At 38.4% G+C, this 1,102,444-nt stretch overlaps 4 protein-coding genes, 2 long non-coding RNA genes and 1 other non-coding gene across 36 annotated transcripts; 2 read left to right on the forward strand and 5 right to left on the reverse strand.

The window, feature by feature from the left end:
* Positions 1–270,166: 270,166 nt before the first annotated feature.
* LMO7 (LIM domain 7) lies at positions 270,167–505,385 on the reverse strand. Of its 17 annotated transcripts, none has more exons than XM_074387586.1 (34): positions 504,985–505,385; positions 418,756–418,826; positions 405,842–405,911; positions 372,475–372,581; positions 337,434–337,464; positions 336,139–336,252; positions 332,015–332,213; positions 328,367–328,619; positions 327,756–327,959; positions 327,146–327,427; positions 326,629–326,832; positions 324,729–325,448; positions 323,733–323,762; positions 315,262–315,379; positions 313,007–313,149; positions 310,976–311,408; positions 308,569–308,877; positions 299,088–299,202; positions 297,561–297,722; positions 296,609–296,715; positions 295,500–295,560; positions 293,763–293,819; positions 293,571–293,612; positions 291,854–291,879; positions 291,474–291,578; positions 290,773–290,865; positions 289,570–290,045; positions 288,604–288,669; positions 286,169–286,221; positions 280,137–280,350; positions 275,775–276,071; positions 273,790–273,898; positions 272,538–272,640; positions 270,167–270,917 (listed from the first exon to the last, which is right to left on the reverse strand). In XM_074387586.1, the coding sequence occupies exons 1-34, from the start codon at positions 505,051–505,053 to the stop codon at positions 270,895–270,897; spliced, it is 5,466 nt and encodes a 1,821-aa protein (XP_074243687.1). In that variant the 5' UTR covers positions 505,054–505,385; the 3' UTR covers positions 270,167–270,894. The 17 variants fall into 17 exon arrangements, with proteins under 17 accessions (XP_074243687.1, XP_074243684.1, XP_074243691.1 ...); XM_074387583.1 differs by having other exon boundaries at positions 296,609–296,796; XM_074387590.1 differs by lacking the exon at positions 327,756–327,959 and having other exon boundaries at positions 296,609–296,796.
* A 3,393-nt stretch (positions 505,386–508,778) lies between these two features.
* UCHL3 (ubiquitin C-terminal hydrolase L3) lies at positions 508,779–598,684 on the reverse strand. Of its 7 annotated transcripts, XM_039473160.2 has the most exons (9): positions 598,588–598,684; positions 598,462–598,473; positions 586,914–587,042; positions 580,862–581,018; positions 580,397–580,482; positions 578,242–578,289; positions 552,815–552,890; positions 534,756–534,814; positions 533,636–533,852 (listed from the first exon to the last, which is right to left on the reverse strand). In XM_039473160.2, the coding sequence occupies exons 1-9, from the start codon at positions 598,627–598,629 to the stop codon at positions 533,769–533,771; spliced, it is 693 nt and encodes a 230-aa protein (XP_039329094.1). In that variant the 5' UTR covers positions 598,630–598,684; the 3' UTR covers positions 533,636–533,768. The 7 variants fall into 7 exon arrangements, with proteins under 7 accessions (XP_074243703.1, XP_074243700.1, XP_039329094.1 ...); XM_074387602.1 differs by lacking the exons at positions 533,636–533,852; positions 534,756–534,814; positions 598,462–598,473; positions 598,588–598,684 and adding exons at positions 508,779–509,327; positions 511,092–511,183; XM_074387600.1 differs by lacking the exons at positions 534,756–534,814; positions 598,462–598,473; positions 598,588–598,684 and adding an exon at positions 537,811–537,969 and having other exon boundaries at positions 533,767–533,852.
* Positions 598,685–600,394: 1,710 nt separating this feature from the next.
* On the reverse strand, positions 600,395–609,607 carry LOC141581613 (uncharacterized). Its single transcript, XR_012514344.1, has 3 exons — positions 609,500–609,607; positions 609,174–609,269; positions 600,395–606,613 (listed from the first exon to the last, which is right to left on the reverse strand). It is a non-coding gene; the product is annotated as an uncharacterized LOC141581613 (long non-coding RNA).
* A 263-nt stretch (positions 609,608–609,870) lies between these two features.
* COMMD6 (COMM domain containing 6) lies at positions 609,871–625,106 on the forward strand. Of its 4 annotated transcripts, none has more exons than XM_010341671.3 (4): positions 609,871–609,981; positions 610,070–610,081; positions 617,475–617,627; positions 620,990–625,106. In XM_010341671.3, exons 1-4 carry the CDS (start codon positions 609,940–609,942, stop codon positions 621,038–621,040), a joined length of 258 nt encoding a protein of 85 aa, XP_010339973.1. In that variant the 5' UTR covers positions 609,871–609,939; the 3' UTR covers positions 621,041–625,106. The 4 variants fall into 4 exon arrangements, with proteins under 4 accessions (XP_010339973.1, XP_074243705.1, XP_074243704.1 ...); XM_074387604.1 differs by lacking the exons at positions 609,871–609,981; positions 610,070–610,081 and adding an exon at positions 610,154–610,246 and having other exon boundaries at positions 620,990–621,054; positions 621,742–625,106; XM_074387603.1 differs by lacking the exons at positions 609,871–609,981; positions 610,070–610,081 and adding an exon at positions 610,287–612,100.
* Positions 624,845–628,737, reverse strand: LOC141581614 (uncharacterized). Its single transcript, XR_012514345.1, has 2 exons — positions 628,594–628,737; positions 624,845–626,811 (listed from the first exon to the last, which is right to left on the reverse strand). It is a non-coding gene; the product is annotated as an uncharacterized LOC141581614 (long non-coding RNA).
* Positions 628,738–655,526: 26,789 nt separating this feature from the next.
* Positions 655,527–834,463, forward strand: TBC1D4 (TBC1 domain family member 4). Of its 5 annotated transcripts, none has more exons than XM_074387606.1 (21): positions 655,527–656,282; positions 764,464–765,045; positions 767,120–767,209; positions 770,759–770,863; positions 773,877–774,009; positions 776,615–776,706; positions 776,951–777,061; positions 780,571–780,690; positions 788,883–788,957; positions 790,283–790,509; positions 792,306–792,470; positions 796,938–796,961; positions 803,992–804,149; positions 806,984–807,193; positions 810,853–811,011; positions 815,673–815,831; positions 819,127–819,371; positions 823,688–823,847; positions 826,429–826,598; positions 829,817–829,993; positions 832,113–833,606. In XM_074387606.1, the coding sequence occupies exons 1-21, from the start codon at positions 655,785–655,787 to the stop codon at positions 832,344–832,346; spliced, it is 3,894 nt and encodes a 1,297-aa protein (XP_074243707.1). In that variant the 5' UTR covers positions 655,527–655,784; the 3' UTR covers positions 832,347–833,606. The 5 variants fall into 5 exon arrangements, with proteins under 5 accessions (XP_074243707.1, XP_010339975.1, XP_074243708.1 ...); XM_074387608.1 differs by lacking the exon at positions 655,527–656,282 and adding an exon at positions 758,310–759,547; XM_010341673.3 differs by lacking the exon at positions 796,938–796,961 and having other exon boundaries at positions 832,113–834,463.
* Positions 834,464–936,280: 101,817 nt separating this feature from the next.
* LOC120365847 (small nucleolar RNA U13) lies at positions 936,281–936,384 on the reverse strand. The gene has a single exon (XR_005580690.1). It is a non-coding gene; the product is annotated as a small nucleolar RNA U13 (small nucleolar RNA).
* Positions 936,385–1,102,444: the final 166,060 nt, after the last annotated feature.

Consider the following 1,102,444-nt stretch of genomic DNA (forward strand, 5'->3'; position numbering starts at 1 on the left):
TTTAAGAGCTGAGAATGTTTTTTTATTTTCTAACTTATAGTTTGACATGCCAAATCCACATGGATGTAATATACTATGGTCCACATCCAAAATCAAAGAAGCAAATGCTCAAAATTTTGAAAGTTTATCACAACCTGGCAGATAACATGACATCTCATCTCTTCCTTCTGCAGCAAGACAACCATAAAAATAAATTCTCAGTGTGTGAGTTGTATTTAATAGATTACATTTTCAAAGCATACTTTTAGATTATTTTTAGAACATTAATGACATCTTCCATGAACCAGGGGCTACTCCACTCTGCTTCAGCAGTAATTTTAATTTGTCATCATCACCCCTGTGCCCTAACATGCTAACATGCTTCTCTCCCAGGTGTGCCTGGAATCTCATTCTAGCCCGTCACTGGCCTAAGCTCTTGGCCAGCAGCAGCAGCAGAGTTGGCATCCACTTACATCCTGATGGGAGGTTTCTCTTTAACTGTGGTTGTTAAGTCTCTCTGTATAAAACAAAACGGAAGATGAAGCAGAGGGCAGAAAGAAACTGGAGTTACTGGCTCTTATTGAAAGGAAGAATGTCAGTGATTTGCAATAGGAAGGCCTGTTGAGTGGAAATATGAAAAACAGTCATTATCTGATACTGGTGAGAAGGTGGAACTTAGGATAGACCTGATGTGTCCTCTGAGTGAATGCTCATAGCAGTCTGGCAGAAGGCAAAAGAATACAAACCAAGAATTCTGGCCTCGTCTCAATAACCACTGTTCCTATTACAAGCTCAAAATTATTTTTGCTGTTCAGTTCATTAACAAGTAATGATAACATTACAATATTTCAGTCAAGGTGTTGTTTTGACAATAGCATTCACAACAACAAAAGGATCCAATAAGATCACATTCTCTCTTGTAAGGAAAACAGAAATAGTCTTAGTCATTCAACGTAGAATCAGATGAAAATAAAGCTTTGAGAGAGATTATACTGTGCCAACTTTTTTGGCATAACTGAATGAATTTGGGTTTCAGGATCAGGCTGACCTGGGTTTAAATGGTTGCCTGACCTTAGGCAAGTAATTTAACCTCTCTCAGACTTACTTTTTTCATCCATAAAATTGGACCATAGTCACCATATCATGGGATAATTAAGAAGATTCTATTATATGAGGTTGGTGATTCATCTAGCAATATGCCTGGTACCTTGTAGTAACTCAATAAATCCCTACTTAGTGCTCTATCAAAGTCCAGAAAAGTCTATTGATTCAATGAACAGAGTGTCTTCCTTGATTCCCCTGCAAAGAGCTTAAGGTATGATCAAAAACTAAAATTAGAAACCTGCAACAGAAAGGGGGGAAAGAGTAGAGGAGGCTGCAGCATCCTGGGAAGAGTCAGGGACTGAAATCAGAAGGAGGCTTTGCTGCAGTAGAACTGTGGGCACACTGCTTAACATCTTAAAGCCTCAGTGTTCCCACCTACATCAAGGAGATAACAATACCCTTTTTGCAGATTTTTTTTTCTTTTTTCTTTTTTTTTTTTTTTTGAGACGGAGTTTCGCTCGTTACCCAGGCTGGAGTGCAATGGCGCGATCTCGGCTCACCGCAACCTCCGCCTCCTGGGTTCAGGCAATTCTCCTGCCTCAGCCTCCTGAGTAGCTGGGATTACAGGCATGCGCCACCATGCCCAGCTATTTTTTTTTTTATTTTTAGTAGAGACGGGGTTTCACCATGTTGACCAGAATGGTCTTGATCTCTTGACCTTGTGATCCACTGGCCTTGGCCTCCCAAAGTGCTGGGATTACAGGCTTGAGCCACCGCGCCCGGCCCTGCAGATGTTTATTTAAGACATCCTTCCTATGTACAGACATTGGGCTTGAGACTGAGTTTCCCACAAAGATGAATAAGACACATTCAATGCCCTTGAAATAATTTGTAGCCTAGTGGAGGAATTAGTAACATATACATATATGTTATTCAAAAGCTGATCCTATATTCAGTGAGCATTTATATGTATATGTATAGTAACATATACATATATGTTATATATGTATATATAACATATGTACATATGTGTTATATGTACATATACATATAGCATATGCATATGTTGTAACATATACATATATGTTATATATGTATATATAACATATGTACATATGTGTTATATGCACATATACATATAACATATACATATGTTGTAATATGTATATGTTACATATAACATATACATATACATATAATATACATATAACATATACATATGTTGTATATATGTTATATATGTATATATAACATATGTACATATGTGTTATATGTATATGTTACTATACATATACATATAAATGCTCACTGAATATAGGATCAGCTTTTGAATTCCTTCTCAGAAACAGTGTAACAATGATAGGCACAGATTTATGCCAGATAACTTTCAATCCAGGATCTTCTACTTCATGGTTGTATAAAATCAGGCAATTTATTTAACCTATTATTGGAAGTGAAGGAAATAATGGAATTGTTGTGAATATTAAACAAGATAATACATGTAAATGTGGGGAACATAGCAAGCATTCAATAAAACATTAGCTCTAAAGTTTGCTAAAGGTACCCCTGTACTTAGGACTGAAGGTGACAGTTTTGAGGTGCCTCCTTATAAATTCTCATTTTGGTCACACCAATAATTCATGTAAAAATATCTCCTAGGCTCTATTCTCAGAAATAGAATTGTTTTGGTGTTAATAGGTACATCTACAATTTCAAAAGTCCCAGACATTAACATGTGATTGTTATTCCTTGAAAGAACAGATTGATGGAAGCTACTTTCTTCCCATTGTTTTTCTTTTTCTTTTTTTTTTTTTTTATTATACTTTAAGTTCTGGGCTACATGTGCAGATTGTGCAGGATTGTTACATAGGTATACACATGCCATGGTGGTTTGCTGCATTCATCCCCCCATCCTCTACATTAGGTATTTCTCCTACATTATGCCTCCTCAATCCCCCCACCTCCTGCTATCCCTCCCCTAGTTCTCCCATCCATTAACAGGCCTCAGTGTGTGACGTTCCCCTCCCTGTGTCCATGTGTTCTCATTGTTCCACGCACACTTACGAATGAGAACATGGTGTTTGGTTTTCTGTTGTGTCAGTTTGCTGGAATGATGGTTTCCAGCTTCATCCATGTCCCTGCAAAGGATGTGAACTCATCCTTGTTATGGCTGCATAGTATTCCTTGGTGTATATGTGCCACATTTTCTTTATCCAGTCTGTCACTGATGGGCATTTGGGTTGGTTTCAAGTCTGCTATCATCAACAGTACTACGATGAACATACGTGTGCACGTTTCTTTATAATAGAATGATTTATAATCCTTTGGGTATATACCCAGTAATGGGATTGCTGGGTTAAATGATATTTCTACTACTAGATACTTGAGGGACCACCACACCTTTGTTTTTCATAAAACCTATCTTGCATACCTTATCTTGCCACTTTTTACTTATAAGAGTTTTCCATTTTCTTTAAGAAAGTTTCTATAAGTTATTAGGGAAAGCACAAACTTAACATGCTACGAGGAATCTATAAGATGTCAATGGGCTTCAGGGAAAATCACCACATACAGACAATCATTTAGGGAAGAAAAATGTTCAGGATCTCATTGTCATGGTCCTTGAACAGAAAATCTGTACCAAAGTAAGTGTTTCACAAATGATAGTTTCAACCCGACTCCTACTCCAACCCAAGCCCCAGCTGTGTTCACTTCACCTCGTTTCCCCTCAAACTGGAAATGAATAAAGATAAAATGTGGTACATATGTGGTACCTTGTTTCCAAGGAGTCTAATAGACTTTAAACATATTATCCCATGGGTCTTTGCATCATGCTGAAAGAGGACATGGCATGCATTGTGTTTCCACACTTGTAAATGAGAAAATGAAGGAATGACAAAGGGAATTGACTGATAAAGGATACAGTAGAGTGGGTGACAAGGCAGGGCAAAGAGCCTGGGTCTTGGAAATCTTGATGATTTCCACGCCTGCTATAGGGTTTCTTCTCCTCCTGGTGCCTACCACTGTAGGTCACCTGTCATACAGTGACAAGTTTTCTGACATCTACTAATTTGCTACAAGTTTCCAACACTAACTTTGGGGGTTGTTTTATTTATTTATTGTCTTCTCTTATACTAGAAATCAAATCATATGCCCATTTTCTTTTCTTTCCAAAGTCTACTTATATAATGTTAATTCAATCCCTTTCAGTTTCCTAAAAAAAAAAAATGTGTTAGCTAATCTAGAAGACCACATTTTCTCAATACAGGCATTGGTGAAGCTGAATTAAATATAATATATAATTTTATAGAGCTATTTTTTAAGAGGAGGGTAATCAGGTTTTTACATTTCCTTGGAGTAACATTTATGGGTGAGAATATTGTTATAACTCAACCTGGGAGTTAGTAATTTTATGAATTCACCAATTAAGAATGTCAAGCTATCTCTTAAACAGTTTAAGAGAGCAAATGAGGAAATTACTTGGTATCAAAATCAAGTCCCGGAGAAAAGAGTGGGGGTGACTTAGGCATAGACACACAGTGGATCCAAAGGCACCTGGAAGGAAGCCCATGCCCTCAAACTGCCCTTTGCCTGTTCATTCACCAATGACAAAGAGGGATAGGCCAGGAAGAAGAAATCTTTATGTTCCACAGTTAGGAAAAAGGCATAAACTATCAACTATCCTATATGACAGTATTAAGTTCACCTTGAGAGTATTAAGAGAAGTGAGAGGGAGAAAAGAAAACAAAACACATAACCAAAAGGTAAGTGACATGAATGTCTAAACATAACTTTTACAGGCATTACAGCCTAGTTAAAGCAATGTACAGTACAGAATGGGCTGGAACTGAGTTAAATCTGCGATAAGCCACTTCTCATCTGAGTGACCTTTCGGTGTATAGGAAGGTTGACGATAATGAATGTAAAGTTCCTCGTGCATAGTTGGACTGGCAATAAATAGTATTTATTAAAATTATCTTAATCTGCTGTATCTTATTTTCTCCTTTCAAATACACATTTATAATCTCTTGTCACCCCAAATTTTACTAATCAAATTTTAGTGTTACAAAGAGCATGCTAATTAATTGCAATTTTCTTTTCAGTTAATATGAATTTGATATATACAGCATAAAGAGCCCAATATCTTCTGTTTAAAAGGACTAAGGTTAAAGCAAGATATGAACTGTTGTTTTCATTATAGTATGAAATATCTTAAGTATTTATTACTTATGTCTACCATATCTAAGTATTTATACATAACAATATCAAATGTTTTTATAATAATTATAATCTCCTTTATACCTTTGTCTTGTCACTCTTATGTTTTTATTAGCCATATTTTGTATAGATTATTCTTTAAATAGTTTCACCAGGCAACAAAATGTGGAAAATATGGACCATCATGCTGACAACCTGAACTGCCTACAATGGCTTTTGGTGTGTCCTCTTAGCTAAGTTAAACAACAATTCCCAAATTCCCTTTCATGATTGTTCTCATGTGAGATGAGCTGCAAGAGATATTCAATAGGTATGTATTGAATACTTATTTTTGAGCTCTGCCAGGTGCTGTAAATATGAAAATGAAACAGTCCCTGGTCCATTTAAAAATGCTTGGCCACCTTTCCGTGAATCCCTCCACACTAGATTTTCTTATATTTGGCTTCATCCTCCTAATGACCTTAAAAACTCTTCACTTGTTTTTTCTTCCCATCTTAAACACGTATGTATCCTTCAAAGTTGGATCCTTGAAATTCTTTTTCTGCTTGTATTATTTTAATCATGTGCCTTTTCATTTCCAGAGCTTCACCTCTACATGATTGATTCCCAAATATATGTCTACCATTTGGACTCTGACCTACAGGTCCCTAAAACTTCAAAACTCCAAAGCAGAACTTATTGTCTCTTTTGTGCCCGAAGGCAGACCCTTTTCTTGATGTGTGTCTGTGTGTGTATTATTTCTGTAGCCTATAATTTGAAGCTCAGATTGATTCCTCCTCATGCCTTTCTTTACATATCCAGTTAACTTCCAGGTCTTATGTTTTGAATTGTTTTTTTTACCTCGAAGGGCTTTACAATCTATTCTGTTCCTTACATTTTTCATGACATCACTCTTGCCTTAGTGTGCCTTATTCATCTTTTGCATCTTTCAATATCTTCCTGATTTGTCTACTCCTTTTAGCTTTTGTATCCTTACCATCCTTCCACTGTCTTGCTTCCAGTTTAACATTTGTAAATTTCAATTGGTAACCTGATTGAAAACCTTTTTTGGTTTCACAGCACTAACAGAGTTAAACAGCAAGAATCAGTACACAAGAAATTCCTAAGGATATCTCCAAACTACCATTCCAGTATCATGTAGAACAAGAAATTAACACTTGTTGAATACTGAGCACATACATGAATGAGCAGTTGTATCTCTATAGGTATATATATGCGGCCCACTATGTGTGTAAGTAGGGCAGGGTGAATAGAAACAACAGTGAATTGTGCACAGGTCAGATAGTTCCAACAAATCTAAGTATAGTACCAAGAAAAGGAAGGGAGGGGAAAGAAATACTATGAGGTAGCAGTAGTTATAATTGAGGTACATGAGCACTGGCCATGGAGGGTAGCAAAGTAAAGAAAGGATAGTTTAGGTATGAACTTCAAACAACTAAGTCTTTTGTTAGTTAGTTGAGAGCAGGGCTAAAGTAATGCCATCCAGGGAGCAGCACTGGGGAGCAAGGGGTCTCTTTCCAGCTGTCTTTGAATTTAGACAAGTAAGAGAAGGAACAACGTATTTTGTCTTCTGTAGTGGTAAATTTCTACAGCTTCTCTCTATGAAAAAGCACTTTTCGGGAAATGGTATATTTTCACTGTTAACAAAGTGCACAGCATCTCAAATAACTATACTTAGCAGGTCTCAGGTGTCATGGGCTTATGGTTTCAGAAAGCTCCTACTAGGTAAAGAACTTTCATCGTTTCACTGCACTGGATTTGCAAACCAATGTTCCCAACTATGTAAAATATCAGAAATCACATTTCCTTAAAACATGAATTTCTTGGTAATACTCTACTGTAAGTTGAGTTGTGTCCCCTTTAAGAAAAAGATAACACTGAAGTTCTAACCTGTAGTACTTCAGAATGTGACTATTCAGAGAGGCTCATTACAGAAATGATCAAGTTAAAATGAGATCATTAAGGTGAGTCCTGATCCCATACGACTGTTGTCATTATGAAGAGAGGAGGTTTGGACATAGAGACAGACATGCATAGAGGGAAGATGATGTCAAGACAGAGATACAGGGAGAATGCTGTATGAAGATGAAGGCATAGATGGTTGTGATGCATCTACAAGTCCAGGATTATCAGCAAGCACCAGAAACTGAGAGAGAGACATGGAACAGATTCTCCCTCACCACCTTCTGAAGGAACCAACTCTCGTGATAACTCAATTTTGGATATCTAGCCTCCAGAATTCTGATACAATACATTTCTATTATTATAAGCCAGCTAGTTTTTGGTGCTTTGTTATGCAGCCCTAAGAAACCAATGTGTAATTAACACAAAAATATTATTTAAATTACTATTTTCTTACATAAGAGAAAAAAAAGAAATAAATTTCTAAACTATCACTATTTTATTAAGAAGCAATTGCTTTTAGTCTCTCAGAGAAAATATGTAGCAAATATCTTTACATTTGAGCAAAATTCTTATGTTTCCACAATTAATATAGTATGACTTAATCAACAAAATATTTCTATTTTCTGTCTCCAACTTTTCTCTGAACTGAAGATCATTTTAAATTAACTCCTTAATTTAATTCTTAGCCAATCTGAATTAGTAATCCTTCTTGCACTAGATCCCAATGCTGCATGGCTATCCGTACCCAATCCAAACTGCAATGACTTTGATTTTCATCTTATTTATGAATTTTCTATAAAGATGAAGTATTTGAAGTTTAAACTGAAGTAAATCCAAGCTCATTTAAATCTGTGACTCCTGCTTTTTCAACATTAGTCACTCTCAGACCCAGATGAAAAGTCAACAATTATGACTTCTTTTAAAACTAGAAGCAGTTTTGCTGTTTGAGCCAAATGGAATTTCTATTGGAAAAAAATGCTTTCGCTTGTTATTTAAACATCTATTCTATATCTGAGCAATTTCCACTATAAGTGTTAGCCATTTTTTTTCCTTGAGGGTAGTAAGTATATTACTCTCAATACTAAGTACTAAAAATGTTGCCTAAATGCTTTAGATGAGAAGATGGAAAAACTATTTCTAAATGGCTTAATTTTGACTGTCTACTTCTCACTCTTGTTTCCCTTCCCTGAACAAGGAAGAAGAAATTTATTTCATTCTTAATTCAATCACAAGAGCATCTTTCTTGTGCCAACCAGAGCCAATTACTGTTGTGTGGGTTGTGTGTGTGACAGTTGAGTGAAACTGAAGACATTTGATGCTGTTATGAAGAATTTTATTCAATCTCACACCAACCACTAAGAGTAACTGCTTACTATGGAGTTTTTTCTCCCAATTTGAGATTGCAGATTTCTTCCCTTTGCAAGAAACTCTGACTTTAGTGAAAGTGCACCTGAGCCCGTGAACATTTGATCACTCTTTCCATGTGTTAAAAAAAGTCCTGTTTCTTTCTGGGACTTTGATTGAATCTGTAAACACTGGCAACATTTATTTGCTTCACATCATTTTCTAAATATGTTAACTGCAGGGGAAAGGAAACTTCTCCACAGAAAAGGAAAGTGAATGAAAAATATACTAAAAATGGGGGTAGCTTAAAATTAATGTGTTTTTAGATCCAATCTATAATGCTAACAAGTGTTTGATTTTATTTAATTTAGATGAATTATGACATTTGTATCATTTTTAAAGCCCCAGGGTTTCTGTTCTTGATACAATAAAGATATAAGAAACAACTGAAAACATAATACACACACATTACTTTTCTACTTTTTTTAGAGAAAAATATTTTTCCAAGTATTTCTAAAGTATATTAATCTATAGTTCACAGCCACAAGCAAATACAAATCAATCCATCTTAGAGCTGGAAGAAGCTTTACAAATTTGTAAGTAGCAAGAAGAGAACACAACCAAGGTCTGCTCTCAAGTAACAACATGGGATTGAGACAATTGTATATTTCAACCCATTCATTGAAGTTAATTGACCAATCCTTTATATATTTGGGGTATAATACATATTAAAGAAATGGTTATTATCTAGAAGGCTGTCATATATACCTGAAGATGAAGAGCTAACCTCTTTCTTAGACTCCAATTACACTTTTCTGACTATGAGCTGTTTGGAAGAGGAAAGGTTCTGTGGATTTTCTCTAGAGGAATAAAAGCATTGCAAACTTTGTTCAAATCCTGCCTGAGAAAGTGGTGCATAAAAATGAATACTTTGAGGTGGTCTTTACTAAGAACATTTCTAAGTTTTCACGAGAGGGAATATTTCATAGATGCTGGCATCCAGTTTTATGAAGTAATAAGGAAATAGGCAAAAGACATCTGAAAAATATTGCTACAAAGCTTCAATTCATGGTCAGCTTGGGAATTTGAGGAAAAGGATATAGATTACACATATATTTTAGGAATCAAATGGTCTTGATGTCAATCCTGACTCCATTGCTTAAAAACTGTATGACCTTAGGAACATTTTCCCTATCTTCTTTTTTGTGCCTCAGTCTGTCAGAGATAAAAGGTGTAAAACAGCACAAATTATTACGTAAATAGTGGAAAATATCATTTGTGATGATTAAATAATATCTCTCCAGTACAGTTACTTTTCAAAAGACATATCATCTGGACCAGTTATTCAGTTACCATAATCCAGACAAGGAAATCCTATTGATAAGAGTCAATCCAAAAAAAAAAAAGAAAGAAAAAAAGAGGGTGTCCATCCTGCCCATTTTCATGTTAAAGGAATACATAGAAGCCTGAACTCTTGTTTGAATTAGACAGGTCCAAGTTAGAATCCTGACTCAATCACTTAATATATTTGGGTGTAATGCTGATTTTCTCTCTGTATTCCTCATTGGTAAAATGAAGACAATAAAAATATCGATTCATAGGTTGTATTTTTTTTCTTTTTTTGAGGTGGAGTTTTACTCTTTCATCCAGGCTGGACTGCAGTGGCATGATCTCAGCTCACTGCAACCTCCATCTCCCAGGTTCACGTGATTCTCCTGCCTCAGCTTCCTGAGTAGCTGGGATTAAAGGCATGTGCCACCACATCCAACTAATTTTTGTATTTTTAGTAGAGACAGGGTTTCACCGTGTTGGCCAGGTTGGTCTCAAACTCCAAATCTCAGATGATCCACCCACCTCAACCTCCCAAAATTCTGGGATGACAGGCATGAGCCACTGTGCCAAGCCAGATGTACATTTTTACGAGATAACATAGGCATAGTGCTTAGCCCAGAGCTTGGTATATATAATAAGCACTCAATAGTTACTAATTTTTAATTTTTACTGAGAAAGCATCATTGGGTATCAACTTTCTAGATCAGAGATATGGGTACTTTTTTTAGCTGCAGCCCCTCTTAGCTGAAAAGTCTGGGACATAAATGGAATTGGTGGGCTCAAGCCAACTAAAACATGTTAGCAATGTCTAGAGACCAATGGGAAGAGAGTAATGTATGAAATGTTATTTTCAAAATTTTCTAATGAGATTGCATATGTTTTATAAGGTGAGAAAAATATTGCAGGGTTTTTTTATAACTCACATTCAGCACTTTCCATTTCCCTTTGTAGCAGAGGTAACCAATCATATATATTTGTGTTTATATATATATATACACATACTATATATGTTAGATATACATACATATATATGTGTGTGTGTGTGTATCTAGCTATATGTAGTTAGAAATAAGATAGCAAATATAGATTTGATTTTTAACTTTTAAGACTTATTTTTGTTTTCTTGTTGAAATGCCTTATAATTTGCAAGAAGCAGCACAAAACTTAGAGAATACTCTGGGCTATAATTAAGGAATGAAATAAAATGTGTTTTTTTCTTAAGCTCAAGCCCAGCAGCTTAAAGGACAGTAGATGTTTCTGAATAAGAGATATAAAGAAGAAACATAATGAATAATTAGTGATTTCACAGCTCAGTGACCCACAAAGGCAAAAAAGACAACAGGTGTGAGACAGAGACAGGATGAGAGATGATGACTGTTACATATGTCTTCATCTCTGCACAACTCTTAGCACATAGTGTGCACTTCATAAACTTTAAGAGCAGATGAAGGTATATATATGGTATTATGATTATAGATTTTCAGGTAAATTGAAAATAGAAAATAAGATTCCTTATGGATACTAAACATAAGCAAAATTTTAAAACAAGCAAAATATAAGTAACTTAAATGACAGCCACAGAAAACAAAAGTTCTGATTCACACAATATTCACTGGTCCTCAAATCAAACCATGTAAAGATGTACCTTCTGACTTATCTGCTCAATAGGAAAGCTTTCCTGGACTCCCTACCTCTGTCTTCAAAGCACTTATCTCCTATAAACTCATCATTTAAAGAAAGAAATTAATTATATCATGCTATTTTGCTATTTACATTTTTCCAATAGTAGCTCGTTATACTTGAATAACAAACAGACCGTATCATGGACTACCAACCCCTGCATCATTTGGCCTCTGCCTACCAACTCCGCTCCTCCAACTCATCTTCCCCTCTTCTCAGCCACTGTACTGGAACCCTGTTAGTGCCAGGACTATACCATGCTGTGTTTCCTACCTCAAGGCCCCCTGGGACACAGCTTACTTCACCTGGATTATCACACTTTTCCTTCTTCACCTAACTGACTTTTCATTTAGGTCTCAGCTGATGTTATGAAGATATTTTATCCCATTATCCTATGGATAAGTGCCATGGTATTATTTCCTACTATTATCCACTGCTGTTTCCATTTATAAAATTTATGGCAAGTGGTAATTATTTAATTACGTGTTTATTTGACCATTGCTAGTGTCCTCCTTCTCAGCAGGAACGTGATGGGGAAGGAAAACAAATCTGTTGAGATCAGCATTTTATACCCAATGCCTAGCCTAAAGCCTACCTTAACAGCAGGTGCTCAGTATTTGAGATGAATTTTTAAATTATGGTAAAAAGTGTCAGAATTCTATTTAAATTAGGCAAATCTTAGTCTTTAAGAGAAATGACAGTTTAATGACAAAGAAAAATTCAATTCTATCTAATTGCCCCTCAAAAAGCAAAGGTTACTTCAAAGAACCAACAAACATGAAACTGGAATAGTGAAAATGAATCAATGTTGGTTTCTGTGTATGAACCCTCAAAGCTAGAGTGAGAGTGAAATATTTCATTCACTTTGTGTTTTAAATTTTACTGTGATAACACTTAACATGAGATCACTCATATAACAAAATTATTTTTTACTATTAAGAGCTTATTAATCTTAACTGGAATTTCATGCCTGCTGATTAACTCCCAATTTTTCTCTCCACCCAGCCCCTAGTAACCACCATTCCACTTTTTTTTTTCCTACAAATTCGACTACTTTAGATATCTCATATCAGTGGAAGCATGCAGTATTTGTCTTTTTCTGTGACTAATTTATTTCCCAACGCATAAAAATCCTCAGTATTCATCCATGTTGTCTTGTATTGTAGAATTTTTCTTTTTAAAGGCAGAAGAGTATTTAATTGTATGTATTCCCACATTTTCTTTATCCATTTAGCTGTCGATGGACACTTAGCTTGTTTGCACATCTCGGCTATTGTGACTAGTGTTGCAAAGAATGTAGAACTGTAAATATCTTTTCAGTATACTGGTTTCATATTCTTTTGCTATATACCAATAAATGGGAGGACTGGATCAATGATAGTTCTGTTTTCAGATTTTGGAGGAAACTCAATACTATTTTCCCTAACAGCTGCACCATTTTGTATTTCCTCCAACAGTGTGCAAGAGTTCTAGTTTCTTCATATCCTCACCAATATGATTGTCTTTTTTTCTTAATCTCATTTTTAAAATTTAAGTTTTTAAAACCTTCACAGATATTATTAAATTCTATTTTGGACAATGCCAAAATCAAGCTCTTCATCTTTTAAAAATGTTTTTGGAGGAAATAAATTTTATATTTAGCTTCTTACCCCAAGACAAGAGGTATGAGGATGATTTCATGAAGAGTCAAGTTGTAGTTGACACTTTCAGAAAGTGAAGGAAATCACATGATGAAAGAAAAATAATGTAACTGGTTGCTCAGAGCAGGGCCACCATTTTCATTTTAAATGTGCAATGCAAAAGGGAAAAATGCTAGATTTTCTTTTCATTTACAAAGTCTACTATTTAAGTAGAAAAAGAAAATAGCAATTAAAAACTATTCAACAAATATGGGCAAATGGCAGTACAGAATTTTAATAACCAGGAGCACTGAAATAAGGATTTTAATAATCCACTGTGAGCTAAGTAAGCTCATTAAAGGCCAATCCATATCTTTCAATAACTTGTCCCTGGATGTGGTTATGAAAGACAAAAGACTGGGCAGAAGTGAACAGAAGGTTGAATCCAGGATGGAATTTATTTAGTCATTTTATTCATTGATTCCATAATATGTATTTAACAACTTTTAAATACCAGGCATTGTGAATAAGCATTTAATATTAAAAATATAATACCCGATTTCCTCCCACATGGACCTCACAATCAAGACTAAGTGACAAAACATAGATAGCCATACAGTACAGTGTGTCACATTCTCTCCTAAAAGCTCTGATTCCAGTGCTTATTCCTACCCTTATCCATGTCACAACCTCAACTCTGCTTCCTTGTGTGCCTGATGAGGCAGCGCAGACCTGACATCAGCCGGTAGGTGGCTTTGCAATGAAGAGAAAAGGCAGAATTCCCAGATCCTAGTCTGGTTGTTTTGCTCTTAGTTTCAAGTAAGTAAATGTTATCCATCCAGGTCACTATACTTCTGGGTGTTCTTTGAGTCCTCAAGGGCAGGTTTTGTAAAACACTATTTTGACTTCTGATGTTTTTTGTTTGTTAATTTAAAAGTCTCGTCTACTTCTTATACTTCAACCCACATAGATGAATAGTAATTAACCTCCAACTAGACTTACTCTGACCCTGAATAATTTGAATATTAAGGTTAGAAGTAGGTATTGAAGGTGATATTGAAATTCAGAACAGTTGAAGAATGTTCTTTCTCAAAACTTACATTCTATCACCTAAACATTTCCATTTTTAGGTCAGGGTCAGAAACTACCAGAAATTAATAAATTTGCAATGAATATTAGTCACCTTTACAATACAATTATAAATCTGCCTGAAAGAGCACAGTTTTATTGATCTTTCTTGCTGTGAAATAATAGGAGAGAATCTTCTCCCGTCCTTGCTTACTGATTTAGTTTGCTTGTTGCCATGGTGACAAATCATAATCTCAGGAGGTCACTGTTTTGAACCCTAAATCTTTTGACCCTCTGAAACCAGCAATATAGAAAAGGTAGAAAAGCAAGCTTTAAAATCCCCTCAAGTGGACCAGTTTATGGAAATGCAGGTTCTATTGCTATACTCTCAACTATATCCAGTATAAAATTGCGTGTATTTTAAAGAGAAAAAATATAATAGGCTTTGAGCTTTGCATTTTTAAACGACTGTGAGATTACTTTTATCAATAATTATGTTAGAACCTGTCCCCAAGCCTCCATGCATAACAATTTTGACTTTACAAAAGGCATCATGATTAACTTTTTCGATGTTTGGTATTTGAGTTTAAAAGCATGAAGAAATATGAATAAAGTAGGTTTTATCCTACAACGATCTTACAATTCATTCACATGTTAAAATAAAGTTCCAAATAGAAAATATTGTAGAAAAAAAATAAAATCGTCTTATAAATTTTGACTTTAGGGTTGTTTTGCTGTTGTTGTTGTTGTTTTGCTTAATAATAAAAGGGAGAAAATATTTTAAGGTTAGGACCAAATTACGATATAAATGAATTGACCACATCTCTGCACATTTATACCTTTACCTATTATTCATCTCTACCATGTGACAGTCAATGTTCTCAACACTAAAGTCAGGAAAATGTATTAATTATGTCAATTGCTTTCAGTTTTATAAAGTTCCCATTCCCCAAGTCAGGAGAAAACAATAAACAAGCAAATACACACATAAACACACACACATGCAAGACAGTGTTGAACAGTCATAAGTGCCAGGAACAAAAAATCAAACAGTGACCTGGTCAAGGTGACTCTGTACACATTCTGGAACAAAGAAACAAGCAAAAAAGGAATATGTCTGGTAAACAGAGTGAGTGAAAGAAGAGGAGGAAAGCGAAGAAGTGAAGCCAAGAGAGGCTGGAGCCAAATCTCATAGTACATTGAAGAGCACTTTAAAGAGTCTAGATTTTATTCAAGTGCAGTGAGAAGTCATGGGAGGGCAGTAACCTGATTAGTGTAAATATTATTAGATTTGCATTTCTTAAAGTAGTTACCAGATATTTTGTTCTTTACAGCTATAATTTTGTCTTTTTGAAGTTAGCAAACAATTTAATTTTGCACAGGTTTGCATTATTTGAACGTTAACATGACAGATCATACATGCATAACTCCAGTGATTGGAGCAACATGTGTGTCTAGACGTGAAATAAGTATGCATCAACTTAACCTTTGTCAGTCTAAAGCTTTGATTATGTCATTTGTTGATGATAATTATGATACTTATAATGATATCGCTACTGATAGTAGATACCATTTATTAAAGACTTACCATGATTAAGAAACCATATTAAATATCTTCTACAATATTCTATATGTAACCCTTATAATAAAATAATTTCATATATACAATGTCCATTGTATAGAAGAACAAACAGAGCCTTGGAATGATTCAGTGGCCTTACTGACATCAAGCAAAGTGCTCATCATCACTGGTCATTAAAGAAATACAAATCAAAACCACACTGAGATACCATCTCACGCCAGTTAGAATGGTGATCATTAAAAAATCTGGAGACAACAGATGCTGGAGAGGAGAAATAGGAACACTTTTATACTGTTGACAGGAGTGTAAATTAGTTCAACCATTGTGAAAGACAGTGTGGTGATTCCTCAAGGATCTAATTATAGAAATACCATTTGACCCAGCTATCCCATTACTGGGTATATATCCAAAGGATTATAAATCATACTATTATAAAGACATATGCACATGTATGTTCACTGTGGCACTGTTTACAATAGCAAAGACCTAGAACCAACCCAAATGTTCATCAATGATAGACTGGACTAAGAAAGTGTGGCACATATACACCATGGAATACTATGCAGCCATAAAAAGGATGAGTTCATGTCCTTTCCAGGGACATGGATGAAGCTGGAAACCATCATTCTCAGCAAACTGACACAGGAACAGAAAACCAAACATCACATGTTCTCACTCATAAGTGGATGCTGAACAATGAGAGCACATGGACACATGGAAGGGAACATCACACCAGGGCCTGCTGGGAGGTAGTGAGTAGGGGAGGGATAGCAGGGGGTGGTGAGGTTGGGAAGGGATATCACTGAGAGAAATGCCTGATGTAGGTGATGGGGGCATGGAAGCAGCAAACTACTGTGACACGTGTGTACCTACACAACAATCCTACAAGATCTGTACATGTACCCCAGAAGTTAAAGTATAATAAAAAAGAAAGAAAGAAAGAAAGAAAATGAATCGGCATTCAATCCCAGATCTATCCAACCTCATAAAGCAAGCTCTTAGCCATTGTATTTTTCTTACCTTAAATGTAATCTGGTGATTCTTTAAAATTTCTTTTTAAAAATATGAACCCCAAATATCTTTTGAATTCAAAGGTTAAATTTTACCCACAGAGTATACAATAGCAATGTTTAGTATTTATTATATTTTATTCTCAAATATTAAGACTAAAACAAGTTGCAACAGTGGTACTTTCACTTAATCTACTAAATTTTGGTTAAGACAATACTTGGAGGGTATACTGATTTACTGAGCTATAGTAAAAACAAAAAGTGGTCAGCAACAGCAAGGATGCATTATTAAATATTAGTATTTCAACAAATAAGAAAAAAAAACCCACAAAACTAAAATACTAAATCTACCATAGTGTTTCCTGTCTTGATTTACAGTGTTCTGCCCCTGATTGTCAGTAATTCACATTTTATCTATTTTCTGAATTATAACAGGATAACCTTCTTAAAAACTAAGGGTATGTTTCCTTAATGTCTAACTCATCTAGTGCCTATCTCCCAGAAAGACTGGGACCTGTAATACAGCAAAATATTGGTTTTCCCTGAAGCTACTGCTGCTTCATTACCAGGTTAGGCATTCCTTTGGCCCCTAGCCAGCACATCATAGCAGCCCCCTTTTATTTCTGCAGTTCAGTTTTTGCTTAGAATGACATAAATGTCTTTTAACTACAGTGCTTTTACTTTCCATTTAGCAACAATCTTCTAACATTTTCTACCTAATCTCTGTTTTTTTTTAATGAACCTAATAATGATTATACTATTTCCACCTTCATTTCTCCCTCTTGGCTCCCTGTCACTACCATCAACACATGTAGACACTGCCCATTCATGCTGGGTTTAGGGGGAAAAGAAAGAAAAAAAGAAAGTAAAAAATATTAAGCGACTCTTAGGACTTCTGCTTGATTCTTATTTGATTCTGTCTAATATCTATATTTTGTGGTAATATTTTCTAACAGCTGTATGATCAGTTTAACATCTGGGGGAAAAATGGCAATGATCTGTTACCACCCCCAATTTATCATGAAGCAAGATTAGTTATCAAATCACAGAAACTATGGCAAAATTTCAAGATGTTTACTTTGGGCTAAAGAGAAAAGAAGACAGACTATGGCAGGGCCTGTCTCTTTCACCCCGGCACACATGTACTATGGAAGCATAGGCTGCCAATCACTCTTAAATGATTTATTTAATTACTTCCAGGCCTTCACTCAAATGTTATTCAAGTGTATTTAACCCACTAAGAACCAAAAGGAATGACATTGTTCCTCTTTGCAAAACACATACATTTTAGGAGGAGGGAGATTATATGACATAAATGCCACAGTCCAGGGCTGAATACAAGTTCAGAAAGAGAGGTGCAGAGTTTTACGTTAAACTAGAGAATAAAGAGTTCACTTTAACTAAAAAGATTAGGGAAAGCTTTCATGCAGAAGTAGTACTCAATCCCTTTAAGAAGGGCAGGATTTTGTCTGGCAGATTAAAGAGGGAGAGGTTGTTGAAGAAAGCATTAGAAGTATCAGAAAGGGGATGGACTAATAGTAGAAAGTAAATTTAGGAGAATTTATTAGGGCCATGGAATATGTTGAATGCTGAGTTACATATTGAAGCAATAAATGGTAGTCCATGAAGATAAAGTGAAGATGTTCCACACAGTCCAAAATTTGTTTCAGATCAATCTGGTAACAGTTTTTATGTTGGAATGGCAAACAAGCATGGGATGTTGGCTCCTTCCCCTAATTTTCTCATGAACTTCAGAACCAGAGTATGTTTATCAGCATTTCTACCCCAGCAACAGGGAAGTAGGAAAAAAAACGGAACAGAATATTAAGTCCAGTGTAAGTCCCATGAGACTTGAAATATAGTTTACATGGCACTTCATAACTGTGGGGATGGGTAATTTGGTAGATTTAATTTTTAAAAAATTTATTATATGGAAAAAGAGAAGACATAAATACAAACTAAACTGAAAAAACCTAAGGGAATATCTTTGTTAATTAAAATTAGAAATATTTCTTGAAGAAAAATACCCCAAAAGCATAAGATATGGAGCCAAAGAGATACCTACTTCATAAATCAAAATTCAGCATTTCTGCTTAATGAAGAATCCCACAGTGAGAGTTAACAGAAAGATGGCAGTTGGAAAGGAGATGTGTCAAAGGTGCAAACAATAAGTAATATCTGTTATAGAAAGAACTCTAATAAAATAAGTAAAAGAAAGTAACCCCAATTTTAAAAATGAACAAAGGTCACAAAAAGCAATTCATAGAAAAAAAGTTTAAATAGGTAATAATGCTTAAAATCACTAATCCAAGATGAGAAGATTTTTTTTTTATTATTGCCTTTTAGGTTTTGGGGTACATGTGAAGAACATGCAAGATTGTTGCGTAGGTACACACATGGCAGTGTGATTGCTGCCTTCCTCCCCATCACCGATATCTGGCATTTCTCCCCATGCTATCCCTCCCCAACTCCCCACCCCCCACTGTCCCTCCCCTATTTCCCCCCAACAGACCCGTGTGTGATGCTCCCCTCCCTGTGTCCATGTGTTCTCATTGTTCATCACCCATCTATGAGTGAGAACATGTGGTGTTTGATTTTCTGCTCGTGTCAGTTTGCTGAGAATGATGGTTTCCAGGTTCATCCATGTCCCTACAAAGGACATGAACTCATCGTTTTTGATGGCTGCATAGTATTCCATGACCCAAATGTCCATCAGTGATAGACTGGACAAGATGAGAAGATCAAACCAGAAAGAAATATGTTGTTACCACTGTAAAAAAAAACGGGTGAAATTAGAGAACTAGAAATTGCCAATATTTTGGTGAGTATGTGGGGATAAGGGAACATTTATGCAATTTTGGTGGAAATAAAATCTTGATACAGTCATTCTGGAAATTGTTAAGATATCAATTCTTCTCAACTTGGTCTATATATTGGATAGCAGGACGAAACTTTAAGAATTACTATAAACTTGCAGTAAACATGAGAGTGTGGCATTGGTGAAAGAACAAACAAACAGATCAATGGAATAAAACAGAAAGACCGGAAATAGGCCCAAATAAATATAGTTCACTAACTTTTCCTTTATTTTTAAACTGATATGTAAAAGATGTACATATTTTCAGGGCATATGTGAATTTAGTACATTCATATAATTTGTAAAGATCAGATCAGTGTAAATAGGCTATCTGTCACCTTAATTATTTTTTCTTTATGCAAGAAAAGTTTAAATTATTCTCTTCAAGTATTTTTTAAAACATACAATAGATTATTGTAAACTGTAATCACCCAACTGATGTATCAAACAGTAGGTCTAATTTCTTTTTTTTTTTTTGAGGTGTGTGTGTGTGTGTGTGTGTGTGTGTGTGTGTGTGTATGTGGTACCCTTAACAGGTCTAATTTCTTCTGTCAAGCTGTATGTTTGTACCCACTAATCAACTTCTCTTCATCTTCCCTTCCCTCTCATCTTCCTGATCTCTGGTAACCACTGATCTAATTTCTCTGTCTTCATGTGATCCACTTATTTATCTCCCACATATGAATTAGAATATGCAATATTTGTCTTTCTGTGCTTGGCTTCTTTTGATTAAAATAATGACTCAGTTCCATCAACTTTTGTGGCAACTGATAGGCTTTTATTTTTTATAGCTGAATAGTATTCCATTCTGTATATACATTTTCTTTATTCATTTAGCTACTGACAGGCACATAGGTTGATTACCTATTTGGCTATTATGAATAGTGCTGCCATGAACATGAGAGTACAGTTACATCTTCAATATATTAATTGTGGAGGGATATTAATGAAATGGCTGAATGACATGGTACTTCTATTTCTAGTTTCTAAAGAACCTCCATACAGTTTTCTACAGTGGCTCCACTAATTTACATTCCCACCAATAATGTACAAGGATTCTCCCCTTCTCCATGTCCTTGCCAGCATCTGTTAGTCCCTGTCCTTTTGATAAAACCCATTTAAAAACTTGGGTGAGATTATCTCATTGTTGTTTTGATTTACTGATGATTAGAGATGTCAAACTTTTTTTTTTTTTAATCAGTTGGCCATTTGTATGTCTTCTTCTGAAAAACATCTATTCAGATTTTTCTTTTTTGTCAGGATCATGATTCATTCAACCAGAAAACAATGGAGGGGAAGCAGTAACATTGCAGAACCTTCAATTCTGGTCATTAATGACTGAATTCTCTATGGAAAATAATGATCTCCCACTCTGGCAATAAGAAAAGTTAATTCATTCTGTTCTTGATACACAACAAACTTTAAAGCTTCTATGAAAATATGCAAAGCAAAGAAAACTCATGAACACTAAGTACCCTACAGCATTCTTTGCTTTTCAGAACTCTTATAAATGTCTTTCAAATGGCAAGTAAATGAGAACACAAGCTCTCCCTCATGTATGATTCACATGATATCAACATTTTGGAATCAGGCTGGCATAAATCAGTTTTATAGTCATTATGAGAGTTCCTACAATCCAATTATATGTGAATTGGTGGAATAAATAAGAAGGTAGTAATATTTCTCAATCATGGTAACTTCTCTAAGGAGACAGTTTTCTTCTTTGAACTAATCCAATCCAAATTTATATTTTTTCTTTATTTCATAATGTTCAACTTTTGTTTTAGATTCAGTGAGTATATGTGCAAGTTTGTTACATGGTAGGTTTCAAGATGCTGAGGTTTGGTGATATGATTAATCCCATCACCCAAGTACTAAGCACACTACTCAAGTTAATATTCAAACTCTTGCCCCCTTCTTCCCTGAAATAGTCCTCAGTGTTGATTGTTGCCATATGTATGTCCATGGGTCCACACTGTTTAGCTCGCAATAATAAGTGAAAACACCCAGTGCAATAGTTTGTTCTCATGCTGCTATGAAGAAAATACATGAGACTGGGTAATTTATCAAGAAAAAGAGATTTAATGGACTCACAGTTCCACATGGCTAAGGAACCCTCACAGTCATGATGGAAGGCAAGAGAGGAGCAAAGACACCTCTGACAGGGTGTCAGGCAAGAGATAATGAGAGCCAAGTGAAGGGGAAAAGCCCCTATAAAAACAATCAGATTTCATGAGAATTCACTAGCTATCATGAGAAAAGTATAGAGAAAACTGCCCCATGATTCAGTTATCTCAACCTGATCCTGCCCTTGACATGTGGAAATTATTACAATTCAACATCAGATTTTTGATGGAGACACAGTCAAATAGTATCATTCCACCACTGGCCCTCTCCCAAATCTCGTGGCCTCTGATTTCAAAACACATTCATGCCTTTTCAACAGTCCACCAAACCTTAACTCATCTCAGAATTAGTCCCTAACTTCAAGTGCAAAGTTTAATCTGAGGCAAGGCAAGTCCCTTCCACCTATGAGCCTGTAAAATCAAAAGCAACTTAGTTACTTCCTAGATACAATGGAGGTACAGACATTGGGTAAATACGCCCATTCCAAATGGGAGAAATTGGCCATAACAAAGGGAATACAGACCCCAAGTTTGTCAAAAATAAGATGGATGTAGATGTGAAGCTTTATTTCTGAGTTTCTATTCTCTTCCACTGGTTTATGTGTCTCTTTTTATACCAGTACCATACTATTTTGGTTACTGTAGCCCTATAGTATAGTTTCAAGTCAGGTAATATGATGCCTCTGGCTTTGTTTTTCTTAGGGTTGCTTTGGCTTTTTTGGTTCCATATGAAATTTAAAGGTTTTTACTGGATCTGTGAACGTGACATTGGTAACTTGATAGAAGTAGTACTGAATCTGTAGATTGATTTGGAATGTATGGCCATTTTAATGATACTGATTCTTCCTATCCATAAGCATTAAGTATTTTTCATTTGTTTGTGTCATCTATGATTTCTTTGAGCAGTGTTTTGTAGTTCTCTTTATGAGATCTTTCTTTGCTTTGTTAGATGTATTTCTAGGTATTGCATGTTTGTCTCTGTGTGTTTGTGTCTGTGGCTATCGTAAAAGAGCATAGGTTCCTGATTTGACTCTCAGTTTGAACATTATTGGTGTATAAAAATGCTACTGATTTTTGTTCATTTATTTTATATTCTGAAACTTTCCTGAAATCCTTTATCAGTTCCAAGAGTCTTTTGACGAGGTCTCTAGGGTTTTCTGGGAATAGGATCATATCATCAGCAAAAAGAGATGTTTCCCCTCCTTTTGCTATTTGGATGACTTCTACGTTCTTCTTTTTCCTGATTGCTCTGGGAAAGTCTTCCAAAACCATATTGAATAGGTGTTATGAGACTGGACATCCTTATCAGTTCTCCATGGGACTGGTCCTAGTTTTTGCCCATTCAGGATGATGTTGGTTATAGGTTTGTCATAGGTGGCTTTCATTTTTTTTTTTGAGACACATTTTTTTGATGTCTAATTTCTTAAGAGTTTTCTTCATGAAGGGATATTGGATTTTATCAAAAGCTTTTTTTCATATAATTGAGATTATCATATGTTTTTTATTTTAATTCTGTTTTTATGGTGGATCACATTTATTGATTTGCACTTAACCATACATAGCCAGGCCAAGTGCTCCTAAAACCATAGAGAGATGTCTCAACTCAACTCAAGTGGTTTCACTTTAACTTATAGACTTTATTTAGTCCATTGCTTAATCATCTATTATTAAGCTAACTAAATCTATCCTTGATTCATCTTAAACTAATCCTTCTAATTGATAAAATGAATACATACACTACATCACTTTATTTAGGATCACTTTTGTTTCAGAATTTTAATCAAAAGTTCCAGTGAAATGCTATATATCCAAGAATTAAAATTTTTTTTTACTTAAAAGGTCAGCATATTGTCCTTCATGTATGAACTCTATATTGCAATGAGAACAATCTTTGAAAGCCTACCTCTTATGAATTATAGTAAGAATATAATGTATTTTACATACCATAACCCACCTCTTATGAATTATAGTAAGAATATAATGTATTTTACATATCATAACCCATATTTTAGAGGGCCCACATAAATGTTTTATTGGAAACAATGATTTGTGATAGACCACACATTTAGCCTAAAAGTGTTGAATATCATTCAATCTAAGTCAAGTAAAAATAAAGATATTATTTCTTAACTTTTTAAGCAAATATTCATAAAGTTCCATTTTCATCTGGTTAATTTGGTATAACAAAACTTTAACAGATCAACTTTTTATAATTAAGTATATTCAGCATAAATTGTGATGATTGATTGTAATCTACTTCACTATAGCTGACCTTATTCAGTTATACAGCAAGAAGCTTCCTAGACCATGGTGGCCAGCTACTCTTTCATAGTTAATTACTTGGAAAGTAATTACAAAAGTAATGTTTGCAAAGACTTCATTAGAATGGAATTGGGGCACCAATTGGCAAATGAGTAATATTTGATGCCAAGACCAACTGACCTCTTAGCAAAGTGAGTGGTGAATATATCTCTCAAAATGAAAAACTAAAATTACAACACACTTCCTTATGAAATTCTTGTAAGATTAAGTGTGCTTAAGAAAACAAAGTAAAAAATATGTGTAACTAGAGTTTCTTCAGAAAACCTAGGCTTAAAATATACATTATATGTCATCTCCTTAGTTCTTGAATGTTGTGCTTTCTGGGACAATATTGCACTATAAAGTGTTTTCTGGATATTTTATCTTTCTACAAATTAGATTAGACCACTGCCTCCATGGGATTATTTTAGAGCATACAAAAGACTCTTCCAAATCATCATTTACCTACTGATTTTAATTTTATTTGTTTAGCTTGAGGTTTTCAATTAAAATCAGAGAATGCCTAAATTTATGAGCTATGTCAAAGCAAGTTTGACATAGCAAAGAGAATTTCAAGTGGCTAGAAAAGGTATATGGATTCCATTAAGAACAAAACATGAAAAGAGACAGGGAAAAACAGAGTGGTTAACACACAAGTGGCCCATTTCACAATTCTACTAGATGTCCATTCAAGTATCAAGGACAGGGTACACATTTGGTGCTAGGATTTTTTGATGGAATAGTCTCCCACAATATTTTATAGACTATTTGGAGAATTAATCTCTCCAAATAATTTTCTATGGCGTATATAGTTACAAACAACTTTTGAAGTAATATTTTAGCAGGAATTTATAACAAGTGCCAAGGGTACTGAACATCATACTCACACTTCAACATTTAATAAATGAAAGAAAATTCAAGTACCCTTCCTGGTATATTATAAAAATCATTTAATGAGCTAGTATTGAAATCATCAAGGAACTGTTTAGTGTTTATTAATATTGACTCACCAGTCACTCTCACTGTCTATGAATCAGTGGCTTGGCAGGTCGAATTTAGGAAGAAATGTTTCATCAAATTCTCTGTATTCTCTTTGAGTTCTTTTATAAATTATCTTGAAATGTTACAAAAATTCAAGAGTACTTGTACAGCATGGTGACCATAGTTAATAACAATATATTGTATTCTTGAAACATGCCAAGAAAGATTAAATGTTCTCACCATCAAAATGATATCTATGTGAAGGAATGTATATGTTAATTAGCTAGATTTAGCCATTCCACAATGTATATGTTCTTCAAAACATCATGTTTATAATAATTACATACAATTTTATGTGTCACTTTAAAAATCAACCAGTAAAATAAATAAATGAAATGAACCAGTTTAGAGGAGAACACAAATGACCTGATGGAACTGAAAAACACAGCACCAGAACATTGCAAAGCATAAAGAAGTATCAACAGCTCAATAGATCAAGTGGAAGAAAGGATATCAGATACTGAAGATCAACACAATGAAATAAAGTGAAAAGACAAGATTAGAGAAAAAAGAGTGAAAAGAAAGAAACAAAGCCTCCAAGAAATATGGGACTATGTGAAAAGACCAAATTTGCATTTGATTTGTGTACCTGAAAATGATGGGTAGAATGTAACCACGTTGAAAAACACTCTTCAGGATATTACCAAGGAGAACTTCCCCAACCTAGCAAGGCAGGCCAACATTCAAATTCAGGAAATTCAGAGAACACCAAAAGATACTCCTTAAGAAGAGCAACCCCAAGACATACAATCATCAGATTCACCAAGGTTGAAATGAAGGAAAAAACATTAAGGGCAGCCAGAGAGAAAGGTCAGGTTACTCATGCAGGGAAGCCCATGAAACTCACAGTGGACATCTTGGCAGGAACCCTACAACCAGAAGAAAGTGTAGGCCAATATTCAACATTCTTAAAGAATTTTCAACCCAGATTTTCATATGCAGCCAAACTAACCTTCATAAGCAAAGGAGAAATAAAATCCTTTACAGATAAGCAACTGCTGAGAGATTGTCACCACCAGGCCTGCCTTACAAGAACTCCTGAAGGAAGCACTAAACATGGAAAGGAGCAATCCATACCAGCCACTGTGAAAACATACCAAATTGTAAAGACCATTGATGCTATGAAGAAACTGCATCAACTAACAGGCAAAATAACCAGCTAATATCATAATCACAGGATCAAATTCACACATACATAAAAATGTTAACCTTTAATGTAAATGGGCTAAATACCCCAATTAAAAGACACAGGCTGGCATTGGATAAAGAAGAAAGACCCATTGGTGTGCTGTATACAGGAGGCCTATCTCACATGCAAAGACACATATAGTCTCAAAATAAAAGAATGGAGGAAGATTTACCAAGCAAATGGAAAGAAAAAAAAGAAAGAAAAGAAAAGAAAAAGCAGGGTTGCAATCCTAGTCTCTGACAAAACAGATTTTAAACCAACAAAGATCAAAAGAGACAAAGAAAGGCATTACATAATGGTCAACGGATAAATGCAACAAGAAGAGGTAACTATCCCAAATATATGTGCACCCAATACAGGGGCACTCAGATTTATAAAGCAAGTTCATAGAAACCTGCAAAGAGACTTAGAATCCCACACAATAATTGCGGGAGACTTTAACACCCACTGTCAATGTTAGACAGATCAACGAGACCGAAAATCAACAAGGATATACAGGACTTGAACTCAGCTCCAGACCAAGCAGACCCAAGAGACATCTACAGAACTCTCCACCCCAAATCAACACAATACACATTCTTCTCGACACAACATTGCACTTATTCTAAAACTGACCACATAATTGGAAGTAAAACACATCTCAGCAAATACAAAAGAACAGAAATCGTAACAGTCTCAGATCACTGTGCAATAAATTAGAACTCAGGATTTAAAAGCTCAATCAAAACCTTGAAACTAATGGAAACTGAACAGCCTGCTCATGCATGACTACTGGGTAAATAATGAAATGAAGGCAGAAATAAAGAAGTTCTTTTAAACCAATGAGAACAAAGACACAGTGTATCAGAATATCTGAGACACATTTAAAGCAGTATGTAAAGGAAAATTTATAGCACTAAATGCTCACAAGAAAAAGCAGAAAAGATCTAAAATCAACACCCTAACATCACAGTTAAAAGAACAAGAGAAGCAAGAGCAAACAAATTCAAAAGCTAGCAGAAGACAAGTAGTAACTAAGATCAGAGTTGAAGTGAAGGAGATAAGAGACATGAAAAACCCTTAAAAAATCAATGAATCCAGGAGCTGGTCTTTTGAAAAGATCAACAAAATAGATAGACCACTACCCAGACATAAGAAAAGAGAGAAAAATCAAATAGATGCAATAAAAATCATAAAGGGGATATCACCACCTATCCCACAGAAACACAAATTACCATCAGAGAATACTATGAACACCTCTATGCAAATAAACTAGAAAATCTAGAAGAAATGGATAAATTTCTGAATATGTATGCCCTCCCAAGACTGGACCAGGAAGAAGTTGAATCCCTGAATAGACCAATAGTAAGTTCTGAAATTGAGGCAGCAATTAATAGCCTACCAACCAAGAAAATTCCAGGACCAGACAGATACACAGCCAAATTCTGCCCGAGGTACAAAGAGGAGCTGATACCATTCATTCTAAAAATATTCCAAACAAAAGAAAAAGAGGGACTCCTCTCTAACTCCTCTTATGAGGCCAGCATCATCCTGATAGCAAAACCTGGCAGAGACACAACAAAAAAGAAAATTTTAGGCCAATATCCCTGATGAACATCGATATGAAAATCCTCAATAAAACACTGGCAAACTGAATCCAGCAGTACATCAATAAGGTCATCCACCATGATCAAATCAGCTTCATCCCTGGGATCCAATGCTGGTTCAACATATGCAAATCAAGAAATGTAATCCATAACATAAACAAAACCAATGACAAAAACCACATGATTATATCAATAGATGCAGAAAAGGCCATCAACAAAATTCAACAGCACTTCATGCTAAAAACTCTCAATAAACGTGGCATTGATGGAACATATCTTAAAATAATAAGGGCTATTTATGACACACCCACAGCCAGTATCATAGTGATTGGGCAAAAACTAGAAGCATTTTCTTTGAAAACAGGCACAAGACAAAGATGCCCTCTTTCATCCCTCCTTTCAACATAATATGGCCAGGGCAATCAGGCAAGAGAAGGAAATAAAGGATAATCAGACAGGAATAAAGGAAGTCAAATTCTCTGTTTGCAGATGACATGATTGTGTATTTAGAAAACCCCATTGTCTCAGCCCAAAATGTCCTTAAGCTGACAAGCAACTTCAGCAAAGTCTCAGGATACAAAATTAATGTGTGAGTATCACAAGCATTCCTATACACTAATAAGAGATGGAGAGCCAAATCATAAGTGTTCTCACATTCACAATTGCTACAAAGAGAATAAAATACCTAGCAATTCAACTTACATGGGATGTGAAGGACCTCTTCAAGGAGAACTACAAACCACTGCTCAAGGAAATAGGAAACTAACAAATGAAAAACAATTCCATGCTCATGGATAGGAAGACTCAATATTGTGAAAATGGCCATACTGCCCAAAGTAATGTTTAGATTCAATGCTATCCCCATCAAGCTACCACTGAGTTTCTTCACAGAATTGGAAAAAACTACTTCAAAATTCATATGGAACCAAAAAAGAGACTGAATAGCCAAGATAATCCTATGCAAAAAGAACAAAGCAGGAGGCATCATGCTACCTGACTTCAAACTATACTACAAAGCTACAGTATCAAAAAAAAGCAAGGTACTGGTACCAAAACAGAGATATGGACCAGTGGAACAGAACAGAGTCCTCAGAAATAACACCACACACCTACAACCATCTGATCTTTGACAACTCTGACACAAAAAAGCAATTGGGAAAGGATTCCCAATTTAATAAATGGTGTTGGGAAAACTGGCTAGCAATATGCAGAAAGCTGAAACTCAATCTCTTCCTTATACCTTATACAAAAATTAACTCCAGATGGATTAAAATTTAAACGTAAGACCTGGAAACATGATAACCCTAGAAGAAAACCTAAGTAATACCAATAAGGACATAGGCATGAGCAAAAACTTCATGACTAAACCACCAAAAGCAGTGACAACAGCAGCGAAAGTTGACAAATGGGATCTAATTAAATTAAAGAGTTTCTGCACAGCAGAAGAAACTATCATCAGAGTGAACAGGGAATCTATAGAATGGGAGAAAATGTTTGCAATCTATTCATCTGACAAAGGGCTAACATCCAGAATCTACAAAGAACTTAAACAGATTTACAAGAAAAAAATAAGTAACTATCAAAAAGTAGGCAAAAGATATGAACAGATATTTTTCAAAAGATGACATTTATGTTGCCAACAAACATGAAAATTACTCATCATCACTGGTCATTAGAGAAATGCAAATCAAAATCACATTGAGATACCATCTCACACATGTTAGAATGGTGATCATTAAAAAGTCAGGAAACAGATGCTGGAATGGATGTGGAGAAACATAAACTCTTTTACACTGCTGGGAGTGTAAATTAGTTTTTTTTTTTTTTTTTTGAGACGGAGTTTCGCCCTTGTTACCCAGGCTGGAGTGCAATGGCGCCATCTCGGCTCACCGCAACCTCCGCCTCCTGGGCTCAGGCAATTCTCCTGCCTCAGCCTCCTGAGTAGCTGGGATTACAGGCACGTGCCACCATGCCCAGCTAATTTTTTGCACTTTTAGTAGAGACGGGGTTTCACCATGTTGACCAGGATGGTCTCGATCTCTCGACCTCGTGATCCACCCGCCTCGGCCTCCCAAAGTGCTGGGATTACAGGCTTGAGCCACCGCGCCCGGCGGGAGTGTAAATTAGTTACCACTGTGGAAGACAATGTGGTGATTCCTCAAGGATCTAGAACTAGAAATACCATTAGACCCAGTAATCCCATTACTGGGTATATACCCAAAAGATTATAAATTATTCTACTATAAAGACACATGCATGTGCATGTTTATTGCCTGCACTGTTCACAATAGTAAAGACTTGGAATCAACCCAAATGTCCATCAAAGATAAACTGGATAAAGAAAATGTGCCACATATGTATCATGGAATACTATGCAACCATAAAAAGGATGAGTTCATGTCCTTTGCAAGAACATAGGTGAAGCTGGAAACCATCATTCTCAGCAAAGTAACACAAGAACAGAAAACCAAACACTACATCTTCTCACACGTTAAGTGGGAGTTGAATGATGAGAACACATGGACACAGGGATGAAAACATCACACACTGGAGCCTGTCAGGTGTTGGGGCCTAGGGGAGGGACAGTATTAGGTGAAATATTTAATGTAGATGACAGAGTAATGGTATGCAGCAAACATACCATGGCATGTGTATACCTATGTAACAAACCTGTACATTCAGCACATGTACCCTAGAACTTAATGTATAAAAAGTAAATAAAGGAAATGAATACAATAAAAATAAAGCAAATCTTAAAAATAACATCTCTTAATTACAACTTCCATACCAGCATCCTACATTATAAATTTCATGTTTTCTTTAATAGCTAAAAATGGATTCTGCAAGTTAAGTATTAAGTTATTGAATGTATATCAACCTTGCTCTGTCGCCAGGTGCCAGGCTGGAATGCAGTGGCACAATCTCGGCTCACTGCAATCTCCACCTCCTGGGTTCAAGCAATTCTCCTGCCTCAGCCTCCCGAGTAGCTGGGATTACAGGTGCACGCTACCATGTCCAGCTAATTTTTATATTTTTTAGTAGAGACGGGGTTTCACCATGTTGGCCAGGGTGGTCTCAATCTCTTGACCTCGTGATCCACCCGCCTGGGCCTCCCAAAGTGCTGGGACTACAGGCATGAGCCACCAAGCCTGGCCCAACCATTTTTATAATAGAGACCAAGGCTATACTACCTAATGGAGAGAATAATGTAATTTATTCTACTTCCCCAATATTAAAGGTTAGGAGCTAAAGAGAGCTATACTCACTTGCAACTGCTTTGATTATTCCCTGTGTAAGGCAAGTCTCATTCTGACTATATTCACATAAATGGTTTAGAGAATTCAAGTGATTTGATTTAGCAAATTAGAAAGATGTTATGTATTAAGTTATCATGATGATCTATGGTTCCTAAGGGAGTTCACCCAGGAAAAAAACATTGGTCAAAGTCAAACTTTCTACAGACTCTAGGTTTTAATTTCTGCTATCTAAAAACCTGGAGACTCGGAGGGAAAAAAATGTATCTTTAATCAGACATTGTTAATAAGTAACTGCCCTGTTAAGTAAACATTATAAAGATAATCTCCTTACTAGATCTTTGGTTCTGACTCTCCTTATCCCTTAAGAAGTTCTATCTTCATCTAAGCAAATAGTTACAATAGTACTATTACAATACTATTATCACAATATTCATAATTACTAATAATTATTACAATAGTAATATTTCATTAAACTACTAGAAAATTAATCCCATAAACACATCGAAAGTTAAAGCTTTGTGTTTGTTAAAGAAAAAAAACTAAGAATGGAGTTAGAATATGACATAGTATAGTAAACTGGTTATCTTATATACACCCTTAATATCCCCTAGGAACCTTTCCGCATTGCTTGTTTTTGTCAGGTTTGTCAAAGATCAGATGGTTGTAGATATGTTGTGTTTCCTCTGAGGCCTCGGTTCTGTTCCATTGGTCTATATCTCTGTTTTGGTACTAGTACCATGCTGTTTTGATTACTGTAGCCTTGTAGTATAGTTTGAAATCCAGTAGTGTGATGCCTCCTGCTTTGTTCTTTTTGCTTAGAATTGACTTGGCTATGCAGGCTCTCTTTTGGTTCCATATGAAGTTAAGGTGTTTTTTTCCAGTTCTGTGAAGAAGTTCATCGGTAGCTTGATGGTAATAGCGTTGAATTTGTGAATTACTTTGGGCATTTAATAAATGGTGTTGGGAAAACTGGCTAGCCATGTGCAGAAAGCAGAAACTGGACCCCTTCCTGACACCTTACACTAAAATTAACTCCAGATGGATTAAAGACTTAAACATCAGACCTAACACCATAAAAATCCTAGAAGAAAATCTAGGCAAAACCATCCAGGACATAGGCATAGGCAAGGACTTCATGACCAAAATGCCAAAAGCATTGGCAACAAAAGCCCAAATAGACAAATGGGACCTAATCAAACTCCACAGCTTCTGCACGGCAAACAAAACAATCATTAGAGTGAATCAGCAACCAACAGAATGGGAAAAAATTTTTGCAGTCTACCCATCTGACAAAGGGCTGTTATCTAGAATTTACAAAGAACTAAAACAGATCTACAAGAAAAAAACAAACAAGCTCATTCAAAAGTGGGCAAAGGATATGAACAGACACTTTACAAAAGAAGATATATAGGAGACCAACAAACATAGGAAAAAATGCTCATCATCACTGGTCATTAGAGAAATGCAAATCAAAACCACATTGAGATACCATCTCGCACCAGTTAGAATAGCCATCATTAAAAAATCTGGAGACAACAGATGCTGGAGGGGATGTGGAGAAACAGAAACACTTTTACACTGTTGGTGGGAGTGTAAATTAGTTCAACCATTGTGGAAGACACTGTAGTGATACCTCAATGACCTAAAAATAGAAATCTCATTTGATCCAGCAATCCCATTACTGGGTATATATCCAAAGGATTATAAATCATTCTACTATAAGGACACACGCACACCAATGTTCATTGCAGCACTGTGTATAATAGCAAAGACCTGGAACCAACCCAAATGCCCATCGATGATAGACTGGACAGGGAAAATGTGGTATATATACACCATGGAATATTATGCAGCCATAAAAAACGATGAGTTCATGTCCTTTGTAGGGAGATAGATAAACCTGGAAACCATCATTCTCAGCAAACTCACACAAGAGCAGAAAATCAAACACCACATGTTCTCACTCATAGGCGGGTGTTGAACAATGAGAACACATGGACACGGGGAGGGGAGCACTACACACTGGGGTCTGTTGGGGGGAAACGGGGGAGTGACGCTGGGAGTGGGGAGGGGGGAAGAGATAGCATGGGGAGAAAGGACAGATATAGGTGAGGGGAAGGAAAGCAGCAAACCACACTGCCATGTGTGTACCTATGCAACAATCTTGCATGTTCTTCACATGTACCCTAAAACCTAAAATGCAATAAAAAAAAAATCCAATAGGAAACAATTTCTAAATATAGCAAGATCAAGAAAATGTATGTGTGATGTGTTATTTCCTTTTATGTAGGATTCTGGGTTTTTTTTTTTTTTTTTTTTTTTTTTACTTTTAGGTAAGTCATTCATTACTTAATGGCATATAACTCTTCTTGGTCAATAGTAAGTTTAATGTTTTAGGCTTTTGGATAATGAAAATTGGTGTAATTTTCCATTTTCCATCCTAGACTACTCTCGAGCAAATAATACATTAGGACTTCTAATCTTGCTCTTTATTTAAATAAGAAGTGTGGCAATGCGTAGACTGAAGTGAAAAATGGACCAGCATCAGCATGAAGAAAGGAGGAAGCTTAAGTGTCTGATATTTTTCTTTACACCCTTTCACCCTTCCTGAAACTGGCTTCAAATTATTTGTTAAATACAAATTCATGTGAAAAATAAAATTGCATAAAGGCTGAAAATAGTCTGCAATGTATAATCATATTAATCTACTTATGGCATTTTTCATTTACTATGGTGAATTATGTTGTTCTGCTTATATATAAGAATTTTGAACAATCTGATATTTCTCTTAAAAAGAAATATTGGAATGGAAAATTGAAAAATAGAAGGGCTATGCAAAATGGACTGCACTGTGAAGAAGTGCACAATACCTGGTACATACTGGGGACTTGATAAACAGTTGTTGCATGAATTAATTGCAAAGGAATTGTCTGAAACACTCTAGAGCACTGAGCCACGTAAGAAGAAATTTGACTTCCCTGGACACCAAGCAACAAAGTCACTGTGTTGGCACTCTGGTAAACAGTTCCAACTAAGTCCAGACATATTTACCAAGGTCCCAGATATGAGAGTAAAGCTCTCTTTGACCCTCTAGACAAGCTAAATTTCATAAAATGACCTCTATCGATGTCACATGAAGCAGAATGATCACCAGCAAACTTCTGCTCAAATTTCAGCGTCCAAAGTTGGTAGACATAATGAAATAATTATTATTTTAAGCCTCTAAAAATTTGGGGTAATTTGTTATGCTGCAATAGGTAATAGGAAATATATAACAGGTAACAATGGGAAATTTAAAAAGGCTTAAAAATTAGACCCTCAATTTAAACTTATAGGTTATTTTCAATCCTGTCAGTTTAAAAAAGATTAAACAGATGTAATATCATATGTTAGAGGAGACTTTGATGAACATTTCATTATTATTATTATTTTTTTTTTTATTGCATTTTAGGTTTTGGGGTACATGTGATGAACATGCAAGATTGTTGCATAGGTACACACATGGCAGTGTGCTTTGCTGCCTTCCGTCCCCTCACCTGTATTTGTCATTTCTCCCCATGCTATCTCTTCCCACCTCCCCACCCCCCGCCCCTCCCCCATTTCCCCCCAACAGACCCCAGTGTGTAGTGCTCCCCTCCCTGTGTCCATGTGTTCTCATTGTTCAACACCCGCCTATGAGCGAGAATATACGGTGTTTGATTTTCTGCTCTTGTGTCAGTTTGCTGAGAATGATGGTTTCCAGGTTCATCCATGTCCCTATAAAGGACGTGAACTCATCGTTTTTGATGGCTGCATAATATTCCATGGTGTATATGTACCACATTTTCCCTATCCAGTCTATCATCGTTGGGCATTTGGGTTGGTTCCAGGTCTTTGCTATTGTAAACAGTGCTGCAATGAACATTCGTGTGCACGTGTCCTTGTAGTAGAATGATTTATAATCCTTTGGATATATACCCAGTAATGGGATTGCTGGGTCAAATGGGATTTCTATTTTTAGGTCCTTGAGGAATCGCCACACTGTCTTCCACAATGGTTGAATTAATTTACATTCCCACCAACAGTGTAAAAGTGTTCCTATTTCTCCACATCCTCTCCAGCATCTGTTGTTTCCCGATTTTTTAATGATCGCCATTCTAACTGGTGTGAGATGGTATCTCAATGTGGTTTTGATTTGCATTTCTCTGATGACCAGTGATGATGAGCATTTTTTCATATGTTTGTTGGCCTCCTGTATGTCTTCTTTTGTAAAGTATCTGTTCGTATCCTTTGCCCATTTTTGAATGGGCTTGTTTGTTTTTTTCTTGTAGATCTGCTTTAGTTCTTTGTAAATTCTGGATATCAGCCCCTTGTCAGATGGGTAGACTGCAAAAATTTTTTCCCATTCTGTTGGTTGCCGATTCACTCTACTGACTGTTTCTTTTGCCGTGCAGAAGCTGTGGAGTTTGATTAGGTCCCATTTGTCTATTTTGGCTTTTGTTGCCATTGCTTTTGGCGTTTTGGTCATGAAGTCCTTGCCTACACCTATGTCCTGAATGGTTTTGCCTAGATTTTCTTCTAAGGTTTTTATGGTATTAGGTCTGATGTTTAAGTCTTTAATCCATCTGGAGTTAATTTTGGTGTAAGGTGTCAGGAAGGGGTCCTGTTTCTGCTTTCTGCACATGGCTAGCCAGTTTTCCCAACACCATTTATTAAACAGGGAGTCCTTTCCCCATTGCTTGTTTTTGTCAGGTTTGTCGAAGATCAGATGGTTGTGGGTATGTTGTATATCCTGTGAGGCCTCTGTTCTGTTCCATTGGTCTATATCTCTGTTTTGGTACCAGTACCATGCTGTTTTGATTACTGTAGCCTTGTAGTATAGTTTGAAGTCCGGTAGTGTGATGCCTCCCGCTTTGTTCTTTTTGCTTAGAATTGACTTGGCTATGCGGGCTCTCTTTTGGTTCCATATGAAGTTTAAGGTGTTTTTTTCCAGTTCTGTGAAGAAGGTCATTGGTAGCTTGATGGGAATAGCGTTGAATCTGTAAATTACTTTGGGCAGTATGGCCATTTTCACGATGTTGATTCTTCCTAACCATGAACATGGAATGTTTCTCCATCTGTTTGTATCCTCTCTTATTTCGTTGAGCAATGGCTTGTAGTTCTCCTTGAAGAGGTCCTTTACGTTCCTTGTTAGTTGTATTCCTAGGTACTTTATTCTCTTTGTAGCAATTGTGAATGGCAGTTCGTTCTTGATTTGGCTCTCTTGAAGTCTATTACTGGTGTATAGGAATGCTTGTGATTTTTGCACGTTGATTTTGTATCCTGAGACTTTGCTGAAGTTGTTTATCAGTTTCAGGAGATTTTGGGCTGAGATGATGGGGTCTTCCAGATATACAATCATGTCATCTGCAAATAGAGACAATTTGATTTCCTCCTTTCCAATTTGGATACCCTTTATTTCTTTTTCTTGCCTGATTGCTCTGGCTAGAACCTCCAGTACTATATTGAATAGGAGTGGTGAAAGAGGGCATCCTTGTCTAGTGCCAGATTTCAAAGGGAATGCTTCCAGTTTTTCCCCATTCAGTATGATATTGGCTGTTGGTTTGTCGTAAATAGCTTTTATTGTTTTGAGATACGTTCCATCAATACCTAGTTTATTGAGGGTTTTTAGCATAAAGGGTTGTTGAATTTTGTCAAAAGCCTTCTCTGCATCAATCGAGATAATCATGTGGTTTTTGTCTTTGGTTCTGTTTATGTGGTGAATTACGTTTATGGACTTGCGTATGTTGAACCAGCCTTGCATCCCCGGGATGAATCCTACTTGATCATGGTGGATGAGCTTTTTGATATGCTGTTGCAATCGGTTTGCCAGTATTTTATTGAAGATTTTTGCATCTATGTTCATCATGGATATTGGCCTGAAAGTTTCTTTTCTTGTTGAGTCTCTGCCGGGTTTTGGTATCAGGATGATGTTTGTCTCGTAAAATGATTTGGGAAGGATTCCCTCTTTTTGGATTGTCTGGAATAGTTTCAGAAGGAATGGTATCAGCTCCTCCTTGTATGTCTGGTAGAATTCAGCTGTGAACCCATCTGGACCTGGGCTTTTTTTGGGTGGTAGGCTCTTTATTGCTGCCTCGACTTCCGACCATGTTATTGGTCTATTCAGGGTTTCGGCTTCTTCCAGGTTTAGGCTTGGGAGGTTGCAGGTGTCCAGGAATTTATCCATTTCTTCCAGGTTTACTAGTTTATGTGCATAGAGTTGTTTGTAATAATCTCTGATGATGGTTTGGATTTCTGTGGAATCTGTGGTGATATCCCCTTTATCGTTTTTTATTGCATCAATTTGGTTATTCTCTCTTTTCTTTTTTATTAATCTGGCTAGTGGTCTGTCTATTTTGTTGATCTTTTCAAAAAACCAGCTCCTGGATTTATTGATTTTTTGAAGAGTTTTTTGTGTCTCTATTTCCTTTAGTTCTGCTCTGATCTTAGTTATTTCCTGTCTTCTGCTAGGTTTTGAGTTTTTTTGATCTTGCTCCTCTAGCTCTTTCAATTTTGATGATAGGGTGTCAATTTTCGATCTCTCCTTTCTTCTCATGTGGGCACTCATTGCTATATATTTTCCTCTAGAGACTGCTTTAAATGTGTCCCAGAGATTCTGGTATGTTGTGTCTTCGTTCTCATTGGTTTCGAAGAACATCTTTATTTCTGCCTTCATTTCATTGTTTATCCAGTCAACATTCAAGAGCAAGTTGTTCAGTTTCCATGAAGCTGTGCGGTTCTGAGTTAGTTTCTGCATTCTGAGTTCTAACTCGATTGCACTGTGGTCTGAGAGACTGTTTGTTATGATTTCTGTTCTTTTGTATTTGCTGAGGAGTGATTTATTGCCAATTATGTGGTCAATTTTAGAGTAGGTGTGATGTGGTGCTGAGAAGAATGTATATTCTGTGGATTTGGGGTGGAGAGTTCTGTAAATGTCTATTAGGTTTGCTCGTTCCAGGTCTGTGTTCAGGTCCTGGATATCCTTGTTGATTTTCTGTCTGGTTGATCTGTCTAATATTGACAATGGGGTGTTAAAGTCTCCCACTATTATTGTGTGGGAGTCTAAGTCTCTTTGTAAGTCATTAAGAACTTGCCTTATGTATCTGGGTGCTCCTGTATTGGGTGCATATATATTTAGGATCGTTAGCTCTTCTTGTTGCAGTGATCCTTTTACCATTATGTAATGTCCTTCTTTGTCTCTTTTGATCTTTGTTGCTTTAAAGTCTATTTTATCAGAGATGAGAATTGCAACTCCTGCCTTTTTTTGCTCTCCATTTGCTTGGTAGATCTTCCTCCATCCCTTTATTTTGAGCCTTTGTGTATCCTTGCATGTAAGATGGGTTTCCTGGATACAGCACACTGATGGGTTTTGGCTTTTTATCCAATTTGCCAGTCTGTGTCTTTTGATTGGGGCATTTAGTCCATTGACATTTAGGGATAGTATTGTTATGTGTGAATTTGATGCTGTCATTTTGATGCTACCTGGCTGTTTTGTTGGTTAGTTGATGCAGATTCTTGATTGTGTTGCTGCTTTTTTACCATTTGGTGTGTTTTTGGAGTGGCTGGTACTGGTTGTTCCTTTATATGTGTAGAGCCTCTTTCAGGAGTTCTTGTAGAGCAGGTTTGGTGGTGATGAAATCTCTGAGTGCTTGCTTGTTCACAAAGGATTTTATTTTTCCTTCACTTATGAAGCTGAGTTTGGCTGGATAGGAGATTCTGGGTTGAAAGTTCTTTTCTTTAAGGATGTTGAATATTGGCCCCCAGTCTCTTCTGGCTTGTAGGGTTTCTGCTGAGAGATCTGCTGTGAGTCTAATGGGCTTCCCTTTGTGGGTAACCCGACCTTTCTCTCTGGCTGCCCTTAGCATTTTCTCTTTCATTTCAACCCTGGTGAATCTGACGATTATGTGCCTTGGGGTTGCTCTTCTTGAGGAATATCTCTGTGGTGTTCTCTGTATTTCCTGGATTTGAATATTGGTCTGCCTTGCTAGGTTGGGGAAGTTTTCCTGGATAATATCCTGAAGAGTATTTTCCAGCTTGGATTCATTCTCTTCATCACATTCAGGTACACCTATCAGACGTAGATTAGGTCTTTTCACATAGTCCCACATTTCTTGAAGATTTTGGTCATTCCTTTTTGCGCTTTTTTCTCTGTTCTTGCCTTCTCTTTTTATTTCATTGAGTTGGTCTTCGACCTCTGATATCCTTTCTTCTGCTTGGTCAATTCGGCTGTTGAAGCTTGTGCATGCTTCACGAAGTTCTCGTGTTGCGTTTTTCAGCTCCATCAATTCACTTATTCTCCTCTCTATGCTGTCCATTCTCGTCAGCAGTTCGTCCAATCTTTTTTCAAGGTTCCTATTTTCTTTGCGATGGGTTAGAACATGTTCTTTTAGCTCATTGTAGTTTCTTACTACCCATCTTCTGAAGTCTGATTCTGTCATTTCATCACCCTCCTTCTCCATCCGGTCTGGTTCCCTTGCTGGTGAGGAGTTGTGATCACTTTTAGGAGGAGAGGTGTTCTGGTTTCGGGAGTTTTCATCCTTTTTACGCTGGTTTCTACCCATTTTTGTGGGTTTATCCACCTGTTGTCTGTCTCTGTCCCAGGGAGTTGGAGCTTTATGAGTTTCAGTTGCACTACTGCCTTTTTTTTTTTTTTTTTTTTTTTCAGGTCGGACCCGCCCAGCTAGCAGCACGCCTAGCCTCTGCCTGCCCGCAGGGGCTTTGCTGAGCTGCTGTGGGCTCCGCCCAGCTGCCCTGAGCTCTTCCCTGTAGTCCTTTTTATATGGGCATAGTTAGAACTGTCTGGGCAATGGTGGCCCCGCCTCTGTTATGGCGGACTCTCTCTGTTGTGGCAGGTTGCCTCCGTAAAGGTGGAGAGTCTCAGTAATGGCGGAAGCCCCTCCCCCACGGAGCCGGACCGTCCCGGTTCAGCTGTGCTTGGTTTGAAGGGCTCAACCCAGAGGGTTTCCAATTACTGTTTTTGTTTTCGTTGTTATTGGGGGTGGAGGGGTGGGACCAACCGAGCCTGATCACCTGGCTCCCTGACTCAGAGTCTTTTCTTTTAAGTTGAACGACCCCGCGTTCTGGTCGCTTGTTGAAAAGGCGCCGGGATGTCCCGTGCTGCGACTCACGGAGTCGGCTCGAACCGCGGCGCCGGCTCCTGGCGGATTTTTTGCCTAGGAATCTCCTGGCCTGACTCGCTATTTCAGATGAATGGGCAACTCTGCCGTCTCAGGGCTCTGCTCGCCAGCTAAGAGGGCTCCCAGACCAGTGGCTTTTTTACGGAGAACGGCAGCAACAGGGAGTGGTCACAGCAGCCGCGCGGGCGGAATCAGCCCCGCGGGGGCCAAAACAGCCGCACCGGCTGGGACTGCGACGCTGGCGACCCCTCTGCCTGGGTATCTCCTGGTCTGTGGGCAATAAGAGTTCGTCTGGAAATGCGGCGTCCACTCACCCTCTGCACTTTCACTGGGAGCTGAAGTCCTGAGCTGTTCTTAGGCGGCCATCTTGAAAGTCAATCCCCCTATGTCAAAATTATTAAACATAAAAATATAACAGCTAAAAATGAGAACTCAGTTGATTAGTTTCCCAGCAGATGAGACAATGTTAAAGAGAGGATTGGTAATCTGGAAGATAGGTCTCTGGAAAAAGTCCATTCTGAAACTCAAAGAGCAAATACAAAAACAAAACAAAAGAGAGCTTAAAAGTCGTAAAGGATAATGCAAATAGGTCTAACATATATGAAACTCACATGTAGACAAAAAAAAAAAAACCCGAGAGGAAATAGAGAGAGTACACACCAGAAGCCATATTTGAAGAGGTAATTTCTGAGAATTTTTTAAAAATAAAAAGGGCCACAGATGTGAGATATACTGTGTAATCCAAATAGCTTAATAACAAAGAAAAATAGAGTATATAACAATGGAACTATTGCAGAAAATGTACAATGAGAAAAATGTTTTTTTCTGAGACAGAGTCTTACTCTATTACCCAGGCTAGAGTACAGTGTTGCAATCTCAGCTCGCTCCAACCTCTGCCTCTCAGGTTCGAGTGATTCTCCTGCTCAGCCTCTCAAGTAGCTAGTATTACAGGCAAGTGCCACCACACCCAGCCAATTATATATGGGTTTTTTGTTTTGTTTTGTTTTGTCTTGTTTTTTCAGTAGAAATGGTGTTTCTCCATGTTGGCCAAGCTGCTTTCAAACTCCTAACCTCAAATGACTCACCTGCACTGGCCTCCCAAAGTACAGGGATTACAGGCATGAGCCACCACACCAAACCAATGAGAAAATCTCAAAAACACCAGGTAAAAAAGACACTTTTTTTCTTTTAAAGAACAATAAAAAGTCTTAAAACTGACATTGCAACAAAAATGTTACAAGTTTAAAAACACTGGAATAACTACCAACAAAGTTTCAAAAATAGAAAATATGTGTTCCCTTCTATGTATTAAGGACATTATTTTAAAAATTTAAATATTCCCACAGACTTCTGGTTTCTGTCAAAATGAAGTAAGCCCAATGAATCTTACCTCTTCCCATGATTACAACTAAGATTTCTAGGCAATATATGGAAAGCAACTACATGAAATCTCCGAAAAGTCAACAATAGCAAAAGAAATGAAAGGTCAAAACTTAAAGAACAATCAGTATGGAGGTGAGGTTACAGTATTTGGTTTTTGTTTTTGTTTATTTCTCTCTACGCTTTATCTTTTGAAGGGCTGGATGGGATACAAAACTGCATAGCAGGTACAAATTATAAAAATTCTGAAATAAATTCTTCTTTGGGAAATAGGCCCTCTGTGGACCAAAAGGTAGAGATAATCCACCATGTGTTTTTGTTGTCTTATATTCGTCTTTCTCCCAGCTCTGTTGGAAGCCTTACCTACTCACAAAACTGCACTACTGTTGAAGCAACATGAACACCTAAAATTCTAAACAGCAACAATAGGAAAATTCAAGATCATTTTTGGCCAGAGGAACCAAGAGGCCCTATTTTCCCAAGGGGTAGGGGGCAGAGGGCAGTTCCTCCTACATTTTTCCTTTTCCTTACTATTTTTTCCTGAAGTTGGAAGTCATACAAAACTACAGGCAAGTGCAGGAAATTAAAATGCTGAGTGAGAAACTCCTGGGGAGGAGGAAGAACTGGAGAATAGGATTCCCTACTTATGTCTGTGAACTGGCTCAAGTTCTGAGCTCAACCTCATACTGTATATGCAGAACAGATGCACGTTAGCACAAACATCTTTTTTAAATAATCCATTATATAAACCAATACACAAGTCTCACACTAAACCCTGAGTTCCAGGATAGACCCAAACAAAAATAACAAAGCCTTTGAAAACCAAATTTATATTGGAACCACTGGCCAAAGCAGATTAAACAGAATTTATAAACTAAATCTAACCAGGTGGATTATCTAACAAAACACAACATGCCCCACTTACCCACACACTCTCTCACACACATACATCCTCCAGAGAATTTTAACACTACTCAAAGTTTCACAGCAAAATATTTAAAATGTAATTCATATTTATTGCACATAAAAAGATCCAAGATAATATGACTAATTCTTGAGAAAAATGACAAGAGATGTCTATGCCAGAATTAATACTGTTACAATATCCAAAATACCCAGGTGATATGGTTTGGCTCTGTTTCCCCACCCAAATCTCATCTCAAATTGCAATTCCCGCATGTCAAGGGAGGGATCTGGTGGGAGGTGAATGGATCATGGGGGCAGTTCCCCGCATGCTTTTCTCGCAATAGTGAATGAGTTCTACACGATCTAATGATTTAAAAGCATATGGCAAATTTCCCTAACTTTTTCTCTCCTGCCACCATGTAAAACATGCCTTGCTTTTTCTTCACCTTCCACCATTATCGTAAGTTTCCTGAGGACTTGCCAGCCATGCATAACTGAGAGTCAATTAAACCTATTTTCTTTATAAATTGTCCAGTCTCAAGTAGTTCTTTTTAACAGTGTGAAAATGGACCAATCCAGAAAATTGGTACCAAGAGAAGTGGGGCACTACTGTAGATACCTGGAAATGTGGATGTCACTTTGGAACTGGGAAACTAGCAGAGGTTGGAATAGGTTGAAGTGCTCAGAGAAAAAGAAGAAGACATGAGAAAGTTTGGAACTTCCTAGAGATTTGGTGAATGGTTTTTACCAAAATGATAGCAAGATGGACCATGAAGGCCAGGCTGAGGTGGTCTCAGATGGCGATGAGGAACTTCCTGGGAAATGAAGCAAAGGTCACTCTTGTTCTGCTGTAGCAAAGAGACAGGCAGCATTTTGCCCCTGGCCCAAGAGATCTGTGGAACTTTGAACTTGAGAGAGATGATTTTGGATATTCTGGCAGAAGAAATTTCTAAGCAGCAAGGCATTTGAGATTTGACATGGCTTTTTCTGAAAGCCTACAGCTATATGCATTCACAAAGAGATGGCCTCAAATTGGAACTTATGTTTAAAAAGGAAGCAGATCATAAACTTTTGGAACATTTGCAGCCTTACCATGTGGTAGAAATGAAAAACCCATTACCTGGGGAGAAATTTAAGCTGGCTACAGAAATTTGCATAAGTAATAAGGAGCCAAATGTTCATCATCAAGACAATGGGGAAAACGTCTTCATACATGTCAGAGATCTTAGAGACAGCCCCTCTCATCACAGGCTGAGAGGCCTAGGCGGGAATAATGGTTTCACGGGCTGGGCCCAAGGCCCCACTACTCTGTACATCTTTGTATTCCAGCCACTCCCACTCCAGCCATGGCTAAATGGGGCCAAGGTACAGCTCATGCAGTTGAAGCAAAGGGAGCAAGCCCCAAACCTTGGCAGCTTCCATGTGATGTTGGACCTCCAGGTACCTAAAATATGAAAGTCAAGCTTTGGGAGCTCCACCTACATTTCATAGATATATGAAAACACCTGGATGTCCATACAGAAATTTGCTGCAGGGACAGAGCCGTCATGGAGAACCTCTGCTAGGACAGTGTGGAAGGGAAACGTGGAGTTGGAGTCTCCACACAGAGTATTCACTGGGGCACTGCCAACTGGAGCTGTAGAAAGAGGACCACCATCCTTTAGACCCCAGAATAGTAGCTCCACCCACAGCTTGCACCATGTGCCTGGAAAAGCTGCAGATACTCAATGTCAGACCATGAAAGCTGCCATGGGGCTATACCCTACAGAGACACAGGGGTGCTGTCCAAGGCCTTCAGAACCCATTTCTTGCATCAGCATTACCTGGATGTGAGAAATGGAGCCAAAGGGGATTATGTTGGATCTTTAAGACTTAATGAGTGTCCTGTTGGGTTTTGAACTTGCATGGGGCCTGCAGCCACTTTGTTTCGACCAATTTTTCCCCCATGGTGTGAGAACATTTACCCAATCCCTGTACCCTCATTGTGTCTTGGAATTAACTAACTTGTTTTTTATTTTACAGGCTCATGGATGGAAGGGATTGACTTGTTTCAGATGAGACGTTGGACTTAGACTTTTGGGTTAGTGCTGAAATGAGTTAAGATTATGGGGGACTGTTAGGAAGGCATGACTGTGTTTTAAAATGTGAGATTTAGGAGGGGCCAGGGTCAGAATGATATTGTTTGACAGTGTCCCCACCTGAATCTCTTCTAAAATTGTAATTCTGGAAGAATTGTCTTCTTGAATTGTAATTCTCCCATGTGTTAAGGAAGGGACCTTGTAGGAGGTGATTGTACTATGGGGTGGTCCCCCAAGCAGTTCTCATAATGAGTTCTCATCAGATCTGAGGGTTGAAAAGTGTGCAGCAGTTCACCCCCTTCACACACACTGTCTCCTGCTACCACATGAAGAAGGTCCTTGATTCCCCTTCACCTTTCACCATGATTTTAAGTTTCCTGAAACCTCCCAGTTTGACTTCCTCTTAAGCCTGGAGTCAATTAAACCTCTTTTATTTATAAATTACCTCGTTTCTGGTATTTCTTCATAGCAGTGGGAAAACTGACTAATACACCAGGCAATCTACAGATTCAATGCAACCATTATCAAAATGCCAATGGCATGTTTCACAAAAATAGGAAAAAAGAAGTGCTAAAATTTATGTAAAACTGCAAAAGACTCAAATAGCCAAAGTAATCTTTAGCAAGAAGTACAAAGCTGTAGGCATCGCACTTCCTGATTTCCAATTACATCACAAAGATATAATACACAAAACACCATGATATTGATGAGAAAATTGACACAAAGACCAATGGAACAGGAAAGAAATCCCAAAATAAACCCATGCACGTACAGCCAAATAATTTTCAAGAAGATGCCAAGAACACAATGGGGAAAGGATCGTTTCTTCAATAAATGGTATGGAAAAACTAAACATTCACCATAAAATAATGAAATTGGAACCTTATCTTACACCATACACAAAAATCAACTCAAAAGTTATTAAAAAGTAAGACCTGAAATGTAAAACGCCTAAAAGAAAACAGTGAACAAACCCCTTGGCATTGATCTCGGCAATATTCTTTGGGGTATGACACCAAACACACAGGTAACAAAAGCAAAAATAAATACATGGAGTTATACCCTACAGAGTGAAAAAATATTTGCAAACTATGTATCTGATAAGGAGTTAACCTTCAAAATATGTAATAAACCCATACAACTCAATAGCAAATAATAATAATAAACAATAACTCAATTTAAATACAGGCTACAGACTTAACTAGATGTTTATCCAAAGAAGACACACACATAGCCAATATGTATATGAAAAGGTGCTCCTGTTTACAATAGCAAAGACCTGGAACCAACCCAAATGCCCATTGATGATAGACTGGACAATGAAAATGTGGCACATGTACACAATGGAATACTATGCAGCCATAAAAAAGGATGAGTTCATGTCCCTTGTAGGGACATGGATGAATCTGGAAAACATCGTTCTCAGCAAACTGACACAAGAACAGAAAACCAAACACCACGTTTTGTGGTGGGTGTTGAACAATGAGAACACATGGACACAGGGATGGGAGCATCACACACTGGGGTCTGTTTCAGGGGAATAAGGGAGGGACAGCAGTGGATAGGGAGGTCGGAGAGGGATAACACGGGGAGAAATGGCAGATATAGGTGACAGGGGGATGGAGGCAGCAAACCACATTGTCATGTATGTACCTATACAACAATCCTGCATGATCTGCACATGTGCCCCAGAATGTAAAGTGCAATAAAATATATAAAAAAAATTCTAGCAATATGTAGCATAACAGTGTCAATGTAATTAGCAGGACTGAAATGAATATTTAATAATATTGTATTGTAAATTTTGTTGTGTGTTTTTGACAAATAAAAATGAGCAATAACCAGAAAAAAAAAAAAAAAAAAAAAAAAAAAAACAGGGACTCAACACCACCAATAATCAGGATAATGCAAATCAAACAATCATAAGATATCACACATAAGTTGTTATTATTAAAAATATAAGAGATAAGTGTTGGTGAGAATGTGGAGAAAACAGAATCATTGTGCACTGTTGATGGAAAGGTTTATTAATATAGCCATTATGGAAAACAGTATGGAATAGCTTCCTTCAAAAATTAATAACAGAACTACCATATGATCCACCAATTCCATTTCTGGGTATCTAGCCAAAGGAAATGAAACCAGTATGTCAAAGTGATAACCTGCACTCCAAAATTTGTTGCAGCATTATTCGCAATAACCAAATTACGGAAATAACCTATGTGTTTATCAATGAAGAAAGAAATGAATGCATAAAGAAAATGTGATACATATAATATTCATATACATATGAAATTATATAAACCTTAAAAATAATAAAATCCCATTTGCAGTAATATGAACCCAGAAGACATTATGCTAAGCGAAGTAAGGCAGACACAAAAGAAAAATATGGCACAATCTCATTTGTAAGTGGAATCTAAAAATAGTTAAATTCATAGAAGCAGAGATTAGAATGGTGATTATCAGAGGTAAAAGGTTGGTGTAAATAGGGAGATGTTGAGCAAAGAGTAAAATGTTTCAATTATGTAGGATAAGTTCCAATGATCTAATGTATAGTTTGGGTACTACAGATAATATTTTACTGTACACATCAAATTTGCTAAGAAAGTAGATATTAAGTGCTCTTATCACAAAAAACCATGTTGAGATAAGTACGTTAATTCACTTGACTGTAGTAATCAGTTCAGTCTATATGTGTGTATTAAAACATCACACTGTTTACTTTAATTAAAAAATAAAATAGGGATGTCAGTATCAAGATGACCTAAATGTTCAAATTATAGACAGACTCTAAATCATCTACCTATAAATGTATTCATTTTATTTTCCAGGACTTTTAAAAAATTATTGTTTCAATGCAACAAGTCTAAATAAATAATATAAAAAAGAAGTATGTATATGTAATACATAAGAGGCTGGCCCTTATAGATTTATTTTCTCTTTAATGGATGGTATCTTATATAATACTATCAAATAAATCAATGCTTCTCAAACATTGGTGTGCATGCTTATTACCTGGAAATATTATTCACATGTATAGAATAATCCAGTAGATCTGAGATCTGACCTGACGTTCTATACTTCTCACAAACTCCCAGGTACTGCTGATGAATAATACTTAGTGGTGATATAATAAAACCTTGGATTTTTAAGTCTATTTGAAAAGTATTGGGAGTCATGCTATTATATACTTCTTAAATGACCTAAACAAATTTTTTCTTAATTTTTAAAGCCTCAATATTTCATTATCCAAAATAAAGCTAGTTACTGATACTGTCTTTAATAGAGCTAATTAAAGGGTTATTTATGTGTTTCTTCTTTTCCTCACTAAATGACCAAGAAGCAAATATTAAAAATCATTTAGGATGAGAAGTTATACACAGTTTTTGTCCAAGATGAACCCTACTTTAAAAAAATGTAATATTAAATGGTTTGCCTGATAATTCATCATAAAACACACACATGGACACACACACACACATACATCTGTCAAACAACTTTTAAAATATCTTATATTAGAATATGAGCTCTTTTGTGGGAAAATGCAAACATTTTAAGTATGATGTACTACAAGCCACTTTCCTTCACATATAAAATTGAGTTTCATTAATGTTTATGGCAGCTAGTGAAACTTCAGATAAGAGAGTAGCCAAGTGCCTCATAATTAAGTAGTTCAGCTTTTTTAAATTTCCAGAAAACCATTAACAGAATTCCATCTAGAAACTTAAAACTATACTAAAACATTTCTAAATTTCTCATAGAGAAAAATAAACATCAGAAAATGAAAGCAGGTCATAAATTATTCAACAAAATGAAAAGTATTTATGGTCTAACCACAAAGAGAAAGGACTGTGATTTAACCCCTCTGATTATAGATTCCAGGCAACTATCACAATTTGTAAAGGCCAGGAAATCCTAGGGTTCTTTTGCAAGTAATTTATAACTCATTGTGTTCTATTTCAAACTGCAGTACAAATGAAGAGGAAAAAAAAAAAAAAAACTTCAGTAAAATGAAATACTAAAATGGCACACTTTTCAATTAATGCTATGGTATCCAAGGTAACGTGATAATAACTAAATGGTAAAATTTGAAATGAATTACCACAGGAAAATGCACAATGTTAAATTATGTGAAAGGGTTTGCAACAGTAAACAGTTATTTAGCTAACTCCAGAATTTCTAACAGCATATCCAAAAATGTATTATAAAAAGAATTTTCTGTTTTCAAATATTTTATATAACATTCCATTACACATTTATATAACAAGTTTAGTCAGTAATAATTTTATGAGTCTTATTGTAAGCATAATACATGTGGACAGTGCATCACTGGAAGATGCCTTTAAATTGTTCACCTGATTGCCCTTACTAGTAAAAAGTATACACAAATAATCATGTTTATGATGCAATAAAATTATAATTCAAAGGTAAGTAACTATAACTATTCTAGCATATAGATACGTGTCTGCTGCTTTTGGGTTGTATATTTTTAAACTTATTTCATATTTTCATGAGGATTCATTTACATGTATATTCCTGCCACTCCTCTGTGAGAACTTTGAAGGCTTGGATCATATCATTTTTATTTCCACATCTCTCCACAAGCATCTTGACCATGTAAGTTATCAGTAAACTTTAAGTGAATATATGATTGCTTTAGAGTCTGGATTTCTTTCCTGGATAATCACGTCAGAGTCTTTCTTTTATGGTTAAAATAATATTCTGATACCCATTAAAATAATTTGCAAACTCTTAAAATAAATGTCAGTTTCAATGTAAGCACCAATAAATAGGCTAGTGGTTTTCCACTTTCAAAATTCAGAGCTCTTTCCCTTTCATTCAAAAATACAGATAAATTCTTACAATGACAGATCCACTCAAGCTATATATTCTAAAGAATAAAACAGTTCCCTACATGGGTATGTGCCCTTCCACAGGCTTCCCAGTCTATAATAAAAATGTATTGATGACTCAACAGAAATTTATTTTGGTATCTACTCTGTATCTGGCAATGGGCAAATATATGAAGAAAACAGAAACCTCAACTTCATTCAGTATTCGGTTGGGAAGAATAGAGACACAAGGAAATAGTAAACAAAGAGATATACAGGTAAGTGCTGGGAGTATACTCAGGAATTCTTTGCTTGACTTAACTGGCTACTGTCCCCCAGAACTAATAATCTGAAGTTTGAAACTCCTCACCTTGGAAAATTACTCCAACAATGCTGCCAATATCCAAACACAGCTGAAATACATCCCTTAGTATTATATTACCTTTATGGAAGTTTTCTAACTACACAATAAATGAGTCACTCTTGCTACTTTGTAATATTGATACCCCAGATTCCATTTGCCTTGGTATTCACAACTCATATAGGCTCTTCCCTTTAATATGCAATGCTAAAAACAAATACATTCTTTTTAAGTGAATATTAATGTTTATATTTAATGTTTATTTTTATTACAATAGCTTATCCCCACCCTATATATAGGTAAACCAAATCTCTCGTTATTTTTCTTTATTTCTTCTACACGTTTCCTTTTGTGTTGCTTTGCTTTCATTCTTTTTCATTTTTATTAGAGGTGAAAAAACAGTATCCCATTTTTCATTTGTATAAATACAAGGTGTGCAAGTGCAGTTATGCACAGTGCTTAGATGGCATAGTAGTGAAGTGTAGGCTTTCAGAGCAGCCATCACCCAAATAATATACATTGTGCCCATTATGTAATTTCTCATCCCTCAGCTTTCTTCTTCCCTCCCACCCTTCTGAGTCTCCAATGTCTATCAGTCTGCCCTCTATGTCCATGTGTACACATTTCTTAGCTCCCACTTACAGGTAGAACATTTGATATTGAACTTTATGTTTCTGAGTTGTTTCACTTAAGTTAATGGCTTCCAATTCCATCTGTGTTGCTGCAAATGGCATGATTTATTTTTTACTGCTGAACAGTATTCAATTGTTTATATGTAATTTTATATACAATATATTTTTGTCAATTTTTTCTTCAACTTTCATGTTCATGGGTACATGTGCAGGATGTGTGGGTTTGATACAGGGTAAATGTGTGGCATGTGGGTTTGCTGCACAGATCATCCCCTCACCTAGGTATTAAGCCCAGCATCGATTAGCTATTCTTCCTGATGCTCTCCCTGCCCCCACAAGCCCTGTCTAACAGGATCCACTGTGTGTTGTCCCCCCACCCATCTTTCCATGTGTTCTCATCATTCAAACACCACTTATAAGTGAGAACATGCAGCGTTTCTTTTTCTGTCCTGTGTTAGTTTGCTGAGGACAATGGCTCCCAAATCCATCCATGTCCCTGCAAAGGACATGTTCTCATTCCTTTTTATAGCTGACAGTATTCCATGGTGTGTATATACCAGATCTTCCTTATCCAGTGTATCACTGATGAATGTTTAGATTGATTCCATGTCTTTGCTATTGTAAATAGTGCTGCAATGAACCTACAAATCCATGTAGCTTTATAACTGAATGATTTATATTCCTTTGGATATATACCCAGTAATGAGATTGCTGGGCCAAATGGTATTTTTGGTTCTAGATCTTTGAGGAATTGTTATACTTGCCTCCACAATGGCTGAACTAATTTATACTTCCACTAACAATGTAAAAGTGTTCCTTTTCTCTGCAACATTACCATCATCCGTTGTATTTATTGCAGCACTGTTTTCAATAGCAAAGACATGGAACCAACCCAAATGTCCATCAATAATAGACTGGATAATAGAAAATGTGGTATATATGCAGCCATAAAACAGAATGAGATGCTGTCCTTTGCAGTGACATGGATGAAGGTGGAAGCTATCATCCTCAGCAAACTAGCACGGGATCACAAAACCGAACACCACAAGTTTTCACTCATAAGTGGGAGTTGAACAATGAGGACACATGGAGGACCCTGTCAGGGTTTGGGGGGATGAGGGGAGAGGCAACACCAGGACAAAGAGCTAATGTATGTGGGGCTTATACCCTAAAGGACAAGTTGATAGGTGCAGCAAGCCATCCTTTCTGCACGTGTATCCCAGAACTTTAAAGTAAAATAAAAATTTAAAAGACACAAATCTGGCCAAAAAATGTGAAAAAAATGCTTAACATCACTTATCATTTGAAAACTGCAAATCAAAACCACTTGAAATTTCTCATTTATATCCCAAACTGATTTTCTTTGTATTATTTGTTCAGATTTATTTTATATTCCATTCAGCTTCTTTAAAATTAATATTTTGAATTCTTACATTTCAAACATATCTTTTTAGTTAGGCTCCATTGCTAGAGATTACTATGCTCCTTTGAAGATTTCTTAACACCTTGCTTTTTCATATATTCAGAATTATTATGCTGATTTCTCCACATCTGAAGAAACAGTCAATTCTTATTTTTTACTTTATCAGGGTGTTATATAGTTTGGATATGTGTCTCCTTCAAATCTCGTGTTGAAATGTGACTGCCAATATTGGAGGGGATGGGGAGTATGAGACGCTTCGGTAACAGGGTGTACCTCTTTGAATGGCTTGGTGCCATTCCCGTGATGAGTGAGTTCTCACTGTGGTAATCCACATAAGAGCTGTTGTTTAAAAGACTGTGGCACCCCGTCCAGCTTGCTCCCTCTCCGATCATGTGATGTTCCCACTCCCCCTTTACCTACCACTGTGAGTGAAAGCTTCCTGAGGCCCTCACCAAAAGCAGATGCCAAGACTTCCTTCCTCTACAGCCTTTTGAACTGTAAGGCAAAATGAACTTGTTTTCTTAATAAATCACCCAATCTTGGGGATTCATTTATAACCACACAAATGGGCCAACCCAGGGTTGGACTTTTTTCTTAAGGATGTGATAATGATTTATGTTGGATAGAGCCATTTGGTTTTGCTTCTGGGTGCATTCAGTAGTGACAACTTTGTATAATTTTCTTGGTTAATGTGGTGGCTTTCTCAAATGCCAGCTGCAGTAGTAGTGTACTGCAAAGTGAGTGGGCTCACTAACTTCTGAGAATCCAGGGTTGTGTGGACAATGGTGATAGCAGAAGTCACAAGAAGCCTATCTCACTACCAAGTGCTCTGCACTTGTGTCAACAGATTTTCTCTTGGGTTATGTAAGTGGTGCCTGCAGAAAAGCGTCACCTTCAGTGCGAGCAATAGGGTTTATACTGGACCTTTTTTTATACCTGAAAAGTGCTCCAGGGTCCCTGGTAGTGGGTTGTGCCCTAGAGCAATCAAGAGCTTGGGTCCCACCTTTTGCATAGGATGAAGTGGGGAAGCTGTGTGAAGCCAGACCAAGGAGGCCTGCATGTCGATGGTATGTGTAAGCACAAGCCCTGCCAGGGGTCACAGGTAGTCCTCAGACCCCTGGAGAAAGGTACTATCTCTGTGTAAGAGAGGCAGTCCCAGCACTATGGCCTTGGCAGGCAATAAATGGGTCTTTTTTCCTTTCAGATACCTGACCCAGTTTTCAGGATCTTTAGTTAGGTTACATAATATAATTTCCCTTTTAGTTATTCTTTGACCCATTGTTTCGGAGCATGTTGTTTAACTTCCATGTATTTGTGAAGTTTTTGAAATTACTCTTCTTATTAATCTGAATCCACATAATAGTATTTTGAAAAAGTACTTGATACGATTTTAAACTTATTAAATTTGTTAAGATTTGTTTTCTGGCCTAGCATATTATACATAATGTAAAACTATTCATCTGCTCTTGAGAAGAATATGGATTCTGATGCTGTTAGATGGAAAGTTCTATAAATCTGTTAGGTCCATTTCAAAAGTATAGTATAAGTCCTTATTGATTTTCTGTATTGATGATCTGTCTATAGCAGAAATTGAGATTTTTAAAGTTCCTTGCTATTATTGTACTGTAGTCTATATTTTACTTCAGAACTAGTAACACTGGTTTATATACTTAGGTGCTCCAGTATTAGGTAGTGGGAGAATTATTACTGATTCAATTTATAATGTTGTATAAAACATGTTGTTATATCTTCGTGAGGAATTGACAACTTTATCATTTTATACTGACCTTTTTTGTCCCTTTTTACGGTTTTTGATGTAAATTCTACTTTATTTGATGTAAGTATAGCTACAGCTGCTCTCTTGGTTTCTATTTGCATGGAATGTATTTTTGCATTTCTTCACTTTCATTCTATGAGTGTCCTTATAGTTGAAATGAATCTCTTATAAGAAGAGTGGGTCTTTTAAAAATATCTGTATTAGTCCATTTTCATGCTGCTGATAAAGATGTACCTGAGACTGGGCAATTTACAAAAGAAAGAGGCTTGCTGGACTTAGAGTTCCACATGGCTAGGGAGGCCTAACAATCATGGTGGAAGGAAAGAAGGAACAAGTCACATCTTACATGGATGGCAGCAGGCAAAGAAAGAATTTGTGCAGGGAAACTCCCATTCTTAAAATCATCAGATCTATGAGACCCATTCACTATCACAAGAACAGCATAGGAAAGACCCACCCCATTATTCAGTCATCTCCCACCAGGTCCCTTTCACAATACTTGAAAATTATGGGAGCTACAAGATGAGATTTGTGTGGGGACACAGAATCAAATCATATCATTACCTCCTGGCCCCTCCCAAATCTCATATCTTCACATTTCAAAATGAATCATGCCTCCCAACAGTCCCCCAAAGTCTTAACTAATTTTAGCATTAATTCAAAAGTCTATAGTCCAAAGTCTCATCAGAGACAAGGCAAGTCCCTTCTGCCTATGAGCCTGTAAAATCAAAAGCAAGTTAGTTACTTCCTAGATACACTGGGGGTACAGTCATTGGGCATATACAGCCATTCTAAATGGGAGAAATTGGGCAAAACAGGGGGATACAGGCCCCATGCAAGTCCAAAATTCAGCAGAGCAGTCAAATCTTAAAGCTCCAAAATGATCTTCTGGGACTCCATGTCTCACCACCAGGTCATGCTGATGCAAGAGGTAGGTTTCCATAGTTTTGGGCAGCTCTGCCCCTGTGGCTTTGCAGGGTAAAGCCTCCCTCTCAATTGCCTTCATAGACTGGCATTAAGTGTCTGAGGCTTTTCCTGGTGCAAGGTGTCAGTGGATCTACCATTCTGGGGTCTGGAGGATGGTGGCCTTTTCCCACAGCTGAGACTCCACCTCTGCAGTAAATTTCTGCCTGTACTTCCAAACATTCCCATACATTCTCTGAAATCTGGGTGGAGGTTCCCAAACCTGAGTTCTTGACTTCTGTGCACCCACAGGCTCAACACCATCTGAAAGCTGCCAAGGCTTTGGACTTTCACCCTCTGAAGCCATAGTCTAAGCTACACCTTGGCCCCTTTTAGTCACAGCTGGAACAGCTGGGATGCAGGGCACCAAGTCTCTAGACTGCATGCAGCACACGGTCCCTAGACCCAACCCACAAAACCATTTTTTCCTCCTAAGCCTCTGGGCCTGTGACGGGAGGGGTTGCTGTGAAGACTTCTGACATGCCCAAGAGACATTTTTCTCATTGTCTTGGGGATTAATATTCAGATCCTCATTACTTATGCAAAGTTTTGCAACCAACTTGAATTTCTCCTCAGAAAAATGGGATTGTATTTTCTATTGCATTGGCAGGCTGCAAACTTTCCAAACTTTTATTCTCTGCTTTCCTTATAAAAGTGAATCCCTTTAAAAGCACCCAAGTCACATCTGGAATCTTTTGCCAATTAAAAACTTTTTCTTCCAGATACCCTAAATCATCTCTCTCGAGTTTAAAATTTCACAAATATCTAGGGTAGGGGCAAAATGCCACTAGTTTCTTTGCTAAAACATAATGAGAGTCACCTTGCACCTGTTCCCAACAAGTTTCTCATTTCCATTGGAGACTACCTCTGCCTGGACTTTATTGTCCATATCACTATCAGCATTTTAGGCAAAGCCATTCAACAAGTCTCCAGGAAGTTCCAAACTTTCTCACAGTTTCCTGTCTTCTTTTGAGCCCTCCAAACTGTTCCACCCTCTGTCTGTTATCCAGTTCCAAGGTTGTTTCCACATTTTCAGGTATCTTTTCAGCAATGCCCCATTCTCCTGGTACCAATTTACTGTAGTAGTCCATTTTCGCACTGCTAATAAAGACACACCTGAGACTGGGCAATTTACAAAAGAAAGAGGTTTTATGGACTTAGAGTTCCACATGGTTGGGGAGGCCTCACAATCATGCTGTAAGGCAATGAGGAGCAAGTCAGTTCTTACATGGATGGCAGCGGGCAAAGAAAGAGCTTTTGCAGAGAAACTCCCATTCTTAAAACCATCAGATCTCATGAGACCCTTTCACTATCAAGAGAACAGCACAGGAATGAACCATCCCCATGATTCAGTCATCTCCCACCGAGTCCATCCCATAGCATGTGGGAATTATGGGAGCTACAACATGAGATTTGGGTGGGGACACAAAGCTAAACCATATCAACACCCATTCAACCTTTCTATGTCTTTTGATTAGAGAATTTAATCCAATTTCATTCAATGTAACTCTTGATAGGTTAGGCCTTATGAGTGGAATTTGTTTCTTGTTTTCTGGTTGTGTGTAGACCCTTCATTTCTTATTGTCTTCCTTTGTTATTAGGTGATCTTTTCAAGTATTATGCTTTGATTTCTGACTTTTCATCTTTTGTGTATCTACTATAATCAATCCTAAAACAGGAGAAATAATTACTAAACTACAACAGACATATACCTATTACATAGCAGAATTAAGTCTAAGAGCTAGCCCTTTGAGCACTTAATGAAATTTTGAAACTATAAGCAAATTTTTCAAGTAGTAAACAAAATCTATGGACCAATCCTGCAATAGTGCATGACAAAAATAAAATGCTTTAAAATTACTGTTGTGATAATTTTAAATGATTTACTAAAGAATTGCTCATTCTGACTAAAAACTACATAGAAATAAAAATAAAACAGATGAACAAACTGAGGTATTATCCAAACAACTATTCCTAAAATTGCTTTAATAGAAGCATGATAATTAAATTGAGAAATCAGAAAAATATCTGGAGGAGATAAACCAAGGTGGCTGAGTAGAACCCACCAGTTATTGTCCTCTGGCAGGAACACCAATCCGAGCAACTCTCCACACATGAAACTGCCTTTGTAAGATCCCCAAATTAAGTAATGACAGTATATTACTTAAATATCATATCAAGGAAAGAGGTACTGAAGAGGGGAAAAAAAAAGACACTTTTGAATTGCCAACACCACCCCTTTCCCATCCCCCAGCAATGACAGTGGTGGGGATGGAGAGCGCAGTCTGTGGAAGTTTGCATTAGAACTCAGTACTGCCCATCACAGCAGAAAGCAACATGGGAAGAAACTGACTGGCACTCACAGGGGAAGCAGTTAGACCTGCCCTAGCCAGGACTAATAATCAAACCCAGTGGTCAGAACCTGTGTTCTGGCAAGCCCAGCCACCATGGGCTAAAGTGCTCTGGAATCCCAAATAGCACTGAAGGCTGTCTAGGCCACAAGGACTGTAACCTAGTGAGAAAACAGTTGGCTCAGCCAACAAAGTGCTTACATCATCTCTCCTCCAACCCCAGGCTATGAAGATTACAGATCTAGGAGAGATTCCTTTTCTCCACTCAATGAGATTACATAGGAGAGTAAAAACCATGGGGGAAGGGTAAGAATAAAAAAACTGCATATCAGGTACTATGCTTATTACTTGGATGAGGAAATAATCTGTACATCAAATACCTGTGATATGCAATTTACCCATACAAGAAACATACATATGCATTCCTTGGACCCAAAATAAAAGTTGGAAAGAAAAATAACTGAAAATAAATACACAAAAAATGAACAGCAAGAAATTTAAAAACATCACCATAGGAAATAATATTCACCAAAAAGAATACTAGAAAATAGAGAAGACAACAAAACGAGCAGAATATAATTAAATGTAAATGTACTAAACTATTCAATAAAAATACACAGAGTAGATGAATAGATTTTTTGAAAAAAATGACTCAACAATCTGCTACCTACAAGAAATATACTTCACCTATAAAGACATGCACAGATTTAAAATAAAAGTATGGAAAAAGACACTTCATGCAAACGAAAAAAAAAAAAAGCAGTAGCAGAAGAAAAAGTACATTTCAAGACAAAAACTAAAAAAAAAAAAAAAAAAAAAAAAAAAAGCAACAAAGATTATTATATAATAATAAAGGGGCCAATTCAGCAACAGAATATAACAACTGTAAGTATATATGCATCCAATACTGGAGCACTCAGGTATACAAAGCAAATATTATTAGATCTAAAGATACAAATAGATCCCAATACAGTAAGAGCTGGGGACTTCAACACCCTACTGGCAGCATTGGACAAAACCTTCAGACAGAAAATCAACAAAGAAACATTAGACTTAATCTGTAATATAAACCAGACAGACTGAATAGATACTTACAGAACATTTCTTCTAACAGCACCAGAATCTATATGTTTTGTTTAACATATAGATCATTCTCAAGGATAGACCACATTAGGCTACAAAACAAGTCACAAAAAAATCCAAAAAAAAATTGAAGTTATATCAAGTGTCTTCTTTTACCAAAATGGAATAAAACTATGAAGAAAAATAAGAGGATTGTTGAAAACTATACAAACACATGGAAATTAAACAACATACTCCTGAATAACCAGTTGGTCAATGAAGAAATTATAAAAATTTTATAATTTCCTGTAACTAACGAGAATTAAAGCATGCATACCCAAACCAATGGAATACAGCAAAAGCAACACCAAGAGTAATGCATATAGCAATAAGCATTTAGGTAAAAAAAAGAAAAAATATTTAAAATAAACAGCTTAATGATACATTTTAAAGAAATGGAGGAGCAAGAGCATACCAAACCCAAAATTAGTAGAAAAAAAAGAAGCAATAAAGATTGGAGCAGAAATAAAAAATGAAATTGGAAGAAGAAAAATATAAAGATAATGAAAAGTTATTTTTTGAAAAAATAAATCCAATTGTGAATACTTTACCCAGACTAACTTCAGAAAAAAGAGAGAGATAACCCAAATAAATAAAATCAGAGATGATGAATGAGGCATTACAAACACTACCACAGAAATTGAAAGGATCATTAGAGACTAATATGAACAACGACATACCAATGAGTTGGAAAATCTAGAAGAAATGAATACATTTCTTACATACATACAACCTACCAAGATTGAACCATGAAGAAATGCAAAACCTGAACAGACCAATATCAAGTAATGAGATAAAGCCCTTAAAAAATGTATCCCAACAACAACAAAAGTGTGGTACATGACAGCCTCGCTGCTGAAATCTACCAAACATTTAAGTAATTGAAACCAATCCTACTCAAACTGTTCCATCAAATAGAGGAGTAGACACCTCCAAACACATTCCATATAGCCAATATTACCCTGATACCAAAACCAATGACACAGCAAAACAAGAAAACTAAGGCCAGTTTCTCTGATAAATATTGACACAAAAATCCTAAATAAAATGCTAGCAAACTATTTTCAACACAACATTCCAAAAGTCATACACGATAACCAAGTTGGATTTATCCCAGGGATGCAAGGATGGTTCAACACACGCAAATCAATTTGATACATCTTATCAACAGAAAGGATAACAAAAAATGTGTCTATTCCTTAATTGTTAGATACAGACATCAATATATGTAATTTGATTATGCTCTAAAAATTGTGTCACTATTCCTAAAAGGCTATATTATTTTTGAAATCTGGAGGTCTTCTGTTGGTATTTTGTTTCTGTTTCATATTTTATTTTTATTAAATCTATAATCATTTGTATTAAACATAGTTTTTAATTGATATCTAATAATACTCATTACTTGAAGGCCTTGATGTTCTAAATATGCTTTCTGCAGTCAGTGACGACTATGGCTAATGGATTCCTGTTTCTCTTTGAATTTTTAATTTTAGACCATAAATTCATGCTTGATGAAATTTTGTACATAAAACTTGGGGACCTGCATTGAAGTGAGTTCTTCAGATTTCTTTTGCATTTGCTTCTGCTAGGTGTCTCAGGAGTATAGCAATTCAAGAACCCTTTTTAAATATTAATTTTTATCTTCTGATAAGATCACAGGGACACAAAAGTTCTAAGTTCAAATCCACATGAAGATAGGACTAGGATGATAAATTACTACAGTAGACTTTTAAAAAATTTTTCTAAAATACAAGTCATAACAGGAAAACTTGACTGTCATCTTCCTTAGCCAGTGTGAGATGATGTTTTGCATAAAAAGTGTTGTTTCTTAAAGATCCCAGCGTTTTTGAAGATAATTTGAACTCTCATTTTTATAAGAATTCAAAACCTTATCTTCATCCGACTCTGATATGGTTTGGCTGTGTTCCCGCGCAAGTCTCATCTTGAATTCCCACGTGTTGTCAGAGGGACCCAGTGGGAGGTAATGGAATCATGCGGGCAGGTCTTTCCCATGCTGTTCTCCTGGTAGTAAATAAGTCTCTCAAAATCTGATAGTTTTAAAAAGAGGAGTTCCCCTGCACAATCTCTCTTTGCCACTGACATCCATGTAAGACATGACTTGCTGCTCCCCTGCCTTCTACCATGATTGTGAGGCTTCCCCAGCCATGTGGAACTGTAAGTCCAATTAAACCTCTTTCTTTTGTAAATTGCCCAGTCTCCGATATGTCTTTATCAGTGGCATGAAAATGGACTAATACACAATTCCATGTAGCTCTTACTACTCAAGCACCTTGGTTGCTGAAATCTACCATACTTCCCCAAATCCCACAGCAGAGCCTAGTTTCAGTTTCTGTGTAGAGGAGCAAGTTGGATTTTATCATATGTACCATTAATCTCCCATATTTGTTCCTAGACCAGTTATCTATTTAAAGAATGCAGATTGTATTTCATTCAACATTTCCATTTATTTTGTGTCAAGGCTATTTTAGGATAGTTAATGTATCTGATATTACTGGAAACACAACTATTATTTTCCTATACTTGTTATTAATATTTTTCACATTTTTCTTTTTGCTACCTGAAAGAACCTATAAGAATATCAAAGCCTTTGAACCTGCCTTTATCAGGACAGGCTGTTCTTGCAGGGAAAAAGCCCCTTCTCCTTCTGACCACAAGTATGTACCTTCATTTGAGAAGCTAACCAAACACAATCAGAAACATAAAAGAGAGCAGATGGCAAATAATTTCTTTTGTCTATTTTTGTAATCCTGTTACCTTGCTATAACAGAATACCACAAACTGGGTAATTTACAATGAACAGAAATTTACTTGACTCATGGTTACAGAGGCTGGGAAGTTCCAGAATATGGCACTGGCATCTAGCAAGAGCCTTTGTGCTGTGTCATCCCATGGTAGAAAATACAAGAGTGAAAGAAAGAGTGATTGAAGAAGAGAAGGCTAAACTCACTTTTACAAGAAAGCCACTCTCAGGATAACTAACCCGGCCTGACAATAACAACATTAATCCATTCACAAGGGCAGAGCCCTCATGACTTAATCACGTCTTAATGGTTTCCACTTCCCAGCACTGTTGCATTAGTGATTAAGTTTCCAACACATCAACTTTGAAGGACACATTCAAACCATCTGCTATCACCATATCCCTAATGTTACAAAGAATAAGACATTTCACCAGTTTAACTCCCTGTATGGCAAATCCAAAAATCCTCTAGGTTCACACTGACCATCTGCAGTTCAACCTCTTGATCTACAGAAACCTTTTTTTTAACAGACACATTTTAGAAAAAATATTTGTCTTTGGCTATATTACCTTACAACCTTCCTGTTTCCTACTACTATCTCTAGTACCCCATTTAGAAATTGAGAAAAAAAGAATTACATGACAGTCATTTTAACATGAGGTACTTCATTTTGGCAGGAAACAGTTGAAATCTAATAGCAGAATATTGCATGAGCACAGCAACAGCATGATATGACTTGATTAACAGTTCCCTCACACCACCTGGGACATACTGTGCACACAGTGAATGTCCAACAACTTGTTCATTGATTTATTAAATAATTATTCAAATGAAATAAATTCTCAAACACCTTCCATATGTCAATGTTTTCAGCTAACTAGAACACTATTTGTATTTTAGAAAAATAAAGTCAAGTATTCACTAAAACTGTCCATTTGCAAGGTGGTGATGAACCAAATTTGTCATTTTAGTTTTCCCTTGGTGAATTTCTGGATCATGTTATCCTTTGGCTTTACAAGTTTTTAAATTCTACAACCTCTCTCCTTTGTTGTTTAATTATTCAGCATTTCTTTTGGGGGAAACGTTCATGTGCTCTTAGCATTTTAAGAAATGCAGTTAACAGGCCCTTACTTTTAGGTCCTTTCAAACCAAAAGGAAAAAGAAACAAACTTTCCAAAAGCCTTCCTTTATTTAATAAGTACTGAGAATGTCTTCTATTTATACATTGTGCTGAAATACTCTTTTTAAACTGATCTGAATAGATTTTTCAACTGCCAATTACACATATCTGAAAACAGGTAACAGTATTTTTCATTATTGAAAAGAAAGCGGTCCATTCATTCATTCAGGGATCATTATCTATCAGTCTCAATTTACAGAATCAGCAAGTTAGCCAAAAAGACTCATGAGTGGCAAAAACAGATATTAGCAAGTTTATGTGATGACTACAGAATTATGGGAGAGAGAGAGAGAGCACAAAGAAGAAAGAGAAGATAGAAGAGAGATAAGAGGGAACTGAGAGATGGCTAAAAGCATATTGACAGCAGTAAGAAGTGAAGTTGAAATTTTGAAAATGAAGAAGAAGATAAAAAATCATATAAGTAAATGCCTCAAAACTAGTATGAAATTTAAAATGGAGATATACATCTGAAGAACAACAGAGATCATGGACCTATTACACAATAACTGATACAGATTGTCCCTAACTTACCATCATCTGACTTATAATTTCTTGACTTTACAACCATGCGAAAGTGATATCCGATTTAGTAAACTCTTCAACTTACAATGGGTATGTCCATGTAAGCACACTGTAATTAAAAAAATTTTAAGTCAAAACTATTTTCAGCTTCTGATGGATTATTGTGACATAGCCCCATCATAAGTTGAGAACATTAGTGTTTACCATTATGTTCATAGTCAATCAAAACTCATTTATTCAAGTTCAAACTATTCCATATAATAGAGTTATTATAAATTATTAATTTTGGAACCATATCCATCAAACTTGGTAAATAACACCCAAAATATGTTTAGTATCTAAAGGGATTTTTTACCTCAGTTCTTAATAAATTAACATGTCATTTCTTTTTTATAATTTTTGCTTGTACATAGTAGTTGTGTATATTTATGGGTTACATAAGATATTTTGATACAGGTATGCAATGTGTAATAATCAAATCAGTGTAAATGGGGTATCCATCACATCATGCAGTTATCTTTTGTGTCACAATCTAATTACACTCTTTTCATTTTTAAAATGTACAATTAAATCATTTTTAACTACAGTCACTCTGTTGTGCTAGCAAATACTAGGTCTCATTCATTCTATTTTTTGTACACATTAACCAGTATACTTCCTACACCACTCTGATTCTTCCAATTACCTTTCCCAGCCTCCAGTAATCATCCTTTTACTCTCTATCTCCATGAGTTCAATTGTTTTAATTTTTAGCTCCCCCAGGTAAGTGAGAACATGTGAAGTTTGTTTTTCTATGCCTGGCTTACTTCACTTCATATAATGACCTACATCCCCATCCGTGTTGTTGCAAATGGCAGAATCTCATTCTTTCTTATGGCTAAATAGTATTCCATTGTGTACCACATTTTCTTTATCCATGCATCTGTTGATGGACATTGAGATTGCTTCCAAATCTTTACTATGCTAACAGTGTTGCAATAAACACAGCAGTACAGATATCTCTGTGATATACTGATTTCCTTTATTTTGGGGATGTACTTCACAGTTTCATTGCTGGATAATACAGTAGCTCTATTTTTAGTTTTCTGAGGAACCTCCAAACTGTTCTTCATAGTGGTTGTACTAATTTATTTTCCTGCCAACAGTGGATTAGGGTTCCCTTTTCTACACATCCTTGCCAGCATTTGTCATTGCCTTTTAGATATAAGCCATTTTAACTGCAGTAAAATGATACCTCACTGTAGTTTTGAGGTGCATTTCTCTTGTGATCAATGATGCTGACCACCTTTTCATACACGTGTTTGACATCTGTATATCTTTTTTTGGGAAACGTCTATTCAGATCTTTTGTCCATTTTTTAAATTGTATTACATTTTTGTACAGGGAGAGATCAATATATATATAGTTTCATATATTTTCTCCCATTGTGTGGGTTGTCTCTTCATTTTTTTGTTTCTTTGGCTGTGCAGAGGTTTTTAATTTGATATTCTGTTTGTCCATTTTTGTTTTGATTGCCTGTTTGTGGCATATTATTAAAGAAATCTTTGCCCAGATCAATGAAAGTTTTCCCAATCTTTTCTTTTGCTAATTTTGTAGCTTGAGGTCTAAGATTTAAGTCTTTAATCCATTTTTATTTGATTTTTGTATATGCTGACAGATGGGGGTCTAGTGTCATTTTTCTGCATGTGGATATCCAGTTTATCTAACACCATTTGTTGTAGAGACTATCCTTTCCCTAGTGTATGTTCTTGGCACCTTTGTTGAAAATGAGTTCACTTGTAGATGTATGGATTTAATTCCGGGTTCTCCAATGTGTTGAGAATAGAGAATATTAATCTCTATTGGTCAATTTATCTCTTTTTATGCCAGTACTATACTATTTGGGGTACTGTAGCTCTGTAGTATAATTTGAAATCAGGAAATGTAATTTCTCAAGTTTTTTTTTCTTTTGCTAAGGATGGATTTGGCTATTCTGGGTGTTTTGTAGCTCCATATGAATTTTAGGATTGTATTTTCTATTTCCATGAAGAATGCCATTGGTATTTTGATAGGGATTGCATTGAAACTGTATGCCCATTTTAACAATACTGATTGTCCTAATTCATAAACATAGCATATATTTCCCTATTTTTGATCCTCTTCAATTTTTTGTATCATTGTTTTACAGTTTTTATCGCAGAGATCTTCTCTTCTTTGGTTAACTCCTAGCTATTGCATTTTATGTATAGCTACTGACAATGGGATTACTTTCTTGATTTCTTTTTCAGATTGCTATTTGCTGGCACATAAAAATGCTACCGATTTTTGTAAGTTAATTTTGCATCACTGCATTTGTCTGTTCTAATCAGTTATTGCCCTTTAAACTATGCCCCCTTGTGCACCCTGGAGAACACATTGCCTCACTCTCATTTCCTTGAGCAGTGATTTGTAGTTCTCTTGAAGAGGGCCTTCACATCCCTTTTAAGTTGTATTCCTAGGTATTTAATTCTCATTGTAGCAATTGTGAATGGGAGTTTACTCATGATTTGGCTTTTCATTTATATGTTATTAGTGTATAGGAACACTTGTGATTTTTCCACAATGATTTTGTATCCTGAGACTTGGCTGAAGTTGTTTAACAGGTTAAGGAGATTTTGGGCTGAGAGGAATCAAATTAGAAATCGGGGTTAAGAAACTCACTCAAAACCACTCAACTACATGGAAACTGAACAATCTGCTCCTGAATGGCTCGGTAAATAACGAAATTAAGACAGAAATAAAGAGGTTGTTTGAAACCAATGAGAACAAAGACACAACATACCAGCATCTCTTTGACACATTTAAAAGAGTGTCTACAGGGAAATTTATAGCACTAAATGCCCACAGGAGAAAGCAGGAAAGATCTAAAATTGACACCCTAACATTACTATTAAAAGAACAAAAGAAGCAAGAGCAAACAAATTCAAAAGCTAGCAGAAGGCAAAAAATAACTAAGATCAGAGCAGAACTGAAGGAGATAGAGGCAGGAAAAACCCTTCAAAAAAAATCGACGAATCCAGAAGCTGGTTTTTTGAAAAGATCAACAAAATAGATAGACCACTATCCAGACTAATAAAGAAAAGAGAAAAGAATCAAATGGATGCAATAAAAAATGATAAAAGGGATATCACCACCGATCCCACAGAAACACATACTACCATCAGAGAACTCTCTAAACACCTCTATGCACATAAACTAGAAAATTGAGAAGAAATGGTAAAATTCCTGGACACATTCACCCTCCCAAGTCTAAACCAGAAAGAAGTCAAATCCCTGAATAGACCATGACCAGACAGATTCACAGTCAAATTCTACCAGAGCTACAATAAGGAGCTGATACCAGTCCTTCTGAAAATATTCCAAACAAAAGAAAAAGAGGGAATCCTTTCTAACTCATTTTGTGATGCCAGCATCATCCTGATACCAAAACCTGGCAGACACACAACTAAAAAGTTAATTTCAGGCCAGTATCTTTGATGAGCATCAATGCGAAGATTCTCAATAAAATACTGGCCAACCAAATCCAGCAGCACATCAAAAAGCTTATCCACCACGATCAAGTCAGCTTTATCCCTGGAATGCAAGGCTGGTTCAAAATACGGAAATCAATAAATGTAATTCATCACATAAACAGAACCAATGACAAAAACCATGATTATTTCAATATATGCAGAAAATGCCTTCGACAATATCCAACAGCGCTTCAGGCTAAAAACTCTTAATAAACTAGGTATTGATGGAACATATCTGAAAATACTAAGAGCTATTTATGACAAACTCACAGCCAGTATCATACTGAATGGGCAAAACCCAGAAGCATTCTCTTTGAAAACTGGCACAAGACAAGGAGGCCCTCTCTCACCATTCCTATTCAACATAGTATTGGAAGTTCTGGCCAGGGCAATCAGGCAAGAGAAAGAAATAAAGGGTATTCAAATATGAGGAGAGGAATTCAAATTGTCTGTTTGCAGATGACATGACTGTATATTTACAAACAGCTATTTTCTATTCTCTATCTAAAAGATTATGTATCTGTTTCTCCAGGATTTTTCTCTGCTGCATTTTTTTTTAAATTGCATTTTAGGTTTTGGGGTACATCCCTAGCATGTCATTTCTTGAAGTTACCAAATAAACAAATACTGTGTTTCATAGTTTCAGATGGAGTCATTTCAGTCAAGAATGCATTTTCAAATGCCATGTACATAAGATCTTCTATGGGATATTAAAGTATTGCTCCTCAGAAGCAAAGAAAAGATAAGTATTGAAATATATTAGAGTAAAATTCCACTATTTCCAAATAGTGAGAAAAAATCCACTGTGATGGTAAACTTTTCAAATGTACAATATTTCTAAAGCAATTCAGCTTCATTTGTCTTAAATATTATATTAAGAACTAATACACACTAGGGTACAAATAAATATTAATCCTTCAAAAATATTTAAAATAATCCCTATGGTATAGTTATTTTCAAATCATAAAACCCTCCTAACAGGGTAATTCATTGTTTGATACATAATTCTAAGGCATGCTGAGAGAATGTATCTCTTGAGGTCCATTTTTATTCTGAATTCGCCTTCACTAAAAGGGACAAGAAAAATAATTTTAAGATTATACTTGTAAAGAATATGAATCATATTTTATAAGCATCATATATTCTAAGTTAGCAGGATCAAGATAAAGATCTTAAAATCAAACTCTACATGAAGTTGTGTTAGAGTTGCTTCACATTTAATTGGCTTTATATTGTTGCACATATTCAAGGGGGTTTGCCAATTTGGGTACTTGGCATCCACTCCTATATTTGCACTACTAAGTATTCTCTCAGTGCAAGTGACAAAAAGCCAACTAAAACCTGACATGATGTCAAACCTAGATTCAGAGGTAAAATGACCAAAATTGTCTCTCTCTCTCTCTGCCTGCCTCCTTTGCTTTATATGTATTTATATGTGTTTTAGGTTTTCTTTGTATCTTTATAAACTTGTAATAAAATGTCTATAAATTTGATGTAACACGATGTTTTGATATGGTCAATGATTACCACAGTCAAGCAAATTAGCATACCTATCCCCTCGTATGATGTTTATATATGAGTTTCGTCATTTGTTCCCCGTCTGTGAATTGCGATCACTTCCCTAAGATGAACAGGAGGCAATGTATTACCATAGACAATTTTACTCAGTCCCAGAACAAAGAAAAAGAAACCCACTGTTCTCTCCCTGTTTGGGTGGGGGGTGTGTGTGTGAGCGGGAGGGCATGTACAGGAGAAGAGATGATGGATAAATGTATCAGTAAAAGGAGTCTCTAACTGGCTCAATTTTGGCCAGCCCTGACTTAGATGTCCATCCCTTTGAACAGAAAGACAAAGTATCCTCATTGACCCCTTTCCTAGAGTGGTGAGGGAAATGAGTTTCTACTGCTAATACTAGACTAAAAGAAAAAAGCACGTTAGACAGACAGTAAAAATGTGTCAACTGCATGTTTTCTCTTACAAAGGTGACTTTAGATATCCCCTTCTAGCCAGTAGACCTCTAAATAATAAGTTATCTGAAGGTCATGGACATTTTAAAATTAGCCTCAGTTGCCTATAATTTTTATGTAAGTGGGAGCAACATATTGCTCTCCTTGAAAAGATGATTTTGACCATTCACCAGCAGGCACCATAGCTCCTCAACTAAACCTCCATAGTTCTCACTTTGTGGAGATGAGTTCAGAAGAACAGAGAAGGTGTCCTAAGCCATGACCTGCGGGAGAAGATAACTTGCCTTAATTCCCAGCTGTGTCAAGAGACTGGAGTTCAGTGTCCAAATAAGACAACGTTACTGCCAAGAAATGTTAAATTGATGAAGTGTCCGAGATCCCCAATTTCCACTTTTGTGTAGTTTTATGTATGACACCTGAATTCAGCAGAAAATATCCAAGACATTTTCCAACTTAAATGGTTGAGTTATACATCTTCCTTTAGGTTCCCACCCACTCTTACTTTTAATGGAGGGAAGGAGGGTTATAGGTTCAGAAGGAAGAGTTTTCTGAGAGTCCTGGGCAATGAAGAATTGAGCAAGGGAGATAAACTGGCAGTTTGTAGAAAGTTGTCTTCATGTGTGGTTTACTAAGTTATCAACATGCACACCTAATGTAGTAAGAAGAGCAGTTCGGCTGGGCACAGTGGCTCATGCCTGTAATCCCAGCACTTTAGGAGGCTGAGGCAGGTAGATAATGAGATCAAGAGATCAAGACCATACTGGCCAACATGGTGAAACCCCATCTCTACTAAAAATACAAAGATTAGCCTGGCATGGTGGTGCATGCCTGTAGTCCCAGCTATTTGGGAGTCTGTGGCAGGAGAATCGCTTGTACCCTGGAGGCGGAGTTTGCAGTGAGCCAAGATTGTGCCACTGTACTCCAATCTGGTGACAATGCGAGATTGTATCTTAAAAGTTAAAAAAAAAAAAAAAGGCAGTTCAAAACAGAAAGCAACACCTAAATTAAGCAAGAGAAGTAAACTGAAATGGCTTGAAAACTCCAGGCAGGTAATAGGAACTTGTGAAAGTAGCCAAGAAAGCATAGATCAATACCACATTAAATGGTGCTAACTACAATAACTGGAGCTCACAATTATCTTAAAGTCCTTGTTCATTTTTATGAATGTCTGGATGTCCTGTAGATCTGCGTCTATTTTCCATCTATTTTTCCATAGTTTTTAGCTATGTAGTGTCATTTTCTTCCATTCTTAGTAATTTGACTGAAAATGAAGATTTTTACATGAAATCTCACAGAGCCAATTTGAGTCTCTGGATGAGATATCTGGCAAGCTGTTATGGTCAAAACATAATCAAGCTATTATTGAGCTGCTTCAAAGCAAAGCTTTGTGCTTTGTGAAGGTTGCTCTTTGTGAAAGGTGGCTACTATGGTCAAAATTTTGTGTCCTCCAAATTTCATATGTTGAAATCCTAATTGCCAAGGTGATAGCACTACGAGGTGGGACCTTTGGGAGGAGATTAGAGGATGAGGGCAGAGCCCTCATAAAGTGTGTTAGAGTCTTTATGAAAGAACCCCTAAGGATCTCTACCCACTTCCACCATGTGGACACAGCACAACAGCTATGAACCAGGAAGCGTGCCCTCAGGAGACACTGTGGCTGTCAGCACACTTCATCTTGCACTTCTCAGCATTTGTTGTTTATAAGCTACCCAGTCTGTGGTATCTTGTTATAGCAGCCTTCACAGACCAAGACAGTCACTCTTACTCCTAGAGTCCTCCAGGAATACAAGTGGAAGCCTTGAGAGTATATGAGGCCCTGCATTTTGGTAGTCCCTGGACTCTAGTTTCTGATCCTATAGCCTTCTGAGACTGATAGTTTTGCTCATATTCTATCCATTTCAGTAAACCCCTTTAAAATGGGCAGGTTCTATGATGAGAAAAAGTGGTACCAAATGTCAGCTTAATTTTACTCCTTTCTTCTTTTGCACTCTTGGCTCCTCAAGCCTTCTTGGTAGCTCTCTAATACTTTTTGACACACAATTTTAATTTTGTCTAGATTTTCTAGATAGTCTCTTGGAGAGAGTTGGTTTATAACAAGCTATCCCCACCTATGTAAATTTAAAATTTCTGAAGAAAAGCTTTCTTCCATCCTAGAGCCTTTAACTTTTCATACTCTTACATTTCTATTATAATTTCATATTCAATGCTACCTTAAAAAAATACTTACTTTTTATCTAAAGTTTTTTTAATGTAAAGTGTTTACCTTCCCTATTTAAGTGATAATATCTTTGAAGGTAAGAGTTAAATTGTACATTTCTATATATCCCCTGAAATGTTGGATGATTTCATCAGAATATTGGTGGTATGTTTCATAGATGTGATGAAATGAGCATTGAAAAGATTAGTTTCTATTTGAAGTTCCAATTTGCCGAGTCCCTCAACATCTCTTCCCCAGCATTTCCACTCTTATCAGTCTATGCTACACACATATTTACATGCACAAAGATATGTATGAATAAATAATCCACTGGCCATGCCCACACAATACTATTATTTTATCTCTGAAGTATTTTACTAATACATAATAATCACAAGCATATGATATGTGTGTATCAAATCCTTTACAACAAACAATATGTCTGTGTCAACAAACATGCATTTGTATTTTCTCTATGCCTTGAGTTTCCAGTCAATGAGAACTTGGCAAAGCACATTCTACTGAAAATCTCAGCCAAAGCTCTAAATGCCTTAGCCAGATTGCTCTTCCATTTTATCCAGTGTTGAGTATATTCTGCAACAAGTGTTGTTTACTCAGCTTTGGCCTCTCTTTCTGCCATTTGCTTTGTGTCTGGCAAACAATATTGACACTAACAGATATGAAAAGCATGGAAGTAAACACGTTGGACCTCTTTCAAAGGGAAACAAAAAAGAAATGCATCAGGTTGAATGTTAAAATGCAATGTTTATCATGGCTTGAGTTGCCTTCTGGGAAGTGTTAAAGAATGTTGGAGGGTAAAGACTAACAGGTGATTTGGGATTTGTGGAAGCCTTCTGACAAATGAAGAGCATTATAAAAATTACTGCAGCCTGCAACAATTGACCAAATATTTTATGGAAGATGTCTGAAAGAAACTAGAGGAGACAGGTTATGATTTAATAGCATGTGAAGAGAAAGGAATAACAGTTGCTAAAGTCTGAAACGAGAGTGCACCTCTACAGAACCGTTGCTTCACAGTCTTTTTAGTGCTCTGTAGCACTGATTCTGCTAGAGCTTCCATTTTCATTAATGCTTCTCCACGGGATCTGTGAGAACAGGGAATTCTCTCAAATTCTCATAGGGTCTGCGTGTATGGAGACGTCCACCACAGAAAGGAAAACTTAAACCATGTCATCCATAAAAAGAAAAATGAGGGCTTAAAATATATGTATATTCTCAAATACCAAGACAACTTTTTAATACAAATTGAAGAAAAACACAGTATGATCTCATTTTTAAAGCAAGATCTACATAGCTATTAAATATATTTAATACATATAAATAGATTTATATTTACATCTCTATCTGTATCTTTATGCCATGAAAAAGTTCTTTGTCTATATTCCTTGAAAAGTTCTCGAAAGGTGCTATTATGGACTGAATGCTTGTGTCATCCTCAAATTCATATGTTGCAATCCTAACCCCTAAGAGAATGGTATTATGGAGAAGAGGCTTGGAAGATGATGAGGTCATGAGGATAGGGCTCACATTACTGGGATTAGCGTCCTTATAAAAGAAATCCCAGAGAGCTCTCTCATCCCCTTTCCTCCATGAGTGGATGAAGCCAGAAACCAGTAGCCTGCAACGTGTAATAGTGCCTTCGCCAGAACCCATCCATGCTGACACCCTGATCTCAGGCTTCTGGCCTGCAGAACTATGAGAAATAAATGTTTATTGTTTAAGACATCTGGTCTAGTACTATTTTTCTACAGCAACCCTAACTACTAGGAAGCAAGTGGATGGGGTAAGGTGGACAAGTAAAATAAGACTATATTTTTAGTTTATATGTATTGTTTGAATTTATTTAAAAAAACAGTTTATATTTAAATATAGAAGTATATAGAATAAAAAGTTCAGTATCTATTTTGGTTGATGTATCTATTTTGATGTTAAGGAACTATTCAATATTAATTCACATCTTAATCATCTACCATAGTATTAACTTAATTGTAAAATTCAAAAGTGAGATATTAATAATATCATTTTATTTGCTGCCATAGAATTGACAACATATGTCAAGCAGCAGGTTTATGTTCAGAATATCAAGGATGTATCATTGCTAAGACTGGTGGTAGGAGATTAAGATCCTATTATCCAACAACTGCTCTTCTAACTAGATTTCTGAAGAACAAAGCAAATCCTTGTTACCAAAAAAAAAAAAAAAAAAAAAAAAAAAAGTGAAAAGAATGAGGCTCCATTAAAGAGAACTCTTGTTTGTTTTTAAATATTTATAGTTTTACACTAGAAAAGCACAAGTCCCATTGCCAATATATTTCCGAGTCTTTTATAGAATAATATTACACTATGTAATATTAGTTAAGAAAATCTTTGTTTACCTCTAATAATTAAAATTACTCCCCCCAAACTTGACCTTGATACATATTTTATATTTGTCTCTCCTTTTCTTTTTGGTCAAAATGTGGAGATGTGAGTAAATGTAATTTTTCTAAAAGATTAAAAGGAGACAGAGAAAAGGATGATGTCTAACACGCAGATATGAATTGTGGCAATGACCAAATGTCAATAGCTGGAGACGTGTACTGCCTCCTGAGCATCATTACAAAAACAGGGCAGCATTATAAAAGACAGTGCGGTTATCTCAAGCCTAACGAGATAAGAACAATGTAGGATATATCCTCAATCCCAAACTAAACCAAAATAGGTATTTAAAACACTGAATATTGAATGTTATTGCTTCATTTAATATGTTAAAATTTACTTTTTCAGGCTTATTGATTCACTTTCCACTGAAAGAATATTCACCTAGAAATATTGAGAGCTTTAAGGTCTCTCACTGGTCATTTCATTTCCGCATATCCCACCTCCCCAAATCAGTATTCACTGATTAAGAATTATAACCAGAGACATAAAGTTGACTAACGGGAGTTCTTACAACTATTTTATTCAAAACCTATTTTCTCATTACAATTTGTTTCTTCTTTTACTGTTCATCTATTTTAATGGAAGGCTTCAGCTTTTGTTTACTCAAATGACACTATCAGATGCATTACCCTGGACAAGTTCCTTAACTCTGTAAGCCTTAGCTTCTTTTTTGTTAGATGGAGATATTAATAGTATCTACTTCATAGGACAGTGATAAGTATTAATTTTTATATATAAATTATATATAGTTTAATTATAGACTGTCTGTAATATACACACGTGTATATACTCACACATGTGGGTCTGTAACTATATATAGATGTATACACCCACACATGCAGGTAGATAGAATGGTGCCTGGTCCATAATAAACATTCGATGAACGTTGTTATTGTTACTCACATAAGGAATCCAAGAGAGATAATATCTTTGCTCTTAAGTCTCCTCTCTTTACTTGCTGTTATGCCCACTAGAAGGCATTACTGGGGATCTGACTGAAATCTCAACATTGACAAGAGAAAATGTGATAATCCACAGATTCCATAACTGCCTTTTAAAATAGGTCAAATGGACTGAATTGCTTTTGTCAAATGTGCATTGCTTAAATGGTACCTATCTCTAAATTAAGTACTATTTCGGGAAAAAAAAAAATCATAGGCAAAAAATTTCCATGTTGTTTCTACCTACCAGTTTTTAACCTTTCCTTTATAGACCTTTCAAACTCTATATTTTAAAGAAGATCAAAAAATCAGACACATTCCATAGCACTATTTTTGTCTAATTTTGAATCACTGAGAATCATTTTATTACGAACACAGAAGAAAACTATGTCCCTGTGACAAGAATACTGACCTAGTCACCCTCAGACTTTCTTCTCATCTGTAGTTTTTCAATCTTTTGACTTCAATTGCTTTCTAAAATGCTTACTCTCTTCACCTCAAGCTATTTCTAATCGGTGATTTAATTTGACTTTTTCAGAGTTCTATGCAAATAAAAACTACAGCTTGATAGACAATTGCTCCCTCACCTCTATTAAACACTGAGTTCTAAGAAGAAAATGAGCTTGCATGAAAACGATCCCAAATATCTTATTAATAAACAAAATATATGTATTTTAAAACATATATTGTGGCAATTTTTAAAAATCACTGATTAATTGTTATGATATTTAAGGATGATGCTTTCCTGGAAGCACCATTTCTGATATTCATCTAATCACATAATAAGTTAAAATAAGGAATTCTTTCAAATTCATAAAGTCATCTCTAGAGCAGTTCCTCAAATGGCTGTCTGGAACAATTGAATGCACACACAGTCAAAGCCTTTGCAAATGGCATTGATCAAATATGTCACAAAGACAAAAAGAATAAGGCTAAGATTACACAATTGTGTGTTTTTCTATCTGGGAGAAAAGAGACAACAACTAGAAATAATTTACATTAGGAAAACTTTGCTTTCTCTCAGTAAAAGTAAATATACTGAAGCTTCGTAATCTTAAAATTATTTAAAAATTAGATCTAATTTTTAAATAATTTTAAGATTACGAAGCTTCAGTATATTTACTTTTACTGAGAGAAAGCAAAGTGTTTGAGTTGCACCAATAGACAGAGAATGAGTAGCTTTATGTTACAGTCTTTTATCTCACAGCAAACAGAAACCTACTGAATAACTACAGACCCACCAAAGGAAGCAAACTGACAGACACTGGTAAAACAAGTAATCCTCAGATTGAATCCAGGGCTCACTAACTTAAATAACTGCTGCTCACTCACAAAGAGGAACTTGAGATCTAGTTGAGGTAATTTGGTGTGTCAGAAAAAGGATTCAATCAGGAGGCAAAATTTCATGCCACTCCCTGTATGAATTTTACAAGAGACTCAGCATGTAATCTTGTTTTAGTCCCTAGCAAACAGGGAAGAGAAAACTTCACCTGCTTAAAGAGAGTCCAAAAGTCTTGACATTTCCTCTAGCTATCTTATGGATTTATTGCAGCACCTGGGTTCCTTCATAAGTTTCCTTTTAGGCTAGAATATTCACATCCAATATGCATCAACTGTTCAAAACACATTGTTGTTAAAATGACAATAAGGTGAAATGATGTCTTCATAAGGCAATACATATTTCATGGATGGTGCTGTGTATAGTTTTTAAACTAATATTAATTTAATGGGCCTTCTGTTTGTTACAGCTTCGCTAATCTATTTTTTATTTCCTATAGTTTGGGTCAGACCCCCTCCTAATTGGCTTCTAGTCAATTTCACTGAATTGCAGGGTTTTTGTGGAGGTCTAGAAAATGTGTGTTATTAAACAGTCTGCTTATGAAAGTTCTAATCTGTTATCTGTGGCAGACAATGTACCCTGGAGGGCTGCCATATGGTTAATGTATTTTTAATAATTTCAAGATTGGGTTACCGTAGTTTAGATCTACAGTGCTCTTTGTTTTATTTGGTCTGGAGTTAAAATGAGTCACCGTAAAACCAGAATAAGCAATTCCATACAATTAAAAGTGGTATGGGGTGAAGACATCCAATTCACTTGTAATGGGAGCATGTTGTTAAAGACATCTACATTTCAAATGCAAGCTCAATTAGAAATCAACACAAAGTAACAAATACTTGCTTTTAATAATTTAACTAGTTGTGAAATTTTCCAATGTTAGGGTCCTTTTGACTGAAAAGTATTAATATTAAACATTATTTTAGAAAATGAGGGAAAGTCAATAAGCTTAAAGTGATATTTATGCTCCTCCGAATGAACTATGTGAGAAAATACTATTCATTCTAAATGATTATGCCAGGCACCCAGTATGCTACTTTAATAATTAAAGGACATCCCAATTGACTTAGACAATCAATATTGTCAGCAAAATGATTCACTCCCAGAGAGAAAACCAGAGTGGAAAATAGAGTATCTTTTTGTGATTTTTTTTTTCTGGCCGAAATACCAATTTTTATTTATGTTTTAAATTTCCTCCCTTCTCTTTAATATCGTTTTTAATTCATCACTGGTGGTAACAAACGACACTTTGTGCTAGTATGTTTTGAAACTAGAAAAACACCTGACAAAATGTTACTGAAATTGTTCAGCATGTCATAATTTGATGTATTACCAATTTAAAAATCATTGTACTTAGAAATTATATTACTTTTAGTCTATTTCACAATGCCTTCTCAAGAAAGTTTAAACTATTCTATTGTCTTATTAGCAAACACAGAATAAAGGTAAAGGATAAAAACTTTTTTAAAATTTCTTAACAGTGACTGAAGTTTACGTATTGTCTTCCAGTACACACATATGCACATACATATGCGAGCACACATACACACATACATACACTTATGTAACTGAAAAGACAATATGCTTCTGGTAGATTCTACTACATCATGAGTTTATAAGTTAATATTCATTATTCTTTAATAGCTCATTATAAGTAACCATATAATATGGCATTTCATTGATGTTCCATAATCCATTTAACTGTAATTTTATATATTGCTTCCAGTTTTCCACTCTTACTAATAACATATTTACAGAAATACTTATTCAACTTTCTAAATAGATTATTTGAATAAATCCTAAAAGCAAAAGCCATGGGTTCAAGGGGTTCCTGGTACATGTTGCTAAATTATTTTTATAAAGATTCTAACAATTTATACCGTGAAAGCATTATTACTATCATATTTTAAAATATGTTACTTTGGTGCTTTAACAATCATATTGAATTTAAGTTGATATTACCTTGATGACCAGTGAGCTTTAACACAACCCCATGTGTATGCTCACATATATTTATTCTTCTATAAATGTTTTGTTCATGCTCATTTCTTGGTTTTTGGAAATTTGCTCTTTCATATTTGTCTTTCCTCTGTTTGCTGACATTTATCTTTCCCACTGCTTTAAGGTGGAATAAGCAACATAACATGTCAGTTATGCTGTATTGAATATGAAGAAAGGGCTGGGAAAGGCTTCGTATCATCCCTCAGTTTCAGACCTGGTGTAGTTCTCTGCACTTCAGAGCTTAGGGACTATCCAAGAGAACATGGTAGAAAAAAGGCAAGAGGAACTAAGAAATAGAATAATCTATTCTGGATAATAATTTAACTTTTATTTTATAGATAATGAAAATGAGGCATGTAAAACCCTAATAATGATAAGATCAAGAATACAGCTGAAGCCCAGGTCTCCTGACCACAGGTTTATAGTGATTCACATTTGGAAAGGCAGAATCTCCTAGATCCCTTTGGCACTGTGCCTCAGGTCTGTCGCAGTCAAAGCCAGAGTCCATCCTTGGTTTGAAGTGAGGAAGAAAGGGTGTTGAGTCTATACAGTGGGGAACACCATCAAGTTACTAATTTTCTTCCCTACTTTTCTTTCAGTTTACTATTTCATTGATGTGCAAACTGTAATTAATATACTGAGAAATTCTGGCTGATTTTGTCCTTGGTTTAAGATATGCTCTTATTTAAGATCAACTCATTGCACCATGACAAAAACTGATGTGAACAGGACTCTGCCAAAAATGGCAATGATACAAGTTCATTAAGAAGATTTTTTTCAAAAACCCATTAAACTATCAATTCTGATGTACTGATATTTAAAGAGGAGTACTCAAAAGCACAAAGATAAATTACAGTAATGGAATCAAAGTGCGATCAGCAAATGTTTGCACTGAGAACCCACCTGTTTCTTAAACCCTGTCTTTGATGGGTCTAACTGGAAGTTTCCAAATCTACATAGTAAAAGTGGTCAGTATTCCTACAAACTTCTGTTTCTTCTTGCACAAGAGAGTTACAGGTTATACCGAACATTTCAATTACAGTCATTTAGATTATTGTGTAGAGAAGAATTCTGAATCCACAACAGGGACCAGTGAGCATTTGACTATGTCCACTATATGTCCAGCAGAAGGAAGCAGCAGTCAAATATTTGTCACATCTTTGTGCCATCACCAACATTCAGAAAATGACATGACTGAAATAGTGACTACGGCACATGAAGAATAGAGATCAATTAGTTTCCCTATATTATGGATTCAATAGACTTAATTAAACCACATTCTTGGTCCTGTTCAAGAATGCCTTACAGAGAAATAAAAGCCATCTTGAAACCTCCTTCTCATGAATGTAGGACCTAACTGTTAATGTCCTTCAAAGAAGTAAAATTCCTAACTTTTCAGTTATCTCCCTTTGTGTACTTATATCAAATTGCCCCCCAACATTTCCAACATATGATACAGAAAAGACTTTACTAGATTTCCCACAGTTCATAGTGAATGTAGCTCACATGAGCAATGAGCATAGATGTAACCACAGCTCTCAATTCATTCCTCTTACCAGAAACAGTGGTGGGCTTCAGTTATAAAGCATTAACTACTGCTATCTGTTAAATAAAATGAAAATAGAAGCCAAAGTAAGAATTACGTCTCTCAGGAAAAATAATTTATAAATGAAATACAAATATAACCTTAAAATAATTTTCACATTCCTAAAGGAAAATAAATATACTTTGTAAAACATGCAATTTACTAAGAGCTCCTACAATCACAGCGAATCTCATATTAGCATTGAGCACATGCTCGTAACTTTGTAGTCTGGCAGTTTATTGAACTAGTCTTTTTTTGTTGTTGCTATTTAGATCCAGATTTTAACATTCATATATCCTGAAAGAACATGAGTGAATAGACTGAGTTTGATTCTTTAGAGATAACTTCATATTCAACCCATTATCCCTTTTCGAAGAAAACTGCAACCACGTATTAGTATTCACAGCACACATACAGTTTTCAAGGCATGTGTCAGACCCATGGAAGAAAATAATTCATTATGATGTCTGTGAAAATAGCTCCTGAATCCATTCACCCAGATTTTCTTTTCTGAGTTTGAGATGCACACTTCCAACCTTCTGGTAGGCACCTGCATCAATATCCCATGTCCCTATACGGTATCACTAACTACTTTTAACCAGAAAACTTGTTTTTTATTATTCCCTTTCCCATTTATCCTATATGTAATAAGTCACCAATTCTCTTTCATAATATTGTACTCATTATTCCTTTCATTCCTGTGGCCCCACCCTAATCACCACAGTAACTAGCAAATTAGGAGGCTGGATCCAATCATAAGTTCTACTCTATCCTGTGTATATTACAAAAAGCTCAAAATAGGTATTAGGTATATAAAATGCAGGCTCACCCAGCACCTTGGTTTAAAGATTCCAAGTCTTAATTTTCTCGTGAAGCAGCTCTTACCACCTACTATTGTATCTGTGACCATGCTAAATGCTGAGGCCAGTGGTAGAAGCACGTCAAAGAGAGTCCAAGATGATAGTCCTTCCTTTGTTTTTATTCATAAGCAGCTATGAGAAATGTTCCATTGGCAAAGGCCCTTTCTCAACAATGATGGTGCCTCTTGCAAAACTCCTTAGCATTTATGAATATATAACTTCCTCCCACCACCCCCTGGATTCTGAAAAAAAGGTGTTGAAAGACATTGCCCAACAGAAGATCTTAAGAGAGTCCACCTTCTTGTAATCATACATGAAAAATGCTATTTGTCACACTTTGCATCCAGATCTTGTGAAATATAGCCAGATTAACCAGTAAAAGAAACCAGTATTCTTTGTAGAAATGGTCACTTCTAGGATTAGGACAATAAATTTAAAAGATGAGCCTGGAGCGCTGTGTAGTGGCAGAATGAGGAAGTGCCCTCAAAAATCACAGTGGAGATATGTCAGTGGGACACAGCGAACATCAGACGTGCATATTCAAGAGATGATGTCTGATGTACAGATATAACAGACAATATCAAGAGTGCCGATCAAAGGCTGCACTGTTAGGGCACACCACCGATGAAGAGCATCATGATCTCATGAGGTAACCCAATGACTGCCTGTCTGGAATAAGATCAGCATACATGTAAAAACTACAGGAACTATGCAAAAAGTTATCTGAGCATCCCAGTTATACTCTCAACTTCAAAAAGCACCGGGAGGAATAAGAAGGCTCTTATCCCAAACTGACCCAGACTCTTCAGTTGGAATGATAGCAGAGGAAATATGGGCTTTGTGATTTATTCTGCTAAAGGAGAGATCTTTTAAGAAGTAACTTTTTTTGCACAAAATTCCTAATAACAGCTGATGTGGTAGAATGTAGGTAGAATATATGTGGAAGTGATATAGATAACTCCATTCTCCCATCCTTCATCTTGCTCCTTTCAGGACTTTGTACAATACATGCCTCTGACCTGAGCAGGAAACTGTTTTTGCATTATGTAGGATCCACTGAGAAATACAAAGCAAACATAGGCCCCTATGTGCCCTCTCTGCTGTAAATAAACAGATCCAATAGTAACAAGAATAATTGTATTATGTTTCTAAAAACTTCATGAGTAAATGAGTCTCTGGTTAGTAATTAGATAATTAGATGAGTTTGTATCTTATGATGATGAGAAGATATGTTCCTGTCAAGAAAGCTGCAAATATATTTTAGACTCAACAAAAAGTGGGCCCACTTTAAATAGCAGAGGATGAGAAGCCCCTGAAGATACAGGTAACATATTACGTCACTGAATCAGCAAAGAGGTAGGACCTCAGACCAAAAAAAAAAGTTCAAGATATCATCACCCTTAACCTCTCTCATTCATCTGGAGATTCAGAGATGCAGGTGTCCAAAGGGGCGTGCTCACATGATGGTGTTAGTAAGGGACAGAATTTGTCATGAATGTATTTTTGCCCAAGAGAATAGATTAGGTCTGCCAATATACAGCAGGGGTGGGCAAACTACTGGCCTGCAGGCCAAATTCGGTTCCTTTTTTGTTTGTTTGTTTTTTAAGATGGGGTTTCACCATGATGGCCAAGCTGGTCTTGAACTCCTGACCTCAGGTGATCCATCTACCTCGGCCTCCCAAAGTGCTAGGATTACCGGCGTGAGACACCACGCCCAGCCTCTGCCTGTCTTTCTAAAGCTTTACTGTAATTCAGCCGTTTATCTGTTGTCTGTGGCTGCTTTCACACTGCCACTACGGAGTTGAGCAGTGGCCAAAGAGACAGTTTGGTCCACAAGTCTGAAATACCTACTACCTGCCCTGCTATAGAAAATGTTTGCCGATATGTGATGCAAAGACCAAGATGCAAATCTTCTGGATTATCCAGATTTCTTGTATTTCCTATGATTGTTTTCCTTTTTATTCCTGATTTTTTTGAATCCATATAGAAAAGCACTCAACCTCAGTTAAACTAAAGTAAAACAAGAATAAAATTTGGACCAGCAGGTTAAAGAACAAGCTGCACCCCTGGAACCTGTAATGGAGATAGCAGACTATGCCAAGGGGATGGCGAGAGCTTCTTGTGAAGCTCACATCCCTACTGCAAGATTCTCCTCTGGGGCCAACCTCAGAAGGCAGTGATTCCTTACATATACTGCCTTTACATCATGGAATTAATTATATATCTCTCATCTGTTTGTCAAAAAAATAAAAGATGTTTACAATAACAAACATAAAATAGAATCATTTTTAAAGAAAATATTAAAGGAGATCCAAAGTCACAGACAAGCTTTTTACTCAGAATCATATTCCCAGTTGACCACATGTTTAGAATAAGTTATTTCTCCAAACCACTGTGGCTGAGACCATATTAACCTCATCAGGATACAGTCTTCCAGATGTTAATGATATTTACAGTCCTGGATTCTGTTATAAAATATGAATGGCCATCGTGTGTATTCAGCAGTGCTAGCTCTCATTCCCTCATTATTTACTCGTTTATTCAGCAAACATTCACTGAACACTTTCTCCACACAAGCCCCCTGTTCTGGACTTATATTCTCTTTGTGAAGTTTTCCCTTTGCATCAAGTCACCTTCTCTTGCAGCACTGAAGCAGTTATTTTACTTCATAGTTCATTTACCTGAAAACGGAGGCTTTCAAATGTGTGTAAGACAAAACTGTCAACAAGGTGCTGGCACCTCTATGTTGTCATCATTGAAGAGCTCAGAGAACATTTCAACTGTACTCCCTGCCTCTTCAAAATTAGCTTCCAAGTAGAGAAAATGGGCAATCAACCGAAAGAAAACAGGAGATACCTGATACAGGAAATTTATTTCATTCTTGAGGGGAAGGCTAGAAGAAAGAAGCCTCAGTGGCAAAAATAGAGGAAGTACATATTAGATAAAAGGACACCCAATGTTAGACAATAGGAAAATAGTCAAGTGTCTGTTCACTGTACCTGGAGAAGCATTATACTGTACAGAAAGTGCTTTTGTAGTCTCTCCTTGAAAACATGGATAAAGTCAGTAAGTGAAGACTTGTGCCAGCCAGTGTATCACCATTCCTTCAACAACTACTGATAAGAGCCTCATTATTGGTGTATCAAACTAAACTGACTTCCAAATGATCCTTTTCTATAAAGCCTTGCTTGTTCAGTCTGGGAGTAGACTGGACTCGGACACCCTAGCAATTACCTTGGAGGGTAAGTCGAGCTGCACACTTCCAATATCCTGGTGAAATTAACATGAAAGCTCTTTGCTGTGGAAACAGAGCCCATATGGATGTGCCACATGAAGTTGGCTAAATGCTTTCTGCTTTGCCAGGAGTAAGAACCAGAAAGAGTTTGTGAAAGTAGAATTTAGTGTGTTAGCTTGAGTCTCCAAGGTGACCAAAGGAGAAATTAGGGAAAAGTCTGATTTAAATAAATGCTTTCGAAAGGAAAGAAGAAAATTAGAACGAGGAGTCAATGTCACTAAAATCATACTGGCTGATTATTCATTTAAAGAAAAGAAAAGAACTCCAACTAGATTTCATTTTTTATTGTTATAACTCATACTTAGCTTTCCATTCAAAGCTTCGTAGTCTATACTTGATCTAAAAAACCGAATACATTTCAAGTGTTTAGCTTTACTATAAAATTAGTGTGTAATTACTGAAAAGACATGTTCATAACTATAGAGCAAACTACAAAACCCTTTAAAACTCCTTCCATGCGAGGAAAATGTTTATTTCTCTTAGGGTGTCACTTTTTCAAACTGATTTTAGAATCTAACTGCTTGCTAGGTTTTGTGGAGATTTTCATAAACAAAGAAAGATTACAAATGGTTTTGTAAAATTCTACAATTTACCAGAAGATATATTTTGGACTCATCTGTTTTTATTTTTCTGCCTCCAAATACATATTCGACCACATCGTGTTACGTTGAAGTTTTCCTCCAAAGCAAGTGATGACTAAACCATTTGTTGAGTAAATATTTATTGAACAAGTGGTCAATGCTTAATAAAAGGCCATTGAATGCATCTTGAGTATGTGTCAAATTGCAAAGATACCTCATACCTCCTGGGGAATACGAACTATATGAAATATAAATTCTGCTTCTACATGGGATCCAGGAAATGGAACATTAAAGTCGTATGGAAAAATTATCATGAAAATTCAGAATACTACTCTGTTGGGGATTTCAGAGAAGTTATTTCTGATAAAACAAGCCTCTGTACTTGAGCTAGAAGGATGTTTTTAGGTCTTTGGAGATGTAGGACAAGGTCATCATGGGCTGATATATAAAGGCACAGGCACAGGGTTGCAAAATACATATGGAACCTCAGTTCCCAGGAACAGACACAGCATTATAATATGTGCTACTGAGACTGAAAGGAAGAATAACATACAAGACAAGAAAGAAAATTATCAATGCAATAATTAGTTAAATGTTTTATTATTTTAACTAAACTGTATTAAGAACCTATAAGATCCAAGAACAAGTTATCCATAAATATGTAAACCAAAATGTCTGCCCTTGAGTTTCTCGCAATTTAATGGTGGAGATCAATATATAATTCAATGTTTTCCATATAAGCACTATAATACAAGCACAAATAAGGGACCTCTAACTCTGATTGAGGTGGGAAGTCAAGGAAAGCTTTCCAAGAAGATATACAAAACTCAGCCTTGAAAGATATAAAGCAGTTATGAGATAGGTAAGGAGCAGTAGATGAGGGGGGTCCTTCAGACACAGGCAAGGAGCTGCATGAGCAGGTGGTGATTTGAGATTCTTTCGACTGTATTTATTACAACACACTCCACCTGATATTATTAACTACAAGAAGAAGAAACAGCGTTTGTGAAAGTAAGAGCTAGTGTGTTAGCTTGAGTCTCCAAGGTGATCAAGGGAGAGATGAGGGAAAAGTCTGGTTTAAGTAAATAATTTTGGTTATTTTGGAGTTTTTGTTTTGTTTTGTTTTAAAGAGAAGTGAATGTCATTAAAATCATACAGGCTGATTATTTGTTTGAATAAAAGGAAAGAATTTCAAGTAGATTTCATTATTTGCTTATTGTTGTAACTCATACTTAGCTTTCTAGTGAAAGCTTCTTAGTCTATACTCGATCTGCAGAATCAAATACATTTCAAGAAGTATTTAACTTTAACATAAAATTTGTCACTATGTAATTACTGAAAAGACATGTTCCTAACTATAAAACAAACTACAAAATTCCTTTAAACTCCTTGCATGCTGAGGAGCATGCTTATTTCTTTTAGGGTATCATTTTTTTCAAACTTCTTTCAGGCTTAACAGTTTAACTACAAATCCATTTAAAATATTTGCCTTATTAACACTTGCTTTATAAATAGGACATTAAAATTCCATTCATTCAACAAATATTTATTGAAGCAAGCTTCTCTACACAGTGTGATGTCGTTTTTTCCTTCCTCCCTAGCTTTACTCACATTGCTTTCTCTGGCTGGCAAGTCAGTTTCCTCCATGTTCACCCATCGAACTTTTACTGAGAGAAAGCAAACATAACTAAATAGCTAAAATTATGTCAACTGACAATATCAAATGTTGGCAAGGTGAAACAACAGAAATTCTTACAAATTGCTGGTGGGAATGTAAAATTTTATAGCCACTTCGGAAATCGGTTTGGCATTTTCTTCAAAGTTAAATGTAAATTTAGTATATGAACCAGCAATTCCACTCATAGACATTTGCCCAAGAAAAATTAAAGCATTTATCCACACAAAGATCTTAAAACAGGTATTTATGGCAGTATTATATCCAGTAGGTAATGAATGAAACAACCCAAATGTTCATCAACCATTGAATGGGTAAACACAACGTGAAAAAGCCACACAAGGAAATACAAATACTCAATAAAGAGAAAAGTATTGCTATACACGTGATTAAATCTCAAAAGTATTATGCTAACTGAAAGAAGCCAACAGGACACATACTGTATGAACCCCATTATATATTTTCAAAAAAATAAAACTGTACCAATAAGAGTTGATCAGAGGTTCAGAATATGATGTTTGACTGTGAAGGGATGAGTCTGCTCTCTGAGAGTGACAAAGATGCTCTAAACCTTGACTATTGTGGTAGTTCAACGGCTTGACATATTTGCCAAAATTCATTGACTTTATTCTTAACATATGTGTCTTACAGTATGTAACTTATACCTTAAGTTATAAAAAATACACAGAATACTAAATAGCTTTGGGTTTAAGCAATTGTCTCTGAAAAATAGAAAAGGAATTGTTGTATGTTATGTTGCTTTTGACAAACTGATGCTGACATTTTAACTTTGATAAGGATGACCATCAGGTAACTTTTATATTATATAAAAAGAATCCACAGACTCAGACATAAAATAGTAAATATTTCATTGAAGTGGAAAATCTTTTACAGTATTTGTCAGTTTTGGTAAAAGTTCAGATTCTTAAGACGTGACAAAAATTTGAGCATGACTTAAGGAAAGATCATGGAAAGAGAAGAAATCACCACAACAGCCACATACGGAGAATTAGATAGAAGATAAAATGAGCGAAGCTGGGAATATTTATCTATGAAGAAAGTATTAGCTACTCCAGGAAACAAAGAGAAGACATGGAGGAAACCAAGGGGGAAAAGTCTGAAGCTCAGGAAACCAGAAAACTGATCACTGGAATTTAAGTTTCCCTGCAATTGACTTTGACTCTGGTTTGCTAAGTGGTAATGAAAGAACACACATTTGAGGGAGTGTAGGGACAAAACAGCTAAACAATGGAAGAACTATGAAATACAAACACAGGACACAGCTTCAGGATATTAGAAATGGAAATATGCAGGATAAAGCAGCTCTGGTGCTTCAAGCCATAAAGGTCAAATATTATGCAAGAATATTTTAATATTAATCCCCAGTTAAAATTTTATTTTTGAATCTCATTACCAAAATCTTCACCGTACATTCACTTTCTGTTATTCAGAACCATTATAGTGAATATTTTATTTCCACTCAACAGATCCTAGAAATTAAAACTCATCCTAGTTTAATTAGGAGTTGATGTGAATTAAGAAGTAGGAAGAATCATCAGAATCAGCTATCTACTTTTAAGGAGCTGTAAGTATGCACCTCACCTTTTATTAATCAGGAAATCTTTGTGTCTATTTAGTACATGTGTTGAAAGATTGGATAGGTTTTCCTAAGCAAGTGCTTGGGATTGCAGAAGCCTGGAGTCGGAAATCAATTGTTAGTATTACTGCTAGAAGGTCCTGCTGGGAACACTGTGGACCCCTCAGGGGTGACTGAGCAACCCCAAGTTTCTGGAAGAATTGGCAAAACCCAAGCTATCTGAAACAACAAGAAGAAATTGTTGGTGAACTTTAACTTGTAAATTCTCTTAGAACTTGGTATCCCCTAAATGAGTTATTTGCTTTGTTATGCTCGTTACTTACTGTATCGATTGTATTTGAGAAAATGAAGAATAATGGGAAGTTAAAATGTAGCTTGCAACTTTGACTGTGCTTAGTTGTAACTTGTAACTTTGGCTCGGTTGAGCTGTCACGTGTAACTTTGGCTCTGCTGAGCTTTAACTTATAACTTTGGCTATGCTGAGCTGTTTCTGTAAAAAAGGAACTCTATGAAAGGGACAAACCACGTAGCCCGACTGCTGGAGAGAGATGACAGCACGTAATAAGCTTCTCGTTGCAAAGAGCCTATAAACAGACGAGTAATGGAGAGGCTTATTACCCAGATTCCTTTCCCAGGAAAGGCATATTGATTATGGCCCTGGAAAGGGAATGCAACCCTTATGGAGAGCCAATAAACAGATGCATGAGGGGTGTTTGTCGCAAAGAAAAACCTCTGTGGTTGAGATAAGGATGTACAAGTCTTTCTTCTCCCACTGCTCCTCCAGGCCTGCATGGAGCCCCCTCCTCTTGCAGCTTTGTGGTCAGGGTGGTTGTCCTGTGTCAGAGCCCGTTCCCCATGCAGCTGTGAGCCCAATATATTCTGGCTGATAATTATAAGTTTTTGTTTAACCTCTATTCTTGCTAAGGTGTATTATTTCTATGCTGACATACAGAGTTATCTTTATGTTGTTCTGCTTTCACAATACCGTGTTGCGATTTTTGTGCACCAGTTTTGCAAATGTATTCTTTTTGCGTGATCGTTTCCACACTGCTGTGTGGCCTCACTCCCCCTCCCCTATTGAAAGAGTCTAATAAAAAACTGAGGTTTTCAGGGGAATTGTAGACAATCCAAGGAGCGGCTTTATGTGGTATCTCCCATGGGCCTAGCTTTGAAGAAAACTGTTTGTCTTTTTTTTTCTTTTCACTGACCATTCCCATCACTCTGAGAGATCATGAACCCACGTTGATAAATTGGTAGTTGGTCTTGCAATAAGGTCCCACTCTCTAATCACTCCTAACCAACTCTTGTATTCCATTCTGTAAGCCTCTCTAGAAATCTCTAATACCAAAAGTTGAGCATTGTGAAGACCCAGCTCTTCACTTCATTTGAAGTTGAATTTCTCACGTATTAATTTGTTAACCAGCTTCCAATATGTGTAAGATAAAATCAGAGATAAAAGAAAAAAAGGCTTGTTTTAGCAGAAAAAGCTTTGGACTTGAAACCACAGACTTGGTTCAAGTTTCACGGACTTCTGTCTGCTTATAGAAATATACATCCTGTGGAGAAATGGGAATTCTTTCACACTGTTCGTGGGAGTGAAAATTAGTTCAACCACTGTGGAAGATAGTGTGGCGATTCCTCAAGAATCTAGAAATAGAAATATCATTTGACCCAGCAATCCCATTACTAGGTATATACCCAAAGGATTATAAAACATTCTATTATAAAGACACATACACACGAATGTTTATTGTGGCACTGTTTACAATAGCAAAGACTTGGAACCAATCCAATGCCCATCATAGACTGAACAAGGAAAATGTGACACATATACACCATGGAATACTATGCAGCCACAAAAAAGGATGAGGTCATGTCTTTTGCAGGGACATGGATGAAGCCAGAAACCGTCATTCTCAGTAAACTGATACAAGAACAGAAAACCAAACACCAACGTTCTCACTCATAAGTGGGAACTGAACAATGAGAACACATGGACACAGGGAGGGAAACGTCACACAATGGGGCCTGTCGAGGGGTGGGGAGTCTAAGGGAGGGATAGCAGAGGGTGTGGGAATCGGGGAGGAATAGCATTTGGAGAAATACCAAATGTAAATGATAGGGGTTAAATGTAACAAACCACCAAGGCACATGTATACCTATGTAACAAGCCTGCACGTTCTGCACGTATACCCCAGAACTTGAAGTATAATAAATAAATAAAATGAAAAAAGAAATATACATCCTATGTGTTTTCAAGGTACTCTGTTTATCCATTAAACACAGTTACAATTATTGTAGTATAATCACTTTTTTACTTGTCCTCCCCATCCCCCCAAATTATAAAGTCCTTGAAAGCAATGATTTTCTCTGTTACTACTGAATCCTTCCTATCCAAGAGTGTGTCTGGCACAACTGGTGAAATAAATAACAGTAAACACATCACTTCACCTCTATGCATTTCATTTTTGTATCTGAAACTTAAAGAGAGACCAGCTTATTTTCAGGTTTAAGTAACATGTATAAACATAATGAAAAAAATAATCATAGGTGAAAAGTTACACAACTCCTTATCATTTATATTCATCCAACAATTTCAGAAACTCATTCTATAGCACATAGTTCATATTACATCAAGTACCACTGTAGTGGTATGTCCAAGAAAATAGCTTCAAGCTCTAGTTGACAACCTATCTATCTAAGCAATGAGTTAAGCAGATAAATCCAGAAAAGTATTTTTAAAATACGAAGATCCTTTCAAATTGTAATAGAAATTGCCTGGCAGCCAGATACAAAAGAGGAAGTTGGCATTTATCTGTGACTCCATGCTTCCACAACCTGAGGATAAAAGCAGCCAGATATAAAGTACATGCCCCAAAGAAACCGTCAGGGTTGTTTTTTTTCCCCCTAAAGACCCACGGTGAAGTGTTAGCTCTTTTATAGAGGGTTGTATATGAATACAGACAACAATTCATTCACCCATCTTCCTTCCAGTTAATCCATTCAAGCAACAACACGAAATATTCATTCAAAAAATTGTATACATATGTTTTGAGTATCAACCAGGTGCCAAGGTACCAGTAAAAATAATGACAAGTCAGGCATTCTCTGCACCTCAAAGGCACTCACAAGTAGAAAGGGGAAACATTATGAATTTGTATGCACGGGAACCATGCTATTTATTTTAGTCTTTAGGATGCATCATGTATACATATGTATATGTACATATGCATCCAAAATGCTCTACAGATATATGTGTGTGTGAGTATGTGTGTGTGTATGTATGTACATGGATGCTTGTCGGAGCATCTTATTTGCAAGTGCACAATTTTGTTTTGACAAGATCACAAAAATATTCTTAATATAGACCTTCCATGTCACCTAAAATGTTGTTTTCTTAAAAATGACTTCCAGTGGAAATTATATGCCTTAAAGGGTTTTTATCTGTTCACTAAGCCATTAGCCAATTATATATAAAATAGCAGGTAAATATATCTTGTAAATGGTTCAAGGATGAAAACATATGTACATTTTAGTGCCAGATTTAAAACATTTCACTCTTATTAGCCATGTTCAAAGGGAAGAATAATCGTCTCATTTACTCTAAATGACCGTGTCTTCATTGACCTTGTAGCTGCATGTCTAACATAATGCAGACACTCAGCACTACTCATTCATATGAATGAATAAATGAATGATTGAATGAATGAATAATATTGGAATGGTAACAACAAAGATTTATAAGTGAACACTAAATCAAATGGGAAAGAAATTAATATCAGCCTAATTAGGCATTCTTTGTTGTAAAGCCACTGCTTCTTGTTCTCATCTATGGAAGTACAGTAAGGTGAAATAAAGGGAAATCTGTAGGTCAAATCCAGACTACTCCAACTGAGAAAGTAACATAATGCTTTGAAATTCTCTTATAAAACAATGATAAAAATACGTAACATTTGAAAACACCTACCACGCAGAGCTCCTGTTCCATGCATTTTAAATGGTATTTTAGAAATAAAACTTTTAGGAATCAAAACCCTGCCATTGCTACTGTACCACAGCAATAATGCACTAAGACTCAATCCAAAGTTGTTTATCCTGAGGTCATTTTATATCATTAATAACATTTTCAAAAACATATATGAAAACAGTAGTTGTCAAAGAAAATGTTACCTTCTTTCTTTCCCTCAAATCAGACACATACTCTCACGTGTTTTTGATGAGATTGGACAGATGCTGTCTACATGCTATAAGAAGGCATGTCAATTTATTTCTGGTTCACAATACATTATCAGTCTACTTTAGGAACTGGAAATGTCATCTTTGGAACTAATTGTTTAAAGCATTGTCATCAAAGGCCACTGCCAAAGGATCATCTTTGTCTTTCAATCTAGATAGCTCTGAGTTCCTGACTTCACCCAACTCTTCTGCTTGAAACAAATAACAAAATACAGAAAACATGAACACGCAAATAGAAGGAGACAATATTCGACATTTCAGTGGATCAGATACAAAACAGACATAGTGGACCTCATGTCCAGGTTTCATGGAATTCTGTGCAGGCTGCATGGCTTCCTGTCAATCGTAGTCATGGGGATAGCATTTCTAGGGATCATTGAGGACTAAAAGAGTTTTGCATAAAATAGTGGACAAGACTCACGCTCACTCATGCCTCAGGCAACAGGGTAACAAAGACACAGCTTCACAACCAGAAACAGACAAGCCAGCTGCTGGCTTTGCTAGCTCTGTGACTGGATTCCCAGTGTTTGCAGTATCATCACATAGCAAGAGCACTAAAATACCATCGAAAAACTGGTTATAGATGAGTGCCTTGGCGGCAGATTGAAGGCAACAGAAAACTTGCTAAATATAAAAGATAGACAAAGGAAAAAAATTAAAATTCAACCTCATACCATGTGCAAAAATAAACTTCAGAAGTATCAAAGACCTAAACTAAATGGAAAAGACAAAAAAGAACAAAATATATGGGAGAGTTCTATAGTTCCTGATCATTTTTTCTTTTAATCTAAAACTGCTTTAAAAGTAGGTGAGTGTTGAACAATGAGAAAACATGGACACAGAGAGATGAACATCACATACCGGGGCCTGTTGGTGGGGTGGTGAGCTAGGCGATGGATAGCATGGGGTTGGGAGATAGGGAAGGGATAGCATTTGGAGAAATATCTAATGTGGATGATGGACTGATGGAAGTAGCAAACCAGCATGGCACGTGTATACCTATGTAACAAACCTGCATGTTCTGCACATGTACCCCAGAACTTAAAGTATAAAAAAATATTTTGGGGAAAAGAACAAATTAGACAAATATCTGAATGACTCTGAATTAGTGTCACACAATAAATGACTGAAACAGGTTGTGGCCAGGATATATTTTGAAAATGGAGTCAACAGGTCTTGAAAATATTGGGAAATGAGAAGCAGTCGAGATGTCCCCAATGTCTTTTGCCTGAGCAACAGAAAAATAAAATGCTGAATTCTGAGTTGGGAAAGACTAGAGGAGAAGCAGTCTGGAGAGGAAATATGAGGTCTTAGTTTCAGGCAAATTAAGATTGATGTTCCTGCTTGACCTTCAAAATAGAGGTGTAAAATAGAAAGTCAAATACATAAATCCAAGCTCTGTGGAGAAATCAAATATGTAAATAAAAATGTGGAAGTCAGAAGCATATGGTTATTATTTAAAGCCATGGAGTAGATGAAATTTCCTAGAAAGTGACAATAGTTTTAAAAAATTGGCAAAGGACTAAACCCTCAGGCATTCTGTCAATGAGACATTAGGAACAGCAGAAAGAACCAGCATAGGAGACTGACAGTGGGTAAATGAAAAGGAATTCAAGAGATCTTATTTTAGAAGAATTCAGGAGATCTCATCCTAGAAGCCAACCGAATAATTTTTTAAGAAGCAAAAATAATGTCAGAAGCCTCTGAGAGAGAGCAGAATGGAACTTGCCAGGACCTGGAGGAGAGGGGGAAATGGAGAGATACTGGTTGGAGGATACCGAGTTTTAGTTATGCTGGATGAGTAAGTTCTGGAGATTTGAGATCTAATATACAGCAAGGTTACTATAGGTGGCAATATGGTGTTGCACACCTGAAATTTACCAAAAGGGATGATTTTGTGTGTTCCCGAAAAAGAAAGAAAAAAGAGAGAGAAAAAGAAAGGGAGAGAAAGAAAATGGTAATTATTTAAAGTGATGCATATGTTATTTGCTTGATTGAGAAGTCATTTCACTATGTATATGAATATCAAAACATCAAGTAGTATACTTTAAATACACATAATTTATCAATTATGTCTCAATAAAGCTGGAAAAAAGAATTTACATACTAATTAGGAGAAGGCAAAAAGTTTCTGAGAAACCAAGTAAGAACTTGGAATTAACCATGGACAGCAATAATAAATGTGGTTAGAGTGATGAAGGCACAAGCTTAAGTGAAATAGGATAGAGACAAGAAAATAAGGGAGTCAAAGTGGTAGGCTTACATAGCTCCTTCAAGGAATTTTTCCATAAAGAACAGAGAAATTAATCAATAGCTGAAAAGGAAGAGCAGGAAGAACTTCCTTCAAAGATAGGAAATATGCCATTTTTAAGCTAATAGATGTGTTTTATTAGACAGGAGGAAGTTGATGAAATAAGAAAGAGAAATTAAAATTACAAGAGTCAAGTCAACAAACAAGGAATAAGATCCAGAGCACAAGATGAGGGTCATTTAGCTTCACACAGGAGCAGAAGAGTTCTTCTCTTGTAGCGTATATACTTTCAATTGATATTTCAACTTTGTGTAAAGTTATTATCAATTTTATTTAATTGTATTTTAGGTTCTAGGGTACATGTGCAGATCATGCAGGATTGTTGCATAGGTACACACAGGGCAATGTGGTTTGCTGCCTCCATCCCCCTGTCACTTTCATCTGGCATTTCTCCCCATGTTATCCCTCCCAACCTCCCCACACACACCCCGGCCCTCCCTTGGCCCTTGGCCCCCACCAACAGACCCCAGTATGTGACACTCCCTTCCCTGTGTCCATGTGTTCTCATTGTTCAACATCTGCCTATGAGTGAGCACATGCGGTGTTTGATTTTCTGTTCTTGTGTCAGTTTGCTGAGAATGATGGTTTCCAGATTCATCCCTGTCCCTACAAATGACACAAACTCATCATTTTTTATGGCTGCATAGTATTCCATGGTGTATATGTGCCACATTTTCCTTGTCTAGTCTATTGCTGAATGATTTTTAAGATGGCTAGTTGAGTCTTACATGTATCTATATAAGGTGCCCACGTATTTGGAAATTACACAATTACACACACACACACCCCAGAAGTCAGTGTCTGGCTCATATTTCTCAATAATTAAATCAGGTGATCCTTGGGGAAATCACTGAACTTTTAGAAAAAGAGTCCTTCAAATTTGTTGTTCCTGAGCCTACTACAAAAATACTCACATAGAACTCATAGTTCTCTATGCACTGTTATCTGAGCTGAATCAAAATTTGGTGCAATGTTTGGAAGCTTAAGATTTCCCACTTTTAAAAAATGAAGGGAAATGTCTTTCAGCATATGAAACTGAGGTTGGGGTCAACATTGACTTGAGAAACGTTTTAATTTTTTTCTTGAAAATCTTGAATTTTTCAATGATGAATGCAATGTAAAGCTGCTGAAGAAAGTTGATGTCAAGGATATTTCTCCTTCCATACATCCTTCCATCCATTCTTGATACATATGTAAAATACATTGCTGTTGTTCATATAAATAAAACATTTCTAGAATGGCATTTTCCCCTTTCACTTTCAGTTGAAATAACAGTTTTTTTTTAACAGTCTATATATACTGAAGTAATTGGAAATTACCAAATGCCATAAAAAATCTTATACAAAACTCCAAAAAAAAATTAAACTTGAAAATTAATGTATGCTACATTGCTTTGAGGTTTTTAGACTGATATATTATTTGAAAGTTGAAGGCTTAACAGTTGTCTACAATCATGTACAATTCAACATGTATCAATTATTTTTCTCTGAATTTTTAAGGTTTCATTTAAGCAGCTTTTAAAAGCTTACAATTTTCTTTCTTTATATATAACACTCCAATCAAGCCAGGAACTAACAAGCGTGTCATAATTTCAAACAGTTTTATTATATTCTCACTTGTGTACTCACTACAGTAGTCAGATCAGGCTGCCATAATAAATGGCATAGACTAAGTGACTTAAGCAATAGGAATTTATGTCTTGCCATTCTGGAGGTTAGGAAATTCAAGATCAAGGTGCAAAAAGATTCCATTCCTGTTGAGAGTTCTCCTCCCGGCTTGTAGATGGCCACCTTCTTGCTGCGTCCTCACATAGCAGGAAGAGAGAAAGCTCTGATATTCTCAGTGTCTTATAAGGACACTAATCCCATTATAAGGCCTCACCCTTATGAACTCATCTGGCTCTAATGACCTCCCAAAGGCCTCACCTCCAAATACCATCACACCAAGGGACAGGGCTTCAATGCAAGAGCATGCGTAAAACAGCATCCAACACTTAACACTCACTCTCTCATGCAGTTAAGAAGAACTGGACATTGTATTGTTTCCAAGACATGTGGACTGTCAGATACATGTGTCTTGTCATGAGCTTTCACATTGTGTATATTTCTCTGCTCTTCCATCCAAGTGCCAAACTAAGCATCTGAACATTCCTAAGGAATCTACACATTCTTAAGGAACTTCTCATTCCTAAGCAAGGTATGAGGCTTGCTCATAAAACCACAGTTATCACTGTGTCTGTAACTACTTAGCCCGAGGCAACATACTTCAGGGCAAATTTAAGAAATATTTTTGACCTGAGTGCTGTAGTTATACAGTGTTTCAAAAAGGCTGCTACCAGCAATGAGTTATCAAGAGTTTTCTCTTCCACCCCCAATTTAGCTTTCATATAGGTAGTAAATCAACAAGTAACTAAATATTACTTAGCAGTTCAAGCAGCTATTCCCCCCTCTTTTTCTCACTGTGCAGAAAGGAGACAACTTTTTCAAATGCAAATATGAAAATTCACGTAAGATCTTAACAAATAAATTTTTACTCATCAACGGTTGACTTTCCTGACCATCCTTTAAAAAAGAAATGCTTCCTTATCCTTAGAAATCTAAAACAAAATTTTGTTTTAACCTCATTTTTCCATAGGTCCACTCTCTTCAGGTTAAACAGAATTGAGAAAAAGTAGGTTTTAAATATTAATCACTCCATTCAGTGTCCAAGCAAAACAAATAACTTGAGAGGCAATTTCCAGCTTTTGCACATTGTTCTGGAAAAGGCTCACAAGCGGCAGTTCAGCAGGGACTGCCTGTCTGTGATATGCACTATTTTTTTATGCTTACTTTACACTGCACAACAAAAGAATATCATGCATGCTTTTGCCTTGATCATTAAAACAATCGGATTACTGTATAAGCACAAGCATCTTCCCACATATACATAGATAGTAGATAATACTCCCCTCAAAGAAAAAGATGAAAGATGTGAAAATGAGTAAGGACAAAGAAGACAGCAAATCTGGGAGATTAGATTGTAACCAGGGCATCACTTGAAGCTAAAGTTATTCCACATGTGGTCACAACAAATCACATTTCCATTTGTTTCCCCATCACTTTCTTCAAGTTGACACATCAGCTTCGACTGACATGATTAACCCTGGAATTGCTAAGCATTATCAAAATAGGAAAAAGAAAGCACCTGAAATTAGACAGAGGTATAAGTGTAGCTGAAAATCAGATGAGTTCAATCTACCAATGGATTTTTCTCAATAGTTGAAATATAGTATCCAAAGGACACATCTGTAATGAAACAGGAAAACACAAAATGCATTATGCATTCAGAAAAATGAGTGTAAGGATACTTCCAATGAACAAAGTTTCTAAAATGGAGTCTATACCTGAAAGGACATTGAAGAAGCCTCCATATGTCCATACGTTACTTCTTTTAAAAGGTTCTTATTTCTCAGCTTTCTTTAAATTAAGAGCCACATTTATCAAGGCTCTGGCCTTGAAACAATTAATCTAAAGTTTAGAAGCACATTCTGGACCTTTGTCCTGCTAGGTACTGAAAACAGCATGAGAAAACTTCAAGAGAGTAGGGCACTGGAGCATCGGTACAAGTATCTTCAAAGAAAAGCCCAATCAACTTGGCCATCTTGACACTGAGAAAGAGCTGGAGCCATCTATGAGGCAATGCAGGCGGCAGAGGGAGGCTGACCACCAGAACGTTCTCCCTTAGTCAAAATGTTGGTTTCTCAGCTACACAGGTACTCAAAATTTAGGGACGTGTATTAAAAGAAATACACGTCACCAAATGAGAATTTACTTTACCAATAAATAAAACAGAATTTATCTTAATTTATCTAATTTTCTGACTATCAGGGTGGGTCACCATTGGAAGGAAACAGGAAAGGAGGATATGAAAAATCCCTTCCCTGGAGAATTTCTAAGAAAAGAGAAGCCTCTGGCCTGGAAAGCTTGTGACTCTGCTACCTAAAGGCAGCAAGTTAGAACAGATTGCTTCCCAATTTCTTCCTCCTTCTATTGTTTATAAATATATTTAAATTCATGTAAGGAGATCTGTTTCTGAGTAAGATGGAGTAAGCACACTCCATCATAATTAGAACAAGCATTTGAAGATGCTAAAAAAATAATAATAATAATAACAGGTGGATCAGGAAGGAAGATCGTAGTTCAAAGTACCACCAAACCTACAGTGAGTAAATCATTTTTTCCATCTGGTCTGCAGAGACTGAGAGGCTTCAGGGCAACCAGAAGCCCTAATGTGGGCAAGTAGGGAGTCTCCTGCCACACGCAAGCCTATTTTCAGAGGTTGTCCAATAGATGCTAGGAATGCATTCACTATAGTCAGTGTGCTAGGCCCTGGCTTTGGAACTCAGGCAGATGTATTTTCAAATGGTGGCTCTGCCAGTTAGAAGTTCTATAAGCTTGGCAATTATTTAACCTCCCTGAGATGTGTTTTCCTTATCAGCACAATAACATCACATTGTAAGACTGGTATGCACAGCACAACCCCAGATTTGCTAAAAAGTTCTCACTCCAGGAAAGCGCAATGATTCTTAATTAGTGTATAACATAAAATGCAACTTCTCTTATAATTTCCTAATTTTAACGTACCAATTATGCCAGTCGTTAAGTCAAATTTCATGGACAACAATTTTCAGGAAAATGGACAGATATAATTCACACTGATGTTACTCTAAGATTAATTCTCTAGTTTCCTCTCCTGTATGCTCAACAAAACAAGGGCAAGGACTCAAATTCCTCTGATTAAAATATGTCTGTACTTGGCATTCAGATTGACCTACATATTTTGGTTGCTTCAAAATGGCTCACATAAAATAAATTAACATCCTAGATAACTTGCTAATCTCCTTTTCCAAAAAATTGTAAAATTTTCCTTCATAATCTTTCAAATAAATTATTGTCCTAATTGGCACTTCAAGGGATAGATTAGAATGATTCATGAGGTCCCTTCCTCCTCTGACATTCTGTAAGTTCATGTGAAATTTTCAGAATATGGAAACAGTTCTTTCTTCCCTAGTGAACACTAACTAACTAATTCCTGTTTCAAGGATCACTCAAGGGCACACGTGCACAAAGATGAGAAAAATTATCTCATGATCGAATCTTAAGATTCTTAAGAACAAAAAGCATACCTCATTGCTTTCCTATCTTCCACAGCAAGTTCAGCACAACTCACATATCACCACAACCAGCTCCAGTTCTCAGCTAGCCAAAGCCTGGACAAGCTGCAATTTCAGTGGGAGTCTGGTTAAAACTCAAAAGATAAAACTGCGGATTTTAGAGTTGTTTATGTAACAACTCTAAAGCCAAATAGTATACTATAAAAAATACTGCATAAAAGTTCGCTTTTTTCCTGAACCTGTTCAGGAGGAATTTAGGTGGACCCATGAGTAAAGTGTTATTCAATATAACAAAAGCCTTTTTGATAACTAGACAGAATGATACTATTCAGAACCATATGTATTATCCTATTCATCTGTTTTCCTCTATTTTCCTTTTCACATAATTATTTTGAACTTTTAATTTCAGTCTGTCATTTATATAATTTCCAAAGAAGACTGCAGATTTCCAAGAACATCACTTAAAACCTGCAAATTGGGAGGAAGATCCAAGATGGCCAAATAGGAACAGCTCTGGAGTGCAGTTCCCAGCAAGAACAACACAGAGGGTAAGTGATCACTGCACTTCCAAACGAGTTTTCACTGCCTGCAGAAGAGGAGATTCCTGGGCCGAAAACCACCAAAAACTCCAGCACGGCTGTTTCAGCCAGTGCCACGGGTAGGCAGAGAGAAACTCACACAAATCTGGACGGTCATTTCAACTGGCACCTGGAACGCATGGGAGACAGAGCCACCCATTCAAGTGAAAGGGAGGGGGCTGAGTCAGGGAACAAGATGATCTGACTCAGCAGGTAGCTCCCCCACAAAACAAGCAATCTGAAACACTCTGGACTGAGAGTTTCCCAGCAAGCACAGCTGGGCCTGGGACAGTCCAACTCAGTGGGGGGGGGGGGGGCGGGGGAAGGGCGTCTGCCACTACCAAGTGGCAGTTCTAACTCTAACGCAGTTCTAACTCTACCTCTATAAACAACACCTCAAGGAAGTTCACACAGCAGCTGGGCAGAGCCTGCGGCAGCTCAGCAACATCTCTGCTGGCAGACTGTGACCAGACTAACTCTGTGCTGGTCAGGGCATCTATGAAAAAAGGTAGCAGCATGTCAGGAACTTATAAAGAAAACCTTGCCTTCCCAGGACAGAGCACCTAGGAAAAAGGTGGTTATGAGATCTGCTGCAGCAGACTTAAATGTACATGCCTAGCAGCTTTTCACAGAATGGACCCACAGCACAGCACTGGAGCTCCTATAAGAGGCAGCTTAAGCAGCTCCCTGACCCTCATATGCCCAAAGAGACACCTCATTAAGGAAAGCTCAGGATGATATCTGGCAGGTACCCTTCTGGGACGAAGATAACAGAAAAAGAAACCAGTAGCAACCCTTACTGTTCTGCAGCCCCTGCAGGCAATCCCCAAGCAAGCAGGGTCAGGAGTGGAACTCTAGCAGTCCTGCAGCAGAGGGGCATGACTGTTAGAAGGAAAACTAAGAAATAGCTTCAAAATCAACAAAAAGGACATCTGCTCAGAGACCCCATCTGAAAGTCATGAACTACAAAGACCACAGGTAGATAAAGCCATAAAGAAGGGAAGAAACCAGCACAAAAAGGATGAAAACACCAAAAACCAGAACACCTCTCCTCCTCCAAGGGATTACAACTCCTCACCAGCTAGAGAACAAAGCTGAATGGAGAATGAATCTGATGAACTGACAGAAACAGGCTTTAGAAGGTGGGTAATAACAAACTTCTCTCAGCTAAAAGAACATGTGCTAACTGAATGCAAAGAAACAAAGAACCTTGCAAAAAGGTTTGATGAAATGCTAACTAGAATAAACAGCTTAGAGAAGACTTGATGGAGCTAAAAAACACAGCATGAGAACACCATGAAGCATACACAGGTTTCAATAGCTGAACAGACCAAGCAGAACAAAGGATATCAGAGATTGAAGATCAACTCAATGAAATAAAATGAAAAGGCAAGATTAGAGAAGAAGGAGTGAAAAGAAATGAAGAAAGCCTCCAAGAAATATTGGATTACATGAAAATACCTAAACTACATTTAATAGATGTACCTGAATGTGACGGACAAAATGAATCCAAGCTGGAAAACACTCTTCAGGATATAATCCAGGAGAACTTCCCAACCTCGTAAGGCAAGCCAATATTCAAGTCCAGGAAATGCAAAGAGCACCACAAAGATATTCCTCAAGAACAGCAACCCCAAGGCATATAATCCTCAGATTTGTCAGGGTTCAAATGAAGGAAAAAATGCTAGAGAGATAGATTGGGTTACCGACAAAGGGAAGCCCATCACACTCACAGCAGATCTCTCAACAGAAACCCTACAAGCCAGAAGGGAGCAGGGGCCAATAGTCAACATCCTTAAGAACTTTCAACCTGGAATTTCATGTCCAGCCAACTAAGCTTCATAAGCAAAGGAGAAATAAAATCCTTTACAGACAAGTAATTACTGAGAGATTTGATCACCACCAGGCCTGCCTTACAAGAGCTTCTGAAAGAAGCACTAAACAAGGAAAGGAACAACCAGTACCAGCCACTCCAAAAATGTACCAAATGGTAAAGACCATTGACACAATGAAGAATAAACAAATGTGTTAACTAATGGGCAAAACATCCAGCCAGCATCAAAATGGCAGGATCACATTCACACATAATATTAACCTTAAATGTAAATGGGTTAAATGCCCCAATCAAAAGACACAGACTGGCAAATTGGATCAAAAGTCAAAACCCATTGGTGTGTTGTATCCAGGAAACCTACCTCACATACAAGGACACATATAGGCTCAAAATAAAGGGATGGAGGAAGATTTACCAAGCAAATGGAGAGCAAAAAAAAAGCAGTAGTTGCAATTCTAGTCTCTGATAAAATAGACATTAAACCAACAAAGAACAAAAGAGACATAATGGTAAAAGAATCAATGCAACAAGAAAAGCTAACAATCCTAAATATATACGTACCCAACACAGGAGCACCCAGATACATAAAGCAAGTTCTTAATGACCTACAAAGAGACTTAGACTCCCATACAATAATAATGGGAGACTTTAACACTCCACTGTCAATATTAGATCAACGAGACAGAATATTGACAAAGATATTCAGGACTTGAACTCAGATCTGGACCAAGTGGACCTAACAGACATCTATAGATATCTCCACTGCAAAACCACAGAATATAAATTCTTCTCAGCACCACATTGCACCTACTCTAAAACTGACAACATAATTGGAAGTAAATCACTCCTCAGCAAATGCAAAAGAATGGAAATTACAGTCTCTCAGACCAGAGCGCAATCAAATTAGAACTAAGGATTAACAAACTAACTCAGAACTGTACAACTTCATGGAAACTGAACAACTGGCTCCTGAATGTCAACTGGATAAACAATGAAATGAATGCAGAAATAAAGATGTTCTTTGAAACCAACAAGAATGAAGACACAACATACCAAAATCTCTGGGACACATTTAAAGCAGTGTCTAGAGGGAAATTTATAGCAATAAATGCTCACCAGAGAAGGGAGGAAAGTTCTAAAATCAACACCCTATCATCAAAATTGAAAGAGCTAGAGGAGCAAGATCAAAAACACTCAAAAGCTAGCAGAATACAAGAAATAACTAAGATCAGAGCAGAACTGAAGGAGATAGGGACACAAAAAAACCCTTCAGAAAATCAATAAATCCAGGAGCTGGTTTTTTGAAAAGATCAATAAAATAGACAGACTGTTAGCCAGATTAATAAAAAAGAAAAGAGAGAAGAATCAAATAGATGCAATAAAAAAAACAATAAAGGAGATATCATCATCAATTTCACAAAAATACAAACTACCATCAGAGATCACTACAAACAACTCTATGTACATAAACCAGCAAACCTGGAAGAAATGGATAAATTCCTGGACACTTACACCCTCCCAAGCCTAAACCAGGAAGGAGGTGAAACTTTGAACAGACCAATAATAAGGGCTGAAGTTGAGGCAACAATGAATAGCATACCGACCAAAAAAAGCCCGGGTCCAGATGGGTTCAGAGCCGAATTTTACCAGACATAACAAGAGGAGCTAGCACGATTCCTTCTGAAACTATGCCAAAAAATCCAAAAGGAGGGAATCCTTCCAAAATTATTTTATGAGACCAATATCATCCTGATACCAAAACATGGCACAGACTCAAAAGAAAATAAAACTTCAGGCCAATATCCATGATGAATACAAAAAATCTTCAACAAAATACTGGCAAACCAATTGAAGCAGCAGATCAAAAAGCTTATCCGTCATGATCAAGTAGGCTTCATCCTGGGGATGCAACGCCGGTTCAACATATGTAGGTCTATAAACGTAATTCACCACGTAAACAGAACGAAAGACAAAAACCTCATGATCTTAATAGATGCAGAGAAGGCCTACGACAAAATTCAACAGCCCTTTATGCTAAAAACTCTCAGTAAACTAGGTATCAATGGAACCTAGCTCAAAATAATAAAAGCTATTTTTGACAAACCTACAGCTGATATCGTACTGAATGGCAAAAACTGGAAAGATTTCCTTTGAAATCTGGCACTAGACAAGGATGGCCTCTCTCACCACTCCTATTAAATATAGTATTGGAAGTTCTAGCCAGAGCAATCAGGCAAGAAAAAGAAATAAAGGATATTCAATTAGGAAAGGAGGAAGTCAAATTGGCTCTATTTGCAGATGACATGATTGCATATTTAGAAGACTCTATCATCTCAGCCCAAAATCTCCTGAAACTGATAAGCAACTTCAGCAAAGTCTCAGGATACAAAAATCAATGTGCAAAAATCACAAGCATTCCCATACACCAATAATAGACTAACAGAGAGCCAAATCATGAGCAAACTTCCATTCACAATTGCTACAAAGAGAATAAAATACCTAGGAATACATCTTTTAAAGGATGTGAAGAACCTTTTCAAGGAGAATTACAAACCACTGCTCAAGGAAATAAGAGAGGATACAAATAGATGAAGAAACAGTCCATGTTCATGGATAGGAAGAATCAATATCGTGAAAATGGCCATACTACCCAAAGTAATTTATAGATTCAATGCTCTCCCCATCAAGCTACCAATGACCTTCACAGAACTGGAAAAAAACACTTTAAACTTCATATGGAACCAAAAGAGAGCCCGCATAGCTGTAAGCAAAAGGAACAAAACTGGAGATATCATGCTACCTGACTTCAAACTGTACTACAAGTCTACAGTAATCAAAACAGCATGGTACTGGTACCAAAACAGAGAAATAGGCCAATGAAACAGAACAGAGGCCTCAGAGGAAATGCCACACATCTTCAACAATCTGATCTTTGACAAACCAGACAAAAAAAAACCAATGGGGAAAGGACTCCATGTTTAATAAATGGTGTGGGGAAAACTGGCTAGCCATGTGCAGAAAGCAGAATCTGGACCCCTTCCTGACACTTTACACTAAATTTAACTCCAGATGGATTAAAGACTTAAACATAAGACCTAACACCATAAAAACCCTATAAGAAAACCTGGGCAAAACCATTCAGGACGTAGGCATAGGCAAGAACTTCATGACCAAAACACCAAAAGCATTGGCATCAAAAGCCAAAATAGACAAATGGGATCTAATTAAACTCCAGATCTTCTGCACAGCAGAAGTAGCAAGCATTAGAGTGAACTGGCAACCAACAGAATTGGACAAAAATTTTGCAATCTACCCATCTGACAAAGGGCTAATATCCAGAATCTACCAAGAACTACAACAGATTTACAAGAAAAAACAAACAAACCCATCCAAAACTGGGTGAAGGATATGAACAGACACTTTTCAAAAGAAGATGTATATGAGGGCAACAAACATATGAAAAAATGCTCATCATCACTGCTCATTAGAGAAATGCAAATCAAAGCCACACTGAGATGCCATCTCACACTAGTTAGATTGGCGATCATTAAAAAATCTGGAGACAACAGATGCTGGAGCGGATGTGGAGAAATAGGAACATGTTTACACTGTTGGTGGGAGTGTAAATTAGTTCAATTGTGGAAGAGAGTGTGGCACTTCCTCAAGGATCTAGAAATAGCAATTCCATTTGACCCAACAATCTCATTACTGGGTATATACCCAAAGGATTATAAATAATTATATTGTAAAGACACATGCGCACATATGTTCATTGCAGCACTGTAAACAATAGCAAAGACCTGGAGCCAACACAAATGCCTATCGATGATAGACTTGACAAGGAAAATGTGGCACATATACACTATGGAATACTATGCAGCCATAAAAAATGATGACTTCCTGTCCTTTGTAGGAACATAGATGAATCTAGAAACCATCATTCTCAGCAAACTGACCCAAGAACAGAAAATTAAACCCACTCATAGGCAGGTGTTGAACAATGAGAACAAATGGACATAAGCAGGGGAGCATCATACACTGGGTCTGTTAGTGTGACTAGAAACTTCTGTTTTACCCATAAATATCATTGAAAGAAATTTACTCATTTTATTATGAACTTAACTTTCTTAGGCTTAACAGAACTTAAATCTTAGTAGCTGTATTTATCTTTTATGGTCACATAATGGTTTTTGAACCTGTTCATTTAACTGCTGCTGAAGCTAGTTTCTTTTTAACAGTAAACAATGGTATCTTCTACTGTTCTTGACATTGTGTGCTGTTTACTTAACGAAGTCTACCCATTTACATTAAAAGACTTTCAAGCAAATCAAGAAACTTACTAGGAGCCTTATAGGAGCCATGGAGTTCATAATTGTGGAGAGACTAAGCCTCAAATTTCCACTCTATCTATCATATGCACACAACCAAGATCAGTCAGCAATAATCTGGGGCATGCTGACAGGATAAATTATAATGTGCCACAAGAACAGAGAGGAAATGTAAAGGTTCAAAGACACCTAACGCCTCTCAGCTCTGTGTACCAGGAAAATGAAAAACTATTTTATGACACATATTTTAGCAAGTGCTTTCTCTTTCTAAGACTAGGGTACCATTACTCTGGCAAGGGTACAACCTAGTACTTCTAACTACCTTTTAAACTTTTACTGTATCTCAGATAATGGTGTTTAGAATTTTAAAAAATACTTTAACGTTCACATGGGTTAGAGAATAGCTCAAAGAGACAGCCCTGCTCTTCTCCATAGCCCCTAATACACCTGCAGGTTGACTTAAGTTCTCACAGTAATTAGCCAGGAAGACATACACTTCTCAGAAGTGAGGTGAGCACACAAAGACAGCCCAGATCAGCAAGCCCTTCTCTGGCTGTAGATTCTCTAGTGGAGAACAAACCTGCCAGAAATGGTACTCATACAGCCCGAAATATAAAACGAGGATAATATTGCCCATGTTAAGGAATTATGAAGAGTAACTGAGAAAACCCAGAAACAAGAGTCAGCCTTGATTTAGCACTCTCAGCCTTTACATCTCACCCCACAGAAACTCAGCAGTATTTCCTCAAATGTACCTACTTTCCTCCATTTGCAAGGACACATGCACAGTCCAAGAAATTACCCAATTCTGCTATGCCATGGTCTTTTCTAGTCATAGCTCATATTATTCTGGGGGCACTCTTGAATGTTGAACCACACTCAGGATTAGCAAGATTGTATCTCCTCCTGGAGAAAAACATCAGAGTCTGACCAATGGTCCCTTAACCACATCTCTGCTTTCTGCTTAGACAATTCAACTGAACAAACATTTATGATGGACACAGAACATGCTTAGTGCTGGGCACTGATAGTTAGCAATAGAGATATGTCTCTGTTCAGAAAGTTGACAACAGAATAGTGACACAATTAATTACACAGCTACAAAGAGTGAAATACATAAAGAAAACCAAATAACTAAATGAGGGATGACGAAAAATCCCTGTAAGGAAATGTGAAAATGATCAATTTGAGTTAAGCCAAAGAAAGGGGCCAGTAAGAATATTCCAAGCAATATTTGGGAAGTCTCTGAAACAGAAAGGGCGGCTGTGGAGGAAGTGATGGACCAGCTGGGCTGAGGCTATGGGTTCAGGGAGCACAGAGGTGTGCCAGGATGGATGCCAGCAGTGGTCGGACAACTCCAAGCTACTCACAGTTATGTCCCGAGGGCACTAAGGAAAGACTGAAGGCTTTTTAGCAGAGGAAGGAGAAGATCTTATTTATGATGTCAGTAAAGGGCACTATGGCTGCAAGGTGGAAAATAGACTGTAGAGGGCACAAAAGTGGAGGCAGGGAGACCAGTTAAGATGCTACTGGTTTAGTCAAGTAGGAGGAGTGGCAATAGCTTGGACTCAGGTGCCCACTGTGCTCACGGAGGAAATGGTGAGATTTGAGGTATATCATGAAAGTGAACCTGATTACTGATTAGTGATAAGAAGAAAGAAACCAGGGCAATTCTCAAATTTCTGGTGTTCCAACTTCATCTTTATAGCCATGTGAAATAGATAGTATGAGACCTCATTTTACAGATTTATTTATACATTTAACAAATACCTTTGGAACTCCCAGCATAGTGATTTAGAGCATCAATGCCCGAGGTCGAATACTGGTTTGGCCTCTTGTCAACTGTGCCACTTTGAGCCAGGTTCTTAACCGTAAGTGTGAGGATCCTCAAATGCCTTCCTGTACTGCTACAGAGGTTTCTGAGATTTAGAGGTTGTGGGAAACAGATGGAATACACATCTCTGAGGGAAACCTTGCTCTGTAGTGATGTGATCTTTCATCATTAACATACAGAGTGGCATCAAATACTATTCCTGGCTGGGTGAAGTGACTCATACCTGTAATCCCAACACTTTGGGAGCCCAAGGCAGGTAGATCACTTTAGGTCAGCAGTTCGAGACTAGCCTGGCCAACATGGTTAAACCTCATGTCTACTGAAAACACAAAAACTAGCTGGGCATGATGGCACACACCTGTAATCCCAGCTACTCGAGAGGCTAAAGCAGGAAAATCACTTGAACTCAGAGGCAGAGGTTGCAGTGAGCTGAGATGGTGCCACTGCACTCCAGCCTGGGTGACAGAGCAAGACTTCATCTCAAAAAACAAAAAAATGCTATTCCTGAAAAATAACTTTTCTGTTAGTGAAGGTCACCAGGAAATGAAGTTTGTATTTTTACCCCTCTGAATCTCAGGCTGAAATGTGATCTCCAATGCTGGAGGTGAACCCAGTGGGAGGTGTTTGGACTTAGGTGTGGATCCCATGGTCTTGGTGTCATCCTTGCAATAGTTAAGTATGCTCTCACTCTATTAGTTCATGTGAGAATTGGTTGTTTAATAAAAAAAAAAAAGCCTGGTACCTCCTCCCCCATTTCTTGCTCCCTCTCTCACCATGTGGCACATAGGGTCCCCAGCCTCTGCTATGAATAAAAGCTTCCTGAGGCCTAATCAGAGGCCAGACAGTTGCCAGCACCATACTTCTTGTACAATCTGCAGAATCATGAGACAAATAAAACTCTTTTCTTTATAAATTTCCCAGCCTCAAGTATTTCTTTATAGCAATGCAAAAGAGACGAATACACCAAATTACCGTATTACCTGAGAATGAAACATTTCAGAGGTCCATCATAAGCAAATATATGGCTTCTTTCCAGGGGTAGAGATTGTTACTGCAGTTTGCAGAGATCTCCACAGGGTAACAGGTAGAGTGGAGTGGACCTCGTAGAAGAATCCTTATATTCCAGTGTCATCTTATTCACTTTCCATACTGTAAAGGAATGCTTCATCTCAGAGTCAGAAACAAAATATGGTAGAGACTCTGGCCAGTTGGAAAGAAAGTGTCTGGAACAAAGAGGTCAGCAGATCCTCATTTCCAGCTCACTGTTGCACATGCGCACAGTTTAAAAAAAAAAAAATTAAGAAATCAGGACTTCTTTGGAAACTCTCTTAGCATTTAAGTACTGGCTCATTATTTTTAAATACTATGGTATGTGGGCTAAATAAAACACACTCAAAGGTCAGATGAACCCTGTGGCCTCCAGTGTGAAGTCTTTGGTTTCCACTCACTCAGCAGGGCCTCTGTGGGATCATGTAACTGCGTGAAGGATGAGTGAGCAGGAGGGAATTAAAAGGTGATACTAGGGCAATGTGACGCTGACATAGAATGTGACTGCCTCACCAAATGGACGAGCTGGCACAAAACATCAATGAAGGAAGAGGAAATGAAATGGGAACTGAAAGACCACTCAGTCACTTTTCCTTATCATCAATTACAAGTTTCTGAAGAGAAAACACTTCTTTTATAAACATTCTGAACTTATCTAGCACAATTTAGGGAAATCAGATTAAAAATCAATTTTATTCCTTTGCTCTGCAGAAGAAAATTCTTTGTAAGAAACGAAACCAATTTTCTTAGACCTTTTTTTTTTTTAATGTTCTCAACAATGCCTCTTCAATTTAGTCTAGGGGAGGAGCAAAGTCTGCTGGCTAAAAATAACTGGATAGTTATATAACATCTAAAAGACTGGGGCTTTAACCAGCAACCCTTCTTTGTCCAGATTTCCTCAATAATAAAAATGCTGATCTTGCAAGTTTGATATAAGGATGAAATTCATAATATTTCTCTGAAAGTCAGTGTTCAAGGAATTGAAGTCACCATAATTTCCACATGCGATAGTTAGTGCTGAAAGTTTTGCAGTCTATGTTGAGAAACAGAGATACAGAACATACGATATATATGTGGCAATGAGATCACACTCTTGTTTCTCAGACCTGGGGACTTGGAGCAGAAGGAAAGGAAAGAGAGACATTCAGTGGGAAGGCCTGAGCCTCACAAAAGCAGGGAAGTGAGAGACTGTGGATGAAAGGGAGAAAATGCTGAGGCATGCGAGGGAGAGACCAAGAATAAGCAGCAGAGGAGAGTTCTCACCTAGGACATCCTCAGTTTCGGGAGTGAGGTGCGATGTCGGTGACCCACAAAACAGATTAGATGTGGGATATCTCCGTATTGTGCACTGTATCTGCCCATAGCATAGCCCTCTGGCACAGGACCAAGAGGCACTGACACTGAGGAGTATTCTTTTTTATTTTTTTATTTTTGGTTGAGACAGGGTCTCACTTTCACCCATGCTGGAGTGCAGTGGCCCAGTCTTGGCTCACTGCAGCCTCCACCTTCTGGGTTCAAGTGATTCTTATGCCTCAGCTACCTGGGTAGCTGGGACTACAGGTACAAAGCACTGCACCTGGCTAATTTTTGTGTTTGTAATAGAAAAAAGTTTCACCATGTTGGCCACATTGGTCCTGAACTCCTAACCTCAAGTGATCTGCCTGCCTCGGCCAAAATGCTGGGATTACAGGCATGGAGGGACATTCACCAGCGGTCAGTGCCCAATTTTCTTCCCTATCTCAATAATACACAGTGTGGCATAACAAACTGAAATTTAACTTCTTTAACTGGTAGAACGATTTCACCTTATGTACTTGCAAAGTCATTTAAAATTGTTCACCTCAACTTTTCTGTTCTTCCTAAGGTGGCTAAACCAGATTACTGACAGAGGCAGGGATTCTATCTCTGAATAATTTAACTGTAATTCAAGTCCACTGGTCAAGTGCTTCTGAGCACCAGCTACATGCAGAGCTCTGAGGAGGACAGAGAAGAAAACCTCAGAAATATCCCCTGCCTTAATGGTGCTCACATCCTAATGTTAGAACAAAGGTTTTGAGAAAGTTGCACATACAAATGCCCTACAGAAAAAGAAATATATTAACTCTTACTCCTTCACATTCAATTGAAAATAACAAATTAGGAGCACATGGATAAGCACACCTCTGGGTATTCTTGCAGAAGATGAGCGAGCTTCCTCAAGGCAGAAAATGTTAGTTTTAAGCAAAATCCTCCCAATATATGAAAAGAAGTTTAAGATGCTTTTTAAAAATCTTACTTTCTGTGCTGTACAATTTTTGCCCAAGGACTGCCCTGTTTACCTTCCACTGTGGTGACAAGCAGATGGTACTTCCCAGAGTACTTCCTAGGCTGCCTAGGACTTTAGTCCAGGGACAGCTGAGAGAAGGCATTACTGCTGAAACCCTGTTTTCATCCCATTTTTCAGGCATAATTTCAGAAAACCCTTAAGAAACCTCTTCCAACCATTGCAAGAAACATTCATTTCTAAAAATAAAGAGAAATCTGTTTTTCCTACTGGTATTTCAAGTTATCTAAAAGTAAAACCGATTACAGAGTGATTATCTTTTGCTCTTTAAATCTGCGTTATACAAAACTTGATAGGGTACGAGGTTTTTAGAATTTGACTTTCCTTTTTAGATACTTTACTCTCTAATGTTGACCCATCACTATAAATCTATGAAATTTTATTTTCTCAACTCTCACAGGCTGAATGGCCGCTTCTCCACTGAGTTACATTGATCAGTAGACATTTGAGGCCTAGAATGATTTAATTAGCAAAGGGTAAGGCTCCTAGAAGCTGATGTTTTGGTTCACACAAATTTCTATCAAGGGTAGATGCTTATCTTGACTTATCCTAAATTACTTTTCGTCTCTAAAGTTGGGGAAGCAGTTTTTAGCAACCAAATTTCTCAAGAAATATTCCAGCAAGCCAGGGCGATGCTCGAGTACTTTATTATTTCTGATTGCTACACTTCAGAAAGAATGAAAGCATAAGAAACATTCCAAACTTAAATACCATTAGGATTTGTGAACTCCAGCAATAATCACAGGGTGGAGAAAAATGTCTCATTTTATGAAGTGCACCTTGCCTCACTTCCTGAAAATCTTACAGCATCCTCAGGTGAAGCTCAAACCATCCATTCAGTGCGTCAGTCAAGTGTGTAACCCTGGGTAAACAATTCTGCTTGGCAAACCCAAGTGAAACTTAATGGTGCTTGAAGATACTTTGCAATTTTTCCCAAGGCTGAGAAATTGAAGGCTGAATCATTTGGTTTAGAGACATACGTGGAAATTCACAAAACAAAGAACAGAAAGCTGATGACTTAGGTCTAACCTGATGGGAGAACCTGGTATCTTGGTCTCTTGAGATTCTCCAGGCAGCACTCATGTTAGGAATTTGGCCCTGTTTGCTTCAGATCCTTTCTTCAAAGTCACTGGAATGCCCTATGGTATGGGCACACATTGTCTCTCCTTCCCTTTTCAGGCATTTGAGTTTTTTAGGCTTTACCACAAAGAAATCTGCCTAGCTTTTCTTAAAGTTGGATAGAAAAAATAGCATTTTCCTGGTTCTACTCTGTTCTGTAGTTTCCTCCTTCAGTAATTAAATTAATAAAGACAAGTAACCAAGTGGATGTGATTAGCATTCAGTCACACAGAAAGCTCCACATGGCACTTAACACCAACAGTCAATGTTCCCCAAGCCACAGACAAACTTCTTGAGTGTCTTCCCAGAAAAAAAAAAGCCAAAGTTTCTAACACACCTTAAGGAAGACAACATACTCCCAGCTAAGAACCACTGATCTTACCCAAACCCCTTACTTTACAGATGAAAAACAAAATGACCAAAGAATTCTCTATCACATAAAGAATTAGTTAAGATCAAAAACCAAACCTCCTGACTTCAAATTCATTCTCTTTCTATTAAGATGAGCAGGTTCTTCCTATTGCTATGATATAATATATACACATTTTTGTTATAAAGGATAATCTATCAGACTCTCTGACATTTGTTTAAAAATCATCTTTAGTTATTTTCTAGCTCTTTCCCACATGCAGCCTGTCAACAGTCACAAGACTGTCTTTCCTGTTGGCTGTGGGAATATGACTGTGAACACACATTTCTACATTAAGAATCACAAATGCTCAGCTTGGGCAACATAGCAAGACCTACATCTCTACTAAAATTCAAAACAAAAATTAGTTGGGCATGGTGGCAAGCACTTGTAGTCTCAGCTACTTGAGGAGCCCAGGAGGCTGAGGTTGCAGCGAGCCTTGATCACACCACTGCACTCCAGCCTGGGAGGCAGAGTGAGACCCTGTCCCAGAAAAAAAGAAAGGAAGAAAGAAAAAAGGAAGAAAAGAAGCAAGGGAGGAAGGGAGGGAGGGAGAATGGATCACACATGAAATATTTGATGAGTTTTGCTTCATCCATCTTAAATTCTCATATATCTATAAAATGGTTAATTTTGAAAAATGAATATATTAAAAATAAATTTATAAATTACAGAAACAAAACACAAATATTTATATTAGTATTTGCTAGAACTGTACAGTTTTATGATTTATTAAGTATTACTATCGTTATCCTGTCTGTGACCTGAGGCCTTCATGAAGTTCAACATGGTCTTCCATGTTCCTTTCAGGTATCTTGTGGATACAATTATCAAATTGGTATTTAAATGAAGAATCGCTCACAGCTTTATAATCTTTATAGCTTTATAATCTTGACTTGCCTTTTTACCCTGGATTGATTAAGATATGAGACTTAGTCATATTTCCTTTTATGTTTTCGTGTTTTCATAGGCTTTCTAGATACATTACTATTCCTTTTCTTATTTTTCAAGATTTTTTTTTATAGTCTACTTATTAGGTATGTGAACTGGGGCAAATTTAGAAGTTTCTCTGAAAATCAATTTCCTCATCTGTGAAATGAAAATACAAATGCCTACCTAACAAAGTTTTTTTGTTGTTGTTGTTTTTTGGTTTTTTTTTTTTTGGAGACAGTCTTGCTCTATCCACCAGGCTGGAGTACAGTGACACAATCTCGGCTCACTGCAACCTCTGCTTTCCAAGTTCAAATTATTCTCATGCCTCAGCTTCCCAAGTAGCTGGGATTACAAGCGTCCACCACCATGCCCAGATAATTTTTGTATTTTTAGTAGAGACAGGGTTTTGTCATGTTGGCCAGGCTGGTCTCGAACTCCTGACCTCAGGTGATCCACCTGACTCGACCTCCCAAAGTTCTGGGATGACATGCGTGAGCCACTGCACCTGGCTGAAAGTTTTTTTGAGAATTAAAGTGCCGTATTTTCCCCAATCTTCCTCTTTCCAATTTAATAATTCAAATAAATAAAAAATTGGAAAAAATGGGGCAAAAAATGGACTATATGTTATTGTCATGCTTATGTTTGGATAAATATGACTTAGATTCAAGAGACAAAATCTATCAGTAAACCAAAACCCTATTGACTAATTTAGTTTCTTCACATACTACCGACAAGAATTGGAGTCTTGTCGGTAGTATGTAATTAGAGTCCTTTGATCTAAAGGACAAATAACAAAAGTAATAAGTACTTATCTGTTACTAGAAACTAGGAGGATAAAGAGGATGGAAACTCAAAGCTCATATAAAGGATAAACCTAGGTTTAAAAAGGTGATAGCTTATTCTATACTGATAAGTTAAACAATAATTTATATTCAAGGATCACTTTACAGTTTACAGATCATCTTGGCTTACATTATTTTATGAAAATTCGAAGTTGGTAGAAGCAACAATATGTGAATATATGGGCATGAGTGATAAAATTTGATGATTATGTAAAGCTAAGAATTTGACTAACAGACTCAGAACACAAAGCACAACCAGAATAAAGAGGTGGCAGTGGAGGAAGGGCAGGTTAAAGTTCAGGTTTAGTTATATTTTAAAATTATTAATGCCAACTTACCATTGAATGGATTGAGTATTTCTGTTACTCTGCAAAGCAGTAGTTGGCAGAGTTGTGATAGAGCCAAGCTTGCATTTTCTGGGAATCTGGATTATGTGATCTATATTCCCTCCAACTCTTAGAGTCTATGAATTGATGAAAGTGACCAAATAGTTTAAAGAAATATGAAAGAGAAATAATATTTGACCAAGAGAACTTATTAAGCAGAGAATTTGAATCTCAGAAAATAAAATTAACCTGACCACATTCTTGGAAGATGGAATCTTCAAGAATTTGAGAGGATAGTATCCAAGTTTAGATAGAGTGAATTTTGTACAAGAATTGCACACAATTCTAACCACCTTACATCACATCAACAACACATCAAGAACTCAATTTTAAAGAACTGTTTAAGAAAATAAGAATTAATAATCATCCCTATTGGTCCAGTGACTTAATGCCAGGAGCAGCGAGGTATCTATCTAGTAACAGGGTTAAAAAAAAAAAAAACCCACATCTAATCATTTTCCCCACCCAGGACATCATTATTCTTCCCTTCTAAGAAGTAGTCTAAGAAATTATAATCTTTGTGCAGAACACATACTCTGAAAACACACAAAATAGGGACTTGGGAGGGGCACTTTGTTAACAGACTGTGCTTTCATGTGTGTATGTGAAAATGAAAGGAAAAATATAGAAGATTGACAGCAATGGAGTCAATTTTCTTCACAATAGAAAATTTCAAAGACCTTTCCACTACACAAAACAAGAAAATAACAAGACTATGAACACCCCAGGAATTTCAAAAATGCTTCACAGGTCCCTAGTAATTATAGAAACAAAATTCTTGATTCCTGAGATATGATTAAAGCTCTACAACTAATATTTGGTTTAGCTCTCAGGTCTCTCTCCATTGACCAAAACTTTTTAATGAGATAACTTAAATTTATGTTAAGAAAGTGTCTCAACATTCTTTTTCTCTGTTTTTTATTTACTGAATTATTTATGTATGTAATGCTGGTTGAATTTTAAAACTTTTTCAACTTCTCCCTGAGGAGATTTCTATTCACTCATAATTCAATTTGAGATTTATTTTCTATTCATATTAAAGCTACAGTGACTAAAGATATGAAAGAAGTAATGTGAAGATAGACAATTTTGTTGCTTAGAAAAATGTCTCACTGCTAACAAATTTCCTCCTTTTTAATCATAAGCTTTATTTTTACAGAAAGTTCTTCTAACCAGATATTTTCTTTGGCTTTTTATTTAACAAATAATTATTGCATAACTGTTGTATGCCAGGCACTGGATTGAGGAATACAAAGTATATGGGGATATAAAGATGAATAAAATATAGTTCATGCCCTCAGAGGCTAATTATTGCACACAATTTCTTTAAGAATATAGGAGATGTTCAGACAATCACAACAGAGGAGAAAACCAATTCTGCCCTTCCTCTACTAGATGCTCATAAATACGTTATGGGAGAACATTTTTAAATATCAAATGTGAAGTATTATTTTTATACAGATTATAGAAAATCAGAGTCAAAATAATTATTCCTATTTAAATACTTTTCTAGAAACATAATGTGACATGAATGAAAGGCCTTTGCTGTTATCAATGATACGAAGTGTTTTTGTTCTGCATTACTAGCCTATGTCTTATAAAAATAAAATATACATTCAGCTTTCTTCTTCTTCTAGAAGCTTTACTAACATCAATGCCTTGATCGATGTTCCTTTGGTAATCACGTATTTTCTTCTACCATTACCAAAAAAATCAATGAGCATGAAGTGGGAAATAAGTAAAATATTTTGAGTTACTACAGCCAGAAAAAAATCTTTAATAGCATCACAAATGAAATGTAATCATTGATTTGTGTCTGCATGATCCAAGGCCCTATTCTGATATAGCATTATGTCCATTGAGATGCTAATTGGCCCCTTCCATTGCACAATCATCATAGCTTTCACTAGGAATATCCTCCATCACCACCAAAAAGAACAGAAAGTGAGCAAGGGTCTGAACTAGGGCAAAGTAGTGATTCTAAATCCCTGTCGGAATTCAGAATCTTGGACTAGCAGAGGGATGAGGAACACAGCCTGTTTCTCACCTACTGAGCCAATCAATATCTTCAAAGCAGACAAATGCAGTTACAAAGTTGGTAGCCATCTGTAATACCACAAGCCATACCATTTAAAGGAAAGCTAGCTTGAGTTAGAGCCCCAGAGCCAATACAGTCACAAATAAATCTAAGGTCACAGTGTACATCACTACAAGTAACAGTTGGTAGGAACAATAGATTTGAAGAAGGGCTGTGTATAAAATATAAATAAATAGAAGTGTTTCCTTTGTTATCACAAAGATGCACACACACAAAAAGACTGTGAAATGAGAAGCAAACTGAGAATAAAAAGGACTTCTAGAAATATATAAAACAATATATATTTGCAGAAAGCATTTTTCTATTCCTGTTTCAGTTGTCAAGTTCATTTCACTTTATGGAATGTGTTTGCAGGTGTAGCCAATGTTCTTTAGTTTAAAAGGAAAAAGCATCACCGTTGAGTTATCGAGTGTAACAAAGAAGGAAAATGGTTTTTAGATGTGAAGTGGAAGCTATCACTTTGCAAAGCACGCTGGATGCAGCAAAGGAACCCATGAGACTTGGTGATTAAAGACCATGTTTTGAGCAAATGCAGAAGTAGAGGTCATGACTGGGGAATGAGGGCCAGGAACTAAGAATCTGACTTTCCAGCACTAACAACTGAAAGAAAGAGCAGGGGAGCAATGGGGAACTCAATTCAGGCTCAGATCCAAGACTGCCTCTCAGTTACCGGGACTAGAGGTAAACACCAAGTACTCAGTGACGCAGAGTTAGAACTCATATAGATACATACTGCATACCATTTGTAGAAAGTTGTATGTGATTGCCCATTATGGAGCCTGAGCTCAGTCATACACAATTATTTTTATTGTCTTCTTAAAACCCCCTTCAGATATCAGGATATGCTAATACAGGAACCTCAAAGGACATTTAGTAACCAGTCTGTTACTTAAGACTCCAGTGGGTAGGATGAGGAGCCCACGCAAGCTTCTGATCTATAGAACTGTGAGCTATTAAATGTGAATTGTTTTACACTGCTAAGTACATGCTAACATACTGCATAGTACTAAAAACCCAATGCACTTTCTTTCCAAAATTCAGATTTGATTATTGTTTTCTTGCTTAAAGACTTCACAGGCTCCCCTTGCCCCTTTGTGATAAACCAGACACCTTATTAATAAATGGGGTCCTACCTACCTCTCCAGCTTTATCCATAGTGAAACATCCCTTGTGATCCTAGGTCCCAGCCACACAGGTGCACTAGCCTGTCCTGAAACATAAGGCTGGAGGCACAACAGATAGGCTCTGTTAACAACTCTTCCAATTTGTATATCACAGAGCCTAAACAACCAAAAACTGCATTTCCCTCTGGGGTGGACACACCGCAATGAGCCACACTCTTGTATAATCTCCTCTTGTGATTATGTTATTTTCTGTAAGACTGTCTTAGCAAACTACAGGAAGATCCTGTAGCACTTATCAAAAACATAGTGAAGCTGGGGTTTTCTCTTTTTTCCTCCTCTATTAATTCAGCTTAGAGAAATAAAAATGTGTTTTATTTTTTATCTCCATACCCCTGGTATCTAGCATATCTAATAATTCTTGTTGGATAGAACTGCACCCAACTATTTCATGTTCCTCCTACTCTGGGCTAGCAGCTGCTGATTATCTTCCCAAGGGCCAGACTAGCTGTGGAAATCATTTAATTTGGAAGTACACACACGTAGGCGTGCATGCGTGCACACACACACATACACACACACACACACACACACAAACAGAGTAGCAAAAGGAAATATCTATGTTCATGCTTGGCAGAACTATTCTATGAAGCTATTCTTTTCCGCTCTCTAAAAATATCCCTGGGCCTGTTTACATAAAATTATCTCCCCAGGTTAGGCACTTCTCTGACTCTCTTTTGGCTACTCGTATGCTTGAGCATCTTGTTTGACATTAGAATGCTGTCAAAAGTAAATTTTGAAACTAGAAAAAAAGTGAGAATAAAATTAGCAAATTTTGCTTTTGTTTTAACCAAATCATAAAATTCAAAGAAAGTTTGATACTGTGAACTTCTTAGCAATGCAAATATAATCTGCCATTTCTTTTACAATCAAAAATCTGAAGTAGATTTTTTTTAATTACGGAAAATACCTCTGAAAAACATTCAGGCAGGTCCAGAACTAAGTGTAAATAAACTATTAATTAGGATTGGTGGTGGCAAGGATTTTAATAAGTAACTTTAAAAACTCTGAAGCCAATACTAAAAGGTTAAATAAGTGTAAATCTTATTTAATGTTTTAGCTGCAAATATATTTCTACCTAGCTAGGCTGTAAAATACTAAGACACGGGGAGCATGATATATTTATTTGCAGTTATTCCTATATTAATTGTTGTGTCTTTAACAAAAGAAATTTATGTAAAACACTAAATTACCACATCCAAAAACAAAAACTATTACAGTTGTAGGTACCACCTCTGTGTTTCAAAAGAAAATTTAGATAAACTGAACTCAATCAAAATAAAAATTTTATGCATTAAAGGTCACCATCAAGAAGGTGAAAAGAAAACCTAGAGTAGAAAAAAATGTTTGCAGACATTTATGTGACAAGGAGCTCGTATTCAGAATATATAAAGAACAATTATGACTCAAAAATAAAAAGAAGAATATCCCAATTTTAAAATGAGTGAAGGAGTTGAATAGACATTGTTCCAAAGACAATATACAAATGGCCAGTAAGAATATAAAAGGATGCCCAACATTGTTAGTCATCAGAAAAATGCTAACCTAAAAAAGTTTGGCAGTTCTCAACAAGTTAAAGAATTACTGTATGATTTGCAATTCTTCTCTTAGATATATACATATAAGAAATGAAGACATAAGTCCACACAAATACTAGTACATGACAGCACTATTCATAATAGCTAAAACATAAACAAGCCAAAAGTCCAGCACAACTGATGAATGGAAAAACAGACATAGCATAACAATACAATGGAACATTCTTCAATTGTAAGACGTAACAAAGTACTGATAAATACCACAACATGGATAAACCCTGTATTACACAAAGTGAAAGAAGCCAGTTTTGAAAGAAACCATATTGTATTTCATTTAAAATTTCCAGAATAATCAAATCTTTATTAGTTGTGGCTTACTGCTGATAGGGGCGGAGTGACTATTAAAATGAATGTAGGATTTCTTTGGGGGGTGATAAAAATAGTGTAACCATGATTGTTTTGATGGTTGCATAATTCTGTGAGTATACTAAAAGCCATTGTACATTTTATAGGATGAATTGGATGATATATATCTCGATAGAGCTGTTTAAAATGCATACAGTTTGTAGAGTAGCTATTGAAAGATTGGAAATAAAGTAATATCCACACTAGTTAGTGTTGGTGGAGCAAGGAGAGAATAACAAAATAAATAAAACCACAAACATTTCAGGAAAAAAAAAACTCAAATGGAGTGTAATAAATAATCTGATAATTACAACAATTATAAATAACTAATCCAAATCAATATAAATGGGTTAAAATTTCAAGTTAAAATGTAGAGATTTTCCCTTTGTCAGATGGGTAAGTTGCAAAAACTTTTCCCCATTCTATTGGTTGCCGATTCACTCTAATGATTGTTTCTTTTGCTGTGCAGAAGATCTTAAGTTTTAATTAGATCCCATTTGCCTATTTTGGCTTTTGTTGCCGTTGCTTTTGGTGTTTTAGTCATGAAGTCCTTGCCAACGCCTATGTCCTGAATGGTACTGCCAAAGTTTTCTTCTAGGGTTTTTACGGTTTTAGGCCTTATGTTTAAATCTTTAATCCATCTGGAATTAATTTTTGTTTAAGGTTTAAGGAAGGGATTCAATTTCATCTTTCTGCATATGGCTACCCAGTTTTTCCAACACCATTTATTAAATAAGGAATCCTTTCCCATTGCTGGTTTTTGTCAGGTTTGTCAAAGATCAGATGGTTATAGATGTGTGGTGGTGTCATTTCTGAGGCAAACAAACAATCCCATCAGAAAGTGGGCAAAGGATATGAACAGACACTTCTCAGAAGAAGACATTTATGCAGGCAACAGACATAAGAAAAAAAGCTCATCATCATTGGTCATTAGAGAAATGCAATTAAAAACCACATTGAGATACCATCTCACACCAGTTAGAATGGTGATCATTTAAAAAATCAAGAGGCAACAGGTGCTGGAGAGGATGTGGAAAAATAGGAACACTTTTATGCTGTTGGTGGGAGTGTAAATTAGTTCAACCATTGTGGAAGACAGTGTAGTGATTTCTCAAGGATCTAGAAACAGAAATACCATTTGACCCAGCAATTCCATTACTGGGTATATATCTAAAGGATTATAAAACATTCTATTATAAAGACACATGCACACATATGTTCTTTGTGGCACTATTTTAAATAGCAAAAACTTAACCAACCCAAATGCCCATCAATGATAGACTGCATAAAGAAAATGTGACCCATATACACAATGGAATACTATGCTGCCATAAAAAAAGGATGAGTTCATGTCCTTTGCAGGGAGATGGAAGAAGCTGGAAACCATCATTCTCAGCAAACGGACACAAGAACAGAAAACCAAACTGCATGTTCTCATTCATAAGTGGGTGTTGACCAATGAGAACACATGGACACAGGGAGGGGAACATCACACACCAAAGCCTGTCGGGGGTCTAGTGGGCTAGGGGAGGGATAGCAGAAGGTGGGGGTATTGGGGAGGGATAGCATTAGGAGAAATATCTAATGTAGATGACAGGGGGATGGATGCAGCAAATCACCATGGCACATGTATATCTATGTAACAAACCTGCATGTTCGGCACATGTACCCCAGAACTTAAAGTACTATAAAGAAAAAAAAATTAGACATTGTCAAATGAAGTATGTTATTTGTATGCCACCAACCTAAAACATAAATACACATAAAGATTGAAAGCACACTTTTCAAAAAAGCCTAACCAACACTAGTCATACAAAAGCTGCTAACGCTGTATTAAGTTAGACAAAATACATTTAAAAGGCGGATATTGCTAGTGATTAAAAGGATTATTACGTATTAGTACGAGTTCATCTTTCAAATAGATGTAAGGATTCTAAACTTCCAAGTGTGAAAACCTAGTTTCAAAATGTATTAAACACAAAGTGAGCAAACTACAAAGAAAAAGCAAGTCCACTATAAAAATGGAGTAATTTTACTTACTTCATTCAGTCAGTAATAGATTAAGCAGCGAAAAACAGCAAAATGAACTTTCACACATTTTTTACAAAATTAAGCTTCGTTCAAAGGACAAAGGCAGAATACTACATTGTAAAACGTGAAAAATCATATACTTTTCATCACCCATGGGACATTAGGAAAACCCCATATGCTCTAAACCAGTTCTCAAAAATATTCTAAGAATTACTTATATGAAGAGCATGTTTTCTGATCTCAATGTAGTTAAGTTAAAAACCAACAAGGAAAATGCAATCTCAAAAATTCTGACATTAAGGATGGAAAAAGCACACTTCTTAATAGCTTTTCGGTTAAAAAAAGAACAATACAGATATTAGAAAACACTTATAAGCAAAAAAATATTGTGTATGTAAGTTTGAAGAATGACATGTAAAGGAAAATTTATTCACTTGGTTCTTAAAATGGAAAACAAGAGATACTAGAAATTAATGAACTAAATATCAAATTTAAAAAATTAGAAAAAGAATACAGATTGAACCCAAATAGAGAAAGGAATAGAATAATAAAAATGATAAAGGCTAACATTAATAAAAAGCAGAAAACAAAAAAAAATACGGCCTCCAGAAAGTCATAAACTGGTTTAACTATGGTAAAAGATAAACACAATTTTAAATAAGTAGTATTAGAAATAAGTAACTAGAGCTATAGATTAAGCAGTTTAAACCTAAGAAAATGTTAACAACTTTATGACAGTAAATTTGAAAGCTTATATAAAAGACAAATTCCTAGAAAATATTATAAAAATATCTTTTAAAAAATTAGTTCCACCTTAAAAGTTCTGTATTTCTAACAGTAATTGAAGCAGTGATTAAATATCTTCCACAAATAAAACAAGGTTCTGCAATGGAACACAATCAAACCTCAATTTAAAAAAAAAATCCAATTTATACAAACAATTCCAGAGAAGAGAAAAGTGGAAGTACTCTTTCTCCTTTGAAGAGGCGAATATATATACTTGATTTTGAAAACAGACAAGAAGTCTGTAAGAAAGAAAATTTGAGTCAAAAGAAGCCATTAATATTGAAGTAATAATTCTAAACAAAATATGAGCAAATCAAACCCAATAATTCACATATAAGATGTGAATTATCATGCATGAATTGCGTTTATGTAAGTATCTGCAAGTTTGGATTGACATTAAAAAATCATTTAATGTAATTCACCAAATTATGATATTAAAAGATTATCTCAACGATTTCAATGATTTTATTTATTTTTAAATTTTTTAGCGAGAGAGTCTATGTCATCTAAGCTGGTCTTCAACTCCTGGCCTCCAGTAATCCTCCAGCCTCAGCCTCCCAAATCAAGAGGATTGCAGGTGCAAGCCACCATGCCCAGCTAATGATTTTTAAAAATAAAAAAAAAAAAAATTGCTACAAGTCATTGCGTATTTATGATTACTCTTTAAAAACTTGTATAAACTTAGAAAAGTAAGCAGCATGTTGTTTATGGTATGTCAGTGTATAGTAAAATTAACTTTAAAAGACACAATAATCATTCACCCAAAAATTAGAACCAAGGTGAGCTTGAAGAATGAGAGACTGAAGAATGATAACACAGGAAACTTCAGATACATTGTTACTGTTTTATATTTTTTAAGCTCCATGGTAGCTACACAAGTGTATGTTTCATGATCATTCTTTATACACTTTTGTTAAGAGCCATTTCATAAAGAATAAACATATAAATTATTAAATGAAAAAGTAGAACTTCATAATGACTAATATATAAAGAGATCATTTACAAAGATAGCAGCTAAAAATATTCAAATCTTTTTTGATGGTATAAACCAAACACTAAAGAATTTTACGCTTGCTACAATAATGCCTATGAACTTGGTTTATGATGCTTTGGTCCAGATGACTATCTGCAAGTGTAGATATCCTTTATCTAAGTAGAGAAATGGCCCTGACCAAGAAGAATAAAAGTAGTTACAGAATTGGCATCCCTGACAAAAATGCAATAGGAAGGTCATTCTGCCTCTCACTCAGCTCTGCAGGGCCCCAAAGCACATAGGGTCTGGCTACCTTCAAATGATAAATCTAAGAATGGCTACTGAAAATTGGGTACCACTTTGTGCAAGCTATTTTACATAGATTATCTTGAGAGCAATCCTGTAAGCTGTGTATTTTAATACCACTTCTATGGGTGTAGAAACTTACTCATATAAATTAAATCATATATCCCAGTTCACACTGAAGGTAAATTACATGTTCAAAACTTTAACCCAGATTTGACCCAGGAAACTCTGTTTCCTACTACCCCGTTTTATCATTCACCTTCAAAAATTGTTGTTATAGCAAACAAAAATATTCTTGACAACATTTAATAATTCGCATCTGTACAACAGACAACTAGGAGTCACACTACTTGCTGGTACTTTTAATCAAATCTAGATTAGATTTAAATTGACTTTCAACAAGACTGATCTAGGTGGGTTTTCGCCACTTTAAAGATTTCCTTTTCTATTAGCTATAAAGAACTCAACTTGGGCCTGGTATTGTTTCAATGAGATTCTGATCATTTATAGAATAAAATACAATTTCAGAGATTTGTTAGCCATTCTTATAAACTTCTATTAGGAAAAAAATCCACCACATCTCAGAGCCACCAGAGCAAAAGAAAGTGGCAATTGGCTATCACCCTCTCATTGACATTAAAGGTGCTCCTACTATTTCATCTTTAAGTAAACTACTCAGTGGCATAGCAAACATCAATGTGCACATGGTATCTTCAGAAATTTTCAAGGCAAATCTAAACTTTAGCAGAACATAGCACAGCTTCCTTCTTTTCATTCTAAATACTACTGTATAAGCATGATTGGGTAAAACAAGAGTCTGGAAATGGAAATAAATTGCCTTCAACCAACAGACAGCAACACTGCATGATACAAAGGAAATGTCAGAGGTTAACTGGTGTCAATGATTGCTACATCCCCCAGCAGTCAGCTACAAAATGGGCTGTCAGTATTGCCAGGAGCTAAAAATCTCTCCAATTGATAGGCAGCTTAAAAGGTCAAGTGTATGCAAGAGCAAAATGTAATTCTTTTTGCACGTATTGCAGTATTTTCACCATATGATAACTATCACTTGTTAGCAGTCTTAATGTAATGGGGCAATACAAGATCAGAAAATTATGTTTCTTTTTAAAATCCATATGAAGGTAAAACAACAATGTATATAGAGTACTATCAATTAGGAAAAATTAACTTTTCTATTGCAAACATGTTAAATTGTACAATGCTTTTAATCTATAGACCAAGTTGAGTTATTCAAAAATGTTAACAGTTTTTCTTTCATTCAGTAAATAAAAGCAAATGTGACTGTTCCAACCACTAATGTTAATGATGGGTCTTATTAGCAACCAGCATTTTGCAGCTATTCTTAGGATAAATTTAGCTAAGCTCAGCATGACAAATTAGAGCAAAGAATTTGATATGTTTTCTTCCTCTCCTCACATTATAATGACTTCTCCAATGGTTTTTGCCTTGGAAAATGGGTAATTGCAAAAATTGGAAATGTTCTTGGGGGTTACCCTTTCCTTTAAAAAAGAGTGTCCATGGGTTTAATGCCTAGAAAATGCAAGAATTGTATTTCACATACAGCAATTCTATAGCTAAAAGGATGTTGAAAGAAAAGTAGGATATATATATATATGTATATATATATATATATATATGCCCATGCATATACATTATTTTATTATTGCTCAATGACTCAGATGGTAATTACAACAATCATAAATATCTCTTGCAGAGCTCCATATTAGCATCCATGTAATCAAAGCCTTACTTTACATATTAAATACTGTATGGAGGTCTTAAGCTCAAATTGTGCTTGAAAGCTAGAGCCTCAAACAAGGATGGCATGCAGGTGAGTACTCCACAGATGATGCCAAGAAGTGAAGGGCCCAGGTAGCTAATTTTATTGCCAACTTGACTGGGCCATGAAGTCCCCAGATATTTGGTCAAATATTATAACTCTATGAGGATGATTTTGATGACATTAACACATAATTCAGTAGACTGAGTAAAGCAGTCTCTAATTGGATGAGTCTCTAATTTGGATGAGTCTTGTCCAATCAGTTGAAGGACTGAGCAGAAGAAAAGGGCTGACACTTCCATAAGTAAGGGAGAATTCCTCCCACTTGACTGTGTTGAACTGGGACATTGACTTTTTCCCCTGCCTTTGGACTCAGAAACATCAACTTTTCCTGGGTCTCAAACCTGCCAGCCTTGAGCTCTTCCAGGTCTTCAGCTTGCTGACTTATTCTGGGATTTGTCAGACTCCATAACTGCATGAGACAATTTCTTATTTTATATATATATACATAATACATAATATTCATATATTTATTTAGGAATTTTAAGAAGAATTTATTTTAAAAAATCTCTGCTGTGATCTGAATATTTGCATCCCTCCAAAATGCATGTGTTAAAATCCTAACCCTGAAGGTGCTAGGCAGAACATTTGGGAGGTGATTAGGTCATGAGGACACAGACCTCATAATAGGATTGGTGCCCTTATAAAAGAAGTCCCAGAGATCCCTAGCTCCTGCTGTCAGGTGAAGTTACAGCAAAAAGACACCATCTTTAAACTGGAGAGCAGGCACTCCACAAATGCTCAATCTGCAAGCATCTTGATCTTGGACTTCCACGTTTCCAAAACTGTGAGAAATAATTTTTTATAATTTATAAGCTACCCAGTTTTTGGTGTTTTGTTATAGCAGCCTAAATGGACTATGACAATATGGAGAAAATGTTAAAATGCTAACAAATGATATGGAAGATTTGCTGAATTAATGAAAAGACATCTCACACACTTGAACAGAATGACTGAAGTTAGCTTACACATTTAAAACAAACCTAAGCAAAATTCTAATTAAATGTTTTGAGGAACTTGATAAACTTACTATGAAATTTATTTGCGACAATAAAGGTACATGAATAGTCATTTTATTAAAATAAAGCAATATAGTTTTGGTACAGGAACAGATGAACAGACCAATGGAACAAAATGTCAGTTATAGATAAGACAATGGATATGGAAGTAATATAGGTGGGATTACAAATAATAGTAAAATAAATGATTGTTCAATAGATTATGTTGGGAAAACCAGCTGCTTATAGAAAATAAAATTGGATGCCCGAGTAAAACCATATACAACATTATAGACTGTAGATGAAATAAAGATCTAAATAATGTAAAACTACGAGGTATCTTTTTAAAATTGTCATAGATACAGCTTTTATTGTTTCAGAACAAATGCAAAAGAATCTTTGTGACCTAAGAGAAAGGGCCTCTTAAATTTCAAATATACAATCACTAAGGCCAAATGCACTGATTTGATTACATCAAAATTAAAGGTTTCTGTGACCAGCAAAAAAAAAAAAAAAAAAAAAAAAAAAATGCATATACTATGTGATTTTGCTTATATGAGGTACCAAGTTCAAAGACGTAGAAAGTAAAACGGTGGTTGCCAGGAGCTAGAGGGAGAAGAGAAGAGAGAATTGTTGTTTCTTGGGTATAAAGTTTCAGTTTTGAAAGATGAAAAACGTTCTGGAAATTGGTGCACAACAATGTGAATGTGCTTGACATTACTGAACTGTACATACAAAAATGGTTAAGATGGCCACATTTTTCTGTATATTTTACCACAATTTATTTAAACTACATATTCTGTCTGTTGGTCACCACGATAATGATGTTACTGGAATGGGAGAAAATATTGGTGATATCTGATGAGAGATTAATATCAAAATTACATGAGGAATTTCTGCAAATTTACTAAGAACTTAAGAAAAACATGCAAAGAAAATAAACACACAATATATAGAGGACAGAAAATTAATAAGCATGTAAAGATATGCTCAAAATTATTAATCAGAGAAATGCAAATACCTCAGAGAAATGCAATAGTGAAAGAACGTTTTACACCTATTGTGCTGGCATAATTATATTGGCTTGATAAAGTCAAATTTAGCCAAGGATGTGGGATACAGGACCCTTTATGAGTACATCATAGCAGTGTGGAGTATGGTCCTTCTAGAGAACAAATTGGTACCACTTAATCGTATTAAGCATACTTCAACCAACCATTTCAGTTCTGAGTGCATATATGCTAAAGAAATTATCACACAGCTCCTTAAGACCTCAGGTACCAGGACGTTCACTGTGGTACTATTTGCAGTAGCAAAGAATTGGAAGCAACCTGGGTCAAAAAATCTCTTAGGGGACCTGTTATAAGTAGTGAAGTAGGTTTCCATACGGCATCATGAAATAATCTTTTTTATAAGTAAAAAATACAATATCAATGAAGCCCACTGAAAGTACAATTACTCAAAACAACAGCACATATCGTGCAAACCTTGATACACTTTCAACATCAAGTGTTTATTACGGTGTGGGGGTGGGGGTGTGGATTGGGAGTACAGTTTGAAAACAAAGGAGATAAAGATACTGACAAGGAGGCCGGGCGCGGTGGCTCAAGCCTGTAATCCCAGCACTTTGGGAGGCCAAGGCGGGTGGATCACGCGGTCAAGAGATCGAGACCGTCCTGGTCAACATGGTGAAACCCCGTCTCTAATAAAAATACAAAAAATTAGCTGGGCATGGTGGCGCGTGCCTGTAATCCCAGCTACTCAGGAAGCTGAGGCAGGAGAATTGCCTGAACCCAGGAGGCGGAGGTTGCAGTGAGCCGAGATCTCGCCATTGCACTCCAGCCTGGGTAACAAGAGCGAAACTCCTTCTCAGAAAAATAAATAAATAAATAAAAGATACTGACAAGGAGGTCAGGTATTCTGTGAGGCTGCAGGTGTCTGTCAAAGACCCAGTCAGCCTAACAGGCTGCTCAAGTTTCCTAATTCGTGGTTACTGGTGTTACAAATTGTGAGAACTTTTGATCACAACTTACAGCCATTTCTTCAGGGTAGCAGAGTTTCAGATTGTTTACCTCCCTAAGAAAATGAAATAAATCAATAAGAAGTTTATTGTTGTATGTTTACTGTATTTGGATCAATGAAATCCTCTCTGGGAAGGAAAAAAGAACCTTGCTTAGGTGAAAATACAGCTCATTACTTGAATTTCCTGTGCCCTTGTGGATACAAAAAATAGCATTATTCACTGCTCTTTAGAAAAGTCATTTAAAAAGGGAAAAGATTTTTAAAATTTTTTGCTTAAGTCATTACAGTTTTCTATGTTATTTTCATTCTGTTATTGAAGGCTAGAATTAGTAAAATAAGGAGGGCAATTTTAAATTCTAAAAAATGTAATGACTCTTTAATAAAAGAGTTTAGAATCTTTAAAATTATACATAAAAGGCAAGATTTGGCAACCCCTCACACAGAGGCTCCTGGTTTTCAGCTTTGCTTCTTAACTCTTCTTTGTAGCAGATGAAAAGGGGTGACTGTATATGGCGTTAACTCAAGCCTGTTTGGCTACATGCTCATCCACAAAGTGGACATAATATACAACGCGTCTCAAGAGTTGCACCTGCCAACTTGATTGGCAGCACATCACTACAGCTCTGTGTAGGAATGGGGAGTGGCATGTTTACCGTATTTACCATACTCAATTCTTGTAGGTTAAAGTTCTAAACTACTCTGAAACCTTTTGAAATAAATTTCAACTTTTGGCAAAACAAGACTTTCCAAGAATAAGTTATCGAAAATGCTAATGAATGTCTCAGAAATTTAGGTAAGTGTGTTATATAAACAATGTTACCCTTTATGTATATGCAAATTAAATTTAAATATGTAAAAATTGAAACTTCCTCTTAACATAGCTATTTAAGGATGAAAGAAGAAAACAACTTAATTACGTGGTTTGGATGTGAACTCAATTTGTAAGAGTTGTTATAACACCCCTAAACATCACAGACAGAAAAGAGATTTTTTTAAAAGGAGAAGTATTTTCTTTTTTGTCCAGTCTCATATTCCCATTTGGCCAGAAGGCACAAAAGGATCAGTGATGGACTAAGTACAACTAAGCCAAGGAATGGACTTTTCCTTGCCTGGATGACAGGCAGTTAATACTCCCCTGAGCGGCCCCTTCTATTTATAAAGTATACCTCAACTGCTTTCCCTATCTTTCCCTTTATTCTTTTTCTTTTCTAGCATTACTCCTTGAAAGGAAAAAAGATCAATATCCTTCATGAAGATACAATCTCTTAATAAAGGTTTAGAATTCTAAATACAATTTTATATATATATATATATATATATATATATATATAATGTTACAAACAAGTATGGTTTGATTTAATCATTTAAAAAATTAGCACAATTCACCACCTTAATAAAATTGAGAGAAAAAATACTGTTACAGATGCTGAAAATAACACTGATGAAATTAATTTCTTATTTATGATACATTTCAGCAAACTTAGTTGTAGAATATTAAGCAAAATTTATATTCAGTTGAACACTACCCCTTGTGACTGAGAAAAAATCTGTTACTACTTCTATTTAACACTGTCCTGGGCATCCTAGTTCAGGGGTCCCCAACCCCTGGGCGACGAACCAGTAGTGGCTGCTACGAGAACAAGGCCACACAAGAGGTGAGCAGCCAGTGAGCAAGACAAGTTTCATCTGCATTTACAGCTATGTCCCGTTGTTCACATTACTACCTGAGCTCTGACTCCTATCAGATCATTGGTAGCATTAGATTCTCATAGGAGCACACACCCTGCTGTGGACCGCTCATGCAAGGGATCCAGGTTGTGTATTCCTTATAAGAAGCTAATGCCTGATGATCTGAGGTGGAGCTGAAGTGGTGATGCTAGCAGTGGCGAGTGGCTACAAATACAGACTGACATGAGAAGGGAGGTTTGATTGCATAGTGACCATAATAAATCAAGTGCTTGCAGACTCATAAACATCCTATCACTGAGTAGCAAGTGACAAACCATATATGGTGGCAGGTTTTATAGTGGCAAGTGAGTTGATGTACTTCAATTGTACAGCTGCAAGTTTTGTCAGGCCTTAAGTCAGAATCCAACATTTATCTTAGTGCATTATTTTATTTACCACTTCTCTTGGCACCTCTTTCCCACACTGCACACTTGTCTCAGTCACAGTTTTGGTAAGCCCACAAGCTAACCTTAGCCAAAATGAGTAAAAAACATCCTGGGGGCTTCTTTGAAAAGGGGGAAAGACCCAATGATGAGCCAGCAGAAGACTCTAAGACTGCCAATCCAAAGGCAGCTGCATTTATTAGAAAATACCAGGAGTCCTACTTAAATTACACGTTCATTGCAACAGATGGTCATATTCTCCAAGCTCACTTTGTCTAATATGTGATTTGCTAGCCAACAAAGCCATGAAACCTTCAAAATTGCTTTGCCACATGGAGACCAAGCACCCTGCATTAAAAGACAAGCCTTTCTAGTTCTAAAAAAAAAAAAAAAAGTGAACAGAAGCAATTATTGAAGGCCACCACTTCATCAGGTGTGTCTTCATTAACACCATCATTCTTAGTAGTTAACCACATTGCTAAAGCTAAGAAGCCCTCTAGTATTAATGAAGAACTGATCCTGCCTGCTGCTAAGAACATTTGTCGTGAACCTCTAGGAGAAGATGCCCTTCAAAAGGTGACATGTCTTCCCCTTTTGGCTACTGTCATAACTAGATGAACTGATGAAGTAGCAGAGGATACTGAGGCACCATTGGCAGAGAGGATTCATGAGTCACCGTGGTATGCAATCCAGGTTGATGAGCCTACTGATGTTGACAAGGCAACAATGCTTGCTTTTATGCAATATATTTTTCAGGAGGATATGCATGAGGACATATTATGTGCATTTTTGTGGCCAGCCAATGCCACAGCTGCAGAACTATTCAAGTCTTTGAATAATTACATATCAGGAAACCGAAACTGGTCATTTTGTGAGTATATGCATACGCGGAAAGGCTGCTGTAACTGGAGGACTTTTTGATTTCACTACTCGGGTCAAAGAGATGGCTTATGAATGTGACTCTACACACTGCATCATCCTTAGAGAAATGCTGGCTAGCCAAAAAATGTCACCTGAACATTTTGCAGGATGTGATCAAATTATCAACCATATTAAAGTACATGCCCTTAATTCACGTTGTTTGCTCAGCTCTGTGAGGGGACGGATGTAGAGCCCATGTTTTCTCTTATACACGGAAGTGAGATGGCTTTCTAAAGGTAAATCACTGGCCGTAGTTTTTTAGTTAAAAGAGCCACTCATGAGATTTCTTTAGAAAAAGAGTCACCACCAGCAACAGATTTTAGTGACACAGAATGAGTTGCAAAATTCATGTACATGCGTGACATATTCAACCTGTTCAAGAAACTCAGCGTATGCAGGGGAGAACAACAATGGTGACAGGGGAGGATGAAAACTGTGCTCAAGTCAGTGGATAAAGCGGCTGCATCCAAAGCCAAGCTGGGATTATGGGAGCCACAAGTGATTGCTGGGATTTCTGACATGTTTCAAACATTAGCAAAGATTTTCAAAGAGATGGAACCAAGGCCTTCTTTCCCCTAGGTGGTGCATGATCACCTGTCTCAGTTTTCAAAAGAGCTTGAACATTACATGCCAACACAAAAGATACCTGAACTGGGCAGGAATGGATCCACAATCCATTTGTGTAATAAGCTAGGTGAATCGACTTTGTCTGTGCTAGAAGAGGATCAGCTGCTTGAGATCATAAGTGATGATAACCTTAAAAGTATGTTTGAGGCAACTTCCAATCTCCATACATTGTGGATGAAAGTCAAAGCAGAATATCGTGAGATTGCCAAAAAAGCATTGAAAAGTCTGCTTCCACTTCCAACCTCCTGTCTTTGTGAAGCAGGGAATTCTGCAGTGACAGCAACCAAAATGAGATTATGGAGTAGACTGGACATAAGCAACACACTTCCCATGTCACTGTCTCCCATCACCCCAGATGGGACTGGCTAGTTCGAAGAAAACAAGCTCAGAGCTCCCAGTGATTCTACATTAGGATGAGTTGTATAGATATTTCATCATATATTACAATGTAATAACAAGAGAAATATAGTGTGCAAAAAATGTAATGCGCGTGAATCATCCGAAAACCATCCCCCCGTCACCAGTCAGTGGAAAAACTGTCTTCCATAAAGCCCATCCCTGTTGCCAAAAAGGTTGGGAACCACTGTCCTAGTCAATACAGAAAAGCAAGAGAAAGGAATGAGAAGTACAAAGAATAAGAAAGGAAAAATAAAACTGTCACTGTTTGCAGATAGTTTAAATAGAAAATTCAGAACATCTATAGGTAACCTTCAGAAATAATCATTGAATTGTGCAAAATTAATAGATCCAATGACTATACAGAATCCATTGCACCTCAGTGTACTATCAACAAAAATAGAAATGTAAATAGCATTTGTGAATTACTGTGTATAGTTACAAGTGAAGTTTAAATCAAAGTATCCCTGATATTATAGCAATAGGCACACCTCAGATCATCACTATATTATGGTACCTACAACTATGAGCAGTTTTCTTCATAAGATTAAACAGGTATTCACAATGACTACCTTATTTATCATTCCAAGATCATTTCAATATATACAGATAGTTGATAAAATTAAACTTTGTTGATTTAATTAAAACTCTAGAAGAAGAGGACAGGCATGAAACCTTATGAAGAATGGATACTTCAAGTCAACATAGCAATTAACAATGAACATTTGAGGTTTTTGCATGACTGACCCAAACTTCCTCCATGAATAAGGGAGGCTTGCTTACCACTATCATTAGAGTGAAAATTTCTGGTCAATGTAACAAGATTTAAAGCAAACATAAGAGAAATAAGAAAATAAAAATTTTAAAGTATTATAAAGCACAAAGAAAAGTAGGAGTATTAAATTTATTGCCAAATGAAACTGAATTTGTTTCCCAGCTCTGCCATTTACTGTGTGCCTCTTTATCAGTTCACCACTGTAAGTTTCAATCTACCCATTATAAAATGTCAACAAAGATAGTATTTATCTCAAAAGACTGTTGCCAGGTGCTTGAGATGTGTCAGATACTATTATAAACATATACAAATGTATATAAATAAATGTATAACAACATATATAAATATATATACAAATTTATATAAAATATACATTTGTGTGTGTATGTGTTTGCATACTCAGTTAATTAAGGATAACAGCAAGATTTGACTCCAGTTAGTTTGACTCCACAATATGTGCTCCTAATTAGTAAATACACTATTCGTTGATTTATTGTCTGTTCAACAATTCATTACTTCTTCAACAAATATGCCTTGAGTGCTTACTAAATACAGGGCACTATTTTATGTAATGGAATACATGAATGAACCAAAACAAATATTCTCCTACTTTGTTGTAGTTATATATTTACAATGTTAAGAAGTGTACATTCTAGCCAGTGGAAAGAGCCAGCAAATACATGATATCTATAAGCAACAAATAAATTATAGTGATAATTAGATATTTTTAAATTAAAAATATATTTAATTTTAATTTTTTAAATTAAATGTTAAAAACTGTTTACAATGGCATCAAAACATGAAACTATGAATAAATGGAAGAAAATTATACAAAACATACATTCGGAAAACTATAAAACATTAAAGACATACACAAGAAAAATTAAGACCTACATGAACAGAGGAATAGCTCATATCCATAGACATAGAGAGTTGGTTTTATAAAGAAGTCAGTTATTTCCAAATTGTTTTACAGATTCTCTAATTTCAGTAAACTTTCCAGAAATGTTGGTGAAAATCGATGAAATTACAAAATTTATGTAGAAATGCAATGAGTCAGGAGTAGCCAAGATAATCTTGAAAGGGTAATATGAAAGGAAAAAGACTAAGAAGAAAAGGAGAAGAAAAAGGAAGAGAGAGGGGAAGTAAATGGGGAGGAAAATGAGAAAACAATTGAATTTAAATCACAAAATAGCAAGGCTTATATAAAACACTAATAACTAAGACCATATGATATTAACACAAGGATAAACAAATAGGTCATTGGCATAGAGTTCAGGAACAAATACACATTGTTGCCATCACCAGAATTTTTAAAAACACAAAGAAAAGGTGACAGTCTTTAATTATTTATCTTTTATTTTAGGTTGAGGAGTACATGCTCAGGTTCTTATATAGTTAAAATGTGTGTCACAGGGATTTGGTGTAGAGATTTCATCACCCATGTAATAAGCATAGTACCCAACAGGTAGCATTTCAATGCTCACCCTCCTACCCTCTGCCCTCAAAGACCCAGTGTCTCTTGTTCCCTTGTGTTCATGTATACTCAATGATTAGCTCCCACTTATAAGTAAGAACATATAGTATTTGGTTTTCTCTTTCTGTGTTAGTTTGCTTAGGAAAAAAGGTCATTAGAAAAAACTATTGCAAAGGATGTAATCTTGTTCCTTTTATGGCTATGTAGTATTTCGTAATATATATGTACCATATTTTCTTTATCCAGTCTACCTCCAAGTCATTAGAAAAAACGATTGCAAAGGACATAATCTTGTTCCTTTCATGGCTATGTAGTATTTCATGACATATATGTACCACATTTTCTTTATTCAGTCTAGTATTAATGGGCATGTAGGTTGGTTCTATGTCTTTGCTATTGTGCTGTGATGAACATATGCATGCATGTGTCTTTACGGTAGAATGATTTATATTCCTTTGGGTATTCAATGTGAATACCTAATGGGAGTGCTGAGTTGAATGGTAGTTCTAAGTTCTTTGAAAAATCACCAACCTTCTTTCTACAATAACTGAACTAATTTACATTCCTACTAGTAGTGTATAAACATTCTCTTTTCTCCAAAATCTCACCAGTATCTGTCATTTCTTTTACTTTTAATAACAGCCATTCTGACTGGGGTGAGATGACATCTCATTGTAGTTTCAATTTGCATTTCTCTAATGATTAGTGATGTTGAACATTTTTTCATATGCTTGTTGGCTGCATGTATGTCTCCATTGAATAGTATCTCTTCCTTCATGTCCTTTGCCCACTTTTTAAAGGGGCTTTTTTGCTTATTTAAGTTCCTTCTAGATTCCAGATATTAGACCTTTGTTAATTGTGTGATTTTTCAAATACTTTCTCCCACTCTGTTGTCTGTTTACTGTTGATGGTTTCTTCTGCTGTGCAGGTCTTTAATTAAATCCCATTTGTCAATTTTTGTTTTTGTTCCAACTGTTTTTGGCTTCTTTGTCATGATGTATTTGCTACGGCCTATGCCCAGAATGGTATTTCCTGGGTCATCTTCCAGAGTTTTTATAGCTTTAGGTTTTACACTTAAGTCTTTAACCACATTGAGTTGATTTCTGTATATGGTGTAAGGAAGGGGTGCAGTTTCCATCTTCTGCATACGGCCAGCTAGTTATCCCAGCACCATTTATTGAACAGGGAGTCCTTTTTCCCACTGCTTGTTTTTGCCAGCTTTCTCAAAGATCAGATGGTCATAGGTGTGTGGGATTAGTTCTGGGCTCTTTAGTCTCTTCCATTGGTCTATGTATATATGTTTTGGCCAATACCATGCTGTTTTGGTTACTACAGTTGCATAGTATAGTCTGAAGATGGATAAACTGATGCCTCCAGCTTAGCTCTTTTTGCTTAGGATTGCCTTGGCTACTCAGTCTTTTTGGTTCTGTATAAATTTACAAATAGTTTTTTCTAACTCTGTGAAGAATGTCATCAGTAGTTTGATAGGAATAGTACTGAATGTGCAAATTGTTTCAGGCAATATGATCATTTTAACAATATTCAGTCTTCCTGTCCATGAGCATGGAATGTTTTTCCATTTGTTTGTGTAATCTGATTTCTTTAAGCAGCATTTTGTAAACACTGTTGTAGAGATCTTTCACCTCCCTGGTTAGCTGTATTCCTATGTATTTTATTGTTTTGTGGCTATTGTGAATGGGGATTAAGTTCTTGATTTGGTTTTCAGCTTGGACATTTTTGGTGTGTAGAAACACTACCAGTTTTGTGCATTTATTTTGTATCCTGAAACTGTGCTGAAGTTGTTTATCAGATTTATGACATTTTGGACAGACACTATGAAGTTTTCTAGCTATAGAATCATATCATCTACACACTGAAATATTTTCACTTTCTCTCTTCCTGTGTGGATGCTTTATTTCTTTCTCTTGCCCGATTGCTCTGGTTAGGACTTCCAGTACTATGTTAAATAGAAGTAGTGAGAGAGGACATCCTTTTTTTGTGGCTGTTCTCAAGGAAGATGCTTTCAGCTTTTGCCCATTCAGTATGATGTGGGCTGTGGACCTGCCACAAATGGCTCCCATTGTTTTGAAGTGTGTTTCATCAATGCCCAGAATTTTATTGAAAGCCTTTTCTGCATCTATTGGAATGATCATGTAGTTTTTATCTTTAGTTCTGTTTATGTGATTAATCACATTTAATGATTTTATATGTTGAACCAAACTTACATCCCAGTGATAAAGCCTACTTGATCATGATGGATTAGCTTTTTATTGTGCTACTGGATTCAGTTTGCTAGCATTCTTTGAGAATTTTTGCATGTATTTTTATCAAGGAAATTGGAGTGAAGTTTTCCTTTTTTGTTGTGTCTCTGCCAAGTTTTGGTATCAGGATGGTGCTGTCCTCGTGGAATTGTTAGGGAGGAGACTCTCAATTTTGTTGGAATAGTTTCAGTAGGAATAGTAGTACCTTTTTTTAATACATCTGGTAGAATTCAGCAATGAATCCATCTGATCCTGGGCTTTTTTGTTGGTAGGGTGTTGAGTTGTTTTTTTTTGTTTGTTTGTTTGGTTTTGTTTTGTTTTTAACTGATTCAATTTTGGAACTAATTATTGGTTTGTTCAGGGATTCAATGTCTTCCTAGTTCAATCTTGGGAAATTGTGTTTCCAGGAATTTATCCATTTCTTCTAGGTTTTCTAGTTTATGTGCATAGAGGTGTTCATAGTAATTTCTGCTTAAATTTCCCACAGTATGTTAGAGATTTATTTGTATTTTCATAAGGTTAGTAGAAGTGCTTCCCTTGTCATTTTCAATTATGCTTATTTTGAACTTTTGTCTTTTCTTTTTCAGTCTAGTTAGCAATATATCAACATTATTCTTTAAAATAAAAAAAACCCTGGATTGATCTTTTGTGTGGTTTTTTGCATCTCAATACCTCAGAAGAGCGAAAGTTTTGAAATCTGCCAGAGGTAGAAACCAGAAATGGCTCCCCTACATCTTATCTCTAATGTAGAGATGACAGTGAGTTATTGTTTTAGAAGAGATAATATACAAAAAGCACACTACTGCAATTCCCAGAATATATTAGAGTAATAATAGTAACTTGCATCAAATTTCCCACTGTTGTTACCACCATGTACATGGGTACATTTGTGTTCATCAGCATAAGCATCTCATCTGAGCATTGGCCTCTCTTCCTGCATTAGGATCAGAAATCTCATTCCCAGTAGAAGAGTACTTTCTGAAGTGGCTTGGGCATTTACACATACCATCATTTCTTATATGCTTACACAACATTATTATTGTCATTTTCTTCAGGCTATGCTCTTACTACCTGAATATCACCCCATAGAAATAAAAAAGTTATCTCTTCCAATTGCTGTTTACTCATTACATCTCTAAAACATTTTTCTTGAAATATTGTTTTTTTCTGTAGTATATTGTTTATCAAGAATCACAAATATTGAGAGGCTATTTTGAGGCACCCATTGTGTGCACTGGTCAAAGAATGAACAAGGCTCAGCATCTCTTTCTAGGAGTTTATTTCTTTGGTGAACAACAGATAAGAGACAATTATGATGATGTATTAAGTACTGTTAAAGGTAACACAGAGAATACGGGAACTGAGGAAACAACTACTTGACTCACCCTTAGTAAGTCAAGGCAGATTCCACAGAGGAATAGAAACTTGAAAGCTGATTAGATGATTTGAGATTAAGGGGAAATCAGTCAGGCACATCAGAGAATATGCTGTGTTGCAGACCCCAGGCAGAACATATGGCTTACTGAAGAAAACAGCAAGGTCAGTGCAGCTGGAGCCCATGAGGCCCAGTTCTTAGAGAAGAGATCAGAGTAAGACAAGAAACATGTATACAGAAGAAATATTCATTTTTCTAAACACCTTACCCTAAATAGTAGAGTCTTATTGGACAATCATTTCAGTTAAATTTTTCAGTTGATTACAGCCATTTATGCATCAACAAATATTTATTTGGAGGCTATTTTGTTCCCCACACTGAACTAGTCTCCAAGAACACAATAAAGAATAAATCAAAGAAGTCCCTGCCCTCATCAAGATTACATTCTAACAGAGGAGATAGGCAATAAGAAAGTAACTAAATCAATGTATTTATGAAAATATTTATTACTCCCAGAAAGGAAATAAGATGCTGTGAAAAGGATTAAAAGAAGAGAATTTTTAGAGAGGGTATTCAGAGAAGGCCTTTGTTAGAAGGTAACATTTAAGCTCAATCTTATATAATAGGAGCCAGTCATGTAAAGATCCAGGAAAAGAGCCACTCAGGCAATGAAAAACACCCTGTTGTATTCAAGAGCCAGGTATCTTCCTGGAACCAAAACTTATCCACAGTGACTACAGCATGGGATGCAAGAGAGAAGAGTCACCAGGGAAGCGGAGACAAGTCATAAAGGAAGTATCTGAATGGTTTTAAGCAAAGCAGTGGCATGATCTGCTTTGTGTCTTAATAAGACCAGTTTTTCTGAGAAATGATTGAATACCAGGCACAGTGCTAGTGCTCAAAAAATATTTGCTGAATTAATGAATGAAGAGCTTATTGCATATTCTTCAAACCAAAACTTTCTATTAACTGTATCCCTTTTTGGAAGTTATAGGAGGATGTGCTCCAGCAAAACAAGGATTAAAAATCTAAGAGAATAAAAGACAAAAGATCCAGGAAACAATAAGCAGAAATACTAAGGTACTATCTGAGCAGTAGACGAAGAGACAAAGAGATTGGCTACCAAGATTGATGCAGGAAGTTATCAGGCTCTAGAGGGATCATCAAGAAAAAAAACACCACTGAAAAGTGTATATTTGGTTCTATCAAATTTTTTGAGTATTTAAGACATAGATTAATACCAGAGAACTCTGAAACATATACAAATGAAAAATTCAAATATTAACTCTCAGGAAAAGAAAACAGATCACAGTAAACCAATTGGCTCAATAATAAACTGAGCCATCCATAATATAAGCACCAGCTACTAATTTAACCAAATTTATATATGGGATGGGAGAAGTTGGGTAAGAAACCAAGTTTCTCACCTGCCAAAATAAAAAATATTAGCTATTGTCTAAAATTGATAAATCAGTAAGTGGAAGTGAGTTTACCATTGATAAATATTGGCAGTAATGTCAGCAAAAACAGCTAAGTATTGAGAGTAATTGCTTCTGGGAAGGAGTGGGAAGAAGCGAGGCAAGGGCCTGGTGCTTCCCATTTCCACAGGACGCTTTGGAATGTGTGTTCTATTACTTTCTTTTTTCTTGCTCCTTTCCTTCTCTCTTGCTACCACACTAGCTCCAGGCCAGGCCTCTGAGCCAACTCCTGTGTCTTTCTGTCAGATACTACAGAGAACTTGAGGGAGATATTTACCCATTTATACAAGTGCTGATCCAGGCTATCCAAACTGTTTCAGAATTCAGTTTACCTATACGCCGTGGCATCTCACGTCTATAACCTTTCTTGATTATTTATATAGAGAGCCATGAGTATAACTTTTTATTCATATTTCTCCTCTCAAGACTGAACAAACCATTTAAGTATGTTGAAGTAACTCTACGGAATTTCCCCTTTTAACTGATTTGAAGGACATTTCTTTAAACCTGAAGTTTCTATAAACAGATGAAGAAATATATCCATTATTCCTGCCCCATGTTCAAGATTTTGTCCTATTACGCCTCCAGTAATAACCCATTTTCAACCTATTAAAGAAAACTTTTCTTTAAAATATTTATTACTTCCTTTTTAATTCAAAGATTTTATAAATAAAGTTAATTTGGAATTAATAGTTTGTCAAAGTCAAAAAATTCCAACAGTCACATGTAGTTACAGTCCACCTCACAAAAGCTATTCATAAATTACAATGGACTTTGGAGACTCGGGAGAAACGGTGTGAGAGGAGTGAGGGATAAAAGACTACAAATTGGGTTCAGTGTATACTGCTTCAGTCATGATTGCACCAAAATCTCACAAATCACCACTGAAGAACTTATGTAACCAAATACCACCTGTTCCTCAAAAACCTATGGAAGTAAAACGCTCCCTGCACACGTAAAAATAAAGTTGTAACAAAATGTCTAACTATACAATTATTCATTGAATGTCTGTCTCCCATATTAAATGAAAAGTCTTGTGAGGACCACATCTGTTTTGTTGATGGCAATTTTTCTAGGATTCCATGTACCTAAGTCCTGGCATATGGTAGATAGTCAATAAGTATGTGGCAAATGAATGAAAAATAAATAAAAATGCAACCAATAATTTTATTTATAAAATTGAAGTTATAGTATATTCAAGGATATTTCTGGAATTCTAATCAACAGAGGCTAATGAATTGAGCACAGGAAACAAGAACACCATTAGAGAAAGCTAATGAAAGGCCAGCAGAACATAATTATCCTTCTAAACAGGATCACTTGAAGGGACCAATGCTATTTTAAAGCATGTGGCTGTGTGGTGAAGCATATAGAAATGATGACTCCATCAATTTAAAAAAGCGTTATCAAATGAAAAGTCCTCTGAGTGGAGAGATTTTTGCCGTGTTTGGCAGTGCCCTCTCCTGTGCTTGGCATTCAGAATGCACTCAGTAAATATATATTTGAATTAGTCAATAAAAAATTAATGGTATCACCTTCTATTCGCATTTCATACTGAGAGCAGGAGTACTTCTGTTCTGTAACACAGCCAAAATTGGTTATCATTTTAACTCTGGAGCCTGACAAGACCCTAAAATGCCTTCTGAATCCTCAAAGGTAGAATGCCATTCACATCATATTACAATTTTGTTATTAATCATATCATTGCGTTCTAATACTTTGATTGGTAGCCAGACCTAGATACCCCATATAGAGAATATTAGAGAAGTTTTTTTCATAGGTATTTATTCTTCTAATTGATTAAAAGGGGTCACAAACCTGTATTCCTCAAGTTATATGCAGTTTACGGATACATTTTGTTATGTCCTCTCAGTATTGGTATGCACACTCTTTTAAAGAAATGCAATGGTTGTCCAAATTTACAAGCCAGCTGTTTTTATATAAAATTTTAAGTTTGTAGATTCTTTTGGAAAGAAATTATAATATCTGACAACACTGTGTCCATGTTCTCACATGGAAACAATAGGCAGAAGCTGAAAACCCTCCTGCCTATAAACAGAGCACGTGCTTCCTGAGTTATCACACTTTCCATGACTCTTTTGTCCTCCCAGTCAGATGCTGTTCATTATGGTATTTATTGTTCTCAGAGTATAATTAAGAAGAAAATGAAGTGCTTTGTACACTTCACTCTTTAATACCACCTATAAGCATTAAGGTTCCTAAGTTCTGGCCTTAAAGATAAAGTGCTATTGCTTTAGCATGGGAGACCCAGCCCTTCATACTCTGACCCAGATGAATGTTTTATTCCTGTCTTTCACCACCTCTCCAGATTATTTATTCTAAACTCATTTTCTCATTAGACCGTAAGTGTTTATTCCTGTGTATCTTTGCAAGATCCCTTTCTTCTATAGTAGAATCCCACTTTGCTTCTAGTAAACTCCTGTTAACTTTTTCAAATGCCATCCTTTCTTCTCTGTGAAGCAACAAACATTTATTAAGTGCCTATGTGCCAAGCATTTTACTAGTCTCTACAGGATACTGAAATAAACAAGGAACACACGAAAGGTGAGTCATCAAAATAATTATATAAAATGGGTGAGTTTCATCATGGAAGATCTATAGGATACCATGAAGTACCAGTTAGGAAGAGGTAACAGTCTGGGGTGTAGGGAAGGCTTTCCAGAAGAAATAAGCTGATATATGAAAGATGAGAGAGTTTAGCTGAGCAAAGGATAATGAGAAGGAAACTAAGTGTGTCCCTTTCCCCTGAGGCAAAACAATGTAGCAGTGCTGTATTTGTTTCTGAGGGCTCTCACAAAGAATTGCCACAAATGTAGTGACCTAAAATGATAGAAATGTATCCGCTCATAATCATGGAGGCCAGAAGTCAGAAATCAAGGTGAGCAGGGTGAGTTCCTTCTGGAGGCTCTGAGAGAGAATTCATTCATCTTGTAGCTTCCAGTGGCTGCTGGCAATTCCTGACATTCCTTTCCTTGCAGATTCATTGCTCCAATTTCTACTTCCATCTTCACATCACCTTATCCCCTCCCTTTCTCTTATGAGAACACTTCTCATAGGATTTATGCTCCATCCTCACCCAGGATGATTTCCTCTTAAGATACTTAATCACAACTGCTAAGACTTTTTTCCAAATAAGATCACAGGTTCCAGATGAACTTTTTTTTTTTTTTTTTTAAAGCAGCTACTGGGGTGGAGAGGGTGTCACTCACTATTCAACCCACTATGGGCACATGCAGGGAACCAAAAAAAAAAAAAAAGAGGCAACATGCTACAGTACAGTCTGAGTGAGAAACAACAGCATGAAGAGGTTTACAGGGGGCAGAGATAACAGAGGGCCTTATTCAGCAGGAGGTCATTTCAAGCTTTAATCAGAAATAGCTAAAAGTTAAACAGAGGAGTTTCATATTTTGCCATTTTGAAAGATCTTTCTCCCTGATTTATAGAGGAAAATTGATGAGCTGCAAAACAAGAGCATGCTGCACAGGTCATCTAGGTGAAAGATGATGGTGATACAGACCAGAAGAGTCATCAAGAGGATAGAGAACCACGGGAAGCGTCTAGGTTTGATCATATGACAAATGCTGTAATGAAGAGTGACCAGAGGGCATAGCAGCCCTCTCTCTGGTAACCCACTGCACCTCATACCTTCTTCTATTAAGTATTTTCTACATTTGCTGGTCATTACTATTTATACGTGTGTTCCTCCCCAAATGAACACACTGAAGAGAAAGGATCCATTTTACAGGCCTAGCACCTACCACAGGACCAGAAATATGTAATACATACATATTCAAGATTAAAATCACTGGGGAGTCACCCATCCCATCCTTTGAATTTATAATCTAGGGTTACATCTTGAATATGCAAATAGGACTACTTGCATCGATTGAATAGTCAAATACTTTTTACAATTTAACCCATATTCATCGTAGACATTTGAAAATGAAAATACATGTAATGAAGAAATTTTGAAATCACCATGCTAAGCTTCACTTCCCATTCCAGCAGACTTAACCACTAATATTTGCAATATTTCACTCCAGACTTTATAAAAATATTTTATGAACCTGGGCTCATCCTATATGCATGCTTTAGTCTCCCACCATTTACCTATGTTTCAAAATGACTTTCATGTTTCAATATTAACTGCCAACCACATTTAAACTATTTATCTCTGTTTTAAATTACCCTATGAGATTATCAATAGCTCCAATTACTTCAAGATAAAGGGGTGAAATTTGAATTATTGACTCATTCATTTTTAACGTTAGCTTTAAGTTTCACTGAAATTGAAAAACATTTGCATATATACAACTTTCTTAGACCTAACTTTCTTTCCTTTGGAATGCTGTGGACATTCCCACATTATCTTTCACCACTGAGCATTGCTATGTAGAAACTGAATCCAGTTCAATTTTTGCTCCCAGAAGGCAATTCACATTTAACACTAAATTAAGAATCCTAAAAAAGTATTGCTTATTCTTGAAGTTCAACAGTTTAAACAAAAGTCTTTAAAGTTTTTCTAAATGAAGGTGTAACTGACATATAGATCCAATTCTTTCTTCATTTCAGGAACTTACATGTCTATGAATGTGTTCCTTGTTCCAATTGTAAAGTTTTCTACTTTAGAAATAAGTCATTTATTTTCACAATGGATATTTGTGTTTTGGATTACCACCATCTTCTCTAATTAAATAATGGTTTTGGCGTTTTTCTCTGCATTCACTGTGATTATCTTCAGACTTTCCCTACATTAGCCAGCACCCAATTGTCTATTTATTCAACATAGACTATCAGTTCCTTGTTTTTTCTATGTTGTTTATGGTACTAGGTTTTGATTTCTTACTTTATTTTCTTGGCTCTTTAACATACATTTTCATTCCTTCAATGAACATTTTCATCTCATTTAATAATTTATTGCTTTGCCTTGACAGTCTGATTTTATTAAACTAATTCCTGTTATTTTAGTTTGGGTTGTTTGTTGTTTGTTTAGAGGACTAAACACCTGTTGATAATTTGTTTATATTTGTGGCCTACTTTTTATTCCAAATTCAGTTATGTCCTTGAAAATTCTTAAGAGTTTGCCGATTTCCTTTTTATTTTCCCAGTCTGAAACTGTGGGCATATTTGAGGACAACATGTTAGTAAGAGTTTCCCCAAGCTGTGCTACAATCATTTAATCTCTTTCAGCGCTTAGTGCACAAAGCATTGTTTTATTTTTAACTGACAAATAATGAGTGTGTGTTTGTGTGTGTGTGTGTGTGTGTGTGTGTATGAGATGCAATGTGATGTTTTAATACACCTATACATTGTGGAATAATCAAATTAGGCTAATTAACATATCACCTTAAATATTTATCATTTGTGTTGAGAACATTTAAAATCACTTCTTTAGCTTTTTTGAAGTATATGATACATTATTAGCTACAATCACCATGCTACGCAATCGATTACCAGAACTGATTCCTTCTGCCTAACTGTATCCCCTTTCCTCATCCACCCTCCCCCTTACAGCCTCTGTTAACTAGAGACAAATACCGTATGATCTCACTTGTATGTGAAATCTAAAAAAGTCATGGCTACATAGCTACATAGAGTAGAATGCTGGTTAACACCGTTAATCCTTTTACATATATTGCTGCTACAGGCAAACTTTTTCCTGAGTTTTGTCTCAAAGTATAGAAAAGAGATATTGTTATTCAACCTTATTCCACTATCATTAACCAGGATCTTTGAAATAAATTATTTTAAGGCTCTTAAATGCCAGTAAAGCTCCCCCAGCAAAAAAATTCGTTTGCACTCAGCAATCACATATGAAAGTTCTTATCTCACTACATTTGTGCTAGCGTTAAGCAGTCTTGTCAATATTTTTCAACTTGAATGGTCAAAACAGTATTTTAATATTCATTTTTCACAAGTGAGTTAGAAATTTTTCATACATGCCTTGTTAATGTGTCTTTTCCTTGAAGTTACCTATTTGAGGATCCCTGATCATTTTTCTGAAGGGATGTTTATCCTTCATGACTTTTTAAATTATATAATATATTTACATAAACTTGTAAATACAACCTCAATTTTTGTCTTTTAAATTACTGTTTTTGCATAATTTTATATAGTCATAATTATCTGTCTTTTCATTTCTTATTTTGCTGAAAGTTTTATGCCTGAATGTTTCTTGTCATTGCAGGATTCATTTAATACGCACTTATTTTCTCTTACATTGGTAGTTACATATTTTACATTTAACTCAGATCTCACTGGAGTTTACTTAGTGCATTGTATGATATTAGTAATCAACATTTGTTTATCATAATCCCAACTCTAAATAACTCTACCCCTTTCTCGTTTTTTTAGTTTTACAAAAGTGATACATGCACATAACCAAAATTCAAATGATTTTTAACATAAAAACTTTATAGCCATCCCCTGCCTCATGCTTTCTACTCACTTTACCTTATCCCCATAGGCAATCATTTTCAACTCTTTTAAGGTTTCTCCTGATGTTTGCCTCCATATTTCAAAAATAATGTGCTTACAACTGCTACTACTTGATGTATTCATTTTGAATGTAATTTATTGGACTCTTGTTATGGTAAATAATAATTTAGCATTTCTGCTTTCCCTCAGCATTGCCCCATCCACACTTCTGCTATCATATTATAAGTGCTGGTGAAGCCAATAGTTAGTATTTACATTATTACGGCAATGCAGGTGGAGTAGAAATTACTCATTCTCACTAAAATCTTGCTCTGTTCTTGTTTTTCACTCTTGCGCAGCGTGGTGAGAGCTGGTTGAAGTGGAAGTGATACATGTTACCTTCAGACACAAGTGTTCAGCGGGTATAGTGGGACTCTCCCATTCTTCTCTCCACTCTATCAGTGACTGTGGATATTTCAGGTCATACAGTCACAGATTCGTCGAACCTACATCAGGCTGGGATCCTGAGTGACTATGTAGAGCAGAGCTCCCTGTTGTCTCTCAAGAAACATAGCTGAGAAAGTAATAAACCTTTTTATCTTAAGCCATCAGGTCTTAGGGTTAATGTTACTACTGCATAAACCAGCCACTATGAACACAACCTCCTTTATTTATAAGCTCTCATTTGCTTAAAACTATTAAATTTATTCTACCAACTTTCTAGTTCTCATACCAAACCACTGTTAGAACTGTTACATATGTATAAAATATGTTAACAGACATCAGAAACAAGTTTTTCCTCCAGTTTTTTTAACTATCCTTTCATCATATTCTATCCCACATGTATATAATTATTTTAAAACACTGAAAACCCTTTTGTGATTCTTACTAGAATCATTTGCAACTATAAAGTATTTCTTTAAAAGAATTAATAACATTTAGCTTTTCCTATTCAGAAAATCACGTTTCTCCATTTACTTAAATCTTCTTTATCTTCCTTAATAAAATTTTATAGTTTACTTCAATGGCTCCTGCACATTTCTCATCAAGGTTAGTTTTAGCTATTTAAGATTTTTCATTGTTATTGGCATAGAAATGTTTTCCATTTTACCTTTTAACTATTACTTGTAAATGGTTTATGTGTTGATAACTTTTATTTTTTATCTATTATCTTGTACTTCTTACTTATTGCTGAGAATTTAGTTTATTCTCGTGAAATTTCTAATTACGTATAGTCATTTTGACTCAAATCCTAATTTGCTTTTTTATTTACAGTAGTTACAGCTCTTACATAAACAGCTTTGTTTTTAGTGGAGATAGTGATATCATGAATTATATTAATAGATTTCTTGATATAAAACTATCACTGCATTTAGGGAAACTTTTGTAGTGAATGATTTTTAAATGTGCCCTTAAATTCAGCAAATATTATTTATACTAATTGGTTTAATCAGTTCTTTTAAGGATGTGCTATCTTCATCAAATATTTGTTTCATTTAATGAATTAGTCAAGTCTCTATCTTTTTTAATACTCTGCATTAGCTTATATTTTTGAGGCTTGGTGTTAAGAAACTTGAGTACTCAATTGTAAGCAATTAGTATGAAAAGAGTTTCATTTTTCAGAACCTCTTGCTTTAGAGACAGGTAAGAAAATATAATTACATATATCACAGTGAATATTATACTCATGGTATTAACAGAGCACTGTGGGAGCCATCGCACCTAGAAAATGGAGGATATTCATCATAGCATCCACAGGTTAAAGTACTGAAGTTCAGAGAACTTCAGTGAAAGAGGCAACATCATCCTGCCTGCTAAGAGTCAGCAAAAGGACCCAAACTCCTCTGGACTCATAGATGGGAAGAGGGCCCTCATTGCTGCTCTCCAAATGATATGTCCAGCCATTTATTTCTTGATTTCTGATGTTTCCCACTGCTCCTTTCAGTTCACACAATCTGCATATGTAACCCATAGTTCACGCTGTCAGCTATGCACTACCCTCTGTTTTACTTCCTGTATTAGCTCTACCCACCTCAACTCCCTTTACCATTCATGGAAAACTCAACACTCATAGAAATAACCTATTAGACCCCTGTTCTGTCTGCTGCTTTTCCTCTTAATGCCAATGAGCTTTCTGTCTAATCCATCAGAGTCACCTAGTTCCATGACATTAACAATGATGCTAATAGTCACTATTTCAGAATTTTGTCCATGGCAGGCATTGTTTTCCATGTCATCTAACTTAATTTTACAGCAATATTATCAGGTAGGAACTACCCAACTATCATTAGCCCTATTTTCCATATAAGATATTTAACACAGAGAAATGAAGCAGCCTACCCAAGGTTAAAGCTAGTACATGGTAAATCCAGGGTATGTATGATGAAGCACACCTGCTCAACTCTCTGGGAAAAACCCCAATGCTAGGAGATGTTGAAAACTGCTTCTAAAATGTCAATGTCTATTCATATATTATTAATTTGCAGATTCTGATTGAGAGTATATACTTCTAATGACCTTCTAGGTGATATCAATACTGCTGGTCCACACATACACTTTAAAATGTTGGTTAAAACTATTTGACTTCATTACATATCTGAAAAGCAGAACATAATTGGAGAAAAATTGCATTACTTAGCACACAGATTTCCTTTTGAAATGGTGATCACAAACAACAAATTTCTCTAGTTAGTTTACTATCCCATCAGTTCAAGAAGAATGTTTTGTATATTCTTGACTAGCTTCAAATTGCCAGAGTCTTCCCTGGGTATAATCTCGGTTTTAAATTCTAGGAAGTGCTCCTTACCCTATAAAATATCAGTGCCAGTGATCACAATACTTCTAATCACCTCAAAATCTTTAGCCCTTCTTTGTCTTTTCTACCTCAACATTTTCAGCACCCCCAGTGGATTGTTCATATCACTATGCAAACCTGATATAACACTCCCTTATCAATAATACACTCTCTCTCACACACAAACACACTTCTAATTCTATTCCTTTTCTGCCATTACTGCCAAACACCTAAATATATTAGTCTACACATTCTGTCTCCACTTTTTCACTTCCCATAGTATGCTTGACTCACTCCTAAATGAATTCTGTACATATTACTCCTTAATCCTTGCCAAGATCACCATGGCTTCCATTTGGCCAATCACATTTTAAGTCTTCTCTTATTCAAATTATCCATAAATTTCAAAACAATTGAACATCATCTTCTTTTTGGCACTCTCTCCTCTTTTCATTCACCAGCTATGTGAATAGCATCCCATTTCTTTCTCCAATTTTTTTGGTCTCTTTGCAGTCTCCTCCTCTTCTACTAGACTTCCCACCAAACACAGGGCTCTTCAAAGCCTTGGTTCTCTTTATCTCACCATTCTTATATTTCAGTGTCTTTAGATACCATCTCCATTGCCATTGACTCCCTTGCCAACACTGTATTCTGAACTCCAAACTCACATAGCTCAGTGCTCTTTCTCCATTTGACTCTAATAGCATGTTATACTTAACGTGCACAAAATCAAACCTCAGCTTTTCCACTCACAGTCTGTCCCATTTCATTAAATGTCTCAGAATATTCTCTGTCATTCTTAAACCAGAAATGGGGGAGTTATTTTCTTTCCCCTTCACCAGTTCCCTAAACTGAGATATGCATTAATAAATTTCTCATAATTCTACCCCCAAAATATGTCTTGAATCTGCTCAGTTCTCTTCATCTTCAATTCCTTATCTCTTTCCAAAACAATGTCTTTAACCTCCAAAAGAGCTTTCTGCCAGTCTCCCTAGTAATGCTCTCATGTCTTCTCAAATCTATTCTGCATAAAACATTTTTTTTTTTTTTGAGACGGAGTTTCGCTCGTTTCCCAGGCTGGAGTGTGCAATGGCACGATCTCGGCTCACTGCAACCTCCGCCTCCTGGGTTCAGGAAATTCTCCTGCCTCAGCCTCCTGATTAGCTGGGATTACAGGCATGTGCCACCATGCCCAGCTAATTTTTTGTATTTTTAGTAGAGATGGGGTTTCACCATGTTAACCAGGATGGTCTCGATCTCTTGACCTCGTGATCCACCCACCTCGGCCTCCCAAAGTGCTGGGATTACAGGCGTGAGCAACTATGCCCGACAAAACATTTCATAAAATGGAAATTAGATCAGGACATTCCCCTGCTTCATCACCTTTCTGTTGCACTTAGAATAAAATCCAAATTCCTTACTGAAGCCTACACAGTCCTTCATGACCTACCCTTTCTTCCCTCACTCAGTAAGGTTCATGTTTTTTGCTTTCTTGAGCCCACTAAGATGACTTCCTTGTAAGAGCTCTGCACATGCTCCTGAACTCTACTGTATTTGGCTAAATTGCTCAATCTCATGCTGAACCTGGCTTACTATTACCTCCATAGAGAGATTTTTCCTGATCATTCTATGTACATAGATTTTTCTCATGATCCTCCATAACTATAACCTATTTGCCCCTTTTAGTCTTCTAATACAATGAGTAATCATATATTTGTACATTTCATTCTAAATTGTTTATTTCCTATAATAATCAAGGACATTCTCTCAAATAAATCAGTAAAACTTATCAACATCAGAAAATGAGCATTGCAATAACATTATCTAATGAATAGTCTTTATCATATGTTTATCAACTTGGGCACTAAAATTAGTAGGTTAAAGTTTAATGACAAACAGGATATTTACATAAACATGTATGCTCTATAAAATACTGTAAAATTATGAAGAGAAAGTAAGCAACTTTACAGAGGAGAATCTTGGCAGAAATGATCTTCCAAGATTAACACTATCATCCTTAGTGAAATGAAGCAACATGCCTGCTAATGCCTTGAGAAAGACAACTTCACTTCTGTGTTATCCCTTCCCCGCCGACACACAAATTAAAATGCACAACCTAAGTCTAATCATGAAGAAATATCAGACAAACTCAGTTTTATGTATATGCTACAAAATAGTTGTATCTCTTAAAAATGTCACAGTCATAACAAAACACAAAGTAACTATTTCAAATTGAAGGAGACTTAAGAGACATGATAATGAAATGCAGTGAGTCATCTTCAATTGGATCCTGGGTCATGGTTGTTTTTATTTCTTAGGCTTATTCTTTTGCTGTCATCTGCCTTCTTGGTCATGATGGTTCTCTAGGGGAGGGAGTAAGGAGTGCATAAACAACTTAACAGTTTTTAATCCAAAAGAAGTTTCATATGCTGAGTATTTGAGATGATCTCGCATAAATGCTTATCAAAAAAATGGGGTATGAAAAACATGGAAACAAACTGAAATTTAGATAAAAGAGTGAGTTTCAGGTGAATAAAATAATCTTGAAATAACAGCTTAACAAGCGACAAAAGAAGATCAGATGGTGTCACTGAAGCCACCTGCCAATGTCTCATCATCTCTAGGTTAGAATGTGAAATAAGAAAAAAATGGAGGTAAATATTGCAGAATGCAGTAAGAAAGAAAATCTCAGCCAGCAGGTCTGTGTGAATTTTTTTCACAGAAAACAGCAATGCTTTTCATAATAACTCAGGACAGTCAGGAAAATGAAGGAAGCAGGTGTCAAAAATCTAACTTGGCCTTGGCTAGTTATAAAACTTGAGTTTTATACCCTGTACTCTCAGTCTCACTCAAGAATCTCTTCAATTCTGCCATTTATTGACAATTGTGCCATCGAATACATTCTCTAACCAAGTTGTTGGAAACCAGGAGAGAAGCATGGATTTACTATCTAAATCTTCTGCTAAGACCTTCACATCGGCACCTTATTCCTCTTGAGAGTCTTCTCAATGCTAAAGTTTTTAACCTGTCATTTATAAGTCAAAAATGTACAGACACAGAATTTAAAATTCTGTAATGAAGAAAAGGAATGTCAGCACATTTCCTGGAGCTTTCTAGGGTGTCTTTCTTTACACATATCCACAGATAAAGACACAGAGGCTCAGTCACCTAAATTACATTTTAAAAACCCCAAATCGATGGTACTTTGCTTACTAAAGGAAGGACAATAGAACAACATTTGCCAAGGTAAACTGAACTGCATATATTTAACATGGTTTGAAACTAAAGTGATTACAATAGCACTTGTTAAACAAGAAATTATCCGTAGTCAAATTAAGGCACTGGAAGATTCCACTGTTTAGAACTAGAATTTGAAAACAGAGTAGAGGTAGAAAGGAAACAGGGCAAAGAAGATCAGTATTTGGAAATGAGTAAAATTGTTGGATTATTAAGAAACCAATGTATAATGTGCTCTCTTCAGAGTCTCTTATATATATGTATGTGTGTATAATCTACTATAAATATATTAGTACATGTATAGAAATAAACACATATTTGCATATTTATCCTTCAAAAATATGTTAACTTATTAATATAAACATATAATGAATACATTTATATTTTCATATATTTAAAGGTATACAGAGATAAGGGTATATAATTTTAAGAAAGTAGGGTTATAAAAAGAATTTCTAGAACACTGTCTTAAGAAAATTCCGCAAAAACTGAACATTTGTGAAGAAGAACTAGGTCAATGGTTGCCTAAATTAAACATAAACATATGAGGACAATTCCTAAAAGAAGAAAGTGACAAAGAACCGAAGGCAGATGCTGCTCGCTGTAGACCATGGGGAAGTTGAACTAGGTTGATCAGAACTACACTATAGTCTGCTAAATTGAACCAAAGCAATTTGATCTGAACTAACACCACAGCAATTAAGCCATGCATGAAACTCTGAAGATACGTGAAAAAAATATGAAGAAAAAAAAGTGAGCAGTGCTTACAACAACCCATGAGCGAGAATACACATTGTGTTAGACTTCTACTGCAATTTCAGGTCACTGCTGTGGTTGGCAATTTTCACAACAGAATATGATAGATGGACATACCTAAGTGTCCAGAAAAGGGCAAAAGCTTTTGTGATATTAGAACATATCTTTGAAACCAATTTTAAATAAAGATCTTATTTCAGTGTGTTTAAGATATGCCTTTTTCTCCTAAGTAGATTTTAGAAAATAAAACTATATAATTATCAGTTTATCTACTCTATTTGCCAACTAAATGACAGCTTGGCAAAGGGAGAGTCAATGCTTACTCATTTTGCATCTACAGTTTCCAGCACAGTGCTTAACACATAGCAGGTAGGTAGGTATAAAATACTTATTTAATGACTCACCTTTTATAAAATTATGTACAACATGCCCATAAATGGGAAAAACTAAATATTTGAAGTCTTCCAGCTAGCTGACTTCTGACTAATGAAAAATTTACTGTAGTCACAAATGTCCCCAGAGCTATATGCATGAACCAATAAATTAATCTGGCTTCTATACTATGAAGCACAGAATTGGTAATAAAATATTCAATCCTAGTCTATCCTATAAATTTGCATTTATGAAATTTGAAAGGTATATTATGCAAATATGTGTTTAAGAAATATAAGAATCATGAATCTGTTAGGTCTTAACAACTTCCGCAAAAACTATTAGCATCCATAATGTAAATTCATATTTACAGACCTAATAAAATGCATGTTAGTCACCCGACAGGAGAATAACTTATCTGTGGTGGTCTCACATGTAGATGTCCAGATTTATTTTGCTTTTAAGAAAAGAAGCTGAAACATATTAATTTGGAAGCTGAAGCTTCAATATAAGAAGGCATTTTTTGTCTTATTTTTAATATTTTAAGACTTTTCAATTTGGCTGAGACAATTCAGAGAAATTGATGAGATTTTGTAGAATGTAAATAACCAAAGTCAGAATACCTAATATAACTGCATTGCTACTGAAAAATGTATGACTTTCCATTTTGTATATACATGGAACTGATGTCTTCAAGATGAACTGGAAGTTATACAACAGAGTTTGAAGAAACAAATGGAAATTAAGTAAAAATGACCTTACTATTACAAATAAACTATAAATTCAGTCAAAGTTGATGAATATGATTAATTTTACCTCTAATGGTCTATATATGAATAATTTTACCTCTAGTCATCTATTATTACAGATAAAATTCAGTGATGGTATCATGTTAAGAGACTACTGTCATTCTGTTATTGAGCTTTTTGATAATTATTAATAATCAAGTCATTATATTGTATCTTTTTAATTAGATTATATAAAAAGTTTATAATTCATATTAGAACTGCCAAAGGTAGGAGAGGGTTTTGTTTTTTACAGGTTCTTGAATTTTCAGATTATTGGACTCCTAAATATAGCATATGAAGTCACCATATTAAACAAAATTAGATACTTTGCAACATTTCCTTTGGGATATTAGATTCAGCTTTGTAATCTAAAAAATCCCTCTCTGGCTGTTATCTGCCTAACAACCATGTCAGAACCCCTACCTCTCTCTTGCTCTCAGATATAAGTCATTACATCCTCTCATTAGGCATATAAGGACTCTCTTTAAGGACTCTTTAGGACTCTCGAAACTCACTAATTTTCTTGGACACTTAAGTAATTCAAGAGTACCCTAATAACTAACACAGTGGCTAGTAAGTCATTGGTGTCCAGTATGTATTTGTGAAATTAAACTAATAATGAAAAGTAATCTGGTTTTTATTGTGGACTATCATTCTTAGTAAGACACTTACAGATTTATACAAAGAGATATCTGAAGAATTTCTCAATTTTCAAACATAGGCAATGGGTATTCTTAGGCTACACCCACCTAAAAGGACTCATTTACAAAACTACATAAATGTTTTAGAGCATTGCTTATTATTAGAGTCTCATTGATACTTGACAAATTTCATATGAATTTCAAGCAAGTTTTGGTGATTAAATATTTCCCTAAGGTTCTGTTGATACCATTTCTAATTTTATCTGCAGTGTCTAGCATTGTTATGCACTTAGTAAAAGTTCAAAAATACTTGTTTGATACACAAATATCAAGTTGTTAGAGCACTTTCACTGAAGTGGGTAGTCAAAATCTTTTTCTCATCAGTCAAAATGATTGAGCCAAGCAGTTGACACATCATTTTAGCTTTTCCTTTTTTTTTTTTTTTTTTGTTTTGAGAAGATATATTTCACTTTCCAAAGGAAATTCCAAATTACTAAACAAGTCAATCCAAATTATTACATCAAAAAGATATGCTTAGTTTTATTATGTATTACATTCTAACTATAACCTGGGCAGTAGATCCAATAGATAGAGATATGCTACTTAGGCCTTCCGGAAGCAATTAATAAAATGAAAAGTTGATTTTATACCAGTCTGGCAGCAGTCCTAATTTGAAAGTACACACTGAGAGTTGGCTTTGTGCTTCATCTAGCCAAGGCACATTGCACATGGTATGCCCCAACAAAAGTTTGTTGAGTTAAATTTAATTAACTAAAGACATTGGTGGCAAAGGAAGGAGGATTCTATAAAACTTTTTCTCAAGGTCTGATTAATTGTACCAATTTTTTCTCGGTTCATTTAGATTTTTATCTAGTTAGCATTTAAATTGAAAATAAAGAGAAATCCACTAACTCTACATTTATGAAAAACTTCTCTGCCTCTCTCTCACACGCACGCGCGCACACACACACACACACACACTCACATACAAATATGCTACCCTTGGTGTTTTAATACTGAACAAAATGAGATGTGTCCATTTTTTAAATAGATTAAATTGATTTAGAAATATCACTTAGTTTATATAAGAGAGTTGGATTTATTTTATATGGTCTTCTAAAAATGTACACCAATCAAAACATTATCTGCATGTTTATGCTAAAATTCTTGCACACTGGGGGCTGTGTAACAAAGGAACAATTACTCTTCCTCTGTTCCTTCTTTGGTAACCATCACAGATTTCAGAATTTATTGTAATACCAAAAGAGCATCTAAGAGAAAATACATATAAGAAATTTTTTTTCACATCTTTAGCAGAGAGAGAGGCAGGGAGATAGAGAAAGAAATACAATTTTCTTCAAAACATCACATCTTTCCTTCTTCAGTCTCTTTGTCCTTCTCACATGATCAAGCTCACTTCTCAGTTTTTTTAGATCTCTTTCTAAGTCCTCTTGCCCGGCACACTCTGCATTCCTTCACTACTACAACTGAGGGTCCAGATGAGCTACAGACAGCAGAAGGAAAAGTCATGGGAGCTAAAACAGGCCAATCCTCTGCTGCACTTTCTGTTTTTATCTGTCCCGGTCTACTCTTTCTATAAACTAGAGTGCAAAAAGGTGGCAATTCCTCTAAGAGAAATAGGTTTTCCTTTATTGTTGATGCAATAAACAGCAATGCAACCCATGTTGAAGCAAACACCATAGTTAATGAAATTTCATGAAAAGACAAAGCTATCCAGAGTTTGTAAGACCATACTCAAAGGAGTGCATCGGAGGAGAACCACAACACGAAGTTTTATGCCACCAGTGGAAGAATTAAAATGGAAACAGGCTCAAGCATTATTTTGATGGTAATTGACATATAAACTGTTCAATTTCAGCACTAAATTAGTTCAGCATTTTGTTTTTCTGTCAAACTTGGATATTCTCCAAAACATGTTAAAACAAAACTGGTTCTAAAATAAATTTTGCTTATATCTGCATATACCCTAGATAACCCTCCAAACAGATTCAGTGATGTCTGACTTACTCCTATCCTAAATTTGCCTGAATTCAAACATATTAAATCCAACAGTGTTTTTGAACGATTTCTGTTAGAAATAAGATGAGATTTATGCTACCACAACCAATGCCCAATAATACCTTGATTTCACCCCCACAAAACCTCTACTCCCCCTCCTCATGCTTCCTAATGGATGTAGAAACACACACACACATACACACACACACACACACACAGTGATGTGAAAAAAATACCATTTTGTCATAATTTAAATCAGAACCTAATTCCCTAATACAGGCATGTGTCATCTAACAAAAGGAATACATTTGGAGAAATGTGTTGTTGGGTGGTATGACCACTGTGCAAACATCAGAGTGTACTTACACAAACCTGGATGGTATAGTCTACTTCAACCCTAGGCTATATGATATAACCTATTGCTATGAGGCTACGAACCTATACAGCATGTTACTGTACTGAATACTGTAGGCAATGATAACTTAATGGTAAGTATTAGTGTATCTAAACATATCTAAGCCTAGAAAATGTACAGTAAAAATGCAGTCTTATAACCTTATGGGACCATCATCATATAAGCTGTCTGTCATTAGCCATAAGATCATTTTGTGGTGCATGACTGTACAGAGCTTTCTGGTAAAAGATGATTTAGTGCCCACAGTGCAGGCCTGAATCTAAAGCAGGACCTTTACTTTTTCCTAAGTCTGAATTCAAATCTTTTGGCCAAACCCATAATAAATGAATTCATGGCGATAATCAGTTAACTCAGGCAAGCATCAAGAGAGGAAATTTAAAGAAACAGCCAATCCCCTACAGTTTTACCTGGCTCAACATATCCACCTGGCTCCTAGAAGCAGTGAAGTTGAAGAGAAGGGGCATGAGTTCATGCTCCTGATCACAGTAAACATAGATTGAACAAAGTTTTAAGCTAGGATCATTCATTCATTCAACAAATTTTGAGCATCTATTCCAGACCAGACACCGATAATAGAGATATAAATTGTTAATTACCTCTATGGAGAAGTGGAGTCAACCTGGAAAAAGTTGAAGGAATGGCCCTTATATCTAATACACACAAGCTACTCTTTCAATGATGAAGATAACGTATCCATAAATAAGATTTGGATGTATTGTCAAGGAATATGCAATCCAATTGGAAAGAAAATTAAAAATATTAAATGAACATAAGGATGAAACTGTCATTCCCTTTAACTCAGTGATCCCACTTTTAGATTCTCTCTTAAAGTATTAATCTAAAACACCAAAACATTTTTAGTGGAACTATTATAGACTTATTGTAATAGTCTTTTATACTTTGATGTACCTATTTCCAGTCTTTTGTCTAAACTATGTTTGTATGGATGCATGTGTGTGTACACATAATATAAAACTGATATTGTATCACATAATTATTTCACAACCTCATTCCTTTTTCATTTAACAACATATTTAAAATGTGTTCTCATGTTATCAGATATTATGTTAAGTGTATTTTGAATGGCTGCATAGTATTAGATCATGTAATAAAACATGTACCCTATCTCCCAATGTTCTATGTTTAGGTTCTTTTTAAAAAAATTTTTATGATGAATAGCACTAAAATATCCATTACTGAGAGCAGTGAAATTACTCTGTATGATAGCATCAGGATGAATACATATCATTATACATTTATCAAAGCCCATAAAATGTGCATTGCCAAAAGTGAACCCTAATATAAACATTGTTATAAACATTGTGTGACTCTGTGTGATAATGCTGTGTCAATGTTAGTTCATTCCTTGTAACAAGTGTACCGCTCTGGTGTGAGATCTTAGGTTGGGGAGCTGGGGAGGGAGGGTGTGTGTGTGTGTGTGTGTGTGTGTGTGTGTGTGAACTCTCTGTGCTTTCTGCTCAGATTTGCAGTAAACCTAAAATTTCTCTAAAATATAAAGTATTTAAAAATATATAAATTATTAGTGCTACGTGTGGAAAAATATTTAAAGTAGAAATAATATGTGTATATATACATATATATCTATTACATATACATGATACATTATGTATGCATTATATTATGATTATATATAAATTTCATACAAACCTCTGAAAGTTTTGGATAAATAATCATGTTTATATAAAGGCCAATTGCCTTTTAGGAAACTTTTACTACATGATGTTGTGATCCACATTGCAGGAAAATATTATTTTCCTCGTAATCTCACTCAGAATATGTGATGTGGAGGTTTTACTTACAATGTCTAATTCATGGAATAGCTTCCAAGCTGCACTAGGAAAAACACACTGTATTCCGAGTCCAAATCCTTATATTATGTCCCAGCTCTTGCCCAAGCTGCATGACCTTACACATAAAGCATTTCACTGCCCTGAATTTTAGTGTGTCCGATTACATCATAACAAAACAAAAAACAATTCCTGCTCTTCCTGGAGTTATTGTTATAAACTTAAAATAAAACTAGGAAATGAATATGAGGCACAAATAACATTTTGATGCCATCTGTAATAATTGCTTAAAGAATTGACACTTTCCAGAGAGGTAAGACTTCCTTCACCAACTCCTACCCTACCCTGAGTAAATTACTGTGAATAACCTTACAACATTAATGCCAGGATGATAAACATCCCTAACATTATTGATCCCTGCCTGAGATGTAAGCCCCTCCAGGCATTGATCTCTTTTACCTATCTCTTCCCCATACTAATGTCTGCATGCTCTTCCATAATCAACTTTCCAGAGTTCTCACTACCAAAACTTCTCCTATGCCACCTAGAATCTCTATTCCCACATAAACAAACTCTCCTTCTCTCTACCATTTTGCCTCCAGTCTTCTCAACTACAGTTTATTTTGAACATCTTACATTTTTCAAGGGGCACTTTCTCATTAATGACACTGTTTCACTCTCCTGTAAAAATCTTGAAAGCTTTGAGAATCATGTCACTGAATTGCAGTACGTAGTATAATGACCTTCATACTGCCAAATCCTGAAGACTTTTCTCAGTCCTATCCTACTATTCTACACCGGTTACCAGGTTCTCACTGAAACTGTGGATGCTCTTGCCTTTGGTAGGATTTCTTCCTCCTCATGCCCTTCACGCAGCTCTGTCCATCTCTGAGTGTGAGCTATATTGTGCTGTCCACCCCTCCAAGGCTATACTTCCCAGAGTTCCATCCTTATTCCACCATGTCTTCTGCACACACTTATCTTGGGTTATCCTGCCTACCATCATTGTCTCATCAATATCTAGATGAGGATTTCTCTATTTCTGAATCTACTACTGAACTTCAGGTTGGTCAAGTCATTGTTTGTAGACTATGTCCAAATGGATGACTCACAAGATTATCAAAATCATCTTTAAATACCCAGAACCTTTATGTTCCTTGACAAATCTTACTTTTCTTACTACATTTTTTATTTTAGGATATGGCAGCAACATCCATCAAAAAAAAAAAAAAAAAAAAACCCAGAAACGTTGATGTCATTCAAGACTTTTCTCTCATTCCACATAATTTCTACTAATTTTATTGAAATAAAAGTAAGTATTATGTAGCACTCACTAATTTCTAGGCACTGGACTAAGTAGCCTAAAAACATTAACTAATGTAATCTGTATAACAGTAATATTATTATGTCCATTTTATAGATTAGTAAACTGAGGCACATGGATGTCAAGGAATTTACTCAAGATCACACAGAGCCAGGATCCAAACTTAAGCAATTTGATTCTAGGACCTATGTTCCTGGTTACTACAGTATGTTCCCCTTAAATCCAAACAGCTAGACTAGCTATACTCAATTCTCCATGAAATGATCAATACCAGCATATCAAATATAACTTTCCCTTGCTTCCTAGTCTGTATTCAGTATTTTGTGACCAGCAAATAATATGCCTCTGTATCTTTGCTTATGATGTTCCTTCTAGAGGGCCTTTCTCATTTTTCCATATCTGTGCACTGCCAACATTTAATTATTCATTAAGTCTTTGCTCAAAGCTTCTCTCAAGTGAAATCATTCCTTAAACTCCATGTTGAGATGCAAGATTCTTTCCCATTCTTATAGTACCCATGCACACCTCTCCTGTGTTTAACATATTATAATGATATCATCTATTGATAGATTATAAGATTTTTAAGAACAAAGAGCAGAGTTTTCAAAAAGTTTTTATCTTAAATCGCCCAGCATCTATTTAAGTGTCCTCACACATAAAAATTTGTATATAGGCCTGGCACAGTGATGCATGCCTATAATCCCAAGCACTTGGGAAGGTCAATGTGGAAAGACTGCTTGAGACTAAGAGTTCAAGTCTAGTATGGTCAACATAGTGGAACTCCATTTCTGCAAAAAAAAAAGAAAAAATCAGATTTACCAAAAAAAGGAAAAAAAAGTTACCTATAGAGAGATCTTAAAATTTAGCTCTAAAATCTTGCAGATGAGCATTTAAATTTCATTTATATCACTTATCAACAACATGACCTTGAGCAAGATACTTAGTCTCAATAATGCCAGTATTCTGGAAAACTGTTTTTACATATATTTTCCTGTTACGATGTTATTGACAGAAAGGCAGAAGGAGTGAGCTTCACTCTACTCAGAAGAAAACAGCCAAAAGTAGTAAGAACATCACCCCACCAGAAGTTCCAAGGCAGATAGGCCGTCCTGCCCACATTCTACATCTCACCGGGCAATGCCTGTTCTTCTTCACAGGACAAGTCAAATCAGAGTCCCATGAAGTGCAGACAAGCACATCTACAAATCAAGTAGACAGTGCTGGAAACTGCTGATTTGTCTGGGTTAAAAGGCACCATCATAATTATCAGATGGAAAAAGGCTCTTATGAAAGAGAGGCACATTTCCCTGAAATGGCCATTTCATCTTCCTAGAGTGCCAGTGACTCTTTGCAGCAGCTTGTGTTTCTGGAGAACCTGGCTTATAGCCAATGAATGGTTATAGAGGTTGATGACATTTTTCTAGGTCTAGGAAATCACTTCTCAAACTTTGAAAAGACATATACACCAGAGGAGAAGGCCTTCAATCTAAGCCATTACCATAAAAATTACTGAGGAAAAAAATCTTCAAAACGCCAGAGGATATTGAAGAGATATTGAAAATACCACAATAAATCTGGCTTCCCTGGGGTACTAATTAAGTCTTTTGGTTGCAGTTAGACAACAGACACTGACTCTGCCTAGATGAGATATAGTAAGAATCTATTGAAAGAATGCTGCCATTTCTCAAGATGTTGCAGAAGAAATTGAACAAAAATGATGCATAAAAAAAGGAATTAAGATAGCTCTGGGAATCTCAGTGCAGAATTTCAAGGACAGTTTTATTACTAGAAAACTACCACTAAAGTGACTCAGCTCTAATGAATCACAGTCACAAATCCTCACTGTTTTATATTTTCATCTTTTAAAACAGAGTATGTGGTCCAGTTTGTATAAAATCTCCAGTCCTATCAATTAACTGTGGTCAAAAATCAGGTCGTAGATTATAAAAACCATTCCCAAAGAAAGAAGGAAATACCAGGAGCTGAAGATGTGAAGAGCATCACCTACAACTAAGTTTTTCAGCATTAAAACAAACCACTTCATTTACAACTAATACAATAGGAATAAAAAAAATTCTTATTCAGTTATACAACACAATTTTTTTTAAATAGAAAGAACCTCTTTCTTGGTACCAGTAAAGTGCAAAGCCTTTTGAAGACAGAAAGAATTCTGAAATTGAAATTCTTTGATACTAGAACTGAAATCAAATGATACAAAAATATGTCAGTGTCTTCCCCATGAATGCAGTAGAGACAGACAGCCACTTACCAAAAATCTTCCCTGTCTTCCACACTATGGAGCTCCTGCAGATGCACAGCTGCAAAGCCATTTATCAGGAGCACTCGTATCTATCTACATGGGGCCTCATCTCTGGTTCTTACCAAGAGAGACGAAGGGGAAATGTGTGTGTTGCTCTCTCACGGACATTTACGAATCAGATGAGCCTTTTCCACATGCTTTTTTTTTCTTTTTTTTTTTTTTTGTATTTTATTTTTTTTAGTAGAGACGGGGTTTCACCATGTTGACCAGGATGGTCTCGATCTCTTGACCTCGTGATCCACCTGCCTCAGCCTCCCAAAGTGCTGTGATTACAGGCTTGAGCCACTGTGCCCGGCCCCCACATGCTTTTCCATGTCTGCTGGCTGACACCAGAGAATGGGCAGAACCAATGGAAGGTGCCAGGGAATCTTAAACACCTCATGGAGAAAAGTCATCACCAGTCAGGAATAATTTCATAAATAGTAAATGAATATCTACTAAAAGTTGGTGGTCCATTTATCACAGCAGATAGCTTAAGCAGCACAGAATTTTATTTCAAAAGATGTTTAAAAAGCAGCAACACAGCAGATACTGTGTTGGAGAACAATCCTTGGATTTAGCAAGATGTTAGAAGAAAGATGAGTTCAGACAAGAACTGGCTGTTTTGAAAGGCAGGCAGCAAGGAAGTTTACGAAATCTGAGTACTGAGTACTTCCAAACCTCAAATAGGCAAGAGATAACATTTAAAAGGACTTTGAAAAAACAAAAACATGTTAAGACTTTTCAATTGAGCCGAGTTTAGTCTTATGAAAAGTTAATTAAAAAAAAAAAGAAAAGAACAAAAAAAAAAAAAAAAAGAAAGAAAAGAATTAATTAGGGGTGTTGCCTTATAAGCCAAAGCTGTCATTGCAGACAGGTTCCAGATAGCCACCATTACAATGGGAAAAAGGCTTAAGGACTAAGAATGAAAGAAATGATGAGTACTAGAGAACCATATCCAGGAAAGTACTTTGAGAAGTGGGAGAATTCCTGGCAATTGAATTGTTTAGAAACAAACAAAAGCAGATGTTTGGTCAAAGAAACCACAAGCATGTCATCAAACAGTCTAAGACTGTTAGGGCTTTCAAACAGCTTTTGAGAGTTCCCCACCACCACCAATATCCCCATTGCCCACCCAAACTTGAATGATCAGAAATTAGCTGGTACCTTGAGCAAATACAAAGTATAGTATGCTCACCAATATCTACTTTCAAGAGTGCCCCTGGGAGATAATAGACAAGAAGATGGCGCTGGCAGCCATGGAGAGGAATAAACAAAGAGTTCTTCCCAAACTTAAGGGTGAGTACCTAAATAAGGAACTTCCTGTCTTGGCTGAATCCTCCCCAGCAGAAGCCTGCCATTGCTATAGAAATCACTGTATCAGTTCTCCCTTTTCTAAAGTGGATGCCTGCACTCAGCCACTGTACATGGTATATGTGAGTGCGTAGTGTGGTGTCAACAGATAACACCAGGCCTTGAGGAGCCACCTCTGAATTTGATGAAGGTGATTGATACTGTCCAAAGATACTGAATTTTTAGATAGATAAAGGAAGAAAACGGGGAATTGGGGTAATCCTCCTGGAGGAGGGAGTAACTCTGCTTTATGTAGAGGAAAGGGTACCAATAAACATTTGGTAGCCAGAGGGGAGGGCTCTGAAGAAGATGGTTGACTGGCAGGCAAAACCCTGTGCTCCCCGGCAGCCAGCAGATCCCTTTATGTGGCCACGTGGCCAGCTTTTACTAATGGGTGGGAAAAGAAACAATACCTGTGATCGCAGGCTGAGGTATTGAAAAGCCAGTATAGTTTCCCACTGTTTACTTTTAGTTCAGCCATCTTGATACAAAAGACACTATTACGGATAGATGAGCTGTAAGGTGGAAGGGGCTTATGTCCCTGGATTCTCACAGAGGAAAAATGTACAAAAAGCAGGAATACCCATTCATGCAATTACTAAGAGAAAAATCTGCTTCGACTGAGCTAATTGCTGAGATGTAGGAGGTAGATTGTTTATTTGCTTTTTTTCATCATCTAGAATTTGTGCGATTTATGCTTCAACATAAAAGGAAAAACACAGATTACTCTGTTGCCCCAAAGAGCACTCTACCAAAATGACAGAAAATGGAAAAACAAACATAAACACAAAAAAAGAGATGACAGAAGTGAAGAGTTGCCAACAAGATTTGGAAAACATCTAACTTAAGAAAGTTGAAGAATTATGAAAATCCATGCCATTAATCATTAAAAGAATTCAGGAATTAGAGACAAAAGACACTTTTGAAGATAGATATGGAAGAAAGATTGAAGACAGAGAGTTTATTGAAAATCTGTGGAAAGAGAATCAGACACTGTCCAGCTGCCTCTCTTACTTAGGCAGGGACTCTGGGTCAATCCCAGGGCCTCAGGACATAACCAGATGTAGCTGAGAGGGGGATGTCATTCTTCAAACAGATTTGAATGAGAGCCCCTCCTGCCACCCAGCCTCCTTCCTCTCATGCGGCACTGAGGGCCAGCTGGCCACCTTGTCTGCCCCAGTGTACTCTGTCCCCATGCCCATGAGAAGTTAGAGAGACCCCTCCTGAGGAAACCAGCAGCTGGTCAAGCGAGGATCCTCACACCAGCTGGCCATTGTGAATCTCTCAACCGAATAAATTCCACCAAATAACTAAGAGCTTCCAGATAGTTTTGAAGGCCTCTATATTAAATAGGAACAGATATCTAAGGTTCCCTGGACCTTTTAGGATAACTTCCAATAGGAATGTGAAGAAACATGATAAACAAATAGCTAAAAGCTCAAAGGAAAAGAAAAATCCAAAGAAAACATCCAGCAAATAAAAACTAAGGTCTTCAGAGAAATGAAAAGCTACAGTACATCTGTGAAAAAAATACAGGAGATTCTGAAAGAGAACTTTTAGAGAACAAAATAGAGCTACTGGATATGAACAAAGAAATGGCAGAAATAAAGAATTCGATGGCAGACTTAAAAAAAATAAAGTTGAGGGGAACATCCGGAAAGTCAAACAAGGAAACAGAGGTGGGAAATGGAAGAAGACAGACTCAAAAGTTACAGAATCTGTCCAGGGGGCCTATCACCTAATTCGTAGGTGTTCCAGAGAGACCAGAAAGAACCATGGGGAGGAAATTGTAAGGTACATCATAAAAATTTGTAAGAACTGAAGAGAATGAGTATCCAGACTGAACAGGCACAATACAAAAACTAAATAAACTTTTAAAAAGCACCCTGTAGCACTCTAGTGATAAAGAGATCTTGAAGGCTTTGCGAAAGAGAGAGAGAGAAAAAAAAAAAAATACTTGCAAAGAAGATGGCAATAGGGTAGTGAAAAGATCTCAAAGAAAAGCTTTCAAATTTCTGAGACAAATGCATTTAAATAAAGTCATTGTCAGATATACAAGAACTCAATTTTTTCCTCCACACATGTTTTTTTCTCACCAGGGCCCTACTGATGAATATTTCCCAGCAAAATGAGGAAAAACAAGATGTAGGCTAATAGGCATAAATGATCCAACACAAGAGATAATAAAGAAAGCTAAAATACTAAAAGGCAATAAATAATCCCACAGAACTATCAACTTAACAGCCTCTAATAAAAGTACTGGGAGTCAGTCCTTCTAAAGTTGGTATGTACAGCTAGATGACAAGTGTGCTGGAAATAAAAGATTGTTTTAAGAGTTGGAAAGGATTTCTGGTATCATCTACTTTTTCATTTTATATGTGAGAGTCAAAGAGATCAAGTCACCTGCTTTCTTAGCAGATACATTCCATTTGCTTCTACTCAGAGACCGTTACAGAGTAAGTTAGATGCACATAATTAGAAAGGAATAAGAGCTACAGTCTGAAGTGGAGAATCTCAAAGCATGCCTTCCTCCCCCTTTTTTTTATAGTTCAGTTTGGCTCTGGGCCAAATCCAATTCCCATTTGCAGTTTATTTCTACCCATTTACTCTGACATCAGATGATTTGTTTTTAGCTAAACTACTGTATAATCACATTGCTTTTATTGTATAGCTTTTGCAGCAGTAGCTATAAATTTTGGGCAAATTTGTGTTATCCTTTCAAAAATAATAATTGGCTTCTTTCAATTTACAATGCATTCTATTTTTATCCTGATGAATTTTATCACCCATGACATATATGCAGCTTTGGAGAGAACGCAAAGATTTCTTGCAGACCAATAGACCCTTTCATCTGGCTATTGTTTGTGATGGTGGAACATGTGCTGCATAAATCTGCTTCTCTTAGGAGAACCATAAACCCAACTATTTTCATTTTAAAACCGATATTGTACTCATTTTTCCATCCTACCTGGATTACTGTTTTCATAAATCATTCTCCTCACAAAAGTACTAGGGCTTAATGAGAAGATTCTGTCCTGGACTCTGATATTATTTGTACAGGACACTTTCCTATATACTGCTGGCCAGATGGATTATTTCATCTTTCATTAATGAATTTCATATTTCATCTGCTCAGAAAGACCTATTCAAAAATAAGCAAGGTGACTCTGTCCTGCTAAATCCTTTTCTGAAGCTCTTAAACTTTCATTTAACTTTTGCTAAATTTATTTTTTCCAGTTAAAAATGTGCTTCAAATGCATATAAGAAGATTATTATGCCCCTTATGATGATCTTTTAGTAATCTTTAGGAGGCAAACATATGATTTATTAACATATTTTGATTTCACACTTACTTTAAAAATATAGGTTTCTCTATTGCTTAGTTCTTTAAAGATAGAACTGATTGGTATTTAAAGGGAAGCATCACTTTTGGGATCAGATGACAAAGGCCTAAGGATATAATCTTCAAGTGGAAGCAGAAATAATATCAAACTAAATTAACATAATCTGTATATAGTTTTCAAAGCATTCTCAGATATATTATTGTATTTGATCTCCACACCCACCTTGTCAAGTAGATAGATCGATATCTGCATTCTGCAAATGGAAAAAACAGAGACTTAAGTTACCTGCCTCAACCGAAACTACACGAGAAATAAGTGACAAGCACAGGGCTTTGAAGTCTAATCCTTTGATTTTACATTCATGTATGAATGTGTTGAGGTGAAACAGAACTCTTAAGTAGAAGTCTGCAGGAGCTTATTTATAAAATGACATTAAAAATCTTGGTAAATCTACATAAGAAACTGTTTAACTTTCACCACTTGACAAAGGTAAATGCCTTATAAAAATGTCATCAAGAAATACATCTATTGCTTAGAATAAAGGTGACACAATTATACTTCAATTTCCTCATAAATATAAAAATCTTTCAAAACAGTAAGTTACATTTTGATTCAAAAATAAATAGCTTTTTCATTGGTTTTGCATAATTAATTGGTTTTATTTTTGTCAATTCTAATTCTTATTCCCTTGCAAAATTGTAAATATTTTATATTTTTCTAATCATAATGAAGATATTACTTTGTTTCACTTGTTATATTGCACATATTTTTCAAGCTATTGTTATACTATTGTAAATGACATTATCATGACCATATTTGTAAGGAAAGTCTTTTCTGGTTTTCGAAAACCATCAAAATAGGACCAGTGGTTCAAAAAGTATGAATATTTAAGGGCTCTTGATACAGATTCTCATGCTGCTTTTCAAAAATTATCAAATGTAATATTAATTAGCAGTGTGCTTTCAATTGCTCAGGCCAAAAATCTTGAAGGCATTCTTGACTTCTCTCATCCACAAATCCTATTGAACCTGCCTTCAAAATGTCAAAATGTTTCCAGAATCTGACCCTCACTCAACACCTTTATCTGACCTCTCTTCAGGTTTCTTTGCTTCCACTTGTCCACCTCTTAGAGTCTGTTCACATTTCACCTGTTTTCCACTGAGCTGGCATAACATGTAGGGGGATTGAATCTAAAAGGCCAACTATGAGGCTGCGCTAATAATTCAGGTGAGACATAATGATGGCTACAGATCAAGGTGATGGTACTAGGGGTGGTGATTAGTGGTTAGTGATGAATATGCTGAACATTTTCTGAAAGTGGAAATAATGTTCTAATGGATGAAAATGAGATGTGAAAGAAAGGTATGTGTTTGAAATATACACTTGGAAGTCAATGACATAGAGTATTTAAAGCCATGAAATGGGTGAGATCAAGACAGTGATTATTAATAAAAGAGAGAATCATGAACTAAGTCTATTATTTTTATTTTAAATAATAATAATCTTTGTTATTAGGATAGAGGGAAAGCAAAGGAATCAGCCAAGGAGCCTGAGAAGGAGCCACCAAAAAGGTAAGAAAACCACCAGGTGAGTATGGCATCCTGGAAGTCAAGGGAAGGGAGGAGTAAATGATCCACTGTTAACAAATCCTGCTGAAAGAACAAGTAAGAAGAAGCTGGGAATTCCGCAGTAAATTAAGTAATATGACCTTCAGGCCTTGACAAGAGCAACTTTAATAGTGTGACTGAGATAAATGCAAGGCTTGATTGAGATAAATGCAAGACTGAATGGAAGAGAAAATATGGAGCCAACGAGCAGAAACAAAGTTTTTATAGAATTGTGCTGCAAAGTGGGGCGTAGTCATGGATGGGTGAGGGAAGAGAAGTTGAAGAAAGGTGACTTCATAAAATTTTTTAATGAAGGAAACAATAGCATATTAATGAGTATGATCCAGTTGTGTGGTTAAAAAGATTGATTTTGTGGGATGGAGGTAGTGGTGACAAATGGGAGCCAGTGAACAATGTGACAGATTGGCTTTAGATTGGGGCACTGAAGCTCACCTCTGGTTACAGGCAAGAATACAAGATGTGGCAGATGCTGGTGGTGGGTAGATGGATGCAGAAGTCTATGGAGGGTCTCTTCTGATTTTCTAATCATTTTAGCAAGATACAAAGCAAGGAGGGAAAGATGGGGGAAATGTGTTTCAAGTTTAAGGCGAAACAGAATATGGTAAATCATCTAGGAGAGAAGGAGGGTGAATGATAATTCCTGGGAGTATAAAGCCTCTTATAAATGCCTGGTGACACTGAGTGCATTTCAGGTTCATTATCACTGATTTAAAGTCAGACCAGCCCAGTAAAACCTCTTACAAATGCCTGGTGACATTGAGTGTATTTGAGGTTTATTCTTACTAATTTAAAGTCAGAGCAGTCCAGGAAGATGTGTTTTTCCCTCCAGCTACATTTAGATGCACGAGTGCAGGTGTGGAATGTGAAGAGTTGAATTCAACTAGGGTTATGATTTTGCTAAGCAACCACACAGGAAAATAAGAGGTCAAGGGACTTTCAGATGTAGTCAATTGCATGATCATAATGACTACCATAGGATTTCAACAAACAAGTAGGGAGAGGACATCAAGGGATAAGGAACAAAGAAAAAAGCTGAGATCATTGGACTGGAGGTCCTGGTTGGATCAAAGATCATTGAAGCTGGGGTTCTGGATAAAATAAATTGGAAAAATAAAAGATCATGGTCAGAAAGTGAGATGTGTGCAGTTCAGTTTGTGGGAGAGTTGTAGTTATTTGGCAATAACAAGACCTTGATCACATTTAGCATCTTATCAAAACCCTCCAGTGGCTTGCCTTTGCAAATAAAGAAAAAGCTATGGATGTACAATAGCTTCAACACATTCCCCTCATCCTGCTTCTCATTGTTTGCCCCCTGAATCTCACCTCACTGCCTTTCCAACTTCATCTCTTAATACCCCCTGTAATTCATTCTACTCCAGCCACTCTGACCTCTGTGATGCCCCTTGAGATACATCCCTACCTTGAGATCTTTCTGATGTTATTTCATCCAGATTCCCCATGGCTTCTTCCCTCCCATCTTTCAAATGCCCAAGTGTCATTGTTTTAATAACTTCCCTGAGCACCCTAATTAAGTTTATAACTCAACCCAGGTCCTAAGGCTCCCTGTCCACCTTCCCTGCTTTCTTTGCTCTGTATCACTTACTGCCTTGCAATACTACACAATATACTTGTTGTCCATCTTTCTCCCACTAGAATACAAATTTCATGACGAAAGAGATTTCTGTCTATTTTAGTTGTAACTCTCCTCTCAGCACCTAGCATAGAGTAGGGACTCATTACATATGGAATAAACTGATTGCCTTTACTCATTCTTATTACCTAATCTCTGCCTTCCTAATAGGTATAAATGTCATTGTGTTCTTACGATTTTTGGCAGATCTTCAAGAAATACCTGTATGTGATTTGGATTTGGAGGGAAAAAATGGCACTTAGGTAAAAAGCAGTCTTAGAGGTTATAAACTGTACAAATAACTTGCAGGAAGATACCACATAATATAGACATAGAGATGTAGTATGAATATCCAATATTGAAACACTCTCAAAAAATTAAGTTCCATTCAAAAGGATAATTGCAGTGAATTTTGGGGTCATTTTGTTATATTAATTTTATAACTGGAATCTAAAATGTGTGTTGATATTATAGGCTTCCTGTAAAAATTTAGTATGTTGCCCTGAGACTTCAAAGAGATACTGATTTTTGAGCTGATACTAAACAACAACAAAAAAACCCCCACAAAGTTATAACAAAGTATATACTTCCAATTAAGAACAAGCAAACATAGGTGAAACTCGTTTCATTCACATTACAAGTATCTTTGTTATCTGCAGCCAGTGTGCACATTGCTGTGTTCCAGTGATAACCTGTACCACCAAAAATCTATTTAAGTGATGATTATCTCACTATAGCTGAAACTGGAGGTCACCTTGAAAACTAAATTTGAGAGGAAATAAACGTATTATCAAAATAAGTCTAGATCCGAAAGACAAAACCTGTGCACAAATACTGTCATCTAGTTAGTAAATGTGTTTCTCACAGAGGCATAAATTAGCAATTCTGAAACTACTTCATGTGTATTCTAGGATTGAACAAATCAGTAAACATATTATCATCACTGATAGTCAAATTTCTTACTGACAGGCAAGGAAGTTACAAGAAAGAAAAGGAAAAGGGACCCAATTTTGTTGGATTGGAATGAGAGGTAATGGTATAAACATGAATTTAAAAACATGTACAGACAGATATGGAACTAAATATAGATGTGTACGTATGCATGACTTAATATACATATATTTCCTCATTTTGTCCACTGAAAGGACAAAGAAGCAATGATATCCTAACAGGGACAAATATCCTAGTCCTCAGATCTCGGTTTCCAAACACCATTCTCTAATAAAGGAGATCGGAACCTTTTAGAGAAGTGGTTGACCCAGGACTGAGGCAGAGAAAATATAAATAATCAGTCCTAGACACAGAGAGCAATCCAAACGGGCTCCCGATAGCCAAAATAACAAAATAATGAGAACATTGTACTAAGACCCATAGAATGAAATACATATCCCTAAATGCATATTTATTAAAAACTGAATATGTAACTAAGTAGGAGAAAGCATACATCTCTTCACTACTTCACATCCAGCCACTGACACTTTCTCTCTCTCGAGGCAGCACACACTACCTTCAGGTACTCTCATCCCCCCAGCACTTCCTAAAATTCTTCCAGAGTGTCTGGAGAATGAGCGGAAAAATCCAATAGAGCCCTGCCCCCAGTATGCTGTCTTCTTTCCTCAAGACGGCTGCTAGCTCTGCATCCCCAGTCATATCAAGCCGTCCAGGGAACTATAGGCTGGTTTATTCTATTTCTTTTTATCGTATCCAAGTAGCATGTGCAGCATTGAGGGAGCTGGCCCATGACGTGGACTGGATGCATGAAGTTAGAGAAAAGGAGGAGAGGAAACTTACACTCTTACTGCTAACTGTTCACATGTTACCACTCTCCTTTGTGCAATTATTTTTCTTCCAAGGCCATAAAATGTCTTTAGCCTCCATTTGATTTTCTGTATTCTCTGAATGCTTCCCTGTATTCTCATTTGATCCACTGGTCAATAGAGAATGATAGTCTTCCATCGTTACACTCTTCCTAAAGCAAAATCAAGGATTGCCCTTCTTCAAACCCTCCCTTCACGCCCCTCCCAGCTAAGGACCATACTGCCACAGCTTCAGATTCACACAGAGTTATTCTCCATCCAGATCTTCTGAAAGAGCTGTCATTAGGACAGCATGTACCTCAGAGTGCATAACAGCAGTGGCACATAATTTACCAGAACAGACACAGAAAACAACTGTATAGTGTCCAATCGAGTGGGTTAATGGTACAAAGACTGATGACTGTGAACTGACTAATGAGGCTGAAGTAGCACAGGGAGTCTGAGCTGCAGGCCCAAGATTCTAGCAAGGCGGAAGGGTGGAAAACGAGTCTTTTTTGCTTGTGCTACGAAGAATTACAAACTAATCACTGGAAGCAGAAAATCACCATTCCACAAGAATATAGATTTTAGTGAGCATCTGAATGGCTGGCGTTAACCCACCCCCCAGAGCAATAGTCAGCAGTAACAGATTGTCCCAATAGCAAGCCAAGATTTCCAGCCAAGCATGAGAATCAGAGAGCCTCATTTCTCACATATTCTCTAATTGGACAGGATATTAAAACACCTCAGCACTGTCTTTAAAGAACAATCATTGTTATTATTAATTTTCATTTCACCCAATGCCATGTCAAGCTTGAAAAATTCTGTCTTGGAGGGAATTGCTTCAGAACACTTTTCCTTTTCCCTATGTGAGTTAAATGTATTGCCCAAAGTCACAGAGCACACCCTATCTGGAAGCAGGATTAACGTGGTTCACTCTTGAACTCTTGGTCCACTGCATTATATTTAACACGCAGTTCACGCTTTTCCTAGAAAAGAAGCATTCAACTTATTCCAAAATTCAAGAATACAGCATTTTTAAAGAGTTGGCCATAGTTAGTGTAAAATACCAAGCACTTACATTTTGTCCAACAGTCACATTTCCCTAAGGTTCCTCATAAAATCATTAATCTAAAAATTTCAACTTCCTGCTGATTTGAATAAAATTCTATGCAGAAATTCTAAAATGCTATGGTGTTTTGGAGTCTTGGCAGCTGGCTCATTTGCCCATTGCCCTAATGGCTACCCGCTGGATGGGAACTGGGCTGAATTTACCCCACTCATCAGTCATGTCATAAAGGCATCTGGTCTTCAAGAGTATAAAGGGATTTGAGTCTTCATTTTATGCTTCTTCAACCATGTTGTACAGAGGTAGGCAGATGGTCTTTTACAGCAAAATGACCACATATCTATACAGTATCTTCTGTTATCCGACATTCTATTCCATGTTGCAGGATGAAAATCATAAAAACTGTCCCAGATGGATGTTCTCATATCTTTTAAATATGGTCAGATCAAAATTGTATTGCTTTTGGACAAAACTCCAAATCAGAAAACAGATAACATGCAAACTTTGAATTAGCATGAAGTTAGATTGTGTTTCTGTGCAAGAAAATAGCATTCCTCATCTGGTTATGCTTATGGCTTCATCACAGAAATATAGCTCCACAGCAATGCCCCATTGGGTATAAAATGACCTATGTTTCCTAAAAACAGATGCTGTAACCTGCCCTGCATCGAAAGCCTTGGCTCACCTCATGCAAGTATCTGTTGGTAAATACATTTTTTGCTCAGTTTGTACAAAATAAGAAACTATTTTATTTACAAATATGGTCACATCGAGAAAAAATCTTCAAGAACATTAATTCTTAGCAGATTTTTGGAAACATTCTTTCATAATGCATTTTCAGATCATCATCTTTCATCAGGGGTCATCTATTACATTTGCCACTTTTTAGACAGAATAACTTTGCACATCCCTAGAGGTTTCTTCATCACCAACTTCACATTATTTATCTTTATCACCATAATTTTTCTCCCAGGAGACTAACTGTAAGAAGTTAAAGTTAACAGATTCTATCTCTGACTCAAGATTCCACCAAAATATTCTGATATTCTATTTCTTACAGATCATCTAATATACATCCATGTATTGTTCTTATCACCCAGAATGATTTCTCACACAATTTCTTCTTTCTCCCTACTCCTTATCCTGAGCGCTTAAATAAGGATGACTGACATTTCTCTTTCCTTCTTAGAAGATTAATCTTCTTAGAAGATTTTCAGGGAAGTCTTTATGTTAATCAAAGTAATTATTTGCTATTTTTATATGAATCATTTATAAACACTTTGGATGTATTATCTAATAATAACACCAAAGTCCTAATACTATCCCAATTTTGCAAATGAGGCAGCAGCAGGGTCATGATCCAGGTAACTCCAGAGCCTTGTGGTACACAATACTACCCTCCTTCAGCATTTCTCCAGTCGGCTCCCTATTCTACTATACTTGGCACCATGGTGCTGGTCATCTTGATGGTTTCACTGCTCAGTTTTTCCCCTTCAATCTGTCATGGTTGTATCATTATCTGACTCTCTTGTCTCTAGGACTGAAACACTATATGTTTAGGCATATTCTTTATGATTAAAGAATAAAGTTAGTGATTTATCAGCACTTTACTTTCTGAGGCATAAAAAGGGGAATTCCAATTTTACCTGCAAAATGACTATAATTGTGTGGTGTTCTATATAAATATTTGTTTGTGTCACTGATAATAAAAACAGGATTTGAGATCAAGATAGGCTACAGACAGCCAATAGGTTCGTTTCCACATCCCATGAAGACTATGTCCTGCATAGACATCCGTCTTCATAGGATCAACTATGAATGAGCCATTCTAGTGGCCTTTGGTCACTTGCTGTGACCTCATACCCACTGCAGAAAAGAGGACAAATATATTCACATGTGCAATTTCTTACCAAAAGGACCATGTAAATGTCTCAACTCACAAAGGTTTACCAGTGTACATTTTCCTCAGAAGAAACAGCATCTAAGTGGTCAAACAAAAATCTGTTCCCTGATAAAACTCTAAATGTCAACAATCTCCTCTAATCAACAACAGCTCATGGGAATTAAAGAAGCTACTTATAGAAGATAAATTGAAAATCATAGTGAATTGTCTATATTCGACACATTTGCAGGAGCTAAAGGTGGCTGAAATATCTTTGAAATGTACAATTTTGTTTTTAATATTCTCCTGTACTACAAAGGGTTCAAGCTTCTTTGGCCAATATTCACAGATGTTTTGAATTACCACCTACTTGGTTTGCAAAAAGCCCGACTTTGCCAAGGATTACTCTCCCCTATATCTGAACGTCCTCAGGGATGTTTACTTGTAACACTAATATTCCCAAGCTCTGCCCAATCACAGGTCCTAATTAAAGGCCTCAAATAATTAAAGCTGAACTAAGGATGCTCACCCTTTATTTTTTAATTTAAGTTCTGGGATACATGTGCAGGACGTGCAGGTTTGTTACATAGGTAAAGGTGTGCCATGGTGGTTTGCTGCACCTATAACCCATCACCTAGGTACTAAGCCCAGCATGTATTAGTTATTTATCCTAATGCTTTCCCTCCCCTTGCCTTCCCCCAACAGGCCCCAGTGTATGTTGTTCCCTCCCTGTGATCATGTTCTCATTGCTTAGCTCCCACTTCTCAGTGAGAACATGCAGTGTTTGGTTTTCTGTTCCTGCATTAGTTTACTGAGGATAATGGCTTTGAACTCCATTCATGTCCCTGGCAAAGGACATGCTCTTGTTCCTTTTATGGCTGCATAGTATTCCGTGGCATTTATGTATCACATTTTCTTTATCTAATCTATCACTGATGGGCATTTGGGTTCATTCCACGTCTTTGTTATTGTGAACAGTGTTGCAGTGAACATACACGTGCATGTATCTTTATAACAGAATAATTCATATTCAAAAAACAAGTAGAAAAAAATCAATTCCATTAAAAAGTGGGCAAAAGGACATAAACAGACACTTCTCAAAAGATAACATTTATGAGGCCAAGAAACATGAAAAAAAGCTCCACATCGCTGATTAAAGAAATGCACATCAAAACCACAATGAGATACCATCTCACACCGGTAAGAATGGAAATTATTAAAACATCAAGAAACAACAGATACTAGTGAGGCTGTGGAGAAATAGGAATGCTTTCACCCTTTCTTTTTTATGTCACTCCAAGAACCTCCAGTGGGTAAAAAGGGCTGTATTTCACACAGAATGCAAGTTCATGACTGTGACTCTGCCATCCTTCTCTTCTGGCCAAAACTCGTTTTTCTACACCACTGTTCAGTCACTGATCTACTCATATCAAGTCACTGTGCAATGTCTCCCTATGCCAAAGGGTATGGCCTACCTTGAACCACTAAAGTCACTTGAGAGTGCATTATTTTCTCTTTCTAATGCCAATGCCTTGGGCTTTCCATCACCTACTCTCAGACCTTCAGTTTTCACATGGTTCTCAGTCATAAACATTTCCTTCTCCAAATATTCAGCCTTGAAGAGGATTCCACAGTAGAAAGACTTGGATGCCCATCCATCAGGATCTTCTTTATCATGTCTATAAGGAGGTAAGCAATCTGGGGTGCTGCATCAGAGGGTTGTCAAGCACAGCTCTGCACTACAGTTGGAAATACCTTTTGTTCTGACCCACTCTATTATAGTTCTCTGTAAACACATGTCATTTCTCTCTAAAGAATTGTATTGCACCTCCTTAAAATATGGCTTTTTGAATGGGCCTATCATCCCAGTCCTTCAGCCATGGCCAGTATCTCTTATTCTGCCATGTTGGCAATGTCTTGTCTACATATTTCTTAACTCTATATATAGGGCTCTAACCAATCAGGGACAGTCTAGAGCTTTTCTTCCTAGAACGCTTTGTCATTTAAATGGCTTGTTTCCCAGAGTAGAAAGAGGAGTCTAAGAAAGTGTAATAACTAACTTAATGGGACTATTTAAATTTCAGCCAAATGCCCTCCCTGTACTTTTAGTAATTGACAATACCTAATAAAGTCATTTTAATTCACAAATATTTGAGGCAGAAATGTCATCAATAAGTAATCAAAAACTTTTTTGTAATTGGGATTAGAGATACACTTTTATCAAGAAAAACACATATAGCAAGAAAGAGCACCTAAGGGGAAGGATAAATACAATGATTCATACTCATGTATACACCTTGTCAGACAGAATAATCAACATTACTAGTAACCTCTCTGAACCCAACTGAAACTGTTGGTACATGGTTTGACTAGAAGTAGAGCTGGAAATATTCCGAAAAATGTGTTTCATGTTTCCTCTTCACCAATAACAAGAGAAGTTTACATTCTCCACATTTTAGGATTTAATGTAATTTGTAATAAATTTATAATTAATTTTATTAATTGTTTGGTTAATTATTTATATATCTACTTCTGGCAATGATAGACTGAGTAGTACAAGCCAACCCTCTCGCTCAACCGGAAATATCATACCAAAAATTTGCTTGACGTCTTCAGAGTATTAAGCTACTGAGGACTATCTGGATAAAGAAATAAACCCAGGTTGTTAAGCCTGCCATTCGAGGCCAGGTATCTACAAGCATATTGGCCAGTTCAAGAAGAGGTGCTGAAAATAAAGCTGCTAACGCATTCTTTGAGAAACAAATGTAAGTTATTTCTGGAGGACGATACCATTATTCAAGATTTCAAAATTATAAATTATAGAAAAAATATCCAGCATTCAGTCAAAAATGGCCAGGTCCATGAGTAAACAAAGCAATGTGACTGCAAACTAAGAGAAACTCAGGCAATAGGAACAGACTCAAAGAAGACGCAAATAATGGAGCTATCAGACATAGACTTTAAACATTGTTACCCGAGTCAAAGAATAAAAGATAAGACTGATGTTGGCTGGTCATGGTGGGAGGCACTTGTAATCCCAGCATTTTGGGATGCCAAGGCTGGAGGATAGCTTTGAGTCCACCAGTTCAAGACCAGTATGGGCAACATTGGGAGACTGCCCACAGGGAAAAAACAAAAAAACAAAAAACAAAAAACATTATTCAGGTGTGGTGGCACACACACGTAGTCCCAGCTACTTGGGAGGCTGAGGTGAAAGGATAGCTTGTGCCCAGTAATTCAAGGCTACAGTGAGCCATGATTGTACTGCTGCACTCCAGCCTGGGTGACAAAGTGAGGCCCTGTCCTACAAAAAAAATAAAAAACGAGAAGACTGAGGTTCTTCATAGTAAACTAAAAATAGTAACAGCCAAATAAAAATGCTAGCATTTTTAAAGTAGTAACAATAGTGAATTGTTTTATAGCATATTAAACAGAGTTGAAAGGAAAGTGAAGTGGAAAATAAGACATAAAAAAACATAGTTTGAAGCATTGAGATAAGAATAGAAAAGTAATAAACATAAAGCTTACAGGACAACAGTTTAACATATATGATTGAAGTCCAAGAAAAGAAGTAGGGGAGGGGAGAGGAAGAACTGGATAGAAATGATTTTTTAAAAATCAAGCCAGTTTCAGGAAACCCTGCAAACTACAGACTATATCAGCACAAGGAGAAGAACACCTAAGTGTATAACTGTACAATTGCTGTAAACCAAAACAAAGATGAATTCTTAAAAGCAGACACAGGGAAAAAAAATTGGCATATTATCTTAAAAGGAGAAGCAATTCATTCCCTAGGACTGATTTCTAAACAAAACAGTAGAAACCAGAAAGTTATAAAACTTTCAACTTGGAATTCTAAACATAAAAAAGGTGAATTAAAAAAAATTGGACTAAAACTAAGATAATTTATCACCAGTGGACTGTTCCTCAGAATATAACCTAGCAAGTTTTTCAGGCAGAAGTGAGGCTGGAACTAGAAATATATTCATTAGGAGAATATTATGAGATTCTCAGTGGGAGATGAGGGATACCTATGGGGAAAGGATTCTTTCAACACAGGAAACCCTGTGTTGAAAGTTACACACACACACACACACACACACACACACACACACACACACACACACACACAGAGGCACACGAATACACTAGGACACCACAACACTAATAGAGGAAAGCACGAGCTCCCAGCAAAAACACTCAACATAGCAGAGGTCTAGGAAGGGGCCCAGCCCACTCCTATTTGGTTTCAGCAATTATAAATAAGAACATTGAAAATTTGGGGACAAAATATAATAATTTCTAAAAGATTGGTATCCAGTCTCAAAAACCAACACAGGGATTTTAGCTATGCCTTCAGTAGAAACTCAGTTGGCCCATGAAAATTTCCTAAAGTAATACACAGTGTAACTCTGCAGGGACATCCAGAACTTGCAGTTTGCAGAACTCTTAATTAGCTTGGCTCGAATCCCATTTCCAGGATGTTAATTATGTACATATTCCCCACTCCATAGAAACAAGGGCTTCCACTTCTGGCTGAAGCCACACTTCCACCTTGTTACCTGAAGAGGCTGCTGGCCAGCCAAGACACACAAAACACGATCCAAAATCCAAGCAGCAGAGCCAAGAGGCACCATTTGGGAAGCAATCCAAATTAGTGACACCATCTGCCTCTCCTTCTAATAATGCCATACCACCCACCTGGCTTAAAAAAAAAATGGAAAAAATTTTTAAAGGCCACTTAAAGATACAGACTGAATCCATCCTACTGTGTTTCTACTTCTCCCATCCAGGCAATTCCACCATTCACTTTCTACTGATCCCGCCCAGCCTATAACAGAAAACCATGAACTGAGGCTAGAAATCAGTGATTTCCTAAGACCCACCACCAATGTCCTTAACTTTGCCAGTTTAACTTAGTTAGTCATTAATCCAATGAGATTTACACTTTGGGTCAACTCCAACTTCAGTTTCTTTCTCTGACTTCTCCGATTTTATTTTGTTCATGATTTTTGCCTCTGCTCAAATCCTTGGGTCTTAGCTTTCTGACCTCCTGCCTCACCACTCTCCTTACTACCTTTAGAAAAAAACACTCAACATAGCAGAGGTCTAGGAAGGGGCCCAGCCCACTCCTATTTGGTTTCAGCAATTATAAATAAGAACATTGAAAATTTGGGGACAAAATATAATAATTTCTAAAAGATTGGCTTTTGGCGTTTTTTGCCCAAGGAAATTATTATTGAATAGTGAAATATCACTTTTGACGGCAGGTATCAGGTTTAACGGTGTTTGTTGATGCAATTTATTTGGAAGAATAGAGACTATAATAGAGAGACAGCTAAGGAGAAGAGAATTGTGTGAGCCAAAGTTTCAAGTAACATAATGACTTTAGTTCTGCACAGCAATGTGCAGGACTTAGCAAGTAAAATGGGAAAAACAAAAAAGTAGAGCACTTGAACTATAGTAATGGTGAAATCTACTCCAGTTGCTGGACCTCCCCCAGTCGTGGTAATTGTGAATTATAGCTAAATTCAAATTAAAAATATGAAAATCAACCTAAATGTCCATCAACAGGCAATAAAAAGAAAATTTGGTATATATACATGGACTACAACTCCACCATAAAAAAGAATTAAATCATGTCTTTTGCAGCAACATAGATGGAACTAGAGGCCATTTTCCTAAGTGAAATGACTCAGACACAGAAAGTCAAATACTACATGTTCTCACTTATAAGTGGGAACTGAATAATGTGTATACATGTGACAAAACTGCACTTGTACCCCCTAAATCTATAAAAAGATAAATTTTTTTAATAAATTGCTGTTGAGAATTTAAACCTAGCACTTTGGGAGGCCAAAGCAAGCAGATCACTTGAGCTCAGGAGTTCAAGACCAGAATGGGAAACAAGATGAAACCTGTCCCTATAAAAAATACAAAAATATATATATATTAGCCAGGAGAGGTGGCACACACCTGTGTCCCCAGCTACTCTGGAGGCTGAGGTAGGAGGATTGCTTGAGCCCAGGAGATCAAGCTGCAGTGAGGTGACAAAGCACCACTGTACTCCACCCTGGGCAATAGAGCAAGACCCTCTCTCAAAAACAAACATGCTGGGTGCAGTGGCTCACACCTGTAATCCCAGCACTTTGGGAGGCCGAGGCAGGTGGATCCAGAGGTCAAGAGATCAAGACCATCCTGGCCAACATGATGAAACCCCGTCTCTACTAAAATTACAAAAATTAGCCGGTCATGGTGGCATGCACCTGTAGTCCCAGCTATTTGGGAGGCTGAGGCGGAAGAATCACTTGAACCTGGGAGGTGGAGGTTGCAGTGAGCCAAGACTGTGCTACTACACTCCAGCCTGGCAATGGAGCAAGACTCCATCTCAAAAAACAAACAAACAACAAAAAAGAAGGATAAGACTACTCAACAATGTTGCATATTTCAGCTATGTCATGAACACTATTGGGATAAAGGTTTTAATTTTGAAAAGATCTTTGAAAAGAAAAGATAAAGGGTGAGATCTAAGTGTTTGGCTAAGTATTTTAATCTGGGAATAAAGCTGTTGCTGAAGAACATTCTGTCTCACAGGCTCATATGTGCATAAAGAAAAAGTAGAGAATAAACCTCCAGATTTGGTAAATATTATAGAAGCATACTAAACATCTAGGTATGGTAAATAATGTAGAAGATAATGTTAGACTTGGGTACAAGATGTTCCACTGCTGAAGAAGATGGTATAAAAGATCATCCCAGAAAAATATTTTGAGAAATATGCCATATCAATAATATGTACAGCACCTCAGCTTAAATGTAAATATACACATGCCAAATATAGACAGTGTAACTATAAAAATGATTGAGCTGAGAAGAGGGTAAATGGCAGGTTACTATTAAACTATTGAATCAGAATATTGTGTCCAGCAGCATTTGTTCTACTATTTCTCCCTAGGTCAAATTAAACAAGATGATAATATTAAGGGAGTTACCCTTCATGGATCTCTTACCACCAGGCACTATGCATATGATTTTTTTAATATGCATTATCTCATTTATTCCTCACCACAAATATAGGAAGTCTCCATTTAGCAATGAGGAAACTAAGGCACAGAGAGGGAAAGTTACACATAAAGACTGAAAAAAGAAGTTACTCCAAAGCCTGTGCTGCTGAGCCTTCATCATATTGCCTGCATTCCATGGACTTCCAATTTCCTGTGGTTGGCATTAACAACGATCGTGGGAATGGCAAGAATGGGACAGAAGCATAAGGAAAGAGTATTAATCAGGACTAGATTTGATTCATGTAGCCGACAACCTAAAACTGATTTTTAAAGACAAATTTATTTATATCTCATATGAAGGAAATGCAGAATTAAGCAGTTCAGGGCTGGTATGTCAGCTTTCCATTGGCCAGCAACCACTCTCCCAGTTTTCTGTCCTACTATGCTTATTAGCATGTTGCCTCATGTCTCAAAATGGCTGCTTTGGCTCCACCAGAGAGCACATAGTAGAAAGAGACCAAAAAGATAATGGCAAATGGCACCCACTCTGTCTTCTGAGAAGCTTCCTAAATGCTTCTGAACAGCATTTCCGCTTACATCTCATTGGTCAGAACTAAAACACATAAACACATCTAGCTACATGGTAACACCGGGAGATGTATGTAGTCTTTATTCACACAGTAAATAGATAATTTAAAACTGGGTTTTCTTACAGAGAAAAAATAAAATATTTGGGGAAAACAAACAGCAAGATATGATTTGAATAATGACCAGATATACAGGGAAAAGAAAGGAAGGAACCAAATAAAGAGGCCTCAGATGTTCAGATTCTTGCTGCTGAGAGCGAGAGTATATGATGCCTTTAGCAGCAGCACAGTAGGAAACAGGAGGAGAAACGGACTGGAGGAAGAAAGAGCACATGGGGAAGCTGATAAATACAACCGTAGAATTACAGTATCATGCCTGAATTATGAATGGAAATTAAACAAATCATTCTAACAATAGGATTTTTATCAATGTTACTATAGAAATATGATTATGAATCCCTTTGCAGCTTATAAATACTAAACATCCAAATTCAAAGTGGTTTTTCCATAAGAGCACATTTTGAAAATACGAGTCATTCAAGTAACCATAAACACTCCAATCATCATTCTTCAGGCTTGTTGATGACCGAATTTAAAATAACATTTTAGTTCTTTAATGGATATTGAGAAGATTTCATTTTGGAAAGAAGAAAACTGAGCTTTCTTAGAATCTAGACTAGCCAATCCCAGAGTGAGTCACTGAGGTCAATAAAACAAACAGCCTTTAGCCAAAACCCAAGGAAAAGACCTTTCAAAGAGACCAAGTGGGGTAGCGTGAGCATAGAGTGGTTAACCTGCCTGAATTATTCATCAGCTGAGATTCCATGTGTTTTGCTCATCTCACTAGCATAGAGAAATTAGCCTACTAGACATTAGACTTTGGCCAGATGTACAGGACATTGTTGTCTGCAATAGGTGCAGAAAATATAAAAATGATGTGAGATCTTTCCCTACCTTCCAGGATAGGGTCATGTCTTCCTCATCTTCGCTTCCCAGCTGTTTGGAGTATCATCTGTCACAGAGCAGTTTCTCGGTATATGTTGGAAAGTATTTCTGAAGTTCTGCTCCAATCAGAATTTTGCCTTGCCTTAAGGATCTGAATAGCATCACATCAGCATTTGTATTCCTGGGCCTGAAAGAGAAGAGAGTGCAAAGTTCCTCAGATCCTACCTATTCGGACACAGCCATCCTCCAGAGTCATCTCTGTAGAAGACCTCTCCAGCTGCATCAACCTTTCCACATCCTAAATGCCCTAATCACAATGCAGCTTTGGACCACATAAGGCTTCTCTGTTTTAGCAATCCTAACCCAGGGTCAATGACACAGTGGCTGTGAAGTAAGTTGTGAGAAGATAGGGGTTTTCAGCTAGCCCTGGGAGTCAAATATAGTTCAAAGACTCTATTCCCTCTAATGTAGCCTGATGTCTCTAGTAATGTGGAAAAAAATATGAAGAGCTACTCCTCTGACAGTTTCATGATGATCGTTCTCCATTTGTGAGTTTTGTCTCATTGTCTAAACTGCGAACTAGAAAATTTGCATTATTCTCTACATAATACTCTGTTAATACTTTATAATTTGAATTATTTAAGTTTTAAAAATATATGACTTTTACATATAAGTGATACTCTTTTTAACATCAATGTACATGAAGGCGCACTCTATACAGGAACATGCAGAGCTACCATGTTCTTATTAATGGCTGTATACTATTTTGGTGACGTATGTACATATGTAAGTATAGATACCTATATGCACATATATATATATATATGCATATATGTCCTAACTTAAATTTCCTATTGATACACATTCATATTTTGTTTCACATGAACTCAAATGGAACTTAAATAAATCTGCAATTATCCTTTTACATACAAATATACTTTTGCATGAAGTAGCATTGTAGGATAAACCAATAAGCACGTTTTAAAATTTCTATAGTCTTGCCCAGTTTTTTACCAAACCTGTGTTATCCATTTCTATTCCATTTAGTGTAGAAGACTTGTTCCACACTTTCTTTTCCTTTTTTTTAATTTTGACAATACAACAGGTAAAATATTACAGTATATCAGTGTTTTAATTTGCATTTCTTTGACTACAGAAATTGAGCATTCAGGTTTTAGTCCCTTTGAGCTGCTCTAACAATTTATGATAGACGAGTTGGCTTATAAACAACTGAAATCTTTTTCTTACAATTCTGGAGGTTGTAAGTCTAAGATCACGCAACCAGCATGGTTGGGTTCTGGTGATGGCTGACTCTGGTACATAGATGGTTCTCTGAAGTGGGATTCTGAGACCTACAGAGACTTAGTACCACTATGTAGTTGTCCACAGCAAGGAAACTCCATGGTTTCAAAATACTATAGGGAGCAGTTGATGTATCAAGTTGGAAGCCTTCTAAGTATCAATGCTCAATTTTAAAACGTTGTTAGAACCTCTGCAAAACCTGAGCCACAGTTTGCTATGACCTTGGGTGTTTTTCTGCAGTGAACCAGGTCAAAGACTAAGAGACTTCCCCAGCAAAAGAGCTTGAACTTTTGGAGTTAGTATTATTCCCATGCATTTTCTTCTGTGAGCTAGACTTATTATTTTCTAACAATTTATTTCTGATATAAGGGAATGCCATTGGTTTTTACACAATATTATATCTCCACTAAAATCTATTTCTAGTGGCTTTTCACATTACCTATAATAAAATGTTATTTTATCAATTTATTAAAAATCATTAATTTTCATGTCATATGTAATAAAAATCAGTTTCTTTCTTTCTAATATATATAGCTTATTGCTTTTTCTTCTTTTTTTATGTTGACTGGAAGTACCAGGAAGATACTGAATATTAACTATCACATGAATATACAAAGTAAAAGGAAGAATTATATGAAATTATCCAAATAATTTGTTCTTTAAATCTGTTTGCTATTGTGAATGTATATATGGTTTCTCCTGGGAGCTCCAAAGGACAAACTTGGCAGGATCCATGCATAGCAGCACCAGAATGCAAAGCTTCACCAGCATGGAGCTTCCAATTCACTTCCTTTGACCAGAGACTACTGTCGGAGTTTTCCAGCATAACTGTGCACAAAACAAGCAGAGCTCCAGCCCAAGACTCCTTAGTCTACCACATAAAACCAGGAAGGAATATTTTACTTCTGTGGAAATTCATTACAGCCATTAGCCCCATCATTGCAACTGCATGCTTCCTATTGGATACGACAAACACAGAGCACTAATATGTGCCAAGCCATGTATATCGGTTGGCACTGTGGAAAACATGGAGTCTACTAAGACATGATTCTAACATGTAAATGTTAATCACCCTCTAGAAGTAGTAACCCATGTAATGGCAGGCATACTAACACTGCATGTTTCTCTTATTTCTCAAAACAATATTTTATGCCCACTTTACAATGAAGAAGGTAAACCTGGCTTTATTGTCTTCTACCTCTGAACCATATTATTGAAGATAACCGGTGGCTTTCAATTACAACCTCTGGACACAGTTTTTAACATTTGAAAGTATTTATAATCTTCTATTTACTCCATGCACACTGAAATTTCATGGTTATGCATATGCATATTTTTCCCTTCTTTTGAGGGTTGACATTCATTCTCTTGAACACTCAGGTCATTTTCTTAGGCTAGAAACTCATGCCTTTTTTTCTAGAAAGTTATTTCCTTGACAATTTTCTACTTTATTTCCTCCTCCTTCTCAAATTCTTTATCTGGATATATGACCTCTTCCACTAATCTTTTAATCTCTTTTATATATTTTCTACCTCTTTGTCTTATTCTACTTTTGGGGAAATTGTATCACCATCATCCAAATTTTTTTAATTTTTTTATTGGTCATATTTTTAGTCTTTAAAAGCCCTTTTCCTGTTTCTTTTATTGTACCCAGTTTTACTCAATTGAGACAATATCATGTTTTTGCTATCTTATTTTTTGAAGTTTCATTAAGCTTTATGCCTTGTCTTTTACCTCTAAATTTTGTTCCTTTTGTACTATTTTTTATATTAAAAACTTTCCATAAAGCTCTAAGAAGTAGATGCATAGTTCAAGCTTATCAACTGTCATCCTACATTTCAAATCACTGGGCTGGAGCATTTCTCAGGACACTTAATATCAGTAGTTATAAGTCTTTATGAGCTTATTAGTTCTTCCAGAAGAAAATCCCAATGTCCTGCCTTAAGTGTATAAATTCGGCTGTCTGATTTCTCAGAGGCAAGTGAAATAAGTTGAATGGGATATTATCATTCAGTGCGTACACTTTCAATACATCCTTTACTTTTAGTATGACTACCTAAAGTTCAGGTACACCTGGAGTCCCCAGTCCCTGAGTTTCTCTTATTCAGCATCTCCAGAGAGCATTCAGGCTTTTGCTTGGGTAAGGCAGAAGCAGTCAGGCAACTCCGAGGAATGAAATAGGAATCCTGTGGCTCTGAAATGCTTCTTAGCAGGCGTTCAACCAATCTTCCTTTATTCAGCCTCTCTGTGGCTCCCATGACCACCACTTTCAGTGATGGCTCATACTTCCAACGCCTGCAAATTTCTGTGGTTCTGCCCCAAGAATCTACTTGCATCATACTCCCTCACTGGCAGCTTTCTGTGATCTGCTGAATCCATTCCCACAGCTTTCTAACTTTCAGAGTCCTAATGCTGTTCTTTCCTCTCTCTTCTCTTTGTCTTCATATATCACTGCCTTTGCATTCCTTTTTCTTTTAGTTGGATTTTGGTGTTTCAAAGGACAACTTGTACATACACACACCTCTGCTCCCTCCTAAAACTCCAGCATATACTTGGAGGATAACAGTTTCTTCCCTTTTCTGTTTTATTATCTACCTTGTGTAGAATACAATAGAATATTCATGGAATAAACATTTTCAAAATTTTACACTTGTTTTAACTTTGTTTTGAAATAATTTCAAACTTACAAAAAAAAAAGTTATAAGAGAATTTTTGTTTATCTGCTATCTAGACCCACCCAACTTTAGTATTTTGCCACACTTGCTTTATCATTCTTTCTGATAGCTAAATCGATGTAGGTATAATATGTATGTATATCATTTCCTCTTTCTAAACCATTTGAAAGTGATACATACATCAAGCCCTCTTTAACCTTGATACTTAAATGTGAATTTCCTAAAAACAAGAATATTTTCTTACATATTTCTTTTCAAATTCAGGAAATTTAACATTTATACAATATTTTAACATATTCCTTTTTCCAATTTTCTCCATTGATCCAATAATGTATTTCATAACACTTTTTTCCCTGCAGCACAGAATCTAGTTTAAGAACACATGTCAAATCTGTTGTCGTGTCTTTCCATAGCCCCTTTCAATCCAGAACAGTTCCTTGGCATTTTGTCTTTCACAACACTGACATTATTGAAGAATACAGTATTTTATGGAGAGTTACTCAATTGAGGTTTGACTGTTATTTCCTTTTGAGTAAATTGAGCATCCTTAGTTTGAATACTGCATAGATTCTATTTTGTCCTTCTCAGAACAATGTATCTAGAGGCACAGGATGTCTACCTGCTGCTAATTATTGTTGTTAATTTTGATCTCCAAGTCAATCTGTTGTTCAGTTTCCGCACAGCATAGCTGAAACATGAGCAATCTACAAGGAGACAACTAAGTACTCTTTATTAAATTTTTCTCCCTAGTTTTAACACTCGGTAATAATTCTCACTTGAATCAGTTTTTAATATAATGGCTGCAAAATAATTACCACTTTCAACTTTACCCACTTTTTGATGTTATACTCAAGTGTGTTATGAGAAATTAATCTAAATTTATTCTTTTCAAATTGTTATCCATTTGTCTTAACATCAGTTATTTTAAAAAGCTCATTTTATACCAGTGATTTGATATACAACTTTTTCATATAATTTTCACCCGGGGTTGGTTTTATTTCCAGAGTTGCATGCCATTGGTCTATTTATGTGCCAATGCCACATACTGATTTAATTATAGATCTTAATTTTCAGTGTCTTCCTAACTATTTTGCATTTTAACTTTCCCATGAACTGTATTAGGGTTTCCAAAGAAATGGAACCAATAGGATATATATACACACACACACACACACACACACACACACACACACACACACACAATTAAGAGGGCATTTATCATGGACATTGGCTAACAAGATTATGGAGGTCAAGAAGTCCCACAATCTGCTGTACACAAACTGGGGAATCAGGAAAGCTGGCGGGGTCATTCAGTCTGAGTCCAAAGTCCTGAAAAGCAAGGAAGCCAATGGTGTAACTCAGTTCCAGTCTGAAAGCCTGAGAAATGAGAGCCATTGGTATAACTCCTGCAGTGAAAAGACCCAAGAACCAGGAGCCCCAATGTCTGAAGGCAAGAAAAGACGGATGTCCCAGCTCAAAAAGAGAAAGTGAATTCATCTTTCCTCTGCTTTTATGTTTTATCTGGATCCTCAACAGACTGGATGATGCTGGCCCACATTGTGAGTGAGAAGGAAGGCTCTTGCACACTGACTGTAATGCTAATCTCTTCTGGAAACACCCTCACTGACAAACCCAGAAATGGTATTTTACCAGCTGTCTGGGTATCCCTTAACCTAGTCAAGTTGGCACAAAATTAATAATCAGGTGAACTTTTAGTATTAACATGTCTAGCTCCAGGAAAGAAAAGCTTATTGGTATTTTATTGGTATTAAAATAGTGTATAAGTAATCTTTTAGAGAGAACTAACATCTTAATATTAAGGCATCCAAACCAAGAACACAGGATGTCTTTCCATTTATTTAAGCCTACTTTTGTGAATTCAGGAGTATTTATTTCATAGAGTTATGAACACTTGTTAAATTTATTCTTACACATATTTTTTCCTCACCATTGTAAATGGGATTTTCTTTTTATATTTTCTAACTGGTTACTGTCCGTGTACATGTATGCTGTTGATTTCTGCATGTCAATTTTATATCTTACCACTGTACTGAGTTATTTTATTGAGTTAAATCTACTTTGATTCTTTCAAGTTTTTCTAGGTATACTATTTCATCTGCAAATAGGAATAATTTTGTTAGGTTTTTTTTCCTTCAATCCTATGCCTCTAATTCAGCAGTCCTCAATCTTTTTGGCACCAGGGACCAGTTCTGTAGAAGACAATTTTTCCATAGATGGCAGGGGGGAATGATTTCAGGATAAAACTGTTCTACCTCAGATCATCAGGCATTAAATTCTCATAAGGAACATACAACCTAGATCCTTTGCATTTACAGTTCACAATAGGGTTCACTACCATAAGAATTTAATACCACTGCTGATCTGACAGGAGGCAGAGTTCAGGTAGTATATTAGTCCATTGTCATGCTGCTAAATACATACCTGTGACTGGACTATTTACAAAAGAAGGAGGTTTAATTCACTGACAGTTTCATGTGGCTGCAGAGGCCTTAAAATCATAAGAGAAGGTTAAAGGCTCTTCTCACATGGTGGCAGACAAGAGAAGAGAACTTCTGCAAGGAAACTCCCCCTTATGAAACCATCAGATCTCATGAAACTTATTCACTGTCCCATGAACAGCATGGAAAAGAAATGACTCCATAAATCAATTACCTCCCACCAGGTCCCTCCCAGAACACGTGTGAATTCAAGATGTGATTTGGGTGGGGAAACAGCCAAATCATATCAGGTGGTAATACTCACTGGCCCTCCACTCGCCAGTGCAGCCCAGTTCCTAACAGATCATGGACTGGTACCAGTCTGTGGCCCAAGGGTTGGGGACCCCTGCTCTAATTGATTTCTTTTTTCTGATCACATTAAGTATAATCTCCAATACAATGGTAAATAGTGGTGGAGACAGTGGACATTGTTTCCTTGTTCCTGTTATTAGTGGAAATGCCTCTCCTCCCCCGCTGCGAATTAAGATACTAGCTTTAGCATTATGTATATATATAATTACATCAAGGGCTTTTTCAACAGCTATGGGAATAATTACATAATTTTTCTCCTTGACACTATTAAAGTGGATAGTGTCAGAGATTGTGGTGATTAAGGAAGAATAAAGGTTGGTGTATACCCTCCTTTCCTTGTACAGGATCCTTAATTTCCACTTTTAGTTCGTTTCTTAGCCTCTTCAACATCTTTAAGGGGACACCACCCCTCCTCCATTTATCTTCCCTTGTTCTTCAAAAACAGTAACACTTCCAGGTTGTTGCCTATGGTCTCATTCATTTTCAAGCCCCTTTCTTGTAGCCAGGTGCTGTAAATTGCCAAATCCCAAATCTGTGAGTTCAGTATTTAGACATTAATGTTAGACTTTCTCTTCTGGGCTCAGGTACGTGCTCTGTTTCTCTCATCGGTTTTATAGAGTCCCTTTAGACTCTGCTTTCTGCATACACTAGCTGAAGTCACTGCTGAAGCTCTACTGGTATGTCTGTTGGGATTTGATGTTTGTTATTTTACTTAAAGGTCATTTGACTTTCGTTGTATTTTCTTTCTCCTAGTAATACTAAATGTGAGTTACATACAGTCTTATTTGCACTCCTTTGTTGATTTTATGTTTTTTTTAAAGAGTATGTTGAAAAATTCAGATACATGTGGGCAACATTGTATTCCAGACCCAAAAGATAGACATGTGTGGTTTGGACAGTTTACTAGAAGTAGGTATTACTTCACACAACACACACACACACACACACACACACACACACACACACACACACACCCTTGAAAAACAGTTCTGAAAACAAAGGCAAATGATGATGTTAAAAGAAAATTTGAATGATAGAAAGTAGAAAATGATTCACAAGCTTAGTATAGGAGTCTAAGGCAAAGAAAATAATGTCTAGTTCAGCAGTGTTCATAGCTTCAACTTAAGTCCATAATATATCCTATAAAGAAATAGGAAGAAAGCAATTTATGACAATGCTTTGTCTAGTGTTCCAGCCAGTGAAAAATTACTCATCACATTAGAAATGAAACTATAGCAAAGATAATTTGAGTAGCTTCATCGATGCATTTACCAAGTGCTTCACAAAAATGTTTGTATAGTTTTCTTGCTTCCCTTCCCTCAAATTTTGTATCTATCAAATTGCTCATCCTCAAACCACCAGTTAACCAGCCTTCCACTTTCAGAGAGTTGGCGTAAGTAGAAATTCTTTGACAGTACAAAGAAAATGCATGAATAGTTCTATATAGTTTCTCGCATTTGATGTGGGAAATGTTATGCTTCATTTATAAGTTTATAAATATTTCTATATATTTATAATTTGAATTCTACATATTTCAGATATGGCATGTTCTCACTCATAAGTGGGTAACAATAACACATGGACACAGGGAGGGGAACATCACTTACAAGGGCCAGTCATGGAGCGGGGTGGGGAAGTTAGGGGAGAGATAATGGAGCAGGGGGACTGGGGAGGGCTCATCTTAGGAGAAATACCTAATGTAGATGACGGGGGATGGATGCAGCAAACCAACATGGCACATGGTGTATACGCATGTAACAAACCATGTTCTGCATGTGTACCCCAGAATTTAAAGTATAAAAAAAATTAATTAAAAAAATCTCAGAATAGATTCCTTAAATATCCATGGTTCCTTTTTTCTCAAGTCTTTCTTTTTAAGCTTTACTGAACAACAATATTCTTGGTATTTTAGAATGTGGGGGTAACCTGTGTTATCTTAATATCCACCCTGTGTATGTATTTCATGGGCTTTGATTACAATGTTTTTAAGCCTTTATTTTTCCAAACTGAAATTTTCTCCCTTGTGAATTGTTCTCATGAAATAACAAGATGAAACTAGGAGATGCCAGAGCTAAAGTTCTTGAAAAATTAAAAGATGACCTGTTAGAGAAAAAATGTGAACAGATTTTTCACATAAGAAACAAAAATGAGGAAGAGAATTGAAGTGGAAGTATTAGAAAAAATAGTTTTAAAGGGATGAGAAGACTTTCCTAGTTTCTTAGCCATATTGATGATTTTCTTATTTCTTCCTCATTTTTAGAAATATTGTACATTCTCACTAATTCACTAACTGCTTCACTAATTGCCTCCCTACAATACTGATGGAGACAGAGGGCAATCACTCACAGGTTGCTGAAGAAAACTCTAGAAGCTTAGTCTCTAGTAGAAAGGTTTCTTTTCAACATGCCTTATACCATCTGTTCTGAATGTGGCCATATTAGACATTTTTAACCAGTATGCAAAAGGCCATTTATTGACTATCCGACTAATTCAATGTTGGACTTCCATCACTCCAACCAGAAGAGTATTTGATAGTGTAACCCTCTCAGTTCATTACAACCTGTCACTGAAAACGGATTGCCCTACTGCTGCAAAACTCATGTTCAAAGCATTTTCCTGCTGCAAAACTCATGTTTAATGCATTGGTATAAAAGTAACAGCAACAGCTGATATCAAAACATCTTCCTAAATGAGAACTACCTAAAGCTGGGATGGATGGCTAAGGAATTACTTAGAATAAAGAAACTAGGCACTTTTAGTATTGTGTATTTTAAATTGACATAAAATTTTATCTATTATGCACAACATGATGCTTTGAAGTATATATACATATTATGGAATGACTAAATCTAGCTAACGAACATATACATTGCCTCACATAGCTACTATTTTTGTGTAACAAACCAAATCCTTCTGGGAAATCTGATGAGTAGTATGTGATGGTTTCAGATCTTCCTAAAATAGAAATGGCATCTTACTCTGGTTCAGCATTCACCCCCATGACCAATCTTTGTACATTATCACCCATTCTAATCCATTTCTGACATCCAAAAGTACAAATGGCCAGTCCCTTACCATAACTTAACATCTAACTGCTTTCCTATTTTTCACTACCAGTGTACCAATTCTTTGATGTCATGAAGTGCTGCGGTCTCTTAAAACTTATTCTCTCCCAAGCTATTATCTTTTTGGTATTTAAATTGCTTCTAACAGTATATAACTAAATAACATTGTTTTGTTACATAATTTTATAATTATTCTTTGTTTATAATAAATGACATAAAATTTATATTTAAAACAATAGTTTCTAAACAAATTGATTTAAATGAAAAAGATTAGATATAAAGAAAAAAATTTAAGTAATGAATACCAGGGTGGTATAGAAATACAGAAAAAAATTGCAAAGATCATACTCAATAACTGACATGTTAGAAATACCTGTTTAGTGGAAAGACTAACTGGAAGATCTCAGCAAAGTTATGTAACGTTCATGTGCTTCAGTCTTCTTACCAGTAAAAGAACAATTTGACCTCAACAGTCTTTCAGTTAATAGCAGCCACCAATACATGATCAATTTTATGGGTCAGACTTTTTGTTAAACAGACTACATAGAAACTCTTCCTTAATTTAGCCTTCTCAATAACCATGCAAAGAAGATACTGTCATTCTTACATTACAGATCAGAAGATGAAGTAAAATTACTAGTACTCCACAGTTTGCCACTCATGTATTAAGTGACTGTGGTTTTTACCTTACTTTTAATGGTAAAAGCCACAATTACTTTTGCACCAACCTAACAGCCTGGGCTCAAGCCCATGTTCTTCTGGCTTCTAAACTATGTCCCCAACCTCCTGAAGGTAATTCACAGACCCTATTGCAGTATTAATGGGAACTATTATTCTGCCTGTCAAATCTTTCTAAGGGATTCAGTTCCCTGGAGTTGTGTTAACAGGAAGTAATATAACAAAGGACAATGTATATTTAAATTTAAAAAAAAACTGTAAAACAAAAATGGTATAAAATGTGGAACCTACAGAATCATGTAAAGAAGAAACCCTCCTTGTTCTTGTCCAATGCATAGCTGTTCAACTGCCTAACCCAGTCCCTGGGTCCTCAGAAATATTACTTATTTTCTTTTTGATTGACAAATAATAATTGTATATATTTATGGGATAAAATATGTTTCGATACAGGTATACAATGTAGAATGATCAAATTGAGCTAATCAGCATATTTATCATCTCAAATTTTAATCTTTCTTTGTGGTGACATTTAAAATCTCTTTTAGCTATTTTCAAATATACAATGCATTATTTTTAACCATAGTCATAATGCGGTTCAGTAGAACACCAGAAATACTCATGCTGTCTAACTGAATGTTGTACCTATTGACCAATATCTCCCCCTTCATTCTTTCCCCATCTTGACTTTGGCAGCCACCAGAAGTAGAAACTTTCCACTTCTATGAATGCAACTCTTTCATATTCCACATGTAAGTGAAATTGTGTGGTATTTAACTCTCTATACCTATATATATATTAGTATTTTATAGGTTCAGGTCTTACTTTTCAGTCTTTAATAGTATATTTTTCTATAATGGATCAGATAAGAGTCCATTTTTTTTTCTTCTGCGTATGGATATCTAGCTTACTAGAACCATTTATTAAAGAGAATTTCTACTCCCCTTGTGTGTCCTTGACACCTGTGTCAAAAATCAATTAACAATACATGTGTGGGTTTTCTGTCCTATTCCATTGGTTGATGGGTCTGTTATATTTCGCTTAACACAATGTCCTCTAGATTCATTCATATTGTCACAAATCACAGAATTTCCTGGAATTTTAAAAACAGAACGGTATTTTATTGTGTATAAATACTACATTTTTAAAGTTTATTATCAGTTGACATACTTAGATTTTTTTTCAGTATCTTGACTACTGTGAATAATGCTTTAATGAACATGGGAATGCAGATATATCTTTGAAATATTGATTTCAACTCCTTTGGGTGTGTATTAAGAAGTGGAATTGAGGAGGCTGAGGCAGGAGAATTGCCTGAACCCAGGAGGCGGAGGTTGCGGTGAGCCGAGATCGCGCCATTGCACTCCAGCCTGGGTAACAAGAGCGAAACTCCGTCTCAAAAAAAAAAAAAAGAAGTGGAATTGCTGGATCCTATGGTAATTTTATTTTTAGTTTTTTGAGGTTCTCCATACTGTTTTTCAAGATGGCTACATTAATATACAATACCACAAATAGTATATAAGGTTTCCCTTTTCTCCACATCCTAACACTTGTTATATTTCATCTTTTTCATAATAGCCAGTCTACCAAGTGTCATGTGCTATCTCATGTAATTTTAATTTTTAAAATAGGGTTGTTTACTTGCTGTTGAGTAGTTTGAGTTCGTTGTATACTTTGGGCATTAGCCCCTTATGCAGTGCATGATTTGCAAATATTTGCTTTTCAATCTTTGCGTTGTCTCCTCACTCTATTACTTGTTTCTTTTGCAGTGCAGAAGTTTTTTTTAGTTTGATGCAATTCCATTTGCTTATTTTCACTTTCATTAACTGGGCTTTGGGATTCCTATCCAAGAAATCACTGCATATACCAATGTCATGGAGCTTTTCCTCCATGTTTCCTATTAGTATTTTGTAGGTTCAGGTCTTACTTTTAAGTCTTTAATAGTATATTCTTCTATAATGGGTCAGATAAGAGTCCACTTTCTTTCTTCCACACGTGAATACCCAGTTTTGCTAGAACCATTTATTAAAGAAACTTTCTACTCCCCTTGTGTGTTCTTGACACCTTTGTCAAAAATCAATTGACTGTACATGTGTGGTTGATAAGTCTGTTATTATGCCACTATCATGCCATTTTGATTACTGTAACTTTGTAATGTATTTTAAAATCCACCAGTATTGGTCAAGATTGCTTTGGCTACTCAGGATCATCTGTGGTTCCATACAAATTTTAGATTTGTTTATTTCTGTGAACAATGACACTGGAATTGCTTTGAATTTACAGATTCCTTTATGAATTAACTATTTTCTGATAGTTTTAACTCTTCTTACAATCCCTGCTGCCCCTTTAGCTGACATAAGAATAACAAGAGTACTATTAAGCACCTACTATATCTAAACATGCTTAGTAATTGAATTCTCATAACATATTTAAGATACACATACTATTTTTATCATTACAATTATCCCCACTTTATAAAGACACTGAGGTTTAAAAGGCTAAGCAATTATCTTGCCAGTGGACAAACCACTAATACACAAACTTAGATCAATACCATGACAAAGCCTGCACCTAGAATCACTAGTCAGTACTGGTTGCACACCACTGACTCCATTTGGGATGAGTTTTCATAGCCTTCAAAAAAGCACCCCAAGTATTGTATATACCCCATAGGAGTACCCTAACCCAGGTAATCCAGGGCCTTGGCAAAAGTTTTTCTTTTAAACTTTACCAGAGAACACTAAAGCATTTATGTTAATCGAATCCCAAGAATAAACCTGGAAAATGAGATATTCTCATATTAGATATAGAGACTAAACTCTAAATGTGACCTCGGATCTGCGTTACATAAGAAAAGCTTGACAAATAGTATATAGCAGAAAGAAAAATGAGAAAAAATATATATCAAAAGAGAAGCCCCAGGGGAAAAAAAAATCAGAATATGACTAGTTTTGTTTTTCTAAACTAATCACACCTTAAATTTTGGTTTTTTTATTTTCCACTGTAGTCTATCACTGATCAAATAAAGAGGTGTAACTCTTCATTTAAATTGATCATCTACAAGTAGACTGAATCAAAACACAGACACAGAAAACCTATCATTATGCAGTGATGGCCAATAAATTCTTCAGCATAAAGAGATGTTATAACACTGCATTTAATTATATCAAAGTCTACTCTCAGGAACAATGAGTTAGACATTTCCAATCAATCCAGCAGATATAGAGAGCAGGTTGCTAGAACAACCAATATAAATCACCAAATAGCTTAAAAGCTAAAGATTTTACTATAAAATCTTCAAGAAAAAAATAATTTTATAGATCTCTTTCTCAATATTAAACTTTTAAACTATATATTTACATATAATACAAATTAGTGAAATCATTTATTCAATGTTGAATTTAATGAATGCTGTTTTAATATGTTGAGACTGAGAAGAAAAGATTTTGACCTGGGAAGTGGTTCAATGCCCGATTCTACAAATGAATAAATTATTTAAATGTAGTTATCTCTGGAAAATTCAAAGTTACTCTGAATATTTCATTCAATGGTATGTGTAATAGTAAACATAATTCAGACACATTCAAATTTGGAGAAAACATTTCTCAGTGAATTGGTTCTCTGTCCTCATTCCAAATGAAGCCCCTAAATATTTCTAAGGATTAAAGTTGCTTTAAAGCCATTTGATAAATGATTTTAAGGAAATATTTCAATGTGTACTAAGAATTATACTTAAAAGTCAACAAATTGTTGGTGTGTGCAAAGATTTTATGTCAAGCATCTCATTTTTTAAAATAATATTAGATTCAATTTTTTAAATGAGTCCAAATAAACTTGCTCACTATGAAACATTCAGATAAGTTTCTAACGTCTAACCCTTTTTGAAAATAAAAATGTTTATCTCAAATTTAACTGTGGGGGGGGAAAAAAGTAGTCAGTAATTTGAAAGACAAAATAATTGGCAGGTTGCTTTATTATTTTTTTCAAACTTCCCCTTTGTTTTGCATTGTGATTTGAAGGTGATTTTAGCTTGTTAAGAGTCTGATCACTGTAACACAAATTGGATTGTCAGATCCTGAGAGCTGTCACCTAACAGCATAGAGCTGTCATCACTTAAAGATTTCGACTCTTCCAAGCCCATCAGAGTACCTGAGCAAATGCTGAGAAGGGACGAAAGCGTATGCATACAGGTTTCAATATAAATTTAAGTAAATTCTTTCAAGTACTCAATCAAAATAGAGAATTTTTAAAGGATGTGACCTCAAAACCAAAATAATACGAACCAAACTAAAGTTTCAATGTAAAATAAATATAGCCCTTTTATTCAAATTATACAACTCTTCCATATACCTGTCTCATTGAAGGTCTAGTTTTGATTTCATGCTAAGGTTAAACTTCCTAGTGATCATCACTCAGGAAACCATTCCCAGGTTTACCTTCCCATAACAAATGCTTACTTTGAGAAAAATATACACTGAAACAGCTAACGGTGTGTGTTCTGTAGTAAATTCATGTATGTGCCACCATTATCATCCATGGAACTTCAGGCTACTTAACTCAACCCTCTTAAAGTCTGTCTCTTTCCAAGGGTTTGTGAAACCGTAATTTTAGAAATCTACCTTACAGTTTGGTTATGAGGATTATGAGATTCAAGTATACACAGGCAGGTTTGATATACAGGTAAACTTGGTTCACAGGGGATTGTACAGATTATTTCATCACCCAGTTACTAAGCTTAGTACCCAAGTTATTTTTTCTGACCCTCTCCCTGCTCCCAACCAACAGCCTCTGATAGGCCCCAGTGTGTGTTGCTGTTGTTCCCCCTCTTTGTTTCCATGTGTTCTCATCATTTAGCTCCAACTTACAAGTGAGAACATGCAGATTTGGTTTTGTTTGAGTTCGTTTGCTAAAGATAATGGCCTCCCGCTCCATCCATGTTACTGCAAAAGACATGATCTCCTTTATTTACAGCTGCGTATTTCATGGTGTACATATACCATATTTCCTCTATCCAGTTTGTCATTACTGGACATTTAGGTTGATTTCCTGTGTTTGCTATTGTGAATAGTGCTGCAATGAACATTCACATGCATGTGTCTTTAAGTTCGAATGATTTATATTCCTTGAGTATATACCCAGTAATGGGACTGCTGGATCGAATGATAGTTCTGTTTTTAGCTATTTGAGGAATTGCCACCCTGCTTTCCACAATGATCGTACTAATTTACATTTCCACCAACACTGTCTAAGCATTCCCTTTTCTCTCCAACCTTGCCAGCATCTGTTATATTTTGACTTGTTGAAAATAGCCACTCTGACTGGTGTTAGATGGTATCTCATTGTGGTTTTGATTTGCATTGCCCTAACGATTAATGATATTGAGGGTTTTTTTCCAAATACTTGTTGGCCACATATATGTCTTTTGAAAAGTATTCATTGAACTGTGCCCTTTTTTAATGGGGTTGTTTTTCCTCTTGTAAATTTAAATTCCTTATAGATGCCAATTATTGGACCTTTGTCAGATGCATAGTTTGCAAATATTTTCTCTCATTCTGTAGGTTGCCTGTTTAGTCTGTTGAAGGTTTCTTCCGCTGTGCAGAAGCTCTCGAGTTTAAATAAATCCCATTTGTCAACATTTGCTTTGTTGTGACTGCTTTTGGCAACTTCCTTATGAACTCTGCCCATTCCTATGTCCTGAATAGTATTGCCTAGGTTGTTTTCCAGGGCTTTTATAGTTTGGGGTTTTACTTTTATGCCTTTAATCCATCGTGAGTTAATTTTTGTGTATGGTGTAAGGAAGGAGTCAAGTTTCAGTCTTCTGGATATGGTTAGCCAGTTATCCCAGTACAATTTACTGAATAGGAAGTCCTTTTCTCATCGTTTTTGTCAGTTTTGTGGGAGATTAGGTAGTTGTGGGTGCATAGGCCTTATTTCTGGGATCTATTCAGTTTCATTGGTCTGTGTGCCCGTTTTTAGCACCAGTACATTGCCGTTGTGCTTACTGCAGCCCTGTAGTATACTTTGAAGTCAGGTAACATGATACCTACAGCTTTGTTCTTTTTGCTTAGGATTGCCTTGGCTAATTTTTTGGTTCTATCAAAATAGTTTTTACTAGCTCAGTGAAGAATGTCATTAGTAATTTGACAGAAATAGCATTGGATCTGTACATTGCTTTGGGCAATATGGTCATTTTAATGATATTGATTCTTCCTATCCAGAAGCATGGGATGTTTTTCATTTGTTTGTATCATTTCTAATTTTTTCAACCAATGTTTTGTAATTCTTAGAGATATTTTGCCTCCCTGGTATTTTATTCTTCTTGTGGCAATCTGGAATGGGATTGCATTCCTGATTTGGCTCTCAGCTTAGCTATTGTTGGTATATAATAATGCTAGAGATTTTTGTGCATTGATTTTGTACCCTGAAACTTTGCTGAAGTTCTGTATCAGCTCAAAGAGCTTTTTGGGCCAAGACTATGCAGTTTTCTACATATAGAATCATGTCATCTGCAAATAGGAATATTTGGACTTCCTCTCTTTCTATTTCATTGCGCTTTATGTCTTCTTCTTTTAATTTCCTTTTCTTAGCTTCTGCCATGAAACCCCTGAACAAAATACTCATCAGTGAAATTGAAATTTCTCTCTTTCATTAGGGCATTATAGTGCATTATTTTGAAGAAATTTGAAGAGAGGCTTCTCTGTGTTTCGGTAAAGGTTGGGCAAAACAGGATTTTCAATACTATGTCGAATTGGATAATTTGTATTGCTAAATTGCATCAATATATAAAATTTAACTGGACGAATTAGAAACAACAATATTCCAGTTCTAACCTTACTTCCATTTACTGTCTATGTGACCTTTGGAAAAACATACCTTCTCTTACAAATGTATGTTCTCCTCTCTGAAAATCTGCCCTGCCTATACATCCAAAGTCTGTGAGAATCCAATGAAACAATATGTATAGAAGTGATTTATATATTATAAAATAAGCTGTAAGATATTTACCTATGACATAAGAATTCATGTTTCAACTATCAAATAGCCAAAATGAAAGGGAAAGCAGTTCTAGGGCCCCTCCTTTTCCAGATTCAATCATGCCAAAAGGTTTAGGTCACTTCAGCAGCTTTTTAAAATATTACCTTAAAGCCTGGAGCCAATGAATTTGATTACTGCATCTTGTTTCAGTCAAGAATAATTTTTGAACCAAACTACAACTTGAAGGAAAAGCAGACACAGCATATTTATGTCCTGCAAGACACATCTCTCCCTGAAAAGCTTCAGGTAAGTTGTTCCAACCTGTACTCTTTCTGAGTCACAAACATATATTAGCAAGGTTTCTCCTAATCTGATGTTGTAGCTTTCCTAGTTACGAAATCTAGCTTAAAAAGGGAAGGGGGAAGAGATAGTAAAAACCAGAGGATGGTACCCATGTTAGAAATGGAATTGGATATGGGGAAATAATAAAAAGGACTTTCATCCTATTGAGAATTAAGTCAGAATACTAGACAGAAACCATCATCTTCAAAATGTTACATCAGCCAGGGAGGAAAAGCAAGGAAGATGATCATACTGCTTGAGTAACAGGGATCATAGTGTAGTGATTTGCAGTACAGGTTTTAGATTTTTATATGCATTTGGATTCATACCAAAGTCTACTTCTTACTAGGGTAGATTCAACCTCACCAGTATTTAGTATCCTGAGGTGTACATCTGAGAAAATGATACTAGAAGATTGGAATAGCTAGTGAAGATTAAATTAGCTATGACATTATGCATATGCTTAGCATGGTACCAGGAACATAATGGGTACTCAGTAGATTGATGCTATTACAATTAAGGTGAGGGTGCTGATAAATCAGAAAATGTCTCAGTCCTTGTATTGGCTTCCAAGAGCTGCCATAACAAATCACTACAAACTCTGTGGCTTAAAATAACAAAAATGTATTCTCTCACAGTTCTAGGGACTAGGAGTCTAAGATGTTGATAGGGCCATTCACTTTCTGAAGGCTCTAGGGGGAGATCTGTCTCCTGCCTTCCTCTTAGATACTACAGTTGCCAGCAAATCTTGATGTTCCTTACCTTGTAGACTTTAAACTCCATCTCCCTCATCATATACCTTCTCCCTATTTGTCTGCCTCTGTGTCTCTTATTCTCCTCTTTGTATAAGGACAGCAGTCATAATAGATTAAGGGCCCATCCTGCTCTAGTATGACCTCATCTTAATGTGATTGTATCTGCAAAGGCTCCATTGCCAAATTTGATCACGTTATAGGTATCATGGGTTAGGACTTCAACAGGTCTTTTGGGGGAATATAATTGAACCTACAACAGTTCCTAGGACAGAAATAAGATGCACCCTTTGGGCTTCTCCCCAAGCCCAATTCTGTACAACCCTAGAAAATATTGCATTTGTTTCTGAAACATTTCTAACTACAACCTTGGAAAGTTTCTAACATTGGAAATCATTCAGAATAAAGCCCAAAACAATTTAGAAGGTGAAAGGATTGACTAATAAATCTAACAAGAGTAAAATAAGTTGCCAGGCGCGGTGGCTCATGCCTTTAATTGCAGCACTTTGGGAAGCCAAGGTGAGTGTATCACAAGGTCAAGAGTTCAAGACCACCGTGGCCAACAAGGTGAAATCTCATCTCTACTAAAAATGTAAAAATTAGCCAGCTGTGGTGGCATGCTCCTGTAATCCCTGCTACTCAGAAGGCTGAGGCAGGAGAATTGCTTGAATCCAGGAGGCAGAGGTTGCAGTGAGCCAAGATTGTGCCACTGCACTCCAGCCTGGGTGACAGAGACACCATCTCAAAAAAAAAAAAAAAAAGAAAAAGAAAAGAAAAGAAAGTAAAATAAGTACAGTTGGCCAAAAAAAAAAAAAAAAAGAAAGAAAAAGAAATCCAGAGGGAAACAGTCACACGTTCATTTGAGCCCAGAAAGCAACAGAGTGAGATATTCAAAGTAACAAAAGAGATGAAATTAAATAAGATGAGTAAAGAGGTGGGCACTCTAACAGTTCCAATTAATGGTAGACTAAGTATTCTCCCTTTTTTAAGCATTAAAAATGGGGAACATGTTAATATTATAGGAATGAATTATGGTTCAGCAAGCAAGCTGAAGACATTTCTTGAATTTACCTAACATCTTTCCATAAATGGGAATCTAAATACTCTGTAAGTAAGCTGAATCTTCTTCTGCACATTTGGTGATACAGATATGGGGACCATTGGTATTCTCATCTTTAGAATGGAGAGTTAGAATGACACAGTAAAAAGTAAAGTGATGATCCTTCAACCTTCCTTCAACTTACTCTCTTCTAGACCTCACCAGAGCATACTCTCCATTATCGATTCCATCACTAGCACTTCACACTAAAAAGAGGTAGCAATGTTATCTACTCAACTAGCTGTCCTGAAAAGTGAATCATCCCACATAAAACCCTTAACACAGTGACAGGCACATGGTGAATTTTCCATAAGTGATAGCTATCTTCTTAGACTATGATCTTCATTTTCAGCCTTTTGTGGTTTTCTTTATTGTGACAAATTAAGCCAGCTCTCTTAAATATCAATGAAGCAACACATGTTTGTTGAGTACATGCTATGACGGCCAAGAGAACTACTGTGTATCCAGCACATAGCTAGGCTGAAAAAGATCTAAAAATGAACATACTGATTTTTTTCCCACTTTATTAAGGTAGAGTCAATAATAATTACATTTTTAGGGTGTAAAACTTGATAATTTGCAGTAAATATACCTTGTGATATCGTCACTACAATAAGGCTAATTAACAATGAACCTTCCTTGTCTCAATAAAGTTCACACCCCACCCTATTCCTGGCTGCAATTCTAGCCCTAAGAAGCTAACTTTATTATTTTTGCTTATACTTCAACATAACCTTGACGTATATTATCTTTTTGTTCGCTTATTAGCTTTTCAGTAAACAAATCAATGTTAGGAATCTTTCGTAATCCATCTTTCTCACATAAAATGCTCCTCTAAGTATACGCACATAATCTGAAGTCATTTAGGCAAGGATAGCTAACTACTACCCAGAATATTTCCAGAGGCCGGTCTCTCCATGGTACCTTGAACAAATGCATGTATGTATTGTATGTGAGAACATACACTCCGGAATGAAGATTGTGGGAGGGAACGCTCTCTTGGAAAAAAAAAAATTAAGTCAGGGATTACTAACCTTATTTTTATATGTAGGCCTCCATTGAAGTACAAGGTACCACAAATGTTAGTTTTGACTCTTAATTTGTCACTATTAATGTATTGCTCTTGGGCAAATCATGCTTTTTAAGCCATACCTCCTCATATATAATTGAAGAGACATATGCTTCACAGTGTCTAAAATATATAGGTACCAGGTAATTCATAAAAAAAGGGATTGTTTGCAAGTCTAACATAATTCTAGAAAGAAATAAATGGTAGAGAAATTGGCACTGAGAAAAACTGAGACAAAGTTCATTTTCAAATCCTGCCTTCTGAAAAAAAAGAGCCAATATGAATAAAGTCAGAAGCACATATCTGACTCTTAACATTTCCCAGCAAGACAAGTAAAATTCCTTTTCAGAACTCATTCAAATAATGTGAATACACTGACTTTGCATTCTTTTCTCAAAGCTTTGAAAAATAACAAGAAGTTGGTTGCATAAAGTAACTGTGATAGATTCAAATGAAACTAGAACATTACAGTTAATCCTGTCCTTTGTGTATATTAATGGAAGTCTGCTAACTTCTGAAAGAGTTTTATGTATAATGCCAGTTAGAGAAAACTAAATATATTTTAGCAAAGCACACAATATTAATATTTTCTTAAATTTTCTAAGTCTTTCTACATTTTTCTAAATAATTACAGTGGTTCTTCGACTTTTTAAAAATTTCTGAGATTTGAGAGAATAGTTTAATATTTGTTAGACAAATGTTTCCTTTTTTCTCTCCATACATTTCACTTCTCTCCCCAAACATAATTCATGAAACTATAGAGAATCTAGTATATTTTTCCTTATTTTTGTCAAAGTTCATGAAACACAGATATATACATATGTACATATGCACACATAAATGCTTATAGCCCTCAATTAAATCATTTAATGTCAAGCAATGATAAAACCCTCCTATATAAGTCAGGCTAATCTTTTTTAATTTTATCACCCTTATTTATACACATAGTAAAAAGAAAATTACACAGTACTGAATTCATAATGAAAAATTCTATTTTCTGTCTCATCCTTCCCCAATCCCCAAGAGTACTGGCTGCAAGTAATTTTTTCTGTAAGTTACCTCAACATTTGTGAATAGTATTCATGTATTACTTTACTAGTTTTTGTTGCCAGTTATTGACTCTGGTTATGATTGATGGGGATTAGTTCTCTTATACCTACCTCTTACCTTCCTTTCCCACCCTACCAAATTGCTATACAATTATTTTAGTTAAATGAATGTGACCGTTATAACTACCTATTTTTCACTATCAAGCAGTATAGTGTGAATATTTTGTATGTCTTGTAGAAATTTTTTGGTTTTTTTCTGGAGTTTCTAAGTGCCTCTTTTTCTAACCTTTTGTCTTCTCTTCCCCGCCGTCCCCCGCCCCTTTTTTTTTTTTTTTAACATGTTTTTAATTCTGTCCAGCCAAGCAACACATCTGCCACTATTCTATTGACTATCCCTTTTCCTTGGAAACCCACCTACTGAGATTCTCTCTCCTTTTATTACAGTCAAGCCTCTGGCTCACTAGAGTTGATGCACAGTTGCTTTCCTGAAACTTTATCGTTCTTCTGAGTTTGATTTGATATTTTCTGAATTTTATCTCCGTCTTTCTGTTCACTTGTTTTTCAGGAGAACACCCCCAAATAATTTCTTAAGAGTAGATACAACTTAAATTTGAGTATCTTTTCCCCGTAAATACCCCTCACACCGTATTGTTTGGTTGGTGGGAGCATTCTAAGTGGAATATTATTTTCTGTGTAGTTGTCAATGCTTTGTTGCATGTATTATAGCATGTTGTAGCTGCTGAAGTGTCTGGTGCAAACTAACTTTTAGTCATTTATAAGCAACCCATTTTACCTCCATGGAAATTTTAGTATTTTCTCTGTCTCTGATGCCTTAAAATTCCATTAAGCTCCTTGTGATGCTTGTATTTTAAATATAAATACCTGTTTATATTTTTGAGTCCACTCAGGGTTCAACATTTTTTTGTTGTTACTCTAAAATGTACATTCCCGTCCCCTTTATTCTCTCTACTCTCCCTTTCTGAAGCTTTTTGCCTAGCACGTTCAGCCTCTTGGATTCACTCTCTTATTTTCATCTTTCTCTTCTTTGTGCTCCACTGTTGACAAGACTGGGTGAACCTACATTCTAACCCTTCTGAAATTTTCATATTAATTTCTAATATCCCTTTATTTTAGCCATTCTGTTCATAATTGTCTACATCTCCACTTTGAGGTTTTGAGGGTTATCCCTGTTTTTTCCTGTTCTTACATTTTTTTCTGATAGATCTGTTTTCTCTGCTTACTTAGATCTCTCTTCTCTATCTGAAGGATTCCCCAAATATAGCACAATTATAGGTTGTCTGTTCACATGATAGTAATTGGGGCCTGGCATGGTGGCTCACACCTGTAATCCCAATGCTTTGCAAGACCAAGGCAGGAGTTTCATTTGAGGCCGGGAGTTCCACACCACCACACCAGCCTGGGTAACATAGTGAGACCACAAAAAAAATTTAAAAGTGACTGAAAGGCTAGGGCATTTGAACAGGGCTTCATTTTAGGATGAGTAGGTGGGGGCATTTTAATAATTGGTCTCTCCTAAAGACATTTTGCAAAGATTGTTTTCTTTACACTCCAGAGCCATGCAGTTATGGAGAACGCCTTTTTGGTCTTCTATGTGTGTAATGTGGTGTGAACAGCAGGGGGATATCACAGAAAACTGATGACTGAAAGTGGTCACCAGCCCAACAAGTACATGTTTGTGATTAGGAAACAGCCTACCTCCAAGACACTTTATATCCACGTGTTAGAAAATTGTCATCATGAACTCATTTGGCATTTTTCTGTCATTTGCCAAAAATCACAACACGGATGCAACACTATAAAGTCAACAGTGGCTTTCGGCATTGAACAATGCACATCCAGGTCAGTACACATGGTAGCCGCACTGCTGGTGTTCTGAATTTGGGGCTTCTGGGCAAGGGGGAAGGTACTAGGTACAGATTGTTACTTTTCCCAGTTTTCAGCCCCACACTAAATGTTTTCATCTGAAAAATCTCTAAGTCCCATACCTCCACAGTACAAAGTTTCTAGGGAAGAAAAAACTTTTGCTCTAGCCCAGGCATCCCCAAACTTTTTACAGAAGGAGCCAGTTCACTGTTCCTCAGACAGTTGGAGGGCTGCCACATACTGTGCTCCTCTCACTGACCACCAGTGAAAGAGGTGCCCCTTCCTGAAGTGCGGCAGGGGGCCGGATAAATGGCCTCAGGGGGCCGCAGTTTGGGGAAGCCTGCTCTAGTAAGTAGAGTAGAAACCCAGTGCTGCAGTTCTAATTGCCTACACAGCAGGAAAGGAGTGAGAGGATAGTTTTGCTTCCTGATTTTTAGTTGGAGTCCTTATTTTCAACCACACACTCAGCACTCTTCCCAGTGTCCAAATTCCAAGCCTCTCTGAATTTGGGAGAATGATGTTATTTCTTAAAAAGCTTACATCTCTGCCTAATTTCAGGTTGTGGCTTTCTCCCTCCTTCTGAATTATCTGTCTTATTTCCGTCCAAAAAACTGCTAAAATGTTCATTCACGCAATGTCCATTTTCCTATTTGTCTCTTTATTCTTGCTGATTTGTATTTTTCCCCTTCTTTTACTATCATATTGGCACAGACTCAGAAGAGAAAAAAGGAGATAAACATCTGTGATCAGTCTATCTTCTTAAACCAGAAGATCACTCACGACTTTTATAAGAGTAATTAATCACAAAATAAAACAGATGATGGAAACAAGAACGCTAACAACCAGCCTGTGATCCTTCTTTGAGTATATATTGTATCCTGGCTCACCATTCACAAGATCTCATCTGGTCATCCCATGATTAAACAGTACACAAGCTGGGCATGGTAACTCAGGCCTGTAATCTCAGCATTTTGGGGGGCCAAGGCGGGCACCTCACTTGAGGCCAGGAGTTCAAGACCAGCTTGGCCAACATGACAAAATCCTGTCTCTACTAAAAATACTAAAATTAGTCAGGCGCTTGACTATAATCCCAGCTACTTAGGAAACTGAGGTATCAGAATTGCTTGAACCTGAGAGGCAAAGCATTCCCGGACCAAACGCAGGGTCAGGCTGCTTAGCCTCACAGCCCAATAATGAAGTGCAGGTGACCTGGGAGAGAAGGGAATTTATTTCTGTAACTGGTTAGAGGGAGAAGACCTGGAAAGGATCACCAGACCAACTCAAAATTACTAAGTTTTCCAGAGCTTATATACCTTCTAAGCTGTATGCCTATGTGTAAGTGGGCATTCATCTAGAGACGTAAATGATTAACTTCCTTTAATCTACAAGATCTGAAGTCTTTCCTCTGGAGCCCCAGTAAATTCACTTAATCTAAATGGATATAGGTGCTGGATTGATTACCCTTATCTTGTCTCCTGCTAAATCATAAAGGTTTGGGGGGTTCCTTCAGACCTCTAATAAACGTGTTTGTGGAGGCCTGGGGCGTTTATTCAGACCCCTAATAAAATTTGTTTAATCCTAAATGGGTCCTGTTAAGAATTCCTTCACTATTTTGTCATGCTTTAAGGCCCAGGAAAAGCCTAGGCAAAACTCTCGGTATGCTTTTAATACATTCCAGCCTTTGTATAAATGGACCAGCTCTATCAGCTTTTAATACTTCACTTAACCACTCAGTCAATGCTGAAAGAGTTGTTATCGAGGCCTGCATTAGTGAGACTTGGCCTGCCATAAGAGGGTGCAGTTAGATGAGATCACACCACTGCACTACAACCTGGGTGACAGAGCAAGACTTTTCCTCAAGAAAAGGGCAGAAAGAAATAAAATCAAAGAATACATAAGGCATATTATTCTTATTCATATTTGAGAATGAAGAAACTAAGGCTGAAGTCACTCTAAGTTTAATCCATATGTTGCCTCAATTTTCAGTGTTCTAAAATGTTAACTGAAATTTTGAAGTCTGACTATGAGACATAGAGTAAGCCACAGTATTAATAAAACTACCCCTCCAAAGAAACCTATTTCAACTACTTTCTATATAATAGGAAAGACAAGACTCGGTGATTCTCAGCCAAATGGTTGAAACATGCATTTTCAGTTTAATCTTTCATAATAACAACACTCAATTAACCGGAACACTGAAGTAACCAAGAGTTCTAGGCTGGGTGCAGGGACTCACTTTCTGCCCTTAGGGGATTACATGTATCACCTATTATCTAAAATGGCGCAACTTTCTTAGGTGCTCAGAAAAGTTAATCTTAGGAAAGGGAAAGGTGACTGCCAAGTTAAACCCATACAGAATATTAGTATTTTGTATATTCTGCTTTTGCAGAAGAGTTTTTGGAGAAACTGAAATAATGAGGCTGGGAGCTTATAACAAACCTATGATGTAAGTATTATGACTTTCTTCACTTTACAATGAGGAGGCTGAGCCGCAGAGAAGTAGCCCTGGGTCACAGTTACTAAGTAGGCCAGTCTGGATTCTGCTGCAGGAAGTCTGACTCCCCTCCCAGGCCTGCTAAGCTATGTGGCTGAAGCCCAAGGTGGAGAAGAGCATATGGGACATGTTGAGAAAAGTGTTTTGGGACCAAACTGAAGCATCTTTGGCTGCAGGTTTGTAATTAATTCCACATGAAAAGGCTAGCTAAGGAGAAATGTTTGAACATGTGACAAAGCATAGGACATAGTTATTAATGCACCATTAATAAAATGAAAGAGTATACACCTTTGTTTGGGTAAAATACTGCTTAGTCTCCTAAATTTCTGGAACTCTTGCCTTTTTCCCATTTTCTGCCTAGGTCATAGAAACATGAAAGATTACAGCACAATGAGGACTTCAAATTTAATCCTGGCTTCTGCTTAAAATTCACTCAGCTGCAAGAGAACACAGAACATTGCTCTCACCCTAACAACCTGAAAAAAGTCAATAATCTTCAAAATTATAACTTTCCTTGAGCCCGTCAGAGGCCCCTGGTGGAAGACAAAGGGTGAAAACTCCTCCCTGGATAAACAAGATGCGTGACTATTTCACTTTTAGCCGATCCTGGGAGGAAGAGAAACTATAATAAAAGCAGTTAAGGAAAAAAAAAAAAAAAGCTGTAATTGTAATGAGTTCTGAGAAACTAAATGTGGCCTAACAGAGGACCAGTTAGAAATCCCTGAGAGCCCTGACACAGGGGAAACTGTAATCACTCACAAGGTCATTTCTGCAGGCCTCCACTGAGCACTAACAGCAAAAACAGAGGGAGAGCCCACAGTTTTTGTCAACAAGAACCCCTCCTTCTTGTCTATAGCCATTATGTTAGTCTGTTCTCACATTGCTCTAAGGAATTACCCAAGACTGAGTACTTTATAAGGAAAAGAGGTTTAACTGACTCACAGTTCCACATGGCTAAGGAGGCCTCAGGAAACTTACAGTCATAACAGAAGACGCCTCTCCGCAGGGGAGCAGGACAGAAAACTGAACACAGGCAGGGGGAATGCCAGAGGCTTATAAAACCATTAGATCTCGTGAGAACTTAACCATCACGAGAACAGCATAGGGCAACCACCTCCGTGATTCAATTACCTCCCACTGGACCCCTCCTGACAGGTGGGCATTATGGGAATTACAAATCAAGATGAGATTGAGGTGGGGTTACAGCCAAACCATGTCAGCTGTGAAGCCTTGTCTACTTCACCAGATGGTTCTCGCAGAAGCAAAAGCTTTACATGGTAATGGAAGAGAGAGGAAACATTCCCACCTCATCCCCACCCACTTCTCAGATAAATTCCGTTTTTCAGAAAGGGGTTAAAGCAAATGTCTCCTGTCACTGAGGAGGGGGCAGGTCCTTCCTGTCTCCACTATGAGCCTGGAAGTGAGTAACAGGCAGTAGGAGCCTCACTCAGAGACGCTAGGCTGAAGAAGAAGTAAAAGGAGCAGGAGCCTTTCTCCCTGCGGGGAGAGGAGGTACTCTTGGCTTCAGGATACTGCACTGATACAGAACAATGTTACTATTGGGAGGTGAAAGAGGAATAATCTCCCAAACTGTGGGGATGCAGGGGTGGGGTATGGTGGCTCATGCCAGTAATCCTAACACTTTGGGAGGCTGAGGCAGGCAGATCACTTGACCCCAGGAGTTCAAGACCAGCCTGGGCAACACAAAGAAACCCTGTTACTTAAAAAAAAAAAATACAAAAAAATACAAAAAATTAGCTGGGCATAATGGTATGCACCTGTGGTTCCAGCTGCTCAGGAGGCTGAGGTGAGAGAATCACCTGAACCTGGGAGGTGGAGGTTGCAGTGAGTCTAGACCGTGCCACTGCTCTCCAGCCTGGGAAATAGAGCAAGACTCCTTCTCAAAAAAAAAAAAAAAAAAGTGGGGGGGCAGAATTTGGAGACAATCTTTGGAAGAAATACCAGATATGTATTAACTAATGAAATTATGAAATTTAGATAAAAGCAACTGTTTTGTAATGGATTTAAGGATGAAATGTCAGTGGTGCACATTTTGGTTTCCTGACCTCATTTATATGATTCAACAAGTATCATGGTATTTTCGCTTCCAAAGAAAAATGTCCTAAGTAGAATGCAATCTTCTAGAAATTTTGATAGCCTGTTATTTTCTATTTTTTTTTGTAGATGAAACTTGCTCTTTTAAAAGTTCGTTGTAATCCCAGCACTTTGGGAGGCCGAGATGGGCAGATCGCGAGGTCAAGAAATCGAGACCATCTTCACTAACACAGTGAAACCCCATCTCTACTAAAAATACATAAAATTAGCTGGGCATGGTGGCACCCACCTGTAGTCCCAGCTACTCTGGAGGCAGAGGCAGGAGAATCGCTTGAACCTGGGAGGCAGAGGTTGCAGTGAACCAAGATCACACCACTGCACTCCAGCCTGACGTCTGTCTCAAAGAAAAAAAAAAGTTTGTTGTATAACTTTTGAAATATTTTACTCAATGAAAATTACTTTTAGAATTTTTAAACATTCCTAAACAAATTCTCTTTTTCCGGCTGCTGGTTGGTGACCTTTCCTCAATCTATATCACACTGAAATAGGCTATGAGTGAAGCTTAAAACCCTCCTTAGAGTAGTTTTCTAAGACCTTCAAAGCTCCCTGCTTCAAACACACCTCTCAACAACCCTCAGTGAGCTGTGCATGGCTCATGAGAGGCTAAAACCCAATCTGGCCCTTCAATTTTTTGCCATCTCAACAATAAATTCATAGCCACCACAAAATCTCCTGTCCAACACTCACACTCTGGTACTTTCAAAGAAAAGATTTTTATAGTGTCCCAAATTTAGACAATTTTTGTTCCTTAAAGTTTACCAGTAGCAATGTTTGTTTGCTTGTTTTTTGAAATGGAGAAATGAAAGAAATCTAAACTTTTTGCAGTTTATTTTTTTGTTTTTTTGAGTTGGAGTCTCTCTCTGTCACCCAGGCTGGAGTGCAGTGGCACGATCTCTGCTCACTGCAACCTCCGCCTTCCAGGTTCAAGTGATTCTCCTGCCTCAGCCTCCCAAGTAGCTGGGACTACAGGCACTTGCCACCATGCCTGGCTAAATTTTTGTATTTTTAGAAGAGAGGGGTTTCATTGTGTTAGCCAGGATGATGTCCATTAATATTTTAAAAATCCAACTCCAAATGTCTATGGCTTCTCTCAGACCTCAATTACTGTACTTGTGATTATTTGTCAAAGAACAGTACTGAGAAATTCTAGAGGGAAACTAGTGTTTCTTGATATTTAGACATAAACATGCCAAATAAACAGCAGTCTTATATGTATAATTGGTTTTTTGGTTAAACTAAAGATAAACTGAATTATGATTTATAGAACTACCCAAATAGACAAGGCATTCGCTTGCAGTGAAATAGATATTTAATCCAAATTCCTTTAGAACCATTTGGTACATCCGAGTAAAATCCGATGTTAAAACCTAGAGAGGGAAGGAGACTCCATTGTGTATTTCTGCTGGCTACAGAATGCCAGCATATTCCCATGTTGAGATAGGGAGTGTTCTCTGATGGCTTTTTCTGTGACAGTTCTAACAACTTAGGTTTTCTTTTCACAGTCTCGTCTCCATAAATGTGGCTGTAAATATCAAACTAATAAATTATAAATTAGTATTCCATATAAATTGTGAATTCATGCAATATTAAGTAGGTATTGGTGTTCATAATTAGAACTCACACATAGTAACTTTCATTGAGCACAAGAAACTAACAGTTTCTGAGATGTGTAGAATGAATCACGTTTGTTTCTGGTCCCCAGAATTATGCACAGCTCTCAATCCAAATCAATAGTTAATTCACTGAGTGACCTGCAGCTAATATTTTATTAATGACCCTTAATTACCAGGAAGCACTTTAAAAATATGAAGAGCTATATAAATGTTAAGGATATTATCCTCAACAGTGTCTCTAGTGCTTTATTACAGACAGGGCAAACAGCTCTTTTCCGATCTACCTTTACGTTTATTCTCTCTTGCCCCGAACAATTCATTCTCTCTTGTAATCTTATCTTCATATTTTTGCAACTCAGAACTACTTCCATCCAGTGCCGGAAAAGTGTGTAGTATCTCCGCATGCTGCGCTGTAGGGGACTGTTTTGACAGCTTGCCAAGCCATGGAGTGTGCTTAGAAAAATACATACACGAGGGAGAACAGGAAATAAAATACACGAGAGAGAACAGGAAATGACCCATAAATGGCATTATCTACCAACAGGTAATTAACCTCCCCCTCCTGGAGAGAACCAGATAAGGTACCTCATAGAAAGAAAAAGATAGGATTATAAGCAAGGGCAAATTAAGTTAAATTTAGCTATTCTGAATATAAAAGACAGCATGCTAAATTACAAAATGATGAATGTTGCTAAGGTAAGTTATTGTCCTTCTTGCCACTCTGTAATGCAGATGTTAGCCCCTCCTAGCTATCCCCACTTGCCATCTCTTTTTTGCCCAATCTTGACCCAAACACAGAAGAGCCTCTCTTCAAATTTCCTCGAAAGAAATGCACTAAAATGCCCAAAAGAAAGAGTGAGAAATGTCAGTTTCACTGATGATTATTCTATTGGGGAGTTTTAGGGCAGAAGCTGTGAAAAGGGAGTTAACAGAGCACAGACAATGACCAACTTGATCATTTACAGGGCACTTACCTTAAATCTTCTGTCTCTTACCTTAAATCTTCTAACTGCCAAGCCACCATGGAGCTTCCTGCTCTGGATCCCCTCCTTCCTTTGCACCCACCTTGTTGATGTTGTCCCTTTCCCTCTGTGATCCATACAAGTTTCCTTTCTTGTTTTAGACCTTGTGGTTAAGGAAAGGTCTTTTACTACCTGGACATGCCCATTGGGTCTCACTCTCCATACCAAGAAACTTATTGAATTATTTCTTTTAAAAAAAAAATGCTCTCTGCAAGAGAAATTCTGGCAAATAAACCTCTATTTATCTGACTAATCTCTTTTAGAGATGGAGCTGAAACACTGATTTATTTTAGTTAATCTCAAAGAGAAATTGAACCACTACGACATGGTTTCTAAAAGAGAGTTTGATTTCTGCTTTGAAGGTCCCCACTATTCCCCCTCCTTCTGCTTCCCCATCAGTGAAATTTCAGAATGGGATGGAAAAATAACCACCGTGAAATAAAACCTAGGCAGCTTGGCAACAAGAACAAGTGAAGCTGCGCGCCACTTCAACCCCTAGTCCTGGGCTCTGAAACAGTCTTGTTTCAGAGTTCATTTCAGAAGGAAAGCAAGGACATGCCTTCCAGGTGTGGACTTAAAAGGGGAATGTTCTACTGTTGATTTCTGGGAATCATTTCAGAAGAGTGCTACTCTGGGAAACAAGTGCCACCTGTCACGATCCAATTGTTATTCAAGCATTCCTACGGGTAACACAAAATCACTTTTATCTGATATTATTAAACCTGACGGGAAATTACCCACAAGTTCTTTATTTCCACTTGTGCGTCACTCCACTCATCCTCCACAACGGATCCTCCATTATCCCAAATTCAATTAAAACTACAACCAGGTGTCACACACAGACCGTGCTTGGAAAAACCAGCATGTGGCAGTCACGGCAAGCTTAGAGCGGGTGAGGCCCCAGCCATACTTCCAGCTCTGGTCAAGGTTCTAAATCCCTCTGCTCCTGATTCTCCCATCCACATAATAGACATCATACAAGATGGACCCCCAACTTGCAATGGTTCAACGTTACAGTAGTCCAAAAGCAATTTTCATCCAGTATGCTCCTCAGCTTATGATGGGGTTACATCCCATTAAGCCCATCATAAACTGAAAATATAAGTCAAAGGTGCATTTTTTACTTACTGTATCTTCACTTTATAATAGATTAATCTGGATGTAACCCCATGGTAAGTTGTACTGTACTATTAAATTATGTACTACTAAAGTCAAAGGGTTGTATTAAGATTTAAAATATGATAATATGTAGAAACTACTTAACACTTCCTCCAAAAAAAGCCAGTGGATATGAAATAAATACCAAATGTTATTACTACTGTAGCTGATATCAATTGACTCCTCCTCCCAGACCAATTACAGAGCAAAAGAGGCCACGGGACAATCTGTTCCACAAACCCTCCTCTAAAGCCATACCCTGGGAGACAGCAATGGCTCCTACCCCAATCTAATCCCTCCACCATCTCTCAGAAATGATAAGGTCTTCGCCCAGCAACTCCAAAGCATTGCAACCCCTGCTATCAGTCTTAAAGAATTACAAATAAGTAACACATGAGCATCGTAGTGCTGCCTTAACTTTCCCTAGCTAATTAGTTCCAGACTAATGGGTTCCATACCAAACCAGAAGGAAGTTGTTTCAAGATAAAATTCTGTCAGGAGACAAGCTTCCCTAGCCCAATGCATTCAACACCTTATAGGCATCCATGAGACTCAGGTGTCTATCTTATAACAAAGCCTAAAGGACTGTCTTTAATTCAGCTGGTCCAAAAGTTGGCTTAAGAATTAAAGGCCACATCTTTGATATGTGTATTTTACTATTCATAGTTATAAAACATGAACTTAACAAGGCCTATAGTAAATTTTGGTAATAGTTAATAATTTCTCCTTACTATGAAATTGCAGAACATTCTAAAAAAATAATTTTTAATAGCCATAGGCTGAATTCTCATCTAATGTCTTATATAGTTATTGTTTTGTGCTATCCATGGTGGGGTATCTCCCTCTTAATCCTAGGCCTGATTCAACAAGCTTTGACTCAAAGTACCAAGTTTATGAATTGATTTCAGCATGTGCCCATAGTGAACAGCAGCAGAGGCTTGGTTGAAGATGTGGGCTTATCTGCTGTTCACTAACCCTCAGCAACACCTACTGGAGCTTCTTTTCACTAGGGGAGCTGGTGTCTGCTTGAGGATCTCCCTCTTGAATAAACCAAGAACTCTGGGAAATCTAAGGCTAAGACGTCAGTCCAGTTTCTGCATTCAATTACAGAGGGCCAGAAAATCAATGGGCTATGGCCATTGCTTCTCCCTGACGTGAAGATAGCACTGGTCCCCTGAGGATACAGCAACCCATGAGGATCACATGGATCTTTGAAGGAGAATAATCCATTATTATACATCTTCAGCAAAGAGGATACATGGAGACATTCTTTCAACAAATATATATTAATTGCCCATAGATATAGGGCAATATTTGTTTATCCCCCTTGGTGACTGGGCAGCATTGTCTCTACTCTCCTGGCACTCACTCTCTGATGACAAGAAAAGTGTGCCCAGGGAGCCCTGACATCTGGGTCTCAGTCACCAAAAAGCAGCAGGGCCAACGCTTCTCGGAAAAAGTCACGCTTGAGTACATATTCTCTTTCCTAATGTTCCTCTGGCATGTTTTCTATATATTTTTTTAAATTTGCTACATTTAATTCATTTTCTCTGTCTAGATTTTTAAAAAATAATAACTATTAGAAAACAGTCACGCCTGTAATCCCAGCACATATTCTCTTTCCTAATGTTCCTCTGGCATGTTTTCTATATATTTTTTTAAATTTGCTACATTTAATTCATTTTCTCTGTCTAGATTTTTAAAAAATACTAACTATTAGAAAACAGTCACGCCTGTAATCCCAGCACTTCGGGAGGCCAAGGAGGGCAAATAATGAAGTAGCCAGGAGATCGAGACCATCTTGGTCAAGATGGGTGAAACTCTATCTCTACTAAAACACAAAAATTAGCTGGGCATGGTGGCACACACCTGTAGTCCCAGCTTCTTAGGGGGCTGAGGCAGGAGAATTGGTTGAACCCGGGAGGTGGAAGTTGCAGTGAGCTGAGATCGCACCACTGCACTCTAGCGTGGTCAACTCACTGAGACTCCATGTCAAAAAAAAAAAAAAAAGTACAGAACACACAAATCTGCCTAGTGCCTATTTTGAGGTTACAATACATTCAGTGTCATTTGACAAAGAAATATTGCCAACTGCAGAGAAACATTTGGATGCTTCCAAGCCCTGCAGGTACCCACGGGCCCCATCTTATAAAGGTTTTCAGTTTCATCCACATAGCATTAACCAATAGAGCTTGCTCTAAGTCAGACTCCAGAAATAACAGTGAGAGACTGACAGCATCTTTCTTAAAAGGCTTGAGGTACAGAGGTGGCAAGGACTAGCTACAGTCCCATGACCCAGTTACAACATCATTTCATGCTCATGTGCCTTTAAATCCAGAATCTCATTTTATTCCAACTGCCAATCAGCCCTGATGAACAGCAACAGTGTGGAGGGTAATTACAGTGAAAGGCAGCAGCTCACCATGGGCCCTGGAAGCTCAGGACAATTTGTAACCACTTCTGTCACCTCTTGAAGCACACACATTCTCCTGGGAAGAATAGGAGAGTGGGAGCCAACGAGGGTCTTTAGTGCTAGGAAGCGGCTCTGCTCCCGTCTGACTCTGCATTTGAAAGACCAGATGGGGAGGACCTAGAGCTTTCCCTCTGACTGTACTGGCCTTGTGCACCATCCAGGTTATCTCAGCAGGAGCCAAAGAGCCACAGAGAGCCTACCTGGAAGAGAGCAGGCATTAAGAATGCATCCTTTTCGCCAGCTCAGCTCAGCAGCATGGCTGGAGATAAACATATTTGGCAAACAGCATAACAACTGCTGTTACCACGTAGGGACACAATGGTGCTTGAGAAACATGAATAAATTACTTGGACTATGAAAATCAGAGTCATGACTACAGAGAGACTGGTGGCTTGACAATGGATGGCAGCAGCGGTTGAGATGAGCTGAACAGCTCATCTTTAAGAGCATGGGTTGGGATTTTTTTTTCTTCCTAGGAAGCTTTGAAGAAATGGAACAACAGGAAGGCCAAAGTCTCTGTTCTCTGCCCATAGTTACACAAGCTATGCTGCTAGCAGGCACCCGGGCTGAGGCAGAGTGAAGGGATTAAAGGCCTCCGTCTCCAGATCCAAAAATAGGCCTTTGCATTCGATGTGCAATGCATTTAGCAATGTTATTTCTTCTGAACATTCACTTTCCATTTCAAGTCAGATCCCGTGATCTCGGTAGAACTTTGCAATCTCTTGTTGAATGGCAGAATTCAACACAGAGGGAAAAGAATTTCAACATGGGCAAATTGATGAAGTTTTCTCTTAAGACAGAAGTTAGTTAAAAAGTTGTTGGATGTATTAATCTGTTTTCATACTGCTTTAAAGAAACACCTCAGACTGGGTAATTTATACAGGAAAGAGGTTTAATTGACTCATAGTTCCACATGGCTGGGGAGGCCTCAAGAAACTTACAGTTAGGGTGGAAGGGGAAGCAGACACCTGACAAGGTGGCAGGAGAGAGTGTGTGTGAAGGAGGAACTGTCCAATATTTATAAAACCAGATCTTGTGAGAACTCACTATCACCAGAACAGCATGGGGGAACCACCCTCATGATCCAATCATCTCCCTCCCTGACAAATGGGGATTACAGGTCCCTCCCTCAACACTTGGGAATTACAATTCAAGATGAGATTTGAGTGGGGACACGGAGCCAAACCAGATCAGTGGAGGCTGGGACCTACAACCTAATGAATTTGGGGGGTGTGTGTGTATGTGTGTGTGTGTGTGGAGAGAGAAAGAGTGTGTGTGTATATCCCTACTATTTTTATTGGATCAAAGGAGAGACTTAGCTATTCAGATCACTGATGAAGTATTAAAACTTTCTAGTTGAAACAATGTCAGTTAACTCCATTCATCATGCATTAAATTATGTATCCTTTGGTTTCAGGATAGAAAGTTCTAGAAGCCCTTCAGTCCGGTCACTGCCCACAAAACGGCTGCAAAGCCATTCTCATATATTCCAGCTCCCTCCCTAGAAGCCACTTTTTCAAGACTACTTCTCTTCTTTGGGACTGATTTTGCTATTTTGCATGGGCATCTGCTCCAAACTCCCTGCTTAGTATTCCTGCTGCCAAAGGTGAATTACTTTTCTAGAATATCCATTATCACTTGTTAACACAATGTAAGATACTTAGAATGAGTCAGGATGATGGTAAGTGCTCAAGAGATGTTACCTTATTATCCACATGACAACTTTGCAAGGTTTATATTACTGCAATATTTCTGGAGAGGTTATGAGGCCACATGGAAAGTAAATGGAAAAAGCACTTTTTGTTGTTGTTGTTGTTGTTTGTTTGTTTGTTTCTTTGAGACAAGGTCTGGTTCTGTCACCCAGGCTGGAGTGCAGTGGTGCAACCTCGGCTCACTGCAACTGACTCCTGGGCTCAAGCCATTCTCCCACCTCAGCCTCCTGAGTAGCTGAGACTACAGGCATGTGCCACGATGCCTGGCAAGATTTTGTATTTTTTGTAGAGACGGGGTTTTGCCATGTAGCCTAGGCTGGTCTCAAACTTTTGAGCTTAAGTGATGTGCTTTCCTCAGCCTCCCACAATGTTGGGATTTCAGGCATGAGCCACAGTTCCTGGCAAAAAAAAAAAAAGGTCCATTTTAAACATAGAAATATTATCCAGAGCCTGTGGTCTTGCCACACCTCACACTGAGATAGTTCAGTGACACAACTAGATATCTGATCTAAGCCTTGATCAACCTCTGGACATAATTAAAAGCCAAGTAATGTAATAGCAACAATTGAGGATAATAGTTATGGGTATAACATTTTGTGTTTCTCTGCTATAGAGCCAACAATACCCCCTACCTCAAGCCTTTCCAAAGAGAATTTTTTTTTTCATGGCTTCTGCATGTAAAGCATGGAGAGAAAAGGAACAAAGTAAGAAAAGTGAGCCAGGAAGGGATGAGACTGTGACAGCTGTGGAGAAGAGAACTTCTCATTTTTCTTAGGGGAAAAAGGTGTCTTAAACTTTAATCATTATTAAAATAAATCCTATACTGCATGCTTTTGTTTCTTTTTCTTTTTGTTTTATATCTGAGTTTTGCCGAAGACCTTTAAGATTTTTTTCCTAGTGACTACATTCCTATCTACAACTTTGCGTAGTATATTTAATCCTTTGATTCGTTTAAGGAATAGAAGTTTTTTTAATTGTCATAAGCTATGAATAATTCCTTTATGGGTTGTGCTGCAGGGATCTTTCTTAAATAAATCTTGCCTATTCAAAAGCCTGTATTTGTTGCAGTAGCAATTAATTCCAGACAATGACCAAAGATGAAATTAGCACATATGTTTCACCTTTCCTTTTGCCTCCCTCTACTCTGCTTCCTCATTTAGCTGATTATATTGTCTTTTTAGTGCTTGCTCTGTAATGGTGAATATACTTGTACCTTAGCCAGTAGATTACCAAGGGTGAGGCTATGGGAGCTGTCCATGACAGATGCTGTTAATAAGAATGTGCATTGTTCTTTAGAAAATTTTAAGACAATAATAAAACCATCTCTAAGTCAATCTGATCATTATTACCATCATGCACCAATAATATAATATCAGTGATAAAGCATTCTTCCTTGTAATGGCAATCCACTCACCGTCACCTTCCCCCGGTGTATGCCTCAGTCAGGCACTTCACTGGCTTTATCACTTTTTTCCACTGCACCAGATAAGAAACACAGAAAAATAGTAATAAGCCATTCTTCTCTTCCTTTATCCCTTTTCTATATTTGTCAGATTTTATAACATTTATGTATAGTCTACAGCCATACTCCCCATGTTTGGTCTTGTGAAATTATATGGATTCAGTGCCTCCCACAAATAATTGTTTTTATATATTAACACTTATCTCCATTTTAGGCGAAATTTTCCTGGGGATAGCATGCCCTTTCAACTGATAGATTTTTTTAATCCATAAAATTTGCTAAAGGCACACATTTTTATGAACGATCGTCTCCATTTTTCCTCTTTGGGACATTGATTATGTATATCACCTTTGCCTGGATAGTTTTTTTCTCTAACCTTTTAACTCTTTGCTTACATTTCAATGTGCACATTTTATCATGTCTCTTTCTGTGTTTTCATCAATGTCTCATCTCTGTTATGCTGCTAGTAGTGTTGCCTTTGGTATGCAGTGGCTTTATTTATTTTTTGTTGTTTAGTTTTTGCTTTTACTTTTTCCTAATCTCTGCCAGTCCACATTTCATCTCCCCATACTCTGTAACCACCTCTCCATTAGCCCTTATGTTTCTGCTTAGTACTTTTACTATATTAGAGTGGTTGGCTACTTAATTTTTCAATGAATGGTGAAGTATCTCCTTACAATTTTCATCTGCAATGTATTTTCAGTAGATATTCTTCATAAACAATTTGTTTCTCTTTCTTCTTTCTTGTTTTTATAGTAATGACTTTATATCTATGCTGATTCCTTTTTTATTTTTCATCTTTGATTATGGTAATTTTTTTCATAAACCAGTTATACATATGAGGGTCATGTGGGGAAGGAGCCAGGACATGGTTAATTAAGGACAGAAATTTTTCTTATATCCCGTATTAACATCCATTAGCTTTTTGAGAATTTAATTTTCCCAGGCATAAAGTTAGTCACGTGTAGGGATATTAATAATGTAAAAAACCCCTGCAGTTCCAACATGATCTCCAGAAACATACCCTGCATCATTCAATTGTATCACCAATATAACTCTTCAGCTGGCCCCCTTCTCAATTCTCAGAACAAAACCAAGCCAAGGGAAAACTTCCATGACAGCTAATGAGCCTGTTTCCAATTTCCAAACAGTAGCTTTAGTTTCACTTGTCTAAGTGAGGCCCCTAACTTTATAGAGCACACACATTTCTGAGATCTACCTACATGGACTGTCTAATTTCTCATATCCCTCTGTTTGATTGCCATCATCGTTATACTACTCTGTTTTACTCTGTTATTTAGAATGTATGTTATCTCCCACTTTTATTGGAGGCAGATATTATATTTTTATTCATCATTATTTTTTGCTCCCTTTGGGTAAGTCAAAAGGAGAGGAGGGAAATGCCAGGTATATAGTCCCATCTTCAAAATGGAAGTCACAGGATCTTCTTATGAAAGAGCCAATTTTGCAACTAAAGATGACATTTAAAGAGCAATAAAAAGAAAAGGAGAAGAAAGAGATTCAACTACCCAGTAGAAAATCTGCTCTTCAAAAAGAAAACCATAGCAGTCACTATACATTCTTGGGTTCTTATTTGCTTTTCACACTGGCTACTATTTCTTTCAGAAAACGCATGACTAAATCATCTAATCTGGCATAACATGTTAACAAGGAGGTCATTTTACTTCAGTCCCAGAGATCTGTAATTGCAGCACATACTAGAGACCAGTAACAACTGTCATTTTTAAAGCTTTCTCTTAATAGCAATGAGACTATGACTTATCCAATCAAAGCATTACATATTGTTTTTCATTTAAAAATAAGGTTATAAAGTGGGATCGCATTATTCACCAGAGAAAAATAACCAGGTTACACACATTGACAGTCAGCTTTTTTTATTTGTGGGTGGCAGAAAGACTGGTAAGACAAGAGAATTTTCACTGCTGAAAGCATCACAAAATCAGCTGTCACACTTGACATTAAAGTTAATTGTCGATAAACGGAATCTTCTGACAGATTTTGTGTAGCCAATAATTTAGTAAAAGTGCTCTGCTTTGGAAAGCCAAGAATGTCAGCTAAAGGTCAGCTCCCAGGGTATCAAAATGCCCGTTTCTGTAACAGAATGTTAAAATTGGACTATTCCTGGCTCAGTCCAAAACTGAAGAAAGAAAACAAGAGGTACTAAGTGTTCCTGCATTCCAAAGTAAAGGGCAAGAGCACTTCTGCAGAACTTGCAAAGCAAATAAAAAAGTCAGTTTCGCCATGATTCACTCATCAACCATCTCAAGGGTATAAAAGGATTAAAGTTTAAAAGGGGACAATTACTCCAGAAAGTTATAAGGTGCTATAATACTTTCTCTTTCTGTCACAGAAGAGGGGAAGAGGGCAAGTAAAAGAAGCTTCTAGTGACCTGCTAAGGTAGTTTGATCTTGACCATCTGGTATATGTAGTATGCAAGACTGATGTCAGACCATGCCTGAAAAAGTCCAAAGTGTGAATCTGAAACCTATAGTCACAGACTAGAAAACTACACTGGGAACAAAGTACTCTGAGACGAGGGCAGGTGAGTGTTTTCTCTGTGAGATTTGGGTCACATGGAGAAGAAAACCTAGCTGGAGTAATCTTAAAGAGAACTGATGGGGAGATTGTCTGTGACTGCTGAATATCCCAGAGGCTGAGGCTCAATTCATAAGAATTACAAACAGAGAGCTCCAGTGGGAGTATTTCTATGGAAGCTACAATAATAGCACCTGAAAGAAAGGTAATCATCCTTGGAGCTCTGCCGTAGAAGGTACCAGATTTCATTTCCCATTCAGTGGCAACTACTGTTTAACATCACCATAGATTCACTTTGCTTATTCTAGAACTTCGTGTAAATGAATTTACATAATACATACTCTTTGGTGTCTGTCATATTTTGCTCAAAATAATGTTTCCAATATTCATCCACAATGTTGCATGTATCCATAGGTTATTTTTTCTTATTATTATTGAATATATTCCATTGCATAAATACAGTTCAGTGTATTTATCTAGAAGTTCTACAGATTTTGTTTCTACATTTAAGTCTGTTTTCCAATTTGAATGGTTTTATGTATGGTGCAAACTATGGATTGAAGTTTATGTTTTCTTCATGCAGCTATCCAGTTGTTCCTGAAAAGTTTCTTGAAAAGACTCTCATTTGCCCAGTGAATTATCCAACAACTTTTGTTGCACAACAAATTACCACAAAAAATAGTGACTTCAAATAACTTATTTTGCTCACAATTTTGTGTTAGGAATTAAAAAAAAAAAAAAAAAAAAAAAAAAAAAAAAGCTTCATTGGGCAATTCTTACTTGGGGTTTTTCCGTCTGGCTGCAGTCAGGTGTTGCATGAGACTGCGATACTCTGAAGCCTCAATTGGGCTGGATGCCAAACATGTCTTCCTCCAGTGCCTGGCATGCTGGCTGGTTGCTGGGAGCTCAGGTGAGGGTGTCAGTCAAAGTATCCACAGGTGACTTCTCCAGCATGGCAATCAGAGGGTAGTCAAACTTCTTACATAATCACTGGCTTTCCCCAAAACAGACTGACCTAAAAGAATCCGGTAGAAGGTGTGTGGCCATTCCTGACCTACTCTCAGAAATTATATTGTGTCACTTCCATATTCTTTTGGTCAGAAAAATCAAAAGCCTGTTTAGATTCAAGAGAACCCTACATTCTGAGAGGAAGTATATCTAAGAATTTATGTTAATCTTCAAAACCACAATACCATATGTGTGTAGATCTATTTCTGGGCTCTATTCTGTTTTATCGATCTACAATATTTGTCTGCCCTAATGTCACTAGCAATATCTTAATTGCAGTAATTTAGAGTGAGTCTTTAAATCATATAGTATAAGCTCCTCATTGTTAAAATTGTTTTGGCTATCCTAAGTTCTTTGGGTTTCCATATAAATCAGCTTGTCCGTTTCTGTTAAATTTTTTAAAACCTGCTTAGATTTCAATTGGCATTGTATTAAATCTCTAGAACAGTATGAAAAGAATTGATTTCTTAAAAATATTAAATCTTGCAATCCATAAATAGTATATTTCTCCATGCATTTAGGTCTTTTATTCATTGCTGCAATCTTTTGTTTTGTTTTGTTTTGTTTTCATGTAAACAGTTATATGTCTTTCATTAAACTTATTCATATGTATTTTCTATTTTTTGATGCTACTAATTGTTAGAATTGACTTTTAATTTCATTTTCCTATTTTTCATTGTTTGTGTATAGAAAAGCAATTGTCTTTGTATATTGACCTTGAACCCTGCAACCTGGCTAAATTCACGTATTAATTCTAATACCTCCAGTATAATGTTGAAAAAAAGTTTTAAAAGTAAATGTCTTTGCCTTGTTCCCACACATAGGGATCCAACTTGAAATTTTTTGTAATTATTTCTCCATTGCTTTTCCACTTCAATCCCACCCTTCATTCTTTCAGGGACTCCAGTCACACATAAATTTGTTTATTGTTGTTGATTGTTGTTACCCCACAAATCTCTTAGGCCGTTTCTTTTTTCAGGTTCTCTTCCTCTAATTTGATTTGAATAAGTCACTTTCTTCTACAGTTCTCAGTCTGCTATTCAGCTCATCCAATGAATTTTTCATGTTATATATTTCATATCTTTTAGTTTTTGTGTTTCCAGTTGGTTTTTACCTTTTAATATCAATTTCTTTACTGAAATAATTAATCTACTTATTAATTATGATCTTTTCCTTTAAATCATTGAATATATTTATAATAGCTCTTATTTTCTGCTAATTCCAACATTTCTGTCACCTCTGATATGTTTCAATTGATTATTTTCTTCTGCATATTATAAGGCATATTTTCCCACTTCTTTCTCTAAGATCAGAGTAGCCCCACCTTTGAGTTGTGACCTTTCTGAGGTTTGAATCGAGTATCTGCAGTTTCAGCAAAATATCTCTACTTTGATTCGTCAGAACTCTAACGCCACTCTGAACTCTGTGTTCTCCAAATACTCAAGTCAGTTCAGAGATTCCCAAATAGCTGTTTGCTGCCAGGTCTTGCATACTCTCTGTAAGTGCAGATTAGTATTTGGCCAAAGGTTCAAGGAGCCATCTGTGCAGATATCTGAAGCGTTTTTCCTATCAGCTCCCCCTGTTTCAGGCATCCTTCTCTGCAAGTTCAAGCCCTGAACGCTACCGCCTCAGTTCAGTGAGACTCTTGTGCTTTACTTGGGTTTTACACTCTGCACCATGATCGGAAAGGGCCTTCATTGAGAAAGCTAGAATAATCACGGAACTCGTGGGTTTTCTTTTTCTCAAGGATTACAGTCCACTGTTGTCTGGTACCCATAATCTGAAAACAGTTGCTTCATATACATCTGTCTAGATTTCCAGCTTGTTAGGTTGGAAGAACTAGTCAAGTGCCAGTTACCCTCATGGATGGAAGGCCCATTGACATTTTATTATCCATGAGTGCCTGGAGACATGTTAGAAGCTAGATGAGATTTCATCCCAGTTGCAGAAATTAAATATCAACAGTGTTTGAAGTGAAAATAATGAGAAAAAATAAAATTTTCAACTTGCATCCTATAGAGTTCAACTCATTCAATATGCCAATCACATTACCATTTCAGAAACATGTGTGTGTGTCTGTGTGTGTGTGTGTGTCTGTGTGTGTGTGTGTCTGTATATAGCATAAGAAAGAGAGGCTGGGTGCTGTAGCTCACGCCCATAATCCCAGCATTTTGGAAGGCGGTGGCGGGTGGATCACTTGAAGTCAGGAGTTCAAGACCAGCCTGGCCAACATAGCCAAACCCTGTCTCCCTTAAAAACACAAAAAGTTAACCGGGCATAGTTGTGGGCTCCTGTAATCCCAGCTACCAGGGAGGCTGAGACACAAGAATGGCTTGAACCCAGGAGGCAGAGGTTGCAGTGAACAGAAATCACACCACTGCACTCCAATCTGGTGACAGAGCAAGACTCCATCTCAAAGAAAGAAAAAAAAAAAGAAGGTATATTTGGGGAGCCCTGATAATGTCCATTAATTAAGAAATGGAGAAAACTATGACCTGTAAAAACATTGGTTGTAAAGGAATGAAGTTAGAGCATGCTGGCACTACAGGAGCCTTGGGTTTGGGTTCAGTCCCAGCTCTGTTTCTTATTAGCATTATTAAGCAAGTGATTTAACCTCTCAAAGTCATTGTCCCCTACAAATACAGCTAGATTATAACACTGGCCCCTCTTTTTTCTTGAGCACCAGATGTGAAAGTCCTCTCATTCTCATTTATAAAAAGTTTATTATAAACTGATTTAGGAACTACTGTACATGATGTAGAAGAAGAAAACCTGTATCCTATAGCATGGATATTGCCAGCTCTGTCTTCTCTAAGTATATGTAATAATAATAGCAGTTCCCATTTGTTCAGCATCTGCTACATGTCTGACACTGTTTTGGAGATTTTAGCTTATTCACTCTCTACAGCAAACTTGAGTGACAGGTATTAACACCCCAATTTTGCAAATCAGGGAACCAAGGCTAAAGAAAATTAAGAAACTAGCTCAATGTCAAATAGCAAATCAAAAAAAAAAAAAAAAATCAAACCCAGACTCTTGTGTCTGTAATAATCTAGGTTTTTCCTGTTAGACCACACTGACCATGGACAATCATCATATCTCTAGGCCTCAGAGCTGTTTTCCATGAAATGAGAATTTTTGAACCACATCGTAAGTATTATTATTCCTTCTCTTTTAACATGCACAATTATTACATATTTTTCTAATCTTATTAAACTCCAGGCATGAAGAAGCCCAGTCTAATTCCAAGTCCATATAACTTGGAAATGCTGAATTCTAGGAGGATATTTGGCCTGGTTTTCATATTCAACTTCTGATCTGTTATCAATAAATACCTCAACCTCATCATGATTTTTTAACTTATTTGAATCAATTACACAGCGTTGATGCTCAACATTTTATCTCCTCTGTGCTGGTCATATATGCAGTTCATTCTTAGCTGCATCATCTGTCCTTGTCATGGAGGTTGAGAAAATATACCCTAGGTATGAATATTTTAAGAAGAGCCCCCCCGTTTATTCTGCTAAGGGGCATTTTCACAAAGATAGTCTGAAAAACCATATTGTGCATCTGTTTCTGCACAGCTCAGCTCACAATTCAGACATATATTATTTTACCCTATGCTCACTAGTTCTAATCATCACTTTTATCTCTTTACTTTTAATTCCATACAATCCAGGCCAGAAACATTACCAGTTTCCAATTGTAACTGGGGAGTTGGCCTGAGAAGTGAGAAAAGGGAAACCCTTCACCTCTACGTTGTCATAAAATGGGAACATGGTGAGAGGAAGAGTACATACACCCTGCCTTCTTTTTTTTTTTTTTTTTTTTTTTTTTTTTGAGACAGAGTTTCGCTCTTGTTACCCAGGCTGGAGTGCAATGGCGCGATCTCGGCTCACCGCAACCTCCACCTCCTGGGTTCAGGCAATTCTCCTGCCTCAGCCTCCCGAGTAGCTGGGATTACAGGCACGCGCCACCATGCCCAGCTAATTTTTTGTATTTTTAGTAGAGACGCGGTTTCACCATGTTGACCAGGATGGTCTCGATCTCTTGACCTCGTGATCCACCCGCCTCGGCCTCCCAAAGTGCTGGGATTACAAGCTTGAGCCACCGCGCCCAGCCCACCCTGCCTTCTAAGTAGAAGCAAGAGGCTAAGCTTGGAGATAGACATCACTCCACAAGCATCAGTGGAAAGAGGACATTCTGAAACAAGCACATTAAATATATCAACCAAAGGACATTCCCTCCACCTTCTAGCAATCACCACACTCAGGTACTAAGGGTATGGCTGGAATTGCTCTGTGCATATGAAAGACATAGAAGAAAAGAAAGAGCATGGAACTCCAAGCCTAGTGAGGTTTCTGTATGATGGGTTTGGAGAGAGGAGGGAGCTGCTCCAGAATATTTTTATTTGTAGGGAAATGATGAAGTACTAACTGGCTCTTCAGGGCAGACACTCCCCTGGCACAAGCTGGAGACCCAGTGGGGACTTCAACCTCAAGGCTTTTTTTGATCGAAAAAGTCTTTGATATTCTCTAACTTCAGGGTCTCCAAGGGTGATGAGAAATTGATGAGTAGTAATGTGATAACTTGGCTGTCACCTCCAAATCATTAATTTCACTCCCTGATTATCAACCACATAATATTAACACATTTAAATTAATGTGTCACTATTGGTCAGTTACTCACCCTTGGAGACCTAAAGTTAGGGAATATCAAGGGCATTTTGGACCAGAAAATTATCTGGCTAAAATGCAGTCTATGAAGGCACTCTGTCTTCCACAGACACTCACTCAGTCTCCACCTCCCAGTTGACCTCTTTTTTAATCTCTTGAATTTAAAATTTATGCAGTATCACTCCTCACTGCATGACTGAAGATTCCAAACTCTGAAATGTAATCATATGCAAAATGTTAGTAGGGCAAAAGATCAAGGACCTGTATAAGACAATTTGACATATGCAGAAGCCAAGTCAGAAAGGCCAGGGCAGAAAATAAATTGCAACTAGCAAGGGCATACAGGAGCTGCTGGGCCATGCTTTGTAAATACATTAGCCGTGTGAGCAAGGTATAGACTCCCTAATTATTGTGTTGGGAAAGGCAATAAAACAAGAGAAAACAGCAAAATCGTGGAGATATTAAACATCTCCCCCTTCATAAGATATATATTAAGTGCCGAGATAGTTTGACTTAATTTTTGACAAAAACAAAAAAGACTTCAATAACTAGAGGCCAATTCTTACTGTACTTGAATTAAAAAGGAAAGTCAAACTGATGAGAAAATACTTTATCAACAGCCTACTGGGCATTTCTGAATGTCTCAAAATCACTACAAACTCAATCCATTCAAAACAAAATACATCACATTTTCATAGAAAATTATCCCACTCCCAAATATTTGCTTTCACTGCCAATGGCACTATCATTCATTTTCCCAGACTGTCAAACCTTAAAACTTCTGAGTTATCTTTGATTCATTTCCCTCCCATACTTAATGTTTATTGTCACCAACTTCAGGGTTTTTTTGTGGTTTTTTTTTCAATGCACCTCTTGATTGATTTCCTTCTCTGCATCAGCTGCTTCATTTTAATGTCTCATCTCACAGTTTAACTCTTACACCATTTCTGGTTGCCTCTTGGGATCCACTCATTTTATACACCACATATATTGTAATTTTTCAAAACCAAGGAAGTTCTCTGTTTTCTGTGTCATCCACTCTTTGCCCACCAGCATAGTTCTACACACGGTGTGAACTCTTAGGTGATGTGATTTGCTAACTAACTCCTCTCACCTCTAATCTAGTCACCAATCCTCTTAGAATTTCCAATTCTTGCCCCCATCAGAGGCACACTATTTTTCTCAAGGACCCAAAACAGACACAAACACTGAATATAAACTCTGTTTAGACCCAGACTAAAGCGTCTGAGTTCAGATTCTCACTAGCCACGTGGACACCTTTGAGTTTGGGGATTGAAAATAAAAGGAGAGAGCAAAAGCACTGACACTTTAAGCATAATTTAGCCTGGGCCATTGTGCATTCTTCTCTTACAAGATAAGTAACATTGGCTTAAATAGCCAAAAACCTGTGTTCTTGACAACTTCATACAATAAAGTTTGTTTCTCTCTCATGCCACAGTCCAGCGTGAGTTCATTGTGGAGGGTTGGATGGTAAGAAGCAGGGAACAGGCCGGGCGCGGTGGCTCAAGCTTGTAATCCCAGCACTTTGGGAGGCCGAGGCAGGTGGATCACGAGGTCGAGAGATCGAGACCATCCTGGTCAACATGGTGAAACCCCGTCTCCACTAAAAAGACAAAAAATTAGCTGGGCATGGTGGCACGTGCCTGTAATCCCAGCTACTCAGGAGGCTGAGGCAGGAGAATTGCCTGAACCCAGGAGGCAGAGGTTGTGGTGAGCTGAGATCACGCCATTGCACTCCAGCCTGGGTAACAAGAGCGAAACTCTGTCTCAAAAAAAAAAAAAAAAAAAAAAAAAAAAAGGAAGCAGGGAACAGTGGATAACGGAACTCAGACACCCAGACACCTTGAACCTCGAAGTGCTGCTACTTTCAATGTGACTTTCAAGGCTGCTGAAAAACAAATGAGAGTCATGCCCAGGAACTTTACATGGGTCAGGCCTGAAAGTAGCCTATATCACTTTCACCCATATTCTATTAGACAGACAGTCAAATGGCCCCAAACTAAATTCCAGGCATCTGGAACATATTGTTCAACTATGAGTCCAGGAAGGAGAAGAAAAACACAAATAGTTTTTAAGAACCAGCATTTTTGGTTCATCATCCAAGTTTCAACTCCTTTCTGGCTACCTAGGAACTGTGAAAGGAAAATAAAAATTCCAGGACCTCCAACTCACTAGCCAAAGGAAACGGTTAAGCTTGCAAGTGGAGTCATGCAAAAACCCTGCCTTTTCTTTTGTTCCTAAATAAAATAGCTACAGATAAAAAGCCACAGATCTCCAGAGGTAGCCTCCCTCACCCTGACAATCTAAATTAACAGCTTATCTTCATGGTACAGGAAAAGAGGAGACTAGAAATCATCCCCTCCCCTGCCCATCCTGTAAAGTGCAGATTTACTGAGCGCCAGATGAATACATAATTGACTGTTCCCTTTACCCCCCCTTTCCATGCAACATGTCAATTCGGTGAGCTCTAATCAAAGCCTCACAGGAATGTGACCATACCCACTGTATTAGTCTGTTCTCACACTGTTATAAAGAAATACCTGAGATGGGATAATTTATAAGGGAAAGAGGTTTAGTCAACTCACAGTTCTGCATTGCTGGGGAGGCCTCAGGAAACTTACAATGATGGCAGGAGGGGAAGCAAGCAGGTCTTACATGGCAGCAGGCTAGAGAGAGTGTGCAAGATTAGGAAAAACTACCATCTACCATCAGATCTCATGAGAATTCATGCACTATCATGAGAACAGCATGAGAAAAACTGCCCCCATAAATCCAATCATCTTCCGCCAGGTCTCCCTGTCGACACCTGGGGATTACAACTCAAGATGAGATTTGGGTGGGGACACAGAGCCTAACCATATCACCCACCCTCTTTTGTCTTTCCCCTTTTTCCTCCTGTCTGCTTTTTTCCCTTTAAATGTTGAAGCCCTCCAAATCCTCTTTGGAAAAACTTGTGGGTCGCAGATCCTACTATGGCTCATGTCTCTTTTTCTTGGGCACATCCTCAACCTTTGCAAAATAAGCCTCTAAATTGATTTGAGACTCGCCTCAGTCATTTTCTCTGGTTTTACAAACTTATTCTTAGATTTGCCCTCCAATCCATATGTATTTAGCCCCAGTTGAAGTCACTAATTCCCACTGGCAAACCAAACCCTTGAGTGATTTTTACTCATTTTTTAAAATCACATGTGTTACGGTGTTTCCTCTTCTGGATTTTGCCTCTTCTGTTTGGTTTTGACTAGTTTAGCTCCAGATATACCTCTATACCATGACTGTTAGGTTCTACCCTCTTCTGATCCCGCCTCACATTACAGGACAGTAGACCCTAGACACTGGTGACTGATTCCTGCGTTTCAAAGGAAAAACAATTATCTTAATTATTCCAACATTCATACTCTAATTATCCATATATAGAGTTTAATAGAACAAGCTCTGAAATCAGAGAAACCTGGGCTCAAACTCTATAGGGCCCTGTTATCTGATTTGCAACCTCACTGTGGTATCAATTTCCCTATGCCTCAATTTCCTTATCTGTAAAATGCAAATAATAACATCTACTTTCAGAGTTGTGAGGACAGAATAAAAGCTTTGTTAAAAGCTTAACCCAAAAGCAGTCCCATTCATGGCAATTGAATGAAGAGGTCATGTGGCTTTGTTAAATTAGGGACAAACTCTTAGTAATATCAAGGAAAGGCTCCACAATGTTAGCACTTTTAGGCAACAGCAATGGGCTGATGGAGAAGGTGTTTAAAAATCAGGTAACGACCTAGGAAGGCTCTGCTGCAATATAGGAAACCAAAGTTAACCTCCTCCTCTTTATAATAGGCTAATACAATGGGATGCTTCTGACTCTGCATCTGTGCAGATGTTCCATGAATAATAAAGTGGCAGGTGCCTGCATGTCCTGAAGCAGAGTGTTAGATCGCACACGAAGGCCAAAGGATGGGTGAAGGGATTTTCAAAGCAATCAGAACAGCATTACTCCACCAGTCACCACCAGGCTATGTGCAAACAAACAAATGATTCATCAATGGAGGGGAGAAGAGGCCAGAAAAGAGGGCTCTTTTGGAGAGAGACTTGTGAGGGCTATGTGCACAATTCTTCCTCCAGAGTAAAATAGCGGGTTGCTTCCCCTCAATTTCCAGTCATAGAAGCACTCCAGCTGGAGAGCCTGGCATGTCCTCTAGGGTGTGAGGGCCATAGAGGTTTCGATCTGACTCACTTCCACAGTCGGGATGCTAAGCAACTGATGGGCCTGCAAAGGTGAGCAAAGAACATGTGACAGAAGGCAGGGCACACATTTCCCAAAGCTACCAGCAAGAAAAGGCATTATTATCAGAATTTTGCTTGGCAGTTCCATGCAGGAGAGACAGTCAGAAAACCCTCAAAAGCTCTCATGAAAGAAAGAACCAGAAAATACACCAGAGTCTTGCATCCAGAGGGCAAGGATTTCAGGTTAAGTTCACACCCACCCAGAAGTCTACAGTCTAATCCCCCGTGCTGCATCACTCAACACTGGAGGGACAAAGCCAGCCTCCAGTAAAGGTAAATGGGAGAGGAAGGGTCAAGAAGAGAAGCTGGCAATGCCCTCCTTCCCCAGCACAGGCTTCCATGCTCAAAACAGGACCAACCTGGGGTGAAGGGAAGCTTTATCCTGCTTAAAAGTTTAAAGATTTAACGTTAGTCTCATGAATGAGACTGCTCTCATAGCTGAAGAATATTAGAAATGCTACGGGACTTGCCTAAAGTTTTGTCTCGTGATGGGATGATCTTGCCCTGGACAGTATGTTTGAAGGGGCAGCAGGAGAAAGAGGCAGTTGTTTCCTGCTCAGTCTAAATAGGGTCCAGCTCATTCCATAAACCAGCATTGCCAGTGGACTTAGCCTGCTCTCCTGACCTCTTGATTTGATCATGGCTCTTATCCTCAGACCAAGGAGTATGTCAACTATACATTCAGCTGTAATTCAAAAATGTCTTTAGATAGAATATTCATTCAACAAATATTTACTGAATAGCAACTATGTGCCAAGTACTATTACGCTGCATATAAAAAAAATCTGCTTTCATGAAACAAATAAATATTTAGCACAATATTAGGTACCACAGGCGCTGTGATGGCTTTGTAATATGTCAGTTTGGCTGACATGTTAAAAAGCCATTTCTTAGAATTCCATTTCCTAGAATTCCATTTCCATATCCTAGAATTCCATTTCCATTTCCTAGAATTCCATTTCTTGTGTGTTTCTAGTTAGACCACAAGGAAGATTCTTGAGAGACATAAAGGACAGAGGGAGGCAGCAGCCTGTCGTAGCTCACACACGTTGTTCCTGGTCTGACCTCAATGTCATAAAGCAGCAGCCAGGACTACCTTCCCCAGGCCTCCTTCAGCTTCTTCAGCATCTGGGCCAGGTTGACTCCTTGGCTAGGTGTGTGTATTTAGCTCACTGAGCAAGGGCCCCAGCTTCTGCAGGATGTCCACTTTGCAAAGCTAAAGGCAAAAACAACAACACAGGTTTTAGTCTGTCTGCATGAGTTTCAGCTCATGTGTGTGGGTTCCAGTGAGTCCCTGATCACTGTACCATATACCCATTATTACATCCATTTTTCTCTCCTGACTGCTGTCCTGTGGACATCAAGCTCCAACAACAGCTAGAGAGAGAGAGAAAAAAACAGTATAGATCAACAGACAGACAGACATATAGACAGACAGGCAGGCAGATGAAGTTTTTCTGCTTAAACCCTGACCAATACAGGTACCATGGAAAAACAGTCTGGTGGAGGTGATAGGGAGGTTGTTTTAAAGAGCCAGGTAAACCTAAGAAGGTAACATTTGAGTAGGGAGAGACCTGAATGAGGTAGAAAATGGGACGTGAGAGTATCCAGAGGAAAAGTATCTGGCAGAGAGAGGAGTGAGAACAAAGGCCCTGGGTCAGGAATAAGAGTGGGCATGTTGGATAAACAAAAAATTCTACATGACTGGATCAGAGAGGGAAACATTGAGGCTACCGGGTTGAGAATTGACTGGGGAGAATCAAAAGGAAACAGAAAGCCTTGTCAGAGGCTTAGACTATAAGGTAGTGGTAGAAGTGTGCAGATTCCATGCAGTCATGAGCCCCATAGCAACATTTCGTTCAATGAGAGACCACATAGACAGTGGTGGTCTCATGATATTATTACAAAGCTGAAATGCAATGATGTAAAGTACCTAATACTTGATAATAACAATAAATGGCTGTTACTGGTTTACATATTTACTATACCATACTTTTTATCATTATTATACAGTATATTCCCTCTACTTTTTTTTTTTTTTAAAAAAAAGGTTAACTGTAAAACAGTCTCAGGTAGGTCTCTCAGGAGGCATTCCAGAAGGTATTGTTTTTATAGGAGATGACAGCTTCTTCATGTGTGTTATTGCCCCTGAAGACCTTCTGGTGGAATAAGATGTACAAGTGGTAGGCAGTGATATTGATCATCCCAATTCTGACCTTATAGAGGCCTAGCCTAGCATGTGTGTTTGTATATTCATTTTTAACAAAAAAGTTTAAAAAGTTAAAAAAAAAACCAAAATTTTAAAAATAGAAAACAGCTTATAGCATAAGGACATAGGCTGGGCGCAGCGGCTCATGCCTGTAATCTCATCACTTTTGGAGGCCAAGGAGGGTGGCTGGCTTGAGCTCAGGAGTTCAAGACCAGCCTGGGCAACACAGTGAAACCGTATCTCTACAAAAAAAGAAATACAAAAATTAGTCAGTTGTGGTGGTATGCCCCTGTAGTTGTAGTCCAAGCTACTCGGGAGGCTGAAGTGGGAGGATTATCTGAGCTTGGGAAGTTGAGGCAGTGAGCAGAGATTGTGCTACTGCATTCCAGCCTGGGCAATGGAAGTAAAACCTTACCTCAGGAAAAAAAAAAAAAAAAGAATAAGGACATAAAGAAAATATTTCGTAAAACTAATGTATTTGTGTTTTAAACTAAATTTTATTACGAGTCAATAAATTTAAAATTTTAACTTTACAAAGTATAAAAGCTACAGTAAGCTAAGATTAATGTATTATTAAAGAAAGAAAAATATTTTAAATAAATTTAGTATATCCTAATTGTACAATGTTTAGAAAGTCTACAGTAACGCAGTGTCCTAGGCCTTTATCTTCACTGGCCACTCATTTACTGACTCACCCAGAGTAACTTCCAGTCCTGCAAGTTCCAGTCATGGAAAGTGTCCATATCATTTTGTATCTTTTATCCCCTATTTTTACTGTACCTTTCTTATGTTTAGATACACAGATCCTTACCATTGTGTTGCAGTTGCCCGTGGTATTCAGTACAGTAACATGCTGCATAGGTTTGTGATCTAAGAGCAACACGCTGTGCCAGAGAGCCCCAGTGGGTAGCAGACGATGCCATCTAGCTTTGTGTAAGTCCTCTCTGTGATGGGCACACAGCGACAGATTTGGCTAACCATGAATTTCTCAGAAAATATTCCCTTCATTAAGCAATTGATGACTGTACATATTTTGAAAGTAGAGATCACAAGAATTATTGATGCAATGGATATTGTCTTGAGGGAGAAAAGAAAAATCAAGTAAAAACCTACAAGAATCCCTGTCCTCAAGGAAACAGTCTGTTACTTGACATTTCTAGAGTAAAACTTAAACCAAGACCTACAAAGCAAGGCGTATGGCTCTGTTTTAGAGCACTGGTGAGGACTAGTTCTATACATGCTCATACTCATACATTTCAGCAAACTCCTTTAATCATTAGAATAACCGTATCTTCCACCCTTCTCACTCAGCCATGAGCTCCAGAAGGGCAGGGATTATTCTTACTCGTTGTTTCTCGTCCCACTCCACTTAGTGCAGTAATTTGTGGAGAATAGGGTTTAATAATTTTTTGTGTGTTGATTTTGCTTGAAAAAAATTTGAAACATACAAATTGTTATAAACTTCCCTAATTCCTTCAAATCACATTACAAAGTGGCTGATGGTTTTCTTTCTTAGAACGCTAATATATGCATTTGTTTATATATGCAGATTTTTTATCTTTGGCAAATTTCAAGGACTTGAGGATACACCATGAATTAAAGATTATAAAGGAGATCCTTTTATTCTTGTCATTTACTTCACAAAAGAATTAGAATTTATTTTCACACAGCATATTCATATTTTAGACAGATTTTAGGTAACTAAATTCTAAGAGAGACAACCAAAGTCAATTCAATATCCTACATATGGTGGATACTAATTAATACAGTTTATTAAAGCAATTTGAAATCTCCCTTTCCTGATTCCATTAGCATTGGCTTTTTCAACTAATAAAGAATTTTTCTTAAGTATTATGAATTGTTATGAAAATCACAAATTGCAGAGGCATTTATGGAGGAGAAATAATTTATTCATTAATTACTAAAATTCACTGACCATAAATTTGTCACCGAAATAAAACTGTGGCACTTATGCCCAGATGCACTCATAAATAACTAAATAATTAAACTCACAGCCCAAGAACAAAAGCCGCTCAATGGGCACAATGAAATCCAAATTAGTATCTCACAGGACTAAAATAGAAAATGTAATAAAAATTATGCTAATCTGCATGCGACCCTGTCAAAGCTTTTATGCTAGCAGTTTCCAGAAATTCCACTTTGTTTTCCAAAACTGAGTTTCTGTTCAGTGTCCCTTAATGGTGGCAAAGTATTTAAAACACTCCAAGGCATATGTTGTCCCTATCAACACTGTATCAATTGTGACAATGAGGATGTGATCTTCCAGCTCTCTGAGGACATCCTCCCCTAACTTCTCATTTTATCAGCATGAGCCCAAGCCTCCTCCACTGGATACAAAGCTGGGGGAAAAAGAGATGAAGAGATGAGAACCAGCATTAGTGAATACCTATGATTCACTAATATTAATAATGCACTCAATACCTGGCTTAAATATATTCACTTATTTAACCCCCATGATGTATTTTTCTCCATTTTCAAACAAAAATATTGATATTAAAGGTTTAATCAGATTGCACAAAGTCACCCAGAACCAGAGGTTTTGTATCTAGCTCTTCTTAACTCTGAAGTCCATATTTTTGTTTGTTCTAAAGATAAGGCCACAAGTCTCACACTCACTCTGGGCATTCTACTCAGAAATCCCTAGAAATCTGTATCTCTGTATTGAGTCCACCATGGATAGACATCCTGCTCAAAGGGTAGTGACTCCCTTTTTTTTCGTGAAGGTATTTTACTCAGCAACTTCATTCCGTCTTTGGAAAGCAAATCAGTGAATATGTTGAAGGTAACCTAGAGACCTCTGACATATCAGAAGCATGTTGATTATCAGGGATCATCCACATTTGCCATGTTCTTTAATGTTGTATGAAAATATGGGGAAACTGGCAAGCCAAACTCACTGGAGGAGCCCTTGAATAACGAGTCAGTTATCAGAAGAGTGAGAAAATGCAAAATAATTAGTTACAATTTCTGGCTTTTTCCTGCTCCTACTAGTTTTTTATAAAAATAACCAGGTGGAGATGATCCAAGATGGCTGAATAGGAATAGCTCTGGAGTGCAGTTCCCAACGAGAACTCAGAGGGTGAGTGATCACTGCATTTCCAAATGAGTTTTTACTGCCTACAGACCAGGAGATTCCCTGGCAGAAAAGCACCACAAGTCTCCAGACAGCCGGTACAGCGGGTCTCCACACAAAAACTCACACAAATCTGAGCAGCCATTTCAACTGGCACCTGGAATGCCTGAGAGACAGAGTTACCCATTCAACTGAAAAAAAGGGCTGAAACAGGGAGCCAGCTGACCTGGCTCAGTAGGTCCCACTCCAACAAAGACCAGCAATCTGAGATGCTGTGGATTGAGAGTTTCACAGCAAACACAGCTGGACCAAGGATGGTCCAGCTCTGTTGGGGGAAAAGCATCAACCATTACTGAGGCAGTCCTCCACTACCAAGGCCATTCACCATTACTGAGGCAGTCCTATATACTGAGGCAGTCCACCATTACAGAGACAGTCTGTCATTACCAAGGCAGACCTCCATGACCAAGGCATTTCTAACTATACTTCTATAAACAAAACTGCAAGGAAGCTCACACAGCAGCTGAGCAGAGCCCATGGCAGCTCAGCAACACCTGTGCTGGCAGACTGTGACTAGGCTACCTCCTCACTGGGCAGGGCATCTCTGAAAAAAGGCAGCAGCATGTCAGGAACTTATAACTAAAGCCCCGCCTTCCCAGGACAGAGCATCTGGGAATTAAAGGCAGTTATGAGTTCTGCTGCAGCAGACTTAAATATACCTGCTCAGCAGCTCTGAACAGAACAATGGAGCTCACAGCTCAGCACTCGAGCTCCTATAAGGGACAGACTGTCCCCTCAAGCTGCTCCCTGACCCCCGTATATCCAAAGAGACATCTCATAAAGGAGAGCTAGGCTAATATCTGGTTGAGAAGAAACCAGTGCAAAAAGAAAGATGGAAAGAAACCAGCACAAAAAGGATGAAATCACCAAGAATCAGAATGCCAATCCTCCTCCAAGGGACACAACTCCTCACCAGAAAGGGAACAAGGCTGGATGGAGAATGAGTGTGATGAATTGACAGAAAACAGGCTTCAGAAAGTGGGTAATAACAAACTTCTCTGAGCTAAAAGAACATGTTCTAACCAAATGCAAAGAAACTAAGAACCTAGAAAAAAGGTTTGATGAAATGCTAATAAGAACAAACAGCTTAGAGAAGAATATAAATAAATTGATAGAGCTGAAAAACACAACACGAGAATTTTGCAAAGCATACATAAGTTTCAATAGACGAATTGACCAAGCAGAAGAAATGATATCAGAGATTGAAGATCAACTCAATGAAATAAAATAAGAAGGCAAGATTAGAAAAAAAAAGAGTGAAAGTAAATGAACAAAGCCTCCAAGAAATATGGGATTATGTGAAAAGACCTAATGTACGTCTGATAGGTGTATCTGAATGTGACAGAGAGAATAAAGTCAAGCTGGAAAACATCCTTCAGGATAATGTGCAGGAGAACTTCCCCAACCTAACAAGGCAGGCCAATATTCAAGTCCAAGAAACACAGAGAACACCGCAAAGATATTTCTCAAGAAGAGCAACCCCAAGGCACATAATCATCATATTCGCCAGGGTTGAAATGAAGAAAAAAATGCTAAGGGAAGCCAGAGAGAAAGGTCGAGTTACCCACAAAGGGATGCCCATCAGACTCACAGTGGACCTCTTGGCAGAAACCCTATAAGCCAGAAGAGAGCAGCAGCCAATATTTAACATCCATAAAGAAAAGAACTTTCAACCTAGAACTTTATATCCAGCCGAACTAAGCTTCATAAGCAAAGGAGAAATAAAATCCTTTACAAACAAGCAATTGCTCAGATATTTCATCATCACCAGGCCTGCCTTACAAGAGCTCCTAAAAGAAGCACTAAACATAGAAAGGAACAACGAGTACCAGCCACTCCAAAAACATACCAAATGGTAAAAAGCATTGACACCATGAAAAAACTGCATCAACTAATGGGCAAAACAGCCAGCTAGCATCAAAATGGCAGGATCAAATTCACACATAACAATATTAACCTTAATTGTAAATGGGCGAAATGCCCCAATCAAAAGACATAGTCTGGCAAATTGGATAAAAAGTCAAAACTCATCCCTGTGCTGTATTGAAACCCATCTCATGTGCAGGGATACACATAGGCTAAAAATAAAGGGATGAGGAAGATTTACCAAGCAAATGGAGAGCAAAATAAAAGCAGGAGTTGCAATCTTGAAAATAGACTTTAAACCAACAAAGATCAAAAGAGACAAAGAAGGGCATTACATAATAGTAAAAGGATCAATGCAACAAGAAGAGCTAATGATCCTAAATATATATGCACCCAATACAGGAGCCCCCAGATACATAAAGCAAGTTCTTAACAACCTAAAAGAGACTTAGACTCCCACACAATAATAGTGGGAGACTGTACTACTCCACTGTCAATTTTAGACAGGTCAATGAGACAGAAAATTAACAAGCATATCCGGGACTTGAACTCAGATCTGGACCAAGCAAACCTAATAGACATTTACAGAACTTTCCAGCCCAAATCCATTGACTATACATTCTTCTCAGCACCACATCACACCTACTCTAAAATTGACCACATAATTGGAAGCAAATCACTCCTCAGCAAAGGCAAAAGAGTGGAAATCATACCAAACAGTCTCTCAGACCACAGTGCAACCAAATGAGAACTCAGGATTAAAAAACTAACTCAGAACTGCACAACTTCATGGAAACTGAACAACTGGCTCTTGAATGTTGATGGATAATCAATGAAATGAAGGCAGAAATAAAGATGTTCCTCAAAACCAGCAACGATGAAGACACAATGTACCAAATCTCTGGGACACATTTAAAGCAGTGTCTAGAGGAAAATTTATAGCAATAAATGCCCACATGAGAAGCAAGGAAAGATCTAAAATCAACACCCTATCATCAAAATTGAAAGAGTTAGAGGAGCAAGATCAAAAAAATTCAAAAGCTAGCAGAATACAAGAAATAACTAAGATCAGAGCAGAACTGAAGGAGAAAAAGACACAAAAAATGCTTCAAAAAATCAATAAATCCAGGAGTTGGTTTTTTGAAAAGATCAACAAAATACACAGACCACTAGCCAGATTAATAAAAAAGAAAACAGAGAAGAATCAAATAGAGGCAATAAAAAAACAATAAAGTGGATACCACTACTGATTCCACAGAAATACAAACCATCATCAGAGATTATTACAAACAGCTCTATGCATATAAACCAATAAACCTGGAAGAAATTGATAAATGTGTGGACACTTGCACCCTCCCAAGCCTAAACCAGGAAGAAGCTGAAACCCTGAATAGACCAATACCAAGGGCTGAAGTTGAGGCAGGAATTAATAGCTTACCAACCAAAAAGAGTCCAGGTCCAGATGGGTTCACAGCTGAATTCTACCAAACATGCAAAGAGGAGCTGGTATCACTTCTTTAGAAACTATTCCAAACAATCCAAAAAGAGGGAATCCTTCCAAAATCATTTTATGAGACCAACATCATCCTGATACCAAAACCTGGCAGAGACTCAACATAAAAAAAAACTTCAGGCCAATATCCATGATGAACATCAATGTAAAAATCTTCAATAAAATACTGGCAAACTAAATGCAACAGCACATCAAAAAGTTTATCCATCACGATCAAGCAGGCTTCATCCTGGGGATGCAAAGCTGGTTCAACATACACAAGTCTAAACGTAATCCACCACATAAACAGAACCAAAGACAAAAACCACGATTATCTCAACAGATGCAGGGAAGGCCTTCAACAAAATTCAAGAGCCCTTTATGCTAAAAACTCTCAGTAAACTAAGTATCTACAGAACATATCTCAAAATAGTAAAAGCTATTTATGACAACCCACAGCCAATATCATACTGAATGGGCAAAAACTGGAAGCATTCCCTTTGAAATCTGGCACTAGACAATGATGCCCTCTCTCACCACTCCTATTCAATATAGTATTGGAAGCTCTATCCAGAGCAATCAGGCAAGAAAAAGAAATAGAGTATTCAATTAGGAAAGGAGGAAATCAAATTGTCTCTATTTGCAGATGACATGATTGTATATTTAGAAGACCCCATCATCTCAGCCCAAAATCTCCTGAAATTGATAAGCAACTTCAGCAAAGTCTCAGGATACAAAAATCAATGTGCAGAAATCACAAGCATTCCTATACACCAATAACAGACTTAAAGAGAGCCAAATCAAGAATGAACTGCCATTCACAATTGCTACAAACAGAATAAAATACCTAGGAATACAACTAACAAAGGATGTAAAGGACCTATTCAAGGAGAACTACAAACCACTGCTCAAGGAAATAAGAGAGGACACAAACACATGGTAAAACATTCCATGCTCATAGTTAGGAAGAATCAATATCATGAAAATGGCCATACTGCCCAAAGTAATTTACAGATTCACTGCTATTCCCATCAAGCTACCTATGACCCTCTTCACAGAACTGGAAAAAACACACCTTAAAATTCATATGGAACCAAAAGAGAGCCCACATAGCCAAGACAGTTCTAAGCAAAAAGAACAAAGCTGGAAGCATCATGCTACCTGACTTCAAACTACAAGGCTACAGTAATCAAACAGCATGGTACTGGTACCAAAACAGAGATATAGACCAATGGAACAGAATAGAGGCCTTGGAGGCAATGCCACACATCTACAGCCATCTGATCTTTGACAAACCTGGCAAAACAAGCAATGGGGAAAGGATTCCCTGTTTAATAAATAATGTTGGGAAAACTGGCTAGCCATGTGCAGAAATCAGAAACTGGACCCCTTCCTGACACCTTATACTAAAATTAACTCCAGATGGATTAAAGACTTAAACATAAGACCTAACATCATAAAAACTCAAGAAGAAAACCTAGGCAAAACCATTCAGGACATAGGCATAGGCAAGGACTTTGTGACTAAAACACCAAAAGCATTGGCAACAAAAGCCAAAATAGACAAATGGAATCTAATTAAACTCCAGAGCTTCTGCACAGCAAAAGAAACAATCATTAGAGTAAACTGGCAACCAACAGAATGGGAAAAAATTTTTGCAATCTACCCATCTGACAAAAGGCTAATATCCAGAATCTACAAAGAACTAAAACAGATTTACAAGAAAAAGGTAGACAAACCCATTAAAAAGTGGGCAAAGGATATGAACAGACACTTTCCAAAAGAAGACATTTATGAGGCCAAGAAACATATGAAAAAAATGCTCATTATCACTGGTCATTAGAGAAATGCAAATCCAAACCACATTGAGATAGCATCTCACCCCAGTTAGAATGGCAATCATTAAAACATCTGGAGACAACAGATGCTGGAAAGGATGTGGAAAAACAGGAAGACTTTTACACTGTTGGTAGGAGTGTAAACTAGTTCAACCATTGTGGAAGACAGTGTGGCAATTCCACAAGGACCTAGAAATAGAAATCCCATTTGGCCCAGCAATCCCATTACTGGGTATATATCCAAAGGATTATAAATGGTTCTATTATAAAGACACACGCACATGTATGTTCATTGTGGCACTGTTTATGATAGCAAAGACCTGGAACCAACCCAAATGCACATCAATGATAGACTGAACAAGGAAAATGTGGTGCCATGGAATACTATGCAGCGATAAAAAAGGATTCGTTCGTATCCTTTGTAGGGACCTGGATGAGTCTGGAAACCATCATTCTCAGCGAACCCAAGAACAGAAAATCAAACACCACATGTTCTCACTCGTAGGTAGGTGTTGAACAATGAGAACACATGGACACAGGGAAGGGAGCATCACATACTGGGGTCTGTTGGGGCAGACTAGGGGAGGGACAGTGGAAGGTAGGGAGTTGAGGAGGGTTAACATGGGGAGAAATGCCAGATATAGGTGACAGGGATGGAGGCAGCAAAACACATTGCCATGTATGTACCTATGCAACAATCCTGCATGTTCTGCACATGTACCCCAGAACCTAAAGTGCAATAAAACATATATATATATATATATATATATATATATATATATATATATATATATATAATAACCAGGCTTGGGTCCACAGAATTTCAGCTTCTTATCTTTGCCTTCCTACTTAATCAAGTCACCTTGGTCAAGAACTTGACCTTGTAGAGCCTCTACCTTATCTGCAAAATTGTGTCAATTAAGTCAACTTCACATGGCAGTTAGACACTCGGAGTGTGTGCACCCAAAAAGAGTACAATAGGATTAATGTTGCCCCCATGTATATTTTTCCTTGACAAGCAGAGCAGTTTTTTTTTAAATACGAATTTGAGCTTATGAGGGTACTGAATGTCCCAGTTGGGCACAATCCCCACCACTCCCTATTGTCATATAGCAGCCAGCTCCACACAGTGACATTATCTGCCTGGGCCCTGAGGCATTTAAGTTTGCACCTTATATCTTTGACTGCCTTCTGTAATCAGATGGCTATTGTAAATATTGTATATTTCTTTGAGGACAGAATCATATCTTAATATCTTCAGGTCACAAACATATACAACAGAATGTCATGCACACAGTGAGCTCTAAATGAAAGTTTCTAATATGGACAGTGTCTTGATAGAATTTGTCACACTCTCTATAGACAAATCATTCTCACAAACCTGATCAAACTGTAAAACACTGATTTCCAGGGCCCAAGACACTAAATAGTCCTCCTTTGGCTTGCCAGAGAACACTCGGATTCTTTTAAAGAAATAATCTTCATGCCTGACTTGTTGTGAAAACCTGCATTTGTATTCCACAGCAATGGTCCAGGTCATGAACGTTTTACAAGGAAATCAAATAAGTAAATCAATAGTACAGAAACTGTTTACCCTAGGGCCCATCTGCTACCCTGTGCTTCATTATAGTACTTAATATTGCCATGATTAGAGTCCCTCTCTGGTGAGTTAAATAAAGAAATGGTATTTTGAATGTATGAAAAGTTATTATATATTCATCTAAGTAACTTCCAAAGTATTTTTACATACCACTGAGTACTAGCATGGCACTGGAGGAGGGTCAGCTGGAATCTAAAGCATGATTTACAGGTCAGGCTAGCCACAGGAGAGGGTAAACAACAAGCAGAGTTATGTCAGACCTGTGATTCCAAACTTTCTCCTGCAGGCTGGTTGCCTTTATTTCTATCTGCTTGTGAAAGAATAAAATATGTGCAAGAAAACTGCACGTTCCAGACCTCTTGTCATTGATTTACATACAATGGAAAAATCCACAAGTTTACATCAGTTCTACTTCCTTCTTCATAACTTGACAAGTTTTCTCCAGTGGTTTAAATAATTCTTTTCGGCCAAAGCTTTCTGATTGTTCCTTCGTATTAACTTTATTCCTCTTAGTATCCTATAATAGTATAATAACAAGAACATTGGAGTCTTAATTTTGCAAATAAAAAGGGAGACAAAATGATTAGCCCCAAATCCTAATTCAGCACTAGCAACTGGTTGCCCTTCTCCGGCCCTCTTCCACATCATACTGTTCAGACACATGTGGTCAGGGATCCAGGTCTGCAAGATGGGCTCCATCAGACGTTAAGTGGTGGTCAGCGCAGACCTGTCGGAGACAATACATTTCAGCCTGGAGGCCTTTGACAACACATCTCCGAGAGAGGTTAACACATCATTCATTATTCTTGTTTTTACTCTATAGTGATCCCAAATATGTGGGCCATGAGTCCCCTGGAGAGTTGGAGAATTGATAAAAGAAGGGATAAATAATCCACATTTTCAGAGCATATATACTCAAACAATGTCTGTAGATTGCATAAATGTCTTATACACATAGCTGTTACTGTTTTAAATTTTATATGATTCATATGCACTGCTCTGATTTATAAAATAGCAATATTGAAGTGCTATTAAATTCATTATGGTCTTCTAATTATGGATTGCCACAATCATTACATGATAAAAGTACAAATACTATTATGTAGGTGTTATTGAAAAATAAGTTTTGTGCCTTCAGAAATTTGAGATCCACTATTCTAAACGATATGATTAAGTTTGTTACAAAATAAAATTGGTTACAAGGAATCCAGTTTCTTTTTAGGTAATGAACATCTTGAAGCACACTTTTCAACACTTTCATGCTTTCAAAATTTTATTATTTCTATTTATACCTTTCTGCGTCTACCTGTTTAAAGTTTTGTTTCGCAATGAATGCCTGTAAAATAATTTCTTACTTAGACTTTTCATAGTAAAAATATGCTTTTTATTAGGAATTTTGATTTTTAAAAATTATTATATCCTTTCCATTCCAGTACTTAAAGACACCTAATGGGGAATTCTAGCTTTTATGTTTTTTATTTTGAGTTTATTTTTAAAGCAATTGCAGAATCTCCAACACTGGTTCCTCTGCATCAGAATCTCTGATGCACACAATGGGTATCTACTCATTATATTGATTTTTTTTTTTTATCGCTTTCTGACAATTAAGAACATTCTACCTTACTTAGTTTAAAAACAGTGCTATAACCAGTGACATAGTCCTTTGTCTTACAACTGGCTCCATAACAGAAAAATATGACTGATTTTTCTGAAGAAAGAAGTATATGTCCCAGAGTTTACTGTGGGATCCCAAAGCAAACTTACAAGCATGATGCTGATTTTCAGTATAGACTTCCTACTGGCCAATCTCTGGACTCAAAAATCACTGCCCTACAATAGAAAATTTGGGGAAAGGGTAGTCATCATTATGTGAATTATACTGGTCTTTTTCAATATTTGAAAAGTCTACAAGATATTACATTTAGAAGAAAATAAATTGTGATTCTCTTAATCTAGAAGGAAAAAAGGAAACTGAAGCTCCCTACAATAGCCATGCACTCGGCAGTGATGCAAAATCGACGCTGTTGAGATGGGCTCTGAGTATGACCATTTTTATAATTATTATCATTTCACACATTAAATGCATAATAAAACCAATCCCTAAAATACTACATGTTCACTGGGCTTAATTATAGACCTTAAGTTATATTTCAAATGCATTACACTCATGTACACGCGTGTGTGTGCACACACACACACACACAAACACAAACATGTTATAAATCCCTCTAAATACTTTGTCCACTTATTACTTTGCTTAGCTAAGGGACCTTTTTAACCAAGAAAACAGTCCTGGATCTCCACCAAAAAATGAACAGCAGAAGTTTCCAAAACAACCAATAAAAACCAATTATGAGATGTGTCCACAAATAATTGTTCCTCAAAATGATTACCAAAGTCACCTGGGGAATTTTTACTTTTTAATGCAATTCTTATCTCTCATGACTCAAGTTTCAATAGGTCTTAGAGCGAGCCTAGGATCCATATTATTTTTAACCCACGAGGTAATTCCAATAATCAGAGAGGTTTAGGTACCACTTACTTAACCTCTTTTTGGAATGTCCCATAGGGTCTAATCACCCTCTGGTATTTTTCTGAAAGCCTACCAGAGTTGCCAGTGTCAGCAGCCAATGCTAGTCTTCCACGCCACCTGAAGTCCAGCCCACAGCCCTCCTATTCTTTGTTTGCTAGCAATCAGAGAAATAGTACAGCACTTGCTTGGACTAATCAAATCTATTAATTGGCCCTTACTGTCTACATGGGTTGTTTGTAATGATCATCTGTTCTGGTGGTCACTACCTAAGCAAGGCCAGTTGTTCCGTATTTTCAATATTCACGCTGGTACTGAGCAATGAGTGAGTGACGTGTAGCCGTTGTGAGTGATAACCTTGCTATTCTGCAGCAACTATCACAGATGCCAAGAAACAAGGGACAGAATAAAGAAGAGTACCAGCCTTTGTGCACCCCCAAGGCCACAAGCAGTCCTCACAGTGACCATGTCGCCGTGGATTTGGGAAGACCACAGAAGCCTAGTGATCCTCAGCTGCGAACTTCCCTTTGCTTGACATAAACATGTTCTCTCATGGAGTCAATTTTAGTTCTAAGTGATACAGGTTTTCTGATGTTTGTAGTTTGTTTTGTTTTGGTTTAGTTTTAGAAACTGCTGACCAGACTAGTAACTTTTGCTCAAACAGTAGCTGAGGCACCCAGTTCTTTTAGAAATCCAGATAAAATCAGAATTTTCACCAAGACTTTTGCACCTTCTTGAGCTACTTTGCACTTTCCCAGAGTTTCTGTAAGGACTTGGCTCTGAAGTATTTCATGAAATTTGGCAGAATTGATTTCTTCAAGATGTTTGTGGTTACAGGGAGGGGCACACCATGGGATAAAAAGACTTTCACCCAGCCACCCAGTTCCACTCTCATGACCTTCCCCATTGTTATTCCTGTACTGTCTCCTAGTCCCCAGTTCTGCAACCTCAAGGCAAAACAGTGCCCAAGTCTGGATATTAGGTGGGATACAGGACTGATTAAAGGCACGAGCTTTGTCTGGGGTCAGACTGTCTGTATTTAAATCCCACCCTGGTCAGCACTGTGATTTTGAGTAAGAAAGACTCTGGGCTATTAGTTGTATCATTTGTTAATTGGGAGTAAGAACAATTGTGTTTTTTTCCACTGGGTTTTTGGGGAGAATGTTCTGAGACCACATATTAAAGCACAAAGTTTTAATTTAGCATATTATAGGTTCCCACAATATCCCCCAGGGGCACTTAATATTTGATGACTGAACTATGAAATGATACACCTGATTGGCTTCCTGCCTCATTAATTAGAATCAGAAATGGAATCCAGCTCAGTGTTTTATTATTAATAACTAAATGCTTGGAGAAATCAAATACCAGTGATTTCAATAAATTTGCATATAGTTAGGAATACACTGTAAACACATGAGAGATCTGAGAGGCAAAATACAAGGTGATTAAATTAATAAAATAGAAAGTAGAAGTTAAGCAGAGCCATGTTCAGAGTTTGGTAGTGATATTCAAGGAAAGTATTTTGGAGGAGACATCTTAAATTTGATGTTAAAAACGCTAAGCACTGAATGTGGCAAGTATGAGAGATGAATATTTCAAATGATGGACACTGTTAAGAAACATACATTGATTGACGTAGTTAGAAATAGCAGGTCAATGCAAAACCTTAGCTCAGGTGAGTTAGGGGGGAAGAAAATGGCAGACAGCAGAGGCTGGATAGGAGAGTTTCTGTTGATTCCTATGGGCATTTGTAGCTGTAAGATGCAGAGAGAGGAGAGAGGAGAGAAGAGAGAGGAGAGAGGAGAGAGGGGGGGAGAGAGAGAGAGAGACAGAGACAGAGACAGAGACAGAGACAGAGACAGAATAGGAGAAGCACTGGTGGAGAACAGCCTCCAGGAAGGATAAAGCAGTGTGGAATGTGGGCCTCAGAGTTCTGTGGGATGAATGGAGACAGTACAAGTTAATCAAATACTATTCCAGAGGTAAAGTTATGACAATATTTAACATAATTTTAATTTCTATCATTTCATGAAATCGGAATCACTCAAACACAGAGAAAAATGTTTCGTGGCATTATCCTTCATGACTACAACAATGGAGTGGGCCATATGCACTCACCCAGGGGGCTGTGAGGAGGAGGAACTCTGGGAACCAGCAAAAAATAAAAGCAGTCTGGCTTAGAAGCAGTCTGACTTGCATTACCTCCTAGCTTTGCCAGTTGCTAACTGGGTAACCCCTGGGCAGGCTACATAACCTCCATGAGCTTCAGGATCCTTCTGGGTAAAATGTGGATAATGCCCACCTTGCACAGCCGTCGTGGTGATTAGAGGTAACGAGTACCGCACAGTGTCTTGCACACAGTAAGCACTCAATAAATGCTAGACATTATTGTGGCATGAAATGCATGTCATTGAACCCAAACATTAAAGGTTAGAGTTGAGAGTACTCAAAGGCCCTATCAGAAATCCCGGATTTTGTTTTACTTAATTTTTTTAATTTTTAAGTTTGTATTAAAACTTTTCGTTATTTGCCCCGTATGGGATACAGAAGCACCCAGAGGTTGTATTTGCCTGCCCCCTAGTGGTGAGTCAAGTCTATTTCAGACACGCTTCTGAACATCTCATTTTACTGACTAGAACAGGGGCTGAAGAGGTAAAGTGACTTCCCCAAGATCACCGTGTTTCAAAAGGCGGTCCTGGAATCCAGGTCTTGGCACTCCTCTTCATGTTATTTTCTAACCACAGCAGGGCTTCAGAGATCCAAGGTAAGTTGAAGTTGGACATTTAATGGATACAAAGTATGGATCTCCCTCCCATCACCTCTCTTAAGCAATAAGGCTCTTTTTCCTTTTGTAATGAAACAGTTTAAACAGCCAGCCCTCCCACCACCTGGAGCCAGGCATAAATGAGATGGTTTTTGGAAAATAAAGGGAAGCTTGCAGTGCTTGTGATCCGAGAATGCTGAGCTCACTTGGGGTAAAAGAAGCCAAGTTGATGCATACTTTTAAAATCGTGATTTAGGGGTCACCAAGCACATATTTTACGAGGAAAGTGACAGAGGTTGAATAGAAAAGCTAAAGGCTCTTACCCTCGGGTCTGAGCTGGGAATGGTTTGCAGCCACATGAACTGGTTTGAATCGCTTGAACGTCTCTTAAGTGATCTTTGACTAATCTTCACAGACTACATTTTGTCATCTTGCCTTTGAGAACCAATACTTAGCTAAAAAAGAAAAAAAAAGAACTATATCTGAGTACCAAATGGCAAGATTTTCAAAAGGAAAGGTTGTTTTATACATAACAGAGCTTTATATAAATGCAAGATGTTACCATTTTCACATTGCAATATACAGTGGGTATAAAAATCTACAACTTTGGGTAAATATCTGTAACTTAGATCTGTTCTAAACAAGGCTTTTAACCTCTGTGAGCCTCACTTTACTCATCTTAAAATATAAATACTCACTTTATAGGTTAGTAATGAGAGTTCACGGCACATCGTCTATGTTCAAGAAATGTTAGTTGAATCTAAAATGAGAGCAACCAAGCCTCAATATTCTTCCTTCATTGTCTTCCCTAAAACCATAAAAATTAGCAAAGCAGAAACTAGAGATGAAACTCAAGTCAGTCAATTTAAAATTTGTGTCAGAGATTTGGTTGGTAGACAAGATTAAAGGCAACATCAAACGCGGCTCTGCAGATTTATAGGTGGGTAAATTGCCCTTAGGAAACCCAGATCCATTCACATGACAAGATGGCCTGGCTATAGTGAGACGAATACCTGCCTTTTCTTTTGAAATTTAGGAAAGAGAATTTCCCAAGTTTTAGGGTATTTCAAACTGTTTTCTGTGAAACAATAAGGTTTTGGAGGGTTGGTGATACTAGGAGGATGATAAGTAGTGGGCTTCTGGGAGCCCCTGATTCTCTGGATCAACCTAAGCATCCACACTTTGTATGATTTTATATGGGGAAATAATTTCTGCTCTAAGACAATTTTTTGAAAATATGACCACGATCCTTATGAGGGCTCGTAGACACATCCATCTTGATTAGTTGGGCCTTTTTACATGTTCCAGAAGTGGCACCATGAATCCCAACCAATTCTCTTAACAGCGAGGACTGAGGATCACAGAGGGAAAAGGCTGAGAAGGAACACAGAGAGATCATTAAAGTAGCTGGCTGGTGGGTATGGGAGGCTGCGGGAGGGATAATGGGGAAAGGGGACACATTGATCAAAGAGTCCAAAGTTTGAGTCAGACAGGAGGAATGAGCTTTGGTGATCTGTTGCACAGCATGGCAACTATAGTAAATCATCATGTGTTGCATATTTCAAAATCGCTGAAAGACTAGATTTTAAATGTTTTCCCCACACAAAAAAATACGTATGTGAGGCCACAGATTTTTTAATTAGCTTGATCTCATCATTTTACAAGGTAAACATACATCAAAAATCACATTGTATCCCATAAATATCTATAATTACTACTTGTCACTTAAAAACTTTAAAAAATAAAGTACCTGGCGAGGACTGAATACTTACTTTGTACCAAGTCACTGTCCTATGTCCGAAATGAATTTAGTGAATGCTCATAACAACTGCGTGATCTGTGTACTACTATTCTGACCTCATTTTACAGAGGAAGAAAACTGAGACACAGAGAGATTCACCTGCCCAGAGAGTGAGCAATGGAGTCCAGGACAGGAAATTTGGTGCCAAAACCTGCACTTTTCACCTGTTAGATTCTCATGCAAATAAGTGTAAGTATGAAGAAAAACAGTCAGCTGCAGTATTGTCGGGAGTGTCACCCCGCTAGACAAAGGGTCATAGGCTATTATAGGATCCAACTTCTCTACATTTTCTACTGAAGGAACCCTAACTGAAGAAGAGGTGATGTCCCTAAAGCAGGTCTATGCGAGGGACAAATTCTCCTGGAAGTTTCTTTTAGCTTAAAAAAAAAAGTCATGGGTGGCCAAGCACAGTGGCTCAAACCCAGCACTCTGGGAGGCAAAGGCGGAAGGATCGCTTGAGCCCAGGATTCAAGAACAGCCTGAGAAACATAGTAAGACCCCCATCTGTACAAAAAATAAAAATGCCAGGTTTGATCATGCATACCTGTGGTCCCAGCTACTTGGGAGTCTGAGGCAGGAGGATGGCTTGAGCCCCCTGGGAGGTCAAGGATGCTTTGAGCTGAGAATGTGCCAATGCACTCCAGCCTAGGTGATAGTGCGAGACCCTATCTAAAAAAAAAAAAAAAAAAAAAAAAACCAACAAACAAAAAAAAAGTCACATGCAACCCGCATACTTTACAAATGAGAATTCTATTTTAAAAAATATTTCATTGTTAAGATGACTAGTAACTTACCAGTGAAATTACCTAACCCTGCCTCCCCTTTATCCACCACACTTCCAGTGAAATCATTCCCAAAACTACGGTGTTTATCCCATATTTTCATGACTTACCTGTTGGTGAAGCACAAATGTAAAAGACGGGAAATCTGTTCACTATGGTCTGTTCAGTATGTTTTGAACACTGGGTTATATTAGTTATTCTCCCAAACAAATCCTATGCTCCAGATCTCCTTTTCCCTCAATGACTTAACAGTAGGGCAGGAATATCTTCCCGTTCCCCTAGAGGTGGATTACCATGGAGCTCATAAATCTTAAAGTTTAGGCCCCTTAATTGGACAGTAATGCATTGACAAAGTCATAAGAGTTTGTAAAGTCTGCAAAAGAAAAATATCTTAACCACAATCAGTTGAGATCCCTGTCTCTTTTCGACTCTCCCTCTATGACATCTTCCTTCTTGTCCTTCCTTCTTGTATATCATCTTGGGGTGGCCGTGGGCAACTTTCTTGGAGAAGCAAAAGTTGATTTAAAGATGTGTCATTTGTGTGAGTGAGACATAGTCATGTGGCTTGCGGTCACTTCTGTGTATTACTTGCTGTCTAGGAACAGAAATGGTTTCAAGGAAATGCCTGTCCTCCTCTGTGCTGACCCACCCTGCAGTACTGTGATATGAAGATGTAAGGCAGAAATCAAATGAGTTATGAATAAAAATATGGCAGCCTGCTTTAGGACTATTCAGCAGTAGGAAAAAACAGGGTTTGAAATGAACAAAATCAGAAGCTAATCTATGAAAATTCTTCCAAATATTACAACTCATATATGAAGAAAATTTCTAAGATGTTTTCCCAATTTTGAGAATCTCAGAAATTTACACGGCATAACCAGAAAGAAGTATAAAGCTGAAAGAAATGCATAAACTGTCAATATTTGGCTCAACTATGCTAAGAGAAGGACTAAATTACCTATTATCCATCAGAAACGTATAAAGAAGCAGAGTGTATCACCAAAGCTGTAGGAAAAAGTGATACTTACAGATGTGTCAGGCAGTTAATGAATAAAAGTGTCCTTACTGGACTCTGATGCATATACCTTCATCGGCTTTTTGAATTTTGTAATTTCATGGGATTTTCTTATTCTAAATATTCACATTTGCACCTAAATCTGTAATCTCTCTTAAAGAGGGTGACAAATTTTCGTAAGTTTCAGATTCCATCAATCTGTATCTGCCCCTGCCTGACCTGAGCCTTACCCCCTTCCCCAGTGTCCTCAGAGCACCTGTATGCTCTTCCTTCTCCCTGGAATATTCTTCCCCTAGAAAGGTGCGCATCTCATTCCTTCACTTCATTCAGGTTTCTGCTAAGACATCAGCATACTCAATTTCCCAAGCAAATTCCCATCTGAAATAGAATCCCCTAGGACCCTTGTACACTGTAGGAGGAACGTAAATTAGCATAGCCACTATGGAGACCAGTATGCAGGCTACTCAAAAAAACTAAAAATAGAACTACCATATGATCCAGCAGTCTTGCTGCGCATGTATCCAAAAGAAACAAAAGCAGTGTATCAGAGATGTGCAGGCCCATGTTTATTGCAGCACTATGCACAATAGCCAAGATAGGAAAGCAGCCTAAGTGTTTATTAACGGATGAATAGATAAAGAAAATGTGGTACATACACACAATGGAATATTTTTCACCCATACAAGGGAATGAAATATTGTCATTTGCAACAATATGGATGGAACTAGATGACAATATGTTAAGTGAAATAAGCCATGAAGAGAAAGACAGAGTTTGCATATTCTCACTCATAAGTGGGAGCTCAAAATTTAAACAATTGAACTCATGGAGACAGACAGGAGAACAATGATTACCAGAGGCTGGGAAGGGCTGTGGAGAGGATAAAATGGGGATGGTTACCGGCTACAAAAATACACAACAGGGTGTGTTAGATAGAAATACACAACAGGGTGACTATAGTTGACAATAGCTTGTTGTACATTTAAAAATAACTAAGAGTGGAATTGGAATGTTGCCAGCACAAAGAAATAATAAATGCTTGAGGTGATAGATACCCCAATTACCCTGATTTGACATTACACACTGTATGCTTGTATCAAAACATCATATGTACCCCTAAATAAGTACAACTATTATGTATCCATAGTAATTAAAAATAAAACAAAATAAATAGAATCCCCTGTATTCCTCACTACTCTCTATCTTTTTATATCACTTTACTTCACAGTATTTACCATCCGATGTGTCCCCCCACTATCATATTAGCTCCATAAGAGGAGTGACATCATATTTGGTTCACTGCTTCATCTGTATTGTTGAGATCGGTGACTGGCACACAGTGGACACTCAAATAGTTATGGGTTGAATGAACAAAAATGTGAGATATGTACATGTGTGCATGCAGATTTACGGAGGCATGATTGACAGATGGAGCGAGATAGATCGATATCCAAACCCATGGAATGAAAGGGTTGATCTGGGCTCAAGAGCCATGAAAATCCAAGTCAGAGAAGGAGCAGGAGTTCTCACCTTCCTGGGTCCCTATGCCTTTGTCCAGCCAGCTCATCCCAGCTTTCATTTTAACCAATGGCTATTCCAGGAATCTACTCCTATTTTTCTCAGAGGAGCCCCGGGTAGTCATCTAAAAAGAATAAAACTTTTAGTGTAAAAACTGGCAGTTTTTAAAGTCAAGACCCCAGTGACCTGGCAAATACTTGCCTCTCCCACAGAGTCACGGAGAAATGGCTTCAGCAAAATCCCACCCGCCAAAGGTCGTTGGCTTCTTGTCTGGGGGATCATTGAGATTCCTGAAACGTGACAGCCTCTCTCAAAGCTGCCAGCTCGCTCCGGGGAAATCAAGGACTCTCCAGGCCGCTGCAGAGTGAGCCAAAGCGTTCCTAAGTCAGCTTTCGTCCAAAAAAAAACCCAGCCTGGTGCAAACCTCTGATAGAGAAATTAGGACGTAGTTTCCCCGCATTGCAATGGACCACATTTGCTCCTACGAGGCCATGATCATTGAAATGTCCTGTTAATCCCTCAGCCAGTGTTCTGCAGGACTCGGCGCTGAGGTGTCCCCAGACTACTAATATGGAGTGATCAGCGGTTCAAAGGCTGACTAAAAACTTGTAAAACTGGAAAGGGAAATGGGGGAAATGGGGAAACCCGCAGTGTTTTTTTTTCCCGTCTGTGCTAACACTGCCACCTAGTGTTACGAATACGAAGAACCTGCAAAATCAAAATGCTCACAAAGAAATGCAGATTTGCTATTTGTAGGAAGAAAGTGTTAGAACGCTTATGTGTATTTATACGTTTGAAAGTAAAAATTTTAAGTTCTTCTAATGGCTCATGGAAGGACTGACACACATATACCTGTATTTACGGCTGGGTTTGTCACACATGATATAGAGAACATGACATATTCTGAAGGCAAATGGGAGTTCCACACTGTGCAGAGAGGTTAATACAGGTGCTCTCTCTTAATCATTTGCTTTCAGCATGTTGTAATATATTGTGGCATCACCCTGCAGGCAACATGTTTAAAAACTAAGCATGAAAAATGCGAAGAAAAACTCCCACAGTATTTTTCAGTGATGTTTAAAGTCAAGTAAGATTTCAACCTATCCTGATAGGATATAATATACTATCTATAAGGATAGATGCTTAGAAGCCTCTGATATTTTATTATGCAGTAGCAGATGACAGAGGTGAATACCCTTGCTCTTCCTTCCATTAACCTGAAATGAGATTAAAAGGACTGAAATAACATATTGAAAATAACATGGAGATGCTTTCGTCAGCAGATTTTGCTGGTAGATTCACAGAAAACATTGAAATCCGGGAGAAACAAGTATGAGAACAAATAATTCAGTGTGGGAGGTTTGCTACATAGTGCGTTTATCCCTATGATATCTCAGCTTATGATATTTGCAAAATTCTGTTGACAAAATACAAGAACTGCTACTACTAATGAGCCATCCAAAGAAAAACATTCCAGAAGACAAATATAAAATAATAAATTACTTCTGTATTAAAAACAATTTATGATAAAATTATAAGCTTACTGTAACATTGATGGAATATTTTGGAATACAAAGATTCCAGAATACAGTTTTAGAGAGACTCAGATTTTATCATTATTAAGATGCTATCTTTACTGTATAATTTGTTGCAAGTTTTAGCCTCAAAGATATGGAAGCCAAAAATTTATAAATGTAGTTAATTTTATAAAAACAAGATCTTTTCTAGAGTAGAATAACACTTTGAAATGAGATGAGGAATGACCTTGAACATTTTGTTTTGTTACAAAATTGTTTGATGGTTTTGTTTTCATTACTTTGGCCATAGTTGAAGATGTTCTGCATTTTTTTTTAAAAAAAAAGTCCAAATTTGTTGACCTTTTCCTTGATAAATAGTTGTCACACTTTTCCTAACAGATATTTCATATACAAACACATGGGCCGGGCATGGTAGCTCACGCCTGTAATCCCCACACTTTGGGAGGCCAAGGTGGGTGGATCACAAGGTCAAGAGATTGAGACCATCCTGGCCAACACCGTGAAACCCCGTCTCGACTAAAAATAAAAAAATTAACTTGGCATGGTGGTGCATGCCTGTAGTCCCAGCTATTCAGGAGGCTGAGGCAGGAGAATCACTTGAATCCAAGAAGGGGAGGTTGCAGTGAGCAGAGGTCACACCACTGCATTCCAGCCTGGTGACAGGGCGAGAGTTCATCTCAAAAACAAAACAAAACAAAACATAAAAACAACCCCACATACACTTAATTATGTTTCCTTGTCAGATAATTGTCACCATTTAAAAATAAATAAGAAAACGTTTTGAATGAAATGTGATAGAATGTTTTCAAAATTAATACTTATAAAGTTCCCAGGGGGCCGGGCGCGGTGGCTCAAGCCTGTAATCCCAGCACTTTGGGAGGCCGAGGCGGGTGGATCACGAGGTCAAGAGATCGAGACCATCCTGGTCAACATGGTGAAACCCCGTCTCTACTAAAAATACAAAAAGTTAGCTGGGCATGGTGGTGTGTGCCTGTAATCCCAGCTACTCAGGAGACTGAGACAGGAGAATTGCCTGAACCCAGGAGGCGGAGGTTGCGGTGAGCCGAGATCGCGCCATTGCACTCCAGCCTGGGTAACAAGGGCGAAACTCCGTCTCAAAAAAAAAAAAGTTCCCATTGTTACACATTTTTTGCAAACAAATATGCATAAAAATTCTCATCAGAAATCACTGTTTAAAACTATCTTCAAACGGTATATTTTATCAGGGTTTGAACAAACATGAGAATATACAGAAAAGGAAGAGTCAGTGACTCTACTGGAATGGAAATTGACTAGCTCCTTTTTAACAAAGCCTCCACTTAACTGGTAGATGGCATTGAATAATGAGCACCATGATTTAGTAAACCAGCCACAGACCAACTCCATTCACCTCATTTTTGTACCTGTGTCCCTTTGTGGTAGTCATGCAGACCAAGGATGCCCACAAACTAGCTCACAACCAAGTCTTTAATCTTTATCAACCAAGATATTTTGTAAAAACAGACACTGTTGAATCATATTACTTGTGCAAAAATTAAAATAATTTTGAAGGAGGCAAGTTTGTTTTGTATAAAGCTTATAAATCGTGAAAATGCTGCTTTTATCTTGGTCTCTTTTTTACCTTTTTAGCATAGTTTAATGATATACACAAAATGTAGTGCTTGTGTAAGATGTATACATAAATATGCATATTGGGGGCTAGATGCATCTCTGTTTTAAACCAAGGTGCCTCGTTTAAAAGGATGGGTTTTAAATGTTTAACAACCTGGCAATGGAAAGCCTAAAAAGTGAAGTGAAGTGATGAGGGTGTCTTTTAATTCCACCTGGACTTCCCAGCTTGCATTCTTGTAACGTATCTTTATGACTCCATGTGAAGGGGACTGTATTAAAACACATTTGCACCTTTGGAGAACTGGAGCATTGGCCGTAGGATGCACTCTTTTGCTTGTTTTGTTATACCTGTAGCAGAATCTTAAACTCTTGTACACAAATCTCCATGTGAAAAGCTGTTGGTGATCGTCAGGTAACACTCTTTCCTCTTAACATTTTTTTCTCACAAAAAGCTGTTTGTTCCCCAACTCCTCGAGGGTTGAAGTTTTCTGATTATTTTGCATTGTCTTTCTGGCAATTAGCACTTAGAATGAGGGACAGGATGGCATGAAAGGTGAAGACAGCAGTTTAAGAGTGACACTATCAGAGGCTTAGTGGCTTCCTGCACCTGTAACCTGATGGCCTGACTTTCCCTCACGTGTAAAACAAAAGGGAAACAGGAGTCACTATCAACACCTCTCATGAGCTTCTTGTGACCACAAGCTGAGTGAATTCACGTGAAACTCTTGGAAAGGTGGCTGGAAAATAGAAATAGATGTTAACTCATAGCTTTTGGAAAAAAATAATACCTACGCCATTTTCTAAAAAAAACTTCATTTCAGCTTTCCAGATCAAACACGACTGACACCATTTTACAAAAATCAACAATAAATGCAGATTTCGGAACATGGTCTCATCAAGTGCCATCAAGTCTTGCACTTCATTTTGGATAGCAATAACCATAAGAAATGAGTTATGTACTGACCAAACAGGCATTGTAGAGGTCAGTGTAAGAATCACTATACCACTGAAAATTAGGTCTTACAGAGATCACAAGTGCCATTTCATCATAACTCTTTGTGACAAGCACACATTTAAAGACAATTTAAGGAAAATATTAATATTTGTAGTCAAAATCATTCTAATGTACTTTCCTTAAAGAAGCAGAGCCATGTGGGGAAGATACTCATGCTTTTAGTCAGTAAATATCAAAGTGACTGTGGGACGCTGAATGTCTCTCCAAAGACGTTCTCCTCCTATTCTCTGGAACCTGTGAATCTGTTACCTCAAATGGCAAAGGGACTTTGTAGGTGTGGTAAAGGATCTAAGGGTGGAGATGGTCTTTTGCTGGCAGAGCAGGCCCAGTGGCCCAAAGGAGTCGCACCCTGGAGGCGGAGGAATGGATGCTGGCCCCACATAATACTGGGTAGCCTGTGCTGCAGACGCTTTCTAACCATGGGTCAGATGTGAAAGTGGACACCCCAGAGGAGGATGTCACGAAAGGCTGACTCATTAGAAAGACCACACAGGTCAGCAGGCACTGCAGTGAACATCGCTATAGAAACCAGGGAGAGCAAAGGGCTCCCAAAGACCCATGACACTGTCCCCATGTAAACATACCCAGTGATTAGATGCCACCCGTAGGGGAAGGAGAGAGGGAGGAAACAGTCTGATTTGACTGGATTTAAATCAGAAGCAGCTGCAGAAAAGAAATAGATAAAACTAAATTTGTGCCCTGCCTTCCAATGAAATAGAACTCCAAACAGATATCAAGTCCAAGTATAGAAAAGTTAGTGCTAATTTTCATAACTTTGTTAATGTTGATATTCATAATTTTAGCAAGGCAGTATGAAAATACCACCTTGCTGGTGGGCTCCTGAGGCAGGTGAATTGCTTGAACCAAGGAGGCGGAGGTTGCAGTGAGCCAAGATCACGCCACTGCACTCCAGCCTGGGCAACAGAACAAGACTCCATCTCAAAAAAAAAAAAAAAAAAAAAACCCACCTATTAAGGTGGACTAAGGAGGGCTAGAGGATCTTTCCTGTCTCTTCTGTAGCTGTGAGCTCTGTTCCCGAGAGAAAGACTTGCACATATGCAGAATGAAGGCATCGTGGACATTCTAAACCTGATCGTATATTTAAACTTCAGAGAGCTTCAAAAACCGGCATTTTATGGCCAGAGGATACTAGACAGCTAGTCTGATTTGGATGTAGGAGTGGATTCAAGAGCAGACAGGACTGGAGGGCTTGACCCAGAAGTTCTTCGGGCCATCTTTGATGGATGTTTTCCTGCTGCTGTGAAACAGGTTGAAAGGGCAAATGAGCTTCTGACAAATGCAGGAAGAACTCCCTATTTCAGCCTGAAATGGCAACAGGCAGATCAGTGGCTTGCATGAAGGTCTGTGACACTGAATTCGTTACAGATCTAAGAAAGCAATTTAGGGGAACAGTAAATAGCATCAAAAACTATCTTGAGTTAAAAGCCTGGATGTAGCGCGGAAAAACTGCTGCAATGTTTCCCTGATTCTAATTGGGTTCTGGTAGGGAATTCTGAGTAAGTCCTATTTCTTCTCCAATCAAATTTAATGGCAAAGAGTGATGATAAGCTTCCACAGAAATCGTGTTGTGAAAAATACTTCTCTATAAAGAGGTTTGAGGATCTTTACAGTGAAAGTAGCAAAGAGCTTCACACAAGGTTGTCAAATGATAATCAAGTCACTTAAGAGGTCACCTAAAAACTGTGTTAAACAATACCATGAGATATTGGCATGTAAAATCCAGAGTGTTTAAAATTTAATCACAAAAGGATGATTATTAGTTTAATGATTTGCTTTCAAGAGCTTTTATAAAAGAAACTTGAATAAGTATGAGATATTTCTCATGCTTTACAAGTATTCACAAATTACTAGGTTTCCAAGTTTTCACCTATTACCATAAGCTGATCTTTTATATTTGCTAGCACACATCAAATTTTCAATCAAGTAACTACTCCCACACATGATCTTTGTTGGGTACAATAGAAGAAAAGATCCTTGTCCCCTCTCCTGTTCTCTCTATATTGTTTAAGAAACTCATCATTCTCAGCAAACTGACACAAGAACAGAAAACCAAACACCGCATGTTCTCACTCATAAGTGGGAGTTGAACAGTGAGAACACATGGACACAGGGAGGGGAACATCACACACCAGGGTCTGTCACAGGGTAGGAGCAGGGAGGGGGGAAAAGATAGCATGGGAGGAAGTGCCAGATACAGGTGAAGGGGAGGAAGGCAGCAAATCACACCGCCATGTGTGTACCTATGCAACAATCTTGCATGTTCTTCACATATACCCCCAAACCTAAAATGCAATAAAAAAAAGAAAATAAATAGCAGGGGCTGGGGGAATTGGGGAGGGATAGCATTAGGAGAAATACTTAATGTAGATGACGGGGCAATGGTTGCAGCAAATCACCATGGCACATGTGTACCTGTGTAACAAACCTGCACGTTCTGCACATATACCCCAGAACATAAAGCATAACAAATAATTTTTTTAAAGAAGAAACTCATTGGAAATAAGACAAGGTCTTGCATAAAGCAAATGCTCAGTAAATATTTTTGAGATAATTCATAATGCCTAACAAGGGTAAACACTGCGTTTGATCCCAACATTCATTTCATCACACTCCCATCGGTTAGCAATGGCATGATTGTAAGTTGGTCTTCGCTGAAAGAGGTCATGATTGCCGTGAGAATGGGATTACCCTTGGTTCAAAAATGGACAAATAACTCAGGTCTGGCCAATGAGAACAAAAATACTTTGCTGAAAGCTTCTGGGAAGTTTTCCTACACACTTGAGAGCACTGAGCTGTTTCTCTCCCAACAGATGCTAACGAGGAAGCATGAAGCCCTTCACCTATCTTGCAACCATGGTGGTAGCTAGGCTTAGAATCAGGACAACATCGAGAATGGGCAAACAGCCTGAGACCAATACACTTCTTTAATGATGTTATTGAACTGCTGGATGAATCAGCCTTCTTGACTTCCTTTTAGGTAAAGAAATAAACTTTTTAAAGTCAATTTGAGCATGCAAATATATTAATAGATATTTCTTTTACTGTTTAAACCCAATCGCCTATTTCCAGCTACCTTTAGACATTTCTAAATGTTTGTCACCCTGCGGTATGTTCTATCCAACACAGGACTTATCTCCACCCTCAACAAATATCTGAACTACCCAGGCTTCAGGTCCCAAATATATTCATTCATTCGTCTTTTGGTCCAGTTGAGGGATACATCATCACCTAGAACAGCCATCCCCAACCATTTTGGAACCAGGGACAGGTTTCATGGAAGACAATTTTTCCACAGATGGGGTGGGTGGGATGGTCTCAGGATGAAACTGTTCCACCTCAGATCATCAGGCATTAGATTCTTATGAGAATGCCACCTAGAGCCTTTGCACGCTCCGTTCACAATAGGGTTCATACTCCTGTGAGAATATAATGCTGCCCCTGACCTGCCAAGAGGCAGAGCTCAGGCAGTGGTGCTCGCTTGCTCACCCCTCACCTCCTGCCATGCTGCCCAGCTCTTAACAGGCCACAGACCAGTACTAGTCCACAGCGAGGTCGCTGGGGACCCCAACCCAAACTATCTCTAGTGACCTGCTCATTCTTCTGCAAAACAGGCTAACTTTGTAGGTTCAGTAGGAATACAAAGTAAGGGAAGAACCACTGTGATGTTTATCTTAACTCAGAAATAATATTTTGCTCCTTCCACATGCTCTGTTAAGATTGTCTCTGCACTTAAACATGTAGTTTAAACATCAGCTCTGCTGTGAGGTCACTTCCTCCCTTCTCTCACACTGTCTCTCGGAGGCCTCGTCTCTTCTGCCAGGTTCTAAGATACTTTGGGGATGTGCCTCTCTTCTTCCTGTGAGAATAACGATTGTTTTATATTAATCATATACATTCCGAGTAGCTGCATGTTTTATGAAGAAGAATCTGGAAGTTGTTTTCCTACCTCCTATGCATGGGTTTTAGGCACAAATTAGTTTCTTTTTTAATGTCGTTTTTACTGCCATGAACTGGGTCTTGCATTAGCATGCCTTCTAATCCCTCCTCCAGATTGCAACGATGGATGTTAAAGTGCCAAATGAAACCAGTGAAATCCCAACTCTGAGATGCCCCATCAGGCCTGTCTCTCAGCTCTAACCATCAGGCAGTGTATTACCATTCTGCGCCTCTGCATCAGAATTCAGAGAGATTCACCCTTTTTTGGCTAGTTCTCACTCTTATATAAACATTTCAAGTAAAATGCTAGGATTAAATTCCTTAGCAGAACAAATTCAATTTTTACGCTTCCCTTCCTGAACTTGGCAGATGTCCCATACCTTCACATACAGGGTAAAATCACCTTCTCTCCTCCTCTACATTCATGCCAACCTGGAAACATTTGCTTTCTCATGAATTCTGGAAGAAGAAATCATTCTTCTCTCTACTCTGCCCCCTTGTTTCTCCCCATAGAGGGAAGAGGGACAAACAATACCCGCTTTGGAACAGACTGAATATTAGAAGTGGCCACTCCTCACGCACCTGTAGTCCCAGCTACTTGGGAGGCTGAGGCAGGAGAATCACTTGAACCTGGGAGGCAGAGATTGCAGTGAGCCCAGATCACACCACTGCACTCCAGCCTGGGTGACAGAGCAAGACTCCATCTCAAAAAAAAAAGAAGTGGCCACTCCTACGTGGCCTGCACCCTCAACCATTCTTTGAGTTTGTCTTTGAAGCTGCTTGTCCACACACCATGTGCAGTCCTCTCTCCTCCATGTGGTTAGCCCGCAAGCACAGAGACAAAGAGCCCTTCATTTCGATGCTCCATCATTAAGCTCCATCCAAGTGGGAAGCTGTCCAACAGAAAAGCAGCTGATACTTTCCACCCTTACTGCCTATACAAGGTTCCCAATTGGCTCAGCACTGAGGGAAGATGGGTTTGATTACCTACACATGTCATTCTCAAATATATCAACCAAAGAAAGGAATGGCTAAATACACCTGTACCTATTGCCTCTAAGTCAAGGGTAGGAAGATGTAAGTTTCAGGAATATTTATGACAACCCAAAACACAGAAGTTGGCCAGATGCAATGGCTCATGCCTACAATCCCAGCACTTTGGGAGGCCAAGGCAGGAGGACTGCTTGAGCCCAGGAGTTTGAGGCTGTAGTAAGTTGTGATCACTGGGGTGACAGAGCAAAATGCTATCTCTAAATCAATCACAAAACTAGCCTATGCCTTAATATAACATCTAGATAGCAACTTTTTATTCAGCTTCTCCCTGCTTCCCACAAAGCATAAACACAGTGAAAGTAAAAAAAAAAAATTATGAATGCCAAGATTTAAAACTGGCAAATTAATTCTAGAATTGAAAGAGAGTTTTCATCAACTACCATGTTTCTGAACTGTGTCAAAACTTAAGGACCACGGCGGGTGGGGGGTCGGGGGGGCGCAACTTAAGGACCAATGCTTGTTTGTAGCTGGAAATCAGACAGACCAGCCTGCATCTCAATTAAAAGACCTAGGGTTTGTATCAGAACATTGCAGAGCAGAAATGTCCCCCAGCTGGCCAGCTTGCACCTCTGAAGCAGATAGGATAGCCTCAACCCCAAAACTTTTATTTCCACAATATTCTCAGATCCTCAGAAATTATAGGCAGAGGGAGGAGGAGAAGAATCACCGATGTGTTAAGGTGACATATAACGCACTGGGAAGGTTACTAGTACATTACAGGGAAGGATGCACGCAGTAAGTGGCCTGGAGATGGCTTTCTATGTTCTCCTTCAGCTCCTCTCCCTGGGAAAACTAGGCAAAAACATCAGATCCATTTAAAGACAGCCAGGCACTGAAAACTGGGCCAGCTACCCTCTATACGAGGAACCACCAACCGAACCTTCAAGGACAGTATCAAACACAAACACATGCATGACCGGGGGAAAAGCACGTTGCAAACTAATCACCAAATGCCAACTCTCAGGCCTAATTTTACTGGATCTCTGGGAAGCATGTGACATGGCATGTCTCTCTCTCCTTAAAATACAGACTTGACTTGGCTTCCAGGACACCAGGGTCTTGGTTCTCTCTCATGCTCACTTTTCTGCATCTCTGATCTCTAGTGCTGGAGGGCCTCAGGATTCAGTCCTTGGATATCACCTTCACTTTAGTTACAGTCAGATCCCAGGTGATGTCCTCCCAATTCTCAGCTGAAAGTCCATCTACACACCAATGACTCTACACTTATATCCCCAGCCTGGGCTTCTCCCTGGCACAGCCAGCTGCCTACTCAACACTGCTATTGAGGTATCTGATAGATGGCTCAACCTCACAGCTCAAGTTTTAAAAACCAAACCTCTGATCACCCTACCTGAATGTACTCTAGCCCTAACTGTCTCCATTTCAGAAAAAGGCAATTCCCTTTTTCCAGCTCCTCAGGCCAACATTTCAGATTCATCTTTGACTCTGCCCTTTTGGTTCATCCAATCTATGATCAAATTCTACCAGCTTCTCCTTCAGGACACACACACACACACACACACACCAATCTTCCCTCTCCTCACTCCCTCCCCTGCACCCACCGTGTTGAAGCAAATGTCCTCTTTTGCCTGGATAATTTCAATAGGCTACAAAATGGCCTCCCTGCCTTTGTCTTTGTCCTTCTGCAGGCTTGTTCATACAGCAGTCTGTGCTTTTAACACATCAGTAGGTTCATTTCATTCCCCTGCTCAGAATCCTCCAGGATCTTCCTATTCCATTTAGAGTAAGAGCCCATGTCCCGTAGTGACTGCTGCTCTGTGCCCTCTACTTCCCCACGGCTCCTAAACCCTCCCCACTCATCCACTCAACCATGCTTGCTCCCTGGACACACCAAATACTTTCCTGTGTCAAGACTTGTCACCTGCTGTTGCCTGTGTCTGGAATGCTTTTCCATCAAGTCTCTGTTTTGCTCTCTCATTTCTTCAGGCTCTGGCCCAAATATCAAAAGGCTGTCCCTGAGCACCTGTACAGAAAAGCACCGTCAAACTTCTGTTTCCAGCACCTGCATCCTTCTTATCCGACAATTGTTTTTTGTTGCTGTCATTCACAACCTAAATGTTATTCTTGTATTTTTTTTTATCACCTTCCTCAATCAGAAAAATAAGACTAGTCAGAGCCAAGACTTTATATTTCTTTGCTGTTCTACCCATGGTGCCTAAAGCAGTACCTGGAGCATAAAGTAAGAATAAAAAAAAAAATTGTTGAAGGGCTGGACCCTTCCCTTGTACCTAGGTGAAGTAACAAATACCCAGGGGCACATGCACATGTATGTTCATTGTGGCACTGTTCACAATGGCAAAGACTTGGAACCAATCCAAATGCCCATCAATGATAGACTGGATAAAGGAAATGTAGCACATATACACCATGGAATACTATGTAGCCATAAAAAAGGCTGAGTTTATGTCCTTTGCAGGGACATGGATAAAGCTGGAAACTATTATTCTAAGCAAACTGACACAAGAACAGAAAACCAACCAACCACATGTTCTCACTCATAAGTGGGTGTTGACCAATGAGAACACATGGACACAGGGAGGGGAACATCACACACTGGGGCCTGTCAGTTGGTGGAGGGTAGGGGAGGGATAGCAAGGGGTGGCAGGATAGGGGAGGGATAGCATTAGGAGAAATATCTAACATAGATGATGGGGTGATGGATGCAGCAAACCACCATAGCACATGTACATCTATGTGACAAACCTGCAAGTTCTGCACAGGTACCCCAGAACTTAAATTATATATATATATATATATATATATATATATATATATATATATAGAGAGAGAGAGAGAGAGAGAGAGAGAGAGAAAGAGAGAGAGAACATGGTGAATCACTTACATTCTACCATTAACATCGTGTTATACTTTATTATGACTATACACCTTAAAGTTTTTCTATTTTTTTAATTAAAGGTTTAACTCCCCCAACTCACCAAAAACAAACAAACAAACAAACAAACAAATACCTGGGGGTGTACATAAATGTAGAGCCAGTATCCTAGAAGAAAATAGCTCTGAAAACTGTACTTATAATTTGTATTAGCGGAAATGTTACCACTAAGACAATGTGAAAAATGAGAAAAAAGTCATAAGAAAACAAGAGCAGATGAAAAGACAAAAGGCTTAGATGAAAAGGAGCAAAGGTCAGAAAAGACGTTGGATAAGGAAACTAAAATGATGGGAGAATTAAGGCATGCTCTGGGGACAGTGAAAAACAGAATCAACAAGGCAGAAACTGATAGTGGTCTCTTCATTCATTTATTCAACCACTACATACTGAGGGCTACCTCTGCATATACATCAAACGGAGAACAAGGCAAATAAACGTATCTTCATGAACATGCGTGAGATGAACAAGCCCATGTGCTGCTTATGGGAGCCCAAGCCAGCAGTACCTTTCTGGAAACCACGTAGGCAAAATATATGATGAGTATCTTAAAATGTATAATCTTTGAGAAACTATTTCATGTCTATGAAAATAATATAAAGAAATAGAGATGATCATAGAGTATCATAGAATTTATGTTTATATATGTAACATGCATATTAAAATTTTTCATATTAGAAACAACTGAAAAATACACAGTAATGGAATTATTAATGAAATATTACCAGGGCCAAACAATGGAGCACTATGCAACCATGAAAAAAGATTAAAATAATTTTAAGAACATGGAAAAATTCACAATCCATAGATACTTACAGGTAAATAATTATATGCAGAAAGAATTCAAACACAGAGCTCTTGTCTTTGGAATTTGGGATTCAGAATTATATACTTTATGCTTTAGGGCATTTGACAAGTTATCCTCAAGGAATACATTATTACTTAATAATCAGAAGAGTAAGTGCTAAATAAAATTTTTGCCTCCCACATTAACATTTTTTATATATTTTGAAACTATTCCAACACAGTTCTCAGTTGCTAGAATTGTCCATTCCACTTACATTATACGAGATTCCAGTAAATTCAAATGTTTGCCCAAAGCATGCTAAAGTTTTGTATTCTTGCATTCCTGCTCCAGAGTTATGAAACAAGATACAATATTTTATATGTAAATACATATTATATAGATATTCTATACTCACTGTTGTTTTCTCCTTTTATCACGGGGTAGTAAAAGAAAATATTTTATTCAAATAATCCAACAATTCATCACTCTCACCATACAAATGCATTGTATCCAAAAACATGTAACTTTATCAAAAATAAAGTTCCTTATTAAAATGTTTCAGTAAACACAACGAGACTGTGGCTTAGTTTCAAAGGTATACACCATGTCAAAATTTGTCAAATTAGACACTTTAAATATGTGCACTTTATTATATCAATTATACCTTTGTAAAGCTACTAAAACACAACACCCCAAAAGGCCACATACTAAAATATGACTAAAAGGCCTAAAGTCAGACACACACACTGAAGAAAAAGAAGACCCGCTCCTTAAATGCATCAGCAAGTTTATTTACAAATGCAGTTGAACAGAAAGGCTCACCAGTTTCTGGAGAAGACTTCTAGTATACAAACCATGGTTATTTTTCATTAATGAAAATAAGCAGCTTTCTATCGGGAATTACTTAGCAACATTTCTGGTAAAGAAAATAGAGCTCCCTCATCAAGCAAATAAATGGTACATTAGCTAAATTTTAAAAAATCAGAATACATAGGTAGAAGGAAGGATACAGAAAGCACATTTGGGGATAGATTTTACTGAAATTTTCCATATGGTTCTGCATTAATTTAGAATACATTATAATAAACAGAGCAAATGCAATGACATATTTATATTAACTATTTCAAATAATGTTTAAGAACCTTTTTAAAAAAAAACAATAAAATATCCTCTTCAAAACACCATTAACTAGAAAGTCAAACTAGATCATTATCTGCCTCAAAAATATTCTTAAGTTCTTATTTTTTCTCCTTGTGCTTTTAAGATGCTGAATTCAACAATACTGCACTTTTCCCCACACATAATTACCTTATAAATAAACAACAAAACTACAAGTTCTACCAAGACTACAACATTTCTATGTAATCTAAAGAGGCAAAAAAAAAGTTATTTTTTTAAAAAAAAGCAAAAAAGACATACAACACATATTTATAGATCTACGTCAGCAGCAACCACCTCTTCTTCTATCTGCAACAGTGCTTTCGTATGGAGGCTTACATCACATGGCGGTTGGCCGTCCAGCTGATCGGGCAAGGAGAGAAGAAAGAAAAGAGCTCAGATTCAGAAACATGAATATTGCCACCTGGGATATATAGCAGTCATCACTCAGAAAGTGGCCCAATGAGGTAGAAAGTGTCACCTGTCACTCACTCTTAGGATAAAGTTAGGCAAATCTCAGTGTCTGGTCTCTGGAATTCTTTATTTGTAAAAATGGAGTAAAAACGAACAACTCCTGCCAGGCACGGTGGCTCAAGCCTGTAATCCCAGCACTTTGGGAGGCCGAGGCAGGTGGATCACGAGGTCAAGAGATTGAGACCATCCTGGCCAACATGATGAAACCCCATCTCTACTAAAAATACAAAACTTAGCCAGGCATGGTGACACACACCTGTGGTCCCAGCTAATCAGGAGAGTGAGGCGGAAGAATTGCTTGAACCCAGGAGGCGGAAGTTGCATTGAGCCAAGATTGTGCCACTGCACTCCAGCCTGGTGACAGAGCAAGACTCCGTCTCAAGAAAAAAAAAAAAAAAAAAAAAAGAACCACTCACAATAGAAATAAATTACACTCAACTCTCTATTATTTGTTTTGGAGGAGAGAAAAGGCATGGGCAATTTTACAGTGATGATTCCAGGAATCATTTCTATTTGGCTTTGGAATTTGATGAGATAGAAAAAAAACACACACACATACACACACCCACCAATACATGCCCAGCCTTGACTTTCTCCAACCTCAGCATCAGCATCCAGGAAAGGACTGGACAGCTGCAGCAGGAAGGCTCAGAACCCACCGACAGATAAGAGAGAGTTGACTGGACTTAAACCACTTCCAAAGCACTCTTCACATAGGGGCCATACAAATACCTCAGAGCTCAAAAGCAAATGGTTTTGCTGATACCACTTGTAACACCCTTTCACAATAAGGAAGAAACACACGTTACCAGCATCAAGGTTTAAAATATAAACAGCAGTAATGGTTGCCTTGCTGTAGCTATACACAATACACAACCTAGTTCTGCTAGTCTACCTTTTATAACACACAAACACATGCTTAGAGGCAAAGTAGCATTTGAAATTTTTGAAAACTCATTTTTTCCAAAAATGACACTGAAACACCATAGTTAATACTTTCCTTTTAAAATTATATATGATATATATTAACATAAAGCATAAGCTGACTTATTTTGTATTACATAAAACAATAGCTTTTCAAGTTGGTCATATTCTAAATCACATAATCAAAGCCCATTGTTAAATAATAGCAATAAGTTGATGATGAGAGACCAATCTTTAGTTAAGACTATAGCCTACATAGGAGATTTATTTAACTCTTTTGGTTTGTATTCTTGAGTCACTAAAGGTCTCTACAGACCCTGGGCAGATGACACAAGACACCATCCTGACTTTCAGGAACATGTTCCTCTCCATTCCTTGGCCCCACAACCCACTCCTGGGTGGCTGGAACCCTGAACAGTGACCCATTCTATACACAGCATTGAAAGGAACACACTACGATTCCTGAAACCTGGACTCCTATGGCAGTGAACTTGAAAGGGAGCCGGCTGCAGGTTCAGGGAAATGCATGGGAACCCGTGGTCTCCTTAAAAGGCAAGAAATTTTCTCTCTGATTTGCTCTCTTACATTTGAATCTGAGATAGCAGTCATTGCAGTACAGTTGGTGGTTTCTGATTCTAACTTCGGCTCCTGAGGAAGAGCCTCCGAGGTCACACTGACAGGCAACACACTGGGAAACAAAAAAAAAAACACCCACCATCAGTCACAGCTCAAGAAAGCTTGGGGCACTCCTGGGGGTGGGGGGGGGGGAAATGAGCAGAACACTACTTCTAAGCTCTTAGATACATTTCAGCAAAGAAAAAAAAAAAGGCCAAAAGATGATTAGTAGATTAAAATAAAGCCTGCCAGATAGGATGTTAAAAGAATTCATAAAGCCAATATTAAGAGCCAAGATGATCAGTCTAAACATACTCCCCCAAAATAAAAATAATTTGCTGATTGACTTAAAGAAATTTAGTATAAAAAACTAAATTCCCCCTAGAGGAATGGCAGATAAGGCCCCTCATGAAAGAACTGGCCATTGTGAATGAAGACGGGGCTCTGGCCCTCCACCCTGGGGTTGGCCACCCCCAGTGCCCCTGCGGCACTAGCTTAGTGAGCGTTCTCACACAGTGCCTCACTTGAAGGCTGGATATTTCAATTCCACGTGCCCAAACTCTAATTATCTTGACTCATTTTGCTGTGCCTAGGAACAGCCCAAGCCAGCAACATACAAACTTAAACAAGCTGTGGTCTGCGGGCCTCCAGGATCAACAACCAGAATGCTTCTCTGGCCTAGTGCAAGTTCAAGAATTAAACAGCTATGTCTTTAGAGACAGATATTACAAAACCAGTTACAGCCTTAGTTTCTTCCTAGGAAGAAAAACCTACCAGGTATAAACAGGCTGTGTAATTATAAAAATAGCTACAATGGTAATGGTTTTCCTTATACGTTCTTCTTACTCAAAGCTAGGCTTTCAGACACTATGATAACTGCATGTGTTCCTGCCCTTAACAGTACTAGCAGGTTATTGGTAAATTGTATTTCAAGGATGCCTCTGACAGCATCTTGGAGAAAGCAACTTATGTACTGTAAATGTATAGGATTCTAACAGATCAGAAATAGAAAATGCAAAATTTTTCCAGATTTCAGTTTTAAAACAAGGTTCAAGATTTGAGAACTAGGGAGTAGCAAGCAATTTGTGATTCAAAAGCAGCACAGACTGACGAACACAGCACCTAGCTTGTTAGTGGCACACCTACACCCAGCGGCTCAAAGAAGCCATGCGCTCTCCAAGCAAAGTTTTGCAGGCCTGCAAGCTGTTTGTCTCAGTCTCACCTTAAAACAATGCAAATGATAACAAAGACCCAGGGACTCGATGATCATGGCGGCTCCTTTGCCCAGAATGTTATTGCAGTAGGAGCATATGCGCTTCCCACTGACTGACCTAGATGCAGAACAAGAATGGAATGGAGGCTTTCACCTGGGCAGCTCAAGATTCTTCTTTAAAGTCACACTCTGGTATTAACATTGATAACAACTTACGAAAAGCTCTATACATGTATCTGTGGGAGCATAACCTTTACTGACCAACTAAAGAATGCCTTGATTATACTCTAACCTTGAACCATCTCCACGGCAGCTCCAAGGCCCTTGACACCTACTCACATAAATGAGCAATTTCAGTGTAATTAGTCCATCTGAGTTTCTGATGCTTCCTTCCTTTGATCACCTCTGTACTCGGCAACAGTCTCCCCTCGTCTCATCTACCTACATCTTCTTGCCAGTTAAACCAAAGCACACAATGCTGATCGTGTCCTTCTGACCCTCTCAGAACACCAAAAGAGTGGCCTCAACTTCCTTCGAGAGGCTTTGCAATTCCTCTATGACCTATTTTCTCAGCCTGATCATTCACCCTCTTTCTTGGTCACCCAGTTTTCTAGTTAAACAGAAATGCCAGTGCTCTCTTCACTGTCCATCTGGCTTACAGGACTGTCTCTGTGAGGAAGAAAATGAAAAGTACCTGACAGCTGCCATGGACAGAGGAAAGGAGGATTTCTACTCTACTTTTGGATAAAGATCTTTTCTCCTCTTCCAGTTGGTAAGATGGTGCCTGCCCTTCCACACCTCTGCACCCCCACGGCCTGCTCATAGCACTTCAGAGGGCCACCTCCTAGATCAGGACCTTCTTAGGTCAGTAAAGCCCTCAGCCCATCCCTCTGCTCTCCCAGAGCTGGCCTCTCAGCCAGAAAATGGGTCCCTCTCCTCTGCCTTTCTCTCTTCCCATAGACTGGACCTCCCCACCATACCCAAATTTACCCTAAATCCTCACCTCTGTTCTCTCAATTGATACACTTCTGTGTATCAATTCTCATTGATACACACTTTATATCACAGTACGTGTAAAATTATTTTGGATTTATATAAAACATGTTTTCTTGTGAGTCTCTTATCTGATGACTTTAAAAAGTCCCAATATTAATCAGTGTGTTTCTACTTTTAAGTATTCCACTTGTGGTGGAAAGGAGTAAAGGCCAACAGCACTCTTGTGATGATGAGAGCAGCACTGCCTTATGTACCTATATGAGGCATGAAAGATCTGTGGAGAAGCTACCCAGATCTAATGACCCAGGCAGGGCTGATATCTGAGCTTCACTCCATACAAAAAAATAACACCCTATCACAACATAGACACTTCCCACACCATATGCCCTACCAAATCCAGCTGATGTAGCCTGAACAAAACATGGGCAAACAGAATGGCCAAGCAATGATTTTGGCAATCAAAAACCCCAAAAGCAAGACCTAAATGACTTCACATTTCTTTAATCCAGCTAGGTAAAAGTCCCCCAGACAATGGAGCATGCCCAGAAAAGCACTGTAATGCTCTTCTTTCACACTCAGTTCCGAGTCTGTATGACACTATCATGAATATAGTCAGATATTTGACAATACTGCTTTTCCTCAGAAATCTGAGAAGTGTTCATGAGCTGCTATATGTTTTCATGATTCCACACCAAGAAGTATTCAGATACGTCTTACATCCAAGACATTGACCACAAGCACAGGCAAATGAGACAGTGGCAACAGGTAGACATCTTCAAGGTGTCGGTGGCTTCACAGGACATCTAGAAATGCTCTTAGAGTTGCATGGAACGGGACTGAGCAAGCCTTCATTACTTTCATACAAGAATACCAAGTCTGACACATTCAAAAGGGCTTCGTTTTCTTTTTCGTTGGAAAACTTGGACAGGACTTCGGGGCTATTTCAATGAAAAAATACCCAAGGCTAAGAGAAGAAAGAGAAACAAGGAGGGCCTCACCTGTTGCGCAGCTGAGAGCCTGCCTGTGATGCTGAAGGGGAGTGACTTCTCAGGGCGGGGGACTGTGTGGCGGCCACACCTGTGGTGGAGGTCTTCGCAGGGCTGGCTGAAGGCGGGGGCACGCTGGAGGAGGGGTTCCGCATGTAGGCACGATTTGATGTGGACACCAGCTGAGGCGGTAGGCGACTAAAGTCTTGCACGGAGGAAGAAGCATAGAATCCTGTGGGCTGATTGAGCCAAGGGGGCTGTCTCCAAGAATTGGATCTGGGGGAGTCCAGGTTATCTAAAGATTCGCCTCTGAAACACAAAAGAGACTCATCAAAATTATGTGATATATTCAACTAGAAATCTATTTGATTCATCATTCCATTCATTGAAAATCCATTTAATATATTTTATATCAGGGTAGTAATCTAAGTATTCTAGTTACATATACGGATGTTCCTTGACGTATGATGATGGGGTTATATCCCAATAAACCCATCATAAGGTGAAAACACTGTAAGTCAAAAATGCTTTTAATTTACCTAAACTACCAAATATCGTAACTAAGCCTCACACACCTCAGTCATGTTCAAAACACTTACCTTAGCCTACAGTTGGGCAAAATCGACGAACACAAAAACTATTTTACAATAAAGTGTCAAATATGCAACTTACAGAATACCGTACTGGAAGAAAACAACAGACTGGTCATGGGCTACTCAAAGTACAGTTTCTACAAATGCTTATCACTTTCATATCATTGTAAAGTCAAAAATCTTAAGTTGAACCATTGAAAGCCGAGGACACACCTCAAAAATTACCTTTAATAAGCAAAGTGGATCTTTATCATCAGTGGCATCATACTTCAGAGTTAATCAACCTTCTTCTTTTTTGTTTAATCTGCTTTTCTTTTCAACTTTTATTTTAGGTTTAGGGGATACATGTGCAGGTTTGTTACATGGGTAAATGAGTGCCATGGTGGTTTGGTGTAGATTATTTCATCTCCCAGGTAATAAGTAGAGTATCAGGAGAGGTAGTTTTGTGATCCTCAGCCTCCCGCCCTGTACCCTCAAGTAGGCTCTGGTGACTACTGTTTCCTTCATTGTGTCCATATGCATTCAATGTTTAGCTCCCACTTACAAGTGAGAACACCTTTGTTTATTTTTATTTTTATTTGCTTGGTGCTGGCCGGGTGCAGTGGCTCAAGCCTGTAATCCCAGCACTTTGGGAGGCTGAGATGGATGGATCACGAGGTCAAGAGATCAAGACCATTCTGGTCAACATGGTGAAACCCCATCTCTAATAAAAATACGAAAATTAGCTGGGCACAGTGGTGCGTGCCTGTAGTCCCAGCTACTCGGGAGTCTGAGGCAGGAGAATTGCCTGAACCCAGGAGGCGGAGGTTGCGGTGAGCCGAGATCGCGCCATTGCACTCCAGCCTGGGTAAAAAGAGCGAAACTCCGTCTCAAAAAAAAAAAAAATTTTGCTTGGTGCTTAGGTAAAAGAATAAATACCGACCAAAGGAGAAAGAAAAATACTAAGAAAAATATTTAAAAATATAAGCTAATGCTCTGCAAAGTCTAAGAAGATACTTATCCTTTAAATCTTCGTTGACACATATCAACCAGAAAGTCTTTTAAAAATTCAAAGAAATACATTTTCAAAGCTTAAATATGGCAAGCATTAGGTTAGACACTTTCACAAAAATATTAAACTTATTGAATCTTTACAACATTGAGATTTTTTTTAATGTCACATAAGTGAGTTTCTCATAGGAAGAGCCAGTCAATGGGAGTACTGGCTTTCAAACCACAGACCATGCCTCCTGTGAATATCTCATTTATGTACCACTGAATCCCTAAATTTAGCAGCTTTTTAATGTCTACATTATAGGAGCATTTATCATGCATATCCCTTAAAGTACATATGCTTTTAAAATCAGATTTAGCTCCCAAATGGATTTAAATACAACTTTTGGGAAAATCTCTCTTAAAAGTTGTATACAAAAATGAACTCAAAATTATGAAAATTTGTCTACCTGGTCAAATTTGGTTTCATTGCTTTCAAAATTTTCTCTTATCCCAAGCTTGATTTTTAAAATTTTAACACTATAAAAGTGATACATTATCATAAGGAGAAAGACTGAAACTGCAGAGAAAGACATCTGAGGGAGAAGAAAAGTCTGTCCTCTCTTAGGACTCACCCGCCCTGTCACAGAGGTAACCAGCATTAACTACGTGTCCTTCCAGACCCTTTCTCACACATGCCAGCATATACCTACATACACATACAAATTTACATACACATACAAATTTACATACGTAAGTATAGATGTGTCTATATACATATGCAATGGGTTTAACAGTCTTAAACAAATGGATTACTCCACAACACAGTTTTGATAACTTCTCTTCCATTTAAAATGTATTGTCTTAGAACTCTCGTCATTCTGCTCACATGATAAACTATATACTTCAGTGGCCTCCAGTGAACCACACCTTTTGGTATCCACGCCCTTCCCACTGATTCTGGGCTTGGTCACATGACTAATTTGGCCAATGGGGCATCAGCAAACACGATGCACATGGCGGCTTGATAAGCCCTTGCTTATTAGCCATTGCCTTGGTGCAAGCTCTGCCTCTTTGAATCCAAGTCCCATGCCATGGGGCAGCCCAAGCAACTATGTGGAGAGGCCCATATGCAGAACATAGGCCCCTCAACTAGTAGCTCTGGCCGAGCTCTCAGTGGAGCCTCTACAGCTACAGGAGACAGCAAATTACAGCCTGCTGCCAAGACAGACACAGCTCATGAGCTGAGACCACTTTTCAGATTTTCAAAGTCTTAAAAAAAAAAAAAAGAATATGTGACAGAAACCTATGTGGCCTGCAAACCCTAATATCTGGTCCTGATGCATGAAATCTTACCAACACCTACTGTAAATGACTACAGCTGCTCAAGTGCCCCAGCCAACAACATGCAAAGAACTGCCCAATCTGCAGGACTGTGAGAGATTATGAATTATTGTCTTAACTCAATAAATTTGGAGGTGGCTTATTATGGAGCAACACTTTTCTCTCTTCAATAATCTACAGTATTCTAGCTTATCAGGATGCCACTATTTACTGAATAACTAGTGAGTATTCAGTAAATAGTGATTTTCTTGTAGTAGACAAGTGCTTTTCTTTTCTTACTAGGAGACACTGTGATTTTCTTTTCTTTTGCCACTAACAAATAATGTGTACATCCTTGAATATACCTTTGCATATTTATCCAAATATATCCAGAAGACAGGGTACTAGAAACTACATTGCTCAGAGTGTCAGATGTATACATTCTTGCTCAATACATACTAAAAAACTGTCCAACCAAGTGGAAACAAGAATTCCTATTTCCATATACAATTGTCGATACCAAATTTAATCAATTTTAACGTTTTACAAATCCAGTAAGCAAAAGAGATGGATTCTTGGTTTAGGAGTAATACTGATATTTTATGTTTATTGGCTTTGTGTTTCTTTTCCCCATGAGCTGTCTGTTTATATCCCTTTGTCGATTTTTTTTTTTTTTTTTTGAGACACAGTCTCTTGCTCTGTCACCCAGGTTGGAGTGCAGTGGCGTGATCTCGGCTCACAGAAACCATCCACTTCAAGGGTTTCAGTGATTCTCCTGCCTTAGCCTCCTGCGTAGCTGGGATTACAGGCACACATCTATTTTTTATAGAATTTGCAGGAATAATTTTCTGATTTCTACAGTTATTAATATATTGAGATAATTAGCTCTTTCTCTGTGTTATGTTACACATAGTATTCCCCAGTCTGATTCCCCAATCAGAGTAGCTGCAGGATTCATTTACATAAGATACATCTTTTAAAATGTTCCCCTACTCATTTCCAATTAATATCTCTATCTTTATCTTCCATAAAGTTATAAAAACTAGGTTTATCACTTTTCAACCCAATTATCATGATTCCCATCTAATCATTATCTCATTATGAACATAAAAAGATGAAACTTCTATTTGTTAAAGTTCAGCAGCCAAGACAGTTCTAAGAGCAGTGTGCATTACTTAAGTATCTGAACCCTCACTTCAGAGGTCCCCATCCAGATTTGCAACCTAGTAACCATGGGATTTTATCATGCGAGCCAAAGTTTCCTCATATTAAAAAACAAACAAACAAACAGATTATCCCTACCTCAAAACATTTTCCTCAGATTAGATGAGGTCATGTAAACCCAGCAACTGGCTGACACATAACAGTCCCCCAGAGAGTCTGCTCTGTTCCCTTCATCTCTTCTGTCTAAAGCACCAGCATGTCTACAAATTAAATATCTCCTTCTTAGTAAAGACAAGAAAACAACTCTGAAGACGTCTCGCACCTTCTCATGACCCCAGGAACACAAATAGGATCTTTGTTGACACTAGCACTGCGTTGTCGGATCCAGCTGTTGTCATTGTGAAGGGGTGTTCGCTTCCTCATTTCCTGAAGGATTTGTTGCCTCTCCAACTCTGCTTCTGATGGTACTTGCTCTTTCCTGGAACTCCTCTGTGAGGTCGTTGTGTTCCCAATTCGGTCTAAATATTTATTGCTTCCTAAATTAAAAACAAATCAAAAGCTTCTGGATTAGTACATTTTAAAGATGACAGTGATGACTGACATCACTAATGATCAGGAAAATGCAAATAAAAACCATAATGTGATACCACCTTACTCCTTCAAGAATGGCCATAATCTAAACATCAAAAACTGATAGATGCTGGTGTGAATGTGGCAAAAAGGGAACACTTCTACACTGCTGGTGGGAATGTAAACTGCTACAACCACTATGGAAAACAGTGTTTAGCTTCCTTAAAGAGCTAAAAGTAGAACTACCATTTGATTCAGCAATCCCACTACTGGGTATCTACCCAGAGGAAAAGAAGTCATTCTACAAAAAAGGTAGTTGCTCACTCATGTTTATAGCAGCACAATTCACAATTGCAAAAATGTGGAACCAACCCAAATGTTTATAAATCAATGAGTGGATAAAGAAAATGTGATGTATGTGTGTGTATATACACACACACACACACACACCGTGGAATACTACTCAGCCATAAAAAGGAATGAATTAATGGCATTTGCAGCAACCTGGATGAGACTGGAGACTGTTATTCTAAGTGAAGTAACTCAGGAATAGGAAACCAAACATCGGATGTTCTCACTTATAAATGGGAGCTAAGCTACGAGGATGCAAAGGCATAAAAATGACACAATGGACTTCAGGGACTCCAGGAGGAATAGTGGGAAGGGCGTGAGGGATAAAATACTACAAATTCAGCTTAGTGTATAGTTCTTAAGAGACAGGTGCATCAAAATCTTATAAATCATTGCTAAAGAACTTACTAATGTAACCAAATACTACCTGTTCCCCAAAAACCTATGGAAATAGAAAATTTTAAAAATAAAAAATACAAATACAAAAAGAGAGAAAGAGAGATAGAAGTGATATGACAAGGAAATAAAATATATTTGAAATTGCAGCCTCAAAAAATAATTAAATAAATAAAAAGTGACAGTGGATAAATCACCCAATTGCATTGCAGCTTAAAATGTGGCATTGTGCATGTGTATAACATTACCAATTCTCAATGAGGGTGCTGCATGAGAACATAAAGTAACTGCCTCCTACTCCAGAAGGTCCAGTTCTACAGCCAGAGCCACACCACAGAACACACTCGGGAAAATGAACAAGGTCGCTCAAAAAGGAAACCATCAGTACTGGTTTCGGTATTACTTAGTTACAAAATGCTCTTCTAGAAATAGTTTTTCTTCCACTCTTCCTTTCCCACATTAAATCAATCAAGAACATGCTCAAATGCTTGCTGTGACAACTCTAAAAGGAAACAGGAAGGTTTCTTCTCTCAAACAAATGTAGCTCTCCCCTGGGGAAAGAGGATGTAAATGCACGTATCTCTAGCTAACATGACCCAAGTGTGCATGGTGTAAGTGACAACCAAAATTTTAAGAAGAAAAGCACATTCAATCATTGAAATGGCTTTTGTGAAAAGGAAAAATATTCAAGCAGTCCAAATAATCATCCATAAATGTTATCACGTAAATCATTTGGGATGGTTGTACATTTTTGCAATTGTGAATTGTGCTGCTATAAACATGAGTGAGCAACTACCTTTTTTGTAGAATGACTTCTTTTCCTCTGGGTAGATACCCAGTAGTGGGATTGCTGAATCAAATGGTAGTTCTACTTTCAGTTCTTTAAGGAAGCTAAACACTGTTTTCCATAGTGGTTGTACTAGTTTACATTCCCACCAGCAGTGTAGAAGTGTTCCCTTTTCACCACATTCACATCAGCATCATGTATGATAACATTTATGGATGACTATGTTGCTTCTACTCTAAGAAACTGACATAAATATAATTTGAATGAATTTATTCCTAACAATTAAGTCACGTTTTATCCTGAGGACTTTGTCTCTCGGATTTGGTGACTAGTTTCTGATTGGGGTAAAACACCCACAACTCTCACATATCATTCCCACCTTATTCTGGATTAGGAAATCTCATCTAAGGATTTATTTTCTTTCTTTCTCTATATTTACAGCTGCTGCCATTCTTTTGAAATTTATTGTTTGTCTATGCCTTGACCAAATGAGCAAGATCAAAGGTTTCTTATACAAAGCTTATCAATTTTGTCAGACTTTAAATAAATGCTGTCTTTTTTTTTTTTTTTTTTTTTTGAGACAGAGTCTTGCTCTGTTGCCAGGCACCAGGCTGGAGTGCAGTGGCATGATCTCTCCTCACTGCAACCTCCCCTTCCAGGGTTCAACTGATTCTTTTGCCTCAGCCTCCTGAGTAGATTTGATTACAGGCATGCCCCACCAGGCCTGGCTAATTTTTGTAATTTTAGCGGAGACAGGGTTTGACCATGTTGGTCAGGCTGGTCCCAAGCTCCTGATCTTGTGATCCACCCACCTTGGCCTCTCAAAGTGCTTGGATTACAGGCATGAGCCACTGCGCCCAGCCTCTTTTTAAAACGTCTTTTTGGTATAACCAAGTTTTTAAATCAAATATTTAATAACTTCCACTGCCTGCTATCCAAGAGCTTGCAATGAGTTAATGAAGGGGGGAAACATACATACAAAATAATCTGATTAATGATACAAGTCACAAATATTAACAAGATTATTCTGGAAATTCACAGTTGCCGTTATTAACAGGTCTTGTGTTTAAGTTCAGAAGAGATAACCACTGCAGGTTAGAAATATTTCAGGGAATAATGAAGTACTTAAACTATAATTTTAATGGTGGTTAAAGGCAAGTTCATCTGGCACTAGACAAGGATGCCCTCTTTCACCACTCCTATTCAATACAATATGGGACGTTCCAGCCAGAGCAATCAGGCAAGAAAAATAAATAAAAGGTATTCAATTAGGAAAGGAGGAAGTCAAATTGCCTTTATTTGCAGACAACTGAATTGCATATTTAGAAGACCCCATTGTCTCAGCCCAAAATCTCCTGAAATTGATAAGCAACTTCAGCAAAGTCTCAGGATACAAAATCAATGTGCAGAAATAACAAGCATTCCTATACACCAATAACAGACTTAAAGAGAGCCAAATCAAGAATGAACTGCCATTCACAATTGCTACAAACAGAATAAAATACCTAGGAATACAACTAACAAGGAACGTAAAGGACTTCTTCAAGGAGAACTACAAGCCACTGCTCAAGGAAATAAGAGAGGATACAAGCACATGGAAAAACATTCCATGCTCATGGTTAGGAAGAATCAATATTGTGAAAATGGCCATGCTGCCTAAAGTAATTTATAGATTCAATGCTATTCCCATCAAGCTACCTATGACCCTCTTCACAGAACTGGAAAAAAAAAACACCTTAAAATTCATATGGAACCAAAAGAGAGCCCACATAGCCACGACAATTCTAAGCGAAAAGAACAAAGCCTGAGGCATCACACTACCGGACTTCAAACTATACTACAAGGCTACAGTAATCAAAACAGCATGGCACTGGTACCAAAACAGAGATACAGACCAATGGAACAGAACAGAGGCCTCAGAGGCAACGCCACACATCTACAAACATCTCATCTTTGACAAACCAGACAAAAACAAGCAATGGGGAAAGGATTCCATGTTCAATAAACGGTGTTGGGAAAACTGGCTAGCCATGTGCAGAAAGCTGAAACTGGACTCCTTCTTGACACCTTACATTAAAATTAACTCCAGATGGATTAAAGACGAAGACCAAACAGCATATAAACCCTAGAAGAAAACCTAGGCAAAACTATTCAGGACATAGGCATAGGCAAGGACTTCATGACTAAAACACCGAAAGCATTGGCAACAAAAGCCAAAATAGATAAATGGGATCTAATTAAACTCCAGAGCTTCTGCACAGCAAAAGAAACAATCATTAGAGTGAACTGGCAACCAACAGAATGGGAAAAAATTTTTGTAACCTACCCATCTGACAAAGGGCTAATATCCAGAATCTACAAAGAACTAAAACAGATTTACAAGAAACAAACAACAACACATTCAAAAGTGGGTGAAGGATATGAACAGATACTTTTCAAAAGAAGACATTTATAAGGCCAACAAACATAAAAAAAATGCGCATCATCACTGGTCATTAGAGAAATGCAAATCAAAATCACATTGAGATACCATCTCATGCCAGTTAGAATGGCAATCATTAAAATATCTGGAGACAACAGATGCTGTAGAGAATGTGGAGAAATAGAAACACTTTTACACTGTTGGTGGGAGTGTAAATTAGTTCGACCATTGTAGAAGACAGTGTGGCAATTTCTCAAGGACCTAGAAATAGAAATTCCATTTGACCCAGCAATCTTATTACTGGGTATATATCTGAAGGATTATAAATTGTTCTATTGTAAAGACACATGCACACGTATGTTCACTGCAGCACTGTTTACAATAGCAAAGACCTGGAACCAACCCAAATGCCCATCGATGAAAGACTGGACAAGGAAAATGTGGCACATATACACCACGGAATACTATGCAGTCATAAAAAACGATGAGTTTGTGTACTTTGTAGGGACATGTATGAATCTGGAAACCATCATTCTCAGCAAACTGACGCAAAAACGGAAAATCAACCACTGCATGTTCTCACTCATAGGCAGGTGTTGAACAATGAGAACACATGGAGACAGGAAGGGGATCATCACACACTGGGGTCTGTTGGGGGAGGAATAGAGGAAGGACAGTGTGGGGTAGGGATGTTGAGGAGGAATAACATGAGGATAAATGCCAGATATAGGTGACAGGGGGATGGAGGCAGCAAACCACATTGCCATGTATGTGCCTATGCAATAATCCTGCATGTTCTACACGTGTACCCCAGAATCTAAAGTGCAATAAAAAAAGGATTCCCTTAAGGGAAAAATAGCTCCTCTGGAAAGCTAAACTAGAACCAGATAACAAAGGTCCTAACTGTTCGAAGAAAGGGTAAATCATAGAACTGTAAATTTCAATAAAAACTAAGTTTTATAAGCTTTGACCAGAGGTTAAAAACTAGCTGCCACTAGAGTATTTGGCCTGTAGATAGGTTGTTTAGCTCACAGAGGATTTTAGCTTTTTAAAAAATCTCTTGTCAGCACATAAAAGATAACACATGAAAACAGATAGATATATATATATATATTTTTAACTTTTCTGTTACAACAGGAAGAGTAAGCAATCAGAAGCTTGCCTTCTCCAGCATGGCAATGATAGGCTGGAGCTGGGCAGTGACTGTCCACCTTGATGGGCATGTCTACCTCAGCCTTACCTCGACCTTCATTCATTCATATAAATGACCAGTCACCTGCTTATGCAAATCCTGAGATGCAAACCCTGCTTAAAATGGTAATTATTGCTTAGGGTTTTTTTCATACATATATTTTCAGTTATGTGCATTCTTCAGAAACATATTTTATACTAACAATGTAAAGTCCTAATTGTTTTTGCAGAATTAGTGAAGTCATAATTTTTTCTTTTTTTGACATTTTGGCATGTACATAATTCAAATTAGTATACAATTTTTAAGTCCTCCAGTATTTCATAGAAATCTTTTCCGTACCATTTCTCAGCTGCAAGACAAAATCTACTATATGCAACTGCATCAACACCACTTTGCAAAATTCCCATATTTCATTACCAATTTAAAAGCCATTTTAATCTCCCTATATTTTTCCAATATAAAATAAAGTCAAAATAAACACAAGACAGTTGTTTTGATGTTTTTATATACAGAGGTTAAAAGTATTTTAATTATGTAATCTTAATGAATATGAAATATCTTGACCTTAAAAAATACTTATCATAACAGCACAAATAAGCAATTGTGAAGGAGTGTAGGGTGAAAAATAGCATTTACCATTTTCATTTGTGGAGTAATTATCCAGTCCAGTAGTAGATCTGGATTTATCCCTAAAATACAAAACACAATATATTAAATATGTCTCAGTAATATTATCTTTTTTATTTATGAAGTAAAAACACCAAAGAGATTGCTTTTTAAAGCATTTGATTTACTTTGTATGTCTTCTGAGAGCAATTGTTTCTAAACCAAGAAAAGTTTCATCTTTCACAAACTAAAAGAAAACCTTGACATCCCTAAAAAAGATAAAAGTGGTATGCTAGAAATACATACAGACATGTGACAGTGCTTCTCCAGTTTGTATGATCATTAAAACTATAATTTATTGGTCAAGTTTTGTCAATGTTCACTCTGATCCAGACCTTAAATCTCATCAGGCTTACAAAGCATCTGCCATCAGATCACCTACAGTCAGACTGTCCCACTTCCTCCACACTACTCAGGGTTATAATGTCAACTTCTTGGGCACTGGGGTGCTACTGACTACTGTGGAACATTAATTTCCCAAATGCCATCTTAGTGTTCCAAAGAGGTTCTAAAGGATACAGCATAGTCAACTTCAGGAAATGCCTTATCTTTTTAACAATATACTTTAGGTGTATAAATCGACACATGCTAATCTCATTCCCATTCTGCTAGACACACTGAACTTTGAAAATAATAGTAATGGCTCAGCGTGGTGGCTTGCTCCTATATCCCAGCACTTTGGGAGGCTAGGGCAGGTAGATCTCTTGAGGTCAGGAGTTTGAGGCCAGCCTGGCCAGCATGATGAAACCCCGTCTCTACAAAAATACAAAAACTAGCTGGACATGGTGACACACTGCTGTGGTCCCAGCTAAATGGAAGGGAGAATCACTTGAACCCAGGAGGTGGAGGTTGAAGTGAGCTGAAATCGCCCCACTGCACTCCAGCCTGGGCAACATAGCGAGACTCTGCCTCAAAAATAAAATAAAATAAAATAATAGCGATAACAATGCATAGTATACATTATAAAATAATCGGTAATATTATACTTAAATACATACACATACATATATATGCATAAATCCAACAATCAGTAATACATAATAATGTATCATAAGTGATAGACAGCTGCACTTGTGAATACTTTCACTTGTGTCTATGTAGAAGAAAACACTTATTACCAGATGCCTAGCCACACTCCCTGATGCCTCTAGGGTATGCTCTATCAGGATTGCCTGCAGGTATTTCATATTTCACAGGCTTCCTTAAGTTTCCTTTCTCTGCATTTTAATTATTTTTCCCAAGGTAATGAGCTATATAAATAAAGCTTTTGTAAATACGTAAGTAAATCCATAACTTTTAAAAGGAGATAAACATTTGAATGATTTACTGTTACCCTGAGAGATCAGAAACAAGGTCATCTATCACTAGATTTTTCTTTAGCTTATTGTCAGCCTGTTACTACCTGTTTGTTCCTTTCCTTTTCCCCTTCTATTCTGAGCCCTATTCAGTCATCCTGGTTGCTTGTAGATGCAAGTCTTTCCTTATATCTAATAAGACAAAGGGAGAAATTTCAGCTCTGAAAACACGAGGTAAAGGTCCTACCCTCAATACTTGTAGACAGACTGTTAGAAGTCCTTAGTGAATTCGAAACTGCAAAGCATTTCAAAAATTACTTTAAAACATTAAAACAATGTTTTAGGAAATTTTAAGACATGTATATCTTTACAGATATCTGAAATTTTATCTTCATTACCCAAAACTGACCAGTAGTTCCAGCCAAACTGCCTAAAAGAAAGGTCACTATTCCCATTTCAGATGTCCATACATAACCCTTTGGGGAGTAATGTTAAACCATTATCCATAACCTTTTTAAAAGAAAGATTAACTGGATTACAGAAAATTGACACAGTCCTTTCCCAGCCACGTCCATTTCCCTTGCAATGTGATGGCTCCCGTAAAGAGGCTGTGTCCTTCTCTTCCCCGTGACCTGGGACTGTGACTTTAGTCAACAACTTAAATCTTAAGATGCCTTGTGGATTTTCTCCCTTTAATTCTCTTTCCTCTGACCCCCACCACATATATATAAGACCTCCCTGGCTCGGTGGATGCTGAAAGACACATGACCCACTTGTTCTCACTGTCCCAGCTGACAGCCAGCCAACCCCCAAAAGCAGGGCTGCCTAGCTAATAGGGAGCAGACACATGAGCAAGTCCAATCAACTAAAAGGCTGCCCAGCTGTGCTCAGCCTAAAATGCTGACCCTCAAAATCATAAGCTAATTCATTAAATTCAGGAATAGTTGGTTACATAGCAAAAGCTAACTAATACAAAGATCACCCAGCAATTCCTTCTTTATATCTCACAGATGACAAAGGGCTAAAGTAGTTCCACAAATCGAGGCAAGCCCTGGAATATTATTGAAGCCAGTTATCATCAATTAAATTACAATAACATGCTCTACATACCTGTCACCAGGAAGAAAACCTGAAGATTCTTCTTCTCTCTTCAGTATGTCATAGGAATCAACGGGCCTACAAGATGGAAAAAGATTTTGTAGTCAAAATATTAGACTCTAAGCTCTTCCCTGAGTTTAAGAAAAGGGTATCAAAATAATGTCATTCTAGCCTCTTTATGCAAACAGTCTTTGGGTTAAAAACTAAACATACAAAGGTATTTCAATGAATGACCACAGAAAACAGACCCACTATTGCCAACAGACATTTGCCAAGCCATTTATTCACTCATTCATTCTGCAAATGCATACTAAGTGCCCACCATGTTGCAGTACCACTCTAGGAATGGGCTACAGAGGTATACAAAACAAACGTATTATCCTCCAAGCACTTATATTTGACTGCAGCAGACAGGCCAACAGGTAAATAAATAAATGCATAATATAAAACAAGGTAAGAGTATACAGGGAGAAGGACCGAGAAGCGGCCTGTATTTTAAATCAGGTATTCTAGAAAGTCTAAGGAGGTGATGTTTGAGCAGAGACTAGAAGAAAATGAGAACACAAGACACACAAACATTCAATGACTTCTCAAGCAGATGGACTAGAAAATGCCAAAGTCCTTGGGCATTTTCGAGGAAGAAACAGGAGGCCAGTGTGGCTGGAACAGAGTAAGGGGAATAATGGAGGTACTGCAAAGTAATCTAGCTCAGGCCAGCCTTCTAGGCCATGGCAAGGATGCTGGATGGGGTTCTGATGTGACAGGAAGTGCTTTGGAGGGTTCTGGGCAGGGAAGCAAGATGACATGACAGGGTTTATAATTTAAAGGTTCTCTTTGGTGGCTTGTATTCACTTGTGTGGAGAACGGGTGGTAGGAAACGGGAAGAGCAAGGGGGTGCCTTTGAAGTGGGGAATGGATGGATACATCTAAGCCAAGCTACCCTAACAGCCCCTGTGCCCTCTGGCTGTGGGGACAGACCTCCTGTACTGGTATATTCTGACTGATGTTTCCCGCTCTCTCTCTGCCTGGTGCTTCTGCTCCTCCGCAGGGTGCTTCTGCTCCTCAGCCTCAGCCTGAAGCCGCTTCCGCTCCTGCTCTTCCTGAAGCCGCTGCTTCCGCTCCTGCTCTTCCTGAAGCCGCTGCTTCCGCTCCTGCTCTTCCTGAAGCCGCTGCTTCCGCTCCTGCTCTTCCTGAAGCCGCTGCTTCCGCTCCTGCTCTTCCTGAAGCTGCTGCTCCCGTTTCCTCTCTCCCTCAAGAATAAGTTGATCCTGTGGCTTCTTTTCTTGGTCCTCATGAACAACTTCCTCTTGTGGCTGTCTCCTCTCCTCTTCTCCTGCTCGGGTTCCTTCCCTGTCTGAAGACTTGGACCCTTCACTCCAGGTGGTTTCCCAGGTGGCAAGAAAGGGCTCCCGTGTGGTCAGAGACATGCTGTTTGAGTTTAGGACCATCAGTTCCTAGGTGACCAGTGAAAAAAGAAACCCATCTAAATCTGTTTAGTTCTATAATTTCACATAGACATAAATATTCCATTTTGGATGATACTAACTATAGTTGGACCAGGACTCCACTCAAAAAATACGTTAAGAGTTTTACCACTAAAAGGCCAGGTGTGGTGGCACACATCTGTAATGTCACCGCTTTGGGAGGCCGAGGTAGGCGGATCACGAGGTAAGAGATCAAGACTATCCTGGCCAACCTGGTGAAACCCCGTCTCTACTGAAAATATGAAGATTCACTGGGTGTGGTGTTGCATGCCTCTCATCCCAGCTACTCGGGTGGCTGAGCCAGGAGAACAGCTTGAACCAGAGAGTCGGAGGTTGCAGTGAGCCGAGATGGCACCACTGCACTCCAGCCTGGTGACAAAGCAAGACTCCGTCAAAAAAAAAAAAAAAAAAGAGTTTTACCACAAAAAAAGCTACACGAGTGACTAAGACGTAACTTAGAAGAGGAAGATGCACTTAAGTTCTATTAACATAATTTATTAATGATGTACTGCAAAAACTAGGAGAAAGGCTGAAACATCCAAGCAAAATTCTAACAAATCAGACTGGATTTTTCAAAGAGCTACACAGGTGAACATATGGTCAAAGGTAGAGAGAAACGAAGTGTCTCCTGCTTCTCAGCTAATCCCACCAACAAGGTAAAGAGAAGGAAAACTAAACAGGCATGTTTTAACGTTACCTCATCCAAGTACTTGGAATTCTCTCTCTCCGCCTCCTGTTTGGCCCTTTGCCACTCTTCCCTCAGTTTCTCCTGCTCACGTTGATATTTTTCCTATAAGAAAACATGACATATATTAAAATAACAGATTAACTCTTCAAATTAAGAATCTTCTTCATTAGCATTTTTATGATCTCTAAACCTTCAACCTCAAACTTTTCAAGACCATGATTTTATTTTCAAAGGCCAATCAGAGTTTAGTCCCTAAAGTAGAAAAGAGTGTATATTGAATTAAAATGCAGACACTGGGGTAAAAGATAAGATAGATACAGAATTTAACCCGTAGCCACCCTTTACCATGGCTGTAACTCATTAAAGCCTCCAGCAAACTGTAACGGGGGCTGAATACTCTGCAATGGAACCTAGCAAACAGTTTATGGGAACCGAGTCCTCACAAAGGCATGCACTTCACACCCCTTAAGTGAGTACCCTTCCTACTCTATAAAAACATACATGGGGGTTAATAAATAATCATTTTTAAAGAATGATTCTGGAAATCTTCGAAATGGAAAAGTAATTGTTTTACGGAAAATGTACCGCATATTTGTTTGGTTCTGAGATTGTTAAGTTTAAAGTTAGTGTCTCAATACTGGTTGATGCAGACTGGTGAAAAGCCATGAAATCCAACCTAGTTCCGACCCATCCACGTGAGCCAGAGCTACCTGCAGTAGGCGGTCCTGTTCCTTCTGCCACCTCTCCTGCCGCTTCCGCTCCTCCTCTTGATCCCACACCCAGCGGCTCGGGGCACTGACGGTTGGAACTGGAAGCTAACCAGTTATCAGAGAAGAGACACAAATAGAGAACAACTTCATTAAGTCATCTACTGAGCCACTTTTGCACACATAAATTATTCATACCACAGTTTGCTTAAACTGTACCAAGGGAGAGCTGGCTTTGTATTTTAAAATAAGTTTTTCAACTTGGAAGGGTAACTCTCTGATAAACTCTTATGCAACTTAAAATCATGGTAAGCACACTACTGTGTACTAATTCAGTCCTACCAAGTTCACCTTATTCCAAATGACAAATGAATGCTACTTACATCAGGAACCACAGAATCGGAACTTCCTGTGTGGCAGCACGTGGGCAAGGAAGAAAAATATACAATGTAAGTCTTCATTCCTATGAAACAATTCCTTTCAGAAACTTCTATCATTAGCTGTCTCTATGCCAGTATACTAAGTGACAATGTTTTCTTGAACAACAGTTAGTAAATCCTTTTTTCTCTAGGTGTAACAGTTCCATCTGTTACCCATCTTTCAAATTCAATGTTAGTAAAAGGAAGATACAGATGCCAAAATAAACCCTAGCTCTAGGTATTAGAGTAGGATCCGTGGATATTTCTGAAGAAGCTTCAAGGTTCTCTTATTAATAAACTGGGCAGTATCTTATAGTTTGGCCTAATAGGAGAAAAAAAAAAGAATTTCAAATGTTACATCTACCAAATCCCAATTTTTTACTTGCTGCTACTCAGTTACATCATGACGGCTGCAAGTCACATTTTTCTAGTCTTCTTACTAATGAGTCACCTTTCATAAGCAAGCCACTGCAACAAACATGTTCAAGGAACATTTCCTTTTTCTGCTCCTAGTATTTGAAACACAAGTATTCAAACTTCATGTATAAACCTATGGGTAAAGTCTTATTCTTTTATTCTTAGGGGACCTACACAAGTACACCTTTACATAGAACAATGATTATTTTAAAAGTAAAATATCAGAAAATATACTATCATACAGTACTTATAAATTTTCTTGAAATCTCAGCTGTCAAATAAATTATTCACATACAATTTTTTAAAGAAAATTGCTTTGAGACCTAGAAAAATATTCTTGCCTAGAATAGCCTGTTGAAGAAAAGCCGAAGAAAATTAGAACAGAGAAAGAAAAGGAATGCTTTATTTTAGCCAGTTTTAGCCAGGAGTATCATAAGGTTTCAGTTAAATAGCCATAGACAAAACAGGAATTTTATTTTAAAATATAAACCAAAACCACTAAGGATACTGACACAAACAGACTTGCATAGCCAGTAACTTAATTCTGTTTATGGTCAAAAAGAGACCTTAATCCAAAGGAAAGATATTAGGTGATCAACACAAAATATACAAACCCAATAAGCACTGTGTTATAAGACATGTTTATCAGCATGTTAATAACCTTAAAAGTAAGAAATATTAACATTTTTGATGGCAACAGCACCATATCCTCAGACCACTGCATCTCAAATGTTGACTATTACTTTTAAGTTCTTAGCAGCAAAAACAGAGCTTGAACAGCATTCATGAGACAGAGCACCGGGCAAGCGTTACAGGGAAGCAAATGTCACATGCACAGCACATCTTGAGGCAGCCCTGCCCAATTACACCAACAAGGAGAATCTCAAAGTGCACCTGTTCTCAGATTCAACCAAAATGTATTTACTCTGCATTTACATCAAAGTCAACAGGGTAATCAAATCAACACTCCAAAGCCACCAACCCATAGCAAAAATAACTCTTCTTTATTAAGAGTATTTTCCACAACCAAAAACAGGTTAGAGTTTTTAAAAACTCAGCCAATTGCATGTTGGTGTAATCTAATATTAGGCAATTTGTAGTAAGCAGTAAGGCCTAGATGAAATTTCTCATTTCTTACTGTTACCCAGTGGAAAGAAGTGTTAAGAGCATCTCCCCATCCCACACACTTTTTTTTTTTTACCAAGTTAAAAAAATAAAAGTAAAACCTTTAGAGGTATACAAAGGACACACAAAGACCCATTACCACAGAGGTAGACCCATGAGCTGTAAGAAAAGCCTGATGACCCTAGGGAAAAAATGGAAATGGGTTAAGCTGCTTGGTCATAATGACACACAAATTGAAGAGGCTCAGTGCCCAGCACCACAGACCAGGAGGAGGAGTGGAGTTTAAGAACAATTCCATGGAAGTGCATGAATTGTTAGCTTTGTGGTTTACCTTGTTCAAAAAATTGTGATCGCCTTTTTAAGTTTTTCAAAGAAATGGATTCAGATGCTAGTTAAAAAAAAAAAATAAACACCATGTCATTCATTTTGATTTCTCACCACTGGGAAATTAAATGATAATTGATATACCTTTCCAATCTGTAGCAAAATATTTTAAAAGAGGACAAACTGATAGCCATAGAAGACGTAGATTATTTCAAGGCACAGGGACACACAATTTTAGTAGCCTACACTACATTCGAATTAGAAGGAACAAATATTTATATTAATAAATTTTAGCACACAGCATCATATTTTCACAGCTATGAAAAGCCAAAGTACCATCTTCCATGCTATGTCACACTGTTTTAGGGAAAAGGAAATTAATAGTTTTTGCTTAGGTTAAACAATCCATAATCTTGTCTGCTACATGGAAAACTGTCTGTAACAGTTTTCACAACACTTATGAATAAGCAGTGAAAAGTAATGGGGAAGAAAACAACAACAACAAAAAAAATGATACCCAGAGAAAGATCAAATAAAACCAAATAATAAAGTTACAACATTCTTCTAATTAGAATTTTTTGACCTAGTTTTCAAGATCTGGTAGCTACTAATATTAAATAAAGCAAATGGAGTTCAGCCAAGAAAACAAAAGAAAAACATTCTGACTTCTTCCATAGATCTGCCAAAGACTACGGCATAAAATATATATGTGATTATTACTTGATACTAGTTAGTGGTTACTTATCTAAAAAAAACCTTCCAATGACAGGGCCCACGTAGAGTCCCCTAGTCATCGAAGAGCTAGACGTCTGATCAGCTATCTCACCTGAGCCACTGCAGAACAGGACCTGGGTGCTTCACATGTAACATCACAGAGAAAAATAAGCAAAGTTTGCTTCAAAAACTTCTTTGATAAAGAATGCAACTGAAAACAAAATGTAGTCACTTCTATCTATCAGAAATGAAATACGGAATTAAATAATCGATAAGAAAAGAGAAATTTATATATTTAGGTTGGCTTTAAGATAACGTACTATAAACTGTCAAATGTAGATTTAAAGCCGCCAAAGCACTGTGAAAACCCAGTCCCATTCTTGGCAGTCTAGGTTCATGGCAGAAGTCTCACCTTCTTTGTGTTTCTTCCCCTGTCTACATTGACTGGGTCTATTCTTATCTTTCTGTGCCCAAAGAATAGCACATAATGTATGGCAGCTAAAGTATTTCTGGATGGGCAGAAGAAGGAAGATGGAGATAACTCCAAAATTTCCCTAGATACTTTGCCTTCTTTTTCATTACAAATGGGTACATCTGCTAACGACTTCATTGCCACTAGCATTTCCCTCTTACGGCTAACTGCCTTCAAGCTTGTCCCTTTCACAACAATAAAGAAGAAAGGAAACTTCATTCATAGTTTCAGGCTTAACTAAGATTCCCTGTTGCCAGCATACCATAGCAAGAAAGCTGACAGCCTCGGGAAAACCAGTCTTTCTTATTTGACTTAGGCAGGCACTCAAAGCTCCGGAACATGCTGCCAAAGCTTTGTTTGCAGTTCCTGAACTATTCAGCACTGGAACTGAACCCCCTTCCACCTGGCTGCAATTGGATCTGTGTGCTAACCTTTTTAGTCTCAACTTGCAGCGGATAGTTTTTCTTTCGCTCACAGATATTCATTTTTAGAATAGCAGAACTTGAGTGCTATGTCTTTTCCTGCATTATAAATGTAAGTTATAATAGTGATATTTACCTTTTGATTCAAAAGCATCACTTTCATCATGAATTCCATTGATTTCTTTGGATTCAATATTCTGGAAAGGATAAAGGTGCTAGTTAATATTCTCTCCAGTTGGACTTTGGGCTTAAATAATGCATTTCTCATTAGTGAATATATATTTTAACAAGATGAGTTTCTAAAGATATTGATCCATTTCTTACAGCCTTTTACATGTAGTAGAAACTTAAATTTTTTCATTATACTTCAATATTTGTGGCAGAATTAATGACCAGCTGCAGGCATAGATGATTTTAAGTTGAATCAACCATTAATTTTCCAAGAAATAAAATCAACTGGATAATCATTAGTCCATTTGGCTTATATTTATGAGTACACAAAACACTCATATTGGATTATCAAACATTTAAACCTTTCTTATACAATATAGTAAGACTTCTTTATTAAATAAAAGGAATTATTTGGACTTGATAATAAAAATAACACAATCTAAGAAGTGAGTATAAATGTACAATATTCAGTTGAAATTTAAATTTATTAACTTAAACAATTTGTATCATAACTAAAAACCACATTACTTCAAAGTCTATATAAAAAAGTTCCTTTGATGCTTAGAAAAAATTTTACATTATATTTTTGATCAAATTAATGCAACTGATTTCTCTTAATCACATATGTAAGTCTACCCATCAAATTCATCTACACAAAAACTAAAAATGCTTCATGAAGTTTTACATTATACCCAACTATTAACATTTATTTGCCAGTCAAGACTAAGGAATGCATAAAGAAGTTATAGTGTATAATTTTATATAATTGCTACTTTATGCTCACAAAGATCTTAGAGGTGGGTCTAATGATGAAAGACTGGTGAAAAACACCTGCCAAAGAGTATGATGGGATCTTTTGGATTTACCCTTATGTAACTCACAACTATGTATGAGGAATACCTATGGTTTTCAAAAATATATTTTACTATATCTCTTTACTGTATATTATCTTATTCAATCATTTACATTTTAAAGGTTGTTTCAAAATTGCACAAACAAAATTATTTTCTTCCATACACAATTCTAACAGCTGCTTTGCTCCACATCAGTACTCCTACTTCTCTAAATACTCACAGAACTCTGAAGGCTTTCGGAGAAATCAGTTGTTACAGACAGATTTGAAGATTTTTCTGAGTTGTAAATTCCAGAAGTTGCATCAATCCACTTTGTTTCAGGTGAACCTATAATTTTGGTAGCCATACTGGTGAGATTGAGGGTTTTATGCCGTATAAATGGCAGGGAAGGTTGGTCTTTGCCCCAGTCTGATTGGCACATGAAGATCAAATGAGTACATATAAATGGTGAAGTGGAAAGAATAAAGTCATTGAATACACATATTTTTAAAAATCTACATAGACAAGACAAACAAATCAGACAGTGTGTGAAATAAATCAAGAGTTTAGGGCTTTTTACCAACAGACCACCTTCCTAAAACACAAGGGTTAAATCATGTTAGTAATGAAAAAACTAGCAAATTTGCTGAATCTTTCCCAAAAACCAGGAAAGAGATTTTATGTTGTTATCATAAGCTGGTAGGTCCATGGAGGCTTAATGCCCTTTCCCATCTAAACTCTGTAACTAAGAAACACGTTAATGGAATGCACATTCAAAGTTATTTGAGAATAAATAGGAATATGACCTACCAGGCTCTCTCTCTTATACCAGTATGGTTCTGATGCTGCAGAGAAAGTTAAATCATAGCATAATCCTTAATACTCAGTATTTTAAATAACTCCTGGATACAGATACATTTGTCTTCAATTGATATTTGTATTCAGTCAGACCAGTATATAAATCACTCAATAAATAACGTAAAATTCAGTAAATTTGCTAGTGAAAAGTCCAGACAGAATATTCAAAGGAGGAGGGTTCAAGATTTGTCATGACATGACTACAAAACACCTTTAATGCCAAAGCATAAGTAAAGTGAAAAATATAAAAAGTTATTGAAGCAAACTGTTAGAAGCTCTTGCCAAGGGCCAGGCCCCAATTTCAAAGGCCAGACACGGTGGGAACACAAACTCACCAGCCTTTCCATAGCGCCTCACATCCATCACTAGGTTTCCAGTTTCTTGAGCCTTAGCCATGGTTTCCTCCCACTTTTTTGTATCCTTATACGGAAACTTGATGTTGTTAATAGCAATAATTTCATCATCTACCTGTAGCTGAGAAAATTCTGCTGGGCTACCTAAAAATGCGAAACAAATTAAACAACCAGCTGGGAAAAATTCCACATGTTCTACTAGCTGCTGCTTTAAGCTTAAGAAAAATGACTCTTAATTTCAATTAACCATTTCTCTCTTTTTCAGGTGGAGAAAGGTCACTATTTTTTTAATATCGAGTATCTAAGTACAACATGCAAAGCATTAGAGTTAGTTTTTAAGTTCTATAGAATGCAAATTTGTTAAGAATTAAAGGAAAAATATATTCAATAAGACTTCTTTATTAACCTCCCAAAAACAAAAAAAAATAAGTAATTCTTAAATTTGAAATGTGAAATACAGTGCATTTTAACTGAGCTTGCAAATCAGATACATTTTGGAATAGAGCAGAAGAAAACATAGCTATTTAAAACTGCTTAGAATTACTCCATAACTAAAACACCATTATCTAACTAAGGCAATCTTAAGATATAAAAGGAATAACTGGTGTTAACATACAATTTTATAGAGCCGAAATATGTAAAAAATAAAAGTGAAAATAAAGGAACTCCTCTTAGATACAACGGCTTTCATTTTAATTTTAGGCCTTGTAATGTTTTGCAAAGAGTTCCCGGGCTTGACATGGTATAGACCTGGATAGGGGAAGGGTAATCCTTTAGCAGAAGTCCTGAAGACTTCATAGGCAATGTATATTAGAGCACTCAAAAAAAAAAAATCACCTTATTAAATAGCACATAAGGCTGGGCGCGGTGGCTCAAGCCTGTAATCCCAGCACTTTGGGAGGCCGAGGCGGGTGGATCACGAGGTCAAGAGATCGAGACCAGCCTGGTCAACATGGTGAAACCCCGTCTCTACTAAAAATACAAAAAATTAGCTGGGCATGGTGGCGTGTGCCTGTAATCCCAGCTACTCAGGAGGCTGAGGCAGGAGAATTGCCTGAACCCAGGAGGTGGAGGTTGTGGTGAGCCGAGATCGTGCCATTGCACTCCAGCCTGGGTTAACAAGAGCGAAACTCCATCTCAAAAAAAAAAAAAAAAAAAATAGCACATATATATCTACTGCAAAGTATGGCTGATCAGGGCAAGTTCTTTCTGAATCTTAAGTGCTGTTAGTATTCCCAAATATAATATCCAAAATGGGCAAAATCTGTAAAATCACAAAATTAAGACTCTTCAAAACTAAAATTAATTAGGCAAGAATAATAAACAATATGGAATTTGTAACCCCAACTAATAATCTCAGGAAAGAGGATATATTCTGTGGCCTTAGAGTTGCATTTTTCACACGTTTTCTCCTCCTATGTTAAACAGACTAATTTCTGTGGTCCCCAACCCCACAATGAAAGATGAAAAAGGAGAAGAAAGTTCAGTAAAGCTGAATATATCATTTACCTGCTTCAACTGATGCTATGAAGAGCCCAGGAATATCCCATTTTATTGTAAACCCAAAGTCAAGACTCTTCCCAGGCGTCTGGTTTATGCTGATTCTCATATCACTGAACTGATCCTGAAAACAAAACATGAAACGCTGGTATCAGGTGTCCCTGGAAGCCACATGGAGGAAAGTCTATCCATGTAAGAAGGAAGGCTGCACGCTAGGTATACTTGAATCATTTCATGATAAACTAGAAGCTTCATTCTTTCTTCCTTGGGTTGGTAAAGCTTTCATTTATATAAATAGCACCAAGTTTATTCTTTTTCCGCTAAAATAAGGAAAATCTTATTGCTAGTACATCCTTTTCTTCATATTAATAATGTAAATCAATTAGCCATGGACAAGCTTAGGTTTCTGCCCACTGTACAATTGGGTCTAATATACAGGCCATTTATTCATTGCCCAGAAATAAGTACAGTGATTTAAATCGTTTATTCAAAAAGGACCACCAAACTTTTAAAAACCTACCCCCAATACTTGACACATTTATCTGAATAACTTCGAGTGGTTCACAGACACATAATTTAGCCTCCAGTAGCATCCATTAGGACTGGTACCACTGCCCCGTGGGCATGTGAAGTTTGGCAAGGTATTTTTGCTTGCCCAAATGCCACGTGAAGATTTAGTGTTCAAGGTGTAGCTGTTCTAAATGCTGCAAAATGCAGAACTATGTCAACTGTAAGGAATTACTCCCTAAGATATCAAGAGGGTCCCCTATTGACACATCCTGAGCCACAGACCATGACTTCCTCGAAATAACATCAGCCCATAAGCCCCGAAAACAATAGCCTCTTGAACAAAAGGTATAATTACTCCCATGCTATCATACTACCCCATAAATTCTGAATTCCATGGAACTTAAACTATTTTCTAAACCAAATGTTTCAAGTTTTACAGTATACTGTCTGTGCAAACCTTAAGTTCTTTTGTAATTTACGTATTTTGTTTTGAGTGAGCAACAGACAGATCTTAATATGAATTTATGAGATTAGTACTTCAGCTCTTTGTTTCCTCATCATAAAAAACTTAGACCTACCTGTTAGAATTCTTCCTAAACCTGTTTTACTTTCCAGAAAAAGACCTACCAATTATCCATTTTAATTTGGCAGTTAAACCTAACCCAAGGACCAACTGGGCAATTCATAAAGCGTTCTGCCTAAGTTTTTCTATGCATAAAACAAGTTTAAAACAAGTGGCAATATTTCGAGAAAAAACTAGGATAGTACATACCATGGTTTGGATGTGATTCATCACCAACAAAACCTCACGTTAAAATTTAATGGCCAAAGTGGTGGTGTTGGGAGGTGTTACCTTTAACAGGTGTTTGGGCATGAAGGATCTGCCCTCATGAACGAATTAATGCAGTCTCGTGGGAGTAAGTTCTCACTCTAGCAGGACTGAATTAGTTACCACAAGAGCGTGTTGTTATAAAGTAAGGTTGCCTTGTGTTGGGTCTCTGCACACACCACTTGGCTTTCTGCTGTTCTAACATATTGTGACACAGCACATGGCCCTCACCTGAATCCAAGCAGATGCCAGTGCCATGCTCTTGGACTTTCCAGTCACCAGAACCATAAGCTAAATAAACCTCCTCTTTTCTTTATAAATTACTCAGCCTCAGGTATTCTGTTATAGCAACGTTAAATGGACTAAGAAAGTACACAAGAATTTAAAGGAAGGCACTAAATAAAAGATCAAGAATATGCTACTCCATATGGATATGCAGAAGTACTATGACATTTCACTTATTCAACTGTTTGACATACATTGATTGTTTGCTCTGTAGAAAACACAATTCTTAGCACTGTGGGAAATAAAAATAAATTAGGGCTGATTCTTGCTCTCAAAATGTAATTGTTGATTTTTCACTGGGTATAGGATTTTTAGGTTTCAGCAGAAAGCCTTTTGTAAAGCAGTTTAAACACAGAAATGCAGATGTAGTCATAATACTCATTAATAATCACCTGATGAATGCCAATCTGAAGAATATAATAAAACTCTGCTAAGAATAGCAAAAATTACTGGTTGTTTCTATTCCCTAGCCAAAACCACAATACACTTAAGTTAGAGATGACTCAGTGAAAATAAGTGGTCATCTTCACCACTCTTACCAAAAAAAAAAAAAAAAAAAAAAAAAAAAAAAAAATCTGACTTAGAGCCAATTAAAGTGCAGAATCTATTTGCTGTATAAGAAAGAGCGACAACTCAGAGGTTACATATTCAAAACACTGATGTTTTCTAGTTTGAAGAATAAAAGACAGGATGGAGTCTTAATAAATACTCTCAAAGTACATAAAAATATTTTGTGGGAGATGGCAAGTGAACATTATCCTTTTCTACCAAATATAGGATCAAACAGAATGACCTTAAGCCCTAGCGGGAAATGTCTCACTCTTATATTAAATTGGAAATACTGTCTCATGAAGGACTATACTTACCTCAGAAACAAAGAAATCGCTATTTAAACATCTTAAATATTAATAAAAGGGCAGATAACCATCTCCTCTTTGAAAGAGTTAACAGAAAGGACAGTGTCCCTGTGGCTACAGCCAGGCAGACTGTTGTGTCAGTCGCTGGGACAGACACAGGCAAAGAGGAGAGAACCACACAGGCAATTACAGGTGCATTTCTCTTGTTAACCAGGTGACCACATGCATGTCACTGGGCCTGGTAAAGCCTTCTCTTTCATAAAGATACTGATTTTTAATTTTGGTTTTAAGTAGCCTACTTTCAAATCAAAGTCTTATGCAGACCACCTCTTTCCAAACCAATATACGGAAAGGATTAAAGTGAGTGGCTGTGGTTTCAAAGTAAGAGTTCCAGAGCCCTACTTGTGTGGCCTTCCTCTTATGGCAGTCTTGAGGCATCTCTGTTCAATCCCATGTTCTTACAGTAAATTATTCCTGAAACTTCTTGCAAGTGTACATATCTATAATTACAGTCAAGTATAAATTGTTCAACAATGATTTCAGGAAGGATTTCAACTTCTTTATTTTTCTCTGCAAGGTATATGCCAAGTGAGTACCCTACAATGAATCCAAGCTTCAGGAGATAACAATGGCAACATCATCTTTGAACTGGATGGAACAGGAATATAAATTATTGGGGGAGATCTAGATTCCTGATGACTGATAATGAACTATCCAAGTGGTTTCAGTTGTTCATGCCAGAAAAGATAAGGCAGTTATCTATCAACATCTCAGCATATAAAATAAAAATTTCCCTCAAATTATGTACAACGTGAGCAGAAGTATCCACTGAAAGTTCAGATGGCCCCACCAACTGTCAGACTGATGACTGATGAAACAGAAGTACAAGACTCTACGTTTTTAAACAAGAACATGAGGAGGGTCTGGAGTCCCAATGGTACCATTTATTTCTGCTAAATCTGTTGAATTAAGATTTTCATGTCGGCCGGGCGCGGTGGCTCAAGCCTGTAATCCCAGCACTTTGGGAGGCCGAGGCGGGTGGATCACGAGGTCGAGAGATCGAGACCATCCTGGTCAACATGGTGAAACCCCGTCTCTACTAAAAATACAAAAACTAGCTGGGCGTGGTGGCACATGCCTGTAATCCCAGCTACTTAGGAGGCTGAGGCAGGAGAATTGCCTGAGCCCAGGAGGCGGAGGTTGCGGTGAGCCGACACCATGCCATTGCACTCCAGCCTGGGTAACAAGAGCGAAACTCCGTCTCAAAAAAAAAAAAAAAAAAAAAAAAAAAGATTTTCATGTCACCATAGATAGGATTTAATTTAAAACACAAGGCCAATCTTAAATGCCAAATCAGAAAGCTACATTCCTCAATTTTTTTCTATTAGACAAATGTGTTAAGGGAAGCCTACTTAGTTGACAAAACTAAACCTAAAAGTAAATCTGAACTGTAAAATCAGGAATATCAGAGGAAATATATAATCTGAATTTGTATACATATAGATTTTTAGTGTCCTTCTTTCAGAGTCTTACTGGAATGAGAAAATGAATTGAATAGCCCTCAAATCTTGGTCTTTCTCTCTAAATCCTTCATTCCACTGCAGCAGGTGGTGTTTCTATAATACATCCATCACTGTCCTCATCCCATTCAAGATTATCTTCCACCTACCAAATGCATCTTGAGCTTTCATCCCTCCAGGCACTGCCCACTATTCTCGCTTTCTGGGAAACAATCTTCTAAAGTCACCTATTATCTCCATTTCTCCAGCCTTCTTTCCTATGTCTCTTGCCACTCAGTTTCATGAGCATGTTCCTTTTTCTCTCTTCTCTTTTCATTGTGTTGTTTGTTCCTTAGTCAGTCTCCAACCTCCCTGACTACAGGCTTTTCTGAGCAACCTCCAATGTCCAAGTCCAACAATTTGAAAATTAAATTCATTATCTTCCTCCCAAACCTGTTCTTCTACCTCTTGTTTTACATATTTTGGTTAATTATATCAATAGCTCGTCAGATGCCCAAGTTAGAAACACTGGTTTCTTTCTGGACCTCTTTCTTCTTCCTTCCTCTAACTGTTCCCCACTCAAAAAAACACAATCCCTGTACCCCTACTCTCCACCATACACACTTATATTTTACAAAGTTCTATCAAGTCCATAATTCATCTTGAATCATCCCCACTTTACCACCCTCCTTTGGGTTATCATCTTAGCTCAGGCCATTGTCTCCTCTAAACTCCTATGGTTACCCCAGCTAACTGGCTCTCTTGCCTCCTGCCCTTATTTTGTTCATTGTCCACAAAGCTGCCAGAACTTTAGTTATAGAACATGCTATTATATCACACTCTGTTTTTAAATTGCTGGTAGCTCCTTACTGCCCTGCTTGGAAGATTTCGAACTCTACATTTTAGTTCTGGTAAATTTCAATAAACATATAATAGCACCTTTCCTCAAAATGATTTCAAGGACAATTTTATCTTTATAGACAAAAAGACATTTCAGCCCCCAGTGGCTCTAAAATCCTAAAGACACAGCAAAGTCCAAATAAGTCAACATGTGTTCTCTTAACTATACATAAGGCAGTCCTCAAACATGAGTCTGTCATATTTCAAAAAACTTTCACATCAGATAAATCGCAGCTGTGGCCAAGGCATTTCACCAGCCTGGGGCAAGTTATATAACTTTCAAATATCAAGTATTTTGTTGGTAAAAATGGGGCTAATACACCTACTTTGCAGGGTTATTGAGACAATTAAATGAAACATTTAAAAGGTGTCAAGGCACACATGACTGATGCCCAGTAATTGCCTTCTTTTTCCCAGGGAAGCAAATGTTAAACATAATACCCATGCTGGCTAAGCAGTTTTCAGATCAATTAAAGAAAATCCCATTTAATTCTCAAATACTTAGCTCTAAAGCCAAGAAAATTCGATCAGCATTCAGCGAACATGTACAGATCCAGGCACTGCACTGACAAGGAGGAAGGGAGGCTCGTGTTCCACCCTCAAGGAGAGCAGGTTCTGGTGAAGGCGAGAAGCAAGCAAAAGCGCAGCTATATCCAAAGGGTCACTAAGTGTGGGGCTGAGATCAGGAAATGGACATGCAGAAAGGTTCCTTCCTTCCATATGTGTCATCCCATTTAGGGGTTACTGCTTTAAAAAATCTGGAGCAGAGTTTCTGGAAAGTGGATTTGTAGAGGATTTGAACACCTAGAGCTCTGAAAGGACAGAGAAAAAAAAACAGAAACCTGTAGGCAAGATCAACTTTGGGGAGAATCAGGAAAACCAAATCTGCATGTGGAGGTGGGTGAAGACTCCAGGAGTCACACTCCCTCTCCTTTGCCTTGGTTCACCTCCAGAATGAGCTTGGCAGCCGTGACTGGCAAGAACGGTAGAGAAAAAAGCAAAACTACAAGAGAAGAAAGGAGGCAAAACGGAGAGAGAAGGACAAAAGCCACAGCTCAGCTATGAGGATGAAAAGGAAATTCCTATGGGCAGATTTTAAATAAGACCATATTAAGTTCTTTCCTTCATTACGATTTTTCTACTTTATGGCACATGCCACCTTATTAGCGCAATTCTGAGAGGCTATTAACTAGTCTCTGCTTCCAGACTTGGCTTTCCTAAAATAAGTTTAGGGAACACCATAGTGCTTACATTCCTGAAACAACGCTTAATCTTCAAGTGCCCACACTAAAGAACCAATAAGGACTCGAAGTCACCTGCCTGATCAAGTTCATACTTCAGCCTAGTAATCAAGGCATTGAATACAGTTCAAGTCAGTAAAGCTTAAGTGCCAATTATATGTAAGAATGTACAAAGAATATCAGTGAAGGAGGAACACGTAACTGTATGGGACAAGGACGAATTCAGTGAGTGAAACTTTTCAAGGGTACGAAGTTTGATTCCAGTGGGGGAGGGGTGATAACTTGTTTCATGAAGGAAGTGGTCTTTCTGGGCTTTTGAGGAACAGTAGGACTTCAAAAGGCAGAGATGTGCGAAATAAGCATCTTCAAATGGGGGAGCAATGATGAGCTCCCGAAAGTACAGGGTGTATCCAAGAAAAAGCAAGCAGCCGTATGCAGGTGAATCACCTCTCTTTCCCAGGACAAAGCATGATAGCATAACGTGATAAAAGATCTTGAGTCAGACTGTCTGGGTTCAAATCCTGACTCCACCTGATACCCTGCACAGCCTTAAACAAGTAACATGCCCATGCCATGCCTCAATTTTTATAAAATAGGGATAATCATGATAGTCCACATTCGGATTGTGGCTTACTTCACAGGGCTAATGTGAGGATTAACTAAGATACCTCCCTGAGAAGCCTGGTTGGCACATAATAAGCATGCTAACATCAGCTCTGACTGCGCTACAAAGGGAGTGAGAGATATCAGTGCTTCCCTGAGCACTACAAAGTTCTTTCAGCCAACCACACAGTGCCACTAGAGGCTTTGGAGCAGAGAAATTACTGAGTCCAACCTGGCATCAAGTTAATCTGATGCCAGTCTTGTGTAGTACACACTAACACCTGTGACTATGTGCACAGATAGGAAAAGGGCCTGAATTAGCATAGTAGAAGCCAGGATAGAAAAGATAATAACATCAGCTGGGCATGGTGGCTCATATCTGTAATCCCAGCACTTTTGGAGGCCAAGATGAATGGATCCTTTGAGCCCAGGAGTTCGACAGCAGCCTGGGCAACATGGTGAAAGCCCATCTCTACAAAAAAATACAAAAATTAGCCAGGCGTGTTGACATGTGCCTGCAGTCCCTGCTACTCAGGAGGCTAAGGTGGGAGGATTGCTTAAGTACACTGCACTACAGCCTGGCAACAGAGCAAGACCCTGCCTCAAAAAAGAAAAGAAAAGAATAACATAGGGGGAGTTTGGAGGAAGAATGAAAAGACAGTGCCAGCAAAAGCTCAAGGTATGGAAGAGAAAAATGACCTGAAGAACATTCTTTTACAAGCCTACCAAAACATTCAGATGGTCAGCCACATGCTGCTCTTGATTCTGCTATCCTCTGAACACCTAGAGTTACAGTGCCTGAATGAAGTCTGGAGGAGCGCTGCACAGGCCCTCTACATATTGCTCAGCTTTCATACACATTTACACACTTCTCTCAAGGCGGTAAGCTCCTTCTGAGACAAAGGCAGTGGGGTGGTATAGAAGCTACGGTCCTAGAGGCACAGAAATGGACACACCAAGCATCAGAGATTGGTAAGTCACCACATGAATTATGTCTATGTTAAAGAATTCCAATGGCTTCCACTGTCATCAGTCCTAATTTTTCTTGGTGGAATACCATCTCAAGTTGGGGAACAAAGAAGTATAAATCCATTAATGATGAAAGCTCAAACAGTGCCACATTAATTGAAGCTCCTCTGAATTGCAATTACCTGAGACACACCCACACACCACACTTAGCCTCTGTTCCTTAATCCACAGTGCAGTTAGTCAGCCACCACCCTGAAGGCAGTACTGACACCCAGCGTGCAGCGCCTAATTCAGGCTGCTTTGTTGGATTTACTGTTTGAAAAAGGTAAAGGCAAATATACGAATCCATGAAACAAATGACACTTTGCTTCTGCTTTTATTATTCATTCACTGGTACCTTGTGTTCCCCACGCATAACATAGCATAGGCTATTGTTCTCAACTGAGACTGAGGATGTTAATTATATATTTGCAATTCCTTCAACATGTAATGATAATTTGCAACTCATTATTTCGGCAAGATGAAGAAATTGTTTTGAGATATATGCCTGTAAATATGCAAGCGAAAAAGCAAAAGAAATATACCCAGATGTTAACAATTACCTCTAAATGATGGAATCATCAGCAATTTAAATTATTTATACTTTCCTGCATTTCCAAATTGTCTAAAGTACATAGTACCTTATAACTAGAAAAGAAAGTTTAAATTTCTTAAGTTTTCCCACACAAATAAAAACTCAATAATAAAAAATATGAAATGCCAAATAATTTCACATCATTTCATTAATATAACTTAGGACAAGTCATATACATATGTGTGTGTGTACACACACACACACACACACACTCTCTCTCTCTCTCTCTCTCTCTCTCTCTCTCTCTCTCTCTTTTATGTTTTGCAGGGCAACAGGGAATACTAAAGCAAGCCAAATAACCACAAAAGCTCCTCCATGCTAAGGGGTTCATTCAGCTATCAAATTGCTTAGTAAGATTTTTTCTAAGAAAGAGCTTTCTGTTCAGTATGTTTTACAGGTAGGCTACAAAGGACATTTATTAACTAATCATTCTCTAAGAAGTCATCTAGTAGAATTTTAACTAGGAAAAACCACACACATCCCCAGTCATTCTTCACCTGATAGTATATTTTGTTTGGGCTCCAAATGTTGTGGGATACAATTGTCATATTATAACAAGCCTTGATAGTCCCATTAAGAGACAAGAAGCCATCAAAAATTATAGATGTTCTAAAGTATGAAATAATATTAAAAGTCACTAGAAGATTAAAATAATCAAAAAAGAAATGCCACGTCCCTGGAAGCCAGCACCTATCACGTACATCAATTTTTCCTTGTGGCCTGTTAAGTTCCCTGGGAAAGGGCTTCTGTCACCCAAAGACACCCAGAGCGCGCAGACTCATGTTCAGCTTCCCTGGGGCAAGAATGAGGCACATCCAGACCTGCATCTAAAACCTGTAAAGTGACAACTGTACCTGAAACCTGGGACTACAGGGCACTAGCAGTATAAGGCCACAACTACTGAAATGTGGAATACAGAGAAAACACCAGCCAAATCCCAAGGAGACTGGTGCACAAAGTCTCCGTAGACTCATTTCACAAGTGTTATCTGGATCAGAGTTGAAAGAGACAGACTTCCACCAAGATCTGTTCAAAGTAAACCATTATAACCTTTTTCACATTTTTAGCCCAGATTAACACGTAGAGGTTTGAGGTTTGAGACAAGCTTCCAGATTTAAATGCATGTCTGAGCCACAGACGATAAAGAACTTTCCCAAACTCACCTGGGTTGTTGAGACTTCCCTTTGGGGGGAGTTTTCCCCTTCTCCAGATTCAGACATTAAATCAAGGCCAGAGGTGGAAGACAATGTGGCTTTAGAAGTGGCAGCCTGGTCTTGGGAAAGAGATGAGAAGGGGGATGTGGGAGAGGGCAGCCTCGTCACATCTTCTTCTGTTGCAGCTACCTCTTTCCGGCTAGATGAGCTTGAAGCCAGTTGGCTTGCGTCCAGGTTTGGTGCAGGGGTGCTGACCACACTGTTTTGAGTTCTCTTAATGTCTTCGACATCTCCATTATACTTCCAAGCATCATCCATCTAAATAAGAAAAAATCACTTTAAACTTCATATTCTGTTACCTTTATTTCTGTTTCTAAAAGTTAATTATTAAATTAATATTTTAAAAGTAAAATAACATACCTCCCACAGTAACATAACTATTATTAAAAGCTTGGACTGAGTTATTTCACACTAATAGATAAACACACATGTAGTAGGGGAAATTGTTTTAGCAAAAGCATTCATATCACATACAAACTTCTGAAATTTGCTTTGCTTGTTTACTCCAAGCAAACATCTTAAGCACTAAATTTCCACTGAATCTAAACTGGCATAAAATAAAATTGCCATATGTGTGTGTGTGTGTGTGTGTGTGTGTGTGTGTGTGTGTGTGTTATGTGCAGTTTACACAACAAGATGGTGTAACTCCAACCTCTGTACAAGTTCACCAACATTTTGCAGAACAGACTAAATGAACTGAGACCATTTTTTACCATGTAAGAACTGGGGAATGGTGAGATTCTCCTTGACTGAGGGCTAAAAGGTCTCGATGATGATCATGATGATGATCATGACGATGGTGTGTGTGTGTGTGTGTGTGTGTGTACACACTTTGCACACTTTAAGTTCTGTGGTACATGTGCAGAATGTGCAGGTTTGTTACACAGGTATACACATGCCTTGGTGGTTTGCTACACCCATCACCCCAACATCTACATTAGGTATTTCTCCTAATGCTATCCCAGCCTGAGTGTTCTGTTGATCCACTCCAGGTCAACAGATAAACTCTAATCAGTCCCTTTACTTGCTGAATACTCGGTAGTATGGACATCAACAATGTATTCATTTGATGTGCATTTAAAGTTGCTTAAAATGTTCTGTCACTTCCAAAAATACTACAACAAATATCCATCTCTCTTTATAATTGGAACTTTCATTTTTTATAGCACAGATTTCCAAAAGTAGGCTTGCTGGAACAAAAGTTTTATATATATATAGTTTCTAAAAATAATTGTAGCAATACACTCCCAAAGTAATGTATGAGAACATCTGTTTCTCAGCATCCTTGCCAACGCTAGACATTTTCAATGTTTTAAGTCTATATGACTCTGATGGGTAAAAAGTTATATGCCTCATTTTTGCTCCAGGGATGCTGAACATACTTCTGTGTGCTTTGTTACCATCCATTTGAATCCCCTCTCTCTTGAAATGGCCACTACTTTTCTATATTCACTTTTCTAGTGCTTTTCCTTACCCATTTGTGGAAACATTTTCCATCTTAGGGATATCTACCCTTTACCTATAACACATTTTGGTATTATTTGTCTGAATCTATACATATATAGTCTTTTGACTATGTAAAAGGGGTCTGCCATGAAATTCTACGTTCAGGAGTTTCCCAGTTAGCCTGGCTTCTCTCACCCCAAATACTCAATTTTTTATACTCTTTTAGAGTTTAGGATTGTACATTAGCAGAGCTAAAAAAAAAAAAATCTGAACATTAATCATAGGACTGTGTTGCTGCCTTTTGCATAATTCAGATTAACACATTCATTGTCAGATATGGCAACACTTTATTCTTCGGAAAAATGCTTCAATATTCAATATCTTCAAAATCCTGATATTAATGGCAATACAAGTATATAAACAATAAGATGATTCTAATCATTATATTCAAACATATCATGTTCTGATGAAGTAAGAAATCTAAAAAAAGCAGAAATTTGTACATAAGCACCTGAAAATATCTAGGCTAAACCACATGAAATTGCTGTTCTGTAGGTCCAGAAGAACAATCATACTAATAACTTCATACTTTTCAACCTAATAATTTACAAAAAGTACATCTAAAAATATGACATTATAAAATAATACTCTGCCTTAGAATATATCTTATTCATTACTTAAAATGTATCAGCCCTATTTTCACAGAATTGAAAGTTTAATAAATTCTGTATCATTGCTGTATCTTGTGTTAAATTTGCATTGAATGCATTGAATTGGCATAAAATAAAATTTCCTTATATATGTTATGTACAGTTTACACATCAAGTTGATATAACCCCAACCTCTGCACAAGTTCACCAACATTTTGCTCTTCAGAACAAACTAAATGAACTGAGAACATTTTTTTTACCGTGTAAGATCTGGGGAGTGATGAGATTCCCCTTGTCTGAGAGCCAAAAGGTCTTGGTGTGACCACAGATGTTAACCTGGCTGGATCAGTTTTCTGGTAAATTCTGGGGAGAGAAGCTGAAACACGAGTCAACTCCATTTGTGTGCTCAGTGAACGCAGAGAAGACAAAGAGGCTGGACATTGTTCCTCCATGGGACTTTGAGAAGGAAGCTGAATGTCAGTAGTTACACTGTCCCCTCTTTTTGCAAAAATGGCAGTATCTTCTTTAGGAATTTCTGAAGGATAAGTTGTTCCCTTCTCTTCTACTATCTCACTTTGGTAACTTGCTTCTGACATCGTCAGTGTGGGGGGTCGCTCTTCCTCATCCAGCACATCATCAAAAGAATACATTCTCCTCCTCGATGAAACTGTAGACTTTTGATTTTGGGATTCCCTTAGCAGAAAGAAATGCACCATCACCACAAAGATACACATTTGACTCAGAGAGGTGGAGAGAGAGTAATCAACACACAAAATGGACTGGGAATAAAAAGCTGTTAACTTCACACAAGAATCAATGCAACACTTACAGAGCATAAAGATGCAATTATCTTTTTTTCTTCTTTGAGATGGAGTCTCGCTCTGTCACCTAGGCTGGAGTGCAATGGTGAGGTCTCAGTTCACTACAACCTCTGCCACCAGGGTTCAAGCAATTCTCCTGCCTCAGCCTCCCGAGTAGCTGGGATTACAGGCATGCACCACCACACCTGGCTGATTGTTTTATGTTTTTAGTAAAGACAGGGTTTCACTATATTGGCCATGCTAGTCTTGAACTCCTGACCTTGTGATCTGCCTGTCTCAGCCTCTCAAAGTAGGGTTTCAGGTGTGAGCCACCCTGCCCAGCAAGATGTATGTAATTATCCTAATGTCCCAACCAAGAAAGAATAAGAACTTGACTTCTTTAATTAAAATAATTCTCAAATACTTCACTCAGATATATACTTTTTAATTGTAAAGAGATTTTAATAATGAAACAAGGAAATTTTAGTAAGAGATTATTCACAAAATTGTATCCACAAGTTTATAACTTTCAAAATTAAAACACTATAAATATCATGATTGATAACCAATTTGAACCTTCCAAAGTTGTAGATTAATTGACAGCCCTGTGAGGATTTTTACCTGGAAAAATATCCAATAATTAAATAAAAATAAAAGATTACAAAAGATTCATGCTTTTGTGAAGATCAAACTAGTGTATGATTTAATATAGCTTGACAGAACTTGTATGAACAATTATTAGGGATTAAAAGTCACCATTCATATTTACAGAATGGTTTACAAAACACCCTCATCTCTCACATTTAGAAAGGAATACCTACCTTCCAACCTAACTGAATTGCATTTAAGTGAACAAAACTGTGCTTATCATTGGCTTTCAGGGCAGAAAGCAGCCTTGTTTCATTTCATCTGACAGCGTATTTCCTTTCTGACATTATTCTAAAAGCATATTTTCCTTCTCCTTGACCTGTAAATACTCTAATGTTTCATACAGTAACGAATGCTTTACAGGAAAGTTTCAATTTGACCTTTATACTGTTATGTTACAAAGCAAAGAATACAACACACACATTTATAAAAACTTTCTTTAAAATATAATGAATTGTACCATTAAGCATGAAAAAGAACTTTGTTATATTTTACACAATTTAGTTAAAAGAGCTGGTTTTATTGGACCATCTCATTCCTTAATTCGCTTAAGAGTAAAATGTAGTGTATTTCCTGCACCAAACATAGCCAACGCCGTCCAATTCTGCGTGTGAACGCACAATGTAAGAGAAGAAATACTGAACTTATTTTGTTACTCTAAGTCACTATTTCAACAATGCTTTGTTTTTTCACTGCAGACCAAAATCTGGAACGTTTCTTTGCATATTTGATTAAAGTTGAGTATTGGAGGACACTTATGTCACACTACACTTATACAAAACACCTATTTATAAGCCTGGCATCCCACCCCTGTTACAACCAAGGTGCATTCGGCATTATTACCTGTCCTGGAGCATTTCCTTAAACGTCTTAGAGCTTCTCTCAGACTTCTCAAGTGCCTGCTTTTCAATTTCTTCCCTCTCTTCTTTTTTCTTCTGCAGATCTGAAGTGTAACTTTTTCGACGATCTTTCCATTTTGCAAGGTCCTGACAGAAAAATCACATCAGCAGGGGCACACCTGAATTTCTACACACCATTTCTAGCACCGAGAATGTGCCAGAGTATCTTATTACATCACTGAAAGTATTCACTCCAACTGGATGCCAAGGTGCCCTAATTCTGCTTTTTATAGCCAGTGTTTCTGTACTAAGCCTTTATCTGTGTCTGTGTGGAAAAACCTGACCTAATAAGATGGACCCCATTTTTATTTTCCCAGAAAGTATCTGCCTCATTGCACACTTCACAAAGAATGCTAAATGCTTGTAATTAGATCAAGAACTGTTTCAAATTCGTTTTCATCTCACTCCAAAAACCTGGCTGTTATGTGAAACGTGTTTCACTGGTAAGACTGAAACAGAAACGCGACTGTGATGGTTAGGCGCAGATGCAGTCTGTCTTTCATTTAACGAACAGAGCTCAATCCCTACTTTGAGACAGGCCCAAGTGTAGGAACTATTAATACATACATGCATAAGGTGTGGTTCCCCTCAAGAAACTCTCAGTTTACAGGGGAGAGACAGACATCTAAATAAAAGTTCAGGAACAATTGTGACAGGATTGCGTGAGAGAGTGGGGTCCTAGGGAGACCATGGAGCCGGTTCTACCTCTGGAAGGGGAAGCTGTGGAGAGGCTTTAACTGGGAAGGAGAGACCTGAATACAGGATTTCAGAAGGGTCAAGTCCACCTAGGTGAGAGTAATAAGGAACACGTGGTGAGAACAAACCAACACCTGTCTCCCATATCCCCAGGAACATTAAGTCTACCCTTGCTGGGTGACCCCAGGGACAGTCATCCTCATTCAGCTTTTCACTTCCCCCCAGAAACCTAGGCTGGTTCTGACACCCAGGGGGTTAAGACATTTTGCAAGGTATAAAATTTTCCATGTCTCCAAAATAGAGAAACGCCATGAAAAGAACTGTTAGTGGCATTCCAGTCCAAACTGAAGCACATTCAAGCTCTCAGACAAAACCCAACTTCACCCCCAGGGCATGCAAAGTCAGTTTGGTTTATACCCCTTGCCAGCCCACAGAGCCACTGCTGCCTTAAAAACAGCCTGAGACCAATATGAACTTGAAAAAGTTCAGAAAGAACAAAAGCAATGCACATTCAGTCCTATAGCATAACTGCCATGAATTTTTATCTGATTTAACCTAACAGATAAGCCCTTAATACTTAATTTCATACCAGAAAAGCCACCATGTATTTTGGCAAAGTGATACTAAACTACTGTTTCTTGACAATTAAATTGAGTTCCCAATCAAAAGAGGCACCGGAATTTAGAAAGGTAGGCAGGGCAGGGGTTTCTTCATCTCAGAGACTGTTAATTCCTTTGAAAATTAAGATTCAGTCTGACGCCTGTGTTCATGCTATCACTCAACTCCCACCGTAAAGTCGTTCTCAAATTCCTGTGGGTTTGCTCTGATCGTTTGTCTACTGTATTTCTTTGCATTTCTTCTGTTTTTCACAATTACTTTATTCAAATAAACGGTCAAGCTTTTTTCTTCAGGATCAAAACTGAAGATTAAGTCTGTATCTATATAAACACCTGGATATATGTCAATTCTGCAAAAACATTTCATTTTAATTCACATTATTAATGACTTCTACAGCCAAAATATTTCTCTGAGTTCTATTACTTATTTCTCCCCAAATCCCCTTAATTAACTCTTAATTCCTAACCCTTTTCATCTCTCCTTACTGATGCCAAGATCTCAGCCAGAGCTCTGTTTCTCTTCTCTCCCAAAACTTTGGCCGGGTCTTTCCCATCAGAAGTATGCTCAATGTGCATATCCCAAATTCAACCACATAAACAAGTGGACAAATTCACTATACTGCAAGGAAGCAACTCACAGTTTTGAGAACTCAGGGAATATTAGAAAATAAACATTCAGGTATATTTTTCACAATGGCCTTTAAAATATGCAACAATAATAGGAAAAAAAGGTTTAAAAATCTTTGTAAATCAAGTTGGTCACATTTTATACAGAACCGAATTCTATAATAGCAAGGAAAATGGTCTTGAGTATGCTGACTTTGAGAAAAGCAAAGAATAGTAAAACAAATACACTCTCCCTGCTCCCAATCCCCCAAATACTCACATCCTGCCATTTCTGATCTTGTTCTTTTAATTGTGATTTTAATTTCTGCATCTCCTCGTAACGAAGCTGACGCAAGTTTTGAACATCCTCTGCGCTGACATCACTCATGGACTTACTCCTACAATAAAAACACTCATGGTTACTATGGAAGTTCACATGACCAGACTTAGGGGTTAAACTGAGGTTGGACTTACATTTGGAAATTCCACCTAAATTTCTACCTAGACGTTTCAGTGATAGTGTCACAAAAGTAGCACTACAGAGATAGATGGTGTTTTTCCAAAACTCAGAAACAAGAACCTAGCACTCGAGTGTGAATTTTTTCACAAAATGGCAAGATTAGCCCTATATGAGTCTGACAAAAAAAATAACCCAAGGTTTATATTTAAAGAGGTCAATGCATAAAGGGATTACTTTAGGGAAAAAAATAGTCACTAGAATCACCTCTTTTTATTTTCTGTCTCCCTCACAGATAATCTCTTGAGGTTTGGCTGCCTTTTCTGGGCACTTATCAATAATTTAATGTTTACCTGATATTTTTCTCCTCAAGTTCAATACCATGAATAAATGTGCTGCTGCTTCTAAAAGATTCTATAAGAGCTGCCCTACCACAGCACTAGACTTGTTCTCAAAGCACCACAGGTAGTTTCTAAAAGCCCTTTGTAACTCCCTCTATAACCCTCTCCTTTTATGAGGGCAGCTTGCATGCATTCAACTTGTAACACAAGGATGGATGGAGGTTAAGCTTTGGGAGAGCTCGGTCCACAGTAGAAACCAATAAACAGAGTGGGGCATTGGGCACAGGCACATGTGTGCTCTCTACATGCACATAAAAGAGCCAGGTAAACTCTACCAGACGGCAAAGAGAGACTGAGGGTGGTCTCAAGGAGAGGGAGAGGTCAGATCTAAATACTGAGGAGCAAGTAGGAATGAAAGAGGCTTTGAAGCTCTTTCCTACTGATCTTTTATACTGCACTCCTGACTTTATTTAAGTAACTGTACATCTCCTGCCTGGGCATCTAAATTTTGCCTTCCAAGAAGTTGCCATCATTATTTATTTTAAAGCACGTTTGTTCTTAGCTAGTTTAGGAATTCCTAGCGTAGCTAGCTCATGGAGTTAAAACTTCCAAGCGATTCCCAATTCCATAGTTAAGGAACCAGTCCTTCCTTTGACTCATGTCCAATTGCTCCTTGAATGAATAATTTTGCAAAGATATCCCCTAGGCATTTCAATTGTCAAAGGACTAATTAAAATAATATCTACAAGGGATTTTGTAAACTGTAACTCACTAAATGCATGGTTATTGTTGATGTGACCAAATTCAATCTTGTCCCCAAACTTGCTTTTCCTCTTATGATTACTAATGTTGCTACCTGCCCTCTAGTCTTCCACATCTGAAACCTAAGAACCACTTTTCAGCGTTCTCTCTTCTCCCCACTTTCCATTAGTTATCAAGTCCTTTAATTCAGTGTCTCTTTCTTTCCATCTCTATTGCCAACATGCTAGATCAGAGTACAGTCAACTCACCTAGACTTCCAAAATGGCTTCTTAAATTAATACCCGACCTCCAGTTTCAACGAAAATCTTTCCTGAACTATTCCCTCTGATTCAAAAGCCCTTTACCAGTATACATAACTTCTTAAATGCCATTCACTCATCGGACCCCAGACAGGTATATCCAACTTCTATTCATTCTCCACTTGGAAGTCTAATAGGCATCTCAAGTTTATCACAGATAGAAAACCTGATTGTCCCCTTCACAACCTGCTCATTTTTCCCTTTCCTGATATCAGTAAAGGTCACCTCTATCCTTCCCAACATTAGGTCCCACATCTTGGAGTCATCCCAGATTCTCCTCTTTCTCTCATACACCATGACTAGTCCCATCGGGAAGTCCTGTCCCTTTGCCTTCTAAATATATCCAGAACACAACCACGTCTTACCACTTCCACCACTCCACCCTGATCCAAGTGTCTCCTACCTGGATGATTACAATTATTACAATAATCACATCATATCTGCTACCTGGATTATAACAATTATCATATCACCTCCTACCTGGATTATTACAATTATTATAAAAATCACATCACATCACCCACCCCTTCCTACCCGACAGCAGCCAGAGAGGTCCTTTCTGACTGTACTCAGATCATGGTATACCTCTACTCACTCCTTTCTATACCCACTCCTTTCTTCCCATTTCACTAAATTAAAGGCAGGTTCTTCCACAACTTCAGAGGTCCGCCATCCCTAGTTCTTACCTCCCTCTCTGTGCTCATTAGCACTATGCTCCCACTCCCTCTGCTCCAGCCAGCTGGTCTCCCTGCCCTGTTTACACCTCCTGCTTTTCTCCCTGCTCTTCAGTCTTCCTGGAATGCTCTTCACCCAGATATCCACATTGCTTCTCTCTCACTTCCAGGTACCTGCTTAAATGTGCCCTCTGTGTTTCCTTCTCTGACCACCTTACCAGAAATAATCAATGCTCTTCTCCCCTGACCTCACCTGTCCTTTGTCCATTTCTGGCCATCAGAAATGCACATTTATTTACATATCACTTGTCTTGCCCTGAAAGATTATAAAGCAGGAATTTTCTAATTTGTCTGCTGGTACATCACCTGTACCTGAAAGGGAGCCCAGACCTGCTGGCTACACGTGTTAAATTAATGATCTAGATAATATTCAGCACTTTGGTGAAGTCTTCCCAGCTCTTCTATACCAAAGCTTCTCTAACCCTCCTTTCAACACCTCTACAGCTTCAGCTACACCTTTTTCATGGTACTAAACCCTCAGTCTTATGTCTTGTACAGTGCATGTGTGTACGCACGTGTGAGTTTGGAGTCTCTTCCTCACAAGTCATGTGTTGCTTACGAGGAAAACACATTAGCAGCACAAGGTGTGTAGGATATCCTCATTCAATGTCTGTGATAAGAATGAGGTAGGTTTTCTCACATTTAATCAGGTAAAATTTACTATACTTAAAATGTTTCTAATTCTTTTTGTAAGATTATTATGACTATTCCCAGCTCTATGAAGAAAGTTTCATAGCATTTATTAAGGACTATGAAGAAATAAATTACACAGAGAGAATATATGAGGACATATATGAATATAGATGGATCTATTAATGTAATATATCTAACTAGGTATGACTACTTATAAAACTGATTTGTGTGAATTTGAGAATATAAATTCACATAAGACACACTGTGAAGAATGAGGCTATTTGAACTAATACTATGACAGACTCACTAAGAAGAGGCGGGACAAATTTTGCAAGAAGCAGGCATGAGGGTACCTAGACACTCAGCACATGAGATTACACAAACCCCAGCACAAAAAAAAAAAAAAAAAAAAAAAAAAAACAAAGGAATGCTAATGAATACTTTAATAATCTTGTGATGGGAGGAAGGCTAGAAGGCCCAGGATCTCCGAGGGGTGCTCTCCCGTGGCCCCAATCCTCCTGCACCATGCAATGCTAAGGTGTCTTCCCGTGAAACGTCTTTTTCAATGGCAGAGGCTGCATCCTCCTCCTGGGTGCCCCCAACACGAAGCAGAGCCTGGCACACAGGCAGTCCTTAATGTGAGCAAAGTGAACCAAATACACTCTGAAGTAGACAATTCTCTGTGTAAGACAGAATGTGAGCACAGTTCACTCCCCAGGGTACATGAAGTTACCCACATTGAGGCTGCACACATCGGATAGCAGCTGGAGCCAGGCACCACAATAAGGCAGGAGGCGGAGGGCTGCAGGCCCAGCCATGGTGCCCATTTTCACCCCAACCTAACACACATCAGTTCGTTTCCGAGCCCCGGGTTCTCACCTGCTAAGGGAGGAAGGGATTATGAGAACTGGATATGGCTGTGTGGGTTGCATGTTTTAAACTATCACTTTCTTTCTTTAAAGCCAACCTGATTACATGAGATCTCCCACAAGCAAACTGTCCAAGCTGTTTCAAATCAGAGAGGTCCCTGCAGACCACAATGATACAATCTAGAACTTTTGGAGCAGAGGAAGGAGTCTCTCAGCCAGATCACAAAGAATTATTTCCTCCCTTATCAGCATTAATGGCATAATATTCAGCTTCTGAGGGCTTACTCTGTGCCAGCAACCTCGCCAAGCAGTCTACGTGAATTATCTCAGAGGCAAAGCCCTAGTCCGGTTCTACCACTCACAAGTCACATGTCCTTGGGAAAGCTGCAATATTTGTTTCTCTCTCTCCACATCCCTATCTGTCAGCCTCACAGATTTGAGATAAGCACCAGAGATAGCATCAGAAAAACTGTTTGGGAAAACCATGAAGGACTGCACAGCTCTAGTATGTTTTGTTGAATGAAGGGTGATTAGATGCCAAACCACATGTCTCTGACAAGTCCTGCTTCATTTGTATTTCCTTATTTGGAAGGGCTCCAATTTAGAACTGCAACTGAATTTTTTCCAAAAAATACACATCTAGCATCTTGCCTTTCTGTTGAACAGAATTTTTTAAAAATAGCATTTGGGAGGAAACCGAGGAAAAAGGGGAAGTTTAAGGTAGAAGGTGTCAATCATAAAATAAGGTCGCTAAAGTCTTACTCTCTTCTTCCACTATGCGGATTGCCTACTAGGCTCCTAGGCTCCCTACTTATTCCAGGAGTAAGAGGAGTAATAGAGGAGTAAGGGATCAAAAAGGACCAGCATGCAGCATATTTTCTCAAATATAAAATCATGAATAGCCTCATAGAGCAAACAGAAATTTCATGATACTAAGGTTAGGGATCCTCAACTTTCAGAGGGAGACAGGAATATACTGCCTTATGTACCTCTAAGTATATTTCCCTCAGGTATTATAGGAATTCTCTGAAAAGCAATCAGTGCTAAAACTTGGGCAAGAGGCTTTGGAATTACCATGCACTAGAATAAAAAGGCAATGTGACGAAGATGTTTTCATTTAGAGTCTCAATGAGGGTTCCTCAACAGCACCACTGTTGACATTTTGGGGCCAGAAGACTCTTTGTTGTACAGTACTCCCCGTGTACTGCAGGACATTCAGCAGCATCACTGGCTACGAAGGCACTAGTTGCCAGTAGCACACACAACCCCACCCACCCAGCGGGACAATCAAAAATGTCTCCAGACACTGCCAAATGTCTCTGGGGGGATGGAGGGAAATCCTTAGAAATAACTCACAGTGGCTTTTTTTTTCTCTTCTTTTTTGCTGTCATATGGCTTTATAATTCTACAGACTCTTTTGGCTAAACTCTTAAGTGAAAAAATGGAATCAGTGCTCATCTCCTATTAATACTGGCAGCAGACTCAACAGTTTAATCACATACAAGATTATTTCTACATATCCTTACAAAAATTTTGTCATTAATTTCTCTGACAAAACACATGCCCAGATTTTCAAGTTTCATGAAACCCTATAGACATAAAACCATGCAAGACAAAAGCACACACAAGAAATAACAACCACATACAAAGCATCTTACTAAACATAAACAGACAAACTGACAGATGTTAAATGCTAAATAAAAAGCAAGCCAGAAATTAACAGTCGCAGACTTCAAAAGATATTGCACATTTCTCTTTAACCCAGTCCCTACAAAAAAAAGAAAGCATTCATGTTACAGGCAATTATTTTTCAATGACAGCATGTTGAGCAATAATTCTTTTCCAGGTAACTATGCCAGGCTTGACAATGTACATTATGTTCAGAGAAATATCACCCAGTATAAACATGAAACAAGTTCTAGATTAAAAGCCTACACTTAATCCAATTTAAATTTCTATTTTTATTGCAGCAGATCGACTTAAGAAAAGCACCAATAGGCCAGGCATGACAGCCCACATGTGTACTCCTAACACTTTGGGAGGTCAAGGCAGGAAGAATGCTTGGGCCCAGGAGCCCAAGACCAGCCTGGGCAACATAGCAAGACTCTATCTCTTTAAAAAAAAAAAAAAAAAAAAAAAGCACTGGTAACTGATAAGACTGCAGAGAAAAATCCTTTGTTACAGATTTGACTTATTTGACTTCAAGTGCTCCAAAACACATTATCCCCTATCCAGCTTATCTGAATGACGCTTAAGCATTTGCTACTCTCAACTCATAGGAAAGCTGTTTTAACTTGATTAAAATCTCTTTGCAGCTGTAAGCATGTTAAATTGTAACTTTCACAAGAATTTTCATTTGTAAATTAAATACAACTTTATAATGTAAGCAGCCGTCAAAAATAGTTGCTTTTCCTAAAGGGAATACACATACCCTTTTTGCGTTTTCTGAAGACACATTCATATCATAATGCTTTCCATTGTTTGACATGTCATGCATTATTCAGTCTCCATTTACAGATAATCTTGCTTTATTTGTGTCATTACCTTGGCATTAAACTGCATGCAGAACAGCCTTTAAAACAAATATTGTACTATCCAAACAACTATCTTGGGTTAGAAAACATTTGCTGCTCTAATCCAGAAAAATCTTTAGCTTTTCAAGCTTTGGTTTTAGATTTCTCTTTTCTTCTCTAACTCAGTTATATAACTTACCCTCACTAAGGGGAACACATCCAGCCATCGAAATGGTTGTACATTTTGACATTCCCATTACATACTTGTACTCTGGGTATGTGTATTCCCTTTAGGAAAAGCAACTGTTTTTGACAGCTGCTTACATTATAAAGTTGTATTTAATTTACAAATGAAAATTCTTCTGAAAGTTACAATTTAACATGCTTAAAGCTGCAAAGAGATTTTAATCAAGTTAAAACAGCTTTCCTATGACTTGAGAGTAGCAAATGCTTAAGCGTCATGCAGATAAGCTGGATAGGGGATAATGTGCCTTAGTAAGGCACATGGAAAGCATGCAGGGACCCTGGTTTTTAAAATCAGTGGCTAGGCCGGGCATGGTGGCTCACGCCTATAATCTCCGCACTTTAGGAGCCCGAGGTGGGTGGATTATTTGAGGTCAGGAGTTTGAGACCAGCCTAACCAACATGATGAAACCCTGTCTGTACTAAAAATACAAAAATTAGCCAGGCATGGTGGTACACGCCTGTAATCGTAGCTACTTGGGAGGCTGAGGCAGGAGAATTGCTCGAACCCAAAAGATGGAGGTTGCAGTGTGTCAAGACTGCGCCACTGCACTCCAGCCTGGGCACAGAATGAGGCTCTGTCTCAAAAAAAAAGAAAAGAAATCAGTGTCTAACAAGTACTTGCAATTTGTTGCCTATGGCTCAGTTACATCTTTGACATCTAGAATGGTTATACTGCTTCACGTTTAGTAGCTTCCAAGATTTCTGAATTACCAAAACTATAAAAAGCTATCAAAACTAGAGATTCTTATATCTGAAGTAAATCCTTGTAAGGGGAGATACTTAGCTACTGAGGCTTGAGCAGATTAAAATATTTGTCATCCTTTAACTCTCTTCCTCTTGCTCAAATACTGTTAGCTCTTAGATTCACAAAATTAGAAAGTTTGGTGGAAAATATTACGATATAGCCACCTTGTGATTTTGTACTAAGAAAGAATAAATGATTTATCTAAAAAATGTAGTTTTTGCCTGTAATCCCAGCACTTTGGGAGTCCCCAGTGGGTGAATCACCTGAGATCAGCAGTTCAAGACCAGGTTGACCAATTTTGTGAAACCCCGTCTCTACTAAAAATACAAAAATTAGCCAAGTGTGGTGGCATGCAACTGTAGTCCCAGGTACTTGGGAAGCTGAGACAGGAGAATTGCTTGAACCTGGGAGGTGGAGGTTGCAGAGAGTCAAGATTGTGCCACTGCACTCCAGTCTGGGCAACAGAGTGAGACTTCATCCCAAAAACAACAACAACAACAAAAGTAGTTTTTGCAACAATGATACAAGAAATTACAAAGCTTTTTGCAATTTTTGAAGGCCAATTTTGTACTATAAACATAGCTATGTTATAACTGTTTTTTTCCTAATCAGGACTCTTGAAAATATAATACTTCCAAATACCACTGAGGGAAGATTAATGCTTCCCTACTAACAAAGTTCCCAGGGGGCCGATTATATGGATAATGTCAACTGTGTATATTCTAAACTTGAAGTAAATGCTCATATTTTTTTTCTATCACAGATTTTCTAAAATGTTGTCATTTGGGCTTTAGCATCCACAAATCAGAATTTTAGTCTATGTAGCAATCAAATACCAAAATACATATACCTTGTCTTAGGCAAGTGTTTCTGTTACTTTTAATCAACTCGTTAAATTTTTAAAAAGGAAAAAAAACAAAGGGGTGGAGCTGAATTTTAAATTTCTAACAAAACAAACTATTTTGTCATGCACTGGGCACTGAGACACAGAAACATTACCATTAGGTTGCAAAATAAAGATTTCCCATTTTAAAAATTTCATGCATAGCACACAGCATCCCCATTTAGTGACACGCCATGCCAGAAATACAGTAAGTTAAACAAAGAACAAACAATATGCACAGACATTTTACTGTGAACCACATAACTTACCCATTCTCACCATAAATCTTTTGAAAGAGTCTAAGAAATCAGAAAACCAAAAATTAAAAAGTCATTTTTCCCAGTTGTATTAGTTTATAAACGTTTAATGTCTTTCACTTAACAATCTAATTGGAGATGGACAAATCTCAAAAGGTCACTTCTTCTATCACATTCTTAATCATATCTCAAGTTCTCATCAATTTCCTATCTTAAGAAATTCAGATTAAGCAAAATGAAGAATTTCCTCAATTGACTGTCAGCTAATGTATCCATAAGAAAAGGACAGGTAAATTAGATTTGGATCCTCTAATTTTATTCAACCTAATTAGATTTGTCCTTTCCTAGGTTCAACAAACTGAACATTCATCAAAAAGGCAAGTTGCATAATATAAACTATCAAAATGGCCATGATTACATACATATAAAATTCAGCAGACAACAAATACCATCCATGCATTTTAACGTCAAAGTTTGCACTGAACTTTATAAATAAAAATGTTACAAATTGATAGTCCAAGAAACCTAGGCCAAAAACAAAAATTAAGTTAGATGAAATTTGCAATGCCATATTTTAAGGGAAAATTTTACTCTCCCCCACCAAAAATCAGACATTCCAAAATGTGAGCAACGCATCAAACCAAACTATAACCAGACTGTTACAGAAATGCCTGAACATGAGACGTCTGTAAATATAAGTTGGAAAACAATTGATGAAATTTCATATTGCTGAATAGTACCACAGTACTGCTTAAGTGAAAGGCAACCTTTATGTGTATATAGTCTTAAACAGGCCTAAATAAGTGATTTAGAGATATGCAAATATGGAATTGCACTTATTCTACAAAACGACTGAGGGTTTTTTAAAGCAAATTAAATTTTACGAGATGCTTCAAAATGGCACGCGACATGCAGAGTTGAGCAACACGATGAGCTGCTTTCTCGCACGAGAAAAGTCACACAAGACCATCCATTACAAGCAAAATCCTTGCAGAAACACACTCTGACCTCTCCACCATCAGCCTTTTCTTGTGCCTAAGTCTGCTGGCCTCCCGGATGGCCTCCCATCTCTGCATATCAGCCTCACTGCAGGGGCCAGGGGTGAAACTGATGGGAGATACCGTGGTTCCCAGTTTCCACGACTGAATCTTACGCGTCAGCATGTCATCTTTCTTCCGCCGATAGGAGGGAACTAATATTCTACAACTATTACTTTTTTCTTTGGATGGGCATGTCCTTTCAAGTACACAGAGAAATTTTGCTTGCATTTCTGGAGGAAGAGTCCACGGTTCAGGGAAAGGGACTGGGTGATATCTGTCTGGGGCCCCAGACAGCGGCACTTCTTTCTTCTGCGCTGGAATTCGGCGAACAATCATATCATCTTTTTCCAAATCCGGAAGAACAAGTTCACCTTCTCTGCACTGTAAAATTATATCTCGTTCTACAGAATCATCTTGCTCAGAGAACCTTCTAAAGTCTTCAAAAGCTCGGAGAACATATGGATTTGCATGGAAAGCCCCAGTCTTTCTGACAAAGAAATCATCATTCTCTAAGTCAGGAACCAGGGCTGCCATCTCGAAGTCATCTCTCCTATAGCCTGGTTCATAAGAGAGATTCTTCCTGCGGGTTATGAGCCTTGGGCCAGAAGTGGGATCAATTTTGGTATGTGTTTCAGAAGACAAGATGTCATCAGAGTATGTTTGGAGGGCCTGAAGCAGTAAAAACTGACTGATGCACAGAAAGGAAAAAGGAAAGAGAATCTTATTAAGTTTAGGAAGAAAAGGTAATTAACAGATCGACTAGCCAAAGGTAATTAGCAGACCAGCTAGCCAGTTGCTGAGAATAAATTATTTTAGAGGATCACTGGGGGGACTCTTGCTAAGAAGACAGACTAGCATTTAATCCAACACCCAGGATTTTTCTGGATACTCTCTAAAGAAATAAGAGCAGATTATACTTCTCAGGAAAGCTGGGCACCATAGAGGCCACTGATGGGGCTGGAGAGTGGACTAAGCCAGGAGAGCCACTCCCTGGTACCCCCTTTTTTTTTGAGATGGAGTCTTACTCTGTCACCGAGGCTGGAGTGCAGTTGCACAATCTCAGCTCACTGCAATTCCTGCCTCCTGGGTTTAAGTGATTGATCTCCCTCAGCCTTCCGAGTAGCTGGAATTACAGGTGCACCCTACAATGGCTGGCTAATTTTTCTATTTTTAGTAGAGATGATATTCCACCATTTTAGCCAAGCTGGTCTCAAACTCCTCCTCTCAAGTGATCCACCTGTCCTGGCCTCCAATAGCGCAGGGATTACAGGTATGAGCCACTGTGCCCGGCCCCTGGTACCCCTTTCTCATTCCATTTGCCACAGTGGCCTAAGTTCCCTCTGAACAAGAGGAATAATCTTTAAAAGTTCATGAGTTGGGCGTCATGCACTTTATGCATTAGGTACATACAATCAGCCGGAAAAAGGGAAAATATACTGCTCCGAAGTTTTATAAAAGAGCTCAAGGAATCTTCCCTTTGTATTTTCCCTAGACTTACCCTTCCCAGTCTCTACCTAAAAGTTATTTCCTTTCTCCACATCTCCACACACAGCACAACTGTAAAATTAGGTAAACTTTCTAACAAGCCTTTTTGAACTGGCTTCTCAAAAGAACTGCCACATGTAAATATATCCTGTCTCACACATTATTGTGCTAAAGAAGAACGGTTGAATCCTACAGACTTCCAAGCTGACATAGTGGCACAGAAAGCAGCGTGTTATACATTATGCTTTTGTACTAAGTCCACTGAGTGAGTCAGGTTTCCTGATTCAGTGCAATCAGGTCCCAGGTTAATGGAGCAGCAGAAGCGAGCGGAGGGGAGTCTGAGGCCAGACCCCCAGCAGGCAGGCTCGTACAGACAGGGGCACCTGGGCTCATCCGAAGCACTCCTGCTCCTCCTGGCTGCATGGGCGTCCGGCGGTTTTACAGCCCGTTTGGTAGCTAATTCCAGCAAGAGTGAAGGTCTTGGGCAGTTGCCGTCTAGCCTACGCTCTGCCTTTCGTGCTCTACTAAAAATGGTGGCACTTCTGTCAGAACCTGAGTCCTCATCCTCAGAGTCTGAATTCCTTTTACTGTGAGTGACATGGAGAAAAGAAGGGAGGAGGGAATGAGACAAGGAATTGGAGAAAAGCAGAACTACTAAAAATTATGCCATGCGATGGCTATGTATAGAACAGGACATTTTCAGATCCAGATCCTCAGGTTTAAATTTAAACAGAAATTCATTTCCATTATATAGGTTCTGTAGATGCTAGAGGACTAATTAGACTTTCTCGGTCTCTCTTATTTTTTTATATATATATAAAAAAAAAAACCATGCACATAGAACCCCAGCTGGGGTATTCAACGAACACTGCTGTAACAGAAACATGCACAACGACAAACCTGAATCCCTGAAATTCCTTATACCATGGCTTATAAGTTTCCCTTTTTATTCTTTTCCAGTTCACATCTTCAGGGGTCCAACATTTGGGAAGAAACTGATCAAAAGCATTCCCTGGGTTTGGCATGACTGGACTTAGCTTGCGCACATAAAGATCATCCTTTACAATGTTGGGTATGCTCCTTGTCTTTGCTTTTTCCTCTTCCAAGTAACAAGAGGACTTTGAAGTTCCGTGTACAGTTGGCCAGTTCTCCACACTGGTGCCCCAAGTCCTCCTCTGATTACTGTTCAAAACATCCAACCGGTTAAGAGACTGTATGAGCATTTGTGACACAGAACACAAGCGACATGCTTTCTGGCTCACAAAGTTCACACCACTGTGAACAAAGCAAATTAGTTTCCATTCCTGTCACCACCACAGTTCCTAGGACAAAGTTATGATAACAGCATCTCATTTTAATTCAAGGATAGCTAGATACACATGGGCTAAAGATACTGCATTAGAAGCTGTGTTAAAAGAAAGAGGTACATTACAAATGATTTGGGGTGTTACTTTCTGAATTAAAATCAGAAGCATGATAGACAGCCAGATCCAGGACAAGTGTTTCTGACCTCGTCAGTCCATATAGCCCAGTGGCGAACACATCAGCAGGAGAAAATATTTGCAGACAAGAGTTAGGAGAGGTGATTTTCGAGATGAAACTCTGGGGCCTCTTTTTCACTTGGAATCTACGGTTGGCTAAGTCATCCAAAACTACATCAGGAAACCTTCGTTCATCCTCAGAGTCCGAACCACTTTCAAAACCGCACGCCTCCCTGTGATAGGAAGCTGGATTTGCAAAACCACACTCGGTTCTGCTAATTTGCTGAGAAATTAAAGGATTCTTTTCATGTCCACTAATATAAATCAAAAAAGGAAAAACATGACATGGCAGGGTTCATCATAAACAAAATAAATTATCTGGTAAGCTGAAAAATACCAATAAACTGAAGTCATGCATCTAAAAAAAGACCCAGCAAATCATATGCTGACATTCTAAAACCGAAGAAATAGCTTTGAGATATGTATAACTAAAAATAGAGGGATGAAAAATATTCTCACTAGTTAAGCTTAATGTATTATCTAGGAAACACATTTAAGAGCCATTCTTTTTTACCACATTTAACATCCCACCACATTGAAAAAGCATATGACACTCAAAAATCACATCCCATCTCAGTACCTTGAAAATGTTCCATCTGCTTCTGTATAAACTGGGCTTGCCCAGCTTCTCCTGTTATCCTCATGTTTGTCCGGCTTCTTCTTCCTCAGAGGTGCTGGTACATAGGATGGCTGTCTACTTTTGTTGGGTAAAAAGCGATTGAAAGGTAACGCCGTCTTTGGCTCAACAGCCGAAATCCTTCGATAAGACATATCATCTTTATTATAATCCTGCATCTTGAATGTAAATTCAGAATCTGTGTCACTTTCAAAACCTATAAAGGAGGCAAAAGAATTAGCTTTACTCTCCAGATTATTTGCCTAACTGAAACCCACACAGTGCGCCTGCTTTGTCTTTGCCTTAGAAACCCAGTGCTGCCACTGCTAACTGCAGGGATTATTTTTAGAAATTTGTCACGAAGTTGTGATAAGATCCATTAGGAGGAACTTGCTTTGCATACTGGAGGCACATGCAGTACATTCTTTAGCTGTTGTAGGCTCTAAGCAGAAAAAGTCCTATTTTACTAGTGAGCCCCTTTTCTTCAATATCTGCCTCCATGATTTTCCATAAGATTTGATGATGTAATACATAGAAATAAAATCTAGCAATGGAGTCAAAGATACTTAAAACAACATGCAAAAATAATTCTAGGGGAACTCAGTAACTTAAAATAAGGCATGCAGCTATCTGTAATTTATATGAGGGGAGAGATCAGGAAAAATGTAGAAAGAGAAGGAACAACAACAACAAAAAAAAAACAGGCTTGCAAAGGGTCTGGATAGATCTTATGAACCGGAATCACACATTAACTATGAGGTTGAGCTGGATGACTTCTTAAGTTCCAAAGGAATCTCAACTCTTACGCCCAAATGAGAGCACAGAACTCACAGTTTCTTCTAAGTGGCCATGGAAATTACACTGGGAACCTTGTATTATGATTCAACATCATTTAAACACAAATTCAAAAGAATACTCTTTAATACCCCTCAAGGTCAGAGAGATACAAATAGTAATCTGCTTTCTTAAAAGAAGAAGAAGAAATCTCTTTTAAAGACAAAGGAAGAGAAGGGGAGAGAACAACACTACAGATCCAAGCCAAGTTTTCTCTCCTTCTTGCCCTTCTTCTCTTCCTGCCTCCTGTGCATTTGCCAAGGTTTGGAAGTGTTACTTCTCACCAGGGTTCTCTCCATGCCTGGCTGTGCACAGAGCCTGGCAGCTGCCAGCTCTCAGCAGGTAGAGCACCTGCAGGGTTAATCTGAGTTAAAGGCAGTCTCTTCTCCCTCCAGCCTGGCAGGAAACTACAGTAAATCACACTGAGAATGGTCTACAGGAAGTCACTTAACATACAGCTATAAGACAGGGACAGAGTAAAAGGAGAGTAAAGTCTTAGCAAAAGAGAAAGTAAACACAGCTATGATCATGAGGAGTAGTAGTCAATAATCTGGTGCTTTCTTTTTAACACCTTCTAAAAAATAAGACATGTATCTCTCATTTCCAATACGTATACCAATGACTCTTGCCAAAATCTATACATGTGGAATTTTTAAGTCACAAATAGCCTATTTTTAATTTTTAAGATAAAGTCTTTTTTTTTTTTTTTGGTCCAGTATGGTGCCCTGGAGAGGATTTTTTTCCCCAAAGTATCATTCTTGATATTTCATACAAAACCAGAGAATGTGACATTGCAATTCTGTCATCCTAAAAGTATTATCCTACTTACAGCGTTCGTCAATTTAGGACTACCATCTAGAGGGTAGCAGCAGAATTTTAACATGCCGATCACAAAAGAGCTTTATCATCCTGGTGCCTCCATTCTTTTCCCTGCTTAGTTGTAATTGCCAAGACTTCACGTCTGGACTCTTTAAACAGGGTCTGCAGCCCTTTTCCAAGACCAGGAAGGGATGTGACAGTGGCCCTCTGCTTTTGGTTACACGTACAGATGCCCACCCCAACAAGGATCTGAGAAGATGACTTAGCCTCCAACCTCTGGGCAGGCCACTGCATCTGAACTGACTGAAGCCTGCATATTCCCACACACCCTCTGTCTGTTCTCCTTCTATTCCTTAGCTAGATATAAAGTCAATCATTACATGGAGTAGGTTCTTCCACCAGGACAAAGAAATACAGCAGGTTCAGAATGTAAGCCTCTGCTTTTACAGCTCTAACCACTCAGATGAATCACATACTCAGATTCATTTCCTTAAACATGTCGTAATCGTCATCTGGGCTATGAAAATGTCACACCTAGACAGCAAATAGCCAACACATGTGGCAGTGATATAAAGATTAATGCTTACATAGCCTTTCACATTTTTTATTTTTCATTTTTAAAAACTACTACTACTCTGAAAGATGAAGAATTCAGGTTTTTTGTTACCATGCTTAATAAATTGTTGATTGACTTTTTTTGGAAAACAAATGCCTAGTATGTCGTATTTATGTAAGTTTTACATCAGAAGTAAAACAAAGAATAAAGTACAGTTAATGATGTGCATACTGAAGTATTCAGGACAAGTGTGATATACTCTGAAATGCCTCAAAAAAGTTAGATGATTAAATTGTAATAGAGAACGAAATAGGGAGGGGGAAGGAGAGAGAAAGGAGAGAGAGAGACAGGTTTAAGATAAAGCATGCGTAATAAAACATCATGGTAGAATTAGGCGGTGAATACATGTGTGTTCACTGTAGAATTATTTTAAGTTTGTGGATTTTTGATATTTTTGTAATAGATATACTAGGAAAAATATCTAGAAATATAAAAGTAACATTCCAGATACACAATGTATCTGGAATACACTAACAATCAAGCATAAATTCACAGCCAGAACTCAATGTGTTCACTTTGGTGTTGGCAGAAGCACAGAAATATTTAAAAAAAAAAAAAAAGAAAACCCTTTGTGATTTCAATCTAGTCAAATCTGAATAGCTGGAGATGTGCAGTGAGAAATGGCTGACACTATATCCAACAGCCACAGGATTCAGATGTGCATTGAAATAACTGAACTGACCATAAGTTTGGGATTTTGAAAGAAGGTTTTCTCCCACAACAGAATGTCTCTAACATGTTCCTGTCACACCTGCTCTGTCTTGGGTTAGCTCTGACCCTGAAAGGACCAAAGGAGGGTTTCTACCAGCACGTTAGTGGTGGTACATGACTCAGTCTACAAAGTTTATAATATTCTGTCATGATAGACAGCAATCATTTCTTCTCATCTATATAAATAATTGTAAAAATATTTTTCTTGTTTTTGCCTAAGAGAATTTTTTCAATCTTTTGAAAAAAGCCAAGGATTAAAATTAGTAACTAGAAGAGACATTTTTTATTTTTTGCAGAATATTATATTGCTTTTTATGTTCAGATATATCAGCTTATAGAACTCATGAACACAGATTATTAAGCCTGAATCTGGAGAGAGAAGAGCTAGGATAGATTACCACTGATGAAAAGGCCACAGTACTTTCCAGAAGTGAAATTTTTCAAAAATGAAACTATCACCACCATGAAGGAGGAAAAAACAACAAAACCCCCAATTATACTTGCGTCTCCATGAAAATCCACTTCTAAGTGAAATTTTTGCCTAGTTTTCACTCCGTTTTTCTACTCTGTCCTATTCCCAGTTCTCCCTTGATATGTAAACAAATAGACTGACAGCCAAAAGCACAGCACACCTTCACGTCCCCCTCTCAACGTGATATCAGAGGAGCAGCTTGTCAATGACCTAGAACCCAAAGAGTCCAAGCTTTCAAAGGAATCTTCTCTCTTATGGTGCCTTGGAGGAGCAAGAAATTCTCCACGTTCAGGACACCAGATGTCACCGTAGCCACTGTCCCTGCCACTTCTTTTTAGGAAGCTGGAGTCTTCGAGTGCCTAAAGAAAACATGTTTTAAAGAACAGTAAGTTAAATAAACTTCCAAAAAGTATAATTGGTTATTACTTTCTTGTTTGCCTAATTTAAGTTGAGCTTCATTTGACATGTGAGGCAATGAGGTTTCTTTGTCAGACATAGAAAAAAGCTGATGAAAAACAAAAAATAAATCTATAATTGTTTCCCCACAACTGATATAATAAGAAGGTATTCAATATTCAAAGCAAGAATAAGGAGATATCCAATATTATTTAATAAACTAGTACCTATGTTCTATTTAAAAATAAGGAAGGGGACTCATTTAATGGAAGTTCAGAATAACATTGAAATGTTAAAATCAATTATCATGGTTCTCTAAGAATAAATATGAAAGAGTCAAGGAGAAAAATTAACCTCAACTCAGCCAACCAAAAGGAGATTAATCAGCAAGATTATATTCAGTCTATCTCCAGGAAACATTTGGGATGGCTTATACAACTGGAGTTATTTAACTTCCTTCCCCAGAAAAATAAAAAGGAGCAAGTGGGCATACATTTCACAGAATTCATTTACTTTCACTAGTTACACAACCTAGTTCTAAGGTCCTGGCAGCTGGGTTATCCTTCTTGTTGAATCAACAGATGCATACTTGTTTGCGACATATAAAGCTTATTTTCTCTGGACCTAAATAAAATATTTGTTTGGCTCAAATAAAGTATACACAGAAACATCGCAAATGATGTTCACTGTAGGTTTGTGAATTACATAGAACTTACTCAAGATAAGCACTTTTAATTAACATTCTTCTATGAATGCTAGTGACAAAATATAACCTGGCTTTTTAAACAATAGAATGTGAGTAAAATTTACAAAGCCCATGGCATAGTCCTGACTTATACTTACCAATGAGTATCTAGTAACTACAATTTTTTAATATGGTGAAGCTAATTTTGTCACAGTAAAAATCAGAAATGTGGCTTTCAGATGAGTTTACTAATACAGAGACAGTTTAAAGAACCTAGTAATTACTAACAATCAAAGTATTATGTGACCCTTAACTCATGATTCAGATTAAAAAGTGCTATGAAAAATAGCTGGAGACAATTAAGAAACTTTTAATATCAACTGAATATTAGATAATGGGGAATATCTGAGTTTTCGTAAGTATAAGAAATGCTGTAGCTATATAGAAGAATATTTATATTCTTAGGAGATGCATACTGAGTATTTGGGGGAGAAATACACCTGTAATTTATATTAAAATGGTTAAGTAAAAACATAGATGGATAAACACCTATGTAGATAAAGCCAGTATGGAAAATTATAATAATTGAAACTGATGTTGTATATCTGGGTATTTGTTGTACTCTTCTTTCAACTTTTAATTATAAATATTTTCAACATATAAAAAAGCTGAAGAGTGTTTGCAGTGAATAATTAATTAGCAGCTGTCTCAGGCATACTTTTGATGTAATACTGTCAATTCATGATTTAATTGTTTGACAAGTGTTTGGAGCACAAACAAGGTCTAGTAGCTTTCAGGGAGGTTTCATGTGCTTTAGATGCCAGAAACCCTGGAATTAGAGTTGACATCCTGTCATGAAAATGCAAGTGCCTACCTTAACATCCTGCTACTTCCAAGCCGATGGGGAAGCCAGGCCTAGTGCTGATGTTGCCAAAATTCTTCTCAAATACAGAAAGTTGTTGTTGTTTTTTTTTTAATTTAAGTATTTAGATCCATCATGTTTCTTAGACAAGTACTTGCTAAGGCCTTAGAGTCCAACACGCAAGATGGATTTTTGACCTCATAAATGTTAAAGTTATTGATGACAGTCACTTCAGTTTTAAAATAACCTGTCTGACCCTGGTGCCTGGTTTTTAAGGAGAAACCCTGACGAATCACCTAAAATGAGTCACCTCCAACTTATAAGATGACTGAGGTGTTACAACTTACACCAATGATTTTTAATTGGTATTTTACGTTCGCTTTTAGGCATTATCTGGTTAAATGGGAAAAGCGTGATGAACACATTGGTTTTGATTTTAATAGAACTGATGCAAAAGCAGTGATATGGTCACATGCCTCTACAGCTACCCCCACTTTATTATAATAGAATAATAGAACCACAACAATAGTTTTATCCACCATAAGGTCTTCGTCTACTCCCTCTGGTTTTGAACCTGGTAACAGGAAACAGCCTTTGACAAAGCATTCCTGGCATAGACACTGTATTAGGATTATTCAACCTGAGTCAGACTGTCATTAAAAGGACCAACAGCTATAAAGAGAGCACTAGTACATAAGTCAAAGTCCCACACAGTTTTTAAGCAAAAGTTTTCTTAGCTGACATAACTGTAAGGCAAGGCTCTCCCTATGTTCAAAGCCCCCTGAAATTCCTTCATTAGAGCCTCACCATTCTTCATTGCAGTGAACAGTGTGCTCATCTATCTCAGACAATCATGCTTTGTGAGGCTAGGTAATCTCTCATGAGTGTTTTCTCAATACTTACTACAATGTGTACGCATGTTAATGTCGCAGCTATTTCTTGAATTAACTTATTCAAGGAATTTGAATAGAGTGTTATTGACTTCTTACATTTGGGGTGTGGTGAACAGGAATTGCTGTATCATGGCTAGGCTCAGGCAAAATTATTTAAAGATCAGGGTAGATGCAGCTGGGCATGGTGGCTCATGCACGCCTGTAATCCCAGGACTTTGGGAGGCCAAGGTGGGGAGATCACCTGAGGTCAGGAGTTCAAGACCAGTCTGACCAACATGGCAAAACCCTGTCTCGACTAAAAATACAAAAATAACCCAGGCATGGTGGTGCACGCGGGTAATCCCAGCTACTCCCAAGGCTGAAGAATCGCTTGAACCCAGGAGGTGGAGGTTGCAGTGAGCCTAGATGGCACCACTGCAATCCAGCCTGCGTGAAGGGAGCAAGACTCCATCTCAAAAAAAAAAAAAAAAAAAAAAAAAAAAAGATCAAGGTAGATGCAGGAGATGCAGGGCAAGGTGATCATGTTCATTCTGGTCTAAAATTTCTATCTTCCAATCACTGCAACTAACATTTATTGCAACCTTACAATGTGCTAAAGACTAACGCTAAATGCCTTACTCGTGTGGTATCATTTAATCATTAGAGAAACCCATGAAACAATGACTACTAATTAGATGATGAAACCCTATTGTGACTACACAAAAGGGCTCTTCTGAGTCCTACAAATTTCCCTGAATAAATACCCCTACCCTGAGAATTTGTATTCCCATGTAGATCTTATAAATGAAGACTTGCCAGAACTATGGTCAGTCCTAGCACTTGGCTCTCTTCAAATGGTCCTCAAGCATTCAAAAGGCTGTCACATTGACTCCAGAATATGCATGACCAGAAATGTGTATAAAACAAAGGATTCTAACTTAAAAACCTTGTATGAAGTTCCAGTTCACACCATGTACTACTCTTTAGGAAACAGAGGCAGTGTGGTAGAATTGTGGGAATATTAAAGTGTGGGCATTAAAGACCATCACCTATGACAACAACACATTATTGCAAAGAAATTGAGTATATTCCATGCACGTTAACAGTCCAGGAAGCACCTGTCTACTACAGGTTGAGTCTACAATGAGTATAGAAATACTTAAGCTATATAAAGTGTGTAGGGAAGGAAGCCAATGCATGTGTCACCAAATTATGTAGAATTAAAAGGTAAGTCTCTACACCTTGGAAATTGCTCTGGAATAGACTCAACTCACTCCTTGGTGGTGACATATAAAGCCAGTAAATGAGTAACAATTTACTTACTCAGCCAATCAAGAGTGGGACAAAGACAGTCAGAGTTGCCATACTTTGTTATAGAGGAGAAGGAGAAGAAAAAGGAGAGGAGAGGAGGAAGGGAAAGTAGTCGACTGTATTACAGTAGTAATCTCACACAGATGTGATTTACTTACCTTTGTCAAGGCTTGTCCTAAAAGATTCTCAAATGCTTTCAAATTAAGATGGGGACCATTATAGTAGGGGTCACTTTGTGCTTTTCTTCCCAGCCAGTACAATGTTATCAAAACCTTAAAAAAAAAATCCATTAACAACAATCAGTCTATTAGCAACCAATTGCAAGCTCAAATGTAGGTGAGTACTGTAGATAAATGATAGCACACATGACTCTATTGTTGAAAAGGAGACCTTCTAAGTTTATGGGAAAGTCATTAAAAATCTTAATTTTTCTTCCTAAATTCTCCTGTCTCTGAGCAAGTTCTTAGACCAGAAGTCAAGACTCCAAAAGGTATTCATTCATATACCCTACTAGTATAGATGAAAATGGAAAAAATGAAACACAAATGTAACTTCTAAAGCAATCAATATTTTTTCATCAAATTTACAGAATGATCACCTAAACAATAATTCTCAGCTTCCTTAATAAGGACATTAAGCTTTTTAAAAATAAAGCTGCAACATTTTTAGATATTCTTTCAATTTGCATAAAATATTGTAAGATGTAGGAGTCTACATTGAACAATTACCTGGAGTCCTTAAACATGTAATGTTCTTCCTTAAAGTCTGAATTGGTAGTTTCCTATTTACGCCCATAAAAACCTGAAAATGTGTTTACTTGCCTTTACCATATTACTAACACATAACAGCTTCCTAAATCTAACCTATCCTCTTATACAACTCAACCCAAATGTTTTTAAATTTAAGTTCCGGGATACATGTGCAGAACATGCAGGTGTGTTACATAGGTAAATGTGTGCCATGGTGGTTTGCTATCAAACCCATCACCTATGTATTAAGCCCCAAATGCATTAGCTATTTATCCTGAGGCTTTCCCTCTCCCATCACCCAACAGGCCCCAGTGTGTGTTGTTCCCCTCCCTGTGTCCATGTGTTCTCATTGTTCAACTCTGGAATACTATGCAGTCATAAAAAAACAAAACAAAACAAAAAAACAACAAGATCAGGTCCTTTGCAGAGACATGGTCAGAGCTGGAAGCCATTGTCCTGAGCAAACTAATGCAGGAACAGAAAACCAAATACCACATGTTCTCCCTTATCAGTGGGAGCAGAACAATCTAACCATTTGTTGTAAGGCATACATTTAAAGATATTTACTGTTTGTAACTGATTGGTTTGTAGCAAAAAATTAATTAGAAAAGGGATATAGAGTATACTTTTAGATTCACTACTTCCTTATAGAACATGGAAGTGAAAGCCACTTATAATGCTCCATTAAGGTAAATGTATCTTACATTTTTTACTCTCCTATCAGTCTCTTCTTGCCTGTAAAGAAAGAAAATATCTATTAGGTAATATCTGTGAACCTTAAATAATTAAAAACTCATTTTTATTCTAAAGTTATATGAAAATTAATATCACCTGGAAGCTCAAATCTCTTAGCACTCATATGATCTCCATCAGAAGAATTCTTCCATATTCATTGATTTGACAAATTATAATGCATCGATTTTCTATACTCATTGACATTCATTAACACAATTGTCAGTTTTCTATAAAAAGCAGTGCTACTTTTTCATTTTATTCACTTTTGTCTAATTTTTAAATACATAATATGCATTTTTTTGCATTTCCACCTTAAACAATTTTTAAACCCAACGAGGGGGCATCGGTTTGCTCATGAATGAAAAACTGGGAAATGGGAGAAAAAAAATCAACAACCTTAAAAATAGGAAGAAAAATAGAAGTGACTTTGCACTGAGGGTTTTTTTCCCCATCATCCTTAAGGTTTTTCATCCAAGTTCTCCAGAGCAAACTGCTCAGAGACCTTGACCCTGCAAATGTTGAAAAGTGGTCATTTAAAAAATAGCCATGAACCTCTGCCTGAAGAAACTTCACTGTATTATATGAATCATGGGTTTTTTGTTTACCTAGGAAAGGTCATGATATTTACGGGAGAAGTTAAAAAGAGGCAGATGGTACCAGTGTCGAAGCAACAACACGCTACTTAACAAAGGGAGGGGTCATCCTAAAAGAACGCGCTTCCCCTCATTAGAGACACTTAAGTAGGATCAGTGTGAATTCAGAAACTTGTAGGAGCCTGAGTGAGAAAACTTCTAAGTGGCCTGTCCAGTCTAACAGCACAGTCGTATATTTGTAAAATAAAATACACACATCTATGTATGTAGAAGACATCAACATAAAACACATATCTATTCATATATACAAAGACAAAGAAAAAGGAGAGTGTGAGTACACAGAGACAAATTTTTAACTTAGCTTTCAAAGAATCAACAAGGCAACTATGACCTTTCCTTTCCAGAAAACAAAGGTACTGAAATGAACCGAATAACAGTATGCACCTCTCACACACCTCCCAAAAGACATCTCAACAATAAAATTCATCAACTCTCACACTACTGGTGGAGATGTAAATTGGAGATGTAAAGTGGCTTAAACTCTTAAGCCACTTGGTAATATCTATTCGAGCTAAATACAATGATATTCTATGATGTAATGATTCCATTTCTAAGTATGCACCCAACATAAATGCTTACATATGTTATATATGAGAAGGTTTATCACAGCACTATTCATCACAATATAAACTGGAAGCAGTGTAGATGTCTTTAACATTGTAATAGATAAATTATGGCATATCCACATAATGAATTATTACATGGCAACAAAAATAAACAACCTTCAACTACATTCAACCACAGGTTCAACCTCTCAAACAAGGGAAAGAAAAAGAAGCCAAATGCAGAAGAGAACAGGTTGTATCATTCCATTCACATAAAGTGCAAAGACAGGCAAAACAACACTATGCTGCTAGAAGTCAGAATGGTGGTTACTTTTGTTGGAAGAGAATGACAGAAGAGATTGAAAGAGGATGAGGGCCTCTAGGATGCCAATCATTTGTGCTTCAATCTAGAAACTGGTTTACTTAAGTGCACTCAGTTTCCAAAAAGTATTTAAGTTGTACACTTATAATATGTATACTTTTCTGTATATTATCCCTCAAAAAAGTAAACAAGCACAAGTTATCAAACCATAGCTTATCTCTTTAATAAAAAGAAAATCCTCATAAAAATCTACAGCACTTTAACTTTGAAGTAGTAAGTGGGGAAACTCACTAGAAACTGACAACAAAAAATAGCAGAGTTGTAAATATATGGCCCCTTTTTTGGACTAATGACCAACATACACATGCCAAACATTAAATTAGCCAAAACACAAAAGAACCATCAACACCCAGACAAAGAATGCACTCAGCTGATCATCCTCCCACTTTGGATCTGCCTCATACTTCAGGCAGGAAGGAGAAACACAGCTCTCTTGAACCCTTGATCTCCTTTCTACAGCCCTCAATGAAGATTTCAGATCCAATACACTCATTTTATTTTCACTTTTTATGATGATAAGGCAATCATTGGAAATACAAGGGATGACCTATTCTGTGATAAACACAGTGAGCAGCGACCTTTGCATTATTACCTTTTACTCACTTTACAGTCCCTTCTAAATGTGAGCATTTATAACATGCTCTTGGACATGATACATAGGCCAGCCAAATTAGTGTCCTATCTCTGAAATGCAATGCCAGGAATTCAAGTAGTCAATGATTTGCTGGAGTAAACAGAGCTCACTCTCTCACAAACAAATGCATCCCACTGCATGGAAGTCAGTAACCAAGCAGCTCCTTTGCCTGTCATGTGGCCACAGGGCATAACCCTAACTCCTTTAAAATAGAACTACTGCAATGGTGGAGGGAAGCTCACAGTAACACAGGTAACACGCACACTCCATGATCCAGCCAACCTACTGCACAAAACATCAGAATGAAATAAAAGACAGACTTAGCTCCAAATTTGGATAATTCTTCCATAACAAATATTTCCAAAGTTGACATGGTCTGATACCATGTTTAAGTGCACGGGCTTTGGAGTCAGATCTGTATCTCACTGTGTTCATTTGGCAATTTATTTGACTCTCAGAGCTTTGGTTTCCTTCCAGAAAAAGTAGGAATAATGACCTCTGTAGGAATAATGCCCTTCTAATCTTCAGTGGATTAGAAGGAAATGTACATATTTACTTAGCAGAGTCCCTAGTCTCGTGAAGTGTTCATCAAGAAACAGGCCAGGCACAGTGGCTCATTCCTGTAATCCCAACACTTTGGAATGCCAAGATCGGAGGATCGTTTAATTCCAGGAGCTAAAGATCAGCCTGGAAAACATGGCAAGACCCTGTCTCTTAAACAATGTAAAAATTGGCTAGGCATAGTAGCACATGCCTATAGTTCCAGCTACTTGGGAGGCTGAGGGCACAAGGATCTCTTGAACCCAGGAATTCAAGGCTGCAGTGAACTATGACCACACCACCGCACTCCAGCCTGGGTGAAAAAGCGAGACCCTGTCTCAAAAAAAAGAAAGGGAGGGGAAGGGAGAGGAGGAGGAGATGGGGAGGGGAGGAGAAGGGAGGGGAGGGGAGGGGAGGGGAGGGGAGGGGAGGGGAGGGGAGGGGAGACCAAAGAACCCATACTGGCATTGAAACCCAAATGTGCAATAAAAATGGGTAGAGATGAAATACTAATAGTTTCAAAAAATACCTATCTTGGGTATGTTGATAGCCCTTACTCTACACTATGATCAAAGAACGACAATTCTTTGAACAAAGAATTATTACGAGGCTGTAAGCTATGTGAGAGCAAGGCCCATCACTGGACCCCAATATTTAGAATCGCAACTAGCCCACCTGACACACCCAATCTCTCATCCGTGCTTTATTTTTGTATTTAAAACCACCTACTATATGCATGTTTTTCTCTCTTCCACCTGAATCCAAAAACATTTCTGTGATTTTGTTCACTGCTATATTCCAACTTCCTTAATCCAGGGTCTGCTAGTTGGCAAGCACATAAAAATACTTGATTAAAAATGCCTCACATATTACATGACACACAGATGCTCTCAGATTCTGATTAAATACATTTATTTAACCCATATAAAAGTAAATTAGCAAGAAAAACCCTGAAATCATAAAAGCTCAGGAAATAATACTCATACAATGTCAGAGAACAATTAAATTGCATTAACCTACTTAAAATATGTCCAATTTTGACTCAAATTGTATTGATACTCATTATTATGTTTCTTACTAAGGTGTTATCTTTAAATTGCAATAAAATGGAATTCTTTAGAATCAAATCAATAATCCCTCCACAAAACAGATATAGAAACAAAGATCAAAGCACTTTGTACAAACTTCAAAGGACTAAATACAAAGCTTACATGCTGGTCTATGTGAAGAAAAAGCTTCCTTAAAGAGCTCTGAAAGACAGAGCCCAAAGAATCCACACCTGCATTGAAACACAAATCTGCATTAAAAATGGGTAGAGGGCTGGGCGCCGTGGCTCACGCTTGTAATCCCAGCACTTTGGGAGGCCGAGTAGGGAAGATCATGAGGTCAGGAGATCAAGACCATCCTGGCCAACATGGTGAAAGTCCATCTTTACTAAAAATACAAAGATTAGCTGGGTGTGGTAGTGTGTGCCTGTAATCACAGCTATTCAGGAGGCTGAGACAGGAGAATCACTTGAACCCAAGAGGAAGAGGTTGCAGTGAGCTGAGATTGTGCCACTGTATTCCAGCTGGGGCGACAGAGTATCAAAAAGACTCCATATCAAACAAAAAAAAAAAAAGGGTAGAGGTGAAATATTAATAGCTGCAAAAAAAAAAATACCCATCTTGGGTATGTTGATGGCTCTCATGCTATACTTTGATCATACATTAACTATTAAATATATTTAATATTCAAGAAATAGAAAATGTAGCATAGATATAATCTTTCACTCTATTAATGGAATAGCTCTCCTAATTCCTTTGCTTCCTGACAAAGGACCAGAAACTATATGCCCATCATGGACGTCTCAGCTTTCTGCCAGAGAGTAGGAACAAGGAAGCCCCAAGCTCTTGCGAGAACTCATCCAGCTATAATCATCTCATCCTAACTGCTACCGTCTTCACTTAGAACCAGGAAGCTCTAGGTCTCATCCCTTTGTCTTTATTCAAAGGTTATAAATACTAGTACTAAGTCAATCAAGAAATACCATTTCTAACCAAAGAACCTGGGAAGAAAAAAGTCCACATAGATGCTGTGACTCTTCAGGGATCCCACGCAGGGTCCTTCCCTGAGGGGGCAGCTTGGTTGAGTGCAGGAGTTTGGGTTCAGACCTCTAGCGCCTAAATTCTGGCTCCACTTTAACTTAGCTGTGAGGACTTGGTCACATCACTTCACTGTCTCCAAAGCCTCACCTGTAAAATTGGAATAACAGTACCAGCCTCACTGGGCTTTACTGAGAGATTTAAGGAATATTTAATCAGGCTGGGCATGGTGGCTCACGCAGGTAATCCCAGCACTTTGGGAGGACAAGGTGGGCGGATCACGAGGTCAGGAGATTGAGACCATCCTGGGTAACACAGTGAAACCCCGTCTTTATTAAAAATACAAAAATTAGCCAGGCATGGTGGCTTGCCCCTGTAGTCCCAGCTACTTAGGCAGCTGATACAAGAGAATTGCTTGAACCTGGAAGGCAGAGGCTGCAATAAGCTGAGATCTTGCCACTGCACTCCAGCCTAGGTGACAGAGCAAGACTCCGTCTCAAAAAAAAAAAAAAAAAGAAATAAAAGAATGTTTAATCAAAGCAGAACAAGAAAGTGAGACAATTCAAGGCTATTCCTTAATTATCCATCTCAACCAAACTACTAGGAGACAGGGCAGTGGCTGAAGCAGTCAACTCTGCCCCCTTCACCCCACACAGAGTTTTCCTCCTCAGAAGAGACATTTCTGTGAAGAGTAATTCAAGGCACTCTTTTACATTATAGTTTCCTTGCCCTTTTGCCATGGAAGGCTTTAAGCAAGGATAAGAAATTATTTCTAGAAGGTCAAACTAAGGGCAAGGCACACTGGGATGGTATTAATATCATTGTCCAAACTTCTATGTTGGCATCAAGCCAGCCCTCCCCACACATCAGTGGTCTACCAGGGCCTACCTTGGCCAAATACCCATAAATTTTCCAAAATCCAAGGAAAGATGGGCCTACACAGCCAAAATCTATCTTCATGTATGATAGAGTTTGGGAATAAAGTGCTAATGGGTGAGATTATAGTATTACCAGAGTACACCAGTCAGTTATGTTCTAGGGCTAGAGCTGCACCAAAAATATTTCCAAACACCTTCTGTTTATCCAAGGAGCTAATTCTGGGCCCACACACGTGCACCCGGCACAGCCTTCCCCATGGTATATTTAGAGCATACTATGCTCTAAGGAGTCTGTGTGTGGGCACAGACAGCAGAGAGCTGGAGCCACACCAGCCACATGGTTGTATCCCAGAGTCAATCAAAGTCCTAGCTAAGAACAGCCAAGCATTTAAATGTTCATATACGAGCTACCTAAAGCCACTCACAGAACCAGCTCGGCAGGTCGGGCTGAGACAGATGTAGAAAAATTTCCCCAAAACGAGAGTAAAGCTTCGTAGAGTTTGCCACAGAATCCCACTTCTCAATGTTCCTCTCACATGTCTTAGTATCTTTCTTCCTCAAAGTACCAGCATTCTCATTTGCAACGCTGGAGGGCCTGATCTCCCCGTGCTCTGCCCTGGTATCATAACTTCCTAGGAGTTGAATTCTCTATGCTCCAAAATCATCTCTTCTCCCCAAATCCCAGCTCCTATCCTGTCGAAGCCAACCTTGGTTAAGATCCAATACAGTTTTCTGACTGAATCGTGTATGATTAAAAACTCACACTGGAATTTTTGACACAGTGGGAATGCTTTTGTCCAAAGTACCCCAGAAGATTTATCCACATCCTAATAGAAAAGGTAAGAAGTTTACACTCACTTGCCCCCACAGCCAGCTTCCAGCCCACACCTCCGTGGTTAACAGGGACTCTGAAATTCTAAAGGGGCTGGAGCAGAGGTAAGTAAATGCCCAGTTCAGACTCCACCCTGCTACCAGAATAAGTATCCGCCTTGCTTTGTTGCCCAGAACAACTGCAACGCATGAGTGATTCCGTCCCCAGTCTCTACTTCCTGAGGCCGCTTCCCAGAGCAAGGCGTGGGTTCTTCCTACAGACCCAACCCTTCAAAAGCCAGTTCCAGCCCTGCCCTGCCCTGGGTGGCACCAGATGACCTGGGAGTTGCCTGTTTGGAAACTGATATTAGAAGAGCCGGGCTTGCGAGATACTTGGTCCCTCTCCAAGCCACTAAGTAATCTCTGCTCCCCAGTTGTTGCTTACGCAGTTTGACCACCTGTCCACAAGTCTTAGAAAATCAAGAAATAAGGCCCTGAATCACGATTTCATGAGCAGCCGCAGGAAGAAAAAGTATGTGGACTGCATCTGGTTTAAATCTGTCACATATGCATGGGGCAAGAGCGGAGGCATGTGTGGCAGTGGGAGACAGTAGGGAAAATTCGAAGCAGAAGGAAGTCCTTCTGAGGACACAGTGGTGGCATCATTTGTTTTTAACACAAGAGTTTTGCTCTTTTTGCCCAGACTGGAGTGCAATGGCGTGAAACAAGCTCACTGCAACCTCCGCATCCCGGGTTCAAGCGATTCTTCTGCCTCAGCTTCCCAAGTAGCTGGGATTATAGGCACCTGCCACCATGCCCAGCTAATTTTTTGTGTTTTTATTAGAGATAGGGTTTCACCACATTGGCCAGGCTGGTCTCAAACTCCTAGCCTCATTTTTATATATGTAACAAGCCAGTCTATCTGCAAATGGGAGAAAACTGTAGGTGTCCTAAGAAACCCTAAATATACTAAGAAACCCTAAATGTACCCTAATTAGAAATTATCTTCTAATACCACTGTCTCTAAGGGAAGGGGCCACTGCTCTTCAAAGCCTAGGAATCACAAAAAAGAATTTAGGAGTATATCAGGTACTGGCTTCTTGTTCTATTAATGGAAGTTCTATCATTCTATTAATGGAAGCTCATCCATCGCATGAGTTAAAATAGAGAACGTGCAATCACCATTGTCTCATCACCGTGTCAAACAAAAGAGATATGTGAATAAAACAAGTTAAAGATGAATTCTTAGCATACTTTTACTTCTTTCCCTCTCTCAAAAAAAGCAAGATACATTAAAAAGAAAAGTAAGAAACAGAATCTTCCTCCTTCCCTCCCACCTTCATTCCTAAAAATGAAACTGCATTCCATTTGACAACCTCCCAGTGACGTTAGAGGCGTGTGACTCACTTGGTTTTAACCTGCCATTGCTACAAAACGGAGCTATGTCTAATCATTGTGGAAACTATTAAAATGACACAAGAAAATAACATCATTCCTGGAGACAATTAGTGAGCCCAAATACATAAAGTTGGCGATTTCTGTACTTACTTATGTGAGAAAAAACTTAGAAATTCAACACTTTGCCCTAGCAACATAATGCTTATTCCAATCTTGACAAGTGAATAAGTACCCTCTTGTTAAAAATAATTTGTTATTAAATTTCACAGCTCTCCCACAAACTACTAAGAATAGCACTGTTTCACTTAAAGAGAAAAAAAACCACACACACATGCATTCAAAGACACTGGCACACGGTCCCACTTAAGTAACACAACTGAGGAGTGTTATTGCAGGAGCTGAAACATGGGTTTAACCCTCTCAACCAGAGACTTCTAATTCTTCTTTTCTACCAATACGCTTGTTGTTACATAAAGCTGATTTCATGACTGAGACTCACATGTATCTCCTCAGATGGTAAACCAGAAACAGAGTACATATTAAGGTGACTACTGAATACAGAATTTAGCATCCATTATGTATGATCTGCTTATTCAATGCAGTTACGACATTCAGTTTTATATTTTCCTGTGATTAATAAAGTGAGTAATAAAGGAAATTATTATATTACATAATTAAGTATAAAGTAGAACTTAAACAGATCACAATTAGAAAACACTTTATTGCTACTATGCCCTTAAGATTTTTAAACTGTTCTGCCAAACAGTTTAAAAGGTAGCAATGCTAGGTAACTGCAGCAATGAGAATGGTAGGCTTTGGTTTTAAATATGTTAAGTGTGAAACACTTAAAGTAAACAACAACAACAAAAATGTTCAGTAGGTAAATTGGTAATTAGACATTCAAGTAAGATGCTCCAGGTAGAAATTTAGACTAGGGATGTACTTAGTGGAGCTGTCAGCATAGAGATGAAATAAAGCCTCCTAAAACTGAATGCCATCACCTAGAACATAAGTAGAGAGAAACGGTCCAGGGGTTCTGTCCTCACAAACCCAACACTTAAGGGTTAAGAAGTAGAAGAGAAACCAGCAAGGCTGACAGAATAGACACCCAGGGTGGCAGCAGGGGCCATCGCAGTGTAGGCAAGCCAGACACAGACACTTTATATCAATCATTATGTGGGATATTCTACATTATCTCCTTTAACCCACGTGAGGATGTGATGACGTCAAGATGAGGCAGAGCCAACAGCGCTGCTGAGAGGTGCAGTGGATGAGGGCTGAGGACGAACTCGTGGGTCATCTTCTTACCCATCATGACTTCATCTTTCACTGACATGAAAGAATACTGAACTAGACATTTCAGAGGTCCTCCCAGATTTGATCCCACGCTCAAAATCCGTACAAAATTTAATAATAGAAATCTTTTCGTCTTTATCATCATGATACTGGAATCAAGTTGCCTGATTATATACTTTCTTCCAAGGGTTTCTCAAACTGTACCATGAAACAGGAGAAACTGGCAACATTTTAATAACTCTGAAGGTCAAAACATTTTTAGAAGTGCTAATTCTGTGCCGTCCTCTTGAATACATGTAATGGCAAATTAAAATTATGAGAAGTCCTATAAAAAAGACCTATTTTACTTACACTTTGAAAAATTTATTTTTTGGGCAGAAGAGTTTAAAAATCTTAAGGACACTAGTATTAATGAAGTGTTTTCTAGCTGTGATCTGTTTAAGTCCTACTTGATACTGAATTGTGTAATGTAATAATTGCCTTTATTAATCACTTGATATCAATCATCGTGTTGACAATTCTACATTATCTCCTTTAATCCATACAACAATGTAATGATTTTGAGATTAGGAAGCTGAAACTCCAAATGCTTAAGAAACTTTCCCAAGGTTACAAAACTATTAAGGTTTGATGTGATTTATAGACTTTTCCAACACCCTGTTTTATTAATAGTATAATCACAAACACTTTCTACTGTGCTATATTTTTAAAATAAATTACTTCTTAATCCCAAAAAGTTATCTTTATAATATCCTGAACTATAACTCAATTTTTTCTCAAAGTATTGATTCTAACCCTATATTGCCAATAATTTCCTTCCTAAATCGGCCACCCAAAGACAATGGAAGAAGTTCCCCACTGCCATTTTTTTCTGACAAAACTTATTTTCCACTACCCTGTATATACAACATACTATAGAATTTCAAGAATAAAATATTGCACAAGCACTTTTTAAAAGACTTCCAAGTAAACGAAATACCATCAATTCTCATACTGAGAGATCAACAGTAAATTACTTTACCACTACTGGGTCCTTATACATAAGATGGCTGTAAAACAAATTCCCATCAACTGAAAATAAACAAGATTACATAGCAAGCATGTACAAGATTAAATAGAAGAGTCTGTTAATTTCCTTAGGTTACATATTATGTTAAAAAATACAGATAATATCTATCTTTAGGTTTATGAAAATTAAACATATTTAAAATATCTAGCACATAAATATTTGTTTCATTTCTGATGTACATGAAAGTTCTCTGTAAAGCATAAGCTGATACAAACTGTTGTTTGTAAGTTATCATTGCACCTATTCCTTAGCTTTGATATTAAATGTGCTGTGTGATATGGACCCTGGTCAAAATAATGTATGCATGCAACACATTCAGAAGTCTACATCTTACTTAAAAATAAATGATTCTACCCTGCCTATAAGTGAGACTTGTTTCAAAATTTTAATTTTCAACCATGAGGAAAATAAGTACCCTCCCCAAATGAGATTCCAAACCCTCAAGTTTCATGTAATAAATTACTTGAGTCCTAAATATTACCTGCTCCACAAAAGCCTCTTTATCTCACATGTACTGGCACAATTCCAATATAGAACACACTAAGTTTTTTACAATGTGATTTATGCCAAAGATTAATGGACATAATATAATTTTAGACCATGGTTTCTCAACCTCAGCAATATTAACATTTGAACCTCATAACTCTCTGCTTCCAGGGGAAATTGTGCTATGCATTATGGGATGTCAAGCAGCATTCCTGACCTCTACCCACTAGAGACCACTGCCACTCCCCAACCCCAGGCATGAATATCAGAATCTCTCCAGATATCGTCAAATGTCATGGAGCTGAGGGAAGAGGGGTACAACATTTTCCATGGCTGAGAATCACGGCTTTTGAGGATCTAAGAATTTAGCTAACTCCACTAACCAGATAAAGCAGACTTAGGTTCCCAGAGGTCTAAAATTAGCTGAAAGGCTCATTTAAAGACTGAAACCTAGAAAAATATATTGAATGTATGAGCAAAGCAAACAGACCAGAAAGGACTATACACCTAAGAAGTTAATGAAAAACATACTATCAGACCAAAGGGCAAGATGTACCTCAGTGCCTAAACCATTAACAGACACTCAGTAAATATATATACTGAATACTAAATACTGTAAGAATTACAATTTAGTAGAGCCAGGAGCTCAACATTCTTGCTACCTTGGAAAAAAACTCATTCAAGCTGTCTTGACTTTCGGATACAAAGTGTGAGGAAATGATATATCTGGCCTGGGAGGGTGGCTCATGCCAGTATTCCTAGCATTTGAGAGGCTGAGGTGGGGTAATCACTTGAGGTCAGGAGTTCCAGACTAGCCTGGCTAACACGGCAAAACCCCATCTCTACTAAAAATACAAAAATTAGCTGGGCATAGTGGTGCACACCTGTAGACCTAGCTGCTCAGGAGGCTCAGGTGGGAAGATCAATTGCAGTGAGCTGAAATTGCACCACTGCATACTTCAGCCTAGGCAACAGAGTGAGACCCTATTAAAAAAAAAAGACATATCATATCTTCATTTTTCTCGATTACAGTGATTTTGCAATGTATTTCTAGCAACCAACTGAGATGACCCTGCTCCCTCAGCTGAGCCTTATTTAAGTAATTACCTAATATTACACATTTTAGATGCAATTTTTTATGCATTCCAGAATGGTTATGTACATGCTGTAAAATATATCTGTATATAAAATATACCGTATGTGAATAATCCATGCTGTGCCACCATAAATGGTTTTCTTAGCTTGAGAAAAAGATTCCATTTCAAATTCTTTGTTCCTACTTCACACTTTAAAATATTGATGATTTATTCAGTTCAGTGGGAGGCTGAATAATGACCTCACCCCCCACCAAGGTCTACTTCTAATCCCTAGAACCTGAGAATGTTACCCTATATGGCAAAAGGGACTTTGTAAATGTGATTAAAGGTCTTAAGATGGGGAAGCAGCCCGGATTATCAGTGGGTCCTAAACATAATCACAAGTTCCTTATGAGAGGGAAAAAGAGGGAGACTTGACTATTGTAGAGGAGAGGGGATTGTGACCACTGAGGCAGAGACTGGAGCAGTGATGCAGCCAGGAACCAAGGAATGCTTGGCTGTCCCTAGAAGCAGAAGGAGAAAGGAGTAGATTCTCCCTTGGAACAGCAAGAAGAAACTAACCCTGCTGACACCTTGATTTTAGCCCCTTAAGACTCATTTTAGACATGACATCTAGAACTGTAAGAGAGTAAGTTTGTGCTGTCTTAAGTCACTGAATTTGTGGTCATTTGTTAAAATGACAACAGAAAATAAACACAGGTACTATATCAGTATTCCTCTACACATTTCACATGCAGCTTAATTTCATCACCAATGCAGTTCTATATTTAGTGTTATTCCCATTTTACAGATATGAGACCGAAGTTTAATGAGATTAAGCAATTCCAGAAGTCACCTTTATTGTATTGTTATAATTCAAGCCCAAGTTGATCTGACCTAAAAGCCTATTCACAGCATATGAGGATCATTTGGCTAAAGAAAATGAAACACCTACTCCTTATTCTCTGTTTTAATCCTCATCTACAGCTAACCACTGCCAACAGTTATGACAGTGAAGCTCTGTCATAAGCTCTGTCTTCAATGCAATGAAGCTGAATTGTGTTAGCAAATTTTCACATGAAACTTTTTAATTCCAATTAGTTGAAGAAAACAGAACAAGATTTAAAAAATACTCCCAAGACCTCATGTTTTCCATTAGAAAATTACAAAATGTATATTTTAAAGTACAGGTGCCATTAGAAGAAGGAATGAGAAATTTCTTCTGTGAAAGCACATTTTCAAACTTCCCAGGACTAATAAAACCAAATCCAACCTATTTCATGAATTAAAAAAAAGTTGGAGGAATTGAGCAATAGTAACCGTCCAAAAAATGTAAATCCTAATGTCTGTTTTAACTAAATATTTTGTATTTCCGATAACTTGTGTAAAGCTACTTGTCATTAGAAAGTCAACAGGATGCATTATGTCAATTTTTCTATTCACATAACTACCCTTGATTTGATATATATACACACAAGCACATACACGCACTTCCTATCTAGCCTTCCATATAACACTTGGAATTTCAGAATATTAGAGTATCACCAATGATCCTGTATAAACCATTGAGAAAGAATGGACATACTTCAAACAAATAATATAACTGGCTTTCAAATTCAGGTTAATATAATCCTGCCGGTCAGTTAACTTCCAAGTTCAATATACATTCAATCAGATGACTTTGAGACTAGTTTACATTGATTACAATCAATTTAAATGTTCTCATTTTATGTTTGAATATCTGCAAAACCTTCCCAAAACTAATGAATCTTATGAGTTCTCCCCTCATTCCCATCTCCTGTTCATCATATTTAGTTCCAACCTAATTATGCTAAGACTTCTCAGGAAACTTCTCAGCTATGTCCTTTAGAATGACATTGTCATTATCACTGCCCAGAATTTAAAGTTTGCTAAGTTCTTAATAGCATGCATCATCTAATTCTCATGCCCGTATGTCCTTCCACATGCTCTGCTCTGGCTGTGCGGGCTTGAGGATTAGATGATGCACCCAGTTGAAGGCCCCCCAACTTTCAGAGTCAGAAACTGAGCCCTAAGCCAAATAACTCCCTTTCCCTAAAACTCTCATCACCAAATCCCACCAATTCCACCTGCTAAATATCTCTTGAATTCATTCTTTTTCTTCAGAGGTAATTCACTTCCCGCCATCCTGCAGTCTTGCCCAATACCCTTCTCCTACTCCACAGGGATGCCTCCAGAACCTTCCTAAAATAGAATCATCTGGGAGAGTTAGGGGTCTAGTAATATGTGCTTGAATGAGCCTTGCCGCTAATTCCCATGCATGCTAATGATTGAAAGCCCTTGCCCTAGCAATACACCAAAGTTAAAATTACGTCTGAACTGAAACTGCAGCTTCAATGAGTTTAGCTACTTCTCTGAAAAAAGTCCAACTGAAACGTAAGTCCTCTAGCCGTACTCAACTAGAATTAAAAGCGAACAATAAAAAAACAAAAGAAACTCGAAGTGAAAAGCCTGGAACAACTGCCAGTGATTTTCAAGTGTTGTCCCCACAAAAATAAACCGTCAATTTGCCTCACGGAGCTTACATCTGCTTAAGGGCGCCCTGTAAAAAGTCACTCTATTCACCACTATCGCTGTACACAAAGCTGGCTCTCAGCAGGCCTTGGTCCGGGGATCTAAAGGACAGGAAAGGTCATTGAGTTTATTATTTCACCCCCCCCATAAGCACTAACACTCCAAAGGATCCAGAAGAGAACTCCTAAGCATAAAAAAACACAGATCGGTGGAACACACCTGCTGTCCCAGCTACTCAGAGGCTAAGGCAGGAGAATCGCTCGAACCTGGGAGGCGAGGTCGCAGTGAGCCAAGATTGCGCCACGGCACTCCAGCCTAGGTGACAGAGAGAGACTCTGTCTCAAATATGTATATAAATACCACAGATCTTGAGTCCACAGAACAAAATGTTTCAAGTAGCATAGAAGAAATTGCTTCCATAAGATTTCTGAAAAGTCAACCACAGACAGCTTTAAAGGAATCCTATTCAGAAGGTTAAGTTTCTTTTCTTGCATGGATTTTAAAATGTCTTCATAATACCACGCATTCCTGTTGTAGTCTCTGAAGAAGGGTAATTGGTGAGAAACCAGGCTAGAGAGATTTTTGTATTGCCTAATCTCTAATTTGTTTTTTCCAGTTAAGAAAATCTGAAGTAAATAACATTTGAATAATTTATCTGAATGTGATGAAATATTAAATGAGCATGAATATAAGGCCACCTTGTTGGAAAATCCTACTGACAATTATAATACCAAAGTATTTTCCACAAAAATAGTGATGTGTAAATCGAGTTGTAAGGCACCAGATTTAAAACAGGAAAACAGACCGACATTCTGAAAATAGGTACACAAAATGAATGAAGACAAGCATATCGTGGCTGGGGAGAAAAATTTAATTGCCATTGGTAAACTTTCCTCTTTACATTCTAAAATGTGGGATAGCATGAACATACTCTGATTTGCTGGTTAAAGGAGGTAAGTTGTCTTTAAAGTTTAAGGCTAGCCTTATTTTGTTCAGATTCCTAAATCTGAACTACAATAATAAAGCAAAATGTAAATAAAGCGCCATTCGTATAAACAGTCATTCACTGAAATCAGTGAACACTGGGGAAAAAGGGAACAGTGCCCTCACTCAAGTCCTTTGCTGCCCGACCTGAGCTGACGATGAGGCGCAGTGGAAGTGGCTATACCTGGACTGAGGATGTGAGACTTCAGGCCACACACCCATCTTAGCTCACTGGCTGACATGACAAACGCCACTTAATCTCGACTGGGACACTTTCCTCATCTGCAAAAGGACTGCCCTGGATGAGATTATTTCCTTAGTACTTTCCTGCTCTGGTGTTCTGATTCTTATCTCTTAACAAAGGAACATTTCTGAAAAGCGCTCGTTTCTCAAATTAACAATGCACACTACAATTTTTCAATTGATAGGAAAATCAACCTAGAGCTTTACTAGTCTCCCCAGAAAGCCCCCTCTCTGAGTCTTTCTGGTAAGTTCAAATAAGACAGTGAACACTCAAATCAACTGCATGACATGATGAAGCACTCCAAACTAATACTGAGATGTTTCCATGTATTACCTCGATTATAATTATGGGGTAATGTGCTCCAGAGCTGTTGAAGGTTAGTAACTATTTAACACCGTATTTATCTCCTCCTAAACCTATGTCAATGCTTTAGTCTTCAGAAATTAAAATTCTTTTGAAATTACAATCAAGGTGATTGGTAGCAAAAAACAGGAATGTTATCAAAGGATTCATAAAAGCTATTCCACGAAATTTTCAAAAAAGCTTTCAAATCATGTAACTCCAACTTTCCTCTTACAGTTTCAATAGAATATAAACAGAGATGCAACACCAGATTGTCCAATTATTGACTTAGGAGTGGGAGACAAGGAAGAGAATCATGAACAATGCACCTGGAGGCAAGGGAAATGAATCTATAGAAGTTCAAAGGTTTATCTAAGATAAGTCATTCCTGATTCTGTAACTCCCACCATTTTATGAATGAACCAACTTCAAAAAGACTTGAGGCCCTTAGACACAATGACTTACTACAACTTCTTTGTAAAATGATGCCTTTCCTAGTTCTGTAATTTTCTTTAATACAACTATTACTAAAATGAAGAGGACAAATGACCCACCTGTAAGCAAGTCTTTAAGGAAATAAGAAAAAAGCAATCATTCCTAATAACAAACTAGATTAAACAAAAAAAAAACTGTTAGTGGGCTATTCTATAATTGTTCTATAATTTACATATTTCAAATTGAGAACACAGAAACATTTTTCATGTTTTTCCTTCTAAGAGCATGGTTTTCTGTTTATAAAAAATAAATCCAAATGTTTATAACTGTTACAGTAATCAAAATAGCCAAGAATTATGGAGAGAGCTATCATTATCTCTAAATCTGTAGCCTTCCATGCCTTAAAATTCAGATTGCCATATACTTTTTAGTTATCCTAAATACGAGAAACAAAAAAAAGAAACTTTCCTCTCCATATAAAAGGGGAAGGGCCTTTAGAGGTTCTTCCTCCCCTATTATTGTAATTATTGTGGGTAGAACAGATTGATTCTATAGGAATGTCACCTGAGCTGTGCCGTTTTCTCCTGGTAAAAGGAGCCACGCTAGCCCCTGGCCACCCCTCCCTTCCTCCACACACGCTGCTGTTTTCCTCCTCGGAGGGTCTCCCCCTATTTTTTCTCTTCATGTGCACTGATCCTTTATTTTCCCTTCCTCCTTATTTCTCCAAGACTAAAACCATACTGCTTAGCCCAACATTTGAGAAATGCACCCTTACAGCCCTTTCTTAAGATGCAGCAATACTTTTAACTACAAAATCACCTTTACCTACATCTTATTAAGTGAAATTCCCAGGAATCAGAAATTACAAATTTAAGCAGAGGCAAACATAAGGAAATTAAGATTTCTATGAAAAAAATGTATAGATTAGTCCATATCTAAGAGAAAAAATTCCAAGAAAGAAAAAAACAAAACAGCAATTCGGTGTACTTTCTCCTCTTGCCTCGTATCCACCGCAAATTCCCTGCAAGTCTACGTGGATGAAAACCCATCCCCAGACCTTCTTTGCTCCCTGAGAGGGTTCCTGCTCTTACTCGGTCATTCACCACGTATTTTTAATTCAGTCTAGCTTCGGATATACTAAGAATTATTAGTTTAAAATCTACCAGAAAGGTTAAAAATGAAATAGAAAAAATCAATGTAAATTGTACATAGCGTGAAAGTTCAGAGAACAGAACTGTCTAAAATTTTAATCAGAAATAGTATCAGTAATAATATTAAAATAGCTAACATTTACTACATGTTTGCTATTCATCAGGCATCTAAACTCTTTTAATCCTCACAATGGTCCCTATGCAGTAGATACTGGTGCTGTGTCTCATGTTATAGTTAAAGAAATGGAAAGACAGGGAAGGCAAGAAAACTTGCCACGGTCCACACAGTCAGTAGTGGCTCAACTAGGACCAGTATCCAAGTACCTGGCTTCCTCTCCTAGTAAGAGATGGCTTCGTGGATGAGGCAAGATGAGCCTGGCCTCCAAGAATGGCTGTCCAGGGTGGGGGTTGGGGTGCAAGAAAAGATAAAGCTGACCTAACTGGTTAACAAAGCGTGTATGGAAGGGAAATGAAAACACAATTGAACAAGCAGCAAGCAACCAGAAGGCAGAACCGCATAAAACTCTTAGTGGAGCAGCATTCTTGGATCTGCCCCAGTGAGTGAGCGGGAGCCATGGTGGGCTTATGAGCGAGAATGCATGGTTCAAGTACACACAAAAGATTCAAGGAGAAGAGTAGACTAAACACCAGATCTCTCTAAAAAATTAAGAGTCAAAATTTCAATAGTATTTAACCATTGGATCACGGCGCACTTACTAGAATGGAAATCATACAAAATTCTTAAAAGAAAAACAGAAGTTCAGTGCTCTCACTCTTTGTAAGGGTGAAATCTATATGAAAGACACAAGCCTTATGTAAGCCAGTGACCTGCCAGATTTTGGGGCAGACGTGCAGAGGACAGAGGACCTCACATGTACACACAAATGCACCCTAACCTTCAGAAGTTAGTGTGCCTTTTTTTAATTAACAAAAATTTTATATATTTATCTTGTTCAACAAGATGTTTTGAAATATGTACATATTGCAGAATATAGAAATTTAGCTTATTATTATTCACATTATCTCAATGTGCTTCCATTGTGGCTGAGGACTTATTTTTATCTTTCATAAATTTTGGGGGTACAAGTACAGTTTTGTTACATGGATATATTGTGTAATGGTGAAGTCTGGGCTTTTGGTGTCCCCATGACCTGAACAGTGAACACTGTACCCACTTGGCAATTATTCAACCATCATTCCCCTTCCATCCTCCCACCTTTTGGAGTCTATTTTTCCATCCTGTATATCTGTAGGCATTGTTTAGCTCCCACTTATAAGTGAGAGCATGGAGTACTTGATTTTCTGAGTTATTTCACTTAGGGTGATGACCTCCAGTTCTATCCATGATGCTATAAAAGACATGATTTCATTCTTTTTTTAACGGGAGACTAATATTCCATCTCATAAATATATCCACAACATTTCTTTATCCAGTCATCCACTGATGGACACTTAGGTTAATTCTGTATCTTTGCTATTATAAATAGTGATGCAATAAACATGAATGCAGGTATCTTTTTGGTATTATTTCTTTCCCTTTAGGTAGATACTCCTAAAGGGATCTACCTAAAGACTGCTGGCTCAAATGGTTAGTTCTATTTTCAGTTCTCTGAGAAATCTCCATACTGTTCTCCATAGAGAATGTACTAATTTACATTCCCACCAATAGCACTGTACCAGCATTCTCTTTTCTGCATCCTCATCACCATCCAACACCTGTTTGGTTTGTTTTTTACTTTTTTCATAATAGCTATTCTAACTGGTATAAGCTGGTATCTCATTGTGGTTTTAATATGCATTCTCTGATGATCAGTGATGTTGAGCATTTTTTCATGTGTTTGTTAGCCTCCTGTAAACTTCTTTTGAAAAATGTCTGTTCCAGTCCTTTGCCCACTTTTTGACAGGGTTGTTTATTATTCTTGTTGAGTTCCTTGTAGATTCTAGATATTAGCCCTGTGTCAAATAGTTTGAAAATATGTTCTCCCATTCTTTAGGTTATATGTTTACTCTGATATTTTTATTTATTTTTTGCTTTGCAGACGCTTTTTAATTTAATCCATTTAAGTCTCATTTGTCTATTTTTTTGTTTTGTTGAGTTTACTTTTAAGGACTTAGTCATAAATTCTTTGCCTGGACCAATGTCCAGAAGGCTTTCTTCTAGGATTTTTATAGTTTCAGGTCTTACCCTTTATTCTATCTTGAGTTCATTTTTGTATATGTTGAGAAGTGTGGGTCCCGTTTCATTCTTCTGCATATGACTATCCAGTTTTCCCAACACCATTTATTAAATAGTGTCCTTTCCCTGCCAAGAACTTTAAGACGCTGAAGGCTCAACTCAGTGAGCTTTTTGCAGATTAAGATTACCAAAACTCATAATGACATTGTTAGCACACAACATTAATTCCCACAGCTAGTTATATTTGCTATTAAGTCTACTGAAGAGGTTTATCTAAAAATATACTTAAAATATCATATCCAAAAGAACCTTCCTGACATTCTCTCTTCCTCACCCTGCTCTCTTTTTCTTCATAGTCATTATCACCTCACATTATTTTTGATTAGACAATAGCTTTGTAACATTGAGTTAGACAAAGATTTGTTAAGCAGAATACAAAAAAGCATGGATCCTAAAAGAAAAAATAATCAAATGGTAATTTCATCAAATCTTTTGCTCTTCAAAAGACAAACTGTGAAACATAGAGGCAAGTAACAGAGTGGGAGAAGATAATTGATATATCTTCTAATCACAATATATAAGGAAGTTTTACAACTCAATGAGATTAAGACAACTCAAGTTTAAGAAGTTGGCATATGATTTGAAAACATTCAGAAAATAATGTATATTAAAACAGCCATTAAGTACAAGGAAAGATGCTAAAAAAATCACTATTCATGAGGAAAATGTGAGCTAAAATCCTAATAAAATACCGCTATGCACTAGGTAGAATGTCTAAATTCAATAGACTGATAAAATGAAATGTTGAAGAGAACGTGGAACAACTGATGTTCTCCTACATTACAGATAGAAATGCCAAACGGTGCAGCTGCACTGGAAAGCAGTGTGGCAATACCTTACAAAGTTGGTTATACATTTCCCATATGACCCAGCAATCCCTTCCCAAAGGACTTATCCAAGAGACATGAAAATGTTCACACAAAGACTTGCATGTGAATGTTTATAACAGTATTATCCAGAACAGCCAAAACTTAGAAACGCAAATGTTCATCAACTGGTGAGTGGATAAACTGTGGCAAATCCACATTTAAAAATACTATCTAGTAATAAGGAATTACTCCACCAATCAATTTTTTTAAATTATGCAATTTGAAAGTGAGCAAACACAACAGACTACATACTGTATGCTCCATGCCTATGATATTCCAGAAAAAGCAACCTACAATGAGCTGTACTGTGGCTAGAGATCAGGTAAAGACTGATCACTAAGGGACGTGAGAAAACTTCCAGCATTCTATATCTTGATCATGGTGATGGTTACCCAACTGTATTTAATTACAGAACTCAAACTGTAAACAAAATAGAATAAATTTTGTTTTAGGTAAATTATATGACAATAAAGCTGAAAAATCGTAAGACAAATAGCAAAGACAGGTAAGAAGAAAACAGCACAGAGAATATATGGAGAAGAAAACAGCACAGAGAATAAATGGCTTGGTTTTAAAGTCAGCAGTGATCATTTTACACCAGCAAGAAAGCATTGGCAATAAAAAATTTAAAAAAAAGGAACACCAGAAAGTGCTCATTTTTAAAAAAGGAATGAAGAAATACTTCTCTTTCCACCTTCACTTCCTCAGAGCTACACTTTGTTTTCCTACAAATGACTATTATTGCTTCATAGAAGCTTCCCAAATCTACAAACCCAGTGCTGATTTCTACTTAAATATATGGACAACTCCTACATTTCCATTTGAATGTTCTACTCTCACATCCAACACAATGTGTTAAACACTTAATTTCCATCTTCCCTCCAAATCAGCTACCTTTTCTGTTTCTGTTAATGGTTGCCCAGCTCAAAAACTAACTCTTCTTTCTCCTTCACTTGACTCAATCCTCATCACGTCTTACTCCAAACATCTCTGGCATCTGTCTCCTTATCTACACGTTCACTGCTTTAGCAGCTGGCTTCCTTATCACAACACTCATTGACTGCAATCATTCCCTTACCTCTCTCAGCCTCCATACTTATTCTCCTTCCATTCATTGTGTAGGCTACTTCTAAAGTTAGAAATAATTTCTAAAGGCTTGGGACCTTATCTTTCTAAGTCTGACTTTAACATTTTAACTTTATTCTCAAAATCTTGTGGTAATAATCCCATTACCTATGAGATAAAGTTTAAATCCCCTAGCCAGACTCTTAGAGGCCTCACTCAAGCTTGTCCCAACCTACTTCTCATCCTGCCTCCAATCTACCCAACTCCATTAAAGACACATGTCTTAAGCTTCCCCCATCAGAATGTAAGCCTGAAGAGCTAAAACCTTATTTAACTCATCTTTACTCCATGCTGTACCTCCAGAAGGCTCTGTGAAATGTTGGATTTGGACTTCTTGCCTCTGTGCCTTTGGACACGCAGTGGTCTTTAACTTCTCATTTAAATCCTACACAACCTTTAGATCCACACTCAAGACTTACACCTCTGCAACTTTCATTAAACTCTCACTCCACCATGTGATTACTATTTTTTATTATCTAAACCCTTGTTACTCATTGTGATCCTCATTGGCAAGACCTGAAGGCTTGTTAAAAATATGGAGTCTCAGCTCTGCCCCACACCTAATGAATCAGTCCGCATTTGAACAAGATCCCTGGTTGTTTTATATGTACATTGAAGTTTGAGAAGCACTTGTTTAACGCACTCTCTCAGTAAAGTCTGTGTAATTTCTCACCCATAGCTTCTAAAAATTACAATCTCCCCCATATCTCCAGATCTGCCTTACTGCCATACCTGATAGATATACATTAACATGTTTTTCTTTTTAAAAATAAATTCCTTCATTTAGTGTTCATACCCTTCATTTGTACATAGAGACAATTTTGTAAGAGAAACAGAACTGGGTTTGGAGTCATATGAGTTGCACCATTTACTAAGCCTGTGACCTTAGGCCTGTGTCTCAGTTTCCATACCTGTAAACTCAGTCAACCACCCTATCTTATAAAGTAGTTGTAAGATTGCAAAAGGCATTAAAGCAAAACATTCAAACATCTTTTTTCCATTCTCCACTCACTCTTTCAAAGGCAGTATTTTTCCTTCATTTACACATTTAATAACTTTAAACCTCAAGTGTTTATCACATCTAACCCATCTACTAGTTACTTAAAGGACAATTATCCCTCTTTGTCTTCTTTTGGACATTCATATCTTGGGCTACTATTAGTTTTGTATTATTACTATTGTCTTTGGCAATCTAAAGCAGCTCATTCATGAAATGAAAGATTACTAAATATTTCTTCCTCCTAGTAAGTGGCAATCATTTGGAAAGTTAGAAATAATTTCTAAAGGCTTAGTAAGAAATGATCAGTTCGTTTATTATAAATCTCAGTAAAGAAATTCTTACAGTGTTTCTGTGCTTGAGTCATTTCTTGGGCTTTGCTTTTCTGAGTCACTATTTGATCCCCACTCTTCTTTCAGCAACCAGAGAAGAGTTTCGTATTACTGGAATTAGTCTGCACTATTTATTGTTACACTTGGTGTACTATGCTTACCACCTGTTTTTAACCCTCCAGTGGCAACAATGATAGCAGGACTCTGGGCAATGTACTGAAATAATTTTTCTTCTTTAATCCAACAGAATAGATACTTTTACTGTAATTTAGCTTTCTGCTTATAATTTGGTTTCTGGAATAGAACTTCAAATTATTAATCTTTAATTCTTTGCATAAAATTTAATATATAATGATCTAAATTGCAACAAAATAATATCCCATGTTCTGGTTTCTTTTTTAAAGACTACTTATTCCCAGCCAAGGATATCTGGAGGAAAGAGACAGTTTCGTGTGGTTTTAATGAGACTAAGTAAAATAGAGCATCAGAAACTGGTAAACAAGAGATTATTCTAAATAAAATGTATTTACTAATTCTATTTTTAAAGGCAGGTTTCAGGCCAGTGCTATAAATGTCAAAGTGTGATAGTATGATCCTGAGCAATTTAGATTAGTAAGGCTTTACAATCCTCAGCACTTAACAAGAACGTTCTATTATCACAGCAAACACAATGGAACATTCATAAATAAATGCATGAAAGTCATAAAACCTATAAAGGCATTTGCGTACATGTATCAAAATCCAAATATTTTATTATTTCTCAACTAGCCAGTGTTAGAGGATCATATTTGTACTGTATTTCTTCTATTCTCAGGCACACATGTTCTCATTTAACATTCCTAAAATTAGGAGCGCTTAAAAAAAATTATCTGAGGCTTGATGGCACATTTTAATATATCCACTCAAAGTTACTTAGCTCACAAACTCAGAAAAAAAATTTAAGATCATAATGCAAAGATATTTGCCATGTATCAAATAAGGTATTCTCAGTCATGTACACAAATTCATTCTGGGTACATCTGGCCTGGTTAAAAAGCAACTGATGACAATTTTAGTCACATAGCCCTAGAAAGAATGTCAGCAAATTTTTAAAGTCTGTTTAGACAACACACTGGGAGAAGCAGGAGCATGCAGGCCAAGATACCCCAGGAATTAGAAACCCAGCTTCATGACTTGAGCAAGGTCATCTAACTAAGTAACTTACTCTTCTCTGCCTCATTTCACTCCAGGCATGTGAAGCAAAAGAGAAATACCTGGCTGGGCTGTTACGAGTTGAGAAATAATTTATGTAAATCACTTGACAGTGTTCAAAAGCTCTTATCTTCCAGTATCTCTAAACTTAATTGAATCACAGTGACAGGAATATTTCTGAGATACTCTAGAGGCTGTAATACAGAGATTTCCTAACCTCGTTGCTATTCATCACTCCAAATCCAGCATTCCCTTAGAGTTGCACACTAAATCACAAGACTTAAGCATGCTTTTCTGCTTCTCCACTTTCGGCTTTAAGATTGAGGTAGGGAAGGAGTAGGTCTTGTTTCTCTTATCTACACACAAGATTTGGGATCTGTCCATAGTGAATATGAAATATTCAGTGGATGCTATTGACAAGGCACAAGACAAAAGGTCCACACTGAGAGGACTCAACAGCAAGGGTAGAGCATGTGAAGCTCTAGCCAAGCCCCCCACTCCACCCCCCACACACATCCCCATCGGCACTGGGCTGCTTCTCTCTACCCCGGACAAAAAGCTCTATTTCGTAACAACTTGGTATGCTGTAGACACCTATATTTAAGGATACTGCCCCTATTTCTTCTCCCAGACATGGAACCAGGCCCCTTTGGTGAAAAAAAAAAATTCATCACCAACATAAGGATCCAGGGACCTTTAGGTTCTGGCATCTCATTCTGTGAGGCCTCGGAAATCTCATCTATTTTCTTATTTAACAGTCTGTGTCTGTGTGTGTGTGTGTGTGTGTGTGTGTGTGTGTGTGTGTGTGTGTGTGTTCTATTCTTGGTCATTTTAAAAGTGATTACATCTCTATTATACACAAAATTGAGCATGAGATAAACAATAACTGTGGATTAGAGATTTTTATTTCTCAGTATGAGGCCAAAAGAAGTCTAGTAATGTCAGTCAAATTGTTGACCCAGATACACTAATTCCTTCGATTTTCTCTGTATCTCAGTAAATTAAATAGAATACAGAAAAAAAAGCAGTTCAAAAAAATTGACAGCCACCAATATTACTGTAATGTAATGAAATAGGGAAATATAGTAATGACAGTAATACTTGATATTTATTTAGGGATTTCTCCCTCAAATTGCTCAAAGCACACAGAGCAAACCCTTGTTAAATTTGCAATGGTTAATACAAACACAGCTTAATTCACAGCAGGTGCCTCTCCCAGGCCCACTAGGACCCCACTTTTTCCTTTAGAAGCTTAGGAAAAATTGTCTTATCTGAAGTGTGGTGATTCAACATGTGTTTTTAATCTAATGAGATTTTATTACACTATAAAAATATCTATATTTACATCTAGAATAATTTAGTATGAATTACTAAGTGTACAAATATATCATTCTTTTTTAAATTAAAGGTTTTACAGTAACTCTTTGGGAACATACTTTTTTAGGTTTACTGTGCATATTTGGTCAATAGTGTCTGAAGCACTAGTACCAAGCTCTTCAAAAGATAAAGTGACACAGAATCCTGCCTCCCAGGATAAAGGAGCACTCTGAAAGGCATGTCTCTGAAAAGCAAAGGATAAATCCATCAACCACCAGTGCCACCCAGGATTGCTACTCAGCATGACAGAAACCATACCAGGGCAATTACTGCTAAAACATAACTGCTCCATTAATCTAAACTCTAAAAACGGAACACTAAATAACCAATAAAAAACTTTTATACCTACTCTATTGAACATGTGATACTCAGATTCTACTTTTTTAAAGAAAAAAAATAAAATTTTACGTTAATGTATTTTGACATAACCTTATACTTCCCAGTTTCTTGACATTTCATTGTACACAAGTAACATGGAATGAAATAATAAGCATGTCTTTCATCTCAAACACAGTACCGATTGCTGTTTATAATTTTTAATGCCTAGGGTAAAAAACAAATATTTCAAATGATATAATCAAGATTTCTCATGTTGTTAGTATGATAGCCTTTTAAAGAGTAAAGCAAATGGGACAAGTTCAGAAGGAGCAGCTACATTTTCTCTAAGAGGAAAATGTGACTGCAACGTACATTTGAGTTCAGTGAAGACAAGATTTTGAACACCTATTCCAAAAAGAAAAATACTCATAAGCTCTACAAAAACCTTTCAGATAACAGCTTCTTATCTGTATAAAGGATAGCCTCTTTATGACCAAAATGACACTTCTCACAAAAATGTAGGGGGAAAATCAAACAACGATAAAAATAAACCAATAAACAGAGTTTGGGGTTTGAATTTGTGTTCACTGACTAGTTTGGGTTTTTTTTAAATGCTGTTTAAATTTTCCCTGTTTTATAATATGGAAATAAAACTTTTTAAGGAGACATTCAAATCAAATTTAAAAATTTCAAAGATTTCAGAAAATACAGAAAGAAGTTTGGTCTCGAAAAAGTTAATTCCACTGTATTGGTCCCAGGTACACAGAGGCAAGAGCAAATAGCTTATCTGTCTATTCTCCAGTCTCCAGCTTCACTATTCTAATAAAATCATAAATTGTTGTTTTATCAACAATTTCATTAACCATAAATGTTGGAAAAACATATTTGTTTTAATATCTGCTCCCAATGGAGAAAAGAGTTAAGTTTTAAATGGCCTAAATTCTCAAAAATAAAGAGCTTGTATTTGTAAGCAAAATTTAAGTAGCCAGAGGCCAGATTTTTTCCTCCATGTTTCCCTACAGGAGACACATATCTTCCTAGGATTAAAAAAAAAAAAAAAAAAAAGAAAGCCAAATTACAAAAATGATCAGAATGATCATTCAATACTATTTATGGAATACGTACTATATACAAGCACTATACACTTTATATACCTGACTTCATTTAATCATTACAACACCTTTGTGAGGCAGGGGTATCACCCAAGTGATACGATTTGCCAAGTTCCAAGCAAACAGCAATTTCAACTCTCTAATGCACTATTACCAGGGTTTAGCACACAGCTCGGCACAGACAAATAATTATTTGCCATAAAATTAAACTCTTGGAGAAGCAAAGCCATTATAGGGAGGAAAAGTAATCTGTCTAAGGTCATTCAGCTACTAAGTGAAATGATGGGATTAAACCCAAGTAAGGGAATACCAACATCTCTACTCTCATCAAGGATGATTCTCTTCACAACCACGGATACATATCTGCTGAATGTGCTTGTTCCTTCCTGGAAAGTGACAAATTCAGCCTCAACTTTAGTAGAAACAGCTCAAATAAACTGTGAAGAAATCTTCAAGTTTCTCTGTGTTCAGGTCCTTCAAATGTTTCTGATTATGCCAAAGTCAAAGTTAATGCGACCTTTTTTGAGAAGGAGGGCAGGCTTTGATGTTTTATAATAGACAACGGTAAAAAGTAGTAAGGCAAGTAACTTGATTTTGGAAGGAGTGAGGCTTACTGTAAACTTGTCAGTAAAATTTCTTACTCAAGTAATACTGATGACTTCTCATAAAAAATTACTTTCCCAGCTGGGCATGGTGGCTCTTGCCTGTAATCCCAGCACTTTAGGAGGCCAAGGAGGATGGATCACAAGGTCAGGAGTTCAAGATCAACCTGGCCAAGATGATGAAACCCTGTCTCTACAAAAAATACAAAAATTAGCCAGGTGTGGTTTGGGGTGTCTGGAATCCCAGTCAGAAGGCTGAGAAAGAGAATCACTTTAACCTGGGAGTCAAACGTTGCAGTGAGCCTAGATGGTGCCACTGCACTCCAGCCTAAGTGACAGAGCAAGAATCCATCTCAAACAAACAACAGTAACAACAAAATTACCTTCCCTATGGGTTCCTGCTTTTAAAAGGTTCTATTCTTTGTCTTTGAGCTTCTTCCAATTACCTAGAGAACCACCATATTTTTCTACCCAAAAGTCTCAAGTATACATTTTAGATTTGTTTCACAAGATAAAAGTGATGAGTGATGGCTGGGCATGGTGGCTCACATCTGTAATCCCAGCACTTTGGTAGGCTGAGGTGGGTAGATCACCTGAGGTCAGAAGTTCAAGACCAGCCTGGCCAACATGGTGAAACCCCATCTCTACTAAAAATCCAAAAATTAGCTGGGCATGGTGGCACACACCTATAATCCCAGCTATTCGGGAGGCTGAGCAGGAGAATTGTTTGAACCCAGGAGGCAGAGGTTGCAGTGAGCCAAGATCACACCACTGCACTCCACACTCCAGCCTGGATGACAGAGTGAGACTCTGTCTCAAAAAAAAAAAAAAAAAAAAAAAAAAGCGATCAGTGATTATGAAGACATTGAAATGTTTCTAACACTTTATATAAATAAACATCCTTTAAATGTCAGTTAAGCATTCTTAACATTTATTATTGGCACATCAGCACAAGGATTTATTAAAACTTTGAACTACCTTGAAAGGCACATAGTCCAAAGTTCCAATTTTAGTTTATTACATACAGAGCTGAAACACACACTCCTCTTAAACTGCGTAAGTTTTAGATTATGTTGTAATATGCCATATCACTATCATTCTTCTAGCACAGGCTTCCCCAAACTTTTTACACAGGGGGCCAGTTCACTGTCCCTCAGACCGTTGGAGGGCCGCCACATACTGTGCTCCTCTCACTGACCACCAATGAAAGAGGTGCCCCTTCCTGAAGTGCGGAGGGGGGCCAGATAAATGGCCTCAGGGGGCCGCATGTAGTTTGGGGACGCCTGTTCTAGCATAAATAAAAGCAACTGAAACCAAAAGTTCAGTGACTGCTTTGCCAGATTTGCTTTGCATTTGAATAATGAGAATAAAAAGAAGATGAGTTGGCAAAGATTAACACAGGTTTTTCCCCATCTTCAAAGCCTGGTTTTAAGATATCCAGGAAGTCTTTGTAATTAAAATCCAATTTTCAGATAAACATGTAAAGACATAGGGTACCAGGAACCAAGGAGCTAAAGGGAATAATACATGCTCCCTGCCCTCAAATAGTTTCAAGTCTCTGGAAGAGCTAGGTGTAGAGGAAACAGAAAGTCCTTTGAAAGCCCAGATAAGAAACCTGTGTCATCTCCAATTAGATGAGTTTCCTGATTCAAAAGCTGAAATGACTGCACATCTCTATATGTACAGAGAATCCTGTGCATTTATCTTTATATAATGTATTCCAGCTGTGAATTCACAGGGACATCTCCCCAGTTATAATGTGAACCCCACTGAGGGCAGGGCTCCATCTTATCCATGTCTGTGTAAGTATATGCCACATAGAAGATGCTGAATAAGTGCTCATTACATAACAAACAAGTGATGACTTCTCTAAAACCAAAATTTCCTCTTACTGGATGAAGTGTCATTTTCTACTCTGTAGCTCCAGAAATGGATTTAAGCACACATACCCCCAATGCCTATAGCCTCACACAAATAATCACTTAAATTAAGCCAGTATAGAACATGAAAGTGAGGAAACAAAAAATAATACTATGGTTACTGGTAAAGTTCACATTAAAAAAAAAAAAAAAAAAAAAAACCGAGGGAACTATAAGTATTTCAGTATTAGCAAATTTAAAAGTTGGATTAAGTCAACATAGGCAGCCCTACAGACAATAATTTGAAAGAATAATCTCCTCAACAAAAATATCTCTTTGGTTTAACCCTTCCAAGGTCCCTGTTATAAAACAAATGCTAACTGATCACAGGAGACAAACAACTTTCATTCTCCCATTAAGTGACTCATGTCAACTGCTATTTAGATTGGCCACCAAGTGAGACCCTTTGGAGTAATGAATATAAGATAGGAGAGTTTTGAAGATATAGAGAGACCCTGGCCAGGAAGTCCACAGCATGAAAGCTCATCCAGCAGGCTAAGACAGGCCTCAGGGCTTTTTTGGATTTGAGGGAGTACAAAGCAAAGGAAGCAACACTGGCATTCAGAAACAGATTAAGAACTAGAAATGGAGACAAACAGCTACAGATAAAACTTCAATTATTCCATGGCTTGCCCCAGCATCAGACCTGCCTCATATCCCACAACCTTTCCCTGGAGCTAGGACTCTTAGATATTCAAATTTTGTCATGAAAGAGCATTTCCAAATTTGACCAAACATTGTTGTTGATGGTCTGCAACAGAGTTTTAGCAACTCAGAATTAATGTTCCTCCCCTTCCAGTAAGCACTTCACAAAAGGGAATGGCCGAATGCGATAGAGATCTATACAATGCAATCAACTTCCTTTTTGTTTTATGCTCTTCTAATAGTTGGCAGAAAGGGTACATTTTAAAATAGTCACAGGATTTGACAGGTGGAAGTCACCATGCTCGAGTTGCAGATCCAAGTTTGGATATCATTAAGCTTGCTTGAAAAAAAAAGATTAAAATGTTGGGAAACTCATTTGAAAGACATCTACTTGCCAAAAATACGTAAAACTAGGCTTAAATTATTTTCAAAAGCAGAAATTAGGTAATTCAAACTAGGTATATTTTTACTTATATGAATAAACCTTAAATATACATATACACTTACATACCTCAAGCCCAATTTGGCAGACTGTTAAAACAGAGTGCCATCTGGGAACCTGATTCCTAAGAAATGGCTTTAGAGCACTGTCACAAAAATCAAGCACTCTTCTGAAGCTTTAGCGAATAGTTACATCCTAGAAATACCATTCTGAGACTCTTTTATTTTCCTGATGGAAATATGTTAACACTAATTTTGATTCGAACTACTGTTCCTTTGGCATCTAGAATGTGTAAAGATTTAATAGATTTTTAATTTCTGTACTTTCATTTTAATAGACCTAAAAAATAAACTCAGCTAATATCAATGTTTACTTAGTTATTTTTATACCTAAAATATCAATACTCTGAATAATAGAGTAAGTCTATACTAGAAAATAATTTCTTTGCATGAAAAATAGTATTCAAAGTCATTGCCATCCTGTAATTATATTATGAACAGAATGTATCGGAAGAAGTGCTAAAAACTGGATTGGAATGGTAAGGGGGTGGAAAGAAGAAACATGTTTACAATCTGTTCAATTTCTCAGCTTAACATTTTTGATATATAGAGCAATGGTTTAAATACAAGACTTAGTTTCTGAGTCAAATAGCTAGACATATAAAGTTAAAACCTTTAATAGTTAAACCCTACCTTTCTGCCAACTTTTAGTTCTCCAATACAGGACCTCTAGGCTACTCTGTAGAGTTGCTTCCTACTACAACTCACTGTTCTGTACCTCTCTTAATGACCAGATGCTACCACAAGGACCATGGCACTTGCCAGGGTAGCTCTCCGGTGTGCGTGGCAGGCTGGTGGGGCCATTATGCTTGATGTCCTGAAGCCCTTTTATGCAAGGCCTGCACAGATGGCTCTGTGGGAGCCTCACCACCTTTTCTCTGTGGAGTGTGTGTGCTCAGTATGGATGTTTAGTAAATGGTTAAGAATAATGATGCAGTTATTCATCCACACAGAAGATTGATTTTGTGGCCTCAGATTGGGGTAGATCTCAATCTACCATTCGTGGAGACTCAATTATAAATTTGTTTATTAGCATTTTGAGAAGAAAAAAGGTTTAAACCTGAATTGAATCTCGGAAAACATAAAGAGGTTTCTTCTCAAAGAAGAAAAGAATGGGATTTTAATGGGACCCTACCCCTTAAGTCAGGGAAATCAAAATTAAAGGTATCACTTGATCCTTGAATATATGTAATCCCTAAATAAATGGAATAATTAAAACCCATTTGAAAAAATTAAAACTGCTTCCTATAAAGTAAGATAATTATTAGAAAATTAGAACACATAATAGGATAATTTACAGAAATATAAAGAATACTCTAGCTCTGTTTGATTAGTAAAAAGTTACTACTGTGAATTAAATTGTACATTTCCAATTGCTAGAAAATTGAAAACTAGTTGGAGTCCTGGATTATTGAAACTATTCATTAACAGCAGCTCTTGACTTGCTTCTGCTACCGCCACTCATTGTCAACACACATGACTCTCCTTGTGCTCCATACAGCAGCTATCACCACTGCCCACTAACAAAAAAGTTCCCCACGTTTTCCAACATGGAGAATATTGACTACCCTTTCCTATTTGCTCTCATTATGTGTCATAATTAGATCCAGTTTGCAGCAAGGCCAACAACACGTCTGTGCACTGGTAGATGCAGTCTGAGCAGTCGTAATACAGCATTTAAAATGATCTAATCATTTGTTACGCTTTGTTAAATTTAATGCATACAGATAAAGCAAAATAATTTCAAAGTGCTCACACATTACCACACTCTCAGACAAGTTACAATGAGCCTTCCCATTTAAACAGACAATAAACAAACACAGAAATGTATAAATTATATGTCACTAAATAAAAAGTTAGTATTTTAGTAGAATGCCAAAGGTGTCACAGTCAGTATCCTTCATTTCCACATGACTATTTTTCTGGCAGGGAGGGAGTAAGTAAGAAATTCTAAGCCTAAAACCAGAGTTTCTCAACTCCAGTACTATTAATATTCAGAGTAGGAAAATTCTTTGGTGTAGGGGCTATCTTATGCATTAAAGTGTATTCAGCAGCATTCCTAACCCATTAGATACCTGTAGCACCCCTACACAGCTATGGCAACCAAAAGTGTCTCCAGACTGGCCAGATATCCCCTGGTTGGCAAACCCGTCCACAGTTGGGAACCACTGATCTAACCAACACTAAATCCTTTAATCTGCAATAACGATAGGACAACAATTTTGACCCAAAGGAGTCTCCACATTATATATTTTTTAAAAATTAAAGTGTAGTAAGCAATGATTTGCTTTTCTTTAAATCTGCTTCCTTTAGAAAAAGTGCTATGTCAAAGCATAAGAGCTTAGACAACATTTTTAAAGGAGCTGCTGGTCAGTTTCCTTAGTCTCATCTGGGAGGCTCCAGTGCTTCCACTGCAGCAGACCCAGGGTTGACTCCTTTGCTCTCTGGCCCAATGAGATAGAATTATCAGGAGGAATGTTCTTGAGTGAAGTCAAAGTTCCTACTCAGGCATTCTCGCAGGTACTACTTAGGCACACCTTGCTTCGACTGGGCTTGTGGTTTCCACAGAAACAAGTTGTTCTGCATACTTCTCGCTACAGCTCTAACTACGTGACCTCGAAGTTTCAGTTCGTCAGTAATTTAATTTCACCGAAGGCTGAGCCCAGATACTAATTTGTCTTAAACATTTCAGGCCCAACATCTCATGAAACAGGCTCCAGGCAAACACTCTTGGACTTGGGAGCCAACAAACATGTTTCGCCTAGTCCTCAGCCTACTCAAATACAGGCTACAGACTTTCAAAACAGAGTCTATGATTTTAGGGGGAAGCATGTTAATGCTTAACAAGCATCAACAACTTAAGAAAAAGACTTTCAAAGTCTAAAGCTCCTTTGCCCATCAGATTGGCCTTATGAAGAAATGTGCTGATAAGGAAAAATAAAACAAATATATCCAAATATTTCATTTTTATGGAAAGTAAACATGACCCCACATACTGTAGAAGCACACACTGTGCTTCGGTGATAAAATTTAGAATCTCTAAACTATCTTTCAATTAGTCAGAAATGCAGGCAGATTCATCCCTCCCATAGACATTTCATTACCATGGAGTTTAGAAAAGCTTATTCAACACAACTAGAAGCAGGTAGGTTCAAAACAGTGTGTTCATTTAAAAACATATATTGTTAGACTTTAGAAGCATAATTCTACCTGGGTCTGGTGCTGTTTTGTGTACTGCTAGAAGACAATGTGTACTATCACAAATATGTACATCGCTGGTTATTTTTCTTCAAAAAAAAATTGGTCATCCGGTTTTAAAAATAACTATTAAAGCTTTTACACAGGGATATTAACCACATAAATTAAATCTTTGAACTGGTAGAAACCAATTTTTCCATTTTCATTATTTCTATAGGTAGAATAAGGTGTTTATTTTCTCCCTTAAAAAATATTAATTAGGTTTAAGAGGCAGGATGACAAAGAGATAGTTATTATGTGACACAGTTTGTTAATGATTGCCTGGAAGCAAATTAGATTTATAGGAAAAGTAAATAAATCTCATAAGAGCTTAAAACCAGATTTCCTGAAACTGTATACTCCCACACAAACAACATTTTCCACCTAAAATCTAAAAGATACTGGCATACGTGTTCTCACCCCCACTTTCACTTTCTCATCCACACTATTAAGATCGTGGAAAACAGCTCATTTTTAAAAGTCAGCCACAGCTAGCAAGGTCCTTGGCATTACATGTTGGTGCCAGGCACTGCTGCCTTCCCAATATTAAGAGAGTCTTTTTTACCACTTTCCTATCTAATTTTATGCTAATAATTATGTCTTCGTTCCAAATATATTTAAAAAATTAAATATTGTTGTTACTCTACAAACTATAATACAATCCCTAAATTCACCTTGTAAGTATAATGAATATCCTCAACATTAGCAACCAAACACTACCATGTTGGACAAGTGTTAAACTATTAACACTACTATCTGGTCAGAATAGAGATTTATAGTAAGACCATGCTATGTTACGAGTTACAAACAGCTTCACATTCACAGTCCCTAAGCCATTTTAAAATAGTCTCTTTTAAAATGAGAACAAGAAGACAGAGAGACAGGAAGATCTTTTTCTGTAATCATGAACTCTCAGCAATTCATTTCACTTAAGCTACAAGCCCTAAGTTTAAATATATGTATTTATATAACAAACTGTTGAAACTTACTTGACAGTGACTCGATTTGATAAATCCTGTAGATCTCCAGGATGGAAAAGCTGGGCTTCTTTCAATCCAATCTGTTCACAAGCTTTCAAGAAAACGTTTATATTATCCTGTGAAAAGAAGTGGAAAGTGATTGCTTAGCCGAGCTCTCTCTCAGAGAAAGGTTACAATTTTTTTTATGATATAACTCCGAAGCATCAAAGTCCAATTACAGTCAGCAAAAGAGGCGGCAGCAAGACCCATGCATATAAATATTTGAAAAAAAATACATAGGGCTTGTACAGCCTTTCAGTCCTCCAGAGCATACACGGTTGTTCTATCTTATGCCCGGGCATACGGTGCTTCTGTGATCTTTGTGACTGGCACGTTAAACATTACCTGTTACAGGACAAGTGCCTGGCCACTGAGCAGTAATCTACACTTTGATGTCAGCCCTGCTCTGCAAACAAACGCCCTCTTCCCAGCTTTGCAGGGCAAGCCTCACCTCTCCTCTTTAAAAATAACTCCAGCTACTGACATTCACCCACCCAGAAACTGTTGGCAGGGAAGAAATAAGAGGAGGAACATTCTGTTTCTATGATTACAAATTACAGAACGACTGTGGAATACCACACCTGGAATCTGGGTTTGGTTGCTGAGCTGGCTCTTGACAGACAGGGAAACCATACTATAGGACAGGAGAAACCTACCGTTCATTGGCTAAATTGCATAGTTTGTGTGGCACATTACTCACTCCCTGCACCTGCCTCAAGAGCTGCCTCCAAAAAAAAAAATGAAAGTCTATCTGCTCCCTCCAAGGTTGCCCGCATATCTAATTTCAAAACCCAAATCCTCCATTCACAAACCAGTGCTTTTCGTTAATGTAAACTGCTGCACAAACACAGATTACAATATAGGCTATTTTAAAGCCAGCTACATTTCAGAGACATACGTTTGGTTACCAGAATTAGCTTAGGCTTCATCTCTACTACTCTCAAAAAAAAAAAAGAAAGAAAGAAAAAAGAAAAGACTTTATAGGGTTAAGCTTGTGCCAAGCCCATGCAGGCTCTCCATATTCACCATGTTAGGATTCTCAGGTAAAGGGATGGCACCCCAGCATGCCAACACACATCTGTCCACTGAGGCAGCTGGGAATGCTACCTTGGTGGTGTGAGTCTCCTTGAAACCTCGCCTCCCCTCCCTGATAGGTGACTTTCACAGACCAGAAGACAGTCTGCTACTTGGAGAAAGACAATTACTCTTTTCTCAAGATAAAGTGGCTAAATTCTATAGCTTGGGTTCTTGGAGAGTAAGGGGATTCAGGGAAAGTACAAGAAAAGGTGTGGAAAGAGAAAAGCAACACTGATTACCAGGGAAAGAGACATCTTAAAAAGCCAGTATTTGCATAAGTAGGAGGTCATTCCAATCTACTGTGAATAAAAGGCAGTGAGAACAACCTAGCTGAATGCTGAAATCCATGACTCATTTTAAATAAGATGAAGTCAAAGAGTAAAGACTCTTGCAAATCAAAAGTTGAGCAGCTCAATGAAAGGTGTTTTTCATTTGACTTACTATGGAAAAAAAAGAAATAATTTGTTGGCAACATTCCAAGAGGAGCAAAAAGTGATAATTTTGTTAGGCCCACGATTTCTAAAAACTATACTATCTGTAATTATCAGATGATACAAATTAGTGGTTCTAAAATTGGCCTTCTGAGAACCAGGCAAGAACAAATGGTTGGATGTACCAATACCCCAAGTTCCATAGTGATATGGTTTGGCTCTGTGTCCCCACCCAAATCTCATCTCAAATTGTAATCTTCACATGTCAATGGAGGGAACTGTAATCCCCACATGCCAAGGGAGGGAGGTGATTGGATCATGGGGCAGTTTCCCCCATGCTGTTCTTATGATAGTGACGAGTTCTCAGGAGATCTGGTGGTTTTATAAGGGGCTTTACCCCCTTCTCTCTCACTTGCCTCCATGTAAGACATATCTGCCTCCCCTTCTGCCACAATTGTAAGCTTCCTGAGGCTTTCCCCACCATGCAGATCTGTCAATCAATTAAACCTTTTTTTTTTAAATAAATTAGCCAGTTTCAGGCAGTTCTTTATAGCAGTGTAAAAATGAACTAATACACACAGGAAGCAAGTCTCATATCAATAAAGGAAAAACAAACCATTAGAAGTCTTCACACCAATTCAACCCATTCAATTTGGTTCTGAATGTTTAAAGTATGATATAAAATATTAAAATAAGATTAAACTAAAAGTTAACTTAGTGAAATGAGAGTCAAAAAAATTCTTCAGATATTTTATACAAATATAATAGCATTCTTCTGTTTGACAGATAGATACAGGTTGATAAGAACAGATAAATAAAGCCACATTCTCCTCAAAAACCTCTGACAGAGAACGAAAGCATTTGATATCTAAAGTGACTATACTTAACTGAAGACAAAGTTCAAGAGAAGATATAAATTAACATGGTTAAATTCTAGTCTTAAATAAAGCCTTTAAGAAAAAAAAGCAGAATATCTTTTAAATTGTTCAATGACGCTCAAGTTTAAAACAGAACAACTTTATAAACAAAGTCACACATGGCCTACGCAGCAGGACTAGGCTGTACTAAGATCAGTAATGTAGCCTCAGTCATTCCTCCTGGACTTCAGCTCACTGGCAGTTTATTGTTCGCAATTTCAAAGGATCCAGGCAAAGAGGTGCCTAAGAGTACACATAAAATTATAAAATAAAATTTTCATGTCAGTTAAAACTTCAAGAAGCCACACCAAGCTCAACACATTAAAAGGGAAGTATTTAGTTCTCATTTAATGAAATCATTTTCACTTGAAATTAGCAAAAAGAAAAAGAAAAATAGAAGTCAAATTAAAACAAATCTTATCTAATTGGACCAGTAGCCAGGACTCTAAGTTAGCTTTGTCCCTAAACAACTGTGTGGCTTTGGAAAGAGTGTTAACATTTCTGGACCCATTTTCCTCATCTCTGAAATGAGCAGTTTGTGAATCTGTAACCCATTATCAAGGGTAATCATTTTTCTCTATGAGAGAAGGGAAATCCAACCCTCCCCGGCCCAACCTATCACACAAATATTTCATTGCCCAACTTCCATAAAATACTTCATGTCAAAATCCTGCTCTAAACATCTGTAAACCCTGTGCTTTCAGGACCAAAAGTGGCTTCTCAAAGACAAACCAAAAGATGCACACCCACGTGCACACACGCACAAAAGAAAACAATGAATCCTAAATGTATCTAATAGCTCCTTGTAGCTTTACATTTTTCCATGACTATGAATAAAAGCAGGCACTACATAAACAGGATATATACATGGCTTTAAGATGTTCATATTCTCCCCAATCTCCCTTCCAGCCCTTATCTTCCATCAATTATAAAGCAGTCATAACAAGTGTAGGGTGGAGCAGGCTAGGGTAAATTAGAGAGCTGAATGATCAGGCCCAACAGTACTTACCACTGAGCTAAGATGGTGGTAAGATCTACCAAGATCTACAAAGATCTACCAAGACAATTAAAGTTTGTATTTGTTAACTGTAGTTATCTATTGATGCATAATACATTATCCCCAAACTCAGAACCTTAAGGGAATAGGTGTTTATGATTTCACATAGTTTCTGAAGGAAATTCAGGAGTAGCCTTAGCTGGATATTTCCGAATTGGGGACAGGACCTCTCATTAGGTTGTAATTGAGATGTCAGCCCTCACTACAGTCATCAGAAGGCTTTCCTGGAGCTGTTTCCAAGGTCAGGTGACTGATAAATCAGGGCTGGTTCTTAACAGGAAGCCTTGATTCTTTACCAAATGGACATCTCCAAAGGGTTGCTTGATAGAGCCAGTGATCTAAGAGAGCAAGACGGAAGTTGGAATGTCTTATAATGTCGCTTTTGAAGTCACATTCCATCATTTTCTCAGCATCCTCTTGGTTACACGGTCAGCCCTATTCCATGCAGGGAAGAGGGTACAAGAACACAAACACCAGGAGGTGAGAATCATGGGGTGGTGGGGGTGCTCTCTGGAGGACTGGCTACTGCACTTCACTCTCTGGACCCAGCTCAGTGATTCATGTCCTGACTATTGGCAAAATACACTTACTCCCTAACAGGGCCCAAAAATTTTCATCCCTTTACAAGGTGATGTGGAATCTCATCACCTAAGTCAGATCCAGGAGTGTCTGAGACTTCTTAGGTGTAATTCCTTAAGTATGGCCCTTGAATAAAGTTCCTCTCAACTTGAATGCCAATGAACTAAGACAAGTTACCTGCTCCCACACTCCCAGCATGCAATAGAGTGACAGGTGTAAGAGAAATCACTATAGACCCTTCATATCAGAGAGTAGAGGAATGAAAGGCACACAGGAGTCACTGGTCCACAGACATTCTGAAATCCTGCAAGACACAGGTTGGCAGTTCCTTCATGAGGACTCAAGGCCATGAATCAAAAATTCATGATTTTTCACTACACCCTCTGGATTCTTGGTGCCACCCTAAAAGTCATATTTGCTGTTCATTGAAAAGTAGCCTATTCTTTGTGGTTATGTAAATTTTTCAATCTAATTCTTTAACCTACCCACAGCAATTGAGAGAATTGTCTCTTAATTACACAATTCTCTATCCCTTTCAGCCTCAGCTAGCAGTGTTTCCGCAAATACAATTCTCTCAAAGATGCTATAAATCTTCTGTGAATCTTATTGGGGTTTATTCCATTAGACAAAAGCTGCATCCATGCATCTCTTCAAAAGCAGCCCTTCTCTTCCCTGGTCTCCTGCTGAGATGACTGGAGGACAATATGTTTAAGGTTCTTAGAAGCCCTATTGCTTGACTGGACAGATCTCCAAGGTACCATCTTGAATATAAGAACCTAAAGAATTTTACAACCACATTCTCAACTCTTTTTTAGGTCTTACTTTCTTGCAAAGTGTCTTAATTTAATCTTGCAAATTCTTTGAATTTAATCTATGCCTGAAAACCATTTCTCAATTCTACCATCTTAGAATTTACTTACTAAAGAGGTGACAATTTTCAGAAGCAACAGTTTCTATTTCTCCCATGTTTGTCACCCTATCCTTCACTTTCTCCTCTCACATTTTACTATAATCCACAAAAAGAATCAAGGCATCACTTCAATACTCTGTAAGTCACCTCACTAGAAGAATGGAATCTCCCCAGTGGATCACTTAGTTAATCTGGTACAATTCCTATGTACGAGTAAGTGACTATTAGAAAGTGAGAACCATTGGGAACATTTTGGAAGCTGGCTGCCACAAGACTTTTAAAAATAAAGAATATGGCACAGTAAAAAATTTAGAATAGAAAAATAAACTTTTAGAAGTGTTGAGTTTCAGACGCTCAGCTAGTAGTAAGTTAGGTTTGCAGCCCATGAGAAATATTGGATCTTAAAACATGGTTTGGGAGTCTAGCACACACTGGTAGTAGCTGAAATTAGGGATGTCAATGTGCCCTCCTTGCCCTGAAAGTAAAGAGAAAGAAGGATTCACAATCAACCACCAACATTTAAAGGACAGTTAAAGAAAGAAGAGTCAAGAGAGAAATATATCTGCGATCCAGAAATAGAAGAAGAAAAGTAGAAGAGAATAGCATTATGGAAAACAAGGGAAGAGATTTTCAGGAATGGAGAAGCAGATGATGCAGTTAAAAAAAAAAAAAAAAAAACACCCAGCTGGGTGCATTGACTCTCGCCTGTAATCCCAGCACTTTGGCGGAGGTGGGCAGACCACAAGGTCAGGAATTCGAGACCAGCCTGACCAACATGGCAAAACCCTGTCTCTACTAAAAATACAAAAATTAGCTGGGCATGGTTGGTGTACGCCTATAATCCCAGCTACTCAGGAGGCTGAGGCAGGAGAATCGCTTGAACCTGGAGGCAAAGGTTGCAGTGAGCCGAGATTGTTACACTGTTCTCCAGCTTAGGCAAGAGAGGGAGACTCCATTTCAAAAAAAAAAAAAAAAAAAAAAAAAAAAAAAAAAAAAAAAACGAAGAAAAAGAAAAACTACCCAAAGAATTTGAAGAATTTGAGTATCAAATAAAGTAGATATTTATTGGGCAAAAACTCCAGAAGACTAATGATTAAATAATAAGTGACAATGAAGATGAGCTACTGGCAACAGATGAGGTGCCACCCAGAATCGGAAATACCTCCTTAGTCTTTCACTCTGCAAGTCTGTCTCCTACTCAAGCTTCCTATCAGTCCTCTCAAAGCTACCACCCACTTGACGCTCCAGTGTTAGAATGTCTCATCCCTTGAGGGAAAAGGTGGGGAGAGAAGCAGTGCTCATTCTTATTCTCTTGACCCCAAGCGTAGGGTCACATTCCACCTCCACCCAATATTTTCCAGTTTGCAACAAACACAATTACACACTTCAGTGGAATCTTAATTCTTCTCTATTTCCATTATAAATCCTAAAAAGAGCGTTATGAGAATAGCATAAGGCCAATATGAATGTTCTCACACTGGTCTCAAGGGTAAGAGATGTTTTTGTTAACACTTCACCTTTCAGAGCCTTTCAACCCATTTTCCTTCCAAAAGCATTTATCCAGTAATATATTTTCATGTCATTATAGCACATTTCCTTGCTCTTTTTTCAGTAGTGGAAGTGCTTGGGAAGAATGTCAGGGATTCAAAGTTGAATTCATCATTCCTATTTAAGCAAGCTCTTATTGAACAATAGAAGGGCTCTCATTTTATTTTGTTGTTTTTATTATATTCCTCCTCATCCTACATTCTCACTCATTCCCATTCCCTTCTATTAAAAGATTCCTTCCCCCTAAGTATATATCCTATATATATCATAAAGAATTTAAAAGAATTCTCAAATAAGTACACTATATGTACATGCATGTACGTGTACATGTCAAAAGGTACAAACAGCTCTGGTGTCTCCTAAGAGGTAAATGGATAAACATACTGTGGTCTGTCCATTCGATGAAATAGTATTCGGCCATAAAAAGGAATGACATACTGATAGGTGCTACAAAACATTATAGCAAGTGAAAGAAGCCAGCAAACAAAAGTCATGTATTCCGTTTGTATAAGATATCCAGAATGGATAAAGCGAGAGACAAAATTCAGGTTGGTGGTTGTCAGGGGCTGAATGGAGGAAGAAATGAGGAGAAACCACTTAATGTTAAGAAGTTTTGCTTTGAAATGTTAGAAACGTTTAGTGGTTGCTCAACATTGTTGAGAGTAATAAATGCTACTAAATTGTGTGCTTTGAAATGGTTTTAATACTTTGTTATATAAATTTCACCTCATTTTTTTTAATGTCAATAGCTTTAGGGGTACAAGTGGTTTTTGGTCACATAGGTGAACTGTATAGCGCTGAAGTCTGAGATTTTAGTCTACCCATTTCAAATTATTTTTTAAAGATGCCTTCTCTAACATGTTTAACAATGTAAATGTCTAGTTGTATTCGTTCATTCTCAAGTTGCTATAAAGAGCTGACCAAGACTGAGTAATTTATAAGGAAAGAGGCTTAATTGACTCACAGCTTCACAGGATTGGGGAGGCCAGAGGAAACACAATCATGGTGGAAAAGTCAGCAAACACCTCCTTCTTCACATGGCAGAAGGAAGGAGAAGTGCTGAGCAAAGGGGGAAGAACCCCTTATAAAACCATCAGATCTTGTGAGAACTCACTAGCACGAGAATAGTGTGGGAGGAACCACCCCCATGATCCAGTTACCTTCCCACAACACCTGGGGATTATGGGAACTACAATTCAAGATGAGATTTGGTTGGGGACACAACCAAACCATATCACTATTCTAGGCAAAGAATTTATGACTAAGACCTCAAAAGCACAGGCCACAAAAACAAGAATAGACAATCGGGACTTAAACTAAAAGGCTTCTGCAGAGCAAAAGCAGTAATCAACAAGGTTAACAGGTCACCTGTGGAATGGGAGAAAATACTTACAAACTATACACATCCAAAGGCTGACTGATATCCATTAGTGAGGAACAATAAAAATCCAAATAATCCCATTTAAAAAGTGGGTCAAGGTTATGAATAAATCTTTTTAAATAGAAGACAAATGGTCAACAAAAATATGAAAAAATTTTCAACATTGCTAATCAGAGAAATGCAAATTAAAATCACTATATCATTTAACATGCAAAGGAATGACTATTATTAAAAAAAAGAAAGAAAGAAAGAAAAGAAAATGACAGAGAAAAGGGAATGTTTATACACTGCCAGTGGGAACATAAATTGGCACAGTCTCTATGAAAAACAGTGTGAAGATCTATCAAACAACTAAAAATAGAACCACTATATGATCCAGCAATCCTACTACGTGATATCTACCCAAAGAAAAAGGAATCATTATATCAAAGAGATTCCTGCACTTGTATGTTTTTTGCAGCACTATTCAGAATAGCAAAGATATGGAATCAACCTAAGTGTCCATCTGGATTAAGAAAATGTGGTACACATACACAATGGAATACTGTTCAGCCATAAAAATAAAATCATGTCTTTTGCAGCAACACAAATGGAACTGGAGGCCATTATCTTAAGCAAAACAACTCAGATGCAGAAAGACAAATACTGCACATTCTCATAAGTGGGAGTCAAATAATGCATACACATGGAAGCAGAGCATGAATGATGGACAATGGGGTCTCAGAGCAATGTGGGGATGGGAAGGCAGTGGATGATGGGAGGTTGCTTGGTGGATACAATGTGCAGTGTTCCGGTGATGAATGCACTGAAGGCCCTTACTTCACCACAATGCAATATTATCAATATAGCAAAATTGCACTTGTGCCCCATGAACATAGGCAAAATTTAAAAAATGTTCTTTAACAAGCACTGTTGCATATATATATATATGTATATATAGTCTAATTTACATAAATGCCATTATGCACCAGATTTTTCTTACACATTCAATCATTTCATCATGCCAAAGTCTAAATCCTCATGAAAATGCACTGTATCATCCTATGCCCTTACCCTACCCAAAGTCACTTTCATTTTTACTTGAGGGATCAAAAAAAAAAAATCTTTGATAAAATTTCAAGCATGACAACTTCCAACATATAGAGGGAACATTCTGCATCAGGTAACCTTAATGTAGCAATACAGAAATGTCTACTCATAAAATGAAGCCAGTTAGACCCACTTCTGCAAAAACTTCCTGAGTGTACAGGGTCAAGAGCTGTCATCATAAGTAAAAGTAACAAGACACTTTTTATAAACAATGTAAAAATAGAGACAAGGCTAATAAAAGGATTTATTACAAAGTCCTAAAAAATTTCAAAATCCTAACTAATTCTGAAAATGAGTGAAGTTGTCCTAATGACTGTAACCTAAAGGCCTTACAAAGCTTAAACCAGGCGTCCCCAAACTTTTTACACAGGGGGCCAGTTCACTGTCCCTCAGACCGTTGGAGGGCCGCCACATACTGTGCTCCTCTCACTGACCACCAGTGAAAGAGGTGCCCCTTCCTGAAGTGCGGCGGGGGCCGGATAAATGGTCTCAGGGGGCCGCAGTTTGGGGACGCCAAGGCTCCCAGAATGACACCACCTGGAAGTGTTCCCTGTCAATTAACCAAATACTCTTATCATGTTACTTTGGCCTGGTATTCTCAGAAAGGGTTCTTGCCTACTTTAAACAAGTTTTCAATTAAAAAAGAGCCAAGTACATGATGATGCTGATCAATACATCCTAAAGCCAATATACTCGATGATCTCAATTCTTTTTCTATTTATGATGTGGCAAAGTCCCTCTAATGATGAAATTGACAGTGTCGAAAATGTTAGCAAGTATGTACCAGCAATCAAGAGATAACTATTACTTGAAACAGAGAAATTCAGCTGAGTCCGTATGACAGCATTACGGTGTGCAGACATGGGACCCCAGTCAAAGCCATGAGAGGGAGTCACACAGCCATGCCTCAGATGTGGCTGAAGCACAGTCAAAGTGGAGGACCACTGACCCAGTTACTTGCTCCACAAAGCGTGGTCCACAGACCATCAGCATCAGGGTCACCTGGGAGCCTGCTAAAAAATCAGAATCTCTAGCCATACCCCAGACCTAACGAATCACGATCAGCACGTTAAGAAAATCCCTGGCCAGGTGCAGTGGTTCATCCCTCTAATCCCAGCACTTTGGGAGGCCAAGGCGGGAAGATCACATGAGATTGGGAGTTAGAGACCAGCCTGAGAAAAATAGTGAGACCCTGTCTCTACAAAAAAATAAAATTATTATCTAGGCATGGTTGTCATTCACCTATAGCTACTTGGGAGGCTGAAATGGGAGTATACTTGAGCCCGGGAGTTTGAGGCTGCAGTGAGCCATGATTGCACCACTGCACTCCAGCCTGGGCAACAAAGCAAGACTGTCTCCCCCGCCCAAAAAAAACAGGATCCACTGGGTGAATTGAATTTTAGTGGACAAAAGTTTTTGGCATTAAAGTGACCAAAATATTTTCATTAAATGTAACTTAAGACATTGTTTCTCTGCACACAAGTCACCCAGAGATTATGGAGTTTACTATTAGATCAACAAAAGTGCTTGAATCTTATTCTTATACTACATTGTGACCAGTTATTTTAAAACAGCTTGTAAGTATCAGGGTGACTAAAATATATCCAAATTTGCATTTTAATTATACAATTTCCATTAAGAAAGCAGTTGAGTGTGCTTTGATGTGCTAGTACTGGTTTTTTTTTTTAAATCTATTATTCTGGATAATCATCACTTTTTATGGCATAGCTAATAATAAATGTAATTTATTTTATGACTATATTTTATATATATTTTTGACTATAATACACAGGTAAACACTTAGAGATCCAACTTCAATAGTTATTTGTGAAGAAAATAAGCAGCGAGTCTCATCCACTTTTTAAAAATTTTTCCTCAGGTACCAATTTCTTTCCAAAAAAAAAAAGGAGAGGAGGTGCTCAGCCATTTGCTGATAACAAAGGAACTGAGGACAAGGAAGAGTGGTAAAGTTTAGTAACATGTGAAAGTAAAAATAGGGACCAACTAGGAGAGCTTAAAGAATTGCCAAGAGACACTGTGAGTCCCAGGGCTTATGTCGGATAGCAATGCCAGCACCATTTGGCAGAGCTGGGCAGCAGCCAAACCTAGCCAGGCAGAGCTGAGCTGGCAAGTTGGGGCAGCAGCAGGTCAGGGAGGGAGGGCTGAGCATTCTGGTAAAGGCTAGTTAAAATGCTGCATCAACTTGGGTTACAATTAACTACATAAAGCAATAGCTGGCTGTGGCACACTGCGGTATGAATTAAGTGACAGTATTGCATATGATTCATCCAATTAAACTTTACATCAAAAATGAGATAATTATAAAACTCACCGACTCTTTTTCCAAAGTGCTGAAATAGATGCTTAAGTTCTATCCTCAAGTTATCCATGTTCCAAAGCAAAACAAATAATGCTTTCAGAAAAAAGTGTCTTTGTGATGCTAAAATGCATATTTTATGAAACACTAACATGTATTTAACAAAGGAACGCTACATGGTAAGACTTTAAAGCCAGCTGGAAATTGGGGCACCTTTAGAGTAGCCTGTCCCAACCATCTTTAGCATCACTTATATAGGTAATGAGTCTGGATCACCGCCTTTTGTTTAAAATTTTCCAGCCAGCCCCAGGGACTCACTGCTTTATGAGGCTGATTCACTTTTAATCCAGCATTTTGGAAGACCTAGGCAGGAGGATTGCTTGAGCTCAGGAGTTCCAGACCAGCCTGGGCAACATAATGAGACCTCATCTCTACAAAAACTTGAAAAAATTAGCAGGGCACGGTAGCCAGTGCCTGTAGTCCCAGCCACTCCAGAGGCTGAGGTGGGAGGATCACTGAGAGACCAGGAGGAGGAGGAGGTTGCAATGAGCCAAGATCATGCCACCGCACTCCAGCCTGGGTGACAGAGCCGGGTCCTGTCCAAAAAAAAAAGAAAGAAAAGAAAAGAAAGAAGACAGAAAAGAAAGAAAGAAAGAAAGGAAAGAAGGAAGGAAGGAAGGAAGAGAAAGAGAGAGAGAGGGAGGGAGGGAAGGAGGGAGGGAGGGAGAGGGAGGAGAGGGGAGGGAAAAGAAAAGAAAAGGAGGGTGGGAAGGACAGGACAGAGGGAAGGAGGGAGGGAGAGCAGGAGGGCCGGAGGGTGGGTGGGCAGGCAGGCAGGTGAATCTAAAGACTCCTTCCTGTAAAATCTTATTTTCCTCCCATGAGAACACCTTCCCTACTTAGACAATTCTCTTGCCTCATATTCCAAGCTCACATCCTCTCTTTAGATGTCCCTTGTTTCCTCAACATCCATTGTCTTTCATGTGATATTTTCCAGTTTCCCAACTGACCCTCCCCTTAATAGCTGATTTTCCTAAGTTAATACTGAGTTCTTACTAGGCGCCAGGTAACTTACTGAACCGCTTTATGCTAATTATGTTATTCAAATTCTTATCAACAACGTTGTGAAGTCTTGTTATGACTCCCTCTTCATACACGAGGAAACTGAGGTGTAAGGGGTTATGTGACTTGCCCAAGGTCATACATTACGGCATGGAGCTGGGATTCAAATCCAGCAGTTAGATTCTTGAATCCATGCTCTTAAGTACTGTGTTAGTCTCCTATAACTGCCATAACAAATTGCCACCGTTTAGTTGCTTAAAACAATACAATTTTATTATCTTACAGTTCTGGAGGTCAGAAGTCCAAAATCAGTCTCACTGGCTTAAAATCAAGATGCCCTTGGGACTATGTTCCTTCTGCTACATATTTTAGGAGAGAATCCAGTTCCTGGCTTTTTCCAGCTTCCAGAAGCGACCTGCATTCCTTGGTCATAACCCTGTTTCTCCATCTTCAAAGCCAGCGGCCTCACGCAATCTGCCTAGCAACACCTATATTTCATGACTATATTATATAGGTAAACACTCAGAGATGCAACTAAAACCTAGGTGCCCAACTAGCTCTCCTAGTTGGTCCCTATACATGAGGCCCCCTCACCTGGCCATCCATCTGATCTCTCCCTTCTCATTCCCTCTTCCTCTTACAGGGATGCTTGGGATTACAGAGCCACCTGGATCATGCAGGATAACGCTCGCCATCTCAGGATCAACTGATTAGCAACCACAATCCCATCTGCAACCTAATTCTTCCTTACCTTGTAAGAGATTCACTATTTCTGTGGATTACAACACAAACATCCTTGGGGGCCATTACTCCACCTACCACAATTGCCAGGCTACCTTAAAGACAAGTGCCTGTGGGTTTTGTCCTCCTTCCTGGAATGAAGCATCTGTAACTCAATACTGGACTCCAAGTGCGGCTAAACATCACATGAAGGCTCACTGATAATGCTCATTTCATGAAAGTAACAGTGTAATTGTAAGAGTTTAGTGAGAAAAAAGGTAAAATGTGATTGGCAGTTTCTAGCGTACAGTGAGTGGTTAGAACTTGCTTAACTTCTCTTGCTACGTGCTATGGGTGCTTTTCGTTGTAGCACCTGTATCAGGCTGTCAGCTAACTGAGATCACGTGTGGCAGCAAGCGCCTGGTGACACCAACTTTACAGTTCACAGAAAGATGGCTTGTTAGTGTTAATGAACCATGGGCTAGTCAAATTTAGAAGAAAAGTAAGTAGGACACAGACAAGTAATTGAATTTTAAACCTTTTGATCGTGTCAGTTAGGTGCCATGGATAAAGGCTTAAAATACATGATTAAGTTTGTAGACAATGCAAAACCACCCTCGACTCATGTGACTGATTTTTTTTCCAGCCAAAATATCATCGAAATTATTTATCCCTGACAAATATTCTTTTGGAGACTTAGGCCCATCCAGATCATTTTTCATTCCAGGTTTTTATATCTAGTACATTAGCTACACCTTACTGCTTCAACATGAACAAACTGGACTAAGTCTGTTCCCCAGGTTTTCACCCACCTTTTTCTTTTTCTTTTTTTTTTTTTTTTAATGTAAACAGGGCAAGCACAAAGCCCTAAGGCCAACTACCTTCAGAAACCTCACTTGAAGTTTACATGGATTTAAATATTTTGGCTTCTTGAAATTGAGCATGTTTACTCAATTATTTAAGATTTTACTTTAAAGAAAGTATTATCTGGTCCACTTTTTCCCATCTTGACAATATCAAGGCCATGATGACAGGCACCTTGCAGGAATTAAACCAAAGATGCCTAAAGGGAGAAAACTGGTAATAGAAATGAATAAAATATAAATAAAATGAACATAATATCAGGGAGATGACAAGAGACCAAGGAAGCCAGGAGCTCCCATCTAAAGGACATCCCATGTAATGATCGCTTTAGGGGAATGCAGGTCCACTGTTGGCAGATTCATCAATATAAGCCAGACATAAGGACAGCATCAAAAATCTGAGGATACATGTTGGCTCAAATTTTAAAAACAAGAACTGTGCAAGATGAACAAAACCCACCCATGGGCCATTTCACCACCTCTAGAGGGGCTCTCACACTCTCCAAGGGGACAGGCCCGTTGATCTGTTGCTTTAGAGCATTTTGTTTTTGGTGAACAAGGCTGGCTTCTAGTGATCACCCCCTTTCTTAATAATCACAAACTATCCCTTTTACCATCTTTTCCATGATACTGCTATGTAACAACATGTAAAATTTACATCACTCTTTATATATATATATATATATGTATATATATTTTTTTACCAATTTGTGATCTTTTGCAAATTGCTTCATCCTGCAAACATTCTCTCTTGAATTTCCCCTTCCCCCATCAACCTTCTGTCTCATATTTATTAATTCAATAAAATACTGATGCAAAACCCCCTCAATTCTCTCTCAATCCATTAGCAATTCCTACACACTCTTGCATCAAAACATGTAAAAAAAAATCTCACCGCTTCTCAGCAACACATACAGACAGCCCTGTTGTCACCATTTCCTCTTGCCTAGACTACTGCCTTTGTCTGGTCTTCAGGAGAAATAGGGCCAGCAGGATGTATACTGACAGAGATTTATTATCAGGAATCATGTAAGCTGAGAGGTCCCAAAATCTGCCACCAGCTAATGAGCTGATGGTGTAATTACTCTCTAAGGCTGCAAGCCTCTTCTAAGAACCAGGAGAGCTGATAGAATGGTGTGAGTTCCCGTCTGAAAAACAGCAGGCTCTAGACTTTAGGAGAGCCAATGTTGCAGTCCAAACTCTAGCAGTCAGGCAGGAAGAGTTCCCTCTTGCTAACAGAGTTGGCCTTTTTTTCTAGTCAGGCCTTCTATGACTGGATGAGGCCCATTCACAGTAGGGAGAGCAATCTGCTTTACTCAATCTACAAATTCAAATGCTAATCTTATACAGTAACACCCCCACAAACACACCCAGAATAATGATCGAACAAATATATCTGGGCACCCTATGGCCCAGTCAAGTTGACACATACAGTTAATCATTATAACCACTGAAATTGTTCAACTGGCTTTGCTTCATCTTCTTGATTTCTTTCAGTTTATTTTTCACATAGCAACCATTGATTTTGTATTATTTTTTTAACAGTTTTATTGAGATAAAACTCACATACCATACAATTCATCCATTTAAAGTGTACAATTCAACGCTTTTAGAATAGTCACAAATATGTGCACCCTTCATCACAGTCAACAGATGACTTAACAACAGACTGTTCTCAAAAGCACTCAACAGCTCCTCACCACACTTCAAATAAAATGTAGGCTACCCATCAAAGCCCACAATGCCTTAACAGCCTCACCTGCCTACTTCTCCTCATTCTGTTCAGACCTTCAGGACTCTTCTTGCCGACCCCCTCCCTTTACCTCCGTCTGGAAACCTCCCACCCACCCCCATATCTTCCCAGGGCCCACTCCAGGCTCCTGATCAAATGTCAAATGTCAACTCAGAAAGATGTCCAGGAGCCCTTCTCTAAAATGTTTCTCATACATACGCTCAATCATTCACATTGTTTTCTCAATGTAACTGTTGGTAACTGATAAGGTATTATATATTTTTACACTGTAATTATTGGCACCTGGAACTGATAAGCCATTTGATCACCTCTAGCACTTCTTCTGCACTCTCCACGGGAACCAGCACATGAATCTGTTGCTTTAGAGCACTGTGCTTCTGGTCGACAAGGCTGTGCTCCCTGTAATCCCCCACTCCATGGCATGTCAGCTCCATGAGGGAGAAACATTCTGCCTCTTTTACAGCTGTGACTGTGCCTTGTTTATAGTTGCATCCCAAGTTCCTGAAACAGTGTCTGACACATAGTAAGTGTTCAATAAATATTTTTAGGATGGGAAGCACAGTCTTGGGCCTAAGACAAACTGGGTGACCAGTGCCTTCACACCAGTTTTACAGCTTGGATTCTATTTCCTGTCAACTTCATTTGCTCTTCCTTTTCCAATTTCTACGTAACAAAATGTACCTAAGGGGAGACTTCCAAGTTTATCTGAATGAAACTGTCATGTATGATATAATCCTACTTGAATACTGAAACAATTATTTTTGCCTCTACAAGTTAATTACAGTGTTGCTTTAGCAATTCTAACTCATTAACATTCAAAAAAAAAAAAAAGTTGCCCTCAAGGCTGAAACTTGGCAAATAAATGTTCATCTTAGATTTAAAAACAGGCAGGTTTTGGAACTCTAGGAAATGTTCTTAAACTTGTGCCAACGCTATGACTAAGAGATTACGGCTAGAAATAAAATAGCAGTTTCTTCACTTTCAGTGCTACGTCATGAGAGTATTGGAAACAATTACAATGTTGATCCCAAATTGTTAAGTTTTCTTTCTGGGTGACATTGACCCTTAAATGGAAATGGAAGAGATGCAGGAAGACAAGGAGACTCAAAGAAATTTCCTAAGAATACTTTATATATAACTCTACCATAATGGACTTATTTTATCCTATTTACATGACAGTGTTAAGGCATTCAGATACTTACTATCAAACATTTGTTATCTTGAAGACAGCAATGCACAATCTTCAGTCTATTCATTAATACTGGATAACCCCAAACCATGTTAAATTACAGGTGGTGATCCACAGAAACTCCAGTAAAATATACACTACAAAAAATTACTTAATACACACCTTGAAAAATGATGTTTTCTTTTTTATTTCACTTTTGTGGAGTTTTTGTTCCTTAACTTTTAAGTTCACGGGTACATGTGCAGGTTTGTTATACAGGTAAATTCATGTCATGGGGGTTTGTTGTACAGATTATTTCATCGCCCAGGTACTAAGCCTAGTACCCATTTGTTACTTCTCCTGATCGTCTCCCTCCTCCCACCCTCCAGTCTCGGGTAGGCCTCCACACCTGTTGTTCTCCTGTTTCTGTCCAGGTGTTCTCATCATTTAGCTCCTACTTATACGTGAGATCATATGATATTTGGTTTTCTGTTCTTGCATTAGTTTGCTAAGGATAATAGCCTCCAGTTCCACCCATTTCCTGGCAAAGGACATAATTTCATTCTTTTTTACCACTACATAGCATCCTGTGCTATATATGTACCACATTTTCTTTTTCCAGTCTACCATGGACAGCCATTTAGGTTGATTCCATGTCTTTGCTATTGTGAATAGTGCTTCAGTGAACCTACATGTGCATGTGTCTTTATGACAGAATGATCTGGGTATATACCCAGTAATGGGATTTCTAGGTCAAATGGTAGTTCTGTTTTTAGCTCTTTGAGTAATCACACAGCTTCCCACAGTGGTTGAACTAATTTACACTTCCACCGATGTTCATTTTTCTCTGCAACCTTGACAACACCTGTTATTTTTTTTTTACTTTTTGTAATAGCCATTCTGACTGGTGTGCAATGGTATCTCGCCATTTTGATTTGCATCTCTCTAATTATCAGTGATGTTCTGCTTTTTTATCATATGTCTGTTGGCTGCATGTATGTCTTCTTTTGAAAGGTGTCTGCTCGTGTCCTTTGCCCACTTTTTAATTGGGTTTTTTTTTTTCATGTACCTTTAAGTTCCTATGGATGCTGGATATTAGACCTTTGTCAGATGCACAGTTTGCAAAATGTTTCTCCCATTGTATAGGTTGTCTGTTTACTCTGTTGATATTTTATTTTGCTGTGCAGAAGCTCTTTAGGTTAATTACATCCCATTTGTCAATTTTTGCTTTTGTTGCAATTGTTTTTGGCATCTTTGTTGTGAAGTTTTTGCTCATGCCTATGTCCGGAATGTTATTGCCTAGGTTGTCTTCCCCAGTTTTTATAATCTGTTGCTTTACACTTAAGTCTTTAATCCATCTTGAGTTAACTTTTGTATATGGTACATGGAAAGAGTCCAATTTCAGTCTTCTGTATATGGCTAGCCAGTTATGCCAGCACTATTTATTGAAGAGGGAGTCCTTGCCTCATTGCTTGTTTTTGTCAGCTTTGTCAAAGGTCAGATAGTTATAGGTCTGCAGCCTTATTTCTGAGCTCTTTACTCTGTTCCATCAATCAATGTGTTTGTTTTTGTACCAGTACCATGCTGTTTTGGTTATGGTGGCCATGTAGTATAGTAAGAAGTCAGGTAGTATGACGCCTCCAACTTTGTTCTTATTGCTTAGGATTACCCTGGCTTTGGAGGATTTTTTTTTTTTTGGTTCCATATTAATTAAAAAATTTTTTTTCTGGTTCTGTGAAAAATGTCATTGGTAGTTTGATAGGAATAGCATTGAATCTATAAATTGCTTTGGGCAATAATGGCCATTTTAATGATTTTGATTCTTCTAATTAATGGAGTTTTTTAATGATTTTGATTCTTCTAATCCATAAAATGTTTTTCCATTTCTTTGTGTCACCTCTGATTTCTCTGAGCAGTTTTTCGTAGTTCTTATTGTAGAGCTCTTTCACCTCCTCAGTTAGCTGTATTCCTAGGTATTTTATTCTTTTTGTGACAATTGTGAATGGGAGTGCATTCCTAATTTGGCTCTAGGCATGACTCTAGTTAGTGAATAGGATTGCTAGATTTTTGTATATTGATTTTGTATCTTGAAACTTAGCTGAAGTTGTTTAACAGCTTAAGGAGCTTTGGGGCCAAGACTATGCAGTTTTCTAGTTATAGAATCAAGTCATTTGCAAACAGGAACAGTTGGATCTCCTCTCATTCTGTCTGAATGCCACTTATTTCTCTTGCCTGACTGCTCTGGCCAGGACTTCCAATAGCTATGTAGAGTAGGAGTGCTAAGAGTGTGTACCCTTGTCTTGTACCTATTTTCAAGGGCAATGCTTCCAGCTTTTGCTCATTCAGTATGATGTCATCTCTGGGTTTGTCATAGATGGTTCTTATTATTTTGAGGTATATTCCATCTCTACATAGTATATTGAGAGTTTTAACATGAAGGAGTGGGGTGTTGAATTTTATCGAAAGGCTTTTCTGCATCTATTGAGTTAATCATGTGGTTTTTGCCATTAGTTCTGTTTATGTGATGAATTACATTTATTGATTTGCATATGTTGAATCAACCTTGCATCCCAGCAATAAAGCCTACTTGGTCATGGTAGATAAGTTTTTTTATAGTCTGCTGGATTCAGTTTGCCAGTATTTTGTTGAGGATTTTTACACTGATGTTTATCAAGGACACTGGCTTGAAGTTTCCTTTTGCAAACATCATTTTCAATGTATTAACTGACCTTATTTTTAGTAAACGGCTAATTTTTATGCTAGAAATTCTTACACAAGTATAACAATACTACTTGACAATGGTAATACTATTGTTCTCTCCTATGTCTTTATTTAGAAGAAAAAACACTCCATGTTTTTGTTACTGGCATTTTGCTTTTACAGAAATCGATGAAAAACTAGTAAAATAAGAACAGTTTAAATGTTAGTGTTTAAGGCATTATATCACAACTTGTGACAGTGGTTCACCCTCCCTTTGAAATAAAAATATTTATTCAGTGCAGTTTAAATAAAGACACCACAATTTAGCAGTTTAGGCAGGTTTATCGATATCATTTAATATTCACTATCTCTATTAGGAAATGAAAGAAAAAGTTAAAAATCAAATATTTTTAACTCAATGAAACACCCAAGTCTCATGCAATAGATATAAAATTGATCCAATACACTGAAAGGCGAAAAGTAAACAAAAATTGAAGAACATAACTTATAGAAACATAACAGACTTCAGTATTTATCTAATATACCAAAAAACAAAAGCAGACGTGAGGCAGAAGTTGTGCCAGACCCATGCTATGGGAGGGGACTTCACTGTTGCCTCACCACACCCTCCTTAAGCTGCAGAGGCTGTTTACACCAATCAGATGGTGGAGGTCATGGCAGCCAGAATCAGCTCAGTACCAATGCTGCTCTCAGTGACTAGGCAAGTAAGTAGGAAAGGATGAGGGAGTCACACAGCATTCACCCAGTGGAAGCATTTCTTAAATTTTCTAGGTAGATCCTCTCCTCAAACAAATCTACAAAATCAGCAATAAAATTCCAGAAAAGAAAACAGATACAAATGATCTTACCTTTAAGTAGTTATTTCAAACTAGCTCTACAATACCACCTTCACGTCTCTTCCCATGTTGTTGCTTATATTGGTGTTTTAGTTTTTTAAATTTATTCTATTTATTTAAATATGGGGTCTTACTCTGTCATACAGGCTGGATTACACTCATGCCTGTAATCCCAGCACTCTGGGAGGCCAAGGTGAGAGGACTGCTTGAGCCCAGCAGTCACAGCTCACTGTAGCCTCAAACTCCTGGGCTCAAGCAGTCCTCTCACCTTGGCCTCCCAGAGTGCTGGGATTACAGGCGTGAGTGACCACACCTAGCCCTAGTGTTTTGTACACTTGAACATCCAGACATACTCACAAATGTCTATCTTGCTTATTACCACTAGAGAGATACTCCCTCTGAGACACACATGGGGCTTGACCCAGCACAGAGCAACCCTCCGCATTACCACTCTTTCAAGCAAGGCGCATATTGTCTGCTTATTCCCATAACTTATCCAAGCCACATTCTAATATCCCTTGAGTATTTTCTCTTCAACCACACAATATTCCTGCCTCCTATCCAGAAAAGTGCTACCACTGAATGAAAACAGTAATTATATTTGTACTTGTTATACTATTTCCACTTAGATGAGAAAGAAGAGAAAAGAGAAGTGTGCTTTTTCCCTCAAAAAAAGCACTCTGTCTTGAGGTCTCACATCTTGGTTTCATCTTTGGTAAGGGCTCACAAGCTCCAGGGTCCCATAAACCTCCCCTGTCCTCCTCCTGAAGACGGGGTAAGGGGGTATGGGACAAATAGAGTTCATAGCATGAGAATGATTTTTAGAAAAGTATAGGACAAAACTTGGGTAGAAATATTTAAATGGTATAGCAGATTTCTCAAGTGAATTTTCCATTGCTGCTGGAAAGGAACAACCCGATGTGTCAGCAGTGGCCTCCACATAGAGCTGGTCACACTTTTTTGCCATGGGAGAGTGAAAAGAAGTGTGTAGGAGAGTAAAGATGAAAGAGTCAGAAGTAATTTCACACAGGTACAAAAACATTAGCTATTAAAAACCTTCCAGAAAATAGCAGTCAGAAATGATGCATAGACATGCCTTTTATTTATTTCCCTTGTCATTATGAATGCAAGGGAAATGGACATATCCAACAGCTTAAGCTAGCTGGCATCATTGCCCATTTTCTGCATTCTACAGCACTCCTGAATGAGGAAACAACCTTCCCAGCCTCTATGGTCATGCTGTACACATTCTACTCCTGAAAGTCATCTGAAAGATGCTCAATTCAGCACTTATTTTTTACATAAATGTGGATACACTGAGGATTTTCCCACTGAGTCCATTGATTGACACAGATATTCAAAGGAATCATTCAAACCAAATTTTCTAGAATATCCTTACTTTTCAAAGGGAAATCAAAATGGAAAGCATGAGTAGGTAATCAAATCTATAGTCAGCCAGCCAAAGAGGCTGTGTAAAGCATAGTGTTTAATTTCTTGATTCTTTAGCTCCATGGTTCTCAGTCAGGGACGATTTTTTCCCATGGGAGTCACTGGCAATATCAAGAGATATTTTTACAATCTACAATGCACATGACAGACCTCCACAATGAAGAATTGTCTGGCCAAAATGTCAACAGTGCCATGGTTGAGAAACCTTGCTTTAGCTAAATGCGAATAAATCATTAGGGTTCCAGGTTGACTATAGGTCTTGGGGTTAATTACTTCCTTGATGTTAGTAAACATGTTATATTTTGTGCACACTAACATATCAGATGGTAAACATTATTCTGATTCAATAGCTGTTCTACCTTCCGGATAATTAGGATATCTTATCTACTTTTCAAGGTTTTGAGATTGGGTTTTTTTAAAATTCCCAAATAAAGTTTTAGTTTTGAGTTTCAAGGATTTGAACATACCCACATTTAACACCAGCTAATTTTTTGGAAGACTCAAACTCTTGGGTTAGATTTAAAAAACAAAAAAAAAAAAAAAAAAAAAAAAAAAAAAAAAACCATGGCTTTTTGAGAACTTCCACCAAGATGGCCAGATAGGAACAGCTCCAGAGTGCAGTTCCCAGTGAGAATGATGCAGAAGGCAAGTGATCTCTGCATTTCCAACTGATACCAGGTTCATCTCAATGGGACTGGTTGGACAGTGAGTGCAGCCCAAGGAGGACAAACTGAGGCAGGGTGGGGCACTGCTTCACCTGGGAAGTGCAACAGACCAGATGACCCCTTCTCCTATTCCAACGGAGGCCATCAGGAACTTTTCCGGCCACTCTGGCACTCTGGTTCAGATATTGCACTTCTCCCACACTCTACGCAAGCCCACAAACCAGGAGATTCCTGAGGGAATGTGTTCTCTTTCTGGGTCCACAAGGGGGTGTAGTTCTAAGGGCAAGAACTTCCCAGTGCCATGCCCCACTCCCACCTCTCTCAATCTGGGAGATTTAACGGTTTCTGTTTTAATTTTTGCGGGCTCAGGAAAGGGTCAAAAGTCAATCGCTCCAGCATAAGTTCCAAGAAACTCCTTTCATTGGCCAGGTGTCTTGGAGAAGGTGTGGGTTCCTCCCAGGTTAAAAGTCCCCTTCTTCCACACCCCTTTGGACTTCACATTTGGGTCCCCTTCCAAGAATACTCCCATTGTGGAAGCCGTCTTTCTCTCTCCTGGATTTCCCCTCTGGAGTCCCCTTCCACACACTCTCGTGGAAGCCTGTCTTCCCCTCCTAAACTCCATCTCTCTCTCTCAATTTCCTTCCACTCAGTGTGGAAGCTGCTTTCCTCTCCTGGATTCCATCTTTCTGAATTCTCTCACTCTTTCTCTGTTCCAAAATAAATCACTTTCTACAAACACTTTTGAGTCTGGCATTTACTGCACACTGAGCCATGGTCTCCTCTCCCATTCTTGAGGGAGTGATAAACCAAGAACCTCGAGAAATGTCCTCTCAGGGAAACTGAGGGCTCCCCTGAACCCCAACATTACATTCCTACCAGGCCCAGAAGCACCACAGGTTTCCAGCACAAATCTGGGCAGCTGTTTTAGCTGGTACCTGGAACGCCTGTGAGACAGAGCTGCCCATTCCCCTGAAAAAAAGGGGGCTGAAGGCAGAGAGTCAACTGATCTGGCTCAGGAGGTCAGATCACAAAGACCCACCACCACAAAGACCAGCAAACTGAAATCCACCGGCTTAAGATTTTCACAGCCAGCACAGTAGTTTGAGCTCAACCCAGGACGGTTGAGCGTGGTGTGGGGAAGGGCATTCACCATTACCGAAGCAGTCTGCCATTACTGAGGCAGCCTGCCATTACTGAGGCAGACCACCGTTACTGAGGCAGTTCTAACCTTAACTGTATAAACAAAATCTAAAGGAAGTTTACACAGCAGCTGGGCAGAGCCCGCAGCAGCTCAGCAATGCCTCTTCAGGCAGACTGTGACTAGACTCCCTCCTTGCTGGTCATAGCATCTCCAAAAAACGGCAGCAGCCCATCAGGGACTTATAAATAAAGCTCCACCTTCCCAGGACAGAGCATCTGGGAAAAGGGGCAGTTGTGAGTGCCACTGCCGCAGACTTAAACATCCCTGCCCAGCAGCTCTGCAAGGAACAATGGAGCTCCCATCACAGCACGTGAGCTCTGATAAGGGACAGACTGCCTCCTCAAGCAGCTCCCTGGCCCCCGTATATCCAAAGAAACACCTCATACAGGAGAGCACTGGCTGACATCTGGCGGGTACCCTTCTGAGATGAAGCTACCAGAGGAAGGAACAGACAGCTTTCCTTGCTGTTCTGCAGGCTCCATGAGTGATTACCAGGCAAGCAGGGTCTGGAAAAGACCTCTAGCAGCCCTGCAGCAGAGGGGCCTGTTAAAAAGAAAACTGAAAAACATAAATAAACAGCTTCAACATCAACAGAAAGGATATCCACTCAGAGACCCCATCCGAAAGTCACCAACTTCAAAGACCAAAGGTAGATAAATCCACAAAGATGGGAAGAAACCAGCACAAAAAGGATTCAATAACTGAAAACCAGAACACCTCTCCTCCTCCAAGGGATCAAAACTCCTCATCGACAAGGGAACAAAACTGGATGAAGAATGAGTTTAGCAAATTGACAGAAGCAGGTTTCAGAAGGTAGGAATAACAAACTTCTATGAGCTAAAGGAACATGTTCTAACCCAATGCAAAGAAACTGAGAACCTTGAAAAAAGATTATACAAAATGTTAACTAGAATAATCAGCTTAGAGAAGAACATAAACGACTTGATGGAGCTGAAAAACACAGGACGAGAACTTTGTGAAGCATATACAAGTTTCATAGCCCAATCAATGAAGCAGAAGAAAGGATATCGTATATTAAAAATCAACTCAATGAAATAAAACAAGAAGGCAAGATTAGAGAAAAAGAGTGAAAAGAAATGAACAAAGCCTCCAGGAAATATGGGATTATGTGAAAAGACCTAATCTACATTTGATCAGTGTATCTGAATATGACAGGGAGATTGAATTCAAGCTGGAAAACACTATACAGGATATTATTCAGGAGAACTTCCCCAAACTAGCAAGGCATGCCAATATTCAAATACAGGAAATACAGAGAACACCACAAAGATATTCCTCAAGAAGAGCAACCACAAGACACATAATTGTCAGATTCACCAGGGCTGAACTGAAGGAAAAAATGCTAAGGGCAGCCAGAGAGAAAGGTCGGGTCACTCACAAAGGGAAGCCCATCAGACTCACAGCGGATCTCTCAGCAGAAACCCTACAAGCCAGAAGAGAGCGAGAACCAATATGCAACATCCTTAAAGATAAGAACTTTCAACCCAGAATTTCATATCCAGCCAAATGAAGCTTCATAAGTAAAGGAGAACTAAAATACTTTTCAGACAAGCAATTGCTGAGAGATTTCGTCACCACCAGTTCTGCCTTACAAGAGCTCCTGAAGGAAGCACTAAACATGGAAAGGAATAACCAATACCAGCACTGCAAAAACATACCAAATGGTAAAGACCATCTACACAATGAAGAAACTATGTCAACTATCAAGAAAACAACCAGCTAGTATCAAAATCGCAAGAATAAATTTACACACAACAATATGAACCTTAAATGTAATGGGCTAAATGCCCCAATCAAAATACACAGACTGGCAAATTGGATAAAAAGTCAAGACTCATTGGTTTGCTGTATTCAGGAGACCCATCTCAGGTGCAAAGACACACATAGACTTAAAATAAAGGGATGGAAGATTTACCAAGCAAATGGAGAGCAAAAAAAAAGCAGGGGCTGTAATCCTAGTCTCTGATAAAACAGATTTTAAACCATCAAAAAACAAAAGAGACAAAGAAGGGCATTACATAATGATAAAGGAATCAATGCTACAATGAGCACTAACTATGCTAAACATATATGCCCCCAATACAGGAGCCCCCAGATTCATAAAGCAAGTTCTTAACAACCTAAAAAGAGACTTAGACTCCCACACAATAATAGCGGGAAATTTTAACACTCCACTGTCAATATTAGACAGATCAACAAGACAGAAAAGGATATCCAGGACTTGAACTCAGATCTGGACCAAGCAGACCTCATAGACATCTACAGAACTCTCCACCCCAAATCCACAGAATATACATTCTTCTCAGCACCACATCACACTTACTCTAATATGGACCACATAATTGGAAATAAATCACTCCTCAGCAAATGCAAAAGATTAGAAATCATAACAAACAGTCTCTCAGACCACAGTGCAATCAAATTAGAACTCAGGATTAAAAACCTCACTCAAAACCACGTAATTACATAGAAACTGACTCCTGCTCCTGAATGACTACTGGATAAATAATAAAACAAGGCAGAAATAAAAATCTTCTTCAAAACCAATGAGAACGAAGACACAACATACCAGAATCTCTGGGACACATTTAAAGCTGTGTCTAAGGGAAATTTATAGCACTCAATGCCCACATGAGAAGTGAGGAAATATCTAAAATTGACACCTTATTGTCACAATTAAAAGAACAAGAACAGCAAGATAAAACAAATCCAAAAGCTAGCAGAAGACAAGAAATAACTAAGATCAGAGCAGAACTGAAGGAGATAGAGCTACGAAAAACCCTTCCAAAAAAATCACTAAATCCAAGAGCTGGATTTTTGAAAAGATCAACAAAATAGACCACTAGCCAGATTAATAAAAAAGAAAAGAGAGAAGAATTGAATAGATGCAATAAAAATGATAATGGGGATATCACCACTGATTCCAAAGAAATACAAACTAAAATCAGAGAATACTACAAACAACTCTACACACATAAACCAGTAAATCTAGAAGAAATGGATAAATTCCTGGACACTTACACCTTCCCAGGAAGAAGTTGAATCCCTGAATAGACCAATAACAAGGTCTAAAGTTGAAGCAGCAATTAATAGCCTACCAATCAAAAAAAGTTCAGGACACGACGAGTTCACAGCCGAATTCTACCAGACATGCAAAGAGGAGCTGGTACCGTTCTTTCTGAAACTATTCCAAACAATATAAAAAGAGGTAATCCTCCCTAACTCATGTTATGAGACCAACGTCATCCTGTTACCAAAACCTGGCAGAGACACAACTAAAAAAGAAAATTTCAGGCCAATATCTATGATGAACAACAATGTAAAAATCTTCAATAAAATACTGGCAAAATTGAATGCAACAGTACATCAAAAAGCTTATCTATCATGATCAAGTAGGCTTCATCCCAAGGATGCAAGGCTGGTTCAACATACACAAATCTATAAATGTAATCCACCACATAAACAAAACCAAAAACAAAAACCACATGATTACCTCAATAGATGCAGAGAAGGCCTTTGACAAAAAATTCAACAGCCCTTTATGCTAAAAACTCTCAATAAACTAGGTATCGATGGAACATATCTCAAAATAATAAAAGTTATTTATTACAAACCCACAGCCAATATCATACTGAATGGGCAAAAACTGGAAGCATTCCCTTTGAAATCTGGCACTAGACAAAGGTGCCCTCTCTCACCACTCCTATTCAACACAGAATTGGACGTTCTAGCCAGAGCAATCAGGCAAGAAAAAGAAATAAAGTGTATTCAACTAGAAAAGGAGGAAGCCAAATTGTCTCTATTTGTAGACGACATGATTGTGTATTTAGAAGATCCCATCATCTCAGCCCAAAATCTCCATAAGCTGATAAGCAACTTCAGCAAAGTCTCAGGATACAAAATCAATGTGCAAAAATCACAAGCATTCCTATACACCAATAACAGACAAACAGAGGGCCAAATCATGAGCCAACTCCCATTCATAACTGCTGTAAAGAGAATAAAATACCAAGGAATACAACTAACAAAGGACGTGAAGGATCTCTTCAAGGAGAACTACAAACTACCGCTCAAGGAAATAAAAGAGGACACAAACAGATGGAAAAACATTCCATGCTCATGGTTAGGAAGAATCAATATTGTTAAAATGGCCATACTGCCCAAAGTAATTTGTAGATTCAATGCTGTCCCCATCAAGCTACCATTGACCTTCTTCCCAGAACTGGAAAAAAACACCTTAAACTTCATATAGAACCAGAAAGAGTCCACATAACCAAGACAATCCTAAGCACAAAAAACAAAGCTGGAGGCATCACTCTCCCTGACTTCAAACTACACCACAAGGCTACAATAATCAAAACAGCATGGTACCAGTACCAAAAGAGAGTTATAGACCAATGGAAAAGAAAAGAGGCCTCAGAAGTAATGCCACACATCTACAACCATCTGATCTTCGACAAACCTGACAAAAACAAGCAATGGGGAAAGGATTCCCTGTTAAATAAGTGGTGTTGGGAAAACTGGCTAGCCATGTGCAGAAACATGAAACTGGACCCCTTCCTGACACCTTACACTACAATTAACTCCAGATGATTAAAGAGTTAAACATAAGACCTAACATCATAAAAACCCTAGAAGAAAACCTAGGCAAAACCATTCAGGACAGAGCTATAGGTAAGGACTTCATAAACAAAACACCAAAAGCACTGGCAACAAAAGCCAAAATAGACAAATGGGATCTAATTAAACTTAAGAGCTTCTACACAGCAGAAGAAACTATCATTAGGGTGAACTGGTAACCAGCAGAATGGGGAAAAAATTTTGCAATCTACCCATCTGACAAAAGGCTAATATTCAGAATCTACAAAGAATGAAAACAAATTTACAAGAAAGAAACAACCCCACCAAAAAGTGGGCAAAGGATATGAACAGGCACTTTTTAAAAGAAGGCATTTACGTGGCCAAAAACATGTGAAAAAAATGTTCATCATCACTGCTCATTAGAGAAATGCAAATCAAAACCACACTGAGATACCATCTCACGCCAGTGAAAATGGTGATCATTAAAAAATCTAGAGACAACAGATGCCGGAGAGGATGTGAAGAAATAGGAACACTTTTACACTGTTGGTAGGAGTGTAAATTAGTACAACCACTGTGGAAGACAGTCTAGTGATTCCTCAAGGATCTAGAAGTAGAAATACCATTTGACCCAGCAATCCCATTACTGGGTGTATGTCCAAATGATTATCAATCATTCTATTATAAAGACACACGTACATGTATTTTCACTGTGGCATAGTTTACAAAAGCAAAGACTTGGAACCAACCCAAATGCCCATCAATGATAGACTGGATAAAGAAAATATGGCACATATACACCATGGAATATCATGCAGTCATTAAAAAGGATGAGTTCATGTCCTTTGCAGGGACATGGATGAATCTGGAAACCATCATTCTCAGCAAACTGACACAAGAACAGAAAACCAAATACTGCATGTTCTTACTCATAGGTGGGTGTTGAAAAATGAAAACACATGGACACAGGGAGGGGAACATCACACACTGGGGTCTGTTGGGAGGCCAGGGGAGGGATAGCAGGGGCTGGGGAGAGTGGGGAGGGATAACATCACGAGAAATACCTAATGTAGGTGACAGAGGGATGAAGGCAGCAAACCACCATGGCATGTGTATACCTATGTAACAATCCTGCAAGATCTGCACATGTACCCCAGAACTTAAAAGTATAATAACTAAAAAAAAAAAAAAAAACCATGGCTTTTTCAATAACAGAAAGAAGAGATGGAGAACATGTATTTATAAAATTAAACTCAGCCAAGTGAAAAAGCCCTATCTGTACAAGAAAATATCTAGGAAAACATGTTGCTCTCATCCCAAAGATAAATAATTACATGAATGTTTCAAGAAAAGCATTCAGTATTTTTCTAAATCATCTAAACATGTCTTTCTCTATTGCCATTGCTCAAGGGATGTCCTCCATGTTTTTCCCACAGGTCCATATGCAAAAGGTAAATGTGTTGCCTTGACACCAAACCTAAATACACATGGTAGCTGAGGTAACTTGGATGAAGAACATAGCTCTAGCAAGGGGTGTAAGAAAGGAGTAATGGAAGACGGGGTGTGGAACACTGTAACTACTCAGCTTAAACCTTTACACAGAAATTTTTACTATATTTGAATTGCCTTGGTGTATCTACCTTATACAAAGCTCCTTCACAGAACCCACCTCAACCTGAACTGAATAAGTCAAAGAAAATTAGCACTCTTGACCACAGCTCATTTGGCCAAGGTGACTGTCTTCTTATGGAGCTCATCCACAGGCTAGCCAGTGACCTGTGATATCAGCAGCCTTCAAAGAAAAAGTAGCCTAACCCGTTCAGATTCCTCTTTGGGAACCTCAACTAAGAGACACTAAAGAAACTGTGCTAGAAATGCGGAAAACTGGGTGAAGGGTACAGAGGACCTTTTTGTACTGTTTTTTGCAATTTCCTATAAATTTTTATTTATTTCAAAGCAAAAAGTTGTTTGGTTTTTTTACATCAAGTATCAACTAAAACATGTACCTATCTAGTAATTTCCTAGAGCTATATTCGGTATTTTTTCCTTTTGGCACAAAATACCAGAAACAAGGTGGCTTAAAACAACAAAGATATTCTGTCTTACGGTTCTGAATGCTAGAAGTCAAAAATCAAGGTGTTAGCAAAAGCCACACTCCCTATGAAATCTATAGTTTTCCAGCAATCTTAGGTGTTCTCTGGCCTGTAGAAGCATCACTCCAATACATGGCATTCTTCCTGTGTGTCTGTGTTTTCACAGGCCATCTTTTTATAAGGATATGAGTCATATTAGATTAGGGGCCCTCCTTACCCCAGTATGAGCTCCTTTTAACTAGTTATATCATATCCAACAACTCTATTCCCAAATAAGGTCACATTTTAAGGTACTGGGGTTTAGGACTTCAGTATATTTATTTTGGGAGAGAGGGACACAATTCAACCTATAGCACTATCCCATCAAAGATCCAATTCTAGAATCTATTATTTTTCACAATGGAAATCTTGTTCATTTCTTTAGTAAATCTTGGATCTCCTATATGTATCAGTCACTGTGCTAGATGCTGTGACTACAAAAATGATTAGTATGACAAGTCTGGCTCGGGTTATTCATCCTTTTTCTGTAAGTGTCAGCTAAGGTTTCTAACATCCTCCTTCTGAAGGAATTTTTAGAGGTCAGTCTTCATAGTCCCACTACAACTGCTCATAGGCATGCAACAAATGTCACAGACCACTGTAATGCTCTGTGGCACACTTATTATGTGGTGCTTTCTTGCTTGTTTGCTAATTTATTTGCCTGGACTCCCCTCCTTCACTAAAATGTAAAACTCTATGAGGTCACGGTTTGTGACTGTCTCTGTTCCTCTGATACATACCTATAAACTAGAAAAAACTTCAACCTAGGAGGCACTCAATTATTTGTTAAAAAAACATTCACTGACTATCTGCATATCAGACTATCTGTATATGATCCTTGTAGTCCTCATAACGACCCTCCCGGGTGCCTGCTGGAGCCCTAATTCATACTTGGAATTAAGGCTTTGAAAAGTTTCAATATAACTATCTTGACAAACAGGCATCAGAAGGAGTCAAATGAGGCATGATAACAACTTCAAACCAATTGGGCTTAGCCCAGTTCTGCAGCTGTGGTCACTTTTATGCTCCCACAGCCAATCAAAAATGCTCTGTGTCCTGTATTCAAAAAATATTCCTATTTAAAATACCGGAAATACAGTTCACTTTAATTTCTAAAGATAAAATCCCAACCAGATAGAATTTCTGATGCTTGAAATAGGAATACTTGGAGAGATCTTTGAATTTAAAAATAAAACACATTTGTGCTTTCATGTAATCATACAATCAGAAAACTGAATATAACCTCCACTGGCCAACAACAAACCACTACAATTCGAGCATTCCAAATATGCAGGGTGTGTGAGATCAAAGTCTAATTTGCTTTAAAATGCATGTAATTGATCCAAGAAATAACAATTTTAAATTAAAGCAATAAGCTATTTAATTCAAGCCATTTGAAAAAATATTTTCAATACTATTGAAACTTAATATTAAAAGTACATTATATAAAAATATTTTATGTCATTTTTAAATAAAGCTCATTTGTTTTATTAAACTGAACATTTCCTCCTAAAAAGACTTCAAGTATTAATTTTTTTCCATTTTATTCTTTAAATAAACCTCTTCTGACTCACTATATTACTAGTAGAAAATTGTGTGTGTGTGTGTGTGTGTGTGTGTGTGTAATTTCTTTAAACTAACACACACATACATATAATTTCTTTAACCTAACCAAATTTGAAACCAATAAAATTGTTAGGTCAGCTGTCTATTCATGATAGACATAGAACGGAGGCAACTTGGTAGGAGGGGAGGAATTAATATTGGAGCCCAACTGCTCTGGGAACTTTATATGCATTATGTTTTGAAGTAAAACTGTTAAAAACTTTTCATTCCTTCTCTCCTAGACAGATACGTTCTGAGAAACACTCTGCAGCCAACACCCAGATTTTAATGACATTGTCACAACTTCTGCAAATCTGCTAACTTTAAATACTCATGCCTTTAACATCTGTAAACACATGAACGGACAAACACAAGTTTCCTGAACGTATTATAAACAGCATGAATAGTCTAAAAATAGGAAGGTTTGTTTTCACATTCCAATTATTGGCTATCTTAAACTTCAGTGTTTTTTGGAGTTTATTTAGCTGACTCCTATCATCCTGTTGATTTTTAAGGATTTCTAACATTTTAAATATTATTCATCATTTGTATTTGATCGTAAATTATTTCCACAGACAGAGCCCCATACCGTTATTGTCCTCTGAAATGTTTTACCCCATCTGAATAGCTACCTTGGGATAGTGTGGGGTACATTTCATAGACAAATTCCTGATTTGAAAGCTAGAAAGAATCTACAGAACCATCACACCTATTTTATGGGTAATATTACTGTGGCAGTGACTTGTCCAGCCTCACACAGGACTTTGGTGGAAAATCTTTTACATAAAGCAACAGAGCTAGCAGGTTTTGACTAACTTGCAAATGCACTTAGGATCTGTGTGCTGGCTGAGGGTAACGCAAAAGCATCATGTGGCAGAAAAATAACCACCGGTGAACATCTCACAGTCTGGGGCACCCCTGCGGCAGCCAGCAAACAGCGCACATGGGGCTGAGCTTCAAACGATGGTGACCCTGAACAAATGTAATTTGTGGAAGAAATAAGCCAAGAAAGGAAACATATGAAGCCTGATGGCACACAAATCAAAATAAACAATTAAAAAATAAAAGCCTCCAGGCAATAGGGAAACAGAGAAAGGAACTACAGACATAAGGAGGACATCACCACACTTTGCTTGAACAAAAAGACTATAACCTACTTTCAACAGTAATTACAGATACAATAACCTGCCTATGCCCACCTCTTTACATTTCGAAGACAAACAAATTTAGTTGTGAAGAAAATTTACTACTTACCAGTCCTGCTATTGGTGTAGACAGTCTATTGATCTTCTTAATGATGCCAGGTTTAAGCTTATTAATCAAACTGAAAGTAAATAAATAACATATGCAATAATTAACAGATGCCAATATCATTTAGTGATTTTTTAGCATTCTCAAAAATAACACGTATCACTACTCCCTCCCCCATATGTGTTATACAGAGCCAACAGCCCATCAAAAATAAACAAGAAATCAAGTTGAGAGACAAAGAAAAACACCCCACACAATGGTGAGTGGTCCTCGCTATTCTATATTCTCCATGTGTGGACACAGACCTATTTCAATGTCCAAAGCCATCCTTCAAAGAGTTAGTTTCACATTTATTAAAGAAAGGTAATATTTGCTTATATTTCAGTTACCAGTTTAAGAATCTCTTCATCATAATTTTGTTCACTTCATCCAAAGAATACTATTTTCTACTAATAGTTTTCACCGATTTTTTTTTCTCAAACTGATAATTTTTAAAGGCAGCTTCAAAACCATATTATTTTGCCACATTTAAAAGATAAAGTGGACTCATACAAATAGTCAACTAACTTTTTGATAATTCATTCAAGCCCATAATTGATTGCTTTATTAGCATAGCAGAATGACTGGGCGAACATTAAATTAAATATACCAGAACACCCCAAATTAACTAAGTTACCTCAGAGTCTAGTACTTTAAACAGAACAAGTTTAAATTAAAATGAAAAATACTGCAAAGATATATATGTCTCCGTACTCTATAAAAAAGAAAATTGGCTTTGACAATCGAAACTTGAGGACAATTTTGCTTCCAAATCTAGATTATTATGAATTCTTTTTTTTATTGTTGATCAGTAACACTGTGCCAGGTCATGTAGAAATTCAATGCTCTAAAAATGTTTTTCTATTAATGTTAGCTTGGTTAATTAATCATTAATCACTGTCAAATAACACTACCTTGAAACTGATTTTCCTATTCAAAAACCCATCCACAAGAAACAATTTTTTACTCTGCAACAGAGCTCCAGAAAGAAGGCAAATAAAGGAGAAATCATTAAACATTCTGAATTTACGTGTCTCCTTGGCACAATGGGAAGCAGAAAAAAAGAAAATCTGAAGCCTGTGGAATGTCACTCCTTCAACATTCCAAAGACTTCTATATACACTTGAGCGTGCTAAAAATAAAAAAGACAAAAGTCTTGATGTAATAACCTATAGAATGTTGTTTGGCAGGATTCATAATTACAAAACAGTGGCTTATGAAGACATAGTTTGGTGAACAAAAGATGTTTTTCTGTTTTCATAGTTTCTACACACAAAGATCATTTGACAAGTTAGTCAATATAGTTAGTAATACCATCCTCTCGATAGAACAATAATTACTCCCTGGCACCTAATTTCTGATTTGTACCCAGAAAGCCAAGTAGAAAGGAAAGCTTTCTCCCTCATGTCCACATGATTTTTTTTCTTAATCACTAGCTGAGGAGGCAGAAAAGAATTCAGTAAGTTTATCAGAAATAATAATTCCTAATTAATTCTTCTAGTTGTTTCCTATGAACAAGGTATTTCTCTATTTCCATTACTGGTGGCATTCTTGCAATGCATAGAACTAATAACTGCAGTATTTTATTGAATGGGAACATAATTCTGGCAAGTATAAATCAAGAAACGATTTGCAGTTTGTGACCACTACCTTGGCACTGACTTTCTTATAATAACTTGTATTTTGAAGTTTAATCTTTAAATGACATAAATTGGAGGCCATTATGAGCCGGGGCAACATATAAAATGCCAGGAAAGTCTGGCTGGAGAAAGAGTGTCATAAATTTCTGCTCCACCTATTTGAGTCACTGGTGACTTTGACCAGGTCATTCAGTTTACTTGTTTATATCACGTATCATTTTTATGTTACAGGTTTTGTAAGAGAAAGTATGTTTCTAAAAATACAGTTTCTGGAATTAGAATTAATGTTATCACCTACTCTCAATTTAGTCAGCCAAGGAAAGTAGAAGATACAGCTAAAAGAAATAGAAAAGATAAATGATGTCTCCCAGTAATAAGTTAATTAACTCCTAACCTCATCAGAAGGTTCCAAAGCTATTGCTTAGAAGCAAAATACGCACATGGATTAGCATTCCTTTTCCACCCTAAACCTTCAAGCACATATGCAAACACGGAAATAACCATGAGGAAAAAACAACACTCTGAATAACACACAAACTAGCCTCTAAAATGTTGAGTCACTGGAGGAAAATGCTATATTATTTTGTTAGTAGTTACAATGGTCATCTATTCTAAACACTACAAGCTGGAGAAAAGACACATGTAGTCTTGGCAAATACTGAACATCCAATTAAATTATGAATCATCAAAAATTATTTTCATATACAATTAAAGGAAAACCTTTTAGAATATTTCTTCTAAGGAGAAAAACAGTGAGTCTTACAAAACCTAAACCTCTGTGAAATTGAAGTGTGCCTAGAGAAATAGGGGCATAATCTTATGTCAAATCAAAAACAAGTGCTGTCTATGGAAATACTCTTTTCTACAAGTAGAACTTCTTTGCATAATAAGCATTCTTCAATCACACATATGGAATTCCTAAGGTAACACTGGCTTCAGGTAATTGACTCGATTCGAGATTCAGGTAACATAATAACCTTCCAGATACCTCTGTGTAGTAGGATCTAGAATCAGTCAAAGAGCCGTTTTATCTGTTTGTTTCCCCTTGCTCCAGCTCTCTAGCCCTAGGTAGAATTCTCTCTGCCTTCCTCAGGCCAGAGCCTGAGCCTGGTTATGTGCTTGGTTAGTGCATCAGAGGCTTGCTCTTTTGGTAGGATTAAAACCAGAAGAAAGCACCCAGTAATCTGACACCTCCCAAGGCAGAGCATTCACAGGTAAAGCCAGCAACTTCTCTCCTCCCTCAGATCACCCCTTGCTAGGATCGGAATGTTCACATTCTTCCCAAAACTGATACCTTGAAATCCTAACCTTAAAAGTAACAGTATTAGGAGGGCGAGCCCCTGGGACATGATTAGTCATGAGAGTAGAACCCTCCCGAATGGGATTAGGTCCCTTATAAAAGAGGCTCCTGAAAGCTGCCTTGGCCCTTCCACCACATGAAATTACAGTGAGAAGTCTGTCTATGAAGGAAGCAGGTCCCCACCATATGCCACATATGCCAGTGCCTTGATCTTAGACTTTCCAGCCTCCAGAACTGTGATAAATAAATGACTATTGTTTATAAACTTCCTGATTTATGGTATCATGATATCACAGCTCCCCACACAAAGGTATCTCTCAAGTCGCCTCCTTGCTTTTCTTCTCACTCCCCTCCTTCAGCCTCAAACACATTGTCCACTCCCTTCAAAGGAGTTGCACAATGACAGATACTAGAGAGTTGGCTCTGTTCAAAAGCCTTGTCAGTAAATACAACCCAACTTTAAATATAACTCAGAGAGGAAATTCAGAAAACTGTACATAAAGCCCTATATAACGTCTGGCTCAGTTATAAAAGTTTTAGTGAGAACCAGAATTTGATGCTCTGTTTCTATTAGTGTCCAGAAACTAGTTTTAAATGCTAAATTTCATTTTTTCCTTTATCAGAAAGATTTTTCAGCTGAGGTACAAAATTTATGGACACCTTTTGAGCTCCTATTTCCAAAGATTTTCAAAATGAGTAAGAAAGATGACTTTGAATAACATACACTGAATGAACTTTTTAACCTGTGAATTATTGTACTGTCATTCACACATACATATTTCTAATATCTTTTCCATATGCATTTTCTAAATATCTCCTATTATCAAACTTCTATTAATGACTAAATTTTTTAAAGATATAATAAAGATAATACATTTTGTTCACCAATTAAAGAGCAATGATGTCTGCTTTTTTAATTTTTTATTTTTTATTTCAGTACATTTTTGGGAAACAGATGGTGTTTGGTTACATAAGTAAGTTCTTTGGTAGTGATTTCTGAGATATGGGTGCACCCATCACTGGAGGACTGGACACTGTACCCAGTGTGTAGGCCTTCATCCCTCACTACCCCCGAACTCTTCCCCCGAGTCCCCAAAGTCCAATACATTATTCTTATGCTTTTGCATCCTCATAGCTTAGCTCCCACTTATGTTGAGAACATACGATGTTTGGTTTTCCATTCCCGAGTTACCTCACTTAGAATAATGGTCTCCCATCCCGTCCAGGTTGCTGCAAATGCCATTATTTTGTTCCTTTTTATGGTTGAGTGGTAGTTCATGGCATATATATTTATACCATATCTTCTTTATCCTATCACTGATTGATGGGCATTTGGGCTAGTTCCATATTTTTGCAATTGCAAATTGTGCTTCTATAAACACGGGTGTGCAAGTATCTTTTTCATATAATGACTTTTTTCCTCTGGTTAGATACCTAGTAATGGTAGATCTACCTTTAGTTCTTTCAGAATCTCCACACCGTTTTCCACAGTGGCTGTACTAGTTTACATTCCCATCAGCAGTGTAAAACTGTTCCCTTTACACTGCATCCACACCAACAACTATTTTTTCTTAATTTTTTTATTACGGTCATTCTTGCAGGAGTGAGGTGCTACTGCATTGTGGTTTTGATTTGTGTTTCCCTGATTATTAGAGATGTTGAGCATTTTTCCATATGCTTGTTGACCATTTGTATATCTTCTTTTGAGAATTATATATTCATGTCCCTAGCCCACTTTTTGATGGGATTGTTTTTCCTCTTGCTGATTTGTTTGAGTTCCTTGTAGATTCTGGATATTAGTCCTTTGTCAGATGTACGCATTGTGAAGATTTTCTTCCATTCTATGGGTTGTCTGTTTACTCTGCTGATTGTTTCTTTTGCTGTGCAGAAGATTTTTAGTTTAATTAAGTCCCATCTATTTATCTTTGTTTTTGTTGGATTTGCTTTTGGGTTTTTGGTCATGATGTCTTTGCCTAAGCCAATGTCTAGAAGAGTTTTTTCAATGTTATCTTCTAGAATCTTTATGGTCTCAGGTCTTTGATTTGAGTCTCTGATCCATCTTGAGTTGATTTTTCTATAAGGTGAAAGATGAGCATCCAGTTTCATTCTTCTACCTGTGGCTTACCAATTATCCCAGCACCATTTGTTGAATCATGTGTCCCTTCCCTACTTTACATTTTTGTTTGCTTTGTGGAAGAGCAGCAGTTGGCTCTAAGTACTTGGCTTTATTTCTGCATTCTCTATTCTGTTCTATTGGTCTTTGTGCCTATTTCACACAGGATTTTTGTTTTATCCACTATATGCATTAATGCATTTGCTTCCTTTTCCTCTAAACACAAATTCTGTTCCTTAAGCATTTTAATGTGTACTAAATATGGCACTATGCTGGGATCAGCAGCAGAGCAATCAGACAGTCCAGCTGCTAGAGGCACAGATGACCCTCTCCCCACAACAGCATCGCCTAGCACTTAGCAAAACACCTGGCATTTCACAGGTGCTTTACAAATATTTACTAAAATCCACTGCCTCGTTTTTAATGCAGAAATATTTCTGTGAAATATGAAGCACATGATTCAAAATCTCTATCTTCTTTATAAAGAAATTTTTTAATATTTTACCTCTGCTTTCAAATGCTAGAAATGTTTTTTGCTTTTAACAAAAACACTCCTCTCTAGTATTTTTTTGTTGTTACCAGACAAGCCAATCTTTGATATTCTCTTATTGCTAGTGTTGATCACAAAAGTAAGCCATCAGATATATTAACTTGGACTTGTTAGCTTAATTACATAAATGCCTTACTGAAATTTGAAATTAGTATTTTAATATTTTCAAATATTGCTAGTAAAATTGATGTAAGTTTAACTTCTAGAATTTCTATGGCAGTAATTTTGAATGCTGCTGAATTACCTACAACACACAGTAAAAGTTAACAGTAAATGTTAACATGGGAAAGTGTATGGAACAGCAATATCAGTACCAAAGTAATTTATAGTCATCACTTTCTTATGATGGAACTTTGTTTTACAGCCCTACTGTTCTGCTTGAAGCATCCTGAAGTGAGTCTAGCAAAGCTTGAGAAGTCTCAGAGCAGATACCTCTTATTCTGAGACCCTCAGTAATTATAGTACTAATGGGTTTCACTGAGTAGTAGACAATTTCCCAATGTCACCACAAACGCAAAGGGCATTTAGACACAGACCTCACACCCTTCACAACAATGATCTCAAAGTGGATCACAAACCTAGATATAAAACCAAAAACTATTAAAACTACTAGAAGAAAACAGAGGAGGAAATCTAGAGACTTTAGGTTTGACAATGACTTGTTAGCTATGACATCAAAAGCACAAATTCATAAAAGAAATAATTGATACAGTGGACATCATTAAAATTAAAAATATCTGCTTTGTAAAAGACATGTCAAAGGAATAAAAAGACAATCCACAGACTGAGAGAAAACATTTGTTAAAGACTAATCTGAAAAAGGACTCTTATCTAAAACATACAAGGAAGTCTTAAAAAGTCAACAATGAGAAAATCTAATTTAAAATGATTAAAAATCTGATTTAATGAGAAAATCTGATTAAAAAATGGGCCAAAGACCCTAACAGACACCTCACTGAGGAAGACATGAAGATGACAAATAATCACATGAAAAGATGCTCCACACTGATACATCATCAGGGACATGCAAATTAAAACAACAATGAGATACCACTACACATTTATTAGAATGATCAAAAGTCAGAACCCAGACAACATCAAATGTTCACAAGGATGTGGCAGGAGAACTCTCATTCTCTGCGGGTAAAAATGCAAAATGGTACAGACATTTTGAAAGAAAGTTTGGCAGTTTCTTACACAACGAAACATACTCTTATCATATGATCCAACAATCATGTTCCTTGATGTTTACCAAAAGGAGCTAAAAATGTACATTTACACAAAAGCTTGCACATGGATTGTATTAGTCTGTTCTCATGCTGCTGTAAAGAACTACCTGAGACTAGATAATTTATGAAGAAAAGAGGTTTAATTAACTCACAATTCCTCAGGCTTAACAGGAAGCATGACTGAGAGGCCTCAGGAAATTTACAACCGCAGTGGGAGGCAAAGGGGAAGCAAGCCCGTCTTACCATTGCAGAGAAGGAGAGACAGCAAGCGAAGGGGGAAGTACAACACACTTTTAAACCATCAGGTCTTGTGAGAACTCACTACCAAGAGAACAGCATGGGGGAAATCCGCCCCCATGATCTAATCACCTTCCACCAGGTCTCCTCTCCCCCAACACTGGGAATTACAATTGGACATGAGATTTCCATGGGACACAGGGCCAAACTATATCATGGATGTTTACAGCAATTTTATTCATAATTGCCAAAACTGGGAAGCAACCAATATGGCCTTCATTTGATGAATGAATAAACAAACTCTGGAACATCCAGACTGCGGAATGTTATTCAGCACTAAAGAGAAATGAGCTATCAAACCATAAAAAGACATGGAAGAAAGTACATATGATTCAGTGAAAGAAGCCAACCGGAAAAGGCTATGCCCTGTATGATTCCAAGTACGTGACATTCTGGAAAAGGCAAAACCATAAAGACAGTAAAGATCAATGGTTGCCAGGGGTTAGAAGTAATGGAGGGATGAACGGGAGTAGCACAGAGGATTTCTATAGCAATGAAACAACTCTGTGATACTATAATGATGGGTGCATGTCATTACACATTTAACCAAAACCACAGCACATACAACACCAAGAATGAACCCTAATGTAAATCATGGACTCCGGGTGATGATGCTGTGTCAAGGTAAGTCCACCACTGTTAACCAATGTACCCCTCTGGTGGGGATGGTGCTGATGGGGAAGGCTGTGTATGTGTGGAGGCATGGAGAGCATGGGATCTTTCTGTACCTTCCCCTCAGTTTTTCTGTGAACACAAAACTGTTCTATTAAAAAGTCTTCAAAACAAAAACAACAGAAAGCAAAAGGAATCTGGCTTCCTGTACTATCTAACTATGAAGTAATGTTACTAAATTCCTCTCAATCCTTCAGGTAAATGAGAGTGATGTATCAGTCTCTCTCCGTGATTTCAACCTTCAACTTTGAGGCCACAATATTTGAGAAAAAAAAAAAAAAAAAACTTCTGCAAAACTTGAAATGAGTCTTTAGAGTGTGTCTATCATAACTGAAGTGAATTTTTAAGTTGATATTTGCCAAGCTGACTTTTAACTTGATATACTCTTTCTTTGAAAAAAAAAAAAAGTCATGTTTTTGCTAGGTATAGGTATTACATCACAGGTGAAATGAACCGTGATGCTTAAACAGAAGGCATGCAGATCTCAACCATAAAATACTGCCACAAAGAGAAAGCACACTAACATTTTTACATTCATTTTTATGAACTTGAACCCTTGCACCATTGTTTGCCTATTGCTGGACTATCATGTAACATGGAAACTTCAAGGCTTATATTACTTGATAGTAATGAAAAAGTTTTCACAAAATTTCAAAAGGCTATAAAAACAGATCAGCGTAAATAAATAGCAATGGCATGCTGGAGCACTGAATGTAAGCAACTGTCCTCCTTAGGGAATTCAAACCAGAAACACCTCTAAGGAAAAAGGCCTTTCCCACTACTTGAAAGCCTCAGGGTTTCCCATGAAGCACTGAGCAGAAGCCCCAGGGACCTATCCATATCACCAGCACTCTATGTGTGGGTGGGGATCTCCAACTCCAGCAAAAAGATAGAGTTCTCTTGGCAGGAATGACAAGCGACAACGTTCTCTAACTTACCCAATGCCTTAAAATGATCATCTGAGTGTCCCACAGTAAACAGTAGTGTTCGTAAAAAAAACAATAAATATATATGTATATATATATGTGTGTATATATATATATATATCACTGAATATATGTTATATATCTTTAATAAAATATTACAGTATTTTTAGGCAGATAGTTGTGGTCGCATGGATAATACAAATAGAAACAGGATCTCTCATACCGATAGGGGTGAACATCTTGCTCCTGGTCTTTCCAAGCTGCAAGAAAGGGAAAAGACCTGGTGACAGTGTTCTTAATGTGAGCCATGTGTTCAAAAAGGCATCAACTTCTGATGCATGGCTGACTGTGGCAGAGACCTGGGATCATTCCAGGGATGGGAGGTATAGACTGACTAATCAGTGACACACCCAATCAGACTATCATCGAGCAAATCTCTCTTCATCAGAGAAAAAAGGGAGTGTTTTCATTTGAATATTTCCGAGATTGCCATCATAAGATGAGTAACTGGGAAATTACTGATATCATCAGCTGTTTACGTCTCAACCAAGTATGGTTAGAGAAGAGGAGTAATTCTGCTAGAACCCAGGGTAAAACAAGATCATGGACAGTGACGAAGTGACACATCTTTTACGTATTTTTTTTGAGATGGAGTCTTGCACTGTCGTATATTTTTAAAATATACGTAAGGCAGTCCACATGAACACCAAGAAATACGGAAGATAGAAGACAGATTAATGAACGCTACTAATAAAATTCATAGTACATTATAACAAGGACCTAAAATCATCTTATACACACATGTCAATCCTTTTATTAATTAGAAAAGTCAAAATATCAGACAGTGTTCCCATCTCACTGTTTAGGAAAGCCAAGAGAGACAACCATATACTTTCATCAAGGGAGTATTTTTAGCCCTCAACTCACAAGATCCCACAGTCAAACTAAATGACACTAAAATGACAGAAAGATACTAACTTCATTAGTCAGTCAGATTAAAAGGCAATGAACACACATAACCATCCTCATTACTCAAATGTATATCTTGTCTGAAACCTCAGTGCACACTTTATCCCCACTTTAGAGTATCTGAAATGTCAGTACACTTCCAATTGAGTGAAAGCTATAATAAGTTATTTGAACTTTTCACTTTGATATTTCAGAACACCAGTTCAAAAGGAAAGAGTACTACTAATGGATTTTTTAAAAACTGCTGAAATTACTGAATGAAATATTAAGAAAACTCTTTAATGCTGGTAATAAATGAGAATGCCTAGAGGCTTCTAATAGGCAACAAGCAGAACCTATATTTCACAAGAAATATGATTCTGGCAGTGAGCCACATAGAAGTCAGCCTTATCCTGTATGAAAATGAATTCAGGTTTTAAAAATATCCCAATCATATTTCAGCTAACACTTGGGGCTCTGTAGTGGGTAAAACATCCTGAAAGACAAATAGTTTACTATAGTTAGCATTAATTAAAAAGTCAGAGCTTGTAATACCAGACCTCTAAACAGCTGACCTTGTTTTCCTCTCAGGCATTATATATAAAACGCAGGTGGATAAGGCCACAAACAACGGTGCCTGCTTAACCATTTCATAGAGCAACCAGCCGGGCTTTCCTCAATTACAGATTTCACATGAAATCTACTTATCTGGACTTTTCATTTGTTAACACCACAGTTTTTAGATGAATGTGTCATCATTAACCAGGGACAATAAACAATGTGATTCACAATTTAGAGAAAGATTTTTTTAGTAAAGATATTATGGAGTACTTCGGTGTCCCACAGTAAATTACAATTGCTGATTACCATGGCTTAAGATTTACCTAAGCTACTTTTGGGAAACATTAAAGAATACTGGGTACTAAGAAATTGATTAGACTTATGTGGTAATGCGCAAAACTCTCAACTGGTGTTATTCCAATTAGAAAACAGTATTAGAATGAGCTTTGGAAGTCTGAGAATTAAAGTGACTCTTTTATAAAAAAAATATATATATATATATATATAACTCTAAACATTCATCCAAATGTTTGCTGTTGCCATTAAGGTAGAAATTACATATTTATTCTAACCTGTACTGCCTGTGCTCACAATAGCTTTTCATCAACTCTGAATATCTTCCCTGGTCACACTATGCTGATCTTTTCAGGCTCGGTATAGCTTTCGGAAATCACTTCCAATCATTCAGAGCCCAGCCTGGTGCATAAGTTGCATTTTAAATAAAAAACTGGGTATCACTATCAAACATGTTTAATGACCTATTTATGGGCTCAATGCCCCCAAAGTGGGATGCCTAAAACATTAAGAACATGAGTTCATTACTAGAAATATATAACCTGCAAAGTGACTTATTTGAAAAGATCACGTATTTGAGATACATGCTTTTGTAAATCTAAAAAGAAACCCTGTGCTTCATAGGCAAACTTCCTATAAAACCTACCCAATTCTTATTCAAACTTGTGGGGTGTATGGTTGATGGCTTTTCTTTACTGCAAACATCAAATAATAGCTAAGGTAGTTTGCAGGTCACATGCCTCTTTCTAATAGGCACTGTTTCCCCTCCATCTTCTAAACATTACTAGAATACATTTCAATCATACAGTTTCCAAATTAAGAGAAAATAACTTCCCATTAGTGACCAATTGCGCTACATGGTCTACTTACACTAGTTTAAACACTATTTGACTCACTGTCAAACTAATTTAAACACTATTCATATTCCCATGAATATGACACTGGAAGATGACAAGAAACACACTTTAAACTTTATTCCTGACCCTTATTCACGTGTCTGTCCTGCTATACATTAGGTGAAACCATATGAAACTGACATTTCAGTCAGTCACAAGTGGTTAAGTACCAGCAACTTCATATGGAACAAATTAATAATATCACCCTAAGACAAAGAAGTTTGAACACCTGCTAACAGCACTGACAAGATACTGTTATTTACATGCCCATCCTCTAGCAACAACTTGTATTAATACCAAGTTTGATAGTTTATAAAAACCTTAATATGTATACATACTGTTGAACTCAGCAACCCTGTGAATTAGGCATATCAAGTACCTTGATCTCCACTTTACAGGTGAGAAAATAGGTTCAAATGTTAAGTCACTTGGTCAATTGTTCAAAGATGTGAAGCGACTTATTCAAAGATCCAAAAGTAATGGAGCAAGAAATCTAACCTAGGCCCTTTGATTCCAGACCTTTCCTGCAAACAACTCCTTCAAAAGGATTTAAAAAAATCTCTAAGTACTAGTGCATACATTCTCACTGCTTAAATGTGGACAGATAGCATAAATGCCTGTGCAATAAGTGTCTAGATTGAAATAATTAAGTGCTTTCAAAAATGTGGGTGAGAAATTAAGTACATTCTTAGAATTTATTTGCTCACTTCTGCAACTTCTACCTTCACCCAGGATTTCACCGTTATGCCCCATAGGCCTGCCTTTCCCTTCTTCCCAAAGGTGGCAAACTTGGCTAACTGTACAATGCATCCATTGGGGAACAAAATATCACACTACAGATGCAATGTAGGTCTTATACCATCATTCATGGTTACTAGACTATTTTACTTCTTTGTAAGCAAAGTGTAGAGTATGGTTCTCAATGGTATCCATTAATTGAATGAATGGTCCTTAAATTGATTTTGATAATGACTTCACTTAAAGCTAAAAATAAAAATCTACCACTCCAGTCATCATGATTGATTGATGAAGAAAAGACTTTGTGTATTAAGTTCTAAACCAGGCAGTTCTACCCATTAGATTATTCAGACTAAGAGATCAATGGTAAAATGTTGTAAGGCTTCCTTATCAACCACCCACCCCCTACTGGCCCACCATGTAATGGAATCTTTCTTGTTTACTAATTAAAAATAATACATATGTTACCAGTGCTATCTGTAGCTACAGAGAGACTGATAACCCCTTCTTCCTACTGTCTCCTACTGTGAGGTATCAATTTGCAGGGATCAAATCTCACCTGTGAGCAAGAACACATTTCTGTGACTATGGTGGCCTTGGGAGGAGCCAAACCCCTCATCACCCCCCTCAAACACACACACACACACACACACACACACACACACACACACATTTTTGCCTTTGAAGTATTTTTAAAATATTTTAAATACTTACTCACACAGCAGAACACCGTTTTCTAGAGAGGCTCGAAAATCTTTTGTTTCAAAATTCTTCTCTGTTACTGCCTGAAAGATAGATTTGGGTATTAATTTTCTCTTAAGCAGGGATAACACACAAGTCAAATTCAGCATTAGATTAATTAATATGCATTTAATGTTATATGTGAAGGATTAAACTGTTAGATCCTATAATCTGTTCCTTAAAGGACTATGCACTGTTTGTTTTATGTCAAAAAGAGAGAGGTTAACCATTTTAGTATGCCAAGTATATACAGGAAAAAAATACAACGAGGGTTTTTGGTAATATAATCATTTTATTGGATGATACACAAAAGGTAAGAGCTCAATTAAATTTCCAACATATATTTTTATATTTTTAAAAAAACTATGGATGATCTATACTACTAAGAGTGAATAAAAACAGTTTAAGATATAAATTCAAAATACCAACTATACTGAATACACATATCATTAATTTCAATTCCATGTCTATATTCCTCAAGTTTTGTTACAAAGCTAAATAACAGAGGGCATGATTCTTTTTAAACTTATTTATGAAACGGCCCTAATTGATGCACAGAGCCATTTATGGAGACACACTAGGGAGAAGACTATTAAATCCTGGTGCAGAGAGAGAGGTGAAACGGTGAATATTTTAAACAGGCAATTCCCAACTTAAGAAATTACATCGTTTTAGTGACACCTTACACTAAAATTAATTTCAGATGGATTAAAGACTTAAACATAAGACCTAGCACCATAAAAATCCTAGAAGAAAAACTAAGCAAAACCATTCAGGACATAGGCATAGGCAAGGATTTCATGACTAAAACACCAAATGCATTGGCAACAAAAGCCAAAATAGACAAATGGGACCTAATCAAAGCCCACAGCTTCTGCACAGCAAAGGAAACCATCATTAGAGTGAACTGGCAACCAACAGAATGGGAAAAAAATTTTTGCAGTCTACCCATCTGACAAAGGACTTATATCCAAAATCTACAAAGAATTAAAACAGATTTACCAGAAAAAAAAAAAGAAACCCATTCAAAAGTGGGCAAAGGATATGAACAGGCACGTCTCAAAAGAAGACAAATATGAGGCCAACAAAAATATGAAAAAATGCTCAACATCAATGGTCATTAGAGAAATGCTAATCAAAACCACACTGAGATACCATCTCACACCAGTTACAATGGCAATCATCAAAAAATCTGCAGACAACAGATGCTGAAAAGGATGTGGAGAAATAGGAACACTTTTACTCTGTTGGTAGGAGTGTAAATTAGTTCAACCATTGTGGAAGACAGCGTGGCGATTCCTCAAGGACCTAGAAACAGAAATTCCATTTGACCCAGTATTCCCATTACTGGGTATATATCCAAAGGATTATAAATTGTTCTATTATAAGGACACATGCATACGAATGTTCATTGCGGCACTGTTTACAATAGCAAAGACTTGGAACCAACCCAAATGCCCATCGATGATAGGATGGACAGGGAAAACATGGCACATATACACCATGGAATACTATGCAGCCATGAAAAAAAATGAGTTCGTGTCCTCTGCAGGGTCATAGATGAACCTGGAAACCATCATTCTCAGCAAACTGACACAGGAACAGAGAATCAAGCACTGCATGTTCTCACTCACAGGTGGGTGTTGAACAATCAGAACATACGGACACAGGGAGGGGAGCATCACACACTGGGGCCTGTGGGCAGGGACTAGAGGAGGGACAGTGGGGGGTGGGGAGTTGGGGAGGGATAGCATGGGAGAAATGCCAGGTATAGGTGACAGGGATGGAGGCAGCAAACCACATTGCCATATATGTACCTATGCAACAACCTTGCAAGTTCTCTACATGTACCCCAGAACCTAAAATGCAATAAAATACATATTTAAAAAAAAAAAGATCAAGGAAAGAGGCTGATTCCCCACAGTGGATCCTTCCTCTTGAGGACTGCCTCACGTTTAGTCCTGCCAATGTTCATTGCATTTCAATAACTTCAAACAGTTTATTGTGCATGTTTTCCAGCTTTTATTGTTTTTACCAGGAAGTTAGTCTACTACTACTGACTCTATCACGGTTAGAAACGTTGTTCTCTCCCCCTTCCCCAAACCTCCCTAGCATTTCTCTCTTTATAGATGTTTATCATCAGTTACAGTCATTTGCCTCCTTCTGGGGCACTTTAACTGCATCTTCACACAGAGAGCAAAGATGGGATTCCTTCCTTTCAAATGACTTCTGATTTTTTTAAAAACTATTTAATTTAAGGAACCTATCAAAAAACACAGTCACAATTTGCATCCCAAGAATCACTAATATCTCTGTGTTCAGTGGGTAATACTATATTCTCCAGCCATGTTTACCGGGATGTTCCAGACCCTCCCCTTCTGAGAACACCAGAAATGCAGGCTAGGCATGTTAGCTTATGCCTATAATCCCAGTGCTTTGGGAGGATCACTTGAGGCCAGGAGTTCAAGACCTGCCTGGTTAACATGATAAAACCTCATATCTACTAAAAATACAAAAATTAGCCTAGCATGGTGGCATTCATCTGTAATCCAGCTACTCTGGAAGCTGAGGCAGGAGAATCACTTGAACCCAGGAGGTTGAGGTTGCAGTGAGCCAAGATCATGCCACTGCTCTCCAGCCTGGCTGACAGAGCAAGACCTTCTATGAGTAGAAGAGGGTGGCTTACCTGTGCTTCACCTGTTAAGAGCAGCCCAAAGAGGAATGAAAAATCTGAGGACTAGATTTCTATTGATCTTAACATAGAGGTAACAGCAGTACTTATAGCAGCTCTATCTACTGTGTGTACACTACCTGTCTATCAGGCGTGGGGTGAAGTATCTAAGACCCCATGGCTCCAAGGGAGGGCCCCATGTCAGCCTCATCTATGCCACCAGGGAGCTGGTTAAAAATGCACAGTCTGGCTAGGTGAGGTCGCTCACACCTGTAATCCCAGCACTTCGCCCGGCTGAGGCAAATGGATCACTTGAGGTCAGGAGTTTGAGACCAACCTGGTCAATGTGGTAAAACCCCATATCTACTAAAAATATAAAAACTAGCTGAGTGTGGTGGCACACACCTGTAATCCCAGCTCCTCAGGAGGCTGAGGCAGGAGAATTGCTTGAACCCGGGAGGTGGGGTTGCAGTGAGCCAAGATCACACCACTGCACTCCAGCCAGGGCGACAGAGTAAGACTTTGGGTGTTGAACAATGAGAACACGTGGACTCAGGGAGAGGAGCATCACACACTGCGGGCAGCTGGAGGGGGTAGGTTAGAGACAGCAGGGAGTGGGGAGGGAGGGGAGGGTGGGGAGGGACAACATGGGGAGAAATGCCAGATATAGTATGAACCTGAAGTGAAGGAAAGAAGGAAAGAAAGAAAGAAAGAAAGAAAGAAAGAAAGAAAGAAAGAAAGAAAGAAAGAAAGAAAGAAAGAAAGAAAGAGAAAGAAAGAAAGAAAGGAAAGAAAATAAAAGAAAAAGAAAAGAGAAAGAGTAAGGAAGGAAAGAAGGAAGGAAGGGAGGGAGGGGAAAAGAAAAGAGAAAAAAAGAAGAGAAGTACAAAGTCTCAGGCCCCACCCCAGACCTACTGAGTCAGGATCTGCTTTCTAGCCAGATCACTAGGTGATTCATGGGCAAACTAAAGTGTGAATGTTGGTCTGGACTCACTGTTTCATGACCTCTCACTTAAACAGTGGTCTAGGCTCCTCATTTTCACCCTCATAACAAGCCTATAGGGGAGATACTGTTGTCCTCTCACTCTAACAGGTGTGAAAACTGCCTCTTATGTTCCTCTCCTTCTCAAACCTTTCATCTCCGTGTGGCTGGCAGCACAGGAGCCAGATCCCAGACCCAGGTCTCTCCGACACCTGAGCTGCCGCACAAGGAAGTATGGCATTACGTTGCCTGCTGGCTCCTTCTACTCTCAGTGTCTGGCTGAAGTCCCATATAATAATCCATTGTCATTCAGGTCTTTTTTCAAATCATTAAAAGTTTCCTACCCTCTACAAAAAAAAAAAAAAAAAATGAAAAAAGAAATTACATAGGAAGGAGCACCCACAGTTACCACCACCAATAATGCTGGTGAAACCTTTAGAAAAATGTCTAGATTCTCTCTCTAAAGGGGAAGGTGGTTGGGTTAGAAAAGCAGATTCCACAGCGGAAACAGTAGCAGAGAAAGTGAAGGCAGAGTGGGAAAAAACTGCTCCAAGAACAACCCCCAAGTCCCAGCTCATGGGGAGGACAGGGACCAACAGCAGTGACAGTAGCTGTCCTGGAGATGTAGCTGCCACCTAAGAGCAGGAGTAGTCCTTGCTTCACCGGTCGCTTCAGAAAGAAATACATTTCTGGAATCCTGAACTGGAAAGTCCCTAATCTTAACCTTAAATCCCAAGTGGACTCCAGGGCTCAATGAAGGGACTGTCACCACCACCACCACCACCCCCACAAGCTGTCCTCATGCTGCCAGCTTCACAGTCCACTTAGAATCCCTGAGTGTCTTCATTCTGCAACCCTGCTGCAGCTAGGCATGATATCTGTTAACTGACAAAATAATGGCTGTGTTTCTCACAAGCTGGTCTATACATCTGGACAGGAGCCTGGGCCAGGAGGTAACATGCTGAAACTCAGAAAAAGTAGATCCTTCCTATACTTGGCATTAAACTACAGAAGGGCTGCACTGTTGCTTTACTTAAACAAAGGCCGGTTGTCTGTTACAGCCACTACCTGAATACTGGTAGGAATTTACCAAAAGCACTTTTTTTAAAGGCAGGTAGCTCTTCCCTCAGGGAGACCACAGCCTCATATTTAAAACATAATGTTTAAAGCACAGTAAAACATACCCAAAGAGAATGGCGTATTCTTCTGAAAATAACTCTGAGAGGACCCTGGATTATCCCAAACAACCTGTGCAACACAAACTGTTTTGAATTTGCCCCAAATTATTCCAGAACAAACTCAAGGGGAGTGCAGATCTCAACCACAGAAAACGGTGCAATGTGTCGTTCCTCTGAAAACTCCTATGCAAAGCCAAAAGCATGAAAAAGACCCAGAAATACCCAACGCAGATGTTAAAGTCCTTTCTCTCTAGTCATAGCAAAGCTCCTCAGAGCCACTGACACTTACGAAAATCTGGCAGTTACTTTCCCAAATCAATATAGATCGGAAGCAGTGACTGAGAAGAAAGAAAGGCTGTGTCCTACAGAGACCGGATAGCAGTGAAGAATGACAGTCAACAGCAGTGGGTGGGCCAAGCAAGGGGCAGCGTGTAGCAAGCGGCAAATGGAAAGAAAAAGAACTGGGGCCGGGCGTGGTGGCTCACACCTGTAAACCCAGCACTTTGGGAGGCCGAGGTGGGTGGATCACCTGAGGTTGAGAGTTCCAGACCAGCCTGACCAACATGGAGAAACCCCATCTCTACTAAAAATGCAAAATTAGCCTGGAGAGGTGGCACAGGCCTGTAATCCCAGCTACTCAGGAGGCTGAAGCAGGAGGATCACTTGAACCCGGGAGGTGGAGGTTTCGGTGAGCCGAGATTGCACCACTGCACTCCAGCCTGGGCAACAAGAGCAAGACTCTGTCTCAAAAAACAAACAAAAAAGAACTGAATTCTGACAAAAGTCAGTTCAAATTCCATGTTCACTACCTAATAACTGTGTTATCTTAAGCAAGTACATAACCTCTCAGCACCCCAGTCTGCTCATCTGAAGCAGGGAAAGTATCACCTGCTTATTAGTTTGTAGTGGCTGAAATGTACAGTCAAGTTCCTGAGGGTGGTTAGACAGTACATGCCAAACCTCATTAAGTGCATGGACCTGAAGTTACCACTCTGACAATACTCCAATAATTCATCCTCAGAAACACACCTCTGCATCATATAGGTATGGCTGAGTTGCCTATATTTAGAATATCTTTTAATAAAGTGGGGAAAAATGGAATATTCGAAGCTATTCAGAAAACCTAACTATCCAGAATGGTTCATCTTACCCAAAAAGACAATAGAAAGGTAAGATCATGTGTATTAGAATTCAGACCCCCTCATATATCCAAATATTGATGTACTCTTAGATACTTTCCAAAATCTAAATAATGATGATAAAAGACCAGATTTCATTTATACTGTATTGTTTTAAAGACAGTATAAAAACTAAACAAAGGTTTTAAATAATAGCTTATATTTTAAGGACATGGCATTCTGGCATGCTCTGTACACCGCTGAATATAAAATGATATCACAATTCTAGAAGGTAATTTGTGATATGCAACACAAGTCTTAAATATGCATATTCTCCTGGGTGCACGATCTAGGAATTTATACCAGGACAACAGGACAAGCATACAAAACAGAACTGTTCCACAGCATTCCACAGAATAAACAGCAACAATTACAAATCCCGAGTGCCCAGCAATAAGAAATTGATTACATTGTGATATAGACATAAAACAGAAAACTACATGAAATTTAAATTCATGTCATAAAAGTGGATTTATTAATTGCAAAGAATACTTATTAAAAAGAAATTTATAAACAAATATATGGAGTATAATCCCAATTTCTGTAACTCTGTAAGAATATATCAGAAGTTAACATGGAATAAATATACTAACAGTAATTATTTCTAAGTTGTACAATGGTACCTATTTTTAACATTATTGTTTGCTTATCTATATTCTTTAAAGAGTACAAGTGTTTGTGTATAACAGATATATAAATCCATTAATATAAAAGAACAACATTCAAAAGAAGTCAAAACCAATCGGATTTAGGTCAATATCCTACATCTTCTGTACCTAAAAGAACAAATAATAGAAGAAGCAGACACCAGTTTTTGTGCTAGGTAATTTTTCTCATTATCTCTGCAATCTACACAACCCTCAAATTTAGAAATTCTTTTTATCTCCATTTCACCAGTACGAAATTCGAGGCTCAGAATGTTTAACTTTCTAGAAAGTTACACAACCACCCACATGAAACAGGCACCAAAACCAACAGCATTTTATAAGTACTCACTCAGTAAAAGAGTAACTCAATTACATTAGACCCTAAAGTATTTTCAGGCTAAAAAATTAAATTATCCTCAATCTATTTAGATATTTTTAAATTAGGGTATTTTACCATACAATATGCCTTCAAAAATAATCCCCCTCTGTTAAGGACATATAAGGTAGATCAGTAAATAAAAATGTTCAATTGATCTTTTTTCCAAGTTTCCTGGATAAAAAGATGTGTTAATACATTGTGACTGTGTCTGTGTATGGATATAGGTGTGAGAGAGACAGAGAAAGGAATAAAAATATGATACTCTAAACTTCAATATAAGAGAAATTCCTTTAAATGCTTTAACAGTTTTGTGGACATTTTCATGAACATTAGAAAGCATTCATACTGCACATACTAGCTACTCCACCTCAGTAGCTCAAAAAATCTGGTTACGTTTTTAATTAGCAACTCCTATCCCATGCCATTGTAAATTCACCTAACACTCTTCCTAAAACAAAACAAAACAAAAAAAGTTTATGAGTTCAAAACCAGAAAAGAAAGCACAGTTTCATAGCAGGAATGCTAGGTCTGCAGAGGCTGCCTCAGCTACTTACCTTAAGGTCACAACATTAAGTCAGTGGTGGCCTGCTGAGGCCACATACGGGCTGTGCAACTAGAACGCTTGTGTTTAAAGCCCTGCTCTGCCATTGTCTACCTGCAATTCTGAACAAGCTGTGTAACATCTTAGTTATCCCATGTGTGAAATACAGATTAAATGTACCTATTTCACAGGGTTACGGACAGAATTAAGTGAGATGGTATGCATGAAACACGTAGCACTTGCCTGACCCAAGAGAAGCACTCACAAATATTAGCTATTATTATCTGTTACTATCCATCTGCAGACTGAAAGAAGCTGCAACTTAGCAGACAAATGTCTGTTTTGCCAGATGCAACATCCTTTATTTAAGGGAAGAAACTGAGTTACCAAATTATTTTCTGTGTCCTGAAAACATTGCAAAAGTTATAAATCTACAAGCAATCTTAAAACACAGTGAAAGTAATTTGTTTAAAAATAAGAATAACTCATACTTTAAATGTGAATTCATTCTGACGTTGAGAATTCAGTATTCGGAAGGAAATTACAATATTTTTAAAGAACTGTTTAGTAGTTCTCATCTAACAATTACTCATTCAGTTTTTCTATAATTTTGAACCTTACTCATTAGCGAGTTATTTAAGGTGTGACACATTTCACGTAATGCTGTTGTGATTCATAGGAATGAAGTAAATAGAGACCACGTGTTTCCCACTTAAGTTATCAAAAGTCAACACAAACAGGAGTGATGACTACGTAGTCCAACAGCCACACCCTGCCTTCTAGAGCTTTTTTCTTTCTTTCTTGTTTGCCCCTTTCCATACTTTCCTAATGCAGTTAAATAAAATCATCCCCACCTAAAATAATCTGAAGAGATACACATTAGGAGAGAATACCCGAGGTTTAATCCTGGACCCATCTCACATGACACACTTCTAAATCACCACTCCATCCCTTAATTTTAAAAGGGAAATTAATATTTCCCCAATCTACTTCATCATACACAAGTGACATGTGAGGGTATTTTGACTCCTCTGGGAAAAAAAGGCTACACGCTAAGTGTAGGCTCCCCTTCTTCCAGCCTCCTGTGGCAAAGAAGCTGGGAAGCAACAGGGCCAAGTGTGAGGCTCTCGGGGTCTCGGGGCTTCCTCTGCGGTTGTAATTAACCCACCTGAGTATACAAAGGGCGGGGCAGCCTGCAGAGGGCATGTTCCACATGAACACCTCTGCCAAACCTGTCTTACCACCTGTGGCCTCCGAAGCAGCCCTTGATAGGAAGTTTTTTAAAAGCAGGTCTTGCGGAAGAAAATATCTAATAAATAGAAAGGCAGTACGTGCCAAGTGCATAAATTTCCAAAAAAATCATTTCTTTTGCTATGAGGTATATTCATTTCATAAACAAATAGGAATTATCTTCACACCCGTTACTGTTTTGTTTATGGTTTTATTTTAATCCTCTTGCTGGATAAGATTTCCCGCCAGTGTAAGCAACAAGTTTCCCCAAAGCTCTATCGCTCAGTTCCAGTTCTGACCACATAATCCACATGACTTAAATCCCAAACATTCCGGGAGCTTCTTGAAGACCACTTCATGCCAGACTGGTTATCAGCAAAACGCCCACTAATGTGAGTCAGCAGGCACTCCTCTCGTTTAACTTTTTCAATTCCTTGTAAGCAGCCATTTAAAAGGCGCCTAGAATCCCAAAAGCACTCTCCACCACATTTGTGTGCAAACCACTGTGCAAAAAAAAAAACAGTGTTTGAGCTTGTATTCAAAGCTTGGGAGGGGTGTTCGCTGATAAAAACTAGGCTCTGAGCTTCAACTGGGCTCACAGTGGATTCCAAATTAAGTTACTTACTAAGTAACAGATCAGCTACTAGGTCATAATACTGAAGATAAAAACCATCATCACACCAATTATTTCAACCTTAGTAATGAGAAACAAAAACATCCCAACAAATATTGACATGAGAAACCACTGTGGCACAGATGAACCACATCATGAAACAATTCCCAAGAGCCATGTTTGCCATAATTTTTCATTCAAAGAGAAAACTGTGTGTTCACATATCATGACCTTATAATGAGATAATACAGGGCATTGTTTCCACAGGGAGAAGCCCCAGGCTAGTATATATCGAGGAGCTGGATGCCTTCCCTAAAGCTGTCGATCAATTAAAAATACCCCTCTCTACTCCTTTCTTTAAACTTCATTTTTGAAGCAACCATTACATGAGCTCCAGGATTCCACAAAATAGGTCAAAATTTTATAATAAATTCCATGAGATGTCTACATCATTATTTGTGATGCAACAGCTTTAACAGATCTCATTGGTTAGGCATCCCAGAAACTTACAAATGCAAGGATGATGGCTTACCATAAACACGTTAGGTAAAAATGGAACGTAATTTAAATGGAATAAATAGCTCCTACCTCTCTCCTGTCCCCGAATAGAATTATTGAAAAGGTTATTCATCATGTCAGAGAATTCAGTTCTTTACAAAAGGATGGGTTTCACCCTTTTAAAACTGTCCTCACAGTACACACACACACACACACACACACACACACATACACACCCTGAAGTCAGAGAAGTTGAGATGGGAGTACCCAACTCTTTGGGTAATGCAAACTGTCTCCTAATTTCTTAAGGCCTCAGCTATAAAACAGGCACCAGGGCTTTGACAGCCAACATTCACTCACCCTGTCTGCTTTGGGCCAGAATCTTTGCAGCAACCCTATGTGGTAGCAACTCTTACCCCTGGCTTACACGTAAGAAAACTGAGCTACAGTAAGGTTACTGGAGTTGACCTAGGTCAGTAGGTAGTTCCCTACACAACAGGGCATTAAGCATCAAATGAGAGTGTCTGTGAAAGCACTCAGGGAACTCTAAACTATATAATTAGCAACCTGCCTCCTATTCCCCAGGCATTCCAGTCTACACTGCAGACTTCCGAAAGCAGGAGTCTCTTAACCAACTTCTCAGTGGCTGAAATACAGCTTACACATCCTCAGCACTTTTAAATCAAATTATTCTTCCTATAAATAGTTGCTATTTACTTATTTATAGGAATAAAAAAAAAAAGCAAAAAACAAACAGATGATTAAATTTCAGGTGGGTTTTGGAGGAAGACCTTTCCTCAGTTCCCGACATCACTTTATTAAGGTAGCCTTCTACTGCACAGGAGTATCCTAGTTTTGTCAATGGCTCAAGAATAAAAACATATGAGAGTACATGGAAATGTATCACTCTAGTGACACTTTTTGAAAGGGTTTATGGTTGGATGAAAGCTTTAAAGTTGAAAGCTTGTCACCACTATTAATTCACTACATGAAAGTTTTTCCAGTCTAAAGAATATGTTAGAGTCCATTTAAATAATCTGTCTTAATTTTAACTAAAATATAAAAAATTCATTTATTCATTCAAAAATCATTTAGTGGCAACTTGCTATATATATACCTGACATGGTACATAGCACTAGGAATATAAAAAGTTAAATGAAGCAATTTTTGGAAATTCCTTTTTAAAAGTCTAACCCTGTTTTTAAATTGTAGTCAAAATGGCATATGTGGTTAACCCACTAAATTACAGCATGTTCTTGGTTAACTTATACTGTATATTCAGCAAATACCATTCCTTTAAGGGACATAATTCTCAAGTCACTCATCTCTATTAAGATTTGGCATTGTACTACATAATATTCTGGAATATACTAGGACTATCTTTGCCAACACTAATATCATTTGATAGCAAAACCAAACCCAACTCACAGTCTTCCAAGACAATGGTAATCAGAACTGCCCAAATCACTGAATTCTAGATGGAACCCAAAAGTCTCATAGTGGTCAAAATTCTAAACATTTCACCTGCCCCTGTGCCCCCTTCCCCAACTTTCATCTCAGCATGGCTAGTGTCAGCTACGCCTCCAACGAGTCTTCACACAGCCAGGAGGAAGAAGTGGGAAACAGCCAGCAAAATGCAAAGCTCTGGGTTGGGTGCCCAGATAATTAAAAGCCAGCTGCCTTTATAAACACTCAAAATTCTTACTCAATCATCATTAAGCCAGGTGTCAGACACACTCACATTTTGAGGGGGGGAAAAAAAAGAATAAGTTTAAACATTTCTAGTCCAGGAGAAGTCCTCTTCCCTATACCATAAACAACTTTTAGCTTACAGTCTCAAATTACTTTTATTAAACCACAATTATTATCAAGCCAAAAATGAAATACAACTGGAAGAAAAAACTAAATAAAACAGGGCAGAAAGGAAGGAAGACTGGTTCCAGGGCTGACAATTTTTTTGTGAGGTTTCATCAATCCATCAAAACCCAAGACAACCTGAGTCCTATTAGAGGCCAGTTAAGTTCAGCAAAAACATCATATACAAAAATATGCACTAGTTTTATAGCCTATCCTTCATTATATTAACTATCACAAAAACCACTTCTAACGAGTAAATTGCATTTTGCCTATAAATACAGGTTTATACTCCAATTTATGTTGTTGCAGACAATAAGGAAAATATCCCAAGGGAAGAAAGTCTAGTCTTAAATTATTTTTTCTCTAGATTAAGGAGTTTTTAAATAACTGCCACACAAGGCACAAGTAGATGCAAATATTCATTATCAGGATATTCAAATGCTTAATATAATCATGGGTTCTCAAGAGCAAAAAGATGGCATCATTTTTTGCAGAAATGTTTCACACACACATTAGCAAGTCTCAACAATTACCTACTTAACCTCCCTGTGAATTACTAGGAGAGGCATCGCTGTGGGAACACGTTCATTTTGGGAAATGGTATAACTCTATCACAGGTAAGAGTCACTACTTATTTCATATAAACTTCAAACCGACAGTTATGCCCTTGCTACCTATGACATACTTTACCATCCAGTTTAAGTTTGATATTAAGTAATGGGGTTGAGACGCCCGGTTACACAGGAATGCCTGCAATGATTCTTGGTGGATTCCCACTGCAAGCCAACAACAACGTGGTCCTGCTGGCATCCATCTGTCAACCTTCCAGAAGCAAAAAGTTCATATAATCTATCCCCAGTGCATACCCATATGAGATGAAAGCGTATTTCCACACAAAACCTAGTATATGAATGTTAATGACAGCATTACTCATTTAGCCAAAATGTGGAAACTACCCAAATGTCCATGAACTGATGAATGAATACATAGAACATGGTATAACTATGCAATGGAATATTATTCAGCAATGATTGGAATGAAATACAGTGGCCGCCTCCACGGTTCTACTTTCTGTAGTTTCAGTTATCCGCAGTCAACCACAGACCAGAAATATTAAATGGAAAATTTCAGAAATAAACAGTTTGTAAGTTTTAAATTGTGCATTGTTTTGGCATAGTGTGATGAAATCTCAAGCCATTCTGCTGTGTCCCCTCTGTGAACTGCCCCTTTGTCCAGCACATTCACACTGTAGGTGCTCCCCGCCCATGAGTCATTTAGCAGGCTTCTTGGTTTGCAGATCAACTGTCGACGGTGGTGCTTGGGTGCACGTCACCCATGTTTGACATCATAATGGTGCCAAGGCACAAGAGAGCGATGCTGCCAATTCCGAAATGCCAAAGGAAGTTACCAAGTACTCCCTTTAAATGAAAAGGTGAAGGTTCTTGACTTAATAAGGAAAATAATCCTATGCTGAGGTTGCTAAGATCTACAGTAAAAAATAAATAAATAAATGAAATCTATCTTGGAAATTGTGAGGAAAGAGAAAGAAATCCATACTAGTTTTGGTTGTCACACCTCAAAATGCAAAACTTATGGCCACAGGTGCAGAGTTAAGATGGAAAAGACATTAAAATTGTGGGCGGAAGATAGGAACAGAACTGTGTTCCAACCGACAGCAGTCACGCTTTGAACTTTCCTCAGGCACCTACTGGGGTGGGGAGGGGGTCTTAGAATACACTCCCTGTATTAGGAAACATACTTCCTGGTAAGGGAAGACTGCTGTACCGATACACACTCTGACGTAAGCAGACCTTGAAAATGTTAGGCTTAAGTTAAAGAAAGGCCAAATATGCTATTATTCCATTTATGTGAAATGCCCAGAATAAGGTAATCCTGGAAACAAAAAGCAGATTAATGGTTGTCAGGGGCTGGGGAAAGACAGAATGGAGAGTGGCTGCTAATGGTTCCATGGTTTCTTTTGGGGTGGTGAAAATGTTTTGAAATTAGATAGTGGTGATGGCTGGGCAATTCTGTGAAGATATGAAAAACCACCGAATTATATACTTTAAAATAATGAATTGTATAATATGTTAATTATACCCCAATACATGTTTTTTAAAATATTCATTGAACTATACACTTAGACATGTGCACATATTGTTCAAACTCAGTAAAGATAACTTTTTGAAAGATAGTTACAAAGACCTTTCACACCATCTCATGCCCCATACACAAAAGAAGTTCAACAAAAGTTAAGCTATTTAAATGATTCCTGTACTCTAAATGCCTACTCCTCCCTTCCAAAAAAAAAAAAAAACACTTAAATATATTATGGTCAGATGAAGTGGCTCACATCTGTAATTCCAGCACTTTGGGAGGCCAAGTGGAAGGGTCACTTGCAGCCAGGAGTTCCAGACCAGCCTGAGCAACAGGCCACCTCAACAAAAAATTAAAAAATCAACCAGGTGAGGGGGCACATGTCTGTAGTTCCAACTATTCAGCAGGATTCCTTGAACCCAGGAATTTAAGGCTGCAGTGAGCTATGATCCTGCCATTGCACTCAAGCCTGACCAACACAGCTAGACCCTATCTCTTAAAAATATCTATCTGTATAATATAGCATATGTTATATACATATGTATTTATATGATATTTTTCACAGGAATAGGTCTTAATTTGCAAAGAGGAATTTCTAGCCCTTGCTACCTTATACCCATAAATATTTTCATATAAAATTCCGATATTTCCTCCTTTCATATATTTACATCTATCTTGTTTTTAATTATGTCATCTTTGCATTACATCTAAACAATTCCACAGGACAAGGTTTTCTCAAGTATATTTATTGTCTTTTTCCATAATTCACTTTAATTGTATGATCTCAAAGCTGAAAACGCATGTAAGGTATAACAAAGAGGGCCACAATAAATGGGCTTATAGAATTCCCCAACTCCCTATTGAGAATTAATTACATTCTCAATGACAGAATTGTGGAGAAATCAGTTTTCCTCAAACAACTTGCAGAAACAGTTTCTCCTGGATTCTTTCTAGGGCCTTAATAGATCTCAACAAACTTTCCAGCTTATTTATCTCAAAAGTAGATATGCTAACAGCTGTGCAATGCATCTAATTATTAGTTTCCCCTAATCAAGTAGTAATTTTATTTCCGCTTATTGGAATCATTTGATTAAAGCTTACAAAAGTTAAGCACAAAGAATAATATTTTAAGATACTTTCTGGTATGTTGACACATATAAAAAAACAATATACATGTTCCCTTTCAAAATAACAAAGAGAAGGAAGACGCTGCCTGATATGGTTTGACTGTGTCCCCACCCAAATCTCATCTTGAATTGTAGCTCCCATAATTCCCATGTGTTGTGGGAGGGACCTATGGGATATAACTGAATCATGGGGGTGGTTTCCCCCATACTGTTCTTGTGATAGTGAATAAGTCTCACCAGACCTGATGATTTTATAAGGGGAAACCCCCTTCACTTAGTTCTCTTTCTCTCTTGCCTGTCACCATGTATGACATCCTTTTGCTCTTCCTTCATCTTCGGCCATGATTGTGAGGGCTCCCCATCCATGTGGAACTGTGAGTCCATTAAACCTCTTTCCTTTATAAACTACCCAGTCTCAGGTATGTATTTATTAGCAGCATGAGAATGGACTAATACACTGCCCATACATGAGTTTGTTTTTCAAACAAAAATTTCGGTGGCATTGAAAACGTGGCTTCAGGAAGTCACCTGATCTCCTTCGAGCATGTAGCTGGCTCCCTCTGCTGCCACCATCTCCTAATGCCAATCTGAATGTCTATTTGCATTCATGGTTCCCTTACTGACCTAAGCTCCTAAAGAAGGTATCACAGACCACTGGCTAATTCCAACCTGTAGCTATGTTTTGCTTGGCCCTTACAGTATGTTGAAGTTGGGTTAGATCAAAAATGTGGATCACCAGCTTCCTGTAAAAAAGAAACGGTCTGGCAATGTTGGGTGTGGATTACCTCATAGCCACAATGGGCTGCTCCCAAGAAAACCCACTCTCAGGAGAGTGGCAGTCCCCACACCTCTCCTCGGCTCAGTCCACCCAGAGTCTGCCTGTCTGGCCCCTGCAGGCACGCCAACACGGGAATACTGTTTGTATCCTCAAGACCCAGCAAAACGCCTGCCCTGTGGACAGGGCTCAGCTGTCAACTCAGGGTTTAGTGTGTAGAAGAACCACTAAAAGAGAGCTTGTAAAAACAGTAAGCAAATAATTGTCCCATGCCTTCCTCTCAGAAATCCTGATTCAAATGGCCTGGATTAACACCTGGAAGTCCGCCCCTCCCAGAATTCCCCTACTGGGTTTTACTAAGAATGACCTGTGAAAAAGTTTTAGTGGAAAGAACTTGAGAGACCTGCTACTGAATCCCCACTCTATAAACAGGTGTTCGATTTTGAACAGGTATCTAAGGTTCTTACGAGATTTTATTTCCTTATATGAAAGAATTTTTACTAAATTATCACTTTATCTCATAGCTTTAAATGCTTCAGTTCTTTTTTTTTTTTTTTTTTTTTTTAGACAAAGTCTTGCTCTGTTGCCCAGTCTGGAGTGCAGTGGTGCGATCTTGGCTCACTGCAACCTCCACCTCCCAAGTCCAAGCGATTCTCCTGCCTCAGTCTCCTGAGTAGCCGAGACTACAGGTGCAGGCCACCACCACGCCCAGCTAATTTTTGTATTTTTAGTAGAGACGGGATTTCACCATATTGACCCATGATCTGCCCACCTCGGCCTCTCAAAGTGCTGGGATTACAGGCTGAGTCACCATGCCAGGCTGCTTCGGTTCTTAATCTGAAATCTAGGAAACCAGGCATGAAATCACTTTCTGTTCTCTGCTACCACCTGCTGGCACATTCTGAGTACTGCAGAGGTCTAAGCAGCCTTGGGACCACTGTTCTCCCCTATTTTTAACAGCTAGATCTAGGTACATAAAACATACAACAAAAACAGCTCATTTCAAACTTTAGTTGGTGAAAATGAAGAAGACTTTTATATGAAACCACTAGTCTGTCAGCTTTATTAAATATACAAGAGTTTCTGATGTCTCTCTCCAAAACTGGTTTTGGAACATTAAAACAGATTGGGACTTTTCAAGGCCAAATTCACACATTAAAGTATACAATCTGGTTGGTTACAGGTTCACAGCCCACAACGTGAAACAGCTTTCTAGGGTTAAAAAACTCCAGGATGGAATGATGTGCATTTTCAGAGGAAATTTCTGACATAGAAAATGTTCAGAAGCCAAACATATGTAAATCACCTGGGCTCAGTGATTCCCTCAACACCCTCCAGGCTTTCCCTTCTCCAAGAGGGCACGACCAAAAAGCTCATGAAGCTGGGTTCTCTGGGGCTTATGAGTTTAGGTTACACACGGATTCTGCCTTCTAGCCTGCAACTACAGCTCAGAAGGGAGTGAATACAGGTGGACAACTGAACATCACAAACTGAAGATCCTTGCCTGAATGTTGAGGCAAAACAGAACAATTCACACCAGGAGCCACAGGGTGTGTCGGAGCGTGTGGGACGCAGGAGGACACAGGTTGGTCTAGAGGCTCCTGGAGGGTGATGACTTCACCCTCGAAACTGTGCAAGTTGACCTGCCAGCCACTCCTTCCTTCCAGTTCCCCCTGAGCTCACCTGCTAGGCGCTCTTCCTCTAACGTCATAAACTTTATTCATTCAAGTACAAATTCCAAGCAATAGTCCTCAGCGTAGTCCTCGGATTCTCCCCGCTCACATTTCCTGCTCCCGAAGAGCATTTCCCCTGACGTGCCCTTATCTTAACTCATCCCTAGCATGTAAACAGATCTCCCCTCCCACCCAAGACTGAGCTACCACATCTCACTTTTCTACTGAACCCATGATACCAACATTCCCCAACTTCCCAGACTCAGCATCAGAATGAACTTTCTCTGTCCCTCCAAATCCATGTCATTCTCTTCAGCCTGATTCTAGGCTTCTCTGGCAGATATGACACTCAACGTTCTCCTATGGATTGTTCTGCCTCAATCTCCTCCTCCACTACCCTAACCCTTCAATGCCTGCCTGTAAGATTCCTTAAAAATCCAAACAGTCACCAGGCACGGTGACTCACACCAATAATAATCCCAGCACTTTGGGAGGCCAAGACAGGCAGACCACGAGGTCAGGAGACCGAGACCATCCTGGCCAACATAGTGAAACCCCATCTCTACTAAAATACAAAAAAAATTAGCTGGGCATGGTGGCATGTGCCTGTAGTCCTAGCTACTCAGAGGGCTGAGGCAGGAGAATTGCTTGAACCAGGGAACAGAGCGAGAAGCTGTCTCAAAAAAAAAAAAAATCAAAACAGTCTTCCTCACAAAAACAAACACTGCTGAAAAGCCTCTGGGGGTCCATTCTGCCTTTAGAGTGAGCCTTCCTACCAACCTTCCAGGCCTTTTGCTCCTTCATTCTCACAGCTGAATCCTTATTTACATAGACAGGAGAACCCAGTGCCTTCATTTATCCATACTAACAACTCCAATTACATCTCTTCCCTGTCCACCCTAAACATGACTGTCCCAAAAGGAGTCTTTCTCCTCCACCACTTCTGTGACACTGATTTTCTAAGTCCCTAAGTCAGCAGTTACACCATTCTGCCTTACGTCTTCAGCATTTGCTCATCTTCTCTTCCATCCTAGTATTGAGGTCAGGAAACTCCACAAAGGTTCTACACATCTTTTTCTGCATTCTCCCACTGCATAACATGCATGACAATAAGTATTTGTAATTAATTTTTTTAATTTTAAGGTCTTCTAAAAGCAAAATGATTAAAAGAAAAGAGAGACCACTGCTCAAGATATAAAAAGAAGTTTTAACTCAGGTTCAGTGATGAAAGAGCACAAATCAGGAAAAAGATGTTGACTTTAGGTACAATGAGAGAGAGCAAGATGGGGGAGCTGCCCACAAAAGGTAGCCACGAATAGAAGGGGGCGAGAAAGCAAACCAGCCCCACTGCCTCTCGGCCAAGCCACCCATGCTCCTCGGCCACACGCAGAAACCAGCGTCCCCGAGCAGACAGATGGCACCCACGCTGGGAAGAAACACTCCCAGCCTCTGGCAGGAAATGAAAGATCTAACAAATGCCTTCACGGGAGAGGGGAAGGCCGAAACCCAGCATTAACTAATATTTTCCTCCACAACAGAGAATGATGATTAGCCTACGTCCTGGAACAGAGCATGGAGTCAAAGATGGAAAAGCTGGAGGAAAAGGAGAAAAGATTCAGTGACGGTAGGGAGGAGGGGTGCGAGTGCCCCATGAAATAATTATCACCCCAGCCTGAAGCGGAGCCAGATGGCAGCCACAGACAGCGGAGACCCACATGGCCGATATGAAATTTTGATGAATTCCTTAATGGCTGCACAATGAAGCCCGTATTCCAGAAACGGGCTAATAATAGAACAAATGTCAGTGCTACACAAAAAGACTTCAACTTGCCTCCATTGTTTACTCATCTGTATTTATACGTTGACCAAAATGTGGTTGTTTAATAAGCACTTTCACCGATAAGAAGGATGATGGATTATATCATGCATACTAGTGTTGTTGCTTTTTTGAACTCTAAGCTGATATTCCAGGCCACTGTATTAATTGTATTACAAAAAAAAAAAAAAAAAAAAAAAGGTCAGATAATACGGCTACCCATACACTTGACCCAAAATTATAGCTTCAGTGATGAAGTGCGATCCATACATGCCACTTCCTGACATTGAGGAAGTGAGCAGAGTTACAGCTTCTATATTATGGTCTTAATACTCAAAATAGCAGACTCCCTTTCACAAGCATATGCAGAGTGCCCTATAAACTCCACCTTGTCTAAGCCAAACAGGATGCTTCTAAATTGCTTCATGTTTGCCTATAAGCCTTCTTTTAGCCTCCAAAGTCAAAATAAGATGGCTGAAGGGCACCAGTATCCACTCCTTCTATAAAAAGCCTCGGTGAAGTAAGTGAAATCTCCTAGCGAGAGGTTACACTCCAGGAAGACCCTGACTGAGAAGGCACAGCCATTTGATAACTAGTATGAAGTGAACCTCCAAGTTGAAAGAGCTAACACGTGACTAGACAATCCTAAAAGAACATGAGTAGTAGCAAGCATACATGCAGGATCCTAAAGTAATTAGGAAAAAGTTGGCCGAGCAAAGTGGCTCATACCTGTAAGCCCAGCACTTGTAAGACCAGGCTGGGCAACACAGAAAGACCCTATGTGTACAAAAAATTATAAAGATTAACCATGGTGGTATGTGCCTGTGGTGCCAGATACTCAGGAGGCTGAGATGGGAAGATCCCTTAAGCCTAGGATTTCAAGGCTGCAGTAAGCGATGATCATGCCTCTGCACTGCAGCCTAGGCAATAGGGCAAGACTCTGTCTTTGAAAAAAAAAAAAAAAAGAGGAAACATGTTTAAGAAATTGTAGCACTCCTATGGGTTATGTATAAATAATCTCTTAAATAATAGACACTGAATGAACTAACAACCCTGAAACTAGCTGATGTCTGTTGCCTGTGACCCACTCCACAGAACTAGGGCCTGGGCAGTCTGGAGCTAGAAGAGATCCAGAATACTTGGGCAAAATGGTAACAGTTGTGTTTTCCTGGGTAGGTGTAACAAGAGGAGGATAGAGCAAGTTGGAAGACACTGTCACAAAAGCGGCTTAGTATCAGCCTGTGCAGACTACTTTATGCAGGGGGAGGAAGAAAGTAGAGGTTTTGTTGAAAACAGGTATAGTTGAAGCTGCAAGGTTAAGATGTTGGGATTTAATAATGCAGAAGTGAAGCTGCCTCAGGAAATTACTAAATCTAGTACTAAGACATCAAAGGAAGTGGCTGGAGTAGAAACGGAGGTCATGGAATTGGGAAGTAAGATAACCCAGCAGCCCCTCCAGGTCTGTCCTGTATTTGCCCAAGAGGACAGCAGGGTTAGGGTGGGGAGGAGGCAGTCAGGTACAGTCTTGACTGAGTACAGAGGGGTAAATGGGGGGTCAGTATCCTAACGAGGAGGGGGGATGTTGGATAGTTTAACCCAATGGGATTAAGCATAGATATTTCTATGTGAACATATCAGGCTGTCTGGAAGTAGCCCCTTTCTTTAGCCCTGGAGTATGTAGGGTACAGAGGAAACAGCAAACCCCACTGGGAAGGCTACAGGAGAAAGAGAGGACTGGGTTTCAAAGCCTGAAGAGAGATAAATGTTGGAGTGTCCATCACGGAACAATTGCTCCAGAGGCCGGAGTGAAAAGGCCGGGGCAGAAGCATGGGAACTGGGTAGGGAGGCTGAGTGTTGAGCAGTACGTCGAAAACTCCCCCATCCCAGGCAGTGACGGAGGCCGACATGAGATGGCCAGGTTGTTTACCATGACACCGAGTTATTTACTGTTAAGTCAGGCCAAGACCATACAAATCCTGCATATTTTCTTATGATAAAGCAGTCTGCATTTTGAAAGTAAACTGAGCAAACATCCTCTACTCAACACACACCCAAAAGATTGATGGCATGAATAATACTGCAAACATTAGGTCATTGGTTTATAAACAGTGAGATCGTTTGGTTATATTCACATTACCTGAAGCAAAACTAATTATTTAAAGCTTGGTGAAAAACACTCTTCTCAGCCACAGTTTGGCTTACCGAAATCTTTCCATTTTGTTTGAAGAGTACAATCCAAATGGACTTAACAAAACTTCTCATTGCCTAAAATTAAATCTCCAGTTTTAACTGTATGTAAAATATGTATGAATAAAATATGTATGAATATTTATACATATCTACATATAAGCATGTATAAAAATATTATTTATGTGTAAAGACAACTAATCGGCAATCCCTTACATAGTCTCTGAAAACTTCCTTGCAACATTATCAGAAGAAGTAGCGGCCATCATTATTCAGCCAGTGGAAACTGTTCATCCATTCAGCAAGTATCTGTGCACATTTTCTCAGTGCCATGCTAAAAGCAATGTGGAGGACAAAAGAAATGACAAACTCAATTTCCAATTTTATTGAAAACCACACCTTAAACCAAGGTGAGCAAACTAGGACCTGTGGGTCAAACCTGGCCTATTCCATTTTTATAAATAAAGTCTTACTGGAACATAAGCCTTCAATCACTTACAAAGGGAGTTCTTGCTCCAGTGGACAGAGGGAGTTGAATAGTCTTACCACAGACCCATGGGCCATAATACCTAACAGATATACTATCTTGTCCCTTACAGGAAAAGTTTGTCAAATGCTGTAATTAACATTTATCAATCAAGTGCTTTATTTATTCAAATACATTAGAGCCAAACCTAGTACTCAGATAGATACAAATATATATGTCACAAAAGTGACATATGTTTTATATGTGTGTATATGTATATATTTAGACAGATATATATATACACATATTTATTATATATATATATGATACACACACACACACACACACACACACACACACACACACACACACACATCACAGCATGCCCTGGAGGAGCTTTCAAATACAGGACAAAACACAAAATAAGAGCATGGGGTCCTGTGACATCTTGGGCAGGCCTCCTAGAAGGCCTAATGCAGGCAGATCAAAGCAGAGAAGACCCCCCAGCCTGGAGCACTTTTGAGGAAAAAGATCACTGTGATCATTCCGAGATCACTCTCATTTGACCTTTTCTGAAGAAAAGGTAGCTCAGGCTGTGTGGGGGCTACAGCCTGTAATCCTAGCTACTCAGGAGGCTAAGATGAGAAGATCACTTGAGGCCAGGAGGTGGAGACCAGCCTGGGCAACATAGAAAGACCCTCATCTCTAAAAGTAAAATAAAAATAAATAGAATTGTTGAAAAGAAAAAAGAGAGAGAGCGCGTGCGTGAGCTCAGCACCTTCCGGGCTCCTGAGTGGGAAAGGGTTTCTCTTTCCCACCACCGCCAAAGTGAGTGAAGTAAGTGTAATCGTCAGGGTTCTCTAGAGGAAGAGAACTAACAGGATGCATGTATACATGGTTTGTTAAGGTGTACTGACTCACAGGATCACAAGGTGAAGTCCCACAATAGGCCCGCTAAAAGGTGAGGAGCAAGGAAGCCAGTCCGAGTCTCTTCAGTCTGCGGCTGAAGGCCCGAGAGCCATGGCAAACCACTGGCGTTAAGTCCAAGCACGCAAAACCTGAAGAACCTGGAGTCTGATGCTCAAGGACAGGAAGCAACCAGCACAGGAGGAAGATGAAGACCAGGAGACTCAGCAAGTCTGCTCTTTCCCCCTTCTTTTGCCTGCTTTATTCTAGCCTTGCTGGCAGCTAATTCAATGATGCCCACCCAGATGGAGGGTGGGTCTGCCTGGCCCAGTCCACTGACTCCAATATTAATCTCCTTTGACAACACACTCACAGACACACCAACAACAGTACTTTGCATTCTTCAATCCAATCAGGTTGACAACATTAACCATCACAAGTATGCTCTACATTGGAAAAATGTAGTATGTTCACAAGGTTGCTGTATTTTAGAAAACAGCTATAGTTCATGGAAATGTCAAAAGGCTAGAAATCCTACCCAGGACCTGAGCATTTAATACTATGCCCAGTGGGGAGTTCAACTCGCGATGGGATTGAAGTCAAAACTCTATCCCAGAGCCTACTGACTCTGGTTGTGTGGCCAGGGAAAAGACTAGTTTTCTAAAGCCATCCTCCTAGAAACTTGAACTTCAAGAAATGATGTGGAACCTAAAAATAGAAATCCCATTTGACCCAGCAATCCCATTACTGGGTATATATCCAAAGGATTATAAATCATTCTACTATAAGGACACATGCACACGAATGTTCATTGCAGCACTGTTTACAATAGCAAAGACCTGGAACCAACCCAAATGCCCATCGACGATAGACTGGATAGGGAAAATGTGGTACATATACACCATGGAATATTACGCAGCCATCAAAAACGATGAGTTTGCGTCCTTTGTAGGGACATGGATGAACCTGGAAACCATCATTCTCAGCAAACTGACACAAGAGCAGAAAATCAAACACCGCATGTTCTCATTCATAGGCAGGTGTTGAACAATGAGAACACATGGACACAGGGAGGGGAGCACTACACACTGGGGTCAGTTGAGGGGAAATGGGGGAGGGACGGGGAGGTGGGGAGGTGGGAAGAGGTAGCATGGGGAGAAATGACAGATACAGGTGAGGGGAAGGAAGGCAGCAAACCACACTGCCATATGTGTGCCTATGCAACAATCTTGCATGTTCTTCACATGTACCCCCAAACCTAAAATGCAATTAAAAAAAAAAAAAAGAAATGATGTGGAGTGGGCTGCTTCTTCCTGGCCTAAACGAAGTGATGTAGTGAATTCTGAAGATGAACCCTTAACTTAGAGGAAGATCAGATAATTAAAAAAACAAAACTCAGGTTTCTTTCCAAATGGCCAAGAAACTGAAAGAGAGGCAAATGTCTATGCATATAAAGAGTACACTTCTGAAATTTCCTTAAATTTGTAGAATACAGTTCAAGAACTGCATTAAAAACATTCCAAATGTAAAACTGCAACCTCAAGACTGAGGGGGGAGAAGAAAATATTCAAAAAGATAAATTAAAGAATAAAGAGGCAGCTCCTAGGGAATGCTCATTAAATAAAGCCCAATGGAAGGAGCTTATTCAGTATGGGAGTCAGTAATGGCTTTAAAGAAACAGAAAAAGAAAAAAAAAAAAATGAGTAAGTCAGGCCTTTGAGTGAAGAGCACAGACCAGGCTGTGGAGAAGCGGAATACGGAGAAAGCTGAAGACTTTAGCAAGAAGCTTGGTGTCAAAAGCGTCAAAGCTGCTGCCCACTGCAACTCTGTGAAAGCCAAAAAGGAGGCTGCAAATTCATGAATTCCTCAGAAAAGGAAGACACTTGCATGGGAGATTAATGCAAAGAATAGATGGGAAACCAAAAACAGCATGGGACACATGTACCTTGGCCAGCCTTCTTCAATACACTTGCAGGCTCCAAGGGCTTACTATACGGAAAAGAATTTCCTGTTTGTGTTAAACGTGTCAGAAAACTGATAGAATTTGGAAGAATTAGCATAGAATTTGGGAGCTAATCATTGATTCTTTTCAACCTTGTTCTAAGGTGCTTATCCCAGTGAAGTGAATGAAATGGAGCTTTCTGTTATTTGTACAAGAATTCTAACCATACATATGGGGGAAATGGCAGGATTTTTAATACTTACATAAACCTACAGTATAGAATCAATTTTCATTTTTATCATGTGGTTCACCATAGCCATTGAGCTTCTTATACCTTGACTTGGTTTAAAGGTACTGAATTAGTCTGTTCTCATGCTGCTACTAAAGACATATCCAAGACTGGGTAATTGGTAAAGAAAAACAAGTTTCATGGACTCATGGTTTCGCATTGCTGCAGAGGCCTCACGATCGCGGTGGACGGCGAATTAGGAGAAGGGCACGTCTTACATGGCCGCAAGAAAGAGCGCACGTGCAGGGGAACACCCCTTAGTAAAACCATCAGGTCTCATGCAACACATTCACTACCACAAGAATAGCATGGGAAAGACCCACCCCCATGATTCAATTGTCTCCCACCAGGTCCCTCACACAACACGTGGGAATTATGGGAGCTAAAATTCAAGATGAGATTTGGGTAGGAACACAATAAAACCATATCAGGTACTTATTCTTACATTTTGTTTTTAAGATTGCCGTTTATAATGGATTAATCCTAAGTATCAAGAGAGTCTATCTCAGTTGATGGTGTCTTATTTTTTTCTTTTTTGTGAGAGAGAGTTTTATTCTTGTTACTCAAGCTGGGGTGCAATGGTGCGATCTCAGCTCACTGCACCCTCTGCCCCCAGGGGTTAAAGTGATTCTCCTCACTCAGCCTCCTGAGTAGCTCAGATCACAGGTATGCACCACCATGCCTAGCTAATTTTTTGCATTTCTAGTAGAAATGGGGTTTCACCATGTTGGCCAGGCTGGTCTCAAACTCCTGACCTCAGGTGATCTGCCCGCCTTGGCCTCACAAAGTGCTGGGATTACAGGCATGAGTCACCACTCCCAGGCTCAGCTGATGGTGTCTTCACAACTTTACTTACTTTGTTATAAAAGTAATTCTTAAATCTTTAGTGGGAGACAGTAGAGTTAATATTTCAGTCACATTGCAAAAGCCATTAATTTTCTGTTCCTTTGATTATTTCAATAAAAAAGCAAATAAAATGTATAACGAGTGCTACATAGAGATATGTATTCAATCCTATAGAGTAACTCTGCTTGGGAAAAAAAGTTTGAGAGAAAAAAATATATTTTTTATTGGAGTTAACCAAGTAGAGAAAAACAGAGAGGAAGACAAGTGTAAAGTCAGTATGACACTCTCTTCAGTCTGTCCTTTTATCCCCAAGAATCTCAGTGGTAAAATGTAAAGTTCAAGAAATCCTTGTTAAATAAATACTACCCTTTGCTGGCCACATTGTACTTTGTGCTCCAGAACTGTCCCATTTTTTCCTTCAAGACTTACTCATCCTGTATTCCAGTCACCTAAGACTGATCTGAAATGACAGCCTAATATTTCTGACAAAACTGATGCTAATACAGTCAAGTTTTAGATTTCCCATCCAATCAGTGGTCAATTTATAGAAACAAATCCTGGGAAGGGTCACTAAAAATAAATCCAGGACAGAGATAATACCCTTCATGCAGGCAGAATCCACAGTGGATCCCTCACTCCCCAGCAGGATGAACATAATGGACTGAATGTATCTCCTCAGCGTTCATCTGCTGAACACCTACCCTCGATGTGATGGTATTAGAGGAGGGAGGGCCTTTGGAGGTAATTTAGGCCATGAGAATGGAGACAGCATCAATGAAATATGTGCCCTTAGGAGAGACCCTGGGCAGCTCTCTAGTCTCTTTCTGCTGGGTGAGCACACATGGAGAGTGCCAGCTATGAACCAGGAAGTAGTCCCTCACTTCCAAATCTTCTGGTGCCTTAATCTTGGGCTTCCCAGCTTCCCTGACTCAGCCTCCTGAGTAGCTGGGATATTGGCACGCGCCACCATGCCCAGCTAATTTTTTGTATTTTTAGTAGAGACGGGGTTTCACCATGTTGACCAGAATGGTCTCGATCTCTTGACCTCGTGATCCACCCGCCTCGGCCTCCCAAAGTGCTGGGATTACAGGCTTGAGACACCGTGCCCGGCCTATGAGGAGAAGTATGAGGAGTGTCTGTTGCTGAAGTCATGCAGCGTATGTACCCTGTTATAGCAGCCCTGACTGACAATGACTAGCCAAGCATTTTCACATCTTCTCCTCAATGTTTCTCTAGCTTTCTCACTGTAAGGATTCACTTTTGAATATTGTTGCCACAAACTTTGCCTAGATCTTTCTGTACACATTCCACTAGTCTGTCAAATCTGAAATCCTCTCCCATAAAGCCAAATCCAATATATTTTACAGAGGGTAAAAAAAGGTCAGATGGGGCCAGGCATGGTGACTTACCCCTTGATATGGGGTGGCTGTGTAGTCCAATAAACTTCTTTCTTTTGGAAATCATCCAGTCTGGGGTATACCTTTATCAGTAGCATGAAAATGAACTCATATACCCCTGTGTAATCTCAGCAGTTTGGGAGGCTGAGGTAGAAGGTCTGCTTGAGCCCAGGAGTTCAAAACCACCCTCGGCAACATTGTGAGACCACGTCTCTACTAAAAAATTTTTTAAAGTTAGCCAGGAGTGGTCACCTACACCTGTAACCCCAGCTATGCCAGAGGATCACTTGAGCCCAGGATATCAAGGCTGCAATAGGCTATAATTGGGCCACTGGCAGGGTGACAGAGTGAGACCGTGTCTCAAAAGACAAGAAAAAGAAAAGGTAGGATGAGAAACCCTTGGTTTGACTGGTCTTCATTTCCCAGATAATTAAGAGTAATCATTTTTTCCCTACTTACCATCCCTCATTTCATGTACATAATTATGGCCCGTGGATATATCTCACATGTCCAGGCTTTTCCCACCTTCTCTTACTCTTCAGTTTTTATATCTATCAGCCACCATTCCACGCCTCAGAGAGCTACGCATTCAAGGGTAAGCCTGAAAGTTTGGTTCCATTTCAACACATTCTCCCACAACCATTTTGGTATAAACAATGAGCAGCTGCGTACCTAGTTTCCACAGGACAAATCCAAGCAAATATTCCACAGGTTCAAGTGCTCCCCCTGCCTCTGTTGACAAAGATGCTCAGGATGGGCAGATGAGAAGATTAAAATGGACTGCCAGGCTTTCATCTTTTAATTGGGCTCTCTCTTTGGCATTCTTTTCGAAGACAAAAGCGTGGGATGAGGCTTTAGTTTCCTTTCACTTCACACAAACATGAGTCACCTCTAGCCAGAAGGGGTAAAGAAAACTCAAATATGTGGCCAAGCAGCCTCATTCCCAGAGGCCAGCACTGTTCACAGAAACTGCAAATCCAGCTTACTCCAAGTTCATGTCTGTGTTTTACAGGATGTTCACTGAGTATCTGCTAACCAAAATGAAATCAAAGCAAATTCCACGGAAAATATAAAGCAAAAGATATTCAGGTGAAATCTTTTCATGTTACCTAACAAATTCTGGGAAAATTGCCTGGATGATAAACAACTGGAAAGTTATGGAAAACATGATTTCCAGTTTCCAGTATTGCTACTTTCACACAATAATTAACTGAATAGCTGAAGATAGGGGGAATTCACCAGAGTTAACCCAACAAATTACAATGCCATAGAAGATCAAACCTTGAAGGGGCCTCTATGATTACCTAACACAGGCGTCCCCAAACTATGGCCCACGGGCCGCATGCGGCCCCTGAGGCCATTTATCCAGCCCCCTGCCACACTTCAAGAAGGGGCACCTCTTTCACTGGTGGTCAGTGAGAGGAGCACAGTATGTGGTGGCCCTCCAACGGTCTGAGGGACAGTGAACTGGCCCCCTGCGTAAAAAGTGTGGGGACGCCTGACGTAACAGCTGGTGTAAGTGTAAATCACTATATATAAGTGAGAAAATTAGGGTTCTTCCCTTAAAGAGACAAAGTAAAACTGGTAGGGCTGAGTAGACTGTGTGTGTGTGTGTGTGTGTGTGTGTGTGTGACACACACACACATATATGTATGTATCACAACAAGCACCAGGTTTGGGTTAGACACAACTGTTTCGATTCCAGCCCTATCACTCTTTAGCTATGTTACAGGATTCCTGAGCCTCCCTCTATTTTTCATTCTATTTAAACCCAGTTTACCTAAGAAGGTTGACCAGCTCCTATGTCCATCCCAAAGGCTTTCTGCCTTCCACAGTAAAACTTGTTTAACAGCAACAACAACAAAAAAAGAAAAATATCAAAGTGACAAAGTTGGGATACAAAGTACTTTTCCACTACTTCTATACACCAAAAATAAAGTTCTAAAGAACCCCACAACCATCTGAATGGACAGCTCCTCTCAGCCAAGGGCACTGCAAAGTTAACCTGAAAACCTAGTTCAGGCTATGATGGGAAGTGGGGGTCAGATGGCTCATTATGCCCTCCTCCCTTTCGGAATTCAGGAAAAGCTGACCTGCATTAACATCAACACAGACCTTAAGTCTGATAAGAAATATTCACAATTTATTCTCTCTGAAGCCTGCTACCTGGAGGCTTCATCTACCTCATAAAAGCTTGGTCTCCAAAACCCCTTATCATCACCCAGGCATTCCTTTCTATTGATAATAATTCTATCAACGTATTGCCAATCAGAAAATTTTTAAATCTACCTATGGCCTAGAATCCCCTCTGCATTGAGTTGTCCCACACTTCCAGATAGAACCAACGTAAACCTTACACGTATTGATGTATTGTATCTCCCTAAAACATATAAAAGCAAGTTGTACCCTGACCACTTTGGGCACATGTCAGGACCTCCTAAGGCTGTGTCCTTAACCTTGGCAAAATAAACTTTCTAAATTGATTGAGACATGTCTAAGATACCGTTGGGTTCACACATCATATTACCAATGTATGTACTTAAGATACTGCCCTTGGGTTTAAAAGTACTGGAGAACAATGGCATAGCTGACTAGAAATCTGCGAAGGAAAACATAAGGATGAGATTGTATTAAATAAGAAAGACAATCATTGGTGCTAGAACACAACTGGACGTCTATATGCAAACAAACATAAACCTCAGTTTAAACTGTCCACCATATGCAAATATAAATCAGAAAGAATCTTAGACCTAATTGTAATATCTAAATGCACAAAACTTTTAGAAGCTTTGTAACATTAGAAGTAATTTTGTGATATTAGGCTAGGGAAAAATGTATTAGATATGAACCACAAGCACAATCAATAGAAGGGAAAAAAGATAAATTGGATTTCATCCAAATTAAAACTTTTACTTTTTGAAAGGCATTGTTAAGAGCCTGAGGCAGGAGAATCACTTGAACCAGGAGGCGGAGGCTGCAGCGAGCTGAGATCACCACTGCACTCCAGCCTGGGCAACAGAGCAAGGATCCATCTCAAAAGAAAAGAAAAAAAAAAAAGAGAAAACAGTCAAACCACTGGAAGAAATGTTTGCAAAACATATCTGATAAAAGATCTGTATCTAGAAAACAGAACTCTCGAGCAATCCTTTAAAAGATAGGCAAACAAATAATCTGGACGCTTCATTGAAGATATATGGCAAATAAGCACATGAGAATGTGCTCAATATCAATAGTATAATGAAAGACAGATTTCAATATAAGCCTTGTGGATTTATTAATTCAATGGACATTTATTAGGCTCTTATTGTAGTAAACACTAGATTTGCAAAATCATATGACATGCGTTGTTTTAAGGAATTAAATGTGCAGGGAACAAAGGTAAATCAACAACGAAATGGACTAGAATTACAGTAATCTATACCATAATGACTGGATATTTCTGAGAAGTATATCCTTAGGCGATTTTGTAAAAAAAAGAAAGAAAGAAAAGAAAAAGACTGTTTTTGATGTTGACCTCTGACAGCTTTCAAAGCCCCCACCCTCCCCTTTCCTCTTTACCCCACATCTAGGCAGCATAATAAGAAAGCCCATATATACCATCTGTCCCTTGGCACTCATGGAAATTTCAAACTACCCATCCTGACCGGCAAAAAAAAGGAACCCCATTCAGGCCCCATCCCTTAACCACAGTAAAAGTCTCAAACCACCAACCCTCTCCCCATCTCCTCACTTCAGACAAGGTCCGAGCCCTTCTCCTGTGAATCTTCGGCTATTTACTTTATGAGTCATAAACTAACATCCACTGGGATCTGTGTGCCATATGTCTTGACATCCAGAAATTCATGGAGAAGGAGAAGGCCTAATGTCTAACAGAGGATGCTAAGTGCTCAAATGAAACAATTAAGTCATTAGGAAAATTCAGATTAAAACCACTAGTGCATACCTATAAACATATTGGTACTACCTTTAAGAGTGGCTAATTTTTTTTTTTTTTTTTTTTTTTTTTGAGACGGAGGTTTGCTCTTGTTACCCAGGCTGGAGTGCAATGGCGCGATCTCGGCTCACCGCAACCTCCGCCTCCTGGGTTCAGGCAATTCTCCTGCCTCAGCCTCCTGAGTAGCTGGGACTACAGGCACATGCCACCATGCCCAGCTAGTTTTTTGTATTTTTAGTAGAGACGGAGTTTCACCATGTTGACCAAGGATGGTCTCGATCTCTAGGCCTCGTGATCCACCCGCCTCAGCCTCCCAAAGTGCTGGGATTACAGGCTTGAGCCACTGCGCCCGGCAAGAATGGCTAAAATTTTAAGAACTCACAATAACAAGCGCTGGCAAAGGTGTGGAAAATAGAATTCTCATACATTGTTGGTAGAAATGCAGAACAGTGTGGCCAATGTGGAAAGCAGTTTGTCTATTTCTTGTAAACTTTAGCATATACTTTCCATAGGACTCATCAATCCCACTCCTCAGTATTTATTCAAGTAAATAAAAAGCCTAGTATGAATGTTCAATACAGCTTCAAGTTTGCCAGAAAAACTGGAAATAACCCAAATCTCCTTCCAATGGATTAACAAACTGTGGTACATCCATGCAAGCACGACTACTCAGCTATAAAAAGAAATGAGGTATGGATGATATAAACAACACAATGGATAAGTCTCAAATACATTATGCTCAGTGAAAGAACTCAGACTCAAAAGGCTACAAATAATAAGATTCCACTTATATATACATATACGACATTCCCAAAAAGACAAAACTACAGGTACCTATAAAGACTGAAAACAGATCAGGGGTTGCCAGGGCAGAGGGTGGAGTGGGAGGCGTTGACTAGAAAAGGGTGCACAAAGAAACGTGGCAGGGGAGGGTGACAGGACAATGCTGTATTCTGCTGGACCGACAGTTACATAACTACGCATTTGCCAGAACTCAGTATACTAAAAAGGATCGATTTGACTGTAAATCATATCTCCATTTTAAAAGATGAGTCAATAGTATGAAACAGCTATCAGAAATGTTGCTGTTATCTGAACTGATAGTAATGGAAGTTTAGGATAGTGGCTCATAAACTTTACTGAGGATTAATCATTCAAGATGGATTAAAGATTTAAATGTAAAACCCAAAACTGTAAAAACCCTAGAAGAAAATCTAGGCAGTACCATTCAGGACATAGGCATAGGTAGAGATTTCATGATGAAAATATCCAAAGCAATTTCAACAGAAGTAAAAATTGACAAGAGGGATCTTATTTAACTAAAGAGCTTCTGCACAGCAAAAGAAACTATCATTCTGCAATCCATTCATGTGACAAACGTCTAATATCCATAATCTATAAGGAATTTAAACAAATTTACAAAAAAAAACTCATTAAAAAGTAGACAAAGGACATGAGTAGACACTTCTCAAAAGAAGACATTCATGCAGCCAATAAACACATAAAAGAAAGCTCAATTCACTAATCATTAGCAAATGTAAATCAAAACCACAATGAGATACCAGTTAAAATGGCAACTATTAAAAAGTTAAGAAACAGCAGATGTTGGCAAGGCTGTGGAAAAACAGGAAACCTTTTTACAACATTGGTGGGAATGTAAATAAGTTCAACCACTGTGGAAGACAGTGTGGCAATTCCTCAAAGACCTAGAACCAGAAATACGATTTGACCAGCAATCTCACTACTGGGTATATACCCTAAGCAACATAAATCATTCTATTATAAGGATACATGCACACACATGTTCATTGCAGCACTATTTACAACAGCAAAGATATGGAATCAACCCAAATGGCCATCAGTGATAGACTGGATAAAGAAAATATGGTACATATACACCACGGAATACTGTGCAACCATAAAAAGGAACAAGAGTATGTCCTTTGGAGGGACATGGATGGAGCTGGAAGCCATTATCCTCAGCAAACTAACACATGAATAGAAAACCGAACACCACATGCTCTCACTTATAAGTGGGAGCTGAACAATGAGAACACATGGACACAGGGGGAGGAACAACACATTCTGGGGCCTGTAGGAGGGAGATCATCAGGAAAAAATAACAAATGCATGCTGGGCTTAATACCTAGGTGATAAATGGACGGGTGCAGCAAACCAACATGGTGCATATTTACCTACGTAACGAACCTGCACATCTCACACATGTATCCCAGAACTTAAAATTAAATTAAATTAAAGAAAAAAGAAAAGAGAGAATCACCAAGACTGCTGGGTACGGTAGCTCACACCTGTAATCCCAGCACTTTGGGAAGCCAAGGCAGGTGGATCACTTGGGTTCAGGAGTTCAAGACCAGCCTGGGAAACATGGAAAACTGCATCTCTACACAAAATACAAAAATTAGCTAGACGTGGTGGCACATGCTTACAGTCCCAGCAACTGGGGAGGTTGAGGCAGGAGGGTCACTTAAGCCCAAGAGGTTGAGGCTGCAATGAGCTGTGATCACACCACTGCAGCCCAACCTGGGTGACAGATTCCCACCTCTGCCTCCATTCTTGGGTCAGTGTGTCCAGGGTAAGAGCTAGGAATCTGTAGTTTAATAAGCATTTTAGATGATTCTGATGCAGGTGGTCCAAAAACTACATTTTGGAGTTGTTATGCAACATTATCACGGCAAAAGCTGAGAAAAACATCCTTCTACCATTTTTTCATCTGAGTCTTACTCATTTCAAGTTTCAGCAACTCTAGCTATAAAGACAGAAGTATGGGTATCTTCTGGAACTGAGGCTCCCAGCTTATTGCCTCTGAATGAGTGAGACACATGAAACATGGCAGTTTTGGGCTCATCATTGTAGGTGCAACCTTGCAAAGTACCTATGATATAGAAGGCAGTAAATATTTGTAACATGGAAGCATCTGTAAATCTGTCACTGTAGTGCAATGCTTCTTATATACGAGGTGCTCTATCCATGTGGTTTGAATGAAATATGCTGTGTCAGTTATGAAAAGAAAGGGAAAAAAACAATGAATTCTGGACTCCAGAAGATTGAACCTAGTATGTGATAAAGACAGAAATAGCTATGAACAAAGGAAAAGAAGGCTTTATCACTGGAGGCGCTGAACACAACAAACATGATCAAATAACCACATACTAACATCTTTTTCAAACTTCCAACTCTAGGAGAGCTATGGATTTCAGATAATCATCTGTTTACTGTCTTGAACAGTTTCACTAAGCTGTAAAGACAAGAGAGGAATTAAATTCATAGAGGAACACAGATCATTCTTGCAACAAACGTTAATCACAGAACATCTAAAGCACTTATGTTTATGGCAAACTTCAAACAGAAAAAATAATTCTACATTTTCCAACATTCATCATTCCATTTGGAACATAGACTAGAATATTATTTTTAAAGACACACTGGGCTGAATTCCTGTGTGCAAATTGAGAGGACAGCTTGTCTCAGTGAAGAGGTGTGAGGGCAAAGCAGGCAGAAATTCTGATCATCCCTTAAAAGCACCTACTCTGTAAATCCCATCCCCATCTCCCAAGGGCCACCATGTGAGAGCTCTGCTCATAGAGCCCCATTTGGAAACCTTCCTCCAAAATAAAGTTACAGGATAAATACAAAGCCTTCTACTGGGAAAAGATATCTAGCTTATTCCCCAATATTAGAAAATTTGGCTGGATTATGTAAGTTCACATGTATTAGTCATTCCATATATTTGTCTGACATCTTCACTAAAATATCCCAAACACGTAGAAAAGTCACTGGCTTTTTTAGCCAGTGGGTACTTAAATATTTGTTGAATAAATTAATTTCTAAATATGATCTAGCTTACAAACAGCAATGACAGATCTTCAGAGTTATTCAAATTCTACTTACAGATATCAGTAAGAATTGAATGTCAAAGGTTAACTCTTCCAGAGAATAATTGCAATTTTAGAAACTATTAAGTAAATGAAACTCTAATTAGTCAAAAGTATTAGAGCGGATTTGTGTAGAGGACGTTCCATTGTCCCTGCCTCTGTCCAGCAACCAGGCCACCACCCCAAATATGCCAGTCATACTAATGCGAAATGTGTATACGGTCAGCTCTCTCTGAGTTAGCCAAAATTATGAAGAATAAATCCTGGGGGAAAAATACTTGGGCTCATTCCATATCATAAATAAGGTCTTAAATGTCTTTTTAAAAAAAAAAAAAAGAAAGAAAGAAAGAAAGAAAAAGAAAGAAAGTTGCTCTTATCTCAGGTACAAAAATAAACTTGTACTACTTGGATGTGATCCCAAAGTAAAACTTCATAGCTTTCATATTAAAATCTTTCAATTACAGACTTAAGGCTGCAATTCCAAATTACAATTTGGAACATTTGACAGGTAAAAAGTCCATTAAGAATGCCTTGCATTCAACCATCAAAGAACTGCCACAGTATACTACCCCTGAATCACTGTTTTCATTTAAAAAATAAAATAAAGGAGGGGGTTGTCCTCAACTTATTTACATGGCACCCCTCTTAGCAGCTAAAAGCTTTGTTAATAATGCAATGCCTTCTCATCTTTGTTAGCTAGTGAAAGGAGGTTTGAATTTCACATTCAATTGGTAGCTGCTATGGAATGCATCAAATAATGAACGTCTTATTCAGAGCAGAACAAACTAATCTTCAGGTGTGGATTGATACAAAGAGAGAGACATTCACAGAATTCAAAACAGAATCAACATCTAACAAATTCTTGCTCTCCACCCAGGTGTTACATTACCTACTACACTGCTTAGAAGGTTCATTCCTCTCTGCAAAGACACTTAGAAGATATTCACATTAATGTAAAGGAGCCAGCTTGGAGTGCCTGTATGCCACTTAGATACAGAAGGGCGAACTTTGAAAAATCTTTTGTGTTGTCTATAATTACATTAACAATTAGAGAGTAATGAGTAGAACAGTTACTTTTAATTGATTAAGTCAGCCAAATACTGAGTCTGGATAGAGGCACGTACTTACATAATTAATATGTTATACTTGACAGCATAATTTCTTTTTCCACAGTAATTCTTATGCAGAGCAATAACAGCAAAATTTTACTCATCCATTTAACCAACATCTACTATGCTCCTAGCAGGATGCTAAGGATAGTTTCAACAGAAATGTGACTACATTTAACATCCTAAATATACATACATACATATATATGTGTGTGTGTGTGTGTGTGTGTGTGTGTGTGTGTGTGTGTGTGTGTGTTTATACTCAGTAGCATAGAGTCTTTTACAAACATGTGCAGCTTTAGGGAACAATTATAAAATTATCCCACATATTTTAATTGTGACTTTGCTTCATCTAAGATGCACTGTGTATATGACGTGTGCGTGTATATGTTTGTGTGTTTTACAAGGAGGAGAAATTTTCCAGCAGAAGGCCAATTTATAAAATGTTCTTCAATGTTATGTTTTATAAGCATCATATCTCACTGGCCAACTCTTTCAACTAACTTAGCAACTGTCATTCTTTATACAAAAAAAAGTCTTTCAGCAATGACTGACTGGGTAACATTGAGATACAGAACTCTGTCTCAGAAAGTTCACTCGCTCTATGGGAGTTTGTCTGCAATAAAGAAGTCTTAGGATTCGTCTTGTTGGTTCAGAATTCCACCAATACCATAAAAGAGACAGCAGCTTCCTAAAGAGTGCTTAGTTTTTTCTTGGAACTAAATGCTAAGAAGAGGAGAACTAAATGTGTATCAAAAATTGAAACCCAATTTTCTACTAGTTTATTTAAATATTATTTCATGAAAACATTTTATAATCATGAGACCTAGCTTAAATTTGGCTTACAAAAGATTTTATAACTGAAAGGAAATACAAGGTAAAAATATGTTGTGACACTCTCCTGTTATAATTTTATCTGAAGCTAAAATTACAAAATAACAGAAATTGAAATCGACTCTGAAACAATATGCTCACTACAAGCTATTTGCTGGCAGATTTAATCCAGTAATTCCAGTAAGATATAATTTGTATTTTCTTCATAATTAAGTCTCTATTTTTTAAAGATTGACTACCACTATTCCATTACTATAATCAGAACACTGTTCAAATAATACTTTTTTCATTTCCCTTGAACAGGTTTTCTCTTTCAAACACTCAGCTAATACCCAAGTGAGAGCATAAATGGCTTGAGACACCACTGTATTCAACTATAATTTTGTGTATACTCAAACTCTCAAGTCCTATTTGGAAAAGGCCAAAATATTAAGAATAACAACTACTAACTCAGTCCTTTCATTTAGTTTCATTCTTCCATTGTATTTCGCCTTCCGCTTTGCGTTAGCTAACGTACATATACACGGAAGCATTCTGACCTCTACTGCCAGAAGTTGGAACTTTTTTCTCAAGTGTTTTTACTTCAATTATATTTTTCTGTAGAATTCACAATATCCATAGAAATGTTTCTGAAAGCATAATCCACAACAACTTTCTTGATAGCTCACAAATGCTAGGAAATTTTTTTAACATGGTGTTTTCATTTGATGATAGCCCTTCTAAATCTTTCATGAGTTATAAAGGCAAAAGCAATTCTTTACAATATTAATTCAAATTGGAAAATATTTTAAAGGATGAATAATGTTTCTTAAATTGGAATTGGTCAACATATTTTTGGAAGTCACAAACACTGATCCACAATATCGTTCATTTCAGATGTGTTTAAGCATTGTTTTCTTTAAGAGTACAAATATAAGTTTTGTTAAAGTTACTGTCTTCTGTTGTTCTGTAAATTTGCAAACAAATGTTTCAAGGAATAAACATACACTAAGGCATGTATTGAAATTTATGAAATTGTGATTTGATAATGAATACACCATTTTGAGAGAAGGTTTCTATTTCTGAAAAAATACTAGTTGAAAGTTTAAAATGACTAATAGCCAAAGAAGAAACTAGGACTACAATTGAAATTATTTCATTAGTTTGATTTACCAGTGAGTCCTTTCACATATTTAAGAAACAGCTGACTATAATAGCAAATAAACTGGGATCACAGAAAAAGATGTCAAAGCTTTAAAACACACATACAAAACTGGTTATAACAGTTACAAGATTATGAGTGGCTAGTACTTTTCTCTAAGCTTTTCAGCAAATTATGGATTTTTCTCAATAAGAATTATTTCCTTCATAATCCGAAAAAATTGTTTTTCAAATTACAGTATAAATTTAGTATATAACAAAGATGATATATCCTCTATGGACACATAGATGAGAAAATAATTTAAAACCTAGTTAAAAGCGGCTTGAAGATAATGGTTTTGTTCTAAGTAGCAAGAAATCCACAGCTATAAACCAGTCCCAAAATGTCCTCAGGGTCCCAGGTCCGTCCTCAGTATAACATCTGTATGCTTTGTTGCCTCGGGGTCACAAGGTGGCTGCTGGACATCTGCGACTCACACCCTTATCCAAATAGGAAAAGGGAGAAAGGATAAGATTAAAGGGTTATACCAGCAGCCTGTCCCTCTTGACTGCCAAGGCCATAGCTCTCCTGGAAGCTACACCCAGTAGTCCTCTGGGACACACGGCCACTCCCGGCAGCAAGGGTGGCTGGGAAGACACATATTTTCATCTGGATTTACTAACATTCTCATAAATTTCAGGGTTCAGATGCGAAGCAATGAGAGTATGAAGTAGATGATTTGTAGTATTACCAGTGGATCTTGAAAAAAAAAAAAAAAAAAGTGAATTCGCCAGGGTCTCTGTCTATCCAGACAAATCCTAAGACTTCTAAACAGTTAAAATAGATTCATCGCTCATGCCATACACTTAAGTTATTTCAGGTAGATGGATGATTTCAAAGCATGAAAGGTGAATCCACAAAATAACCTAAAGATGCTAGGATAATTTTTACACTCTAGGAATGAGAAAGGTCTTTGTAATACAAAACCCAGAAATCATGAAATTAAAAAAAAAAAACTAGATTAAAAAAATTTAAGTTTTTCATAGAAAACAAAAGACAAATTGACACACATATCAAGTCACATATTTCACATATTAGGCAAAGAGCCAATTTCCATCAGAAGGAAAGAGCTCCTACAAAAGAGGGGAAGAGGACATAAAGAGTTAACAGAAAAGACACAAATTTATTTAGACATATTTACCTCACTTATCAGATAAATATACAATCAAAAGCACGAGATATCATCTTCACCTTTAGTGGACAGAACAAGAAAGGGGTGACAGAACCTTTCATGTGAGGCTGATGGGAACAGAAACTGGCCAAGCACCTAGAGAAGAAAAGCAACAACAGAGCTACTGAGCGTTTCCCTGCCGCTAGAATCACACACACACGACCACCCATGCCCGATGTTATGAACCGAAGTATTGCTTATAATTACAAATATTAGGGAAAAGGGTAGATAGCAAAAGAGGACAAGTTAAATGAATTCTAATTCATCCGAACGATGTAATACAATGCAATTGTAAGAAAAAAAAACTATCTTTTAACAAAGCACTTTACATGCCAATAAAGTGCAGTCAAGCTATACTGATAAGTAAACAAGACCCAGGGACAGGAGAGTGTGCATACAGTCAGCTCTCTGAATCTGTGGGTTTCACAATCTTGCATAAGGAACTTGAACATCCAGGGGTGATGGTATCTGCAGGGAGTCCTGAGGCCAACCCCCAGGCATGCTGGGGGTCCGCTGTATTGTGCTTCCATTTGTATTTTTAAAATTAAGTCACGTATATGAAGAATATCCAAAGCATTCAAAACCTCAGAAGCCCTCTGAAGACTGTTGTATTGACTATGCACAGTTGGCCTGCACTTTCCCACCAAGCAGTGACAACTTGGGATGATGCCTGGCCTTTACAGAAGGTGCGAGAGGCAACAGGCTGGCAACGGAACTTGAGATCCAAAGGTGACTTGAGATACTTCACTCCTTGCCAAGAGCCTGAGGAGGCCAGGATCCAAAATGTCTTTAACATAAATTCAACCAACTACAGATTCACTTTTTTCAACAAATTTCTTATTGTAAGACATGAATGTTAGTGGAGAATTCCCTTTTATTTAATCTTTAATCAAGGGTGTTTACCTTTCATCAAAGATTTTACCTAATATGAGTAGTACATTGACAGATGGCAGCTTCATGAGGGCTACAAAAAAACAGGATAGTTTGTTAATTGGCTTGGCCGAGAAGGGGACACTGGAAGACAGAAAAGTCATCATGCGCCGGATAAAGATGTTTTGGACAAAACCACTGACTGCAATACGATGGTGGTCTCATAAGATGATAATGGAGCCGAAAATGTTCTATCCTCTATCTAGTGACGTCGCAGCAATCACAGTATCATAGTGCAGTGCATTATGTGTTTGTGGAGATTCTGATATAAATGAATCTGCTATGCTGCCAGTCATGTAAATGTGTAGCATGAACAGTTATGTACAGGACACAATATTGGATGATAATGATGATATTACTATACTGTTTATCATAGTTTTAGAGTGCACTCCTTCTACTTATTCAAAAAAAAAAAAAAAGTTAACTGCAAAACAATCTCAGGCCAGTCCCTCAGAAGGTATTCCAGAAGAATCACAGGAGACAACAACGCCATGTGTGCCATTGCCCCTGGGGGCCTTCCAGTGGGACAAGATGTGGAGGTAGAAGATGGTGCTATTGATGATTCTGACCCTGTGTAGGCCTGGTCTAATGCTTGTGTTTGTGTCTCTGCTTTTAACAAAAAAGTTTAAAAAGTTTTTAAAAAAAGTTATACAATAAGAATACAGAGAAAGAAAATACTTTTGTACAGCTGCACAATGTGTTTTTAAGTGTTACTACAAGAGTCAAAAAGTTTAAACTTTGGATACTTTATTAAAATAGACTTACAGTGAGCTAAGTTATTACTGAAGAAAGAAAAATAATTGTTTATAAATCTAGTGTAGTCGACAGTGTTTATAAACTCTGCAGCCGTGCACAGTAATGTTCTAGACCTTTATATTTAGTCACCACTGGCTTATTGATTCACCCAGAGTAACTTTCAGTCCTGCAAGCTCCATTCATGGTGAGTACCCCATACAAATGTAGCATTTCTTATCTTTTACACCCTATTTCTACTGTACCTTTTCTGTGCTCAGATACGTTTCAATGCACAGGTACCACTGTGTTACAATCATCTACAGTATTCTACATAACAACATGCTGCATAGGATTGTAGCATAGGAGCAATAAGCTATACTATACAGCCTATGTGTTTGGTAGGCTACACCATCTAAGTTTGTGTAAGTCCACGCTATAATGTTCACGCAGTGATAAAATAGGCTATATGACACATTTCTGAGAAGTAACCCCATCATTTAGTGACACACGCCTGTACTCTACTTCTCAGTGGCAGAAAACGAAAGAAGCAATAGAAATGAGCCACAAGACATTCTGCAATTGACGAACTTCCCCTACTTCAGCATGCTTTTCTGATTCCCATGCTAATTCATCCTAGCATCTTCCCAACAAATAGAATTTCTCTCCTACTAAGAAAAGAGGCCAAGAGGCAGGGAGGAGGAGGGAGGTGTGTGTATCTCATAGTTCCCTACTAATCCTGCATAAAGTTTAGGGCCTTTCTCTGTTATAAGGGCCTATAAAAGTCAAGTGTTAGGAAGGGTATAGCAACTTGTAATCCCTCCAGGGACCTCAGAATAAGCAGGCATAGATGTAAGGGAAACCTTGGACCAGAGATGTTCTCTATACCCTTGGCACCAGGGACCACTGTTTCCACCAGATCATGTCCCTATCCCATATCCTGAAACCTCTGCCAGTGAGCCACATTAAGACTTTACTATGTGCAAAGTAACAATAAAACCTGCTATAGGGAAATAACACCAAAAATATGGAGAAAAATAAGTCCCTACTCTCATGGAGCTCATAATTTCTTGCAATCAAAAGCTATGAATGCATGCATGCCAGCCCACAGAGCCTCTAGAATTTACAACGGAGCAGCTTTTACCAACTAAAAAACCTCAGTACATAAGCACAAAGGGGATAGTATAGCAAGTTGCCTGCAACAGATGAGGCCAGGCTGGGCATTGCTATGCTATTCACTGAATCTTACTCCCTTCTATCATGCAATCTCTCCTCGCCTTATCACCCAGACTTCCTGAAAGAGAATTCTACACGCGCCTTCCTTTGCATCTCCGATTTACTTCTCAGTGAACTCCAGCTTGTCTTCTACCTTCACTCTGAAATTGCTCTAAGCCACGAGTGAACCCTAATTTGCAAATAAAATAGAGATTGGAGGGGGGGGGGGTCACTTTTCTGAATGCTTAATTTGATACTATCTATTTCAATATTTAACTATTTGTAGGTCACAGTGTTTTCTGGAACTATGATGAATGCCATGAGACTTCTCCCCAGAAATCTCTCTCACACACACACTCACAATGCAGAGGGTTCAGAAGTGCCCTGAAACGTAATCCTGGAATAATTAGGTCAATAGCTCTCAGGTCAAGAACTGTGGACCACCCTTTCAGTTTTGTTAACAACTTTTCTAACCGGTGGCTGCACTTACTTATCAATCTTTTTCCTAGGTTCCCCTTGTTCTGCTGATCTCTTAGACATGACTGTTTCTAGGGTTATAAATTCAGGTCAATCCTCTCATTCAAAATATTCCCTCCTTGCTCATCTACTCTCATGATCTCAGGCATCACCTGCAGGCTTAGCAGTCTGAAACCTCTAATGCCAGCACAAACCACACTTCTACAATTCTTATTTCAAAACCTCCCACTTGATGGTACCTCCACCAAAATACTCAACATGACCAAAATCAAATGTATCCCCTTAGCTCCCCATCCCCCACACAGCCATGTGTCATCTCTCTTTCCCAGTTCATAATGTCAAGTCAGTATCACAATTCTGCTTCTGGGATGGTCAAGTAGCTCCCATTAGACCAACTCTTCTACAGATAAAAACTACACGCTTAGGACTAATGTATAAAAAAACAACTTTCTGAGGGTCCTGGAGAGCAATTGAAAGCAGGCATTTACTAGAGGTGAGCTGACATGTGGAAGAAGGAACTGCACTAAATGAGCATCTAGTTTGTTAAGGCTGAGACTGTCTGAAGACAGGCCCTGGTCTGTGCATGTTAAGTGGCTCAAATTCTGATGGAAAAATCAGTCTCATCGGCCTGCAGAAATAGAGGACAGAGTTCAGGACAACCACAGTCATGGAAAGTAAAGCAGAAATTTCAGGCAAGACAGAACTAGAGAGAGAAAATATAAAATCTCCCAAATCTCTAGATGGCCCCTGAACCACAGGTGTGCAGGCTGACTCCAAGCATCCTAGCGAAGGCGGAAAGACCTGACCTGAGATTTAAGCTGCCACTACTACAGGGAAAACAGAACTTGCAGTTTGAGTCCAGGTAAATTAAGTGCCTGGTTTGGTTTTTTGGTTCTTTTTTGAGACAGATTCTTGCTCTGTCCCCTGGCTGGAGTGCAGTGGCACAATCTTGGCTCACTGTAGCCTCCACCTCCAGGTGTTCAAGGAATTCCTGTGCCTCAGCCTCCCAAGTAGTGGGGATTACAGGCATGTACCACCACTTCCAGCTCATTTTTGTATTTTTAGTAGAGACAGGGTTTCACCATGTTGGCCAGGCTGGTCTCGAACTCCTGGCTTCAAGAATCTGCCCACCTTGCTTCCCAAAGTGCTGGGATTACAGGCATGAGCCACTGTAACCAGCCTAAATGCTTGTTTTAACAAAACAAACAAGAAACACTTTTCAGCAAAACATAAGAGAATTGTGAGTTTCTACAACGTATCATTTATAATGTCCACGATATAATCTAAATTACTCGACATAAAAGAACAAGGAGAGAGTGGCCACTTTCCAGGAGAAAAGATAATCAAGAGAGACTCCAAGATGTTCCAGCTGTCCTAATTAACATACAAGCATTTCAAAGCTGCTATCATTCCAATACCTAGGTACAGAAAGGAAAATATGCTCATGATAATAATCAAAGAAAATCTCAGCAGAGAAACACAAACCATAAAAAATGAAGCAAAAATAACAGCCAAACCCAAAAACTGAATAATAAAGTGGCTAAAATGAAAAACCTCACCAGATAAGACTAACAGCTGAAGAGATGACAGAGGAAAGAGTCAGTGAACCTGAGTGCAGATCAACAGAAATCATTCAATCTAATATACGGAAAGACACAGCTGACAAAAGTGAACCTTTGGGACCTGTGGGAAAACATTAAAATATCTAACATTACTGGATCACAACTGGTACCCCAGGAAAAGAAAAGGGTAGGACAGAAAATAATATTTGATAAAATAATAGCCAAAATTTTCTCCACTATTGGGGAAAACACATTCAGAGATTCAAGATCAGCAGATACCAAGCAGAATAAATGCAAAGAAAATGGTATGTGGCAAATCAAACCACTGAAAACTAAGTATAACCAGAAAATTTTAAAAAACAATGAGAGAAAAATGACACATCACATGCCAGAGTACCCTGATTTGAATTACAAGTTACTTCTCATCAGAGACAATGGAACTGGAAAACAGTGGCACATTACAACTGCACAAAGAAAAAAAAAGTCCACTCCATTTATCATACCACTGGCTACTGGGCGCGGACATGAGAAACCTGAGAGTAAGCTAGACTGTTTTTTCTGACACTCAAACCCTCCCAGGAATACTGATTCTACCTCCTTTAGATCTATTTGAGCCACAACATCTCTCCCAACAAGTAGCAACTTGAGCCCTCATTTCTCTCCTGAATTCCAGCAATAGCTGTTTGGCTGGCCCCAGGTAACTCACATTTCAGAGGATGACCAGGGCTCTCTAAGAATACTGATCAGCTCACACTCTTTCAAAAGTCACTCGGTGACTTCCTATTGCATTCAAGGTAAAATCCAAACTCTTTACAAGGGAATTTTCAGAACTTTGAATCTCAGGGTCTTTTTACATTTTTAAAATTTATTGAAGGCCCCAAGGAGCTTTTGTTTAGGTGAAATTATCTATAGGTATTTGCTGCCAATACAGCCTAGGACAATGAACAAATATAACCAGGGGAGAATCGTGTCCAGGGAAGGCTGGAATGGCCTTAGGAACACAATGAGTTCCCAGTGCAACATCAACAACCTTCACGACACCACCACCGGTCACCAAGGATACTGAATATCTCATTCTAGAAGAGTGCAGAGATGAGAAGACTTTAGGAAGAGTTCCTCTGTTTCTAGGTCCTGACACAAAGAATTGGGACACTGGGGAACTTCACTTTCAAGAAAAAGATTAGTTACAGAATAGTCAAAGTAACGCACAACTTCCAAATTGATCCATTTATGGCAGAGGTCACAAAACCTTTTTGTGAAAAATCACACCTTGGCAATGACCTTGAACAGTATGACATAAATAACTCCCACAAGCTTTGCATTCCACAGTGGAACACCAGGCATAAATGGGTTAAGCCAGTTTATTGCTAACTTTTAAAACATGTTTTAGTTTATATCAGTAAAAATATGCATGGTCTATATCAATAAAAATAACAAAACCAAAAAAGTTTTTTTAAAAAGTTTTAAAAAGTTTAAAAGTTTTCTCTGACTCCAACTGAAGTCAGAAAAACATTAGAATATTCTATGGCAAAGGATATTAACAGGCACTTTTCAAAAGAAGACATTTATGCAGCCAACAAACATATGAAAAAATGCTCATCATCACTGGTCATAAGAGAAATGCAAATGAAAACCACAATGAGATACCAACTCTCGCCAGTTATAATGGTGATCATTAAAAAATCTGGAGACAACAGATGCTGGAGAGGATGCGGAGAAATAGGAACGACTGTACACTATTGATGGGAGTGTAAATTAGTGCAACCATTGTGGAAGACAGTGTGGCAATTCCTCAAAGATCTAGAAATAGAAATACTATTAGACCCAGCAATCCTATTACTGAGTATATACCCAAAGGATTATAAATTGCTCTGTTATAAAGACACATACACACGTATGTTCATTATGGCACTCTTTACAGTAGCAAAGACTTGGAACCAACCCAAATGCCCACCAAGGATAGACTGGATGAACAAAATGTGGCACATATGCATCGTGGAATACTATGCAGCCATAAAAAAGGATGAATTCATGTCCTTTGCAGGAACATGGATGAATCTGGAAACCATCATTCTCAGCAAACTACACAAGAACAGAAAACCAAACACCACATGTTTTCATTCATAGGTGGGTGTTGAACAATGAGAACACATGGAGACAGGGAAGAAAACATCACACACTGGGGTCTGTTGGGGGGTTAGGGGACTAGAGGAGGGACAGAAGTGGGTGGGGGGATTGGAGAGGAATAACATTAGGAGAAATACCTAATGTAGGTGATGGGGGGAATGGAGGCAGCAAACCACCATGGCACATGTATGCCTATGTAACAGTCCTGCAAGATCTGCACATGTACCCCAGAACTTAAAATATAATTTAAAAAATAAAATAAAAAGAATATTCTATGACAAATGTTACTTGGGGGAATATCCTAATACTTTGTTTATCATTTTTCTTCTGAATATCTTATATATTCTAACACTTCTTTTCATAACCTAGAAAAGAGGATTTTAAATAGAAAATACACTAAGTTGACTAGCAACATTTGTAACATTTATTCACTTCTGGTTTCTAGCCTCCAACATTGGAACATCCATAGAACATATAAAATGTAGGCTGAGGAGACATAAATTTCCTCTGAATTAGAATATAATCAAGTCAATTAATCCATTCAGATTAAAAGTTTAATAATTTACAAAATAAGAATACAAAAGTAAATCTATTATTTTCCCATATAAAAATGTCTAAATTACTACTGTACTTCAATATTTCCATAATATATTTTAAAAATAAGCATACTATAGAAAGAAAATAACAGCCTTTTTTTTAAAAAAAAAAAAAAAAAAAAAAAAGGCCGGGCTCCGTGGCTCAAGCCTGTAATCCCAGCACTTTGGGAGGCTGAGGCGGGTGGATCACGAGGTCAAGAGATCGAGACCATCCTGGTCAACATGGTGAAACCCCGTCTCTACTAAAAATACAAAAAAATTAGCTGGGCATGGTGGCATGTGCCTGTAATCCCAGCTACTCAGGAGGCTGAGGCAAGAGAATTGCCTGAACCCAGGAGGCGGAGGTTGCGGTGAGCCGAGATCGTGCCATTGCACTCCAGCCTGGGTAACAAGAGCGAAACTCCGTCTCAAAAAAAAAAAAAAAAAAAAAAAAGAAGAAGAAGAAGAAGAGGAAAGAATAAACTATCAGAACAGATTTGTTTCTGTACTTTAACTGGTTTTAAATTTATACCGAAAACTTCAAAATTTTTCTGAAAGATTTAAATATTTTAGAAAATTACTAACAAAATCTAATAGGATATTCCACCCAAGGGAAACATCAAGAGAACAAATTTGAAACTAACTATAAAACAGTGTAATTTTCTAAAAAATGAATGGCACTAAAAACATTTTATTCTATTTACACATACACACACCTGACCTTCAATTTTGTTATTCTAATTTAAACTAGGTAATAGAAAGCACATTTTTACCACCTTTGAGGCCCCTTGGGAATAATTATATAAATGAGGCATACCAAGTTGGCTACAGTAACATTATGTTATGCTAATTTCATAGTATGAATGCAGAATGTATAAAGGATGGGGATTATGAAACCAATAAATACAAAATCTACATAACATCTCTGGATGGCCAAATATATTAAGGTGCAACTGAAGAGCTAGAAAACTTCTATTTGTAGTTCTAGTAAGTAAGAAGCCAAACTTGCAAGTCAAAACTACAAGGAGAGATCACCTCACACCAGTTAAAACAGCTTTTATCCAAAAGACAGGCAGTAACAAATGCTACCCAGGATGTGAAGAAAAGGGAACCCTCCTACGCTGTTGGTGGAAATGTAAATCAGTACAACCAATATGGAGAACAGTTTGGAGGTTCCTCAGAAAACTAAAAGCAGAGCTACCTTAAGATCCAGCAATCCCGGAACAGCTCAGGACTTCAGCTCCCAGTGAAAGTGCAGAGGGTGAGTGGACGCCGCATTTCCAGACGAACTCTTATTGCCCACAGACCAGGAGATACCCAGGCAGAGGGGTCGCCAGCGTCGCAGTCCCAGCCGGTGCGGCTGTTTTGGCCCCCGCGGGGCTGATTCCGCCCGCGCGGCTGCTGTGACCACTCCCTGTTGCTGCGGTTCTCCGTAAAAAAACCACTGGTCTGGGAGCCTTCTTAGCTGGCGAGCAGAGCCTTGAGACGGCAGAATAGCCCATTCATCTGAAATAGCGAGCCAGGCCAGGAGATTCCTAGGCAAAAAATCCGCCAGGAGCCGGCGCCGCGGTTCCAGCCGACTCCGTGAGTCGCAGCACGGGAGATCCCGGCGCCTTTTCAACAAGCGACCGGAACGCGGGGTCGTTCAACTTAAAAGAAAAGACTCTGAGTCAGGGAGCCAGGTGATCAGGCTCGGTTGGTCCCACCCCTCCACCCCCAACAACAACGAAAACAAAAACAGTAATTGGAAACCCTCTGGGTTGAGCCCTTCAAACCAAGCACAGCTGAACCGGGACGGTCCGGCTCCGTGGGGGAGGGGCTTCCGCCATTACTGAGACTCTCCACCGCTACGGAGGCAGGCTGCCGTTGCCGAGGCAACCCGCCATTGCCGAGGCAACCTGCCACAACAGAGAGAGTCCGCCATAACAGAGGCGGGGCCACCATTGCCCAGACAGTTCTAACTACGCCCATATAAAAAGGACTACAGGGAAGAGCTCAGGGCAGCTGGGCGGAGCCCACAGCAGCTCAGCAAAGCCCCTGCGGGCAGGCAGAGGCTAGGCGTGCTGCTAGCTGGGCGGGTCCGACCTGAAAAAAAAAAAATCAAAAAAGGCAGTAGTGCAACGGAAACTCATAAAGCTCCAACTCCCTGGGACAGAGACAGACAACAGGTGGATAAACCCACAAAAATGGGTAGAAACCAGCGTAAAAAGGATGAAAACTCCCGAAACCAGAACACCTCTCCTCCTAAAAGTGATCACAACTCCTCACCAGCAAGGGAACCAGACCGGATGGAGAAGGAGGGTGATGAAATGACAGAATCAGACTTCAGAAGATGGGTAGTAAGAAACTACAATGAGCTAAAAGAACATGTTCTAACCCATCGCAAAGAAAATAGGAACCTTGAAAAAAGATTGGACGAACTGCTGACGAGAATGGACAGCATAGAGAGGAGAATAAGTGAATTGATGGAGCTGAAAAACGCAACACGAGAACTTCATGAAGCATGCACAAGCTTCAACAGCCGAATTGACCAAGCAGAAGAAAGGATATCAGAGGTCGAAGACCAACTCAATGAAATAAAAAGAGAAGGCAAGAACAGAGAAAAAAGCACAAAAAGGAATGAACAAAATCTTCAAGAAATGTGGGACTATGTGAAAAGACCTAATCTACGTCTGATAGGTGTACCTGAATGTGATGAAGAGAATGAATCCAAGCTGGAAAATACTCTTCAGGATATTATCCAGGAAAACTTCCCCAACCTAGCAAGGCAGACCAATATTCAAATCCAGGAAATACAGAGAACACCACAGAGATATTCCTCAAGAAGAGCAACCCCAAGGCACATAATCGTCAGATTCACCAGGGTTGAAATGAAAGAGAAAATGCTAAGGGCAGCCAGAGAGAAAGGGCGGGTTACCCACAAAGGGAAGCCCATTAGACTCACAGCAGATCTCTCAGCAGAAACCCTACAAGCCAGAAGAGACTGGGGGCCAATATTCAACATCCTTAAAGAAAAGAACTTTCAACCCAGAATCTCCTATCCAGCCAAACTCAGCTTCATAAGTGAAGGAAAAATAAAATCCTTTGTGAACAAGCAAGCACTCAGAGATTTCATCACCACCAAACCTGCTCTACAAGAACTCCTGAAAGAGGCTCTACACACATAAAGGAACAACCAGTACCAGCCACTCCAAAAACACACCAAATGGTAAAAAAGCAGCAACACAATCAAGAATCTGCATCAACTAACCAACAAAACAGCCAGGTAGCATCAAAATGACAGCATCAAATTCACACATAACAATACTATCCCTAAATGTCAATGGACTAAATGCCCCAATCAAAAGACACAGACTGGCAAATTGGATAAAAAGCCAAAACCCATCAGTGTGCTGTATCCAGGAAACCCATCTTACATGCAAGGATACACAAAGGCTCAAAATAAAGGGATGGAGGAAGATCTACCAAGCAAATGGAGAGCAAAAAAAGGCAGGAGTTGCAATTCTCGTCTCTGATAAAATAGACTTTAAAGCAACAAAGATCAAAAGAGACAAAGAAGGACATTACATAATGGTAAAAGGATCACTGCAACAAGAAGAGCTAACGATCCTAAATATATATGCACCCAATACAGGAGCACCCAGATACATAAGGCAAGTTCTTAATGACTTACAAAGAGACTTAGACTCCCACACAATAATAGTGGGAGACTTTAACACCCCATTGTCAATATTAGACAGATCAACCAGACAGAAAATCAACAAGGATATCCAGGACCTGAACACAGACCTGGAACGAGCAAACCTAATAGACATTTACAGAACTCTCCACCCCAAATCCACAGAATATACATTCTTCTCAGCACCACATCACACCTACTCTAAAATTGACCACATAATTGGCAATAAATCACTCCTCAGCAAATGCAAAAGAACAGAAATCATAACAAACGGTCTCTCAGACCACAGTGCAATCGAGTTAGAACTCAGAATGCAGAAACTAACTCAGAACCGCACAGCTTCATGGAAACTGAACAACTTGCTCTTGAATGTTGACTGGATAAACAATGAAATGAAGGCAGAAATAAAGATGTTCTTCGAAACCAATGAGAACGAAGACACAACATACCAGAATCTCTGGGACACATTTAAAGCAGTCTCTAGAGGAAAATATATAGCAATGAGTGCCCACATGAGAAGAAAGGAGAGATCTAAAATTGACACCCTATCATCAAAATTGAAAGAGCTAGAGGAGCAAGATCAAAAAAACTCAAAACCTAGCAGAAGACAGGAAATAACTAAGATCAGAGCAGAACTGAAGGAAATAGAGACACAAAAAACTCTTCAAAAAATCAATAAATCCAGGAGCTGGTTTTTTGAAAAGATCAACAAAATAGACAGACCACTAGCCAGATTAATAAAAAAGAAAAGAGAGAATAACCAAATTGATGCAATAAAAAACGATAAAGGGGATATCACCACAGATTCCACAGAAATCCAAACCATCATCAGAGATTATTACAAACAACTTTATGCACATAAACTAGTAAACCTGGAAGAAATGGATAAATTCCTGGACACCTGCAACCTCCCAAGCCTAAACCTGGAAGAAGCCGAAACCCTGAATAGACCAATAACATGGTCTGAAGTCGAGGCAGCAATAAAGAGCCTACCACCCAAAAAAAGCCCAGGTCCAGATGGGTTCACAGCTGAATTCTACCAGACATACAAGGAGGAGCTGATACCATTCCTTCTGAAACTATTCCAGACAATCCAAAAAGAGGGAATCCTTCCCAAATCATTTTACGAGACAAACATCATCCTGATACCAAAACCCGGCAGAGACTCAACAAGAAAAGAAAATTTCAGGCCAATATCCATGATGAACATAGATGCAAAAATCTTCAATAAAATACTGGCAAACCGATTGCAACAGCATATCAAAAAGCTCATCCACCATGATCAAGTAGGATTCATCCCGGGGATGCAAGGCTGGTTCAACATACGCAAGTCCATAAACGTAATTCACCACATAAACAGAACCAAAGACAAAAACCACATGATTATCTCGATTGATGCAGAGAAGGCTTTTGACAAAATTCAACAACCCTTTATGCTAAAAACCCTCAATAAACTAGGTATTGACGGAACGTATCTCAAAACAATAAAAGCTATTTACGACAAACCAACAGCCAATATCATACTGAATGGGCAAAAACTGGAAGCATTCCCTTTGAAATCTGGCACTAGACAAGGATGCCCTCTCTCACCACTCCTATTCAATATAGTACTGGAAGTTCTAGCCAGAGCAATCAGGCAAGAAAAAGAAATAAAGGGTATCCAAATTGGAAAGGAGGAAATCAAATTGTCTCTATTTGCAGATGACATGATTGTATATCTGGAAGACCCCATCATCTCAGCCCAAAATCTCCTGAAACTGATAAACAACTTCAGCAAAGTCTCAGGATACAAAATCAACGTGCAAAAATCACAAGCATTCCTATACACCAGTAATAGACTTCAAGAGAGCCAAATCAAGAACGAACTGCCATTCACAATTGCTACAAAGAGAATAAAGTACCTAGGAATACAACTAACAAGGAACGTAAAGGACCTCTTCAAGGAGAACTACAAGCCATTGCTCAACGAAATAAGAGAGGATACAAACAGATGGAGAAACATTCCATGTTCATGGTTAGGAAGAATCAACATCGTGAAAATGGCCATACTGCCCAAAGTAATTTACAGATTCAACGCTATTCCCATCAAGCTACCAATGACCTTCTTCACAGAACTGGAAAAAAACACCTTAAACTTCATATGGAACCAAAAGAGAGCCCGCATAGCCAAGTCAATTCTAAGCAAAAAGAACAAAGCGGGAGGCATCACACTACCGGACTTCAAACTATACTACAAGGCTACAGTAATCAAAACAGCATGGTACTGGTACCAAAACAGAGATATAGACCAATGGAACAGAACAGAGGCCTCACAGGAAATACAACATACCCACAACCATCTGATCTTCGACAAACCTGACAAAAACAAGCAATGGGGAAAGGACTCCCTGTTTAATAAATGGTGTTGGGAAAACTGGCTAGCCATGTGCAGAAAGCAGAAACAGGACCCCTTCCTGACACCTTACACCAAAATTAATTCCAGATGGATTAAAGACTTAAACATCAGACCTAATACCATAAAAACCTTAGAAGAAAATCTAGGCAAAACCATTCAGGACATAGGTGTAGGCAAGGACTTCATGACCAAAACGCCAAAAGCAATGGCAACAAAAGCCAAAATAGACAAATGGGACCTAATCAAACTCCACAGCTTCTGCACGGCAAAAGAAACAGTCAGTAGAGTGAATCGGCAACCAACAGAATGGGAAAAAATTTTTGCAGTCTACCCATCTGACAAGGGGCTGATATCCAGAATTTACAAAGAACTAATGCAGATCTACAAGAAAAAAACAAACAAGCCCATTCAAAAATGGGCAAAGGATATGAACAGATACTTTACAAAAGAAGACATACAGGAGGCCAACAAACATATGAAAAAATGCTCATCATCACTGGTCATCAGAGAAATGCAAATCAAAACCACATTGAGATACCATCTCACACCAGTTAGAATGGCGATCATTAAAAAATCAGGAAACAACAGATGCTGGAGAGGATGTGGAGAAATAGGAACACTTTTACACTGTTGGTGGGAATGTAAATTAATTCAACCATTGTGGAAGACAGTGTGGCGATTCCTCAAGGACCTAAAAATAGAAATCCCATTTGACCCAGCAATCCCATTACTGGGTATATATCCAAAGGATTATAAATCATTCTACTACAAGGACACGTGCACACGAATGTTCATTGCAGCACTGTTTACAATAGCAAAGACCTGGAACCAACCCAAATGCCCAACGATGATAGACTGGATAGGGAAAATGTGGTACATATACACCATGGAATATTATGCAGCCATCAAAAACGATGAGTTCACGTCCTTTATAGGGACATGGATGAACCTGGAAACCATCATTCTCAGCAAACTGACACAAGAGCAGAAAATCAAACACCGTATATTCTCGCTCATAGGCGGGTGTTGAACAATGAGAACACATGGACACAGGGAGGGGAGCACTACACACTGGGGTCTGTTGGGGGGAAATGGGGGAGGGGCGGGGGGTGGGGAGGTGGGAAGAGATAGCATGGGGAGAAATGACAGATACAGGTGAGGGGACGGAAGGCAGCAAAGCACACTGCCATGTGTGTACCTATGCAACAATCTTGCATGTTCATCACATGTACCCCAAAACCTAAAATGCAATAAAAAAAAATTAAAAAAAATAAAAAAAAAGATCCAGCAATCCCACTCCTAGGTATATACCCAAGAAAAAGGAAATCAGAGTATTGAAGAGAAATCTGCACTCCCATATTTAGCCCAGCACTATTCCCAATAGTCAAGATTTGGAAGCAACCTACATGTCCATCGGCAGATGAGTGGATAAACAAAATTGGTACTTACACACAATGGAGTACTATTCAGCCATAAAAAAAGAACAAAACACTGCCATCTGCAACAACATGGATGGAACTGGAGATCATTATGTTAAGTAAAATAAGCCAGGCACAGGATCACCAAAAAATCTGGAGATAACAGATGCTGGAGAGCATGTGGAGAAATAGGAACACTTTTACACTGTTGGTGGCTTCCACTGTTGGTGGCAGTCAGTTCAACCATTGGGGAAGACAGTGTGGTGATTTCTCAAGAACCTAGAAATAGAAATTCCATTTGACCCAGCAATCCCATTACTGGGTATATACCCAAAGGATTATAAATCGTTCTACTACAAGGATACAAGCACACGTATGTTCATTGCAGCACTGTTTACAATAGCAAAGATCTGGAACTAACCCAAATGCCCATCAATGATAGACTGGACAAGGAAAATGTGGCACCTATACACCATGGAATACTACGCAGCCATAAAAAATGATGAGTTTGTATCCTTTACAGGGCCATGGATAAATCTGAAAACCATCATTCTCAGCAAACTGACACAAGAATAGAAAATCAAACGTCGCATGTTCTTACTCATAGGCGGGTATTGAACAATGAGAACACATGGACACAGGGAGGGGAGCATTACACACCTGGGTCTGTAGAGGGGGCCAGGGGAGGCACAGTGGGGGGATGGGAAGGTTGGGGAGGGATAACATGGGGAGAAAGGCCAGATATAAATGACAGGGGGATGGAGGCAACAAACCACATTGCCATGTATGCACCTATGCAACAATCCTACGTGATCTGCACATGTATCCTAGAACCTAAAGTACAATAAAATAAAAATAAAAATAAAATAACTCAGGCACAGAAAGACAAACACTGCAGGTTCTTATAGAGCTAAAAATTTATTTTTACACATTAATATTTTTTATAAATTTGTGAGAGCAAAAAATTAAAACAATTGAACTCATGGCGATAGAGTAGAGGATGGTTACCAGAGGCTGGACAGAGGAGTGGGAGGGGAGGGGGATGAGGGCAGGGCTACTGGTTACAAAAACATCAGAAGAATGACTACGTTCTAGTATTTGCAAGGACAACAAGGTAACTGCGGTCAAAAATAATTTAATTGTATATTTTAAAATAACTGAAAGAGTATAATTGGACTGTGTTACACAAAAGAAAAATGCTTGAAGTGGATACCTCATTTGCCCTGATGTAATTATTACACATTACATGCCTGTTTCAAAATCTTGTGCTGCCCATAAATATATATATTTTATGGGCAGCACAAGATTTTGAAACAGGCATGTAATGTGTAATATATATTATGTGTTATATTGTTATATATGTATAGATAGATAGATAGATACAGGCATGCAATGGATATATATATATGTGTGTGTGTGTGTGTGTGTATGTATGTGTATATATATATATATATATATATATATATATATAATGTATCAAAAGAATTAAAAGTTAAAAAACACCCAACTTTAGAAGTGGCCATATTCCTATATTCTCTTAATGAACTTGATTAAATAAAATTATGCTCAGGGAAGCATATTAAGAATTCACTGACATACTTCTTACATTCACCCTTCTCTATTCCAAAATCCTAGTTACAGAATATAAAACCTTTTTTAAAAAAAAATCTGAGGTACCTCTAGAGAGCAGAGAGAAAATCTATCACAGAAAGGAGCATTAGAAAAAAAATCCTGGCACAGGAAGGAGAATAAAATGAATTTCAAGAAAAAGGACTAGATAAAAGTAAGTCTAAAAAACAGTCAACTCTAGAGAATATATACATATAAATACAGATATAGATGGATAGATAGATCGATCTATAGTTAAAAAAACAAACTTACTTCTACATTTAATTAGCAACTACAATGACCCATGGGAAAATATACTCCATGAGAATATACAATGACCCACAGGAAAATACAATCCACAAGTAATACTCGGATTAAAAATTAGAGGCCCTCGTCTCAACCCCACCATTTGAAAGCTAAATATAAGTCCCATAAGTGGGCTTTCATTTCCTCATATGTAAAATGACAATTTTATCTGCCATTCCTAACAGAGAGGGGTTCTGAAAGAATCAGATGAAAACACACAGGGAAGTACTTTATTAGACCTAAACCACCAATGTGAGTTATGTAAGTCTGGGCCAGTTAAATTAACATTTTTGTTCACACAGTCCTCATTCAAGGTTAATCATTATCTCCTTATTGGCCTTTACAGGGTAACTGTAAAAACAACGTAATACTTCAAGAATGCAAAGGTAAATGAGGAAGCAAAAAAGTAGCTGAAACTTATAATCCTGGTTCAATGATCGGCTTCTAAAAATTCCATGAGTTGGACCATACAGAAAAACTTTTGGCACATTAAAAAGAAGTTTTGCCAGTGCAGTGTCTCCCATCTGTCATCCCAACACTTTGCTTCAGCTCAGGTCTTCAAGACCAGCCTGGGAAACACAGTGAGACTCTGTCTCTGCGAAAAATACAAAAGTTAGCCAGGTGTGGGGACACACACCTGTAGCCCCAGCTACTCTGAAGGATGAGGTGGGAGGATCACTTGAGCCTGGGAGGTTACAACCGCAGTCAGCCAAGATCATGCCACTGCACCCCATCCCGGGTGACAGAGTGAGACTCTTGTCTCAAAAGCAAAAACAAATTAGTTTCAAGGTGAAAAAGACATGACATCTGCCCTAGCCTGAGTTGTTTACTCCAGTGAACAAGACTCCTGGGATTCATGAAACCAATGAAGTTGTGTGCAGAACGTGTGCTTATGTTCATGTTTTTAATAAAAGATACCATAGCTTTCATAAGAATGTTGAGAACCACATAAGAAACAAAACTGGAAGCTCTATTGTCAGAAAATAAGAGTCTTTATAAAGTTTATTAGGTTTGACATATGAGTAAAGGTGAGTCATGGGTCAAAGGTGAGTAGCCTTTCAGTTAAACTGTCACTTTTTTACCTAACAGTTCAAAAGAATTTTATAAACAAAATTTAAAAGGGCAAATAAATAAGAATCTGAAGTTATAAATCCCACACACCAAACACTTAACAATTTATCATTGCTAGCAACAGAAAAGCACACCATTTAAGAAAATATCAGTCCACTGTAAAAAAGTAACCCTCAGAAATCATGATAAGGTGAGAGAATGCTTAAGAATCTTTCATCAAGGAGGAAAGATTTTATAGCATGCAAACTATAGCTCAAAAAAGTTGTCAAAATACAAATAACATAAAAATGAAGCACAAGAGACGAGAACACCCGCTTCCAGTGCAGATGCGCTCCGAATGTCACAGTCCTGGCAAAGGGGAGGTTTTCTCAGGCCTCCTGTGTACTCAGCCTGAGAGATGAGGAACAGGAACGAGAAACAGGTGGCAGTGGCTGGAACTCATGCCTGGTGACTTACCTACTTTTTATGGGATCTGGCCCTTTTCCTTACTTCCAGTGTCCGCATTTGACCATATTCCCTCATTGCTCCAACTGAAGCAGCTTCTTATTGCTTCCTCTCATCTTCTGAACGCCATGAAGCAGGTTTTACTACCGCTTTGCAATAAGAAAGCTAAAGCACAGAGAAGTCATGCAACTTACTCATGGTCACATAAAGCAGTCTACAAAGCATGTTCATAGATGTGAATTTTGTTCTTGGCTTTCCAATATCAAGAAGCTATTTTCTCTGTCTAAAAGTAGGGCTTGACAATGTTTCATTTAATACATCTCAACTTTCCCTTGGCACCTACTATAAATACATAGTATGATGAAAAGCACAAAGATGAAAACCCAGTCTCAGCCCTTTCAGTGTTCTCATTAGGGTGGGAGACAAAGCTATATGAGCATCACTATTTTAAAGGAGATAAATATATACAACAGAGGTCCAAAGAAAGTAGTAAGATAATGTGCAGAAGGGAGAATTACTGCTGGAGAGCATTATGAAAACTTTTTAGGATAAGTAATCTAACATGAACAGTGAGAAGATTAAATGAAAATACGCATTTGCCAAAAAGTCTATGCCCTTGCATCATTTAACCAAGTCCATCCTCTCTTGCCTACGTTCTAAATTCTGTTGCCAAAGTACCTGTTATCAGTCAGCCTTACCCCCTACCTGAAATTCATAACAAGGGATGAGGCACCTCTCCTCCTACTACTAAGGAAGGGGCTCAGAAACAAAACCTCAAAGACTCAAGGGAGCGGCTTTCTAAAAACAGAAAACATGACAAACTAACAGAGTCGTTTAGAAACCGAGGTCCTTCTACTCATAGACAGCACAGGAGACAGCCTACTCGACAGCCTCCTGAGACCATGAAGCCCCAGGCCTCTGGTAGGCAGAAGAATCTGAAAGAAACAGAAATAACAAAGAAGCTGTGAAGAGAGAAAAGCAAGGTACAGTGAGTTCTCCTGGCGTAGTAACACTGTGCACTGAAGAACACTGCATCCCATCAGCTAGCCAGTCAAGAGGCTGGAAAATGCAAGTGTGAAAACCAAGAAACAAGAAGGAAGATGTAAAGAGAAGGGCAGAAATGATGCAATGGAGATTCCACTCCCTGCAAACATATCAAAAACATGCAAATGAAACCAAAATTGATTCTTTGAAATCATCACTTAGATAAACATACCTCTGGATAGGAATTTTGTGAGATTTAAAGGATAAGCTATAATAAGGAAAATACAGAGTAAAATGGAGCAATAAACAAAGATTTAATACAATGTTAGGTAAGGTATATTTTGTTAATCTCTCACTAAAATGCAAGTAAGTCTCACAAGGCTACGGACTTTTCTTTCTTTGATCGCTGCTGTTTCCCTAGCCCGTACGTCGTCTGGAACATAGGAAGTGCTCGGTAAGAATCTTCTAAATGAATACACCGAGGTGTTTTACAAGAACATTATGAACTATTAACTACAATTTGAGAACCTAACTAGAATAGTTTTAGAATCCTACAAAATTCCAACATAAAGAAAGGAATTGATTTTTAAATCTGTGCTCCCCTGAAATATGTCCCAGACTTAAATATTTTTACACTTGACAGAGTAAGAGAGAAGGCAACACAGTTCATTTAATGAGGCTAATAAAATTTTGTTTCCAGAATTAACCAAGGCCCAAAGACAAAATGCAGGGACAATTCACTTAAGAATATAAAAGAGAAAAAGTCTTAGAAAAATGTCAAATCATAGAAGCTAGTAAAATATTTTCAAAATTCATAATCACAAAAAAAATACTGTTTTTATCCCAAGAAAGCAAGAGGGTATGGTTTGGCTGCGTCCCCACCAAATACCCACTTAAATTGTAGCTCCCAGAATTCCCCCGTCTTCCGGGAGGGACCCAGAGGGAGGAAATTAAATCAGAGGGGCCAGCCTTTCCTGTGGAGTCTCATGATAGTGAATAAGTCTCACAAGACCTGATGGGTTTATCAGGGGTTTCCACTTTAGCTTCTTCCTCATTTTCTCTTGCCACCGCCATGTAAGAAGTGCCTTTCACCTCCTGCTGTGATTCTGAGGCCTCCCTGGACATGTGGGACTGTAAGTCCAATGAAATCTCTTTTTCTTCCCAGTCTTGGTTATGTCTTTATCAGCAGCATGAAAACAGACTAATACAGTAAACTGGTACCAGCAGAGTGGGGTGTTGCTGAAAAGATACCCGGAATTGTGGAAGTGACTTTGGAACTGAGTAAGAGACAGAGGTTAGAACAGTTTGGAGGGCTCAGAAGACAGGAAAATGTGGGAAAGTTTGGAATCTAGAGATTTGTCAAATGGCTTTGACCAAAATGCTTGACAGTGATATGAACAATAAGGTCCAGGCTGATTGAGGTGATCTCAGATGGAGATGAGGAGCTTGCTGGGAACTGGAGCAAAGGCGATTCTTGTTATGTTTTAGCAAAGAGACTAGTGGCATTTTACCCTGCCCTAGAGATCTGTCAGACTTTGAACCTGAGAGAGATGATTTAGGGTACCTGGCAGAAGAAATTTCTAAGCAGAAAAGCATTCAAGAGGTGAGTTGGGTGCTGCTAAAAGCACTCTGTTTTAAAAGGAAAACAGAGCATAAAAGTTCTGAAAATTTGCAGACTAATGCTGCAGAAGAAAAGAAAAATCCATTTTTGGAGGAGAAATTGAAGCCAGCTGAAGAAATCTGGATAAGTAGCAAGAAGCCTAATGGTAATCCCCAAGACTATGCGGAAAATGTCTCCAGACCACGTGAGAGACCTTCACAGCAGTCCCTCCCCTCATAGGCCTGGAGGCCAAGGAGGAAAATGTGGTTTTGTGGGCCAGGCCCAGGGTCCCCATCCTGTTGCAGCCTAGGGACTTCATGCCCTGTGTCCCAGCCACTCCAGCCACAGCTGAAAGGGACCAATGTACAGCTCTGGCTGTGGTTTCAGAGTGCGGAAGCCCCAAGCCTTGGAAGCTTCCACATGGTGTTGAGCCTGCAGGTGCACAGAAGGCAAGAATCGAGGTTTGGGGACCTCCGCCTAGATTTCAGAGGATGTATGGAAACACCTGGATGCCCAGGCAAAACTTTGCTGCAGGGGTGGGGCCATCATGGAGAACCTCTGCTAGGGCAGTGTAGAAGGAAAATGTGGGGTCAGAACCCCCACACAGAGTCCCTACTGGGGCACTGCCCAGCGGAGCTGTGAGAAGACAGCCACTGTCCTCCAGACCCCAGAATGGTAGATCCACCAACAGCTTGCACCGTGTGCTTGGAAAAGCCACAGACACTCAATGCCAGTCTGTGAAAGCAGCCAGGACGGATGGCTGTACCCTGCAAAGCCACAGGAGCAAAGCTGCCCAAGACCATGGGAACCCACCTCATGTATCAGCATGACCTGGATGTGAGACCTGGAATCAAGGGAGATCATTTTGGAGCTTTAAAATTTGACTGCCCTGCTGGATTTCAGACTTGCATGGGTCCTGTAACCCCTTTGTTGTTGCCAATTTCTCCCATTTGGAATGGCTGTATTTATCCAATGCCTGTAACCTCATTGTGTCTAGGAAGTAACTAGCTTGCTTTCGATTTTACAGGCTCATAGGTGGAAGGGATTTGCCTTGACTCAGATGAGTCTTGGACTGTGGACTTTTGGGTTAACGCTGAAATGAGTTAAGATGTTGGGAGACTGCTGGGAAGGCATGACTGGTTTTGAAATGTGAGGTCATGAGATTTAAGAGGCCAGAAGCAGAATGATACAGTTTGGCTGTGTCCTCAGTCAAATCTCAACTTGCACTGTAGCTCCCAGAATTCCCATGTATTGTGGGAAAGACCCGGGGGAGGTAACTGAATAATGGGGGTCAGTCTTTCCTGTGCTATTCTCGTGATGGTGAATAAGTCTCAGAGATCTGATTGTTTTATCAGGGTTTCCACTTTTGTTTCTTCCTCATTCTCTCTTGACATCACCATGTAAGAAGTGCCTTTCACCCTCCATCATGATTCTGAGGTCTCCCTAGCCATGTGGAACTGTAAGTCAAATTAAACCCCTTTTTCTTCCCAGTATCAGGTATGTCTTTATCAGCAGCATGAAAACAGACTAATACAAAAGGGTAGTTTAATATTATCACATTTGCCACTGTATTTCACCACATTAATGGACTGGGGGGAAAACTCACATAATTTTAGTAGATGCTAAAAATTCATGTGACATAGTTCAACATCCAATTATGATGAATATCCTCAAAACATGGAATAAAAGAAAGTGCCTATAAATTGATTTGTTAAAAACATGTATCAAAAGTTATAGCATAGAGTAGAAAAGCAGAAAACAGAAACATTTGACCCATTCCTATTAAGATAGAAGCAAGTCAAAGATATCATATAACACTGAAGATGCTGACCCAAGTAATAAGAGAAAAATATGAGAGAGTGGAAGGAAAGAGACGAAACTCGGATGATTTAGAGATGATTTGATCATCTAAAGAGAAAAAAATTAACTTAGAATTGATAAGAGTTGAGTTCCTAAATAGAAAAACTTCTAATAGCATTTTTCTACACTAACCAATGAGAAGATATTGAATAAGATACCATTCGGAGCTGTAGCAAAAACTATGAAGTTTCTAGATTTAATCTGATAAATACGAACTTTAGTCATATTTTTTAAAAATATATTAAAGGAATATTAAGGAAGACTTGGAAAATAAAAAAAAATACCCTGTTCACAGATAAGTTAAAACATTGTAAAGATGTTGATTCTCCCCAAAATATTCAATAAATTTTAATCAAACACTAGCTGGATTATCTGAAAAAAATTCAAACTAATTCTAAAGCTTGTGTGGAAAAATAACTAATTTATAAATAGCTAAACCAATTTCAAAAAACTGAAGATAACACTACCTATTTGACACACCTCAAAACTGATTTTTTTAAAAAAGTGATACTGGTACAGCAGTAGACAAATGAATTAGACAGACCTCGAAAACAGGTAAGTGTGTATGAGAACCTTGATGTATTTTTAAGGAAGCATCAAGGAAAGAAGGAAGAGATCATTCAGTATATGGTGCTAGGAAAACTGAAGGGGAAAATAAAAAAAGGCCAAAATAGCGCTGGGAAAGGTTGGCCACTATCTCATACCTTACACATCAAATCCAAATTAATTGGCTATCCAAATGTGAGTATAAAATTATAAAGGCATCAGAAGGATATATAGAAGAATATCTTTGTTTAAAGGATCCACAAAATTATTAACCATAAAACAAGAATGAATGACTGTGACATCAAAGCAAAGAATCTGTTCAAGAAAGACTCCTATAGAACAAAAGTAATAAATAGGTGAGGGCCTTACCGAAGATATTTGGAACATGTAAATGTAACAAAGAATTATGTCTAAAATATAAAAAAAAAAAACTTCTACATATTAATAAGAAATCCAGTAACCAATGGCAAACGGATATGAAAAGGATATTCATTGAAAGGGAAACCCAGGAAGTATGAAACGCAAATTTTTTAACTTGAGTTGGTTTTTGAGGAAATTGTGTCACTCTAGGAGAATCCAATTCACTGGGTAGGTTCGTACTCATTCTCTCTTCTACCTGGCAGGGATCTGGATCATAATATCTGAGAGTTCTCGTTTTGCTGACAGTTCAGGACTTTCATAACTACGCTTCAGGTGTTCCTTTGCTGGCTCATTAAATTGACCACTGCTGTCACCAAAACACACATGTATACACACACACATATGCATGAGATACTTCCCACTCATGGAATTGGCAAAAATTACCAAATAGGATATCAGTGATGATGCGTGTTTGCTGGTATTTCCTAGGGCTGATGTAATAAAATACCACAGCTGACTGATGTCAAACAACAGAAAAGGATTGTTTCACAGTTCTGAAGTCCAGAAGTCTGACATCAAGGTGTCAACATGGCCATGCTGTCTCTGAAACCCACAGGAAACAGATCCTTCCCTCTCTGTTCCCACAGTCTGGTGGTTTGCTGGCAGTCTTCGGCATCCTCAGCTTGTAGAAGCATCTCTAATAATCCATCTTCCCATGGCTTTCATCCCTCTGTGCATGTCTGCCTCTGTATCCACATCTGTTCTTTTTTCTGTATCCAAATCTACCCTTTTTATAAAGACACCAATAACACTGGATTCATCCCACCCTAACGACCTCATTTAACTTGATTACCACTGTAAGGGCTCTGTGTCCAAATAAGAAACATTCTGTGGTATTGGGGGTTAAGGTTTCAACATATCTTTTTGTGGGGACACAGAGCAGTGTAATATTAAAGAGTAAGCCTGGCTCACCCTAGGACTGATGACTCAACCAGGGAAGGGAAAAGGAGGCTCCTGAAGTCTAATCCTCTTCACAGGGTGGTACTCAGGGAGAATGCCTGTGTGCCAGTCCTGAGCTAAGCTTTTACATAGCCAACAGAATTGTTGTAACCTTTCCAAGAGCTGCACACTCTACATCCAGATGAAACTTGTTGGCTAGGATCTCTCTCCACTGGCACTAACTATAATCCTTCTATAGTCTACTAACCACAAGCTAAACAGGGCACCTCAGAAATCATAACTATGACAACCCTTTAGCATACAAAATATGCACACATTTATTCCCAAGTCATAACGTAAGAGAAAATGTTACAGTCCAGGTTTTGAAATACAGAAACAATTTTAAATGATGGAAAATTTAGAATTTAAGTTTTTAAAAATATATATATTTCAAAAGTGAATTACCAATTTGAATTGCTGAGTAGATGGGCAAAAATACGATACTATTAATAGTGCATCTACAGAAAGGCTAAAGCGCTTTTAAACATATTAAGAAGTGGTAAGGCTGGGCGCAGTGGCTCACGCCTGTAATCCCAGCACTTTGGGAGGCTGAGGCGGGCGGATCACAAGGTCAAGAGATCGAGACCATCCTGGCCAGACAGGGTAGGAAACCCTGTCTCTACCAAAAATACAAAAATTAGCTGGGCACGGTGGCACGTGCCTGTAGTCCCAGCTACTTGGGAGGCTGAGGCAGAAGGATCACTTGAACCCAGGAGGCGGAGGTTGCAGTGAGCCGAGACTGTGCCACTGTGCTCCAGCCTGGCGACAGAGCAAAACTCCATCTCAAAAAAAAAAAAAAGAAGTGGTAGCATGTTAAATGCAATCTTCCTTCCTCTCCCAACTTCAAATCCAAACCAAACATCTCCCCTGGACCCACAGTTCCAGGCAAAGTATTTGGCCCCCAGAGAGTAGACATCTTGTCTGCTACAGGACTATGTTGGCTTCAGCACGAACTGGAAGACCAAGAGGGGAAGAGCCCCAAGGTAAGGCTTTGCCCACACTTTGAAGGACAAAGTGACCCACAGATAGACCTGGATCCCGAAGGGAATCACAACAGTTGCCATGGCTTCCAGGATGAGAGGAGGTAGAGATGTTTTCCTGAAGGCAGGAAAACAAAGGAAACTGAGAGCAGAGACCTCCTGCGGGTGTCTCAAGATGGGACAAGGACTTGCTGCAGATTCACCGCCTGTGGCATGGATAGAAACCACTGAGCTGCCATGACACAAGGCAGCCCAGAAATGTGACCTGAGCTGCAATGACAACACAAAGAAAGACTAACCACATACCTCAGGGGGTCCCGCAGCCAAAGACAGAACAAACAAGAAAAATCCTTCCAACTCCTAATGAGTTTGAGCTCCTGGAAGACACAGGTGACAACTTGAAGAAACAACAAGCACTTCAGGAAATTCAAGTAAATATTTTTAAAAGGACCCTTTTAAAACAAATATATATATATATATAATCTATGAACAAAAATATTCAGCAGATAAATTGAAGCATCAGCACCACCAACATTAAAGACCTCAAATAAGTATCAACTGCAGAGCAACACTTCTACAAAGAGATAAAAATCATGGAAAGACTGCAAAGATCTGTAGAAAATCTAAATGCAAACAAAAGAAATTGCAAAAATATGTGAGATGAGAATCAAATAGAATAAATGTCGCTGAGTCATATAAAACCTGACATTCTGTGGTGAAGAAAAATATTTTTTAAAAAAATAACAAGCTTCCAGAGAAGCTTGTAACAGGTTACAACAGGCTTTTCATCTACAACGCTGGAAATTAGAAGACTGTGGAACGACTCTACCCCCTTCAGAGGGACAAGCTCTACAAACAAACTTCTATAGCTAGATAAGAAACCACTCACCTCTCAGGTAGTAAGAGACTTGCAGATATGCAAGGATTGAGAAGTTGTATTATCTAAAAAGGGATGGAAGGAAACTATTTGAAAAATAAGTATTACTAAGCATGTACTGAAGATTCTGAGATAGGAGAAGAGGAGGAGGAAAAAAAAAAACAATAGACCAAGATCCTGGGTAATAAGACTGGACTATATAATCATGTTAAGTAAGGAAAATGGCAAGGAGAATCTCAGTCTAGACCTAATGTTAGGCCATGGGGAAAGAGAGAGGCAGAGGAAATGTACTCTGTGCTGGTTATTTTGCTTGCCTCATCCCTAGCCTCGACACACCCCAGCCCCATCTATTATCTGGCTTCTATCACATGCAATTACACTCCCTTCCTGTGCCATGGGAGGCTGCACACTAGAGACTGTATCATCTTGGCTATTTGGCCAGTGGCTTCCAGCTGGATTAGACCAATACAATGTGTAGGCTAAAAATGAGAAAAAAAGAACAGAGAGATCAGGCTAATTCTTGCCCTTTCTCTCTCATTGTCTCAAGAAATCTCATAAACTAAAACTCCACTTGATTGCCCTCACGATGGCCCCAGATTTGTTTTTCTGGTTTCGGCAACAGCATTTCTTTCTCAAACCTTTTTGGTCATTCAGGACAACGTCTTCCTACTGTTGCTACCTTCCGCAGCTTGAATTATTTGAAGGTCTCCTACACATTTGTAAGCTCTCCCCTTCTTTAAAGTCTCTTCATGTCAGTTGTGAACTATTTCCTGCTAGAAATTTTAAAATACATTCCAAATTTCTTATTTGGGAAAAAGGTAGAGGATAGTGTAGGGATAAGAGTGAGAAAGGTACTTTTTTTTTGTATGAAATAAAACCTAGATTTAGTGTTGCCTTTTGATTTAATTACATTCTTTATCAAGAGATCCACTGCAGTTGCAAAGACCAAGAGAAGCACACGGTGAAATTATATGTGCACTAATTTATTTGTTTGCTAGGCTTTAGGTACAAACTTACCTAAGTTTATATTTGAGCAATATAAAAAATCTCTAACATTCATGATGGCAAGTTGTGAATTATCTGTTGACTTATGGTACCAGAATTGCAAAGGTAAATTCACTAGGATAACAGAAAACTATTTACTGGACTCTGTCATTAGAGACCTGTAAGGTATTCCTTTAACTGCAAAATACCTGAGCCATTACAGATTGCTACCAGGTGTACTGATGGCTTTCCTTCTCTTACGCAGCATTTCTTCCCTCCAGAAGCTGCAGGTCCAAGTCACTATCTCGGATCTCAATAAATAATACTTTATAATACCTATATTATGCACGAAGCACTGAATCCATTCAACGTGTTTTCCTTTTAGAAACTTCAACTGAGCTATCATCAAGGCTCCAGGCACTGTCTTGGTGCTGAATGGTTTAGCACCTCCCTTCAAGAAGTTTGTACCAAAGACAGACAACTAATACTAACTGAAGTGACACAAGAGTGTCATTCTCCTTTAGTAAAATATTCACAGAATAAACGTCACTAGAAGCAATTATGGTATCACAGAAAGCACACCAGGACTGAGTCCAGGGTTTGAGTTTAAGGCTTCCTCTTCCTTGGGCAAGTTACCTAGGCCATTTCATCTACAGTTTTCTTATTTGTCAGACACAGTTGCTTGAAGTGACTGGAACTTAGATATTCAATATACACAAGATATGTTAACTTTTTTTCCTTGAAGAGGCAAGCGTTCTTCAGAAGTTGAAGAAAAAAAAAACAATTTATTGAATATCTATTACATGCTACGCACTGATCATTTTCTTCTTCGATACCGTGTCCTGAGGTGAATGAAAGAGTATAGGGGAAAGCTGGGCTGTAAAGGGCATGGATGAGGCCATGATTCTGTCCCTGAGTTGACTTCTAGAAAGACTAAGATTATGACGATGACTTGCACAGATACCGGAACATATGGCAGGAGTTTGAACCCATCTATGGTTTAGTTTATCTTTCTCATGTTCATGTTCTGCTTGTCCTATGTTCACTATCCCTTCAATTCATGATTCAAGTTTTGACTCAATACACTCTGTGGATTTACGATTTATGTAAGCCCTCTCAATTCAATTTTATAATAAAGTGAGTTTTTTTAAAGTTTAATAAAGCAGTATGTATTTTACTTGTATGAAATTCTGCCTTGGCAATAATTGTAACCTTCATTCAATCCATGGTTTGCTACTCTTCTATGATGTATATCTAAAAATAAACACACACACACATCACACACACACGCTGAACTTGTGGTTAAACACAATGAACTGGCTATGCATTTCTGTCTTCACTGCCTCCCAAAATGGCAGCATGAATTTAAGTTAATAACCCACAAGAGCAAAGAGACTCAGAAAAGAGAAAACAGTAGAAGAAGACATGGAATAAACTTTGGAAGATGGAAAGTAGATGGAGGAGTGGTATTTGACTGCAGAGAATGAAGGAAGTTTAAACTTCAAAACCTACAAAGGGAAACTACAGTGGCAAAGCATGCAAGTTTTCCTGGAAAAGTCTCAGAATCTAGAGGCAACAGGTCCTTCAGGTAGGGAATGGTAGCAAAGAACAGGGCTAGAGATACAGAGATTGGTTGAGAATTCAGAAAGCAGTTGGAAAAGGATCTACCCGAAGTTTAAAAGAAGACTCCAACTTACAAGAGACCAAAGCCAAAAGGGAAAATTAAAAGGAACTTGGAAGAAACAGAAACAATTCAGGAAGGGAAAAAAATGTATATTATAATATCAGAGAGCTAAAACAATAGATTGCAATCATAAAAAACCAAAATGCTATGAAACAGGAACAATCAGAAAGTAAATGTGGCAGAGATACAGCTGAACATTGTCAATCTCTTCTTCCCTAGTCATAGGTGACCCATATTATTGGAAGCAGTGACACACTCAGCTAAAAACTTTTTCAGACACCCTTACAGATATGGTAACCAACAGGAAGTACGCAGAAATTTTTAGGTGGGCTTTCAAGAAAGTTCTCCTTTATGGCACTAGCAGAACTTCCCTAAGGGTCTTCCACTTGATCTCCTTTAAGACCTGGACCATCCACAAGCAGAGGATGCCTGACATCTTTTAGTCACAGACCAAGTCAAATGTGGAGGCACTGGTCACAAAATGGTATAAACTTGCGCCACAAAATAACCTACCAAAAAAGCAATTTTTCCCAAAAGTGTTTTAGTTTTACAAAGTATTGTAACATCCCACTGGCCATCACAAGTACAGATACGGTTGCTGTAACTAACTGAATAACGAGGCCAGGAGCAGTCGCTCACGCCTGTAATTTCAGCACTTTAAAAGGCTGAGGCAGGCGGATCACCTGAGGTCGGGAGTTTGAAACTAGCCTGGTCAACACAGTGAAACCCATCTCTACCAAAAATACAAAAATTAGCCGGGTGTGGTAGCCCTCGCCTGTAGACTCAGCTACTTGGGAGGCTGAGGAAGAACTACTGGAACCCAGGAGACAGAGGTTGCCATGAGCCGAGATCGCTCCACTGTACTCCAGCCTAGATGACAGAGGGAGACTCTATCTAAAAAAAAAAAAAACAAAAAAAAACAAACAAAAAAAAAAACACTAAACTGAATAACGAAACCTGAATTTTAAATAATAATCAAGGAACTAGAAACTCATCTGGAATTTATTAAGCCAAGTAGATTCATTTCCTTACATAAAAAGCGTTACTGTAAATTGCAGTGTGGCTGTCAACCACATTCTTTTACCAGAACTAAGGCCAAATTTCAAAAGTATCAGCTATTTGGCAAGTTATACCTTTAAAGACTTACAAGCATTTTCCAAGTCTAAAAATGTTTGCAAATTGGCTTAAAAACAGGCAGTTTTATAAACTTTATCCTTTGAATAAAACACCTAAAACTGCTTTTCTTTGTGGAAACTATAAAAGCTTTTCTTTTCTAACATAGCTCATAAGGCTCATTTTTAGTAAGATATCAGAAAATGTCCTTCTTGAAAGACCTTCAAGTTACGTCCTCCAAACTGAATACACCAAAAGAGCTAAATGCATAAGATGACTCAAAGACATGCATGAAAAATACAAAAATTAATTTAAAGAAAAAGTACATAAAGAACAATGAATTGCTGAGACAAAGCCATGAACATTACTGTATAGAGACAAAAAAAAATTTATTGGAAAAGAAAAAACTTAATACATGCAACCTATAAACCCAATTCTAATCTGAAAATTCACCCAGAGAGTAGCCAAAAGGAAGAGGACAGAGAGTGCAAGAACATATGTCCACATTTTCAACAGTACAATAAACAGGAAATTTTTTTCCTTCAGTATAAAACACTTCAGGCAAGTCAACTAGTCCTAGGTTTTATTATAAATCCACTGACAAGAAAGAACATTAAAGAAGTACGAACATGAGCACAAGGATCTCCGGGGAGAGGATGATGAAGCATCATTAAGAAACAAGATGTGACCAGGCACCGTGGTTCACGCCTGTAATCCCAGCACTGTGGGAGGCCAAAGGGGGAGGAATCCTTGAGCCCAACGGTTGGAGACCAGCCTGGGCAACACGGTGAAACCCCATCTCTACAGAAAATATAATATTTTAAAATCAAACTATCTTTACCAAATTACTGTGAACTAAAACCCTGGAGATATGAAAGATATTTCCCCCTATTTTGAAAGGAGAAATTATCTCAGAAGAAGGTTAAAGTCACCTCCCCAAACAATCTTCAGTGGATCAAGCATTTCTAAAACAGAGCAGTGTGCATCAACTTTAGTACCTCCTATAGCGGGCCACATGATTCTTTCAGATTGGTTGTCTCAGAGTATAATTTCCTTGGATATTACAGATTTCTACCTTTAATATGTATCCAAAAAGGTAGGTAAGCTGACAATAGGGAATAATTTGTGTGAACACAAATAAATAGCATCTTTGGGAGGATGTTGATTGCTTGGACAGCTCTTCTGATCTCTTCCTTTGTGGAGTGCCTGCCTCTCTACACCAAAACTTTACCAAGCTTGGCTTGGCTCCCCCACCAACACTCCAGATCTATACCTTCTTCTTTTTTTTTTTTTTTAAATACTAGTCAAGTGCAGCAGTGAGAAGGGGGGAAAGAGTAGAACAAGGAGTTCGATCTGTAACTGACTATGAACAATCAATTGAGGTAACTCACTACCTTCGGACCAGCCGAGATCTGTACTTTTAACAAGTGAGAGATTACTCTCTTGCCAACTTCAACAGTATTACTCCCATTTTCTTTTCCCTTGATCACTTCTAGTTTGGAACACTCTTCATAATCCTACTCTCTCTGCTTACCTTTCATAAAACCAGTGTTTCCCTTAAGATCTCTAACACATTCCTAGTTTTCTACTAGCATTTGGACCACCACCTCCCCCTTCCCTTCCAGTCCACCTAACAGAAGACATTGTCCAAGGGGTTTAATCTTTAATCCTCCAATATGCAATAGGGTCTTTCCCCTCCACCGACCCATTCTGTAGGACAGATTCTAACATCATCTGATGGGGCATTTAAAAAAAATCGAAATTGATACCCTCTATTTGGTCTTAGATCTTATAATTCTTCCTACCTTCAAATCAGCACTTTCCACACTAAGTAGACTACTAGCTGCATTGTCCTGCCCATAGGACAATTCAGTGGACGCCTCCTCATGCTTGCACCACCCCACCCAACTCGAATGCCTTCCACGGTACTTCCCATGCATCAGCTTTCTGATTCAGGTCAAGAAAAACCTTCTCTAATAGTTTCCAAATGCTTTTCCCATCCTCAAGCATCCTGTAGGTTTGCTGTCCAACATGTCTGCACTTACTCTTATACTGTCCTGTGGCTATTTCTTCCCCGACAGAACAAGTACCAGAAGGGACTTCACACCAAGTGAAACAGTAGAAGAACCCAGAGGGCAATGAACAGACTGTTTTGAGAGCAAAGTTATCACCCATTCTTTCTGATGCTTTTGGTAGATTGACAAGTGCCCTGTTGTTCCCTTTCTCGCCACACACACTGTCTCTAAGGCCCTGTCCCATCCCAACATGAGAAAGTTATTTAATAGTGTCTACTTACACTTGAGTGTGAATTTACACTACATGCCATATTTTATCTCTGCTCCCCGCAACCTTTGCCTCCGGGTTCAAGCGATTCTCCTGCCTCAGGCTTCCGAGTAGCTGGGATTACAGGTGCACACCATCACACCTGGCTAATTTTGTATTTTTAGTAGAGACAGGTTTTCCCCATGTTGGTCAGGCTGGTCTCAAACTCCCAATCTCAGGTGATCTGCCCACCTCAGCCTCCCAAATTGCTGGGATTACAGGTATGAGCCGCCAACCCAGCCACTACATGCCATAGTAAGTCTAATCACTTTTCTGTCCTTTTTAACTTAGCTTCCATTGTGAAACAAGAAAATGAGTGAGACAGGCAGATATACAGAACAGCCAATAGCACAATAAAATGTGTACATGCCACAAAACAGGCAGGGCTATATAAGGGAGGGTGAGAAACAAGGGAAGATGAATGAAGGGGTTGAGAGCTTGATTTTTCTATTAGACAGATCTAAGTTCAAATACTGGGCCTGCCAGTATCAGCTGCATGGTGTTGGGGAAGAAGCTTAACCTCTCTGAACCTCTTTTTTTCTCATTATATATATAAAAAATCATTTTTTAAAAGAATATCTTTTAATTCAAGTAACGGCTAGAAACAATCATAAAAAACAAGTTAGGTTGGGAGCAGTGTGCCAAGCCTGCAATCCCAACACCTTGGGAGGCCAAGGTGGGAAGATCACTTGAGGATAGGAGTTCAAGACCCTGGCTCTACAAAAAAAATGCTAAAAATTATCCAGGTATAGTGGTACACCTATAGCCCCAGCTACTCAGGAGGCTGGGACAGGAGTTCAAGGCTGCAGTCAGCTATGATCGCACAATTATACTCTAGCCTGGGGGACAGAGTGAGGCCCTGTCTCAAAAAAGAAGAAAAAGAAACTTAAGAGAAAATCAGTTTGTACAAAATTGTATCAGGAGCTTCAGCTTCCCTTTTCCCTTCACTTCTGAACAAAACACATTTGAAAGCCTCCACCCTCAGTTTTGTGTGCCATTTCAGAATAATTCCATCAGAAAGCTGGTATAAAGTACAACCCTTTCAAAGCATTAAGATGGGCCTCTGATGTTTAAGTTGGAGCAGATGACAGAAACTTTCCTGTTCTCAATAAAGTTTCTATTTTTTTTTTTAATTTCTAAACAGGGTAAAGCTATTTTCTGCTTTTCTGTCTCCAGTTATGACTACAGACCATGCTCAAACTGCAGGACACAACTCAATCAGCAGGTTGTGAAATCTTTGTCATGAATAATACCCCAAAGCTTCATGATGACATATTATCCCCAAGCACAGGGTATTCGGCTAAAAAGGCTCATCTTCAAATTTACTTGCACTTTTTTCCTAATGATACTTATTTACTTTCAAGCATCTTTAGAATTGGTTAAATAAAGTCAATTTGGCATGGTTTAAAAACTTGCTCTTTTCAAAAAAACATGTTCAAAACATGCTCAATCTAGAGCAGAACTCGAAAAAGCAGGTGAAAACCCAACTAATACAACAAAACTAACTTCTCTTGCTGAATGAAGCATAACCAAGTAGTCAGTCATGTCACAGGGCTAAAAAGATTTCAAGTACAGAGAATTAAAAGGTATTTGTTCATTCATCCACTTACTTTTCCCAGGAATATTGAGTGCCTAGTAAACACTTGCCACTATTCATGACTTAAAAACTAAATAAGCGCTTGTACCTAAGGCACTTACATCCTAGTGGAAATAGCTGAACACATACACACACACAAATATATAAAATGCAGAGGCAAGTGATAATATGTGCAATCAAATCTGAGTATGTAGAGAAAAGGAAGGATAATGGCAGTGGGAGGGAAGAGGAGGCATCATTTACGCTAAGACCCAAATAAGTGAAGAAAATGTATTCATGTAGAAGAAACAGCAACACGAAGACCTTAAGATAAAGCCCTTTTCTGTGCATCTGAGGGACAGCTGGAAGCCCGCATGAACACAGTAAGCAAGTCGAAGAGTAGGGGTGGAGACGAGATAGGCAAGCAGGGGACAGATCACGTGGGGCCCGAGAGACTGGCTTAAAAATTCAGGCTTTATTCTTAATGTAATGGAAAGCCATTGTCAGGAGAGAGGGGCACGGGTACAGAGTCGGATGTATAATCTCTGACTTCCATTTTTAAAGAGGAAACTGGCTGCTATTTTGGAAGCAAGGAGTCCAGGCTACTGCAACAGCAAAGATGAAAGGTGATGGTGGATGTGGTGAGAAGTGGTCAGAGTCTGGGTCTATTTGAAGATATAGCCAGTTGGATTTCTTCAGATTGGATATGGGGTGTCATGCTATAAAAAAACAAGAGTCAATAACAACTTCAAATTTGGGAGCCTGAGCAACTGGCTGAACAATGATACCATTTTCTAAGACAGAAATGCTGGGGAGATGAGGAGATGATTAGGAAGGGGTGGGGAGGGGGCGGGACTAAGAGTTTTGCTTAGAACCCAGTGAGTGTGACAAGCTTATCAGACCTACACTGGGAAATCTTGGGTAGATAGTTACTAAAATTTAAGGACAAGGTCAGGGTCAAGAATGTAAATATGGAAACGATCAGCATGGAGAAGGTATATGAACTTAATAACACTGCTAGGAAGAGATTGTAGACAAAGAAAAGAAGACATAGAAGATAAGTCCTTGGATGTTCTAACATTCACTGATGACAATAATTAGAAAGACTGAGCACAGAAAAATTAGAAACACCAAGTGAAATAAAGAAAAACCTAAAAATGGTTTGAGAGGGCAATGAAGGGTCTGAGAAGGAAGTTTTCACCAACTCTATCTAATGCTTTTTATAGACTGACAATATTTTCTTCAGACCACAGGGTAAATTCCAAATGCGTCTGATGCTGTTCCAGAGGCAATACATTCACTTACTGTCCCCTTCCTCACATAGAATGAAAAACATTAAACTGCCATGCAAAAAATTAATTCTACATTATTTTGTAGAAATGAACTTCTACAAATCCACAAAAAAATGAACTTCCTTTTTTTTTTTTTTTTTTTTTTTTTTTGAGACAGGGTGTCTCACTCTGTCATCCAGGCTGGAATGCAGTGGTGCAATCATAGCCCACTGCAGCCTTGAACTCCTGGGTCAAGCCAGAATAAAATTTTATAATGAGACCGGCAATGTCTCATGACCTCCCTTCCTTTGAATGTTACGAAATGGTGGTATAACAAAATAACTCAAAATACTTCTTTCCCTGTTCACACATCTAGATCAAATTTCAATCTAACACAAAAACTTTTCATCAGGGTCCCAGCTTTGTACTAACAAGTTTAAACACTAACTAGAAAGTATCCTAATCAAAAACATGACATATATTTTGAAGCACTGTACAATAACCATCTGTACAATTTTAGTACGCATGAACTATAGAAATGTAGGTCACATAAGAGAAGGTGATACTTTTATAAATTATCCTACGGAAGGAACTACTTCGAGATCTATTTCCTAGTCTAGCTCAAAGTATAACTCCATGTCATATTAAAATGTTTCCCTTTTTTAATACTTTAAACGGTTGATTGAAGCCGGACTCAGTGGCTCAAACCTGTAATCCCAGCACTTTGGGAGGCCGAGGCGGGCGGACCACGAGGTCAGGAGTTAAAGATTAGCCTTACCGATGGTGAAACTCCATCTCTACTTAAAAATACAAAAATTAGCTGGGTGTGGTGGCACATGCTTGTAATCCCAGCCACTTAGGAGGCTGAGGCAGGAGAATCACTTGAACCTGGGGGGCAGAGTTTACAGTGAGCTGAGATCACACCACTGCACTCCAGCCTGGGCAACAGAGCAAAAAAAAAAGAAAAAAAAAGGGTTGATGAACACTAACAGTCAGTAAAATACAATCAAATATATAAACCTAAAGTCTGCAATTGCTCAACAGTGTCTATCTGGCAGGGCATGGTGGCTCACACCCGTAATCCCAAGACTTTGGGAGGCCAACTTGGGAGGATTGCTTGAAGCCAGGAGTTCAAAACCAGCTTAGGAAAAAAAGCAAGACCTTGTCCCTACCAAAAAAAAAAAAAAAAAAAAAAAATTATCTGGGTGTGGTAGTGTGTGCCTATAGTCCCAACTGTTCCAGATGCTGAGGCAGGAAGATCACTTGAGCACAGGAGTTCAAGGCTGCAGTGAGCTATGATCATACCACTGCACTCTAGCCTGGGCAACAGAGTGAGACCCTGTCTCTAAAAAAGGAAAAAAAAATGTCTATTGGCAATTCTGTAACTTATATATATTTGATGATCATGTACTAATATGGCACTAACATCACAAGAACAAATTTGTCCTGGTGCATGGGAGTTGTATAGGATTTGTCATGTACAAAAAACAGCAAATCTTACAGCTTTAGGTGGAACAAGGACAAAGAGCCCATTCCTTTCTAATTCTAAATTCCTTAACAGTGATGAACTACCTGGCCAGCACCACCCCCAGGCAGCAGAGTATAATGACTAAGAGGCCAGGCCATCAGTATTCAAATCCTCAGCTAGCTCTTACAGCTTCTAGTGTTTCCTTGAAGAAATTACCTCTCACCCCTCTTTTCTCTCATTGGAAAAGAACATCCTCAGGTAATAATAGTCCTTCATTATAAAATACATGGGTATAATGCACTAGCCACTTAACATGCATGTGGCAGTAACTGAAGAATACTAGTTGCTTTAGTTGTCATTTATTCAGCTTCTCTTACAAAAAACCTTCACTAATAGTTAACTTACTATTCAAGTCAGCTCCTCTAGTGTAGGGCACTGCTATATTCACAGAAAGGTCTTCAAAACACTGAGTTAAAAGTCTCACTGTGACCAGTTGTTACCAGTTCTGCCCTCTGAATCCATACAAAAATTTCCTAATCTCTCCTACATGGAAATCCCATTGTGCTTGACTGACAGGAGGTCTAGTGCTGTCTACCAACATAAAAACGCACTCCAGCACCAAACTCAGCATTCTGTACCCAGAAGTGAGAAGCAGTCTTTGGGCCTACCACTGGGATATTTCCTAATCTTTGGCAAGGCTGTTCATAGGACTGTGCTGTGACTCATCAGAGTGGAACTTGCCAATGTCCATCGCTTGAAGCAAAGCTGCAGGTCGAGTATGTTAAACCTCCGTTTCAAAGTTGTGCGTATATGACAGCTATTATCCTTATTAAGAGCTTTGACTACATCAAATGTGTTCTTAAAGAAACACAACCAATAATTATTTAACACATTCTGAAACCAAAGTACAGGTATGCATAATTTATCACTTGCTCAGGCTCTAACACATTTTTGACAGTTAACAGACTTAAGGAGATCTGGAAACATCAATTAAATAAGCCAACCTTTTTTTTTTTTTTTTTTTTTTGAGACGGAGTTTCGCTCTTGTTACCCAGGCTGGAGTGCAATGGCGCGATCTCGGCTCACCGCAACCTCCGCCTCCTGGGTTCAGGCAATTCTCCTGCCTCAGCCTCCTAAGTAGCTGGGATTACAGGCACGTGCCACCATGCCCAGCTAATTTTTTATATTTTTAGTAGAGACGGGGTTTCACCATGTTGACCAGGATGGTCTCGATCTCTCAACCTCGTGATCCACCCGCCTCGGCCTCCCAAAGTGCTGGGATTACAGGCTTGAGCCACCGCGCCCGGCCATAAGCCAACCTTTTGATTGAACACAAAATATTCATTCATTCAACGAGCATCTGGGAACGTTCTGTCAGGAACTGTAGGGCACAGGAACAACATAAGCAACTCAACCTGCAGACGCTAACTCAAAGACAGAGTTCACTTGCAAGGTGTATTTCCTCCGAACTAAAAGGATTGAGCAAATATGTTGATGTTGCTTTGCTTTTCTTAACTAGCATTCACAGAGCTAGTGTGTTTCTAGAACTCAAATGCTGGTATGTTGAGAAGCAGTCTTCATAGGAAGGGGGGAGGTGAATGGAGGGTTTAGTATCAACAGCAGGCCCTCCCTGCCCAAAGCACCCGTGGCATCCAGAGAGAAAGACAGCTAGAGCACTTCCCAGAAAGACAAGAACCAGCGCAGACTGAATAAATCGGCACACTCTCTGCCATCCAATCCAGGACACTATTCCTCTCTCCCTAAGCCTAGGAGAAGCTTTAAGGATTTGTCCTTTACAAATGGCTCAACAAACACCAAGGTTTCAAGGCTTCTTCACAAGGGCCAATTGTGACTTCATTGAGCCTTTTGTGACTTTATGAAGAAAACACAGAACTCACCTTTTCTCAGCTTCATCCTTCCTCAATGGAGGAAACCCCATGGGTCATCTGTTACAAAAATGTTTAATATCACCAATAAATAATCTGAGGACAAATTACAAAAACATGTGTCTTTCATCTATTCACTTAGAGGAAAAATACAAATAACAATTTCTAATTTGGGCCAGAATATGGGGAAAATGTTGCCCTCAATCCCTGTTCATTGTGCAAACTGCCACAAAGGTTTTAGATGGTATCTTTGGTGATGTGTATCAAGAACCATAAATCATTCATTCATTATTTTTCACCCAGTGGGTCCCCTTCCCTGACTAATTCAAGAATACTCTATTTATTCATTTACTTTTAGAGACAGGGTCTTACTCTGTCACCCAGGCTGGAGTGCAGTGGCACGATCAGGGCACACCACAGCCTCTACTGCCCAGGCTCAGGGGATCCTCCCACCTAAGCCTCCCAAGCAGCTGAGATGCAGGTGTGTGCCACCTTTTTTTTTTTTTTTTGGTAGATTTTTTGCTGGGTTGACCAGGCGAGTCTTGAACTCCTGGCCTCAAGCCATCCTCCCTCCTCAGCCTCCCAAACTTCTGAGATTGTAGGCATGAGCCACCATGCCTGGCTGACACCCTGTTTTAACAAAGGTACAAGTTCTTTGTATTTTTCCTCACTTTATGAAAGAGGTCATTTCTAGCTTTCACTGCATCAGTACATTGGAAGAATCCAGAATGACTGACACAGTGCTGGAATCCTCCCAGTTCCTCAGGAAACACTTTGACATATCTGTTTACACTTCCTGAAATCAGGCTGTTCTAACGGCATTCCCACCCAGGCTCCTATTTGTGTGAATCAGTTCCCCCGCAAGAGGATTTCATGAACTCCCTCATCTCTTGCCACCCCTATCTTTTCTAGGATCCTTTCTTATTTGCCATATAAAGATGCCATGTTCAAGAAATTATAAAACACTGCATAAAGAAAAAAATGGGGCCAGGTGTGGTGGCTCATGCCCTGTAATCCCAGCACTTTGGGAGGCCACAGCAGGTAGATTACTTGAGGCCAGGAGTTTCAGACCAGCCTGGGCAACATAGGGAATCGCTATTTCTACCAAAAAAAAAAAAAAAGAAATACAAAAATTATCTAGGCATGGTGGTGCACACCTATAGTAACAGCTACTCAGGAGGCTGAGGCAGGAGAATCACTTGAACTCGGGAGGCGAAGGTTGCAGTGAGCCAAGATCGTACCACTGCATTTCAGCCTGGGCAACAAAGTGAGATCCTGTCTCAAAAAAAAGTAAAAGAAAAAAATGAGATGACAATTTAAGACATTAAGACATTTCTTGGCCATTCACATCTACCTTGAGAAATCCATTGTCCTAAAAATCAAAAAGTGGATGCGCTTACCAAAGGAGCGGAGATTGATGTGCCCTCTGGCAGGGAACTCCCTTGAGTGATAAAAAGTGCTCTGTATCTTTGGCCGGGCCTGGTGGCTCACACCTGTAATCCCAGCACTTTGGGAGGCTGAGGGGGCAGATCACGAGGTCAAGAGATCAAGACCATCCTGGCCAACATAGTGAAACCCCGTCTTTATTAAAAATACAAAAATGAGCTGGGTGTGGTGGCATGTGCCTGTAGGCCCAGCTACTCGGGAGCCTGAGGCAGGAGTATCGCTTGAACCTGGGAGGCAGAAGTCGCAGTAAACCGAGATCACGCCACTGCACTCCAGCCAGGTGACAGAGAGAGACTCCATCTCAAAAAAACAAAAAACAAAAACAAAAACAAAAAGTGTTCCGTATCTTGACTGGGTACTGGCGACTTAGGCATACTGGTCTGACAAAACTCCTATATGGTATACTTAAAATCAGTGCATTTCACTGCAGATAAAACATGACCTCAGTAAGATACTTCAGCAAAAGTACTCTCAGCAATTCTTGGGAGCTATGCTGTATGCAACTTCAAGATTTCACACATGACAAGTTAAAAAAGGCCAAAATGCCCCAGCCTAGTGGGCAAATGGGTCAGCCCCACCGCAGCCTTGGCTCAAATGCTGCCCTTCTCTGTGCTCTTAACCTGACTCTCCAGGAAGACTCGGGCTGCCTCATCAATACCATCACGTGCACCAGATGAACTTCACCATCTGACAGCACTGCTGGGTCTGCACATCCGCCTCTCATGGGAGCTGCCTCTCTTTGAAGGTCCAGGTAAGGGCTAAGAATTTGGTGACTGAATCCATAAGCCCAGCAAGTGCCTGGCACACAGTAGGCACATAGTAGGTATTTCTGAGATGACTAAATGTAAGTCCCCATGAGGGAGATCATCAAGTGGAGGGCAGGAGTAGAGTAAGGTGACTCAGGAACAGGGTTGAGGCAGAAGAGGAAATGCTAAGTAAATAGACAAGTACACACTGGCAGATGAAGACATCCTGCAGCAGGTCGCAACCAAACAACTGTAACCAATAAAGCTTAGCACACTGAAGCAAGTTTCCACTAGAAAGAGAATGAGTTCTGCTCCTTAAAATCTTTTTTTTTTTTTTTTGAGACAGATTCTCGCTTTGTTACCCAGGCTGGAGTGCAATGGCACAATCTGAGCTCATTGCAACCTCTGCTTCCCGGGTTCAAGCGATCTTCTGCCTCAGCCTCCCGAGTAACTGGGACTACAGGCTTGCCCCTTCACACACAGCTGACTTTTTTGTATTATTAGTAGAGACAGGGTTTCACCATATTGGCCAGGCTAGTCTCAAACTCCTGACCTCGTGATCCACCTGCCTCAGACTCCCAAAGTGCTGGGATTACAGGCGTGAGCCACCGCGCCCGGCTAAAACCCCTATTTTTTAATGTTGTTAAAGCTGTAACTTTATTCACACTTTCATTCAACAAGCATTCACCAGGCACCATGCCAAACACTCAAGCAATAAATAAGATATGATTCCTGCCCTCAGTCAGCTCACAGACGAATACAGAAAAACAAATAGAACTATACCACACAATGCAAAAAGAGAGATTTATGCGAGTAAGACAGGGGAGAAAGGAATGACAGGGCCGGAGGTTTGATTTCAGGAAACCTTCACATAAAGCTTGATTTTCGCCCAAGTATGGAAGAATGAAGAGGTGTTTACTAGGTCAACAAGGAGTAACAGGTATTCCATCCATACAAAAACATGGAGGTGACAAAACTGCATTGTGTGCAAGGAGAAACACAAGCAATGGATTAGGGAGCATTTGTTGCTCTACCATCAGCATCCGCTTAACTGGCACAACCACCAGGGAAGATTAAGAGGAAAAAAGACATATAGGATTTAAATAGCAGAGTCCACACTTGAACGATGATTTGACTTCAGAACTGTGCGCTTAACTGCTATGCTATCTGGCAGCCACACATGTAGTAATGGAGAAAATGACTGAAAATCAAGATTAGATCAACAGGCAGGAACCAGATTATAAAGGGCCATGAAGGCTATACTAAGGGTTCTGGACTTTAAAATCTTTTTATGACTCTCAGAAAACAAGGAATTAACAAAATCAGGTTTATATTTTGAGAAAAATGATTTTAGCTACAACAGCTAAAGAATTGCTAACACTACAATTTTTAAACAAATATTAATCACAGTGTCTTTAATATCTGTTGATGGAAATTATACGTGATTACCAAAAAATGCTTCCAGAACTCGGTAACATTTTCAAATGAATGTCTTTGTCACTCTACATACATTTCAAAGGCAACAGTACAAATGCATAAGACCTGCATTTAGCCTGTTGACAATGCTGACATGCAATGAAGATTCATGTACTGCAGGCAAACTTTTTCAAACCAGACCAGACTGACAGCCGCTAGTAGAAGGGATATTTATGAAGAAAGAGGGAAACCATTTAGAAGAATTTCGCTAATATCAATGGAAGACCCAGAGTGCAATTCCTTAACACGAAACACTTTTAAAATGATTTTAGCTGCAGCAGCTAGAATAAGAATCGCTTTGTAACACTACAATTTTTAACACATATTTATCATAATGGTTTAATACTTGTTGATTGAAACTGTACATAATTACCAAAAATACTTCCATTAGTACCAAAGGTAAAACAGTTAAAAGGTGATGAACAGCACATGCGTGAAGTATAAAAATTGGGGCAGGTAGAGAAACAGACCAATTAGAAGTGAGGAAGGACTCATATTCTAGTGCCAGACTTGGCGATGAGCTCAGGTTGGCATCCCTTACAGGGTGACAGCAATACTGAAAAAACTCAATCCAAAGATAACAGGAAGGGCAGGTGAGCAGGAGGATGGTGAATTAAGTTATCCTGTTCTGCTCCAGCCATAAAAATTACTCTTGTATTTGAACCTCAACCTAGATAGCAACATTAACTTGGAGACTAGAAAACTGTGACCTACCAGTGCAAAGTGCTACGTACCTTAGTTTAAATCTCATTAGTATTTTGTCAAGGCTTTCAGGTGACCCCAAACAGAGAGACAAAGGCAACTATAAGGCAGAGAAAATTAAAAGGTACTGCAGAAGAGGCCTAAAATTAGAGTCCCGGCTGTATTTTCTACCACTTCATCACCCACTAGGTAGCCTTGCTAGAATCAAGCTTCCCCTCTGCCTTTGCCTTCAAACCATTACATTACTTGGTTTTAAACTGGTGTTTAATCATAAACCAGCCCTGGTACATTATTAATGTTCCAAACAGCCTTTCCAATCAATAATAATCCAATATCATCATGTTATCTTAAAGGGTAGCACTCCTACATTTGCTTTGAATTACAAAATTAGCACCAGAAGACAAGCCAGTTTGTATACATACTCAAGTATGTAAATACAATTTGAAATGAATAAAAACAAGATAAAAACGCTAATAATTGGCAGAATAACAACCACTAGCTCTTACCTCAATCTCCTCCACTCTAAAAAATAAATTTAAAGTTTGGTTATGAGAACTACATATTAGCTATTTTAAATCACAGACAGAAAACTGAAATGGCAAGAAGATGCTGAAACGGAGTCCAGTCATCATTCAAAATTTTACAAGGTTATTGGAGTTAGTGACATTGGGGTACTCAAAACTGCAGCAAGAATAAAAGTAACAGATTACATCTAATACACATAGAATATATATGTGCATACATATACAGCATGTACATTTAAAAACCCTTCTATATTTCAGTAATGTGTAAAGGAATAGGGCAAAATGTAGCAAGAATATTAGCAAGCAGGAAAAAGAATACAAATACACATTGGAATCAACTTTTCATCTTCAAATTAGGGGTTCTTAAAGAGGTTGTGGTGATGACAGTCATTCGTCCTGCTTCTTTTGGCAAGAACAGTATTTTAAAATATGTGCTTTGGTGGCAAAGGCAAAGCTGAGAAGAGAGATAAATGTGGACAGTGGCCGCAGAAATAAAATAGCCCCAACAGTGAACACGCTGTGGTCACTTCACATGCCCAGAGTATACTAAAACTATGTGAACATGTAAATTCCTCACATATACACAGTGAAGGCAAACATACTGCCTTGCTCCATGTGGCATGAAAAAAAATATTTAATTTTAATTTCATTAACTATATTGAAAGGATACGACAGGCCAGGTGCGGTGGCTCACGCCTATAATCCCAGGATTTTGGGAGGCCAAGGTGGGTGGATCACAAGATCAAGAGATCGAGACCATCCTGGTCAACATGGTGAAACCCTGTCTCTACTAAAAATAAAAAATAAAAAATTATCTGGGCATGGTGGCACACACCTGTAATCCCAGCTACTCGGGAGGCTGAGGCAGGAAAATTGCTTGAACCCAGGAGGTGGAGGTTGTAGTGAGCCAAGATCCCGCCATTACACTCCAGCCTGGGTAACAAGAGCGAAACTCCGTCTCAAAGAAAGAAAAAAAAAAAAAAAAAAGATATGACAGTACCTTTAGGAAGATCCAGCTTTCTGCTAATGATGAACAAAATAAATTATAGAGGTGCCAAATCATTGCTGATAAACACCTTTACATAGACTGCGATGAGAGTGAAAAGAGGCCACATGTACTATGCCTAATGATATCTTTTATCACAATACACTTTTCCCTAGTTCATCAAATACACATTTCTTGGAGAAACCCTACATAGTTATCACCAAGCAGAGACAAAAAAGGAATGCTTAGTTTTCCAAAATCTGCATACTAAAAAAAGGAAACGGTGCGGAATCATTCGTATTCACGTTTCCTGAAACAAATACAAAGCATGCATTTGCAAACTCCACGCAGAAGCCACGTATGACCAAAATATGTCCCCACGTCTCCCCTTCTCCCTCCCTCAATCCCCAGCACTCAAACACAAAATGGCAAGTTTGTTTTCTAAAATTATGCAGAACACACACTGCTAATGGAAAATTACAGCTGGAAGTCTTGGCTTTTCAAAGTTTATGAATGAGGGAAGTTATTTCTCTTAACTATATTGCTGAAATTTTTCCACTCTCATTTCAATTCAAAATACCGTGTTTATTCGTCTCCCAACTTTCCATGCCCTCTCTTTACATCTAAGTCACCTTCAGACCAGCTCAAAGTTTCCGTCTAAAAAGACACTAAAACCTCATTCCTTAGACCTCCCAACTGTCCCGTGGTTGTAATGCTACTCACATTTCACATTCCTTTATTTAGTGCAAGAAATGTAATACTGAAAGTTTATTCTTTCTTTCCATGCACATATATGTATTTCTTTAAGGAAAAATAAATTATTTTCAAGTATTGTTCACCTTGGAATTCGTAAACCTGTTGTTTTTTTCCGTGGAATAATCTTTAAGACTAATTCGACGTTTTAAATGCGTTGATTAAACCAGCACGTGGCATCACTAACTCCTAAATGACTGCAATGCTGGTGCATGCCACAATTTTCAACAGTTGTTCCTGATTCACTTCTGCTTGGAAGACTTTTGCCTCGTCTTAAAAGTCATCTTTTCGTCCAGTGGAATAAGGGCTAGAAGTCCTGATGTTAAACTTCTACAGATAAATGTAGCCCCAAGGCGTGGATGAAGAGACCCGCTCTTTTTCAGAGGGGAAGAAGGGAATGGAAGATCTTGTCTGGTAGGCACAGCTGGAAGCATAACAACTCTCAATGATCTCAGGATCATTGAGATCCTGAGATCCTCAACCCTAGGATCTCAGTCTCATCAAAGCTGAAAATGAAGCAGCACAAGGCCGGGCCCCTACCCCCTGGGGCTGGGATGCGGCTGCAGAGAAATCATCCTTCCAGGTGCTCCTCCGGTGTGTTACCACCTCCACCTGCCCTCCCACCCACCTTTCTTTTCCGCTCCCCCTCCACACTGAATACACTGGCTTCTCAGGTATAGGTCGAGCATCTGCACTTCTATGCACCCCGAGGGAATGCACCCGAGTGCCCTGGCCCAGCTCTGCACCACGCGCTCTGGGCTGTGCCCCGCAGAGAGACACCCCGGGCGAGCCAGGACCGACCAGCGCTGCTCCTCCCGGACGCGCAGGGCCGGCACGCGGCTGGCGAGCGCTCACCTCTGCCCTAGGAAGCCAGTGACAACGTCGGGAGCCAGGGGTTAGGCAGCGCTAATCAAAGCGGGACATTAAGAGGCAGGAGAGGCAGAAGCCGCAGAGTCCCCAACAGTGCACAAGCAAAGCAGCTTCTTCGCACGGGTTGGGTCGCCCAAGGAGGCTAAAGTGTAGAGCGTCCCGGGCTGCAGTCACGTAGCGACCACTGCCCCGAGGCAGCCAACACCTGCGGAGAGGAAGCATGAAAGGTACTCACCTCCACCCATCTCTGAGCCTCGGCGAACGCCACGGAGCAGTCTGCCTCCGCCTCCTCCAGCCCTTCCATGGCTAGGACAAGGGAGGGGGAGAGAGACTCAGTGGGTGCCTGGAGGGGCGGGGGTGTCCCGGTGCGTCTGGGCCCCACTGGCGGGGAGGGTTCGCGCGCCGCCGCCAGGCTCCGGCTGCGAGGGCGCCCGGCTTCTCGTTCCCTTTGTTGCGTTCTGCAGTTCGTTAAGGTCTCGAACTCACAAGAACGTGAAGACCTGGCGTTCTCTAAACTCCTGAAAGCGACCCAAGGTCCGCTAGGACCCGGGCAGCCTGGCAGGACGCAGGAGGCGAAGCGGGCGCCCAGAGGCAGCGCGCGGCTCCGGCCCCGACGACAGTTTGGACTTCAAAAGTCGCTGCGCCGCCGCCGTCCTCCCCGCCCCGGCCCCGCCCCGGCCCCGCCGCCGCCCGCCCGGGCCCGCCAAGTCGCCGCTTCCGTCCGCCCCTCCCGCTGCTCCCCGGGGCTCCGGGCCGCGGCCGCCTCTGCGGTCAGACTGTCTGGCCCGAGGGATGCCACCGTCCGCCAGGCTCGGGTTCCCCCGAGGGGGATGCGCCGTCGCGCCCGCGTCCTTCCCGCACCCGCCCCACTGACCGCCGGCCCGCCCTCCCTCTCCCGGGCCCCAGAGAGCTGCGCCCTCCCGGCTCGCGGCCGCCCGGCCCGCCTGACATACCAGGAATAGCAGCACACAATTGCACCTTTCCGGGCCAAGAAACACCCGCTGCGGGGGAGCGCGGCCCGCAGCCCTCACCTGCCGCCCGGCCGGCCGAGCCCGCTCCGCGCGCTCCCTCCGCGGTCCGGTCCTGCCGCCAGGTGCTCGCCGTCCGCTCCCACGCTCCCGCCCCCGGCGGCAGAGGAGAGTCGTGGCCTTAGCACGTGCGGCCGCTTCCGCAGAGTCGGGCCCCGCTCTGCCCGCCTTCCAGCTGGGTGCGGTGGTGGAAGGAGGGTCCCGCCCCTCCACCCCGGCTCGACGCCGAGGGTTCGAGGGAGCGGGAGGGAACCTTGCATTCCCCACTTCCCGCCCGCTCAGCCCAGTCCAGGCCCTGCGACCGCCCTTGCGCTGAGCGTCAAAACTCCCACCCTTCCTGGTTTGAGGACATTCAGGGGACAGCGAGGTGGCATGTTACTCGGTATCCGCAGCGGCCCTGGGTAGGTGTTCAGGGCCGTCGGCCGGGAGGCGCACGGGTCGGCTTGTGCGGGTTTTTCACAGGGTGCTGAAAGCAGGTGTGCAAAAAGGAGCCTGCTCGTCTGTCTACGCTCCCTGGGCCCTCACGCCACGCGCCTGAGGCACTGTCCAGGCCACAGGTTGATGGCTCCATCTCTGGAGGAAAAGAAAGACCGGTTCTTACTCTGCTGAAACGAAAGCAAACCCTGTTCTTATTCTTCTGGTTGTTTACTTTTTATGAAGAAAAGCATCAGATACAGAGCAGAGGCTAGTAGAAGAAGTGCTATCTAAAACCTGGGGTCTATATTTAACAAGTGTTTACATTTTGCCTTATTTAATTCATCACCTTTTCTGCTGGAGGGTTTTATTTTTTAATTTTTTAAATTTTATTTACTTGTTTGTTTTTTAAGAGACAGCTCTGTTGCCCAGGCTGGAGTGCAGTAGCGTCATCATAGCGCGCTGTGACCTTGAACTCCTGGGCTCAAGCGATCCTCCTGCCTCAGCCTCCCAAGTAGCTAGGGCTACAGGCGAGTGATACCACACCCAGCTAATCTCTGTATTTTATTCTAGAGAGAGGAGTCTCGCTGTGTTGTCCAGGCTGGTCTTTAACTTTGGCCTCAAGCAGTCTTCCTGCCTTGGCCTCCCAAAGTGCTAAGCCATCACACCTGGTGGTCAGTTTTAAAGTAAAAACAGACACCCCTAAATGGTACAATATACATATCATTTTTAAAAGGACACTTTCCTATATAACCATAATACTATTTTCACACCTAACTAAAACTAGCAATAATTATCAACTCATATCACATTCTTCCAAGTGACCCAAAAATGTCTTTTACAGCTGACTTACTCAGACCAGGATTCAATCCATGACCACCCAGTTTATTTGAGTACATCTTTTTTCACCTAGAAGAGACTCCTCCTCCTCCCCACTCCCCCTTTTTCTTGAAATGACATTGTCTTGTTGAAAAAACCAGACTGTCTTCTGGATTTATCGTAGGTTTCTTTGTGGTGTCTTCAACATATTTCTCTTCTCTCTGTACTTCCTGTCCTCTCATTACAGCTCTCAAGGCTGGATTGGAACCTATCTCTTCTGAGTAAACAGTTCACCACCCACATTCCTCCAGATTGGAGTGGTGGTTTTTGTTTGTTAGGTTCATTTTTGTTCAACCACTTTTTATTGGCACTGTCTGCAGTCCATGGGTCTGTTTAGAAAAGCTGACAAGCTTTAGGAATACAACTGTTCCTGCTGAAATGGAAGTCACTGACTGGACCACCTGTTTGCCTCTTGGCTACGCTTTGATCAAGCCAAACCCTAAAAGAAAATGGAATAATGAAAGAAACTGGGAAGATATTTCTCTCTTGTTGGCTATTCAAAAAACTTTTAAGTGTGGCGGGGTGTGGTGGCTGACGCCTGTAATCCCAGCACTTTGGGAGGCCAAGGCAGGTGGATTAATGAGGTCAGGAGTTCGAGACCAGTCTGACCAAAATGGTGAAACCCCATCTCCATTAAAAGTACAAAAATTAGCCGAGTGTGGTGGCACATGCCTGTAGTCCCAGCTACTCGGAAGGCTGAGGCAGGAAAATCGCTTGAACCAGGGAGTCGGAGGTTGCAGTAAGTGGAGACCATGCCATTGCACTCCAGCCTGGGCAACAGAGCAAGACTCCATCTAAAAATAAAAAAAGGATGGATGCAGTAGCTCACTCTTGTAGTCCCAGCACTTTGGCAGGCTGAGGTGGGCAGATCACAAGGTCAAGAGATTGAGAACATCCTGGCCAACATGGTGAAAACCTGTCTTTATTAAAAATACAAAAATTAGCCAGGCACGTGGCACATGCCTATAGTCCCAGCTACTCAGGAGGCTGAGGCAGGAGAATCACTTGAACCTGGGAGGAGGCTTCAGTGAGCCGAGATTGTGCCACTGCACTCCAGCCTGGTGACTGAGCAAGACTCCATTTCAAAAAACAAACAAAAAAAACTTTTAAGTATTTAGTGAATACTTCATAGGTGCTAGATATTATAAGTGATACAACATTTTAAAATCCTAGACACTGACTCCTATGCACTATTCAGTCCAGTAGGACATTCTGCAAGCTTCATGAGGATTATTATTACTAGAGTTAATATATACATACATTACACCATTCAAAGCCACTGCTGTGTAAGTAGCTTTGGGGGCAGCAGCCGAGAATGTTAAGAAGCGCACAGGATTGGGGATCTGAATGCCTTACATTAGCAAACTACCAGAATCACTAAGGTTCAATTTCTTCAACTGAATAATGTGATAATACTTCAAAGGATTGTTGTGAGAATTAAATATGATGGTGGATATAAAAGCCCAAGGTATTGCTTAGCATAGAATAGACAATAAATGAAGGTTGAAGGTTATTTCCCTTTGGTCTCTTTTTCTAACAGTGTGTCAGATTTTTCCTAAAAAATGGGGATTTCATATACTTGTTCAAATAGTTATAAGAAAGGCTGTAGGGCAGGCGTCCCCAAACTACGGCCTGGCCCGAGGGCCGCATGTGGCCCCCTGAGGCCATTTATCCGCCCCCCTCCCATCCCCACGCCACACTTCAGGAAGGGGCACCTCTTTCATTGGTGGTCAGTGAGAGGAGCACAGTATGTGGCAGCCCTCCAATGGTCTGAGGGACAGTGAACTGGCCCCCTGTGTAAAAAGTTTGGGGACGCCTGCTGTAGGGTTTTGCAAATCCTGTTTCAAGTCAGCTTCGGCACCAATCACTGCTTGGCTTCTTTAATGTTGAAAGTTTCCAACTGAGAAGACCCAGATATAATTCTTAGCCTCCTAGTATCAGTCATTAGAGCATTCTACCCTTCAGGAAAGATTTATAGAGCTCTATAGAGAAAGGTACAATACCTGCCTTCAGAGTTTGAAATGAAATTCACAATAAAACATCAAAATTTGTATTTAGTTTCCAAAGCAATTGAGGTACTTTTCAATATTTAAAAATATAAAACAGTACAATTGTATGTATGCATTAGTGATGAACTCTTGATGGGAGAAAGGGATACAATCCTTGTGGAAGATCACTTGCCAGTAAATATAAAAAGGTTTTCAAATACCCATGCTCTGTCTCAGCAATTCCACTTCTTGGAATTTATACCAAGGACCTGCGCAAACACATATGCACAGAATAAGTAATGGCGGTAGGCACAGAGACACCCCATAGGAGCTTCACAGGAGGATTTGCTTCACAGGAGGACTTGCTACCCAGCAATGGAGAGTGTGGTCAACAGATACCCCCAGCTATAAGCCCCTTCAGGGTTGGCCTAAGCTGCAGAGTGCAGCCTCACCTGAGGTCCTTCCCCTCCCAGGGCAGCCCTCATCTGGTCAATGAATGGCTTAAGATTATAAAAACCCAGCAATTTCCACCCAATGACACAATACTGGGGTCTGCTGTAGACTTTGGGGTCTGCTGAGGCCACGGGACTGTACCACAGTTCACCTTCTCCCTCGCCCATCCCTGCTCCTTCCCTCTTCCCTTCACAGGGATCCAGCCCTAGTTAATACCTTACACCACCAATGCCATTTCTGTCAGCTTCTGAAGACTCAACTTGTGATGGCATTAAGCATGACTTATTAAGAATGAGAACCCTAGCCAGGCACAGTGGCGCATTCCTGTAATCCCAGCATTTTGGAAGGCCGAGGTGGGTGGATCACGAGATAGGAGATCAAGACGATCCTGGCCAACATGGTGAAACCCCTGCTCTACTAAAAATACAAAAATTAGCCAGACGTGATGGCACATGCCTATAATCCCAGCCACTCGGGAGGCTGAAGCAGGAGAATCGCTTGAACCAGGGAGTCAGAGTTTGCAGTGAGCCAAGATTGCACCACTGCACTTCAGCCTGGCAATAGAAGGAGACTCTGTATTAAAAAAAAAAAAAAAAAAAAAAAGGAATGAGAATCCAAAAGCTACCAAAAGCCCCAACAATAGAGATAGTGGAGTAAATTATGTCTCCTCCATAGAGTGAGATATTGTGCAGTCGTTAAGAATGTAAAGGGAGGCCGGGCACAGTGGCTCATACCTGTAATCCTAGCACTTTGGGAGGCCAAGGTGGATAGATTGCTCAAGCTCAGCAGTTCAAGACAAGACTGGGCAACATGGTGAAAATCCATCTCTACTAAAAATACAAAAATTAGCTGGACATGGTGGTGCACACCTGTAATCCCAGCCACTTGGCAGACTGAGACATAAGAATTGCTTGAATCCAGGAAGCAGAGATTACAGTGAGCCAAGATCACACCACTGCCCTCCAGTGTGAGCAAGAGAGAGATTCTGTTGCAAACAAAAAGAACAGAAAAGAAAAAAATGTAAAAGTACATTCAGTGGCACAGGGAAAGAGTTAAAATATATTGCAAAGTAAAAAAAAAAAAAAGGCAGTGTATAAAGCACCTTTGTTTGGGTTTGTATTTTTTAAATGTATGATTTTGGCCACATAGAAGAATTTGAGAAAAACATCACTGAACTTTTAACAATGGCTATTTCTTTTCAGTTTGTTTTATTTTATTTTGTTTTTTGAGACAGTGTCTCAGTCTGTCACCCAGGCTGGAATACAATGGCACTCACTGAAACCTCTGCCTCCTGAGCTCAAACAGTCCTCCCACCTCAGCCTCCCGAGTAGCTGGGACTACAGGCACATGCCACCACACCTGGCTAAGTTTCGTACTTTTTGTAGAGACAGTGTTTCATCATGTTACCCAGGCTGATTTTGAACTCCTGAATTCCAGTAATCTACCTGCCTCAGTTTACCAAAGTGCTGGAATTACAGGCATGAACCACTGTGCCCAGCCGCCAACAGTGGCTATTTCCAAGTGGAGATTTTGTGCTTCTCTCTCTTTCCAAGTGTTTTTGCAAAAGATATGTATATTACCTTTATAAATGAGAACATCTGTATGACACAGAAATACAATTGGCTTTCCATATGTGCAGGTTCTACGCCTGCAGATTCAACCAACTGTGGATCTAGAGGGTAGAGAGTGAGAGAAACAATAAAAAATAACAATACAATTAAAAATAACACAAATGTTAAAAAAAAGTATAATAACTATTTACATAGTGTTTACATTGGATTAGATATTATAAGTAATCTAAAGATGATTTAAAGTATATGGGAGGACTATGTAGGTTTTGTGCAAATACTGTATCATGTTATATACGGGACTTGAATCTGTGGGGTTCTGGTATGAACAGGAGTCCGAGAACCAATTCCCCCAAATCCTGAGTGATGACCGTATGCCCAAATTTGACTTTCTGCGCATCCCACAACCTTCAGTTTCCTCCTTCCTTTCCTGACTTGGTAAATGGTACCATGCCTAAAATTTGAGGGTCACACAAGATCTTTTCATCTCTCATCCCAATGCCAACCCCATTCCCAGTCTTGTCAATTCTATTTCTACTACCTTAGTTCAGTCTCTCATTAGCTCTCAGCTAGATTTCAGAAACAGTATGACCTTCTTAAAATCTAACTCAAATCACCAGCACTCTCCCCACTCCTGACCCAACTAACCCCTCTTTAAAGGGCTCCCAGTGGCCTTTAAAAACCATCTGACGTTGGCCAACATATTAAGTGGTGTCCTTCGGGATCTGCTCCTGCCCATTTCTCTAACTGCATCTTGACCTGTGCTTCTCCCTTTCCCAGAAATGTGTTTCTCTCCCTCCCTTTGCCTCGCTTTCTCTGACCTATTCTTCCAGGTTCAATTCAGGCCTTTTCCTTCTCAGAATTCAAAAAACTTAGCAAATCCTCCTGAGCGAGGTGAGGCATGTCTTCTTTACACGATCATAGCCCCTTGCACGAGGGCCCCTTTTCCCTCATTGAACCTTAAGCAATTTAAGAGGGCCTGGCTTGGTGCCTGACACATATCTAATATTCAACAACTGTTTATTAACTAGACTGTGTATATGTAAAACTTATAACTTAATGTACAGAATTAATAAAGCATTGTTAAGAGCAGAGTAGAAAATATCCTTGCTTAGTTCCACTGATACAAGAATTTCCTTACAGCAGCGTCTCTCAACAGAAGGACAATTGACAATCGGGTCAGATAATTCTTTGCTATGGGGAGTTTCCTGTGCATTGTGGGATGTTTAGCAGGATCCCTGGCCCCTACTCACTAGATGCCAGCAGGATCCCTGTAGAAGTGATAAAGAAAAATGTTTCCAGACACTGCCAAATGTCCCCTGGGGGCAAATCGCACACCCCCTCCCACCCCCATTGAGGACGATATTCTACATAGAGAAACTGGCTTTGTTGGGAAATGCTTTTCTACAGTAAAAGTGAACCTTAGGCCCAAGTTTCTTGCAGCAAGTGGCAGGGTAGGGTGGAGAGGAGTTAGGATGAATTGGGCAGAAAAAGGCTACTGTGTTGTAAAGGAAGATGGAATGGGGCTGAATGGTGCCTGGGCAGAGACTATGAGAGAGGAGGCCCTGTTGGCTGGAAATAATTGAAAGAAGAAACATACGGTAGGAATTCTTCTGATAAAAGAACTGAATTGGTTCTTTCTTTGAATCATAACCAACTGTGATTGGTTATAATTCAAAAAAGTATCTGCCCTTATAAGTTCAGAAATAACCAACATATGGAATATGTGTGTATTTCTCATGCTTATATGACAGCTTATTTAACATAAAGACTCCTAGAAGGCAGATTAAAAGCATATTTAATAAGAATTATATTTATCCTCTCTCTATCCCATTTCTACCCACAAAAAATACATCCTTCAGTGTCAGTAATAAGAAGGTATGTTGTCAGTACTTAAATAATGGTATTCAGACAGGAAGGTTCAATTCCATATTTGGAAATCAAAGCCAGAGAAAAAAGAAGCCAACATGTTACAGAAAATGATTAAGAAATGAACATAATAGGGAAAACGTGTATGCACCAGAAAGCAAAAGGAGAAAAACAAAGTGAATCCCATATCCCAACACTCCTCTAAAAAGAAGACAACCCTTCAGGAAGTTCCCAGTGCAGCTTTAGGATGAGGAATGCTTCACCCAGTGGACTAAGGCAAGGTCCTAAATTTGTCTTCTGAAGCTACCGGACTGTCAACTGAGAAGGGATAGATGAGAAGCCCTCAAGTTCTTATCGACCTTCGTCTCATGTACACAGACATCTCATTAAGAAATCAACTGAGATGGGAACTTTCAAAACATGGGACCAACCCTATAATTTAAACAGCAGTTGTTTTCTCCCTACTATAAAGATCTGAAGAGTTTTTTTTTTTTTTTAAATCAAGTAGAGGGGTTTTCTATCATTGAACTTAAATCATTTAACATAAATTCAAGACCTTTTTTAAAGGTCCCCCATTCTAGCTAGACTTGCAAAACCACATTATAATTCTCTAAGTGATAGCAGTGAGATCAAAAGGACTTACCCTAGAATTAGCTTTAAAATAAACTATTGCAGCTTCTGGGAAAGAGGAAAGAGAGAATGTGTGTTTACTAAGCTTCTCTTTCTGAAGCCCATGAAATGAAAAAAAATAAACTCTGTGTTTTTCTTAGAAGGATATCTTTAGTAAGGATAATCAAAGATAAAAATAGTCAAGTCCAGTTTTTCCTAAAATATATTTGTGTGTGCATGTGTGTGTATGTGTGTGTGTGTGTGTGTGTGTCTTTTGGTAGAGAATTTCTACCTGATCACTCATTAGCTTTATTTGATAAGAGACATAACCTTACTCTCAGTTCAAACTGTTCTGCTAAAAATGCAGGGAAAAATATTTAAGCACAGTATGCACTGAATTATTAATACAGATGCTCATCAACTTATGATAGGTTACATCTGATAAATCCATTATAAGTAGAAAATATTGTTAAGTATTTAACCTAGCAAACATTATAGCTTAGTCTAGCCTCCTTAAACATCCTCAGAGCACATACATTAGCCTACAGTTGGGCAAAATCATCTAACACAAATAATAAGTTGTCAAATATCTTATGTAATTTATTGACTACTGTACTGAAAGTGAAAGACTGACAGTATGAATACTCTTAAGTATGGTTTTGGCTAAATGTGTATCTCTTTTGCATCACCGTAAAGATAAAAAATTATAAGTTGGGGACCACGTGTTCTTTAGAACTGTAATTGCAATTCTTGTTTACATTCTGAAATTGGATTCAGAGAGGAAACAAGCCATATATTATAGGAAATTTATACTTCCTATAAAAGTTTAAACTCCCATTTTTATAATAACCCCCTTTTCCCCTGTATTCTGTGACTACAAGGTGGATACCAGTAATATTTTAGCTTCAAAAAGGAAAGGATAGTATCTATGGTCAACGATAATGTATCGTACACTTGAAAATATATTGACCGAGCACACTGGCTCACGCCTGTAATCCCAGCACTTTGAGAAGCTGAGCTGGGCAGATTGCTTGAGCCTGGGAGTTCAAGACAAGTCTGGGCAACATGGCGAAACTTGGTCTCTATAGAAAAATTAGCCAGGTGTGGGGACATGCAACTATGGTCCAAGCTACTTCGGAGGCTGAGGTGAGAGGATGGCTGGAGCCCAGGAGGTGGATGTCACAGTGAGCTGAGATTGTGTCATTGCACTCCAGTCTGGGTGACAGAGTGAGACCCTGTCTCAAAAAAATTTAAATATATATATATATATATATATATATATATATATATATATATATATATGTTAAGAGGGTAGATGGTATGGTTTGGCTGTGTCCCCACCCAAATCTCAACTTGAATTGTATCTCCCAGAATTGACATGTGTTCTGGGAGGGACCCACAGGGAGGTAAATGAATCATGGGGGCCAGTCTATCCCAGGCTATTCTCATCATAGTGAGTAAGTCTCAGGAGATGTGATGGGTTTATCAGGGGTTTCCGCTTTTGTTCTTCCTCATATTCTCTTGCTGCCACCATGTAAGAAGTGCCTTTCATCTCCCACGGTGATTCTGAGGCCTCCCCAGTCACGTGGAATCTGTAAGTCCAATTAAACCTCTTTTTCTTTCCAGTCTCAGGTGTGTCTTTATCAGCAGCATGAAAACAGACTAATACAGTAGATCTAATGTTTATCACAATAACATTTTCAAAAATGTTTTTTAAGGAAAGAATTAAAGACTACAGGACTGATTGGCCTGGAGACAAGAGACCCAAGTTGTATTCCTAGGTTTACCATTATTGTTAATCTGGGCCTCCCTTGTAAGAGCACAGTGATCTTAAGCAAATCTCACCCTCATCTCTACACAGTGTGAAGAAACCTTACAAAAAGCTATGAAATGAAGTCTTTGGCTGGTCTTCAGAGCTTCAGCATGGCCTTGAAACCTCGTGTGTGCCAAGACAGGTCTGGTACTCCCTCAAGAGTTGAAAATAATCATGAGAGAAAAGGGAAGCCTTGGAGCCAGCTCCATCAGAAGATTCTCTATGAAACAAGTAATGGAGTTTCCCTGAATATGAAGATCAGTTTAGAATTCTCATAGGCATCATGAACAACACCAGATGATCTCTAAGGTAAACCATCAAAGTCTCCCGCAAGCTCTTGGACTAGGAATGTTTTATCCATTACTCTATTATAAAATTCTTTGGCCCCTGTGGACAGAAATAGAACAGTGAGGCCAAACTACTTCAATCTCTTGTAACTGAAATTATGAAAAAACAAATCCATAACCCTAGGGCTTTCTGTATACAGAGGGAGAAGACATCTATCTACAGCTTCATTTCTGCTTATTGAGAAAATCAACTGGAGAGGAAGCCTTGCCTAAGACTTTAATATGAATCAACACACACACACACACACACACACACACACACACACACACACACGTCTTCTGCTGGACCATCACATGGTTAAAGGACTATCAATTTCTGTTATTTAAGAAAGTGCAGTCACAATCTCTATTTGACTTCTGCAGAGATAGTTCTCTGGGCATGGTCTAGATAATCAGAAGAATATGAGAAGAAGGGCCTGAAATAATGCTACATAAATACAAAAGGCTATTTATTGTGGAAAAGAGAAGTTATTTGCTAGACATAGTTTCCTTAGAGAAATATCTCTGTCCCTTAATATGTGTTCAGACTGTCCAATCCTTGAGAATAACTGTTTGACCTTGGGAGATCTTGTGTGAATGTGTTTTATTCAAAAGGCACTCAGAGAAGACCAAAAGAAATCAGGAAGAATAAAAAAAGCCATGATTGATTACTTCCTACTAGCCGAGAAACCTCAACACAGGCAGCATTTCTCACACCGACCACCATCTTATATTTTTGTGCTATAGATATTCACCACTGTTCCCACCACTTCTACAACTCAGATTCTAGAATATGTGAGCCTGTGTGGATCCTTGTGTCTAAGGGTGTTGATATGGTTTGGCAGTGTCCCCACCCAAATCTCATCTTGAATTGTAGCTCCTACAATTTCCATGTGTCATGAGAGGACCTGATGGGAGGTAATTGAATCATGGGAGCGGGTCTTTCTCATGCTGTTCTTGTAATAGTGAGTAAGTCTCACGAGATCTGATGGTTTTAAAAATAGGAGTTTCCCTGTAAAAGTTATCTTCTCCTGTCTGATACCATGTGAGACGCACCTTTCACCTTCCACCATGATTGTGAGGCCTCCCCAGACATGTGGCACTATAAGTCCATTAAACCCCTTTCTTTTGTAAATGGCCCAGTCTTCAGTATGTCTTTATCAGCAGCATGAAAACAGACTAATACAAGTGGGGTTTCCCTGAACATGAAGTTCTAGTAAGTTCCAGAGTGAAACCACGTCCTCCAGGTAGTGAGTAAAATATTCTTAACGTACGGGAAATTGGCCCTATGAAACGTTTATGAAAGGTGCTCTCTCTTACACATGAGGGCAGGTGGATCTTGACATAGAGCAGAGATGCTTGGAAGCTGGATAAAGCTGCCAAGGGTCTAATATTTTTGCCTTAGATTTTGGAAATAGTTATATTCAAAATACAGGTTTACAGTAGTGGTGGGATTGCTGTATTCTAATTTTCTCCTGAAGTGTGGAAACCTTCAGTCAAGGTGGAGACATAGCTCTACTTTATGGCACCTTGGAGGGTATGCCAACGCCCAACCAGAGGCAAAGTGCTCCCTGGGAAGGATCACTGTCTATCATAGATGAGGAGACTGAAACAGAAATTGACAAGTCAGCAGAAGCAAACCATTGAATGAGAGTATGTACACCCTGGATAATCCATGAGATACTGGAGGAAGCCTGGGATGGTCATTCAAAGCATTCTATTTATTTGAAAATTAAAAGAGATGTATCTCCGAAAGTTTGAATATTTAGGAATATTTTTAAAAACACCTGTTTATTATGTGTTACAAACTGACTGTATTCTCCCACTAGTAGAACAGGCTGGGGAAAACAGCATTACCCATCACGTCACCTTCCAAAGTTTCATTCCTGCTTACACCACAGTCAGATTTTCAGTAATTTTTATCTCGCAAAACATTCCTAAAAAAAAAATCTAAATTGGAAAATTTCAGTAAGCAAAGTTTTCATTGTTTTGAAAGAAAAATTTTACTTGATGATACCTAAAATAAATTACCAATTTAATTTTTTTTTAATGCTTGGTTGGAGTTGGGCACAGTGGCTCATACCTATAATCCCAGCACTTTGGGAAGTCATGGCAGGTGGATCATTTAAGGTCATGAGTTCCAAACCAGCCTGGCTGATATGGAGAAACCTCATCTCTACTAAAGTACAATGATTTGCCTGGCATTGTGGCATCCTGTAACCCCAGCTACTTCAGAGACTGAGACACGAGAATCGCTTGATCCTAGGAGGCAGAGGTCACAGTGAGCCTAGATCGCACTACTGCACTTCACCCTGGGCAATAGATCAAGACTCTACATCCAAAAAAAAAAAAAATGCTTTGGCCTTTCTGATTCTGCCTTAGAAAATACAGAAAAATATTACCTTAATGAGAATAGTCCTTCCTGAATTTTGTTCAATCCTCAAAATTATATCTGTGTAAAAAGTAATGACTGGGAAAGTTTAAAAAAAATACAGAAAAAAATGAAAAGAAATCAACAAATATTTATTGAGCAATAACAAATATTTTACTGAGTTTCCAAAGCATAATACTGTTGAGTAGAGATGCCACAACAAATAAATGCTGGTCCCCAAAAAAGTCAAACACAAGAAAATACTAACAATATTTTAAGGTTAATTTAAATTTTAGAGACACTTAAAATTATTTTTGCTTTTCTAGTGGTTTGCAAGAATTATCATTTTAAAAATAACTGCAAAGTCAAATTAATCTTTCATTTTAGTTTCAACAAAATAATTTTATAGTAACATTTTGTGCTGGCAAAATTCTTTGCCAAAGAGGTATTTTGTTCATTAAGTCCTCATGGCCTAAGAGAAGCTTATTGAATACTAAACCAAAAAAAGCAGGAGTTATTACATTTAAGATCTGCTTTCAACTGGTATCCTGATATATTCAGCCAACACAATAAACCATAATAAAATCTTATGCATAAAAAAAAATCATTGAAAATCAAAACCCGTTAGTATGCTCTACGCTTACTGCCAGATGCATTGAGTGTATCTAATGTCAGGTTAGGAGAGTGGCCATAAATCAATGTGACACGTTGCCCTAAGCATCCATTTCTGGGTTGATCCCTTGAAAGGTGCTCTAGACTTATAATTCTTAAAGTACTTAAAGACATCATCAGAGTAAAAACATTTTATTTATGAAGGTAGTACTTATGGACAATTACAAGATTGAGAAAAAGAATGAGTAAAAAAATTTTCAAAGCAAATTCCAGCAGGACTTAATAATACTGGACGCACAAGCCTAACATGGCTCTGAGTAGTAGCTCAGTCGATGTTTCTGCAAGCAGTTACCATGTTGCATGTAAAAGCGCCTTAGAAACTACAACATGTCTTATGCTGTTAACAATATTTGCTCCTGCCAAGGCATATTCTACCAGTGCAAGGGATCAACAATGATTACAACATTGATAAGAGGGAGTTACCAATTTCCAGTCTTGTGGTTACTGACAATAAAAAAATGAAGTTAAAAATGCCTGGGAGGGAATGGATACCCCATTCTCCACAATGTGGTTACTACACATTCCACGCCTGTATCAAGGTATCTCATGTACCCCAGGCACATGTGAACCTACAAAGTACCCATAACAATTTTAAATTGAAAAAGGCGGGGGTGGGAGCGGGACAGGAAAATGCCTGGGGAGAGTCTACAAAGTTGACTTAATTTTATATCAGTTGCCGGCATTTACTTCTTGCCTTCCTACTGACCTCCTCTTTTCCACCTACATGTGTTCCCGAAGAAAAGCCAAATGGAGATGCTCTGCCTTAGTTCTTTCAAAGTAATAATATAAAAGTATTCAAGGAACTGTTATTACCTTTTTTTTTTTTTTTTTTTTTGGTGCAGACTCTGTCCCTGAGACACAGCCCACCCACGCAGATGCAGACATGAGCACATACCAGTTGTGCTCAAATTTCCAGAGCTCTGAGCTTTGTTCTCTGGAAGAGAACATCAGAAGACATCCAACTGTAAAATGTGAAAATGTGGCAGATCCGAATTTTCTTCATAGCAGTTGCAATAAGAAATTAAAATAGCTTTACACCATACCCATATATTGAACTTATTTGAACATATACTCACACTCTAGCACCATATTGAAATTCATCAAAATTCAAATAGCTATAAATGAAACATGAATGGTAATAATAACTAGAGATGTTGAAATAATTGCTCAGGGTGATTTAGGTTTTATAAACATAGTTATCAAACAGAAAAATAGCATTCTTTGCCCCCAAGAGTAAAAGATTCAGATAAAAATGTTTTCCTAATGAGCAGTGTGCTTGGGTATAGTATTATTACAGGAAAGATCAAAATTCCAGTCATCCTTGCTAAATTGCATGTCTGCTAACTTCAGCTATTTGGGGATTTTAAAAAGTTAAACCATTTCCGAGTCACAGGAGAAATATGCGCAGTTCCCCTGTGCATGGAAACAAAATGCAATTTATTCATTCCATCTCCTTATTTAAATTTTTTTGAAAATTAGGTGAATCTGATGATTTATGCAACAACCTTTCAACATAGCTTATTGCAATCTTAGGATGATGATAATGATAATAGATACCATTTGTGACTGCTGGACTTTATGTATGTCATTTATAATTCTCATATAAATTCTACATGAGAATATTCTTGCTTAAGGTATTAATTTGCCCAAGAGCACTCAGAGTAAGCGCCAAGAATAAAACCAGGTCTCACATCAAAGTTTGAGCTCTGCTCATGAAGCAATGACTTTTACATAATTGTTTGAGATCCTAATGTCTTTTTTTTTTTTTTTTTTGGTACAACCACTATATTTTATGCCATGATCTCAATATCATGTTCTCAATCAAGCACTGTGAGAACACTGAAATTCTATATTACCAGGACCAGAAGTTTCAAAGTGAAGCACTTTTCATAATGCAGCCACTTAGTGGGAAAGGATATCAATTGGATATTAGGAAAATTATTTTTTTTCTCTTAAAAAGTTACATCTGATAGAATCTCCAAACTCAATGCCAGAGGCGTGCATTTCTCCTGTGCAAGAGCACTTCCCCAACTGAGTTCTAGAAAATCACTACTCTAAGTGTGACCCTGGGGCCAACAGCCTTAAGATTATCTGAGTGCTTGTTAAAAATGCACAATCTCAGGCCTCACCTACCAGCTGAATCAGAATTTACGTTTTAATAAGATCTAGACTCTCATATGCTCGTTAACGTTTGAAATGCCCTGCTACCCTATCCCACCCTAGGTTCCTCATTATTCCACTTCTTTCCTGTTTTCTTAATTTCTCTCTATTGGTTTCTTTTCCTCACATGAAAACATTGTATTAAAAAGTCCTCTGCTGATTCTGCACCCCCATTTCCCCCGCTTTTCTTCTTTTCTCAACCAAGTGCCATGAAGGAAGTTTCTATACTTTCTGAATCCATATTTTCTGTTCATTTCTCAGCACACTGCAGTATGGTTTAGTCACCTCCCAAATATCTGGCCATTACTATGTGCTAAGCACTGTATTAGACTCTAAGGATAAAATGGTCTACAAAAGACACAGTCCTTGTCCTCGAATTACTATCCCCAAAATCATTTTGACATAGATCACCACTGATTTCTTGAATTGTCAATTCTGGGAAGCACTCTTTATTTATTATCAATAGGAGAACACAGCTGTCCTGCTTAAGTCAGATATTGAAGAGATTTTGCAAAAAAAAAAAAAAAACAGTGCCACTCTTCTCACTAACTTTATTAAGAAAATATTTTTATAAAAATGTTATTTATGTTAACATGTGATAGGCTTGTTCTTAGTTTTAAATGAACAAATATTCCTAAAATTAATTTTAATTTTTTCTTTTTTTGAGACAGAGCTTTGCTCTCATTGCCCAGGCTGGAGTGCAATGGTGCAATCTCTGCTCACTACAACCTCTGCCTCCTGGGTTCAAGTGGTTCTCCTGGCTCAGCCTCCCAAGTACCTGAGATTACAGGCACCTGCCACCATGCCCAGCTAATTAGTTTATTTTAATTTCTAAGAGATAGAGATCCATAACTCTCTAAGATGCTCAGTGATTTTTAGAGTATAAGGAGCTCCTGGTGTTAAAAAGTTTGAGAACAACTGGATTTCATATTAAAACCTTGTTGGTTGCTCAGTGATACAGTTTGAATATTTGTCCCTGCCCAAATCTCATGTTGAAATGTAATTCCCAACGTTGGAGGTGGATCCTGGCAAGAGATGTTTGCATCATGGGAACATTCCTCATGAATGGCTTAGCACCATCCTCTTGGGGCTGTCCTTGCACCAATAGTGTGAGTTGTTGCAAGATCTGGTTGTTTAAAATTGTGTAGTACTGCCCCCCTCACTCTCTCCCTTGCTCCTGCTTTCACCATGTGAGGTGTCTGCTCCCTCTTCACCTTTTGCCATGATTGTAAGCTTCCTGAGGCCTCCCTAGAAGCCTCTAAGCACTGCTATAGAGGCTGCAGAAGCTGTAGAACCTGCAGAACCATTAGCCAATTAAACTTGTTTCCCTTACAAATCACCCAGTCTCAGGTGTTTCTTTATAGCAATGCAAGGATGGTCGGATACACTCAATAAATCCCCAGTATCTACATAGGTGTCAACTCTAGAATATATAATACATGTGAATAAGTTGCTTTCAACACTTTCTCTCCTATATTTAGTTACTTTAGCTATAGAAGTCACTTTCAAGAGATCAGGAGAAGATGGCCAAATTAAAAGCCTCCACCAACCATCCTCCCCACAGGAACAGCAAATTTAAGAACTAACTACACATAAAGGCACCTTCATAAGGACCAAAAATCAGGCGAGCAATTACATTACCTTGTTTTAACTTAAAATCACTGAAAGAGGCACTGAAGAGGGTAGGAAAACAGTCATGAATTGCTAACACCCTCCTTCCCCTATTCCCCAGCAGCAGTGAATCTGTGTGCTTGGGGGAGGGGAGAGTACAGTGATTACGGGACTTTGCATTGAAACTCCATGCTGCCCTGTCACAGTGGAACGCAACATTTGCAGAACTCAGCCAATGCCCACAGAGGGAGCATTTAGACCAGCCTTAGCCAGAGTGAACTCATTCATCCCAGTGCCTGAAACTCAAGTTCTGGCAAGCCTTGCCACGGCAGGCTAAACTGTTCTGGAATCCTAAATAAACTTGAGAGGCAATCTAGGCAGCAAAGTCTGGACTTGGGGGGCACATGACCTAGTAGGGAACATCAACCAGGGCCGCCAAAGGCGGGTTTGCACCACCCCTCCTCCAGGGAGCGTAGCTCACAGCTCTGAAAATGACTCCTTTCCACTTGAGGAGAGGAAAGGGAAGAGTAGAGGACTGGGTCTTACAACTTGCAAACCAGCTCGGCCACAGTAGGATAGTGCACCAGGCAGAGCCAGGAGGCCCTCGGGCGGGAAACTAGCTCCCAGATGACATTCCTAGACACATGCTGGGCCAGAAAGGACGCTGTTGCCCTGAAAAGAAAAGACCCTGGAAGAATTCATCACCTGCTAACTAAAAAGCCCTTGGGCCTTGAATCATCATCAGCAGCAAACAGGTAGTACATACCATGGGCTTTGAGATGTGCTGGCTTCAGGAGTGACCCAGCACACGCCCCACCATGCTGGTGATGAGGAGAGACTCGTGCTTCAGAAACACGGAGGGAAGAGTGAAAGGGGTAATTTACATACCAGCTCAACCATAGTGGGGCAGAACACCAAGAGGGCTCTTGAGGTCCCTGATTCTAGGCCTTAGCTCTTGGACAGCATTTCTGGACCTGACCTGGGCCACAGAGGAGCCCATTTCCATGCTTCCCTGAAGGGTAAGTCCCAGGCCTGGCAGCAATCAATCAACTACAAGCTGACTGGAAACACCCTGGGGCTTCAGTGAACACCAGTGGTAGCAGGGCTCTGCTCACTATATGCCTGGGGTGGTGGTGGTCGCAGAGACAGACTCCTCTGCTTATGGAAAGGAGGAAAATGTGGGAAGAACTTTTGGGGTTTGGACGTCAGCTCAGCCACAGCTGAATTAAGCACCAGGTAGATTTTAAGATTTCCTACTCTATGCCCTGGTTCCCAAAGGGCTTCTCTGGACTGACCCATTGCCCAGGAGCACTCACTACCATGAAGGGAAGGACACAAGCCTGGCTGTTGATTGTAGAGTCCTAGGGCCTTGAGCAAACACAGGTGGTAGCCACGTAGCAGTTACATCAGGCCTTGAGCAAGACCCAGTGCTGTACTGGTTTCAGCTCTGACCCAGCATAATCTCAGTGGTAGTACCACAGGCGTTCTTGTGCTACCCCTCTCCCAGCTCCAGGCAGCTCAAAACGGAGAGGCAGGGGAAGGCCATTTGTTTGGGAGAGAGTAAGGAAAGAGAACAAGAATCTCTGCTCAGTAATCCAGAGAATTCTTCCAGATCTTATTCAAGACCACCAAGGTGTTGCCTCGATGAGTCTGCAAGGACCACTATGTTACTAGGCTAATGCAGATATGGTTGCAGTGACCAAACACTTAGATGACAACACCCAAGTCCCTTCAAATACCTAGAAAGGTGGGTGAAAACAAGCACAGACTGTGAAGACTACAATGAATACTTAACTCTTCAATCCTCAGACACCAATGAATTCACAAGCATCAAGAGAATCCAGGAAAACATGACTTCACTAAACAAACTAAATAAGGCACCAGGGACCAATCCTGGAAGGACAGAGATATGTGACCTTTCAGATAGAGAATTCAAAATAGCCATTTCAAGGAAACTCAAAAGAAACTGACAAATATTGCAGGGGGTGTAAACCTCCCCTAATATCCAGGAAGGGAGAAAATATTACTCCCGATATCACAGAGGGTGTACACCCCACCTGTGATATTGTTTCTAATACAGGAGTGGGGGGAGAAAATGATATTACTCCTAACATTGCTGGGGATGTACACCCTCACTGATATTGCTTCTAATATTCAGAAGTGGGGGTGAGATTACTCCCAATATCACACAGTGTGTAGGTTCCCCCCCGACCCCGTGATATTGTTCCTAATATCCAGTGGGGGAGAGAATGATATTACTCCTAATATCGCAGTGGGTGTACATCTCCCTAGTGTTTGTTTTTAATCTCCAGGGGGTGATAGGATGATATTACTCCCAGTATCATACCAGGTGTACACCCCCCACCTTGATATTGTTTCTAATATCCAAGGGGAGATGATATTACTGTCAATATCAAAGGGCGTGTACACATCCCCCGTGATATTGTTTCTAATATCCTAAGGTAGGGAAGATGATATTACTCCCAATATGGCAGAAGCTGTACACAACCCCCTGTGATAGTGTTTCTAATATTCAGGGATGGGAGAAAATGACATTACTCCTGGTCGGGCAGAAGGTGTATATTGTTCCTAATCTCCTGTTCTCGCAGAATGATATATCCTTCCTAATACCCAGGGGAAAAGAAGGTGATGTTACTCCCAATATCGTATGTGGTGTACACCGCCCCCCGTGATATTGTTCCTAATATCTAGAAGGAAAGAGGATAATATTACTCTTAATATCGCATGGGGTGTACACTCCTTTTGTAATATTGTTAGTAATATCCAAGGATACAGAGAATGATATTACTGTCAATATCGAGAAGGGTGTACATCCCCCCTGTGATATTATTCCTAATATCCAGGAGAAAGAGAATGATATTACTTTCAATATCAAAGAAAGTGTATACCTCCCTATGATATTGTTTCTAATGGCCACGGGAAAGAGAATGATACTACTCCAAATATTGCAGGGGGGGTTTACACCCCGCCTGTGATATTGTTAATAATTACAGAAGGGGAGAGGATGATATTACTCCCAATATCACGGGGGGGGGGTACATAACCATTATGTTATTGTTTCTAATATTTACCAGAAGGGGAACAATGATACAACTGTCAATATAGCAGAGGGAGTACACCCCCTGTGATATTGTTCCTAATATTTGGGGAAGAAGAGGAGATTACTTTCAATATCAAAGGGATTGTACACCCCCCAGTGATATTGTTCCTAATATCCAGGGAAGAGAAAATGCTATTACTCCCCAAATCGCAGAGGGTATACACCCCTCCTGTGGCATTAGTCATTCAGTACAGATGAAGTGTGGATAATATTACTTCCAGTATCGCTGAGGGTGAAGACCCCTTGTGATACTGTTCCTAATATCCAGCGGGGGAGAGGACATTACTCCCGGTAGCATAGAAGGTGTACACCTGTCCTTGTAATATAGTTCCAACTATCCACAGAGAAAGAGAATGATATCACTCCCAAAATTGCAAAGATGGTATATACCCCATGCAATATTATTCTGAATATCAAGGTGAACAGAGTATTATATTACTTTGAATATTGCAGGAGTTGTACACTCTGACTGTGATATTGTTCCTAACATCCAGACAAAGAGAATCCGTTATCACTGCCAATATTGAAAAAGATGTAGAGCCCCCGGGGATACTGTCCCTGATATACAGGGGTAAAGGATGATATTACTCCTAGTATCGCAGGGAATGAACACCCCCTTGTGATATTGTTCCTAATATCCAGAAAAAAAACAATATTACTCTCAATATGGTAAGAGGTGTTCACCACCCTGTGATATTGTTACTAATATCCACAAGAAAAAAAAATTATATTAAACAAAATATTGCATGGGGTGTAGCCCCCCCGTGATTTCGATTCTAATATCAAGAAGAGCAAGGAAGATATTTTTGTCAATGTCACAGAAGTGAAACTCCAACTAGTGTTACTGTGCCTAATATCAAAAAAGAAACAGAATAACATTATATTCTCCCTATGATATTGTTCCTAGTATCATATTACTCCAAATATCCAAAGTAGCCGGTGAGGGCACCCCCCTGCCATATGGTACATAATATCCAGGGGGGGCCGGGGTGATGTTACTCACCATATGATTGGATGGGGTGTGGGCACCCCACTGCCATATGGTTCTTAATAACCAGGCGGGGCTAGAGTGATATTACTTTCCATGACGTGGGGGGGGCGGTGGGCACCTCCCCTGCCATATGGTTCTTAATATCAAGGCGCAAAACTCCGCATTATGGTTTTTTTTGTTGTTGTTGTTGTTTGAGACAGAGTTTCACTCTTGTTATCCAGGCTGGAGTGCAATGGCGCGATCTCGGCTCACCGCAACCTCCGTCTCCTGAGTTCAAGCAATTCTCCTGCCTCAGCCTCCCGAGTAGCTGGGACTACAGGCGTGCGCCACCATGCCCAGCTAATTTTTGTATTTTTAGTAGAGACAGGGTTTCACCATGTTGACCAGGATGGTCTCGACCTCTTGACCTCGTGATCTACCAGCCTCGGCCTCCCAAAGTGCTGGGATTACAGGCTTGAGCCACCGCGCCCGGCCATGGTTCTTAATCTCTAGGGGCCGCAAGGGTGATATTACTAGCCATAATGTTTGTGGGGGAGGGAGGAAGGTGGGTGCCCCCCCAATATGCTTCGTAATATCCAGGGGTGGCCGGAGTGATATTACTTGCCATATCGCGGGGGGTTGTGGGCGCCCCCCACTACCCACAATATGGTTGGTAATATCCAGAGGCGGCCGGAGTGACATGGCCAGGGTGTTTCAGGTGACAGACACTCCATTTACCCTGATGTAATGATTATAAGTTGGATGCCTGTATCAAAGTATCTCACGTACCCCATAAATATATACATCTACTTTACACTCATAAAAACAAAAAGGCAAAAAAAAAAAAAGTCTCTTGCACTTGGTATTTCATGTACAGTTAAAATAGAAAAAACAAACAAACAAACAAACAAAATCAGAAGATGGCTCCTAGTCCTTCAAAACCTAAAAGCCTTCACTTGAATACTTGTAGCAACTGGCCTACATGCTTTACTCTTCCAAAAATGGGAAAAACAAGATTCAAACCACAGTCTGCTTTAGATATTCTTCAAGTTTATATTGCCCATAAGCCATATTTTCTAAAGTTCTTAAAATCAGTACTTTTGTGCTCTTATCTTGAATACTTCAAAGTACCTGATTGTAGTATTGGAATGTAGTTATAAGAACAAATGTCTTTATCATATTACTATAAAAATATTTAAGGTATTTGCATTTTGTTTTAAAATTAGTTCTTCAGAAGAATGCATCTTTTAAGTCATACCCAGACTATGAAATATGATGTTTTGGTCATGATGGTGAAAAATACACACAGAGTAACATTCCCTGTTATACCTTCCCTGCACACTGGTATCAAACGTAAATATTTCTGTAGTGGTGGAAGAAGGGAGAGACTTCTGGTTTCAAATACTTAGTATTCAGGGAGAATGAAGAAAATGCCCCTCTTGAAAAGTACTTTCTTGTCTTAGCCACACAGGAAATTCAGACGCGATTTTGTTTTGGTCATCTCCTCCCACAGGTAAACTCTCAGTAAGCAATGCAACTTTTCATCAGACAGGTTTTACTGCATTTTTAAAGAACAGTCTAATTTACAACCTTTGCATGTGCTTCAAGTTTTTCATGTTTAAGATACAAATAAAACCTCAAGCAATCGTTTTCGTCTTGTAGTCATAAAACATGTGCAGGACACAGAGGTCCTTTAGCTCTTAAAGGACACATATATTAAACGTAACTTATGTATTTGAATATCAACCATGTTTACGTGTTGAAAAAGAGCACAGTTCCGAACCAAACAATTAAATTATGCCATTCACATCACTTAGCTGATTTTTATTTTAAATAATTCAGGTTATATTCATATCTACCTTGTGGATTATGAGCTACATTATATATTTCTAAGCAATTTTAAATTAATGTTGCAAAATAGTTTTCAGTATAGGTCATATACATTTAGTGTCCCTAAACCAGGGGTTTCCTTATCAATTAGACAATAAATAATTGCTCATAATCTACAGCCTTTTATTGTCTTTATAACCTCCTATATAATATCTAGTTGCGGCCTGTGGGAAAATGTACTGAAAACCCTCACCTATCAAGTAGGTAGAAGCAACAGACAGGTTCAGAACCACTATCCTAAACAAAGAAGTCAAGAGAAAGACTTAGAACAACTTTTATTCAAAAGGAAAACAAGTGAGAATACACATGAAACTGAGTCATGTAAGGTTGGTCTGATCAACTGGCACCAGTGGTACAAGAAAATTAATGCCCTTCATGATGTGGAATCTTCTACATCACGATAGTTATGCACGTTAAGGAGGTAAAAGTTCTGAAAATCAACAGAAGCAAAAGAAATGAGAAAACATTTTTGCTGCTATCTGAAAAGAATATAGTGCACACTTGGTTTTTAGTAGCAATGTTGCTGAGAGCCCAAGGAAGCTCATTTTAAGATCTTACCAGGGAATCTGGTAACATTAACTATTAAACTTTATGTATGTGTATATAAATCCCTCTAAATCAGTTCTTAAAACCTTATATAATGTTTTTGTTTGTTTGTTTGTTTGTTTGTGTTTTTTTTTGAGACAAGATCTCACTGGCACTGGGGCTGAAGTGCAGTGATGTGATCTTGGCTCACTGTAGCCTTCATTTCCCAGGTTCAAGCAATCCTTCCACCTCAATCTCTCAAGTAGCTGGGACCACAGGTGTACACCACCACATTCAGATAATTTTTGTATTTTTAGGAGAGATGAAGTCTCACCACGTTGCCCAGGCTGGTCTTGAACTCCTGGGCTCAAGCAATCTGCCTACCTCTGCCTCCCAAAGTGCTGGGACTACAGGCGTGAGCTACCATGCCCAACTGGTTACACACTTTTCAAAGTGGTTTTACTTAACTTCAGCCATGGATTTAAATAAAACAGAGGATTCAGACCAAGGTTATTTACCTTTTGTTTGTGTGAATGTGTGAACATGTATATATATAAATGTAGACACACACACACACACACACACACACATACACATATACATGTAGATACATGTATATGAGTATATATATTTATGCACATAAGATTTGCCTAAAAGAAATAAATTTCTATGAATAGAAAGTTTTTAAAAAGTGATGGAAGTATGCCTCTTTGCAATTCTTAGCAGCACCAATAGAGGAATCATAAGTCTATAGATACTTCTTTTGAAAGCTATAGTAGTAAACAAACATTAACGGCTAAAAATACTTTTAAGCTATATTATTTTCATTAAATAAGCAGGTGGTATGTTATACACAGCCCAGTGATAAAGATTGCCAAATAAAGCTTGCACACAAATCAAAGATGGAATAAAACAAATTTAAATCAGATTCATTTAAACATTTTTATAAGGAATCAAAGATAATTTCATTTAAGACAGCTTAAACTTCAATTTGCCATAGAATACAGATAATTTCTGCTTTACTCACAAATGAACACTGAAAATATTTGGGTTAAGTATTCTGGGGTTCATAAAAGCTCATCTGTTTCAATAATTTAAAGCAAACCATTAGACCCAGTGAAAGATGATGTTCCCAAAAGTCCACCAAGCAAAAACATTTAGTTCCAGCTCTCACTTTAGTTATATTTTCCCCGCTACCATGGTCATTAATAGCAGTATACCGAAATAACCCACAACTTGACCAACCTTATCGTCTCCATGAGTTTTCACACAAAGTAAACTTTTTTTTTTTTTTTTTTGAGGCGGAGTTTCGCTCTTGTTACCCAGGCTGGAGTGCAATGGCGCGATCTGGGCTCACCGCAACCTCCGCCTCCTGGGTTCAGGCAATTCTCCCGCCTCAGCTTCCTGAGTAGCTGGGATTATTACAGGCATGTGCTACCATGCCCAGCTAATTTTTTTTTTGTATTTTTAGTAGAGACGGGGTTTCACCATGTTGACCAGGACGGTCTCGATCTCTTGACCTTGTGATCCACCCACCTCGGCCTCCCAAAGTGCTGGGATTACAGGCTTGAGCCACCGCGCCCGGCCACAAAGTAAACTATTAATCTTTTCTACAAGTGCCAAATTTTAAGAAAGGGACTAAGAAAAGTATTGTAGGGAATAGAGTTGAGGAGAACTAAAAGTTTACACATAACCTAAGAAGAGAGAAGGAAAGAAGGTTTCAAGCTATCTGTTCCACAGGAACTACCACCTTAAACTGTGTGCCAAAGAATGCTAGCTCTAAGTGCTGCTCCATAAAATGCTCAGAAAATGTTGTTCATAATACACGGAATATTTTTTGAAAAAACTGAGGCATTCTATTATTGCACCCCTCCAAATATACCTGTAACTTTCAAAAAAAATGTTTAACCCAGTATTTTAGAGATACTTAACTTCATAATCTTTCTTACTCATTAAGAGTTCTGCAAAGTTAGTGTTCCTTATAGCATATTTTGAGAAACTATGTAAATTCTAGATAATGTGCCACTGATTTAGGATCTACTAAGAAATGTATGATTAAGAGAAATCCAGCAAGGCAACAGGAAGACAACTGCTTAGGAATGTTAAAAATATTTAAGATAACACACAGAAGATAAACAATGTAACAGGAATAGAACACCTGGTTATTATTGGTGTGGTAAGCGTCATCTGCATATACAGTCTATCAAATTGTTTCAGATTATTTTTTCATCCCTATTGCCAACATTTCACCCATTCCCTTTCAACCATAGAATAATGGTAAGCTTAAATATTTTCCCAAGTTATTTTCCTTGTTATAGTCTACTTTTTCTAATCTAGTGCTTCTGAAACTTAATTTATTGCTCATGAATAAGCAGGGATCTTGTTAAAAATGCAGGTTTTGCAGATGAGATCTGAAATTTCTCATTTCTAGAAAGCTTCCAGGTAGTACTGATGCAAACACACTTGAGTAACAAAGATCGAAAGCCATGCCTTACCACTCTTAACTCAGTGAATTGTGCATAAACATCTATATTCAATTACTAATCAAAAACTTTATTTTGGACCTATCTGGTTTTTCTCTAACTACTATACTCATTTCAACACAACCCTGGTTTAAGATAAAATGTATGTACAGTACAGACTTCAAATGCACAATTCAGTTATGATAAATGCATATTCCAAGTAACCCTTACTACCTCCCCTTAGGGTAAAATGCATATACAGTGAAGTACAGATTTTTAATGTACAATTCAATGAGTTTTTATAAATTTTTACACCCAAGTAATGACTACACCCCTCCCAAGAAAATACTGAACACTGTCACCACACCAGCTCTTTGTTCCGGCCCAGCTCTATAAATGCCCTTTCACTTTTCCACTGCCTATCCACTTATTCTTAAAGACTCAACTGAAGCCCTTCCTTCTTTAAAGCACACCCCAAATTCATTCATGTACCACCATCTAAATGTATTCATTATTTTTGAGACAGGGTCTGCCTCCATCACCTAGTCTAGAGTGCAGTGGTGCAATCATGGCTCACTGCAGCCTCAAACTCCTGGGCTCAAGCAATCCTTCCCACCTCAGCCTCCTGACTAGCTAGGACTACAGGCACATGCCACCATGTCCAGCTGATTTTTTCATTATTATTATTTTAGTAGAGATGGGGTTTCGTTGTTACCCAGGTTACTCTCGAATTCCTGGCCACACACCCCAACATGTTGGGATTACAGGCATGAGCCACTGCACTTGGCCGCTGATCTACCACTTTCTTTTTTTTTTTTTTTTTTTTTTTTTTGAGACAGAGTCTTGCTCTGTCACCAGGCTAGAGTGCAGTGGTGCAATCTCAGCTCACTGCAACCTCCGCCTCCCAAATAGCTGGGATTACAGGTGTGCACCACCACACCCAGCAAATTTTTATATTTTTTAGTAGAAAGGGGGTTTCACCATGTTGGCCAGGATGGTTTTGATCTCTTGACCTCGTGATCCGCCTGCCACGGCCTCCCAAAGTGCTGGGATTACAGGCGTGAGCCACTGTGCCCGGCCTGATCTACCACTTTTAAGACCCAGCCATCATCATCCCACTGAACAACTACAGTGGGCACCTCACAAGTTTTTTTACCTCTACTCTTGTTCCCCTCCTCAATATATTATCCATAGAGTCGTCGGAGGGACCCTTTAAAAAAGCAGGTTCCTGTCCTGCTTAAAATTCTCCAATGGTTTACTACCACATTTGCAATGAATCCAAATGCCTTTTCCTGTATGGCAAAGCCCCTCTTTTTCTGACCTCATCTCTTGCTACTTTCCCTGTTACTTTCTCTGCGCTGGCCAATTGAACCTCCTTCCTGGTCCTACAGCAAGACGTTCCTGCTTTAGGGACTCCACATTAATTACTTCCTCTGCTCTTCCCCATCACCTTTATATGACAGGCTTTTAGTCATTCAGCTCTCCACGTCAAAGTCACCTTCCCACAGAAGCCTCCCTGACAATAACATCTAAAGTAGCTACTCGGTCACTCCCTTACACAAATCCTACTTTAATTCTCCACACAGCATCTATAGTTGGTATTTATCTTAATGAGTTTGTTATTTATCTCTTCTCACAATAGCATAAGCTCCATGACTATTAAATTTGTCAACAGCGTTCAATGCTTTAACTTCTGAACCCAGAACAGCATCCATCTCATTACAAGTAAATGCTTAACAAATGTTTTCTTTTTGAGATGGAGTCTCGCTCTATCACCCAGGCTGGAGTGCAGTGGTGCGATCTCGGCTCATGCAACCTCCGCCTCCAGTAGGGACAGGGTTTCACCGTGTTGGCCAGGCTGATCTCAAACTCCTGACCTCAGGTGATCCACCTACTTCAGCCTCCGAAAGTGCTGGGATTACAGGTGTGAGCCACCACACCCAGCCAATAAATGTTTTCTAAATAAATGTTAACATATATAATATATATTCATATTATGCAGATGGAATTGTGCCTGATATCCCAATACAAAATTTTCTATAAAATCTAAAAAGAAAGCTATTGCTAGTTTTCAAACAAGATAAATCCTTCGTAAGAAAGAAAGAGGAGGAAAGTATTTCACCTTTAACTTGGAGCAAAAATAAAACACAGGTTAAGTCAAAGTTTAATTCACATAAAGTTTAATCATCAAGTTAATGAAAATATCAAAATTTCTGAGTTAGTGTATGGCAGAGAAAATTTAAATGTTGTTGCAAATAATACAGTATTTGGTGTTTCCATTATTGACAAGCTATGCTGCAGAAAGAGCAATCGCATTAAATCTTAGTTCATCGGGGTCACGCTCCATAAACTTCTTGCAAACTTCTATGGCATCCTATGAAGAAAAAAAAACAAAAAGAAAGTATGATTTTTCAGTGTATAAGTGTTTTGTTTACAAATGACAAACTTCATATTTTTCTAATTCATACTAATTTTATAGTGCAAACTTCCTTTTCCAAAGTGGAATTAACACCAGAGGAGTGAATAGTTGGGTGCCCTCATTTGCCATGTACGAAAGTATAAGATACAGTAAGTGTTCTTTTATTTTGAGACAGAGTCTCGCTCTGTCACTCAGGCTGGAGTGCAGTGGTGCAATCTCAGCTCACCGCAACTTCTGCTTCCTGGGTTCAAGCAATTCTCCTGTCTCAGCCTCCCTAGTAGCTGGGACTACAGTCACATGCTACCATACCTGGCTAATATCTGCATTTTTAGTAGAGACGCGGTTTCACCATATTGCTCAGGCTGGTCTCAAACTCCTGACCTCAGTTGATCCACCAACCTCAGCCTCCCAAAGTGCTGGGATTACAGGCATGAGCCACTGTGCCTGGCTGCAAGTGTTCTTAAAATGCTATTAAGGAACTTTTCACCTAAAAATCACGTTTCATTGATTCTAAGCCACACAATTTATTCATGTTTTAAAATCTCTAAAATCAGGATGAAGATACAATCAATTAATGGTATCCTGGATTTGATGAAATCTGGGATATAATGAGTAAGTCTTTCAATACTATTCCTGTCTTTTCAAATTTGACAGCTGTTCATAGAAAGAGCTCTGAAAATCTCTTTGTTGTAGATTTTTAATGCTAACTTAAATTTCCTTTTCGAATTTTCTAGAGAGAACAAGGATAAAGAGGTATCCAGATACAGAGAAAATATTATGCCAGTGACCTTTAGAGATGTTTTAAAGATGACAACATATTAATGGCACTTCAGATGGGCCAGCAAGTTTTATTGTTACCTCTAATAAAGTTTCATCACTAGTTTCACCATGGTTAATTGGAAATGGTTTCCGCCCATCTGTGGAAAACAGACAAACAATTGAATGCTTAGCTGTTTTTACAGGATAATGTATTTCCAACTTCCATTTTCCAATTCCCACAGTGAGGCAAGAAAAGTTAAAATGTCATTTTAAATAACATATGCTATAACAAATGTTCTGATATGCTAGCCATGAAGATTTTTAATGAAAGGTTATTAGTTAGACCTTTGCTTCCATGTTTGAAAGCCTAAATTATCTTCATGAACAGAATTTATTACAATGCTGGCTTTCGTTTCCTGAAAATAATATGCAAAATTATTGTTAGTTTTTAAAAAATTATGACCCAAGCTTTTATCCTTAGAAATTTTAAAAATTTCTTTTCTCACTTTAAATAGGAAGATCTCAAATAAGACAGACATGTTAAAAACAATGAAAGGGAGCCACACTATCATGGCTTATACAACACTACCACTAATTGTGTACTACCAATGCAGTGATACAGCGGAATAATCCAAATAGCCCGGAGTTATTTTACTGATCACCGAAATAACCAAGTTCACAATCAACTTAAACAAACTAGTATTTTTTGAATATTATAAAAAAAGAAAAATTCCAGAATTATTTAAACTCATGCTAACCCAAAGTCAACTGATAATTATATATCCAAATCCATAATTTCAGATGTCTTGTAAGTGGCTCCTCACTGAGTTCAACCCACAAAACACAGCCCCTTCTACAATTCCATGGTTTCTAACCATAATAAAAATTTCTGAATACGCATATAGTAATAGACTTTGTTAGACACTTTTTAGAAAATGAATAAAAATTAACATATAAATACATCTCCATATAAAATAATATTAATTTCTGTAAATTATATCATCAGAATTTGTGATTCCTATTTTTGGACTAACATTGAGATAAATATTCAAAATCCTAAAGAAACTTTTCCCTAAATTACAATGCCTAGGATGTAATTCCTAAAATTTCTAAGAACCTTTAGGAAACATTTTCCTACAACTATATTACACATGAACACTTAATTATCTCTATTTCTATGAACTTATACCACCTTTCTAAATTGTAATGTACATTTCTCAATAATATAAAACATATTCCAATATATCCTTATGTGGCAAATGCTTATTCTTCAACAGACTGTTTATAGTTATTTGACTATCATATTCATTACGTGCCATCCCATTTTGGATTTTTTAAAATCTTTACATAAAAGCAGAAGTATAAATAAACAATGTAGGCTGTTCCCTGCCTATCCAAATTATAAATTGATATACATTTTTTCCCTTTGTATTTTTCTTTCTTTTTAATTTAGAGATAGAGTCTCATTTATATTGCCCAGGCTCAACTTGACCTCCTGGGCTCAAGCAGTCCTGCCTCAGCTTCCCAAACAGCTGGTACTGCAGGCACATGCAACAGTGCCCAGCTTAATATATGTATTTTCCTGGTTTCCATCAACTTTTTGTGTGTCAATCATGACACTAAAGAGCTAATAAATTCAGTTATGGCTGGGTGTGGTGGTTCCTGCCTGTAATTCAAGAAGACTGCTTGAGGCCAGGAGTTCAACAACAGCCTGGGCAACACAGTTTAATAAATTAGCCAGGTATAAAGGCACAAGACTATAGTCCCAGCTACTTGGGAGGCTGAGGCAGGAGGATCACTTGAACCCAGGAGTTCGAGGATGCAGTGAGCTATGATTACTGCACTGCACTCCAGCCTGGGCAACAGAGTGAGATTCTGTCTCTAAAAAAATAAAATAATAAAATAACTAAATACAAATAAAAAATAAATGGCAGTGAGCAATTTTCCTTCGAATGCAGCTAAAGTAACATATAATTAATTTCAATTACTATAGACTAAGATTGTTAAACAATTGATCCTGAAATGTCAGAACTGTGTAGTTTCTTTTTAGAATAGCGGTACAGAACAAAGATTTATTATGATTTTTACTTTTATTCTAATCCTGAGTTTGGCTAACTTCAGCCCATGGGCCAAATCCAGCCCTCACTGTATTTTTAATGCCTCCTTTAAGCTAAGACTGGTTTTTATGTTTTTAAAAGACAGTATGTTGCCCACAAAAACCTAAAATATTTACGACTTGGTAAATATTTTACAGAAAAATTTTGCCAAAACAATAAAATCTAAAATTTGCTGTTGTTCCAAACACCACTACCACAAAACTGTCATTTGCCAACAACTTTGGGTGTAATTTAAGTAAATGCATACCCTGCAGAAGAATCCATGAGGCTCAGAGACTGTTACACTTACAGGCCCCTTCTAAAAGAGGCAGGAAAAAAAATGCAATTTGTGCATAGGTCATGTAACCTAAAAATCTCAGTCCAAATGGGCTGTGCCACTTACAGGCTGGACAGGGAAGACAACAGTGGCCTGATTTTTTGGTAGTAACTAAGCAATTCATTCAGAACTTGTTTTTTGCATAGTTTGAGCACAAGACCTCAGAGAAAGGTGACAGCAGAGTTGGACAAGAGACAGAGACATGACAAACACCATGAGATGCTTTTTGTTGCAGATAACCAAGATCAGCTACCATCAAATACCCAAGGACAGCCAATAACATGAATGATGGCGTTTAAACAGCAGAGACTACACAGAAATAAAAACTTTTAAAAAATATACGCCGGGCGTGGTGGATCACGCCTGTAATCCAAGCACTTTGGAGGCCAAGGCGGGCAGATTACCTGAGGTCGGGAGTTCAAGACCAGCCTGACCAACATGGTGAAATCCCATCTTTAAAAAATAAATAAATAAATAAATAAATAAAATAAAAAATAGGCTTAAAAAACAGAGATTATACAGAAATAAAAACTTTTAAAGAGTGTGCAGGCATGCCTGAGAGATATTGTGGATTAGCTTCCAGAATGCCGCAATAAAGCAAATATTACAGGAAAAGGAGTCACAAATTTTGTTTCCTAGTGCATATAAAAGTTATGTTTATATTACTCTGTAGTCTATTAGTTGTACATTAGCATTATGTTTAAGAAAACAATGTACATACCTTAATTAAAAAACACTTTATTCCAAAAAATGCTAATGATCATCTCAGCCTTCATCAAGTTGTAGTCTTTTTGCTGATGGAGGGGCTCGTTTTGATGCTGATGTCTCCTGACTGAACAGGATGGTGGTTCCTGAAGGTTGGGGTGGCTGTGGAAATTTCCTAAAATAAGACAATAATGAAGTCTGCCACATCTGATTGTTTGCCACATTTGACTCTTTCATGAAAGATTTCTCTGTACCATGTGATGCTATTTCACAGCATTTTACCCACAGCAGAACTTCTTTCAAAAATGTTGTCAATCCTCTCAAATTCTGCTGCTGATCAATTACATTTATGTAATCTTCTAAATCCTTTGTGGTTTGTGATCATTTTAACACTGTTCATGACTTCTTTATTAGGAGTAGATTCCATCTCAAGAAATCAGTTTCTTTGCTCATCTATAAGAAGCAACTTCTTACTTGTTCAAGTTTGAACCTGAGATTGCAGCAGTTCTGTCACATCTTCAGACTCTCCTAATTCCAATTTTCTTGCTGTTTTCACCGTATCTGCAGTTAGTTCCTCCAATGAAGTCTTAAACCCCTCAAAGTCACCCATGAGGAGAGAAACAACTTCTTCCAAACTCCTGTTAATGTTGATATTGTGAGCTCTTCCCATAAATCATGAATGTTCTTAATGGCATCTAGAATGGTGAATCCTTTCCAGAAAGTTTTCGATTTACTATTCTCAGATCCATCAATGGAATCACTATGGCAGCTACCGTCTCAAAAACTGTATTTCTTAAATAACTAAAAATGAAAGTCTAAATGATTCCTTGATCCAAGGGCTGCAGAATGGATGCTGTGTTAGCAGAACTGAAAATATTAATCTCCTTGTACATATATCTACCTGAGACCTCTTGGATGACCAGGTGCAGTGTCAATTAGCAGTAATATTTTCAAAGGAATCATTTTCTGAGCAGTAGGTCACAAGAGTGGGCTTAAGATATTCAGTAAGCCATGCTATAAACAGATATGTTATTATCCAGGCTATGTTGCTCCATTTATAGAGCACAGGCAGAGAAGATACAGCATCATTCTTAAGCACCCTAAGATTTTCTGAATATCAAATGAGTGGTGGCTTCAACTGAAAGTCACTGTCTGCATTAACAAGAGAATCAGCCTGTCCTTTGAATCTCTGAAGGCAGGCACTGACCTCTCCTCTCTAGCTATGGAAGTCCTAGATGGCATCTTAATTCCAAGAGAAGACTATTTCATCTACATGGAAAATCTGTTTACGTAGCCACCTTCATGGAAAATCTGAGCTGGATATTCTGGATAACTTGCAGTTTCTCCATCAGCATGTGCTGATTCACCAGGCATTTTCATGTTATGGAGATGACTTCTTTCCTTAAACCACATGAACCAATTCTAGCTTCAGACTTTCTTCTGTAGCTTCCTCACCTCTCTCAGCCTTCAAAGAGCTGAAAAAAGTTAGGGCCTTGCTCCATATTAGGCGTTAGAAAATGTTGTAGCTAGTTTGATCTTCTATCCAGACCACTCAAACTTTCTCCATATCAGCAATAATGCCGTTTTGCTTTCTTGTCCTTCATGTGTTCACTGGAGTAGTACTTTTAATTTCCTTCAAGAACTTTTCCTTTGCATTAACAGCTTGGCTTACTGTTTCACACAAGAGGCCTAGCTATCAGACCCTCCTGGCTTTCAACATGCCTTCCTCATTAAGCTTAATCATTTCTAATTTTTGACTTAAAGTGAGAGACATGTGACTTGAATGCTTAGAGGCCTTTGTAGAGATTTAATTGGCCTCATTTCAATATTATTGTGTCTCAGGGAATAGGGAAGTCCAAAGAGAGGGAAAGAGATGGGAAAATGGCTGCTTAATGGAGCAGTCAGAACATATACAAGAAATCAGTTAAGTTTGCCATTGTACATGAGTATAGCTTGTGACACCCCCAAACGATTACAATAGTAACATCAAAGATCACTGATCACAGATACCATAACAGATATAATAATAAAAACGTCTGAAATGTTGGGAGAATTACCAAAGCGTGACACAGAAATGCAAACTGAACACATGCTGTTGGAAAATGGTGCCAATAAGCTTGCTCACAAAAAGATTGCCATAAACCTTCAATTTGTAAAAAAAAAAAAAAAAAAAAAAAAAAGGAATATACTTAAAGTACAATCAAATGAGGTATTACTGAATTATTACTATCCTTAAAATGAGGAAATTCTACGTACATAAAAGAATAGAATGCTATATTTTCAAATGCTATGAAAACTCAAGAGAACAGAATAACACTTAAAAATTAAAACTATGAGGCCGGGCGCAGTGGCTCACGCCTGTAATCCCAGCACTTTGGAAGGCCGAGGCGGGTGGATCACGAGGTCAAGAGATCGAGACCATCCTGGTCAACACGGTGAAACCCCGTCTCTACTAAAAATACAAAAATTAGCTGGGCATGGTGGCACACGCCTGTAGTCCCAGCCACTAGGGAAGCTGAGGCAGGAGAACTGCTTGAACCCAGGAGGCGGAGGTTGCGGTGAGCCGAGATTGTGCCATTGCACTCCAGCCTGGGTAACAAGAGCGAAACCCCATCTCAAAAAAAAAAAAAAAAAAAATTAAAACTATGGGCTGTGTGCAGTGGTGCATGCCTGTAATCCCAGCAATTTGGAAGGCTAAAGCAGGAATATCACTTGAACCCAGGAGTTCAAGATCAGCCTGGGGAACATAGCAAGACCCTATCTCTACAAAATAAAAAAAAAAAAAATTAGCCAGGCATAGTGGCACAGGCCTATAGTCCCATCTACACAGGAGGCTGTGGCAGGGGGATTGCTTGAGCCTGGGACATCAAGGCTGCAGTTTGAAGGGGTTCCTTACAAAGACCAAGTCGACAATAATTTGAGCATAAAAATACATGATATCATGGATTATAATCATGTAAGTAAAATAGGATTCCTTAAGTCCATTCTGATTAAAAATGAATGAATGAGAGGAAAAGCAAAGCTTCTAAGATTGGGGAATTTTTTTTTAATTGCGATCTGGTAGCAGTCATAATGATAATCCAGTCATGAATAATAAATGGATGCAAAATCTGATGAGAAACTACATGACATATTTGTTAACTTTATAGTGAAGAAACTACATAAAAGTGACTAAACATCACCAGTAATGGGGCAAATTGACATCACGTGACTTGATATGATGCACTGAAAAGAACGCAGCATTACTTCTAGAGTATTCCTGCCAAAAATGCATAAATCATGAGGATAAATCAGACAGCCCAAATTGGAGGATAATCTCAAAGAAACTGCCCTATACTTTTTTAAAAAATTTAATTACTATACTTTAAGTTCTCGGGTACATGTGCAGAACATACAGGTTTGTTACATAGGTATACACGTGCCATGGTGGTTTGCTGCATCCATCACCCCATTATCTACATTAGATATTTCTCCTAATGCTATCCCTCCCTAATCCCCTCATCCCCTGCTATCCTTCCCCTAGCCCCCTACCCGACCTGACATGCCCCAGTGTGTGATGTTCCCCTCCCTGTGTCCATGTGTTCTCATTGTTCAACTCCCACTTATGAGTGAGAACATGCAGTGCTTGCTTTTCTGTTCTTGTGTCAGTTTGCTGAGAATGATGGTTTCCAGCTTCATCCATGTCCCTGAAAAGGACATGAACTAAATCTTTTTTATGGTTGCATAGTATTCCATGGTGTATATCTGCCACATTTTCTTTATTCAGTCTACCATTGATGGGCATCTGGGTTGGTTCCAAGTCTTTGCTATTGTGAACAGTGATACAGTAAACATACATGTACATGTGCCTTTATAATACAATGATTTATAAACTTTTAGGTATATACCCAGTAATGGGACTGCTGGGTCAAATGATATTTCTATTTCTAGATCCTTAAGAAATTGCTGTTCTGTCTTCCACAATGGTTGAACTAATGTACATTCCCACCAACAGTGTACAAGTGTTCCTATTTCTCCACATCCTCTCCAGCATCTGCTGTCTCCTGATTTTTTTTTTTTCTTTTTTTTTTTTTTTTTATTGCATTTTAGGTTTTGGGGTACATGTGATGAACATGCAAGATTGTTGCATAGGTACACACATGGCAGTGTGCTTTGCTGCCTTCCGTCCCCTCACCTGTATCTGTCATTTCTCCCCATGCTATCTCTTCCCACCTCCCCACCCCCCGCCCCTCCCCCATTTCCCCCCAACAGACCCCAGTGTGTAGTGCTCCCCTTCCTGTGTCCATGTGTTCTCATTGTTCAACACCCGCCTATGAGCGAGAATATACGGTGTTTGATTTTCTGCTCTTGTGTCAGTTTGCTGAGAATGATGGTTTCCAGGTTCATCCATGTCCCTATAAAGGACGTGAACTCATCGTTTTTGATGGCTGCATAATATTCCATGGTGTATATGTACCACATTTTCCCTATCCAGTCTATCATCGTTGGGCATTTGGGTTGGTTCCAGGTCTTTGCTATTGTAAACAGTGCTGCAATGAACATTCGTGTGCACGTGTCCTTGTAGTAGAATGATTTATAATCCTTTGGATATATACCCAGTAATGGGATTGCTGGGTCAAATGGGATTTCTATTTTTAGGTCCTTGAGGAATCGCCACACTGTCTTCCACAATGGTTGAATTAATTTACATTCCCACCAACAGTGTAAAAGTGTTCCTATTTCTCCACATCCTCTCCAGCATCTGTTGTTTCCCGATTTTTTAATGATCGCCATTCTAACTGGTGTGAGATGGTATCTCAATGTGGTTTTGATTTGCATTTCTCTGATGACCAGTGATGATGAGCATTTTTTCATATGTTTGTTGGCCTCCTGTATGTCTTCTTTTGTAAAGTATCTGTTCATATCCTTTGCGCATTTTTGAATGGGCTTGTTTGTTTTTTTCTTGTAGATCTGCTTTAGTTCTTTGTAAATTCTGGATATCAGCCCCTTGTCAGATGGGTAGACTGCAAAAATTTTTTCCCATTCTGTTGGTTGCCGATTCACTCTACTGACTGTTTCTTTTGCCGTGCAGAAGCTGTGGAGTTTGATTAGGTCCCATTTGTCTATTTTGGCTTTTGTTGCCATTGCTTTTGGCGTTTTGGTCATGAAGTCCTTGCCTACACCTATGTCCTGAATGGTTTTGCCTAGATTTTCTTCTAAGGTTTTTATGGTATTAGGTCTGATGTTTAAGTCTTTAATCCATCTGGAGTTAATTTTGGTGTAAGGTGTCAGGAAGGGGTCCTGTTTCTGCTTTCTGCACATGGCTAGCCAGTTTTCCCAACACCATTTATTAAACAGGGAGTCCTTTCCCCATTGCTTGTTTTTGTCAGGTTTGTCGAAGATCAGATGGTTGTGGGTATGTTGTATTTCCTGTGAGGCCTCTGTTCTGTTCCATTGGTCTATATCTCTGTTTTGGTACCAGTACCATGCTGTTTTGATTACTGTAGCCTTGTAGTATAGTTTGAAGTCCGGTAGTGTGATGCCTCCCGCTTTGTTCTTTTTGCTTAGAATTGACTTGGCTATGCGGGCTCTCTTTTGGTTCCATATGAAGTTTAAGGTGTTTTTTTCCAGTTCTGTGAAGAAGGTCATTGGTAGCTTGATGGGAATAGCGTTGAATCTGTAAATTACTTTGGGCAGTATGGCCATTTTCACGATGTTGATTCTTCCTAACCATGAACATGGAATGTTTCTCCATCTGTTTGTATCCTCTCTTATTTCGTTGAGCAATGGCTTGTAGTTCTCCTTGAAGAGGTCCTTTACGTTCCTTGTTAGTTGTATTCCTAGGTACTTTATTCTCTTTGTAGCAATTGTGAATGGCAGTTCGTTCTTGATTTGGCTCTCTTGAAGTCTATTACTGGTGTATAGGAATGCTTGTGATTTTTGCACGTTGATTTTGTATCCTGAGACTTTGCTGAAGTTGTTTATCAGTTTCAGGAGATTTTGGGCTGAGATGATGGGGTCTTCCAGATATACAATCATGTCATCTGCAAATAGAGACAATTTGATTTCCTCCTTTCCAATTTGGATACCCTTTATTTCTTTTTCTTGCCTGATTGCTCTGGCTAGAACTTCCAGTACTATATTGAATAGGAGTGGTGAGAGAGGGCATCCTTGTCTAGTGCCAGATTTCAAAGGGAATGCTTCCAGTTTTTGCCCATTCGGTATGATATTGGCTGTTGGTTTGTCGTAAATAGCTTTTATTGTTTTGAGATACGTTCCGTCAATACCTAGTTTATTGAGGGTTTTTAGCATAAAGGGTTGTTGAATTTTGTCAAAAGCCTTCTCTGCATCAATCGGGATAATCATGTGGTTTTTGTCTTTGGTTCTGTTTATGTGGTGAATTACGTTTATGGACTTGCGTATGTTGAACCAGCCTTGCATCCCCGGGATGAATCCTACTTGATCATGGTGGATGAGCTTTTTGATATGCTGTTGCAATCGGTTTGCCAGTATTTTATTGAAGATTTTTGCATCTATGTTCATCATGGATATTGGCCTGAAATTTTCTTTTCTTGTTGAGTCTCTGCCGGGTTTTGGTATCAGGATGATGTTTGTCTCGTAAAATGATTTGGGAAGGATTCCCTCTTTTTGGATTGTCTGGAATAGTTTCAGAAGGAATGGTATCAGCTCCTCCTTGTATGTCTGGTAGAATTCAGCTGTGAACCCATCTGGACCTGGGCTTTTTTTGGGTGGTAGGCTCTTTATTGCTGCCTCGACTTCAGACCATGTTATTGGTCTATTCAGGGTTTCGGCTTCTTCCAGGTTTAGGCTTGGGAGGTTGCAGGTGTCCAGGAATTTATCCATTTCTTCCAGGTTTACTAGTTTATGTGCATAAAGTTGTTTGTAATAATCTCTGATGATGGTTTGGATTTCTGTGGAATCTGTGGTGATATCCCCTTTATCGTTTTTTATTGCATCAATTTGGTTATTCTCTCTTTTCTTTTTTATTAATCTGGCTAGTGGTCTGTCTATTTTGTTGATCTTTTCAAAAAACCAGCTCCTGGATTTATTGATTTTTTGAAGAGTTTTTTGTGTCTCTATTTCCTTCAGTTCTGCTCTGATCTTAGTTATTTCCTGTCTTCTGCTAGGTTTTGAGTTTTTTTGATCTTGCTCCTCTAGCTCTTTCAATTTTGATGATAGGGTGTCAATTTTCGATCTCTCCTTTCTTCTCATGTGGGCACTCATTGCTATATATTTTCCTCTAGAGACTGCTTTAAATGTGTCCCAGAGATTCTGGTATGTTGTGTCTTCGTTCTCATTGGTTTCGAAGAACATCTTTATTTCTGCCTTCATTTCATTGTTTATCCAGTCAACATTCAAGAGCAAGTTGTTCAGTTTCCATGAAGCTGTGCGGTTCTGAGTTAGTTTCTGCATTCTGAGTTCTAACTCGATTGCACTGTGGTCTGAGAGACCGTTTGTTATGATTTCTGTTCTTTTGCATTTGCTGAGGAGTGATTTAGTGCCAATTATGTGGTCAATTTTAGAGTAGGTGTGATGTGGTGCTGAGAAGAATGTATATTCTGTGGATTTGGGGTGGAGAGTTCTGTAAATGTCTATTAGGTTTGCTCGTTCCAGGTCTGTGTTCAGGTCCTGGATATCCTTGTTGATTTTCTGTCTGGTTGATCTGTCTAATATTGACAATGGGGTGTTAAAGTCTCCCACTATTATTGTGTGGGAGTCTAAGTCTCTTTGTAAGTCATTAAGAACTTGCCTTATGTATCTGGGTGCTCCTGTATTGGGTGCGTATATATTTAGGATCGTTAGCTCTTCTTGTTGCAGTGATCCTTTTACCATTATGTAATGTCCTTCTTTGTCTCTTTTGATCTTTGTTGCTTTAAAGTCTATTTTATCAGAGATGAGAATTGCAACTCCTGCCTTTTTTTGCTCTCCATTTGCTTGGTAGATCTTCCTCCATCCCTTTATTTTGAGCCTTTGTGTATCCTTGCATGTAAGATGGGTTTCCTGGATACAGCACACTGATGGGTTTTGGCTTTTTATCCAATTTGCCAGTCTGTGTCTTTTGATTGGGGCATTTAGTTCATTGACATTTAGGGATAGTATTGTTATGTGTGAATTTGATGCTGTCATTTTGATGCTACCTGGCTGTTTTGTTGGTTAGTTGATGCAGATTCTTGATTGTGTTGCTGCTTTTTTACCATTTGGTGTGTTTTTGGAGTGGCTGGTACTGGTTGTTCCTTTATATGTGTAGAGCCTCTTTCAGGAGTTCTTGTAGAGCAGGTTTGGTGGTGATGAAATCTCTGAGTGCTTGCTTGTTCACAAAGGATTTTATTTTTCCTTCACTTATGAAGCTGAGTTTGGCTGGATAGGAGATTCTGGGTTGAAAGTTCTTTTCTTTAAGGATGTTGAATATTGGCCCCCAGTCTCTTCTGGCTTGTAGGGTTTCTGCTGAGAGATCTGCTGTGAGTCTAATGGGCTTCCCTTTGTGGGTAACCCGCCCTTTCTCTCTGGCTGCCCTTAGCATTTTCTCTTTCATTTCAACCCTGGTGAATCTGACGATTATGTGCCTTGGGGTTGCTCTTCTTGAGGAATATCTCTGTGGTGTTCTCTGTATTTCCTGGATTTGAATATTGGTCTGCCTTGCTAGGTTGGGGAAGTTTTCCTGGATAATATCCTGAAGAGTATTTTCCAGCTTGGATTCATTCTCTTCATCACATTCAGGTACACCTATCAGACGTAGATTAGGTCTTTTCACATAGTCCCACATTTCTTGAAGATTTTGTTCATTCCTTTTTGCGCTTTTTTCTCTGTTCTTGCCTTCTCTTTTTATTTCATTGAGTTGGTCTTCGACCTCTGATATCCTTTCTTCTGCTTGGTCAATTCGGCTGTTGAAGCTTGTGCATGCTTCACGAAGTTCTCGTGTTGCGTTTTTCAGCTCCATCAATTCACTTATTCTCCTCTCTATGCTGTCCATTCTCGTCAGCAGTTCGTCCAATCTTTTTTCAAGGTTCCTATTTTCTTTGCGATGGGTTAGAACATGTTCTTTTAGCTCATTGTAGTTTCTTACTACCCATCTTCTGAAGTCTGATTCTGTCATTTCATCACCCTCCTTCTCCATCCGGTCTGGTTCCCTTGCTGGTGAGGAGTTGTGATCACTTTTAGGAGGAGAGGTGTTCTGGTTTCGGGAGTTTTCATCCTTTTTATGCTGGTTTCTACCCATTTTTGTGGGTTTATCCACCTGTTGTCTGTCTCTGTCCCAGGGAGTTGGAGCTTTATGAGTTTCCGTTGCACTACTGCCTTTTTTGATTTTTTTTTTTTTCAGGTCGGACCCGCCCAGCTAGCAGCACGCCTAGCCTCTGCCTGCCCGCAGGGGCTTTGCTGAGCTGCTGTGGGCTCCGCCCAGCTGCCCTGAGCTCTTCCCTGTAGTCCTTTTTATATGGGCGTAGTTAGAACTGTCTGGGCAATGGTGGCCCCGCCTCTGTTATGGCGGACTCTCTCTGTTGTGGCAGGTTGCCTTGGCAACAGCGGGTTGCCTCGGCAACGGCAGCCTGCCTCCATAGCGGTGGAGAGTCTCAGTAATGGCGGAAGCCCCTCCCCCACGGAGCCGGACCGTCCCGGTTCAGCTGTGCTTGGTTTGAAGGGCTCAACCCAGAGGGTTTCCAATTACTGTTTTTGTTTTCGTTGTTGTTGGGGGTGGAGGGGTGGGACCAACCGAGCCTGATCACCTGGTTCCCTGACTCAGAGTCTTTTCTTTTAAGTTGAACGACCCCGCGTTCCGGTCGCTTGTTGAAAAGGCGCCGGGATCTCCCGTGCTGCGACTCACGGAGTCGGCTCGAACCGCGGCGCCGGCTCCTGGCGGATTTTTTGCCTAGGAATCTCCTGGCCTGGCTCGCTATTTCAGATGAATGGGCTATTCTGCCGTCTCAAGGCTCTGCTCGCCAGCTAAGAAGGCTCCCAGACCAGTGGTTTTTTATGGAGAACCGCAGCAACAGGGAGTGGTCACAGCAGCTGCGCGGGCGGAATCAGCCCCGCGGGGGCCAAAACAGCCGCACCGGCTGGGACTGCGACGCTGGCGACCCCTCTGCCTGGGTATCTCCTGGTCTGTGGGCAATAAGAGTTCGTCTGGAAATGCGGCGTCCACTCACCCTCTGCACTTTCACTGGGAGCTGAAGTCCTGAGCTGTTCTTAGGCGGCCATCTTGAAAGTCGGCGTCTCCTGATTTTTTAATGATCGCCATTCTCACTTACGTGAGAGTGTATCTCAGTGCGGTTTTGATTTGCATTTCTCTAATGACCAGTGATGACGAACTTTTTTCCTTATGTTTGTTGGCTGCATAAATGTCTTTTTGAAAAGTGTTCATATCCTTTGCCCGCATTGTAATAGGGTTATTTTTTCTTATAAATTTGTTAAGGTTCTTTGAGGATTCTGATTATTAGCCCTTTGTCAGATAGGTAGATAGACTGCAAATTTTTTTTCCCATTCTGTTGGTTGCCAGTTCACTGTAATGACAGTTTCTTTTGCTGTGCAGAAGCTCTTAAGTTTAATTGGATCCCATTTGCCTATTTTGGCTTTTGTTGTCATTGCTTTAGGTGTTTTAGTTATGAAATCCTTGCCCATATCAATGTCCTGAATGGTATTGCCTGGGTTTTCTTCTAGGCTTTTTATGGTATTAGGTCTTATGTGTAAATCTTTAATCAATCTGGAGTTAATTTTTACATAAGGTGTAAGGAAGGGATCCAGTTTCAGCTTTCTGCACATGGCTAGCCAGTTTTCCCAACACCATTTATTAAATAGGGAATCCTTTCCCTATTGCTTGTTTTCATCAAGTTTGTCAAAGATCAGATGGCTGTAGATGTGTGGTATTGTCTCCGAGGCCTCTATTCTGTTCCATTGACCTAGTTATCTGTTTTGGCACCAGTACTATGCTGTTTTATTACTGTAACCTTGTAGTATAGTTTGAAGTCAGGTAGTGTGATGCCTCCAGCTTTGTTTTTATTTTTTCTTAGGATTGTCTTGGCTATGCGGGCTCTTTTTTGGTTCCATATGAAGTTTAAGGTGTTTTTTTCCAATTCTGTAAAGAAAGTCAATGGTGGCTTGATGAGGATAGCACTGAATCTATAAGTTAATTTGAGCAGTAGGGCCATTTTCATGGTATCAATTCTTCCTAACCATGAGCATGAAATGTTTTTCGATCTATTTGTGTCCTCTCTTATTTCTTTGAGCAGTGGTTGAAGAAGTCCTTCACATCCCTTGTTAGTTGTATTCCTAGGTATTTTATTCTCTTTGTAGCAATTGTGAATGGGAGTTCACTCATGATTTGGCTCTCTGTCTGTTACTGGTATATAGGAATGCCTGTGATTTTTGCACATTGATTTTGTATCCTGATAATCTGCTGAAATTACTTATCATCTTAAGGAGATTTTGGGCTGAGATGATGGAGTCGTCTAAATATACAATCATGTCATCTGCAAATACAGACAATTTGACTTCCTCTTTTCCTAACTGAATATCCTTTAATTCTTTTTCTTGCCTGACTGACCTGGTCAGAACTTCCAATACTATGTTGAATAGGAGTGGTGACAGAGGGCAGCATCCTTGTCTTGTGCCAGTTTTCTAAGGGAATGCTTCCAGTTTTTGCCCACCCTGTACTCTTTAAAATAAATGTCACAGCCATGAAAGACAAGAAAAAATTTCAAGAACTGTTCCAGATTAAAGGAGACCAAGAAACATGACAATTAAATTCAACACATAATCCTGAATAGAGGACATTATTGTGATAATCACCAGAACTGTAATGGGGTCTGTCAATTAGATGGTAATACTCAATCAATGTTATAATAATTTCTTCATTTTAATATTCATACTATAGTTACATAGGAGAGTATCCAGTTGTTTTGAGAAAATACACATAGAACTTTTAAAGATAATGGGTCATCATGTCTTCAACTTTTTTCAAATGGTTCAGAAATATGAATGGAACCTAGGTAATCTGTGGAAGGAAGTATGGAAGCTCTGTATACTATTTCTGTAACTTCTATGAAAATTTAAAATTATTTCAAAATAAAATTTCTAAAGCTGCTTCAAAGTATTCTGTTACTTCAGGTAGACAGTAATTTATTAGTTAATGGTTTTTTAATCTGATTGTTCAATCAGTTCCAAATTCACCTCTAAATCCCAATGCTCTACTCTATCTGTAAGGAGTCATTACATCTATTTTAAAATATGTACTTCTTCCCCTTTACATATGCCAGAAGCTACATGAGGCCCCAAGGAAAAGGAAGGGTGATAACAAAAGAGAAAGAACTCTGTTCTTTTCATTGGTTAACCTTACAATTTATTAGACTAGGGAATGAATACATTAAAGACTACCAACATTCTCTGTTAAATATAGTTATTCTATAGAAATTAACTTGCACCACGTCTACAATCATATAGCCTTATTGTAAAAATAAAGTTAGAGTCATCTCTCAGTATCTGAGAGGAACTGACTCCAGAACACTGGCCCCCTCTCATATCAAAATTTTGAGATGTTCAAGCCCCTTGACATACTCTGCCTAAATGTTATGGTATTTGCATATAACCTACACAATCTGAAATAATTTAAATCATCTCTAGATTACTTATCATACATAATACAATAAAAATGTTGTGCTAATATTTGTTATACTGTTTTTAAAATTTTTTTTTATCGCTGTACTGGTATTTATTTTCTAATATTTTAAATCCATAGTTGGTTGAATCTACCAATGCAAGAACCCACAGAGAGCCAACGGTACTTTGAAATGACTTCTTTCTTAAAAGTTATATAGTGTCTTCTTTTCTCTTGTTTTTTTTTTGTTTGTTTGTTTTTTGTTTTTTTTTTTTTTAAGAGATGAAGTCTTGCCATGTCACTCAGGAAGAAGTGTAGTGGCTGTTCACAGGTGCAGTCATAGCACTCTATACCCTCAAACTTCTGGGCTCAAGCAATCCTACTGCCTCAGCTTCCCATGTAGCAGGGACTACAGGAACATGTCACTGTGCCCAGTGCTGTTCTCTTAATCACCATTTTCTATGCACTAACTCAATACTCCTCGCTCAACAGTCCTTTTGAATTTATTAGATCCAGACCAGAGTTACTACAAGTTTCCTTAGCAATGAATCAGCAACTAACCATCTTTGTATTGTACCTACCATTGCTCTGTCATCTCAAAGATTACTGCTATTCTTTACCACTCTGAAATTCTTTAAACTCATTTAAAAAATCTAATTCCAATAGGCTTCTAATGCTCCATCAGATCATTCTTCTTGATAAAGAATATCTAAACCAAACAAGACCTCAGTAGTTCTGCCTTTCTTTATGAAGTTCTTATTTAAAAAAAAAAAAATTTAAATCCTTTTTGTGTTGATCTTGGCATGCTCCAAAAGAGCATCATTCTTCATATGTAGCTTACCCTTGATAATATGTCCTTCCTTCTAATGCCCATTTAGCCACTGAGCCAAGAGAACTATCTAACTAGTAAAACCGAGTATTTTGTTTGTTTGTTTTTTGTTTTTTTAAGACAACTCTTTCCTTCCCATTGAGATCATTAGAGAGGTTTTCTTTTGGTCTAAATATCTTTTAGATGTTATTGTTTGCTCTGTAAGTCTCTCATTCTGAAAGTCACAATCACATTTATAGTCTCTGGTTAGGAATCATACATATCTTTGTTCTGGCCAAATCTACTTTCTTGAAGTCAACAGAATGTATCTGTTAAGTCCCAGCACTCTCCTTACTTCCTCTTCCACTAGCTATTAATTACTATTCACAATTCAGAGCAGAAAATCTGCTTCCAGCAACCACTCAGACATCTGAAGTCCCCAATCAGTGTTATATTTTTATCTCTGCAGATTTTATAAACTGAATTAGCTAGGTGTATCTTCCAAACTGTCCTGCAGGTCCATTATATACTACCAGAACAATGACTTCTTTTCATTTAAGTTTTATTACTCCTCAAATCACTCTACTATTGTAGACAACCCTCAGGGTTGCACATTTTTATAAATACTATGTTCTTTCTTTTCCTTGTCCCCTTTGAAAGGGCCATTTCTTTCTAATAAAGTATGCGATCTGTTGCTAATATTCCAAACACAAAATCCAACTAATTTTATGGATCACATTTAGAGTTCACAATCTGTGTTCTTTCAGAACTCTTCTACCTTTATACAACTTAAAAAAAATTAATGTGACAAGGTAATATTTAGAGAGCAACTGAGAGGTAATAGAACCAAAAATCACAGTATCTAAAATTACTGAAAAGAACTTCTTTTTTGTTATTTGGCTTTTTTAAAACTCAAGAAGGCCTTATGGAAAATAATAAGATTCATAATAAATATTGTATACCAATTATGAAAAAATTAGAAGTTTATTCTGAGTAAATTATCTTAAAATTATGTGATCTCCTCCAACATGTAGTGAAATCATCCACCGAAAGGTAAAATTTTTAAAAAAAGTACAGGTATAAGCCAAAATACAAAGTAACTAATCATGGGTACTCTGACATATGCCTGTAGAAACCAATGCCAGAAAACAAAGCCTCCTGCAAAGTCTTAAAAAAACACAGGGATAGTACAAAACCTGGAAAACTAGTGACACTCATTATTGAATACAAAGCCTAGTCATTATGACTATTACACTAGCTTTTAAAACTAAAGGTGGTTCAGCCAGATATTGATTGGTTCAGCCATATATTGATAACCCAGTCAATAATTTCGTAACAAATGCCAGAGTGATTTGCAGAAGTTTCCTGTAATTGTTTTTACTTTTTGCTTTGCTAAAATGAGAATATGGCATGCAAAAATTTTTGAATTATAAGTTGCTTAAACATAAAATAACATTTTTCTAGTAAACTGTCTTAAAAGGAAAACTGTCATTATGTTGAATCAATTTTATAGGGCAATCAGTTAATTTAAGTAAACACAGTAACTATCAATAGTCCTGTTTATTGTGAGTAGAGACTTTCCCATTTACCATTTCTCTCCCCAGGACAAATTAAAGTAGTTCTTACCTAATTCATAGAGATGCCCATCTACATGAACTAACGCAATAAAATGAAGATCTACTTTTTCATCTATACTTGGTGCCTGGAATAGGAGGGAAAAAATATGTATTATATACATTAGTAGGCAAACAAATTAGTCATGTATATATAAACACACACAAATGACATCAAATGATATAAAAGAACATTTATCCAATATAATTCAAGGCTTAATGTGTGATATAATGGACAAAGAGTGACCACTCCTATGTCTGTGACAGTGTGCTCATTCATCAGCAAACAAACAGTGACTAAAAGCACAACTTTCTTAATCTCTACTATCTAAAAACCAAAAATTGTGTTCACCTTAGAAGCCTCAGCACTCAGCACAATGCCTGGTATATAGAATATGCACAATGCATACTTATTGACTGAAATGAATACATAAACTGATTTGTATGCTTTTTAAAATTTGAAATAAGAAAGTTAAAATTTTTTATACATAACGTCTTTTTTTTTTTTTTTTTTTTTTGAGACGGAGTTTTACTCGTTACCCAGGCTGGAATGCAATGGCACGATCTCAGCTCACCGCAACCTCGGCCTCCTGAGTTCAAGCAATTCTCCTGCCTCAGCCTCCCAAGTAGCTGGGACTACAGGCGAATGCCACCATGCCCAGCTAATTTTTGTATTTTTAGTAGAGACGGGGTTTCACCATGTTGACCAGGATGGTCTCGATCTCTTGACCTCGTGATCCACCTGCCTCAGCCTCCCAAAGTGCTGGGATTACAGGCGTTGAGCCACCGTGCCCGGCCCATAACATCTTAAAGAAACTCTTTTCCAGTTAAATTTTAAGACATCAAAAGAGCTGTTCCCTTAATGATCTGAACTTGATAATCTTATGTTATGAACAGTGCAGTGCGAACAGTCTTTGAGTAAAATAAGCATTTTAACTAACTGAATTTTAAAAGTTTCAAAATGAATATATGCAGGAAAATGGCCTCAATGATTAAAAGGGAAAAAAGATAAGAACAAATTAAAGTACAATTCACAGTAGCCTATGCTTTTTCTCTTACTTTGACAGTTAATAAATAATTTGAAATTAAAACTACATATACATTTCTTTAGCATACCAATCAGTTTGCATGAGCAGTATCGACATTTCTAAGACATTCAGATAACATATGCAAAGTCAATACACTGATTAACTGGCACTTTCTATGATATATAGTAACTAGACAGTTAATATTAATAAGTGTTAGCTATACATCAAATCTAAATGGTTGGAAATGAAATACAGTAACTGTTACAAATGCAAGTAGAATACAAATTTTAAAGGAAAAGTTTTCAAGAGGCATAAATCAAATTATATCTCAGATTACTTAATATCCTTTCAGTAACAGATAGTTTCTTAACTAAAAAAATTACATTCTTTTCATCAAGTAACTATATATTTTCAAGCAGTTGTAATATGAAGTTTTATGATGCAGATATTGAAAAGTATAGAATAAACATTACTATCTTGGATTTACATAATGTTTCTAAAACATTTATATATACAGTGTCTCACCTAATCTCACATTATTCTTCAGAGATCACTGCCCTCAAATTATGAATGGAAGAAATTCAATATAAACCGATGTAGCAAGCCAGCTCTTTTTAACTTCACTCTAGAACTACAGAATGCCACAAGTGGTAGCAATCAGGGTTATCGACTGTTGCTCCGATACTGGACTTTTCTCTACCACAGCCCCATCTTGTGGTAGCCCCTCTAATGCCAGAGGCTCCTCCACTAGGTTTTGAGGCAGTCCATTCCATTGTTTTGTTAGAATTTTCCCTCATACTGAGGCTAAGATATGTCTCTTTGTATTTTCCAGCATCTTAGAAAAAAAATCTAATCTCTCCTGAACATATTTCTTCAAATATGTGAAGACAGAGTGATAAAGAGTTTCCCTTACTTTCCAGGGAATAAAAAAGTTTAGTGGCCACTCAATCTAATATCTCCATTTTATATTAGAATCAAATTTTTCAAGGCTAAACCTAGGTAATTATATAAACTATAATTTCAATTCTATAATAAAAAGGCTGTAATGAATTATTTATTCAACTAGGAAAGAGTCTTGTTTTACTCATTTTAAGACAACTTTCCAATAGGATATGAAGTAATTCTAAATGTTTTGAACTTTACGCTTTTATAAACTATTAGCTACCTTAGCACCATCTCTTCTTAAGAATTACACATCGAATAACTCATTTTTTTCATGTTGTGCCAGTAAACACAACCATGCTAGAGGTAAAAGTCATACAACTGGAGTCACAGAACTGAATATGGACCCAATCCCTGTAAGCCTTTCTTATCAATCTCGGGGTTTAAATGAGTTGCATGAAAGTACTTTGCAAACTGTTAAGAATTATATAAGCCTTATATATACTCCAATAATACTACATTATCACCAATGTAAGCAATTACCAAATGTGCATCATTTTACCTTTAATCTAAAAGTGTATACTAAAAATACAAAACTCTAAAGAGAGTATGAAAAGCCTTCGAACTATTATAAAAGATAAGCAAAGCTCAAAACTTCTAAGCCTTCCACAAAACCTCAGTACCTGTGATAAGCTTTTTCTTTGGTCAGCTGCAATGAGTCTCAGAGTCTAAAAATCTGTAATTACTTAATTTGTAATAGTTTTCTTCATATACATATATATGAAGAAAATATGTAATATATATCTCCCAAATTTATATACATATATCCCTCCTGAACATAGGGAGATATGTATATATGCGTGTGTGTGTGTGCGTGTGTGTGTGTGTGTATATATATATATATTTTTAATATATAATTAGGGAGATACATTTTATGTGTATATATATATATATATATATACACACACACACACACACACACACACATATATATATATATATAAAATTCAGAATGCTACACTTCTTAGTTAACCCAAAGGATTAAATTCATAGAATTTTAACTCACGGAATGAGTTAAATACAAAGTTTAACTCAAAGAATTAAAAAGTGCTAAAAAAAATCAATTAGATATAAATTAATCAAATACTAAATATAAACTTCCATTAAAATATACATTAAATTTAATGTATAATTGTATAGCACTTAATATATATACCAGGTACTGTTCTAAATGTTTTATATATATCAAATAATTAATCATCATACTGGTTGAACATCCAAATCCAAAAATCTGAAATCTGAAATGCTCTAAAATCCCAAACTTTCTGAGTACTAACAGGATATTCAAAGGAAATGCTGACTGGAGCATTATGGATTTCAATTTTTCTGGCTTGATATACTCAACCAGGTAAGTACAATATAAATAATCCAACCAAATTGCAAAACACTTTTCATCCCAAGCATTTTGGATAAGAGATACTCAACCTATATGTAAACCCAATCAGGTATATAATATGATTATACCCATCTTACTCTCAAGAAAACTCTTCTGTAAGCATTATGAAACATGCTCTAGGTCATGCAGCTAGTAAGTGATGGAATCTGGATTCAAACCTAGGCAGTATACGTCTAGAATCCATGTTCTTAACTACTATACTATAAAAATATTTAAAGCTACAAGGAAATGGAATTAATATGGAGCTAAGATCAACATTATATGAAAGCATATAAAACAGGAAATGACAAATTTTATATGTTCATTTATATTTGGAACATTTTTAAGTAGAAAAGAAATAATTCATATTAGAATTGGATCAACTGTGCTCATGTCAGAATTTACACCTTTAGGAGTCTACCCTGGTCATCTAATTCACTTTGTATCTCTCATTGTGCCAAACAGTATATGGCACAGTAGAGAAGCAACAAATATCAAATGGATGAATGATTAAAAATGAAGAATGCCATGACCCAATGAGGACAATGAAATAGAAAGAGAGACACCAGTTTGTTGATACTTGGCACAAATGAAAAGGCATTTGATGACTATACTGATATTTGGAGGAAGCAAATATTTAAGGAACGATTCCACTTCACAGTTTGAGTACAGCACTAGAAGGGTAAATAAGGGGAAGAAAAGAATCCTTGGCATTGACTTTTAATTGTTCTTAAGCATTAAATGTACATATAATCGGACTTCCTCCTCTGGCTTCAAAAGCCACAATGATTTACAGAAATGTCAAGTTTCTTACAAATGTATGGCACACACCAAAGCTTTTAGATATTGCATTTCTAGGGAGGCTCTGCCAAACCACAGTCATTGCCTTTAATAGTCTAAAACATCAGAAAGACAAGAGCTGTAGTTGCTTAATTCTGTACTGTATCTCAATTATGAGAATTACTAGACTGCCATCATGGGCCTCAATATTTAAGATAATTAGCAAGATTGTAAGAAAATTGCATTTTTAATAGTTTACAGATATCATTAGGCTATAAAAGAGAAATCATAAATTTGTGGGAAACCTACATCAATACACATGGAGGAAATCTTCATTTCCTATTTGAAAAAGATCTTTAGAAACTGAATAGGCAGGAAAGATCAGATCAAGATTAAACCAAGTACCTGAGCCACCTCAGGGAATAAAACAATAGCTTAGATGAAACACCCTACACCATGAAGGATTTAGATTGAGGATAGAGTAAGTAAAGTAACCCCAGAGCATGGCAAGAGACTAAAGTCATGCTCAGAAACATTAAAAATAATAAAGTAATAGATGGAAAAGAACTCAGAAAGTATGCAACATTTGTTGACCTAAGTCAACTAAATGAATTCAGTAAGCTGAGGCGTAAGAGAACACATACTCAGTTTAACAATTAACAAGACTTAAACATTATCATGAATGTGGATCAGTACTCATCAAAAGGCAAGTGCCGTTATGTTGGCAGGATATGGAGTGGAAAGATGGATGTTCCGAGGCACTGGCGAAAGTCAAGCTAGACTGCAAAGCATAGAGGTATGCTTGCAATCTTATTGGGGGAGAGAAAGCTAATGGTTGAGTGAACCAAGAGAAAAGCACTCTGAAGACTGAAGTTGTTTGAGAGAGAGAGAGAGAAAAAAAAAAAATGAATAGCCCTTGTCACTGGAAGAAGACATGGAAGATTGACTAAACTTACAACAGAATGGAGACCCAAAGATGGTAGGCGTAAGAAGGGTCGCCAGCGACGCAGACGGAGAGATGGACTGGTAGCCTTTGCAGGGCCTACATGGTTACGTTTGACCCAGGGCAGGGATGCATGGTGACACAATGATGAGGCCTTCGTTCTGCAGTGGCTAGAATGAGGCTGTGATGAGGATGGCGAGGAGGACTACATAATTAAAAAAGAGAATATTTTACTTAGACCACGTTACTGGGTGATCATTTGTTTTTAAAAGCAACGTATGGTCATGCTTGTAATTCACATGGTCTACTATTTTTAATAACCATAATCTAGCGAAGAATCATATGTGAATATTGGTTCAAAGCCAGTAAAGTGGAAATATATAACCAAGTATCAGGTTATATGCCATACTTCTATAAGTGTACATTAAAAATATTCACATATCCTCATTTGCATAGCACAGACCCTTGGAAATTAATACTTAAAAGCCACTAAAATTATTACATCAAAATGTTTTTAAAAACTAATACACACACACACACAAAACCCATGTAACACATATAAAATGCACAAAGAATAATGGGTAAAAGAAAGCTGTATAGTGATAGGCATTGGGAAAAAGAATTCCCTAAAAGTAATAAGCTCCAAGGAGGAAAACAAAACAAAACAAAACTATAAACAAGAATAAAATTAATCCCTCCAAAGATGACAATCTGAATAAACTATCCTCCTACTTCGGCTGACAAATTACATGGAAAATATCACGGCCTCTTAACTATCTTTTAGGGAACAATGTCATTAATTAAAATATGCATCTTTTTTATGCCAGGTGCTTTTTAAGGATTTGACATATATCGGTTAATTGAACCTCCAGTAACTCACAGGCACCACTATTCCTGTTATACAAATGAGGAATCAGAGCACAAATGGGTAAAGTAACATAAACAAAGTCACACTGCCAGCAGGTAACAGAACTGGGATTCAAACCCAGAAGATCAGATTCTAGAGTCCAATGATCTTAATCACTATGGTGTATAGTCAAAGTGATCAAGAAAAATATGTTAATGCAAACATGGGCCAGATACTGATAAGGAGAGGAGTAATTCTGGTAAGATTAGGTATTTGGGGAATCACCTTTTCAAACACTATTGTACCACAAAAAGCAAATCTAGCCAAGAGTTTTCTATGAAGTACACAAGGATACGATAACATAATAGTAGTAATCCAAATGACTTCATAATTGTCGCATTCAATTAATAACACCAGTATATAAAATAAAAAAATTAATTTGAGGGAGTATGACAAAATTACAATCACTATAATCAAAGTGAGAAGAAATAAAAAGAATGGTAATATAAATCCTTGCTCAGAGATAAAGATTTTTGCTAACTATAAGAACCATAATAGATTTCTCTTTAGGAAAATGAGGAGTTTTACTTTCCAAATGATTTCTAAAACTCTTTTCAACTCTGAAAATTCTCTAATCTTGCTTAGTACCTTCAATCTAAAGAAACAATATACAAACCTTAAAAAAAAGCTTTCATTTTTATGGGGGGGGGGGTAAAAAACATGTTCAAACATTTTAGCTGCTAACAATAAGAATCAATCAAAAACACATAAATGAATTCCATACTTGGTTCTATATGGGAACAAAAGTTTATATGATAGTATCTGCTCTCACAGACATAGTTTAATCAGAAATTCATCACATTCAGTCTGATTATATTCATATAACAGGAAAGAAAGAAGGAGAGAACAGGGGTAGAAAGGGGAAACAAATAAAAGGGAAACAAATTGTGTAAAAGAAGAGACAGAAGGAAAGGTGACTAGTAAATATTGGAGGGAAAAAATTTCTAACAATCTAGAAAAGGAAATATTACTAAACCAGAGTTGTACACTGACAAGAATGTATAAGGTTGGAATGGGTGAAATAGGAAAATATTCTTGGCAAAGATTAAGTGAGAAAAAGAATAGAAATAGAAACAAGGAAAACGTCTTCAGAAGAGTAGACTGTCAGGTCTGAAATTTGAGTTTTATCTTTCATTTTAATAAGTTTGTCTCTTTCATTTGGCAAAAGGCATGAGATGCCTGGGTCAGAGAAAAAAAAAATTATTACTCATAGCACAGCAAGGAACATGATCATCAATATGTTTGTGCCAATTCACGTAAGAACAACAGACAGAGCTAGGGTGGATAGGTGCACCAAGAGTAGGCTGCGTTACAGGAGAGGAACACTGAGCTTGGGGAAAACCACTGGTTTACAGCAAGCAGTAAGCTAACAGGTTCTTTGTGCCACAGGCAAAGACATTACCTCATCCTTTAAGATTGCTTACTCCAAACACACCTGTAAGAAATGTGATTTCCAACTTCAAGTATGACGGCCCTCTTCTTTTGTCATTTTTGAAGAATCTTTTTGAAAACTTTTTTCAAAAAAAATAATTTCAAATTTACAAAGAGTAACAAAAACAAGCATAATACAGGAAACACTTAGATTTGACTATGACGTTCTATGTCCATTTACTTCATCATCTGCACTTACACTCTTTTCTCCTTTCTTTTCTCTTTTCCTCTTTCTATATAACCATTTTTCCTGAATAATTTGAGGATAACGTATATACATCATAGCACTTTAATCCTAAAGTCTGCAGTATTTCCTAGGACTAAGGGAATGATCTGACATTAATATCAGCGCAGTTATCATCCTCAAAATTTTATATTTATATAATACTTTTGCCTAATGTCCTATCATATTTTAATTTTGCCAGTTATCTAGTTATGAAATTTATAGCATTTTCCCCCAGGGTCTAATCTAAGTACAGGTATTAAATTTATTCATCATGTCTCCTTAGTATCTTTTAACCTGGAACTTTTCTAAACAGTCTTTGTCTTTTATGTTTTAAATAACTGCTTCCCTATTTTTTCATAAATCATTTTCTATTTAAAATGTTATGCTCCCTGTGACTAGAGACTGCTTTACTTTTTCCTTTTTAAACTATATTCCCTTTATTTCTTTTACTTGCCCTACTATATTGGCTAAGACCTCTACTACAGTACTGCATTTCATTGACTTACTTCTGCTTTTATCTTTGTTATTTCTACCTTCTACTCACTTTGGATTTAATTTGTTCTTCTTTTGCTACCTTAAGGTAAAAACTTATTTCCAACTTGAAGCCATTTTCCTTTTCTACTATAAGCATGTAATACTACAGTTTCCCTCTAACTCCTGTTTTGTTTTGTTTTGTCTACTATAAGCATTTAATGTTACAGATTTCTCTCCAACCCCTGCATTAGCTGTATCCTGTCAATTTTGGTATATTTCTTTTCAATCAATGCAAAATGTTTTCTAATTTCTCTTGGGAATTCTTCTCTGATCTCTGAGTAATTTAGAAGTGTGCTATTTAATATCTAAATATTTGGGGGATATTCTAGATATTTTTCTGTTGTCGATTTGTAGTTTAACTCTACTATGGTTAGAAAACATTCTTTGTATAATTCTTAAAAAAATTTTTAGGATTGATTTTCTAATCCAGAATACGGTCTATCCTGTAACTATCCAATGTGCACTTAAGAAGACTATATTTTCTAACTGTTGTGTTTCCAATTTATGAAGTGTTCCACAAATATCAAAAGGGTCAAGTTGTTTTGACAATGTTGTTCAAATTTTCAATTTTTTACTAACTTTCTGTGTCTATTTGTTTTATTGATTCCTGAACGTTGACATCTCCAACTCTAATTGTGAATCTGTCTATTTCTCTCTTCAGTTCTAATAGTGTTTGCCTCATATATTTAGAAGCTCTAATTGTTAGCTGCATACAGGTACTTTCTGTTACGTGTATGCTATGTCTTCTTGGTGAGGTAACCTCTGTATCATTATGCAATGTCCTTCCTCATCACTGGTAGTATTCCATGTTCTGAGGTCTACTTCACTTCATGTCAATATAACTACTCCAGCTATTTTTGATGAGTGTTTGTATTGTTTATCTTTTCCCATCTTTTTTATTGCTATCTTCTTAGGTATTTTAAAAATGACTTTCTTATAAACAGCATATAATTGTGTCTTGCTTTTTTACTAAACTGATCTTTCTTTCAGGTTGAGGGTTTATAGACGTTTCAATCTTTACGTTGACATTTCATTAACTCCATGTGATGTTTGATGTGGCTGAATTTAAATCCACATTGTCAGTTCTCTATTTTTCCATCTGCTTTTTTACTTTTCTGCTTTTTGCATAATTTTTATTATTCTATTTATCTGTACTATGGGCTTCTTATTTATACTTTTTAAGTTTTTCAGTAATTGCCCTAGGATTCACAAGATATATCTTTAGTCACAGGATACCTTCAAATAGTATTACACCACTACATATGTAGTATAAGAACCTCATAACAGCATTATCCCAATTTCTCCCTCCCTTCCTTTGTGCTATTGTTTTATTTTTATAAGTGTTATAAATTTATAGTACATAGTTGCTATTGTTGATTTAGTAATCCTAATCATCTTTCAAAGAAATCAAAAATAAGAACAAAATTTATTTTACATTTACCTTCATTTGTTCCATTTTCAATGCTTCCCAAATATTTGAATAGCTCTAAGTTTGTGTCTGGCATTGTACTAGCTCTAAGTTTCTGTCTGGCATTGTACTAGCTCTAAGTTTGTGTCTGGCATTGTACTGCTTCAGCATAATAAAATTCCTTTACATTTCTTACAGTGCAAGTAAGCTGCTATGAGCTCTCTCAGTTTTTGTCTCAAAGTTTTTATTTTTAAAAGATATTTTTGTTCCATTGAACTCTTGGCATTCTAAATATATCATTCCATGTGTTCTGGTTTGCATAACTTCTAGTAAGGAGTCTGCTATAGTTCTTAAGATTTCTTAGCATCTACTCTGTCTTTTTCATGTGGCTACCTTGAACATTTTGCATTTATCTTTGTTCTTCAGCAACATTTTCCATTTATCTTTGAACTTTAATGTGTCTCAGTGGGTATGTTTTTGTTTGTTGGAGGATAAGGTATTTATCCTTCCTAGTGTCTCTGAGATTCCTGAAGCTGTGGTTTGATGTCTTTTAATTATTTTTGGAAAATAGTTGGCCATTACCCTACAAATACTTTTGTCTCAAGGCTCCACCCCTCACTCACTCCCGTCCCCATCATACCTTTCCATCTCTCTTCTCCTTTTGGGATTCCACTTTCACATAGTACATCACTTGAAATTGCCCCCACAGCTTTTGGATGAACTGTTTGTTTTTTGTGGTTTTTTTGCCCCCTTTTCCACTATTTTTCCCTTCGTGGGTAAGTTTGGGTTATATACAGCAACTTATCCTCACAATCACTGATTCTTTTCTCAACTTGTCGAGTCTGCTGGTAAATCTGTTAATGGCATTTCTTATCTCCAGTACTGTGTTTTTCATTACTTGCATTTCCATTTGATTCTCTCTTACGTTAATAGTTTCCAATTCTGCTGATATTACCCATGTGATAAAACATGTTTTCCATCTTTCCACGTGAGTCTTTAATATATTTTAAATTCCCTGTCTGATAGTTTGACATTTAGATCATATCTGAATCTAGTTCTGTTAAATGCTTTTTTGCTTGACAATATGTTGATATTTATCCTGTTCCCTTATTGTCTTAGACGATTTTTGCTTAAAAGCCAGACACCTTCTGTAGGAGTATAGAGACTGCAATAAATAATATGTATGTCTAAAAATGGGTATGTCTCATCTTCTGCTATGACTTAGTGTATTAGGATGAGCCAACCTAATCGAGAGTTTAACTGTTTGGGTTTTATTGCTGCTATGATTACCCTGAAAATACCATTGGTTTAAAATACCATATGGCATAACCTTGTGCTTTGAGGGGAAGTTGGGTTGCAGGATGTTTTCTTTTTCAATACTCTTGTTCTACCCTAAGCTTTAGGCTTTAGCTCAGAGGCTATGCCTCAGAGAAGGTCTCTCTCCATGTTATTGAACCATGCCCACACATTTGACACCTGTTTCTTGGTGCTTGCTAGTCTAATGGTGGGTTTGTTGAGGAATTCTTTGTTGTCCTAGGCCTGTACTCTCCTATCTTGTCCCCACTCAATCTCATCAGCACCCACTGAGGTCTGCAGAGAGTGGATATGAGCTCTCCCTTCAGGGCTGTTTACAGGGATTTTATAGTCTTATGGTCGCCGACTCGTGACCTTAAGCAATTTGTTAAAATTTTTAGCTATTGTGTTTCATTACCCATAAACTTTGGGTAATGAAACACTTCTATTCATCTCAATAAGTATATCTCTACATCATTTTTTATGGCAACATATTATTCCTTAAATAGACGTATCATAAGTATAATATCGCACCTTTAGATTGTTTCTTGTTTTCTACAATTATGCTTTAGTGAAAATGTGCATTCAAGTATCTATATATGCATCAGTCAACAGTAGTAATATTGGTATCCAAGATGATTCATAAAACAACAATATAATAGCTAACATCAAGTGCTTACTATCTTATACCAGATGTTCTCAACTATAGATGCTACAGATCTTCACAATAATCCTAGAAGGGACATACTATTATTATTTCTATTTTAAAGATAAAGAATAATTTTGCCCAATGTTATCAGACTAGTAATTTTAGCTTTCTTTTGATCATGTTTTCTAATAAAAACTTAAATAACAGAAGCAAGAATGAGAAAAGGATAATGAGTCTAAAAGTACACTTTGTTAAATGAGTTCCATACATCAAGGTTTGTGTGAGTATGTGTCTGTAAGTGGCTAAAGTTTTACAAAATTCAAGATAGGATAGCATATCAATATTTTAAAATTGTTTATATAACTACTTTGTAAGGCTTGGGGGCAGGCAAAGCTTTTATCCACTACCTTATGACTCCTGTGATAGCATACTAAAGATTATTTCTATCAAGTATGTCAAAATGTTAAACATTAGAACTAATAATTCTAAATTTTTACTCTAGTCATATTTATTTTTACATCCTAATGCTAAACACACCATACACATATTATCTTCAACTGTATAATTTCCAGAGATAATTCATAACATAGACATAATAGTGTACATCATATATATATTCAATTTCAAAGAGCTGATATAATTCAGAAAAAGACTTTCAAACAATAACATTTCAAGAGATGGAAGGACTTTGAAATAAAATGTGCTATTGTGGAAACCTAAAATTCATAGACTTTCCTCTTAGAATTACAAAGATTAAAGACACATGCACCAACTTTTAAATCTTTATAATGTTAATTGTTAATGTAATTGCTTAAGCAACCTAATTTTTAGCTCTGCTTTCAAATATGAAAATTTAAACTGTGAGCTAAATCTTTAGCTAGATGGCTAAATTCACACTGTCCTCCATACTAACTGGAAAAGATTAAATATCTACAGTTTATTTTTGAATCTTTCATAAAAGTCATAAAGAGAGCTCACTTCCCCAGTTTTTTCATTCCGGTGAGGTGTCAAAAATCACTAATAATTATTTTATTAAAACTATTAATGACACCAGTGTCTGCCAGGACATTAACAGTGAACCTAGGCCCTCACTGCTGACTGTGAGCATTGCAACAGTGTAATGTGATTGAAGATATACCATTTTACATGAAATATAAACTCATCTCTTCATTACAGTTCAAAAAACCTAGAATAGGTTTTTCAGAAACCTGAGGAATTTTAAAAAGCTGACTAAATGATTTACTCTTCAGAAAGAACGCTAAGATACTTAATAGGTAATTGTTGCATGAGATTTTTAAGCATTCTGATTCTGATGGAAACCCTCTGAGTTTAAAAACAAAACACACATTCACTTACACAGAGAAAGTGAGCTATGTGAATACAGACCATAAGCATGACAGTTTTGGTTTATTCAGATGCACAAGGACCTACTTGACTTGCCCAAAGCCACATAACTAGTGAGTGTGAAAGCCAGAGGCAGACTCATGACTCCCGGCTCCAATTCCAGTGTTTTCCACTGCACACAAAGCCACTCGTCCATCAAATGTCAACTAATCTGACTGATTTATAAAGGCACATCTATTATTATTTTCTATCTGAATTCCTGAATATAATGCAAATCTACCTTCTAGTTGTCAAACTTAGAACTAGTTCAGAAAACAACAATCATCACCCAGGTCCTCAAAGGCCAAATTACTTTTCCTTCAGCTAGCATGCATGCACATTTTTATTTAAAAAAAAAAAAAAAATTACTCTTTAAACTGTTTAATAAAATAACCAAAGTATTAGAAATGCTCTGAAGGCTAAAAAGAAATGATTTATACTTTTTCAAAAAAATCTAAGAAAGCAGAGGGTCTGCCTAAGAGTACTCCTCTATTAAGAAATCAAGTATTTTGGCCAGGTATAGTGGCTCATACCCGTAATTCCAAGACTTTGGGAGGCTACGGCAGAAGGATCACTTGAGCCCAGGAGTTTAAGACCAGCCTAGGCAACATAGAGAGACCCCCACTGCTACTAAAAATAAAAAAATAAAATAGCCAGGTGTGGTGGCACATGCCCATAGTCTCAGCTACTTGGGAGTCAGAGGTGGAAGGATAGCTTCAGCCCAAGAGATCAAGGCTGCAGTGAGCCAAGATCAAGCCACTGCACTGCACCCTGAGAAACAGAATAAGACCCTGTCTCAAAGGAAAAAAAAAAGAAAGAAAGAAATCAAGTGTTTGGTTTGATGGGTACTGTAAGTGCTTAAATCTAAATTATGTTAAAATTCTAAAATAAAGTAAGTAGGTTTTGGTTTACAGCCAAAGCATTTTCTCATTTAAACTGACATATTATTATTAAGAAAATATCCCTGTAACTATGTAATTTCTTGAACATGAAGGGATCATTAGTGGGTAGATAGTTAAAATAATTTACTATTTTCTAAAATATACCTAACATGATTACCAAAAGACTGTGGCTAGTTTATGGGTAAGATTTCCTGTTATAGAAAAAAAAAAAATGTAGTGCATTAAATAGGAACCGACTTAGATGCAATGGCAAAAAAGAACAAAGTATTTGGCACAACTCTGAATGACTATTTGTAGCTTATTACATATTTGCATTAAATTTCTAGCTGTGAATAGCCTTGCTTTTAGGGCAAAAAGAAAAATTCAAATTTTAAAAACCTCATTTCACTTTGTTTCAGTAATTTAATTTACCTACATGTTTTGTTGCCTTAAGAGCACGGTAGTACCCACTAGCTGTGTGACCCTGAACATATTAGCAATTTCTTAGATTTCCCATCTGCAAAATGGGGTAACAGCTATCTTATGAAATTGAGAGGATCAAACTAGGGTACATACAACACTTAGTCTACCCCATGACATGATTTCAGAAAATGGTAACCAACATTATAATAATATGGCAGACATACTTTCAAAAGGAGTAAGAATTAAGATGATGAGAATACTTGAAAGCTGGTGAGCACCTCAAAGCAGTTCCATCGTATTCACCCAAAAATGACAAGAGCAGTCAAGAAATTCACACAGACACTTAGCACTGAGAAATAATCCCCAATGTTTCTAGCAACCCCAGTCATCTCATAATGAGATTCTTTTGGGTTGACAGCCTAAGATATTTGTGGATTCCTAACAGAGAACAATATGCACTGCCTTCGCCATTCCTAAACAGGGTAGAAATGGGGATAAAATACAACTTCCTTAGTTTGTTTAAAAATGATTTTAGCTTCTCATGATTATTAGATCACAGTTCCTTTTATTGTCTGATTGATCAAATACACATTTGTTCATGACAATTAAATTGAATCATTATTTCCTGAATGGGGGATATTCTTTAAGACTTTAGAAACACCACTGAGTCTAGCCGAGCATGGCGGAATCTGCTTATAATCACAGCTACTCAGGAGGATGAGAATCACTTGAGCCCAGGAGTTTGAGACGAGCCAGGGCAACAGAGTGAGACCCGCCATCTCTAAGGAAAAAGGAAAGGAAAGGAAAGGACTAGACCACTGAGTGTAAAATATGGCACATGGAAAAGAATATCATTGGGAACATTTTTAGAGCTGCCAAATGCTATGAAAATCAGATTATAAATGCGTGTACACGTATGTGTAAGGGCATGTGTGTGAGCATGCATGAGAACACATACGTGCATAACTTTATGAGTTTAAAATCAAAATCATAAATTAATTTTAAATGGATTTATGTAGATTTTTTTAGTAAATTTCATTGTAATACACTGGATCACAGTAAATTTAACGTTCAAATTTTAAAAAGGAAATTAGAACCAGATCCATGCAAAAGATGCAAAGTTTCCTACAGAGTATCCACGTTCGGTTGGCAAAGAAGTAACAAGTTAAATATGGGATAGATATCAAAATACACAAAATACCACTACCTATTCCATGGAAAATCTGGATAAATGGTAAGTTTCTTCATTTTGCTCACCTAATAAATCAAGATGCCCACAGACATCAAGATATTCTTAAAAGACTTTTTTCCCCTACTGGTTTAACAATTATGTTTTCTCCTTTAAGTTTATAATTCTCCATATTAGAAATCTCTATTAATATAACACCTATACATCTATATATTACATTAAACCTAAGCTTACCATTGTTAAACTGTTCAAACTAATTCCCAGAAATTTTCTTTACAGTTTGAGAGTAGCCCCAAATAAAGTTCTCCTTTATTACAAATGAAAAAAAAAAATCACGTATTCTAACATTATACTCTACTCTGGAAAGTTGTGATTTAAAACAAAACTAATAGAAATCTTTCACCATCACCAAGTGCAACATCAATTCTTTTTATTGCCGAAAGCATTCTGAGACCAGTTTCATCTAGTCGGATCTGGAAGGGTGAACTGGTGAGTTCAGTCTAAGAATTTTCCTTTAAAATAAGCAATAATGTATCAATTTCTGAAATTCTGAGATCAGTAAGAAGAAATAAGGGAGGAGGAAAGGAGAGAGATGGAGAGGAAAAAAGAAGGGAGGAACAGAGGGAGGCAGAGAAAAGGGAAAAGGGAAGGCCTCTGTTATAAGGGAATGATATTCAGAAGAAACAAAAAACGAAGAGACACAGAAGCAAGCTAGGGAGTCCCAGGGCATTTCTGGTTTTAAAAAATATAATAAAATAAAATTACTCCCAAAAGATTTTTAAGTCATGTTGGAACAGAATAAAGAAAATGAGGTATTAAAAGTAAAGAAAAACAAAGATCAGAAAGTTGCAGTTTCAGACTTTTGACAAAACTGGACTCTACATTTTGAACTATATATTTATTGTTTCCACCTGATTCTTTCAAGATAATCAGAAACTTACATTTTACATTATTTAAGAACTAAATTTCTTCCTAATATCCTCAGATTCTTTCAAAGTGAAGGAAGGAAAGAAGGAAATAAATTCCCAAAGGAGGGGAATAAATATGTGAGTACCTCAATGTGTGTAAATCTTTTTTGGCTTATTGGAATAATTTCTGATATCTGTTTGTGATCCCAATATAATAAAAATAAAGACTATACTCCATAGTAAAATGAAGTCATGCAACTATACAAATACATCTAATGAAGATAAAACTTTATGCTGTTTATTCCTACTGACAGTCTGTATTGGCTAGGCCAAAAAAGCCAAGAAGATTCTAAACAGAGGATTTTCCTAAATTGAGAATACACACATACACACACATACAAACACAAACACGTATCTTTAATTATGTATATATATTTATGATCACATACCTGAAATCAGAAATTATGCACTGCTTACCCCAGTGGTCAAATAATCGCTCTTTTATAGGTTAACAACATTAACCAAAATAGATTACATACTAACATTTCATTGTAAAACAATTATAATTTTATTTTATGATTTAAATTAACTTCATAAACTTTTACTAAAGATCTTTTAAGTATCATTAGCAATCAAACATGTTATTTCCCCCTATCAAACAAGCAAAAATTTAGAAATAGAATTCAATACTGGCAAGGGCGGTTTTCAAAGATGCGGTCACTACTGAAGGAAAAGATCTTTGAAGACACAAATTATGTCTCACTTATCTTTGTATGTGCAAGTCTAAGCACAGTGCCTAGTACAGTAGGTTCTCAAACAGGTTATCTGATTGAACAAATGAAAGACAGACAATTTCATGTTATGTAACAAGAACCATAAAAATGTTCATCCCTTTGAATCAGTAATTCCACCTACAAGAAACTACCTTAATGAACTTGAAAGAACATTTAGATTAACAAGGATATTCAATGAAGTTATATTTTTAACTTGAAAAACTAAAATTGATCTAAACATCAAAAGTTACGGAAATGAAAAATAAATTTCATTTATTTGATGCTGATGAAACAAGAAAATGTTCATGGTAATATGTTAAGAAAAAAGTCAAAATTTCTTGATCTCAACTATTCTTAAAATGTACTAAAAAAAAAGAATGGCCACAAATATACATAGCAGCTGCTAAATGTATATGGTAGTTGCTAAAAGTCTTTTGCTATTTTTTCCATACTGGTATGTTTTTTTAACATACCAGTATTCTGTTATTTTTCATTATTATTATTAAGTTACATGGAGAGTTCTAGGCAGTACAACAAACTTACTCTTTTTGCAAAAAGTTAAACAATAAATCATCAGGAGATCTCTATTCATATCTGGGCTGACTCCTAGATTAATATGGACAAATCACAAATTTTGGAAATTACCTTTTAGTTAAGTGTCAATGAAGTAAAAGTAGGGTCCAAAGACAAATAAAATACCCTTCTGGATTTTTCTTTCTTGCCTTCATATTTGACTTGCAGACTGTTTCCACTATTGCATCACTGATACTTGTTCACAATTTTAAAGACACTTATTAGAATGTTCTGTGAATAGAAAAGCCTTAAAATAAGGAGATTTTCTAATCTACTAGACACTTTAGTGGAAGCCCAGATCATATTAACTTGGAACTTCCTGCTGATCTTATTATTCTACAATCATTCCGAAAGGTTTTAGTTGGAATGAATATACAGTCATCCCTTGAAATCCATGGACTATTGGTTTCAGGACCCCCTGCAGATACCAAAATCCACAGATGCTCACAAGCCTTGTATAAAATAATGTAATATTTGCATATAACCAATGTACCTCCTCTAGCATACTTTAAATCATTTCTAGACAACTTGTAATACCTAATACAATGTAAATGCTATATAAGTTGTTGTTATAATATATTGTTTAGGAAATAATGACAAGAAAAAAAGTCTGTACATATTCAGTACAGACACAACCATCTTTTATTCTTTTTTTGAATATTTTTTCTTTTTTGGCTGAGACAAGGTCTCACTCTGTCACACAGGCTGGAGTGCAGCAGCATGATCACAGTCTTAACCTCCTGGGCTGAAGCCATCCTTCCACCTCTGCCTCCCAAGTAGCTGGGACTACAGAGTAACCAGAACTATAGGTGTGTGCCACCATACCTAGCTAATTTTTTTTGTACAGACAGGGTCTCACTATGTTGCCCAGGCTGGTCTCAAACTGCTGGCCTCAAGAGATCCTCTCTTCTTAGCCTCCCAAAGTGCTGGGATTACAGGCATGAGCTACCATGCCCAGCCTCAAATATTTTCCGTAAGTGGCTGGTTGAAACCACAAATAAGGAACTCACTGTTACAGCAGGCTGACTGTATACATTCATTTTTAAATTCTTAACTGGACATGCATATATCAGGTTATATTAACTGCAAAATCAGTATACGTTTTTCTAGTAGAACATTCAACTGTATTTCGTTTAGGGTTACATATTACCATAACACACGACCAATACATTAGTCAGTTGAAAGCTTAGTTTTATATGTCTATTATTAATTTTTCTAACACATTGCTTTAAAACTCAATTATGAACCCACTATAAAGAAATAAAATTCAGGAGCAACTGTAAAGTTACCAATTTAGTATTTCTCACTCAATTTGTTTCCTATCCCAAGCTAGGATATAAATAGTCACTTTAAGCCTCATACAAAGCACTAGTCTAACAGCACTGCAACAAAATTAGCTGTCAAACATTTATTGAAAGTCTGGCCAGGCGCAGTGGCTCATTCCTGTAATCCCAGCTTTTTAGGAGGCCAAGGTGGGAAGATCATGTGAGGCCAGGAGTTCAAGATCAGCCTAGGCAACATGACAACACCCCATCTCTACTAAAAATATAAAAATCAGCCTGGCCTGGTGACACACACCTGTAGTCCCAGCTACCTGGGAGGCTGAGGCTGGGGAACTGCTTGAACCTGGGAGGTGGAGATGTGAGTGAGCCGAGACCGTGCCACTGTACTCGGGCCTGGGCGACAGAGCTAGACTCCGCCTCAAAAAAAGAAAGTGTTTGAAGATGGGGTGAGGAGGACAGAGGAACTGGGACTAGACTCTGCAGCCAGACGGTGTGAGCTCAAATTCTGACTCTACCACTTGGCAAATATGTGACCTTGGACCAAGTAACTGAAACTTTCTGTGCCTCAGTTGCTTCATGTGTAGAAGTGGGGACAATGGTAATGCCTCATAGGGCTGCTACTGGAATTAAATGACACATATCAAATTTCTGTAGCATTACCCAAAAGATGCAAATCCAATAACACTATTTTATTCTATCTAGAATAAAGGACAAAATGGTGGTTGCAGCAAGTAGAAAATCAAAGGAAAAAAAGAAAACATTCTCTGCCACTAATAATTTAATTTCCTCAGTTTTCTCATATCCCCTTGTTCTTCTTTTATGTTTTTAATCTTAAGTGAAAAATGAAAGTAATACCTTTCAGTGTAATTTAATGAAGCATAAGTGAGGCAGGGCTACTGTTCAGACTTCTGTATTAGCCAATCTACCAAACAATCATGGTGGGATGAAGAAACATACATAAGCAAACAATTACTCTAGAGCAGTACATTATGGCCAATCTTCTGAAAAGACTACTGTATTTTGTTGACTCAACTATAGATTTCTTACTTAGTCTACAAATCTCAGCATGCAATAAAAGCTTCTGCCTCCTCCATTCCCATGAAAATGTTCTGACAAAGAGTACCAATGATGTCAGCAATGATTCTACTTGCTATTACACTATATTATTATTGGCTCCTCTTCCTCTACTCACTCCTTCAACACCTACACGCCCCAGGGATTTATTGTTGGTCTACCACTACTCCCCCTCTGAAGAATTCTCAGGGTTCTAACTACCACCCAAACACAAAAGACTCCAGTTATCTTACCTGAGCTCTAGACTCCTATACATGTGACCCAAAAAACTCACCTTAAGCTCAATAGGCTAAAAAATAAATGTACCGTATTTGATGGTTCTGCATCTACAAAATCCAAGCACCCCTTTATATGGCTTCACCTTACTACTTCAGCCTCATCTTCTGCCATTCAGATTCATTTTACTGGATGCCTAGTAAAATAAAATTACCGCCTAATATTTATTGAATGCCCATTAAATTCCAGGCACTATTCTAAGCAGTTTACATAATTAATTCATTAATCTTCACAATAATCCCATAAAGTAAATGCCATTATTTCTATTTTGTACTGAAGAAAGTATCCTGCCTAAGCTGATAAGCAGTGGAGCCAGTTTACAAACCTACGTCCTGTGCTCTTACCTTTAAACTATGTAATTTCTTTGAGATGGAGTCTTGCTCTGTCACCAGGCTGGAGTACAGTAGCGTGATCTTGGCTCACTGAACCTCCGCTTCCCAGGTTCAAGCGATTCTCCTGCCTCAGCCTCCCAAGTAGCTAGGATTACAGGCACCTGCCACCACGTCCAGCTAATTTTTGTATTTTTGGTAGAGACAGGGTTTCACCATGTTGGCCAAGATGGTCTTGATCTTTTGACACCATTATCCACCCGCCTCAGCCTCCCATAGTGCTGGGATTACAGGCGTGAACCACTGCACCAGGCCTAAACTATGTAATTCCTTATAAATGCCTATAAATGTTCAGTTTTTGTCCTGGGGATTCCAAGTGAACAAGACAAACAAGACCTGTGCCCTCAGGGGACTTAATTCTAGTAGCAGAATAAACAAATATACACAAGGAAGAAAAAAACTTATTATTGATTATTTAAAAGTGCCAGGAAGAAAATAAACAGGATTTTATGATAGAAAATAAGACAGAAGGACCTATTCAGCAGTAATGAAAGAAAGCTTCTCTGAAAAGTGACTTTTTTTTTTTTTTTTTTTGAGACAGAGTTTCGCTCTTGTTACCCAGGCTGGAGTGCAATGGCGCGATCTCGGCTCACCGCAACCTCCGCCTTCTGGGTTCAGGCAATTCTCCTGCCTCAGCCTCCTGAGTAGCTGGGATTACAGGCACGCACCACCATGCCCAGCTAATTTTTTGTATTTTTAGTAGAGACGGGGTTTCACCATGTTGACCAGGATGGTCTCGATCTCTTGACCTCGTGATCCACCCGCCTCAGCCTCCCAAAGTGCTGGGATTACAGGCTTGAGCCACCGCGCCCGGCCTGAAAAGTGACTTTAAAGGTGACACCTGAAAGTTGAGAAGTCACCAGCTCTGCAAAGAGAAGCGGTATACCCAGAAGTGTGCTGGGTCATTAGAAAGCACAAAGATGGTACTATGGACTGAATTGTGTCCCCATTGTCAAATTAATACATTGAAGCCCTAACCTTCAATGTGACTATATTTGAAGACAGGGCCTTGAAGGAAATAGTTAATGTTAAGTAAGGTTATAAGAATGGGGCACTAATCCAATAGGACTGGTGTGCTTATAAGAGGAAGAGACATGAGAGCAGTCGATCTCTCTCTTTCCCTCTCTCTCCACACCCACTCGATACGAACACACAGGATAGGCCATGTGAGGCTACACTGAGCAGGTGGTAGTCTACAAGCCAGGAAGGGACATCTCAGTAGGAGCCAACCCTGCTGACACTTTGCTCTTGGATTTCTAGCATCAAGAACTGTGAGATCATAAATTTCTGTTGTTAAAGTCGCCTGGTAATAATTTGTGATGACTACCCAAGCAGACTAATACAGACAGGAAAGACCTAGGTACTTTGTATGAACTGACAAAAAATCAGTGGGCTGGAACACAAACAGCAGTAGAGATAATAATACACTGAAGACACTTAAGCCCACAGATGGGAGATGAATTTTTTTTTTTTTTTTTTTTTGGAGACAGAGTCTCACTTTTGTCACCCAGCCTGAGTGCAGTGGTGGAATCTCAGCTCACTGCAACCTCCACCTTCCAAGTTCAAGCAATTCTCCTGCCTGGCCCTCCTGAGTAGCTGGGATTACAGGCACATGCCACAGATCTGGCTGATTTTTGTGTTTTTAGTAGAGATGGGGTTTCACCATGTCAGCCAGGTTGGTCTCAAGCTCCTGACTTCAGGTTATCTGCCCACCTCGCCCTCCAAAACTTCTGGGATTACAGGTGTGAGCCACCACGCCCAGCCAGGAGATGAATCTTAGATGAGATGATCACAAAAATATATGGTGCAGGTTTTTGTTACCTCAGTGATTGTGAGACACTAACATACAGCAACTAGAGGTCACTATATTCCAACTCTGGAGTGCACAGAACAGTCCAACACAAAAAAGAACTGAACCCTTCCAAAATGTTAACACTGGCCTTCTTGGAAACAATTGCTAATGGGTAAGTTTCATGTACCCAGGGGACTACAGAAAACTAAAGTTTGTCCCCCTCCCCCTGCTTTTTTTAAATTATTAATTCTTACACTTACCCAAGGACAGTTCTGGGCTAATTCTGGTTAATTAACACACATGTGTTGTACTTGTGTGTAACAGTACTGGATAATTTGGAACATGCGCAAATGAATCAGAAGCCAATCCTAGGCCTAAGAGCCCCAGAAAAGGAGATATGATACCATACTTCATCAAACTAAGGCACCATCAGTTACACGACACACCACTTTATGAACCACTAAGTTGGGAATAACGCTAAGTAAACTGTGCTATCAATTGTAAGATACATCTTAACTTCAGAGTTTTTAAAATGTGAAAAAATGCACATCTTAAAAAATGAAAGAGAATATGAAATAGTTAAAATGCAAATAGTTGGAGAAGTCATATAAAGAGTTCATATAAAGGATAAAATATAGGCAGGTCTGATCATCAGGAACTGCTTCATGTTGAAGACCATATTAAGCTGAGTCTTGAAGAATGGATAGAAGTAGAAAGTGGAAGAGATTGAGGAAAACAATATTTTCAGAAAGAGAGTACTGCGAGAAGAACAGCAATAATAAAATGAAGTAAGGGCTGGCTAAAAAGAAATACTTAAAGTTAGAAAGACAAGTTAAAATAGAAAAAAAAAAAAGACAGACACACAAGGGTTAGGAAAACCTTGAATGCAACTAGGTTAAACAGCCTGAAATTGATTGTATAGCTTGAGGAATCATTCGCAAAAACTTTTTTAACTCCTGCACATTTTAGGGTTATAACATACATTAAAAATATGGTTCATTCTAGTAGTGATTCTAAACTGTGGGAGATGGGAAAGGAGTAGAAAAGATTAATTCTGATGGGAGTACACAGCAGTGTACTCCAGAAAATCCTAACTTCTATCTCCACCTTGAGAATTACTGCTCTACGCATTAGGAAACCTCTAGAAAAATTTTAGCAGCCACCTGATTCAGGTACATTTCAGAAAAGGGAATCCAGAAGAATTGTGTAAAAATGGATGAGAAATGGAATAAAGACTGAGAATCTGCATAAGAAGCAGATCTTCTAAACCAGAAGTTAATGAATTTGTATTAGATTAGTTACAGCAGGAAAACGTATGGTGAAACTATTGTAAGAAACAGAAGCAATAAAGGGAAGAAAAAGTTTAAGATACAGATAGTAAGCTCAAACAAAGAAAAATGCATTCTAAAATACGTAGGTCATTCAGATGACGTCTAACAGGCATCCAAGACTGGAAGGAATGAACTAGGTTAGGTCTGAAAACACAGGCATGAAGATCATTTAAAAAGAAGTGTAAATGTAAATCCATAGTTTGGATGAAGCTCCAAAAAGTGGGCAAGAGAAGTATGGCAAAATTAAGTATTTTTTGCAGTGAATATCTGTTAAAGCATTTAATTGCTTTATTACAAGTAACTGTCTTCATATCTTACAATAAACTTATGCTGATCCTCATCATCACTAATTTTAACACGATAAATTTGCAAACAAAAAAGCAAAGCATAGTGAAGACTATGAATATGTTCAGGATCACATAAAGCAATACAAAGTAGCATTTCATTAATTTCCAATCTGCTGTTAAAAACATTTCAATTGGCCTCTTCTGTGTTTGTGTACGGATAAACTTGGTGAAAATCAATAATCTACACCTTTGAGGGCGGCACCTAAGAGCAACCTACACAGAGAGAGAGAGACAGGGTCTTACTCTGTGCCCCATGCTGGAGTGCAATGGTGCAATCATAGCTTTACTATAACCTCAAACTCCTAAGCGCAAGTAATTCTCCCATCTCGGCCTCCCTAGTAGCTAGTGCTACAGGTGCGTGCAGCACCTGTAGCACCACACCTGCTAATTTTTATTACTTTCTGTAGATACAGAGTCTTGCTTTGTTGCCCAGCCTGGTCTCAAACTCCTGGCCTCAAATGATCCTCGTGCTCTAACTTCCCAAAGCACTTGGATTGCACAGGTGTAAGCCAGCATGCTCAGCCAAAATCCATGATTTTTAAATCAAGTATTTTTTCAAGTTTTTTTTAAGTATAAAGGCAATGTCATCTTTTACATGAAAAACTGTGGTTTCATGTCACATATGGGGTAAGAAAGAAGAAAACCTCTAATTCTCTGGTATTAACCCTTAAATGTGCTATAAACATACCAAACAGCTTTAGTTAAATTCTTTTTGACTAAAATACCTTCTGACAAACTTCCTCTTAGAGTGATATAGTCAGGGCTTGAGGGAAGGAAAGAGAGGAAAGATAGAAGGAAAATGAAACCAATAAACGAAAAAAGAGATGAGAAAGAAAGGAAAAGCCACCCAGCTGAACTGGCTAACAGGGTAAAGATGGTAAAGATCATTATGTGACCCTAGAACAAATTTACTGAGCAAAGAAAATGATACGGCTTTCTGCTGGAAGCAGGACATGCGAAAGACACAGGCTCTCTAACTGTACAATAGTGCAGGTATTTTTCTCAACATACTTGGAAATCAAAGGAATCTGACAGGAAAAACAAGTCACCGAGTAGCCACACAAACAGCACACTACCGACAATCTGTCTAAATGATTAGATGAACTGAAACAGCAGACGGCAGCATCTTAACAGCTTGTCAAAATATGTTATTTTGCTGCTTTATGACTGCTTTTGCTTAAGCAAATTCTTTCAAAGGAAAAAAACAAAAGGTCAGGTAACTTTCTAAAACTCTATGTCCTACAATAACATTATCGTTAAATTTACACATAGCAAGAAAAATTTAGAAAAAATGTGAAATACCTCAGTCTGACCTTCATGGGCACTGGTCTCGTGAGTAACTCGGATGGCCTGTAATAAGAATAAAGGTATTCACTGGAAAAAATGACCATACCCAACTTTTAAAATGAAAACAACAACAAAGTCAAAATTTAACATCTAAAGTCTTCTAAAGAAACAACAAATTGAAGGAAATTTAAGAACAGCTTATGATATCTGGGTAATCAAATGAATTGCCGTACTATGTGACCCACAAATCTCTAAAGACTTAGGAAACTGAATATCTGATTATTTGTAATTTCCAGGCTGTAAGTAGGGGCCATTTAACTTATTCAGTTGTTAGAACTAACACTTAACACTTTATTCAATTGAGACTAGAATAAAGTAAGCATTTCACAGATAGAGACTAAAGAAGCTTATCTCATCTGTTTCTCCCGGTTCCATGCTCCTCTGCAGCTCTGGCTGTATTTATGCTTAATCATGCAGTTTCAGTCAGCAATTTAGAAATGTGGAGCACAACTCATGCATTTTTTAGAAGCTACAGAATTTAGTTTCCTGAACTAAAAAATAAACCATTCTTACAGTACCCACTATTTGCAAAGATGCAGAGAAATGGGTACAATAGTAAATTACAGGTGAAAGTACAACCTTTATGAATAGCAACTGGCAATAAATACATATCCAAGCCTTAAAAACATGCAAACTATTTTATCCAGCAATTTCTCTTCTAGTAGTTTATATATTTACATATAATTCTACATAATTTTATATAATTAAGGACATTTACAAAGATATACTTTGCAATATTTATTAAAATAGTGAAAAACTATTCCATTTCTAACAATTTATTGGTGAAATACAATATTATATAATGGAAAGCTATGCAGCCATTAAATAATATCAAATATATACTTACTGGTATGTAATACGTTTGTGATAAGTGAAAAAAGCAAGTCATAAAACAGTATTACAGTGTGATCAAATTTTTGTTTAAAAAACTGTGTATATACATATACATTCCCTATAAAAATATTAATGTTTATCTACCTCTCATTAGTAAGATTACTGATTTTCATGTTGTTTATTTTTATGTATAATAAAAATGTCTTATGAAGTTTCCAGTTTTTTTTTAAAGAAAAAAACAATTTAAAAAACAATTCAAAAACAGGAATGCTTAATAACATAATCAAACCAATTAATTTATCAGGCACAAACTTTACATAAGGTATTGTTCTAGTCAAATAATTTGTAGACTATACACCTAATTTCAAGGAACTTATAATCTGTTTAATAATGTTATTAAAAGGTAAAAAGATTTCAAAAGAAAAAATTCATTCTAAAAGTAGTAAATTTTAAAAACAATTTCAGAACAGTTATATGAAGTGGTACAATCATTACCACCTGCATTAAATATAACCTATATTATATATAAAACCTAGTTTATGTGGCCTGGTTATTGCACTGATAAAATAGCTACAGTATGGTCCAATGTCTACCTGTAAACCTTTGCATTTTCCTTTCATTTTCAGCCTTGTTCCAAATTCCCAATGAAAGATACACAGGGTACCGCCAGACATATATTTATTTTATGGAGGGGATGGTAAGGAATAGTCAGTCATAAAGTATTTTATTAATTTGTGAATCAGGGCCAGGTATGGCAGCTCATGTCTGTAATCCCAGCTCTCTGGTAGGCTGAGGTAGAGGGATTGCTTGAGGCCAGGAGTTTGAGACCAGCCTGGCCAACATGGCAAAACCCCGTCTCTACTAAAAATACAAAAATTAGCCAGGCACGGTGGCACGCACCTGAAATCCTAGCTGCTAGGGAGGCTAAGGCACAATTGCTTGAACTTGGAGGCAGAGGTTGCAGTGAGCAGAGAGCACCACTGCACTCCAGCCTGGGCAGCAGAGTGAGACTCCATGTCAAAAAAAAAAAATTTATCAATCAAACTGCTTTTATCCATTCAGTCAGCTCTGAACATAGAAAAGAAGTGGCAATTTATCAGCATTTATGGATATTTCAGATGAAGCTATCTAAATAGTACAAAAGGCTTTTATTAACGGATACAATAAAATCCGTAACTGCTCAAAACTATGGTTTCAAGATAAAACCCCCAAATACATCTACAATCCCACAAAACTTTGCCCACATATGAGATCAAAACAGAAAGAAGGTACCGACGTCATAGTTCTCCAGGTATCTGGCTCGTTCTTCAGGGCTCATTGACACAGATTCCTCCAGGAACTTTTTCAAGGTTGATCCAGATTCTGCAAATAGGAAAGAAGATAAAATTAAAAAGGCTTGATATAGCAGAGAGACCAATAAATGAAAATACTAGAAGTATGCTACTATTTTTCAGGTAAAATCCTTTCACTGGTAAGTTAGAGATATATAAGAATCTTGTTATAAATGGTAAGCCTCACATTATTAATATTTGTCCATTTGTTTAACCTCTATTAGTCAACAATATAAAAGAATGAGAAGGATTAATATTTCTTCTAACAGTATATACATTACCATCATAAAAGAAGGGGGAAATGCTTTCTTTTACAGTTTGAAAGAAAGAATTAGAGCACCACCTACTGCTCAATGAAATCAACTTATATCTTAAGGGGGGAAAAATGCAGTAATGAAAAAATCATTTACCAAAGTGCATCTTGTCTTTATTGTTTGCAATAGCATGAATTAGTCCAATTGTTCCACAGGCATTGCTGATTGTTTGCTTCATGAAATATACTGATGATGTAACATCTTGTCCCTGAGATTTTATTTTTTCTTCCTCTTCTGTTCTGAATACTTCATACTATTAAAAAGTCAATAGTGTACATGTGGAAAATAACGTTAAAAACTTCAGTCTGTAAAAGAAAAACTGCAAATGATAAAAATTATTTTTATAAAAGAAAGAGTTTAAAATATAATTCATCACCTACCAAAGTGACGAAAGACTGAAAAATGAATAGCAGTAGCCAGTGATGGTGAAGGTATGAGCAAAAAGGCATTCTCCTCTGCCATTATTGAAAGCGTATATTTGTACAATCCCATTAGAGGGCATATGATAATATGTATTAACATTTTAAATGATCATACACTCCAATAAGCAATTTCCTTTATAGGAGATTAGTCTAAAACATAATCTTTAAAATGATATATATAGTTCTAAGAGCACAAAACTGGAAAAATTATAAATAACCATCAATGGAGATTTGGTCAACATGTATTACAGTTATTGTCATAGAATACTATAAAGCACTGTAGATTTACATATTCTGATTTAGAACTTTGTCCCCGACTAAGCGTGGTTATAGGTCAGTATGTATTAACAATTCCCATTTATGTTTTTAAAATACATATACACACACTAGAAAGTCTGAAAGAGTATGCAGAAACTTAATAGAGGTTATCTTTCGGACAAGAGATTACTGGAGAACTTTTGCTTGCTAATTTTTACATTTGTACATTTCTATATGGTTTATCATTGGCAAAAATATTTTTCTTTCGGAAAATCATACCATATTAATAAAATTCACATTATATAATCCATAACTGACATTAAGCATTATCTATAATAACTGGTTATAAAAGCAATAGGGTATAAAAATAAGCATCACAAATGTGGGCTCTACAGCTGACTGCCTGGGCCCACAAACTGGCTCGGATATTATTAGCTGTGTGACTTTAGCAAATTACTTAATGTCTCTGTATTTTAGTTTCCTAATAGTAAGAAAGAGTTAAAAATGGCAAAAAAGGTTAAAAAAATGGGTGAGGTGGAGAGGAGAAAGATGATAATATTGTTTGGTTTAGAGTTTTCCCATAACTTCCTGTTTCCAATAGAGTAGGGTCAGCAAATGACAACCTACAGGCCAAATCTGGGCCACTGCCTCTTTTCATGAGGAAAATTTCATTAATGTATTGTCTGCCGCTGTTTACAGGGCAAAGTCAAATAATTGCAACAGAGATTTGAAAGCCTGCAAAGCTGAAAATATTTACTATATGTCCCTTTACAGGAACATTTTCCTGATCCCCTGCAATAAAAGAAACAAATGATGTCTATAGAAAACCTACAATTAGTTAAGAAACTGCTTCTTTAAGCAGTTTAAACTCTCTTGCCTAAAGAGAAAAAAATAATAAACTGCTTCTAACAACAAATGTATCTATGCTCAAAATATGAATTTTATTGTGTTTCGAAATTAAATTTTAAGTAACATTTTCAGAATAAATGGACGTTATTCATGTTAAGTTTGACTGATAAAAAACTGGAAAGGTTCAGTATATTAAGGTCTTAGGCTGAAAGTTTCCAGTTCTACAGTTCAGTCTTGTTAATGTTCCTGTTGACAAAGCAAAATAAGATTTGATGATTTCAAGATTTAATGTGTAGGAAAAATTCCTAAAATGATTCAAAGCAAGTAAAGGAAAAAAAGAAATTATGGTAGACCAAAATATAAAAAATAAGGCCAAGAGATATAAATATCAGAGAGAAATAAATCTGTAGCCCCTTTGCCTATGATTTACTGGCTGGACCGCACTACCACAAGAAACACATTCAAAACACTATCATTGGCTGAGAGAGGTAGCTCACACCTATAATCTCAGCACTTTCGGAGGCTGAGGCAGGTGGATCATCTGAGGTCAGGCGTTTAAGACCAGCCAGGCTAACATGGTGAAACTCTCTACTAAAAATACATGAATTAGCAGGGAATGGTGGCACATGCCTGTAATCCCAGCTACTCCACGGGCTGAGCCATGAGAATCACTTGAACCAGGGAGGCAAAAGTTGCAGTGAGCTGAAATTGCACCACTGTACTCCAGTCTGGGCAACAGAGCAAGACTCTGTCTCGAACAACAACAACAAAGAACATTATCATTGATGGCAATTATCAAAAAGAGATAATGAATGCTGGCAAGGGTGTGGAGAAAAGGGAACCCAAGTGCACTGTTGGTGGAAATGCAGATTGGTACAACCATTATGAGACAGTATGGAGATTTCTAAAGAAATTAACAATAGACTACCATATGACCCAACAATTCATAGCCAAAGAAGACGAATCACTTTGTAAAGGAGATGAATCTCTACCTTGTGAAAATATTTGCACTTCCATGTTCACTGCAGCATTACTCACAATAGCCAAGATATGGAAAAACCCAAATGTCCATAGATGGCTAAATGGATAAAAACATGGTATAGTCTACAGCCATACTACCCTGAATGTGCCCGATCCCATCTGATCTCAGAAGTTAAGCAGGGTCAGACCTGGTTAGAACTTGGTTGGGAGAAAAAGTGGCACAGGTATAGACACACACACACACACACTCACTCACACACACATTCTCTCTCTCTCTCTCTCAATATCATTCAGCCTTAAAAAAAGGAGATCCTAACAACTGCTACATGGATAAACCTGAAGGACATTTCCTAAGTGAAACAACCCAGACACAGAAAGAAAAATATTGCATAGTATCACTGATACAAGGAATTTTTTTTTTTTTTTTTTTTTTTGAGACAGAGTTTTGCTCTTGTTACCCAGGCTGGAGTGCAATGGCGCGATCTCGGCTCACCGCAACCTCTGCCTCCTGGGTTCAGGCAATTCTCCTGCCTCAGCCTCCTGAGTAGCTGGGATTACAGGCACGCACCACCATGCCCAGCTAATTTTTTGTATTTTTAGTAGAGACGGGGTTTCACCTTGTTGACCAGGATGGTCTCAATCTCTCGACCTCGTGATCCACCCGCCTCGGCCTCCCAAAGTGCTGGGATTACAGGCTTGAGCCACCGCGCCTGGCCAAGGAATTTTTTTTTAAAGCTCAAATACACAGAGACAGAGAATGAAACAGTGGTTAGCATGGAGGTGATGTGATGTAGGTCAAAGGACACATAATAGCAGATATGTAGGATAAAAAAGTAACAAGTCTAGAAATTATGTACAACATGAAGACTAAAGTTAAAACTATATTGCATTAGAGACTTGTTAAATAAGTAGATTTTAGCTGCTCTTGTCACAAAAAGAGGAACTATGTGATGACAGACGTCAATCTGCTTCAGTATTGCAACGATTTTACTATGTTTATGAATCCTATTATCATGTTGTACACTTCAAGTACACACGATAACATTTATTGTTAAAAACCCACCATGATTGAGTTTAAAGGGTAATGAGTCACACCCATAATCCCAACACTTTTGAAGTCCAAGGCAGGGGATCATTCAAGGTCAGAAGTTGGAGACCAGCCTGACCAAGATGGTGAAACCCCGTCTGATCAACATGGTGAAACCCCGTCTCTACTAAAAATATAAAAAATTAGCCAGGTATGGTGGCACATGCCTGTAATCCTAACTACTCCAGAGGCTGAGGCAGGAGAATCACTTGAACCTGGGAGTCAGGGACTGCAGTGAGCCGAGATGGCACCACTGCACTCTAGCCTGGGCAACAGAGTGAGACTCTGTCTCAAAAAATAAGTAAATACATACATACATACATACATACATACAGGATAATAAGGTGCCCATGACATTTCCTTTGCTATTAGTATGCTTAAGTCATTCACAACTACATATTCAATTTTTAAATTAGAAATTCAAAGACAAACACTTTGCAGCTCCTAAAGAATGCACTAGCTATCCTCTTAATAATTTTGCCATATACCACCTATAAGCTGAAATAGGGATCTACTAAACTGTAACAGATATCTAAAAGTGGTACACGCTATTTGTATTCTCTACATAAATGTTATTATAAATAACATGGCAGATTTAGGTTATTTAATGTAACTTAATAGTTATATTAAGTATTTATACTTACTTTTGTATTTACTTACATAAATTTTCTACTTATGTAAGTACAAACTTACAAAAATACTTTAGAACTGTGTTCATCCTTTCAATGGGGCAAGTTTTTTAGCTCTGATAATCTACTAAATTAAATCCTATTAATAAGAATAATATGCTTTTTTAATACTGATGACTCTAGATAGAAGCGATCAAATCTAATTTCTTTTTCACAAAAAAAAGTCATAAAAATCAATGGTTTGGAAATTTCCAATTCAGACAAAAACTTCCCATCAGCTAAGAAACCCTAAGCTTTAGGCAACTGATTTTTTTTTTTTTTTTTTTTTTTTTGATTCTTCACTGTTCATCACAATGGGGGTCCTGGGATACTTATCTGTTGGCTTATTTTTGTAATCAATAAAAGGCAAAAATAATATTGGATTTAAAGAGAGTAAATTCAAGTTTTTGTCTTAACTCCTACAAATATCAATACTCATAACCTTATCATTGTGAAGGGGTTTGGTCTAATATCAGACAATCACTAAGAAATTCCTAACTCCAAATTTAGCAAAGACAGAGAAATATATTTCTTTTATTAAATAATTTGTTTTGTAGAACACTTAAGTAGAAGAAAGAAAAACTTCAATGTTATTTAATTTATCTTGAATTGAGGCTAATTTGTTATGGCATAAAGAAAATGATCCAGGAATTTCCAGGAGTAAGCAAAGTGTAAGTCTTAAATCCTGTGGGATTTGGTTCCAGTTAGTCCTGAAGAATAGGATGACCTGAACACAAATATGCCAAATCATCAATGTGAGAGATATTTCTCTCACATCTTCCCAAACACTTACTTCTTCATTTTTCGTAACTACTAAAAGCATCCTACTGTTTCTAATTTTAAAAATAAAAATCAGAATGATATATCCTCAAAATCTGTTATATAATACACTTAAAGGTTCTGGCTCCACTACGTGTGTGTGCGTGTGTATACATATACATACATATATACATATATATACCTACACGCAGAAACATACACACACATCATTCTACAAGAAAAGACTAAAATACGGAGACTTGAATTTAAATACAGAGCTCAAAAAATACCTATTTATAATCCCCAACACACCCTAAATCTGCCAGTTAAATGTATTTAAGGTTAGTGATTCCCACTCAAATCAAGTTTATTTTGAAAATAATGTAACCCACGTTATCAGTTTCCCCTACCAACTTAAAATAGGCAAAGGATATTCCTTTTTTATATATACAGAAAAAATTTTATTTAAGTTTATTCTAGTACTCAAAATCTCTAAAATATATGTCAAAATGTGATTACATGTGACATCAAAACACAAATGAGGCAAACTAACCAAATTTTATAAAAGAATAAAACTACCGAAGCTTAAAGCACTAACCTAGGACTTTACTGTCATCAAAAGTTAAATATCATCTCTTTAATAAAAACATTTTTAAGATTTCTTCACTGCCTAGATTGCCTAGTTTTATGCAAGGAAGGATCATTTACTCTTGAAGATTGTATTTAACAAAAATTTTGCAAATTAAAGAAAAAGATAAAGAAAGAAATTGGGCTGGGCACAGAGGCTCATGCCTATAAGCCTAGCACTTTGGGAGACAGATGTGGGAGGATCACTTGAGCCCATGAGTTGGGAGACCAGCCTGGGCAACATAGTGAGACCCTGTCTCTAAGAAAATAAAATAAAAGCATTAGCTATGTGTCGAGGAACATGCCTGTAGTCCCAGCTACTCATGAGGCTAAGGTGAGAGGATTGCTTGAGCCTGGGAAGTTGAGGCTGCAGTGAGCCACGATCACACATCTGCACTCTAGCCTAGGCAACAGAGTGAGAGCCTGCCTCAAAATATAAGATAAAATAAAACAAAAATTGTATTTACCAGAAACTTTCTATTTTACTTAACAATTACCTTTTCTGTAATAGGAAAGAGAAGTAATACTGCACAGACTGGTCTTGGTACCATGCTAAGGAGTTCAGGATCCATTCCATATACATCGACGAACTGCCAGTTAGGATGCAGACCTAATTGTTTGAGAAACTGGTAAAAGAAAGAAAGAAAAAAAAATAGTGGAACATTAGTTGGTAAAAGAAAACTAGTATACTATACATAGTGTTAAAAGGGAAGTGATCAGCAAATAGGTACTGTGTATCTAATACATATAAGGGGATATAATACAAATGTAACTGATATTCAGTAAGAATGCAGTAAAGCAGCATATATCAAAACATCACAATGTATACCATAAATATGTGCAATTTTTGTCAATTATACTTTAATAAAACTGGGGGGAAAGAATGTAGTAAAGCAGATTTTCTATGAATAGGGTGAGAAAAGATAGCAATTTATTTATTTAGTTAGTTTTTTGAGATGGAGTCTTGCTCTTTCGCCAGTCTGGAGTGCAATGGCACAACCTCAGCTCATTGCAACCTCTGTCTCCCGGATTCAAGTGATTCTCCTGCCTCAGCCTCCTGAGTAGCTGGGACTACAGGCACATGCCACCATGCCTGGTTAATTTTTTGTATTTTAGTAGAGATGAGGTTTCACCACAGCCAGGATGATCTAGATCTCCTGACCTCATGATCTGCCTGCCTTGGCCTCCCAAAGTGCTAGGATTACAAGTGTGAGCCACTGCGCCTGGCCAATAGCAATTTATTTATAGCACATAAGAAACATTTAAAATTCATAGCATGAAATACAACCTCTTTTTTCAAAATCCATTTCTTTGGAACTAAATTTAATAAGCCTGGACTTCATCAAATACATACAACTTGGCTTGGTTGATATCTTAAACTCATTTCCAGCACTGGGTTTTTAAGGAGAGGCATTTACATTATAGTAAATAAATATTTTATCAGGAAATCAGCATAGTTCATCCTATTTACCAAAAATGATGTCTGAGGTTTAAAGATCAATTGATAGCTGTGAATTCTATCAATGACCAAAGAGAAATATAAGGCAAAAATGCATCTAATGCATTGTACAGACAACAGAAAATGCTTGATATAGGAAGTAAACTGCTGGCTTCCTGACCTCTACTACATAATGAAACCTACTTAACTTCATTGCCTCTCTTATATCTGGCAAAATAACTATAACAAAAGATCAGTACTTTTTTTTTTTTTTTTTTACAATTCCTAAGATGTCACAGGAAAATAAAATGTCAGACCTTAATCTATCACATACAGAAAAAAATGAGAATGTCATTCTCACAATAAATTAATAACTGTTCATATTGAAGGAAGCCGATTTTTAAAAAATACGTCATTATAAATTAAGTTTTAGATGACAGAAAAAAGGAATAAACAAAAATCACATTAAAAATACATCATTATATCTTACCTCAAGAACACATTATGGTATTTGCTGGTCTAACATCTGAAATTTTAAAATTAAAAACAAACAAAAAGGTGCCATAGGCATTTGTCCCTGAAGAATGATCACATGTACTTAGATCATCAAATGAGGTCTTGTAAAACCAATGGAAGCCATGATGTGTTATAGGAACAGTGTTATTCATCTCACACATTTGAGTTTTGCAAGACAAGGCCTTCCTGTTTAAAGGGCAACTGTCCTTTATCCCTTCATTTCTCTGCTTGTAGAAGATAACCTACTTGCCAATGATATCATTGGTCAAACATAAGGTTCTAAGTGTGTTTAATAAGAAATGTACTGATTTATAAAAACTTTCTTCGAAGAATGTGCTCAGTATAGATCAGCTTCATTTTTGCATCAAGTCACATGCCCTGTAAGAGTCCGGGGCTGAGATCAATGGGCTCCTCGACATTATATCCATTCTTCACTTGATTCTATTTACAGTTCACTAAAGCACTCCAAACCACTTCCCGCTCCCTTCTCCACTTCCTCCAAACTTCCCAGTCTATGCTTTTTCAGTATTCAATTCTATCTAAAACCCAAAAAGAATAAAAATTTACTGCAAAGTCAAGGAAAAAAACTGTCTTATTCAATGTTTTAATCCCATTACCTAGCACTATACGTGGCTGAATCACAGGCACCCAAGTTAGCTTTCTAGAACTGACTAAAGATTACATCCCTACTTTAGTGGATAACTTAGCTCTCTGTATGCGTATATACATCACTGAAGCCTGTATACAATGAAGAAAAGAGGTAGAAAAGATACATTTGTCTCTTAATCTAAAACCTGGCATTCACTTAATCAAATCTGAATACTACCGAAATTTGCCTTTTAAGGAAAAACATCATGAACCCTGATAAAAGTACTTAAATCTATTTGTTAATTTTATATACCCCCAAAGTCATCCTGTTATAAAGTTATAAAACAAGATGGTACATACAACAGAGCAATTTAACACCTGTGCTGCAAACTAAAAGTCACGGAATATTTTAGTGAAAGATCTGGACAAAATCAGTAAGTACTGTAAATCAGTTCACTGCAAATCTACTCCATGTCAGCCAAAGCCAACAAGTACAAAAAGTACTAGGAACCAAAGGCAGCAACTGTAGTAACACCAATTTGTATCAAACTGAGGGCACAATGAATGATTAAACTGTAGATAAAAGCACAACTTGATTAAATTTTTACAGGAATCATGCTTTTTAACTTTTTACTCATATCAACAATTAAATGAGACAGATATAAAGAAGCTCAATGCAGCTAATGTCTATTAAATATATTAGTTACATCCTGACTCCAGATTGCCGTAAGTCAGGCTCACCAAAAACTATATGAATACAAATAAAAGCAATTATAAAGACTACCTCTGGGAAGTGGAGAAAGGGTAAAGAGGGTCTTCAACTTTGACCTCTCACTTTTTCAAAAAAAAAAAAAAAAAAAACACATATTAAAATGTCCTACTTTTGCAATTAAAAAAACAAATCTGTGTTTGAAATGATCATATGCAAATACAGAAAGATAGGAAGGAAATTTTCTAAAATGTTAGCAGTTGGCTTGGGTAGTGTGACTCCACTTTTTATTTTCTAGTATGTTTTAAATTAATTAGTTTTACAATAATTATATGTAGTTGTAAGTTACAAATCTGTAAAACTGATACACATATGTATTCTATTTAAATTTACCAAACTGGGAGAAAACCCAAAATGATGATCTTTAAAGTACACTAAAAAAATTTTTCCAGACTACTCACGAAGATAAATATCTATATATGCATTTGCAAAGCCATCCCTAGACACTTAATTAGAAGCATCCCATTGACATCAAGCAGGATCAAAGGTTTCATAACCTCTAACACCAGTCTTCTGGCTTTTCTAACTTACATATTGGGTAATAAAGCAACCAAAAAAAACCTCTGACTGATCATCTCAACAAATTTTCACGATGCCTCTAAAATTTTGGCCAATTGAGAAAAATAATTGATAAATTCTAATATTTGGTTGTCAAAAAATCTTTAGTCAATTCTTTTTATTCTATCGTCCAGTGATAAATTTTTCACCAGCTCGAGTATTTAAAATTACTTGTAAATATGTTTTTGGATCCTTGTATGTGAGGAGCTAGGAATGATCCACTTTCCCTCTACTGCCATGGCAAGGCAGGTTTCATTTTATGCTCTTTTTTTTTTTCCAGACAGGGTCTTGCTCCACTGGCCAGGCTGGAGTGCAGTGGCACGATCACAGCTCACTGCAACCTCGAACTCCTGAGGCTAACGGGATCGTCCTGCCTCAGCCTCCCAGGTAGCTGAGACTACAGGCATGCATCATCACAGCCAGCTAATTTTTTTTATTTTTTAGTAGAGACTTCTCACTATGTTGCTCAAGCTGGTCTCAAACTCCTACATTCAAGCAATTCTCTGGCCTCAGCCTCTCAAAGTGCTCATTAGGTGTGAACCACTGCACTCAACCCAGTGTATCCTTTTACCAACAAATAAGAAAACGATGTGAAGGAGGTTAAGTGAGTTTTGAAGATCACACTGCCAAAACTAGGCTGTAATACTCTGGCACCGATTTACTTTTCCAGCTTCATTTTTCTCTGTCCAGAGTATCTTACCAGTATTTTATTCTCTAACTTTGCCAAATGAACTCCTGAGAGTTTTCAAAGTGTCAATAACCATCGCTTCCCTCCAGATTTTTGCATACAAACTAGACTCCTCTGTCTTAAAAAACTGTTCATCAGCTGGGCGCAGTAGCTCATACCTATAATTCCAGCACTTTGGGAGGCCGAGGCAGGTGGATCACCTGAGGTCAGGAGTTCAAGACCAGCCTGGCCAACATAGCGAAACCCTATCTCCACTAAAAATACAAAAATTAGCCAGGCATGGTGGTACCTGCCTGTAATCCCAGCTACTGGGGGGGTGAGGCAGGAAGATTGCTTGAATGTGGGAGGTGGAGGTTGCAGTGAGCGGAGATCATACCACTGCACTCCAGCCTGGGCAACAGAGCAAGACTCCATCTCAAAAAAAAACAACAACAAAAACAAAAAAAAACTTGCTTATTCCTGTCCCTAAATTACAACAAATTCTTCCTCATTCTTTAGGTGACAAATACAAAAACTCTGATTTTATGTATTTTGTAAAAAATAGATAAAATTCACTTTCCTTTCAAATTTGTTCTTAAAGCCACTTCCTCTGGTCTTTAATGGTCTGCTCAAGGCAGCCAGAGATTCTGCTTTGTTACTAATTTATTAGTGATTTGAATTACGATGTAAAATTATTACTTACCTAGTAATTGCATGGTAGTACCACCAGTAACAGTATACTAGTATTAACTGACAAATGCAGAACTAGGAGAATAACTATTAGTTAAATGAGAAAATGGCAGTGTAGAAACTAGTAAAAATAGATTTTAATAGAGACAGAATAAAAAAAATTTTAATGAAATTATTAAAGTACATAATAAGGAAACACTGAAAACATTTTATGTGCAGATTAAGAAAAAAATGAGGTTTACTTCACTGCAGGCTCAATATGGACTAACTACAAAATTGTCAACAAAAGTGATATAATGTCAGTCCGCTTTAAAAGGATCATTTCAGATCATGTTAATAGCCCACTGTACTCAACAGGGATTATTCAACAGAAAATATGCTATAGGAGGTATATTTTATGAAAGTCAATGATAAAGAAAAGGACGCCCAAAGGCAGGTGAACAGAATGATAAGGTTCTGGAAGACACCACAGCTGAAGTTTCTAAGCATGTTCAGAGAGGACTTAAAATTACTATGAATCCTATCCCTAGATAGTTTTAGTAATATCATAAAAGAACAATTAGGAGCCAGGCACATGCCTGTAGTCCCACCCACTCAGGAGGCTGAGGTGGCAGAACTGTTTGACCCCAGGAGCTGGAGGCCAGCCTGGGCAACACAGTGAGACCTTCATCTCAAAAAGAAAAAAATGTTTTTAATTGAAAAAGGTTTTTAATGAGCAATTAGATTTACTCTGTATGGTTTCAATGGGAAGAATGATAGACAACTGGAGAAAATTACAGAAAAGCAGATTTTGTTTCAATAAAATATATAATTCTTCTACTTATATATTATTCTCACTACTATAATAAAAAAAGTAAACCACTTTAAGAGATAGCATGTTGCTCATTGAACTAGGCAAAGGATTCATGACCACATTAAAGATCATGTTGGGAGATCTTCTGGAGCAGGAAAGCAGCTTCATAAGATCCATTCATTCTTTCATCTGACAACTACATATTTGTCAGATGATGGCCCCCTATGAGCCAAGCACCATTTTCATACTTTAGATACATCCCTGCTCTCACAAAACTTACATTCTAGTGGTAAGATACACAGAGAAACAAGTGAACACATAAACAAGATAATTTCACAAGGTGGGAAGCACTATGAAGAAAATAAGAGAGGATGTCAGTACAATTAGCTGTGTACTCAAAGACTCACTGATGCGATGACTTGAACTTGAGCCACAGATGAGAAGAACCTACCATGAAACAACCGGGAGTGGCAACTCAAGCAAAGGATGAGCAAGTGTAAAGACCCTGAAGCAGGAACAGACTCTACATTCAAAGAACTGCAGCACAGCATGAGTGGGACAGAGGCAGGAAGTACCGCCTCATTCAGCCACGGTAGAAGCTTGAAGTGGAGCTGGAGGCCATTATCCTCAGCAAACTAACGCAAGAACAGAAAACCAAACACCGTATGTTCACACTCATAAGTGGGAGCTAAATGACGAGAATACATGGACACAAAGAGGGGAAAAGACACTGGAGCCTACTTGAGGGTGGAAGCTGGGGAGAGGATCAGAAAAAATAACTATTAGGTACTAGGTTTAGCACCTGGGTGACAAAATAATCTGTACAACAAATCCCTGTGACATGAGTCTACCTATATAATAAATCTGCACATGTCCCCCTGAAGCTAAAAGTTTAAAAAAACAGAAAAGAAGTTTGAAGTAAACCTATTCTACGGACAAGCATTGGAAGACCAGTAGAGTATCATAAGCAGGAAGTCATAAGATGTGATTCACATTTTTTTAAGGCCACTTTGGGTGTAAATGGAAATCAGATTTTAGGGAGGCAAAAGGAGAAGCAGAACAACTAGTTAGGAGGCTACTACAGTTGTCCAAGCTAAGGATGATGCTGGCTTGCACTGTGACAGCTGAAATAGAATAGCCGTATTTGGAATAGCCTTTGTAAGAAGAGTCTGTAAGAGGTGCAGATCAATTAGATCTGAGGACTGAGAAACAGAATATTAAAAAATAGCTGACATTCAGGGAGAAAATGCTTTGTTCAAGACACTGTTCTACATATTTTCCATGTAGTAATTTGTTTGATCCTTACAGTGATCTTACAAGATTAGAGGAGACTATAAGAAATGAAGGAACTAATTGCTTGAGGCCAGGCATTTGAGACCAGCCTGGGAAACAGAGTAAAACCATCTTGTCTCTACAAAAAAATGCAAAAATTAGCCGGGTGTGGTGGTGCAAGCTTATAGTCCTACCTAATTGGGAGGCTGAGGTGGGAGGATTGCTTAAGCCCAGGAATTCCAAGGTTAGAGTGAGCTATGATTGTGCCACTGTACTCCAACCTGCCTAGGAGATAGAACAAGATCCTGTCTTTAAAAAAAAGAAAAAAAGGGCCGGGCGCGGTGGCTCAAGCCTGTAATCCCAGCACTTTGGGAGGCCAAGGCGGGTGGATCACGAGGTCAAGAGATCGAGACCATCCTGGTCAACGTGGTGAAACCCCGTCTCTACTAAAAATACAAAAAATTAACTGGGCATGGTGGTACATGCCTGTAATCCCAGCTATTCAGGAGGCTGAGGCAGGAGAATTGCCTGAACCCAGGAGGCGGAGGTTGCGGTGAGCCGAGATCATGCCATTGCACTCCAGCCTGGGTAACAAGAGCGAAACTCTGTCTCAAAAAAACAAGAAAAAGAAAAAGAAAAAAGAAAGTAAGAAATTAAGAAACTAAAGCATAAAGAGGTTAGATAACTGCCCATGGTCTCAAAGCTGGTAGATAGCAAAGCAGAGATTACAATCCAAAAATCAAGACACCACGGCCTCCCCAGAATGGCAATCTGAAAGAAGACTCAATGGCATCAACTTGTCACCTTGAACACTGGATGGATGGCTATGCCCTTGGAAGACTGGGGAAGAAATGGGTTTAGAGCAGAGATGGAAAGATGAAAATCCATTTCTTTTTTGGCCATATTAAGTTTAAGGTAACTATAAGACATCCAGATGGAGACACCAAAGAGAGCTGAATATACAGATTTCCAATTTGGTGGCAATGTCAGGGTGTAGAGGGATATGGGGTCATCTATGTGACAACAGATGGTATTAGAGCTATACAACAGAAAACATTATTGGGGCAAGAAAACACATCTAGGATGAAGCAGTTGAGGAGCTCCTTAAAAGTTGGAAGGGAGATGACCTAGCAAGAGACTCTTGGAAGCACTTAGGAAAATAGAAGACAATCAGAATTATCCCAGAAACCAAGAAAAGATGTTTCAATAAGGATAGAGTGGGCTATTCTATCAAATGCTCCTGAAAGGCCAAGAAATATGGTGACAGAAAAGTGACCACTGGATCTGGCAAACTGACAATCATTAGTAAACCCGACAAAAGTTAGTTACTATGAAATGGTAGACAAAGAAGCAAGCTACATAGGAACAAATACAGAAAAGAATGCGAAATGAAATAGCAGTGGCAGCAGATATGAACAATTCCTTGTGGGAAGTTTACAAAGGAGGAAAACAGATAAGGCAGCAGCTCAAGGAGGACAGGATAACAAAGGTTTTTTTCCTAAAATGGTATCTACTAATTAGAGAAATCTTATTATGAGAATTTATATGATTTATTTTTTGTGAGTACTTATGGCAATAAGCCAGCAGATGACCTGTAATTCTTGTTCTAACTCTAAGCATAGAGGCTAAATAGAATAGTTATGCTGTAGTAAATTTATTTCCCTTTTGATATTATGCTAGAAAATATTTTGCCTCCTCAATAAAATCACAAGTAGGAATAATCCTTGGGGGAGAGAGATCCATATTAAAAAAATCATTAGTTCTAAAACACAACAATGTGTAAAATACATATAATATGGTTGTACTGTACTCAAATCACAAAAAAAATCACAATAAAGATTTAGTACAGTCATAAATAATAATGATTTACCTAGACCACATTCTATACTTCTAAAAAACGTTATAATTCATGATGTTCAATTATCTGTAACTTTCTATCGGTTGCAAGCTGCATTTACCCCTTCATATGCATAGGTAAATAAAGTAGAGCTTAAAATGTTTAAATAAGTTTTTTGATCACTTAACTCATTTTATTCTGATTAAGTCCTACCTGTAGCATGACACAGCATCCTTAAAAGGGGCTGACAGCATTCCAACCAACAAGAGAAATCACTGTCTACCACATCTGCTGAGACACATGGTTACCAGCTAATGTCTAACAATACTCATCTGCATAGAGTACACACGTGATGGCCATTCTTATACATCACTAGGCATCATCAGAACCTAAAGCAGTATTTGCTCACACTGATTATAACAACAACACATGCAATTACCAGATGGTAACAGAGTGAGTTCAAGATCCTACCATTCCATTTGGTTGAGGAAATAAGAGGGTGGATGGTTAGGGTTTGGTTATTCTCCAAATTCTAAGTCAGTTAAATACATTTCTATTCATTTCCTCGTCTTGGTTCTGCCGCTAAAACATAGAGAATAAAGAAACCACAAAATTTTTAGTTAAAACTAACCACTTCTTACATACTTGCCCATACTCCAACTAAAAGCACATTTCTTTAAAAAATAAATTTAAAACAAGCTAAATCATGTTAAAACATGCCGATATAGTGTGCAATCACATGTTAAATAACATTCTCTGTTTATATCATCTCAGAAAGGTCTTCTGTCACTATTCCACTTATTAAATTTTCCCCGATGGTCTCTATCAGAGCACTATGGTCTTTTTCTTATTAATCACCAAAGTGTCACCAGCTCCTGTTCAGATTACTGGTATTTAAAAAGGTGCCCCCAAAATGCTAATGTGTTTGATAATTTTTCAAGACACCCTAGGAACAAGGTCCACTAGCAGTTGAAGCACAGCACGTAGGTTCCCACTTACACAAGCTTACAGTTTGTTAAAACAATTATCATCTAAAAAGTCTCATTTTTTAGTCTACTGACATGGCTAATTACATTGATTTTGTAATGGTGAACCCACTTTGCAGCACCAGGATAAACTGCTTTTGGTCATATGTTACTCTTTTTATATCTTTATTGCTGGATTTTATTTGCTAATAGTTTGTAGAGGATTTCTTACATCCATGTTCATACAGGATAGTGATCTGCACTTTTTCTTTTTCTTTTTTTTGAGACAGAGTCTCGCCCTGTTGCCCAGGCTGGAGTGCAATGGCACAATCTTGGCTCACTGCAACCTCTGCCTCCAGGGTTCAAGTGATTCTCCTGCCTCAGCCTCCCGCGTAGCTGGGATTACAGGCACGTACCACCACACGCGGACTGCAGATTTTCTTATTATGAATTGTCTAGTTTGGTGTCAGGGTAATGCTAGCATGAGTTCGGAAGTGTTCTCCCCTCTTTTTTTTTTTTTTGAGACAGAGTCTTGCTCTGCCACCCAGGCTGCGCAATCTCGGCTCACTACAACCTCTGCCTCCCGGGTTAAAACAACTCTTCCGCCTCAGCCTCCCAAGTAGCTGGGATTACAGGCGCGCGGCACCACGCCCGGGTAATTTTTGTATTTTTAGTAGAGACGGGGTTTCACTGGTCAGGCTGGTCTCGAACTCCCGAGATGATTTGACCACCTCGGCCTTCCAAAGTGCTGAGATTACAGGCGTGAGCCACCACACCCAGCCAACTCCCATCTTTCATGTTTATGTAGAATTGGCATTATTTCTTCCTTAAATGATCATGTCTCAAAAGATGCAGAAAAATCATTTGCAAAAATTCAACACTGATTCATAAGAATCAGTTCCCCGTAGGGGGAAAGAGAAACTCAGCCTGATTTGAAAAACATCTACCAAAAACCTAAACATACTTAATGAAGAAAGAGCAAATGCTTCCTCCCTAAGATAGAGACCAAGACAAGATGTCTCTCTGTCTAGGGAATTTGCCACAAGCTTTGAAACCAAAAACCAAGTTTTTTAAGAACACGGCGAATTGTTTCTCAGTGATGAGAAGGAAGATGATGGAGATAAGGCGAGTATGATAAACTTGGAGAGCAGTAAAAAGTAAATGAGCTGTTGAGAATTAAAAAAACAAAACAAAACAGGGTAAGATAAGGCACACCTGAGCAGATCAAAAGTTTATACCTGGTAGCACTTACTGTTCTTTTGAATGGCTGGGTGATGTTCCCTCGCCCCTCCCCGACCTCTGACCTCTGACCTTCAACACCCAAAAGGAACTTCAATCGCTGTAGATGGCAAAGAATGGCCTGGGAACTACTAAAGTGAGCTTTCTTTGATATAACAGCAACTAAGTGTCCATCTTTAAAAGACTGAAAGATAAAGGGGGCGTGGCGGGGAAGAAAAGGGACTTGGTGGGGCAAGAGATGATTGAAGATGATTTCATAGTGCAGGCGGTAGATGAAATTACAAGGACTGGGTGGGCGAGTTTACAAAGCTTGGAGTCAGGAAGTGTGGGCTAATTAGTCATCCAGAAGGTACACCAGTAGAAAAATTATGGAATCGGCACTAACAGGAGGTAAAACGAAGACGGAAGAGGAATAGGAATACAGGGTAAGAGTCTCTCCAAACCTCAGACCCGGAGTCCCCAGGATACGCGTGGCTGGGGAATAGAACCAGAGGAGAGGCTGAGACGCTCCCAGCTGGGAGCATCTTCAGGAGCCAGGTGGCAGGGAGACGGCCCTTTCTGAAAAAGGTGGACCCGCGTAAAGCCGAACGAGAGGGGCCCTCAAGAAATTAAACCCCAGAATCGTTGGAAGCGTGGAGGTGGAGTCCAGCAGGGAAGCGGACCGAGCAGACAGAAAGGACTCCGAGGTCCCGGGCGGCAGACACCTCACTCACCTGGTTGGTGACCTGAAAACGAAACAGAGAACACGCTTTAGAGACAAACTACCATGGACTCGCGGCAGCAACCCGGCTCCCTCTGCGCCTGCCCAGGGCCCCAGGGCTGTCCCAAAGCGCGCCCACCTCGGGATTGGCCTCCAGCGGCAGCCAGCGCTGTCCCTCCATGGCCGCGGTGCCCGGCCCCTCCAGCTCTGACAGCCGCCGCCGCCGCCGCCGCCGCTTCCGCCCACGCGCGCCTTGACCTGGGCCCGCCCAACCCACCGCCCCGAGGAGGGCGCCTAAGCACCAAAAAGAGTTTGACGAGCCTCTCACCCTCTTAACCGCTCCCTGCAGGGCCTTAGGTCAAGTGTCATATTTCAAATTGAGATGCTGTTGAGTAGGAAAAAAATAAGAGCCAAGTTCCTATTTCGGGAGGAAAAGAGTATCTAAATCCACAGTCCTCTCCCCTCACGCTTGGACTCTTCCGAGCCGGGCCGGGACGAGCGCTCACGTTCTACGCATGCGCCGGGCGCTGGTCTGGGACCGCGTGCTCACCAGCCCCCTCGCATTCTTGCAGTGTCAACAGACGGCGCTAGGAGGCGCGCCGCGGAGTTCTATTCTGAGACACACGCCCCGTGGCTACCCTTTGCCAGGCAGCAAGGCCGGTGGAGGCCGTGCAGCTGTTGTTCCTTTGTCGGGGTGCAGGAGTGATGGGCTGGCCTTGTCTGCTCTTGCGGGAGGCAGGCGGTATTTCTATATATCCGATTCCATTTGACAAAAAATGTCGAGTACTATAAATCACTGTACTAAGTGTTGCGGACACAAAGTTGAGTTCACTGTGCAGTATTAGCAGTGGACAAGACAACAGAGAATCAGGATAAAAAGCGTGGTACCCACATGGTAGTGATGGCATGAGGTGTGGAAGTGTTCCTGAGAAACTGGATTCCTGGACTGAACCCTTAAAAGTTGGTAGACTTTACCCAGGCAGAGAGGAGGGTGCTGTAAAGCAGGGAAAATGCATTGTAGCTGTAGAGTAAAGGGCGCTGATTAGAGGTGATGCTGGAGAGGTAAGCAGAGGAAACCCAGTCAAGACATCTGGGCTTCCTGAAACAGCAAGGAACCCTGAATGATCTTAAGCAGGATGTGTTGTGTGTCTTTTTCACCAAACTGTAAATTCCAGGAGGCCAGCAGCAATGTCTCTTTTTTCTTCTTCATATTATTTATCCAGGGCCTAACCCAGTGTCTGATACACAGAAAATGCTCACTAAACATTTAAAGAATAAATGGGATGATCAGATATGCAGAAACACCCCTTGTCAATAACGTGGAAAATGTGTAAGAAAAAAATGCTGAAAACAATTAAGACAGTAGCCACGGAGAAAGGCACAGATTAAAGAGATACTGTTTTAAGGGATGATCTCTTTGATGAACAGAAGTTATCAATGATGACTCCATAAATTTGACCTGGGGAAGAGTGCATATTACTATTCTGCACCTAATAGAGGAAATTCAGGGAGAGAGCAGTTCGGGAATCAGAAAAAGATAGTACTATTATGCTGAGCTTTGCTTTCTTGGGAAACTTCCAACTCTCCCACCCATGTTCTTCTGGCCACTGTTCTTTGACCTCAGAGGCATTTCATTATCCTAACTCCTCTTCGTTGTTATCTGTCTAATGGATTGCTGCTATGATCATCTAACACTTTGGCTTGGCAAAACTGGCAGGGTCCAGCTTGTGATGGGCTTAGTTGCGTTATCACTAGAGTTACATGGCCAGACTCTTAGTCTCTGCTGGGCACAGTGCATGCCAGTGGCTGCTTTTCAAATTACTTACTGTGAAAGGAGGCCTTGCTCCAGATCCCTGAGGCTCTGCACTGTGATTCACCTGTTAGGGGCTTGAGACTTCACACAGTATCTTTATCTGTCAGGGACTCTAGCAGCATTGGATCTGCTGAGACACAAGGCCAGACAGCAAGACAGTTTGCATCCCAGCAGGGACTTGCTGCAGAGCACTCACTTGCTAGGGATCCACTCAAATTGACAGCTTTCCATACCACCCAATAAATGTTTTGAATCTGTATTCCCAAGTGAATAGTCTATCTCTAAAAGACAGAGAGATCCACGAGGAGCTCTGCCCTTTGCTATTAATAGGAATTGTAAGATGCAATACATTGTCTTTCACCTTACAGAGGTTGCCCTAGCACACCCCAGACCTTTAGACCACCACCAAAAACACTTTACAAATGTAGGTCTCCAATTTGTAGAGTTAAACTGTAAAATTTAACTTCCACCATCTGGTTTATACGGCTTATACAGTTTAACTTTCACTGTCTGGTACAGATGTGCCTATCATGGTATCAAGGGCAGTGTGTCTCAGATGTGCATACAAACACTTGGGGAATAGGAAATGCAGGTCGAGACTGAGTAAGTCTGAGATGGAGCTCAAGATTTGGCATCATTGGTTCCAATTTTTTAATCTTCCCTTTACCCACATATGACTTTGAAGTTTTGCAAAGTTCTGTCCATCTTTGTTATTTATGGGTTTTGCATTTTAAACCTGCCTACATGCTAAAATTTATTTGTGATTCCCAAATCTATACTCACAGAGTTCTGATGGTCATTCACAAATATTCACAGGGTGGCAAAACATTTTAGTTCCCAGCCAAGATTGAGCAAGATGATACTCTACCTTCTTCTTTCAGCTCTTATACTGGAAACAAGTGTCCTCTTAATGGTCTATTTAATGCTAGTTTTCCCATTTTTGAGCTTTTTGTCAGTGAATTCAATGTTTAACATGGCCCTCGAGCACAGTGCTCAATTGCTATTTAGTGATTCCAAGCCCAAGAAGGCTTTCACGTACTTTACAGAGAAAATACGCATATTAGATAAGGTTTATTCAGGTTTTCAGTTACAGTGCAGTTGGCTGCAGTTCAATGCTAATGAATCCACAATATATATTAAATAAGGTGTTTTTAAACAGAAATGCACATAAAACAAGGTTATATGTTGATCAGCTAATGAAAATACTGTGACCACACACTCATAGGAACCTAACCTGTATTTCCCCTAGAAGCAATGATTTAGTATTTGCTAACTCAGTGCCCACGGCAACTTTATAGATCATCAATGAAAGCACTGCACATCCCCTTCTTGTGAGTATGCACAGTATTATCACAGGAGATTTTATTAAATATTTTACAGTTTTCAATTAAATATAGCGGCATGCCTATGCACAGAGTCATAGTGTCATGCCACTTATTTACATAAATCCACACACTTTTGGTGTCTTTAGCATTGACAGTATAATGTTGATGGTTGTCAAAGAATATAAAGGTTTATTGCCATTTCCTACTTGACTAAACGTATAGTTACATTTTGCAGCAACTGCTGAATCATACATCTTTGGAAATTTAATAGCTTCTATTCAAAGACAGCAGGAAGTCTTTGACAAATTAATGTGCGATGCCTTAACAAGAGTACTTGTGACTCAAAAACTGTTCTCTCATTCTTACACATTTTTTCCTTATAGTCTGAGGGATCTGGTGGTTTCTTCAACCTTAAACTGAAGTAAACAATTTGAGTAGCTTATTTACTCAAAGTTATCCACCTTTTTAAGGAATTGTAAATTACTTGGTTGCTTTGCAAGAATACATGAAATTGTGACTGCTCCTCCAATAATCCATATTTGCCTCACCACTACATGCTTGCAAACTGCTGTTCTGTTTTCATGCTTATTTCCATACCCAGTAAACTTTTGTTAAGCCAAATCACAGCATAGTCTTTTAAAAGACATTTTAATGTCGATGTTTTAAATTTTTATTTTTTAATTTTTGTGAGTACTTAGTAGGTATATATATTGATGGGGTACATGAGATGCTTTGATACAGGCATACAGAGTGAAATAAACACATCAGGGAGAATGGAGTATCTATCCCCTCAAGCATTTCTCCTTTGAGTTACAAACAATCCAATTACACTCCTTAAGTTATTTTAAAAATGTATAATTAAGTTATTATTGACTCTAGTCACCCTATTGTGCTATAAATGGCAATTAAACATAGTAAGTATACAGCAAACAATACTCATAACTCTATAGAAGTGTAGAAGAGCTATGAAGAAGTTCATGCATGCACCTGCCAAAACAATTGAGTCACAGCTGCTGCCCTGATTAACTGTCACTCTAAGAAGCCATCTGATGTAATGTTCACTATAATTCCTGATGTTAAATATAAAGAGATACATGTCTAAGAACTGATGAAATTTGCTATTTGTACAACACCTGACTTCAGTTTGTCATCACAGTTGTAACCAGCCCAGGGAAATCTTTCAGGTTCAGACCCCACCTAGCTGCCCCTAGGGCTGTGGGGGCTGGGGGAGGTCAGTCTCTCTGTATACTGTAACTCATTCATGGCACTTCACCTTGACTACTCACTATCTTATATTATCTTAATAGCAGTATGTCCAGCTTTCTTCCTGCTGCATGGGTTTATACCCTGTCTCTGCCTTGAGTGTACGTCGTTGTATTGCCAAACTATCATTCCTAAACATGGCCTGGTGGCAGTGCTTGAAAATGTACCAAAGCCTTACATAATTTGGCCTTGTCTATCCTTAGAATGAACTCATTCTCTACACTTGATCAGAAGTCTAGCTATGTTTCTCTAAACCAGGCACTTAACCTACTTAGGTCTTTTTTTTTTTTTTTTTTTTGGAGACAGTCTCGCTCAGTCGCCCAGGCTAGAGCATAGTGGGGCAATCTTGGCTCGCAGCAACTTCTACCTCCTGGGTTCAAGCGATTCTAGTGCCTCAGCCTCCCAAAGAGCTGGGACTACAGGTGTACACCACCATGCCTGGCTAATTTTTTGTATTTTATTTCTGAGACAAAGTCTCGCTCTGTCACCTAGGCTGGAGTGCAGTGGCATGCTCTCGGCTCACTGCAACCTCCGCCTCCTGGGTTCAAGCAATTCTGCTTCAGCCTCCGGATTAGCTGGGATCACAGGCGTGCGCCACCACACCTGGCTAATTTTTGTATTTTTAGTAGAGACGGGGTTTCACCATGTTGACCAGGCTGGTCTTGAACTCCTGATCTCAAGTGATCCACCTGATTTGGCCTCCCAAAGTGCTGGGATTACAGGTGTGAAACACCGCACCTGGCTGCTCTCATTTTTTTTAAACACAAGATTTTTCAACCTTTAAGCTGAAGGTTGAAAACTATGTCTTAAAGGTTTCCAATGTGTGAAGTAGGCAGGTGAAATGAAAGAGTGATGTGAAGACTGTGACAGCTGGAAGGCATCAAACTTTTCTAAACGCATTCTCATTCAGAGTTTCTGATATAGATGGTTTTTTGTTTCGTTTTTCAATCATGTGTGTAGGCCAAATTTGGCCCAAAGGCTAAAAATTTTAAGCCCTACTTTAAGCTCTGAAACTTCCATGATTCTAGAATTAGTGATCATGCTTATTCCTGGTTCTGCATCTAACTGATGCTGCTCATTGATTACCCCACCCCACCACCACCACAACACACACAGAATCACTCATCTTGAATAGCCTGGAGTACAAATAAAACAGTCAATTAGCAGAAAGTAGCTGAAGAACATTTCAGCAGATACACTGGGAGTTTGGAATCTCTCCAGAGCTCTCCGAAATTAGATTTCAGATGTAAATTAATATTAGACAGTTTTATTAGCTAAGTGATGTTGCTTATCATTCCTGAACTTCAGTTTTCTCACCTTTAAAATGGAGATAATGTGGCCAGGTGCATTGTCTCATGCCTATAATCCCAACACTTTGGGAGGCCAAGGCGGGCGAATCACGAGGTTGGCAGTTCGAGATCGGCCTGGCCAACCAACGTGGTGAAACCCCGTCTCTAATAAAAATATGAAAATTAACTGGGCATGGTGGCAGCTGCCTGTAATCCCAACTATTTGGGAGGCTGAGACAGGAGAATCGCTTGAACCCGGGAGGTGGAACTTGCAGTGAGCTGAGACCACGCCACTGCACTCCAGCCTGGGTGACAAAGCTAGACTGCGTCTCAAAAAACAGACAAAAACAAAAACAAAAAACCACAAATTTGTATCTTAGGATCTGAAGTTCAGAAGTCTGAAATGGGGCTCACTGGGCTAAAACAGTGCTGGCAGAGCTGTGTTCCATCTGGAAATTATTGGAAGATATAAAGGGAGAATCCATTTTCTTTCCTATTTCAGCTTTTTTTTTTTTCTTTCCAACTTATGTTAGGTTCAAGACAGCTCTGTTACATGGATAAATTGTGTGTTGAGGGAGCTCAGCAGACAGAGTATTTCATCACCCAGGTAATGAGCATAGTGCCCGACAGGTAGGTTTTCAATCCTCAGGTTCCTCCCACTCTCTACCCTCAAGTAGGCCCCACTGTGTGTTCCCTTCTTTGTGTTCATGTATACTCAGTGTTTAGCTCCCACTTATAAGTGAGAATATGTATTTGTTTTTCTGTTTCTGCATGAATTTGCTTAGGATAACAGCCTTCAGTTCCATCCATGTTGCTGCAAAGGACGTGATTTTGTTCTCTTTTATGGCTGCATAGTATTCCATGGTATACATGTACATTTTCTTTATCCAGGTCCACCACTGATGGCATCTAGGTTGATTCCACGTCTTTGCTGGTGTGCCCATTCTAGCTTCTAGGAGTAGCCTTCCTTCTTTGGCTCTTGGCCTCCTTCTGTCTTCAAAACCAGCAAAGGCTGACTGAGTCTTTCTCACGTGGAATCTATCACTCTAACACACTCTCTCTCTCTGACTCTAACTCCTCTGCCTTTGTCTTCCATCTTTAAGGACCCTGTGAATACATTGGACTCATCTGAGTAATCCAAGAAACTCTCCTCCTTTTAAGGTCAGCTAATTAGCAACCTTAATTCCTCCTTTTTATGTAACTGTGAAAGTTGTAAGAACCATAATGGAGTCACATGTGTTAAAAAGAAAAAAAAGGGGGCCAGTGCAGTCGCTCACACCTGTAATCCCAGCACTTTGGGAAGCCAGGGCAGACAGACTACCTGAGGTCTGGAGTTCAAGACCAGACTGACCAACATGATGAAACTCCGTCTCTACTAAAAATACAAAGTTAGCCAGGTGTGGTGGCACATGCCTGTAATCCCAGATACTTGAGAGGCTAAGGCAGGCGAATCGCTTAAACCTGGGAGGCAGAGGTTGCAGTGGGCCGAGACCATGCCATTGTACTCCAGCCTGGGCAGTAAGAGTGAAACTGTCTCAAAAAAAAAAGAAGAAGAAGAAGAAAAAAAAGAAACCTTGACAAATAGAGCTGGGAAGGCCATGAGAGAGCTTTCATGCATAAATGCTTGATAACAAAAACCACCACAAAAGACTCTGCCAAAACCACAACCTTGCACAAAGGCCATTGCATCCTTACACAAAAAATACTTTTGCAAGGCCATCTGCCCAGCAACTGCCTGTCCAGACTCCGACTGGCATCACCCTTGTTATTAATACTTGCTGGCAAGGATCATTATCACAAACCAATTATGTAATCCTTCTCATTTTTCCATTAGAAACCTTTGTCTTCCTTTACCTTTCTGAATATGCACATAGTTTACTATGGCATACATATTTCCACTGCGATGCCCTATGAGTGAATAAATATTTTATTATTTTTTAAAATTTATTTTACTTTAGGTGCATACTATATCTGGCATTTCTCCCCATTTTATCCCTTTCCACCCTCAACTCCCTCCCCACCCCCCAAATATATGCTTTTAGAGAGCCTCTGTTTGCTATTTAAACATGCAATATAATATATCCATAAATTCTGGGAATTAGAAATTAACATATTTGGGGGCCATTATTCTGCCTACCACATCCATGTCTTACACAGGATAGTGCAGTATAATACAGTATAGCAAATATGTTGAGTGGACATTCATTTTGTTTCCCTAGCATATTTTCATCCAAGTTTTATTGCATCGTTCTCACCTCTATTTCCTATAGAGCACATCTTTTCACCCCTTTTGCTTCCAGTGACACTACCAATCACAGAACTCTACCCATTACGGACACAGAAGGCAGCATGGGCAAAAATAGTAATACATCACTCCAGACCCAGTAATGGTCCAAGCAGATCAACTAGAGTCCTTCTCTGAGAATGGAGATGGATGGGCAGCTTCCTCTTTCTCCTGGATCATGAGTCATAAGGCTGTGAAACCAGAGATGTTGGTGGTCATATTTCTATATATATATACACCACTCTCCAACAACGTATGGAGAAGCTGAAGAGAACGCAGCCAACAGACAAGCAGAAGGCCAGGCCACAACTGAGAAGTGGAGATGGGCACTTTTGCTATTTAAATCTAACAATTCTGTTGACCCTGCAGCTGGCTTCCCTGCTACATTTCAGAAGCTGCCTCTGTGAGACAGTAATTTCTGCTACTTTGCCTAGGCTACCTCAAGCTCCAATTTCAGTTGACCCTTGAACAACATGGGTTTGAAGTGGGCTGGTGAGATTTTTTTTAAAACCAATCTCAGATCAAAGCTGGTATACTCCCAAGATGCTAAACCCACAAACAAGGAAGCAGACTTCTCCTCTACTCAAGTTTGGCAGGACAGGCAACAGGACTGGAGTAGATGCAGATTTGGGTGCACTGTCATCTGCCTTAATTGGTCCTGGAACCGATCTCCTGAATATACTGAGGAACAACTGCATATCACTTGGCACAAAAAGCCTTAAAATAAATACTTACATTGAAGGGGTGCCTGCTTCATGAGTATCAATTTCATTTTCTACGTTACACCATAATGCTCATGAGATCAGAGTTTATGATATAGTTCTATGGATTTCTTCCTATGCATGTGATAGTACTAGGCTTATTGTAAGAGCTCCATGTTCTGATATGTTATACTTATACATCATTATGTAAAAATAAATAAAACAAAATTATACTCATGCATTTTTAACGTTAGCATTTTTTGACTGTATTCATAACATCTGTATTTTCCAAGTGCAAAGTCTGGGTAAGTTCTGATCTCTTGTAAGATGGAGATCTGAAACATAAATAGTTTATCACATGTGTTGCTGGAGTAACAATCGGCAGAAATTACCCTAAATGGTAATGACATTATACTCTCCCAAAGCAGATCAATAGGTTTTTGAAGTGCACTCATGTTGAATTAGAACAAGAGTAAACAGTTTTTAAACAAATGCATGAAAAATACTAAGAAATAACAAAAATGGCCTCTTAAAATATGTATCTTTTCACCTTTTTGACACATTTTTACAAAGTTAAGGGGCGTGTGTGTGTGTGTGTGTGTGTGTGTGTGTACCATCCCCTCACCCCCTCACCATGATGACACCAAGAGCTCAAGAAAAAGATTTCCTGGCAAATAGAACGGATGTACTGACCAGCTGGATGCACAGCAGTGTTCTGTCTTTTCATCAGACTTTCATAGAGAAGAAATCATCTGATTCATTCAGGGACCATCCTCCCAAGCTAATTAGTACATTTTATCAGGTCCAATGACCTTTGAATCAGGGGCTTTTTTTTTTTTCTTTTTCTTTTTTTTTTTTTTTTTGCCTAGTTTCTGAGCACTACGTGCCAGGGATATTTTTAGGTGCTTAACATGCATTAACTAATGTAATTCTCCAACAATCCTAAGAGGGCATTTGAAGTAAGCATTATTCTAAAAATTTCCCCCTCCAAAGATTTCCATCCTGATTATTCATTGAAACACTAATTTAGGTACTGATCTGAAATAATTAAAATTTATGTACCTTAAGATAGAAAGAGGCCAGGCACGGTGGCTCACGCCTGTAATCCCAGCACTTTGGGAGGCCAAGGCCCGAGGTGGGCAGATTACTTGAGGACAGGAGTTTGAGATAAGCCTGGCCAAAATAGAGAGATCCCATCTCTACCAAAAATACAAAAATTAGCTGGGCATGGTGATGCATGCCTGTAATCCCAGCTACTCAGGAGGCTGAGACAGGAGAACTGCTTGAAACAGGGAGGCAGAGGTTACAGTGAACTGAGATCATGCCACTGCACTCCAGCCTGGGTGACAGAGTGAGACTGTTTAAAAAAAAAAAAAGTTATTCTTATTTGGTTATACCTGATCTAATAATGATTTCAGCCCATAGAAACAGAGAACTTTTTCAGGTTATAATCAGAGAGATGTGGCAAAAGAAGGAACAGGAACAGGAGAAATCATACAGAAAGGGAGATCAGAGAGATTTAAAGTTTGAGGAGGACTTGACCTGCCCTTCCCGGCTTTGAAGATGGAGGAAGAGGCCATGAGCCAAGGAATGCAGATGGCCTCTAGGAGCTGGGAATCCCCATCTAAAAGCCAGCAAGGAAACTGCACAGAACTGAGCTCTGCCAACAACCCGAATGAGCCTGAAAGCAGAGCTCTCCCTTTTCGTCTCACGCTCCAAACCCCACCACCCCGAAACCTTCACTGAGGAACACAGGCCTGCTAACACTTTACTGGTGCAGTTCTAGATTACAGGAGACTAAAGAGACATGATCATCAAATTCCAGGCGGCCCTTAATTAGATTCTGTTTGTGCATGCGGTAGGGAATAGCTTTAAAGAATATTGTTGAAACAACTGGGGAAATTTTAATTTGACCTATTTATTAGATAATAGTATTTTATCAATGTTAAATTTCCCGAGTGTGGTAGTTGTATTGTGGTTATTTAGAAGAATGGCCTAGCTCTTAGGAGATAACATGCTCAAGCATTTAGGAGTGAAGTATCATCCTTACCACAAGCCGAGGTAAAGCAAATGTGTACAATGCGAATGGTAGGTCAATCTAGAAGAAGGATATATAGATGTTCGTTGAATTGTTTTTGCAATTTTTCTGAAAAAAAAAATAATTTTTGAAAATAAAAAGTTGGCGGGAAAAAAAATCACTGTGGATACTTTGTGTAGGATGGATTTGAGGTCAATAGGAAAGAGATGGGAAGTCCAGATGGGAAGGTACCGCAGCCAGACTGAGGGCTGAGGTAGGACAGGGACAGCAGGGATAATGGAAAGCATCCCCCGCCCACAGCTAGGCCAGCGAAGTAACTCCGAGTGACCGAAGCTCACCCTGTAACTGTAGCTCCCACATGCCTCCCACGCAGGACAAACTCCCATGGGCAGGGCGGTGTGGTCGTCCAGTGGCTTCCGAATTTGGTTGCGCTCTTCCAGTCTGGAGCTGACGTGCCCCGCCCCGCTCCAGACTGGAAGAGCCCACGTGTCAGTGTTAGGGGGAGGAAGCGGCATCCTAAATTTAATAAGTGCTTCTCTTTTCAAAGTATCTCCCAAGCCTTTGGCTTTTCCTATACAATTATTTTCTTTTAGCTCAGTGTCTCCTTAAAACTAATGTTTAATTAGGAAATAATTGAGCTATAATAAGAAGCTTTTTTTCAGCTTCCCCCGCTACACCCGCCGCGTGCGCCAGGCCGCGAGGGGGCAGGAAGTGGAAGCGGAAGCGCTGGCTGGGGAGCGTTCGCTGGAGTCTGCTGCGCTGTTCTTACGTGCTGGCCATGGAGGTGTCCAGCGAGCCGCCGCTGGATGCTAAGTCCGAGGTGAGTCCCAGCCTGGAAGGAGAGCGGGCAGCGAGGCTCTGGAACAAGAAAGATGTCTTCCTAAATTGTGTTTCTGCTTCCGTTTCAGGTCACCAACCAGGTGAGTGAGCGGCCGCCCCGCCCTGTCCTCCACCGGCCCGCCTCCCACGGCCGCGCGACCGTGCCACCCTGAGCCTTCCCCGGGTCTTCCCCAGTCCTGTGTTCGCGAGCCGATGACCTTCAGTCCGCGTCCCTGCATTGCTGCTTCTGCTTTGCACCTGAGCCGGTAGCCGTTGCTATTGTAATGTGTCTGCTCTAGCCCAAAGTGCAGATCAAGGATTGCTGGGCTTTGATTAGGCGACGTTTATTCGAAACTAGAAATACGGCATTTTAGTGTCATGGGTATAGAAGAAGTTATTAAAATTTTCAGATGCAGCACCCCAAACATTTTCTTAGTCTCTAAAAAGGTTATTTTTGAAGATGCAGTATAGCATTTTAGCCTTTTAGAGTATGGATTCATAATGCTAGGAATATGAATTTGACTATTAACGTATACCTTAGTCCCATTTCTGTTTCAAGTGTTACTGTGCTGTTTTAGCTAATAAAACTATTTTTAGGCACATAACTTATAACACACTTCCCAGAATAGGAGCACTAAAACTAGAGTATTTTTAGGCCAGGAGTTACCCAAGTTCATACAAAGTATAAGAAAGGGATGAGGTAAGAAATAATTCGAATATAGGGGCTGAAAGAGGTGTCCATTGAGTGCTCTCTAATTTTTCTCTAACTGATCGTGCTTTCGAGGACCCTGGGAGGGAGGGGAAGTCAAAGATATGTCAACCATTTACCTGGCTTTGCTTAGTTATATGACTTAGTGCATTTCGATTCAATCTTTCATAAGTCATTTTATCCATTCTCTTACGTTAAGCTTTGTATGTAAGATATTCTGAAGGCCCAGAGTGGTGGCTCACACCTATAGTCTCAGCACTTTGGGAGGCCAAGAAGTGCGGATCCCATGAGGTCAGGAGTTTGAGACCAGCCTGGGCAACATAGCAAGACTTTATCTCTCTAAAAATAAAAAAAAAAGTATTCAGGTTTCAAGGCACAGACCTGTAGTACTAGCTACTCAGGAGGCTGAGACGAGATCTCTTGAGCCCAGGAGTTTGAGGCAGCAGTGAGCTGTGATTACACCACTGCAGTCCAACCTGGGTGACAGAGTGAGACCCTGTCTCTAAAAAAAAAAAAAAAAGAAAGAAATTACAGAGCACCTTGCAATAAATCTAACAGAAGATATTTAAAAGTTTTATGAAGAAAATTACAAAAAGCAGTAGACTTTTACATTGTAATCCAGCACGTAAGGAACTTGGAAGTTATCACCCTGTCCTAACAACAAGGAAAAACTGAACAAACTGAAAAAAATCAACAACTCCTCTTGGATCTATCAGAGAAGCGAGATCACAGGGCAAATTGCTGTCTTCCAAATTGAGGAGACAAAATGTGAATACAGAGAATCACAACTGACAGCAGAAACCAGTGCCTAAACTGTAATTGACAAAGTGCTGTGGCTCCCAACTCTCCCTCACACCTGACATATAGTCACATCAGCATATTGTTCTCTCTGGCTCCAAATTCACCTCCTCTTGCTGCCACCTGGGTCCAAGCTGCTATTCTCTTTTCTGCAATACTGCAGTAGCCCCCTAATAGGGTCTCCCAGTTTTCTCTCTTAAACTTTGTACTTCACCTGGCAGTCTGGACGAGCCTTTTGTAATCTAAGTTAGGCCAGGTATCTCTACTACTTAGAGCTTTTTTTTTTTGTTTTTTTTTCCAGATGGAGTCTTGCTTTGTCGCTCAGGCTGGAATGCAGTGGTGTGATCTGGGCTCACTGCATCCTCCTCCTACTGGGTTCAAGCGATTCTCCTGGCTCAGCCTCTGGAGTAGCTGGCACTACAGGCACGCGCCACCACGCCCGGCTAATGTTTTGTATTTTTAGTAGATACCCTACACTGTGTTAGCCAGGATGATCTCAATCTCCTGACCTCGTGATCCACCTGCCTTGGCCTCCCAAAGTGTCGGATGAACCTCTGTGCCTGGCCATACTCAGAGCTTTTTAAGAGATTCTTGTCACACGGAGAAGTCTTAGGTATTTACCTTGGCCTACAGGGACCTTCGTAAATGGATTCCTCAACTGTTACTACTCTTCCTAGCTCAAGCTGCTCCAACCACCTGGGGCTCATTGTTCCCTAAACACAGCAAGCATGCTTCTTCTTCAGTCCAGAATGTTCTTTTCCCCAGAAATCCTGTGGCTTTCTCTTCATTTTATTTGGTTCTCTTTCTGTTCAAAAGCCACATGAAAGAGGTCTTCTCAGGCTCTATCTAAATAGACTTTCTGGTCACCTTGTCACCTTACCCTGCATTTTGTCACACTTTTAATAATAATATTACTACAATTTCATTATATTTTTGTTTATTGTCTGCCTTCCCCACTAGAATTCTGAAGGTCAAGTACTCTGTTTTATTTTTCACATCTCTAAAGCCTAGAACGTAGTATTGCTTTGTAAATACTTAATAATGAGGCCTCTCTTTCTTAAAATACATCGGAATTGCCAGTTTTATCTTTATAGACAGTTTTTATAGTCGTGTTTTTTATTACTAGTAGCTTCAGCCTTCACATCAGTTCTTGATGTGACTACAGCTGATTTGTTTACCTTTGTATATACTTACTTTCTGATTCTTTGTGTTCATTTTACTCCTGGATGTTTTTATATTTCCTTTTTTTACTACTGGCTTTTTGTTTCTTTGTATGTTTTCCTTTTTTAATACTTCATTATACAATAATTTTGGGGCTACCATGTATGTTGGTTCATTCTTAACATTCTCCATAGTGTTAAGTGCTCTCTGTTCTGATTTTTTCTTTTATGTTCCTTTATTTTTAAAATCTATGCAGTTCACTCCTACTTAAGGCCAAAATACATTTATCGGAAGGTTTGCTTTCAATTTGCATTTAAATATTGAGGTTAGAGTTTTGGAAATTCACATCTTATAAACTTAGTCCTAGCTTTCTTTCAGTTGTGAAGACTAACTTTGCACAGTGTCTTGATGGCAGCTCTCCCTGTTTCCTCCCCTGACAGTTTCACTGTTTTAATAGTGAATTTTCCAGCATTGCACACCTTCATTGCTTTTCTGCTTGAAATCTTCCAGTTTTGTTTCAGATTCTGAGAATCAAATAGGCAGTGCTTTAATCTACCACTTTAATGTGGATGTTAGAAGTGGAACTTCTTCCATTAAGATGTACAGGCTAAATAATGTTGAGTAAGAAATTGCTTGCTTATTTCTTACTCAGACATTTAGGGGAGGGAGGCCCAGGTAGAAGGATTGCTTGAGCCTGGAAGTCTAGGCTGCAGTGAGTCATGTTCATGCCCCTGCACTCCAGCCTGAGCAACAGACTGAGAGCCTGTCTGGAAAAAAAAAAAAAAAAAAAGAAAGGAAAGAAATTCCTGGTTCAGTTTTTGGATATCACTGTTGAACTGGAATTGAAACTCTCTCTACTCATGAACTCCCCTGAATTCTGTTTTTGGATTTTTAACCACTTTCTGAACATTCCTATTGAGAGAGGGATCCCTAGTATCATCTCTTAATGATACTTTTGGACTTGATACCTCAACATTCTCCCAGTTATCCAAGCTCAAATTTTTGTAGTTATCTATAAACAACTATAGTTGTATTCTGTCAGGAATCAAGACCTAGTCACACATCCTTAATATAAGATCAGTTTAATCCTAGTTGTCACCAGCTTAGTTCAGGCACTTACATAACTTGAGACTTGGATTATTGTGTTCTGCTGCCACCAGGTGAACATTTCTCTCTCTCTCTGTCTGTCTGTCTCTGTCTCTGTCTCTCTCTCTCTCTCTCTCTCTCTCTCTCTCTCTCTCTCTGTCTCTTTTTCTTTTTAAGAACTGGAGTCTTGCTCTGCCCAGGCTGGAGTGCAGTGGCATGCTCACAGCTCACTGCAGCCTTGACCTCTTGGATTCAGGTGATCCTCCCACTTTATCCTCCCAAGTAGCTGGACTATAGGAGTGCCCCACCACGCCTGGCTTATTTTTGTATTTTTTGTAAAAACAGGGCTGTTGCCCAGGCTGGTCTGGAACCCTGGCAGTCAAATGATCCACTTCCTTTGGCCTCCCAAAGTGCTGGGATTACAGGTGTGAGCCACTGTGCCCAGCCTGAATATCTGTTAATCAATATTTTGATATCAGTTTCTCTATTCAAAAACATTCAGTGTATCCCCAATGCCTACAGGGAACTTTTAAGTGACTTAATATGGTAACTTTTCCGTGCTATAATAAAGGATATAAAAGTAATGTGAAAACCTCAGAGAGCTCAGTTTGCAAAGAATTACTGACTTTTTGATCACTTTCATTGACTTCATTTTCCATACCTGCTTACAAGAGCCATCTACTTTAAGAGAGGTAAATGTTCCATCCCTAAACCAAATTTTGACTCTTTTCATCTGTAGTTGGTTCCACCTAATATTTATTAAGTATTCTTTGCAAGGTGTGCATTTATGGTATATACAAATAAAACACATTTTCCTCCCAATTCCAGTTCTATTTATTCTTCAAAATAGAGCTTAAATGTTATGCCTCTGTACAGCTTTCCCTTAGCTCCCTATACTACTGTAAATTCTTACTTTCAACCTGAAATATGCTCACTTATATTGCTCTCTCTCTGGACTACATATGCAAAAAAGTGCACAAAAAAATGAATTATTTAAAAGTGAAAACTCATATAACCACAAGCAAAAGTCAGTAAATGGAGTGTTGCCAGTCCCCCAGAAGCCCACTGCATGCTCCTCTTCAATCACTTCTCTCCACCACAAAGGATAGTCAGATTCATCTCTAGAGTTTACCAGCTGTTTCTCAAGTTTCTTGGAACAGAATCATAAATTTTGGACTTGTTTAACATTTTTGGTTTTACATGTAACTGAAGTTCATTTTCATTGCTGTCTAGCATTTCATTCATCCATTTTATTTCTAATGAACATTTGGGTTTCCAGTTTAGGGCTATTATGAATAAAGCTGCCAAAGACATTCCCTTTTTTTTTTTTTTTTTTTTTTGCCATTTTGGTAGCTGCGTAGTGGTATCTAATTGTGGCTTTAATTTCCTGTTTCTTAAGGTGAGCACATTTTCATGTGTTTATTAGACATTTGTAGTTACTTTGTGACTTGCCTTTCTCCATTTTTATATGGAGAATGTTTGTTTTTTTAAAATGAATTTATTCAATCTTTTTACTTATAAAAGATGTTAACCTTTTGTCAGCACAAGCTGAGACTTCATGCTCTAGGAGATTGATGCAAAGCAAGTCTGAGAGAGGAGGAATTTTTTTTTTTTTTTGAGACGGAGTTTCACTCTTGTTATCTTGTTACCCAGGCTGGAGTGCAATGGCGCGATCTCGGCTCACCGCAACCTCCGCCTCCTGGGTTCAAGCAATTCTCCTGCCTCAGCCTCCTGAGTAGCTGGGATTACAGGCACGTGCCACCACGCCCAGCTAATTTTTTGTATTTTTAGTAGAGACGGGGTTTCACCATGTTGACCAGGATGGTCTCGATCTCTTGACCTTGTGATCCACCCATCTCAGCCTCCCAAAGTGCTGGGATTACAGGCTTGAGCCACCGCGCCCGGCGAGAGGAGGAATTTTTATAAAATCCCCCTTTTATAAAAATGGGGGATTTACAAATGCCTTCCCCTATTCTATACCCCAAAAGTCCTAAAATAGAAGATGGGTTATATAACTTTCATAGTTGATTGAAGCACGCTTGGGAACCATTCCATTTCTTTTTCTCACCATAGTCCTCAAGCTCAAATACTACATTAGTGTAAATAGTGATAAGGTGGTTTGGATTTCATCAGTGTTCATGATGGATATGTGGTAGGATACATGGTGGGATTTACAAAAATCTTAAGTTTTACAAAAAGAAATACATTAGCAAGTGAAGTTTTTTGTCCAGTGAGCATTAGTTTGGTAGAAAAAGGCATCAGTCAGTGAGCAAGTACTTTTTGAGTGCCTGCTATGTATCAGGCTAAGCTTTGGAAACAAGACAGACAGTATTCTATCCCTGTGTTTTATGTTTTCTTGGGGTGTTTTTTTTTTTTTTTTTTTTTTGAGACGGAGTTTCGCTCTTGTTACCCAGGCTGGAGTGCAATGGCACGATCTCGGCTCACCGCAACCTCCACCTCCTGGGTTCAGGCAATTCTCCTGCCTCAGCCTCCTGAGTACCTGGGATTATAGGCACGCACCACCATGCCCAGCTAATTTTTTGTATTTTTAGTTGAGACGGGGTTTCACCATGTTGACCAGGTTGGTCTCAATCTCTCGACCTCGTGATCCACCCGCCTCGGCCTCCCAAAGTGCTGGGATTACAGGCTTGAGCCACCGCACCCGGCCTGGGTTTTTTTTTTTTTGAGAGGCAGTCTTACTCTGTCGCCAGGCTGGAGTGGCATAATCTTGGCTCACTGCAACCTCCGCCTCCTGGGTTTAAGCGATTCTTCCGCCTCAGCCTCCCTAGTAGCTGGGACCACAGGCATGTGCCACCACACCTGGCTAATTTTTGCATTTTTCATAGAGATGGGGTTTCACCATGTTGGTCAGGACGGTCTCGATCTCTTGACCTCGTGATCTGCCCACCTCGGCCTCCCAAAGTGCTGGGATTACAGGTGTGAGCCACCGCGCCTGGCCCCTGTGTTTTGTGTTTCAGAGTCATGTTTTTGAGGCAGTATTAATAGCTGCATATTTTATGCCATGGCATCATTTAACAGTCATTGACAGGAGTTAGATAAAAAGTATTGAGACAACCAGTAGTCACTAAGCATGTAATCTTTGGAGTCAGACTTTGATTTCAGTTCCTGGTTCCAGAAATGTGTGACCTTATGCACATTACCTAAGCTGTCTGAAGTTGGCTTTTGTCATGTGGAAAGTGGAAACAATAACCTATGATGTTATGTTGATTCATTGAGGTATTTAACACATGTAAACTGCATAGCACATCACCCAGGGCATGTATCTGTCATGAACACTGCTGAAATCCAAAACCACCTTATCACTATACATGCTAATGTAAGGCTTGAGCATGGAACAGGAAAGTGAAGTAAAAGATACTCCAAAGCATTTGGAGTCTCCGATGCACAGGAGCAAAATTTAAGCCTGTTAACGAAAACCAGTACTGCTACATCTTCCTTCCACTTCCATTATACATTGGAATGGATATTTGTTTTTTCACTTTTTGCTTTTTTCCATTTTTTACTGTGATGGTGTTTTCTAACTGTGTTTGTATCCCTTATTACCGCTCCAGTTTTCATTTGATTATTGTTCCTCTAGCAATATTAAAATGACCATATTTTTGTTAAATATGGTCATCATTGAAACTAAAAGTTGAGTGTGAGAGTAGTAAAATTGAATAAACATCTGCATTCCAGGTAATGTTGCTACTAATGTATTATTTTGTCCTGTCTTATTAAAGCTTGTAGATTTCCAGTGGAAACTGGGTATGGCTGTGAGCTCAGACACTTGCAGATCGCTTAAGTATCCTTATGTTGCAGTGATGCTAAAAGTGGCAGATCGTTCAGGCCAAATAAAGACCAAGTGCTTTGAAATGACGATTCCACAGTTTCAGGTTTGTGATTTAGCTCATTCAGTTTTAGTTCATTTTTTCTATAATTGTTGCTTAAAAAGAGGTATAAAATCTACGGGAAAACTTTAATGGTTTTTATTTGTAAATTGATTTGTAAACTTTACCTTTACTGGTAGTCTATGCAAGAGATGTGAATTTGTCTTTGGGAATTTGATAAATTAATTGTGCTGAATTTGTGTACTGCGCCATTTGATCACTTGAACAGTCTCAGTATATTTAGGAAATTTTTATTGTCAGTGGCAGGATATTTACTTTGCATTTAGCTGTTTGATTCTTACTCCTTTGGGCTTAATGTTCAAGAATGTTAAGCTAAATGAATCTTTGAATAGTGTTGACCCTAAATTTTCTGACTAATAATGTTTACAAAATGCAGGTCACAGCAACTGTACTTGCTGGCTGACTTTATCAGCTAGGGACTTAAGTAACTCAGTCATTTAGAGTTACGTTACCATATTATCATTCTACCTCTTTTCTGTAACCAAGGGGGAATAAAAGGAAAGGGAATGGACAACAAATAAGGTTTTCTTTTAAATGTACATATTGGGAGATGTTTTGTCATTAATTTAACTGTCCTATATAGTTTTGCTTTGTTTGGTCCTTTTGATGAGTGAATAGGTAAGAATCTGTTTTTAGCATTTACACTAGTAGTAACTTAGTGCTTACACTTAGTACTTAAACAGCAGTTAGTACTCTAAAAGTCAAAGAAAAGCAACCATCATGAATGAAATGGAAATAAAAAGTGATTCTTTTTAATAAAACTAAAAGTATATTGTTCCTAGGATTCCTTTTCAAGAAAAGCTTTTCATATACCACTTTATGATACTTTTGATTTCTACTTTTATAAACTATATTTTAAATAATTTCTTTCCATTTGATTTCTCTTTTTTTGAGACACGGTTTTACTCTTGTTATCCAGGCTGGAGTGCAATGACATGATCTCTGCTCACTGCAACCTCCCCCTCCTGGGTTCAAGCAATTCTCCTGCCTCAGCCTCCCGATTGCTGGGATCACAGGTGCCTGCCACCATGCTCAGTTAATTTTTGTGTTTTTAGTAGAGATGGGGTTTCACCCCATGTTGGCCAGACTGGTCTCAAACTCCTGACCTCAGTTGATCCACCCACCTCAGCCTCTTAAAGTGCTGGGATTACAGGTGTGAGCCACCATGCTCAGCCTGATTTTTTTTTTCTTTAAAATAGTTGTCACTGCTTTGAAACAAAAATAATGGTCACAAATTTAACATTATTATTAGTGTCTTGGAAGGACTGAGACTTAGTGAAAAGGAAATAAATGTATATTGTGATATGGGAATAACATTCAACTAAACATGAGGACTCAGTCAATTTGAAAAGAGAATATACATTTTGATCTTTTTTGTAATTCACGGGTGCTGGCCCTGTTCTTGTTATTCTTTGCAGCTCTCTTAATTCCACTTCTAAGCATTTTTTCCCATAGGAAAAAAAAATCACAAATGGATTAACTTTTATTCCCCAGCTTTATTGAGGTACAGTTGACAAATAAAAATTGTATATTTTGAAGGTATCACAATGTGATGATTTGATATACATTGTGCAATGATTACCACAATCAGGCCAATTAACATATTCACTCCCACACATAGTTACCTTATTTTTTTTTTTTTTTTTGGTGTGTATGTGTGTGTGGTGAGGGCATGTAAAATCTACTTTTTTAAAAGCAAACTTCAAGTAAACAATACAATATTATTAACTGTTGTCACCATATTGTACATTAGATCTCAGACTTACTCATTTTATAACCAAAGGTTTGTACCTTTTTACTAACATTTCCCCATTAAGCCCAACCGCAGCTCCTGGCAAACTCCAGTCTCCTCTCTGCTTCTGTGAGTTTGACTTTTATAGATTCCCCGTATGAGATAATGCAGCATTTGCCTTTCTGTGTCTGGCTTATTTCACTTTGCATAATGTCCTCCAGGTTCATCCATGTTGCAAATGGCAGGATTTCCTTCCTTTTTATGGTTGTGTGATATTCCATTGTATGTATGTATACAAATATATAGTATATACATAAAATATATGCATACATTATAAACATATTAAATATAAATATACACAAAAATATTTTCATTAGAGGCAACTCTTTTAAAGATAGTTTTTACATGGCTTAAAACTAACCACAAGATAGCCTGTTAATCACATTACATGACTGAGAGCTAAGGAACATTCTTTGAGCTTTCAATTTACATCTTTCTGATAACTAAAATTTTGAACATCAGTACATATATTTAAAGAAATAGATACACTTTGCTTCATTCTGTGACAAACTTACATATAAATGAAAACAATACATATCCTCTTAGTAGCAAAATAGACAATTAAGACTAAGAAGAAAAATGCAGATGTGTAAATTATTAGACGGTATCTTGATTGCTAAGGTTAAGTTTCAGATTTGCCTCCTAGCTTTGTGGCAGCTACAAGAGAAGACAGAAGAACAATTTGTTTGATTCCTTTCTTACCTGAGATTTAGAAGCAGATGACTTCTATAGGAGAACCATTATACCAGCATAATTTTTAAATGACAGAGAAACAAACTTCTACCATATAAGCCATTGTTAATGTTGGATCTTTCTTCTAGTAATTGAACCCATAATCTTAAATGAGACAGTCCCTACCACACTGAAATGCAGTCTTTTACTAGATTTTGTGTTTTGAGGCCTGGAACCGACCTGTTATTTTTATTTTCAGTGTCTAGGACAGTGCTGGATATTTAATAAACCTGGTGTGATTTGTTTTTTGTTTTGTTTTGTTTTGTTTTGAGATGGAGTTTTGCTTTGTAGCCTGGGCTGGAGTGCAGTGGCATGATACTGGCTCACTGCAACCTCCACCTCCCAGGTCCCAGTTCAAGCAATTCTCCTACCTCAGCCTCCCACGTAGCTGGGATTACTAGCATGAGCCACCATGCCCAGCTGATTTTTGTATTTTTTAGTAGAGACGGGGTTTCACTGTGTTGGCCAGTCTGGTCTTGAACTCCTGACCTCGTGATCTTTCTGCCTTGCCCTCCCAAAGTGCTGGGATTACAGGCATGAGCCACTGCGTCCGGCCTCTGGTATGATCTTAAAAGGACTTTTTTATGTGCTTTTTATTAAAAGTTTAGTCATGAGATAATTATCTAACTCTACACTAGTATTTTTGCTTACAGTACCAAATTGCACCTGGTTATTTCTTATTGCAACCTTCAGTAATTGAGATGTAACATTAAAATGCAAACTTAATATGTTACGTAGTCTCTGGTAATCAGATATCATTAAAATAACTACTTAAGTATCTTCTAAAAGCAAAATTAATACTATTTTCCCCCTTTCTCTCCAGAATTTCTACAGACAGTTCAAGGAAATTGCTGCAGTTATTGAAACTGTGTGAAGATGGATTATTTGGTTGGTAAACTGCTATCATTCTAAAGTCATGGACTTCACTTTCTGCAACAAAACCATATAAGAATGAAACCTGTACCGAATGAAAAATGTAGTTTTGCTTTTCCATTTTTTTAAATAATAAAAAAAAATCCAGCAGGAATTGGTTAGTGATAATCAATGCACAGTTTCATGAATGTGCTTTATAAAAGTGACTGAACTAGACACTTGAAAGAGTATACTTGGTGAGAATGTGAATTATATACCCAGATTAGCAGTTGAATCATTGCTATTGGAAGCAGCACAAATGTATGTGTTAGAACAATAGTTTAAAAATTTGTACTGGATGGCACCCATTTTATAAACAATCATATGGAGTAATATATATATAAATAAATATATATATATAAAAATCAGAAAAGTAATATTTGATTAAGATAATTTTACAAGTTTAATTTTATAGCCATTGCTTATTATAATGGCAATCATAAGAGTGAGGCTTCTTTTTTCAAACATTTGTAATCAGATTAAGATTGACCATTGCTCCTTTACACAGTAATAGTCTAACATTCGCTTGTTTCTGTTATTAATAGTTGTAAGAAAGTTCAAATACAGTTAGAGATACCATTTGACCAGGCAATCCCATGACTAGGTATATACCCAAAGGGTTATAAATCATTCTACACACATGCACATGTATGTTTATTACAGCACCGTTCACAACAGCAAAGACTCGGAACCAACCCAAATGCCCATTAATGATCAACTGGATAAAGAAAATGTGGCACATATGCACCATGGAACACTATGCAGCCATGAAAAAGGGTGAGTTCATGTCTTCTGCGGGGACATGGATGAAGGTAGAAACCATCATTCTCAGCAAACTAATACATCAACAGAAAACCAGATTCTGCATGTTCTCCCTCATAAGTGAGAGTTGAACAATGAGAACCCATGGACACAAGGAGGGGAACGTTACACACCGGGGCCTGTCAGGGAGTTGGGGACTAGGGGAGGGATAGCATTAGGAGAAATGCCTAATGTAGATGACAGGTTGATGGGTGCAGCAAACCATCACGGCACATGTATACCTGTGTGGCAAATCTGCACATTCTGCACATGTATACCAGAACTTAAAGTACAATTAAAAGTTCAAATACATACACAGAGTTGGAAAGAAAGATGAGTTTTATTCTGAGTTCTGTAAGATTGAGTTAACCTGTTAACACAAGTTATTGCATTAAATGATCTCTGTTCAATTTACATACATAAACCTGTTATTATACTCTTTTATACTATAAAGCCACCACATTGTAATCGCATTTGTTTAGAAGTAAGCAAATAGGCCACTGGAATAGAATAGATGGCCTAGAAATAGATCAAGACATTCTAGTCCTCCATGTTGGAAATTTAAACCCTCTTCACACCCTGTGTGCGTTTCTGCAGGTCTGTGTGAATCCACTTTCTTTTAGTTTCCTGCTAGGTAGCATACTACTGTGAGGAGCCCAGGACAGCTGCCTCCCGCAGCCCACGGCAGCCCATGTGTGCGCTCAGATTCTCACCAGCTTGATGAGTTAGCTGATGTTTCCTGTCACAGTCCTAGAAGCCTATTACTTTCAGTAGCTCTGGTTATTTTAATCAAACGATGGTTTTAGAAACCAAAACATGGATGCTAGTTTTGCTCTATATTTTATATTTTGAGAGCATTAAAATGTAGAAGTCAGCCAGGCATGGTAGCTCATGCCTGCAATCTCAATTCTTTGGGAGGCTGAGGTAGGAGAATTGCTAAGCATTTGAGGTTACAGTGAGCTATGATCGTCCAGCCTGGGTGACGGGGCAAGACCCCGCCTCTAAAAAAAATAATAAAAGTTCTGCTACCAAGATATGTTAGATTTTAGACCACAAAGCCAAGCCCTTGTTTGAGGAGAACCTGGACTCAGTAAATGCTCTCACTTTAGTTTACAATGGAACCACCTAACAAACAGGACAGTATTTTGTATATGCCCTGTTTGTATGTATAAGATCGAAGAAATAGATCAGCTGAATGCGGTTTTAATAAGACAAATTTATTTCTTATGTCCAGGCTGGCTACTCTACTTGAAGACATCAGGGGCCTAGTCTTCTGTCTTGTCACTGCTATTCTCAATGTACAGCTTCCTTAATAGATTCAGGATGGTTACTCCAACTCCTGGCTTCATATTCAACTTCCAGTAAAAATGATGTTTTAGGGGCATAACCCAGAAGTTTCCCTGTCGCTTCTGCTTACATATCATTGGCCAGACCTAGTAACATGGCCATAACTACCTACAAGGAAAGCTGGCAGTTTAACCTTAGCGACTCTGTGCCTACATAAAAGTTTCATAACCATAAGAAAGAAAGAACAGATATTGGAGGTGACACGATTTGGCTGTGTCCCCACCAAAATCTCATCTTGAATTGCAGCTCCCGTAATTCATAATTCCCATGTGTTGTGGAAGGACACGGTGGGAGATCATTGAATCATGGGGACGGTTTCCCCCACGTTGTTCTCGTGGTAGCAAGTAAGTCTCATGAGAACAGATGGTTGTATAAGGGGCTTCCCTTTTCTCATTGTCTCTCTTTGCCGCCATATAAGATGTGCCTTTTACCTTCTGTGATAATTGCGAGGCCTCCCCAGTGATGTGGAACTGTGAGTCCATTAAACCTCTTTTTCTTTATTCATTACTTAGTCAAAGGTATGTCTTTATCAGCTGCACAAAAATGGACTAATACAGGAAGGCAAATAGTTTCCGCCCTCAGTGTTAAGATAAAGGTATGTACAGAGTACTGCATGAGTGTCAAAGAGACTAGTGGGTGGCTAAAGGCTCCCTAGAGGCTCTAGTCCACCCTAAGAAATAAAAATTAGAAAAAGAAGATATTACATAGTGATAAGATTCTTCTAACTGTATCAATGTTAGTCATTTTAAAACGATGTTACATATATTCAAATATGAATGTAAAATTCATTGTTGTAAGCCCAAAATACGAATTGTTTGGCATTGCAGTCTTTTTTTTTGTTCATTCTAAAATCATGTGATAAGTACATTCAAAATATATTTTGGCATTTTCATAGAGAATTGGCATTGTCATGCAAATCAAAATATAATTTAAAGGAAAACAAGAAGTTAGATAATACCAGTGGGACCTTGTATATTGCTGCAGGGAGTATACATTGGTATAACCACTTTGGAAAATTATTTGAATTATTTTATAAAGTTGAATTATCTATGTCCTGACTCAGCAATTCCACTGCTGGAAACTTTTTCCATTTATCAAGAATGTTCACAGCTTCCTGTTCACAACTGCCAAAAACTGACAACAGCCCAAATGACCATACACAGGAAAACTGATAGTGGGTTTCACAGTGGAGCATTGTATTGAAGGGAAAATCAATGAGATAAAACTACACACAACACCATGAGTGAATCTTAGTAATATTATGTACGTAATATATGTTTATGTGAAAACACTGAAAAATAAGGGACAGAAAAGCAAAATGGAGAATAGTGGTTACCTCCAAGTTACAAGATGAGGAGAAGTTAGGAGCAGAGCAGAAGAGGAGGCCATAGTAGACATCAGTTCCTGGTAATGTTCAAGCCTTCAGGTTGGGTGATAAATGTATGGTCTTATTCATATCATTAAATCCATAAAATAAAAAATGGCTTAGACCAGTGATGTTTAGATGAAAGTGCAACAAGCCAAGAAACATAATTAGATGATTAATCTAGTGTACAATTCTGTACTTCTCAAGTTAAAAAAAGCAAATAAACATACAACAAAACCCTATGATTGTATGCATTTTGCTGATGCAGGCATTATTTAAAAAAAAAAAAAAAAAAAAAGGCATTGACTGTTCAATATACTAGATCTCAACTTTGTTAGTTAAAAAACTCAGGCTAGTAACCCTGCTTCCAGAGGAATGCTTCATCCTGAGCAAATTCAGTGAAGACTGATATATAACTCAAAATTTCTGTTTTCTAATTTACACTGAAAAATGTAATGGCCAAGTGGACTATAATGGTTATGTTATTCATTCAATAAATATTTATCAAATATAACCTATGTGCCAGACACTTTGTTAATCACTTGGGATACAGTGTTGAATAAGAAATTTTTTACAAGGCTTATAATGTATTTAGAAAGCCCGATATTTAACAACACAATAAAAATCAGCTGATCAGCCTACTAACTTCCTTTACACAATGTGGAGTAGTGGAAGGTTTATCCAATTTTAAGACTGAACAAATCAATGTAGCTGTGTGACCTTGGGTAGGAGGTCTTCACCATGCCTGCTGTGCAAATTTCGTCACTTCTGTAGACCAGGACCACTGAGCTTCCCATCAGTCTCTTTCCAAATGGGAAGCTTACTTGTGTTACCTTTACTTTGTCCCTGATCCATCAGTGTATATTGGTTGTGTTAAAAGAAAAACTTTACACAAATTTGTGGTTTAATTAAGCAAAGAACCATTTGCAAATCGGGCAGTTCCCCTAAACCAGAATAGATACACTGCTGGCACTGCTGTGTGGTTGGAGAGGATTCATGGACAGAAAAAAAGACGATATACGGAAAACAGAGGTCAGATACAGAAACAGCTGGATTGCTTACAGCTGGATGTTTGTCTCATTTGAATATGGTTTGAACAGTTGGTTGCCTTTGATTGGCCAAAACATGGTGCTTGGTGTAAGAATAGATTATAATCTGTTCACACATCCAGCTAGGTTACCATTCACTATATACAAAGAAACCTTTAAGCTGAACTTAAAATATGTAAGGAGGCAGCTCTAGGCTACATTTTATTTAACAGGTGTGTCATGGGTGGCTAGATATGTTGATTTTTGGTTCCTAGGTTGCTGTACTATGTGGATCTACATTTAAATATGATGGTGGCAACAACCATCAAATGGAGATCCTTCACTTAGATAAAGATGTGGTGTTTTGTATGTGTGGGAAGAGAGGTGCTGTGGATATTTGGAGGCCAGAGTGGCAGCTCCTGGCAGAAATGACTAGCTATAGCCAGATGCAGTGGCTCATGCCTGTAAATCCCAGGACTTTGGGATGTTCAGACAGGAGGATTGCTTGATTCCAGGAGTTTGAGACCATCCTGAATAACATAGTGAAACTGTCTCTACAGAAATTAAAAAAAAAAAAAATTATCTGGGCATGGTGGTAAGTGTCTGTAGTCCCAACTACTTGGGAAGCTGAGGTGAGAGGATCATATGAGTCTAGGAAGTCGAGGCTGCAGAGAGCCCTGATCATGCCACTGCATTCCAGCTTGGGTGACAGAGTGAGACCCTGTCTCAGAAAAAAAAAAAGAAAACAAAAAGGAAATGGCTATTTTTTCTTGGCTGTAAAATAGGGGAAACAACTCCTGGGATTGCTGTAAAATTAAATACTATATGTTAAACATAGTCAACGCTGAAAACATGTTAACATTCGTTGAGGAATGCACATCTGAAGGATGCTCAAGGAAGATGGAATCAGAGAATGGGGAATGATGCAAGCCAGATGTAGCCGTCTTCACCAGAAGAACGTATCTGTCCAGCAGGCCCAAGTACTTCTGACAGCTGGTCAGTCTCGTCTCTTCCCTTGTAGTGCTTACTGACACATTGACTAGTTCTCAGTCTGTGGCTTTCATTTTTCAATATTAACTACTTGCATCCCCTCCTTCCCCCCGTCTTTCTTTTGATGTGTTACAATTTCGATATCCTCATTTTCTTCCTGTTTGTCTTCCTAGGTGGCTCATCTGAGAGGTTTTGATGTGTCTGAAAAAATACACAATAAAAAGTTAGAAAAGCGCTGTAGAAATCAGAACACATTAAAAATATTAGGAGAAAATAGTAATCCACGGTAAGTTCAGTGCAGAGAATATGTGTGTATTGGACACCATCATGTACAGTGGTTTAAGTTGTATTGCAAATTTGACTATGAATTTTCTAAAGTTAATAAAAACAACCTCTGCAACCCATTAGAGACACTGTAATGAAAAAAAAAAAAAAATCACACATTTAGTTCAAGACAAAGCCCAATTTATTCAAGGAAAGAGATCCAATTTTACCCACAGGTCCTGCCTAATAGAGAAGGTACTGTACCTTCTCTATTAGGACAACATCCTGACACTAGTTAAAAGAGTTTCTCATCAATAGCTCATAATGTTGTCCTAATAGAGTTTCTTATCAACATCCTGACACCAGTTAAAACAGAGTTTCTTATCAATGGCTCATGACATTGATTACAATGTTGTATCCAAAATAACAAATTATAGTTACAATCAATTGTTACAGATTCTTGAAGTATAGCGAGGCATGCTGGCCCATGACTGTGATCACAGCTACTCAGGAGGCTGAGGCGGGAGGATCACTAAAAGTCTAAAAATGACACCCAGAGAGGGAAAAAAAACTTGCTTTCTAGCACAGACTACCAATTATATGGTTGGTGCCTACTCTGTACTACATATTAGGTTGGTGCAAAAGTCATTGTAGTTTTCATCATTACTTTTAATCACAAATTTTTTTTGAGACGGAGTCTCGCTCCATTGCCAGGCTGGAGTACAGTGGCGTGATCTCGGCTCACTGCAACCTCCACTACCCAGGTTCAAGTGATTCTCCTGCCTAACCTCTCCAGTAGCTGGGATTACAGGCATGCACCACCATGCCCAGCTAATTTTTTTGTATTTTTAGTAGAGATGGGGTTTCACCATGTTGGCCAGAATGGTCTCGATCTCTTGACCTCAAGTGATCCACCCGCCTCAGCCTTTTAGTTAAAGGTAATGGCCATTTTTAATTGCAATAATTTTTGCACCAACCTAATATATGCCAAGAGACAAGCCTACTGAAATAGACCATGCCCTTGAGGATCCACAGTTCTATGACAGTGGCTTTCAAAATTTAGGACAAGTACAAGTCATCTGGGGAGCAGTACTCCTTATCAGTAAGTACTGGATAAGTGTTTGTAGACAGGAGTGTGCCATGCCCTGTTTAAGTGCTTTATAAATATTCATACATTTTATTCTTAGAATAACACAATGAGGTAGGTACTGTTATTTTCATTTTTACAAATGTGAAAAGGTACAAAAATGCTAAGGAATGCTCCTATCGTCACAGTTGGATGCTTACCCAGACAGTCTGACTTCAAAAACAGAGATCTTATCTACTAAGCTATGTTTATAGAAAAGTATATTTCTTAACAGCTAAGGAAATATAAAATGCAATCACGTGATAAACCTCAGCAGGTGCCAGAGATGTATGTGAGCATACGGAGAAATTAATATATACCGAGCACCAGCTTGGCTGGGAGACTCCCACCCTGGTGGCGCTGAAGGCAATGAGAGGCAAACACCCAGATAGAACGGCAAAGTGGGTCTATTGGGGGCCAGCAGCCTACCGAGCTAAAATCCTCAGGGGCTGACAGCATTCCAGGCTGAAGACCCCAAGCAGATTCTCATCCACATATTTATTCTCTTAAACAGGTGATTCTTATTAATAAACAGGTGTTCTGTATTTACTCATAACTCAAATCTACCAACTAGGCAGCTGTTATCCACTTACCACTAATTGCAAACTAAAAGGTATTCTCCACAAGGGAGCCACGGGGCAGGGCAAACTTAATGTTTCTCAACATCTTCCCCCTTCTTTGTTTCAACAACGCTAGGTAAGCAAGTTCAGCTCTATCTTGGTGAACTGTTTCTTAGAGGATACTGGATCCGAACCTGCAGACTACACAAAGAAAAACAAAACAGATTAATCACAATCACAACAGCAATCATAGATCCTCGATGTGTTTTCATCCAGATTTTAGGGCTGGCAATCCATCAGCAGCTTCCCAAAGCACCCCAGAGCCTGACTAACTGCCAAATCTTACATTTCTTCCTTAAGAAGTTGGGACCCAGAAATCTTTTGGAAAAGGGGGCAGAGGTCGTTCCGTAACTACTTCCTGCTGAAAAGGGCATCGAGGGTCTTCTGGGTCCCTTGCCCCTTGCGTGCTGTCTAAAGGTCTTTCCAGGTGATGTTTTATTCTCCCCCATCATGTTCAGACTCATTACACTTTTAAAGTTAATGAAGTCCATTTGTAACCTTCACCACCACAAGATATGAGGAGTTTAACACAGCTCTGAATCTAAAAGCATTTATTTCTTATAAACTTCTAATGAATAAGAATTAGGGCCTGATTATTATATTTTCCTTCCCAGACTTGTGTTGGTTCTAGGGCCCTAGGTATTTTTCAAAGTTCTTTTTATTCAGCTTTTAACATTGGCCATACTATTTTTGGTCATGAGTCTATTAAATTCCCATCTCTCCAGACAAAAGAGTTGATCTCACTAGGTATAAATTCCAAATAATTGTAGTTCTTTATCCGCCATCTGAAGTTCATATTGCTACAAGAGGACTGACTGGTGCAATTAATGCTAAGTATCCCCTTAGGGGACCAATAATCAATCATAATTCCAAAGAAATTGTTGTGCAGCACCTCAGCCTCTACCACAATACAATCTTTCCAGGTTAATGTTTTTAACTTAGGGGACCATTCCTTATTTTATCTGCATTCAGGTCTTGATGGCAGAAACATTATTTCCTAAATTATTATAGCCAACAACAGAAGGAAAAATATATGCCCAATATATGAAACTTCCTTTTGCTTTTATCCCAACTCCAGAAATACTCACTTTAATCCTAATAACTGTCATCATGATTACCAAAATAGGCTATCCTGCTTTATTCATGTTTTCCTCCACTAATTGTGAAAGCTTCTTAATTTGACCCCAAGTTGGGGGTGATGTTTAGCGTGTTCTCCTTGTGGGAACAGTACTCTCCCTCCATGTTAGTCTCACCATCTCTGTGACTGGGGGGTCCTCTGCAAGTCTTTTTTGGTATCTGGCTCATAGCACAGCTTTAAATGTCTGGATGGTACCCACACTGGTTGTTGATTTGGACCTGAAAAAACACAAGCAAATCCTCCACCCCATATTACTACATTGCCTTTTTCCAATTCTTTGTGAATGGATCTCACCACCAGATTAATTGCCTTACAGTTGCTTCCTTGGTTTACTCAGGTGTTGTTCATCTGCTATTAATTGTCCTCTTGGCAAACTCAAAAAATTCAAAGTCAGCGATTCCAGGTTTAACTGCATTAGTGGGGTTTGATATTCCTTGTCCCCTCCTTGTTTCCGTAGCTGCTGTTTAAGGGAAAGATGCATTCACTCCACAATGGCCTGCCTTTGAGAGTTATGTGGAGTACCTGTTATATGTGTGATCTTCCATTGATTAAAAAATTCTGCTAAAGATTGATATATCCTGGGGCATTATCAGTTTTTATGGAGGATGGGATACCCGTAACAGCAAAACATTGTATGTCTTTTGACACAAGCGGATGATTCCCTAGTCTGACATGTAGCCCAAAGTGTGAAACATTATCCATGCAAACATGTACATATCCTAAGTTCCCAAAAGATGAGATGTGAGTAATGTCCATTTGCCAAAGTATTTGGTTCTAACCCCTGGGCGTTTACACCCTCTGATTTGGGAGGAGAATTGACCAACTGACAAGTCGGACAATTCTGAATAATCCTTCTAGCTTCTCTCCAAGTTAAGCCATATTTTTTCTGCAGCCCTGCTGCATTTAAGTGTGTCAGTGTGCGGAAATATTGAGCATCAGATACAACTGTGGCAACCAACCGGTCTGCAGATTGATTGCCTGCAGTGAGAGGCCCTGGGAGAGCAGCATGAGCCCTAATATGTGTGATATAAAAAGGATATGTTTTTATACTAGCTTGAATATTAGCCTCATCAGTCCACCAGATCCTGAACTGCAAAAATTGAGAAGGCGATAAACACGTTCGGGTTAACATATCCCAGTCTATTGGAATCAGCCCATAAGAAGTAGCTATGTTCTTCAGTAATCCTAGCACAAACGGAGACCCAGGCCCGTATTGGGTAATGGCTTGTTTAAACTCCTTCAGCAAGTTAAAGGGAAGGGTTCAAAAGCAACCTGTACTTGCCCCTGCCGATCTTCAGGGTGTACAACAACTGGAAATTGCCATGACTCCAAATCTCCCTCTTTTCTCACTTGTTTAATTCCAGCTTGGATGGAACAGGTTACCATAGTTCTGGGATTACAAACGCCTGAACTGGTTACCGTAGGTCTGGGAATACACGGGCCAACAGAAGCAGAGGTAGAAATATCAGGAGGATCTGTCCATCCTTCGACAAGATATTAAGGCTGCGGTGAGGGGAGGCTGACAGACACAAACTTTCCTCGTTTGACTTCTCATCCTTTTGCTTTATAATTTCTCGACATACTTCATCATACTCCTTCTCTCCTGAATCTTCTTCCTCCTTGTCTGTCTGAAACAGCTCCAGGGCAGACCACACCAGATAAACCCTGTATTTGCGTGATCTTTGTCCCATGTTACCCTAATATTATCAAGCTCCCCCAGCTCACCCTGGGAGATTTTTCACAAGAGTTCTTAGGCTAATTCCGAGCTCCCGCAACTAACCCTGCAAGATTTTTTTCAAGAGTCTTGGGCTAATTCCGGACTCCCCCAACTAACTCTGGGAGATTTTTTCAAGGGTTCTTGGTCTACTTCTGGGCTCTCCCTAACTCACCTGGGAGACTCTTTCAAAAGTTCCTGGGCTCCTTCCGAGCTCCCCAACTTACCCTGGGTATTTTTTCCAAGAGTACTTGAGATACCTTCAGCTTAGACTTTCCTCTCTCCATTGCTCAGGCAATTCTTTGTCCTGGGTTCAAGTCCCCACACTTGGGGACCACTTACTGAGTACCAGCTTGGCAGGAAGACCCCCATCCAGGTGGTGCTGAAGGCAATGAGAGGCAGATACCCATATAAAATAGAAAAGCGGGGCTATCTGGGGCCTAGCAGCCTACTGAGCTAAGAGCCTCATGGGCTCACAGCATTCTAGACTGAAGGCCCCTGAGCAGATTTTCATCCATATAGTCTCTCTTAAACAGGTGATTCTTATTAATAAACAGATGTTCTGTATTTACTCATAACTCAAAAATATACCAAGTAGACAGCTGTTACTCAACTACCACTAATTGCAAATAAAAAGGTATTCCCCACAAGGCAGCCACAGGGGCAGGTAAACTTAATGTTTCTCAACAAATGTGTCTATTACTTATATCCATGAATTTGAGATCCATGACCTGCTAAACCTATCCTGTTTTAAATCTTGAAGCCCATGACCCAGGAACTATTAAATAACATTTTAAAAATAGGGTTCATTCAATCCAATAGGGGACTTGACAACAACTCAGTGTCCACACCAAAAACATTTGTAATTAATTGGGGCAGAAATTGCTTTTCATACTGAGTTGGCAACCACAGTTAAGTGAGATAGTAATTATCTTCTTCAGGTGGATAAGCATTTTTCCATTCCAGAAGGTTTTGAGGTAAGTATAGAAATACTTAAGAGAATTGAAGCCATAGTACTAATATTTTTATGTTAAAAGGAATATGTACATATATGATATTTGATATAATTTTATAAAATAATTTGTCCTAATAGAGGGATAGCCTTCTAACTTCAATCTAGGATATGTAATTGAATAATTGATTTAGATTTGAGAGTCTAAAGTGGTAACTTCCTCAACTTATGTATGGTGATGGAACAGTTAAGACAATTTTAGTTTCAGCCTATTTGTATACTTAACCTCTTGAGTGTATTGACGTTATTTAAACTCAGTGGAAGATTCTGTTTGTTAATTCAGACTAAACAAATCAAGTCTGAAAAATAAAATTAGAAAAATTAATTTTATAAAATTAAATTGTTGAAGCCACTTAACTTTGAAAAAAGAACTGAATATCATTCAAAGTCTTCTTAGAAATGTCAGACACAAATTTTTGTAAACTGACAAACTGACAGAGTGGGGTTTTGAATTTATAACTTTTATATGCTAAGTACCAATTTTTAAAACAAAAATAAACTTTGTGAGTAATATCTATGTACAAAAATTATCTTCAAGAGAACAACAAAGCTCATATCAAAATTTTACCAGAACTGCAACCTGTGAAATGGGAGAAAAGAGTTGTAAATCTTATTATCTGATAAGTGGTTAATATACAAAATACATAAGGAGCTTCTTCAAACCATATTAAAAATGGGGGTCAGGCACGGTGGTACATGCCTGTAGTCTCAGCTACTGAGGAGGCTGAGGCAGGAGGGTCGCTTGAGCCCAGAAGTTTGAGGCTGCAGTGAGCTGTGATCACACCACTGCACTCCAGCATGGATGACAGAGTGAGACTCCATCTCTTTAAAAAAAAAAAAAAAAGGCAAAGAAGTTGAACAGACACTTCTCCAAAGAAGACATACCAATGGCTAACAGGACTCAGAAATGATGTTCAATATCGTTAATCCTCAGGGAAATGCAAGTCAGAACCACAATGAGATAGCAACTCTCACTTGTTAGAATGGCTAATGTCAAAATAACAAAAGGTGGCAAGTATTGGGGAGGGTGTGAAAAAATCGGAAGCCTCGTGCAGTTAGTAAGAACTCAAAATAGCGCAGCTGCTATGAAAAACAGTAAGATGCTCCTCAAAAACCAAAAACAGAAATACCATCTGATTCAGCAATCCCACTTCTGGATATTTATCTAAATTAAAGTATTAAATTATTATCATCTCAAAGATATTTGCATTCTCACGTTAATTGTAGCATTATTCACAATGGCCAGGATGTGGAAACAACCTAAATGTCCATTGATTGATAATTTGATTTAAAAAACATGGAATATAATTACAATGAAATATAATCCAGCCTTTAAAAAAGGAGACCCTGCTACGTGTGACAACATGAAGGAACTTTGAGGACATTATGTCAAGTGAAATCAGCTAGTCTCAGAGGGACAAATACTTCATGATTCTGCTTACATGAAGTATCCAAAATAGTCAAATGCACAGAAGCAAGAAGCGCGATGGTGGTTCTCAGGGGCTGGAGGGAGATAGAAATGGGAAGTTACTATTAATTAATTAGTTATTATTATTAATGGGTATATTTCAGTTGTGCAAAATGATTGTTTTTGAGATCTCCTGTACAGCACTGTGCCTATAGTTCACAATATTGTATTGTACACTTAAAATTTTAACAGCAGAGATCTCCTGTTAAGTGCTCTTATCATAGTACTTTTTTTGAGACAGGGCATCACTCTGTTGCCCAGGCTGGAGTGCCATAGTGCAATCTTGGCTCACTGAAGCCTCAACCTCCCAGGCTCTAGGGATCTTCTTGTCCCAGCATGCTGAGGCTGGGACTATGGGCACATGCCATCATGCCTGGCTAATTTTTTATTTTTTGTAGTGACAGGGTCTGTTGCCCAGGCTGCGAGGATCACATGAGCCCAAGAAACAGAAGTTGCAGTAAGCAGAGATCAGGCCGTTGCACTCTAGCCTGTGCAAAAGAGTGAGACCTTTTCCTAAAAAAAAAAAAAAGTATTCTTTTACACTCTTCACACTTTCTTCTTTCCCTCTTAAATACTGCAGTGTATCTTTTCTATGAAAAAGGAACGCCTCAACTAACCACAGAATCAATATTGAAATCAGAAAACTAACACTGCTATTATCATCTGATCTCCAATTCTTATTCCATTTTTGCCAGTGCCCCAATGATGGCAGCAGCCCATCTGGAGTGGCTGCCTCAAAGATGCTGGCTGCAACGGGGGAGGCGTGGCCAAGACTGCACCTCTGTGGGGTGGCAGGAGCCCCACCCCCTACCAAGTTGGCAGGACTGAAGGCCTGCATTCCTGGGTGCAGCTGTAGCCACCCAGTCACGGCTCTGGACCTGGGTGTTCCTGTGCTCTCAGGGACCTGGCAAGCCCCTGTTGCCCCTGCAGGCTGGAAAGTGCCCGCTCCCACTGTCTGGCCTCTCCCTGCTCCCAGTACCCACTCTGGTGCAGAGCCAAGTCGTGGCCAAGCCCAGGTGCTGTCGATACTGGCTGGGTGTGCATGTGCTCACGGCTGTGGTAACCTGCCAGCACCCTGCCACCTCCAGACTTTGAATGGCAACAAGAGCAAGAGGGAAGCTGGATGGGGAGCTGAGGGCAGCTCAGCACAGGTTTGCAGGCACCCTTTGGCATGAACAGCCTTGGCACCTTGGACAGCATGTCGATGGCAGGAGGAAGACAGGTTCCTGGTGGGTCCCCAGTGAAACCCCACCTTCCAGCCAGGGATGGCCTGAAGTCTGGGGGTCCAGGCTGCTAGTTCAGAGTGGAGTCTGCAGTCCAGAGTGAGAACATAGGGTGCTTTTCCCAGCCTGCCCATGGCTTCCCATGAGCCAATCAGCATGCACTTCCTCTCTTCTGAACCCATAAAAACCCTAGACTCAGCCAGACTCACACAGACCTCAGGACTTCCAACTGCCAGAAGGAGCTACCCACTCTGGGTCTCCTGGGAGTTGTTGTGTTGCTTAGTGAAGCTCCTCCTCACCTTGCTCACCCTTCAGTTGTCCCCATCCCTCATTCTTCCCAAACTTCAGGAGAGAATTCGGGATCCACTGAATGATGGGACTGAAAGCTATAACACAAACAGTGCTGAAACACACTCTTCCAGCCCCCACCGCTTGTCACATTGTAGGCGACAAGAAGGAGAGAGGAGTCCCAGACCTAGGGGCTCCACCAGCCAGAGCTGTGACACCTCTTTGGGGCTCTGCAGTTCTTGGTGTCTCCAAGCTTCTGGATGCCACCACATTCCCCTTGTCCAGATGCAAGTGTCCACAGCAGAAGCTGCGTGCAGCACATTTGGCCTAACTGCAGCCTTGCTTGGAGCCAGCACCTGGAGCTGCCCACCCCACCACAGCAGCTGACATGCTTGGCTGTGAGCAGTGGCTGGATCCCACACTTGCTCACCCACACACCCCTCACTGCTCCACACCTGGCTTACCCTTGGCAGGTGTGGGATCCAGGCCAGCAGTGTGAGCCGAATGCAGCCTGCTGGGCTGAGTGGGTGGAATAAGCCCCGTGGGTGCAAGTAATAGACAGACAGAGCTGCCAGGCCCAGAAGTTTCCAGGTGGTGTAGTGACATCCCAAGGATCCTGTGACACCAATAATACACTTTATTGTAAAAGAAAATCCAAGATGATATGTTACATTCAGTTGGCCTGCGTCTTTAACCTTGTTTAATCTGGAACAATTCCTCTGTCTTTCTCTTTCTTACAGTACTGACATTTTAAAAAGAGTTCAGGTCAATTACTTTGTAGAATGTATCTCAGTTTACATTTGTCTGGTATTTCCTCATGGTTAGGTATGGTTTTACATCTTTGGCAGAGGTGAGATTGTGTGTTTCTTAGGGCTTTGTGTCAGAGAGTCCATAAAGACTTATTTTTTGAAAAGGCATTATTTAATTATTTTGAAGGGAGGACCAGAAATATGAATCTTTGTATTGCTTCAGGTATCTATGCATTCAAAAAATAATTTGCTTTTTGTTTTTTAAAAAAGTGTTTATAGTGCCTCTTCCTCTTTCTCTATTTCATCGCAGGTAACTAATATTTTGATACAGAGTACTTGAATCACTTGTAGAGCTGTCATGCTAATATTCCATTTGCTCAGAAAGTCTCTGAACTGGAGTGAGAGTTGTTTTTGCAATATGTCAACAAATGCACTAAAAAGGATTTTATTTCTTAAGAAGAAAAGAGACTTCATTCCAGCAAACAGTTTGTAAACAGGGAGACACGGCCTTCTGTATAAAACCAAGGTGCCTTCTGAGGGAACAAAGAGAGGAGATGTCTTTTATAGAAAAAAGAGAAAGTTCCCACCCAGGGTCCCAGTCTGATCTGCTATGCAAATGAGGGATGCAAACTTGTTTAGTTCTGATTGGTCAATGGAAGTCACAGCCTACTGCTTAGGTCCAAAAGCCCACGTGGGATTTTTTCAGCAGCTGTTGATTCAGTTGAAATAAACAGGAACAGATAGCTATGAAAGTCCCAAAGTTAGGTGAGCATATGGGTTTTCTGAGAAAGCAGAATGTGAATGTGACCTCTAGTAGCAAATGGCCACTTTGCTTTATTTTGAATTTAGGCCTAGTGAGCTACTCAGGATCCATGTAGAAGGACTGGCCCTTTCAGGGCTCACAAATAGAAACATTATGAATCATGATTTTCTTACTCTTCTCAAATATCACAGTGGTTTAGAAGACTATTTTCAAGACAAGTCACCTTTGCCTCTATTTAAAAACATAAAATAGCATATATCCTTTGCATAGAAAAATATTTTGTTCAAAATGTTTCATCATAAATTGAATAATTAAGGTACTGATTCTGACCTCAAGACATAAATCATTCACATTTCAGATATTTTTACAGATAGAGAAGTATCAGCATTTTAAGGATATTTCTTGGGCTGATTGCTCTTTCAGCTACGAGCCTTGTGGATTTATTCAGCTGTCCTCTCTTAGCCAGTTCACATGGATTACCTTGCAGTTACAAACAACCCTCTTTGTACAACAACAGAACCTTCAATTCTGGTTAAATGTCTCTCGCAGGTTAACTCGGGTTCTGCTCCAGCTGTCTTCATTCCAGGACCAGCTGCTATTATGGAATCGTAAGTCTTGTGGCATATGGAAAAAAGAAGTGGTAAATCCACTCAGTGCATCTTAAAATTTTGGGAGAAGTGAAAACATCACTTCTACTCACATTCCATCAGACAGGAAGTTATATTGCGGAGCTCAACAAAAATGGGGCAGGAAAATAACTCCAGAGAGAAGAAAATATTTTTAACAATAATGCAATTTACTCCAAAATGCCTCTACCCACAGCAACTTCTGAGTTTGAGTCTATTGGGCATTGTTGCTGTTCTGTAACTTTCAAGTCTCACTCTGGCTCATTCAGAACTTGTGAGTTACCTAGTAACTATAAATTTCTTTTTTGCTTCAGTTGGTCAGAGTTTGTTTCTGTTGCTTGCAACTCAGAACCCTGTCTGATGCAGAAAGTTAGGTCTGGGCCAGGTGTAATGAATGGGTCACACCTGTAAACCCAGCATTTCTCAGGCCAAAGAGGGAGGATCACTTGAGTGCAGGATTTCAAGATCAGCCTGGGCAACATAGTGAGACTCTTGTCTCTAAAAAAAAAAAAAAAAAAAATGTGAGATGGGTCTCGTGTCCCTTGTTCATAATTAATGGAACATGAACAATATTCTGAGAATGAGAGGAGGAACGAGGTTGAATAGGGAGCTTGTAGAAAGTGTTAAATGTTCTGACAAGGGGCTGATATCCAGAATTTACAAAGAACTAAAGCAGATCTACAAGAAAAAAACAAACAAGCCCATTCAAAAATGGGCAAAGGATATGAACAGATACTTTACAAAAGAAGACATACAGGAGGCCAACAAACATATGAAAAAATGCTCATCATCACTGGTCATCAGAGAAATGCAAATCAAAACCACATTGAGATACCATCTCACACCAGTTAGAATGGCGATCATTAAAAAATCGGGAAACAACAGATGCTGGAGAGGATGTGGAGAAATAGGAACACTTTTACACTGTTGGTGGGAATGTAAATTAATTCAACCATTGTGGAAGACAGTGTGGCGATTCCTCAAGGACCTAAAAATAGAAATCCCATTTGACCCAGCAATCCCATTACTGGGTATATATCCAAAGGATTATAAATCATTCTACTACAAGGACACGTGCACACGAATGTTCATTGCAGCACTGTTTACAATAGCAAAGACCTGGAACCAACCCAAATGCCCAACGATGATAGACTGGATAGGGAAAATGTGGTACATATACACCATGGAATATTATGCAGCCATCAAAAACGATGAGTTCACGTCCTTTATAGGGACATGGATGAACCTGGAAACCATCATTCTCAGCAAACTGACACAAGAGCAGAAAATCAAACACCGTATATTCTCGCTCATAGGCGGGTGTTGAACAATGAGAACACATGGACACAGGGAGGGGAGCACTACACACTGGGGTCTGTTGGGGGGAAATGGGGGAGGGGCGGGGGGTGGGGAGGTGGGAAGAGATAGCATGGGGAGAAATGACAGATACAGGTGAGGGGACGGAAGGCAGCAAAGCACACTGCCATGTGTGTACCTATGCAACAATCTTGCATGTTCATCACATGTACCCCAAAACCTAAAATGCAATAAAAAAAAATGTTTTGAATAGCTGCTTAGGAGAATGGGAAAGGTAATTAACAGGTGTGTGCAAAAGGAAAGACAGCATTATTAAGGGCCCTGCTGAAGCTATCAACTGTAGATTTGATGAGGAAACTGGCTAATTATGCATCCCCTAGAAAACCGTGATGTTATTTATTTTGACAAAGTGAGTCAGTTGTTTAAAAGGACATTTTAGAAGTTAAAAACCTGGACATTATCAGCAGAGTGAAATCAGCATCTATAAAATCATTTATAAAATCAGCATCTATAAAATCTTTGGCAATAGTCATAAAAGTGAATGAGATAGGGCAATTATTTAATGCCTCAGTTTGCTTTTCTGGGTTGGATATGATAAAGCTAGTTTTTAATGAATTGTTCCAAACTTAAGCTTTTTTTGTTTTTGAGACGAAGTCTCGCTGTCACCCAGGCTGGAGTGCAGTGACAGGATCTCGGCTCACTGCAGCCTCCACCTCCCAAGTTAAAGTGATTGTCCTACCTCAACCTCCCAAATAGCTGGGATTACAGGTGCATGTCATCACGCCCAGCTAATTTTTGCATTTTTAGTAGAGACAGGGTTTCACCATGTTGGCCAGGCTGTTTTCAAACTCCGGACCTCAAGTGATCCACCCGCCTCGGCCTCCCAAAGTGCTGAGATTGCAGGCATCAGCCACTGTACCTGGACCAAATACAGCCTTTTAAATATGAAAATCTTGACAGCCCAACAGAACTTGCAAGTTGCAATGCCATTTTACATTGAAACAACTTTATTTCAGAGGTGATTCGATGGTGTGATTCTGCAAGGGAATATTTATGGATCTGCAGGCATGGTTCAATATTTGAGGATCACTGTGAACATTGACACATTACTGAAAATTACTTTAACATTTGCCCCAGTATTTCTCAGTTAATTCTTCCTGGACAGATATCTGAAATTAGTAGTAATTCTGTATTATTCAGATTTATATTGTGGGCAAGAGATGGCACTATATACCTTGAAGTGGAGGTATAGCATCTATTAATTTCCATATTTCAGGCAAAGCAAAATTAAAATATCTTTGAGACTTCTAATTTCTCCAGAATAATGAGCAGAATAATGAGCTTTCTACAATGGGACAGAGTGTCAATAGGTCGGTACAGAATTATTGGGATATAATACACTAGAATGCTCTTAGGATTCATCACATAGATTTGAACATATCCTATTGATTGATTGATTGATAGATTGTTATTTTTGAGATGGAGTTTTGTTCTTGTTGCCCAGGCTGGAGTGCAATGGCGTGATCTTGGCTCACTGCAACTTCTGCCTCCTGGATTCAAGTGATTCTCCTGCTTCAGCCTCCTGAGTAGCTGGGATTACAGGCATGTACCACCATGCCTGGCTAATTTTTAGTAGAGACAGGGTTTCTCCGTGTTGGTCAGGCTGGTCTCGAACTCCCAATCTCAGGTGATCCAACTGCCTCGGTCTCCCAAAGTACTGGGATCACAGGCGTGAGCCACTTCACCCAGTGAGTATTTGAAGATATAGTAAGTAAAATCGTAGCACCTCTCATATAACTTTATATGCTAAAATCCTATTGTAAGTTATTTGGAGAAATGGTTGATTCTAGGGCTAGGGCAGGCAAAATACAAGATGAACCTGGAACATCTCATAATGCCAAAAAGCAAAGAAATGCTAAAAAGAAGAGAAAGAAAAAGCGGGGCACAGGAGTCAACTTGAAGGACCTCCCAATCGCCGAAGCTGAAACAATTTGAACAACAAAATAAATAACACGGTATTGTGTTACAATCCAAGCATAAAATAAATATTCATTAACCCACAGTGTTATAAATAAATGATTGAATAAATGAATAATTTGGGGAGAAGGGACAAATATTCCTTACAGAATATTTTCAAATATTATATAAACATAGTCTTTTTCCACCTGAAGGTAGGGAGAGCTTATTCCTCATCATCCACCTCTGAGTGTGGGATAGACTTAGTGATTAAATTCCAAATAATAAAGCATGGAAAAGGAAAAAATAGTAACTTTAGAGCAGAGAAACCTGGCAAACCCTATTTTAACAAAGCGGTCAAGTTTGGTATCATAGGTAATAAGTCATGTTATTATCATAAGTCCCCTGATATGATGTAATCAAAAGAAACCAGGAGACTCTGAGAAATGATGGATTCAGAGTTTAGGGCAGGAAATGTAAAGGAGAACATTTTGTCAAATTGATTATTGTAAAAGAAATCCAACTGCCCACAGGTGGGATATTTTGAACACCAGTGATATGGTTTGGCTGTGTCCCCACCCAAATCTCATCTTGAATTGTAGCTCCCATAATCCCCTCGTGTCATGGTAGGGACCCAGTGGGAGGTAACTGAATCGTGGGGGTGGGTCTTTCCCGTGCTGTTCTCAAGCTAGTGAATAAGTCTCAGGAGATCTGATGGTTTTATAAAGGGGAAATAAAGCTCTCTTCCCTGTTGCCATGTAAGACATCCCTTTGCTCTTCCTTCATCTTCTGCATGATTGTGAGGCCTCCCCAGCCATGTGGAACTGTGAGTTCATTAAACTTGTTTCCTTTATAAATTGTCCAGTCTCGGGTATGTCCTTATTAGCAGCATGAGAACAGACTAACATAGCCAGTAAGGATAACAACTTCAATAAATTGAAATACATCAAACATATTTAAATCTGGAATTTGCAATAACTGACTATATATTTGATATTAGAGAGGTGTTATTAACATTTTTAGGTGTGAGAATGATGATTATGTTTATTTTTAAAAAGAGTCATTAGCTTCCATATTCAGGAATTTTGAAATATTTATAGATAAAATATGATATCTGGAATTTAATTCACAATGATACAAGAGAGAAGGCAAGTCAGCAGAGTATAACTTATACCACTGACCGTTAGTTGGTTGATGAATACATAAAGTTAAATATAAGTCTGTCTAGTTATATGTATGTTTAAATTTTCTGTAATGATAAAATTTTGCAAGTCTTAATGAATTAATGGATCAAGGAAATGATTTTCCATGTTGAAAGACAGAGAAACAGTGTGTTTCTTCCATAAAATGCACAGCATTGCCTGTGAAGTGATTTTGCCATAAAAACCAAAAAAAAAAAAAAAAAAAAAAAACAAAACAAATACAAAAGGAAACCAAAAAAATTTTCTACCCTCAATCTAATCAGGATTCTAGCTCTTTACTTTCTAATGCTTTAGCTACTAGCTACCTGTGGCTATTTCAATGTAAACAAATGAATTACAATGGAATAAAATTGAAAATTCGGTTCCTCAGCTGTACAGGTAACATTTCCCTGGCCACATAGAGAGTGTGTTGGATAGTGTATAAAACATGTCCATCATGGCAGAGCATTCTATTGGACAGGGCTAAGGCACTTTCCAGGACATATAAGGACAGAAGGATGTATTAAATGTCACCACTGGGAGGTAATTACCAAAATCTTGACTACAAGAAACACTATATGATAAACAGGCTAGTTTCTAAAATTCTTTTTAATGCAGAACAAAAGATATGGTGGGGGAATCAATAGATTAAAAGAGAGTTAAGAGAGACTGGGCATGGTGGCTCGTGCTTGTAATCCTAGCACTTTGGGTGGCAGGAGGATGGTGGATCACTTGAGGTCAGGAGTTCAAGATCAGCCTGGCCAACATGGCAAAACCCCATCTCTACTAAAATTACAAAAATTTTCTGGGCATGGTGGCGTATGTCTGTAATCCCAGCCACTAGGTAGGCTGAGTCACTAGAATTGCTTGAACCTGGGAGGCAGTGGTTGCAGTGAGCCAAGATCATGTCACTGCACTTCAGCTTGGGTAACAGAGTGAAGACACTGTCTCAGAAAGAAATAAAAATAAAATAAAGTGGAACATTAACAATTAAAAAAAAGAGAGAATTAAAAGATATATCCATCTATTGCAATGCATGGAATTTAAATTATGATTCAAGCATAATATAAGAAATTGTATTGCAATTAGAGAAGTGTGAACACTAGCTAGAAATGTAGGATATTAGGTTGTATTTTTAGGAAAAAGCAGTATCAAATTTTAGTTTTAGGAATGACAATTATATTACAATTTTAAAATCATTACAGCTGAAATGAAGGCTATGAGAAGTATGATTTGCTTAAAAATCACTGGGGAAAGGTGAATATGGTTGGAGGTATAGGTGAAAGATTAGCCATTTCTTAATAATCCTTAGAGTTGGGTAATGAGCTCATCACATTATTGTCTTTTCTGCGTGTGTGTGAAAAATTTCCATATTAAATATTTTTAAATACTATGTATTATGAAAAATTAAAAGACATTAACATTTTTAGTTTACGAATGTATTTGTTCATAGTCCAATGTGGGAAATGAAGATATATTATAAAGCAGTTTTTATCGTGCTGCTGAGCTAAATCATACATCCTGCTGTAATTGAAGTGTATTTTGAGCCAGATGATGTACTTTTTCTGTTTTAATTAGTGATACTTGAACTGGTTAGCGGCTTGCTTCATAATTACACTGGCAGTGAAAGATGCTTATTTGACTCTATCAAATTTCCAAAAGTAGCTTTACAGTCAACTCATTGGGAAATACTAATTTGACCAAAATCTTTAAAATCTTTGAAAAAATTGAGTGAAAGATAGGACAGAGGATTGTGTTAGGATGAACATAATACATAATCTATACATTTTTTGAAAAAGCCCCTTAGTCATGGTATACAGTTGAAGGCAGGAATTGTTGCTTGACTATACGTGAAACATAAATAAAGCTGTGAAATTAATAAAATAGTCATTTTGGTAAAATACCTTAAAAATTTTATACCCATGGTTAACAGTTCAAACAATATCATTTAACAAATAAATGATTTCCTTCAGCTTCCATTTCAGTGGTCCTACAGCTAGTGGTCACAATTTTTTAATTATTACTTTGCAATTCCATCTGAAAACGGAAACACCTGGAAATAATGGGCTGGCCTGCCTGCCTGCCTGACTGCCTGCCTGCCTGCCTTCCTTCCTTCCTTCCTTTCTCCTTCCCTCCCTCCCTTCCTCCCTCCCTTCCTCCTTCCCTCCCTGCCTTTCTTCCTTCCTTCTTCTCTTCTTCTCTCCTCTCTCCTTGTCTCTTTCTTTTTCAGAGTCTCACTCTGTGGCCCAGGCTGGAATGCAGTGGCACAATCTCAGCTCACTGAAACCTTCACCTCTCAGTTTCAAGCAATTCTTGTGCCTCAGCCTCCCAAGTAGCTGGGATTGCAGGCGCCCACCACCACGCCTGGCTATTTTTTGTATTTTCAGTAGAGATGGGGTTTCGCCATGTTGGCCAGGCTGATCTTGAACACCTGACCTCAAGTGATCCACCCAACTTGGCCTCACAAAGTGTTGCAATTACAGGCAAGAGCCACTGTACCCGGCCCAGTATTTCACATTTAAATTAATAAGGCACAGAACTGGTATATATAAATTGAACATACCCTTCTCCCCATCTGGTTAGTACTGAGTATTCTTTATGCATTTAGGGTATCTGATTTACAAATACTCTTACATCTTCTTTACCTTAAAACCTATACTAATTATTCTCTGTTTGCTCATCCAGATACCTTGTCTGCCCTTTTCTCCCTTACCTTATGCCTTGGGTCACTGTTGTCTGAGGACTGTATACTGGAGGTATACCAGGAGGAGATGGAACTCAGGGCATGTCTCCTCTGTCCCCTTCCTGCTCATTGCTGTGTCACTGGCATTAGCTGTGACCTTTCCCGACCACAGGTTCTGCTGGGCAGTGACTCCCACTGGGTTCCATTGACGCTTCCTGCTCTTGGCGTTTTAGTCCTGGGGCCAATAATGGTTTCCCACTATTGTAAGTCTCCCAGCACCTTCGTATTCCCTGTTTGTCTCATCAGTTCTGTCCATACCTTGGTTAAGAGTTCTTTCATTAAAAACTTAATTTTAACTCACTTAGGGTAAATCTTTTTCTCTCTGAGAACCTGAGTGATATGACAATTTTGAAAACTAGCCCAGTGCTTTGCATTCTCAAAAGCACTGGTGCCAACAATTTTCTGCTTCCATTAAGGATTTTCCTTAAATAACGGCATGATATAGGTGCGGGGGATGGGGGTTCCAAGATTTCACGTACATTTCAACCAAGCCTGAAAGTTTGGAATTTTAATTTTCTATTTTCACTATGTGCTAATAGCTCTAAAATTGTATCTTTCACCCAGATCTGTCTCTTAAATTGTTGAATTCCTCTGATTTCTTTGCTCTGATATTCCACAGATACTAAAAATTCCAAACGCAATGCCAAATTCCAGTTCATCTTCTTCTATGCCTTTTAAGCAACTTTATCAGCCTGCTTCCTGTCTATATAAAGTGAGGAGCTCTTTTGTAAAATAAAATAAAATAATAAAATAAAATAAAGACAGGATCTTACTCTGTTGCCCAAGCTGAGTGCAGTCACATGATCATGACCCACTGCAGCCTCAAACTTCTGGGCTCCAGCAATCCTCCTGTGTCAGCCTCCAGAGTGGGTAGTACTGAAGGCTGGTGCCACTACACCTGGCTATTTATTTTTTATTTTTGTACAGTTGGCGGTCTTGTTATGTTGCCTAGGTTGGTCTCAAACTCTTGGCCTCAAGAGATCCTCCAACCTTGGCCTCTCGAAATGCTGGAATTACAAGTGTGAGTCACCTTGTCTGGCTCAGAAATCTCTTTACAATCTGAATATTCATGGTCTCTGTTAGTCCTGGGTGGCCATACTTTTACTGACTCAATTCCTTTAAGAATTTGGAGGGCTTTCTGTATATCAGACTCGATTTCACTGCATGCTCCAGAAGCCAAACCCATGATTAGTTTCAAGATAGGCTTTTCTTCTTTAGGTTTACTTATTGCTAGTTTTGAGGTCAGGCTTCCATGTGACTTCAGTTTTAAGCTTTTAGATGTCATTTTGTTCAGCAGTGGAAACACCAATTTAATTCTCTAGAAACCTTTAAGATGTGTCTTACAGTCATACTTTGATTCGCTATTTATCCTTAGCTATTTTTAAAATTTTGAGTATCTTTTATTTGCTTGAGAAGTTGGAAATAAGAGATCGCTTATCTTCCAGATGGACAAAATTTAAACCTCTATGATTCTCTAAATTCAGCTTGCAAATTGGCCAGGTGTTTCATGAGTCCATCTCTTTCTTAAAGTGCCTTATTCTACACAGCTAGTATAAACCAGCTGACACTCTCAATCTTCTGCTTGAAATATTCTTACTCAAATCCAAAAGTCCATCAAGTTATTGAGTGAACTATTTTTCCAGTTCTTGCAGGTGATTCTTGTACCACTACATGACATGGGTTTTTTAGCTTCTACAGTGGTGTCTTCAGGACTTTTTCCAATCTCCTGCAATTGTTTTCTTGCTCTTTTTTCCAGCCTCTACTAACAGTTTCCTTTCCATCTGCCACATAATCTTGGAATCAATGTCACATATTGAGAATGTTGTTATGGCTCCATCCCAGTTCTATACACTGTATAATGCTGTAGCTGCCTTTCACTTGTCTGTGTCTCTTAGTGGACAAGCTCCATGAGAATGGCAAGAATGTTCCCAGTCCCTGGACCATAATAAGTATTCAATAAACATTAAAAAATAAATAAATACGGCGATTCTTCATTCCTAGAGACCTTTTAAAGCTGTCTTTGCTCAGTTTTACCTAATCTCTATTACCTTAGTAATGAGTACTCTAGTTCAGCTAGTCTCTTTTTAACTATTCTCTTTAGTATGGTACCTATTAGAGTACAACCTGTACACACATGAACAGTGGCTCTTATTTGAAGCAAAATCTACCCATCTACAAAATGTGATTCCTAAAAAAAGATTCTTAATGTCTGTATGAGTCAATGTTCTCATCTGTAAAATAAGGATAATAGTGGTACGTACGTGATTGTTGTCCGGATGTTTGCTACAGAGTAAGAATTAAACAAATGGTGACTATTGTTATTCTTTCATTTTTGCATCCACACAGAACAAGCTTGTAACACAAGCTGCTTCTAAAAAAAAAATGGGTAGCTGGGGAAAGAAGTGGAAAGGAGACCTACGTTTTTTGCTATACATATTTTTTATAGCTTTTGAACAGTGTACCATCTGCATATATTACCTATTGAAAACAATAACTGAGCTGGGCGTGGTGGCTCACACCTGTAATCCCAGCCCTTTGAGAGGCTGAGGTGGGCGGATTACTTGAAGTCAGCAGTTCGAGACCAGCCTGGCCAACATGGCGAAACCCATCTCTACTAAAAAATACAAAAATTAGCCAGGCATGGTGGTGCCTGTAATCTCGGCTACTCGGGAGGCTGAGGCAGGAGAATCATTTGAATCTGAGAGGCAGAGAATGCAGTGAGCCGAGATTGCGCCACTGCACTCCAGCCTGGGCGACAGAGTGAGACTCCGTCTCAGATAAAAAAAAAAAAAAAAGAAAAGCAATAATGCCTGATTTAAAAAGTACTACATGTATGCATGTTCATTTTAATTTCTATTATTAATAGCTTGCATGACATATTTTAAAAACAGCAAGAAAGACTTGGAATACTTCATCCATGACAAATTTAAGATAGATTTATTTTTGTTTTTTAAGAGCCCATTAGAAACAGCAATTAAACAAGAAGTATACTTATGGGGGGAAGATTTTACTGTGGCATGAATACTGCTTTTAGTTATAAAGGTTTTCATTAGGTTAAAGAGAAAATAGTCAATAATAACAATATAAGTCCACATAATTCTGAACACCATACATGTGAGGTTTCACTTAATGGTAAAGTATATAGTGGAGACAATGTTTAACCATGCCACATGAGTACCCTCATACAAATAAGCAGTATTTCTCAACTTGCGGTTTAACTCACATGCTTGGCGGGTGTGGAACGCTGGCCTGAAAGCATGCAATAAATAAATGTTCGTTTTAACTTTATGTTTCCCTTCACACCTCAAACAGTTATGACAACAGAGTTTTCAGATCGCTCAAGACCTTATATGTGAACCACACAGATTTCTGAATTACGCAGTAAGATAAAAATGGGTACTGGTAAAATCACACCAGCCTATAGTGGGGGAAAAATCACTTCCTCTGTAGAAATGTTTAACTTCTGAAACTAACTGATTCTGATACTTGATGTTCAAGAGACCTCTAAATCAATGCATTTACCAGGCACTTATTAATCACCCTCTCTGTGCCAAGTATTGTGCATTTGATTAGCAATTAGTGGCTCTGTATTCCATTAATTCTCTGCAATATTCCTCTTTTTTTTTTTTTTTTTTTTTTTTTTGAGACGGTCTGGCTTTGTTACCCAGTCTGGGGTGCAATGGCATGATCTTGGCTCACTGCAGCCTCCATCTCCTGGGCTCAAGCCATTCTCCCACCACAGTCTCCCAAGTAGCTGAGACTGCAGCACACACGTCACCACACCCAGCTAATTTGTGTATTTTTTAGTAGAGACAGGGTTTTGCCATGTTGTGAGGCTGGTCTGTAACTTCTGAGCTCAAACCATCTGCCCATCTTACCCTCCCAACCTGCTGGGATTACAGGCACGAAGCACCACGCCTGGCGAATGTTACTTTCTTCATCCACTTATTTTGTACTTCAATTTCCTCATCTAAAAAAATGGCACTTTTTAATTTCCTGCCATTCATTTATCTGCCAGGAACATGAGGAAGTAGCACCTGTTTGGGATGTAGGCTGAATTAAATGATTTACCTAATTTTTGTCAAGACATCTTAAGCGATGTCAGAAGACAAAATGTGATTAATTTCTCTGAATACTCCATGAGTGCTTGGAGAAAACAAATTTGTATTCTTTCTTTTTTGTGTCCACAAAAAATAATGATGAACTGGAAAAAATATGTGAAACATATGTTGGACAAAACTCTGCTATCCTTAATACAGGGAGACTCTATAATCTGACCTCAGTTTTAAAAGTAGGCAGAAGATAGGAGCATCAGATCCTTCAAGGAGAAATGTAGATGATCAATAAACATGAAAAGATTATTGATTATTTACTGTTTTTTTCTATTGTTTTCCCATTCTCTATTCTCCTGATTTTTGGAGTTATCTTTATTACTTCCTGTCTTTTCTTCTTCTTTTATGTAGCAAGCACAAGCAGTCTTTTTTAATGACAGATAAACCTGTAATATATTTATGATACTGAACATGGTGTTTTGAAATACATGTGATAGTGGAATGGCTACACTGGCTAACTGATATATACATTACCTCACATAGTTATTATTTTGTGGTGATAACACTTCAAATTTACTGTTAGCATTTTTCAAGAATGCAATATATTGTTATGACTATAATCAATGCATTATACAACGGATTTCTTGAATTTATTTCATCTATCCAACTGAATTTTGTTACTTTTGACCAATATCTTCCCCAACCCCCCTTTCTTCAGCCCCTGGCAACCACCTTTCTACCCTCTACTTTTTTTTTTTTTTAAAGGTGGAGCTTTGCTGTGTTGCCCAGGCTGGAGTACAGTGGTCTGATCTCAGCTCACTGCAACCTCCACCTCCCAGGCTCAAGCAATTCTCCAGCCTCAGCCTCCCAAGTAGCAGGGATTGCAGGTGCATGCCACCACACCAGGCTAAGTTTTGCATTTTTTTGTAGAGACAGGGTTTTGCCACATTGGCCAGGCTGGTCATGAACTCCTGACCTCAAGTGATCCACCCGCTTTGACCTCCCAAAGTGCTGAGATAGCAGGTGTGAGCCACCGTGCCTGGCTCTAGTCTCTACTTCTACAGATTTGGCATTTTTGTGCACTAAATAATATAAAATACATAAGGCATTTTCTTTTTATTGAACATAGTTAGAAGTTACCCTGAAGCTATCTCCATAGGTGGCCATGAGACCCTGGCTTGGTCAACCAGAATAATGAATATTCTTGGTACCATGATTTCTCCAAGAAAGGACATCTAATTAAGCTGAGCCAATCAAACCCATTGAAAACTAAATTGAAACTTTTTCCTGGGCAACCAGGATGGAAGTGTTCACTTTTCTGCTGTGAGTGGAGCTGTAAGGACGTTAATGTGGAGCTGGTACAAGCTTTTGCAACCTCAAAGAGAGAGTAAAGAGTCTGGTTGTGGGAGGTTTATGGCCAATCCTGATGGATACCTGTTAACACACACATAAAAATTAGAATGTGCTAGTCTCTAATTGTGGAGCATAAAAATTTCTTCTAATGGTAACAGGGTGGTCCGTTGAGAGTCTGAGAATCTCTGACCTGTCTGATTCCTCAGTACGGACAGGCCACTAAGAGCATCAAATCTGAGACACACTGATGTGTATAATACTGACCTCACAGGGTTTCTTTGCTGGCTTAGTGGTCAAAGGGAAAACAGTGTCAGTAAATTCCCAGTTAACATGCTTGCTAATATTTGAACTGAGATCAGCCTTTGTAGTCCAGTCTACTTTAGTAACTAAAAATGGGACAAACAGAGAGGAACACAGAACTTAGATGTGAAGGACTGGGTCCTCTGGAGACTGGTTTGTGATCCCCAAGGAGAGTTTCCATTTTCACTAGTTCAAGGTTGTTTTTATTATTTTCTTAACTTCAGTTTCTCCCATGATGCACATAAAGTTAATTTGGGCTGTGCCAGGCTCCCTGCTGCTTTTCCAGAATGGCTGATGAAAGTTTTCCACTCTTTGTTGCATAGATGAGACACGTGGCCAGTCAGCAGCTTTTGTTTCTAATCAAGGAGCTCATTCCAGGTCCTAGCTTCTCTTAGCTTCATCTATAATCTTGCATGAACATGAAAATATGGTCCCAGCTACCCACCCGTATTTCTAGATCTGATAGCCTCATAAGCTGTTGGCTTTCACTCCCACTGACCATTGTGGTTTTGGCCTAACTCTTTACTTCTGGTATCTAGAAATGTTTCCTTCTAGTTTTCATAGTTGCTTAGGTTTAAAAAAAAATTTATTATTTTCTTGTGTTTGGTCTGTGGGTGGATGGGAAGCCCTTCTGAGTCAAACCAACCTTTTATAGTAGCTAGGAATTTAATTATACTCAGTATTCTGTGCCACCTTTTCTCTCTGCTCAACAACATTTTTTGGGGGGCAAGGGGGAATTTCCTTCTGGAGGCTTCTGTCTTTCAGCTTTAGGCTAGTAGGCTGGATGGGATGATTTCTAGAGCTCCTGTAGGGCCGTCCATCTGAGCCTTCGCTGCATTCCTAGAAGGTGTAGCCAGTTCATCAGCGAACATAGTCACTGCCTTGTCCTCCTGGTTCTGACTGCAAGGGCTTTTCAGTTCACTGACTCTGGCTTGTCTCTGTGCTCCTCCTCAGCTGCATGAGGCTACATCCAGTGCTCCCTTTGCCATTCAGGGCATTTCCAGAGGCTGTTTAAGTTCTGCTGCCTAGATGCCCCCTCCCCTTCTGCTCCCTCTCCGTGATGGGCATGGGGGAAATGCTGAGGTCTGGCAAGAAAGGGCAGCACAAGCTTCTGCTCTGGAGATCTCTGCCCCACTCCTCTGACTTAATCAAGAGAGATAGAGCCTAGATCCCCTCCTGGGAGATCCACAGGACCTGAACACTCTTATTCCCATTTTTTTCCCTCTATCTCCCAAGTTTGGGGAAAATTTCTTTAGTGTCTAGGGCAAGAGAAACCAACTCTTGGAGCATATAATATATTCTAAATTTTTTGCCTGTCTTGCCAGGTCCTTGGGTTCTGCCCGAAAGCTAAGAATGGACTCTTTTGTTCTCTGTGTTCTGCTGTGTCATCCTTTCCCTGAAGTGGGAAGATGGAACGCCCTGCTGCCTGAGCTGAGGGAAGGTCACAGGGAACAACGAGGAAAAACTCTGTGACTATCTTGACATTCTGTTAATCACAAATGCTTGGGTTCTGTGTGTCATCCCCAGCCAGAACTCCACTACAAATTTTGGGAGGCGTTCTATTATTTTTGAGTATTTTATAATTAGTGGATGGATATATTTAGTAGGTTAACCTGAAAGTAGCTAATTAAATCATTTCACATATCCCCTGTATGATATCAAAACATACCTCTTTAATTTCTTAAATTCGAATCTGCTTTTTTTGAACTCCATCCATTCATTCAGTATTTATCATGTACTTAGTAAGTGTCATCTACTGTGTTTTTTGCTGGAGGAAAGTATGAGACAAACAAATAATCCCTTTGGAGGAAACACTGACTCACATGTGCGGGAAAAATAATCCCTTCTCTCAAGATGCTCTTGCGGTGGTGGAAATGCAGACAAATCACTCCAAAATTATAAAGAAGGATAAGAGTTATAATAGTGAAATGCATAGAAAAGGGGACAAAGAAGAGAAGCCCATTTACTCTGGCTGGCAAAGTAAGAAAGAACATCACAGAAGAGGGAGTTGGGTCTTGAAGAATGGGTCTTCAAATAGAGAAGGATGAAGAAGTGCAAGTTGGGGGGCGGTGGGAAGAAAAGGCAACTGGGGAGAGGAAGAAGCTGGTAAAGCCCCATAAAGACATGAACATGTGCCATGGGAAGAGAGAGACTGTGGAAGTGAGAGTAGGGAAATGAGGAGCAAAAATAAAATAATTAGAAATGTTTGAGCTTTGGGATTTAGGAAATGTATATTCATTTATTTAGAGGCAGAATCTGGCTCTGTTTCCCAGGCTGGAGTGGAGTGGCACGATCTCAGCTCACTGCAACCTCCACATCCCAGTTTTAAGAGATTCTTCTGCCTCGGCCTCCTGAGTAGCTGGAACTACAGGCACCTGCCACCATGCCTGGCTAATTATTTGTATTTTTAGTAGAGACGGGGTTTCACCACATTGGTCAGGCTGGTCTCTAACTACTGACTTCAAGTGATTGCCTGCCTTGGCCTCCCAAAGTGCTGTGATTACAGACATGGAGCCACCACGCCCAGCCCACTTACTGTTTTCTAAATTTAAGTGATCAAATATATAATTGGGAACTTTTCACGCGCAGGTAATTTTGTAAAGCTCTGTAAGTGATAAGAAACTAATAGCTTCTTATGTATAGTTTTTCCATATTTTAAGAAGGTGGTAAGAAACTAATAGCTTACCATCTAATTCGTATGTGTATTAAGTCAAATAAATGTATGAATGATTATAAAACAATTTATATAAAATATTAAGTGCTAGGTTATAACAACTTTATTTTCAGGATAAGATAGATTAATAACACAGTAGAAAACAACCCACAATCTCAGTGGCTTAGTGGAACAAAAATTTATTTCTTACTCCTGAGGAGTCCGCTGCAGGCTGGGAGATTCTCCAGGACAGCTGTCTGATGTGTGTTGGCTCAGCCTATCGGGCTACTTTAGTCACAAGGCATCTCTACATGGACATGTCTCCATGATGACCACCGAAAATAAGAGTGGGCAGGAGCCTTGATTACTGGCAATTAAACTTCTACCCAAGTCAGTTCTGTTCACGTTGCACTGTCAAAACAAGTCATATGAGTGTGGCTAACTTCGAGGAGGGCAAAAAAGGACTATCCGCCCAGGTATGAGGATGCAGAGAGGGTCAGACAGTAAAAACGCTCATCAGCATGCAGTAAGATAACACAACCATAACAATAGAAAGAATGAGGGGCATTCCCAAGCAGAAAGCAATCATGCTTACCATGTCATGTAATAAAAGGCAATTCTGTTTTTCTGTCAATTGGTGAAAGGGCATTCTTTGTTACTTCACTTTATTATGACAGTAGGAACTGGCTTGCTAGAACTATTAATTCAATCCTAGCTCCCAAGCTGGTTGATTTTGTAGAATCTACAGGACTTCCATGCTTTCTTTATATCTTTATTCCCTTCTTTTATATGTCTCAGATGTGTAGTCTAAGGAAATGGGATCTGGGTAAGAGAGTTTTTGGTAAAGTTCTGGAAAGTATCAGTCTACCTTCCAAGAACTTTTCATTGCTTCTTTGAAGACACGGGTCTTCTTGAACAAAGGTTTTTTTTTTTTTTTTTGTTGTTGTTGTTGTTTTTTTTTTTTTTTAAGTGGTTGAACCAAATAACTTGACTAATCAATTAGTAATGTCTCCATCTTGGAACTTAGATGTCTATTAATAAGACAGCCGTCAGGGTGCAACCAGAAATTCAGCATAGGAGTAATGGCAGTTGGTCATATTGATCTTAAATAAATACAAGGGAAAAAATGGTCCCAGGGCTTTACAGAAGGTGAGAACTTATTAAACTGAACAACAAGAAACCTGAATTTTCATTCTTCTTGTAAGCACTTAGGAGAAAATCAGGAACTTGTGTGTCTTTCCTATTTATTTTGTCTTTACCTCTTACCCAATTCTTAATTATCATTTAGTAAGAGTAAAAAGAGAAAACACTTGTCTACCTGTTTTAAAATTACAATGATCAAATTATTCCAAACCTTTTTCTAGTTCTTTGGAAATATGTATTATCATATATATATATATGATATATCATATATATATATATATATGAACAAGAAATCTCTACATTAGCTCTCAGCTGGGGATATAAAATAAAATATGACTTTTTCATATTTTAAGAAGTTGGCTGCTTTAAGAACTAGGAAGATTCAAGTTGTCAATACCATGTTTTAAAGTGAAATTTGGAACTGGAATTTATAATGTTGTGATTTAAAACGGGCGTTTTTTGAGATTATTAGGAAAGAGAATTCAGAAATTACTGAGGAACTGAAACCAAGCAAATACTGTTTAAAAAAAAAAAAAATCCCAGTTCTCCCCTGCGAGGGCCGCCCCCTGTAGGGGGCAGCAGAGACGCCGGGAGAAGACGGAGATCGCGGCGACTCAGGAGAGGCCAAGCGGGTCCGGGCAGTGCCCGCGCCAGGCTGTGGGCTGCGGCCCCGGGGGCGGGGGTCGGAGGAAGAGGCGGAGAGGCGGCCCCACAGATAAGCGTTTGCAGGCGACGCTCTCCGCCCGCCGGACGGGAGGCGGGGTAGCAGCCGGATTAGAGAAGCAGCCTGGAAGGAAGGAAGGAAAGAGCGAGGGAGGGACGGGAACGGCAGGAGGAGGAGCAGCGCGCTGGGCTGCAGCGGCGGCGGGAGGAGGAGCGGCCCCCGCGAGGCCACGTTTTGTTTTTGTTATTTTCCATTGGAGTAGTTGTCCGAGGCCTTTCCCGAGGACGGACCGCGCCGCAGCCCTGCAGCCCCGACCTTCCAGGTGACAGCCGGTCACCCTGGTAGGAGTCAGCTCCGCCCCAAGTCACCCCCTCCCGCCCACAGCCCCATTCCCCGCCCAGCCACCCAGTGCCTGCCCGAGGAGAGCGCGGCGGCCGCAGCGGGGCGGCAGCGCTGGGGCCGGCGGCCACGGGGACCCTCGGCGAGGACCTCTGACCCTGCAGACCCGCGACGGAGGAAGGGGCGGTCCTGCCCGAGACGCCAGCCCGAGGAGGAGGATGCCTGTTTAAGACGCCGCCGCCTGCCGGTCAGGCTGCCGGGCGCTCACCTCGGTGCCCGCCGCCGGAGCCTCCGAGCCGCGCCCCTGGAAGTGCCGCATGGGGCAGGGCCGCTGAAGCACGGAGTTCGGGGTCGCGCCGCTCCTAGGAGGGCGCGGGGGCCGGTTGCGGCAGTTGGCACAGTTTCGGCGGCGCCTTCTGCGCGGGAGTAGGGGGCGCGGTGCGTCCGGCCGGGCTCCGCCGTACCCTGGCGAGCCTTGAGTTATGGAGCCGCCCAGCTGCATTCAGGATGAGCCGTTCCCGCACCCCCTGGAGCCCGAGCCGGGCGTCCCAGCTCAGCCTGGCCCGGGGAAGCCGGGCGACAAGCGGTTCCGGCTGTGGTACGTTGGGGGGTCGTGCCTGGACCGCAGGACCACGCTGCCCATGCTGCCCTGGCTCATGGCCGAGATCCGCAGGCGCAGCCAGAAGCCCGAGGCGGGCGGCTGCGGGGGCCCCGCGGCCCGCGAGGTGATCCTGGTGCTCAGCGCGCCCTTCCTGCGTTGCGTCCCCGCGCCGGGCGCCGGGGCCTCGGGGGGCACCAGTCCGTCGGCCGCGCAGCCCAACCCGGCCGTGTTCATCTTCGAGCATAAGGCGCAGCACATCTCGCGCTTCATCCACAACAGCCACGACCTCACCTACTTTGCCTACCTGATCAAGGCGCAGCCCGACGACCCGGAGTCGCAGATGGCCTGTCACGTTTTCCGCGCTACAGACCCAAACCAGGCAAGACCCGGTCTCGGAGGCGCGAGGGGCGGGCTCGGCCCTGGGGTAACGGGGAGCAGGGCGGGAGGAGCGGGGACCCCACTTTAAGGACCGACTGAGGTTTGGCTGCTGGCACGCGCGCTCCACGTGGCGCGCTCGAGCGCCGGCTTGTCCCTTTTCCCTGACCTTGGGAGTGGGAGGGAAAGCGTTCGGGGGCTGGGCGAGCGGCGGGAGCGGCTGGCCGGCTGCAGAAACCGGAGGGAGGATAGCGGTCCCGGGATGGAGGAGGAGCTGGCGCGTCCAAGGAGCACGCGTGGAGGAGCGCGCGTCCCGGGAGGACGGCGTGTCTTGAGTGTGACTGGAGATGACTTGCTTGCAGTGTGTGTACGCGCGCGCGTGTGCGTGAACGCAAGAGAAGGTTGGGTTTTTAGAGGTCCTCACTAGTTCTCAATCTTGGTCAAATACTTAACCGGTTTGGCCGGTCGCGTCATCGTCACAGCAGCACCTGCAGGTCTGCCGTCAGGGAGGCGATTTCGGAGCCGGGCTGACGGAAAAGTTACTAGACATCGTCAAATTGTCTCCAAAGTAGGATTCTACATTTGGATATTGAATGGAAAGAATCCCCCCGCCCTCGTTTTTTCTTTCTTTGCAGTTTTTAACACAGGTGTTGGAGTTAGTGTAGTAGAAGAGGTTGCTAATATCATTTTTAAAAATGTTTCCCTTTTGTTTTTAATATTTTTTTTTCAGCGTCTTCTAAGTCGAATTATCAAACAGTAAACTTTTACTTCCTTAAAAGTAGATGTAGCCCTTATGGAACAGGGAGAGGAAAACTTGAATATGCAGTGATTGTGCCTTTGCAGGCTTTTCCCCCTTTAATTTGTAATGAGTTCTCTCCGCCCATATCAAAAGCTTCCAAAATGCTGTTTTAAAAATGGCTAGTTAATGCTTGCACAGTACTTTAGTTTCTTTGGAAAAACAGTGTTGTCTAAATATAAATAAAGTCTCGGGTTGCACCATGTGGCTTTCTTTTGGTAGCTGGAAAATTAATAGTAGTCAGATTAGTAAAACATCCTATAAATAAGGCTTTAATTTTTTATTTCACAATTCTGCCTGTAATTGACTTAGTTTAATAGTTTTCACAAAAGACTTGTAGTTGAATTGAAAAAAAATAATAGTTCATTCTCTTTGATTTCATCAGTTACTGTGTAAAATAGTTATCTTCTTTTTCTTGGTGGGGGTGGGTGGAGTCTCGCTTTTTCACCAGGCTGGAGTGCAGTGGCACGATCTCGGCTTACTGCAACCTCCACCTCCCAGGTTCAAATGATTCTCATGCCTCAGCCTCCTGAGTAGCTGGGGTTACAGGCAACCAACAATCAGAACTCCTAAAGTGCAGAGAGAAATTTTAACTTCTGATCACTGTTACGTTTATGGCAAAATATCGTGCTACAAATTATTTCAAGATTCTAACCACGATTTAATGAATTTCATGTTGTGATCATTTGTTCAAAACTTATTTTTAGCTTTCACATGTTAAAATTGGAAAGTCTCTGAAAGCTATTACATCTTTATTGTATTACATTTTTCTGGTGCTGGTGGTAAAGAGGAGCCAGTTGCATTTTTCCAGGACTTTAAGGAACTTTTCATGACTCTTGGGGCTTTATGTTCAAGTTATTCATCCGCTCCCCATGCCACATCTGATGCCTGACACATTGTTGCTAATCCATTGATGGTCATGGCACCTTGAGTTCTCAACAGCTGTTGAGTTCCTCCTGGTCTCATTGGTAGGAAGTCAATTGTAAACATTCCTTTATTTTCCTCCATTATATATTTAAGCATTAGAGGCTGAACTATATAAATATCAATATGATTAGGCTCATTTCCCCCTTTTTGTTCAGGGGGAGCAGTGGAAGCCATGTGACTTTATGATAAAAGTTCAAGAAAACCTTTAACTTTCCTGTTTGTTGCCATTTCCCAGATGACTGTTGGGTCTAAGGATATGAATTACTATTTGCTCTTAACCAAGTGATTTCCTGGCAGAGGATTATTAATTTGAAGAGCCAGATGTAGTGTCTCTAGGGAACATCTCCAGCCATTAATCAGTGGTTGCAAACTCAAGTGACAAGGAAGAGGGTTGAGTGAGGACTATCGAGGACTGGATAGTGAGTGTCCTTTCTCAGGATGCTACTTATCTCCAGTTGGAAATTGCATGAATGGAATACAAGCCTAGCATTTCTAGAGCTGCTGATTTCCCAAGAGAAAGTAGAAATCAGATTTCTTTTGTTCTTTCTTTTCTATTTTTGAGATGGAATTTCGCTCTTGTTGCCCAGGCTGGAGTGCAATGGCGAGATCTCAGCTCACTGCAACCTCCTTCTCTCAGGTTCAAACGATTCTCCTGACTCAGACTTCCCAGTAGCTGGGATTACAGGTGCACACCACCATACCCGGCTAATTTTTTGTATTTTTGTTAGAGACAGGGTTTCTCTATGTTAGCCAGGCTAGTCTCCAATCCCTGACCTCAGGTGATCCTGCCGTCTTGGCCTCCCAAAGTGCTGGGATTATAGGTGTGAGCCACCACACCCGGCCAGAATAACATCATCCTGCTAACTTCAATGAAAGTTTTAGTAACCTTCTAGTTTTGTAAGTCTGGGTGGTTTGCAATATTTTACATTATAAATACACTTATCCAATAATATTTGTATGCTCACATCTAAAGATATTTTATGTATGACTCCACATTTTAAAGTATTGGCAAATATCATAAACATTTAATAAAGAATCTTATCGGGGCCAAACAATGCACATCTGAGAGATGGCTTCAGAGACCCATGAGCTGCCACTTTTGATCTTTGGCATAAATATTTGTTGAGTGGACAAGTGCAGTCATTGACACTATGTGCTGTTTGCCATATTTCCTTTAGAGCATCCGGCTTCAGTTGATACGGCTCTCATAGTAGGGAAAGTTGGGACCATCGTTTTGTAGAATTTACTAGAAGAATTCCCAGAAGTGTTGATTCTGCAGCTGGACATGTTAAAGGGGTCAGTTTAACATAGTATCACCCAGCAGTATGCTTCATGCAGAGTTGGCTGTGGATAGTTCTGGGTACCCTTGAAATCAGAAGGAAGACCTGCTGTTTGCTTTGTTCTGAGTTCTACATTTGAAGTGAAGAATTATTTATTTGGACTTAAGATCATTGTTAAGAGAGTCTCCTAAGTGTTTCCCTCAGTCCTTGACAAAGTATACAAAGCCTACAAAGGCAGCTTGGAGCAGTAGACCTGCAAACATCCCCTAACATACTCGCCTCTGGTTTGTTTCTCATCCCTATTCCTTTTCTGTAACAGCCCTATTGGTTGACCATATACTTTATTGTTTCATCTGGGACAATTTTGTCAAAAGGGGCACCACTAATAATTACACAAGTACTGTGAGTAATAAACCTGGACCGTTCAGGAGAAACTGGGATATGTGGTCACCATGGCAAAGTTGGTGTTCATGCGGAGCCCCTGAGTTGGAGGATTGTGGGTACTAATATAAAACAATAATATTTTTAGGAATATCTACTCACATATTCAAACTGGATCTACATTTGACCTCAGAGCTGGGAGTGCTGTACTTGAGTCTATTGTGGGGAGTTGCCACAGTGATGTGCCCCCTCTTGGTTCCATATCTCCCTGGTGGGTCAGAGTTCAACTTAAGGATGTATGTTGGGAGAAGCATTCAACCTGAATGGCTCGACACACCACTGTTCCTCCCAGGTGCAAAGATGATGGGGGTCAAAAATATGCCAACGCAGGTCTGTCTCTATCAAGTTATTCATGTATTCAATATCAAGTATTAGGATAGATCACTAATAAATACTTGATATTGCAGGACAGGTCACTAATACTCGATATTTCAGGATAGGTCACTAATACTTGACATTGCATATCATGGTCCTCACTCAACCCTCTTCTGCTGTCAGGTCTATGTAGTCTTATGCAGGAGGAATGTCAGGCTTAGCACATTTCAGCTAAACTTGAATATTTGAACTAGGAAAGAGGCTTAATCCCACTGGCAGGAAGTGAATTACAGGCTTAAACTGATTGGGGAACTAAGAATATCTGATTGTCTCCCAGAGGTCTAGGATAGGTCATTAATACTCTGTAAATATTTATCTGCTTTCAAAAAGAGTCTATATGGCATTACCCCAATTTTTCTGTTAAAAAATTATTTTGTTATACGTATATTGCCACAATAAAAAATTAAGCAGGAGTTGCCATTGTAAATATGAGACTAAAGGTTGTTAACATGTGCATGTGAGTTTTGAGGCATCACTGTATTTCATAATTATAGGATGAACAATGATTTAAAAGATAAAAACATGATCGTTATAATGTTCATTGGTTGTGTTTGTGTATATATTTACTGAAGCTTGCAAGAATGATTTTAAAGAGTTTATAAATTGTGTTTTTAAAATTAAAAAAAGGAATTTAATGCCATTTTCCTCTAACTCAGTTCTCTTAAAAATGTTTATTACTATTTGAGCCTTATTTTGTTATTTAAAAATAACTGGTAACCAGTTTATTGTCAATATATTTTTAGAAGATCATTCTTCAGTTGTTTTTCTAAGTTGATGGTTAGTAGCTTTGGAAATATACTAGTGAGAATACCACAGAAATTGAAACCTGGAAGATTGTACCTCTCTCTGCTTTCTGAGAAGTTTGTTCTATGGACAGACAGACCTATCTTTTTTATTTTTCTAATCATTTTTTTATTCCCTATTCTCTCTGTAGTCTGAGGTAGAGGTTAATTTGCCTTGGCTCTGTGGTAGAATCTTGACTGCAGTATCTAGGGGAAGGTACAAATAGCCCAGAGACTCCCAGTTGCAAGGGAGCGTGTTATGACAGGAGCCCTAAGCTGAAGCTTGAAGTTGTTCAGTGTCAGAGCTTGATTGTCAGAAACCAGAGATTCTCAGTTTTCGGTGTGTGTGTCAAAATCACCTAGAGGGTTGTTAAAAGAGACCGCTGGACCTGTCCCTTAATTTCTGATTCTAACAAGTTCCCTGGTGATGCTCAAACTACTGGCCTGGTGACCGCAGTTTCAGAAACCCTGTGCTATTTGGTTCATTTGGTTGTTGTATGACCATTTCTGTTCCCCTGGTTATTTTTGCAGTCTTTCTTAGACTTGAAAGTTCAAGTTGAATGTGAGAAGAAATAATATTTTACTCTGGAATTTTTAAAAGAAGCTCTTCATCGTTTAGCTTAGTGATTTGCATATCCTTTTCCTGAGATAGACATTCTGCCAGGCATCAGAAGACCATGCAAATGTTGAATGAAAACTTTGCCTTTCAGCCAAAAGTTTTAAGTCCTGCAGGTGGAATAAACAGTTCATTTTGAGGGGAATACAGATAACCTAAATTCTGCAGTCAAAAGTGCTCTAAAATCAGAAATGTTTTGAGCATCAACATGACACTACAGGTGGAAAATTCTTCACCTGATTTTATGTGACAGATCACGGTCAAAACACACAAAATTATTAAAAGTATTGTATAAAATTACCTTGAGGCTATGTGTATAAGGTGTATAGAAACATAAATGAAGTTTTGTTGTGCAAGTTGCCTGCCATCTCGGCTCACTGCACCTCTGCCTCTTGGATTCAAGTGATTCTTCTGCCTCAGTCTCCCAAGTAGCTGGAATTGCAGGAGTGCGCCACCAAGCCCAGCTCATGTTTGTATTTTTAGTAGAGATGGGGTTTCACTGTGTTGGCCAGGCTAGTCTCAAATTCCTCATCTCCAGTGATACACCTGCCTGGGCCTCCCAAAGTGCTGGGATTACAAGTATGAGCCACCGCAGCTGGTCAGAAACATAAATGAATTTCATACTTGGACTTGGGTCTCATCCTTACGATATCTCATTATGTATATCCAAATATTTTGAAATCTGAAAAAAAATTCAAAATCTAAAACACTTCTGTTCCCAAGTATTTTGGATAAGGGATTCTCAACCTGTATATCCTAATTTAAAATTATGATAGTTTTTGAAAAAAAATCAAAGCTTTATTAGCAGCCTGAGAAATAACAGCATTCAATAAGGCAGATGCTGTTCACATGCCCTTTTCTCTGTTTGGAATAAGTAAATTAATTGCTCGGTGATGATTTCCATGAATTTTCTAGAATATCTGGTGCATTATTTACCTCAGAAGTAAAATATACAAGTCAGAGAAATATCAGCATGCTTAGGATACTGGCTACTAAGAAAATCATGCAAAAAGAAGTAAGAGTTGGATAATTTAGTGAATAAGATTATGGCCAGCCTAAATAATTATTGCAAACAATTTTATTTATTTAAAAAAAACTCACAGCTTCTGTGTGTTTAAAAACATTTGGCTGGTAGTTTTAGAGTCCCATTTCCTTTAGACTTTGTTGGCATATCTGAACCAAGCCAACATGCATTTACTTGGATATACCCTCCTGTAAAATGAAGAACAGATTAATTATGATTTAATGTAGTAGTATATTCAGACTTCTTTGACCAGGTAAAGGATTTTGCTTGACATATGATCTGCATAAAATATTTATACAAATTGAATACCTGGCTGGGATGCGTTGGCTCTAAGGATGTCATTGGCTTGTTACTTTAAGGTTGGAATGTGGTGTATGTAATATGGCATGTTTACATTGCACTGTCTAGTATGTCTCAGTAGCTCCTTAATGAATTTCCTTAGAAGTGAAAGTTTATTGAGCTCTTCTTGGGTAACAGCACTACTCTCACTACTTCTCTTAGGTGATCACATGTTAGCTTCACAGTAACTGGGCCAAGTACATACCAGTGTTTCCTCCATTTTATAAATGAGAAAACTGAGGTATAGAAAGGTTAAATTATGGGCTGGGTGTGGTGGTTCATGCCTGTAATTCCAGCACTTTCAGAGGTTGAGGTGAGCGGATCACCTGAGGTCAAGAGTTCAAGACCAGCCTGGCTAACATGGTGAAACTGTGTCTCTACTAAAAATACAAAAATTAGCCAGGTGTGGTGGTGTGTGCCTGTGATCTGCTTGGGAGACCAAGACCGCAGAATCACTTGACCTAGGAAATTGAGGTTGCAGTAAGCCTAGGTCGTACCACTGCACTCTAGTTTGGGCGACAAAGTGAGACTAAAAAAAAAAGTTACATTATTTCCGAAGGTCACAGAGCAAGATTCCGTCTCATTTTTTTTTTTTTTTAACTGATGGCTTCCAGATTTCTGTAGTCCAGCCCTCTCCTCTGAGCCCAAACTTTGTTCAGTGTTTAAATGTTTACTTGGTGTCTGCACTTGAATATGTAGTTGCTGTTATAACTGGGAATGGTATTTGAATCCTACTTTGTCACTCCCCAATTTCAATCACTGAGGCAAGTCACATTGATTCTGCCTCCACAACTGTTTTTTTGTGGGTGGTAGGAGATAGATTCTTGCTCTGTGGCCCAGGCTAGAGTACAGTGGTGCAGTCATTGTACCACTGCACAATGGTCTGAGAAATCTCTTCACTGGTGTTCATCACAAATGGACCATGCTGGACAACTGGTTCTCTTAATGGCTCTCCAGCAATTAAGACAAAGTACTTCTCTTGGGATCCTGTTCTCCACCTGGACACTGTCACCTTCCCCAAGCACTGCTGTGTGATGAGGTTCTATTTTTTGTTGTGCATCATCGGGCCCAATATAGACATCTCCAGATATGGTGTAAATGAAGCTCGTCCACCCTTTAGGAAAAGGCTGGGAATGTTTTGCTCCTGGGTCCAATTTGAAGTCCAAATATAAGGTTGGTGCGAGTGTATGCCTTGGACTTTATTCCCAGGGCTTCTCCAGAAGTGACAGCAACTGTCATGCCATCCTTACTGGGTTTAGGGATTTGTTCACTTTTCAGTTCCTGGTACTGAGCTTCAGCTCACTGAAGCCTTTTATTCCTGAGCTCAAGTGATCCTCCTATCTCAACCTCCCGAGTAGCTGAGACTGCAGGTTCCAGCCACCATGACTGGCTAATGTCAAAAAATTTTTTTTTTGTAGAGACAGGATGTTGCTATGTTTCCCAGGCTGGTCTCAAACTCCTGGGCTCAAGCAGTCCTGCTGCCCCAGCCCTCGAAAGTGCTAGGATTACGTGTGAGCCCCAGCACTTGGGCAAAATTCATTTTACACACGCCTCAGCTCTCCATTACCACTGACATCACCCAGATCTCCCTACCTTATCTCTTGCTGGGAGTGTCATACTGCCTCTTACCTCTTCTCCTTGCTCTCATCTTGCTCTCCTATCAATCTCTTCTTTCAGATCACGTTTCACTTCCCTATTCTGAATTTGCATTCAGAATAATCTGCAAATTCCTTATCATGTGATCGTGTATGACTCCGCCCCGTTGGTCTGTGTGTGTCTTCTTGAAGACTGCTCTCATGCATGCATTACAGTCAGACATATAAGTCATCGCCCCCATCCTTAAAGAAGCTGAACTCTTAAATCACTTCAGAGCCTTTGTATGTGTGACTGCCATTCTTTGTGGGCCTAGGTTTTTTTTTTTTTTTTTTTTTTTTTTTTGACAGAGTCTTGCTCTGTCGCCAGGCTGGAGTGCAGTGGCGCTATCCTGGCTCACTGCATCTTCCGTTTTCTGGTTTCAAGCAATTCTCCTGCCTCAGCCTCCCGAGTAGCTGGGACAACAGGCACGCACCACCATGCCTGGCTAATTTTTTGTACTTTTAGTAGAGATGCGGTTTCACCATGTTGGCCAGGATGGTCTCGATCTCTTGACCTCGTGATCCACCTGCCTCAGCCTCCCAAAGTGCTGGAATTACAGGCTTGAGCCACCGCGCCCGGCCGTGGGTGTAGTTTTTTTTATTCTGGATTTTAGTTCTCTGTTAAATTGCAAATGTCACTTCCTCACATTGGCTTCCAGGGCTTAGTCTAAATTAGGTGGGTATCCTACTTTTTCACTTCTATCTCAGCTGCTTGTTTTTCTTTTGACACTTACTCATTTAAAGTTAATTTTCCTTTTTACACTTTTGGGGAACACTGTCACCACCTCTGGAATATAAGCTTCATACTGAGCGAGATCTTACCTGTTCATGGTTGTGTGCCCAGAACCTAGTTCCGTACTATGGGTTCCTTCCAGCAAATTGAAATTAGGTTGAGTAAGAATTGATCCCTGCCTTCAAGGAATTTTTTTTTTTTTTTTTTTTTTTAGACGGAGTTTCGCTCTTGTTACCCAGGCTGGAGTGCAATCGCACGATCTCGGCTCACTGCAACCTCCGCCTCCTGGGTTCAGGCAATTCTCCTGCCTCAGCCTCCTGAGTAGCTGGGATTACAGGCACGTGCCACCATGCCCAGCTAATTTTTTGTATTTTTAGTAGAGACGGGGTTTCACCATGTTGACTGGGATGGTCTCGATCTCTTGACCTTGTGATCCACCCGCCTCAGCCTCCCAAAGTGCTGGGATTACAGGCTTGAGCCACTGCGCCCAGCCTCTTCAGGAGCAGATTAATGCCTACTGGTAAAGATGCATGTTTGTTTTCATATGATTGCCTTTAGTTATCACATCATGTTTAACAAGTGGTGACTGTATTCTGTTTGCTCGATATTTTTTGTTACGGCAACTACAATTTTAGAGCCACCATACTGCTTAAAATAGTAAAAGGGATTATAAAGTAGTTTATGTAATTTCTGAAAATATTTTGTTGTCTAATTTGAGAAGGGCTTTTTTTCCCCTCCCGATTAAAACATAGAAAGTTTACTGAAGTTACCAACAGGATAATGTGCCTCTCCTTGGCCTATGTGAGTTGAACATTTGGGGATCAGAGGATGATCAGCCTTAATGATTTTGCAGATATATCCTTGCAGTAATTGGATTAATTTTTAGTTTCAGTTCAGTTCAGCTCAGTTGTTTAGGCTTCCCAGTGGTAACATGATCTCATTTGGAAGGCTGTTTGAGAATGGCTTCTGTGAGTTTTTACTCCCAAATCTAAAACTGACCATTTTCTTAGGCCCAAGAAGCTGGACTAGGCCCAAGAAATTGAAGCTCTGGACCCCACTCTTCCATAATTAGTCGTAGAACATGAAAAATCCAACTCGTGATTTCTTAGTTGTTCCTTTATTCATTACTCTGTTTATTTAAAGGCCAATCAGGTTAATAGCTTTTTAAGGCCTGTCTTAAGAAATCGGCAGGGTAGGCCTAAGAAGTGTTTCACTTTTTGAAATCAGAAAGGGAAATGAATGAATGGAGAGGAGATCCGTCTGGGTAAGGTCAGAGAATAGTAAGAAAAAAATCTGTGGCCAGTGTCTACAGTGAACTCTTTACCAATTATAAGATATAGGGTTTGTATTCTGGATTTCTTTATTTGCTAAAACAGCATACTCTTGTGACAGAATAATAATCACTGCTCTTGCTTATATTTTATTTAATACTTGGAATAAGAGGCTTTGGTAGGTCAGTTATAGTTTTCATGGCCACTGAGGCATACACCAAGCTACAAGTAAGATAGTGAGTAACATTGTGGTATTCTTGTGGGTTGGGGTTCTACTTTAAATAAAAGAGCTACATAAGGAAAGATTATTTTTCTAGGAAAAGCTAAAAGGTGCCATGGTCATATGTTTTTGTAAATATAGGCTCCCTGCCTCCACCTCCTCCCTCAAAAGGTCCTTTTCTCCTCCTTTATAGTCGATCTACTATGAGGAATACTCCTTTCTACATTTCTTCAATGTTTGGTCCCTTACATGGTGTAGGAGAGTCTCATATAGTAATAGGTTCTAAACAGCTTTCGCTTTCACACCATTGATGAGGCAGTATGTGGTTTATGTATGTTTTGTCATTAATTTTTATAATAATTATAATGATTTTTGGAAACCTGCTTTCCATTATAAACTTGGCCCAAAAACATAGATATTGCTGATGATGCATTGTTCAAAACAGCAAACACAGCTGCTTGTTAAGGCAAAAGGCAAATATGAAAATAGACAGTTTTATAACGTGTTTGCCTGTTTACCAAGGCTGTTTTCTTTTGCTCTCAGAGTGGAGGATAAACACACATCATTTCTGTAAAGGGACAAGCTGTACTGTACATATTGATTATGAGAGTTACTTGTTAGCATTGAGTCATAATACATTACCCTGTTTACTTAGGAACCAGTTAGGTTAATAGATTGTTTTGTGCATGTGATTGTACCAGTTAATAGTTTCTCTGGAAATTTTGTTCACTATGACTTTTCTTCTGACAGCAGAATTGATTCTGGATATTGGAAGTGGGAACTGACATGTATATGTTGTGTAATTGTCTTTTAGCTGCTTACATTTTTCGGACGATTTATTTTTAAAAGCCATGCTACCACCTTGAAAGAGAATTACAACAAATGCTTTGCATATGTTTAAATCTTCATAATTCAAGTGGAGATTTTGAACTGATTATTAGAAAATTATTGATTTAAAAAAATGCTTGTTAAATATCCTTAGTACCTGATAGTGCACAGGGTTTTGCGTATGTTTTCTGCTTTAGACTTGCTGTCAATGAACACAATGTTCATTTGTGTAATGTAGATAGGGTAAATGCAGGAATATCCCATCCTTAACTCACGTCATTCTCTGTTTTGAATATATTCATTACAATCTATCTTAAAAGAAGTGACTAGCTTCTGCTGTTTTCATTTGCCATTTGGTGGCTTTGCAAAGGAGAAAAGATGACTTATTATTGACTACATAAGTGTGACCCTGTGGAACAGGTGTTGATGGAAAGTCTCAAAGCCTGTCACATATTTGAAGAGATTTATTCTGAGCTAAATATGAGTGACCAGTGGCCTGTGGCACGGCTCTCAGGAGCTCCTGAGAACATGTGTCCAAGAGAATGAGGCCACGGATTGGTTTCCGGGAGACATGAGACATCAGTCGATACAGGTGAGAGATACATTGGTTTGGTCTGGAAAAACCTGACACGTAGAATCTGATTGCTAATTTGTTGAAAGAGGTAAGTTATGTTCCAAAGACTTAGAATCAATGGAAGGGAATGTGCGGGTTAAGATAAAGGGTTGTGGAGACCCAGGTTGTATTGTGCAGGTGAAGTCTCTAAGTAGCAGGCCTCAGAGAGAATAGACTGTAAATGTTTCTTGTCAGACTTAAAGAGTCTGTTCTACCAGTAATTTCAAAAGGGAGGAAGGTATAAATGAGGTGTGCCTGCCCCCACCTCCACCTCTATCATGACCTGAATTAGTTTTCAGGTTAACTCTGGAATGCCCTTTGCTGAGAAGCGGGGGTCTGTTCAGATGGCTGGGGGCTTAGAGTTCTATTTTGCTTTACACAGGGACCTCCAGCTTGAGAAGCCAGATTGGAACCAGGACATTGAAGCCCTGGTCTCCACCTTTCTGTGATTAGTCATGTAACATGAAAAGTCATTTGATCTGAATTATGATTTTCTAGTTGTTTTTTTGTTCATCACCTCATTCATTCATTCACTCCGTCATTCCCTCACCCATTCCTTCATTTGTTCAGTTACGTTGTAAACTGAATGCTTCCTGTGTTTCTGGTACTATGTTGGAGGTTTACATTGTGTGGTGTATAAAGCAAATGCATTCTCTGCTTCACGTATCTTAACATTTTGTAGAGGAGTGGGACAAAACTAAGTGGAAAACAGCATTAGGTGAGAGCAGAGCTCCTGGGCTCTGGAATCCGGTTGCTGGGACCCCAGGCTCTACTACTTACGGCCCTGCACAAATTCTGGCACCTCTCTGTACATGTATGTCCTCATCTATAATATGGGGAGGTCAAAATGCGCAGATTTCATAAGGTTGTTGTGAGGAGTGAGTGAATTCATTTGTATAAACCACTTAGGACTGTACCATATGGTAAGTGCTGTGTAGATGTTAGCAACATATCAAAAATATTCAATTTCAAATTGTGATGAAGGCTATGAAGGAAAAGAAGGTGATGATATGAGAAAAAAAAGAGGAAACTTACTCTAGATATGGTTTTGGAGCAGGTAGTTTCTTCAGTTCTATTTTCCTAATAAAATCTTGTTTTTATTGAGTTATTTCTTCCTCTGCCTCTCAGCTACAGGAAAGATTTGCCCAGGAATCCAGGCCCAAGCCAGTTTTTAAGTTTGTCCCTGGAGATACAGTGGTTCCAGGAAATGTGGCTCAGTTTGTGCCAATGCAAGATTAAGGACATTTGCCAGGGGCTCTGAGAAAGTTTTCTAATTGGTGGTTGCATATAGATTTAGAGACTGGAACTGTTAGAGTTATTTCACTACCAGAGAGATGATGAAGTTAACGTACTGAGGAGGGCATTGATAGAATAACTGGGAAAAAAAACTGGGCCTGAATTCTGATAGAAATAAGCCTGATTACCACTACCTGTGGTACTTTTTTAGTTTACATTAGTTGAGTTGGTTTCTCTGTTACTTGTAGCCAAAAGTAAGAGATGGGTCACAGAAAGCCACTTGTGGAGGTGAAGAATTCAGGATGACTTTCAGATCTGCTGATTGTTTGACTAATGGGTAGACTTGGGACCATTGACCAATATGAGGAAAGCTGGTGGAGGGAATGTGGGAGAAACAGGTTTTAGAGGCAAATCAGGAGTTCTTATTTCTATCATAAGATGGGCTGGATGTTAACAGTGGTTTATAAACTTTTTTTTTTTCTGATGTAAGATGCCTCAGACATATGACATCTTAATATTAGCAACTGTGATTTCTCAAGAATTGGCAATTATTTTCACCAATATTGAGGTTGATGAAATCAAAATCTTATTGGGGGTTGGTAGGAAGGGTGATATTTCAGTGTTTCTCAACTTGATTGCACATAAGAACTTTGTGGAAAGTTAAAAAAATCTACACATGTCGACTAGATTCTTGGTCCTTTGTAGAGATGTGGAATCAGAATCTCCAATGTGGGCCCTGGGAATGTCTATTTAAAAATAGGTCATTGGGATGGAGGCAGCTTCACCGTTCTGTGCAGACTTAATTTGGAGAACTAGTGCATTAGGGGACCCAAAGCCTCTTCCTATACAGTTTTTTTTTCTTTTTTTTTTTTTAAAATTTTAACTCCAGGAATCAATTCCACTGAAGCTCAGGAAACAGCAAGAGCCTTAGGATTTGCCGCAGTCTTGTTAAAATACCATGTGTAACGTCATTACACTACTGCTGCTTGACACCACTTCTGGTGAAATTATGACATGTTTTTATTTTTTTCCTACAGTGATATTGAAAATTCGATCTGTACAGGAATATTGGCATTACTCTGAGTGCATTGACAGTTACCAAATGCTTGGGTGTTTGATTGATGGTTATTAGAACATCTGTCACTTCAACAGCAGTTAAAATCTCACTTTACGTATCAATAGTTGGGCGATTTCCTGGGAAGTCAGCTGGTAGATCAGCCTGTAATCACAAGGTTGTGTTCTACAGACATTGCAAGGACGGTATTACCCATGCTTTGCTGAAGCTAGATAATACCACTGGATGACATCTGTTGTCAGGTGGTAAGAAGAAATGAGTCTAGGACACATTGAAGCATAATTATGAGCATCGTTACAAGCAGTGGGGAGGTGGGATGATCTGTGATGGTGATGAGCCAAGGAGGGTCCTGGCTCCAAGGCTGAGACAGGGCCCCCAAATAATGAGATGATCTACGGGAAGACATTACTCTAATTAATATAAGTAAGACTTTATTTATAGTCATTTGGACTACATTGACAGTCAACCAGTTTGCCCAAGGTGGTGATGATTCTCTCAGCTTTGGAAAATGATGCTGTAGGTGTTTGTGCAGGAATGGGGGGAGAGGGTACGATTTAGCTCTGTGACGTCAAATCTTTTTTTTCCTTTTTCCCTCTACTCTCCACCCTTACAGGTTTATGAGTGCTGGAAGAACATTTAGTCCTGGAAAAAGGCAACATTTTTATTTTTTATTCTATTTTTATTTTTTAAGACGTAGTCTCACTCTGTTGCTCAGGCTGGAGTACAGTGGTGTGATCTTGGCTCACTGCAACCTCTGTCTCCCGGGTTCAAGTGGTTCTCCAGCCTCAGCCTCCCGAGTAGCTGGGACTACAGGTGTGTGCCACTACGCCTGGCTAATTTTTTGTATTAATTTTTTGTATTTTTAGTGGAGATAGGGTTTCACCATGTTAGCAGGATGGTCTCTATCTCCTGACCTTGTGATCCGCCCACCTCGGCCTCCCAAAGTGCTGAGATTACACCTGGCAGAAAAAGGCAACATTTTAACTCTTCTTCCTAGTAAGAGATAAGGTGCTGACTCTACTTCCCCAAAAGCAAGCAAGTTGTAAATATAATGTTCTTCTCTTTGCTTATCTGTTTTTGGAGGTAATATACAATTGGGTAGTTACCCTAGGTATCATATTAAGCTTTAGATCTGTAGGTCTGGGGTGAGCCTTAGAACACTGCATAGATTGGACACATTTGCATCTGTTCCTCAGGTTCATTTTCTCTCTCCATCATTGAACTGCCCTTCATATATATAGTTGATCTGAAAATAGTAAAAATAATAATGGTGTTGACATTGGAATTTTAGAGGGTAATTCTTGGTGGTAGATTAGGCAGCGAGAGCCATGAGAATTTTGTAGTTGTCAGAGTGTTTTAATCATCCTTGTCACCATCGTTGTCATGAGCTCCACTGTGGCCATTAGCAAATATTGGTTGAGGCTAATCAAGTGTAAGATTAGCAGGTTGGCAACTGGGAATAAGAGGTTTAAGTGATTTCAACATAACAGATAAACACTGGTAGTAGCCTAAGCTCATGTTAATTCTGAGATGAAGCGGTAGAGATAGTACGCATTTGTTGGGGCACTCGATATTCTCTGACGTGAGATCTGCAGTTGGTTTCAAGGGATGTGGAAATGTCAGGGCCTGGTTGAAGAGTTTTTCAAGGGAAAAATGATAAATAATTAATCTTCAGCCTTCTGCAGGTTTTCATTCTTTAACAAAATGTCTCTCTTAATCTGTCAGAGACTTAAAAGTCAGTATAGCTACCTGTATGTAGGAAATGAACTCATGATTAGGAAATTTTAATGATAGTGCTATTCATTCATTCTTACATTTCTATAAAGAATATGGTGTTTACAGTTTTAATCAAGTTAAACATTTCTTTCAGTGGCTTCATGTTCCTTAGAAATATTATCATAGTACTTTGAAAGAGCATTTTGGCACAGCTGGAAAGTTTATAGCACCTAGTAATTTTTTGAGGCTATAGTATTAAAGAAATTTATAGCTCATTATATATGGAAATGGGATCTGGAGAGCATATGATAATTGAAATCCACAGATAGTCCTTCACGTGAAGTCCTTTCTGGAATGAGTTGAGGAATAAATAAACACAGATGGTCTTTACATCTTTTTTTCTCTTAAGCTCTTACTTGCATTTCTTTCATGACATATATTGTAGATACTAAGATGTAAAAAAAAATAGCTTAAAAAAGTGGCTAAACTGAATTTGAGCTCGGATTGCTTTGCAGATATTCAGTGGCTTCCAAATGAACAGCAGAATAGTTAGATTCAGTCTTTTGTAAGCTAGTGGCTTCAGTGATAGTGATGGTATGGGACGATGATAATGAAAAATCCTATTGGCTATTTGTGAAAACATGTTTTTATGTGTGAATGGGTGCAGCCTAATACTGTATACAGCTGGTGTCCAGTCTGTAAGATTGCTGTCATTGAAGGAATAAATTTGGTTCAACCACTTACTTCATTCCTTATCACGCTCCTTTTTTTTTTTTTCTTTTTCTTTTGAAGCAGGATCTTGCTTTGTCACCCAGGCTGGCATGAAGTTGGCTCACTGCAGCCTTGACCTCCCAGGCTCAAGTAATCCTTTCACCTTAGTCACTTTAGTAGCTGGGAGTATAGGCATGTGCCTTTTTTTTTTTTTTTTTTTAAGCGGAGATGTTGCCCAAGCCAGTTTTGAACTCCTGGGATCAAGCGATCCTTCCGCCTTGGCTTCCCAAAGTGCTGGGATTACAGATGTGAGCCAGTGCATCTGGCCCCTCTCTCTTCTTTCTTATAACCAGTCCAGTTACTCAGAGAATGCTTAAGGTCCATACCATAGCTTGGTAGTGCTGATCTTTCTCTTTCCTGAACTCCAGCTCTGCTTTCCAGCTCTGAACTTCTCACCATTTCTCATGCCCACCTGGACTTCCACGTCTCTCTCTTCACACACTGGTCTTTTTGTTGGCAATGCCCTCTTACACACCTGGTTTCCTGATCTTTACAAACCCCATTCACAAGTCACTTCCTCTTCTGCATCTTCTTGATATCAGCCCCCATCCTCCAGATGGAAGTTTCTCCTTCCTTTGGGCTTCACTGTTGATGGCTTTATTGCAGCAGTTGTATAGTATTTTTATTATTCATTTGCAAGCCTTTCTTCACTAGTTTGTAAACTAATTGAAAGTACAGATAGGGCCATATTTGTATCCTTAGCATTTAACACAATGGCTAATATGTATTCTTTATATGATTTGTTGAAATAACTTTTACAAAATACACGTTTTTCTTGTCGTTTTCAAGCCTTCCTTTCTGAGTAGGACTGTGCTATGTGTCCAGGGTTGTAAGAAGTATAAGGTTTGACCTGGGCACTCAGAGGTTCATATTGTGGTTGAAAGAAAAAGAACACACAGGGAAAATGTTAAATAATGACAATGAATGGTCCTATCACTGTTTTGAGAAAAAGGACACAGAGAAAGCATATCAGTCTTTAAAAGAGAATTAGGTAAAGTAGATTATATTTTATACAGAAGAGGAGAGTCATAGGGAAGTGGGACAGATAATATGCATGAATTTTGTGGGAGAAAAATCAAGACCATTGCAGTGCCAAAGTCCAGCAACTGACTAGATGGAATTGGGAGAATTAGCAAATTACTTAAGTCTCCCTTGCCTATAGAAATATTAGTACCTGTCTCACCAAATTATGAAAAAGAAATAATTCATGTAAAACATTTGTACAATGCCTGCAACAAAGAAAGTGCTCACAGGATAGCACTTTCTTACTGTCATTAGAATGACAGTAAGAAACTATGAAACTACAGTTGTTATCGGTAAGTAGTGATGACCAGGCATAAAAACACACATTTATGAGGGAGCCATAGAAACTGAAGCCACAACCATCAATCAGAAAACAGTTAGAGATGATAAAGGTAAGGTATTAGGCAAGCGACGAGTCAACAGGAAATTGAGAATGAACAGTATCAGGTCATGGCAGGGAGGAAAGGGAAAGGCAGGGAAGTTTGGGGAGCAGTTGAGAACAAAACACAAAGAACTAGTGAAAAGAACGACCCTGAAGCTAAGATATAGCTTGCCCTAGGCCGGTGAAAAAAACATGCTTTCCTTCTTGCCGGGACTGGAGCGGATCACAGAGTGTGACTAGCCCAGGACATCTGGTGAAAGCAGGTGTGCCAATGAGTGAGCTGGTAATTAGGTGAAGGTGGAGAATGAGGAATTGCAGTAGAGCTGATTGTGACGAGAGAGTAGTGGAGGAGGTGAGGAAGGAGACTCTTGAGGCAGAAAGGATGTGTGAAACAAGATCCCAGTCTAAATTTACCTACTGCTTTCTATTTCTATGGCCCTAGGTCTGAAAGGGAAGGCCAAGAAGAGATGGCATCACTTTCATACGCCCCTAGGAGAACACATAGCCACTGGCTTGACCTGCCTTTCTCACAAAATTGGCTAACTCCTGTATCGAGTAGTTCAGTTTTAGTAGACGTTTGTTTTATTTTTTGAAAGCATGAATTTTAAAAAAAGAAAACCATTAAAAAATTATTCTTGTGGAAATGTTTAGGATTTTTGCCATGCAATATATTTAAAAGGTTTTCTACCTAAGAGGTATACATTAAATGGAGTGGTCTTAGAGTACTGTTTTAACACTCGCTTGTTTATGATACGAACAGTGGGCAGGGGAATACTGGGTAAAAGAGGGCATTTCCCATCAAAGGCCCCATCCTCAAGCCTGGAAACCCATGACCGTAAGTGGGAACAGGCATTCCTGTTTTTGTGCCCAAATGTTGCTTTTTCCAAGTCCATTCTGGCCTGCCACATCCCTACCCTGTGCCCAAATAAACCCCAGGCTCCATAAGTCAGGAGTAGAGAAACAGAGGAGCAGAGGAGTGGCAGAATGGCAGAGCTAAGCAACAGAGAAGGAGAGAAGAGGAACATCTAAATGTTGAGAGTTCGGATGGAGATGGTTGGAGAAGAGATTGGCCAGGGGACGGCCAAACTACAGGGGAAGACCATCTTCCCACTCCATCCCCTCTCCAGCTCCCCATCTATTGCCCTGAGATCTACCTTCACCACTCAGTAAAATCCTTGCATTCACCATCCTTTGAGTCTGAGTGACCTGATTTCTTCCTGGATGCTGGACAAAGACCCGGGCACCAAGAGGAAAGGGTGTAAAAGGCTGTAACTCCAACTCTCTACTGAGCTGGTTTAATGCTTAGCCATCTGTGGACAGCAACTGCCAAAAGGGCATTAATTGTAACACACCCCTAGATGCTACCATGGGGCCTGAGACCAAAAGTGCTCATCCTGGCTCCTGCACTTGCCCAGCTGCAAGCTCCCCCTCCTGTAAGGGGTTTGTGTGAGCAGCAGGGCCGACCAAGCAAACGAGTCACATTCCTGTTGTAAGACCCACGAGGGGGTCGGGGAACTCTCCCATTTCATTTATAAAAATCACCCGAGGTACTTGTTGGACACCAGAGATTTCTAAGCCTCACCACAGACTTACAGAAACTAAATCTCTAGAGAAAGCACCTAGGCATTCATGTTTATAAGCATCCTAGGTACTTCTTGTGATTAGACAGTTTGAGATAAATATTGCTTGTTTCGAGTAAAAGATGTTTAAGTCCTTGTAGGTCAAGGATTATGGTGCTTAATTTCTTTCTTTCTTTTCTTTTTTTTTTTTTGAGAAGGAGTCTTGCTCTCTTGCCAGGCTGGAGTACAGTGACGTGATCTCCAATCGTTGCTCACCGCAGCCTCTGCCTTTTAGTTTCAAGCGATTCTCCTGCCTCAGCTTCTCGAGTAGCTGGGACTACAGGAGCCTGCCACCACACCTGGCTAATTTTTGTATTTTAGTAGAGACGGAGCTTCACCATGTTGGCCAGGATGATCCATCCACCTTGTCCTCCCAAAGTGCTGGGATTACAGGTGTGAGCCGCCACACCTTGCCCATAGTGCTTAATTTCTTTTTCTTCTTTTTTTTTTTTTGAGATGGAGTTTCATTCTTGTTGCCCAGGCTGGAGTGCAGTGGTGTGATCTTGGCTCACCGTAACCTCAGACCCCCTGGTTCAAGCGATTCTCCTGCCTCAGCCTCCCGAGCAGCTTGGATTACAGGCATGTGCCCCCATGCCCAGATAATTTTTGTATTTTTAGTAGAGGCAGGGTTTCACCATGTTGGCCAGGCTGGTCTTGAACTCCTGATTGCAGATAATTCGCCCACCTTGGCCTCCCAAAGTGCTGGGATTACCGGCATGAGCCATTGTGCACGGCCAGTGCTTAATTTGTAAGTAATGGTCTTGACTACTTTGGTTACTACTTTGAGAGGTCATAAGGAAGGTTTACTATCTTCTCCCATATGCCGGTAGTTTAACACGGGGGTTCTCAACTGTGGGTGACTTTATTCCCCAATGAACTTTTAGCAGTGAGACACTTCTGGTTGTCATGCTGGTCGTGTGGGTACTATAGGTATCTAATGACTGGAGAGGCCAGGGCTAATACTAAATATTCTACAGAGCACAAGACAGCGCCCCACAAACAAAGAATGATCTGGCCCGAAAATATCAATAGAGGACCCTGGCCCTAAGGTCTGTCTGTATTAATTAATACAGGAACCATTTAATTCGTTAATAAAGTCTTAAATTGATGTATACTGTGTATCCCATGTCACCAATGTCCATAGTAAAATATAGAACATTTCCAGGACTCAGTGCTTTCTTGTACCCTCTTCCAGGTGATACCCACTGCCCCTTAGAAATCATTATCCTAATTTCTGTCATCGTAGATGACTTTTGCTTGTGTCTGAACTTTATATAAACAGAATCGTACAGTATGCACTCTTTTGTGTCTGACTTCTTTTACTTGACATTGTATCTGGGAGGTATATTCGTGGTGTTGCATACAGCAGAAATTTGCCCTTTTTTATTCTTATAGTATATATATCACAATTTAGTTACCCATTTACTGTTGATGGCCACAAAGTTGTGATTAATGTGAATAAAGGTGTTATGGACATTTTTGTGTATGTCTTGTGATGGGTGTGGGCAATTATTTCTGTTGAATATATTCCTAGGAGAAGAATTGCCAGGTCTTTGGATAGTGTTGGTTTGGGCTTAGTAGATACCGCCAAACAGGTTTCCAGAGTGTTGGACTAGTTTCCACTCCCACCAGCAATGTGGACAGTTCTACTGGCTCTACTTTCTTCTTAGTGTGTAATATCGTTAGTTTTTACATTTTAGCCATTCTTGTGGGGAATGTACTTGTATCTCATGGAGGTTTGAATTTGTGTTTCCCAGATGAGTAATGATGTGCTGAGCACCTTTTCATATGCGTTGGCCATTTGGATGTTATCTTTTATGAAGTGCTTGTTTGGGTCTTTTGTCCATTAAAAAAAAAGTCTTATGATTTGTAGAAGTTCTTTAAATATTCAGGATATGAGTCTTTTGTCATATATATATGGCAAATCCATTCTTCTAGTCTGTTGCTTGTCTTTTCATTCTCTTTTGACAAACAGAATGTCTTAATTTTAATGAAATTCAATTGATCAGTCTTCTAAGATAGATAGTGTTTTTGTATCCTTTTTAGAATATCATTGCCCATCCCAAACACCTGAGGTCTTTGGATGGTCAGGTCTCTGTTAGCTCAGCCCTTTGTAGCGAACCAGATTTATTTAAAGATATTATGACTTTTTTGTTTGTTTTTGTGTAAAGCACATGATTTATATTGGATGAAAAAAAAAAAAAAAAAAGCCGATATGAGAGCTTGGAGTGGTGCATGCCTGTAGTCCCAGATACTGGGTTGAGATGGGAGGATCCTTTAAGCTCAAGAGTGTGAGGCCAGTCTGGGCAACATAGTGGGACCCTGTCCTTAAAAAAAAAAGCCTATAGAGTAGCAGGTTAATATTTATATGTGTATTTCATATATATGCATAAGAAGAGAAGTCCTTTTACTTGTTAAGTTCAGGTAGGCAGTTGGTTGGCTAATATTTTCATTAAAGCAAAGTATCAGAAAAGATACATTTCCTAAACATTTTAAGCTAACCTTTTGCTAGGATTTTGGGGTAGGTCCACATCAAAGCCCTTTCTTTACATATGGGTGCATTAGTGAGAGTGGAGACTCTTCAGTGTTTGGACTATATCATACCTTAAAAGTACCTTTAGAGTTAGAATGTAAAGACACTTGTGAATTGGTTTGAGTTCAAAGTCAGACTAAAGTTTTATAATTTTTCCTTATTTTATTTTATGATTGTTTTGCCTGTACTTGATTTGACAATTTCTCATTTTAGTGAATTGAAATAATTATATATTAAAAACGTTTTATTTATGTGCCCAGGATGAACTTGAACTCCTAGGCTAAAGTGATCCTCCTGCCTCAGTCTCTCAGGCAGCTGGGACTACAGGCCTGTGCCATGGCACTTGGCTTGGTGAATATTTGTTTTGTGTACTGTAAGACTTTTTTTTTTTAATACTCCAATTTTGTTAGCTTGTATTTAATTACATAAATGTAATTATAATCATTGTGTAGTAAACACACATAGGACTGGGACAAACACAATAACTTACAAGCATAGGGTTCAACTCAGGACAGAGATGCTTAGGTACACGGATGGGGGCCCCTAGTTCCCCATGGCCAGTGGGCTGTGGGCACATGGGACATGCATGTCTTGCAGAGGCAGTGGAGAGTGCGGCTTAATTCATCCACTTATTTAGGGGAGAGTGAGGGTTAATTTACCGAGGATGGTGGATGAAGGATCTTCAGTTCTCATTGAGCCATATAGTTGGAAAAGATAGGATGGGAGGGAGGGAAAACCATGTATTTTGATCTTTTTGATCAGTTACATAGAATTTCTACCTTCTCTAACTGAAGAGAACATCAGAAGCAGATGAAAGAGTAGTCATATATTTAACTAGGAGAAGCATTTATATATTCATGTTTACAGTTTTCCCAGAGAGTACTTAGTTTTTACATTTGGAACAGTAGCTTCGAATTAGATAGAAGAATCTGACACCTATAAAAGTTTATATTGGAGTACATTTCCAGTGTAGTTATATAAAGGACTTTACAGATCGTATTTCAAAATAAAAACATATACCTTTAGATCAGATCATTATAAACCCTGGGAAAAGGGACTGGGGATTTGTGTGTTCTTGTTAGGTCTTGCTTGTTACTATCTCCAGTCGTCTTGTACTAACACGCCAAAATCCACCCCATAAATTCTGTTGGAAAGCGATCTGCTGCCAGTTTGAAGCACTTATTGCTTAATAAAGTTTAGCAGTTTCTGTATGTTTTCTGCAGAAACTGAATGAATATAGCAAGGTAGAATCTGTATTTAATTTTGGATATGATAACGTCTTTTATTTAAAAGTTGGAAGCAATTTTTGCATGCAGCTGTAATTTCATGTGAATCGTATTTTTAAGCGTAATATAGGATAAATCTTGTAAGAATTAAAAATGGAACATCTATGCTAATGTTTGTATTAATCTTTTTACTAAAGCCAGGAAGGAACCCTATGAAATAGTAGGGGTAGATATTTTAAATGGCATTTCAGAATGTTAGATAGTCTACTTTCTTTTAATAAATCGCAATAGAGGCTGGGCCCCCTGGATCGTGACTGTAATCCCAGAATTTTGGGAGTATAAGTCAGAAGGATCCCTCATTTTCTTTAAAAAAAATTTTTTTTTCTAGAGATGGGGTCTTCCTATGTTTCCCAGGCTGATCTTGAACTCTTGGGCATGGTGGCGCACCTGTAGTCCCAGGCTCCCAGGGGGCAGAGGTAGGAGAATTGTTGAGCCTGGAGGGTGGAGGCTGCAGTGAGCTATGATCATGCCCCTTCAGCCTAAGCAAGAGAGCAAGACTTTGTCTCAAAAAAAGTAAATAAAAATAGAGATTTATTATAGGATGAATGATTAGAAATAATTGTATTTTTACAGAATTTTTTAAAATTTTCATGTTTGCTTCATTATTGGCAATGCCAGGTAACAGGATCCACATATGATTTTTCTTGTTAAATATTGTTGAATAAGAATCTTTTATTTTTTTTTTATTTTTGAGATGGAGTCTCACTCTGTCCCCCAGGCTGGAGTGCAATGGTGTGATCTTGGCTCACTGCAACCTCCACCTCCCGAGTTCAAGAGATTCTCCCACCTCAGCCTCCTGAGTAGCTGGGATTATAGGCATGTGCCAACACGCCTGGCTAATTTTTGTTATTTTTAGCAGAGACGGGGTTTTGCCATGTTGGCCACGCTAGTCTTGAACTCCTGACCTCAAGTGATTCACCCACCTTGGCCTCCCAAAGGACTGGGATTACAGGTGTGAGCCACTGTGTCCCCACCAAGAATCTTTTTAAAATAGAAAGTGGGCTCTTTACCTAGTGGAAGTATATATATGTTACTATACTTATAATTAATTTTCTTTTATTATACTTTAAGTTCTGGTATACATGTGCAGAATGTGCAGGTTTATTACATAGATATACATGTGCCATGGTGGTTTGCTGCACCCATCAACCTGTCATCTACCTTAGGTATTTCTCCTAATGCTATCCCTCCCCTAGCCCCTGACCCCCATGACAGGCCCCTGTGTGTGATGTTCCCTTTGCTGTGTCCGTGTATTCTCATTGTTCAACTCTCACTTATGAGTGAGAACGTGCGGTGTTTGGTTTTCTGTTGTGGTGTTAGTTTGCTGAGAGTGATGGTTTCCAGCCTCATGCATGTCCCTGCAAAGGACATGAACTCATCCTTTTTTTAATGGTTGCATAGTGTTTCATGGTGTATATGTGTCACATTTTCTTTATCTAGTCTATTGTTGATAGACTGGATATCATTCTATCCAGGGCATTTGGGTTGGTTCCCAGTCTTTGCTATTGTGAATAGTGCTGCAATAAACATACATGTGCATGTGTCTTTATAGGAGAATAATTTATAATCTTTTGTGTATGTACCCAGTAATGGGATTGCTGGATCAAGTGGTATTTCTGGTTCTAGACCCTTGAGGAATCACCACACTGTCTTCGACAATGGTTGAACTAATTTACACTTCCTCCAACAGTGTAAAAGCATTCCTATTTCTTCACATCCTCTCCAGCATCTGTTGCTTCCTGACTTTTTAATGATCACCCATTCTAACTGGCATAAGATGGTATCTCATTGTGGTTTTGATTTGCATTTCTCTAATGACTAGTGATGATGAACTTTTTTTCACATGTTTTTTGGCCACATAAATGTCCTCTTTTGAGAAGTGTCTGCTCATCTGCTCATATCCTTTGCCCACTTTTTGATAGGGTTGTCTGCTTTTTTTTTTTTTTTTTTTTTTTTTTTTGCAAATTTGTTTAAGTTCTTTGTAAATTCTGTATATTAGCCTTTTGTTATATGGATAGATTGAGGAAATTTTCTCCCATTCTGTAGGTTGCTTGTTCACTCTGATGATAGTTTCTTTTGCTGTGCAGAAGCTCTTTAGTTTACTAAAGTAAACTTTAGTTTACTAAGCTCTTTTAATTTACCCATTTGTCAATTTTGGCTTTTGTTGCCATTGCTTTTGGTGTTTCAGTCATGAAGTCTTTGCCTATGCCCCTGTCCTGAATGGTATTGCCTAGGTTTTCTTCTAGGGTTTTTATGGTTTACATTTAATTCTTTAATCCATCTTGAGTTAATTTTCACATAAGGTATAAGGAATGGGTCCAGTTTCAGTATTATGCATATGGCTAGCCAGTTTTCCCAACACCATTTGTTAAGTAGGGAATCCTTCCCCATTGGTTGTTTTTGTCAGATTTGTCAAAGATCAGATGGTTGTAGATGTGTGGTGTTACTTCTGAGGCCTCTGTTCTGTTCCATTGGGCTATGCGTCTCTTTTGTTATCAATACCATGCTGTTTTGATTACTGTAGCCTTGTACTATAGCTTGAAGTCAGGTAGCATAATGCCTCCAGCTTTGTTTTTTTTGCTTAGGATTTTCTTGGCTATACTGGCTCTTTTTTGGTTTCATATGAAATTTAAAGAAGTTTTTGCTAATTCTGTGAAGAAAATTAATGGTAGCTTGATGGGGATAACATAGAATCTATAAATTACTCTGGGGAGTATGGCCATTTTCATGATATTGATTCTTTCTATCCGTAAGTATCTCCTCCATAGTAAATAAAGATACTATCTTGGAGTTTATGACCAAAAATAACCCCAAATTAGTATATGAAAGCTCCATGTATTCAGATACTGTGGCTATACCATATGAACATACCTTGATAAAACTATGAGCAGGTATATAAAAATGTGAGCATATCTTTGTAAAACTTGTCATAATGGTTGATAAAGCTAAATTAAGACACTAATTAAAAATACGGAAATATAATTTGAAACCTTTATTAGCAGTAGCAGTAAAAGCAATAACAATGACAAAATGTTTTATATAAACTTTATTTTTATTTCATAGTTTTCTAAGAACCTGCTAACTAATTTTGATGACTAAACATTAACCCACATTCGATTGCATAACCATTCCACAGTTTTTACAAATTACCGTAAGTAATTTTCAACCAAGAAACTGGTGGAAGTTGATACGGTATTATATCATAAAAGACTTCAATCCCTGTTATGTGCCTGACATGGAGGAGTGAAGTAATTATCTGGATCACAGGAGAGAAGATAAAAATTTTAGGTGTGGTGATCTTGACATGTCATATGAAAGTCTTTTTTTCTCTTTTTAAAGTGTCTGTTTCCAGCTTTTGGTGTGGCCTGAGGCTGCCGTCAGGGGATAGCATCTTGAGGGCCTTGGCCTCTTGCTCAATGTGTTCAACCAGAGCAGCTGGTTTTATTTGATTTATATGCTGGTATTCTCTGAAAGACATCTTTTGAAACAAAGAATTCTCTGAGTCCCAGAACTAGGCTGGTTTGGAAACCACTGGCCTAACAGAATGTTTAAGTATTTTTGACATAAGCTGAGCAGTGGAAAATGATACTGGAACATAAGTAGTAGCAGGGGAGAGAGACCGTTCACATGGCAGAAGGGAGATTAATTTTCTCTCCACACACTACAGTGAAAATGAGAAAAATGTAATATGATTGTTTTATTGCTACCCATATGCTATTTGTTGGAATTATGCTGTACTAGGTAAAATGCTTATAAAGTGAACTATTTTAAATAAAGGAGATGATTCTGTAGCTTTTAGAACATTCGTAATGTTGCATCACCTCTCTCTAGTTCTAGAACATTTTCATCACTGTGTTGTACTTTTATTTATGGAGTTTATTTGTGCTGTGGTTCTTTCTAAAAAAAAAGCTTGGGAGTGGCTTCTCATTAAGGCTATTAATAAAATAGAAATGGAAGATCAGAACCAAGTAAAGGAGAAGGAAGCTCACATGTAATCAACATGTGTTAATGTAGTTTTTATTCAACATCAGGTTTGACATTTAAGCTTTCCAGCAACAGACCATAAAGGTATGTCTGATAAGTTATCTAAAAGCAGAGCATAATTCCAGCTCGTCAGTGAAAACAATTTTTCTTGACGCTGAATTCTAAATGAAATTTCTTAATTGGGACTTGAAATGACTTTGAATGACTATAGTTTCACAGTGTATACTAAAACATTTGTAATATGGCTTTTTCTGTAATAACCTTAAATAAAAGCAGATTTTAGAGATAGTAAAATTGTAAATATTTGACCTCTACTAGCTTGATCTCAAACTAGTCCAGATAGTGGTGGTTATTATTATTATTTTTGCAACAAACAGATAAAGTGTGAGATTGCAAGGAAACCCTTAAGAATGTTTCGAACACATGGACACAGGGAGGGGAGCATCACACACTGGGGTCTGTTGGGGGGAAATAGGGGAGAGACAGCAGCGGGTAGGGAGTTGGGGAGAGATAGCATGGGGAGAAATGACAGATAAAGGTGAAGGGGAGGAAGGCAGCAAATCACACTGCCATGTGTGTACCTATGCAACAATCTTGCATGTTCTTCACCTGTACCCCAACCCTAAAATGCAATTAAAAAAAAAGGAATGTTTCATCAGGCCGGGCGAAATGGCTCATGGCTGTAATTCCAGCACTTTGGGAAGTCGAGGTGGGCGGATCACCTGAGATCGGGAGTTTGAGATCAGCCTGACCAACATGGAGAAACTCTGTCTCTACTAAAAATACGAAATTAGTCAGGCGTGGTGGTGCGTGTCTGTAATCCCACCTTCTCAGGAGGCTGAAGCAGGAGAATTGCCTGAACCTGGAAGGTGGAGGTTGCAGTGAACTGAGATTGTACCATTGCATTCCAGCCTGGGCAACAAGAGTGAAACTCCCTCTCAAAAGAAAACAAAAACAAAAACAGAATGTCCCATCGGCAGGAATTGTGGTGACCAAGGCAGCACCCTCAGCAGAACCTGAGGGGGTGGGAACAGGTTGTGCCAGGGATATGTTTTGCAGTTAGGAGTGAAGTATTATAGATTGAAGGCCAAAATCTTTTTTATATTTAGGCAATGATGTGTAGGTTACAAAATAAAAGCCTCATTGTGCACAAAGATATACAACTGTTGCACGTGGTTACAGGAGTTACATTTAGTCAGTGGACTTGCTGGTTGACAAATGTAGAAAATAATTGGAGGATATTTATAGGGAGAAAGTAGTAGATTTGGTAAATTTATATCAACAGTAGAATTATGGAAGGATTAAGGTAGATTTTTATTGGTTCTGTACTCTCACTTTCAAGTTGCTGTTCTTAACGGTTTTGATAATTTGCAATTCCAGTTTCATTACATACTTATAAGCCCTAGGTGTAATCATTAACACTTTTAAAAAATATAAATGCTAGAAAGGACTCTTGTTACTTACATTTTCATAGATGAGGATACCGAAGGCTGTGATGCTGTAGGGACATCAGATTGTAAGCTGATGGTCATGCAGAGAGAGAGAGAGAGAGAGTGTGTGTGTGTGTGTGTGTGTGTGTGTGTGTGTGTGTGTAAACAGTACTGGTCAGTGGCCTGTTAGGACCCAGGTGGCATAGCAGGAGGTGAGCGGCAGGTACGGTAGCAAACCTTATTTATTGATATGTACAGCCACTCCCTATTTCTCACATTACCACCTGAGCTCCACCTACTGTCAGATCAGCAGCAGCATTAGATTCTCATAGAAGCAAGACCCCTGTTACGAACTGTGCATGCAAGCGATCTAGGTTGCATGCTTCTTATGAAAATCTAATGCCTGATGATCTGTCACTATCTCCCATCACCCCTAGATAGGACTATCTGGTTGAAAGAAAACCAGCTCAGGTTTCCCACTGATTCTACATTATGGTGGGTTGTATAATTATTTCATTATATATTACAATGTAATAATAAAGTGCACAATAGATATAATGCTCTTGAATCATCCCTAAACCATCCCCCAAACCAGTCCATGGAAAAATTATCTTCCATGAAACCTCCTCCTGGTGCCAAAAGGCTGGGGACTACTTTAATCCCTCTTGTATTCATGCTGTCTCCTACAGGGCCTGGTACAGAGTAAATGCTTAATAAAAGTTTACTGAATGAATGAACCAATGAATGAGCTGGGACAGAGGTCTCTTTCTTTCAAGTTGGATGCAGTGTTATGTTGCATTTATGTGAAAATTTGTTTCCCATGTTTTAAAAAACACTGTGCTGTATAGTGAACACATTAATTAAAATAAGTATTTTATCTGGTGTTTGGTTAAATTGATGACTGGCTAAAAATCTAAGCTCTAAAGCATGTGAAAAGAGTAGGCTTGTTGAAAAAGAAACAAAATATTTTGGTAATGAGAAAGAAAATTAATATATACAAATAGGCAGTTTTCTTTAAGTGACCTAAAATACTTCCCCAGGTCATGTTTAATAAATAATAAACTTTAGCAACCCACTTCTTTAAAAATGAATGAAACTAGTCTTTGAAGTTATAGCAGATTATGTGAAATTTTGTACAAGTTGCTCCAGTTATTGACTCCTAAAATGTGACAGTGACACTCATAGCCCACTTTTGAAATTCACATACACAAAGGGGAGAATCATGTATATGCATTCACATATTTGAACTGTATATATATAATTATATACATATCTGATTGTAATTACATATCAATTATACTTACATTACCTAATATTAACAACACATGTAACAGTAACATACGTTGTATACAGTAGTCCTCCCGTGTCCTCAAGGATACTCTCCAAGACCCCCAGTGGATGCCTAAAACTGCAATAGTATTGAACCCTGTATATATATCACACACACACACACACACACACACACACAAACACACACAGTTTTTATCCTATGCATACATACCTATGATAAAGTTTAATTAGGCACAGTAAGAGATTAACATTGAACAATTGTAACAATATACTATAATAAACATTATGTGACTGTGGTCTCTCTCTCAACATATCATATTGTATGCAGTATTTTTGGACCACACATGACCGCAGGTGACTGAAACCTGAAAGTGAAACTGCAGTTAAGTGTAGACTACTGTAACACAGTCTTTTACTTTAAAGTGACACACACATACACACACACACACACACACACACACACACACACACACACACTTTTAATGTACATAGCTTTTTTTTTTTTTTTGAGTCTCACTCTGTTGCCCAGGCTGGAGTACAGTGGTGTGGATCTCAGCTCATTCCAGCGTCCACTTCTTGGGTTCAAGCTGTTCTTCTGCCTCAGCTTCCTGAACTATTGGGATTACAGATGTGCACCACCACACCTGGCTACTTTTTTGTATTTTTAGTAGAGACTATGTTTCACCATATTAGCCAGGCTGGTCTTGAACTCCTGACCTCAAATGATCCACCTGCCTTGGCATCTCAAAGTGCTGGGATTACAGGCATGAGCCACCGCATCCAGCCAAATGTACATAGTTTTAATTTATATTTTTAAGATTCCATAGTCCTTCAGGAGTAGATTGCCAGTGGTACTGTAGTGTCGTACCATTTGATGATTCCAAATAAATGAACTCTGATACATTTTATATTGTTTTGTTAGGATACATAAACATTATAAATTGAATGTTGGGTTAGTTAGGTTATTGCAGGGAACTGATATCACTCTGGTTTTTGAATCAGAAGAGGTTTATTTCAAGCAATTACAAATTTTTTGGAAGAGCTTGAAGAGTGGTAAAATCAGGGGTCGGCATTTGATGTTAGCATTTGCAGTTTCGCTACTGAAGTTGTGATAAAGGCTTCTGGAAGATTCTGTGGAAAGGGCAAGGGCATGAACTTCCATGTCTCAAGTAGAGAGGATTCCAGGTGTCAGAGCAGGGACCTTTTCAAATGGAAAGGCCAGTGCTAGCCAGGCAGACACCAGACCCAGGATTGTACCAGGCACTTGTGTATGTGTGTGTGTATGTATGATTGTGCACACATGTGTCTGTGTGCATGTATATCCTGGAGAAAGTTATTTAAGGTCTTTGTTATTAAGGAACTTTATTTGGAGGTGCCAAGATTATGTGTGAGAAGCAATTTAAGAACATTGACAATAGAAGTAGAATTTGAAATCCAGAAGGAACTTTAGAAATAGTTGACACGCATTCCCTCTCTTCACAGATGAAAAAACTATCACAGGAATGTGATAATTTTCTCAAGATCACAAAAGAGACGTGGGCTGAGAACAGTGTAAGTTTAGAAAATCTTTACAAACCTGACCAACTGGCCCTGACATTATAAAGGATGATTTATTTAGTCAACAATTAAGATCAATAGTATAGTGAGTTTCTGTGAAAATAGTCATAGTAACTTGATCTGATTATAAAAATATGAATACAACAAAGTTTGTTTCTGATTTATTTTAAGACTATGAAGTGTCCAGAGGTGTATAGATTGCTTACAGATCCAGTGTTACTAAATTGGGTGCCCTCTTTATCCTGCAATAAAGGTGTGAGCCTACAATTTACCTCTATTTCATTAATTCTTAAATGCATATTTTCTTCCCACCTTTTAATATCACCACGGTCTGAATGTGTCCTAGAATGTATGGCTTCCTGGATTTGGTTAAAAATAATAATCGTTTGTTCATGCCTGTAATCCCAGCATTTTGGGAAGCCGAGGTAGGCAGATCACTTGAGGTCAGGAGTTTGAGACCAGCCTGGCCAACATGGTGAGACCTTGTCCCTATTAAAAATACAAGAATTAGCCAGGCCTGGTGGTGGGCGCCTGTTATCCAAGCTACTTGGGAGGCTGAGGCAGGAGAATTGCTTGAACCCGGGAGGCAGAGGTTGCAGTCACCAAGACTGTGCCACTGCACTCCAGCGTAGACGACAGAGTGAGACTCCAACTAAAAACAAAAAAAAAAAAAAGTAATTGTAGGAGAATCTACTGAAGTGGTTCTCATAGGAACTGTAACTTAAAATAATCTGAAATATCTTTTTAAAAACAAAATGTCTAGGCTGTGACTCAGGCTTGTTGAATCAGCAATCATCAAATCAGATTATGAATGTGATAGTAAAGTGTTTTCCAGCAATATTTCACAACTTTTGATCTGCTTACATTTTCTTTAGGGAGTAGTGTGAATGGTAAATTCTGTTTAGACTTGAAACATCTTCTACCTTAAATTAGTGTATGTCACATGTTGGCAAATTGTAAGCTTGGCCGGTATGATTTTTTTCTTTCCTTTTATACCAGTAACAGATAACAAATTAGACGAAGCTAATATTACTACCGCTAAATTTTACTGCAGCTGAGATTGAAGGTTTTAGCACTCTAGGACCTTATTTTACAGAAGATTATTACAGTTTAGAAAATATTTTGCATATACTATCTCAGTGGATCCTTACAGTGGTTTCTGAGGAAAATACAACAATAGATATTGTTATACTTTTGGTGCAAATGAGAAAATGAGAAAATAATGTGCCCAAAATCTATAGTTAATTTCTATTTGAATATCTACCACAAGCCCAGTGTCTCAATGTAGACAAGGAAATGTGCTGTTGTAGATATTTTAAGACATTAATTATTCGATAGCCACTTGCATATTTTTGAGAACAGTTCCACGTTCTATTCTATGCGTTGTATGGATTAGAGTGGTGTACAGTATATACACAGAAATTATTTAAATTTCTGTTAACATGTAAAACTAAGATATAGCAGTTATCTGTGTGATTATCTTCTCTGGTGTCTGCATGATATTATTAGAAAGTTTCAGTTTCTGTGTAGTATGAGGAAAAGCATGGGCTTTACGGTTTGCATAGTCCTGGGGCTAACACTTAGTTCTTCCAGTGGTTAAATGTCTACCTTGGGTAAGTGACTTTTTTGGGGGCTGTTATGTGGAAAATAGAGATGATGGTATCCATTCATAGAGATTTTATAAGGGCTAAATGAGGTAGTATACATAAAATGCCTAGTAAACTGGCTGGCCCATAGTAAGCAATTGATAAATGATAGCCATTAATGTCATTTTTTCCAATATTGAAATAAAAAGTAGAGAAATAGAGACCCACGAGTCATAATTAATTTATGTTATAAAATATTAACACACCACCAACACAGAAGTTGAAATACAGGTTTATGAACAAACATCCAGACTGCAGTGATAAATGATCAACCCCAGAGCCAGGGGTATTTTATTTTATTTGTTATTTCTCCTTAGAGTTGTTTTGTAAGTCTAACGGTGGCTTACAGAAAAGCTGGAGAATGTACCATAGTTATTTTAAATCCAGGATTCTAGATTTCATGAGGGTGTATAATAACACCAAAAGACATGAAAAATGAACACTGTCTTATTTATAATGTGAAGTTATTAAACTTTCAATCAACTTTTTTCCATTCCCTTGGACTTTATTATTGTTGTATCTAAATCAGGTTCACAGCATTTAATTTTTTACTAAAGAATTAGAGGCCAGGCAGGGTGGCTCAACCTTGTAATCCAGCACTTTGTGGGGCCAAAAAGGGGGAATTGCTTGAAGCTAGGGGTTTGAGACCGGTCTGGGCAACAAAATAAGAGTCTACAAAAATACGTAAATGAACTGAGCATGGTGGCGAGTGGTTACAATCCCAGCTCTTCAGGAGGCTGAAGTGGGAGGATCTCTTGAGCCCGGGAGTTCAAAGTTGCGGTGAGCTATGATCACACCGTGGCACTCCCACTTGGGCAACAGAACAAGACTTTGTCTCAAAAAAGAAAAAAGAAGAATTGTACATTTCATTTCTACCATTATATTTTTCCGCCTTTTCCTCAACAACTAAATATTTGTTCTTTAGCTTTTAGGTATGTCCAATATCAGCAGTTACTTTGCCTTTGTTCTCTGCTACCCTAACATCTACAGCCTTTTTCTCATGAGGTGCTGAGACCTCTTCTCTCTGCCTACTGTATGCTAAAAACAGTATCACCACTTAACTGGAAGAAAGGCACCAGAGGTGATAAATGGCCACATGTATCATTGCTCTGTTTATTTTATGAAGTTTATCATAGCTCTCTGGGCTTAGGAAAAGTAATTAGTTACTTCAGTTTAGAGACCTCCAGCCAGATGCAGCCAGATGCAAAAGTGAACACAGAGTGGCTAGCACATGTCACTGACAAATAACGGGGTAACTACTTTTTTCTCTGTAGAAGTTAGTTATCAAGAATGAAAAGGCAGTATTTGTCACAGTGTTTCTGAAGGAACATAAAAATCAGAATCAGAGACACAGAAACACCTAGGCTGACCAGGTGTTTCAAGTGTTTGAGTATTTTTGTTATAATCCTCTGAAAGTACTAAACATAGCATTAAATAATGCAAAAATGTTGTAATTAATATCTAAATTAAAGCATACTGCCAAATGTGGGTAATATCAGGGAAATTGTTGGACGAGTTCTCATCGTAACATGTCTAGAATATACAGGGGAGCTCGGTTCCCTAGCAGAGAATTAAACACCTGTCAAACGCTGCCTTCCAGGCACCCTTCTAAAGCAGGAGTTACAGCTGAAGTGGCAGTCAAAGGAAGTGTTCCACCTCCCCTGTCTTAAAGAGGGAAAAGGGAAGAATCTCAATCCAAACGAACAGAGGCTTTTTCCACTCAACATTGCTTTCCTTCACCTTAAAGGGACAATAGTGCCTGTAATCCCAGCTACTAGGGAGGCTGAGGCAGGAGAATCACTTGAACCCAGGAGGTGGAGGTTGTAGTGAGTCGAGATTGTGCCATTGCACTCCAGGCTGGTGTGCAAATCCGTGGTGGCGCATTCCTGTAAGCCCAGCTACTCAGGAAGCTGAGGCAGGAGAATCGTTCGAACCGGGGAGGTGGAGGTTTCAGTAAGCCCAGACTGTGCCACTGCACTCCCGCCTGGGTGACAGAGTGAGATGCCATCTCAAAACAACAATGACAACAACAAAAACCTTGCTAGTTTTTCTAAACAGTGGATACAGCAAAACTAGTAATTGAAATAAAAAAGCATAGATTGAGGGGTATGTTCTACACAAGCATAAATGAGTTATTTAGCTATTTCCATGAAGATTTGAATATAGTCAGTGGTTTACAATTTCTGTTAAATACTCTGGATAGCAAACAATCTCACTGTTTTGTGTAATTAATATAGTACTTCTAAGTGAACATACGATTTGCATTGGAGAAATAACACAGTTTAAAAGCAAATATATTAGGCTTACTGAGTAGTAAGTAGCATATTCAGGCTTATAATAAAGTATTATGTTTGAACTGTGAAAAGTAAAACTTAAGGAATTTTGTCACAACACTTGGCCTTAAATGAATCAACATCAACATAAATAGAATAAAAAACTTTATATACGAAGTATAGTGTAAAGACATTTAGATTTGGCAAATTTCACTTAAAGTCGCTATCAATAAACTGGAATTACCTCTATGATGAGGAACTAGGCAGTTTTCAGGAGATTTTGTCTATGGCAACCACATTTATAGAACTTTTAAAGGGAAGCATTAATAGTGACGTTGCTTGAGCTTATCTTCAGCTGCCGAAGCTAAGCTCTTTGCCCTCAAAATATATAGTCCACATAATACTGTCCAAAATATTTGGCAGTAAAATAATGTAGCTTTCCACTTAAATTACCTTAAACAGGAAATACTTTTATCTCATATCATATGCCCTTTGACTACATAGATATGTATCTGTAGGAAACTGTTTCTAGATTTTCTAAAATGTGAATCTGAGAGACTTGGAGCCTGTTTATCTGTAGACGATGAGGTCGGCATTAATCTGCTTCAAAAAATAAGTGAAGAGACACACCATGTTTCTGCACAAAACGTCCTAATACTGTAAGAGTTTTCCATAATGTTTTACCGTTTATAACTTGAATTCTCAGTGTGTTATGGCTTTGCATGGTCTTTCCTTTTAGAAAGTTGTTATAGAAAGTAGCAACAGGTTTGCTGGCCAGCCTTTCTAAAACTGATTTCCAAGTGCTTTAGAGGACATTGATTGGATTTACCCCTTTTTATACATCTAGGATAGAGCTCTTCTCCTTTTTTCTATCCTTAGGCATTTACAAGTGACTGGGCTTTTGTTAAGGAGGTATTTCAGGGGCAGCTAATATTGAAAGGTATAGTTAATGAAATGTTTTCTAGAGAAACTGAACGTAAGCATTGTCGAAGTGCAACATTTGGAATTGTTTTTTAGCATAGGAACATTAACAGAGATGCTTATTTGCTTCATTTTTAAATCAGTTGTGAATTTCTAGAAGTTTCTAGGAAAATGCAATTAATGGTATATGTACAAGAGTGATATGCTTCAAGAAGGAAACTTCACTATGAGAATTCAACAGGTGGAAGTTGTCTCTTGAAAGAGCAGTTCACCATCATATCAATTATTGGATATAGCAGAATGAGGAAAAAAAGTTTATGATACTGGAAAATTGTGGTGTGATGGGAGAATCTGCAGATTTTCTTTTTTCTATATTTGTGTTGCTTTTTGGGTATTTTCTTGGCTAAGGACATTTTCCTTAATTGTAAGAATTGCAGATCTAAAAGACTTTAAAAACTAGGTTTTTAGCAATGTCAAGCACAACTCTGTGCCCTTTTGGCAGACCTCTGCCAGCCACCAGAAAGAGTTAATGTATCTTCAAATGTAACTCACAGTGAATAGCAGCAACTTCTCACTGGGAAGGTCAGGGCACTTAACAGCTTGCTCTGTTTTATAGAGGAATTAGCTGCTACTGGTGAGTTAGCTATTCTCTGAGACTCAGTTTTCCACTGGCGAATTGCCAGATTTTAAAGACATCAGCTACTTCTTAATATCCCAAATCTAAAAAACCGTGTATCAGTGTGTTGTAGAGGACCCAGAAATAGCCCCATTCTCTCTAAGAAAAAAAAAATGCTTATAATGAGAATATCACTTCAAGAAATTTAAGGGAATAATTTTCTTTTCTTTATTTTTTAATTTTTTTTTTTTTGAGATAGAGTCTCACTCTGTCGCCAGGTGCCAGGCTGGAGTGCAGTGGCACGATCTTGGCTCACTGCAACCTCCGCCTCTCAGATTCAGGCAATTCTCCTGCCTCATCCTCCCGAGTAGCTGGGACTACAGGCGTGTGCCATCATGCTCACCTAATAGAAATTTAAGGGAATAATTTTCTTACTGGACTGCTCATACTGTGGACAACTGAAGTCGATTTAAAAAACCTTTTTGTTTTAAAATAAGTTCAGACTTACAGAAACATTGAAAGAATAATGCAAAAACTCTCTTACTCCCTTGACTTACATTTCACATTCGTTACCATTTTTACAAAATTTGCCTTATAATTCTCTCACAATGTAGTTCTCCTTGTTGCTATATTTTTTTTGAACAATTTAAAAGTGAGTTGCAGGTATAATGCTCCACTGCCCCCTGAACGCTTCGTTGGTTGGATGTTTTCCTGAAAGCAAGGGCACCATTAGATAACCACCATGCTAGCATGAAAATCAGGAAATAAATATCAATCTGTTGTTATCATTTAATCCTCAGACCCCATTTAGATTTCACCAGTGATCTCAATAATACCCCTTTAGGCCTAGGATCCACATCCAATCCATGTGTTCACGTTGAAGTCACCCTTAATCTGGAATTTTCCTAGTCTTTTCTACTCCCTCATTGCCTTGACATTTTCGAAGAGCACCAGTTATTTTTGAACAGACAGTTTTAGGATATTTCTCAATTTGGGTTTGGCTAATGTTTTCTCATTGTTAGATACAAATTATCCATTTTTGGAAGGAATGCCACAAAAGTGTGTTCCTGGTAAAATCAGGGCATTTTACCAGGAGGCATGAGATGTCAATTTGTTCCATTACTGGTGATATTAGCTTTTATCACTTGAGTAAGATAGTATCCTCCAAGTTTCTCTAATGTAAGGTTTTTTTTTTCCCCCTGCATTTGAAGCATTTATTTCAGGAAATACATTTTCAACACTTTGTAGTTTATACAAAAAGAGACAAATTTCTTGGGAGGCACATAGCAAAAGGCTGTTGAGAAACAGAGCCTGATGAAATGAACAGTTTTCAAAGTCTGGTTACAGAGAAGGAAAGTGAAGCATCTGAAGGCTGGGTTGCTGCTGCCCACCCCCACCCCACCCTGCCACCAAGTGACAAGGAGGCTGGGAGGGCCACATGGCCTGGTGCCACTCATTTCCTTCAAAACCTTGGTTTTGGCAAAAACATGGCAAGTTGGTAATGTAAGGTTAATAAGAATTTTTTACTTGTCAGTTAATAATAAGTATTCTGTGGGGAGATGCCTTTCATCAAACATTTTACCTATAAGAGTTCATTGATGATTCTTGCCCGAATCCGTTATTGCTACGACGGTTGTGAAATGGTATTTTTTTTTTTTCCAGACAGGGTCTCACTCTGTCACCCAGACTGGAGTGCAGTGGTGCAATCATGGCTCACTGCCGCGTCATCGTCCCCAGGCTCAGGTGATCCTCCTACCACAGCCTCCTGAGTAGCTGGGACTGCAGGTGTGCACCATCACACTGGGATAATCTTTGTATTTTTTGTAGAGATGGAGTTTCACCATGTTGTCCAGGTTAGTCTTGAACTCCTGAGCATAAGTGATCTGCCTGCCTTGGTCTCCCAAAGTGCTGGGATTACAGGTGTGAGCCACTGCACCCAGCCTGAAATGGTAGTTTCTGACTCCACCATTCCTTCTTCATGAACTAGTTGGCATTTGTATTAGTCCGTTTTCATACTGCTATGAAGAAATACCCAAGACTGGGTGAATTATAAAAACAAAAGAGGTTTAATGGACTCACAGTTCCACATAGCTGGGGAGACCTCAAAATCATGGCAGAAGGGGAGGTAGGAGCAAAGGCGCATCTTACACGGGGCAGGCAAGAGAACATGTGCAGGGGAAATGCCCTTTATAAAACCGTCAGATCTCGTGAGACTTATTCCCTATCATGAGAACAGCATGGGAAAACCCGTCCCCATGATTCAATTATCTCCCATTATACATGGGGATTATGGGAGCTACAATTCAAGTTGTGTGGGGACACAGCCAAATGATAACACCATTGCATATAAGATAGACCTTTCTTTTCTTGTCTGTTTGTTTATTTGTTTGATTATCTCAGTGTGGCTTCATGGATTCTTATTTTGGTCAGTGGACTATAACCAGTTACTATCATTATTATTTCCCAGGGTTAACCAGTGGCAACTCTTTACACTGACTTCTGTATCTTTTTCCCATACTCTAGTTATTCTTTGAGTACTTTTGGCACAAAAATGGATATCAGGCCCATTTTATACTTACCTAGCTTGTGAGTCAGCCATTTCTTCAAGAAACTCCAGATTCTTTTAGCGGAGAATGGTATTAAGAAACCCAAACCTGGACACCTGGTGTGTTTGTTGCCACTAGGGTCATAGCTTCTAGGATCTGTCAGTGGACAGATGTATGAAATAATGTATATTTATGCATACAGATTTATTACATCTAGAAACAACATGATGACCTTGTGTTAAAGATTGTTGCTTGCCTTCACATTTCAATATCTAATATTTAAAGTTTATAAAGATTAAATTAAAAACCTTGTTACAGAGTTATTTATCATGACTGAATTATATCTCTTACAAAGATGTTTTAATTATATCACTAATATCAGAGTTTTTTTTCTTTTTTAGTTGTATTTGTGTATATATATATATATATATATATATATATATATATTTATTTATTTTATTTTATTTTTTTTTTTTGAGACAGAATCTCCTTCTGTTACCCAGACTAAAGTGCAGGGGTGAGATCTCAGCTCACTGCAACCTCTGCCTCCCGGGTTTAAGTGATACTCCTGCCTCAACCTCCTGAGTAGCTGGGATTATAGATGCCTGCCATCACACACAGCTAATTTTTGTATTTTTAGCAGAGACAGGGTTTTGCCACGTTGGCCAGACTGATCTTGAATGCCTGGCCTCAGATGATCTGCCTGCCTTGGACTCCCAAAGTGCTGGGATTACGGGCATGAGCCACTTTCCCAGGCCTGTAATGGTGTATGTTTTAGTTGAACTATTTTACCTCCCTCCTCTTAATATGAAAAAAACTGTTTTTAGGTCTCTGAAACTCTCAGAACTTTTTTGTTTTAGAGATTTTGAAATATGCAATTTACATTCTTTTTATAGGTTGTGTCTGTGTTATTAATATTTCATCTTATATATAAAATATTTTTAGTTTCTGAAGCTTTTTATTGATTTTCTTAACTTTTATTTTAGGTTTGGGGGTACACGTGAAGGTTTGTTATATAGGTAAACTCATGTTACGGGGGTTTGTTGTTCGTATTACTTCATCACCCAGGTATTAAGCCCAGTACTCAATTGTTACCTTTTCTACTCCTCTTTCTCCTCCCACCCTCCACCCTCAGGTAGACTCCAGTGTGTGTTGTTCCCTTCTTTGTGTTCCTAAGTTCTTATCATTTAGCTCCTACTTATAAGTGAAAACATATGATATTTGGTTTTCTGTTCCTATGTTAGTTTCTTAAGGATAATACCTTCCAGCACCACTCATGTTCTTACAGAAGACATGATCTCATTCTTTTTTACAGCTGCATAGTATTCTATGGTGTATATGTACCACACTTTTAAAATCAAATCTGTCATTGATGAGCATTTGATTCCATGTCTTTGCTATTGTGAATAGTATGCCATGAACATTCACATGCATATGTCTTGATGGCAGAATGCTTTATCTTCCTCCAGGTATATACCCAGTAACGGGATTGCTGAGTTGAATGGTAGTTCTGCTTTTAGCTCTTTGAGGAATTGCTGTATTGCTTTCCACAATGGCTGATCCAATTTACACTCCCACCAATAGTATATAAATATTTTCTTTCTCTGCAACCTCACAAGCATCTGTTATGTTTTTGATTTTTTTAATAATCAGCATTCTGACTGATGTGAGATGATATCTCATTATGATTTTGATTTGCATTTGTCTAATGATCGATGATACTAAGTTTTTTTCCCCATATGTTTGTTGGCCACACATATGTCTTCTTTTGAGAAGTTGTCTGTTCATGTCCTTTGCCCACTTTTTAATGGGGTTGTTTGTTTTTCTCTTGTAAATTTGTTTGAGTTCCTGATATATGCTGGATATTAGACCTTTGTCAGATGCATAATTTGCAAATATTTTTTCCCATTCTGTAGGTGGTCTGTTTGCTGTTGATAGTTTCTTTTGGGAAGCTTTTTAATTTGCCATTCTCTTTTATATATAGTATAAATCAATATAATATGGTATAATATGATAATTGCATGTATTAGAATAGATGAATCAAGTACGTTAGGAAAGGTCTGTCTCTCTTGGAGGTAATTTATATAGTGGGTTAAACAGCATGCATTGCCTTTGTCTTTTACTCATATACTTCTCTATCTGTGTATAATAGGGAAAAACATCTTGTGTTTTCATTTCTTAATAAGGGATAGTAGATTGTTTTTATTTTATGACTTATGCTCTCTTGTCTTGATACCGTGAGTAGATATATTAGGGCAGGAATGGGAACAGACCATACACAGGATCTATGAACCCTTTAAAAAAATCTTTACTTCCATACATACTTAGTGAGTGCTGCATAGTAGGACAGTATGGTTTGGAGAATGTTTTGGATAAAGGGACATGACAGCTTCCTGTATTTTCCACCATGTGTGAGAGAATAAGGCTGAGGAATGCCACTAGCACCTGAGATGGATCTAATGAATGGGTGGCAGTATGTTGATTACCATGGTGTGACAGAAAATGACCCAGGCTTAGAAAATATTCCGTATTTATTGAATGGCATGGAATGGTGAGAGAGAGTGAAGTAGAGTAGGCTCTTTTGTATTGTGTGTGTGTGTTTGTTTTCTTTCAGTTATTTGCTCTAATCCTTATGAGAGGCACCATGCAAGGAGCATATGCACTGTGACAGACAGGCATGATTTTTAGTGCTGATGCTACTTCTTATTAGCTGTGTGTCTTTTGCAGCCTGTTTAAATCTTGAATCTCAGCTTACTCGTTTATAAGATGAAGATGATAATACCTACCTTAGGTACAGTTGTGAGGCTATAGAATGTGTATCAGACACTTGAAAATATTAGTTCCTTTCTTCTGCTTCATTTGTAAATAGTTATTCTGTTTAACTATCAACTATACATTTTAAATTGCTTTCTCTGTATCATTTGATTTTTAACTAACAGTAGTTATAAATTCCTATACTTAAAGGTCAAACATTTTTTTTTTTTCTTTTTCTTTTTGAAACAGAGTCTCACTCTGTAGCCCAGGCTGGAGTGCAGTGGCGCGATCTTGGCTCACTGCAACCTCCGCCTCCTGGGTCCCAGTTCAAGCAATTCTGCCTCAGCCTCCCGAGTAGCTGGGATTACAGGCACGTGCCACCATGCCCAGCTAATTTTTGTATTTTTAATAGAAACGAGGTTTCACCATGTTTGGCAAGCTGGTCTTCAACTCCTGACCTCGTGATCTGCCCGCCTCAGCTTCCCAAAGTGCTGGGATTACAGATGTGAGCCACCACGCCCAGCCCATGTTACCTTTTTATATTGCTAGCAGTATGCTGGGTTCTGCCCTCTTCATAGTCCTCAATGCATCTCTCCACCCACGATGTTTCATTTATTTGTGTGGTTGTTGACATTCCTGCAGGGTCAGGGACATTATTGTTTTGTCTGATCAGGACCACATTCTGCTAGAGAAAACTGCTGCCTCCGAACATGTAGTTTCTACGGACCTTTTAGTCACAGTCCCACCAGGTGCCTGGGGCCATAGAACATCTAGGTAGTTAACATATTTATCTCTTGGTTGAGGTGCTTGCCCCAACGGTGGTCCAGATCGAGCTTTTCCCTGGATATTTCACACTAGAGCCCATTCTGTCCAGTCACAGGACTAGAAGGGTTCTAGTTTGATTGTAAAGCTAACTCCACACTGCCTACTTCTGGTTACACTAAGAAAATGAGTGCTCTTTGTTTACTTAAGCTAGTTTGAATTTTGTTTCTGTTACTTTTCACCAAAGAATGGACTTGACCTGGAAACTTTCTCTGCTTTCTCACTCCAGTTGACTAAGCTTTACCAATTCCTGTAGGCTCAGTTCAAGCAAATCTAATTCTTTTAAAATGTTCATTCTTAATCTTTAGACTGGAGTGAGACTACTCCTTCCTTTCCTAGTTTCTCTCAATATTTCTTAATGGGTAACAAGCTGTCTTAAAATTGTAATTTGCACAAGTCCATGTTTTCTTTCATATCCTATTTCTAGAGCATGAATTATCTGGATCTTTAGTACCAGTACAGATTCTGATACATTATGATACTCAGTAAATGTTAAGTCATTGAAAAGGTGATGATTTGCCTTTTGAATTCCATGCAAATGGTTCCTTAGTAAAGATCTTTGGTAAGAAGAATGCAATATGAAATTCTTTTTATTTACTTTTATCATTACAGTTGTTACCTAACTCTGATTGTTAGACCAACAGACCAAAGCTTGAGATCCGTAGTCCCAGCAGACCAAACCAAAATGGAGTTACTCATGCTGAAGTCCCCAGGAACCAAGTAGAAATTAAGTTGTTTAACCAAGGCAGATGTTTTTGTCTCAATTTTATCAGTGTGAAAATGAGCTTTTTTGTGACAATTAGTTAGATATCATACTGAAAGTCACCCAGCAGCTTTATCAACAGAAATGGCATTAGAACACAGGATTAAGGTAATTTAGAAAGTTTTAAAAAAAGTACAAAAGAGTTTCCTCCAGTCCTGGCACCCATATACTTAATAGACTTATGGAACCTGTTTTCTCAAAGTTGTCAGGAATGCAAATTGCATAGAATCAAAGCCAAAACTCAGATTGCTCATGATGATAATTTGCATGTATAATTACTAGCTTCTATATATCAACTAGCTAATTACATGAGTTATAATTGCTAGATAATCTTCTATAATTGATTGTTTAAAGGAATTTAGTACAGCTGTTGTAAAGCCCATTGATGCTTCATTTCCTTTTTATTCTTCCTGGGACACCTCCAGAAATAGCTTAGCTGAAGCTTGCCAGGAGTGTTCATTTGCTGGGCACCCCTCAGGAGTTGAGTTTGAGTCTAGTTTATTTTAACCACAAAGCTTTGGTTTACCTTGTGTTTGACTGAATGGTGATCAGCAAGGACATTCTCAGTTACAGTGGCAAGATTGTGGGTGGCATGGGGCATGGGAAGGCAAATGTGAGCAAACACAGTTAGGGATGGCGCTGCATTGGCCATATGAAAAGGAAGGGGTGGGTGGAGAGAGAGTGAAGTGCCGTGCCTGAGGAGCCCTAATTATATGTGAAAAGCCTTAAGGGAGCAACTGTTCATATCTACACAAATCAATGGGGAAATAAAAGAATGGAAGATTCAAAACAGAAACAGCCATCTGCACATACAATAAACATTTGGTAAGTTGTGATTTCTCCATCTGTCCCCCAAAGAACCTGGAGTACTAAGCTGATGTAAAGCAACGACGCTTAACAAGAAAAGCCCTTGCAATGTCCTCTTCCCTATTTCTGTTTCTCATTCTGCTTTATAAGTTCAAGTAGTGTGACCCTTTGGTCATGTTTGGAAAGAAGACACAGATATTAAGAAAGAAAAAAGATTTTCAAGTGTTTGCTTGGATGGGGCACGAGGTGACAGTGTGGATTATTTTGAAAATGGTCTATTTAATTTAGAATTCAGAAAAATACCATTTGTTTAATTTTTAAGAAATGAAACAATGCTAAATGACTCATTTTTCAAAGTAAAAGCTGTCAGCCTTTAAAGCGATGTATGTTTCACAGTGAGAAAGGAATGTCTTCCAACTTAAAAGCCTGTCATTTTTGTCATCTATCAAGACTACAAAGTAAATTTTGTAATTTCTGGTTACAGAGTATATCTATGGTGAGATGTAGCTACAGATATTATGAGAATATTTTATGTAAACTCTTATTCTCAGCTGTCATGTATATTTGCCATAATTGTCTTTTTCAGTGCTCATTGTGTGTGTGCAATGGTAAATGGGTAGATTGTCCTGCTTAACCCTTCTCTGGAGATTTAGAGTGAAATACTTTCATCTAGTCTTGCTCATTCTTTGTGGACTGACTCTAGCTTTTCTCCTTTTCTAGATGGGTGCTTTTTGGAATACATTATTATATAGAGTACAAAATTCAGCTAAAAATCTATTTATTCTGTTCAAGTTCTGTAGACTGTTCTATGCTGTGAAAGTCTTGTGGGTTCTCAGACTGACTTTTTAAATAAAGTTTTCTTTGCATTGCAGTGCCTTAAAATCGTGTGTGTGTTTTTTTTTGTTTGTTTTGTTTTTTGGTCTAGTTTTTCTCTCTCCTCCCTTCCCCAGTTTTCTCATCTTTTTTCTTCCTAGATTTTTTCCCTGTTTCTCTCAGATGTTTTATTTTTTCTTTTCCCCCCAAATATCTTGTTGAAAGAGTAGTGGTTCAACATAAATAAATTTTAAAAGCATTTTGGGATCATTTTAAATAATACCTACCTTTTATTTTATCTTGCCAAATTGCTTTGGAAGAAAAATTTTATCAACTTTCTCTCTCTCTCTCTCTCTGTCTTTTATGTGGCAAGAATATAAGTGTCTGGGCATGAAAATCTCAGCAAATGGTACCACTTTAGTCAAGCCCTGGAGGCTTAGATGTTGCAATCCGATCAGAAGATCCAGAAAGCTCTAGGTCAGCCTTGAATCACTGTTACACACACTCATTCCTGAAGTTCTGTTCCAGATTAAGACTTTGGGCTTATTCATTGAACTCTGGAACTGGATGGACCTCTCTTTGTGACTAGAAGAAAATAAAATTTACTTTCAGTGATAGAGATTATGGAGAGGGGGAATTTTGCTTTGTCTTCTTTAGGTTGTTGATTTCCATATTGGTTTATTTTTTACATTAGGGTAAGACAGTTACCTTTCTTACCTATGTTACTGGAAAGATCCGCTTTATTCTTTTCTCTAACATGTGACTTTATCATATGAAAACATACATTTGGTGGTTTTAATACTTAGAAAACACCAAAAAGCTACCCACCACTTGTGACTCTTTGTAATGATAACCCGGGTATGTGGTATGGAACTTTTGTGGTGGTCTGTGATTCAGCAATGGCAGTTTCCACAGTTAGTTCACTATTCCTCTGTAGGATGCAGGAGTGTGTAGGTGGGGGGCCTCCAGTCATCATTACTGCTCTGGAAGTTAGCCATGCTCCATCAAAGACCAAAGCTGTCATGGCTGGAAATATGGGAGTCTATGAAATGTGTGATGAAAGGGGTTGCAGCGAGGGTGGCATTCTCCTATTTACTTCACCCTCAATCTGCCCTGTTTATGTTTGCAGCAAACCTCTGTCCAAGAAGGCAAAGACTTTTGCAATATTGCTTCAGATGAAGAGTGATTCCATTTCAAAATGATCAAGATGAACTAATCCAGGGAACTGGGTTGCCAAAAACCATTTTGGAAGAAAATTGCTCCCCATTTGTCTGTTATACTTTTATTTCTGTTGTGTTCAGTCCCCTGGTTCTGTATGTAGAGTGATTTAGATTAAAGGAGTCTTGATTTTATGCATAAGAGCTAAAGGAAATTATTATACATTAATTCCTGACTTGTTTGTTTTTCTAGAAAAATCTAGCATAGATTCATACCAGCAAACATTATGCTGATTTTCTATAACTGTATTTAATCCACATACAACTAACGAAAGTGTAAGGGCAGAGGGCAAAACATGCTGGAAAGATGTGTAAAAAACATGAACATTGCCCAGATAAATGTTCAGGTTTTTTCCTTTAAAATTTTCCTTGCCAGTTCACCTCAGACCTTAGCATAGAATGTTACAAAAGCAGGAATGTGCTTGCGATCTATTTCATGAGACGAAGCATCTTACTGTAATGATTGAGCTTTGCTTCTTTCATCCCTTCCCTCTACTCCCTCCAAATCCTCCCCAAAATAATAAACACATAAACCCAACAGTACTGAAGCACCCAGGTCATGAAGGCTGCATTTTATGTCCCCTGTAGATTTTAATACCTCTAGAAAATGCCAGATATTACATGTTTGCTTCCTGACATTAAGAACATATGCTTGCTTGCTTCCTGATGTTATTTTAATTTTTCTTCCCATTATAGTCTGTTCTTTTCTTCCGCCCTTCCTCCTGTTGATAAGTTGTCAGAGGAGTATTTCCCATGTATATTGTAAATCCATGTATAGTTCACAAAATGAATTCCTAAAAAAGTAATTTGGCATTTTCTTTTTGTTCTTCTAAGCAACATAAAACAAGAATACATAAATGTGGGCTTTGAAGACTTTTCACGTAAACAGTGAATAAAGGACAGTTGTAGATGTGCAAAGGATGCAAAGATCAGTGACCCGAGGATCCTAGCTTTTACAGGATCTTGTAAGTCTAGTGAAATACAGCAAAGATTATGAATAATTTGAGAGGGACTCCTGGGGGAAGTCTGAATACAGGAGGAGCCAGCTTCAAGCTTCAAACTGGAGAGCAGTGGTATGAGGTTCATTAGCTGCTCTGAAAGTTCCATCTTCTTTTTTCTTTTTCTATTTTAATATTTAATTTAAAAATAGAGACAGGGTCTTGCTATGTTGTCCAGGCTGGTCTTGAACACCTGGACTCAAGTGATCCTCTCACTTTGACCACCCAAAGTGCTGAGATTACAGGCATGAGCCACTGCACCGGACTTGAAAGTTCCATCTGAATAATATTGTTGATACAGACAGCAGATACTTAAAAGTTTATATTTTGCAGATATTCACTCTTTTTTCACCCCCAAGACTGTCTCTTGTTGTCCAGGCTGGAGTCTGATGGCACATTCATAGCTAACTGCAGCCTTGACTTCTCAGGCTCAAGCAGTCCTCTCACCTCAGCCTCCCAAGTAGCTGGGACTACAGGCATGCACCATCATGCCAGCTAATTTTAGTTATTTTTTTGTGTATGTTTTTTCCAGACTGGGTCTCCCCATGTTGCCTGGCTGATCACAAACTCCTGGGCTCCAGCAATCTACCTGCTTCTGCCTCCCAAAGTCCTGGGATTACAGGTGTGAGCCACTGTGCCTGGCCAGTATTCATTCTTTCTACTTTTGTTTAAAGCTTTCTGTTTTGGGAGTGCGTTTTCTTTCATTTGCTTTTGGACATGAATAGTCTCTTGTGGTTATTAAGAGACATGGGATTGCACAAGATTGCTTCCAAACTTGTGTAGGTATTTGCTCCAGCAGGTAAGAAGTTTGAGTCAGTGGCTGAATAGTTCCTGGGTCTCATGCCAGTGTTGCTAGGGAATAAATTCAGTGCAAGGTGAATAAGAACAGGCATTATTGGACTTATTTGTGTTTATCCTACTGCGTCTAGAATCACAGTCTTTGATATAGCAAGTAACAAAAAGGGTCAACCTCTTCCCATTTATTACTCAGATACATGTTTTCTGTGAAATCACTTAGGAAATTCACTTATGGTTATTTTGATAAATGAACCATCTGTGACTTAAGTATTATCAAAAAGGATTTTTTCCCCCTTTTCTACACATCCTCCCGAACATTTGTGATTTCTTCTTCTCTTTTGGATAATAGGCTTCCTAAGAGGAGTGAGGTGATATTGCATTGTACTTTGGCTTTGCATTTCCCTAATGATTAGTGAAGTCAAGCATCTTTTCATATACCTGTTAGCCATTTTTATGTCTTCTTTGGAGAAATGTCTATTCAAGTTTTTTCCCATTAAAAATTTTATTTCAATTGATATACATTTATGGCATAAAACATGTTTTGATACCTGTATACATTATAGGATGGTTAAATCAAGCTATTTAAGATATGCATTACCTCACATACTTAACTTTATTGTGTGGTGAGAACCTGTAACATCTACTCTCTTAACAATTTCAATAACAATTTCCATTGTTAATAACTGTGGTCACCATGATGTATAGTAGGTGTCCTGAACATGTTCCTCCTGTATAACTGAAATTTTGTGCCCTTTGACTAACATCTCTCCAGTGCCCCAACACCCTAGCCGCCACCATTTTACTCTGTTTCTATGAGTGGAATTTTTTAGATTTCACAGAGCAGTGAAATCATGTGGTGTTTGTCTTTCTGTGCCTGGCTTATTTCATTTAACATCACGTTCTCCAAGTGCATCCATGCTGTTAAAAAAAATAGGATTTGCTTCCCAGGCTGACTAGCATTTCACTGTGTATGTATACCACATTTTTTATATCCATTCATCTGTTGGTGGACACTTCCATACATTTCCTATCTAGGTTATTGAGAAAAATGCTGCAGTGAACATGAGATATAACTTCTTCAACATACTAATACCATATCCTTTAAATATGTACCCAGTCGTGGGACTGCTTGATCATATGGTAGTTCTATTTTGAGATTTTGAGGAACCACCATACTGTTTTCCATTGTGACCATACTAATTTACATCCTGGCCAATAGTGTGGTTCCCCTTTCACCACATCCTCACCAACACTTATCATCTTTTTGATAACAGCAATTCTAACAAATGTGAGGCATTGTGGTTTTAATTTGAATTTTCTTGATGATTAGTGATGTTGAATGTTTTTTCATACAACTGTTGACCATTTGCATGTCTTGTTTTGAGAAATGTTTCTTCAGATCCATTGTCTATTTTTAAATTGGGGTTTTTTTTTAACTATTGAGTTGTCCCATCCATAATTCTTAAAAATTACTTTTTATCAAGAGAGATTAAAACCTTTAATGTAGAAGTAGAACAAAGATCCTAATAGGAACTATATTAGGAAGAGCTTAAAATGGAGACTAAACAGAAATTCTAACTGCAGAATTACTCTACAATGAAAGTTTTTGTTTTAGACTCATAGAGAAGTCATTCTTCTCTTGCCTTTAATACCTGGAATCAATAAAGGAATTAAAATGTCTGGAATTGATTGATGTCTTCACCTGCTTTGGCTTTCTATTTAATCTCTTCTAACTTTGTTATTTAATCTCCCTCTTTCCTTTTACTCCCCCTCCCCCAGTTTTAAGGGAAAACCCTCTCTCTTTCTTAAAATAAATTTTAATTTCTTTAGCAAGGTGTTGGCCCTAACAAACTACCCATTGTTAGAAACAGGGCTTCCTTGTATTTTTAATGCTGGAATAACTGGGTGAAAAACACATTATTATGCTGCTTTCTTTTGGAAATAAGTTATATAGCAACTTGTTGAGATACTTCCTGAAAACTTACCAGTTGGCTTTAAACAGAGAAAAGAAATCACTTAAATACATAGAGATCTCAAACTATATAAATTAAAAATTAATGTAGAGAAATAAAAATAAAGCTGTCATAACTTTTTACGGAAGACTCTGTTTAGACCTAGTTTGTGATAACTTTGGGCTAATGTTTATAGTTTCCAATTGAGAATGTTGTTGCTTTTTGAAACTTTTCCCCTAAGATTAACTCTGGCATTGCATCATTAAAATATGTTTTCTTTGTCAGCTGTGTCATTTAGCCTAATAGCAAATGCAGTTCTAAAATTAGCCTGATTTATGAAGTTTAATTTGAATAAAAACTGTAAGGTAAATTAAAATAATTGGTTAACAGATAGTGGCTTGACATACAAACAAATAGAAAGCTAGGGCAAAAATCCATTTTTAAAAATCCAAAAGTAGCTGAATACTTGATTGAATTCTCTGTTTTGCTTGCACAGACTAATTATCAAACCGAAGATAATCCCAAATATTCTGTGACATTAGAAATGCATTGAGGAATTTTGTTTACCCCTCACTCCCCAGTTTTGCTAGGAAAAAGGCTTCATTGATATTATCTTTAATGTAAATGCCCAGAGAAGACACTTTCCATAGTCTTCCTGGCCTATCATAAAAGTGAATTCAATAAGCAAGTGACAAAAATACAGCAGTTTTTAAGAAGATGGATTTAAATATTGTAAAGAATTAAGCTTGAAAGGATTTTCTTTGACAACAAAAGATTTCTAGTAGAAATTCTCAATATTTTAAAATGAATTTCCAATTATTTCTGAGTCAAATTAATTTTCCATTTGAATAATGACTTTTTTGCCTGGTAGCAAAAGTAATGTGGTTTTCAAAGGATTTTATGATGGAGATAAATGAACCTGTATCTGAGCTGTATCTGTATTATAGCTTCTCATTTCCATTACAGGAAAGAAATGACTCTGATTTTATCCTGCAGTAGCTTCCTAAATTCAGGCCTGAATTATTTTGATTTTTTTTTTCACAGCCAGTTTTTTAACACTGTATTTTTTCTGGTCAAAGTGACAAGGAACTCCATGAGACTGAGGGACAGATGAACTCATCTTTGCTCAGTATTTCATAATTTGGGTCAGCATTATTAGCCTCTTGGAATAAGATTTGTGTGTAGCACAATAGGTGACATTTAAAACAGTATTTAAGACCAGGCATTGGTGGCTCACACCTGTAACCTCAGCACTTTTGGAGGCCAGGGTGGGAGAATTACTTGAGCCCAGGAGTTAGAGACCAGCCTGGGCAATCCGGCCTCTAGTTGAAAAAACAAACAAACTCCAGTATTTAACACACAAAATGTGCATTTGAGTGTACAATCTTTGTACACCATGTATGGGGAGGAAATGGATTTGTAGAACATTTGATGAAAACAGAGAACATAAGGCATTGCTTCATCTCAGTATCAGTGATTAAGCCACGATAATTAACTTTAAAGTCAATATTTTTTATAGATTTGGAATATGGTTGTCTTTTGCTAAGAACATTGTAACTTTTAAAGTACTTCTTTGTTTTTAATATTAAAGGAAATGAGGTGCATTGCTAATCCAAAAATTATTTTCTTGTAAACATAATTTATTAGAGAAGTTCTGTTTTCCCAGCCTGTGACATGCTGCTTCATATCAGGTTTTTCTTCCAAGACTCTACACACAACAATAGAGTATCATTAGTGCTCCTTTGAAGTATAGTTGTCCTTAACAAAAATAATTATTCTGGAGTTCTTGTTATAGAACATTTTGTAACAGGAAAGCACGTATAAATATTCTCCAAAGAACTACTTAGTAATGGTTTCCCATTCAATAAAAAATGACTAAGGAGTCTCTACCATCGGGGGTTACAAAGATGACTGTGACCTAATGTCTATCTTCAAAGATTTTGTGAACTCAGTTGAGGAGTTCACAAATCCCCATGCAGTTAGGGAGACTGGAAATCAAATAGGAGAGGCTGAAGCCAAGTACAGTGGTGCCTCCAAGGATGGAGAGATTGTACGTGGCCAAAGAGTCAGAAAAGGCTTTGTCAGAAAGATGGTTTGTTTTAACATCACTGTTCAAAGCATCATCTGCACACAGTGAGAGAGAAGCACCTCCAATACCTGAGCTGTGCGGGTACCAACCTCCTGTTCCCCTATTTATCATTTCTCCAAAAGAAACTTGGAAAGCAAATGTAGATTGTATTAGTGCTTCATTGTAGGTAAGTGAATAGAATTCCCTTTGATTAGCAACTTCTACATTGCAAACAAAGAATGATGTTTTGCTTTGCTTCTGTGTCTGACCGTCCCATGTTGGGCTCTTGAGAACCAGGGGGTAAATCTGCCTAAATCATTCCCCCTTTAATAACTGCTTTGCCTTTTCTGTTCCCTCAAAGTTCATCTTCTGAAGGCCTTGTTCAGCTCTTCTAGAGGGTACATTTCTTCTCTAGATTTTGTTCACTTTTCCCCCCCATGATTTCCTGCTTTAATACTTTCTTGGACTGTTTGTTCCCTTCCTGTCCCTGTTGCATCTGTGTACCCCACTACATTTGGTGTAACTTGTTAAATTATTGTTCTGTAGAATTTACAGGGATCTCAGGAAGTGAAACTGTGTGGAGTTATTTGAAAATTGATGTTATTTCTGATTATGTTCCAGAAAGCTTTACTAGAGATCTAATTAGGACTCCTGATGATCTTCTTCAAAATAGAAGTATTTGCATTCCACGTTGCTTGAAGCACTTCTAAATTCCTTGCTTATTCGCCTCACCAAATTACCACTGGAGGCCCATGTAGTTTCACACCATAGAAGGAAGTTTATACACGTAGATTTGTTGATTACTCACTGATGTAACACTCTAAAAAGAAATTCAAACCTTTAAAAATCTAAAAATTATGCCGACTCATTATTTACAGAGTATAAACTCACTCTCTCTCTTTTTTTTTTTTGTACTATTTTTGTGGCTTTCTGAATTGCAGACACGTAGGTAGAAGGCTAGTGAGCATTCATTGCAACTTTTCTGGGACCAAGTGTCTCTCAGATAAGAGACGTCTTTTGTCCATTCCTGATTCCGCTGCTGTGCCCAGCACAGGTCCCCCACCCCTTCTGGTCGATGGCAGCATCTAACTTCTTATTATAGCCACTGAGGGGTTTTCTGGATCTAGGCCTATTCTGTCCCTGCCAAAATGTGGTACTTGCCCTTCTTCTGATACTTCCTTCCCTCCCTCTCCTTTTCCTTTGGGTTTGTTCATGCAGTGTTCTTCTCGTTTCTGCCCAGTAACATCCTGCTCTTCCTTTAAAATCTAGCTCTAGGCCAGGCGCAGTGGCTCACGCCTGTAATCCCAGCACTTTGGGAGGCCAAGGTGGGTGGATCATGAGCTCAGGAGATCCAGACCATTCTGGCCAACATGGTGAAACCCCGTGTCTACTAAAAATACAAAATTTAGCTGGGCATGGCGGTGCATGCCTGTAGCCCCAACTACTTGGGAGGCTGAGGCAGAAAAATTGCTTGAACCTGGGAGGAGGAGGTTGCAGTGAGCCAAGATTGCCCCACTGCACTCCAGCCTGGGCAACAGAGTGAGACTCTGTCTCAAACAGAACAGAACAGAACAGAACAGAATAGAACAGAATAGAACCTCCTCACCTCACCCCTCACCCCTCACCCCTCACCCCTCACCCCTCACCTCTCACCTCTCACACCTCACCTCACCTCACCTCACCTCACCTCACCTCACGCTCCAGTGCTGCTTCCTGCAAGAGGCCTTCTGATCCTTTCGGAAACTGTGATCTCTGTTAGTGGCATACTGTTCTTCCAGTGCTTGTCATATTTAGCATTCTACTGTGGTTATTTGTATGAGTCTTATCACCCCTGATGAGAGATACCATATCATATAATCTGTTTTTATATTCTCATAGTGTGTAGTATGGAATCAGGCACATGGTAAGTACTCAGCGAAGATTTTTCAGTTTAATACAATTTGTGAGTTCCACACATGTACCAGGTGGAGGTGACTGGGAGACCACAGTTAATGTATGATGCCTGTTATAAACCTTTATACTGCTGTGTGGTTCTCATTCATTTCCTATTGTAATTTCAGAAATACGTCTATTAGAATAGTTAGAAGAGTATCCTCCTTTAACATGATTTTTGATCATATATTCCATACGACTTTGTGATATGCCTTATCAGAACTCACATATTTGCCTTCTCTATTTTCTTAAAACCGGTAATGGGCTACAAAAACTGAAAAGTTGGTAAAAGTCTGTGATCCGTACTAGAGATATACGTTGTTAGGCAGAAATCCTAGGAATAGGGTGAAAACGTGGCATAAAACTTCAACAGCTCCTTTTTCCTCCTCCAGCACTGGAGTGAGAAGAGGCAGGGCTATAGAGAGGCCAAATGATCGCTTCAAACACCTCTTAGATTGCCACAGAGCTTGACCAGCAAAAAAGCCTCCAGCAAAACTTTCCTTAGCAGTTATCTGAAGGAATTGTAAAAACTGGTTGGTTACAGTGAAGTGGCTAAATAAAGTCAATTTGAATTGCTGTAAAAACACCCTGAGTTATATAATCTCCATTTGTGTTTGTGTGTATGTGTGTGGTGAAAGAGAGAGAGAGGGAGAGAGAGAGAGTGGGAGAGAGAGAGAGAGAGGGAGAGAGAAAGAAAGTGAAGTAATAGTTACAGAAAACAAACATCTAGATCAGTGGTCAGCCTTTTGGAGTTATGACACCCAAGTGTCCCTGCATGTGGTTTTTGTCCCTTGGATAGTGGTTGCTCCTGTTTTGCCTCAGTCTTCAATCTACCTTTAGCACAGCCAGAACTGCTGCTGTGGTAGTAACAGGGTGTATGTGAGTTTATTTTGTGGAGGTTGAGTAGGAAGTGAATAAAGAATGTAATTCAGACATAGCACTTGGAGTCGTTAGAATATCTACAATTCCAAAAATTGAGAAAAGGAAAACTGTTGAAACGCAGTGTTTAGCAGAGCTGGCCCATCTGAGAAATTATTAGCAATTGCTTATGTAAGGCTGCATCTTCAGGCTGCCTGTATGTTTCACCTTAACACTGCTTGAAATATTGTCAGTTAAATATTTACATGGATAACAAGTATTCTATTTTAAGAACACAGACCTCTTTAGAAAATGGGACCTCTCTTGGAGTAATTAACAAAAAGTTTTGGCCTAATAGCTCAATATATGTCTTTCATTGTTGAGGACCTTTTGTGTGCTAGAAATTCTCTTTTCCTTCTTTTTCACCTGGAAAATTCCTATTTATCTTTTCAGGCCCAGCTCGAATACCACATGTCCCAAGTAACTGTCCCAGATCCATCTCCTGTCTGGCAGGAAAAGCAGTTATCGCGCCATCTGCATTCTTATTTAAATAGGTCTTTTCACACGTTTGATTACAATTTTTATTTACGTTCTTATTTCCCAGTAGAAAGAATAAATACCATGGCATACTCGATGCCATATTGGTTGGGCTTAGTACTGACAAAAATGCTGGTTGAGTTAAAAAATTTTGGCAATGACCTTAATTTTAAATGAATCACACTAGGTGATTTTCAGGTCAATCCTTGCCAGATCTAACATTTTATGATCTCAGGAGAAATGCTTAAATTTTAGTCATTGACAATTATGATAAAATAATAATAAAATACTAACAAGTGGAGTTAACATATCCAGAGAGTTTATTGTATTTCCCATCCTGTGATTTATACTCACTTCCATTTAATTTTAACAACAACGCTATGGTGGTGGTAGTATTATTACCATGTTGACAAATGTGGAAGATTATGTGATTTACTCGAGATTGCATAACTAGTAATTGGCATGATTTGAATGTAGGACTGTCTGATTTCCAAGCTTATCTGTTAATCAGCAGAGTTGAAACTGAAACGTAAAAAGCCAGGCAGCCACCTGAGGCATTTATTTCTAAGGATTGCTAACATATGAATCACTGGGATAACAGTAATATTACTAGTTAAAATAGGTTTCCCTATCTTGATTCTTACCTATCTGAAAACAAAGTAAAACACACTTGGATTCCTTGAAGGAGGCCACAACCTTTCACGCTTGCCCCTCTTCCTCTGCCTGGTCTCCATCTGCCCCGATCTCCATAATGAAGGCGCTTAATTAAACCTATCCTGCTTCCCTATACCAAAAGCTAGAAGGAGCCTCCTATTCTGAACCCAGGCAATTTCTTTTGTTTTTATGACTCTGATTTTCTATCTGGTATTATAATTTCAGCGGGATGATAAGATGAAATGCAGTTTGAGCTCAGGTCCTATGTGCCTACCACTCTCAGACTCCAAAGGGCAGGTTTACCCCTCCCAGGCAGCACTTACCCAGGGCAGGTGGTGCAGAACACAGGTGTGGGTAAGCCAGCTCAACACACACCTTCAGCCTATAAATGAGGCTGGAAGATTTGGGAAGTAAAAGGAAGTGATGTGTCTAGGGCAAGTGGCATTTATGCTGTGAGCCCCATCCCAGCGAGAGGGTAGCAAGGAAAGCCTGGCAGGTGGACCCTGGGGCTTAGGGGACAGGGTGTGTTGTGTGAGTCATGCCAGTAGCAGAAAACAGAAGGCGGTGGGTGAGAAGTAACCACTTTCCTGCTAACAATGGACCAGAGATACTGGGTGGAATTGTAAGCAACCATCCAGAGCAGGTGCTTTCAGGCATGTCAAGGAGGGTCCACCTATGAGCAGAGCAAGCAGCTTTGAGCATCTGCACTGTAAGCCAGTGAAGATATTTGCAAGGTGGTTTGACTTTCCCTGCCCTCTTTGCTCCTCCAGGGGTCAGAATAAACTGCTAGTCAGCCAGTAGGATCTAGGGCTGGGCACGTGGAGAGAGGAAGCCCACCCTGCCCTGGTACCCACGGCTGCCTCAGCCAGTGGAGGATGATGCTTTCCCTTTGATGAAGTCCATAGTTTGGTAGTTTCATGGACTGGGTATTTAATTACTGATTGGAGACTATTTTAGGGGCTTTTTATTATCCACAAGCTGGCACCTCATCATGGTGCCTGTCTCCGATTTAACCCAGGGCCAGAGGAAGATCGAGCCTGGTCAAATAGGTTTCCAGGGTTGCTTGTGTAGAAGGCAAAGTTGCTTTGTGACTTTTGAGTATTGCTTGTGTGCTGCTTTTTCTGTATTCGTTGGTCTTATTTCTCCTTTCCCGCACTTTTGGCTCCTTGAGTGCTGGAGCTGGGAAATGAGAAGGAGCTGATGTCTCAGCTGTCAGCACTTAGTTCTCTTTGTGCAACGTACAGAGCTGAGCATTCAGTTGTTCAATACATATTTGTTGAATAAATGGTTTGCAAAATTAAGCCAAAGATAATATCCATTAAAAATTTGTGAAAAGAACAGGGATTACTTTTTAAGGGAAACTTTAATTTCAGAGTCGTAATTTTAGACCTAGAGAGAAGCTATAAAGATACTACGGAGTTCCCACACACTGCATGCCTAGTTTCCCTTCTTGTTGACATCTGACTTGAGTATATTTGTCACTACCAGTGAACCAGTGATTGCTTATTTACACAAATTATTCTGCTTACAGCATAAGTTAATAAAGGCAAGAATGCCACAGTATTTTTCTGAGTAGCTATTTTGATTTCCATATCGAGGTTTTGTACTATTTGCTAAACTTTTTTTTTATGAGTTTGCTATGTACAAGTAATGTGCATAAAATTTCAGTTACAAATCAAAGTGTATTGCACAATTCCTAGTGAGTCAGATTGCTAAGTTCTGTGACCCTTGAATTTCATAAAGTGGTTATGCTTTTCTTTAAAATGGCCAAGGAGGAACTTGATATTTATGTGGACTGTGGTCTTTAGTCTGTGTAATGAGTACTTCATGTTGTTGCCAGAAATAACAGAAATTAACTGTTAAGATCATTTTTGGTACAGGTGGTCTTATACAAAATCATAAAATACAACAAAATGAGCAAGCAAAACTTTTTTATCTAAAAGTTCTCCCTTAAATGCAGCTCATCCTTTATCTCTGTGATTTCAAGAAGTGTTGTGGCCTGCCTCATAAAATAATTATAAAGAAGAAGCCAGTTAATTTGGGAAAAATACTTAAAAAGCCAGAAGACTCTAAATAAATTCAAGCAACAAAATCAGTTCGGATTAGTGTGATTGATACTTTGTCACTATTTGGAACCACATTTGGTGGTCTGTTATTTAATATTTATGTGTTCCCAAGTAGAGTTTAAATTATTAAAGTGACCCGTGCTGAGACTGAAGTACTCTCAGATGTTTTAATGCCTACATGAAAATGGCTTGATAAACTTGTTTTTACAGATGACTTAATCATCTGTAATGGAAATGTCATCAATCCAATATTTTCCTCATGTCACCATTCTCTACAGTATTGCAATCACTGGGACTTTACTGCTTAACAGCCACCAGCACTGGTGAATGTCTACAATTGAATGTCTTTTGTCAGTCCTAACTCAGTAGGTCTAAAACCAATTCTTTTAAAGTCCTAGTAAAGTCTTAGTATTTCTCTTGAAATCCCAATTTCAATTTATAATAATAAATCAGTGACCTATCCTACACCTCATACTTTATGTTGTGTGTGTGTGTGTTTTTTTTTTGAGATGGAGTCTTGCTCTCTCACCCAGGCTAGCGTGCAGTGGCATGACCTCAGCTTATGGTAGCCTCCGCTTCCCTGGTTCAAGCGATTCTCCTGCCTCAGCCTCCTGAGTAGCTGGGATTACAGGTGCGCACCCCTAGGCCTGGCTAATTTTTGTCTTTTTAATAGAGATGGGGTTTCACCATGTTGGCCATGCTTGTCTTGAACTCCTGACCTCAAGTGATCCACCTGCCTCAGCCTCCTAAAGTGCTGGGATTACAGGCATGAGCCAATGCCCCTGGCCCATACTTTTGATTTGCTTTCTTTCCATCCCTAGATTTAGTCTTCACATGGCTGATTTTGAATGGCTTTTCTATGCATTTTTTCCTATTCACTTCTAAATCCTTATTTTAAGGATCACCTCGTATCTGGATTATTGACATAGTATTCTGCCTGGTCTAGCCTCCTCTATTTTCTCTTCCCCCAACACACACACATGCACATACATGCAGATCATACCCACATGGACAGCACCTACATACCATCCTACATACCCTTTCTTCTCACAGCATAAAGACACACAAACATCAGCATCCTTGCCGTATTCTTCCTCCGTGTAATATACATATGCACACACATACTTCTTTAATCTAGTTCATGGTCACATTAATCATCCTAACATAGTTCTCCTCATTTCAGTTTACTAGAAACTTTTCATGGGCAGCTCCTCATGCTTATGGGATGTGGTCTGGACTTCTCAGTCTGACTTTGTAGGCAGATATTAAAAAAAAAAACGTGTGTGTGTGTGTGTGTGTGTGTGTGTGTGTGTAAGCATGTGCCTGTGATCCCAGCTACTCAGGAACCTGAGGTAGGACGATCACTTGAGCCCAAGAGGTCAAGGCTACAGTAGGCCGTGATTGTACCACTGCACTCCAGCCTGGATGATAGACTAAGACTCTGTCTCAAAGGAAAGAAAAAAAAGTCTTTTAGCCATCTGTCCATTTAGAAGCTGTAAAGGGATTACTTACCTAACTTAAAACTTTATTTCAAAAACAAGCTGTTGTGTAAGGTAGAAAACTGGATTATCATTCAGATATGTGTTTTGTATGAGGGGAAGCACTATTAGGGTGAATTGGGAGGGGACAGCCCAAACTTCTACAGCCCTTACAAAATTTCAAGGTCTCTTATTCATTGTAATTTATAGGCTTCTCTTCTTCTCCCAGACATGTTAACACTGCTGTCCCCAGGCCTGCTCCCCAACCTGTTTGGATTGCCTGGTTATTATCTGGAGTAGTTAGACTAGTGCCATTTCAGTAAGTGAATCTTGGTAAACTGACGGGTTCATCCTTAGCCTTTTGAAAATTTATGGGATCAAGTAAAGTTAATATTGCAAATGGAAGCAGTGCTTTTTGAACCCCAAGTGTCTTCAGAAGCTCTGTAAGCATCCATGGGCTGGGTGTGGTGGCTCACCCCTGTAATCCCAGCACTTTGGGAGGCTGAGGCGGGTGGATCACCTGAGGTCAGGAGTTCGAGTCCAGCCTGGCCAACATGGTGAAACACTGTCTCTATCAAAAAGAAAAAACAATTCAAAAATTAGCCAGGTATGGTGATGTGCTTGTAGTCCCAGCCACTTGGGAGGCTGAGGCAGGAGAATTGCTTGAACCCAGGAGGCAAAGGTTGCAGTGTACCGAGATTGCGCCACTGCACTCCAACCTGGGAGACAGAGCGAGACTCTGTCTCAAAATAAAAAGAGGCTCTGTATGCATTCTATGGTTGCTTAACTCTGTAAATTGGGGCTATCACTACAGCTTCACACAACCATCTCAGTATTGTTTTTTGAAACACTTTCACCAAATGGCCCTTGTCATTGCAGCATTTTGGGAAATGTCCTTTACTCCAGATGTTTGTGGATTTGGGAGGAATCCTAAAAACCTATGTTATTAATACTATAACAGTAGTATTAATTTGATTTTATGTTAAGATCTGTTTCATACTAAGTGGTAACTAGTTCTATTTCATCACATTATATCATAAGGCAGAGAATAAATTTTTTGTGTATTTCATTTAACTCTTAATTATCAGCATTAGAATTTGAATTATTGTCATATTTTCCCTGTGCTTGCCTTCTAGGCTCAGTAAAACAAAGGAGCAGTTGTGGAGAAGAGCATTTAAACCATTTGTTGGAAAAGATATGGTACAATGTTTGCGTTCTTTTGGCTTTTTTATCTCTGTGGCCTGATAAGCTTTTGCCGTGTGGATTCATGGTCTATGTGAAATGCCTTACGTTTTATGTTAGTTAAAACATTTTATGTCTGCACTTAGAATATAGGCTAAATTTTCCCCTTCAGTATTTCTAAAGTTGTTGTTTTCACTTTGAATGTCCATGTGGTATTCCTGAAAAAGAGACAGGTGTTTAATTTCTTGGTAACCAAATATAGACCTGCACATCATGTAGTGTGGTGTGCCCTGACCCAGCTTCTTCAGCAAATATAGCATGTGTGGAATTTATTTATAGTTTGACCTCTAGTCTTCATTGGCTTCTCGTTTATTTGGGGCATAATTCATTAGTGTGACGGGCTGTGTATTTAAGGATTAGCTTTGAAGAGAAGGAGACAGAAGAAGAACCAGTGTTCTAACATTTGTATACCACTGTGCTGTGTCCACACGCGGATTACTGTGTGCGTGGAGATGGGTGTGGGTTAGGCGGACTATAGGAAAGGGGAGACTGACAGCATAGGAACCTTCAGAATGAAAAGTGGAGATGGCTATAATATAGGAAAGCTTTTAAGGGGGACATGATGAGAATATATTAAACACAGTAATTACAGCTACCATGTATTGAGTGATTATCATGAGCATACACTGTTATTTACATACATTAGGTTATTTAAACCTCACAGCAATACTCTGAGAGTGCTGTTATTTCCTTTATACAAAGCAGGCAACTGGGTTTTAAGGTAAGTGGCAAATTAGGATAAGATAAACAAATTTGATGAACAAATTTAAAAATCAGAAAGCTGGGGAAATACTTTACAACTTCTGTCAAGTGGGTGAGAATATTTAAAAGAAGTTTTACATGAAAATTCATTTCCTCCAGAGATGACATAGCAGGGCAAGTATAAATTAACACTAGTATCTTCACATCCTAAGATTAGGAGGCACCTTTACAGCTATCTAGAAAAGGGTTTGGTAAACTAATTAATCAAAATTACATAAACGTCTAAAGAGAAACTGAGATTGCAGAGAACATTTATTGCCTCCTTGAAAGCCTTTGTTGACAGCAGAATATAAATTTATTAAAGAGATTTGTGTTTTTGTTCTTTAAAATTGTATTTAAGATTCTATATGTTTTACTGTGAAGTTTCACCTGGGGTCAGTCTGCATCAAACTGTGGAATGAACTAAACTAATTTGCAAAACTTCAAGAGAAACCCAATACTTTAAATTTATCTATTAGTCGGGGTATTTTGAAGGGGGAAAAATACCCTCAATGAGTCTGTGGGAATCAATACACATAAGGAAGGAATGGAATGTTTTGATTTGAAATGGGCTACTGAAATGGAAGAACAAATTAATTGTGAACCTAGCCATTATTTTCCTATTTCTAGATTGAGTCACTTGAAATTTCTGGGATGAAATGAACATACATTTAAAATTAATGTGAATTTAAAATTAAAAAAGGTTTTGTTGTAGGAAATATTTTAAAACAGATTGAGCAAAAAGGAAAAGTTTGCCAATTATCAAGTATTACTCTGATATAAACATTGTTGAGATTCTGGTGTTTATATTTCTAGCCTTTAAAACAACCCACATATATGTATATCATTGTGTGACGACACACATTTATATTCATATTATAACTTTAAACAAAAGTTTCCTTGAAGGCAAGACTGGTAACTGACTAATAGCTCTTTATGAAAAACGGTATGTATATAATATATGTGTGTGTGTGTGTGTGTGTGTGTGTGTGTGTATTTGTGTATATATATGCATACAAACATATTGGAGGGAACTTGTAAACAGCACATGTACAAGATTTTTACAACTTAGTAATAAAGATAATCCAATTAAAGAATTGAGCAAAGTATTTGAATGGTCATTTTTCCAGAGAAGATATTCAGATGGCCAATAAGCACATTAAAAATGCTCAGCATAATTTGTCATTAGAGAAATGAAAATCAAAATCACAATGAGATAGTATACTCACCAGAACAGCTATAATCAAAATGCCATAATAACAAGTGTTGTTGAGAAAGTGGATAAATCGGAATCCTCATACACTGTTGGTGGGAATGTAAAATATGCAGCCACTGTGGTGAATGTTGCCAGTTCTTTGAAAAGTTAAACATGGAGTTACTAAGTAACTCAGCAGTTCCACTCCCAGGTACTTACCCACAAGAAATAAAAACATAACTCTGTACAAAAACTCATACATGACACTATTTGATTGCTGGTTACACTAAAGGCCTGGACTTCACTATTAGACAATATGTACATGTATCAAAACAGCATTTATACCCCCTAAATTTATACCAAAAAACCCCTCATAGATGAATTTTCATTGCAGCATTATTCATAATAGACAAAAAGTAGAAACAGCCCAAATGTCCATCCAGTGACGAATGGATAAACAAAGTGTTTTATATCCATATGATGGAATTTTACTTAGCAATAGAAGGGAATGAAGTACTGATACATGCCACAACGTGACGAACCCTAAAAAGTGCTTAAATGAAAGAGGGCAGTCCCAGAAGACCACGTATTATGACACTGTTTATATAAAATGTCCAGAATAGTTAAATCTATACATAAAGAAATTAAATCAGTGTTTGGGGGAAGGGAGTAAGGTCCAGGTCTGGAGGTGTGGTAGGTACAGGGTTCTTTCTGGGATACTGAAAATGTTTAAAATTGGGTAATGGTGATGGTTTCACAACTTTGTAAATATGCTAAAAAGCAGTGATTGTATGCGTTGAAAAGGCGAATCTATGGTATGTAAATTATACATTAATAAAGTTGTTAAAAATATGGCAGCTTATTTTCTGAGATTCCCCAGCTTGTTCCTCTCTTTCTCTTTTATCTATATTATCTCTTTTCTTTTTTTCTATGTTCTCTTTCCTGATCAAGCAGTTTCTTGTTGCGGTGAGTTCTTTTCTTAGGTGTGAGTGCTGGGGTGTCAGTTTCCAGTTTGTACCCGTAGACTTTGCTGTGGGTCCTTCGCACTCACTCACTAACTGGAGTAGAGAAAAACTTCCGGTTTCAGCGGCTGTGCTCCCATGGGCAGGCCATGACTGACTGTGAGTACCTGTTGGCTGCCTTGCAGTTCTGTTCTCTGGCCCATGAGTCACCCGGCCGCTTCCCTTTTCGTCTTTCTGCTGAGATGCCAGGATTCTGCAAGTCTTGTATGTGGTTTGTACCAAAGCCACTGCATTTTTGGATTCAAGAGGATACTTCCTCACCTAATTTTGTTGTCAATGTCGTCCATGGGTTTTGGTTTTGATGTCAGTTGTTCTGTTTTTGTGTGGAGATTTGGGAAAATAAAAAAATTATGCTTCCATTGCTGCGGCCATCTTCCTAGAATTCAGAAGTGTAATCTTTCTGGCTGTTCGAGGAAGAGATTTGGAGGGAATTGGTCTAATGAAAACAGAGATATTGTCCTGGAGATTTCAATGTCCTTGAGGAAAGAGCTCGTGGCCTATTAATCTATTTAAATCCAGCACCTGTTTAAACTCATGCCCTGGCACGAGTAAACACTCAGATAAATATTCTTTGAATGTTTTTGAATTTCTTGAATGTAGATGTGCAGAGAGATGAATGACTGTCTGAACGATGTGGGCTAGAATTTATAGCTGTTACCCACTTACCAGTGTTGTCATCGACGGGGGCAGATCAGAAACACTTCTGAAGCTTTGGTCAGCTTGTCTCACCTGCCTCAATTTATTATGCACTTCAGAGAATGATATGTAACTTCTGGAAAGATACATAACTATTGTTTTGGTCTCACTAGGGTATCAATACTAGGGTATTTTGTTACGTAAATGATGCAGATCTACATGCATCTGAATGAGTGTGCTAGACCCTTAATTAACCCTTAGGTGCTGCATCTGTTTTCCACATCCAAGACTTTGGATTCCGTTTCTGTCCACTAAAGTACCATAAACCCTGCTTGTGGGTAACCAAAGCTCATGCCATGGTTTAGTCATGCAGGACCTTTCCAACTTGATATGGAGGGAACTGCCTGATTTTTCCTGAGCTCTCTTTTCTCTAGTAATTACTTTTGTTTATTCGACTCTTAAATGAATCATAAAATGTTAGTAACTAGAACTATGTATGTTACAGAGATGAATTCCCTAAAGGCCTCGTGGATGAAAACACCGTGATGTGCTCTGTCCTTCTTGGTCCTCTTATCCTCACTAACACTTACCATCAGAGGTTTCATTTCCTTGGTGCTCTATTTTGCGACATGCCCTTGGAGAAAATTGTGCTGAGGTTGAAATGAAGGACAAAGCCATACAATTGTGCTGTCTGTCAAAGACAGCATATTTACTTGTGTTTTGACAAAGGCCTGCAATGGTTTAAGTCAAAGTTGAGTTGGGTGGCAATTTAAGTACTTTTTGGACATTTTTCAAATCTGGGTGATGCCCAGTGATCTTGGCTGTACATAAAGTACATAAATAATAAAATTATAAGGAATATAGTGTTATTTTCTGAGTGGTAGTGAAGAGGTTTACTGTTTTCCTTCTGGGTTGGTTTCTTGGTTGTGTTTCTTAATAAATTCTCTAGAGATATGTGTGTCAAGTCAGCTTGTTAAAAAGCAAAGAAACATGAAGGCATGTAGCCCTCACAGTTGGATGCTTTTAAACACTGCAGCTGTTTGAAAGGCCGGAGTGAACTAATTTAATTATGACTGAGAAACCTATCATCTCTCCCTGTTAGTGCTTGTCACGAACATCCCTTCTTAAAATAATGGTAGCCAAGGGAAGAGAGATGTGCAAGGAATATAGACAGCTTCATTTAATTTCAATTTAAAAAGGAACAAAAGATGGAAAATAAAATGACACTTAATTCTTGAAAGAGAAATGAAATATTATAGTCTTGGTTCACCGTGCTAGAAGTTTACTGAAGCTTCCGTTTTTTTTTTTTTTTTTGGGGGGGGGTCTACTCTCTGAAACTGTGCCTTATTTTGTACATAGTGGTTAATTTAACTCTTTAAACAAATAAGTGTTTGGCTTAAAGCTTTTCTGCCTTATTATTTACAAGCTTCTTTTGGTAATGATAAAAGATGATTATGGTAAAGTTTACTCAATAAAAAAAATATAAAAAGTTAAAAAAGAAAACTAACTTCCCTTTCAATGTTTTGTCCTCTCAGGAAATTATAGATTGATGCTTACCCTAGACTTAAAAAAATGCATGTATACATGTATACACACACACACACACACACACACACACACACACACACACACACACACAGACTTCATTGTGACGTATAAATGACAAAAATATTTTTGCAAAAATTATATATTCACTATATTGTAACATGGTTTTTTTTTTTTAACCTATCAGTTCATGACCTTCTCCCCATATAGCTGAGATCTGATGAGCTGTATTCTCCAGTTTTGTGTTAGTAAGGGTATTAGATACATAATGGCCCATATGTAAGAAAGATGTCAGAGGAAGCTACAACTCTACCCAAATCGTTTGTCCTTCTCAACCCCTAGCCTAAATGGATATGCAGTACCTAGAAGTCATTTCACAGCTGTCACATCAATTGCATGACTGCTGTGACATAGAGGACAAGAGCAGCTGTCAGGCAAGTGCAGCCATCCTCATTTCTCTGCATGGGTGGAGTGGGGACAGCAGCAGATGGGCATAGTTCTACTGCTGTTCAATTTTTAACTGTCATCTAAGGGCTTTCCTTTAGGTGTTTAATTTCAAAGTCATAAAAAGTGGTTTTAGTGAAATATTAAAGAAAGATACAGATAAATTAGAAGAAAAGAATTATTCATAGTCCCTCACTACCCAAATTTAATTATTGTTATCATTTTGTGGTATTTCTTTTTGTTCATGTCTTCTCCTGAATCTGTTGTTAGAAATGGCAGTTTACCTCTGTGGTCTTCCTCCCTAAAACTCATCACTCAGTCTGATCATGAGAAAAGCATCAGATAAATGTTGATTAAGAAACATTTTTTTTTTTTTAAATGCCTCTTGAGAACCTCTCAAAACTGTCACAGCCAGGAGGAGCTTAGGGAGACGTGATGACTAAATGAAATGTATTGTCCTGGATGGGATTCTGAAACAGAAGAAGGACATTTGGGTGTCCATACTGAAGAGGGATGTTAACAATAGAAGCAACTGGGTATGGATTATAAAGAATCTTTTTCAACTATCTTCACCCTTTCTGTAAATCTAAAACTATTCTGAAATAAGATCAAATACATATTTTAAAATGTGTTACTATAATACTATGCATGCAGTGTTGAACTCTGCTTTTTCTGTGCCATCTTTTAAAAAAACTAGTGATTGTTCACTATTTCTCAAAATGAATATGCTTTGATTCAAGTAACTGTTGCCTTTGCTGGGATGGTATGTATTGCTGGGATGGTATGTATGCATGTGTATGTATATGTATGTCCTCTACAAAAGCCTATTCTAATTTACAGTTATGACACACACACACACACACACACACACACACACACACACGCATATATATAAATACCTGATTTCCTTGAACTTTCTCTAGCATTGTGTATAATCTTTTATATCATAATCTTTCCCAAAACTAGTACCTTGATTTAATCTGTATTTCTTTAGTGAAGTTCAAATGTAAGCATTTCCCCATTAGGTTTATTTTACTACTTCTCTTAAGAAGTCTGTGTTCACATTCATTTTTCCACTTGAGCCTATATTTTTCCTCTGTGTTTTCTTGAGCTCTTTCAATAGTAAATCCCAAATTTTTAATAGTAAGCACAGAAAGAGTTGGGAAATTGGACTTTATAAGAACGCTTTTGTAATGATGCTATAGAATGCAGCTAGGAAGAGGAAAATTATAATTTACTAAGATAAAAACTAATGTAATTGAAATTCATATCAAAAGAAAATGCAGAATGAGTGTAAGTAGTAACTCATTTTCTTTGTATTTGCTTTATTTTGGAGCAGCATGTGTATTTTGGAAATGTTGGAGTTGTATAACAAAATTATTTATACTTCCTGCCTTTATTTTCTAAGGTATTTGCTAGATCAAAAATAATACATTTTGTAACCACAGGGTAACATACAAGAAAACCTCAAAACATTTAGAATTTAATGTATTTAAGCAATATGAATAGAGCCTATAATTAAAATACTTTGTTTAGTAATAATGAAAAACTAGTTGTTAGTAAGTGATTTTGTTGCTAGTCATAAAACTAGAACTAATAATTATCTTAATCCTTTCTCCCCTGCCCAAAATCCCCACAAATTTTTCCCTTAAAAATGAGTCATATTGTGAAGTGGAGGATCCAGTGGAATTAAAAATGCATTGACCCAGGATTGCCTGGTCCCTGGCCGTGTACAGGAGGTCTTCATCCATGAGTGAAAGGCAGTTTAGTCTCCTGGTCTGGTTTATTTTGGCCCTGCATGCCTGGAGCAGACTCTTGAGAGAGAGACCTGGGAGCACGGGGGCTGCATGTTCTTTCCCCATGACTGCAAATGCCAGACATACTGTGAAACTGGACTGCGGAGCTCATTAACCCAGGGCCTGGTAGCCTTAAGGCTTCACGGCTTCCTCTAACTTTGACAGGGAATGGAAGCTGTTCAGACACCTTGTGTGTGTAACCTATTCTTTTTGTGAGCTCCATTTTTGCTTTTAGTGCTTAGGCAGTATGTATTTTTAGATATGAAAAGTCTCTTGTATCTCGCTTATTTTTACCTTCTTTATAAATTCTACCTTTTTTCTGTACTAAGCCAAATTAAAATACATATATGAAATGATTTATTAGAAATCTTTTCATCACAGATCATGGATGATACTGTGTGTGTGTGTGTGTGTGTGTGTGTGTGTGTGTGTGTGTGTATGTTTACTATGGTGGAAGACCACATGGAAAATGAAGTTGTTTTTAAAGTAAAAGTGTATATACCAAGTGAAATATATAGATTGGCGTAGACAAATGATCTTTTAAATGGAGAATGTTTCAGATTATTCAATTTAAAATTTTTTTATCTTTTTTTTGAAGGTATTACCTGAGAATGGAAATATTTATTATACCAAAATCGTTATCATAAACCTGGGTTAGTTCTTATATTGAAAGAATGGAGAAATGCTCTATTCAATCCTTTGACGTGTTTCAACTAAAGGTTAAGGGCAGAGAAGAATGAAGTTGTATCCCTGGGGAGATGAGGGACAAAACCCTTTTAAGTCTGCCACAAGCTCTAAATTACTTTGATACCTTGTTGTATATTAAGAAGTAATTCAGATTTTAATTTATTTGATAATAGATCTTATGTATTTTAATATAACCATGTTTTTAAAAGCTTGTCAGTATAATTATTTAACCTCCCACTTTCCAATCTATAAGTCAGAATTGTTCTACTAGAATCTGTGCCATGTTCACCCTTGACTTTAGGGCCTTGGCAGGTGTCTATGTATCCTACAGGGTATGTGTAGCTCAGTTAATACAGCTTTGCATTAGGTGGGGGAGGAAGGGCTCAAGATCTGCATGTTTCAGGAGATTCCAAGCAGAGTTCGTGTTTGAAATGTTCACTTCAGCGAAAGTCTACAGGTTTTCATGATTTGAATAATTCCTCACTGTTTAATGTTCATTTTCCATTAATTGAAACATTCCTTCATTCATTTGACAAGCGTTCCAGTCTCCAGGACTGAGAAAGGGTCTGTCTTCCTGGAGTTTACAGTGCAGCTTTTCCTATGAGTTCTAGTTTGATAGATACATTCTAAAACTAGTTAAAACTTGTTCTTTTATTCTCCGGTAGCTTTCAACAACAACAACAACAACAAAAATCAACCCCAAATCATGTTCATTGTCTGGAGAATAAGCCTACTGCATTCTGTGAGTGAGAAAATGTAGCTTAATCTGTATATTCTGTTAATTATTGCTAAAAAAGAGAATTTCTTATTGCCAGAGTATTATATTTTTAATTTTGTACATAACTCTTGATAGGAAAGAATAGATTGTGCTATTCTTGTGCGAAGGTGAAGTCCTGTGTGCTTTCTGATAATAATTTACTTTCTGCTGTTGAAAAAGCTGCTTAATGCCAATATCACATAGTATCAGGCAGTGACTAAAGACAGTTATGCGGGTGGACCTTGACTGAAGCATCTGATGCAAAAACAGTTCTTACTGACGAATTGAATCAGGAATTCACCACCACTGTGCAATCCCCCATGAATGTGGAAACTATTGTCACAGGAAGCCTGGGTTTTGGGAGATACTGGGACTTTAGGGGAAGAAAAGGGGAAATTAAGAACAAGTAAGAGAACTAATCCTTGGAAACAAGCTCTCACACAAGCTTGAGGGTAGAGCTGGGTCAGGGAAAAGGGGAGTATGTGGAATTTCCTTTTTGAAAACATTTTCCTTGTTTTCGGACTCATTTTTGAAAGCATTTTGATACCACAGCATATTAGAGATGGATGAGCAATCACAAGATCATCTCATTGTGGTCTAACACTAATATTAAGTAAAGGAAACTAAAGCTTGTTGAAAGTGACTTGCCCAGGGTCACATGGTTAACTAGTGACAGCATATATGGATCTGGAGTCTAGAAACTTCTTTTAGGTTTTTCCCATGAGGCTTACTCTTTCTCTGGAGTGCTCTTTGCCAATGGGCGATAGTTGCACGTGAAGCTGGAGAAGTGATCTGATGCCATGTAGGGGAAAGCTTTGTGTGTTCTTGTGAAAAATTTCACTGTATGTGTGTGTGCTGGGGAGCTAGTGCTGATGTTAAGCATGGATGTGATGTTAGGTTTGTATTTAGAAAGAATACCTTGACCGTGATTTGGAGAATGGGGTGTATTGGAAGTAGAAGGATTGGTGAATGGGTGGAGGGTTATATTGGGAAGCTACTGAGAGTTATTTATGCAAAAAATCATGGGAACATTATAAACAGTGGAAGTGGAAAAAAAATGGGACTGGTTAGAGCAACATTAAAGGGAAAGAGATAGGATTTAGTGATTGTATATTGATGGTATGATGGGGTGAAGGAGGGAGAGAAATGAAGTGTTTTGGTTTTCTAGGGTACATAACAATTCACCTTTCTAATTAATAGCTTAAACCAATAGCAGTTATTTGTCCACTCTTCGGCAATTTGGGCAGGGCTTGATGGATGGCTCATCTGTACTCCACATGATGTCTATCAGAGCTGGAATTTTCAGGATGACTTTTTTACTTGGTGGTGCCTCAGCTGAGCTTGTAGTGTCGTCTAGGTGCTATCTGGGACTGTCTCTCCTTTTGGTCTCTCCCCAAGGCTAGCATTACCTGCCTTACAGCATGTCAGTGTCATGGTAGTCAGACTTCCTCCATGGTGGCTCGCTTTTTCCTAGAGCTCAAAAGTAGAAACTGATGGCCTTCTTCATACTGGGGTGCAGAAGTCCCGTAACATTAGTTCTACTGCATTCTATTAGTCAGAGCAGCCACAGGCCCAGATTGCATTCAAGAAGAAGGGAAACACTCCCATCAAAGAATTGATGGACACACATTTAATCCATCACAACCTGCCCTCTGGCCACAAATTATTTACATATCTTCAAAGGCAAAACACACTTGCTTATTCCCAAGTTACCCGCAGTCTCAGCCCATTTTAGCATCAGACTCCAACTCAGATACCAGAATTGCATTTATTAAATCATGTGGAGGTGTAGATGAGGTGGCTTGGGTGTGGTTTCTCAGTTGTAGAGGTGTGTGAACTAAATAAAAGGACAAGTTATTTGTTCACCAGCCCTCCATATATAAAATGGGAATGTAGGAATGATATAAGCCCAGTAGAGACCCCTGTTCAAAATGGATGTGTGGGAGTGGGTTACAGCACCAGAGAACACATACTGGTCCATAGAAGTTCTGAAATTCAACCAATTTCTCCGGCTCAGCTCTCACTGGGAATGATTTTTTGTGGTTCTTGGCTCCATCCTCTGTGTTGTCCTTCCATTCCAACAAGAAACAGCTGATGTTTGCAGTGGACTCTTTTTCAGCATGTTTCCTGCTTATAGAAGTTTGGAAGTTCAGAGGCCTCCTTTATTTCATTCCAATCTGGTGTAGTACCCCCAAATTTTAAGAACTTTCTGTATATCAAATTACAGTCTACTCCGTTTGAGAAAAGTCATACCCAGAATATCTCTGAAGATAAGATTGTTTCTTCTCTACATTAGGCTGGGTGTCAGGTTGCTGTGGGACAAGCCCTTTGTAAGTCTTAGAAACCCCCTTGTCTAGATAAGTGGGTCTGGAAGGCAGATTCTCAGATCTTTGAAGTTTTAGAGAAAGGAGTCTTACTTTCTTGATAGTAACCGAGGGTCATTTTTACTGTCAGAGTCCTATTTTGGTCCTCGACCTGAGGCTACTTTTTACTTTGAAAGTCTTTTGCTGAGAGGGACTGCAGATGGAAGCAGCTTTACTTTTGGACCCATAACGTTGTGGGTCCTTTATATTTCCTCTGGTTTCTGCTTTTCTTAGCTTATCTTGCTTTTCCCATAGTTGATCACAGGTCGTTAAAGGAAGCCACTTATACTTCCAGCTTTCTGCCTGGAAATCCCCTGAAGTTGAGCCCCAAGTCCATGAGATCCTCTTTCTGTTGTGTGCATGACAGCAGGTTTACTCACGGCTTGCTAGTTCACAGCTCGTGTCCTCTTCTGCCCGCCTTGAGTGGCCGTTTCCTCACTAGCAGCTCCCACTTTCAGACCCACCGGCAGTTTCCTCGAGGCCCTTCAGGCTCCACACAAAACCCATTCCCAGAGCCAATGCCACATGTTTTAGATTTTCTTACGCCAGCACCCACTTCTAGATTCTGATTTTTGTCTCGTTCATTACATAACCAACCACTTCCAAACTTTAGTGGCTTAAAATGAGAACATTTATTTACTCAGTACCCCGCAATTTGGATTCTCCTTGGTAAGAACAGCTTATGTCTACTTTACGTGGCATCTGCCAGGACTACAGCGTCCAAGGCAGCATCTTCCCCCTTGTGTCTGAAGCCTCAACTGGGTGGCTGAAACATGTGGGGCTGGCCAGGCATCTCTTTCTCTCCATTTGGCCTCTATGCTGCAAGCTTGGCCTCCCTCACAGCATGGTGGTCTCATGATACTCATGACTTTTGTTATAGCTGCTGGATATTTTCAGAGTATGAAAGTAGAAGTGGCCAAGCCGTCTTAATACTGAGGCTTGAAGAGCCCAAAATGTTTATTTAATTGTTTCTATTAATCAAAGCAGATACCTAACCAGGGAAGCAAACAGTATCACCTTTCACTGGGAAAACTACAAAGAATTTGTAGCCATCTCTAATCTACTATAATAGGATAATTCCTAGGTTTTCCTGGTTTAGCATTGGTAGGTTATACTGTTCCCTTTAACCTGGTTTTCTGGAAAAGGTCCTGGTTCATTTACATTTCAAAGAAACCAACTCCAAAACCAACCAACCAACCAACCAAACAAACAAACCAAAGAAATCAAAAAAACAAAACAAAACACAAACCAACAGAAAAAAACCAAATAGGAAAAGAAAGACCCGTTAGAACTGTAGACTGACTTATCTTTTCTCTCTTTGCTGTCTCCACACAGTATAATTATCTTACTGTTTTCATCTTCTGCCATTTATCTCCGTTTCCTCTTTTTCAGCTGTAGACAGTATCTCTTACATTTCTGTATTAGTTCTACTGCCTTTCCTTCTCTTTTCCTCTGCTTCCACTTTATAGCTTCTGGTATCTACCCTTCATTTTTTCATGTTGTTTAAATTGATACTATCACATCGTGATTTGTTCATAGTTAATTTCATGCTTTGTAAGTTGATTTTAGGAGTTGATTATTACTGGACTAAGGGTTTTATGCCAATAAGACTGTGTCAGTATTCACGAAAGAGTTACTGTGCCATGACTACACTTTTTTTGTTGGGCGGCTTTTTGTTTTTCCTGGAGTTTCTGCTTGCTATTTTTTTTTCTTGTCTTCTCTGCTTTAATCACACCCTTAAATTCTTCTAACATCTTAAGCATACTAATTAACCTGTGAAATCTATTCATTTCCTAGATCCTCCTTAGCTAGAGCCCTCAGTTGTCCTGTTTCAATTGGGACTGATGGCAATGTATCTACAAGGTTAGAGTCTCCATTTCTTAGATTATATGGCTTCCTATTTCTTATGTTACTCTCTTGTTTTGCTTCAGCATATCTTTAAGTAACCTCTCTAAAATACTTTTATGTGTAAAATTTCTGAATGCTTTCTCCTCTAAAAATGTGTCTGTTCTTTAATCAGAATTTTAATCAGTGTTGTAGGCAAAAGAAATGCTCAGGTGCTTAGAATGTTGTTCCCTAAGGATGCTGTAAATACATTTAAGGATGTGTGATTACTCGTTTCTGTTGTTTTCCCCAAATTTGTTTTATGATCTTATATTTCTGCTTCATCATTGTTTAATTTTTTTCTTTTTCTTATTGATATTTTTGAATTATAGGAATTACATTCAGACATTAATTATTCAGTTTTAAAAATGGATAATTACACTAGATGACAAACTTGTGAAATTCTCCCTAAATGACTTCACTAGGAAATCATTATTGTGATAAAAATAGATATATGCCTATGTTGGAAAAAATTGTAAAATATCTGGAATGTCTACTTCTTTCAGTCCTTATTTAAGAATCTGTTTGCTTTTTTTCTGGTGAGATAAAGTTGGATTGCTTAAAACTTTTCAGGACAGTTTGTTTCTGTAGGGAACTTGAGCTTTGTCTTTTAAAAACATAGTCCTCAAGCTCTGGAACATTTTAGGCCTTTGGCAATGGTGCTTTTTAAGTCACTTCTGTTGCCCCTTCTTTGAAACAGCTGCTGAGACAATAAAGGTTGAGATATAAACTCCATTAACAGCATTCATGGCTGGAATAAAAATATGCTTCATTGTTTTAGTATAATGAATGCAACTGTCTGGGAGGCTGACTGATTTTTTTCTACTTCTGTAGAGATGTGAAATCTGCAGCTTGTGGTTTTTAATGAAGGAGACTGGATTAAACATTTACCTTTTAAATAAATTATAAGCAGGTAAAATAAGCCTGTGGAACACCTTACGTGAAAGCAGGAGCTACATTAATAGCAGGTCATGAGATGAGCGAGGGGCTTTGTAGGGGAGTCCAGAGCCAATGGGTTGCAAGACTAACCTGATTCTGTTTATAAATAAAGAGGCTTAAACAAGGCAACCAGTTAAATGGGAGGGGCACAAAAACTTACTGGTTATGGATCCATGATACTTACTAATGTATCATTTCTTTTCTTTCTTTTGAGACAAGGTTTCACTCTGTTGCCCAGGCTGGAGTGCAGTGTCAGGATCTTGGCTCACTGCAACCTCTGCCTCCCGGGTTCAAGTGATTCTCCTACCTCAGCCTTCTGAGTAGCTGAGATTACAGGTGCACACCATGTCACCTGGGTAATTTTTTTTTTTTTTTTTTTTTTTTAAATACAGACAGGGTTTCACCATGTTGGCCAGGCTGGTCTCGAACTCCTGACCTCAGGTGATCGACTTGCCTCAGCCTCCCAAAATGTTGGGATTACAGGCATGAGCCACTGCGCCTGGCCATATCATTTATTATCACTGGTGGATCTTCATAAACTCTTTAAGATTTTGCCATTTCCAGCAACTCAAATACCTTTGTAAATAGCCTTTGATAGTATTCAGATTACTGTCTTATAATGTTGGAGGAATGGATTTCATATTGTGACTTTTGTGGTTCACCACTCACTTTAAAAAGCATTTGACAAAAGGGTCTTCTAGTTTGAGCTCAGTCTTGTACATGTTTGTTCCTGTTTAGATATACCGCAAAGAGGCACAGTCTCTGTGGTGAGGAGTTGCTAAGGAGGAAGTAGCAGCAGATAGATCTGTTTTCTGCCTACTCTTATCCACTGCTGAGTGGTTACCAACCAGTACATTTCAGGAACCTTGTGTCTTTGTCCTGCAGTGCCTGTCACAGGCCTCCTCTAACACATAAAGGAATTGGCAACATTCTTTTTAGATAATATATTCAAATTGGATAAATATTTTTTGATTTCACGTACTTCTGCCTGCAAACACACTTCTGTGCTTAGTGCCTATACTCTGATTGCAACTGGTTGTTTTTATACTAGGTATCTTCTATACTCAATGCATTCTTTAAGCAGCAACTCCTACCTGTATACTCTGCCAAATTGTAGCAAGGTTTTGCATATTGGTTGCTCAATAAACGTTTGTTGAATGAAATTAATTGGCTATAGTCTGTTCCTGTTGTTTCCCTTTAACTTATATCTGCACAATGTTACCGTATTGAAAGCACAATAGCATTATTTTCAGTGCTCAGAGTCATCGCCAAGGATATATTTGATTTGCAGCTTATACTGAGAAGTTACAATGAACAAATGAATGAACAAAACTTCTAGCCACGTACTTTTAAATTTTTAAAGATTGGCAAATCTAGCTTCTATGTCTTTGAAATATAAAACATGTTTATGTGTGCTATTTAATAATAAGGTTTATATTTTGGCAAGTATTTGGTGGTTCTCTCTGAGCATTCCTTTTTTTCCTGTGTTTTCCTTAAAATTAAAAAACAATTATACACCTGAAAAATCTGGCAAATCTGATTTTATACACAGCCCAAATTACCATTGTTCTTTCCAGGATTGTCAATTCTTTTGATGACTTCTTGTGTTTAACAATGTTGTTTCTTTTTTAGACTTCACAAGGGTTATGGCTAGATTGAAAATCTGTGGAATCTAAACTATGATTCTGCTAAACCTTTGTTAATAAATGGGGAAGTAAAATTAATATGAATTTGAGCTCAAAATTAATGGATCTGAGATGACAGTAAACTTGTGTTTTAAGTATCCAAGTTTGTGTATCAGCTCTGTTTACTAGCCTCATGACTTCTCTTTCTCTAAGTTAATTATATTTGTCTTGTCCTTTAAGGTAATTGTAAGAGTCAACAGTAGTTGAAAAGCACTTTGTAGCTATTAGCTGTATATATAATTACCAAATCATATTAGATAAGCCTCATTTCAAAGCAATTCACATAGGCATTTTCTGAAACCAAATTATTCTGATAGACTGACTCATATTCTTCCTTTAAGAAAATAAATATCTGTGTTACTCAAGAAAGATTTTATTTATATTATTTTAAAAAATTTTCCCCAGGAATGTGGAACCTACTGATTTCTCAGGTTTGAATAACTCTAAACTTCTGTGTTGTTGCACTGAAAAATTTGCTGTTTATAGATCTGGCCTGTGCACAACAAGCCAAGTGGCTATGAATGGGTAGAATATTATCTGGTGGATCTCGTGCAGGAAAGGATATTCATCATCCATTCAGACTTGTAAAATGTTTGGAGCAGAGCCTGGCAGACAATATGCCCCGTACAATTTTTATTGTATAAATATTAAGAACTGAGACAATATTAATTGTTATAATGAAAAGTTGATTAACATTCCAGAGGTCAGCCTGGGAGAATGGGGGTGAAATGTGTGAATGCAAAGCTTTTAGCAGTGTCTAGGAGATAGGACTATCTACCACTTGTTTAAAGAGTTTGGCAGCAAAAAGAAGGAAAAAAATGCAGTAGTAAGAGCAAACAAAGGCAGAGAGAGAGAGAGAGAGAGAGAGAGAGAGAGAGAGAGAGAGAGAGAATATTTGTGTGTATTTTAATTTAAATTTGATTTTTTTGACATTACAAAAGAAATGACACCCACAGGGAAGAAATGACTGCAGGTCTAAATCAGGAAGTGTATATTGTAGGATTTGGAGTTCTAGTAGAATAGAGATTCTATTCAGGAAGTATATATTGTAGGATTGGAGTTCTAGTAGAATTAAGGGCTCAGCAAAAATGAAAGGAATAAAAGGCTGGGTACAGTGGAGGAAGGCTCCTGCTCTGTAGAAGACCAGTCAGAAGGCCAAGAGGCCAGAATGGACTGAGTGAGGGGGAGTGGCAGGTGAGGAGCTCAGGGAGGGAGCGGGGCATCCGATGTGCAATGCCTTGTAAGCCAGGAGACTGCGTGAAATGACTAAGTGGAGCAAGTGTAAACAGAAAAGAGAAAAGAGAGGCCTGCGCAGTGGCTCACACCTGTAATCCCAGCACTTAGGGAGGCCGAGGTGGGTGGACCACGAGTTCAGGAGTTCGAGATCAGCTTGGCCAATATGGTAAAACCCCATCTGTATTAAAAAAACAAAAATTAGCTGGGCATGGTGGCACATGCCAGTAATCCCAGCTCCTGGGGAGACTGAGGCAGAAGAATTGCTTGAACCTGGGAGGCGGAGGTTGCGGTGAGCTGAGATTGCCCCATTGTACTCCAGCCTGGGTGACAGAGGGAGATTCTGTCCCAAAAAAGAAAAAAAAGAAAAAAAAAAAGAAAAGAAAAGGGGAAAGGGCTAATCATGGAGCCCTGGGTAGACCCAAGGATTTGAGTTCTGAGAGATGAAAAGGAGTAAGCAAAGGAGACTGAAGGAGAGCCAGTGAAGTGAGAAAACCTAGCACAGCGCAGTGCTCTGGAGCCAGGTGAAGCATGTCAGGGTGAGGAGATGCTCTTCTTCTGTCTAGTGTATCTCATGGGTCTAATGCGATAGGGTCTGGGAATCAACCATTGGATTTAGCAATATGGCAGCCATACTAGTGGCTTTGCAGGTGTGGCGGGAGTAATTGCCTGATGTTATATGGGTTCAAGAAGGAAAGGGAGGAGAGAAATCGCCGACAGCAAATGCAGGCAACTCTTTCAGAGTTTAACTGCATCTAGGAGGAGAGAATTGGCTTAGTAGTTAGAGAGGGAAGTGGAGTCAAAACAATTCTTTCAGGATGGGAGATAAAAACAGCATGTGTGTAAACTGATGGGGAAGATAGAGTAGAGAAGGAACAATTGATGTTGTAGAAGAGAAGGGGGAGAACTACTACAGCAGTGTCCTGAAGTATGCAGGAGGCCATGGCATCTGATGCACAAATTGTGGGGGGTGTGTGTGTGTGCATGTGTGTGTGTGTGGTGGGGGTGTAGTGGGGGAAAAGTGGCCTTAGTGTGTTCGTGCATAGTATCAGGAAAGAAGGCATAGTGTAAGCATAGTTAGATGTGAAGGTCAGAACTTGTGGAAGCTCTCTCTGGATATATATCCAAAGATAATATAGATTCTATCTATCTATCTCTCTATCTATCTCTCTATCTATCTATCTATCTGTCTGTCTATCTTTCTGTCTTCCATCCATTCAACCTTACATCCATCCATCTGTGCTTCTTTCCTTCTATCATCTATCTGTCCATCTTCACACACTCACCTGTACATACATAATGATTTTCACACAATAGAAGAGAAAGATGAGGTTTTTCACTTTTGACAATTACTCCCTTATATACCTTGAAATCTGCTGTTATTTTCTGGTCTTTTTGTAAATCTCTTTGAAGGTTACATGCCACATCCTTAACCTTCCATCATTCCAAGTCTTGAGTAATTACTGTTAGCAAGGCAGAATGTTAGATTCCAGTTTCCTTTCATTATTGTGTTTTAACTCTGGGGCTGCCATTTCTAAATAAGAATGGGAATCCCTAAGTGAGTGAATTGCTGAAGGTGGCAGTGAAAGAGTCTGTTAGTGTCAGAACTTAGTAGTAGCACCTTTGAGAATACTCTTCAGCAGCCACGGTGCTGAGTTCATGGTGGAAGCCGTTTCAGGTGATTCCACATCCTAATCACCCTAGATGTAGACTTGTACCTAATCTCCAGACCCAGACCTTTTGACCATTGAGACATAACTATCAATTTGATCTCTGTTCTGACCTTTTTCTTTTCTTCTTTCTTTTTTTGAGACAGAGTCTCTTTCTCTCACCCAGGCTGGAGTGCAGTGGTGCAATCTCGGCTCACTACAACCTCTGCCTCCTGGGCTCAAGCGCTTCTCTTGCTTCAGCCTCCCTAGTAGTTGGGCTTACAGGCACCCACCACAACGCCTGGGTAATTTTTTATTTTTATTTTTTTGTATTTTTAGTAGAGACAGGGTTTTACTATGTTGGCTAGGCTTGTCTGGAACTCCTGACCCTGAGTGATCTGCCCACCTCAGCCTCCCAAAGTGCTGGGATTATAGGCGTGAGTCACCATGCCCAGCCCGTTCTGACCTTTTCATTTTAAGTTTTTGGTTTTGTTACCTGTCTTTGGGGCCCAGATTCCTGGTTTGCTGAGAATTTCCTACAATCTTAAGAGTTTTAACCTGCAAATTTTATGGCCTTTTCTGCCCACATTGTCTGCTGGTCCTTGTCCACATCTGACTAGCACAGTCATGTTGATGCCTGCTATTGTGTGCAGTAGCCAACCATGAGACCATAATTGTTTGGGATTTTTGTAGTTATTTTTTATAAATTATCATAATTACTATGACTAAATTTATCAAAATGATTTCCAAACATGGCACTATTTAATTGGTCAAAATATTATTTTTCTTCTATGTTATTTAGTTAACCTGTTTAACTGTTTCTCATAATTATTATAATTTTGTTATTAAAAAATAAAAACTAAAACCAATTCTGGAGATACAATAGTTAGATAAAAATCGAACTTTTCTACAAACTTGTCTGTTTTTACTTACACTGCTTTTCTGAAAAAGCAAAATACATCAAAAAAGCTAATGTAGCCTCAGAATTAAATAAAAGTACACAGAAAAGAGATGGGGTGTAACCTAACTTTAATATGAAACAGTGAGAGTATGATGAATAGTTTTATCTTTTTTCCCAAAGTCTTCTATTAAGGCTGTTTATAATTCGTTTTGGCTGCAGGATAGCTCTCTAACATGAGCATGATCAGTCTGTAGAATGAGTACTCCTGGAAATATACTGGAATCAAGTAAGCATAGTACTTTCCAGTTGGAAGTGTGACAAGTTAAGAAAAGTCTGGAATATTGCAGTAGGTCTGTTATTTTTAAAAAACAATCACATGCAAAAAATTTGAACCCCGAATGGATGGTGGGCAACAATAACTATCATTTTAGTGAGCACTTATGGGCCAAGCATGTGTCTGCTGTCATTTAATTTCACAAATCCTTACAATAATCACTCAAAGCAGATACCAGTAAACCATTTTATACATAAAAAACTAAAGTTAGAGCAGCTGGTTGTAAATCCGTGCAAGGCCACGCAAGCCAGTAAACTGGAGAGCTGTATTGGAGCCTATTTGAACAATGTTGGAGGGCATAAAATTCTAATTATAACCTATATGCCCATATGGCGAGCAGATAATTGAATTGAGTCATTGTTGTCGCACTTTATTACTGTGGACACATGGAAGAGTTTAGAACCACGGTACTCAAGTGTGGTTTGCAGAACTCTGGGATACCCTGAGATACTTCACAGGGTCAGCAAGTCAAAACTATTTTGATCATAATTAAGACGTTATTTGTCTTTTTCACCATGTTGACATTTGCACAGATGGTGCAAAAGCAATGGTAGATGAAGCTGCTGGCATCTTAGCAGGAGCCAGTGCAGTGGCACCAAACTCTACTTGCAGTCACTGTATTCTTCACAATCAATAATTCATAGCTAAAAAAACCATAGTCAGACCCATTTCGGGATGATCTTAATCTGCTTATTGAATCAGTAGAATTTATTCGATTTTGTAAAATTTAACCCTTGAGAACACATTTTAAAAAATACATGAGAAAGTGGGAATGGCATGCCAAATATAGTGCTGGTGTAGAGGAAAAGCATTTGTACAGTTTTAGGAGTTGTGTGGTAGACAGAATTATGGCCCCTTAAGTATGTCCTTGCCCTCATTCCAGGAACCTGTGAATATATTACCTTGTATGTAAGAAGTAACTTTGTAGGTGTGATTAAAGTTAAGAACCTCAAGATGCAGAGATAATCATGGATTATCCAAGTGGGCCCAATCTTATCACAAGAGTTCTTAACAGGGAAGAGGAAGGTAGAAGATGGGTCAAATTAAAGTGATGTGAGGGGGACTCAACCCACCATTGCTGGCTTTTCAGATGGAAGAAGGTGGCCACAGGGCTGGGAATTTGGATGTCTTTTAGAAGCTGGGAACAGCCCTCAGGTGACAGCCCGACAGAAGATTATAAAGAAATGAATTCTCCTTTAGAGATTCCAGTAAGGATCACAGTTTACCAGCACCACCACGATTTTAATCTGATGAGACTTGTTCTAGACTTCTGTCCTGCAGAACTGTAAGGTAATAAATGAAGTTTGTGGTTCTTTATTAAGGCAGTAACAGAAAGCTAATACTAGCTGTTAGCTGAACTAGCCTTTTTTTATGTGGAACACCATTTTTACTTGAAAGAATGACTTGTAGCAAAATGTGTTTCTTTAGTCTTGGGTGTTAGGCAGACATATTCTTGAAAATGAACAAAGTGATCATGCCGCTTAAAGAAAAACAACTGACAGGGTGTGTTTAGACTTTTGGGAAGACTTCTGTTTGTCACTGTGAGCTTGATAGTTTGCTGAAGACTCTGATGAGATTGGTGGTGATATTAATGAATGTAATGTCTTGATAACATTTAATACAATGTCAAAATTTGCATAATCCACTGAACCAGTACTTCCCAAAAGACCAGTGTATGTTACAAAATCATGGGTTGTTAAAAAGATCCTTTGGACGTGCAAGATAAAGAAATGGATTTCAGTGGGGCAGAATGTAGAAAGTTCACTGATACAGTTTCAAATTTCACATTGCTGCAAACCTTTAAGGAACAATCATACATTGGAGGATACTATCAGAAAATAACATTAACCATTATCTGAAAATGTACCCTTTTCCATTTTTATATACTTGTGGGAGGTTAGATGTTCTTCATGTCATGGCAGATTGAGTGCAGAAACAGATAAGGGAATCTAGCTACCTTTTACTAAGTCAGATATTACATTTACAAAAATGTAAAACAGTATCAGTCTCCACACACACGTTTTTATTTTAAAAGTGAAGTTATTGTCATAAAAATATTTATTATATAATGATTTGTGATTATATTAAGTGAATTAATCATATTTAAAATTTTCTCAGCTATAATTTCTAAAATGATGAATATTGATTGATAGAACCATAAATATAAAAGCTCTTAGTGGTCTCTCAGCAGTCAGTTTTCAAGAGTGAGAATTGCTATTTTAGAAAGCACTTTAAAAATAATGATAAAGATCTCAATTATCAACAAGGAAAAATACCTAAACCATGTTTTCAAGCACAAAAAGGAGGTCACAAAACTTTGTTTAGAAGGAGTCTATTTATTCAAAAGTTTGTACCTATGTTAAGTATTTTATTATTGAGAGATGTGTGAAGAGGTCTTCACTAAAATTTCAGTAGTGATATTGCCTGGATCAGTGTTTTCTTATTTGTACTAATCTTTATGCTCTTACTATTTTACAATGAGCATGTATCAGGAAAGAAAATAACAAATCTGTATTAAAAAGCACATCATATTATTTTATAGCATGTGTATTTATAAGAACTGTGAAGCTATGTAAAAAGTATATAATGTGTTCATGAAAACTTTTATTTCACTGCGTTTGTTTTTAGAGCTACTAAATGATTTTCATGGCTTTTGGTCCAAATTTGTTGCTCAAGACTTTAATGCAGTGGTTTGAATTTGTATGTTTCAGATGGTCTCAGTGGTAGCTTGACCCAGTTGATATAGATATTTGTTAATGCAGCAGTGTGTTAACAGCTCATTCATCCTTTTGTTTCCTGTTTAGTATTTACTGATAAGCCTTGTAGGGTAAAATTAAACTTAGGATGTTTATAAAAATATTAATTGTTCAGGATCATAGCAGGACACAAGGGCTTTATGGTGCACGCCGTTAATCATAAGCAGACACTGTCACGGAGACCGAGTGTTTGATGTCTAGTTCCTGTTATAATCTCATAGTCTTTGATGTTACCGTCTCAAGACTGGAAAATGTCAAATTCACTTTCTTGATCCAGTTAACATGATTTTGTGAGTGGATTCAATAAATTAGCAGAATCTAGGACAGTTTCTTAGCAGTGAAATGAAGATAATAGAATTACTTCAAAGGATCAAAAGGTAGTTATGAGGATTAAAGGAGATAAAATATATTAAGCATTTAGAACAATGCCCAGCTTATAGGTGCTCTATTAGTGATAGCTATTATTATCTAGAAAGTACACACAGTAAGTTCATAGCAAATATTATTCACAAAGAGCTAACTTTCCCAGATGTTCACGTTCAAATTCTTCATGTATTTGCATTAGCAATGGTCACGCAGAGGCTGCTATCAGCGTTTCTTTTTAGAACAGGCACCTGCTTTTCAGGTGACACTCTTAATTTGATTAACACTCTCTTCTCATGTGCAAACACTCTAGGTTCAGGGAAGAACCTGTTTAGTATGGTGATCTAGGAGGGTGAGCAGAACCCCCATTTTCTCTTTGATTGTTTGCTTGCTCATTCATTGGTTAGTTTATTTCACAAACATCTATTGAGTGGGAGTCGTGCTAGGCCTTGTGCTTGGGACAGGTAAGAGGCATGACACACGCCCGTGGGAGAGGAAGATGCTATTGGGTGGCTAAATATAGTGCCATAAGGGCTCTGAGCGGGAAGCACCAGGTTGCTGTGGGTGATTTGGAGGTGTGCATTGATGTCGCAGGCTCTGGGGTAGGGCACCGTTGGAAAGGGCTATGGAGGGAAGTTTCTCTGAGGGGAATTGTGGGCAAATGGGCCTTCCAGGCTGCTGGGCAGTGAGCAGCCTATGGTCTCTTTCTTCTTCTCTGAGGACATCTTACTATCTGCTGATGTACCTTACGGGCAATTTGCATGGAAGATATATTAGTGATGTTTTTATGTTCTTCACATTCTATTCACTAGGCTCAAAGAAGCATAAGTACTTATCCAATATTTATAGGGCAAACAAAATTTTTAGGAATATTTAATAAAGGCATAGAGGTTTCAGAAACTTTTTTCTTCAGTTACTTTATAACTGGAGTTTTTAAAAAGTTAAGATGAATTTTGTTTGTTTATTTCAGAGTTGTGGAAGGAATAATCTTTCCCAAATTCTTTTTCTCTGAATCAGCCCACAAATTCGTAGATTAATCATAAGAAAACCATTTAGCTGGTATTTATGTAAAGAAATCTTTTATCATCACTGAATTTTCAAATTTTTAGCCTCATTTTGCAGTGGCAACCTTTTTTTTTTAAAGAAGCTTTTTTTTTTCTTTATCTTTTCTGGTTCCCAAATTAAAGTAGAATATTTGAGAAACTGTAAAGTTACTGCCAGGTAGACTGGATGTGGTGCTGCAGGTGTCCAGATCACTGGAGATGAGATTTTTTTTTTTTTTGAGTCGTGGCCTCACTCTGTCATTCAGGCTGGAGTGCATTGGTGCGATCCACTCACTGCAACCTCCATCTCCCGTATTCAACTGATTCTCCTGCCTCAGCCTCCCGAGTAGCTGGCACTATAGGCACCCACCACCACGCCTGGCTAATTTCTGTATTTTTAGTAGAGATGGGGTTTCACCATTTTGGCCAGGCTGGTCTTGAACTCCTGACCTCAAGTGATCCACCCGCCTCAGCCTCCCAAAGTGCTGGAATTCTGTAATCCCAGAACAGGTGTGAGCCACTGCGCCTGGCCCGTAGAAAAGTTTTGAAATGGTTTAAGAGCTGTAGAGCAGCAGATGAGAAAGAATAGTTCAGGAAAACTGGTAGACCATGTACCCAGGAAATAGATGACGAGGTAAGAAAGAATGCTAAGCAAGGAATCGAGACTCTTGTAGGAGACATAAGGCAAGAAGACCAGTTATGGATGCCCGAAACTGTGGATGGTTCCAAACCCTATTTATACTCTATTTTTTCCTGTATATACATACATACCTATGCTAAAATATAATAGGCCCAGCAAGAGATTATCAACAATAATAATGATAGAACAAATATAATAATATACTGTAATAAAAGTTACGTGAATGGGGACTCTCCCCAGACTGCCTTATTGTACTATACTGCGGGTAACTAAAACCACAGGAAGTGAAACTGCAGATAAGGAGGAACTACTGTACAAGTCCAAATGTATTAAGGACAATGAAGATAAAAACAAAGCGCTTCAGCCATTTATTCAGTAAATAAATAAATTTGTTGCATGCCTACTATAGTCATGGTTGAGGTGGGGGCAAGGTCATTCCTTTTTAGAATTTAAAGAATTCAGAATTCAGAATAGGCTTTTTTTTTTTTTTAAGACAGTCCCACTTGGTCTCCCAGACTGGAGTGTAGTGGTGCCATCTCAGCTCACTGCTCATTGCAGTCTCCACCTTCCAGGTTCAAGTGATTCTCATGCCTCGGCCTTCTGAGTAGCTGGGACTACAGGTGCTCACCACCATGTCCAGCTAATTTTTGTATTTTTTTTTGGTAGAGATGAGGTTTCACCATGTTGGCCAGGCTGGTCTTGAACTCCTGGCCTCAAGGGGATCCACCTGCCTCAGCCTCCCAATGTGTTGGGATTACTTGCATGAGCCACTGTGCTTGACCCAAGATAGGCTTTTAATAGAGTTTATGACATTTAACTTCCCGTTAAAGGATATATAGAGATAGAATTCTAATGCAGTTGCTGTCCAATTAAAATATAATGTGAGGCACATGTGTAATTTAAAACTTCCTAGTAAACACATTAAAAGAAATAAAAAGAGACAGGTGAAATTTATTTGAATTGTATATATTATTTATCCCAGTATGCCCAGAATATTGTAATTTCAGCATTATAATCAATATAAAATTACTGAGGTATTTAACATTTTTTATTCTAAGTCCTTGAAATTGACTGCATTTTATATGTCCAGCACATACCACATCTCAATTAAGAAGCTTACTTTTCATTGGAAATATGTGATCTATATATAGAGTGTACAAAATTTAACAGTTGAAAAACAAAATTCACATACAGTTTCTTCCATTCGTCATACTTTAAAGTTTTCCAATAACTGAATAGGGCATCTGTTTTAAAATTTTAATATATATTAATTAAAGTTAATTCTAATTAAAAAATCTTTTTCCTAGTCATATTAAATTCATCTCCACCCATGGCTGGAAGCTATCATCTTGAATAACACAATTTTAAAGAGATGTGAAAGAAGGTTTTGTAGGCAGAAAGACCAGTATATGCAAAGGTGTCAAGGAGACAAGTTGGAGCAGTTGAGGAAGCAGCAAGCAGCCCAGTGTAATTTATTTGAAATGAGATAGTGAGAGAAAAACATGGAATGATACTTGGGAGTCCTGGATGCATAGTCTCCAAATTGGAACTTCATGTAAATAGATACTGGGCTCTCACTGAGTAAATTTTGTGGGAAAAACTTTGCAAGAGGTCAAATTTCAGGTCAAATTTCAGAGGCTGCATGTTTGATTCAGGCTGAATAACCTGGCTGTATTGTTTAGTGTGGATTTGAGAGGCAAGAGGAAGGAGGGGAGCTGGAGGTTTGGATGTTAACAAAGAGCTAATCACAGGTAGAAAGAGCACCTGAAGTAGAAAAATGGTGGAGATTCTCCGTTTTAAAAAGATTCCCTTTCACTGAATCAGCCTCCCTCAAAGGGTTTCTAGTGTTCAGCTATCTTTCTGTGCTGTTACAAATATTATGTTGTGTCTATAGTGTATTGTCTGCTAGTATTTCCTTTATTATTTTCACATCCATCTCCGTAGATTGGTACAGTAAACATGTAGCCATACAGCACTTATTTCATTCTGTGTCATTGTATATGATTTTGTGTGTTTGGATCTATTCATTTAGAGAGACCATTTCCTTTTCATGTTTGTATGCATAGTGCCTAGCACACCATGCCTTCCGTGTTCTTGTTGCACTGAGAAGGGATTCAGTAAATGTTTTTTGATTTGAGTGAACCTGCAATGATAGTTGTTTGTGGATGGCACAGACTTGGGGATGCCAATAACTTTCACTCATATTTGGGCAATCAGGAAGCAACTGGAGGTGGGGAGTTCATTTCAAGGTGAATTGCCAGAGGTTTCAGGTCAAATTTTTATTAGGGAAGAGTTGAAGCAACAATATGAAGCAGTTTCTGGTATTCTTGTGTTTCTTTTTAAGAATACAGAAGAAATTTAAATCATTTGATAAATATTGTAACTTGTTATAGGCAAATATATTACCCCTTGCCGTTTGTTTAAAATGAGAAATCCTAAGGCTGAAGTAGAAAAGCAAGGTATAGTTATTTCGACAGTGAAATAAGTGATGGAGTGGCAGTTCTAGCCCATTCGCTCACTGGACAAATAGGGACCGTGAGGAAGGACTGGTGTTTGTGGCACATGATGATTTCTTTGTAATACATTGGAGACTTTTTGTACATCATGGAATTGGTTCATAATGAAGAGGTGGAGAAAAATAGTTAATATTTATTAATTTTATTAACAAGTTAATAATTCATCCACTTTATTAATATTATTAAGAAACTATGTTAGATACAACATTAGGTGCTTTATATAAACTTTATTCCCACAGTTTTTTTTAGGTTACAGGTATTATCCCTATTTTATAAAGGATGATACTGAAGTTAAGAGAGTTTTAAAAGTGTGCCCCAAAATCACATAGCTAATAAGTGATCAAGCCGGGAATGGAACCCAGATCTGTCTTATTGTAAAGTTTGTGACCCATGCGTAACTGGGGATTCTAGATGTTACAGAGAGGGCATTCTGGAGTTAAAAAAAAAAACCAGGGATTGGGGACTAAGGGGCAAGGATCTTTTTGTAGAACAGAAATTCTCTTCTGTTCATTTGGATGGCGATGATGAAAACTCTTCCAGTGGCATAATACCAGAAATTATGGGGACTGTATTAGGCTAGCTTCATCAGGACTCCCATGGGAAGTGGTCCTGTGGAAACCATGATAAAGAATAAGAAGGTGTGAGTTTTCTTCCTTTTCTTACTTCTTCACATAGAATAGAGTTAATGTGTGGGAACATAAAATGCTGAGAACGTAGACTGAAGAAAATAAGGGTTGACTGTTTATAAAGTCAGTGTTACATCCCTTGAAGATTGAAAAAATAATAATCTTACTAGTTCATTACCATTCTAGAGACAGAAAGATTAAAAAGTGTCTGCCTCTTAATAGAAGAGTCCAGATGAGACAAGGTGTGGTGGCTCACACCTGTAATCCCAGCACTTTGGAAAGCCGAGGCAGCCAGATCACTTGAGGCCAGGACTTTTGAACCTGCCAAGCCAACACGGTGAAACACTGTCTCTACTAAAAATACAAAGACTAGCTGGGCATGATGGTGCATGCCTGTTATCCCAGCTGCTTGGGAGGCTGAGGCATGAGAATCACATGAACCTGGGTGGCAGAGGTGGCAGTGTGCTGAGACCACACCACTGCACTCCAGCCTGGGTGACAGAGCAAGACTCCTTCTCAAAAAAAAAAAAAAAAAAAAAAAAAAAGAGTCAGATGAACAAAACTGATGTACTTCAACACTAGCTTTCTTTTAGATATCTCAATTTTATCAATAACAGTAAATGTGTTGTTTGGTAGATTTTTATCAACTAAAACTGGGAGTTTTAACTGACCCAGGAGAGTGACAAGGTCTCTTTTTGCGACTGATGAATTATTTTCTGACATGAGGCTATTTAAGACCTCAAGGACTTCGAATGTCAGTTAACCATCAAATATTTTAACAGTGTTTCGTCTTTGTTCAATATCTTGGTCCATTGTATGTTTGTAATAGATGTAAGTCAAATTGACATTTTGGTTTATGAGATTTCACGTTTCCAAAGAGGCTGCTGGATTCTTAGAGTGTTCATTAAGTCATCAAATATTTATTGAGTATTGAACTCCTGTTAGACATTGTGACAGACATGGGGTGTTTAGTGGTGAACAAAATATATATATTTCCTGCTGTCATATTCCTTGAAATCTAGTGAAGTTGGCAGACTTTAAAAAGACAATAATTCAAAGGAATATGCTGTCATACATTTTGATAATATTTGGCATTGAACATATTGATTTTATTGAATACTGGAGATTTACCTTCTTTAATTAGATGTATCTTGAAAAGCTGTGTCCTGTGTGTATGCATGTGGGTGTGTGTGTATGTATAAAAATTCACATTTGTGTAAATCAAGTAATAATTTAGCTTTGTTATTTTGATCTAGTCCTTTAGCTTCTCTGGATTTTTGTTTTCTTGTTTATTATATGCCAATTTTTAGAGGATATGTGTAAAAGTTTCGGATGTTAAATTCAGTCATGATGTTATGTGATTGAGATGTTTACATGCACTTTTTATATATATAGGGTTTTTTAAAAATGTAGCTCAAAACCTAAATTAGTTCATTTTTATACCTGAAAATAGAAACAAAGACTTGTTAAATAATAAATTTACCCAATTGACATAAGTAGTTTATAAAGCTGCCATACTGGAAATGTTGAATGTTTTGCAGAAGCTTAGAAATGAAGCTTTGAAAGATACTGTGTAAGTTCTAAATTCTAAGTTCTATTCAAAACCTGTTTATTTTCTTCAGCTGCATATGTATTTGATGTGAATCTTCTAAACTTGAAACAAACAATGGCCTCTCTGATCATCAGTTTTCCAGTTTATTATTTTTTAACAGATATTTTTTTGGAGCACATTTAGAAGTATAGAAAAATTGAGAAGATAGACCAATTTATTTTCACAAGTGGGATTAATAGGCCCTATCTTGGATAGTTGTGAGAATAAGAATTATTGAATATAAAAATTTTATCATAGGTCCTCATTCTTATTAATGTCATCAACTTTCCCCCTTCATCATCATGCTAACTTCTGTACTGAAGAGAGAGCTAGGTTATCTGTTTATCTTTTTAGTTAATACAAGAAAAAATTCTACTATCATGCCCAAATTTCTGTCCGTATCACTGATGGCCACTGGTCACAAACCTGTGGCACCAGGTGGTGTTTTCTCTCATTGTTTAGGTCATTAGTTCAGCAGTTTTTGTTTCCTTTTTCTAACCATGGAGTTTCATGAAAATCTAGACATCAAGAGAAAGCAGCATAAGAATGAGTAGGTGATTTTTGTATTTTTTTTTAAAGCTGATCATTTTAAAACAAAACATTTCAAAAGTTTCTAGTTATTAATATAGATTTAATATGCATTTGAAGAATTTCCAATAATTTAAACTAACTTTTAGTAAAATCGAACTTTATATTGATGTATATTTATTACATAAGTTGATATGTGTGGAAAACAGGCAAAGATTGAACAAAAGATAAGGAATAAAATCATGCTGATAGATTTTACACTAACGATGCCACATATAGCCATGGTACTAATGCACTACTCATTAACATATTACAATAACTTTAATTTATAGCTTTGAAACTTTTAAGGTATAAAACCCCCAAATCATGTTTATGTTTGAAAGAGGAACTTAAGGTAACAAGCAGTTCCTAGCAATTAGAAGTATATTTTGCATGCCATTAATATATAATTGCATACTACTTTTATATATTAATTGTAGCAAAGATTCCCCAGTGAACTCTATCAGACTTGGTTTCAGATAGATAGATAGATAGATAGATAGATAGATAGATAGATAGATCCTGGTTTAAGAGATAGATAGATAGATAGATAGATAGATCGATCGATCCTGGTTTAAGAGATAGATAGATAGATAGATAGATAGATACACACACACACACATACTGAAAAAGACCAATCTGAATATATATATATATATATATATATATATATATGTATTATATGTGTACATATATAATATATATATGTAAAAGACCAACCAGACCAATCAGAATATATATATGTATATATATATAATATATATATGTAAAAGGCCAACCAGACCAATCAGAGTATTTATATATATGTTACATATATAATGTATATTTTTGGATTGGTCTTTGTCAGTGAACTCATGCTGGAATAGTTAGCAGAGTAACTGGATGTGTTGCTTTTGCTCATCTGTGTTTGAGGTATAGTTGCAGTGCCAATGGGATAGTGCAGTGTTATTTGCATCACATCATTGTTGCATCTGGGCCCTTTGTTTCCCATTGACTTTCAGGGCCATTTTGAAACCTGCATTAAAGAAAACTTCTGAGACTTTTTTTTCTAGAAACCAGCATGGTGTTAGTACTAAGAATCAGAAAATAATTTGTGTCTCAGACCTCTTCGTTTTATAGTTTTGGAGAACAAAGTCTCAGATATGGCCATAACTATCATTCACAGACAAAAAGGTATGATTCCTGGATACAATCTGGGGCCTATTTGCCATTTAACAGCCTCACTCTGTTTGAAGTTTAAAGTTCTCCACTCTACTGTTTCAACAGTTTTTGATATTTATTTAGCAGCTGGCTAGGAACTAGAGAAGGCATGTCGTTCACATTTTGAATCAGACAGAAAAATTTATATTATGCCTGATATATACTGTGTATGAAGACAGGGATGTATATACATACTCCAAATAATTAAAATGAAAAGTTACAGACAACAACAGTTAGCCCTCAATTGCTCAGTAAATTCTTGTGACAGGGTGAATGCTGGTTACACACATGATACTTTTCTCTATGTTTGGCCTATTGGAATGAATTGATCTATATTTCCTAAGCTGAAATGAAATTAAGGAATTTTATTTATATTATAGTTATTGATTAATTACATTGCTTTGTGACTGTGCCAGAATAATACACGTGGAAACATATTACTGGTTGAAGTAAGTTTCAGATCATTATTTGTGGGTTATTGCCCTATTAGGTCTCTATAGAAATATAAAGTTTTACTTAAAAGTCAGCAGAAGGTAAGGTTTAGTGGCTTATGCCTGTAATCCCAGAACTTTGGGAGGCTGAGGCTGGCAGATCACCTGAGGTCAGGAGTTTGAGACCAGCCTGGCCAACAAGGTGAAACCCCATCTTGTCTTTACTAAAAATACAAAAATTAGTTGGATGTGGTGATATATGCCTGTAATCCCAGCTACTTTAGAAGGCTGAGGTAGGAGAATTGCTTGAACCTGGGAGGCAGAGGTTGCAGTGAGCCAAGTTCATGCTACTGCACTCCAGTCTGGGTGACAGAGAGAGATTCCATCTCAAAAAAAAAAAAAAAAAAAAAAAAAAAAAGTCACCAAGATTATGTGGTTCTATTTGGAAAAGATATGCATTTCATGATATCTGTAGTTGCAGCTTAATCATATTATCAGCAGATGTGCGTTGTTTTCTTTGGGTGAAAAGGAATAGTCCTATGACAGTCTTTGAAAGTGAATCATAAAAATTTCTGTTTTTTTTTTTTTTCAATTTTAGAAGGTTTTGAAACACCTAGTTCAAGTTCAGTCCTAACTTTATTAAGGACATATCTCTACAGCTTTGACTTGAGTTCTTTATTTTTAGAAGCATTACATAATTCAAATATTTTGACTTGTATCTATCCCCAGCTTTTCTTTGTTGAAGAGCTCTAACTGTATTGACTTGTCTCTAATGCATTGTTGATCATTATGAAAAGAATACAGTTGTTCCTGATGTCTGTTCTCCCTTCTTCTCTAGTAATGGAATTTTGAACTAGGTGAATGGGTATCTAGAGTCAAGACTGCATTTCTTAGCTTCTCTTGTTGCTAGGAGTGCCCCTGGTTCTGACCACTTGGGTGTAAGTAGATTTGCTGTGTGGCAGCTTGAAGAAACCTTCCTTAAATAAGAGAGTATCCATTATGGTGTGTGTGGCAGTGGGAGGTGCCTTCTTTCTCTTTTTCTTATTATTAACTCCTTCTTTGTATCCTGCTGCCTGGAATACAATTGAAACTATTTTGAGATATGGGGTTGAGGCCCCCAAGACAGAGACACAAGATAGAAGGCAGCTGGACCTTTGATATTTAATGACAAGCGATGCAGAACCAAAACAACCCCAAACTGCTAACTACACTTTCATGTGACAGGGAAATAAACTTCTGTTTTGTGTCATCAATTGCTATTTTGGGTTTCAGTCATTGCAGATTAACCCAATCCCAGTGATTGGGTTCAACAGGTTATATGTAACATTCACTCATTCTTTAGCTACTCTGTTAATATATATTCTCCTAGACTCGTGTACTGATTAGAACTCTTAGAGGCAAGGGTGAAAACCATCACCTGTGTGAAAGGACCCTGGAGTGGCCCCCAGAATTGGAGGAGACCAAGAGCTCATTCACCACACCTCCAGGGATGTTCACAGCCAGAGACTGGACCCCACCAGGACTTTTTCTCCCCACATGGATCTAGTTTCTTTCCTCTTGGTTTTGTTTTGTGACTGCAGACTGGCTCTCCGCAGTGAAGGAGTATGGTACCAGACTAATTTCTTTAACACTTGAGACTTCAGATGAGAAACAGCCCTGTCTCATCTTCTGTTGGACAAATATTAGGGAGCAGCTCACATTGACCTGGCTTGGGTCCCATGCCATTTGCAGCCCTTTACCTGTCACTGGACCAGATTTGATCACCTGCAGTTTATATTGGCTACTTTGGAGGGATGTGGGTGGGAAGATTGGATCTGGGAGAGGGTGCAAGGATTGGCAGCATCCACAGAAACCATTTGTTCTAAATGAAGTGAGTGCTATTTTGACAAAACAGTATCTATTATAGCTGGTACATCATTTATAAATGATTTACTGTTGGGATCATCTTACCCTTTCTTGAAAGCAGTTCATGTGTGAAAAGAAATGAGGGCTGCGAGTTTGCTTTGAATCTGGTTTCTGACTTTGAAGTTGTGAAATTTGGCAAGACTGTGGCTCAGATAAATCCTTTGTTTAGGAATTTTGATGAAAATGATTTCAGGCCCCATTATCACATTATACAGGCTAATTATTGGGAACCACAGAACAGATTTCCTTATCTTCTTTGATCTTCAGTCTCATTGGGAAGCATTGCTATAATCATTAATCTTTTTAATGTAGACCTAAGGGGGCGTTTTGGGTATGAAAGAATTAAGGCTATTACGTCCTGAAAAATAGTGTCAGAAATTCTATTTAAAATTCTAAAGTGAGAGCTTCTTTAAGGAGTTAAAATTAGACATTTAAGGAGTTAAAATTTTATGTATGTTTGACCTACATAAAATTTGAGAAGTAAAAATTCTTTTGAAGAGGCTTTGGGATACTGAGTTTCCATAATGTACTTGAAATACTAACAAATGATGGAAGAGAAATCAATTGAAAGGTCACAGTGTCGTGGGATTGAGTTCTGTTGAGGGAAAGAGGGCATCTCTGTCCACAGGGCATGCATTCAGAGAGTGGGCAGGGCCTGGCATGGCTGGGCAAAGGCTGGTCATGAGACAGCGCCTGCTTCCAGGTGGCTTTCAGGCAATATGGTGACATTTCAGAGACCAAAAATAGGGGTGTATTGTTTGTGGAAGTATTATATTTATTAATCTGATTTCAAGTCAGATATGTGTGAGGTGCATAGAAGAAGCATATTCTTTCTCCAGGATGCTAAAAGTGTCAAGCCTTTTATTTTATTTTTGTTATTATTATTATTATTTTTTTTTGAGAGAGAGTTTTGCTCTGTCACCCAGGCTGGAGTGCCACTGGTGCAATCTTGGCTCACCGCAGCCTCTGCCTGCCGGGTTCCGGTGATTCTCCTGCCTCAGCCTCCTGGGTAGCTGGTAACAGGCACACGCCACCATGCCTACCTGAGTTTTGTATTTTAGTAGAGACAGGGTTTTGCCATGTTGGCCAGGCTGGTCTCAAACTCCTAACCTCAGGTAATCTGCCCACCTCGGCTTCCCAAAGTGTTAGGATTATAGTCATGAGGCACTGTGCCCGGCTGTTTTTATTCTTTTCAGCAATCAAAGATGACAAGAAAATTGTGTTGTTTGGGTCACCTAAATTGCTACATACTTTATCTTGATATCATTTTGCCAGCCCACAAAAGAGCAGGGGCGGGGAGGGGCATTTGATACTGAATGAACGAAGAGGCATACCTTTCAACAACCAGTGTCAGCTCTGAAAATGCCTTTTCTGATCAGAACCTTCCTAGATGATGTTCACTAGAGTCCCAGACAGGAGGAAGGAACGAGGGACAGAAAAGCAGTCTTGCTGCAGGAGATCATAGGATGAATTTTTCATTCCCCAGGAGCAGCCACATCAGACACACTCCATGATGACTAGCCTTGTTTGGGGGAGTTGACCTCTGCTGTGAGGCTTGGAGGTCATGTATGTAGAGCTGCAATATGAATGGTTACTATGTGGAGAGACCAGTACTTTTCCTTCACCCACAAAAAGCGCAAGTCTGGGTCAGAGATCAGGCATCTGGTTGCTTGCGATCGCCTTTCCTTCCAGCCTAATTTTGGAGAGAGCTGAACGTGGGTTTTCATTTTGATCCCTCGGTGGCCTGCAGTTAGGATTTTTCTTCTTTGAAGAAGGGAGGTATACGCCCCTTTAGCAGTTAATGTTTATAAGGAACCGAAGTCTTTGAATAGAAGCTCAAGAATGTCATATTATTTTCATCGGCAAGGTGAATAATCTGTTAGGGTGGTGTAAATATCTGAAGTAATATGGAAGGTCAGGACAAAAATAGGATTCTGAGAAATGCGTGGCATTTTTTGTTTCCTGATAATATTCCAGCTTTCTCTACTGATCTCAGCTAGAGTTTGCCATGTCCAGAGCCCTCTGGGCTCAGCCGTCGCTCCTTTGCCTCCTTTTCCAAAGCCCATTTTGTTGCACAACCAAGCCTTGCTCAAAACCTTCTCATGAATTCAGACATATCGTTTCACATTTTGTTTAGATGACTTTATACTTCCTATATCATGATGAAGGATGAAGACCTATGTTTCTTACTGTGTTTAGTGTCCTGCGTTAAAGTATCTAGCAAATTAAATGTCCTCAAGTCCTGATTTTGCTGCATTCAGATTTTTTCAGCCTAACTTCATTTTATTATTTTATTGCCAAACTTGTCTAACCAGCTAAGACTCTAGTTAACTTACTGTTTATGAGCCTAAGATGAGAGCATTAGTAATAATATTTTGTAAGCAGTGGGAGCATTTTTTTCTTCAGTATTATGAGAACCTTTAAAAAAAATTTTTTTTTTCAGTTTAAACTAGTTAATGTGGGAAAGCTCCCTCTAGTGTTTCTTGGAGCAAGTACAAGTGGTATTGAACTGCTTTTAAAAAAGTGAGCCTTAGGGCCAGACACAGAGGCTCATGCCTATAATCTCAGCACTTTGGGAGCCCTAGCTGGACAGATCATCCAAGGTCAGGAGTTTGAGACCAGCCTGGGGAACATGAAACCCCGTCTCTACTAAAAATACAGAAATTAGTTGGGCATTGTGGCGGGTGCCTGTAATTCCAGAACCGTCTCTTGTCATGAATTCAGGCATATCATAAGTTAAAACTGTTTAAATGACTACTACTAGGGAGGCTGAGGTAGGAGAATCACTTGAACCCAGGGGGTGGAAGCCTGCAGTAAACTTGAGATCATGCCACTGCACTCAAGCCTGGGCAACAGAGCAAGACTCAGTCTCAAAAAACAAACAAACAAACAAACAAACAAACATTTTCTATTTCACCATTTTGGAAATCATGTCCATAGAAATATCCATATCTAAGAAAAAAATGTAGGGTTATTTTTCATAAGTGACACAATTTTTTTTTTTTAATTTTGAAACAGAGTCTCACTCTGTCGCTCAGGCTGGAGGACAGTGGCATGATCTCGGCTCAATGCAATCTCTGCCACCTGGGTTCAAGTGATTCCCCTGTCTCAGCCTCTCAAGTAGCTGGGACTACAGGTACATACCACCATGCCTGGCTAATTTTTTGTATTTTTAGTAGAGACAGGGTTCCACTGTGTTAGCCAGGATGATTTCAATCTCCTGACCTTGTGATCCACCTGCCTTGGCCTCCCAAAGTGCTGGGATTACAGGCATGAGCCACCGCACCCAGCCGTGACACAAATATTTTAAAATCAAATTATGTTATTTTAATTTTGGTAAGGCACAAACTAGAGTATTTTTGTGTAACTACATGCAAACTTTTTTCAAAATGTATTCCTTATATAAATATTACTTTCATAGGATAGCTTCCAATCTCATTGTAATGGCAGAGAGAGCAGTTTTGCCTACACGGGTTCATTTCACAGGGGCAAATCTCTCTTATAATTAGTGGCTGATTCCTGAGTTTTACCTAAAATGCTTGATGCCATGTAGGGGTCACATTTAGCTATCCAGAGAACACAGGAAGAGAAGCTTGAGGGTCCTAAAGATGCCTTCACCTCACAACTTACTCTATAAACCGCCTTGAATTAAATTTTATGTTGATGCTCGATATTCTGTTAGATTTTCTTCCCAATCATCATCTTAGCTAATGAGCAAGCTTGCTATTTTACAGAGAAAATTGAAGCAGAGGAGAAATTCTGTAAACTCCCATCACGCCATCTGCCTGCACCTGTGCCTTTCTGTTCTGCCTTTCCCTTTCAGACTGCCAGTTCAGTTCAGCCTCTTCCTTGGGCCTAGATTCTGTCCCCTCTTGTCTACTAAAGGACATTGCTCCAACAATTCTGCCCTCTTTCTTGAGATAATTGATTTCCCCTTAACTGTTAGGTATTCTCTATTGGAAGCTGTTATTTCTCCCATTTCTTCCAAGAGAGAACCCTCTCTTGACTCACTGTTTCTCCTGCTGCTGCCCTCATAGGTTGTTCCTATGCTTTGAATTTCATTCCTGAAATTTGCTTTGAACCGACACCATTAAGGCTTTTGTCCTTAGCTCCCACCGTTTTTCTTGTCGAAGTCACCTATGATCTCGTGTTGATTACTCTCTTCTTTTGGAAACCTTTCTTACTTGGCTTCAGGATGCCATTCTCTCTGGTTTTACACCTGGCTCTTGCTGTATTTTCTTTCATTCATATTTTTCCATCTTTCAAACTATAAGCATTGTGTCCTCAGAGCTAAGTCCCAGAGATATCCCCCCTCTCTGTTTGCTTAGCTCTCTATGTCTCTGTCTCTCTCTGTCTTCTGTACTCACTCTTGTGATGAACTCATTTAATCTCATGGCTTTAAATACCATCTAGATGCTAATAACTTCCAATTTTCTGTCTGAACCCTGATCTGTCCCCTGAGTTCCAGACACATATAATCAACTACCTACTGACATCTCCCTTTGAATGTCTATAAGCTTCTCAGAATTAATGTGTCCAAAACTAAGCTCCTGATCTGTTAAGCCATCACCCACCTTCAGTCTGTCCTACTGTCACTCCATTTTTTTCTGATTCCTGTGGCCTTAAACCGTGATGCCATCCTTGCCTCCTCTCCTTCTCCTAGACCTCACATTGGATTCATCAACAAATCATCATGTCTGTACCTTTAGAATTATATCCAGAAGCTGGCCGCTGCCTAACCACCTCCCTTACTCTTGCTTCTGTATGAGCCACCAATGGCTCACCCTGGATGAGTGCGGTAGACACCTGCCCATTACCCTTCTCCATTTGCCACACGGTAGCCAAAGGATTACTTTGGAAGCATCACTTAGATGACATCATTTCCACCTGAGCACTGCACTGTACCAAGGGTGTTCTATCTCACCAAGAGTAGAAGCCAAAGCCCTTTCAAGGCCCTGCATGATTTAGATCTCCCATGTCTCCCACAATGGTATCTCCCATAGTCGGTGTTCCCATCCAGCCATGCTGCTTCCTTACAGTTCCCTGAATGCACCAGGAAAATGTGTGCCTTGGGGCCTTTGTACTTGATATTCTGTCTTCCCAGAACATTCCTCACTCTTATATTTATATTGCTCACGACCTTGCTGACTTCAGGTTTCTACTCATGTATCATCTTACAGAGAGTCTTTCCTCTAAAATTGCAACTCTTTTCCTCAATTTTTTGTTTCTTTCCAAATTTCTTCCTTCCCAGCATTATTTTTCTCCTTGGAAATTTTCACTAAAATCCCTTATATTTTACTTCTCTTGTTTTCTATTGTTTCTCGCCTATCTCCCTGCCCCAATTTAAATTTCATGAAGGCAGGGAGTTTGATTTAGCAATAGTTTCTCACTTATTTCATCTTTTTGCGTACCACACGTCAGAATTATATTTTGATTTAAACGTTATTAAATGCTTTCCTTGTTGCAGCACTGTGTCAGGGATATTTTCACATTTAATTCATTTTTCTTAGGTTGCTCTTCAGATGAGCATTGTAATTTCCATTTTGGATATGAAAAACTTGAGACTGAGAGGGGTATCCTTTCTTTTCCGCAGGTAAACATAGATACTGGAGCCAGACTTAAGCGAAAGCCCTCTACCTGTATGTTGTATACTTTTCTAATATGCGAAGCTATGGACTACTTCCCTTTAAAAATGATAATTCTGATTTTTTTTGTGTGTGAGACAGGGTCTCACTCTATCACCCAGGCCATAATGCAGTGGTGTGATGTGATCACTGTTGACTGCAGCTTCGACCTCCCAGTCCCAAGTGATCCTCCCATCTCAGCTTCCTGAGTAGCTAGGGCTACAGGCATGTGCCACAATGCCTTCCTGGTTTAAATTTTTTGTAGTGATGAGGTCTCCCTATGTTTCCCAGGATGGCCTTGAACTTCTCATTTCAAGCAGTTCTCCTGCCTTGGCCTCCACAAAGTACTGGGATTATAGACGTGAGCCACCACGCCCCCACCTGACTTTGCTTTTGAAAGCGAATTGGAAAGTGACGGTTCTTGCCTGCTTCTTTGCCGTCTGACTTCTTCCTAAGCATGCCATCTTCTGTCTTGTAACACCAGCACTAAACTCAGCCACTGTTGAGTTTGCATTCTCTCTCTTTTTTTAGACAGTCTCACTCTGTTGGTCAGGCTGGAGTTCAGTGGTGTGATCTCTGCTCACTGCAACCTCCACTTCCCAGGCTCAAGTGATTCTCTTGCCTCAGCCTCACCAGTAGCTGGGATTACAGGTGTGCATCACCATGCCTGGCTAACTTTTGTATTTTTAGTAGAGACAGGGTTTTACTATATTGGCCAGGCTGGTCTTGAACTCCTGACCTCAAGTGATCCACCTGCCTAAGCTCAACCTCCCAAAGTGTTGGGATTACAGGCGTGAGCCACTACACCCAGCCTCATAGCCTCATTCTCTTTATTAAATCATGATTCCCCATAATTTTTCTTGTGAGTTACTCTTGTATATTTTCTATCTGATGACTTTTACACATTTGTAACAGTCACAGGATAAGAAGGCACAAGTCATATCTTTTACAGAAAGAATTCAACCAGATGAGCAGTGAGATGGCATGAGAGGAGAGAACTTAGTAGAAAGGTTTAAGAAATGTCTCTCTGATAATCTGGCCTAACTTAGAAGCCATCAAGAAGGCAGCAGTTAGAAGAGAGCTGAACCACAAATGGGTTTGGAGCACAGTGGCCAAGAATATCTAAGAACTAAAGCCTGGTCTGAGGGGAAACTGTCTTGGCTCGTAGCCCAAGGATCAAAAACAAAGCTACTGGTATGACTCTGGTTTAAGTCACAGAGATACTCTTGCTTTCTTTAGCCCCAAATAGTCTAGTCTCTTGTAATCTTTATTTTCCTCTTCAGTGGTTTAACTTTTGATGTTAACAGTTTATTGCCACATCTGTAAAATAAGACAATCGGGATGGACCCGTGATTCCTTAAGGGTACTCTTTGTTTTACAGTTCTATGATTTTAAAATCAGTGTATTACTCTATTCTAGTTTGAATAGACTCAGTTTTAGATTTCTGTTTTACTGTGGAAAATTTACTATAAAGTAATAATTTAGATTTTTAATTAAATACAAAGAATCTCTGAAGTATTTTTGAATAAAAGTTAAAATGAGATAGTCAGACAGCTTCACCCTAAAAACTATGGTACAAACTGGGTGTGTTTCTAAGGCCACTGGGGCTACAAAAATGGCTAGGAATGGTTAGTGTTTCTTTTAATACAAATAAACCGATACTTGGCATCTGTATACTGCCCCAGCATTTTCCCTTATATGAAGAAGAAATTTTTAAATACTCAATTAAAAATCATAGCATTAAATGACCAAGTCAATCCTTTCTCAAAATGCTGACGTTTACTTCATATCGTTATATTTTCAACATCTTTCTATGTTGCCTGGATAGTCTATAAACTAATCTTAGTGGTTTCCTAAACAAGCAAAATTATAAAGGAAATCTACCCTTCCCCTAATGCCATGCATTACTCCAAAGCAAGTGTATTTCTTTTCCACACGGTCTCTGAGTGAAACTAGTTTAAATTGCCATTCCTTCTCATTCGGCAGCTTTGCAGTTTACTTGAAATGTTCCCTAATATTTTTCCTCAACATATTTTTTTATACTTCTTTAAATCTTGCTCTGCCTACTATAGTTATTATAAAAGATGAATAATAGCAAGCAGTTAAGCTCATATCAATTGTAAAAGAATTGATCCCGTTCTTTTTGTTTAAATGTATTTTAGGAAGCTCATTCTCACATTGATAACTGTTTTGAAACATTTATTGAAGTCCATCTGTTATCAGTGAACTGTGTGAAGAAAAAAGACATTGTAGTATATATTAATCTTCTCTTCATAAGTAGTAAGCTTGGGACACTTGGGATTATTTAAACAGTATAGGAAAGACTACAGTCATCAAAATTAATTTTATTTTTTTTTTAAGGCAAGCCAAAGCTTTGCTCTTTAGTCCCAAACAATCTGGGTATTTCCTGATTACAGAGTCAGGAAATACTTAACTTTTGAAGCAATAACGGTTACTCCTGGGAAGTTTTATAATTGGCTGCAGAGTGATAATGTGGATGTTAATAAATACAATGAAAATACCACCGGCTTATTTAGAAAAAGAGAACTTCTTAAGTTCAACAGAGAGAACTAATACTGAGGACTGGACCTGGTTTGGCAGAATCATCGCTGTTCGTGAGCAACTCTCATTTCCAGCTGGCTTCCTGGTCAGAGGTATCTTTCCTTAGTGCTTTTTCACTCTCCAGATTTTCTGCCGCATTTCTTCAGGCCCTTGAACATCAGTGTGTGGTAGTTGTGGAATTTGTTTTATTTTGAAGTCAGGTAAAATGTAGTTTATAAAATGTTAATCGGTTTCTTGAAGTCTGTTAAGTAACTATAATAACTAATTAATGAGAAAGAACATCATGACATCAAGGAATCTAAAGGTTTTTTTTTTTTTTTTTTTGTCTAGAGGAATTGCTTTACTGAGAGTCTCTGTACTTGAGTCTAAATTGTTTTAGTGAGGTCACTGAAGGTGTAACAACAAAATACTAGCTAAAGGTGGCACTGTGCTTTTTCTGACTCTCATGAGGCCCTTGTATTTGTTGATTGCTGTGTGTTAATGGAAATGAATCATTTTAACAACTTGCACACTACTTCGGGTTTAATCATAAAGATGATTTTCCCTCTCTTGATTGTACATTATCTTGCTTTTATCTTGGCCTTAATCCAAAAATAAACTCACAGAATGTGGATCTCGATGAGACCTTACTGACTATCAAGTTCCCCCATTCACTTTGCTCTTGAGGATACTAGCTGGCAGAGGTGGAACGACTATTCCCAGAGATCCTGAGCAAAATATCGGGGATAGAAATAAACCTCTCAGTCCCTAGTTTGGTTGAGTCTTTTTCAGTATCATTGTTTGTCTTAAAGATTAAATGCTGCCACTGAGTAAAAATCTTGCCTTGAATTGGTGTGTGTAAATCGTCCTCAGGCTCTGTGGGTTGCAGGCAGATTCTGAGCAGTGGGATTATTTGTAGCTAGGATGTGTAGCTTGAGGTGCTCTGTAACATTTGGAGTTCTGGAAACATGCAGTCACTTCCTGGTTTGGGTGAAGGGTGAGCAGAGTGAGAAGCCATAGTTTTCTATTTTTGCATGTGGTGGATCTCTTGAGTCATCAACAGGAATTTACTAAAACTGTCTCAGCCCTGAAGAAGTTATATCAGAGTTCTAGGTAGTTTTTCACTCCGATATATGTGCCTCTGTTTGCTGACAGCATTCACTCAAGTTCTTCTGAGCGCAGACCATTTTCCTAGTGGCCACAGGGAAGAACTCTAGTAAGCAACAGAATCACCCCAACTCAGTCTTCCACTTAAGAGCTTATGGTATGATGGTACAGGAGAAAGAGATATTGAAGAGACGTAACACATAAAAGAAAGATTCAGATTCATTCAACAATATTTGTAAATGTATCTATAAATATATATCAGTTAACACTATGCTATAGTGGAATCCTATTATTCCAAAGTGTATGTATGTATGTATGTATGTATGTATATATGTATGTATAAGTACTGGATAGCAATTTTATTTCTCTTGCATCGTTTCTGATGAATCCCTTAAGTAACTGCTTCAATACAAGATTTTCATGGTTTTCTGATCGCTTATTTCCCCACTATGGGTATTTTACTGTGCTTATATGTGCAAAGTGTCCTTTCTGGTATGGCCTGAGTGTGTAGTCAGGGGCTGTATAATGCTAGATTTTTTACTGTGTGTTTCACATGAGAACAAGCAAAAACAGAGCTGTTGTTAGATTAGTTTTGTAGAGTCTCTGCAACCCATGTTGCTGAAAGTTGTGGTTCATTATAACCTAAGAGAAGGTAGTAAAAGTAACTAGAACTGGTTTTGTGTTGTTCTATTAGCATCTTAAATTATTAAAGGTGGAATTACTTACTAATTTCAGAATTCAAGATGATAAGCTTTGCTTATATAACCTGAACTTTTACCTGTAGTCACGGGGAAGGGTCCTGGGAAACTACAGAAATTCAGCCACAAATTCGTTTTTCATGCAAGAACTCTTGATATAGTGGTAGAGAAATTCAGAAGACTTGACACAATTAAGGTGGAATTGACTTTATGTGCAATCTCAGTTGTAGAATGAAACTCTAAGGCTGTACATAAATCATTTAAATACTTTTAATAAGATAACAAATCTACAGTAAAATCAGTGCTACAGATTATATTTTTGACTACTCTGTAGAGACACTTTTGGAGATTTAGGCATATTTGGGTTAAAAAATCAGATGAAAAGTATTTAGTGGAAATCAGACAAAAAGATTTAGTTATCCTCAGGTTAAAAATCAGATAAAAAGTATTTAGCAATCAGATGAAAATCAGATGAAAAATAGAGAGAAAGAAGACATCATTCTCCTACGGCTTTGCACACTAGAATCTTTTTGCTTTTTGCAGGTTTGCAGGGTTGAGTGTCAGGTGGTTCACTCTCCATAGCTTTGGCCCTTGTCAGATGAGGTAAATCACATACTAAGGCAGGAAGAAAATGACAGTGGGTTAAGGTTGCTAGTCACATGTTAGCACAGATACTTGACTTTGTCCCTGAGACTTGGAAAGTGTTCAGGGTGAGTCACTGAAACTATAGCATATGGACTTTATCCTTTCAGAAGAAATACTTGGACTAGCAAGCTGAAATTCTTGTGATTTTTTAACTGTGAATGCTCTAGCAGTATATTCCAAATAAATACAACAGCCCCTCCTTATCCATAGTTTCTCCTTCTGCAGTTTCAGTCACCTGTGCTCATCTGTGGTCCAAAAAACATTAAGCCGAAAAATCTAGAAATAAACAATTTATAAGCTTTGAATTTACGCCCATTCTGAGTAGTGTGATAAAACCTCATGCTATCCCACTCTGTCCCTTCTTCTTCACAAGAAGAAAATGAGCACAGTATAATAAGATAGAGTACACATTCACATAAATTTATTACAATATGTTATAATTGCTATTTTTATTAATAGATATTATTGTTAATCGTTTATAGTGCCTAATTTATAAATTAAACTTCATCACAGGTAGGTATGTTTGTATAGAAAAAAATCCATCCATATATATATATATATATATATATATATATATATGTATTTTTTTTAACGGTTCGATACTATCCTTGGTTTTAGGCATCCACTGGGAGTCTTGGAATGTACCCTCAACAGATAAAGGAGATTACTGGATGTGAAAGAGAACAAATTCTGCTTTTAGAATTGGCACTAGGAGATTTAAAGATTACCATATATGTCTGAAAATAAAACAATCCCAAGTATAAGATGATCTTCCCTTTTCTGGAAAGATGAAAATTACAAAAAAATTTTTTTTGAACCAATACATACACTGAAAACCTCCTGTGTACCAGGAATTATTCTAGGCTCCGGGAATACATCAAGAAAAACAATGAAAAAAACAAGCAAACAAAAATCACCATCCTTCTAGAACTTACATTCTTACTTGCTGTATTAGTCCATTCTCACACTGCTATAAAGGAATACCGAAACTGAGTAATTCATAAAGAGAAAATGTTGATTGGCTTATGGTTCCACAGGCTGTACAGGAAGCATGGCTGAGGAGGCCTCAGGAAACTTATAATCATGGCAGAAGAGGAAGCACACACGTCTTACATGGCCAGCACAGGATGAAGAGAGAGAAGGGGGAGGGCTACATACTTGTAAACAACCAGATCTCATGAGAACTCAACATCATGAGAACAGCAAGGGGAAGATCTGCCCCCATGATCCAATCACCTCCCATCAGGCCCCTCCTCCAACATGACGATTATAAGTCAACATAAGATTTGGGTGGGGACACAAATCCAAACCATATTACTTACATAATCAGTAAATTACACTGAATAGTAAAGGTAGTAGCTGTTAGGGAGAGCAGTAGAGCAGGGAAAAACTCAAAGGAATGTTGGCTGTGTGAGTATGAGAGAGAAAGAGAGAGAGAGAGAGAGTGTGTGTGTGTGTATGTGTGTGAGTGTGTGTGCTTGTGCACATACATGTGCATTGAGGTGGGAAGACACCCTGGGATGCTGCCTCAGAAGGTGACATTTAGAACATGGATTTACATAAAGTGAGGGAAGGAGCCATACAGGTATCTGAGGCAGGAGTGTGGGTTCAGAGACTTTGAAGGAGGAATGTGCCTGGCATGTTGAAGGAGCTTTTAGGTCACAGATATGTGCTACACACTGTTACATTCTTTTGAGTTTCTGATTAGCCTTTTCAAAGGAGGCAATCAGATATGTGTCTATCTCAGTGAGCAGAGGGGTGACTTTGAATAGATGGGAGGTCGGTTTACCCTAAGCAGTTTCCAGCTTGAGTTTTCCTTCGTGATTTTGGGGTCCTAAGATACTTTCCCTTCACAGGGTATTGGGACAAAAGTGCCTTTGAATATTCGTTTGTAGGCTTTCGTGTGGACGTGTTTTTCAGTCTTTTAGATTAATCTCTAGGAGTGGAATGGTTAGGTTATAAAGTGGGTCTATATTTAACTCCTAAGAAACTGCCAAACCATCTTCTAGAGTGGTGTGTCATTTATATGTCTGTGTGCAATGTATGAGAGTTCCAGTTGCTCCCACGTCCTTGCTGGCAGTTAGTTTTCTTTTGATCTTAGCTGTTCTAAGAGGTATACAGTGGTATCTTATTGTAATTTTAATTTGCAGTTTCCCTGATAGTTAATGCTGATGAAGGATTTCTAGATTTTAATCTCCTCATCAAGAAAGGTTATTTTATCCTCATGGTTGGAACTTTGGTTCCTTTCAGCTGAGGCACAACATGACTTTAAAAACAATCAAAAGATATTTTATAACATAAGAGGTGGGCAGTGGGTTATATAGTTTCATGGTTTTGTTTCTGGGAAGCTCATTTAAAGTGGGAAAATATAATCCTGTTATTCACTTTCAATTAATTTTCATTACATTTTAATTTTACCTTGAAGTCATTTATATCAAATACTGTAAGTGTATGCTCTGTCTTGTGTAGTGTCTATTACTTTGTATATTATTTAGGATGAAAATACATTCCATGTGGCTAGGTAAATGTAAATTGTCTCAAAACATTCAACTAGAATCAGGATTTTAATTTTTCCCCAGGTTCCTGATGTTATTAGCAGCATAAGGCAATTATCTAAAGCGGCCATGAAAGAGGATGCCAAACCCAGCAAAGATAATGAAGATGCCTTTTACAATTCTCAGAAGTTCGAAGTTTTGTACTGTGGAAAGGTGACCGTGACCCACAAGAAGGCCCCGTCAAGCCTCATCGATGACTGCATGGAAAAGTTCAGCCTGCACGAACAGCAGCGCCTGAAGATCCAAGGCGAGCAGCGCGGGGCGGACCCGGGAGAGGACCTGGCTGACTTGGAGGTGGTGGTGCCCGGGTCCCCTGGAGACTGCCTGCCGGAGGAGGTGGATGACACCAACACCCACCCTGGCTTACCTGCCGGCTCCAGCCAGCCTGCCCCGACCAGCTCCAGGGTCTGCTTCCCTGAACGGATTTTGGAGGATTCTGGCTTTGATGAGCAGCAGGAGTTTCGATCTCGGTGCAGCAGTGTCACAGGCGTGCAAAGGAGAGTTCACGAGAGCAGCCAGAAATCCCAGCCGCGAAGGAGACATGCGAGCGCGCCCAGTCACGTCCAGCCCTCGGACTCGGAGAAGAACAGGACCATGCTCTTCCAGGTACGGCTGGCCGCGCGCTGTTCACTCCTCCCAGCTCCACCTCTATATAATGAATAATCTTTTACTTGTTTTCCCCTTCAAAGCAGCTAAGGCAGGTGGAGAAAGTGCACAGGAAAGTAGAGAAGGAGCGAGAGGCAGACTTGGAGTGTGGAGTGTAAGAAGCAAGGGAGTCGTAGGGAAGGAAGAGGAGGAAGAAGCAATTCGTGGGGCATCCTGGACACCTGGTAGAGTCTATCACCAGCATTTGCCTTGGGTTGAATCTCAAATAAATGCATTAAAAAAAAATTGTAGGCCAGGCGCGGTCGCTCAAGCCTGTAATCCTAGCACTTTGGGAGAGTGAGGTGGGCAGACCACTTGAGGTCAGGAGTTCAAACCAGACTGCCAACATGGCAAAACCCCATCTCTATTAAAAATCAGCTGGGCGTGGTGGGGTGTGCCTATAATCCTAGCTATTTGGGTGCTGAGGCAGGAGAATTGGTTGAAATGTGGAGGCAGAGTTTGTAATGAGCTGAGATCTCGTCTCTGCACTCCAGCCTGGTGACAGAGCAAGAGTCCCTCTCAACAACAAAAATTGTATGAAGTCAATCTTTAAAGATATGAATCTGAGAGAGTGCGACTTGGCATGGAGACACAAAGGAATTTTTTTCTGGAGAGGAAATAACTCCAGAGACTCATATGTGTATTTTGAGTTGAGTACACACCAGTTTATGCTGTCACACAAAAGAGGTTAAAGAAACACAGTTGGCCTAAAAATGTACTGAACTGGATACTAAAATAATTTGATGCAAGCTGTAGTATTGGTATAAAAGATCATTCTTAATTCTGAATATTTTTGAATGTTGTACCAGGTATAGAAGGTGTCAGGTTCCACTTAAAATAACTTAATTCATAACAACACCCTGTAGAAAGTATTTAATCCTCAGCTTGTAAGATTTGAGTTTCCTTGGAAATAAAAAAAAGAGTGACTATCTTTTTGTCCTATTTTAAAGATTTCCTGAGAAGGAAATTCCAGAGTATTTTGGTAAACAGTACCAGTGTATAATATCAGAAGTTTGCTTTATCAGAAGTTCATGAGTTTTTTTTTTTTTCACAAATGATGTTTTATTATAGAAAAAGCATCCCAAATGCAGGATTTTATAAACACTGGTAGGTAAACAAATACAGCTTCAAAAGTAAATTCAAAGCAAAGCAGTAACACTTACAAGCATTTTTCCTTAAGAAGAAAATGTGATGTTCTCCTGCAGAAGTGATCCCATGCAAAACACAAATGTGGCTCCATCTCCATGAAGGCATCAGATTTGCTTTCTGAGTTCGGTATGCCCATTTCAACAATTGAAAATGATGGCAAGAGGTGGCATTGAATATGTCACTACTTGATTAAAAAAAAAAACCCTTGATGATTAAAAAAATAAAATTAAGAGACAGGGCCTCGCTCTGTCATCCAGGCTGAGTGCAGCAGTGTGCTCTTAGCTCACTACAGCCTTGACCTCTCCAAGTTCCTATTTTGTTCTATTTTTTGTGGTGGTTGGTTTTGTTTTGTTTGTTTGTTTGGTTTTAATGAACTCAAGTTATGTCATTAAAGCCTCACTAGTCTTTGGTGATGCGGTAACTGAAATTCCCCTCTTCTCTGGGCTATCAGATTTATTCTTTATGCTATACTTTATTCTTTTTTTTTTAAGCTAGTCACAGTCCTTGTTAATTTTTTGGAATGGTTTATTTTCAAAAATGTTAATTCATTAGTCCAATTACAGATATATCTTTTTGCTGACCATTTGGGAGAAAGTATGATTATAACTGATTTTTAAAAATTACTATTTCTGAAAAAAAATTGTATCTTATAATGATTGAAGACCAACTTAATTTTCATACTTTTTTTGACAGAGGGAAGAAACATTTTGAGGCAGCTGATGTTTGAGGTTAAAATTATTGGTTGGATTGGATGTTTAAGGACATGTGAATTAGATGTATCTGGGATATTGCATTTGAATTGGTATTATTAGTTTAATATTTCATTATAAAGTGAGATGTTAGATCCTTGTGAGTTGAAATTAATTGGAATGCTTTTATTTTTAAGGTGGGGCGATTTGAAATTAACCTTATCAGTCCAGACACTAAATCAGTTGTCCTAGAAAAGAATTTTAAAGACATCTCCTCTTGTTCTCAGGTATGTATCAAAGTATATCATAATATTTGAAGAGACCAATTCAATCTTGTTTCAAAATTAACAACAAAATAACTGGGCTTGACCCCCTTCAAAAAATTTTTTTTTAATTTAAATTTTTATTCTTAAAGGGAATTTGTTTTAAAGCAAGGGCTTCTGTGTTTATGTCTATGCCAGCACCAAAATCCTGTCCAGGTCCCTTGGTATCTGTTGTAACAGTTTGTCCTCATTTGAGTCAACTCTCTCATTGTAATGCCACTTCATCAAATCCCTTCCAGGGCTGGACTTTTTGTGGTGGTAAGTTCTTTGGAAAATACCTTCACAGTTAGTGTTGCTTGGAATCTTGGACCATGAGTCTTGTGGGTATAACTGAGTCATGCTTGCTCTTTATACCATAGTAGGTGGCAAAGGAGAAGTTGGGTTTCTGCTTATTTTAATGTAAACACTAAATTTTGAAAATATTTTTGTATTTTTGTTCTTTTGTTTATTTTTAATTCACAAACTGCATGTTTAAGTGTTTTTAAACTAATCAATACAGTCAAATATGTACAAGAATATATTAGGCATAGACACATGTCCTAAGGACCATAGTAACAATCTAGAATATCTATCCCAAAGTTAGAGCTACCTAAACATGTTGTAAACACAAAAAGAACTTTCGAAGATGTCAGATGGAGGGAGTATCTAAATCTAAATGTAGGAAGGTTCAAAAATGCACCTCTAAGGAAGTTCCTGGAATTGAGAATTCACGTCTTTTCTGCCTAGTGACTCAACTTACCTTCAAGGAGCTGCATCTTGCCAAGTTCCTTACATATATTTTGATGTTGAAAAAATCATTACGGGCTATCATGTTTTCTTTATTTACTGTCTTTTTAAAAATAATTTGAAGTTAGTATTGCTATAGGTATGATATTCAGACATTCTTCCCTTTGAAGATAACAAGACAGTTTCTGTCTTTTTTTTTTTTTTTTTGAGACAGGGTCTTCCTCTGTCATCCAAGCTGCATTGCCATGGCATGATCATGGCTCATTATAGCCTTGACCTTTTAGGCTTAAGCAATCCTCCCACCTTAGCCTCTGGAGTAGCTGGAGCCACAGGCATGTGCCACCATGCCTGGCTACTTTTTATTTTCTTACATTTTTTTGTAGCGATGAAGACTCATTATGTTGCCCAGGCTGGTCTTGAACTCCTGGCCTCAGGAGATCTTGCCTCGGCCTCCCAAAGTACTGCAATTATAGGCATGAGCCAGCATGCCTGGCCAGTTTTTGTACATCTTGTTGATTGTTTGCCTCAGTCTCAGCTAATACAGTTCACTTCCGATATTTTGTTTTAATACACTTTCTATTGCATGGAGATATAAAATTACATTGTGTAGATAAAAGTTTTCTACTCTGATAACTTTGTCAACAGTTGAAATAAGGAGGAATATATTATATATTTCTAAATTCCTAAAGGACACAGAAATTTTAACTGAGAAGTATTTATTAAGCATTCTTGTAATTATCAGTTTACTGGTAGTCCCTTCAAGATTATAAGTGCTGTGAGGGCTTATAAGTATGTCTAAGGCTGTGGTGTCGTTCTATAGGATGTTGGAATCAGATGTATTAAGATAGAGCTTAACGCTGAGGTGTTAATACATGTTGAATGAATGAGTGCTTTCCATATGGTGGGCCTTATGCCAAATACTAAAGAGAGAGTGATGTCTAAACCGAAGCAATTTCTACCCCGCAGAGCACCAAGGGGCATCCTGAAAAGCTGTGCTTCCTACCCCACACTCCTGACCCTCCTGGTGAGAAAACTCGCAATGCTCATTGGGCAATTAAAATTAAAAAAAAAATCAAAACAGGAAAAAGAACTTCCAAAAATTGGAAGTTCAGATATGATTTCTTGTTTCTCCTTTGTGTTTTTTTAAAGTCAAGATTTGCATTCTGATATTCTGGTTCAAAAAAAAGAAACAGAAGCCTGAGGGAAATGTGTGGAAAGGCCTGCCTTTCATCAAGGTAATTGTCAGGCTGGCCCTGCTCTTATTACATCCTTCCATGGAATTGAACTCATATGATACGGCTGTTTTCAGGAACAAGCTGATTTTTAGCAGTGCACACCCACAAATGCTTCTTTCTTCCAGATCTGTTGGACCGTTTGCCTGGCAAGCGTGGGGACTAGCGAAGTGGTTTTCTTTCCTGGGAGCATAACCATTGCCTCAGGACTCTCTGAGCTAATGAGGTCCTGTGAATTTGTCCCATTTAGTACTAAGCTAGTAAAGAATATTCTTAAATCACTAACAAGTGCCAAATTGAGGCCAGTGCGGCTGGACTTGGGGAAGAGAGAAGGGAATGTGGGAGGAGAGAAAGTCAGAGGAAAGGAGATGAGAAGGGAAAGATGAAACTTGAGGTTGTCTATCTAAAGGTCATATGGTGGGCTTGTAGTCACTGTGCAAATTTCCTGTGTATGGATATCATGTGTAGATGGCTTACTTTCATTTCATGAATTACAACCTCTCTTCTCCGTACTTTTTCTTTTTGCCAGGATTGATTTCCTTTTTCTATTTCTATTGGATAGATTGAGCTTATTATAACAAAATAGTGGTTACCATTTATCAAACATCCTAGGAATTATATTTCTTAGTTCTAAATCTCAAACATTCCTGACAGAAGGTGCTGTTACTACGTTTTATAATGAGAAATAGATGCTCAGAGATAATTATGAGCAACCCAGTGCAATATTGCATATCTCACAATTAGTTGAATCAAGATTTAAGCCCAAATCCAACTTCAAAGCACGTTTTTTCCTTTTCACTTGGATTTAGGGTATTTTAGGACAACTTTGAATTTTTTGCCTACCTGGCTTCTCTAAGTACTGTGCTTGCTATTAAGGTGTGGTCTACTTAACAGTATGTATACCTTCAAACTGAATGAAAATCACAGATGATTCCAATTTTTTAAATGAAATATAGAGGAGATTATTTAGCCTGGGCCCAAGAAGTACAATGATTTGTCGGTGTAGGTAACTGGCACCTGCAATCATTTCTTTAACGTATCAGTCTTTTAAGTATGGCTCCTTGAGTGCCTATAAAGAGGAACATTCCAATATTTTAATGCATACTTTAGGGAACTGCATGCCATTTAATTTGAGTATTGCCAGTATTTGTTTTTCTCATATTCTTTGCCTCAGATAGATAAGGACAGGGTTTATGTGAATATCAGACAGCTAGCTGGGCTAAGAAGGCAGTAAATTGAAAACTCCTCTACTTGCAGACATGGAATACATTTTATTACAAGACACAGTGGATCCTACCATCAATATTTTTCCTCCTGTGGCCTTGGGTCACAGAGTGTTGATCAGAAGCAAAACAATCTGAGTTGGTCTCGCCTTTTATTTTATGTGACAATGGGCCACTGTATGAGTTTGCTGTGCCATTATGTCCCCCCTTTATTGCCGTGAAAGAAAAATTCGTAGAACTGTGAAAGCAGAGAACTGAGGTTGCTTTCCATATTGCTGATTAAAAGATATGTTCCCGTCAATTCTGTACTGCACTTCTTCTCCTCCATACAGGGTATAAAGCATGTGGATCACTTTGGCTTTATCTGCCGGGAGGCCCCAGAGTCTGGACTGAGCCAGTATATTTGTTACGTATTCCAGTGTGCCAGCGAATCTCTGGTAAGTCGTGTTATTGCCGTCTGCTTGCTCCTCCCGACACATCTGTCGAACAGAAGACTTGTCTCTTAGGACCCCAAGCCTTGCAAAGTGGCTACCTGTGGGAAAAGAAGAAGGCATCTAGAAATATGTTTTTCCTCTTCAAAGCAGCACAGCGGTTGAAAAGTGAAAACAAATTGTCATGGTAAAATTTATGCCTAGATACTTTCTTGGATTTAATAAATCCAGTCATGGAACTTTGAGCATTTTTAAAAGGTAGGAAAAGACTCGTAATAGGAGAAAAGATGTTACTTTTCTCATTGATCATATGAGAAGATAAGGAAGGCCACCGATCTTTTTTTTATTTTCTTAATTGCTGTAACATCGCAGAGCAGATCATGCTTCTATCAGCAGAGCAGAGAGCTATTTTGGTTTTCTTTCTTTGTTAGCCCCTTCTTCATTTTTAAAATACCATATTCTTTGTGGTCTTACTTTAACCTTCATTTTCTTTCTTTGGCCTTTAAAAGTGAATTCTTCTAACACTACCCCCTCTCCTGCTCTCGACTGAAGGTAACTGAAGTTCCAGAGGAAACGTGTAAAGCAGGCTTGGACATACATCAGCGTGGTTAAGAAATATGGTGATTCTTTTTCCCTCAAAGTTTTTACTTATTCTTGCACCTATGCCATCTCCCCATATTATTTTGATACAAACCTTTAGACATATACATCACCATTCTTAGAAAAGTTTTCAGAAAATTATTTTCTTAGGCATTTGATCCACCCACCAGGATTTCTCCCAGGGAAACACATGAAACTCCCCCTACCTTTTTTTTTTTTTTTCAAGAATTGCCTCCTTTGGTTGCTCTGTTGTTCGCTCTCTTGCTGTACTTTATTCCTAGTCTCTAACTGTTCCTGCCTATCTCCATACTCACTTATCTGTTGCATAACCACCTACTCTACTTGGTTGTGAGATTCACAGACTTTGAACTGTCTCCTTTACATGTTGTGTCAGGGGGGCTCAAGGATAGCAGGTGCTTGCTACTTCTGTATTTTGAGTGATAGAACGACTGCGTGACTCTTCACTTCAGGTCATTGTTTTCTAGGTGCTGGTTAATCTCTAGTCACTGGAGAACTTGCACTAAAAGGAAAATGATGTAAAACTTTGTGACTTCCAATCTTTTTTACAGGTTTTGTTTTTAGTTTTCGGTATTTTCATTTTGCCCTCAGGCATGTAGAATGAGTTTTGGAAACAGAATCACAGTAGAAAGTCTGGGAACGTGCCGCATTTTTCCACCTAACATGCTCTGTGACTAAGGCAACAGACTTGACTGGCTGTGAATGCCTTCCTGTTACTTGAAGCTGTGTCAGAATCTGAGTTTTGGCATAATTGTTCTTAAGAACAGGCCTATGCTAGGATCTTTCAAACCCTGTTTAATTTTATCAGTGAGCATCTTAACTGAATAGTGAGGCCTCAGAACTACAAGCATCAAGAAAAACTGAATGTAAATTTCCTTCTTAATAGAGGGTGACTTAAGCAGCGGATACAATAGACCAAAACAAAACAGTCAGTTAAATATTATCGGTGTAAGCAGTGTTAGGAGTGAGGTGGCTTGTGTAAGACAGTGTCCACCGCGCATGCTGAGTTAGCTTCTCTGAGTACCAGGAATACACAATTAGCATTTTCTTCCGCTGCTTTGTAATAATTGCTATGAATTTGTAAACAGCGCAGTGTTGTGATGGCCCCTGGAGGGCTGTGCTGGAAGCTTAGATGCTCAGTTCTTCTTCTTTTCCTCCCTTCGTCTCTCTTTTTGCTTATAGTGTAAAATAATATTTTATGATAAATTACGTTTATTCATGGAATAATAAGAAATTCATAAGTATTAAAGTTGGTGATATAATAAAACATAACTGAATAATGACTGGCTGCTTGGTGTTTGACCTCTTCTTTCAGAAATAGTAGAAGACTAGTCTCTCTTTCTTTTAGTTTCCTCCTATATTGAAATGTAGAAGTAGATTACATTCTTTAAATTTATTCTTAAATGAGGCCATGGGGGAGGGGAAAAAGGAAACACAAGTGTGCTTACCAAGCATGGTGAATGGTTTTGAATATCAGAGCTAGTTTGGATGAGGCCCTTAGTGCTCAATGGCTCTGTCATGAGGGCTTCATAATTGGATCTAAGTTCTACAGCGTGTAGGAAAATTACACCTTACATTTGTGATTGTTTACAGAAAAGGAGATACAACCTAAAATTGGTTTAACAATGCGTGGGGATGAGCTGTTAGTTGGGTTCAAAGAAGCAACCAGGAAAGAAGAAGGCTAGATTCAAACTTTTTGACTGGGTCATGGAAGAACAAAAAAGAAATTAGCTGGTGGTTTGCAAGCTGCCGGCCCAATGGTGAGACTCAGCTGTCAGGCGCCTCTGTGTAAGACCTTTTCAGTGTCACACATCTAAAGTGGAATGATAATATTAATCAATCAGAAGTTACAGGGATAAGCCAGCAATGCTCGCAGACTTTCCCCACCATTGTTTAAATGGAACTCATTTTTCTCCAGGACTTTACTTAACACTTTTTGTTTGCTTTTACACTAAAAGTAATCCGGAAGAGTAAAGTAAATAGGATACCTATTAACAAACTGAATATTGGACCTATTTTGTTGTTTCATATAAGTGGCAGATAAAACTTACAAAAGGATCTTTATCTGATAAATTACATAATTATACAGAAGAAGGATTGACTAATTAAACTGTCTCTGAGAGCATAGCCCTCAATGCAATCTGAAAATAGCATTAAATTTAGAATTAACAGAGCGGTATTATATTACACACATTGAAATGATCTTACTTCATCCAGCTTTCAATTATATGTATGATACATCTCACCTCAAGACTTAGTATTTTCTCTTGGCTAGCTCTGTAGTCATCAAAATTCTGTTTAGTGTTTAGTCAGCATCGACAAAGGCTCACATTGCTGTTGAGTTTTGAATGTTGCCATGCAAGCCAACCTTTGTAGACCTGAGTTTTGTTTCTTCCTGTAGGTTGATGAGGTAATGCTGACTCTGAAACAGGCCTTCAGTACAGCGGCTGCCCTGCAGAGTGCCAAGACTCAGATTAAACTGTGTGAGGCCTGCCCGATGCACTCTTTGCATAAGCTCTGTGAAAGGATTGAAGGTACAGTTTAATGTGGCCTTGGCAAAAGAGAAGTTTGCTTTGGCACTTGGGAAATGAGAAAGTCCCTGCTGTCATTGAATAGTTCTTTGTTTTGATGTGAAATAAGAACCCAAAGAATCATTTCTCATGTCCACTCAAATGGGAATGTGCTGTCCGTCTCTGCTAGGTGCTTGACTTTTTCCTTTTCTCTCTCTTTCTCTCTCTCTCTCTCTCTCTCTCTCTCTCTCTCTCTCTCTCTCTCTCTCTCTTTTCTCAAGGCAAGCTCAAGGAAGGGATTTGTATTTCCCACAGTTTTTAAGACTCTGCTAAGTACATGATGGGAACTGACCAAATATTTGTTGAATGAATGGAGACAAAACCGTCACCGAACGTCAAGTGTTTATTTGTTGTTTCCCCTTTTCTCCCTGACTTGAGGATGAGTTCCTTTTCTAAACATTTAGAACTTTAATGAAGCCTGCTTGGCTTTTGAAGGACATTTGTCAATGACAGAGATGACAGAGGTGATCATATAAAGCAGGTTTTAAAAAATGTTTTCTGAGGAGGGACGGGCACAAGAGAGAGATGACCCACTCAACTTCCTTTTCTTCTCATTGTCTCTTATGAACAACAACAACAACAAAAAAGCTAGAAAACTACTATCCAAGACAAAAAACACAATTTAATAAACATAAGTGAAATGTCTGCTGTGGACCAGGCAATGTGCTAGGCACTGGGGGATACAGAAATGATTGAGACATGGACTAATCCCAAGAAGCTTACAGTCTAGAGTGAGAGACAGGTATATTAGCAGATACAGTGCACAATGTACTTATAGACTAATACATTGTTTATTTTTAAGTTCTGTGATGAGACTTAGCAGAAAAAATAAGCATTTTTGACCAATTACTTTGTCTTATTCTTTGTAAAAAAATATAATGAATACATGGAAACTTTCAAATTATGTCATAACATTGCATAATGTATTTAATTATAACCTGAGAAAGATAGCAAAGGCAGCCTTATAATGACAAATGATTTTAAAGTGCCAGTCAACCTATAAGGTTTATTAAATATTATATATACATAGATATCCTCTTTATAATCTAAATATAGTAGCAATACTCTTAAGTGGAACCTAACTATAATGAAAATCTGCTCTTTTTCTTCTTGTTTTTTTTTTTTTTTTTTTTTTTTTTTTTTTTTTTTTTGAGATGGACTCTTGCTCTGTTGCTCTGTTGCCCAGGCTGGAGCACAGTGGCCCGATCTCAGCTCACTACTCCCTCCGCCTTCTGGGTTCAAGCGATTCTTCTGCCTTAACTTCCTGAGTAGCTGGGATTATAGGCGTGTACCACCATGCGTGGCTAATTTTTGTGTTTTTAGTATAGATGGGGTTTCACCATGTTGGTCAGGCTGGTCTTGAACTCCTGACTTTGTGACCCACCTGCCTTGGCCTCCCAAAGTGCTGGGATTACAGGTGTGAGCCACTGCACCTGGCCTCTTTCAGTATTCTTTTGAAGAAAGAGAAATCTGTTCTTTAAAAATGGATGGTCTATTGAATTACTGCAAATATAAATTAAACGTTCTTTTTTTAAAAAGTATAAAAACAACCTCTTCATGAAAAAAGATTTTCCCAAGGACTTCATATAAATTATGTGTAAGAATAGGATAGGTTAATGAATATCGTAATATAAAGAAGTAAATAATTTCCTGACAAAATAATAACATTGAAAGCTCACTAAATACTAATGCTATTCTTAAAACTATTCTCATAGAACAAGAACTGTATCAGGGGAAGAGATCACTGTCTAGGCTGTAGTATTGCCTTTAATATTATTACTTCTTGTTTCTTCTTTTAATGTCAAGTTGTAAGCTTAAAATTTTTGGCCAAGGCTAGTCTTTAGCTTTTGTTTCCATGTGAGGTCTTAGGTTAAATCATCCATCAGTTTCTACGGTGGTTGTTTGTTAGTATAAAGTGGTACCTGGCTGTGCTTAGTACTGTTTAGAAGTTAGTAATTTTTTTTTTTGTTTTTGTTTTTTGAGATGGTGTCTCACTTTATTGCCCAGGCCGGAGTGCAGTGGCTCCATCTTGGCTCACTGCAACCTCCGCCTCCCGGTTCAAGCAGTTCTCCTGCCTCAGCCTCCTGAGTAGCTGGGATTACAGGCTAATTTTTGTATTTTTATAGAAATGGGGTTTAAAAGAACTAGAATTGGCTTCATACTTGTCACAATGTACACAGTGCTGCCATACTGTGGCCACACTGTCACTAGGCCTGTTTTAAACTCCTGTGCAGTACTGAATGAGAACTAGGGGAAAAGTTTCCGAAAACTCTGCTCCACCTCCCAAAGGGTTGGGATTACAGGCGTGAGCCACCGCGCCAGGCTTGTTGTTAGTAATTTTAGTGCCAAGATCACTGCAGGGAGCTGTTGATTTTGGTGGAGAGGTTTTTCATCTCGTTTTAATCATTTCTGTGTAGTGTTCCAAGGTTTCTTGTAGGCAGGAACACGTCTTCTTGAGAAGATTTAAGTTCAGAGCCTGCCTGGGAAAAGGTGAAGTGTAATGCATTCTCTGCCCCTGGATCTCTGCTGCTAGACTCTGTTTAATACCTTCCCTCATCATTTTCCTTAGGTCTCTACCCTCCAAGAGCCAAGCTGGTAATACAGAGGCATCTCTCATCACTGACAGATAATGAGCAAGCTGACATCTTTGAAAGAGTTCAGGTAACATTATTTGTGAGTCTCATAAATAAGACATAAGGAATGAGAATTGGATCCTGTTTTTATGCGTTCCTGTTTTCATGCTGCTGCCTAGAGAGTACCGTTGGGTAGAGCTAGAATGCCACTGTACGTTTGCTTCTGAGCGAAGTTAAAACTCTGAGCTTGATTTACATTTGCCTGCCAGACAGAATAAAAGGAGAGAAGCTGTGTTGCCATACACCTTCTGTTTGGTTTGTCTGTTGAATAGAAAATGAAGCCAGTCAGCGACCAGGAAGAAAATGAACTCGTGATTTTACACCTGAGGCAGCTGTGTGAAGCCAAGCAGAAGACGCATGTGCACATCGGGGAAGGCCCGTCGGTGAGAAGACATTTCCTCCTTGACCTACTTTTGTTGTTGTTATTGTTCATGGGTTTTGTTAAAATAGGACAATGGATGTGGGAGGAGATTCTTCCCTCTGTACTCTCGTGTTCTTTAGGACTAAAGTCCTATCGGAGTTTCCCGTCCTTCTCCCCGCAAGCATTTTAGTAGTTTTATGGGAAATTTTAGCAGACACTGACACATTCAGCTAAACTAATAATAGTTTTAAAATGTAAAAAAAAAAAAAAGCATTAATAGTACATGTTCATGATTTAGAATGATCATACATTATTTTTAGTTATAGTAATCTGTTACTTTATTTCCAGTTCATATGAATGTATAGCTGTGTAACCAACCTCCACGTTCTGCACATGTACCCCAAAACTTAAAGTACATTAAAAAAATAGTGGAGATAGCCCAAATGGTGAAACAACAGTAATATGTAAATGGTACCCTAGCTGCAAACTGAGGGATGGTATTTTTGTGCATGTAGTTTAGAATTTGTCCTCTGCTGCATATAGCAAAAGCAGGACCACCAGCAGTAACATCAAAGGGCATTATGAAATATTAACTCTTGATAACACTAATTCAGGTTATATCTTTATTTCATTACATTCAGAACAAATCACTTATTGTTAGTATACAGTCGTTCATTTAGTCATGGAACAAGCACTTTTTGAGAACCTTCTATGAGTTAAACTATGTGATGGATAAGGGTGACAAAGAAACTGACAAATGAATCACGTCCCCTCCAGAGAACAGCTCAAATATTTGAAGGGGAAATGCAAACAGATCAATAGATACATAGAATAAAGTCAATAAGTGGCTTTAAAAATGAATCTGTAGTGAGTGCAAAAGTATCTGTGTCTTTGCTTTGGAGCTGGAGTGGAGAGTAAAAAGAGAGGAGATTTGAGAGGAAGGAGCTGTGGGAGCTGGAATTTTAGGGGAGATAAAGCTTGTTCTCAGAACAGCTGAGGAACTGTACTTTAAGAAAGAAACATGGAGCACAAAGTTATGTAGTGGCGAGCCCGAACTTCCTACATGCAGGCACTGGAAGGAGGTGCTGGTTTTGAGGTTGTGCTTGGGGATTGGTGGGGCAAACAAGGCTGGGATGATAGGCAGAATGAGGTGAGGAAGGGCCTTAAGTGGTAAGCCTGACTTTGTCATGGAAGGATTTCAAGTAAGGGAGTGAGAAGATCAGATTTGCACCACAAAGAGAAAGTTCTGCTCTTCTTCTGATTTGTTGGGGAGGTTGCTGGATGAGGGGGGTTGAGGGTGTTAAGACCAAGTCATATTCTCCAGTTGGGAGAACGTTTTAATAGAATATGTGATAAGTGATTTAATAATTGCAGAAATCTTTTCAAGTACGGACTGTATACCAGGCAACGGTGAAGAATAATGACAGCCCTTTCCTGCCATCTTTCTGTTTAGGAGGAGAAACCAACATGAAACCAAATAAAATATGATGGGATTCATACAGTGGTGTATGCACAAGTTAGAGGTAGCATTGGTACATAAGTAGCTTGAATAATTTTGTCTTGAGCATTTATTTGACTCAGGAGAAAGGCTGAGCTACAGCCCTAGAGAAGTGAGGAAGGAACTGTGCGTGAAGAGCTATTTAGACGGCATTAGGACTTAGTGATTTGAAGAGTCTAAAGGAAGGGAGAGGGAGTTTCTGTGGGAAACTTGATGAAACAGAGCCAGGAAATACAGAAAGCAGACAAGAGCAGGGCAGGGGATGAGAATAAAAAGTAAGAGTTCAATTTGAAATGTATTTCAAATTCAATTAGAAAAATGGATTTGGTGCCCACAGAGGAACTTGACGTGATAAATATGGAGACTGATTATATTTGGTGCCTGTAGAGGAAGTTGAGTATAAATATGGAGACGTGAGCTTTGGTGTGGACTTGGAGTTAAAGGAGGATGTACATGAGATGTGCATTTCTTTGTGATGGAGAAATCATCACAAAGCAATTGATTACTTAAGGGACACAGAGTCAGTGTGTTTCCCCTTCCCTCCCCTTCTTTCCCCTCCTTCATTTCCTTCCATTTATTCAAGTGGTATTTACTGAGCCACTACTATGTGTCTTATATTCTTATATTTGCTGAGTGTCCATACAATTTTCTATTTTTGCCACATTTGTTTATCTGGAAGCCTTAGAATAATGAGTGATCCCAGTGTTTTATACACACCCTAAGCCCCATCCAGCCCACATCCATACCCCAATGGGTATGGATGTATAAAACACTGGGATCACTCATTATTCCTTTCCTTTCCTGGTGGACCTTTCTTGCATCTGTAACTTCTTAACTGATTTGATGGAGCAGGTGCTAATGTGGGCCCTTATTACCTCCTATGTAGACTGTGCTGAAGCCTCCAGTTCAGTTTGATCTTTCAGCCTATGATTTCCCTGTTTTTTAGGTGTGTTTTCGAACACTCCTTTTAGATAACTCTCCCTAAAACATTATAATCACAGGGATTTCCCTTGGGTTATAAATTCGGATTACAAATTCTTCCTATTTACCTGGCACTTAAGAATATTCAAGGTTTTTTTTTTTTTTCCCAGCCTGACTTTCTCACGTTACCTTCTACTTCTTCCATTAGGCAGGTGCAAAAGTAATTGCCGTTTTTGCCATTAAAAGTAACGGCAAATAATATTTTAACCAAATATTATTTGTGCACTGACTCTGTGTCCCTTAAGCAGTCCACCCTTTAGCATTTTGCCAACAACTATCTCCAGTTTCTGGGGAAGTCTTCATCCCTTTCTTCCTGCCTGTCTGAATCCTGTGTATTCTTCTCTTCCTGACTGCTTAGACCCACAGCCAATCGTCCTGCTTTCGTATTTGACACTTACATGTGCTTTGTGTTGCTATTTCCTCCCCAAGCAAATCATAAGATTTCTTGATTGAAAGTTTTTTGCTACTAAGGACTGTGTGATCTACACAGTAGCTGCCTACTTCAATGGGATAAAATACATGGAGAACCTAATATAATGGACACATGGTAGATTCTCACACGGGTTGGTTCTATACTTGTGATCTAAGCGATCAATCACCCACTCACCAGTGAAAATGGAATTATAACAGAGGCATCCAGTTTTGTTTGGAAAATGCTTTGTTCTTTGGAACTTGTGTTCTGTGATTTCCTTGGTAATTTGGAATAAAATATCCATCTTAGAAAGGGATGGTTATAGATGTTAATCAGAATAGCAGCAGAAAAATTGACATCTCTAGTATAATTTTTGCTAAATGCATCAGGAATATATTCATGGAAAGGAAAGGAATGAAGGAAATATTTTGCATCTGTCTTTTTATTACTTAAAATATTAAAAATTAAACCTCTTTCCTTGTGATCATTGTGTTCACAGTGTGGGACCTAAATTATTACTTACTTGAGCTACTGAAGAATTCTTGTGTTTTTTTAATAGCTTAGTCTTAAGCCTATAATTAAAATCTCATTTAATCTTGAGTATTTCCAAACTAAAATGCATCTGTTTTTCTTTTTTTAGACTATTTCAAATAGTACAATCCCAGAAAATGCAACAAGCGGTGGAAGGTTCAAACTTGACATTCTGAAAAATAAAGCTAAGAGATCCTTAACTAGCTCCCTGGAAAATATCTTCTCAAGGGTAAGATTGCACTGATGGTCTTTTAAGTATGTATGTCTGTGTTTTCTAACAGTTTAGCTTCAGTCTCAACTGGCTCACTGATATCCTTTAAAAAAAAAAAAGCAAAAATCTAAGATAACTTTTAAAAATTAGTTGTTATCAAAAAGATTTTTCTTTTTTTGAGACAGTGTTTCACTCTTATCACCCAGGCCGGAGTGCAATGGCACAGTCTTGGCTCACTGCAACCTCCATTTCTCAGGTTCAAGTGATTCTCCTGCCTCAGCCTTCCGAATAGCTGAGATTACAGGTGCACACCACATCACCCAGCTAATTTTTGTATTTATAATAGAGACAGGGTTTTAACATGTTGATCAGGCTGGTCTCAAACTCCTGACCTCAGGTGATCCACCTGCCTTGTCCTCTCAAAGTGCTGGGATTACAGGTGTGAACACCATGCCTAGCCCAAAATGATCTTTCTTAATAAGTTTCCTTCTCATATTGAGATTTATTCTGGGGCCTTTATTTGAATTTGAGCAATAGAGATTTAGTAATAGCAATATATATGTGTAGAAAAGGTGAAATAGAATACTGATGCTCAATACTGTAAGAACTTTAAAAATCATTTCTCATAGAATGTTATAAAGAAATTCTTCTTTTTCCCATTATATTAGTTTATTCTCACATTCTATAAAGAAATACCTGAAACTGGATAATTTATAAAGAAAAGAGGTTTCATTGGCTCGCGGTTCTGGAGGTTATACAGGAAGCATAGTGGCTTCTGCTTCTGGAGAGGCCTTGGGAAGCTTCCAGTCATGTTGGAAGGCAAAGAGAGAATGAGACATCTCACGTGGTGGGAGCAAGAACAGGACAGAGAGAATGAGGAGGTGCTGCACACTTTTAAACAACCAGATCTCATGATAACTCACTATCATGGGAACAGCACCAAGGGGAGTTTCTGAACCATTCCTAAGAAATCCATCCCCGGGATCCAGGCACCTCCCACCAAGCCCCAACTCCAGCACTGGAAATTACAATGTGTCATGAGATTTGGGTGGAGACACAGATCCAAACCATATCACCCATTCTTAGGAAATTAGAGGAAGTGCTGAGCAAAGTATGAATTAATAGAAATTTATGTATTAGTAAATGTGTATATTCCATTTTGAAATAAGCAAAATGTTTCCCTTTCAATTTGATTTTCCTGTTATCAGTCCCTGTGTGTATATACCCATCTCCACAATGGCCACTGCACAGACACTTCAGGCTATAATATATATAAAATTTTATATAAAATTAATAGAAATTTATATATTAGTACGTGTATATCTTCCATTTTAAAATAAGCATTTTCACTATCATTTTCCTCTTCCTGAACAATTCTATCTTAGAGCCGTTAGGTGAAGTCAAGTTAGGTGGGTGTCTGGGCTGTGGCGAGGGTGACCCACGGTGGCTCAGAGCAGGGAGACTGTCCTAGTGGGGTGTGGAACATAGGGGTGGCCCGATGCAGGGTGTGGGAGCCTCTTGCAGTGAGGAGGGAATCAGCAGAGAAGGGGAACCTGGTTGGGGAGGTCGAAAGAGGCAGCACCCTGGCAGAGGGAAGGCCCAGTGTGGGGTGTCAGAGCCACAGTGGAGGGGAGTGGGTATTCACAGGGACGGCTGCCTGAGCAGGCTGAGGGTATACATGTGTTGGGGTGGCAGCCCCAGAATGGAGTGGCACAGCCTGAAGTGTCTGTGCAGTGGCCGTTGTGGAGATGGGTGTATACACACAGGGACTGATCAAGTAAGTAAATGTCTTAAGGATAGTGGGATCCAGGGAGAAAGGAATTAACATAAATGATAGCAATAGAGACTCTAACCTGTTCCATAAAATAGGAAACTACTTTCTGATATGAAAAATAAAAGAATATATTGAAAGTTTGATCATAAAGAAGTTATTTGCTGTATGTAATTAATATTTGTTAATTACCAATGGGAAAATAACTTTACAATGGAGAAGGCTGGCAGACACCACCCTAATGAAGTGATCAGATTGAACATCATTGGCAGTGGGGCAAATTTGAGTCCTGTGTCACCTGATACTACAGAACCGCTTCTGTGGTATTCTTGCCAAACAGGCAGTGCCTAAATCTAATCATGGGGAAATGTCAACAAACCCAATTTGAGGTAGACTCTGCAAAATAGCAAGCCTGTTAGCTTCAAGAAAGTCAAGAACAGGTTGAGGAATAATTCTGGATTGAAGGACCCTAAAGAAACAGAAAATCTAAGTGGAACGGGAGATTGTGAATTGGATCCTTTTGCCCTAAAAGCCGTTATTGGGACAACCGATGGAATTGAAGTGAAGTCTGAAGGTTCAGTATTATTACTGTATCAATGTCAGTGTCCTGATTTTGAAAGTTGTATTTTAGTTATATTGGAGAATGTCCTTGTTTATACAAAATACACAGTAAAGTAGTTCAGGGTAATGGAGCTTTATATTGGTAACTTATGTGTAAATCGTTGTGGGAAAAAAAGAACATTTTTGTACTGTACTTAAAACTTTCCTCTGCATTTGAGATTGTTTCAAAATGAAAAAAGAGAAACAAAATGATTGCTTTAAATCAGCTTATCACACATAACTCCCAAAGCCCACCAGGGCGTTTTTTAAAATTTATTTTTTCTGCTTGCTGTTTTCATGTGTTAATAAATAGCTCAGGTTATTAAGGGCTCTTTTCTGAACCCACCACACTGCCTGTGAATACCAAGTGGTAAAACTGGTTCATAACTCCTATGAACTAAGTTTCAAGTTGTACCCTTGATAGCTTTTTTTTTTTTTTTTTTTTTTTAGACGGAGTCTCACTCTGTCACCCAGGCTGGAGTGCAATGGCGCAATCTCGACTCACTGCAACCTCCGCCTTCCAGATTCAAGCAATTCTCTTGCCTCAGCCTCCCACATGCCACCGCACCCAGCTAATTTTTGTATTTTTAGTAGAGATGGAGTTTCAACATCTTGGCCAGGCTGGTCTTGAACTCCTGACCTCGTGATCCACCCACCTCGGCCTCCCAGAGTGCTGGGATTACAGGCGTGAGCCATCACGCCTGGCCTCCTTGATGACTTTTTAAAGTCTTTTGTTCTTTATGTTAATACACAAAGAAAATTTCATCTTCATTCTATAAATGCCTTCCTTAGTGATCTCCAAGTGTCTTTAAAGAGGCAAATGAGTGATATAAATTCTTAGACTTTGCGAGGAACTTTGAATTAACCACTTATTTGCAAATGCATATTGTTTTTAAAAATATTATTTCAATCTATTTAATCTTAATAGCATTATAAGAATATATTTAGTTAAATACTTGGATACATTTTGAGTTTTTCCATGTTTGTGCAACAGAGCATTAGGACCCAGTAACTTTGGATATACGGTGTTACTAGTTTCGTTTCTTTGTTATGGCCCATAATACTTTCCTGTTTATTCTCTTAATGATAGAGATCCATCTAACTTTAACAGAAGCCCTGCAGCAAGCATGGTCAATTGTGAATGCCATTATTTTATCAGTGGAAAACTGAATCTCGGAATGGAACATCTAGGAGATTTGTCAGAAGTATGCTGACGCAAATTTTATAAAATATTTGTTCCTTTTTCCTTTAAAATTTATAAATTAGTAAAATCCTGGTCCTCACCCCAGACCTTCTTAATCAGAAACTCTGGGGGTGGGGTCTAGTAATTTGGGTTTTAACAAGCCCTCCAGATGATTCTGATGCAATTACACTTACTTAAGGTAAGTGTAATTCTTAAAGCACCAGCATCAGAAACAGCATCAGCCACCTGAATTGAATACGGTGTTTAGGGAAAATTTTAGCAGAAAAGACCATTTAAGTAGATGTCAGGTACCTGAATGTAATACCTGGCCCTAGCAAATTTTACATTTAAGATCCTGGATAAATTATTTGCGTTTTCTAAGCCTTAGTTTTCTCATTTGTGAAATGGACACATGAATAACCACTTGCCTCATGTAATTGTGAGGATTAAATGTTAGTATGTTAGGGAAATACCACATTATAGATATGAGGTGGTATATTCAGTGGTAAGCTCAAAACCTCTGTCATTTACAAAATGGCAAAGGGCATTTAAGGTGTTATTTTGTAGCACCTTGGCATCCTGCATAATACCTGCAGTGCCAACTTTGAAGTCTTTTTTTCACATGCCTTCAATTGCTGTAATGACACCTTCAGCAAGGGCACAGCCAATCCGTTTTGATAAAGGTGGATACTGTAGCTTTTGTTTCCCAGAGTGATGCCAAGGGACATAAATTTTGTGACCTAACAAGGTCTTGCTTGTACCTTGTGCAGCAGAATGCACTTGTTGGGCGGGTTGGCAGCTCCCCTTGTATTAAAGGTTACATAGCAAAAGAGGTTTTGTGTACTTCTAAAACTTGTCTTTTTTTTCCTGCTGAGTTGGATCGTAGAAAATTCACACTCCAGTTACAGAGTTTAGTTCATAATATCTTCCCTTTTTAAATGTCAGAATATTTTATATAGCTAACTGTAGTTGTTTATGAAATAGGATCCATTTTTTTTTAAAATGCTTGGAAGCTCAGCTCATTAACCACTAAAAAGCAGATCCAAGGGAAAGGGTCTGACACATGAATTAGCAAATCATAATGTAGTAAAACAGAAAAAGCTGTCTGTTCAAAGGTGAGAATCAGAATCATGTATTGTAGTGGCTGTTTTTTTTTTTTAAGTTGCTTTCCAAAACAGAGTATTTACAAATATAAATTTTATTTTATTTTATTGAGATAGGGTCTTGCTTTGTCACCTAGGCTGGAGTGCAGTGGTGCAATCATAGCTCACTGCGGCCTCAAACACCTGGGCTCAAGCAGTCTTCTTGCCTCAGCCTCCCAAGTAGTAGCTAGGACCACAGGCACATACCACCAAGACTGGCTAATTTATTTTCATTTTTTGTAGAAACAGGGTCTTGCCATGTTGTCCAGGCTGGTTTTGAACTCCTGGGATCAGGCATTCCTCCCGCCTCAGCTTCCTAATGTGCTAAAATTACAGGCATGAGCCACCATGCCAAGCCAATATTTACTAATATAAAATGCAAGTTATTTTGAAAATAGTCCTCATTTTCTACTTTCTTCAGAATAACATCCATGTTTTTACTTGTTGAAATGTGTGAAGTGGCAGAGTATAATTTTAAAGTAACTTTGTTTTTCTTTGTGCACGAAGAAAGCACATGTGGGTAAAACACCACTATGAGTAAAATAGGTGATTTCAGTTGTTTTTCTAATAATTCGAATGATTTGATACCCATCTGACTACTTTGTCTGTTACGACCAAATAACCTGTCTGAGATAACCAGGCAAATTGGCATGCAGATAGCTGTGTAAACTTGGGCAATGTCATCTTTGAGAACCTCAGTCTCTATCTGTGAAGATGGGCTAAATAACTATACTTAGCTCACAATTGTTATGAGGATTAAGTGAGCTAATGCAGTGCAAAATGCTTCACATAGTATATGGCACATGATAAGCATTCAACAATATTTGGTGCAGCTATTTTATTATTGTTGTAGTTATGATATAGTAAGCCATTGGAGATAAAGCTCTAATGCATACAGATAAGAATAAATATTGCTTTATGAAACAAAACAGGATACTGTAAATAAAACATAGTCATTTGAAAACAAGAAAGAACTGCTAAAACTTTCTAATAGTAGATCTAAAAAGAAAAGTTCAATAGAAGACCAGGAAACTGAGTTGAAAAAAATCCTTTTAGAAAATGGAGCAAAAGGACAAAGAAATGGAAAATAGGAGAACCAGGTCCAAAGTTAAAGGATCAGTCTGGAACCAAACAGTAAGACTTCCAGTAAGAAAAAATGCATACAAGGAAATTTTGAATGAAATCATTTAAAAAATTTCTCAGAGCTAAAGAGCCTGAGTTTCCAGACTTAGTGAACTCAGAAAATGCACAACAGAGTGACTGAGTAAAAGTCATGTTAAGGCGCGCTGTGAAATTTCGCAATGCCCAAGGGCAAACTTAGATTCTGTTCCAAAGAGAAACAGCATGTCAGACACACACGCTCTAGAATCACAATGGCTTTAGACTTCTGAACCAGAGGACATTTGAGCAATACTAAGATACTTGGAAGCAAAATTTCTAACCGCTATGATATACAATATCTAGGCAAACTATTGGTGAAATACAAGCATAGATTAATGACATTTATGGACTTGTACATTTTTAAAAAAATTTAGTTCCCACTCTCCCTTTCTCAGAAAGCACCTGGAAAATGTGCCTCACCAAAATGAGGAAGTAAATGAAAAAAGGAGAAGGTATGAAACCAAGGAAACAGAAATTCCAGCAGAGGAGAGGGTCAAAGGAAATTTCGGGGTTGATAGTGAAGGGAAATCCTAGGAAGATTTGTAGAACAAGCCTACATTGTAACATGTCCAGATTGGGGCAGAAACACAGAGGTCCCCATAAAGGTAGCTTTAAAAAAATAAATAAGAGATAGAGAGAGAGAGAGGGAGGGAGGGACAGAGGGAGGGAAGGAGGGAGGAAGGAGTTGTAATTGATGGTTTATGTGGTGATGTTTGACATATTGTGAACTGTAGGAGAGTTTTGTAATAAATTTGTGGTTGCTGAAGTAGTCACTAACTCCATGAAAAACAAAATATACAAGATATGAGGTGTAATCAGACATAATCATAGTAAAATATGTAGCTCAGCTGCAGACAATATTTACAGAGTCATAAGAATATAAGCACAAAGTACTAATTTAACCAAAGTTCGTGATGTAACTATATTGAAGGAAGAGGGCAAGAGGGGTGTGTGTGTGTAGTGTGGTGGAACTGGGTGTATAATGAAGTAAGAATATTAAAGTTTCATCTTCCAGAGTCAGGAAGTCAATAGATAGTTTCTAAAATGGAAAACTTAAGGAACGGTAGAATAAGCTGAATACCATGAATATCAATATAAATAATTCCAAGGTTTGCTTTTGGGGAGTGGGATTCAAAGTGCTACAGAGGGGGTTGGTGACCACCACTTCTCATTAGAAGCTTGATAGCACAATTTCACTTTTGACATTTTGTGCTGATATTGCTTTGATTAAAAATTAAAATGAAATTCAGCCCCCTCTTATCACCACCCCCTAAATAAACCCAAGAATGTTTGGAGATGGACTCTTAAGCCTGGAAAGTATGATGCAAATGTTATGCATTTTTATTTTTTCTTTTTTTTTTTTTAGTTTTTTTTTTTATTGCATTTTAGGTTTTGGGGTACATGTGATGAACATGCAAGATTGTTGCATAGGTACACACGTATGTTATGCATTTTTAAAAAATTTCACAGGGTCACTGTCACACAGAGCTGACTGGTGTTTCCACTCATTCTGTTTTAGAACTTTGCCACATGTTCTAGAGTTGTGTAGAACTCCTCAGTCTGTGTTTTGTCTTTTAAGATCTTGTGGATGATGAGGTTTCCAGCCTGACTTGTATCCGCTTTCCTTCTGTAGTCGACCTCAGTTTCTTCCTGAAGTGAGGCGAACAGGCAAAATGATCTCATGGGTTCTTGGGTTTCTTAGATCTTAGGTGATCTCTTAGATCTCTTTCTGAGATCACTTATAAAATTCACACAAAAGGACCGTGTGAAAAAAAATCGATAACCAATTCACCAATATTGAAGCAGACTGATATAGAGTCTTCCAGAATTAAATGATTTGCTGAAATCATTTTACATTATGCAATAATGAATGAAGCAAAACCTACAAATTTTAGAATGTGCTTTCTTCTATGTTATTTTTAACTGATAATAATTATAATCCTATAATGTGAATTATGGTGTGTTGATCTAGGTTATATGCATTAAGTCATTTTCTGCATAGCGTTTTTGTTTGTACTGCTGTATCTTCCGTATTTGAATCTGAGGCAGAGTTAATAGGGCCCTCACTGGACTTATGGATCAATAATATGTAACCCTGTAACCAAACTAACTTCAAAAAAGCTTGATCTGAGTATCTAGTTACCTAACAGCTGATTTAGAAATAATGGAAATAGATCAGGAATAGTTCTTTTTACCATGCTGTAATGACTATTAGTATAGCCAACACATTTGAGTGAACCACAAAAGGATTAATTTAATGCTAACATTAAGAAGCCACCTGGAACTACCTTTTATAGTTTTGAAGTAAAATTTTAAATCACATAAAGCATTTCATTTTATTCTTTTCACTCAGGGAGCTAACAGAATGAGAGGTCGGCTGGGAAGTGTGGACAGTTTTGAACGGTCCAACAGTCTTGCCTCAGAGAAGGTACCTAACTACAGCTCGTTTACACTAATTGCAGCTTAACAAAGTCAGCACTGATACGGTAATATGCATGCTCCATTATTTTATTATGAATGCTTTATAGCTTTTTAAAAAATAAATATTTGAGACTTTATTATTTTTAAAAAAAGAAGATTCTAGGCATTAGCATGTAGCTCTTTATTCCCTTACAGGCTAACTGTGCTCTGTTAAGTTTTTTACTGTTTAGAGACAGTATGCTTTGGACAGCAGTGTTTGATCAACTGTTGATCTAAGCCTTATAAAAATGAGCCATATCTTACTAATTAGTCTACTAGTACAGTGATTTTTTTTGTTCCTATCCCATGTTTTTTTCCCTCATTTTTGTTTTTTATCTTTTTAGCTGCAACACTGGGATCTTCTTTATCTCATTGACAACTTTCAGTAGGTTTGGTTTCCTGTTTCCTGCAGGGCAGCACGTCACCTGAGGCACATGCAACCTATTTTTTTAAAGTGGAAATATATTAATATATTTCTATTCAACTTTCTGTTGATGGAAGTGGGGGCTTATTCCAGCTATGAGCCTATTATCACTAACCCATGTTTATTAAGCTAAACATTTCTACAGTGGTGCCAGTTCTGGAAAGTTTTAACAGCATACCTGTCTAAATGGAAAGATTTATGATGTCTACCCATGCAATATGAGACGCATTCCAGCATAGCTCAGTTTTCATTCATTTCCTGTTTTTCATGTGCTTTAAAAGAAATTTACCTCGGGGAACATGTAATTGGATAGAAACATCCACAGTGAGGGAAGATACTTAACAGACTTTATTTTCCGGAAGGCTTTGCCATGAGACTTGGACACTTGGCATTGTAATGCTCTTTTGGCAGTACAGGAAGCATGCAGTTGATATGTCACGGAAGCCAGGAGATCCGGAAACACAGACTCCACCCTTTTTTGGTCATGATCTTTTTTCATCTTTCTGGCAACAGTGAGAGAAGTACAGTAGCTATAGCAGTTCACTACCAAGTGTCAGGGAAGAGAATACCTTTGCTTTTTTGTCATCCCTTTCACTTTCTGGGCTGTCTTTACGGATGCTCTTACAGCTGTCTATCTGAAGATAAGTGAGTTGTGGTGATACTGATTACAGCTGCTTTATCAGAAGATAATGGGTTGTAGTGATACTGATTAGCCTACAGCATAAATTGAGTAAAAGGGGGAGAAAAACAGTTTTGTCATGACTCAGGAGGAAGATGAGGCACACGGTCACTTTTGAGTGCTCTGTGTTTTAGCAGGTCTGCCATGACCCACATGGGAAATAAGGGGCTCCCTTCTGCTTGTGTTTCAGGACTACTCACCAGGGGACTCTCCACCAGGGACACCGCCGGCATCCCCGCTGTCCTCAGCTTGGCAAACGTTTCCGGAAGAGGATTCTGACTCCCCGCAGTTTCGAAGACGGGCACACACGTTCAGCCACCCACCTTCAAGTGCAAAGAGAAAGCTGAATTTGCAGGATGGGAGGGCTCAGGGTGTACGTTCCCCTCTGCTGAGGCAGAGCTCCAGTGAACAGTGCAGGTGAGTCTGACCCTCTCTCCAGAATGCGACCTAGATTCTCATGGCACACAGTTTTGATGACTCTGGAGGCAGGGTGGATTGTTACTTTATGCTGTAGCCAACTTTTAGTTTTGAGAAACATCATAAAAACAAATTAAGTTACCTCATTTACTAGGGGAAACAGGCAAGGTTAAGGCATATCCAAAAAGAAGAGTTAATTCATTTGGGTGGAAACCCTTTTTTTTCCTTTTAGAAGAGTGGAAAAAACAAGATAACCATGCAATTGTTTTGTCTGAAATCTGCCGATGACACATTATTCAGTGCCTTGATGATGATTCTAGAGAAACAAAGTCAGCAGATTTGAAAATAACATAGCAGTAGAACTTCCTTTTAGCTAACAATAAAATACCAGTGTTTTAAAAATCGCCTAAGTTACTTTCATACATGAGATAATATTTGATTATATTTTGTTACATAATAAATTAAAGCTAAATATGAAAATAGTTATCAATTGTATCTATAATAAGGTGATATCTATCAAGAAGACTATATATACATCGTAATTGATGGGCAGTGTCCACTAGCAGTGATCTTACATGATATTTAAAACAATTTAACAAAACGTTGTTTGACATTTGGTGAGAAACAGTAAAGAAGATAAACTTGGAATTATTTCCTTCTTCCTGTGTAACACAGATCAAATTTATATCTTAGAACTCATTTTGTTTTTCTTCTTTACCTATGAATCTGATACAGAAAATAGGGTTAAATAAACATGCTGGTTGGAGAGAAAAAAAATACAACTAGATATGAAAGGAGAAGGCTAATTTTTATATCAGGTGTTATCAAATTTGCCAGTATTTCCTTTAAGGTTTTATTTTCATTGTTGTTTTTTGAATGTTTCAAAATTTAAAAATGAGATATTTTACGATACAAAAATAAAATTAACAGAATTCATTATTCTCAGATTTTTTTTATTTTTTGGTGTGTGTGTATGTAAAGGATATTAAATGTTCATATGTATATCAAGATATTTAAATGATCACTTCCTTTATATTTACTCAAGACAATAGAACTGTTTTTTCCCTAGGAAAAAATATTTTCAAGAATGAAAGACATCAATCATTTTAGACGATAAATACCTTAATTCTTCCCTCTGTGTTCCACATTTTATAATGTATCAGTTCAAACAATTTCTATCACTATAAAAAGATGCTCTCTGTGTCATTGTGAAAACTTGCTATGGAAAGAATTTTCTAGATTTTGGGCTTTCAATTCAACCACAGTGGCACAATTCCACTGTCTTCAGGAAAGAACACGGACATCAATGTTTGTTGAGCCAAAGGCATTATGATAACTTCCAACAACCAAACATGTTGTTCTTAAGTATTTAGAAGGGTTTGTATCTTTAAAATAGTCAAAGTCTTTGAACTAGTGATAATCAGTCTTTCCTTCTGGAACTTGTTTCCTGTAATTATTTGTGCTTTCCTACTTTTTTCTCCCTTGAAGTATCTTTTGCATGTGAAAACAAATACTTTTTGTCCTCAGGTTGTTAAGAATTTTTTAGAGACAAACACAGATGCTTAGAAATACTGCGCAGATAAGGAATTCAAATTGTGAGAGAATGAAATTAGGTCATAGTTATCTAAATAGAGAACTGCATGTTTTTTTGTTTTTTCTTTAAACGTAAGATCCAGCCCTGAGCCTTAGGAAAGATTAAATCAATAGCAAGAACCTGTTTATATGCTTTTTCATAGTGAATGAAGAATTTGCCAAAATATAAATTAAGACAAATTTGCTGTATTTTCTGTACTCAGCACTCTTTCGTCAGTTCGACGCATGTACAAGGAGAGTAATTCTTCCTCCAGTCTTCCAAGTCTTCACACTTCCTTCTCTGCCCCTTCCTTCACTGCCCCCTCTTTCCTGAAAAGCTTTTACCAGAATTCAGGTAGACTGTCCCCACAGTATGAAAATGAAATCAGGTGAGATCAGTGTCCTCTGTTTGCAAAGCGAAATTTTCTGCAGTGATATGCTGATATGTTACTAAAAAGTGGTTGATTAATTTTGGAGTGACATTTATGCATCCCCGTGTTGTGCTTGTTCTAATCTGTTTCTAATATATTGGTTTCAATTCCAATTAATTTTATTAAGAAAACTTTTTCAACCAGTAGTTTTAAAGCTTTTTGATGACATGATTATCTTTTGAATTTTTTTTTGTATTATTTCTGTGTTTCTTTTTCTCAAACTACGAAGTCTAAGCTTTGTATTGTTAGCACGTTGATGCTGACATATACTAAGCAAAGCTTCCCTAATCATGCCTTTTATTTTCTTAGCCTTTCTAGACATATTTAATGGAATTCAAAAGGCAATGATTGAAAACAATTGTACTAAACTGATAGTTACAATAATATCTTTATTTTTAAGTATATGGAAAATTTCCTAGGCATTTCTTTGAGTTTTCAATGACAGACTTTTCTGAATCTCAATAAAAATCACACAGTGGTTTCAAGATCATATTGATAGCAACTCTTAGATAGGATACGGGATCTATGAGGGATCTCTTGAATCTTGTGAACATTCTATTTTGTTTTGTCTTTATCCCCAGTATGGAAAAGGTATAGCCTGTTAAATCTTACTGCTTGTTCTTTTAGTAACACAAAACTAGATGTAGTGATTTTTGGAGAATCACTTTTTAAAACAATTGAAATTATACATGCAATAATATTGATCACTCAAATTCTTAGTGGAGTGCTGAAGCCTCTAGAAAGTAGTGGGCTTAGTTGGGAACCTTCCTAAATTTGTGGGTGGAGTAGATGTTTGTGAGTTTCATTCCTGCTTCTGTATATAACGTGACTTATGCATTTTTGTTGCTGTATAGTGTTCCATTTCATACATTGCAGTTTATTCAGTCTCTTGCCGATGAGTATTTGGGTTGTTTTTCATTGTTTAATAATTGGCATTTTGTACTCATTAGAGAAATACATGTTATCCACTAGCCTGTGTGCCATTAACATCTTCTTGGATATTCTTTTGGCCTATTTATCTTAGACACAGGAAATGCTAAAAGTTAACAGATAACTAGGTAGCACTCACTCACTAGTTAAATTAGACTAATCCTTGAATTATCTCTGAGTGTCTTTTGTCCATGTATGCCTTTTTTTCACTTTGAGAGAGATAACCAATACTGGATTAATATAATTTTGATTCTGAACTTTCCTCTGAATTAGTACAAAGTCATGTTCAAATATTGAATTTGATTCATTGTGAAGAAAGTATATGAACAATTTACTGTAGCGTGCTTTCAAGAACAATCTTATGGCAGAAATTTTAAAGGAAATAAGCACAAAACTAGTGTAAGATATATAGGATACGAAATGAATTTAGAAAACCAGGAATATACATAAAGATATCAGTTGCCTCATCTCTGTAATCCTGCCTGCTAATAAGAACACAACACTTTCAACCAAACCTATTTGAATTTTCTTATTTATTTATTTATTTATTTATTTTTTTTGAGACGGAGTTTTGCTCTTGTTACCCAGGCTGGAGTGCAATGGCGTGATCTCGGCTCACCGCAACCTCCGCCTCCTGGGTTCAGGCAATTCTCCTGCCTCAGCCTCCTGAGTAGCTGGGATTACAGGCATGCACCACCATGCCCAGCTAATTTTTTGTATTTTTAGTAGAGACGGGGTTTCACCATGTTGACCAGGATGGTCTCGATCTCTTGACCTCGTGATCCACCCGCCTCGGCCTCCCAAAGTGCTGGGATTACAGGCTTGAGCCACCGCGCCCGGCTTGCATTTTCTTATTGTTATTTTTGGTTAGTGAGCATGTGGGGAATTCCAGTTTCCTTCCTGAGCGAACTAGGCCATTAAGAAGGTCAAAGGTTAGCTGTGACTAGGATGTAAAGCACAGAAGTGGTGGCTTCTGATTGTTCATACTGTTTAATGTAAGGTTATTCATTTGCTTTCAGGAGTTCCTGCTTAGTTGTCTGTATTACTTTTGCCAGTAGCTTCCCAAAGCCCTCTATACCTTATTCTAATAGAAGGATATTGAAGTCACAGGGCAAATACACATTAGTTTCAGGTTGCACAATTTCACCTTGTTGCCGCTGTGTTGTTTGAAGTGCTAAATTGAAATATATGGCAAACTTTTAAATTTCTAAGATCATTAAAAATCATTATTTTCTGTATGTTTTAATGTTTTTTTTTTTTTTTTGAGGCGGAGTTCCACTCTTGTTACCCAAGCTGGAGTGCAATGGTGCGGTCTTGGCTCACCCCAGCCTCTACCTCCTGGGTTCAGGCAATTCTCCTGCCTCAGCCTCCTGAGTAGCTGGGATTACAGGCACGCACCACCATGCCCAGTTGAGTTTTTGTATTTTTAGTAGAGATGGGGTTTCACCATGTTGACCAGGATGGTCTCGATCTCTTGACCTCGTGATTCACCCGCCTCGGCCTCCCAAAGTGCTGGGATTACAGGCATGAGCCACCGCGCCTGGCCTGTTTTAATGTTTTCTTGGTTGTATGCAATTCTAAAAATCTGAGAGTACTTTTTTGTACCCTTCTCTATACTTTTTAAGTTTGACAGCATAAAATCAATAGGCCAAAATTATACTTGAAAAAAATTGTTTTCCCAGAAAAGGACAATAATTCAAAGCACACAGCTCAGTGGATTATCACAGAGTGAACAGCGCTGTTTTTCCTTCACCCTAGTCAGTAAATGGAATGCTAGCAGCATGCCTGTGGCTCTTCCTATTTTCCCATCTGATCACCATCCGCATGCTGACCTCAGATATCCTAGATTAGCTGTGCTTGATTTTGAACTTTATATAAATGGAATGATACAGCCTATATTCTTTTATTTTGCATCTTTCACTGACATTCATTTGTGAGATTTATTTCTGTTTTAATGAGCATTTATTTTGTTCATTTTATTGGTATATAGTATTCCATTTAATATATGTCAATTTTTCCATTCTTTTGTGAATAGAAGACCTATGGGTTGTTTCTAGGTTTTTGGCTTCGAAGAGTCCTGTCTTCACTATTATTGTACATGTCTTTAAGTGTACCTACATATGCATTATTGATGAATATCTACACAGTAGTAAAGTTGTTGGACAAAATGCTCTCTTAATAGGTTTATCTCAACTAGTAAGTCACTTCAACATAAATTTACTAGTTAGAAGCTTGGAGAGTTTTTAAATTTGTATTTTGAAATAATTTCTAATTTATACTAAAGTTGCAGAAATATTTCAGAGGATTCCTGTTAGCCCTTTATTTAGGTTAATCAATTTTTTGTATTTTGCTACATTTGCTTTATAATTTTTGGTCCATTTACATATATATACATACTTATATATGCATATCTATATTTCCTCATTCTAAGCCATTTGTGATTAAGTTGCATGCATCGTATCCCTTTTACTCTTAAAACTTTAGGGTATATTTCCAAAGAAAAAGGATATTCAAGAGCATGGTTTCTGAACCCCACTGGCTTCTGAACTCTGCATTCTCATTACCACTTGTTTTAAAGAGAATATCATGTATACATAATTACCATGCTATTTGGAACTATTCAGAACAGTGAGGGGAGAAGGTTCGTAGCACTGTCAGTTATAATTTTGTTGTCACTGGGGAGTACCTAATATCTTATCTGTTGCATAAAATGGATTGCTAAATGTGCATAGTCAAGTAGGGAAATAGGATAGGGTAGGAGATAGGTTGACAATACTATTACTTTTTTTAAAAAGCACATTAATTTGAAATTTTAAATTCAGGTTAAGCATCCTTTTCCAGGACCGCTATCCTGAATTATTGAAAACATGTTAGGTTACTGTTTTTAAGCAGGCTGAGAAAAAGGAGCCAAGATCTTTTTAATAGTTGGTTAGTGGGTTTATTTGCACATAAATGAAATGATAGGGGAGAGGGACTGGGTGTTTTGTTTTTTTAACCTTACTGTGAATTAATTTTTTAAAGTTTAATGTTATTTCATTGTTTAGTAGTTAAACTATAATTCTATATGATGATATGGTATATTTTTATAACATCTGTTTATTAAGTATTATTATCACAGACATATTTGTTACTTGTTACAATTGCTTCTCAGGTTTTAAACCTGTACTTAAAAATTTATTTATATTGAAATTCATTGCTCAGAAGTAACTGACAGTCAAAAAAGTAAATGATAGCTATGATTTCTATTTACTTATAAAACTTTTCAATGAGAAAATAAAATCTTTGATGATGAAGTACTTTCTGGTAAAGTTTTTGTTTTATATTTCTCTTTATTCTGTGAAAAAAAATAGTGTAATTATTTATTGTGGTTCAGTATTGAAGTAACCATACCATGACTTATTGATGATTTACGGGAATGCCTTTTATTCTGAATCCTGATTTGGACATATCTCTCTGTGTATGCTAATTCCATTCCTTGTTTTCCTGTTGTACTAGACAGGACACTGCTTCAGAATCAAGGTGATTAGAGGTCTAAATATTTTTATTTTAGAAAATTATTCACAAATTCTTCCAACTGAATATCATCATTAGTTTAAAAAGCAGTTTTGTTTGTCTTCTGAATGCATGCCATCCTTCTGAGTGCTCTGAGGTCTATATAGTAGGGAAAATGTGACCCTTGGTGTAATCAGAGACCATTAATTACTATGTAAAATGTTGATTGCAAACAGAAATCCTGTTTCTACTCTATTCCATGCTGAAATTTCCTTAAAGCTATGCTGTGGCCTTCAACCAAAGCCTAATTTTAATTCTAAATTAATAGAAGTGAATTTGCTAGTTAAGGGATACATATGTACCTAAGTGGAGTTTATTCCAAATGCCAAGAAGATGCAGAAATGAGCATCCAAAATTGAATCTGCTTTTCAGCTGAAGAAGATTAATCTATTCTGTTCAACTAAATTCCTGTCACGTTGGTCACTTTGGGATACTGCTAAAGCCATTCAGATCTCCCATTTGTCCGGACACAGAAAACACCTAGTTCCTTATTATGGAAGTGTGACCACATCTGTAATGACATCTCTTGATTCACATGCTTTTGTTGTGACGAACATGCAGAATCACTGCTGAACCACCACTGCAAATAACTGTCCTCTGCTTTATTCCAGTTTCTACGTGTTGCTCTTATCATGAGCCCAGTGAAAAAGATGCATGCTCATCTTCCTATTTGGGGCCACTATTTAGATGTTTATGTAGCTGCTGTAAAAATATAATATTAAGTATTGCACTAGAATGAGATGTTCAAGGAGATAAAATTTTCAGAAAATTATTTTGGCAACAATGATAAGATTAGAAAGTGACTTTTTTGAGATTTGTAATTAGCAAGTGTCAGTCATAGTTAGGTGTAAGACCATTTAAATAATACTTCTTATCTATTCTTAAAAGCCTAATGGAAATGTTAGTTCTGCCTTGTGCCCTTTTAGGTTTTGCTACAGGTATGGAATTAGGTCTGTTTAATACTTTAGAGATAATCTAGCCTATGATATCCTTATTTTACACATGGTTAGATTGAACCCCAAAGAGGTTTTATATTTCACTTGATTTTTTTTTCAGCTTAGGTAATCAGGATATAAATAAACCTATGAGATACCCAGATATGTTTTAAATTCCAATATACTAAACTTCTTTTCTTAAAATCTGCAGTGTGTAGAGTTTAGGAAATAAAACTCTTTGTTCCTCTCCTTCTTTTATGTACGTGTTGTTCCACTGACTAATATATCTCTTTTGACTCATAGGTCAAATACTATATATTGATTTCCACTAGAATAGGTTAATCTCAATTTTATTTAATTAGTAAAGATTTTCCATACGATAACAGACATGTACGAGGTTGAAAGCCAGAACCTATATAAACTGTAGTGCACCTGATGCAATTATGAGTTAAATTGTACTGTGGATCCTTTAGAAAAAATATGGTTTCATTCCTATATTGTTCCACTTAGCCTTTCTTAAGGCTTACAAAGAGAAGGCTTTTTCTGCTTTCTGTTCAATAGTTGCTATCACACTAATCAAGTTTTGATATCCATCTTATATTGTAATTCATTGTGATTTAGATGTAGATTTAGCCAATGTGTAGTCATTTGTTTGGACTTTAGAGCTAGAGTCTTGCTGTGTCACTCAGGCTGAAGTGCAGACGCTGGGAGTTTCAGCGGGCTGCCAGAGGGCTGGGGGATAGGAGGCAGGTTGCTGATCAGCAGAACACCACCTTTGTAAGACTGGTCCTGACAGAAGAGTTTACCTTCGTGCAAAGTGTGTCTATGTTGCCCTGGCAGGAAGTAAAATCTGACTCCATTCTTCTTAAAGTTGAGTCTCTATGAGTGGTCATTAGAGCACCTTCGTTTTGTACAATAGTCAATGAATTAATTCTTTTTAAAGCAGGCAAGTAGGCTTTACAATTCTGTGTTAAAATAAGAAATATGATAAAGAGTTGATCTGGTAAAGGCTATAACTGCTTGTTCAAGGATATGTTAAAGGTTAAATTGAAGCCTTGACAAGTTCGTATTATAGCCAAAGCATTTCATGGATGCTGTATACAAAGGACTTGGAAATAGCTTTCCTACCCTATACTGGGGGATATATGTCATATGGGATATTTTCTCCCCATATAAAGTCTTAATTTGTGTTCATGAATTGTGGTTCTTAATTAATTGGTGAGTAATAAGAGAGAGCATATATGCAATATACCAATCAAAAATGGGTGGAAGTTTTCTAAGATATATTTCCTTCCTAGATATGCATTTTTAACTTTGTGAATTTCTGAGAGGTGATGCTGGTACAGAATACTTTTCCTGAATATGTCACTTGGGAAGCAGTTTTATAATACACGTTTAGATTCCCAAATACAAAAGAAGAAGGAAAAAATATTTTATGGAAACTTAAGGGAATGATTACAATTTGTTTCATCATTTTAAAAACGTAAGGATGATTAAAATACCAGTGTATGTATAATTAAGGTATTTTTCAATTGTTCCTCCTATCTACAATAAAAAGTATATACATTTTTGGAATGTAGTTAATTCAAAGCAAAGAAAAGGAAATGAGACATTTACGTAAATGAACACCTAATAGTACTCTGAATTTATTTCTCTGCTGTTATAAAGTTAATCCATTAAAAAATGGAAAGAAAGATATCCAACCAAGAGGCTTAGTGCTAACTGGAGACTTAATTTTTCACCAGAAATGCAAAGGATCCTGGGGTTCCCGACAGCCTTGTTTCTGGGGTCCTATAGAGCTTTGTTCAAAATGAATGCAAAGAGTATTTACACTGGCAGGCTAAGCTGCAGTGCCTAATGTCTGGATTCTGAACTGCCTAGGATTGAATCCTGGCTCCTTCACTTTATTATCCATGTGACTATGGGCAAGTTACTTAGCCTCTTTCTATTTTAGTATTGTCACTAAAAATGGTAGTAGTAATGACACCTACGCTATAAGGTTGCTGTGGGGATGAAATTAATTCATACTTGTAAAATGTTTAGAACAATTGATACCCGGCATGAAGTAAGTGCTTTCTGAGAGGCTTAGCTTTATTATTATTATGGTAAACACATGTTGTCTTGTTTTTATTTTTACTCAGAAAGTAGACACATTATGCTTGCTTGCCTAAGTTTAATTAAAGGAAACGTTAGTGTGATAACTGATGTTGTAATAAAAAAACAAACAAACCAAAAGAATTAAACTCCCTGCCCTCATCCCAGTGTAGCTTTTAACTTGGGTCATAAGAATTTTGATGCAGTGTTTCATGTGGTTTTGATTCTTGCAATTGCCACCTTAAGAATGTCAGATTGCTGACTAAATGTAAATCAAACAGGAAACTACCATAAGTTACATAATTGCACTGACTGCTTAAACCTTTGTTGGGAACTTGACTTCTGAATACAGATCTCTTATTAAAAGCAGAGCTGCTTTTGCCATATCTCAGCAACCAACTGCTTTTTCAAGATGTTGATTTTTAGTACAAGATAAAGGGTCAGTGGTATGTTATGTAAGTTCTTCTTTTCAGTATATTATTATCTTCTATTTTGACTGCTAATTTTTTGGCTTATTACTAGTCATTAAATTCTAGACATGGGAGAAAAATTTGTCATTGGGCAGTTTATTTATATGATAGGATTTAAAATTTTAGATTTATGAAATTTCCAAATGCATATCTGTGGGCTAATGTAAATACCGTATGCACCTCTTTTATAACATATTCCTCCCCACCCCCAAACCTTGTATTTTACAGGCAATCATGAAACTGATATGGGTATAACCCAGTTTTATTTTTAGTACCTTCTGAACACTTGGTATGTCATTGGCAGTGAATTAGAAGGTGATTCTTAAAAGCTGTATTAATTCCAGCATTAAAATATAAACATTTCAGAATCCTTTGATTTGGTCAACTCTGGTTTGGTAGAGCACTTTAAAAGTCAAGAGAAGTTAGTATTTGTTAACTTTTGCCCTGTGGGGCATTGAAAATAAGTGTATTTAAATAAGGATTTCATTTAGCTTTCAAAGCTTAAATTATAAATTAGATGCCTTTATATAGGAAAGAAATAACATTTACTAGAAAAAATGTGCTTTTTGTTTTTTATTAATGGCATTGTCGTGGTCTATACCTACCAGTGCCATCAACAGTTCAGAACATGCATTCAAGAAACAAAGCTTTTAGAGCTTTCTGCCAGAAGGACTTAAAGTCAGGACTCCCAATAAAGGGTTTTAAGAAGATAGATTTTTTATTTATTCCTGACATGGTAGCCTAGCCAATATTTTTGTCTATTTCACTTAACCTTCTGAGTTAATGTTTCATTTAGTTTTACAAAATGTTATTTTATTCAGTGGATGTTTATTGAGTGCTTATTATTTGCTCATTACTACACTAGAAGCTAGAAATATTCCTATGAACTGCGCATTTAGCAAATAACTGCAAGCAAGATCATGTTATAAAAATGAAGGTACTGAGTACTTCAGCAGTATTTATTGGAATGTAATTATATATAGAACATTTGAATCATATTTTTAAAAGGGAAATACTTGCATTAATGTTTTCCAAAGTGCAAATAAAGGCAAAGGAATATATATATATATATATATTTTTTTTTTCAATATTTCAGGAAGTTTTGTTGTTTTGTTTTGTTTTGTTTTGTTTTGAGACAGAGTTTCACCCTGTTGCTTAGGCAGGAGTGCAGTGGTGTGATCTTGGCCCATTGCAACCTCTGCCTGCCAGTTTAGAGTGATTCTCCCATTTCAGCCTCTGAGTAGCTGGGATTACAGTTGTATAATTAGCCACACCTGGCTAATTTTTGAGTTTTTAGTAGAGACAAGGCTTTGCCATATTGGCCAGGTTGTTCTCAAACTCCTGACCTGATCTGCCTGCCTTGGCATCCCAAAGTGCTGGGATTACAGGCATAAGCCACCATGCCTAGCCTCAGGGAGTTTTTCTTTGTTTGTTTTTTTGTTTTTAGAATTTTGTTTTGAGATGGAGTCTCGCTCTGTCACCCACGCTGAAGTGCAGTGGTACATTCTTGGCTCACTGCATCCTCCACCTCCCGTGTTCAAGTGATTTTTGTGCCTCAACCTCCTGAGTAGCTGGGATGACAGGTACCCGCCACCATGCCTGGATAATTTTTTTTTTTTTTGTATTTTTAGTAGAGACAGGGTTTCACCATGTTGGTCATGCTAGTCTTGAACTCCTGGCCTCCGGTGATCCACCTGCCTCGGCCTCCCAAGGTGCTGGGTTTACAGGCAGTGAGCCATGGCACTGGCCACTACCTCAGGGAGTTTTGAACAGTGGACACTTACTAGGGTTATAATGTTATCCTGGATACATAATAACCAGTTTGACTATATTAAGAAATATGTATCAAGTACTGTACTTTCTAAAGTATCACATTATAATACTTGCTGTCTGCATAGCAGCTCAGAACTCTTTTTTTTCAACTTTAATTTAGCTATTCCAGAAGTAATGTTTCCATAAAATAGATCCAGACTAGAACTAACTGAATTACCTGAGTAAGTAAAGAGATGATAGGCAGGTGCTGAATTGTTCTTCTCACTACTAATTGCCTCAACACTATTGAGTTCCTTTGAGAATCTGAGAGTGGCTCGTCTGGATGAGCTTTATTTCTGACCTCAGAACTATCCTTTTTGATTCCATCGAATGTCTTATACCTTCTTTTGCTGGTATCACCACTTGTAAATACTGGTATCCTCATCATTCTCTCAGGCAAACTCAACTGTGAAACTTGAAAATGTAAGATACTCCTACCACTAACAGCAACAATTACTCTGAGGTCTTCCAGCAGCCTAATTGGTCTCAAAAATAATTTTGAGTCATACTGACCTTTTTTGCAGATAGGTCTGGCGTAACTCAGAGTGGTCTTTTCTAGGAAATGAAATTTTTAGAGTAGAGGAGCATTTTCACATGCAGTAATATAGAATGATGTGACACCACTCCCTGTCCCCCAAAAATTGAGGGAGGTGATTCTGGAGTCAATTAATTTCAATAAGTTGGGGAATTTCTATACACTATTTCCTTGTTGGAGAGGTACAATGCATGCCAGTATATTAACAGTCTCTAACCAGTTCTGCTATAAAGAATTCTGTTTACATTTTTTTTAACAGTCTGGGTGTGGTACCTCATGCCTTTAATCCCAGCACTTCGGGAGCTGAGACAGGAGAATTACTTGAGCCCAGGAGTTTGAGACCAGACTGGGGAAAACAGTGGGACCCTGTTTCTATGAAGATCTTTTTTAAAAATAGCCAGGTGTGGTGGTGTGTACCTGTAGTCCCAGCTGCTCTGGAGGCTGAGGCAGGAGGATCTTTTGAGCCTGGGAAGTTGAGGCTGCAATCAGCTATGATCGCACCACTGCATTCTAGCCTGAGTAAAAAAATGAGACCTTATCTTACAAAATAAATAAATCAATAAAAATATAACAAGATCTATATTTTAACTTAGCTATCCAATCTTATTTGACCCTAGTTTTTTCTTAGTATGTCACTTAACAATAATCCCAAAGTTGACTCTTCTGCCTGTATTCAGTTTATCTTAGAAGACAGATCTTAAGAGTCATAGGCCATTAGAAACAGTCTTTATTGACCTATTCTATAAGAGCTCGAACAAAAGCTCTTCATGAGCCTTTTATGCAATATTTACCTTGTTTCGAATAAGCTCTTCATGTTACTTCCTTAGCAAAGCATGAGTTCATGACTTAAGCAACCTGTACTCCTCCTTACAAGTGCTTCTGTTCCTCAGATCAGAACTAGGACTGGTTGGCTGCTAAGGAATGAGTAGAAACAGGGGAGCTTCTCGTGACTGGGTTGTGGCCTAGATTGCAGTTTCCCCAAAATGTGGTGGCCTGGGTGACAGTGTGCCTGGTGGCTCATCGCTCCATGTTGCCTGTGGCTTGTGCTTGTCTATGGCAGAACTTGTGAATGGCTTGTGCTACCAGTTGGTTGTGAAGTGCCATGATGGGCAGCTCACCTTACAAGTGATATATTTATTTGCTTCCTACAGTGATGGAGAAGGGAGGAAAAGGACCCCGTCTTCCTGCAGCAATGAGTCCCTAAGCGTGGGCGGAACCTCTGTCACTCCTCGCAGGGTCTCCTGGCGGCAGCGCATTTTCCTCAGGGTGGCTTCTCCCATGAACAAATCTCCCTCAGCAATGCAGCAAGGTCTGTGTGGTACTCCCTAAGGAGCTGCTCCTTGTGAGTGTCAGAAATTAGCTCATGGAATGCAAATGCTGTGTATAAAGAGATTTAAGTGATTACAGTGTAGAAGCAACTTTCTGTGTGTGATACAGTGGTTTCCCTTTCAGGTATCATTAGAAAACATTAGACATTCAACACTTACTTGTTCAATGAATGAGTGAGTGAGAGAGTTTCCAAAAACGTGTACTTGTTGAGGGAACTATGATCATGCTAGGAAAGAAGTTGTATGTCCTTTTCTTTTTCTTTTTTTTTTTTTTCTTGAGAGGGGGCCTTGCTCTGTTGCCCAGGCTGAGGTTGCAGTGGTACAATCATAGCTCACTGTAGCCTTGAACTCCTGGGCGCAAGCAGTCATCCCATCTTAGCTTCCAAAGATCTTTTATTATTAGAAAAGCAACATAGTCTTTTATAAGAGCTGCACACAAAACAAAGTGACGTATAAATATTGAACAACAAAGGAATGTGTACAATACACTACGCAAATACTGAGCAAAAGAGAGCACAGGTAGCTCTCTTCGAGTAATTGGCTTATTAAAGCAAAAGCATCCAAAGAGGCAAACAAAAAGATTGAACAATCATGAGAACATACGCAATGATGTAAGAGCTAGAAAATAACACCTAAAAGAATGCTGGAGTGAAATCACTAAATTAATAGCTCTCATAGGAGATTTTAACATATTTCTCTCTAGAAATTAAATATAGATAATATTTGAGTAACACAAGTGAGTAAGCTTGACCTATATTTATACAGGACTTTGCCTCCTATGGAGAAAACTCATTCATTTTCAGTACACTTGGAACATTCATAAAATGTAATTATGTACCTGTCCACAAAGATGTTTAAGTAAATCTTTTTGAAATCCAGATAATCATGATCATTTATATGAATATTCTCTGACCACAATGCCAAAAAAGGAAAGAAACCACGGATTAGAAGACAACTAAAATGTTGGGGAATAGAAAACTACTCTTAGAAACTAGAAGGAAGAAAATGTGATGATTAGAGCCTTACCTGTTGAAACAAATCTACAGAGCAGTCAAAAGCCATGAGTGTATTAACATGAAATCAAGAAGGACAAAAATTAGTTGTACTGAGTGTTTAACTCAAAAAGCTAGTAAAGGAGCCAGATATTAACATTTAAAAACAACAGCAATAAAACATATGGAAGTAAATGATAAGAGTAGAGACAGAGATCAGTGAATTAAAAAAAAGAAAAAAAAAAAAACAAGAAAATAACTGGTATTACTAAAGATGAAGTTAACTCTGTCTGAGGTGGTCAGGAAAAGCTTCACAGAATAAATAGGTATTTATTTAAACTTGTTACTAGAAGAACCATGCTTCAGAAAGTAGGAATGACGAGGCTCTGGAGTCATTGGAGTGAACTTTGCAGATGAGAGAACCAAGAGAAACTCAGCATGATGGATGCAAAGAATGGGAGATGGAGGTATCAGTCAGCAAGTCTTAGTGGAGACCAGAATCTGAAGGGACTTAAACACTAGTCCCAGTTCATTCTTGGGAAATAAACAGCCATTGAAATGTCTTAAGAAATGTGCTCCTAGTTGTTAACAGGAAACTCACTGGTAGTAGTATGGAGAATGGCCTTGAAGGAAGGGAAGGAATGAGCAGCCTGTTAAGAGAGCGTTGAGGCCGGGCGCGGTGGCTCAAGCCTGTAATCCCAGCACTTTGGGAGGCCGAGGCGGGTGGATCACGAGGTCGAAAGATCGAGACCATCCTGGTCAACATGGTGAAACCCCGTCTCTACTAAAAATACAAAAAAAAACTAGCTGGGCATGGAGGCACATGCCTGTAATCCCAGCTACTTAGGAGGCTGAGGCAGGAGAATTGCCTGAGCCCAGGAGGCGGAGGTTGCGGTGAGCTGAGATCGCGCCATTGCACTCCAGCCTGGGTAACAAGAGCGAAACTCCGTCTCAAAAAAAAAAAAAAAAAAAAAAAAAAGAGAGCGTTGCACATGGAATACTACGAAGCCATTAAAAAGAATGAAATCATATTCTTTAGAGCAGCATGGATGCAGCTGGAGGCCATTATCCTAAGAATTAACACAGGAGCAGAAAACCCAGTACTGCTTGCTCTCACTTCTAAGTAGGAGCTAAACATTGAGTACACATGGAAACAAAGAAGGGAGCATTAGACACTGGGAGCCCCGTGAGGGTGGAGTGTGGGAGGAGGAGGAGGACTGAAAAATGACTTATCAGGTACTCTGCTCACTACCTGGGTGATGAAGTCATTTGTACACTGTACCCCAGAGTCATAACATAATTCACCCATTTAGCAAACCTGCACATGGACCCCTGAACCTAAAATAAAAGTTGAAAAAGAAAAAGGTGTTGCAGGAGGAGTGAGTAGAGGGAGTGCTGTGCTTGGCCAGGAGAGGCCCAGCATTGCTCAGTGGCTGTGCTTCTAACAGATTCTGATGATTGAGGTAGATCTTCAGAGATCACTGATACCTACCCGCTTCTTGTTCCTCACAGCCAGAGAATATACATAAGTAAATTGCAGAAGTGTTGGACTCAGGAAAGGCAAGTTGGTTTTGGGGCACCTATCTTACAGAGCTCTTTGGGTAGAAAGAAGAAGTGGTGAAATGACCTGTACTTTTGTTTCATCATGACAGGGAAATCCAGAAGGGGAATTCAGTCTAGCGAATTTACTTAAATATTAGTTCCAGAAACTAAGTTATAGGGAAAGCAGCTTTTGACATTTTTAAATGTAGAAGATCAGATGGGAAACTTGTGTCGTCTCGGTTACTGCTAAGGAATGCCTCTCACTGTGTTCTTCTCTGCAGATGGATTGGACAGGAGCGAGCTGCTGCCACTGTCCCCCCTCTCTCCAACCATGGAGGAGGAACCGCTGGTTATATTCCTGTCTGGGGAGGATGACCCAGAAAAGATTGAAGAAAGAAAGAAATCAAAAGAACTGAGGAGTTTGTGGAGAAAAGCTATACACCAACAAATCTTGTTGCTTCGAATGGAAAAAGAAAACCAGAAACTTGAAGGTTAGCCATTCTAACAGACTAAATGCTATGATGCTGTGATTTAAGAGTGTAGGTTAAACCTACCTTTCTCTCCCTCTACGTACCAGCCACACTCATTTTTGGACTGTGAGCTCACTGTAAGGTGATTGTTGATTTCCGTTTTTTGAGGTAGTTATAACATGGGAGAGGTCAGCTTCAGATATTTGGGGTTTTGCTTTAAACGAGTTTGCATTTTAAATAAATGTAAGACATTAGAAACCCTTAGAGTATATTTAGGTAAAATAGAATGTAGATAATAGAGAATCAGTGTATTTGATGTGACTGAAAGTTTATTATTTTAGTGTCACTTCTAAAAAATCCTTAAATATGAGAAAGCAGTTTTTTTTCTTTGAATGTGATTTTGAAGTTTCAGGTTAATTACATTCACAACAGGAGAAATATATCCACTTCAAATAAATTCTACTTAGATTGTATTCAATTTAACTATTTAATTATAATTACCTGTTATTAAGCCAAATCTGTTCCTATTTTTTATTAATGTTTTATAAATTTTTTGTTTAACAAAATTACATTCGAATCATTACATTTAGAATCAAATAATTTATAATAGCTTTTGTGCTATGTGAGGTACTTTATTACTAAGTTTATGATTACCAAATGCTTTAGAATGTGTTTTGCAGCCTTTGAAAGAATAATATAATTTACTCCAGTACTGACAGAATCACATGCTCAAAAATCCAAAAAACTGTATAAATGTCATTATTTTGGGAAAATCAGCTAACCTGAAAGGGCCTCATTTTTTTTTTTTTTTTTTTTTTTTGAGACAGAGTTTCGCTCTTGTTACCCAGGCTGGAGTGCAATGGCACGATCTCGGCTCACCGCAACCTCCGCCTCCTGGGTTCAGGCAATTCTCCTGCCTCAGCCTCCCGAGTAGCTGGGATTACAGGCACGCGCCACCATGCCCAGCTAACGGGCCTCATTTTTATACTTGTAAAATGAAAGATGAAAGATTTAACATAAGTGGTCATTTGACTTTTAAGATTTTTGGCACAAGTGAAATTTAGATATTTCTCTCACTTGCTTTTATTATTTTGTCTTTCATAAAGCTTTTTTAGTATGGGTAGTCCACATTTCTGAGTTTTATCATCTACCTTAAGATTGCTGTTACTATACCTGTGATTCAATTCAAGGTTTTATTTGAACGATATATTGTTTGCAAGAGCACATTTTAAAAAATTGCTGTTAGCATAATGAAAAAGTACATCGGATTTTAAATAGCCTTTGGAAAAACATCTTCTTTTCATTTAAATAAAAATGCCATTAATTGTCATTGACATAATTTTAAAAGTTTGGTGTGATGAATGGTATGCCCACTTGAGGTTTCAAAGGCTTCAAAAGAAATTGAATTCATATTTGTAAGCAAGTGGTTATATCTTGAACTAACTCAAATAAAGAGGTTGAAAGAAGAAGATGGTCATCATTCCTTCAAAAAATTTAATGCATTAAACTATATTTCACTTGGGAGTATGTACAAATAAAATCTGATATTAAATATCAAAAGATAGTTTCAGAATCATAGGCTATTTGAAGCAGAAATAGCCTTAGAGATTACTTAGCTAGATTCTTCATTCTACAGCAAAAGTAGTGACTGGCTTGGGGAAGGTAGGGAATTAACCTAAGGTCAGATAGTGACATACTGGCAGAGCAAGTACCAAAACTCAGGTTTATTCATCCTGGTTCTCGGGCTTTCCCCAGTACCCCACAGTATTTCTCAGCTACGTGTGTTAATATAAAGAAACGAATGTTCTAATATAAATGGCTTCATGTGTATTCTGAGGTCAGTTATACTATAAGATTTTAGAGGGTAAGAAAGGAGGTGACATTTAGAATATATTCTCAGAAACTTTTATCGGTTCTCAGTTTCTCTGCTTATGTGACAAAGATGAAAAATAGTTTAACCTATGAAATTTTAACCAATGGATAATTATTTCTTGATAGTTCTTCAGTGTTTTCTAGTTAAACAGTTAAGGGCAGATATTAACTCTCCCTACTCACCATTTTATCCTCAGGCTGTGTGGCTAGCACTTAAGTTTGTTATTATTTTAAATGCACAGTAATCTAGAGAAGATTAGAGAAGAACTCTAAGGAAGTATTATGTTTTGTCCATTGTGAAGAAAATAATTAGTAAAGTTATATATAGGAGTATATTTGTTTTTAGCCTTAATAAACCCATGCCTTTAAAAAATTATTTGGTTATCAGAGAAATATAAAGCAAATAGCCAAACACCCAAGCCAAACAGTGTTAGAAAGCCATCTGTAGTATCCAGAAGGAATAGTTTTGTCCTGCAACTTATCTTTAGATTATGTCTGGACTTTTAAGTAGGAATTTTTACTGCCTTGCTTGAATAACAGTTTGTTGTAAGATATTTTAAGTCTTTTGAAATGGTTTCAAACATACTAAGTAAAGAGTAACTTTCATTCTGCTATTGTTTTTGTGCTGTCGAGGACTTGGGATGCGTGACAAAGATTTGTGTTTCAGGAGGTAAGGTGGCCGAGCACTGTGAGCATGCGTGAATACTGATTGCTCTGAGACGTTCCCGTCCACTGGGATCCTAATGAAGAGAAGAAATAATACACTTGTGTCTGTTCTTCCTTCTCTTTTAAAATCAATTTGTCACGAACAAGACCAAATCAAGATACTGGTTGCTTTTATAGACATTGCTTTTAATGAGCTCTGGGCATGTATGTTAGATCATCAAATTACGGATAATTCTGTATTATTTAAAAAGTAGAATTAGTGTTAACTTCAGTGAAAGGAAATTTTCTTTTTAAGTTTATTACAAATGAACACAGGAAGGCTGGGTGCAGTGGCTCACACCTGATATCCCAGCTCTTTAGGAGGCTGAGGTAGAAGGATTGCTTGAGGCCAGGAGTTTAAGACCAGCATGGGCAACATCGCGAGATCCCATCATTACAAAATTCTGTCAAGTTAGCCAAGCATAGTGGCACATGTGTGTAGTCCCAGCTACCCAGGAGGCTGAGATGGGGGCTTAGGAGGTTGAGGCTGCACTGAGCTATGATTGCACCACTGCATTCCGGCTTGGAGTACAGAGTGAGAACCTGTCTCTAAAAAACAAAAGCAAAAACAAAAGAAAGAGAAAATAATGAACAGAGGAATGCATAAGCTAGTTTTATTAGTTATTGAGAGCAGTGTGGATAACTCTGGAAGCAGTTATAAAAATATATCATGTTATCATGGTTATAGATTTTTCAAATCAAGTCCTTGTCTTCTCACATATGGCACATATAAAATATTAACACTTTCATGGTGTTTAAGATGATATGAGGTATCATTTCCAAGTCTCTCTGTCAGATTTGTCAAAAAATTGAAAATTATAGAATGATCGACTTTTTATGCTCAGCAGAGTTACCGTATGTAAGATACAGAGTAAAACCTCCTTAGGAAATTATTCCTAATTTTTTTTTTTCACATGAAATGACTCAAAGCTTGAGATCCCTTTCAGGTATTCTCAATTTGTTTTAAATTTTCTTCTTAAGAATAGATTACCAGTTAATTCCTGAAAGTCATTTGGTATGGTTTTACAAATGCAATCAAATGTTTAAAATTTTACATTTTAAAAACACATTGGTCATATGTAAATTCTCTCTTTTTTCCTTAGCAAGCAGAGATGAACTCCAGTCCAGAAAAGTTAAATTAGACTATGAAGAAGTTGGTGTGTGTCAGAAAGAGGTCTTAATAACCTGGGATAAGAAGTTGTTAAACTGCAGAGCTAAAATCAGATGTGATATGGAAGATATTCATACTCTTCTTAAAGAAGGTATTTGGGATAATCTCAATAATCTTTTTTTTAAAAGAAAAGCCTGGGGGATATTTGTTGTTGTTGTTGTTTGATTTGTGGAACTCAGATGTTATTTTGTCCTTTTGTTTTGCTTATTAAAAAAAGAGAAGTAATTTGTTTCTTCCTGTAGTTTAGTGATTGTCTCTGAGGAGGTAACACAAACCTTTTCTATTGTTTTTTTTTTTTGCTTACTTCAACCAGCTATTTTCAGCTTGGTGGTGTTGTATACCAAGGAGGAAGTGCATGCATTGATACAAATCTTTGATCACTGCCATAAAAATATTAATAATTCAGTCCTTTAAACTTGACTCATTTTCATCATTTGGTCAGAAGTAATTATTTACATATATGTGTATATGTACATGAATGTGTATCTATACTTTTATGTATTTATACTTGTAGATTTATATTCTGGTTAAGTAATCAATCAGTTTTCTTTCATCCATTCATTTCTTCACTAATTTTGGAGAAGTTCCTTTTATTTAGCCATTGCATTTATTCTTTTCTTGCTGCTATGTCATATAAGAATGCCTGATATTTAAGAATTTTAAATTTAAAAATAAAACTAGTAAGTCAATTTTTAGTTGCAATTTCTGTGACTCAGATTAAATATGTTAAAATTAGAATCTCCATGGCCTGCATAAACCATGGGTGTAAAATAAAAATTCCAAAATACCCAGAGAAATCCTATAATAAATGCTATTTTAAAATCCTATGCTAATGTGTGTGACTGTTGCACAGTTAAATTTAAATTAAGGTAAGATTTATTTTGAAAGCTGCCACATTGACAAGCTGAATATAGTGTTTTTTATCCTTGAAGATAAGGAAATCCTAAAGATTTTCATTGAATGCTTTATTTGGGAGACACTATAGTGGTTAACAGAATGTCTGTGAGATATAGATTATACCATTCTTTGGCACGACTTTCAAAGATGTTTTAGGAGTGCTTATTCTTTCCATTTCTTTTCTTTTTCTTTTTCTTTTTCTTTTTTTTTCAGACAGAGTCTCTTGCTTTGTCGCCGAGACTCAACTTCTGCCTCTTGGGATCAAACAATTTTCCTGCCTCAGCCTCCTGAGTAGCTTGGGACTACAGGCACCCACCACCATGCCCAGCTAATTTTTGTGTTTTTAATAGAGACAGGGTTTCACCATATTGGCCAGGCTGATCTCGAACTCCTGACCCTGTGATCCACCTGCCTCGGCCTCCCAAAGTGCTGGGATTACAGGCATGAGCCACTGCTCCCGGCTCTTCCCATTTCTTACTGGATACAGTTTAAATTTCTTGACCCTTTGCCCAAGGCCTTTGTATTAGTCCATTTTTATGCTGCTGTTATGGACATATCCAAGACTGAGTAATTTCTAAAGAAAAAAAAGGTTTACACCTTGCCATGTATGTAACTTTGCAACAATCCTGCATGATCTGCACATGTACCCCAGAACCTAAAGTAAAATTTAAAAAAACAAAGAGGTTTAATGGATTCACAGTTCCACATGGCCGGGGAGGCCTGACATTCATGGTGGAAGGCAAAAGGCATGTCTTACATAGAGGCAGATGAGAGAAAATGAGAACCCAGTGAAAGGGGCTTCTCCTTAAAAACCCATCAGATTTCATGAGACTCACTAACTACCATGAGAACAGTAGGGGGAAACTGCCCTTTTGATTCAATTATGTCCCACCAAGTCCCTCCTACAAAACATGGGAATTATGGGAGCTAAAATTCAAGATGGGATTTGGGTGGGGACCCAGCCAAACCATATCATTCCTCTCTAATCTCTCCTTCCACCTCTCTGATCTAATTTTTTGTCTCTCCTTACCTTGCATTGTGTGCTCTGGAGACACTGAACTATTATACTTTGAGTGCTGATCTGCCCTATGCTATTTCTTGCATGGAATGTTCCAGCCCTCTCAACTCTCCTTCTTTCTTACCTTTCTACATCCTCATTTCCCATCTCCCTTTCTTTCCATCCCATCCTCTTCTCACTCCTCTTTCCTCCATCCATATCAGGGCATTCATGTGGTCTTCTCCTGGAGTGACTGCCACCTGTGTTCCAAGCCTGGAGCAATCTGTTGTGCCTCAGGTCCCTCAAATACCATTTCCTCAGAGCACCACCCCTGTCACCCCACCAAAATCAATTCATTGTCCTTTGTCATTCTCTTTCATAATTATACTTAATCATAATTTATAATTTAATATTTATGTATGTATTTGTTTAATGTTTTTCTTACCCACCGCTGCACACCTGACACCTAAGACAGTACCTTGCACTCATTATTTACTGAATGAATGGAAGAATGAATGAATGAGATGATTTTCCTGAGAATGGATTTCTTTATCACTCAGCAATGAGGTATCCTGACTGCCTTGCTTTATTCTCTGCTATATACTGGATGCTCAAGAAATGTTTGTTTAACTGGAATGAAGTTACTTTTTGTACATATATTATTGGATGGATAATAAAACTGCCCACTCATGTTATCAGTGATTCATTTAATGGGCTGATAGTTACCTTCTAAAAATGTCATTTTCTATGTTGTCATTCATTCATTCATTCAACAAACATATGAGCAGCAAGGTGTATTCTTGGATTTTATCATATGGAGATGAAAATATGCTTGCTATTCTCAAGGACCATTTAAGTAGGGGAAAGAGACATAGAGCTAACTGTAATCTAATATGGTAATGCTGTAGTATGAGTCAAATAGTATGTGAAAAGGGACTGATTACATCTCGATATGTTAGGGAGAGTTTCAACAGAAAAGGTGATACTCAAGCTCATTCATGAAAGATGAATAGATATGTAATGGGTAGTCAAGTGAGGGAGCTTGAAATTCCATAAAGGCAACAGTAGGAGCAAAAACTAGAGGAATGGAAATGACCACAAGCGTTTAGTCTACAGCAGGGACTGGGAAGTAATGGGGCTTAGAAAGGTAGTTTGGAACTCGTGAAGGCCTTATAAATCATGCCAGCAAGCCTTGGTTTCACCTGTCTGACAATAATACTTTCAGCTTGTATAAACTGTGGCATTCAATCAGGAGGGATTATGGCCATTAAGCCTTTCCTTAACTGGCGGGAGCAAAGGAACCCATTGCAGATTCAATCTGTCCAAACTGAAAACTCATAGTGAGTAAAATAAAGTGGCCTGCACTGTGCAGAATTGAATTCTGTCCCTCCCAGTGCTTACTTCATGTCCCTTGTCATAAAAAAACAGTCACAGCATCCTTGAACTGCTGGTGATACATTTTGGTGTTCAAGCATAATAATGTTTCATTATCTGTGCTAAGCATTTTTTTCTCAAAGCCCAAATGATGTTCTGGAGCATGTCAGTTATGCCTTATTGTTTACTACTTTTATTATTATTATTATTTGAGACAGAGTCTTACTCTGTCTCCCAGGCCGGAGTGCAATGGCGCAATCTCGGCTCACTGCAACCTCCCTACCCCAGGTTCAAGTGATTCTCCTGCCTCCGCCTCCCGAGTAGCTGGGATTACATGGTGCATGCCACCATGCCTCCTAATTTTTATATTTTTCATAGAGACAGGGTTTCACCATGTTGACCAGGCTGGTAAGGAACTCCTATCTCAAGTGATCTGCCCACCTTGGACTCCCAATGTGCGGAGATTATAGGTGTAACTTTGCAACAATCCTGCATGATCTGCACATGTATCCCAGAACCTAAAGTACAATTTAAAAAATAAAAAAAGAGGTTTAATGGATTCACAGTTCCACATGGCTGGGGAGTGGAATGTGGGGAGGCTTCACATTCATGGTGGAAGGCAAAAGGCATGTCTTACATAGAGGCAGACGAGAGAAAATGAGAACCCAGTGAAAGGGGTTTCTCCTTAAAAACCCATCAGGTTTCATGAGACTCACTAACTACCATGAGAACAGTAGGGGAAACTGCCCCTTTGATTCAATTATGTCCCACCAGGTCCCTCCTACAAAACGTGGGAATTATGGGAGACTCAACTTCTTGTTTGAACCCATCAGGCAGAAGTTGAGTCCCACCGCTCCCGGCCTATTATTGCATTTTTAATGCCCACATAAGAATGCTGTTTGATTCTGTGCTTTAAAGTTACTTGTTGTTGGCAAATATTTAGTTTTGTAAATGAGGATTAGCATTTGTTGCTATGCTCAAGCCAAATAAAGGGTGAAAATAGGCAGTAACACACTTAGGGATTTCAGGATTTGGCCTCTGAAACCAGACTTCTGGAGTTCTAATTCTAAACTGCCACTTCCTAGTCATGTGAATTCGGGGCAATTACTTAATCTTTTTCTGCCTCAGCCTTCTGTCTATAAAGTAGGCCTAATAGTAATTGCCTACGTTATAGTCAAGTCATTTTCTGAGTGCATGTGCTTCATAGCTAGGTACCCTCAATAAATGTTCTATTAATGCTTAGTCAGCGATAGGCGATGTTATTGTTAAGTCTGTTTTATGGTAAGTGTTATATGAGGGTTTTCTTTTGCTAGACATCAGGAGCTATAGGATTAAGCTTTTCAAAATATTCTTCTGTCAATCGTATTGTGTGGTCTTAGGGTGGCGTGCAATGTACAGCTGTCTGTTTACATAGTGAATCAACTGGGATCTAGCAGCTTCATTCTGGAAACCAAGGCCTTGCTTATTTATCTCCTTGATTGTAGGAGTTCCCAAAAGTCGACGAGGAGAAATTTGGCAGTTCCTGGCTTTACAGTACCGCCTGAGACACAGATTGCCTAATAAGCAGCAGCCTCCCGACATATCCTATAAGGAGCTTTTGAAGCAGCTCACTGCGCAGCAGCATGCGATTCTCGTGGATTTAGGTACGTTTGTCATGCGGATTATAATTCACAAAAGTAAACAGCTGGTCCTTCTGTCGAGTTTGTTTTTTTTTTTTAATTTTGTTTGTTCTTGGTGTTGATGAAGAGTACCTGTTGGCATGAACAGAGCCGCTAACTTTCCCCTTTACTGAGGGCAAGTTGGCCTTCTACCTGATTGACGATCCCATAAATGCCTGTGTATTAAATGAAGTTTTCACCACAAAACTTTGCCTCTGTGAAGGGAACCATCTTATATTTAAATTATTATAAAGGTTATATGATAGGGTGCTCTCAGCATTTTGAATAACTGACTTTTTAGGGCAGATAGGTGTATCTTAATCAATGCTGGTTTTAGAATAGGTTAAAAGGGGGACCAAAAAATTTAGTGAAGGTGCACTAGGTAGTCCGCATTGCTGAAAACGGTCCTTTGTATGTCACTTTAAAAAGCACCACAATAAGTTGTGTTGGTAGAAATGATGACCGTACACCTATAGGGTGAGTGAAAAATCAGTTGCCGTAGTAGTGTAGGAATGGGTACTGATGACCTTGGGGAGACTTTCCAGTGACAGATCATAAAGCAGTCTTTGTAAATGCTGAGTTTCAAAGAACTTATGGAAATAAAATTGGTTTGAGGTTTAACAATTTTATTGTCTCTCATTTTCCTCTAGACTAATATACTTTATTATTTTAAAATATCTACATTATTATAGTAAATATTATACATTGGCATTTGACCATTTTATTTGTGTACTCTTAAAAGTTGATATATCTCAGGTGGCCAGATAACCTTATTTGAGCCCATTTGGAAAAATACAAGATTACCTTATGCGTGGGGTCATCTTATAGCAGGGCATATGAAAAATCACCAGCCAAACTCTAGTTTTATTATTCCTTTTGGATGACAGATGGCTCTTGTTGGGAAAGGACCCAGCTCAGTTAATTATTTTTTTGAGCCCAGCAGACTTAAAAAGGGATTTTACAGAGAAACTGAAAACTTGAGTTTTTGTGCTGATTGTGCCACTAATTGTGGTCTTAGATGTGTTACCTTGCTTCTGAGTGTCAATGCTCCCTACTAAGTGGGGACATTGAACAAAGCAATCCCTGTGTTCCCAAGCAAATCTGTGGTTCTCTGACCATAAATTGGTGATACAATCAGGGTTAGTCATGATATCCTATCAAAGAGAGAGAATGAGATCACATTACAGTCCGACAAAAATGGAGCAAGAATCAAGTTAATGGATAGAAAGAGTATTTATAGTTTTCTTTAGTAAAAAAGTTCTTTAAATTGCATTTTAGGTTTTGGGGTACATGTGAAGAACAGGTAAGATTGTTGCATAGGTACACACATGGCAGTGTGGTTTGCTGCCTTCCTCCCCATCACCTATATCTGGCATTTCTCCCCATGTTATCTCTCCCCAACTCCCCACACCCCACTGTTCCTCCCCTATTCCCCACCCCCAACAGACCCCAGTGCGTGATGCTCTCCTTCCTGTGTCCATGTGTTCTCATTGTTCAACACCCACCTATGAGTGAGAACATGCGGTGTTTGATTTTCTGTTCTTGTGTCAGTTTGCTAAGAATGATGGTTTCCAGGTTCATCCATGTCCCTACAAAGGACACGAACTCATCATTTTTTATGGCTGCATAGTATTCTATGGTGTACATGTGCCACATTTTCCCTGTCCAATCTATCATCGATGGGCATTTGGGTTGGTTCCAAGTCTTTGCTATTGTAAACAGTGCTGCAGTGAACATTCGTATGCATGTGCCCTTACAATAGAATGATTTATAATCCTTTGGATATATACCCAGTAATGGGATTGCTGTGTCAAATGGAATTTCTATTTCTAGGTCCTTGAGGAATTGCCACACTGTCTTCCACAATGGTTGAACTAATTTACACTCCCACCAACAGTGTAAAAGTGTTCCTATTTCTCCACATCCTCTCCAGCATTTGTTGTCTCCAGATTTTTAATGATGGCCATTCTAACTGGCATGCGGTGGTATCTCAATGTGGTTTTGATTTGCATTTCTCTAATGACCAGTGATGATGAGCATTTTTTTCATATGTTTGTTGGCCTCCTGTATGTCTTCTTTTGTAAAGTGTCTGTTCATATCCTTTGCCCACTTTTGAATGGGCTTGTTTGTTTTTTTCTTGTAAATCTGTTTTAGTTCTTTGTAGATTCTGTATTTAAGTGAGAAAGTAAAACTATAATTTTAAAAATTGCTTATTTGGCTCTACCTGTAGTCATCTGTGTTTCTTGAGTATGTAGTTGTTATTTTCTCATATCTTCCTCTTACTGACTCTGCAGAATTAATCTTATTGGTTCCTCGGGGGAACATCACTTCTAAGCATATGTGGGAGAAAACATTTTAAAGTCTGGCACTCTTGCAAGTTCTAACTGACATGAGTAATCATTTCACAAGGAAGCTAACATCTCCCTTGATTTTTGTGGTACTAGGAATGTCCCATACCAGTATACACAGCTTGAGTGTGAAGATGGGTTTGTTTCAGTATATAGAACTCTCCTTTTAGTGATGCAGGACTCACATTGCCAGTTCAAGTGTCTCTGTGGGAATTTTATACCCAGAAGTAAATTTTAGAGGGGAATTTATTTGAAAATGACCCTCTAGTTTCCTTGATATTTTTAGATACTGAAAAGAGAAAAGTGGTTTACATGGCGCATGGAGGTATCTTAAGAGCAAAGAGCAAAAGATATTTGAAAAAGAAGTTTTCTTCTGAATGATGGTCTGAATATAAAGCCAAACCAACCCAAAAACTCCCTCCAGTGTCATATTACAAGAACAGCAGAAACAAATCTTTATAGACTACAAAGATTTTCTTTTAAATAATATCTCTTCTAGACTTCTGGTTTCCTTTAGAAGGTAGTCTTTATATGAATTTAGAATTTACCTTGCTTTATAGTCAGAATAAGTTTTATATTTCATTTTTTCGGTATCTCTCCTATGTCATCAGTTTGTAGATTTTTATTCAAGTGTGTGTGTGTGTGTGTGTGTGTGTGTGTGTGTGTGTGTGTGCACGTGCTCATGCACGTGCTAGAAAGAAGTACTGGTTAGCATAACATATTTCCTCCCGTATAATATATGTGAAGATGTTATGGTAGCCTGACAGGACTAGGGACAAGAGAGAGAGACCTTACATGGCAACTTGAAGCAACTCTCACTGGTTTGGGAAAGAGTGTTCATTTATTCTTGGAGGTCACTGAATCGCGATTTCACTGTGGTCTCCAAGGAATGAGGACATTTCAAAAACTCTTTTTCTTCTTTTCCTCTGCAGGAAGGACATTTCCTACTCACCCTTACTTTTCAGTACAGCTTGGGGCAGGGCAGCTGTCGCTGTTTAACCTCCTGAAAGCCTATTCTTTGCTGGACAAAGAAGTGGGTTACTGTCAGGGGATCAGCTTCGTGGCTGGAGTCCTGCTTCTACACATGAGTGAAGAGCAAGCCTTTGAAATGCTGAAATTCCTCATGTATGACCTCGGCTTCCGCAAGCAGTACAGACCTGACATGATGTCGCTGCAGGTGAGGCACCTGCCCTCCCCAAGGAAGGTGTGAGACTGTTAACCGGAAATCTTGGCCCTCTTCTCGATTATGACAGTTCAGGTTTGAAGAAATTTAGACCCAGTGTCTTAGAACTTGGGTAAATATTGGGGCAAGTTTTAATTCACTTAGTGTGGGATTTGCTGTGTAAGTAAACTTCTAAGTGTATACAGCCTGTAGGGAGGAAACCTTTTCCATAAAATTCCTGAAGTGAGTAAATAAGTAATTGAAGGAAGGAAGGAAGGCGATGAGGACCCAATTTATGCCCTAAGTCTACGGGTTACATGGAGAAGGTATCAAGCATTCTTTATTCACTTTTCCTCCACTTGTCAATTGAAAAGGCTCATAGACCTTTTGTTTACAATGTGAAAATGACTTTATTCTTTTACTTCTGAGTGTACAAATAGCAGATATCATGTTATGGTTCTTTTTGAACATGTATTTCCCCTCCTTTATCTTCATGTAAGATAGTAAAATAGGCCTTTACAGAGGAAAACCTGTGAAAGCCAGTGGTGCTTTTTCAGTCTGCTTGTGTGTGTGTGTGTGTGTGTGTGTGTGTGTATGTGTGTGAGTGTGTGTGTGTGTGAGTGTGTGTGTGATGGAGTGTTGCTTTGACACTCAGGCTGGAGTGCAGTGGTGTGATCTCAGCTCACTGCAATCTCCGCCTCCTAGGTTAAAGCGATTCTCCTGCCTCAGCCTCCTGAGTAGCTGGGATTACTAGCAAGTGCCACCATGCCTGGCTGTTTTTTTGTATTTTTAGTAGAGACGGGGTTTCACCATGTTGGGCAAGCTGGTCTTAAACTGCTGACCTCAGGTGATCTGCACACCTCAGCCTCCCAGAGTGTTGGGATTATAGCCATGAGCCATTGAGTCTGTTCTCAGCAGGCTCTGAAGTAGCACCATGAAGATTTTTCAGTTATTTTGAGTGGGGTGTTAACTGCCACTGCTGTCTTTAGCTTACTTCAGACTCCCTGTTTCCACATTGCTCTCCTAGTTTATCACTTCTCTAAGTGGGTTGGTTGCTAATAAGCAGTTAAAATTTTGTCTATAGATATTTATCTCAAACAGTCACTTCCTGGCAATTTAAAGCTTTCAGTGGTTACAAATGTAAAACTATAAAAGAAGACTTTAAAGATGATGTTCAGGTTTTTCCTCCCTTGAAATGAAGTATGCATGACTCCCAGTTCATCATAATATTATGCTTTAGATAAGAAGTAATACTTTAAAGACACTTTTAAAATACAGTGTTTCTCCTGGTTCCCAGAGATGAGTTTTGGCTTTAATATCTCAATTGCCAATACATAACAAAAAATAATTGTGTTTTTACTCTGGGCATTATAGTAACTGATATTTTTTGAGAGTTTGAATGGAGATAAAAGAATTCCATATTTCTTTACTTTCTCGCAGTAACATTTTAGCTGGGTAGATAGGGCTTTGCTATCAACGTTAGGTTTTCTGGTGTGAGTTCATATGATTTGATTCCTCGTTGATGACTATTCATAGGTTCAACAAGTCAAATAATAAATGTGGAAAGTTTTTTTTTTTTTAAATTTCTAAACAGTTTATTTGTATCTTTTGTTTTGTTTTGTTTTTTGAGACAGTATCTTGCTCTGTCTCCCGGGCTAGAGTGGTGGCATGACCTTGTCTCACTACAACCTCCGCTGAGTAGCTGGGATTATGGGCATGCACCACCATGCCCTGCTAATTTTTTGTATTTTTAGTGGAGGTGGGGTTTTACAGTGTTGGCCAGGCTTGTCTCAAACTTCTGATCCACCCACCTCAGTCTCCCAAAGTGCTGGGATTAGAGGTGTGAGCCACCGCACCCAGCCACCTGTATCTTAATATCAGATAGGAATCAGATGCCCTTGTAAGGAATTAAGTAATTCAGATTTTCAGAAATAACAATTTGGTAGCTATTATTAGAATTTCCAAGATACAGGGAAGTACCTGTGAGTAGTGTTTAATTTGGGTCCATAGGTAAAAAGATATAGCTATCAGTTTAAAAATACAAAGAGTTTTCAGCTTAAAAATTCCTCATCAATTTGACATTACAAAAATTCATGTAAATGGGATTTATACATTTATTTAATATGGCCTATAAGTGCCAAGAAATATTTTATGTCTGTAATTTTGAAGATGCATGTGTTTAAAAATCTTTGGTGACAGCATTGCTGTAGGCCACAGTATTGGAGACCTTATTCTGGGAAAATGGGTCCTTTTGCTTTTTAAAGTGAAATACAACACTTTTCCAACTTCTGGAGCAGGAGATAGTGTCTGGGCCTAGCCAGCAGGATGTTTGGAAGTGTGCTGAAATGCCTCTTGCAGTGGCCTTGGACTCACTCCATAAGGTTTCTGATTTCTTGCTTCTCTGTTGGTGGCTCAGGTACTCCAGCTTTCTGCTTCAGTTACCTTATCTGTAAAATGTGGGGGTTGAGGTCTTTTACAACTTTAAATATCTGTATCTCATCACATTTGTTTCTGCTGCTCTCTGTGTTAAAGGTGTTACGTCTCTTCCTCTGAAGCCTTCAGTCTCCCCTTTTCTTCATCTCTCCGCTACCCTTGTCTCTCTCTGCATCTTTCCCCTCCAGTTACGGCTCTTTAATCTGAAGGTTTGCCTTGGTATCTATGAGGTAGAATTGAAGAATTATTTGTTCTTAGCAAACAGAATTTTATCATTAAAGCTTCCTTTGAAGGAAACCTGAATTGTGTTCTTATCTGCCCAATTATCTCTTGATGGAAGAAACCCTCTTAACCCCCAGTTGAGAATGTAGGGCAGCGGGGAGGGGGAATAGGATTCTCTTTAAAAAAATTAAATGTTGAAGTATTGCTTCTTTGTATAATCACAAGTGAACAGGAACAGTATGCTTTTGATGATGTGCTTTCTTTTTATGCTGCTAATTAGACGTTTTTGATTTTTGTGCTTATCAAAATACTGATTATTCTTCTGACAGATGCTCAGAATTTCTGGTTTCTACAATGTAAATGGTCTAAAGGAAATACATGCTTTTTTTTTTCAACATGAGTTGTTGAGATAATCTCATTAAAAAACAAACAAACAAACAAACAAACAAACAAACAAAACAAAACAAAACAAAAAAAACCTTTCTGTGTCTCCAGCTAAGCTTCTTATTTTATAGCTATGACTTCCTGTGGCTCTTTAATTCCCTTTTATTTACCGTTTGTGTGGAAACTGAGTTTCCAAAGACATTATTGTGGATAAGGATTGACCAAACAATTTTTTGTATTTATTTATAGTCCTTGATTTTTTTCTAAAGGATTCTATATTCTAGAAATAATTGTTGAATTCACAACATAATTGGTTATTTTTTTATATTTTCATAGAGCTATTTAAGAGTGATGTTTTAATAATTTCTTCTAGTGAAAGAAGTTCTAGATTTAATAAACATTTAATAAAATATTTTATACATTTTTACACCAAAATATCAAGCTTATAGAACTGATCAGGGAACCACCACTTATCTGTTAACTGTGTGGATAAAAATTTAATTAAAACACAATTCAGGAATTTGTTTGTTACTACTCCTTTATCTTTAGTGTTATAGATGTTAAGAGTTTGAAAGTTTCTGGATGCTGTCTTTATGATTTTTTGTTAAATGTCAGTAATCAACTCAATAGCCAAATGAAAGAAGTTTTTCTTTTAGTTCTAGAAACATTCATAAACAACTACACGTTTTGCTTTAATCCTATTTGTCATGAAAAATATGCTGCTGGAATAACTTGAATATTAGAAATAAAATCTCAAGCTTCTGGCCCTGTAACATTTTAAGCTTTAATTCTGTCCCTATAGTGCAGATTGTCTGGAGAGCCAGAACTCTTTCATAAATCACGTGCTGGTCCCAGCAGATAGAAATAAGCTTCTGCACTGAACATAGTAGATTCTTTAGAATGGAGGCTCTTCTGGAATTAGTCTGAAATTAGAAGGGATCTTCTATGAGGTTCCTGAGCCAGGACAGTTCTCATTAAATTCCAAAAGCAATGCCACAGAAGATAAATATCAATTTATCTCTATATACGTGATACTCAAACACACATGATAAAGACACTTGCCCAGTCTTCTCAGATGGACTTCCAGTGACTTGCTTTATGACTTCAGTTAAGTGAACTTGGATTTTAGTATCAACTTTAAAATCATAAAAATAAAGCAATATCACTTATATTTATATACAGTATGTGAATTTGTTATTAAATATTAGAATAATAAATTAAAATCCATGTATTTGATGCACATGCAAATAAATGCATAATATTTTATTTTTTCTTCTCCAAATTAACTTTAGATTCAAATGTACCAGCTGTCCAGGCTCCTTCATGACTATCACAGAGATCTCTACAATCACCTTGAAGAAAATGAAATCAGCCCCAGTCTTTATGCTGCCCCCTGGTTCCTCACACTGTTTGCCTCTCAGTTTTCATTAGGATTTGTAGCCAGAGTTTTTGGTAAGAGATATCTGTAATTAAATGGACAGTGTTATTTATTCCAAGGACTGTGTTTCTACTTCTAGCCATATAGTGCCCCTATTGTTTTCTCATGTGTTACACAGAATAGGAAATTGCTGGTGGAATTTAATAAACGTGCCTGGCTCTATTCTGATAGTAATTTTAAACCATATTTGTCTTACATAAAATTGAAATTAAAAGGGAAAGAGTAATTAGGCTCCTGTATTTGAGTAAGTTGTAATGGAGCTCTTATTTTCATTTATGCCTAAAAATCAGAGGGTATACTTCTAAAATCTGGGCTAGGGACAGACTCTGTATAATTTTCCAGATTTTTAGATAACATCTTTCTACCCCCCATCTTGCATTCAAAACACAAAAAAAAACATGTTCTTTAACTGGGTCAATGGAAGTACCTGTCTCAACATTGTTTCTAATGGCATTTCTTAGTCTTGATTTTTTTGTTGTTAACAGGATAACTTTACTTCCTGTTTCATTGCTTATGTAACCCTTCTTTCATGCTGAGGCAGTGCTTGGGAACAGTCTCTAAGACTGGTGGCTCAGGGAAGAAATGCTAACTACAGTCAGTAGAGCCCAGGGCAAGTTAGCGACTGGCTGCTTTAATCACAGTGTTTGGCACTGGGAATAGAAAGAGAGTGTAACATGGTTTATGTTCCCTTTGGAGGCCCTTAAATCTATTTGTAAGTCTTTGTATTTGTTTATTATTTAAAAAGCAAAAAGTCAAACAAGAACAACAACCAATTATTCATCAGAGGTTGGTTCTAATGATGTCGTTTAGGACCTCAATAGCCTTAGAGAGGGCTCCTTTAATTTTTATGTTCTGTTCATCTATTTAGTAGCCATGGTCAAAGCAGGCAGTATCCACTCACAACTGCACTTCTGCTCAATTGGAGCTTTTTGTCAAATTGTGAGTACTGGCTCTATTGTAGGTCATTGCCAGTGTTTGAAAAAATGAAATAGAAGAGCCTACGGTGAAGATATTAGGGAATATTACAAATAGTAAGGAAATATGTTGTTGGGAGAAACTTGTTTTGAGGATATATGTGTAATATGTGTATGTACCAGATTACAACGTACAATGTCTTTCTTATTGAGGGCTGTGGTTTGAAAGTTGAACACTGCATTAGCGATACTACAATTTATAAAGTGTAGCAGAAAAGTAAAGTTAAAATGCACTGAATCAAATGTTCACCACATTTTTTTGTTGTTGTTTATTGAATATACACTATTGCTTTTCTATACTGACATTTTCTCTGGAGCTTGGGTTCCTGTTAATGGGTCTTCTATAAGTCCTTTTGTTTGTGTGTTTTTCTTCCAGAGAATAGTCTACCACATCAAAATGTTTCAGGGCATCTCTCTTTGACTTACCCTTGGAAGCTTGATATCAAGAGTTCAAGAGACAAATGTCCTCAGTATCAGTTTTTTGTTATGAGAGTACAAATGATGCTGTTGGCTGTACAATAGTTCATCTCTCTTGTTTGAATTTATAAAAGAATAGAGACTGGCAGAAAATGGAAAGATGCGTGGACAAGAAGAATTACCGTTTGAAATAAAGATTTATGGTTCTCTCTTCATTAAGGACTCCCTGTTATATATTATTTATTAAAGAATGACACAGATTGAGAGAAACTTTCATACAAAAGTACTTGATACTTTTCTTTCTTTCTTTTTTTGTTTATCGGAGACCCAGTCTTGCTCTGTTGCCCAGGCTGGAGTGCAGCAGCATGATATCAGCTTACTGCAACCCCTGCCTCCTGGGTTCAAGCGATTCTCCTGCCTTAGCCTGTAGCTAAGACTACAGGCACGTGCCACCACACCCGGCTAATTTTTGAATTTTTTGTAGAGACAGGGTTTCACTATGTTGACCAGCGTGATCTCGAACTCCTGGCCTTAAGTGATCCATTGGCCTCAGCCTCCCAAAGTATTGGGATTATAGGCATGAGCCACCACACCCAGCCTAGTACTTGATACTTTTGAAAAGTATTGCATGTTTGTATTTGTAAGAAAGCAGGGCTTTGAGTTAGGGTAGCTCTTATTTTTCTCTTCTGATTGAGGTTATATGTTTGTTGTTATTTGTTTTTATTTTTCTTATAAGTTTTTTTTTTTAATTTCCTGGTATGGTATAGATTTAATTACATAGCTGGTTCATTTACTTTTTATTATGGTAATGAGAGTTGGAATAGTACTAATTTGTTATGTAAATTTGTTTTTGTATTCCTGTTGCAAAGAAAAATCTAAATATCAGTTGAATAACTGTCCTTGAGGTTTACTTTGTCGCCATTAAATTTGGCATTAAAAATTACAGATAGTACATGGACAGAGGTATATACTTTGTCCATTTTTACTCTGGCTTTATCTGAGATTCTTAAGAGGAATATTAAAACATCTGCTTATATGTTTAGTTATATTACCTTTTTATTTTTAAAAAAGCTAGATGCTTTCGACTAGTTTTCTTTTGCAAAATATGTAAAACAAGTAAACAAAAACCTTTAGCACAAATAGCATGCTTTTCACAAGAGTGGATGCATGATTTTGATCATGAAAATTATATCTCTTCTTTTAGATATTATTTTTCTTCAGGGAACTGAAGTTATATTTAAGATTGCACTCAGCCTACTGAGCAGCCAAGAGACACTTATAATGGAATGTGAAAGCTTTGAAAATATTGTTGAGTTCCTTAAAAGCACGCTACCTGATATGAATACCTCTGAAATGGAAAAAATTATTACCCAGGTATGATTTAAATGCAAATATTATTATACAGCATGTTTTTTTAATTGAATATATATTAAATGCTTTAGCATGAAAATGTAGCTTTGCTTGACAGGTACAGTTTTTTTAGAGCTTTTTAAAAAATTTTGATCAGATACATTTTATTGAGAAAGGAGTCTATTGTAAAATTTCTACATTGTGACATTGCCTGTCTGGCTATGCACAGGAAATATGGTTTAGTGCTACGTAATGAGTTTTTCAGGAATCCTTTCAATATAAACCAATGCTAAACCTGAAGATAGAACTGGCAGAGTGAGGAAGGCCTGAAAATAAAATGAAATCCCCTTGCCTTTGTTATTTTGATAATTATGTTGTAATTAACATACACAAAGAGGACATGTAGCAAGAGTACAGGCTTTGGAATCAGAAGGTACTGGGTTTGTCTCTACTTCTAGCTCTTTAATTGGTTGTTTGGCTTGCACATATCAGGCTAATCATCTAAACCCTACCTGTCTGAATGGGACAGTACTGGACAAGTTCCAGAATGAGATGACACTGATCTGAGAGGTTTTATGAAACTTAAGTGAGGAGACTTGATGGATCAGTTTTTGTCCCTACAGGAAACATTCTCCCTCTGATGGTTCAAATGAAGGAACCATTTATAAAGGTGTGGGTAGGCTTAAGGGAATACAACATAGATGTCCAGGTGCCCAGGAACTAGTAACGTAGGGAAACTGTTCAAACCCCTGGTGCAGAGGGGCTGAGTGGAGGACATAATAGTGTTACTAGGCCCAGGGAGAGCCGGAACTGTGGACAAGTGTTCTGTGCTGGTTGTTGTGGTCTTGTAGAACTAGACAGGGAAGGATCAGAGAAGAAATACCCAACCCTTTTCTCCTGCCACTTCTGATCTTGTGCTGGCATCTTCTATTCACCAAACGGAACCAGAAGCCAGCCAGAAAGAAAGCGTGGGGAATTGTCTGTCTCCTAGGGTACAATAGAATGGATGAGGGCAGAGAATGGATCTGAGAAGCAAATTGAGAGTAATCTGCATACCAGTATACAGCTACCACTCACCTGGTCCTTATGAAGAGTTAGGGACGCTTCATAAGGACCAGGTGAGTGGTAGGTGTATATTACCGATGTTCAGATGCAGTGAACAAGCTTAAGAGCAGACTGATAGCTTGACTGTTATGCTTTATGAGCATTGATAAAGTTTACCCACTTTCCTGAAGGCACTTTTGATGGCAGAAAGACGATAGGGTTTAGAGAAAGGGAGTTTGGAGCCTCGTTCTGGTGCCCTGCACTTACTAGCTGTTGGGCAAGTATACAGGCTTTGGAATTAGAGATACTGGGTTTGCATCTACTTCTAGCTCTTAAATTGGTTGTTTGGCTTGCACACATCAGCCTAATTGTCTAAATTCTAGTTGTCCAGAACAGGATAGTACTGGACGAGTTCCAGAGTGGGATAATACTGATCTGAGAGGTTTGAGCAAGTTACAGCTTCTCTGAGTCTCAGCCTCTTCCTCTACAAAATGGGAATAACAAAAATGATTCTATTATAGTTTTATATTATTTTAGGAGCAAATATAACCAATATATTAAAGTATTTTGTATCCTGTAATTCTTACTATAATATGAACTCTTATTATATTAATTCATATAAAATTTTCTATTACATGGAGTCTAAATCATAAATATCTGTTAATAGTTTGTGTTTGTTAAAAATGCTCTATGAGCTTGAAAGTATAGCTTTTACTTATATATTTACTTGTTTATTAATTTTTCAGAAATAGCTTTCTTGACTGGAAAGGAATCAGATATTATGCTTTTAGAGATTTGAAGTCAGATATCACCTCCCTTCTAAAATTAATGAGGAAATCACCTGGCTTTACAGATTACTATTAGGATTAATGAGTAGAATTTATAGGCAGGTCAATTTGAACTTGATATTAGAGATAATTTCCTAACAATTAGAGTTGATTACTGTGAATGAAATGCTGATATTAAGGGAGACTTTGATGAACTTTATGGATACTGGAAAAAAATGCAAATAATGCAGAAAACCACAAAGAAGACAATGAAAGTAACTGCAAATCTCAACATCTAGAGATAAGCTTTGAAACTATTACATGTTTCTTTGCTTATATATACATATAAAAATGTATATAGTTTTACATAAATGAAATCAAACTCTATATGCTATTGTGGAACTTGATTTATAATTTAAAAAAATATAGCATATTAGATTTTTTCCCAATACATATAAATCCATATTGTCATTTTTAATGGTTGTGTAATAATCCATTGTATCCATACCCATGAGGTAAGGAAAAGATGATGGTTATTTGAGGATGACCAGTTACTCTAGAAATTCTCTTACTAAAATTCAAATGTTTGAGTAACTCTAGTAGTAATTAGTAGAGTAAGTCAGGTTTTTGTGATTTCTTTTTTCTTTTCAGTGTTGGTGTAGACACCATTGCTTGTTCAATGTAGTCATCAGGCTGCTGTCTCTCGTTTCCCTAGGAAGTTTGTAGTTACTGTCCTCTAGCTTCAAAGCAAAGCTATCTTCCTATTTAGTGGTGATATGGGAGAGCAATAACAGCCCTAATTAAACCTTACTGCCCTGGACAGTGCTCACAATGTACAGTTTTGAGGATTCTCTGTGCAGTACAATATGTAAATGATGCTTAAGAGGCTTATAGGGAATAGCAAATGGTTGAAAAGTTTTATTAAGATCTTTCTGCTCCATTGGCAGATAAATTAGAAATGCTTTTGGTTGCTTTATTATAGTAATACCCTATGCAATTTTGCTTACTGATCAGCAGAGATTATCTCTGACATAATAATTACTCAATAACTAATGTTGTTTATCTAGTATACTACATTTTGGGAGACAGTTACTAGATTATGAATATCTTGGCTGCAAAATATACTTGGATGTTAATTTATTCTAGTGACTTGGCTTCATGAGAATGTTTCAATTGTATAGAAATAATCTGTTCTGTTTTTAAAGAAAAAATTTATTCTTTCACAGAAAGCTGTTTTTATGTTGACAGTGTAAGCTATATCTAATTTATTCTTGTACTGACAGTCACACCTGATTTTTTTTTCCTTTTTTATGCTTTAATGTTCTTCGTTAATAAGTATTTGGAAATATACATGAAATATATCAAGATCATACACAAGCTGTATCTTGTTAATACCAAAGGCTAGCATAACCCATGATGCTTTCATGGCAGGTTTTTGAGATGGATATTTCTAAGCAGTTGCATGCCTATGAGGTGGAGTATCATGTGCTACAGGATGAGCTTCAGGAGTCTTCATATGCCTGTGAGGATAGTGAACCTTTGGAGAAGCTGGAGAGGGCCAATAGCCAACTGAAAAGACAAAACATGGACCTCCTAGAAAAATTACAGGTAAAGAAATAAAGATTTGAGCAAAGAAGTTCTTTAGTGCCTCCTGCATACACGGAACTACCTCAGGAATGATAGGATGTGTGTGTAGAATGAACCATTGCTGACCAAGAGCCCATGTAGCAGACTGTCTAAGTGCTTTGGGGTTGCAGTTGACATGTTAAATTAAACATTACTTGGAAAAAGATGCACCCTCACAATATAGCTAAATGGCAGTTCAAAGTGGAATCTTTTTAAATACTTATTGCATGTTATACACATTTGTTTAAGTTCAAGGGAGGAAAAATTGAATGTAGGAAACTTTTTGAGCTGGAATCTGGAGGTTTGGTGGAGGAAATGAATGAGGACGGTCTTCAGTCAGGCTGGTTAGGAGGGTGCATGAATAAGGAAGACATGGCAGAGCAGCAGAGTTAGCCTGGCGTCAGTTTAAGATAGATGTTGGAGAAAGGTAGGGTAAACATGGTGGAGGCAGAATTGTAAGTGACTTTCAGTGTCAAGCCAAAGAACATGGCTTTAATCCTGTCAAGAAGGAAATCTCTCAAAGTTTTTGAGCCATGCTGTAGAAACATCAATCTAGGAACCTTAACAAGGACAGGGAGAGAAGGTAAGGAGGCCTAGAAGTCATTTGTGAACATCTATTGGGGATGATGACAGTTGTCTAGACTAAAATGGGAATTGAAGGAGAGGGAGACATGTCTAGGTAAATTGAATGATTATTAATATCACATGTAATATTAATACATGTGGTATTAATACATCATTCCTATGTAATATTAATACATCATTCCTGCCATCAGGGAGTTCACAATTATTTGAGAATATAAAATACTACATGTCTGTCTCTAAGCACACACTTATACAAGCAATAAGCAATTTCTGACAAAATAATATTCTGTATTTGCCACCTGTATGCTGTGTGCTGTGTAGCCATGCCCTGATGCCCTGAGGGGTGGGGTTTAAGAGTGATCATGGGCGGGAGGCTAGCAGGTGATCCTTCTGAAGTCATCAGGGGAGATGACTCCTGAGTTTAGTGCCTAAAGGCTCCTTGGTTTCCACTTAACCACTCCTTTCCATTTCCCCAACACTACACCTGACTACAAACTAGAAAACACTAAAACTCTGCTTCTATATGGTGATTCACCTGTCAAGACCACTCAGGAGAGACAGGTTAGAAATGAGGGTTCTCTAAAGTAGTTGCTCCCTAAGAATTGGAACACTAATTTCCTTCACTTTGTCTTATATTGGCTCTGGGTCATGGAAAATTTTGAACTTTTTTTCCTATTCACAAAAGGGCAACATCATCTATTTTCAAAAAGAAAAATAAATGGTTGGTATATTGTCCATTTTTAGTTGGAGATTTCAATGGCGATTGAGTATTTGCCCTGATGAGGGAAGGTGGGATTGCACCTGTTTTATAATGATTCTTCTGAACTGTTGTAGACTTTTTAATTGGCAGTTCAGGGTAGTTATCATCAATTACTTGGCCACCCCTTACAGCTACAAAAACTGATGAAGACCCAAGTGTATGTTTGAAAAATGCCGTATTTCAGTGAGAGACAGAAAATCTCTTTTAGCACTGCAGGATAATGTCAGGAATCTCCTGTTTCTCCTTCAGCCAGGTCAGAGCGCACTTACTCAGGGGAACACCAGTGAGTGTAGACAGGTGTCCCCAAACTACGGCCCGCGGGCTGCATGTGGCCCCCTGAGGCCATTTATCCGCCCCCACCGCACTTCAGGAAGGGGCACCTCTTTCATTGGTGGTCAGTGAGAGGAGCACAGTATGTGGCGGCCCTCCAACGGTCTGAGGGACAGTGAACTGGCCCCCTGTGTAAAAAGTTTGGGGACACCTGGTGTAGAATAGGGACTCCTACTGTGGGTAAGGGGATTGATTTAGTATTGAATTATTAGTGTATTCAGTGAGAGGAGATAAATCATGATAATTCCATAGTTACATCTTTGTGAAACCTAATAAATCATCATTCCATGTAGGTTTTCAGAGTATTTGCTCCACATAATATTTTATTAGGTAACGTGAAAGTAATATGTGTAAGGACTGGCTACTATTACAATGAATGAGACTTCAAATTTTTGATTTGGAGGATTTTTTTTTTTCTCCAAACAGGTAGCTCATGCTAAAATCCAGACCTTGGAATCAAACCTGGAAAATCTTTTGACAAGAGAGACCAAAATGAAGTCTTTAATCCGGACCCTGGAACAAGAAAAAATGGCTTATCAAAAGACAGTGGAGCAACTCCGGAAGCTGCTGCCCACAGATGCTCTCAGCAATTGTGAACTGTTGCTGAGAGACCTGAACTGCAACCCTAACAACAAAGCCAAGATAGGAAATAAGCCATGATGGCAGAGGCGCAGCCTCAGCAGAAAGTGCTCCTTCGAATACCGCAGGAGGAAGAGCCTGTGTGCCGCTGGCCGGAGGCTGGACCCTGAAGGTGATGGAACCACCTAACACTGGTGCTGAGCTTCTAGTGGCAGCAGGTGGGCCTCGCGCTCCTCAGAGCATGCCAATTCTAAGCCGTTGGACATACGTAGATTGGTTTTTGTTGTTGTTACTATGTACATATATATATAAAATGAACATAGTTCATGCTTTCAGATAAAATGAGTAGATATATATTCAGAGGAATTTTTTTAGTCAGAACTTCATGAAATCCACACCAAAGGGAAGGTAAATGGAAGTTTCCCTTGGACACATATGAAACTTTTTGTCTTTATAGTGAAACAAAGCCAGAGCATCTTTGTATATTGAAATATACTTGAAAAAAATGAATGTATTTTTTTCTCCAAAGAACAGCATGTTTCACTCAGTGGTGGAAAGGTGGAAACATTTATGTCACTTTATGTGTATCTGTCTTAATATCTACTGACATTGTCTATATGAGGAAAATACTGATTACCAGTCATGCTCCTATGTGTTTTTCGGGAAGGTAGGGCCATTTCTCCCTGCCTGCTTTGTGCCAACGAGCATGCTGCATCTACATGCATTGTCAGTCTGGTTAGGCATTACTTTAAACATACATAAAGAAAGTAGGCCATTGTGGCTGAGTCTACCCAGCTCAAGGTAAAGGAGAATGTTGCTAATTTTGTAGCAAACCAGACCCGCATTATTACTCAAACTAAAAATATCACACCAGAAAAATTTAATTTAGGATTTAAAATGTCTAGATTAGCTTTCCGCCTTTTTATTTAAATAACTCATTCAGTTGTGAATGAATTCCTCTGTACTTGGTACCACAGTCACCAAATAACAAGGATTTGCCATTTTCCCACCAAATTGTGAGTGCTCTTCGTTTAGGTCTCTCTACCTTAAATTCGGTTTAAGGAAATGTAATTATGATTGGTTTTTTCCCAAAGATGACAAGCTGTGTTGAAATCCTTTTTTTTTTTTCTTTGTGCCAATTGACAGAATCTAATAAGCTCTAATCATCTCCCTTTCATGTGAAAATTTTTGCGAACTGTGAAATGCTTAGGAACAAGCTGTTGAAATCCGTTGGAAGGGAAAAGGAAAGTGGTCCTGGCTCAACGAAAACCTGCAATTCTGCGTTTTGACTCTCCACTTACTCAGCCTACAGATAGCTTATTAGAGGACATTCATGCATGCTGGGTATAGGCAAGGAAAGTAATTTTCAAAGTACGTATGCGGTTCTCTTTTTCAGAGATGATTTCAGAGATGATTCTATGATAGTGCCTCTGAAAGTTGATGCAGCATTTTTGCCTTTTCAAAAAGTATTTATCGTCACTGCTTTTTGCAGTACTTGTATTTTCACAGATGGATTATCTGGGGATAATTTTCTTCAAAGGGAGTTTGTTATACACAGTGAAAATTTATTATAGAGTAGAAGAGTAAATAGAGGTTTCAGAAAGCTTTGATGAACAGATGATGAACATCTGAAACCCCTCTACACTGTTACCCAGTGTGAATATGATGTGTTACAGCTCAGTGTGCCCTTGAATCCATGCAGTTTCTTAAAAAGACAATAAAATCTTACTAGTAAAGTTAATGTAGCTTCTAAGTTCTAGAAAATGCTGATTCTGTCTACCCCATTCAGTTGGGGGCTACTAGTTGATTTGTTGCTTGGATTTCCTGTTTCTCTATTTGTAGGAGGGTTTTTTTCTTTTTGCTGTCTGTTGATGAAAATTACTTCATGGGCGTGATACACAGATGTTAGCCAAGGAATCTATTGGGAAAGTTGGGAAAGAAACCTTTCCTTTCTGTTACTCAGTTTAAAGTAAACTATCCTGGATGTTTAGAATCAACATTAAGAGTTGCATTATGGTGTTCAGAGATTAAGCTGACTTGGATATGATATTTTCTTTTGAAAATGAATTTTCTTTTTCATTTGTGATTTTTTTTTTAAATGTGGCTCCAGTTATGCTTCATGCATTGTTACATCTTCATCAGGTTAATGTAGTGTCTAATTCCTTCGCAATAAATATATTGCTGCAGCTTTCTTGGCATATATTGTTACTTTTTGGGAGACAAGAAGCTCTTGATTAGAGTCTTTTACTACAGGGGTCCCTGGGTGCCTGTGCATGTCCTGTTATGAACCAGGCTGCATAGCGGGAGGTAAGTGGCGGTCGTGCGAGCAAGTATGACTGCCAGCTCCGACTCCTGTCAGATCAGCCACAGTGTTAGATTCTCATAGGAGCGCAAATCTTATTGTAAAATGAGCCTACAGGAGATATACGTTGCCTGTTCCTTAAGAGAATTGAATACCTGATGATCTGTCACTGTCTCCCGTCTCCCCCAGATGGGAGAGTTCAGGGTTCCCACTGATTCTACATTATGGTGAGTATAATAGAAATAAAGTGTACAATAAATGTGCTCGAATCATCCTGAAACTATCCCCTGCCACCAGTCTGTAGAAAAATTGCCTTCTATGAAACCAGTCCCTGGTGTCAAAAAGGTTGGGGACCACTGCTTTATAAGATCTGTGTGGTGAAACCCTATCTCTAGTGAAAAGAGAAAAATTTGCCAGCCATGGTGGCATGTGCCTGTAATCCCAGCTACTTGAGAGGCTGAAGCAGGAGAATCGTTTAAATCTGGGAGGCGGAGGTTACAGTGAGCCAATGTGCCACTGCACTGTAGTCTGGGCGACAGAGTGAGACTCCACCTCCAAAAAAAAGAAAAGAAAAGAAAACAAGATCTGCATGGTTTGGATTGTACCTACTTAAAATTGCTACACAATAATTCTTCCTAATAGAATCTGAGAAAACAAAGATAATTTAAGAGACATTTATGTAAGTACATTGTTACCAGGTTTCAACTTAAGTTTCTCAGTGGAGACTTTTGCTGATGATTTTAGAAAGAAAAATGGAAGCAACCACACTGACAGATTTGCATTCGACCCTTTCATTTCCCAGGCCCCCTCACAGATAGTAAAGGAGAGAAAGAGCACAAGAAAATACAAATCTTATCCCAGCACTCTGGGAGGCAGAGGCGGGTGGATCACGAGGTCAAGAGATCGAGATCATCCTGGTCAGCATGGTGAAACCCCATCTCTACTAAAAATACAAAAAATCAGCTGGGCATAGTGGCGTGTGCCTGTAATCCCAGCTACTCAGGAGGCTGAGGCAGGAGAATCGCCTGAACCCAGGAGGCAGAGGTTGCGGTGAGCCGAGGTCACGCCATTGCACTCCAGCCTGGGTAACGAGCGAAACTCCGTCTCAAAAAAAAAAGAAAATACAAATCTTTTCAATTGAATGCAGATAAATTAAGAATTAAGGACGCTTACTGATGGTTGTGATATGAATGTGTTTACATAAAATATGTATCTCGGAATAATCTCATATATATATTTATAATCTAATAAAAATGCACTGTATCTTCTTGCTAACTTTAGGACTAACACTTTTTAACTGTTTTGCACTTAATATAGTAGTTAAGCATTTTGAGAAGGAGTCACTGTAGTCTTAATAGTACAGTCTTTTAATCTCCATTTCATCACTATTTTACTAATTATTTTTTCACAGAGCCAGATTAAGAATAAGAAATCTACCATCTGATGGCATGGAGTATTTGGTCCTTCTACCATGATGTGACCTCTCATTATATCACCCATTAGCTGTGATGTAATGAGAATAGCACTGGATTTAGGGTGAGAAGTTTTAGCTGAGTCCCAGTTCCACCAATTTTATTTATTCATTTGACAAATAGTTTTTGTGAGTCTATTCCAGGCTAGATGCCAAGTATTCAGGGGTGGAGAAGATATAGTCCTTGTCCTAAAAGAGTTTGCATAGCCAAAGCAAGATTAAGAAAAAATAAATCTGGAGGCATCACATTACCCAACTTCAAACTATACTATAAGGCTATAGTCACCAAAACAGCATGGTACTGGTGTAAAAATAGGTACACAGACCAGTGGAACAGAATAGAGAACCCAGAAATAAAGCCAAATACTTACACTAACGGATCTTCTACAAAGCAAACAAAAGCATAAAGTGGGAAAAGGACACCCATTCAACAAATGGTGCGGGCATAATTGGCAAGCCACAGAGAAGAATGAAACAAGATCCTCATCTCTAACCTTATATAAAAATCAGGACTTAAATCCAAGACCTGAAACCATAAAAATTCTAGAAGATAACATTAGAAAAACTCTTCTAGACATTGGCTTAGGCAAAGACTTCATGACCAGAAACGCAAAAGCAAATGCAACAAAAACAAAGAAAAATAGATGGGAATTAACTAATCTAAAAAAATTCTGCACAGCAAAAGAAATATTCAGCAGAGTAAACGGACAATCCAAAAAGTGAGAGAAAATGTTCCCAATCTATACATCTGACAAAGGACAAATATCCAAAATCTACAAGGAACTCAAATCAGTAAGAAAAAAAAATCCCATCAAAAAGTAGGTTAAGGACATGAATAGACAATTCTCAAAAGAATTGTCACTGAATAGACAATTCTCAAAAGAATACACAAATGGCCAACAAACATATGAAAAAAAAATGCCCAACATCACTAATCATCAGGAAAATGCAAATCAAAGCCACAATGTGATACCACCTTATTCCTGCAAGAATGGCCATAATCAAAAACTCAAAAAATAATAGATGACGGCATGGATGTAATGAAAAGGGAATAGTTTTTTTTTATTTTTTTTATTTTTTTTTTTTAAATTTTTTTTTTTTTTTTTTTTTTTTTTTTTTTTTTTTTTTGAGACGGAGTTTCGCTCTTGTTACCCAGGCTGGAGTGCAATGGCGCGATCTCGGCTCACCGCAACCTCCGCCTCCTGGGTTCAAGCAATTCTCCTGCCTCAGCCTCCTGAGTAGCTGGGATTACAGGCACGTGCCACCATGCCCAGCTAATTTTTTGTATTTTTTGTAGAGACGGGGTTTCACCATGTTGACTAGGATGGTCTCGATCTCCTGACCTCGTGATCCACCCGCCTCAGCCTCCCAAAGTGCTGGGATTACAGGCTTGAGCCACCGCGCCCGGCCGAAAAGGGAATAGTTTTACACTGCTGGTGGGAATGTAAAGTAGGACAACCTCTATGGAAATAGTGTGCAGATTCCTTAAAAAAATAAAAGTAGATTCACTATTTGATCCAGCAAACCCATTACTGGATATCTACCTAGAGGAAAAGAAGCCATATGTTGACTTACATGTATATACATACGTATATACACACACATATACATACATACATATATATATATATATAAATATACATGCACATGCATAACTGTATATACGTGTGTGTGTGTGTGTGTGTGTGTGTGTGTGTGTGTTACATTTTCACTCATTGGTGGGCATTTGGGCTGGTTCCATACTTTTGCAATTGCAAATTGTGCTGCTATAAACATGCATATGCAAGTATCTTTTTGTATTATGATTTCTTTTCCTCTAGGTAGATACCCAGTAGAGGGATTTCTAGATCAAATGGTAGATCTATGTGTGTGTATATATATGTGTGTGTGTGTTTATATGTGTGTGTGTGTATGTGTGTGTATATATATATGTGTGTGTATGTATATATATATATGATATACTATTCCATGTTTATATATACATGCACATATATATACAAATGCATATGTATATGTGTATATTCCATATATATGTACACACACATATATATAAAGAATACTATAAATAGCAGTATTTCATTCCTTTTTATGGCTCAGTAGTATTCCATGTATATATATACACATGTGTGTATATATATGTGTAGGTTCCATGTAGCTTCCTCCCACATCTCAAGGATGTGCATTAGGTGAGCTGGCATGTCCAATTGTCCTAGTGTGAGTGATTGTGGGTAGGAGTGGCCCTGTGATGGGATGGCAAGCTAGTGGGGATTGGTTCCTGCTTGGGAACCCTGAGATGCTGGGATGGGCTCCAGCCAACCAAGCCCCAGAGCTGGAATAAACTGGTTGGAAAATGAATGAATGAATGAAAACAACTGATTGTAAAATGAAAAATGATAGAGCTTACAATCCATGTGTGACACTAACCAATGCAGTATGAAAGCGCTCAGCGAGCCCTCCATGTTTGTGATGGTTTTTTCAACTTCATGGTTGGAGGAGGTGCTCCTGACAATTTTTGCTTTTGCAAACGTTTGTTCCTTGATTCTCCCCATCACAACAACAAATGCTGTCATTCTCAGGTTCACCAAAGGGGGCAACTGATGATCTTACTTGCCTTTATGAATCTTTCTTAATGGTTGCATATAATTCACATGTATTTCAGCGATTGATATTAGAAGTGTTTGGGAACTTTATTTAGAGGTTAGGTGATGTTTTTGTGATCAGAAACATACAGTGGGAACACACCTTTTGTGTACATCTGTACATCAATTAGCTTCTGTTTCCTTGTACATTGCGTCACTGAAAGTCAGTTTCCAAGAACCTTACTATGATGTTAAGTGATGACTTACTGTTTATAAATCATAACTTTTTTCTTAATTTTGAAGTATTGTTACTATAGCTGCGTGGAGGTGTAGTGGGAGATGAGTCCCTGACAAACAAGGACTCTATCATGAAAGTCTTTGTAGACCATCAGAGGCCCTGTGAGGTGGCTCTGAGTTCTGCCTAGCAGACAATGACACCATTAGTGACTGGTAACCTGGAGAGGGACATCCGGTTTGCTCCAATTCATTTTATACATTTGGAGAGAAACTGGAGAGTAGGAATCTATACTTAGGTGATTGCAATTAAAAAAAGGGTCAAACAAAAAACAGAACAGTACAAGCCTGATCTAGAGCAGTGTGCTTTGGGAAGGAAGATGGCCTTTTACTTCTTCTCTTTCTGATATATGGTCACTGAAACTTGCAGTTTTGTCTGCAAAATGTTTGTCCCCTCTTTCCCCCATCCCCGCAGCAGCTGCCTTAGTTTATTCTTGTTCTTGCTCCGGTGAATTAAACTGAGACCATCACCCACTTCTAAGGGCGAATTCCTGAGCCACAGATACTGAACTAATTGGATTTTGTTTTGTGGCGTGAGAAACGCAAGCAGAGGATGGGGCTGAGTGGCTCAGTGGAGGAGCCGGGAAGGATCTAGGATTGAAAAGGAATTTACTGGAAGCATAGGAAGCAAGCAATAAAAAAGGTAAGTGAAGAGTTTTGGAGCAGTATGCTATTATCTCTTCAGTCTCCTCGTGACATTCAGTACAATGTCAATATCTTGGTGCTCCATGTTGTGGAACCAGATGTCCTTTGATACATTCTGTTTCAAGGTAGTGTAGCAGTGGGAGTTATGCCAAAGGGAGCATGCCCAAATATGGGCTATCATTTCTAACCTGCATTGCTCCTTGCGTTAGCGCTCTTCCCCTTGGCAAAGGGAACTTCCTGAAACATAAATCTTATCAAGTTTATCCTCAGCTTAAAACCCTTCAAAACCTTTTTCTTCCTGCCAGGATAAAATTCAGCTCCTAAAATGACACATTCAGTTTTTCCTGAGCATGTCGCTAATAACCTGTCCCGTTTAATCTCCTGCCTCTGGCCCCATCTTGTTCTGTGCTGAAATTGAGTGGCAAAAATCCATCCAGTTCCATGAACCGGCCATTCTTTTGCTTTGCACAAGCGGATCCTTTCTTCCACACTCCTTAGGGTTCACTCATGCAGGATACCCTTGGGTCTCTGTAATGGGAGGAACCCATCACACCCCTGCCTACAGCTTAAGGAGTAGCGTCACATCACTAGCTACCTGGGAGAAGGTACAGGGGAGGCGGGGCAAGGTGTGGTGAACTTCACACATAACTCAGCATCCCCGATGACATTGTGCATACCAAAAAATAAAAAGCTAACTTCATCTTTACCCTGCCAGAAAAACACGTAATGACCTTTGGAGAGAGAGGTGTAGTTATGCCTGGCACTTTCTGTTTCTTGACGGCCTAGTGTGGGTGGGTCAGACACTTTGCTAGATTGTAGGACCACAAAAATCTCTCTCTCTGAAATTCTCTGTGTCAGTTCTCATCTGATAAATGCACATTTTTTGTGAAAAAACAAGAGCATGCAGAATAACACTTTGTAAGTTGTAAAAGTGCTCTAGTGCTTTGCCCTTGATTGAAAATATGTTACATGCACGTACTATGTATAAGTTATATCCTATGCAGTATATTATGGCATACCTTATACGTCACATTAAATAGGTTATGATACAAGCTATGAATATAATAGGGCAGTTGTGCTGAATAATCCAGGAACATCATTTACATAGACTAATGTGGATGGTGCTCCCTAAAGTTGTGTAATGTAGCAGCTGATAAAATAGATCACATATTCTATCATATATGTATTATACTGAGAACTGTACCATGTATCTCACACTGTGGTCTATAGTAACATGATCTTATTATTCCGTTGTCTACATTGACATAATTTTATGATTCCAAAACACTCCTATCCAGGCAAAGTGTGTCATGGCTCATTAGAGTAACATCCCATGAGACCCATGAACTTTTCAATAGACAGTTTACATCCCAAGATTCTTTGAACCTCCTAATCTCAAAATTCACACTTGCTCTTTCCACCAATCATACTGTTATTATATCATGATTTTCACCCTGTCTTAATCAAGCACTGCATTGAAATAACTTCCCTAAACAAAACTTCCCCTATGAGACGCAACCAAAGCTCTGCAGAGTTGGCAGTCTCCCTTACTGTGATAGGCAATAAACTTAGCCGTCTTCATAACCTCAGCATATGATTTTTGTTTTTCTTCCTTAAGCTGAAAACATTCACCATTTGGCTTATAGGTAGCCCTTGACAGCTTCTCTTTGGAATATTTGAATTGCCAGTATCACTGTTCTCCAGCTTAGGGGCCATTATTAAGTAAAATAAGGGTTGCTTGAGCAGAAGCACAGAGATGGCTTGACAGGTGATCTTGTGACCAAGAGAGCTACGATGTGACTCACAGGCAAATGAGGCAGGAGGCAGGGACCATAAAGCCGATTCACACTGACTTCCTACAACTAAATCAAATGGAAACACATCAGCTACGATAGGGAGTATCCTCTCCATTTACATAGGGCATACACCGAGTAAATGACTTTGTAACTTTACTGCATCCTGTTCATTTACATAGGGGGTACACCAAGTAACCAGTGGAAACATCTAGAAGAGATCTGAAACCTGGAAAATTCTGTGGTGGGGCCCTCCAGCCCCTATGCTGTGGCCCGCTCCCACCCTATGGAGTGTACTTTCATTTTCAATAAATTCCCGAATTTTGCTTCATTCTTTCCTTGCTTTGTTTGTGCATTTTGTCCAAGTCTTTGCTCAAGATGCCAAGAACAGGGTCACTATCATCCAGTAACGCAAGGAGCGTAGACAGCGTGGATATGCTGGACAAAGTGTCAATTCATGTCCTAGGTGGGACAGAATGGGAAGTGTGAGATTTCATCACACGACTCAGAACAGTATGTGATTTAAGACATGAATTAGTTATATGTGGGATTGTTTCTTTAATATTTTCAGACCTCAGTTGACCTCAGATAACTTGTGGAATTCTTCATTTAATATTTTCAGAACTCAGTTGACCTCAGATAACGGAAGTGCTGGAAAGAAAAACTGCTGATAAGGGGAACAATGGTACATACTATTGTTTTCTCTTTTGTTTTCTTATCTTCTTACTTTGCTTATCTTATTACTTAATTTCTGTTTTCTTTCTCTAGTCCTTTTTTTCCCAAAGTTATGTCTATCTCAGCTCTCTCAGCAATTTCCATGATTTCCTATCATAATTGGTGGATCCTAGGGATCGAGGCAGTGTTGACCTTCCTAGGTACCAATAATACAATGTAGAAAACATTGACTGGGCTTGAACTAAATATTTTACTTCCTATCATGTGCGCGAGGTCTATAAATATTAATACCTGTACACTACAATGAGGTATTCTCTAAAAGCTCACAAGTAAGAGAAATGTGATATTCTTCGAAGTAATGTCAATAATTTTGCTGTCATCTACAAAAGCTGCTTTAGACCGAATACCTCCTGGATCTGAAAGCTTCGACTGTGATCTAATTGAATATATTTGCACAGCTAAAGAAAGATTAGGTTAATTAGAAAAGGGTTGATTAGCCTTAGAAATAGAGAAGAAAGAAAACCAGGCAGCTTGGGCAGATCCAGGTGGAGGGAACCTTAGCCCAGATCCCTGACAAAGCTGCCGTTTATTGTGAAATTGAATACGGAGAGTCCTGACCTTCAGGATCCAAGCTTTCTGGCTCCTCTGACAAGTCTGTCTCCGATGTGAGATGGATGTGATCTGTGATAGAGAAATGTCCTAAGCCTCCCGCTCATTGTACTCTCCTCTTTGGAAGTCTAGGCCCTCAGAGTAAACTTCCATTGATGACTTAGCTTTTCTTGATGCCATAGAGAAAAGCTAGTCTAATTATAAAGCTGCATATATTCAAGTCCCTGAAACAGTTGTGTTATTTAATATAAACTTAAAACAGGGATTTCCAGTTTTGGGAATTATGATAAAAATATACAACATAAAATTTACCATCTTAATCATTTTTAAGTGTAGCATTCAATGGTGTTAATTACATTCACATTGTTGTGTAACCATCACTATCATCCATCCCCAGAATTCTTTTTAGCTTGCAAAACGGAAACCCTGTACACACTGCACATGAAGCCTCCAGTCACCCCTTCCCCCAGCCCCTGGTAACCACCATTCTACTTTGTCTATGAATGTGACTACATGGGCACCTCACTGAAGTGGAACAGTATTTGTCCTTTCGTGACTGATTTGTCTTACCTAGCATAATGTCCTCAAGGGTCATCTAGGTTGTAGCATGTATGAGCACTTCGTTCCTTTTTAAGGCAGAATGATTCCATTGTGTGCATATGCACTGCTTTTTGTCTTTTCATTTCTCTTAAGGGGACACCTGAGTTGCTTCCACCTTTTGGCTATTATGAAAAATGCTGCTGTGAACATGGGTGTACAAATGCATTGGTCTCAGGAGCTCGGTTTTTGTGAGTCCACCCAGGAAGAATGAATCTGTGGTTTGTGTGCTGATAAAATCGAACTGCTGAGCCTTCAAGGGCCCAAACTGGGACAAAACTTACCAGGGCAAATGACGTTTTTGAGTGATTTCTTGATACTATTGTTACTCGGAAAAAAATCCTAGAAAGGACAGGTCTGATGTTGGGCAAATTGGTTTTCTTAATAATGGTGCTGCTTTTGCAAACATGGGAGGTAATTTTTCTAAGAGCTATTCAAATATTGCTAATATTCAAGTTCTCTTTTGCAAAGTAAAAGGTTATATGGTCTGGGGTTCTTTCCTTTCTCAAACTGATTTAATTTGCAAATCCACAGATGTGGTTCTCAATAGACTACGATATTATTTAGAAAGGATTATTTCAGTTAAAATATACCTTATACTCTTCAGGGATGTCTCCAAAGTGTGACATCTCAGAATGAAATGAGGGCATTGTCTGTGTTGACTTTTACCAACGTAGGCCTATTTATTTTTCTTTATACATTTACATTCTGTTTTGTCTGGTGAACAGTTACTCTATACCAGTCCCCTCTCCTTCTCTCCCTAATTAAACCTTTGTATAGTAATTGGGTACTTATAGAGAGAAATCACCATTCACTCTTTAATAAGTCTATTAAAGCGCACATAATTAGAGCATTCATTAGTCCTTTAATAGTACTTATATTTAAAATCACAGGGCAAGGCAGGAAGGGAGGTACCAATGACTTGAGTGAATTAATACGCTTGGTTTTCTTTTCATTTCCCTCGAAGCTGAATTTATCAGTTAAGTATGGCCTTGGATAAACTGTCACACTCACTCCAATAATCAAAATACACTTCACGTATTATTTCTATAAAAGGATTACCAGATAAAATATTAATATGAGTGCAGATACAAGAAATTATCATAGAAATATGAAAAATATACTTGCTTACAATTGCATTTCTTCATCTCTTTGTTCTACCTGAGACCTGAGGACGTGGGCAAGATTTGTTAAGAGTACAGTCCCTGCTGGGTGCGGTGGCTCACGCTTGTAATCCCAGCACTTTGGGAGGTCAAAGTGTGAAGATCATCTGAGGTCAGGGAGTCCAGACCAGCCTGGCCAACATGGTAAAACCCTGTCCTTATTAAAAATACAACAATTAGCCAGGCATATTGGCACGTGCCTGTGATCCCAGCTGCTTGGGAAGCTGAGGCAGAAGAATTGCTTGAGCCTGGGAGGTGGAGGTTTCAGTGACTGCACTCCAGTCTGGGCAAGAGAGTGAGACCCTGTCTCAAAAAAAAAAAAAAAAAGCAAAAACAAAGAAAGAAAGCAGAGTTCCCGGCCTTAAAGACACTATTGTAAGTAAGACACCACCTTCTGGCTGGGTGTGGTGGTTCATGCCTATAATCCCAACACTGTGGAAGGCCAAGGTGGGTGGATCACCCGTGGTTAGGAGTTCAAGAAGTCAGGAGTTCGAGGCCAGCCTAACCAACATAGTGAAACCCCATTTCTACTTATAAAAAAAAAAAAAGCTGGGCTTGTTGGCACATGCTTTTAACTAAGCCTTTGTATAGTAAATTGGGTACTTATATAAAGAAAGTACCCAGCGACTTGGGAGGTGGAGGCAAGAGAATCACTTGAACCCAGAAGATGGAAGTTGCATTGAGCTGAGGTTGTGCCATTGCATTACAGGCTGGGCAACAAGAACAAAACTCTGTCTCAAAATAAATAAATAAATAAAAAGTAAATGGCACTCTCTGTGAGGCTGTGTTAATTTTGTTTTGCACAAGGGATGAGAGCCAGCCACACACTGTTGTGTGAGGGGATGACAGCCATGCACCATTTTACTGCACAGGTTAACTTTTCCCGTGGCGGGTAAAGTCAGCTGGCATGAGCAAATGCTCATTCTTTTATGGGCATTTTGTTGAGCTGGTTTGTCAACAGCCCAAGCTGATTTGTGTACATGGAAAGTTACAAGAAAGAACTGGTCTACCCATTGCACGTTTGGATTGAGTACCACGTGAATTGTTGGCAGACCTAGTTCACATGGCTCTGCAGTGAGGATAATTGTATTACCTGGGACTTTCTCAAAATGTTTTCATGGAGAACACTTATAGGTGCTAATAGGTGAACAGGTTCAATGACAAGTAAGTTTGGGAGACAATGGATTAAGCCACTTTATATAGAATTTTTTTTCTGGAGGGCTTTTGGGAAGCTTTAGCCTGCTGCAGCTCTTTGGGAGGAAAGTGGACAGGGCCAGGAGACCATGTAGCCCTCAGTGTTAGGAGCACAGACTGTGTCACCATGTAGCCCCAGAGCAAGTTCCTGCTCCTGCACTTACTTCTTGGTGACCTGGGCAAGTTATCAAACGTTTTAGCATCTGAGGTTTTTTTCTTTTTTCTTTTCTTTTTTTTTTTTTTTTTTTGAGATGAAGTCTCGCTCTGTCACCCAGGCTGGAGTGCAGTGATAAGATCTTGGCTCACTGCAACCTCCACGTCCACCTCCCAGGTTCAAATCATTTTTCTGCCTCAGCTTCCCCAGTAGCTGGGATTACAGGTGTGTGCCACCACACCCAACTAATTTTTGTGTTTTTAGTAGAGATGGGGTTTTTATCATATTGGCCAGGCTGGTCTTGAACTCCTGACCTCAAATGATCAACTTGCCTCAGCTTCCCAAAGTTCTGGGACTATAGGCATGAGCCACTGTGCCCTGCTGCACCTGAGTTTTCTTATCTATAAAATGATAGACTTAAGACCACTAAAGCTTCATTTAGCTGTATGATTTCTGCAACAGTTAATTTTCCAAAGCTAGATAAATCACGTAAGACACATAGAAAATTCTGGTTTGGCTTTCAGTCTAACTGTGATAATTCATAATTCATCTTCATATCACAATTCATTTTTGTTTTTTAAAAACATAATTCACTTTAAAAAATGCCAGTACAAGGAATCAGTCAAATAAATATATTTGACCAGGTTTTTGTTTCCCGCTGAGCAATACAAGTCAACATGAAACTGTATGGTTAGTCTTGTTTTAGAAAAATAGGTGAACAGGCCAGGCACAGTGGCTCACACCTGTAATCCCAACATTCTGGGAGGCTGTGGTTGGAGGATTGCTTGAGGCCAGGAGTTTGAGACCAGCCTGGGCAACATGGTGAGACTCCTTCACTACCAAAAATAAAAAATTAGCTGGCTGTGGTGGTATGTGCCTGTGGTTCCAGCTGCTTGGGAGGATGAGGCAGGAGGATTCCTTGAACCCAGGAGGCGGAGGCTGCAATGATCTTGATGGCACCACTTCATTCCAGCCTGGGTGACACAGCAAGACCCTGTGTTGAAAAAAATAATAATACAATGAAATTAAAAACAAAAAGACAGGTGAATGAGTCATTTTCCCCTCTTCCTTCTGAGTGTTGGCATATAGTTGCTACATTTTAATTTTAGTCTTGCTTTTCATTGTTGGAGTGGTGAAATAGAAGAATGATATGTTCTTTTGAAGAAATCTAACTACAGAATAACTTTTGTCTTAAAATTCTATTTTTTGGTAAAAAACATATAATCTGAAAAGGTAAAGAACGGCTTTGGATCATCAAATACATTTCTATGAATGCTTATCTCTAAAATGTTGCCTTCATGAAACTATAATACTAAATTTCTGTCACATGGATGATGCTGATTGTCATTCTATGAATGAATAAAAGTTGGTAAACTCAGAAAAGCCCATGTCTAATAAAATGTCTTTTTCTATTGACATTGTGCTATACAGCATCTGTGTTCCCCTCGAGTGGGAAATGCATGATTTATTTATATAGAAAATCATAAATAGCATACAAATTCAATGGTGAGGTAAATTGCAGAAAAAATTTTTATTCATTCTATTAACAGTTATTAAAAACTTACCATAATTGAAGTGAAATGTGAAAAATAAAAAATGTTCCCAGGTGAGATTAATCAAGAACATCTCCTGATAAAGCTTTCTGTTATGCCTATCTGACTTCTTAAAAATGGTATAAATTCATCTGTTCTAATTTATATTAAAGTTGAAAGAGTAAAGTAATAATAAAATAATAACTAACAAAAGGATCTATTGCATATAACTTATTAGATTAAAGCATTTTAAACATACATTATCTCATTTAATTTTTGCAATAATTCTATGAAACAAAGTACAATTTTATTAACATTTTACAAACGAGAAAGGTTAAAGGACACAGCTAGTAAGTGAGGAAGCTGGGGCTCAAATGCTGCATGGTCTGACTGCAAAACTGGTTATTTCAGTGACTTTGCCAGGCTACTGCAGCCTTCCTTGAAGCAGTGAGCTAGTCCCAGGTTTATCTACATTTCATTATCTCCAGATTTTGCAGAGTCTTGCGGTGTGTTTTTTTGTTTGCATTTGTTCAAGTTAAGAGTTATTTTCATATTGGTTCTCCTGAGATAAGCAATTTAAAGAAGAGTCAAAAAGGGAAGAATGCGGAAAGATTAAGGGAATCAGAAGTTTGGGGGATGAATGAGGAGAGAGGAGGAGAATACAGAGAAAAGCTAGAATTCTTCTGATCTCTGTTAACTTATACTGTTCAAAAGTTATGTTGAAGATAACCTTAAATACAATCACAGAGTGACGGCAGATTCTTCTGATATCTTACTGGATTCTCATATCTAAACCAATTTATAGCATTTAGCAATTTATTTTCTCCTTGGTGCCTGGGCACAATGAATTAGGAAAATGTTAATTCCTTTTCTAAGAGATTTCCATTAAAGGCTAAGGAAATCCCTGGATAGGAACTCCTAATCTATATCCCCAAGTGCCATTCCCACCCCAAAGCCCTAGAAACCTCTCCCTAAATAGATTAGGATTTAATCAAGTTACACAGATTTCTTTCAGTGACACACAAACATCTGAGATCGTGACAGATAAATATGAATTATGGTCCATCATGAATGGATATACTCAGAATGCTTCCATGATTCCATTTCTCTTCCATCAGCCCATTAGACCAAATGTTATCCATCTGCTTCCTTTCCTGCAATAGTTATCGTTACTAGTCAGAGCAAGACTATAAGGCTAGAGAAAGAGACGAGGAGCGGAGAACACTAAGACATTTCATTGGACCAGTCTGAGGGCCCTAGGCAACTAAAGGAAAGGAAATGTCTTAGTGTTCTTAATAGAGATGGGCTTTCATCATGTTGGCCAGGCTGGTCTTGACCTCTTGACCTTAGGTGATCTGCCTGCCTCAGACTCCTAAAGTGCTGGGATTAAAGGTGTGAACCACCGGGCCCAGCCTGGGCTTCCTTTTATTGGGAAAATAACAGATGGAAAGTGACTCATTGTGGGTGCAACTTCTATGTTAATATCATTCAAGTGAAAGCCATTTTTAAACATTTCATAGATGTGTTTGGTTGTTTGATATCTATTTTCTTTTTCACTAAGAGGTGTATTATCCCTTTTTATTTGGGGGAATCTATTTGATTAGATTAAAACATGCATTGTGCAATCTAGGATTAGTGTCTATGGAACTCATCTTGGGAGAAAGTACCTTATTTTGTATTAATAGTTTCATTGTCAGAGCTTTGAATAGATGGGATAATCAATCACCCACAAAGTGTGATTTGAAGGGCACTGACGAATTTGAAGCATGTCTGAAATTTGCATCATTCAATTCAATTAAATTCATACAGCATTAACTGAATATTTGATTTGTGCACTGCACTAGGAGGGAGACACACGGATAAATATCTACATTTCAGTTTGGTGAATCCATAATAAAATACTGTATGTTTGAAGCTTTATTTGCACATACATAAGGAAGCAATTAGTTGTACCCAGGCAGGCAGGCAGGAAAGTAGTGGAAAAGCAAAGTACCTTTTAAAGGAGTCTTACAGAGTCAGAAGAGACTCAACAGGGAGCCAAAGGATGTGTGTGTGGGCGGGATGGGGTATAGGGAAGGCATGTGAAAGGCACAAGAACAGCGACTATTATCCAGGGGCGTTGATATTCCTTGGTATGTGATTTCTCTAAACACTCTATCTCTCTGAGGATGACTTCTGTTTCCCAAAACCATGATATCAAGGAGGAAGGTAAACTGATATGAGACACATGTCTTTCACATCTTCTTCTAATCAAAACAGGAGCTGTCATCAGTGGTGGATTTACCGTAAAGCCAATTATTTCAGGCTCTGTCATTTGCATGAGGTTCTTCCAAGATTCTGTATGTAATCCTGTATTAATAATTTCATATATTCATTTTGAAGGGAACTCCCCCAAATTCTGTAAAACTCAGATCCTGTAAAACTTGGATGTGTCCCTAGCTACCATTTATTGTATGGTGTATCAATCAGGGTCCAATCAGGAGACATAAACCCCACAGTAACTTGAACAGGGAATATTTAATATAGAAATGTATAACTGTAGTAGGGAACTGGAGGCCTGGGGATTGCCCAGTAAGGAGTGAAAATAACTATATAGACTGCAGGAAGGACAGATACAGGGCAGCCACTAAGAGCTGAAAGAGAGAATCCAAGAAAGGAACACATCTGAAAAATCCGATCTCCCAGCCCTCAAGCCTCAATCCAGACCTTGAGGGCATGGCTGTGGCTCCCTGAATAGTGGAGAGGTTTGCTGAGGCTGTGAAGCCCTCAAAAAGCATGCCCGGGAGGCCATATTTGGGAAAGTGCCAGGCCTGAGGCATATAACTGAGAAGCTCTCTAAAAGAGTGTGGAGCAAAGCCATGCATGGGAGCTGCCTTGAACTTCTGGCCAGCTAGCGATGGAGTCCTGTGCTGGAGAAGCTGCCTTCGCTGTAGGAGCTGGGTGCTGCAGAAGCTGCCCAGGTTGAAACAGCCTACCCAGAGGGCTATCACATAACCCGGAAGCAGAACTCCTTTTTTTTTTTTTTTTTTTTTTTGCGGGGTCCCTCCAACACCTTCACCTGACAAAGTTCCAATTTTATCATTATGCCTACTACAAAGGAAAAAGACATTTTCACAGAGTGGAGAATAAAGAGTAGACTTGGATCTCAAGTAACTGGCACTTAGTTTCCACACGTAAGTCATATATGTTATCTCACTGAATTCCCGTAAGAATCCTGTCTGACCCGTGTAAGTTTTACCGGCATGAAGTGCTGCTTATGAATATACGAATTTCTGACTATACTGACAAAGCTCGACATTTGGATCCATCTAAACAATAGGATGTCTTCACCTGGGACAATGGGATGTCTCCAGTAAGATTATGTTTGAGAGAGGGTCACCTAGAAGGACAAGCAAGAGGGCAGCCAAAAAGGCCTGCCAGTCATTTTAGCTTTCCATGACTTCTAACCAGCAGTCACTTTGCATTTCTGCATTTAGACTTGGCGTCAAATCTGGAAAGCCCAAGACATACATCGGGAGTGTGGCCGTTAAGAAGTTAATTAAAACGTTCTGATTCTGTTGGGTTTATCCTTTAAACTACGACTATCAAAGTACTTATAATCTCTTAGTTCCCTCTGGAGGATTCAGATATTAATCAGCTTGACGATTTGGGGGTTGCTTTAGTGTATGTGGTTGAGGCATAAATGGGAAAATAAAATCTTGAAACAAATTTACATCTAGTTTTTAAAAGGTTAGTTTTCATGTTTAAAGTATATAGGGATTCACTGAGACTGGTATATTGAGTGTTATGACTGAGCTTTCCACTAGATGGCACTGTTGTTTCAATTTATTTGCATTGATCGTTGCCTTCTTTGGAACGGACCTCAGAGGTCAGCCAACTCCTCGAAGAAACGCGGCGGCTCACCATTCTGCTTCCAGGTAAAATATCTCCAGAACAGGCAGATCTGCCTTATTTATGGAAATGCCTTAGGAAAACTACTTAAGTCTACCCTTGTAACATCCCCAAAACTTAATTCTCTTTATTGTCAAGAAATTACTTTATATTTAATCTGTGTTTTTTAATACTGCTGTTTAAAGTCATTTCTTTTTCCCCTGTTCTCCATGGAGATGAAGGAAAACAGATCATCTTCTTATATAGAAAAGTCTTTCAAATACAGAGGACCAATATAAAATTGCTTTTCATCTTTCTTTGCTTAAGGCAAAAATAATCTCTTCTAACTTGTCGTCACATTTCTTCACCAGCCATTTGGACTCCGTTTTGATGATTTGGGATGAGATCTGAATTCCAAATGGACTCCAAAATACTCCAAGGACTTTAGATTTTGCTTATGACCAATTCACTCAGTTTCTCAAAGTTTCAGCAACGTGACCTAACACTTTCTTGGGTTCTTGAACAAACACAGAGAATCAAGCTAATGTTGGTTTAAGAATCCACCCTTCATCCTGATGTTGGTGATAGCAGCTGAGTGGACAGGTGTTTATCATCTCTGACTTGTCCCAGATAAACCACCTGTGAAGCACCATTCTCTTTCCCACCTGTGGACCTCTGCGCTTCATTCTCTCTACCTGGGATGCTCATAATCTCTCTGCCTTATGCTCTTTCCTCTTGTGTAGTTTCTACACATCTTCAACCTTAGGTTAAACATCATTTTCTCAGGAGCCTTCCCTCAGCTCACATCATCTGCTGCCCGACACACCAGGTCGTGCACTCCATCGCAGTCTTCCTTAGCACCTTGTGCTTGTCCTTTGTGAAACTTTGCACACATGCAGCCATTTAATTTGTGAGCATTTGTTTAATGTCTGCTTTTCCCTCATTAGACTCTGTTCAGCTGGGGATGAGATTCTGTTTCACTCATCTACAAAGCCCCAGTGCTTGTCTGTGACACAGGAGGAACTCGGTAGGTTATTTTACCTAACTACTGCATTAATTCCTAATTTTTGCGTCCTTTTCTTTTCTGAGAGATAACAGTTCTTAGTAGGGCAATTCTCATCAATCAGGAGGTAGACAGGAGCATGAGTCATTCAAAGAACTGGAAAAAAGCCGGGGATGTATACAGGAAGGGAGGGAGCTATACACACCTGTCTGGTGAAGAAGTTAACGCCAGACTTTAGACTTCGAGCTGTGAGCAATTAAAACTATGGACGGGTGTTTGAAGAGGGAAATGATATAGTCAGATGGTTGCAATTTACCAGGAATGTTGAATGGTTCATGAGGACAAAGACCGTTTGTGTTGATAATTTTAGCAGTAATCTTGACATTGAGCCTGTTCTTTTGTAATTTTATTTCCAGTTGTGATTTTTGAGTTGATGTGTTTTACCATGCATTCCAAGCTATTTATACAGATGAAGATGATGAAAATGATGTGGATAATCACAAACTATATCTAACATTTTTTGAGCACTTTCTGTATACCGGGCACTGGTCTAAACACTTTACATGCATTATATCACTGATTACATTTTAGTATGCATAACAATCACGTTGAATGGCATCTTGCTAAGTACCGCTAGACCTTACCCTCTGAGTTTCGGATGTGGCTGGAGCCTGATAGTTTTTGTGTTTCCGACAATATCCTAGGTAATGCTGATGCTGCTGGTCCATGGACCACACTTTGAGAACCACTGCACTGTTTCATTTAATTGTTAAGACAACTGTGAAAAAGAAGGACTACTATGACGTCCTCTTTATAGATGAGGAAACTGAAGCTTAGAGAGGTGCAGTAACTTGTTTAGGGTCACACAGCTGGTAAAGGCAGAACTGTCAGATCCAGATTCATCTAACTCTAAAGTTGATCTTACTACCTAAAGCAAAGGTTCTCAGACTTTGTGCATCAGAATCAATGGGAGAGCTTTTTAAAAGTTCAGGCAACTGAATTCTGTCCTATCTAATGAATCAAGTCTTCTGGGGTAGGAGGGGCTGTTTGTCATCAGATAAGCTTCTCAGGGAACTCTAATGCCCATCAATTTAGAAAAATGGTGTCTTTGGCCACACGTTGTAATATCTTCAAAGTTAAAAAAAATTATGGACACCAGTTAATCTGATGATTTGGGCTGTGTATTAATATTATGTGGGGTGTGGCTTGAGAATCTGAATTTTTAATGTTCCCCAGGTGATTCTAATGTATAGCTTGAGAAACATGATAATCACTGCAGTGAAATTCGGTCTTTTGAACTTGACTGCTTATTTTTTGGACACGCTTGAAAATGATTCATTATGCAATCGAGAGGATAAAGCCACAAAAGACTCCACGGCAGGTTGTAGCAGGGGGAGGCGCTCTGAAGGTAGAAGACCTGGGTTTAGGTTGTTCTATCATTTACTAAAACTCCATTGCAACCTTGAGTGAGTCACCAAAAATTTTCTGAGCCACAGCTTTCTCATAGGTAAAATGAGAATAATGATGATATTACATACTCATGATAATAATGTTAATACATAGTAATAATAGCTATGAAAATTAAATGAGATTATATTATTTGAAGGCTTTATGGAATATTGAATACTAAATCAAGATGAGGGATTATTTTCACTGATATTCAAGAGAGACTTCTTAACAAGGATCTATCCTAGTTGGCAATAAGTGAGGCATATTAATTTTTGTCTACCTGCAGAATCCATAATGCCCAGCTCATATTTAGGTAATTATGTCAAATATATTTCCTTGGATTTTTTTTTTCTGACAGGCATAAACAGAGACACAATCTTTTATATATCATTGGTATGCTTTCCTGAAAGCATCAAATTATAGGCAGGACTAATGTGTTGTGAATGCTTACTGCCAGTTTATTGCGGCTTGCTTCTGACATATCACCATCTGAAAAGCCATCACAGAGGCAAAAAAATCATTCACAGTCTAATTTAAATAATGGCCACATCTTTGCAATGATGACAGACTGTGACAGTTTATAGGTTTTAGATGGCGACTCCTGCACTCTGTATAAACAGATCATCCACCAGTGGACCTACAATTATTGCTCCACACACATTTGTGAATTTTTAAAGGGAAATTGAGTGTGCAGCTGCCATTACAACAGGTAAATTTAGATGAGTGAATGTATCTATCAAGTTACTTTAAAAAAAAAGATCACCTGCCTGTGCTCCAATTCCTGAAGCCCCGTTTCCCATTTTCAAATTTATCATTGGAGAAGAGATAGAAAATCATGGAGAGAAGCTGAAGGAATATCACTCAGTGAGGATGGAACTGGGAGAATTTGGAATCATCTTCTCTCTTCCTCATCCTCAGTACGCAAACACCATGTTGATTCTGGGAAGCCAGAAGCCACAGCGTAGAGGGACTGGCTGACAGAGAGGAGCCCTACAGAATGAATTAGAAAGAACCCCAGCTGGTCGTGGTGGTGTGTGCCTGTAATTCTAGCTACTTGGGAGGCTGAGGTGGAAGGACTGCTTGAGCCCACAAGTTTGAATCCAGCCTGGGCAACATAGTAACGTCCCGTCTCAAAAACAGAAAAAACAATAAAGTATTCTTTTTGCCTTTTTCAAGGATGAGTTTTTCTAACCCCCTTCCTGCATGAACAGAACCCTTTTTTTCCTATAAAAAATCTTTAAACTAGGGCGGAGGAAAACCTAGGTTGGACGCGTTGTCTAGCCACCTCCCCACATGGGGAATAATGACCTTTCGAAGGGGCAAAGGTAGTTTTTTCTTTATTCTGGGGAGAAAAGGTGTTTTCAGAAACAAAGAGTAGGTTATTATCTGTGCTCTGAATTTAGAGTAAAGGTAACATAGACCCAGAGTTGGAATAACAATTACTGGTTTTAGAACACTCTAATGAAAGATTAGCAAAATTTCCTTATTAAATTCTACCAAAAGCCACCTTCACTTTGAGTCCTAACTTAATGAGATTGCAGTATTTTTTTTTTTTAAGTACTGTTTGAATGATTCTCCAATGAGTTTCTAAGTACCAAATTCAGAGATGTTACAGGTGTTCATGTGACTTGACCATTTGACATTGACAAACATGCTACTTGGCCTTCTCTCCTTCTGTCGTTTCCCTGCTTATGGTCAAAGCAGAAAAGAAATACGAATGAAGTTGAAGAGTAGTCAGAGAAATAGGCACTGAAGCCTCTTCTATGCAATATTAATCTGGCTTCCATAACGCTTTGTTCATTTCTCAATGGTAGCACTTACCTAGTTGGGTTGTAATTTATTGTTTTCTCCTATTCAACTTTGAAACCCTTGAGGACTAAGTAGTGCATTGCTCCACTTAGTACCCCTTGTGCTGGTAAATAATAGGTGTTCGGTAAGTGTGTTTATTAAATGAATGAACATGTATTTGAGCCAACATATAATAAACGTAAGTGAAAATCAACAATGTATAAGAACTTATGTTTCATATGATGTTGTTTTAAAATGCATATATATTCAAACATATTACTTTACTAACTTGGCTTACAAATACATTCATATCTCTCTTATTTCTCAAATCTTTTGGAATTCCAAAGTTCTATTTTAGAAGAGGGTCCCGTACCTTTCTTAAGTACTGAATTGCTCAAGAATCCCAGGGTTATTCATTGTCTGATCAGTTCAAGGGTGGGTCCTGTTTTTAGCAGTTCTTGCTTTGATTGAATCATTATCTTCTCCTGCCTGCTGTTTTCCCTTGGATCTTCATTGAGTTCCTTCTCTAGGCATTGAGTTCCTTCATTCCTTCATTGAGTTCCTTCACTGTTCTAGTTGTACCATCTCACGCATCCCCGTCCCCTACTGCAGAGAGACAGCACACTGTTGGCTGCTTCAGATCTCTACAGACCACAAAGTGGCTCCAAGCTTCATGCTCAGAATCCCCAGGTTACCTCTTTTGTGTTTGTCTAATTGGATTCACGTAACAGGTTAAGTCTTGAGGATCTTCTAGACTCAGCCACATTCTGTACTGGGCCAACTCCTTTCCCCAGATTTCAGGCCTTTACTTTGAAAGAATAAAGTACCCCAGACTTCTACCCTTCTGGAGAGCTCTACTTTGGGTACTTGGTGTCCTTTCCTGCCATCTGTCAAGACCATCCTAAATAGTCTAATAATGTTGAACTTCAAAAAGGAAAATGATCAGGCTCACTTTTTTTTTTTTTTTTAGACGGAGTTTCGCTCTTGTTACCCAGGCTGGAGTGCAAATGGCACAGTCTCGGCTCACCGCAACCTCCGCCTCCTGGGTTCAAGCAATTCTCCTGCCTCAGCCTCCCATGTAACTGGGACTACAGGCGCGTGCCACCATGCCCAGCTAATTTTTGTATTTTTAGTAGAGACTGGGTTTCACCACGTTGACCAGGATGGTCTCGATTTCTTGACCTCGTGATCCACCCGCCTCGGCCTCCCAAAGTACTGGGATTATAGGAGTGAGCCACCGCGCCCGGCCAGGCTCATTTTTTTTTTCCCCAGGAGGCCTCTAGATTCTTCTGCAAATTTGTCCACCTTCTCCGCAAATGCTATCTCTGCTTATCAAGAAATACAGGGAGACTTCGTCAGGGTCCCTGAGGTTCTAGCTTTCCCACAGGTAATAGTACCTGCTAGTCTTACTTTTGTGTAGCAAAGAGGAGTCAGTTACCTGACTCTTTCCAGAAAAAAAAAAAATCTGCTCCAAGATGCCTTGTTATGTCCATCTACAGATTCGAGAATTCTTGGATTAAATGTTCATTTTAAAATTTCTTCTTCACACACATTTTCTTGTTATCAAGTCCACAGAAAGTGTTAATAGTAACCATTTCTGGACGAAAATATTGTAAAGTGTAACTTGATTTTTCTCGTTAGACACATGCTATTTGAAAAATAAAATACTAAGAGTTAATAAAATAAAGAAATGCAAAGTAAGTAAGTTCATAGCTTTAGAGTAAAAAATATCACCCTGACACGAGAGAGCTGGAATTTACCTTTGCAAATAAAACATGACATTGTCTACGGGTTTTGTCTTGTGTTACTTCAAGCCAATTATAGATGAGTTTATAAGACTTTCTAGATACCTGCCCTAGTTGTTTACTTTCTAAAATGAGAGTGCTGGTGCCAAATGATGCATCAGTCTAAAGACATTTGCTGTGAATTTTTTTACTTAGTTGTGTTTATGGTACTCTGCATACATATAAGTTTAAATTCTATTTTACCCTCCATTGTGTAATTTATTTTTTATAACGCATATAAAATAGAAAAATAATTCTAAAACTTTTATTGTAGAAAGACAACGAAAGCGTTGCCTTCATTTGTGTTTACATACCATGTTACTGTTAACCTAAAATTTTCTAAGATGGATAGCTCCTCCATTGGCATTTTTCAGGAAGCCTGGCAAAATCTCTCCGGCAATCTCCTTCATATATGTTAACATTTGTAAACACAGTTTTAATGGTGCTTTAATCTCAAAATAGATCATCAAAACAGAATAATCCCAGAGCAACACTGTGTTCTTTATATGCAAAGTAGACTAGAGGAATACTTTAAATTACTTATTGGCTGAATTGTCTTTGTCAGTTACTCTGTCATATATGCTAAGTGATGGCCAGCAGGGCACGGTGGTTCACGTCTGTAGTCCTTATCTTCTCTAACACGTGTGTTTGAAAATTGTTCTCAGTTAAACCCTGTTCCACTTAGTTGTAGAAAAATCAACAATATAAACTTTTTTGGGGCACAGAGCTTGTTTTTAGCTTTCAGGGCTGCATATTCATATGTTTTGAGTCCAGGAGTTTGAGACCGGTCTGGGCAACATAGAGAGATCTTGTCTGTACAATAAATAAATAAACAAAAACAGAATTAGCTGGGCATGGTCGTATGTGTAGTTCCAGCTATTCAGGAGGCTGAGATGGGAGGATTACTTGAGTCCAGGAAGTTGAGGCTGCATTGAGCTGAGATCATACCATTACACTCTAGCCTGTGTGACAGAGCAAGACCCTGCCTAAAAAAAAAAAAAAAAAAAGATACCCAAACATTTGAGAAGGACAACATCAGCGGAATGTGCTCTTGTTTGACTGAAATATGAAATCGCCTTTATCAGTTCAAAATGGTGAGGGAGCAGCTCATTTACTCCTCTGACTTTGTGGATCTGCACAGTTTAAACGGTGGGAACTGCAATAACTCGCGCTCCCTGCACAGCTGGGAGGATGAGAAAAACGATTTCATTAGGAAGAAGATTCCAGATTGGAAGTGAATTGCTTTTACAAATTTCATAGTAAAAACAGCTTTTTGTACTTTCCATATTCTTATTCTGCAAATGCGTGGCCCATTCCTGTCTGCGAGGTTAGTGTTCTGATTTGCTTCTGGTTCACGTTGAAAACTGCTTTGAGTAAGTTAAAGGGAGGGTGCAAAGGTTTCTTTGCAGGGAGGTGGGAGTGCTCAATCATAGAAACTTCATTATCCTCTATAGGCTATTTGCGGTCAAATGTCAAGGAATTCAGGGGCAAGACATCCCTTGTATTATGTCCTATCTATTAGATTATTTCATGATTCAATGAGTCATAGAGTCAGAGATTGTTTTCGTTGGAAAGAACCCTGGTGATTTATCTAGTCCAGTGGTTCTAAGCTGGCTGGGAACTGTGGCGGAGGATGGGGGTGCAGGTTCAAATGCCACATGACAACCGACCTCCTCTTCTGGATCAACCCCATCTTCTCCCAGGCATGGTAGGTAAGAATCTCCCAGAGCTGGGAATATATATATATATATATATATATATATATATATATATATATAGACACACACGTCTCAGGGGATTCTGATAGGATTCTCTGGCTGAGAACCATAAATTTCATAGTCACATGTTTAAGAAAATGAGAAAATAAATTCCAGAAAGTGAAGTGGTCCCCATCACTGATAGACTTAAGCCCAGAGACCTAATTCTCAGGCCATTTCTCTTGCGACTCTATTGAGGAAATTAAGTATTTAAATATATCTTCTGAGTAATCTCTTTCTTGTGTTATTCTTCCGAATAGGTACATGGAGTGCGAATGTTGGTATAATCCTGTTTAGTTCTTTTCTGATTTGTGAAGGTATGTGGACAAGTTGTAACACATCCAGACAGACAGAATTATTGAAGAGACATCATTCTTTTTTTTTTTCTTATTGTGGTACTAGCATCTATTCTTAATAGTGAGACTCAACTCAGTCCCTGTATCTTTCTAAAAATGTCCCTAGATAGGTTGTTTAAATTAGATTCTTATAAGAAACATTAAAATTTTGTCAAGAATCTATTAACTCATATTATTAAATGAGACCTCTCTACTTTTTTTGCTTTACAGATAATAACAAAATAAAATATGCAATGAGTTTTAATGTTAACTTCCAATTCTTTCTTTCTCAGTGAGTGCTGGAACTACTTAGCCAGTATACCTAGCAGAATTGCCAGGCTTCTAGCCTGGCCCAGTCCCTTTCCTTCCTGACTTTGCAGGTCGTGTTTTATAGATTCGTCACAGTCTGTACTGGACTGGCTGCTTCAGGGTTTGTGTTACAACATGTGGAATGTTGGACTTCCCTCATGTACTTGTTCAAAATATACAAATATCTAGATTCTAAGTCATGTTTAAGTGCATTAAACATTTGATGTTTCTGGGTGGGAAGAACTCCTTCCTGCTTAAGGTCTTAACCGAAAGTGAAAGTCTATTGGATTAAAAAAAAATACACTTGTGCTTAGAGGTGTTCTTTTTTAAACATTTCACATCTGGTTGGATACACAAGAACCTTCTGGCTGCCCCTAGCCTCCAATGTATGAACTCATTCACTGCCATCCAAATTTCAGGCCAACTAATATGATTTTAAATGTTCTAGTAGTTATATTAACAAGAGTGAAAAGGAACACATAAAGTCAATTTTAATAATATATTTTCATTTTAATAATATATTTTCAGCCAGGTGCAGTGGCTCACGCTTATAATCTCAGCACTTTAAGAAGCTGAGGTGGGTGGATCACCTGAGGCCAGGAATTCGAGACTAGCCTGGCCAACATGGTGAAACCCTGTTTCTGCTAAAAATACAAAAAATTAGCTGGGTGTGATGGTACATGCCTGTAATCCTAGGTACTAGGGAGGCTAAGGCAGGAGAATCACTTGAACCCAGGGGCAGAGGTTGTAGTGAGCCGAGATGGTGCCACTGCACTCCAGCCTGGGCAACAGAGCAAGACTACATTTCAAATATAACCCAATATAGCCAAAATATTTTAATTTCAACATGTAATCAACATAAAAGTATTGTTGAGATATTTTGCATTCTTCATTCTTACTAAGTCTGAAATCTGACATATATTTATACGCATCTCAACGTGAATTCTAAATGCAGAATATTTATTGTCAATACTTGATCTGTATCCAGATTTCATAACATTTCTAGTTGAAAAGTAGACTCACACATCCAAGATTTTCCAAACATACTTAAAAGATTTCAATAACTAAACTGAGTATAAAAAATAATTTTCCTCTCATATTCACATTCACATTGATAAAAACATGTTTTGAGAAGAATTAATTTGACTTTGAAGCCAAGTGTGAACTGCAAACTAGACCTGTATAAATTAAGTAAATTCACTAGCTCTTGGGTCAAGGTAGTGTTAACATTGAATTCGAAGGGAGTATACGTAAATTGAAAAGCAACTTTAGATTAATCAATGTCACCAAAATTTTTTCTTGTGATTCTACAGCAGTTTATATAACATTATCAGTTGCAGTTAAAATCTTGTGTATACTGTTTCATGCTAGAAAAATGAGTAAAATCATTATTTACATGTATTATGAAAAATTTGGATTTTAATATAACTGTTTGTACTTGTCTACCTAAGTCACAAATGAACTTTTCCTTTTCTCAGTAGTTCAAATTTAGCTCATTTACATGCAATGAGAGATCTGTGAGAAATCATACATCATATTGCCTCTTTCGTCTTTGATTTTTGAATATTTGGCAAGTATTCCCTTTATTTCAAGAAAATCTTGAATAAGAGTATTAATGGGTAAACTGAGGCACGTTAAAATATTAAAAAGTTTATCTGAACAACAGCAATTTGTGCATCGGGCAGCTGTGAACTGGAAGGGATCCAGGGGCTCTGTTGGAGGTGGCTGAGGGAAAGCTGCCATAGGGCAATCATGGACACAAATAAAAGAAATTATTTGATTGGTTAAAGTAGCACAGTAGCCTATTTTATCATTCCAATGGACAGTCCTAGTTGGAAATTAGTTGGCAGTTTCTGATTGGTTACACTTAAATTTCTTTTTCTTTTTTTAAGAATATGACTGTTTACACTGGAGCTACCTCATCTAATGGCCTCACAAGTAATTATTTTAATGGGATTTAACGATCCAATAAACTTTTGCAAAATGCTTCCACAACCCAAATAAACAGCATTCACAAGGAACACATGATCTTTTAATCTATTGCCTTCTATTTGTTTTAACAATTCTATTAACTGGCAATGATTAATAGTTTGCACATACTTAGTGAATTATTTTAACAACTGTATCTGCGACACTTGTCATAGAGCCTACTTCAGAAAACTAAGCACAAATATTTTAAATATCTATCATACAGTGGTTGAACAAAATAAGAGGGAAATGTCAGTCTCTTACTTTAAAATTTCAAGAAATCTGGTTTTTTAACCTTATCTAGCTGAAGCACTATTTGTCATGATAGAAACCATTTTTTTCTTAGCCTGTTGAAAATTTTTTGACACATAAATCAGATTAAAAAATATCTATTCTATGAGTTTGATTTTTCAGGCTGTCAATTGACAACATTTCTTCATAAATTTATAAGTCCTTCAGACAGACGTACGCTTGTGACACTCAGAAAGAACACAGCTTTACATGCTATGGATGATGACTCCCATATATGTCATATGTTCAGCCCTAATCTCTTTCCTGAATTCTGCACTCAAATATCCAATATCTACTTAACATTTCCACATTTTTTATTCTCCTGCCAAACTGCCTTTTTACTTAGTCTGCAATAAATGATAACTCTAGTCCAAAAATTTGTGAGTTATTTTCAACTCTTGTCTTTCCTTCACACCGTATATTTAGTCCATCAGCACATCCTGTTGACATTACATTTCGAATGTATTCTAAATATGACAGCTTCTCACTGATCCATTGTTAGGACATCAGTCCAACAGGACCTCGTTGGCAATGATTGCAAAACCTCTTAAGTCTTCCTGTCGCCATTTGTAACTTCTGTCGTCTATTTTTGACACAGCAGTAAGTCAGATCATTCTAAGCCTCTCCTCCACCTCTCTTGGCAACATTCCCACCTTATCAGAATCTGGTCCGAAAGTGTTGCCATGGCCTATAAGGCCCTATGTAATCTCACTCCAGCTACCTACCTGTCCTTACCTCCTATCATCCTCCGCTTTTGCTCACTGACTGCTTCTCCTGTGGCTTCCTTGCTGTTCTTCAAACACTTGAATCCTTCGGGTTATTTTTTTGAACCCATAACTCCTTCTTTCTGGGACACGCTTTCACTGATAACCAATGACTCATTCACTTCATTCATGACTCTGCTTAAAGGTGGCTTTATCAGGGACGCCTCCTAACATATGTTACTCTCTGTCTCTTTACTTGCTCTGTATTTCTTTACCAGTTATATTAGATATTTATTTGTTTTGGAGGATTCTCTGTATCCCCCTAGAACATAAGCATCAACAGAATAATTTAATGTACCTGTTACTGCTGTAGCCCAAGTGATCAGACCAGCATCTGGCACGCCACATCTTCTCACTTATAAGTGGGAGCTGAACAATGAGGGCACGTGGACACAGGGAGGGGAACACACACACTGGGGCCTGTCAGGGGAGTCACGGGGAAGGAGAGGATCAAGATTATAGCTAATGCATGTAGGGCTTAATACCTAGGTGATGGGTTGATAGGTGCAGCAAACCACCATGGCACACATTTACTTATGTAACAAACCTGCATGTCTTGCACATGTATCCCAGAACTTAAAATTAAATTAAATTTTAAAAATGATGCTCAAGGTGCAGTTGTTTGGTTAATACATGATTTATACTTCTACTGATGGAAACTCAATCAGTAGACTGAAATCTTGGAATATCTGTTTTTTGGGTATTTCTATCTTCTGAATATCAATCATTTGTTTGTGGTGGCTAAAATGCATGAAAAAGAAATTAGGCTTTGAAAATAACCAGCTGTTATTTAGATTTTATGCTGCAGGCATTTTCTGGTTGTTTACAACCATGTAATGAGCATTGGCCACTGTCTCTCATGGTTCTGGGGGATGGTTCAATTCACAGAGTCCAGATTTTTCCACTGGTTATTTATTTTTCATTCTCTTCAGTTCAGTCCTTTATTTTTTCCACAGCAAACTCCATGTCTATCTGTAAGCAAATCTCAGGTTCTGAGTTTGTGCAGTACTACCTTTCCTATCCTTGTACTGGTACAGATTTTATAGTCAAAATTGGAGTGTGCAAAAATATAACCTTATTGTCCATAACGTTTTATTTCGGGGCTCTGAACTCCCATTTTGAATGTGACATACAACTCCATTCAATAACCTCTGGGAATTTCAGTCACATTCGGTGATTATTTTCAGTCACTTCAGACTTAGGCCGGTCCCAGTCAGGACATTCTGCTCTCACCTTTTCCCGTGGACTTGCAGATTCACTGTTTGGTGGGAAAAGGACAGCTGTGGTGGTGGCATCGGGGTCAGAGCTGTCTTCTCCTCTGTGCTGACTCTGTCCTGTGCTAGGAAGGAACTGCTCCTTTGGGCCCTCGACACCGGTAATATGGGTGCTTCCTCGAATGCACACTGAGACCTGTGGGTCCCGGCTGGGCTTCCCTCAGCTCCCCCGGGCCTGCAGTCTTCTGGCGTGCAGCTTGTCCACGCTGGCCCCCAGTAGAGGGTCCACACTGCATCCTTCTGGGGGACACTGCCCTTGTGTCAGCCTCAGTCTTGACCTTCTGGCTCAGTCTCCTTTATCAAAAACCACATCCGACTTAGGTTTTGAACTCTTAGGTCTTATAAAGTGCAAGGGGTTGTTTCCACCTTCCCTACGCCCAGAGAAGTCCTCCACTCTTTCTACTCTCTACACCCGGATGGGCAACTTCTTTCAGAGGTTTGCTGTATCTCTGAACCGTACTTGAAAATCATGGCTCGGGTTCTTTCTTCTCTTGGATTCCTTTATTTAAGGGCGGTCCCATTATTCTTCCTCCTATTATAACTCACAGTTCTTAACTCATGTGGGTAGGGGTTCAGAATACCTCCGGGTTTCTGTAAAAAACGATTTCTACCCAACTCAGAAGATTTCTTTTCCTAGACTCAAGGGGAAGTAAAAAGATGTGGGGAAAGTGGTTCCGGCTTATTTGTAAATTGTCTAGGAGTTGGAAGTGGGTAGCAGAAAATCCTGGTGGCCTTTCAATGGAGTGCTGGGCACTGTCTAACACAATGGTTTCAATTGGGAGTGATTTGGCAATACCTGGAGACATTGCTGATAGTCACAGTGGCCTCTAGTAGGTAGAGGCCAGGGATGCTGCTAACCATCCTGCAATGGATAGGTCAGCCCCTAAAACAAAGAATTTTCTGGCTTCAAATGTCAATGGTGCCAAGGTTGAAAAACCATGGTCCAGGGAACCTTCTGGGAATCACATGATTCTTTAGCAGTGTGTAATTTCTGAACGATTGCCTTTCTGTGGACTAGTCTACTTCATATCTCATTAGGGAAGATGTTAACTTGTTACTGTCAGTTAAGCAAATGATTCTTGTTTGTAGCAATGCAAATGAATTTTGACCACCAGCAATACTGTTGATTTCCACCTATAGAAAACATGACCCAAATACTTTTTGTTGTCCTTTAAAATATGATTCAGTTTCATATTTATTAGCATATTTATTTCAGCATTTTTATTTGATATGTATGTAATGGGTTTTAACATCTTACTGATTTCCTCACTAATGAATGGGTTGAATACAATATTTGACACATGTTAATTTTATATTGGCCCGAGTCATGTTTTTAATCTTTTGAAAATTATCTTTTAGCAACTTGTCCATTTCTGCTTCCAAATATTTGCTGTCTTACATTGGGATGGTCCCTTGTGATCTTAGAGTTCACAAATTTTATTGCTTTTTTTTTTCCTTGGGATCCACACTGACAACCCTAAGCTATAGGATCTCATTTTTGGGGCTGGAGTGAGTTCAGGGGTGTAGGGAGTACTATGAGGCCCCAAGACTTCTTTTTCAGACATCACCATAACACCAATACTGATACCTTAAAATGAATAATAATTATTTAGTATTAACAGATCAGATTCCTGGTGTTTCATGTATTTTTAAACAGTTAATTTAAATGAGGATCTAAATAAGACCTATACATTGCAACTGACCGTGATGTCTTTTACACTTATTTTAAGCTAAAGCTTCCTCCGTATCTTCTTCCATGTCTGCCACATATCTTTTTATTTTCCGTGCAATTGCATTATTGGCAAAATGTGATCATTCATATTGTCAAGTTTCTCACACCCTGAATTTTGTTAATAACATCTTTGTGCCATTGTTGCCTATGTTTGCTATAAACAGGCATTCAGCTGAGAAACTTGATTAGACTCAGGTTTGATCTTTATTCTTTGGCCTGAACACTTCATAGATGGTGCTTTGTATTTCCACCAAGAGTCTCAAATGACTAGCTGTCTCTGGTTTTGTGATATTAGTAGCTGCGGAGTATCGCTGCATAGATGGATATTTTTAAATTAAGGATGTACAGGGCATATTTATTTAGTTTTGAAAAATTATTATACTTTAAGTTCTGGGGTACATGTGCAGAACATGAAGGTTTGTTACATAGGTATACACGTGCCATGGTGGTTGGCTGTACCCATCAACCCGTCATCTACATTAGGAACTTCTCCTAATGGTATCCCTCCCCTATCCACCCCAACCCTCTGCTATCCCTCCCCTACCCCCTCACCCCCTGACAGGCCCCAGTGTGTGATGTTCCCCTCCCTGTGTCCATGTGTTCGCATTGTTCAACACCCACTTATGAGTAAGAACATGTTTTCTGTTCTTGTGTCAGTTTGCTGGGAATGATGGTTTCCAGCTTTATCCATGTCCCTGTAAAGGACATGAACTCATCCTTTTTTACGGCTGCATAGTATTCCATGGTGTATATATGCTGTATTGTCTTTATATTCCCTCCCTTACACCTTATACAGAAATTAACTCCAGAGGAATTAAAGATTTAAACATAAAGACCGAATAGCATCTTTAATAGTTATCAACCTCGTTTTCACCTCTCTGTTGGCACGTTCCATGGCTGTGGGTTCACCTTGCAGTGGAGTAGTAAGGGTTCCCTGAAGAGGTGAATGCCTCTTAAGGAAGTGTCAGAGTTGGGCAGAGGGAAGGGAATTCCAGGTAGAGGGAATAGAAAGGGCACAGACAGAGGAATATAAATGAGAATGAGTCCATTAGTAAATGGAGAGTCCACCCCGGTGCTTGGAAAAATAGTGTTCAGGGAAGAACAGATGAGAGATAAATTTGGGGGGAAAATGTAGATTGTGGCCCTAGCATAAGAGATTCTGTCATAGGCATTTCCCAAAGTTGTAGATTCCTGACTAGGTCAGACTTAGGTACAGTGCTCTGCAAGGTTCTATGCACACATCTCTGAAAGGGCAAGAAGTCCACACAGGGGAAAACAGAAACACCACCTGTATGACTTCATTCTGGCTCCTATACCAAAGCACTACAAACTGGGTAGCTCATAAATAACAGAAATTTATTTCTCACAGTTCTGGAGGCTGGGAAGTCCAAGATCAAGGTGGCAGCAGATTTAGTGTCTGAAGGCCTGTTTCCTGGCTCACAGATGATGCCTTCTCTCTGTGTCCTCACAAGTGGAAGAGTAAACAACTTCCCTTGGGCCTCTTTTATAAGGGCACTAATCCCATGCATGAGGACTCCACACTCCTGACCTAATCTCTTCCCTCCTAGATACCATCACCTTGTTGAACAGGTTTTAACATATGCATTTTGGGAGACACGAAAATGCAGACCGTGCACCCCCAGCCCCTCCTCCTGCCCTGTGCCAGTGTCCTCAGTGTGTGCTTCCTTCTTTCCTTCCTGGGGAATGAATTGATGAGCTTCAGGGCATGAAATGAAACATCCAAGTGGAGATCCAATCCAACATCGCTCTTTTCAAAGTTTTCGTTACTTCTGCTGAGAGAATAATCAAAAGCCTTCAGACCCCTCACCTTTACTGTGGGATGGAGAGAAGGAGAAATCAGGCATGCATCCATTATATTATTTTTCTTGTCATTTTAAATTACTAGGTGGCAGTTTTGAAATACTGTACATGGCTGAATATGGCCTGAAGTAAATACCATGTCTGATGCTGGCAGACAATAGATTTCCGCAAGCCTGAAGCATGCAAATCTTACAGCTCAGTTTTCCTCCTCCTCTTTCTTGGGGTGAAGGGTATGTTTTTCACAGAAAAATGTTAAGTTTTAAGAACATAAAAATGTACTTAAAATCCCGTCTACATTGAGGACTTTTGATTTAATCTTCCTTTTTTTTCCCTTTGACTTCATTGCAATCACTGTTTTTGGTTTTTCAATCCCATCTCGTGCCCTAACGATGACTATTTTTAGCTCCTTTGACGGTTCTATTTCTACATTTGTCTTTCCTAAGATGCAGCTTGTTTAGTGTTGGAAAGGGATAGCTCCATTCTTCAACATTTCTTTTTCTGAGTTTCTGGACCCCTCATTCCTGTTCCACATGTAGATTTACAAAGAGATGATGAACAGAACAAAAATGACTCAATTCTGCAGCCTTATTCACAGACTCAGTATTATCCCGGGGCACAGAAGTACCTATGTGTGTTTTTTCTTACATAGTTTGCTGAAATTTCTGATTGGAGTACTTTTCAGTTACACAATCACATTAATTGCGAACTTACCATGGGCCAAGCATTGGAAAGACACAGTAGAACAAGAGAAATAACTTCCTTGATACGATGAAAATAAAATTCCCATATCTGAAATCAGATTTGCCACCTTTCTTTTTCTGATAGCTCTCTCAGCCACGAAATTACTCTTTTAATCAGAAAGCAGGTGCTAAACCTTATCTCCTTTCTCTCCCTAGGCATCTTTCTAAATCGTCAGTAAACAATTTCTGCCAACTCCAGCAACAATTTCTTTTCTTTTCTGTCTTCGTTTCCATTCTCACTGCAGCCCTGTGGTCTGGATCTGGACAGCTTTATCTCAACTCTGGCCAAAACCTCTTTATTGATTTTTCTTTCCCTTCTTTTCAATGCTTTCTGAACTTCACATTATTTTTCCAATTGTATTGGTTTAGGTAGGTCAATTTCCTCTTTCAAACATCTCCAGTTACTACGGCCTAACTTAAAGCACCATTTCCCAAAGTAGGTTCCAAAAAATGTACTAATTCCCTTTGACCAAAAGAAAGGTTTTTAAAATTTGAAAACACTAAGGTAAACAAAGTAAAATAAATTAGCTCTGGGGATGGTAGTTTTCACTAAAGGAATCCTGAAAGCCTTGGATGTTGTCCAGGTGATGTCCGGTGTGGTGGTGCCCGTTCTCATTTGGCTATGAACACCCCCTCTCCAACCCGCATTTTCTTTTCCTCCACCGTTAGGCCCATGAGATTAATTTTAACAGGCACCAGGATGGAAACTACTCGTCTGTGGTGCAAATTCGAAATTCCTTGATGCCTGCAATCCCAGCATTTTGGGAGACCAAGGCAAGCAGATCACCTGAGGTCAAGAGTTTGAGACCAGCCTGGCCAACATGGCGAAACCCTGTTTCTACTAAAAATACAAAAATTAGCCGGGCATGTTGGTGTGTGCCTGTAGTCCCAGCTACTTGGGAGGCTGAGACTGGAGAATCACTTGAACCCGGGAGATGGAGGTTGCAGTGAGCCAAGATCACACAACTGTACTCCAGCCTGGGCTACAGAGTGAGACTCTGTCTCTAAAATAAATAAAAATAAAATAAAATAAAAAACTCCTTGGACTGGCCTTTAAGTTTCTGTCCAATCTGAACACCATGGACTTTCCTGGCTTTTCCTTTCGACCCTCCCTTACACAAGTCTCCTTCCCGTCTGCTGGGCAAATTGTGCATGCTTTTTCTTCACACCTTTGTTTGTGATGTTTCTTTTTGCTAGAACACGCACCCTGCTGCTTGAGAGATTAGTCATCATTAAAGAAAACTACGCAGGCCCAAAAGGAAAAGAAAGAACTAAGACTCGAACTTGTCATTGGATTCTTATGGGGGAATGTGGCTGATGGAAAGAGGAGTGGGGGCAGGGATATCTAGAAGGGAGAGAGGCTTGTATGGTGACATCGTGGCCTCTCCTACCCCCAGGGCTGCCCTATCCCCCGTTCATGCATGCCTTGACTTATATCCAAGACCCAGGCAGTTTTATTTAGGTTTGTTACAGTTTTATGTAGGTTTTTTTTTTTTTTTTAACTTCTTCTTGAGTGAGTTTTGGTAGTTTTCATCATTTTCACCTAGGTTATCTAATTAGCTGGTATACAGATTTTCATGGTATTCATCTACAAGACTCATTCCAGACTTCTGACCTGCAGAAATAGAAGCTAATACATTTGTCTTGTCTCAGACTCTCTCAGAAAGCCCTTTGCCAAGTACCCAGGGGAAAAAAGAGAGCCACAAAGCAATGCAAGGGCTATAGGGGAGAGTGTGGTAGCTCTACCAGAGATGTGTCTTGAGCCTTTCCTTGCAGAAACAGTAGAACAATCCTGTAGAGGCTGGACAAGGATTATAAAGGTGTTTGTGAATACGAGGACAGCAGGGGCAGCAGCAGCCTGTAGTGGAGACAGCAGAAACTGTAGTGGAGAAAGAGGTGCTCCCACCAGCTCAAACTGCTCTGGGAGCTTTTAGCAGCTGGTATGTGCATCTGGGAGTTCTGTCGGCCCTGCTTAGTGGTTACAGGAAAGTGCTGGCATGAGGAGTGGTGAAGAAAAGGGGAGTTTGGTCCACTGAGCTATTGGGAATACCCTGCAGCCATTTTGATGTACCCCCTCAATGCATCCTAAGGCTGGTGTTATCATGTAAAACATTTGTATGACTTAGTATTTCACAGTTTGTAAAATAAAATTTTGCAAATATATGGCCCCTGCATCTTGGACTTCCCAGCCTCCAGAAACATGAACTTAATCATTTCTCTTCATTCAAAATTACACAATCTGTGGTATTCTGCTATAGCAGCATAAAGTAGACCAAGACACTTGTATTCCAAAATAAATTTCGGGTCATGGTTATGCTGTATAACACTTTTAATATGTTTCTGGATTTAATTTGTGAGTAGTTGAGGATTTTGTGTGTCTATTTATAAGGGATATTGGACTGTAGATTTTTTTTTTCTTATGACAACTTTCTCTGGTTTGGATGTTAGTATAACACTAACCTCATGGAATGAGTTGGGAGATTTTACCTCCTCTGTGTGTGTGTATGTGTGTGTGTGTGTGTGTGTGTGTGTGTGTGTGTGGTGGGGGGGCTCATTAAGGGCTGGCATGCTTCTTTAAATTATTTGGTAGAATTTGCCAGGGAAGCCATGTTTCTAGGCTTTTCTTTTTGGAAATTTAAAAATTACTAACACAATATTTACTTGTTACAGTTATTATTTTTACTTTTTCTTGAATGAGTTTTGGTAGTTTTCATCATTTTCACCTAGGTTATCTAATTAGCTGGTAAACAGATTTTCATAGTATTCATCTACAAGGCTCATTCCAGATTTCTGACCTGCAGAAATAGAAGAAAATATATTTGTCTTGTCTCAGACTCCTAAGTTTATTGTAATTTTTTACAGTAGCAATAGGAAACTAGTTCCAGGCAAGCTGTCAATGCTCAGCAGTTTACAGTTCTGCAATAGCCTTCATTTCTGGTTTGGACAGAGCTTCAGGCTCAGCCAGACATGAGAGGTTAAGGCTTTCTCAATTCTTTCTGGTTTGCACACCAACTTCCATGTGCATGTGGCTTCCTGGGTCCCCAGGAACATGCCTGAATGTTGTGAAGCCGACAATGGAGATCTTACTTGCCATATTGAAAAAAAAAATGTTTGGCCAGTTTCTGATTTGCAGCAACTGCTATCACTGCCTTGGGAAGCTGCAGTTTTAAACAAGTGCCTCTGATTTATTTTGAAAAACACTCTGGTTATAGGGCTTCTCCTACTGAGTGAGCTCTGAGTCAGGTCAGATAAAGACAAGTGCTATGAATGGCACTTTCCAAGGACCTTGCAGACAGCTCAGATAATGACAGTTCATTGGAAAATGGGGCATCTAGGGAGCTCTAAACCCATTTTGTCCCCTCTAGCGACTGCTAGGCTGATGGTCTTCACAACTACCATGGTTGTGTGGTTGATGGTTTTCAAAGCTACCACAGAGCTGGGGCAGTGTGATAGAAACAGGGCAAGTTACAGTGCCACAAAGCTTGCTGTTCTTAAAAAGAACCAGGCTTTTTTTTTTCTTTTAAAAAATGCTTATTATTATAAGACTTTGGTTAATTTTCAAAGCTCTGAAAAAGTTGATTTTGACCAATTTTACGGGTATTCTTATTGCTTTTACGAAGGGGTAAACTTTCACAGGTTCCTACTTTGGCATTTTGGAAGTGCTTTTTTTCTTTCTTTTTTGAACGTATTTGTTTTATAAACAACTCCTCTTCTGTGGTTTCAGTCCATATCCCCCTTTCTAAGTCTTGCTTTCTGGATTCTCTTGGTAGAAAGGAAGTTGGCTTGACTCTGTATTCACCCATCTCAAGTACAGTAGACCTTATATGGAGAACAGGTGAGGGGAACCCCAGTTCTCTATGCACTGGAAAGAACAAGCAGCCTTCAGAGAAAGCGCCTACGTTTAGGGCTTCAAGAATCAAGACACACAAACCTGATGCAGGATTACGCGCACTGAGAAGGCCTTGTGGCCTGTTGCTGTGGCTCAGCCATAAGGTGGAGAAAGCTCATCTCCCATTTCCAAGTAGTTGCAGGATGGCGGCACAGCCACAGCCAGTGCCAGAGTAGCTCGTTCAAAAGCAGCCAGGTGGGTGGGGAGGCTCTGGAAGACACAGGATGTATTCAAGGTGCCCTGGCTTCTCAGGGCAGACATCTCCCTAGCATTTCACCACAAGGAATTCTAGAGAAGGGAGAAATCTGTATTTAAATTATCCCTGAGTGATATGCTTTGGCGGTGTCCCCACTCAAATCTCATCTTGAACGGTAGCTCCCACAATTCCCATGGGTGTGGGAGAGACCTGGTGGGAGATAATTGATTCATGGGGTCAGTTTCCCCCATACTGTTCTCGTGGTAGTGAATAAGTCTCGTGACATCTTACGGTTTTATAAGGGGAAACCCCTTTTGCTTGGTTATCATTCTCTCTCTTCCTTGCCACCATGTAAAATGTAACTTGCTCCTCTTTGCCTTCTGCCATGATTGTGAGGCCTCCCCAGCCACATGGAACTGTGGGTCCATTAAACCTCTTTTTCTTTATAAATTGTCCAGTCTCAGTATGTCTTTATTAGCTGCATGAGAACAGACTAATACACTGAGGAACTAGAAATAGTTATATCATAACTAGAAGTAGTTATACTTCTAGTTATAGTATATAACTTAAACTTCTAGCAGTATAGTATATAACTTAAACTTCTAGTAGTATAGAAGTAGTTATACTACTTCTAGTTGTAGTATAACTATAACTAGATATAGTTATTCAGGGGTCAGACAGGACCTTTGGAGAAGGTTGAAGTTCCTTTAACAGAGGATGGGGGCAGAATTTAGAAAATGTAATTTATACTGTGATTTGATCATGTCAAATTCCCCCAGGCTGGCATGGTGTAGAGAAGAGTGGAGTGTTCCTGACTCTCTCATTTGTCTTCAGCTCTAACAGGGAACAGGAGATGGTGGCCCCTTCAGCCCTTTTTGCAGCCAGCTACTGCTTGTGCCAGTGGTTTCTGATGCCTGGTGCAGGAAAGAGCCCCAAACTCCCACTTCTACAAAGTAGCTTAAAGACTTTTTTGCCTTATATTCAACTCAAACAGCTTTTGTATTTGCCTGCTCTGGCTGCTACAACAAAATATTATATGTTAGGTAGATTAAATAACAGAAATTTATTTTCTCATAGTTCCAGGGTGCTGGAAGCTTGAGATCAGGGTTCTAGCATGGTCCAGTTATGGTGAGGGATCTCTTTCTGAACCTGCTGACAGCCACCTTCTTGCTGTATCCTCACCTGACCTTTCCTTGTTGCGTGCACCTTGTGGGGGGGGAGGGGAGAGAGAGATCTCTTCCTCTTCTTATGAGGGGATTACTTTGAACATGAGGGCCCCACCCTTATAACCTCACCTAACCCTTGTTACCTCCCAAAGGCCTCAATTCTTAAAACTCTCCCATTACAGTTAGGACTTCACCATATGAATTTAAGTTGGGGGGACACAATTCAGTCTGCAGTAGTTTTGAATGTTAGCCTTAACCAGTTTCATAAAAGTTGAACGAAGATTTAGAAATAGGACTCCTTGAAATGCTACTAATTTAAAGAAATTCTTTTTTTCCTATGATCTCAAGTGGAGTAGAATTTCCTGCCAACGGAGTCTTCTATGAGCTCACGAGTTTCCTCTTGGGCTGTGTGTGTGTTTCTACCTTAAATTGCCTCACCTGTGCTTTTCAGAGCTCATCCTTCATTATTAGGATTCAAAACTGAAACCTCTTCTTGTTCCTTTTACTTCATTTAAATTGCACAAAGTGGTGTTAGAATGTAAAGTGTGAGGTTAAACATGAAAAGGGAAGGAATCCACTCACAGAAGAAAATCACAACCCTGGAAGAACTCCACTCGGAGGGCCAAATGGCTTTCTCTCACTGCTGGCTAATTTCTTGTGAATTAGGGAATGTGCCAAGAAACATGAGGACTCAGAGCCTTCTGCCAGGATCTGGGTATTTCTTGCCTCTTAACATCTGTCTTATTTAGGCCTCACTGTAAATTTGATGGGATTTCTTCCTGAACTAATCACGGAACCTCATAGGGCAGCAGACACCATTTCTTGATTCTGTGGCTTTATATAGGAACCTGACTTTAATGAGTCCTTGCCTGTTCATTCCAGTGCGTCATTTATAGTTCCCTGGTCCCTCTCCTGGTCTGAATACTGGGCCGTGATGCTGCACAGAAGAGTGGCTTACCTTCATTTACCTTCATTCTTTTCAACAGGTAACAATTAAGAATTGGATGTCAGGCAATGGTAGGCACTGGGAATAAGGCTGTGAGCAAAACGGAGAAAAATTCCTGCCCTCCTGGAGCACATATTCTTGTGTTTTGTATATTTGGCATCTTTTTCACATTATGGTTGTGAGGGACTATGTTAACTTCTCTTCCTCGGTCCACAAGGGGCGTGGTTTCAAAGGCAAGAACTTCCCAGCACCATGCCTCCATCCACCTCTCCATCCGGAAACCTAGAGTTCTTTGTCTATCTTTCCCATTAATAAGAAAGGTAGACAGTGCAGGTGAGCGTCCTTTGTTTAGAAAGCCCACCATAAGCTACAAGGGAGGGGGCTTTGACTGCAGGCCAGGCAACCAATCCTATACTAGAGTTGCAGATCAATCACTCCAGAGGAAGTTTGGAAAAGCTCCTCTCACTGGACGAGAACTTGAATGGTGTGGGAGTAACTCCAGGGTTAAATTCCCTCTACTCCTTTACCAATAGGGATTTCCCTCTCTGGGATCCCATGGTAGCCTGGGAGCCTTCTCTCTCTCTTTTTACCTGTACAGACTCCATCTCTGGATTCCCTCCCTTGACGGCATGGGAGCTCTCTCTCTATTTCTCTTTCTCTCTCTCTCTGCCTAATAAGTTGCTTTTCTGCAAAGCTCTTTGGGTCAGATATTTACTTGAATGAGCTCACTGTGCTGCCAGGGTCCTCCTCCCATTCTTGGGTGACTGAGGCCCAAGGACCTGGGAAAACACATGTGATCCAGGAACGGTGAGCGTCTTTGGAACACCCCCACAGCCTTGCTCCTGCCACTCGGTTACAGTTGTACCCTCACGCTGAATACTTCCATGTTTAATTGGAGCATCTGCTCTATGTGGAGACGGCAAGCACGTTAAAGAAAGGGATTCTAGCTGTCTTGTTTACTACAGCATTGTGCCTGCAACATCATAGATACTCAATATGCATTTGTTCTGCGAATTAATTCATGGACCACCTTCCACAGGGTATTTTTTTTTTTATTGGCACCTCTTACCTTTATATAGTAAGCAAAAATGTTCATACATGAAAGAGTCCTCATCTGCCTAGAATGATTTAAACTAGTAATAAAGTTTTTTGTCCATCCATTTGCTGACCTGCTATGAATCAGCAAAGCTGGAGACTCCCATGCTATTAAAACTGTCAACCTCACCACTGTTAACTTTCCCTCTACCCTGGGATCACAGCCCCATATCCAGTGGGGGTACTGCAGCCAGTTCATACCAGCTTGCAATATCTGATGGAGAAATTTTCAAAACTTTTGTAAGCCAGTTGGCGTCACATCAGTAGATTGAAATTAACTATGATGGGGGAGTATTTACACTGTGGAAACTGGTAACAGTTACAGATCAGTAGTCTTTCTCCATACGTCTAGTCACCTATTAAAATGTATGAACACACCACTGGACTGGATGGAAAGATAGGGTACAGGATCACATCACTAAGCCATTACCTGAGTCCTGAACTCCCTTCTTCTAGAGTCCTTGGCAGATAAATTTCAGATGTCTTGTGGTTTAAGTCCCTGCTACTCGAAACTGTGGTTGGTGAATCAGCAGTGTTGGCATCACCAGAGAGCCTGTTAAAAATGCAGTCTCAGGCCTTGCTCCAGACGTGCAGGGTCAGAATCTGTATTTTAACAAGATCCCCAGTTAATGTAGAACATTAACATTTGAGAGCACAGGTTCACGTCAATAGTTCTCACACTTAAGTGGGTTATCAGAGTCGGCTGAATTGCCTTGTTTAAACCCAGATTGCTGGGTGAGTTTTCAGTGCAGTACATCTAGGGGAAAGACCTTGAGAATTCATATTTTTAACAAACTTCAGGCTGCTGCTGTTGCTGCTGGTATTGTGGGACTTTTCCTTGGTTCAGCTAAAGACAGGGTCCTTGTCACATGGCCACAGAAATTTAGGCTCATAGACAATTTGAAGAGTGAAAAAAATGGGATTTATTGGGCAAAAAAGAACAAGAAGGAAAACAGAGACTCTTAGCAAAGTGAGAGAGTACACTTCCTGCCCACAGGCTTTCTGCCTCGCAGTTTGAATCCCAGGTTCTACCCAGGAAGAGGAGGGGCCAGCTCCTCCCTGCTACAACCTCCTGAACTTCTGAGGCTCCTCCCACTGCGTGCATTCCTCCAAGTGTGCAGGCTGGATGGAGGTTTGCCAGGGAGCCCTTCCCACGCGGCTGTGTCACTGGTCTGGGGGCACATTTTGAGGATCGCTGGCATATCTGTCATTGGTTGCTGTTTTTGTTTGTTTCTTGGAGCGGAATGTATGCTGATAGAGGTAATAGTGGGCTGCTAAATGTTTAACGATGGACTCTCTAATTAAAAAAAAAAAAAAAAGCCTTGATCTGGCTTTGCAGAGTCCATAGTGTAAATACTCCCACCTTGGCCAGTTACAAGCTTCCAAGATGGTGCCACTGTAAGTGGGGTTGAGATGAGTGTGGGTGGCTCTCCTGAGCCTGTGTGAGCTGACGCTGGCTGGGACAGCAGTGACGCTGCCTAAAGACAGCCAAGAAGTCTAAGCAAGGATTTGTTAAAAAGCTTTCAGCAGAATAACTTTATTAGATTTGGGTTTTAGGTAGATCTGTGTTTCATAGCGCACTCTAACAGGGTCTAATAGAGTTGGAGAGCCCTATAGAAGACTATAGCAATATTTCCAGCTGTGAAATATTGTGAAATATTTCTGAGTGTTGCCAGAGGAGAGGGACAAATATGAAAACTAGTATATTCATCTGCTTGGGCTGCCCTAACAAAATACCACAAACCGGGAAAGCTTGAGCAACAGAAACCTGTTTTCTCACAGTTCTGGAGGCTGAAAGTCTAAGATGAAGAGGTCAGCAGGTTTGGTTTCTCCTGAGGCCTCTCTGCTTGGCTTGCAGATGGCTACCCCTTCACTGTGTTCTCACCTGCTGTTGTCTCCGAGTGTACATCTTTGATGACTCTTCCTCTTCTTATAAGGGCATCTGCTGTACTGATTAAGGCCCTGTGCTTATGACTAACCTCAATGACCACATTAAAGGCTCTATTTCCAAATAGTCACTCTGAGGGTTGGGGCTCCAACATATGAATGTTAGGAAGACACAGTTTAGTCCATAACAGCTAGTTGGGAGGTAGTTTTGTGGCCCAGTAAGTATAGGGGCTAAGGGCAAGTTTGCCATCTAGGCTGGTTCCCAGAATTGCATGTTGGGTGGATTTTGATGATTAGATTAGGAAAATGGGCTGGGTGCAGTGGCTCACTCCTGTAATCCCAGCACTTTGGGAAGCTGAGGCTGGCAGATCACTTAAAGTCGGGAGTTCGAGACAAGCCTGGCCAACATGGCAAAACCCCTTCTCTACTAAAAATACAAAAATTAGCCAGGCATAGTGGTGCATTCCTGTAATTTCAGCTACTTGGGAGGCTGAGGAACGAGGGTTTGAGAATTGCTTGAACCTGGGAGGCAGAGATTACAGAAAGCTGAGATCATGCCACTGCACTCCAGACTGGGTGATGAAGTGAGGAGGTGTCTCAAGAAAAAAAAAAAAGGCAGGGGGAAGATGAGAAGATGCTAACAGGGTTTGAATAAAGGTTAATTTTATGAACTTTATAAAATTATACTTAGCAGCAGCTTGTTTTTTTGCTTTTCCTGTGGGAACTTGCATATTGCAGAGGATTTTTTTAAAGTTCTGCTACCAAAATACAAACTATTTGGAGCCACACATACAGTTGCTAGGTACAATACAGGATGCACAGTTAAAATTTAATATTAGATTAATAAAAATATTTTTAGTACTTGTTTGTCCATATATTGCACGGGACACATTTCTACTAAAAAAAAAAATCACTATTTATTTGAAATTCAAGTTTAACTGGGAGCCCTGCATTTTTATTTGCTAGCACCCCTAGCTTCCCATGTACTCATTAAGGGAGACCCTTTTGATTGGCTGCACTTAAATTATACTAAATGCTGTGATGGTTCCTGCTGACAACATAGTCAGTGGTTGTAGGTGTTTTGTGGAAGTATAGGTGTGGATTTCACCTGGGCTGTCTGTGAGGCTGGAATCAGGAAAGCAAGAGGAAGGATGATTGCAGAAAATTCAGTGTGAGTCACTGGAAAACTGGCTACTTGTGAATGTATGTTACCGTCCATGTAAGTACATCTGTAGTTTCTTGTCACTGGCCTGAAATGTCTTTGTTTAGAAAGAAATGGGCTGAATTGTTCCTCCCATGTTTCTATACTTTCACTTACAGCCAACTGAAGTCTTAGCAAAGAATCCCATGCGTGTTTCCAATATTAGAGCATGTGATTCCCTTACTCCAGGAATGTCCTGCTTTAAATCAAATGTTTGGTCTCAATCCTGAGTCCCTCTGAGCAGGACCCAGCTGGCCCTACTCCTGGGTGAGACCACATCTGTACATGCTTTCCACACCTGGGGCCTGCCTGGCGGGCGTTCCCTTGACACACCTTGGTCTCCTGAAAGCCTCCTGGGGAGATGAACGGGAATCTGGAGCACAGATGGGCCTTTACCTCCCAGACAATTCTGGCTAGAAGCATGGCCCCAGCTCTTAGAAGGGTAATCACGTCCATGTGTAAGTTTGAAAATGTGAAATCACAGAAGTGTGTACAATTTTGTGCATTCAATGATATACTTGGGTGATCCTGTGAGTAGAACATAATCAAATTTTAGGTAAATAAAAATTTCTATGGGCCTAAAATAGTTTCAAAACTTTTAGCAATTTTTAAAAGATGCTATTATTTACATTGTATATAAACCTTGGGTAGAGCGTATCTTAATCATCTTTGTGTTTATCAGCCCATGCAAAAGTAAGCCATCCCCTGCTCTTAGATCAGATTCCTAACCTTTGTTAAAGGTCTTACCATTTACCCAACTAAAAAGCACTAATCATAGAAGAGTCACTCTAGATTCCGCCGTCTCTCTTAAATCCAGCTGAAGGATTGCTGCGGCCTCGTCCGATCTCTGAAATAACTTGTGTTTTGTTGGGGCACAGAATCAATGAACAGATTAGGTGGCATTAGTTTTGTAGTTTTATATCTGTTACAAGTTTGAGCTTGTGCCAAATTATCCCTGTCTTCTTTCCTGATAGGGTGACTAGAAGAGGCTCACGGGTGTTCACAGCCTGGAGAATGAGTTAGTGTGGGCTGGAGAATAAGAACACGGGCTCTGGAGCCTGCCTGCCAAAGGTCAATGTCCAGCCCTGCCACTGTGGGCCTTTGGATAGGATGAAGCCACTGTGTCTCAGTTTTTTTGTGGGCCAAAGGAGATAATAACCATAGTGTTATTATAAGGATTAAATCAGTGCCTTGCACAAAGCAAGTACTCTGTACGTGTTAGTCAAATAAAATGGTGGCTTTAGAGTGGATGCAGGATCTGAACTTGTCTCTCATCATATCAGCCACAACTTGGGAATGCATTGGGTTATAGCTGTCTTCTCGTGATTGGATGGTACTTCTGAAAGGCCCAAAACTTGGTTCAATACCTGCCCACTGGAATGGGGCAGGCTCTGGGGAAGAAGTCTGGGATATTAACTTATCTGTAGATTTGTATCTACAAGGGAAGGCAGGGGACAGGGGATGCTGAGACGAGTTATGCAATGTACCTATCAGGGACAAATTAGTTCTGGAGAGCTGCAGACCCTGCCCAATAAGTGATGTCAATAGCAGCATGAGTATTATCCATTTATTGATTTATTTGTTTTCCACCTACATTTGCTGTACATGTACTTCTTCCCTAGGCCAGGTACTCGGGCATACAAAGATGTGCAAACCATCAATAACAGTCAATACCGGCAAATCGGGTACACTCACAGAGTTCAAGGTGAGATAAGGTGGTGAGGAACTTGAGTCAGAGAGACAGGGACATTCATGGTCTAGCAGGCTGGGCAAGCAGATCCTGGCCCTCATTTGAGAGGCAAGCTCAGCAATTCAGAAGGAGCACAAGATGAAACTGTGCTCAGGAGTGATGAAGATACGGGCTGGAATTACCAGCCAGCATCTAGACACGGGCACATTACAGGAGCTGGTCTATGGGAAAGCCAACTTGGGGGTAGAGACGGTGGCAGACAGGAAAGACTTCTGTCATCACTGGGGATCCCGGTCCCATATGGCAACCAAGAGAATGCTTCTGTCTCAGTCTTGCTCTTGAGATACCTGCTTTAGAGTCTGATTTGACCATGAAAGTGCCTGATGGGGCAGGCCGAGTAGTTTTCATGCTTCCCCTTAAAGCACAGATGTGCTCAGAATTGGGGCAGGCTGAGCTGGCAGGAATGAGGTATTGCTCCATATGTGCTCTTTGTAAAGCCGATATGGTTTGGATCTGTGTCCCCGTTCAAATCTCACGTTCAGCTATAATCCCCAATGTTGGAGGTGGGGCCTGGTGGGAGGTGACTGGATCATGGGGGTGGAGTTCTCATGACTGGTTTAGCACCATCTCCCCTTGGCACTGCAAAGTGAGTAACTTCTCATGAGATCTGGCTGTTTAAAAGTGTGTGGCACCTCCCTCCTCTCTCCCTTCTGCTCTGGCCATGTTAATTGCTGGCTTCTCCTTTGCCTTCTGCCATGATTGTTAAGTTTCCTGAGGCCTCCCCAGAAGATGAGCAGATGTCAGCATCATGCTTCCTGTGTAGCCTGAAGAGCTGTCAGCCGATGAAACCTCTTTTCTTTATAAACTACCCAGTCTCAGGTGTTTCTTTATAACAGTATGAGAATGAACTAATACAAAAGCACTGTGTTAGGTAACTGAACCATGGTGTAGAAAGAAAAACAAAATCTTTCTCTCCAGGAGGAGTTGATGCTTTAACAAGAGAGTCATGGCCAACACAGAACTGCAACAGAACATGCGGAACCAAATACATCTGGACACATCTCCTGCTTTCCCACGGGTCCCCACCTCCCCGTTTTATCAACAACACCCCACACACGCCAATATATAGATGCTGCTTCATGTAGTGAATCTATTAGAGATTGTTAAGATTTAGTTTCTTAGAAAAAAAAGGGTCCTACATATTGCAGACGTTTTGAAAGAAGGAGGGGGCATTGTGTTATGTAAAGAATAGGTGTTTTTTTGGGTTCCTAATGCCATAGATATACTAGAAATTTATGTCTTAACCACTATTATATATCCCTGTTTTATTCTTTTTTTTTTTTTTTTTTTTTTTTTTTTTTTTTTTTTGAGACGGAGTTTCGCTCTTGTTGCCCAGGCTGGAGTGCAATGGCGCGATCTCGGCTCACCGCAACCTCCGCCTCCTGGGCTCAGGCAATTCTCCTGCCTCAGCCTCCTAAGTAGCTGGGATTACAGGCACGTGCCACCATGCCCAGCTAGTTTTTTTTGTATTTTTAGTAGAGACGGGGTTTCACCATGTTGACCAGTTTTATTCTTTTATAGAGATTGTCTCGGGGTTGTAAGTAACTGAAAACCCAAACCCATACAATTATAGACCCTTCCTGCTAAGTTTTGTAAGGTCGTAAAATCCATTAGCAGCGTGCTGCTTTGGTTTGCGTCTTGGTATTATCTTAATTTTAAGAGCATTTAGCCAAATGGAGATAACCTGGGACTCATCTAATGCAGCATCCCGTGCCTTATTTTCAGAAAAAGTCATCATCTTCTTCGAAAACATGTGTTTTAGAGAAAACATGTGTTCTCTCTAAAAAGATTCTCATCTCTTTCAGATGTCTTCCCCAAGTCTGTAGAGCCAAAGAATTGCCAGCCGCTAAGATTTATTGGTAGGGATTCTGCTGAAGACAAGGCGGGTGACGCCGCAGAGTTCAGACCTCCTGAGGAAGGAGTTTTGGGAAGGAGCAGACAGAACATGTGGTGTAAACTACCTTGCTGGTGCCACGCTCACTAACCTGATGTCGCTGTGCTTTCTGTAAGTAAATGGCTTCTCATTCCGACAAAGTCACTTATCAGAAGCCTTACAGAAGTGATTTGTTGTACTCTTCGTCCTGGGCCCTGGAGTGAATTTTGGCTTTGCATATACCAGTCCTTTGAAATAGGGAATCCTGTGGTTCTTTGAACTCTTAGACGTGGAGACTTCATGATGCCGATTCTAGTAGTGAGCTACTGCCCAGAGGGGTATCTGCCTGTGGTAGGGTGCTCATTCTCTTGCAGAAATCAGTGAAGATGGTTTGATGATCAAACTACTCCCTGATCTAGAGAAGGCTGAGGAGCTGTTGTTAGAAAGTAGGCCCTCCAAAGACAGGTACTTCTGTGGGGGATGATCAGCCTCCCAGTAGTCCTGGGAGACACAGAGGCTGCCCCAGAAGGAAGCCATCTTTTAGGCCAGTGGACAGCTGGACACAGAGGAAGGTGAGGTTTTTCCTCCTCTTGGGGTGACAGCACCTCCTCTGGGAAGGGTTGCACAGGGCCTCGCCACGCACCTCGGGCCAGACCTGCCTGCAGCCCTGTCCCACTTCCCCAGGTCGCCCCCTGAGCCCTCGGTTATCCAGCAGCCTCGCTGGCGAGTGAGCTCAGCGGGTGGAGGAGAAGGCACGCAGCAAGGGTGCAAGCCTTTTCTAAATCCTGGGGTGCAGAGACAGAGACAAACCCGAGTCTCTCCCCTGCCCAGCCAAAATCCAGCCCCCAACTCCCTGCGTTTCTCAGGGAGTGTTTCCATGTCTTTCCCACTGCATTTTCTTCCCAAGGATAATTGGAGGAGGAGAGCTAGGGAAGGGAAGGGGTGGGAAAGTGTCTGCACGTTGCCGTTTCTCCCTGGACTGCGCCCTCTTGACTAAATGATGCAGCGTTTTGCTCAAAAGCTCTGCTCCGGGAACCCCGCCGGGCGCCGGTCGCACAGACAACCAGTAGGTGGCGCTCCGCCCCCGCTCAGCCGTCCAGGAAGCCGCGCACGCGGGGCTGGGCTCTGCGGTCCAGACTGGAGTCCCCCGCGCAGTGGAGAGGCAAATGGGAAATCTAGCGTTTTATGCATTTTAAGAAAGAAAGGCTTTCTATTGAGGTTCACCCCAGATTCTCTGGAGATGTGTTTGGAAAACCCCCTGCCTCTGAACTCATCACTGTGGCCTTTTATTCACTTACAAAACGCTTCCCCGAATCCCAGCTCAATTACCTTTTGTCTCCCCTCTGTCCTAATACTCTGGTCTGGATGCGTGAAAAACAAAACAAAGCGGCGAGGTTAGATGTCCCTTTTCTCTTCCGAAATGGCTTGTCCTTCTCGTTTTCCAGAGCCAAATGGAACGAGCGGCCTTGCTGCCCAGATACATGCGCAATGCGCGTGCGTGTTTGTGTATGTACGGTACGTGCGTGTGCATTTCACACACACACACATGTACTTTTGCCTAAAGAAAGACATAAAAACAAATGCAAACATACATGCATGATTCTTTTCCTTTGGGCAAAAGTCCATCTTTTAGATAATGTTTTCACCAGTCCACTCAAAGTATATGTTTACTTGTCATTTCAGAGGACCAATATCTGAAAAACTATCATGAATGTCTGATAGTTAATCAATTCAACAACTAGTTACTGATTGCTGCTGGTGTGCGACGCCTTATACTCTGTTGTGGGGAATACAAATGTTACATTAAATCTTTACCCTTAAGGAACGTATCCCCTTGTTTTAGAAAAATAGCCCTTGGACAATTAGAGCTACAGCAGTGTATATAAGCATTTGAATTTATGTATGAAGGCTGCAATATGTGTTAGTGTGTGCTGTAGTTGATTAAGACTGAAATCTGGAGGACTGTATATCTAATAGTGAATGTACGATAGTTTGGTTGCCTCAGAGTGCCATGAGTAGTTTGAGCTGGTAGTATGTTCTATCGATAAAGATGTGAATTAGGCTCCAAAAATAACTACATTTACTTTAGGTTGATGGAATGATTTACCTTTTCTTTCTTTCTTTCTTTTTTTGGAGACAAAATCTCGCTGTGTCACCCAGGCTGGAGGGCAGTGGTGCAATCTTCTGCTCACTGCAACCTCGGCCTCCCGGTTTCATGAGGTTCTTGTGCCTCAGCCTCCCAAGTAGCTGGGATTACAGACATGCACCAACATGCCCAGCTAATTTTGTATTTTTAGTAGAGATGGGGTTTCACCATGTTGGCCAGACTGGTCTTGAACTCCTGACCTCAAGTGATCAACCTGATTTACCTTTTCTAAAGCACTTCCACATGTATTATCTCAGGAATGATACTTTGCGAATATTTTACACTGTGACTTAACATTCAGCAATAGAGAAGCAAGAGATGAACGTATAGATATGAAGGAATAATGTATGACCAGAACCCAGAATGCCAGTTATACCTTCACCTGTTTTGCTTTCTATGGTCTCTCTCTATTTTTTCCTCCAGAAAATATTTGGTAGATTTGGATGGAAAGGAAAAATTCCTCTGGTGAGAAAGCAAGTGGAGTGTGTGTGTGTGTGTGTGTGTGTGTGTGTGTGTATACACCCGCATGCTATTAAATGTCTTCCCAGAGGTCTTGGTCTGTTGCAATAGCCTTGCCAATCCTTCAATTACTGTTTTTCTTTCATGAGAAATTGTTACTAGAATGCACTCACCCTTTTAGGGAGCTGTGAATGTGGTTATAATTGCTTGTTTCTAAGATAATTGGCCTGACTGCATAGCCCTGGAAAAGTTACTTGAACAAATGGAATGTGGAGGAGAGCCTGAGCTGCATTCAGACATAATCTCAGCTGCGAAGCTCTGTTGCCACCATCCTGGGGACCACAGCGCTTTGCAAGAGAGATGAAACCGGAAGGGTCTATAAATAAGGCCGCCTCAAAGTGCAAAGTCTGCTTGAGTTTTGACATTTCTTTGAGGGAAGGATGCTCTTTTGTTGGTAAAATGACCTGTTCTGGCTTTTGATGTGTTCTAATCCAGGAGCTGTAGATTACTGGACTTTCTGATGGATCCCATTACCCCTTTATGGGAGGCTCTGGAGACTCAGGAACTGAAGGTTATCTGAGTTTGAAGGAGCAATGGAAAGGAAAGAGAATAGTTAAAGGTTGACTGATTTCAGGCATTACAACAATGCAAAATTTTGCGACATCTATATTATTGGTACTGTCAATAACCTTTGATGACACTGGTCAGAGTCGTGCTAATGCATAACAAGCCGACATGAAATGACCATGTTCTTTGCTCCTGGGGAAAAACTAAAAATACTTAAAACTATAGGCTCCTGAGGATAACAGACTGCTGTTAGTTTTGTTTCCCTCACAACCCCCTCCATACTTGAGGCTCATTTTACGTTCTTAAAAAGAAAAAGAAGGTTCTAGAAAACATTTCATGATGTGTATCGTTCAATAACTGAAACTTGGTTACCAAAGAGAACCTTTAATTTGTGAAGAGCAAGAGATTAATCTTTCACTGGGAAAACAGAGACCAGTGTTTTAAAAAGGTGAGAGTAACCCAATCAAGAGCCCCTAATTTCATGAAGGTGTGCCCAGCCATTCCAGGATTTATGGGAAGGTGTAAACACTGTCTGCAAAATCAACGTAACAGCTCTGTGGCTATTCTTTTATTTCTTGTTTTCAGCTTTTTCAATAATCTTCTCTTTTTGTTAAAGACTTGCAGGGTTACAGGATAACACAGGTTATTTGTAAAGCATCGTCAAGATTGGAAACTATCTGAACTTGGCCGGTTTTAAGGAACTATTGCAGAGAGTTGTTACTCAAAGAACTTCCTCCAAAACTTGCTGGATTACCAGGCAGGGACCATCCAGGCTGCTATCGGGAGCAGTGAGCAAGGTGGCTCATTTTGTTAAGCATTTTTTTTTTTTCAGTGACTAGCACTTTAAGCATGCGTTTGCAAGCTACCACTTTTAATTTTTCAAGAAGTTACTGCAGAACCAGGCAAATAGTACACTTCCTTTTCAAATTTTTTTTTTTTTTTTTTTTTTTTTTTTTTTTTTTTAGCCATGCATGAGAACACAGTGATAATTTTCTACCATATTAAAACACAGCAATTCTGCAGCTATTAAAGAGAATGAGAGACCTGTATGTAGTGACATGGAGACACGCCAAAGACGTACTGTTAAGGGAGAAAAGCAACAGGCAGGAACTATGTTTAGGAGAAATTTCTTATTTAAGTATATAGAAAAATGATGAGAAGCATGTACAGTAAGCTGTAAATTTGGTTACCCTTGGGGAGAAAAATGGCAGTGCGTGAAGGGTAAAAAGCCAACTTTTGCTTTTTACTCTTTGTACTTCTATGTTTGAATCTTATGCTGAAATATATTAATGTGTTATTTATGTAATAAGATAATTTTTAAAGTGTGACTGTAAATATCACAGTGCTTCAAACACAGAGAAAAATAGCTATTTCATCTTCTGTTTTGTATCTTGGGTATACATATATAGGTATTTTTATATTATTTACTGTAGCGCAGATAAGAAGGGGTTAAGCCATCTAGGGTCATTTTTAAACGTCTGGATTCTTGCAATCAAAGCAATCAAAATCCATTTCCACCTTAGCCCTCTGCCACCATTCATCAAATAGGTCCCGCTCTGCTGGGAAGACAATGTTGTTTCACAAGCAGGAAAAAACCCAGCTGCAAGTGGTTTGCACAGTGCTGGTAGGGAGAAGTCTGCTGAGGATTCCAGGAGAAAGCGGTCAGCGGTTCTGGTCCTGTGAGGGTCGTGGTTTGTGCTTTGTTCTCCTGCAGTGAAAGCGTCCCTGAACATCCTGGAGAGGTATGAAAAATGTCCTGACCCGCAGAGGGCATCAGAAATGAGTGTTAAACTAATTATCCCTTACCATGGAAGGGATAAGCATCAGGAGTGCTCTCTGAAGGCATGGGAGCTGCAATTTCAGAGGAGCTGCCTGAGCTGTCTCTGATTGCATTTGTGTTGTCAGAAGCTCCACAGTCACTTCTTTTGATGTCTCACTTTCCTACATCGTCTGTTTCCAAACCATAGTTTTGGGTTGAGCAGTTCTATGCTGGCCTGGATGTATATGGGGATTCCTGCTGAGGGCATGAGAGTTTCTTTTCTTTCTTTCTTTCCCTACCTACCTTTCACTTTCCACAGGGCAAGACCGTATGTCCTGTCTCCACAAGTTAGACAGAGAGATGTCATAGAACAGGGACGTATAGAGCCACAGCGCCGTCATTGTCCTGGCAAAGAGTAAGTAAAGCTTATCGCTTTGTCAGTCTCTAACAGAATCTTTGTTTTCCCCTCTCTAAATGTTATTCTGAGGCTCACGATTGTGGCCAGGTCATTATTTGGGTTCAAACAGGAATAAGAATTGCTAGAGGAATTTGGGAAGCAGTTGGAGGGAACTACTGCTTCGAAGAGCTGCCCTCCTGGTGGAAGGATTTGCTGATTTTTCCCTTTATAGATTCCTACTGGATGGCCTAGCGAGTATCAGTGTGAAAATGTTTTACAAGATGTACCCGCTGCTAGGTACTGAAAGCAGGCATAAGCCGTGAAGCGTCACCAGGTTATTCTCCTTTGCGCAGTTCAAGATTCAGACCTTTCCCAAAGTGCTTATAAAGCTCTCAGTTTCACACCTAAAAGGAGACTTTAAACTTGAAAAATGTGTGTGTATGAAAGCTAGAGTTCAAGAAATTGGGATATAAAATACAAGTGGAAAGTTAAAGAAGCCGGACTGCTTAATATATATAAAAATTATCATCATCCTCAAGCCTAGAGAAAAATAGTAGTAGATGTCTTGTGTGCTTGTTCAGGCATGCTCGCTTTCTCTAAGAGACACCGCCCTCCCACTGCCCGCAGCCAGCCCTGCCCTTCTGCACCTGTTACGTGGAGCGGACTGAGACGGTGCACACTTGGCCCAGCAATGTTCCCTCTAGAGACTGGGTTAGGCCAACAGGTTCTGCAACAGGGGTTTTATTTTTGAAATACACCCGATATGTCTCTACTTCTCAGCAGTTCTAGTTCCCTTTCTGAAGTCCTTCTGCTGTTTCTGCCCTGGGGAAGGGGAGGAGAGGGGCGAAGCATTTCTAGGCAAACAGGTTCAGGTTTAGGTATCTGTGTCTTGTCCTGTAGAGAAGCTCTTTATTCATGTCACCAGAACCACAAAGGCCCCTTTAGGCAGTAAAGTAGAGATAACTGAGTAACCGGTGAAGGCAGAGGGGCCAAGCAAAGTGCAACAAGCCAGTCCTTTGCCTTTGTGGGAATTAAGAGAAAAATTCTCTCTCTGAGTGGAAGAATTAGGGAAAAAAGCACCCCTCTGCATGGAGGAAGGCTGGCAGGTGTGTGCTTGGCCAGCTGACCAGTGTCTTTTTGCAAAAGTCAAAGGCTCTCTTTTTCCATACCAAAGCAGCCCAGTGCCAGAGAACACCCCTTGACAACCATAATGCAGATTGCTTTAAGCCCTTCTTGCTCCATTGGCCTTTGTGCAGTGCATGCATGGCTCAACCGTACACAGAAACCTTGAGCCTGAGAATCCCTTCCCAGAGACTCCATGTTCCAGCTTGATGTTCAGAAAGTGACTGAGACTTCCTAGGCCATTGAAGAGGGATGAGGAATGAGGAGGGACGTGGCTGATGGGTGGTAGAACCAGCCACTCTTGTGCAAGGTACTCAGGGACTGAGCAGGAGGAGTTCATGGAGATCTCTGGCAGGGCCAGGCCTTCATGAATGCCAGTTTGATGAACATGTACCTGTAGCTAACACTGGGTTCTTGAAGTCTCATCATATTCTGGGTTTTGGAATTTATTTTAATTGGAGCTCCGGTTTTTCACACAAATTGGGTTTCACTAAATAGAAGTTACTTGGAAAACGTGCATTTTATTCCCACAATTTCGTTTTCCATGTAGACATGAGCTTCTCCCATAGTTTTCTGTAACTCATCTCCTTGTGGTTTTATGCAATGTTTTGGTAATCAATGATCTTCTCATTTACTCAAACCAATGCAGTCAGAGTTGTATATATGCAATTTTTTGTCTAGGCTCATGTACTCTGCTCTTCCTTAGGCTCTTGAATTATTAAATCACCTATACTGATTAATTCATGGTGTTTCTAGATAAAGATGAACCATGTTAGGCCCATGAGAGGCTTCAAGACAAAAATAATTCTGTAGTCAAGTAAGTTTAGGAAAGACTGCATAATATATTCCTCTCTCATATTATCTTCTCTTTCATATTATTATTAGAGCTTATGAAAATTTCTCTGATAACCTTTTAACCTTGTTTGACTCAATCTGCTCTAGACTTATTTGGCAGTGAAACATTTTGTTGACCTAGAGTAGTTCAATGAAAATATTTTGGCAAACACAGTTCTAGATTTAAGATTCCCAGAGCTGAAGATAATTAAGGAACATTTTTCTCTGGATGCTTAAAAAAGTGGCATACTTTCTAATTGGTTTGTTTTACTATTTGTAAAATTATTTCTCCCTGTGTTAAAACAACCGACTGGACTTCCATTTTCTTGAGTGACCTATGCTGGTCTGCCTTATGTTTTTAATACTTTCTTTATTTGAATAAGTTATGATTGTTTACCATCTATTCTTTCAAATGACTTTCATCTGAAAAATGATTTGAAAAAATGTTCAACTCCTCACGTATGCTAGGGTAGCTGTTTGCCATGTACAAAGTATTTTCACATTCATTATCTTATTGATTGTTGCTATGACAGAGTCATTTTAAACAACCTTGCTGATAGTATTTAAAAATCATTAGAACCATTAATATTCTATTTAGTCTGCAAAAAAAAATGAAATAGCTGACTCCTCCATATCACAGAACTAAGAGAATATAAAATTTTGCCTGTAGCAAAAATGCTCAAAGCTTTTACTTAAACACAGATTGCTAGACTTGAATCACAAAGAGCAAGGAAGGTAGAGAGTGGAGGAGTTGTTTGCTGTTGTTATTTCTGGAAATACTGCCTCAAACACTATGCTCCTTTTGATTGATTGATTTTAAATTCTGGTCACACCACTTTCCAAGGTCGTTATAGAAAATATATCCTCAAAGACTCCGGGACTCAAGTCATTATATTCTTTAGCAACCTCAGGAAATAAATAAATTTTATTTGTTATCTTTCATTTACCTTTAAGTGTATGAGAGGGAAGATTACTTTTAAAGGTTACTTTTAGTTAAAAGTTGTTTTATTTGCCTGATTATTTTTATTTTAAGTTTCGGGGTGCATGTGCAGGATGTGCAGGTTTGTTACATAGGTAACCGTGTGGCATGGCGGTTTGCTGCAGCTGTCAATGTGTCACCTAGGTGTTAAGCCCAGCATGCATTAGCCGTTTTTCCTGATGTTCTTCCTCCTCCCCACCCCTCAACAGCTGGCCCCAGTGTGTGTTGTTCCCCTCCCTCTGTCCATGTGTTCTCACTGTTCAGCTCTCATTTATGAGTGAGAACATTTAGTGCTTGGTTTTCTGTCCCTGCATTAGTTTATTGAGGACAATGGCTTCTAGCTCCATCCATGTGTCTGCAAAGGCCATGATCTCATTTCTTTTTATGGCTGCATAGTATTCCATGGTGTATATGTGCCACATATTCTCTCTCCAGTCTATCATTGGTGGGCCTTCAGGTTGATTACCTGTCTTTGCTATTGTGAATAGTGCTGCAATGAACATACATGTGCTTGTATCTTTATAATAGAATGCTTTATATTCCTCTGGGTAGATAACCAGTAATGGGATTGCTGGGTCAAATGGTTATTTCTGGTTCTAGATCCTTGAGGAATCACCATACTGTCTTCTACAATGGTTGAATTAATTTGCATTCCCACCAACAGTATAAAAATATTCCTATCTCTCTGCAGCCTCTCCAGCATCTGTTATTTCTTGATATTTTAATAATTGCCATTCTGGCTGGTGTAAGATGGGATCTCCTGGTTTTGATTTGCATTTTTCTAATAATCAATAATGTTGAGCTTTTTACATATGCTTGTTGGCCACATAAGTGTCTTCTTTTGACACGTGTCTGTTTATTTACTGATTTCTATTAAAAATAAGATGTATTTGTTAAATGACTAAATAATGATGTAATAGCAAAATCCTGGAATTTGTATCCTTTTTATATATATTTTCTGACATTTTAAATATATATTATGCTTACATTCAGATCTTAATAATTCCTACTGAATTATAAGCTTCCAATTTTATTAAGGTATCATTGACAAATTGCCTACGTTTAAAGGGTAAGATTGATGTTTTTTGACATATGTGCACATATATAAAATGGTGACCACAATCAAGATAATAAACATTTCCATCACCCCCACAATTTTATTTTGTTCCTTGTGGTAATTTCTCACAGATCATTGTTCCCTGACAATCACTGGCCTGCTTTCTAACATTATAATTTAGTTTGGATTTTCTAGAACTTCACACAAATGAAATTATACAGCAGATACTTCTTTTGAGGCTGGTTTCTTTCACTCATCTAAAGATTTTGAGGTTTACTGTGTTGCTACATGTATCAAGAGTTTATTCCTTTTAAAATTGTCTTTTGAATATGAAATATATTTTGGAGCATAATTATTGCTGAGTATTGATTTATTATATGGATACTTCATATTTTATCTATTCACCTGCTGCAGTGCAATGGGCTGTTTTCAGTAGTTTTTGGCTATTGTAAGTAAAATTGCTATGCAAAGTACCTAGCAGTGGCCGGATGCAGTGGCTTATGGCTGTAATTCCAGCACTTTGGGAGGCTGAGGTGGGTGGATCACCTGAGGTCAGGAGTTCAAGACCAGCTTGACCAAAGTGGTGAAACCCTATCTCTACTAACAATACAAAAATTAGCTGGGTGTAGTGGTGGGTGCTTGTAATCCCAGCTATTTGGGAGGCTTTTGGGAGACAGGAGAATCGCTTGAACCTGGGAGGCAGAGGTTGCAGTGAGCCAAGATCACACCATTGCACTCCAGCCTGGGCAACAGTAGTGAAACTCAGCCTAGCAGTTGAATAGCTGGATAAAATGGTAGGTGTATGTTATATCCTTTTTTTTTTATATGTCATTTGTGAAAACATCTCAATGAATGACAGATAAGTAGTCACAAATTCAATAAATACCTTGGGCATGTATTATGTGCTGGATACAGTGCCAGAACTGAGGGTATAATGGAAATAAAAATAGACATCTTCCCTTTATTCATGTAGCTTATAGTATGGCATAGGAAACAGAAGTTAATTAACTAACTATCCTAATAATTGTATAACTACACATTAACATATTTGCTCTGAAGGAAAGGAGTGTGATTCTACAAAAGGATATTATACAGGAACGTCTCATTTTATCAGCTTTATGTGCTTTGTAGAAATTACATTTTTTAAAAAAATTGAAGGCTTGTGACAACCCTGGCTTGAGCAAGTCATCTGGCACCAATTTCCAACAACACGTATTCACTCGGTGTTTGTGCGTTACATTTTGGCAGTCTGAAGTTATTTCATGCTTTTATTATTATTATATTTATTACGATGATCTGTGATCAGTGATCACTGATGTTCCTATTTTAATTGTTTCTGGGATATCATGAACCATGCCCATGTAAAACTGCAGACTTAAGTGGTAAATATTATGTGTGATCTGACCACTCTACCAACTGGCTATTCCCTTATCTCTCTGCCTTTCCTTTGACCTCCTTATTTCCTGAGACACAACAAAATTGAAATTAGATCAATTAAGAACTATCATGGCCTCTGACTGTTGAAGTGAAATAAACAGTAGCATGTTTCTCACTTTAAATTACAAGCTAGGAATGATTAAGCTTATTGAGAAAGGCATGTCCAAAGCCAGGAGAGGCCAAAAGCTAGGCCTCCTGTGCCAAACAGCCAACCTGTGAATGTGGAGGAAAAGTTCTTGAAGGAAATGATAAGTGCTAACTACAGTGAACAAATGGATGATAAGAAACTCAAACAGCCTTATTGCTGCTATGGTGAACGTTTGAATGATCTGGATGGAAAATCAAACCAGCCACTGTATTCCCTTAAGCCAAGCCTAAGCTGGAGCAAGGTTTTAACTCTCTTTGATTGTGTGAGGGCTGAGAGGGTTGAGGAAGCTGTAGAAGAAAAGTTAGAAGCTAGCAGATGGTGGTTCATTAGGTTTAAGGAAATAAGCTGTTTTCATAACATGAAAGTGTGAGATGACACTGAAAGTGCTGATATTGAGGTTGTATCAAGTTATCCAGAAGATTTAGATGAGATAATTGAGGAAGGTGGCTATGGGAAATGACAGATTCCATGTAGATGAAACAGCCTTCTAATGGAAGAAGATGCCATCTAGGACTTTCCTAGTCAGAGAAGAGAAGTCAATGCACAGCTTCGAAGCACGGTCTGACTCTTGGTAGGGAACTAATGTAGCTGGTGACTTTAAGTTGAAGCTAATGCTCATTTACCATTCTGAAAATTGTAGAGCTTTTAACAATTATGCTAAATCTACTCTGCTTCTGCTCTATAAATGAAACAACAAGGCCTGGATGACAGCATATCTGTTTATAACATGGTTTACTGAATATTTTAAGCCCACTGTTGAGACCTGCTGCTCAGAAAAAAAACATTCCTTTCAAAATATTACTGCTCACTGACAATGTACTTGGTCACCCAATGGCTCTGATGGAGATTTACAAGGAGATTAATGTTGTTTGCATACCTGCTAACAGAAAATGCATTCTGTAGCCCATGGATCAAGGGGTCAAGTATTATTTAAGAAATACATTTTGTAAGCCTACAGCTGCCATACATAGTGATTCCTCTGATGGATCTGGGCAAAGAAAATTAAAAACATGTAAAAAGCTCACCATTCTAGATGCCATTAAGAACAATTTTTGATTTATTGAGGAAGATAAGATATCAATATTAACAGGAGGTTAGAGGAAGTTGATTCCAACCCTAATGAATGACTTGGAGGGGTTCAAGTCTTCAGTGGAGGAAATAATTGCACATGTGTTGGAAATAGCAAGAGAACTAAAATTAGGAGTGGAACCTGAAGATGTGAGTGAATTACTGCAATCTCATGATCAAACTTTAATGGATGAGGAGTTGCTTCTTATGGATGAGCAAAATAAGTGGTTTCTTGAGGTGAAATTTACTCCTGGTGAAGCTGTGGTGAAATGGTTTGGCTGTGTCCCTACCCAAATCTCATCTTGAATTGTAGCTCCCACAATTACCCTGTGTCATTGGAGGGATGCTGTGGGTGGTAACTGAATCACGAGGGTGGGTCTTTCCTGTACTGTTCTCATGATAGTGAATAAGTCTCAGGATATCTGATGGTTTTATAAGGGGTAGTTTTCCTAGACAAGTTTTAACTCTTGTCTGCCACCATGTAATACATTCCTTTCACCTTCTGCTGTGATTGTGAGGCCTCCCCAGTCACATGGAACTAAGAGTCCGTTAAACTTCTTTTTCTTTATCAATTACCCAATCTCAGGTATGTTTTTATCAGTTGTGTGAAAATGAAGTAATATGTGTGGTGAACATGGTTGAACTGACAACAAAAGATTTAGAGTATTCCATAACTGTTGATAAAGTATTGGCAAGGTTTGGGAAGATTGATTTCAATGTTGAAAGAGCATCTCCTGTGGGTAAGACACTGTCAAATGACATTGCATGCTACAGAGAAGTCTTTCATGGATGGTAGGGTCAAGTGATGGCGGCAAACTTCATTGTTGTCCCATTTTTTAAAAAACTGCCATAGCCATCCCAGCCTTCAGCAATCACCACCCTAATCGCTCAGCAGCCATCAACGTTAGGGCAAGACCCACCACCAGCAAAAATGATTATGTCTCACTGAAGGCTCAGATAGTTGTTAGCATTTATTAACCATAAAGTGTTTTAAAATTAAGGTATGTATATATTTTTTAGGTATAACGCTATGGTATACTTAATAGACTATAATATATTGTATAGATGAGTTTTAGATACATTGGGAATCCAAAAAATGTGTGTGACTTGCTATATTGTAATGTTTCCTTTATTGCAGTGGTCTGGGACCAAACCTACAATATCTCTGAGGTACACCTGTACAGTTAAGTCACTTTCAAACATAGAGTCAGGGAAGGCTTCCCAGGTGAAGTGATAACTAAGAATTAGTGATGATAAACTACGTGAAGGGCTGGAAGAATATGGATGGTAGGAAGAGCATTTTGGAAAGAGGAAACATTATGCATTAAGGCCCTGAGGTGAGAAGAAACAGGTACATCTGAGGACTGAAAAAGTCCCGCTGGCTGAAACTGGAGAAGGGGGTAGCAATCAGATCATGTAGGTCCTGGAAGGCCCTATTCATAATTGTACCTCTACTTTAAGAGAACCTGCAATATTTTTCTTTTGGGGCTTGGCTTATTTCACTTAGCCTAATGTCTTCTAGGTCCATCCAAGTTGTGGCAAATAAGTAAGCAGATTTTAGCTTCCCTTGTGACAAAAGAAAGTAACTATGTGATGTGATGGATATGTTAATCTGCTTCAATACAGTAACCATTTTACTTTTTATATGTATCCCATAACATGTTGTAAAACCCAAATATACATAATACTATTTACTTTTTTAAAAAGAAAAAGCACCTGGAAGCAATTGAAGAGTTTTAAGCAGGATGATAATATAATCAGATTTAAATTTTAAATGATCATTCTGGCGGCAACATGGAGAAAAGTTCACAGGCTGGACCAGGATAGATGTGGAAGACCAGTCTTGAGGCTGTTGAAATGGGCCAGCATGACCTGAGGTGGTGTGAAAGGCAATGGAGTGAAACATATGGACTTGAGAGCTGTTTGAAGAATAACATTGACATGTCTCAGATATGGGTGTCTTATTTCATTTTCTGTTGCTATAACTGAATACCTGAGATGGGGTAATTTATAAAGAAAACAACTATTTCTTACAGTTCTGGATGCAGAGAAGTCTAGGGTTGATGGGCCACTTCTGACTTTTGGATGGGACAAACATTAAACCACAGTAATGTGTAAGGTAAAGTGTGCAGTGCAAAGAAAGTTCAAGGTTTGTGACTTGGACAAGAGTGCCACTTGGTTATAGAGTGATCACTAGAACAGGGCCAAGTTTATGGGAGATGCCAAGTTTGGTTTTGCAAAGTTGAGTTTGTGTATAGCATGTGAGATATATCTGTGTAGATTATTATTATTTTTTTTTTTCAGTAGGGTCTCATTTTGTTGCCCAGGCTGGAGTACAGTGGTGTGATCACAGCTCACTGCAGCCTTATGCTCCTGTGCTGAAATGATCCTCCCACTTAGCCTCCCAAGTAGCTGGAACCACAGGTGTGCAACAGCACATCTGGTTAATTTTTAAAGCTTTTTTGTAGAGATGAGTTACCACTATGTTGTCCAGGTTGACCTCAAATTCCTGGGCTCAAGCAACCCTCCTGTCTCTGCCTCCTATGTTTGAGTCTTGAGCTCAAAGGAAAGGTTTAGGCTAGGGCTATACATAAATATAAGGAGATAACAATCAAAATGGTAATATTAAGTAAGGACCTGGCACCATGCATCAGAGAGTGCTAAATACAAAGACAATTGCTTTTGAAGATTTATAGATTCAGGTGTAATGTTTTTCTTTCTACCTTTAAAATTAACTTATAAATTATCTTTCATTTACCTCCTCAAAGTGATATCCTTGATAAAGATGAAATTTAAAATGCTGTAATTAGGTAGGAAAAAACTCTTTTTTTTTTTTTTTTTTGAGACGGAGTTTCGCTCTTGTTACCCAGGCTGGAGTGCAATGGTGCGATCTCGGCTCACCGCAACCTCCGCCTCCTGGGTTCAGGCAATTCTCCTGCCTCAGCCTCCTTAGTAGCTGGGATTACAGGCACGCGCCACCATGCCCAGCTAATTTTTTGTATTTTTAGTAGAGACGGGGTTTCACCATGTTGACCAGGATGGTCTCGATCTCTTGACCTCGTGATCCACCCGCCTCGGCCTCCCAAAGTGCTGGGATTACAGGCTTGAGCCACCGTGCCCGGCCTTGGAAAAAACTCTTAACTGTAACATTTTTTTTTTTTTTCTTTTGAGATGGAGTTTCGCTCTTGTTACCCAGGCTGGAGTGCAATGGCGCGATCTCGGCTCACTGCAACCTCCGCCTCCTGGGTTCAGGCTCCTGCCTCAGCCTCCTGAGTAGCTGGGATTACAGGCACGTACCACCATGCCCAGCTAATTTTTTGTATTTTTAGTGGAGACGGAATTTCACCATGTTGACCAGGATGGTCTCGATCTCTTGACCTCGTGATCCACCCACCTTGGCCTCCCAAAGTGCTGGGATTACAGGCTTGAGCCACCGCGTCTGGCCAACTATAACATTTTAAGTGCTTCTCTTCTCAAAAGTTTAGTGACTGGATCTGACAAATTCAAACTCTAGTCCAAGATTTTGGTATTGAATTCAAAGAACAAATGGTTCAATTCATGAAGGCATAGAAATTCACTGGTTTTGCCATAGTATCATAGCAATTAATGGTCAAAGTGGCCATATGTTAAAACCTTCATGGACATGGTGGGTGGGAGGCAGTTTTGTGACTTAAATAAGGATTTGCCTCATATATCCATTTTCTTTCTCCCTGTGCATTTTACTGTTTCTATCTTCCTCTGGATAATTACCAGAAGCACTTGCACCACTCACTTTGAACAGCTTTGTCATCTTTTGCTCCTTGATCCTGCTGTAGAGTTGAAAATTTGAATTTATGACATTGCAATTATTTTCATTGCAAATAAAAACTGCCCAATAGAAGTTTCTGAGGAATTACCAAGATGGATTTTTGGGCAATATAATCCAATAATTAATAGGAGTTTCTGTTGACAACCTGCTTCTCTGTAAATGTCCGAATGTCTGACTATACCTTGAGATTTTGCTAGAATGTGTAGAATTAATGTGAAGTTCATGGGAGAGCTATATTCTTTTCTAATATTCATCCACTTTTGGAGGTATGTAGTTAAGGAGCCTATGCATAAATAGAATCTGAAAATAGACTTGGTAGTCCCATAAATCTGATTGGAGTCCCTGTTCTGTGTATCATACTTTCTGTGTACCATTGTATAAACATTTTGTCAGATATTAAGATGGTAAATCCAGCTTTCTTTTGGTTCACATTTTCTTATGTCCATTTGAATCTTTTCTTTTTAGTTTTTAATCTGACTGTTGTTGCATTTAAATCTGATTCTTATAGATGACATACAGTTGGATCGTTCTCTAGTTCAATCTGTGGGTCTCTATCTTTTGGTTGGTGAATATAACCCACTAACATTTAGTAACTTAAATATTAATATTTATTATAATTGGTCATATTATTTTGTGTTTTCCATTCACTCACTTACTTTTTCCTCTTGTTATTTCAGTCATTGCTTTTCTATAGAAATATCAAATTTTCTTTTCCTGACTGCAGATGTACACATTCTGTTTTAATACTTTGGTCATTGCCCTTACTTAGGACTCATATTTATTTACCCCTACTGAATTTTTAAAACTTAGCAATATTTATGCTGATATCTATATATTCTTTTTATTTTTAAATCTCCTTATCTTTTCCAACTGCCATCTTAGTTTCTCAATTTAATGTTCCAGCTAACAAATGTGTACTCTCTTTCCTCCTACTGTTTATCCTGTTGATCTATTTTAAAATCTCAACTACCATATTTTTATACTTAATATTTACCATCAGTTCTTTTCCTTATAACTTCCTGTTTATGTTTCATGTTACTAATAACTTTTCTTATCTGCTGAAAGATATTTAATGTCATGCTGATACGATTGGGATCTGTGTCCCACAAAATCTCATGTCAAATTGTAGTCCTCAGTGTTGGAGGTGGGGCCTGTTAGGAAGTAGTTAGATCATTGGGGTGGATTTCTCATGAATGATGTAGCACCGTCCCCTTGGTGCTGCTCATGTGATAGTGAGTGAGTTCTTAGGAGGTCTGGTTATTAAAAAGTGTGTACCACCTCCCCCTTCACTGTCCCTTTCTCCTGCTGCCACCATGTAAGACATCTTCCTTCTACTTTCCCTTCTGCTATGATTGCAAGCTTCCTGATGCCTCCTCAGAAGCAGAAGCCACCATGCTTCCTGGACACCCTGCAGAACTGTGAACCAATTAAACATCTTCACTTTATAGATTACCCAGTCTCAGGTATTTATTTGTAGCAGTGCAAAAACAGACTAATACAGAAAATTACTACTGAGGAGTGGGGCATTGCTATAAAGATACCTGAAAATAAGGAAGCAACTTTGGAATTGGGAAATGGGCAGAGGATGAAAGAGTGTGAAGGGCTCAGAAGAAGAGAAGAAGATGAGGAAAGCTTGGAACCTCCTACAGATTGGTTGAATGGTTATGAACAAAATGCTGGTGGTGATATGGACAGTGAAGGTTAGGCTAAGCGGGTCTCAGATGGAAATGAGGAACTTACTGGGAACTGGAGAAAAGGCTACTTTTGTGATGCCTTAGCAAAGAACTTGGATGCATTGTGCCCTTGCTTTAGGGATCTGTGGAACTTTGAACTTGAGAGTGATGATTTAGGTTATACGGTGGAAGAAATTTCTAAGCAGCAAAGTGTTCAAGAAATAGCTGGGTTGCTTCTAAGATCCTATGCTCATATGTGAGAGTAAAGAAATGACCTAAAGTTGGAACTTTAATTTAAAGGGGAAGCAGAGCATAAAAGTTTAGAGAATTTGCAACCTGGCTATGTGGTAGAAAAGAAAAGCCCATTTTCAAGGGAGGAATTAAAGAAGCCTGAATAAATTTGCATAAGTGAAAAGAAACAAAGTGCTAATAGCCAAGACAATGGAGAAAAGGCCTTGAAGGCATCTCAGAGATCTTTGCAGCAGCCCCTCCTATCACAGACCCCGAAGCCTAGAAGGGCAGAATGGGTTCATGGACTAGGCTCAGCTCCTGTGGCCCTGCACAGCCTCAGGACACTGCTCCTCACATCCTAGTCACTCTAGCTCCAGCCATGGCTGAAAGGGGCACAGTTCTAACTCAGGCCACTGCTTCAGAGGGTGTAAGCCATAAGCTTTGGCAGCTTCTATGTGGTGTTAAGCCTGTGGGTACACAGAGTGTAAGAGCTAAGGCTTGAGAACCTCTGCCTGAATTTCAGAGGTTGTATAAAAAAGCCTGCATGTCTAGTAAGAAGACTGTTGCCCGGAGGTGCCTTCATGGAGAACCTGTAATCGGGCACTGAAGAGGGGAAATGTGGGATTGGAGCCCCCCACGCAGACTTCCCACTGGGGCACTGCCTAGTGGAGCTGTGAGAAAGGGCTACTATCCTCCAGACCCCAGAATGGTAAATCCACCGACAGCTTGCACCCTCTCCCTGGAAACACAATGGACACTCAATGCCAGCCATTGAGAGCAGCCTTAGGGGTTGAACTCCGCAAAGCTACAGAGGCAGCATTGCCCAAGGCCTTGGGAGCCCACTACTTGCATCAGTGTGTCCTGGATGTGGGATATGGAGTTGAAGGAGATTATCTTGGAGCATTAAAGTTTAATGACTGCCTTGCTGTGTTTCAGACTTGCATGAGTCTTGCTTTTGGCTGATTTCTCCCTTTTGGAATGGGACTATTTACCCAATGCCTATACCCCTATCGTATCTTGGAAGTAACTAACTTACTTTTGATTTTATAGGCTCATAGGCAGAAGGGACTAGCCCTGTCTCAGATAAGAGTTTTGATTTTTGAGTAAATACTGACATAAGACTTTGGAGGACTGTTGAGAGGAGATAAATGTATCTTGCAATGTGAGAAGTATATGAGATATGGGGGGGCCAAGACCAGAATGGTATGGTTTAGATCTCTGTCCCTCCAAATCACATGTGAATTGTGGTCTCCACTCTTGAAGGTAGGGCCTGGTGGGAGGTAGTTGAAACTCAAGAATGATTTAACACCATCCCCTTGGTGATGTTCTCCAGATAGTGAGTTCTCATGAGGTCTAGTTATTTTAAAATGTGTAGCACCTCCCACCCCTGCTCTCACCATCTGAAACACCTTGCTTCCCCTTTGCCTCTCACCATGATTTGAAGCTTCCCAAGGCCTCCTCAGAAGCAGAAGCCAATATACTTCATGGATAGCCTGTGGAACTGTGAGCCAATTAAACCTCTTAGCTTTATAAATTACCCAATCTCAGGTATTTCTTTATAGCAGTGCAAGAACAAACTAATATACATGCTTATTTTAAGCTCTTTGTCATTTTCAATAATGTCGCTTTAGATATTCCCCTCTGATTGTTTTTACAGTAGTCATGCTCCTCAAATGTCTAGTTATTTTGTCTTATGAGCTCATATCCCCCTAGGGGTATCAGTTTCTTTGCTGTTTGGGGGAAGGGTCAAAGGCTGTGGCCAAATCTATGTCCAGTCTGGTGGGCTTAAAGAGACGAAAGACTGTATTCCTTAGATTCCACATGGTTACCCTTGGTGACATTTTACCAAATACTTGTGTTAAGGTTTTATATGCAGGCACTAAAAGACCAATATCACTGGGAGAAGACAGTTGGTATTGTAGATGGGGAGGAGATGGAAGAGTGGAGGCTCCAGAAGCATATGCTCTAAGCTAATGTTACCATGAGTCCAGTGTTGGGATAAATGTCTATGGTGATGTGCCAGGCCAAGCTTGCCCTTAGGGCAGACTTTAGAGAGATAAAAGCAGAATTTAAGAGCTTCCCTCATCCAGGTGGAGTGGCTCATGCCTGTAATCCCAACTCTTTGGAGGCCAAGGCAGGTGGTTGGCTTAAGCCCAGAAGTTTGAGACCAGCCTGGAAAACATGGTGAAACCCCATCTTTACATATATATACACATGTAAAGATATGTATATACACACACATATATATGTAAAGATATATATATGTGAAGATATATATATATACACATATATATGTAAAGATATATATATATACATTTATATATGTATATATGTATATGTATATATGTATTTATACATGTATATGTATATATGTATATATATGTGTGTGTGTGTGTGTGTATATATATATGGTGAAACCCCATCTTTACATATATATACATATGTACATATATATATAAATGAGCTGGCTATGGTGGTACATGCCTATAGTACCAGTTACTCAGGAGGCTGAGGTGTGAGGCTTACCTAGGAACTTGAAGCTACAGTGAGCCATGGTTGGGCCACTATATTCTAGCCTGGACGGCAGAGCAAGACCTCGTCTCAAATTAAAAAAAAAAAAATTAGGGAAAAACCAAAAAAGCTCTTCTCTACTAGAGCTTCTCCATCACTAGTTTTGAGACAAGGAGCAAATGCCGTTTTGGTGGCCACTCTCTTTTTGACCTCATAGTGTTCCCATACAACAGATAGTTCTGGATTGTGAAGTTTTTATTCCTATAGAGTCTATGTCCCTTGAAGGTAGGAATCATGTCTGCCTTGCTGCCTATTTTCTCTCACCTGCTTCTGCCATTATCCTTTTGTTCTTGACTTTGCTATTACTTAGGGTTTAGGTTTAACTGTGACTCTCAAACAAGTAGAAGTTTATTTTCCTTTCATGCCAAAGGTGGTGGAAAGTGATCTAGGGTGGATACAGTGGCTTTGCGTCAGAGAATCCTCTTACTGGTGAGACCCAGTTTCTTACCAGTTTACCTCTCTGTCAACCCTGAGTTGTAGTTCAAGATGGTGACATCACCTTCTGTGCAGAGGGATAGTCAAGAATGAAGAAGGATTAGTAAAAGACATAACCTGGTTGTTTCTTGGGGGGAAGTTTCAGGAAGCTGCCTCATAAAACTTTTCTTTACATACAAGCCACAGCTTAATCGCATGGCTATAGCTAGCATTGAGGAAACTAGTCTTTACTGAGTCTAGCCACATACCCAGCTAAAAATTCTACAATTATGGAACAGAGGAAGAATAGTTGCTGGGAGCAACAAGTGGCTTCAGTTACATCTTCCTTCTTTTCTTCTTCAATGTAGTTTGTTTTTCTAGTTTCTTTTATTCCTGACTCATTTTCATTCCTTCCCCAAGCATTGTTTAGTATCTAGTGTGCACCGGAGGCTGTGTTTCTATTACTTATTTGAAGGGCAAAGATACTTTACTATATAATGAGGAAATCTCAGGGAGAAAAGAATAGGTTGGATACAGAAGTTATACTTGGTGTATGAAAACGGTTTGCTATTTACAGATAAAGAAACAGATCAAGTCCTTTCTAGGCAGGAGAAAAATCATGACCTCAGTCACAGAGGTAGAAATAGTGTGGAGGCAAATAGATCAATTTGACCAAATCCTAGGCTATAGTTAAAAGAATAGGGGGAGGAACATTTTGAGAGGTGAGTATCAAACCAAGGCCCTTTAATGGCAGATAAAGGTGTTTAAACTTAGACAACAGGGAGCTGCTTCAAATTTATACCTAGAAGAGTGGCTTACGAACACAACATTTTACAAATCAGGTGGCCTGAGAGGAACCTGGAGACATTTAAGTTTGAGGGCTAGAATGTTGACATGGGACGAGAATGTGGTAACTGGTAGACACAGCCTCCTTGAGCCACCACCATACTTAGAACATGGCTTCCATTTTTTAGTTTACCTCAGAGTCTAAGATGGCTGTGGGAAATCTAGATGTTGCCTTTACATTTCAGGAAGGATGAAAAAATAGGACTCTCTGCATCAGTATCCTTTAAGTATACTTCTTAGTAGTTGCCTAAAACACTTCTGCTTTTATCTCACTGGCCAGAGCTTAGTTATGTGACCACATCTATCTACAAGGGAAACTGGGGAATCTAATATTTTGTCCTGAGTGATGATATGCTCAGCTTAAAAAAATACCATTTAGTTACTAATGGGGTGGTGTGCCAACCTTGTTATTAAGAAAGAAGTAAGGACTGAATATTAAAAGGCAATCAGCAGTTTCTTCCCCATCGTAGATTAGCCTAATTAAGAGAAGTATGTCCAAAACTCCATGGCTGGCAGCGTGGGATAGTGGTTAAGGGACTTCATGCCAAGTAAATGTTATGAGAGGAAAAATGTGTGGAGGAAGAAGAAAAAAGAACATAGAGATTCCAGAGGTTGAGGGTCAGAATATTTTCAAATGAACAAATGTGGGAAGTCTCCTGTCTACGATGTCAATAGTTGAGCATTAGCAACATGACAACTCATGCCAAGAGAGGTTGGTAGGGCTGTAGCCCTGCTAGGTACTTCTAGGGGGCACCATTCACGTGGAATATAGGAGTAGTGCCTCTGAAATTGCAGTGCACTCCATCAGCAGCCTGGGCTGCTGTCATGGAGTGGGGTGGTCCCGACACTGTGACCTGACCCTATTCTTTTTTTTAAGGGGTCTCAGTGGCAGGCAGCTCAAAGCTGTCTTCTCAGGGCTCAGTTCATTGTATTCTCTGTTTCTTCAACAAGAACACTTACAGGGGTAAGAAAGAAGGATGAGACAAAGAGAAGGGGATGGGATATCAACGAGGCTCCTGTTGTAAGATTCTGCATGGCTAGTGGTCTTTATTTTATTCACTCCATACAGCTTAGGGAAGAAATGAGAAGTCCTAGCTGGACACTTTAAGTTTTTATCAGCTATTTGGACTTCCTACTTGGAACTCTTGATAATAGGCAATTTTAATAAAAAACCAAAGGGTTTCACAGAGGCTTAGAAAAAAAGAACAAGGGTAATGAGAAGCAACAGTGACGTGGTGGGAAAATTCTATTGAACATGGGATCATACAATGCGAATTTTAATTACAACTTTGTCACTTGTGAGCAGGGTGATCTTGGTCAAATTACATAATATCTCTCAGTTTCAATTTCCTTATCTATAGAGAGTAATTATAAAATAATAATCCCAAGGTTGCTATGAAGAATAAAAGAGTTAGTGAATAATGGACACAGAGGCTGCTGCTATAGTATAATAGGAAAGCTGAAGTGCAGCCGGTTAAATCTGACACTGGTGATAAAGTACCTTCAATCCTTTCTTGCCAATATCCTCAGCCCCTCCTGAGTCACCTCCCTCCCATGTGACTGTAGGGGTCCAAGCTTGCTTTTTCTAGTCCCACATTTGGGAAAATCACATAACCATGAATATTTTCACCACAAAATTGTATGGTCGCCAACCTCAATTTGGCCTTTAATACTGCTCACTGATTCTTCTATGCTTTGCCCTTTCTGGTTTTGTATCATTTTTTTTTTAAAATGATGCTCCAAAAATGTTACTTCCCCTTCTCTCCTCCCAACTTGGCTACCCTCCCTTGGCCTTTATCAAATGACATCACTTCGCATTTCAGAGAGAAATTAGATGCCTTTTTAACTCTCTGCCAGCACTTAACTGACAAACTTAACTTTCTTCACATCTATCCTTCTTGCCTTCCTTCTTGTTAACGGAATAGGTAATCTTCATGTAATGGGCAAGTCCTCTTTATTTATTTTGGGAGTCTCTACCTGTCTTTTTCAGGATTCTTGTTTCATCAATCATGCCATCTCTTCTGTGTCTTAAAGCTTCCCCTTCATACTGATTCTTTTTTGTAAGCATTTAAACATCCCTTACCTTCCCCATCTTAGGAATAAAATCTGGCCAGGCGCTGTGGCTCATGCCTGTAATCCCAACATTTTTGAGGCTGAAGTGGGACAACTGCTTGAGTTTAAGAGTTTGGAACCAGCCTGGGCAACGTGGTGAGATCCCTGTCTCTACGAAAAATAATTTAAACAGTTAGCTGGGCATGGTGACATGTGCCTGTGGTCCCAGTTACTCCAGAGGCTGAGGCAGGGGAGGACTGCTTCAGCCTGGGAAGTTGAGACTGCAGTGACCTATGATTGAGCCACTGCACTCCAGCCTGGGTGACAGAAAGACACCCTGTCTGAAAGAAAACAAACAAAAGAATAAAATCTTACTTGACTAAATTTCCTATTCCAGTGACTTCCTTCACACCACTCACATTCTAGGTACAAAGCCATCTACATGGCTAACCTCAGCGTCAACAAGAGGGAGAAGTACTCATCTCCTTTGGAGAAGCATTGCAAGTTACAAAGTACTGGGTGGGGATGTATAATTATCCTATAGCAAGGGACGCGAATAATTAAAATGCAGTCTACCACATCCTCTATATTGCTAGACTTTTTGAAAGAGTTGTCTCTATGGCGAGACTTAAAAAAAAAATCTATTTCTTCAATTTGGTTCCTGCCTCCACCACTTCAGTCAAACTGCTTGTGCCAAGGCCACTGATGATTTTCTTGTTGCTAAAACCAAAGTGCATATTTCACTTACACAGTACCCAGCTTTTGCCAGTATTTGAAAACATAGACCCCCTCCCTCCTATTAATTCTTTCCTTGTATCCTTGACTTTGCAGCCCTGGTTCCCCCACTCTCTCTGGCTGCTTTTCCTCGCTGTCTCTTGCGGGCTCCTTTCCTTGGGCAATTCTTTGAATGTTGGTTTGTGTCATGTCAATTCCCTTCTCAATCCCTCGATAATCTCTGCTTCTAATTCTCCAATCATGTTCTACATTTTGCAGTGCATCCTAGATGTGTCAAAGTGTAGCTTTTCTTATTTTTAATAACAGCTACAATTGTGCGCAACCCTCTTCCCCGAAGGAAGGGGTGGCAGGGAAAAACATAAATGAATCCTATTAAAATATTAAGCAAATTAAATTAATTCATCATTTTCTAGTTTTAATGTCTCTTGCAGATAAATATTATGTGAAATCAATCTTCCTTTTATTTGATTTCTTATCTCTCAAGGAGCCTTCTTTCCTTGTCACTGCCTTCCTCTGGAGGGAGTGTGGATGCAGAGGTATGTGTAAGCCTTACCTGTTGGTGAAAGCATGGATATCTAACTGGCTTATTGAATGTGCTAAATTCAGTAGCAGGGAAGCTGAAAGCAACTCTATTCTCTCTTACCATTGTCCCATCCAAATCAACTTTTTCTTTTTGTTATTCTCCAGTAACTGGGGGAAATCTGGGGCAGGATTAAAGATTTTTGTGGTTATGTAATTTAAAAAAAAAAACAGTCCATTTAGTAATCATGTCACACTAATCTCCAATCCAGTCTGCTTCTCTTCAACCCAGTTGTGCCTGCCTAGAATCCTCCAGTGGGAGGAAGAAATAGTTTCTTCTCTGTTTTGCATTCTCTAGCTGGATGTTTTTGAAGCCCCTATAATGGAGGAAAGAGGTAAGAAAAAAAGAGATTTTTCCTTAGGTTCATTTGATCTTGCAGGTTGATGCTCTCTGGCTGCAAGAGATAAGTGTAACAAGTTTACTTTCTCACTGAGCCCTCTGTGCATTTTTAGAGATGTTCCCATGGCTGGGAGTTGCAAAATTGCATTTTGCTTGACTTTGGGCTTAACTGCTCTAGTGACATCTGCTCATCACCTTGCCGCTGCCCTCATTCCTAACCCCTAGCCTGCACTGCCCTCTGGGTTCTGCTATCCGCAGCGATCCCAGGACCACTGCTCCATGGTCCTCTGTGTTGCTCCTCCAGGGCTCTCTTGGGAGAAAACTTTTATCAGAAATGTGCTTTTTAGAGAAAGTGATGAGGCTCTTCTTCCTTCTCCTCTTTCTTCATCCTCTTTCTTTTCTTTCTCTCTCTCTCTCTTTTAATTTTGAGGATGGGTTAGGTTACAGCGCAAATCAATAGCAACTGGAAAAGAAAGTGTTAGGCTATAAATAAGTGTGGAGCTACAGTCGATTTATTACAAGCCTTAATTACATTATTTGCAGTGAAATGTATAATACCTTCCCATTAAGCGAATCCAAATAAAACAAGTATATGGCATTAAGGAGTAACAGAGGAGGGAAGAGGTTAATGAACGACAGACAATAAGCAGTAAAAATTAAATAGATACTTGAAGTATTCATTAATCATTTGATAAAAGTTAAAAAATATTTTAATAGTCTGAACAAATGTTCAAGAAAATATAATGCTCTTTTTCTTTTGAGATGGAGTCTTGCTCTGTCACCCAGGCTGGAATGCAGTGGTGTGATCTTGGCTCACAGCAATCTTTGCCTCTCAGGTTCAAGCAATTGTACTGCCTCAGCCTCCCGAGTAGCTGGGACTACAGGCATGCACCACCATGCCTGGCTAATTTTTGTGTTTTTAGTAGTGATGGGTTTTCACCATGTTGGCTGGGATGGTCTCGATCTCTTGACTTCGTAATCCACCTGCCTTGGCCTCCCAAGTGCTGCGATTATAGGAGTGAGCCATCGCACCCAACCATAATGCTCTATTATTAACTGATATCCCTTTTACTTAAAGATATGTTAATCTGTTATTAGTAAATATAGAACTTCTTACCTTTTTACTATTGAAATCATACAAAACATGTTGAGACTCAAACCTGGAGCTTTAAGGAAAAGCAGCTTAACAGATAGGGATGTGAATGGTCACTTGGTTTGGGATCTAGGAGTTGTTCACGACCAAAGCAATATGTCAGGGTTGAGTTAGGGATGAATGAGACATTTGCCTTTCTTGTAAAACAAGGGAGAAAGGCTCCTGTGAAATGGAAAGCATGATCCCTTTCATAGAATAGTTTTAAGAAGAAATATGCAATTAAGTTGAGAATACAGAAATTAACTTCTTGAAAACATTTTGCCAATTTTTTCCCTTTGGAAATCCTAGCATACCCTCCAGAGATATATGTACTTGCAGTTATTATTTTAAGGAGTGACTGCTCCATTTTGGATGTGAGGGATTCTTGATGCTCATTGTATTCTCTTTCTTTTAAGCTTCTGCCAAAACTCTGAGCTACAGGGAGTATCATAGTTAACTTCCTATTTCACACATATGTACATTCTCCTGTGAGGAAAATCTGTGGCTCTCATTCTTTATAAGGGGTCCACTTTAGCCAAAAGAGTTAAGAAATACTGACCAACAGATTGACTTCCTTTTGCAATCCTATTATTAGGCTGCTATCGATACAACATATGACTGTATATTGCATACTGTATGTAACATTCCTGCCTTGTTTTGATTCTGCAGACCAAATGGTCTGCTCCTGTCAAGTTCTTCCCATATCCACTGGGGACTCCCATTCCACAGGGCATGGGAGTGCCAATTAGTTATTCAGGCTCCTTTGGCAAACAGCGAGAGTGCCATGCAATCTGTTACCCCGTTTACATATCTGTGGCACAATCACTTAAATGTGATTATAGTTTTTTGATGCTACAACTTAATTTCATGATAAAATTGTCTGCTTTAAAAAATGTCTTTGCCAGTTTTTTATAAGAGCGTGTTGTACAAAGGATTTGCTTTGCTTGAAAGCAGATATCCATTGGTAATTTGTACAACGTGCACACCAAATGCGGAATGTTTTTGTGGGAATACAAAAAGACCAATAGCAAAACTATGTTTTGTTTTCTTCAGAAAAATGCTGCAAAACAAGGACTGTTTAAGGACTATGCTTCTGGATGGGTGTAGGAGAGGTAGTGGGAAAGAGGGGAAATACTTATCTGAGAAATGCCTTAGCCGCAGCTGAGACCTACACAGGTAAAGAGATGACACAAAGGAAGGCAGCAAAGTGCATCCTAATCTAATGGAACCGGGAGAACCACCAAGCTGTCAATTCACTGAGCTGTGGATGTAGAAACAGAATGGAGCCTTTCAGTTCTGCTGCTTTCTCCCTGGGGTTAGAGACCGGTTGCCATGGATATTCTGGATTCCTGCAGCTAATGGGAGGGAGTTCTGTAGCGTGGTATCCTGGGGACCCACCAGGGTGAAACATGAAATGAAGGCCTGTGGGTGTGGTGGTGGAGGTCTGGGAAGCAGAGGTCAGAGGGTCTCTTTCCAGCAGAGTTAAAGCTGATTTTATTTCAAGTCACATTCATTTGGCAATCTATATTTTCCTGAAAAACAGACCTTTTTGTCCCTCCCCTACTGAGCAAAGAGAATCTTCATCTCCTTAAAATGGTTACGATCACAGCACTAAGTAGTATATGCTATAATTAGATGTGCAACAGTGGTTCAGAGAAGGAATTTTTTTCAATGTAATTTTGGGGGGTAGAGGGAGAGGGGAAATAATTTTAGTTTGGTTTAGAGATTGAACTGTTTAGAAATGCCCCATGTAATGTATTTAGCAAATAGGGTGACCCAAGAAGAAAGTTTCTGATTTATTCTATCATTTAAAAAATGATCTGGTATCTGGCCTCTTCTTTCTTTACAATAACTCACTGCAATGTAGCCTTTTCTCCACGCCTTGTATCTGCCTTTCACTCTGCCTCAGTTTTTAACCAGGTCACAGTGAAAAACACTTTCTTTCTCTATCATCTTTCGGAGGATGTCCCTCTCTGGCTGGATAATTGAGCACTTTAAAGTCAAGTTATTGGGCAGTGGTGGCTAATGCTGGTAAGTGGGAAGTGTCTCTGCCCTGACCTTTGAGGCTTCTTCCCAGCAGAGCACTGAAATGGTGATAGCGTCCTCCTTAGATAATTTCAGTAAGCAAAATATTCAGCACTAACTGTCAATGCCACCTTTCTGTTCAAAATTCTTTCAGTCTCACTGAAGGAGTTGCTCTGACGTCGATTAAATAAATCACAGTCACCAATACTGCCTGGCAAGGTGGAGAGGTGTAGGTTCAAAAATAAGACTGTATTTGGTGTTTACTATGTTGCTTGGTCTTAAAACACTACAGGTTTTTTGCTTGGCACTCTTTGTACAGCTGGTTGGCAAAGGCAACAGAGGAAGGTTGGCCTCTGCTGATCCCGGAATCCCAAGAATAGAAGTGCGTTTCAATATTATCAGCCTAATGGAAAGCAGAGACTTGGAAGCATTTCCATGTGGGCCAAACCTAAGGGAGTTTAGTTCAGAATCTGGGAGAAGTAGCTGCCAGACCCAAATGAGCATGTGTTGGCAAAGGAAGCATATCAGAGTTTTGCGGGTCCTCAAGGACTACTGCTATTCTGCTAATAAAAATCTCTTTCTTTCTCTTAGCCAATCTCTTGCTTTTTCTACTGTGTTTGCTTAATCCATTAGACATTAAGTTAAATACCTGGTAATCATCTACGAGCAAAGCTGTCTCTTTTTCTCCCAAATGGAGGGAGACGTCGTGGTCATCCACAAAACTCCACAGCCATAGCTATCGGCACAAATCAGTGGCTGCCAAAAGACCCCATTTTGGCCAGGTGCAGTGGCTCACACCTGTAATCCCAGTGCTTTGGGAGGTCGAGGTGGGAAAATTGCATGAGACTGGAAGTGCAAAACTAAACTGGGCAACATAGCAAGACCCCATTTCTACAAAAAATAAAAAAGTTAACAAGGCATGGTGGTGCATGCCTGTAGTCCCAGATACTCAAGAGGCTGAGGCAGCAGGATCACTTGACCTCAGGAGATCCAGGCTGCAGTGAGCTACGATTGTGCCACTATGTTGCAGCCTGTGGAACAGAGCAATACTCTGTCTCTGAAAACAACAACAACAACATCAACAAAACCCTATTTTTACCCAAGGGATATTGCATGGCACGTCCAGGTCTCTATGAATCAGGCACCTTCTAGAGGACTGGAAAACACAGTCTGGGTTTGTGTAGACAATGTAAGAAATAAGCGTGGAGATTCCACCATCCCCAATTGTTGACAGCCAAAGCATCTCATTCACGCTCTTTCAGAAAGGAAAGAGATTTTAAAAATCAGTTGGATTCTCTAACAGCTGGAGGAATCAAAAGATCTGCATTTTAGTCCCGGCAGTAGTAGAAAGGAATGGTATGGCCATGGGAAATTCGTAAAATTTCTCAAGAATCTTACTTTTCATAACTGTAAACTGTAACTATATGATGTCTCAGTGTAGCTTCCAATTCCTGATTTTATATGGGAGAGTGTATATCCTAGAGATGAGGAAGAAGAAATCAAAAGAAAAGTCCAATAAACTTTACAGCAAAAAGTAGTAAATATCTGTATATCTGATGAATATACAAATATTATAAGTAAAATTAAAAGTTAAATATTCAGACATGTGACAAAAGATTAGTATCTTTATATGAGATATAATTATTAAGAAAAAGTGGGTTAAAGACAGACAAATAAGAATAATATTGAAATATCTAATATAGAGGTTAAAATAATGTTCAAATTCATCAAAAATTTAAAAAGGTAAAACCTACAATATACTGTTTTTAGCCTGCAATTTGGCAAACATAAAAAAATATAAAATTTGTTGATGGTAAAGATGTGTGAAGGTAAGTACAGTTATTCCCCCACTCTGGCTTTTTGAAAAATCATTGTTGATATTATAAATTGCTATATATTTTCCTCCTAGGTATTTTGTCACTAAGTTATTAAGCAATTCCACTTTCATGAATGTATCCCAAGGAAATAAACAATAGTTTGTGAAATATTTAGCTCTAGTTCTCTTAGTTGTAGCAACTTCTTGAAAAAAGCCAAAATATTCAATCATTGGAGATTTATTGAATTAATTAAGGTTGATTTACATAATGGATCACCATATAATAAGTTAATAAGATGGTACATATTAAATTCCTCTCTTTTAATGAAAATATATCTATAATGGGCCGGGCATAGTAACTCATACCTACAATCCTAGCACTTTGGAAGGCTGAGGCGGGCGGATCACTTGAGGCCAGGAGTTGGAGACCAGCCTGGCCAACATGGCAAAACCATGTCTCTACTGAAAAGACAAAAATAGCTGGGCGTGTGCTTGTAATCCCAGCTACTTGGGTGGCTGAGGTACAAGAATTGCTTTAACTTGGGAGGCAGAGTTTGCAGTGATCTGAGATTGTGCCACTGCACTCCAGCCTGGATGACAAGTGAGACTCTGTCCCAAAGAAAGAAAATTACAACATATTGTTATTTGGAAATAAATTATCAAGTATCACATAAGATGTTATCATTTTTATTAAAATAATTATGGATAGATGTACATAAAGGCATAAAAACAATAATCTTGAATATAGAACCAAATATGTTAGTTGTGAGTTTCTATAGATAGAAAGATTTATGGATTTATTTGCATTTTAATTTTTTCATCTGCATTTTTTGTAATGGGAATTTGTTGCCCTTATACTAAAAAATTTCACTTAATAAAGAAAAGACTTAGAATTCTACAATTTTAGAGGAATGTATGGTTAAATAATTAACTTTTAAACTGACATTAGTATAGAATTGTGACAGCAGGGGCAGATTAAGGAATGAATCTGTAGTTATGATGTCAATAAAGGAATACATTTTTATTCAGATTAATATAACTTAAAACAGACATAACTGATGTTCATTTAGTAATATAAAAGATACAGCTGGACACCGGTCGGTACCTGTATTGCAGTGAGCTATGCTCTTGCCACTGCACTCCAGCCCAGGCGACAGAGTAAGACCCCATCTCTAAAAAGAAAACAAACAATGAACAAAACCCAAAAAACATGTGAACAAGTATTACATGTCGAGTGTGAGGAGAAATAGGTTCCCAAGAGTTCCAAGTATTCTCAGGTATGCAGAACAATTGCATAGGAGCAGCAAAATGAAAAACATTTTATTGGATTAGATTCTAAATAAATAAAAAGAATTATGTAGTAAAATGTATATGCGGTATTAATATTAATATTGGAAATGCTCTGAGTGTTTCAGAAGCATATACTTCACAATGTTTATTTAAGTTTGTCTCTATTTGAGAACAAACACATATATTGGAAGGAATTTAACTGATAGAAATTCACTGTGTCTACAAAGCAAAACAGTGATTGGCTCTCACAGTCTAATAACATTTATCTATGTAGATTAACAAATCACTTCAAAATATTCTCTGAAGAGTTAAACCATCCAGTCCAGCCTACTTTTCTTTTTTAACAATAGCAATTTTTACTTATTTTAAAATTTTTTTGAGAGTTTTCAACTCATTGCTTTTGTTTTAATAACCACATCTATATCCCTTTTGCCCCAGAACCCCACTTAGACCCTATCCCTAACCCTTCCCAACCACTAATCTGTTCTCCATTTCTAAAATTTTACCATTTCAAAATGTTCTATAAATGGAATCATACAGTATGTAACTTTTACAGATTATATTTTTCCCCTCAGCATAATGCCCTGGAGATTGATCCAAGTTGTTCTGTATATCAATAGTTTGTTCTTTTTTTTTTTTATTGTTAAGTGATATCTCATGTCCTCTAGAGGGACAGGGCTAACAGGATTGCTGTATATGTGAAAGGGAGTTTATTAGAGAGTGCTGACTCACGTGATCACAAAGTCCCACAATAGGCCATCTGCAAGCTGAGGAACAAGGAAGCCAGTCTGAGTCTCTAAACCTCAGAAGTAGGGAAGCCGACAGTGCAGCCTTCAGTCTGTGGCTAAAGGCCTGAGAGCCCCTGGCAAACCACTGGTGTAAGTCCAAAAATTCAAGAGCTGAAATACTTGGAGTCTGATGTTCAAGGGCAGGAAGCATCCAGCATGAGAGAAAGAAGGAGGCCAGAAGACTCAGCCAGTCTAGGCCTTCCACATTCCTCTGCCTGCTTTTATCCTAGCTGCACTGGCAGCTGATTAGATGGTGTCCACCCAGATTGAGAGCGGGTCTGTGTTTCCTAGTCCACCAACTCAAATGTTAATCTTGTTTGACAACACCCTCACAGACACACCCAGGAACAATACTTTGCATCCTGCAATCCAGTCAAATTCACTCTCAATATGAACCATCATACCATAGAATCTATGTGTCACAATTTTTTATTTTATTTTAACAATTTACCTATTTAAGGGCATTTGGCTCCTTTCCAGTTTTTGGTTATTATAAATAAAGCTTTTATGATCATTTATGTACAGGTTTTTATGTGACATAGGTTTTCATTTCTTTGGGCTTAAAGTCCAAGTTAATTATCTAGATTGATGAAACCAAGTGGTTTTCACAGCATGTGTACCATTTTACATTCTCTCCAGTAATGTATAAGTGGTCCAGTTTCTTCTTCAATTGGCAGTTGGTGTCTGTTTTTTATTTTAACCATTCTGATAATTGTACAGTGACTTCTCATTGTTTTAATTTGTATTTCCCTGATGGCTGATGATGGTGAAACTTTTTTCGTGTGTTTGTTACCAATATACCTCTTCAGTTAAATGTCTATTGATGCTGCTTACTTCCCTTTTAACTGAATTTTTAAAAAATTATTGAATTTTGAGAGTTCTTTATGTTTTCTAGGTACTATCCTTGATTAGATATGTAGTTTGCTTGTATATTATCTGAATTTGTAGATTCTCTTTTCACATACATCACAGCAGATCAAGTTTTAAATTTTGATGAGATTCAAATTATTTTGTTTGTCCTTTTATGAAATGTGCTTTAGGTGTCAAGTCTATGAACTCTTTGCTTAATCTTAAATCTTGAAGATTTTTTTAAATTTATTTTTCTAAAAGTTTTCTAGTTTATGCTTTATATTTAAGCTCGTGAGACATTTTTAGTTAATTTTTTGTTTAAGTTGTGAGGTTTAGGTCAATGTTCATTTTTTTGTTTGTTTGTTTGTTTATAGATGTCCAATTTATCTGGCACCATTTCTTGAAAAGACTGTCCTTTCTCCATTGAATTGCTTTTGTGCTTTTGTAAAAAAAACTAAACTAGGGCCGGGCGCAGTGGCTCACGCCTGTAATCCCAGCACTTTGGGAGGCTGAGGCGGGTGGATCACGAGGTCAAGAGATCGAGACCATCCTGGTCAACATGGTGAAACGCCGTCTCTACTAAAAATACAAAAAATTAGCTGGGCATGGTGGCACGTGCCTGTAATCCCAGCTACTCAGGAGGCTGAGGCAGGAGAATTGCCTGAACCCAGGAGGCGGAGGTTGCAGTGAGCCGAGATTGCGCCATTGCACTCCGGCCTGGGTAACAAGAGCGAAACTTTGTCTCAAAAAAAAAAAAACAAAAAAAAAAAAAACTAAACTAAAATAAAACATCTGAATATATTTGTCTGGGTCTATTTCTGGGTTCTCCATTATGTTCCATTGATCAATGTCTTTCTCCTTCTGCCTATATCACATTGTTTTGATTACTGTAGCTCTACCATAAGTTGTAAAATTGTGTATTAATTTCCCAGGACTGCTGTAACAAATTACCACAAGCTTGGAGACTTAAAATACAGAAATTTATTTTCTCATAGTTCTAGAGGCCAGAAGTTGGAAGTCAAGGTGTAGGCAGGGCTTCATTATCTCTGGAGGCTCTGGGGAGAATCTTCCTTTTCCTCCTACGCTTCTGGTGGCTGTTGGCAATTCTTGGCTTCCTTGGATTCCTTCAATTTCTGCCTCTGTCTTCACACCACCTCCATCTCTATGTATGTTTTCTTATCTTTGTGTCTGTCCCCAAACTCCTTCTGCCCCTCTGTTATAAGGATACGTATGATTTTAGGGCTCACCTATACAATTCAAGATGAATGCTTTCTTTCAAGATTCTTAATCACATATTTTTCCATATAAGGCAATATTAACTCATTTGCCATATGTGATGGTTAATATTGAGTGTCAACTTGATTGTATTGGAAGATGCAAAGTATTGTTCCTGCATGTGTCTGTGAGGGTTCTGCCAAAGGAGATTAACATTTGAGTCAGTGGATTGGGAGGGGCATCCTCAATTTGGGTAGATACCATCTAATTAGCTGTCAATACAGCTAGAATAAAACAGGCAGAAGAACGTGGAAGGACTTGACTTGCCGCGTCTTACAGGCTTTATCTTTTTCCTGTGCTGAGTGCTTCCTGCCCTTGAACATCTGACTCCAAGTTCTCAAGCTTTTGAACTCTTGGACTTACAACGGTGGTTTACCAGGGACTTTTGAACCTCTGGCCACAGGCTGAAGGTTGCACCGTTGGCTTTCCTACTTTTGAGGTTTTGAGACTGGGACTGACCCTTGCTCCTCAACTTGCAGACAGCCTATCATGGGACTTTATCTTGTCATCCTGTGAGTCAATTCTCCTTAATGAAATCTCTTTCGTATATACCTATGTCCTATTAGTACTGTCCCTCTAGACAACCCTGACTAATACACCATATTAAGACAATATAAAACAATATTCAGAGATTCCAGGGATAAGAATGAGGACATATATTTTGGAGGGCTTATATTTAGGTTGCTACAGTTGGGTAAAGTAATTCCTCCTGCTTCATTCTTCTTTATCAAATTGTTGATTGTTTTAGTGCTTCTAGAGCCTGTGCCTTTTCACATACATTTTAGAATAAACATTTCTTTGTCTTGCCTTGTTGCCTAGAGCTTTCAATACTACGTTAAGAGTGGTAAAAGTGGACACCCTTGACTTGTTCCCGATCTTATTAAGAAAGCATTCAGTTTTTTTCCATTAAGTGATGCTACCTTTAAGTTTTATAGATGGTCTTTATCAAGTTGAAGAATGTTTTGTGTTTCTAACTTGCTGAAAGTTTTGTCATGAATTGTTGTTAGATTTTTGTCAAAGGCTTTTCCTGCATCAATTGATATGACTATATGAGTTTTGCTGGGTGGTTGACATGTCTAGATTACACTGACGGATTTTCAAATGTGAACAAGCCTTGCATACCCAGAATCAACCTCTCTTGGTCACAAGTATAAGTTTTTAATGAATTCTTGGATTCAAGATTCTATTATTTTATTGAGAATTTTTGCATTTATTTTCATAAGAGCTATATTGGTTTATAGTTTTCTTCCTTTTTTCTGTCTTTGTTTTTGGTATCTATTTCATCTTGATTAAGTTTTAGTAGTTTGTGTTTTCAATGAATTGGCCAATTTCTTCTAAGATATTAAATTTATAAGCATAAAATTGAGATATTCCCTAATCTTTTTAATGATGGCAGAATATGTAATATCTTGTATTTCATTCTTGATATTAATGATTTGTGTTCTCTCTTCCATTTTCCATTTTATTTTGTTTTTACGTGATGAACATAGTTATATATTTTTCAATATTACTATGGTTTTATCAACTTTGTAAGCATTTTAAGAACTACTTTTTGCTTAATTACTTTCCTTTATTGTCTTATCAGTTTTATTGTCTTTTCAGTTTTATTGATTTCTGAGATTTTCTTTATTTCTTTTCTGCTTATTTTGGGTCTATTTTGTTTCTTTTAGGAAAGAACTTAGATTATTTAGAAATGTGTTATTTAATTTTTATATATTTAGTGATTTTATTGTTGTCTGTGTTGATTTCATCATAGAGAACATACTCTGTATAATTTCAATTCCTTTTTGGGTCGAGTTTGTTTTATGACCCAAGATACTGTAACTGCAGTAGGTTACTTACAATAGGCAAGTCAATATACCAACACCAGGTTGCAACAGAGAAAGAAGTTTGATTATAGGACCATTGAATGAGGAGATAAGGAGGAAATCTCACAGTTGGGGAATTTGGGGCTAGGATTTTTAAGGGTTTTGGAGTGGGCCAAAGTATGAAAATTGTTGACTTGTCAAAGGGTGAAGTCATAGGACAGGGAGACAAAGAAACTGTATTCTTAGGCTGATGTGATTGCTCTGTGGGGGGTGGGGGTGGTCTCTAAACTGGCTAGTGTCTTCTGAAATTCAAGATCTGCTTAGGCAATTCTTAAACTGAAGCCTTGTGATTCCAACATCAGAAATACTGTATTTATGGACAATGGGGATGCAAATGGTCCATATCTAGTGTTATTTGACTTTCAGTTACGAGGATGTGGGTCTGTTACAGTAGGTACCTAGGCAGACATGAGCAGGGCAGCAGAGACAGCCAATTCCATGAATGTCAGGTGACCATCAGGTGATGATCAGGCCGATGTTAAACTCTCTCTTAACTAATAATTGGTAGCAGCCAGCTCCAGAGGAAGTCAGTTTCCCAAAATAGAACAGATTAGAAAATACCTGAAGCTGGTAATCAGCGGCTTCCTAACAAAATCCCAGGAGCTGGATGAATGGGCTCAAGCATATGCACTGAGAGGCAAAATGGCAGAGTTCAACTGCCATATAACCTTCCTCTAGGAACACCTACCTGGTAAGGGAAAAACACCTCAAGTGAACATGCACAAAACTCCAGTAAACACATTGTGCATGGGGCCCCTCCCCAGTGCTGGTAGGCTACTGTACATGTGGGCAGCCTGCTTCAAGGGAAGAATCAGGGGAGAAGAAATACAAACCTTGGAACCATGCCACAGTGTAAAACCCCAAGTCAAGGGTCGGATGAAGCACTTGGATCTCTCAAGTCACCCACTTGGCCCTCTTCCAAGAGTACTTTACTTCCTTTCGTTTTTGCTCTAAAACTTTTCATTAAACTTCACTCCTGCTATAAAATTTTCCTTGGCTGTTTCCTCTGCTTTAAAACTAGTTGTGCTCCTCTGCTAAATTCTTTGCTCTAAGGAGGCAAGAATCCATTTGCTGCAGACCTGTATGGATTCCCTCCTGGTAACAGGTTAAAGTATAGCCTGATTAATGCTTAATTATAGATATATTTCTGTCCAAACTTCTTTTTAATCCTATGAGGGTGGCTTCAGCATTGTCTACATAGGTGCTGGAAAAAAATATGTATTTTGCTGTCATTGGGTGAATGGTTCTATATATGCAAATAAGATTCTGTTGGTTGATTATGTCATTTGGATCTATGTCCTTGCTGGTTTTCTGTCTGCTAATTCTATCAGTTTTTGAGAGGACAGTGTTAAAAAGGGTGTTGAAATCCCTACTGTAATTGTTGATTTGTCTGCTCCTCCATTCAGCCCTATCACTTTTTGTTTTTCCCTCTTGTTCTTCTTCCTTTGTTTCTCTTTTTTGTTTTCTTCTGGGTTACTTGAATAACTTTTTAGAATATCGTCTTGATTCATTCATAGTGTTACTGAATATAACTCTTTGTATCGTTTTCACAGTGGTTGCTTTAGGTATTATGACATGCAAATATGGCTTATCACAATCTATTGATATGGAAAGCAGTATGTTCCCTTCCCTGGAAGATGTCCACTTCCTAATCCTCAAAACTATGAATAGGGGATGTCTGGCAAGATGGCTGAATTAGGAATAGCTTTGGTCTGCAGCTCCCAGCAAGATCAATGAAGAAGGCAGCTGATTTCTGCATTTCCAGCTGAGGTACCTGGCTCATCTCATTTGGACTGGCTAGACAGTGAGTATAGCGCACAGAGGGCAAGCAGAAGCAGGGTGGGGTATTACCTTACCTGGGAAGTGCCAGTGGTCAGGGAAATCCCTCCCCTAGCCAATGGAAGCCATGATAAGGGACTGTACCCCGAGGAATGGAGCACTTGGGCACAGATACTATGCTTTTCCACATTCTTCATGACCTGCAGACTAGGAGATTCCCTTGGGTGCCTGTGCCACCAGGGCTCTGGGTTTCAACCACAAAACTGGGTGGCCATTTGGGCAGACACTGAGCTAGCTGTAGGAATTTTTTTTTCATACCCCAGTGGCACCTGTAACACCAGCAAGACAGAACTGTTCACTCCCCTGGAAAGGGGACTGAAGACAGAGAGCCAAGTGGTCCAACTCTGTGGATCCCACCCCCATGGAGCACAGCAAGCTAAGATCCACTGGCTTGAAATTCTTGATGCCAGCACAGCAGTCTGAAGTTGACCTGGGATGCTCAAGCTTGGTAGAGGGAGGGGCGCCCATCATTACTGAGGCTTGATTAGGCATTTTTACCCTAATGATGTAAACAAAGCTGCTGGGAAATTTGAACTATGTGGAGCCCAACACAGCTTGGCAAAATCACTTTAGCCAGACTGCCTCTCTAGATTCCTTCTCTCTGGGCAGGACATCTCTGAAAGAGTGGCAGCAGCCCCAGTCAGGGCCTTATCGATAAAACTCATCTCCCTGGGACAGAGCACCTGGGGGATGGGGTTGCTGTGGATGCAGCTTCAGCAGACTTAAACATTCCTGCCTGCCAATTCTGAAGAGAGCAGCAGATCTCACAGCACAGCGCTTGAGCTCTATGGGACAGACTGCCTCCTTATGTGGGTCCGTGACCCACATGCTTCCTGACTGGGAAACACCTTCCAGGAGGGGTTGACAGACACCTCATACAGGAGAGGAGCTCTGGCTGGCATCTGGTGGATGCCCCTCTGGAATGAAGCTTCCAGAGTAAGAAACAGGCAGCAATCTTTGTTGTTCTGTAGCCTCTATGAGTGATAGCCAGGCAACAGGGTCTGGAGTGAACCTCCAGCAAACTCCAGCAGGCCTTCAGCAGAGGGGCCTATTAGAAGGAAAACTAACAAACAGAAAGAAATAGCATCAACATCAACAGAAAAGATGTCCACACAGAAACCCCATTTGTAGGTCATCAACATCAAAAAACAAAGGTAGATAAATCCACAAAGATGAATCAGTGCAAAAAGTCTGAAAATTCCAAAACCAGAATGCCTCTTCTCCTCCAAAGGATCACAACTCCTCACCAGCAAGGGAAAAAAAACTGGATGGAGAATGAGTTTGACAACTTGACAGAAGGAGGTTTCAGAAGGTGGATGATAACAAACTTCTTTGAGCTAAAGGAGCATATTCTAACCGAATGCTATCCCCATCAGGCTACCATTGACTTTCTTCACAGAATTCCACGAAAAACTTCTTTAAATTTCTTGTAGAACCAAAAAGAGCCATATAGTCAAGACAATCCTAAGCAAAACAAAACAAAACAACAAAAGCAACAAACAAACAAACAAAAAACAAAGCTGGAGTCATCATGCTACCTGACTTCAAACTATACTACAAGGCTATAGTAACCAAAACAGCATGGTACTGGTATCAAAACAGATATATAGACCAATGGGACGGAACAGAGACCTCAGAAATAGTGCCACACATCTACAAACATCTGATCTTTGACAAACCTGACAAAAGCAAGCAATGGAGAAAGGATTCCCTATTTAATAAATGGTGTTGGAAAAACTGCCTAGCCATATGCAGAAAACAGAAACTGGACCCCTTTCTTACACCTTATACAAAAATTAACTCAAGATCTGTTAAAGTCTTAAACATAAAACCTAAAACCACAAAAACCCTGGAAGAAAACCTAGGCAATACCATCCAGGTCATAGGCATGGGCAAAGATTTCATGACTAAAACACCAAAAGCAATGGTAACAAAAGCCAAAATTGACAAATGGGATCTAATTAAACTAAAGAGCTTCTGCGCAGCAACAGAAACTATCATCAGAGTGAAGAGGCAACTTACAGAATGGGAGAAAACGTTTGCAATCTATCCATCTGACAGAGGGTTAATATGCAGAATCTGCAAGGAACTTAAACACATATACAAGAAAAAAACTTTCCCATCAAAAAGTGGATGAAGAATATGAGCAGACACTTCTCAAAAGAAGACATTTATGTGGCCAACAAACATGAAAAGAAGCTCATCATCACTGGTTATTAGAGAAATGCAAATCAAAATCACAATGGGATACCATCTCACCCCAGTTAGAATGGCTATCATTAAAAAGTTAGCAAACAACAGATGCTGGAGGGGATGTGGAGAAATATAAATGGTTGGTGGGAGTGTAAATTAGTTCAACCATTGTAGAAGACAGTGTGGCGATTCCTCAAGGATCTAGAACCAGAAATGCCATTTGACTCAGCACTCCCATTCCTGAGTATATACCCAAAGGATTATAAATTATTCTACCTTAAAGACACATGCACACATATGTTTATTGCAGCACTGTTCACAATAGCAAAGATTGGGAACTAACCCAAGTGCCCAATGATAGACTGGTTAAAGAAAATATGTCACATATACACTATGGAATACCATGCAGCCATAAAAAGTATGAGTTCATGTTCTTTGCAGGGACATGGATGAAGGTGGAAACCATCATTCTCAGCAAACGGACAGAAGAACAGAAAACCAAATATCGCATGTTCTCACTTATAAGTGGGAGTTGACCAATGTGGACACAGGGAGGGAAACATCACACACTGGGGCCTGTCAGTGGGTCAGGGAGTAGGGAAGGGATAATATTAACAGGTAGATGTGGGTGATGGAGGCAGCAAATCACCATGGCAGGTGTATACCAACGTAGCAAACCTGCACATTCTGCACATGTATCCCAGAACTTAATGTATAATAAAAAACGGAAGAAGAATGGTATCAAATGGACATTTTTGATGTATAAATAAAATAGCTTTGGAATAACAACAAAAAAGAAAAACTATGAATATATATTTTTTTATATGGCAAAAGGGAGTTTGCACATGTAATTAGATCATTATCCTGAGGAAGGCTGATTTTCCTAGTTGCTCTGGGTGGCCCAATGTAATCACAGGATTTGTACAAGAGGAAAGCAGAGAGTCATAGAAGTGATGTGATGATGGAAGCAGAAGCGAGAAAGTCACATAGAGATCTGGAGCTGTGCTGCTGGCTTTGAAAATGGAGGAAGGGGCTGTGAGCCAAAGAATGCAATTACATCCTAGAAATTTTATCTATTATGTTAGGAGTCTCTGGATCCTCATTAAACCTTTCATTTTAGCAAGCTGTCATTCTGTTTAACATTCAAATCCTAGCCTACTTTTCAACTTTGTTAATAAAATGACAGCTTAATTTTTACAGGCTTTGCCATATTATTTTGGTTGGCTTGATTTTTCTTTTGCTGCTACGGCTCCCACTGCTACTTGCTGCTGCTGGCTGAGGGGATAGAAGTTTCTCCTGCCTGGACTTCCAGGCGTTTCTCAGTGGAAGAGGGGAGTCCTATGCCTGTGGGGGTTCTAGGGACTTCCTTCACTGAACCCCTTGCTACGCCTGTGTCCCTCTTCCAGACTTCCTGGCTATCTCTGGTATCTCTCAGTGAGGGAGAAGAGCCTAAGGCCCAGTGAAAAAAGAGTGGATTCTCTCCTGTGCTACTCGTTAGTGAGGCTCCTGGTGGATACCACTTTGCCTGTTCCCTGGGCTTGCCTAATGTTGCTGGAAAGGCTCCCATTCAGTCAGAGGGTGGAAAGAGCCTACCCAGGCTGGTTTAGTTGTTGGTTGGGGTTCTGAAAATGCTAGGTCTTGGTGACTTTCAAGTTCTGTTGGGGAAGAGGGGAGGCAGGCAACACCCTGCCACAATGTTGATTCCCAGTTGTTATAGGACCAACAGTTTCATATTCCTACTGCACAGTAAGAGATCAATACACTGAAACAGCAGGGTTTGTGGCAAAGAGAGTTTAATGATTTCAGAGTACTGAGTGAGGAGTTGGGAGGACACCCCCAAATCCATCTCCCTGAGGAGTTCTGGACTGGGGTTTTTAAGGGACTCATGGAAGATGAGGAGCTGAAAAACTGGAGTCATCGACTGGTCAGAATAAGGGGAATGAAATCATCAGGATGTGGCAACTGCATTCATTGGTTAGTTTCTCATGGGGTCCTTCCAACCAGCAGATGTCAGTAGTTTTGCTGGTACACAGGACCTGAAAGAATGTCTCAAGTTAAAAACTTTGCATTTCATAATGCCGAAGTTGTTCTGTAGAGTAGTTAAGGGAACCTTAATGTAGGTTCTACGTGATTCTAAGGCAACAGGCAAACAACTACAAGGAAGCGGGTCAGAGAGTGAGCTGACCTAATGATTAATGCTGAGTGTGCTGCAGGCTTGGCTTATTTCTGTTTTTCTCTCTTTCTTCTTCCCTGATTAATTTTATAAAGTTTATATGGGCAGTTTCACAGTCTTGGGATTTCAACAGGTTTGCCTTCTTCTTACCCCTTTCTCCTTTGGTTGCTTTTGCGTTGTGTCCAGGGTTTATAGTACCCAGTGGGAAGAAACAGGGAGAGAGGGGTCTATGCCTTCTTGTCCAGACTGCAAGTCACTTTTCAACTTTTGCTTTTGCTCATCACCTATGAGAAGGACAAGTGTACCTGAGGAACTGGAAGAAGGCATCTGAACTAACAGGCATGGAGTGAGATGAGGTAGGTGAACTAGGAAGGGTTACATCATGCAAAAACAACATGATTGTATTAAGGAGTTTGGATTTCAGTCTAGGTGCAATGGGAAACCATGCAATGGAAGTTTAAGCAATGGAATAAGCTGATCCATTTTACATTTTAGAATGATCATTTCTGTCAGGGCTTATGAGTAGAAATATTGAGACATAAAATTATTGTTTACTAGATTGAGACAAAATGGCTACTGAACCAAGGTAGAGCTGGAGAAAAGTAAAATGATTAGAGATGGTTTTTGGAGGTATTACCTGTAGATTTTGGGATGGATTGACCATAGAATGTAAGTGAAAGAGGCATATCATATGTGCCTCTCAAAGCTCTGGCTTAATGAGCTCTGTGGGTAAAGACAGATAAGAGAAAGAATGGGGTGAGAGGTATATCAGCAGTTGATTTGAGATAAATTTTACATATTAAAATAGAGATGCCAAGTAGATGTTTATAAATATCAGCTCTCAAGCTCAGAAGAGAAGAATGGACTAGAAATACAAATGCAGAAAATATCACATCATAGGTAATAGGAAAACTGCAGGAATGGATGAGATCACCTTGCAGAAAATACGGAGTAAGAGTAGAGTTCTCAGTTCAGAGCCTTGAGGCAAACCAACATTTGGTTGTCAGAAAAGAAGGAATGTGCCAAAGAAAATAAGTAGCAGCAGCCAGAAAGGGATCGGAAGAAAGCCAAGAAACATTTCCCATCTTTGTATCAATTTCTTTCACATTCTCATCACATTAATCACCCATAAGGATGCTAAACTAAGCAGAAAGTCACAAACACACTCCTCCACATAATGTAATCAAGTTCCCCAATTATTCAATTACTTTATTGCCAATTCACATTAAGAAATTATCCGTAGGAGAAATTTCTATATGCACACAAACACAAAAATCTGGAAGATAATATAAGAAAATATTAACAGATTATATCTGATGATAGAATTATGGATGTTTTTTTTTCTTCATTTCATTTTTCTAAAATTTTAATTTTTTCCATAATAGGCTTATCAGAAAAATTATCTGAATTCTTTTTTGAGGGAGAAGAAACTATGTTCTATTATTTGGAACAAGGGTAATTAATCCGAGTTTATGGCATACCATGATTCTATGACACATCTCAACTGGTTCTTTGAGTTAGATATATACAATTTATTTTCCTCTGTTATTCTCAGGACTCTTTCCTTACAGACAAGTACATAGTTCTCTATAAATAATGATGGGAGACTGTAAGACATAGAGTAAAGAATATGAAACTCAAAGTTATCTGTGTCTGAATTCTAGCTCCGCTGCTTCATATCTTTGTTACAAGGGATATGCTGTAAAATGGGACTATTAATGCGTATCTTTTGAAGAGTAATCAGAGGATCAAAATTAGGTAAAATAGGTAAATGCACAGCCCAGTTTTTGGCACATGGCAGATTATAGATATATGGTAATAGTTAATATTGCAGGCTATGGAGAGAGACAGCCTGAGTTTGAAATTTGCTCATCATTTACCAAATGGGCCATCTTCTGCAAATTACTCAACCTCTGTCTGCTGTATCTTCCTTGAATGACAAGTGAAGGTCTTAATAGCATCTATCACAATAGTATCTGTTACTTAATAGTATCTATCACAAGAGTATGAGGAGTATTCACAGGTACTCAACAGACAGCATTTTGCATATTTCTTCTATGATCAAGTTTCTGTGAGTTAATTGATTAGATTTTAACTCCCTAAGGGGCAGGAACCAGGACTTACCCCCCCCTTTTTTTTTATACACATGATTCATGTGCTCAAAAATGTTTGTAATTTAGGATTGTCATTCCAAATATTAATTCCCATGACATAAGACTAGAGTTGGAGCTCTCTTAGTATCTTTGCTTAACTGTCTCACTAGGTTAACTGATGCTCTCATTCTCTTTTGGTACATAAGGACTGATGCCCTGGTGAGCATTCCTCATACACCGCAGGCAACTATTTTTTGTATTTTAGCACATTTCTGCTTCTAATAGTAGAATTTTATTACCAAGAAACTTATGTTTATTTCCAAACCAGTTAATTCCAGGGGTGATTACGACAGTGGCATATTTATTTAGATATGGAATGCATTGTTCGACTTTGAGTGTGGAAAGAAAAAGCCGTGTTTCTTATGAAAATTAAGTTGAATGTTTTGGAAAGACTTGATTAAAAGTGAGTTCCTGGCCAAGCGTGGTGGCTCATGCCTGTAATTCCAGCACTTTGGGAGGCCAAAGTGGATGAATCATCGGAGGTCAGGAGTTCGAGACCAGCCTGGTCAACATGGTGAAACCCCATCTGTACTAAAAATACAAAAAATTAGCCAGGTGTGAGGATGGATGCCTGTAATCCCAGCTACTTGGAAGGTTGAGGCAGTAGAATCACTTGAACCCTGGAGGCGGAGATTGCAGTGAGCCAAAATTGTGCCCCTGCACTCCAGCCTGGGCAACAGGAACAAAACTTTGTCTCAAAAAAAAAAAAAAAAAAAAAAGGAGTTTCTAAAACTTTCTGTCAAATTAGATGTGGGCAATGTAACAAAAAGGTATTGGGAAATCTATCTACACTCATATTACCTCATAGAATGTATTTAGGTTTTCTTTCCTCTTTTTAGAAATGTAACCTAGAAATGATGGCAATGGGTAATGGATGTGATTTATGTGGGTGATTTATGGAGGTACATGTCTTCATCAGTGGACCTATACTGAAAAAAGAGCTCTCAGTTTACACAACATCTGAAGATTGGTGTGTAGGTATGTATGTATCCCAGGTTAAAATGAAACATTTAAGGTTGATATTCACCCAGTTTTCATGACCCTTGCCTGCTTTAATCAACAAATATTCATCCTGAATGTGAAAGAATAAGTGGTCTTCTAAAATACTTAGGATTGAACAGAGATTAAACTGAATAGCTACTGACCTGGGATCCCATGATAATCACCTGCTAACATTATGATTTTGGACAGGTTACTTATATTCCTGAACCTGAATTCGTTTGTAAAAGATAATTTTTTATTAATGAGGTTTTTTTTTTCTTAAATTAAAGGATATCATATATACATAGCAGGGTTCCTGGAAGGGAATGAGAGCTTAATAAATGTATTTTCCTATATTCTGATGACTACCAAATCTTTTATTTTCAACCTTGACCTCTCCTAAGTCCTGTATCCATATTTCCAGCTATATCTCCTTAAGACACCGTCACCATTCTCTCAGACTGAGTTTCAAACTATTATTAAGGCATTATTTTTCCCGTTTAATCACTTATTCTCACAAAAATCTTGTTTTTGAATTTTAGAAATGCCTCTCTCTATTCTCTCCTTTTTCCTTCACTCACATTCCTCCCTTTCTCCTTTGTTTCCTTACTTCCTAATTGCTGCAGTTTATTTAGTTTAGTGAGGTGTATCTTATTTTTATTATTCAAAAATGGGTTTAAGTGATGTTTATTTCTATTTACTTGACATTTGCAGTTTAGTTCAAGACTGCATTAGTTTTCATAGTACATTTCAATCTCTCTCTCCTCTCTTAGTAGGTCCACTGCTGATGTTATCTTCCCAGGTGACAAATCTGATCTGCCCATGGACACACACACACACACCCCACACCAACACCCACACTCACACACATTTAGACACTCATGCCTTGTCATTGCAACCAAGTTGAGATCCACTCTCCTTAGCTTTACACATAAGACCATTGCAATCCTGCTGGAACCGCCTTCTATAGATTCAGCTCCTCTTCCTTCCAATCAGAGTCACCTTCCTGCTCTTCATGACTCTGTCCTGTCCTTGTGTTTATTCTTGTGCCTACATCATGTCACCTTTTGGAGTACCCATTTGAGTGAATTAACATTTTCTGTCCAGGAATTCTTCCCACTTCCAAATGTGCAGCATTGAACGTGTCTGGGGAATTTTGGAGGCTAAAGCTGTATCTCTATCATTCTCTATGCATACACACGCAGCTGGTTATTTGCACATTTGTGGGCAGAATGTAATCCTACCAGAGTTCTCTTAGGTTGACTTAGTGTCTTCTCCCTAATTACTCCACACAGGACCTCAAGTGACAATAACAGCTGGTTATGCAATTAAAACCTTTGGGCCGTGAGTGAAGAGCTCAGATAGGATGACTGGAAGGGCACAGTGTATAACTTACTCATTGGTTTAATAAGATGGAAAGTATTTGGCTGCTCAGTTATGCAATTCATTTTAACTTCAATGGAGAAATCAAATTAACTGCAGGCAAGTATTATAAGAGCTGACAGCTCCGACATCCTCAGTGTTCCATGAAACCGGGAGATTGTCCTTGTAGAGGCACGGGTCTTCTTTTTCTCCATTCTTTTTCTTAGACCATTTCTACATGCTAAAGTAAATGTTCAATACCTATTTTTTTAGTAGCTAAAGGGATACTTTGATTTTGGCTCTATCGACTGCAGAATTGGCAACAAATTAATGAGAAGCTCAGTAGCAGAGGCTAAAAAAGTAATCCCCTGAACCATTACTGCACTGATCAGTGTTCTAAATTGCTGGGTATCTTGGCACAAAAAGAGCAGAGATATATGAATGTGGTGTTTCCATCTCATTTAGACTCATTCAGATAATTTTTGATTCATGTTTCACAGAAAAAGAGACTGTCCATGTTTTCCAATATTATTTTGATAAAGACTGGTGTGGTGGATAAGAAGAAAGTAAAGAACAAAGTTAACTTTCTTTAAAAATATTTTTTATTTTACCTTTTCAGTGATTCAGGATGTTTTCTTAAAAGCTTCAGCACGTGGACTAGAGATAGCGAATGCAAAAATTAATAGCATAAATTAATAATGGTAATTTTAATATTAAAAGCTTCTTGAAAACATGCATTGCAAGTTATGATTACATGGAAATGCCACCCTTTCTTAATTTGCTGGGTGCATAGTTTAAGGGAACAAGTAAACAGAAGCAGGAGAAAAACAATCACAGAAAAATTAAACCACTTGGCACATTCATTCTAATTGTTGAAACATTTTATGTTGGTATAAAGGTACTGAAGTATATACATTTTAATGGTGAATTAAATCTTCCATACATGTGCTGTGCAAAACATATCAATTAAGTATATGTTTACTTCTACCCTCTTCCCCCTCAATGTGAGGCTACTAAAGGGCAGGGATTACATGTTTGTCATCTCAGTAATCTCAATTACTTATCAGGATCCAGCTTGTTGTATGTTATTCACATATTTTATACGGAAATTAATTTTATAAGCACTTAAGTAATATAGACTATATGCCATGAATTATTCTAAGTACTCTCTTTATTAGTTAAAAAATTAGCCATTTTTATCCTTATAAGTATTAGTATTAGTTACCTATTGCTGTGTAACAAATAATCCCACAACTTAGTGGCTTAAAGGGACAAGAGACATTATCTCACACACAGTTTCTGAGGGTCAGAAAATTGGGAGCACCTAGATGAGTAATTCTGGTTTCCTGATCCCTCATGAGGTTGGAGTGAAGATGTTGGTTATGACTGTAGTTATCTGAAGGACCAAGTGGGGCTGGAGGATCTGCTTCCAGGGTGACTCAGACAGTCACATATGTGGCAGAAAACTTAGTGCTGGTCGTTGACAGGAGGTCTCAGTTCTTACTATGTGAACCTCTCCTTAGAGCTTTTGGCAGCTGACTTCCTCCAGAGAGTGGATGATCTAAGAAAGCAAAGTGGAAGATACAGTACTTTTTTGACCTGGGCTTAGAAGTCATACCCTGTCACTTTTGCAATCTCCTATTGGTTACACAAGTCAGCCTATTCTATGTGGGAGGTACTGTGCAAGAGCATGGACACCAGGATATAGCGGCCATTGGGGGCCACCTTGGAGGCCAGCTACCACAAAAAGTATATAAAATTAGTGCTTTCATTATATTCATGTTTCAATTGGGAAAAATGAGGCACAGAAAGATGAAATAATTCATGTTATGGTGAGGATTGAATGAGATCTCACATACCACACATACACACACACACACAACATGTAGAATGTTATACGGAGCATGCTAAGCATTCAAATATTAGCTGTCATTTTTCTCTAAAAGCCCAAATTATTACCTTTGGCCTTTGTTTTTAAATTTCAATGGGTCAAGATGTTAGCTGTGGCCCTCTTGACTCGGCCTTAGAAGTCATACCCTGTCACTTTTGCAATCTCCTATTGGTTACACAAATCAGCCTATTCTATGTGGGAGGTACCGTACAAGAGCATGAACACCAGGATATCATGGCCATTGGGTGCCACCTCAGAAGCTGGCTACCACAACAGGTATTTTCCATTTTATGGAAACATATCTTGGAGCTATTGAAAAGGAAAGCTGGCATGTGACATGTATTATTATCATCCTATTGCTGCTGTAACAAATTAGCACAAACTTAGTGGTCTGGCCTAGTGGATTACAACACAAAGTTATTATCTTATGGTTTTATAACTCAGAAGCTTGACCTAAGTCTTACTAAACAAAATTCAAGATGTTGGTGGGGCTACATTTATTCTGAAGGCTCGGAAGAAGATCCATTTTCTTGCCTTTCTCAGCCTTTCGAGGTTGCCTACATTCTTTCTCTCGTGGTGCCCATCTTCTGTCTTCAAAGCCAGTAGGGTAGCATCTTCCAATTTCACTCTCTCTCTCACTTCTGCTTCTGTCACTGCGTCTCCTTTCCATCTTCTGCTTCTGTGGTCATGTTGCGTTTTCTACTCTCCCTGTTCTTTGTGTCTCTCTCTTACAAGGACCCTTGTGTTTACATTGGGCCCACTTAGATAATATAGGATAATCTCCTCATCTTAAGAGTCTTAACTCAATCACACCTGCAAAGCCCCTTGCATCAATGTAAGGTAACATTCACAGGTTCCAGGGATTTGGATATGCCCATATTTGGGAGACAAATCATTATCCAGCTTACCACATGATGAGTGCTTTGCTTTCATTCTAATTAGTTTTTGAAAAAGAATATTTTTGTTATGGCCACTGAACTATCTCATGCAAGAGGGGGAATTGAGTCTATCTGCGTCTCTCTCTTGAGGGTTATTTCAAGGTTTAATCTCTTTATGTCCTGAGAATGATTCATGCCTTCTCTTGTAATGCACTGTGGGAGGCAAGACTGTAGCAGAAGCCACACTAGGGTAAGTATCAGAGTCTGAGTTCTTGCATGGGTTCTGCTGTCTTCTAGCTCGGGTACCTTGAGCAGATCACTTAGCATTTAAAAAATGTCTCAATAATGTTGTGACCAAAAATACCTGCCTTGCCTACCTGACACATTGCTGTGTTCATCAGTTGAATAATATGAAAGGACGTGTTTTGGAAGATATAAAAAACCAAACAAACATAAGATTTCATTGGCATCCTTGCCGCCAGTGAGTATCTGAGCCCCCTACAAATGGAGCTAGCAAAGCTGTGAACATGAAAACGAACAAACTCAGACATTCTGAGGGTCTCTGTGAGTGTGACGGAACTCCCATGCCTTTGGGGGTTCCATCATTTCTTCACACTGTGGAGTGAGATGGAAACGAGAGAGATTTTCTAACCAAACAACATTTAGACCCCTTGCAATCTTCCATGCTCACATTAAAACAAAGTCTTTAATTTGTGAGGCTGGGCTTAAATATCACATTAATCAAGTTAATATGTTATTAAATGACTTTTATATTGAAGCAGGAAAGGCCTCAAACAAACCTCGTGAACACCGAACTGGGAAGGAAGTGGTGACTTATTCTGCCAGGAGCTGCCTAACAATCGAGCCCTCCAACAAAGAAAATCCCTGCCCTTTTAAAGGCTTACAATTCTAGAAATTACAAGTGAAAGGGTTCTGGGCTTACAATTCTAGAAATTACATGTGCAAGGGTCTTGATCCATGAAGTAGGCGTGGGGTATGTGACTTAGGTGAGGGTTGGATCGTATTTAAACAAAAACAATGCCTTCCGGAAAGATTCCTCCATACCATGCCTGGCATCTACAGGAGTGCTAGTAAGCGTGGGGCCTGGGTCTGCCAGCCTTTACTTCTCCTATTGAAATGCAATGTAGAAATCTAAGGGAAAGAGCTCTTAGAAGCTTAAGAGGATTAAGGGTCTCCTTCCTCAATATGTCAGTTGGGGAGGGAATTAAGTGTTGAATATTCTTTAGAATTTGTTTTTTATTCACTTATCCCAGGTACGTTTTGCAAATAGGCCTTTTGGGGCCAAAGGAGATATGTCAGGTGAGTGGATGACCTCAAATAAGGAGGAAGACATCCTCGATTGTGACTGCATAGTATTCACGTCGTTCTTGCTTCATGAAAAGTTCTCTGGGCTGCTTTGTGTGAGGCTGTATCAGGGCCCTGACAACCCAGGCCTTTCATTGAGTAATCATTTCAGAGCCAATAGGTACAAATCAAAGATAGCCTGGTCCACCCCATTCACTCCCCTTCTTTAAGCAATTGTTCATACAGGGAAGGCTGATAAGGAGTTGGGGGGTGGCCACAGAGAATCAGAGAGCTCAGGGTTGGAAAACCCCCAAGAGGCCCTTCAGCAGGTTAGCACCTTCATCGCTACAAGCTATTTACCCCTTTTCAGCCAGGGTTTAATTTTCTTAAAATCACTATTGATTTTTCTCAACAACCAGTCTGTTTTCCATAGCTGTCAATTTTTTCTACCCATGAATCCATCCTGCTCTGTGCCGAGGGGTATACAACTTTAGGCCCCTCCCCAGTGAGTGCCTGTCTTCCTGCCCACTGGGGCATACTCACTGTTGTGACATCAATCACTCCACAGGAGGTGGCTGCAGATAACTGCGGCCTCTACCCCACCAGCATTGCTTAACAAAAGGCAGAGAATGCTGAATTTGCAGCAAACACCTTGGATCTTTGCCTGGTCCTTCTTGAAGTATAGATTTCACAGGACTCAATCTTGTTCAAAGAGGGGAATTACTGCCTGCCCTGAAGGGGGAGTCAGGGAGTCTCCTACCCTGCTGTTCATTTGCCCTCAGTGAGGAAAGGGCCAATTTTCCTCATCTTAAGCAGTCATGTAAAGAGGCGTAGAAATACAACAACAACAGCAGCAACAAAAAAGCCACCCAGACTTTTCAAAGCCTGCCTTCTATACTGAATGTCAGTTTTTCAGGGAGTAAATCATCTTGATGAAAATTATTCTGATCCTTTGATTTTTTTTCCAGCCATTTTGCTACCTGACTTTGAGACATTTCAGAACTCATTACAAATTTCTCTTTCACACAAAACAGAGAAAATAAGAGATTTTACCTGAACCAGGCAATCTGACTCTCTTTTTCAGGGTGGTTGATGTATGTACAGATATACAAGATATTTATTTAATCTCTTTTCCCCATACATCATTGCTTACATACAGAGTTTCGAGAAAGGAAATCCATGTTTCATTTATTAAGTATTCAACATAACTGATGCATATTATTTGTAAGAATTTTAATATATCTGCTAAATAACCCATCTCTAATTGGGGCATTCAAAAACCCCTGAAGCTTGAGATGCTAACTTCACTTTTAAAAATAAAAGCCTCCTTTCTTAGCTAAAAGTATAAATTTTTAGTGGCTGAAGTGGTCGCCCTCTCAGGCAGCTCTCAGAACAGAGGGTGTGTTATTAAAGGGACCACGTCATCAGAAATGCAGGATAAGTAATCTTATTAAGGATGCAATATAAAGGCAATACATAGGTATATAAATAAGCTCAAGGGGCCTATAAAGGAAAATCAGGAGAATTAGCTGGAAGTATGGCAGTCCACCTACATTACTTATTGCTGGATTGCGTTTATTTTTTGTGCTTTATTATTCCTTTAGTCATGTATGCATTTTAATTCCTCATAGTCAATTTTGTGACTTAGAATCAAAGTATCTAAGTGATTTTCCTGAAATAAAGTAATGTAATTACTATGTGTGTTTGTGTGCATTTGTGTACTTATACATATAAGTACAGTTCATGCAAGGAAGGGGCCGGGGCAGGCATAGCCAGCTGTAGAGGAAGAGACACTAATCTGGGCACTGAGCTGATGGAATCCAAAAGAAACTCCTTGAACCAATCAAGTTCAAGGTAAGAAAGATAAGCAGTTAGCTGAGGTCTGGAATAAGAGTTCATCTTTGGGTGATGAACTTGAGAATGCAGCATGTAGCATGCACTTAACTTTGAATTCTACATATCCCTCTCAAGAATTCAATTAGTTACCTAGAAATTTGAAACTTCAATTGACAAGGTGATGTAGATGTGTTTAATAAACCATTTATGTAGAATGGAAATGTAAAATAAGCAAGAGAGGTGATTTATAAGAAGTTAAGGAGCACTTAATTGATCATAGACCACCAACCTCTTAAATGATGGGCAATCTTAGGAATAGTTCAAGGTAATGTTTTCTTGAAAATGTTAGGGTATTTAGGTCATCCTCATGGGTTTATCTTGAGGATTAAATAATAAGGTGGGAAGAATTCATTCATTCACTTTTTCCTCCATTTGACAAATATTTATCCTGCTTTTACTAGCTATCAGCATGGTGCCAGGTACTAGAGTTACAGAAGCAATTTGAGTAAAAGTTTGCCACTGCCCTCAAGGAGTACGCAAATTAAATGAATTCTTAGATCTTAGCAAATTGCTTGGCAGGTATGAGGCTCAACAAATAGCTCCTTTACTTTATCCATTTTCAGAATCCTGTGGATATCTTTTTAAAACCTTAAAACTGTGAAACTGTGAATGATCTTTGATATGTGAAAATACAATGTTCTTTTATTCTCCCACTAAATAGTTACTGAATGCTTATTGCATGAATATGGATTATTACTAAGACCTATGTGAAATAAAGTATTATTCTTGGTTAAAAATTCATAATATATCTATGTGTCTGGCATGAGTGAGTAATTAGGGGGATATAAGAGTTATTTGAGCCTGTAATCCCAGCACTTTGGGAGGCTGAGGCGGGTGGATCATGAGGTCAAGAGATCGAGACCATCCTGGTCAACATGGTGAAACCCTGTCTCTACTAAAAACATACAAAAAAATCAGCTGGGCATGGTGGTGTGTGCCTGTAATCCCAGCTACTCAGGAGGTTGAGGTAGGAGAACTGCCTGAACCCAGGAGGCGGAGGTTGTGGTGAGCCGAGATCGCGCCATTGCACTCCAGCCTGGGTAACAAGAGCGAAACTCCGTCTCAAAAAAAAAAAAGAGTTATTTGAAATGACATCTATTCTTAAGATACTCTGTTGTAGTATTATATACGATTTTGTTATGTTTGAATGCAGTGGTGGATTGTTATGAGGTTTTTTTTTTCAAGTCAGATGGGTAATGTGCTGACGTCATAACAAGATTCAAGGGTGGCACATCTCACACAAGCGTGTGAACACCCAATCATCATGCTCATGAACTACAAAAGAATCTGTTATGAGTTTTTTATCGAGTTCAAAAAGCTGTCCTTATCTGTTCCTTGTCTTTGCTGTTAGTACGCTTTCTCTTCTCCTGTCCCATCTTCTGATGAACTTGTTTGCTGCCCCAGTGGGCTGGAAGAAACTTCCTTGGAGGAGACTTACCTGTCTCCAGACTAGGTGAATCCCCCAATAACAGTCTTTTAAAGCTAACACTCAGAAGCAAATCCTGACTGGTATGATGCTCGTTGTCTTTCGTTATAAATACTTCTTTAATGTATGTCTTTCTGGTTTGAGTATGGTGAATATTTATTGAATGGAAGAAAAGAATAATAAATAAATTCTGGCCAGCTCATAAAATGCACATGGTATTCTGACTACCACAGAACATGTCAGAAATAGAAGACATTTTCCCACTCTTTTGCAGCCCACGCTGCCCTGAGGCTACCGAGCCCCTTTGATAATTGATTGTGCCTCGCTGTATTCTGATAATCCCTTTTTGGGAGCAAGTTACACAATTTATGGGTCGCAATGAGGCTGAATTAAATTGAAATTTTGTGTTCACCTAAGTTTTGGGAATATCAGGTTAAACCATGTTAAAGTTATTAGTTTTAACAGTAGGACTTCTCAGGGGATTTGCTACTTAACGTGCATGGTACATCTCTGACAAGATGATGTGATGTGTAGCATTTTAAAAACATATTTGACTTTCAACCCCCTTTTCTTTTTCTTGGAGCATTTTGTGCAGACTTGAGGTCTTCCACATACCCTTTGAGAAGATCTGGGTTTGGCTGTCCTAAAAAGGAAACACAATTCTCCAGATAGCAGGACAGATAATTGAGCTCAATTATTTTATGCTAAGTTTCTGCTAAGGGGAACTCAACTTCTACTGTTCTCAAATAAAGGAAACCTAATTAAATGCTAACTCTGGTAAACGGTAGGAAATGAGCTTCCAAGGGTTAAGAAAAGCCAGACAGCCTTCCCAGCAGCATTCTCCCCACATGACCGACCTCAAGGCCACCCTAAAGCTGCCAACCAAATGCCTGGGGAGATTCCCATGGAAGCAGATGGTGCTGCCTGGAGACAGTTGTCCACAGCTTGGCATCTGGGCTTTGAGTGCTGTCCAGCTGAGGACCAATCAGGCAGAATACTGGGCAATAGGCTTCCCACTGAAATCCATTAGCACTCAGGCACTGCCCATCCTTCTTTCTCTTAAAAAATGAATTTGTGTTCTCTAAAATTATATCAGAAACACCTGCCAATGAAAATGTGTAAGGCAAATTGTGTGCTTTAAAAGAACACATTTAGAAAAGACAGAAAAGTATTAATATAGGGTTCACCCATTAAGTCAATCTGATGCTAGGACCTAACCCTGAAGTACATGGAGAGAAGGTTTCCATGTTGCTTTTCTACATTGAATGCCTTTTTTTTTTTTTTTTTTTTTTTTTTTTTTTTTTTTTTTGAGACGGAGTTTCGCTCTTGTTACCTAGGCTGGAGTGCAATGGCGTGATCTCGGCTCACCACAACCTCTGCCTCCTGGTTTCAGGCAATTCTCCTGCCTCAGCCTCCTGAGTAGCTGGGATTACAGGCACACGCCACCATGCCCAGCTAATTTTTTGTATTTTTAGTAGAGACGGGGTTTCACCATGTTGACTAGGATGGTCTCGATCTCTTGACCTCGTGATCCACCCGCCTTGGCCTCCCAAAGTGCTGGGATTACAGGCTTGAGCCACCGCGCCCGGCCTGAATGCCTTTTTAATAAGGACTTTCTCCTTGAACAAACTTTAGTTAGGCTCCCCTGAACCCTCTTTGTAATTGTTGGAAACCAGTGCTCGACATAGCCAAAAGAAACACACACTTAGGCAGTTTCTCAGCAGAGCACCTTTACTTCTGCAGAAGGGTGCTGCTTGTGCCTGTTACAATTGCAAGGGCACTCAAAAAAGGAAGGAAGGAGTTTTTAATCCTAAGGCAGTTCCTGTTTCCCTGTCCTTCCCCTATTGGCTGGGATTGGACTGCACAATCTAAGCTGATCCTGATTGGCTAAGACTTAGTCTTTTCCATATAGGGTAAACGTGCTATTTATAAAAAACAAATGGAGGTAGGATTGATTTAAAACTTATGGCCAGAAAGTTGAGTCTTTGAAGAGGAATTCTGTCATCCCAACATTGACTAGGCCTAGACCTTGTGCTTCCATATTCATCTTTGCCAAGTCCCATTTTAGCAGAAATCCTGCTGAGTTGGTTTAGGGAGAATCCTCCATCCTTGATATCTGATCCTTCCAGTGTGCCCTCAGTGAGAACCCTGTTAAGTTGGTTTAGCAAAAGTTTCCTTACCCTGGAGATCGTACTTCAGTAATTTTCCATCCACTGGCTCCCTCACTCTGTTCCTTGGCTATAATTTCCTACTTGCCCTTACGGTTTTTAGTATTTAGCCCAATCTCTCTCCCCTATTGCAATCATCTTGGATAAAGTCTTCCTTACCATTTTAACAAGTGTCAGAATAATTTTTCTTTAACATTACACATGCCTTTTCTACTGCGGGGCTCTCTATTTGGGATCCTTTGTGTTCAATGGTAATTAGCGAAGGTAAAAAATAAAATGTTTTTAGAAGGAGTGACTTGAATGGAGATACTAGTTTTCTCTTTGGCTAATTCAGAAACAGTTCGAACTATGGTCCCATAGGAGCTAAGAGGAAGGCTCCTCACTAGGAGAGGAGAGAGGAGTTAGTCCCTGAATTAAATCCACAGCCAGAAGAGATTTCTACATTGTTTAAAATATTATGGCCCAAGAATAACAATACATACAGAATATTACACATACAGCATATCATTTCCATGATTTTTATGTAATGATTATTTTAAAAATTAAACATCATATTAAAATTAATTTAAACATTTTTATAGAAAAATGATACACTCATATAAAAAGTCCTTTCCCATGTCTCATCTAAACAGAAGTTTTACTTTTTCTAGAGTTCTCCTAGCTAGAAGTAAAGACATCATACATCTTACTTTGTCTGGGGCAGCCCTAGTTTGTACCAATTATTTCAGAGTACTATCTAGGTTAGCATTTGTCCTGAAAAATAAATGTCCATTTGGACTGTGAATTGTGTGAATCCCCTTGCCCTACCTGATACTAGATATGCCAAAATGTCGCAGTGCACCCACCTGTGTCCACCCATACTCCTTGTCACTTACTACATCAGTTACTTCTTATTCAACAACTGGGATTCTCCTGGTTTTGATTGTTTTCTGAGCCTTTGACACTTGTTTTACCCCAGCCAGTGTAAGGTGAAATTCGTGTGATTCTACTCAGAATGTCTGAAGCAACTGACTTCACTGGAGTGCAACCCAGTGGTGCCTCTTGTCATGCCTGCACCATCTACCTTTCCCTCCTTGTCTTGAGCTTTCTCTGCAGCCCTTGAGGAGTAAAACTCTGCAAGTCTCGCTCTGCTCCCAATGCACGGGCAATGTGGATGTGCGAGAAGTTTACACCTTGGCCAATGAGTGACTAGAACTAGTAATCTGGACAGGCGCGGTAGCTCACCTCTTTAATCCCAGCACTTTGGGAAGCCTAGGAGGGTGGATCACCTGGGGTCAGGAGTCCAAGACCAGCCTGGCCAACATGATGAAACCCCGCTCTACTAAAAATACAAAAATTAACTGGGCACAGTGTCAGGTGCCTGTAATCCCAGCTGCTCAGGAGAGTGAGGCAGAGAATCGCTTGAACCCAGGAGGTGCAGGTTGCAGTGAGCCGTGATTGCACCATTGCACTCCAGCCTGGGTGACAGAGCAAGACTTGTCTCAAAACAAACAATGCCCCCCAACAAGTGTGTTCCCTGATTTCTCCTGAGACACAGTTCATAGGCATCTGGCAGACAGAGCAACCAGTTGCACATGATACCAATTGGTGGGCAGCTTGATAAGATGCTGCTGCTTTCTCTTCTTCTTTTCCTGCCTCATTCTTCTTTTCTCTAATTCCTGCTTTCTTGATCCAGAATGCTCTAACAAAATGGCAGTACCTAAGGTTTTGTCTGGGGCTCCGCTTTTCAAGGAACTCAGGCTATTAAATGTACTCAACCGCTTTCTGCTCCACACCTCCTTTTTCACTCTTCCCCATGATTCTGGAGCTGGGACTCTGTAAACGACATCTCCCATACTCCTTTGCTAGTTTGCTTACAAAGCTGCCAATAGGAAGATTAAAGAGAAATCTGGACTTGGAAGAGAAGAAGCAGGAAAAAAATAATTTCTTAGTTTTTTTTTTTTTCTCTTTTTGACATGTGGCCCCAGCATTGGCAGTTAACTACATCTGTGGTTAAAGACCCCAGCCTTCAGCTTCTTTTGTCATTTCCCCAAACCAGCCTCATGCATCCTCAGAAGCAGCAGTGGTGGGTGGTAGACCCTCTGAGCACCAACTCCAGGTGTTCTCCCCCAAGCTTTGAGGTGTCAGGCCCCAGTAGCTGTGTCTCTTCCTTCACGTATGCCCAGCCCTTGGGAAGGTAGTTGTTTCCTCCAGTTCTCATCTCAACATTGTGTCAGAGGATTTGTGTGAGAGTTAAAGAAGTCAAAGCCATACAGTCACATATAGTCAATTCTTATTACTCGTGGTGGTTACATTCCATAAAGCTGCCTGGAACGCTAAGTTAGTGAATTCTGAAGTGTTGCTGTACACACACACACACACACACACACACACACACACACCCCTTTCAGATCTAAAATCTACTTTTATTTTAATTTATGAGACAGAGCCTCACTCTGTCACCCAAGCTGGAGTGCAGTGGCATGATCTCGATTCACTGTTAACTTCTGCCTCATAGGTCCAAGCAATTTTCCCACTTCAGTGTCCCAAGTAGCTGGGATTACAGGTGTGCACCACCACACCCGGCTAATTTTTAAAAAATGTATTTTTAGTAGAGATGGGTTTTTGCCATGTTGGCCAGCCTGGTCTCAAACTCTTGACCTCAAGTGATCCACCCACCTCGGCCTCCCAAAGTGCTGGGATTACAGCTGTGAACCACTGTGCCTGGCTCATATCTTAAATCTTAAAAGCAGCTTATTCCAGTAGATTCTGTTCTCTTTGTTTTACAAAAATAAAACAAGGTTCAGAATTCAGTGACTTGCTTTGATCTACATGAGGCTGCTCCACTAACAGGTGCCACTGTTGAAATTCACACCCAATCCCACTGGCCCCGAGCTGGGATGTGGCAGTACTCTGCACTGCCCCTAGCATCTCCGACCTCTGCTCACTTCTGCAGGAGAGCTGAAGCAAAACCCTGAACCTCGTAATTCCACTATAGGTTACAATGAAATTTTATTTTCTATTGCAAATATGAAATCTGCAAATAATGAGGGTTGACTGTAATACATTTAGAACATTACTTGCACAAAGGAAATGTTCAAATATTCACTGTGACCTGGCTATTTTCATTTTATAGTTGAGAATATTTAGATCACCGAAATATTTGTTTGTGGCAGAGACAGAATTCAGTTCTGGATTGTTCATTTTATTTCAGTACTTGTGTTTTCAACTATTATGCTGCTGTGTTGTTTCCAAGTTTCTAAAAAGTCTTTAAAGTTATAACATTTTGTGACCATGTAATATTTTATTATTTTGATGAATATTTTTTTTCTTAACTATTCCTACAGTATAAGTATATAGACAGGTTTCTATTTTTTATTTTAAAAAATAATTCACTAAACATATGTATGCTTTTATCATTTTACTTCTCCTGAAACTCTCAGGAATAATAATCTATCTCAGGCAATAAAACCAACTTTAAGACTTCTGCTGTGTTAGAATTTTGTTTTCCACAAAGGGGTTGCTCCAAGTCCATGTAACCAGCTTTAGTTCAGAATATCATTTCCACAAAATCACACCTGTTCTAAAATTGTTATCAGCATAACATTATTTCTTGAAGTTGTCTTAAGTTATTCATCATGAAAAAATATTTTCCCATATCTTTTTTGGAAGTATCTGTGATATCTTTTTTACCTTTAATGATGGAAAATTTTGCTGTTTGTCTTATATATTTATATTTTCTGTGTGTTAAAGAAAAACTGTAATCTGTTGTATTTCATGCACATGTTTTTCAATCTATTATTGCCCTTTAAAATTTAGGTCGGTTGTATATTTATTGCAGCAGTGATTGCACAGTTGAATTTTTCATGGGATTCATTATTTGTTTTGTTGACCTGGTCAGAGGCCAGAAGGAGGCCGGTAACAAACCAGCAGCTTGCATGGATCATGGTGGGGGTGGTGACAGCAGGAGGAGAATTTGATCTGTCCTTTTAATCTTTTCATTTTAAACCTTAACTTTCCTCATTTGTAAAAAATGAGTGATGTTGAGAAGATAATCTTTAAGGCCTCTTCTGCCACTGAAATAATTTGGCACTACCTTGAATCAAGTATGATTTGGGATAAACATGGGGGGAAGTCTCCTTATTTTGCTAAATCTGTTTGTGATGTGGACACTGTTAGTCTGCTGAGGCTGCCGTAACAAATAATACCATGGACTGAGTGGCTTAAACAGCAGAAATTTTCTCACAGTTCTGGAGGCTGGAAGTTCAGGACCAAAGTACCAGCAGTTGGTCTCTGGTGATGCCTCTTTCTGGCTTACAGAACGACAGCTCCCCCCCACCCCCACTTGCTTTTCTCTGTGTGCAAAGAGAAAGATCTCTGTTGTCTCTTCCTCTTCCTGTAAGGATGCCAGTCCTACTGGAGTAGGGCCCACCCATATGATCTAATTTAACCTCAGTTACCTCTTGAAAGATCTGACCTCCAAATAATCTTATTGGAGGTTAAAGTTTCAACATGTGAATTTTGGGGGGACATAATTTAGTACCTAACAGTAGCCAACTTCATTCAGTGGATGGTGCCACACCAGTGCAATAATGTTGTTAGAATTCTGACATCAGTGGAGTTGTGGATTGAAGATTCTAAAACATGTGGAATTTTCCAATCTCTTTCCCTAGCTTCCTCCCACCATACCTTCCTATTCCAGGAACCATTTGCTGCCTTTCCTTCCATGCTTCCTTGAGCAGACCACCAAGTTCCACCTTCAGCTCTTCCCCTGCGTGGTTACCTGTCCTCCTAGTCTTTGATGGCTCAGCTTCTTCATTATTCTGGTCTTAGCTCCTCAGCCCAGCCATCCTCTGTACCAAACTGCTTTTTGTTCTTGCATAGCATGGCCCTCTCCTGAAATTAGCTCCCTTGTTTATTTGTTTACTTGTTTACTTCTTACCTGTCTTTCTATTCATAGACTATGAACTCCATGAGGGCAAGAGTCTTTTACTACAGTGCTTGTTACATACCAGGCTCTCAAAATTATTGATTGGTGAAAAGCTGTTACAAAACTTTCAAGTTGTTCCAAACACAAAATGGAAAGTGGTAAGTTGGTGACAAATGTAACAGATATTGAGGTGACCGTTGACACCAAAATAAAGTTTTGTTTATGTATTACAGGAAGCACAGATTCTTTTCTAATAGGATTTTGAGATGATAAAATGGGAACATATAAAATTGAGTATCTTTATTTTGGTACCTTTAAATGCATTTTATGTTGACAGGGAAAATGGGGAAATAAATGTTAAAAAATTTGAAACACTAATCTTTCCGTTAATTCAAACTAGGACAGTTTCCTTCAGTATAGGTTTGGAACTCTTTGCGATTGATTTGGAAATTCAAGAATAGTTATTTCACCAATTTTCTTTAAATTTGTCTCAAGCGATGCTAGAAGATGTGTGGCAGCAGAAAGAGTTAAAAGCTCAGGGAGAAAAACTCAAGTCCCTTCACTGTGAGGGGCTTGAAAAGCATGAAGAACATTAACACGTTTAGGGGGTTCTACCCTTGCAATTCTGATCTTTGCAGCCTGGGTCTACATGAATCATAAATCAACCAGTTAATGCAATAAGTTAAAATAAACAATTTGTCAGTTTTAATTGAAAAAGAAAGTTAAATCATAGCTTGACTAAATTTGAATCATCCTGGTTAAATTAGTCAAAACAGCAGTTAAATTATATGCTCTCATATAAGTTCACCAATGGGTGACTAGAGTTACGTGGCTTCAGCATATATGTCTTACTTCCCCATTGCTGCTGCTTCTTCTCCGAGGAGGACCATGGCTGCTGCAATTGCTTTTGTTCTCTCGCCATCTTTCTCTGTGTGTATGTGTCTTGGGGCGAGGACACGGCCCTTTCCTTAGAATGCTCCCAGTCTAATCCCATCAGGAGTTCAATGGCTGACTTGGTTTTGTTTTGCAATCTGTATTATTCTAAAGTGTAAGATAAACCTCTTTTTTCTTTTAAATTATACTTTAAGTTCTGGGGTACATGTAGAGAATGTGCAAATTTGTTACATAAGTGTACACGTGTTATGGTGGTTTGCTGCATCCATCACCCTGTCATTTACATTAGGTATTTCTCCTAATGCTATCCCTCCTCTATCCCTCCATTCCCTGACAGGCCCTGGTGTGTGATGTTCCCCTCCCTGTGTCCATGTGTTCTCATTGTTCAATACCCACTTATGAGTGAGAACATGGGGTGTTTGGTTTTCTGTTCTTATGTCAGTTTGCTGAGAATGATGGTTTCCAGCTTCATCCATGTGTCTGCAAAGGACATGAATTCATCCTTTTTTGTGTCTGCATAGTATTCTGTGGTATATATGTGCCACATTTTCTTTATCCAGTCTCTCATTGATGGGCATTTGGATTGGTTCCAAGTCTTTGCTATTGTGAACAGTACCACGATAAACAGACATATGCATGTCTTTATAATAGAATGATTTATAATCCTTTGGGTATATACTCAGTAATGGGATTGCTGGGTCAAATGGAATTTCTATTTCTAGATCCTTGAGGAATTGCTACACTGTCTTCCACAATGGTTGAACTAATTTATACTCCCACCAACAGTGTAAAAGCATTTCTATTTCCCCACAGCCTCTGCAGCGTCTGTTGCTCCTGATTTTTTAATGATGACCATTCTAACTGGCATGAGATGGTAACTCAATGTGTTCGTTAAAGAAATGCAAATCAAAACTTCTTTTTAAAAATCCTCTAGTGGATAGTAGAGGTCAGCCCGTAACCTACCCCTGCTCCCATCACCACCCTGTGGTTGCACAGACAAGAAAAGAGAAAAACAAGTTTAAATCCCCTTTCTGGTAGCCCCCTGCCTGGATCCATGTGACAGAAGCCAGCATTCCATGTTTACCTTCCTCTTCACCCTCAAGTAATGCTCTAGGCATCTTTAGACCTTGGTATTCCCAAACATACTGACTCCCAGACCCAGAGAAAGGATACCAGAGTTCCCTTATTCAAATCCAAGCCCCATTGAATTCTCTTTTCCCATCCTGTGAAGGATGAGCTTCTCCCCAGAAAAAGTGACAGCAGGATTTTTTTTTTTTGTCCATAGAGAAAATCAGCCCTTACCCTTAGAATGTTAGTCTGGCTTCCAAAAATATAGTTATTTGTTGTTTTTGCTAAATTTTCAAGTTTTGTTGGTGCATAGTAGACAAAAATATTTATGGAGTACAAGAAATGTTTTGATATAAGCATGCAATGCATAATAATCACATGGAGAATGGGGTATCCATCTTTTCAAGCATTTATCCTTTGTTTTACATACAATTCAGTTATACTCTTTATGTTAAAATGTACAGTTAAGTAATTGATTATAGTCATCCTGTTGTACAATCAAATAGTAGGTCTTACTCATTCTTTTAAATTACTTTTTGCAACCATTAACTGTCCCCAGCTCTCCCCACCTGTCCAGGACCCTTTCCAGCCTCTGATAACTTTCCTTCTACTCTCTATAACAGCAGTCCCCAACCTTTTTGGCATCAGGGACTGGTTTCCTGGAAGATAGTTTTTTTTTTCATGGATATGGAAGGGGGTGGGGGATGGTTTGGGGATGATTCCAGTGCATTATATTTATGAGTAGATTCTCATAAGGAGCACACAGCCTAGATCCCTTGCACATGCAATTCACAATAGGGGTTGTGTTCCTATGAGAATCTCATGACGTCGCTAATCTGACAGCAGGTGGAGCTCAGGTGGTAATGCTCGCTGGCTACTCACCTGTGTGACCCCGTTCCTAATAAGCAACAGACCAACAGACCATGGTACAGGTACTGGACCATGGCCTTGGGGTCCCTGCTCTATGAGATAATTATTTGAAGCCTGTATCAAGTCCTGCTGCAAAATCTGTTTTATTCATACATGCGTGATATCATGTATGGGATGCCAATAATCTGGGTTGTAGTTCCATCTTTTCTAATCTCCCTCAAGTTTTCAAAATGCTGGCGCATAATCTCACTCATGTAGTTAAGACTGTTAGAAGTATCAGTGTGTATTTTGCCTAAGTTAACCTCATATCCTACCTATACCACTCACTTTTAATTTTTCATTATGCTCTTTATCAAAATGTTCACAAAGAATTTTCACATTAATTACTATTTCTATTATAAGTCTTTTAAAATGTGTTGCTCTACTAATTCAGTGCATGATGCCTAAAAAAGCTTAAGCCTTTTGATCTAATAGACAAGGCAAGGAAAATAATGATTGAAGTAATAGAATATTCAAATGCTGATTTTAACTTCTGTATTTACAATAGAAATCACTTTTCACATTAGAGAATGAATGCCAATGAATCTTTCATATCCAAACATACTAATATTGCTTTATTAAAAGATAATTGAGACATGATTGTTGACACAACAAATAGAACAATAGTACAAAAATAGAAAAAGTATATCAGGAAACATTGTCACCTTGTATCCAGTCTGGGGATTAATATCACACAAACAGCCTGAAGCTTGAGTTGAATGCTCTTTACAGCCTGCTAAGTAGGTTTTGAGATAAGAACTGCATGACTGTGATGAGTAGAAACAGTCTAACTGGTGGAATCTGCAGTCAAGAAGGGACCTTGAATGGATTCAGATTCTTTTAAAATGGAGGAAAGGTGATTCACCAGGGCACATCCATCACTTATGGAAATCTAATTGTAAATCTGAAAAAAAACCTAAAGAAATAAATGCCTTTTCAAGCCCTTTGTTTCTTTACCTTATTCAGTATTCAATGAGGATCTCACTGACTTAGTTCAAGAAATCAGAGAATGGAAATACATTCCAAGGTTTAAAGGTGTTTTCAGCTATGCCAGATCTAGCAGGGCAGGCTGGGCAGGTACACACTTGTGCTGCTTGTATCCAAGGCCAGTGAGTGCAAGACATTTGGAAAGACAAAGACTGCCATTGAAAGGGCAATCCCAATGTGCAGGTGTCAGTCCGTGAGGAGAAAAGGAGATCTCAGCCCTCTAGGGACGGATGCAGAGGCAAAGAGGTGAGTAGTCTGTTTAATAATGATGTGTGTTGAACAGGGAGTCTCGGTTTCTTCCTATCCCTGCTTTCCGGCCTACTGGAGACAGATTTGGCCTGTTGGAACCCAGTGTGAAGTGGGGATGATAATCTCCTGCAACTTCCTGCATTGGTCCTACCCCTGTGCATTGCAGTGTCAGACGCATGTGAACCAGAGCAACTCCATCTTGAACAGGTGCTGGATAAAATGAGGCTGAGACCTGCTGGGCTGCATTCCCAGATGGTAAAGGCATTCTAAGTCACAGGATGAGATGGGAGGTTGGCACAAGATACAGGTCATAAAGACGTTGCTGATAAAATGGATTGCAGTAAAGAAGCTGGCCCGAACCCACCAAAACCAAGATGGCCACGCGAGTCACCTCTGTTCGTCTTCACTGCAACACTCCCACCAGCTCCCTGACAGTTTACAGATGCTATGGCAATGCTAGGAAGTTACCCTGTATGGTCTAAAAAGGGGAGACATTAATAACCCACCCCTTGCTTAGCATATCATCAAGAAATAACCATAAAAAGGGCAACCAGAAGCCTTTGGGGCTGCTCTGTCTATGGAGTAGCCATTCTTTTATTCTTCTACTTTCTTAATAAACTTGCTTTCACTTTAATCTATGGACTTGCCCTGAATGCTTTCTTGCAAGATCAAAGAACCCTCTTTTAGGGTCTGGATCAGGATCCGTTTCGTATAACAGGAGGAACTTAGCTTTAAACCTTATCTTGCAGCACAAAAACCCTGGAAAACAGTTGGAAGAGACTAGGTTATGGGATGTGGTTAGGGAATGTTTTGTAGAACATCTTAGTAATAACTGTTAACTGTTATTGAGTGTTTACTGCTGTAAGAAGTGTTTCACAGACATTTTTGTGAGGTCGGTTGGATGATCTTCATATTAAAGATGGAGAAATTTTGGCTTACAGAGATTAAACTACATATTCTAAATAAAACCTGGGGCTGAGATTCGAATCTAGATCTGATTCCAAATCTTACATTCTTAACAACCATAATTTCTCTCTTCTAACTGTGGCAACTAGACAAGTTAATGAATTTGGATAATTACCAGATTCCAGACTGTATTTCTTCTCCCAAAGCCCTTCAGCTGTAATGTAGCCTTCTGGGGACACATTCTGTTCTTTGGTTTTAGCCAGTACAAGCTAGGCACTTAAGAACATCTGGAATCAAAGAAAAAGAAATTCTTCTGTCACTCATGCTGCCTAGGAAAATGTGTTTCAAAATTGATTGCAACCTTATGAAATATTTTAAACTTTTATTTTAGATTCAGGGATACATGTGCAGATTTGTTATATAGGTAAACTGTATTTCACAGAGATTTGGCGTACAGATAATTTTGTTACCCAGCTAATAAGCATAGTCCCCAATAGGTATTTTTTCTGATCCTCTACCTCCTCCTACCCTCCTCCCTCAAGCAGGACCCAGTGTCTGATGTTTCCCCTTCTATCCACATGTTCTTATCATTTGGCTCCCACTTGTAAGTGAGAACATGTGATATTTTATTTTCTGTTCCTGCGTTAGTTTGCAAAGGATAATGGCCTTCAGCTCCATCCATGTTGTGGCAAAGGACACGATCTTGTTCTTTCTTAGGACTGCATAGTATTCCATGGTGTATATGTACTGCATTTTCTTTATCCCGTCTACCATTGGTGGACATTTAGGTTGATTCCATGTTTTTGCTATCATGAATAGTGCTATATTACATGTACACATGCCTGTGTCTTTATGGTAGAATGTTTTATATTCCTTTGGGTATATACCCACTAAAGAGATGATTGATTTGAATGATAGTTCTGTTTTAAGTTCTCTGAGGAATCACCACACTGCTTTCCACAGTGGCTTAACTAATTTACACTCCCACCAGCAGTGTATAAGTATTCCCTTTTCTCTGCAACCTCACCAGTGTCTATTAATTTTTTTACTTCTTGATAGCCATTCTGATTGGTGTGAGATGGTATTTCATTATGGTTTTGATTTGCATTTCTCCAGTGACCAGTGATGTTGGACTTTTTATATATTTGTTGACTGTATGTATGTCTTCTTTTGAAAAGTGCCTATACATGTCCTTTGTCTACTTTTTAATGGGGTTGTTTATTTTTTGCTTGCAAATTTGCTTAAGTTTCCTGTAGATGCTGGATATTAGACCTTTGTCAGATGCATAGTTTACAAATATTTTCTCCCATTCTGTAGGTTGTCTTTTTACTCTGTTGATAGTTTATTTTGCTGTGCAGAAGCTCTTTAGGTTAATTAGGTCCCATTTGTCAAATTTTGTTTTTATTGTAATTGCTTTTGGCATCTCTGTTATTAAATCTTTGTCAGGCCAGGTCTAGAATGGCATTTCCTAGGTATCTTCCAGGGTTTTAATAGTTTTGGGTTTTACTTTCAAGTCTTTAATCCATCTTCAGTTGTTTTTCGTATATAATGATGAGGAAAGGGTCTAGTTTCATTCTCCTGCATGTGGCTAGCCAGTTAGGTGAGGTAAGAGATGTGTATTTTATTTGTTTCTGTACAACACATACCAAACCTTAGGAGCATAAAAACAGTTATCTCACAGTTTCTATGGGTCACAAATCTAGGCATGGTTTAGCTGGCTCCTGCACTTCAGAGTTCTTATAAGGTTAATAAAAATATTGGCTAAAGCTGCAGTCCCATCTGAAGGCTAGACTGGGAAACGATCCACTTCCAAGCTCACATGGGTATTGGCAGAATTCAGTTCTTGAAGAGCTGTTGATTTTAGGGCTTCAACTCATTGTTGGTGTCTAGCCTCAGGCAACCCCCAGTTCCTTGCCATGTGAGTCTCTTTAACACGATGTCTTACTTCATCAGAATGTGTAAGCTGAGAATCGAAAAGAGAGTCCTCTATTAAGATGGACAACACAGTGTTTTACAGTCAAATCATGCAATGACATCCCATCATGCTTGTTGTGTTCTATTTATTAGAAACAAGTCTTTAGGTCTAGCCACACTCAAGAAGAAGAGATTACACAACATCATGAATATTAAGAAATGGGAATCATTGGAAGTTATCTTCTAAATCTACCACAATAAACACATAAATGTCAATGTGCAGCAACAGGTGAAGGGTTCCATATGAGTAGAATAAAACAGAATTGCACAAGAGGGAGGAACCAATTATGACTGGAGGCACAGGAAGGAGATAATATGTATAGAGCAGAGTGCTGGAGCCAGATTCCACATCCTACTTATGTTCCAGCTTGAAAGGCATACACACATATATGTCTCATAGCAGAAAACAATTAGAAAATTGCTGTTCTTGGCAACAGAAACTGATCTGGTTTTGATGTGTGTCCCTGCCCAAATCTCACATTGAGCTGTAATCCCCAGTGTTGGAGATGGGGCTTGGTGGGAGGTGATTGGATCATTGGGGTGAGTTTGTCATGAATGGTTTACCGCCATCCCCTGGATGCTGTCCTCAAGATAGTGAGTTCTCATGAGATCTGGTTGTTTACAAGTGTGTGACACCTCCCTCTCTCTCTCTTGCTCCTGTGTTTACCATGTGATGATAAAGTCTAAAGCCATGAATAAAAGCTCCCTGAGGCCTTCCCAGAAGCTGAGTGATGTTGGCAGCATGCTTGTACAGCCTGCAGAACCATGAGCCAGTTAAACCTCTGTATATCACCTCATCTCAAATATTTCTTCACAGCAATGCAAGAACAGACTAATTCAGAGACTCATTGAAGTGTTGTGAACAGGGCAGTGACCCCTCAAAGCAGAACTTACAAAAGATTGGTGTGGGATTCATAAGGCTGAATGGAGGAGTAAACTAGAGGTATGGAGCCACATGAAGCAGGACTGCAGTATTGAGAATGCAGAATAATAACTGAGATTGTCTTTGGGTTGTAGAAATGTAAAGAAAAAAATATGAGAAAGAGACAATGAGAAGAAAGGACAAACTGGTCTTAGTGACAATTGAATTGCAAGTTAACCAGAAAGGAGAACTTGAAGATAACTCATTTTTGCCCTGGAAATCTAGGCTAATGCTAGTCTTATTAATGAACTCGGAAAGTCAGGAAATTAATTTTTTTTTTTTGGTGGGGTGGGAAGATGATTGCTGTTAGAGATGCTTCTAAAGAACTCATCAAGTTGATACTCATAATAGGTTTCTCTCTTGCCCTTATTTAATATTAGTCAAAGTCCTGTTTTAGGACATGTGGGCAAAGACAAAACTTACTAAAAAGGCTAATATCTCTATTCTAGTAGACCTTGAAATGTATTACCATCATCATTGCAGTGCTGGGATTTTGTTTCTTGAATTCCCCCGGCTGAATTTCTGCCTAAATAAATAGCCATCAGATGACATTATGGGTCAATTTATCATAGGGTGTTATAGATAATCAATTTACAAATCATTCGGGAAAATTTTCCTGTAGCTGTTTTATTGGCTACTATTAGTGTCACATGTCAACCATCTATTATTTTGGATTTGCAACGGCAGCTATTCTTTTACAAGAAATCTAATCAATTTGGTGCACAGAGGCTTATTATTGAGGTAAAATTCACACAATGAGGAAAGTTGCTTTTGTTCCAATAAGACTATGCCACGGTTTGAGGTTCCATTAGTGTAGCAATATATAGTTACAACTGTACATAACTTGGCAGAGCAATTTTGATCGATAAACTATGATGGTTTAATTTAAGAGTAAGTTAGAAAATAAGAAAAATGAAGTTTTGGAAAACTGCATTTTGTCCTTACAGTTGTAATACTGTGCATGGAAACAATCATCTCAGCTTATTATGAAAGTCAAAATTGTCAGCCATATGACACAAATTCCCCAGACACTGTATGAACAGACTCTAGGGCACAACTGATGCCAGGGATAAAGTTGAAAGCAAATTTATCTATCTCGTTCCTGGGCTGGTAACAGAGTCTGTGTATTCATTGGAACTTTGCCTCTGCCAAAACCAGGAGTCTCTGGAATATAAAACACAGGCAGTTCTTAAAGGAACTTAACAAAATGAAATAAAAAGTGAGTAGAATGTCATTTAATTTGTGGTTCTTGTCTTGCTTTTAGCCATGTGAATTAATTGGTTCATAAATAACAAAAGGAGGCCAGAAGCCTGAAAATGGTCTGGAAGGGGCTCAATGACCTCATATATAAATGAAGATATGGCTGAAGACAGAGGGCTTCTTTAGATTTCCTGGGTAGGCATCCCTCATGCTAGCAGGCACTTGGAAGGCTGAAAGAAGCCAGCTGCAGCCCACATTCCTGGTCAGTTGTGAGGAGATAAGAATCTCCTTATTCATGTGGGGTGGTGCAGAAGATATTTAGAACAGGAGGGTCCTGTGAACACATGATGACAATAGTAGAAAGCTTGCAAGAGAGAAGGAAGTTGCTGCGTGGTTTCTGGTGTTGAAATGCTTCTCATATAAAGTAGTGTTTTTTCTTCACTTTTGTTTTTGGTTTTCACTGGACCATCCTGGCTCTCCCCACTTCTTGTGAAATTGTCTCTATAGATGGAAAGGTTAGCATTCACCATTTCCTAAAACAAATTTCTTAATTAAGGGGTTCCTTTAACAAAGTGTGACATCTGATAGATTTGTGTTTCTGTGGGAGTTTTTCTATGAGAGGAAAATACTATCTTACCAATTATCAATGGAGAAATCACATCATTTTTTCTGTCTTCAGAAAAAAAACCAGCCAGTTGAAATAGATTTGGAAACAAAGGTGTCCATTGGGTTTATAGACTATAGTTGTTGCTCTGTGAGAAGCAGCACATGCTGAGATGGCTGGGAAGAACCTTGATGACTGTGAAGCCTCATAGCTGTGAATTGTACAAAGTGTTTATGCCAAGCTTCAGTCCCCCACCCAACCCTCAACATGTGTTAAAAACAGTTTCCAGAAATCACGGGCATGTTAAGTCCCAATTGCAAATTGAGATGAAATCCCTAATCTATTAAAAAATATTTAAACTGGCCGGGCGCGGTGGCTCACGCCTGTAATCCCAGCACTTTGGGAGGCCGAGGCGGGTGGATCACGAGGTCAAGAGATCGAGACCATCCTGGTCAACATAGTGAAACCCCGTCTCTACTAAAAATACAAAAAACTAGCTGGGCGTGGTGGCGCGTGCCTGTAATCCCAGCTACTCAGGAGGCTGAGGCAGGAGAGTTGCCTGAGCCCAGGAGGCGGAGGTTGCGGTGAGCCGAGATTGCGCCATTGCACTCCAGCCTGGGTAACAAGAGCGAAACTCCGTCTCAAAAAAAAAAAAAAAAAAAAAAAAAAAAATTTAAACTAGACAGAGTAAAAAGGTTTAATTTCTTAAATGATTACCTTTTAAAAAAAGTTGATATTTTAATAATTTTCCTAAAGAAAAAAGAAAACAGATGTCATGTTCATTCAAATAAACAATGTTCACTTAACTGCACTTAGTAAGGTCTACAGTGCATGTGATGTCCTAGTAATTGCTAATGGGAATGTAATGAAAAGTTGCACAACTATAAGGGAAAACAAGACACAAATGCATGCACTCTTGAGTAGTAGTGAGAGATTAAAAATAGCTAAATAAGAGATTCTAGAAAAAGCGAAACTATAGACAGTAAAAAGATCAGTGGTTGCCAGTGGACCAAGGGGAGAAGGAGGAGGATGAACAAGTGAAGAAGCACAGGGGATTATTTATTTATTTTTGATACAGAGTCTCCCTCTGTCACCCAGGCTCGAGTGCAGTGGCGCCTCTGCAACCTCTGCCTCCTGGGTTCAAGCGATTCTCCTGCCTCAGCCTCCTGAGTAGCTGAGACTACAGGTGCGCACCACCACATCCAGCTAATTTTTGTATTTTTAGTAGAGATGGGGTTTCACCATGTTGGCCAGGACAGCAGATTTCTAGAACAGGGAAGTTGTTACATTCTCCCTGAAAATGTAATGGGGCATACATGACAAAGCATTTGTCAAAACCCATAGAACTGGACAGCACTGGGAGTGAATCTTAATGAAAGCTGTGGACTTCAGTTAATAGTCATGTGCCAATACTGGTTCATCCACTGTAACAACTGTACCATGGTAGTACAAAAGCTAATCATAAGAGAAACTGAGGGGAGGAGAGAGGGAACACTTTTTATTTGTTCAATTTTCTGTAAAACTAAAACTACCCTAAAAATGTAAAGTCCATTAATTAAAATTAACATACCTGAAGAACCTAGTAGGAGATATTTCACAGAACAGTTTTGCAAAATGCATAGTCAAAACTCGTAATGGGAACTCAGAGGAAGGTGATATTCAAGCAAATGTGGTCAGAAAGGACTGTGCAAAATACATAGGCTTCATGAGATTTTAAAAGATCAGTTTAGGTGGATGAAGAATTGCTGATTGGGCTGTGCTGGGAGGCTAGTGGATGTGAGACAGTAATGGAGTTGGAGAAGTGTCATATGTAAGACAGCTGCCAAGCAATGCCTGAAATATAACATCGTTTCTCGGTGTGGAAGGTAGGCTTTAAATGGAATTTAAAATAGTATTTTTGAAGGCCTTTGTATTAGTACATTTTCATACTGCTATAGAGAAATACTAGAGACTGGGTGATTTATAAAGAAAAAGAGGTTTAATGGACTCACAGTTCTATATGGCTGGGGAGGCCTTGCAATCATGGTGGAAGGCAAAGGAAGAGCAAAGGCACATCTTACATGGCAGCAGGCAAGAGAGCATGTGCAGGGAAAGTGCTCTTGATCAAACCATCAGATCTCATGAGACTTCCTCACTATTGCAAGAACAGCACCAGAAATACCCACCCCCATGATTCAATTACCTCCCACCAGGTCCCTCTTATGACATGGGAATTATGGGAGCTACAGTTCAAGATGAGATTGCGTTGGGGACACAGCCAAACCATATCAGCCTTGAATATCAGGCTAAAGTGTATGGACTTGACCCTCTAACCAAAAAAGGAGCCACAGCAGGGAAATAATAGGGTCAAGGTGAAATTTGAGTATGTTTTTACAAAATATAATACTACAAGGTAATTGTAAAAGTGCTGTGAAGGTACTAAGGGAGGAAAATATCCTTCTCCCATCCCATTGCTGTAGGATGATACCTGTGGAGTTAGAGACAGAATTCCTAGAGTAGATACTGTTGATGCTCTGCCCAGATTCCTTTGGGTCCCTTTTCCTGCTGTTTGCAGCTGCCTCCAGCTCCTGTGTGCTTCTGCTTCTAATGGCCCACAACTTCAGACTGCTGTCTGCAGACTGTCAGCTCCTGGAGCTGCTTTGTCTGCACATAAGAGCCAGAAGAGGCTGGGAAACTGTGCTCCTCGCCACCCTATCCCTCCATTTTTATCAGCCAGGCCTTAGTTACTGACCTCAGCAGCTTCTCTTGGGTCTATTTCTTTACTCTATCATTTGCACATGAGTCATTGTCTCAGAATTTGCGTTTGGGGTCTCTGGCCCAAGAAAATTCCCAAGTAACAACATTTGCAAGAGGTTAGCCTTAAAACTCTGGAAACTCTCTGAATATCCATCTTGTTATCTGCATGCTGAGGTCATTGGTCTGTGACAGTGATTTCTAAATTTCCCTTTGGCTTTAGCCTTCTAAGATCTCAGCTCTAAGTCTTCTACTCTGCTCAAGGTAAAAACTGAAATTCTTAGAGAATAATCTCTGTCCTGATTCCAGGAGTGGCCCCAATGCTTTTACCCAATTTTTCAGTAATCAGCTGTATTACTATTTGAGAGAGAGCAGTCAGTACACCAGCAATTAAGAATACACTAGTTTTATAAGAACCACTTGCTTAAGCAGTACAAGTAGTTTGGGAGAAATAAGAAATATCTACAGAATAGTGGCAAATTGTTAAATTAGAGAGTAAGGTGAAGGTAAAGAATTTTCCTCAAAAGAAGAAACAAAGACAATGTTTAAGCAAAATTAATGGAAGCTAGACTCAAAGAGCAGAAGAGAAGAGTAAGGATACATTTAAAACTTACACAAGAAATGTTTGCATGGGAGAAGGATGATAGAAAGCCTGTTTGAGTCAACAAATATAACTGAACTCACTGTCTCATTATTTTCTCCACAAAAGCCATTACAAAAGTTTTGGGGAATGTAGTGTCTATGAAGACTTAATCTTCTTGGGAGTGTTAAAATAGGACAACAGCCTTGAGAGGCAAATATGGAAAGTCAAACATGTTAAAAACAGAATGACTTTGGGGCAAAGTTGTGAAGAAAGTGGAGGGCCTGGGATACTCTTCTACTGCTTCTTTGAACATTTCTCATTCACATTCCTTCGTGGTGTCCACCCCTCAGATGCCAAGGCCAGCCAAACCTTCTTGCCAAGCGACACCATGCCGCCCCTCCCCCAACAGCCCCTTCTTTCTTTCTTGTGGTCTCCACCCATTTGGGTTCTTCTCATCTCTCAATATATTTTTTCTTCCTCTAGATCTCATTCTCCCATAACGTATTAATGAGTGGAAATGGCTTATTAATTACTTTAAGTAATCTGTCAATGTGCTGGCTACATAACTGATTACTTTCCTTGGATAGCAATGTTCTAACTTTTTAAAGATGAATACTCAGCATTGCAGTCAATTGTTGGTCTGGCTGGGGATGGGGAATATTTTTGAACAAAAATGACGTTTTTCTGGCCCCTTTTCCTAAGAGAGACAATGACACAAATCTGTTAAAATAAATTAATGTTGCCTTTTTGAAGACTGCCCCATATGGCAGAAAGAAGTTTACATGCCAACATGTAGGCTGCCTCATGTGCTCCATCAATCCTTTCATTGTATATTTGCACTAACGGGCACTGAATGGAGCAAATTCATTTTTCTGTTTTTCAGGGTGGTGTTAATTGACCTATATACCTGGTAAGCTGTGTAGGAAATTGCAGGAAATCGCAAATATGGGATGATCTTGCATCATTTGAAGAGGGAAGGTTTAAAAGAGATAACTTTAAACTTACCAAGATAGACAATGGATTCTTTCAGTGTTCCTTAGGTCACACAAATGGCTTACTTATTGGTAAGAATGATCCTGAAAGCTTTGGAAAATATGGTAGAACACATAGGTGACATTAGCAAGTATAATTTTTGTGAAATCGTAGAGGCAAAATCCAGATTACAGCAGGCTTCAGCGCAAAAGGAGAAAACAGTGAGTTTGACAAATAATTGGAGGAGCTTTGCTGTAAAGGGAGGGAAAAATGGGCAGCAGCTGGAGGGTAAAGTGGTATCAGGAGAGGATGGTCTTTGCTTTACAGGGGGAAAAATGTTAGTATTTTGTATGTTAGTGTCAAAAAAGATAAGAATGATACGTTGATAATGCAAAAGAAAGAGTTACTAGAGCAATGGTCTTAGGTAAATGAGAGAGGGATGGAGAACATAAGTTGTCAAGGGCTTTGCCTACTTTAGGAGCATGGAACGAGCACAGGAATAGGAAAAAGGGCAGAGCGTCTGGACCCAAGTGAAGGAGAATGGATAGAGGTGGTGCTGGGAGCTTGTGGAGCTCTCTTCAAATTGCTTCAATTCTCTGCAAAATCAGAAGCAGAGTCATTGCTGAGACTGAAGATACAGAGATTTGGGAAGACCACAGGGTAGAAATGAACCAACTGGTGATGAGAGTCTTGGAGATAAGAGATGGCCTGAGTATCCTAGGCTTCTCGTGGGGACTAACATGATACGACTGTCCTGATGATCACAGGTAGTTAATGGTGGCTGAGCTACACGTGTTGGGGAGGAGAGTTTTCTGGAATTCTGGCTGTCCATGTTGATCTTCGCTGATGCAGACATGAGCCTGTCAGATGAATAAGTTTTATCCAATGCAAAGACGCCTCTCTTGACTTACTACAACTATTACATACAATATGATTTCCCATTAGTCTGATATTGTGAAAGTTGATTCTACTGAAGTAGCGATTTTGATTAGACCTGCACTGATTCTAAGCTGGTTGTTCTGTGGCTCTTAGAATACTAATGCGAGTGGAGTAAAACTGAATTTTTAAAAAGACCTTTACTACTAAATCTTGAAGCAGCTGCTAAACACAATTTAGTGTTCTTAATTTTACAAAATTATTAATGCAGATAATTATTACAGTTAATAACAAAAGTAATTCCTGCCATCTCAATGGCAGCGTGTTTGTGGTTACCGGAGGCAGTTCTCCACATCACACAACCTCATTGACTTATGTCCTTAAGCCATGACTTTGATGAGAAGGGTCATGGGCAGGACATTTGAGAACACTTTAGAACATTTAGGACAAAGTTGTTATATGCATATAAATTGGTGAATCCAATCCAGAAACAAATGCATATAACAACTTTATCCTAAGAGAAGCATATTATGTTTTTATCTTTAAATGGTGTTAATTTCAATCAAGACTGACTACTTTGTTGGTGGAGAAATGTAAGTAGCCACTGACTTCAGAGTCCTGAGGAGACTCTCAGCTGTTGGCCAAAGCGGACCTAAAGGAAGCAAAAGAACAGATGCCTTTAGGGTGAGTTTTTCAATCCCTGTAGAATTCTTCAAGTGAAGCTGATGTTATTTAACCATCTGCTGTAGGTCATTTAACACATAATCTATCCACAAGAGGAAAGTCGTGCCATTCCAAAGCCAAAAGTGGGGGAAAAATATGTCTTCATAAGATCAATTCAAATTAATACTGACTGCTCTTGTCACTTTTAAATATAAGACAGGATCTCAAATTAACAAACATGCAAATGCATAAGAGATCAACTTTCCCTGGCTCCCCTGAAAGAAAGACTGGGGAGAGAGAAAGGTGGGGAAAGACATTAACAGGAGTAATGAAGTGCATTTCCCTCTTTTGAAACATGTTCAGTCTCTGAGAGCATTTTGTCCTGCTGTAGATGAAGCAGTTCTGGCCGTGAGCGTGCCTTGGATTTCTATGCGGTCACGTGAGCAAGAGGCTGCCACCTTTTCATGGGGCTGTCGGTATTAATTTTTGCCTTTCTGAACTCATGGAAACAAAATATTGCTAGGTGAAAATTTCCAGATGTAATAAAATCTTTAACAAAAACTCTCATGAAGAAAAGACTCAGCAGTTACAACTTAGTCCTCATTTACGATTCTCACTGGATGGAGTATATTTAAAAAATTAAATGAAAAATTTAGTCAAAAAGAACTGTGTGCATCCAAATGTAACTTCATATTACTAGAATTTCAGGTCTCTATAGGACGAGTGAGCATTTGTAAACTGGATATAGGTTTCAGGATGTAGTTTTCATAATAGATTCATGTTTTATTTTTGTCTTGCAGGTGAGTTTAAAGAATTGACATATGATAGATGATCATATTGATTCAATAGCGTATTATTTACTTATATGCTCTCAAAATCAAATGATCACAGTGGAGTAAAAATTTGATTCCAGTGCCCTGCACATCTACGGTGGTTATCAGCTAATTCAGTTCTTTTCATCCATTCATTCATCTCATAGTGTTGTACTTGTGCCATTTGTCAGGAAGTACACAGAGAACAGGATAATGTAGCAGCAACCAAGGCAAACATGTTTTTCTTGTGCTCAGAAGCCATTCTGGAGTCAGGCAGACTGAAATAAAACAAGCAATTATAACGAAGTGTGATAGATACTTTAATAAGGCAAGGAGAGTTGCTTTAGGAGCACACAAGAAGAAACATACAGGAATATGGAAAGAACAGTCTGGGGCAGACAGTCAAGGAAGCCTTCCCTGGGGAAGTGGGCATGGGAGAGTGGACTAAATACACTGGCATGCACAATGCTCAGCAGCTCACACTCTCTCTTTTGATCTTGGTGGAGGTGTTTCTACTCAGAGGCCATGAATGGGCAGTACCACCTATGGGCCAAAGTTCTGTAACCCTCTGTTCTTTAACTATAAGTTAACTTAGGGTCTTTAGCTATAAGCCTTTCACCAGAGGACATTTTCCTTTTCTTTGCACACCTCAAATAAGTGCAAAGAAAAGGAAAATGTCCTCTGCTGAAAGACTTAGCATTAAAGCAGATAATCCAGTGTCTGTCCAGCCAAGTCGAGAAACAGGCTGAGGTCATGATGGCATCAGCTTATACTAATGGTGGGTGGAGGAAAATGAATCATTACACTACCCACTGGGCATATAAACTCTGGCACCAGCTCTGTTGCCTATTCCTCCTTTTATTCTTAAACTCATATGTAAAACTGAGATTGTCTTCCTCTGGCTGCAAAGAATTGAATTGTCTTTTAATTGCGGATATTCTGTTGCTCTATTTTAACACTGCCCAGGAAAAGCTATGTGCCCAAATGAAATGTCTGGAGTAGCGGCCTCCTGAGGGCAGGTGTGATAGTCTTGGAGAGGCCAACTGGAGCCCTTGATAAGGATGCTGAGGTAGGTAGTTGGAAAACAATTTGGAGGTTTTTCTTTGCAGAGGCAAACAGCTTGGGAAGAATCAGGAAGAGTTGTTCCTGACTGGCAGGATTGGAGCAATAAACCCATTAGATAGAAATCCTAAAGTAGGAACAGATGTTTAGGGTGGAAGACATAAAGTCATGAAATGCGGGAATTTGGCTATGAGCCCAGAATAAAAGAAGCTGAAGAATTTCATGGGGGCCATCCAGAACACTGCAGTTTGGGGGATTTGAGTTGCTACAGGGGAAATTTCAAATGGAAACTCTCATGTGAATCTGGGTCTGGATGGCAAAGGGCTCCATGTCTTTAGAATGAAATAGTTCTGCCTTTGACTGAGTGTAGAAATTTAAGGGAGCTTGCAAGTTAGTTCCAGAAACCCCTATGTCTCTATAATTGTAGCAGAGCTATTTTACCAGCTGTATGACAAAAAAAGTGGCTGAAAGAGGCATTAAAAAAAAAAAACAAAACTTCAACTGAGCTGAATAATGATATGAAATGGGAAGGAGCAGAAGTGTTTGGTTTATGGAGAAGAAATTGTTATCAAACTCCGGATGGTGGCACCATATTGTTATTTTCATAAGGAGTCTGTCTCCCTGTCCTGTTCTGGGTCCATGTGTCATCTCCAGCACCAGGTCCAGCCACTACCCTGGTTGTTTCAGTTAGTTTGGCAACTTGATGGCTTCATGGGGTCTGTTGGGTTATTCTGTGTTATGAGAGGAAGGAGACTCAGTAATCCACACTTTGTCCTCAGGGCTTGTCCATGGCCACTAATAGCTGGAAAGTAGGAAGTGCGACATTAGACAACAGAAGACTATTTCAGGAAGGGATCAAGAATGAGGCACAGAAGTGTATATTACTGTGTCTTCTTCAGTGTGAAAGGCTGAATCTGTGTCATAGAAATAAAACAAGATGAAAAAACTTTCTACTTGGACTTAACTAGAAATAAATATGTTTTGGAAAATACTTTCAACACAACAATTCAACTCCTAGGGTAATCCTGTAAATTGAGAAGTTCTCTGGGCTCATGGTGGCCCTCTTTGGATATATGTAAGATGTGCCCCCTTGGGCAAGGGGTGTAAGATGCTGCCTTCTATTCCCAAGCCAAATGAGAAGGTCTTCAGGAGGATCCTCTCTGAGCTTTGACAGACATGTCTTGTGGTTGGGATGCAGAGGACTAGAGCCAGGCTTAGGCTTGAGAAAGCTCAAGTGGATTATAGCCTTGGGTGAGTCTGATTGCGGGTGAAAGCTGGAGGTGTGGCTAAGAAAGCTGTTTGCCTAGGACTGAGGAGTTGCTGGGATCTGGGACTTTCAGTGCTAAAATGGGCACAGTTTTGGGCAAACTAGGATGGTTAGTCACCTAGGTTTGTATTGGGATTGAACTGCATCTCCAGCACTTGTAAGTGAAGGGTGGCCTGAGTGTTTCCTGTGGGTCTTTCCACATGGGAGAGGGAGCAGACATTGGGCCCTGTCTAGAAGGGCTGCTTGGAGCAATGAGGCAACATCAGTAGAAAGTGTTTTTCTTTTTTTTGGAAATGGGTATCTCACTCTGTTACCCAGGCTAGAATGCAGTGGTGTGATCACAGCTCATTTCTACCTCGGTCTCCACTCCAGGGCTCAAGCAGTCTTTCAACCTCAGCCTCCCAAGTAGTTGGGACTACGGGTGCATGTCACCATGCCTGGCTAATTTTTGCATTTTCCTGCCTAATTTTTATATTCTTTAGAGATGGAGTTTTGCCGTATTGCCCAGGCTGGTCTTAAATTCTTTAACTCAAATGATCTGGCTGCCTTGGCCTCCGAAAGTGCTGGGATTACAGGCACGAGCCACCCTGCCCAGCTAGAAAGTATTTTATAAAGTATACTAATGAGCTGAGAAAGAAAGAATTTTGAAGTTTACTCAGGAGTGGCATCTTAGAATGGATATTCATCTGGCCTAGTGACAGTGCAATTGTAAGACAGCAAGATCTAGCAGGGAACCTCTGAAACCCATGCAAACCTCCCTGGGGAGAGAAAGTCACTCATTATGCAGGGTACCACCCAGGGTTATCAGTATGCAGGGTACCACCCAGGGTTACAGCTTTCGCCACCTGGCAGACCCAGGGTGTGAAAAGCCACTCAATCAAGGAATAACTGATCTATCCTCACACACTTTTGCTTTGTCTTTGACCAGAAGTGAAACAGCAGCTTGATGTCAAGTAGGGACAGAAGTCTCTCGGGCAAAGTTGCAGAGGAGTGTCATGCTCCCTTCCCTTGCAGGAAAGGGAGAAGATATAATACTAAGTCAACTATGGCCTTTCAATATCTTGGGCCAGACATTCTTTTTATTGCATTTGCTGTTGCATTAGCTTAAAGTAAGCCAAATTTACTTATTACTCAAGAAGCAGCAATAACTTCTCACAACAGTTTTCATCTAGAGGCAAAGGGGGATAATGTTCACAGAATGCAGTTTAAAAGGACCTGGTAGACAAAAATAAAGTCATGTAATATTTTGAAAACTAAGCTGTTATAGAAATTATACTACTAGTATCCTAATGAGAATACATGCAATATATACAGAAAATGCCAATTTTGAGACAGTAGCTCCTAACCCTGTCAGTATCATTATATCCTGGATATCAAGCATGCTTCTGCTTTAGCTTTCTATTTCCATTTGGAAGCACCCAGAGTTGATGTCTACACATACTGCTCTTTGAGCTCCTCACATTGGGTGAATCTGGTATTTTCAAGGCCATATTTCACAGCAGTCTGTAGGCTTTAACTTGCCACGGAAGCAAATTTGCAGGTGTCTGGAGGGCCCACACGTTTAGAGGGACTGCTTAAAAGCCTCCCTCTTTCCCAAACAGGAGGCCAGACCATTTATCACAGCCAGAGGCAATGCATGAAATGACTGTAACAAACAAATGAGTGAGTGCCCAATAAATCACAGTAGCTTGATTAATCAATAAAGATATTGATTTTCTTAGTGATATTTCACATCCCTTCCCCCTCTCCCAACTAAGGGATTTATGCAGGCCACTGAAAGATAAATTTATCTTCTATTCTTTTGAGCTTGTATCTGACCCAGTGTAATAGGAATTGATCATTATCTAAATGTTGTTTTGGCTGGAATGTTGTAATTTGCTGTATTACGAAAATGTCTAGAGTTGCTTGTACATGTACCGTCATCCCTAGTTACATCTTTTTATAATACAGACCGTTTCATATTAGGGATCCCCTTGGAGCTCTCCTTTCCCAATTATATGCCAATGAGGAAACATAATACCAATTAATAGTAACTTTTTTACACAGAAGGGGCCACGCTGTGAAGATCGTTGTTTACCAGTTTTACGCACTCTGTAAAATTCTTCCTGGAATGAGAAGGCCAGGTGCTGTGCTACGATGCCTACTGCATCAATTATTTCCTTCCGGAGGGTCTCAGTTCCACAGTGGGAAGCATGACTTCCTTCTCAAACCCCTGGTTAGGTTGCATGTTTGTGTGCTGCTCCTGAGCTATGAAAATAGGAGGGAAGGTCGCTATCACTGGCACTGTCCAGGCACAGTACAGCTCCCTTCTGCTCCACATTCACCTCCCCATGAGAGATGCTCAGCTTACATCATGAAACTTGGGTGGCCACCTCATTCTCTCCTTGGCCTAAGGCAACCTTAGAAGACTCAGTATTAATTCATCCAAAGTTTAAGTTAGTGAAACCTTAAAGATGAGCAATCACATGACTTGTGCTTTCTTTAGCAGGGAACGTGGCCCTGGATATGTGCTAGTAGGTATAGGTCCCTCATAATGCTGATTATATTATATACCTTTGGCTCTTTTATTAAAAAATTCTCAGCCTATTAGCTGTTTTATAATGCTTGACCATACCTTTAAGTTCTGATGGGCATCTTTTTTTTTTTTTTTTTTAATTTAAAAAGCATTCCTTAAATCTCTTCCCAATGTATAGTCTTTCTCTACGTGGTCCTATCTAATCCCATGATTTAAATACCACCTATATGCTGGTTACTCTCAAATATATACCCATTGTGTTACTTGAGCCTCAGACTTACATTATACAGCTGTTAATGTTGAATCTCCACTTGGATGTCTCATAAACATCTATACATTCTCATGTCCAAAATATTCATCTACCTTCAAACCTATTCTCACCAGGGATTTTTCATTTCAGTGGGTAGCATCAGTATTGACGCAGCTTTCTAAGCCAAGAGTTACTCAATCAGATGTTCACAGAGCTGGCAGAGATTTTAGAAGGTAATTCTAATTGCATTCTGTTTAAAGTCATTCAGCGTCTTTGTGCAGAACTTAGAAGATAATTCAAAATTCTTCTTGTGGTCTTTAAGCAACGTCTGATTGCTGCCTACTTCTCAGACCTCTGTTCATCTTCTATACTCTGGCTACTTTAGCTTCCTTTATGTCCTTGAATACACCAGGGCCTTTCCTGCCTCACAGTTTTTGCCTTCCTGTTCCCTCTGCTTGAAACTCATTTTACTCCATATTTCTTATCTCAGGTTAAATGTCGCTTCTTCAAAGACGCAGTTTCTAACTTTTCTACCCAAAGTAGGTTATCCTCCTGTTACTCTCAAAACATCTTTATTTCCTACAGATCACTAGTCTCAATATGTAATTATTTTGTTAATTTATTTATGTGTTAATATTTAGTGACTTCCTAGTTTCTTCAAAAAACACTTTTGAGGACAGCAACCACATTTCTCTTGTTGATGACCAATTCTCAGTGCCTAGCTCAGCTGCTGGCACCTACAGACACTCAATGTGTTCTTTATTGAATCCATACACATAAAAAATAGTGAATAAACTTACTGAACACCCAGGCTTCCCTCCAATCACATTATTATCTAACAGCGAACAACTGATAATAATTTGTGTTTTTGTGAGTGTGGGGCAGTTGCACACTCAAGCATAGTTGATACAACTATAAATAGATATATCTTTTCTAAAAGGCCATCTGATAATAGAAAAAAATATAACATGTGTATGCTGTATGGTCCAGCAACGCTACTTTTAGAAAATAATCACAAAAGGGGAAGAGATTGTTGTCCAAGGAGTAAATCATAGAGCTATTCATAATGGCACCATAATGGCAACCCAAACATCCAATCAACTGGCTAAGTAAATTACAGTAGAGACATACAATTGGATAATATGTGACTGTTACAAATAGTATAGATCTATATTTATTGACATGAATGTCCATGACATATTGTTGAGTAAAACTCTCAGATTACATATATTATGTACATATATTATGATTCCCCTTACACAAAGTTGTTTATATATATATATATATATATATATATATATATATATATATATAACTCCATGTACCAATATATCTAGAGAGGAAATGGAAGGATGTTTATTCAAATGTTAGTTGTGGCTATGTTATGGTAATAAAAATTGAAGTGATTTTTCTTTTCCTGAGTTGTATGGTTTTTACAAGAATGTATACTTTTTCTCCTAACAATAAAACTATCAATCAGTATAACTACCTTACTTGACTATTTGCTCAGATTCTATTTGGCAATATTTAATATATATCCATAAATAGGTTTTCTCTGTTTTATGGTTAGTTTGTCATGTTTTGGTAGCAGGTACTTGGTAGCAGATTTACTTAGTTAAATTTAAAAAATAACTTGAATGAGCTTTCTTATTTTGTTTGCTTTTTCTATGCTCCAGAACAGTGTAAATACTACAGGAATAATGAGGTCACTAAACTGTTAAAATATCCAGGTTAGAAGCACAGAAGTGGGGGTGATGGTATTCCTTTGACAACATTTTCAGTGTCTTCTGTAGTTAGACTATTCTGAATTACGACCTGTTCAATTAATCAGTTTTGGGGCTTCATATATTCCTAGAAGGCTTTTTATTTTCAAAGATACTGAGAAAATTTAAATAATAATATTATAAAAATAAAATATAATTTTGGCTTCATAATTTTGTTTTCCCACTTTTTCTCAGTTAGCCTTATCAAGGTTGTGTCTATTTTTTTTGTGTGTTTGCTTCAAAGTAATAACTCTCTGATGAATTGATTTTACTGAATTCCTATTTTCTAATTAATTTAGTTGAGTTTTTATCTTTATTAATAACATCATTCTAGTTTTCTTAAGTTTATTCTGCCTTTCCTTTTGTAAGTTTTTGAGGTAAGTATTTTGTTTACTTATTTTTATTCTGTTCTTTAAAAGAGCAGACTAATGAATCTGTATTATGGAAAGTGAAAGTTAGTAAATCTCATTTCCAGTTTTCATTCACATAGCTTCCTGCTGGTCAGAATGATCAAACAGGAGAAAATCAACAGGCAAAATGCAGATTTTATCATTTAAAACATGGGAGTCTATCTGGTAAAACTCAGATAAATGATTATTTATTTTTTAAAAATTTAAGAAACCATTTACAATACTTTATTTTTTCAGTGAAATTCAGGAGGGTGTTGCTTTCCTAAAACAACTGGAGTGATGTGGAAAGGGAGTAATGTAAGAACAGAAAAGATTTTTTATTGTGTTTGCCTATTTCAAAAGGCAAGAGTGAATTGTACATTGTGTACCATGAAAACCAAATTGCTTTAAACCAAACTAAAAAAATTCTACAAATTTTACAGAAAGAGTATATGGAAATTCAGGAAAAGAGACATGGACATAGAGACATAGACATCTAATATGCATGTGACAAGAGATCCAATAAATGTATAATGTTGAAATTGCCTTTGCAATATTACCACAGAGGGAGAAATCTAACACAGCTGATTCTATCTTGCTTCTAACCACACAAGCTAACTGTCCTGGGCATAGGCCAAGCTAACTATGGAAGGAATTTAGTTTATAGTTTAACTTTAAAGCAAGGATGATAACAGTACATTCCCGAAAAAACCTTCTCCTTGTTTGAGGACATAAACTACCTCTGTAAAATTAATGAAAGGCCACAAGGATAGAATTTTGGGAGGTGCCTCAATTCTGCTAAGAACTATGCATAGTTAAGTGATATCCTGCCATTGTTTCCTAGCTTGCTGACTGCTTAGGAGTCAAGCAGCCACAGGCCACAGAATTTGTAGCTTCTGCAGTTGGTCCTTTGGATAAAATCATTATTGTAAAACCTAAGATTGGTTTTTGAGACATTTGTCAGACTTCTCCATTGTGGAGAACTGAGTGATGCCACCTGGACCCACTCAGATCATAACTCAATTGGTCAGTTCTCTGGCCTCCACCCAGAAATGGAGTCGGCACAGAGACAGTTCCAACAGGCCTATGATTTAATTCCCAACCAATCAGCAGCACCCATTCCCTAGCCCCCCCCCCCCCCCCACCATCCATCAAATTATTTTTGAAAACCCTAGCCTCCAAGCTTTTGGGGAGGTGGATTTGAGAATTATCTGCTGTCCTCCCACTTGGCTGACCCTGTGATCATTGAACTCTTTCCCTGCTACAGTACTTGCCATTCTCAGTGCAGTGGCTTTTTGGGCAGTGGGCAAGGTGAATGTGTTAGGCTGTTAAGATATGAGAAAACAGGGAAAATGAAGTAAAAATTTTCAAAGAAATTTGGAAACAATCTAAAATGTTGAAGATTTAAGTATAAAGCAAAATGATGAAAGTTGACCTTCAGTTAGATAAAACCTATTGACATTTTGGAGTTTTAAGGATAAATATGAAATCACTTAGTATTTAGGCAGAACAATTTGATTGTCTGATGGTAGAAACACAAGGCAAAATTCCTTTGTGGTTCTCACTGGCTGAGAGTCCTTCCTTCTCCCACTTGAAGGTAATTGGCTTCCTTGCCCAGCAAATGCACATATTTTAGGAACAGTTAATATTCTCTGCTTTCTCCATTTACCATTTTTCTGATGCCAGGTGGAAATCAGGGATGCTTCAGCTAGTATGGGTTCTGGAAACTAGTCACTTCCTGAGGCTTTAGGGTGACAATTAGAACTGCCTTCTATGAGATGATAACCCTCTTCCCTTTCTGTTTTGAGCTGTGGGGGTGATGAAGGAGGCTAATTAAGTGATGTTGGGAGAGTCTTTTCTTTACTCCTGCACAGGGCTTTTTCGTCATCTCTAGTGGTTGTAGTTTGGTAGGTCTTTGCTGCAGTATGGTTTAATTTGCATTATACTTTATGAAAATTCCTTAAAGCTGCTAGCATGTGGATGGCACTCTTGCTTAACTTCCAGTGATGATTGCTGATTTTTGTATTATTTTTAGCTGTTTGAGTGAGAATATGTAGAGGGAATGGAGTTAAGTACATGAACTCAGATTGCCATCTTTTGACCCATGCTTGGGCCAAAAGTTTTCAAGATGACTTCTTGTGGAGGCACTTGCTGTCTGTCATTGCTCCGATGTCCTCCTTGGGAGGAGGTGGGGAAGGAAAGGTGGGGAAGGGAAAGGATAGCTTTTGATTGAGATGTGTGTTTCTGAGGCATTTTTTCCCCAAGAAAAATCACTTGATCATTTTTTTCTACAAAAAGTGCTGTAATATATAATTTATATATTTAAAGTTTTATGAAAACTAACACAAACTTTCTGAAACCTAAAAATGTCCATTAATTGGTGTTTATTTAATTGTGGACCTTTTATAAATTATTCTTACCCAAGTCAATGTTTTCTATTTAACTCCAAATTGGTCTCCAGTGTGTTTCTTTTGGGATTCTTTATTTTTTCTCAAAATAAAGATCAGATTTATGTAACAAGGTCAAAAGAAATGTTTATTCTTCGGAATTTTATTGCTAGAAAGCTCCCAAAATTTCTTGAACCCTTGGGAAGATCTCTCAATGGGAATCGAAAGCAAAAGGAAAAGACAGTAACAATTTCTGTTACTAAAAATCAGCCATCCATGCTTGTGCCTTTGAAATACTAGTTGTAAAATAACAGCTATCACTCTTCACAAAAGGCTAATCTGTGCCCTTTACATGGGTTTGAAGCTATTCAGAAGAAGAGGTAAATTGTTATCTTTTATGCAGTTCTAGGCATGAAATCTACCATCATGTTGGGCAAACATATATTGTGTTTTGGAAGAGACAATATCAGAAATTGTCAATAAGGTTGAGACACAAGGCATACTGTGTTTACTATCCTAAAGACATACTTCAGGTTGTATCAGAATCATTGGAACAACAATGATTCTGATGAAATCAACTGTTTACCTACATTACATGCACACATGCCAATTACAGTGGTTTTAGAAAGGCAAATCTGTGACTATAGAAATGTGAACATGATTCAATTTTAGCAATATTGTTACCATTGACTCCAATTTATCAGAACACACATCAATTGCAGCTGCCTTTTATGGTGGCATGGCTGCTCTGTGCTAATTTCTCTAAAACCAAAAAATGTGGGGGCAGTTAAATCAAGGTTGAATTGTCCCAAGAAGCATTTGTCTACCAGATACCATTGATCTCTTCTGTGCCTGTTTTGTGGGAAAACTTCTGATTAAAGCATTATTAGTCTGATTCAAAGTTTTGTGAAGAATAAACTCATGTTATCATCATTCTCGTTTGATACATCTATTTCTATTTTCTGTATGGGTCTCTTTTGTTTTCTAGATTCTAAGGGCAGATGAAATCCAATGCCACAGTATCCGAAGACTAGCAAGAAATATGTACATAAAGATGATTTTTTTCTTTCATCAGTTGTAAATATTTGATCAAGGATAGCATATTGGAATATATTGCTGTTGAAATCTTTGAATTCAGATTCATGCTTAGATTAAAGGGTCATTCACCCATGGGTCTCAGGGAGAAATAAAAGGGGCTCCAGGGTTGACTGTCTCTGGGTTGGCACTACAGTTTTTAGAAGAAGAGTTGTGTCACCCTGAATGTAGAACTGGAAATTCTGAGGGTGATGGAGTGAGACATCTAGGAATTTAACAACAAAATCTTCTGTACTCTTGTTTGTAAAGTCTATCAGAAACCTCTTAATGCTGCTTGCTTCTTCTCATTTTATAAATAGGGTAGTTCCATTGGCACTTGGTGAGGCTTCAGGCTCACCAGAAGTCTGTAGCATCATATCTTCCACCTCAGCTTCCTCATTTTTTCCCCAAATCTTCAGAGGTTGTTTATCTTCTCTAAGATATTGAGCCATTTGTAATCAAGTTCTGGGTCCTCTCATCTGGACAAGAGGATGGCAGGCAATATAAGCAAGAGTTGAAGAAAGAGAGGAGGGGCTTTGCGTGGCCAGTTGAATGCCCAGTCCCTGCCCTGTGTTCTCTTGGGGTTCTGGCAATGGCAGTGGTGAAACTGCCCTTGTATACTTTATAAAACTAATCAGAGAAGAAGTGAGGGGGAGAAAGGAAAATAAACCAAGCTTGCAGCATGACTCGCATTAATCATGATGTCAGTGTGCCCTCTGACTTGCTTCCTCATAGTTGTATGTGCCTATTGTTGTAGAATTATGTAGACCATGTCACCAGATTATAGTTCTCTTTGACTGCTCTATAGATAACGATTTGAACATTATGAAATGTTGAATTTTTCCTTTGAGATATTATTTCATATCCTGCATATCAGTGAAATGACTGATATCAACTTGTCTGAAGGATTCTACTGACTCCAGCTGGTCTGGGGAACCCTACAAGAAGCTGACTCATCAAAGAATGCAGTTTCCATGTCCTTAGGATTTCATCTCTCTTATACCAACCAATCAACAACTTCAGTTCTCCAGCTCCTCACTATACATGATACACGAGAAAGCCCCAGCCCAGAACTTCTCAGGGAGATGGATTTGAGGATCTTTTTCCATCTTCTTGCTTGGCACCCTGCAATCATTAAACTCTTTCTCTGCTGCATTCCTGCTGTCTCAGTGTAATTGGTGATTTACTGCACAGCAGGCATATGAATCTGTTGGTCGTATAACAGTGACGTTTCTCTAGGCTCTGGTCAAAAGGGTCCCACTGTGGTTATGATTCTCTGTGTAATAATTTAAATTATGAATCAACTTGGAAAACATAAAAATCAAGATCAAGATCATCTGGAACTCCACTGAATAAAGAACATGTCCTTTATTACACGATAGGCAAATATATCCATTTTTTTTCTGGTAGAGTTTTAAACTGTAATTCTTCACTCAGAGTTGAGGTAAGGCAGTCTCTTAAATTCTTACTATCTGTAATAAGTTTTTGTGATAATTCTTCTAATTATTAATAATGTATTATGTGCATTTTTATCATGACGTTTTTATTCCTTGGGCTTTGCTTTGCTCAAGGGATTGGTATCCTTAGTCCAGGTTTTCATATTGTGGCCATTGAAAAACTACTAAAGTCAACAATCCTGAGTTGTACAGCTTTTGGGAGCACAGATTGAATTCTCCACGAGATCTTAGCCAAAAGATGACACGAATTCAGCCCTTGATGTAGGCAAGCTGATTCCTTGGCTTAAAGTCAGTGGAATCGATCTTTGCTTTCCTTAGGACCATTATCTTCAATTTCGGCTTACATATCTCCATTGAAAGAAAAGACTGTCAATGATATGCTGCCTTTTATGACAATATTAATCCAAACCAAGGAAAGAAGCACTGGGTCTTTCCCACCAAATTAACACCGAATCATTCTTTCCTTTGTGAACTGAAAACAACTACAGGTTGAGTATAATCCAAAAATTCAAAATTCCAACTGGTCCAAAATTCAAAATAATTTGAGCACTAACATGACACTCAAATGAAATGCTCATTGGGGGATTTCAGATTTTTGATTAGGGGTGCCCAATTAATAAGTATTGGCAAACATTCCCAAATCAAAAAAAAAATCTAAAATCCAAAATACATGTGGTCCTAAACACATTGCATACCGGATATATAGTTGTAAAATCTTAAGTTTCCAAAACCTTGGGATGAGCCTTGCAAAGTTAAATCCTGGTTGAGTTCCATTGGGTATGCAGTGAATTATTTCCTTACCTCTGGAATAATTTCCTAGTGTCCAGGATGAGCCCTTATAGTGGGATCTGAATGGAACCTCACTTCTCTGAATTCAGGCTGCTTGGGTGGGACTTTTTAGTGATTGTAATCTGGTCTATATCTCCCTAGCCTCTTGCTGGAATTCTCATTCCTACAAATGGCTTCAGAACTATTGTTGGCTTCCCCTGGTACATATCTTTGCTGGATATTCTCCATTGATTCGTGAGATTCACTCTTTGGTCTTCTCTACCCTCCTTTGTGCTCTGATGTTTATGGATGGAATTGTCTTCCTTGCCCAGTTTGGGTTTGGCTCATGGGAGGCTCTGACAGAAATTGGAGGGTGGAGCAAGAGTGAGGTTTGGGTACTTGTTTCCCAGACTCTCTTTTGGTTTGGGCATCTCTTGATGGTAGCTACATTCTGTTACTACAGAACACTACAGAACCCTCCAGTGAGGGTTTCAGCTCCCTCCTTGCCATAGGTTGAATAATGGTCCCCAATGATATCTATATCTTAATTCCTGAAAACGGTCAATATTATCTTATATGGAAAAAGGTCTTTGCAGGTGTGATTAAGTTAAAGTTTTTGAGTTGGAAAAGTTCATCTTGGATTATCTAGCTGGGTCCTGACTGTAATTACAAGTATCCTATCAATAAAAGAGAGAGATAGTGAGGCATTTGACTATGCATGGAAGAGAAAAAAGCCACGTGATAGGAGCAGAGTCAGAGAGAGAAGATGTACATTGCTATCTTTGAAGATAGAGGGAGAGATCCTGAGTCTAGGAATTCCAGTTGTAGATGCTGGAAAAGCCAAGGAAATGGATTCTCTCTAGAGCCTTCATAGGGAGAGAAGCCCTGCCAAAAACTTCATTTTAGCTTTGGAAGGGTCACTTTGGATTTCTGTTATTCAGAAAATAAGAGAAAAACTTTCTGTTGTTTTAAGCCCCCAAGCTTGTGGTGAGATTTTTTTCCAGGAAGCCTAGTGTATATTGTCCCATTGCTGCGAAATCCAGGTTGCTTCATGGCCCCTCAGCTGGTCTCCTTTAATCTGCTTCCACCTTTGTGAGATGTCCCATTCATTACACTGTGTTGAGTCGCCTTTTAGAGCATGGCACTTGTGCCCTGCTGGTACTTTCACTGATACACCTCTCTTCTTCTGCCAAGGCCAGGAGAATTATGGCTGGAAGCTCTCCTTTAACTTTCAGTGAGTTCCACAAGGGCAAGGACAATGGGTTTTGTTTTGTTGTGCCTGTTTTTATAAATAGATTAATTAATGTAGAAACATTGTCAGCCTGTATTTGGGAAAAGTACCACTGGAGCCAGAAACAAAGGGATTCTTAAAGGCTGTCATTTACATTTATGCAAATATGCCATATGATCTGAGCCACACATGATCTCACAAGTCTTACATAAATAGTCTTCATATTGTCAAAGCAAGAGTTTACCTTGCCAATCGTAATATGAAAATGAAATAAATACTGAAAGAATTCATTTTTAAAATGTTTCAAATCATATGTGTACTTTTGAACAGATACTTTCTGAACATAATTTCTTCTATGTTGCTCTCTGATAAGTAACCAGTCTGGAAATATATGGTTGTCAGAATATATCACACACACACAAACACTTAACACACAGTCACACGTATACTAGCACACAACATCTAACAGTTTTTCTTGTGATATTTTTGTCCTACTAAAGAAATTGAAAATCAGTTTGTGGTTCTGCAGTTGTGGGACATAAGTGTACTAAATGATATTAAGCTGAGGTCCGGAATTAGTGTATGAGCTGGCAAACTTCTACACTTATCATCTTATAGCATAACAAAATGTGTTATCCTCTGTAGGATTGATTTAATAGCTTTTATAGATCTGAACCAAGCAATTATTTCCAAGCCACAGCTATTCTGACCTTTCTCATTATTGTTGTTACCACCATAGAAAACATTTTATACACAGTGCTGGTTACTGAGCAAGTATCTTAAACATACACTATCCCTAAACTCTAAACTTCAATCATTGCTATTTTCTTCTGTTCTGTACTGAAAGGAGGTTTGCTAAGAGAAACTCAAAGCAGTAAGCAGGATTTGGAAGTATGTGAAAGAGTTATATGTTTTCAGTGAAACACTTTTTTATCTTTCTTTTTACTTATGAGGCCCTTGATTGATTAATTTTCTGCAGTCCTCCAAATAATAGTTTCTGCTACTTACATTAGCAATCGATTTCTACCTAACCATTCTTCTTAACTATATTTTATTTTCTTCATAGCATGTATTACTTGCAAAATTATCCCATATCATACATTTATTTGTTTTTAAAATCTGTCTTCTCCACAAGAATGTAAACCCTATGAGGACTGTTACCTGCTACATCCCTAGATGAAAGTTAAAAAGTGCTTGATGTGTAGTACAGATATGCCAAGAAAAGGTTAAATGAATCATGACGAAATCAACTTTGCTACTTAGATGGTCAAATGGATCATGTCACAGGTTATTTTGGTGACAAATATATTTATAGCACTACATACTGTTCTCTGAAAAGAAATTCCCTGGGGAAAAAAAAAATACTTACTCTGTTGGGCCAATAAGTATGTCTCAGATGTATTTCCTCATCAAAGCAGATCTGAAGTCAAGGCAATTCACCATCCATCCACAGAAGTACCATTGTCCAGAAGCCAGGGATGAGTCTTGTTAACACCAAAGCTTTACTTTAAACAATTTAAAAACATGCTATAACTCCCACCCCTTGTATTCCCGAAGTGAGATCAAGGATTAAAAGGCTCCAAGAGTTTCCAATCTCAGTGGAAAATTGGCTGTCACATGGAACGAGATATATACTAACTGATTTTGCCGTGCAATTGGGTTCTTAATGAAAGCAGTATAAAACAAAACTGCATCCCTCTGTATTTCATTTGTGCATCTTGTACCTGGAATAAAATGTAACTGCTGTAAATCTTTAAGCTGGGTTCAATAAAGCAATAATACTGTACTGTGCAAACTGACCATTTAGCTTAACGACTGATTTGTTACACCATTAACTTGTCCCCTGCCTTGTCTTAGGGCTCTTTGCTAACTGAGTAGTTGTTAACTACTGTAATGAACAGATTCTTCTAAGGGGAAAAACAGCTTGAACTGGGAAGTTGGCGATATCACTGACTGATATCTTAAAAGTGGCCATGGAATAATGCGTAGATTTTAAAGTTACTAATGTTTCATCATGGAGGTATTGTAGGCTGTCAAAAACAGCTTTAGAAATGAAATCAACTAAAGAAAAGGCATGGAGAATTATGTTAAAGCTTTGCAATTTCCACCTTACATGTCAGATTTCTTAGCTGCTACTTTAAAAAATGTCTGTAGTCAGATTACATGGTTTGGAAGATGTAGTGCTATTATTAAGAGTAGCAGCCATGGCGTTTATTTTCTCTTATTGACCAGTATACTCTCTGATGCAAAAATATCCCTTACATCCCCTGAAGAAACCATGGTTACCTGCTCTGACATGACTGTAACCATCCTTCCCGCAAAACTACCCACCTTGCCAATCTGGCTTGTCCGCCTGCTCCCTTTAAAATAGCCAAGCGAAATTAGACTAGACTTTGTGGTCTAATCCTAGCCAATAGGAGAATGACACAGCAGTAGGGGTGACCTCTGTTAGGAATAAGTACCCCTTCTCCTCCCTTATCCAAGTGTGCGCTCACCATTGTTCCATCTATGAGCCACACCCTTCTATGGAAGTAAATTGCCTTGCTGAGGAAATTAAATAAAAAAAAAAAGAAACACATGAAACTTTGGAAATGGTCAACTCAAAATTAGAATAAGCTGATGGGAAGATATAGTGTCCTCTGAGACACACTGGACACAGGAAAGAGAATGGATAACTTGAAGCCAGTCCTTAGAACTGAAACAGGGAATGAATATGCTTAGCTAGTCTCAGGTAGTCCAGCCTGGACTTCAACATTAAGGATTATATTTCCACGTCTATATGTAGTACAACTTCATCAACTTCTAGAAACATAATCCAAAGCCTTGATTTTACACAGGAAACTCCATTGTGATCTATGTTGTAATTTTATAAAGTACTAAGGCCTTTTTCTTTTGCAAAGCAAACTCATCTCAGTATTCTTTTAGAAATCAAGCTATCTGGCAGTTTTTGATATGCGATTTGCCAAGATCATATTAGTCTCCTCTTTCACAAACATGTTAAGTGAAAAAGAATAAAGCCACAAAAATTTGGGGGGAAAATGCCCACAAATATCTCTATAATTCTGGGGAAAGGGTATTTTTGGAAAGCCTCCTCAGCATGGCACCAAAGGGAAAATACACATTTGAAATGTTTATGCAATTCTACAATATAAAAATTACAAACAAATTTAATTGAAAACCACAATAATATTAAAAGGCCAGCTAAAAACTAGATAGCAAAATTTCAATATAAAACATACAGGTTAGGCCAGGTGTGGAGGCTCATATCTGTAATCCCAGCCCTTTGGGAGGCTGAGGTGGGCAGATCATGAGGTGAGGAGTTCAAGACCAGTTTGCCCAATAAGGCAAAACCCCATCTCTACTAAAAATACAAGAATTAGCCAGGTATAGTGGCACGAGCCTGTAGTCACAGCTACTCAGGAGGCTGAGGCAGGAGAACAACTTCAGCCCAGGAGTCTTTTGAAAAGTAATAAACATCAGAAGGCTATATGAGGAATAGGGAGTAGGGAATAGAACACTTTAATTCATACAATGCTAGCAGATAGTAAATTGTTACAAATTTCCTAATGTGCATTACTGCAGCAAGTACCAACAGCTTCAAAATTATGTATGCCTTTTGAACTCAAAGTTCCATTTCAGTGAGTTTACTCTAGGAAAAAAATAACGTATGTGGATGTTGATTAAAGCAATATTTAAATATAAAATCAGAAATTGGTCTGGCACTGGGGCTCAGACCTGTAGTTTGAGCACTTTGGTAGGCTGAGGTGGGCGAATCACCTGAGATCAGGAGTTCGAGACAAACCTGGCTAACATGGTGAAACCCCATCTTTACTAAAAATACAAAAATTAGCCAGTTGTGGTGGTGTGTGCCTATAATCCCAGCTACTTGGGAGACTGAGACAGGAGAATCACTTGAACCCGGGAGATGGAGGTTGCAGTGAGCTGGGATTGCACCATTGCACTCCAGGCTGAGTGACAGAGCGAGACTCTGTCTCAAAAAAACAAACAAGAAAAACTGGTTAATATGTTGATGTAAGACATGCCTGTAAATAAATAAGGAAAATAACCTAGATTCCCAATAGTAGGGGACTGAAAAATAATTGGCATTCATTAAATAAAATGAAAACATGTAGTCATGAAAGAATATAAATCTATATGGGACATGGCAAGATATTCATATTTGTGAGAAATGCAGTTACACAGTAGACTGTACAATATGATACATATGTTTCTATTTTTTGGCTCACACCTGTAATCCCAGCACTTTGGGAGGCCGAGGTGGGCAGATCACGAGGTCAAGAGATCGAGACCATCCGGGCCAACATGGTGAAACCTCGTCTCTACTAAAAATACAAAAAAATTATCTGAGTGTGGTGGCACATGCCTGTAGTCCCAGCTACGCAAGAGGCTGAGGCAGGAGAATTGATTGAACTCAGGAGGTGGAGGTTGCAGTGAGCCGAGGTTGTGCCACTGCACTCCAGCCTGGCACCTGGTGACGGAGTGAGACTCTGTCTCCAAAAATAAAAATAAAAAAAAAATTTTTATTTTTACTAAAAGCTAAATGACTAGGATAACATTTTGGAAAGCTAAACAAAGTATTTATAATGTTCATCTCTGGTTGGTTGTATTTTAGGTAACTTTAACATGTTTTTACATCTAAAATGAGCATGAATTAGTTGTATAAAACTACGAAGAATTATATAACAATGTATTAAGGACATGGTAGATGTATCATAGGTGTCGGGCTGCTGCTTTTTTTCCCCTCCTATTTTTATGTTATTTTGGATGAACTGTCATCAAAAGTCTTTTCATCTACCGTAAATACCTTTGGACACAACATTAAATGTGTCAGATCTCTGGGGATATAAGTTGATATTTAAAGTTTGTGTGTATGGGTTATATGACAATCTAGTATGTAGAATTTTGCCACCCAGAAATTTATAGATCGAGGAAAATGATGCAGCTGCTGCTTATATCTGTGTACCACGGAGTACTTCAACCCAGAAACGATGCTGGCCATGCACCACCATTACTCACACTGGGCAATAAAGTTTCTGGCCATAAACTCCATGCTCCTGCCATGGCTGTGCTGATAGAGCTTTATGCCAGGAGCATAGTCAGAGAAATGACTACCAAAGATAATTGCATTAAAAATGTGCTGCTAGGCTTTTACTAGGTTCTGTATATGTCTCACTGCAGTCTACCACTGAGGTTCTAAATCGGTATTGGATGAATCAATTCTTGCTCTTCCATGGCTCTCTCTATTTTTTCTCCCATAGAGGAAGTATAGTATTATGTATAACTAAACTATCAGTGTGGGCTCTGGAATCTATGCTCAAATTCTGACAGTGCCATTAACCAATGTGTAATCTTGGGCAAGTCACTTAACTTCTCTGTTCTTTGGTTGCCAGATCTGTGAAATGAAATGAATCTCACCCTTGTAGGATGAGAAGATTCAATGGGATAATATATGTAATGAACTTAAGACACTGATTGATCCATAAGTCTACAATGAATGTTAGCAATTATTATTGCCACAGTGTTCATAACCTGTTGAAAGCTCCCAAGTTTAGAGAATATGCTTTGCCATTATAATATTGCCATAAGTAGCTGAAAAGGCTGGTTCATCATATCCTTGGAGTTCTATCTGCTATCCACTTTATGTTCAACCTTTTCAACAACCCTAGGAGTTTATATTATTTTCTACTTTCTGAGTGAAAAAACTGAGGCGAATCAGAACTGTTCCTCTTCAATCCTTTATGCTCCCTCCCTTTACACATCCCATGTTGCTTCCAGTTATAGCACTCCCAGAATTATCCTCCTGCCCCCTCCCCTCCATCAGACTTGGTGTTCTTCGAGGGGATTTGAAAAGCCTTGAGCAAGTAGCATATAATACACATTGCTGGTGGTTTTGCTCTGGCCTTTTACTGAAGTACGAATACATAGATTTTGCTCAATCTTGGTGAACAAGCTTTGTGTTGAGGTTAATTTTTTATTGATTCTTGGTACTGCCTTCTGTTCATCCTTCTCAGGACAGAAGTCTTGCCGAATCTTTATTTTTGCATCCTGCTGCCATACCACACCCATACAGACTCCCTGGCTGAACCTGTATCTGTTGTGTACCCATTGCCTTGTCCTCCTCCCCACACTCTGCTTTGTCCACTTGTAGGCCCTCCACTGACAAAAACCACCTGCTTACTTGAGCCTCTGCCTAATGGCTGTTGGCTCTTCCAACTTGCCAGTGGCCAAGGCAGATTTTGTCCCTGCTGGAGTATCATTGGATCAACAGCATGCTCCCTGTATTAGCTCTGTCAGCCCTATGGGTCCTTCCAAATGTATCCATCTTGCCAAATACAAAGCTCTAGTTCTGGGATCTGAGGTCTGTTCATGTCGGAACCCTCTTAACTCCTATTGTGGTCATTAATGCCAGCTGATAAGTGAATATTTCATCCCCATCCTGCAAGGACAGATATGGATTCCATCATGGATCTGACTCACCATTACCATAGGAGCCTTTTCGTGTCTGTCCATGTGGAGAGCCTGTGAATCTGGGAATTTAGCCATTTAGAAGATGCTTCTTGCTTCGGAATGGAGATCCTCAAATGACCATTTCAACTCATGCTCAAAAAAGCCAAAATGAGCACAGTTGACTTTGAAACAATAAAATTATTTATAGAATTGTATTGACTTGTCAAACTTCCAGTGTTTGAATATTCTTCATCAGGTGTTGAGATAAAGATGCACACAGGATGCAGAATTAACTAAATAGAAAAGTCAGTTCTCTGGAGAGGAAAACTGCGTTATTCGAAATTCTCTTGCCTGTCTCCTATAAAAATGAAAACATGCAAAAATAACTTCTTATTTGCATATAAAATGCTACATAAAATTGGTCTACAGCTTATCTCATGCTGTAAACACAAGGAAAGGAGAAAATACACATTTGTATGTACAGCTTATATTGAAAAGTCTTATTAAACCCAAATTATGCATTTCCATTCAGGAAAAACTTCCTCACTAATAGAAAACTGCAGCCATTTTGCCTGGCAAGACATTCCCAAAGTTCACATGGTAGGAAGTATTCTGCCATGTTTATACAAGCCGTTGGTTACATTGCAAAGCACAGTGGTTTGATTAAACTACTGCTAACTACTTGGGATCCTCAGGTGGGAGAATCACTTGAAGCCAGGAGGTGGAGGTTGCAGTGAACCAAGATCCCACTACCGCCCTCCAGCCTGAGTGACAGAGTGAGACCCTGTCTCAAAAACAAAGAAACAAACACAAACACACACTTAGTCTCCTGTGGAATGTGGCTACACTACTGTGAAAGTGTCATCATTTTTGAGGTTGGTAAATGTAAATTTTTGGCAAATTCTTTAAATCAAGATCTCAGCTATGACTGGCTGATGCCTTTAAAAGACAACTAAAAGATATTTCTTGTTTACCTGAGTGTACTTTGAATTTTATTTTTTTATTATAAAAATTATCTTATTATTCGACTGTAGCATCCATACAGAAAATTTCACAACTTGGAAGTATGTAGCATGAAGAATTTTACGCTGCAAATATGTAATATTCACTCAGATTTTAAGAAATGAACATTACCATTGCAAAGGCACCCATATTATTCCTTATGGAACTCCTACTTACCCAGTGGTAACCATTATCGTGATTTTGCACTGTATAAATAAGTTTTGTCTGTCTTCGATGTTTATGTAAACATAAAATTTGTATATAAAAACACAATGTTTTTGTTTCTGGCTTTTAAAAAAACTCAATAATATATTTTGAGATCCATCCATATTGTTATTTTTAGCAGTAGTCTTTTATATTTTTGTTATTTTGCTCCATAGTATTCTATCATATGGATTTTTCAGAATTGAGTTTTGTATTCTATTGTTGATATTTGAGTTGTTTTAATTTTTGCTATTACATTTCTTTTGGAGTACATATTGATGCATTTATTTTAGGAGTTATATCAAGAGTAGAACTGTTGAACGTAGGGTATATGCATAATCAACTCTAATAATATTGACAAGTAGTTTTCTAGTATTTGGATGAGTTCAGACTCTGCAAGGAGTTCTAATTGCTTTACGTCCTTGCCCACACCTAGTATGGTCAATCTTGTTAATTTTAGCTATTATGGTGGATATGTAGTGGCATATCACTACTATATTTTTATATAATTGTATTATGTACTTATTATTTTACTGATGACAACTGTTTATTTTACTGATGACTGATGATGTTGAGCACTTTTATTTTTTTGGCGCCTTGTAGTTCCTCTTTTCTGATGTGCCTGGGTAAGTCTCTTGCCCAGTTTTTCTCCTGCAGTGTCTTTTCCTTGTTGGGTTTCAGGATTTCTGACCACAAGTCCTTTGTCGGATAGATCCATTGCAAGTACACCCTTTCATTGTGTAGATTATCTTTAACTTCTTAGTTTAAAAGCTGCTTAACATAACGATTATTTCCTTTAGTTTTTCATTAGTAGTTTCTGTTTCTGGTTTAGGAAATCTTTGCTTATCCAAAGCCATTAAAATATTTCCTTAGGTTTTCTTTTAAAAAATTTGTGGAAGGAGTAGAGTCAAGATTAATTTTATTTCTATACTGATATCTAATTGACCCAGCACTATTTGCTTTACCATTGTAAAGACCATTATTTCTCTAGTTTACTGTGGTGTTACCTGTGTTCTAAATCAGGTGAGTTGTATATGCATGGATCTATTTCTGGATTTTTAAATTCTCCTTCTTTTGTCTCTATGTTTATTTTACTATGTTAGTATAGTTCATAATAGGTATATTAGATAGTAAGTCTAAAACTTAGTTCTTTCTAAAGATTCCCTGGCTTACATTTAAACATTCGTATTTTCATATAAGTTTTAAAATTATCTTGTGAATTTGGAAAAAGATTGTTGAGATTTTAATGGGATTGCCTTGTATATATAGATCAATTTGAGCAATACTGAATTTGTTATATCTCTTCATGGATTGAGGTCTTTAATTTCTTTTAATACTTTTTGGATAAACTTTAATCTCAAGATTATGCATATTTTTGCTAGATTTACTCCTTGATACTTTAATGTTTTGGTTGGTATTAAAAGTGGTTTGAGTTTTGATATTCTATTTTCAAATTGCCACTTTGAAATTTTAACTTTATTTTTTCTTTTATATTTTTATATACTTTAAAACGTTTTTATATTTATTTTCTACCAGTGAATATAGAAGTGACTATGTAAAATTTACTTCTTAATTCCAATAGTTTATCTGCAAATGTTTTTGAAATACATACATATAGAGCAATGCCATTTGAAAATAACAGCAGTTTTATTTATTCTTTCCATTTCTTATATCTTTTATTATATTTTTCTTGACTTAGTTTACCAGCTATGATTTTCTTTTACAATGTTGAAATAGAGGTAATATGTAAAATAAATAATCTTTGTCTCATTCCTAATTTCAGAGGAAAGATACCATATCTTTTATCATGGTAAAAAAGCTAGCTTCATCCTGTTTTTAATTTTCTAAGAATTGTTATCATATATAGATGTTGACTTTTAAAAATTCTTTTCAGCATTCATTAGATAATTCAATGATTTTTGTCTTTTACCATGTCCATATGATAATTTACAATGATTTTAGAATATTAAACCAACTTTACATTCCATAAATATAGCCATGTAATGTCTTAAATTTTATTTCTTATATATTTTTCAAGAAGTATTTCCTGGATTTATTTGTGAATATTTCATTCAAGACTTCAAGATCTCTGTTATTCATCTTACCACAGATAGAATGCATGCCCCTGATCAACGGATTCCTAGAAGCTCTACTGCAGTGGTAGATCCCTCAGTCCTAACAGAGTTTATCTCCCACACTCTGGAGCATGTGTATCTTGCCAGCACCTCCAATGGACTAGCTACATTTGCTCATTTTGTCTGATCAGCATAATGTTATTAACATAATGGATCAATGTAAAGCTCTGAGATGTCCAGATTTCTACATTGTATACTATATAATGCTAGATGTTATACTATGCTATTCTACTAGATAAATTTTCAGTAGTCCTTAGGCATTCTGCCATATCTATCTAGTTTTTACAGGAGCTAGTTGGGTGAATTAAACAGGGATTTAATAGGGACCACCACCCCAGCATCCTTTAGATCTTGAAAATTGTTATCTATGGCATGCAATTTTGGTTTACCATGTTGCTGTCTTGACTATCAAGACCTGTCCTTCTGACTTTACCAGTTATTATAGTACTTGCAACCTTCAGCTTCTCACAATTAGGCACTACCACTTTGCATTTTGGCTTTAGGTCTCTTCATCCTCACTGACAATAATAAACTACGCTCTGTAACTACTCCTGTACTGTCATCCCTGGCCTGCTGAGGAAAGCCACTAAGACCTTCTTAGTGTTGCTAGTGGCTGTCTGGCAGCACATTCTTTATGGTCTTGGTGAATTGTTTGTCCCTTGGACTCTTCCGTAGAACATAATCCTTTTGTGGGTCTTCTGGCCTCACATTATGTATTCATTCCACCAGGCTCACTTTACTCAGCTTCTTTACTTCCTTCTATGTCTGTCACAGTAACTCCAGCATTTCAACTTTGCTCGGTATGTGCCATCTTCTTTCCCCAGATTTCTAAGAGCCACTGTAGCAGAGAATTTGCATCAACCTCTGGGGTCATCACCAGGGTGTTATATCCTGTATTCCAAGAAAGTGCCTACAATTTAATGAATTCTTACATATCTCAAGTTCTAGCCCACTTGATCAAGTACCCTTAATATCCAATCAAAAAGATATTCTCCTGGCTCATGTTAGTACATGATAACTACGTATTCCTACTGCCTTCTGGATTTGTTCTCCTTTTTCTCCTATTAGGCCCAGCATTATTCCGTACCAGGTTACACAGAGATTTAACTCTGCTTATTGGCCTGATGCCCAGCAGAGGCGTGGGCAGGTCCTGAGAAGCCTCCCCGTGCCTTATAGGGGAGAGGTCTCTGCAGTGTTTTTCTGTATGAAGAGAAGCGATATCTCTTAAAAAGTGAGGGGCTGTCTAGCTCTACAGTCTCTAAGGATTTCTGGAAATCTACAGAGCCAAAATCCTCGGGAGCAACCACCTAGGCGTCCCCATACCACATGTCAGGCCCCTAGGTTTTCCAAACAATTTCCTGATATTAGTGTAACAGGCTTCCGTTGAGCACGTAAACATCTCTGAAGTACCTCTACCTTTAATATCAGATTCTGAGTTTGCTTCACAGCTGTTTCTGCTCTGTCATTCTAAGAGATAACAGTTCTCTGTCAACTCTCAAAAGGCCCTCTCTAGTCTCAAACTTAACCCTGTTTGTTAACTGTTAAACACTACAAGTCTCTTATTATCTGGGTATCAATGCAACTGATCAATAAGAAGACATCTTAATTGCCCTCATATGTCTTATTTCCCTATATTTCTCAAATGTTAAAATCATCACACCGGAAAGGGTGTTGTTCACCCATAGGACCTTTTTCCATGTTACTATGGGTGAATTGTTTAGCAATTGGATTACTATCCTGTGCCAAGGATTCACATGCCACTTAAGGTGGAGTTTTCCTCAAGCCAGTTGGTGAATAATTCCATCCCAGAACCTTATTTGATATTGAGGTTTTACTGTATTTTCCTTGATTACTTTCAGTACCAACTGTGTCACTTTCAGTCTTCCCTCTGGGGAAGCTGACTCCAAGACAGAATTTGAACTGCAACAGATTCATTGGGGGAAATCCTTGTGAAAGATATGGGGAGAGAGAGCAGGAGTAGGTAGAGAGAGACTGTGATACAGATCTGATGCCGATTAGTGGAGAGGAGGAACAAAAAAGGAGGATTGCGTGAGAAGAGTCTCAGACCAGTGCAATTCTGGGATAGGTTCAGCTAGGCTGTTAAGTAGTTGGACCAGTGTCTTATTAATGTGATTAATATATTTACAAGAGCCACACGAAACCCATGACAAAATGAATGTGAATATTTTTTCTAAAAATTTAGAAAATTTTATCTTTTTGCATGTATGTAAAATTATTTTAATTTTACAATATTAAAATTTATCATTTAAAGGAAAAAATGCCATGAAACATTTGAACTTATGAGCCACAGAACTTCAGTTGAAATTTTTCTTTTCTTTTTAACATGCTAAATATATATCTGAGTTTAAATAATTTGTTTAATGGCAATTTGTAAATTCAAGCACTACCGCTGGTCAGTTTTGTGTGATAGAATAAAAATATGTTACCTGCAGTGTAAGTACAGCACACTGTCAAATTATTTTCCTTAGGGTGCATAGTAAATGTACAGATAGTTACAGGCCACTGTTTTGTAATGTAGTACATTTCTAAGCTATTATTCCTAACCTAATACAACTTTTTGCAGAAAGAAAAGAATTTTTCTAATAATCTGTAAAATTATGCTAACTTCTACAAGTATGCTTCTAAATAAAATTTTTTAAAAGAGAGAAAAAAAAGAAAAAATTGTAGCTGCAGGGGAAAGAGTGCTTATTAGAAGACTTCCTCATTGATCTGGAGCAGCCTGGGAGAGTACATGGTCTCAGCACCTAGTGCTTCATTGGATTCCCCAGAGTGTGGCATTTGAAGGCTCTCTCTTGAAAGGAGATTGCAGTTTATACCTCTTTGGCTGCCCTTGCTGTCTTGGTAGCCATTTGCTGCCTTCAAACAGATGTTTTTCTATTTTATCTAGCTTTTCTAGTTGGTTCCAGTGGGAAGATTAATTAAACATACTATAATTTGCCATAGCTATAAGCAGTCTTTAATCTGATTTTTTTTTTTTCAGGATGGAGTGCAGTGGCATGATCACAGCTCACTGCAGCTTTGACCTGGGCTCAAGTGATTTTCCCACCTCAGCCTCCCGAGTAGCTGGGACTATAAGCATGAATCACTATACCTGACTAAGTTTTGTAGAGATGGGGTTTTGCCATGTTGGAAAAAAGGCTGCTCTTGGCCAGGCGCGGTGGCTCAAGCCTGTAATCCCAGCACTTTGGGAGGCCGAGGCGGGTGGATCACGAGGTTAAGAGGTCGAGACCATCCTGGTCAACATGGTGAAACCCCGTCTCTACTAAAAATACAAAAAATTAGCTGGGCATGGTGGTGCGTGCTTGTAATCCCAGCTACTCAGTAGGCTGAGGCAGGACAATTGCCTGAACCCAGGAGGCAGAGGTTGCGGTGAGCCGAGATCGTGCCATTGCACTCCAGCCTGGGTAGCAAGAGCAAAACTCCGTTTCAAAAAAAAAAAAAAAAAAAAAAAAAAGTCTGGTCTTGAACTCTTGAGCTCAAGTGATCCATCTACCTCAGCCTCCCAAAATGTTGGGACTACAGGCATGAGCCACTGTGCCCACCCAAATCTAATATATTTTAATAAAAATTTAAATATAGTTAAATAGAAAAGAATGGCAGTCATGAGCCATTTCTATCTGGAAGTTATTTGCAAAATGGCATAAACTTAGTCAAACAAGAAAGGAAAAAGACAGTATTTTGGCTGATAAATTGTTGTTGTTGTTGTTGTTTTTCTTCTTTCTTGATGGGACAGAGCTTCTCTTGTGCCTATTGCCCAACATTGCCTAGTAGTCCATCAGAAACAGAACAACAATAGGGGGAAATACTGCTAGCTCATAAAATCTTTGACCCCAGATTTATTTTCTTTAGTCTTTACTGGTTCTACCCTGTCAATTCCAGATTGATTTCCTTGACACTGAGGTTATCAATGGCTTCGTAATGACTTGATGTAGAGGAGAGATGATAGGAGGGCAGAGGGCATGTAAGTAATCTCTACCCATACAATATTGAGTCAGCCGAGGTCAAAAACTATGTTTTAAAAGTTATTTTTGTTTATAGGTTGAAGTTCATAATATATGCTCATTTAATGGAGAATGAGGTAGTTGTTGGATAGGATTAGGACACAGTTCACTTAGGATGTATCTGGTAGTAATAGAGGAAACACGCAGTGACTTCTGGACTGTAGTTTGCTTCCTTTCATGAGCTTTTACATAGGGACATCTTATTATGGTAGCTAGTTGCTACCTGAAAGATACAAAAAGCCTAACTTTAAAGTGAGAAGAAATTGTGAGGTAAGTTTTAAAGATGGAGAGCATAAGTGTAAAGATGATGAAGTTACTGGGACATTCAATAGTGATGGCAGTGGTGCATTGGGAAATGGGACAGTGGTTAGTAGGAAGCGTTAGAGACAGAAATACAATATAGTAAGAGTGGAACACTATGATGGTTGTCCAAATCTGCCTTCCTGCCTGTTTGTAAATAAGGTTTTATTGGAACATAGCCAGACCTGTTCGCCTGCACATTGTCTATGGCTGCTTTCACGCCACACAGCAGAGCTGAGTAGTTGCAAAAGCGGGAATCATTTACTATCAGGCTCTTTACAGCAAATGTTTACAGTCTCAGAAGCGCTGGCTCGTCATAGCATAATGAAAACCAACATCACCAATTTCCAGTTTTGTCTCAAAACAGGAAGACTTGTTTGCAATTTTCTGTTAATGTAGTTCCAATATTTTGGCAACACTGGTTCTTATCTTTTTTACTCGTCTAGATATTTCCTCCTCCCATAGCCTTTACTTTTTTCTGCTTCTGCCTTTTTCCTTCTTCATCTCCTCCTTCCGTGGCACCTTCGTTCCTCCTCACCTTCTTGTCTTCTTTTTCTTTTCCTGTCCCTTACCATCTTTCTCTTCTCTTTCTTGTTAAGAATCATAATTGCCCAACATTTCTGCCATATTGTTAATAACCTGTAAATGGGGTTGAGATTACAGATCCAACATACTTAGCCTTTAATATGTCTTTGTTCAAGACTGGGATTTACAGTACCACATGTTCTGAAGGCAGAGCACACCTCTGGCCGCCTTTGAAGTATAGAATCCCACAGTGGATTTCACACTAAATCCACTCACATCACTCGCTTTGGCTGCATCTCGCTATAGCAGTTTATGTGAGTGTCACCACCTGCAGTTTAAATAATGGACAATTTCACTGGCTCAGCAGAGCCTCTGGCTTTCATGTCATATTTCTTCCATGCCTCCTATAAAGAAATGCCTATTTTTTTCTCCCCTAGGTTATTACAAATCTAGTCACTATTACAGAAGCACAATTTTCTAGTCCCCTCAGTTTTGCTTGTATTGATTTTTAGCTCTATTTTATTTACATTACTTTTAAAGTAATATCTGGGCATTTTCATTCATACAGGTGACTTGATGAAACAACACTGTGCTCTTTGTACTGCAGTTTCCCCTTTTCCAAGGGGGATATGCTCCCAGACCCTCGGTGGATGCCATAAACAGTAGCAAACTCTCTCTGTACTGAGTTTTCCCCTATACATACATACCTATGATAAAACTTGCTTTATAAATTAGAAAGAGTAAAAGATTAACACCAATAACTAATAATAAAGCACTGATAATAATATACTATAATAAACATTATGTGAATGTAGTCCCTGGCTCTCTCTCAAAATATCTCACTCTACCGCAGGTAATTAAAACTGTAGAAAGTGAAACTGTAGACAAAAGGGGACCACTGTACTCAGCTTTTTAAATTCACTAGCATGGTATTTTGAATTTAAGTAGTAAGTGCTTGCTGTTAGAGATTTTATTATTGCATTACTTACATTATAATTACTAGCATTTATCATGAACTATCAAAATAAAGAGGATCTGTAGACTGTCAATTAAGTTAACCTAAATTCAATAGGTTATATTCCCACACATCTTGCCCTCACTTTCTATTCTGTAAGCACCTACTTTCTGGTTAGCAGATTGGAAAGAAGTCATACAGTATCACAAACTTTTTCTTAAATCAATGTTGGAAAAATTAAGTTATAAACAAAGAAAAAGTAAAACACATAGTATAAGCAATTAGAGATTCTAACACAATTTAAAATAATAACATTATTTTTAGTAGTGTGCTCCTGTTAAAATTTCAGTGCAGACCACGTTAAAATGTTAAAGGGGATTTCAACTACGTAGGCAATAATGATACGCAAGATGTTTTCATTGTATGTTCTATTGGACACTAATTTTAGAGAGTTTCATGAAGAGGTTTAACCGATGGTAGATCTGGTACATAAGAAGTAAACATTACTTTAGGGATGTTGCTTTTGAAAGACTGAAAATTTTATGAAGATTTCAGTTTGAAAGAGGATGGTCCAGAATGGTCATGCAAGATTAATTACTTTCTTCTTCTATGGATTTCTGGACTAGCTTTGGTTAATGCCAAGCAATTTTTGAAGAAGCCAACAGGAGAGCTTCAGGCACCCAGTATGAACCAACATTGACCCTGAGAACCTCATAAACTCCCTCAAATAAAACAATGTCACCTCTCTTGAACCCTTTAACTCCCTTGAATTAAACAAGGTCCCAGAAAATATTAATATTTATATGATTTCTTTCTTTTTTTTTTTTTGTTTTGAGATGGAGTCTTGCTCTGTTGCGCAGGCTAGAGTGCAGTGGCATGATTTTGGTTCACTGCAACCTCTGCCTCGTGGGTTCAAGCAGTTCTCCTGTCTCAGTCTCTCGAGTAGCTGGGATGACAGGCATGCACCAACACACCTGCCTAATGTTTGTATTTTTAGTAGAGAAGGGTTTTCGCCATGTTGGCCAGGCTGATCTTGAACTCCTGACCTCAGGTGATCCACCCACTTTGACCTCCCAAAGTCCTGGGATTACAGGCATGAGCCACAGTGCCAGGCCAATTTCAAATTTTATATGTAAATATCGCTTTATCCACATACATTATATTTTCCCTAGAGTAAACTCATAGAAATGGAACTTTGAGATCAAAAGATATACATATTTTTGAAGCCGTTGGTACTTGTTGCAGAAGTGTACGTTAGAAAATCTGTAACAATTTACTATCCACTATTATTGTGTGAATTAAGGCATCCTATTCTCTACTCCCTACTCCTCATCCAGCCTTCTGATCTTTATTGCTTTTCAAAAGCATTTGTCAGCTTGATAAAGTGTCAATTTAATTAATTTATTATTTACTTCTTAGTATATTAATTTATGTATTATATTAATTTGTATAACTTTCATAATAGTGTAGTCAATTTTTTAAATTGTACTTTAGGTTCTGGGGTACATGTGCAGATCATGCAGGATTGTTGCATAGGTAGACACATGGCAATGTGGTTTGCTGCCTCCATCTCCCATCACCTACATCTGGCATTTCTCTCCATGTTATCCCTCCCCTCCGCCACCTCCCTACCCCTGCCCACTGCCCCTCCCTTGGCCCCGTCAACAGACCCTAGTGTGTGGTGCCCCCCTCCCTGTGTCCATGTGTTCTCATTGTTCAACACCTGCCTATGAGTGAGAACATGTGGTGTTTGATTATCTGTTCTTGTGTCAGTTTGCTCAGAATGATGGTTTCCAGATTCATCCATGTCCCTACAAAGGACATGAACTCATCCTTTTTATGGCTGCATAGTATTCCATCGTGTATTTTCCTTGTTGAATCTATCGTCAATGGGCATTTGGGTTGGTTCCAGGTCTTTGCTATTGTAAACAGTGCCACTATGAACATACATGTGCTTGTGTTTTTATATTAGAATGTTTTATAATCCTTTGGGTATATACCAGTAATGGGATTGCTGGGTCAAATGGAATTTCTATTATTTTTATATTCTTATAGCACATAAATATTTCTGACGTCTCTTGTGGCATTTCTTCAATTTGTTTAACTTTTTCATTGCCTTCTCATCATTAGTCTCTGTCTACCTGCTCCTAATCTATGTTTGGAAGAACTTGTTCCAACATGTAAGAGGGAGAGAGTTGGTCAGACCAACAGAGAACTTTCTAATAGGATTATTCAGAAGTAGAATAGGTTATTTTTTGAGGCATCAGACTTCTTTCTGGAAGCATCTATCTTTGGAGATTCCTCCAGTTGCTAGTGGTTGGAATGATCATTTCAGCTGTTAATTCTACTCCTGAAGCCCTAGGATCCCTTTGAATTTTCATACAAAACATTTTCCACTTTGGTGCATGGCTTGTTCCCTGGATAAATTAAAAAAAATAATAATATCTGTCCACATAGTTGAACACTTGTCCATCTGCAGGAAGCAAGAGCCAGTGAGACAACTTTTGGTAACTTACTTGAGCCTGGACTAATGTCTACCCATAAACCCAGCAAGTGGGTTGCTCTTCTTCTTCTTCCATGGAAGCTCAGACAATGACACAGCGTGTGCACAGCTTTGCTTTCATTTATACACCCATTTGAAATAATACAGTAAGGCAACACCAAAGGCAATTATCATTTTGACATGAAATGTAACATTAGTATTTTCCACTTTCAACATAAACAGTGCATTTATAGTCTGGTTAACACTAAAAGGTAATTTTCTCCTAATGAACAGAAGAGTTGTAAAAAAAAAAAAAAAACAAAACAAAACAGTGTCATGATATAGGAAGAGCTGTGACGAACTGTTTTTAATGGAATTATGCATGCTTGATTCTTATTACCATAATTAGCTTTTCTCATGTTATGGGTTTTGTGGGTTTGTATTCTAGTAGAGTACTAAATCAATAGCAGCCTCATCAGGGTCTGGAAAAGAAGTTCAAGCCAAATGAACTTTCCCATATGGATGTAAAATAAACTGCCATAAATTATCATGAGGGTTGTTGTTGTTGTTTTTTTTTTTTTTTTCATGCTCTTGTAGTGCCTGAACTCACCAAGAATACCTGTTTTCTCATGGATACAATTACATCATATTTGGAGAAGACAAAGTTACCAAAGTAAAAAAAAAAAGGTGAATGTGCTGTCATGTCACCTTTTCTTATCTCTTTCCCTAGGCTTCTTATATTCTGTGAGTTAATTTGGAATCCTTGCTATGGTAGGATGAATTATTTTATAAGTTGAGGCAAGAAAGGAAAAGGAAAATTGTAAGATATCCAGAAATTATAAACACAGAGGCCAGGCTTTGCCCACAGCTCTCATTATATACCAAGGACTATGCAAACTTTCTTCCAATGATATTAAAAAAAAAAATTCTCTTGGGGCATTTTTGTCATTTAGTTGGCTCTTGTATCACCATCATTTTATATGATTAATGCCATCAATCATCATGTAAGGTCCTATTCTGTATAAAACATGTTAAAATTGATACATTTTTGAAATTACAGTTTGATGCGATATGGTAGCGATAAATATTAGGTCCTTACCTAATTAAGTCCTTTTAGGACCGGTGTACCAGGGTCCTGGGCTTTGCCATTACATGATCTCGTTTAATTATCATAACAATCCAATGAGGTAAATGCTGTTATTAGGATCCGTTTAATAGATGAGGAATCTGAGGCTCAGAAAAGTTTTATAACTTGACCATATAAAAAATAGAATGGGGATAGGGGCTGAGTTCTGATTTCAGAGCCTATATTCATTTTTTCTTTTTAATGGAGTCTTGCTCTGTTGCCCAGGCTGGAGTGCAGTGGCATGATCTGGGTTCACTGCATCCTCCACCTCCAGGTTTAAGCAATTCTCCTCTCTCAGCCTCCCCAGTAGCTGGGACTACAAGGTATATGCCACTGTGCCTGGCTAATTTGTGTATGTGTGTGTGTTTTTAGTAGAGATAGGGTGTTGCCATGTTGACCAGTCTGGTCTTGACCTCCTGACCTCAGGTGATCCACCCACTTTGGCCTCCCAAAGTGCTGGAATTAAAGGTGTGAGCCATGGCATCTGGGCCAGAGCCTATGTTCTTCATCAGCATGATTTGTTAACTAGCCACCAACCATTCCAGAGAGAAAAACTTGAAAATTGACAAACAGAAAGGAAACATGAAAAATTTAAATGGTGTATACATTTAGAAAGTCAATGGCTAGTATATGAGCAGATGAGAACACAGAATGAGGCTCTGGTAGTGGGATAAGGACAATGGTGATGGATCACATGGAGGAAGCCACCATGGGCAGTACTGTCGAGTAGGCTCAGTTTCAACTTGGAATCTTCCCTAGTTTTCCTTTCAGCCTTTCCCTATGTGTTCCTCCCTCCCTCCTTCCCTCTTGCCCTGCCCCACCTTGCCCCACCCTGCCCCACCTCACCTCACCTCCCTGCCTTCCTTCCTCAAGGAGATGTCCCCTAAAATTTAAAGGTCTTTGCTAAGTTTTAGTGATAATATTGAGGGTTCATCTCATGGTAACATCCCTGTCTGTATATTATTCTTAAGCTGTCTATACAAAACATAAAGGTTTATATATGAAAAAGTATGCTAGAATTTTTCAGTCACTCTCTCTAAAGCTCCCAGAAATGAATTCGAGTTTCACAACATGAAAGAAGCTTGGAATACATTCAAGGAATTCATTAAGGATTTATTAGAGAACAAATGCAAAAGCTTTTAGTTTTCTTAAAATGGGCCATGAACTATTCAGGCCTCTAAAACTTACATAGAAGCTGGAGGAAGAGATAACACAGAATAACTTCTGTTAAATCAGGAGACAGGGTATTTGTAATTGTTCTACAGATTGATCTGTAGTGAAAGGAATATGGACAAGAAAGCCCACTTAGGTAGATTCTAAGTCTGTTAAGATCAGTGGCCAGTTAAATGATCTTGGGCAATTTTGGTTCATCTGCAAAATGAAGTTGATAACGTCTTCCTTAATGCATTTTTTTGAGGACTAAATGTTTTAATATCTGTAAAATACTTGATACTGAACAGTGCCTAGCAAATAAAAGATGCTAAATGATGCTTTCCACCTTCCTTTGCTTCTCATATCCTCCCGGTGGTAAAAATAAGGTGCTTCCCACAAGGAGACTGGTAACTGCTTGGTGCCAGAAAGTATTAGTCAATTTGTGAAAGATTATCAATAAAATTATGAGTAACATGCACTGAAGACGTTGCATCCTTCTCAAGCAGTTCTGTGCTAGCTGTTCTTATATGTAGCTCCTAATTCAAGATTACAATGTGCTTGTAACATAGGTGCAATTATTCCCTACTTACAGAGGAGAAACAGAATGTGTATAACATGCCCCAAATCACTGAGCACACACCTGGGCTTCCCAGGGCCAACATTCACAACCAGATATTAAACTGTGGAATCAGTGTTCTTTCCACTCTAACATATGGTTGCATTAAAGGGTATTCTACTAAAATGTTACTAGAAAACTTAGATTACAAGACTACATTGTGTTCTTTACCTTATTCTTACTTTTTTTTTCTAACCTTTTGATTTTATAACATTTGATTCATGTGTAGCAGTCACATGCACCATACATGGTTATGAAGCAAGATCACAGAAACACTTGTGAATCCATCCCTGATTTAAGAACTAAGACATCTCTAAGCTTTTTTTCCAGTTTAAAGTTTTTTTTCTTTATTTCTTCTAAAAAAAAAAAATAAGGCATACATGTGCAGAACATGCAGGCTTGTTACATAGGTATATGTGTGCCGTAGTGGTTTGCTACACCTATTGATGCATCCTCGAAGTTCCTTCTTCAGGCCCTGGTGTGTGTTGTAGAATAATTTATATTCCTTTGGGTATACACCCAGCAATGGAAGTACTGTGTCTAATAGTATTTCTGATTCTAGATCCTTGAGGAATTGCAATACTGTCTTCCAGAATGGTTGAACTAATTTACATTCCCACCAACAGTGTAAAAACACTCCTATTTCTTCACAGCCTTGCCAGTATCTATCATTTCCTGACTTTTTAATAATCACCATTCTGACTGGTGTGACATGGTATCTCACTGTGGTTTGGATTTTCATTTCGCTGATGATCAGTGATGTTGATTTTTTTATATACATTTGTTGGTGTAAATGTCTTATTTTGAGAAGTGTCTGTTCATATCTTTTGCCCACTTTTTAATGGGGTTGTTTATTTTTTTTCTTGTAAATTTCTTTAAGTTCCTTGTATATTCTGGATATTAGACCTTTGTCATATGGGTAGATTGCAAAAATTTTCTCCATTTTGGAGGTTGCCTCTTCACTGATAGTTTCTTTTGCTGTGCAGAAGCTCTTTAGTTTAATTAGATCCCATTTGTCAATTTTGACTTAGTTGTCATGGCTTTTGGTGTTTAAAAGTCTTTGCCCATGCCTATGTCCTGAATGGTATTGCCTAGGTTTTCTTCTAGGGTTTTTATGGTTTTGGGTTTTACATTTAAATCTTTAATACATCTTGAGTTCATTTTTGTATAAGGTGGAGGGAAGGGGTCCAGTTTTAGTTTTCTGCATATGGCTAGCCAGTTTTCCCAGCACCATTTATTGAATAGGAGATCCTTTCTCCCTTGCTTGTTTTTGTCAGGTTTGTGGAAGATCAGATGGTTGTAGATGTGTGGTGTTATTTCTGTGGTCTCCGTTTTGCTCCATTGGTCTATATGTCTCTTTTGGTACCAATATCATGTTGTTTTGGTTACTGAAGCCAACGTAAACCAACTTTTCCTTCTTGAAATTCGTCTAACTTGGTCATGATATATTATCTATCAATGCAGTACTCTTAACGATCACTACCAATCAATTGGAATCACCATCTAAGCTGGAAATTATTGACCAAACTCTGATTTAAGTGAGTTTCTTTATTCTCTTCTTCACCAGAAATACTTCCCTTTTAGTATATAGATTCTTCAATATCAAAAGTACATAGAAAACATGAAATATAAATCATTTACATTTATAATCAGGTAAAGGAGAGATTTACAAAAGAGGCTTGTCTTTCTGCATCTCCTTCAAATCATCCTATGTAGGTAAAAGTCTATTTAATCTGTTCAAAATTCAGGCCTGCTCAGAAGAGTTCGGTGTGTTTTAAAGTTCCAGGGAATCCTCTGTTTGTGACTAAGTGGACAGGCACAGAAAATATCCAAAGGATAAACTAACAAGAGGTTCTTTTAACTCTAGAAACCAAATGGGGTCAGGCACAGTGGCTCACACCTGTGATACCAGTACTTTGGGAGGCTGAGGTTGGCAGATTGCTTGAGGTCAGGAGTATGAGGCTAGCCTGGCCAACATGTTAAAACCTTGCCTCTACTAAACATACAATAATTAGCCGGGCAAGTGGGGGACGTCTGTGGTCCCAGCTACTTGGGAGGCTGAGAATCACTTGAACCCAAGAGGCAGAGGTTGTAATGAGCAGAGATTGCCCCACTGCACTCCAACCTGGGAGAGTGAGACTCCATCTCAAAATAAAAAAACAAACAAATAAATAAATATAATAATAATAATAATAAAAAAAACCAAATGGCAAATTCTTTGAGTTTCTTCTGAGAGAATAGCTCATTTATCTCCCTTTGTCCAGCATGTTGTAGGAAACTGTATTTTCAAATTTTTTTACTTGATTCATTAGTCATGGACTATACATGCTTAGCTCATGTGGGTTTCTATTTCTGTGTTTTTCCTAATAGATAGGGAAGGAGGGAAGAGAATTTCTGGGCTAAAAACCTAACAGCTTTTAATTTAAAGGCTTACAGCCAAACTGCAAGCCGGTGCTGATTTAGACCAACTAAATGAGAAACACTGGAGTTGAGATTCAATCATCAATGTATTACATACCTCTCCAGGTGATTCCAGTGTGCAGGAAAGGATGTGAACCAGTGTTTCTAGCTATCAGAGCAAATGACTATTAATCTAAGGACGTAGGAGACATTTTGTATATATATTTATTCACCTAGTCTTGACCCTCTTTAAATACAATGGAAAGGGAAGTGTTTTAATATTTTGCTCTCTAAAAGTTTTACTATCTTGGAATGTTTCCTATGGTAGACTAGCAATGAGAAAATCATGGAGGAGGCAGTGACAGCAGTAAGACAGCAAAAACACACAGAGGTGTATGCACGTGCACACACACACACACACATGCACACACAGGCTCAAATATTGCAATTAAAAGGTGAGAATTTGGGAGTCCATAATTTTCTACCATACTTTGGTGGTGAAGGAGACACAAAAACCTTTTTTTCTTCTGATCACAGCATGATTTTCTTTAGTTTCAAGCCCGGTGCTCTGAGTAAGTTGATTAGCTCCAACCAAGTGAGTAGTTTTACTGAAGATAACACTCTCCCCCCAAATGAGAAATGCCATCTATAACCTGCCATTGATTGAAGTGTTTGACCCTGTAGAACACACATACAAGTTCTACCCAGCCTGTATCCTGCACCAGCCCTGAAGCACAGGCACTTCCTGCAGGAGGCAAAGGAGAAGCAGCAGCCTTCACTAACTGCTGAGCTTTGCAGGTGACAATAGCAAAGGTTTATTACAGTTTCTGAACATGTTAGAAAGTAAATCTCTATTGTAGATAGCCCTGCAAGTCCAGAACAGTAGGAGGTTAGAAAAATATGGGTTTTAGCAGCAGGTGAAACAATGATGACAGCACCGTTAAGTCTAGTGTTGAATTTTTCTAAGTTTCTTAAACATGACATTGGCCATGGGTCAATCATATGTTTCAATCTTTAAAGAGATGGAAAAGATATGTTGTCCCCAGGTTCTTCTCTGTTACTCTGATTGTACTGTGGCATCATATAGTTGGTAGACTGAGCAGAAAGTAGTTATTAACTACCTATAATTCAATGTTTTAGAAAGATGCAAAGTAAATTGTTAGCAAAAATTGTCTAGAGCCTGATACAATGGACTTTTGAAGTTTGTTTCTGCTGCATACCAAAGTAATGCCTTCCATATCAACTTCAAGCTGTTAAAACGTTACACAAAAAGGACTTCATGTATACTTTCTCTGTTATTTGTCGTCACTCATTCAGGCAATATTGACTGGTTCCTCTTCTGGGCAGGCTTTGGGCTGGGAAGTGGAGAAAATGCAAAGGGAAATGTGAAACAGTCCCTGATATTAAGGAGGAAGAGACACTCAAACAACTTCAATATTGTAGTTACTGTACATCTAAGACACAGATGAAAGCAACGAAGCAAGGCATTCAAGGGTTCATTTATATGATAACTCAAACTCATACGTTTGAACTAATCGGTGTGACAATCAGAACCCCTCAGTTTCCATCTGGATATTTGTTGTATTGTCAACACTGCCCAATTTTGAGGATCATTTGGTTTTGTAGCTTGATAGATCCTTTCATTTGTTTCCTTTCTTGTAACTTGTGTTGCTGCAGCTCCAGTAATACCCTTTTGATGACATTACAGATGATGGATTCATCCTTAGGTCTTATTCACTCAACACACTAGGTTACACTGGCAGAAATCCTCATTTCATTTCTGTTACCTAATTCGAAAACTTCTGTCAAATACTTCAAGAAGGAGAAAGAAACCCTGGGAGAATTAGGTGATGATATTATTCAGCGCTATCTATTGAGAGAATTTATCTAATCAAAACAAAAGACGTTAACACCTGGTATGTATCTAGCACTCACTCCAGCTGGTGCAGATGGATGCAGCCAGCTTGAGCTCTAAAATCTCTTCCATTCCTGAGTCGTCCTGAGTGGTGGTTTGAGCCAGGCAGTGAGGGGAGAAGCGGGCCAGGCCAGCTCAGCTCAGCAAGATCTCACAGCTGCCTGGCAAGACACTTTGATGTGCTGCGCCTTTGAAGTCAGTTCTTTCATATGAGGCGCTCTTCTTTACCAGTCTCTTTCTTAGCCCCTGCGGTTTATCAGAGGGAGAAGAGTCCTCCAATAATTACTTCTTTGAGGGAGGCAGAGAGAAGTGAGACATGGGAGGAAGAAAACGAAGACAGAGAGAGAGAGCAAGAGAGCAAGAAAGCTAGAACTGGGGAGTGAATATTAAAGGCAGTTGGCATTTGAATTTACCTTGCCTATATTTTAGTTGAAATATCTACCCTTAACATAAGCCGGACTTAGCTTTATAGGTGCTTTTTCGGAAGGAAGGAGGAATTTTATACTCTTACACTTAGCTTCTTGGTCCTGTTTGATGCTAATAAGAATACTGTTAGCTTGGGTTTTAAAATATCATCTTAAAAGAAGTCTTGAGTTTGCTTGAGTATCTTTATTTCACTAATTTTAGAAGCTCTTTTAGAAACTGTAGGCACACCACTGCCAATATCCTCATCTGTAAAATGGGGTTAATAGTGGTAACCATTTCATGAAGTTACTCTGATGAGGAAATGAACTAAGATTTGTAAAGTGCTTAAAAGTATGTATTGCAAAAGAAATGCTCTGTAAGCCTTTATTAAATAGAATAAAAAAGAATGATTAAAAATAAAATATAAAAAAGAACAATTAAAAATAAAAACCACAGGTTAAGTTAGATTGTTCATCATTTCATCCTGATCTATGTTGAATTATTTTTTAAATTAGGTTGATTACTCTAGAGAAGTCTGTTGCGTCTGTCTCTTGCCATAGCTGGATGCTGCAGAAATTCCATATTGGTGCCACATCTTATAGATAACTCAGAAGACACTAGTTCTAGTTATTTCTAAGCCTCAGGTTTTTGACTTCTATGATGCTAAGGAAGACATGTGTCCCTAGCTATTTAGATTTGTTTGATGGTTTGTTTGATGGTTTGTTTCAGACACGGCCTATTGTAGGTAATGACTGCCTGATATGGTTTGGATGTTTGTCCCCTCCAAAGCTTATGTGGAAATGTAATTGTCAGTGTTGGAAGTGGTGCCTGGTGGGAGGTGGCTGGGTCATGAGGGCAGATCCTCCTTGAGTAGCCTGGTGCCCAACTCAAGGTAAAAAGTGATTCTTGCTCTGAGTTCACATGAGAGCTGGTTGTTTAAAGGAGCCAGGGGCCCCCTCCTCTCTCTTGCTTCCTCTCTCACTGTGTGATATGCTGCCTTTCCCTTTAGCTCCTGCCGTGATTGAAGCTCCCTGAGGACTCACCAGGAGCAGATGCTGGCACCAGACTTCTTGTACAGTCTGCAGAATCGTGAGCCAACCCCTTACCTATTTTCTTTATAAATTACCCGGTCTCGGGTATTTCTTTATAGCAATGCAAATGGACTAATATACTACCTTTATTCTGTGAAAAGTTTCTCTGGCTTAAAATATGGTGAACAACATCATTTGTCCCTTCTTCCAGGAAGAAATTCAAAATCCTTTTGGATTCCATGTATTCGTTCTATATTTCTGTTGAGTCTCTTACCGTGTATAGCTAACTCTTGGAAAATATAAAGATTAAGGTCACTGACACCTGTGTAGTTGAAAATCCCAGGATAAATTTTGACTCCTCTTAACTACATAATATTTAACTACTAATAGCTTACTGTTGGCCAGAGGCCTTACTGAAAACATGAGCAGTTGGTTAACATGTATATTTTGTATGTTATATGTGTGATAGAGTACATTCCTACAATCAAGTAAGCTAGAGAAAAGAAAATGTTATTAATAAAATTGTAAGGAAGAGAACATATGTTTACTATTCATTAAGTGGAAGTGGATTATCATAAAAATCTTCATTTTCATCTCTCTTCGCATGTTGAGTAGGCTGAGGAGGAACAGGGAGAAGAGAGATCTTTCTGTCTCAGGGGTGGCAGAGACATTATAAAAACCACATACAAATGGATCCTTGCAATTCAAATCCTCGTTAAGGGTCAACTGTATTTCAGAAGCAATGCCAGAATAAAGCACTCGCCTCTCTTGACTGATAAATGAGCATTAATCATCACCCTTTCAGCAGAGCCTGACCTATAATGCCCTGTGACAGATATTTTGTTGCCATTTTTGTTTGTTTGTTTGTTTGTTTTTCCAACATGCTGAAAACAGTAAGGCTACAGAAATTACTCAGGGTTAGGGCTATTGATCTCATCATTGCTTGCCGTGGGTTGCCTGACATTTCAGTTTATGGCTTGTATGCAGGTTTTAGGGACAGGTATGCCATTTACTGTTGTCAGTGGACATGGGCTGAAAGCCTGACTTGGGGTTTATAAAATAATTTCAGTTTCCTGGTTACCAGACTGACCAATTATTAATTGAATTAGGGTTTCAATACAAAGGAAATTGTACCAAATCTATATGTTCAAAATCCTGAGAATATGTCCAGTCTATCAAAAAAATAGCTGTGGCCATTTTCATTTCTTAAACTGTTTATCTTAGAAGCAAAGACAATAATAATAGATTATTGTCTTATATAATAATTATTATTAAACATTCTTATAATACTGAGTTCTTAGAACAACAGTGTAAATGTAATTTAGGAACTTAGGACACCTATGGGTATGTTAATACCACATGAATTAAATTTTATGACATCTTTATGATATATCTAATATTTCAATGTTTTCTAGTGGAAAAATTACCATAAGAAGTTATTCTGGGTTACAGAGTTGGGCAGGTGGCTGATTTCCTACTCATCGAATTGTCTTCTGTGAACAATTACAAGAGCAACTGGAAGAACTATTGCAATGCATTCAGTGAAAACCATGTGTCAGAGTGTGCTAAGTACATTAGGTGTGCATTTTCTCATTTAACCTTCATAACAACCCCCTGAGGTAGTTATCATAATGTTTGTTTTAGTGATGAAGGAGTCAGGATTCAGGTGACTCAATCATACAGATAGTAAGAGACAGAGATGAAATTTGAATCTGGGCCTATGTCAAGACAACACCCACACTTATAATCACTAGGCTAAGTTTGCTTCCTCAGTGACGAAATTGTCCCTTTTCTGTATTGAGAGAGTTGCCTAAAACTGTTGTGACAGGTGGCAAGACTAGTGTGTTAACATGCTTTCTGTGACAAAGAGTATTGGCCATAAGAGTTAAAAGGAATCTAAATTCCATCTATCTAGAACTAGTTTGAAGTGTCCACATTCACACTGGCTCTTCATGCTTTTTAAAGACTTTGTTAAAGTCATTACTTCTTAATGTACATGAAGAAGTTTGTTACTGAAAAGAATCAATTACAATGACATATGCGGACAGAGTATCAAATTTTAATAGATGTGAGTGCAAACAGTCTACATATCAGCTGCTTGAGGTCATCTTCCAGAAGCCAAGGGTTGGCTATGCCTCTTCTACCAGTGACCCCCACCAAAGCCCCTCATTTTCCCCATGTCATCTTCTCCAGTGGCAGGAGGCCAACTGGGTGTGTCGTAATGAGCAAGTTTGTCCTCAGTTATGAGCCTGAAGAATTAAGGAAAGCTTCAGAGTTGAATTCATATTGGTACTAATATGGTCTATTTTCACAAAGAGACTATTCATAAGTATGTCGCTGGAGAAGAGATGACTCACAGCAGGCAGGTCTAATAGAAAAGAGTGGGCAGAGAATAAGAGCAGTAGTGCAACTATATAAATAAAAACTTTTTATGCACCTGGGAGAAAATGACAATAGTAATGGCGATTATTTTAAGTGACAACTTTCAATGTACCTGTTTTTTTTTTTTTTTTCTACAAGCACATTATTTCATTTAACTATAATCACAACACTTTGAGTGTCTGTCATTTTGTTCATTTTTCCAAAGGAGGAAATGGAGATTGGGGATTATTAAGCATTTTACCCAGTGATAGACAGCACACTCAGAATTCAAATCTAGGAATGCCTAACTCAAAAGCTCAGCTTTTTTCAATGAAAACCTCCACAGTCATATGTAGCTGAATGTGGGAGTGCTGCAGGTTAACTCGCGGCTTAACAGAACACCAGTACTACTAGTGGTGTCCTATTATTATCATATTGTATGGTCAATAAAGGAAGCTGATCATGGGTGTAGAGAACAAATCAAAAGAGAGCTCTCATCTAAATGTTGAAAACTTGTATTTTATATTAGTTTTACTTTTTCCCTATAAGGAGCAAACTTTCCTCAGGGAAGAGATCATAAAGGAAGAAAACTATTAACTTGATGACAAACAATTGCTGAAAACTATGCCATCTAGAAATAATTTTTTCCCAGAATTAATCTGTAATATGATTTTTCTGGACATTGAGAAAATTCAATATGCAAGAGAAATGTGGTAGAAAGTAGAATTTAGGATTTAGTAATGGAGGGAGTTAGAGTTGTGAGGGAAACTATATTCCCCTCACTGTTAGCATAGATCACTGCACTACCAATGCTTTAAAATGTATGTCCTATAAACAAAAACTATTCTACACAACCACAATATAATTATAAAAATCAAGACACTAAGATGGGTACATTAACTAACTGAGCAATAACAATCTAATGCTTAGACCCCATTCGAGTTTTGCCAGTTGTGTCAATAATGTCCTCTGCAGATGAAGAATCCAATTAAGAATCACACATTGAGTTTCTTTTTAGTTTCTTTAGTTGTGTCTCTTTAGTCCGTTTTTGTCAGAAACAGTTTCTTTCTTTTTTCGTTTTGGGGTCTTGACGTTTTTAAGGTTGTAGACTGGTTATTTTGTGAATTTCCATCCACTTTTGGGATTCTTAGACATTTCATTATTCTCTGATTCCAGTTATGTACCTTTGACAACAGCATCACTGACGTGCTCATGTGATCTACACAGTTATCAGGTGGTGCAAAATTTGTTTTCTTTGATCACTTGATTGAGGTGGTGTCTGCCAGGCCTGTCCTTTTAGAGCTTACTTTGCTTCACCTTTGTAATTAATATGTATTTTGTGATGAAACATTTTGAAACTATGTAAATATCCCGTTTGTCATTAAACCTTTTCATTTATATATATGTATGTGTGTGTGTATGTGTGTGTGTGTGTATACACACACACACACACACACACACACACACACATTCATGGGTTCCTATTTTATTTAATGATTTGTAACTCATCACCATCATTTACTTCAATGCTAAAACAATTCTAGACTTTTCAGTGGCTCCTGTGTTATTCTGTCCCCTTCTACTACGGTTTGGCTGCGTCCCCACCCAAATGTCACCTTGAATTACAATAATCCCTGTGTGTCAAGGATGGGGCCAGGTGGAGATAACTGAGTCATAGGGGTGGTTTCCCCCATCCTGTTCTTGCAGTTGTGAAGAAGTCTCATGAGCTCTGATGGTTTTATAAATGGGAGTACCCCTGCACAAGCTGTCTTGCCTACTGCCATGTAAGACATATCTTTGTTCCTTCTTTGCCTTCTGCCGTGACTGAGGCCTCCCCAGCCATGTGTAACTATGAGTCCATTAAACCTTTTTTTCTTTATAAATTACCCAGTCTCTGGTATGTCTTTATTAGTAGTGTGAGAACAGACTAGTACACCACCTTTCTTTGAACACTTCCTTGTTTTCTAGAAAAAATGTTCCACACTCATTTTACTTTCCCTGCCCAACCTAGCTATCAGCCACTTCTCTATGGACTTCTGGTTCCTTTCAGTGGAGGATAGCATTTAGAAGCTAAGATCTGGGCACTCGGGACACTCATTGCTATTGGCGTATCACTGCCCCAGGCCCTGGCAGTGGGCACACACACACATAGGCAAACACACAGATACTTGCACACTGCATTTATGTTTTTTGCTATGCTTCTGTCTATCTCTCAAGCTAGCTAATTAACTAGCTGTGGAAAATCATAAGCTCACACTGATCTTAACAATATTAATTCAACTCTACAGGTTTGTTCTAGTTTTCTCACATATGTATTTATTGCTCTTTTTTTTTTTTTTTTTTTTTTTTTTTGAGATGGAGTTTCACTCTTATTACTCAGGCTGTAGTGCAGTGGTGCAATCTTGGCTCACTGCAGCCTCCACCTCCTGGGTTCAAGCAATTCTCCTACCTCAGCCTCCCGAGTAGCTGGGACTACAGGCTGTGCCACCATGCCCAGCTAATTTTTGTATTTTTAGTAGAGACGGGGTTTCACCATGTTGACCAGGATGGTCTCGATCTCTTAACCTAGAGATCCACCCACCTCGGCCTCCCAAAGTGTTGGGATTACAGGCATGAGCCACTGCGCCTGGCCCGTATTTATTACTCTTACACTGAACAAACAACAAACTTGATTATCATGATCTCTAATGTATTTATGTGGTCATTTCCCCTGTATGTAACACATTTTCAATGGCCATATCACCTCTCTCCTCAGCTCACATGCCTTTCTCATTCCACCTGGGCTCTGACTCCTTCTACCAGGTTGTTGTGCACCCTGCTTGGGTGCTGGCTTCTCATGCCTGGCCACCCCTCACCCCATGTGCTGTCTTCCTCACATGGCCTAGGCTCTGCCACCCTGTGCTGGGCAGCCTCTGGTGGATGCCCTCCTCACACTGCTCAGGGTCTGATTCTCCACCCTGGGCCTCCCTCTGCATGCTCACCCTCTCTTCTCCCAGCTTGTGCTCTGACACCCTATACCAGCCCACCCTGCAGCATGGGTACCCTCCCTGCCCTGGTTGGCTTCTGACTTCCCCTTCCTGCCCCTCATTAAACACCCTCATCACCCTGCCTTTATTTAAAAGGAGACTTCAGAGTCTGGCAAAAATTTATCTGGCAGCTGCAAATAGATGATTTTATTCACTTGAAACACAAATGTGGGGTTCTACTCCTGGCCCGTGTTTTTGAAGAGACACTTGTAGGAATCATAAAGATTAGTCTAGATCATAACCAGCCTTGGAATCCTAGTGCTTTCCACGCAGATAAATATGTCTGTGACCTTTTATTTCCATATTCTCTTTTATATGTTTTATGATAGCTAAGAAACCAAACTATAGAAACACTTCAGGAAAAAAATATAAAAACACGTTTCCAGATACAGAACAGATGCACACAACATTCATTGAAAATGGCATGAAAACTATCATTTCAGCCTCCACGATCACGTTTTTTCACCTGCTTAGGGAATTGTACATCTCTGGCTTGTTGAACACATTTTTGACTGCAAAATTGAAGACTGCCAGATCAAAAATGCTCCTTTAAGCATGTTATTTCATAGCTTATATTTTACACTTGGAAGCAAAGCATTAAACTACGTACCAGAGCATAATGAAACGATATTAAAGAATGGAATTGATTTTAAGAAGACACAAGTTGCAGAAATACCTTTGTAGATCAATCAAGATTAATTTATATAGCTGTCATTAAAGTCTAAATATACTGAACTTGGACAATCTATGCCAGACTGAACACTTAGTCTCTTAGAACAAAGGCCCCGATAATCCTAAGAATACTTCAATATTTGAAAAGGTACCTACACTAAAGTATTTCAGTTTATACTATTTAATTCTTATTCTGTTGATTAGAAAAAGAATTTGCTAAAAGACATAATTTCCTTTTGTCTGTAGACTTCTGGCTTATTTATTATTATATTAAATACACCAGTTTTGTGAAATTAAAAATGTTCAATATTTGTATATGAAGGCACACAATTCTAAATTTTTATTTTTATTTAGTTATTCTAGAGAAAGGGTCTTCCTCTGCCACTCAGGCTGGAGCCTATTGACATGATCATAGACTCTGTATGAGTCCATTCCCATGCTTCTGTGAAGAAATACTCAAGACTGGGTAATTTATGAAGAAAAGAGATTTAATTGACTCACAGTTCTGCCTAGCTGGGGAGGCCTCAGGAAACTTGTGATCATGGCAGAAGGCACCTCTTCACAGGGTGGCAAGAGAGAGAATGAGTGGCAGCAGAGAAAATGCCAGATACTTCTAAAGCCATCAGATCTCACGAGAACTCATGCATTATCATGAAAGCAGCATGGGGGAAAACTCCCATGATCCAATTACTTCTGATTGGGTCCCTCCCATGACACATGGGGATTATGAGGACTGCAGAAGAGATTTGGATGGCGACACACAGCCTCAAACTCCTAGGCTCAAGCAATCCTTCTGCCTCAGTCCTCTGAGTAGCTGGGACCACAGACATGCACTACCAGACCCAGCTAATTTTTTATTTTTTTCCTTTTCGTAGAGACAAGATATCTCTATAATTTCCAGGCTTGTCTTGAACTCCTGAGCTTAAGTGTTTCTCCCGCCTTGGCCTCCCAAAGTGCTGGGATTACAGGTATAACCCACAGTGCCTTGCCTAATTCTAAATTTTTAGAGTCTAAAACTACCCCAAGAGCAAGTAATAGTTTTTCAGTAAAGCAATCTATACCTGACATTTATCAAGTGCTCACTCTATGTGCCTCACATGTGTTATCTCATTGAATCAATCATCATCTTCATTGTAAGGAGCAGACATTTTTATCATCCTCATCTGAAAGATGAGGAAATTGAGGGCTGGAAAGGCTGAAGAGTTTGCCCAAGGTCACACAGCTGACATATGGTGGAATAGGAATTTGAACTCAGTAGTCTGATTCTATGGTTTATGTCTTTTTTTTTTTTTTTTTTGAGATAGAGTTTCACTATATCACCCAGGCTGGAGTGAAATGGTGTGGTCTCAGTTCATTGCAACGTCTGCTTTCTGGGTTCAAGCAATTCTCCCACCTCACCCTCCTAGGTAGCTGGGACTACAGGTGCATGCTACCACATCCGGCCAATTTTCATATTTTTAGTAAAGATGGGGTTTCACTATGTTGTCCAGGCTGATCTTGAACTCCTGACCTTGTGATCTGCCCACCTCGGCCTCCCAAAGTGCTGGGATTGCAGGCGTGAGCCACCATACCAGGCTTATGCTCTTAACCTTTAGAAGATAAGTAAGGAACCAAAAGAAAGTGGAGCCCACAATCTTCAAAGTTGTGTTACTTTCCTTATGCTAAATATATTATACTCTATTAAAGTAAGATTACAAAATGAAAAAGTGGCATTTTTGCAAATTAATTACTCTGGAGTTCTAGAAAGCAAAGGAAGAGAATATAGTTGAGATTATGGATTAGCTACTCATGGCAATAGGTGAAAATTAGAGAGAGAGTCCAGTCTCCGTGGCCCCTGCTCCTACTCTGGGTTCAGAGCCATGCCTACCCTTCCCCCTGGCCAATTCCAAGTATAGTCTTATAGGGAAGGACACAGTGTCTGGAACTAGACACTCTTAATTCCTAATTCGTGATGGAACATTTATCACTAAGAGATTATGGAAAAGTGACAACCTTTCTAAACCCCATTTTCTTTTTATTTGTGAAAAAAAGTTACATAATGAAATAACTCCTTGTAGTGTTGGTTTGTGATTAAATGAGCGAATACCAGTGTATAATGTAATCAGCCTTGTCCCTCTCCAGCTGCTGCTTGCATTGCCCTGTTGCTGACTTCTTGCTGCCTGAAACTCTTATCTTATCATATGCTATGATGAGGTCTTACTTGCTGTAAAATTCACCCTCTTCTTCCCACATCACAATTTATGTTTTGTCTCTGAAGGTTGATCTCAGTTTGAATTTGGAAACAAAGTCGTCAAGTGAGCCTCCTGAAAGTGTTGGCATCTTAAAAGCAAATGTTACCCACATAAATCTAGTTTAGAGACTTTCAAGCGAGGTGACAATGTGCGGGGGATTTCAGGTAGGTAGGAGAGGAGAGATATTGTGGTGAGCTTCCTCAGAGGAAAATGTATCCGAACCTTCAAAGGAATGGAAGAAAAAAAAAGTAAGATGTATTAGCCAAGGCCTGTTCTGTTACAGGGCTGGCCTCTTCCTTATCTGCCCCACTCCTCACTCAAAAGCCCTTTCAAAAGCCTGAACACTTCCTGCTCCAAAGCCAGAACAAGAAGGTCTGAAGATTGACTGGCCTGATGGCTTTAAAAGGTTACTGGACCCACCTTGGAGGCGCACAGGGAAATTTTAGGGCTTGCTAGAATGCACACGTGACTGAAGAATTAAATTCAACCCACGTGCTGTGCAGGTTGATCTATGTAGATCTAATGAAACAGAAAGAGCCCGTTATTGAGTGGAGAAATACTTTCGAAAGTAGATCGACAGGGATGGCTATGCTGAGATAAGAGGGGATAAAAGTAACAGTTTTAAGAATAAGATTCACTTAGCTCAAGCCAGAGAACTTACACATGATGGGATAGATCACAGTAGCATGAGTCTTGTTACTAGAATCTCTCTGTTGGTCACAATATGAAATCTGTAATATTTTCTCTTCCTGACTACTCAACTCCCAAGGATTATTCACAAGTACACTTATTTACAGTGGCTTGTGTACTGTGTACTGACCACTGACAGTGCTAACAAGTAAAGGCTAGAAAGAAAGAGAGAAGCCATCAATTTCTGCCTATACGTCATCCTTTAGAAGAAAGAATTCATAGGGCTGAAGCAGAAACATCCACTGCATTTTTTGTGTTTGCTTGCACTCTGTAGAGGTTGCTTCTTTGTATTCACTCTCTATGATTCTATAAGAAGCAATTTAAAGAATAATTTTATTAGTATACAGTCCAGAGAGAACTTCTTTTAAAAACTCAGTGATCTTTAGCGCTGCTTTGTTTTTCTCATAAATTCAACATAAGCCTCTTAACAATACATTTGCCTGGAAAGGAGCAATTCCCTTCAAGGCCAGGGCTTTCAAGGCTGTGACGTCACCACCAGGTGATGCAGCTGATTAAGTCCTTGAGGAGCAGAGGGTGGAGACTTGGAAACCTAAATCCATTGCAGGGGAAGAAGTGCCCTATATGAGCCTGGCTATACTGGAATAGGGAAGGAAAGGAATGCAAATAGCCAAAAGTGTGGGATCACGCCCTTTTAAAAACCATTTTACATCTGTAATTTTCTGTTTGGTGAATGATGAGATTGACAACCAGGCCATAGGTTCAGCAGAAAAAAATAGTTCAGTATTCAGAAGCACAAATGAGGAAGAGTGTGGGTACAAGATAAGGCTAAATGGACTATTTTAGACCTATGTGAGAGATATTGATTATCTTGAGAAAATAGAAATGTCAATTTCTGATGAGCATTGTCTGTTCAGAAAAACTCTGTTGGGAGCATGATCTTTGATTTTTGTTTATACAATGGACTCTTATTACCTCAGCAGGAGGAGTGTTACTTTACATGAGGTTTCAGATTCTGCTTCCCTTATTCCTGGTTTGGTCTCTGCCTTCTGTGGTCAGGGATTTTATTGTTTAGGATGAGGCATGTTAGTTTGTAGAATTATCTGTCTAACACCCTGTCAGTATTCCGTGCTTAGTATTCCTGGCCTTCCTCACTGTGTTCTGTGAAATGTTATCTGATTCTGTTTATGCCACCATCATCTGCACCTCATGATTATATTTGTGACCTTGGTTATATCACTCATTCTCTCTGTCTCAGTACCTTCCTTTGATAAAGAAGAATGACAGTTACTTCTAAGCTCTTTACAGAAAAATGTATGTCCTCAGTTATTCGTGAAATATTTATCAGGGTCCTAGGAACTGTAAAACTGTGCAGATAAACAAAAAATATAGCATTGGAAATTCTACATTTTTGTTACTGTCTATTTTTTTTTTATTTTATAAAACTAGGCAATTAACCTAAATGTAACACAGTGGTAAGCAGTTTCTATACATTTGAACATGTTGCTGTGTTGGATTCTATATACCGTAACTAAGACATGGCTCCTTTTCATCAGAAAAAGTGAGAAATTTGAGATATTTCAGATACATAAATGAATTAGCTACATAAAATGTAATCATGTCTAATTGCTCCAATCCAAGAGAAACTAAAAAATATTTGAATAAAATATATATTTAAATCCCAGGTATTACTCACTAATTTCAACCAATACTTAAATCAAACCAATGCATCTTTTGCCAAATATTGGTATTTCAGGCTCTTTGCTGACCACAAGGTTTACAAAGATTATGAGGACCCTTTTGTTGCTGAGATTATAGTCTAATGGGGAAAGACAGACTTTGTCCTAAAGGGAAAGAACAGCCATTACGTTTCTTGTAGCAGGAAATGCTTTGTATAGCCCTGTATTTTAAAAACTATGATTCTGAGTTTCCTGTAAAGAACATTTGGTTGTGGATATCAGAACAAAACTGAAGACCAAAGAACAGTTTGTAGGCTCCAGAAATATCAAGTGTCTGCAAAATACAAAATTCTGTTAAGCACCAAAAATTCTAGAACAACATATATGAACTTTTTCTTGCCTCCAGCCACCTAAATAACTGAGAGAGACTCTAAAAGAAAATGATATTTGTTTGGGAATAGAGCATTGCAATGGGTATAAAGGTGCCATAGTAAACTATTTAACGTGTGTATTCAGGAAGGTAAACAAAGACAAGGGTGTTTGAAGAAAAAATGAGGAAGATCACATAATTGTTTTGAGATCATTCTCCTTGGTAACTGGAACAGCAATAGTCCATATTTGGACAGGCAATTGTCCTCTCAGAAGTGTGTTTTTGTAAGGTTGTGATGGCCTTTCTGCAAGCTTGTGGTTTTGGTGTCTTTTGTGACAATTCTTGTTATCAGTCATTTATGTATGAGAACCTCCCTTTGTCGCCTTCTTGGGCTCTACTTGTCAGATTTTTTTCTTTTTTTTTTTAAACACAGTGACTCCATTTTGATTCTGACATATTTAACATCTCCAAGTAATTTGTATATATGTACAGACACATAACATAAAACCATAGGAAGGTAGATGACAGTACTGGCTTTGTATTTCTTAGAAGCTCGTAGTATTTTTCTTTTTCTTTCTATTTCATATTTGGAGCAGAGTTGTTCCTCAGTAAGTATTTTAAAGAATGAATGGATTTAAAGACTATCTAACAAACAAATGATATACAATTTTAAAGGAATGAGAATTTCACATAAATAATTAGCACTGAGTGTGCTGACTTCAGGTATCAGGTAGAGACAGCAGAGAAAAGGGAGTGATTAACTCCCTTCACATGAGACAGGACATCTTATCTCAAATGGACTTGAAGGCAAAATTGTTTTCCAGTTGGGCACAAGGAGATAATATTTTACAGAGAAATCCATGTGCCAAAGCATGGTAGTTGAGAAAACATTTGCAATTCTCTAGGTTTCTGTGTATTAGTCTGCCTGGAGTATATGCAGGAAGGGATTGGTCTAAAAGAGAAGAGGAATTCAACAGACAGCGACCATGTGTCGAAGAGCTTCATATGCTATGTAAAGTAATTTAAATCATACCCTTTGTTAATACTAGAGTCTAAGTTTTCAGTTTCCCATTGTTTTGGGTGAATTTTGAAAGCAGAATCATCATCATCTTAACTGCACTTAATTGGAACTTTCCCAGTAGCAATTTAAGGAATCTTCCTGACTTTGGTTCAGTTTCTCTAATGCATCCTCCATATTACTGCTTAAGTGAACTACCAACACATCTGACCATTCCACTCCCCTGCTCAGTATCTCTTAATAAAAAGACAAAACAAAACAAAAAACACTAGAAGGCCCCGGTGACTCTGAACTACCATTTATGAGGAAGATTGAAGATTATGGGAAGACACAAAGAAATAATCCTCCTGACTGAATATTGCAGGCATTAGAGCTAAGTACTATATTTTCAAGCAGGTGGAACACTCTGAAGCAGGGTTGAAAACCATTACAGTATAGAAACATAGCATCTGAGGGCAGAGAACAGAGAGAGGGTGCTTGGGAAAGAGTGTAAGAATGCTATTTACAGGCATATAGCTCTCAACAACAACAACAAATTTGAACTAGGATTGACATTTGACATCCTTTAGGGCAGAATGTATAACTGGCCAATTGCTGCTGACTGCGTTGGGCAAAGGCTCCATGGAAAAGGCTACTGGCGCTGACCAAGTTCTGAATCAGATCAAATAATAAGCCCTGAGCATGGGTTTTCTAGGGACTTTCTAGACATGAAAAAAGTAACAGTTCTCTTAATATGGTTTTCTTAGTCAGTTTTGTTCTGCTATAACAGAATACCACAGACTAGGTAATTTATAGTGAACGGAATTTTAGTGACTTACAGTTCTGGAGGCTGGAAGGTCCAAGATCAAAGGACCAACATCTAGCAAGGGCCTTCTTGCTGTGTATCCCATGACAAAAGGGCAAAAGAGAGAGAGGCGAAAGAGGGCTAAATCTGTCCTTTTATTAAAAATCCACTCCCACAATAATGCCATTAATCCATTTATGAGGGTGGAGTTCTCATGTCCTAATGACTTCCTAAAGGTCCCACCTCTTAAAACTGTTGCGTTGGAAATTAAGTTTTCAATGCATGGTTTTTTGGAGTATGTATTCAAATAATAATATTCTGCCCCTGGCTTCCCTAATTTACTGGAGAAAGATCACTGAGACACTCAGAGGAAAGTCTTAGAAAAAAATAAAAGAGTATGAAAAATGTAGAGTTTTATGATGAGGATTTTTATTTTGAGACAGAATCTTGCTCCGTTGCCTAGGCTGGAGTGTAATGGCACAATTTGGCTCACTACAACCTCTATCTTACAGGTTCAAGCAATTTTCCTGTGTCAGCCTCCCAAGTTGCTGGACTACAGGCATGTTCCACCATGCCCAGTTAATTTTTGCATTTTTAGTGGAGATGGGGTTTCGCCATGTTGGCCAGACTGGTCCCAAACTCCTGACCTCAGGTGATTTGCTGCCTTGTCCTCCCAAAGTGCTGAGATTACAGGTATGGGCCACTGTGCCTGGCCTGGAAATTTTTATGAGGAGGCTTTTTATACAGATGATAGAGGTATGTGGGGATATATAGCCTGAGGTACAGAGAAATCAAGTAAATGAAAATATTAGGAATATGTTTTAAATCCAGAAAAGAAAGTGTTGAAGAAAGGAAATACAGTTTTAGTTTGTTACTTGGCTCAATATGAAGTAATAGCTTGCATACCCATAGTATTACAAACTCTGAAATGAAAATAACCAAAATTTGTGATTTAACTGTGAAACAATATGGGATACAGACAGTGTGTAAATTTCTGAGATATCAGCTTAACAAATATTGCCTAAAATTGATGTAGTGATAGCAGAATACACCCATTACTGAGAAATTTTGAAGTCAATTTCAGAAGTAAAATTTGAACATAGTTGCTCCTGAAGAAGAAGGGTACGGAGTGTGTGTGTGTGTGTGTGTGTGTGTGTGTGTGTGTGTATAAAATGTCACATAATGCTATTTACTTTTATCTAGTAAATATTGACTATGTTCAGCCCAGTTTCAATGATGTGTTTAGTATGAAGCTTTATGGTAAGGGGCTGGAAACTGAATGAGAACAAGAAGTATAGTCTGTTTTTTTGAAATAATAGTAAGCTGTTTTTCAAAAAAGTTGACTGGAAGGGTGGGGGAATAAAGCAGAAGGGTGAGGCAAATGTTGATTAATGATTGGGTGACTTTATTGGCTCAAAATTTATTTTTTGAATAATTTTTGAATATTTACAGACTGAGGGGAAAATACATGGTGGTAAGAAAATTTTAGAGAATAAGGCTGGAGAGCTTTGAAAAGATGCTTCTTTCTCTGAGATTTGGTGAAGGGCTAAAGGGATGAGGATAAATGTGGATAGAATTCTATGAAGACAGATAAGGAGCTGAGGACTTTTTTTTTTCCCCCTGGAAAACCTCTAGAATAAGAATAAAACCTGATCATTCACTGTGAAGTGAACTGATTGGTTTGGTTTTTTTTTTTTTTTTTTCGAGACGGAGTTTTGCTCTTGTTACCCAGGCTGGAGTGCAATGGCGCGATCTCGGCTCACCGCAACCTCCGCCTCCCGGGTTCAGGCAATTCTCCTGCCTCAGCCTCCTGAGTAGCTGGGATCACAGGCACGCGCCACCATGCCCAGCTAATTTTTTGTATTTTTAGTAGAGACGGGGTTTCACCATGTTGACCAGGATGGTCTCGATCTCTTGACCTCGTGATCCACCCGCCTCGGCCTCCCAAATTGCTGGGATTACAGGCTTGAGCCACCACGCCCAGCCACTGATTGGTTTTTGAAGGGAATGATGAAGATTTGAAATAGCTACTTGGGGGATTGGAAATTGGCACCGACATGTATAAAATGGAGAAGTGGTGCTGAAAAACCAAATGATGTTTGAGCCACTATGAATTCATTATCACTCAATATACACAAGATTATGCCCATTGCCCCTGAATTCACTATCAGGTAATTGGAAGAGAACAGTAGTTAGTGCTGGATGGTTTGGGTGTGAGAGTGGAGAACAGTGATTGCTAGTTAGGATCAGTGGTGAGGAAGTTAGGGTTAATTTGGATGAAAGGATGCTGTTAAAAGAGCTAGAAAAAGAGTGGCCCAAGTGGTTATGCTTGGGTAGGGAAGGAAGTGAAGTCAGATAAATGGTGTGTTCAATAGACTAATAGTATCCAGAAGTTTTAGTGAAATAAAGTGGATTGTGAAAACTTACCAAAAAAAGAAGTTCAGACATAAATTTTCAGTCAACCAAATAACTTGCTCTGTGTAGTCTCTTGAGGTTTAAGTGAAAAACAATTTAATTTATGTAATTATATTATATATAAAGACAAGGTATTTGCATATTTTGATGAGGAATGATGTATTGATGTTGAATAGTAGGACAAATGGCCTCTACTCCTTCAAATTGGAGGGAGAATTTCTTAAGGAACTGTGGTTTCAGAAGATTTTTAAAGGATGGTAAAAAAGAAGAGAAGAGTTTTTGAGAAGGTACTGGTGGAGAGGGAAGTCCAATTACTGCATGGGAGAAATGGACTGAGAAATGGATGGAGAGAACCGTGGATTTTAATTTTAACGTTCAGAAGTGTCTTTCCCAGGAAAATGAGATCCAAGTGGGCCTATGTTCTTAATCTCCCCTTGGGTTACATCTCTTTCTTGTTATCTCTCGTAATAATATCTGTCGTGTTAAAGCTCATGAACTCTCCTGAATGACATATTCACACAGCTAATCAGCTTCCTTTCACTCTGCCCCTTCCAGCTCTGCTTCCTCAGTCACAGCTGCCGATTTAGCTGCCTCTGGTTCCAAAGCAGGAGCTGGAGAGTGGGGTGGGCATGAAGCAGAGAATGTGTGCTTCAGCATCTCTAATGGTCTAGACACTTTGGTCTTGATTACTTATCATAAACTCTCTGAGAGCAGTATCCTTGTTGAGTTTGTCACCTCCCTTTCTGTCTCCACCTTTTCCTCCTCCTTCTGATAGATGTTCCTGTCTAATATGTACTATGTGTTCTACAAATAAATGCATGAATTATGGGTGCTTTGGCACTAAAGAAAACAAATGATGTAGAATCTTTCTTCAAGTCCCATTCTAAATGAAGAAGAAGAAAACGTATACAATTAAAATGGTGATGGTTGTAATTTCTTCATGTGTGAGTGTTATTTGTTTTCTCCCTGCCCTACATTAGCATTATTCAGTTCCTGTGTCATCTAAAAAAAGATATCTTTTCCAAGGAAGTTCTAAATTTTGGAAGATGCAGAATCAGGAGTGTCTGAAGACTGTAGCAAAAACTAGATAAATAAGAGGCTAATTCAGTTTAAAAAAAATTAAGCAGGAAACATCATGGGTACTGGGTAAATGGGAGAGTGTAGGAAGCTTTAGCATGTGAATTATTTTGGAGCAGTTGAAGATAGGAGAAAGAATTAGGAAAAGGCAAAAGAAATTGTTGAGAAGTGTTCTTGTGGGTTATAAACTGCAAAGCAATTGCAAATGTCAAGATGCGAACACAAATTAAAATTGTATTTTAAATATTTTGATTGCTGGGCCATCCTTTGAATGTACTTCATATGTGGAGTGAGTCATAGGGGACCCCAGCTTTTTGACAAGCTACATTATTATTTTAAAGAGATAAAGCAATTAATTTCAATGGAGGTAGCAAGGTATTTTGGGGGCCAGAGTAAAATTCTAATGGGACATTGAGGAAAGCTTTAAAAAGAAGGTACTATTTTAATGGGTCTTTAAAAGCTGTGTAAAGTCCTCCTTGGGGGAGGGAACGAGACATTCCATGATGAAGATAATGTCTGAGGAAATACCAAGTTGTTGTAGGAAAGCATAAAAATCTGTGTATTGGAACATAAGTTTTATGACTCCGTGTGGTAGGAAATGAAGATGAAAAGATATTTTATAACTACCGCTATTTATGGAATGCTTAGTAAATGCCAGGCATTGTACAATTATCTTAATTGTTGCAACAAAGTTTAACTGCATTCATCATTATAGCCAAGGATGCATAATAAAAGAAGATTGCGGAAAGAATCCTAGTTAAAATTGACGCTTAAAGGACAGGCAGAGAAATAGAAGACTAAAATACGAATGGTCATGAGTAGTAGAGACTCAACAGAAATCAGTGTTCCAAAGCAGAGGAGAAATATTTCTAAAAGGAAGTGTAGGCAACAGTGCCAAATTTCAATAGTTTGAGGGCTAAGAAGAGAGAGTACTAACCTTTAGGAGGCCCTTGTTGACATTTTGGGAGAGCATCTTCAGTCAAATATTGGGAATAGAAATGACAGTACAGGAATCTTCAGTGAACGTGTGATGAAGAGGTAGAACCAGTAAAGAACCCGCTGCTCTTGAGGATTAGTAGTTCTTTAAAGAAGGACATGGGAGACTGACTCAAGTTGTCAACAGCAACTGAGAATCTAGTGAAGAGGGAGGAAAAGTAAAGACAGAAGGATTGAGCTATGAGCGATAAAAGATCACTGATGCAGGCAAGTCCGTGGGAGGGGATGTGCTCTAATGCCAGGTGAAAGAGTTGGGCTTGGTAGGGAGGGAGACTGCACCAAGACAGAGCTGAAGGGAAGTCTTCAATGTTGACGTGATTCTAAATTGATTTCTTGTTTTTACTGTTTTGCACCACATCTCCCTGTATTTCTGTACAGACAAGCAGCAAAATCAAATAACTAGATGATCGTAATAATTCCAATGCAGCCCTCTAGGTTCCTGAGTTTGCTTCCAGTGAGGACTTCTTTATAAAGTAGTTGTGGCTTCTCTGACTATAGGAAGTTGCTAGAGTAATGTAGAAATTACAGGTCAGCTTTGCTTATGTCTAGAGGCTCAGCAGGGTCAAAAAAGGACAGCATATGAAACACGGGCTATGCAGGGCCTTACGTGTGCCTTACACCCCACCCCCGACCCACTCTGAGCAAACCTCCTGCAGTGGATCCCTTAATTATAACACCAATCACATCTAATAAGAAGTTTAATCATTCAGCCATCCCATAATATTTCCGATGTGTGCAGTTGCTCAGAAGCACAGAATTATGTCCAAGTGCATACACCCTGCAGTCAGTGATTGCTACATACAATTCATGTTGGAATCCACTTTTGGAATGCTACAGTTAATTTTTTTTTTTTGTAGGGGACATTTTTTCCTTACTTAACTGAAATCTACTCTTTAGGCAAGGAAAAGAACACACTAATTTTCAAAACATAAGAACAGATGCTCTGTTAGGGCTGGCTTCATGAATTGGAAATGAAACATAAATTACATGGTGTTATTCGAGTGCCTTGCCAAGTAATAAACTGTCTTCTCTCACTTATCTGCTGGCTAGTACCTCAAACATGAGAATTAGAAAAAAAATTGAGGTGGGTGGTGATAGTGAGGCAGTCCTAATTGGTTATCCCTATAGAGAAATTCCTTTAAACATAGCATTTCTCAAAATATTCCACCTTATTTAATTAGATCCTCAAAAGCTCCAAGGTAAGGAAGACCCATGGCCCATTTCATAGATGAATAAATTGTAAGTTTAGAGGTTTAGTGACAGACCCATCTGAGGAAGTGGCGAAGACAGAAAGACAAGTGAGGTCTTTGCAGTTCTCAAATCTGTCTTATTCAACTCCTCACTTCATGGAGAAATGAATTTGCCTAACAGGCAGGACATCATAGTTTTGGGAGCATAGGCTTGATAGCCGGGTTTGAATCCTGGTATCTCTGCTTCACATTTAAGAGTTACCATTTACTGAGCACTTACAATATGTCAGGCATCATGCTGTTTGCTTGACAAATGCTCTCACTTTTCTATCATACACAGAGCTGTGGGGTTGACAGTATCATCCACATTTTAACAAATACAAAACTGTTACTCAAAATGATGAATTTACTGGAGATGGTCAGCTAATGGGTGACAGAGTCAGGATTTGAACCCTAGTCTGCCTGGTTTACTCCATTCTGCTTTGTTGGAGTTTGTAGCTAACATGCCATGTGACTGTAAGAAATTCACTTTCGCTTCAGCTTCTTTATCTTGAATGGATATGTTGGCACATACCTTATAGAATGTTTTGACAGTAAAATCAGAGTACAAAGGAAACATCTACTATAACATGGTTAGCTGCTTCAACAGCAGTCCTGGGTCTATTTGTCACTCTAAGTTGCTTGGTTAGTTACTGTTGGAGCTGGAGTTATACGCTAGGTTTTCTGATTTCTAATTCCCCTTATGTTGCTGTGCGATGCTGAGAGAAGAGTCTTGTGAGGCAGACAAAGAAACATAAGGAAGAAGAAGAGCAAATAGGACAGAGTAAAAGGGAGAGTTGGCAGTGACAGTCACAAATGTAATGATGGGCACATGGCTAATCAAGAAGGGACCCTTGGGGCGGATTCAGTCATGTGTGCAGGGGAATGGCTGTGAAGCAGAAATAGCCCCAGTGGGAAGGGAGGCATTGATGGATGTGAAAGCAAGCAGAGCCATCCTTTGGCTTAATTTCCCATTTATTTGACTTGAGGTAAACTAGGAAGAAAAGATCCATTTAAAATGGATTTCAAATTATGAAATTAAAGAAGCTGCAAATTGCAGGTATAGAAGTTACATTTGATCTGACTGCATCCAACTACAGAAAGAATCAAATAGATATGATTAAAACACAATTGGAGTTTAAAACGGATATAGTGATTGTAAGAAAGGACCAGGCTGTTCTGAATGAGTTCACTCATCCATTTCCTGTTCATTAAGGACCACTCAGCCCCGGCCAAATGGGAGGGACCATGATAGCAGTGAGCCATACAGAACTGAATAAAGAATGGCCCTTTCCTCAAAGAGTTCAGTTTCTGGGAGTGAAACATATGGACACAAGCAGTTATGACACTGCATGAAAAGTCCTATTAAAGAGCCTTGTACAAAGCATTTTTGGAGAACAGAATAGGAACATTTAATGGAGCCTTGAAGAGCAGCTTAGGAAACACTTCATTCATGAGTTTAAATGATCATTTTCTTGAAGGATCAGTAGCAGTTGTTCTAATGGAAAAGTAAGAGAAGTTCCTTCCAGAAAGAAGAAATAAATGCAAAGACACAAAACATCCTGAGCTCAAGGATATGCAGGATGTTATGGCCATGGTGTTTGCTCCTTGGGGAGAAGTGGGAGAAGGTGACACTGAGAGCAGATGTTAGCAGTTTGGAATTCTACCTGTGCACAGTGAGGCAGAGCAGCAGAAGCAGGTGAACTCAGGTCTCTGTATTTATCTAGGTGAGAGGTGAAGGCCTGAAAGAAGGAAGCAGAATGAAGAGAAAGGCCAGACAATAAGATCTTTAGCTTCTTCAACACTGTTTTTTTTTGCTATTTAAATTACCTAAATAAAAATTCCTATGTACTGTAACTTGTTATTTCTAAGTACATACCTAAATAAAAGAATTATTTTTCAGATCACTGGGAAGCAGCTTCCTTCATTCACTGACTTCTTCGTCCAGTTTTCTCTGCTGTCCCCTCCCTGGCTCACTGTCCTCCTCTCAGCTCCTGCAACAACTCTAGGCCCTCAACTCTTCCCCAGCCCAGTCCCTGACTCCAACATAGGGGGAAGGAAAAGCCTGGAGTTGGTAGGAGAGATCCTCTGAAATGGGTGGATATTTCTGTTGGGGAAAACATAGACGAAACCAAGGCCAGGCTGCATGGGTTGGTGGAACATTGAATAATGGTTTTGGTAATGTGGCTTCACTTTGCAGAGCAGAGTTACAGTTGGGAAGCAGCAGTCCTGACAAATCTATACAGAGATTCAACTCAGTTTAGTGGCTCTGGAAGAACAACTGAGCTCAAAGGTTCTGAAGCTCATTCACATCTACATTAAGAGGCAGAAACTCCAGCAGCTCCTGGTTTAGAGGGGACTAAGCAGAAAGAAGCATGAGAGCCAGGAGCAACTAATTACATATACATACATATATAAAATGATAATGTATGTTTAATATTTAAATTTTAGTAATTTACTTTTTTTGTACTGTGACATTCGGAAATACTTATTTGCAGTATAATGCACTATTTCGTTTAGTTGCTTATCCAAAAATTTTTTTTAAAGAAAGAAGGAGAAACAAAGAAAGAAAGAAGGAAAGAAAAGAAAAGAAAAGAAAGAAAGAAAGAAAAGAAAGAAAGAGAGAAAGAAAGAGGGAGAGAGAACGGGAGTCTTGCTCTATTGCCCAGGCTGGAATGCAGTGATGTGATCATAGCTCAGTGCAGCCTCAAACTCCTCCCCTCAAGCCACCCTTCCACCTCAGGCCACCCTACCAAGTATCTGAGACTACAGGCATGCACCTCTGTGCCAGGCTAATCTAAAATAAAAATTTAATTTTCTTTTTTTTTTTTTGAAAACTGTTTTCTAAAGTGACTGTCTCGTTTTGTATTTCCACCAGAAACATGAGTTTTACTGCAGTTGTCCCACACATTCACCAGCATGTTGTGTTATCAGTTGTTTTATTTTAGCAGTTCTAAAAGGTGTATGGTAGTGTCTTAATTTGGTTTTATTTTGCACTTCCCTAATGAGCTATGATGCTGAGTAGCTTTTCTTTTTTGTGTGATTATTTTAATTTAATATAAATTAAACATTTAATTTCTTAGTTGCACTAATCACGTTTCAGAGGCTCAAAAGCCACATGTAGTTAGTGACTATCTTATTGGATGGCACAGATTATCAAACATTTCCTTTATTGCAGAAACTTCTGTTAGACAATAGGATGCCTTAGCTAAAGTCATCATCTTTCATATCAGAATTCATGGCTAATCTTTAGTAGGAATAGAGAAATTTTATAAGACTATAACATTTAGTCCTAAAGCATTCAAAGTCCAATTTTCTCACTCCACGTTACAGTTACAAATTTCTCTAGTTTTGATTAAAAAATTACCTGACCATATTTGCTATCTCCCCTAGTAAACTGGAAGCCTTTTAAGAATGGGGCCACTTTTTATCCAATTTGCCAGTCTGTGTCTTTTGATTGGGGCATTTAATCCATTTACATTTAGGGTTAATATTGATATGTGTGAATTTGGTACGCCGTTTAAAGCTAGCTGGCTGTTTTGCCCATTAGTTGATGCAGATTCTTCATTATGTTGATGCTCTTTATCTTTTGGTATGTTTTTAGAGCGGCTGGTACTGATTGTTCCTTTCTATGTGTACTGCTTCTTTCAGGAACTCTTGTAAAGCAGGCCTGGTGGTGATGAAATCTCTGAGTACTTGCTTGTTCACAAAGGATTTTATTTTTCCTTCACATATGAAGCTTAGTTTGGCTGTATATTAAATTCTGGGTTGAAAGTTCTTTTCTTTAAGGATGTTGAATATTGGCCCCCACTCTCTTCTGGCTTGTAGGGTTTCTGCTGAGAGATCTGCTGTGAATCTAATGGGCTTCCCTTTGTGGGTAACCGGACCTTTCTCTCTGGCTGCTCTTAGCATTTTCTCCTTCATTTCAACCCTGGTGAATCTGATGATTATGTGCCTTGGGGTTGCTCTTCTTGAGGAATATCTTTGTGGTGTTCTCTGTATTTCCTGGACTTGAATATTGGCCTGCCTTGCTAGGTTGGCGAAGTTTTCCTGTATAATATCCTGAAGAGTATTTTCCAGCTTGGATTCATTCTCTTCGTCACATTCAGGTACACCTATCAAACGTAGATTAGGTCTTTTCACACAGTCCCACATTTCTTGGAGACTTTGTTCATTCCTTTTTACCCTTTTTTCTCTAATCTTGCCTTTTTGTTTTATTTTATTGAGTTGATCTTCAACCTCTGATACCTTGTCTTCAGCTTGGTCAATTCGACTGTTAAAACTTGTGCATGTTTCGTGAAGTTCTCATGTTGTGTTTTTCAGCTCGATCAATTCATTTATATTCCTCTCCAAGTTGTCTATTCTCGTTAGCATTTTGTCAAATCTTTTTTCAAGTTTCTTAGTTTCTTTGCATTGGGTTAGAACATGTTCTTTTAGCTCACAACGTTTCTTATTAGCCACCTTCTGAAGCCAGTTTCTGTCAATTCATCACACTCGTTCTCCATCAGGCCTTGTTCCCTTGCTGATGAGGAGTTGTGATCCCTTGTAGGAGGAGAGGTATTCTGGTTTCGTGTTTCAGATATTTTCAGCCTTTTTGCACTGGTTTCTTCCCATCTTTGTGGATTTATACACCTGCCATCTTTGTAGTTGCTGACTTTCAGATTGGGTCTCTGGGTGGACATCCAGTTTGTTGATAATAAAGTTATTTCTGTTTCTTAGTTTTCCTTCTAACAGTCTGGCCCCTCGGCTGGCAACCCATGGGGCTCCTCCACCTGGGAATCTCCTGGTCTGTGGGCAACAAAAATCTGTCTGGAAATGCAGCGTCCACTCACTCTCTGCACTTTCAATGGGAGCTGTAATCCTGAGCTGCTCCTAATTGGCCATCTTGGATCTAGAATCCAAAATTTATAATATTAAATAAATCACCTTAAATGATAAAACACCAGTATCACTATAGGTATCTTAATATTAGATATACAAATACCCTGGTAGTTTCTTTGCTCTGGTATTATAATCACTAAATGAAACAGCTTTCCTATTTGAGGAATCTCTGTATGTTATAGAGAATGATAGATATTCCAAGAAAGTAGAGTAGACTCAACTTCCAAAAAGCAGGTAAAAAAATTATAACTATGGATTCCTAGCCTTATTTTGGAATGAGAACAATATAGGAAATTCTAAACAAAACTAATTTCATTTCCTTTTTGGATGATCCTTTGAGCTTCTAAAGGCCAAAAGAATGCTATGGATTGAGATATTTTCATTTCAGCAGAATGACATTTGAAATTTCTTCATATGACTAACAAGAAGGTGATAGTCCCATTAGGTGATATTTAGACCTGGCTGATCCATCTGTCACTTAGAGCAACAGACAGCAAACTTTTCCTATACATTTCCAGAAAGCAAATAGTGTCAGTTTTATGTCCCATGGTCACTGATGCAACTACTCAACTCTACTACTGTAGCAGAAAAGCAGCCACAGACAGGCGTAAATAAATGGGCATGCCTGGGTTTCCAATAAAACCTGCTTTACAAAAACAAATGGCGGGTCAAATTTTGCCTACAGCCTGCAGTTTACCAATTCCTTCCTGGCTTAGAGTGTTAAATAACTGGTTGAGATCAACCTGGACTAACGTTTTCAGTAACACACTGTAGGGTCCCAGCTGTGAAAATTTTGTTCAAAATATTACCACAATGTTGATAAGATAGAAGGCAAGTTTATCATATTTGTGAGTAATAAGCATTGATGAAAAGCAGTTAAGCTTTTAGAAGACAAACAAGATTCAAAATGGTTTTGAGGGACAAATGGTGAGCAAAAATAAGAAAGATAGGCTGGGCACCGTGGCTCATGCCTGTAATCCCAGCACTTTGGGAGGCTGAGGCAGGTGGATCACAAGGTCAGGAGATTAAGACCATCCTGGCCAACATGGTGAAACCCTGTGTCTATTAAAATACAAAAAAATTAGCCAGGCATGGTGGCACACGCCTGTGGTTACAGCTACTCAAGAGGCTGAGACAAGGGCATCACTTGAACCTGGGCAGTGGAGGTTGCAGTGAGCTGAGATCATGCCACTGTACTCCAGCTTGGCGACAGAGCAAGACTCTGTCTCAAAAACAAACAAACGAAACCCCCAAAATTTGTAGGGCTAAATGTCAGGTTGTACACTCAAATTAAAAAAGAGCTCCAGGTGTATTGGGGGCTTTGCCTGACAATAATTCATGTGAAAAAAATCTCTGTGTCATTGACCAAACTGTTTATAATCAGCTAGTGATGTGAGGTGGTTACCAAGAATGCTGAGGATAACTGTGGCTGCATTAACAGAGTACAGTGTCCAAGTCAAGGGCATTTGTGATCACATTGGGTTTGACATGGACCAGAGCCCCCTGATGGGCTATGTTCAGTGCGAGGTATCATGTCTTATGAAGTATTTTGCCATATAAGAAAAGACAAATACCCATTGGTTTGGAGAAAGCTATAAAAATCCAAGATGCTTACTTCTAGAACTGCTGTACATACTTTATAAATATGTGTTTAGTGGAGAAGATATTTAATTATTTTAAATTGTTGAAAGCCGTCAAAATGTGGCACATATACACCATGGCATACTATGCAGCCATAAAAAGGATGAGTTCATGTCCTTTGCAGGGACATATATGAAACTAGAAACCATAATTCTCAGCAAACTGACACAAGAACAGAAAACCAAACACCACATGTTCTCACTTATAAGGGGGTGTTGAACAATGAGAACACACAGACACAGGGGAGAGGAACATCACACACTGAGGCCTGGGAGGCTGGGGGCTAGGGGAGGAATAGCAGTGGGTGGGGGGATTGGGGAGAAATACCAAATGTGGATGACGGGATGATGGATGCAGCAAACCACTGGCATGGCACGTGTATACTTACGTTACAAACCTGCACGATCTGCACTTGTACACCAGAATTTAAAGTATAATAAATAATTAAATAAATAAATAAATTAATTAAAATAATGTGCAAACAAACAAAAAAGAAAGCTGTCATTTGGGGAGTTGTAAAAAATTTCTGCTTTTTTTTTAGAAGAGATGGTGATGGGATATATTATTCCTTTGTTCTAGGAGGAAATATTTTGAAAAACATTTTTAGTCACAAATGACTTAATTTTAGTTTGGGAAGCTCTAAATTGGTGAATTAATTCAAATGAAGATATTTTAGGCTGAGATCTTAAGGGCATCATTTAAGAATGTGTACTTGGATAGCGTAGAACTCTGCCATTAAAGAATTAGATAATTCTCTCCCAGTCTGAACTCAGACCTGAAGTTTGACTGCTGTATGCTTGAAAATTATTTTTTTGAGGGGGGAGATATATGTGTGATATATGTGTATGTGTATATGTATGTTCTTGACCAAGCAAGACTTTGTTTTCTAGGGATTGGGAAATAAGGCTAGAGTAGAAAGGCTGTGTTAATTTGGAAGACAGGCTGTGACTTGAACTTGAACTGGCCTTAGTCAGTTAAGTACCATTTGGACTGTCTCCATATGTTCTCATGCTACTAAAAACACATAATCCCAGACTATTGTAATATTCTTGTCCTGATTATGTAAGCTCGGTTCATATCCTTATGGACTGGAATGGAGTGTCCCCTGAATAGAATGAATGTTTCCTCTATCAATCTTGAGGAAAGAAAAGGTGAGCCTTGGGCTGGAGAAAGGAAAGATTCTCTATTCTTCTGGGGCTGAAGAGAGTTTTGACCAGAGATGTTCTGGGTGAAGATTTCTCCTTCATTTGTTTGGGTTGGCCTGGACCTGTGAATTATTTGCAGGAAGTTTCCAGGGTCTTAGGTTAGGGTTGACCTTGTGGGCACTAAGGTCCAAACACTTTTATTGGAAGTGTTAGTTTTCTGTGTTCCTGTCTGTCATCTCCAAGCCTTCTGTAATATCTAGCTGTTACTATAACTCAAGCTCAGCAGGTCTTTGAGAATTAAAAAAGATATCTGTGGAAAGCGGCAGTAAGCCAGAGAGGTTAGTTATGAGTTGGCAAAAGGTAAGCTATAGGAAGGGAAGAAGCAATCTAAAGTGAGACAATTGCCCAAGATGACATACATTAAAGAGGATAAATTTGTGGAACAAGTGGTACTTCCCCAAATGTCCCAGAAATATCCAGAAATAACAGGGAAGAATTTTCATTCAAAGCTGTACTTCAAGCCGTCTGAAATCACCGGAACTTGATCTTTTGCTATTTGAGTACTAAAAGGAAGAAAGGGCATCCATTTTGAGTGTGGCAAAGTAAAGTTGTATTTCCCTTTCTCCACTCAGAAATTATTCAATAAAAAATACAAGGAGGAAGACTTACAGTTCTGTCTCTGACAAAACCAGAAATAATCTGAAACACTGAAACACATCACCCGAGGAAGAGCTACTAAACACCGTGAAAATCAGGTAGAGCTAATGAAAGAAGCGCAGGGAGCATACTACTGGTTAGAGTCATAAAGGAACAGCAAAGCATAGTTTTCCCAGGAAAGAGGTACTTTCCTTCTTTTCAGAAATGGGTAGAAGGTACGTAACTTGTGGGTGGAAGACTTAGGGAGATTCCTCTGTGGAGGAGGCAATGCTAAGTGGAGAATCACACAAACAAGCCCTATCAGCTTGAAGTAATCTGGTCATGGGGCAGGAAGCTTGGTGGAGAGATGAGACTCCTTCTGTAGTGAATATCTCCAGTGCTGCCTGCCTATCTCAGTAGGATGGAAGTAAATACTGAGGAACCTAACTGTACTACTAGTGAGGACCTAAAACAGTGCAACTGCTTTGGAAAAAGTTTGTCAAAGTGAAAAAGCAAAACATACAACTGTCATTCTACTCCTAGACATTTGCCCTAGCAAACTGAAAGTCTATGCCCAATAATGACTTGGGCAAGATATACATGGCAGCTTGATTTCTAACAATCTCGATTTGGAAACAGCCAAAATGTCTATCAACAAATAAATGGATAGACAAATTGTAGTATGTCCCTAAAATACTACTCAGCAATAAAAGGAATGATACCCCCGCCAACATGGAGAAATTTCAAAATATGGTTTCCTGGCATAAAGTATGAGGTGTGGAGGGGTAGGAAGAAGACATTATAAAGCAACAAGAGCAAACTTTTGTAGATTATGAATATGTCTATTATCTAGATTTCTGCGATAGTTTAACAGGTGTATATGTATGTATATGTGTGTGTACATATATATGCATATGCATATATATGAAAATGTATCAAATCACATACTTCAAACATTTTTAGTGAACTGTATATAAATTATACATCGATAAAACCATTTGAAAATAATAGCGCTGTGATGCCTCTGGACTAATTATGATGATTGACTATAATTCAAATGAGACCAAATAATTTGATATCCTGCATTACTTTAGAATAACTAACATTCATCAGAATACCTGTAATAATGAAATTTAAGTTGAATTTCAATGCCATATTTTAAACAAATATTCTCATGCTTCTTAAAGACTTACATGCTCTGTTTTAGTTTTGTTGTTCTTTTAAGGAATTTGGGCATTTGAATGTTCAAATTTATTGTCTTAAAGTTGTTTATCCTCTATACCTTTCTAATGTCTTTAGCATGTGGACTCTAATCCACTTTTTTTTTTTTTTTTTTTTTTTTTTACTTCTGATAGTGGTAATTTGCATTTCCTTTTTTCTCTCCTCTCCACTGTTCTACCCTTCCTTTCTCCTTCTTTCCCTACTTCCTTTCCTCTCTTCTTCCCTTCCTTTCTTTCCTTACTTTATTTATTTATTTATTTTTGAGACAGAGTTTCTCTCTTGTTGCCCAGGCTGGAGTGCACTGGCGCGATCTTGGCTCACTGCAACCTCCCTCTCCCAGGTTCAAGCCATTCTCCTGCCATAGCCTCCCAAGTAGCTGTGATTACAGGCATTCACTACCATGACCAGGTAATTTTTGTATTTTTAGTAGAGACAGGGTTTTACCATGTTGGTCAAGCTGGTCTCGACCTCCTGACCTCAGGATCCCTAGCCTTGGCCTCCCAAAGTGCTGGGATTATAGGTGTGAGCCCCTGTACCAGGCTCTTTCTTCACTCTCTTTCTTCTTTCATTCCTCCTCCTCCTTCTTCTCTCTTTCTCTATCATGCTTGGTAAAGATTATTTATTTTATCTATCTTTTCAAAGAAACACATTTGTAGGAATTATTCTTACTATACATTTGATCTCTATTTCATTAAATTCTACTCCTTATTAATTTCTTCCTACTTTCCTCACATTTACCATACTGTTCTTTTCCAGAATCTAGAGATAAATATTTAGACAATTAATCTTAAAACTTTTCTTCCTTTTTAGTATGTTCATTTAAGGCTATTCATGTTCCTATAAATACAGGGTTAGCTATATGCTATAATTTTTTTATATCACAACTTTACTTTTATTCAGTTCAAAGCATTTAACAATTTAAACTGTGATTTCTTTTTCTACTCAAGGGTTAATTAGAAGTCTATCACTTATTTTCTAACTATCTATGGACATTCTACTGATACATTTTTTAAAAATACTGATTTCTAGTTTAATACCACTGTAGTTAAAAAACATACCCTGTATAAATTCAGTCCTCTCAAATGTGTTTAAAATTGCTGCATGACTCAGTGCATGGTCACTTTTTGGTAAATGTTCTGTCTGTATTTAAAAGAATGTGTATTCCTCAGTTGTCAAGTGTAATATTATATATTTGTATATAAAGTCAAATTTGTTAATCATATTGTCAGAGTTTATTTACTGCTACTAATTTTTGGCTGCTTTTTTTTGGTTAATGAGAGATGTGTGTTAAAAGTCTCTAACAATGACTGTGGATTTGTTTATGTCTCCTTAAAATCCATCAGTTTTAGCTTTGTATATTTTGAAAACATGTTACTGGACACAACATAATACAAATTTTTATATTTTCCCATTGAATTGATTTGTTTATTGATATTTTATTGATATTGATACCAGTTCTCCTACTAAAGTCTATTTTGTCTAATACAAATATAGCAATACTGGCCTTCTATTGGTTAGCCTTTGTGTGGCATCTTTTTCCATCACTTTATTTTAAACTTTTCTATATTCTTATATTTAAAGTGTTTCTAATCAGCAACATGTATTTGGATTTTGTTATTTTGCTCAGTCTAATATTTTTTGTCTTTTAGTTGTAGTATTTATTTTTATTGTATGTAGTTACTGGGTTTAAAACCACATACTTTTTTCACGTGAAGTTTCATTACATACATAGAAAGTCTAATAATGATCAAGTCAAAATATACAGGGTATACATTACCCTGAGCATTTAACATTTCTATGTGTGGGAATATTTTGAGTCCTTCTAGCCTTTTAGAAATATGCACTATCTTGTTCTATCTGCTAACGTTCGATGACAGGGTCACCCTACTTTGCCATGGAACATAGAACTTATTCATTCTATCTAACTGTATGTTTTAACTCATTAACCAACCTCTCTTTGCCACCCCCACCCCCTCCACATGACTCATGCACCCTTTCCAGCCTCTGGTATCTATGATTCTACTCTCTGCCTCTATAAGATCCACTTTTTTAGCTCCCCCATATGGGTGAGAACATAGGATACTTTTCTTTCTGTGACCAGCTAATTCCACTTAACATAATAGCTACCAGTTTCATATATGTTGCTGCAAATGACAGAATGTCATTATTTTTTATGGCCAAATATTATTCCATTGCATATATATAGCACTTGTCTATTTATAGGCAGCTAGGTTGGCTCTATTATCTTTGCTATTGTAAATAGTGCTGCAATAAACATGGGGAGGGCAGGAATCTCTTTGAAATATTAATTTCTTTTCCTATAGATAAATACCTGGTAGTGGCATTGCTGGGTCATACTGTAGTTCTATTTTTAGTATTTTGAGAAATCTTTCTACTATTTTTCATAGTGGCTATAGTCATTTACATTTCGACCAACAATGTAGAAATGTTCCCTTTTCTCTGCATCTTTACTAGCATCTGTTATTTTTCTTTTTGTCTTTATAGTAATAGCTGTTTTAACTGGGGTAAAATGATATCATGATTTTGACTTGCACTTATCAGATGATTGGTGATATTGATCACTTTTTTCATATACCTGTTAGTCATTTGTATATATTATTTTGAGAAACGTCTATTCAGGTGCTTTGCCCACATTTTAATGGGATATGTATCTATATATCTCTATATACCTATATATCTATATATCTCTATATATCCCATTATATATATTTATTGTTGAATTGTCTGAGTTTCTTGTATATTCTGGATATTAGTCTCTTGTCTAATGGGTAGTTTGCAAATATTTTATCTTAGTCAACAAGTTGTTCTTTCACTCTGTTTTTTGTTTCTTTTGCTGTACAAAAAAGCTTTTTAGTCTAATATAGTTCCATTTGTCTATTTTTGTTTTTGTTGCCTATGCTTTTGAGGTCTTGGCCATAAAATATTTGTCTAGAATAATGTCTTGAAGTGTTTCCCCTATGCTTTCTTCTAGAGTTTTATAGTTTTGGATCTTATGTTTAAGTCTTTAATCTATCTTGAATTTATTTTTGTATATGGTGAGAGACAGGGGTTCAACCTCATTCTGCTGCATATGAATATTCAGTTTTCCCAACAAGATTTATTGATGAAAGTGTCCTTTCTTTTCAGGAATGTATGTTCCTGGCACCATTGTTTAAAATCAGTTGGTTATAAGTACGTGGATTTATTTCTCGGTTCTTTATCTTGTTCCATTGATTTATGTGTCTATTTTTATATCAATACTCTGCTGTTCTGGTTACTATAAGCTTTACTTTAGGTCAGATAATGTGTTGCTTCCAACTTTGTCCTTTTTGCCCAGGATTGCTTTGACTGTTTGGACTCTTTTTTGATTTCATACAAATTTTCAGATTTTTTTTTCTATTTTTCTGGGATGATATTGATAATTTGATAAGGATCACATTAAGTATATAGATTGCTTTAGGTAGTATGGTCATTTTAATATTAATTTTTCTGCTCCATGAGTGTGGATGTCTTTCCATTTGTTTAGGTCTTCTTCAGTTTCTTTCATCAGTGTTTTATAGTTTTACTTGTCAAGCTCTTTTATTCTCTTGGTTAAATTTATTCCTAGGTATTTTATTTTATATATACTTTTTGAGACCGTGTCTCACTCTGTTGCCTAGGCTGGAATGCAGTGGTGGGATCTCAGCTCACTGCGACCTCTGCCTCCTGGGTTCAAGTGATTCTCCCATCTCAACCTCCCAAGTAGCTGGTTCTATAGTGCTGGCTACCATGCCTGGCTAATTTTTGTATTTTTAGTAGAGATGGGGTTTCACCATGTTGGCCAGGCTGGTCTCAAACTCCTGACCTCAAATGATCCACCCATCTCAGCCTCCCAAAATGCTAAGATTACAGGTGTGAGCCACCATGCCTGGCATGGTATTTTGATTTTTTTGTAGCCATTGTTAATGGGATTATTTTCTTGATTTATTCTCAGCTAGTTTGTTATTAGTATATAGGAACGTTACTGATTTTTGCATGTTGATTTTGTGTCCTATAAATTTATACTGAATTTATCAGAGTTTTTGGTGGAGTCTTTAGATGTTTTTTTGGATATAAGATCATATTGTCTGCACAGAGAAACAATGTGATTTTTTCTTTTCCAATTTGAATGCCTTTTTAAAATTTGTCTTTACTGATTGCTGTGGCTAGGATTTCCAGTATTATTATGAATAGGAGAGGTGAAAATGGGCATCTTTGTCTCATTCCAGATCATAGAGGAAAGATTTTAGCTTTTTCCCTATTCAGTATGATGTTAACTATAAATTTGTCATATATGGCATTTATTATGTTGAGGTATGTTCTTTCTGTGCTTAGTTTGTTGAGAGTTTTTTTTATCATGAAGGCATGTTGAATTTTATAAATGTTTTTCTCTGTCTATTGAGATAATTATATGGTTTTTCTCCTTCATTCCATTAATAAAACATAGAATGTTCTTTGATTTTCATATACTGAATCATCCTTACATCCCTGGGATAAATTCCACTTGATAATGATGTGTTATCTTTTTGATGTACTGTGGGATTTGGTTTGCTAGTATTTTGTTGAGAATTTTTGCATCAATGTTTATCAGTGATATTAGCCTGTAGTTTTCTTTTTTGTGTGTGTACCTTTTGAAAAGGTAATGCTGGCCTCATAGAATGAGTTAAAGAGAATTCCCTCATCTTAAAATTTTTGGTATAATTTGAGGAGAATTGGTATAAGTGCTTTATAAGTTTGTGGAATTCAGCAATGGAGTCACTGGACCTGTGCTTTTCTTTGTTGGGAGACTCTTTATTACTGATTCAATCTTGTTTTTATTAATCTGGTCAGATTTTCTATTTCTTCTTTATTCAATTTTTGTAGGTTGTCCAGGAACTTTTACATTTCCTCTAGGCTTTCCAGTTTGTTAGCATGTAGTTTTTCATAATAGTCTCTGATAATCTTTTGTATTTCTGTTGTATCCATTGTAGTATCTCCTTTTTGGTTTCTGATTTTATCTATTTGGTTCTTTCTTTTTTCTTGGTTAGTCTAGCTAGTGGTTTATTAATTTTGTTTATCTTTTTGAAAAAAACAACTTATTGTTTCATTGACTTCGATATTGTTTTGTTAGTCTCTGTTTGATTTAGTTCTGCTCTGATCTTTATATCTTTTCTTGTACTAATTTTGGGTTTAGTTTGTTCTTGCTTTTCTAGTTCTTTGAGGTGAATCATTAGATAGTTTATTTGAAATCCTTCTACTTTTTTGATGTAGGCCTTTATTACTGTAAAATTCCCTCTTAGACTGCTTTTCTTGTATCCCATAGGTTTTGGCATGCTGTGTTTCCATTTCCATTTGTTTTGAGATTAAAAAAAAAAAGTTCTGTCTTAGTTTCTTTATTGACATAATGGTCATTTAGAAGCATGTTGTTTAATTTCCTTGTATTTATCTAGTTTCCGAACTTCCTCTTGGTATTGATTTCTAGTTTTAGTCCAGTATTGTCTGAGAAGATGCTTTATATAACTTAGATTTTTCTTTTTCTTTTTTCTTTTCTTTTTTTTTTTTTTTGAGATGAAGTCTTGCTCTATCAACCAGGCTGGAGTGTAGTTGCACAATCTTGACTCACTGCAACCTCTTCCTCCCAGGCTCAAGCAATTCTTGTGCCTCAGCTTTTCAAGTAGCTGGGACTACAGGCATTCACCATCATGCCTGGCTAATTTTTATATTTTTAGTAGAGGTGAGGTTTCTCCATGTTAACCAGGCTGGTCTTGAACTCCTGACCTTAGGTGACCCATCCACCTCAGCCTCCCAAAATGCTGGGATTATGGGCATGAGCCACTGCACCCAGTCATGATTCAGATTTTTTTTCTTTTGTAATGACATCTTGCTCTGTCACCCAGGCTGGAGTGCTGTGGCATGATCTGGGCCCACTGCAACCTCCACCTCCTGGGTTCAAATTATTCTCCTGTCTCAGCTTCCCAAGTAGCTGGGTTTAAAGGCTTGTGTCACCATATCAGGCTGATTTTTGTAGTTTTAGTAGAGATGGGCTTTCACATGTTGGCCAGTCTGGTCTTGAACTCCTGACCTCAAGTGATCTGTCCACCCTGGCCTCCCAAAGTGCTGTGATTACAGACGTGAAACATTGTGCCCAGCCCAGTATTTCATATTTAAATTAATAAGACACAGAACTGGTATATATAAATTGAACGTACATAAATTGGCATGAGCCACTGTGCCTGGCTCATGATTTAGATTTTTGAAAAAACTCGTTGAGACTTCTGTGTGACACAACATGGTCTATTCTGGAGAATGTTCCATGTCCTGATGAGAAGAATATATATTCTGTAAGTGTTGCATGAAATGTTCTGTAAATGCCTGTTAGGTCAATTTGGTCCAAAGTCTAGTTTAAATTTAGTGTTTATTTGTTGATTTTCCATATAGATGATCTGGCTAATGTTGAGAATGGGATATTGAAGTCTCCCACTATTATTGTATTAAAGTCTATCTTTTACTTTAGTAATGTTTGCTTCCTATATCTAAGTGCTTCAGTGTTGAGTGCACATGTATTTAAAATTGCTAATTTTTTCTTGCTGAATTGATCCCTTTATCATTATATGGCCTTCCTTGTCTCTTTTCATTATTTTTGACTTCAAGTCTGTTTTATATGATACCAGCATAGGTACTTCTGCTTGTTTTTAGTTTCCATTTGCATGGGATATCTTTCCCTGTCTCCTTACTATCAGCCAATGTGTCTTTATGGGTGAAGTGAGTTTCTTATAGGCAGCATATAGTTGCATTATATTTTTTAAAAAATGTATTCAGCTGGTTCATAATGTTTAAATGAAAAATTTAATCTGTTTACATTCAAGGCTACTTTATTGATATGGGAGACTTTCTTCCTGTCATATTGTTAACTGTTTTCTAAAAACCACCTATTTATTTTTTTGTTTTCTTCTATTTGCCTATATGTTTATGGTTACTATTTTCTTCTTTGTTATCTTCTTTTGCTGTTATTTGATTTTTCCATGCTATATTAGTCTGTTAGTTGTACATTTATTTACTACTCAACTAGTTGTTATCCTAGAGAATTAAACTTGTATACTTGAATTATTATGTATGTAGTAAGTTTTACTTTGGACAATTGTTATGCTATTGTCATTTACATTAAACTTACATATGTTTTTAAACCCCAGGATAAACTATTATTGCTGTTTGAAACAGTCAATATTTATTTAGATTTATCAGCATTTTAACTTTTTCCAGTGATTTTATTCTTTGTTTTTATTTATCATGTTTCTATTATCATTTTCTTTTGCCTGAAGGATTTTATTTAGGATATATTTTAAAGTAGGTCTGTTGGCACTGATTTTTGGGGGTTTGCTTAATTAATAATATCTGTCTTTAGTCTCCTTTATTTAAGAATACTTTTAGTGAGTATAGAATTCTGGGTTGGTAGTTACTGTCTTTCATTGGTATTCCAATCCTGGAATAGAACAATGAAGAATTAAGTGGTTATTGAAATAATTCAACTGAAAAGAAATGAGTCTGTAAACTGAGGAAATGGAAATGAAAATGAAGGAACAAATTGAGATGAAAGTTGAGAATAGAATCAGTCAGTCACAGATATGAAGAGTGGATAGATAAAAACATTTGTGCTTTCTTTGCTTTTAAATATTTCTTTCTGTTGTCTCATGGCTTCCTTCATTTCTAATAAAAAGTTAGCATTAGGCCTTATGGCTACTCTTAGGAAATAAGTGTCCTTTTTTTTTCTGTGGTATTTATCTTTCTTCCGGCCATTATCACTTTAAATATTGCTTATATTATTATATCACATTTTCCTCTCCTTATGTTAGATATTTTTACCTTGTCCTGTATATTTCTTAAATATTTTTCTTCTATTTATCTCTCAGTGTTTTTGAGTATTTTTTCTCTCTGTGCTTTCAACTGGATATTTTATACTAATCTTTCTTCAAGTTCACTAATTATCCTTTCTGCTTTGTCTCAATGGTTGTTTAACCCATCCCTTAGTTTCTCAGTTTCATTTCTAGATTGCTCATATAATATTTTTAGAAATTGATTGAATTGCTCCATTCAGTCAATTTCTAATGGGTAAAACTAAACTGAACATGATTTTGTTTTCTCCTTCATATTGGTTCCTCAATTTCTGATTGGCTTGAGAGTTCTGAATCCAAGTTTTTCTGAGTGTAATTTTGAACCTTTGAATTTTAAGATTCAAATTGTTTGTTTTTCATGTACCATCCTAGAAATTGGCCAATGTATCAAAGAAAGAAATGGTAGTAAATATGGGGCTTACCTAAATGTACATCTCTTTGCTCCTGCAGATTAATCCCTCAAGTCTAGGCTACGTTGGTTGTTGTCTGATTCCTTTAAATAGATGTTTAGTCTTTTGTATTTTATGTATGTTTTATGATTGTTCATGGCAGAAAGTTTGGTTTCATGCAAGCTACTCCATTGTTGATATAAGTGGAAGATCTCTACTTTTGTTAAAGATTAGAGGACATGAGAATCATTTGAAGTCCTTGAAAAATAATTTTCTTGGTTCCATATCTGAAGATTCTGATTTATGTCTCTATATTTAACAAAGTACCAGATAATTTTGACATAGTTGGTCCTGCAATGAAATTCTACATCTTTTAGATTCTATAGGTCAAAACCTACCTTTCACCTATTCCATTGTGATAAAATATTTATGTTTTATTGACAACAATGTAAGATAGTAAGAAAAAAGCTAGCATTATCACAAACTTGTGGATTTCTTTTTGAGGAATAAGAGGATCTAAAACCAAGGAATAGAAACTTATTAGGAAAGGAAAATAAGGGGAGATTCTATTTATTTATATTAAACTTAACATATATTTTTAAACCCCAGGAGAAACTATTATTACTGTTTGAAACAGTCAATATTTATTTAGATTTATAAGCATTTTAACTTTTTCCAGTGATTTTATTCCTTGTTGGGGTTGCAAAACTCCCTAGGTGTGAAATTAATATATAATCCATTATTCAGAAACTTTTCAGTAGCTGTATTTGGTAGCTCCATAGAGGATCCATATTCAGGCTATTGGATTCATTCTTAAATAAGCCTGCCTTAAATGTAATTATCATTGAATTGTTTTCTATCAAGACACATTTTCAGACAAATTTTGATGTAGAGATCTTGTAAGTTCTTTCCTTATTATGATTTATAAGATGAGATTGTGTCAAGCTGGAATGACTTTTGTGTATGTGTGTGTTTGGTTTAATTTTGTTTCAGAGTTATTGCAGCTATATCTCTGCTAGGCTGTTCCTATCAACAGCTAATATCTGTAAGTATCTATTTACTCTTCTGTTTAATGGAAATGAAAATGTCTAGTGTATACCTCTACTTATATCTACTTATACCCTCTTTGAGGGTCTACTGACATGATTCTTATGAAATTGTTTTATAAATAATACAGCACTGACATTTTTACTGGTTAAAGAGACAGAGATAGTGCAGACAAGGACATAGAGGAAAGAAAGCCAAGATTTGCCACAAGTCATTGGTTGTTCCATATGGCTGAGGTGATGTGAAGGTAAAAATAAACTAGTAAAATGAGGTTGGGCCAGATGATGGGCGTCTTGATTTTGGGGCCAAATTTTGTCGTTTCTTCATTAGACAATGCAATTTATTGCTTTATGAAGAGAGGATTGCCATGGCAAAGAAAATGGAATGTTAGGTGTAAGATGTCTTGGAATGGGGCAATGGGGAATTAAGTGGTTATTGAAATAATCTAACAGAAAAGAAATGAGGCTCTGAACTGAGGAAGTGGAAATAAAAGTGAGGGAACAGGTGAGATGAAAGTTGAGAACAGAATCAGTCAGTCTCGTATATGAAGGGTGGATAGATAAGAATATTTGTGCTATCTTTGCTTTTCCTAAGTTTTGATGACAGAGAGAATTAATAGAAATAGGAAACATAGGTATGGCCCCAACTCTCAAACTTAATCTGGATCAATAATTGCTTTTTGACCATACAGTTTCAAAAGAGATTTTTTTGTGTCCCCAGGCACTTCTTTTTCTCAAATTGCCACTACATATGTGCATTAATTGTTTAAAAATTATAACTATTAGATATTCAGTAATATTTCTATGCCTCCTATGGATGAACCAACATTCCAGCTTCCATGTGTTCACTTTTAAATAAAACACACTTACAGAATTTTTCTTATACAAATTATATTACATGTGTAAGAGTAAATCTGGAAAAGTTTAACAGATAAAAATCCAATTATGCACAAGGGATTAACACAGGCAACTCCCATTAATGTTAATCGTCCAACTCCTTGGCCATTAAAGTTTCACCACATTCAGAGGAAGAGGTCACATATGAAGAAGAAGTAGACAGACAAGTAAAGCATTTCCATACAGCCCATTGTAAGAGCCATTAAAAATGTTATGAACGACATTTGTAAAATAAAGGTTTTTTTTTTTGTTTGTTTGTTTGTTTGTTTTTAGCATGAATACTAAAGAGCAGCACTTCCTTTTTAAGGCTCACAAATTTGCTTTGGCTGAGATGACCATCCATCTGTGTTGAGTTTTCAGGACTTGTGCTCTTAGTTATATCTCCTGTGGATAATCAGTGCCTTCCCCGTCATCTGGCATTTCTTGCCGTCTCTGCTTTAGCAATAATGATAGCCAGTACTTATTGAATGCCCATTCTATGTTACTTGCATTAGACCACAGGTTCTCAAAGTGTGGTCCCTAGACCCTCACATCAGCATCATCTGAGAACTTGATGGAAATGGAAATTCTTGGCCTCCACTCCAGAACTACTGAATCAGAAAGTCCAAGGATAGGGTCCAGCAAGTGGTCTTTAACAAGCCCTGCTGGGGATTCTTCTGAACTGAGAATCACTGTTATCCCTAATCACAATATGTCTGCTGTTAGGATCACCTTTTCAGATGTCAAAACTAAAGCTGAGAGAATTAAGTAATTTATCTAAAGTTGGGCAGTGCCTAGGATCTCAAAAGCAGATTGGTAACCTGCTTCATGGCCTCATCACACTGCCTCTTTGTAGTGTACATTGACTGAAGGCTTGTGTCGCAGAAGAACAAGGCCCATGTCATGTCTCCTGATGTTATGATAAAGTTGTGGGCAAAGCATTTTGCCCCTTTGTGCCTGTTTCCATACACATAAAGTAGGCTTGAGGATCATTTACTACTCTGTGTGTGTGTGCACACATGCATGCATATGATCAGCCAACCAACAGGCTACCACCCAGGGTAAGGAGACAAAATACTAAGCTATGCTGTGTGACTAGAAAAATAAATGACTAGAAAACATATTTCCAAACGAAGTCATGCAGTGGATAAAATAATATGCTTTGATAAATTGATTTGACCTCTCTTTACAGTCCCTACCATGTAAATCTCTACTGAATAGCATTAAGAGATTCCCATGGTTTTAGACGGAGTTGAAACATTTGGCCCTTGTGGTGAATGCACCATGAACAGGTTGAATTTTCAGTTCCAAATTCCCAGCTTCCTCCTCTTTCCTCTAGTAGGAATCATATTTACTTCTCTTTATATAAGATTTCATTAGCATAGTTACTCTCAGCTAAATCCTGTGCATGCCACTAATCCCATTACTCCAAAGAAATTGTCTTCTGAGGTTAATTTTTATGCATTTTATAAGTACATATTAAAAACCCATGTTCTCAGTACTATGCACTAGAAGGAATATAGGTGATAATCATTGGATAGCCTACATTCTCTATGTTTTTTACCTGGAGTGCATATAAATCATATACACATAATAAATGGTGAAACAAAGGAACAATATACGAAATCTCACGGAAGAGGATGTTGCTGTTAGAGTTGCTGTGAATTCAGGAACCAGAATGAGATGTTTTGGTTAGTTTGGTCTTGGAAGAATTCATGCTGAGAGTTTATAACCTAAGGAGAACCCAGAGAAAGGGAGAGGAGAGACAAGAAGGAAGACATGTTATGCTCAGACAGAGCGTGTTTCTTCCCACCACTTCATCTCTCTCTGTAGTTCTTCTTTGGACCTACCCTCAGTGAAACACTGAAATGTCAGGGTGCATCTGTGGGGCAAGAAACGGAGAGCTAGTGCTAATGTACATGTTGGTTATTTTTTTCTATTCTGTTTTCAGTCTGTTTAGTCTGAAATCTGTATTCAGAAGTAAAGAGTTTCATGTTTCTCTGACAGCACTGTTGACTTGTGTAAAATATTAACTTGACTTCCTAAGAAAGGAATGATGTGGGTGACAGAAATGCTAATTGGTGAGGAAGGAGTAGAGATGGGATTTTAAGCTGGCATGGATCCTTCCAACCTTGGGAAAACTCTGCAGCTGGGTGGCTCTCTGGGCCCTGTACTCATCTATATGCAGTGGCAGTTCTGTGTTCCCGACATGGGCGAACTGTTAAGACCCTAGAGCTTGTGCCAAGAGCTCCTTCTGAAAGCAATTATCAGGATTCACCATATGATTTCAATTCTTTATGGACTATAAAAGAGACACTTCACCGTTTTTTGAACAGGGAAATGAACAGGAATGCTGGTGGCTTATGCATTATTTAGAGCCTGCCATCCTGCCTTGGTCTCACAAAGGAGAACGACAGCTTTGTCAGAGTGGTTTCAATGTATGTGCTGGTGGAAATAGAGATGTTAGATTTTGTAGCTTCTCTGAATTACCTGTAATCTGGTGACCTATAATTAACTTCTTGAGGATAATTTTTTTTTTCACTTATTGCTGAAGGTAGGTGTCTGTTACCTCATTGTATTTTTAAAAATCACATTATACATATATTTGAGACAGGTCGTGTGAGAACAAAATTATTAACTCTGCTTATAGTTTTTCCACAGTCATGCATACGAAAGTTTAAAGGACATTGCATGAATATAGCTGATAGCAGGATTTGACTCACACTTCTTTCTAATACTGCCATATAGAGCTATCTTGCTTTGTTTTGAGACACTTTCAGTGAAGTACTTAGGAATTTGGATAAGACTGTTACATCAAGACACATTGATAAAAATGCTTGGCAGGGCCCCATCTTATAATTTAATAGCTCCTTTACCTCATTTTCTTTTACCATACATGGGTCTCTTTTATCTGTTCATGAGAGGAAGCTCAGGTTTGAAACCTCTGAGTCAACCCTACCCTTTTATGCTGATCAGTTACTAGGCTCTTTTCCTTCTACTGGCATATTCTTCTGGAAATTGATGCCACTATGTATTAGTCAGCCTTCTCCAGAAAAATAGAACCAATAGGATGAATATATAGACTATAAATATGTGTGTGTATATATATATATATATATATATATATATATATATATATATATATGGGTATATACACATATACCATACACACACACATAGGTACATAAGGAGAGATTTATTATGGGAATTGGCTTGCATGGTTGTGGAGGCTGCACAGTCTCATGATATGCCATCTGCAAGTCTGAGAACCGGGAAGTCTGGTGGTGTAATTTAGTCTGAAGTGGAAGGCTTGAGATCTGAAGCTGAAACCCAGGGTTGGCGTATGGGTTGGGGAAGACAGCTGATAAAAGTCCCAGAGTCCCAAAGCCCCCAAATCAGGAGCTCCAGTGTCTGAGTGCAGGAGAAAATAGATGTCTCTGCTGAAGAAGAGAGAGAAAATTTGTGCTCATTCTGAGATATAGCTTGGATCACAAATCTCATGTCAAATTTCAATCCCCAGTGTTGGAGGCGGGGCCTTGAGGCAGATGATTGGGTCATGGGAGCAGAGTTCTCATGAATGGCTTAGCACTATTCCTTTGGTGCTATTCTAATGATGGAGTTCTCATGAGATCTGTTTAAAAGTATGTGGCACCTCCCTCCCTAACTTCTTTCTGCTCCAGCCATGTAAGACAAACTTGCTTCCCTTTTGCCTTCTGCCGTGATGGTGAGTTTCCTGAGGCTTCCTCAGCCATGCTTCCTGCAAAGCCTGTGAAACTGTGAGCCAATTAAACCTCTTTTCTTGATGTATTACCCAGTCTCATGCATTTCTTTATAGCAATGTAAGAACACACTAATGTACTCTGTCTTTTTGTATTATTCAGGCTCTCAAAAGATTGGGTGATGCCCATTTGCATTGATGAGGTTTATTTTCTTTGGTAAGTATAAAGACTGGAATCCTAATATCTTCAGAAGACATCTTCACAGATACACCAGAAATAATGTTTTACCAGCTATCTGAGCATTCCTTCACCCAGTCAAGTTGACACGTAAAATGAATCATCACACACTTCAATTCTTCCCTCTGGCTCCCCTGATCTAGTCTCTTCTTAGTCTCAGTTGCTCTTGATTTCTGTGGTCTTTTTCCTTGCTCCAATACAATGCATAGGCCTTGCATTATCAGACTCATCTCTGAACACTTCTTCCATCATATCACCGCCAAACTTAAATGACTCCTAGTTGCTACCCAAATAAATTGCAAACTCCTCTGTGTAATATTTAGGGCCATCCTGCAAAGTGTAACCATATTGGTTACTTCTTTCTGGTTACACCCTATACTCTAGGCAGCCTGGGCTATAACTGTCTCCTTCTCTTTTATTGATAGATATTTAAGGGGTACAAGTGCAGTTATGTTACATGAATATATTGCATAGTGGTGAAGTCTGGGCTTTTAGTGTAACCATCACCTGAATAGTGTACATTTTATCCATTAAATACTTTCTCACTCCTCATCCCCCTCCCACTCTCCCACCCTTCCAAGTCTCTAAAATCTATTATTCCACACTATGTCCCTGTGTATGCATGATTTAGCTCCTACCTATAAGTGAGAATATGCAATATTTGACTTTCTGTTTCTATTTTTTTTTTTTAGCATAAGATAGTGGCCTCCAGTTCCTTCCATGTTGATGCAAAAGATGTGGTTTTACCTTTTCATGGCTGAGTAGTACTCCATTATATATATATACACACACACCATGCCTTCTTACTCCAGTCATCTGCTGATGGGTACTTAGGTTGATTTCATATCTTTGCAATTGTGAATAGTGCTGTGATAAATATATGATTGCAGGTTTCCTTTTTATACAGTGGATTTTTTTCCTTTGGGTAGATGCCCAGTAATGGGATTGCTGGATTGAATAGCAGTTTTATTTTTAGTTCTTTGAGAAATCGCCATCTTAAAGATGTTATGACAAATTAAAAATTCTATTGTCTAAGGAGTTTAGGTGGCATTAGAACAATTTCCTTCAAAATGTACCTTTCAAACTTCTTAATATGCTAATGAGCATTATTTGCATCCAAGGGGAAAATTTTTAAAAATAATTTTAGCTTTTATTTGAGATTCAGGAGGTACATGTGTAGGTTTTTGTATATTGTGTGATGCTGAAGTTTGGGGTACAATTGATCCTGTCACCCAGGTAGTGAGCATAGTACTTAACAGTGAGTTTTTCAACATCTGTTCTCCTCTAGTACTATTACTGCAGGAACAGAAAACCAAATACTAAATATTCTCACTAATGACTGTGAGCTAAACATTGGGTACTCATGGATATGAAGATAGCAACAATAGAAACTAGAAGCTACTAAAGCCTTCCCCTGTCTAGTGGCCCCTAGTTTCTATAGTTGCTATCTTTATGTCTATGAGTACCCAATGTTTAGCTTGCACTCATAAGTGAGAATATTTGGTATTCGGTTTTCTGTTCCTGCAATAATTTACTTAGGATAATGGCCTCCAGCTGCATCTGTGCTGTTGCAAAGGACATGGTTTTTTTCTTTTTTTAAATCACTGCATAATATTTCATGGTATATATGTACCACATTTTCTATATCCATCACTGTTGATGGGTCGAGGTTGATTCTATGGCTTTGCTATTGTGAATAGTGCTGTGATGAACATATGAGTGCATGTGTCTTTTTGATAGAACAATTTATTTTCTTTTGGATATATACCCATTAATGATTTTGCTTTTTCAAATGGCAGTTATCTTTCAAATTCTTTGAGGAATCTCCAAACTTCTTTCCAGAGCAGCTGGACTAATTTACATTCCCACCAAGAGTGTATAAGCATTCCCTTTTCCCTATAGCCTCACTAGCATCTATCTTTTTGTGTTTTTTTTTCCTCTTTCTTTTAAATAATAGCCATTGTAACTGGTGTGAGATGTTGTCTCATTGTGGTTTTGATTTAGATTTCTGTGACGATTAGGGATGTTAAACATTTTTTTCAGATGCATGTTAACCATTAAACGTATTTTTTGAGAAGTCTCTGTTCATGTCTTTTGCACGCTTTTTAATCATGTTGTGTTTTGCTTGTTGAATTAAGTTACTTGTAGATTCTGCACATTAGATGTTTGTCAGATGCATAGTTTGTGAATATGTTCTCCCATTCTGTAGACTATCTGTTTTCTCTGTTGATAGTGTCTTTTTGCTGTGCAGAATCTCACTGGGGATTAGAATTCGACATGAAACTTGGGTAGGGACACAGATCCAAATCATATCACTAAGAATTCCAGTATTATGTTGAATAAGTGTGGTGAGAGGGCATTCATGTCTTGTTTCAGTTCTCAGGGGGAATGGTATTGGATTTTATAGTAAGTTTTTTGTGCCTGAATTGAGATAATAATATGGTTTTTGTTTTTAATTCTGTTTATGTGGTAAATCACATTCATTGATTTGCATGTGTTGAACCAAACTTGCATCCCAGGAATGAAGCCTATTTGATCATGGTGAATTAACTTTCTGATGTACTGCTGGATTCAGTTTGCTAGTATTTTTTTTTGAAGATGCTGCTTATGTCTATGTTCATCAGGGATATTTGTCTGTAATTTTCTTTTTTTATTGTGTCTTTGCCAGTTTTGGTGTGAGGGTGATGCTGGCTTTGTAGAATGAATTAGGGAGGAATCCCTCCTTCTCAATTTTTTTGGAATAGAATTAATACAAGCTCTTGTTCATACATCTGGTAGAATTTGGCTGTGAATCCATCTCGACTAGGGCTTTCTGTGGTTGGTAGGTTTTTGATTACTGATTCAGTTTTGGAATTCAATATCGGTCTGTTCAGGATTTCAGTTTCTTCCTGATTCAATCTTGGGGGTTTGTTTCCAGAAATTTATCAATTTCCTCTAGATTTTCCAGTTTGATTGCATAGAGTTGTTTATAACAGTCTCTGAGTCATTACATGTGACACAGGTCTCTTAAAGACAGCAGACAGATAGGACTTTTTATCCAACTTGCCACTTTGTGCCTTTTGCTGGGGTCCACTGAGGTAGTTTACATTGAAGGTCAATATTGACACATGATGTGTTGATCCTATTGTGAGGTTACTTGGTTGCTTTGTAGTTTCTATTGTGTAGTCCTTTAGAGGTTCTGTGGACTATGTACTTAAGTGTGTTTTTTGGTATTAGGTATAATTCTTTCATTTCCATATTGAGAACTCCCTTAACAATCTCTGAGAGGAAGATGTAACATGTAACTTCTCTGAAATTAGCTTTTATTGGAAATGTGTATGTATGTATGTGTGTGCATAAAAAAAAAAAAGAATTGGGAGCTTTCTTACGTGATTAAAAAAAAAGTTAAGTAGAAAGGATAAAAACAAAAGGATATTTAAATCCTCCATTGAATCCTACATTGTTTGAGAGGATAACATTTAGCTCATAGCTGTGTGGATATGAGTGGGAGAAGTGACACTTGGGTGCAAAAGGAAGCAACAGAAACATTTTCAAGCATCTGTGTTTCCATCTTGAATTCAGTTAGCTTGAATGTAGGGTTTTTGTTAGCTAGCAAATCTATGATGGAAAGGTCCATGGTCAATGTAGCCATTTGATCGAGTTTCTACTAAGTAATTTGAACAAGTAGTGAAATTTTCAAAATCATACCCTTTTTTTCTACTAATAACTCAATAGTTAATATCCCCATGTACCCATATGGGGTTAGAGGCTAAATATGCTACCTCAAATTTTAACCTAAATTTAATTGTTCTGTATCTTGTCATCTTAATGTTGAATCCCTGTCAATCTGTTTACTGAAAAGGATACAAGGCTTTCCTATAATAGCCTAAGTTTTGTTTTCCTAGGTTTGAGGATTGATGTTTTATAAACTTAAGATTGACTGTTAAAAAAAGAAACCCAAAGAACTACAGTCTCTAGAGTGTTTACTCTAGAGAATTGTGTTTGCTCTCTTAGAGGAGTAAGCTGTGTTTGTCTTAGGAGGCTGGATCTGCTCAGCCATCTTCTTAAAATTGACTTGCTAAATATAATTTTACTGATCTAGCTAGAACTAAGCAACTGATAGATGAGATCTGAAAATTCTTTTAATGTTCGAATGTTACTAAAGAGCATTTCTCTAAGCATAAATCTTTATAAGTAAATATTAATGTGTTTTTAATGGGATAACTTAAAAAAACAAACAAACAACCATTTTCTCAAAGATGACACTGAAGTTCTAAATTTAAATAAAGGAGATAATGGTGACATTCTTAACAGATAGTAAAATACAACAGAAGTATTTGGTATGGAGGAAATTATCAATAACCAATGGGTAACAGTGTCAGAGAGAATCTATAAAGATTGCCTTAGAAAAACTAAATAATGTAAAGCAAGGCAGGCAAATTTTGTCAAATATACATAGAGTTTATATTTTTTTTTATATATTACATATACATTATATTACTTATAATTGTATATTAGTTATATATAATATATATTTTAATATATATATTTTATATAATATGTAAATATATAACAATATATATTTATATATTATATGTATTTCATATATAAAATAAAAAATTGGCTCAAGTGATTATGGAGGCTAAGAAGTCCCATGACCTGCCATTTGCAAGCTGGAGACCCAGGAAAGCTAGTGGTGTAATTTGAAGGCTTGAGAACCAGAGAATGATTGGTATAGATTACAGTTCTAGTCTTAAGGCCTGAGAACCAGGAATGATGAACACCGTAGCAGACCGATGTCCAGCTTATGCAGTCGGGCAGAGGGAGCGAGAATCCAACTTTCCTCTGCCTTTTTGTTTTATGCAGGCCTTCAACAGACTAGATAACATTCACTCACACTGAGGAGGGCCATGTGCTTTACTCAGTCCACCATTGCAAATGCTAATATCTTCCAGAAATACTCTCACAGACAAACCCAGAGATAGTTTAATCAGATACTGAGCATCCCATGACCCAGTCAAATTGACATATAAAGGGAACTAAACGAGGTTCTTAGAAAAATCTTTTAAGTGGACAATCTGGAAGGAATTGTGGAAGGGCTCATTGAGTGAAAGGGCTAATTTTTACTAGTGTTGAAATAACAGAAGGAAAAAAATGAATGAAATTCCTAAGTGTGTGTAATGTCAAAGTTTTAAGATATGTCTCTTATGATGTGGTGACCTATAAAAAATTATTTGAAGACCTGAATTACTGGAACTTGCAAATGCTAACATTTCATACATTTGAAAACCTCTATTTCATAGTCCCTTCTTTTGACAAGGAATGAGTGAATGAAGAGATTGGAGGTGGGTATGGCCAGCATGCAGTATTGAGTCGTGAAATATTAAAATGTTTATGAAAGTACAAGATGCACAATGTTTTATTTTGTAGATGAGATTTAGGTAGCAATTGATCATATCTGATTCAATAACTAATCGTGTACAAGATTATTCTGTATACCAAAATTTTTTAAAATTAGGCTTATAAGTTCTCTCTTTTTTCTCATCTACTTTTTCTCTTTTACTTGCTGTTTTTTTAGTTATTTATTTCTGTCAGTACTGAATTCAATGCAGTATTAATTAAATCCTAACTTTGACGACTTTATACCAAGACAGATGACAGATACAAAGATAAAGAGACCACGTCCCTCAGCTCAAGATCAATATAACTCCAGGTGGAGTTTGATAATTCCATTGGAAACATGGGTGAGAGTGTGGAGCAGTACAGTGTACAGAAAATGTTCATACTCTGGAATAAAATGTCAGAGGCATTCAAACTGGAGCAACTTCATCTTGAACAAGGGCTGGGTAAAATAAAGCTAAGACCTACTGGGCTGAATTCTCAGGAGGCTAGACATTCTTAGTCACAGGATAAGATAGGAGGTTGGCAGGCCTACTGGTAAAACAGGTTGCAGTAAAGAAGCTGGTCAAAACCCACCACATTCAAGATGGCAATGAAAGTGATTTCTGATTGTTCTCACTACTCAATATAAGCTAATTATAATGTACTAGCATTTTGTTGGAAGACAATGCTAGCAAGGAAGATAGTGAATACAAGTTGTATTCTTTCATCTTAATCTTTAATTAGATGGATTGTGGAACTGAGAATTAACAAGTTTAAACTATGTTTTATAGAATGGCCCCTCTGTCTCACTCTTTTTTTTTTTTTTTTTTTTTTTTTTTTTTTTTTTTATTGCATTTTAGGTTTTGGGGTACATGTGATGAACATGCAAGATTGTTGCATAGGTACACACATGGCAGTGTGCTTTGCTGCCTTCCGTCCCCTCACCTGTATGTCATTTCTCCCCATGCTATCTCTTCCCACCTCCCCACCCCCCGCCCCTCCCCCATTTCCCCCCAACAGACCCCAGTGTGTAGTGCTCCCCTCCCTGTGTCCATGTGTTCTCATTGTTCAACACCCGCCTATGAGCGAGAATATACGGTGTTTGATTTTCTGCTCTTGTGTCAGTTTGCTGAGAATGATGGTTTCCAGGTTCATCCATGTCCCTATAAAGGACGTGAACTCATCGTTTTTGATGGCTGCATAATATTCCATGGTGTATATGTACCACATTTTCCCTATCCAGTCTATCATCGTTGGGCATTTGGGTTGGTTCCAGGTCTTTGCTATTGTAAACAGTGCTGCAATGAACATTCGTGTGCACGTGTCCTTGTAGTAGAATGATTTATAATCCTTTGGATATATACCCAGTAATGGGATTGCTGGGTCAAATGGGATTTCTATTTTTAGGTCCTTGAGGAATCGCCACACTGTCTTCCACAATGGTTGAATTAATTTACATTCCCACCAACAGTGTAAAAGTGTTCCTATTTCTCCACATCCTCTCCAGCATCTGTTGTTTCCTGATTTTTTAATGATCGCCATTCTAACTGGTGTGAGATGGTATCTCAATGTGGTTTTGATTTGCATTTCTCTGATGACCAGTGATGATGAGCATTTTTTCATATGTTTGTTGGCCTCCTGTATGTCTTCTTTTGTAAAGTATCTGTTCATATCCTTTGCCCATTTTTGAATGGGCTTGTTTGTTTTTTTCTTGTAGATCTGCTTTAGTTCTTTGTAAATTCTGGATATCAGCCCCTTGTCAGATGGGTAGGCTGCAAAAATTTTTTCCCATTCTGTTGGTTGCCGATTCACTCTACTGACTGTTTCTTTTGCCGTGCAGAAGCTGTGGAGTTTGATTAGGTCCCATTTGTCTATTTTGGCTTTTGTTGCCATTGCTTTTGGCGTTTTGGTCATGAAGTCCTTGCCTACACCTACGTCCTGAATGGTTTTGCCTAGATTTTCTTCTAAGGTTTTTATGGTATTAGGTCTGATGTTTAAGTCTTTAATCCATCTGGAGTTAATTTTGGTGTAAGGTGTCAGGAAGGGGTCCTGTTTCTGCTTTCTGCACATGGCTAGCCAGTTTTCCCAACACCATTTATTAAACAGGGAGTCCTTTAGCCATTGCTTGTGTTTGTCAGGTTTGTCGAAGATCAGATGGTTGTGGGTATGTTGTATTTCCTGTGAGGCCTCTGTTCTATTCCATTGGTCTATATCTCTGTTTTGGTACCAGTACCATGCTGTTTTGATTACTGTAGCCTTGTAGTATAGTTTGAAGTCCGGTAGTGTGATGCCTCCCGCTTTGTTCTTTTTGCTTAGAATTGACTTGGCTATGCGGGCTCTCTTTTGGTTCCATATGAAGTTTAAGGTGTTTTTTTCCAGTTCTGTGAAGAAGGTCATTGGTAGCTTGATGGGAATAGCATTGAATCTGTAAATTACTTTGGGCAGTATGGCCATTTTCACGATGTTGATTCTTCCTAACCATGAACATGGAATGTTTCTCCATCTGTTTGTATCCTCTCTTATTTCGTTGAGCAGTGGCTTGTAGTTCTCCTTGAAGAGGTCCTTTACGTTCCTTGTTAGTTGTATTCCTAGGTACTTTATTCTCTTTGTAGCAATTGTGAATGGCAGTTCGTTCTTGATTTGGCTCTCTTGAAGTCTATTACTGGTGTATAGGAATGCTTGTGATTTTTGCACGTTGATTTTGTATCCTGAGACTTTGCTGAAGTTGTTTATCAGTTTCAGGAGATTTTGGGCTGAGATGATGGGGTCTTCCAGATATACAATCATGTCATCTGCAAATAGAGACAATTTGATTTCCTCCTTTCCAATTTGGATACCCTTTATTTCTTTTTCTTGCCTGATTGCTCTGGCTAGAACTTCCAGTACTATATTGAATAGGAGTGGTGAGAGAGGGCATCCTTGTCTAGTGCCAGATTTCAAAGGGAATGCTTCCAGTTTTTGCCCATTCAGTATGATATTGGCTGTTGGTTTGTCGTAAATAGCTTTTATTGTTTTGAGATACGTTCCGTCAATACCTAGTTTATTGAGGGTTTTTAGCATAAAGGGTTGTTGAATTTTGTCAAAAGCCTTCTCTGCATCAATCGAGATAATCATGTGGTTTTTGTCTTTGGTTCTGTTTATGTGGTGAATTACGTTTATGGACTTGCGTATGTTGAACCAGCCTTGCATCCCCGGGATGAATCCTACTTGATCATGGTGGATGAGCTTTTTGATATGCTGTTGCAATCGGTTTGCCAGTATTTTATTGAAGATTTTTGCATCTATGTTCATCATGGATATTGGCCTGAAATTTTCTTTTCTTGTTGAGTCTCTGCCGGGTTTTGGTATCAGGATGATGTTTGTCTCGTAAAATGATTTGGGAAGGATTCCCTCTTTTTGGATTGTCTGGAATAGTTTCAGAAGGAATGGTATCAGCTCCTCCTTGTATGTCTGGTAGAATTCAGCTGTGAACCCATCTGGACCTGGGCTTTTTTTGGGTGGTAGGCTCTTTATTGCTGCCTCGACTTCAGACCATGTTATTGGTCTATTCAGGGTTTCGGCTTCTTCCAGGTTTAGGCTTGGGAGGTTGCAGGTGTCCAGGAATCTATCCATTTCTTCCAGGTTTACTAGTTTATGTGCATAGAGTTGTTTGTAATAATCTCTGATGATGGTTTGGATTTCTGTGGAATCTGTGGTGATATCCCCTTTATCGTTTTTTATTGCATCAATTTGGTTATTCTCTCTTTTCTTTTTTATTAATCTGGCTAGTGGTCTGTCTATTTTGTTGATCTTTTCAAAAAACCAGCTCCTGGATTTATTGATTTTTTGAAGAGTTTTTTGTGTCTCTATTTCCTTCAGTTCTGCTCTGATCTTAGTTATTTCCTGTCTTCTGCTAGGTTTTGAGTTTTTTTGATCTTGCTCCTCTAGCTCTTTCAATTTTGATGATAGGGTGTCAATTTTAGATCTCTCCTTTCTTCTCATGTGGGCACTCATTGCTATATATTTTCCTCTAGAGACTGCTTTAAATGTGTCCCAGAGATTCTGGTATGTTGTGTCTTCGTTCTCATTGGTTTCGAAGAACATCTTTATTTCTGCCTTCATTTCATTGTTTATTCAGTCAACATTCAAGAGCAAGTTGTTCAGTTTCCATGAAGCTGTGCGGTTCTGAGTTAGTTTCTGCATTCTGAGTTCTAACTCGATTGCACTGTGGTCTGAGAGACTGTTTGTTATGATTTCTGTTCTTTTGCATTTGCTGAGGAGTGATTTATTGCCAATTATGTGGTCAATTTTAGAGTAGGTGTGATGTGGTGCTGAGAAGAATGTATATTCTGTGGATTTGGGGTGGAGAGTTCTGTAAATGTCTATTAGGTTTGCTCGTTCCAGGTCTGTGTTCAGGTCCTGGATATCCTTGTTGATTTTCTGTCTGGTTGATCTGTCTAATATTGACAATGGGGTGTTAAAGTCTCCCACTATTATTGTGTGGGAGTCTAAGTCTCTTTGTAAGTCATTAAGAACTTGCCTTATGTATCTGGGTGCTCCTGTATTGGGTGCATATATATTTAGGATCGTTAGCTCTTCTTGTTGCAGTGATCCTTTTACCATTATGTAATGTCCTTCTTTGTCTCTTTTGATCTTTGTTGCTTTAAAGTCTATTTTATCAGAGATGAGAATTGCAACTCCTGCCTTTTTTTGCTCTCCATTTGCTTGGTAGATCTTCCTCCATCCCTTTATTTTGAGCCTTTGTGTATCCTTGCATGTAAGATGGGTTTCCTGGATACAGCACACTGATGGGTTTTGGCTTTTTATCCAATTTGCCAGTCTGTGTCTTTTGATTGGGGCATTTAGTCCATTGACATTTAGGGATAGTATTGTTATGTGTGAATTTGATGCTGTCATTTTGATGCTACCTGGCTGTTTTGTTGGTTAATTGATGCAGATTCTTGATTGTGTTGCTGCTTTTTTACCATTTGGTGTGTTTTTGGAGTGGCTGGTACTGATTGTTCCTTTATATGTGTAGAGCCTCTTTCAGGAGTTCTTGTAGAGCAGGTTTGGTGGTGATGAAATCTCTGAGTGCTTGCTTGTTCACAAAGGATTTTATTTTTCCTTCACTTATGAAACTGAGTTTGGCTGGATAGGAGATTCTGGGTTGAAAGTTCTTTTCTTTAAGGATGTTGAATATTGGCCCCCAGTCTCTTCTGGCTTGTAGGGTTTCTGCTGAGAGATCTGCTGTGAGTCTAATGGGCTTCCCTTTGTGGGTAACCCGACCTTTCTCTCTGGCTGCCCTTAGCATTTTCTCTTTCATTTCAACCCTGGTGAATCTGACGATTATGTGCCTTGGGGTTGCTCTTCTTGAGGAATATCTCTGTGGTGTTCTCTGTATTTCCTGGATTTGAATATTGGTCTGCCTTGCTAGGTTGGGGAAGTTTTCCTGGATAATATCCTGAAGAGTATTTTCCAGCTTGGATTCATTCTCTTCATCACATTCAGGTACACCTATCAGACGTAGATTAGGTCTTTTCACATAGTCCCACATTTCTTGAAGATTTTGTTCATTCCTTTTTGCGCTTTTTTCTCTGTTCTTGCCTTCTCTTTTTATTTCATTGAGTTGGTCTTCGACCTCTGATATCCTTTCTTCTGCTTGGTCAATTCAGCTGTTGAAGCTTGTGCATGCTTCACGAAGTTCTCGTGTTGCGTTTTTCAGCTCCATCAATTCACTTATTCTCCTCTCTATGCTGTCCATTCTCATCAGCAGTTCGTCCAATCTTTTTTCAAGGTTCCTATTTTCTTTGCGATGGGTTAGAACATGTTCTTTTAGCTCATTGTAGTTTCTTACTACCCATCTTCTGAAGTCTGATTCTGTCATTTCATCACCCTCCTTCTCCATCCGGTCTGGTTCCCTTGCTGGTGAGGAGTTGTGATCACTTTTAGGAGGAGAGGTGTTCTGGTTTCGGGAGTTTTCCTCCTTTTTGCGCTGGTTTCTTCCCATTTTTGTGGGTTTATCCACCTGTTGTCTGTCTCTGTCCCAGGGAGTTGGAGCTTTATGAGTTTCCGTTGCACTACTGCCTTTTTTAATTTTTTTTTTTTTCAGGTCGGACCCGCCCAGCTAGCAGCACGCCTAGCTTCTGCCTGCCCGCAGGGGCTTTGCTGAGCTGCTGTGGGCTCCGCCCAGCTGCTCTGAGCTCTTCCCTGTAGTCCTTTTTCTATGGGCGTAGTTAGAACTGTCTCGGCAACGGTGGCCCCGCCTCTGTTATGGCGGACTCTCTCTGTTGTGGCAGGTTGCCTCGGCAACGGCGGGTTGCCTGGGCAACGGCAGCCTGCCTCCGTAGCGGTGGAGAGTCTCAGTAATGGCGGAAGCCCCTCCCCCACGGAGCCGGACCGTCCCGGTTCAGCTGTGCTTGGTTTGAAGGGCTCAACCCAGAGGGTTTCCAATTACTGTTTTTGTTTTCGTTGTTGTTGGGGGTGGAGGGGTGGGACCAACCGAGCCTGATCACCTGGCTCCCTGACTCCGAGGCTTTTCTTTTAAGTTGAACGACCCCGCGTTCCGGTCGCTTGTTGAAAAGGCGCCGGGATCTCCCGTGCTGCGACTCACGGAGTCGGCTCGAACCGCGGCGCCGGCTCCTGGCGGATTTTTTGCCTAGGAATCTCCTGGCCTGACTCGCTATTTCAGATGAATGGGCAGCTCTGCCGTCTCAGGGCTCTGCTCGCCAGCTAAGAGGGCTCCCAGACCAGTGGCTTTTGTACGGAGAACCGCAGCAACAGGGAGTGGTCACAGCAGCCGCGCGGGCGGAATCAGCCCCGCGGGGGCCAAAACAGCCGCACCGGCTGGGACTGCGACGCTGGTGACCCCTCTGCCTGGGTATCTCCTGGTCTGTGGGCAATAAGAGTTCGTCTGGAAATGCGGCGTCCACTCACCCTCTGCACTTTCACTGGGAGCTGAAGTCCTGAGCTGTTCTTAGGCGGCCATCTTGAAAGTCGGCCTGTCTCACTCTTCTATAATCATTCTTATAACCTGATGCTAAATCTAGACTTTGTGTGTGAGGATGGATAAGGAGCCAATAGGTGCCTGAGGAATTGATGGTGGACTTGACAGAGTTCAGGAAATGGAACTCAGATATGACTGAAGGTGCTAGCCTGACTGAGCAGCTCCATTAATAATGGCATAGACCAAAGGAGAAAGAAATGTGAGTTTACGAAGCAGAGACAGGATACTCAGTTTTAGAAATTCTGATTTTAGAATAAGAGCAGGAAGTTACCTTGATAATTACCAATAAGCAGATGCCATTTCTGGTTTGGATTTTCAGAGAAGGCATAAAGCTAGAATTAGAGAATTAGAAATCATTAGTTCAGATATGCTGGTTGAAGCCAGTATGGGGAAGATCAATGGGAAGTGTTTATAAAGAGAAAGGAGACATCAAGGTACCAATTTTCTTGCTGAATAAAATCACACTCAAACAGCCTAGGTTTTGTCACTAAATTAATGCCTTTTTGGTTATCTTCTTCCTCTTGGGTACCCTTTTGTCCCTAAACCTTGGAAGTGCTGTCTTTTCTTTTAGGTTTTCATCTAGAGCCCATGAAGTTTCTGTATTGGCCCTAGGATCTTCTGTTAATCCATCTATCCATCTAGATATTGAGCTCACAAGTAGTTATTAAGTAATAGAAAATAAAGATACACAGGTGAATAGGGCATAGTTCCTGTCATCATAGTATTTAGTTTCAAGGCAAGGAAAGACATGCACATTGTTAATTGAAATGTGATAAACGTCACGATAAATGTGTGTGGGGGCTATTGAAGAAGAGGAGCAAATCACACAGTCTGTAAGGGAGGTATAAATGAGAAAGCTCTTTTGTACGATGTGAGGACTGATACAAGTCTTAAAGAAGGGACAAGAGTTAACTCAGAAAGTATCACAGCAAGGTAAGGTAGGTTATAGAGGATTCCTAGGAAGAGATCAGCATAAAGAAGAGTAGAAAATTGAGACTCATAGTGTCATCTCATACACAGTTCATACCTAAATCTCCCTATTTGTCCCAGGAATGTTTTCATGGCTATTTTCTTTTCTAAAGCAAGGACCCAATTTAATTTTATATAATACGTTTGTTTCTTGTGCTTTTTCATCACTTTCAGTCTGAAGCAATTCTTTCAAGTGCTTTGTTGTTTTAATGGTCTTAGTTTTTTTTTTTTTTTTTTTTTGAGTAATCTAAAACTTGTAGAATTTTCAGAATTTTTCTGATAAGTTCTCCATGATGTTCTTTAACTTACTTCTCTAGCTCCACATTGACTACTAATAAACTGGAAAGTAGCTCATTAAGTCTAGAAGCTTGATGAGGTTCGGGTTAAAAATCATGTTACTTCGTCATTGATGTAGAATATTTCATATTGTAACACATCAGGAGGGATATAATATCAAATTGTCCCTGTATTCATATTGTGAAATTCTGTCACTCAGTTAAGGGGCTGAGCATTAGGTCATTCCATTGTAAAGCATGTTAGGAGACTATTCTGCTTATGCCTCTTCTCTTTCTGCACATTATGCAAGCAGACAATTGATAGTTTTACTCTGAACTGTCTTTTCAGATATTTGTATAGCAAACTGCCTTGGAAGATTGAGATGATATCCCCTTCTGGAACAAAAGGCAGATTTATTTTCTGTCCAAGATAATAAAGATAATGTCTTCTTCCAAGGCAAAAGTTGAGGAGGTTTGCTAGGAGTCCCTTGTTCCTAGCCCAAGAATCAAACCCACTGTGTAGTATAGTTAATACTTGGATTAATCTGAACTCCATGGGGAACAAAGGAAAATAAATGCAAACAGTAAGCTAATGTCTCCTGCTGTGATGAATAATAGTCATTTCACTCTGACCTAGGAGTTTTGTGTCTTTTCCAGTATCCATGAAATTGACAGGTTAACAGCCTTTGAGCAGCATAATATCTCAGATACTTCACAGTTCTTGACTGTAATTATACTCACAATCAATTTTTTCTATGATGAAATTCTAAAGCTATTGCTTCTGCATTTTTAGTTGACATTCTTTCTTCTATGAAGAGGAGCCTCATGTTTTACTCTCTTTTAAAATTTTCTTTTTTGTGTCACTATAGACTCATTGATATTTATTCAAAATACATAAAATAAATAAAAATGTTTTCTCAAAAATCCTTAGCTGCTTGAATGGGAATCAGTATTTAGAAATTAAGATCTAAGCTCTAGGTATTTCTAGGCCTTATTATTCATGACATTAGAAAATATAAACTTAAAAATTGTGAATTTATATTGATATTTCCATTTTAAGTTTAAATTTATATTTAATGTTATAGATTTTCCTCCTAAAATCTTTTATGTTTGCATCTTTGTCTCTTTTTGATTATTTATTTATTTTTAATTTTTTAACTTTTATTTTAAGTTCAGGAATACATGTGCAGGTTTGTTACACAGGGAAACTTGTGTCACAAGGGGTTGTTGTATAGATCATTTCATTACCCATCTATTGGTCCTTGTACCCATTAGTTATTTTTCCTGATCTTCTCCTTCCTTCTACCCTCCACCCTCCAATAGGCCCCAGGGAGGGTCATTCTTCTCCTTGGGTCCATGTGGTGTCATCATTTAGCTCCCACTTATATGTGAGAACATGTGGTGTTTAGTTTTCTGTTCCTGTTAGTTTGCTAATGATAGTGGCCTCCAGCTCCATCCATGTCCCTGCAAAGGACATGATCTCATTTTTCTTTATGGCTGCATAGTATTCCATGGTATATATATACACCACATTTTTAAAATTCAGTCTATCATTGATGGACATTTAAATTAATTCCATGATTATTCTATTGTGAATAGTGCTGCAATAAATATATGAGTGCATGTGTCTTAGTAACAAAATGATTTCTATTCCTTTGGGTATGTAACCAGTAATGAGATTGCTGGGATGAATGGTATTTCTGCCTTTGAGGTCTGAGGAATCGACACACTGTCTTCTACAATGGCCGAACTAATTTATGCTACAACCAACAGTGTATAAACATTTCTTTTTCTCCCCAACCTTGCCATCATGTGTTATTTTTTGACTTTTTAATAATAGCCATCTGAATGGTGTTAGATGGTATCTTGTTTTGGTTTTGGTTTGCGTTTCTCTAGTGATTGGGAATGTTGCGTGTTTTTTCCTATGATTGTTGGCTGCATGTATGTCTTCTTTTGAAAAGTTTCTGTTCATGTCTCCTTTGCCCACTTTTAAATGGTTTTTTTTTTTCTTGTAAATTTTTAAGTTTCTTATAGATGCTGGATATTAGACCCTTTCAGATGCATAGCTTGCAAAAATTTTCTCCCAACTGTAAGCTGTCTGTTTACTCTGTTGATAGTTTATTTTGCTGTGCAGAAGCTCTTTAATTAGCTCCCATTTATCAATTTTTGCTTTTGTTGCAGTTACTTTTAGCATCCTTGTCATGAAATCTTTGACTTTGCCTTTTTCCTGAATGGTACTGCCTAGATTTTCTTCTAGGGTTTTTATTGTTTGGGGTTTTACATTTAAGTCTTTAATTCATCTTGAGTTAATTGTTTGTATATACTGTAAGGAAGGGTTCCAATTTCAGTCTTTTGCATATGGCTAGCCACTTATCCCAGCACCATTTATTGAATAGGGAATTCTTTCCTCATTGCTTGTCTTTGTCAGGTTTGTTGAAGATCGGAGTTCCAGTGCTAGTGCTTGGAAACAAGAGAGATCTTCCTAATGCCTTGGTCTTATTTCTGGGTTCTCTATTCTGTTCCATTGGTATATGTGTCTGTTTTTGTACCAGTACTATGCTGTTTCGGTTACTGTAGTGTAATTTGAAGTCAATTAGTGTGATGCAGCCAGCTTTGTTCTTTTTGCCTGGGATTGCTTTAGCTATTTTTGGTTCCATGTGAATTTTAAAATAGTTCTCTCTAGCTCTGAGAAGAAAATATTAGAAACAGAATTGAGTCTATAAATTGCTTTGAGCAGTATGGCCATTTTAACAATATTGATTCTCCTATCCATGAGCAGGGAGTATTTTTCCATTTGTTTGTGCAATCTCTGATTCATTTGAGCAGTGGTTTGTAGTTCTCCATAAAGAGGTCCTTCACTTCCCTTGTTAACTGTATTTCTAAATATTTTATTCCTTTTTCATAGCAATTGCAAATGGGAATTGATTCATGATTTGGCTTTCTGCTTGCTTGTTGGTGGTATATAGGAATGCTAGTGATTTTTGCACATTGATTTTGTATGCTAAGACTTTGCTGAAGTCATTTAGCAGTTTAAGAAGACTTTGGGCTGATACTATGGGGTTTTCCAGATATAGGATTATATAGTCTGCAAACAGGGATAGTTTGGCTTCCTCTCTTCCTATTTGGATGTGCTTTATTTGCTTCTAACTGCTCTGGCCAGAACTTCCAATACTATGTTGAATAGGAGTGGTAAAGAGGGCATCCTTGTCTTGTGAAAATTTTCAAGGGGAATGCTTCCAGCTTTTGCCCATTCAGTACAATGTTGGCTGTGAATTTGTCATATATAACTCTTATTAATTTGGGATATTTTCCTTCAGTACCTAGTTCATTGAATTTTTAACATGAGTGGATGTTAAATTTTATTAAAAGCCTTTTCTGCACCTATTGAGATAATAATGTGATTTTTCTCTTTAGTTCTGTTTATGTAGTAAATTGCATTTATTGGTTTGTGTATGTTGAACCAACCTTGCATTCTTACACTTTCAGTCTTAAACTTTTCTTCAGTAATGAATTCTAAGTTCTCTTAAGTATCTTTCTGAGTCAAGGATGCCTCATTCTGGACATCTTGACAGCTCCACAGGCTGACCATTCTAGCCTGCAAACAAGCAGGTCCTACCCTCTAAATTCTTCCTCAAGATGTTGCTCTTATAGGAACATGGTTGGCAGATTAAGAAAAGCTTCATTCAACTAAACTTAACCACACTGAATCTATCCATTACCTTTTCATTCCTAAAATATCAAAACAAGCTTCTGATTGGTTTGCCTGCCTCCAGTCTTATCTCAGTAGACACAATATATTTTTAATAACATCTATTTAATTATCCTATTGTATTTAAACAAATCAGACACAGGGTTAATTTTTAGGTGGTACAATTATTTTATTCACTAATGTGAAAGAAAAAGATAATAAGAAAGAAAAGGTTAGCCATTAAAAAAAAAGACCCAATTTTTAGCACTTAATTTTCTATTTTCTATAAATATACTTTTTAAATTTTATTAGACATAGAGTTTCATCATATATTGCTATACATACATACAATTAAAAAAATAGGCAAGGTTTTTGGCCTGACATGTAAACAGTTTGGAAGTTGTTAGTTTTATTCTCACAAGAAGAAGCTGAACAGGCTCAGAGCCATGGTTCATGCCTGTAATCCCAGCACTTTAGGAGGTCAAGGCAGTTGGATCACCTGAGGTCAGGAGTTCAAGACCAGCCTGACCAACATGGCGAAACCCCATCTCTACTAAATACAAAAAATTAGCTGGGCATGATGGCACATGCCTGTAGAGGCAGGAGAATCATTTGAACCCAGGAAGCAGAGGTTGCAGTGAGCTGTGATTGCACCATTGTACTCTAGACTGGGCAACAGAGTGAGATTCCATCTTAAAAAAAAGAAAAAAGAAAGGAAAGAAAGAAAGAAAGAAAGAAAATGAAAAAGCTAAACAAACTAACAAGGTGTAAATCAACAAGTTGTTTTAAATCCATCAGAAAATATTGACACAGGACAAACTGCCACTCTAAAAACTAGAGAGACTGGCAGATACAGAGATCAGAGCTTACTGGGAGCAGAAGTTATATCTGGAGACTTAAATGTAAACATTTAAAAGGTAATTGAATAATTGCTGAAGTATGAAAGATTAAAAAGCCCTGGGAGCCCAGTTTTTGGAGTGCAATACCCATGCTTTTATGAGTTTTACCTCCCGGAGCTTCATGAAGCTCTCAGAGTCATGGTCAGAGAAAAATTACCTCAAGCTTCTGATATCAGACAGGGGAAGAGAAACTATTTTGAAACATACTTACAGTGCTCTGTGCCCTCAAAGGGAACTATTTTACCAGAATCTAACCAATGTAAGTTTTACCAGAGCCTAACAAACCCATGAGGGAAAGTAAATACCTAACTCCAGCACCCTCTAGGCTTCTTTTCTCATGTAAGGGGAAAAGGAGCTAGAAAGCACTTGTGAAGATCACAGTCTAGGGACATCATCTCACTAAAAGACTAAGATTTAGTAATAAGATTGTAGGGAAGTTCCTTCCTCCTATCCCCTACCGTTTCAGTAGGGCTCCTGTATAACCTGGGACTACAGCTGAGAGGAATTTCATAGCACAAACTCTATTTAAGAAAGAGTCTCGGCTCGGCCGGGCGCGGTGGCTCAAGCCTGTAATCCCAGCACTTTGGGAGGCCGAGGCGGGTGGATCACGAGGTCGAGAGATCGAGACCATCCTGGTCAACATGGTGAAACCCCGTCTCTACTAAAAATACAAAAAACAAGCTGGGCGTGGTGGCGCGTGCCTGTAATCCCAGCTACTCAGGAGGCTGAGGCAGGAGAATTGCCTGAGCCCAGGAAGCGGAGGTTGCGGTGAGCCGAGATCGCGCCATTGCACTCCAGCCTGGGTAACAAGAGCGAAACTCTGTCTCAAAAAACAAAAACAAACAAACAAACAAACAAAAAAAAACAGAAAGAAAGAAAGAGTCTCTAGAGAAGCCCAAAGACAACAAGGAAGAGAGAAAGAAGGAAACTAGAAGAAATGTTAGCCTCTGATACCCATAGCTACAGTGAAGTAAACACAGTCTAATTCCTATCCAGATAAACATAAAACCTCACTCTAAAAGGCTTTATACCTCAGTTCCTTCTATCTGATACATCATGTCTAGCTGTTAAAAAAATTGCAAAGTATACTAAACAGCAAAAACAGGGCCAGGCACAGTGGCTCAAGCCTGTAATCCCAGCAATTTGGGAGGCCGAGGCAGGTGGATCACGAGGTCAAGAGATCGAGACCATCCTGGTCAACATGGTGAAACCCCGTCTCTACTAAAAATACAAAAAATTAGCTGGGCATGGTGGCGTGTGCCTGTAATCCCAGCTACTCAGGAGGCTGAGGCAGGAGAATTGCTTGAACCCAGGAGGCGGAGGTTGTGGTGAGCCGAGATTGCGCCATTGCACTCCAGCCTGGGTAACAAGAGCGAAACTCCGCCTCAAAAAAAAAAAAAAAAAAAAAAAAGCAAAAACAAAACAAAATAAAACAACAAAAACAACAAAAACAACAACAACAGAAAAACACAGTTCAAACAGACAAACTAAACTACAGAACTCTATTTAGATATGGTGGAGATATTGGAATTATACTGGGAAGTAATGGAAAATATGGACAACATGTGAGAACAGATGGGTAACATAAGCTGAGAAAAGAATACGCTAAGAAATACTCAAAAGAAAATGCTACACTGTAACAGAAATGAAGAATGCCTTTAATGGGCTCATGAGTATACTGGACATTTTTATGGAAAAAGAATCAGCTTGAAAATACGCTTATAGAAATTTTCATAACTAAAATGCAATGAGAAAAAATAAGAAAAATGATGGAAGAGAATATTCAAGAAGTGTGAGACAACTACAAGAGGTGTAACATACATGTAATGGGATTACCAGAGTAGAAGAAAGGGTAAAAAGAAGAAATATTTGAAATAGTAATGGCTGAGAATTTTCAAAATGTAATTACAGACACCAAACCACAGATCCATGAAATTCAAGCTAACAAAGCTCAAATCATGAACATCAAGCAGGATAAATTCAGAAAAACCTGTATTTAGGCATATAACATTCAAACTAAAGACAACCTAGGATATTAGGCATGTCATATTCAAACCTAAGTAAACCTAAGATATTAGGCATATCGTTTTCAAACTGAAGGAAATCTGATAAAAGCCGGAAAAGAAAACATCTTACCTAGATTGGAAGAAGAATAAGAATTTTTCAGACTTCTCTTCAGAAATCATTTGAGTAAGAAGAGACTAAAGTGAAATATTGAAAGTGTTGAAAGAGGAAAAGACAACCTAGAATTCTGAGTTCAGCAAAGGTAATAGCAAAATAAAGATATTCTCAATCAGACCAAAATTGGGGGAATTTTTACTAATAGACGTGCCTTGCAAGATATATTAGTTTTTCAGAAAAAAGGAAAATAACATAGGTCAGAATCCTTTATCTGCATAAAGAAGAAAAGAGTGTTAGAAAAATAATAAATTAAAGTGAAATAGAATCTTTTATTTTTATAAATTGATCTAACTGATAACGTTTGTTTAAAATAATGACAGCAACAATAGATTGGGTGACTATAGCTTATGGATAAGTGAAATGAATGACACCAATGTTCTAAGGGATGGGAGGGAGAATTGGGAATACTTTATTATAAGGCACTCTTATATAATACTTTATTATAAGGTACTCCTATACTACCCATGGAAGAGTATAGGGTTATATGAAAATATATTTTGATTGTGAAAATTATTTTATAATTTGTGCAATATCAATGATCTATTGTTTTAAAAAGGCAAAATAAAGCATTTCTAAACCTTCTTTATATTCAAGGCCAAGTCTCCTGATCACTTTTCAATTCAGTCTCTGTTATACACAGTATGGTCCTTCCAGTTATCAAGAACATCATGATGCAGTATATCTTAAAGGAAGTCATAGAACTAAAACCAAATGGTGCTGGAATTTAACCTGGCTTTGCAATTATTATATGTAATCTACTGTTGACTCTTCCTTTAGAAATTCTGGAATGCTGCTAAACTTGTCTGATACCCCACTCTACTAGTACAAATTTACTTTTTTAGTCTGTTTTCATGCTGCTGATAAAGACATACCCAAGCCCTGGGCAATTTATGAAAGAAAGAGGTTAAATGGACTTAAAGTTTCACGTGGCTGGGGAGACTTCAGAATCATGGCGGAAGGCAAGGAGGAGCAAGTCACATCTTACATGGATGGCAGCAAGCAAAGAGGGAGAGAGGCTTGTGGAGAGAAACTCCCATTTTAAAAACCATCAAATCTCATGAGACTTATTTACTACATGAAAACAGCATGGAAAAGACCTGCCCCCATGATTCAATTATCTCTCATGGGTCCCTCTCACAACACATGTGAATTCAAGATGATGATTATCCATTCAGATCTTCTAGAAAGGAAAGCTTTGCTGCCCAGTTCCTGGGAGTGCTCAGAGGACAGTCTGTAGCTATCAGTCCATCAGAGGAATTCATAGTTGCAAAGAGCCCTCCATGTGCCAAGATAATTCCCCTTTTAGGTGGCCCACATCCACTGACTGATGTAGGTAGGAGTATAAAGGCCTAGCTATATCTGCTCAGCATGTGGCCACTGTTATTGGCCATAGCTCCCTGTAAGGTTAGCTGAAGGTGTTTGATCTTGTGGTCCAACTTTTCACTTAGCCCAATTTTGCCTCTCTCCCTACTTTTCACAGGTATTGATCCCAAGGACATTCCCTAATACTCCTTATATATACTGAACTTTATCTTAGAATCTACTTCCTAGAAAATTCAACATATGACAGCTTTCTATGGCACCTAGAAAAAAGTCAAAATTTTGCCAGGTGCAGTGGCTCACACTTGGAATCCCAACACTTAGGGAGGCCAGGTGAGGCAAGTGGATCACTTAAGACCAGGAGGTTGAGACCAGCCTGGCCAACATGGCAAAAACCCGTCTCTACTAAAAATACAAAAATTAGCTGGGGTGGTCGGACATGTCTGTAGTCCCAGCTACTTGGGAAGCTGAGGCATGAGAATCACTTGTACCTGGCAGGCAGAGGTTGCAGTGCAGCAAACTGCAGTCTGGGTGACAAAGTGAGACACTGTTTCAAAAGAAAACAAACAAAAGTCAACACAACTCTTTTCATAGAATATACAGTTTTCCCAATACGTTTTCCTGCTACTTCTTTGCTTCATCTCCTGCTACTGTCTCCCTAGATCCCCAGGTTCTAGACATCCTCACTACTATGAACTCAATTGTTTCACCCTCAAAATTTACATGTAGAAGCCCTAACCTTTAATGTGATGACACTTGGAGATGGGGCCATTGGGAAGTAAATAGATTTGAATGAAGTTACCAGGGTGGAGTGCTCATGATGGGATGTGTGCCCTTATAAGAAGAGACACCAGAAAGCTTACTTCCTCTCTTTCTTTCTGTCAAGTGAGTACACAACAAGAAGGCAGCCATGTGCAAGCCAGAAGGCGAGCCCTCAAGGGGGAACCAAAAGGCTGGTTGGTACCTTGATCTTGAACTTGCCAGCCTCCAGAATGGTGAAAAATAAATTTCTGTTATTTAATCCATATTGTTTTATGGTATTTTGTTGTGGCATTCTAAGCTAACACACCTGCTTTCTACTTTTTGAAAATGTCAAGCTCATTCTCTCTTCTCCCCACTGTTCCTTACTATGTGCTATTCTTTCCGTTTGTGCATGTCTCCTCTTAATGGCCCTTGTTTAGCAAGATCCCTGACCACCACATTCAAATTAGCACCACTCTCTTATTATTTTCTTCATAACACTTATAGCACTTACATTAAATCAACCAAATTACCACATTGGAGTATTAAATTGTCACTTACTGGACTGTTTCCCTCACCTCCCTACATAGGAATATTAGTTCCGTGAAGGCATGTCATAGCAGCTCAATAAATATTTGTTGAATGAATAAATGAATCATGATTTAGAAAAATGAATACATATATGCTACCACCACCACGTAGTTCTAGGTGATCTCAGAAACCTGAGAAGACTGTTGCTTTAAGCCATGATTCTCTCAGATCTGGCTTGGCTTGAAAGAAGGTATATATAAGACCTAATCATTAGCTATTTTATTTCTGTCATTGTTGTGAAGTGGTTGCCCAGTGAAGGTTTAAACACCAACTAGAAGATGCTGCAACAGCCATATTGCGAGTTTCTCAGGGCAGTCTGAAAATTAACCCAGTATTTGGGATGGCAGATGTCACTCAAACTGGGTTGTTTATTTAAAGGGCCTTCCTGAAGAAGGCAGTCTGGCCTGAATATCTTTCAGACTGGATTGGCACAAGTCCTGGCCCTTCTCCTTCTGGTGGTTACTGTTCTGAAAGACATCCAATTGCAGCACTCTACAAATAGTTTAGTGAAAAATGCCGAGAGCGTCTCTTTATCTTTATCTCATGTTCTTGCTAAACTGACTGAGTTCAATATCAGCTTCTGGAAAGCATTCTAATAATCTCCAAAGTGTTTAAGAAGCATTACTCACATTATCACAGAAACATGTCTTGCTCCAGAAATGTATTTACTGTTCTTTTTAGAAACACAGATGCATTGTAGGTAAATAATACAAAACAGTTACTTTCTTGCCAAGGGAAAATGCCGTTTTTGTATTTATCTATTTAAAAAGCAAATGAAATCACTCATGCTGGAGGAAGATGTATGATAGATGAAGATCTTAGACTTGCTCACTTCTTAATCTCTATATTTATTCATAACTATACTTTTAAGTTTATCTCTTTCTGGTTTAACTGTGGAAGTCCTCGCTTCTTTTAAGTCAGCCTGGTTTCAACAAACAAAAATATATTACCTTAACTCTTCCATGGTTAGGAGTCATGGCTTCTGTTAATTTACCATCTGGCAGCATGCTGAGAAAAAAATAAGTCTGTGTAAATCTGGGAATGAGGAATTTAAAGTATCAGCATTTAGAGATTATCTATCACTTTATAAACTGTTAACTTGTTTGAAATATCAAATTGTGAATGATTGCCCTCGGATGAGATAGAATTCAAATGAACAAACAGTGGCAGCAAAGAACATGCCTCTTTTTGCTTTCCTCCCTCTATTTCATGATGTAACAGCCATACCATTTACAGTTAGGTGGTCATTTTCAAAATGGCAATTTTTTAAATTTGTTCATTTTTTTGAGAGAAAGTCTCTGCCACTAAGGTTGGAATGTGGTGGTTTCATCATGACTCACTGCACCCTTGAACTCCTGGGCTCAAGTTATCCTCCTGCCTCAACCTTCTTATTGGCTACTACAGGCTGGCACCACCATGCCTGGCTAATTTTTGTTGTTGTTGTAGAGAGGGGGGTTTCACCATGTTGCCCAGTCCAGTCTTGAACTCCTGAGCTTAAGCAATCCTCTTACCTCGCCTACCCAAAGTGCTGATATTACAGGTGTAAGTTACTGCGCTTGGCCCAGAATGGCAATGTTTTAAGTATGATGACTCACTCTCACTGCACCTCAGCTATATGTGCATGATTTAAAGTATCTCCTGTGGCTGAAGCAATTTAACCTTCAAGTTATTGATGTAAATCTATAAAATACTTAACATGAGCCAAGTGCCTCGCCCATGGTATGTACTCAAGAAATGAATATTGAATGAATGTGTCCTTGCTTCTTTAATTTTGTTTCCAATATTGAAATTGCATGTAAATTCCACTGAGACTCACTGCTCATGAGATTAGGGTAGGGAGAGGCATTTTCAATCTGGATCTTCACAGTATATTTGCCAAAGAGCTATAAGTAAAGTCGAAGCAGCTGGCTAAGGTAGAAACCATAGATACTGTTACTGGATTCATTGTTGATGTAAAAGGAGGGGAAAATAGTTTAATGTGGAATTCTACTGATTCTCACAGGAGTTTTCTCTTCTGTGCATAGGCCTAGAGTCTACGGAGACCCAGGTGTTTGAGCTGGTTTGAAATGAGTGTGCAGATTTCTGAGCCCCAGGCATTTCTTGTTCTGCTCAGTAGTTTCATAGAGAAAATCCAAGAATGAGTCAGTGGGAGATTTTGAGGTTGATAGAAGCTACATTTTGGGCTCATCTGTATGAGAGTGGGGAACAGTAAGAATTGCTGGCCCACTGATGTGGTGTTGAATCTGCGTGGCATATGTTATCTGACACCACTGTCCTGGAACGCTCCTAATGGCTGCCAGAAAAATATAAAATCTAATGAAAAAGTAACCCACTGAACCAGAATGAATCAGCTGTTCATTCCTCCTCTACTGGAATTTATCTTAAAAATGAAATTAAGCCCGAATTCATATAATTTAGGAACTCAAAGCAAGAAGTAGGAAAGCTCTTAAAGGATCATTAATCTGTCCCTCTTGCATATCTAGTTAGTTACATAGATTTTATGAAAGAATTTGGAATATAGATGAATCTTTAACTTACAGTTTTTCTTTTTGGAAGAGCTCTATTGTTCTCATCTAAGTGGTTCAATGTTTCATTGACACTCATTAATCTGCGTTACACCCTGTGATATTAGGTAAGTGGAAAATATTTTTCTTCCACTTACACAACACAAAGTCCTATCATGAACTCCTCTATGAATTTCCACATTCACCCTCTAGGCATAGAAGCTAACTATGCATTAGCTGTGCACCCCACCTCTCTCTTCTCTCTACCTGAAACTTGAACAGTACACTTTGTATGAAAAACTGGTTTTGGCATGCGGTCCATGATTAACATATTTGCATGATTATTGTTGACACAGAGCATGATGGTTAGACATGTGCACTGCATTTACCTCTTGTGACAGCTGGAATAATGTAAATGATATATAATCATAATATTGATATGAAGATTAAGTGGGATTTATAGAAAATATCAAAGTTCCTGGCACACACACAGTGTTTTGTATAAAAAATATTAATTAGAAATGCTAATACTAATGGTGTAGAGCTGGCTGTGCTTTCTAAAGATGTTATTTGGCTTTTTAAATTTAAAGTATTTTTAAAACCATGATGTCTTAGTTCAGGCTGCTATAATGCAATACCACAGAGTGGGTGGCTTCAGAAACAGAAGTTTATTTCTCATGGTTCTAGAGGCTGGGAAGTCCAAGATCAAGGTGCCAGAAGATCTGGTGTATGGTGTGCAGAGGGCTGACTTCTTGTATCCTTATTTTTAAAGGAGAGCAGAAACCTAGAGCAAGCTCTGGAGTATCTTTTTCTATGGGCCTTAATCCTGTTCATGAGAGCTCTACCCTCATGACCTGTGCGCCCACTAAAGGCCCTGCCTCCAAATTACCATCATGTTGAAGGTTTGGATTTCAATATACACATTCTGAAGGGACGTATTCAGTTCATATGAAAAGAAGAAACTTCTTCATTTGAATATAATACATAGAAGGCACATTGCAACAGAATATGAATAGTCCCTTTTCTTAATATTATGTTATTTGTCTGTTGTCTTTCCCCATTTCACGTGATCAGTGACTTCCCAAAAATTTCAGTTGAAAGGAGTGTATAGTGAACTTGAGAGTACAGGACAATGAGATATGTAAAAGTCCATGTTTCATTGCTACTTTGAGCAGAATCCTCTGGAAACACTGTGGAGTGCTAGAGAAAGCACCATCTGGGGAGTCAGATGAGCTGCTCTCCATTCCAGTTCATCAGGCAGTTTCTGAGACAAACACTTATCAGTTTAGAATTTGAAGCTCTTTATTTGTAAAGCAGAAAATATGGTAATATTTGCTATATAAACCTCATGAGGTTGCTGTAATGTCCCAAGGAGTAATACATGGGGAAGTACTCTGCAAACTGTAAGGCATTAGACAAATATGAAGTGTTGAAACTGACAAGGAGCTGTCCCTATCTTTCTAATCATTTTAAAAGTAAAAGCATCACTGTGGATGGTGGCTCATAAGTAGATTCTTCACAAAATACATGGTCAAAAGGAAGCAGTTGTTTTGGAGAATCTTCCACATGTGGTGACATTATTCACTGCTCTCATTTGAAATTTTATGAAGCAACAAGTTACTAGTTTCTTGATAGATTAAGCAATTTTAATCTCTTTTTACTTTATGAGATCCTAACTTTAGTGACCTTTTTAACCAGAAACTTCTATCATATTATTGGGAAAAGTGAGAAATCCAGTCCATAGAATAAAAATAGTTGTAATTTTAGCTATTTACAGGAGACATTGCAGTTTAAGTTGCCCAATGCCTAGCATTAGAAAGCAAAAGTTTGGACCAAGAGTCCTGACAGCATGTCAATAGTGAATAAAGCTTGATTCTTAACTAAATAATGTATGAGTGTTAGAACACATAGACGACTATGTTAGGATTAATAAATGACGTTGAATTATCAGACTGCAGAACAAATTGCTGTGATTTTTGGAGACACAAATGCCATTAGCTTGTACATGTTAGAAATAATGTGCATCTATATACCATGCTTTCATTCAACAAACATTTTTCTGATCATGTTCTATATGGCAGGCACTGCATAAGTCTAAGGAATACAGAGGAATACCATCTCTCTATTTTGGTGGTTTTAACCAAGGTAAATCATGGAGTGTTTTGTTTTGTTTTTTAATTGTGTACACTTCTAGGATTCCATTAAGTTCTAGGGATACAGAGGAATACTATCTCTCTATTTTGGTGGTTTTAACCAAAGTAAATCATGGAATATTTTTAAAAAATTGTATACACTTCTAAAATCCAGATTCAGTAGCTCTGCTATGCAATCTGGGCAAGTAGAGTAAGAAACACATCACTCATAATAGAAACAGCTTCCCCGAGGTTTTGATGTGTCACTCTGGTTAATACTCACCATTCACCACCACTAATAGGTGGGGACAGACACAGCATGGTAAAAACGATTTCTGAGATGTGGACAGAGTATTAGGGAATCCCAAATAGGGACATTTCATGTGTCCTCAGAGGGAGCTGAGTAGGAATGGAGTCTGGGGAAGGTGACCCCTAACCTTTTCAAACATATTTTTCTAATCACAAATCTAGTGCAGTAAACCAGTGAAGAACACAAGAAGTAAAAACTATCCATCATTTATAATTTTGATATTCTTAAATTTTGTTATTACATATATAGAGTGAATTTTCTTTTCTTACCTATTCCATTTTTAATTGTATGGATTTTTGAATTTAAGGTCTTTAATCACTCTGTAATTTGGGGAAATAAGTCATAATTACCTTCAAGAATTTCTCACATCTATTTCTTTATTATTTCTGGGATTTCTATTATATATATGTTGGCATGAAATTCTATTTTCATATCTCTTAATTTTCATCTCTTCTCCCTTCTTAGACTTTATAGATTCTGCAATTTATTTATTTATTGCATTCTGTTTTAAACTGTTATATTGAGTCTAAGAAGGGATAAGGGATGACTATTCAACAGTCAGTATTTCTACTTGGCTTTTCTTTTTGGTTTTGTAGTCCTATTTCATATGGCCACAACCTGTCCTATTAGTTTGAAATTTTAATTCTTATTCTTAACCTTAGATTATGTAATAAAGCTTTTCGTTGTAGTAGTTGCACTTGGTATTAGTTACACATTGCTACATAATAAATTAATGACAAATTGCCTTAAAATTTAGTGGGCTTAAGAAAGAGTAATTATTTTTGGCCTTTCATGGTTTCTGTCAGTCAGGAATTCAGACACTGTACAAGGAGAGGACTTACTTCTACTCCATCTTGTTGGAGACCTCAGCTGGAACTGGAAGGCTTGAAGCTTGGGGACTCGGATGTGAATCGCATTCAATCACATTTTTGGTGGTTGGTACAGGTGTTACCTAGAGGCCTAGCTGAGATTGTTCACAAGAAAATCCACTGTGACCTCTCTATGTGGCTTGAGGTTCCTCACAACATGGTAGCTGGACTCCATGGAAGGGTGTATGGTGGGATTTGTTGAGGGGAAGAGAGAGAGAGAGAGAGAGAGAGAGAGAGAGAAAGAGAAAGAGAGAGAGAGATGGAAACAGAGAGAGAGAACCTGGAAAAATTGTATTTCTTTCTCTTTTTCTTCTTCTTCTTTTTTTTTTTTTTTTTTTTTTTTTTTTTTTTAAGAAACAGGCTCTTGCTATGTTGCCCAGGCTGTTCTGGAACTCCTGTCCTTAAGTAATCCTCCCACTGTGCCCTCCCGTAGCTGGGATTGTAGTCTATAGTCATGTGCCTATATTCTTTTCTTGACTTAGCCTTGGAAGTCACATAGCATCACTTTTGTTCTACTCTATTGTTTGAGGTAGGCAGTAGTCACTGCATACATTCAAGAGGAAAGAACAGAGACCACATATCTTGGTGGGAGGAATGTCAGTTACATTGTAAGACGAGCATGTGGGAATGCATAAGTATACAGGTGTGGGCATCTTTATAAAATAAAATTTGTTCATGTATTCCTTATTGTCTAGCTATTTTTGCCTGTGAGCTGAGCTTCCCCTGAGGCTTTAACTTTCCTTTTTGTAATATGTAAAGAGGTATGGTGAACCTGAGTGCTTTCTTGTATACCTTTTGGTAAGTTTAAGGAAAAAAACAGAGATGTGCTCTTTCTTTTTCTACAGGTGGAAGTTTCCAGAAGATTACTCTTTTATTTTCCTGGAAGAGATCCTCATAGATTAGTACTTTGGATTCAGGCTTTCTCCATTCATTACTGTTTGCTCCAGGATTAAAACATTTTCAGAGGAATCCAGCAGTCCAAGCTAGTTCTTTATCTGTAGGGAGCCAGAAGTTCCCTGTTATCTTTATTTTTCTAAATAGTCTGGAATGATAGTTTTGTTTTCTTCTTTGCCTTAAGAATTATTTAGTAGAGTCTAGTTTTGTTTTTTGAAATTTTTGATTGGGTTTCAAAATTTATACTTTGAAAGATTTTCTTTCTTTCTTCTTTTTTTTTTAATTTGTTAAACTTTAAGTTCCAGGATACATATGCAGAATGTACAGGTTTGTTACATAGGTATACATGTGCCATGGTGGTTTGCTGCACCCATCAACCTGTCATCTAGGTCTTAAGCCCCACATGAATTAGGTGTTTGTCCTAACGCTCTCCCTCCCCTTGCCCCCAACCTCCTGACAGGCCCTGGTGTGTGATATTCCCCTCTCTGTGTCCATGTATTATAATGGTTCAGCTCCCACTTATGACTGAGAACATGAAGTATTTGTTTTTCTGTTCCTGTGTTAGTTCGTTGAGAATGATGGTTTCCGACTTCATCTATGTCACTGCAAATGGCATTCTTTTTTATGGCTGCATAGTATTCCATGGCGTATATGTGCCACATTTTCCTTATCCAGTCTATCATTGATAGGCATTTGGGTTGGTTTCAAGTCTTTGCTATTGTGAATAGTGCTGCAATAAACATACATGTGCATGTGCCCTTATAGTAGAATGATTTATAATCTTTAGGTTATACACCCAGTAATAGGATTGCTGGATCAAATGGTATTTCTGGTTCTAGATACTTGAGGAATGGCTACACTGTGTTCCACGATGGTTGAACTAATTTACACTGCCACCAACAGTGTAAAAGTGTTTCTATTTTTCCACATCCTCTTCAGCATCTGTTGTCTCCTGACTTTTGAATGATCACCATTCTGACTGGCATGACATGGTATCTCATTGTGGTTTTGATTTGCATTTCTCTAAGACCAGTGAGTATGAGCTTTCTTCTTGTTTTTGGACACATAAATGTATTCATTCAAGGTGTGTCTGTTCATATCCTTTACCTACTTCTTGATGGGGTTGTTTTTTCTTGTAAATTTGTTTAAGTTCTTTATAGATTCTAGATATTAGCCCTTTGTTGATGGAGAGATTGCAAAAATGTTCTCCCATTCTATAGGTTGCCTGTTCACTCTGATAGTTTATTTTGCTGTGCAGAAGCTCTTTAGTTTAATTAGATCCCATTTGTCAATTGTGGCTTTTGTTGCCATTGCTTTTGCTGTTTTAGTCATGAAGTCTTTGGCCATGCCTATGTCTTGTATGGTATTGCCAAGATTTTCTTCTAGGGTTTTTATGGTTTTGATTTGATGTTTTAGTCTTTAGCCATCTTGAGTTAATTTTTGTATAAGATGTAAGGAAGGGATCCAGTTTCAGTTTTCTGCATATGGCTAGCCAGATTTCCCAACATCATTTATTAAATAGGGAACCCTTTCCCTATTGTTTGTTTCTGTCAGGTTTGTCAAAGATCAGATGGTTGTAGATGTGTGGCATTATTTCTGAGGCCTCTGTTCTGTTCCATTGGTCTATATATCTGTTTTGGTACCAGAACCAATGCTGTTTTGATTACTGTAACCTTGTAGCGTAGTTTGAAGTCAGGGAGCAAGAAGCCTACAGCTTTGTTCTTTTTGCTTAGGATTGTCTTGGCTATATGGGCTCTTTTTTGGTTCCATATGAAACTTAAAGTAGTTTTTTTTCTAGTTCTGTGAAGAAAGTTAATGGTAGCTTGATGGGAATAGCATTGAATCTTTTTTTTTTTTTTTTTAGCAATCTACATGTGATTGTATTTTTTAACATATGACTTTGGTCCCAATGCCATAACTGTTTGAACCAGAGGTGTCTGAAACTAACTCATAAATTTATAGACTGAGTACCAATCTATATGGTGGCATGAAAAACAGAAGGAGTCAAGCCAATTTATCTCTTTTGCAAGTTTGAACTAAGAAAATCTAAGTAAATGACCCAAATAGGCTTGCAATAGTTGACTGAAAATTCATAAAGAAGAATCAGAGCCAGATCAGTTTTGATGTGTTGCCTTACAGGTTAAGTAAAGTGAGAACAGAATCTAAGAGTACGTAGAGAAAGCTAGTTGGTAACCAAGGGTCATAATGCAGGAGAGAGAACTTGCCATCTGTGGAGAAGGTAGAACAAGTGATAGAGTTGTCTCAGCTGCCGATGTCATTACAGTCCCACACTATGAAAATGCTTAATATAAGCATTTATTTTTAATTTATGTAATTTACTTACACATTTGTTTATTTATTTTCTTGAGATAATTTCTTTAAATAAAATTATGTCACTTACAACTAGAAGAGTGTAGTCTGAAGTCTTGATAGAAGTTTTTCTTTATTTTATATGTTTGGTTCTCTTGGGAAGGGCATGGTGATTAGATACCTGTGCTCATTTCTTCTGCTTTTATGAAGGTTACCTGAGAAATATGCATGCATGGTTGAAGGGTCGAAGGGAGGATATTCAGGCAAGGAAAGTAGTGCTGGGAAAGACACAAAAGCAAGAAGGAGCAGGCTGTGTCTTGACTGTTACCCAAGCAGTTTGATGTTTTGTGAATATGAATTAAGAAGCAAAGAGCAGGAAGAAATGAAGTCTTCTGCCTCCATGTAAAGCAGAATAATGTATTGAAGTATTGATTTGTGTTTTGTTTTTGCTAATATTAGGAGATACCAATCAGATGCATTTTCCTTCCCCTCTCCATCCAGTTAGATCATTCCTTTGTTCATTCCTTCCTCCAACAACTGTGTCACTTTCCATCCATTTCCCCACTCCTGTAACTTCTCCATTCTTCTTTCACTACCTTTTCTTGGGCAGCCTAGAAACTGTCTTATTTACCTCACTTAAAAAACAGGAAAAAAGAACATTCCTTTCTCTATTCTACTACTTCATTTTACACCTTTTAGTCTTCACCAAACACATTGAAAAAAAATAGTCTAGATTCACTTTGTCTCTTCCCAATCAGCCATTAACCTCCTGCAATGAAGTCTCTGACCTTATGACTTAAAGCACTTGACACATTCTATTATAGTTTCTTTTATCCCCTGCTAGACGGTGTGTGCCTTAGAGACAGGGAGGACTGTCTCTTGGCATAAGTAATATCTGGCACAAAATGTATACTTAAGAAAATCAACAAACATTGTATGATAAAGCCTCATTTATTCTTCACTTAAGCTTGCAAAACTAAATTTATATTTCCTTGGCTTAGATGGTGACAGAAATGCAATACGCCTTTCTCTAGGGTTATTTTGTATACGTATGTTGTACTTCGTTTTTCTTAAAATTCAGTAGCATTGTCTGCCCCTCTGTCTATCTTTCTGTCTATATATACCTACCTACCTTCCTGTCCTGTATCTATCATCTAAAAACGATAGATAATACATCCAAGTTTATTTAAACACTGAATTTTCATCAAGTTTACATAAATTGTCTTAATAATTGTATACTATGATGGCTCTAAACCCAAGGTAATTTGTACTACAGATGCAGATAAATGGTACTTTCTCATTAAGATAATGTCCCCATTAATGCAGGAATAGAGCTTTTCATCAGTATCACATGGGCCAAAGTGGCTCAGGAGGTTGAATAAAATATAGTAATCACTTGTTCTTCCTGAGCGAAGTGTTTGTGTTACATTATTTCATCTCTGAAAAGAAGATACTGCTTTATTAGTCTGGCTAGCAGCCTATGTTGATCTTTTTAAAAAACCAGCTCCTGAATTCACTGTTTTTTTTTTTTTTTTTTGAAGGGTTTCTTGTGTCTTTATCTCTTTCAATTCCACCTGATCTTAGTTTTTTCTTGTCTTTTGCTAGCTTTTGACTTTGTTTTCTTCTGCTTCTCTAGTTATTTCAGTTGTGACGTAGGGTTAGCAAGAATCAATACTGTGAAAATGGCCATACTGTCCGAAGTAATTTGTAGATTCAGTGCTGTCCCAATCAAGCTACCATTGACTTTCCTCAGAGAATTAGAATGAACTACTTTAAGTTTCATATGGAACCAAAAAGAGCCCATATAGCCAAGACAATCCTAAGCAAAAAGAACAAAGCTGTAGGCTTCTTGCTCCCTGACTTCAAACTATGCTACAAGGTTACATTAATCGAAACAGCATTGGTTCTGGTACCAAAACAGATATATAGACCAATGGAACAGAACAGAGGCCTCAGAAATAATGCCACACATCTACAACCATCTGATCTTTGACAAACCTGACAGAAACAAACAATAGGGAAAGGGTTCCCTATTTAATAAATGGTGTTGGGAAATCTGGCTAGCCATATGCAGAAAACTGAAACTGGATCCCTTCCTTACACCTTATACAAAAATTAACTCAAGATGGCTAAAGACTAAAACATCAAACCAAAACCATAAAATCTCTAGAAGAAAATCTTGGCAATACCATTCAAGACATAGGCATGGCCAAAGGCTTCATGACTAAAACAGCAAAAGCAATGGCAACAAAAACCACAATTGACAAATGGGATCTAATTAAACTAAAGAGCTTCTGCACAGCAAAATAAACTGTCATCAGCATGAACAGGAAACCTACAGAATGGGAGAACATTTTTGCATCCTGTCTATCCAACAAAGAGCTAATATCCAGAATCTACAAAGAACTGAAACAGATTTACTAAAAAAGCAAACAACCCCATCAAAAAGTGAGTGAAGGGTATGAACAGACACTTCTCAAAGGAGACATTTATGCAGCCAACAAACATTTGAAAAAAAGCTCATAATCACTGGTCATTAGAGAAATGCAACTCAAAACCACAATGAGCTACCATTTTATACCAGTTAGAATGGTGACCATTAAAAAGTCAGGAGACTTTTTAATGCAACAAGAAGAGCTAAAGATCCTAAATATATATGCACCCAATACAGGAATACCCAGATATACAAGATTTATAAAGAGACTTAGACTCCCACACAATAATAGTGGGAGACTTCAACATTAATATCAGACAGATCAATGAGACAGAAAATTAACAATGATATCCAGGACTTGAACTCTGATCTGGAACAAGTAAACTTAATTAATATTTATAGAACTCTCCACTTTAAATACACAAAATATACATTCTTATCAGTACCACATCATACCTACTTACAGGTTTAAATGAAATATTGGTTGGCATTCTAGCCCGGGCAATAAAGCAATACCCCCATTCTCTCTCACTCGTTCTCTTTCTCTTTCTTCCTCTTCTTTATTCTTTTTTTTTTAATTATTCTTTTTCTTTCTTTCTTTCTTTAAAAAAAAAGTCAAGAGAAACAGATGCTGGAGAGAACGTGGAGAAAAATGAATGATTTTATACTGTTGGTGGCAGCGTAAATTAGTTCAACCATTGTGGAAGACAGTGTGTCAATTCCTCAAGGATCTAGAAATAGAAATACCATTTGACCCAGCAATCCCATTACTGGGTATATATCCAAAGGATTATAAATCATTCTGTTATAAAGACACATGCACATGTATGTTTATTGTGACACTGTTCACAATAGCAAAGACTTGGAACCAACCCAAATGCCCATCAATGACAGACTCGATTAAGAAAATGTGGCACATATGCTCCATGGAATACTATACAGCCATAAAAAAGGATGAGTTTATGTTCTTTTCAGGGACATGGATAAAGCATGAAATCATCATTCTCAGCAAACTAACAGAGGAAGAGAAAACCAAACACTTCATGTTCTCGGTCATACGTGGGAGTTGAACGATGAGAATACATGGACACAGATAGGGGAACATCACACACTGGGGCCTGTCAGGGGGTGGGGGGCTAGGGGAGTGATAGCATTACGAGAAATACCTAATGCAGATAGGTGAGATGATGAATGCAGCAAACCATCATGGCACATGTATACCTATGTAACAAACCTGTATGTTCTGCACATGTATCCCAGAACTTAAAGTATAATAATTATATTTAAAAAAAGATACTGCTGATCTTATTTTAGTAGTTTTAGGGGGCTGGGTACAGTGGTTCATTCCTGTAATCCCAGCAATTTGGGAACCTGAAGCAGGAGGATTGCTTAAGCCCAGGAGTTCAAGACTACCCTGGGTAACTTAGGAAGACGTCATCTCTACGAAATATTTAAAAATTATCCTGGCATGGTGGTGCGTGCTTATAGTCACACCTCACACATTTGGGAAGGTGAGGCAAGAGTATTGCTTGTGCCAGAAGGTCAAGGGTACAGTTAGCTGTGATTACACCACTGCCCTCCAGTCTGGGCAACAAAATGAGACCCTTTCTCAAAAAATAAAATAATGAGAACATTGTGCATGGTGCCAATAGAAAAATAAATAAAGGAATTCCTTAACTGGAGATATTTTTCTAATGGGAACACATTCATAAGCATGTCACCAGAAAAATGTACACACAGTAATTTTGGGGTTGTGTCCTCCACCAAACAATTGCTAAAGTTATTATGAGATCTTGAGTGAGATGCAGTTTATCTGGAAAGCCTCTATGGGAGAGATCAATTTTAAGTCATGCTAAGTGCTTGCATCTATATTGATGAGAAAGAGAGCCTGACTCTGAAGGAAGGAAATGACTTTTGGATAGAGAGAAAGGTATGTTAGCTTACAATGAAAGTGAGTAAGCAGGTAGACAGTTTTGATGTTGCCAATTATTATCTGTAAGAAGCCGTTCTCAATAATTTCTTAGCTGAGAAAAACAGTGCTGAAAATGAGTAAACACTGACAGGCAGAAAGTTTGTCTTGAAATACAATTATGTATATAAGACTGAAAAGGCAAAGAAATAATGTAAGTATGTGACATACTATATGACCGTGAAGAAGAATAACAATGCAAATAAGTTTTATGTTTATAATCATGATACTCAAGGAGACATTGGGCTGGGTCCTGACAAAACCTTTGTATCTGGTAACAAAAGGAATGTGTAAGACATCCAAGTAGAGATGTTATTTAGAAAACCAAAGGTGTCATCCTATAAGTCAGAAAGAGAGAGGGAGACAAAGAGAGAGAGATAATAGAATTTGGGAAATCATTATGTTAAAAGTAATATTAACAAAATGGGTAACTGAGTTACTTTGGAGAAAGATATTGGGAAAGAAAAATGAGCATCTTGCAGCAACAACACAAGGACTAGGCACTTTCATTTCTAGGAAAGTCAGTAAAAGACCCCACAGTAAATGGTTTTCTTGAAGTTTGCTGAGGTTTCTTAAAACAGTTGTTTTTAATTCTTTGAGCGATCACACATCTCCATTATTGCACGGTACAGCTTTAGTGCCTTATTGTCCGTTTGGTGAGGTCACATGCCCCTGAATGTTCTTGAGACTTGTGGACATGTGACAATGTCTACACATTGAAGGATTCGGTATTTATTTGAGTCTTCATGGTCTGTCTGTGTTTGTGCATTTCCTTCTTCAGAGGGCCTCCAGGGATTCTAATCAGACTGAGTTGTGTTTCCTGAGGCCAAGATTGCTGTGGACATCACAGCACTAGAGGATACCCCTTGCCCAGGTTTGCTGAGAGCCTTGAGAGGGCTCTGGGGTTGATGTGGCTTTCTACTCAGGTGGACCTGGGGAAGACACAAGTAGGGTACTGGGGCTGTATAGGAACACTGACCGAGGTCCTGTGTCTGGTAGAGTGCCTGATTGTTCAGACAGGTGTGCCTTCCAGCAGATCTCTACAAATGGGCTAAATGCCCCAATTAAAAGACACAGACTGGCAAATTGGATAAAGAGTAAGGACACATTGGTGTGCTGTATTCAGGAGACCCAACTCATGTGCAAAGACACCCACAGGCTCAAAATAAAGGGATGGAGGAAGTTTTACCAAGCAAATGGAAAGCAAAAAAAAAAAAAAAAAAAAAAAAAAGAAAAAAGAAAAGAAAAAAAGGGAGGGGGGTTGAAAATTCTAGTCTCTGATAAAACAGACTTTAAACCAACAAAGATCAAAAGAAACAAAGAAGGGCATTACATAATTGCAAAAGGATCAATGCCATAAGAAGAACTAACTGTCCTAAATATATATGCGCCCAATACAGGAGCACCCAGATTCATAAAGCAAGTTCTTAGAGACTGACAAAGAGACTTAGACTCCCACACGATAATAGTAGGAGACTTTAACACTCCACTGTCCATATGAGACAGATCAATGAGACAGAAAATTAACAAATGGACCTAATAGACATCTACAGAAGTCTCCACTCCAAAACAAAAGAATATACATTCTTCTCAGCACCACATCACATTTATTCTCAAATTGATCACATAATTGGAAGTAAAACACTCCTAAGCAAATGCAAAAGCACAGAAATCATAACAAACAGGATTTGCCTTTTCTAAAATGTTAACGGATCACCAATTTCTGGCACTAAAGCCAATATATTCAGGAATAATTGTGGCTGACATATTCCATTTGAGAATTTCAGGGGAGATAATAAATTAGAGCATATTGCAATGGGTTAAAATAAGTTCATATCATTTTTTGTGCTATCTGAGGCAAAATCAAGCTTGACAAGAAAATAATTCTTTGGGGGTTGTTAAGTACCTGGAATTGCCGAATTTTAACCCTGTTTCTTTTCTTTCTTTTTTTTTTTTAAACATTTTCATTTAGGGGGCACAAGTGCATTGTGTTGCTTGGATACATTGCGTAGTGGTGACATCTGCACACATTTACCCACCAGCAAATAGTGAAGATTGTCCCTAATAAGGAATCTCTCAACCCTCACTTCACTCCACCTTTCCACTCATGCACCTGTTCTGGTCTCAGATGTCTGTTACTCCACTCCATATGTCCCTGCGTATCCACTGTTTAGCTCCCAGCTGTAAGTGAGAACGTTCAGTATTTGACTTTCTGAGTCTGAATTATTTCACGTAGGATAATGGCCTCCAGTTCCATCCATGTTGCTGCAACAGGTATGATTTCATTCTTTTCTGTGACTGAGTAGTATTCCATGGTGTGTGTACTCACACACACACACACATACACACACACACACACACCATTTTCTTTATCCAATCCTTCATTGATGAACACAGTTAGATTGATTCTATGTAATTGCTATTGTGAATAGTGCTTCAATTCTTGATGAAAGACTATTACTATGTTTTCCTAAGTTTTAAATTTAGACATAACAGCTCACTTGTGCTATTCGGAAAGCTTAGAAGAAACATTTTTAGTTTGTGAAAGTAAAATATGTAAAATTCTTTATGTATTTCAATTTCCTTTTTACTATTTAGAAAGCACGTGGAGACTACGCCCATGAAAACTGCGTATTCTTGATTTTCCGTAATGGATATTATTCAGAATTTGGTTTTAAATGATTGCTCCTACATATACTCCAAGTTCCCACTTTAGTCGTCAGAACTATTCAGAGGTGAAAACATTAAAAAAAAATTGACCTTCTGTTGAGGTAGCCTGTTGTATTTTAAGACAGGCATAGTCATGATAAAGTTATCTTCTTTTGAATAGAAATTCACTCTTCCCAATAGAAATGTAAGAGACTGAAGTTTTCAGTCTCTTCCATTTTCACACAGGGGCAATCTGGAACAATTCTGGTCATTCCTTTCTAGACAACAGGCACAGACACATGAATCCCTCATCCCTCCTTTCCCACTGAAGTCAATGTTTTAAAGGCTGATCCTTGGATTGTTCATAAGGACATGGTGTTGGATCCTTTTCTTTTGCTTTCTTTCGGTTAAACTTAAATTGGTGACTACGTTTTGGTAATAATGCGATCTAGAACTAAAACCAATACTCTAGGTGTGTCCTTGTATGAAATATGGTAGAATCTTGACTCTCTTAGTTTTTGAAGCTGTTTCTCTTGATATGGGGAAGGTTGAATCAGGAAAACTTTGGTTGAAGGCAAACTATAATAAAGAATTTCAAATTTTATACGTGCAATGGGAATCATGAGAGGTTTTAGGAGGTTCAACTGTTAGAAAATCAGGTTCAACTGTTAGAAAAGAAACTTTGGTAGCAGTAAATTATATGTATTACAAAGAGAAAATAACAATTTTGGACTGAACTTATTCTAATTTTATATAATTTATTGGTTTGATCAATAGGTAATCAATGTCTTACATCTATGACATATTATATATACATGTTGAGCAAGAACAGGAGGAAGATAGAGTCCTGCATGGTCAACCAAGCTCTCCCTTCCAAGTCACTAAAGTCATACTTTTAAATAAAAGTATGATCATTCAGCCACTCACTCTCACCTCATCCATCTTTGCCTTTTACATAGGGCTGCTAATAAAACAATAACTGATTGCACATCATAAATGGTAAAAATGGTACAGACGCTCTTCTATGCATTCTATCAATGATAACTTATTTAATGCTCTTCTCCATTCTTAGAAATAGTATTATTTTCATCATCATTTAAAAGATGACAGTGTCAGGAGCAGAGAACTTAAGGAAGGTGTTCAATGTCTTACAGCTAGTAAGTGGCAGAGCTGCCCTGCAGCTCAGAGGTTTGGCTCTAGTGTGTCTGGTCTGAACCTCTTCGTTATGCTATTTCAGTAGAGCCAGGACAATGCAGAATAAATGGAATCTCATGTGATCTCATAGAAAGTGACCCCTACTTCATGGCCTGCTGTCATAGATGTTTATATTACTTGTGAATAACCTCATTACATGGGAATAAGGACTGAAAGAGAAATGGAAGTCTATTTCTGGAGAGCTTGCTGCTGTGTTGAGAGTAAATATGTTTCAATTAAGGAAAGTCCCTCTTTTACCAAAAACAAATTAAGAGTGGGATTTAATGTGCTTTTTTTCCAGCAAACTTAAGAGTTGTCTGTTTTTGCGAAGTATATTATTAATAGTGAAACTATCTTTAAATCCAATTTACATGTGTTTAATATAATTAGCACTTCATAGCTAGAGATTTAAATCTGAAAGTATCTGTATTCTGCTTGATGTCTAATTTTAATACTTGTCCATTTATAGGCAATTCTTAATATTTATGGTGGTTATGGTTCTATAGAGTTGTCATCAACAATGAATTAGTGAATACTGAAGCTTTGCTCCAAGAAGAAAATAGCATTAGGTTTCTGTTCGTCTCTGGGCATGACATTTTTGTCAAACAATTGACATGAAACCTTGTTTTATGTGTATTTTTGTTTAAAGACACCTTATTTAATGTATATTGCTGATTCATTAACATTGAACTCGCTGTCAGTAGCACTGTAACTCACCCTGAAGGAAGCTTGTCTAACACACATATTTCTTCCATGAGGCACATTATATCCTTCTTGAGCATAGGGATACTAGATAGCACCTTAGCATTAGACCCAAGGGCCATTTTACACATTAAAGTCACAATAAAAATGCATAACATGAAAAATATCTGGCAGTAAACAGGTTGTGAAAGTGATACTTGTTTACAGTATGATAATTAAAACAAGAAGGCCAAGTTTCACGTTGTTGGACTTCAGCTGAAAACGTACTGCTCACTGGGTAATCCAACTTTTTGGCTATTTGTGCATGTCTACAAATGACCTTGGAAGGGCCACGAGTACTGATTTTTGGGTTATAAATAAATTTTAACAAGTAGATAAATCCCCAAATACAATATCGGTAAATAATGAGAACCAACTACTATATATACTTGTCTTTATATTTGATTAAAACCCAAGAATTGCAAATTTTTTGAGGGCATCAATTGAGGATAGACTTCAAGAAGATTTTGATAATGGACAGGATTCAGAAATCTCTAATATTTTTCTCAAGGTGATTATTTCTCCAAAGTCATAATGTTTTTAGATCATCTTTTAAAGATGAGGTTCAGGATTGTGGTTCTAATGGCTGAAGGTTAATGGCGTTTAACTGGACTTGAAGTCTACAATTTTCCATTTCTTTAGCTCTTGGGAACGGTGAGGATTACAGATGTTACAACTATAAAAACCTTTATAAGAAATGCTTTAAACATCTTCATTTAAAGAGCTGTTACAAAAGCAAAATTAGTTAAACTGCTGAAGACCAAAGACGAATCTTAAAAGTAGACAAGAGAAAAAAGACACATTACCCTAAAAAGCAGCAATAATTAACCTAATGACCACCTTTTCAACAGAAACTATAAAATCCAGAAGACAATGAATGGCCATCTTGAAAGAGCTGAAAGGACAAAATTGCTAACCTGGAATTTTATATGTTGTGAAAATATCCTTCAAAACGGAAGGCTAAAGAAAGACTTTTTCAGACAAATAAAACATTAAATAATTTGACACCAGCATATCTACAGTACAAACAATATTAGCAGAAGTTCTGTAGGCTGAAGAGAGGTGATTCTTGACAGAAACTGAAGAGAAGTAAAGAAAGAAAGTATTACAGTGCAATGGAAGGATACACGTAAGGCTCACCCCAATGACCCAGCTAAGACAATCCTCATGGCCAGTGGTTCATATCTCACATTTCCAGTTATTCAGCACTGTTTAACTCTCATCAGCATTACAGTCCACATTCACATTTACAAAAAGCATTTCTCCTCCTGGGGACCGTCTGGCATAAGACGAAATTGTTCACCTTAGTTTCTCAGTCCATGGCACATGTGTTTAGTTTTCTCTGAGTACAAAGGGTGAGAATTTGTCTTTCATTTGAGCCAAGGGGTCACCTTAAGAACTCTTCTAAAACAGGAGGAACAACTCCAGTCCACAAATTGTTGTTGTTCAGCTGGTAAACAATTAAGGAAGAAATAAAGTAAGGTAGGAATGAAGGAAGGAAGGAGGGAAGGCGAGAATATAGACATAAAACAAAGGAAAGCTTTCTACTGGACTCCCACCTCAAATTATTTTAATTTTTATTCAATTCTTATTTTAAACATTAGGTAAATATTGTGCAGATTTTTTTCTTTTTAAGTTGAGGAAGTATTTACAGATTCAAAATGTCATGAGATCAAACACCTGCAGTCCAGCATTATAACTATTTTAAATCAAGAGAAGCAAAAAGCATGGGGAGACAAGAACCCTGCTTTAAGCCTGAGCACTAGCAGACAGCGTTCCAACAGGACCGCTGGGTGCCATTTTATCCACAGGGGAAGTTTCATGCAGGTGTGGTACGTTATTCTGCTTTAGGAAAAGGGGAAAACTGTATAGAAGTACATGCGAGGGTTGTAGCCACGGTAGAATGTCAAGATTTTCCCATTGTCCATGTATGGAAGCATGACACTTGGATATTATTGTGAGTCTGTGAAGATGGGAGCCACACCTCCTCCCCATTCAGGACACCACCATCCCCTTCTCCATTTTCTCTTCTTTTAATTTCACAGGCATTGCACTGCCCTCTAGGAATGGGGAAAGTCAGGAGGATTCACAGGGATCCTAAGATAAGGGAGGCTTTTTGCTTCTGTCTCAGGGAACTGGTACTTCCTGGCTGATGTCCTCCTGAGAGAGGCAGCAATTGTATTTTCTCCTCCACGGTCCGGGTGAACATGGCATTTCCATTTGCTGTTATGACCCCCACCCTGTCTCTGATAAGGGTTGTCACCTATGCTTGAATGTCCTTCCCAGAACAAATGAGAACATGTATGCAGGGACACCAAGGAAGATGTTGGTGGAGAAGGCCAGGGTCCTTATTTGTTTATATGATATTTTTAAAAATTCAACCCTTGATTGCCTCCACTGCTCTGAAGCCCTGTGCCAGAGCCACTTACAGACTCTGAGCATGGATGTTGTCTTGGCTAGTTCCTCTATATCCAGAAAAGACAGAGGAAATTGGTTCACTGCTCCTGAGGCTGCTCCAGCCCTTTCTCTTAGCCACAGGTAAGGCTGGACTTTACTCAACTCGCTTGGGACTCGTCCAGTGATGGGCTCCTGCTTCCTCTCAGGTGTCCCATCTGTTTCAGTGCCCACCTGGCTCTAGTCTCCTGGACCTTGCTGGCCAGTTCTTCTCTTGTCAGGGAAGTTAGAGAAAGAAGCCACCTTCCTGCCCTCCTGTCTGTGGTGTGAAGAGAGGCGCCTTACAAGCAAGTGTCTTCTTGGTAAAAAATAAATTCATGGGCTCAAGGAAGAAACACGATTGTAAGAAGAACAGTGAGGAAAAGGCAGGGTACCGGTATTTTGGTGAGTGTAAAAGGCTGCCTTAAAATAACTCTCCACCTACCCACACAGAATGGAGTGTAGACACAGAAACCAGGACAAACAAACTGTTCACAGGGCGCTCGAGGCAAGGAGGCGGGCAGTTCAACCTGGGAGAAGGTGGGAGAGGGAATCTGGACAAATGATATTGTGAATGCCAAGATTATGGAGTGGACGCTTAGCCAGGACTGATGGCTGAAAAGAGATGACCTGGGGACTTAGAGAACTACTTCAGAAACCGAGTGAATCAAGTGATTGTCCAGAGTGACCTAAAATAAGGAATCCCTAAGTGAGGACTCAGATGAATAAAGCAGTATTTAAATTACTCTCTTAGAATGGCCTATTTTTGTATTAAAATACGCTATATCTTCCCCATGCCTCTGGTGAAACAGTTTGTGCTATAATCAGAATATCTGGCCTGAAAATAGTTTGCTATTCATGGCTACACTATGAGATGGGATGTAGGTATAATGATCATTTCTTATGTTCAGGAAGCCCCAGTTTGTAATATTCTGGCCCTGAAAAAGGAAACATGTTTATCATAGCATGGATTTTGATTTGGTGCATCAGAATATGTGACCTATATATGGAACATAAAGATAATAATAGTATTTTCCAGAATCACAGTCACAAGAAAGAGCTTCAAGACTCAGTGTGGCACCTGGAAAGCCAAGTCACGATGCTGTTGGTGGGTGTGGGCTCACGCCTTGCGGGCACAGTGCACATGGCCATGTCTCGCCTCCAGTGGCAGAAGGCCTCATACTGTGTGGGGGGCACGCAGTGGGAGGGGGGCTCCACAGGGTAAAGAAAAGGCTCTTACCAGATGGAACTCTGATTTCAGATGAAGGTGACCCAATTAGCCTTGAGTCCAGCATATGCACAGATGCTATGACTGAAATAAAGTAGGAAGTGGCACTGGTGAAATGTGGCGTAATGAAATACATAGGTTTTTATTAAAGAAAAATGTAGAGAGCTTAAAAGGCTAATTTAAAAGGCTTTTGAGGCTCTCCCCAGTGGTGTCAGGCTTTTTCAAAAGGCTTTCTTTGTTGGTTAAAATGTAGCCTCCTGAATCCTACTCAATGCCTGAGTTCACAGCTCAGCTTTGCCACTCTGACCTTGGGCACGTTATGTATCCTCACTGTTCCTCAGTTTCTCATGTATAAGATTGGTGTGATTATACCTAGAAAACAATTGGCACAGTGGCTTGGCACATATCAGACTTTAATCTAATCTTATAATTATTTACGTGAAAAACTTAATATGGAGAAAATTCACTTATACTCTTTTCTTCCAGTTGTTATCAGAATGTTCACATCTTATTTTCTTATATATAATTATTTGAGAAGAGTATGATTCAAGATTTTTGTTTCATTGAAGATACTTTGATGATAACCAACTTGACTGCTAGTATGTAAATGGAATCTTGTGTGTGTGAGTGCGGCTGCATGTTTATGATTGTGTCAATGAGTGATGGCTGTGTATGTATGTGTGTGTGCCTGATTGGATGAGTGTATAAATATGTGAGTGCATGAATGTGTGGGTATCTATTGATGAATGTTGAATAAGTTTCCTGGGACTGCTGTAACAAATTACCACAAACCTGGTGGCTTAAAACAACACAAATTTATTCTCTGACAACTCTGGAGGCCTAAACCTGGGATCAGTGTCACTGGGTTGCAATCAGGGTGTTGGCAGGGCAGCACTCCACATAGAGGCTCCTGGAGAGAATCTAATCCTTGCCTCTTCCAGCTTCTGGGAGCTGTGGGCAGTCTTTGAGTTGTGGCCACGTCACTCCGGTCTCAGCCTCTGTCTTCACATGGCCTTGTTTCTTCTGTATGAATGTGTGAAATCTCTTCCTGTCTCTCTCTTCTGAAGACACTTGGCTTGAGACATCATTTAGGGCCCATCTGGATAATCCAGGATAATTTCTCCCTTATTAGATTACTAGTAATGTTAGCAAGGACCCCTTTTCCAAGTAAGGTAACAGGTACCAGGGGTTAGGACCTGCAATCTTTAGGGGGGCCGTTTTTCAGCCCACTCTGGATGTCTGTGTGTATGCACATATGTGTGTATAACGGCATATGGATGTGTACATATGTATGTACAGGTATATTTGTGATTGGTATGTATGTGTATGTGTATGTGAGAGTGTTATGTAAACATGTGAGTGTAGGTGTGTGTGGGCATATGTGTGATGGGTGTGTGTGCATGCATGTGGGCTATGGGGGTGTATACATGTGTGTCTATGCGTGTGTGTGTGGGTTATGGATGTGTATATATGCATGTAAACATGCATGTGTTTCTGCATTATGTGTGTGCTGGTATGTAAATATGCATATGTATAAGTATATGCATGTATATATGTATGTGAATGGGTGATGGGTATGTATATATATGTATTTTTTTATGGAAAGTAGGTTATCTGACCTTTGCCTAACATATTTTATTGCAGTTCTGAAATAATCAGTTGGAAATCTATTCTAATGAACCAGCGCTCTCTTAACAGATGGTCAAATAAACACAATGTTTCTACCTTCCCAGAAATCATCTTAAGCACAAAATTGTTATGGTTTATGAGAAAAGAGCAACTCTATTTAAATGCTAGTAAACAGGCAAGCACCTACCTCTCTTACCTCTGTCTGAACCTCAGAAAGAGGACCCAAGTGGGAGTTCGATTTAATGAAAAATGCATTAGGAGCCGTCCTGATGGCAAGGAGAATCTATTACTCATTTTAATCTCAGCCAACCAGGTAGATCGGCACTGGTCCATGAACCCCGGCTATGAAAAGAATGAGAGAGGGCTTAATGAAAGCCAGACAGTGGCCCTAAATGAGAGGTTTTAAGCTTTCTTTTTTTCTGCATTTAAAATCTGTCTGTGTAAATCACATTTGCTTTTATGAGGACTGGAGGGTGTTATAATCTGCTTTGGAGTTTGGTATAAGGAAGAGGCTAGGAAAGAGAGAGCCAGAGTGAGTTAACTGCACTAGGACAACTTTTAAAAGGCCTAATATGAATTTATATGTGTTATTATACATATATTTTCAATAATTAATTTAAATATCTATATATGCTATATAAATAAAAAAGAGAGCCCATCCAATAGTGTGCAGGCACTATGTTAGCTACCATGGAGATGACTAAGGTGATGAGGTAATGGTATCCACCTTGGTCAGTTAACAGTCTATTTCTGGAGTATAAATGGAGGCAGGGTGTATGGGAAGAGAAGTGCACAGGGGGCAATTTGGAGGAGGGACAGAGCCTATGGGAAGGGGATCTAGGCTGCATTCGTGGCAGCTGGTACATCATCAGGGTTTTGATACATGACTGAGAATCCAATCAATAGGGCTGACCACAGATAGGGAGGATCAGAACTAATGGTACCATAGCAAAGATAGGAAAATTCAGGGAATACTGGAATAACACTTAATCCCATTTTTCTGGAGCATAGGCTACCTCTTGAACAGGATTTCTCCACCTCTGTCATACTGATATTTTGAATTGGATAATTCTTTGATGTTGGGGGCTATTCTGTACATTGTAGGAGATTAAGCAGCATCATGGGCCTCTACCCACTAGATGCCAGAAGCACCCGCCTTCCAACTCCCCCACTGTCCATGTTATAATAGATAACAGTTCCCCAGACATTATCAAATGTCTCCTGAAGGGCAAAATGGGCCCTATTTTAGAACGACTCCCCAAGAAACTTGCTACTCTAGGGACCAGTAGCATGAGCATCACCTGGGAACAGGTTAGAGATGCAGAACCTCAGACTACATCCCAAACCTACTGAAAAAAAAATTATGCATTTTAACCAGATCCCCGGGTGACTCATATGCATGTTAAAATCTGAGAACTGCTACTCTGAGGAACAGTTGTAGAAAGGGCTTATAATTTTAGTCGGGGTTAGATTATAGAAAGACTTGAACATTTTGCTACACATTTGAAATTAATTTGGTAGGCAGTGGGGCTAGATTTGAATGTTTGGTTTCCATCACAAGTTTATTTCAGAAATACTAGACTGGTCATCTACTATTGCCTACTTAACATTCTTCTCACCTTTCTTACTATCTCAATCTTAATTGTAGGGAAATGCAAATGATAGCTAAAAACTGTATTTTCTAGTTTTCCTTGTGAGTGAGGGGGGCATGAGACTAAAAACAGAAGTAACTTGAGGGTTTTCTATGGAACTTCCCCAAAATGAAGGCTCTTTGTCCCTTTTTTTCTTAGATCTTTCTTCTTACTTCCTAGAAATGAACATAATGGTTTGAATTCCAGGAGACATCTTTAAAGTTTAAGGCGATGAGCCCCTGTCTAAATATGGTGGAGGACAAAGTTAGAAGGAACCTGAGCCGAAGAGAGAGAAAAATAAACACCAATCTTCTTTCAGCCACTATTTTTCAGAGGTCTATTACTCACAGCTGAATGCAATTCCTAACTGATTAAGATTGTTATTGATGTGATAGATGAATTGGAGAAAAGGCAATCGTGCATTAACTATTAAAATAGCCTGTGTAGAAGATTTGAAGAACATAAATGGAAATGAAGAGGTATTTAGAAACTGATTTTTTGGAAAACATGATAATTTTTATTTTTGTCCCTGGAAAAATAGGGATATAGTTTATAAACATTAGAAAGTCACGAAGAGGAATGGGATTATGATAATGCCATGAGTTTGGTTTGGGGCACATTGAACGTGAGGATTAATTAGACACAAGCTAGATAGACAAGTTGCCTGTGAAGATACATGGATACTGGCAGTGGAAGCTGAGCAGGAGGGAGGACAGGCAAAATAAATGGAGAAGGAGAAAGGGGTGATAGTGAGCATATTGTTGAACTGGAGAGAGAAATCTGAAGAAAAATAAAGGGCTAAGTGTTGTTATGGGATTGCCACTGAGCAGGTTCCACAGGAGGGATTTTACAATGGTGTTTAAATGTGGAATTCAGAGGACCTGGTGCTATTTTATGAGAAAGCCCACTCACACCAAGAGCAGTCTCCCCCATGGTGGTCCCTAGAAATGAGTGAGATTGAGTTTGTTCTCTCTCTGCAGTTAGGCTGAGTAACTGAGGCATAAGCCATCCTTTATAGACTCTTCCCAGGCTGCCCTGACTCTTCAGATGTCTCCGTGAGCTAATGCTATCACAGAAATTGTTGATCCATGCTGCATATGATATGAACAAAGTTGCCGTCCTCTGGAAAATATTCTCTCCTTTCTCTGCTCAGTATCTTTTGCATACGCAAAAGAATTTCACACAAGTTGATTTATTAAACAGGTACAAATATAGGTCATATGCTAGGAGTTTTCAGAGATGCAAATATAATAAAGCTATAATATAGGCCTGGTGGAGTTTATGTCCAGGATGAAAATCAAATAGGTGTGAAAAGTGCTATCGTATGGTTTACTTCAGGGTTCTCTGGTCATAGGAATTAAAAGCTTACAAATACATCTAATGATAGGGCTCTTTGTAGCATAGTTGAAATCAGATAATGCGATGCCTCTACCTCATGTTCCTTTTGCTCATTATCTTAGATATTCAAGTTATTTTTTAGGTTCTATATGAATCTGGGGATTGTTTTATCTGATATCTGTGAAAAATGACATTGAAATTTTTACAGGGATTGCATTGAATCTGTAGATTTCTTTGTGTAGAATGGACATGTTAACAACATTAATTCTTCCAGTCCATTAACATAAAATATTTCATGTATTTGTGCCTTCTTCAATGTTTTTCATAAACGTTTTACAGTTTTTAGTGTACAAGTCTTTTACCTCCTTGGTTAAATTTGTTCCTAAATATTTTTTGCAACTATTGTAAATGGGATTGTTCTCTTGATTTCTTTTCAGAAAGTTCATTGTTAGTTTAGAAAAACACTGATTGATTTTTTTGTGTTGATGTTGTATCCTGCCACTTTACTGAATTTATCAGTTCTAACAGTCTTTTGGTGGAATCTTTAGGGTTTCCTATATATAAGCTCATGTCATCAGCAAACACGGACAGTTTAACTTGTTCCTTTTCACTGTGAATGATTCTAGTTTCTGTGTCCTGCCTATTGCTCTGGCTAGGACCTGTAGCACTATCTTGAATGGGAGTGGTGAGAGTGAACATTCTTGTCTTGTTCCAGATATTAGAGGAAAAGCTTTCAACTTTTCCCTGTTGAGTATGAAGTTGGCTACGGATTTGTCATATATAGCTTTTATTGTTTGAGGTACATTCATTCTACAACTAATTTGTTGAGAGTTTTTATCATAAAAGTATATTAGGTTGGTGCAAAAGTAGTTGCCGTTTTTGCCATTTACTTTTAATATTTTGTCAAATGCTTTTTCTGCATCTAATAGTATGAGCATTTAATTTTTGTCTTTCATTGTGTTAGCGTATCATATTTATTGATTTACGAATGTTGAACCATCCTTGCATCCCAGGGCAAATCCCACTTGATCATGGTGAATGACCTTTTAATGTATTGTTAAATTCAGTTTGCTAGTATTTTGCTGAAAACTTTTACATCTATGTTCATTAAGGATATTGGTCTATAGTTTTATTTTTGTTGTGACATTCTTGTCTGCCTTTGGTAATTATGGCCCCATGAAAAGAGTTTGGAAATATTTCACTCTCTTAGATTTTTTGGAATAGCATGTAAAGAATTGGTTAAAACAGCATGGTACTGGCATGAAAATAGGCACATCAACCAATGGGACATAATAGAAAGTTTAGAAAAGGACCTAAGTATCTGCAGTAAATTGATCAAAAGGGCAAAGAATACATAATGGAAAAAGGATAGTCTCTTGAATGAACAGTGTTGGGACAACTAAATATCCATATGCAAAAGAATGAAATTGGACTCTTATCTCACACTACATATATAAAAATCAATTCAAGATCAGTTAAAAACTTCAACACCTGAAACTGTAAATCTACTAGGAGAAACCAGAGGAAAAACTAAATGACATTGGTTTGAGCAATAGTTTTTTATCTTCTACCACCAAAGTGTAAGCAACAAAAGCAAAGCTAGACAGATGGGATTACATCACAATAAAATGCTTCTCTACATCAAAGAAAACACTTAGCAGAGTCGAGAGACAACCTACCAATTGTGAGAAAATGTTTGCAACTCATACATCCCAGTTAGTGTAAGAGACTAATATCCGAACATATATGGAGCTCAAACAACTCTATAGAAAGAAAACAAATAAGCTGATTAAGAAATGGGCAAGACAATATCCTAAGTGAATTAACACTGAAATAGAAAACCAAATACTGCATGTTCTCATTTATAAGTGGGAGCTAGAACATTGAGTACACACAGACACAAAGATGGGAAAAATAGACACTGGGGACTCCAAAAGGGGAGAATGATGGGGGTAAGTGTTGAAAAACTACCCATCAGGTATTATTTTCACTACTTGGCCTATGGGCCCATTAGAAGCCCAAACCTCAGCATCATGCAATATACCCATGTAAAAAACTTACAGATATACCTCTGGGGTCTAAAATCAAAGAAATAAAAAAAAGAGAAATGGGCAAGGGACCTGAATAGACATTTCTCAAAAGAAGACATACAAATGGCTAACAGATACATGAAAAAATATTAATCATTAGTAAATGATTAGGGAGATACGGATTGAAACCACTCTGAGATATCACCTCACGTTTATTAGAATGGTTATCAAAAATACAAAAGAAAACAAATGTTGGCTTGGAGGTAAGAAAAGACTGTAGTGGGAATGTAAATTTGTACAATCATTATGGAAAACAGTATGGAGGTTCCCTGGAAAACTAAAAATAGAATTACTGTATGAACCAGCAATCCTACTTCTAGGTATGTACCCAAAAGGTTTGAAATCAGTTATGTCAAACAGATGCCTGAACTCCCATATTCCCTGCAGCACCATTCACAATAGCCAAGATATTAAAGTAATCTAAGTATCTGTAAAGGGATGAATGAATGAAGAAAATGGAGATATACACAATGAAATACTCTTCCATCTTTAAAAATGATGGAATTCTGTCATGTGTGACAACATGGATGGAACTGGCAAACATCATGCAAAGTGAAATAAGCCAAACATATAATGACAAAACCTTGTGTAAAACAATTGAATTCACAAAAACAGAGAGTAGAAAAGGGTGATTACCAGAGGCTGGGAGTGGGGGAAATGGGGAGATGATGGCCACAGTGTACAAAGCCTCAGGTACACAGGAGAAGTAAGTTTTATTTTTACATTTTTCCTTTTTTTGAGATTAATATACAGCATGCTGACTATAGCTAATAATTGAGCACTGTACATTTAAATTTCACTAAAAGAATTTCAAATGTTCTTATGTAACTGTGAAATATTTGAGGTGAGGACTGTGTTAATTAGCTTGATTTAACCATTGAAGATTATAATAAAAAATCATAACCTATGTACTTCATACATATATACACCTATAATTTGTCATTTTAACAAAAAGCTAGGATTCCTCTTTCATTTGTCTAGAAGGTATGGACTCTGGGGGGTGGGGTCTGTGTGTTTCCACCCTTTTGGGGAACGCTGTTTCAGCTATCCCGTTTCTCTTGTCCATACAATTTCATTCTTTTTCAGCATTTCCCTCCTCTACATGTAAACAGTCTCAAGTATCAGCTATTTTTCTCTTTTCAAAAAAGATGCCCATTATTGCAACTATTTCTCACTTCGTTGTATTCACAGTTGCCTATCTGCAATTTTGAAATCTCAATGCTCTGAAAACCAGATTTTTTTTTTAAATAACTGATTTGGCAGCAAAAACCTACACTAAACTGGTATGAGGTGCTTAGAGTGTTTATTCATCCCTAGAAAATTCACTTTACTTTTGTTAAAGAAACATGTTAATATATGTGATTAAAGAGTCCTGCTTTATACCTTATGTGAGAAATAGTATTACCACATTCAAAAGTTGAAAACTTCTTAATTCTAAACATAGCTGGTCCTAAGAGTTTTAAATGAGGGAATGTGGCTCTGTCTGTTCATGAAACTCTATTCAGTGCAAAGAAGATGGGGAAAGGAGGTTATAATAATTGGGAAAGTGGAGACAGCATGATTATCATTTGCAAATGATGCCATATGCTAACTGAAAAAGCCATGAGAATCAACTGAAAACCAAGTAGACATAAATAAGATACATGAACCCAAAGTAAGTGTGCACATCAAAAATCCAGCCTACACAAGCTTCTGGGACTAATCTCACAGGAGAATTTGAGGAGCTCCCCTTAGCTCATTAGTTTAAGTGACTAAGATCAAATGGAGACTATGGACAACTTCTGGCTTGATTTTGAACTCCAGAATGAGAACCTGGGTACCTGTCTGTACTTGGGGCCAACTTCCCACTTTGCCTTCCAGTTTTTCCTGACTCCCAGGGACTGTAGATCCAACCCTGAACAACAGCTCTATGAATAGGGAACCACAGCCTGCTTGGCAAACTTTTTAGTCCAACTCACCTGTCTAATTCCTTTTCAAGGCTCCCTGACCTGCGGGGACGCAAGCTTCCACCTGGAAGGATTCTGCTCCCTGGTTGTCTCTGCTCTTTTGCTTGTTGCCTGCTTGTCTTCAGAATGCTGTCCCTTGTGTCATTACAGCTGCCAACTTTGGTCTTTTTTAGAGACAACACTCAGACAGCTTTGTTGAAATTTTACCTACAGAGTGATTGTGCAGCATGTCATATAAACAACCTCAAAAATCACAGAAACAGAAGGGCACAGCTGTGCCTATAAGCCCAGAGAAGCCATCGAGTTTTGGTGACATTTTAAATCAGAACAGTGACTAATGATGCAAGTGGGATATGGACTCTGAATCATACAAAATCATTAATTGTCTCTGCACCAGGCAGAGCTGAAGCATTGGGATCTATTTTGCATGGCACATGTTTGGGCTTCACAGATGAGAAGGGTCACAGAAGGAATCTGTTCAGAGAGGCCAGCTTCTATATTCTGAAACATTATTTCTTTCCTCCTTCTCTCTCTCCTCCCTCCTTTCCTTCTGTCTCTTCTTCCATTTCTCACCCATGTATCAGTTTTTTCACCTGAAAGTGAGAGATAATAACAGTACCTTCCTTATAGGGTTATCACAAGGATTAAAGAAGTTGACAGCACTTTATATATGTACAAAGTACTTGGAGTGCCTGGCCCAAAGTGAGTGTTTTTTAGGTGTCTGCAATTATTGATACTGACTCTATGTCTGGCCCTGTTATTGGAGGTAGGGATACAAACATTAAAAACACAGGTCTTGTACTTAAGCATCGCCAATATACAGGTAGTTGCAGGATGTGTTGTTCTGAAGCACTGACTTTGGCATGAGGGGTTGGATTTGACAGCCAGCTCCATCTCGTCGCTCATTAGCTATGTCACCTTGGGCAACTTATTCAATCTTTCTAAATCCTCGTTTCCTCCAATGAGGAAAATAATAATAATTCCTGTCTTGTAGCTGTGTTTTGAGAACTAAAGGACGTCAGGCAAGTAAAATACTTAAAATATTCAGATAAGTAATAAATACTGAATTCCTTTTTCTGGAGGTGCTACTGATTGCGGGTCCTAAGATGTCCTGGGCAGGACCTTACGTTAGAATCCTTATCCTTACAGATGCGATGAGAAGAGCATGGAGTTCACTGTGTTCCTCTGGATCTGCTACTGGGGAGTTTGTCAAGTTGAAAAATACTTTATCTTCAACACGTTGGCTCTGCTGAGACAGCTGAGGGTCTTTATGAAAGAGACAGGGGTTCTGGAGTAACAAGACTTAGTAACTTACTCTACTTCCCAAATTCTGTTTTCCATCTATGGCATGGGTATAATTTATGGTCTCTAACTCACACTTACAGTGAAGGTCCGTTAAAGTAATCTAGGTCAGGAATTGAGCACCACAAACATGCCTGACATATATTAGTGTTCTATTAAATTGACAGCTACTATAATTGTTTTGCTATTTTTGATTCAGAGTTAATTTTCTGCTTGAAAAAGAGCTTGAATAGCTGAGGCTCTAGTTTTGTTTTGTTTTGTTTTGTTTTGTTTTTCAGATTATCTTAGTTTTAAAAAACTATTGTTTCTTATTTAAAAAGCAATATGTATTCATCACTGGAAGAAATCTCAGAGCGTTCTGTTTTGTGTTTTCTAATCCCCCATCCCTGGGCAGAGTGGGAGTCATACTGAGGGAGATCGTGCAGGCTGGCTCAACTCTCTTGCCTAGCATATCATTTTTGCTTGGCATGTAGTGTCATAAGGAATGATCACCAAGAGTCGCTTAATTGTTACCCCATCATTGATTGTCACCAAAGCAAGCACAGGCTGGTATTACTCAGTTTATTTTTTCTCCCTGGAGAATGTAGTTTGTTAAGTTTTAGGGTGAAATTCAGATTCAGTTATGTAATAAAATGATAATTGAAAATACATTGATACCATCTGTCATTGTCTTTGTTTATTTCTGTGATAGCATGATTTCACACAAAGCAATGGGTGATGCAGCCAATAACTATCATTTATTATATTATATTATATTTTTTTTTGTTGTACTTTAGGTTCTGGGGTACATGTGCAGATCATGCAAGATTGTTGCATAGGTAGACACAAGGCCATGTGGTTTGCTGCCTCCATCCCCCCATCATCTACATCTGGCATTTCTCCCCATGTTATCCCTCCTCGACCTCCCCAACCCCTGCTGTCCCTCCTTTGGCCCCACCCCAATAGACCCCAGTGTGTGATGCTCCCCTCCCTGTGTCTCTGTGTTCTCATCGTTCAATACCCACCTATGAGAACATGTGGTGTTTGATTTTCTGTTCTTGTGTCAGTTTGCTGAAAATGATGGTTTCCAGATTCATCCATGTCCCTACAAAGGACATGAACTTATCATTTTTTATGGCTGCATAGTATTCCATGGTGTATATGTGCCACATTTTCCTTGTCCAGTCTATCATCGATAGGCATTTGGGTTGGTTCCAGGTCTTTGCTATTGTAAACAGTGCCTCTACGAACACATGTGTGCATGTGTCTTTATAATAGAACAGTTTATAATCCTTTGGGTGTATACCCAGTAATGGGATTGCTGGATCAAAGGGAATTTCTATTTCTAGGTCCTTGAGGAAGCACCACACTGTTTTCTACAATGGTTGAGCTAGTTTACACTTCCACCAATAGTGTAAAAGTGTTCCTATTTCTCCACATCCTCTCCAGCATCTGTTGTCTCTAGATTTTTTAATGATCACCATTCTAACTGGCATGAGGTGGTATCTCATGTTTGTTGGTCTCATATAGGTCTTCTTTTGAAAAGTGTCTGTTCATATCCTTCACCCACTTTTGAATTGGTTTGTTTGTGTTTTCCTTGTAAATCTGTTTCAGTTATCTGTAGATTCTGGATATTAGCCCTTTGTCAGATGGGTAGATTGCAAAAATTTTTTTTCCCATGCTGTTGGTTGCCAGTTTACTCTAATTATTGTTTCTTTTGCTGTGCAGAAGCTCTGGAGCTTAATTAGGTCCCATTTGTCGATTTTGGCTTTTGTTGCCAATGTTTTTGGTGTTTTAGTCATGAATTCCCTGCCTATGCCTATATGCTGAATGGTTTTGACTAGATTTTCTTCTAGAGTTTTTAATGATGTTAGGTCTTATGTTTAAGTCTTTAATCCATCTGGAGTTAATTTTAGTGTAAGGAGTCTGGAAGGGGTCCAGTTTCTGCTTTCTGCACATGGCTATCCAGTTTTCCCAACATCATTTATTAAATAGGGAATCCTTTCCCCATTGCTTGTTTTTGTCAGGTTTGTCAAAGATCAGATGCTTGTAGATGTGTGGCATTGCCTCCGATGCCTCTGTTCTGTTCCATTGGTCTATATCTCTGTTTTGGTACCAATACCATACTGTTTTGATTACTGTGGCCTTGTAGTATAGTTTGAAGTCAGGTAGCGTGATGCCTCTAGCTTTGTTCTTTTTGCTTAGGATTATCTTGGCTATGCAGGTTCTCTTTTGGTTCCACATGAAGTTTAAGATGTTTTTTTTTCCTGTTCTGTGAAGAAGGTCATGTAGCTTGATGGGGATAGGGTTGAATTTATAAATTACTTTGGGCAGTATGGCCATTTTCACGATATTGATTCTTCCTAACCATGAGCATGGAATGTTTTTCCATCTGTTTATATCCTCTCTTATTTCCTTGAGCAGTAGTTTGTAGTTCTCCTTGAAGAGATCCTTTACATTCTTTGTTAGTTGTATTCCTAGGTATTTTATTCTCTTTAAAGCAATTGTGAATGGGAGTTCACTTTTGATTTGGCTCTCTGTTTGTCTGTTATTGGTGTGTAGAAATGCTTGTCATTTCTACACATTGATTTTGTATCCTGAGACTTTGCTGAAGTTGCTTATCAGTTTAAGGAGACTTTGGGCTGAGATGACGGGGTCTTGTAAATATGCAATCATGTTGCCTGCAAATAGAGACAGTTTGACTTCCTCCTTTCCTAACTGAATACCTTTTTTTTTTCTTGTCTAATTGCTCTGGCTAGAGTGTCCAATACTATATTGAATAGGGGTGGTGAGAGAGGGCATCTTTGTCTAGTGCTGGATTTCAAAGGGAATGCTTCCAGTTTTTGCCCATTCAGTATGATATTGGCTGTGGGTTTGTCATAAATAGCTTGTATTATTTTGAGATACATTCCGTCAATACCTAGTTTATTGAGAGTTTTTAGCATAAAGGACTGTTGAATTTTGTTGAAGGCCTTCTCTGCATCTATTGAGATAGTCATGTGATTTTTTTCTTTGGTTCTGTTTATGTGGTGGATTACGTTTATAGACTTGCTTATGTTGAATCAGCCTTGCATCCCCGGGATGAAGCCTACTTGATCATGATGGATAAGCTTTTTGATGTGCTGTTGCAATCTGTTTGCCAGTATTTTATTGAAAATTTTTGCATTGGTGTTCATCATGGTTATTGGACTGAAGTTTTCTTTTTTTGTTGAGTCTCTGCTGGGTTTTGGTATCAGGATGATGTTGATCTCATTAAATGATTTGTGAAGGATTCCCTCTTTTTGTATTGTTTGGAAGAGTTTCAGAAGGAATGGTACCATGATGTTGATCTCATTAAATGATTTGTGAAGGATTCTCTCTTTTTGTATTATTTGGAAGAGTTTCAGAAGGAATGGTACCATCTCCTCTTTGTACATCTGGTAGAATTCAGCTGTGAACCTGTCTGGACCTGGACTTTTTTTTGTTGGTAGGCTATTAATTGCTGTCTCAACTTCAGCCCTTGTTATTGGTCTGTTCAAGGTTTCAACTTCCTGGTTTAGGTTTGGGAGGGTGCAAGTGTCCAGGAATTTATCCATTTCTTCCAGGTTTACTGGTTTATATGCATAGAGTTGTTTGTAGTAATCTCTGATGGTAGTTTGTATTTCTGTGGAATCAGTGGTAATATTCTCTTTTTCCTTTTTTATTGCATCTATTTGATTCTTCTCCCTTTTCTTTTTTATTAATATGGCTAGCAGTCTGTCTATTTTGTTGATCTTTTAAAAAAATAGCTATCATTTATTAAACACCAGAAACTTTCCATGCATCATCTTGTTCAATCCAAATGACAACCATTTTGAGTGGGTATTCAGATCCTCTGTTAGCCATGAAAAATCTAGATCTGGATTAAATAAATTGCTCGAGATCACAGAGTTGGGATTTAAACCAAACTTAATATGCCTTCAGGATTTTTAAAACTACTATGTCCCCAAAGTTAGCATGGATTTAAACAAATAAATGAAGAATTCAAAAGTTTAAACAATAATCTTTACTGAAGGAAAGAACTTCATAAATATTTTTTGGAACACAGAAAAATAAAAACAAAAAATACAACATTAAACTACAGCTTAAGCATACTTTCCCAACCTCCCAGCCTCATCCCAACCTACACACTGAGTCCTGATATTTTAAAATGTAATATAGCCAGCCAGTGGGGTTCATAAAACTGTGACCTTTATTTCAATTGTCAGGTGGAAGAAGCTTATAATAAACAAACAGGCAATGGCAACCAAAAATTGCATGCAACGAGCTTTGGAAACATCTGAATACAAATCATTTTCTAAATGTAGGTTGCTCTTATCATTGATTATATAAGAAACTCAACCTTAGCCCTTCCCAGCATTGCAATAATAATGAAGGAAAGCCCTTATGCTCAAAATGATTAAAGCATTTAACACACAAAATGAGCACTAGGGAGAAAGTCTTGTCTTCATTATACTCAGCATTGTGCCACACAATAAATATAATCTCCCTTAGGTATTACTAAACATCCACGCTCTTTAATTTACGTTATTTTATTCATTTGAATTCACTTTGGATTTGTGAAAGAAAAAAAAATCTCACAATAAATGAGAAGGTGTAGTTAACAAGATACCTTAATGAATCTTAATAAAATCCATGTGGGAGTGAAGTGAACATCAACTTACCCTGAAGTCACATTGGTTTGTAGCCAAATATTTTATTGGGTGAGAGCAAGTGTATTCATCATTAGAAAATAATAATTAAAATTACTGCTTGTATATGCCCTTCAGCTTAAGTTATGATCATGCACTGTCTCCCAATT

The sequence above is a fragment of the Saimiri boliviensis genome, chromosome 16, assembly GCF_048565385.1.
Source record: "Saimiri boliviensis isolate mSaiBol1 chromosome 16, mSaiBol1.pri, whole genome shotgun sequence".
Classification (NCBI taxonomy): Eukaryota; Metazoa; Chordata; class Mammalia; order Primates; family Cebidae; genus Saimiri; species Saimiri boliviensis.

Coding starts and splice junctions, on each gene's coding strand:
- LMO7 (XM_074387583.1), bottom strand. CDS start 505,053: ATGGAAGGGCTGGAGGAGGCGGAGGCAGACTGCTCCGTGGCGTTCGCC. Junction 372,582..405,841: donor CTACACCAATAGCAGGACTG/GTAAGTAGTAAA, acceptor TTCTTTTCACAG/GATAATATAAACGTTTTCTT. Junction 315,380..323,732: donor AAGATTTATGGTGAGAATGG/GTAAGTTATGTG, acceptor TTTTTATTGTAG/GAGTAAGTCCATGAGTGATG.
- UCHL3 (XM_074387597.1), bottom strand. CDS start 598,629: ATGGAGGGACAGCGCTGGCTGCCGCTGGAGGCCAATCCCGAGGTGGGC. Junction 581,019..586,913: donor TCTTTCCTATTACAGAAAAG/GTAATTGTTAAG, acceptor ACTTTTTAATAG/TATGAAGTATTCAGAACAGA. Junction 578,290..580,396: donor GATACCTGGAGAACTATGAC/GTCGGTACCTTC, acceptor TTCTTATTACAG/GCCATCCGAGTTACTCACGA.
- COMMD6 (XM_010341671.3), top strand. CDS start 609,940: ATGGAGGTGTCCAGCGAGCCGCCGCTGGATGCTAAGTCCGAG. Junction 617,628..620,989: donor TGACGATTCCACAGTTTCAG/GTTTGTGATTTA, acceptor CTTTCTCTCCAG/AATTTCTACAGACAGTTCAA.
- TBC1D4 (XM_074387606.1), top strand. CDS start 655,785: ATGGAGCCGCCCAGCTGCATTCAGGATGAGCCGTTCCCGCACCCCCTG. Junction 774,010..776,614: donor GCTCTGTGAAAGGATTGAAG/GTACAGTTTAAT, acceptor CATTTTCCTTAG/GTCTCTACCCTCCAAGAGCC. Junction 777,062..780,570: donor ACATCGGGGAAGGCCCGTCG/GTGAGAAGACAT, acceptor TTCTTTTTTTAG/ACTATTTCAAATAGTACAAT.